This window comes from Delphinus delphis, chromosome 9 (assembly GCF_949987515.2).
Source record: "Delphinus delphis chromosome 9, mDelDel1.2, whole genome shotgun sequence".
NCBI lineage: Eukaryota > Metazoa > Chordata > Mammalia > Artiodactyla > Delphinidae > Delphinus > Delphinus delphis.
In genome coordinates, this window is record NC_082691.1 from 20,714,697 (window position 1) to 21,772,721 (window position 1,058,025).

General features: G+C 38.6%; 11 protein-coding genes across 21 annotated transcripts; 6 read left to right on the forward strand and 5 right to left on the reverse strand.

Annotated features, from left to right (window-relative positions):
* Positions 1 to 340: 340 nt before the first annotated feature.
* RELN (reelin) lies at positions 341 to 525,746 on the forward strand. The gene is made up of 64 exons (XM_060020286.1): positions 341 to 893; positions 79,640 to 79,750; positions 155,249 to 155,384; positions 219,121 to 219,191; positions 245,801 to 245,833; positions 248,501 to 248,579; positions 264,876 to 264,972; positions 270,325 to 270,376; positions 292,948 to 293,044; positions 296,014 to 296,254; positions 314,754 to 314,899; positions 335,663 to 335,814; positions 342,168 to 342,280; positions 343,625 to 343,833; positions 344,584 to 344,712; positions 345,401 to 345,510; positions 349,094 to 349,160; positions 355,928 to 356,161; positions 356,826 to 356,987; positions 361,564 to 361,800; positions 392,564 to 392,756; positions 393,544 to 393,656; positions 399,680 to 399,817; positions 400,683 to 400,869; positions 407,934 to 408,139; positions 410,762 to 410,933; positions 411,413 to 411,613; positions 416,510 to 416,742; positions 424,351 to 424,508; positions 425,723 to 425,930; positions 427,614 to 427,690; positions 433,184 to 433,342; positions 433,529 to 433,717; positions 434,254 to 434,527; positions 437,314 to 437,454; positions 437,560 to 437,737; positions 441,541 to 441,625; positions 442,458 to 442,640; positions 445,124 to 445,295; positions 445,397 to 445,499; positions 448,996 to 449,225; positions 454,412 to 454,632; positions 456,415 to 456,562; positions 458,828 to 459,086; positions 459,949 to 460,198; positions 464,183 to 464,351; positions 479,706 to 479,846; positions 481,107 to 481,284; positions 483,649 to 483,842; positions 487,551 to 487,807; positions 491,477 to 491,631; positions 492,721 to 492,935; positions 495,186 to 495,363; positions 496,294 to 496,469; positions 496,616 to 496,722; positions 497,816 to 498,058; positions 498,669 to 498,844; positions 502,490 to 502,563; positions 503,386 to 503,547; positions 504,281 to 504,438; positions 506,447 to 506,666; positions 514,059 to 514,256; positions 514,922 to 515,020; positions 524,631 to 525,746. The coding sequence occupies exons 1-64, from the start codon at positions 668 to 670 to the stop codon at positions 524,725 to 524,727; spliced, it is 10,377 nt and encodes a 3,458-aa protein (XP_059876269.1). The 5' UTR covers positions 341 to 667; the 3' UTR covers positions 524,728 to 525,746.
* Positions 525,747 to 552,318: 26,572 nt separating this feature from the next.
* SLC26A5 (solute carrier family 26 member 5) lies at positions 552,319 to 582,433 on the forward strand. Of its 3 annotated transcripts, XM_060019852.1 has the most exons (18): positions 552,319 to 552,470; positions 554,433 to 554,572; positions 558,146 to 558,256; positions 559,344 to 559,510; positions 560,061 to 560,225; positions 562,175 to 562,327; positions 565,021 to 565,103; positions 569,716 to 569,863; positions 570,916 to 571,029; positions 571,823 to 571,900; positions 572,581 to 572,676; positions 572,889 to 572,995; positions 576,926 to 576,995; positions 578,363 to 578,455; positions 579,183 to 579,290; positions 580,168 to 580,368; positions 580,975 to 581,029; positions 582,249 to 582,433. In XM_060019852.1, the coding sequence occupies exons 1-18, from the start codon at positions 552,319 to 552,321 to the stop codon at positions 582,431 to 582,433; spliced, it is 2,226 nt and encodes a 741-aa protein (XP_059875835.1). The 3 variants fall into 3 exon arrangements, with proteins under 3 accessions (XP_059875835.1, XP_059875837.1, XP_059875838.1); XM_060019854.1 differs by lacking the exon at positions 572,581 to 572,676; XM_060019855.1 differs by lacking the exons at positions 571,823 to 571,900; positions 572,581 to 572,676; positions 576,926 to 576,995; ... (3 more) ...; positions 580,975 to 581,029; positions 582,249 to 582,433 and having other exon boundaries at positions 572,889 to 572,999.
* A 5,150-nt stretch (positions 582,434 to 587,583) lies between these two features.
* Positions 587,584 to 602,177, reverse strand: PSMC2 (proteasome 26S subunit, ATPase 2). The gene is made up of 12 exons (XM_060020294.1): positions 601,996 to 602,177; positions 600,277 to 600,314; positions 599,611 to 599,692; positions 598,799 to 598,898; positions 593,071 to 593,202; positions 592,591 to 592,663; positions 592,116 to 592,211; positions 591,294 to 591,458; positions 590,333 to 590,420; positions 588,536 to 588,738; positions 588,343 to 588,439; positions 587,584 to 588,256 (listed from the first exon to the last, which is right to left on the reverse strand). The coding sequence occupies exons 1-12, from the start codon at positions 602,063 to 602,065 to the stop codon at positions 588,099 to 588,101; spliced, it is 1,302 nt and encodes a 433-aa protein (XP_059876277.1). The 5' UTR covers positions 602,066 to 602,177; the 3' UTR covers positions 587,584 to 588,098.
* A 2,935-nt stretch (positions 602,178 to 605,112) lies between these two features.
* Positions 605,113 to 630,467, forward strand: DNAJC2 (DnaJ heat shock protein family (Hsp40) member C2). 2 transcript variants are annotated; one of them, XM_060020289.1, is made up of 17 exons: positions 605,113 to 605,329; positions 607,196 to 607,386; positions 610,219 to 610,294; positions 616,262 to 616,360; positions 617,420 to 617,561; positions 619,041 to 619,121; positions 620,008 to 620,073; positions 620,575 to 620,666; positions 620,745 to 620,866; positions 621,277 to 621,426; positions 624,431 to 624,519; positions 624,594 to 624,663; positions 626,094 to 626,278; positions 627,034 to 627,134; positions 627,257 to 627,364; positions 629,910 to 630,064; positions 630,333 to 630,467. In XM_060020289.1, exons 1-17 carry the CDS (start codon positions 605,266 to 605,268, stop codon positions 630,405 to 630,407), a joined length of 1,866 nt encoding a protein of 621 aa, XP_059876272.1. In that variant the 5' UTR covers positions 605,113 to 605,265; the 3' UTR covers positions 630,408 to 630,467. The 2 variants fall into 2 exon arrangements, with proteins under 2 accessions (XP_059876272.1, XP_059876273.1); XM_060020290.1 differs by having other exon boundaries at positions 607,285 to 607,386.
* On the reverse strand, positions 630,389 to 646,073 carry PMPCB (peptidase, mitochondrial processing subunit beta). Of its 2 annotated transcripts, none has more exons than XM_060020292.1 (13): positions 645,968 to 646,073; positions 644,775 to 644,915; positions 643,963 to 644,049; positions 643,477 to 643,606; positions 638,050 to 638,242; positions 637,594 to 637,673; positions 634,925 to 635,037; positions 633,918 to 634,061; positions 632,255 to 632,415; positions 631,238 to 631,323; positions 631,066 to 631,154; positions 630,828 to 630,903; positions 630,389 to 630,738 (listed from the first exon to the last, which is right to left on the reverse strand). In XM_060020292.1, the coding sequence occupies exons 1-13, from the start codon at positions 646,064 to 646,066 to the stop codon at positions 630,674 to 630,676; spliced, it is 1,464 nt and encodes a 487-aa protein (XP_059876275.1). In that variant the 5' UTR covers positions 646,067 to 646,073; the 3' UTR covers positions 630,389 to 630,673. The 2 variants fall into 2 exon arrangements, with proteins under 2 accessions (XP_059876275.1, XP_059876274.1); XM_060020291.1 differs by having other exon boundaries at positions 630,394 to 630,738; positions 638,050 to 638,248.
* A 126-nt stretch (positions 646,074 to 646,199) lies between these two features.
* Positions 646,200 to 732,310, forward strand: NAPEPLD (N-acyl phosphatidylethanolamine phospholipase D). Of its 3 annotated transcripts, none has more exons than XM_060020297.1 (5): positions 646,200 to 646,311; positions 700,567 to 700,873; positions 722,791 to 723,437; positions 726,853 to 726,967; positions 732,182 to 732,310. In XM_060020297.1, the coding sequence occupies exons 2-5, from the start codon at positions 700,583 to 700,585 to the stop codon at positions 732,308 to 732,310; spliced, it is 1,182 nt and encodes a 393-aa protein (XP_059876280.1). In that variant the 5' UTR covers positions 646,200 to 646,311; positions 700,567 to 700,582. The 3 variants fall into 3 exon arrangements, with proteins under 3 accessions (XP_059876280.1, XP_059876278.1, XP_059876279.1); XM_060020295.1 differs by lacking the exon at positions 646,200 to 646,311 and adding an exon at positions 689,245 to 690,256; XM_060020296.1 differs by lacking the exon at positions 646,200 to 646,311 and adding an exon at positions 690,557 to 690,702.
* A 2,424-nt stretch (positions 732,311 to 734,734) lies between these two features.
* ARMC10 (armadillo repeat containing 10) lies at positions 734,735 to 772,399 on the reverse strand. The gene is made up of 6 exons (XM_060020298.1): positions 771,971 to 772,399; positions 755,828 to 755,976; positions 753,382 to 753,516; positions 750,050 to 750,226; positions 737,616 to 737,687; positions 734,735 to 736,719 (listed from the first exon to the last, which is right to left on the reverse strand). Exons 1-6 carry the CDS (start codon positions 772,107 to 772,109, stop codon positions 736,468 to 736,470), a joined length of 924 nt encoding a protein of 307 aa, XP_059876281.1. The 5' UTR covers positions 772,110 to 772,399; the 3' UTR covers positions 734,735 to 736,467.
* Positions 772,400 to 772,575: 176 nt separating this feature from the next.
* Positions 772,576 to 955,550, forward strand: FBXL13 (F-box and leucine rich repeat protein 13). Its single transcript, XM_060020299.1, is given in 23 exon segments — positions 772,576 to 772,650; positions 788,883 to 788,986; positions 789,918 to 790,008; positions 797,281 to 797,348; positions 798,464 to 798,618; positions 799,778 to 799,887; positions 802,133 to 802,300; positions 836,969 to 837,064; positions 839,526 to 839,658; positions 862,262 to 862,314; positions 865,914 to 866,038; positions 877,032 to 877,161; positions 903,963 to 904,061; positions 904,784 to 904,901; positions 904,992 to 905,154; positions 909,211 to 909,330; positions 910,301 to 910,426; positions 932,089 to 932,129; positions 932,132 to 932,169; positions 943,863 to 943,894; positions 943,896 to 943,995; positions 948,920 to 949,083; positions 955,364 to 955,550. Coding segments are annotated over 23 exon segments (2,496 nt in total).
* On the forward strand, positions 782,999 to 783,393 carry LOC132430608 (translation machinery-associated protein 7). The gene has a single exon (XM_060019856.1). It carries the CDS (start codon positions 783,032 to 783,034, stop codon positions 783,224 to 783,226), a length of 195 nt encoding a protein of 64 aa, XP_059875839.1. The 5' UTR covers positions 782,999 to 783,031; the 3' UTR covers positions 783,227 to 783,393.
* LRRC17 (leucine rich repeat containing 17) lies at positions 843,154 to 944,157 on the reverse strand. The gene is made up of 7 exons (XM_060020300.1): positions 944,081 to 944,157; positions 887,200 to 887,280; positions 858,042 to 858,946; positions 849,844 to 849,999; positions 845,451 to 845,824; positions 844,731 to 844,972; positions 843,154 to 843,218 (listed from the first exon to the last, which is right to left on the reverse strand). The coding sequence occupies exons 3-6, from the start codon at positions 858,808 to 858,810 to the stop codon at positions 844,970 to 844,972; spliced, it is 1,302 nt and encodes a 433-aa protein (XP_059876283.1). The 5' UTR covers positions 858,811 to 858,946; positions 887,200 to 887,280; positions 944,081 to 944,157; the 3' UTR covers positions 843,154 to 843,218; positions 844,731 to 844,969.
* Positions 944,063 to 1,032,557, reverse strand: FAM185A (family with sequence similarity 185 member A). Of its 5 annotated transcripts, none has more exons than XM_060020304.1 (8): positions 1,031,858 to 1,032,557; positions 1,029,197 to 1,029,306; positions 1,023,819 to 1,023,911; positions 1,018,837 to 1,018,975; positions 1,006,177 to 1,006,218; positions 990,894 to 990,989; positions 986,889 to 987,023; positions 944,063 to 944,183 (listed from the first exon to the last, which is right to left on the reverse strand). In XM_060020304.1, exons 1-8 carry the CDS (start codon positions 1,032,282 to 1,032,284, stop codon positions 944,155 to 944,157), a joined length of 1,071 nt encoding a protein of 356 aa, XP_059876287.1. In that variant the 5' UTR covers positions 1,032,285 to 1,032,557; the 3' UTR covers positions 944,063 to 944,154. The 5 variants fall into 5 exon arrangements, with proteins under 5 accessions (XP_059876287.1, XP_059876289.1, XP_059876284.1 ...); XM_060020306.1 differs by lacking the exon at positions 944,063 to 944,183 and adding an exon at positions 961,166 to 966,224 and having other exon boundaries at positions 1,032,161 to 1,032,557; XM_060020301.1 differs by lacking the exon at positions 944,063 to 944,183 and adding an exon at positions 961,166 to 966,224.
* Positions 1,032,558 to 1,058,025: the final 25,468 nt, after the last annotated feature.

Consider the following 1,058,025-nt stretch of genomic DNA (forward strand, 5'->3'; position numbering starts at 1 on the left):
TCTTCTCCTTTTGCTCCTCCGGACAGCTGGGCGGGAGGGTCTCCTTCTCTCTCTCTCTGTGAGGCGTTTAAGTCCCTCCGTGCCGATTCCCGTACCTCGTGGCCCCGAGCCCCCTCCCCCAACCCGACCGACTCGCATTCCCTCATCTGCCCTTCAGTGTGAGAACTGGGCTCAGGCGCCGGGCCTCGCGGAGGCGTGCGCCCTGCGCAGCGCGAGGTGCGGCGAGCGAGCCCGAGTGGGCGGGGGCCGGGCGGGCGCGCGCCGCGCGGCGCGGAGGGGCGGGGGAGCGGCCGGGGCACGTGTGGCGGCGGCGGGGGCGATTCCGCGCCCCGGGCTTTAAGAAGGTGTGGAGTGGGCCGGGCGCTTTCCCAGGCCTGGCGGAGGGGCGTCGCGCACAGGCGGCGGCGGCGGCGGCGGCTGGGCGGCGCACCGCGGCACCGGCCGACGCGCTCTCGGCGTCCGCAGCCGGGCCCCGCGCTCCCGCGGCCCAAAGAAACTTTGGGAGCTGCCGTCTCCCGCGGAACTTCTCGGCGGGGCTCCGCGCCCGAGCCCTCTCTGCTCCCTCTGCCGCCTTCTCGCCGTCTCTCCACGCGGCTCCTTCGTCCCGGCGCCTCCAAAACTGAATGAGAGAGCGGCGCTCGGGGTGTTCGGCGGCGGCAGCGGCGTTATGGAGCGCAGTGGCTGGGCGCCGCGGGCTTTCCTCTTGGCGCTGATGCTGGGAGCGACGCTGAGGGTGCGCGCCGCGGTGGGCTATTACCCCCGCTTTTCTCCCTTCTTTTTCCTGTGCACGCACCACGGGGAGCTGGAAGGAGATGGGGAGCAGGGCGAAGTGCTTATTTCCCTGCACATTGCGGGCCACCCCACCTACTACGTACCGGGACAAGAATACCATGGTAGGTACCACAGCATCGCGCTCGTCGCCCAGCGCAGCTTTGTGTCCCTTTCCTTCTTCCAAGGGGCCGTTTAACCAAGAACCGTGACAACCCTTACCTCAACATTACCTCTGAGGAGGGAGAGAAAACAAAGTTACCGGGGGATAGAGTCGCGAGTTGGGATTTATTCCCCCCTCGCCCCCCGCCCCCGCACTCCACACACTCCCCTCACGCGTCTCCCGGTGAGGAGCCGGTTCTGGTGAGGAACGCCAGAGAATTCTTGAGGTCTTTCCTCCTCCCCCGTGGTTCTAGCAACTGACACTTGAATGAAAACGCGCATCTTGGTTCCTTAACCCGAGTGCTTGGATTCCAGACCTTTGTCCTGCTCCGGGTTCCCCCTGAAGGGTATCCGGGGGTTGCTGGGCTTTGCGGACCGGCTGATGACAGATTGACGCGCCCCGGCCCGCGGCCGCCCCGCGCCGTCGCCCGCCGGCCCGCCGCAAAGTTCTCGCTGCTCCCCAGCCAGGGGTCCCTCTCGTTTCCTTCAGTGTCAGACAACCCTCCTGACAGGGAGCGGCTGCTTCCAGCACTCTGTTCTTTTAAAAGTGGCTTTTAAAATGTCAGGAAATGGTGCTTTTTTCTGAGTCCTCTCTTACTTGTAACCTGCTACTTGTTTTTAGAATGATCTCTGTGATGTTCCTTAATAACTATGTCTTTAATCTGCACAGCTTTAATTTCCAGGTAGGGACTGGAAGTTCCTTATAATTTAAAGGTACCTTTTAAAAAAGGGTCATTCTGGAGTCCTTCATCAAAATGAAACATGATCGAAGAAGGACAGTTTAGCTGCAAGCAAGAGAATTTTCTGTAGTGCGTGCGTTTTTGATATTTGAAGCTAGTAAATCGAGTATGTGGGAAAATAAGATATTGTCTATTTTCTATTACTTCCGCTGGAACTCCTGAATATTTCACTTCTATGGAGCTTTTAAGCGGTGACAGGCACTGTTTAATTAGAATTTCAAGGCAAAAATACTGATACCCAACTATTGTCTAGTGATTTCCTATTATAGTTTCCATCTCTTGTAGGCTAACAGTTATTGGTATAGCAGGAGATAATCCACGGAGCAGCTGGCATTTCAGATAAACATGGATATAAAAATGATAAGAATCCTTAAACTTTCTATTTAAAAAGCCCTTCATATCTGCTTTAAAATGTTTAGCCTAAATAAATGCTTTCTAGAGATTGAAAGTAGTGCTTTTACAACTTTCTTGTGGCATGGTGTCAGCCCTGTCTGTAGAGCAGGAGTCTAATTCGGTTGGAATTTTAGACTTTGGAATATTAAATTTCTGCAACTAGTCCCTTCTTTTAAAATGCTTATTGTATTCTCTTTCCAAGAATGGTCTGGTGTTTTTCTGAGTTCATGAGAATCTTTTGAGAAGGACCAGCCAATATGATGGCAACCCAGACCTCACCCAAAGACTGATTGATTGAGCTTGTCACTTAGTGTGACCTTTAGTAGAGGTGCTTGCCCGTTATTAGCTCTAAGTGAGAGTGGTAGGTAAGTGAGTCAAGGCTGGGCTAAAAGGTGTGATTGTCAGGTTGTGATGGAAGACCTGTGATAACACGTAGGCTTTTTTTTTTTTTTTCCTGTTCTCCATATCCTTTGTAAGGTGCCAGCATAGATAACTTAAAAATACCAAAATATGACATAGTCTTTGCTTTTGCTATAAAGCTAGCAAGTATCAGTCAGCCTAAGACTGACCATAATCACATCCTAAGTCAGAAAAGGAAAGAATGATAGAGAGTAAGAATACAGTGTAATACTTCAAGTTGCGTATTGTGTGGGAAAGTCTCAATTTCTACCTCTTCTGTCACCAGAAAAGGTAGAGAAATTTTATTATGTAAGTTTAAGAAGATTGAATTATTATTATAAACTTTGAGAATGGTTATTGTAAGATTTTAAATTCCTGTTAACCTGTTTTGTCAAATATTTAGATTTTGAAACTGGCTGTAGCTATAGGCCTTCAGTAAGAGTTTTTCCTTGTAAAATTTTCTACAGGTAGAAGAAATGTTTAAAAATGAAATGGTGCTTACATGTGTCTCCTTTTCTTTTAGACTTTTGGAAATTAATGTTACAAATTAATTATGTAACATCTATTTAAGAATTGAACTGTTGATAGGAAAACTTAACCTAATATACTTTGGTATTAGCTCATTTTATAGGAGACCAAAGTAGGAGGTTATTCAGCCAAATTTTTTTAAAACCAAGAAATATGTAAAATATTAGCTTGAGACTTTATTTGTAATCTTCCAAATCTCTAAAATGTAACACTTATGTTAGGAAAACTCAGTCTTATCTATGATTTACATCGAAGTCAGCATTTGAGGGAATGGTTTTTGTGTGCAGCTAATGGCTGTTAACTTTTTTACCTAAAGGAATGCATTGAGATGTACAGTGGTACCTAACACAGGACATGATTGTAGACCAGGCTGTGTCAGCTGCCCTCTGAGACTTGTGTTGTGAGACAGAATATGAAATGGAGAAGCAAATATCAGAGTTCAATATCATGGGTCTCTGTACGTGTCATATTTATTTAGAGATTTTTGTTGAAAACTTTTGGAAAAAAAAAGCAACGAAAATATAATACAAAAGAATTTGAAATTTGTGTGTCTACAGAATTGTCAGATATTTCCAGTGTTAAGTAGTCTATCCATCTGTTTGCAGTTTTGGCAACTCTGTAAACAGTGCATGGTTACTTTTGCTAGTTCTCGTCACTCGTTCACTTGGTACCTCTGTTGTCATCTTCCTATAGCTTTTAAAATCTGTTGTCTGTGACTTTCTTGAGATGACATCGTTGGTCACAGTGAACTATGGTGTCTTTGCATGATGAGTACAATGCAGTTTAGAAGCTCAGCAATAAGAGGTTATATATATGTATATGTATATATATATCATGTTGAATTAGAAAAGTCTGAGGGTCAGAACATTTTTTTCCTAGAATTTCCCTCTTTTGCACAAATCCCAAAATATGGTCACTTTCCATAACATGATTTCCAGGCCCTGTTTTTTTTGGGAGGGGGACCAGAAAGTTGCAAATGATGGGAAAATAGGAAATGGAAACCCAGATGGTCCAGTCAGGTAGCCCTTTCTCTTTCCCAGCCACACCTGGCTGTTCACTGCTCCTTCTCCTAAGGACTGGGGCAGTATTGTGAAACATGCAAAGGTCGAGTTGATGTCTGCACCTTTCCTTTCCTCTGATAATCCCTCTTCCTCACCCCCACTCCTCAGGCTTTTGTTTAAAACTCCTCCCCCAACCAGTTTGTAGTGACTGTGACTTGTCAATGTTATATTCTCCCACAATCTTAATTAAAACTATGGAAAGATGTTTTTCCCTTTTTGTTTAAAAGAATTTTGGCATCACTGAGCAGGCAGATAATATATTTTGAGATAGAAAGACTTTTAGGTAACACTGAAATCCTGTAATGAGGACCTACCTACTCACAAGATGGGCTTTATTCAGTCACCATCAAAAAGGAGAGGTCAGACATAAGAGAAAACATTATCCGTGAAAGCCAAGCATAAGTAAATGAGTCTGTGGAAAGTGCTTGAGCTTTGGTGAGACAATTTATCTGAATTTCTAAAAAGATGAGAATCCCCATTATTAAGGTGGCAGAAGGTGGGGGAAATGTTCCATTACAGTGAAAAATATGCTCTAAAATATTGATTGAGAGAAAAAAAATTGTCTTAAGCAGAACTGAATTGTTAATAAAGCATGGTGCTTTAAAAAGGGGATTTGATTGTATTTTATAAATCCAATATCACTATTGGTAGTCCTTTTGTGCTACATTTTCATTCTATTATTTATTTAATCCTATTGTGGGGTGGGTGGGGAAATCAATTTCAACTGCTAAAACAGAATGTTTACCTAAAAAAGATATAATCAGGATAAAGTATTTATGGTATTTTGTTGTAAGAATTGCCACTGTTCCTATTATACATACACGTGTTCTGGAATCAACTGGTTGCTAATTAAAAATCACTGTTCAAAGGCAGTTGCAATATAATGACTTTTCAAGTACAAGACATGATTTTTGGTAATATACTCTAGATTAAATTCCTTTCAAATGAATGATTGTTTTTTAAAATTTGAATTAAAGTTATCTGCTATTGCTAAGGTAACTAACTGGCTTGTTGATCGGGTGAGTGGATATTTGTTTTTTATATGTCTCTGATTCTGGAATCAGCATATTTAAACTCAGAATCATTTGTCGAATGCAGTTTATAAGTGAACTGCACCTGTGTCCTGCTTGCATATGACTTTGAAAATTGAACATTTAAAGCATTTTTCTCTACTTGTCTTATATTTCATCTCACTCTCTACAATTTATTTCAAACATATTTTACTAATGTGGTTCAGATCATTTCTTAAATCATATAAATATTGCTTTAATATATATTCCCTGTGTGAGTTTCAATTCCAGTCATACACTAAAAAAAATCAGGTCTTTAGAATCATAATTGGAAACATCTAATTTAGGCAGGTATTCTTACTTCAGTCACAGCACTACAGTACTAGAAATTATTTAATTAGAATATTTTACTCCAATTTTTATGAATCTTTATTTTAAACTATTATTTTTAATTTCATTAAAAATGTTAAAGAGTAAAATAAGAAAGTTGTATCATTGTAATCATACAAGTATATTTTTTACAGAACCATCTTATTCTAATAAATTTGTCTTTTCATCTTTAAAAGTGAGTGATAGATATTTTCACAAGATTTTAAAGTCAATACTATTGACTTTCAAATTTTTTCATAAATTAGTTTCATTCAAAAGACAATATCTAAAACCTATCTTTGATTTATTTTTTTCCCTCTCTGGAATTGGTCAACTCTATAGATGATCTGGGAACCTTACATTATCAGTTATTTAGGATATGTTGCATATTAAGCCATAATTGTTCCTCCGATGACTTCAAATGACACTTTGACAGTTATTTATTATGTCTTTAACCTTCACAAAGTTGTTGATACATATATATTTGAAATATATTTCAGATAGCGTTTACATTAGAGAAGCATAAATAAATTGAGCTACTGGTGCTTTTTGAACATTGGCATTTAAAAAAAAATCTTGTATATATTCTCACACAAAAATATAAAGTTCTTCCTTTTTTTTTAAAAGTTCTTTCTTTTTTAAAAAGTTCTTTATGCCGTATGGAAATAGAAAAAATGGATAGCCCTGCACTCAGTGCATTTGGTTAGAATGGACATGTTCACGTAGGGCTTTAAACTATGTCTGGGTAATGACATAACATACATATGAAAAGGAAAATTCATTTATCTAAATATTTTGGCTTCAAGAATAATTTGGGTGATTAATCCACCTCACCCCTACCCCACCGATTTTAGAGTTATTTATATTGAATAAAATAACCAAACTGTATAATTTCAATCTTATCAGCCTTAAACAAAGAAGTATTAAAAACACGTTTTCAGAACTTGGAATTGAATTTTCAAATATGAAGATTTCATAATGACTGTTCAAACACAAGAATGGTATGTTAAAAAAAAATATTCTTGGCTCTCAGGAAATTCCACATGAGGTAATCTCACTTAGGTGTCAGTTGTGTAGCTTAGAGAGTAATTTTCCCCACGGTCACCTGCCATGCCAATCTCATTGAAGGCAGAGCTTCTGAAGGGTTGAATGCTGTGCCTACAGGATAACCAATTATTTTAGAGAAACACATGTGCTTCTCTAAAACTACACACATTTTTTCCTTCTTTATTCGATTTCTGTAGGAGCTAAGTGTAGCAACTGGATTTGGGGGTGTGCAGAAGGGTCACTACACATGTACAGATGTTGATTTGTGGCTTAAGGCAGCTCTAATCATTCAAGGAAACAAAGCTAAGGTAATTAGATAGCTTTTGAATGCCACAAAGAGATAGTTATAGGAACTCTGAGGTTCTGAAGTAAACATTGAAAACTCAGGTTATCTTTTAATGCTAATTTAGCTTTCCTTAGAAACATAAAACTTTGTTTGGAAAGCAAAATAAATTAAATCTTATTGATTAAAGGATTCCTTGAAACTATAGAAGAACTCATGAGTGTTTCGAATAGCCCTGGTTATTGATGTACGCCGGTGCCCACATACCAAGTTACATGAAGGAGTTATAATAGTTTACCATTAAGTGCTACCCTCACCTCAGAATCGTCTCTCTCTGCCTTTCCTGCTCTGCCCCTCTCTCCTTACACCTGTATCTCACCTTCTTTCTCCCATGACCCCTCTCTTCCTCCTAAATTTTCTCATTTTCCTTCTTCTTTTGCTCCTTTCCTCCATGTCACAGGGCCTTGTCTTCCCTCTCCTCTTCCTTCCTCTTTTCTGCTTCACAACTTGATTCCTTTGCTCCTTCAATTCTTTCTCTTTTTCTTTCTTCTCTTCAGATTTCCTATCACCAGCTCTACCCCTTTTTTTCCCTTGAAAAATATTGGTGTATATATATGTATATATTATATAATCAGTATGTATTGTACTGATTGGATGTTTACAGTAATAAAAGTGGGTGAGTAGGCATTTGTATTTCTCTCAAAAAATTAATGTTATCTTTCTGTGACATGCACGTGCCCTTTTTAAAAATCATGGGTTAGTTATTCCTGGTGGGAAAGTAGGCTCTTCTTCCTATACTGTAAAATCTCTTAGAAGAACTTTCAAGCCAGTAGCTGTTTAATTCTGAGTTAGCTACTTACTGCCAGCTATGGGGTCAAACTGCAGAATCAGAAGTCTGTGCATGGAAGCACATATATACACCATGAGGGAGAGTTGTAGAATTTAGAAAAATGCACACTGAATTAGCTTGAATCTAAAAGGCAGCTCAATTTTGAGATGTCTTGAATGCTTGAGTGCATAGAGACTCTTCTAGTAAATGCATGAGGTCTGTCTCTGTCATCACCACAGTCACCTCAAGTTATCTCCTTTACTTGCTGGTCTCTTTGCCAAGACTTGTAACAGTTGCATAGCTATGAAATAGTGATGCCACCTTTTTAGGTAGCTGGCACTTAACAGACAGGTCGAAAAGGGGGTGGGGGGACTTGGTATGAACACTAGATTGGGAGTCAAGAAGGGAGGTGTGTTGCTCTGGGGTATGTTCCACAGTCTTTCTTCAATAAGACATATTTTACTCTTTTGTACCTGTGAACTCTAATGTCTATTTCAGCTCAAAAATTCAAAGATTCCTTGGCTGAGAGCTCAGACTTATACTAAAAAGAAAGTCTAGGGAGGCACAGTGATGTAGTGAGAAGAGTTCAAGCTTTGGCTGCAGAGAGACCCATGCTTATATCCTTTCTCTGCCACTTATTAGTTGTGTGCTTTCAGCAAGTTACCTACCCTCTCCTAGCCTCAGTTTCCTCGTTTCTAATGTAGAAATAACAGTATCCATATTTGGGGGTTGCAATTATTAAATAAGGTAATGCATATATTAGATAGTAGTTATTATCATCTGGTACAGTCACCCAGCATTAGATAAGGATATTTGAAGCATTGGATATACAGATAGGAGCTCTTTACCTGTGCCTGTTCATTTTGTGCCTTGTCAACATGTGGCCCATTTCAAGGGAAATTCCAAACTGAGTATATTAAGGAGGGTCACAAAAGTAAAAAAAAAAGTCTCTTTGTCACCAGCTATGTATGATCAGAAAGTGTTTCCCAGACAAAATAGATATGACTTGCCTAGAATTAAACAGTTGATGAGTGTAGTTCTAGTCTAACCAAAACTTTTATTAACTTAGCCAGTTCCAATGTCAGACCTTCCTGTTCCTAAATTGAGTATGTTTCCTTAGTTGATGGCCGTGATAACAACCAAACTTTGTGTATTTAGGTGGTAGTCTAGGAAAGATGCCAAGATAAGTAAATAACAGCAGTTTAATGTATTTTGTTAAATCCTACAATATATGTGTCTACAACCCCGTGTAAAATAATTTTAAAATACAAAACTGTTTCAACAAAACTAGAAATGAGAGAAATTGATTTTGATAGTGAACCCATAGTTCACCTCTCAGGGGCTGACTGAGGAAACTTAAATCCACACATGGTTGGGTGGTGAAGTAGAAGGCTAGTTCATTTACAATAAAACATATCCTTGTCAGGATAAAGGCATTGGCTGACCAGTGTATTCTGTCCACTGTATCAAAGTTTATATGGGTGGGCAAATACTATTCGTAGGCTGTTTGGCAGCATGGAGTTAGATCATCTCAGTGGCAGATTCCAGCACCTAGGAAAGCTTCTCCATCCAATCCAATCAAGTCAGCGGGGCTGGTTGGCATTTTCCCTAGATTGTACTGGAGGAACACTGTCCTCTTTCTAGATTCTATAATGCCTCATTATGTGGCATGCATTGCTTGTCGTCTACCCAGTGATTACTAAAACGCCCTTTCTTACTAACTGATTTTGAGAACAACTGTGTGTCTAGTTAAAAATGCTTACCTCCTGGGCTTCCCTGGTGGCGCAGTGGTTGAGAGTCTGCCTGCCGATGCAGGGGACACGGGTTCGTGCCCCGGTCCGGGAAGATCCCACATGCCGCGCAGCGGCTGGGCCCGTGAGCCATGGCCGCTGAGCCTGCGCGTCCGGAGTCTGTGCTCCGCAACGGGAGAGGCCACAACAGTGAAAGGCCCGCGTACCGCTAAGAAAGAAAAAAAAAAAAAATGCTTACCTCCAAGGCTCCCCTGCCATGTAATTTAGTGAGATGTAGTGGAAGTCTACCGGGTAGGGTCTTTAGAAAGATTTTTTTTAATTAATAAAGATGATTTTTTAAATAAATTTATTTATTTAATTTTGGCTGTGTTGGGTCTTCATTTCTGTGTGAGGGCTTTCTCTAGTTGCGGCAAGCGGGGGCCACTCTTCATTGCGGTGCTCGGGCCTCTCACTATCGTGGCCTCTCTTGTTGCGGAGCACAGGCTCCAGACGCGCAGGCTCAATAGTTGTGGCTCACGGGCCCAGTTGCTCCGTGGCATGTGGGATCTTCCCAGACCAGGTCTCGAACCCATGTCCCCTGTTTTGGCAGGCAGATTCTCAACCACTGCGCCACCAGGGAAGTCCAATAAAGATGATTTTTAAAAGGACTCAGCAAATAGTTTTTGCTCTGCCCTTACCTATTTCTTCCAGGCAGGGTGCGGTACAACCATCTTGTGTCCTTGAGGATAATGGTCCCATGCTAAGGATGGTGGACCAGGAGTTCTGAAGGAGACTGAGTCTTTATTTATACCTTTGAGCGGCTGTATCAGCCCTGGAATACCTCTTCTGGACTTCTCATATCATAAGAAAAATCAGTCAGGTTCTTGTTATTTGCAGCTGAGTGCAATCCTAATCATTTCTTCTGAACACACAAATGACTCAGTTTACATTCTCTTTAAGTCAGTCACAATTCTTGTATCAATCTCTGAACTGCTCTGGTTCTCCCATAGAATTGCTTTTGGTAACCTTGATGGAACTAGGATACTTTCTAAGACACTTTTGATAATATATTTTCAGAATATCCTTCAAGATGTGCTACTTATGCAGGTGGCAAAAATAGTGCATTTTATATTAACTTTATAGTAATGTTTTGAGAAGGTAACCTGTGCCTGACCTCCAATTTCTGGAGTTTCTTATAACTGACAATTTATGCTAGGGAGTTTGTTTATGAACTTTGTTTCCTGTCAGTCCTATCTCTCAAAAATGCAGTATCACCATATGTAAATCCTGTTGACACTTAAAATACTTAGATGTGTGACATGGTTGTGAATGTGAGCTCTGCCCCAACCTTAACCTTGTTTGTTATGTCTGGCTCAGCCTCTAGGACCAAATCCAATAATGTCATTTCTTTTGCTTGCTGCATATCGACAGAGGAAACAGGCACCTCAGCCTTACCTTCAGGAACATGTAATCTTTTTGTTTAGGCCACCTTTGTTATGAATGTTGAAATATCCTATGATCATGGTTCCAGATCTTTTCTTACTTCCTTTTCTCATGTAAACACTTCCTGCATCCTCATCCTGCAAAAAAATGTTATAGGTCCAATGATGGTGATGGAGGAATATAAGAAAATTAGTTGGTTTTAGGCAGTTTTAGAAAAGTGGGTTCACATTCCCATTCCAAGCACTGATACTATCAACAATTTTTTTAAAAGGGTAACTCAAGAACTTATGCATAAATTAATAACAACAACATTAACAATAGCAAACTCTAGAGTAGCACTTATTATGTGTCAGGTACTGATCTATATGCTTTACATATATTGATTCATGTAATTCTCACAACAACCTCATGAGGTAGGTAGTATTATCCTCCTTTTGTTTATGGATGTAGAAACTAAGTCACAGAAAGGTATTTTGCCCAAGATCATAAAGCTGTCATGCAGGAGTGCTCTCAGTTTGTATTGCTCCAGAATCAATACTTTTTTTTTTTTTTTTTTTGCGATACGTGGGCCTCTCACTGTTGTGGCCTCTCCCGTTGCGGAGCACAGGCTCCGGATGCGCAGGCTCAGCGGCCATGGCTCACGAGCCCAGCTGCTCCACGGCATGTGGGATCTTCCCGGACCGGGGCACGAACCCGTGTCCCCTGCATCGGCAGGCGGACTCTCAACCACCGCACCACCAGGGAAGCCCCAGAATCCATACTTTTAACTGGTATGCATTTCTTTTTAGAAATGACAATTATTTCAAGAAAGGAATAGTAATAAGAAATAACAAAATACATTTGAAGAAAGAGAAAATAAGGAAAAGTAAAAGCTAATTTCGTCATTTAAAATAAAGATTGCAAAATCAAACCAGAAGGATGATATCCATGCCAAACGATGCCAGAATTGTACAGTCCTCAATATTTCTTGACTAGACATCACCTTCCAGATGAAGCACAAAGCAAAGATATCATTTAGTATACTGTTGACCTAAAGGAGTTAACATGCTCTCAAAGTATCACCACAAATACAAATATAAGAAAGTGATTTGCAAATTTTGCTCAAATTTGTTTTTAACATTTTGATGAATGTAATTTTAATGAAGATTTTCAAGTAAATAGGAAATTTGTTCTTTGACTCACTAATAGAACTTGAGAAGGACATGAATACAAGGGGAGAACTATAATTTAAGCAGAGAGACATTTAAAAAGATTTTCATTGACGTTCATCTATTTGTAATGTATTTCTTTCTTTAGGAATTTCCTGTGTTATCTGTCGGCAGGTAGAGCCTGTGAAATTGAGTGATGGGGTACACGGTGAAACTCCGGGTGACAAGCCAGATCATCCTGCAGTGTCTGACCTCGCTCATCAGAGGTCTGTTCTCACAGTGATAGTGACACCAGTGGGATAACGTTTGTTTTGTACTCGCCTTTGTAGGGTTATTTTTCATACGTGGATCAGACTTATAAAAATCACTTTCTGTTGAGCTTATTTTGAATGAGAAGAAAAGGGCTAAGCATCCTCTCCTGCCCTTGTTCCCAAATTAATTCACCTCCTGCCAAGGAGGGCAAAGGTCAGCCATAGGTTTTCTGGCAACCAGGTGAGGTGGCAAGGTGAATTACGTTAGTAATACCAATGTTTCCTGATTTGTCACCGTTATAGTTTATCCCAGAGTTTGACATCAGATCTGAACTGAGAGCCACTGAACCCTGGTGGAAGCTAAAACAGACCCCTGGTGGAAATAAAACAGAGGGTGGAGGACAGATTCAGGGTAGGAGCTTCCTGTATGGAACTCATGGAGGTTCTCAGAGGGCCTGAAGGAGGCCCATGCTTTCACTAGGAGAGAAAAATTTGCTTCATTGGACATTAACAAAAGGACAGTAGCCTTTAAAAGCTATTATCAAAAACTGTAGAGAAGGTCCACATAGAGATCATTTCTTTCCTCAGGCGGGACACACCAGGTCATCTCTCCCTTTAGCATTCGCCTGTGAGCTGTGCCTAGCTGTAGCTCTAATGGCAAATCTGTGAGCCTCCAGGGTGGTGTAGGAAACCAAGAGGCTGCTTACGGGGTGATCTGACTTGATGCAGGTATTAAACTATTGAGACTTTTTCTCTCAAATATGAGTGCTTTATTTCAGCCTTTTAACAGAAACTGTGAGGCAGACACTTCAATCCCAAATAAATTGTGAAATATTTTTAACATATAGAAAACTACAATAAATTAAAATACAAAATTGGTATCACTAATGAGTACCCAAGGGATACCTATCTGTATTCATTGAAGTAAAATGAAGATGCTCTGGAGATCAAGTGCTTCACAGTTGTTAAAATAATACTCATTGATTTGACCCGCATTGCTGAATGATTTTTGCACGGCTTAGAAGAGTTTGTCCTGTCCCAGCTATGCCAGTGTTTCCTATGTGTTTCTACAACATAATGAAAAACACGGAGTCTCTGCAAACATAAAAGAGTAGGATATCTTGAGTGAGGTACATGCTTGATAGTCATCCTGTAGAAAAAACTGGTACAAAAAAAAGTCTATTACTTTGATTAGTTAAAGACAAATAAGTATTTCCAGTGAATAAAAAGAATGTTTCTCCTTAGAAAGATTTGTCAGTAAAAGATTTACAACCAGAATTTAGGATGGTTATTGGAATATTACCAAATAAAACAATTTCTTAAGCTTTTATTTTGCTTATGATAGCCTCTAAACTTTTATTTTTACTTACGTTGAGAAATGGACCCACTTGAAGATTTATGCATTTTATTGTGAGCTACCACAGAGCTGTACAGTTTGGAGAGTGGCAGGTGTGCCAGGGTACCCTGGCTGCCAGCCACAGAAACCAGTTCTGGCTAACTTGGGCTAAAGGGATTCATTAATAGGAGGTGGGTTAACTTGCAGAATGGAAAGAAAATCCAAACATTAGATTTAGAAATGATGATAGTGTATCAAGGAGCAGGGAGTGGTCAACTGCTAAAGGAATCGTGGTGGTAAGAACCATGATTTTCTGACTTTTTAAAACTTTCTGGCTTTTTTTCTGATTTTCAGCTTTTCTGGCCCCAAAGTTTGGATGAATCCTCTCCAACTCCTTTCCTTTGTTGTGTCGCTGAATTCTAATTCCTGGGACCACAAGTCTCATTGGCCGACCTGAGGTATGGCCATCCCATGAGATGGATGTTGAGGTCAGAGGGGTATCTCTCTCTGAAGCAGAATTGAGGTGTTGTTACCCCAAAGAAGGGAGAGTAGGTGTAAGGCAGGCAGAAACAACAGATGAGTGCCACAATATTCACGATATACGTTTAAGGAAAAAAAGGTGTGAAATGACCTCTGGGGTAGCAAGGTATTGACAACACAGGCCACGTGGAGAAGCCGTGCTCTCTGGGGTACTATAGCACCCTTCATCAGATGTGAAGATTTTAGTGATGTTTTGGGGAGTGAGGGGCAGAGGGCAGAATTATCTTTTTGTTATGCATGTAGATCCAACCTAACAGTGACTTATCATGCTCTTGTGTTTTTGTGAAAGTGTCTGATTCTCTTCTCAAAGCTGCACAGATTGCCTATCCCTGTACAAGACACCCATATTCACTGCGATGTGTATACTTTTCTCTTTACCTCAAACACCGAGGGATCTTAACATTCAGTGACCTGCAAGGGAATATCAAAGGTAAATTAGTGAGTGCATGTCTCTGCATTCATGCATCACTGTAGACAAACCATCCTGATATTCACTAGGAAGATGTCAAAATGCTTCTCTCAGTCCTCCTTTGCTCTTTCTTCTTCTTCTCCTTGACTCTGTGGTGTCAGGGCACCCAGGGCTGTGTCCTTTCTCCTTTTCTCTTTTTCATCTGCCCTATCTCCCTAGGGATGCCATCCATTCTGATGCCTTAAGTGCCAGTCTACATGTTGGTGACTCTCTCACAACTCCCTGAACTCCTGTGTCTTACTCTCCACTCAGCATCTCCACTTGGATGTCTATTGGCATCTCAAACTTAATATACCCACAAATGAGCTTCTTGTTTCCCTCACCCTGTCACCCCCAAAGCAGCTCCTATTCGAGTCTCCTCAACTCCATTATTGCCAACTGAGTCCTTACCGTTGTTCAGTCCCCAGACCTTCTTTCCCTAGCATCCCACATCCGATCCATCCCTAAGTCCAGCTGGCTTTACATTAAAACACACCCAGAATCTGCCATTGCCACCACCCTCTCTCACGTGGATTACAGCAGGCTCCTGATCACTTCTCCTGCTTCAATGCTTGTCACCTTCATTCTGGTCCTAACACAGCAGCTGGAGTGATTTGGTTAAAACCAACCCTCTGCTCCATACCTAGGACAACCATCCAATCCACCAAGTTGCCTGGAGAAACTCTGGTCTGCCTCTGTTTTCCCAAAAATATTGCCTGAATTTGAACAATAAAATCTTCTGTAATTGTATCCGTTCTTTATGTTGCTCCCCTTCTCCTTAAGAAGAAGAGAAAGTACTTGGTGTGGCCTTTAAGGCCCCATAGCACCTGCGTCCTCTGTTACTTTTCTGACCTCATATCTTACTACTTTCCTCTTACTCTTCCACTGAAATCATGCGGGCCTCTTTTTTCTTCAGACACATGTGGGGCTCAGTCCCATCTCAGAACCTCTGCACTTTCTGTTCCCCTTTTTAGCATGCTGTTCCCCAGATAGCCCCATGCTCCCTCCCTTCCTGATTCAGGTGTGTCTTCAGATGTCCCCTTTTCAATGAGTTCTTCCCTGTTCACACTCTTAAAGCTTTGTCCTCTCTTCTCCTCAGTATTCCGTATCCCCATGGACTGCTTTGTTTTCCTTCATAGGTGTTATCATCATCTATATATTTTACTCTTTACCTTGTTTGCTTTCTGTGACCATCAGCATAATGCCTTTAAGTTCCACAAGGCAGGGATTTTTGTCTGTTTTGTTTGCTGTTCTATTTCCAGTGCCTAGGATAGTGCGTGGCACATAGCAGCCACTTAATTAAACATTTTGACTTAATGAGTCAATGAGCAAAAGTAGCACTTGAGAATCCTGTCTCATCTCAGTTATATTTAAAATTGTTATGTGAAAGTGATATTCCAAAATAATTAAAGCAATCAGGAAGATAATTTATAAAGATATGTTTGTGAGTACAATTTGGCCTTTTGAATCCATGATAACAATTTTTAAAAAAACCTAAAAACTGTGTTTCTACTTTCCCACCCTCCAAACTTACAAAATTCTCATGACTTTTGTGAGACTATGCAACTTTATTTATAGTAGTCTGTTGGATTGGCTTTGCTTTAACTATATGTTAGCATATCCAGAAAAGTTCTCATAGCAATTAGTGACTAGAATTATTAATAGAAACTATAATAGACTTGAAGCTCTTATTCCCAGAAGCTCCTCTGTGCTGTACCATAAATAAATTTGAAGCAATTTTGATGAATGGGTATATACTTTGCATTTAAATTTTCATCTGAATGGGAATAAATAATGGGAAGAACAGAGACCGAAATAGCTTGGCTCCGCACTCAATAGATATGTACCGACATTAGAGAAAACACACAAAAAAGGAAACAAAAGATTTCGCTTAAAAGATTTCATCTTTTAAGAGAAATCTATTTGGGCAGTGATGAATATATGAAGGGAACAGCAGCTGAGAATTCTGGCTTTTCATTACATTTTATTTACTGATACCTTGTAAGTTGACAGCATCAGAGGTTCCGTACTTACGGATTTCAACATGAACGTTTCCAGGAGTTGTGAGAACTGCTCCTCTTATAGATAAGATTGAAAATTCTTTTCCCCACTGTATTTCTAAGATACATGGATACTTTAATTTATAAGCCTTTGAAATCAGAGGAGACTTAGCTCTTAGGGATTTGTGGTGGCAGACAGCACACAAGCTGGGTTGGTTTCTGGACTTTGCATTTTCTAGCTACGTGGCCTTGAGCAAGTGACCTCACCTCTCTGTGTCTCAGTTTTCCCTTCTGAAAAATAGCAGTGATGATAGTACCTGGCTTATGGGTTTGTTATGAAACTTTAATGAGACAGTGCTTATAAAGAGCAACACAGTGCCTGGCACAGAAAATAATGTTAGGTATTATTATTGTCGCACACTTGCTGATATTTTTTTCCTGTGAGTAAATAGATCTATATTTACAAAAAAAGGATTTATAATCTTTTTTCTCTTAACATTATGTGCTCATTTTATTGATATTTTTCAAAGAAATATAATTTTAAGAGCTGCATAATACTCTATTGAATGGCTATAGCATAATTTATAAATTTATAAATGTTTGACATTTTTGTCATTTACATTTTGTTTTCAGTGTTATAAACACTATAGTGAATATCTTTATACATCTTTCCAAATTTGGCAAAATTCTTTCCCTCAGGTTGTCATGAATTTTTATGTGCAGATTATGTTAGTAAATTTATGAAAACAGGTGTATTTTTGTTTCTTTTGTTCTCTCATACTACTTTTGTGCTTGGGGAGTCTTTTCCTACTTAAAGATGAGATAAATATTTACATAAATATTTTCCCTATCTTATTTAAAATTGTGGATTATCATAACTCCATGCATTGTTAGTGCACTGATCTCATTTGTTTATGTTTCTTTTCTTGTGGAGCAAGTGGCTCCCCGAGAACCACAAAAGCACTCTCTGTTGATACAGTAACCTTCTGCCATTACCTGCTTTGTCTTAGCCACTATTCAAAATGCTCTTGAAAAAGCCATCCCATGTACCATATGGATTGAATTATTGCTACTGACTGCAGTGGTTGAGTGCAAATGCCAGATGCCTTTACTTAAGGGGACTTACTTCAGGGGACATTTGCTTTTTTCAGCAGAGTTTAGTTCACTCTCCTGCATAGAATTCTTTTTGGGATTCTAATATTCTCAGTTGTGAGCCACCACTGGATCAGAGAAATTGCTGACATCATGAATTTACTCTTTTGCTGATGGTACCTTTTTTGAGTGCCACTAATAAAGCACTTCTATCTAACCTTGTACCACATATATATTATCTTATGCCTACGTACATTAGCAGCGTGTGAAGCAGCTACCTTTTTTATCCAAGAAAATATTAATAAACCAGAAAGTGAACACATATGAAATTCAAAGTGTGTAGGTTTCTTGTTCTTTCTAATTTAGCTCTCAAGCTACTCCTGTTACTCTCAGACTTCATTTTACCCTTTTTCTGTAAGCCTCTGTCTGACAGTGATGCTGCGTCTCATCATGGCCTTTTCTTTTCCTAAATCTAGTGGTGTCAAACATCAGGAGTCCTCAACGGCTGACTGCCCCCTCTATTCTAAACAGAAGTCAGGTGTCTGATGCCAGCAGTTGTGACATGGGATCTGCCCATACCTCACCTGCATTTCAATCCTGTCAGTGCGTTTCAGTGGGATAGTACTCTGCCTCTTTGCCCTGTAATTCTAGGGATTACTCAGTGGGAAAATTTAGAAAGTTTAGTGTGTGAGGCAATGAAATCCTCTTTGATATGGTCCTGAGGACTGAGCCCTTCCAGTGTGAGAGAGGAAACTAACCTCTCAATCGAATCTCTTACTTGTAAGCAATCATGTGTTTTGTCTGGGTATGTACATCCAGACACAAATGGGATCAAATTATATCTAGCAGTCGGCTTTTTTTCACTCAGCTTGTGTTTTCAGTATTATGCAATAAATGCAGAGCTTCATCTTTGTTTGGTGGCTATATAGTGTTGTATGGATGTACACAAATACAGAGTTGACTCTTCTACAACATGGGTTTGATCTGCATGGGTCCACTTATGTGTGGAGTTTTTTCAGTAAATACGTACTGCAGTACCACATGTTCTGAGGCTGGTTGAATCTGCGGATGCAGAACCATGGGTATAGCAGACCAACTATAAAGTTTTACGTGGATTTTCGACTGAGTGGAGAGTCTGTGCCCCTAACCCCTTGTGGTTCAAGGGTCAGCTGTACTTAATTCCCCCCCTTTTTTTTTTGAATTTCTAAAAAAATCTTGTTTGTACCAGCCTTTAAAAAAGTCAAAATACAGTTAACACTAGAATTGTGATTTTATGCCACTTTGATAAATTAAGGGGGAAAAAAGAACGATAAGTACGGATAAGATTATGGATCTCAATATGGTCATCAAAGTCAAACTCTAGGAAACTTACTAAGTTGTTACTACCTAGAAATTCTATGAACACACATAGTTTCTAAGAAACACATATCATTCCTCAGTTAGAGGTTCCCTCATTTCATTCCCATATTATAGAGCTTCTTTTCTTCACTTGTATAAACATTTAGGTTAGATGAAAGTATGACAGAAATCAGTAACAAGTAACAAACAGTGGGTAGCACTACATATATTGCATATAAAATGTTAGGAGACAACATGAGCAAAATTATGTCCTAAAACATATAGAAATTTAATGTAAAACCCCACTGGAAAATCCCATGGCTCTGTTGATCACACAAGAATCAATGCCCTACTATATATTAAATAGATAACCAATAAGGACCTATTGTATAGCACAGGGAACTCTACTCAATACTCTGTAATGACCTATATGGAAAAAGAATCTTAAAAAATGTGGATATATGTATATGTATAACTGATTCTCTTTGCTGTACACCTGAAACTAACACAACATTGTAAATCAGCTCTACTCCAATAAAAAGTATATAATTAATTAACTAAAAAAAGAATCAGTGCCCTCTGATGAGTGCACTGTATGACTGAGGACAAACGGGAGATAGGACTGACCTCCTTTCACCTAAAATCATACAAACCTGTCCTGTTTAACTTAGCATAGAGACTTATTTTTCATATTTCTATTCATGACTACTGTCCAAACGCAAATAATCTGCATTCTACTTTGTCCATACATCCTCAGTCCAGTGCCCACTCATCGCAAATCTAAGACTTGGCCTGCTCTAGTTCCCCAGGCAACAGCCTGAGAATTTACCAAAAAAAAAAAAGAATTTCTCTCAAAATCTTTTCTTTCCACAACTTTATTATCCAAATTCTCCACTGTAAAATGGCAGACCTAGATTCTTTTTTTTAATTACTTTTTTAATTATGGTAAAATATACATAACATTTAACATTTTTAATAGTTTTAAGTATACAGTTTAGTGGCTTTAAGTACGTTCACATGGTTGTGCAACCATCACTACCATCCAACTCCAGAATATTTTTTCATCCTTCAAAACTGAAACTCTGTACCCATTAAACAGTAATCCCCCATTCCACCCCACACCGTCCCTAGTCTCTGGCAAATGCTATTCTACTTTCTGTCTCTAGGAATGTGACTACTCTAGGTACCTCATATAAATGGAATTACATGGTATTTGTCTTTTTGTGCCTGGCTTATTTCACTTAGCATGTCATTAAGTTTCATCTATTTTCTAGCGTATGTCAGGATTTCCTTCCTTTTTTTTTCATTTCTTTAGCTTTTTAATGACAAATAATACAGAACAGAGAAGTTAGCATAGGTGTACAACTCACTGCAAATTCATAAAATGAACAGTGTATTTCACATGTAGATCAAGAAACAAAACATTGCCAGGAAAACAGAAGTTCCTCTCATGTTTCTTTTCCAGGCGCAACTCCCTCAAAGGTAGCCACTGTTCCTGATTTCTTTTTTTTTTTTAATTCAAACAGAGTCACAAAAATTATAATCATCCTCATCAGTTCACTCACTCCCATGTAATTAAATTTTTTTATCTTGATCTTTTGTTAGCACTTTTATGAATTCATCAGTTGTCCATTAGAGTTCTGAAAATGCTTATTCATTCAGTTCAGCAGTATAGTCAGTTACCAGAAACCTATACCTGTCAGAGTCTTTTCCATGAATTGCTTGAACATGAAACCCTTTTATAGGAACATTTTTTCAAAGCATCAGAGTACACCCAGAACTGTCTGTAAATGACAAAAGACTTAAAAATGACCATGGTTAAAGATTGGATGAAAGTTCACAATAATGCAATTGACAAGGAAATTTAGTTATTTCTGAGATATACATTTTAAAGTAATAACTAGAATTATGACTTATAACATTATACCAGAACATATAAGATTTTTAGAAATTTCATGTAATGGTCTGAAACATTTATATTAACATATTTCCATACAAATAACCCAAAGAAAGTTTAGTATTAGTTGTTTTTTTTTTTAATACTACAGGTTCTTATTAGTCATCAGTTTTATACACGTCAGTATATACATGTCAATTCCAATTGCCCAATTCATCCCATCACCATCCCCACCCCAGCGTGGTTTTCCCCCTTTGGTGTCCATACGTTTGTTCTCTACATCTGTGTCTCAACTTCTGCCCTGCAAACTGGTTCATCTGTACCATTTTTCTAGGTTCCACAGACATGCGTTAATATACGATATTTGTTTTTCTCTTTCTTACTTACTTCATTCTGTATGACAGTCTCTAGATCCATCCATGTCTCAACAAATGACTCAATTTCGTTCCTTTTTATGGCTGAGTAATATTCTATTGTATATATGTACCACATCTTCTTTATCCATTCGTTTGTCGATGGGCATTTATGTTGCTTCCATGTCCTGGCTATTGTAAATTGTGCTGCAGTGAACATTGGGGTGCATGTGTCTTTTTGAATTATGGTTTTCTCTGGATTTATGCCCAGTAGTGGGATTGCTGGGTCATATGGTAATTCTATTTTTAGTTTTTTAAGGAACCTCCATACTGTTCTCCATAGTGACTGTATCAATTTACATTCCCACCAACAGTGCAAGTGGGTTACCTTTTCTCCACACCCTCTCCAGCATTTGTTGTTTGTAGATTTTCTGATGATGCCCATTCTAACTGGTGTGAGGTGATACTTCACTGTAGTTTTGATTTGCATTTCTCTAATAATTAGTGATGTTGAGCAGCTTTTCATGTGCTTCTTGGCCATCTGTATGTCTTCTCTGGAGAAATGTCTATCTAGGTCTTCTGCCCATTTTTGGATTGGGTTGTTTGTTTTTTAATATTGAGCTGCATGAGCTGTTTATATATTTTGGAGATTAATCCTTCATCCGATGATTCGTTTGCAAATATTTTCTCCCATTCTGCGGGTTGTCTTTTCATCTTGTTTATGGCTTCCTTTGCTGTGCAAAAGCTTTTAAGTTTCATTAGGTCCCATTTGTTTATTTTTGTTTTTATTTCCATTACTCTAGGAGGTGGATCAAAAAAGATCTTGCTGTGATTTATGTCAGAGAGTGTTCTTCCTATGTTTTCCTCTAAGAGTTTTATAGTGTCCGGTCTTACGTTTAGGTCTCGAATCCATTTTGAGTTTATTTTTGTGTATGGTGTTAGGGAGTGTTCTAATTTCATTCTTTTACATGTAGCTGTCCAGTTTTCCCAGCACCACTTATTGAAGAGACTGTCTTTTCTCCATTGTATATCTTTGCCTCCTTTGTCATAGATTAATTGACCATAGGTGCGTGGGTTTATCTCTGGGCTTTCTATCTTGTTCCATTGATCTATGTTTCTGCTTTTGTGCCAGTACCATATTGTCTTGATTTCTGTAGCTTTGTAGTATAGTCTGAAGTCAGGGAGTCTGGTTCCTCCAGCTCTGTTTTTTTCCCTCAAGACTGCTTTGGCTATTCGGGGTCTTTTGTGTCTCCACCTCCATACAAATGTTAAGATGATTTGTTCTAGTTCTGTAAAAAATGCCATTGGTAATTTGATAGGGATTGCATTGAATCTGTAGATTGCTTTGGGTAGTATAGTCATTTTCACAATATTGATTCTTGCAATCCAAGAACATGGTATATCTCTCCATCTGTTTGTATCATCTTTAATTTCTATCATCAGTGTCTTAGAGTTTTCTGCATACAGGTCTTTTCTCTCCCTTGGTAGGTTTATTCCTAGGTATTTTATTCTTTTTGTTGCAGTGGTAAATGGGAGTGTTTCCATAATTTCTCTTTCAGATTTTTCATCATTAGTGTATAGGAATGCAAGAGATTTCTGTGCATTAATTTTGTATCCTGCAACTTTACCAAATTCATTGATTAGCTCTAGTAGTTTTCTGGTGGCAATTTTAAGATTCTCTATATATAGTATCATGTCATCAGCAAACAGTGACAGTTTTACTTCTTCTTTTCCAATTTGTATTCCTTTTATTTCTTTTTCTTCTCTGATTGCCGTGGCTAGGACTTCCAAAACTATGTTGAATAATAGTGGTGAGAGTGGACATCCTTGTCTTATTCCTGATCTTGGAGGAAATGCTTTCAGTTTTTCACCATTGAGAATGATGTTTTCTTTGGTTTTGTCATATATGGCCTTTATTATGTTGAGATAGGTTCCCTCTGTGCTCACTTAATGGAGAGTTTTTATCATAAATGGGTGTTGAATTTTGTCAAAAGCTTTTTCTGCATCTATGAGATGATCATATGGTTTTTATTCTTCAGTTAGTTAATATGGTGTATCACATTGATTGATTTGCATATATTGAAGAATCCTTGCATCCCTGGGATGAATCCCACTTGATCATGGTGTATGAACCTTTTAATGTGTTGTTGGATTCTGTTTGCTAGTATTTTGTTGAGGATTTTTGCATCTATATTCATCAGTGATATTGGTCTGTAATTTTCTTTTCTTGTAGTATCTTTGTCTGGTTTTTGTATCAGGGTGATGGTGACCTCATAGAATGAGTTTGGGAGTGTTTCTTCCTCTGCAATTTTTTTGGAAGAGTTTGAGAAGGATGGGTGTTAGCTCTTCTCTAAATGTTTGAATGAATTCACCTGTGAAGCCATTTGGTCCTGTACTTTTGTTTGTTGGACGATTTTAAATCACAGTTTCAATTTTATTACTTGTGATTGGTTTGTTCATATTTTCTGTTTCTTCCTGGTTCAGTCTTGGAAGGTTATACCTTTCTAAGAACTTGTCCATTTCTTCCAGGTTGTCCATTTTATTGGCATAGAGTTGCTTGTAGTAGTCTCTTAGGATGCTTTGTATTTCTGCGATGTCTGTTGTAACTTCTCCTTTTTCATTTCTAATTTTATTGATTTGAGTCCTCTCCCTCTTTTTCTTGATGAGTCTGGCTAATGGTTTATCAAGTTTGTTTACCTTCTCAAAGAACCAGCTTTTAGTTTTATTGATCTTAGCTATTGTTTTCTTTGTTTCCATTTCATTTATTTCTGCTCTGATCTTTATGTTTATGATTTCTTTCCTTCCGCTAACTTTGGGTTTTCTTTGTTCTTCTTTCTCTAGTCCTTTAGGTGTAAGTTTACATTGTTTACTTGAGATTTTTCTTGTTTCTTGAGGTAGGCTTGTATTGCTATAAACTTCCCTCTTAGAACTGCTTTTGCTGCATCCCATAGGTTTTGGATCATTGTGTTTTCATTGTCATTTGTTTCTAGGTATTTTTTTATTTCCTCTTTGATTTCTTCAGTGATCTCCTGGTTATTTAGTAATGTATTGTTTAGCCTCCATGTGTTTGTGTTTTTTACTTTTTTTTCCCTGTAATTCATTTCTAATCTCAGCGTTATGGTCCGAAAAGATGCTTGATATGATTTCAATTTTCTTAAATGTACTGAGGCTTGATTTGTGACCCAAGATGTGATCTATCCGGGAGAATGTTCTGTGCGCACTTCAGAAGAAAGTGTAATCTGCTGGTTTTGGATGCAATATCCTATAAATATCAATTAAATCTATCTGGTCTATTGGATCATTTAAAGCTTCTTTTTCCTTATTTATTTTCATTTTGGATGATCTGTCCATTGGTGTAAGTGAGGTGTTAAAGTCCCCCAGTATTATTGTATTACTGTCGATTTCCTCTTTTATAGCTGTTAGCAGTTGCCTTATGTATTGAGGTGCTCCTATGTTGGGTGCATATATATTTATAATTGTTATATCTTCTTCTTGGATTGATCCCTTGATCATTATGTAGTGTCCTTCCTTGTCTCTTGTAACATTCTTTATTTTAAAGTCTATTTCATCTGATATGAGTATTGCTACTCCAGCTTTCCTTTGATTTCCATTTGCACGGAATATCTTTTTCCATCCCCTCACTTTCAGTCTGTATATGTCCCTAGATCTGAAGCGGGTCTCTTGTAGACAGCATATATATGGGTCTTGTTTTTGTATCCATTCAGCAAGCCTGTGTCTTTTGGTTGGAGCATTTAATCCATTCACGTTTAAGGTAATTATTGATATGTATGTTCCTATGATCATTTTCTTAATTGTTTTGGGTTTGTTTTTGTAGGTCCTTTTCTTCTCTTGTGTTTCCCACTTAGAGAAGTTCCTTTAGCATTTGTTGTAGAGCTGGTTTGGTGGTGCTGAATTCTCTTAGCTTTTGCTTTTCTGTAAAGCTTTTGATTTCTCCATCGAATCTGAATGAGGTCTCTGCTGGGTAGAGTAATCCATGGTTGTAGGTTCTTCCCTTTCATCACTTTAAGTATATCATGCCACTCCCTTCTGGCTTGTAGAGTTTCTGCTGAGAAATCAATTGTTAATCTTATGGGAGTTCCCTTGTTTGTTATTTGTCGTTTTTCCCTTGCTGCTTTCAATAATTTTTTTTTGTCTTTAATTTTTGCCAATTTGATTACTATGTGTCTCAGTGTGTTTCTCCTTGGGTTTATCCTGTGTGGGACTCTGCACTTCCTGTATGTGTGTGGCTATTTCCTTTCCCATGCTAGGGAAGTTTTCAACTATAATCTCTTCAAATATTTTCTCGGGTCCTTTCTCTCTCTCTTCTCCTTCTGGGACCCCTATAATGCGAATGTTGTTGCATTTAATATTGTCCCAGAGGTCTCTTAGATTGTCTTCATTTCTTTTCATTCTTTTGTCTTTATTCTCTTCCACAGCAGTGAATTCCACCATTCTGTGTTGCAGGTCACTTATCCGTTCTTCTGCCTCAGTTTTTCTGCTATTGACTCCTTCTAGTGTAGTTTTCATTTCAGTTGTCATATTGTTCATCTCTGTTTGTTTGTTCTTTAATTCTTCTAGGTCTTTGTTAAACATTTCTTGCATCTTCTCGATCTTTGCCGCCATTGTTTTTCCGAGGTCCTGGGTCATCTTCACTATCATTATTTTTTTTTTTTTTGCGGTACATGGACCTTCCACTGCTGCGGCCCCTCCCGCCGCGGAGCACAGGCTCCGGACACACAGGCCCAGTGGTCATGGCTCACGGGCCCAGCCGCTCCGCGGCCTGTGGGATCCTCCCGGACCAGGGCACGAACCCGTGTCCCCTGCATCGGCAGGCGGACTCCAAACCACTGCACCACCAGGGAAGCCCCCCACTATCATTATTTTGAATTTTTTTTCTGGAAGGTTGCATATTTCCTTTTCATTTAATTGTTTTTCTGGGGTTTTATCTTGTTCCTTCATCTGGTATATAGCCCTCGCCCTTTTCATCTTGTCTATCTTTCTGTGAATGTGGTTTTTGTCCACAGGCTGCAGGATTGTAGTTCTTCTTGCTTCTGGTGGATGAGGCTATCTAAGAGGCTTGATGGGAGGGACTGGTGGTGGGTAGAGCTGACTGTTGCTCTGGTGGGCAAAGCTCAGTAAAACTTTAATCCAGTTGACTGTTGATGGGTGGGACTGGGTTCCATCCCTGTTGGTTGTTTGGCCTGAGGCAACCCCAACACTGGAGCCTACCTGGGCTCTTTGGTGGGGCTGATGACAGACTGTGGGAGGGCTCATGCCAAGGAGTACTTACCAGAACTTCTGCTGCCAGTGTCCTTGTCCCCACAGTGAGCCACAGCCCCCTGCCCCGCCTCTGCAGGTGACCCTCCAACACTAGCAGGTAGGGCTAGTTCAGTCTCCCCTGGGGTCACTGCTCCTTCCCCTGGGTCCTGATACGCACACTACTTTGTGTGTGCCTGCCAAGAGTGGAGTCTCTGTTTCCCCCAGTCCTGTTGAAGTCCTGCAATCAATTCCCACTAGGCTTCAAAGTCTGATTCTCTAGGAATTCCTCCTCCCGTTGCCGGACCCCCAGGTTTGGATACCTGACGTGGGGCCTAGAACCTTCACTGCAGTGCATGGACTTCTTTGGTATAAGTGTTCGTCAGTCTGTGAGTCACCCACCCACCAGTTACGGGATTTGATTTTACTGTGATTGTGCCCCTTCTGCCGTCTCATTGTGGCTTCTCCTTTGTCTTTGGATGTGGGGTATCTTTTTTGGTGAATTCCAATGTCTTCTTGTCGATGATTGTCCAGCAGCTGGTTGTGATTCTGGTGTTTTCGCAAGAGGGAGTGAGAGCGTGTCCTTCTACTCCGCCATCTTGGTTCCTCTTCCAGACCTAGATTCTTTGTCTTACTTCCTCATCTGATACTCTCCAAACTCTGGAACTCCACACTCCGGAGGCCCCCCTTTCCACGTGCTGCCTCTCCCCTTCTGCCCAGGTCCTAAGCAGAGGCCCACTCCATGCTTGAACTTCACCCTGCCTAGGCCCTGCCCCCTTAATTTCCTTTAATATTCAAGTTTGGGATAATAAATACAACATTCAAAGAACTTTTTTTTTATTCATGTTTATCATTCACTGATGTCAGCAAGTACTTTCACAGTATAAGTAACTAGAACTGAAATTTCCAGTTCAAAATTTATTAATAACACGAAAATACTGATACCTACTGTCAAATTGTCCTCCAAAAAGATTATATTAGTTTACACTTTGTACAGCAATCTGTCCGCATGCACAGACTAATGCTGGGTGCTATAATTCTTTTTAGTCTTTGACAAACCTATATGTTTGAAAAGTAGTATTTTAAAATTATTTTATCTTTACTTCTTTGATTATTAGAGAGGTCAAATACTTTTTTTTGTGTCTCATTACTGATTTGTATGTGTGGTCCTTTGTGTGTATCTGTTAGATCCTTTACTCATTTTTCTTTTTTAAAGTTCCCCCTTTTCATATTTATTTGAAGAAATTTTTATGGATGTTAGTAGTCGTTTGTAATAAATGTTACACGTATTTTTTGCCCAGTTTGTCCTTTATCTGTTAATTTTTGTGGAGTCAAGCCAATCCGTTGTTTTCTGTTTTCAGAGAGAGAATGACAGTATGTTAGTAGTGTGGTCTCTGGAATCAGACATGCCTGGATTCTAGTCCTGGCTCTGCTACCTTTTTTTTTTTTTTTACAGTTGATTCTCGTTATATGTGATAGTTATATCTATCACATCTCTGGGAACAGTGAATTAAATACTAAACCGTGGTTCCTAGAGGAAATATAGAGTTAGGTTCCTGTGAGCCTGTGGTCACATTTTCATAACTGATCAATACATAGCCTTTTATGTGTGTTTTATGTGTGTTTCTGTTTAAAGATACCTTACTGAATATACATTGTTGACTCATTAACATTGAACTCATGGCCAGCAGCACTATATAATCCATGCATAAACGTATTTTCTCTGTAAGGCACATCACAGCCTTCTTCCTTTTAAGAGCACTAGACAGCATTCCAGCACTATGTTTGGGGGCCATGTCAAGCGGCAAAATCACCAAAAAGAGCACAGAAATGTGAAAATATGGCTAAATAGATCTTGAAAAGGATACTTGTTTACAGTATGAAAGCTGAAATAAGAAGACAGAGACTTGCCTTGTTTGACCTCAGCGTGGGCTGTCCGTGTTGGGTGACTCAAAGTTTTTGACACTCTGTGCATCTGAATGACTGTGAAAGTGCCTTGACTATTGCTTTTGGAGTTACAAATAAATTTTAGAGAGCAGATGAATTAACAAATATGGAGTCTGTGGATAATGAAGATCGGCTGTATATACTGTTGTGAAAGTTACTTAACGTCTCTAAGACCCCTTTCTTTATGTCTAAAAGGAAGACTTACATAGAGACATAACAATATTGAGATGATGTATGTTTGGTATATAATAAGCTGGTGAACGTTACCTGCTATTGTTGTTGTATGATTTCTGCCTTCAGTGTCATGCATATAAAAAGCTTCCTGAACCCTCAGATTACAAAAACGTTCTTAAATTCTCTCTCCTAGTAGCTTAGTTTTTACATTAAACTCTCAAATCAGTTGGAATTCGTTCATGTCTGGGAAGAATGATACTGATTTAATTTTTTCCTATGTGTTCTGCCATTTTCCCCACTACCATTTGTTGAATAGAACATTTTTCTCCCACTAAGTCTTAAGTATTTTATTCTATAGTACAAGTGATCTTTTACAGTACGTCTTTTTTTTTTTTTTTGCCATACGCGGGCCTCTCACTGTTGTGGCCTCTCCCATTGTGGAGCACAGGCTCCGGACACGCAGGCTCAGCGGCCATGGCTCACGGGCCTAGCCGCTCCACAGCATGTGGGATCTTCCCGGACCAGGGCACGAACCCGTGTCCCCTGCATCGGCAGGTGGACTCTCAACCACTGCACCACCAGGAAAGCCCTACAGTACATCTTTTAATCGACCATTTCTAGTATATAGGAATGTTATTGATTTTTATATATTTTGTATGTAGGCATCTTATTGAACTCTCTGAAAGTTTTTACAGATTTTTGGGGGGTCGATTTTCTTCCATTTTTAAAGATTTGAACATGAATAAGACAGGATGAAGGAAAAAGGCAGATTGCATGCAAACCAGAAAGGTGTCACAACAACTTAATTTTCCATCTTGCTGAAAAAAAATTTATTTCCAACAGGTCGTTGGGGCATAAATAGAACACTGAAATTTTAGAATACTTGAATTGGAGGGGTTTCAAAACCCCAGCTTATTCGTCTTAGAAGCATCTCTTTTGTGAGTGCAAACGCCTCCATTTTATGGATGGGAGAACAGGGATGGTAGGAATACTCACATATATGAGCAAAAACAACATCAGAGTTAATTGAACTCTTATTACCATGTGCTGGGCTTTTCTTTAACCCCTTTATGGAATTACCTCGTGTATTCATAGGAGAATCATATGGGGTAGGTACTGGTATTCTCAATTTAAGATTGGGATAATGGAGGTACAGAGAGGTATTGAAACCTATAAAATGTCAAACTAAATTGGTCATCTTATTTTCCATCGTTCTGAAATTTTAGTTGAATTTGGTATGACTGGCTTTTTATATTTCAATAAAACCATGACAATTCATATCAAATTCTTTTAAATGTTATGAGGTTTTATCCTTAATTCTTCTTTTAAGCAGCATATAAAAGTTTGACATCATTTAGTATTTTTGGTTGATCATCTCCAACTCTTCTAACTGGCTCTTAATAGTCTAGTGCCTCTTTATCTGCAAATGAATTATATAAATAGTTTAGTGAAAAGAATTACTAGATGGTTAGATTATATTTGAACAAGGAAGCAATAATATCCTTTGCCTTGTTGTATCTTTGACGAGATTTAGTTTCTTCTCCTTTACATTTACTTACCTTTCTAAATTTATTTCATACTTTTAATTTCCTTTTTTCTCTCTCCTCTCTTCTTTACATTATATATTTAATTTTTAAAACAATTCCCCACCTTTTCCTTGTTTTTTGGTTTTTTTTTTTTCTCTACGCGGGCCTCTCTCTGTTGTGGCCTCTCCCATTACGGAGCACAGGCTCCAGATGCGCAGGCTCAGCGGCCATGGCTCACGGGCCCAGCCACTCCACAGCATGTGGGATCTTCCTGGACCGGAGCACGAACCCGCGTCCCCTGCATCGGCAGGCGGACTCTCAACCACTGAGCCACCAGGGAAGCCCTTCCTTGTTTTTCATCTTAATAAAGTGCACAGTTTGGAATTGGCTACATTAGGAGTGATGACACTGCAGCTGCAGAGACTTCATTCAAATCATTTTAGAGCAATGATCCCATCTAATCTTAGAGGGACTAAATAATTGTGCAGGGAAAGGGGTTTTGGTGGTTCTGTTGACACTAGTTTTCTGCTGGGACATCTGAGAGTGGGGCCAGCCACTCATTACTGTCGCATAGTGGATTCCTCTGCTTCTCCTCAGTTATTTCTCACAGAGTACCAACTAGTCCTTAGTAGTGAGTGCTGGTACCTGAGACCTAGATGTCAAACCAATGGACATATATACACTACAGAATGTAAAATAGGTAGCTAGTGGGAAGCAGCCGCGTAGCACAGGGAGATCAGCTCTGTGCTTTGTGACCACCTAGAAGGGTGGGATAGGGAGGGCGGGAGGGAGGGAGACACAAGAGGGAGGAGTTATGAGGATATATGTATATGTATAACTGATTCACTTTGTTTTAAAGCAGAAACTAACACACCATTGTAAAGAAATTATATTCCAATAAAGATGTTAAAAAAAAAGGCAATCAGTGCACTGCCACCTAGATATAACACATATTAATATTTGCCACATATGCTTAGATTTTTAAAAGGAATAAAACAACAGAGATGTAAAAAACTTCTTTTTTCCTCAACCAATGCTACTCTCACCCACAACCCACCTGACTGGCCTAGGGATAGCCAGTGTACTGAAGTGGGCTTGTATCCACAAGGTTATATTGATAATAAAAAAAGAGATAATGTCTATGAAAACCCCTAACCTAGAGAACCTGTGTCGTGAATTTCATTAAGCCTTTGGTTATTCATTGGGGATTAAAATATTGTCTTTACTTACCTGAGAGGGTGGCAGATCATTATGTGGAAATGTTTTGTAATTTGTAAAGTGGTACAGAAATGTAGGGCAATGTTGCTGTCGTTATTATTGTCATCATCATCATCATCTAGTTTTAGGGTCTGCCTTATGATTGCCACTGGTTATGGAGAAAGAGCTGGGTGGGAAGAGAGGGTAAAGCAAAGACAGAGGAAAGAGAAGGAGCAGAGAGAGACAGACATAACAGAAAAGAGAATGGGGAGGGAAAAATAAAAGGACTCAAGCAGAAGGCTTTGGAGAGAGGGAGAAAATATCCTACGTAAGACAGACGCAGTGTCACTCAGTCTCTTCATACCGTCTTATTGTTCCCACCGCTGGCTGACTTCTGCCTCCTGTTCCCTGTGTTTCTGTCTCTAACCTACCTGAGAAAGCTGGACTCTTTTTTTTTTTTTTTTTTTTTTTTTGCGGTACGCGGGCCTCTCACTGTTGTGGCCTCTCCCGTTGTGGAGCACAGGCTCCGGACGCACAGGCTCAGCGGCCAGGCTCACAGGCCCAGCCGCTCCGCGGCATGTGGGATCCTCCCGGACCGGGGCACAAACCCGTGTCCCCTGCATCGGCAGGCGGACTCTCAACCACTGCGCCACCAGGGAAGCCCAAAGCTGGACTCTTTTCTTAGCCTCACCCCACTGTCTTTATTGGTTTAGGGTATCATGTCCTTAGGAATTTTATATTATTGCTGGTTTTGCTTCATTTTCATGACCACATTCAGAAGTTTTTCTATCAGCTGAAGTAATCATAATCGTTTTCTTTATTATAAAAATACAGTTATAAATTTTTACTCTAATTTACTTTTTTACCCTTTCTGGTTAGATTATCATTTCAAAGTGTATTCTGTGACATTCAGCCTAATTCTTAGTTGTACTGTTATGTTTTGGTAGTGGCAGACTCATGAATTCATTAGTCCATCTATCTAGTGCGCGCGCACACACACACACACACACACACACACACACGCACATGCGTACACACACACGATGACTTCTGAATGGAGTATCCAAAGACATCTGCCATGAAATGTCTTTTGGGAGGTGTCCTCTCTTGTGTTTCTGTGAACACTTTGTGTTCTCCAGAGCTAAAACCTCGTAGTGGTGAGGTGCCTCAGGGCAGTGACTTTGTGTCATACCACCTGTTTGTGGCACAGCTGTGAGTGGAGGCACACCACACTTGGTGGTGGTTGGAAAGGCATAGGAATGAAGAGAGGGAGGCAGCAGGGAAAGATGGGAACGGTAATGGGACAGGAGAAAGGAGAGAGTCTGGTAAGTTGTAAAGGGGTGTTCGTGTGTGTGTTGAGAGGAATGTATGGGAGGGAGTTTAGGGGATAAGGGCCATTATGAGGAGTGGAGGGAGCCAGTATGTAGTTTGGACGTTTAGCTGAAGGATAGTGGTGGGCGCTGAGGAGGATGAGAGTTCATAAAGGGGAGTAGGGAAGTAGCTTTTGTTACAGGTGTTTTGTTTATTACAGGATATTGCTTTTTGTAACTAACTGTAGATAAGTGAATGTATTAGAGATTAAATAAAACAATCCAGAAATGAAAAATGAAAGAAAGAGAGGGAGAAGGAGAGGGAGGGAGGGAGGAAGGGAGGTTTTTCAGAAAGAAGAGAGAGAACTTTGGGAAGGTCTCCCCCACCCCAACTCCTGATTAAATGTTTTCAAATAAGACTTACTTTTCTTTTTTTAATTGAGGTGTAGTTGACTTATAATATTCTATTAATTTCAGGTGTACAACATAGTGATTCAAAATTTTTATAGATTATACTCCATTTAAAGTTATTATAAAATATTGGCTATATTCTCTGTGTTGCACTATATTTCCTTGTAGCTTATTTATTTTATACACAGTAGTGTGTACTTCTATCTCCTATCCCTGTCTTGCCCCTCCCCCTTCCCTCTCCCAACTGTTAACCACTAATTTGTTCTCTATATCTGTGAGTCTGTTTCTTTTTTGTTATATTCACTAGTTTATTATACTTTTTAGAATCCACACGAATGATATTGTACAGTATTTTTCTTTCTCTGTGTGACTCATTTCACTTAACATAATACCCTCCAGGTCCGTGCATGCTGTTGCAAAATGGAAAAATTTCATTCTTTTTTTATGGCTGAGTAACATTCCATTGTATATATATACCACATCTTCTTTATCCATTCATCTGTTGATGGATACTTAGGTTGCTTCCATATCTTGGCAATTGTAAATAATGCTGCTGTGAACATGGGGGTGCATGTGTCTTTTCAAATCAGTGTTTTTGTTTTCCCAGGAGTGGAATTGCTGGGTCACATGGTAGTTCTGTTTTTACTTTTTTGAAAGATCTCCATTTTGTTTTCCCCAGTGGCTGCACCAATTTACATTCCTACCAACAGTGTACAAGGGTTTCCTTCATGTTCTCACCAACGTTTGTGGTCTTTTTGATGTTAGCCGTTCTGACAGGTGTGAGGTGATAGCTCATTGTGGTTTTGATTTGCATTTCTCTGATGATTAGTGATGTTGAGTATCGTGTCTTGTGCCTGTTGGCCATCTGTATGTCTTCTTTGGAAAAAATGTCTATTCAGATCTTCTGCCAATTTTTAAATTGGGTCGTTTGTTTTTTTGATAAGGAGTTGTATGAGATGTTTACATATTTTGGGTATTAACCCCTTATCTATCATATCATTTGCAAATATTTCCTCCCATTCAGTAGGTTGTCTTTTCATTTTGTCAATGGTTTTCTTTGCTGTGCATAAGCTTTTAAATTTACTTAGGTCCCATTTGTTTATTTTTGCTTTTTTCCCTTTGCTTTAGGAGATGGATCCAAAAGAATGTTGCTACGATTTATGTCAAAGAATTTAAAATAAGAACTTTACTTTTATTTTGTTGTGGTGAAAAGAGAGATGGAAAGACCCCTTCCAGTTAGAAAGACATGTTTGGGGGAACTCAGAATTTAAATGCCACCATTATTAAAAAGTAGCTAATATTTACTTCATGCGTATTACTTATAGACACTTTGTTAAGTACTTTATATACATTATCTCATTTAATTTTCACAGCTCTTTGAAATGATACTCTTATATCCAGTTTACACATGGAGAGACTGAGGCATGAAAAACATAGAGCTATTAAGTGGTAGAGCAGACCTCAAACCCAGGTGAATGATTTCTAGAGCTTGGACTCACAATCCTGAATTATTTTTGATGTGTATGTCTCAAAGCAAAGTTAAAAAAAAACAAACCCCGGAAACTAGTTCAGCAGCATCTGCTGTTTGTGTTTGCTTTGCTCTTGTGCTTACAAGACTACACCATTTTCCACTATGCATGAGTGAATTACCTGGCACCTGGTAAATGTATTACCCAATCAGCTAGATTTTCTTCTCTCTCTGTTTTTTTGGTCTCATCTTGCCCATTTTATTGTTTATTAGCTGCCACAAGCATATGAATGATAGAAAACATGGTGGGTAGGGACCTAAATTCATCAGTTTGTGATTTCTAGGCCTCAGTTTAGTTGCTCCACAGGTAAGGGAAAAATAGATCAAAATATTTTTGAGATAGTTATTGCCAACTGTAAATTTTAAAGATGACTTTTCAGTTCCTTAACATTTAAAGTATATTGAAAAAATACAGTTTGGGAAAAAAATGAGTTGGTTCTTCATCAGGACCTGGAACAGTTGTAGAATATCTTTCTTCTTACTTCTGTATTCTTTCAAATTTATCATGTTTATCTTAGCAGAGAACACAAGAGTCTATAATCAGACATATTTTCTATCTTGTACTTCCTGCACAAGCAGCATTTTAAATTCCCCTGTTCATTTGCACTTTGCTGACCAAATATGTAGTCCACATTCGTGCTTAAAGAAATTCATCTTCCCTAACAATTTACATATCCCTCTTGTGTTCACTTAGCTCCAAAATACCAGCTATCCATAAAAGCTTGCCCAAGCTTGGTAGTGATTTCTGAAGAGTAAAGTGAGCCTGTATTTGAGGAAGGCACCTTAAAGCAGTGTTCTTTATTAGTTACATGGCTCTACCATTTCTAATCTTCGGGAAACAACTTACAGTACTTTTTTCTATATATATACACAAGGATTTTGGGGGTCAGATCAGAGTGTTAACTTTGCTTATTCATAGGAATCTTCACAGTAAACACACACATGTACATATACTGGCATAGACATTCTCATGTACAAATATAAATGAAGATATATAGGCACATTTAATACATACTTTAGTTTTTTCTTAGCAGTTGGTTACTCTGGTCCTGCTTTGGGAACCAGTTTTATTTAGAGAAGATTTTACTGTTTCATTCTTTGATTTATTCATTTATTCATCTAATACACCAGAAACTTTCTAACCTTATGGAGGTTATAGCCAAGATGGGAGAGTCAGAAAATAAGAAGATATGGAAAAATATAGATGAGGAAAATAAAGCTAAGGAGAAGAAAAGGCAGGGAAGGGGGCTAGGGAGCCTTTGAAGGTAGGGGTGGGGAGGAAGGCTTTCCCTGAGAAGCTGACTTTTGAGTGAAGATTTGAAGAAGATGAGGGCGTGAGCTCTGCAGCTGTCTAGAGGAAGAGCTTTCCAGGCAGAAACGACAGTAAGGACATAGGAGCCTGCCTCTGTATTTGAGTCACAGCAAGGGTAGATAGTGTGTCTGGGGAGTGGATAGTAGAGGGAGGTTAGTAAAATGGGGAAAGGACAGAGCTGATACTATAGAGTTTCATGGGCTTTTGTAAGGACTTGAATGTATGGAGACCTTTTGGAGGGTTTTGAGCCAAGGAGCAATACCATCTAATTACTTTCTTTCAAAAGGATCGTTCTGAGCTGCTGGGCTGCTGAATTGAAATTGAACTGCAGAGGGCCATGAATGGAAGCAGGGACCAGTTAGGAGGCTATTGTAATGATATAGTTGTTAAGTGATGATGAGTTGGACCAGAGTAGTACTGTAGTTTAATTTGTTGAGGATAACTTGTGTGTGGGGGAGAGAGATAGAGAGAGAGACTTCAGGATGGCCTGAAGGGTAGTGGCTTGAGCAACTCAGGGAATGGAGTTGTTGTTTATTGAGATGGGGAAGACTTCAGGAAGAGGAGGTTTGGGCATCGTATTTGGAGTTCAGTTTAGGATACGTTAAGTTTGGAACTACTGGCCACACGTGAGGATTTCTAGTAGGCAGTAGGATGCAAAAGTGGAATTCAGGGAAGGGGTCTGGGCTGGGAATATAAATATTGGTGCCATCTGCATGTAAATGGGATCATAAGGTGTGAGTGTGGTTAGAAGAAGTCCATAGGAGTTCTCTGTAAGTAGTGCAGGAAGGAGAGGAGCAGCATGTGATTTAATGGAAAAATAACTGGGCTGATGTTTGGAGGTTTGTGAACTCTGAACACATCTTTGAATCAGACTCAATTTTCTTGTCTTTAGAATGGGGAAGTAAATAGGCTCAGATATCCCTTTCTTGGACTAGATATCCCTAGGGCTCTGGTTATTTCTAAAATACAAAGTCTACTGTTCCTGATGTTTTTCAGTTTTCAGTTTGGCAGTGGAGAAGCTCAGATACTTTAGCTTTGATTCGGTAGGATTATTTTGAGAGCCACTGCATAGTGAGTCCCTTGTGTATGGCTAATCACAGACACTATTTCTGACCCTAGTCTTTCATTTGTCCAAACATAATATCTGACGCAAAGTACACACACACTCACCCACACAGACACACATTCTGATAATCTCTATCAGTTTGATCTTTCATACCTCCCCACTTAGATGAATGCGCACACACACACACACACACACACACTCTCACACACACAGATATTCAATGAAATATCGAACTCACTGAGACCTTCACAACAGTGGAGATTTTCCCGCTATGTGATCTTTGCTGGGAGGGGGGATGGTTGGGTGGCTGAGAGAACAGGGAATGGTAGGAAACTACCCGTGAAGCTGCTCCATTCATGTTGGACAGAAGCATTCTGTGGTATGTGAACTTTCTTTAAACTTGCAGAAAATCGGTCACAAATCAGACTTTACCTTTTATTTCAGGAATCTCAGCCCATGGATCTTACTATCTCTCCTCGAAATAGTGGAAGTTGTGTACCAAATCTACACAAGGTTTTGAAAGTTTCTGGAACAGTGACTGACACCGGGTCCCATTTGTGACAGGACTGATGCCCTCGATAAACTGCCAGTGAAAAGTGACTTATTCTTAGGGGAGGGGAATATTCATTGACTTCTTAATCGTGGACACTGCTCGGTGCTTCATGTGCATTATCTTGATTTAGTTAATCCTTATATGAACATAATGCAGTAGTACTATTCTATCCATTGTGTCGGTGAGGACCTGGGGCACAAATAGCTTAAATTGCTTGCCTTGGGCTACATCAGTAGGGCCAGTAAATTTAGGAGTTAGGCATCATACAGCCCTCTGGGGCCTCCCAGACACACATTGTATTCTTACTGTGTGTAGGTCAGGAGAGCCAAATTTAGGAGTGGTGGGGTCTTCCTAGGAGAGTCTGAAGGGGTCCAAGTCTGTGTTGGTACTTGACCAGTGTGTGTGTCTAGTGTTTCCAGTACTCGGGGGACAGCTGGGCTATATGTTATTATCCTTCAGACTATTACTAATGCTTTGTCAAATCTACATTAAGGTACATATTTTGCCTTCAGGTGGATTTTCTGCAGATTTAATGTATTTCCCCTCTGTCACGCAAACATTCAGGAATGACTGTGAAATCTAAAAAGACCCATCTGGAAATATTCAAAGACGTATAAAACTAATGCAGATGCATTCAGGAGAGGAAGGGACCCTGTAGGGGAGTACAAAGGGCCTGGGATAAAAGTGGGATGAACAGGCATCACACCAAGGCCCTGCTGTGTGTGTGTGTGTGTGTGTGTGTTGTGTGTGCATATTTTCATACTTGTGTGCACTAGCACAGCGGTCCCCAAACTTTTTGGTACCAGGGACCGGTTTTGTGGAAGACAATATTTCCATGGACTGGTGGGGGGTGATTTCGGGATGATTCAAGCACATTACATTTATTGTGCACTTTATTTCTATTATTATTACATTGTAATATATAATGAAATAATTATACAACTCACCATAATGCTGACAGGAGGCGGAGCTCAGGCGGTAATGAGAGCGATGGGAAGTGGCTGTAAATACAGATGAAGCTTCGCTCGCTAGCCTGCCGCTCACCTCCTGCTGTGTGGCCCGGTTCCTAACAGGCCACGGACTGGTACCAGTCAGTGGCCCGGGGGTTGGGGACCCCTGCACTAGCATGCAACCAGGGTGAGTGATTTGACTTCCTTGGGCCTTGCTACACAAAAGGGCAAAAGAGTTCAGGTAATCTCCACTTTCCCTATATTGCAAGATTCCTAGGGAGGTTAAATTAGACGTGTGACAGTATTTTATGATGTGTTACACACATGTAAAGGACTGTTATTATGGTTGAATCAACCTTCTTAGAATTAGAGAACTTTTTATTAAAGTTCTTAAAAACCAAGGACTCATTCTCTTAGTTTTAATCCCTGAGATAATTTTTGTAACTCCATTCACTTTTGTTCAGCAAACTGTATATAAAAAGAAGAATTTGTTTTCCTAAATGTATTAATTGTCTACTGGAGTGATGAGAAAAGTTTGAAAAAATATTATTTCACTTGAGACAGATTCAGTGTAGAACGCTTTTTTTTTTTTTAACTCAAGGGAACTGAATTCCAGAGATATTTCCAATGAGAATGGCTTGACGAAGCCAAGGCAAACAGCCCAGTGCCCCTCCAGTTATACCTCAGCAACATGAGTCATTTATCCTCTCCTGCACACTGCCAGTTTTCTTTCCTGCTTTATGGCAAATTTCTTAGTCTCCTGTTACCTGTGTTTATGCTTCCGCTTCCAGCTCCAGATATGAAGTGTTAATTTTCTGTCTGGCTTAGAGAATCCCAAGACACCAAGAACATCCATTCATCCCCTCCCCTATGTTTTTCTTTCCATGTTCATCTTTGTCATTTCTAAGCACAAGTTGTAAAGTTGCCAGGAGAGTTCTCTTTTAACATTCCAGTGATCCCATTCTTCTTTCTTTTGGTTCAGTCCAACAGTTCTTGCCCTCTACAGCTTCATCCTTACCATCTAGCTCCTTTTCAAGTCTACATTGAAATTTTAGCACCGCTAAGCCTTCTTAAATCCTTACTAATGACCCCTTTTGGGAGAAGATGTACACACGGTGTTTTAGTCTAACACACTTTCCTATCTTCTCCTTGTTAACCAAGCTTCTATCCAAAGATTATAATATATCAGTATGATTCCTAATTAAAAAGTTTTGAAAACTAGCCCAAAGGAGAGATTTTTCTCATAAGATTAATTATTATTATACCGAAAAATCATTCTGTACGGATATACTTTTATGTCTTGCTGATTAAAACTCAGTTTTTGTCAAACTTCTTAAATTGTGTTTGGCCTTATCCTGGCCTTTCCTTTCTTTTGCAGGAGATTGATTCAGCAACACTGTGACCTTGTTTTTCTTACTGAACTCTTCTAACGTTAAAATCAGTTTTACCATGGTCTCCTGTCTTTCAGGAAATCTATTCATTTCAGGTAGTGGCTCTTCTAGATACAAGGTAGACTGATGACTAACAGCAATGTAGTAAGTAGAACTGACAGTGCAACTGGATGTTTTAATGTGCCTGAGGGACCACCAGGGATATAGAACCTTACTGTCTGTGTAGAATGTAGTTATAGCAATAGGTAGAGGGTGAATTAACCTGGCAAAACCCTGATGCTATTCCAAACATATTAAATGCTGGATAAAATATGACAGAAAAAAGTTTAAAGTACATAGTTGAGCTCTAAAGCAAACTAGGGGATATCTTCAGGTGCCAGAAACAAGAAAGGACCCGTAGACACAGTAGTTAGAAAGAACAGAAGCTACTGTAGGCCACAAGGTTATCTGGACCTAACACATGCCTTAGGTGCTGAGATTTTTAGCTCTGAGTCAACGTCTCTAACCACAAAAGAAAGATCGACCTGAGCTTTCAGTATAAGGCCCAAAGCTGGGATGTGGTTTTCCTGTTCCACATGAGTACCAGAAAATCTCTGCCCACCCTTTAGATTTGACATGTGACGTGGAAGTGAGCATCTTATCCTGGTTCTTGGGGGAGAAAAGAGGTTGCCTGAGCGGGAACAGAAGCGAAAGCCTGCCGTACATGTAGGTAGGGGCCTGAATCTCTACCAGTTGCAGGAACCTGAGCCAAGAATGTAGCAACAACACTATCCTACATCTAACAGGAGTTCCAGAAAGAGAGAGTGCAGCAAATGAGGCAGATGCAATATTCAGAGGGATAATGGCAGAGAGTTTTCTAAAATTGGAGAAAGTTTTGAGTCCTCAGGTTGAAAGTACACACTGAATATCACTGAGTAGGATTACTTTGGAAGGTATAGAATCATAAGGAATTACCAAGTCATATCTATTCCTCTGCTGGTGGAGAAAATAACCTTAAGTTCGAGCAGAAAGACATTTGATTATTTTTACTCAGTTTTAATTTCTAGAGAAAGGAATTCAGTAACTGTTCATGGTAATATATTAATATATTTCATAAGAACGCCAGAGAGTCATACGAGATTTTGAGCTGGAAAACATTTTGTATGTCATTGAATCTACTTCTGTTTTATGTTTATTAAATCATTCGAGGTCCAGAAAAATTGGTTGGATTACTCAAGGTATCATAGCTATGCAAAGATAGGACTGGAACCCAGTTAAGATTGAGTCAAATAATATGCTATTCAAAAAATAGAACTGCTGATACATTTAAGGTCTGAACACCAGGCCACAGCTGCTGGCTGGCATCCTTTCCTGTGTTTGATGAGCAGAATGATCTGCCATTAGCTAAAACCTCTTTTATAAAAGATAGCCTTTAGCTTTTTCTTCAGCTAAAAAAAGCTTTTTTTTTTTTTTTTTTCTCCTCAATCTTGCTGATTTTGTTTTCTGAGGCTCTTGAAATTACTGTCCTTAAAAAAAAATCAGCTTAAATATACGTGACAACACTTTTGTCTGTGTGCTTTTGAAATAATGATGATTTAGCCTACATCCAGATTAATAACTCCTTGTCATTTCTGTTACAGTTTACCAGAAAATAAAAATTGGTTCTTGCCTATCCAGATTTTATCACTTTGATAATCTAATTATAAAATCTGTTTATGCAATATTGATTTTAAGTCTAATTGTTCATTTTATATAGTCCATGCCAGAACTTGGTCTCAAGAGTATGTAGGAATTCTAGTATCTCATGTGTGTTTTGTTCTGTATCAGTTCACACTTTAATTCAGAGAGCCTATAGTTGGAAAATGATTGTCGGTAGATTGTCAGAAAGGACATATGAAGAGCTTCCTTTTTTCCCAATAAAGGAAAGTGGGAGTAAATAAATCACGCATGCTCACATGTACACACACCTACACACTTGTGCACAAACACACATACACACTCACATCATTCTCTTCCAAAGTGTTCGGTTAGGTGCCTATCCTTGCCGTAGTATCCTTGGCAACTGTATGTAACAATTAGAAGAGATAAGAGTAGGATGTAAATTAAATAAAGCTAGTGGGTTTTGATCATTTATTTTTACCAAAACAAATTCACTGTAGCTGCTAGTTGAGATTACATTCCCATTAGATATTTAGATCGATATATTTAATATTTTTATATAAAATTCTCTGTGTGTGTATGTATGTTTCCCCCAAGCAATGCCTCAAAAATATCTGCACTGCCAAAACATGATTTGTCAAGAGCACATTCAAACTGCTTTTAGTGAAATGGTGGAGAAAACTATCCGTTGCTAGTTATTGAATCTCATTGTCTAAGTTGCCCTGAGCCCTGTTGATGCTTTCTGGCAAAGTGCAATAAACTATGCATGTGGATTCAAAACCAAACAAAAAATGATAACCCTCCAAATCGTTATTGTGAGCTTTAGGTAGGGCAATATTTTAACTTTTTTCAATAAACTGTTTGCAATAATGTGAGTTTAGGATACTTTCAAGTTTGTCTTTATTTGGGAGCTTTTTCTTGCACTGACTTTTTCCCCTGTGGTGCTGATCTTGGAGCACATCTGCCTTTGAAGTCAGCAGGAATCTTGGAACTTGGCTCATCACACAGAATGAGAAAGAGGAAGGGAGAAACCAGGCTTTGCTGATTGGTCTCCACCAGAAGGCCCACTGGGAAGTGGATGTAGTGATGGCTGTGACATCATAGAGGGGTGTGACTTCATCTAACGAAGGGTTTGCAGGGGAAGACACCTTAAACTAAGGCCAGAGCCCATTTCCATGTTAAAATACCATTTTCCCAGTTACTGAGGGTGAAATTTTTTTAAAGGCAAAAAGGTATTTTATCAGACTGTTTCTTTCATTCTTCTGTGTAAGTGTCAGAGACACTATGATATTGCTCATCATCTTTACTTTTCAATAATATGACTTTTAAAACATTTCCTGAACTTTTGAATGCAAACAGCTACTGTGTATGCTTTTTTAGTACATATCTCCCTAAGCTTTATATAGAAATGATACTAGTTCCTCATGTTTCCATTTATGCATTTGGAGTCATCTCTAGTGACATTATTTCAAGACCCCAGAGACTTTCTTATAGTGTTGAGTTTACATCAGAAGAGAGAGAGAAAGAGAGGGGTACAGAGACACAGAGAATGTGTTTAAAGAAAGATTTATAGAAATATATCAGGAGAAATATTCATTTTAGTTGGAAACTGGAAAAGGGCTGAGAACGAATTGTTAACTCATGATCATTGTTTAAGTACCAAAGCAGTAAAATTTTAAATAAATTTAAGTAATTTTAAAATTTAAGTAACTTTATTCTATTTAAAAATTTATTAAAAAATTTTAACTAAAGTAATTTTATTTTAAAATTTATTTTAAAAAGCATATTATACAGTGTGTTTGCAAAGTCAAGAATCATAGGGAAACTAGTGGTTACCAGTAGGTAGAGGGAATGGGGAAAGGACAATATAGGGGAATGGATTAAGAGGTACAAACTATGTATAAAATAAATATGCTACAAGGATTAATGTACAGCACAGGGAATATAGCCAATATTTTATAATAATAATAACTATAAATGATGTATAACCTTTAAAAATTGTGAATTGGGCTCCCCCAATTGTGTAGTGGTTAAGAATCCGCCTGCCAATGCAGGGGACACGGGTTCGAACCCTGGTCCAGGAAGACCCCACATGCCGCAGAGCAACTAGGCCCGTGTGCCACAGCTACTGAGTCTGTGCTCTAGAGCCCATGAGCCACAACTACTGAGCCTACTGCCACAACTACTGACGCCTGTGCTCCTAGAGGCTGTGCTCTGCAACAAGAGAAGCCACTGCAATGAGAAGCCCACGCAACCACAACGAAGCGTAGCCCCTGCTCACCGCAACTAGAGAAAGCCCGCACGTAGCAACAAAGACCCAACACAGCCAAAGATAAATAAAATAAATAAATTAAAAAAAATTGTGAATCACCATGTTGTACACCTGAAACTTATATAATATTGTTCATCAACTATGCCTCAGTAAAAAACGAAAAGCAAAACAAACTAAAATTCAGACATTAAAAAAAGAATTGTAAGGAGTTGTATATAATTAACATACTTTTAAAAATCTGTTTCTTATATTTCCTGACTTTGCAAATAGACTGTAGGATGAAGTGAAGAATCAGACTTGAGGTTCTCACTACTTGTACTCAACCCTTTAACTGCCTTAAAATTCATAAAATAATTAAAATCAAAACAAAACAGAACAACAACAAAACCACTGTTTTAAGCAAGCCCAGAAAAAAAAATAAATAGTAATAATACCAAATCTAAATTATTTTCTTTCAGATTAACTTGACAATTGTTACAATGAAAGGATGTTTCACTAGCCAGATTGGAACTGGTGTCTGAACGTGTGCATGTAAGTGCATTAGATTTTTAAATTTAGGGGCTCAAAAGTCAAAAAGGGCCTAGAATACAGATGCTTGTGAGAACTAAATCACATGAACACACCCCAGAGGAGATAATGAGCATGTTTTCATGGTAAGGAGTGTTGGAGGATTTGATGAGGAAAGTTCAGGCTAAGTACTTCAAGTGAAGGAAATGTCTCCTTAGAGCAGGCTGCTGTAGAAAAATTGAGATGAACCTAACTCCCACCCTGCCAAGTCTGTCTTATTAGGACTGTGGTTTGGCAATATGTGCAGTATTCAAAGTAGTGATTATATAATGATAAGGCAGTTACAGGATTTAAATTAAAGAACATAGTACTTTATTTCCCCTCAAAAATACCATGTTTACTCTAGGATATTATTCCTCCCCCTCAAAAATACCATGTTTACTCTCTACGATATTATTCCTCCCTCTTTATTTCATTTAGATATAATCCAAAGACAGTGTATTGAAATAGATGTTATTTGCTTACAGTTAAAGGTACTTGACTTTTAATAGTTGGTAAGCTGACAAAGGTGCAGGTGGTGTCAGATTTTTAATAAATTTGATTGCTGGTTGACTTGGGATAGGACTGGGAAACCCACTGGTTAAAAAAAATCAGCTGCAATTATAGTGACAGAGCGTTGGAGATTCTTTGTTTGCAGAACATCAACATTTCAATATTATTTACCCAAGTTGTATTTTCAATAACGTTTAGCAGCCTCTTTAATACAGAAACAGGAATAGATCATCATGGCAGTATACAGTGTTGGAAACGAAATGTTTTCATGATAACTGTCCTTTAAGAGCCAAAAGCATTTATCAAGAGTTTTTAAGTGAAAAAAAAAAAAAAAGATTAACAATTTTTTTTTTGGTAGTAGAAGGCACTAGGAAATATCTTCAAATAACTAGACGAAGCAGAGGTTAAAATCATTTAGTAAGATTTGACTGAAATGTTTGGTATTTACTTTAAAAGCTTATATGTTCGCATAAATATGGGGCAAACGCTCAAGAGCCACTTTAAAAAAACATATCTAGATTCATTGTTCTACATGCCTTTTTTTGGATAACTAAATTCATATTGCTAAATTTTCTCATGTCTTAGTTTATCATGAATAATTTATCATGACTTTATTAGTAGTTTTACTTTTCCATACATTTCTTGAAATTTTATTTTAGAATATGGTATGTATTATAGGATCTTAGTAAACTATACTGTTAATTGTAAATCTGACTATGTCTTGAAAACATTATTTTCTTTAAAACATGTGAGCTGAAAGCTTGATATAACTCGCTTTGCTTAGCATTTTGATACAGAAGTATAAACGTAGCCCACAGAATGCCTGCATCTGTGGCTAAATGTTAGATACAGAGTATGTGAGAGGCGCAAAGAAAATATTCTTTTCAAATTTATATTTTTAATTTGTCCACTAATAATGAAAGGAATGGTTGTAATCTAGAATATCTCTGGCCTTCTTCCGCACATATGAACAGGCTAGTCCCAGATTTGACCTTTGAAATACGATCTTGGGGAAACTACTTTGCACTCAGTGGAGATTTCTTAATTGTAAATAATGCTCCTGTTTTGGATTTTTCATACACAGGCATTTTGAGAATTAAAACTTATTAAACTAACTAAAATGAATGTATTAATACATTCCAACTTATGCAGACTCGACATGAAATGCCCAAATTATTTTTAAAAAATCAGTTGATATAGAATGAAGTTAAATATATATGCACACACATTATATAAAGAAGGAAGTGTGTGTATATGTGTGTGTGTATATATATATATATATATACCATATACATACCCATATATATACACACACATATATATATGGGTATGTATATTCCTCAAGTATTTCTTTACATAGAAGACTCCTTAGAATACTGAGAATGTGATTCCAGTCACAAAAATGTAGTTTTAGTGTAAGGCATCCAAACAAAATAATGCAGATATTAAAGTTTTAAAATGTTTCAAATGTTTTAATGAATATTCTTTTTTCTTAAATTAATTTATTTTTGGCTTTGTTGGGTCTTCGTTGCGGTACGCGGGCTTCTCACTGCGGTGCCTTCTCTTGTTGCAGAGCACGGGCTCTAGGCGTGCGGGCTTCAGTAGTTGTGGTGCATGGGCTTAGTTGCTCTGCGGCATGTGGGATCTTCCCAGACCAGGGCTCGAACCCGTGTCCCCAGCATTGGCAGGAGGATTCTTAACCACTGCACCACCAGGGAAGTCCCTTATTGAATATTCTTATTGCATTAATGATTATAATGGTCATGGGCATCAACAGTGCTAGGCATTAGTGTACTTGTAGATATACTTATTAATGCATTTGAGTATCTGTTCTAAATTTGCTTTACTCAGTGAAAAGTAGTGTTATTCATCTGGTGAAAATGGCCGTATTTTATACTTTGTTCTTTGCTGTAGTTAGCTTTGCTATAGATATATAGACAGAAATTAAATAGTTTATTTTGGAAAAGAATGAAGACAATGTCATGGTAAAAATCTATATCAGTGTGGAAAACGGAATTTCAGAGGAACAAGTGCCATAGCAATTACAACTCTCCCCACTAACATGACACTGTAAGCAGTAATATTTAATAATATATAATATATGCTGAGATCTCATGTTAAGGTATGCACTAGAGTCAAATTGCAGCTTCACTGGGAAATTTACTTTTTATATTTTATGAATGAAATATTTCTGTTGTAATACACAATATTTTACTTATGTCACTGTGTTTGTTTTCTAGATCTGCTGTAACAAAGTAACATAAACTAGGTGACTTAAAACAATAGGTATATATTGTCTCACAGTTCTGGAGGCTCAAAGTCTGAAATCCCCAGGGCGGGATTGGTTCCTTCTGTGGGCTGTGAGGGAAGAATCTGTTCCAGTCCTCTCTCCTTGGCTTGTTCACGGCTGTCTTCTACATGTGCTTCCTCACACTGTGCTCCCTCTCTGCATGTCTGGTTCTGTTTCCAAATTTCCTCTCTTTGTAAGGACACCAGTCATCGTGAATCAGGGCCCACACTCATGACCTCACTTCAGATTGATTACCTCTGTAAAGACCGTGTCTCTGAATAAGGATGCAGTATGAGGTTCTGGGAGTTAGGACTTCAATATATGAACTGGGCAGCGGCGGCAGGGAGGCAGGTACACAGTTTCACCCGTAACAGTCACCATTGTTTTGTTTTTGATGCACAAAGAGGCTTGTCTGATAGGGTTAAAGGAACTGACTGTGTTGTAAGATACAGTGAGTCACAGTTACTGTCCTTGAGATTTCTGAGTGATAGAGTATATATAAGAATAAAACTTTATGGCTATTACCTTGAGTTTTTAAATGCTGACATTACTTTTAAGATGGCTGAGAGGACTTGGAATGAATGAATTCATTTTGGGGATTATTATTCTATTGCCACAGCTAGTGTTTAGAAGATTTGCTAGACTAACATGGCAAGCACGAATACTTTGTAATATCTAAAATGCCTTTAGCATACCACTTACATTTGTCTAGGGGAGTTCATGAAAACCAGATTTTTAGTAAGCTTCTACAAATAATTCATCATGGATGAAAGGCAGTCATATCCCATAAGCACTTACTGTTGCTTACCACGAGTGTTTTTGTTGTCATTATTATCTCTTTGCATCTGAGGTACATGTGTTGAGAATTTCATCAAAAGCTTAATGCACTACAACCATGCTTTTCTTTAATGTACTATGGATTCCATAACCAGAATTCTCAGATATTATATATCAACTCTATTGTTATTCAGTTGTAAGACATAAGAAAGTATAATAATTTCAAGAGACTGTAGAAGCACTAGCATTAAATATTAAATATTTAAATGAGGAAGCACTGATTAATTCATAATATTCTGAGCAGCTTATGAATGTTTAATACCCATATCTTGCCTTGATTGGATATTATTTAACTGGAACCATGGTCACCCTAGGACAGTTTAGTTACCATTTTTATTTGCAGGCCCAGTTTACAAAATAATTCATTTTATTTTAGGTAAATATTATTTTGAACTTCTCACCATTTTTTTTTGTTTGCTGTTTCACAAGCTAGAGCAGAATGAAAAATTAAACGTTAACAGTATCTTTTAAACATTTTAAGCCTAATTATCTTTAAAAGTAATAGTTGAGGGCTTCCCTGGTGGCGCAGTGGTTGAGAGTCCGCCTGCCGATGCAGGGGACATGGGTTCGTGCACCGGTCCGGGAAGATCCCGCATGCCGCGGAGCGGCTGGGCCCGTGGGCCGTGGCCGCTGGGCCTGCGCGTCCGGAGCCTGTGCTCCGCAACGGGAGGGGCCGCGGCGGTGAGAGGCCCGCGTACCGCAAAAAAAAAAGAAAAAAGAAAAAAGTAATAGTTGACGTTAAGTTTGCGTAGTCTTAATAATGTGAAAGTATTGTAGTGATAACTTTACCTTGATTTTAATTTTTAGTTGCTCTTTTATGCATTTATTAGATACTATTCAGCAGCTATTATATGCTCAACGCTGGTATAACAGTCAGCAATAAGATACTGTCATGGCTTCATGAAGCCCATGGTCTGTTGTGGAATAGAGATTAAACAAATAACTACTCAAACAACTTAATTACAATGTGGTAAGTGCTAAGCTGGAGGAGTGTGAGTTTTTGTGGGAATATTTAATGGCGCTTGCAACCTTGTCAGAGACAATTAGGGAAACTTCCTTGAGGAAAAGCAGCTATGATATGAATTGCAGGCAGAGCAGCCATTGGCTCAGGGAAGGGCTGGAAGAGAGAGCATTTTGGAGAGAAGGTATCAGGTTTGAGGTCCGAAGTGTTATTATGTATGAGAACTTGTTTTCTCTATAGATTAGGACTAGCTGTTGGGAAATGTCTGAGAGGTCTGTAGTTGTATAACCTCAATTTGTGATGATGGATTATGAGTATTTATGATCAAGACTGATCCTAGTAAAGTAATACAATTATAGGATTTCTTAGGCAGGGTTGGCAGTGGGGAAGAACTTTCTCACATCAGTCAGCTCTGCCCTGTGTACTTCCCCTGGTCAGCCATTTGAGAGCTCCCCAGCACCCTGGGAGCTCCTCATATTTGAGTGTAGTGCAGAGATCCTTGCTATTTGCAACTCGTCTTCTCTTTCTGTGAGTGTGCTTAACTCCTAATAGAATTCTTGCACTTCTATTTTAGGGGTGAACTGGAGGCACTGCCAGCCACCATAGGCACTACAGGGGGATCCATAGGTTTTTGAAAAAATATCTGGGGGCTGGGAATTTCGACTTCTCAGGAAACAACCGTGGAGGACTCTCCTTCCATTGCCTTTAATAAAAAGGTTATAGGGCCCTATTATTCCAAACTGAAACAAGCATGGGGCCATTTCCAGCACCCAAAGCTTGGCTAGTGTCAAGTGTCTTTAGTGTTTATTTGCTCATACCAGAGTCTGCAAACCCCAGGGGTGAGTGGCTAAAGGTTCTCACTTATGGCCTCCTTGCCACATTGAAAGCCCGCTCAGCCCATTACCTGAGAACCTGCAAATCTGCACCACTCAGGGATTCATTTTCAAGAGAATGAGCCCTAGGTGTATCACGTCTGACTTCCTTAAGTCCTCACTTGAAAGATGGTCACTAAAGTGCCCTCCCTTTCCTTTTCAGCCCTGAGTAGCACCACCACAAGTGAGAATTCAGGGGACTTCTTGATGGTCATGATGTAATCCAAGTAGAGTGTTAATTCCTGACTTAAATCAACCCTTAATTGAATTGGACTTGGTTGTTTCTGGGCTCCAAGTCTTGGTGTGCCACCCCTTGGCAGATGACTTGCTGCAGTATTTATCCTTGAGCGAACCTGGGGTCAGCGCACGCCTCCCAGCCTATGCTCAGCGAAGTTATAGATGTGACCTAAGACTCCTAGTCACTGTCCACCTGCTGTCCACCACACTTTTGTAATTCTTGGCAGAAAAATCAGAGTTTTTACTAAGAACTATAAATTAATTTACTAATAAGAATTACTGCCATTAATTAGTACTGAAACCACAGGGTCACTGGCCTGACTTAGCACAGTTTACCTCCAATCTCTTGCAGTAAGAGTTTCTCTATAGATGAACTGGTTTGCAGGGCAGAAATAGAGACACAGATGTAGAGAACAAATGTATGGACATCAGGGGGGGGTAAGCGGCGGGGTGGGGGATGGTGGTGGTGTGATGAATTGGGAGAGTAAGATTGACATGTAGACACTAATATGTATAAAATGGACAACTAATAAGAACCTGCTGTATAAAAAAATAAATAAAATTCAAAAAAAAATTATTTACGAAGATAAAAAAAAAAAGAGTTTCTCACGTGTCTGGAGGCAGTTGGTCTGTCTCAGGAGTTCCAACGCCTGCTTGTTCACAGAAGCATCCAATCCCCAGGGTCTGGACTTGGCTAGTGTGTGGCACTGAAGCCTTAAACTAGTCTGACTGGGTCCAACAATATCTTGCCATCTAGAAAAGATTCTGAATTTTAAGGAAACCATTGTTTATGGAAATGCGGGGGTAGTAATTTCCAATTTATCACTTCTGAAAGGAACTTTTTAAGACTTCCTTAGTTTTTGGTACTCACACAGCACTTAGTGCTACAGCTGGTATAATTAGTCTTAAGGACTAACTATATTCTCCCAAAATGTGCACCTCTAACTTGAGTACTGACTAGCCTCAGAAGATCTCATTGAATTTCCATTGTTGTGCCACTAAACATCATGGCTTCCCCTTCGTGAAATCTCATGCACAAAGCTTTGTATGGTTATGTGAGCAAGCTGGTGTTGAGGAAGGAAATGGGTTTCTGGCTCAGGGCACCTTTCACAGTTTTAATCCAAGTTGTGTTCAGTGTCCCATCTTATCTCCCATTTGGTACCTACCCTTCTAACATCCATCATGACCAAGGTTAAACCTGCCTTCTTTCTAGCAGAGAGAAGCCTTTCTCTTTCGAAAGGGGAAAATTAGGATTTCAGTGATAGGATTCTTTTGATCTCATCACATATTATTTATTGTATTCTATTTAGGAGAAAGTCATTGTCATAAATAAATCATATTAAGTGTGCAGTTATCACTAGCCAAGTCTGTAAAGTGTGTTGACCTAAAACAAATAGACTGCAAGTTATCTCTCCAGCAAAAATGGGTTTATTTGGGATGAGCAGAGAATTGCAATCTGGGGTCTGCAACCGCGGCAAGCCTTGTGCAAGTCCCCAGCAAAAATGGAGAGGAAAGTTCTTTCATAGAGGGGAAAAGGAGGTTGGGAGGGCTGTCCTAAACAGAGTCCATGGCTTTTCCTTGGCAGAATTATTGCCAGGAAGAACAGGCGTCTTTCCTCTTCTAGGGTTCTGCTGTGATCGCAGAACATAAGAGCTCCCCCTTCTGGTCTCCTGACTCTATTTAATTGGGGTTTCTGTTTATTAATATTTTATAAGTATACCAAAAAATGTAAATCTGTTTGATTCTCAAAACAACTGTAGTTGTCATTTCTATTAATTATGAGACAAAGCAGCGGTTCTTCAACTTTATCACTTTTAAGAATCATTTGGAGTACCTATTAAACATGCAGATTCCCCAGGTCTTCCTCCCTGCCACCCACTTAGTGCTTAGAAATTCTGTTTTCTTGGCTCTTTGATAAGGGTTGAAAATCTGCATTACTTCCATAGCCCCTAGGTGATTTCTAGATAGGTTGTATTCTATAGAGAAAATTTTGAGAATCACTGGGTTAACAAATGTGTCCCTTAATAAGATACTAATTTAGTTTTTGCTTTTTAGAATAGACATATGCTTAGAATGTTTGTGTAAGTTACATGTAGTAAATCAAATTGTATTTTAAGCCTTAACTATGCTATTTAAGCCAGATACTCTCTCTCTATAGTTATATTTTTAAATTATGATGTGCACACATCACTTTACTTAAAGCGATACTCCAGCCTGGCAAGTTCTCTCTCTTTGTCCTATTGGCCTAGTGTTCTATGAATGCTTGAAACAATCGGTAGCATCATCAGTAAATTCACAGCTTGGTTTGTAATTTTTTAGCTTTAAGATGGTTATGAGCTCTTTGGTTATCAGAGAAATAGTGGACAAATGTCCTTTGGTTAAATGTTATAATTGTACATAAAGTCACCCTTCAGTATCTGATTGGTTCCCCTCCCCACCCCCAGTGGATTCCAAAATCTGCAAATGCTGAAGTCCCTTTATAAAATGGCATAGTATAGTGGGCCCTCTGTACATCCCTGGAACAAAATGTTGACAGTGTTGATTTCTGGGTAATGGTATTTCAGGTGACTTAATTAAAATTTTTATTTATTTATTTTGGCTACACCAGGTCTTATTTGTGGCACGCGGGATCTTTTAGTTGCAGCATACAGGCTTCTTAGTTGCGGCATGCATGCAGGATCTAGTTCCCCAACCAGGGATCGAACCCAGGCCCCCTGCATTGGGAGTGCAGTCTTACCCACTGGACCACGAGGGAAGTCCCTCAGGTGACTTAATATTTTAAAAAAATTTTTTTTAATTCCAAAAGTTTGAATGAGTAGGCATTACATTATTAATTAGAAAAAAGTATAATTTAGTTTTAATAAGTGGAAAATAATTTTCATCTGGCTAGGTATGGTTGGAGATAGAGACTAAAAATAATAAATGGAATAAAAAAAAATAAAGTGGAAAGGCACTCCAGATAAGAGAAGAAATCAATTAGCTCTAGATGGGGTTTTTACTTGTGAGTTTGCCTAAAGGAGGAAAAAGCCAATCAATCCCCTTTAAAAGGAAAGAAACAGCTTGAATTCTTCCATGCCCTTTGGACAATCTTGACAACATGTATTTGTCTTAATAAGTTCCAGAGTATCTAAAAGTGTTTTAGTTTACCATTTAGAGGAAACACAGGAGGGTCTGAGATTTATGGTCAGAGAAAATGCAGTAGAAATTTCAGTGTGTCTTTCTCTTTTTCAGCTGTATGAGAACTCTCCCAAGGTGACAGTTACGGAAGGCTGATCTCTTCCGTGGGGATAGTTTTGACCTGATGGTATGGGGGCAGGAGGGGAAGGGGAGGCGACCAAGGGAGTAGTGTTTCCCAGAGAGGAAGATTTGGGCCTTGAATGTTTATTGAGTAGAAGCTAACTTTAATTCATTCTTGACCTTTGGCAAAAGAGGTTACTATTAATTTAGCAATGAAGTTTCCTAGCTAGGATCGAATCCAAAGTGTCCGTCAAAGTGTAGATAATAGATAAGAGCTTTACAAAGGAAGGAAACATTACCCACAGCTGATATCCTGTAAGATTACTTTATTAACAAAATCAGCTGCGGAAATTTTTGGTTTCAGATATCTCTTCTCTAAACGCATTATCTAATCTATCCCCCAGACACCCATCACCAAGTGAATCTGGAGACAAATTAAAGCAATTTGGTTATCCTTAAGGTTTAAGATTTGGTTATCTCATCAGGGATCAGATGAGAGTTTATGCCTCAGGGTACTCCCAGTCTTAGCCCTAGAACTTTATGGGGTGCTGTAAGGAATGAGAGGTTGGGGGATCCACATCAGGAGATGAGTGTGGGAATGATAGCAGCTGCTGGTAAGCAGTGATAACTGTGGAGCAGGGGCTGGTAACGGTAGCATAGTATCCTCTCCAAATCTGAGTTTTTAGTGATTGCTTTCAATAACCTCCTTCTCAGTAAGAATTCAAGTCCTATTCAATGGTAGTTTTAAAGGTTCGATAATGATTCTCACAGTTTTGAATGCACAACATATACCATATAGTTTTCTAAAAAATTCATATAAATTATTTAATTGCTATAGCTCCTTTTTGCTTTCTAGATAGGCCTTCTTCCAACCCCAGTAAATTACCAAGGCAAACACTGAGATTAAAAATTTTTTTTTGAATTTCCTTCCATTTTTTTGGCTGGCATTTGTATAAAACATAATAAATCAACACTTAATATTTTAATGATGTATATCATGCCTCCCCAAAAAAAAGGAATAGCATAAATGTATAGCTTATTGAGTTTTCACAAACTGAACACACCTGTATAACTTTCACCCAGATCAGCAAGTAGAGCCTTTATAAATATACTTTAAAAACAGATTGGGATCCTGCTGTTATATCTAGAGATTGCCATCCTGCTTTTTCCACTTAACATTTTATTGCCAAGTATTTCCCATGTTACTACATATTCCTCAAACTCCACCAGAGTTTATTGAGTGCCCACATTCCAATATTGGGTGTTTTCTTCATCTGTGTGTGTGTGTGTGTGTGTGTGTGTGTGTGTGTGTGTGTGTGTATCTTTGCCTTCTTGGTAGACAGGAATTGATATCTGACCACTGTTTAGGTTTTCTTTGTTTATTAACGAGGTTAATGTTTTCATATGTTTATTGGACATGGTAATTTATTTTTTAATTTATTTTATATAGAAATTAAAATAAAGCTACAAAATTACTCATTTATTTTTTTCAAATTTCTTTGGGACATTAAAGCTTATAAAACTTAAGGATAATGTGTTTTTTAGCTCATAAAAATTTGGGAAAGTGATGATATAAGTTTTCTTTTTATTAGCACTTTTTCAAAGCATCCATATAACTCTTTTAGAGAAAAATCTGTGTCCATTCCTGAAATTTAAGGAGGATTGTAAGTAAATTGAAATCAAAATTATACATACCAAAGGCTTTATAGTTGGCTGTTTCAGCCTTTAAAGATACCTTTGATTTTGTTTGTTACCATATCTGGGAGACAAAGTGTTTATAATTTCAGGAACTCGGGATTTTCTAAAGTAGCTTTTGCATGAATGCAGTGGAATTTTAATAAAATAAGAAAGAATCCACTCACAGAAGTGAGAGTCAGTGGGGGTGAGGTGGGAGGTCTGTTTCTCATTGCCAAATGTATCTTCATTTGCCTCTGGTTCTATTCTGAGCCTTGTTACTGAGCAGAGGCTATGGGCACTGGCAGATTGTGCTGTGTTTTATGTAACATGGACAAATAACCTGCAGCTCCAAGCCTGTTAGGATGAGGTCATTTTAACATATGCGTCTTAATCCCTGTGCTAGAATTCTGATCTCCAGGTGTTATAAGCCTTAAGCCATTCTTTCCTCTTTTGGAAATAATTTGGCATAATACTTTTTGTATCTCTGAGTACCTGGATGTTAAATTTGAGCTTTACCTGTTGTGTATTCTTTGCTCTACATTTTGATGTAAACCAAATTCAATTTTTCTCATTATTTCATAAAGATTTCCTGTATAATAAGGGCCTAAATGATTTTTTACAGTTGGAAGGGACTTTAGAGATCATATAATCTTTTGGGTTCTCAAACCCGGTGTTCCAGGGCCAGCAGTACCTATGTGAAGTTATCAGGGTTAGGATGAAAGGAAGTGATAATTACTGTGCAAACTAGAGGGTATAGGCCCCACCTAAAGGCACCAGGTTCAAAAGTTTATTCAAACACTGCTGTGCCAACAAAACATATCCATGGCCACATTTGGCCTGCAGGTGTCCAGTTTGTAGTCTCTCTAGAATCTTCTTATTTTAAAAATAAGAACTTCCCTGGCGGTCCAGTGGTTAAGACTTCGCCTTCCAGTGCAGGGGGTGCAGGTTCGATCCCTGGTCGGGAGCTAAGATCCCACATGCCTCGCGGCCAAAAAAACCACAACATAAAACAGAAGCAATATTGTAACAAATTCAATAAAGACTTTAAAAATGGTCCACATCAAAAAAATCTTAAAAAAAAAATGAATTGGTTTTCATAGTGAAGTTAGTGTGAGCAGGGATTAGAGACCAGGTTTTCTGACTTCCAATTAATTGATTAATTAAATATCTCTTCAGTGCTCACTTCCATCAGACATTTTCATATGTTTATTTATTATGTACATGTCATTTCCTTACAAAACCAGATTTGAGGTTAAGGACAATAGATACACAATTAACATATCTGCAAGGAGGATAAAATAAAGATGAAAAAGATATTGAAAACCACAGGGGAGAAAGGGAATAATTGGAACAATTATCTTAAAAATATTAGGAAAAGCCTGAGATGGAACATGGTAGCTAATTTTTTTTAAGGGCAGAAATGGAACATAAGATTGTAAGTATCCTCTGCTGACCTTTGATGACTTCCATTGGTTGACAGATAACCATGGAAATAGTTCAGAGCAAGAATATAGTTGTAAACTGAATGAACATAGGGAAAATTCGGGAAGATTTATCTGCTAAGTTTGCAGAAGAAATAGAATTTTACCCTTTAGAGGCTATGTGTATGTGTGTGTAAGAAGGTTCCCAGTAAAGGGAGCTGCAGCAGGCACACTGATACTGTGATGGGAGGAAGGGAAATTAAGTGTGGTTAGAACAGACAGGGAAGGGATATATTGTTCTCAAGATGAGGCTTAGCATTTAAAGCAAGGTTTTGTAGACCATTGCTTATGGTTTTTTCCTGTATCCAATGAAACAAAAGAAGCTAAAGAGAAGTTTTGAACTGGGGGTATGAGTGGGTCCCACAATCACATCTACCTTTTGAAGAGACCCCTCTCGCTGCTGTGTAGGGAGGTGAGCTAGAGTGAATGCTGAAACAGCAGTTAAGAAGTGGTTGAAGCAATAAACGTGAATATGATAGAAGCTTGGAATAGGGAGGTAATAGAGAGATGACCAGAGCTGAGATATGGACAGACTTCAGAGACATCAAAGAGGGAAAATTGGCAGTATTGGAAATGGGTGTGTGGGGAGCCGAGAGAGAGATAGAGATGTTAAAAATGATTCCAGTCCTTGTATTTTGCATCTGGTTGTACGGCTGTACCATTCAGGAATGTGGGGAACACTGAGAAAGAATCAAATTGGAGATGGCAGAATGGAGAGTATTTTTGTGCTTCCTGAGGTCAGGGGCTCAGTCTCATTCAGTGAAGTCCCTCAGCTCCAGAACAGTGCCTGGCACATAGTAGGTACTCACTAAATATTTGTTACATAAATCAATTATGCATTCAGTTTTGGACAGGTTGAGTTTGAATGTCTTTGAGACATTCAGGTGGTGATGCCAAGAAGCTGTCTGGACTTAGGGGGATCTACTGGAGCTTAGAGGAGGAAGGCTTGGGATCCGCTGATGTGTAGATGAAAGAAGATGCTGATGTTGCCGGGACATAGGAGATAGAATAATTGGAGAGGGCCTAGGACAGAACCTTAAAGTATATTCCTTTAGAGGTTGGGAACAGTTGGCCAAAAAAGTATGAGAAGAAATTTCCAGTTAAGCAGGAGAAAAACAACAAATGAGGCTCAGAGAGACAGAAGGAAGAAAAGGTGGGGTGGTACAGAGGAGTCAAGTAAGATGGGAACTGGAAATGCCATTGGATTTAGCAACATGGAGGTCAGTAGTTACTTTAGTGAGAGCTGTTCTAGTGGAGTATATGAGGTGGAAGCTAGATTGCAGTTAATTGAAAAGTGAATAGGAAGTGAAGGAAGAGAGGCAGTAGTTTAGAGGCAAAAGATGAGGACATTTGATCACTTATAAAATATGGTTATAGACCAACTAAAAACCCAGGAACTAGGGAAACTAGAATATACTTTAACATAAATACTTAGGAGAGAGAGAAATTTCATTACTTATAACCAAACATTTACTGAGCACTCTTTTGTGTTAGGCTTGAGAAATAAACGAGTCATGCTGATGGCTTTTCTCTTCTTGTGTAGCCATTGTGATTGGAGATTTGTATAGCTCTGCATTTCAGCCACTGGTGGTTATGTGTTAAAAGCAAATAGGTGAAAATGCTCTTCTGTATGGGATCCCGCCCAGGATGGTTGCTTCTTCAGAGATTGTGCTTCTCCTTAGGTGCAGGTGTGGTGAACATTCTTCTCATTACCATCCTGAAATCCCTTTATGTCTGAGTTTAGTGGGAGTTCCAAGTTAGTGAAGTGCCTTCTGCTGCTGCCAGCTATTCTGACCCCAGAGCCAGTGAATAAGTGCTGCCACCGCCACCAGGTGGAATAGTAGGAGCACGCATGTGCTGCCAGTCAGCATGGTTGCCTAGCAACAGGAGGAGAGGCTGATGTCTGTCAGTGTGTGGGCACAATATTATATATTCCAGCTCCAGGTGCTTGATGGACGCACTGATTATACGTACCCTCCACATCACCTTTGGAAGTTGTGATTCTGAGCTGGGAAGCTGAATTTGGAAGAAAAAGAGGAATATAGGATATGATCATCTGGCTACATAGATAAGTATTGAAAAACAGGATTTGGGTTTCTGCCTATGGTTAAGCTACGAGAATAATGGGCTCCTGGCAAAGGATAAAGTATATCTCATGGAGACAAGAAATAATGTGTCTAGCAGGTGTGTGATTTTCATTGAATATGAGGAAGTGGGAGACAAATGCTTACATAAATCTGAAAAGCAAACAAAAAAACCCAAAGATAGATTTTACAATTTTAACCAGGTGTGAAGTAGAAAGAACCACAGTGGAAAAGATACACAGAGTGAATATGAAATTTTAATACTAGACAACAGTTTATTTCCTAGCTATATTGAGATTTGGAAGTGTCCTGCAAGGTGGATCCCTTTGTGATCACCAACTATCCTGAAGGGTTTGGGACAAATTCTACAATGTGACTGATGGTTTGGATTAATAAATAGGCATTACTGAGAAAGCTTAAAGGACAAAGAGCCACAGGTAGAAAGTTTGTGCTGTGTCTCATCATCCCAAGAAGATGTAGGCAGGGACCAGGGTCTGTATTTCAGTGGAGGAATCCTCCCCTCCCTTGTGGTTTTCCCTTTTTATAGAGCAAGAGAGTAAAAAAGCAATCTTGCCAATGGCGGAATAATCAGTCTGCTTGAGGCCAGGCAGTCAGAAACCAGAGTTGTCTGGAAAGTTACCTGTCCAGCCTCTGAAATCGTTGGGGTTCATGGAGTATTGTAGCTTCCAATGGGGGAGGAAGCCCCTCATCCTATGGGAATCTGGGCTTGAGTGCAGCCTCTCCTGCTGAGGAGAGGAGGACCCATCTCCAGCTAGCTCCCAGGCCACCTGGAGTTTTAAACAATTCTGCTCATTGCCCTACAGGTAGAATAAAATGCATGGTTAGAATACAGTATAGAAAGGGTATATTTTGTTCAAAAAGAACAGACTGCAAGTGAGACTTTAGTGCCCTCCCAAACCATCCCCTCACAAATGCCGTGTGTTACATTTTCAGGAATTCTGTGAGCCAGGTGTTAAGCACAGTGATTATTGAAAATTAAATTTTGTAGAATTATCAATATGTAAATAATATGAAAAACAATAGTAATATATACTCAGATCTCATCACTTCCTAATTGTTTTACTACGTTTTATTATTGTTTATATCTCTTGCATCTCTATGGGGAAAATACCCAATGGTGGAGTAATGGTGTGCTGCTGTTTCCCTTCCCAATTCAGTGCTCAGTGAGGTAGCAGCTGGTACCTTGACATCAGCCATGGTGGGAGTTTGTAATATTTATAATAAAACACCAGGGTCTTTTTGCCCCAGAGAAGCAGTTGTCACACATTTAGCAGCACACCACTGTCCATATCCTTAAACCTTGCCATTTCATTGTGCTCCAGCATGCTTCTAATTGCAAAATCTGCATCTCTGAGCCAGAGGACTTTTTCTGGAAGGTCACTTCGCTCCTGCCCATGTGCACTGCAGGCAGGAACAGACTCCCCCAGGAGCAGCCCTTCCAGTGAATGACAGGAATTGGTGTATAAGTACCCCAGCTCCCTTCACCCTCAAGGGGGATAATGTTGAGGCAAGTATTGGATACTATTTCCCAAAGTTTTCCCACAGGATTAAGTTTCAGTTGCCCACGATGATAGCTTATGTGCTTTCTGTTGGCTGCCCTCCCTTCCCTGTATCACTTCTTTTCACTTCTGTCCCTCTGCCTTGCCTCAGGGACCACTTCTGAGAGAGTTGTGTATAAGGGAGGGGAGTAGTGCTGTGTGGAAGGTGGAAGCATATTGGAGAACTTTGGGGTAGGATCAGGGGAAGAAGCAGAGGTGTGGTATCCTGTGAGAATCAACAGTAAAGCATCCAGATGGCAGACATGGGTGGTGATGTTCTCATAGCTGGCAGAAAAGCAAGATAGAGTAATCATGGCGGACTTCAACTGTATTCACCTAATTCTAGTTCAAATTTTTACTTAAAGCAGAGCATTTTTACTTAAAAAACACTTGCTCTTAATCTGTTAGGGATTGTGCTCAGTGGTATGGGGATGTGATGAATCACTGCCACTAGTTCCAAGAAGCTTATAACCTATCAAGGGATATCAGATGTATACACATAAATATTTCAAGGTAGAAGGTGGCAAGCTTCACATAGCTGAGAGTGATTGCAGCTCTCGGGAGGGAGAATGAAGGCTTGAATGGATGCAGAATGTGGTATTGTGATTTTTTTAAAATTTTGTTTTTTATTAAGGTAACATTGGTTTGCACATTATATGTTTCATGTGTATGACATTATATTTCTATTTCTGTATACACCACAGCATGCTTACCACCAAAAATTTAGTTTCCATCTGTCACCATACAGTTGGTCCCCTTTATCCATTTGTATGCCCACACACCCCTTCCCCTCTGGTGGCTGCTACTCTGTATCTATGTGTTTGTTTTTGTTTGGTTTATTTTTGTTCATTTATTTTGTTTTTTTGTTTGTTTTTATCTTCTACACATGAGTGAAATCATATTTGTCCTTCTCTATCTGATTTATTGCACTTAACATAATACCCTCAAGGTCCATCCATGATCTCATCTTTTTATGGTTTAATAGATATTCCGTATATATATCTTTATCCATTCATTTGTTCATAGGCAGTTAGATTGTTTCCATATCTTGGCTATTGTAAATAATGCCGTGATGAACATAGGGCTGCATATATCTCTTTCGGTTAGTGTTTTTGTTTTCTTTGGGTAAATACACAGAAGTGGGATAACTGGATCATATGGCAGTTCTATTCTTAATTATTTGGGGAGTCTGCATACTGTTTTCCATAGTGACTGCACCAATTTATTTTCCCAGCAATGGTGCGTAGAGGTTGTCTTTTCTCTACATCCTGGCCAACACTTGTTATTTTTTGCCTTTATGATAATAGCCATTCTATTAGGCATGAGATGATATTGTGATTTATAATAAGAAATATATATTTGTTCATCATCCCCATTTCTGACACACAGCTACTAAAATTCTTGGAATTTCCTAAATGATGAGAGCCATAAGTGTGTCTTTTGTTATTACAGTGAGGTGACTTTGGAAGGCACCTAAGGATGGGGACAGGTTGCCAGTGGAGCCAACAACGTAATTAGGGGGTGAAACTTTCAGTCTCCCTTCCACCCCCAACACCTCCAGGGAGGGGAAAGGGGCTGAAAATTGAGTTCAATCACATATGCCCAATGATTTCATTAATCATACCTATATATTGAGCCTCCATAAAAAACCCAAAAGGATGGGGTTTGGAGAGCTTTCAGGTTGGTGAACATGTGGAGATTTGGGGAGAGTGGGACACTTGGAGAGCATGGAAGCTCCATGTCCCTTCCACATACTTCATTCTCAGCATCTCTTCCATCGGGCTGTTGATTCGTATCCTTTAATATCTTTTGTAATATACCAGCAATCTATCAATAGTTAGTAAAATGTTTCCTTGAGTTCTGTGAGCCTCTCTAGCAAATTAATCAAACCCAAGGAGGGGGGTTGTGGGGACCTTGGGTGTATAATGCCTGGATAAGTGCTTTGGTCAGAAGCAGAGGTGACAGCCTGGACCCATGATTGGCATCTGAAGTGGGAGGCAGTCTTGTGGGACTGAGCCCTTAACCTGTGGAATCTGATGCTGTCTTTGGGTATACAGGTCAGAATTGAGTTGAACTGTAGGGCACCCAGTTGGTGTGGTGTCGGAGAATTGCTTGGTGGCATGAGAAAATCCCCCCACACATTGGAACTGGTGATCAGAATTGTAGGAGCATCCTGAAGCAGGGACATTTAGATGAGGCCTTGAGGAACTGGAGGGATTTCAGCAGGGAGAGATGGAGAGGAAAGGAGTTGTGGGTGAAGAGAATGGTGAGAACAAAGGCCTGAAACTGGGAAAGCAATCCTTGTGTTCACATTCTTGGAAATACAGAGGTATCCAGGAGGCTGGAGTTGTAGGAAAGCCTGGAGACGCAGTTTATAGGCAGGTTGTGGTTGCCTGGATGGAATTCTGGTGAATTCTTGGTATACCTCCTAATATAATAAGTGTTCAAGATGCAGAGAAACTGTTTAAGGAGTCTGATCCCTTGGGCACAGACTCCAAAAGGGAATTTTATAAGACCCAAGAGGGACAGGGGTCTCTAAACTGTTGATTCTGATGGTAGATTATAACTTGTTATAATGAGGAATAAAAGGGAGACAGCCTGATCAGCTCAGATTTCAAAAAGCATTGAAAAAAGTCAAAAGAGAGGTACACACAAGGACGCATACCCTGAAGAGTGCTTTTGGGAAGTCCAAGGCTGCAGTGAACTGAAGCTTGGAGAAAAGTGATGTGTGTTAGAGAGGCGTTGATGGTATTATGGGCTGAATAGTGTCCCCCTCCAAATTAATATGTTGAAATCCTAATTCCCAGCACCTCAGAATGAGACTGTATTTGGAGAAAGGTCTTTAAAAAGGTTATTAACTTAAAATGAGGTCTTCTCTGTGGGACCTAGTCCAATATGACTGATGTCATTATCAGAAGAGGAAGTTTGGACACAGACATATGTGTGCAAAGGAGGACACAGTGAGAAGGTGGCCATCTGCAAGCCAAGGAGAGGGACCAGAAGAGACAAAACCTGCTGACACCTTGATCTTGGACTTCCAGGCTCCAGAACTGTGAGGAAATGCATGTCTGTTGTTTAACCCGCCCAGTCTGTGGTACTTTGTATGGCAGGAATAAGCAGTGGGATGGCCCTTGGCTTGGGGCAGATGATATAGTCAGTATTCATTTTTTGTAGGTTCCATATCTGCAACTTTGCCTAGTTGCCGAGATTTCTTTGTAATCCCCCAAATCCATGCTTGGAGCACTTTTGCAGTCATTTGCAGACATTCTCGGAGCTGCCAGGCTTGCATTTTCCCAGCTGAGGTTGAATCCTGTGTCATCTTGTTTCAGCCCTCATACTGTAAACGAGTGTCCTTTTTACAGTCTATTTAGTGCCATCTTTTGCATTTTTGTGCTTTTTCTTGGCAATTTTGCTATTTAAAATGGTTCCCAAGTGGTAGTACCAAACTGCTGCAAGTTGTGATGTAGGGAGAATACGTGTGTTAGGTAAGTTTCACTCAGGTATGAGTCCCAGTGTGTTGGCCCTAAGTTAAATGTTAGCGAGTCAATAACACCTATTAAATAAGGTTGTCTTTAAACAGAAGCATACATAAAACAAGGTTATGTAATTTTGAGTTGATGAAAATGTTGTGACCTGAGGCTCAAAGAAACCTAACCCTGTCTGTCCCCTGGGAGCAGTGGCTCAGTATTTGCTAATTCAGTGTTTGTGGTGTCTTTCTAGAACATAAATTACAAGAATGAACTGTATGATGTTGGAAAATGGTGGGAAAGCCTAGCTATCCAAATTATGTTTTCACCTTTTCCACCTATTCCAAATGAAAAATGTAGAACCCACATACCTTTAGAGAAGAGTTGAAGCTCAAGGTAGATAAAGAGGCAGTGAGATCACCTAACACTGAACATGGGCTCAATTCTCCAGCCGTGGTACCGAAAAACGTACGAAAAAACATGTGGCTCCTGAGCCGCTATTTCTCTGTCTCATGGATAACAGAAGTACTGTGACTCCTTCTGATGGTAGGGATTCCAGCAACCGTAGACCTTTAACCTCATGTTACTCCATTAGTAAATTCTAGAAATTCTAATGACTTACTAGCAATCAGAAAAGAGAGGGTGCACCATAGTACCCAGAAAGGGTTTCCTACAAGATACACTTACTTAACCTTCCCTACCTTCTCCCCCCTTATTTTTGTTGGTATTGAATTCATAATCTATGTAGCATTGGGTAAATAAATGTTCTCTAAAGGTATACCTGCCAAATTCAGGAAATAGTTAGCTTCTTTTCTTTGTTACTAATCCAGTCAGGACATACAGTGGGGTCTCCATTTGCCACATAGGTCGCCACAGGCTCTGACATTGCTCTTTAGTCCTCACCACTAATCTACTGCCTTGGCCGCTAATCCTTATTCTGGATTTGTTTCTATCCTTATCAGTGAGAGAAACGTCACTGGCACCCATGAGATCTAAGAACAGGTGTCCCATTACATCCTCATTTTGTTAAACATCATTTGCACTAGGAGGAAACTGCAGTATAATAAAAGGCAAAGTAACTTTTTAGTGTAGTGGAATTCTTAATGTAGTTTCAGTTCAATTATAATTTTTAGTCCTATGGATAGCCTTCACTGGAGATTCTATTCTAATCTGGAACTTTTCATATCACTGTAATTGGTCTATTTTAGGACCACCTACACAGAATTTACCCGGGTTGGACACTTGTTAAACATGCTAATTCCTGGGCTTTATATCAATCCTACAGAATCAGAATCCCTGGGGGAGTCAAGTGGGGGAAGGAAGGAGACCCAGGAATCTGAATTTTAGGAAACTTCTCAGGTGATTGAAAGTTTTAGTTAATAAAGTAAAATAATCTTTGGGAGAATTTAGTTTGGCTCATGGTTCTACCAAATGCTGAATTATTTGACTAAAAAGTAGTAATTTTATTAGTTAGCACTTGTAGAATATAGGTCCATCTGTGTTGAATAGATATTGTAACTGGTATTTTGAATTCTGTTTGGAATTCTATCTTAGATAAGCCTTTCTGTATACAAATACTTGCCAACAAGATGTACAAGTTTATAAAAATGTATCTATATGCAAGCTTGTCTTTCATCCAACTCTAGTTTTTTATGGCAAGTCTTTAACTTAAGAATTTAGGTCAATTTTCTCAAGAAAAACACCCGAACAGATCAAAAACAAGTATGCGCTAAGGCTAGATTAAGATTTTCTTAGAAATCCTACATCAGAAAATAAGGAATACCACAGGTGCAAAACACATTTAGTCCTTTGCAGACTCCTCTCATTTAAACAATTTTTACATAACTAATCACTTAACTTTTTCCTGTATTCCTAAGCCTTAAGACGTTTCTTAATAATTATTCACACCTGAAGTTTTTCTTTATCTTCATCTTTGGAAAAACTGTCTTATGGTTGTATTGAAAATGCAAATTTATACTAAAGTACAAGAGATTTTATTATTTTAAGAAGGATTTTAAGACTCACGATACTAAATGCCACGTTGTAAAATATAAAGTGTGACATTTTCCATTTTACACATAAGAGAAATATTATATGTAATTACAATTTGATGTTATATAAATTAGTTATGTATTTATTCCTTTTATAATTTATCAAAGAACTATCAGATACCATCTATCAATGTAAATGTCGTTTAAATTATTTTCTTATTTAGTTATTATTCTTATCTAAAATTCTTAGAAAAGCATTTAGTTGTAGCTTATTAGAAGAGCAACTAGCTGTGCCTGTACATGAACATTTCTCTTTCACATCATTTACCTAACATTATTTTGTGAATTTCAATGCTAGCAGTTTTGGATTTTATGATTTGGATTTTGAAATATGGAATAAAGATTATTCTGCAGACGGACAAGAACAATTATTCAAATGTTTTTATAAACATATAAGATGGTTCATATTATATTAAGTAGTAGCACTTTATAAATATTTTAATGAATGAATGAGTTGGGCAAGACACACACACGCACACACACACATACACACACACACACATATACACACACATACACTAGGTATGACTATAAATGAGAGTTTTCTATTTGTCCTAAGTTAATTGTAGAGTTTTAGAGTTTATTTTTTCCATATGTGTCATATGTGTAATAAACTCAGTATGTATTTAAATGGATGCTTTGATGTTAGCACAGTTGCTTGTAATTAGCTAAGTGAATTGAAATGAACGTACAGAAGTGCCAAACGAGAGTACTATGGAAATGCCCTTTAAAAATATGCAGTAATTTTACAGCTACATTGAGTTTAACTATGCCTATTAGGAGTTCTATTAATTATTGGTTATTAATGTTGATTTTGTCAGTTTACAAGCATAAGAGATGTATGATACATCTCTGTCACATAACATATAAAGATACATTACACATGAGTACCATGTTGAAAATTTGTAATATATTATCAATATGTTGAGTTGCAAATAAAAATATATATTTATGTTTTGGACACCTTGGGGGCACTAATAGGAGTCACTCTGTAATTTGTTACATGAGTGCAAATTTTCTTTAGTTACGCTCAATCAAAACCACATTTTGGAGGAATTGGGGGGGACTTCATGATAAAAAGAAAAAAAAAATCCAAGATAGAGTAATAAAAACAAAATAACTACAGGGCTTTTTAATTGTGTAAAGGCTTTAAACACCTGATTATATTGGAAAAATAATTACACATGTGTTTATTCCCTAAGCATCTGTGCATTTTATTATAACATATTTACCTGTATATGTGCTTAGAAGAATTACTAGGCTTACTTTTTCCAGCCTGGAAAAACTAATTAACATCCATATGTCAAAGAAAAAATTTCTTAGAACTTCTTTGAGAAGGTTGGGGATGATAAGTCCCCCAAAATGCTTTCTTTTAAGGTTAATCTTTGCTTAAATTTTAAAAAGTTACAGTGAGTTATAGACAAGGTAGTCTTTCTTTTAAAAAAGAAAGAACAAAAGGATAAAAATTGCTGAAAATCTGAACACCACTTTCCTATTCACATCACTTTAATAATTTATCGAGTGCAGGGCCAACAATATGAAATTTTCATGTATAAGTATCATCCAGCCTCATATAAAAGTAATACATGAAAAATAAGGGCAAAGATAAATCATAAATACCAGTAATTCTTGGCAACAGTTCTCTAAATTATAATAATAAAGTGCTAGTTATAAAGAAAAAAATAAGTATTTTTGGTTCTAGAAACTAAAGATTTTTATCATTATTTGTAGGAATTTTTAAAACTTCAGAATTACATTATGAAAGGCAAAAATGGATGACAAAAAGAAATCATTACTGCTTTAACTTCAATTGGGACTAAAAGTAGGGTAAATCAATGTAAAATTATGTTTTTCTTCTTTATATTCACGATCACTAATTAAGAATTTGTGTTTAGCATAGATTGAACAGTTTTAAGGAGGTTTCAAAAATACTGTTCAGGACCTCATCTCAGGTGTTTATTCTGACCTAGGTCTCCAAGTCTCGGGAAGGGTTTTCACCTAAATAAGATATGTGAGATTCTACCCCGATTGTTAGTGTTTTCAGAAATGCTCAGTGGGGGGGGGGGGGGGGGGGTGGGCGGGGGGGAGAGAGAGAGACAGAGACAGAGAGAGAGAGAGAGACAGACAGAGAGAGGAGAGAGAGAGACAGAGACGGGGAGAGACAGAGGAAGAGAGAGACAGACAGCCCTGGGGCATAAAGGAGAGAGAAAGGCAATGTGGAGGGATGGAGAAACAAAAGATTTACATTCACCAAATGCTGTCATTTAAACTTACTTCCAAAGGGCTTAATTTTAAAATAATAAATTCACAAACACATTTGACTACATCCGTTTTATCTCTTAGGAAGAATTTAAAAGAGGGAAAAACCTCAGTGGCTCTCCTTTTATTACTGGTGGTGCGGGAAGATAAGACTTAGAGACTACATGTGGTTCAGCTGAATCTCTGAGTCTGTAATAAATATATCATAATAGTCTTCCACAGAGATGCTGGATCCCTCTTCCAGCTAGCAAAGAGCATTTTTACAGACCCTCGAAAATGTTTTAGTACATCATTAAATTTTGCATATAATGGGTTCCCTGCACCTGTCACAATTCCCAGATCATACTCACTTTTTCGTCTCCTTTCAGATGGAGACAAAGGTGGGAGGGCATTTGCCAGGGCGTGCTCCCCCTGTTTTCAGAGGTGGGCTGATCCAGGACTCTTTGACCTTTTATTGTGATCTTTAGCTTAGTCCTCCATCACCCTGCATTTATTTAGTCCTCTGGGGAAGCCATTCTTTCTGCCTCCTTTGTCCCCCAAGGAACAGTACAAAGCCATATAAAATGAAAAAAGGGAGTAATAATAATAATTTTTTTTAAAGGGCTGTGATGATTGGTACAGCAGATGTCAGGTTAAATGCATTCCATAGATCAGCCTGCTGGGCATACTCCCAGGACTATACCCATGCACCTGGGGCTTGGGAGTACCACCGTAGCAGTGCCTTCCAAGAGAAGGTCAAGCCCCTGCCACTGTGTCAGCTCTTCCAGGAGATGAATGCAGTGTGTCCAGGATAAAAGGAGCATGGCTTCCATTTCTTAGAGCCACCTTTTTACATGCCACGTAAGGTGCGGTTCTTAACCCACCCCCACTTTGTTTAAGCTTTCTCATGGGTAAAAGGGTATATTAATAGTAATTATTTCTTAGGGATATTGAAATGATCAAATAAGTTAATTCTTATAAGACTTACAACAGTACCTGGCATACAGTGCTCAAATATTGTTTAGCTGTGATGATGAGGAGGATGATGATGAGGATGGAGGTGACTTAAATCTGAGGGTAAAATGCTCTTAGAGATGCGCTAGGTCAGCCATCTAGTAGAGACTTAGGGAAGCAGGAAAGGATGAGTGAGGTTCATTTAGCGTTGCTTCTCTAGAGACTGACACTAGGTGGGCAGCCATATCCTTCCTCATCATGCCTCTTTTGAGTAGCTGTTAGAGCACATAGGTAAGGCATGGGTGATCTCTCTCTACCCCTCACAGAGGGCTAACTGGAGTCTATTTGTTTGTGGTCTCATTATTTAAGATCTGTGTGTTTAGTTCACTGCTACTGATTCATGCACTCCCTCAGTGAATCCTGACCTCCAGTCATTTCTTTTACATATTTACTGGGATTTTTTTTCTCAGCTATTGTTGGTTTGGGGATGTTATTGAAATGGCTGGCTTAACATTTGAAAACCACATAAAACCATGTCATAATGGAATTAATATATGTAATGAGAAGTAGTTCGAGGATTGTGTTCTTATAGAGATTTTGAATGTAAATTATAATGTATTTTTAGATGGTCTCTATTTGGTACCAGGGCTAGTGGCACTTTAACTAAGGAAGAGTCAGTAGTTGAACACAGCTTGTTGATGAAATTTTGTGGCAAATAAACTCAGTTGATTTCATTTTTAGAGTACTATGTTTGTTCCTCAGTCTCTTTAATCTGTTCTGTATTCAAAGGCAAATGAGTTTCTGTTCATAAGGCAAAATGTGGCAACATTTTTTTTTAATATTGACAGTATTAGTTCTGGTGCTTTTCATTTTCAAAATATATAAAAATAAGAAATGGAAACTCTTTGCAATAGGTGCATCATCACTAATACTTAATTTCAACATTTTTGCAAGTTGCTGTCCTCCTATGTTTGTCGTCTTGAAAAAGATGGAAACATCATTTCAATTATTATAAAATATGTTTCTTTTCTGCGCATATTAAAGGTCTTTTGTATAAAGTAGTAATGGAATATGCTTGAAGTGATCAAAATTTAATTGCCCATAGAGTATTTGTAAGCCAGAAGCTTTAGAATGAAATGCAAACAGCATTAAATGTCTAAATTTATCTTCTTCCAGACTTTCATCTTACCGTGATTTTCTGGAAGAATGGTATTAGGGTCTTGTTGGAAACAGTTAATAGAAGCTGTAATAGATAATAACTGACTCTGTAATTAGTCATTTCAAGACAGAGGTACTCTTTGAGCCACTGATAAGAATTGAATTGTAAGGCTACATCATGTTTTCATTGAGCTGTCACAACCCAGCAATCCATATTCATAGACTCCCAGTGCTAAGCTCATTGCCAATTTAACACAGATGTGGGAGAGATATGTACAACCTCCTCAGCCTTTTGATCCCTTCTTATTTTTTATTTGAGGAAATAGCAGAGTAGCTTCACAGTGAGGATAAGGGTGTCTTAGTGACAAAATTATCAGATTAATTTGGTATGTACATAAAATTATATATATATATATATACACACATATATTCACACACAAAGTACATATATGCAAAAGAATCACTCTTACGGTTAAATGTAAAATTCAACAAAAATTTTCCTAGATATTTCTGATTTTTGAGCACTACAGTAAAAATACTGCATTAATTTTTATTTTTGTTTCCATTCAGGAGAAACCTCTATTTTCACTTTCCTCAATGAATAACACTGGTCCCTTTTTTCAGTAGAAGAGATAGAGATTTTACACTTTTAGTTACATTGGCTATACTATATTCTCAGTGATATTTTATTTTTATGTTATTTTATGTTGTAACAAATATTTCTGTATGGTTGAATTTCTAAAAATTATTTATTTAAATTTTTATACAATTTTTAAAGGTTACTTTCCATTTACAGTTATTACAAAATATCGGCTATATTTTCCTGTTGTATAATACATCCTTGAGCCTAACTTACACCCAGTAGTTTGTACCTTCCACCCCCACATCCCTATATTGCCTCCCCCCAACTGGTAACCACCAGTTTGTTCTGTATATCTATGATTCTGCTTCTTTTATGTTATATTTACTAGTTTGTTGTATTTTTTTAGATTCCACATATAAGTGATATCATACAGTATTTATCTTTCTCTGTCTGACTTATTTCACTTAGCATAATGCCCTCTAAGTCCATCTATGTTGCTGCAAATGGCAAAATTTCATTCTTTTTTATGGCTGAGTAGTATTCCATTGTATATATATATATACCACAGCTTCTTTATCCATTCATCTGTCAGTGGTCACTTAGGTTGTCTCCATGTCTTGGCGATTATAAATAATGCTGCTAGGAACATTAGGGTGCATGTATCTTTTCAAATAAGTATTTTTGTTTCTTTTGGATATTGTATGGTTGAATTTAACAAGCTTTTTTTTTTTGCGGTACACGGGCCTCTCACTGCTGTGGCCTCTCCCGTTGCGGAGCACAGGCTCCGGACGCGCAGGCTCAGCGGCCATGGCTCACGGGCCCAGCTGCTCCGCGGCATGTGGGATCTTCCCAGACTGGGGCATGAACCCACGTCCCCTGCATCGACAGGTGGACTCTCAACCACTGCGCCACCAGGGAAGCCCTGAATTTAACAAGCTTTGATTGAGCTCTTCCTGTGGGCCAGGCTCTGTGGAAGGTGGAATGTGTCAAGTATTCCATATTTTTGAGAGCTATGGGGTCACGGAGGGGAGAGAGGGAGCTTTCCCTAAGAGGTCAGAAGAGACTTCATGAGAGAGATGGCATTTGAGCCTGCGCCTGAGGAATGGGTAGGATTTTAACAAAAGGAAACAAGGGAAGTCATTCTAGGTGAAGGTACCCTTTAAAGAAAGGCAAGGAGGGCTTCCCTGGTGGTGCGGTGGTTAAGAATCCACCTGCCAATGCAGGGGACACGGGATCGAGCCCTGGTCCGGGAAGATCCCAAATGCCGCGGAGCAACTAAGCCCGTGCGCCACAACTACTGAGCCTGCGCTTTAGAGCCCGCGAGCCACAACTACTGAGCCTGCATGCCACAACTACTGAAGCCCGCGCGCCTAGAGCCCGTGCTCCGCAACAAGAGAAGCCACCGCAACAAGAAGCCCGTGCACCACAATGAAGAGTAGCCCCTACTTGCCGCAACTAGAGAAAGCCCGGGCGCAGCAACAAAGACCCAACACAGCCAGAAAGGAAGGAAGGAAGGGAGGAAGGGAGGGAGGGAGGAAGGGAGGGAGGGAGGGAGGGAGGGAGGGAGGGAGGGAGGAAGGAACGAAGGAGATAGGGAAGTAAAGAACATGTTCTAGTTTAAATGGATCAAAGGGTGTTTTCAGCTGAAATGGGGAAAATTGACTGGAGAGACTGGTTATGGCCACAACCTGAAGGACTTTGAAATCACACTGAATATAAGATTGTAATCTGTGAATGATAGGAAGCTAGAGATGTTTGTTGAACAAGGGAATTATGTGATCTGATAAGACACATTTGCTTTCTGATCATAGGTAATAATATACTTGCTTTATTTCTTCCCTAAAATGTACTGATAGGTTCAAAACACTACTTGCAATCCATAATATATATATTGCTTTTTTTCTCTATAATTAAAGTAGCTAGTTCTCCATACAGCAGTTTAATGCGAAAATATAAAAGATAGAAAAATTGACTCTAAGGAAAAAAAAAGTCTTCTGGGGAAGAATTTTATAAATTTACCATGAAAATTTGTAAAACCATGGAAAGAAGTAGATCATAAGTCAGACTGAACTCTTTAAGTAAGTGTTTACCTATTTAAAGTCATTACATTATTATTTGATGATTTTTACATAAACCGTTGCTGTCTGAAGTGGGTAACTGGTGGCTCCAATACCACGGTGGCGATAAATTTGCATAAAATAACTAGAGTTGTTAGGATATCAGATAGAGTTTATAAACATTTTGTCAATAGGAAACTAGTTCCAAATATCTCTTTTTGCTTTTCTATTTAATAAAACCCAAATTACAGTGTTAACACAGCTCTTGGCTCATAGAAGGTATACAGGTTTTAAAGTCTGAATGTATTACGTACTTTGCAGTGCTTTTTGTTTTTTTGTTTTGTTTTGTTTTGTTTTTTGTGGTATGTGGGCCTCTCACTGTTGTGGCCTCTCCTGTTGTGGAGCACAGGCTCCGGATGCTCAGGCTCAACGGCCATGGCTTACGGGCCCAGCCGCTCCGCAGCATGTGGGATCTTCCCGGACCGGGGCACGAACCCGTGTCCCCTGCTTCGGCAGGCGGACTCTCAACCACTGCGCCACCAGGGAAGCCCTTGCAGTGCATTTTTACTGTTTGGGTTAGTTTGCTCATCCTAAGTGCATTTATAAGTGTATTTATACTAAGCTCCTTTCTTTCCCTCAACTTTTTAATATGAAATTTTCCTGAAACAAAGGAGACTAGCACAACAAACATCTGTATACCCCCTACCTAGATTCAGCAATTATTCATATAATACATTTCTTTTTAAGTGAATTGCTAAAATATTATTTGTTCCCTACTTAGCATATTAGTTAGAACATTTGACTGATAATCTTGGGAAAAAAATGAAGGGTTTGCTTATCAACTGGGCTAGTTAAATATCAGTTAGATACAGGTATTCCTAACAGTTATTTATCTTAAAGGCAGTTCAAATATAAATATTTTGTGCAGTTGTTCTCCATGCTAATGTACCCAAGTATATGTATTTTAACTATAACTTCTATTTACAAAAAGGTAGTTTCATATACAAATATTTTTAAAGGGAATGTTTTTAAATGACATTAGCTTTGGAACATTTTAAATTATGCTGTTGAGACTATACCATTCTGAATCAGGGTATCAGAAACTTACAAAAATCGCTGTAATCTGAATTAGTACTATGTATTTTACATTCTGCAGTTAGTATATCTATTTTGTCTACCACATATGCAATCCTATGATTCATGTATAGTTTATTTAAAATAGTAGACAACAGGTATCTATATTTAATCAACTTGAGCCAAATATTATAACCATGAAAATTGTAAATTTTCTTTCTAGTTCATATGCATATTAAAATAATTTTACATTCAGAAATGTTAGCTTCACTTTTATTTTCTGTCAGTAGCCATATTAGTGCTGTGTATAGTAAACTTTTCCTTTAATTTGTCATACATCACTCTTCCACTTTCAAGAAGTTTATTCCAGTTGCCTGGATGGCAGCAGTTGGTGGATGCAAGTGATGAGCTAAGAGTAGAGAAGCTAAAATAGTGCTTGAAGGGTGAGTCCCAGTGGAGTTAGAAGAAGGGAAGTCAAGATACAGCATGTAGGTAGAGTAAGAGTCAGTGCAGGTTGGAGATCCTATGACGCTTGGTAGAAAGGAATCAGGAAAATCTCAGAAGGTAAGACGAGGGAAGAGGCCCCAAAGGAAAACCGAATTCTGCAGAAGCTAATGATGCAGAATTACACAGGTAAGGAGAGCTTCAGAGCACCACACTGAGCAGCCTCGATGTCGGAACTAATTATTTGTTTCTGTGGAGTTTTGTGTGTGTGCGTGTTTTTAGGAAACCCTGACAGACTAACCAGGGGCTACAGGTAGAGATAAGAGGAAACATTTGATGAAAGAGAGAGAATAGGGCAGAGAGAAGGAAGTCCCTCACATTGTTTCAAAGTCAAAGTGCCTTGGTGTAAAGTTTTTGTTGTCTTACTCAGATTGCTCATGGATTTGCTCCAATGCTCTCGTCGATTTAAACATGTGGGCTGCAGACATTCTGACGTTTCCTACAAGCTAGCAGGGAATCAAAACTGTGTCAGGTGTTTCTTAAATACAGAAATTAGACCGATTATCTTCTTGAGTAAAAGGGACCTGGTGCCCAGAAGATATCTCTTTAATTCCGTAAGAGTCTGAGCAACATTTCCTCTTTCTTGAAAACAGAGACCAATTACCAACCAGTTCACGTATGGATTATGCATTACATCTGTTTAGAGGAGGAAAGGGAATGCTTGCTCCACAGTGTCAAGAGTAGAGACTTTTTCCAAAGGCAAATCTCATTTTTTCCCTAAAAAGTAAATTCCCAACTCTAGCAGGCAGAAAAATAGATGATAATCAATTCATTTTTAACAGGGAACGCTTTCTTTAGATGATGTCTATAAACATACAGTATCTGAGAACGTATGTGTACTGAAGTTGGTTTGCCATTTTAACAAATGTCTTTGGCTGGTCTCTGAGTCAGTTTCTGTCTGCATTGATCTGTCTTGCACTCTGGAAAATGTTTTAAATGTAGAAATAGCCAACTTTTCTCTGTTCTTTTTTTTTCCCCATGTGGCTTCTCCAAGTGGGATTCATCTGACTGACAAAGTCTGGGATTCACAACATACTTTTCCTCTAGAAACAAGTTGAAGATAAGACAACCTGGCTTCACTTTTCTATGAATGAGCTATTCATGAATAAATATTTCCATGCATATTTATCGAACACCCAAAAGTGTCAGGAATTGTTTCAGGTACTTGAGATATATTACTGAAAGAAACACTCAGGATACCTGCTTTGATGGAGTTTACATTCTACAGAATGAGACTGACAATAAACATAATCAACAAAAAATACTTTAAGTAAATATATCAGTATAATATATCAGTGTTAGAAGGTGATAATTATAGAAAAAAAGTGGGGGTGGGGAAGTTAGAACAAAGTATGGGGCATTGGAAATGTGGATATTACAGAGACCGGGGACTGGGGGGCTGTTTGTGATTTTAAATACTGTAGTTAAGGCAGGCCTCATTGAGAGGGTGACATCTGAGTTGACTTGAAAGAGGTGAGGGAATTGGCCCTTCACATATCTGCAGAAAGAGAGTCCCAGGCAGAGAGGAAAGAGCTAGTGCAAAGGCTTGGCATATCTGAATAACAGCAAGGAGGCTAGTGTGCCTGGAGTGGGGTGAGTCAGGAGGAAAGCAGAAGGTCATGGGAACAGAGATGGCACGGAGGCACATCACATAGGACCTTGTTGGCCACTGTAAAGACTTTGAGAGCATTGGAGAGTTGTAGGCAGGGGAGTGACATGATTGGATGTCTAAAAAGAATTCCTCTGACTCTTACACTGAGATTAGGCTGTAGAGAGAGGATAGAACCAGGAAGACCAGATTGATGTCTAATGCAACAACGGGAGAGATGATGGTAGCTCAGAACAGTGTGGTAAGTGGTCAGATTCTGGATAATGATCAGAAGGCAGAGCCGGCAGGATTTACTGATGGACTGCATTCAGGGTATGGGAGAAGGTGATTCCAAAATTGACTTAGAGGTTTTTGGCCTGAGTAGCAGGAACAACGGTGCTGCCATCAGCAGAGCTGCGGAAGGCTGCAGGAGATGCAGGTTTGCAGGGTGGGGTGGGTGTTCAGTTTTGGTCGTGTTGAAGTTGAGACGTCTCGTGGACATCCAAGTGGGGGTGTTGAGCAGAAGCTTGATATATATCTGGAGTATATTTATAAAGAGGTCTGGACTGGAGATAGAAATTTGAGAGTAGTCAGCTTATAGAAGGTATTTAAAGCCAAGAGTCTCTAAGAGTAGTAAGTGTTTTTCTTACGAATTTCTTTTTTTTTTTCAAGTCATTTAATGTTTAGAAACGATTTCTCGCATATTTAAGCCCACCTGCCCTTGAGGTTACCAAATAATAGGTACTCACATCGCTACTAGGAATAGAACCAAGCAGAGAGAAAACCTTGCTCAGTCTGACATAGCAAATATTGGGAATGAAGTCCAGTTCTCTTATTCATGGGCTGTTTTCACTAGACCTTGCTGCTTCAGCACCCAAGAATCTAAGTAAAGAAGAGAACTGATCTGAAGCAGGCTCCTCTTACGGTGTGTGGAAGAGTTAAGATAGAATTTGCTTCATCCTCTGGGTCTGGAGAGGCACTGGGTGGTAGGTGAGAGGGGAGGTCTGGAAAGGATTAACAGTCTGGCTGGATATCTAAGGGGCACAGTAGACCTTGGCCATGCTCAGTTTCCAGATGAGTCACAGGCCACCCAGATAGCTTACTAGATGTACATCTCTAAGCTATTGAAACTTCCCTAGATATGTGCAAGCCACCAATAAATTGAATTTATCAATTGTCATGGTAGACATGGCAGGGCTTATGTTTTGCTGGGAGGGACATAGCTGTTTGAGGCCAGAGCTGAATAGCTGAGTAGAAGAAAAATTGAGAGCTGCCATGCGTGGTTCTTTTCTTTCTCAGCCACTTCTCCGAGAGTGTTTAGCGTCTGTTTTAAATTAGCATTGAACAGATGCTTGAAGAGTATCTTTTGGAAAGACAGTTAAACTAATCACAAGCTGGGGATGCTCATTTATCTTGGGCCCATTTGAGATCACAGCTCAGACTTGAGTGGACTGTGGTTGGAAATGAAGTAGTGGGTGGGAAGGGTACTTGGAGAATCCTGGCAGGCAGTAGGACTCAGATGTGGGTAGTGCAATGATTGGACATACCCAGGCATCTGGCGAGGGAGATGCCAGGAGGTCTGTACAGGACCCCAGTTCTCAGGAAGGGAGGAGCAAAGCAGGGCTTCCAGATCTGAAAAAGGGCAGGGAAAGGTAACTGACTTTTATTGATTTGTTACTGTGTGCATGATCGTGTGTTAAGGATCTAGATACATTGATAGATAATATGTATTTGTCTTTATTTCTTACAGTAGACCTGATAGTATTATGATTCCCTTTTGTATATGGGGAGTCCATGACTCACGCTAAGGTCACACCCTGGACAAAGGTAGAAAGAGGTGAGACTCAAATTCAGTTTTGCCTCAATCCCAAACACATAAAACCCTTACATTTTTCAGAATCTTGGAAATAGGAACCAGAGTAGAAGCATAAAGGCATGCAGAGGTGTCCACAGGGACTGCATTTGTGCATTAACGTGGGATTGGTGCGATCTTGCTGGAGTAGAGTGGAGTGGATTGAGAGGAAGTAGGTAAAAGCGAGGTCCCGTGGGTCCACAGTAAGACTCTGCAGCTTGGGTCTGATTTGCTGTGAAGGACAATCTGAGACACAGCACTTGAGTTCAGTGGTTAGTATAGGCAACTTAACAGGAAGTAACCTAATTCTAAACCTCCTGGATGGGGCACAGAAGCAGTTTAAGCACTTTTTACCTCACTGAACCAAAGAATGAAGGCAGCAATACAACCATCTGTGGGAATCTGGGGTAAGCAAAACAGGGGGCCAACGACTAGGGTGTTATTCTACAGATGAGGAACTTTAGACTCTGAGAGGTGAAGTGGTTTTGCTGGAGAACAGGGAGCAGTAGATGAGGGCCCAGTACCAGATCTCATCCCTTATCTGGCCTAGGGCTTCACCCATGGTGCCAAAGGTGACACCTCCTGGCTGCCTTTGGCCCTCTTCCTCACTAGTAACGGTGATATTGACTCCTGTAGCTTTCATTTTGCTTTTCAAATACTCATAATGCATGTGAATAATGTGGGAAAGAGGTTATTAAACAAAAATTTAGCCACGGCCACTTTGCCACTTTGGGATTTGGTGGGGGGTGGTAGGTGTAGGGCAGGGAGAAAATGGGAGACAAGCCAGGTAAACAGCATCAAAAAGGTTCCGATGTTATCACATGGTCCTGGACAAAGTTCTTAATTGCTCTGTGTCACAGATTCCTCACTTGTATCCTGAGAATGATAACAGTACCCCCTTTATAGAGATGTTTTGTTAATGAAATGAGATAATACATGTAAACTACTTATCTCAGTGCCCTGCTGAATGGTTTTCATGTGGTTTATATGCCAGCACTCAAAATACTAGCTATTATCTTATTAAAGGATACGGAGATGATTTATTCCAACATCCAATGCCATTTTGGGGGTAGCATGATGTCAGGCTGTTCTGTTGATACATGTGTCTTATTTATGTTTTATAATATGGATGTTTCAAACCATTCCACTCTACTCACTGGATTTCCTGGAGTTTAATTTAAACATTCTCATCACAGTTAATGTCACTCTGGTCATTCTCCTTATTGCTAGCAAGCATTTATGACAGCCTTGTACTGTGCACTACCAAAATAATATTACCTTCTCCTGGCTGCTTCCTACAAATGCCTTCATCTTGATGTAATAAAGGCAATGCAGGAGAAAAAATTATTATGTCAAGGAGGAAATTATGATCAACTTTTAGGGTGGTGAGCAAGATACAATTTTTTAATAAGCCAAACCTGAGTAGTGTACAAGATATACTTAATTTGACTCTTTTTTCCCCAGGAACATCCGGATTTTCTGGTTGTAAAACCATTTGGACTCCTCTTGTAGACTTTGTTCTAAAACTTAAAGCATGTAGTGGTCTTCTTTTCCTGTTCTCAAAGGGAGAAGGGCTGACTGTCTTCATGCAAATTAGTCCGCTTTTGTTGAAAGACTCCGGGGGACTCATCTATGAAACATAGGGTAACAATAAGAAATGCAGTGCAGCTTACTATTCTGCTTTCAGCTGATGTAAGATTGTTTCCCACAGTATTGAATATTAAAAAAAATAAGAGTGTTTCATCACAGTGCCAAAACTCCAGCAATGCCTTTGACTGCCTTCAGGGGTGGTGATGGAGGTGGAGAAACTGACTATTCAGTACTACATTATTTTCCAATGATTTTGCACATAGCTAGGGAAAGTGTAAATGAATGCAGAAAGGTGGGACGGATGTACTAAATTTAGGACCAGCAATTACAGACATTGGAGTTCTGAGCTTTTGTTTTTTTTCTTTTTCCTCCTCTGTAATTTCTAATATAAAGAAAATACTAAGTAGGGATAGTATAAAAATAATTTGTTAATAATGAGTAAAGATTGTTTTGACAACGTCTAACACTTCAGAAATGTATCTCATTATTCTGACTGTATTAATTAAGGTTTCTTTTTTTCCCCTGTATTTCAGTGACAATTTCAACAAGCACCTTCTTTGATGGCTTACTGGTGACAGGACTATACACATCTACAAGTGTTCAGGCTTCACAGAGCATCAGAGGGTCCAGTGCTTTTGGATTTGGTAAGCTATCCTGACATAAGAAACCCATGACTATCTACATTTTATACAGTTACAGGTCTTATTTTTTGAAATATCCGTTTTAGAAGTATTTGACATTTATTATTTCAGAAAAAATAATCTGAAGTGATATTTGTGTGTTTGCTTGAGGTTAAGTGAATTGAAATAAATCATGCAAATATGCAACCAACCATGAGCTTGGTGTTACCGTCTTTCTATCCCTCTCTCTGTGTACTACTGCTATTACACTTGGTCCTATGGGGTTTGAGTAGATTCCTGTGTTCTGTCATTTAGGTTGCTGAAATTGGAATTCATTCTGATGCCCATGCATCTATTCAGTAGCCTGTTTTTATAAACAGTTCTTAAAATCCTGAATAGATGAAAAGTGTCACATTGTTTGGTAAGTAAGCATCGCACACAGTGGAAGATAGCAATAATTGTTGAAATGATTACATTCTGTGAGTATTCATAAAATAATGTGATTTAATATTTGAAATACTTATATGGAGTCTTTGTCCTTAAACCAGAGACCTGGAGGGTTACTTAAGTGGAGAGGCAGAAGGCTACATGATGGTCACTGATCACAGAGGATTCTCGATTTGGAAATCTATAGTTTACCCATAATTCGATAAACATGCCGAGCTGAAATTAAGTAGACCCTTTACAGCATCAAAAATGCAAATTTAACATATCAATTTATATAAGACATGAAATCACTGATCCTACTCTAAGATTAGAAAACTGCACAAGACTTCCTCCATTGATGTGAGAAAGACAAAATTGCATTATCTAAAGCAGTCACGTGTTCAACGTTTTATTTTTTCTGGGATACTTATTAAATAAATAAATTTTACCTACTTTTGATATATGAAAGAACATCTCGTCTATGTTGAGTCCCAGCAGAGCTCTGCCCAGATAACTCACTGCTTGATGTCAGAGCAATAATATTGAGGCTGCATTGTTACCCTGCTGGCCCAAGATGCGGTTCACAGCCTCAGGGCTTAAAGGAACCTAGAAGTCATTTAATAATCCTGTTAAAAATTATTTGACATTGAAGATTTGCCCCATTTTAGATACCAAATAAGCTTTTATAATCTGTTGGTAACTACTTGTAAGGTCTAATCCTTAAGAAAAAAAATTTAAGTCTAAAAATTCCACTCTTTTAGCCTCACCCTTTCTGTGCTCTGTAGAAGTGAAAGGTCAGCTTACAATCATATATATAATATGTGTACATAAATATATAACATACTACGTGTTATGTTACAATAGGATTTCCAAGTAGGGTTACCAGATTTAACAAATAAAAATGTACAAGACATTGGTTACATTTAAATTTTAGATAAAAACGTTTTTAGGATAAGTATGCAGTATTTGAGATAAGATGTCCTGGGTTCTACCTTAACCCAATTAAATCAAAACCTCTGGGAGCCCGGCTTGGCATTGGCTCCCAGGTGGTTCTAATGTTTACCCAGAGTTGAGAACCACTGTACTGGATCAGTCCAGGGTCCAGCATCTTCAGCATCCCTGGGAACTTGTAAATATAGAGTTCCTGGCCTTGCTCCAGACTCAGAGAATCAGATACTCTGGGGGGCTGAGGCGCAGGGATCACTTTTTAATAAGGACTCCAGGTGATTTTGATACACACTAAATTTTAAGAACCACTCATCTACATTAGTTAAATGGGAGAGACATTATTTAAATAACCATGTAAATATGTAATAGTAAATCTTGCTAGGGGCTAGGCAGGAAATGTACTGAGTGCTGGGAAAGGGCGTGACAGAGAAAGGAGATCTAGTCTGGAGTAAAATGACATGTAGTTTGGAAAGGCTTTCCTGGGGCAGTGGTGTTGAGCTGAGATGTGAAGGATGAGTAGGAATTAGTTCCCTAAAGGTCTGTGGAATGTGGGACACAGCATACCTGAAGAAGAGAACAGTAGATGCAAAGGCCTCAGGGTGGGAAGAGGCTGGCTGTGTTCTAGGAATGGAAAGAAAACCTTGGAGTGGCTGACCTGGAACCAAGAGGGCAAGAGATAAGGCTGGAGAGGACACCAGGGCCAGATCGTTCAAGATCTTAAGCAGAGAGTGCCATTGAGGGTTTCGGGCTGAGGAGATCACTCTGGTGTCAGTGTGGAGAACAAACTGTCGGGTCCAGCAGTGGATGCAGAAAGACTGTTCTGTGGTTAAAGGTCTGATGTGACAAGGCACGGAAGGAGTTCAGGTGCAGGCTGGCATCAGCCAAGCCTGGACCGGAAGGAACATATTAGGGGGGGATAAAAGCGTGGGCCGTGCAGTCAGGCAGACCTGCTTGCAGATCCATACCCCGACCTTCGTTAGTCATGTGCCTCAGCCACGTTGCTTAACTTCTCTAAGCTTAAGTTCCTCATCTATGAAATGCTGATGACAATGGCAAAATACTCAGTAAAACTAGGTGTTCCAAAATTATAAATCTTGATACCTGAAGCAGCTGCTGCTGAAGTCTGAGCTGAAACCTGAAGTCTCATTCCAGGACTTGCATATACTTCCTTTGGTGGGGGTGAGGAGGAAGCACACAGACACAAACAGGTCTCAGGTGGAATTTTTCTGAAGTTTTTAGACCCAGATGATTTGAGAGGACTTGGCTGCATGAAATAACCATCGTTTACCAAGTTGGAGCCTTTAAATGAGAAAAATCATTAAATATCATTTGTAGTATATTATAAACACATTTTGAAAGAACATATAAAAGGCATGTATCATATTGCCTCAGATTTTAGCTAGTAACCAAACAAACAACTAACAATTGAAAATTGTTAGAAATGATTTAAAGACATTTTCTTTAAGGGTTTTAGGCTTTAAGACATTTTCTGTTGTGACTTTGAAAGCTGTAAAAAGGCAGTTTCACTTGAATTAGAATGTATATTGATTAGCTTAAATTGCATGTAGTCTTCCCATGACCACCAGCCCTAGGATGCAGAGTCTGAAGAGGCTTCTGAACTTGAAGCTCATTGATGGTAGTTTGACCTCCATAATCAAATTCTCAGGTCTCCCACTGGTCACTTGGCATTTTTTTTTTAAACATCTTTATTGGAGTATAATTGCTTTACAATGTTGTGTTAGTTTCTGCTGTATAACAAAGTGAATCAGCTATACATATACATATGTTCCCATATCTCCTCCCCATATCTCTTCCCTCTTGCGTCTCCCTCCCACCCTCCCTACCCCACCCCTCTAGGTGGTCACAAGGCACCGAGCTGAGCTGATCTCCCTGTGCAATGCAGCTGCTTCCCACTAGCTATCTATTTTACATTTGGTAGTGTCAATGCTACTCTCTCACTTCGTCCCAGCTTACCTTCCCATTCCCTGTGCCCTCAAGTCCATTCTCTACATCTGCGTTTTTATTCCTGTCCTGCCCCTAGGTTCTTCAGAACCCTTTTTTTTTTTTTTTTTAGATTCCATATATAGGTATTAACATACGGTATTTGTTTTTCTCTTTCTGACTTACTTCACTCTGTATGACAGTCTCTAGGTCCATCCACCTCACCGCAAATAACTCAGTTTTGTTTCTTTTTATGGCTGAGTAATATTCCATTGTATATGTATGCCACATCTTCTTTATCCATGCATCTGTCGATGGACACTTAGGTTGCTTCTATGTCCTGGCTATTGCAAATAGAGCTGCAGTGAACATTGTGGTACATGACTCTTTTTTGAATTATGGTTTTCGCAGGTTATATGCCCAGTAGTGGGATTGCTGGGTCATATGGTAGTTCTATTTTTAGTTTTTTAAGGAACCTCCATACTGTTCTCCATAGTGGCTGTACCAATTTACATTCCCACCAGCAGTGCAAGAGGGTTCCCTTTTCTCCACACCCTCTGCAGCATTTATTGTTTGTAGATTTTCTGATGATGGCCATTCTGACTGGTGTGAAGTGATACCTCATTGTAGTTATAATTTATATTTCTCTAATGATTAGTGATGTTGAGCATCCTTTCATGTGTTTGTTGGCAATCTGTATATCTTCTTTGGAGAAATGTCTATTTAGATCTTCTGCCCATTTTTGGATTGGGTTGTTTATTTTTTTGATATTGAGCTGCATGAGCTACTTGTATATTTTGGAGATTAATCCTTTGTCAGTTGCTTCGTTTGCAAATATTTTATCCCATTCTGAGGGCTGTCTTTTCGTCTTGTTTATGGTTTCCTTTGCTGTGCAAAAGTTTTAAAATTTCATTAGGTCCCATTTATTTATTTTTGTTTTCATTTCCATTTCTCTAGGAGGTGGGTCAGAAAGGATCTTGCTGTGATGCATGTCATAGAGTATTCTGCCTATGTTTTTCTCTAAAAGTTTTATAGTGTCTGGCTTTACATTTAGGTGTTTAATCCATTTTGAGTTTATTAAACTCTGAAGAACCTAGGGGCAGGACAGGAATAAAAACGCAGATGAAGAGAATGGACTTGAGGACACAGGGAAGGGGAAGGGTAAAATGGGACGAAGTGAGAGAGTGGCATGGACATATATACACTACCAAATGTAAAACAGATAGCTAGTGGGAAGCAGCCATATAGCACAGGGAGATCAGCTCGGTGTTTTGTGTCCACCTAGAGGGGTGGGATAGGGAGGGTGGGAGGGAGATGCAAGAGGGAGGAAATATGGGGCTATATGTTTATGTATAGCTGATTCACTTTGTTATACAGCAGAAACTAACATACCATTGTAAAGCAATTATACTCCAATAAAGATGTACAAAAATAAAATAATATACCTGAATATTGTTAAACAGTTAATCTTCATAAATAATAGAATAGAAAGAAGAAGATTAAATGTCTTTGTAGGTAAATGGTCATTTTTGGAAACAAAAGCACATTAAGTTTTTGGGTATTTAAGTTTAATATATTCTTTATAATTTAAATAAAATAGAAAAAGTTCAATTTGAGTAGGGTATAGGTGAGAAAGTAGAGGAAAAGTCTTATAGAAGACATAGAAAATGTAACAGAATTGCTGCTTTTTGGTAGTTTAGTAGTTATAGTAGGATCAGGCTGAAGTAGTGTGGCATTCTTTGATCTAGAACAAAAGAATTATTGAATACATAATCTATCATTAGGCCCTGACTTAACTGATGGACTGTTAAGCAAACATGACTTGTTTGGCATTTTCCCAATATGTCGTGGAATTAGTGTGTGATATGTTTAACTAGCTGTGATAAATAAGGCAAAGTAAAACATATAGTTGAGTCTGAAAAGGTACTTCGGAAAGTTTTTTCTGCTTATAGTTAATTTTAATCATACTGATTACACTAAAGTTATAGCCACTCTCTTTTGAATATAAAATGTGTGTATGACCAGCCAAAATAAGGCCATAATTATCCTTAAGATACTGTGGTATAAATGTAATTCCACTAACATAACTACAGCCTTTTATGGGAAACCAGAATTCTTTAAATCATACCTCACTGACCAAAAATAGACACGTGCCTAATAGCCAGAAATACATTAAAACAATAGCTATGCAAAAGATGACTGTATGCCAGCAGTGCATGATTTTAAATACCTCATTTTGCTTGTCAGTATAAGAAAACATGCTGCTCTGGGGAAGTGTGATGTTTAATTACGGGTATCTCTTTGTGTATCCCAGAAAAAAATGCTTCCCTCTTGTCTTTGGCACTGAATTCCAGCGCAGTCATATAAATCTTCAAGGCTTATTGTGGTTGCTCAGTGAAATGCTATTTGAATATCCTTTCATACAAAAATTGTTCCTTTTCCAGACACTGAAATACATTTTACTCAATATTTAGTATTCTGGCTCTAAAAGCATATTACTCAGTTTTTGGTATTCTGGCTCTCTAAAACCTGAGAATCAGGTTTGCACGTCTGATGGGTAGCAGCCACACTTCAAATTGTTAGACCATGCATAAATTAAACTTTTGTTAGACCTTGCATAAATTGCTTTGCAATTCCTAGATAATTTTACTCAGGTAATACATCAGCCATTTTAGCAGTTTTTCACGTAAACCTTTATAATTGCCTATGTGTTTCATTTATTTTTTCTGTAATAATTAGCCATTCGAGAGTCAATCATTTGTTAATTTATAAAACTCTTAAAAGGGCAAGACTTGATGGAATCTAAGTTTGGGGAGAAAATGTAGTAAACAGATCCATGATATGTTCTTGGATTCAGTCAATCCTGTCATGTTTTTAGTAGATTAAGTAACTACCATAAAAATTTAATATTTTCAGCATTATCTTTGAAGCACAGTATTAGAACTTAATGATCTGATTTTTTTCCAGTGTGATATGACACTCTAACTTTAGATGAATAGGGATAGATTTACAAAGCAAAGTAAATATTTTAAGACTTCAAATTTTAGTAAATCTTATATTGGTCACTAGTTAATAAGAATGTGTACTTTACCAGTGGATTTAGATTGTATGTTAATCTTTCATTTCCAGAATGCAAGCTTTTGTTACTACTTTGTTTTATTGTCACTAAGAATAAAAACATAAGGTCTATTTAAGCTAATTTTTGGATATCCTTCACATTAAAACTAACTAGAACTTTTTACAACTTTACTAAGTATCACCAGGACTGCTGCATCCCTGGACATTAACTATAGCTCAGTCTTAGGTATCCTGTCTATGTGACTGAGACATACACGTGTTATGAATACATACACATGTTTAGGCCATAATATCTGTAAAGAAGGGGCAGCCACTAGCAACTTCATTAAATAACATCCTGTATAGTAGTGGTATTTATTTATTAGCTGCAATTAAGTTTAATTACTCAGGTGATCTTGTTAAATTTATTTTGTCTGTCTCTTTACAAAGAAATGCTTTGTAACATACTTGTGGAATTTTAAACACATTGAGGGATTGGAAGCATGATCTTTTATTGGGTATGGTAAATGATCTATAATTAACACAAAGACTATAATTTAATTAAACAAATTACTGTAGTCAATAGTACAAAGAGCATAGTTGACAAGAGATGAAATTGCCATTAATTTTTCCTCTTTATAGGGTATTAGACTAAGTTTGTTCTTTATTCATTCCATCTGGGTATGCCAGCATTACCTTGATTAAGAAATACTGTCATATAGTTTGCATTTGACATATGACAAAGAATTCAGGGATATTTCCCAGTTCCTAAATCTAAAAAGAATCACTAAAAAGAATCACTTACTAGAGTAATGGGCATGATGAATAAAACTGTTGGATTCATTAATTGACAAATTGCTAGAGAAAATGTTGAGGGACATGAGATTTGGGCCAAGTGGAGGAGTTAGTGGAGGAAGGCAGCTCAGTGCAGGGGCCATGACGTGACCTCTGGAGTGAGGCAGCTCCAGCTGTATGCCTGGCCCTGCTTCTTCCTACCTTGGACCACATACTTTCCTTCCCTGAGCTTCAGTGTCTGCATTTGTAAAATGAGGTTGATAAGAAAGGCCAGTTCACAAAGTTGTTAGGTGGGTTAAGTGAGATTATCTATTCAACTGCCTTGTATATATGCTCAAAATAGGTATTTTTTTTTAAAACACTCAGAAAGAAGTGAGAATTCTTTCTTTGAAATAGGAAACAGAATGACAAGATGCTTCAAGTGGCAGAAGTTATGAAAGTGGGAGGTGACATTAATTTGGAGTGGGGGAAATACACCCAAGTTTTTAAAATAATTAATTAATCGGCTGCATTGGGTCTTCGTTGCTGCGCGGGCTTTCTCTAGTTGCGGCGAGTGGGGGCTACTCTTCGTTGCGGTGCGTGGGCTTCTCATTGCAGTGGCTTCTCTTGTTGTGGAGCACGGGCTGTAGGCGCACAGGCTTAGTTGCAGCACGGGGGCTCAGTAGTTGCAGCATGCAGGTTCAGTAGTTGTGGCTCGTGGGCTCTAGAGCACAGGCTCAGTAGTTGTGGCACAAGGGCTTAAGTTGCTGCGCGGCATGTGGGATCTTCCCAGACCAGAGATCAAACCCGTGTCCCCTGCATTGGCAGGCGGATTCTTAACCACTGTACCACCAAGGAAGTCCTGCACCCAATTTCTTACCCATAGACCTTGGAGCTGAAATGTACCTTGGGTAGAGCCTGGCTCAGCCCCTGCCCCAATGTATAGGTAAGGAGACAAGGCTTAGGAAGGGCAAGTGGTGACTCTGCAAGAGAGAGAGTGTAGGTGTGAAGACTAAAACCAGGTGTTCTGACATCATACACAGTCTCAGATACTTTTTAAAAATATATAATTCACATACTATAAAGTTACCATTTGAAGTGTACTTTTCAGTGATTTCTAGTATATTCACAAGGTTGTGCAATGAACACCACTATCCAATTCCAGAACATTTCGTCACCTCCAAAGGAAACCCCATCCCTGTTAGCAGCCACTCCCTATTCCTTCCTCCCCTTAGTCTCTGACAACTACTGATCTACTTTCTGTCTCTATGGACTTGCCTGTTTAAGACATTTCAAGTAGACAGAATCATATAATATGTGGCCCTTTGTGTCTGGCTTCTTTTACTTAGCATGGTGTTTTCAGAGTTCATCCATGTTGTAGCATATATCAGTACTTCATTCCTTTCTATGGCTAGATCATATTCCATTGTATGGATATACTACAGTTTTAAGTGATATACTATATTTGGTAGTGTCCAGATTCTTAAAAGGAGTTAGGACTGTGCAAATTGGAAAAGTTCAAGGAGGATGCAAACTGAAGTACCACCAGAATCCTTAAATAACTCATCAGCAGCTCTAACAGCTCTGAAGATGCAAATAGCTTCACCTTTTCTATGGTTCAGACTAGAAAATAGTTAGAAATCAAGATAAATTACTCCTTTGCCCTCCTTTCTCCCATTTAAGGGAGATAGGCCACTGTGGCATGTTTTTATCCTATCCCTTTGGCCTCAGTTTAAACCACGGGATACACAAGCTAAGCTGAGTCATTCAAATTTACTAGTACAGGAATTTGGAATTAAGACTCATCAGTCACAGTTCAACAATTCATGAGCTGGATCAAGGCACATGTAAATATTTGGGAGCCCTGTGCAGCCCTCCTCCACAGTGGCTCAGAGGAAGGTCTTGCAGAGAGAGGAGAAGAAGAGAGAGATAGAACGCTGCCTGGGGTATCAGAGCTTTGCAGGCTCTTATTTTAGGCTTTCTTCCCACCAGGCTCAGATATTCTTGGGCTCTAAGAAACAATTAAAAATAGTTAACATTTATCAAGCACTTGCTATGTGCCAGGTGTGTTGCAGGTATTAACTCTTTTGATCCTAACAAAAATCCTACTATAATTATGCTCATCTTGTTGGTAAAGAGCCTAAGGTACAGAGAGGGCAGGTAACTTGACCAGGGTCACACACAGGGAGTTGCAAAGCCATAATCCAAACCCGGGTCTATAGCCTGTCATTAAACTCCACTTACAGACCAAGCCAGCTTGAGTTGGTTTCTATTACAACCAAAAAAACCTTGACTAAAAAAAGGCCCTCTCTGCTTTAGCCCTGCGTGTCCCTAACCCCCATCTCTTCCCAGCCTCCTTCTATTCCTTTCCAGTCACCTACTCTCACCATACACACACACACACACACACACACACACACCCACACACCCACACACCCACACACACACACACACACACACACACACACACCTGTGTAGCAATCATAGCAACCCACACACAGTTTCAAAATCCCAGCTGCTTTAGACGTTGTTGATACTGCTTAGAATTCCTTCTGGCTCTGTCTGCTGGGCAAGCATCCTGCCATCTTTTAGGGCCTCTGTCCTCACTCACCTCCTCTCAGTTCCTCCCTGGTCCCCACCTCATGGAACTCTCTGCTCCTTCCTCCATGCTACACTCTGTGACCTTTACTAGACATCTCTAACAATCTACTGAATTTACTTGTTTAAAAAACCTTTATACCTCTTTGAGGACGAGAGATGGTCTTGTTATTACCTTCACTCTCATGGCATATTACAAGTGCTCAATAAATATTTATTGAATGAATAAACCAAGAAAAATCTTTGAGGCTTCATCGGGTATTTTACTGTTTACTAGCATTGACATTAGTAAATGCATGTATGTGCACAAGTGGACAGGTATGGATAAGAGGGAGAGAATATTATTGTCTTTAAGTTTGAGTGTATTTCTGAATGTGTATATGTATATATAAGTCTGTACATCTGGACAGACATTTAAGACTAAAGGAACAAATGTATATTGTATCATCAGAGATCCTGGAGAAATTTATTATCCTGCCTACTACTTTGTTCCTTTCTCTCCTGGAAGTGGCAGGCACCAGTGCCTTCAGATAGAAGAGTGATTGATTAAGTGCCTTCTATAGGATCAAGAGAGTAGAAAGAATGTCAAGAGATCATCCAGTTCATCTTCATATCATAGGGCAAGTCAGTCTGAATGATATGTGACAGCTAAGTTCTAATTTTATCTCTTAGATCTTTACAAAAAATGGTGATTCTATAATTTCTTGGGAATATAGTCTAAGAGTACATCAAGTGAGATGATTAAGGAAGGTTTCCTGGTATATATATGTAATCCTTTGCATAACTTTAACACTTTTTTTTACATAATTGAAAATGGTAGATGTTAGTTTAAAAGTTATTAAGTCCCTTGTTTTCTTTCCTTTAGGCAAACAGCAAACAAATGACAACAAAAAACCAAACAAACAAAAAACCTAAAAGAAACCCAACACTTGACCTATGATTCAATCCATTTCATAGCTCCTGAATAATTTACTTGTCTATTTTCTCTGGACAGTCCACAGATTCTAGGTAGAGGAATTCAGCCCTGATAAGATATGTGCCCAGAAACCACTGCAGTTACTTTAAAAATGTATCCCTAAAGAAGAGGAGTTCTTGTAGCTCCATTCTCTTTCTTATTCTTACTCAAATCCATGTGCTCAGGAACAGAGTAAACTGGCTGCTCATAAATAAGAACATCAGTAAAGTCACATTTTTAGAGCAGATTCTAATAGAAGTTGCCACTATGCTGTGTAAGTTATGAATTTCGAATTGTTCTGTTATAATTTTGCCTGTTAGTGTTAAAAAATTATTGGCAAAGAGACTCCTCTGCCTTGGCAAGTGTAACCTAATTTTTGTTACTAAAGAAGATATTTGCTTTGAAGACTGAGCACCTAACGAAAAGGATAGAGCACTGGTCATTAGTACTCTAGGTCATGGGGTACTTTCTCATATGCCCAAGTTTTTAAGAATAATTCTGGAAAATAAGTTTCTGTAAATGAGGTCTTACCCCTCACTAGATAAAAGCAGAATCGGAAATACTTTTCTCTCTTTTTCTTAAACAATAAGTTTTAAAACCACTTAGGAATCCTGCGTCTTTGCTAATAAGAGATAACTATTTTCTGTAAGAGTGAGGCTTTTCACAGTATGCTGTCCACTTTAACCGGAGACAAGATTGAGTATATGCTTAAGGGAATAAACTTTAAAACAACTGGTCTAGTGGTCGTTTTGCTTGTAATGTAGTTTCCTCTTCAGGTTTTCCAGTCCTTTTTTGAGGTATCCAGGTAATGATAAATGAGTTTGTGTTTCATGTTCACAGTAATTGGTTTATAAATACTCGTGAGTAAGGTTGGCCTCTTCTTTCCTGGCAGTTAAACTTGAGAACAACTTAAAATAATTTTACGGTGTTCTTACTTCCTAGAAATAATTCTGATAATTATCTTTGAAGTATTAAAAAAAGTGAAAGTAAATTCTTGGCATTGCTTAGAAAATAGTTCTGGGTACAACATGTGAATCTGAAAACAGATGTAGGAGTCCAATAAAGGCACTTCACCAAATGCCAGTTCTGTTTTCACTCTTGTCTTCTGTTGTGGTTTGTATTCAACCCTCTGATGCTGAGTTTTGCATGTAGCCTCGTAGACATGTAGGCTGCTCTCTGAAGCAAGCACACAACAAATTACTGTTTTCAGGACTCTAAATGTCTGAATGGAAAGATACTTGATAGTGTGGGAGTTGCCATTTTGGAAAACAGAATAGCAAAAATTGTTAATATTTTGGTAAAAGTCCAGACTGAGCTCTCCTCCTGCTTTTCTTCCTATGTGTTTTCATACATCAGAACCATGTTGTTGTTATTATCTAGTTAATTATGTTATTTCTGGTTCTCTTTCAGAAAGTTCCGCTCCACATGAACTCTAGTAAATAGCAAGTTAAAAGTAAAATAAATGGAACTATCAGACATCAGGCTCTGGAAAGATGTTTTATTTATCCTTAATTGTTTTCTTTTTAAAATAATTATTTGCATTATGAGATGATTCTTTTTTAACCTGACTTTTAACCTCAATGATCCAATAGCATTTCTAACAATAATAATAAAAATGGAGAGAAATCTGTTACTAATAAAAGAATTCAGTTGGGATTTGGCTTTCTGCTTCTGGAGAATGGGACAAATGACCAGCTCTAGAATAATGATGAGGTTGATGAAGTCTATCCCTTAAGCCCCTAGCCTTCCCCTCCGTTTTCTCTTTCTTGCTGTTTTTCTCTTTTTAACACGGAGATGATAGCCACATCTTAGAATGAATTTTAAAATATTGTGTTAATAGGTTTTCCCACACTGTTTCTTGAAAACATTAGTGTCTCATGGTATGTTAATAGGTCTTATGTGGATAAAGAGTAAAAAAGCTTGGAATATGGCTGGTTAAAGAAAGTTACAGTACTTAAAATCTTTAATATGCTTTTGTTTGTTTTTTATTTTTGAGCTATAATTCACATAATAGAAAACTTTCCATTTAAGAGTGTACACTTCAGTGATTCTTAGTATATTCACTGTGTTCTGCAGCCATCACCACTAACTTGAAAACATTTCCATCACCCCAGAAAGAACCCTATACCCATGAGCAGTCAGTCCCAAATCCCCCCTCCTCCTATCCCCTGGCAACCACTAATCTAATTCCTGTCTCTATAGCTTTGCCTGTTCTGGACATTTTATATAAATGAAATAATGATATGTGTGACCTTTTGTTATTGGCTTCTCTTACTTAACATGTTTTCAAGTTCATCCATATTGAACCATATTAAACGATGAAGTACTTCATTCTTATTTATGGCTAGATAATTGTTCATTGTATGGATATTCCATATTTTATTCATTTATCTGCTGGACATTTGGATTGTTTCCATTTTTGGCACTTTTGGCTATTATGAATAACACTCCTATAAACATTCATATACAAGTTTCTTGTATGAACATATATTTTAAATTCTTCTAAAATTCCACTTAGGAGTGGAACTGTTATGTCATATGGTAATTCTATGTTTAATTTTTTAAGGAGCTGCTAAACTGTTTTCCATAGCAGCTGCACCACTTTACAGGCCCAGTAGCAATATATGAGGTCTCAATTTCTCTATATCTTTGACAATGCTTATTTTCTTTTTTCTTTTTAGAGTCGATATGAAGTGGTATCTCATTGTGGTTTGATTTTTTATTTCCCTAATGACTAATGATGTTAGACATCTTTTCACGTGTTTATTGGTCATTTATATATTTTGGAAAAAATGTCTATTCAAGGCCTTGACCCATTTTAAGAATTGGATTATCAGTATTTTTATTGTCACATCATTAAGTCTAATGAACTTTTTCACACTGTGAATTTTCAAGAACAGCATATAATAAGCTTACTTTAAAAAAGTTATGTTAGCATGGAGTTCTTTTTTTCCCAAAGGATATCTGTTTACATCTTTCAGAGCTAGTTTTGCATGGGATAGTTTGGGAAGCACTGTTTTAAAGAAGAGAGCGTTGTGACTAAGTGGGTTTTTTAAATCCCTGGACTGTAAGGATGGTATAATCTTAGAACATCTAATGTGTTTCCTTTCTGCTTTCTAATTGTCTGAAAGCTAAGAACTGCTTGTGTAATAAAAATGCTAATTTTTAAAGATTAAAAAATGAACAAATATTTTGCCCTAGTGGTAAAGGCAACCAAAAGAAAACAAACAACAAACTCATACCATTTGCAAAAGAAGAAAGACAGGCGTCCAATAAATGTGAGCAAAATATTCAACTCATTTCTAATAAAAATGCATTATTAAGGACTTCCCTGGTGGTCCAGTGGTTAAGACTCCATGCTTCCAATGCAGGGGGCATGGGTTCTATCCCTGGTTGGGGCACTAAGATCCCAAATGCCACGGCTGAAAAAATAGAGTATACAGTAAATAAATAAATAAAAATAGAGCATACCTTTAAAAATACATTATTAAAGCAATTCTGAGGTATATTTCTTAATTTGGCAAAGATGTTTAAACTCACATATATTTAATTTTGACACCAATGCTGGAAAATAGCTATTTATTGTTGATGTTGGTGTATACTGGGTTAGTGGCAATATGTAAACAGAACCATTAAAATGTTCATATACTTTGAAATAGTTCTTTTAGTTTGGGGAAATCTATTATAAATTTTAAAAAACCAGAAATGTAGACAAAGTTTGATGTATATGATTATTCACCGAAACACTATCTGATAGAAAAAATTTGAAAGTAGTTTAAATGCCCAATAACATGGGAATGATGAAATATGTTAGAGTGTTAATGGGAATAATATGCTGCCATTAAAATTCTATTTTTGTATAATGTTTAATGGCATGAGAAAATGGTTATAGGATAACTGAAATGACTATATATATATCTGTATGTATACATATATATCTGTATGTATACATATATATTTGTATGTGGATTATATATACCCATACATACACACACACACAGTTTGAGTGTTCACCTTGCTTCCTCCAGTACTTAGCACATCTACACGTGCCTATGAAAGAAACTATAGAAACCCTATTGTTTGACATTATCAGTACAGGTATTAAGTCAGTTAAAAGAAATTGGTTAGATATGTTTATTGTTTATTTTCTATGAATGACTAAACAACATAGTTTGTTAAAAGGCAGTCAGTCCCATGCAGAGGGCATGGACTAGGGAGAGGATGAATCGCAGTACTTGTGTGGGTTTTGATAGTAAATACGATGGTCATGTAATAAATTTGCCAATTTTTTTTTTTTTTGCGGTACGTGGGCCTTTCACTGTTGTGGCCTCTCCCGTTGCAGAGCACAGGCTCCAGACGCACAGGCTCAGTGGCCATGGCTCACAGGCCCAGCCGCTCCATGGCATGTGGGATCTTCTCGGACCGGGGCACGAACCCATGTCCCCTGCATCGGCGGACTCTCAACCACTGCGCCACCAGGGAAGCCCAAATTTGCCAATTTTAAGATGTCAACTAAGGGCTGTTCTTTAAATATGAGTCCACTGATTGGAGTTTCACTGATTTTTGTTTGTTAAGGCATTGTTTTTTTACATAAACCATATTTCCAGTTTTAGTTTCTTTAAAATGGAGCAAGAACATAAACAGAATTGTGAAGTCTGAGTGCGGAATTCTAAGTATTTATGATTTTTGTTTTGCGATCTTTGTTTTGGTACCTTTTCCACCATAATTTTTTTTTTTAATTAATTAATTTATTTATTTTTGGCTGTGTTGGGTCTTCGTTTCTGTGCGAGGGCTTTCTCCAGTTGCGGCGAGCGGGGGGCCACTCCTCATCGCGGCGCGCGGGCCTCTCACTGTCGCGGCCTCTCTTGTTGCGGAGCACAGGCTCCAGACGCGCAGGCTCAGTAGTTGTGGCTCATGGGCCCCGTTGCTCCGTGGCATGTGGGATCCTCCCAGACCAGGGCTCGAACCCCTGTCCGCTGCATTGGCAGGCAGATTCTCAACCACTGCGCCACCAGGGAAGCCCCTCCACCATAATTTGAAAGCAGCATTTCTTTAGTTTCTTTTTATCAAGTCTGTCCGAAGCATTCAAAAATTAGTTTGTATAGAAACAGCAGAGTTCTCTCTTAAGGGTATTCATTTTTCATCAGTTTACGTAGCATTTAATGAAATTAGGATAATAACAGGTTCAAATGTAATAAACAGATTTGGGGGCACACACTAGATAAGTACAAATACAAGAACACACCATCCTACACTGTTGGTGGGAATGTTAGTTGGTGCAGCCACTAGGAAGAAGAGTATGGAGGTTCCTCAAAAAAATAAAGCTATCATATGATCCAGCAGTCCCAGTGCTGGGTATATATCTGGAGAAAACTCTAATTCAAAAAGATACATGTGGGCTTCCCTGGTGGTGCAGTGGTTAAGAGTCCACCTGCCGATGCAGGGGACACGGGTTGGTGCCCCGGTCCGGGAAGATCCCACATGCCGCGAAACGGCTGGGCCCCTGAGCCATGGTCACTGAGCCTGCGCATCCGGAGCCTGTGCTCCGCAATGGGAGAGGCCACAACAGTGAGAGGCCCGTGTACCACAAAAAAAAAAAAAAAAAAAAGATACATGCACCTTTATGTTCATAGCAGCACTATTTACAATAGCCAAGATATGGAAACAACCTAAATGTCCATCAACAGATGAATGGATAAAGAAGATGTGGCATGTATATACAATGGAATATTACTCAGCCATAAAAAAGAATGAAATAATACAATTTGCAGCAACATGGATGGACCTAGAGATCATCACACTAAGTGAAGTTGGACAGAGAAAAACAAATATCTTATGATATAACTTATATGTGGAATCTAAAAAGATGATACAAATGAATTTATTTACAAAACAAATAGACTCAGAGACATAGAAAACAAACTTATGGTTACCAAAGGGGAAAGTGTTGGTGGGGGGGTGGGGAGGGGGGAGAATACACCAGATAAGCACATTGGTGGAAGCACAAAAATCAAACACAGAAGCGGAGGTACCTACTCCCCATGTGCAAGTCTGATATGACCAAATTAATTGGTGAAAGACATGCTATCACAGTTGTATTTACATGGTTTTATAATATGTGTAGGTACTCATCTAATGAAATGATATTGTTTTAAAAATTAATTTAATAGGGATTTGATTGAAGTGATCTCAATCTACTTTTAACATTTTATTATGAAAATTTTCACACATACATCAGAGTTGAAAGAATTTTACAGTGAGTATCCACTACCTGGGTAAAATTTGTATACAATGAAATGCACAAATCTTAAGTATACATGAGAAGAGATTTGATAAACGTACACATCTGTGTAACCCAAACTCTTATCAAAATATAGACCATAATCCCATAAAGTTCCCTCTCCTTCATTAACCTTTATTCCCATTTCCCAGAGGCAACCATCATTTCAATTTTATTCCACCACCATACATGCGTTTTGCCTGGTCTAGAACTGTTATAAATGCTGTCATTCAGTATGTACTCTTTTGTATAAGGCTTCTTTCACTAGACATAATATTTGTGAGAATTATTCATGTTGTGTCTATCAGTAGCTTATTCTTTTTTATTGCTGAGTAGTATTCCTTTGTTTCTTGTTCTTTTATTATAAGACACGTGGTCGTTGTTTTTTGAAAAATTATTTACTTATTTATTTGGTTGCGTTGGATCTTAGTTGTGGCATGCAGGATCTTTCGTTGCGGCGTGCAGGCTCTTCGTTGGTGCCCCAGGGCTCCTAGTTGCCCCCCAGCATGTGGGATCTTAGTTCCCCGACCAGGGATTGAACCCACGTCCCCTGCATTGGAAGGCGGATTCTTAACCACTGGGCTGCCAGGGAAGTCCCGACACTTGGTTGTTACACGTACAGCTTTTGGTTGTTGTGCATACAGCAGCATATGGACATACTTGTACAAGTCTTTTTGTGAATATATGCTTTCATTTTTATTGGGTAAATACTTAGTCATATATGGCTCTTGTTTTATAAGAAGCTGCCAGACCTTCTCCAGAATGGCTATACCTTTTTTACACTCTCACCACATTAGTAGTAGAGTTGCAGTTGCTCTGCATTTTCACCTATATTAAGCGTTGTCAGTGTGTTTTTAGTTTTAGCCATTTTTGTAGGTGTATGGTGGTTGTAGTTTTAATTTGCGTTTTCTAGCTGACTACTGATGTTGAGCACTTTCTCATGGGCTTGTTGGCCACTTTTGTCAAGTTCAAGTCTTATGCTCATTTAAAAAAATTGAGTTGTTTTTTATTATTGAGTTATAGGAGTTTTAATACATCCTGGGGTACCAGTCCTTTATCAGAGGTATGTTTTGTGAATGTATTTTCCCATTTGTGTCTTGCCTGTTATCTTCTCAATGGTATCTTATGACGAGTAGAAATTTAAAATTTTGATGAACTCTGATTTGTTGATTTTTTCTTTTATGATTATTGCTTTCTGTGTCTTGTCTAGGGACCTATTGCCTTCCTTAATGCAAATCTAACCTTTTAAAATGTGTGTTCTAGATGATGGAGCCTAAAAGTAGATGTTTTATCATCATAACCTTTGGGTGAGTAGAGAGCAGATACCAGAATTCATGTAGAATCTGTCTAAAAGTTTCTCTTGTAACTGTTGCCTGCTTGTATTAAAAAAAAAAAAATCAGGACACTTTCCATTATGTGGCAGCATTTTTTTTTTTTTTTTTTTGCGGTGCGCGGGCCTCTCACTGTTGTGGCCTCTCCCGTTGCGGAGCACAGGCTCCGGACGCGCAGGCTCGGCGGCCATGGCTCACGGACCCAGCCGCTCCGTGGCATGTGGGATCTTCCCGGACCGGGGCACGAACCCATGTCCCCTGCATCGACAGGCAGACTCTCAACCACTGCGCCACCAGGAAAGCCCATGTGGCAGCGTTTTTATACTTAAAAGTTTTCCATTCATGTGTGTAGCCTTCTGATTTTAATATGCCACTTTATAAACAATTGAAATTGCTTCAGACTACTGGATTACACTGTGATAAGCCAAATGGGCTTCAGGACACTCCCTTCACACCAGAGACACATGCCAGAAACCAAACAGATGGTAAACTAGGCAGAAATGACCCTTGGCATTCTCATTAGAGCAGTTGGGGGAATTTTAATGGGTCCGTTTGCCTGGTCCTGTATCTAATACCCTTTGAACTGCCACTTTTTTTTCTTGTTACAAGTCAACAACCACCATGTATATTTTAATAGGGATTATCAAACACAATTTGCCCAGAAGCTGTACAGCCCTCTAATGCTAATTAGCCAAGTTTAAATAATTACTGAGTTCTGGGATAATTGGAAAGAAACACTGTTTTGCTTGCCAGTGCATAATTACTAATTAACAGGAAGATAAAATATCTGTGTAGCAGTCATGTCTAGAAGAATCTGTTAACAGTTAATTAACTGATGAGTTGGTGCCAAGTCAAGGTTGGTCAAGAAAGTTTATAGATGAACTTCTCTTGTAAAATAAATAAATAAATATACACAGTATGTAAAGATTACATCGTTGAGACAGAGCAGAACATGAGTGGAGTTAAAACTGAGTTTGGCTTAGCGTTAACGGTGCTTAAAGTGGACTGTCATTACATTAAAGAATTAGTTTCTTTGGTTCTAAATATTAAAAACACCAACTGCTGGTTGCTATTCTGCTGCGAACACATAAGATTTGAAGCTTTATTAATGTGCTTTTCTCTTGACCCTAATAATTGCATGGGCTTTCTCAGCCTTTAAATATCCTCATGAAATTGGGCCACAGCTTCCTCTGTGTTTTTCGGCTTATTAGAGTTAGAACTTGAGTGCATGAAATGGTTAGCTGGAGATTCACCAAGGAGAAAATAAAAACTTGACTCCCAATTTTCTTTGTTTTTGTTACCGCAGAAGTTACCATTGTGTTACTCTTCAAAAGAATTAAAAAATGCATAGATTAAATCGTTTTTTAAAAGTTAATATTTTTATTAAATAGTATCATGCTTTTAAATATATTTTAAGTTTTTTCGTTTGGACTAGTGAATGAGTGGTTAGTGCCAAGTATATAATACACACTGCTTAAGATTTAAGTGTTTTTTTTTTGCGGTACGCGGGCCTCTCACTGTTGTGGCCTCTCCCGTTGTGGCACACAGGCTCCGGACGTGCAGGCTCAGCGGCCATGGCTCACGGGCCCAGCCGCTCCACGGCACGTGGAATCTTCCCAGACCGGGGCACGAACCCGTGTCCCCTGCATCGGCAGGGGGACTCTCAACCACTGTACCACCAGGCAAACCCCCCACTTCTTTTTTTTAACTCCTATTTTTAGTCCCTCTTCAGTGCTTTATTTTCTCTCCCTCTGCTTCTAGGTGGCTACTCATTTGTTTTTTATTTACTTTTTTATTGAGGTATAATTGACATAACAGTATACTAGTTGCAGATGTACAACATGATGATTTGATATTTATATATATTGTAAAATGATCACCACTGTAAGTTTAGTTAATATCTGTCACCATACATAGTTACACAATTATTTTTCTTGTGGTGAGGACTTCTAAGATCACTCTCTTAGCAACTTTCAAATACACAATACAGTATTAACTGTAGTCACCATGCTCTAACTTACATCCCATGACTTATTTATTTTATAGCTCGAACTTTGTACCTTTTGACTCCCTTCACCCATTTTGCCCCATTTTTTTACATGAAATAGCCAATAGTCTTTATTTTGCACTTCCCCACCCCCCATCCCTCTCCAGAAAGCACTAATGGGTAGATTTGTGCATGTGAAAATACAGTATAAAGTCTTTAGGATGATCTCAAATTAATTGAACAAAAAACATGTATCTCAACATAGATGCTTTGTTTCTCTGTAGGGATGGAAAGGTTTTGGCTTCTAGAACAAGGAGGACAATGAAATACTGCACTCTTGATAGGTTGACTACATTTCCCCAGATTTGCAATATAACATTCATGGCAGAAATGCTCATTTCTCTGACTCCTGCCTCCCTGCCTCTGGTAACCACTGATCTATTCTCTGCATCTATGAGCTTGGTTTGTTTGTTTGTTAGATTTCGTATGTAAATGAGATCATGCAGTATTTGTCTTTCTCTGTCTGACTCATTTCACTTAGTGTAATGCCCTCAAGGTCCTTCTATGTTGCTGCAAATGGCAAGATTTCGTTCTTTTTTTATGGATGATAACATATATTTATATGTATATATATGTATTTATGGCTAAATAATAACTATTTATATATGATATGTATCACATCTTCTGTATTCATTCATTCATCGATGGACACTTAGGTTGTTGCCATATCTTGGCTATTGTGAATGATGCTGTAATGAACATAGGGTTGTGCATATCTTTTCAAGTTAGTGTTTTCATTTTCTATACCCAGAATGGAATTTCTGGATCATACAGTTGTTCTGTTCTTAATTTTTTGAGGAATGTCTCCACTGTTTTCCATCGTGGCTCCCCCAATTTACATCCCCACAGCAGTGTACAAGGGTTTCCTTTTCTCCACATCCTCGCCAATACTTATTCTTTCTCATCTTTTTGATGATAGCCATTCTGACAGGTGTGAGGTGACAGCTCATTGTGATTTTGATTTGCATTTCCCTGATGATTAATCATGTTGAGCATCTTTTCATGTACCTGTTGGCCATCTATATGTCTTCTTTGGAAAAATGTCTATTCAGGACCTCTGCCCATTTTTAAATCAGATCGGGTTTTTTTTCTGTTTTTGCTATTGAGTTGTATAAGTTCTTTATATATTTTTTGGTATTAACGCCTTACCACATTTGCAAATATTTTCTCCCATTCAGTGGGTTGCCTTTTCATTTTGTTGTTGGTTTCCTTTTAGTCCCCCTTTTCAGTGCTTTTACTTATTTTCTGTGCTTCTGCTTCTAAGTGGTTGCTCATTTCTTTCAATTCTCTGTTCCTTTTTATCCTTCCTTTAGTCTTGTATTTCTCTTCTTTCCTCCCTGCCCCCACTTTTCTTCCTCTCTTCAGTGTGTCTTTTATGTTGGCATGAGCTCACTTTCTACTCTTGTCCCCTCATCCCTTCCCTCATTATGTAAGCAGCATTTACTCACTTGGATTGTCCAGAGTGATAGTATTTAGGTTCCTGGCTTTTTTTTTATAATCAAGCAGAGCGTGGCCCATATTTACAGCATGTCAGGAGCAGAGCAGTTTATGAAGGCACATCAAGAAGAATGCAGAGAAATGGCAGCCCTAGGTGAAAGGCTGAAATTGTGAGACCTTGTCAGGTGATTGGTCATAATGTGAATAAAAAAAGTATACTTTAAATTACATTTTATTTTATTTTATTTTTTGTGGTACGCGGGCCTCTCACTGTCGTGGCCTCTCCCGCTTCGGAGCACAGGCTCCGGACGCGCAGGCTCAGCGGCCATGGCTCACAGGCCCAGCCGCTCCGTGGCATGTGGGATCTTCCCAGACCGGGGCACGAACCCGTGTCCCCTGCATCGGCAGGTGAACTCTCAACCACTGCGCCACCAGGGAAGCCCAAATTACATTTTAAAATAACAAATATATTATAAAAGTATATTTTAAAGTATATTTAAAACTATTGAATAAGGTTTTATGCTCCTTGTTCATAATTTTTCTTTCAAATATTTGAGATACCTTATGAATTCCAAAGTACAAAATATCACAAATGTGTTAGTCCTCTATAATTTTTAAAGACTTCAAAACAAACCTGAGAAGAGTTGGTTGTGATCTTATAAAGAGTTACCCCAGTTCCCTAATACACATCTAGAAAATGAATCTTCACATGGCTGTGGTGAAAACTGAGTGTAATTATAGAGATAAACTACCTAGCATATAACATGTACTCTCAATGATTGTTTTCCCGTCTCTGCTTTCACCCTTTAAATTTGCTAATGAATCACTAGGTTCTGTCATATATACCTGCAAAATATTAGTGGCTTAAAACTAGAGAATTTATTTCCTAACTTGTGTATCGGTCCATGGTGGGTGTTTCTGGTCAATATGGAGGGTTTGCTCCACAGACTCATTCAGACCTGAATGACTGACAGAGGCTCTGTTATCTTCTTAAGGATTCTAAGGTTACCTTGGGCATCAGTTGCCAGCTGATAGAAGAGAGAAAGCAGAGTAAAGAAGGTACAGTTACTTAACTGCTTTGGCCCAGGGATGATACATCACTTCTACTCACATTCCCTGAGTGAAAACTAGTCATATGGCTTCACCTGGATACGATGAGGTTGGGAGGAGGCATACTGGACGATGTAGTTCTAGATGGGGCAGCTGCTTCTCAGCAACAGTTCTGTCCTGTGTCGGGGGAGCATGACTCTTGGTGGACAGTGAGATGCTTCTTACCCTTTACTCCACCGCACTATATTCTTCCTGCCTCTCGTTCACTCTGTTCCCCTGGGTTGAAGCAAGGGAAGCTAAGGTGCTGGTGAGAGAGTGTCCAGGGTTCAGATGACGTGATGCACAGTGGGTCTGAACTGGTTGAGAAAGCAGCTGAGACCTGGAGGGTCCTAAACATGGGCATTAGCAAGAGAAGTAAAGGAATCAGAGGGCTTGATGAGGTTGTAAAGGCAGTAGGTATTTGTTGAATAAATGACTAATGAATAAACAACAAGGTAGGGGTAAAGTAGTAAGAACGGGAAGAAGAGGAGCATTTGGTCAGAGTTGGGATGTGAGGAGCTAATACTTCACAAGTAGAATAATTCCAGGTGAGGGAAAGGTCCAACGTATCCTTTGAAGTACTGCTGCCACGGAGTGACTGGCGTTGAGTTCGCTGTAGAGCTGGGAGGAAAGGCTGTAAGATGTAGTGCTAGAGGGAAGATTACTGAGCCTGATGCAAAGTCACTGGACACCCATTGCAGATAAGTCTCCTGCCTCACCAGCAACATTACTTACCACATATAGCACAATGAGATGAGAATCACCATCCCAGTCAGCACATTTGTAGGATATGCTACAATTTACAAACCAGTGTCAGGCACGTAATCCCACTAACATAAGCTGGAAAGTGTCTCAACTGAACACAGTGTTGTTTTCAAGATGCAAGGGCACTTCTTATTCTAACTCAGGCAGAGTGGCTAAGGAAGACTTTTTAGAGCCACATGAAGGACGGCTCAGTTAGATCAGTGGTTAATTTCTTCTCAAGCAAATAAAGACTTTGATGGAATTTCACTTTCAGTTGCTACTATCCATTTCTTGATTCGGAGAGAGAATGGGACTCAAGGATCATACCATTTTCTGTAGTGTTTAGGGAGCTTGATTGCTTAAATACCAAAAGGGTCTTGGTCTCCCCATAATAGAGTCTCACAGTGTGGATCCCAAGGACAGTCCTCTACAGGTTGATAGACATATTGTGCTAAAGCTACAATGAGATGAAATGACAGAGTCTCATTTAACTAGAAAGAAAAATGATTAAAAAACTGTTCTGAGTGCCATCCACTGTGCCCAAGCAGATCCAAGACATGGGTACAGCTGCAGTGCATAAAAGACACGGGGAGAGGAAAACCAGAGGCACAGGGGCCAGCAGAGTGCCCAAACTATTGCCAGAAGTGCCATGGAAGGGACTGGTGTAAAATCAAGGAAACAAAAGAGAATTGAAGGGTACATCAACAAAAAGTTATAGAATTGAAAATAGAATTGAATTGTAGTAACTTCTTGTCCAGAGCTTAGAGAAGCCCACCCTAAAAGTGCCAGCTAAGTCAGTGTTAGAAAGGTCACGTTTTTCGCTGGCACAAACTCTGTGCGGTCCTACCTACTTGGAGAAGGCTGGGAAAATGTTTCTTATGCCAGGCCGTTAGACAAGGATTTGGGGGTTAGTGCATCTAATAGTGCCTCATTCCTCTCCAACGAGGAAGCACTTGAGTCTTTGTAGATAGCTGCAGAAAACGTACCCATCTGAGAGAACCTTCACCAATTTTTAGAAAGTCATCCCTATTTGTTGTCTGTGTCTGCCTGCCTGCCTCTCTCTGTCTGTCTTCCTCTCTCTTTCTTTCTCTCTTAATCTGTCTTCATGAGGTGGAGAGAATAAGATAACTCCTGGAAAGATGTACTGACTTTGGGGGGAGCCTCTGACTCCGTTTAAGCCTGATCCTGTCAGTAATGACTGAAGAATGAGAAAAGCAAAAAGGGCCTCCTTCACCAGGCCTTTCTTCACTAAACCCTCTTGATGTTCAGAAATATAAAATTTTATATGGCTTTTCATACTTTCTACGCGTTGTGCACTTTAGCTCATAAGTTACATGTTCGATTCTTGGCAGCATTCTCAAAAGAGAAATAAGGGTGATGGCCCTCAGTCCTCTGTCGTTAGTGCTCTCCTTGGGTGGAATCGGCTGCCTACTTGCTAGCAGCATTCCCATGTAGCTCAAGAGCGGCCAGCAAAGCTAATAACCTCCTAAAGGTGTGAGGTCAGAAAGCAAGAGTGTTTCACTTACTTACATGGCATGAAGTATAGATTGTTTTCACCTTCTAACGCAGACTGAGATCTTCATGCTTAGAATAGTTAAACGATGGTATAAACTGTCTCTCTACTCCAGACATTATCACCCTCGATAAATATAAACTTGTGTAATTGGCTGTTTTGGCCTCTGCCTTTTGTCTCTTGTCATAATCAGGGCTGGGTGACAGGGGATCAGGAGAAGGAACTGCAACTCATGAGTCCTCGGCACGCAGAGGTCACGGCTTGCGGGTCGGTGGCCAGCAGGCCAAATGAGAACATCAGGAGTCCCCGGGGGTCTGAGAACCAGAAAGCCAGAATGATAAGGGTGGGTCAGTAAGAGTCACTAGAGACATAAGACAAGTGGCTGGAAACTGGGGAACAGAGGTTCTGTGAACAGTGGCTGAGCAGTCTGTACTTTACCCAAAGCCTCTTGCTAAGTAGGGCTGAAATCTGGCTTCTGTTGTGCTTGCCAAGTTTTTGTGCTTTGGTGCAGGAGCTAGTCTTCCAGGAAAAAGCACCTGTGGATTACCATGCTGTGGGGCTATGGGGCTTCATACATCTGGAGGGGATATCGGTCTACTTTCTGCAGAGGCCAAGAGTAGGATAGCAATGGCTTTGCTAGAGAATCTTCTTACTATACTTTCAGACCTTTTTTTTTTTCCTACAGTAAATCTCCAGAACTTATTTATTTTGTATAACTGAAACTTTGACCAACACCTCCCATTTACACCTTTCCCAGCCCCTGATAACTATCATTCTACCCCCGCTTCTATGTATTTGAGATTTAGCTTTCATATACAAGAGAGATCATGCAGTATTTGTCTTTCTGTCTCTGGCTTATTTCACCTAGCACAATGTCCTCTCAGTCTATCCATGTTGTCAAAATGACAGGGTTTCCTTCTTTTTTTTTTCCCCTCCAAATCTGGAACTTTTATTTTTTAATATTTTTATTGGAGTATAATTGTTTTACAATGTTGTGTTCCTTTCTGCTGTATAACTCCTTTTTTTAAAGCTGAATAATATTACATTGTATGAAGAAGTGCTGAACATTACTAATCATTGGGGAAATGCAATTCAAAACTGAGTTATCACCTCATGCTTGTTAGTATGGCTATCATTAAAAAGAAAAAAAAGGGGCTTCCCTGGTGGCGCAGTGGTTGAGAGTCCGCCTGCCGATGCAGGGGACATGGGTTCGTGCCCCAGTCCGGGAAGATCCCACATGCCGCGGAGCAGCTAGGCCCGTGAGCCATGGCCGCTGAGGCTGCGCGTCTGGAGCCTGTGCTCCGCAACGGGAGAGGCCACAACAGTGAGAGGCCCGCATACCGCAAAAAAAAAAAAAAAAAGAAAAAGAAAAAGGAGAACAAATTGTTGGTGAGGATGTAGAGAAAAGGGAACCGTTATACACTGTTGGTGGGAATATAAATTGGTGCAGCCACTATGGAAAATAGTATGGAGGATTCTCAAAAAATTGAAAATAGTGTTACCATTTGATACAACAATCTCACTTCTGGGTAGATATCCGAAGAAATTGAGGTCTGGATCTCAAAGAGATATCTGCACTCCCATGTTCACTGTAGCATTATTCACAATAGTCAAGATATGAAAACAACCTAAATTTCCATCAGTGGATGGATGGATAAAGAAAATGAGACCATCTCTTTAGCATGAGGTTAAATAAGTGGTCGCTAGAAAATTTAAGTGATTAAGTGGGATTGGGCAATGCCAAATATTATCAATGTAGTAATATCAAGGAAATGTAAACCCTAAAGCAGTTTCTGCTTCAACTTTTGGGATTCTCTATGGCTTTCGACGGCCAGCCGCAGAGATCCTGTTCTAAGGCCCCATCTGTGATAAGAGGCTATTGAAAATCCCCAATGAGGTGGGAAGAGCCGCAGCAGTTCCTTGTGCTTCCTCTCTAGGTCTCTCTATACCCTCACTCCATAAATACTTGTTTGATTCCAGGTTCTCAGGTTATATATATTTTTTCTTAGATGAGCTGGTATAGGAGAGCTCAGAAATCAGTTTCAGAGACCAGGTGATTTTATTTAAGGGAAAGATTTGTATGCGATTTCTTCGGGACACACCAGAGGGTAAGCTTAGAACTCTCATCATGTCCTGGGATATCTGGAAGCAATAGAGAACCCCTCCAGGGTAGGATAAGGCATTGAAAATGCTGGAGGCCTGAGAGTAGTTACTGTTTTACCACTAGCTTCTGGAACAAAAGGAGCACAGTTGATCCATACCACTGAAAGTTTTCTCCAGAATTCTGTGGGCTAGTTCAACCCTAGTTATTTTGCCATATTATGTCTATGTATAAGGTGAGAAATGACTATATTCTTCCTAGAACTCTTCTGAGACTGTCAAAGGCAAGGGTAAGGAAATGGAAGATCTTTCCCAATTCTGGTGCTTCTTCATTATATCCAACCACTCATCTTCCTTTCCGCCAGTGACACCCATGTACACACCAAAACACTTTAATTAGAGCAAAGACACAGCACCTCTTCTGCATATGACATTCTGTGCATGTCTTCTTGTCTAGACTCTGTTGATCTCGTCTGACCACAGAAAGCTCTTAATCATACAACATCCAGCTCTTAGTTCACCATCCCTTCCTCCCATCCTGACTGCCACAACAAGAGTAGACCACAAAGCGTAATTATGCTACACACTCCACTTATTTTTCTTTTGACTTTTTGTTGCATAGGAGATGTAGCTCTCAGCACTTTGGCTCTCCCTTAGGTAATTTCCCTTCTAGTTGTCAATATTTGGGTTAATATTCTCCCATCCATGCAAGCTTCCAGCTCTCTTGCAACTCACCTTTTGGTTTGTTCTTGTACACTGTATCAGGATCAGACTCCTCCATTCTCCATTTTAGGTGCAATGGCTAGGCAGTTTTCTTCTGTTCACCTAGGTGCACCTAAGACCTGTCATAGGGGATTCAGCTAATCCTCACTTCTGTATAACTATTCACCATTCAATACCAATATTTGTATAAACTGTGAGGTTGTCTGGGGTGCCAAATATTGAAGTTAGAAGAGGAAGTGGATTCTGAGTTCCACCAACTCTTCAGCGGCTACCTTGTATCATGACTGATATGCTTTATCTTTGGCAATTAAATCATTGCCAGGACCCAGGGATGGGAACAATCAGAGGTTGTGGAGTAACTATTCTGTTAATGAATAAAGATACCTTAATAGAAATCTGGACATAAACAACATTTGCATGAAGCAGAAAATCACCTAGTACTGGTCCTCACATTGTCCTTTTTATTGCTTTGTCTTTATTTGTATATTGTTTTGCTACATAGTTTATTCCAATTCTTATTTTCTCCTTGCTCACTTTATATTGCCACTAGATTGCTAGTAATTTGTTCAAGGGTGACAGCTGCCTAGTATAAACTCCATAGCACCTAATATGAAGACAGATATCTTGTGGGTATAGAATTGTCACTGGTGATGAGATACATCCTTACAATGACAGGGAAATGTGACATTTCATTAGGGAGTAGTAAGTTTAGGTGACCTGAATTGTTATCACAATTGTTAGTCCATAAACAGCTATCCTTATTTCATAGCTGTTTCCTAGATAAGGTTATAACATTTTAGGATTTGCTTAATTAGAATTACTTTTTTTGCTGTTCTGAATATCAAAATGACTTTTATGTTCCCACAAAACAAATAACTCACCATAGCTTAAAAATCAAGATGTGAATTAATTTGTACATGAAAGATAATCCCTTGATTGAGAAAGGCTAATTGGGGTTAGCGTCTGTTAGTACAGACTCAGGAAATAGCTTTGATAGATTTTAGCATATGGATAAATCCCTTCTCCAAACTTCCCATGATGAAGAATATCCTTCAGTTGGTATCTTTTAAAGAATTTAATGCATAAATAAAAAATCTTATCAGGCATAAAATGTTTGTCCATTTCCTCTTGATATGGATAATGAATTCCCTATCCTATTAACAGAGGCTGTGTATACCAAAGAGCTGGGCTTCCAACTTTTTGTTTTCTTTCCTTTTGTCTATTGATTTAATTTTGGTTTTTAAGACTAACAAAAACCAAGTTTAAATTGCTTCCTCACTGCAAACATCATCTATCACCTCACCTATTCTTATAGCACTGCTCATGAATAAAAGCCATTAAATAATAGACTTTAATATTGAGTCACTTCACGGAAATTATTTTTAAGATCTATTTACTTTCACCCTTGCAAATAATGTAATTTGTTTTTGCAAGAGCAGATGGCTATTGAAATAATCACCATTTCTTCCGAAAAACAAATGACCTAATTAGCTTTACATTAAATGTTTAGCTTATGAAAGACCTTTACATTGGACACACCTGTGACTTGGATATGCAACTATAAGACTCTCCATGCATTTTACTATTTTATTGTATTTTTTGGTACATATTCAGCAATGTTCAATACTTTACAGGTTATATTAAAGAGGAATAAAATATTGTCCGTATAATCTGGTTTGGGGGGAGCACACATGTTACATTAGACCACACTAATCAAGTGCCACCTTGTGAGGTAACCATTGTTTTCCAGTTTTATTCAGAAATAATTGACATACATCACTGTGTTAAGTTTAAGACATAAAGCATGATGGTTTGACTTAACGTGTATTGTGAAATGATTACCATAATAGGTTCAGCTAACATCCATCTTCTCGTATAGATACAATACAAAGAAATGAAAGAAGAAAAGAATAAAGGGAAAAAAAATTTTCGCCTTGTGATGTGCACTTTTAGGAGTTACTCTCTTAAAAGCTCTCCTGTATATCATAAACAGTATGAGCTATAGTCATCATGTTGTACATTGCATACCTAATACTTATTTATCTTATAACTGGATTAACCATCTTCCTCCAATTTCTCCTCTTCCCAGTCCCCACCTCTGATAACCACAAGTCTGTTCTCTTTTTCTACAAGGGTTTTGGGGTTTTTTCTTTGTTTTTTTTAGTTGTCATTGTTGTTATGTTTAACATTCCGCATATAAGTGAGAGAGGTGGGATGATGAGAGTCAGAACTAGGCTGGGACAGAAGGATTTTAAAGAAAGGGATGAATTTTTATTTATTTATTTTTTGCGGTACGCGGGCCTCTAACTGTTGTGTCCTCTCCCGTTGCGGAGCACAGGCTCCGGACACGCAGGCTCAGCGGCCATGGCTCACGGGCCCAGCCGCTCCACGGCATGTGGGATCTTCCCGGACCGGGGCACAAACCCGTGTCCCCTGCATTGGCAGGCAGACTCTCAACCACTGCACCACCAGGGAAGTCCTTGGGATGAATTTTTTAAAAGTAGCCAAACCAAACTGGTGGGAACTAGAGACTGGAGATACTGGTGAGGAGATGATGGTAGAAGTCAAAGGTAACTTTTATATTTAGAGAATGAACAATTATTTTAATACAGCCAGAATGATCAAATAGGTTTGGAGGGTTTGTAAAAGTTCAGTTTGAGGTAACAGAGGGGGACATACCCGAGTGGCCCTAGGTAGTAAGGACTAGAAAAAGTGAGACTGTAGCTGTAGAAGCAGATCAGAGCTAGCGCTTTAGTTGGGAGGGTCCTCCATGGGTATGAATTTAAGTAGCATTAGTTTTTTTTTTTCATTTATCTTTCCCTCTCCCCATTTTGTTGTGCTTTCGTTCAAAGAAACATTTAATTAAAACAAAGGAAAAATACTAAATTTAAGGACTTTTGATTGATGGACTGGCTGAGTGGTTAGTTAGTTGGTTGATTGGTTCATTCATTCATTCATGGGACCTTCACGAATCAGGGAATGTATTGGTTTGAAGACAATCAACAAGATATGATTCTGCATTTGAGGAGCTTTTAATTTAGTGGGTTGGGAGTGTTTTGTTTATCTGTTTCTGCCTAAGAAACCACCCAAAACTTAGTTGCTTAAATAATAACCATCATTTATTTGTTAATGATTCTGTGATTTGGGTAGGGCTTAATGGGGAAATTTGTCTCTATTCTATGACACATCTCTTTAGGATGGAACATCCAAACTGACTTTTTCACTCACAAATCTGGTGCCTTAGCTGGGATGGCTGGAGCACAAGGTGATGCTTGAACCAACAAGCAACCTTGAAGGGCAAAGGACAAGGGAAGGGAAAAGAAAGAAACATTTTTAAAAAAGAAGAAATAATATATGGAAGACTGAAAAATAGTATATAATATGAGGCATTCAGGGAGCTTCTAGTAGATCAATAGCATGAAGAGGCCAGAAGAAGGGGACCAGAAATAAAAGTATGTGGTTAATTGTAGGAACTGAGGCTACAGAAGTAAGGAGGGATAGATTACAGAGGATCATGTTTGTTGAATGAGAAAGAGTCCAAAGCAGAGAATGTTGATGGTGCCAATTGTTAAGGGTCTATTAAGGAGGAGGAATTTATAGGAAATCAGAAGGAGCAAGTAAAGGAAGGAAACAAAACCAAGAGAGAGGGTTATCACAGAAATCAAAAGAGGGAGTTTTCAAAAGGACAGCATGATCAAAAAGATCAAGTGGTCTCAGGAGGTCGAAGAAGATGAGGAATGAGAAGTGTCTGTTAGATTTAGCAATGAGAACTGGTAGTTGGTGACCTCAGACCACTTTTAGTAGAAGCAGAAGCCAAATTACAATAAATTGAGCACTTAATAGGAAGTAAGGAAATGAGACGAGGAGAAAAGAACAGTAGTAGAGGGAGTTGGGGATGGAGAGAATTGGAAGCTCAGAGAAATTAAGCAGTTTCTTCCAGGTCACACAGCTAGGAAGGGAAGGAGAAGGGATTTGAACCTAGATCTCACTTTCTAGAGCTCATACTCTTAACTATTGTGCTCTTAACCACTATGTAAGATGATGGTGATGACAACGATTATAGTGATAATGATGGTAGGGGGAGGATTCTTCCTCTGAATTTTGACTACTGAAATGGACATTGTATATATGCAGCTTATAATTATTGGTGTCTTAATTTTCTTACATTTGAAATAGTAGCTTTATAGTGGTAATGATTCATGGTCTACATCACAACTGAGCTAAAAATAAAAGAATAGGTAAAAATAGCTTTAAAAAGATGTGAAGTATTTGCATGTATAAAATTCTAAATCTGTGTTTTAAATCGGTTTTCAGGTTCTAAATAAAAGTTACTTATAAATTGCACCTAGGATGTGTAAGCTTTTCTACCTAGATGTGCTATGCCACCTTTCTGCTTGTGATGGTGGATGTTAAAATTGCCTACTTGTTAAATCTGCCATCTGTTTATAGTCTGGAAGTAACAAAGATGAAGAACAGGTGGGCTACTGTTGGGACGAAATATATTATAGTTTTTTATTTCAGAAAAGGGTGAATGTCTTACTTAAATACACTATTGTATTAAACTACAGCTTGTGGAAAATGCTCAGAAGCAGTTTTTATGATATTTTGATAAACATTGCAATGATATGTAGGTGGGAAAAATGGCTCAAGGGAAAGGAAATTAATGAAGTCTGGGAAGGAGCCAGCTGTGTGATAACATGTGTGGAGGATCAGTTTTTAGAAAAGCATTTTTTATTTTTCCTCTCAGTGTCTTCAGTTGTCAAATATTAAAATTAGAAATATGTCCAAGACAAAATTGGCCCATGGGACAAACAGCAGTCAAGGTTATCAAAACATTAGAAAACACTGCATTACCCCACCCACCCCATCACACATGTGAGAAACTGCAAAAAGATGAAAATGCATATGCTGCCAGCTGGGCCATCTGTTCTAGCTAGTGTTGGCCTGGTCAGTGTTGGGAATGGAGACACCTGTCAGAGAAATTCACGTGTTGCATGAAGTATAGTCGTTGGTGTTTTGGCAAGTCATTCTCTTCCCTTTGAATCAAAATGAAACAAATGTTTTATCATCAGAGGTCTGCATACGGTGCACCATCCTTCCAAAGGAATAGGGAGGTATGGTTTGGTTCTCTCACTGTCGTGGCCAATCCCATAGCACTTAATGCAAATATCAGAACATGAAAAACCAAGAGATGTTCTCCCTTCCCCCTCCTTGCTAACTCCAGTTATCTCTGCTTGACCTGACCTGTAAAAGAGAAGAGGAAGGAATGGTAGCAAGCTTACTGAAGGTAGCTAAGTGCTTTGCATGTATGAGCTCAACTACTCATACTCTATTTAAAATGCTTTGGAAAAGATAATCTGTGTGAAAATTAAAGCTAGGAGTGTTTGAGTGACTTGCCCAAAATCAGACAGACAATGAGCTGAGCATAGACTCAGGGTGTCTCTAACTGCAGAGCTCAGTCTCTTAACCATAAAGTTATACTCCTTTGCATGTTTGAAGAGGATATGGTTGATGATATTTTGCAAATGGCTTGAAATTCAAGATAGCTTAGACATGTCTATTTTCTTTTGCCTTGCTGAGCATTGGGGTCTCAGCTTGAGGCTCATTTTGTTAGTAAAAGCCTGAGTTATGGCTTGACTTCAAGTCCAGTGTTTGAAAATTGACCAATAATAGAGTCAAACCCTGACCATCTGCCCACTTGTAGGGAAAGAGGTAAATAATAGAAAATGAATCTGGGTTTAATCTGTAATCAGAAGCATATATCTGGTGGAGACAAACATTTGGAAAGATTTCTTTTTAATTAAAGTATGATTGATGTATAATATTATATAAGTTATAGGTGTACAATATAGTGATTAACAATTTTTAAAGGTTATACTTCATTTATAGTTATTAGAAAGTATTGGCTATATATATTTTTTATTTTTTATTATTTTTGGCTGCGTTGGGTCCTCGTTGCTGTGCATGGGCTTTCTCTAGTTGTGGTGAGCAGGGCCTACTCTTTGTTGCGGTGCGTGGGCTTCTCACTGCGGTGGCTTCTCTTGTTGCAGAGCACAGGCTCTAGGTGCGCGGGCTCAGTAGTTGCAATACGCAGGCCCTAGAGTGCGTGGGTTTTAGTAGTTGTGGTGCGTGGGCTCAGTAGTTGTGGCTCGCAGGCTCTAGAGCACAGGCTCAGTAGTGTGTGGCACATGGGCTTAGTTGCTCCACAGCATGTGGTATTTTCCCAGACCAGGGCTCGAACCTGTGTCCCCTGCATTGGCAGGCGGATTCTTAACCACTGCGCCACCAGGGAAGCCCCTGGCTATATTTTTGAAAGGGCTTTGTGAATCTACCTTACTTGAAGACAGGAAAATAAGTTCAGTATTATTTCTTTATTGAATTCTAGTATTTGAATATCCCACTCTCATCCTGGGCACAAATGATTCTGCAGTTTTGATGATCTGTTAGAGCTAAAATTTTTTTTTTTTTTTTTGCGGTACGCGGGTCTCTCACTGTTGTGGCGTCTCCCGTTGTGGAGCACAGGCTCCGGACGCGCAGGCTCAGCGGCCATGGCTCACGGGCCCAGCCTCTCCGCGGCATGTGAGATCTTCCCGGACCGGGGCACGAACCTATGTCCCTTGCATTGGCAGGTGGACTCACAACCACTGCGCCACCAGGGAAGCCCTATAGCTAAAATTTTTGAAGCAGGAAATTTTGTCATGCGTTCCCATCAGTGTGCCAGACACTGCAGTTGGAGGAGCTCCATTCACCCACCTCTAGGCTGCCCTCAGGTGGGAGTCTCTAGTGACCTCTACCTACTCTTGTCTTCAAAGTAGGCAGAGGCATCTCTGTCACGTTACTGCATGAGTCATTTCTCATGAATGGAGCAGCTTCAAGGTGTATGTACTTGAGAGAAGAGGGGGGCAAACACCAACAATTGATAAACATTCAACAATTTGACAAATGTTTACCAAAGTAGACAGCAGAGAAACAGTGTTGAATAAGTCACAATCCTAATCTGAGGGTAAACTGGCTGTGCAGAGTTGCAAAGGTCAGAGAGCATGTAAATGTTAAGGGAGCATGTAAAAGGGGCAAAGCTGCTTCTTAGCTAGACAGGAAGGCTGCTTAACTGTGTGTGTGAAATTGAGGGATCAGGAAGGAGGGGGATATTCTAGGCTGTGGCATAGGCTGATTCTGGAGGCAGGAGAGAACATTATGGGCCATATCGGGGAGTCTGGATTTGAGGATGTTTTATCAAGGAAGTCACATGACCAATTTGCGTTTTAGAAAGATCACTCTGGACACAGGATATGGAGGTTATTTTGAGAAGGACAGGAATGGAGGAGAGACATTCTTGGCAGTAACCCATGGGAGAAGTAATGGGGGCTAAGCCACAGTGATGACTGAGGGAACAGAGAGAAGAGCATCTATAGGAGATTTTAGAGAAATAGAATCCACAGGTTAGGAAGATGGAGCTGAGGGTAAGTGATGGGTCAAAGCTAACGCTCAGGTTTCTGACCTGGGTAGGAGGTGATGGTCTTTATTCAAACAATCAAGGACGATGAGTTGAGTCAAACAGTGTTGGGATATTCAAATGAAAGTGTCCAATATGCAATAATAGTGAACTCAGGGAAGGTTTTTGGCTCAAGATATAAATTGGGAATGAGCTATTTTCCATAGGTGGCAATTGAAACCATAGGAGTGATTGAGATCACCCTGGGAGGGGGAAGGGAAAAGAGAAGAGTGGATTAAATTCTGAGAAATACTGATACTTACGGGAGGGGCAGAGAGAAATTTGCAAAAGACCCAGGGAAGAGACAGGTGAGAGGTAGGAGAGACAGAGTGGTTGGGTATCCCACAAGCCAAAGGAAGAGAGCATTTCCAGAAGCGGAGAGGAAGTCAGCAGGTCAAACCTGTGGAGAAGTCAAATGAAATAAAGCCTGAGAAAGGGTTTAGCAGTACAGAGATGTCAATGACCTTGAGTTAGACTTTCTGTGTCTAGAAACTTCCCAAGTGCTAAAGCAGTAAGTAAAGGTAGCTAATTTTGTGATTTCTATTTTATTTTATTTTTTTAAATTTTATTTATTTTTTTGGCTACATTGGGTCTTTGTTGCTGCATGCAGGCTTTCTCTAGTTGCGGAGAGCGGGGGCTACTCTTTGTTGCAGTGTGCAGGCTTCTCATTGCAGTGGCTTCTCTTGTTGAGGAACACGGGCTCTAGAGCGCAGGCTCAGTAGTTGTGGCACGTGGGCTTAGTTGCTCCACGGCATGTGGGATCTTCCTGGACCAGGGATCGAACCTGTGTCCCCTGCATTGGCAGGTGGATTCTTAACCACTGCGCCACCAGAGAAACCTTGTAATTTCTATTTTGAAGCCTGAATCTTTTTTTTTTTTTTTTTTTGCGATACACGGGCCTCTCACTGCTGTGGCCTCTCCCGCCGCGGAGCACAGTCTCCGGACGCGCAGGCCCAGCGGCCATGGCCCACAGGCCCAGCCGCTCCGCGGCACGTGGGATCCTCCCGGACCGGGGCACGAACCCGTGTCCCCTGCATCGGCAGGCAGACTCCCAACCACTGCACCACCAGGGAAGCCCTTTTTTTTTAACCAAGGAGTCTTTTTAAATAGCCAAAATTTTAGCATATGATTTGATTTTCTTTTCATATTTTGAATCAGAATTTTTTTTCAGATAACATTAAGTATCACATGGTATGCTTCTGAAGAGTGCAGTTTGTTAAACTTTTTAGATAGAGATTAGTTCACACAGTGAAAGTAAAATCAACCAGGCATCAGGTTTTATCCTTTTAATGCTCAGCATAATTATAATATAAAGTATTACTAATGTCAAGAAAAGGTACAAAAGCAATAAGAACTTAATAATAGTAATAACTTAAATCCCATTTTGTACTTCTGTATACATTTAAGCATGAATAAAAGCTTATAATCAAATATTTTTGGAAGGACAGGAGGTAACTGGGAGTAGGGAAAATAGTCATTTAAAATCTTTGTGTTCAGAGCTTTCAGCGGTATAGTAAATCCCAAAGTTAATACTCCACATCTTTATCCTGTGTGGGCTTGCCCTTACATACAACCTTTCATAGGTATATGTATATAGGAGGTGAAGCAAACATATATTTAGAGGAATAAAAAAAGATATATCCTGACATTTCATGTTAGTTGAATCCCTAATGAAATGCCTTTTTTCCCCAGTCTTCGTATACAAGTTAACCCTAAAAAAGTATCAGTAATGGCCAATTGTTAAACAAAGTGAGAGACAGAAACTAGAATCAGTAGTCCCTTAGGAGTACATAATCAAACAAAGGAATAGCTATACTGCAACAAGAACATCATGGTTACTGTGGGAATTCATGTTGTTGTGTTCTCTTTAGAATGCTTCTTCAAGTATGCTTGCTAGAAAGTGGCTTGTATGTGATGGTGCATAGACTCTTGGGGGTTGCCTCTCACATGTACTTAAAATATGAATTATGCCCTAAGTCTCTTGGATCTCTTCAGAATCATCTTACTACAAGGAAATTTCATTTAGAAGGACCTGAGGTGCTTTCCAACCATCAATTATAAAAGAGAGATTCAGGGTTTTGAGTTTTAACTGGTTGCAATTTTTGACATTTCCAGACTATGCCTGGAAAAAATTTCTAAGTATTGTGTGTATTTTTTTTGGCTGTAGTCGTTTAAGAAGTTAAGTCACAGGTTTATATCCACTTTGTAGTTTTAACAAGGCGTTGTAAGTTTGCTTAGATTGCAATTAATATCTACCACTTTTTTGGCATGGTAGCACATTAAAACTCTTTTAATTATAGAACCAACCTGTGTTTAATATTTGGACAATATTTCAAAATGTGGTCTTCTAAGACAGTTGAAATTTCTGTTAATATGTTCGGGCTTCCCTGGTGGCGCAGTGGTTGAGAGTCCTCCTGCCGATGCAGGGGACGCAGGTTCGTGCCCCGATCCGGGAAGATCCCACATGCCGCGGGGCGGCTGGGCCCGTGAGCCATGGCCACTGAGCCTGCGCATCCGGAGCCTGTACTCCGCAACGGGAGAGGCCACGACGGTGAGAGACCTGCATACTGCAAAAAAAAAAAAAAAAAAAAAAAAAAAATTCATATATTGTTGCAGTGTCAGTAATAAATGGTTGAGTTAGCATTATATCTCATTGTTTTAATTTCTAATACTGGTAAAAATGGATACATTATTTCTAGCATAGACTCTATTACTTAAAGCCTCTTGTAACTGCCCTATCTTGGGATGTAGAAATGTTGAAATATACAAATGAAGAAGCCAGACTATAAAGCTAGGGATCACCCTCCCTTCCAAAGAGGAACAGATATTATTATAGAGACATAGCAGTCACTAAAATGTTGTTTTGCTCTTCTGTCTTCCTCTTCTCAATTCTAGTCTTTTCTTCATACCACAGTTAAGAAAAAAAGCAGTCAATAGAGATCAATCCTGAGATTGCCAAGCTGTTGGATTTAGCAAAGACTTTAAAGCAGCTGTTATAAAAATGTACAAAGAAGTAGTGGAAAATATGTTTAAAGCATTAAATGAAAACATGGTCTTAGTGAATTTAACATAGAATCTTGACAGAGAAGTATAAATTGTAATAAAAGAGCCAAACGGAAATTCTAGAGCTGAAAAATACCACTGAAATGAAAAATTCATTGGTTCAGCTTAACAGCTTATTAGATAAGCAGAAGAAGGTGTCAGTGAATCTGAAGACAAAAATAGAAATTAGTCAATTGGCACATCAAATAGGACAAAGTTTGAAGAAAAACGTCAGGGCCCTGTGGGCCAATGGTCTAAAATATGAATAATAGGATTTCCAGAGGAAGAGAGTGAGAGTTGGGCATAAAAATATTTGAAGATATAATTGCCAGACATTCCCCAAATTTGATGAAAAACATTAATTTACAGATTCAAAAAGCTCAACAAATTGCAAGTGATGTAAATACAAAGAAATTAATATGTAAGCACACTGGTCAAACAACTAAAAACCAAGGATGAAAAGAAAACCTTTAAAGCAGCCAGAGAAAAAAGATACCTGACATAAGTAAGAGTGACTGCTTTCTTTTTATCAGAAATAATGGAAGCCAGGAGACTTGAATCTCATCATTAAAGTGAGGAAAGGAAAAAAGAAACCTGTCAGCCCAGAATTCTATATACAATATAGATATCCTCAAAATAAATTTTAAAAAGATATTCTCAGATAAGTGTCAGCTAAACTAATTCATTGTCATCAGATCTGCACTGCAGGAGATTCTAAAAGACACGGTTCCAGTTAAGAGGAAATAATAGTAGGTGGAAACCTGGATCTGTATGAAATAAAGAAGGTGTAAAGAACAAAACTGAAAATGATGTAAAAGTGGGTGAATATAAAATACAGTAGATTTTTTCTCCTTGTAATATCCTAAAATAAAAGAAAGAAGAAAAACTAATTACATTAAAATGTGAGGTTTCAAATGCTTATTTATTATACCACTTCACACCTGCCCCTTTACACATCCTTTTTCACATTTTTTGGCTTCTTCACATCTTTAAACTTCACATTCCATACCTCACAAAATTTGTAAGGTTATTACTTTCCCCTGAACAAAAGGGACAAGTGAAAAAGTGATAGACTTAAACCTAACTGTATCAATAATTACATTAAATATAGATAGACTAAACACTCTAATTAAAAGGCAGAGATTGTTAGACTGGATATAAAAATTAAGATCCACATATATCCTGTTGCAAGAGGTGCCGTTTAAATAGAAAAATATGAGCAGATTGAAAGTAAAGGATGGAGAAAATATACTATGCAAACAGCACACATAAAACACTAGTGTGGGGCTTCCCTGGTGGCGCAGTGGTTGAGAGTCCACCTGCCGATGCAGGGGACATGGGTTCGTGCCCCGGTCTGGGAAGATCCCACATGCCGTGGAGCGGCTGGGCCCATGAGCCATGGCTGCTGAGCCTGCGCGTCTGGAGCCTGGGCTCCGCAACGGGAGAGGCCACAACAGTGAGAGGCCCGCATACTGCAAAAAAAACCCAAAAAACCCCACTAGTGTGGTTATGTTAATATGAGACAAAATATCAAGACAAAGATTATTACAAAAGATAAATAGGAACATTTAATGAGGATAAAAGGTGCAATTCAGTAAGAAGTTGTAATGATCTTAAATATGTATATATACACCATTTAACAGAGTCTCAAAATTCATAAAACTGCAAAACCTAAGGGAGAAATAGTCAAATCCAAAATCATAGTGGGAGATTTTAAGTCTGAGTTCCATAATATACCGGGCAAAAAGGGAAACATAATTGTTAACTAGTTCTGTCTGGATACTGGAGGGTGATCTGGATGAACATACTTTCTCTGGTACTGACTTCTGGGAGGGATTTTATGATATAGATACTTAACTAAGGACACTTTCTTATGGATTAAGGTTCTGAAATGATATAGAGATAATCTTCAAATGCATTTCCTTGTTTAACATTTTCTATAAAATAAAATTTAATAAAATACCTTTAATCAATTGCTTTGTGGAGGTAGGTTTAGAAAACATTATTTTGCTTTTTAAGTTTATTTTAACCCAGAAATAGGATTTAGGATGCCTAAAGATATTAACATGGCCCTTATAAGCTTTCTTTAAATTCAGATGATTTAGCTTGGTCAGCCAGAGGCTGAATTTTCAAATTGGTTCCTGATATCCTATTTTCTGATTAAAAAGAGATCTGCGTGTTTTAGATTACAGGGATGCAGGTGGCATTTCATTATGAAAATTCAGGCACTCTCTTTGTATCCGTATCCATATGGAACACCATCCCACTTGTGTATGGAGGTGACCTTAGGGGTGCCTTTGGGTAGGGCCAAATTTTTTTCTTAAAATAGTGCTTTGAATTTTGTCAAGCACTTGGACAGAGCGGAAGAGCACTTGGCGCCAGGAGGAAAAAAGGCATTGAAGAGAGAGGTGGGAGGACGCAGTGGATGAATTTGGCTGACTTCACAGCGTTGCCTGGAGTCTGCTCTGGTTTGGATTATGAATTAGGCAGTTTGCAATTGGTACACATTGTTTTATCACACAAAGAAAATTGGTAGATTTTTTTCCCCTTGCTATTCTGTAAAATGAAATCAATAGTGTATCTACTTGCATAGTTACTAAACATTATAGCCTCCCGCAGTCAAGAGGAAATTAAATTTCAAGATGACATAGAGGAAAATATGCCAAATCAGGAACAGCGCCAAAGATTCTTTATTAAATAACATTCAAATGTAAGAATTCTGAGCCAAGAATTAATTTAGATATTTCAGTGGAATAAATATTGATTTTCTCCTAGGAAATATTTTTAGATATTCTCTGTTAAATTGTATTTTTTTTTGTTTAAGTGTGATAGCTGCATAGAAAGCTCAGCCACTTTGATATAGCACATTTTAAATGGTTCGTAATATATGTTCCAAAACAAAAAAGTAACATAGAATCTTCTGTGACTTTATATTTTCATGCCCAAAGGACACATAACAAACTTGTATGTGAGTTTTTGTTGTTGTTTTTTTTTTTTCAGTAAGGCAATATAATGAACTAATCTTTCTCTTAAGAGTTGACCTTGTGGGGTACTGTTATCAAACTGGGAAATATGAATGGTCTGGTTTATCGAGTTTCTCTTTTAGATGAAGGTACTTCCTCATGCACACAGTGCAACAATAAGAGTACATAAATAATGTTTATTTTGTGACAAGATCCACACAGAAATGCTTAGTTAAATTGCTTCAAGTAAATATTAACTGTCACTTACCTACCTGTTGCAGAACTTATGTAATATTTAACATGTATTCAGGTACAGTTGTGTGGTTGAAGCAGTCTAATTTCAGTGTTAACTAGTTCTCATTTTTGGTTGGGGTTATTTAATTTTAAAATACAACTATATGTATCACCTTGTTTTGTTTAATAGGTGAAATTTGTTGACATATTAAGCTAGTAATTAGGGATAGATAATAATCCCTTCTCTAATTAATTAATGAACAAAAACAATCTAGTTCTGTGTCCCTCGTGTGTGTGTATGTCAGGGGATGGGGGAGGCTATGTGTATGTCATAGGGGGCAGAGAAGATGATCCACTGGATGATGTGAAGAAAATATTAGAACTTCTGTTTTTATACTGTTAGTTTTGTCATTGTCCTATCCTTTTACAATTTCTAATTTTGTGTATTTTATAATGTGTAAAATATAATAGTGCAGTAATAAGTGTATATATTTTATAAAATAAAGACCCAGTACTGTGGTACATGTTCCAAAAGTATTTTACTGGTAGGAATGCCTGATTAAATTCAATTACAGCACTTCTCTTTTTGACTTAAAATATGAAAATAAGAGAAAAATAACTACTTTGTAATATCTACTTTGGTTATCTAATTGATTTACTGGGGTCTAAATGATTTCAGGGGTACAATCACAAATATCTAGTTTTAAAAAATATAATAAATTGCACATTTAATAAATTGGGTTACCAAAGCTACATCCATTCCTAAAAGGAAGCAAGCCCACACCTGCTATCAAACATGCCCTGTAGTGGGTCTTTCAAATAAACCTTGATTCGATGGGAGAAAGAGGAAGACAAAGCAAATCTGTTTTGATATGTTTTTGCCAACTTTAATCATGGTTTGTTTTTTTTTTTAAGTTGTTGTGCTCTTTCACGTGGGATGAAATAGTACTCACTGCTTGCTTCTAGTAATAGACTGAGAAGTTTATCACATTTCCAGGATCAATTCCAAGACAGCAACTGATATTTTTAAATAACAATAATTCTTGCATATGTTATGGCTGTTCTGTTTACAAAATATTCTACCTGGCATTTTTTTCCATTTGATCCATATAACATACTATAAGTAAAAGATCGGTAATATTAACCCCTTTTCCAGGTAAAGAAACTAATATGGAGAGGTTGGGCAAATTGACTAATGTTCCATGGCTTTCAGACATCAGATGTGGGTACTAAATCAAGGTGTCTTGACTGCAAGTTCAGGGATTTCCACACTCTACCTTTGAAAATAAACATTTTTCATTAACTTTTTTCAGGATATCATATACCTAAGAGCCTGAAATAACACTAACTAGCCTTGTGACCTTGGGTTAGTCACTTAGAGTGGAGTAGTGTCACATATATGTTTGTTATGAGAATTCTACTATAGTTGAGAGAGACAGAAGGAAGAATAAAAATAAATGGTGCAAGTGGTTCTACCTATCTTCCCATCCAAACAGCGTATACCTCTGAGGGAAGGCAAAATATGAGATGTCAATCTGCTGTTGCTTCAGTTTGCCTGAGTTCTTCATGGCTTCAGTAGTGTGAACATCCCCCGGGCTCAGTGTAACTTTATTGTTTAAGGATGCATGTGTTTTGCAAAGCATATCACATTCATGTAAGCCAACTACCACATTCAGTGCTCAGCCAACAAAACAGTGATATCTTCCAATGCTGAGCAACTCAGGGGACTTTTAAAGGGAAAATATTGCTTATAAGTGATGTTACCTTATGTGAAATGTAAGATGTGACTCCACTGTACTGTCTTGGAGTGGAATGTCCTCATTGAAGAATGGAGCTTTTACCAGTCTCAAAGGAGATTCAGCTGAAGAGATGTACAGAAAAGCACCTTGAAAAAAATCACTCTATAGATATAGGATATATAAATATTGAATGTTTTATTTAGTCTAATCCCACTGAGCAGTCTGCCACCCTCTGTATTCCACCCTCTAGATGCCCCCACTCTAAGCCCCATTCTGTAGCTTTTTCAAAAAATCTTCAAAACTCGAAGAGTCAGTGTCCCATGAAAAGAGAACACTAATGTGAGGCCATTAAAGAGAACACAAATGTCAGGCCATTAAAAGGATTCCCCCTGTTTCAGGGGTGTGTGATTTTCAGAATAGCAGTCTGGGCCTCTGAGTCCTGGGTTCTAACCCCAGACTTCTCACTCATGATCTCTGTGTCCTTAGACATATCACTTTACCTGCCCGAGCCCAAGTTTCCTCATCTGTAAAAGGAGAGGATTAAATCAGATGCTTCCAGGGCCACTTCTGGCTCTAACATTCTGATTCTTTCACATGGTACATGGTGTCACAGTTGTCTTTTCAGTAGAGACTATAATGATCACTATTATTCCTTTTGCTTTTATGCTTTGTGTCTTTTCTTCTTAGAGTCATAAGCATCTTAATACCTTCATTCAAAATGACACACCTTGGGACTTCCCTGGTGGTCCAGTGGTTAAGACTCCCACTTCCACTGCAGGGGGCACGGGTTCAATTGGGGAGCTAAGATTCTGCACGCCCTGCAGCGTGCCCCCCCCCCCACCAAATGACACACCTCTTTTTCATAGTTGCCAAACTGTTCATTATAGGTGGCCCACATTGCTGCTTATTCTTTTCAGTCTCTTTTGCTGGGCTTTATTATTTGAATAGCAGATGGCCGAGTTCTTAAATCTTTTCTTCCTTTTACCCTCTCTGTGTTTGGCCTGTTTCAGCTCTTCAGGTCCCTAGCCTGTTGGACATTCTCACTCCCCAGTAAGTGTTGATGTGAACTTGAATAGATGTTCACTCAAATATGTGGCTCTCCCTAAGTAAATCTTTACATTCCTCAACTGGGGGAAAGGGACGTGCCCATTATCTGATTTGCTGCCTGTTTTGGATCAGATAAACATTTTTACCATCTTTTAGACCATCTGCTCCTTGCTTCCTATCTGCTGGAAGAGAGCATCCTGGATGCCTAAGGCTGCCCAAGGCTTAGATTTCTGTTCCTTCTCCACTTTATGTTTCACTACTGCTGACCTTTCTGCCTTTCAGTCATATCCCCTTCACCCTTGGTCCCTTATCTAGGAATCATCACATGTTTCACTTTAGATGAAGAGTTCATAAAGCAAAACTTTAATTCTTTATTTCACTAGGAATATAGTGAGGACCTGTCATGTTCCATGCTCCAAACATGGGAACCATAAGTTAGGGCACCTGAAAGGTGGAAACATAAAAGAGGAATGGGAAAAAAAAAGAGAAAGAGGCATGGGAGTGAAAGAGACAGAGAGACTGGCCAGCCTGGGGGAGGAAAGAGAGATTGAGAGATGAGGTAGGTAGATAGAAAGATAGATGAAAGATAGATGGATGGATGATAGATAAAGGCATAAATGGAGACCAGTACCACAGTAGGATGACTGATACAATAACTAAAATTAATTTCCAGTTATCATTGCCTTTCATCTTCCTGAAGTCTATGTATCAGCCATAATCGAGTAGAAATACTCAGTGCTGCAATATTTCATATTTACTGACAGCCAAGCATTTTCACATTCATACACCAAAAGATCACCATTCTGGAGGGGACCTTCAAGATGACGGAGGAGTAAGACGTGGAGATCACCTTCCTCCCCAGATACGTCAAAAATACATCTACATGTGGAACAACTCCTACAGAACACCTACTGAACGCTGCAGAAGACCTCAGACCTCCCAAAAGGCCAGAAACTCCCCACGTACCTGGTTAGGGCAAAAGAAAAAAGAATAAACAGAGACAAAAGGATAGGGATGGGACCTGCACCTCTGGGAGGGAGCTGTGAAGGAGGAAAAGTTTCCACACACTAGGAAGCCCCTTCACTGGCGGAGATGGGGGATGGGCGGGGGGGGAGCTTCGGAACCACGGAGGAGAGCACAGCCACAGGGGTGCAGAGGGCAAAGTGGAGAGATTCCCACACAGAGGATTGGTGCTGACCAGCACTCACCAGCCAGAGAGGCTTGTCTGCTCATCTCCTCACCTGCTGGGGCAGATGGGGGCTGGGAGCTGAGGCTCAGGCTTCCGAGGTCAGATCCCAGGGAGATGACTGGGGTTGGCTGCGTGAACACAGCCTGCGTGCACTAGCCTGTGGGGCTAGTGCACCACGGCTAGCCAGGAGGGAGTCCGGGAAAAATTCTGGACCTGCCTGAGAGGCAAGAGACCATTGTTTCAGGGTGTGTGAGAGGGGATTCCTTCCTTGTCTGCCCACAGAAGGCAGAGCACTGCCTAAACAAACTCAAGAGACGGGTGTGAGCCGTGGCCATCGGCTCAGACCCCAGAGACGGGCGTGAAATGCTAATGGTGCTGCTGCAGCCACCAAGAATCCTGTGTGCAAGCACAGGTCACTATCCACACACCCCCGGGAGCCTGTGCAGCCCGCCACTGCCAGGGCCTCGTGATCCAGGGACAAGTTCTCCGGGAGAACACACGTTGCGCCTTAGGCTATTGCAATGTCATACTGGCCTCTGCTGCCACAGGCTTGCCCCAGATTCCAACTATAACTACCATACCCCTTTCTCCCTGCTGTACGAGTGAGCCAGAGTCCCCTGATCAGCTGCTGCGTTAACCCAATCCTGTCTGGGAGGGAACAGATGCCTGAAGGCAACTAACATGCAGAGGCGGGGCCAAATCCAAAGCTGAACCCCAGGAGCTGTGCGAACAAAGAAGAGAAAGGGAAATCTCTCCCAGCAGCCTCAGGAGCAGCAGATTAAATCTCTCCAATCAACTTGATGTACTCTGCATCTGTGGAATACCTGAATAGACAACGAATCATCCCAAAATTGAGGTGGTGGAAGTTGGGAGCAACTGTAGACTTGGGGTTTGCTATCTGCGACTGATTTGTTTATGATTTTTATGTTTATCTTAGTATACATTTTAGCGCTTGTTATCATTGGTGGATTTGTTTATTGGTTTGGTTGCTCTCTTCTTTTTTTTCTTTCCTTTTCTTATTATTAAAAAATATTTTTTTATTTTAATAATTTTTTAAAATTTACTCATTTATTTATTTATTTATTTATTTATTTTCTTTCATATTATCTCCCTTTTCTTCTGAGCCGTGTGGCTGACAGGGTCTTGGTGCTCTGGCCTGGTGTCAGGCCTGAGTCTCTGAGGTGGGAGGGCCGAGTTCAGGACATGGGACCACCAAAGACCTCCCAGCCCCACATAATATCAATTGGCAAGAGCTCTTCCAGAGATCTCCATCTCAATGCTAAGACCCAGCTCCACTCAACAGCCAGCAAGTTACAGTGCTGGAGGTCCCATGCCGAGCAACTGGCAAGTCAGGAACACAACCCCACCCATTAGCAGGCTTATGATTTTAGGCTGCCTAAACTCATAAGAAGTTCACAGACACCCCAAAACATACCACCAGACATGGCCCTGCCTACCAGAAAGACAAGATCCAGCCCCACCCACCAGAACAAAGGCACCAGTCCCCTCCACCAGGAAGCCTACACAAGCCACTGGACCAGCCTCACCCACTGGAGGCAGACACCAAAAACAACGGGAACTATGAACCTGCAGCCTGTGAAAAGGAGACCCCAAATACAGTAAGTTAAGTAAAACGAGAAGACACAGAAATATGCAGGAGATGAAGGAGCAAGGTAAAAACCTGCCAGACCTGCCAAAGGAGCAAGGTAAAAACCTGCCAAACAAATGAAGAGGAAATAGGCAGTCTACCTGAAAGAGAATTCAGCGTAATGATAGTAAAGATGATCCAAAATCTTGGAAATAGAATGGAGAAAATACAAGAAATGTTTAACAAGGACCTAGAAGAACTAAAGAGCAAACAAACAATGATGAACAACACAATAAATGAAATTTAAAATTCTCTAGAAGGAATCAATAGCAGAATAACTGAGGCAGAAGAACGGATAAGTGACCTGGAAGATAAAATAGTGGACATAACTGCTGCAGAACGTAATAAAGAAAAAGAATGCAAAGAATTGAGGACAGTCTCAGAGACCTCTGGGACAACATTAAATGCACCAACATTCAAATTATAGGGGTCCCAGAAGAAGAAGAGGAAAACAAAGGGTCTGCGGAAATGTTTGAAGAGGTTATAATTGAAAACTTCCTAACATCGAGAAGGAAGTAGTCAAGTTCAGGAAGCACAGAGAGTCCCATACAGGATAAATCCAAGGAGAAACACGCCAAAGCACATATAATCAAACTATCAAAAATTAAATACAAAGAAAAAATATTAAAAACAACAAGGGAAAAGCAAGAAATAACATACAAGGGAATCCCATAAGATTAGCAGCCAGTCTTTCAGCAGAAACTCTGCAAGCCAGAAGGGAGTGGCAGGACATATTTAAAGTGATGAAAGGGAAAAACCTACAACCAAGATTACCCAGTAAAGATCTCATTCAGATTTGACGGAGAAATTAAAACCTTTACAGACAAGCAAAAGCTAAGAGAATTCAACACCACCAACCAGGTTTACAGCAAATGCTAAAGGAACTTCTCTAGGCAGGAAACACAAGAGAAGGAAAAGACCTACAATAACAAACCCAAAACAATTAAGAAAATGGTAATACGAACATACATATCGATAACTACCTTAAATGTAAATGGATTAAGTGCTCCAATCAAAAGACATAGACTGGCTGAATGGATACAAAAAAAGAGCCATACGTATATATGCTGTCTAGAAGAGACCCACTTCAGACCTAGGGATACATATAGACTGAAAGTGAGGGGATGGAAAACGATATTCCATGCAAATGGAAATCAACAGAAAACCGGAGTAGCAATTCTCATATCAGCCAAAATAGACTTTAAATGAAGACTATTACAAGAGACAAAGAAGGACACTACATAATGATCAAGGGATCAATCCAAGAATATATAACAGTTGTAAATATTTATGCACCCAACATAGGAGCACCTCAGTACATAAGCAAATGCTAACAGCCATAAAAGGGGAAATTGACAGTAATACAATAAGAGTAGGGACTCTAACACCCCACTTTCACCAATGGACAGATCATTCAAAATGATAATAAATAAGGAAACACAAGCTTTAAATGATACGTTAAATAAGGTGGATTTAATTGATATTTATAGGATGTTCCATCCAAAAACAGCAGAATGCACTTTCTTCCCAAGTGCTCATGGAACATTCTCCAGGATAGATCATATCTTGGGTCACAAGTCAAGCCTTGGTAAATTTCAGAAAATTGAAGTCGTATCAAGTATCTTTTCCGACCACAATGCTATGAGACTAGATATCAATTACAGGGAAAAAAACTGTAAATAATACAAACACAGGGTGGCTAAACAGTACACTACTGAATAACCAAGAGATCACTGAAGAAATCAAAGAGGAAATAAAAAAATACCTAGAAACAAATGACAATGAAAACCCGAAGACCCAAAATCTATGGGAGGCAGCAAAAGCAGTTCTAAGAGGGAAGTTTATAGCAATACAATCCTACCTCAAGAAACAAGAAATATCTCAACTAAACAACCTAATCTTACACCTAAAGCAATTAGAGTAAGAAGAACAAAAAAACCCAAAGTTAGCAGAAGGAAAGAAACCGTAAAGATCAGATCAGAAATAAATGAAAAAGGAGTGAAGGAAACAATAGCAAAGATCAATAAAAGTAAAAGCTGGTTCTTTGAGAAGTTAAACAAAATTGATAAACCATTAGCCACACTCATCAAGAAAAAAAGGGAGAAGACTCAAATCAACAGAATTAGAAATGTAAAAGGAGAAGTAACAACTGCCACTGCAGAAATACAAATGATCATGAGAGATTACTACAAGCAACTCTATGCCAATGAAATGGACAATCTGGAAGACATGGACAAATTCTTAGAAAAGCACAACCTTCTGGGACTGAACCAGGAAGAAATAGAAATTATAAACAGACCAATCACAAGTACTGAAATGAAACTGTGATTAAAATCTTCCAACAAACAAAAGCCCAGGACTAGATGGCTTCACAGGCCAATTCTAACAAACATTTAGAGAAGAACTAACACCCATCCTTCTCAAACTCTTCCAAAATATAGCAGAGGGAGGAACACTCCCAAACTCATTCTATGAGGCCACCATCACCTTGATACCAAAACCAGACAAACATGTCACAAAAAAATAAAACTAGAGGCCAATATAACTGATGAACATAGATGCAAAAATCCTCAGCAAAATACTAGCAAATAGAATCCAACAGCACATACATACACCATGGATCATACACCATGATTAAGTGGGGTTTATCCCAGGAATGCAAGGATTCTTCAATATATGCAAATCAATCAATGTGATAAACCATATTAATAAACTGAAGGATATAAACCATATGGTCATCTCAATAGATGCAGAAAAAGCTTTCAACAAAATTCAGTACCCATTTATGATAAAAACTCTCCAGAAAGTAGGCATAGAGGGGACTTACCTCAACATAATAGGCCATATATGACAAACCCACAACCATCATCATTCTCAGTGGTGAAAAACTGAAACCATTTCCTGTAAGATCAGGAACAAGACAAGGTTGCTCACTCTCACCCATATTATTCAACATAGTTTTGGAAGTTTTAGCCACATCAATCAGAGAAGAAAAATAAATAAAAGGAATCTAAATCGGAAAAGAAGATGTAAAACTGTCACCGTTTGCAGATGACATGATACTATACATAGAGGATCCTAAAGATGCTACCAGAAAACTACTAGAGCTAATCAATGAATTTGGTAAAGTAGCAGGATACAGAATTAATGCACAGATATCACTTGCATTTCTATGCACTAATGATAAAAAGTCTGAAAGTTAAGGAAAACCCCCATTTACCATTGCAACAAAAAGAATAAAATACCTAGGAATAAACCTACCAAAGGAGAAAAAAGACCTGTATGCAGAAAACTATAAGACACTGATGAAAGAAATCAAAGACGATACAAACAGATGGAGAGATGCACCATGTTTTTGGATTGGAAGAGTCAACATTGTGAAAATTACTATACCCAAAGCAATCTACAGATTCAGTGCAATCCCTATCAAACTACCAATGACATTTTTCACAGAAAGAACAAAAAATTTCACAGTTTATGGGAACACAAAAGACCCCAAATAGCCAAAGCAATCTTGAGGAAGAAAAAGGGAACTGGAGGAATCAGGCTCCCTGACTTCAGACTATACTACAGAGCTACAGTAATCAAGACAGTATGGTACTGGCACAAAAATAGAAATATAGATCAGTGGAACAGGATAGAAAGCCCAGAGATAAACCCACACACATATGGTCACCTTATCTTTGATAAAGGAGGCAAGAATATACAATGGAGAAAAGACAGCCTCTTCAATAAGTGGTGCTGGGAAAACTGGACAACTAAATGTAAAAGAATGAAATTAGAACAATCCCTAACACTGTATACAAAAATAGACTCAAAATGGATGAAAGACCTAAAAGTAAGGCCAGACACTATCAAACTCTTAGAGAAAAACATAGAACACTCTATGACATAAATCACAGCAATATCCTTTTTGACCCACCTCCGAGAGAAATGGAAATAAAAACAAAAATAAATAAATGGGACCGAATTAAACTTAAAAGCTTTTGCACAGCAAAGGAAACCATATACAAGATGAAAAGACAACCCTCAGAATGGAAGAAAATATTTGCAAATGAAGCAACTGGCAAAGGATTAATCTCCAAAATTTACAAGTACCTCATGCAGTTCAATATCAGAAAAACAAAAAACCGAATCCAAAAATGGGCAGAAGACCTAAATAGACATTTCTCCAAAGAAGATATACAGATTGCCAATGAACACATGAAAGGATGCTCAACATCACTAATCATTAGAGTAATGCAAATCAAAACTACAATGAGGTATCATGTCACACCAGTCAGAATGGCCATGATCAAAAAATCTACAAACAGTAAATGCTGGAGAGGGTGTGGAAAAAGGGAGCCCTCTTGCACTGTTGGTGGGAATGTAAATTGATACAGTCACTATGGATAACAGTATGGAAGTTCCTTGAAAATCTAAAAATAGAACTACCATATGACTCAGCAATCCCACTACTGATGAAAGTATATACTGGTCATATATCCTGAGAAAACCATAATTCAAAAAGAGTCATGTACCACAATGTTCATTGCAGCACTATTTACAATAGCCAGGATATGGAAGCAACCTAGGTGACCATCGATAGATGAATGGATAAAGAATATGTGGCACATATATACAATGGAATATTACTCAGCCATAAAAAGAAATGAAACTGAGTTCTTTGTAGTGAGGTGGATGGACCTAAAGTCTGTCATACAGAGTGAAGTACGTCAGAAAGAGGAAAACAAATGCACTGATGCATATATGTGGAATCTAAAAAAAAAAATTGTACTGATGAACCTAGTTGCAGGGCAGGAATAAAGAGGTAGCCATAGAAGATGGAATTGAGGACATGGGGTGGGAGGGCGAAGCTTGGGCGAAGTGGAAGAGTAGCATTGACGTATATACACTACCAAACGAAATATAGCTAGTGGGAAGATCCTGCATTGCACAGGGAGATCGTTTGGTGCTTTGTGACCACTTAGAGGTGTGGGATAAGGAGGGTGGGAGAGAGACGCAAGAGGGAGGGTATATGGGAATATATGTATACATGTAGCTGATTCACTTTGTTGTACAGCAAAAACTAACACAACATCGTAAAGCAATTATACTCCAGTAAAGATGTTAAAAAAAAACCCAAAAAGATCACCTTTTTGTACTACCCGAAAAACCTTAGGTTTTCCTTCTTTAGTGAGAAAATTTGTACTTGTTATATTCCATTTTGCTTCTTGGACTTCCTGTGTCTTGGTCTTATCCAAGAGAGTTTAGAGTTATAATCAGAGGGAGCTAAACCTGAGGGGTAGCCACTGAGTTAATTTATGAGTCCCCTACTGGCAAAATCTGACTTTATTTTTGCATATGTGATATTGCGATTTATAATAAGAAATACATATTTGTTCTTGACTTAGTTGCTGGCACAGAGCTCCTAAAACCCTTGGAATTTCCTGCGATAAGAGCCATTTAAATGTCTTTTGTTATGTTAATGAGGTGATTTTTAGAAAGGCCTACGGTAACCTAAGGATGGGGCTTGTTTGTCAGCAGAGGTGACCATGTGATTAGAAGGTTGGCACTTTCAGTAAACCTTCCCACCCCTCTAAACCTCCCAAGAGGGGAGAGGAGCTGGAGGTTGAATCATCACAAATGGCAAATGATTTAATCAGTCGTGACTGTGTAATGAATTCTTCATAAAAAACCCAAAAGGACAGGGCTCAGAGAGCTTCCAGGTGGAAATTTGTCACATCTGGAGAGGGCCTGGGAGCTCTGTGCCCCTTCCTCATACCTTACCCAATGCGTCTCTTTCATCTGGTTGTTGCTGAGTTATATCCTTTCACAATAAACTGGTGATTTAGTAAGTAACATGTTTCTCTGAGTTTTGTGAACCGCCCTAGCAAATAAATCAAACCTTAGGAGGGGGTCTTGGTAACCTCTGATTTGTAGCCAGTTACTGAGAAGTACAGGTAACAACCTGGACTTGAGACCAGTGTCTGAAGTCCAAGGAAGGGTTCTTGGAACCTCCAATCTGTAGCTGATTGTTCCAGAAGCATAGGTGATAAGCATAGGCGATTGGCATGTGAAGTCAGGGCAGAGTGAGGGCATTCTTTATAGGACTGACCCTTAACCTGTGGGATCTGATGCTATCTCCAGGTAGATAGTGTCAAAATTGAGTTGAATTGTGGGACACCCAGCTGGTGTCCAGAGAATTGCTGGGATGTGTGAGAAAATTACAGAGTTTTTCTCTGTAATTGTGCCACCAAATAAATATACAGTTAATTAATATGCTTAATTTTACTTTCGATTATTAGAGATTGTTTTTTATTTAATTTTGTTTCAGAATTACACAAATAATTCACATGATTAAAAGTATCTATAGAATCCACAAAACAAGATTTATTCTAAGAAGTCTAGTTTCTCTCTTGTGTTTCATTCCTCCCCCTCTATGTAATCATTTAAAAAATTATTGGGTTTTTTGTTTGTTTTATAATATAAACAAATGTCTCTCTATTTGTGTATATCTGTATCAACGTCTATATCTGTATATCTTCTTCCCCCTCATAGATAAATAATGATAACAATAATCTAAACATAAATATACATACATAATTTCTATATCTATGTTGTTTTAAAAAAATTAATATCTGTAGGACACCGATCAATAGTAATGTATAGACACATTTGTCGTTCCTTTTTTATAGCTGTATAGTACTTCATTGTGTGTACCATACTTATTCATCATCCCCTATTAATAGTCATTTGGGTTGTTCTAGGTTTTTTTTTTTCCTGTAAATAAATAGTAGTGTAAAGCAGTGTTTATCAACTTTTGACATTAAAAAAGATTACTGAATCCTACCTCTTCAACTTCTGATTCAGTGGGTGATTTATTATGTTAAATTGATTTGTTACTTCAAGTGTCAGTATTGTGTGTGTGTTGTAGAAAATTTTACTCAGTATAAAACTAGACATGATAGCTCAAGGAACCCCCATGCATCTGTCACCCAGTTTCAACGATCATCAAACTCAGAACATCACTCATTTTCCCTTTTCCCACTGGATTGTTTTGAGGCAAATCTCAGGCTTGAATTTTGTGACTTTGATCCAATTACTTAACCATGTTAAGTGTCAGTTGCCTCCTCTGTAACATGGGAATAATCATACCTATTGTCAGTGGTGTGCTGGTAAACGTTTAAGAACCCGCTCTCCGGGGGAAAAGAAATCTTGATTTGTATCATGTGGCAGTTTCTGTGATGTAAAGCCTCACACCATGGCCAGTTTCAAGCTACCAGTGTGATGTCACTGAATTGGGAAGAGTTGGGAAGAGACATTCAGCTTCAATCAGCAGCGTTCTGTAGCCTGTATAAGCCAGCTCCATCACACCACGCTGCCACTTCACAGAGTTGTTGTGAGGATTTTTTGGGGGGGAAAAAGTGCAGGTAATAGAGTAAGCATCAATAAATTGTAGCTCTGGGCTTCCCTGGTGGCTCAGTGGTTGAGAGTCTGCCTGCGGATGCAGGGGACACGGGTTCGAGCCCCGGTCCGGGAGGATCCCACATGCCGCGGAGTGGCTGGGCCCGTGAGCCATGGCCGCTGGGCCTGCGCATCCGGAGCCTGTGCTCCACAACGGGAGAGGCCACAACAGTGAGAGGCCCGTGTACCGGAAAAAAAAAAAAAAAATGTAGCTCTTACTCTTCTTATTATTATTTCTAGCCTAATGAGACTCTTATCACTTCAGAGACTCCTTCAACAGGTTTTTCCTCATTACATGTTTTCCAGCATCTAAACATTCATTTCTCAGTACTATCACAGGACCCATAAAGCAGTGTGATCCCATTCACTGACTTACTCCATATAATAATTGGCTTGCTACACATTATAATTAAAATAAAAACTTAAATACCTTAATCCCTTAGGGAACATAGCAAAGAAGTGTTGAAGTATCTGCCTCACAGATTTCATAATCTGATGAATATTAAGTATTTTGAGGGGAGTGTAAAGTTATTTCAGTGTTTTTTTTGTTCTTATTATTTTTTAGTCTTGTCATAATTAATTACCTTCTGCTGTTGATAGAAACATCTGGGGAAATATAAATATTTCCATTTATAGTTATGATATAATGAACAGCATATGTCCAATTCAGTTTGTCATGGCTTGGCTTGCATCTTCAAAGCCAATAAAATAAGTAATTGTACTAATGCCTTTAGAGGATATAGCTTAATGGTTTACTTATATTGCTTTGACATTTTGTTCATGGGGATTTGAGGAATGTTAATTGTTGTCATTGTGCACATTTAAAAAAAACTGAAGTGGTCTCAGTGTCTTAACATTGGATATCTTATCTTCGCTCTGTAATCTTTTCTCAGTGAGCTGAAAGCAAGTCAGACAAATCCTAAAACCTCTGTCACTATGTTTTGTGCTCCATTTATTCAATTTTGGGAAGCTTGCTATAGATCTGACACAGAAACAAAATCAAGATTAGGACTCTAGGTTTTGTGAAAAAAAGTTCAGTTGCCATAAAGTTATTTTACGAGGGGAAATCAAATAAAATTGTATACGTTGTGCGCCATGTTAAAAATTCAATTAACATTATACTTACATTATATATAATCCAGTATTTGTAAGACTAAATGTGAAACCTTTAAAGGTACCAAAAGTGCAGAGCATCATCATGGTGAAATTGGAGTGGCCATTTTTTGAGTAGCATTAGTGTCAGGGTTTTTTGCACACACTCAAAAGGTACACAAAACATGCATTTTTTTCTCACTAAAACGAATCTGATAATTTCTATAGTCTTCTCTACTTTTTTCTATCCTTTCAACTGGCCAGTTTTTTTCCACCCTTCAGCTTTTTTTAAATTGAAGTATAGTTGCTGTACAATATTATATAACTTACAGGTGTATAATATAGTGATTCACAATTTGTGAAGGTAATTCTCCATTTATAGTTATTATAAAATATTGACTACATTGCCTGTGTTGTAAAATATATCCTTGTAGCTTATTTTATACCTAATAGTTTGTACCTCTTAATTCCCTACCCCTCTATTGCCCCTCCCCTCTATCCACTCCCCTCTTTTTACCCTTCAGTTTTAAAGCTAAAAGGATCAAATTTTTGCTACAATCTCAGCGACTGCACCACAAATTTCTGCTGCAATCTCAATGACTGCCCCACAGTTGTGAAGACTTGAAAATATAGAATTGAGGTCTTTTATCACCAGTCTTCTATTGTCTTTGGCAAGCCTGGGCTCAGGTCTTCATTATGTGTAATAAAACATACAAGGATTTTTTTTCCTAGGGGGCTAGTAATCATTTCTAAGGCCAGTTGGACATAATAGGATCAGTTAATTAGTAAATAAAATTTGAGTCACATCGTCAACATTTGCTATAATGAAGAATAAAAGCTTTGGGAGCACCATCGCTACATTGTTGGAGTGTCTCTGTGTTTGTGTAATAAAGCAATGGGTAATCAAGGTGATGCAATAAAGATATCCAGTAAGGGATACACTAATGACAGTGCTGGTTCAGGTCAGAAAGGAAAGGCTTTTGTGAATAGTCTAAGTTTAATCAAATACTTTATGTTTTCATGACGTTTAGGCTCTGTAACTATATAATTACAACTACAAAAAACCACAATGCTCCCATTACCTCTTATTTCTGCATACTTCTAACTCCTAGACCCCACTATAAGCCATCAAAGTATTTGGCTTGAATACTCAAATTTTCTAGTATTATACTTAAGAATGCAATTATCATGTCAAAGGTGAACAGTGTACTGAATTACAGTAGCTAACGTTTGTTGAGTACTGTGTGCCAGGTACCATTCCAAGAGCTATGCTTATAGTAACTCATTTAATTCTCTCAGTAATTCTAAAAATTAGTTATTATTACATTACCATTTTATAGGTGAGGAAATGGAGGCCTAGAGATTTTAAGTTGACGAAGATCACACAGCTATTAAACGGCAGAGACTGGATTTGAACCTAGTTTGCCTAGTGCTGACCCTGTTGTACTTAACTGTTACACTATACTGCATCCCATAGAGAATATTTTAAAATGAAGTAGACATGTTATACGTATTTTAAATGCCACAGTTGCTGTAGCCGCTGGTAGCTATGGTAGCTGCTGGTACCATAGAAGTGGATTTGAAGATTTCCAAGGAGACTGCTGAAGAGGGTAGTTGCATAAAACATTAGTAGGTCGTAAATGAGGTAGAAATATTAGTGAAGTCATGACTAGAGATAAATGTCGAAATTTAACCAAAAACTTCTGCATATCCTTAAAGATGTGGCTTCCCTCCCAACCACTTCCCTGGTGACCTGTTTTCCTGGAGCAGAACAACTGATTAGCATATTTTATTTCTGTTGTTAATGCCAAGCCCATTTGCCACCACCGGGTTTGTCTGATTGGCGGCATTTAGTGCAGTGCTTGGAGGTTCTCTATGGAGCTCTTAGAAGTCAGCTGTAAATCATCTGCTCAGCCTCCCTGACTGCAAGCTCCAAGCCTCCCACCTGGTGCACTGGTCACAGGCATCCACGCACTCTCCATATGTGGACAGAATTATGCTTAGCCTCGGGCGGAGGTGGGGGTGGGACACTACAAATTAGAAGCCCTCTGAGCAGGCCCTTACGTGGGCAAATCCTGTTCCTTGTAATTGGAATTGTGTTTGTAAATCCCTATACCCCCAGGTGAGACTATTACACCCCTGTAATTTGCATGGAAAGGAAAAAAACAGTCTGCTTAAAAGAGGCCAAATAAACTTCCTCTAAAAACTGGACAGTGTGGGTGGGCTTTTTGCAACCACACTCTTTCATGAAATGCAATCTCAGTCTTTCATAGAGAACTTCTCATTGCTTAAAAAAAAATTCCTAAAGTCTACATTCAATGATAGCTTAGTTAGTCATATTTCCAGTCTTTAGAAAGAGATCTTGATGTCACCTCTTGTGACATCTTTGTAAAGAATCATATTGTCATGTAAGCCGAAACTCTGCCTGGTTCTCATCAATAACATGTTGGGTGGGATGGCAGTATTGCGGGGGGGGGGGGGGGGGGGTAGTGTAATTAATTGTGTTGGCAAGTAAACTTAGGATAGTTTTTACTAATAACTTTTGCTAGGTACAAATGACTTCTTCCTGTCTGAAGGTCTTTAATGAAATGTTTGATTATCATTATACTGTAACTGTTTATATGTTCTTTTAGAGTTTATGTTAGCCAGTGATTTTCAATATTAAAAAAAAAATTGTATGGATGACAATGGGTTACCTCTCTGTAAAGATACATATTAATTTCAAAAAGTCATGTGGACTCCTGCATGCAGTTTCCAATTGCAAATCTAGAACTTTTTTCTAGACTTTTTTGTCAATATATTTGTTTTTTGATGTAAATTATCTCTCCCCCTCCTGCTGCCCACGCTTCTAAGTAATACCCCTCATTATTTTATGTGATGTTACATTCTATTATACTTTGCATTTTAGGCAAGTCTGAATTGTAAAATCAATCAATATTTAGAAAATGAGTTATTCTTATATGGTAGCATCTTAATAAAACATTGCCTCAATACCTAACCCTGAGTCACAGAACACTAATCACAAACATATTTCTCTGAGTGAGAGCACTGCAGTTCCTCATGACCCTCCACATTTATTTGAGTTGTGTTATGAAGTCCTAATTGTAAGAAGATACAGAGACACAGGGAGAATGCCATGTGACAGTGGAGGATTGGAATGATGTACCTATAGATCAAGGAACTCCTGGACCCACCAGAAGCTAAGAAAGAGGCATCAACAAAATTTCCCTGACAGCCCTCACAAAGAAACAACCTGCTGACACCTTGATTTTGGACTTCTTGCCTCCCAAACTGTGAGACAATAAATTCCTGTCGTTTTAAGCCACCCAGCTTGTGATACTTTGTTACAGCAGCCCCAGTACACTAATACCAGGCATAAAGCAATGAATTCAAATAAAAACCTTTCTCTTAACACCAGAATTCCAACCCTTCTCATGCCTTGCTGGATCTCTTGCAGTAATTTTCCAGGCACTGTCCTTTATGCTCTTTGGTTTGTACCCATCCATTTTACACACCACTACCATTTTAATATTTCCTTCTGCATATACAAAATTCCAGTAATCACTCTTCATTGTGCCTGCAGCAGTGCAAATTTTTAAGTGAGGCATTCAAGGGCCTTCCTTTCTGGCCTCGACTGCCTTTCCAGCCCTCCCCCTCCCCCGCCTTGTGCCTGCTATGCACGGCACTGTATTCCAGCCACTCCCACTTCTCCTTGTTCTCCCAGCACTTTTCCACTTCGAGCATGCTGTTCCTTTCGCAACAAGCCCCCCTCCAGAATTATACTTCCCTTTCAAAACCAAGCTGAAAGGCTGCTGTCATTGTTTATTGATTCTGTCCCCAAAGCATTTGCTATCCCTTTGGGCTCACAAAATAATGATCCTTAGAGTAGTTTGCTTTGTATTACCAATATCTGTGCATGAGTCTTCCATTGTGTTAAGCCCTCAAGGAATCTTTAACTTTTGTTGGCAGAAATCTGGCATCTTCAGGGTAGATCATAATTCCATAACAGACTAATCAGAAACACATTCTGCTGATTTCAGGCTTCTGGTATGCTCCCCTGACATGTTCGCCTTACATTCCCTTGAAAAATACAGCAATGGGCTCAAATCACAGCCTTTTCTGTCCTTATTCCCATCACTATTTGTATCTCCTTACCAACCAAAGGAGAATAAGTTAAGAATCTGATGATTCCCTGATGTCAGAAAGTCACAAGAGAGACAGTTATTCACACTAAATCTCTTAATTTCCTCCCTGACCTAGTGAAGGCTCTAAACCAAGCATAGCAAAATTTTTCTTTTAATTGGACTCCTCTATTAGTAAAATTTTTGAACATGAATGTATAATTATTTATTTTCCTATTTACTTTTAATTTCTAAATTCTATACATATACTCCTGTACTTACCTACTTTGTATATTATAGAACATACACATTTGATGTAAAAATATAAAAATTCTAATATTTCCTTCCCAACTATGAATAGAGGTATACAAATGGATTCTTTTAAAAAATGTTTAGGTGATTGCCTTTTCAGTTAGAAACTGTAGATAGATAATTCCTAACCTAAAATTAAATTTCTTTCTCTCAAAGAATACAAACTGGAAATGATGTAAACTTGACCAGCAATATAAGACTTATGGTTACAAGTTCACATTAAAGATTATATATTTTACATAAAGCCTAAAAGAAGCCATACAATGGAAACATAATCATTCAAACTGAAGCTTGGAATGGTATAATTTGTACGTAAAGAAGAAACTTCGAAGGCTTCAAGTAGGCATGATTTATTAAAAATAAATGAAAACTACAGGGGAGAAAAAATTTAAATTTGGCTTTAGCCAATAACTTGCTTTGTTAAGAACCTTGCTGGTGAACATTCAAGTGAGTGTATATTCAAGTAATCCCAGCATCATTTTTTTTAGTGACACCAATATGCTTTGCTTAAATTTGAGTTAAAAGATTATAATAAATTTTAAAATAGCTGTGTTTTATCTCTTTTTTTTTTCTTAATATGTATTATTTTTAAATACATCTTTACTGGAGTATAATTGCTTCACAATGCTGTTGTACAACAAAGGGAATCAGCTATATGCATACATATATCCCCATATCCCCTCCCTCTTAATCCTCCCTCCCACCCTCCCTATCCCACCCCTTTAGGTCATCACAAAGCACAGAGCTGATCTCCCTGTGCTGTGCTGCTGCTTCCCATAGCTATCTATTTTACATTTGGTAGTGTATATATGTTGATGCTTCTCTCACTTCGCCCCAGCTTCCCCTTCCCCCTCCCCGTGTCCTCAAGTCCATTCTCTATGTCTGCGTCTTTATTCCTGCTCTATTTTTCCACTATGTTCATCAGTACCATTTTTTATTAGATTCCATAAATATGTGTTAGCATACGGCATTTGTTTTTCTCTGACTTCACTCTGTATGACACACTCTAGGTCCATCCACCTCACTACAAATAACTCAATTTCGTTTCTTTTTATGGCTGAGTAATATTCCACTGTATATATGTGCCACATCTTCTTTATCCATTTATCTGTCGATGGACACTTAGGTTGCTTCCATGTCCTGGCTATTGTAGATAGAGCTGCAATGAACATTGTGGTACATGACTCTTTTTGAATTATGGTTTTTTCAGGGTATATGCCCAGTAGTGGGATTGCTGAGTCATATGGTAGTTCTATTTTTAGTTTTTTAAGAATTCCATACTGTTCTGCATAGTGGTTGTAACAATTTACATTCCCACCAACAGTGCAGGAGGGTTCCCTTTTCACCACACCCTCTCCAGCATTTATTGTTTGTAGATTTTTTGATGGCCATTCTGACCAGTGTGAGGTGATACCTCATTGTAGTTGTGATTAGCATTTCTGTAATAATTAGTGATGTTGAGCAACTTTTCATGTGCCTCTTGGCGATCTGTATGTCTTCTTTGGTGAAATGTCTCTTTAGGTCTTTTGCCCATTTTTTAACTGGGTTGTTTGTTTTTTTGATGTTGAGCTCCATGAGCTGTTTGTATATTTTGGAGATTAATCCTTTTTCCGTTGTTTCATTTGCAAATATTTTCTCCCATTCTGAGGGTGGTCTTTTCATCTTGTTTATGGTTTCCTTTGCTGTGCAAAAGCTTTTATGTTTCATTAGGTCCCATTTGTTTATTTTTGTTTTTATTTTCATTACTCTAGGAGGCGGGTCAAAAAATATCTTGCTGTGGTTTATGTCAAAGAGTATTTTCCCTATGTTTTCCTCTAAGAGTTTTATAGTGTCTAATCTTACATTTAGGTCTTTAATCCATTTGGAGTTTATTTTTGTGTATGGTGTTAGGGAGTGTTCTAATTTCATTCTTTACATGTAGCTGTCCAGTTTTCCCAGCACCACTTATTGAAGAGGCTGTCTTTTCTCCATTCTATGTTCTTGCCTCCTTTGTCATAAATTAGGTGACCATATTGCGTTCTTTCTAACCTGTACCATTGATCTATATTTCTGTTTTTGTGTCAGTACCATACTGTCTTGATTACTGTAGCTTTGTAGTGTAGTTTGAAGTCAGGGAGTATGTTTCCTCCAGCTTGTAGTAGTCTGTTAAAACCCTTTGTATTTCTGCAGCGTCAGTTGTAATCTCTCCTTTTTCATTTATAATTTTATTGATTTGTGTCCTCCCTTTTTTTCTTGATGAGTCTGGCTAAGGGTTTATCAATTTTGTTTATCTTCTCAAAGAACCAACTTTTAGTTTTCTTGATCTTTGCTATTGTTTTCTTCGTTTCTATTTCATTTATTTGTGCTCTGAACTTTTGATTTCTTTCATTCCACTGACTTTGGGTTTTCCTTGTTCTTCTTTCTCTAGTTGCTTTAGATGTATAGTTGCATTGTTTATTTGAGATATTTCTTGTTTCTTGAGGTGAGATTGAATTGCCATAAGCTTCCCTCTTAGAACTGCTTTTGCTGCATCCCATAGGTTTTGAGTCCTCGTGTTTTTGTTGTCATTTGTTTCTATGTATTTTTTTGATTTCTTCTTTGATTTCTTCAGTGATCTCTTGGTTATTTAGTAGCACACTGTTTAGCCTCCATGTATTTGTGTTTTTTACAGTTTTTTTCCTGTAATTGATTTCCAGTCTCATAGCGTCGTGGTCAGAGAAGGTGCTTGATACGATTTCAGTTTTCTTAAATTTTCCAAGGCTTGATTTGTGACCCAAGATGTGCTCTGTCCTGGAGAATGTTCCATGTGCCCTTGAGAAGAAAGTGTATTTTGCCACTTTTGGCTGGAATGTTCTATAAATGTCAATTAAATCTGTCTGTTCTGTTGTGTCATTTAAAGCCTGTGTTTCCTTATTTATTTTCTGTTTGGATGATCTGTCCACTGGTGTAAGTGGGCCATTAAAGTCCCCTACTATTATGTGTTACTGTTGATTTCCTCTTTCATGGTCGTTAGCATTTGCCTTGTGTATTGAGGTGCTCCTATGTTGAGTGCATAAACATTTATAATTGTTATATCTTCTTCTTGGATTGATCTCTTGATCATTATGTAGTGTCCTTCCTTATCTCTTGTAACATTCTTTATTTTAAAGTCTATTTTATCTGTACAAGTATTGCTACTCCAGCTTTCTTTTGGTTTCCATTTGCATGGAATATCTTTTTCCATCACTCCACTTTCAGGCTGTATGTGTCCCTAGGTCTGAAGTGGGTCTCTTGTAGACAGCATATAGATGAGTCTTGTTTTTGTATCCATTCATCCCAGTCTGTGTCTTTTGTTGGGGCATTTAATCCATTTACATTCAAGGTAATTATCGATATGTATGGTCCTATTACCATTTTCTTAATTGTTTTGGGTTTGTTTTTGTGGGTCTCTTTCTTCTCTTGTGTTTCCCGCCTAGAGAAGTTTCTGTAGCATTTGTTGTAAACCTGGTTTAGTGGTGCTGAATTCTCTTAGCTTTTGCTTGTCTGAACAGCTTTTGACTTCTCCATCAAATCTGAATGAGATCCTTGCTGGGTAGAGTAATCTTGGTTGTAGGTTTTTCTCTTTCATCACTTTAAGTATATCCTGCCACTCACTTCTGGTCTGCAGAGTCTGTGCTGAAAAATCAGCTGATAACCTTATGGGGATTCCTTTGTATGTTATTTTTTTACTTTTGCCTTGCTGCTTTTAATATTTTTTCTTTGAATTTAATTTTTGTTAGTTTGATTAATATGTGTCTTGGTGTGTTTCTCCTAGGGTTTATCATGTATGGGGCTCTCTGTACTTCCTGGACTTGAGTGACTCTTTTCTTTCCCTTGTTAGGGAAGTTTTCCACTATAATCTCTTCAAATATTTTTTCAGACCCTTTCTTTTCCTCTTCTCCTTCTGGGACCCCTATAATTCGGATGTTGGTGCGTTTAGTGTTGTCCCAGAGATCTCTGAGATTGTCTTCAATTCTTTTTATTCTTTTTTCTTTATTCTGCTCCTCAGCAGTTATTTCCACCATTCTGTCTTCCAGCTCACTTATCTGTTCTTCTGCCTCAGTTATTCTGTTACTGATTCCTTCCAGTGTATTTTTCATTGCAGTTATTGTTCATCTCTGTTTGTTTGTTCTTTAGTTCTTCTAGATCTTTGTTAAACATTTCTTGTATTTTCTCAATCTGTGCCTGCATTCTACTTCCGAGATTTTGGATCATCTTTACTATCATTACTCTGAATTTTTTCAGGTAGATTGTCTATTTCCTCTTCATTTATTTTGTCTTCTAGGTTTTTGCCTTGCTCCTTCATTTGTGAGATATTTTTTTGCCATCTCATTGTTTTTTTTTTTTTTTTGATGGATGAGATTGTGTTCCTGTCTTACTGGTTGTTTGGCCTGAGGTTTCCAACACTGGAGTTTGTAGGCTGTTGGGTAGAGCTGGGTCTTGGTCCCGAGATGAGGTCCTCCAGGAGACCTCACTCCAATGAATACTCCCTGGGGTCTGAGGTTCTCAGTTAGTCCAGTGGTTCAGACTCAGAGCTCCCACTGCAGGAGCTTTGGCCTGACCCCCGGCTCGTGAACCAAGATCCTGCACGCGGTTCGCTTTGGGGTTCCTCCCATCTCCTTGGGCTTCGAGGTCCCCCACCAGCGTCCAGCAGATGCCCTAGTTGTGAGGAGACCGTGAACTCTGTGTCTTCCCATGCTGCCATCTTGACTCTGCCCCCTTCTAATATGTTTTAAATATGAAAGGAATTTTTAAATTTCTAAGACTACTTTGCAGTCATTTAGCCTTGAGGAATATGAAAAACTCATTTTTCTGATAGAATATTCAAATTATTGCCTCAGTGGAGTATGAATTTTAGCAAAATTTAAATGAAAGTAGTATACATCATATTTGAAAGCAATTTTCTTGTGGTCTGTCTTTAAAAATTTATTGATATTTATTTTATCTGATTTGGAATCAGTAGAATTGAAAACGTGATGAAATATAGATCATCAATTCATTCATTAAGTGATGGTGCTTTCTTACAGCACATAAACTGCCACTATGATGTATATAGATAAAGTGCTTGCCATAATTATAATGTTTTACAAAGCTGTAATTTTTTTATATTGTATGATTTAATATTTTTTAACTTATTAGTTAATTCTGTAAGAAAACAAAGCCTGAAGTTACTGAATGAAATGTCTTTACCAGAAAAATATATCTTTGTTCTGTAAGTTTCTAGAGACATGGATAGAAATTTAGGGCCCCTAACAAGAAGTTTTAATGAGGTAGAAGAAGCCAACATTTATGTAGTATTTATTATGGGCTAGGTATTGTTCTATACACTTACATGCGTTAACTATGTAACCTGATGAGATGGGTAATATTGTTTGTTTTCCATATTTCACGTGTAAGGAAACTGAGGCACAGGGGGTTTACATAATTTAACAAGGACATAGCTAGTATATGGCAGAACTGGGACGTGAACCCAGGCAGTTTGGCTCTAGAGTCCTTTCTCTTGACTACTGCTATACAGCTTACATTCATCACAGTTTTCCTTTGACTGCTGTAAAGTAAACAGATTATTGTTTTTTTTGACAGTAGGAAATACTATGGAGAAGAGGAAAGCAGACTTAGAAGTCTGCTCATTTAGCAAACAATTATTGACTGATGCTGTGCAAAATCAATGTAAGACCAAACCACTTTTCTCAAGTAACTTAAAATTTAATAAAGGATATAGAATTAAATGAAGTGTGATAAGAGTTATATTAAAAGGATGTATTAATCAGGGAAATTCAGTTTTGCTTTGGTAACAAATTAACCCCCAAGTTGCAGCTTATCTCAATAGTCTGATAGGAGTTGAAGACTCTTCAGGGTAGTTGTCCTCCATGCAGGGACTCAACAATCTAAGGTATTTCCATATTGTGGCTATACTATCACAGTGTGTGGCTTCCACTGCTATCAAGGCAAGGGAATAAAGGAAGCTAGAGGACTCACAGTCTCTGCTCCGTGCTGCAAGTAGGAAATAATACACTTCACTTCTGTTCATATCCCGCTGGTCAAAATTATTCACATGGGCCCTTGAACTGCAAAGAGGCTAGAAATTGTGTGTGAGTATATGGCTATCTGGTGCACACCAAATGCCGTGACCAAAAAGGTATGTACAGTTAACTGGAGCAGAAGAGAGTTGGACAAGAGTTAGTTAGGATTCTATGGAAAGTTGACTAGAAAGTAGCAGACAAAGTCATGAAGTCATGATAGAGGCTGGTGAAGGTAACTGAGAAACACAAAACATAAAGGTTCTGGGCATTGTATGGGAAGAAGCTGTAGGCAGAGTCTCTCCAGTACCACGGAGAGCTCCTATCATTTAAATTACTGTAATACCATATGATGTCAATTGCAATGCCTTTTTGCAGCAAAGTTCATTCCATTAACATTTATTATGTGCGTATGATAAATTTTTATAGATAAAATAATTTATAATATAACTAACTTATCTAATTGGGAAGACAGATAACTCTCTGTAATGCAATGAGTACTTCAATAACAGAACAGTTCTCTGGGTATTATGAGAACATGCAAATGTTCCTAACATTAACCTTGGATACAGGAGGAATTGTACAGGAAAATTTTGTGGAGGAGATGGTTTATGATCTTGTGTGTATTAAGTGAAAAGTAATGGTCTAGCCAAGCCAGAGGAAGAAAGGGCACTTTAGGTCAAGGGTCAGCAAACTTTTTCTGTAAATGGCCAGATAGTTAGCATTTTAGGCCTTTCAGGTTATAACGGTAGGTCTCTTTTGCATATTTTTCATTTTTTTTTACAACTTTTCAAATGTAAAACTATTCTTAGTTCAGTGGTTATACAAAAACAGACCATAGTCCAGATTTGACCAGTGGGTCATAGTTTGCTGACCCCTGGTCTAGGCAGAAAGAACAGGAGCAAAGCCAGAGATAAGTACATACAACTATATTCAGTTTGGTTTTGTAGAGTATGAAGTTTGAGTAAGGGTTATGATAGATGAGCCCAGTTAGATAGAGGACAGAATTTCATGTTGAAGTACTTAGGACTAATTTTGTCAAGTTTGGATTGCACTGAAGGATTTAAATCAGTAGGATGATAAAATCAGATTTGCATTTTAGAAAGATACCTGTACTGAGAATTAACCTGAGGAGGCAAAACTGAATACAGAGACCAGTTTGGGAGCTATTGGCACTGGTCAAAAAAAGAGATAATGAAAGCCTGAAATAAAGCCATGGTGGGAAGGGTAGGCAAGAGGGGACACAGTTGAAAAAATTTTGAGGTAACATCAGAAAGAGTTGATGATTGATTGGAGTGACTAGGTAGGTAGTGTACTTTAGCTGAGATAATAAATATTATGCTGGCTCATTGATGTTCCTCCTTTAGCAGGAACTCTGTCATTTATTCCAGATTTACACCTCTGGAGTCAGAAACCAGAGACACATCTTCTCTCCTTATGTGACTTTTGGGGAAATCTATTAGGCTGTGCAGGAAGGGTATGGGGAGCTTTTGCTCCTGTCCATCAAATAGATTGACTGCTATGAGCAGTACTTTTCCTGTGACAGAAAGCCCGTTCAAGGTCAAGGGTAAAGAACTCAATGTAGAGGTTCATGGAAATAGTCCTAAAAGCTGTGGTCTTTTAAGACTATCAGTTATTTTAGCTATTTTTGGATCAAGAAATCTAGAACTTTATAGACTTTGAAATTGCCCTCTGAAGTAGACATAAGCCATCTATGATTGGCCACCATTTCTATACAGTTTCCCATATTGTTAGTACCACCGTCCCCAAATAGAATTTTCATACTTCCTTTCTAGGGTGAAGGCATGCAACTTAGTTTCCACCTACTAGACCAACGCTCATGAGACTTGAATATAGAAGAATGCAATATGAAGTGAGGACCAAGTGTGGGGAAATCTAGATTCAGTCAAGTGCAGCAGTGAAAAGGAGGGGAGTATAGTTCTGGACACATAGCCAGCATGGTGCAGTTAGTTTGGAAAGGCTGGGGGCAGACAACGTGTAGAGATTATCTACCACCAAGCAACTTTTAAGAGGGGAGGCAGAGTATGCAGTGTTAGGAGGAAAGGCAGCAGAGATATGCTTTGAAACAGTGGATCAGAGAGCTTCAGTTAAATACAGTGCAGACTTTACATAGCTCTTTGGAAAGGCTGAAGTTACTGAATGAAATGTCTTTGTCGAACTCTGTGAAACTCAGTGGCCACATAGACCTGTCAAACTCAGTGGCCACATAGACCTAAGTGTAACTGGATGGCTTTGCCCCTTAGGGGAGCACTTTTGACCTAAAGATGTCTCACTCACGTCTGTACCTAACTCAGGGATGTGTCTAGCAAGAGGACAAAGGTTATCCAAAAACTGTCTGATAAGAAATTGACATCTTTGGAGAGAGAGGGTTGGAATGTGGGGTGGGGGGAGGACAGCACCTGAGTTTGTTCCTAGAGCAGGGGCCCTCTTCATGCTCACTGTGAGATGGTTTGCATTTCATCACTGGATTTGGATTTAGGTTGGATCGACACAGGGGTCTGTCCCGGAATTGAGGTACTGCCTCTTATGGACACAAGGAGGGAGGAATCCAGTGGACAGTATAAGATAGAAGATGGATCTGTGTTCCAGTGCTGTTCACTAGCTCTGTTATCAACACTTGTTTAAGTGTTGGAAAGTCACTTAAATCCACCGGTTCTTGATAATTCTCATTTATCTCTGAAGTGGGAATGATAGTAACAGCTAACACATAGAGTGCTAACTATGTGCATATATTCATCTAATCTTCAGAGCCACCCTATTATTATCATCTCCATTTTCCTGGAGAGGAAAGTGAGGAACAGTGTTTCAGTAAGCTGCCCCAAATTCCACAATTCCTTGGTAGTGGAGCAAAGATCTGAACCCAGGCGGACTGCCTCCAGGGTCTGTGCTCTCAACCTTTCCCCTCTATTGCCTCTATAATAGTAGTAAGGTAATAACATGGGGAAAACACGTGGCGCAGAGAGGGCATTTGATAAACAGTAGTGTCGGAAGAGGGATGAAGAGGGAAGGCAAAAGCAAGAATTCTCACCTTTGTAACTGCGTGAGTGAGGAAAGAATCAGGTTGACTTAGAATAAGTTCTTTGTGTATAACCAACAAGACATATGGGAATAGCATGGATCCTCATACATTTCTAATGTATACCCATAGACATACAATTCCAGAAAGATTTTTAAAAGGTTTTCGTACTTTTTTCCTTCTAGACCTAAATCTGAAACCAAATGCCTTCAACTCAATGCTTTAAATGTTAAATATACCCAGTGCATATGTGTGAGTGTGGTTGCCCATACTTTTCATTAACTTATATCACTACTTGAAAGCTATTATTTTCATATCCATTTTCATCAGGATGGTACTTCACAGATAAGCTGCAATAAGTATGTTTTCAGCAAGTTCGGTGATTACTTTTCAGCATATAAAATCATGTGTAGCTTTGTTGAAATATTTGTGTACATTGACCTAGCAAAGAAGGCAAATAATAGACAAGTCAAATTCTGCAAGTAAACAGTTATTCATATTTGAATCAAATGAAAAGATTAAAGAATGCCATATAGGAACTCCATAATTCACTTTCTCTCGTCACTTAAAATATAACACTAACTTTCCAGACTACATTGTCAGAACAGTCTACTTTTTATTAACTCATGTAAGCCTTTAGATATCCCTTTGAAACAAAGAGAAAATGATGAAAATAAAAGGAAGCAAATCATCTTAAATATTTGTCTGTTCTTACACTTTTTATACAGACATAAGTTAATGAATTTAATAAACTTCCTGACAAAATATTCTGCCATACTTTCTGAAAGTGTTTGAAACAATAAAATATTTAAGATTTTATAATTTTTATATATGAAGGTTACATTTATCACAAACCAAAAATCTGTAATCTTAATGTACTTTCCCTTTATTTCGTGATATCCCATCCACAGATATCTTAGTTCTTGAATCACATGAAAAAACCAGGACATGCTTCTACCCACTTTAACCCTAACTATGGCAAATTACAAACTGAACCGATTTGAGTAATCCACGTCTTTAATCTATAAAATATAGAATAAACCCAACATGAATGTGTAATTTTCCTAGTACATTGGTTATTTTTGGTAATAGCATCTTCAGGGTGTTTCTTGGAAGCGAATAGCCTACACTTTTATGAGGATGTGTACATTTTATTTTCAAAATGGGGGAATCATAGAAATTCTAGTTAAAGTTCTGAAGACTCAAGGTATGCACATTAAAAGCATAGAAGAGTATTCCTGAGGGAAAATGGAGTTCATACAAGGTTTAGTCACAAACTTAAAATAACTGAAGACTTGTCAAGGAAAATGACATCCTGGAAGGCACAGAAATGAGTATCACTGTCTTAAAAGGGATCATGGAAGCAACTTTAGAACAATTAAAGACATCGTGAGCCTAATCTTGCAGAAGTATAATGTGGATAAAGGAAGCTCTGGCATAGATTCCTATCCTTTAACCACAACTTTGATTAAGAAGACAGATGCTAGATAATTTTAAATTAGATATCCAATGGTTTGAAGAATTTAATGAATTTAAAACACTCATACTTTGTCAAAGGAAGAGTTATATTAAAAAGTTACCTTGGTTATTTCTTGATTCAGAAATTATAGTTAGATTGTCAATATTCCTATTTTTCAAATGTGTGTACACAATATTCAAAAGGAAAATGTATCTATAATGTAAATGCTTTAAAATCTATCAGGACAGTTATCGGTCTCATAGAACCTCACAGATTGAAGGATACCCTTTACTTCTTCATCCAAAGTTAGACAAAGAGAGCCATACTTCTTGAAGTGCTTTCTTTCTCTCATAGTCCAGTTCTCTTGGAAAAGAATAGCTTCTTTTTTGGGGGAAGAAATTCCACAGAAAAAATTTTTGTATGAAAGTTTACACATAGCCACAACAATGAAAATAAAATCTATATTATAGCTACACTACACACATATATATTTTATATGTATATATCTCCCTGAGATACACAGTGTAATTAAATTCTTTTATCATAGCTCTGATTTTCCCTTTTTCAAGTAATATTAAAACTCAATATATATATCCTATTATCCAGCATGCAGCAAGGGAAAGCACCATCGTAAATTTAAATTCGTTATCAAATTCAAATTAAAGTTATCCAAGAATAGGTTTCCAAATCACATATATTAGATGGCATATGTCTTTCATGACACAGAAGCCATTAAGGAGATCACTGTGGCAGATGCAGTAAATTGTGTTTCACAGAACACTGGAAGCTGATGCTGACTGCTCTCCCCTCGTTCTCATTTTATATGTGTACCTCTGCTCATTATGTCTGCCTTTGTGAGCTGTCCTCCCATCTTTCTTCTGTTCATTTAAATTGTACTCAGAGAGCTAAGGCACTGAAAGGAGTCTTAGAGATCATGGACCAGCAGTTTATAGATGTTGGAACTGAAGCTTGAGAGGGAGCAACCTGACCAAGGTCATGCAGTGGCGGGTGACAGAGCTGAGGGTACGATCTCGTGCTTATACTCTCCTGCCTCATGTACATAAAAACAAATATGGGAAATCTTAGTTTTTCCCTCAAAACTCAATTCCAGTCTCTCTCTTCAACAAAGTCATTTTTTTCTTTTTCTATTATAGTTTATTATAAGATATTGAATATAGTTCCCTATACAGTAGGACCTTGTTGTCTACAGTGCCATTTCTGACTGTGCAGCAAGGATGCTTGTTTGAATCCAGGCTATACTGCCCTTGCTGTATAACTGTAAACAAGTATTTATCTTCATCATATTAGTTTCCTCATGGGTAAAATAGAGAAAATAACAGCTCCTACTGCATAGGATTGTTAAGAGCCTTAAACAAGTAAATATTCATGAAACGCTTAGAATAGTGTCAGGCCATAGTAAGTGCTCAATAAACATTAGTTGTCATTATTATAATTGTCCACATTAATCACTCTTTCTCTTCTCTTTTGTATTTTTCGCAAATACCACGCAGTTAACACTTACTTATTTTCTAGTTGTTCTGTTTATAATGTTAGTTTATTCCAGTTTTCTCGTCCCAGCTGAAGTCATTTCAAGGTAGGGACAATGTTCTATATTTCTTCTGTGTACCTCCATAGGGCCTAACCCAGTGTTTGATGCAACACAGGGATTCTGTAAATACTGTTTTTTTCTGCTGGTTCACTCAGAATGTCTGGGAACCAGTATTTATTCAATCTCTTTAGGTGTTGCTTCTGTGTAGCCAAGTTGGAGAACTGCTGTGCTAGACGGTTGGATTGCAAGAATGTCGTCCTGTAGGGTATTTACCCAGGGTACGGCATTAGGCAATTGCAACTCCATAGCTACCTTATAAAACTCTGTCAAGTAATATGCAGTCTAGACATGACTCACTTTCTAAGAGGAGCTTTGAGGAGTGAGGAGATATTTGAACATGAATTCTGTTAGCAAGACTCTGAAACCCTGAAACGTTATTTTGTTTGATTCATTTCCATTCCCACATGATTGTGGCTGGAACTTTTGCTTTCATTTTTGGCCAGGCTGACTCCTGCATATGTATCATTTTCCATACACTGGATCCCTGCTTTTTGCCCGACCAGAGGGGAGTGGCAATTCCTGAGTCACGGCTACTGAGTCTCCTTCAGCACTCTGTGATTTCCTTGGGAGTCTGGAGTCTCTCATCCTCTCTAACCTTGTGGTTTCTCTGGCTTGATGACTTTCATCCTTTTGTCTCAAGATACAGCTTTAAAAATACCTATATATATATACTTGAGAAAAGTAACATCTTTAGGATATGTCAAAATATAGACTTGTTCTATTTCTTTGGCCAGTATGACCTATTCTGAACAACTTGCTATTCTAGAAGGTTCTATTTCATTAGTTGATGTAACGTGTATAATTTACATTGTCTTTTATTTTTATAGTTAAATTATTCTTGTATTTATTTAGAAAATATTTCTTGAGTATCTGTGATGTGCCAGACATTGTGATAGTCGCTTGAAATATAAAGATTAAAGACCTAGTCCCTCATAGACTCCCTGGACAGATGGTCCAGGGTATGATGGAGCAATGTGTGAACTGCTGTGATGACGTGTAGGCAGGGCACCTATCCAAATACAGGGTTACTGTACCAGATGCTGTCATATGTATTGAGTCATTTAATTCTCACAATAACTTTAGGATGGAGTGGACATGTGTTTTCATTTTAAAGACAGAGAAACTGGATCTCAGAGAGAGTAAGCCATTTGCCCAAGTTCACAAAGCCAACAAATTAATTTTTTATTTAACTGCCCACTCCTGGTAGTGTTTTGTTAATTAATAAACTTTATTTTTAGAGCAGTTTTAGGTCACAGCAAAATTGAGTAAAACGTTTTTCCATATACCACCCACCCCACCCTCAACCTCCCAGGCATCCTGCACCACAGTGATATCTTTGTTACAGCAAATGAACCTACACTGACACATCATTGTCACTCAAAGTCCATACTTTACATTAGGTTTCATTCTTGGTGTTGTGTATTCACCATTGCAATATTATAAAGAATAGTTTCACTGACCTACAAATCCTCTGTGCTCTGCCTATTCATACCTCCCTCCTTCCCTCCTAACCCCGGCAACCACTGTCTCCATAATTTTACCTTTTCTAGAATGTCACATAGTTGGAATCATATAGCATGTAGTTCTTTCATATTGGCTTCTTTCATTTAGTACTATGCACTTATTTATTCATGTCTTTTCATGGCTTGATAGCTCATTTCCTTTTAACTCTGAAAAATATTCTATTGTTTGGATGTACCAGTTTATCCATTCACTTAATAAAGGATATCTTGGTTGTTTCCAAGTTTTGACAGTTATGAATAAAACTGCTATATACATCCATATGCAGGTTTTTGAGTGGACATAAATTTTCAGTTTATTTGAGTGAATACCAAGGAGTGTGATTTCTGGATTATGTGGTAAGAGTATGTTTATTTTTGTAAGAAAACACCGAACTGTCTTCCAAAATGGCTATACCATTTTGCATTCTCACCAGCAATGAATAAGTTACTGTAGTTCCACATCCTTACCAGTGTTTGGAATTATCAATGTTTTGGACTTTGGTTGAATATTAGGTGTGTAGAGGCATTTCATTGTTTTAATTTGCAATTCTCTAATGACATATGATGTTGAACATCTTTTTGTATGCTTATTTGCCATCTATATATCTTTTTTGGTGAGATCTTTTGCCTATTTACAAAAATCAAGTTATTCATTTTCTTAGTGTTGAGTTATCTATTAATATTTTATATCTGAGGTAAACATAAGAGAATCACCTTATTAAAAAAGAAAATAAGCATCTCCTGATAGCTCAGCTGGGAGCTGACTTGGTACTTAGCTAGGCCATGATGTTCTCGTGTTGAACATGAGCAGTTTCATAGGTCATCCACTCTGAGACAGTTGTGGTTTGAGACAAAAACAAGATCACCTTGTAATCATGCCTGAACACAGACAAAAAAGCAAGAACATGGTGCAAACCACAAAAATGACCAACATCCCCTCTCCATGCTAACATGACTGCCGCTGCTTTTTTATCGATCTCAGCTTTAGCCCTACTCCATTCCTCATGTCTCATAGATAAAAATTAAGATACTCAGTGATAAAATTGCTCCCACTTTCTGATAGTACCAAATCCAGAGGCAAAACCACCTTTACCTGGAACCTCCCCAACAAGACTGAGGGGGTCCCCAGGATGCAGGACTTTCAATACTACAATCGGGAAATTCCTGGGCCAGCTTGATCACCCTACTCTCTAAAATAACCTAACACAAGCCCAAATATTTTAACAAGCTCCTCCTAACATCCTCATACTGAGATACCTGCAAGTTCCCAATAGCATTTGGTCTCCATTGCTGCAAACACTTCCAATAAATCCAACCTTGTTATACCGTGTTCCTGGTGGTCTTTGTTGATGGGCAAAGACCAGTCAACAAAATCAAAATGAAGCAAATACTATACCAATAATTTAGTAGATTGCTCCTTAACAATAATGTTTTAAACGATTCATTTCCTTCTGACAATAGGAAGTAGAAAATTGCATAACTTACAGGGAAGCCAAACAGCATGTTGAATCTTAATATAAAAGAAAAATGTCCAGAAAATATTATTATGCCATCATAAGGACTTTGTTTTATTGTTTTTATAACAACTTCCCTTCCTTTCTGTTTGTCAGGGATCATGTCTGACCACCAGTTTGGTAACCAGTTTATGTGCAGTGTGGTGGCCTCTCATGTGAGTCATCTGCCCACAACCAACCTCAGCTTCGTCTGGATTGCTCCACCTGCTGGCACAGGCTGTGTGAATTTCATGTAAGTACCCAAAATGTCTGTGACTGGTACAGAAGGCAAATGTGTTATCAAACCAAACTTGGGTCCACTCGCCTGCACACAGTAAAGCCAATCTGTGGACACCAGCTTGTGGTGAAGGGAAGTACAGTGTTTATATCAGGGCACCAAACAAGGAGTCCAGGCAGCTAGTGCTTAAAAGACCTGAACTCCCCAGTGGCTTTCAGGGAAAGGTTTTTTAAAGACAGGGTGAGGGAGAGGGTTGTGGGGTACATGATCAGCTCATGGACATTCTTCTGATTGGTTGATGGCGAGGTAAACAGGAGTCGATATTATCAACCTCTGGTTCCAGCTGGTGTGGGGTCAAGGTATTTGTGGGCAGCATACAGTTAACCACCTGGTGGGGGTTTCAGTATCTACACAGCAGCTCAGAGGACATGGCTCAGAATATTATCTGTAGCCCTTGAGGAGGAACTAAAGGTCCTTGACTAAACTATTATAATTTTGTCTTGCTTGGCTGTTTGCCTTTGTTTCCGTATTTTCTTACTTCTCTGATTAAATTTATGCTTTGGCACTCAGGGAAGCCCTAGGAGGCTAAAGTTTTTCTACAAGTAAGAGACAGGTGTAGCACATGGGGTGGTCTGTCCTGGGAAGGCCCCATAGGGTCCGGCTAGGTTACAAATATACCTCTCATGAGGTTACATATACAGTCACTATTTAAATGTATTATTTTAACAGATTTAACATTAAAGCCTCTCATTTTGGTGTCAAAAGAGGCCAAAACTGTAAAAAAAAAAAAAAAAAGTAATTTTAGCAGTTTATTTTTGCATATTTATTTATACCTCAGGAGATCTAAATTGGATTTTAGCTGATTAAAATACACAATAAGATAAAAGTATGTGAAGAAATCAAGGCAATAGGAAAATGATATTCAGAAAATAAGATGAAAACAGGTACAAAAAAATGCTGTGAGGCTCCATCCATGGTTTAGAAGAAGACCACAGATTAGAGATTTAGCTTTTAGCTTTCTAGCCACTAGTGCCAAGAGGAAAATGTGATCAGTTAGCTGATTCATGGTGGTAAGAAATCAGAACTCTATAGAAACCTACTGAATCTCTCCTTTGCTTTCATTAAGAGGAAACAGGGAAATGTAGTGAGCAATGTCCCAACAGCATCCTTAGATAAACTCTGAACTACCCTTCAAAGTCTGTGACTTGTGACATCTCTCAATATAGATTGTTCCCCTACCCTTGCCTTACAATCACTGCTTCTCATCTTTCTTAGTCGTCTCTTTTTTCCCTCATAGCCCTTTGTTCACTTCTAACACATGATATACTTCATTTATTTAATTATGTATGTTATTTATCGTGTGATTGTTTCTGCTGAAATGCAAGTTCCTTGAAGGCAAGAATGCATTTCTATTTTGTTCACTGATTTGCCCCAGTTGTCTAGTACAGTCTCTGCACACACAGTAAGCATTTACTAAATATTTCTTGAATGGACAAGTAGGCCAATGGAACAAGGTCAAAGGCAGTTCAGAAACAGCTATTCTATGGGCAGTCAGGTGAAACAGAGCTGGAATTCATCTTGAATAGTGTTCTATTCCAACCTTCTATTCAGACAACAAAATCCCATAAAACCTGCATACTCCAAAATTTACCACTACCTTTTCTTCTCCCTTAATAATACACAGTTGAATGTCAAGGGTTTATATCACATCACTGATTATCTACTCTCTCTCTGCCTATCCTCTGGGTCAGGGGTCCCCAAACCCCCCGCAGTCCGCAGACTGATAGCGGCCTGTTAGGAACCAGTCCGCACAGCAGGAAGTGAGCAGCAGGTGAGGAGCCAAGCTTTCTCTGCTGCTCCCCATCACTCCCCATCACTTGCATACTGCCTGAACCATCTCCCCCCACCCCCCCGTGTCTTCCATGAAACCGGTCCCTGGTGCCAAGACGGTTGGGGACCACTGCTCTGGGTTACTCAGGCTGCAAACGTGAGATTCATCCCACCCAGGTGGTTGACATTTAATCCCATCATTTTCTCCCTCAGAAAGTTTTTCTGAACCCTTTCCTTCCAATACCTCTTGCTAAGATGATTGCAGTAGCTTCCTAACTGGTCTGTTCACCTCCAGCCTATTTCCCATCCAGTCCATCTTGCACATTGTTGTCCAGTTAATCTTTCTAAGGCACAAGTGCTCAAAACTTGGGTATCCTAAGACTTCCTTCTAAAGGCCAGCCCTTGGACATTGGTTTCAAGGTTCTTCCAAATCTTGCTGTTGATCATCTTCTCTCATCTCCCATAGCCTGCACCTCCTGATGGGCACAAATTGGCAGTACTTCCCACAATTCCCTATACATTCCATGACTTCCTCTCTTTTGCCATGCTCTTCCCTTAGCCTAGAACGCTTTATTCTCTCAAATTCAATTGTTAAATTCCTATTCTTTCTTCAAGCTGGCATTCTTTTTATTTATTTATTTATTTTCATCTTTATTGGAGTATAATTGCTTTACAATGGTGTGTTAGTTTCTGCTTTATAACAAAGTGAATCAGTTATACATATACATATGTTCCCATATCTCTTTCCTCTTGCGTCTCCCTCCCTCCCACCCTCCCTATCCCACCCCTCCAGGCGGTCACAGAGCACCGAGCTGATCTCCCTGTGCTATGCAGCTGCTTCCCACTAGCTATCTACCTTACATTTGGTAGTGTATATATGTCCATGCCTCTCTCTCCAAGCTGGCATTTTTAAAAAATCTTCTGTAAAGCTTCTAAGACATCAGCAACAGAAGTGATGTGTATTATCACATTTTGCTTGTAACTCTATTATAATGCTGACTATATTTTACTCTATATTTATTTGAGTTAATTTCTTGCCTTTTCTATTAGATTAGATTGGATAAGGGCAAATTCTTGTTTCTTCGTGATTCCTCCACAGTTGGTTCAAGGAATTATACATAGAATTCACAGAAAATGCCCTTTGAATTCTGTATCCTGGGTGGGTGGGGGTTACTGGTTCTAGGACCTCCCATGTATGGTCAAGTCCTGTATGTGAAACGGCATGGTACAGCAGACCCTCTGTATCTGTGGTTTCTTCATCCAGAGATACAACCCACCATGGAAGCAAAATCCGGGGATATGGAGGGCCAGCTGTATCTGATGTACAATGTTGTCTTTTTCTTTAGTTTAATAGTAAGCTCTGACTCTCTCTTTTGGCATGCTTTATCTTACTCATGTTGGCACTCGTTAGGGTAATTTAAATTCTTGCCATGCGTAACTTCTTCATTTAAAACAAGAATTACTTTTTTGAAAGAACACAAATTAAATCTATGCCAGCAATACAGAACTGCCTATGTCCAAATAGATATAGTTACTCATTTAACCTGTTTTAAAATGATATTTGATGGCTTATGGCCTCACTGTTGCTGGGATATCAAATTGTATTCTCTTCTGATAAATAATGTAGGTATTTTTTTGGGGGTGCCCTCAAAATACCCGGTATGGGCCAAGTGAATCTAAGACTTAATTTTCCCACCCATTATATAAGGTTAGTAATAATTTCCTGAAAAGGGTTGTTATGAGCATGCAGAGTCCTGGATCTAGTCCTCAACTTTGCAGGAAGTCCAGAGTCTGCAGAGGTGATCAGCCTCAAATCAGGGACTCCCCAAACCAGAAACAAAATTGGAAGATGCTGATAAATAACCAAGGAACTGGACGTTGGTTCAAGATGGCGGAGTAGCAGGACATGCTCTCACTCCCTCTTTCGAAAACACTGGAATCACAGCTAACTGCTGAATAGTCATTGACAGGAAGACACTGGAACTCACTGAAAAAGATACCCCACATGCAAAGACAAAGGAGAAGCCGCAATGAGACAGTAGGAGGGGTGCTATCACAATAAAATCAAATCCCATAACTACTGGGTGGGTGACTCACAAACTGGAGAACACTTATACTGCAGAAGTCCACCCACTGGTGTGAAGGTTCTGAGTCACACATCAGACTTCCCAACCTGGGGGTCCGACAATGGGAGGAGGAATTCCTAGAGAATCAGACTTTGAAGGCTAACGGGATTTGATTGCAGGACTTCAACAAGACAGGGGGAAACAGAGACTCCACTCATGGAGGGCACGTGCAAAGTATTGTGCGCATCAGGATGCAGGGGAAGGAGCAGTGACCCCATAGGAGACTGAACCAGACCTACCTGCTAGTGTTGGAGGGTCTCCTGCAAAGGTGGGGGGCAGCTGTGGCTCACCAAGGGACAAGGACACTGGCAGCAGAAGTTCTGGGAAGTACTTCTTGGTGTGAGCCCCCCCAGAGTCCACCATTAGCTCCACCAAAGAGCCCAGGTAGCCTCCAGTGTTGGGTCACCTCAGGCCAAACAACCAACAGGGAGGGAACCCAGCCCCACCCATCATGAGGCAAGCGGATTAAAGTTTTACTGAGCTCTGCCCAGCAGAGCAACAGCCAGCTTTACCCACCACCAGTCCCTCCCATCAGGAAACTTGCACAAGTCTCTTAGATAGTCTCATCCACCAGAGGGCAGAAAGTAGAAGCAAGAAGAACTACAATCCTGCAGCCTGTGGAACAAAAACCACATCCACAGAAAGATAGACAACATGAAAAGGCAGAGGGCTATGTACCAGATGAAGGAAGAAGATAAAACCCCAGAAAAACAACTAAATGAAGTGGAGATATGCAATCTTCCAGAAAAGGAATTGAGAATAATGATAGTGAAGATGATCCAGGACCTCGCGAAAAAAATGGAGGCAAAGATCGAGCAGATGCAAGAAATGTTTAACAAAGATCTAGAAGAATGAAAGAACAAACAGAGATGAACAAAACAATAACTGAAATGAAAATTACACTGGAAAGCATCAATAGCAGAATAATTGAGGCAGAAGAACGGATAAGTGACCTGCAAGACAGAATGGTGGAATTCACTGCTGGGGAACAGAATAAAGAAAAAAGAATGAAAAGAAATGAAGACAGCCTAAGACACCTCTGGGACAACATTAAATGCAACAACATTCACATTATAGGGGTCCCAGAAGGAGAAGAGAGAGTGAAAGGACCTGAGAAAATATTTGAAGAGATTATAGTCGAAAACTTCCCTAGCATGGGAAAGGAAATAGCCACACACGTACAGGAAGTGCAAAGAGTCCCACACAGGATAAACCCAAGGAGAAACACGCCGAGATACATAGTAATCAAGTTGGCAAAAATTAAAAACAAAGAAAAATTATTGAAAGCAGCAAGGGACAAACGACAAATAACAAACAAGGGAACTCCCATAAGGTTAACAGCTGATTTCTCAGCAGAAACTCTACAAGCCAGAAGGGAGTGGCATGATATACTTAAAGTGATGAAAAGGAAGAACCTACAACCAAGATTACGCTACCCAGCAGAGACCTCATTAAGATTCGAAGGAGAAATCAAAAGCTAAGAGAATTCAGCACCACCAAACCAGCTCTACAACAAATGCTAAAGGAACTTCTCTAAGTGGGAAACACAAGAGAAGAAAAGGACCTACAAAAGCAAACCCAAAACAATTAAGAAAATGGTCATAGGAACATACATATCGATAATTACCTTAAACGTGAATGGATTAAATGCTCCAACCAAAAGACACAGGCTTGCTGAATGGATACAAAAACAAGACCCATATATATACTGCCTACAAGAGACGCGCTTCAGACCTAGGGACACATACAGACTGAAAGTGAGGGGATGGAAAAAGATATTACTTGCAAATAGAAATCAAAAGAAAGCTGGAGTGGCAATACTCATGTCAGATAAAAATAGACTTTAAAATAAAGAATGTTACAAGAGACAAGGAAGGACACTACATAATGATCAAGGGATCAATCCAAGAAGAAGATATAATAATTATAAATATATATGCACCCAACATAGGAGCACTTCAATACATAAGGCAACTGCTAACAGCTATAAAAGAGGAAATAGACAATAACACGATAATAGTAGGGGACTTTAACACCTCGCTTACACCAATGGACTGACCATCCAAAATGAAAATAAATAAGGAAACACAAGCTTTAAATGACACAATAGAACAGATAGATTTAATTGATATTTATAGGACATTCCATTCAAAAACAGCAGATTACACTTTCTTCTCAAGTGTGCACGGAACATTCTCCAGGATAGGTCACATCTTGGATCACAAATCAAGCCTCAGTAAATTTAAGAATATTGAAATCATATCAAGCATCTTTTCTGACCACAACGCTATGAGATTAGAAAATAATTACAGGGGAAAAAAATGTAAAAAAACACAAACACATGGAGGCTAAACAATACGTTACTAAATAACCAAGAGATCACTGAAGAAATCAAAGAGGAAATCAAAAAATACCTAGAGACAAATGACAATGAAAACACGACGATCCAAAACCTATGGGATGCAGCAAAAGCAGTTCTAAGAGGGAAGTTCATAGCTATACAAGCCCACGTGAAGAAAAAAGAAAAATCTAAAATAAACAATCTAACATTACACCTAAAGGAACTAGAGAAAGAAGAACAAAGAACACCCAAAGTTAGCAGAAGGAAAGAAATCATAAAGATCAGAGCAGAAATAAATGAAATAGAAACAGAGAAAACAATAGCAAAGATCAATAAAACTAAAAGCTGGTTCTTTGAGAAGATAAACAAAATTGATAAACCATTAGCCAGAGTCAAGAAGAAAGAGGGCCAGGACTCAAATCAATAAAATTAGAAATGAAAATGGAAAAGTTACAACAGACATCACAGAAATACAAGCATCCTAAGAGACTACTACAAGCAACTCTATTCCAATAAAATGGACAACCTGGAAGAAATGGACAAATTCTTAGAAAGGTATAACCTTCCAAGACTGAACCAGGAAGAAATAGAATATATGAACAGACCAATCACAATTAATGAAATTGAAACTGTGATTAAAAATCTTCCAACAACAAAAGTCCAGGACCAGATGGCTTCACAGGTGAGTTCTATCAAACATTTAGAGAAGAGCTAACACCCATCCTTCTCAAACTCTTCCAAAAAATTGCAGAGGGAGGAACACTCCCAAACTCATTCTATGAGGCCACCATCACCCTGATACCAAAACCAGACAAAGATACTACAAAAAAAGAAAATTACAGACCCCTATCACTGATGAATATAGATGCAGAAATCCTCAACAAAATACTAGCAAACAGAGTCCAGCAACACATTAAAAGGATCATACACCATGATCAAGTGGAATTTATCCCAGGGATGCAAGGATTCTTCAATATACACAAATCAATCATTGTGATACCTCATATTAACAAATTGAAGAATAAAAACTATATGATCATCTCCATAGATGCAGAAAAAGCTTTTGACAAAATTCGACACCCATTTATGATAAACACTCCAGGAAGTGGGCTTAGAAGGAATCTACTTCAACATAATAAAGGCCATATATGACAAACCCACAGCAAACATCATTGTCAATGGTGAAAAACTGAAAGCATTTCCTCTAAGATCAGGAACAAGACGAGGATGTCCACTCTTACCACATTTATTCAACATAGTCTTGGAAATCCTAGCCATGGCAATCAGAGAAGAAAAAGAAATAAAAGGAATCCAAATTGGAAAAGAAGAGATAAAACTGTCACTGTTTGCAGATGATATGATAGTATACATAGAGAATCCTGAAGATGCCACCAGAAAACTACTAGAGCTAATCAATGAATTTGGTAAAGTTGCAGGATACAAAATTAATGCACAGAAATCTCTTGCATTCCTATACACTAATGATGAAAAATCTGAAAGAGAAATTATGGAAACACTCCCATTTACCATTGCAACAAAAAGAATAAAATACTTAGGAATAAACCTACCTAGGGAGACAAAAGACCTGTATGCAGAAAACTATAAGACTCTGATGAAAGGAATTAAAAATGATACCAGCAGAGAGATCTACCATGTTCTTGGATTGGAAGAATCAATATTGTGAAAATGACTATACTACCCAAAGCAATCTACAGATTCAATGTAATACCTATCAAACTACCAATGGCATTTTTCACAGAACTAGAACAAACAATCTTAAAATTTGTATGGAGACACAAAAGACCCTGAATCTCCAAAGCAGTCTTGAAGGAAAAAAAACGGTGCTGGAGGAATCAGACTCCCTGACTTCAGACTATACTACAAAGCTACAGTAATCAAGACAATATGGTACTGGCACAAAAACAGAAATATATATGGAACAGTATAGAAAGCCCAGGGATAAACCCACGCACCTATGGTCAACTAATCTATGACAAAGGAGGCAAGGATATACACTGGAGAAAAGCCAGTCTTTCAATAATTGGTGCTGGGAAAACTGGACAGCTACTTGTAAAAGAATGAAATTAGAACACCCCTAACACCATACACAAAAATAAACTCAAAATGGATTAGAGACCTAAATGTAAGACCAGGCAGTGTAAAACTCTTAGAGGAAAACATAGGAAGAACACTCTGACATAAATCACAGCAAGATATTTTTTGATCCACCTCCTAGAGTAATGGAAATAAAAACAAAAATAAATGGGACCTAATGAAACTCAAAGCTTTTGCACAGCAAAGGAAACCATAAACAAGGCGAAAAGACCACCCTCAGAATGGGAGAAAATATTTGCAAATGAATCATCGGATGAAGGATTAATCTCCAAAATATATAAACAGCTCATGCAGCTCAATATTAAAAAAACAAACAACCCCATCCAAAAATGGACAGAAGACCTAAATAGACATTTCACTGCAGAAGACATACAGGTGGCCAAGAAGCACATGAAAAGCTGCTCAACATCACTAATTATTAGAGAAATACAAATCAAAACTACCATGAAGTATCACCTCACACCAGTTAGAATGGGCATCATCAGAAAATCTACAAACAACAAATGCTGGAGAGGGTGTGGAGAAAAGGGAACCCTCTTGCACTGTTGGTGGGAATGTAAATGGATACAGCCACTATGGAGAACAGTATGGAGGTTCCTTAAAGAACTAAAAATAGAATGACCATATGACCCAGCAATCCCACTACTGGGCATATACCCTGAGAAAACCATAATTCAAAAAGTCACATGCACCCCAATGTTCATTGCAGCACTATTTACAATAGCCAGGTCATAGAAGCAACCTAAATGCCCATCGACAGATGAATGGATAAGGAAGAAGTGGTACGTATATACAATGGAATATTACTCAGCCATGGAAAGGAATGAAGTTGGGTCATTTGTAGTGACGTGGATGGATCTAGAGAGTATCATACAGAGTGAAGTAAGTCAGAAAGAGAAAAACAAATATCATGTATTAATGCATATATGTTGAACCTAGAAAATGGTACAGGTGAACTGGTTTGCAGAGCAGAAATTGAGATACAGATGTAAAGAACAAATGTATGGGCACCAAAGGGGGAAAGCGGCAGGGGTGGGGGTTGTGGTGTGATGAATTGGGAGATTGGGGTTGACATGTATACACTGATGTGTATAAAGTGGATGACTAATAAGAAAATAAATAAATAAACATTAAAAAAAAGAGCAGAGAAGTACATTGCTAAATACTTAGAAAGGTTTGTCATATAGTTTCTTACCTATAAAAGATAAATGGATCTTGAAAATGACAAATATTGGTTTTTTTTCGTGATATGTCTGATTTGCGCTCCTCCAAATCAACTGGTTTTAAGTGCTCAAAGTCCCAGTGCTTTTGTATCTGTTCATGCTTCTTTTTTTTTTATACATTAATGTATTAAAAAAAATAACCAAGGTACTGGGAAGGTATTACGTTAGTGTTTTTATCCACACATTCTCTGACATTAGCTGGGGAATTTGCCAAAATACAAATTCCCTGTCCCAGAGAATCATATTCTCCAGAAGAGGGGGTCTGGGGATCTATATTTTAAACTCACACTCCAGGTGATTCTTACCAGAGAAGTCTGAGAAACATTGTAGTTTAATACATTGTCATTCTGGTATTGATTTATGGTAGGAGGAGAAATATATATTTTTAGTTCCCAGGTTTTTTTTAAAAAAATATCTGTCATCTAGGGTATCCTCTTTTTGGTATCAGTAATATTGGAAACCAAATTATAGTCAGAAGTGACTTGGCAAGCATAATGTAGGTATTTTAAGTCAGCCCCAAACAGTGTTTTATTAGCAGTTGGTAAAAAAAATGCAGTTTGGTTAGAAGTAATTATTACTGATTACAAAGAAGTTTAGACACCCTTATTTGTATTTCATAATAAAATTTTGATGATGCAATTTGCACTTTTTAGCATTCTTAATAAATGTTTGAGTCTCTGCTTATTGTAAGCCATGACTATGTTGAATCTTACATAGAGTAGCTGCTTCCTATGTGGGCAAGATGTTTTTGTTGATCTCTTTTCCTAATTAGTTTGTGAGAGAGTACAGGAAAACTGATGATTGAACGTGGACCACTGAACAATTCATTTGAAATTTTCTGAACTAACGTCTTGCAATTTCTTACCTTTGTTTCTTACTACAGTATTTATTATGTGTTCAGTAGAGGTATATGTAAGAGTTAATATCTATAATTAGTATGTGCCCAGTAGTACTTGAAGAGGATTGCTAATGTTCAACATTAATGTAAACATTTCACAAAGATAAAATAAAACAACCACCTATGGCATTTGAATATAAATATACTCTGATTCTCTCTTTTTGACTAACTTCCAAAACTAAAGCTTTTACTTTTTAAGGTAGGGAGAATTACTTTTTAGAAATTAAACTTCAACCAGAGTTATATGCTTTTGTAATGTATTTTGTATGAGGTTTTCATATCATTAGTTAATTCATATCATTATTTAATTTTTCACATGTGTTTTTTCTTTTTTAACTGGGTTTGAAATCCCCCAAGGTCAGGGACTGTGTTAGGTATTTTTATATATCTAATAGTTCTTAATACTGAACTATAGATAATAGAAAGTCCTCAATAAATATTTTTTCTTGCTTTATTTTTATTTATTGAAGTATAGTTGATTTACAACATCGAGTTAGTTTCAGGTGTACAGCACAGTGATTCAGATATATATATACATACATACATATATACATATTACATATATATTCCTTTTCAGATTCTTTTCCATTATAGGTTATTACAAAATATTGAGTATAGTCAATAAATATTTCTTAATAACTAATGACATATTTCATTGATTCTAAAATACAGAAGTTTCTTTTACATTTTGGTATCTCTAAAGTTGCGTCTTACATTTGATGGCATCTTACAATTATAATTTGCAGTATGTATTTTACTTTATTTATTTATTTATTTTTGTCTGTGTTGGGTCTTCGTTGCTGCACGCGGGCTTTCTCTAGTTGTGGAGAGCGGGGGCTACTCTTCGTTTGGTGCACGGGCTTCTCATTGCAGTGGTTTCTCTTGTTGTGGAGCATGGGCTCTACAGGTGAGCAGACAAGCCTTCGGGCTGGTGAGTGCCGGTCGGCACCGATCCTCTGTGTGGGAATCTCTCCACTTTGCCCTCTGCACCTCTGTTGCTGCACTCTCCTCCATGGCTCCGGAGCTTCCCTCCCGCCCAACCCCTGTCTCCACCAGTGAAGGGACTTCCTAGTGTGTGGAAACCTTTCCTCCTTCACAGCTCCCTCCCAGAGGTGTAGGTCCCGTCCCTATTCTTTTGTCTCTGTTTATTCTTTTTTCTTTTGCCCTACCCAGGTATGTGGGGAGTTTCTTGCCTTTTGAGAAGTCTGAGGTCTTCTGCCAGCATTCAGTAGGTGTTCTGTAGGAGTTGTTCCACATGTAGATGTATTTCTGATGTATTTGTGGGGAGGAAGCTGATCTCCACGTCTTACTCCTCTGCCATCTTGAAGGTCTTCCCTGGACTGTCTTTTTACTGCCTTTCTCATTAAAAATAATCAAGTGAGAGACACAGAGAAGAGGATGGCCTGAGGATAAAGTTGCTGGTTGTACTGGTACAGATATATCAAGTGGATCAAATAACAACTGAAGTTATTTTGTCATTAGTTTTTTGTCACCAGTTGATGACATTTACATTTTAAGTGATAAGTTCATCCAGAGATCTGCTTAGTATGCAGATCTTACGACAGTAAGTTTTATTTACTTTTGTATTTGATTAGTCTTTAATGATTAGTAAGCTTAATTATCTGAAGTTTTTGGATGTAAGTTAAAAAAAAATTCCCAAGGGTCAGGAGATGGTACAGAGAGAAAAGAGGGAAGAGGAAGGAGAAGAAGAGGGTGGGGGGGATGAGGAGGAGGAGGAGAAAAGGTAGGGATGGAGGGAAGAAAGGATGGAAGGAAGTCTCCAGGGCCTCTAACCCGAAAAGTTAGTGAGAAACTAACAAGGAAAGAAGGCTAGGGCTTCCCTGGTGGTGCAGTGGTTGAGAGTCCGCCTGCGGATGCAGGGGACACGGGTTCGTGCCCCGGTCCGGGAAGATCCCACATGCCACGGAGCAGCTAGGCCTGTGAGCCGTGGCCGCTGAGCCTGCGCGTCTGGAGCCTGTGCTCTGCAACGGTAGAGGCCACAACAGTGAGAGGCCTGCGTACCGCAAAAAAAAAAAAGAAAAAAAGAGAAGGCCATAAAATAACAACTGCAAAATTCATTAATATTTTTGAAAATATACAACGTACCAGTCACTGTTCTAAGTAGTTGACATCTTTTAACCCATTTTATTCTCACAGTAATTCTATGAAGTGCTATTATTTTCTCAGTTTACAGATGAGTAAATCAAAGTGCAGAGATGTTATATAACTTGCCTAACATAACTCACCTAGCGATTGACACAGCCTGTTTAGAAGACAGTCCAGTTTCAAGCAGGTGATTTTTGCCACTTTACTACATTTGCCTCTAAAATCATCACCTATTTTATAGGATAAAATACCCATGATATTGATATGATGAAAATTAGAGTTTTTAATGGGGTATCAGAATTTCTCAAACTTTTTAACGTGACAACATGTGTTTCCTATCCTCATTTTGAAATCTATCTCTGTATGAGATATTATAATATTATCTAACTCATTCAAATATCCTAAGGCACTGATTTAAACTCCTGAAATGTGGAGAACACAGTAGACTCATATGTCAAACATAGGCCTGATCTTGATATGTATGATGTAGGTTCATTCTTTGGGTCCTGATTATACCCATCCCTTGTCACAAGGGGATTGCATATAGGGAGAGAATGTGTAAATTAAAGGCAAAATTGAATGCTGTTAGATTTAAGTTAAACTGATTGGACAGATGCTAGGATAATATTAGAATAAAAATGGAACAAAAAAGAAGATCAGATTTGTGCCTAAATTAATGCTGATTTAACCTTAAGTGAACTCCCTCACAACTGAGAACAGAATGAAGCAAGCAATGTTCTATTTAAGATACTGAAGCAACAACAAAGAATTGAACTCAGGGCAGCAAAGAGGTATACAGGTGGACCATATTTGAACATTTGATATTTGAAAGGAAGATTCTCCTAGAGAGGCTTTAAAAGTACACTAGCAAGAAGACAAAAAATCATTTTAGAGGATTGAAGACACTGGTACTTTCTGAACACTGAACAGGCTCAAAGTAATACTGAGGCAGAGATTTGAAATGCTGCCTTGAGTATATCTCTGATGCCTTTAATTTTTGATGAGAGCCATTCTAGTCTTTCTGGATGATTCCCATGAAAGATAGCGTGGTTGCCCATTTATTCCCATCAATCAGAAGAAAACACTGGAGATATTTGCCTTGTTACTTAAACATTTAAAATAAGATCAGGAACTTGCCCATGGGTGCATTTATGGGGAGTGCATTCATGCCTATAGATAAGGATGCTAACAGTTGATACACAGAAATGTTATTTTACTTTGTAGGTTATGCAGAGCTTACTGCAAAGATAAATTACTTCTCATGGAAGGCTGAAATGATCGTATCCACACTGTTTGATAAAACCAGCTATGCTGTTTTACAAAGGAGGAATTTCATCTATCTCCTAAGTCATAAGTGTGTTGATTTTTTCTGATGGTCCAGTTTTGTTTTTTTAAACAGACATTCCCCAATTTGAGACAATGATTTCAGTGATGCTCAAAAACATACCTTTGAATGACAGGATAAAAAAAAAAATTATCTACCCTTAAAAGTGAGTGGCTAGAAGCCTGATAGTTCTCATTTCCCCATAGGCCTGTTTTTCATCAGAGTTAAATAGCCAGTTAGGCTTGGACAAGGAGATAATCTAAGTTCAGGGACTAATGTGTGTTCTTATTTATCAACATTTTGGTAAATGAGGTCAAGATGCTTCCTGGGGATTTAATCCTTAATTTTAGGGAGTATGGTAAAATGTTGAGATAAAATATATCCATTAATCACCAGGAAGGTGTGAAGAAATTATTTTTGTTATATTAATTATACAACATATTTTTTAAAAATTTACAGATATTAAAAAAGTAGAACCATTCCCTTCATTTTTTCCTGTCTCCTCTCTCCCTTCCTGTGTCTCCTTCTTGTAAAAAGCCTCTGTGTAAATGGCACTGGGTATATTAGGGGAATTACTGGAATCTCACTATGACACTTCTTTGCATCAAAACCTTAAGACCAACAGAGAAGTAGAACTGCTTTATAGTGAGAAAATTGTCTACTTCAGTAATGAAGTATTTTTAACTAGGGCCCAAAGATGGACCTGCATCTATGGAATTCTGTCCCACAGTAAATATCAGTAGTTGTTAGTGATTTTTTTTGTTTCTTTTCTTTTTATATAGAAATAGTAGTTTTTCCTAATGTTATGTCTAGAAACAGAACAAAACAAAACTATGTGGCAAATCCGTCCTTCCCTTCATCCCTTCCATTCCTGTAATGGAATCATACCTTGTGGAGGGTACTTAAGTAAATGGACTGAGGTTTGGAATCCATGAGATGCTTCCTATTACAAGGCCTTGTGGTTTAGATGGGATTACAACTCCACTTGGCACTTCTTACTTGAAAACACATGGAACACTTGTGAAAGCAGAAAGATCGAAATCAGTAAATCTAAAAGCTTTACATATTACAATTATTAAGAGTTCTCAATATCTGACAGAAATTTCCTAAATGAGATATGGGCAGAGATTTGAGTTATTTCTCTATTAGTAGAATTTGATGGAACCAGTTTTAGAAGCTCCAAATGTGAAATTATTTCCTTTTCATTAAACTGCCTACACAGTCAAAAGTAGTGATGACAAAAATGTCTGGGAAACAGGTAAATAAGCTTTTCTCATGGCAGCAACAACTCCACAGTTTGCCAATATAGTTAGTCACTTGGATAATACATACCAGCAAAAGCATTTTAATTCTGCTTTTAGTAAAATCTCTGAATATTAAGACATTATTACAAATATGAAATAAAATTTTGATTGCTTCTTCCAGATAAGAATTTTTTAAAGAACTTATCTTGTCCTCTGTGACTTATCTGAATATACATTATATGTATATTTATATACAGATGTATATTTGTGTATATATATACACGTGGCTATATGTGTATATACATACATATGTATATACATACACATATGTGCATATGCACACACACATATTCTAAAATTTGTTTAAAATTGTACTTTCTAACGTGGTAGCTATATGTGGCTACCTAAATTTAAATTAATTAAAGTCAAATAAAATTAAAAATACATTTCTTCACTTGCAGTAGCCACATTTCAAGTTCTTATTAGCCACATATGTCTAGTGACTATTGTATTGGACAGCACAGATCTAGCACATTTCCATCATTACAGAAAGTGCTAGCATCTCACACCAGTCAGAATAGCCATCATCAAAACATCTACAAACAGTAAATGCTGGGGAGGGGATGGAGAAAAGGGAACCCTATTGCACTGTTGGTGGGAATGTAAATTGATACAGCTACTATGGAGGACAGTATGGAGGTTCCTTAAAAAACTAAAAACAGAACTACCATATGACCTAGCAATCCCACTACTGGGCATATACACTGAGAAAACCATAATTCAAAAAGAGTCATGTACCAAAATGTTCATTGCAGCTCTACTTACAATAGCCAGGACATGGAAGCAACCTAAGTGTCCATCAACAGATGAATGGATAAAGAAGATGTGGCACATATATACAATGGAATATTACTCAGCCATAAAAAGGAATGAAACTGAGTTATTTGTAGTGAGGTGCATGGACCTAGAGTCTGTCATACAGAGTGAAGTAAGTCAGAAAGAGAAAAACAAATACTAATGCTAACACATATGCTAACACATATAACCATATGCTAACACATATATATGGAATCTAAAAAAAAAAAGAAAAGAAAAAAAATGGTCAGAAGAACCTAGGGACAAGAAGGGAATAAAGATGCAGACCTACTAGAGAATGGACTTGATACGGGGCATGGGAAGGGTAAGCTGGGATGAAGTGAGACAGTGGCATAGACATATATACACTACCAAACGTAAACTAGATGGCTGGTGGGAAGCAGCTGCATAGCACAGGGAGATCAGCTTGGTGATTTGTGACCACCTGGAAGGGTGGGATAGGGAGGGTGGGAGGGAGGGAGATGCAAGAGGGAAGAGATATGGGGACATATGTATATGTATGACTGATTTACTTTGTTATAAAGCAGAAACTAACACACCATTGTAAAGCAATTATACTCCAATAAAGATGTTAAATAAAAATAAATAAAAATAAAAAAAATAAAGTGCTAGTGTGCAGCACTGATTTAGAGGATCAAATGAATTATTTTTTCCTCTAATGTTATCTTAACATTTACAGAATGTAACCATGTACTTCAAAGGACATACAGAAGGAGTAAAGTAAAGCTAAGATTTTGCAGTTGTCCTATGAACTTGAATTACCATAACTGCTAACCTGGGCAAGTAGGGCAGTTATATGTAAAAAGCTAGTTACCAAACTGTTCATTTTAATTTTGTTTGTCAGTGCAGCAATTTCTATGGTCCTTAACTTTGTGGGCAATGGTAGGCAAAGTGTGACAGGTGAGGATTCCCTCTGGCTACCTTCCCATACAGAGCTCAGGCCTCAGAGCTACTCTTTGGCTGCCCTGGGCTCTCTCTGCCCCCACCCCTGGGCCTCAGCTCCTGCTCTGACCTTGCCAACCCACCACTCCCCCCATCCCCTGCCATAATGTTTTAAGTTCTGAGCCTTTTCCATTATGCCCTTATGCCATGAAAATCTACCACCATGTACCTAATATTTAAAATTAACTGGTCCGGAAGGCTAATCATCATTAATAGGAAAATGAGTGACAATGAAATTTGGAATACCATTTGATGATGATGAAGATGATGATGATAGTGATAGTAGTAGTAAAAATAGCAACTTCCATTTAGTGAGTACCTGTGTACCAGGCAGGCTACTGAATTCCTCTCCTCTCCTAGAATCATTACTGAAGGAAGAACTTGAAGAGCTCAGAGACAGGTTTGTTTTGATCCAAAACATGTCCTTTTAACTACTATTCTGTATTACCACTCTATGTCACTTTTAAAATAGTAATTATGGAAGACAGTATAGCAACCTGGGAGATGCTTAGAATATTAAATGACAAAATCATAAAAAAGTTATTTTTACAACTTCAGGCACATTAAAATTATGTTTGCAGAGGACTTTTGGCATCATGGAACCCTGAGCTGGCATGGCAAAAACTCTTTCCGCTGAAATCACACAGAAATTTCGGATAAAATGAGTAAACATTTAAAATATATTAAAAAACTGGTTTGAAAGAAAAAGAAAGCACACAATTCTGGGAAAAAAGGGAGCTATCAGAGTTGGATCAGGAAGTGGCAGTCCACATTGTGGTGGCCTATGGGTATTTTAATCCTGGATATAGGTCCCAAGTCTAGAGTTTTAACCTGAGTGGGGCCTGTAGCTATTGCCATGAGATGGGAGAGGAGAGGGAGCAGGAACTGGGCCTATTACATGAAGCCTAGAGTATCAAAATATTATCCAACTCTATCTGGGAAAACAGCAAAGAAGCTTGTGATTTGACTGGAGCCTTTGGTAAAAATAAGTCACTCATGGGAAACAAAAACTCAGCTTGGGAGGAGTCTTAATTTTACATTTTTGTCCTGATACAGAACACCAGGTTAATAAATTAGCATCTAATAGAAGTTTTAGAAGGGGAAAATAGAAAGAATGAAGACTAGCATATTTCAAGAGATCATGGAGGAGAATTTTCTAGAATTAAGGAAGACATGAAACTTTTTAATCTAGTCAAGATAAATAAAATAAATTAGCAATGATATGGATCATAGTGAACCTTCAGAATGTCAAAGACAGAGAAAATCTCAAAGACAACTGAAAAGAAAAAGCAGATAACCTGTAAATTTAGTCTGGCAGTGGTTTTCTCATCAGCAGCAAGAGACATCAGATGACAGTGGAACAGTATCTTCGAAGTGAGGATGGAAAATAATTATCTTCCCAGAATTCTGTACCTTCATAAATTATCAGTCAAGTGTGAAAACAAAATAAAGACATTTTCAAAGAAATAAGGTTTAATTGTTTTTACTACATAGACATCATTTTAAAGCAAGTTTTAAAAGAATGTGCTTTAGTAAAAAGAAAAACTCAGAAGGTGTAGGATGCATGAAATTATGGTGTGACCCAATAATAAATAATCATTGGTAAGCATGTTAGAAATTCTAAATGAACACTGAATATACAAATAAATTTATATATATAATATAAAGTAATAACTATTTTAGGATAGAATTTAAAGGCAAAGAATAACCAAAATACTAAGCAACATCAGTGTATAAGGGAAATCAGTATTAACATTTTCTAAGGTCCTCCAGTTATTCTGGAAGAAGACTGAAGGCTTAGTTAAGGATGATTGTTAGAAACATAAATGTATAGAACAGAAATAAGTGTGTAACTTCCAAAATAGGGGATGGGATGGGGAAAGGATTAAATAAAACTTAATCCACCAGAAGAAAGGAGAAAAGGCAAATATAAAAAACATCGGAATGTGAAATGTAATATAAGATAACATAAGCATGTAGGTATTATATATATGTGTGTATGTGTGTATATACACACATACGCATACATATATACTTACAATAAATGTAAACAGATTAAATTCACCAACTAAAATGCTGTGACTTTCAGAAGGCAATTTCAAAAATCCAACAATATACTTCTTCCAAGAGACAAACCTAAACATAATGGCACAAAAGCATTAAAAGGAAAGAGAAGGAAAAGGACATACCAGGAAAATATTAACCAAAAGAAAGTTGGTTTTTGAAGTATAGTTGATTTACAGGTGTTACTATATTAATATCAGACAAAGCAAGCAAAAGTTAATAATGCTAGGGACAAAGTAATTACCTAAAAACAAAATAACATGCATATACACAGAGCTGAAAGAAACATGTAAAATTGAAAATTGGCTTTGAGGTGGCAGAATACTGAGTACATATTTTCTAATATTTCACTTGCAAGTAGTATTATAAAATTATTTGAGCAAAAAAATTATTTGTTGGATGGTTGAGTGAATGCATGAATACATGAATGAAAAAATGCCTTAACGCACAAAGGTACCAGAAGATCATGTTAGAAAATTAGGGTTTATACTATGTTATTTAAACTTCCAGGCATGCACTGGTGGCATCTGACTTTATGTTATGACATTTTATTTATTTATTTATTTTTATAGTTTCTTTTTTTTCTTTTTTCTTTTTTTAACATCTTTATTGGAGTATAATGGCTTCATAATGTTGTGTTAGTTTCTGCTGTGTAACAAAGTGAATCAGCTATACATATATCCCCATATCCCTTCCCTCTTGCGTCTCCCTCCCACCCTCCCTATCCCACCCCTCTAGGTGGTCACAAAGCACCAAGCTGATCTCCCTGTGCTGTGTGGCTGCCTCCCACTAGCTATTTTACATTTGGTAGTGTATATATGTCCATGCCACTCTCTCACTTCGTCCCAGCTTACCCTTTCCCCTCCCCATGTCCTCAAGTCCATTCTCTACATCTGCATCTTTATTCCTGTCCTGCCCCTAGGTTCTTCAGAACCATTTTTCTTTTTTTTTTTAGAATCCATATATATGTGTTAGCATACGGCATTTGTTTTTCTCTTTCTGACTTACTTCACTCTGTATGACAGACTCTAGGTCCATCCACCTCACTACAAATAACTCAATTTCATTTCTTTTATGGCTGAGTAATATTCCATTGTATATATGTGCCACATCTTCTTTACCCATTCATCTGTCGATGGACACTTAGGTTGCTTCCATGTCCTGGCTATTGTAAATAGTGCTGCAATGAACATTGTGGTACATGACTAAAAATAGAACTACCATACGACCTAGCAATCCCACTACTGGGCATATACCCTGGTATGACATTTTAATTTGAAAGGCCCAAGTCTACATAAAACTTTGCTGTTAAATTTTTTTTTAAAAAGAAAAAAGCAGTTTGAGGAAATAAAAATATTTAAACCACATATTTTCTGGAGTTCTAAGATCACCTTTTTTAAAATTGAATCAGTTCGTATTGAGAAGTTGTCATGTTTAACACTGAGAAATAAATATTAAAGAAAATTATTTCCATCTCCATTTAGCACCTCACAATATTGAGATCAGGTTTTGCTTACCCACACTGACAAGTCGTAAGCTGGAAACAAAAATGTGTTAGCCAAATCTCCACCATTTGTCTCCACTACTGGTATTTATAGAAGAGATGATGACTAATATGAACATATTAGTTATCTGGGCTGACATGTATTTCAAAGAGCAATGCCCTAAAATATTATACGAAAGATAAACAGTAGAAATGCTTCTAATTAAAAATGTACATTGTAGTTGCAAAGGAGATAAGATGGTTGGTCCCTTAATCAACCCCTGGTTTTAACTTAAGCAAATATATTGAAAGTATGGCTGTAAAGCTAAGCTACATAAGCCTTTCTTCTAAATCTGCCTGCAGGCATTAATGCTCAGATATGAGATGGCATCCTTATTTGCTAAGTGCAAAGATGGTTACAAAAGAGCTTTCCTCACTTTGAGGATAAAAGCTAAAGTATTCTTTAATTTTGGTTACTGCCTGGCTCATCTCAGAACCATAATAGTTATTTGGCTTAAAACCAAAAAGTAGCAACACAGTGCTTACATGTCTATGGATCAAAATTAGATGAAAAATTGCTGTTTCTCATCTCCAAAGCTATTTGCTGCACATTTTATAGCCCTCAAGATGGCTTTTGTAATATGTGATAACAGAGCCAACTGCAGCATCTGCCTGGAAAGAGATTACTTTAATTATGGACTCAGTGTCCTATTTTCTGCAAGTGATCCCCAGAGACAGGCTTCCTGATGGAGGAGAGGTGCAAGGATGCACATTAAAGCTTACACCTCAACCATGAAGAGGTGGATAAAGTGAGACAAGGGCACCCATAAACCGCCTTCATTTTCCTAGTCTGTGATGTGATGGAAGAGTCTATAGTGATAGGTTTTTAATTATTCCAGCATCTGCTCTTATAGACTTCTGATGGTATGGGCAAGATGAGCTTATAAAAGAGCAAAACCTTTGAAAACTCTGTACAGGAAGCAGACTATATTAAAAAGGTTAGGTAAAACATCATCCTCTTTAAAGTTTTTCTTCCAAATTGAAAAATATAGGTGCTTTATCAGTAACTTGCTATAATATTATTAGAAAGTGAGCTAAGTGGTTTTCTTGTCAATCCCAGTTCTCGGTAACACATCAAGTGCCTCATTACTAAGAATTCATTTGCCATTCAGTGTAATAGAGCTGCTTATAATGAATTTCATTTAGAATCAATGTATATGTCTTGTGTATTTCCATGGAAGTTCTTTATGATTTAACACTGATTTAACATTATGAATGGACACTTAAAGCAAATTGTTACCTCATTTGTATTAATTACAGAATTATATTCCTTGATGAATAGTTTTTTAGAGAATGAGTGTGTGGTTTTTCTTTTTAAAAGCGTAATACATACTCATAGGATATTTGGGATTTCATCTGATTTCTCAAAAAGTATGAGCATATTTTGTATTTTCAGAAAGATGGGAGATTATAGAAGAGTAACCATGGGAATTAATTTTAAACTTCAAAAGAGGAATTTAAGGGATTTGGCATGGAATCATTTTGTGTGGGGGAGAGAAAAATGGAACAGAAAAATGTACCTAGAATCATGTTAGGTGAAAACATAAAGTCTTTTAAATATTATACCAACCATGACATTCATTAGTTTTTGGTGTTAAAGTTAAATGCTATTACTATTTTTATACTTCGATAAAGAATCTAAGTAAATATATCTCAGGGCATTTTAAATGGTAACATTTAACTCTAAAATTTAAAATAAAATATTTGATATTTTTCAGACTTTCTAGTTGGTAATAAATGCCATAGTAGAGAAATTTTTAAAAATATGTTGAAATGGATAGTTTTACAAGGATCTTTATATTGTATATCTTATAGATGAACAACTGAATCTATGTTATCTATATATCATCAGAATTTATAAATAGAATGGGTTTAGTGTCTGCTTCTGTTTAAAGATCTTGGATACAGGGAATTAAAGCAATATTTATGGACTTACAGGAAAATAGAAATCTATTAGAAGAAACTGAGAATATAAATAACTGTAGTAAATCATCAATGCAAGAGAAATAATTCCTGATTTTAAAATGTTATATTTTGCCATTGAAACATAGGTTTTAAAATTTTTGTACAATGGATCTTAGGTATGTTGTGCAATCAGGTATCCCATACAAATAAATAGCAAGGGGAGATTTCTCAACAGCTCACTTGGAGCATGAGATGACCTCTTTGAAGATCAAAGGGAATCAGAGTTTTCTCTCAAGGAGTATTTATTCTGTAATTTCAACTCCATATTGCCCTTTGGTAACTTCAAATCGGACTTTAAAAAATAGATATATTTTTTAATCCAAGCGTTATACTTGGAATATATGCTTTTTTCCTTCCAATTGTTTGTTTCAGACAGTGTTTTTTGTAAAAATGTCAAGTTAATTTTTTTTGGCTTTCTGTATTTTATGTTTGAGTGAGAATGCAAAAATGCCTTGATTTGGACTTACAATTTAAAAGAATGACAGTAAATAAATATATGCTGCAGACAGGCTTTGTTTTTCTTAAACTTGACAATAAAAACAACTTCTTTTTAAATGTTTTAAAATAATTTTATTTTATAATTGTGAAAGCAATGCTCATGTAGTGAAGAAAGCATTTAAAACTACAGCTAGGTGAATACCTATGTTTGTATACACACATACATGCACCTTCACACTTGTGCCCCTGCATGCGTGCGTGCGTGTGCACGCACACGCACACACACACACACACACACACATATGCATGCTCCTACTACCTCACAAATAAGAATACTAAGTATATTGGGGTATATTTTTCTAGATTTATATATGTGTTCAATTTTATTTTTTATAAAATTGAGGTTCTGTCATACATTTTATTTTCTAATCTAGCTTTGTTTTAAACCTAGTGTTACACTGTAAATGTTTTCCTAATAAACATCCATTTACAACATTATCAGGATAGTATTCTATTATATGGCTGTACTATAATGTATTTAATCAATCCCTTGTTTATGGACATTTTGCATGTTTCCAGTGTCCACTACTGTAACAGCTTTATGATGAACAACCTTATAGTTAATGCTCTTTGCACACTACTAATTATGAAAATATATTATTTTCATATTAAACTATAAAGTCAACTAGATTAAAATGAAAAGTTAAGCTATGAAGTCAACCTGATTAAAATAACATCATATGATTTTTGTACTAAGGCTGGCATCACAAAGACTTACTGTAGTTAACTTTTCAACTTTTAACAGTAGTAGTTCTATAGAATAATATTTGATAGTTATTGATAGATTAAGATAAATGTCACTTTACTTATCATTGTTCTATCTAGTCATCACTTTAATTAAGAAAACATTGTCTCAAAAAAAAAAAAAAGAAAACATCGATTCTCACTTTGCAATATTTTTTGTTCCATTGTTCAATGCCTTTTAAATGTCTGTTTTATAAAGCAAACTAATTCAGTTGAAAACAACACATTCAGTCCCTTTCCCAAAGCTCCCTGGAATGCATAGCCTTGCAACTAACTTGTTGGTAGTGACTGAGCCACTTAGTCTAATGTTTATATATTTTTAAATATCTTTGTTATTTCAGATGTATAATTTGAATGTAACATTCCCATTTTTTCTTGTGTAAGGAAAACATACAGAATGTAAATTTCACTAATAAATGAGAGTGGCTTTATTATATTATATAAATATTCACTTTCTAAATTCTTAATTATTTAATGGTAATAGGCCCATAGTAGAGCCTTTAAAATTGTCATGAGTGATGACACATACACTTTTCTACTTCTTAATTGTATTTTTTATAGCATTGTCATTGTCTATCCCTTCTTCCATATTCTAATTAGTCTTTACTGGGAAAGTAAATTCTTAATATAAATATCCTTGAGCTTTTCCCAAAGGAAATCCTACAGACTGATTCTTAGACATCATAGTTTATTATACAAACACAAATGTGAGCATGATTAATATTGACCATTTTAACCATGTAGAATAATCTGTAAAATAATGTCTTTTTCATCTGGGTAATGCCTTTTTCACCTTTATCTCTGCAACTGCTATATCAAAAACAAGGCATTACATCAAATAGAGAGGGCCTGGCCACATATTTAGAACCATGGCCTTCAGCTTTGGATGTCTGTCTACCCTTGGTCTCAATACACGGACGTATAAATCACCTAGAAGTGAGAATTCACAGTGAAATATTCAAGTTTATGGGTATGCTAGATTCTTCCAGGGAATGAAGTGCTGACTTCATGTGTATAAATTGTAGGATGATATTGTAAACATGAGTGAGCAGAAGAGTGACAAAATTGGTATCAATGTGCAGACAAATTAAAGAAATGTAAGAGGAAATAGAATTTCAGCTGTTATTACAAAATGATGTTATGTGAGTTATCAGTTTTATTCCAAGAGGTAGACCCTAGAAGCAATCGTGGACTCTGTCTCCAACTTCATGCAGGGTTCTTGTGGTTTCCATGATCCTCCAAATTCTGGGAAGCCTCTCAAATGCCACTGAGAAGAGAGTGATGGTCTCACAGGCAGCAGTCCCAGGAAGAGTGGTTGCAGTGTCAGATAAAATTATATTTATATGGAGTCTATATGATATCAGTCCTGATGGAAAGACGTTGGCGTGTGTGTGTGTGTGTGTGTGTGTGTGTGTGTGTGTGTGTGTGTGTGTGTGTGTGTCTTTTCAGAGAAAGAAGTCTCTGGAAAGCCACTATAAGACAACTTTTTTTTCTGTTTTGGAGATAACTTTCTGCATCTGATCTTTTTATATTTTTATGCAAAATAAAGGGTGGTTTAAATTTTTTTAGCATAATGATACCTGTCTTGAGAGCTATAGCCCCCTTTTGCTAATTCTACATTGAGAAAATAAAGATAAAATTCTAGAGCATACAGAAGTGCCTTTTATTCTGTTTTGGAGAACTTGATGTATAACAGTTCAACTTATGAGCCATTATACATGATTGAACTTAAAAACAAAGTGTTTTTAATGAAAGATTTTATCAGGGGATTTATATATCAAACACCTTTGAAATACGTTTTTGTTGTTTCAGATCCGTTTACACAGAGCTTTTCAGTACAGCAGTGTTGAGAATGAGCATGGCCTTGGATAATTAGTATCTCTAAAAAAAATTGCTGTTTTCTCATGGAGATTTTCAAAGTAACGTACTTTGGTGTGCCAGTGTTTTAGTCTTTGAGTTTAAAATTTTAACTTACAAAGTAACTACCAAAGCTGTTATTTTTGTGGCACTTTTGTTGCACCTCTGCCAGTTCACAGGAATGACTTCCCACCACCAATAATTCTAATCCACAAGTGGAAGTTTCATTTTTAAGTGTGAAAGTGTCACAATAACAGTATTTGGCCAAGAAGTATGAATTATTGGTAAATCAAATGGTTCAATTAATAAAACTGTAGTAAATACAGTAATGATACTCATACACTTAAATTTTCATAGATAACTTACTTTTCATTTGATGTATCAAGTCAAACTCATGACTTTACTTAAAATCTAAGGAAAATTACATTTTAAAGATATCCACCCAGCTGCCTGTCTTAGAAACTTCAACACGTATGCAAAGATTTATTTTGTTTACCTGGAAAGAGTAAAACTTTTGTATGTTATCATGAAATGTGTAAAAGTTGACAAGGTTGTATATTAACAAAAATATGATGATATGGCTGAGTTGAATTTCTCGAATAAATATTTGAAAATGGAAAATAATTCCATTGCAAAACCAAGTCAGAAATAGCTCTGTAATAATATTTGTCTGCATTACTACAAATTCAGTCACTTTCATGAACAAATCTTTTCAGTATATAAAGTTGCTTGCATGACAGTTGGGCAGCTGAAAGTTGACAATGAAAAATCCTACAACAATTTCTTTCTCATTTTCCTCCATCCCTAATTGCCTTTTCAACTGGCCATTCCTCTGGATAATTAAAGATGTGTAAGTTAACTTGGATAAAGCTACCTTTTTAGAAACATTGCCAAGAAGTTGTATTATTGATAAGAGGAGAGTTTTCTTAGCATGGAAAAACTTCAAGTTCTAAGACTAGCTAGAAAGACCTAAACTCTCATTTTAAAGGTGAGGAAACTGAGGCCCAGAGAGGTTATTAATTCAGTGTCACCAAGCTAGATGATGATAGCCTGCAGTAGAACCCAAGGCTTCTGCTTCCTTCCCTCTTCACCACACCATGCTGATCTTTCAGCTCATTGGTCCTCTGGTCCCTCAGAGGGCATTGCAGGCTGAACTCCACCCTTCTGCTCTCCATCTTTCCTTCACATATTAACAATGCAGCAAAGACAGTGAGGAGTTACACTTAAACCCAATACTGATCCCTGATTACTGATGAAAATGGGGATATTTTATTTGGATTTATTAATCTACATAGACTGTGATTTATATCCTGGATTTTCTGGGACAGGCTCAGTTTCAGGTAACTGTATTATTTCCAATAAGGTCATTTGTTAAATATATAGCACTAACTCATAAATGTATAGAATTTAATCTTCATTTGTTTAAATGTCAGTCAGAACAAACTTCCAAATCAGAAGAAAATCTTTTGTCAGATTATGCAGCTTTATTTTTATTTAAGAATACATGATTCCCTAGGTGTCTCTCTGTGTGTCATCCACTATGCTAGGCCCTTCACCTCATTCTTCTTATTTAATCTTCATAGCACTCTTATGAAATAAGCAGTATTATTATCCCCATTTTATGGATGAGGCATCAGAGACTTGGGGTACTTAAATAGCTTTCTCATTACGCAGCTAGTTTATACAGCTAGTAAGAGGCAGGACTGCAACTCAGGTTTAGCCTGGGCTAATATGGGCCCTTAACTGATGCTTTTCCAATGACCACACGAAGTTGATCATTACTATGTGTAAATGCAGAACAAACAAACAAGAAAAAAAACCCTCTTTAAAATATTACAGTTTGGAGTCCACTTATATGGTAATGGTTAATAAATTATTAAGAAGTATTATTTTGTGTGTTTAGGTAAACCACTATTTGGAGAAAAAAGGGAAAAGAAAAAATTTAAATACAAGAAACGACATGGTCTTCTGATTCATTGAAGGAGTCAAAACTGGTAGAAAAATAGAGAAAAAAAGATGAGAAAAATACAGGGAAAGGAGATCTTCAATCTTCCTCCTTTCCTCAAAGACCTTCTTCCTGATACATTACTACTATTCCAAGTGTCAGATTTTCTTGCTATGCTCATGGCATAAGCTTCATTTTTCTGGGCTTATCTGGAAATTTTGCTTATGTGGAAAATCCAATTTTCCAACTATGTCTAAATAATGGAGCATTTTGTATACATGTATATACTGGCTTTTAAAAATACTATGTATCCTCCCTTTAAAAAAAGTAAAGACAGAAGTAATCAGATTGACTTGTTAAAGTTCTGATGTCATTGGCGTCTCTGCTTCAGTTTCCTTATCTGGAGACAAAGTTACTTCTATTTAGCATTTTCCTAATTCATTTAGGGAAAATCATAAAGATTCAGTGTATGCCTCCTTGATATTCCTGGGTGTCAGTAACCTTAAAGACATGAAGTCTGTAGTCTACAGTCTGTTGTCTGTAGTCTGTTATCTTTTCTCAGTTCCCATGCAGTTTTACTTCAAACTGACAAGGATATGGATGTTACCACATAACAGTAAACAAAACAACTGGTCAGAGGATCATAGAGGATAATTGGCTGTGTGTGTAGCAAGAGAACAGGTTCCCAGTGACCTTCCAGGGAGACTAATGTCACATCTATATTAACATCCTCATTATTGACCTGAAACAAGAGAGAACGTTAAGTTAATTAAATTCTCAGATGATGCTAAATGGATAAGTGTTTGTAACTAAATACCAGTGAGAAGACAAAATTCAAAAGGTCCCTAGAGAATGTTAGAGATAGTCGGGAAATAACAACAATATTGAAGCTGAAAAATGCAAGCAGATGTATCTAGGGAGGAAGTCATTTAAAAACTGATATTAGATAAGTTAGAATTAGAATGCAATGGTGATAAAAGATCGCCTTAAGGTGATTTTACGCAGAAAATTAGATATCAGCTTGAAATGCAATATAGTTAAAATGATACTGTATCTAGGACCCTTGTATTCAGATTCTGCATAAAGGATCAGATTAACAGTCTTTGCTGATGAGACCTCATTTAGAGTTCCTTGATTACAGATTACAAAGCAATAAGAAAAAGGAAAGATTAGTCTTTGTTATATGTATGCAAGCCCAAGAAAATCCAGCGCTAGGCAGCTACAAACTACAAAAAAAGGCTTCTTTTCCTTCAAAATATGTCCCTTACCTGTCTGCAGTAGTGCATGAGATTCTCATCTTTAGATCCACCACTTTCAGTTAGGCTTCTATTCTAACTGTTCCCATTAAATTGTACACTCATTACCTGGAAAGAATAAATCTGGAAATGAATTTGTTTGAAAGACTCTTTAGCAGTCAAGTGGCAGAGGCAGGAGTCTGAGTAGAGGAGGCAGGACAGACAGTTGTATGGCCCTGGGGTCTGCACAAAGGTCGGAAGGGCCGGGTGCGGCCAGATGGTGTCCCCTTGGGCAGCTTGAGAGCCTGTTTCTAGAGGGCTAGGGGGAAAGAGCAGCTGGAGAGCTCTCACGAGGTGGGAGCTGGTGGGTGAGGAAGAGGTTAGTGAAAGTCACTTGAACTCAAACGTTTTCTGACTCACCTAAGAAAGCAAAGTAGTAAAGAGCTACCTATTTTCTGCTGGTCCTCTAGAGGCAACAAGGCAAACCATTTGAATAACTAGCCTCATTCTTACTAGTTTATTATTTACAGAAATGCTATTAGCTCATTCAGGGGCTTTATGGCAGAACCATTATATCACTCACGGGATAGATTCATAATTTGGGGCACTAAAAAAAGTTCCATTGGATTTTAATACCTGAAATGTGTTTCACTCTGGATGAAAGAACTTTTGGGGTTGATTTTTTTTTTTTTTTTAATTCTGTGTTATGTCTGCTAAGGGAAATTCACAGTGAATTAATTCTGCTCAATGAATTTTTGCTCTTATAAAATTGTTTTAATGCCAAACATTGCCTGTTCCAAATATTGTACCAGAGACGTTTGTTTACAGCCTGGTACATATGTAGTTTGAGCTTCTTAGCATAACTTACAGTGAATTAATGACTTGTTATTTATTGCTCAGCCTCTCTTCAGGAGTGATTTATAGGGCCGTGCTATGCACTGGCGGTTACTTTTCAGTCTCTGTGCTGGCTGTCTCATCAATATCATTAAATGAATTCACAGTGACAGAGCTCTGCTACTGTAGTTTTTGATATGAGGGATAACTGAACATAAATCAGGACTTATGTTTAATTCATAAGATGTACCAATCTCTCATGTAGGCATGAGTTAGGTTAGAGGGTGTCACAAATGTATTTTACAGTACTTCTTGTGATTAAATCCAGGCTTTTCCATATGACTCTATGCACCAGGTAAAAATAATAGGTTGCTCTACACTATGCCATTTTTCAGATAAATGCAATTTATTTTGATTTAGGTATGACTGGTTTCTATTGTTGCCCCACCAGTGGGATATGTTTTAGAAAGTAACACTAAGAGAAGTATAATGAAAAAACAGTTGCTCTGAGTTTGTAATTCGTGTATATTCTTTATTTAGGTAGTTCAATGTGAATTAATAACTGCAGTTTATTTTTTAATCTATTTTTGCACAAGTTTTAAAAAAAATTGAACATTCATGCTGTGTCAAAATAGTTTTTATTTTAAGCCTTAAAATTTCTTTTCAGTAATAATTTTAAAAATAACTAACTATGGGAGGATAGGTCTGTTTATCTTTCCTTGTTAGTCCAGCCCAAGAAAAGGAAAATATTACAGTTTACTGCAAGGAAAGTCAGTCCCTTGCGTGTTTGGAAGCAAACTGTACAGAAAATAGAAATCAAGATATGTCAGTTTCCTAAAAAAAAAAAAAAAAAAAGAGGGTGACAAAAGTGAGCTCTCCTAGTGTCAGGAGAATTTTACTGGCATTGTTGTTATCCTTGCTGCAATGCCCGATATTTATTCTTTGAACCAAACACTGTGAGTGCACTGTAATCCATGCAGAAGACATGATTTTTTTCTCCCAAAGAGAAGGGTAATCTGACTCCAGCTGTGCTGCGACAGGGCGCTGGGATAATCGCGAGATTGCCAGGTTGTCGAGGCTCATCACTGGCCCGCTGTGGAGCCCTGTAATCAGCTCTGCTGACTGTCACAAAGAAAGAATGTGATATGTTCCTGCCAAAGAAAATAATTCCAACATATGCAAGAAACTGACACAAATGTCTTCCCCTCCTTCCTTTCGTTCCAGTTGATTAGACCTAGCTTGAGGTCGTGATGATTTTAAGATCCACTTATTTGGGCCTTGCTCTGAAAAGAAGATGGATGAGCTATTGCTTTCAAGGCCCCACTGACAAAAGAATGAGAGGAAATGACTGTTACTTAGTAGTGTAATAAGTAATTGATTTCATAACGCTTGGGGCAAAGGGCAGAGTAAATGCACCCAGGAGAGCAGAGGAGGCTTCGGGCATGTCAGCAGAAGGGAAGGAAAGTAGGAGAATTGGGGAATAGGGTGCCTCAGAGGGGAAAATGACTAAAGAAGGGTGATTGGTAACAGCAGGATAATCGAGGTAGTTCCTTCTTGTATTAACAGTGAGATTAAGGATTTATTAAAAGTAGCGAATTTCTGTAAACAGTATCTACGGGAATTTGTATCATTTAGGAGTAGGTTTTACTACACATAAGAGAAAACCTGACATGTTTTGCAAGTCTGTTTTTGCTTACCGAGGAAGTCATTAATGTCACATATTTCCTGACATGTGTGTTTCTGCTGTCTGAGGTCACAACAGGGATCCTCTTTTAGCTGATTCTTTAGAATTTTCCTCCATATCTCTACATAGCATGCTTATATTGCCAATTCTTGGTTTTCCAGTTTTAAGCATTATCTCTCGACTCTCTACACTGGGAGACTGGATTGTGATTTTGGTTGGACCAATAGTAATGGTCTATAGTATTGATTATGTAAAGACCGTTCACAGCTGAGTCATATACTGTACTGTAATTTCTTTTCCTTTCCAGCTTAAGTTTTTGTTTTCCCCAGAATTAATAATTTCCTTGCTTTTTTATTTGCTTTCTTTTCTGAGTATGTATTTCTTCCCTAGTTGTGAAACCTTCTCTCAACACAATCAAACCCATTAGGTTTTCCATTAGTTTAAACTTCTCAAAGAAATCTCCTGGAGCCTTCTGGCCTGTTCTAATCTGGACTGGCCACTCCCTAGGCTGGCTGCACAGCCAGTACCCTGGGATCTCCTCTTTCTCTCTCTTGCTTTGCTTCTCTGGTTTCCTTTATTTTACATATTCCTCTTTCTTGATATACTCCCTGCAAGCCCTCCTCCACTTTTGTCACTGTGGTTTTGCTGTTTGGAAGAGAGTATCCTCTGGTAATTTCTTGAGTAGAAAAAACAAAGTTTTGAGACTTTGTTGGTCTGAAAATGTCTTAATCCTACCTCTTGATTGATAGGTTGATTGTGTATAGAATTGTGAATTGGAAATATTTCCCTCAGAATTGGAAAGCAATACTTCAGTACCTTCTAGCCCCCAGTATAGCTTGAGAAGACCAAGGCCATTCTGAATCTTGACCCTTTCTTGAAAAATTGTTTTTCTTTATAAAGTTATGTGACTTCTAGGGTTTGTGGAATTTCATGATGATATAGATTGTTATGGTTCTGTTTTTATTCATTTGTACTGGAACCTCACTGGGCTCTTCTGTCTGCAAATTCTTGCTCTTCAGGTCTAGGAAATTCTGCTGAATTATGTCACTGAGGATTTGTCCCATTCCCATCCCCATCCCCATATTCTCTATTCTCTTTCTGGTATGCCTCTACCTGACATTTGACATTTTGGACAAATCATCTAGTTTTCTTTACTTTTTGCTCTTATTTTCAATCTTTTTTGTCTTTTTGCTCTACCTCTGAGTGAGTTCCTCAGCTTTATCTTCCAAATCTTTTATTGGCCTTTCAGCTCTGCTATAGTATTTCAAAAAAAAATTTTTTTTTTTCTTTTGCGGTACGCGGGCCTCTCACCGTTGTGGCCTCTCCCGTTGCGGAGCACAGGCTCCGGACGCACAGGCTCAGCGGCCATGGCTCACGGGCCCAGCCGCTCCGCGGCATGTGGGATCTTCCTGGACCGGGGCACGAACGCGTGTCCCCTGCATCGGCAGGTGGACTCTCAACCACTGCGCCACCAGGGAAGCCCCAATATTTCAAATTTTTAATACATTTTTCCTTTTGAATCTTTACATTTTTTTATAGAAATACTTTAACTGCACCATTTTTCCTTTGTGGGTATATGTAATCTATTTTCTTTATTTTTTTTTCTGCCTGTTTGTTTGCTCTCTCTTTCATAATGGGGAATTTCCTCAAAAGCCCTGTGATCTTTGGCTAAAGGACCCTATAAAATCACCCAGAATTTCTGTGGGGGAAGTGAGGAGGGGTAGGGGCGGTAGTGAGAGAGGTTGGTGGTAGTTGTTTTCACTGTAGGTTTATCTGGCTTGGCTAATTCCCTGAGCGTCTCAGATTTTAGTATCTTTAGATTTTTCTTTCAGGCAAGTCAGAGTTTCCAAAAAGGATGTTCCAGTCTCTCGAGGGAGGGTATACACCTGGTCTGCAGCGTTATGGGAGCCAAGAAGGGAAAAAAAGCTGGGGGTCTCACTTAGTAGTAAACTTTCGTTTATTCCTGTTTGCAGCATGGTGCTCTGGCCTCAAAGGTGCCTAGGGTTTCTGTAGAGTAAACCTCCAGTCTTCTGCTGGTATGATGAGGGCCTGTCACTGAGCTATGTAGAACTGAGGAGAGGCACTCTTAAAAGAAGCTTCTTAACCAGGACTTCAACGAAGAATTTCTAACTTCAGAAGGTGTCCAGTGCTACTAATTTCCAAGTCTCTTTCAGCCTACTCCACTGCTGGCTTTGGATTCAGTGTTTCAGTGTGTGCTAGGTTAGTTGCAACTCATCCATCTGCTTTCCAGTTTCCCAAATTTTGATGTTGTTGTCACCTCTCCTGTCTTTTTGGCTCTTTGGGTTTATGCCTTTGTCTAAAATCTTGTACTGTGTTTTAGTGAGGTTTCAGGAAGGAGTGGAAGTTGATGTTTGCATTCAATCCACCATCTTTAAAACCTGACGACTTCTCAGTTACCAGTTAAAACTATGCTCAGCTATCACCTCTCAGTGTCCCCATTCAGATTAAAAGTCCTTGTTTTGTGCTGCCCTTGCACTTACCTCATTCCGTTATAATTGTCATTTCATGTGTCTCTCTCCATTAGTCTGTGAGGTCTTTCACTTGAAAGCTGCCTACTGTTTGTCTATCTCTAGCACTTGCTGGAGCCTGTAACACAGTAGATGCCAGGAAATACTTATTAACTGAATGGATGAGCATGGATCTTAGGATACTAAGGAAGAGATACTTTTCCTGACTTAAATCTATCCTGAAGAGATTATACTGACTCTTAAGGCTTTGGTTGCAGTGGTACTTGATTTTTAAGGCCAAGAAAAAGACAAACTGATTTTTGTGTTTTTTAAAAAAGAGATTATTTTTAGGAATCTCTTGATGGTTACTCAATTCACGGTTTGTTTTTCTTCTTTTTTTAGAATGTGAAAGAGGCAAATTATATTTTATGGCTGTCATTAAGAAAGTACTTACAGGGAGCTCTATTCTCTCTTGATACCAAGGATAATTACTTTAACCAGTGGGCTTAACTGAAGTCCCCTTTTCCTTCTCTCCAGTAACTATAGATACACTGGTTATCTAGCACTTACCTCAGATGTTAGCAAAATGTTCGGTTCTTTCTCTATTTTTAAAACATATTGTAGTATTATGACTTCATTTGAAAAACTAGCATGACTTTATTTAAATTTCTCGAAAAATACATACTATATTTTCTTTATCAATAAGTAGGGCATTTTTTTCAAGATGGGTAAAATTTCCCTGAAGATATATACTCTTGATTTTTCCTTATTCAGCAACTCAGAATCCATATGTTCTCTTCCACATATTTTTTCTTTTGAGCTGAAAAATAAAAAGTTTTATTAACTATAGTGAGCCAGTGTTCATCCCCATGGAGTATCTGATAAGAAAAACACTTGGGAAAACATTCCATGTCCCTTCCAGCTCCTCCTTGCTTATCCAGCATTTTTCTAGACACCTCTGTGACCATATCCGCATGTCCCTTAAGTAAAAAACCAACCATTTTGGCTTATTCTTCATTTTAAAAGTCGCTGTGTGACCAATTAAAGCACATTTTGATAAGTTAAAAGAGCCTGTGACCTAGGAAAATGCGAACAATCTTCACACCCCCAAGATTAAGCCGTCATCAGACCAATGGCTACTAGAAGAACCCTTAGATTAGACCTAGAGATTATCATATTAAGTGAAGTAAGTCAGACAGGGAAAGACAACTATCATATGATCACTTATATATGGAATCTTAAAAAATGATACAAATGAACTTATTTACAGAGCAGAAATAGACTCACAGACATGGAAAATAAACTTTGGTTACCAAAGGGGATGGGAGGGGAGATAAATTAAGAGTTTGGGATTAACATATACACACTACTATATGTAAAATAGATAAACAACAAGGACCTACTGTATAGCACAGGGAACTATATTCTTTATCTTGTAATAACCTGTAGTGAAAAAGAATAAATAAATAAATAAATATGTACACACACACACACACACACACACACACACACACACACACACACATACACATATATCTGAATCGCTTTGCTGTATACCTGAAACTAACACAACATTGTAAATTAACTATACTTTAATTTTTAAAAAATGGTTAAAAAAATCCAAATTGCTGGAAGTTAGCTGACATATTCAGAAGTATTTGGGGGGTGGACCCACTCTTTCCTCTGATACACACCATGGTACATTGTTTTAAACACTTAGACCAGAGGAGTAGAACATTGAAAATGGAGGTAGCATTCAAATATTGATGACTATTTTACAAATTTGAAAGTTGATAGCACATATGCCTTTTGTATGTTTTTATGCATGTGTGCCCACAGTTATGTATCCATGTGCCATGCACACTCATGTATCTAGAGTTGGAAAAAACATTGATTCTTGGGGATTTAGATTTTACTTTTCTACATGTATTGAGTCTTCTACTGCTTACAAAACACTTTCATATCGTTTGCCTTATTTGATATCCATCTCAACCTGTGAAATAGGCAGGCCAGCTATTGCTCCTATTTTACAGATGAAGGCTGGTGCTTGGACAAGTTATACTACTTGCCCAGATTCACTCGCCCAGACTATTAGCTACAAAACCAAGAGCAAAGTCTAGTTTTTTTTTCCTTAGACCTTGAATTACTCCTTGACCCTGAGGTATTATTTTACTCAACCTTAAATTCTTTCATGAAAGCCAAGTCCCTGCTAGACCACTGGATCAGCAACACTTGCTCTTTCATCCATGACCATTTGTTCACTCCCCCAAATTAAAACTATCTTGGCTGGATGTGACTTTCATAAAAGAATGGAGAGAAAATGCGTTATGCAAAGCCACTCTGCACTGAGTAACTTGGGATGCTGTTTTCTAACTTGTTTTGGCAACTAATATTTAAGATTTAGGAGTTTCATTTGTTAGCAAGAAATAACCTATCACTAGTTTCTGCATTATTTCTTAGTGATGTCATGTATTAGTTCATTAGATCTGTCTAAAAGATTTGCTTCTTACTCCTTGTAAATAATTCGTGGTTGCCCAGACATCGCAGAATCAGGGTTGGTATTACTACGCATTATTTATGACCATATTCTTTAAATATATTCTAACCTGGAAATTTTGTGTAGATTTCACGTTTACATAGCTAATATATGCATTGTCGCTGCCACACAGTAAGAAATGCTTACCTGACAGGCTGTGACCTGCATAGTGTATCAGGCATTACTCCTAATTTGTCAGAGATTCAGACATAAATTATGGGATTCTTTTCAGACGACTATTTAGTGACATTCTATTTGAAATAGGAAAGCTGTCTAGCAACTTCTGATGAAATTTGAGATTTTGCCTCATTAATATTTTGCCTCCATTATCAATCATGATGGTTGAGTTAGACGTAATTTAGAATTATTCTTATATGTCCTTGAAATAACCTTTCTCTTAACCCCCAAATGGAATCAAGTTTTGCAAAACTGTCAGTAAACAGACACAAGTCTCAAAAATAAAGATATGAACATTTTAAAAATATTCCAACAGTAGGAAATTTTTTCCCATACAAGAAGGGGAAATAAATGGGTGTGATAGACTCTGTCTCCCTCGGCAGGAGTGAAGGTAAAGCTAATTACGTGATGGAGGGCTTTTTTCTGATTACACATCATTTGAAGATCTTAGACACAGAATTCAAAGATTCTCAATGGTTTTCATATAGCCTTGAGATATTTTTGGGTGCAGTTTTCCCCCTAGACACAGAACTCAGAGATTCTCAATGGTTTTCATAGCCTTGAGATTGTTTTGGGTGAGATTTCCCCCCTGTATAAAAGTTTCCACCTTTTAAAATAGCTAATGAACCCCAATATCTAAAGCATTTCCCATAACTGCATCTGTTGCTAGGAGAGGAGCAGAAGAAAAAAATGACAGCATCCTAAGATCTATAATCTTGCCTGTTCCTATTGTCCTGGAAATGTAAGAGTCAAAGTTGTCATCAGGTCTCATAATGATCTTCACCCATTATAATTTGCAGAAGTTCCTGTAAAATTGTACATGTCTCTAAGTTCCTTCTAGCCTTAGAAGCTAGATATCGAGCTGCAATCTCGAAGCAATTTAACGAGGTTTGTGTATCTATGCCCCATAGAATGTAGCATAAAGCCTTACATCTAGAAGGTGCCAAAGAATAAATATTTTTGGAATCAACTATTGGAGCACTAGGCAAAGTCATGGAGTTATTCTCATGATTTTTCAATTATCGTCACTCCTGTCAGGTGTCTTTTATTATCCCATAGTGTTAATTACCTCAATGTATAAGAGTTTATTATATGAGGAGAGAACACTAAGTATATTAAAGACACCTAGCATATGAAGAGGCATTAAGTGAAGGCAATGAATGGAATAAGTAAAGAGTTAAGATGTATTTAAAAGTGCTAGATATATTAATAGGTGTTTTAATCATTATCATTGTGAGTCATTGGTATGAACAAAAGACAAATACCTTTAGTGAAATAGCAGGTGAAAAAGCAGAAACTGGGAATGTGTTTATAAAGTGTGAGTTTGAGTAGGAATAAAGATGGAGTATTTTAGTCCTATAATCATAAATCTGGAAAGGGTTTTAGGAAAAAAGTGAGCTTTTTTGACCCACAAGAGAGACTCAAAACTTTGGTGTTCATATATCTGTGTGGATGATTCCATTTTGACCCAAATTTAAACTCACTTGGAAACTGGGCCTGGGAATGTTCTTCCTACGTATTGATTGGAAATATGAAAACAACTCATTATAGGATATATTACCATGTGAACCAAATGCTGTTGGTTTACTTCATTTTAAAAAGTGCCAGCACTCCTAAAATAGCTTTATCGTGACCGTGGTTACTTCGGAGGCTTTATTTTTGTTCAGTAAAACAAGCATTGCAGGAATTCTTGTATCTACACTTTATATGAAAGGTACACTTTTTCAAAATCCCTGCTTGAATATTTCAGATGTAGTTATATACCTATTCCTGAAGCTAATCCAAGTGTTTGAATGGAACTGGCACTCTGATTTCCTAAGAAGACTTGCAATTATGTTGGTACTTAGAAGGCTTAGTTTATTTTCCTAGGGATTTAATGCACAGTGCTAATATTATCCTTTGCTACTAAACAAAATGCTTCTCAAAATTTTACATTTGGGTATCTTAAATTTATGTGACTTTTATAGCACTTGTATATTTAAATTAATTTAAATTCTGGTGAACCTTGGTCTAAGACTAAATCCAATATGTGAAAATCCAAGTTTATAGAAAAAGACCAATTAGAGGATTGTGATTTATTTTACAATAGTATTCCTTTAACTAGCAGTCTTCCTTTGTGCTCTTAATATTTGAACACCCTCATATACGTGCTAAGGAATGTATGCATAACATCATATAAGGCAAATATCAATGTTACTTGTTTATTTGATCATATCTCATTGTATTTTTTTACTGAAAATGATAATTTTTTACACATGATCATTTTTGTTCCTTTTTTCTCTCTAAAAAGTTTTTTCAAGAACCTGTGACTAAATTTTGAGTGGGATAAATTATTTCTTTTATTTTTTTCTCCCTGAATTTGTGAAAGTTATTGATCTCTCATGTTGCTCTTGCCTTTGTTTTCTTACTTAATTTCATGCATTAGCAACTTTTCCCTCTAAACAGTAAACCCTGACCAAGAAGAAACTTGATTTTTATTTATTTTGTTTCTCATCCATTCAATAATTGATCAGATGTTTATTGACCATCTATTATGTGCCATAGATTATGCCAAGCCCTAGAAGTATACGAGTGAACAAACAAAATTGGTCCCTGCCATAGAACTTGTATTATTATTGTTGTCGTTGTTGTTGTTATATTAAATCATAATTAGTGTAGCTAACAATTAACCACAACTCTGTGAGGTAGGTACTGTTATTGGTGAGGCACAGAGAAATTGTCATTTATTCATGTGATTTACCCCAATAAGTACTGAAATCAGATTTAAATCAGGCATTCAGTTCTCTTGACCACTCTACTATACGTCCCACAGATAAAATAATTATAGTTGTGACAGATGCCACAAAGGAGGAGCGAAAGCTATAATGAGCAGCTATAACAAGGAATTTGATTTAGTCGGGGAGGTAATGAAGGCCTCTTCTGAGGAAGGTGTTAAAGGTGAGGCCTCCGGAATGATGAGGATTGAGCCTGTCAACGAGAATTCTCCAAAGGTAGTTGCATAGCACATGCCAACGTCCTGAGGTAGGAAATGGTTAGGTGGTTAGAGGAACTAAAAGCAGACCTTAGGCCGTAAATGTGATAGGTAATAAAGGAATATTGATAGAGCAGCATGTACTCCAGAAGCAGTGGTCTCTCCCCACAGAGGCACAATTTGTTCAACAATATAACTTTGCCATAGTTCTAATTATAGTTGCTTTATATGTAATCAGATATATTCATTTAAAATGCATACTATTGATAGACAATGCATGATTTAAAAGTAGAAATATCATCAGCTGTCATTCCCCAAGTGTTTCCCATTCAAGATTGAAGAAACCTGGAGGTACAAAGTATTTAAATCTATAAACCATTTACTTAAGGTGGATAATTCTGACACTGTTTATTATTAATAGGAAGGTGGTAGCCCCATGGATGTTTTTATTGCTCTAATAAATTGCAACTCTGTACTAGGTGTGGTGGTCACAGCAACCCATGAGATGTGGAAAGCAAGTAGAAAGGAGGGGATAGGTCTGACACCAAAGCTCAGGACACTGACTCTATGGCAGAGACTAGCCAGAGGTTCTACGTCAGGCAGGGGACAGCACAGACCAAGGGACACTAACGTTGGAGTTTCCCTTAATTGGAGCCCAATGACAAATCTGGGCAGCCAACCCTGGGAACCTAGAGAAATGATGGTTTGCATCTGGAACTCTAGCTGTGGAGACTATGATGTAAACTTCTTGAGGGCACAAAACGTCTTTTGTTCATTGCTTTATCCCTGGTGCCTGGAGTAGTGCCTGGCGTTATAACCAGGAGGTCTTAGAGCATGTGCCTAGGTGGAAGTCTGAAGTCCACTGAGTCAGTGTGGAAGGGAGAGAAGGAGGGATGTTCGTGTGAGGAAAGGGTCCCAGATCTGCCTGACAGGAAGGAGATATAGAGAACAACATGGGTTCCCAAGAATCAGGGCTGTTCCCTGAGACCCTACTTCTGAAACAATGTCCTTTGTCCTGCCTAACTCCAGGATTGGTTTTAAGAACAGGGATGAAATAGACCTTATGGGTGTCAGGGATGACTACATACTCATGGGGATCTTCTCATTTCGTCTCCACCAAAAGATAGCTAGGTTCTATTATTGCTCCTATTTTATAAATGAGTAAATCGAGGTATGGGGAGGTTATTTAATTTGCCCAAGATTAAGTCTATTGAGTGGTAGCTAAGATTTGAACCCAAATTTGAGCCCAAAGCTCAGGCACTTAATGACAACACTTTGCTGCTTCTTAAAGGACATCTCTGCTTTCAAGTAGCTGTCAAAACAAAGACTGTAGCTACTAAGGGCATCACAGGGAGGATTTGCTATGCCCAGTAGCAGAGTTCCTTCTGAATTGGTTCTGCAGAGTCGGTGAGTGGTGCTGTCCAGGGCTGGGCAATCAGAGATGTCTTCACACAGGACTCCCAGGAGTGAGGAGCTGGAAAGGCTGAGGGAGCAAAATGGTGGCGGACCCAGGGCACAAATCACAGAGCATGTAGAATCCACACACAAAGATTTTAATCCATGACTTATTACCATAATTAATGATTTGTTGTTTTCTCTCAAATGAAAATTAGTTTGTCAGATGTAGTAATCGAGGACGCTAATTACACATAGCTGCACGGGGGCCTGCCCCAGGCAAAATTGAATGTCTTTGCAAAGCTTTGATTTGGTTCCTCCTTTCTTGGCAGCGTTTCCTTCCTTCCACAATTCCTTTATGTATCCTCACATGCCCAGGATCTTTATGCTGCCCTTATCTTTTCCTTCCAGAAGAAAATTTATATAATAAATGAGTTCATAATAGAGTTGGTTTGTAATTTAATAAATTACACTGCCTGGAAATTTTTATATTTACAAGAGATCTTACCAAATATGATGTGGTATCCTGGATTGGATTCTTATGGGGCGGGAGGAGGACATTATCAGAAAAACTGGTTAAATCTGAATGCTAATTTCTAAGTATTGACAAATGTACCAGGATTATGTGAGGAGTTAGCATTTAGGGGAAGTTGAGTGAAGAGTGTATGGGAACTCTTTTGTACTATGTTGGCCACTTTTCCATAAGTCTAAAATAATCCCCATATAAAACATTTAAAGTAGAGGGACCTTATAGAGAGATCAATTACTATTCAAAGGAATAAATCTCTATTTAAGAATTTCAGGCATGCAGGTCATATCATGTAGGTATGTAAGGATGCCCCTATAGCTGTGTACCCATTTGCTTTCTACAGACCCTTAGCTTATTTAACCATTGAATGTTTCTATTTTGTACATTTTGGATGCTATGACTTGTATCCAGTGTAAGAGGATTGATTCTATTCTTCTCACTGCAATAAATGATGCTAAAAGACAACAACCAAGCTGAGAATTAAAGTTGCAAAACAAGAAGCACACAGCCATTTTTTTCCTCTTCAGGGAAGGGTGATTGATTCCAGAAATCTGAATTAAGCAAACACTAATTGATGTGCTGGGAGATGGATAATTTAGAACAACCAAGGTCACTAAATTGCCACTGTTTTAAAATATCAGAAGGAAAACAAATTCACTTGGGCTTTCAAATACTCATATAGGGTTTGTCCTTTGTATAATGGCAACATGGAAATCAGTAGTCTTTATATGACCTAATTTAAAGGGGTAAGTGCTTGAGTACATAACGCTCAGTTCAGTGTTCCAAAAGAATTTACCGTGTATGACTCCAGGGACATTAAAATTAGATAAAGAGTTTAAAAACATGATTTCCCTCTTGGAAAAGGTAGCCCGACTAGTTGGCGCTGTGTCAGATGAGAGACAATGGAAGCTTGTTCTATTATTTGTACAAATTGACTGGTTTGGCAGTTGCTACAGCAATGAGCCATAATGAACTATAGAAAATGAAAATGTGATTTCTTCAGCATTATACAAAAATGGAATATTCACAGGAAGGCAGAGAATGACATTATAAGAACCCAAGCTGTGTCAAAATGGTCTTCCTTGTTGCTACTTTACCCAGAATGTAATTCAAATAATGGGCAAAATTATGATGGGCCATCATTTTTGTGCTGTTAGTCAGGGGGCAGTGCCTTGTAATTCCAGAGGAATTTTAATATATTCATTTTCCATGACTTACTTTTCACTTTTGACTGTACTGGCTCTGCCTTTGTTTGCAGTGAAGGCTTTCTTTTAGCTTAAGTTCCTGAAATTGGATGATTTGTTCATGTCTTCCTAGCAAAGGGAGGAAAAATATGCTGACTCACGTAATTCCACTGTAAAATACCTGATTTTCTGATTAATTTACTCAATTTTCTTTGCTCTGTTAGGGAATCCCTGGCCTTTGTGGTATGTTCTTGACTTTGAACTTTAATGTTTATGCCTTATATTTTCATGAACTCTCTTTTATCTACACTGGGTTTTCTCTAACAACATTGTGTTCAATTCCAGGAAAGGACTTTTAAACAAAAACACTACCCACTACAACTTCCCCAACCCCAAGGGCTGTGTTAATCAAAGAGTAAAGTCACAGAAAATGTGAGTCAGACAGAACAATTTTCCTAGAACTGAGACTTAGTTTGAGCCAGCAAGGACCATTTATACAGACATCTACTGCAGAATGTGTGTCGGATCTTACTTTTCTCTTTTGCCCAGAGCAATGGAGGAAACCAGTTATGACTGTTCTGCAGAAATTGACTTCAATAGAAAATTCTATTTGGCATTAGAGGATATTATATATAATTAAACTCCTAGACATAAGCCAAATCTGAAATATTTTTCTTTGTATAAATGTCAAAATGGATGATATTCAATGTGGTAAACAGAAGGTTCAGTGTGAATCTTATAATTTTGATATGGGCTGAGTTCTTACAAACCTATACACCAGTGATTCTCAACTGGGGCAATTTTGCCTGTGCTCCCAGGGGACACTTGACAATGTCTGAAGACTTTTTTTGGTCATACCTGGCATCTAGTAGTTAGAGACCAGGGATGCTACTAAATATTCTACCATGCACAGCCCGCTACAGCAAAGAATTGTCTAGCTCAAATGTCAGTAGTGCTGACATTGAGAAATCCTGCCTATACACCAGCTTGTGAATGACTATCCTGGAGACAACTCTAAAAATACAGCATTTCATACAGTTTTAGGTTAATAGGGGAATCCCTCTTCACTGAAAAATTACTCTTTCTGGCTAATGTTGTGAGTGAAATATACATGTGATTCCCATAAACCAAAGACATTGAAAAATGGAGGAGAAATGAGGGGCAGTGTCCTGCCGGGATCAGCAGGATACATTTTAATCCTTACTAAAGGGTCTTTGGTTGGAGAAAGACGGAATAAAATAATTTGCTGATAGTGATGGCTGTTACCACAGTGCAAGATGTTACTAAGAGGGAGAGCGAAACATTTCTGACTCATAAGGAAAAATGTACAGCAGTGTAACTGTTCAGACCAGTAGTTTTAAAGCCTGGCTACAAGTAGAATCACCTGTGCCTGAGCCCTCTGCCCAGAGATTCTGAATAAATTTTTTTGCAAATTTTTATTTTATATTGTGGTATAGTTGATTTACAATGTTGTGTTAGTTTCAGGTGTATATATAGCAGAGTGATTCAGTTATACATGTATTACATGAATCTATTCTTTCTCAAATTCTTTTCTCATTTAGGTTATTACAGAATATTGAGCAGAGTTCCTTGTGCTATACAGTAGGTCCTTGTTGGTTATCTATCTTATTTTTTAATTTTTGGATGGGACCTGGTAATCTGTATATTTTTAAATTTATTTATTTATTTGGCCGTGTTGGGTCTTCATTTCTGTGCGAGGGCTTTCTCTAGTTGCGGCGAGCGGGGCCACTGTTCATCGCGGTGCGCGGGCCTCTCACTGTCGTGGCCTCTCTTGTTGCGGAGCACAGGCTCCAGATGCGCAGGCTCAGTAGTTGTGGCTCACGGGCCCAGTTGCTCCGCGGCATGTGGGATCTTCCCAGACCAGGGCTCGAACCCGTGTCCCCTGCAATGGCAGGCAGATTCTCAACCACTGCGCCACCAGGGAAGCCCTGTATATTTTTAAAGCTTCCGATTTCTGAAAGCACTAATCTAGATGGTTTAGAATCAGCCTTTTAAACACCCTTAAAATAAAAAAAAATTATCTGTCTAGCAAGATTTCATTTGTCCTACCTGTGATGACCACTACCATTCTTACTGTCCATTCCCATCTCCCGTTCCCCTTGCTTGCCCTAAAAATGCACCTGCCTGAGTCTTACACTTGGCAGTGATTTTATATTTCTCACTGGGGCCACTGACTGTTTCTGTTTAGGCTAGTAAATGGTTCTTGTTAGATTTGTGCTGAAATTTGTGCTATTCCAAAATCAGACTCACTAGTAACAGAACTGTTGACATCACCAGGAATCCCACTTGCACACTCCACCCAGCCACCCAGCAGTACTGGAATTTACTTGAAACACTTAGGAGATTCAGTCCAAATATGGTTCTTTATTGACCTAAAGGAGTGTATTTCTAGGTGAGAAGGGCACAGAAAAAAATCAGCCTTCATCCAGACAACATCCTAAGCATTCATTGTGCTTACTTCAATAGTATAATTCTGTTTTTTTTTTTTAATGGTACACATGACTGCTTTTGAATGTACTTGTAAGAGTTGTAGTTGTAGTTGCCTGAATCGGGCCAAAGGGCTTTGCTGTAAGTATGCTAGACAATTAAGGGGACTTTCAGTTAATCATTACATCAATAATTTAATGTGTTTTTCTTTCATCTAAATGTGTACTGAGGCAGGTAAGAGAAACACTACTTATACATTGGAAGAGAAAAATTATTCTCTCCCTGGGCTCAAAGTTGCATATAATATGCAGAAATGAAACTTGGGTTTAATTGACATTTGGTTGCAGTTTGAGGCTTTATAGTTTCCTTGGGCCACCTATTGTATTCTTTTTAATGAAGCATTGAAGGATGGCAGCATTAAAAAATACTAATTTACCTCTGCTCTCTGGTTGTTTCAAGCAACAAAACACTTCGTTTTGTCCATTAAAACATCATTCTCAAGAAAACAGAAGTAACCCCAAAACGCTCATGATTGTCCTTAATGATTATATGCCTATCTATTATTAGCTTGTCTACCTTCTAGAATATATTTCAATTTTATTTTTTAATAAGAGCTTCATTGAGATATAATTTACATACCATAAAATTCATCCCTTTAAAGTATACGATTAAGTGGCTTTAGTATATTCTCAGAGTTGTGCAATCATCATCAAAAATTTCAGAACATTTTCATCACCCCAGAAAGACACCATGCGTCCATAGCAGTCATTCCCCATCTCCCCATCCCCTGGAAACCACTAATCTACTTCCTGTCTCTATGAATATGCCTGCCTATCCTGGATATTTCATATAAATAGAATCATACAACATCTAGCTTTTTGTGGCTGGCTTTTTAAACTTACCACATTTTCAGGGTTCACCCTTGAAAGTTTCATGTTATAGCAACAGTACTTCATCCCTATTTATGGCTCAGTGACATTCTGTCGTATGTATATACCATGTTTTATTTAGCCATCCACCTGTTGGTGGTCATTTAGATTGCTTCCCCTTTGACCTATTGTGAATAATGTTCCTAGGAACATTTGTGTACATATTTTTGTGTGAACACATGTTTTCGATTCTCTTGGGTATACATTTACAAATGGAATTGCTGTGTCATCCAGTAAATCAATATTTAACATTTTGAGGAAATGACAGACTGTTTTCCAAAATGGCTACAGCACTTTATAGTCTCACCAGCATACATGAGGTTTCAATTTCTCCACATCTTCATTAACACGTATTGTTGTCTGTCTTTCTTATTTTAACCATCCTACTGTAGGTCTAGCGTAACCCAATTTGGGTTTTTTTTTTTTTATTTCCCTAATGGAGAATGGTATTGAGCATCTTTTCATGTGCTTATTGGCTATTTGGATGTCTTCTTTGGATAAATGTTTATTCAAATCCTTTGCCCATTTTAAAATTGGTTTATTTCTCTTTTACTATTTTAAGAGTTCTGTATATATACTGGATACAAGTCTCTGATCAGATACAGGATTCGTGAATATTTTCTCCCATTCTGTAGGTTGTCTTTTTACTTTCTTGATGGTATCTTTTGTTGCACAAAATTTTTAATTTTGATGAAGTCCAATTTATTTATTTTCTTTTTTGCTTGCACTTTCCATGTTGTATTTTAAAAAGCATTGCCAAATACAGGGTCATGAAAGATTTACCTCTATGCTTTCTTTTAAGAGTTTTATAGTTTTAGCTATTACATTTAAGTCTGTATTCCATTTTGAGTTAATTTCTTTAATATGGTGTGAGGTAGGGGTCCAACTTCATTCTCTTACAAGTCGATATCCAGTTGACTGAACACCATTTGTTGAGAAGACCTCTTTCCTCCTTGAATTGTCCTGGCTCCTTTGTCAAAAATAAATTAACCATAATGTGAAAGTTTATTTCTGGACTCTCAGTTCTATTCCACTGATCAGCTTGCAAAATTTTTAGAAAACACCAAGTTGGAATTTTGATAGATATTGTGTTGAATCTGTAGATTCATTTGGTTATTTTTGCCATCTTAACAATATTAAGTCTTCTGATCAATGATCATGGGATTTCTTTGCATTTATTTAGATCTTCTTTGGTTTTTTCCAACAATGTTTTGTATCTTGTCATGTGTAAGACTTGCACTTACTTTGCTAAATTTCTTCCTAAGTATTCTGGGTTTTTTGATGCTCCTGTACATGGAATTGTTTTTTTTTTAAATTTTACTTTCAGGTTACTCATTAAGCATGCATGGAAAAACAACTTATTTTTGTATATTGGTCTTTTATTCTGCAACCTTGCTGGACTTATTTATTAATTCTAATAATTTTCTTGTGGGTTCCTTAGGATTTTCTGTACACAAGATTATGTCATTCACAATGACATTACTTCTTCTTTTTCAATCTGGATCCGTTGTATTTCGTTTTCTTGCCTGATTATCCAGGCTAGAACCTCCATTACAGTGTTGAATAAAAGTGGTAAGAACAGAATTCTTGTCTTGTTCATAATCTTAGAGGGTAGACTTTCATTTTTTCCAATAAGTATGACATTACCTCTTAGTTTTCACAGATGACATTTATCAGGTTGAAGATGTTCCCTTGTATTCCTAGTTTGTTGGATGATTTTTTTTTTTTTAAAGAAGATGTTGGGGGTAGGAGTTTATTAATTAATATATTTATTTTTGCTGTGTCGGGTCTTCGTTTCTGTGCGAGGGCTTTCTCTAATTGTGGCAAGTGGGGTCCATTCTTCATCATGGTGCGTGGACCTCTCACTATCATGGCCTCTCTTGTTGCAGAGCACAGGCTCCAGACGTGCAGGCTCAGTAGTTGTGGCTCACGGGCCTAGTTACTCCGCGACATGTAGGATCCTCCCAGACCAGGGTTCGAACCCGTGTCCCCTGCATTAGCAGGCAGATTCTCAACAACTGCACCACCAGGGAAGCCCTGTTGGATGATTTTTATCATCAAAAGATGTTAGAAGTTGTCAGGTTATCTTACTGCATCTATTGAGATGATCATTCATTTTTTGGTCTTTTTTCTATTAATGTGGTGTATTATACTGAATGATTTCTGTATATTGAACCAACCTTGCATTCCTGGGTTAAATCTGGCTTGGTCTTAGTGTATAATCCTTTTAATATGTTGCTGGATTCCAATCTGCTAGTATTTTGTTGACAGTTTTTGTGTCCATATTCATAAGTAATATTTGTGTAGTTTGTATTTATTGTGATATTTGTCTAGTTTTGGTACACTGGCCTTGAAGAATGTTTTGAAAAGTATTCCCTCCTAATCTACTTTTTGGAAGAGTTTGTGAAGGATTGGTGTTAATTATTCTTTAAACGTTTTATAGAATTCACCAGTGAAGCCATCTGGACCTGGGATTTTCTTTGTGGGAAGTTTTGATTACCAATTCAGTTGTTTACTTGTTATAGGTCTATTCAGATTTTCAATTAGTCTTGAGTCAGTTTCAGTACTTTATGTCTTTCTAGGAGTTTGCCATTTCATCTTGGTTATCTAGTTTGTTGATATTAATTATTCATAGTGTTTTCTTATAATTCTTTTATTTCTGTAGTCAATAGTAGTGTCCCCTCTTTCATTATTGATTTTAGTAAATTGTTTTCTGTCTCTCTCTTTTTCTTGATTAGTATAGCTAAAGGTTTGTCAATTTTGTTGTTCTTTTCAATGAACCAACTTTTGGTTTCATTGATTTTTTTCTATTGTTTTTCTATTCTATTTTTCATTCATTTTTTGCTCTAATCTTCATTATTTTCTTCCTTCTGCTTGCTTTGATACTAATTTCTTTCTTTCTTTCTTTGTTTTATTGCATTGGGTCTTGGTTGCTGCGTGTGGGCTTCTCATCGCAGGGGCTTCTCTTGTTGCGGAGCACAGGCTTTAGGCACGTGGGCTTCAGTAGTTATGGTTCGCAGGCTCAGTAGTTGTGGCTCGCGGGCTCTAGAGAGCAGGCTCAGTGGTTGTGGTGCATGGGCTTAGTTGCTCCATGGCATGTGGGATCTTCCCAGACCACGGCTTGAACCCGTGTCCCCTGCATTGGCAGGCGGATTCTTAATCACTGCGCTGCCAGGGAAGCCCCTAATTTCTTTTTAAATGAAATTTTATTTTGACAAAAAAAGTTTTAAGTATTATATAATAGGAAAAGGCTCATAATAAAAAGGAAGACTTTCCTTCTCTACTCCTCCTGGTAGTGCTCCCAGAGTAAGTCACTGTAATCATTTTTTGCTGCTCCTTCTGGTATTCGTATCTATATTTTTAAATATTATACTTAAATCAAGTTACTTCACATTGTGGTAGATGAAGATATACATCTTTTACATCATTACCCCCCAAACACACAACTTTTATCCCCCACATCCTCTCAGTATAAATATATCACATAGTTCATAAAATCAGTCATCAGTGTTTCAATCAATAATTATATAAATATTATTCACTGCAGAACCAAGTGGTATATTATAAATTTTTTTCTTTCTTGAACAACTTTTTATTTTTCCTGGATTAATGATTTTTTCTCTTTCTTAATTTACACTGTCATTTTTTCTGGATCACTTTCTCAATTTCTTCCTGAGAAAGTATACATGGGAGGTACAATGTTTGATTCCTTATTTTTGATGACAGATTGGCTAGAAATAGAATTGCAGATTAAAAGTAATATTCTCTGAAAATATTGAAAGCGTCTAGTGCTGTAATTGAGTGCATGAAAATGATGCAATTCTTCTCTTATTTTGAAAGTTCTTTTATTTCTTTTTTCTGGAAGCTTTCAGGATCCTCTTTTTAGCCTTGTTGGTTTTCAATTTCTTGATAATGTGTATAAAGTAAAAGAAATAGGTGGCAGTCCAATTCTTCATGCCAGATGTTTCTCTCCATCTTCCTCTTTTTAGCCCCCTATATTGTACCTTATGTCTAAATTCCAGACACTCTCTGATACAATATTTCTAGAGAATAAGACTCAGATTTATTAAATTTTCCTCAAATTAATTCCTTTTCACCCACATAAATACTCAACCGACAAGTCTGTATTCTCAGACTGCCATAGGAATTATTCCCTATAATTATCTGAATCAACTGATATTTAACAACTAGAAATAAGCATAATCTGTGGATTTGAAATTTTCACTGTGCATTTCCTCTTCATGATAATTATGGCTAATAGAAGAATTGTCTATTTCTGATCAAGTCAGAAATCATGAGAAAACATTATTCCCAAGTCCCTGATTAGTCTATCCATGTAATTGAGTTTAGTGTGGAAATTATTTAGTGTGGAAAATTGTCAAAGGCTTTCACATCAATGGAACTGTATAGATATTTCAGAAAATAACTCTGATATATGCTGAAAACACAATATAGAAAACGTTCCATAATAAATAGGTTGATCAAAGATTACCCAATAAAATATGCAAAGACATTTTAAAATAAATGAAAAAAAATTAAATCCCCACTGAATGGCTGTATACTAAAATAAATTCCAGATGAGTAGAAAGAATTCCCAAAAGAAAATGGATGCAAGCATCTGTTTAACTGAGTTTAGAATGGGAAAGAGCTTCTAAGCATGAAAACGCTAGAAAAAATTAGATGGCAATAGATTGGAAGATTTGATTACACAAAATTTTTAAACTTTTAAAAATAAAATTCATAAAGACAGTAAAAGACTAACTATAAACTGCGTAAAAAATATTGGCAACAAATATAGCATGGAATTAATAGCCTTAACATTTAAAGAGCTCTTGTAAATCAATTAGAAAAACATTAAAACCCAGAGAAGGGACTTCCCTGGCAGTCCAGTGGGTAAGAATCCACGCTTCCATTGCAGGTGGTGCAGGTTCAATCCCTGGTCAGGGAACTAAGATTCCACGTGCCATGTGGTGTGGCCAAAAAATTAAACAAAACAATACAAAAACAAAACCCATAGCAAAATTAGCAAGGACGTGAATATATAATTCCCAAAGCTGAAAAATGTAACCAACAAACATGCAAAGTATCCTCACTAATAATCAGTGGGATGGAAATTAAAAGTAGCATGACAGCTTTGAAATGAAAACTGATAGACTGATAATGCTCATTGCCATCAGAGGTATTGTGGGATGGGTGCTCTCTAGGACGCTGATGGGGACATGTACCTTTCCTTAAATGCTATTTGGAATTATGGCTTTCATGTTTATGCCCTTAATTTAGTTTCCCAGTCTTGGAAATCCATCTTAAAATGCAAGGTATGCTAAAAATGTCAAACTCAGAGAAACAGTAGAATGGTGGTTACGAGGGTTTGGGGAGTAGGGGAAATGGGGAAATATTTGTCAAGGTATACAAACTTCCAGTTACAAAGTTAACAAGTTCTGGGGGTCTTTGTATAGCATGGCAACTATAGCTAACAATACTGTATCATATACTTGAATGTTGCCAAGAGAGTAGATCTTAAATGTCCTCACCATAAAAAAGAAATGATAATTATGGACAGGATGGATGTGTTAGCTAATGCACTAATGGTAATTGTTTTGCGATATATAAATGTATCAAATTAATACCGTTCACATTCTTAAACTTACACAATGTTACATGTCAATTATATCTCAGTAAAATGAGAGGTAAAAATAAAAGATATGATCAAAGCTTATTTATTTTATTATTTAAAATATTAAAAACCAGAAACAAAATTCCAACAATAGTATAATAAATAAATTATGATATAGCCATACAGTAGAATATTATTTAGACTATCAACATCTTGTTCTAAAAATATTTAATGATGTAGGAACTATTTATAATAAATATTAAGTATAAGGGAATAGAAACCTACTTCTTAGGCAAGTAATTTTCTAAAAATCTTTGTATTCATAAACTAATTTTTAAAACTAGAAGACTATATATAGTTTACTGAAATGTTAATAGTGATTATCTCCCCTAGGCATGAATATGAGTAATTTTATTTTCACATTAATACTTTCCTGTATTTTAAAATTTTCATAATACACAGAAATTATTTTTAGAACAGAAAAAAATACTAAATACTGTTGCCTATGATAGAGGCTTGCCTTATAACTTGTTTCCTCCAAAGTAACCAGTGTATGTAATTTGGCAGGATTTTACAAGAATATTAGTATTATATCAATACACCAATATTGTTCTAATTCATTATGATTAATTAACTAGGTTAGAAATCCTGTGCTTCATTAGAGCTTTCATCAGCTTTCTCACAGCCATAAAACATTTTAGAGTTTACAGCCCTTTTATTTTTTTTGGAGGATAAGGGGGTGACTTTTCCTATGGGCTATATGTTTCATAATTCTTTTTCAGTTTTGTGCCAGTATTTTCCAAAATGACAGAACGTTATCATCATAATTCCTCACATTTTTTACAGTCTTTCCATGGAGTTGATTTCTTCTGATTTTCACCACAGCCCTGAACAAGAAGTAGTGCAAGTTTTTAAATCCTCTCTCAAAAAATAAACATTCGTCTAGGGTCAACATAAACCATTGAGTTGTGGTGCTGACCCACATCTTCTGATTCCAGATCTACTGTTTGAACTTTAGAAATTATCCAGTCCAGTCAGTTTATTTCATAGGTTAAAGAAATGAGACACAGAAGCTAAGTGATACAGCCTAATTCATGTAGATAATGAGCGCCAGACCTAGGACAATCTCCTCTTCTGTATCTGCAACTAGTACTTTTTCTATCTGTCCCCTTGGAGATGATACCTAAATACTTAGCATGAATGTTTCAACAAATATACAGACTCCTTAATTCACTATCCAATGAATAAAAAAATTCCAATTTTTACTAAGGTTTTCTTAGAATTGGTTTACTATTTTACCAGTTTAGTCCTTGCATTGCCTAAGGATGCCTCTGAAGCAAGCTGACACAGGCTTACTTAGTTAAAAGGCGTTTAAAGCAGCAAAGCCACTCAAACTCTTTTCTTTGATGAGTTTTAGTGATTTTAAAAGGTGGTATGAAAAGCATTTTTGTTTTGAAGTTTTAGAAGGCATTTCTGGATTACAGGTGATTTAAGAATACTCTGGGAGATGTTACATCATGAAAACATGTTGCAATAGTAAAACAAATACATTAGCCTATTTGCTTTTATTGCTCTTGCTGTTAACTGATTTCTGGGATAAATCTTGCTTATAATAATGTTTATCTTGACGATCTATTATTATCACCTAACCATCTTTCTCTAAGTGTTTCTTATGCATAATTTATGGTTACTTATTAAAGCATTTTAACACTGTATAGTAATCATAATGCAAACGAATCATTCATGTATTCCATGAACATTTACTGCGTGGCTACCACATGTCAAGCACTGAACACAATATAAAGAAAATAAATAGACAAAAATTCCTGTGCCTAGTGTACACGTAGCCTACTATAGAAGACACAATTCAAATTAACTCAAAAGATATTTGCTGAGCACCTATCATATGTCAACAGGGCCAGACTAAGAAATGTGAGCACCTAAAGCAGGCTGTTACCTTAGTACCTCATCAAGTTCATAATCCTTAAGGGTTTGTGAATAATTATTTAGTGGAGGCAGACAGAACATGATCTTTTTATTAACAAAAGTTGTACGTCTTTTCTTGTTGTACTTGTGGTTTTCTGAGCCAGAACAATTCTTGATTAAACTCAAGCTATTTAGAATTTAGACAATAAAAAGTCCTTCATTTTGGTGTACAGCACTCCTCCATTCAGTTTTTAAAAAGTGGCATGTGAGTTGGGAGCCTTGGAAGCTGTTTGGCACCTGGGTATAATCCTTCTTGCTACATGAATCAGTCCTATCAGCCTTCCCTACTTTAAAATTCTGTGATCAATCCTGAGAAGTTTGGCATCTCTGCTTCTTTTAATAGTTGTTGAGAGCAATCCTTTTGCACACTGACAAGACAAAACATAGTTTTGCCTGCTCAGAGGTTATCTTCCCTCCCTAAATCCACTTTGCTGTTGATTTACAAAGCAAACAAAGGATAAAACTCTGCCAGTGATAAATGTTTGCTTCTCTTTAGTGTTATATATCCTGCAACTATCAGTGCTTTTTCACCAAAATGATTATTCTTTATTTCAATGCAGTATCACATAGCAGTGTTATTGAAAATACTTTAAGTGAAAATCAGGGTTTCAATTACATTTGGTGGAGTGCATACAACACCATAGATGAACATAACTGCCAGATGAACATAGACCATTTATATTTTGCCAAATTCCCACATAGGCAGGCAGTGGTGGTCATGTCACAACCCACATCTCTTCTGGGAAGCTGATGAATTTCTTCTGATATGTATAGTAAGATGCTCCCAGATATCAGAAACATAAAATTGTTGTGGAAAAGTTATCAAAAGAAGGAAAGGAGTTAGGATTTTAGGCCTGGTCTCATGCCAGACTATCTCAATTCAAACTCCTAAGTTTATCAGTTGGGTTTTCATTCCTGAAATCTCTTTTCACACACTAAAAATATCAAAATTGTGTATAGAAATAAAATACAAATGCATACCTTTAAAATTACTATGTATAAAAGCAAAGCATCTAAAATCTATATTGTAAATACCCTTTAGGAGAATTTTTTGTCATGGGCTAAATCTAATGTTAGTTGTAGAGAAAATGGCTTTTTTCTTGTAAGCCCAGACTTTTCTTCCCTTTTTCTTTTTCCCTTTTCTTGTTTTTCCTTTTCCTTTCTCTTTCTTTTCTTTCCCCCCTCCTTCCTTCCTTCCTTTCTTTTTTTTTTTCCCAAGGAACTTCAAACTACATTTAAAGTTGGAATTCACTCTTTGGAGAATTCCCATTATTGATTCAATATGCAGAACGCTTCTGAAAGTCTTTGAATGATAAATGTTGGATAAGGAAGATCCTTCATGGAATCTTTTTTAGTTATGCCTTGCTCACTTTTTTTTGTGGTACGCGGGCCTCTCACTGTTGTGGCCTCTCCCGTTGTGGAGCACAGGCTCCGGACGTGCAGGCTCAGTGGCCATGGCTCACGGGCCCAGCCGCTCTGCGGCATGTGGGATCTTCCCGGACTGGGGCACGAATCCGTGTCCCCTGCATCGGCAGGCGGACTCTCAACCACTGCGCCACCAGGGAAGCCTTGCCTTGCTCACTTTTTAATGGAAGTTAAACTCCTATTATATACAACAATCTTTCTTTTCTATGGTTTCCTGTTAAATTTTCTGGAAAAATATTTCATTTTTATATATCAGTGCTAATACTCCATCCCAGAAATCTGACTGTAGACCAACTACTTCTCTCCTTGAATAGATAAAAGCATCCTTTGTAGCACTGAAAGTTCCTTATTTAATGTTTTAATTAAGCATGTTGTTAAAATTTCAAAGACAGACAATGCCTTTGACCAGATTCTTGCCAGGTTCAGAGATATGTGGATTCATAGCATCTTATCATGTACTCAGGCAATCAATTCCTTTTTAATCTGATTAATTTTCCATAGTATTAACCTTTTAGTGTGGATTGTAGAGGCTTAGTCTTGGTGGATTTGGAAGGCATCAACGTTGATTTTGTGTTAGTTGAGGTTGTTAGGCAGTCATGAATACGAGTTTGCTACTTACCATGTTGTTTCAATTTATGATAAGAATGACTGTGAAAAGAGAGGGCTGGGCTGCAAGTCAGATCACCTTAAATTAGGAAGCTTCTATGTCAGAGCTGAGAAAATAGGCTGTGCTATCCTTGGAGAAGGTGTCTAATGCTACCTGAGAGATCTAAGAAGGTTTTGTAAGGGGAAGAGATTCCTGGATAAATTTTAGAGTATGAATAAAAGATTTTTGGCAAGAGACTTCGACGCACAGGGGACAGGACATAAAAAATTCGGCAGGCATGAAATAAATCGTGCATTCTAGAACCCGTGAAGACTACTCTGTGGCTCAGTTGCAGGGTGCAGTGGGAGGTGAGGCTGGATACACAGGCAGGGACCAGAACCTGAAGAACCTTTTAGGCCATTCTAAGGAATTTGACAGACTCCTTTAAATGTTGGAGAGCTGCAGAAGGATTTCTAGCAATCTTAGAAAGAAAACTGGCGCAATGTGAAAGCTGCATTGGCATGGGGGTGAATCTGGAGGGAGATTCCAATCAAGCGAGTGTTGCAGCTTATCAGATGACAAATTATCAAGTCCTGAATTAAAACATGGCTGTGGAGATGGAGAAAAAGGGTACATTGGAGAGTAAATAAATAAAATTGACAGAATTTGCTGATGAATGAGGAGGTTAAGTCTGTGACTCACTTTTTTGACTTGAATGACTAGGATAAAGTTTATATTTTTACATGAGTTAGGGGATATAGCTGCAGTAGTTATAGTATATACATGCAAAACCCATTTATACACACACACATATATTAAATTTCACATTAAAATAAAAATATAACTGTTTAAAAAACAAGCTCTCATGAGGTGACGCAAGCTTGCTGTAGCACACCGTTACCTGTGACCTGTGCCACGTGATTTTGGGAAGCACTTCTCTCGATAGAGGCTGCAGCTAGCGTGTGTGTGTGTGTGTGTGTGTGTGTGTGTGTGTGTACATGCTCATATGTGCTCACTTAATCTTGAATCATGGAATCATAGAGGTTTAGAATTTATAGGAATTTTGAAGATCATCTGTTACTATTTTTTTAAACAAATCAGGAAATTAATCAGGAGAGGTTAAGTTACCTCCCAAAGTAATAGAACTAGCTGGTTTTATTTTGATTAACATGCTACATTTTGTGGTACAGGGGTGTCTCACTGTTGTGGCCTCTACCATTGCGGAGCACCGGCTCCGGACGCGCAGGCTCAGCGGCTGTGGCTCATGGGCCCAGCTGCTCCACAGCATGTAGGATCTTCCCGGACCGGGGCACGAACCTGCGTCCCCTGCATCGGCAGACGGACTCCCAACCACTGCGCCACCAGGGAAGCCCAACATGCTACATCTTAATTTGAGTAGTTAGCTCTGCTGAGTCTCTTGAAAGGGATTAACCATTATGGTTGCCATTAACCATTAACTTACTAGCCCTATTTGAATTATTTTATTTATATGTTCTTTGTTTTACTGATGAAAATTATACCTTGATCAGAAAATATCATAAATTCATATATTTGGTGATTTTTAAGAACATGGAGACGTTGTGATTATTGGATAAGCACATAAAAACATTAAGGCTGAAATTTGTGTTTGGAGGGAGAGAAAGTATTTATACATTTAACAGAGGAAAATGCTATGACTTAAGAATAAAAGATGTAATTATAAAAACAAAGAGCCCAGTAAAGCTTTGAAAAGCAAAAGCATTATGAAAACATCCACATTTTTTTTATCATTTTGCAATGGCCTTGACGTGGTTTGAGAGTTTAATATAAAAATAATTTCTCCCTGAAGTTATTCATTACTCCTTTTTACATGTTTTAAATAATTTGGTATTTTTTTCTTGTTTTAATAACGGTCAAGCTAAATCCTCAACCTAATTAGAAGGTACAGTAATTTGCTGATGAAAAGGGGTCAAGAATCTTTGTAAGTGAATTGATTCCTTTGAAGATCAAATTGACCAAACTTGGACCGCTCTCTCTTTTCCCATGTTCCACATATTTATTGACATTTCCTGGAGGGTAGTTGGCACAGGCACGCTGATATTACACTAGATTAACGTCACGTTGCTGACAGATGAATGCCTTTACAGTTGTCAATGGGCAAGACACAGGAACATATCAGACCGCATTGGTAAATCAGGGAGAAAAGTGGGAAAGTCACCCACCACTGGAGATGTAAAGCACATCGTCCTAGGTTTAAAAATGATCCTTTAGGTTAATCTGTGAGCAAATTGATTGATGAAGTAACGAAACAGTACACTTGGGTAGGCATTGTAGCAACTACATTTAAACCCCTTTTTAGTCCTGTTTTGGAAACTGGATGGCAATATTGCACAATAGAAGCACATTGTGAGCTGAAAAAATATAGTTTTGATTCCCTTATATGTTCAAATCATTATGACAGGTGCCTTGGTGGGAGATAATTTTACTTATTCCTACTATTCCAGAAGCTTGAAATCCATTTACGTAGAGAGACTTTAAGTATCAGAAGAGTGAATATTATTGTCTTTAAATAACTGTTATTATTAACCCTATCCTCATATAGAGAATCTGAAGCCTCAAGTGAATAAAGAAGTACGAAGAGAGAGAGCTTGTTAGCGGCAGCTCACTGTGGTCACGCACTGGTCTTTCTGTGAGCTTCAGCTTTGTGCCTCATTACAATACATACTTACTGTTAAATGGCTTGGGCAAACAGTTGCTCTAGGAGTTCAGTAAAAACTAGAATATGGCGTGTTCTTTTAAATTCAGGCTATTTCAAGCTCTGAATATGGTGATCATAATGAACTTTCTTCATTTGGCAGAATCTGTGGAGCTTTTCAAATGATAGATCATAACAGCCCCCCTAGCTTTTAAAATTACTTAGTTAATAGGGATTCTTGTTGGCAAACTTGCTCTAGAAACCTATGCATCTCCCAAGAAGATAAGTACTTATTAGAAACTTATTTAAGAAATTAGGTCTACTCCCCAGGACAGTGAACAATGAGGATAGCTTCTGAACTCTTCTAAAAATTTACCGGTAATTATGGAAAATTAAGTACAAGTAGTACCAACATAGTTATTAGCACCACAAATTTGATAGATGTCCTCCTGAAAGAGAGCTATAAATTGCATAATATAATTCTGAAAACAAATAAGGCCTGTCACCATATATCATAGCTGTATCTTATTATAACAAAAGAAAAATATATTATGGGTTAAAAATTGGAGGACATGACCTCTAGGGACTTTTGACTCTGAGTTACTGTGACTTTAGCAATTTTTGAATACATAAATATATTTTTATATTTAAATGTATATACTTATGTTTATATTTAAACTATATATTTACATATTATATTTAAGTATATATTTATATAAATATATATTTCTGTAGAATATTTGAAGTAAGTACTGTGCTTCTGTAAGTAAACCACCATAAACTATTTCATAGCTCTAAATGTGTTCAAAGTAGACTTGCCATTATTGACATGTCACACCCTGGGGCATGTACAGCAGACACATTCATGGGTAAAAGCAATGGTACTTATGTGCCTGGTGGTCACCTGGGCTTCTGCTCTTTCTTCCCCCAAAGATAAGGTGCTAATAAGCAGACCCTTAAAATCACTAACCATGCACCTACTGTAGGGTTGGGCATTTTTATATTAAACTGTGATCTGAGGGATTTAAAGGTTTGTAAAGAAGGTGATGTACATGATGATTATCTGTCAACACCTGTGTGTGTGTGTGTGTGTCCTGTGTATCCTTCCAGGGTTTTCGCAGCAATGTTGATGAGGTTAGCATCCAGCGCTCTTATATTTGGTGGAGAAAAGGAGCGATGCAAGGGACGTGGGGGCTGATAGAGGAAATGTGATAGAGTTAAAAGGGAACTGCAATGAGCTGACTGGAAGCCCAAGGACTCAGAACACTGTAGGAGAAGCAATCAAGAGAAATGTACTGAAAGGTTGGAATCGAGAGCACAGTCTCAAGGAGGCATGAATTTAAAGATCAGGCCTGGAAAGCAGGCTCTCCCTCTGAAAAGACATCACAAGCTACCATCCCACCTTTGAACCAGATCAATGACAATTTAATGTTAACAGTTAAAAGTGAGGACTCTGCACTCAGACTGCCTGGGTTTGAATCCTGGCCTAGCACCAGTTACATGACATTAGTCAAATCAAACAATAGATCTATGTCCCAGGAAAATGAAGGTAATAGTATCTACCTAGTAGGGTTGTTGTCAAGATTAATTGACTTAATTTATGTGGAGCCCTTACAACAGTGCCTAGCAGGGGGTCAATTTCAATTCATAATATGTGTTATAATAGTAATAACCATATATGCATGGTTTATATATATACATGACACGTGTGTGTGTGTGTGTGTGTGTGTATATATATATATATGCCTTATATATACCTCTACCAGTCACATTATTATTATTATTACTACTTTTATTTTTCCCAAGCAAAAGACCAGAGAATGACATTGAGCACATAGTATGCTTCTTTTTTTTTTTAACATCTTTATAGGGGTATAATTGCTTTACAATGGTGTGTGTGTTTCTGCTTTATAACAAAGTGAATCAGTTATACACATACATATGTTCCCATATCTCTTCCCTCTTGTGTCTCCCTCCCTCCCACCCTCCCTATCCCACCCCTCCAGGCGGTCACAAAGCACCGAGCTGATCTCCCTGTGCTATGCGGCTGCTTCCCACTAGCTATCTACCTTACGTTTGGTAGTGTATATATGTCCATGCCTCTCTCTTGCTTTGTCACAGCTCACCCTTCCCCCTCCCCATATCCTCAAGTCCGTTCTCTAGTAGGTCTGTGTCTTTATTCCTGTCTTACCCCTAGGTTCTTCATGACATTTTTTTTCCTTAAATTCCATATATATGTGTTAGCATAAGGTATTTGTCTTTCTCTTTCTGAGAGCACATAGTATGCTTCTCAATCCAATTTTGAACTGCTGAGCCCTTTCTTCAAACAACATTAAATACTTAGAACAAGTATTAGAACGAGGTGCTCTGGTTGAATTAATGGTGCCTGAAGCATTCCCTGCTGCCCATCCCTCTGACTCCCATGGAGACCCCTGGGTACCACTATGGAGCACATTTTGAAAACTGCTGATGTGGTGGGAAGAATCCAAGGCTTGGCATCAAGACCTGAAATCAGGTTCCATCTGCCATTAACAGGTTGTGTGACCTTCAGCAGGTGTTCCCTGGGCCTCTGTTTCTTGATCCATACACTGTAAAGAGTTAGACTAGTTCAACGGTTTTCAAACTCTTCCACTTCAAACTCCCAAGTGTTCCAGAGAAGTGCACCAGGACCTTTTGGGGAGTGGGTGGTAGGGAGCATGCTGGGTGAGGAGAGGGAATCCAGCAACTTCCAACAGGGCTCCCCTGTTCATATATCGGAGTTCTGTAATATTTGTTTGAAGAATGAGTACCACTGCTAAAGAAATTTTGACTAGATGATAAAAGTTTCTTCAGTTTCAGTTGTTCTCTAGTTCTCAGAAATTCACTCACTGAACCACAGTAGAAGAAGTAAAAGCATGAATGAAATTCTAAATCTGAAGAAACTGAGTAATAGGGGAAGCAGTATGGACGATTCACAAGGTGCTGTGCAGTGACCCATATATATCAGTATCTCTGATACCCAGGGAAAAAGCAAAACCTCTGTGACATGAATTTTATTTGGATACTTTGGTTTTTTTGTGTTCATGGGAGCATACACTGGCACAATGATAATAAGTTTGTGGACCAACGAGAAATATTACTGTAGGAATAGTATATACTTAAAATCTGAAGACAACTAAAATGAACAATTATTTAAACATTGTATGTTGCAGGACTTTTCTTGGTGGTTAGTGATCAGAAAATATATCCCTTGCAAAGTAAATGTCAAATTAAAATTATACATCTATGATTGCCGTGTTGCTATCAGAAGTATATGTGAGCTCAAAAGCTCTTGACTTGGGCTTCCCTAGTGGTGCAGTGGTTGAGAGTCCGCCTGCCGATGCAGGGGACTGCAGGTTCGTGCTCCGGTCCAGGAAGATCCCACGTGCCGCGGGGCGGCTGGGCCCGTGCGTGAGCCATGGCCGCTGAGCCTGGGCCCGTGAGCACAGGCCGCTGAGCCTGTGCTCCGCAACGGGAGACGCCACAACAGTGAGAGGCCCACGTACTGTAAAAAAAAAAAAAAAAGAAGAAAAAGCTCTTGACTTGATTGAGATTTGAATAATGAAACGTATTTAGGTAAATCAAGTTTCCACGTTCTCTCTGGAAATAAATTTTGTAACTGATGAGTCCGTGGGTCATGTTTATGGCTTAGATTGGCCCTAAATTTAGTCCCTCTCATGTTCACCTTGCTAAAAGCAATGGAAAACCTATAAACATATGTGACTATATAGGGAGAGTGGTAGCATCTGTTTATCTGTAATTTCGATAATGATTAATATGCAACAACAAGGGCTGATTACACTTATAAACTTCACATATAGTGTGAGTTGACAGCTGCCCAGTGATTTTTCTCTTCAATTATATTTCCTTCCCACCATTCAAAACTCTCACTGCTGTGTCATTGTGTGTGTGTGTGTGTGTGTGTGTGTGTGTGTGAAAGTATAATATTTTCAGTTTCACAGCTGAAATATGTTAGCTTGGAGCAATATCACCCATTAACACTTCATCATGGCTTAGTCTATCAGACTACTTCCAGAGACTCAAGTCCTGGGGGACTGACACTTGTAACAATTCAGTGGGGGATAGAAATCAGAAAGGTATGCGGCATGGAGGAGGAGTGTGCATCCACCTGGAGACCAGAGTGGGGATGTAGGCAACCATGAGGTCCTGTTGGGCTGGACAAAGGGCAAGATGTTGACTGAGGGGTGCACATATGGAGGGGAATTGCAGAGGCCAAAAGTTGCCTTTTGTGACCTAGCCCAGTGCTTTGTACATAATCCATCTTCAGTAAGTGATGGCTGAATCAAATTATTTTTGTCCTAGGCTGGTTTTGTCTAGAACTAAACTTGAGATTTAATGTTAATATATTTTAGTTATTAAAAAGATTTTGTATGGCTTATTTTCTGAAATCAAATTTTTTAAAGAGGCATGATTTCCTGTTTTAAATTCATTTAAATAATACCTTTTGTGCTGGAAAAGAATCTTAAGGAAAAACACTTCAAATATAAAGCATAAATAATTCTTCCTTTAATAAGACAGTTCCTATTATAACCATTGAGTAATACATCTGCTGCAAGGATGTTATTTTTTTCACCAGTACATGTGCACAGCTCTGATTAGAGGAAGTAAAAGATGCACATCTCCTTCAAGTGGTGAATTAGACCCAGTGGGGAAAAGGTGTATTTTATTATGACAGACTTTATAATTATGAAAGTTCCAAATAGGCCTCTTTAAAAAAAAAACTTTAAAAATATAATTCTCCATCTCAAATCTGTTATGGTGTTATGGTGACTATCGATTTCAGAAAAATGTACATTAAGAGCATCTTCCTCCAGTGTTAATATCATTATTGCACCACAAAACATTTTATATAAAGGTCTCTTGAAGAATAAATTTTAATAAACATCCTTTCCATACTTTTTCTTCTACCCAAGATTTGCTCACATCTGCAGTTTTCAGAATAAGCCCACAAATGTTACAGTATCTTTACAAAATAAGACCAATCAGAAGATAATTCTCAACCCAGGTGACTTGGTTTAAGCCTTGACTCTATTGTTCATTTTTATCTCTGTTCAGAGGCACTTTTTAAAAAAAAAATCATATCCACGTAACATTTAAAAATGAGGTTTTAGGGCTTCCCTGGTGGCGCAGTGGTTGAGAGTCTGCCTGCCGATGCAGGGGACACGGGTTCGTGCCCCGGTCCGGGAAAATCCCACATGCCGCGGAGCGGCTGGGCCCGTGAGCCATGGCCGCTGAGCCTGTGCGTCCGGAGCCTGTGCTCCGCAACGGGAGAGGCCACAAACAGTGAGAGGCCCGCGTACCGCAAAAAAAAAAAAAAAAAAAGAGGTTTTAAAAATACATTGTTATCACCAAACATATTACAAGATTTGTATTAACCTTTTTCTGTTCATTTCCAGGGCTACAGCAACACACAAAGGCCAGATTATCTTCAAAGATGCTTTAGCCCAGCAACTGTGTGAACAAGGAGGTAAGAATCATCTTTGACTTCTTCATATTGGTTGTGTCAAAATTATTCATGGTAGGTCCTATGTACTGAGTAAGCGTTTCATGACTATTACTTGATCATGGCACTTTAAAAATGGAATTATTGACCCCTTAATATCTCTAATAATTATTTAGTTACTACTTATTGATAAAGATCTGTACAGTTCTGAAGATACTAAGTGTGAGTGAAATAAACCAGAGAAAATTTATATTCTTTTCATAGTTTTTTTTTCCTAATGAGTTATATTTAGTTGTCCTGGAAATATAAAATCTTACTAATTTTAGAATTTTACAAAAACACATCTGCGTAATTTACCACTTAAATTTCTTGTTAACTTTGTCGAAAATATTTGTTTATAGCTTTTAATATTTGAGTGTGTTATAGATGATCGCGTATGTAGTATCGATATGCTTGTTTCTACTGTGTGCACTATTAATTTCAGATGCAACATCATTTCAGATGCGTTAAGTGTACATTAAGTAGTCACATTAAGCTTTGTCACTGCCTCATACCCATCCAGACTCTCACCCATGCCAAAGTCTCATAGACGCACATATGTGAACGTATGCACATGCACACAATGAACAAAATGTCATCCCATTTTCACCATTATCATAGGCATATTATCAATTTTTGTTTACAGAGTTCTATTTTGGGGGAAACTTGTTAACTTAAGAATTACATTATTGAATGTAAAGGAAATTTCTACTAATTATCTCTCTACTAAGGAGACTCTAATGGGTTTAAGACAGAAATTAGGAAAATTATGTGGGTTTTTAAAAGGCTTAAGAAAGTACCAATTGTTATTTATAGTCATATATATCACCAATATGGCTTTATCTAAGTAATGAGACACTTGATGACCATTACTGGCAAACTTCTGATTGTTTACCTAATAACTCTTGAATCTGAAAACCCCATTCTAATTCTAGTTTCACATATATTATCAGTGTTCTTAGTTTATTTGAACAGATTTGTATTCTGTGACTTTTGAGAATGCAAAAGTGTGATAGCCTTTGTGTAGGCTCAAGAAATCTACCACAATGTAAATCTTTTTCCAGACTATAAAATGTTCGCATTACTGAAAATATAGAACACCATATAGCAGTGAACGTTAATATCCAGAAAACTGCGTAGTGTCAGGAAAAGACATGTCTAATTTTACTGACATTTATCATTGCCTAAAAGCTGATTTCTTTTAAGCCTTGAATTTTTGAGTCTCTTCTGTTGTAAATGAATTGTTGGGATTGGGTTCATTTGAAATGAAAAGGAAAAACCAAGAAAAATCAGTGGGAAAAAATTCTCAACCAGTGAGGGAAAAAAATGCCTTACATAATAGTAATGTTACACATGACCATGATTTACATGATGGTAGACTGGGATGTTATTAAAAATTCTATTCAGCTCAGGACCAGAGGAAAACATTGAGCTTTTTCAACAGCACCTAATCAATTGAAATCATATCAATCCATCCAAGATAGGGTGGAAAGGATGCTAACAAGATTGATTGCTTCCTGCTGTCAGGAATAATAAGGGAAATAATTGGTGCTATAAAACATATATTTATTTTGGCCCTCTCACTTTTAATTAAAACATCAATTATCTCCTCAAATAAAATAACATAAATTTAACATGTAATAATATCCTATGCATTGGATGAGGAATATCTAATATAAGTATCAAAGAGAGTAAAATGACAGTCTCTATATATCTACCACAGGACAATGCCTTTCAGTCACAACATACTTGGTAGGTTTGTTGATTTTAATTAAATTAAGGAATTTAAACAAAAATTTTGCTTGTGGAGCTTGAGGATAGCTATTATTACAAGATGATTGCTGGCTAAGCATATTAACTATTTTTTTTTATTGAAGTATAGTGGATTTACTATGTTGTGTTAATTTCTGCTATACAGCAAAGTGATTCAGTTATACATATATATATACATTCTTTTCTATATTCTTTTCCATTATGGTTTATCCCAGGATATTGAATACAGTTCCCTGTGCTATACAATAGGACTTTGTTGTTTATGCATACTATATATAATAGTTTGCATCTAAGCATATTAAAAAAGTAAAAGAATCAGAAAACATACTAATGATGTCTTAGATGGCATGTAATCTTGATCCCCTTCCTTAAAAGGCATTCAGTGAAGGATTTTATTCTGTATCCAGCCCCTGCAAGCCCCTGTCCTAGTGCACAGTGCTAAATATGGATATAAAAGTAAAAACAGCCATTTCCTGTTCTTGAAGGCTGGGATCACAGAGGTAGCTAGATTCGCCTGGGGTGGTTAGGAAAGACATCCTGAGGATCAAGTCCTGAAGGGTCAGCCGCAGTTTAAGAAAAAATAGGAGGGAAGATTCCATCTCTCTTATCCTTCCCATTGCTACTGACCCACCTTAGATGAGGACCCATCCCCTCCTTGGGGAATTGCTTACTAGCCTCGTCCCTAGTTTCCCTGCTCTCACTTTCTCTGTGCTCTATACAGAGCTGCTAACATGGAAATAGGATTCTATCATTTCCCTGCTTCAAACCCTTCAATATCTCAATTGGAGGCAACAGTTTATCTTCAGAGTAGAATCCCTACTGATATACGAGGAAAATCCTTTACAATCTGGCCTCAGTTTTCCTCCCCTGCCTCATTTCTTGTCATCCTTTCTTTTCTCCTTAAAATTCCTGGCATGCATGTCACTTGATCACCAGTGTTATTGGTACTCTATACCCCCCTGTCTCCTTTGCCTGGTCGACCCTTTTTCATCTTCTTGTCTTCTTCGTCTAGCTCAGGCTTTCAGACCCTGCTTTGGTATTACCTCTTCCTGAAAAAAAAGTCTCTGAACCCCCTTACAGTCCTCCTCGATCTGGTCTTGGCGACTCTCGTGCATGGTGACATAACTCTGAAGGCGCAGGAATAATGCAAATGGAAACACTGTTAGCACTACTATGTGTCAGACTGCACCCTCAGCACTCCACAAACATGGACTCGTTTAAGCTTTACTGCAGCCCCCTGAACTATTATTATCTGCACTTGACAGATGAGGAAACAAAGGCACAGTGAGAATAACTTAAGGTCACACAGCTAGAAATTGACCAAGCTGGGATTGGATCCCAGGCAATTTGGCCAGTAGCCCACAGTATTAGCATTCATATTACATTGCCTTTCAAAGAAATCTCTTCCTTAAGCATGCATTCGTTCATTTGATAACTATTCATTGTGTGTTGTAATAAGAGCATTAACGCACATGCCTTGTCTGCTGTTCACTATAAGCTCCTTGAGGGTAGGGACTGTGCTCTTTATTGCTGAATCTCTAAAGCTTTCCACGATGTGCAGTGCATAGTGTGCACCCAATAAATGTTATTGAACGAATGAATAGTTGGAGTACAGTGGTTGGATTTCAACGTGTTGGCCTGAGGAAGCTGCTTTCCGTCCCACAGGGCTCTCCAGCAGCCTGCTGAGTAGAGAGGCAGTTTGGAGACACATCAGGATATAGATGCTGAGGAGGCAATGTACTCATCCAGGGAGTTCCCCGGAGAAGGGAGGAAGGGGCCCAGTGTGGAATGCTAGCCATTGCAGGGACGGAAGAGGGAACTCTGGGAGAAGGGGCAAGCTTCAGAAATAGGGGTACTAGGGAAGAATTTTCAACATGGGAGAGGCGTTCAAAAGGGACAGAGGCTTCCAAAAGAATGGTGAGGAGAACAAGAAAAATGCTATAGGATTTTTCAATTAACAGGTCATTGGCAATTTATAAGTGAGGATGGTTTCGGGAGAGGCCAGACTACATGAGCATCTAAGCATATTAAAGCCTTACAGGTTGGAAAGCTGTTGCCCAGAGTTTGGAGTCAGACAGTCAAGGGAAGACAAATTGTTGTGAGTTGAGAAGTATTTAAAGTTGAGGCTTTGAAAAAATCTAAGATTAAAAGGAAGGAGAGAAAGGGCAGCCCGAGTGGAAAGCAGGTTCAAGGGAAAGATGGGTTCATTCTCTCTCCCTCTCTCTCTCTCTCTCTCTCTCTCTCTCTCTCTCTCTCTCTCTCTCTCTCTCTCTCTCACACACACACACACACACACACACACACACACACACGCAAAGTGTTTATAGACTTTCACTGCCTTGTAGACAAAGACCATCAGGCGCACACCTAGAGTTCAACAGATGGGGTTTAGTGCTCATTCCAGAATAGGAGAAGGTACATCATTGGGAACTATGGTGTGGGTCAGTAAGTGGAAATTATAAAAGGAATCATTATGATATTTGGGCCTATATTTTGTAATTTGGGCTCAGGTTTAAGGAAGTGGGGCTTTGCTCTGGATTGGATGCTATTAGCAAGTGTGGGTATTCTATGGTTGGGGATCTCAATAAATCTTATCCATAGGGAGGGCAGAGCAGAGCCAGGCTAAGGCTGTAATTGATAAAGAAGCAGCAGTTACTCCTATTAGCCAGGAGAGAGGGATGCATGGTATATTGTGAGTTGGACAATGTTCTGGTTGTGCTTGCATTCAGATGTGATTATAAAGTGGTCCTTTGTCTGTCTTGACCCATCATGATCACAGAGTGGCTTTGTCTGAAGCTGATGTTCTGTGAAATTGTTTCTGTTCACTGGAAGAGCACCAAGGCCCAGCTGTGAGTGCCAGGCGAGCTCCTGGATGTCAGGAGCTGCTTTTCCTTTCTTGAGGCCTGAGGGGAGAATGATGCTAAGAGGCAGTCATTTCCTTTTGGATTTAGCCTTTACGAGGACTTTTGAATCATAGAGAAGTAGGTCTGGATCCAGGCTTTGTGTGACCATACTCTCCAGAATCCCTAGCACAAAGTACAAGCTCGGTAAATGATAAAGGGAAGGCATCTTGCTGGAGCAAAATTTTATTCAAGGTCAGCCAGGAGGAAATAAAAAGACGAAGTAGATCAGTGTGGTGAGATTATGGACATTTAATTTTTTTCTTTGAACTTATCTGTATTTTCTAATATTTTTTTTACAGTGAGCTTATATTATTTGGGTTATAATATATGTTTCCCCAAAACACAACAAATATAAGGTTATACTTATGAAGAAGGAGGGACAACTCTGCTGAAGCAGGTGGAATAAATCACTTCTAAGAACTGAAGGAAAATTCTGAATTACAACTCCCATGTCTCCTCCTGTGTGAGGTCTTGCCTGTCTCCCTTAACGTGATTGGTCTATGTTGTTATAATTATTTGTTTAAATACTCATGCCCACCCCATCACCCCGACTTGAAGCTTCTTGAGCCCAGCAACCATGACTTAATTTTTTGTTTTTCTTAACATCTAACAATGCTTGGCATAAAACAGACACTCTAAATGTTTGCTGAATATCACCTTAAACATTATACATCTGAAAAATCTCTGTCTTTCTTGAAAAAATCTCCTTTAACCCTGAGCTTTTGCTGCGGAACACCATGAGGCAGTGTGGCTGTCACTAAAACAGTGTTCTCTACACTGACCTTAGGTTGAAAAATGATGAATCATTGCGTTAAGAAATCTGAAAACTATTCACAGATTTCCATCTAAACACTAATGAGTCCCCTGAATGCTCTTGGGACATAAATCAGGTTTGGGGATTTTATGTCTTCACCTTGAATCCTGAGGTCCTAAGTAATTATAAACACATATCCAGCTGAATTCTGCTGACAAGGTAGTACAGACGAGGAAGCAGAGTTTTCTCATGTCCAGTCGGGTGTGGGGTAGGCGGGTGCCAGGTTGTATACTCCCAATTGTTTTGAAAGCGGAAGATGCTTAGGTTCATTCACCAGCAGTAGAGAATAAAGAAGTGAATTCATTTAACATTCAGTACTCAACAAAGGATTTTTGAATGCCTGCCATGGGCCAGGCTAAGCTAGATCTTGGGATATGGTAGTGAACAGAGCAAAGATCCCTGCTTTACTAGAGCCTACATTGTAGTGGAGAAGATAGACAATTAATATGAGATATAATAAATGAGTAAATGTGATACCATGTTAGAAGGTGGCAAGTGCTGTAGGGAAAAAAAAGACCTCAGAATAGGGCAGGGTAAAATTACACAGTTGGGTAGAAGGGGGAAAGGCAGTTTGCAATTTTAAATAGGGTGGCAGGTAAGTCAGGCAGGCCTCAGTGGGAAGTAACATAGCAAAGACCAAGAAGGTATCTGTGGGATTACCCAAAATGTCATTAGGTGATTTTAAAGACAGATGTGGTAGTGGTTTCTTTTGTTTTTGTTTTTTTTTAACATCTTTATTGGAGTATAATTGCTTTACAATGGTGTGTTAGTTTCTGCTTTATAACGAAGTGAATCAGTTATACATATACATATGTCCCCATATCTCTTCCCTCTTGCATCTCCCTCCCACACTCCCTATCCCACCCCTCCAGGCAGTCACAAAGCACCGAGCTGATCTCCCTATGCTATGCGGCTGCTTCCCACTAGCTATCTATTTTACGTTTGGTAGTGTATATATGTCCATGCCACTCTCTCACTTTGTCCCAGCTTACCCTTCCCCCTCCCAGTATCCTCAAGTCCATTCTCTAGTAGGTCTGCATCTTTATTCCCATCTTGCCCCTAGATTCTTCTTGACCATTTTTTTTTTTTTTTGCGGTAGTGTTTTGTGAACTACTCTTAGAGGTGATCAAAGCAAAGGATTGAGGCAATTTCAGAATTGACTGAAAACCTGAAAGGAACTAGAAGAAGTCAGTCTTTTGCAAGAAGTATTATTGTCAAACGGTCTAGAAAGAGCTGCAGACCTAATCCATATTCCTCAGAATCATGTAAACAGAGTTTCTGCTGAAAATGTTAAGGTATGTGGTATGTATAGACTGAGGATGAGGAATAATATTTGAATGTATGCTCTTGATCCTAGCTCTGTAGCTTCCTTATGTGTAGATTAGCAACAAAGCCAGGAAGGTTAACTTGACAAAACTGTACACCACTTGCGAGTGGCAGGATTAGAATCCAAATCTCTGGCTGACTCACAGCCCACAGTGTGGGTTCCATTTTACCAAATAGATTCTTAAATTTAAAAAATCCAACATTAAAAAGCCTTAGGAATTACAACTTCAATAAACAAGATCACCACTGCTGCCTTAATTTCCTGAACACCCAGGAGAGAACACACACTTTTGAGCCCTTGTAAGACAAAGGTGGCAAGTGTCAAGCAGATGTGAGTGTATCGAGCGTGGCCACTGCTGGTGCCGCAGTGTGCACAGATCACGGTGGAGGCACGGGCAGGAGTGGGTGTATACTCATTGGCCTGTGAACTGCTTGGCATAACCTCTTCAAACACACACATCTAGTAGGTCTGCATCTTTATTCCCGTCCTGCCCCTAGGTTCTTCAGAACCTTTTTTTTTTTTTTTTTAGATTCCATATATATGTGTTAGCATACAGTATTTGTTTTTCTCTTTCTGACTTCCTTCACTCTGTATGACAGTCTCTAGGTCCATCCACCTCACTACAAATAACTCAATTTCGTTTCTTTTTATGGCTGAGTAATATTCCATTATATATATGTGCCACATCTTCTTTATCTATTCATCTGTCAGTGGACACTTAGGTTGCTTCCATGTCCTGGCTATTGTAAATAGAGCTGCACTGAACGTTGTGGTACATGACTCTTTCTGAATTATGGTTTTCTCAGGGTATATGCCCAGTAGTGGGATTGCTGGGCCGTATGGTAGTTCTATTTTTAGTTTTTTAAGGAACCTCCATACTGTTCTCCATAGTGGCTGTATCCATTTACATTCCCACCAACAGTGCAAGAGGGTTCCCTTTTCACCACACCCTCTCCAGCATTTACTGTTTGTAGATTTTTTTTTTTTTTTTTTTTTTGCTGTACGTGGGCCTCTCACTGCTGTGCCTCTCCCATTGCGGAGCACAGGCTCCGGACGCGCAGGCCCAGCGGCCATGGCTCACGGGCCCAGCCGCTCCGCGGCACGTGGGATCCTCCCGGACCGGGGCATGAACCCGCATCCCCTGCATCGGCAGGCGGACTCTCAACCACTGCACCACCAGGGAAGCCCTGTTTGTAGATTTTTTTGATAATGGCCATTCTGACTGGTGTGAGGTGATACCTCACTGTAGTTTTGATTTGCATTTCTCTTATGATTACTGTTGTTGAGCATCCGTCATGTGTTTGTTGGCAATCTGTATATCTTCTTTGGAGAAATGTCTGTTTAGGTCTTCTGGCCATTTTTGGATTGGGTTGTTTGTTTTGTTGATATTGAGCTGAATGAGCTGCTTGTAAAGTTTGGAGATTAATCCTTTTTCAGTTTCTTCATTTGCAAATATTTTCTCCCATTCTGAGGGTTGTCTTTTCATCTTGTTTATGGTTCCCTGTGCTGTGCAAAAGCTTTTAAGTTTCATTGGGTCCCATTTGTTTATTTTTGTTTTTATTTCCATTTCTCTAGGAGGTGGGTCAAAAAGGATCTTGCTGTGATTTATGTCCTAGAGTGTTCTGCCTTTGTTTTCTGCTAAGAATTTTATAGTATCTGGCCTTACCTTTAGGTCTTTAATCCATTTGGAGTTTATTTTTGTGTATGGTGTTAGGGAGTGTTCTAATTTCATTCTTTTACATTCTTAGCTGTTCAGTAAGAACGCCTTTTAATGTGACGAGATGGATATGTTAATTAGCTTGATAGTGGTAATTATTTCACAATGTATATGTATACACATCAAAGCATCCAGTTGAATACCTTAAATATATACAATTTTTATTTTTCAGTTATATCTCAGTAAATCTGGTGAAAAATAAAGAATACCTTTTATACCCAAATATTGTATAAATTGTAGGTCACATCTACCAGAAACTTCCCTTGGCTATCCTTGAATGCTTAGTAACTTGTATTACTAAATGTCTTTCCAGTATCCTGAAATGTAAATTTTTTATTAATTCAGACTAAAGAAGTCAAAATTGACTAAGCGTCAGAATTGGGTTTTACCATATCCACTTTAACTGATGAAGTGAAAAATAATGAATGATGTGTTTCACTTGAATGTTCCCATTGATAAAACTTTTGCTAGCTAAAGACATCTGTTTTGGGACTTCCCTGGTGACACAGTGGTTAAGAATCCGCCTGCCAGTGCAGGGGACATGGGTTTGATTCCTGGTCCGAGAAGATTCCACATGCCGTGGAGCAGCTAAGCCCTTGTGCCACAACTACTGAACCTGCACCCTGGAGCCCGTGAGCCACAACTGCTGAGCCCATGTGCCACAGCTACTGAAGCCTGCACGCCTAGAGTCTGTGCTCCACAACAAGACAAGCCACCGCAATGAGAAGCCCGTGTACCGCAATGAAGAGTAGCCCCGGCTTACCACAACTGGAGAAAGCCCATGCACAGCAACGAAGACCCCATGCAGCCAAAAATAAATTAAAAAAAAAAAAAAAAAGACATCTGTTTCCCTGTGGCTATTTTGTCAGTGTAGCAGTTGCAACTGCTGTTCGTGATATCCTGTGTTTTGTAATTTACAAACAAAGAGAGCTGAATTAAGATGCTCTGGTAAAATCATCCAGGAATCCCCAGTCTTGCTTCAGGATCTCACAAACTACCCAACAGGGGAAGGAACTGAAGCCCTCCTGGGGCAGTGGCGGGCAAAAAGTGTCCCTAGGTGATCTTGACAACAGACAAGATTAAGGGGAAGAGCTGACTCATAGGGCCACAGTAAAATTCCTTGCTAATGGCTCTAGGTGGGTCTGACTGCTTTTTTAATTTCCTAAAGAATAGTATTTTGGGCTGGTGCCGTTTGCTCTAAGATGATTGAACACAGATTTAAACAGGCTTCTTTTCAGCTCTCAGGGCTCTATACATTCCCCCTTGACAGCTTTATCTAGTCGAGAGTCAAAACACCAAGATTTATGCCTGACAAGAATTTGACATTGACTTCTTTTGGATGCCCATAGAAGTACACTTTCTACTCAAGCTGGTGTGTAATCTGCTGGATTCCCCCCCATTCTGGAGGACAAAGCCTAGGTTTGCATCTGTATAATTACTTGGGGGAGAGCAAAGCTGTTGTAAACACACGTAAATTACAACTTTACTTTGGCTTTACTTTGGTGAAGTATTATTTCATGCAACCAATTAATCCAACCGTAGTTTTACATTGAAGGTTCAGTTTAATGTAATAATTAATACAAATTTTCATAATCATGTTTGTAAGAGTTGGAATTCATTAATATTAACACATATTATGCTGTGTCCCCTATGGGTATATGTGGAACATTATACCAGATGCATGGGAATGTGTGGCAATATAAGGCAGTTTCACATCCTGTTCATAAATAGTTTATATATTGGTCCAAACCTAAAAGAGAAAGTCCAAAATACATTTACAGGAAAAACATAAACTCAGTGGAATGGCATTCCCCCCATCTCCTCTGAGGTCTTGGTCAACAGTTTCGCCCTCTCTTTCCCATATCGTCAGCTTCTTCCTCTTCACCATCTCCTCCTCCTCAGGGTTTAAACATGCCAAAGCCACTGCAACTTTGAGCAGGAACGCTGTCTTTGACTGTGAGTACTCCTCTGGCCATCACTCTCCCTCACACTCCAGCTTCTTGAAAGAGTCATGTGTGTTCTCAGGCTTCACTCCTAACCCCGCCATCTGACCTCTACTGCCAGTAATCTATGGAAACAGTCATCCTCCAGGTCATCAGTAACCCAGTAGGTGCCAACCAATCCAAAGGACTCTGGTCCTCACCCTACCTGACTTCCCTACTCCTTCTCAGTTTCCTTAATGAGTTCCTGAGCTTCCTGTGGATACAATCTGGGATTGGCAGTGATTCTGTCCTGCAGCTTCTTTTAGACTTCTTATATTGTCCCTGGTGATCTCACTCACACCTGTGATTTTCATCTCCTGAACTCTGTCCATTTGCTTCATGCTTACTGAGTCAGTAATGCAAAGTGGTTGAGAGAGTAGAGTTTGGAGCTATATGCCCCTGGGTTCCAATTTCTTTTATTTTTTTAATTAATTAATTTAGTTTTGGCTGCATTGAGCCTTAGTTGCTGCACGCGGGCTTTCTTTAGTTGAGGTGTGCAGGCTTCTCATTGTGGTGTCTTGTCTTTGTTGCAGAGCATGGGCTCCAGGCACACGGGCTTCAGTAGTTGTGGCTCGCAGGCTGTAGAGCACAGGCTCAGTAGTTGTGGCGCACAGGCCCAGTTGCTCCACGGCATGTGGGATCTTCCCGGACCAGAGCTCGAGCCCATGTCCCCTGCCTTGGCAGGTGGATTCTTAACCACTGCGCCACCAGGGAAGTCTCCAATTTCTAATTTGATACTTTCTAGCTATGTAATCTTTCAAAGTCTCAATTACCTAACTGTAAAATAGGGAAAGTAATAGTACCTACTTTTCTGGTCATCCCATACCATTCCCCAGAGCCTGGCACAATATTCTATGCCCAGAAGAAACCTAGTGAACTTGTGAGAGTTAAGTGCAATAATGATGTGCATAGCACTGTGGCTAGCACATAAATATTCTATAAATGTTAGCTATCATTATTATTACTGGGCACTGACATTTGGATTCCTTAGATTCCTTGAACTCAATATATTCTAAAATGAACTTGACATTTCCCCCAGACTGGTCCCCTTCATTGCAGTTATAGTCAGTGACATATTCGACCCAGTCAGTAAACAGAGATCTAGGTAATATTTCTTTCCTCATTCCTTTCTTTCTTCCATGTCTACTCAGTGTCTCTAAAACCAATTTATTTTATCTTCTCAATATCTCCTAAACAAATGCTTTTATTTCTGCATGTACAGCCATATCTTTGGTTCAAGCCTTCCACACATCTATCAAAATGTTCTTCAACACAAACCTCATTTTTTTCCTCCCAGCCTCAAACCCTATAACTGCCTCCATTTGCCCAGTTTAGCCTGCTTTCAAGGCCCTCCATGATCTGACCCTGCCTCTCTCTCCAACCTCATTGCATGTAGGCTGTCTCCATATTCCCCACCCTCACCTAATACCAAACTCTCTACTTCAGCCATAAAAAGCACTGACTTCATCAAACATGCTGTCCTGTCCCCTATCTCTGTGGCTTATATATATGCCAGTTTCTTTCCCTGGAATACACTCCACATTACCTCCTTCTCCATATTCCTGATGAAGTTACACTCATCCTTAAAGATGCAGTTCAAATCTCTCCTCCTCCATCATATGTATTTTTAACCCTAATCCACCTTATACTTACAAATTGAAGTTAGTTTATCTTATTGCATTGTCATGTGTTAACTTCTACATGTATTTCCTCCTGCCCTTTGAAACCCTTGATCAAGCAGATATTGGATCACTTTTACATTCCCAGAATCTGGCAGTGTCTGGCACTTAGTAGGTACTCAACTGTTAGTTGAAGGAATGGATGAGCCATATAGAGCAGGTATACCTATCACAAATTATCTAATTACTATTGGGTTGGCCAAAAGCTTCGTTCTTTTTTTTTCTATAAGATGGCTCTGGTAGCACTTAGTTGTCTTTAACTTCGTTCGAAACAATTCTGTTACATTGTATGTGACAGCTGTCATATCAGCGTGCATTTTAAAAAAGACATCAAAATTGATGAATTTTTGTGTAGCCATTTTAATATTGAAGATGGAAGAAAACAACATTTTCAGCATATGATGCTTTATTATTTCAAGAAAGGTAAAAATGCAACTGAAATGCAAAAAAGGATTTGTGCAGTGTATGGAGAAGGTGCTGTGACTGATTGAACGTGTCAAAAGTGGTTTGCAAAGTTTCGTGCTATAAATTTCTTTCTGGACAATGCTCCATGGTCGGGTAGACCAGTTGAAGTTGAGAGTGATCAAACTGAGACATTAATTGAGAACAATCAACCTTATACCACGTGGGAGATAGCCTACATACTCAAAATATCCAAATCAAGCACTGAAAATCATTTGCACCAGCTTGGTTATATTCATCACTTTGATGTTTGGGTTCCACATAAGTTAAGCGAAAAACACCTTCTTGACCATATTTCTGCCTGCGATTCTCTACTTACACGAACGAAAATGTTCCATTTTTAAAACAAATTGCGATGGGCGATGAAAAGTGGATTCTGTACAATAATGTGGAACGGGAGAGATCGTGGGGCAAGTGAAATGAACTGCCACCAGCCACACCAAAGGCTGTTTGTCATTCAAAGAAGGTGATGTGGTGTGTATGGTGGGATTGGAAGGGAGTCCTCTATTATGAGCTCCTTCTGGAAAACCAGACGATTAATTCCAACAAGTACTGCTCCCAATTAGACCAAATGAAAGCAACACTCGACAAAAAGCATCCAGAATTAGTCAGCAGAAAAGGCATCATCTTCCATCAGGATAACACAAGACTGCATGTTTCTTTGATGACAAGGCAAAAACTGTTACAGCTTGGCTGGGAAGTTCTGACTCATCCCCTGTAGTCACTAGACATTGCACCTTCTGATTTCCATTTATTTCGGTCTTTACAAAATTCTCTTAATGGAAAAAAATTTCAATTCCCTGGAAGACTGTAAAAGGCACCTGGAACAGTTCTTTGCTCAAAAAGATAAGTTTTGGGACGATGGAATTATGAAGTTGCCTGAAAAATGACAGAAGGTAGTGGAACAAAATGGTGAATACGTTGTTCAATAAAGTTCTTGGGGAAAATGAAAAATGTGTCTTTTATTTTTACTTAAAAACTGAAGGTACTTTTTGGCCAACCCAATATTGTTTCTTTAATTGCCAGCCAACCTTCACCTCCTATATCCGCATAACTGTTTTTTACAATCATACTTAAACATTATGCGCTCCTTTTGCTTTGATGGACTTTATTAGGAATAGCCCTATCAAATTCACAGTTGGATGGATGTTATTTTAAATGATGTTCATTGCACTGCTCAGTGTCCCCTTTGTAAGAAACCGCAGGAGAAGCTTCTCTTAAGTCTCTGCATCTGAAATAGCCACGCTTCTCCTGAGCAATATGTGTGCTTTTCATGTTTTCAACTCTTCAGTTTCTGTAACTTTAGAGCTTCAGAGCCAAAGTTAAAATGTCAGAGCATGCATCTTGCATATTTATCTCCACTGGACATATTTTTCCAACCCTGATTTGTTATCCTGTTTTCCCACGTTATTGTCTTGCTCGATTGCCTTTCTTTGTTAGCTGCCTTACATCTGTTTCAGAACAAGGCGAATTGTACAGTTTATCCTTAAGTATATAAAGGAAAGTGAAAAGGTAAAATGAAGACGATAACATATGTACAAGTAACTAAGAGGGGAGGGAACAGAGGAGAGCATTAGAACATTAGAATTTTCTAGCAGCAATGGTTTTAGCAATAATATCTTATTGATGTTATCAGTAACCAATCAACTAACATTTTTGGAGCAGCTGTGTGCCAAACATTGTGCTAGGCATGGGGGTGCAGAGATATACAAATTGAAATCTCTACTCACAGGAACTCACAGTCTTATCAGCTCTAAATTACACTCTGGCCTTTAGGATTATGACTGAGATAGAGAGGATACCCTTCCCCAATAGGGACCCATTCCCCAGCCCACAAGAAATAACTCTTTCAGAATATAGATGAAGCTTCTTTGGCATGTGCCTCAAACTGCAGGTGGCTTAAATGGCTAGAAGTGTGTTTATTTCTCAGTCATAAACCAGTCTGGGGGTAGATGGTCCAGGGCTGGTGGAGTGGCTCTACTGTGTACAGAACATAGCTTCCATATCCAGGGGCCATGTCCTAGTAGCAGGAAGGGTAGAGGACCAAGAATCATGCCCGTTCCTTTAAAGGGCATGACCCAGCTCTGAAAGTGACCCAGGTCACTTCTGCTCACCTCCCTGTGGGCAGAACTTGATTCCTTTGTCTCAGGAGCTGCAGGGGATACTGAGAAATATACCTCTAATGGGGGGCCACAGTCCTGTGAGAAAAAAGAGGAGGAGAATAGATATTGGTAGACCTCTAACAAATTTCTGCTAACATTAGCAACAAGGTTTCTTCTTGTTCCTGTTCTTCTTAGTAGTAGTATTAATATTGCTGTTGTTGTTATTATTATTTGGTGATGATGATGATCCTAATGATTTTTCTTCCCACCTCTGAAAGCTATTTAAAGGCCATATATGCTCAGGCTACAGGTCAATTTATAGCTGCACTTCCTCTCCTCTGCCCCATCTATGAACTTCATCTCTTCAAGTTCATCTTGAATATATCATCTCCATCTCTTCACAAACAATTCAGATGATATATTGTTTTACATTCTGATCTTTCACTTAAGATTTTATTCATAACATAGGCAAAGTTTTGAAAAAATATATGAATATCTCCCCTAGAAAAGGTGAAGGCATGAGCATGGCAAGACAATGAATCACAAGTTTCAGTGTTTAAGATCTCATTATTGACAGCTCCTAGTAGAATAAGTCTTACCTGAAAGAGTGCTCTGTTCCCCCAGTTGTAGGTTATAAAGATATATTTTAGTTTTGCACCTATTCCATATATTTTAGAATATGAGTGATGATAAGTTGTTATGAGACACAATTCAAATTGAGATGGGATATAGGAGAGGAAGGGAAGAGAAAAATGCTTTCTAATACTGCTGGTTCTGTGTATAATTTAGCTGTCTTTAAATATTAAGTAATCTTTTATACTGATCATAAGTATATTCCTGAACACAGGGAGAAGTATTCTCACTCTAAATTTATAACATTTTTGGAAGCTTAATTATCATACTTGAAGGTCAAATGGTACTTTATTGCAATAAAATACAAAGAGTAATAAAGAAATTATTCCTGGGGAGATGAAAGTCTAGGTTCATAGCTCATTAAATGGTAACTTCACAGACTGTGTCTAATTTGTCATATTTAGCTTTGGAAGTTTCATACATTTGAATTTCAAATTAGGTGAAGAGATACCTGAGGCAAAACTACCTAGGGCCTTTGAATTCTAAAATGATTCAGGAGCTATAGCTCCCATAACATAATACCTATATTTGTAAGAAATGCCTATCATCCGCCATATAGTGTTTGCCTGACTCAAAGACTTTTTAAAAAAATAATCAATAATATTAACACAAAGCTCATTAACCACTCCCTCAATTTGTTTCCAGACATTCCTTTCTTTTTCTGCCCAGCATATTGAAATCTCCATCCTTTGTAGTGAATAATTTATTGAACAAATTGGCCAAAATATGTTTTGGAGTCACATGATTACTCAAAAGTTTCCTCCAAAATAAGGCATTTGAAAGAAAAACACTTTTGTCAAAAGAACAGCCTTTGGAGGAGTTAAATGCGACCCCATTCTTTTGCTTATTTTAGGTTGCTGTGACCTCAGGAGATGCTGGTGACCTCAACCTTTGAAAGAGCATAAACACAGAAATACTTTATAAGAAATGAAGCTTTTCTTTACTTTCAGCATGTAATTTGTCTCTTGGACAAATTGAATTGATGATAGGAAGAATTTCTGCTTCAATTTAATATTGAGAAACCATATAATGATCCACGTTTGTGATATTTTCTAAAAACATCCAAAGATTTAACCTGTTAGAATGTAATTAAGAAAAGGATGGCTGTGAGCTCTAAGGTCCAAATGAAATCAATTGCTTCCTGTTGAAGTTTACAGAAATTTTCTGATCTTCCATTGAATTTGACTATCTGCAAAGTTCAGCAAGTGCTCTGTTGCTAGTGTCATAAGGACAAATTATTAATTATAATCTGTGAGATTCTCCAAATAATTGGAGATAATAGAGAAAATACATTTAGTAAATGAAAGGCAGTATTGACGGAGTAACTCTGTCTAGTGCCAAACAGTAGATATTTAACATTAGTTGTGTTTAAAAGTTTGGAAAGGGATTGATTACCGGTTATTTTCATATTGTAGTGAAGGTCAGATTAATTTACAGTGAGTGGAAAATAATGAACTTTTAAAAATATATCTCACCCTCCAAAAAAGTAAACATATTCCTTAGTAACTTCAACTCTTGCCAACTCTAGGACCAGCACCAGCACAAAGGTGTGTTAACATATGTGGGCTGAGTGCTTTTTTACATTTACTCAACAAAGTGTCAGTACATGCTTTTTGTACTTGTACTTTAAACAGATAAATAATAGTCTTGTTTAAAGAGACCAGGAAGCATATTTTTCTTTGAAAACTTTGCTACCGAATTTACTTTTTTTCAGGTTAGACCTCCTCAATCTCTATGATGTGAATTGACTGTCTTGTTTGTAAGTGGGGTCTCTTTACAGTTGTTTCACATAATAATCATTCACAGTCACTATTCCTGGCATAATTATCTTTATCAAATTTGCATTAGTATGAGTTCTTGTATTCATTCAAAGCAATTCCAGTCTTTTTCTTATAACTCATGGAGATTAATAAACCATTTCAAGAATAGCACAGCTAAGTAAAAGGGAAGCTCTCCAAGGAATATATTTTTTCAAAGAAATTTTAAAGTATCTTCTGAAAATAATGATTCAGGTTTCTTTTATTTTCAACTGTATTAACTTATCAATTAAAAAGATCCATTCTTGTCTTCTTTACATAGCCCATGAAACGTTAGTGAAATTATATACCTAATATTCAGGTCATTTAATAATACGCTAGCATCTAGGAAAATGTTTGACTAAGCAAAGACCTAGAAAATTCATTATTGATGTAAACCTTTGTATTTTACCAGAACAAATAACCTGGATAGGTCCTACTACAGAATTTGGAGGACAAATAACTTTTTAAAACTTAATTAATTAATTAAAAATTTTTTTGCCTGCATTGGGTCTTTGTCACAGTGTGTGGGCTTTCTCTAGTTGCAGTGAGTGGGGGCTACTCTTTGTTGCGGAACACGGGCTCTAGGCGCACGGGCTTCAATAGTTGCAGCACGTGGGCTCAGTAGTTGTGGCTCACAGGCTCTAGGGTGCGCGGGCTTCAGTAGTTGTGGTGCGCAGGCTCAGTAGTTGTGGCACATGGGCTTAGTTGCTCCTCAGCATGTGTGATCTTCCCAGACCAGGGATCGAACCCATGTCCCCTGCATTGGCAGGCAGATTCATAACCACTGCGCCACCAGGGAAGTCCCCAAATAACTTTTAAGTGGCTCCATCACAAACACTGAAAGGAATCTGGAAAAATAAATTGTTAGTGCACAGTTATGAGTGATTTTGACTCTTAAGAACATTTGTTACCTATCTAGTATGAAAGGACTGTATTATGCTTAAAACATTAAAAGTGGGCTTCCCTGGTGGTGCAGTGGTTGAGAGTCATGGGTTGAGTGGTTGAGTGGTTGAACCATGCAGTGGTTGAGGGCATGGGTTCATGCCCCAGTCCGGGAAGATCCCACATGCCGCAGAGTGGCTGGGCCCGTGAGCCATGGCCGCTGAACCTGCGCGTCCGGAGCCTGTGCTCCGCAACGGGAGAAGCCACAACAGTGAGAGGCCTGCATACCTCAAAAAAAAAAAAAAAAAAACATTAAAAGTTTCCCCACTTTTTTTCTTGTTTACCTGCTTTCAGGAGATATTTGACTAATGATATTACATAGATCCTCATTTTTTAATACTTTCCTGGGAAAATTGCTACAAATTTGTGTTGATAATTTTAAAGTTTTAAAGGTGTTTGGCTTTTTCAACTAAAACCAAGTCAAGAGTATGCCATGCTTTCATTGCTAATGCTTTGCTGGAAACATGCTTTTAAAAAACATGGAGGTTTTAGTGAGATTGCCATCATGATTCTTACGTTCTGTTGGCTTGCTTTTACTTTATTTTTTTAAGCAAAGTATAATCTTCATTTTAACTTGCCTGTTTAGCATTTCATATTATATCTGTGGTTTTGACTAAGTTGATTCATTTTGATGACACTGGCATACTCCTTAAGTTATCAAGATACAACTTAAGTTCAATTTCCAATTTAGTCTGGTTACTTGAAGTTGTCAAGCTTTACAAAGGACATAGTTTTTACATTTTTGTGGATTTCAGTGACATTAACTTGTGGGTAAAGATTACAAAGATGTGCTAATATTTTGAATGAGATCTAGAGTTCTTTGAAACATGAATCTATTTATTCTTTATGTTATGTCGTCTGTTAACATAGATGTTGTCATCTTGCCTAGGATTAGTAAAAATAAATAGATATTCAGAATTATGAGTTGGATATATTTATCCATTGCCAATACTCATGGAGCTCCTTGGAGTGATCAGTGAAATCCAACTGCAAGATATGGTATCCCATGATCATTGTACTTTAATTCTAAAACACCACTGAAAGTTTCGCCTCTAACTGTTGCATTGTTTATGAGAGTTTACAAGTTATTGGTAGAAACTTCATATTAATCTGAATTGCCCCAACATTTATGGGAAGGTAAATGATTTCATAACTAATCAATGGTTTGTGTAAACCAAAATGAAATCCTGGTATTATTCTCAGAAGTGAATTTTTTCTATAGTGTAGGATGTACAACTGATCGTTTTTGTGAATCTAGAAATATCCAGATTTGTTAACAGCTCGGTGTTAAAATAAAAAGTGAGTGCCTCACAGTGTAAAGTTCTGTCCAGCCTTTATATATAGTCTTATGGGTCTCACCAGTGAAGCTAAATCAGGACCATATTATGAAACTTCCCCTCAGTCACCTCTCTGGGTACAGAACCACTCCAAACTATCTTCCCCTCTCTCCAGTTCCATCCCCTCTGACAACTACCAGGGCCCTCACTGCCAGTGCATCCTCCCTTGTGTCTATCTGTGGTCATCATCTGACCTGGTCTTCTTATCACAATGCAGAGACACCTGGAAGAAACCTTTACTTCTGTTAAATGTGTGTTGTATCCTATTTTCTCTAAATACAAAGCCTACTTCTTTAGGAACATTTTTTGTTGTCTCTCATCCTTAGAAACTATGCAGCAACTTTCCACTAGCCATCAATTTTACATTTGGTAGTGTATATACGTCAGTGCTATGCTCTCACTTCATCCCAGCTTCCCCTTCCCCATCCCTGTGCCCTCAAGTCTGTTCTCTACGTCTACGTCTTTATTCCTGCCCTGCCATTAGGTTCATCCGTACTGCTTTTTTTTTTTTTTTTTTTTCGGTACGCGGACCTCTCACTGTTGTGGCCTCTCCCGTTGCGGAGCACAGGCTCCGGACGCGCAGGCTCAGCAGCCATGGCTCACGGACCCAGCCGCTCCGCGGCATGTGGGATCCTCCCGGACCGGGGCACAAACCCGTGTCCCCTGCATCGGCAGGCGGACTCCCAACCACTGCGCCAGCAGGGAAGCCTTGGTCACCTTATCTTTGATAAAGGAGGCAAAAATATACAATGGAGAAAAGACAACCTCTCCAATAAGTGGTGCTGGAAAAAATGGACAGCTACATGTAAAAGAATGAAATTAGAACACACCCTAATACCATACACAAAAATAAACTAAAAATGGATTAAAGACCTAAATGTAAGGCCAGGCACTATAAAACTCTTAGAGGAAAACATAGGCAGAACACTCTCTGACATAAATCACAACAAGGGATTTGACCCACCTCCTAGAGTAAGGGAAATAAAAACAAAAATAAACAAATGGGACCTAATGAAACTTAAAGGTTTTACATAGCAAGGGAAACCATAAACAAGATGAAAAAACAATCGTCAGAATGGGAGAGAATATTTGCAAATGAAGCAACTGACAAAGGATTAATCTCCAAAATATACAAGCAGCACATGCAGCTCAATATCACAACAACAGACAAACCAGTCCAAATATGGGCAGAAGACCTAAATAGACATTGCACCAAAGAAGACATACAGATGGCCAAGAGGCACATGAAAAGATGCTCCACATCACTAATTATTAGAGAAACACAAAACAAAACTACAATGAGATGTCACCCCACACCAGTCAGAATGGCCATCATCAAAAAATCTACAAACAATATATGCTGGAGAGGGTGTGGAGAAAAGGGAACCCTCCTGTCGTGTTGGTGGGAATGTAAATTGATACAGTCACTATGGAGAACAGTATGGAGGTTCCTTAAAAAACTAAAAATAGAACTACCATATGACCAAGCAATCCCACTACTGGGCATATGCCCTGAAAAAACCATAATTCAAAAGGAGACATGTACCACAATGTTCATTGCAGCACTATTTACAATAGCCAGGACATGGAAGCAACCTAAATGTCCATCAACAGATGACTAGATAAAGAAGATGTGGCACATATATATAATGGAATATTACTCAGCCATAAAAAGGAACAAAATTGAGTTATTTGTAGTGAGGTGGATGGACCTATAGTTTATCATACAGAGTGAAGTAAGTCAGAAAGAGAAAAACAAATACCATATGCTAACGCATATATATGGAATTTTAAAAAGCAGTACGGGGCTTCCCTGGTGGTGCAGTGGTTGAGAGTCCGCCTGCAGATGCGGACTTTCTCCATTTTTCTTTATGATTTCTTCCCTTCTACTAATTTTGGGTTTTTTTTGTTCTTCTTTTTCTGGTTGCTTTAGGTGTAACCTTAGGTTGTTTATTTGAGGTTTTTCTTGTTTTTTGAGGTGAGCTTGAATTGCTATGTTCTAAGTTCCCTCTTAGAACTGCTTTTGCTGCATCCCATAGGTTTCGGATCGTCATTTTATCATTGTCATTTGTTTCTAGGTATTTTTTGATTTCCTCTTTGATTTCTTCAGTGATCTCTTGGTTATTTTGCAGCACACTGTTTAGCCTCCACGTATTTGTGTTTTTTACTGTTTTTTCCCTGTAATTGATTTCTAATCTCATAGTGTTGTGGTCAGAAAAGATGCTTGATACGATTTCAATTTTCTTAAATTTTCCAAGGTTTGATTTTTGACCCAAAATGTGATCTATTCTGGAGAACGTTCCATGTGCACTTGAGAAGAAAGTGTATTCTTCACTTTCAGGTGGAATGGCCTAAAAATATCAATTAAGTCTATCTAGTCTATTGTGTCATTTAAAGCTTGTGTTTCCTTCTTTATTTTTTGTCTGGATGATCTGAATATTGGTGTAAGTGGGGTGTTAAAGTCCCCCACTATTATTGTGTTACTGTCGATTTCTCCTTTTATGGCTGTTAGCATTTGCTTTATGTATTGAGGTGCTTCTATGTTGGCTGCATAAATATTTACAATTGTTATGTTTTCTCTTGGATCAGTTCCTTGATCATTAGGTAGTGTCCTTCCTTATCTCTTGTAACAGTCTTTATTTTAAAGTATTTTGTCTGATATTAGTATTGCTACTCCAGCTTTCTTGTTATTTCCATTTGCATGGAATATCTTTTTCCATCCCCTCACCTTCAGTCTGTATGTGTCCCTAGGTCTGAAATGGGTCTCTTGTAGACAGCATATATAAGGGTCTTATTTTTGTATCCATTCAGCCAGTCTGTGTCTTTTGGTTGGTGCATTTAATCCCTTTGCATTCAAGGTGATTATCAATATGTATGTTCCTATTATCATTTTCTTAATTGATTTGGGTTTGTTTTTGTGGGTCTTTTTCTTCTCTTTTGTTTCCTGCTTAGAGAAGTTCCTTTAGCATTTGTTGTAGAGCTGGTTTGGTGGTGCTGAATTCTCATAGTGTTTGCTTGTCTCATAGTTATAGCTTTTGATTTCTCCATCGAATCTGAATGAGATCCTTGCTGGGTAGAATAATCTTGGTTGTAGGTTTTTCCCTTTCATCACTTTAAATATGTCTTGCCACTCCCTTCTGGCTTGCAGAGTTTCTGCTGAAAAATCAGCTGTTAACTTTATGGGGATTAAGACAATGGTTTTTGAAGCTGGCTTTTTATCAGAATCAGCTGAGGAGGTTTTTAAAAATACAAATTCTGAGTTTCCATTCTCAGAGATTCTGATTCAGAGGGTCATTTCTAAATGGCCCCTCCCTGATGATTAGATTGGAGGTGGTTCAGTGAAAGATGCCATGTGCCAAAATTTCGGAAAGGGAGATATCAATTTGGGTGGACTCCTTAGATTAAAGTACACTAAAACATAACATTCTGTTTATTGCATCCAGGCCTTAGTCACCAGAGTCATTTAAAGTCAAGTAGGTAATTTAATTGATGCCTCTGCAGACATTTTGTTACACTTATCTACCCATTGTACTGACTAGAAAATATTTCTGATAATTGCCATAAATTTTATACTTAATTTAACTAACTTATTTCCCAGTTTTTTTCAAGTTACACATTTAACAAATATCAGTATTATTTCCTGCCCATCTTAACAATTTATCCCATGAATACAGAGACCCCCTTTGGTAAGGTAGTTAATATTGAACATGGTAAAATACTATGATATCCTAAGAAACACAGCAAACAAAAAAACATCCCTTTGGTCCAAGTCCCTTGTTAGGTGCTACAAAATCTCATTTCTTGTCTTTGCAGTGAACCTTCTTGAAAAAGTAGTTTGTACAGTAGTTGAGAGAGTTGTCACTGAGGCCAAATTCCCTGGGTTCATCTACACACCCTGCTTAACACTGTGCCTTGGTAACAGGATGTTCTCAGTAGATACCAGCTTTATTAGGATTATTTTGGCCTCTCCTTTAACCCTCTTCTCTCTTAAAACTCTCTCTTTTCCTTATATCCATAATGAAATGCCGTCCTTCCTGGTCTCCTTTGCTAGCTCCTGTTCTTTCAGTCCCTGAAATGCACATTTACCTCTTCATATCACTTTTTTTTTTTTTTTTTTCCTATGCTCTCTCGGAGTGACATGCTGGTCTGCTTCCGTGACTTCACCACCTCCTGCGTGATAATGTTTCCTTAACTGATGAACAGTACAGATCTCCCTCCTAGCTATTGCTTGGAACTGTCCAATAGAAGTATAATGTTAGCCACAGGTGTAATTTTAAATATTCTAGAAGCCCCATTTAAAAAACGAAACCAAAAAAAAAGGTAAATTTAATAATGCAGTTTAATTCACACAGAATATATAAATATTAAGTATTTCAATATAATATAATCAATAAAAAATTGAGATATTTTACAGTTTTGTACTAATTATCTGAAATCTGGTCTGTATTTTACACTTAAAGCACATTTTTTAATTGAAGTATAGTTGATTTACAATGTTGTATTAGTTTCTGGTGTACAACAGTGATTCAGTTCCATATATATATATACACACACATACACATATATATACATACACATATATATACACACACACATATATATACATACACACTCTTTTTCAGATTATTTTCCATTATAGGTTATTACAGGATACTGACTATAGTTCTCTGTGCTATACAGTAGGACATTGTTGTTTATCTATTTTATATATGGTAGTGTTATAGCACATCTTAAGTATTGGAATACTTGGTCTGTATTAAGATCTTTTTAAAAATAAATAAACAAATAAATTTATTTATTTATGGTTGTGTTGGGTCCTAATTGCTGCGCGAGGGCTTTCTCTAGTTGCGGCGAGCAGGGGCTACTCTTGGTTGTTGTGTGCGGGCTTCTTATTGTGGTGGCTTCTCTTGTTGCAGAGCACGGCCTCTAGGCATGCGGGCTTCAGTAATTGTGGCAAGTGGGCTCCGTAGTTGTGGCTCAACGGGCTCTAGAGCACAGGCTCAGTAGTTGTGGTGCACGGGCTTAGTTGCTCCACGGCATGTGGGATCTTCCTGGACCAGGGCTGGAACCCATGTCCCCTGCATTGGCAGGTGGATTCTTAACCACTGCATTACCAGGGGAGCCCTGTATTAAGATTTTGTAAATTTTACCTTTCAAAACTGGATTGACCTATCAAAGTATTCCATATCTACTTAAAGGTCTTCCAATAACTGAGTCGAATATAAAAAAGTTATTTTCCTTTAATATCCACACCCACCTTGACAAGATTTGTCCATCTTTTTTCAGAAGAGTTAAATAACCTTGGTACAAAAACATGTCAGTTTGAAACCTATGTCTGTTCAAGTAAATTCATTTACTCTTGTGTCAGCCTAGTATTATTAACATGGGATTCACAGGAATATTACATAAGTTGAAAAGCAACTCCCAAATTATCAATATCAACGAGAAATTCTTCAAATACTTTTGGAGTTCTTTTGCAGACAATTTAGAAAATTGTCTATTGCAATTAAAATCTGCATATTGATCATATTAGGAAAATATGTAAAATCATTATTTATTTGTGTGTTGGAGGTTTCAATTTCAACATGAATTCTCTTAAGTTTTCAACTACCTTGCAAGTAAACTCTTGCTTTCCTTGAGGCTTCAAGTTCAGTTCACACATAGGTAGTGTGATATTAGTGAGGGAACGTGCATCCGTGTGCCTTGTTTTGGTCATTGGTTATCGGATAATTGGCAATTATTCCTTTTGTTTCAAAAAAATCTTAGAGTTAACAGTTCAGTGAATCCTTGTAAAACTCCTCATAACCAATAACCTTTGGCGTAAAACACAAAATCATTAAATTTTTCTTCTGGGTTTTTTGTTTTTTCTTGATTTCTGTAAACTAGTGATGATTCAGAGCATTTGCATGTGTATTCTAACAACTGTATCTACGACACTTTCCACAGAATCTAGTTCATACAGCTGAGCACAAGTATTTTCAATATATATAATATGTTGGTATGCAGCAGTAAGACAAACATCAGTCTCTAGTTTTAAAATGCTCTTAAGTCTGGATTTTTCATCTAACATAACTGAAGCACTGACCATCGTGATAGAAACTAATTTTTTTTAATATCCAGCTGAAGTTCTTCTTTAATGAATGTAAAAGATTTTAAAATATCTGTCATGATTTCTAATTTTTAGATAGTGAGCTGGCAATATTTCTTCATAGATTTGGAAGTCCTTTGAGGAAAAAACATAGCCAAAGTATTAGTTGGCCAGTGTCCCTTATTTCCTAACTCTTATCAGAGTGCCCCTTTGTAAAATGCATATTTGAACATGCACTCCTTTGCTGATAAATGTTCAGGAGATCATCATGCTTCCATGGTAAAATCCAAATTCCTTAACATTCAATTCCATGATCTTGGCCTCCCTATTTTACCAACTTCACTTTTCCACCCCCTCCTCTTAAACTTCCTTCTAGTCATGCTGAAATTGTTGTAGTTCTTGTGAAAGGCCATTCTCTTTTACCTCTCAATGCCATTTCACTTTCACTCCAGAAAGAAGCATATCTCCCCTCCTTTACCCCCACCTATCTTCCTCCTGCTAGTCTTTCAAAACTCAGCAGCCCCTCCTGACAACCCTCTTCTCCTGGGCAGCCTGGAATTAGTATCCCTCCCTTGTCCCCCTTTTCACCCCAGGACCTCTGAACACTCTCCCATAGCACTTATTACACTATATTGTAGTTGTCTCCACCAGATGGTAATCTCTTTGAAGGCAAGGATGGTGCTTTTTGTCTCTATACCTCACACCCACAACAGCCCATGTCATGTAATGGGTGCTCACATCACATTTATATTGTGTGTTTCAAGGGATACCTGACTAACTTGCATAATAAATAACTGCCCTGTATGTAAGGGGTTCTACTTTTCACTTTGACTTTTAAATATAATGAGTAGTGAGTTGGCCGTCTTATTTTAGGATGTTAATTGGCATTTTCTTCTTACTCCTCTAAAAAGGTTCTATCTAGCCGTTTAATTTGTTTAGTATGACTAAGTTTTGTAACTGAATTTGTGATTATTTATTAATGGATTTTGCTCTTGTTGCTAATCAATCATCTTTCCCTTCTTCTCTCTCGGTCCAGCTCCAACAGAGGCCAGTATGCACCCGCATCTAGGTAAGTGTTTGAGACCCCGATGTCACTGACCTTAGTACTAGATCTACTTGTTTTAGGCCTCTGCCATGTGAGCAGGTGATACAGAGGTGAGGAAACTCTCTGCCCTCTCTGATTCGCTGATCATTCACTGAAATCAGACTCAGGTCCAGATTATGCTTGAACCCGGGACCTCACCTTATGAGGTGATCCAGCTGCCCAGCTGGGGTTAATGGAGGGACTTTTGAACGTGTTGGTACATTTATCCTTGGGATTCTGTTGAGTGTGATCTTTTGACACAGTGTTCTAATGCTGAAATTTCCCCAGAGCCCCTACCCATCATAAATAGTAGAGCATGGAGGCAATGGGCAAGGAGCTATGAGTATGGAGGAGTTGAGATCATTTCAGGTCTGAGATATGTATTGGGTTGTAAAAAGAGAAATAATTTGGCCATTTCTTCAAAAATTAAAATGAGGTTGTTTAAATAACTAAATGCCTTTTTTAATGGCACCATGTAAAGTTGCCACCTCTCATTTTTCTCATGATCTTTTCATTCTGCCATGTACTTAGTGGGCCATAGTTCTTGAGGCAGGGTGGTATAGTGCTTAATAGCACAGATTTGAAGCCAAACCAACTGGATTTATCTCACTTTCACCACTTGCTAGCAAGGTGATATTGGGCAGGTTATATAACCTCTCTGTGCCTCAGTTTCCTCATCTATAAAATGGAAGTCATAATAGTACCTGCCTCCTATTGTTGTTATGAGGATTAAATGAATCCATATTTGTAAAGTATATAGTCAATGATATAATAATGTTTGTAAAGAAATAAATACATGAACAAATAACCATAGAGGCTTACCCATGCCTTTTAAAAAATATCTCTAGAAAGTAAATAATCTTTAAGAGTTAAATTTCTCATAGGTGACAGTGAAGACTTATTTTAAAAGCAGTTTCCTACACACACTATTTAATAAAAATGAAAAGAAGTCATCCTAGCTGGCTCCAGCTTTTTCAGATGTCTCTCACTGTGGGACTTGCAGATGGGTCAGTATTTGTCTCTTGGGCTTTCTCTTTCAACCTATAAACCCAATTAATTTATTTTTCTCTTTGGAAAATCTGCCTTGAGAAGCTCTACTTTTATGTAATACTACAGCTTGGGGCTCCTCTTCTTTGGCAGATGAACGCAAGCACTTAGAAGCATGCCTTCTAGCAGCCGAGGCAGGCTGGTGACCCGCAGTGGCCCAGCTGAGCCTCGACCAGGTTGGGTATTTGAGAGAGCGGTACCCTGTAGGCATTTCAGGCACTGCATCTAATTGCTCAGAGGAGTCATTAAATCACTCCCACGCACAGAAGACATCACAGTGTTCTCTCCAGTGTAAATCCATATCCTCCCTGTTGTCAGGCCTAAGGCTTCGAGTCTGAACAGCCATTTCTCTCAATACATGCTGATTCACTGGTTTCCCGGACTTTGTTATGTGCTTACCTGCTGGCATACCCGGTATAAAGAGGGCGAGGATGGCTGCAGGTGGCAAAGAGAATTTGGAAGTGTGCTTCCTGATATTTGGAGGTGATTTTAATTACCCAGTGATTTCAGTGAATTATATTCAAGTGAGCCCCCCCAAAAGGGTAAAATGTCACTTTTGAAAAAAATAAAAAATTTTGGTTATGTTTTATTAATCAGATCATATGATTTTAATTTTCCCGAAAAGCATGTGTAAACTAGTCCAAACAAATTTATACAGACCCAGAGAATTTATATTAGCTGAAACAAATTTCCCCAGCAAACCATGGGAATCAGATGAGGAGGTTTTTGAGCACTAAATTCATTTTTTACAACTTGAATAGAAATAATTATCATTCCTCATACAACCTTAATAATGAGCCTACTTACATTGTAGTTGGTCATGAAATTGTTTTTACTTGTCCACCCTCTGTTCAGTGGAAATATCACATACTCTACAGTTTATGAAAACATTCTTTGCTTTTGGCATGACTCGAGTTCTTCTGTAGCTTAAAAATAAGTATTTAATACAATCTCAAGTGTAATGAGAATATATTTAAGACTATGGATGGTTCCCTAGCATTCTTCCTGACTTCTAACATGACTTTATTTGGAAGTTTTACTTATTCATGTAGATAATTTCTCCTGTGCAGCTCTAAGGGGGAAAAATGTTAACAATTTGAAACACATTAAATAAAAAATGAGTGAATATAGGGAATGAGAGAAAGCAAGCCAGGGCAAGAGGGATAGTAGGAAAGAGAAGAGGAAATGGGTTAGTAAATACCAGCAATGTTAGCTGACAATAAATAGTCACAATGTTCTGTTCCCTTCAGTGCTCTAAAATGAGTTAGACACTGACCTTGTTCTGGGTGTGTCGAGCTATGAGGGGCAAGTCTTGGGTGACATCTCCTTGTAGGTTAGTGCTGACCTTGGTCTTCCCACCTCTGCAGCCTGGTGACACCTTGGTAGGGTTCTTTTTGGGGGCTCTGGTTTCCAGACTTCTAAACAACAGAGTTACTTTTTCACTTAGTAGTTTAGGGACAAAGCAAATATAATCATCTGCTCATTTAAAATCCAGTTTTAATTTAAAATACTGTTATTCCTCATAAATGCAGCATGTTGACTCTTTTGCATAGCTAAATCTATTGTTTAGTATAATCCTTTTCTAAATTTTTGTTCTTCTTTTAGCTGAAATTCATAGCGACAGTATTATCCTACGAGATGACTTTGACTCCTACCACCAAAAGGAATTGAATCCAAACATATGGTAAGTTATACGAACATGCCTCACTTTGGTCTGTATAATGCAAAAAAAATTTTTTTAATTTAAAAAATGATTCTGACTGCATAAAATGAAATTGCTCTTTAGCTCTAAGGTATCAGTGAGAATTGTTCAACTAGGGAACTGGGCTTACTGTCGCCTGCAGAATGTCTATTTCTTTTTTTTTTTTTTCCAATTCAGCATGGTGATTTTATTTTATTTCATTTTTTTAACATCTTTATTGGAATATAATTGCTTTACAATGGTGTGTTAGTTTCTGCTTTATAACAAAGTGTATCAGCTATACATATACATATATCCCCATATCTCCTCCCTCTTGCATCTCCCTCCCACCCTCCCTATCCCACCCCTCTAGGTGGTCACAAAGCACCGAGCTGAAGAATATCTATTTCTTGACTTCTTTAAGAACTGAATCTAGGTGCCCCTCAAAGCCATCGGTGTGATCAGTTTTTTTTTTTCAGTTGTACAAGTTCTTTACATAGAAAACATTATGCTTTACTATGTCTATTAATTGCATTTTGCCAAACGAAAGAAGGGAAATGGTTTATCTGAAAATGACAGATGATTTGAGTCATACTTCCAAATAGCTTCTATGTTATTGGGTTACCTCATTTATACTCCAGTCTTTCCTTCCAAGACTGTTTAGGGGCAACTCCATGGGATTTTGGAGGGCAAAGAAATAATGAACCAAAATGCATTCATTAGAGACTTGTTGGACACATAAATGGATGCATGAATTTGTTGGCAGTTTGTTGTATTTTTGCTGATTTTGAAGAAATGCAACTATCCACCCAGACCTATAGTCTGCATAATTTGAGAGAATATATGAATGTGGATTTTCTGTGGTGCTAAATGTTTTTGTGTACGTGATTAAGAGTTCAAGATAAATTAGAAACTCTAATGTAATCAAGTTGCAACCAAAATCCAAGCAATACTCAAGACTAGGAAGAGAATAAAACCATTTCATCCTCAAGTGTCAGAGTATGATATTCATTTGCTTTTCCTTATTTTCATTGTTTAACAAATATCAAGCAGTAATTATTTTATTTATATAGTACATTAAAAAGGGATGTGGTTCCTTCTCTCAAATAGCTTATAGTTCTGTAGAGGAGACACTAAAAACGTATTTTTAAAAAGCTTATAATCCAGAATAGAAATCCTTAAGTGTAATAGAGGATTACAAATAGCATACTGCAGTTCTGAAAAAGGAGGGATGACTCTGGTGAGAGTTTCTTGGAGAAAGTGGTCCTTGACCTGACAGTTGAAGATGACATACAGATTTAGAGAGTGTTGGTGCTTAAATATAGACAGAGAAACTTTTTATGTCTTTTCTAGAAAGAAATATAGATCTAGAGAATGTAAATACACAAAAAAATCAGACTAGACAGAGATATAAAGTCTTAAAATTGATATGCCATTTAAAGAAATAATTTATCAACAAAATTTCACTTCCCTCTGAACATATCCTAAATATAAATTTCCTAGAATAAATTGAAAATCTTTTTTAAGAAAAAGCCAAAAAAAAAAAAAAAGAACTTTCTAAGCACTAGTTTTACCCCAGAAAAATTCTCTAGTCCTCCTCACATTTGGCTTTTTTATATCCCATTAGTATAGATGTTATCAGATGACTTGTTTCTTTCAAGGCAAGTTCATTTCTGTCAAGCTAATTCATTTTCTTCAGTGAGTTTTCTTGACAAATACAAAATGTGACTTTTATGTGGTCCAAATTCTGCTGTTTTTAAAATCAATAAAACATGATTGATTTTGCTTCACCCATTTTCATGACTGATCTGATAGATGCTTTCTTGACCGAAGTTATGGATTTTATGTCCCTTTTACTTATGCTATGGTTTTTCCTAATGTTTTAAAAAAACCTTTTATTTACTTTAAAAAGCTACATACTTCTGTCTTCTATCAAATGGGCTTCAGAGTAATTTTACTTTATGCCTTATTGCCCACAATCTCCTTCATCTAGCCTCTTTAAGATTAAAAAAACAAAACAAACAAACAAACAAAAACCATGAAGCTCTCATCATTTGAGAGATGGCTTTGTTGAACAAAGGTGGCAGGGGTTTTGAGATCAGGCTGGTCTGGTTTGACTTCTGAGCTAACCACTTGCCAGCTGGGTATCTGAGAAAAGCAAAAGGCTTGCTTTACCACTCTGAGCTCCATTTCCTTGTCAGTAAAAGTGAGCCAAATACTGTCGTAACAGCATTGTTTTAAAGTCTGATGAGCCTGAAAAGGTCTGGCACCTCGCCTGGTGTATTGACGCTGCTCAGTACAAATCAGTTCCCTCCCCGCCTCTCTTACTCTCTCTCTCTCCTTCCCTGCCTTTCTGTCTTCTTCCCTCCCTCCCTCCCTCCCTTTTTCCCTTTCTTTCTTCCTCCTGTGGAATATCTGCACATTGGTCTACATGCCTCTCCTAAGCCCAGATATGACCCCAAATCATTATTATTAAAATACTCTTCAGCCAATTTATGTAAATGAGTCCCCAAGTCTTCCCTCGTTGTATTTGGACGAAAAACAGACTTCAAATTAAATATATCTGTATTATATAATATATGGAATATATATTAATGACAATATAGTAGAGTCAGAGAGAAGGGGAAAATGAGGGTATTAGATGCTTAAGCCCCCTTAAAATAGACATAAGCTCCCTAAAGTTAGAAACAAATACAATCAAATATTCCAGTGAAATGTTTCCAATAAAGTAACAAAGTCCTGTGTTGTTTTGGAATCTCATAGGCAGTTTTCACTCTCTTGACATCTCTGTTCTCTTGGTATACATATTGACATGGGAGTTTTGTCCCTTATGATATTGTCTTTGATTTTTTTACCTCATGGGATTAGAAACCACCGGGCAGCTTTGTGGCAACTGAAAAGGAGAATCCTTGCTGACAACTTATAACTCTTTGCCACTACCACTCACCACCAGATAGAAAGAAGCATGAGGCCTGGTTTGCTGCTTTTGGACAAATTCCCGAGACTCAATAATCACTCAATAATTTGCTACAAGAGAAAAACATGCTTTTATGAGCATATTTCTTCCATGGAATTTGAAAAGCATCATATGCATTATTTAACTTGTAATTTTTAAGGATAAGCAAAGGGAGAAATTATGAAACTAAAGTCCCGTCTGTGCAATGATTGGGAGAGAGATCAGTTTAAAAGTTAATCACTCACAGCTTATTTGCTTCCATTGACTTCATCTAATGAAATCAACTTTTTTTCCACTTTATTTCATGTAACTTTTTTTTTTTCTTTTGCGGTACGCGGGCTTCTCACTGCTGTGGCCTCTCCCTGCTGTGGCCTCTCCCGTTGCGGAGCACAGGCTCCGGACGCGCAGGCTCAGTGGCCATGGCTCACGGGCCCAGCCGCTCGGCGGCATGAGGGATCTTCCCGGACCGGGGCACGAACCCGTGTCCCCTGCATCGGCAGGCGGACTCTCAACCACTGCGCCACCAGGGAAGCCCTCATGTAATTTTTGATATCCAAATTTCTTATCTTCTGTACAAATGACTGTACACAAAAAACAAGGAACATAAAAGTATATTACTATTATTATGAATGAACGTAACAACCAAGTTATTATTCCAAGTGTATGACGGCAGTTGGAATAGAGCCAAGAAACTTTTTTACACCAACTCAATATTGAATGTATTGTCTCTCTGCTTAGTTTAAATATTAGATTTGATTTTAAAATTAAATGTACTTGGTGAAAAGTTCAATAATATTAAAAAATAATAAAAATAAACCTTCCTACACTAGATCTATATTCCCTCCCTCCAGAGGCATCAACTGTTACCAGTTTCTGCCAGTCCTTCCAGAAATTGTTTAGGCTTACGCAGGTGTCACAGTTATGAATTCTGTCTACAAACTTGGGTATCAGAGAAATAAAACTTTATTTTTTTTATAATCCAACTTAATTTCTTTTCACTGTCCCCCTTTTACCAGTGGTGAAAACTTTAATTTCAGTCAACTTTGGCTTGTCCTGTCCCATTTTTCTGGTGTTGTAGCTAAGTTTCAGAGAGCTTATTAGTTCAAAAGCAAGGGGTAAGGTGGGGATGTACCTCTGGTCCCCCAGTCCTCTGTTCCTGCAGGTGCTCACTGAGTCTTCCCTATCTCATCCAGTTTTTGGTGACTGGTCCGCACAGGTAGCCTTCGCACCTGTCCTAACCACTCCTTCATAGCAATTGCTCTGTTTTGAGCCCTGCTTGAGGGCATGAAAACTTCTGCTGCTCCTGGGCCTGGACTGTGGGTATCTTTGTGATGCTCCGATGTGCTCTCATGCCGCTATGGTCCTTCTGCCTCTCTGAGATGTAGAGTATAGGCTCCTTCAGCTCTTTGCCCCCCAGATCTCTTTGGGGCTCTGCCAGAGAAGTGACCTTTATCTCCCATTCTCTCAGGCACTTCTGATTGCTTGAATGAAAGATGAGAAGTAAAGTTACAAATGAAGACAACAGCAAAACCCCTTCATGGGAATATAGTGGCACCTTAGGCTTGATGAGGGTGAGGCTTCTCCACTTTAACTTTGCCCTGATGCTGGGCTGCATGCAGGTAGACTTCTGAACCACAATAGTAACTTCTTCTGTTCAAATGTGCCATTGAACCCAAGGGGGTGAGAGAGAGTGTGGATGGAGCAACACCGACTTATCAGCACTACTGACAATTCCCCATTATCGTGTGCTCAGTGTGATTACACTCCTGAAGGTGGAGGGGGATCAGTAGGGTCTTGTTCCTGTAGAGACAGCCCTACAACCAAAAAGAAAAAAAGGTAGGAAGAAAAACCTCATATAACTAAATTTAGAAGGAAAGTAAGAACCTACAAATACGCTGTATCTCAACATTTCACTTAAACATCTACTACTTGTGTCTCAACTACATTTTTATAGTTTTTTTTTTTTTTTTTTTTTTTTTGCGGTACACAGGCCTCTCACTGTTGTGGCCTCTCCCGCTGCGGAGCACAGGCTCCAGACGCGCAGGCTCAGCGGCCATGGCTCACGGGCCCAGCCGCTCGGTGGCATGTGGGATCTTCCCGGACCGGGGCACGAACCTGTGTCCCCTGCATCGGCAGGCAGACTCCCAACCACTGCCCCACCAGGGAAGCCCCCCATTTTTATAGTTTTTTAAAAATCTTTATTGAATTTGTTATAATATTGCCTTTTTTTTTTTTTTTTCATGTTTTGGCTTTTTGGCCCCAAAGCATGTGGGATCTTAGCTCCCCGACCAGGGATTGAACCTGCACCCCTTGCATTGGAAGGCGAAATCCCAACCACTGGACTGTCAGGGAAGTCCCCATCGTTTCTCTTTATATATTAACTATTTTAGTATGATATAAACACTGCCAGTATTCCATATGAATGGAGAGAAATCTTGATTTTTTTAATTAAAAAGAAATACACCTGTTAGCCCAAAACTGGGAACATCCCAGGTACCCATAAACAGGAGAATGGATAAACAATGATACATCCATTCAGTGGCCTACTACTCAGCAATAAAAAGGAATGAATTATTGATAGTTGAAACAACATGGTTGGATTTTAAAAATATTATGTTGAATGAAAGAAGGCAGACCCAAAATAGTTCTTACTGTATGATTTCACTTATACGAAATCTATAATAGACCAAATTATCTAAAGTGCTAGAAATTAGATTAGTGATTGTTTCAGGGATGGGGACTTGACTGGGAAGGGGCATGAGGAACTTTCTGGGGTGATTAATACATTATATATAATCTTGAGGGAGCATGGGTTACATAGATGTATACCTTTGTCAAAACTTGAGATCCATATATTACACTGTGTGCAAATTTACCTCAATAAAAAATTTCAGGGCCTTCCCTGGTGACGCAGTGGTTAAGAATCCGCCTGCCAATGCAGGGGACACGGATTTGAACCCTGGTCCGGGAAGATCCCACATGACTCGGAGCAACTAAGCCCGTGCGCCACAACTACAAAGCCTCGCCCTAGAGCCCGCGAGCCACAACCACTGAGCCCATGCACCACAACTGCTGAAGCCCGCGCCTAGAGCCCATGCTCCACAACAAGAGAAGCCACTGCAATGAGAAGCCCATGCACCGCAACAAAGAGTAGCCCCCTCTTGCCCCGCAAGAAAGCCCACATGCAGCAACGAAGACCCAACACAGCCAAAAAAATAAAATAAATAAATTTTTAAAAATTTCAACAGTAATAAAAAAAACAGTGAGAAAAGTTAAGAAATAGGAGACATTTCTGATTCATAACTTGGGTTAAAAAGAGTTCAACGAGAGGGAGAGAGAGAGTTAAAGGAACTAAAAAAGTGAATGAATTTTTAAAAACATTTTAAGTTTTCTTAAGAGGTGTCTTTACTCTCTAAGGACTTACAAAGTCTAGAAGGAATCTTTGTTTTGCTTAACAGATTATCCCTTTAATGCTTGTTTCCTGAAGATCACAGAAGGCATCCAGAGCTGTAATATCACTAGGCTCTGATGTTCTAGTGGGAAATGTTGGGACTGTTAGAAAACATGATGACAAATAGCAACTAGAAGACAACAGATGTTTCCCCTCCAGCACAATAATAATAGCAGAGATGTCCTATTCAGCAGAGATCAGGGAAGAACAAGAGTCACTCGTCAGAAGAAGCATCTTAGATGAATAAGTTGTGATGCCGACAGGGATATGAGACATCAAGAAGAAAGACACAGATGAAGTTGTCTCAGATCCTATGGCAAATGAAGACGTCTGTCAATTGGCTTATCATACAGAAAGCACCACAATTTACAGCGAAGGAAGCCAAAAAGCTGTGGCTGGCATTGCATAGGGTTGCTTGAATCAAGAAAAGACTAGGACATCTCCATTTTTATATGTAAAAGATCATACTGCAGGACTAGAGAAATTGAGGTCACAGACTCTGCTGCATGTAATATTTTCTTGAAAATACAAATTTATTGGAGAAATTATTCAGAAATGGAGCAAAAAGTTTGGTGACTTGGCTTATTAAAGTTTATTTGCTTTGAGAAAAATAATTATCTGAATAAAGACTCTAAAAAGACTGAAATTTAGTTCGGGGGTGAGTTATTCTGGCTGGAGCTTTATTTATTCAGTGATTAGTAGATTAGCCCATAAGAGAAAAGAAGTCAAGTGAAGAGTAAAACTACTTCAAAGTTCCTTAGTATCTTGGAGCCCCCATTGAGAACTACAGCAGAGGGGACTCCATTTAGTAGCCAAGTATGAGAACCACAATGTAAATGGAGTTTCCACGTAATCAGAACGAAGTATTAATAAGTCTGATGAACAATGTCACTGGGAAAAAACTGGATAAAAGTGCATCCACGGGCTTCCCTGGTGAGAGTCCGCCTGCCGATGCAGAGGAAACGGGTTCATGCCCCGGTCCGGGAAGATCCCACATGCCGCGGAGCGGCTGCGCCTGTGAGCCATGGGCACTGAGCCTGCGCGTCCAGAGCCTGTGCTCCTCAACGGGAGAGACCACAACAGTGAGAGGCCCGCGTACCGCAAAAAAGAAAAAAAAAAAAGTGCATCCACTCAATGTCCACCAGGCCAATGGGCAGTAAGATTTGGAAGACAGTGTTGGGTGAAGGGGAACACAAACCACGGGCATCAAAGGCTCCACATCACTGCTGAAGGATGTCCAAGGGACTTTTTTGTAATACTGATCACTTGGAAGACATATCACCAAATAGGCTTACCCATGTAACATGGAACATACACCTTACAAGTTTTCAAGACCAGGTGACTACGGGAGATGGTGAGTAGGTGAGAAAAGTATGGCAAAATAAATATTTTATCGGATGACACACCTTTGCCAGAACTTCTAATATATCACTGTATTTTGGGGTTGTGGAATTATAATTTGATTTTTAGGGTTTAATGGTCCAATATTCTGATCTTACATGCATCTTTTTCTACTTTTTCTCTCATGTTTTCCCTCTTGACCTCACCTTTTTCTACTCTCTCTCACTCTCTCTTCTCTTTTGTTAATAACTTTTTTCTCTTATTATTACACTCTCCTCTAACCTTCGTCTCTTGCTTCCTCCCCCTCCTTCCTCTTACCATGATGTAATTGCTCTGGGGAAAACTTCATCTACAATAGAAAGGTTAACCAGGAGGTGTCCTACTAATAAAATAAGGTGTGAATCTGGAGGCTTATTATTTCCTTCTTTAAGCTCTGTTTTACATGACAGAAATAAGAACTCACTCAATGGAATTAAATGTCAAGTACATTTGAAACAAGTGATAAAATATTTCCTCAAGCAGTATGTAGTGGAATTCAGCATAGTAGGAGGTCAGAATATTGCATGCAGTAGTAGGGTATAGAACGGTTATTTTTAATCCAAATAATATTTGCCATTATACTTGCTAGCAAAGCAAAGATCAAATTTTTAAACTCCCTGGTGAAATAAGAAGAGTTCTCTTACCTTCCTTAGTGAGAAGTAATGAGAAAGAATGAGCTATAAATGGAGTTTGTCATTTTCACATTTAGAGCATATGTTAGCTCCTTAGAAAAAAGGCATGACATTGTTGAAGGTGATATTATTCTCAGTCTTATAGAGTGAACTTTCCTTGCTGTTTTTCTAAAAGTATTCCACATTTACAAAGAAAAGAGGATTTTACAAGGGGTTTGTTTCGTTTTGTTTGTTTTGCGGTATGAGGGCCTCTCACTGTTGTGGCCTCTCCCGTTGCGAAGCACAGCCTCCGGACACGCAGGCTCAGCGGCCATGGCTCACGGGCCTAGCCGCTCCACGGCATGTGGGATCCTCCCGGACCGGGGCACGAACCCATGTCCTGTGCATCGGCAGGCGGACTCTCAACCACTGCGCCACCAGGGAAGCCCACGAGGGTTTTTTTTAAGCTTGATCTTTCACAATAGTCGTGCCTTTCTGCTATAAAACATTGTCTCTTTGCTATAAAATATGGTCAAAAGTTGAGTGTTCTGTTTGTTGAGGGTTTTTTTTTTTTTAATTTTTATTGGAGTATAGTTGATTCCTTGTTGAGGTTTGAGTGGAAATTACAAGGAGCTCCGACGTCTCCAGAAGTCAGCTGACTGCCCAGCTCCCACAGGGCTGGCAGGGTCCTATTTACTTTGGTGGATTCACCAGTCCATGATCTGGCCTTGTTGTGCAAGCCCACACATGAGATGGTGTCAGCACATGCAGTGTGAGCTGTAACTGGGGGAAGAGACTTGTTATCTTTGGGTCAGGAAATTATAAGAGATTTGTCTTTTCTCTTTCCATTTTTAATGTACTTTTTATAATCAGATCAAATATTAAAATTATTTTAATATCTCTGTTCAGAAATGCTAGTGAATAGACAGTTCCAACTCATAGAATACCAGACACTGAATCCTTCAGAGGCAATAAATCATGGGTAGATAATACGATGTCCTCGGTCTTGGGGACAAACGGCATGTATCTCAAATGAGAATTTGATGATAACTGATTGTCACTGAGTTTCCAGGTGATTAACTTGTTTCAGCAGAGTAACTGACGAAAGGCTGAGTGATTTCACTCTGATCTAAAAAGAAGAATGAGTTGCGTAATGAGACTGCTCTTGAGAAAATAGTATTTTAGTTATTTATTTATTGTTATCAGGATGATGTCACCACCAACCATTCATAAATCTGTGGTTGTGCAAAGGAGCCCAATTTTCTCATTAATCCTCCTCCTCTTTCCAGTGTCCTGAAAGTCCTGTGTGAGTCACTGCAGGACATGGGGACTGCGGGGCACTCCAGGGACATTTCACTCCAGCTTCCTCTGTGCCTCCTGAACAGGGGCTTTGGTGTGTTTTCCAGACTATTAATTTTAAAGTCATGATTAAAAACAGAATTATACCTTCAGAAGTGTGCTCTCTATAACACAAATGCACATTGCATATAATTCCTAAACAGAAACAGCCACCTAAATGATAAAAAACAAAGACAGAGAATTGACACCAAGATAACAAGTTTCAAACTGCCAAGGAGCTTGTTAGAGTGAAAAACAAATCTTGGTTCAAAGCACTTCTTTTTCTTTTATGTTTCCAGTTGGACCCTAGATGTGCTGGTCAACAAGTACCTGCCTTCATCCTTACTGATTCCTTTATGGTTTTGTTTGTTTCCTTTGTTTTTGTTAGGGAAAAAATGGTAGTGTGATAGTGTATATATAAAATAGGGATGAATTATGTAGGGATGTACATAACCAAAGGAATATTGAATTTGATTATGTACTTTAGTCCAGTGAATTCATTCTGAACATTTTCTGTGAAGTCCATGACATTTCTCTTATTTTTGTACATTTTCATTAGCAAAGCAAAATCCCTTATCCTATAAATGAAAAAAGAACTTTTAAGAAAAGACATTGTAGCTCTTCCAGATAAACTCTGACAGTAAAAATGATGACAAACGTTTTTGAAATGAACATGAGTTTTGTAGAATTAGAGTTCTTTTCTCTTCTTGGCTGCATTAGAGTGGAGTAGGAAGAATATTGGACAAGGAGTCAGGGAATCTAGCCTCTAGTCCTGTTCTGTCATTTGTAAAATGACAGGGGCTGATTGAGACTCAGTGATACTTCAGATGCCCTCTAACTCGAATGACCAATGATCTGTGAACTGTAGTAATAGGTGAGATTCATGTGGTACCTAAGCATGTGATAAATAGGTTCAGAGAGAGCTCAATATATTCAGGCTTTGCCTGGTCTTCGGGGATAGCAAGCATTTCCCTTAAATTGTCTTTTAATCATACTGTTCATGGCAGATTATATTTTGAGGTGGGCGATTCGTATGATGGGCTGTGGTATTTGTCAGATTCTTATGTTCTGTTTTTCATATTGAGAAAAAGAAAAAGAGGGGGCAAGTTTTCTTAGATTAGAGAAATAGTCGGTATTACTTTTACTCTTAAGCAGAGAAGCAATTCATTTCTAATCCTTAGCCTGGGAGGTCACATTCCTTTTAAATTGAAAAATAGAAGTCTATTTAACTGGGATTATTTAAAACTTCTTCTTCCCACCAATCTCTGAAGAATATGTTACCTAACTTTACAGAGCCCATCATTTTCTTGAGAAAATTTGGTTGGGGGACCACAGTTTAAATGTTAGAAATAAATAGCACTTTTTTTTTGCTCCGAGCCTAGAGATAATTGGATTGCTCATTATCCAGCAAATTGAACCCTTATTCTTAGGAACAACTCATAAGGGAAGAGTAGAATTTTAGACTACTAGTATTATTCGCAGAGAGCACCCCTGGGGTTAGGTACCTAACCCTACTCAAGCAAGTTAACTTGTTAGACGCAGGGGCATTCTGAGAAAGACATGAGGGAAGAACTCAGGCACTCAGAGCACTTAGGCATTGCTGTAGGTTCTGGGATGAGCCAAGAATTCCTGTTCTTGAAATTTGGATGCTTATTTACATCTGTAGGTTTTTAAAACTTACCTTGTTTTTCTGAAATGGATCACTATTTCCTTCTGGGAAGCCATGACTCCTAGTTGCCCTTTGTATTATTTGGCCTCCATCAGAGTCATTGTGTTCATCACGAATTTGTGATTTTTCTTTTCCTTTATGATGATGGCATTCATGTAAGTGGTTGTACAATGCTTAACTTTAATGGTAGAAAAAATATTAGGAAGGTCACATTATAGACTCACTGTTAGAAAAGTCACCTTGATGGGCAGCACAAAAATATTAGGATTGTTAGGAACATGAACAGAAATGAACCCACTGCCAATAATCATGGAAAAGTATGCAGGGATAGCCTCAGATTGATACACACTGAAGGGTCACGATGATAGTTGGAGCTTTCCAGAAACCAGACTAAGGATATAGTTGTTCCCCAGGGATCCATTCTTGGACCTCTACTTTTCTCACTTAGTATATCCTCCCCTCTCCCCCTGGCCCCCAATAATATGCACTCCTATGATTTCAGCCATATCTTAAATTGTCCTGTCAGTGCTGATCTCCTTTCCCTGAAGTTCAAATACATATAATCATTGTCAGCTGGTCATCTCCAGTTGTCAGCATAACCAGAAGAGCAGTCAGTTTCCAAGCCCTGTAATTCCCTAGAGTTGAGCTGTCCAGTATGGTAGCCACTAGTCACATGCAGCTATTAATCACCTGAACTGTGGTTAGTCTGAATTGAGATGTGCTGTAAGTGTAAATACACCCCATAATTTGAAGACTTTTTATGAAAAAAGAATGTAAACTATATCATTAATAATTTTGTATAATTACATGTTAAAATATAATTTGAGTATACTGGGTTAAATAAACCATATTATTAAACTTAATTTCACCTATCCTTTTTTATTTTTACTGTAGCCATTAGAAAGTTGAAAATTACATATGTGGATCATATTATGTTTCTATTAAAAAGTGATACTCTTTTCTTCATCTCCACCTTATTTCAAGGCACTATTGTGTCCTACTTGTGTTATATCAACAGTCCAGTCTTTTCTACCGCTAATCCATTATTTGTTAGAGTAATTTTCCTAAAAGTTGGATCGTATCATGACTTTGGAAGCAGAATAGTGGGAGTTTGAATCCCAGTTCTATAATTTTCAATCTGTGTAACCTTGGACAATCATTTAATGTCTCTAAATCTCAGTTTTAGCATCCTCTAAATGTGGATAAAAATAAAGGCGGGATATATGAATTAATTGAGGCATTGTTTGTAGAGTTCCTAGTGCAGTATCTATCACTTGGTAAATGGCGCATGACACCTTCCATGAACTGGCTGCCACTTTCCAACCCCATCCTTTGCCACCCTCTTCATGTACCAGTGTGGTTCCAGGCACACTAACACACTGAAGTAGCAGTTTTACTTGTATCATAATCTCTGCATTCCTTGTGCCCTATGACACCATCACCTTTCTTCTTTGACTAACTCCTATTTCTCATTCAGGACCAGTTCTGGGACCACCTCCTTTGGAAGCTCTCCCTTACTTCCTTAGTCTAAGTTAGGTACCATCACAGCCAGCACGTACTCCTGTTATAAGGAGTGAAGAGCTATGGAAAACGTGATGGGTGTTGGAATTAGCAAGTCCTGGGTCCAGATTGCCAGTCTGTCAACTTTACAGCTGTAGGATTCGAGCAAATGCTTAACTTCTTTGGAGCTCAGTTTTCTTATTAGTAAAACGAGGACACTGAAAACTATCTTATAGAGAAGTTGAAAGATTCAGATAGGCTTTAGAATATCTGGCACATAATAGGATGCAGTAAATAGCTATCATTGCGTTGGCACCCTATATTTTAATTGTGTGCTTGTTTCCCTGCCTTTCCTTCTGGAGTATAAACTCCTGGAAGAAAATAATACTGTTTTTGTTTTGGTCTTTGTACCACTAAAGCTCATCATATTGCCTATAGGTTCTCAACATATGGTTGTTAATTGTAAGAATGAATTAATGAATGATAAATGAATAAATAATACCATTGGCATCTAAGAGTGGGTTGGATTTGACCACCCAGAGGGATGTGCTTTCAAAATAAATTATGTTGACAAACCCAGACATACTGTGAGAAATTCAAGCAAAGGACATTTAAAAGACCTTGACAAGAAGCTAACGGATTTGTTTCATCAATCCTTGATGAAGCCATTGTACCTCCAGGTAGCAAAAACTTAGTGAATAATAGCTGGTAATTCTGAATCTTTAAGTTTCAACAGGGTACCAGTGCCTTTGTAATTTTATTTTAAGTTTCTGGAGCTATGCAGCACAACAAAGAAAGGTCCAGAGGGGTTTTTGAGCCAAGTGGGGACAAAGCTGTATCTGATTTCCTTTTTCTTGTGTTTATTGTTTTTTTAACTCCTGTTATTCCACAAAATAGAAGGGGTTCTCCAAACACATCAAACATCTGTGGTCCATTCACTGGTTCCCGAGTGCCAGGCTGTAGGCTACCTATGCTAGAATCACCTTTAAACAATATACAGATGCCTAGGCTGCACATGAATCCTATTTAATCAAAACTGTAGGTGATGGAGACTTGTAATACATGTATTTATACAGATACAGTTTTTCTGATATACAGTTGATTTGGGGAGTGCTGATCAATATTTATAGAGAGAATGATTGCTATGAGGATTCAAATATCAGACCTTGGACTTCACATCAACAATGATGCTTTTAGTTTAGAATCACTGGAGGAAAATGGCAGATAGTCATTGTGAGGGTTGAACAATCTTTTAATTTCTCTCTGTCAAAGCTTATATTTCTTTTGAGCCATTTCACAATGCCTTGGAGGCCAAATAATCCTCATCTATCAATAAGTAAGAAGCATACTATAAGTTCAGTGCTACTTCTCTGTACTTTTATCATAATCACACTCCTTGGGAAAAATTGTGTAGTTTTTTTTTTTTTTTGGTACGCGGGCCTCTCCCGTTGCGGAGCACAGGTTCCGGATGCACAGCCTCAGCGGCCATGGCTCACGGGCCCAGCCGCTCCGCAGCATGTGGGATCTTTCCGTACCGGGGCACGAACCCGTGTCCCCTGCATTGGCAGGCAGACTCTCAACCACTGCGCCACCAGGAAAGCCCCAATGTGTAGTTTTAAGAATAGAAAAATAGTAGTAAGAAGTTCATATAGTAGGTTCCCTGTGGGGGGAAAAAACTAATATACCTGTTCTGGATGACAATGGTAGAAATCCATAATAATAATAATAGCTAACACTTATGCTAACGCTTACATCATGCTTGCTCTATTTGACGTATGCCAGGTTCTATTTGAAGTGCTTTAGATCTCAGGCCCTAATAATAGTTCTGCTTATGAAGTTGCCTTATATTTATTCACTCATTCAACAAATATTTATGGAATACAGCATGCCAGGCATAAAATGGTGAACAAGAGACATATTTGTTGCCTTTATGAAGCTACTACTATGCCTCTTCTAATGTCAAGGACATGTTATTAGAATCTTGCTTCACAGTAATCAAGAGAAGATTTAAATCTCCTACTAAGATTTGAGATACTACCTTTAAAAATTCTATATCAGAAGTTGTTCTCTGTTTATTCTTAAAAAAGCAAAGCTTCTTGACATTGTTGATCGCCTTTGTATAGGAACACAGCTCAAAAGATTAGAATAATTTATTCCATGCAATACACATATAGGAAATACCTCGATTTTTTGGCCACGTTTTTACTTACTTATTGTGCTTCTGCCTCTTGGCTTTATGGGCTACCTGGTATCTTTTCACACTTTTGTCTTCTTCCTATTTGAATAGGGCTTCCTGCTCCCTTTTTTCTCTGAGATTAGCAAACAGCTAAAAGGGCCTGGTACAATGATCTTCAAAAACAAAGGGCATGGTGCCCTTTCAATAATGTTTGGCACCTAGAATGTGAGTCTTTGAAAATGTCCTTTCTGCATGAAATACAGCTCTCATGTGCTTTGAGGTTCAGACTGAGGAAACATAATTCTTTCTTTGTACATGTAATGATTCTAGGTTGAAGTATCATGATGCAAATCATTGTCAATGTTATTGTAAATATGCAAAGTCAAATCCAGAATATTCATATTATCAATTTATACTGAAGACATGAATATATTTATTTTTGAGATTCTGTTCTAAGGTTTTATTAGCCACTTCACTCTATAATAATAAAGCAACTAATTAAATTATTTACAAGGTTAACATTAACTCAGTCTCCAAAATTTGCTTGAATTAGAATTTGTGTTTATTTCATATTACTATGTGGATTAAGTACAATCTGATTCCATTATTTTTTACATAGTATATTTCATAGACATGCAAATCTATTTAAGGACAGTTATTTTAAACATTGACATTAATCATAACTCAAAAGAAAAAGGTTTAAAATTTGTAAAACACCTTTTGATTTCAGAGATATATGGTTTTAGTTCATTATATAAGTGTATATTACTTTGCTTATCTTTCATATTAGCAAAATACTTGTATTGGGCATAGTATATTATGTAATGATTGATAATAATACCAGTGGCCATTAAGTGCCTACTGTGAGATTGATTCTGTACTCTGTGTTTTATGTACACTCTCTCATTTAATCCTCATGATAACTATGTGATATTTAGGTCCATATTATTTTCCTCATTTTACAGATGAGAAAACTGAAACTTTGGGAGGTTAAGTAACTTACCCACAATTACGAGTAACTGAAAGAATTGGGATTGAAGTTCAAATCCTTCTGTTTTTATGTTTCTTTAACATGTCACAATACAAAATACCATTATCTTCCTTGAAATGTTGATTTCAACTGAATAACAACAACTATTACATCTTTCTTTACCTGAGTGATAAACCACATTGTGCTACTTAGTTCACAGCCTGAGGTTGTGTTCTGTGTTCCCACAGGGTTGAATGTAACAACTGTGAGACTGGAGAACAGTGTGGTGCAATTATGCATGGCAATGCTGTCACCTTCTGTGAGCCATATGGTCCAAGAGAATTGGTAAGTATGTGCTATTTATGTACATTATTCCAAATACAGTCTTTACTGAACTTTTTGCCAACAAAAGGTTTTCCTACCCAATTCCAGTTCATATGAAAATTTGCAGTATTATTTATGAGTCCTATTGCAAATATCTCAAAATTAGGAGCAGTGATTTTCTAATTTATTTTCAAATGTAAAAAATAAAGAATACAGTCATAAAACTGGCAGCATCAATGGATCTCATTAAAGATAGTGCATCATTGTGATTATATGCCTTTTTAAAAATATGGGTATGACAGGCATGACATATATATATGACACACATATATATATATCATAGCTAAATAATTTGTGTCTTTATAAGTTCTTGTATAAAACTTTACTTTTACACTTCTTATTTTCTCCTTGCAAGCCAAAAATATTAGATGAGCAATTTTATCACATTATTTTTATACTTTGTTTCCTAACCACCTAGGAACTTTAATGAATTTTTTTGAAATGAAAGAGCACACTGAATAAACCAGTTTTTTAAAAATTTTGGTTTATGCCAAATTGTTCAGTAGTAGGTTACTTCAATTTAGATGATTAGATTTTGCTTGCCAAAGGTAAGTCCTTGGATCATATGTAAAATGAAACATGAGCATTCTAAATTGAAAGCAATAAAACCACTAGCCATCAGCATGTGGCTAGTGAGCCTTTTGTTGTCACTTGCTACTTCTTTCTGGCACCAAGACTACCTTCATTTCACATTCTTGAAAAAGGATATAAAAGCAATTGTTGTGTTGTACTTCTAGCTCAGTTTCTTTGCATCTAATTTTCTTTTCGCAACATCTCTTTTGCTTTGCTTTTCTGCTTTTTGACTTGAGTTTCAATGCCTCTCCTTTTTTGTCCTACATCTTCCTTATGATGGAACTTTTAGTAACAAAGTTGTGTTTTTCACCCCTCCACCACACGTTATGTTTCCAATTCATTAATTTAAAAAGTGGCCAAAAGACTGGCTTCCACAGTAAAAAGGAGGAAAAAACCTTGCTAGGTAATTAAAATAAGATTTAGTTATCAAATTGTGAAAGTCAATTAGTTTTTATAACATGGTTCTTATTTTATGCTGCTTGAATACTCCTTTCATGGCAATAAATAAATTTAATTTATTAAACATACAAGCTTCAGAACATTGATAAATTGAAGAGTTTTTAGTTGAAATTAGAACACAAACAGAGTTAATTGGATGCAAATTAAAATAATAGGTGCTCATAATTCAACTCTTAACAAGATATTATAACATTCCTGCAGATAAATGTGACTCTGTAGTGAAATTCTCCTTGAAAAAATAGATTTGCTAGTACATCTTAAATAATGTACCATGACTGAATTAATTATCTATAAACCTTAAAACAAAATTAAACTTTTGTCATAGTTAATCAAGCTTAGAATAAATGCCTATTTTAGAATGTTCACCCATTCAGTAATATTTCTGGAAATGCTTGGTAAATTCTTTTTTGTTTCTGATTAATAAGAAATAAACATATCTAAGAATATAATACCAGAATTCATATTTCTGTAGCATAGAAACTGAAGTATCTAGTTTATTTGATCCCATGTAATATATTTAATCCTGAAGGTTTCATTGTATCCCAGTTTATTTAGCATTAGAGTTTATACACCCAGTGGGCTAGTTTTGAATTGTGTTATATAATTAATGTGAGATCAGCCTTTCGACTAAAAAGGAAAATATTCAAAATAATTTTCTTTATCCAAGAAAGGAAAAAACATACACAGATTTATATTTCGTCATAAGTATTTTCCTAGGATGAATTGTGTTGTAGAGTCAAAGGGAATAGAATGAAGATACATTAACAAAGATAAGGATGACATCTACATTTTACACACTGGCAACTTCTAATTTCCAATAATTTTTATACCATATTGGCGTCCCAGGAGCAGAAATGTATATTGTACCCAAGTTGTGTTTACAAGAGAAAGATCAATCGAAAGAAAAGTGATGAATTCAGTGGTCAGTAAACATGCTGTTGTCCACTAAAATTCAAATATTTGCACGGCACTTCAAAACTGAATCCAGTTAAAACAGTTGTGTGTGAGAACTGATGAAAGTTATCAGCCCCAAACATCACTTTTTAAAAAAATATCCTTTAAAATTTTTCATAAATCCAATTCTTACTGAAGTTGTGAAACAAAGAACCACCGACCACAGGTAAAGAACCTTAGTAGGTTAATGCTTTATTTTTTAAAATGCCTAAAAGAGCATTTCCATTTTGTGAATTTAGTCAAATGGCTATTTCATTTCAATAAAACTCAGAGCCAGTGAGAGGTGGTACCTGCTTACACATGGGCACACCACGCATTTCAGTTTCCACTGCTGCTCTGCTGTGCAGCCCTCACACGTTTCACTACTTCAGGGAAGTCTCCATATTTCAGGGGGTGGCACCTAACTTGATTCATTTTGCTAGTCTGAAATGAAGGTAATGAGGAATTCATTTACCCACTCCTTTAAGAGAAAATGTGCTCTCTCAGAGCTTAAAACAAAAGTAGTCATGGTACTCTTCATTTTTTAAAAATAAAATATTTGCTCAATTATTCTCTCATATTTGCAAATGCATTTTAGTTACAAGGAGGAGCTTGGGCTAAAACAGGATTAAACTCAGTGAAAATTTGCAGCGAAGAAGTATAGAATGAACAGCCTCAGCCTGCAGTGAATTATTCAGATTCATTTAGTCAGCATATTAATTTTCTATAATTTTCTATAATTTAGAGTTGATTTGATAATTTAAGAGCAGTGAGATTTGGTAGGGAAAAAGTTCTCTCTCAGACATTCATAGTCGCTGTAATATTTATCAAAATCTCTGTAAGAGGTCCTTTAGTTTTCAGAATGTCCCATGTAAAGACTTAATAACTTTGCAGACTGAAATCATATATTTGAACTCAAGAATAATAAATATAATACTCAAATGTGAATATAGGTGAATAGGTTTTATAGGCAATGCTTCATTTTTTTTTTTCTCTTCATCTTTCCTGTTCTTTCTCGTAGCTGACAGTGTTACTCATAAACTAAATGGGTAAAGGTAAAAGAATGGGAGTCAACAGTCCTTCGCTTCCCCGGTGAAGAAAAAAGTGTGGAATCAATGACTAATCGAAGTCTAGGGTCACCCTCAGTTAGCACATGTAATTGAAATTTGGCACTATTTCAAGTGATTTACTGTTTGCTAGCAGAGGTCACGGCTGTGAAACTTGATCACCCAGGTGACAAAAGCATCATTTATTACACCCCCAGCATAAGTATCAAAGACGCTCTGGTCTGTTTAATTCACTAGCAATAACAATAGCCGTGGTGCTTTTAACTTATATAATACCATACCATTGTTTCAAAGAACTTATATTCAGGAGTGTTTCATAACTCATCTGCGAATCTACTCAGTTACATAAAATCAGAGGGGGAAAAGAGCATTCATTCAATTTTGTGAAAAATTTTTAAAATTTCCATGTGCCTCTTTGGACTTTAAGATCAAAATTTCCAAGTGGAACACCCACGAGGATAAGTAGTTGAACTTACTTTAAAAGTTATGAGGGAAAAAAAACAGATTTCTTTTAACTTCGCAGGACATTTGGTTCTGTCTAAAACATCCATGAGACATTTGGTTCATAAGACATTTGGTCCACACGAAAGGGTCCTTGAAGTTTGATCTATCCAAAACATCCATGAGCTTGTTTGGTCCACATCAAATTGCTTTGGACAGGACCAAATATCAAGGACTTTTTGTAGTGGACCAAATGTCTTTTGGGCATTTTGGACAGCACCAAATGTCTGCTAACCTTTTCTAAAGGAATCTTGAAAAGGAGCTAGTATTTTTGTTGTTTAAAGAAAATTCTATTAGTGCATTTTTCCCTAACGACTCTGGTGAGAGGAAGGAAGTAGGAAACAGTTCCGAGCATGGTGGGCCAGCTTTCTCTTAAATATTTTGTGATAATGAGAGATTTCAATAGAGAATTTTACCTGACATCCTGACACTAGTGATTTTTGCTATGGTTAAAATCAATTAGGAGCTGATACCTATACTGATATCTAGACAACTTACAAAATGGGCTGTCTTGCCCTCCCCTCTATTACCTTTTCTGCTTCTTCATGAACTTTAAAGCCACATATTTAAAACACATGCTCAGTCATGTTTCCAAATTGTGCTGTAGAAATGGGAAGTGCAATTCAACTTTTTGATATTCACATCTCAGCTGAATTCTAGCACTTCAAGAGACTGGCTCACTGTTTGTCCACGAATTCCCATGGCGATTCATGAACTGGGTATCTCTTGACTCTTCTGCATTGTGGGCTCCATCACATGGGGGCTAACACAGTGCAGGGACAAGTCTAAGGATGTTATTATGACATTTAAGAAGTCTACTGCTTCTGCCATGTTGAAAACACAGTTATACACTTTTTGTTTTATAAGGTGCAGTCATGGGAGGCATCCCATACCTTACCTTATGGGGTCAGAAACCCAACAAAAGAGTCATTGAAAATGAGAACCTTATTTCCCATCTTACTTAAGCTGGTATGGGTCAAAGTCACCACTCCATAGAAAGAATGAATGAATGAACAAAAGAATTAATTAATAAATAAATATTTTTAAAATTTTAATTTATTTAAAATTAAATAAGGTACCATTCCTTTTTTTAAAAGGGGGAAAACTATTTAGGCATACTTCTTCATGAAACTAAGGGAAAATAATAGAAATGTGTTGGAAGAGTATTTCTAGGCCTATAATTTGATTACTTTTGGGGGAGTAACAGTTTTATTGAGAAATAATCCTCATATTCTACAATTCATTCATTTAAAGTATACAGTTCAAGGTTTTTACTTTATTCACAAAGTTATGCAACCATTACCACAATCAATTTTATAACATTTTCATCTTCCCCCAAAGATATCCTGCACCTTCTACCTGTTGTAATTCTATTTATTTTTCAAAACGTTCTTACTCTTCTCATTTGCTCTTAATTTTGGTCCCAATTTTTGTTTGGTCACTTTTTATGATATTCTCTTGGGCCCCAGGTCTGTTGATGAGGACAGAGAGGAGGTGGTGGGGTGAGTGGAGGGGACTGTGTTACGTGCCTGGTAAATTATACTAAAAAAGAGTTTTCGATAGGACCCTGAGAAATGTACCAGCAGTGCCTAAGTGAGGATCTCACAGAGAAATACATCTGTGTTCTGACATGTCGATAGAAGTAAGCTAACCGCTGGATAAACGTAACCTCTGTTTATGGTTCCTTTCTATCCTTTACACTCTCCCTCCTCCTGAATCTTCTGCTCTTTCTCCTCCTCTCTTTCTATCTTGTCTTATTTTGTTATATTCCTTTTTCTAGATTACCACAGGCCTTAATACAACAACAGCTTCTGTCCTCCAGTTTTCCATTGGTAAGTATTTTAGCAGTTAAGCAATTTAACTTGGAAGTGTTTGTTTAATCATAGTGTATAAGCAGGATTATGGTGCCAAATACTTTTAGATTTAGAGGAGAGTAAGTCTTAACACTGCAGTAAATAATTTAAAACATTTTTGAAGTGAAATAAAAAAATTGTAAATGCTACATCCTGTTCTCACTTCTCTCTGGCAGCAAGGGGTATTTAAAAATAATCCAAATAATCTGAAACATCTTAAAGGTATTTACATGTGGATTTTGAATGTATTGGGTTTTTATATTATACAGAATTACCTTACTAGTAATGTTTTCCTCAGATTAAGATTGAAATCTGTTGAATTTCCTGCATTCTTACTGAATGGCAGTGAAAAAGATAATCATTGGTGGTTCAGAGAAACCAATTAAGGCTTCATGCTTGACATAAATAATCTATGTTTAATTCAGACACAGATAATTTTAAAATGACTGTATCTGGCAGTATTTCTTTTAAGTGCCTTTGTATTAGAGCTAAAAATTTCTACCCAAAGCATTCAGTAAAATCAGGTATCTTTTGATCAAGTGTTTATAGTTTTGCTGTCTATTATATTATTTTCCACTTGAATTTTCAAAGGTGTATATTAATAAATAACACAAGTTTCCAAAGGGAATGTTCTAGGTAAAGAAAGATGTTGCCTTCTAGATGGGGGCTAGTTTATTGGTCTTGGTCTCATAACATGGAAACCTCCTGGCCTCTCCCCATGACATGAGGACTGCTAGCAGCCATGCCCCTGAGACAGCATCCTCCACTTTCCACTGTCTTCACCCTCATATCTTTGGGCATCCCCCGTTAGCGAAAGGACTGTTTCCCTCACTAGCCTTCTAGTCCTAACTGCAAATCAGTGCTCTCACAGCCACTGTGGTTGATTGTGCCTAAGAACAATTTTCTTCAAGTCATGCATTGTAGTTGTCACTTTTTCCTCAGGTTGCCTCCTTTCAGCTTCTGTAAGTAAAAATGCGAACCTCCCTGACTACGGTTTGGACTCTTCTTCTAACATTGATAGCATTACCTATAACAATTTACAAACTATTCAGAAGTCCATATGTGGTCATAAGAAAAGCATTGGCAAAAACAAAATAATGCGTTTTTTTGGTAAAGACGATTTTCTTTGATCTCTTAACAAGTGTATCCTAAATTTTGATCTATTAACAAGTGTATCCTAAATTTTCTATAATGAGCGTGTAACACTTCTATAATCAGAAAAAAAGCTCATTTTTAAAAAGTTGTGGTGCTACAAAAACAGATTTTTAAAACTCTAGCATGACGGGCTAGTGTAACTTAGAGGTTCTTAACCAGAACAAATGTGTTTAAATTCATTATGCTATTAATATAAAATATAAGCTAGATTTTTTATTTATCTGTATTCTGAGTATATATTTGAATATTAATTTCAGATAATATCTTTATGCAATTAAAGAACACAAAAGAATCCTCTTTAAAATATATGCCTCACAATTCTACTATATTTAAATTTTAGTCATGGTAGCAGAGATCCAGCACCAATTAAATTATCCTTCCTTAAAGGAAAAAAAAATTCTATTTTTGTAAATAGTAAAGAGTATACTGTGGAGCTGGCATAGATTCATTTCCCCACCTTTCAACAGCACCCTACCATCAACAATAGAGCTGATGAAAGAGGACCAAGAAGGTGTGTTTATCAGAGAATGTAAGGTTTGGTGCCTGAGACCCAAAACCCAGAGCAAGCACCATGCCCAGGGGCTTGAGACTAGACCCAAAAATGTGACTTAGCAAGAATCCTTGATTTCCCCACAAGCCAGAGGGCTGCAGCTCAGTGAGCCAGAGAGTTGCTTGTATTATACAAAGCATGGATTTGAATACCAGGTTAGAAGACTGGAAGAGTAACTGAATCAGGGAGTTGCAAAAAGGTGGATGGATGGATAGATAGATAGCTATGTCAAGTTTATAACTAACAAGTACACTTAGAAATCTTTTTTGAGTGGGAGGTTTAGAATAAAAAGTGAAATTTTAACATGTCATTGTTTGGGAATGAAACAAAATATTTACTTAAAGAAATTATAATTTACTGCCTAGCGACTTCATTGGGGAATTTGCTTACTGCATTTTGAGAATAAAAATTCTTGGGAACTAAGAAGTATTAAAGTGGCTGAGAAACAATGTAGTGGCACACCATGAGCTGTATGGTGTTGTATGGTAAATAGGCATAGCGGGCAGAACTTTCCAGAAATGGTTCTGTGTATCTCATGATGAATGCTTGGAGTAGTATTCTTCTGTTTGTATGTGTGGTGTGAGGACTAGACTGGGGCACATACACAAATTCCAGAAACGTCATAATTGTGTATATTCATCCTGAGCTTCACAAGCCCCACAATAACCAAAGTAGCAATCGCAGCCAAGTAGCCACTGAATTCATATTCTCTTCAACCATTATATTAAGTGTGTTATAAAAAAACCCACTGTGTATAGACAGTTCAACATTTATATTTATTTGTGTCTTGTGGAACTTTCCAAATCTATTCAAATAGTGTGGTTAAATATGGTCAGATTTAGAGTCACTCCTTAAGGGGTCCTCTGGGATGTTAAATGTTCATTGTATATCATGATGATTCAGATGTAATATAGACCATTTTCTAGGGGATTCTGTCATTATTTATGGCCTCAGTGATAAGTATGTTCATAATTATGGCTATATAACCACAATTGAATAAATTATTGTCTTGATATTTTTATATTGCTCTTATAAACATTTTAATTTCATCACAAGCGTTATCCAAGATAGTCCATATAGAAATGTCTTGAATTACTAAGGAGTGTCTCAAATAAACTCTATCATGCCAATGTTTAGCACCAATGCTATCCCAACTCTTTCTAAATACACACACACACACACACACACACACACACACACACACACACACACACATAAATATACAGACTATCTTAACCCAATGAATTTTAAAGTTAAAGCATCCTGAAAACACAGTTCTGCAAGTTGAAATGTACCAGGTTATCAACAGCTAAATCATCTTGAAAGATGTCCTAAAATATTCTTAGAACAACTTTTCATTTTTCCATTCCAGTGAAGGATTTCATATCCATTTCTGTGCTGAGGCATCGATCTGCTACAATCCTCACTTGATTCATTAGATTCAAGTTGTAGAATTTATGGTTGTAAGCTTAGGGGCATTTACCCATTTCCTTTAGATTTCCTCTGGGACAGGAAGAAAAGTTTGAGAAGATGCCCTTGTAAACCACTATTTTACAGATGCCTCCAAACTCTGTTTTCCCAGGCAGGGTCCTCGGTCCAAGGGAAGTGCTGGTAGTGCTTTGGATCCATTATGCACCTAACAAAATTTCACTGACTATTTGTTGTCTGGTTAGGCTTTTATGAGCCAACGTTAACTATGGAAAGACAAAAAAGTGAGAAAACAACATTTTCACAGTGTTCAGTGTGTGGTAGAAGCCTCTGGATGCATATGGAGCATGAAACGTCTAGAGAATTGCCAGACTGTTATAAACATAGATGGACATGTGTACACGTCCCCGTGGTGTTAGGTCCTGCAGAGTAGAGCAATACAGGAAGGCTTCTTAGAGAGGAGAATCCCTGAAAGTCAACAGCATGAGTCAGTGGAAAGGACAAAGTTTTTCCAGTTAAGGAGGTAGAGTGACATAAGCAAGGCTTAAAATGGGAACGTGAGTGCTCTCCTAGAGCAGGAGGACCGCCTGGGGTGGCTGTGAGAAATGTCACAACATTTGTGTCCATCTGAAGAGCTAATCTGCATCAGCTGGGAGTTTTAAGAAGGAAATAGAGGTCGGAAAAAGGACCTCTTTCTCTCTTGAGCAATAAAGAAATATAATGAAATTAATTCTTAATGTGTGTGTGATCTTCCTTAAGAAAGATCAGTTGTGTTAAGAATGGATTTGTCCCTTCCTTAATGTAAATCTGCATTGATTCACTCAACAAGAAATTGCCAAGTAATATGCTTGTTCAGTTTAGCCCAGCTCTTTTTTTCAGATTAATAGAATCCATTGGCTAAATGGGGATTGAAAGTAAAGCATTTAAAAACATACATTATGAAGAACGGTTTGCTATAGGAGGTAAATCTGTCTTGTCCATCATGCTATTCTCAGCCCCTAGCCTAGGGACTCAAAATTAGTAGATGCTCATAAATATTTCTTGCCTGAATGACAAGTAACTATTACAGAGACATCTGTAATATTATGTAGCCAAGTGCTAAATTGGTATGATGCAGACATTTCACGCCAAGAAATTTGGGGGAGGTGATCTGAGGACCTCAGTCAATGGAAAAGGTGACCCAGAAGGAAACAGAGAATCACCAATAAACTATGCTTTTAGTGAAGCCAGTAGATGAAAATACATATCCATGTGTTTATCAGTTTGCTATTATTGAACTAGCTAGAATCTTTTATTTGTTCATAATTTATAGAGTTAGTATCTTTTTTCTTTGGTTTTACTTATAAATATCCTAAAGATTTTGGGTTTTGTGTGTGTTTTTTATTTATTTATTTTGGCTGCACTGGGTCTTCATTGAGGTACATGGGCTTCTCTAGTTGTGGCGCACAGGCTCTAGAGTGCGCAGGCTCAGTAGTTGTGGTGCACGCCCTTAGTTGCGGTATGTGGGATCTTAGTTCCCTGACCAGGAATCGAACCCGGGCCCTCTGCATTGGAAGCGTGGAGTCTTAACCACTGGACCGCTAGGGAAGTCCTGTGTAGTTTTGTTTATTTGGTTTTTTTTCACTGCTTTTTTGTTTGTTTTTAATCACCTCAAGCAGAGGAAAGGCATTATATCATAAATGTTTTACATTTACAGATTAAGATATGAAAATGTTCTTAGGCCTGAATTATTCTCCTTTGTGCTGTACATGCTACCGAGTCTCTGAGATAAATGAGAGCTACTCATTTTGTATTTTGAAAAATAAAAACCAGAAAATTACAAAGTTAGAGGTATTCATTGCTGAATTGGAAGATTGCTTTGTAAAAGAAAAGAGATCTTTCTCAAATAGATGTAATGAATAAATGCCACTTATAAGAGGTATTATATTGCATTTAGCATGAGGGAAGTTTTTCCCTCAAGCCTGATTCACAAACATCTTAATTACTTAGAACTTGATTCAGTAGAGAAACTGTCCCTCAACTCTTGGAACAGCTAATTCAGAAGGAGGAGAAATTGAGCCCTCTTATATCTTGGTAGGAATTGTTGTGAATATCCTGAGATATATTTCTAAATCAGACTCTCCTTTTTTTTTAAGAGTCACTTTCCTTGGTAAGTAAGTAAGACCTTGGGGAATTTATTATGAAGTCATGAAAAACTCTTTTGAAAACACGGGAATCTCTGAGTATGAGGCTAAAAAAATCTCTGGTGACTTGAGCTCAAAACATACATAAATAAAAACAGAAGTTTAGAAAATTTTAATGGTAAAATTAGCTTAACACATGTGCTTTTTTAAGGTTAAATACATGTTTTATTTGAGTTTAAGATTCTTGGATATAAAAGATATTAAAATAAGATTTGTTTATTACTTGATTTTTAGATCTTCAGGAATCTATATTAACACAAAAATTGAAATATTTATATATGGAACACTTCTGGGTTATCTATTTAATAATTAAAGTTTGGAACTGATTTTAATTCAGGTTATCCTTCTTCTTCATCCTGCAGTTGACCTTTTTAGGGAATGTATATTTAAAAGACCACTTTATATGAACTTTATATATTTTTCAAATCCACCTCACCCCAAGTTCTTAAGTCCTATCTTACGTGATAAAGGGGAATATTCTGAAATATTGTAAGATGCTACTAAGTATAAGGTTCTGGCAAAGACTGTTGAGATTAATTATGTCTTTGCATTATTGAAACTGATAACTAAAGAGTTGTCTTTACGTGAATTAAAATACAGTTTGAAAGATACTGTACCCTTTCTCTTTTGAAATATTTATTTCATTGTCACTCATCTTGATGAGGCTTAAAAATAAATATTAATAATTCATTCATAACTATGTTTCACTAATATTTATTGAAGGCTGTTCTAGTAGAAGGGATAAAACAGTGAACAATAGGATGAGAAGCAATTGATCATTGATATAGATTAAATGGTCTTTCCTCCATGAAAACTCATCTCATTGCCACATCCTCCTATATCTGAACCCCTACTTCCTCTGTATTTACTTTGTGATGCCTACTTCACTCTGCATTGATTTATATACTCTGGTCATTTATGCACATCCACTTTCACCCTTTATAGCTTAAATGTTCCGTGAGGACTAAGGAGGGTACAAGGATCCCTCTTTGTATTTAGGGCAGAATTTTACTCACGACTAGAACTAAATAAATATGAACTGAATTGAATTCTATTCTTAGGTTAGGAAAGAGATTTAGTGAGGTTCCATGTTGGTGCTCAATACTAGACCCTTCTTGACTGCTGAGGCAAGGGGGCGTGCTGAATGAAATCCATGGGCAATATTAAAACCTGGTCTGAGCCAGCAGTTTTCACTTTCTTATCAATCAAGGACTCTTGATCAAGGATTCTTTTATCACAGATCTTTAGGATGTGAATACATCCACTGTAGGGAAAGCAAAATCTAAGAAACTGCCCAGCCTTCCAGAAGTTTATTATCAAATAGGTGGAGGTGGGGGAGGGGAAGTCCATGTGGGAGAAGAAACGGAGGGGTGCAGACCACAGAGGAGGGTGAGAGGGAAGCCTGTTGGAAAGTCCAGGAAAGAGGGAGATCCAAAGGCAGGACTTTATCATTCGGGAGGGAGACTGACAAGAGCAGGTGTGGTACTGCCCCAGAGATTCAGCATCACAAGGAAGGTTAGAGCGATGGCTCCCTTCAGGGAGATAAGGCAGTGGCCATTCTAAGACCTTGAGACCAAGGTCAAAGCCCGAACTGCAACAAGGGTGGTAATGCTGAGTCTCCAGATTGCTGGGGGTGGAGAGGGATGTTATTTAGCACCTGCTGCCAAAGGTGGGGATCAATCCTCCTAGAAAATGAGCCAGGCCTGAGCACCAGGGCTTGGTTTATGGCCTCCACCCCAGGGAAGGAGGGCTGCTCAGCAGGGAACCTGGCAAAGCCTGACACATTTTGCATTTGTCTTCCTTGTGTTTTTCTCAACATAAGATCTGATGAAACCTCTATGTTGTGGACTTGGGAGGGAACTTGCAAAGGGCTGGGCACCTGAAATTGGTTGGAAATGTCATGGCGTTCCATAAACCAGGAGGGAATTGGTCCCTTTCTCTCTTATAGGAGTGGCAGGAAAAAGGAAAAAATACAAATATTTTTGAAGTGAGGGAATGGGGAATAGGAATGAAAGGGAGAAAGGTACAAAGGGGAGGAGGACAGCTGTTCATTTTATATCCTGTGGTCATTGTCCGTCTGCCGTAAACCGAAAGAAGTCACCTAATGAGGTTTGGGAATTTCAGCCAAGGAAGTGACTAAGGAGCAAAATATTAAGTACAATAAATCACATACTGTCACATTTATTCAGAAGGAAAGGCTTGCAGATCTAATAGCCTGTTTACTAATAAAGTCAGTCAAAACAAAAATTATTACTAGTAGCCTCATTTTAAAAATAAATATAAAGCATAAGGGGAAGAAGAGTTGCTTTTAAAACCTGGCTCTTTTTCTATATTTTATGAGAGAGGTTTTTTGAGTTTCATTCAAGGTAGCGTGTTTTTAGCCTGTGTATAGCATAAATATAGAATATTTGTTAGGATTTCTTTTACTGTTACTTTATTTGACCTCTCTTAATCCTTAATATCAGTTTTTAGTAGATGCTTAAAATGGAAATTTTACTTTCATATAATGGTCCTTTTTGCAACACTATCCTTGAAATATGTTTCTTCATTTAAAAATATGCTTAATTCCCCCCAAAGGTATTTTTTTGGTGGGCAAAACAGATTTATAGACATAAATTCTGGATTTTCATATTCAAATAATTGCTTAATTGATCTTTTGGGGCAGCCGAAGATTTTGGACATGTTGATTTCTCTAAACCGACAATTTCTATTAATAAAATAATGATTTATCTCAACTTCGGTCATCATATTTTACCAAAATTGAATTCACTTGCTCTTGACAGATCCAAGAGTAATTTGAGAATTTCCTCTTGTGTGGAATGGAACTATTCTTAATTAAAGTAATATCTGTGGGCTCCTTTCAGTCACAATTCCCATCCCTGTCATTTGGGACTGAGAAGCCCCAGGATGCGTCCCGCCTGGGCTGCCACAAAGCATTATCCGATACAGTAACCATTTTTTCCTTCCCTGCCTCTTACCCACAAATCAGACTGCTTCCCCTTTGGCTACAGTCTCTGAACTTCATCAAGGCATGAGCTGCTGTCTCTGTGCAGGCCCAGGCCAGGCGAATTGAGCCTGTATTTTATGAGAGCCTGAAGCAGTGCTGCATGGCAGGATGTGTGGGCAGGGTTAGATGTGGGGACAGCAGCTACTAGAATGCCTCAGAGGAGCCAGGGAGACTGGTGCTCAGCCAAGAACAGTATCCAAGTACTCTGTGGATACCTGAGGTCCATGAAGGTAATAAGTAACCAAAACAACTGGCTTCAAAGGGCAAACCAGGCAAGAAGCTAACTCACTGCTGAAGGACAAACTTGCTTACAGTTTTTACAAAATGTATAAGCTAATGAAACAGATTTATACAGATGTGCCACATTGCAAAATAGTATGAACAGGTACATAAAAGTTTAGGTTCTTCTACTAGGAGAGGAATAAAACAAACATGAAAACTAAGAAATATATAAAACTGGTTATCCTGGAAATTACAGCATTATCTGCTTAAAACCGGCAGTCACAATTTAGGTCCCGTGCATTAGGTAGTACTTCTTCTAGACTGGCCGTATTACAAAGATTTTGCTCTACTTATGGTAGGTTGTTTTGATGCCATGGGCTGGGAGAGCTAACGCCCTTAGGATTTTTCTGGAAGACTTAGAAATGAAGGAAATAAAAACCTAAGTATAGTATAATCATTGTTCTACATCATTGTTGTTACTGGAAAATAAACATGCACAGCTGCCTCCAGTGAAATGTTTGAGCAGAAGTTTGTGCAACTATCAAAATATTGATCATCTGTGTAACGGTCCATGACTTGCTTGTGGCAGAATTACTTAGAAGAAGAATTGCCCGGTGGCAAATAAGCTTTTACTGTGTTTCTCAGTGCTTGTGGATACAATGAGCCTTTTCTCCGTAGTGAGTAGTACTGTCCTTAAAAATCTCTCTGGGGGAAAAAAATATAGATAATTGCCAGAACTGCTTATTATACCAATATCTTCATGTTGCTCATCACATTTTTCACTATATAGAATGAGGCAAGTCCCTTTTTTGAATGCCTTAGCCTACAGTAACATGTAACATCCCCTGGGAGTGACAGTGTCTGGCTTTTAAAAGCTTCTCTAAAAGTTCCCCATTCATCTCTTTCTCTCTTTCCATTCACTACAACCTCTAGTTAATGGCCCTGTCCTCCATTTATCTACCTTGAAAAGATGAAAGGATGGGTTGAATCTGCTAAGATTTGCTCCAGTCCTAGCAGGGAGTTCTAAGTAGCCTGATTACATCAATTTCATCACTTCATGATCTTTCTATATCAAATGCTGTTGTTTCCATGCAGCTCTGGGCACCCTGCTTGTCTCTGAGGTCTGCGTTTTGAGGAATGGCAGCAGCAGCGCTTGGGTTGCAAGAATCCTCAGCAGGGCTCTGTCCAGACACTCCTCGAGCCTTCAGTATTTATGGGTCCCGCTCCACTATCTAGAGGCATGATTCCTGGCAGTGCTTTTCCCCATCTATAAATTCTGCGAGATCACTTCTCTCCTTCTGTGGCCCTGTGCCACATTTAAAAAGGCAGCTTGTTTTTCAGGCAGAGCTTTGAGGAAAGAGCCTGCTCCCGGCAACCACTACCGAACCCCCAAGAGGCAGTAGCTCCTTCTATTGTTTCTGTTCTGATTTACTTTGAAAAGTCTGGGGCTTTGTGAAGAAGGGCATAACCAAATAAGAATAAAACTACCCTGGGCTTAGGAGACTAAAACCAATTGATTTATCCTTTTACTATAAAAGTAAAAAGAAATAAAGAAATAGAGAGGGCTACTGGAGACACAGGCTCACAATTCCTAATCTGTAATTCCATATTACAATACAAAAACTCTCGGAAAAACCACAAACCTTTTTTTTTAATAGTTATGCAATGGCAAAGCCTCCCATGACCTGAATTCATTTGGCAGCCAAACCTGACTTGAAATGATTTAAGGCTATTTATAATCTTTATTTATACTACTTACGTGAATCTTCATGTATTTCACTGTAGAAATATTAATATGTTTCATTATAGGGTATTGCCTCAGACCTTGCTGGGGATGTTGCATAACATATGGTATATTTACCATGTTACCTTTCTGAAATCTGTAAATTAAGTAAATAAGTAAGTAATTTGGATCCTGAAGTTTATCTTACCTTAAGGGATTATGGACTTGTATGACTGTTATTTTGAGAAAGGGAGTAACTCTTGAATTCTTAATAGAATAAATGACTAATATATCTATTTTTTAAGTAGTCTTGATTTTATACTAAATCAAGCTATTTTTTAAGTTGTTTATTTTTATGGCAACCACCCAAGAGAGATGAGAAGAAAGGAAGAAGTTTATTTGTGAATTTTGGGAATTTGCTGTCTCTAGGAAGTTCCCTAGCATCTCCTCCAGACATGTACATTATGGTTAATGGGCTACTGCACAATGAACAGGTTTTCAGTGTGCTTAATATGGGCTTCATTGATTAGCACATAATTGGTACTTGTTCACGTGCTTGTGTATTCTTGGCATTATAAACCCTAACAGCCCTTTAAGAGCCTCTCAGCCAGCACTGCACAGAAACACTCCACTTAGTAAATCCTGGAAGGTACAGGTTCTCACTGGCTTTTGTTGAGCTCCTGAGGTTCACTCAGGTGGTCTCCAACACAGTCCAAAAATGAATGGCATGTTTCTTATGTAAGCAAACAATTACTTACAAGTCATTTCATCCATCCTAATCTAGTTGTAATGTGATAGTTTCCTTTTAAGAATATTTTAATTGAGCCAGATCTGCCTGAAGTAATAGAGAAGGAAAATAGTTTCAAGAACCATATCTTCTCATTCTCTTTTTATTGTTGTCCTGCATTACAATACATTTGTCACTGGAATGTGCCATGTTAAGCAAAGTGGAAAGTGAACCATGTAATCTAGACCTTGGTGCTCCCGTGTGAGTTAAGACATTGGTGAAATGTGCAGGAACACGCTTCAGGGCATGCTCTGTACAGGGGTGGGTCTAGGTTTTGTGGGTCCATGTTTGAACCTTACACAATTTGGGTGAGGGCTAGGTTGTCTTTAAGGAAAAGAATACAAAATTACACATTCAAAATTAGGTACAAATGTGAATATTTATTTAGAGTGAGAAAAGAAATCACAACAAATTACAAATCTTTAGAAGTTGACAATACCACAAGCATCACAAAATCCAAAAATATAACATAACGTCTTTGTTAACTACCTGAAATACTCTTTTCTTACAACTTTTGGGTGCATATTCTTAAACTGCCTCTGCATATGACAATTCTATAATATTTTTATTTAGCGACTAGAAAAATAATTCTGCCTCTAGCTTGGTGGATCAGAGGTTTTTTTTTTTTCATTTATTTAACATCTTACCTTCACAATTCCTTACTGATATATCATGTACGTCTTTAGGATCATTAGCAAATTGTAAAAATCTCTGTCTTAATTTCTTTCATGTATGAACTACAAGACTGCAGGGCATTTTGACTTCTCGTGCACAGTGACCAATCTTAGCAACTCTGAATTGATGTCACTCACTGAACAGTTTATTACCACTGTTCTTGAGTCATGATGACATAGGTACTTCATCACAGTGGGTGGTAGGCATGTTCCTAGAAGCTCTTTCTACGCTGAGGATGACTGCACTATGGAATAGAAGTGACCTGCGTAACTATGTAACTGTATCACACACACATAACATATCTCCAACTCAACTTCCCCTTAAATGGATCCCCAAAGCTGCCATGGCCACTTCAACACCACCTGGCATGAAGGTAACATGGTAAGGCAGTAGTCAAGAAAGGAGGCAGCAGTCTCAATTGGTTGCAAATGTTGTAAAACATGGTCATGTGAACACATGGCTAGAGTTCCTCCCAGGGCCTTGGAAGGTGCTCATCCAAGTGCAGAGCCCTGAAGCTTAAGCTCCATGAGCTTCATGGTAAATCCACTTCTGTCTGCCCTGTCCACTGTCTACACTAACATGTTAGAATGGAGCATTATATTTATAGATGTTATACTGATAAAGATGTGTTTGCATTCTTATAATAAACTTATTGTCATTTTCACACTTCTTTCATGGGAAAGCCTCAACTTCCCTTCCAAATACCAATCACATCCTATCACCTTCCCTTTATTTAATATTCTATTACTTTTGCCTATCTCAGTAGTCATACGTAGGAATCATGGAGATTTCCATACACTGCTCCACCTAGTCTTCTGATTCCCTGTAAATAATAGTCATTAATGCAAAATAAGAAAAAAAATTTTTCAATGTAGATATTTTAAGCCATGTATTTTTTCATTGAGAATATTTCCATGTCTCTGTGACTCATTTTTGTTGATAAACAACTTTTGTTGTTGATATAAATGGGGAAGGGAAAAGAACACTGGATTGGGAGTCGGGCCATATCGTCCTTTCTCTGCCAACTGGCCTTGTCGTGTAACTTTGGGGAAGTGTTGGAGCCTGTGTGAACCCCTGACAACTTGTTTGTAAAGTGAGAGTGTACATCTTCATGATCTCTTAAATGTGACAAGAGTGAACTATGAGTTAACCAGGAATACATTTTGTCTGAAAATATGGTTATGATGTTGTCTGTTTTAGTTCAGGGGGGCCCCACAAGAAATATCACAGTAGTTGCCTTTGATACATTTATTCATCCAATTGTAGCTAATTTATACTTGTGGCCTGTTTTGCCATCAGAGAAAGATATTAAGTAGAGGAACAGAAAAGCAGCATCAGCCAAACCATGCAGTGTTGTTACCCTAACAATTCTCAGCATTGGAGAACAAATGTGCTGCCCCTCTAGCTTTCCCAGAAGAGTGACAGTCTCTGTGCTGGTGGACAGAGGCTATAAATCATCTCCATCTCCTTATCCTGCTGAAAAGAAATGCTACAAAAGAGCCAGTAACAACAACAATAATAATAATGGTATCATTGCATTTCCAAAAGACTTTCTTCCTAGAGTTTAAAGTGCTTCCTAAATTGCATTCATTCATTCATTCGTTCGTTCATTCAACAACTATTCACTGAGCTCCTATTCTGTGTGAAGTAGCTCTCAAGGCACTGGGGAGACAGGATTCACAAAACGAAATCTTTGCCCTGATAGGGCTGACATGCTGATGAATATCAAACAAATGAATGTCAGGGAATAATGAATGCAATGAAGAAAATTAATCAAGGGTCATCAAATGAGGAGTAGCATTTTGTTGGAGGCAGCCAGGGGGCAGCCACTGAGGATGTAACCATTGATCAAAGGCTTGAATTGTGTCGGAGAGGTAGCCCAGCAGAGGGAACGGCCAACTAAGAGGCATGTGGGCTGCTAACGGATCACCACACAGCTTATGTAAATGTCAGTTCTAAATGATATTTTACTTCTTAAGTGGGAAAGGCTATTCAAAGTGTATACATTTCCTAGTTTTTCCTGAATGACAGCCAAAGTCAAGGGAAGTGGGACTGAATCACGAGAAAATAAATAGGCTTCTGAGTACCTCAGAAATAAGAAATATTTTTAATAATTGGTTGACTCATTGATTGATTGATTGACTGGATTGATCATCTTGGCCTGACTCCCTATAAAAAAAGTGGAAAGTTACTTACCTATTGTTTTCCAAATTATACTAGGGATGATACTATTTAAATAGAACCCGGGGGGGTAAAAGTTGATACCAATTTTAGTTGCAATTTTAAATTGAATAAGTGGTTCAAAGATCAAACCGAGATTACAAAAAAATATTTCTTAGAATCATAGTGATGAGTCTCTCTAACAGTGAAAGAAAGCAACCTTTTAGAAATAAGCTTTACCATTCTTCTTATTTCTTTATTTTTAAATAAGAAGTACTAGGCACTGTTTTACATTTGTAAATATTAATTGTTTCCTTATAGTAAAATGATTATTTCAGAAACAGATTTACAAGATATTATGGAATGCGTTGATACAAATGTGGATTATACTGTTATCTTAAATTTAATCCTGACTGTAATATTATATCAGGTTAATGCTTTCCACATAGTTAAAATTTTCTGAGTTGGGAGGTGTTAGGATTTACTTCTTTGGAATACAACTATTCTTTAAAATCTCTTTTAAATGCCTTTCTATAGATTTTTAAAGCAAATGACAAAAAAATGTTCTTTACAATACCTTTTGTGTTTGTTCTGAGTGCCCAGATAGGAGGTTATCACACTGATCTGGGTGAGAGATGGTCTCAGGAGGTGGTGGTGAAGGTAAAATAAAGGCATAGATTCAATAAATTTGCAGGAGGAGGGTGCGCAGATTTGGGTGACTGGCCACGGGGGTAGGGAAAGGAGGGGAATGGGCAGGGAACCTGCAGAGAAAGTGATGCCCGAGTAAACCTGATATTGAGGCTAGAGGTGGTTCAGTCCTTTAGGTTTTACCCAAAAAGGACCATCTGGCTCAAGTCAGGAGCCTGAGTAGAAGCAGAAGCACAAAAGCCTGTCCCAACATGTTCTGACCATGTGAAAATGAAGCACTGTTTGTCTGTTTTTTTTTAAGTGTGCTTTATGCACCAGAAGGAGTATAGTGAAGTAGTTGAAGGCATGGGTTCTGGTCTACCCAATTCTGAGTCCCATTTGGGTCTAGAGTAAATCGCTTAACCTCTCTTTGCCTCCGTGCCCTTACCTAGAAAGTGGACATGCACAGAGTAGTACCTCTCTGCTCATAGAAACCTTAATTGCTCTCTTGAGTTACTAGAATTTTTTTTTCTCTGTGGATACTACTAAAACTTAGATCAGATTTTCTGTTTTCTTTGGATGCTAGGAACTGCAAAATCAAATTTCCGCTCTAGCAATTGTAAAGACCTTATAAAGTATATTTCATTATACTGATCCCAAAGGGCCTTCTTTTTCTTATCAAGTAGACAACTTTCTTCCCTTCTAACACATTTACAGTGATGCTAACAAACAGGTAGATTACTCACTTGGGTCTCAGTTTTCATCTCCAGGTTGAACTTACAGCGTTTCCATCAAAGAGCTGGAAAACAGCCCCAAACCAAAGAATCGATGGGGGGAAAAATGTGCCATAAGTTCTTTGTTAAGCAGTAATTCAACTTAATATTTAGCCCATAAACAAGTATTTGCTCCTTTTTCTGGGGTAAATGAATTTATGAAATGAAACAAAAATACTGAATCATACCTGAAATCTTTTTTTTTTTTAAAGGAATTTTGCCTTTTAAAAAAAATTTTTTTTTATTTATTTATGGCTGTGTTGGGTCTTCGTTTCTGTGCGAGGGCTTTCTCTAGTTGCAGCAACTGGGGGCCACTTCTCATTGCAGTGCGCGGGCCTCTCACTATCACGGCCTCTCGTTGTGGAGCACAAGCTCCAGACGCGCAGGCTCAGTAGTTGTGGCTCACGGGCCTAGTTGCTCCACTGTATGTGGGATCTTCCCAGACCAGGGCTCAAACCCATGTCCCCTGCATTGGCGGGCAGACTCTCAACCACTGTGCCACCAGGGAAGCCCCTGAAATCTCTTAACGTGGACCAAGATTTGTTTTCTAGGCACTTTTTATGTGTTAACGCCTTAATCTTCACAACAGTTCTGTGAAGTGATTGCTATTATTATTCACATTTAACAAATGTAGAAACTAGACACAGGAAAGATAAGCGACTTGTCCAAGGTCATACAGCTAAAAAGTGTCAGAGCCCAGATTGCAAACCTGGCAGCCTGCCCCCACCATTCACTCTCCTAAGCCCTACACATACTTTCTCTCTGGAAGATAACTTATATCAGAGGGAATTTTACTCTAAAAACTGAAGTTTAAAAAATTATATAGAATTATCAGTAATACTAACAAGCATTGAATTTATTATCATATAGAATTCCTTTAGATGAGAAAGATTAAGATCTATTTAAGGCTATGTGATGATAAGGTTATATGACGATAAGATGTACCTATCATCAAAGATTTTATAACATTACAATTTAGAGTAACATTTTTCTATAAGGTTACAATTTTATTAGGTTTCTTCCTAGACATAAAAGTGGGTTTTCTTCCTTAGAACAGTGTGTTAATCTAGTTAAATATTCAAACAGACACAAAATAAATCAACTTGAAAGGACTAGATAATGTCTTACTATTAAGAAGACATTACATTCGGGCTTCCCTGGTGGCGCAGTGGTTGAGAGTCCGCCTACTGATGCAGGGGACACGGGTTTGTGTCCCGGTCCAGGAAGATCCCACACACCGCGGAGCAGCTAGGCCCGTGAGCCATGGCCACTGAGCCTGCGCATCCGGAGCCTGTGCTCCGCAAGGGGAGAGGCCACAACAGTGAAAGGCCCGTGTACCGCAAAAAAAGAAGACATTACATTCGAGAAACTTTCTTTTTTTTTTAATGCAGTAGAAAATGATTCCTGATGTAGAGGTCAGAACATGTGCCTTGGGGATGGTATTCTATGTGGCTTTTGAGTACTTTGTATGACTTTGCAAATTGCTTATTTTTAATTATGCTGGGCCATTATGACTTTACTAATAAGTAAAATAATTCATCTGGCTATCATTATTCCTCACATTACTTTATCTGGCTGACAAAAATGTACCATAATTACTCATGTAATCTGTCTCTGATATTTTTATTCTAAAAGCAGACTGGATTATGTAACCATCTAAGTCATCTAAGGGCAGTTTCTAATTAACATGGGGGAATTATTGCCCTGTTGACTATATAACAGTACCAAAGTTAATCTGTGGTAAGGATACATACAGCCCAGATATTCTACAGCACGGCTCTCAGATGCCTTTTCACTTTGACCCAACTCAGGCAAATCGAAAGTCCTTAAGTCCCATTGATCTACGGTTATAGTTCCCCTTTCTAGTATAAATATAACACAGCAAAAACAAAGAAATGGAGAAATTACAGCAAACTTATTTATGATCCAGCCAGAGTTTATTGAGCTTCTGTTGTGCACCACTCACTATTCTGGGTACCAAGGACACAAGTAGTAAACAAGACAAACACGTTCCTCCTTCAGTGGAGCTTGCATTCTAACAGGAGATGAACAACGATCAAGTGAACAAGTAAATAAACAGGTAAATTTAGACAGTGATAAGTACTATGAATAACTTAAAATGGAGTGATAAGATGGAGGATGATTGGACCCTGGGAGATGGAGGTGTTTACATTGAATGCGCAGGGAAGGCTTCTTTGAGGAGGTGATGTTTGCACAGAACCCCAAGAGAGAAGATGGACCCAGCCAAGGGGTGGTCTGTGGGGAAAGATATGAATGGAATGAGGAGAGAATAGAGTACGAGGAAATTGACATAATCAGTGTAGTTGTAGGCAGAGAGAAGGGGCATGGAAGCCCTGAGATGGAGTGTTCAGGGAGGAGAAAGAAAGTCCACAGTGTCTGGAACACAGTAAACGAGAAGAATGGTACAAGGGAAGCTCTACGTCACGGAGGGAGCTCAACCTTTTATTCCTAATGGGCTGAGAAGCCTTGAGAGGATGTTAAGCCACGAATGAATGACATGATCGCTAAAACAATTAAAAAGATTCCTCTGTTTCTGAAAGACCTCTTACTGCTGTGTGGAGAATGGATTATAGGAGGATAAAAAAGGGAGTAAGAAAACCACCAAGACATGACCCTGACTTGACTAAGGTGGTAGCAGTAGAGAGGAATAGAAGCTGAACAATATTTTGGAGTCAGAACTCCCAGGCTGATGGGTTGGAAGTGGGCAATGAAGCAAAGGGAGGAACCAAAGATGACACCTGGTGCTTTGTTTGAGCATCTGGGGTGGTGTCATTTGAAATGAAAAGGGTATCCTAGATATTTGGGGGGTGGAAAACCAATAATTCTAATTTTGACTTAAAGAGTCTGAGTTGTCCATTAGAGATGGTGAGTAGCAGTTGGATCTATAAGTGTGGATCTCATGGAAAATATAATTCTGGGTATTATCTGTTATAGATATTATTTAAAGCTTCAAAGTAAAAGGAGGCAATGTAGATAAGAGAAAGCTACCAAAACAATTTGAGATCAAGAAGGAAAAGGGCAACAAAAGAGACTGAGAGGCGGCAGTCAGTGAAGCAGGAGAAAAATCAAGAAGGTGGTAGAAGAAAGTATTCAAGAAAAAAGGAGGGATGCACTGTGACAAATCCTGCTGAGAAGTCAAGTAACCTGAATATGGGGAAATGATCTGTTGATCTGGCAACACGGACTCCCCAGACACCTAACCAAGAGCAGTTTCGGGGTGGAAGGGAAAGGGAATCGGAGGATGTGACAAAGTGGAGGCAATCACTGGACAGCCCTTTTGAGAAGTCTTGCTGTAAAGAGAAACAAAAACAGGATTGGAAGGAACAGAAGTTAGGGATGTGACATCAAAAAAAACTTTTTTAAGATGGGAGATGCTTTGTATGTTTCTATGATGTTTGTATGACAATAGGAATGATCCAGGAAACTCATTGGCAGAAATTGGTGATACAAGAGAAAGAGGGGAAATCTTAAAGAACAAGAGAAGATGGGATCTAGACCACATGAGAAGGTTCACCATTGGTAAGAACAGAAACACTTCATCCAGTATAACAGGAGGAAGGCAGAAAACACTGGTGCAGTGGTTGAAAGGATGAGGGCTGTCTGGGTCTCTGTTTTTCTTAACTATACATGGTGCATTGTTAACCTAATAAAAAGGAACTTAGACATAGGATTGTATGTTAAAATTCCAAAAATTTAAAAAATAACCCAGTATTTTTATACATAATTTGATAATGTAGAGCAAGTTATTAAAATAGCATAAATTCATAGGCACAAATTCAATAGCACAGATTCAGGACATCATCAATGAAAGGTGGTTTTGTTGCAAGGTAGTTTCAAGGCATTATGTAGATATCTCCTTTCGCAGAAGAGTAGAGATGGCTTGTAGTTATATTGCAGTGCATATATGTCTTAAGCCATAGGACAAACTGTAAGACAATAATAGGCCAGAAATGCTGCTGAAAAAAGTATCCATCGTTATGTACTGTGGGGTTGACTAAATAATCAATAATAATGTAAATGACAGTTACAGTAAATTCATGTAGGTTTATCTTTATCATTTATCAATTTATTTGTCAATTTAAAATCAAGAATTGACAACCAAGACCAACTGGAAACAACATTCATGAGGTACCTTTAACACAAAATATCCTGTCCTCCCCCAAACTGGGGATATTGCAGTAATCCTGGTGTTTGTAGCTCTACACTGGAGCCAGATATCCTAGACTGTTAGATGGGGGTCCTCAGTAAGTTCTAGAAGTTCATCAGTTTTATCTATGAGTATCAAACTTTAGGAACCCTTAATCACTTTGTAGGCTACTTGTATCCTTGATGTGGGTCAAAATGAAAATATATGGAATTTCCTCATTTGTCGGTAAGAACCAAAGAAAGAGTTTGAATTTTTAGACCTGTGTAAGTTCATCATGGTTCTCAGGCCATACTTTTATAACCATGGTTCTAAAGTATCTTCCCTCCTTCAGCAATTGTTTAAATCCTTGCAAAATTACTACTTTAGAGTGAAGGATTACAATTACATTGGAAGTGACCTGAAGGAGAGAAAATGGATCTGCAAGTGAGAGGATATTTTGCATTTTTCACTTGGGTTTGTCTTTCCTTTCTGGTGTTAAATATCAGCTTTGGCAATTAAACATCTTCGATTTAAGAGGGGAAAGAAAGAAGTACCTGTTGTAGGTGGCACCTGCTCATTATTGTCTCGTCACTGCATCAGAGGTGCTTTGAGGTATGTGATAGCTCTGCACCACCAGATCTGGGGGCAGGGAGTTGGGGGTGGCCTTAGGCATGTGGGCACGTGGACGTAAATTAACTCTTTCCTCCCTTTATCACAGACAGAGTCAAGCAACCGTTGTCAACCTGGGCAAGGGGAAATCTTATTCTGTTGACAGAAGTCTATGTGACAGTGGGGCTGCAATTCAGAAGGGCTTATGTGAAGAAGAAATTCATCCAGTCTGTGTGGAACAGCTGTATTAGGAGTGGGCATGGAGAATCATTTATTCACTGGCTTGGCACCATTTGGGATGGTAGTTTGAAGGGGAGTGCTCCCAGAGGGAGGCAGCTATCCAAAGCCAACTGGTTCTCTTGGGTGGCGCTTCTTCCACGAGGGGAAGTTCCCTTGGCATGGGCAGTACCTCTCCTCTGGCTGTCCATTCGTACCGCACACCTCAGTCCTGGTCTTCTTGTTGTCCACTCCTTTGTTGGGAGTCCCTGTGGCTTTTGAGCTATCTTTTCACATGGGAACCCTGGGCTAGTTCTGTTTTCCAGGGTACACATTTGATCTCTAGAAACTGTGCACCTTTATCTCACTGGGGTAGAAGTACTGCTTTCTCCTGAAGGGACTGAAAAATTGTTGAAGGATTATAAGCAGGGAGGTAACAATTCAGTTCACTTGTAGGAAGAGCACTGGCAAGAGTGGGGCTGGGTGAGGACATGTAAGGCTGAAGACAGGGAGACCAGCTAATCATTATTAAAAAGTTTTGGCAAGAGCTACTGAGAGTCCATTGACAATAGTGAGGAGGAGATGAGTTCAGAAGATATTAATAGTTGAGGTACAAAAGAGTTTAATGACTAAGGAAAAGTGAGTCACCGGCCAGGTACCTTTTTTGTTTTATGGGTGCATAGTAAACTTATTCTCGCAACACTGAGATGGTAACATAAGAAAATAGACAGGAAAGGGGTCATATTGGTCATCAGGGTCATATTTAGACACATTTTTATTTTCATGTTTATCAGCTTTCCTTCTCTTTTTTCAATTTGTAAATAATTTCCACCGAATTGCTTCTGTAAGGAACATTTTTTGGTTATCATTTGTTCTATCCCTTCCTTTTTTGGGATTCACCTTATACATTTGCTTTTAGGTACTTATGGTGTATAAAACACGAAGGAAGCACATAAATACCATTTACATTCTTTAGGCCAGTTTGAACTGTCTTTTGAAAAGACAGATTGTCTGCCAGACCTCATATTTCTTGGTGTTGAAGTTTGTCTCACATAATCCTGGCTGTTTCCATTTCCGGCGCCACAGTTTGATATTTATTTTAAGCAGCTGCTTAAGAAAGGTGGAACTTAGCAATGATCAAAATGGCATAAAGTAGGTTTCTGTTTGAGCTCAGGGTTGCTGTGGAACTTTCCTTTCAGTAGCCTTCTCTCATGCGCTTCCATCTACATCTTAGCTGTGCGAATAAATCTAGGAAAACGGCTGTTTGGCCTTTTTAGCACACTGCCAACTTTGGCAATTGCACACTAACTGGTGTTGTACTAAACACCACTGAAATAAAATAAATGAGTTTGATTAAAGCTTGGAACTCCTGAGTACTACAAATGTAAAAACCATCAACAGATGCCATTTGCTGAAACCAGGGCTCCTCTAGCAGATGGATGAGAGTTAAAAATAAATTGCCCTATTTCTTTTTATTTTGGTTCATTTGTTTTTAATATAGTATAAAAAACCCTGCTATTGAGTTACAATAAACTCCTGGCTTATGTTTCATGGCTGGTTTCGGGATCTATGAAGATCTTTGATATTACAGTCAAATTGTGCTTTCTTGTATGTATTCAATGAACATGTAAAAACAAATTCTTATCAGAGTTTTAAAACTTTCTTTGGTAGTCATATCTCCAGTATTGAAAATGATAGTGAAAAACAATGACCGGATATCCACAATGGGACATAACGTCTCTCTTTTAAATCTTTAATGTTGGGCTATAGTAGAATAATATCAATCATATCTCTAATAGCTCTCATTCATTTAGTACTTGAATTTACTTTACAGTATTTTAGTTCCTCACATACTGCCTCATCATTTAAATAACACACACACAGAAGAAGAATGCTATTTTTATTCTTCATACAGCTGAATGACTCACATGCCATTAAATGAAATCATTATTGATATTAACTTGTAAGATCCATATTAATCATTCTATAATATTTAGATATTTCTTGGTATAGAACTGAACGCTTATATTGAAATTTAATTTAGAAGTTCATGTATTTCTAAAGAGACCTGAAATTTACCTTTTTTACCTCTTTTCAACTCTTAAAATTATTTATCAAATAATGTTTATCAGAACAGATTACAAGAAATTTTAGCATAGTTAGAAGAATGGGGAAATGATCAGATAACTATCTACGTGGTTAGAAAATTATCTAGCGTATTTATCAGGAAGGATAATATGTAATTACACTGTATTAACTTTGAAATTTATTGTTATTGCTATTTACAGGTTCAGGTTCATGTCGCTTTAGTTATTCAGACCCTTGCATCATTGTGTCATATGCCAAGAACAATACTGTGGACTGGATTCAGCTTGAGAAAATTAGGTTTGTTGTCATTTAAAGTATCTTCATAAATTTTGACGTAGGTGGATTTCTGCTTCCCTGTTTACCTTCATTCTACCACTGGCTTTATTCCTCATGGTTAAAAGTACTCTGGTTGTTAATTATGTTGAATTACATTGATGCACATATTATTACCTGCTCTGTTTGAACAAGGTTGTTAAAAGTGTCATTTTCCATTCAATACTTAACACTGTCAGTAGTAGCTATAACAAACTATTTATTTTTGGTAAAAGTACATTTGAGATACTAACCTTTCTGATGGAATTCTCCCCAAAATAACATCACCACCCATCTCTTTAGGTGGCCTGGCTGTGGCCTGGTTTATAGGCCTAGGAATATATCAGATTACCACCTAAATTCCTTCCAGTCTGTGATGATAATGAGTTAATAGCCTTTTGGATCCAATCTCTAGTTCTGTCATTTTCCTTCTAACTTCCCTAAGGCCAGTTCTAAAATTCTGTTATCATAATTGTGATGCGACTTGTAATCATTTATTACATTTTCTTTATTTAAAAAAAATCCCTTTGAAAAAAGAAAATTAGGTTGATGCTTAAAGAGGGAGAAGTTCATTCAGGTTGAAAATATTTGATTACATTTAGCAAAACTCAAACTATGTTAACTATTTCTGTGTAGTTTAAATCATAAAATAAAATTCAAAATGGGTGCTTGATTTCAGGTATGGTGAGGTATTTAAAGGAAAAAATACCTTGAAATTTTATTAAGTGGTTATTCTTATCAGTTTAGTTCTTAAATTAGCATGACTCACGTAGAACATTTTCCATCAGTTCTGTGAGTTTTCTTTTCTCACGCTATTTTCCTTACCATTTTTCCATATTGAAAGAATTGTGATTTATTTGGGGGAGAAGAATAAATATTAGGTTCTTAGTCTTTAATATTAAACCAATCTGTCCAAAGTTTCTAGTAGTATTTCAAATAAAAATAAAAGTCTCACACGTTCAAGCTCTAGTCTAACCAAAAACTGAGAAAAATGATTCTAACTCATGGATTTTAATAGATTGTCTCCCTCTGTGGCAGGATAAGATATTATTTATAGACACCTGGTACAAGCCAAGCTCTGACATGCTGTGCCACTTGCCAATTTTATAACAGAGCATTTTGTTCTTCCTTCTAATTTCTAGTAGTTATTATGAAAATGCATTCATATTAAATACTGATTTATATAAATGGCTTTAAGCAAAGCAGCATAAGTATTGGAAGTTTTACTCATGCCTCCATTTTTTCTCTAATAGTTATACACCCTAGTTTAGATAAATTGTAGTGCCGTTTCTTGCTGAAAAACAGCCACACGCTTTTGATATGGCAAATAGTGAGTGTACACATTTAATTACAAGATATAAAGATCACACTCAGTTGATTCCATTTATTTTTCACTAAATGAGACTTTCAATTTTAGTCCAGGCACCAAACTATCATACTCATTTAATGCAAATTTACTATTAGTGATCAGAGTGGACATATTTTCAATCACTTCCTAAAACTAAAATGTAGCATCTTCATTAGTTTAAATTCTTTTTGAAGTTAAAAACATAGTCATCATTAAATATTTTAAAGGAAAGGGGAATTGATTACCCCCAAAGGTAAGGTACACCATTCATAACCTGCACAGACAATTCTGCGGATTTCTGTGTGCTTCATTGGTGAGTGAAAAATATGGCTTTTCTCTAGTCCTTTCAAAACTGATTTATAGTAAGCCCTATACTAGTTTGTATTTTAGTACTACTTTTAATCTTGGCTAAAGCCATCATTTTTACTGTAGCAGGTTTCTACTTTAGTAGAATAAAATGTCTAATAAAAATATTATATAGCAGGACTTCCCTGGTGGCGCAGTGGTTGAGAATCCGCCTGCCGATGCAGGGGACACGGGTTCGTGCCCCGGTCTGGGAAGATCCCACATGCCGCGGAGCGGCTGGGCCCGTGAGCCATGGCCGTTGGGCCTGCGCGTCCGGAGCCTGTGCTCCGCAACGGGAGAGGCCACAACAGTGAGAGGCCCACGTACCGAAAAAAAAAAAAAAAAAAAAAAAAAAAAAATATATATATATATATATATATATATATATAGCAAAAGGACCTAGATGTAACAGATGTAATATAAAAATCATGTTAAATTATATCATGTTTTTAAAGACTGGTCTGCATGGAATTCTAAAGAATTCAAAATGAGAGCATTTAATTCTCATGGCAAATCTGACATTTTCAAAACAAAAATGTATCTGGTTACTAGAAATAAAATAACTATTACATAAAGACTGATTATGAAACATACAGCATACAATGATCTCTAATAGATGCAAAATTTCAAAATAAGAATTAAAATTAAGATAATTTTATAGTTTTTCTCCTTTTTTTCTTCTCAGTATCATAAAAAAATATATGGTTTTATTTTTATTTATTTTTTTAAAGCACTTTTATTTATTTTATTTATTTATTTTGGCCTCACGGCATGCGGGATCTTAGTTCACCGACCAGGGATCGAACGTGTGCCCCCTGCAATGGAGGCACAGAGTCTTAACCACTGGACCACCAGGGAAGTCCCAAGTGTATGGTTGTAGATTGAGTGTCTACCATTCACAAAAAACTGTGCTGGATACACTTTGATTTTTTACAGGAGCCATGGCAGTTGTGCACCATTTTCTCTTCAATTATCCCTTTACTGGCTTGCTTGAATATGCTTACTGCCTGCCTTGTGTTAAACGTAAAGCTCATTAAGACATTTAATATTTAAACTTTCATCACTCAATACGAACATCTTAATAATCAGCATGTATTAAAAGATTTAAGGGGTATGGGATTGTTAGTATTTAATCTGTAATGTGTACAATATTTTTAAGATAAGAAAACCACAGTCTTAATTAAGAAACAAAACAGATCTCTAAGAAAAGTAAAGTGGACACTGTTGAACTTTATTGTGACACCAGTTCTCGTCTCTCCAGAGCCCCTTCCAATGTCAGCACAATCGTCCATATCCTCTACCTTCCTGAAGACGCCAAAGGGGAGAACGTCCAGTTTCAGTGGAAGCAGGAAAATCTCCGAGTAGGTGAAGTATATGAAGCCTGCTGGGCTTTAGATAACGTCCTGGTCATCAACTCAGCTCACAGACAAGTTGTTTTAGAAGATAATCTGGATCCAATAGACACGGGCAACTGGCTTTTCTTCCCAGGAGCTACAGTGAAGGTTTGATCTCTCTTTTGTTCCTTCTCCTCTCCTCTAAAACTTAAAGCTCAGTAAACCAAATTGTACAAAGATAACAGTTTTACTAAAGCCACTATTAAAAGAACAGGTAATATTACTTTACCTTCCCTTGTAAGCAAGGAAAATCATTCATTTATTTATCCCTTTAACAAGTATTTTTGAGAATCCATGGTGCCATGTACTGGGCTGAACCTAGAGAATATAAACACAAAAAGGCAGATATGTCTCTTCCTTCACTGGCTGTCAGTTTAGTGGGGGAGTTAGACATGTCAACATGCATGTGCAAAGTAGCATCATTGTTGATTTGCTGGGAAAGTTTAGAGTGCTGTGGAAATACAACATACAGTACCAAATCCAGACTTGAGGGATTAAGAAGACTATCCAGGAGAATAGGGATACAAGCAGAGAATGAAGGGTAATTTCAAATTGGCCAGGAGGGAGGAATAGTGTTTCTAGAATCCTAAATCACATACATAAAGGCTGGAAGGTGATAGCATAAAGCAGAGGCCTTGGACAATGTTCCAAATAGTTGTCTAACAGATTTTGAGTGGAGACTTGTGATAAAGTCTGAAGATATGGCCAGTGATGAAACCTTAAAGCTCTTGAAAGCTGCTGTAGAGTTTGAACTTTATCCTGAAGTTGATGGGGAGTCGCCGAAGTACTCTGAATAAGTCAGATAATTAGATCTGAGTTTTGAAATATCCCTTCGAGGCTGGAGGACAGAATGGAAGGGAAAGAGTGCATACAGGAAAACCAAATAGAAGGCTGCAAACAGTAGTCCAATGGGTGATCACATTGACCAGAAGTAGGGGAGAGATGATGGGAAAATATGGATGGATTCAGAGATTTTTAGGAGGAAATGGAGAAGATTGGGGACTGACTGAGATGATGATGGAGTGGGAGGTGTCAAGGACAAGGTTTGGGCATCGTTGTTTCAACAACGATGCCATTTGTTGAAACAGGAAACAGGAAGAGGAACGGGATTACAGGAGCTGAATTCACCTTGGACATGTTGATTTTGATAATCCTGGGGGGCGGGGCAGGCAAGAAGCAGCATCTGGTGGGAGGTTAGATGTATGAATCAGAAACTCAGAGGAAGATCCAAAATTGGCAATTATCAACCTTTTGAATGAGAATTGAAATCATGAGCTTGTCTGTCCAGAGAGTGTGTAGAGTAAGAAATTGTGCCTAGGCAATATTTAAAAATACCATTAGACCCTCAACTGGACTCTCTGAAGTTTCCAGTATATACAAATAAAGTACAGATGCAGATTGGAGAATTTTTTAAAATGTGACTCACTGGTACAAAAAAAATCCTGTGCTGCATGGGGGTGAGGTCACAGGAGGAGTCCCAAGCAGAATATAAAGATCTAAAATGCTCATCTCCTTTGAATAATTTATTTGAATTCTAGAAACATGGTCCAAAATGGTTCCAAATTATTTAGAAAACCTTCACCTTTTTAGGAAACTCCCCTGACACAATAACTTGTTGCTTAACAAATCAAACTCTAGATGTTTTATTTTAAGTTGATGAAATTACACCAATTGACTAGCATTAGGAACAGGCATCATCTTTGCTCAGCATGAGAAAACACCCAGGAAACCTTATGGAAATTTGTTTTGACAAAGACTCTAAAACTTAGGTTCCTTTAAAGAGAGTCCATGGATGCCTTTCATATGGGTATGGAAAAGAACCTTTGTAAGGATATCCCATGTCATATCCCACTACTACTTGATGAAGAGAAGGATTTCTGTTGTCACTGTTCAACATTGGCAAGAAGAAACCCAGGAAACACATGGAGACCTCAGGGCCTGGGATTCACATCCTTTTCCCGTGATAATCATCGGTGATTATTTGGTCTCAGTTCCCGTTACTATATAAATGTACTTTTTATGCCTTGTTTTGTAAGTCATCATTATACTTATATAATTAGCTTTTTGGTGCCTTAATGCACTGTACTTTGGTACCACCCATGATAAAAATGCATGAAGTGTGGTTTTGCTTCATAGTAATGGTTACTTAAATTACAACTTTGTGTGGAGTATACTTTTGCTTTGTGGTCTCTCATCTTACTCATAAGCTTACTAATCACATGTTTCAGACTTGCCTAGTTACCTAGGCCTACTAAGAAAAAAGTCATTGTAGTAATGATTTATACAAGGGTCTTTGGCTATCAAGTAGAAACTTTTCTCTGATGTTTCTTTTTCCCTTTTAATTAATTTATTTATTTGGCTGCATCGGGTCTTAGTTGCCCCATACAGGATCTTTCGTTGTGGCAGGAGGGCTCTTCGTTGCAACGTGCAGGTTTCTCTCTAGTTGTGGCGTGTGGGCTCAGTAGTTGTGGTACGCGGGCTCTAGAGCGTGCAGGCTCAGTAGTTGTGGCGTGCAGGCTTAGTTGCCCCACGGCATGTGGGATCTTAGTTCCCCGACCAGGGATCAAACCCACGTCCCCTGCATTGGAAGGTGGATTCTTAACCACTGGGCCACCAGGGAAGTCTCTCTGATATTTCTTTTTAAAATTTCAAATAAGTGCAATGATAAAATCTAAGAGTTTGTCATTTTAACTCATTTGCATGACCAACCTTTTGCTTTTTGGCTCAAACATTTAAGCATGAAAAATTGCTTTTGCCAAGTGATTTGGAGTTCTAGAAATAAAAATTGTTTATTTAAATTGTATGCAATTTCTCCACCAAATATTGTTCCTTTACCGGGTGGCCTCTGAGATGAAAACCAAATACAACCAATTAGAAGGCATATTTTGATGTTCCTATTGGTCATAGGACATGTTTTGAACATTGCTTTATTTTGGACTTTTTAGTTTTGAGGGTGTTCGTTTGTTCAACCTATACGTTATCTTTTCTATATTCATTAAAACTCTCCAAGATGTTTACATCTTAACTAAATTGAAGATCGAGTCTAACAGCAATCAAAAAAGTGTGCATCATTACAAAGTAGAGTTTATTCAAGGAAAATTGTCCAAGCACAGATAGGATACCCTTTGGTTAAATAATAATAGCTACTTTTTTTTTTTAATTGCTCTGAACGTGAACAATTTCCTCATTTACTTATTTATTTATTTGGCTGTGTTGGGTCTTCATTGCTGCACGCGGGCTTTCTCTAGTTGAGGCGAGCGGGGGCTACCCTTCGTTGCGGTGCGCGGGCTTCTCATTGCAGTGGCTTCTCTTGTTGCGAAGCATGGGCTCTAGGCATGCGGGCTTCAGTAGTTGAGGCTCGCGGGCTCTAGAGAGCAGGCTCAGTAGTTGTGGCACAGGGGCTCAGTTGCTCTGCAGCATGTGGGATCTTCCCAGACCAGGGATCAAACCCGTGTCCCCTGCATTGGCAGGCAGATTCTTAACCACTGTGCCACCTGGGAAGTCTGAACAGCTACTTTTTATCGTTCACTTATTATTCTAGGGACGTGCTCTTCCAGATGTGTGTGTGAGATTATATATGTATAATCTCATATAGTTGATCTTTATAAACCTATAAAAATTTGCTCGATTAGCCCCATTTTACAGATGTGGAAAGTGAACATGGAGGTGTTGAGTAACTTGTCCAGAATGCCCCTTTTCCAGTGGCAGAGCCAGGGTTCAAATACAGAATCCGACTTCAGAACTCTTACTCTCAGCTCCACATAACTTTGCTCTTACAAGTAGTAAATATAAACTGACATGCTCCCTATTGGTCCTGTGTTTCTTCCCATCATCTATTTGTTAATTTATCTGCCTATTTTCTTCACCATCATTCTCTGGCTATAGGCTGAAAGCTTCTTGTTTTTCTCATATTTCTTGATCTCACTCCAGCTTTATTCCATTTGTACTATATATTCCTTTCTCTGGGTGACAGATGTTGATACATCAGAATTTAGTAAGTTCAGGCCAAGCACTGGTTGCTTCCTTTTCTTCCACACTACAACAGCTGATATTATTTTCACAATCATAGTTACTGGTCCACCACTGCTGACCTAAAGGGAACTTAAGGAGAAAGGAGTATTAAAATATTTTCCATATGGAGGTAGGAGGCATTTGCAGTAATCTATAGGGAAGGTGAAATAGAGTGAGAACAGGGGGACACTAAAGAAAGAGAAATCAACAGTTTCATGGTAGCAGACTTCCTGTGACAAGGATGTTGGAGCCAAGGCTCATACAAAGGGACGCCACTGACAAAAAAATGACATGGTCATTCCTTAAAAGAAATTACATCATGCACCCTCCATACTCAAGACCTTTGATGGCTTCCTGTGTAGGCCTAGAGGAGACAAGCCAAACTCCCTAGCATGTAATTCAAGGCGATTTCCAATCTCGGCCCAGCCTAACTTTTCATCCTCATCTCCTGCTTCCCTGTGTGCCAGCCTCACAAACACAACACAGAATTTCACACTCCCACCCCCTTAGACGTGCTTTTCCACCTTTCTTTTTTCTATGCCTAGTCATTCCCCAGCATCATTCAGGGCCCAGTTCAAATGTCATTGTCTGGGTGAAGTTTTGCGTAGTTAACATCTGGCTCCTCTCTGTGCTGCTATAACCATGAGGTTGAATAAGCAGGACTTGAGGTTGGAGACTGGCTACAAAAAAACATTCTTTCTTCCTCGCTAGTGACCATTCGCATTCACTCAGACAGCTTTTTAAATCTCTATCCTTTTTGCACAAACCTAAGGCAGGTCCCCAGACTACTGTTAGACCAAAAAAGCAATCAGTCACTTTAGTCACCAGTCTCCATTCCATAACGAATACCACATAGTTCACCGTAATAATGCAAACTCCAAGCTTTGCCCATAGCTTCTCCTCTCCTCCAGCTTAGGTCTGCTGAGTAGGGATAGAGATAGAGGTCAGCTCCTTCTCCCTCCTTGCTAACCGCCATGAGTTTTAGCCTCGGAACTATCCAGGGCTGGGTCAGGAGGCAGGAGAAGAATCAAGAGGCAGACACTGTAAGCCGGAATTATTGATCCCTTGGTCTGGCAAGTGATCAAAGCTGGCTCTCTCTTGGTTCTACCAAAAAGCTCTTTGGAAATGCCCCTACTTTTCACCAGAACTGGGGATTTCTCACCTGTAGCTCCCCAATACATCTCTCAGGTCATGTCTACTTCCACTCCTAGCCACTGGGCCTCTGACTCATGACCTCAGCCTCTTTCTGCTAAGGGCTCCTTGCCCCTCCAGGAAGGCCTTGGGGGCAGGATCTTAGACAAACCAGACTGCCTCTTGTGTGCATGGGCCCAATTCTAGTCTATGGTAAACATTCACCTTGAATCCATCATTGGGAGAAGAGAAGTTAATTACTTTGAAGTGCAGCCCTCTTGTTACCCAGCTACCCGCCAGGCAGCCCCGGGCACTAGTCTAAGCCTTTAGAGCATCCCTTCCAAGGGGTGTTCTTGAAGTCCTGATCACCAGGCTTGAGGCAAGGGGAAGGTACCCTCCTCCCCTGACGAGGGCATGGGTGTGACCCACAGTTCACCAACACCCCTCTCTAAAGGAATCATGTCTCTGCTTTCCAGCTGCCTACATACTTCAGCTTCAGGCTTGTGTGCTCTCAATTTGAGTAAGTGGCTAAGCCATTTTACTGCCTCTTTTGCTAAGTCCTTATAGTTGGTCCATCACCTCTCTTTGGAATGTGGAGCAGTTGCTACCTATTTTCTTGGCACCTTAACCAAATCCAACACTAACCTAGTTCCATTTCAACATTCTGTTATGCCGTAAATATACATCTATGAGAGCGTTTACAACATTGCTTTGTGGTTATGTTTCTGTTTCCCTGTTTAGCGTGTTAGCTTCTTAAGCTCAGGAACTGTTTCTACCATTTTTGAATCTCCAGTATTGGTACATGATACATTGTGCTAATTGAACGAATGAAAAGCTGAAAAAATATCAAGCTCTAGTTTGTGGGGAAAGAAAATAAATTTTATATTCAGCGATGACATGCAGGCAGCTAAAAATATTGTGAATGGGACTGGATATAGCACAACTGTTAAGAAAATGGGCTTAACTGGGTTCAAATCTTGGTTTCACAGTTTATTGTCCATGTGGTTTTGGGCAAGTTATTTAACCTCTTGGTTCCTTGGCGTCCTCACCTGTAACAGGGATAGTAATAGTATCCATCTCATGTTGTGATAATTAAATAAGAAGATACATGTAAAACCCTTAGAACAGTGCCTGGCATATATAAAGGACTAATAAGTATGTGTCCTCTTCACTGAAAACTTTGAGAACAAATAAACTCTACAGGGAAGTGAATATGGAGAAAAATATGTAAAAGGCAAAAGGATTGAGCTGATAGCTACAATGGGAGGAGATAACGATAGAAAAAATACAGAACTCAAAAATTATGTCATCCTTATATGTCATTAAAGTAATATCAAAATCAAATGCAGTAAATTGATTAGGTTGGACACAAGTATTGCCCATAGGTGTAACTTTGGCAATCAAAATAAGAAATAGTTTCCACTGGAATTAAGTTGAAATGACATTCATGTAATTATAATATCAATAGTAGTTTCCTTTATTAACAACAAGTGATTTTTTAAGTGCTACCGTTCATAAAATAAGGTAATAGAGAGTAGTGAGTATGTAAAGTGTCCAGTTGATGTTGAAAATAATGTTTGAGGGTGGCAGGTCAAATAGGAAATATAAAAATGAGTCACTGGCATTCATAGTACATATTTCTCCTTATCTTCTTGAGATTTTTTTTTTCAATTTCTTTGGTACTATTTAATTCATTTCATCTGAGCCTGTCCTTGTTTATCTCAAGTAGGGCAGAATGATAGAAGACCAAATGGAGTAATTAACTTAAGGAGTTATGTGATCTGGAGAACTGCAATTATAGGTCACCAGTTTAAATCTGCCCTGGGCTGGTAGAAGGCCATTACCATCTGTTGGCTCTTTAGTAATTAATAGGAAGTAGATGTCTAACAGTATCGGCTTTTAATGTAGAACCCGACCTTATGTTTGTTGCACTTTTTTATTTGTATTGGTAAGCTGAAGAGGACTGTAAGAGGTTACAGAATTAATATGTTCTTCCTAGACAGCTGTCTGTGTTTCTCCTCCATTCTCTTTACAAGGTCATGGCCTTGCCTGACTCAGCTTCCAGTGTTTTTCCAGAGAACCTGCCCACGTGGAAGAAAAGGGGCACCACATTCTTATCGTGCTTCTAATTACCATCATAATTTTTTATTTCCCATGAATCCCTAAGCAGGCCTCTGTTCACAACCAAATAGGTGGGGGTCTGCATGCCAATAAGTCTAGAACTGCAAGTCAGAAAGCTAGGCACAGCACCAGCCTCATTAGCAGTCTCCACAGCAGGTCCATTGTGGACTCAGCAAGGCAAGGAGCCTGAACCCACTTGACAGTGAAACACCTGCCTTCCTTATTAGTTACGATGGTATTTCCTTCTTTTACAGAATATTGCATCCTTTTTTTAAATTACTTTTATATACAATTTCTAAACTAATCAAGAATTATTTGTGTCACTGGTGTCTATTCTAAAGATACGGAATATACTCTGTTAGTCCATCATTTGCAGTTGCTAGAATTGGCTGTTGCTGCCACAGCTGCCATCCCCTGACAGCACTGCTCTCTATCAGCTGGCTGTGGGTGTTTTGCCACATTTAATAGTGGGAGGCACGTTCTTCCTGCCTGAAATGGGGGAATGATTAATCTCAGGGCAACTTCTGGTACTCCAACTCATTGCAGACGGTCTTGGTTTTGTCATCAAGGTTTAAGGGAAATGAATGTTTTGGCCCCTTCCATTTAAGACATATAGAATCAAGAATCAACGTTTCACCTTGGGTAGGATTCTCATGTCCATCTCCATTGAGTAGCATGGATACTGGATAATAAATAATAATAACCATAATTATAAGTAGTAGCAGCAGCAGCAGCAGTAGTAATGGTGACATTTCATGAATCATCTGTAGGTGCCAGCACTATGAGGAAGGCCTTATCCTCCAAGTTTTATATCTGTGGTAGGAGAACATTGCATGTCTGTGAAGGCCCTGAGTACTTAGTGCTTAATTGTCCTTAGTCATTCTTGAAACATCTGGACAAATCTATCAAAGTCATCTCTTCCCAATTCCTCAAAAACACATCCTGCAATCTGAAAATGTTCTTAATTTCAAGTTCAAAGAAAAACACTAAATGTAGGATTTTAAAGGGTCAAGCTGGAGCTGCTCCAGCTACCTGCTTTCTGTAACTCACCCTTAGAGAGAAGAGCTGCAAAGGTCAGGAGAGTACTCAGAGGACTACCCAGGAACAAATGATTTGGACAGAGCTATGAGCAGATTTTTTGGTTTTTGTTTTTTTCTGTTTTCTTCATCTTTTAATAGTACCCAATGAAGCAGAATTTCCAGATGGATCAATATGCCATGGAGGTAAATATTGGTCAAGCAGCTGCTTCATTTTGTTTGTTTGTTCACTCCCATCTTTGGTGGCAGCCAAAATTTGTATTTTGAAAGCAGGAATCATCCACAACTCCTTGATATCTGCATGTGTGTGAGAGAGAGAGAGAAAGAGAGAGAGCACACATTGCTCACTCACTGTTAATAAATGTTTATATCTGCTCAGCTAGCCTGGTTACCCTCAGCTTGCAAAGGCATAAATCACTGGCTTCTGTCAACTCTGGAGTTGACTCACAGATTAAGTGCAGATCACTAGGAGATATGGGCTGTTCCTCGTATTTTTTTATTTTTAAGAAATCTTCCCACTCTGATTTCTGTGCCTGTATCTGCTAATCTTTTTCTATTTATTACCCTAGTTCATTGTATGGATAGCAAAGAATTCCAGATTACTCCTTTTACACTTTTATGTCAACTTGTGTTGAGAAGTAAATCAGTACTAAATGTCACAGATTCTGTTGTGAAGGTTTGTCCTTTAGAATAGGCTGTGCTCGAATGTATTTAAAAGAAATTTTCTTAAAAAGTAAATTATTAAATTTTGCAGATGTGTGCCAAGGATTGGGAGTAACTAAGTATACAGAATTTAGAAGTATTTCTACTTCCGGTTAGACTGCTTCCTCTCTCCTCCATTTACTGTTGATAAATATCCAATGATAGTGACAATTTTCCTAGTTGAACAAACACCAAAAGGCCCTAATGAAGTCAACAGCCATCAGGTGACTCAACAACCCATTAAGGAGAAGAATTAAGTCAGAGCAAGAGAGTCTATTAATTTTCTTATAGCTCTTGTACATTATGCATTTGCCAAATTCCTTGTCCCAGTGGACACTAGGCAGATCTCCAGTCCTGAATAAAAACTGGAGCTTTCATTCTGGAATTCTGCTGTCACCTGTCTAATACTATTGTCACAAACTGTTGAATCATTAATGGAGAATAAAGGTTATAATATCCAAATTATGAAAAAAAATGTAAATTTATTTGCCTGAAAATGTAGTCTTAACACAAGTCAAGGCTAGTGAAAAAAGTCAAAGACAAATGGTGAAAGGGGTCATCACATTCAAAGCAGAATTTATTTTTAAATGTGCTTTTTGGGAATATAATCCCCTGGCAGAACAGTATCTGCCTACTATAATGCCTAACTTGTCTTCCATGAATTGGGCACCCCAGAAAAAGGTTTAAAAAATCCATTCAGTGATTTTCCTTTTTTAGAATGTAAGGACAAACAGGAGGAAATCAGATATGCTTTCCAGAAATGTGCTTTGCAAATCGCTGTACTGGAAACTATCTGGTCTGTAACTTGAGGGATTTGAGTACCGGCTTTCTAATGAGGATAAACCTGAGCTCAGTAAGACTTGTGGCGAGACCATGTTCCCACGTCTTTTTCCATTAAGAATCGGAATGTTACCTATGATTTTCTGGCCAGATTCCAGCTTGGTTAATTGCATGCTGTCTCTGTAAATTCCCTTTGCTTGGGATGTTCTTCACTTTGGATTGCATTGCTCTTATTGTCATGTTTCCCCCAAGAGGTGGCTACATGATATTGTAGAATGAGCCAGAATATATTTTAAGCTAATAAGAGTACTTTGGGGATGAAGGGTTAAACGTAAGTAGTGTGCTTTTCACAATTTCCCCCCAATGCAGCCTATTTGTACAGTAATTAATGTGGAATAGCATTAGTGAAACATGGAATTGAGCCAAATCACCATGACAAGAGTGGCAGTAACACAGAAACAAATAATTTCGATAAATTCTACTAAAAATAACCAAACAAATCCCCAGAGCCTCCTTGACTATGCACCCTTTTCTTGTTTGTTTATGGTCTGAAGCTGACACGTTTAATCACTAATTAAGTTAATACGTTATTCAATGTGAAATTTATTTTATTCTGTCTGAACATCCAAAACATAGTAACATTACCCATCATCTTTGTACTTAGCACAGCACATAGCCCAATTATTTGCATAGCGGCACTCATTAAGGTAAGGTTTTTTAAATAAATGAATGAAGATAGGGGATGAAAGAAGGAAGGGAATTAGCATTTACTGATTTCCTAAGATTCATCAGTCTTTAGAATAAGCATGTTACTTAACACTATCTCATCTAATCCTCACAATTGCCCCATTTCACAGATGAAAATATAGAGGCTCAGAGAGGTCAAGTGGCTTCTCCAAGATCAAACAGCTTTGATTTTCAAAGCCAACTACATTGTATTATAAAGCCCCAGCCCTTCTGTTCCTCAGTATCTTGCAGCCTCCCACGTTGCGCCTGGCATTCTTGGCCTTAATTTGAGGAGGCCAGTCTGAAAACTTCAGATGCTCTGAAAGTTAAGTTGATCCCTACAGACAAGGTTAACAACTGCCCTATGGAATTTTACATTGTTATTCTTTCTCTCATTACTCCAATTCAAATCTGTCACTATTGCCATTTTAGAGTTGTCATAACTATTGCCAAATAATTACACACTTGTTACAAAATATACCGTGAATTGAATCTTTATGAATCATAGTACAAAGTGATTCAAATGCTTAATGAATCCATAAAATAATGAGAAAGAAACACTTTTTAAGCTCCCTAAAATTTGCTCACTGTGGTTGAATCTATTGTGTTGACTAGAGAAAATGCACTTCAGCCCTCCTGCACCTGGACTGTGTTTATAGCCAAGTTTTCAGTTTTTTAACTGGCATTAAATTACCTAGAAATTGAATGTGTGGAAAATGACAGAAATTCATTTTGCCTCATGAGAGAAATCATTCTCTTCCTATTTTTTTTATAAGCATGAAAGTCTGTACCATTAAAGACCATTGAACCAGGATGTAGGAAATATATATATTTCTATATGATAATAGCTATAGCATGGTGAAAGGCTTAGGAAACACAGTGATTTGTAGGGTGTAGATCAGTCCATTTCTAGTCACTCAGTCATACATACCAGTTTAATCCAGAAACTCCTATACCAATATATTTTATTTCCAACCAGTGGCTAATTTATGGCTCTGCCAACAATGCCATTTTAATTCATTTTATTCATCTTATTTCTCTTTCCTCTGCTCCTCATATCTCAACTGTTATGCGTTGCCTAGATTTTAATTTAAAAACCTCTCCTCTCTAAGGAGCAATCTGAAGTGGCAAAAATAATCACTTAAAATATTACAGTCATTAAAAAATTGGCTGTGGTGGAAGCTGTGCATTTTCAATTTTCCTACAAATGATGTTTTAGCTCCTTTTAAAGTGTGCTTTGTATCTGAATTGTCTGCCATCAGCCAGCTTGGCTATCAAAAATGGTCTTCCAGCTGGGTGGGCTGAGTGACAACTCCTTAATGGAGGAAATGGATGGCTCTCTGCTCATGTGGAGGGGAAGGCATACCAGGCAGATTTCATTCCATCTGCCACCAGCTCTCTGCAAGCTGGCATTGCCCAAATGCCCAATATACTCATTCCAACTAAAAGGATATCGTCAAAACTAAATTGTAAGGCTACAGATGTCTGAAAGAATCATCAGGGCCATTAGACCCCAGGGAGATAATATTAAGAGGTGCCTCAGTGTTCATCTTTGATGAAAACCTAATTAAACTATGGTGAAGGCAATTGTAAGTACTTTTACAAGTACAGAGGTGAAATCATTAACATTTCCAGCAGCGTATAGGGAGCAGCCTTAGAAAAATGCTATCCTGAATTGTGGCCAAAGACTTGTTATACTGAGGAATTTTCACTGATGTTTCCTGTTGATGCTTTTCTGAATGGCAAATTCTTGTCAGTTACAGGGTGTTCTGCTTTTCAAGTAAAGGAAACCCATTTAACAGCAAAGTAGAAAAATATTTTTGATTGACAGATGGAAACAAATAAGGATGATATTTAAGTGATTTTAAAAACTCATTGGTCAATGCTAAAATAATGAAGTAAAAATAATGATAATTAACATCATCATTAATGTAATTAGGAAGGCTAGGGATAGAAAGAAATATATAGAGCCATCTGCAGAATTTATACCTTTATTTTACCAAAAATAAATTCTTAATTACCTGATATATACTCACCATAAGTCAGTCAAAAGCTAAGACTCACATGATAATATGTTCTGTTAATTGTGTTTTCCACTTAAGATAGCAGCTCATCCACCTTCCAGATCAATTTTGTTCTTTTTCATGTTTGTGTAGTATTCATCATGTGGCTCTACTGTAATTCATTTAAGTATTCCTTATTTATGGAAATTTGTCCTCTTTTTTTTCTATAACCAGAAATGCTGTGGTAAACAGCCTTGTACATATATTTTCAAGCACTCATGCTATTTTTGTCTATAGCACAGATACCTAGAAGTAGAATTTCTGGGTACAGTTGCATTAAACACTAAAATTTTAAAATAGATACTGTGAAATTATTCAACCAAAATAATCCTGTCAATTTATATCCTAACCAATAGAGTCTTCTTTTCTTGTACCCTCATTTATGCTGGACGTTTCAGTTATTAAAACTGTCTCCAATTCAACAGTTAAAAAAAAAAAAAGCTAAGACTCAGGAAGTCACATGTTATTTGTAATCATTTACTCAAGAAAACCTGCTATATTTTTACCATACTCAAAATAAAGTAGCCCTGAATTCCAGAGTATTCTTCTTGTCATATTAAAGCTCACGTATCTCACAGAGTTAGACATTTAACTGTCTTACGAAGTTGTTTAGATTTTAATTGTCTCGCAAATGACATGAGTTTGAATAGATGCTGAACAAAAACAGCTGGGTATTAAAATCACTGAGAGCAACTTTCTGAAATTCTTTCAGTTCACATTTTGTTTGGCTCTTTAACATAAATACATAGATGTACATTTCATCTGTAAGAAAAGTGGCGGCACACATCTTGCATTATTAAGTTTTCCTAAGGAAAATGTTTGGTAATCTGCCAAAGTTTGGAGAACTTTTAAAGTTCTAATTGATGGTTCAGTATGCCCTGAAAATGAATGAATGTTTGTAGTATTTTACCATATTGTATTGTGCAACATATTCTTTTACATTTTACTAAAGGTTTTAAGTTGATCTGAAGAATTTTAGTGACTAGTCTAATGAGAAACAATTTAAAATAGATTTAAATATTCTATTTCTCTATAACCTACTGCCAAGGGTATATATTGCAAAGGGAATATAATAGTGCATATTTAGAAATTTGTGGAAAAGTGCATATTTAGAAATAAAATAACAATTATTTTATACCACTTAGAGATTTCAAAAAAATACTTCCACATAAAATATAATTTGTGCTTCTAACAGCGTCTCTAGGAAATAGATATTATTGGCCCCATTCCACAGCCTAAGAAACAGGCCTAGATGGGTTAAATGAGTTGTGCAAAACCATGTAGCCATTCAGTAGAGAAAATGCATCGGAACATGCCTTCTGATTCCAATCCCCAAACTCCTTGAGGATGGACAGTAACTGAGTTTTCATTCTTTGTCAGGAATGTTTTTGGTTTCCAGTATTTTGGGGTTTTTTCTAACCTTAATCACCTCAGCTCATGTAAGTGCTAAATTAATTGAATTGGGTTCTAGGGGAAAGTTCAAGCACCCCTACCCACACAGGTGGTGGATTTCCATTCAGAGGCAGAGATGCAATCTCAAACAAGCAGAGGCACAGGGGCTCTATCTCAATCTGAATATAGTCAGGCATAAATTCTTAGTTTGGAGAGCATCTGGGAAACCAGTCCAATACTAAGACACTGAGCCCCCTGTGACCAATTCTAAAGTAGAATTAATGTAAAACTCTAACTAGCCTTGTAATTGATGCAGGAGTCCTCAGAATGAGAACCCTGACTGGCCCCCTATCTTTCCCAGGATTCCTAAATGTAAGGATTATACATAATCAACTTCTTGGTAGGCCCATTCCTGCTCAAATGGCTCAGTAATTCACCAGTTTTGCACAGACTATCCCCTATTTTATAGTCCCAATAGTACCCAGCTGGCTTATATTACCCTTACTCCAAACCTTGAAAACATCTGTTCTACTCATAATGGCTGAGGCAGAAATTATGTCGTGATCTCCTTAGCATGGTGGGGAGCAGAGCAAGCCGTCCATTGTAGTGTGTGCACTCAGTGCATCTCCAGGCCCTGCTGCCCTGAAATTGGCAGCCCCATCCTGCTAAGAGACAGGGGGATTTGATTCACTTCACGCTGAGCTGTGGCTGTTCGCTTTGGGTCTGTCACAGACTTTCTTTAGCAATGTGTTGATGTACTAAGACTATGATGAAGAAAACATTCAAAGAGCAATACTTTTCCCCCTCCACACCCAAAAGGGCATTGGGCCCATTTGGGAAGAGAGAATAGAGTGGAATATGAATCTTCCCCTAAACTCGACAGACAGGGTTAAGATGTTTCAGTGCAAGTCCAGCACTGACTGTTATAAACCACTGCCCTGTTTGTTTGAATTTAGACTTCGAGTATTGTCCTTTTACTGCCAATTGGTGAAGAACAGCTCCTTCCCTATAAAAATAAACTATGTAAAAAACTATACCATGCTGTCCTTCATGGAAACTTGGCAAAGACATCCTACTAGTTTTTAGATTTGCAATTATGAAAATTGGTTAACACTCAAAATGAGTGTTCATTTTTTTCAGGTTGTTTTCTTCATACTTGTTATGGTAAATATTACTTGTATTTCATACACTGGCGCTAGCAGTTATAATGACAGAAAGGTATATTGATAGCTAATTTTTTTCTTCCACTTTTATTGAAATATAATTGATACACAACACCGTAGAAGTTTAAGGTGTACAACATAATGATTTGACTAACATACCTGAAATGATTAACACAGTGTTTAGTGAACATCCATCATTTCATATAGATACAATATTAAATATAAAAAATATATTTTTGATAGCCAGTTTTTAATAGTTGTATAATTACAAATGATCTACTAAACTACCAAATGTATTTGGTAACAGCCAAATAACTAACAAAAAGATCCTTTAAAATATACTTAAGGGACTTCCTTGGGGGTCCAGTGGTGAAGAATCTGCCTTCCAATGCAGGGGACGCAGGTTCGATCCGTGGTTGGGGAACTAAGATCCCACATGCCGTGGGGCATCTAAGCCCATGCACCACACTACTGAGCCCGCACGCCTCAACTAGAGAGCCCAAGTGCCGCAAACTACAGAGCCCACGCGCCCTAGAGCCTGCGCGCCACAACTGGAGAAGGGAAAAACTGCATGCCACAACTAGAGAGAAGCCCACGCACCACAACGACGATCCTGTGTGCCGCAACTAAGACCCAACGCAGCCAAAAATAAATAAATAATAAATAAATCTTTAAAAAAAAAAACTTCAGTTTTTCTAAAACACCAACTCATTTTAATTTTGTAAAGTGAGTTTAACAGTATGGTATTCAGTTTCATAATGATGTGTTTCTTTACATAAATTTTCTATCTCAACTAAATTAAAATATGCATCAAATATGTTAATAATATAAATCTTGGAAGAGTAGCAAAGCATAGTTATGTATAACACAGTCTTAAAATATTAACAAATAATTCTGAGGTAAACAGAATCAAAATGGAAATAATTAAATTGATGTTTAGCCAGAAATGACCAAGCTTTTATGTTAAGCAAGTCACTCTTTTCATTACACAAATATATCCTTTTAAATTGTAATATAGACTATTCTGTTTTCACATGTATAGATATTTCATATATGCCCTTTCCTTGGACAATGACCTAATGTCATTTGCATCAGTGTCAGAGTCCTTATATTAATTCTAAGTAAACATAGGCCATAGTTGTTCAGGATTCCAGAATGGGAAGATAACTGTGAAAACCACTATTTAGAGCTCGGTGGATTTATTATTAGGAAAGTAATCTTTGTTATTCTAGTTAGCATTCATTATCTTTACAGAGTGCATAGTAGTAGAGGATCCTTGGGTTTGTCCTTGCTTGACAGTTTCTATTTACTGTTTTGTTTTTTGGGGTTTTTTGATAGATGTATTTAATGCAGAATAATTACCACAATAATGTTAGTTAACATATCCATCACTTCACGTAGTTACAACTTTTCTTTTTGTAGTGAAACTTCTAAAATCTATTGTCTAAATAAACTGAATCCTAGTTTTTGTTTTGTTTTGTTTTGTTTTGTTTTGCGGTACGCGGGCCTCTCACTGCTGCGGCCCCTCCCATTGCGGAGCACAGGCTCCGGACGCGCAGGCCCAGCGGCCACGGCTCACGCGGCACGCGGGACCTTCCCGGACCGGGGCACGAACCCGCACCCCCTGCACCGGCAGGCGGACCCCCAACCACTGCGCCACCAGGGAAGCCCTGAATCCTAGTTTTGATCAATGTATCTGGGTTAAGGATCATATATAATGAGCTCAATTTAACATCCGTGAATAATCTGTACTCATTGTGGTGTGAAGAAGAGCCTCAGGCAGGTGAAGCCTGCCACACACTACAGTATTATCTAAGCTGATGGCAGGCCCAGTGGGTATGCCTTACGTCTTAGTGCTGTGAAATGACTCCCCCAAGATCATATGCTCCAATTCTCTTGAACTTCTGGAAGCTTCTGAAAGCTTTTTTACTCTTTCAGTATAGAAGTCTGATATCCCTCCCCATTGATTTTACCTGCCATAATTAGTTTAATAGTCATAAAACATTTCTTTGCACACATCACTGCTCTATTTTAGACCATCACTGCTGATGGCATATTGCAGAGATCTCTTAGATTACCATTAAAGATCCTTTACGGTCAGGCTCCAGTCTAATTCTCAAAATTATGCCTACTTATCACCTATGTAATTTATTCATATTTGTCATCCAACTTGGATTTTTCTCAGTCCTTTAAAGCCAATTGAAGACCTGCTCATACATGAAGCCTGCACATCTAGAGCCCTGGACACAGTGATTCCTACTTTCCTCCACTCATTAGCTTTCCATATGCTGCCTTTGATAAATATCAACTAGACTGTAATTTTGTAGAGCAAAGGTTGGATATTATTATACTCTTATAAACCCCTTCCCTCCAGTACCTTCCTTAACGCTTACTACATCATGAGTTCTCCATAACAGATTAGTTAATTACCTGAAAGGCATAACCATATCATTCATTTATTGAATTACTCAACAAATATTTTTGAATTCCTACCATATGCCAAGCACTGTGCTAAAACCTGGAATACAGGGACATGACCCCTGCCCTGCAGAACTTACCGTCACTGGGCCCAACTGATACTCTCTGTCCAGTTATTTTTCTTCATTCCTATTTTAAGAGTATATAAAACTTAAAAGAATGTTTGGTCTTTTCATTTTTTAGCATTTCTCTATGTGTGACATTACCAAAAAATGATTAATGCAAAAACTTATCATATTTTTTAAAACTAAATACTCAGTTTACTCAGCTCCAGAGTTGGATCTTGCCTTTGACTATTCACTTTAAGCTGAAAAAATGTAGATTATAAAAAAAGCATCACAAAAAATTATTTTTCTTTATTCTTTGTAAGCCTGGTGTTCTTTTGGAGAATAACAAAGTTTGTTGTTTATGAGCTCCTCCTTGGGGACATCATGCACTTCCTAGGTCTTGTCAGACACTTTTACTCAAAAGCTGGCTGAGAATATATGATCATATCAGGGATTACTTTGACCTTTTCTGTATTCCATGTTTTGATTAGCAAGCTATTCGGCTCATATCCCATTTATAGACAAATTGTGAAAGGCTTGAATGGCAAGCCAGAAATATATGGAATATTGAAAAGGTCAGTGTGATTTAGCCTGTAACCACAGTATTGAAAATATATGACAAGTCATTATCACACTTAATTCCCACAACAAGGACTGTGGTAAAGATGGGAAATTATTCCAATTAAAATATTCTTGTTTCATACTGAAGGCTGAGGTGGCAAAGCTCAAATGGCCTCTTGACTCCTTTTTTGTGATAACTTAATAAGCTAGAGAGAAACTGTAATTGAATTAAACAAGACCAAAAAAAAAGAGGTAACAATTTCTTTTGATTTCGGAGTCCACCATAGAGGGAATAACATAATGAGTTTTCTAAAAACTCTAATTATACATGAGTAAGACAGATATAGCTACAAAACCAATTCAACAGACACCCCATGCTCTCTTTTTATCTACAGCATAGCTGTCAGTCAGATGGGAACTCCATTTATTTCCATGGAAATGAAGGCAGTGAGTTCAATTTTGCCACCACCCGGGATGTAGATCTTTCTACAGAGGATATTCAAGAGCAGTGGTCAGAAGAATTTGAGAGCCAGCCTACAGGGTAAGTAATTGTTATCTCCCATGCTGTGTATAGCACTTACATTTATTCCACTGGAAATATTTTAAATGCATATTGTTAAATAGCAAAAGTATACTTAATACTGGTGATCCTTATCATAGACAAGCCAAAAGGGGTACACTTATGTTAAACATTCTTTATTAAGTAATCAACTATTTTTATGCATACTAATTTTTGTGATTGCAAATACCTTTTAACTTCAGTTGAATCACTTATATCTCATCTTTGTTTCTTCAGCTTTTACTGGGAAAATGTGTTTTATTTTTCAATGCGTATAGAATATAAAATCTTTCCACTACTTTTATATTGAGACTTTCAGTTGTCTTCCTGGGGTCTGAGATTTACAGATGCTGTTACCTGATTTTCAGTGGAGTGTGGCTGTGATCTGTAAAAATTGATTTAGGGGGTAAAATTTAATCTTTGAGAGATTTTTTAAAAATATTTTTAAATTTTTTAATTTTTGGCTGTGTCGAGTCTTAGTTGAGGTGTGTGGGCTTCTCTTAGTTGTGGTGTGCGGGCTCCAAAGCACATGGGCTCTGTAGTTGTGACACATGGGCTCTCTAGTTGCAGTGTGCAGGCTTTCTAGTTGTGGCGTGTGGGCTTAGTTGCCCTGCAGCATGTGGGAATCTTAGTTCCCTGACCAGGGATCAAACCTGCGTCCCCTGCATTGGAAGGGGGATTCTTAACCACTGGACCACCAGGGAAGTCCCTGAGAGATATTTAAAGAAAGAATATGGGGTTGAGGTTGAAACAATGAGGATGGTTTGGTGGTAGTATTTTCTGGCCATTCTGAACTATGTGACTTCTTCTGGGTCCAGTGACCCTAAGATATTTCCTATTAATTGAGTAGCACTTTCAGAAATTCAAGTTGAAAAAAATTAATAGGTTCAGAGAAACAAAATTCATAAGGTAGTATGAATTGGAAAGAAATTCTAGAAATTCTCTGGTTTGCACCTGGCTTTTTTTTTTTTTTTTTTGCAGTATACACTTGTAATCATAACACCAGGTCCTTACTGCTGTTTAGTGTATGTTTTCTAAGACTATGATGAAGATGAATGAAATTAACATAAAGTGTAATTTCATGATGGATATGAAATAGCAATAATTTAGTGCTTAACTACGAGGAACTTTCCCAGAACACAACATTTGAGATAGTCACGTCCCTCTGATCTCAACAATTCAATCAAAATTGGATGGGATTCTAAGTGTCAGAGGGGAGAGAAGGCCACTATTGATGACCTCTTGGGTTCCCCACTTCCTATGCATTGCCCAGAAGCTGCATTTGGACCCAATAAAAGGGAAGTCTGACCAGCAGCCTAAGCCACTGCTACTGCTTCTTGACCTTCTGCTGCCACATCAAGGTCTCTCACTGTTGAAAGCTAGATTTCTACAGCAGCTGACCCAGCCCTGCTCTTCCCCACCTCAGGGAAGTCCAGCTGTGGGAAGCCTCTGAAGGAGACTGACACTTTGAGGGACCCCACCCCCTCAAGGGTGCACTATTGACCTTTCCAAGCCTAGCAGTGATGCACAATCCCTTCAGTCCACAGAACCTTCTCTTTCAAGGTTCCTGTCACTCTTGAAGTGCCATGTCCAGTGTGGCTGTGGTGTCTCCTTGAGGGACCAGCAACCATTGTTCCTCTCTCTCGTGTCCAGGATCTCCCCAGGAACCTGGCTGCTTTCCTTTGTAGCCCTTGTACTACATAGGGCTCATTCCACTCCCCTCAGAGACCCATGGGCTTTGATGGGGTCTAGAACTTTGACAGTGCATGCCAAGTCTTGTTTACCTACCTTCTAGAGATAAAAGATCCATCACCAGCTTTACATCACCATATCAGTTCTTTCTTTCTGACCCCTGATATAAAAGACCAATTCAAATCCCTTTCCTGATGATGGAGCTTAACTGCCTATGAGAGGGTCCCAAATTTTGAAGCACCAGAGACTCGTGACCTCCACTCCTTCACCTCTCCAAGCTAATACCACCTATGCAGCAGTTGTAGGTCATTTTCTTCAGTGAGACCTACATCCTCTAGGAACACAAATGATGCCACAGTGTTGTCCAGATACCCAGTCTCCATCCCACTAAAGCAGAGAGAGAAACACAAGTCTCCAGTGGTACCATTCTGATACATGCGTGAACCCTTTCCTGTTATTTATGTAGCTAGCTGGCTAGCTAGTTACCAAGTTATCTCTTTCCTCGAAGTCCTAATGTCCTCTTATTCTTTTGGGAAGAGATACAATTTATTTTTACCTATGGCCTTCATATCCACATATTCCCTCTCCTAGAATGCCCTCTTTTTTGTTTTAGCTTGTTGTATTATCAAAAAGCATCTATAAAAGAACAAAAGAATGCTTACTGGATGGATTAATGGTCCATACAGCTCTCTGCTACTAACATTAGTGGAGACTTAGTACAAACACACACAAAAACACCTTTATGAATTAAGCTTAGAAAGGAATAGATTTGATATTAGAGGAAACCAAGCACATTTTAGAAAATTAATGTACTAATCCAGAAAAATAGCTGGCAAAAAATATATTCCAATTAACAGATCAGACATTCTGCTATCTCAGAGCACTACTGATGTGAGAATTTGTGGCTAAACCAAAATATTCATCTCCCAAAACAAACAAAATGAACTAAGAGTATTTATGCTTAAAAAAAGAGCTAAATTCAACACAGATACAGAGGAACATCAGTGCAAATTCCATTCGCTCAGTGACTCAGGTGGTTTCTTTGGCCACTTCTCAGTACTGAGATATATCAGGTTTTGGTCACAGATAAGAGGCCAATACTTTCAGGCTGTGACATTGTCAGCAGATTTCTGTTCCAATAAGGTAGAATAATGTGCTCAACAAAAGCACCTGTGCCACTCTAATTAGAACACAATTAATTCACCTTAATTCTAAAAGCAGCTTAATTATTCTAGCAACCACACCTTGGGTTTATTTGTAGCTTTTCCCCTAGGATATCAGACCACACCGCCCCCCTCAGAACTACCTCATTTGTGCTCTCATCTGGTGAACCATTCATCCACATTGGCATTATATTATTTAAAAAGGTATAAAAGGATAATGAGACTATCTAGTGTTTTCTCTGTTTGGGGATGATGGTAAAATGCTGCTTTAATCCATAGCGTTGTATGTGAATGTGTGTGTGTGTGCCCCCTCTCCACATCCACGCATTCCCAAACGATGCTTTATTGATCTGAGAAAGAAAGCTGTTATAATAATTTATAATCAAAGCTCCAGGGAAAAAATCCTGTCACAATCAAATTAACATGAAGCATTTTTACCTAGGGTACGAGCTGACAAAGAAACACAGATTAGGAACTTGGTAGTGAAATTCTTGTTGTGTTTTATCAGCCAGATTTACTGAATATTTGTCTCATTCCTCCCCTCAGCCATCACCACCCACAGAATTTATCATCAAAAGCTCACATGCTAAAATAGACATAAAATGTAGGTGGTAAATCCCCACTCTATTCAAGAGTGACCAATTAAATTGATTGGATTGTAGCTTTGAGGTCACTTTCTTTTAAGACAGAAAAATTAGATTATTAATATGGATATAATATTTTCATCTCGTTTAACTATATTTTTCTCCCATAAGAATTATGAGAGAGGGCTTCTCTGGTGGCGCAGTGGTTGAGAGTCTGCCTGCCGATGCAGGGGACATGGGTTCGTGCCCCAGTCCGGGAGGATCCCACATGCCGTGGAGCGGCTGGGCCCGTGAGCCACGGCCGCTGAGCCTGCGCGTCCGGAGCCTGTGCTCCGCAACGGGAGAGGCCACAGCAGTGAGAGGCCCGTGTACCGCAAAAAAAAAAAGAATTATGAGAGAGAAAAAAGAATATGCAGTCCTCTCTAATAATAGCTTCAAAACATTTCATATGAATGGCAAGAAAAAAAAGCCAGTGTCATTATGACTTTTTTGGAAACCACTTTCCAAATATTCCTGTTTTCTTTCCATTTGAGTCAAATTATTTGATCTCAGATCACAAGGATGCAAAAGCTGTTTGCCTTTTACATCATAAAGCTGTATGTTGATAGGTTTATTTTAAGTGGGATTTTAAAGTTTCTTTTCTTTTTCCTAAAGACACATCTGTTACTTCAGCAAGAGAGAAAGTTAAATAGATACACTGTTAATTTATGTGAGCCTTTCTGAACTTTGGCTTAACCTCACAAACACATCTAGTTAGCAACTACCATATCTCACCCATCTGAGGCTGTCTTTGGGTGGGAGGGGGCTTTGTAGAAAAACACATTACTAGAATATGGAATTTGTATACTTGTCTTTCATCCCAAATGAAAACATTGTATGTTTTTAACTATTCAGATAACTTTAAAAAATATCTGTTTTTTTGCTGTCACCAAAGTATTCATGTTAGAGAAGCTCCACACATGTAATGAATATTAAACTATTTTTTTGAAGTGTAGTTGATTTACAATGTTGTATTAGGTTCAGGTGTACAGCAAAGTGATTCAGTTATACATATATATATATATATATATATATATATTCTTTTTTCAGATCCTTTTTTTTTCCTTTTCTTTTTCCAGATTCTTTTCCATTATAGGTTATTACAAGATACTGAATATAGTTCCCTCTGCTATACAGTAGGACCTTATTGTTTATCTATTCTATATATAGTATTTTTTTAAAGATTTTTTTGATGTGGACCATTTTTAAAGTCTTTACTGAATTTGTTACAATATTGTTTCTGTTTTATGGTTTGGTTTTTTGGCCACAAGGCACGTGGGATCTTAGCTCCCCGACTAGGGATTGAACCCACACTCCCTGCACTGGCAGGCAAAGTCTCAACCACTGGACCGCCAGGGAAGTCTCTATATATAGTATTTTGTAACTGCTAATCCCAAACTCCTAATTTATCCCTCCCCACCTTTCCCCTTTGGTAACCGTAAGTTTGTTTTCTATGGCTGTGAGTCTATTTCTGTTTTGTAAATAAGTTCATTTGTATCATTTTTTTAACTTCCACATATAAGTTATATCATATGACATTTGTCTATGACTTATTTCACTTAGTGTAATAATCTCTAGGTACATCCATGTTGCTGCAAATGGCATTATCTCATATTTTATGGCTGTATAATTGAATATTAGACTATTGAATCAACACAGCATGCTCTAGTCTTCCCCACCTGCCCCAAATCCTTGGAAACTACAGAAAACAAGCAAATGAATCTATAATGACAACAGAGTGTGCCCTAATTGAGTCAGGAATTATGAAGTGTTGCACAAAAGAAGAAAAAAAAATAGAGAGAGAAAGAGAGAGGAGAAAAGGATCTGATGGAAGGAGGAAACTATAACCCAAAACATATATTGAATGACACACTACAAAAGGGTCCTAGGTACTGAACACAGGAATCAGATGGGTCTCTGGAGTCCTGCTGTCGAGATTGCTAAGTAGGTGAGTCTTTGACTACACACACTTCTGTGCAGGCATGTCTGCCCCTAGGAACAAACAATGAATGTGGACACTTGGAATGGAGAAGCAGGGCAATGCCAGGAAACTGAAAACCTCCAGGACCCCTATGGTACCCCCCACCCAAGGGCACATCTGCTCCCATTGGTGGGCATTTTTACACCAAAACTAAGGAAGAATAGCAGATACAAATCTAAGCAAATGGTCTAGAATCATCAAATCTGAGGAAAATCCACTCCATTAAAAAAAATTCATCAAACTAGAGAACTAAGAGCTGAGAAAATAGAAGTAGCAGAATAAACAAATGGAGATTTTATAAGAAGTATAATTGATACCTTCAGAGAGATAAGAGAGCACACTGCATTTGTGAAATTAAAACAGATTTTGTGAGGAAAAAATAGAGATGTGAGAAATGAAAATATATGATTGTTGAAACAAATTTAATGGTTTTTTTCCCTCTGAATATGAGCATTAGCATAGCTGAAGAACAAATTAATGAGCTGGAAATTTGAGTCTTGAAATCTTTCCAAAACTTAGGGTTATTGGATGTAAGAAAAAGAAATGTAAAGTGTACGGGGGAGATTGGTACTTCTAACATTAGAAATAATAGGAATTCCAAAAGGAGGAAGGGTCAGAGGGAATATGTGGAATGAAATATTCAAAAATATAATTGAAGACAAGTTCCCAATACTTAAAAAAGAAGAAGAAAGAAAATGTTTAGCAAGGTGGATGGAAAAATATCCAGTCCTAGACCATCAGGGAGAAACTTTAGAATGCAGAAAAAAGAGGAAATGCTAAAAGCTTCTAGATGAGATTCACTGTGTAATACTTGCCTTAGTAACACTAAGCATAATTTTATAAAATGAGGCAGTTATCTTAATGTTATGAGAGAAAATTATTTGGAACATAACATTCCCCTCCAGTCAAATATCATTCAAGTATTGGGGAAAAATAAAAATTTTCAGACACACAGGGTTCAGAAAGTTTACTACTCCTGAATGCTCTCTGAAAGAATTACTAGAAGATGTATACCTGGAAATTAATCCAAGAGAAATATGATAGATTCAAGAAAGAGGAGTGAGCAAGGAAAAAAGTAAAGCTTGTAGTTCAGACTGAAAAAAGTATTGATTATTGAAAATTTTTAATAAAAATTGGAATTAAAGCCCAGATGACCTCAATATGAGAGGTACAGAGGGAGACTGACAAGAAGAGAAGAAGAGGGAATTAAAATACTGCCAAAGTTCTTAACTTGCTTGGAGTGAGGATATAGATCTTGGGTAACTCTTAATGTTAATAGAAAACTTTAAGGGTAAATATGTGTGGTAAAGAAAATAGATTAGACCAGAGAGCAGACAGCAGAAGCAAGAAGAACTACATTCCTGCAGCCTGTGGAACAAAAACCACATTCACAGAAAGATAGACAAGATGAAAAGGCAGAGGGCTATGTACCAGATGATGGAACAAGATAAAACCTCAGAAAAACAACTAAATGAAGAGGAGATAGGAAACCTTCCAGAAAAAGAATTCAGAGTAATGATAGTGAAGATAATCCAGGACCTCGGAAAAAGAATGGAGGCAAAGATGGAGAAGATGCAGGAAATGTTTAACAAAGACCTAGAGGAATTAAAGAACAAACACCTAGAAGAATTAAAGAAGAAGCAAACACAGATGAACAATACAATAACTGAAATGAAAAATACACTAGAAGGAATCAATAGCAGAATAACTGAGGCAGAACAATGGACAAGTGACCTGGAAGACAGAATGGTGGAATTCACTGCCATGGAACAGGATAAAGAAAAAAAATGAAAAGAAATGAAGACAGCCTGAGAGACATCTGGGGCATTAAATGCAACAACATTCGCATTACAGGGGTCCCAGAGGAGAAGAGAGAGAGAAAGGACTGGAGAAAATATTTGAAGAGATAATAGTCAAAAACTTCCCTAACATGGGAAAGGAAATAGCCACCCAAGTCCAGGAAGCACAGAGAGTCCCAGGCAGGATAAACCCAAGGGGAAACACACCGAGAACATAGTAATCAAACTGACAAAATTAAAAACAAAGAAAAATTACTGAAAGCAACAAGGGAAAAATGACAAATAACATACAAGGAAACTCCCATAAGGTTAACAGCTGATTTCCCAGCAGAAACTCTACAAGCCAGAAGGGAGTGGCACGATATATTTAAAATGATGAAAGGGAAGAACCTACAAACAAGATTACTCTACCAGGCAAGGATCTCATTCAGATTTGACAGAGAAATCAAAACTTTACAGACAAGCAAAAGCTAACAAAATTCAGCACCACCAAACCAGCTCTACAACAAATGCTAAAGGAACTTCTCTAAGAGGGAGACAAGAGAAGAAAAGGACCTACAATAACAAACCCATAACAATTAAGAAAATGGCCATAGGAACATACATATCGATAATTACCTTAAATGTGAATGGATTAAATGCTCCAACCCAAAAACACAGGCTTACTGAATGGATACAAAAACAAAACCATATATATATATATATGCTGTTTACAAGAGACCCACTTCACACCTAGGGATGCATAGAGACTGAAACCGAGGGGATGGAAAAAGATATTTCATGCAAATGGAAATCAAAAGAAAGCTGGAGTAGCAATACTCATATAAGATAAAATAGACTTTAAAATAAAGAAGGTTACAAGAGACAAGGAAGGACACTACATAATGATCAAGGGATCAATCCAAGAAGAAGACATAACAATTATAAATATACATGCACCCAACATAGGAGCACCTCAATACATAAGGCAAATATGAACAGCTATAAAAGGAAATAGTAACACAATAAAGGTGGGGGACTTTAACACCTCATTTACACCAACGGAAAAATCATCCAGACAGAAAACTAATAAGGAAACACAAGCTTTAAATGACACAATAGACCAGATAGATTTAACTGATGTTTATAGGACATTCCATCCGAAACCAGCAGATTACACTTTCTTCTCAAGTGCACATGGAACATTCTCCAGGATAGATCACATCTTGGGTCACAATCAAGCTTCGGTAAATTTAAGAAAATTGAAATCATAACAAGCATCTTTTCTGACCACAATGCTATGAGATTAGAAATCAGTTACACGGGAAAAACGTAAAAAACACAAACACACGGAGGCTAAACAATACATTACTAAATAACCAAGAGATCACTGAAGAAATCAAAGAGGAAATCAAAAAATACCTAGAGACAAATTACAATGAAAACACGACAATGCAAAACCTATGGGATGCAGCAAAAGCAGTTCTAAGAGGGAAGTTTATAGCAATACAAGCCTACGTTAAGAAACAAGAAACATCTCAAATAAGCAATCTAACATTACACCTAAAGGAACTAGAGAAAGAAGAACAAACAAAACCCAAAGTTAGCAGAAGGAAAGAAATCATAAAGATCAGAGCAGAAATAAGTGAAATAGAAACAAAGAAAATAATAGCAGAGATCAATAAAACTAAAAGCTGGTTCTTTGAGAAGATAAACAAAATTGATAAACCATTAGCCAGACTCATCAAGAAAAAGACGGAGGGGACTCAAATCAATAAAATTAGAAATGAAAATGAGAAGTTACAACAGACACCGCAGAAATACAAAGCATTCTAAGAGACGACTATAAGGAACTCTATGCCAATAAAATGGACAACGTGGAAGAAATGGACAAATCCTTAGTAAGGTATATGCTTCCAAGACTGAAACAGGAAGAAATAGAAAATATAAACAGACCAATCACAGGTAATGAAATTGAAACTGTGATTAAAAATCTTCCAACAAACAAAAGTCCAAGACCAGATGGCTTCACAGGTGAATTCTATCAAACATTTAGAGAAGAGCTAACACTCACCCTTCTCAAACTCTTCCCAAAAAATTACAGAGGAAGGAACACTCCCAAACTCATTCTATGAGGCCACCATCACCCTGATACCAAAACCAGACAAAGATGCTACAAAAACAGAAAATTACAGACCCCTATCACTGATGAATATAGATGCAGAAATCCTCAACAGAATACTAGCAAACAAAATCCAACAACACATTAAAAGGATCATACACTATGATCAAGTGGGATTTATCCCAGGGATGCAAGGATTCTTCAATATATGCAAATAAATCAGTGTGATACACCATATTAACAAATTGAAGAATAAAAACCATATGATCATCTCAATAGATGCAGAAAAAGCTTTTGACAAAATTCAACACCCATTTATGATAAAAACTCTCCAGAAAGTGGGCATAGGGGGAACCTACCTCAACATAATAAAGGCCATATGTGACAAACCCACAGCAAACATCATCCTCAATGGTGAAAAACTGAAAGCATTTCCTCTAAGGTCAGGAACAAGACAAGGATGTCCACTCTTGCCACTATTATTCAACATAGTTTTGGAGGTCCTAGCCACGACAATCAGAGAAGACAAAGAAATAAAAAGAATACATATTGGAAAAGAAGAAGTAAAATTGTCACTGTTTGCAGATGACATGATACTATACATAGAGAATCATAAAGATGCCACCAGAAAACTACTAGAGCTAATCGATGAATTTGGTAAGGTTTCAGGATACAAATTTAATGCACAGAAATCTCTTGCATTCCTATACACTAAAGATGAAAAATCTGAAAGAGGAATGAAGGAAACACTCCCATTTACCACTGCAACAAAAAGAATAAAATACCTAGGAATAAACCTACCAAGGGAGACAAAAGACCTGTATGCAGAAAAGTATAAGACACTGATGAAAGAAATTAAAGATGATACAGATGGAGAGATATACCATGTTCTTGGATTGGAATAATCAACATTGTGAAAATGACTATACTAGCCAGAGCAATGTCCCTATCAAATTACCAGTGGCATTTATCACAGAACTAGAACAAAAAAATCTTAAAATTTATATGGAGACATAAAAGACCCCGAATAGCCAAAGCAGTCTTGAGGGGAAAAAATGAAGGTGGAGGAATCAGACTCCCTGACTTCAGACTATACTGCAAAGCTACAGTAATCAAGACAATATGGTACCGGCACAAAAACAGAAATATAGATCAATGGAACAGGATAGAAAGCCCAGAGATAAACCCACGCACCTATGGTCAACTAATCTGTGACAAAGGAGGCAAGGATATACAATGGAGAAAAGACAGCCTCTTCAATAAGTGGTGCTGGGAAAACTGGACAGCTACATGTAAAAGAATGAAATTAGAACACTCCCTAACACCATACACAAAAATAAACTCAAAATGGATTAGAGACCTAAATGTAAGACCGGACACTATAAAACTCTTAGAGGAAAACATAGAAAGAACACTCTTTGACATAAATCACAGCAAATCTGTTTTGATCCACCTCCTAGAGTAATGGAAATAAAAACAAAAATAAACAAATGGGACCTAATGAAACTTAAAACTTTTGCAAAGCAAAGGAAACTATAAACAAGATGAAAAGATAACCCTCAGAATAGGAGAAAATATTTGCAAACGAATCAACAGAGAAAGGGTTAAACTGCAAATCATAAACAGCTCATGCAGCTCAATATCAAAAAAACAAACAACCCAATCCAAAAATGGGCAGAAGACCTAAATAGACATTTTTCCAAAGAAGACATACAGATGACTACGAAGCACATGAAAAGCTGCTCAACATCACTAATTATTAGAGAAATGCAAATCAAAACTACAATGAGGTATCACCTCACACCAGTTAGAATGGGCATCATCAGAAAATCTACAAACAACAAATGCTGGAGAGGGTGTGGAATAAAGGGAACCCTCTTACACTTGGTAGGAATGTAAATTGGTACAGCCACTATGGAGAACAGTATGGAGGTTCCTTAAAAAAATAAAAATAGAATTACCATGTGACCCAGCAATCCCACTACTGTGCATATACCTAGAGACAACCATAATTCAAAAAGACACATGCACCCCAGTGTCCATTGCAGCACTATTTACAATAGCCAGGTCATGGAAGCAACCTAAATGCCCATTGACAGACGAATGGATAAAGAAGATGTGGTACATATATCAATGGAATATTACTCAGCCATAAAAAGGAATGAAATTGGGTCATTTGTAGAGACATGGATGGATCTAGAGACTGTCATACAGAGTGAAGTAAGTAAGAAAGAGAAAAACAAATATCGTATTTTAACACATATATGTGGAACCTTGAAAAATGGTACAGATGAACCGGTTTGCAGGGCAGAAATAGAGACACAGATATAGAGAACAAATGTATGGACACCAAGGGGAGAAAGTGTTGGTGTCATGAATTGGGAGATTGGGATTAACATATGTACACTAACATGTATAAAATGGGTAACTAATAAGAACCTGCTATATAAAAAAATAAGTTAAATAAAATACAAAAATTCAAAAAAAATTGCAATTTATAGGCTACATAACTTCTAAAGCATTAGGTTAATATAAAACAAAGAATACTTAGTCCAACAAATGCCAGGAAAGTGACAAAAAATAAACAATAAAAAACAGGGTAAATAGAAAACAGAAAACAATTTGGCAGGAACATATCAGTACAATCTGAACATATCAGTACACAATAAATTTGAGTAGATATATTCATTTATTAAGTGAGATTTTCACAGTAGGTTTTTAAAAAATCAGCTATATGTTTGCTATTTATGAGAGACTCAAACTAGAACAACACAAGAAGTTGAAAGTCAAAGAAGAGAAACTAGTATACCAGATAAATGCAGCAAAAGAAGCAAGGAGGCATATTAATTTCAGATATTCAAATCCGATAAAGTAGAATTCAGATTTAAGCATTAAAAGGGCTAAAAAGGAGTATTTTTGTGTGTGTGGCTTTTTTTTTTTTTACATCTTTATTAGATTATTGTTGCTTTACAATGTTGTGTTAGTTTCTGCTGTACAACACAGTGCATCAGCTGTCTGTATACCTATATCCCCTCCCCCTTGGGCCTCCCTTCCACCCTCCCCATCTCACCCCTCTAGGTTGTCACAAAGTACCGAGGTGATCTCACTGTGCTATACAGCAGCTTCCCACTAACTATCTATTATACACATAGTAGTGTATATATGTCAGTGCTACTCTCTCAATTCGTCCCACCCTCCCCTTACCCCACTGTGTCCACAAGTCTGTTCTCTACATCTGTGTCAGTATTCCTGCCTTGCCACTAGGTTCATCAGTACCATTTTTCTAGATTCCATATACATGCATTAATATACGGTGTTTGTTTTTTTCTTCCTGACTTACTTCACTCTGTATGACAGAATCTATGTCCATCCACATCACCACAGATGACTCAATTTCCTATGCAACAGTATATGAAGAACACTTTGCACAACGCATGACATATAATAAGCAATCAGAAGACTTAAAAATTGGTTGTTATTCCAACTATGCTTACTATCGGTAATGGGATATGACCAAAGTGGTACTCAAAGAAAAATTATATTCATAGTAACTAATAAGATATGAAAGAAACACAAAGTTGAATAGTCCAGTGAAACCTACATTGGATTCTCTAAATAAACCAATGAAATGTCATTTTAAAAAAGACAGTATTAGTTAAAATGATAATTGGATATATTTTAAAACCATGGAAGTGCTAAAGTGGATCAGAGTAAACTTGTTGCAAGCTGTTAAAAGACTTCTTGGGCTTCCCTGGTGGCGCAGTGGTTGAGAGTCCGCCTGCCGATGTGGGGGACATGGGTTCGTGCCCCGGTCTGGGAGGATCCCGCGTGCCGCGGAGCGGCTGGGCCCGTGGGCCGTGGCCGCTGGGCCTGCGCGTCCAGAGCCTGTTGCTCCGCAGTGGGGGAGGCCACAACAGTGGGAGGCCCGCGTACCGCAAAAAAAAAAAAGACTTCTTACTTGTTCTGGTTTGCTTTTGATGTGGGTTCTAAGATTACTTTCTGTTTACACAGATTGTTTTTCTGTTTTGAAACATAGTAAATTTTCAAATAATAAAAGAATAAGTTCATATGATTAGGTATGCTAAAATTGTTCTGGAATTCCTTCATAGAAATTTTAAACCCTTCTTTAATTTGCAGCATGTGTACATCTTTGCTTTTGGCACTGCCATTCTTGAGTTGGTTAATAACCACTTCCCCTCTCCAAACCAGCTGTCCCTGTGAGCATCCAGAATACAGCAACTCAGTCCCTCTTCAAGAGAGGACACTCTTTACTGAAGACACAGAAAGAAGAGAATGAAATCTGAATCCTCCCAAAGTGATTTAATTCCTCACAGCTTGGCATAACACTAGCCCATGATAGGATTTTTCTGTAGAAGGCTTTAGAGGAGGCTGCTGGCACTGAAATGTTCAGATGCCCACTTCTTCAGCATGTTTCATTTTCTGTAGTCTTTCCTCAGTAGTTCACCTGCTGCACACTGACCACAAGGTAGTCCTGAATATGTAGGAGTTTATACGAAGGAAAAGCAGAGCTCTGACACCTCACAAAACATAGCTCCAGGTTATCTAGAACATATTCAGGAGCATTAGGAAATTGAGAATTAATTCCTCAGCCCCATAAAGTATGCTAAGTAGTATAATTATTTAGCTTTGTATTTTGAAACATGAGAATGGCATAATGACTAGTTTGGCATATATGTAATAAAATATTATGTGACACATTTATAAAGAGTTAATAGTAACCTGGAAAATGTGTATATTACTAATGTAAATGAAAAAGGGCAAAATACAAAACCATCTGTATAATATTATCATGACCGCTTGGAAATATACATATAAAATAGTAGAAATATAGTAAAATAGAAATTGTTCTTGTCTCTGGGGTAGTATGGTTATGGGTGACTTTTTTCTTCTACTCTTTCTATTTTCCAATTTTCCAATAATGAGAATATTGCTATCATACTAGAAAACAAATAGATGGAATACCCAGAATTCTCCCACGTACCAGCAAGACATAGAAAAGATGCCAGAGGGCAAACAGGACTTATCCAATGGTCAGAGAGATTAGTCTCTGGACTGCTGACCTGACTATTTCCAGTTCTCTCCAACCTCCAGTCCTAACAATCCTGCTCTGCTACTGTCACACCCTATTAACTGCTTTATAAATTTGTTCTGAAGAAGCTCTTTCAAGAAATATATTTTAAAACAGCTCATGTAAGATTATAGAAAAAAATTTGAGCACAGATAATGTTTTCCTCAGGTCAGCCATGACTTAGTCTCTGATAGGTGATTTACTATAAAGAGACCAAAATACAAGTATTAGTTATGTTTTTTTAATGGCATTGCTTAGAAAAGAGGGTCAGTCCTGAAACTGACTCAAAATGTCTTTCTTAAATTTCAATGCTATCCACTGGAATAAAACCAAGAAAAAAGCAATATAAACTCAATAAAACAAATTTATATTGGCTTCCTTGTTCTGAGGAGACAGTTCCAAAGAATGTTACATATACCTTGAAAACCAAAACTGCATATAGACCAACAAGAACAATCTCCATTATAGCCCCTTCAATGTCAGTTGATGCTTTTATTAAAAATTGGCTTTAAAATTACATAGAACTCTTCAGAACAGTTTGAGCATCTTCTTGCTATTTTCTACAGTTCTTCCCTCTATCCTACCCAGAAGAATTATGTTACCTCTGGCATTTTATTTAAGCTTCTAATTCAGGGTAAGTGAATTTAAGATAGACTGACAGACTGAGTTAACACTGTATTAAGTGGGTCTTTCTTTTTTTACAGGCATGTTCATTATTATTAAAGTAAAACCCACTTGACTATTTAGATCACATAAGTAATAAGTTTAAGCACCCCGATAGATTTGTAACCAAAATCTTAAACTGTACAAAAAATCCACGGATAGAAAGTACAGTTTTTCTTTCAGCTTAAATTGTTTAAGCAGTTACCCTTTGCATATTGTACTACAACATTGTCTAAGATTGCTGCTCTGCTAATTCTAGTGTGAAAAAAATAAAAACACTCATTATAACTTAGAAGTTCATTTGAATTGCCACTTTCACTTATTTTAAAACAAAAATAGTACTACATTTTACAGGGGGAGAAAAGGAAACTAACATTTATTGAAACTGTAATACGCCAGGCAGTACATCATTTTCTCTAAACATCCTCAGTCTAGGTCATATTTCTGTCTTATTAGTGAGAAAGCTGAGTGCTTTCTACCATTCTGAAGCCAATATTCTTTATTAATGTTATTCCAGCAAGAGTGTAAATAAATACAATGCATGTAATAAAAACCTAAAGCAAAATTGAATTTGAGTGAAATATAGGGGAACCAATTGAAGAAAAGAATTTTTGAAATGCAGTGCATGCAGGAAAGCCTTCAAATAGAGCTTATCCTTTACCTTCACCTAAGCTGTCATGCTGGAGGAAAAACCTATAAATGCAATGAAGGTGGAGAAGCCTTTAGTCAAAATGACCTCACAGGACTCATGCTAGAGATAAACCTCATGAATATAAAGGAATGTGGAGGGTCTTTTCCTATGGCACATCCCATATTAAATATCAGAGAATTCATCCCAAATAGAGAGAGACCTTATGGATGTAATGAACTTATTCAACCTCAGAGAATATCTAGTAGATAAAAAAAACCTTATGAATTTGGTAAATGTAGGATCTTAATAGCCAGGCTCTATTCTATATCTTAGTTCAAACCTAAAGTCACCAACTTTAGGTGGTTTAATACATTCTGGGAAATATAATAAAAAAATTTTGGCTTCCCTGGTGGCGCAGTGGTTGAGAGTCCGCCTGTCGATGCATGGGACACGGGTTCGTGCCCTGGTCCGGGAAGATCCCACATGCCACGGAGCGGCTGGGCCCGTGAGCCATGGCCGCTGAGCCTGCGCGTCCGGAACCTGCGCTCCGCAGCGGGAGAGGCCACAACAGTGAGAGGCCCGCGTACCGCAAAAAAATATATAAATAAATAAATAAATAAATAAATAAATTTTCATAGATAATGTGAAATGTTCCACTACCCTTTAGAGTCTTTTATGCCAATATTTGTAGGGAAAAAAGTGATTAAAATGTAAGACCTCTATTGCCTATGTTCATATTCTTAGTAATTTTATCAACCTATGATGAGATCATTTAAGTTTTCATTCTGAATTATAAATTGAATACCTTTCTTTTTTCTGAAAATGATTTTCCTTTTGCAAAAAAAAAGAAAATGTGTAAAGTAAAAACTAAAAGTCCTCCAATGCTAATCCCACTCCACACTGTTGAAATGTAGGCATATCTGGCATATATCATTCAGAAATTTTGCTGGCTATACAAAAAAAAACACTAGAGTCACATTTCCCTTACTATACTCAACTTGATATTTTATTTTATTTTTTTATAAATTTATTTATTTTTGACTGCGTTGTATCTTCGTTGCTGCACGCGGGCTTTCTCTAGTTGTGGCGAGCAGGGGCTACTCTTTGTTGCGGTGCACAGGCTTCTCATTGCGGTGGCTTCTCTTGCTGTGGAGCACAGGCTCTAGGTGCGCGGGCTTTGGTAGTTGTGGCTCGCGGGCTGTACTAAGCGCAGGCTCAGTAGTTGTGGTGCACGGGCTTAGTTGCTCCGCGACACGTGGGATCTTCACAGACCAGGACTCGAACTTGTGTCCCCTGCATTGGCAGGCGGATCCTTAATCACTGCGCCACCAGGGAAGTCCCACAACTTGTTTTTTTAAAACTTAACAATATATTATGAATGTCTCTTCTGCCAGTAAATATATATCATTATTTCAGAAAGGCACTATACCAGTTTATCTAACTAAACCTCTATTAATAGACAAAGAATATTATAATCAAATTTTTGTATACTTGTTAAAGTACTTCTGAAAGAGATATTCCTAAAAGAAAATTAGAGAATCAGACATGTATGTGTATATATACATATATATGTATGTATGTAATTTCATTTTGATAGTTACTGCCAGATTGCCCTTCAAAGAATATGCGTCATTATTTTTTTAAGCTTGTGAAGAAAATATGCTTAATTTCAACTTTATTGAGATACAATTGACATATAAAGTTGTAAGATATTTAAAGTGTACATTGTGGTGATTTGATATACATACACATTGTAAAAGGAGTCCCTCCATCTAGTTAACTAACATATCCATCACCTCACATATTTATCTGTTTTTGTTTGTTTGTTTGTTTGGGGTGTTTTTGGTGAGAACATTTAAGTTTTACTCTCTTATATCATTCTTTTTAAAAAATTTTTATTGGAGTATAGTTGATGTACAATGTTGTGTTAGTTTCAGGTGTACAGCAAAGTGAATCGGTTATACGTATACTCTCATATCATTCTTAAAACTATTAAAGTATAAGCTAATGCAAACATAATTAATTTTATTCTCAAAGCATTCCAAAGCAGCTGATAGGGAGGATCATCAGCTTTCCAGCTAAGAAACTTCTTTAAGTTATTTTTGCTTACAAAAAGAACTCTCTTTTTGACACAGAAAGTAGAAGGACATACTTTAAAATATAAATTAAATATTATTGTGACCTTTCTACCTCTAAGGAACGAAGTTGCCTTAAGGCATTTTATTGATTATTAAACTTTTTTTGTGTGTTCCAACTTCGCCCCACTCTATTATAAATAATAGATACCAATGTATTTATAATAAATAATGTAAGGGATCTTTTTTTAGAATTAGCCATCAAAGATAAATATAAATTGCTCTGTTGCAGAGAGTTCTCCCCTCTAGCAGACATTCCTTCAGAGGCAGTTCACAAAGAACCGCATTTCCTTGGAGAAGACATAATTAAACCATAGAAAAGTAACACTCCTTTTCAGGGAAATTGTGGTGCCATCCAAGATATTGCCCAAACTATAGAGCTCTTTAAATACCACTGCTGGCCTCCAAGATTTGGTCGTGCTATAATTTTACTTCATGTAATTATTATATTAAGAGAGAGTCAGAGACCATGACATTTTTGTACTTGGAAAAGACCATAACTTTGCAACCTTACAGAGAGGGATTCTGAAGTCCAGGCAGGTGAAAGGGCATCTCTGAGGTCCCTCAGTAGTTGATGCAGCTCTGGGATCCCCTCAAGGATACTTTGCCTCCAACTAAGCTCGAGCCAGTGTTTATACAAACTCACGAAGAATGAGCTTGTGCTACAAGAAGCTCCTACTGAATTTTTAATAAATGCAAGATAATTTATTTAAAGCAATGAGACTTCTACAAAATGATTTTCAGATTTCTCTCTGCTTTTTTCTCTTCAGAGCCAACTAAATCAAGCCTTTGATTTTAAATATTTGGGTTTCCAAAGAAAATAACCTCACTTTTGTTATCTTCCAACCGTTACAGTGGGATAAATAAAGACTGGAGTAAAATTGAATATGTTGGACTTTAAAATAAAGATTAAAAAGAAATGTATAGCCTGGATCATATCTCATATAGCCCTCTCAGTGGTAGAAGTCAATGAAAATAATTTCTTTAGATTAATCTAAAAGAGTTAATCATTTACAACTAATAAGAGAAAAAGACTACTAATCTCATTTCTCACTTGAATAAAACGTTCTTTCAGTCCATGACAATCTGATCTTTTCCAATTTAATTTTTCATTTTAAAAATACCCTAAAGCAGATGGATGCCTAAAAGGAGTCATCATATGCATCATTTATAACCTTAACTTGCTTTATGGAGCAGTAGGCTGAGTGGCTTTATTGGGATAAATGGAGCAGGTGAAAGACCAATGAACCAGTGTGAAATTTTCTTGTATGAGTCGAGAGAGGTTCCTGGTATTTACAGTGGTCCAGTACTATTAAGAGCTGCTTCTCCTTGAATAGCTGATTCACTTCATTGTACAGCAGAAACTAACACAACATTGTAAAGCAATTTTACTCCAATTAAAGAAAAAAGAAAAGAAATGATAAATCTGAAAGACTGTAACACAAGGAGAGTATCTGCAATAAAAAGTTTTTTGAAAGAAGAAAAGGAAAAAGAGCTGCTTCTCCTTGAATGATTGATAATAATTATTTTTTTTTTTTGCGGTATGCGGGACTCTCACTCTTGTGGCCTCTCCCGTTGCGGAGCACAGGCTCCGGACGCGCAGGCTCAGCGGTCATGGCTCATGGGCCCAGCCGCTCCGCGGCATGTGGGATATTCCTGGACCGGGGCATGAACCCGTGTCCCCTGCATCGGCAGGCGGACTCTCAACCACTGCGCCACCAGGGAAGCCCGATAATAATCTTTTAAAAGACAAAAAATTAAGCATTTCCTAAACATCTTGGTCTCAACCAGTTCAACATAAATGTCCTGGTACAGTGTCCTCTTTAGAACTGTAACTACTAAAATAACAGTGAACTAAGAAACAAAAGATCTCAATTTAAAACTGAACAGGCAGTCGGCCTTAGGCAAGCCACTTACCTCTGTGTGTCCCAGTTTCCTCTGTCTGTAAGCAAGTTAGTTGTGTGAAAAGCGGTTGCCAAATTAGACATGAGCAGAGATAAATACTAAGGAGATATAAGAGTTTTTATATATTAGATATTTTTATTTTCCTACATATTCAAATACCTATTTGACAGTTTAAATCCGGTCCCCTTTTTGAAAACTTGCTAGATTCTTTCCAGCTTGTATGACTTTTCATCCTATGACTATTTTTTAATGTGCCAAACAGCATACAAGTATTTATGATACTATGGCACTATCTTTTATGATTTCCTTTTTCCTTAGTTCAAATTTGATTCCTCACCTCAACTGTAAGTGCTTTGAGAATAAAGGCTATCATGTAGTAGACAAACTATACGTAGTATTGATTAAACTTATCCTGTACAGAAAAACTGTAATTGTGAATGGAATGTGTTTTAAACTTTGTTCATTACCCACGATCTGTAGTACCCCATCTTATTCTTTTTAATTTTTAAATTTTTTGCTGCATTGGGTCTTCATTGATGCTCAGGCTTTCTCTAGTTGTGGGAAGCGGGGGCAATTCTTCATTGCAGTGCGTGGGCCTCTCATTGCAGTGGCTTCTCTTGTTGCGGAGCATGGGCTCTAGGCATACGGGCTTCAGTAGTTGTGGCACACGGGCTCAGTAGTTGTGGCTCGTGGGCTCTAGAGCACAGGCTCAGTAGTCGCGGTGCACAGGCTTAGTTGCTCTGCGTCATGTGGGATCTTCCTGGACCAGGGATCGAACCCATGTCCCCTGCATTGGCAGGCGGATTCTCAACCACAACACCACCAGGGAAGTGCCTGTAGCACCACATCTTTATTTCAGAATTATTCATTACTAAGTATATATTCCTCATTAAAAATAAAATGTTATACTCTATAAAGTTTTGACTTACTATTTTAACTCTTAGTGATTGTCATTTTTTCAAGGTGGGACATCTTGGGAGCTGTCATTGGTACAGAATGTGGAACAATAGAATCAGGTTTATCAATGGTCTTCCTCAAAGATGGAGAGAGGAAAATATGCACTCCTTACCTGGACACAACTGGTTACGGGAACCTGAGGTTTTACTTTGTTATGGGTAGGTACATTTTGAACAAATTTTCTTGACCTAGGGCAAATTCTAGATGAGCACCTATTCCTGAGGAAGTAAGATTGTTTGTTGTCTACAATATAAAATTAAAATTCATGAACTATGAGTTCTACTGGTTGAGCAAATGTCTGTGGTGCTCACATCTGCCTCACACCAGCCTTGCTGGAACCATCCTGTGCAAGAGCTAGTCTTGTTCTTGCATGACTAGGCCTAAAGACAAAATGCCTTTAGACCTTCCTTCCACCTTTCCTGCAATGGTCATAGCTGAAAAGACAACAAGAGAGAAGCTAAGAACAAAGTAACTCCTTTGTCCAAAGCCTCTAGCCTCCCCCAAATACAATTATCAAGGTGAATCATTTGTTTTCATGGATATCTCATCATTGCATAATTCTTTCGTTGTAGGAAGCTAAGAAAGAAACAGATTTATTATACTTTTTAATGCTTTAATACTATTCTCTACTTTCTAATATGTTGGCAAACACATAAAGGAAAAAAGTGCTTATAAGATGTTATTTTTCTTCAGATGACTGCAGAGCAAATAAATAGTTAAAAGTTTAGAAAAATACCCAAGGAGGAATTAGGGGGTTGAAATGGGCGTCCTCTGAAATTTATCATTTTCGTCAGCAAGAGCCACAGTTACATACTCTTTCACTAGATGTCATTCCAGAAATGTGAGTAGGTGTCACATGCCTTTTTGTTAAATGACTGGAAAAGCATAGGCAACACCTGGAAGTGAAACAGGAAATAAACACTGTCCACCTTTGACCTTACTAGCAAAGATGTCAATTCATCAGGACAAACAGAACTTCCAAGTCTAGGCTTCTGCAGTGCCTATTATTTTTCTCACATTCCTCACCTCCTACAGCTCAGAGTGGCAAAGCAAACTTCAGATTGTATCATGCTCTCAAATACATTGCCTGTGTGATGCTACCTCATTTTCAATAATGATCTGTTTGGAAACAGGGAAGTTGTGGATATAAAATATAATAATATAATCTTCCTGCCATAAGGATATCCTCACCTTAACTCTGAAATGAGTTGTATATTTAAAGACCCAGACCTCAATTCCTTTAAATAATTAGAATTCAAACTGGCTCTCATTTTATTCAGAGTGATTCCTGGGAAACTTTAAGAACTGCCCTCACCCCCTGGCAAATTGTAATAAACATTTAATATGCCCGTCTAATTTAAGTATTTTCCTTTTTTTTCATTTTTCACAAAATATATTTGAATTCTTCATTTTTTAGTAGTAAATTATGGTAAATCAAACCATTCGATGCCTTTATATGAGAGATTGTCATCTCTATATAAGAGATTAAGTCATCTTTAATTCTTTCTAGAACAAAGCAGATTATTAATGAATCAATTAAAATTATATTGACTCGGAGGAAAACATTCACTTGAATAGACCCGAAGTACCTTATCCCAAATAAAAGCATCTCCATTCGATTAAAAAAATTAATGAGTCCCTATTGAATGTAGAGCACTGAGCTAGCATATATAGAGACTACAACTGGGGAAAATAATGATACCTAAATCACAGAGTTGCTGATCAATGAGTTAATACATGCAAAGCCTTCAAAATGGTGTCTAATAAATACTTAAGACTCAATATATCTTTGGTTTTTTATGTATAAAAATTACTTAAGAGCCCTTGCCCACAAGTAACACTTAACTATAAAAGAGATTGCAGTTTGGCTGTAATGGAATGAAAATGTTATGGAAGTGCAGAGGAAGCTCTGGGTATTGTAGTGGAGGGATTAGGGTAGAGTTTCACGAAGGAGATGGTATTTGAACTGGCCTTGAAGGTTCAAGCTAAGCCAGCATTTTGAGAAAAATCACAAGTATAAAGGTATATGACATGTTTGGGGCTGGGTGATTTTTCCCAGTATAGTTGAAAGGAAAGACATAAACTGGAACTAGAAAAGTGAACTGAAGCCAGAGTAGTGAGTGACTTTCTTTAACATCATACAGAGGAATTTGGATTCTCCTACTCTAGGCAACATGTAGCCATCAGATGATTTCTGTCAGTTCTATAATATATTCTCATCTTTGTTTTAGAAAGATAATTCTGGCATAGTGTGAAGGAAAGACTGAAATAATCAGACATTAGAGGATAGAAGACCAGGTAGGATAGAGTTGACAGATTTAGTGAGTGGTGGGGGAGACTTATTTAAATTTAAATTTCAGATAAACAGCGAATAATTTTTTGTATAAGTATTGGTCATGCAATGTATTTTAGCTGGCAACCCTAAATTAGGGAAGCTATTGCACTGGTCCAAGCAACAAAGGAAGTATGGCAATGATGGTGGCAATAATGTGCAGGAGGGGACAGAGATAGAATAACTGGAGAAGGAACCAACTGAAGTTCACACCCAACTGACTAGGGACTATGAGAACAGTCTTGAGAGGACACATTTCTCTCCTGGATGTTTGGAAGAATGGTGCCATTTCCCAAAATAGGAAATGTCAAAAATAAGTATGATCACAATAAAGATCAAGTGTGCAGTAGAGGATTTTGATATTAGATTTGTTGAGGTTGAGGGTTCTGAAAGGCCATATGAAGGCAGAAATTCTACTCAGGGGCTGAATCGGATTTGAAAGTTGTCAGCATACAGGTGATAACCGGAGCCACTAAAGTTGCTGTGTTCTCCCAAGCAGGAGACAGAGTAAGCAAAGGACATGAAAACTCCTTAAGGAGAACCCTCACCTAAGTATAGGTAGAAGGAAAAGGAGTAGACAAAGGATGCTGAGAAAGGGCATAAGGAAATGCAGGAGGAGGGTGTGGTTCTATGCTAAAGAGGGAAAGGAAGAGAGTGGTTCAGGGGTGGGATGACAGGGAGGTGATCAGCAGTGTAGGAAGGCCACAGAGACAGAGGTCAGAGGTCAACCAGGACAGGGCTGAGAGCCCACCTGTGACTCCCCATGGTGTGGTGCCTGGGAAGCCAAAGAGCATAGAGTTAAAAGAAATGGAGACGTGGCACTGACTGAGAACTGCTCTTTCAGGAAGTTCACCAGTAAACACAAGGAAGGAAATGGGGTCTGACCTTGAGGAGAAAGCAGAATCAGCAAAGGTGTTTTTAGAATAGGATAGGGTAGGCTAGGCTAGGCTAGGCTAGGACAGGATGACAGTAGGATAAGGTAGGATAAGACTGGATTCTACAGAAAAGACTTCAAAAGTTTGGTAGCTGATAGAAAAGAAAACAATATGGGAAGAGATTTAAGATATGATAGACAGTTTATAAGTAACCCCTCACTAAGTATGGTGCCTTAGGAAAGTCAGTGACTGATTGTTAATCTAGACCAGATCACACTCCTTTCTTCTTAGACACTGCCTACGTGTCCTTCCTGGTTTCATCCTTTGGTTCATATCAGTCTGCTGCGACTACCATTTCTGGAAAATTTGCTCAACTTTCAAAGTTTGGTTCAAGTTCTATTTCCTTCATTCACACATTTTCATTTATACAACACAAATTATTTGAGGACTAGTATCCAGCACTGTTCTTAGAGCCGGAATGCAGTGAACATGACAAAAATAACGTAATATACATCATTCATTTGGGTTTTTTGGTTTGTTTTCTTTATTATTCCTTCAACAGATATTTACTTAGCATCTCCTATATACCCAGCCCTTTTAGCCTACACTTGTATCTCTTTTCTCTGAATTTTGACTGCAGTTATGGCAGCACAACACAGTTTACTGCTAATCATCATTCTTTCATGTATATTAGACATGTGTATTAGTTACTTGCTGAATTACAAACTTTTTGAGGTCAGGGCTTATCTCCCCTTTAGGCCCAATGTCCCGCACATAGTCAATAAAAAAAAAAATCACTTTCTTAATATAAATGAGTGTCTTAAATCTACTTAAAACAGGATTTAAAATACTTTAAAACTAACTGTCCATCTAGTTTCTACTGAAATTTTCTGTACCTTAATTGCTGTACAAAACGCCCTTTGAGTCATACCTTTCCACAATACATCAAAGTGAATGAAGCTGAAGAAGAATCCGTGTCTTTCTGTAGGAGCTGCTGTCACTGAAACTTCACAGAACTGATAAATTGCCCCAAGAGGGATCTTTCAGATAAAGTCTGTCATCATTTTAAAGTCTTGGCTCCTTTTGGACTTTCTTCTTCTGTCATTCTGGGCTGGATGAGCCTCCCATGTGGGTTTCTGTTCTCTCTGAAACTCAGGTGCAGTTCACGAACTGTTCTTGAGAGAGCAGAGAGGAGTTACAGGGAACAAATTTTAATGAAATTAGAGAGAATTGTTGTTTCAGTTCCTATGTCTCTGGATGTGGTGCTTTAAACCCACACTGCCTGTGACCTTTCACCTTTTTTTGTTCTTTTTTGGTAAGTCTTTAATATGGGCTCAATAGTCAATTCTTAAAAGTTACATTTTAAAAAAGAGAATTTAATTTTCATGGAGGTCTTTCCCCCACCTCTCCCCCCCCACCAGACTGTCATTTTGAATGGCTTTACTTGCTATATTTACTATAATCTTAAAGTATGTAATGAAATGCTAAAAATATGATATCAGTTGTCAAAATCATGAGATTTTTCTCGACAGGTTGCTGCCATTGAACAATAAACATCTTTTAGGATGGGGTCTACATTATCCCTATATCTGGCTTCTCTATTCTCAATTCAGATTACTTAACTCAGTAAATATTTATTATATGCCAAGTTACATATGTCTGACAGATGTAACATGCCAGACTTCACAAATACCACCATCCAAGTTACTTCTGTTATCATGGTCTTTCTTGTACTGGTCAGGTTCTAGCTTTCTTACCTAACATCACATTTCAGTAATTTCTCCCCAGGATCAGATAGATCCCAGTTACCCAGATCGAGTTTAAGCCAGACGCTTGCAATAATTGACACTTTATTTTTTTATACAGATGGTGAGTCTCAGGCTTTTTTTTTTTTTTTTTTTTTTTGCGGTACACGGCCCTCTCACTGTTGTGGCCTCTCCTGTTGCGGAGCACAGGCTCTGGACGCGCAGGCTCAGCAGCCATGGCTCACGGGCCCAGCCGCTCCGCGGCATGTGGGATCTTCCCGGACCGGGGCACGAACCCATGTCCGCTGCATTGGCAGGTGGACCCTCAACCACTGCGCCACCAGGGAAGCCCTCAGGCATTATTTATTGATTTTACTAGATTAACTCTTAAAGGGTGACTTTATTCTAGAGTTTTTGAGGTTGCTTTTTTGTCACCGTAGAGTATTAGCAACAAAAATTGCCTGTAGATAAAAATTAACATTGATGGTGGTTGATTTAAGAACTGGAAGAGGGTTTTTTTAAAAGATAATAATAAAAAGTTAATGTTATAAATTTTGGACCTTAGGGGTAGAATATTTGCCAGGAAATCCATGTACATATCACCACTCCTGCTATTATGTTTGGTGCTGTTATGAAGGATAATGGTGAGTGGGGAGAGGTTTCTGGTTAGACATGTAATCCTTTAAAATCCAGGTTAAGCAGACAATTGATAGAAGCCAGCAGTAATAAGGATTATTGGCTGAATGCGGTAGAATAGAGGGTCAAAGGCTGAGACATAACATCAACTCCTGGCTCTTCCACCAACTGGTTAAATTATCTTCAGTTTCAGGTACTTGCTCTGTTATTCAGTTGCATCATCAGGATGATCTTAACTACCTCTCAGTTCTAACTTTATATCATTTCATATGACTATAAAGTAGTGTGATAGAGAGTAAACTACCCTATATAGCTTCCAAGAATCAAATGAAGTACCAAAAGTAAAAATGTAAAATGAACTGCATCTAAAATACAAATACCCCAATAAAGATGTTAAAAAAAAAATCTTTTTCCTAAGTACTAAAAAAAAAAAAAAAATGCAAATACCTAATATGTGCTAAAATATTAAAGATACTACATACAACAGTTTAAGTAACACACTGCTTCAGAAATCCTTGATTCAGTGAGTCACCACAGTTTTTTTAAAACCGTAATCAATAGGTTCTGAACTTGGGCTATAAAGACCTCAAATATAAGGAAGTAATGGTTTATTAAAAAGCAGAGCACACTTCTTTAATGAGAGTTAAGATATGGACAGGTAGTCACAGTTTGTTGCAGACTATTATTTGAGTAATCTCATTAAGTAAATAGTTTGGCCTTCACAAATGTCAAGTCTTTGATCTTTAGCATGGCCTATCTGAACTATCTTCATAAATTTTTCCTTTGGGTCTGGTTACCTTTGTTTAGGGTCATTCTTAAGTGACATCTGGGTTTCATAATTATTTTTTATCCTGAAATTTAACACTACGTTTTACATGTTAATGGATGCAAGTTGGTACTAACACTTAAAATTTTTTGTGCAGGAGGAATTTGTGACCCTGGAGAGTCTCATGAAAATGATATCATCCTGTATGCAAAGACTGAAGGAAGAAAAGAGCACATTACACTGGATACCCTTTCCTATTCCTCATATAAGGTACCCATGCCAATCTGTGTGTCAGATGGCCCCACCCCAGTCCAGGTCAAAACCATGAAGACCATGCTAGATGCCGTGCTAGAGGATAAATCTCTCTTCTGGCAGCCCAGAAAGTTGCCACATTTCTTTAAAACAGTGACATGGACATTATTTTAGCGTTCACTTTTTTTTCCTGATACAAACAAAACGTGAGGTTTTATCAGGAAGAGTGAATTACAGCCCATTAGAGACAATAAGGAGGAGCCCAACACTCTGACAATTATTCTCGTCCCTAAGAAAGCCCTAAAAGTGGCTCTAACTATGCAGCTTCACAGACTTGGCATCAGGCATAGTGACTATTAATTTAGCATTTGAGGTTTCCTAGGCAGAAGACGTTGTAAAAGTACAGATTGCTATTACCTTTGCTTTTTTCTTTGATAATTTGAGCCAGAGATTGAGTCTTTGGAGCCAGAGATTTGCCCTTTGGATTTAGGACAGATGTTGGCTCTAGTTATTTGCAAACATCTTCAAAATTATGTGATGCTTATCACAAGGTAGAAAATTATCCTCTTCTAATAGTAGATGTATTAGTGCTGAGAGTACACTCACACATTCATTACTAGTTAGCCTTCCCTCCACGTTGATGGCACCTTCGGGACTTTAAAAAGTTTGAACACAGCCAGCCTCTAGCATCTCATAGCTTCAGTTAGGAAGACAGGAGATAAGCATCAAGGCTAGAATAGGGAACAACCAAAGAAAGTACCCAGTACACTCCACATGCTACGGTCACCCAACTTATACCATTTGGGATTTCATAATGGACCACTCTTCCAGCTGTGACTAGGTAGGGTTCCACCCGCTCTGGTCAGCTGCATGCCTCAGACCAAATCAATACGTCAGTTATCGTGGATTAACTCTTTGCTCTGGCTGTTTCCGCTTAGAGTCCTATTTTCAGAATACCTAGTTTGGCAAAGAATTCATATTATACAATACACTTTAAAAGAAGACTGATGACGAAATGTAAATAAGTTGCTTTTATCTTGTGCTAAGGTAGATAAAATGGATACATATGCTGTGATAACTTTTAAAGACCTTAAACCAGTTTATCTTCAGGTAGAGAGGGCCTGATCAGTCACACACAGGGAGTTCCAGGTGTCTGCAAAGGAGGAATTCTGAGTGACTAAAATGAGTGCCCCATGAGGACAGCATCTTCTACATGAAATAACAAATGGAACATACAGAATATTGCTTGGTGCTTAATCAACGGCAGTTATGTACATAGTAATTGCAAGATTGAATTTAGGAGAATTCACAAGACTCCCGTAGGGAAGGTTATGAGTGATTTTGGTTTCCTTTGTTTTGAAGGTTCCATCTTTGGTTTCTGTAGTCATCAATCCTGAACTTCAGACTCCTGCTACCAGATTTTGTCTCAGACAAAAGAACCATCAAGGACATAATAGGAATGTCTGGGCCATAGATTTTTTCCACGTCTTACCTGTTCTCCCTTCTACAATGTCTCACATGATACAGTTTTCCATTAATCTGGGATGTGGAACACAGCAACCTGGGAACAGGTAGGAAGCCGCATTCTGTGCGCCTGTGGACAAATTAACAATGAACACGTGGACTTGGCTATTAAATCAGAGCAACTTCTCAGTAGGTTTTCAGCTGAATTTTTAATAAAATATCCATTAACAAAGTACACACTTTCCCTCAAAGGAAGAAAAAAGTTCTTCAGTTAATATGTAGAGTATGATTAGATAGATTTTGATTAGAAATGGCTTTATTCTAAGAGCTTGGTCTTAGGTATCAGAGGTGTTTGGAGGAGCTGTGGCAGCCATCCATTCTGACAGATTGCTGAGAGAGCAGAAAAAACAAACCAAAGAAAAGCTTGACCCCAGTTGGTTAGTGACCCCGTAATAATAGGCACAGAAATCAATTAGCACTTCAAGAGCTATGACTTCTCGGTTTCACTTGCTGAAGTGTTGCCCTTGTCCTTTCTAAGGATTTTGTCAGTCTGACATTCACAGGATGAAGCGGCAGTGTGAGACATGGTAATTGCCTTGCCATCTATCAGATTCAGGAGCACAAACTCAAGTTCGCATTCGCTGTCTTTAAACATATTTTGTTTCTATAGCAGTAAATTAACTGCTTGCCCTTTGAAAGCTGGTCAGACTTCAGTAGAACGGAAGATGCTTTGGAAACAGCATCTTAATTTGTACAGTAGTTCTACAGATGTTTAATGTCCCTCGCCAGAGATGAGTCATTTCATTACATTTGTTATCTTTGCCCCTTTTTTGTTGTGCTTGGTCTGGTGTTATCAGTGTCAGCTTAGAGTTTTCTACCAACCATGGGCGTTCCTGGTCCCTGCTCCACACTGAATGTTTGCCTGAGATCTGTGCTGGACCGCACCTTCCCCACAGCACGATCTACTCCTCGGAAAACTACAGTGGGTGAGTGCATTCTAACATAGCAAGAGATCTGAATCCATGTTGCAGACTCAAAGTCGATGAGTAAGCCTGAGATTAGTGTTTTTGGCATAACAGGTAAGGAAGCTGCCTTCTCTTTTTCATCTGATTTAGTAGTGATCTCATTTTTAAAACAGACAGTAACTTTGGTAAATCTGATGCAAGAACACAATTTGTAGAGTCATTCATTCTTTAGGTATTTGGCTTTTATATTTTGAATTACATAAATTTAAGTTCTATACGATGACCCTATAGTTACTACCAGAAGGCTTATTGCCAAAATACTTAAGAAAAGATAGACAAATGGAAGAAAGTCAAGCTTTGGAATTGAACCTGGGCTCAAATCCTGGTTCTGCCGGCTATTGATACTTGTGTAATGCTATTTACTCTAACTTTCCACGTAAATTAAGGACAGTGATTGACCCCCTTAAGGACTGTTAAGAGAATTAAAGATGACTATGTAAAATACTTGCCACTTTACAGGATAAGCACTAGATAAATAGATCAACAAACTCCACAGGTGAATTTAAAGAGTTCATTACCAAACTTAAGTGCTATCTCAAGCATACAGAGACTAGAACTTCAAAAGCATGTAAAATAGATTCAAAAGATGTGAACATGGATGTGAAGCTGTTTTGTGCTAAGAAGCTCTTTTGTACTAAATTTCTTGCAGGTGGAACCGAATAACGATTCCTCTTCCTAACGCAGCACTAACCCGGGATACCAGAATTTGCTGGAGACAAATGGGACCAATCCTTGGAAACATGTGGGCAATTGATAATGGTTAGTTTATGTCTGTCATAATCACATGCCATTGATGTAGCATCTTCCTGTGCTTTTGTTCATCAGCACAGACTTAATCACCGTTCTAAGTCATGGTCTCGCGATTCATTAAATGCCCTTTCTTCCCTTTCTCCTTTGCATTCCGTTAGAAGCCCAGGGATGCACAATCAGAAAAAAAGACAGTGGAGTCAGCAATATTAGAGGCTAGAATGTTGCAACATACATTATTTTAAAATGCATAAAGTCGTGAAACTCAGACTTGTAGTTGATGACAAGGGATATCCTAACATTTTCCCTGAATGTTTTCTACAAAATTAACATACATACCATCCTGCATGTATTAAAATAAGACCCATTCTTCTCTTAGTAGCTACCACAACATCTGGAATGCTTCTCCTGTAGATGCAGACACCACACATCAGGAAACGTCATCTCTAAAATGAAACTTCTGAAGTGAAACTTTTACCTCTTTTTCAGAAAACAGTATAAAAGGAAAATTCAGAAATACATAAAATATCCTGTTATCTTTCATTTTTAAGTGAATTGTTGATAAACAATGTTGTTGCATTACATTAAAGCCAATATCACTTATGACAAGTGCACTGAGAAAAGATAATATTTAATCTATTGGAGTGCATGACTGTAAATTTCTTATATTTTTTATTAATAGCCAACTCTTTTAATAATTCTCATTACAGGCAGATTCATAGATTCCCTATTTTCAGAGAGTATATAAATCTGACTGAAGAGTTATACTACAATGAAGTAGAGGGAAGGAAGGAAGGACAAAATATCAATACTTAAGCAAATTTAGTAGTATAGCCACTGACTTGTGTCCATTTTATAAAGCAGGAAAAGCCTACACTGTTGTTTCATGCTGATTTTCCATCTCTTAATAATATTTTTGTTATTTTTGAAAATTTAAAAATTGATACATAATTCAAGAAGTTTTACATTCTTGAAACTCAGGAGTAACTTCAGGCAAGATAATTTGGTGATGAGCCGATGTAAATTTTTTAAACAATCTGTATTCAAAGAAGACCAATAAAAGACCCAGACTTCAAAGACCTTATGAGCTGTATGGATATAAACATATGGACACAAACATAGTGTATTTGCAAAAATGTCTAAGGATGAATTTGTTAAGATGGAATTTCTCCATTGGTAGACTATTTTGCATAGTATTTGAATTAATACACCTGTTAATTAGCTCTAGGGAATGAGTATGTGCCTCTGGTTTATGGGATATGGATGACATTTTCCTGCTGTCATACTTTTCAGTGGTCCTATAATGAACTTAGATTACTTTAAATAATCATAAAAGAAATTGGAAAGTCAGTAATGAAATAAAGCATATAAGGAAACTAAGAGCACAAAGGAAGTCACATAAGCCTGTGAAAAGAATATCTAAATTTCCTAAAGAAGGCTAATACAACATGATTCTAAGTCAGAAAGTCAGAAAGTCCTGAGTTCCCAACATCAAGCTTTGAGTAGAATGAGAAAAGATAAAAACACATGGAATAGGTATGGTTAGGAGTGTGGGTCGAATGCAGAACTAGAGGCAGAATCTCTTAAATTCTGACATTATTCTATACATGAGGCTTTCGCGGAAGCAGAACCTGCTCTCTGGTTTCTTCAAAAGGCAAGAGGAGGACACACTGTCACTCCCTCCCAAGGGAAATGTGTGTCAACTTGCCAAAGAACCCTTGAAGTCTCCTCCATTTCACTATGGAATTTCAGAATTATATCAAAGAAAACAAACAGAAAAAAAAGATCAATATTGGAAATTATCCTGAAATTCTTAGTAAAATGGAAGATCCTAGAGCCCAATATGTTTATTACCACTTTTTAATTTTTAAAACTGGATTGCATCAATGATAATAGTGAAGAAAACTATCTTTTCCACACTCTTAGAAAAACAGAGCCTGTAAATTTACTCATACTGCAAATCCTAATGACTTCATCATTAGCAGGGGAAGATGACAACAAAATTCTTTTTTCCAATTTTTTCATTGACTTGGAAAGTCTTATTCTACTGTTGAGTTTTTTTAATGATGGGGACTTTGTGATGTATGACATTGGTACACTATAGGGCAGCCCCGCAGAATGCAATGAACCGCTTACAGGACTTAGAGCAAATCCTACAGCAGCCATAAAATCAAGAGGGCTGGGAAAACAATCCATACACTCTTCCATGCTAAAGAAGGATGAAACCCCTTTCTGATTCCTCAGCACTCGGTGTCCAGTGGAGCCATCAAAGCAGGTGGGGCAAGAAGGTTGCGAAGGATACTTGACTCCAGTATGAGATGATGATCATAACCATATGGTGCCAGGTTCCAGGCATGAAACATTTAGTTTATTCTTTCCTCAAGGAATATTATCCCACTTTAAAGGATAGGGACACATAGGCTTAGCCAGGATAAATCACTTATCCACAGTTTCCCAGGTGAAGCCAAAATTTGAATCCAGGGTTTTTTGACACCTAAAACCAATACCTTTTGAACAACTGAGCCTGCTATCTAATCTCTTCCTAAACCAACAGTTTCCTTGAGAAAGAGTTTTTCCACTGGCCTGCTTTGCATCTCATTAGCTCTCATTTCCCTAACAGCTGCACCTGTTAACTGACTTCCTGGGATTAAACGCTTGTAGAAGCCTAGACCACAGGAAAGTTTTTTAAAAAATAAAATTGCTTAACTCTTTTGATGTGATTACAAGACAGAGGAGAAAATGATAATGAATAGTAAGTTTGTTTATGCCTGAAATTGAATACGGGAGGTCTCAGTAACCATTGCGTCTCTAATTCCTCATTGGTTTATCCCACTTTCACACTATTTGGTGTGTTACTGATTGTACTGATTATCAAAAGGTTTAATATCTTTAAATGCATTTGAGTCTGAGTATCTCAGAACCTACCATTCGACAGGCAGGGGCCCTTTTCTCAGCATTCCCAAGGTTAGAATTTAGGTTTGTAAGATCATTATCAGTCAAGCCCACCATTTAAAAAAAGGTCTGCATTGTAGAGAAGACTTTATGCTCAACCACAGATTTTAACTCCCCACTTCAGGAAGGATGAATTAATGTTTAGAAATACATACAACAATCATCTGCCGTGGTATAGATTTTCCTCAGATGAAAATGAAATTATAGTTTTTTTAAATTAAATTATAATCTATTTATTTTTTGATATATCAAATTGATCCTTTCTAAATTCTTTATTTCCACCTGAAGAATATAAACTGTGTGGAGAGTTCAAAACAGAAGCACTAATATTCTGCCTGAAATCACGTTAGCTGAAGAGACTCCATTAAGGAACCCAAATCACATGGCCCTACTTTCTCTGCTATGAAAGATTAAAATCTTGAAAGGGTTATTTAAGTTAAAAGAGTTCTGGCAGATTTGTAACTAAGCACTTACCTTGTCACGCAGCACTCTATATGTCATCTGGATTCCTGTGCACAACATACATACAAGGAACGAGATTTCATGGGTATTGCTTCACAAAATTGTTTCACATGCTGACGGTGTTCTTGGTCGTCTTTCCAGTGATTTTGCCATCTTTCACATGCTCTCTTTTGCCCTGCAGTTTATGTTGGTCCATCGTGTCTCAAATTCTGTTCTGGCAGAGGACAGTGCACTCGACATGGTTGCAAGTAAGCAGTTCTGAGTCATATCTATACTTCTCTTTTTTGATATGTGCTTTATCTACTGAAACCATGGGTCATATTAGTTTGTTTTAATTTCCTTTTTAGGCTTTTAAGGTCTTTGCAAGACTAAAAGTAGCATACTCCAAATGGAATTTAAGTGTAATAGAATATTAAACGTATTTTGTAAGTGGAAGTTGCTTAATAAATACATTTTCTGTTAGGCTAAATTGTGAACAGATGTAGCATACTTCATGTAAATTCGTGAACAAATTGGAATTCTTCATAGTTTGATGGCTGCCTTTTCCATCTTTAGTGTCTTCAATATGGTATTTCCCCATAAACTTGTTCTAGTGTTCATGAGTCATATTTTAATTCCTGGCATGCTTTGTAAATGAATTATAAAAATCAATAATGACCCATAGACCCAATGTTCAAGGAAACTGGAGTGGGCCAAATTAACAGATTTGATAAGAAAATTCATCATCTCTAAATGTAACTTCAAATCTTGCTTACTTTTGAAAATCTTTTGAGTCTTCAAAATGATATATAAAGAATTTTATATAATAATGATGTTGAATATGAAGTATGAAATTACACATAAACAGTTTAATATCCGGTCACCATCGGAGCATTGCATTATATTTATTTATAGCAAGAATGGATAGTCATTATGTCATTCACCTATCATATTTAATTATAAGATATCCTGAGAATTACTGAAACCACAGTCTTTTTTATACAGATAAGTTTTCAACAATGGATCATCTAGTCTCTCTTCTTGTCCTCCAAACAAAAAAGAGTCATTAATTAGCCAGTTAAATAATTAATTAATGGAAAACTCATTTTAAAAATCATTAAAAAATCATAAAAATCATAAAAGTGCTTTGAACCTGATCATTTAGAAATTATATATATGAGGCAAGACATTGGTCACCACTGAAGTTAGAGTGTCGGGTTAACTTTGTTATTTAATTGAAGTATACTTGCTTTACAATATTGTGTTAGTTTCAGGTGTACATCATAGTGATTTAGTATTTTTGCAGGTTATATTTCTTTATAGGTTATTTAGTTCCCTGTGCTATACAGTAAATCTTTGTTTTATCTATTTTATATATAGTAGTTTGTATCTGTTAATCCCCTACCCCTAATTTGTCTCTCTCCTCTCCCTCTCCCCTTCCATAACCACAAGTTTGTTTTCTGTGTCTGTGAATCTGTTTCTGTTTTGCTATATACATTAATTTGTATTATTTTTTAGATTCCACACATAAGTGATATCATATAGTATTTGTTTTTCTTTCTGACTTATTTCAAAAAGCATAATATTCTCTAGGTCCATCCACATTGCTGCAAATGGCAGCATTTCATTCTTTATGGCTGAGTAATATTACATTTTATATATTATATATACCACATCCTCTAATGTAAATCATCTGTAATGGGCACTTGGGTTGCTTCTATATCTTGGCTATTATAAATAGTACTGCTATGAACATTGGGGTGCACGTATCTTTTCAAATTAGAGTTTTTGTTTTTTCCGGATATATACCCAGGAGTGGAATTGTTGGATCATATGGTAGTTCTGTTTTTAGTTTTTTAAGGAACCTCCATACTCTTTTCCAAGTAGCTGCACCAATTTACATTCCCACCAAAAGTGTACAAGAATTCCCTTTTCTCCACATCCTCTCCAAAATTATTGATAGGTATGTACTTATTGCCATTTTATTTCTTGTTTTCCAGTTGTTTTTATAGTTCTTCTTTGTTCATTTCTTTTTCTTTTTCCTATTGTAGCTTGATGATTTTCTTTTGTAGTATGCTTGAATTTCTTTCTTTTTGATTTTTGTGTATCTCTTTTATATGTTTTATTTGTGGGTTCATATATGTTGACCCATAACTATATCTACTTGCTTTAAACTGATAAAACTGATAATTTAAGTTCAAATACATTCTAAAAAACCTACATTTTTTACTCTCCTCACCCACATTTTGTGTTTTGGCTGTCATTTTTTTACATCTTCATGCTTATCCCTATACTATTTATTGTAGTTATGGTTGCTTTTATAATTTTTCTGTTTTTTAATCTACATACTGGCTTATTTAAGTGATCTTCAGTCCTCACTATATATTTTCCTTTCCTATTGGGATTTTCCCTTTCCTGTAGGTTCTTGCTTCTTTTTCCATTTAGAGGAGACCCTTCAACATTTATTTTAGGGTAAGTTTAGTATTGCTGAATTCTTTTAGTTTTTGCTTCTCTGAGAAGTTCTTTGTCTCTCCTTCTGTTTAAAATGATAATCTGGCTGGGTAGAGTATCTTAGGTTGCAGATTCTCCCTTTCAGGACTTTGAATATACCATGCCACTCCCTTATGGCCTGAAAAGTTTCTGCAGAGAAATCAACCGATAGCCTTATAGGGTTTCCCTTGTGTATGACTGTTTTTCTCTTGCTGTCTTTAGAATTCTCTATCTTCAACTTTTGCCATTTTTATTATATGTCTTAGTGTGAGTCTCTTTGGGTTCATCTTGTTTGGGACCCTCTGTGCTTCCTACACCTGAATATGTTTCCTTCTTTAGGGTGGGGAAGTTTTCAGCCATAATTTCTTCAAGTGCGTTTTTGATCCCCTTCTCTCTCTTCTCCTTCTGGAACCCATTATGCATATGTTGGCATGTTTTATATTATCCCATAGATCTCATATGTTGCTTTCATTTCCTTTTCTGTCTGCTGTTCTGATTAATTTCCATTATTCTGTCTTCCAGATCATTTATGCATTCTTCTGTATTATTTATTTGGCTATTCATAGCTTCTAGAGTGTTTTTTATCTCAGAAATTGAATTATCTGTTTTTGATTGGGTCCTAGTTCCTTGTTAAGATGATCTGCATTTATATTGATAGTCTTTCTTAATTCAGTTAGCATTTATATTACCAACTTTTTTTTTTAAATGCACAACGTGAGAGTTGTGATTTGACTTTTAAGAATTTTCTTATCTTTTATAAATTTTTTTTGGCCATACCACATGGCACGTTGGATCTTAGTTCCCTGACCAGGGATTGAATCCACGCCCTCTGCATTGGAAGGGCAGAGTCTTAACCACTGGACTGCCAGGGAAGTCCCTATTACCAAATTTTTGAATCCGTGTCTGGTAGACTAATTATCTCTGTTCCATTATTTTTTTCAGGGGTTTTCTCTCTCTAGTTGCAGTGAGTGGGGGCCACTCTTCGTTGCAGTGCGCAGGCTTCTCATTGCGGTGGCTTCTCTTCTTGTGGAGCACAGGCTCTAGGTGTGCAGGTTTCAGTAGTTGTGGCATGTGGGCTCAGTGGTCGTGGCGCATGGGCTTAGTTGCTCCACGACATGTGGTATCATCCTGGACCAGGGCTCGAACCTGTGTCCCCTGCATTGGCAGGTGGATTCTTAACCACTGTGCCACCAGGGAAGCCTAAGGGGGTGTTTTTATGTGAGAGCATCCCCATGTAGACTGCATGTGCCCAGTGTCTTTGGTGTGAGGACTGGATTTGACGTGGATGCCACCCACATCTTTCCTCAGGGTCTGGTGGCCACTATCACCTTGATAGGGGATGTTGTTGATGCTGGAGGAGCTAGAGCCTGCGCAAGGTGTGAGGCAGGACTTCCTCTCTGCTCCATGAGTGTTGGAGCCATGTCAGGGGTGGGGTCTGCTCCACAGTTGCTGGAGGGGACGACCTGAGGGTAGGGCTCCAGCTGGCTGTGTTCCCTTTAAGTGTACGTTATGCCTTCTCCTGACACTGGGACCTTTGCCCCAGTGGAGGAGAGTGCTGAAGTAAGTGAGGCTACTGCACTTACAGAAGTCTGATGTGCTGCTTGTGTAGGTATCTGCAGCTCTGCTCAGATGCAACCCAAGTTTGCATCCTTTGCCTGTTGTCATTTCCTAGGTCTAGTGCAAGGTTGTGGCATGGAGTGAGCGGAGCCAGAGAGTTTGCTCAGCTGGGACTGGGGGTCGGTGCTTGTGGTTGCAGGAATTGAAGCAGCTGAGCCGCCGTCAGAGGTCTGGGTTGCTTCTGGGGTGTGTAAGCGCAACAATGGCCGCCGCCGCCCCACATGGACCACACCCCAAGCCCCCAAGCCTCCTCTTTGTCCCTAGATCGAGTTTTCTCCCAGGACCTGTCTTCCCCAGATGGAGCACCAAGCTGCGGCATGGAGTGGGCAGGGCTGGAGCATTTGCTTGGCTGGGAGCCAGTCACAGGGGCTTCAGCAGCTGCGCAGCCATCAGGGGTCTGTGCTGCTTTCACGGTGCTGCCAGAGTAAGCCGCACTGCCCCACCCAAACCCCAGGCCCCCCAGGCTGCTCCTGTGCCCCTATATCAAGTTTTCTCCCAGAACCTGGCAGCTCTAGATCCAATGCCAAGCTGTGATGTGGGCAGGGTTGGAGCATTTGTTCAGCCGGGAATGGGGGTCACTGTGTTGACCATGGGGGCTGGAGGAGCAGTGTTGTCACCGGGGGTCTGGGCTGCCTCAGAAGCACTGTTTAGTAAGGAGCAGCAATGGCCGCTACCCTACCGAGACCACACCCCAGGCCATTTCTGCGTCCCTAGATGGAGTCTTTTCCCAGGTCCTGGTTGCCCTAGATCCCATGCCAAGCCATGTTGCAGAGTGAGCAGGATCGGGCTGTTCACCTAGCGTGGATTGGGGAGCACGGCGAGGTAGCAGCCACTGGTCCAGAGCTCGCTCTGCCCTGTCTGTTGGCAAGCCAGCACCCATGTGTTCCTTGCGAGTGGAGTCTAGGCTTCTCCAACCCTTCTGTCTGTCCCAGCTGTTCTCCCAGCAGCCAAGGGGGCTTGTCTCCTCCATGTAGGACCCCAGGACTGGGAAGCCCAGTCTGTGGCTCACTTCCCAGGGTGAGGGTCCAACCATACAGTCCTTCCTTTCCTCTTAGACCCCTCCCAGAGGTACAGATCCCAAACTGATGCCTTTTTTTCCCACCCTGCCTCGTTACATGGCCATCTTTCTTGGCAGCCTTGGCTGTATAGGAGTTCTTCTGCCAGTTTCCGGTTAGTTTTCCATGAGAATTGTTCCACATATAGGTATATATATATATATTATATATATTTTTTTTTTCTTTGCGGTACGCGGGCCTCTCACTGTTGTGGCCTCTCCCGTTGCGGAGCACAGGCTCAGCGGCCATGGCTCACGGGCCCAGCCGCTCCATGGCATGTGGGATCTTCCCGGACTGGGGCACGAACCCACGTCCCCTGCATCGGCAGGCGGACTCTCAACCACTGCGCCACCAGGGAAGCCCAAGGTGCAACCTTTTTGATAAAATGATGATAACTATAACCGCCCCCCAAGAATATCCAATACACATAAAATTTGGCGTTTGATTTCAGGACATTCACACACTCCATGGACCCTCTGTGAGGCCAGCATAGATCCCAGTTTCTGCACTAGTGCTAAAGAAGTAACCTTATGAGTTGTGCCATAATATCACTTCATTGGTACACTTGCTTTATAAAAGGCTCGTTTCACAGACTCACAGACATAGAAAACAAACCTATGGTTACCAAAGGGGAAAAGAGGTGGTAGAAGGATAAATTAGGAGTTTGGAATTAGCAGATGCACTCTACTATATATATAATAGATAAACAACAAGGACCTATCGTATAACACAGAGAACTATATTCAATATCTTGTAATAAACCATAATGGAAAAGAATATGAAAAAGAATATAGGTATGTATAACTGAATCACTTTGCTGTACACCAGAAACTAACACAACATTATAAATCAACTGTACTTCAATAAAAAATTAAAAATAAATAAATAAAAATAAAAGGCTTGCTTCAAATTTTAGAGTGTTTTGAATGCTTAGATGAGAACCTGCCACCCACCCAAAAAGACACCAATTTAATTTTATAATGGGAAACATAGTAAATATAGTGAGAAAGAAATAGTGCAGTAAAAATAAAGAATTTGAAACTAATTCCTGATGAGCAAACTCCTTAAAATATAGAAAGTTTCTGATATTTAATTATTAAGTCATCTGTGATGAGTTTTCTCACTGACAGAAGACTCAGGGAGCTCCATATATATTCTAGTCAGCTAACATAAATACAGCACATCCTTACATGGCAGCAGGCAGGCTGGTGTGTGTGTGTGTGTGTGTGTGTGTGTGTGTGTGTGTGTGTGTGTGTGTTTCTTGAAGCACCGCTAATGTGGAATTCCACTGAGAGACAACACAGTTCTGCTAAGGACATCTATCTAGGTCAAGGGTGTATACATTCCCTTTATAATGCCAATCTAGTTTCCAATCTTTTCCAAATATTTCCAGTAATTACTGTCAAAAACAGAATGTGTATTTTTACATTTGTTCATAAAGGAAATTTATTCTAGATATCGTATAGAAGTATTTTATTTATGTTGTTTCTTTTACAAATTTAATGAACATCATTGTGAATAAAATTATATACATATAATATACCTTTTACAAAGATTTTAAACTGGAAATGTGCACAAGCATAGATGCATTTGCAGATAAATTACTGGCATTGGTTGAAGGTGAGTGCTGAATTATTGTTTTAATCATAAGCTTTTTTTTACAGCAGGACTGTGCAAAGGCTGTATTCTTTTGGGATATTTACAATTACTTCTCCCATATCAAGTCTTCACATTCAGTATTCTCCAAAGACGAATGAGCTTTGATTACCATTCAATCCAGTCCTGGCCTCTGGACTTCCTCATCCCCAAAGTGGATAAAGGAATCCCTGAAAGGGCCAACAGTTTAAGATTTAATATCATGGTTTCTTTTTCAGGTGTGACCCTGGATTTTCTGGCCCAGCTTGTGAGATGGCATCCCAGACATTCCCAATGTTTATTTCTGAAAGCTTCGGCAGTTCCAGGCTCTCCTCTTACCATAACTTTTACTCTATCCGTGGTGCTGAAGTCAGCTTTGGCTGTGGTGTCTTGGCCAGTGGTAAGGCCCTGGTTTTCAACAAAGATGGGAGGCGTCAGCTAATTACATCTTTCCTTGACAGCTCACAATCCAGGTGAGTTAAAGCAGGGTGGAATACATACAGAAACGAGATAACAGTTGAATTCAGATCTATTAATTTTCAATTTTTTCTTTTTTACTAATATATATCTTCTGATTTTCAACCAGGTTGAGAGGAAGCTTATAGTTTATATAGAGTTAATTTGCCCTGGTTTTTAATAAATTAAAAGGCTCACTGATGACGTTAAGATACTAATGACTGACTAGATTTTTTAAAATATGAACTGTTAGCATCAAAACTGTTCTTAAGCCAAGGGCTAGTTAATTATTTATGTAGTTTTATTTATTTGACAGCTTGCAGAGGCTGATTAGATTTACTCTACATCTCTCCTTCCCCCAGTGCTTAATAAATAATGCAGCAAAGGAATGATTGGCATTTTAACTGTATGTACACAAGTATGTAGTATACAAATATGTATAAACATACCGTTATATTTGTATAGATATATCTGTCTACAAAACACATGCAGTGACCTCATCTTCTACATATATTCATACATCTCACAGTGAAATTACTTACATTTTATAGAAGAGGGATGAGTGGAAACCTACAGCTTTTGAGGAGTTTATTTAAATTTGTTCAAAATTCTTTAAAAGCCAAAATGAATGTTATGATTTCAAATGTTTATGCACACTAATTCTAGACAATTCGTGTCTAGGTTTCTCCAGTTCACGTTGAGGCTGGGGAGCAAGTCTGTTCTGAGCACATGCAAAGCCCCTGACCAGCCTGGTGAAGGTGTTTTATTGCATTATTCTTATGATAATGGGATAACTTGGAAACTCTTGGAGCATTATTCATATCTCAACTATCATGAGCCCAGGTATGTTGGAAAACACTTGGAAAAAATGGTAAGGGTGATATCTCCTTCCTGGGGAAATCATCATTCAAGTGGTGTAAGAGTCCAGATGCTTTTGCATTGAGAGATGGTGAGGACAAAGATTGATGCCTCTTGCAATGAAAAGCTAGAAAGCTGCATTCTTGTAATTCATTTGCCCTACTGACTTCTGGTAATTTGAAGAAATTTATTCTCATATTCTGAAATGTGCATCTAAGGGAAATATTTTGATACCTAGGAAAGAGAAAAATAACTAACACTACTTTCCTTATTCAACTATAGTGCAAACTATTAGGTACGATTTTAATATGGTACTAAATTATAAATGCTGTTGATAAATATTTTTAGCAATGTATGATAATATATTATAATAAATAATATGAGATAATAACACATAAAATCTGATGACCAATTTGCATGTAATATAATTAAGTAATGAGTATAAAGAAGTTTTTCTAGCATGTATAGAGTCCCTGGCAAAGGTGGAGTGGAGGCTGTATTTAAAGCCCTTTCTTCAGGCCACTTCTATTTTTCTTTGGCTTATATATTTCATAATATATAGTCACAATTGTGAGATTTAAGTTTTACTTGAAGTAGGGCCATCCTTCAGTTTGGGAGAGTGGTAATCAGCATTTGTGATACAATTTCAGAAGAGTCCAGAGAGTCCTCTCCTTTTCTAGAACACTTATTGACTTGCTCACTGAAATTCCTTTAAAATAGCAGGAGAAGAGGAGGATGGGAAAGTTAAAATAGCACTAGAGGAGGTATCACTGTGACTTACATTCACTTTCCGATATAAAGAGCTAATACAGTTTACCTTCCTGGAAGTACATACATGTTGATCATGGAAAGATGTGAGAGAGTGAGGAGGGCTTCCCTGGTGGCGCAGTGGTTGAGAGTCCGCCTGCCGATGCAGGGGACACGGCTTCGTGCCCCGGTCCGGGAAGATCCCACGTGCCACGGAGCGGCTAGGCCTGTGAGCCATGGCCGCTGAGCCTGCGCATCCGGAGCCTGTGCTCCGCAATGGGAGAGGCCACAACAGTGAGAGGCCCGCGTACCGCAAAAGAAAAAAAAAAAGAGTGAGGACTTTGGGCACTGAAGTGTGCGTTGGCACCATGGCAGAAGGACAGGGGCAATGATGATAGAGTTTATATACTTTAAAATTCTGCCTAGAGCTATCCCTTCATTTAAGTATTTGCAAATAGATGAGAACTTCTATTTTCATTAGAAGATGAAGTAGCATGTAACAGAGATAATAGTTAACAACTATTATAAGTGGTAAATACTATATGTTGTAAAATTTAAGGGAATGCACCAGATGTGTTGAGTCTTTTCCCTATAAGGGTAAATGTAAGACTAAACTCAACTTTCTCACTCAGTAGAGACATATGAATCCCAAAGAAACATTTCATAGGTTCTCCATAATAAGCATTAAAAGAAAATTAAGCAAAAATCAAGATGATAATAAAAATGATGAAAGCATGAAGAAAATATCATTGTCCTAAGTTAAATTGGCCCAAAACACAATTTTTTCTAACAAGGATGGACAGCTTCAAAATTCAGTAATCAATTTGTAGCATGAAATTTAATTAATCTTGGTTGATATGAAAAGAAATTATACATTTAATGTACTATTGCACAGGTACATTTAATCTTGTCTGCCATTTGACAGCAACATTTTTCTTCTAAGCAGAACCAAGGTGGCTTTTCAGCATTAGGTATGTGCACAGCTTGAAAGATTAAGATCAGAGGGGAGATTTTTTTAAAAGGAGAACGTGGTAGTGGAACCAAGAACACTTTCATTTTATATATATTGCCTCTGTCCAAGAGACTCTTCCCTCCTCCCCCTCTCTCTTATAAATATTAATAAAAGGTGACATGGCAGAAGTAGAATTTGATATATTCTAGGCACTAAATTATGTTTTATATGAGAAATAGTACAAACCATGTAAACTCTCCATGAGACAGATAATTATTGATGCCTTTAGCCATTTGCTGTGTTTTCTTCAGTATAAATTGCTGTCTGTAATTGCTGTGAATTCCATATTGTTCCTTTCTGCCATGGTTGTTCGAAAATGAAGTGTGATCCATAAATTAGATGTGATAGTTGACTAACTACCGTTATTCCTAGCTGATTTCTAATAATTTCCTTACGTATAATTCACTCAGTAAGTGAAAGAACTCTATCTGCTTGATATTAATAAAAGTTAAAGTCTGTAAATATATCTAAGTTAATCTTTTAATTCTAACTGACTAGACTGCCTTGTGAACTAATTGGCATTCTTATTAATATAAAACTATATATTTTTGGTGAGACAAATTATTCTAGATTTTTCTTAATTATAGGGCTTGGTTTCTTATTCTAAAATTATTGTGAAGTCTAATTATATTTTATTTTTGTCTTGATTATTATATTTGATTACAGGAAATCCATGAGCTTAGTACCTATCCAAAAAAAGAAGTTTGAGACAGAAAGTTGACCTAAGTCCCCAGGTTCTCATCTAGGAATATTCTGATCAAATGGCTCCATAGCCATTCTAACCAGCCACTGTAATATGCATAGAGTGGTAAAGCAGAGACTCCCACCCCACTCCAAGATATAACGTAGAGGTAAAGGTTGCAGACTCTAGAGCCATGTTCCCTAGGTCCATAGCCTGGCATTGTCAGTTAAAAGCTGCTTAACCTAAAAGAAAATCTTTAACCTCCTTGTGCCTCTGTGTTTGAATCTCTGTCAGAGTATCCTGATAATGTGTACTTCATCTACGCAGCAAGAAGTTACTCTTTTTATACGCCAGACACTATTCTAGGTGCTAAGATACACTAGTGAAAAATAGAAAAAAGTCTCTGACTTTGCCATAAGGATATTATTATCCCAGTTTCACAGATGAAGATGCTAAGGCACATACAAGTTAAATACCTTCACTGAAGCTGCAGAGTTATCAATCATGAGGTGACAAAGTGCATACTTTAACCCAAGAGTCTGACTACAGACTCACAGTCTTCACATCTCTGCTGGGGAAAATATTGGGCACTTCAGTTACTGTTCTCACACACATATGCACTTTATTTTCCTTTAAAGTTGCCCGAAAAATTCTACTTCTCAGTTGTTAATTTTTAATATTATATTTATTTTCATCAGCGAGAACAGTAACTGCTTTTAAAATTATTAATATTAAAAGAAAATTATAATTTTCTAATAACAATGATAATCAAATTAAATTATTAAATTAATGCATGATGTTTTCATTGTTGAGCCAGTTTGAATATAGTTTATTTTATTCTATATTTGATATGTAAACATAAATATTCTTTAATTATTTAATAAATAAATAAATATTTAGAAAATTAAAGTGAAAATTACTGAAATAATTAAGTATTTAATAAGTACTTTTCTTTTAATAAACTCACATTGGTTAAAAAAATTCAGCAGATTGTGGAAAGTACTTAAAAAAATCATAAACCTGTTATAGCTATGTCTTTTTAGTTTAAGAAATGTTTTTTAATTTATATTTCTGTATTTGAACATTGATTTCTCATCATTTAAAAAGTATGTTTTCTCACATTACAAAAAGTCCTACCAATTTTTTACTGTTTAAATAATCAATGGTGATAATCGTGTTATTCCACCCCATATTTTCATATGCAGATTATTTAAAGTAAAAATAGATATTACTTTTAATAACTTTCAGTATGCAAAAAATTACATTTTCAAGATGTGATTTAATGTTTCTTTGTGTAATAATTAAAGATGAACATAATACAAATATGAAAATCAATCTAATTTCTCAGTAAATCCAGCCTTAGACATTGAAGTTTTTAAATAATTTATTTCTAAGTTATCCAGCTAGTCACCTGTCTTAGGGAGTTTTTCTTTGCTCACTAGGAAGAAGATTCAGTCGCTTCAGTGTACGTTTACTGCAAACACCTCTCCTGGTGTATAATTGTACACTGATGGAGATAAATGTTCCATTTGCCATTTGTTTCACATCGCACCTTGTGTACGGATTTGAGCAGCATGGTACTATGATTTATGGAGCTTTCAAGCAGATGTCATTGCAGTGGCAATTAATACATAGTTCTTGCTGCTGTGTACAATGATTGCTTCTGGAAATTAGATATTATTCTTAATTTTCTTCCCCATTTGTCAGATACAGGTTTACTGTCATAGCCACCATGACACAGCAAGTGACCTCGCACACTATGCTGAACTCCTGGGAATGAGGAAGTGCCATGGTTCCAACCAGCCCAAAAGTATAATGTGTGTAACAAGCTGCCCAAGATCCTTTACCAGACTTAGGCAAATCCTGCCACATTGACAACTATGTTTTATTGAGTTAGCTTTTCTGAGAGCAGCTGAGTGCAAGCAAAGTCACAGTTTTAGATGTGTTGAGAAGACTTTGTTGGAGTCAGACAGGAAATTGGAAATCTCAAGAATGTTTGTCATAGTGGGAGAATTATTTTTTCAAATATTATACTGTAGGAAAAAAAGATCCTGCTATAAATGTTTGTATTTTAAGATAATCAAAGTAATCTGAATTTTTACTTCTATTTTCTTCTTCAGAATAATCTCTGTAGAATTACCAGATGATGCAAGACAGTTTGGAATTCAGTTCAGATGGTGGCAACCATATCATTCTTCCCAGGGAGAGGATGTATGGGCTATTGATGAGATTATCATGACATCTGTACTTTTCAATAGCATTAGTCTTGACTTTACCAATCTTGTGGAGGTCACTCAATCTCTGGGATTCTACCTTGGAAATGTTCAGCCATACTGTGGCCACGACTGGACCCTTTGGTAAGAATTTCATCTTTGTTCTTGTGGTTATTGTTACAATTTGCATTAAGGATTGAAACCCAAAGATGATCTTCCAGTCCATCCAGTACTTAGTCGTTTGTTGACAAATATTAGCTGAACATGAACCATTTGAAAAGTCGCTGTTATGTCTATAAGTTATCTTGGGAAAGTTATCTTGGGAAAGAAGACTAAAAACAAAACACTGATAGATTTAAATAAATATAAAATTTCACTATATTTATTCATCTCAAATTTTCATTTTCCCACCATTACATATAAAAACCCTCTTCAAGAAGTGTTAATAACTAAAGTGACTAACGTATTCTCCCTTCATGGAGGTCCATCATGATCATAGTGAAAAGTGAAATCACTCTAATGACTACTTTAAAAAAATTTCTCATCACATGTTTTATTTTCGTGCTGTCTTACATAAAGTCCAAGAAGTTTCTCCAACCCAAAGATATTCTTTTTAGTCCATTTTATCAAGCAATATTGGACCAGTGACTTGTATAGTTAATGTCAGTGGGGTTTCAAGCGTGTGGGATTTCCTAGTCAAGATACCTTTCATTCTTAGATTTTTTTTCTCCCTATCGTCATATGCAAACTTAATTATACATTAAGCAGTAAATAAATAACTTAAGACTATGATTAGTACTTCAAGAACATCAGTAGGATGACACAATAGTGATTACCTAGTTAGGAGGTGGCAACTTTAGATAGAGACGAGGAGGCTGTGTTTGGGTAGTTCAGAGAGTGGATACAACACATTCCACTAATTGGAAAGTAAAAGAGCAGGAAGTTCCAGGCACATGAAGATCTGAAGGAAGAACGTACGTACAACTACAGGAAACTCTGTGGTGCAAAGACTCCCAAAGCATTAGTGACCATGACATGTTCAAAAACCAGGAAGAAGGCCAATGGTGCTGGAGCCCAGGTAATGAGGGAGTGAATGTCAGAAATAGAAGCCAAGAGATATGCAGAAGCCAGATCAGATAGGACTTTCTAGGCATAGAGATCCTAGGTTAAGTCTCAGGTCTGTATAATTTCAAAACTCACAACCTTCACCACTGTGCAAACTGCCCCTCTTTGGGTTCCTTTAGAACTTTAAACATGATTGAGGAATAATTTTCTAAGAGTCTTTTACTTTCTATTGAGTCATGGTCAGACCAATTTAATTTCTCCAGATGAATCTTGCCAAAAGCTATTCACTGCAATTGTCTCCCGAGAACATATCATAAATGACCCATCAGTGACCTTATCATAATTAGAGGTAAATTTTACACACCATTGCACATAAAATTACCTTTGATGGGAATTGTGCATGGACAGTCACATCTCACACACAGCAGGCTAAAATTCTAGCATCAAAATGACAGCTAATGGCATGGAAGTACAGCTGATCACTTTTGCTGCAAGCACTGTCAAACTAGATAGAATGAAATTTCTCTATGACAAAATATGAAAGGTTATATTGTGTGTTTTCTAGTTGATAGCCTCAGATGCTTATTTTTATGCATGCTGTTTCTTAGTCCTGGAGTCTTCAAAGAAAATAAAGGGGTGAAGCAAGTAAGATACAAAGATGTAAAGCAAAATGAGATTTCTTGGAATTTTATGGTTCTGCAATTTTAAATTGACCTACATTAACAATAATCCAAATTGGTCATATACCATAAACTATCCCCCAAGTTTGTGTAGCAGTTTTTCTTTCCAGCACTTTGAATACAACAAAGAATCATATCATGAATGCAAGTCCTGTATAATGTTTATTTTTTCGTAAATAGTTAACATCTGCTCAGATAAACTCCAAAGTTGCTGAGCATTTTAATTTTAACACTTGGGTTGAATACATGATAACAGCAGTTTAATTTCTGTGCTTTGCAAAACGCTAAGAACAATATCCTTTCACACAAGTCTGATGAATATTCTTAACCCACCACTGCTTTAATTGGTGGAGATACATTTACTCTGTGAAAGTACAATCACAATAATTATAGAAAACCATAAGAAAATATAAATAATTGTACAATCCCCATGGGCACCTTGAGCAGCGCCACAGGAGTTTTATTAACAACCACATGTGAGCAATCAAATTTGACTTCTCTGAAACGAAAAGGAGTTGTCTTGGCTATGAAACAACAGAGACTATACTCTGGTGGTGATAATGAGACTAGAGAAACACATTAACCGCTTTAATAAGGACATGAAAAATGCTCTCTGCTCATTAAAATGAAACAACATGGAAGATTTCAAACTATTCCCATTTTCTTAGCCAATGAATCAGAATAAAGCCCCATTTAATGACACCGTTTTCTCTCTGCTGCTGTTGAAGAATATATAGTCCAAGTTCCAAGTTCAGTGTGAACTCACTTTAGCGATGTTTTTCAGAAACACTTATTACGATACTGAAATTCAAATGATGATATTGACCAACTATTTATCGAAACTACCTAGTCCTAAAAACAAGGTTTTTTTAAATGTAAAACCTTTGGAGCATGTTATTAAGTTAAAATTCTTCGAACATATTCAAATATGTGGCCTCTGCCGTTCAATGACCTGTTTTTCTCAAGGGAAATTTTGAAATGTATACACGTTCTGTATAAATGACTGGTGTTAAATTAATTATTGTTGGCTTTTGCCAGCTGAGAGTTCATTTGGTTCTCATTTTCTAACTCATGGCTTTTCATGAGCATGGATTGTTGTTACTGAGAGTGTTCTCCAGGGAAAACTTGGACAATTGTTTTTTCATTAGAAGAACTACAGTCAATATGCTATAAATCACTTTACAATATGTCATCTTAGAGCACATTTTTCCATGGGGAAATGAATTGCCTTTAATTATTTGTAGTACTTTCCTTTCTTCCATACATAGTGTCTGAAATCAGAACCTCTGTCTGCTTTGTGTTCTAAAAATAGTCTTTAAAGCCTCTTCCATATATTTTAAGATCACTAAGGGAGTTATTTTAATTGAGATTTATTAAAGATTATTTGACTAATACTATTAGTGATAATACCAAGGGACCTTTACATTCCTCTGTCTTATCTAGTAGACTAGCTAAGTATACAGGTGGAAAGGACATTGCTATCATATTATCTAGAGTTTTGGTTTCAAAATGTGTAAAACTATGAGGGTATGGTCATCATAGCATATTAGAATTGGCAGTTCGTTTTAGTAGAAGAGATAAGGAGTTTTCCAGACAGGCAAAGGCTAAAGGAGTTCACCACTAGATGGGCTTTACAAGAAATGTGATAAAGGACAGTCTTCAAGCTGAAACAGAAGGGCTCTAGTTAATAACAGGAACAGGTATAAAAGTGTAAATCTCACAGCTAAGGGTAAATATATAGTTAAATTCAAAATACTCTCATGTTGTAATGGTAGTGAGTAAATCACTTATAAATCTAGTATGAAGGTTAAAAGACAAAAATAGTAAAAACAAAAAATAGCTGTAACTATAATAATTTGTTAACAGATAGACAAGATAAAAAAGATGTAAATTATGACACCTAAAACATGAAACATGGTGGAGGGGGGTAAAAATGTAGAGCTTTAGTGTGCATTTGACTTAAGTTGTTATCAGTTTAAAATAGACTGTTACAAATGTAAGACGTTTTATATAAACCTCATGGTATCCACAAAGTAAAAACTCAGAGTAGATACACAAAAGATAAAGAGAGGGCTTCACTGGTGAATTTTACTAGACATTCTAAGAATTAATACCAGTTCTTCTCAAAGCCCTCCAAAAAGTATAGAAGAGAGAGGAATACTTCGAAACCCATTTTACAAGGCCAGCATTACTCTGACACCAAAACTAAGCAAGGGTGTCATGAGAAAAGAAAATTACAGACCAAGATTCCTGATGAACATAGATACAAAAATCCTCAGCAAAATACTAGCAAATCTAATTCAACAACACATTAAAAGAATATATACCATGATAAAGTGGGATTTATTCCTGAGACACAAGGGTAATTCCACATGTGAAAATCAGTCAAGTGATACACCACATTAATAAAATGAAAGATAGAGATTGGTTCAAGATGGCTGAGTACAAGGACGTGTGCTCACTCCCTCATACGAGAGCACCGGAATCACAACTAACTGAACAGTCATCGACAGGAAGACACTGGAACTCACCAAAAAAGATACCCCACATCCAAAGACAAAGGAGAAGCCACAATGAGATGGTAGGAGGGGGCGCAATCACAATAATATCAAATCCCATAGCTGCTAGGTGGGTGACTCACAAACTGAAGAACACTTATACCACAGAAGACCACCCACTGGAGTGAAGGTTCTGAGCCCCATGTCAGGCTTCCCAACCTGGGGGTCTGGCAACAGGAGGAAGAATTCCTAGAGAATCAGACTTTGAAGGCTAGTGGGATTTCATTGCAGGACTTTGACAAGACTGGGGGAAACAGAGACTCCACTCTTGGAGGGCACGTACAAAGTAGTGTGCGCATCAGGATGCAGGGGGAGGAGCAGTGACCCCAGGGGAGACTGAACCAGACCTACCTGCTAGTGTTGGAGAGTCTCCTGCCAAGGCAGGGGGTGGCTGTGTCTCACTGTGAGATCAAGGACACTGGCAGCAGAAGTTCTGGGAAGTACTCCTTGGCATGAGCCCTTCCAGAGTCCGCCATTAGCCCCACCAAATAGCCCAGGTAGGCTCCAGTGTTGGGTTGCCTCAGGTCAAGCAACCAACAGGGAAGCAACCCAGCCCCACCCATCAGCAGACAAGCGGATTAAAGTTTTACTGAGCTCTGCCCAGCAGAGCAACAGCCAGCTCTACCCACCACCATTCCCTCCCATCAGGAAACTTGCACAAGCCTCTTAGGTAGCCTCATCCACCAGAGAGCACACAGCAGAAGCAAGAAGAACTACAATCCTGCAGCCTGTGGAACAAAGCCCACATTCACAGAAAGATAGACAAGATGAAAAGGCAGAGGGCTATGTACCAGATGAAGGAACAAAATAAAACCCCAGAATAACAACTAAATGAAGTGGAGATAGGCAACCTTCCAGAAAAAGAATTCAGAATAATGGTAGTGAAGATGATCCAGGACCTTGGAAAAAGAATGAAGGCAAAGATCGAGAAGATGCAAGAAATGTTTAACAAAGACCTAGAAGAATTAAAGAACAAACAAACAGAGATGAACAATACAATAACTGAAATGAAAACTACACTAGAAGGAATCAGTAGCAGAATAACTGAGGCAGAAGAACGGATAAGTGGAAGACAGAATGGTGGAATTCATTGCTGGGCAACAGAATAAAGAAAAAAGAATAAAAAGAAATGAAGACAGCCTAAGAGACCTCTTAAACAAAACAACATTCGCATTATAGGGGTCCCAGAAGGAGAAGAGAGAGAGAAAGGACCAGAGAAAATATTTGAAGAGATTATTGTCAAAAACTTGCCTGACATGGGAAAGGAAATAGCTACCCAAGTCCAGGAAACACAGAGACTCCCATACAGGATAAATCCAAGGAGAAACACACCAAGACACATAGTAATCAATTTGGCAAAAACAAAAGAAAGAAAAAATTTTGAAACCAGAAAGGGAAAAATGGTAAATAAAATACAAGGGAACTCCCATAGGGTTAACAGCTGATTTCTCAGCAGAAACTCTACAAGCCAGAAGGGAGGGCATGACATATTTAAAGTGATGAAAGGGAAGAACCTACAACCAAGATTTCTCTACCCGGCAAGAATCTCATTCAGATTCAATGGAGAAATCAAAAGCTTTACAGACAAGCAAAAGCTAAGAGAATTCAACACCACTAAACCAGCTCTACAACAAATGCTATAGGAACTTCTCTAAGTGGGAAACACAAGAGAAGAAAAGGACCTACAAAAACAAACCCATAACAATTAAGAAGATGGTAATAGGAACATACATATCGATAATTACCTTAAACGTGAATGGATTAAATGCTCCAACCAAAAGACACAGGCTTGCTGAATGGATACAAAAACAAGAACCATATATATGCTGTCTACAAGAGACCCACTTCAGACCTAGGGGCACATACAGACTGAAAGTGGATGGAAAAAGATATTCCATGCAAATGGAAATCAAAAGAAAGCTGGAGTAGCAATACTCATATCAGATAAAATAGACTTTAAAATAAAGAATGTTACAAGAGACAAGGAAGGAAACTGCATAATGATCAAAGGATCAATCCAAGAAGCAGATATAACTGTTATAAATGTATATGCACCAACATAGGAGCAGCTCAGTACATAAAGCAACTGCTCACAATTATAAAAGAGGAAATCAACAGTAACACAATAATAGTGGGGAACTTTAACACCTCACTTAACCCAGCAGACAGATCATCCAAACAGAAAATTAGTAAGGAAACACAAGCTTTAAGTGACACAATAGTCCAGATAGATTTAATTGATATTTATAGGACATTCCATCCAAAAACAGCAGATTACACTTTCTTCTCAAATGCACATGGAACATTCTCCCAGATAGATCACCTCTTGGGTCACAAATCAAGCCTCAGTAAATTTAAGAAAATTGAAATCATATCAAGCATCTTTTCCAGCCACAATGCTATGAGATTAGAAATCAATTACAGGGAAAAAAACTTTAAAAAAACACAAACACATGGAGGCTAAACAGTATGTTACTAAATAACCAAGGGATCACTGAAGAAATCAAAGAGGAAATCAGAAAATACCTGGAGAGAAATGACAACGAAAACACGACGATCCAAAACCTACAGGATGCAGCAAAAGCAGTTCTAAGAGGGAAGTTTATGGCAATACAAGCCTCCCTCAAGAAACAAGAAACATCTCAAATAAACAATCTAACCTTACACCTAAAGGAACTAGAGAAAGAAGAACAGACAAAACCAAAGTTAGTAGAAGGAAAGAAATCATGAACGTCAGAGCAGAAATAAATGAAATAGAAATGAAGAAAACAATAGGAAAGATCAATAAAACTAGTAGCTGGTTCTTTGAGAAGATAAATAAAATTGATAAACCTTTAGTCAGACTCATCAAGAAAAAGATGGAGAGGAGTCAATAAAATTAGAATTGAAAAAGAAGTTACAATGGACACCGCAGAAATGTGAAGCATCCTAGGAGACTACTACAAGCAGCTCTATGCCAATAAAATAGGCAACCTGGAAGAAATGGACAAATTCTTAGAAAGGTATACCCTTCCAAGACTGAACCAGGAAGAACTAGAATATATGAACAGACGAATCACAAGTAATGAAATTGAAACTGTGATTAAAAATCTTCCAACAAACAAAAGTCCAGGACCAGATAGCTTCACAGGTGAATTCTGTCAAACATTTAGAGAAGAGCTAACACCCATCCTTCTCAAACTCTTCCAAAATATTGCAGAGGAAGGAACACTCCCAAACTCATTCTATGAGGCCATCATCACCCTGATACCAAAACCAGACAAAGATACTAGAAAAAAGAAAAATACATACCAATATCTCTGATGGATACAGATGCAAAAATCCTCAACAAAATACTAACAAACAGAACCAACAACACATTAAAAGGTTCATACACCATAATCAAGTGGAATTATTTGCAAGGATGAAAGGATTCTTCAATATATGCAAATCAATTAATGTGACACACCATATTAACAAATTGAAGAATAAAAACCATATGATCATCTCAATAGATGCAGAAAAATCTTTTGACAAAATTCAACACCAATTTATGATAAAAACTCTCCAGAAAGTGAGCATAGAGGGAACCTACCTCAACATAATAAAGGCCATATATGACATGGGTTCACAGCAAATACCATTCTCAATGGTGAAAAACTGAAAGCATTTCCTCTAAGATCAGGAACAAGAGAAGGATGTCCACTCTCGCCACTCTTATTCAACATAGTTTTGGAAGTCCTAACCACGGCAATCAAGGAAGAAAAAGAAATTAAAGGAATACAAATTGGAAAAGAAGAAGTAAAACTATCACTGTTTGCAGATGATATGATAGTATACATAGAGAATCATAAAGATGCCACCAGAAAACTACTAGAGCTAATCAATGAATTTGATAAAGTTTCAGGATACAAAATTAATGCACAGAAATCTCTTGCATTCCTATACACTAATGATGAAAAATCTGAAAGAGAAATGAAAGAAACACTCCCATTTACCATTGCAACAAAAAGAATAAAATACGTAGGAATAAACCTACCAAGGGAGACAAAAGACCTCTACTCAGAAAAGTATAAGACACTGATGAAAGAAATCAAAGATGACACAAACAGAGGGAGAGATATACCATGTTCTTGGACTGGAAGAATCAATATTGTGAAAATGACTATACTACCCAAACCAATCTACAGATTCAATGCAATCCCTATCAAATTACCAGTGGCATTTTTTTACAGAACTAGAACATAAAATCTTAAAATTTGTGTGGAGACACAAAAGACCCTGAATAGCCAAAGCAGTCTTGAGGGAAAAACACGGAGCTGGAGGAATAAGACTCCCTGGCTTCAGACTATACTACAAAGCTACAGTAATCAAGACAATATGGTACTGGCACAAAAACAGAAATATAGATCAATGGAACAAGATAGAAAGCCCAGAGATAAACCCACGCACCTATGGTCAACTAATCTATGACAAAGGAGGCAAGGGTATACAATGGAGAAAAGACAGCCTCTTCAATAAGTGGTGCTGGGAAAACTGGACAGCTACATATGAAAGAACAAAATTAGAACACTCCGTAACACCATACACAAAAATAAACTCAAAATGGATTAGAGACCTAAATGTAGGACCAGACACGATAAAACTCTTAGAGGAAAACGTAGGAAGAACACTCTTTGACATAAATCTCAGCAGATCTGTTTTGATCCACCTCCTAGAGTAATGGAAATAAAAACAAAAATAAACAAATAGGACCTAATGAAACTTAAAAGCTTTTGCAAAGCTTTGGTCTATAAACAGGACCAAAAGGCAACCCTCAGAATGGGAGAAAATATTTGCAAATGAATCAACAGACAAAGGATTAATCTCCAAAATATATAAACAGCTCATTCAGCTCAATATTAGAAAAACAAACAACCCAATCCAAAAATGGACAGAAGACCTAAATAGACATCTCTCCAAAGAAGACATACAGATGACTACGAAGCACATGAAAAGCTGCTCAACATCACTAATTATTAAAGAAATGCAAATCAAAACTACAATGAGGTATCACCTCACACCAGTTAGAATGGGCATCATCAGAAAATCTACAAACAACAAATGCTGGAGAGGGTGTGGAGAAAAGGGAACCCTCTTGCACTCTTGGTGGGAATGTAAATTGATACAGCCACTATGGAGAACAGTATGGAGGTTCCTTAAAAAACAAAAATAGAATTACCATATGATCCAGCAATCCCACTACTGGGTATATACCCAGAGAAAACCATAATTCAAAGAGACACATGCACCCCAAAGTTCATTGCAGCACTATTTACAATAACCAGCTTATGGAAGCAACCTAAATGCCCATCGACAGACGAATGGATAAAGAAGATGTGGTGCATATATACAATGGAATATTACTCAGCCATAAAAAGGAACAAAATTGGGTCATTTGTAGAGATGTGGATGGATCTAGAGACTGTCATACAGAGTTAAGTAAGTCAGGAAGAGAAAAACAAATGTTGTATATTAATGCATATATGTGGAACCTAGAAAAATGGTACAGATGAACCGGTTTGCAGGGCAGAAATAGAGACACAGATGTAGAGAATAAATGTATGTACACCAAGTGGGGAAAGTGGCAGGGGTAGTGGTGGTGGTTGGATGAAATGGGAAATGGGGAATGACATATATACACTAATATGTATAAAATATATAACTAAAAAGAACCTGCTGTAGAAAAATAAATAAAATTAAAAAAAAATAAAAGATAAAAATTATATGATCATCTCAATAGATGCAGAAAAAGCATTTGACAAACTTCAAAATCTATTTATGATAAAAACTCTCAACATAGTACATATAAAGGGAACATACCTCAACATAATTAAGGCCATCTATGACAAGCCCACTCAATGATGAAAGGCTGAATGCATTTGCTCTAAGATCAGGAACAAGACAAGGATGCCCACTCTCACCACTTTTATTCAACATAGTCCTGAAAGTCCTAGCCAGAGCAATTAGGTAAGAAAGACAAAAGTCTCCAAAATAGAAAGGAAGAAGTAAAACAGTCTTTATTTGCAGATGATGTGATATTATATCATTATAGATAGAAAAACTAAAGACTCCACAGAAACTGCTAGAACTAGTAAACAGGTTCAGCAAAGTTGCAGGATACAAAATCAATACACAAAAAATCAATAGCATTTCTATATGTTTACAATGAACTACCAGAAAGAAAAAATAAGAAAGCAATTCCATTTACAATTGCATCAGAAAGAATAAAATGCCTAGCAATAAATTTGACCAAGGAAGTGAAAAATCTGTACACTGAAGACAGTAAGACGTTCATGAAAGAAATTGAAGAAGACACAGAAAAATGGAAATATAATCAGTGCTCATGGATTGGAATGAGTAATATTGTTATAATGTCCATACTACCCAAAGTAACCTACAGATTCAGTGCAATCCCTATCAAAATTCCAGTGGCATTTTTCACAAAAATAGAAGAAACAATCCGAATAGTTGTATAAAAACCACAAAAGACCCTCAAATAGGCAACACAATCTTGAGAAAGAAGAATAAAGCAGGAGGCATCATACTCCCTGGTTTCCAACTATATTACAAAGCTATAGTAATCAAAACAGTATGGTATTGGCATAAAAACAGACATGTAGATCAATAGAGAACAGAAAAGAGAGCCCAGAAATAAACAAATCCATGTATGATCAATTAATTTTTGACAAAAGAGCCAAGAATATACAATCGGGAAAGGACTCCCTTCAATAAATGGTGTTTGGAAAACTGAACAGCGAAACACTAAAGAAAACAACTGGACTACACAAAACCACACACAAAAATTTACTCAAAATGGATCAAAGACTTGAACATAAGACCTGAAGCCATAAAACTCGTAGAAGAAAACATAGGCAGTAAGCTCCTTTACATCGGTCTTGGCGATTATTCTTTTGCATTTGACACCAAAGCAAAGGCCGTGAAAGCAAAAAATCACAAGTGGGACTATATTAACTATATTAAACTGAAAAGCTTATGCACAGCAAGGAAAACTGTCAACAAAATGGAAAGGGAACCTACAGTATGGAAGAAAATACTTACAAATCCTATATCTGATAAGGTGTTAATATCTAAAATATATAAAGAACTCAAACAACTCACTAACCAAAAAAAACCCCTAAACAATCTAATTTTAAAAATGGGCAGGGCTTCCCTGGTGGTCCAGTGGTTGAGAATTTGCCTGCCAATGCAGGGCACACGGGTTCGAGCCCTGGTCTGGGAAGATCCCACATGCCTCGGAGGAACTAGGCCCGTGAGCCACAACTACTGAGCCTGTGCATCTGGAGCCTGTGCTCCACAACAAGAGAGGCTGCAATAGTGAGAGACCTGCGCACCGCAATGAAGAGTGGCCCCCGCCTGCCGCAACTAGAGAAAGCCCTCGCACAGGAACGAAGACCCAACACAGCCAAAAATAAATAAATAAATAATTTTTTTTTAAAAAATGGGGGCTTCCCTGGTGGCGCAGTGGTTGAGAGTCCACCTGCCGATGCAGGGGACACGGGTTCATGCCCCGGCCTGGGAAGATCCCACGTGCCGCGGAGCAGCTAGGCCCGTGAGCCATGGCCACTGAGCCTGCGCGTCCGGAGCCTGTGCTCCGCAACGGGAGAGGCCACAACATTGAGAGGCCCGGGTACCACAAAAAAAAAAAAAAATGGGCAAAGGATCTAAATAGACATTTTACCAAAGAAGATGTACAGATGACCAACAGGTACATGGAAAGATGCTCACCATCACTAATCATCAGGGAAATGCAAATCAAAACCACAATGAGATATCACCTCACACAAGTTAGAGTGGCTATTATCAAAAAAACAAGAAATAACAAGTATTGGCAAGGATGTGGTGAAAGGGGATCCTTGTGCACTGTTGGTGGGAATGTAAATTGGTGCAGCCATTATGGAAAACTTTATGGAGGTTCCTCAAAAAATTAAAAATACAATCCAGCAATTCTGCTTCTGAGTATGTATCTGAAAGAAATGAAATCACTATCTTGAAAATATATTTGTTCCTCCCCCTCCATGTTTGTGGCAGCATTATTTACAATAGCCAAGACACGGAGATAACAAGAGCGTCCATCGATGTGTGAATGTATGATAAAGACAGTATGATACATACAATGGAGTATTTTCATCCATAAAAAAGAAGGAAATTCTACCATTTGTGACAATATGGATGGACTTTGAAAAAATACAAACTCATAGATACAGAGAGAGATTGGTGGTTGCCAGAGGTGGGGGGTGGAAGATGGGCAAAATGGGTGAAGTGAGTCAAAAGGCACAAACTTTTCACTTACAAGATTAATAAGTTCTGGAGATGTAATGTACAGCATTATGACTGTAATTAACAGTACTGTATTTTATATTTGAAAGTTGCTAAGAGAGTAGATCTTAAAAGTTCTCATCACAAGAAAAAATTTTGTAACTGTGAGGTGATAGATGTTAGCTAAACTTATTGCAGTGATCGTTTTGCAGCGTATACATATATCAGATCGTTGTGTTGTATGCCTAATACAATGGCATATGGCAATTATATCTCAATAAAACTGGATTCAAAAAATGTATGTTCGTATCTCATGGGGCATCTATAAACATGCACAACAAAAAAGAATTTGTATATTTTATGAGAAGCAAGAGTTGCCTAGGGGAAAATCCCAGACTAAAAGGATCCTAAAAGCCTGTTTATCTCATAATACAAATTAAACACAATTCACTTGCAGTAAAAGGTAGGAAATAGTACTGTGGCTCTATTACCAATTGAAGAAAACCAATAATTTAGCATTATATAATAGTCATATAATAATATAGCAGAACTGAACAATGAGTGGAATGTGTTTTAAGCTGTACAATAGGAGCTATAAAGTGGTTGTTAAGGTACTTCTAGATTATAAGAACCATCAAGAATCAACAGTAATGTGTAGTAATGGATAACACAAAAAGATTTCCTAACTGGCCTAGAAAAATCCCTTCAGAGCTCATGCTTGCACAAACCTGACATGCATTTGTGGGGACTGACAAGCCCACAGGCAGATCTAATACACATTTAGCAAGCAGTGGGCGAAACACTTTTTAACGAGATCTACCTTTTCTTCTGCTACCTTTTGGTTAATTTTTAAAAATAGGAATATGTATTTGCAGGGGTTAAGAGTCAAGAGTCTTTTCTACATGCAGATCTTTATTCCTTTGGACTGGTCTCATGAAAATAGTCAAGGAGGTTGCCTGATACTAATACAAGGAAGGTGTCATTGGTAAACATTGACAAAGGAGAGGTTGGATTAGTGCCCTGCTGAAACTTTGGACAGCCTTGATCCCTTAGGTCACAAGAGAAACAAATTTATAACTATCCCTTTATAAAATGAATTTGCTTATAGAATAAAAATGATAGCCAAGTAAATATCTTTAGGATTTTTCTTTCATTGAACATCAACCCATAATTTACATAGAAATTTTGTCAGCTTAAATTGTTTATTAGTAAGCCTAGAGTCTTCTTGGGATTATTTTTTACAAAAACTATTAGAATAATAAATCAACTCAAATTGTGCTACTGAAGAAAGTCAGCTGGGGTGAACTGGCTCCCAAGAGCCACTTCAACTACCATTTCTCAGCAAGTGATTAGGAAGCTTAGCAAAAAGATAAGGTAAATACATTGAGTGACAAACTGAAAAGTCACTATTATTTTCAACAGCTATGAAGAAAGTATTTTCAGTACCCAGGGGAATCAGTGCCTCTATAAAATTGGTAATATAATTGAATATACCCCCAAGTAAATTTATAAATGAGTTTCTAAAATAAATCCTATTTATTAGGCTTTTTCATCCTGAGGGTTTCATTACATGAAATTTTTCATTTGTTGATAGGCTAATTTATACATTCAACTGTTTATTGATTGCACTACAAGTGCTGTTTGTCCTGAAGGTATAGCACTTGGTACTAAAGGTGAAGATAGAAAAGCCCTTTGTTTGTGGAGCTTATTTTCTAGAGGAGAAAATCAAAACTGAGCAAGTAAACAAATTTGTAATAATATTCCAGATAGTGGTAATTGCTGTGAGGATAAAGGAATGGAATGTTAGATGACATAAGTGGAGAGTCAGACTATTTTAGGTAAAATGTTTAGGGAAACCTTCCTGGGAGTGTAGAGACCAGAATATGAGAAAGAAACACTGATGTGAAAGTGTGCAAGGAAATGATTACAGGCAGAAACAGCAAGAGCAAAGGTCCTGAGGCAAGCAAGGAACTATTGATAGATTATGTTAGGGCCTTATAGTGCAACAGAGAGACTTTGGATTTTATTTTAAGTGTTACGGGAATCCAGTAAATAATTTGAAGCAAGGGAGTGATGTAATCATATTTTTAATATAATTGTAACTGCTGTGTGAGCATAGATGGTAATGATAATAGGAGAAGCAGTAGAAGGAGCTAAGCTCAGAGGCCAGTAGTGTCATCCACATATGCTTACAATGTTGCAAGGAACAGGCTGATGGACCACTTGAAAATATATATCGGAGAACAGAGGCTTAGGACCTGCCAAAGGAATGAATAAAATGGCCATGTTCCCAGATTCATGTCCAAACGGTTGACTTTTGAGTCATTTATTTCTCCAAAGTTAGATTTTCCTAAAAATCTCCCTTTAGACTAAGTGGCTACGTGAGATTTCAGAAGTAGGAGAACGTACCACTAAACAAATTAATAACAGAAATCTGCCTTTCATGATCTAGATTCAAGGTATGTCTGGCTCGTTGAAAAAGAAATTTAATAGGCTGAGGTAGTTACTTTCTATGAACAGTGGTTCACAAAGCTTCGTGGTAGGCCTTGGGTGGCCTGACCTGGTCAGCCTCTCCTGCCTCCCTGCCTTTCACTCAATCCTGCCCAACCACATCATTCTTCCTACTCTACCCCAATGAGCCAAGCTCTTTCCTCTCCCAGCACCTTTGCATTGCCTATGCCTCTTCCTAGGAAGTTCTTTCGTTAGTCTCAGTGCCAGGCCTCCAAGTTTTCCAGATAACTGGAAGAAGTCCAGGGGCTTGGAAAATGAATATTGTTTCAGAAATATGATGAGAAAATTGCAATACTAAAATTAATAAATTTAAATTAAATATCTACAAAACACAACATATGCCAACCCCATTAATTGCTAAATTTAAATATTCATGAAATTTGATGCTATTAGAAATAATTTTTTGGTCAGATTCCTGCGTATGTTGAGAAATCATAGGCAAATGTATATTCCATGCATTACCAGTAGCCAAATAAAATTTAAAGGCAAAATTATAAAATCCACTTGAAGGTTTTTGCAACAAAAAATACATATGTAATGTGAGACATGGGTGCATTTTAATATGTTTGCCATGATGTGTGATGGAGTTTCCAAAATTAAAAGTGTCAAAGTCCTATGAAACTCTTAAAATGGCCCTGCTTCAGTACTAAGTTAGTACACGCTATACGGCTGCACATAGTTGGAAGGATAAAGAAAGAGAGAATTTCAAAGATTCCTCATGTATCTTTCTCTCTCGCCTCACCTCTTCCCTCCAAGCTCAACATTTTCATTCAGGGCTCTCAGGCCTAACTACATGGGCCAGTGTGTTCCTTCCTGAAAGGAAGTGAGGTGCAAGAAGAAACAGGAAAGGGATGACAGAGACAACAGGATTGTGTTGAAAAAGCAAGCCCTAACTATAAGCAGTGTAAATATGGACTGGGTAAGTTCACTTCAACCAAAATTGGTTCTGGAGTTAGTATGGAAGAATAACAGGAGGAAGGAGGTTCTGGATAGCCAAAGATCTGAGATGAGGTGAAGTTATTAACAGAGGCTGGAAACAGCTAAAGCTTCTCTGATTCCTCTCTTCCCGCCAGAAGAGGAGGGAAGTCTTGTTGGGTCCCTGACAACTTCACTACTCACACATCCACAGGTTCCTGGCAAGAGACTGGCAGGCATTATGAGAGTTGAGAGGAGCTATTTTCCCCTGGGTCCTTGATCTCCCCGCTCTCTGATAGTCTGTCCCCTTTCTGGCCCTCGGTCTCCCTATCTCTCTCTGCTTCTCTTTGGGGGCCGAAGCCCAGGCTGTGCTTCATGCTGACTCCCCCTCTGACTTTTAAGGGAAACGACTGTGGCAGACATTTCCCTTTCTCTGCCGCAGTTTACTTCCAGCTGCTGAACATTTCCTAAAACTGCTGTTAGGTGGACAAAAGGAAGATTCAGCTGAGACTCGACAGAAATCTTTGAAAGCATTACCTCACCAACAAATTTCTGTAAACTTTTTAAATTTCTATAAACGTTAAAACTAGATTTTTTTTTTTAAGTTATTGGAATTAGCTGCTGGCATGTAGGGTTTGGGAGAATTGAGCTAGTTTCACAGGAGACAAAGGTGGGTGACTGGGGTGCAGATGGACCTCCGGACTCCCAACAAAGGCGAGTCACCCGCCAATCTCACGTAGCACCCATGTACATGCATGCAACCTGGTTATAAAGAGAGAACTGTGGTAACAGCCACTGTGTACAACAGCCTGAATGTCTAACCTAGGTGACACGTTTCCCGCCTATTCTATCTCCCACACAGAAAGTTATCTGATCCTTGAGACAAAACTGCTACTAAGTGTCCAATCTTTTGCTGAGTTTTGTTTACCAAGAGGCTGCTTTCTGTAAAAGCTGAAGAAACAGCAGCCAAGCAGCTCAATTTAAGCGTCATATAGCTTAAAGTAAAGTGTTAGTCCTGACTTGAAGAACCATGTGTAAATTTCCAAACTGAGAAAATGGAAATGACACTGAAGAAGCTAAAGAATATAAACTATGTACTTAAGTAGGAATGGTAACAATAAGCAAAATAAAGCAGATGCTAGGAACAAAAGTATAAAAGGAGCCTGAAATACATGCTGAAAAGCACATGTATTCCAAAATATCTTCTATTGCCAATTCAGCCTAACAAGATAAATACAGAGTGGTTTAGTCACTTAGAAATCCATAAGGATTTTTAAAACAAAGTATTGAGTAAATACATGACAAAATGCATTACATGTAGAAATTTCAAATTTGTTCAAAGTTAGAGATTGAAGTAAGTGAAAAAGATTATCAGGGACTTCCCTGGTGGCACAGTGGTTAAGAATCTGCCTGCCAATGCAGGGGACACAAGTTTGAGCCCTGGTCTGGGAAGATCCCACATACAGTGGAGCAACTAAACCTATGTGCCACAACTACTAAGCCTGTGTTCTAGAGCCCATGAGCCACAGCTACTGAGTCCACAAGCCACAACTAGTGAAGCCCGCATGCCTAGAGCCCGTGCTCTGCAACAAGAGAAGCCACTGCAGTGAGAAGCCCACACACCGCAACGAAAGTAGACCCTGCTCAACTAGAGAAAGCCTGTGCGTAGCAGTGAAGACCCAACACAGCCAAACTTAAATAAATAAACTTATTTAAAAAAAAAATATTTTCATAAAATAAATTTGTATCTAGAAATTTCTTACATGGAGAATTACTCCAGTTGAGAAACTGGTGGAAAGAATGTAGTCAGGAAAACAAGGGGAAAGTTAATAAATCAGACTGTCATATGAATACAATATGTTAACCCCACATGTTTTACATACTCTTTCTCTAAACTCCTCATTGAAGTGATCGTGGCAATGTAACAGAGAAAATGCTGAACCATTTTTGGAATTTGAAACTTGAATGAGCTTCTGGAAGAAGTGGGGTGTGGGAGGAAAGTTTGTTGATGAGAGTGGAGTGAGTGAAAGTTGCATGGGGGGCCCAGATGTAAATCTGGGTGGAATCCATAACCTGGCCCTCAGACGCCACTCAAGACCCCTGACACTGCGCTCCGGAGCAGAGAAGAGCACCCAGCACCCCGCATGACTCAGACCCAACACCCAGCCCTCAGGTGACTCCGTGACAGGATGGCTGCCCAAGGATTCTAAGTGATGGGGAGAAGGAAGGTAGCAGGAAGGAAAACAGACATCAAGAGCCCTATGGCTGACAGGGTCTTGGTGCTCCAGCTGGGTGTCAGGCCTAAGCCTCTGAGGTGGGAGAGCCAAGTTCAGGACATTGGACGACCAGAGACCTCCAGGCCCCAAGTAATATCAATCGGCAAAAGCTCTCCCAGAGACCCAGCTCCACCCAACGGCCAGCAAGCTCCAGTGCTGGACACCCCATGCCAAACAACTGACAAGACAGGAGCACAACCCCACCCATTAGCAGAGAGGCTGACTAAAATCCTACTAAGCTCACAGACACCCCAAAACACACCACCAGACATGGCCCTGCCCACGAGAAAGGCAAGATCCAGCCCCACCCACCACAGTACAGGCACCAGTCCCCTCCACCAGGAAGCCTACACAAGCCACTGAAGCAGACTTATCCACTGGAGGCAGACACCAAACACAACGGGAACTACGAACCTGCAACCTGGGAAAAGGAGACCCCAAACACAGTAAGCTAAACAAATGAGAAGACAGAGAAACACACAGCAGATGAAGAGGCAAGTTAAAACCCCACCAGACCAAACAAATGAAGAGGGAATTGGCAGTCTACCTGAAAAAGAATTCAGAGAAATGAGAGTAAAGATGATCCAAAATCTTGGAAATAGAATGGAGAAAATACAAGAAACGTTTAACAAGGACCTAGAAGAACTAATGAGCAAACAAACTACGATGAACAACACAATAAATGAAATTAAAAATGAAATCAGTAGCAGAATAACTGAGGCAGAAGAACAGATAAGTGAACTGGAAGATAAATAGTGGAAATAACTACCACAGAGCAGCATAAAGAAAAAAGAATGAAAAGAATTGAGGACAGTCTCAGAGACCTCTGTGACAACACTAAATGCACCAAGATATTCAAATTATAGGGATCCAAGAAGAAGAAGAGAAAAAGAAAGGCTCTGAGAAAATATTTGAAGAGATTATAGTTGAAAACTTCCCTAACATGGGGATAGAAATAGTCAAGCAAGTCCAGGAAACGTAGAGAGTCCTATACAGGAAAATCCAAGGAGAAACACGCCAAGACACATATTAATCAAACTATCAAAAATTGAAAACAAACAAAAAATATTAAAAGCAGCAAGGGAAAAACAACAAATAACATACAAGGGAATCCCCATAAGGTTAACAGCTGATCTTTCAGCAGAAACTCTGCAGGCCAGAAGGGAGTGGCAGGACATATTTATAGTGATGAAAGGGAAAAACCTACAACCAAGATTACCTAGCGAGGATCTCATTCAGATTTGATGGAGAAATTAAAACCTTTACAGACAAGCAAAAGTTAAGAGAATTCAGCACCAGCAAACCAGCTTTACAATAAATGCTAAAGGAACTTCTGTAGGCAGGAAAGACAAGAGAAAGAAAAGACCTACAATGACAAACCCAAAACAGTGAAAATGGTAATAGGAACATACATATCAATAATTACCTTAAATGTAAATGGATTAAATGCTCCCACCAAAAGACATAGATTGGCTGAATGGATACAAAAACAAGACCCGTATATATGCTGTCTACAAGAGACCCACTTCAGACCTAGGGACACATACAGACTGAAAGTGAGGAGATGGAAAAAGATATTCCATGCAAATGGAAATCAAAAGAAAGCTGGAGTAGCAACTTTCATATCAGACAAAATAGACTTTAAAATAAAGACTATTACAAGAGACAAAGAAGGACACTGCATAATGATCATGGGATCAATCCAAGAAGAAGATATAACAATTGTAAATATTTACGCACCCAGTATAGGAGCACCTCAATACATAAGGCAAATGCTAACAGCCATAAAAGGGGAAATCGACAGTAACACAGTAATAGTAGGGGCCTTTAACACCCCACTTTCACAAATGGACAGATCATCCAAAATGAAAATAAATAAGGAAACACAAGCTTTAAATGATACATTAAACAAGGTGGACTTAATTGATATTTATAAAACATTCCATCCCAGAACAACAGAATACACTTTCTTCTTAAGTGCTCATGAAACATTCTCCAGGATAGATCATATATTGGGTCACAAATCAAACCTTGGTAAATTTAAGAAAATTGAAATTGTATCAAGTATCTTTTCTGATGACAACACTATGAGACTAGATATCAATTACAGGAAAAAGTCTGGAAAAAATACAAACACATGGAGGCTAAACAATATGCTACTAAATAACCAAGAAATCACTGAAGATATCAAAGTGGAAATCAGAAAATACCTAGAAACAAATGACAAGAAAACACGACAGCCCAAAACCTATGGGATGCAGCAAAAGCAGTTCTAAGAGGGAAGTTGATAGCAATACAATCCTACCTCAAGAAACAAGAAACATCTCAAATAAACAACCTAACCTTACACCTAAGCAGTTAGTGAAAGAAGAGCAAAAACCCCAAAGTTAGAAGTAGGAAAGAAATCATAAGCATCAAATCAGAAATAAATGAAAAAGAAATGAAAGAAATAGCAAAGATCAATAAAACTAAAAGCTGGTTCTTTGAGAAGATAAACAAAATGGATAAACCATTAGCCAGACTCATCAAGATTTTTCTTGAGTCTTGAGAACCCTCAAATCAATAGAATTAGACACGAAAAAGAAGTAACAACTGACACTGCAGAAATACAAAGGATCATGAGAGATTACTACAAGCAACTATATGCCAATAAATTGGACAACCTGGAAGAAATGGACAAATTCTTAGAAAAGCACAACCTGCCAAGACTGAACCAGGAAGAAATAGAAAATATAAACAGACAAATCACAAGCACTGAAATTGAGACTGTAATTTAAAATCTTCCAACAAACAAAAGCCCAGGACCAGATGGCTTCACAGGTGAATTCTATCAAACATTTAGAGAAGAGCTAACACCTATCCTTCTCAAACTCTTCTAAAATATAGCAGAGGGAGGAACGCTCCCAAACTCACTCTACAAGGCCACCATCACCCTGATACCAAAACCAGACAAAGATGTCACAAAGAAAACTACAGGGCAATATCACTGATGAACACAGATGCAAAAATCCTCAACAAAATACTAGCAAACAGAATCCAACAGCGCATTAAAAGGATCATACACCATGATCAAGTGGGGTTTATTCCAGGAATGCAAGGATTCTTCAATATCCACAAATCAATCAATATAATAAACCATATACAAATTGAAGGAGAAAAAACATTATCATCTCAATAGATGCAAAAAAGGCTTTTGAAAAAATTCAACACCCATTTATGATAAAAACCCTCAAGAAAGTAAGTATAGAGGGAACTTACCTCAACATAATAAAGGCCAAATATGACAAACCCACAGCCAATATCGTTCTCAATGGTGAAAAACTGAAACCATTTCCTCTAAGATCAGGAACAGACAAGGTTGTCCACTCTCACCACGATTATTCAACATAATTTTGGAAGTTTTAGTCACAGCAGTCAGAGAAGAAAAAGAAATAAATGGAATACAAATCGGGCAAGAAGTTAAGCTGTCACTGTTTGCAGATGACTTGATACTATACATAGAGAATCCTAAAGATGCTACCAGAAAACTACTAGAGCTAATCAATGAGTCTTGTGAAGTAGCAGGATACAAAATTAATGCACAGAACTCTCTTGCATTCCTATACACTAATGATGAAAAATCTGAAAAAGAAATGAAGGAAACACTCCCATTTACCATTGCAACAAAAAGAATAAAATACCTAGGAATAAACCTACCTAAGGAGGCAGAAGACCTGTATGCAGAAAACTGTAAGACACTGATGAAAGAAATTAAAGATGATACAAACAGATGGAGAGATATACCATGTTCTTGGATTGGAAGAGTCAACAATGTGAAAATGACTATACTACCCAAAGTAATCTACAGATTCAGTGCAATCCCTATCAAACTACCAATGGCATTTTCCACAGAACTAGAACAAAAAATTTCACAATTTGTATGGAATCCCAAAATACCCCAAATAGCCAAAGCAATCTTGAGAAAGAAAAACGGAGCTGGAGGAATCAGGCTCCCGGACTTCAGACTATACTGCAAAGCTACAGTAATCAAGGCAGTATGGTACTGGCACAAAAACAGAAATACAGATCAATGGAACAGGACAGAAAGCCCAGAGATAAACCCATGCACATATGGTCACCTTATTTTTGATAAAGGAGGCAAGAATATACAATGGAGAAAAGACAGCCTCTTCAATAAGCGGTGCTGGGAAAACTGGACAACTACATGTAAAAGAATGAAATTAGAACACTCCCTAGCACCATACAAAGAAATAAAATGGATTAAAGACCTAAATGTAAGGCCAATCACTGTAAAACTCTTAGAGGAAAACATAGGCAGAACACTCTATGACATAAATCACAGCAAGATCTTTTTTGACCCACCTCCTAGAGAAATGAAATACAACCAAAAATAAACAAATGGGACCTAATGAATCTTAAAAGCTTTTGCACAGCAAAGGAGCCCATAAACAAGATGAAAAGACAACCCTCAGAATGGGAGAAAATATTTGCAAATGAAGCAACTGACAAAGGATTAATGTCCAAAATTTACAAGCAGCTCATGCAGCTCAGTTTTAAAAAAAACAAATAACCCAATCCAAAAATGGGCAAAAGACCCAAATAGACATTTCTCCAAAGAAGATATACAGATTGCCAACAAACACATGAAGGGATGCTCTACGTCACTAATTAGGGAAATGAAAATCAAAACTACCATGAGGTATCACGTCACACCAGTCAGAATGGCCATAACCAAAAAATCTACAAACAGTAAATGCTGGAGAGGGTGTGGAGAAAAGGGAACCCTCTTGCACTGTTGGTGGGAATGTAAATTGATACAGCCACTATGGAAAATAGTATGGAAGTTCCTTAGAAAACTAAAAATAGAACTACCATACGACCCAGCAATCCCACTACTGGGCATATACACTGAGAAAACCATAATTCAAAAAGAGTCATGTACCACAATGTTCATTGCAGCTCTATTTACAATAACCAGGACATGGAAGCAACCTAAGTGTCCATCAACAGATGAATGGATAAAGAAGATGTGGCACATATATACAATGGAATGTTAGCCATAAAAAGAAACGAAATTGAGTTATTTGTAGTGAGGTGGATGGACCTAGAGTCTGTCATAAAGAGTGAAGTAAGTCAGAAAGAGAAAAGCAAATACCTTATGCTAACACATATATATGGAATTAAAAAAAAAATGGTTCTGATGAACCTAGGGGCAGGACAGGAATAAAGACACAGATGTAGAGAATGGACTTGAGGACACGGGGAGGGGGAAGGGTAAGCTGGGATGAAGTGAGCGAGTAGCATTGACATGTATCCACTACCAAACGTAAAATAGATAGCTAGTGGGAAGCAGCCACATAGCACAGGGAGGTCAGCTCAGTGCTTTGTGCCCACCTAGAGGGGTGTGATACGGAGGTTGTGAGGGAGACGCAAGAGGGAGGGGATATGGGGATATATGTATACATACAGCTGATTTTCTTTGTTAAACAGCAGAAACTAACAACATTTTAAATATTTATACTCCAATAAAGATGTTAAAAAAAAAAATGTTGGGTGGACCCTCGCACCTGGCCCCACTAAACTCTTCAAGGCTGAAGCTGGGGCTAGAGACCACTAACACAGGCGATGCCATGAGGGATAGATGTCCACAGGAATATGAAAAGTCAGGGGCCTCCACACCCTGAATACCACACAATGGTGAGCATAACGCAAAACCCGTTAGAATCACAGAGGGAAAATTACAACAACCGTAATCCAGAATGTGATGTCAATATTTTGTTTGAGTCCTTGATGGGTGAAGCAAACAAAAAATAGGTGAGGACCTAGAGAAATGTATGAGACGTAAATAACAAGGGTGGTTTAATCGATAAAGAAAAAAAATTGTACCCTACAAATAAAAAATACAAATCCCTTTCATGTGTCCATTAGACATTTGCAAAAAATGATTATGAACGAGGCTCTGAGGCTGACTTAATAGATACCAATAAAGCATGACACCAAAAGCAGGCCCATTAAGGTCACATATTCCAGCACTTGAAATTTTTAAACTTGTTTTTGTGAACAGGGGCGGTGACCTCCCTGAAAACAAAACATGACAAGAAATTGGGAGCAAGGGGCTGTTTGCAACGTATATGACAGACTGTTTCTCCCAAATATGTGAAGAACTTGTACAAATAAGTAAGGAAAAGATAAATGCCAACTGTAAAAATGGGCAAAGTACATGAAAAGGCAACCCAAAAAAACTACAAATAGGCAACGAATAGTTAACATAAATAGCATGTTAACTTCTCTAGTAATCAAATAAATGTAGATTAAAAGACTGCATAGAGTAGCTGAAGTGAAAAATATTGTGCATGTTCAGTGTTGATATGTGGTGAGAATCAGCAGCTCCGTCCGTCGTTGTTAATATTTTTTGGTAAGTGTAACTTTGTACAACCTTTTTGAAGGGCAACTTAGCAATAAGTGCTAACTTTTAAATTTTGCTTTGAGCAAGTAAGTCTGCTTCTAGGAATTTATCCTAAGAAAATAATTGGACAAGTACACAAAGATATATAAGGATACATATTATAGAAGCATTGTTTATAACAGTGAAAACTGGAAACAACCTCCAAAGATTTCCATAATTGGAGATTGGCTTTATTCATTAAAAATGACAGTGTCTTACCATATTTTTTGATCTGGAAAGACAGCAATGAAACAGTTTTTAGAAAGAAAAAAACAGGACTATTACAATTTTATAATTTTTTTAAAAGAAAGAAAAGTTAGTGTGTGTGTGTAAACATAAGAAAGTCTGGAAGTACTTACACTAAAACGTTAGCAGTGGTCATCTCTAGGTAGAATTGTGAATTTTTATTTTTAAAAAAAATGCTTCTATAATGTCAGATTTTTTTCCAATAAGTGTAAAACGTATATAATCCACTAAAATCATGGTTATTTCTGTTTTGAGACATAATATTATAGAAATAACAAATGAGTTTAAATGCCACCTTTAATTCCACAGTATCAGCAAGTTTTTCTGTCAACTCTAGTAAACATTTTTTGATGATTACAAGAACAAACCCCCCCCCCCAAAAAAGGATGATGGAGAGGCTTAAATTCATTCACATGTCCTTCTGCAAATTAATATAATTTCCGAATAGTATCAGACTAAAAACAGCTTTGTGTTGGTCTTCTGCTTCTCTGAAAATGAGTTCTGCAGAGCTGTTCTATTCCATGGGGTTCTTGAAAATGATAGAATACTGCTTAGATTTCTAAGAAATGTAAATATTGGTGCGTTGTCTTCTCTTGTGGCCCATGGGTAGTGACACTACAGCCACATTGTTTACTTACCAAACTATTCTGAAAGAGATGGATCAATTGTCAAAAATGGCTCAGTCGCTAGGTGATTTGGCTGTTTTACATGAATTTGCTTTTAAAGAACTTGGTGGCCTGAGTATTCTCCTGTTTAGTTAGATGTATCTGCCTTTCATATAAAAGAGCCTTTTTTCTGGAGATGGGAATGAGGCTCTAGGGAAACACAGAAAGCAATTTCTTTAAGTGAGGATAACCTCAAAACCTTGTCTGTGTTCATTACAGCATTTAAGTAACTGTGGTTTTGGAAAACTTGCCTTCTCTCCCATCAAGACACCCCACTCATGTGCTCATTTTATTTAACATCCTTTACATGCCTTTGGTAGGCATGACATAGTGGAAAGGACATCAAAGTAGAAATCAGAAGACCTGGTTTCTAGCTTTTTAGTAACTGTGTGACCCTGGAGGCCAACAGCTCAACCTCCCAGTTTTCCTTCTCTGTAATACAATGTTGAGGATCCCTGGTATCTCCCAAATGGTCTTGACTCAGAGGTCAAATGAAATAATCCAGCTGTTAGAAAACCACGATGTCGTGCACTAACACCAGGTGCTTCTTGAGGTGCACAAGGCTCTGAGTGCTGTGAGGGATGTAGTGGTGAACAAGATGTGACCTCTCCCTGCAGAGAGGCTTCCAGCCTGGTCAGGACAATAGATCCTCAGCAGTACCGGAGATTAAGCAAGGAAGGGGGAGGCGAAGGACCTATACTCTGGACTAAGATACGACTAAGGAGGCTTAGTCACATTATGGTGTCGTCCACTTACCAGTGTCATAACAGAGAGCCTACTAGCCTTCTTAGGGGTGGAAATGAAAAGGCACAGGGAGCTAAGCTTGTCCTAATGGAAAGTGTTATCCCTATTCTCTCATTAAATCTTGTAATTAGATGCAGGACTTTTTTTATTGTTCCTTTATTTTTGAGGCACTCTTGCAAATCAACATGAATAGAACTGAGCCTCCGATTCCCAAGGCATTCTGTCTCCGGAATTTCTCCCCAAAATGCTGATGTGGACAATTTTTTTCTGTTTCTGTGATTGCAACAGAGAAGTTCAGTTTCAGTTTTGCCTTTATAAATGTATCTTGACTTAGACAAGCAGCAAAGAGGAGCAGTTTTGTAAATTAAAGGATTGCAGGCTTTCAAGTTCTCTCCCCTAAAATTCCATCTGTGTATGAACATCAGAGTATTCAGGAGGAAAACGTCAGACCTAATATCACTTGGCTTTCAGCCAGTCTTGAATAAATCATAAACATTCGAGTGAACTTGTTCTATGAATGGTCAAGATTTTAAGGCACAAAAAAAAGAAAAAGATTTTAAGGCACAGATGTCTGTGATCTTCTTGGGTTATTTTGCTTCAGATTAAGACATCAGGAGAGGTATCCTGCAATACCATGAAGTATGGCAGGTGTATCAGAAATGCATTCAGGGCTTCCCTGGTGTCACAGTGGTTGAGAGTCCTCCTGCCGATGCAGGGGACATGGGTTCGTGCCCCGGTCCGGGAAGATCCCACATGCCGCAGAGCGGCTGGGCCCGTGAGCCATGGCCGCTGAGCCTGTGCGTCCGGAGCCTGTGCTCCGCAACGGGAGAGGCCACAACAGCGAGAGGCCCGCGTACCGCAAAAAAAGAAAGAAAGAAAGAAAGAAATGCATTCAGCTCTAGGTTGTAACAAAAACAACCAGAAAAGACTGACCGTGGCATAAGCAAAAGTGAAGAGGCTTATTTGTCATTTGTGACAAGCAGTCCTAGGACTGGCAATCCAGGGCTGGTAAGCAGCTTAACAAGGCCGTCAGGGACCCATGTTCTCTTCATCCTTCTACTCCACCATCTCAGCAAAGAGAGCTCCAACTGAATATTTTTGTTCATAGGCTGACTGCTGCCCCGTTAGGGAGAAAGGAAAACAGTAGGAGCAACAGGCAAAAGGACATGCCAGCCAACTCCATCTGTCTCTTTTTTAAAAGCTTATATTAAAGCTGAGTGAGTATACCCACCTAGCATCTTTCACTTATGTCTCATTGGTGAGACTTATGATGGACTTGGGCAACCCCCAGACCAATCACTACAAGGTGACTGGGGAAGAGAGGGGCTGTGGATGGCAGCTGATCAGCCTACCCAACAGTATCTGCCCACAATTACCAGTGGAACAAACATTCATGCTAAATAAGAATTTTATTGTCACTGTTTAACTGTCCTCATTTAGCCTCTTAACTTGTCCTTTTATACTTTTTGTCTTGTTTCTTTCTTGGTGTCTTGGCACCTTTAAAAGCCGTTATCATCAGCGTAGCTCACAGAGCACACACTTCTCAGGTGTGAATGCTTCCTCTTTCCAACCAAGTTCATGGTTAATTTGTTACTATGCAAAATTTGGGTGCAGGCACTATTTACAAAACGTAGCACTTCTTTCTGAATCTGTGTAGAATTGCCAGGACACTAAACCATCTCAGAAGGGAGGCATTTAAAAGGAGCTGATTGTGAAAATAATCTTAAATTATTTCAGAAATGCTGGGGTGGAGAGACAATGTACATGACACGAGTGAGAAAGTTTTAGTGCCTCTGTGTGGCCTGTAGACCGTTCAGCCCATGTGCTTCCATGCACTCTGTGGTTTTTTTACCAGATGCCCAGGGAATATGTGCCTTTAAAGGAAAAAGTTAAATCAACCCTCGTTGGCTGCCTCTGATTGCCTTTCTCATAAAGCATATAACCCTTGAAGCAAAAAGCGGCATTCATTTCTCACAGGGAGAAGCATTTGGGATTTTTTTGCCTGTTTTAAAGACTCTGGAATTGATATAGATGAGTTTGTGCCTATATAGCTTACTATTATTTTTGCTCTATGTTGATTTATTTTGTAATATTGCTAAAAAATGCATCCTACGGCTTCATATTTTCTAGATCATATCCTGTATGCCCTAACACATAGCAGCAGTCATGGTTTTACATCTCTAACATCGGAGCATCATTGCATAGTAACAGAAAGTTAATGCTTTTTAAATTAAGTATAACTGAAAATTATTCAAAACTACAGTGTTAAAAAACAAAAAACGACAGTGTTTTTTCTTCTCCATCTTAGAGTAATAGAAGGACAAAGAGATAGTGTATTGGTTGAGAGGTTTTGGAGTCAGGCAAAGCTGATTTCTCATTGAGTCTGTACCATTTACTATCCCCATTTCCTTATTTGTTAACTAGAGGTAATTGTTCCTACTTCATAGAGTTATTGTAAGGATGTATTGTAATATGCGTATTGTGCTTAGCACTGTCTTAGGATATAGGCCTAACTCAGCAACTGGTGGGCATCTTTATAAGAGCAACAAACAAGTTGTAGCACTGGATTTGTAAGCCTAGCAGTACTAAATAAGACTTTTCCCTTCATTTATGAATAGTACACTAAAGCAGAGATTAGGGCTCTTACATTTTATTACTCTATTTGTTGTTCAAGTGTTTAAAACTTAGTTAAACAGTAATTAGTCATTGTGTGGAAAAAGCTTCTTAAATTTTATAGCCTTGAGCCCAAACCCATGATGATCTTCCATATAAGCAAAATTCCATCTTTAAATAACATCTTAGGGCTTCCCTGGTGGCAGCGTGGTTGAGAGTCCGCCTGCCGATGCAGGGGACATGGGTTCGTTCCCCGGTCCGGGAAGATCCCACATGCCGCGGAGCGGCTGGGCCCGTGAGCCATGGCCGCTGACCCTGCGTGTCCGGAGCTTGTGCTCCGCAACGGGAAAGACCACAACAGTGAGAGGCCCGCGTACCGCAAAAAAAAAAAAAAAAAAAAAAAAAAAAAAAAAAAATTACAATTAAAATAAAAATAATAATAACATCTTAAACTCTGCAAGAAGCAAATCAGAGTAGTAGCTTCTTATTTTGCTGATTCAGCAAAGGGGAATTAGGAAAAAATATTAAGTGCCTCAAAGATTTCATGGAGTAGTGCATTATCTCCTTTGTCAGCTAAGCCCCCTTACCATTGAACAGTGGTACTTGACGTGCTTCAGAATGGCAGTACCAAGTACTGTGGCAGACAAACCCCAGTGTGGTTGGCCCTGGGAATATTTACATTGACCCATATTAACTACAGTGAAACATGTCCATATTTTAATCTCCTCTGGTAGGTTATAAATTCCTTGAGCACTTTTCTCTGAAAAAGTAATTGTGCGGGCCTTCAAGCAGTTTATAATCCCGTAGTACTCAATTGAGACGAGTAAGACATGGGAATTTTTGAGTTGAGGTATAACCATTAGAACTGCATTATCATGTTTTCAGTATTTAATGGCTGAGCATTAAAGACTATTTGGAAAATAAGAAAAATGAGAAGTTTTAAATTGTCCCATTTCCTACCATCAAACACAGCCCCTGCAAACATTCTGGTGAATTTCCTTCATTCATCATTTTGTGGATTTTTTTAAAACTTACTTTTTCACATACACGTTAATTTGATTATATAACCTTCATTAATATTTGAAATATGGACAATCTATCGTGACTATACCAATTTACTAAAGCATTCCATTTTCCCTATAGTTTGACATTTAAATTGTTGCCAATTACTACTGTGAGTAAACCTGCAATATTCATCGTATTTTATAAAATTATTTTTGAATTTAGGACTATTTCCTTAGGATAGGTTCCAAGAAATGAGTCAAAGGGTTTATACTCATGAGCAGTATATGAGTGAGTACCCATTTTCAAATATATTTGACAACTGTAGGTATTAACTTAAAAGAAAATATTGCTTCCTTGATAGGCAGATTGTTTCAAATTGCCTTTTTTAAGATTTTGTTTTTAAATAAATTTATTTATTTATTTTTGGCTGCATTGGGTCTTCGTTGCTGCACGCAGGCTTCCTCTAGTTGAGGTGAGCCAGGGCTACTCTTCGTCGTGGTGCGTGGGCTTCTCATTGCAGCGGCTTCTCTTGTTGCGGAGCACGGGCTTTAGGTGTGCGTGGGCTCAGTAGTTGTGGCTTGTGGGCTCTAGAGGGCAGGCTAGGTAGTTGTGGCGCACGGGCTTAGTTGCTCCGCAGCACATGGGGTCCTCCCCGACCAGGGCTCGAACCATGTCTCCTACATTGGCAGGCGGATTTTTAACCACTGTGCTACCAGGGAAGCCTTCAAATTGCCTTTTTTAGATGAAATAAAATCCATTCTAGAGCTTGGCAAGGTTTAAATAAGTAAAATGAAACTATTTTGATGTATGATATGAAACGAAGAGCTTAATTTTTCCCTAATATATTGCTGTTTTTAATTTTCTGATTTCCACCTCTGTCTTTCAGTTTTACAGGAGATTCTAAACTTGCCTCAAGTATGCGCTATGTGGAAACACAATCAATGCAGATAGGAGCATCCTACATGATTCAGTTCAGCTTGGTGATGGGCTGTGGCCAGAAATACACTCCACACATGGACAACCAGGTGAAACTAGAGTATTCAACCAACCATGGCCTCACCTGGCACCTCGTACAAGAGGTAAGTCTATTTTTTCTAAAGTTTGTGTTAGGTAGCCTTCACGTTTTAACACAGGAAGCAAAGAATTGCAATTCTAAAAGTTTAGTTTTGGTTGAAAAGGAACAATGTTATTTGTAACAGAATTGACATCAAGTCAGCAGTGGATTATAAGGATGCCACATTCTGCATTATCAGATACTAAAGGGCAATTGAAAATATTTAAAAATGGGAATAACTTCAGGACTAGATATACTGGGATGGTGTTTTCGACATTATTTTCTCTAGCTCTCTTTTTCTATAAATGTCTCTTTCTTCTTTCTCTATAGCATGTCTTCATCTGTTCTTTTCTAAGTCTCTTCACCTGCAGGTAGATCATATTAAGAATATGGTATCTCTTGTTTTAAAAAAGAAATACATAATTCCAGTTTCTTGGAATAAAATGTACTTCTTTATATATACATACTGGTGGTCTGATATTGCAATAAATGCATAAATACATAGTGAATAGGATAATTTTACCAAATGCCAATGTTATGCTAACAGGCCAAAAAATGGATCCTAATCCATTTTCTGTTTTTCCATGTGAGAATTGGAAGACATTTAATTCCACTGTGAGATCTCATTTAAATTATTTCCCAAATATTTTAGCTTCACAGAAGGACAATTTATAGATTGCATTCATGTTGCAAATGGTTGAGATTGTAACATTAGATTTCTCCAAGGTCTTTTTCACTTGAGTTGAGAGAGTAAACATATTGCCCTGGAGGAAACAGAAGCTGAGTTGAATTTTTGCATGATTCTCTTTTAGGAATGCCTTCCAAGTATGCCGAGTTGTCAGGAATTTACATCAGCAAGTATTTACCATGCCAGTGAGTTCACACAGTGGAAAAGAGTCATAGTGCTTCTTCCCCAGAAAACTTGGTGAGAGATGACATCTTCAGATATGGCTGTCACTTTAACTTTTCTATCTCTTTTAGCATGACGAATATGAAGAAGAATTAAGCACAAGGTGGCAAGACGCATTCTTTTTTTTCAGCATCAAAAGATCTTTCTTTTATTCCTAGGCTATTTGAAAAATAGAGTCAATGAAAGTTTGGTTTCCAAACTGTCCTGGCTTTTTCTCATCTCCCTTTTGCCTCAACTTTTCTTTTTTTGGGAAAATTCAATGATCCAGTTCCTTTGGGTTTGACATATAAAAGAGAATGATACAGGGCTTCCCTGGTGGCGCAGTGGTTGAGAGTCTGCCTGCCGATGCAGGGGACACGGGTTCATGCCCCGGTCCAGGAAGATCCCACATGCCGCGTAGCAGCTGGGCCCGTGAGCCATAGCTGCTGAGCCTGCGCGTCCGGAGCCTGTGCTCCAGAACGGGAGAGGCCACAGCAGTGAGAGGCCCACGTAACGCAAAAAAAAAAAAAGAGAATGATACAGGAATCTAAAAACTCTTATGTCAAGACAGTTTGGATTGCAAGGCTGTTTTCTTGGTTCAAAGCCCTTCTTTTGCTTTTAAAAACTTAATATACACTCTTTTTCTCTATTCACATTCTTTCAGTAACAATGGAAATCATCCCCCAGGAAGCAGAAGCCTCAGTAACTAGGGAGAAAGTTAAACATTTGATAATGTGAAAGAGAAAAGCACATTTTCCCCAAATGTTACATTGTTTCATGTTAGACTGAGGCCTGTGTGAGGAATAGATTGTAGGATAAAGAGTGAAGACAGGGAGACCAGTTCCAGCGAGGAGGGGGGAGGTCCAGGCATTAGATGTTTAGGTGGCTTGGAGTATGATAGTAACAACGTGGAAAGAGACATCTTTTATGAAATGTATTTTAATCAAATAGGGTTTGTTGATGGACCAGATTGGGGCTGAGGTAGAAATGGAAGAATCAAAAGCAGTTTCTAAAGTCTGGGCCTGGGAACATTGTTGGATGGTAATACCACTGACTGAGATGGGAGGGATTGGAGGAGTGGATTTAGGGCAGAGAATTAAGAGACATAGTGCTTCTTAGGTTTTGTAATGTGAAGTTTGAGATACTTATCTACTCGAGCAGAAATGTCAAGAAGCCAATTGGACTTATGAATCTGGAGCTCAGAAAAGAGGTTTGGGTTGAAAAGTTAAATAGTATGAGTCCTGTTTAAACCCTGGGATAGGACGAGCTTGCCCAGGAAAGAATCTTTGACTAGAAATTAGAAGGGCTGAGTTCTCAGTATATCTCTACTGATTGACTACATGCTTTAGCCATTTAACCTCTTCAAACGTGACTCCTTATGTGTATGATGAAGAGGTTGAACTAGACAATCTTAAAAGGTCCCTGGCAGTTCTGGAATTCTAAGATACTGTGATTTGTGTAGCAGAAAAAGCATAAAAGAGACAAAAATTATATTTTTCTGTGGTATCTGCCTTCCAAGACCCCTTTTGTAAAAAAAATTACTAAATCGACCCTTCTCAGACTATTTTATGTAAGTTAGGCTGTACAAAAAAACAATTGGTTAGATAACTACCTAGAATTATTATTATACCTCCTTTAGTTGAAGATTGAATTACTACATTATAGAAGAATGTCTCCTTGATTATTTTTAAGGATTCATCATTATGTCGGTTGGAACAAAATGCTTGAAATTTGATTTCCACAGATTTTTTTATATCCAACTGTGAGCCATTTCCTGGATACTCTATTAATGCTTTGTATAACAAGTTGCTACTTTTTCTAACATCCTACTTTTTTATATCTACTGCTGAGAATATAATCAAGATTTTTATTTAATTTCAATGATATTCCAAGCATATCTACCAAGATTATAAAAAGCGACACATCAGACAATTGAAATACTGGTCATACTTGGTGCAAAGCTACTGAGCTTCTTTTATTTAATTTGCCCCCATTATTTTGCCATTAAGTATATTACCCTCATTATTTAAAAAACACTGATTTTTATTCATTGACATGTGGGGTACAATTTCAAAATTATGATGACAAGATAATACTGATAGTGTATTTTAGAGATGTCCTTTTGTTCCCAGAAAAGTTTTAAATTATAATTGTTAATTAATATAGTTTAGGCAATATCCAAAAAGTATCGTCCTTTATCGAAAAAGCCTTTGCAGGTTATTTTACACTGAGATTGTATGTAGCATTATTATTTTCTTAGCTTAAAAGATAGGGCTTCCCTAGTAGCGCAGTGGTTGAGAGTCTGCCTGCCGATGCGGGGACACGGGTTCGTGCCCTGGTCCTGGAGGATCCCGCATGCCGCGGAGCGGCTGGGCCCATGAGCCATGGCCGCTGGGCCTGCGCGTCCGCAGCCTGTGCTCCTCAACGGGAGAGGCCACAGCGGTGAGAGGCCCGCATACAGCAAAAAAAGAAAAAGAAAAAAAAAAAAAAAGATAGTACCACTAGGTTGAAAGTTTTAGTATAGTAAGAAAAGGTCTCGTTCTTGTCAATGTTTATTCAGCACTTGAGAGGAAATATATTGATCCTTAAACTCTTTAGTTTTAACGCAGAGCCTGTCATGTTGTAGAGGTGCTCATTAAATGTTGGGAAATTAAATAAATTTCAATTAAATGTGCCTTGATGAACTAAAGAGATGTTTTATTACAAACCATCTCTTTTTACAAACTGAAAAAAAAATCTACTAGATCATTCCTCTGACAATTTGCCTTTAAGTACATGTAGGTAAATAATTGAATTCTGCTTTTCCAGATTTCCCTCAGAGCCCTGGATAAAGAAAGTAAAAATATTTCTTAAAAACAAACCACCCAATAGGATATTTATTTTAACATTTCTACTGACTAATACGTAAACTAAACATTATTGCTATAGTATTTCAAAAAAATAATGTTCAACTCGTTATTATCATTGTTTTCAGATCTGTAATGCTTTAAAGCTCTGCTGTAAAGATAAAGTGCATTTATTCTCTTTGGCATTCTTGATAACTTTATTATATGCATTTCAAACTTTTGCAGATTGCATGTTTTTCCCAAGCATTGGGGCAAGGAAGTACAGTTTAGTGTGAAGCAATATTCCTTTTGGTGAATCTTTCTTCTGCTGTTTTGATTGTCCAGCATATGCAACTATAAATTGAACGTAGACGAGCAAATTTGGTCTTCACTGTCAAAGATCTGTTAACTTTAGAAGATAATGCTAGATAGGACAACTTAGAGTGGAATACTGAACATGTATACACCTGCTCAAAGAAATTATTTTGTATATGAACTGAACATTTGTTACCCAATGAAAATTAATTTTGTTTTTGTGAGAGACATTTACATAAGAACAGGGCCTAATGAGACCCAAACAGCTGTCAGTTGCTGACTTCATGAACAAATCAACACCTAATGACTGAATGAGTTTCAGGATATTTGGGTAAATGTAATTATAGTCACTCTGAAGGTAGAAAATACAATTTAGCCGGACTTCATTTACCTTGATTCCTCAGTTACCTAACTATCAAGAGATGACGCAATGGTATTTTATTTCAGTCTAGAAGTTTATAAGAGGAAAAAAATCAAATAAAGAAAAGACTGTCAAGTTTTGTTGCCTTTGAGAGTCCATAGTTTGAATTTTAAATGTAGGTCAACTTCATTTCATGATCCACACAGCAGTAGTGCTATTTCCAGACTCAATCCAAAGTACACAAGATTTTCCTCCTAAGAATACTTAGTTTTGAGAGAGAGGCAGAGGCAGGGAGAAAGAGGAAGGGAGCGAGAGAAAGAGAAAATTGGCAAATTAAATATTTGTATTGAGGGCGATATTTAGCAGTGATGCAGCTGCAAATCAGTGAGATCACACCTTGTGTTCTCACATGTGACCAGCTGGAGATTGCTCACACAACTAATTTTTTTTTCTCACTAAAAATGAAGCCAATAGTCAACCTCTTTTGCTTTCTTTTCTGTTAATTAACATCAGTACATGAAAATGTGGATTGTCACTTTAAATGGAATAATTCACTTTTTAAGCTTTTTATCTTAAGGAAATATCTTTTCAAGAGCTCATAGGTACATGTAAGGATTAATTTACTTATAAAAAGAATTTGGAGAGTGTTTACATGTGACTGTTTAGAAGCATAAATTGAGAAATCTAGGTCAGGTTCTGAAACCCTCCAACCCCATTTTAATGTTTGAAACTTCAGAATAATGTATGCCATGGTTTTCATGTAAGCATGTGACTCTAAAGAAAATAAACTATCACCTCGGTCAACAAACCACCAGAGCAATCATTAAATTTTTGAGCTGGAAGGGATCTTAGAAATCAGATTGCCCAATCTATTTATTTGAGAGGTGAGGAACTAGAAGCCCCTGAAGTCTTAAATTTTCCAGTAAAGATCACACAGCTGATAAATTACAGAGCCAGGGTCCTGGGGGACCGGTCGCCTGACTCCTAGCACTTTCTTCACACTGTTACCTGCAGAAGTCAGAAACAGGCTGCCCTTTCCTGGCCTTGTCCCTCCACTCATCGGCTCATTTTTTAGCAGACTGTTTTTGTACACTTACTTTATTCTGTTCCTGTGCAGACTACTGAGACAAAAACATATCCCTGTCCCCAAAGGAGTTCACCGTCTAGATATGTGTGACCCTAGACTTGACTCAGATTGTAATCAATCTTAAAAGAAATATAGTCATCTCTCCTTTAAATGACAGTGGTGCATGCGTCTTAATTTATTTGTTTTCTGTGGGGCTCTAAGATAATGTACTTACTTTTATAGTAGGCTTTTCTAAAAAACATTTCTTAATGGGACTGTGAAAATTGTGATGGCTGTTAGATTACAAATATAAACTATTACCATAGAAGAGGTGCATCTGTCTCATTGTATGTACCATGAAGAACACTGATATCCCGCTAACCTGTGTCTAGTGGATGCACCTCAGTGAATCCTGGAATCATCCTACTAGGAATAAAAATGCAACCTATTAGCCACAGATCGTTAGTAAAATAAACAGTAAAGGCTTAGTCTGGATTTTAACAGCCTGTTATGTACTTAGGGAGTATTCAATATGTGGGTAATTGATGCAGTAGACTTTAATGGATCATTCAGAGCCATTAAGATCAAGTGTATCTGTAGATAGTGTACTTGGGGAGGGTTTAATTAATGGAACTGAGCATGCACGTTAATTCTGCAAATTCTTTTTGGTTTCTTTTTTTCTTTTTTTTTGCGCTTTGACCAGGAAGAACTAATCATGGATTCCTGAAAGTTTCTAGAGGTGAAAAGTATGATGTGATTTTAAAAGAATTTTTTTATGGTAGTCAGTGAATGAAAACCTTCCTGGCATTGCTCTCAAAACATCCTCTTCTTTAGAGTTTATATGTAGTTTAGATGAATCAGGGTCCCAAGTGTTTCTCTATGTGTAATGGACTGTTTTAAAGTTTTTATCTCCACTTAACATCAGCTTGTCCGTGAAACCTAAGCAAGTTAATGTTTCAGAAATAAGAAGCAGGATTTAGCACCCAGATGTTCTTACTTGTAAAATAGTACATTGTAGCCCATCCCCTCAACCCCAAAACCATACCTCCAAACAAAACTTTTGTTTTGCATTGAGAGCTAACTGGAAGTCTTCCAATAACTACTGATAACGTTTATTTTAAGAAACTGCCTTACTCTAAGTTAAACACTGTGCATTTTCATCTGTGAAAGAGACAGTTTCTTACAAATTTTTATTTTTAAAAGATATCGTTTTACTTCCTTTCTTTTCCGCGCGTCAAATCCCTGTGCAACAACAACATAAATCTGATATTGTGTTTTTCTTTAAAATACAAATTTATTAATTAAATGTAGTCTCAAATAAATTAAGATCGAGGTATATACAAAATAGGCTTTCCTTCACGGTGGATGATTAGCAGCTAAATTCAAGTTCCAGAGAGTTCGTTCTCTGAAGGATTTTGAGCTCCACCGTTCCTTGTCTATACGGTCCCATGTCAGTTAAAATACTGTTTTTGTTACTGTGCCTTGTTTCTAGGTCCAGCGCCACCCGCTTCCGCTGGAGTCAGAGCTATTACACTGCCCAAGACGAGTGGGCGTTAGACAGCATTTACATTGGGCAGCAGTGCCCAAACATGTGCAGTGGACACGGCTCCTGCGACCACGGCGTGTGCAGGTACGTGCGTCAGGAGGCCTGGTTGACTCTGCTTTTCTGGATGTGTGTTTATAGCCATACCACAGCAGCTGTCATCAGTTATAGGAATCACCTGATAAATAATGAGATCGCCAAAGGAAAACGATCCTCCTTTCTGTCTTTATTCTAGATGTAAAAGATATTGTTGTATTTCAGTAAGTATAAAGCCATAGATTGTAAACCTTAAAATGTAACCTCCTGGGTTTAAATTTCAGAGTTTATCAATTAGCCCCAAAGTCCTCTTTGTTAGTTAACAGAGCCTTGCTATTGCTTCCCCCTTCCTTCCCTTGATAGTCTTAAAGCTCTAGTCAAACAGCTGCTACACGCTTTCCTACAGCACTTCACCAGAAGCTCAAGGTTGTGTACGGTGGGAGATGGTGATTATTGCTAATGAGGATGAGATAGGAACACACTTGAATACTTAAAGACTCTAAAAGAGACATAATCTAATCAGAAAGAGGAACTATAAAACACGGCCACAATTAAATGTTGGGTGAGCAGACAAACATTTATATGTGACCTTTTAAGCCTACGGGAAGATCTCACGATCCTTCCCCTCCCCCCATCATGCATGTGCACACACGCCTGTATCCTTCATTACTACTTGATGCCTCATCTCTACTGTTACAGCACTATTTGTTTTAAGAATGGATTCTATCCCTTTTTTCCCCCTTGTGCAAAACTGAAGGTTGCTACCACCATATTCAAAGATTACACTGTAGAGAAAAGTCTAGTACAGATGCCAATACCCGAACAAAAGTGAGATATAGGAAGTGTTGCAGGTCAGATGGCTGTGGCATTCACACAGGAGTCCATCACTTGTTCACTCGGCCCTCCTCTCTTGTAGGTGTGACCAGGGATACCAAGGCACTGAGTGCCACCCAGAAGCTGCCCTTCCTTCCACGATCATGTCGGACTTTGAGAACCCAAATGCTTGGGAGTCTGACTGGCAAGAAGTTATTGGGGGAGAAATTGTAAAACCAGAAGAAGGGTGTGGAGTCATCTCTTCTGGATCATCTCTGTATTTCAGCAAGGTAGGACTAAGAGCCAGGAGTAAGTGATCAGCACAGTGGCTATTTCAATATGTGACTGATGTTGTAGCCGTCTGAACTCAGAAGGTACAAATATGACGCAGTTTTATTTTTCCCTACATTCCCTGCTTTTGACTGGACTTTGTCAAATTTCTATGCCTTAGCTCCATTTGGGAAATTCATAGTTTTATGCTTGTCTTTGCTTACTACAAATCCAGATAGGCCGGTTTAAAATTCCTGCCTTTCTTGGACCTGATTTAAAGCTCATTGCTTTCCTTTCCTCCAGTGCCAGCCAGGCTTGTGTCTTGGGGGGCTTTGAGTGGGGCAGGGTCTTGGCCCCTTCTCATACCAGGCTTTGGAGGGTGTGTGAGCACGCGGGCCTGGGGGTGAGGACGTGAGTGGTGGTGGAGGTAGTGGAGCTTAGAAGTTAACAACAGCAACTCTGGAGCCAGACTGCCTGTTTCAGTCTGATTCTGCCACTTCCTAGCTGTGTGACTTGGAACAAATACCTTAACCTCTCTGTGACTTGGCTTCCTCGTTTGTAAAAGAGTATCTACCTCATTAGGGTTATTATGCAGGTTAAATGAGTTAGTACTTGTAAATCATGTAGAACGGTACCTAACATGTAGAAAACATTTCTAGAAATGTTTATTCAATTTGTCAATCCATTAATCCCAAGAATATGATTGGAGGAAGGAGGAATAAAGGTGAAGGTAGGGGTGTGCAAAGCCATTCCTAGGGTACTGGCCAGCTCTACATCAAGAGCAGACATCTCAGGTCCTATTTCAGCTCAGTTTGGTGGCTGCTGGTGGCATCAGCTGATGTGGGACTGTCCTAGTCAACTTGGGCTACTATAACAAAATACCATAGAGTGGGTGGCTTCAACAGCAAACGTTTTTCTCTCACAGTTCTGCAAGCTGGAGAGTCCAAGATCAAGGCACTAGCAGATCCAATGTCTAGTGAGGGCCTGCTTCCACATTTGCAGGACGGCCATCTTTGCATTGTATCCTCACATGGTGGAGAGAGAGAGCAGAGAGGGAGAAAGCAGGCCTTCTCCTGTCTCTTCTTATAAGGGCACTAATCCCATCATGAGGACTCCACCTTCATCATTTAACTACCTGCCAGAGGCCTCACCTCCTAATACGATCCCTATAAGGGTTAACCTTTCAACATATGAATTTGGGGGCACCCCATAACAGGGGCTCTGAGTAGAAGGTTTTCTTGCAGGGTTCAGCTTTCCCAGTGGAAGCAGACAGATCAGTACATACCGACTAGGGATAGAGGTGCCTGATTCTCTTGGAACACTCATAACCCGTGTTGCTTGGTGAGGGATGTGGCTGAGAGAACCACCTTCCTCTCCTCCCTTGCTACAGTCCAGACAGGACATTCTTTTCTTCGTGCCTCCTCCAGTTCATCTCTTCATATAGTTTTCGAAAGGACTGCAGAGGGGAGCAGGTCCAGCTCTCCAACCTGAGCAATGTGTTCAACCCTAATTATTGGCAGCTCTCTTTAGAATGTGGGGTGACCAGCACCACTTCTTTCCAGCAGGGACTATAGCCACCAATTCTAGGACAACTGAAAATGTCCCATTCCACGTCACATAGCAAGTACACAAAGGTGGGTGATATACCATAGGGCTGATGTGTTGCAGAACCTGTTTGGGCAGAAATCCAAAACAAGTTAATGTATGCAAATGCAAAAATAGGTACAGCTTTCGTTTTGAGGCAGGTGCAGAACAAAGAATCAGATAGAAAATGTAAACAAGATAGAAAATGTAAACAAGAAAATGTAAATAACAAAGTAAACAAGCTGGAAAATGACAGAAAATCAGGGACGGATTCCATTTAATGATATTTCTTATCCATTGACATCTAAGATCCCCATGTCATTATTCTTAGAGATAATAGTCAATAAGTGACCAATATTCATTGCATAGATCTGGGTACACTGTATAATCATGCAGAAATGAAAAGATTGTGTCTCCCATAACCATCAATTTTAAAACAAGATTATGAATCCTTAACCAATATTTACCCAAACACCCCAGTAAACATGTGTGCATACACACAGATATTTTAAACATATAAAGGTTACATATCAATATTTCTAACACTTAATTCAAGATTATGTCTGGAGTCAAGCTACCTGGCTTTATACCTGGGCTCCAAAACTAATTAATTGGTTCACCTTGCAGAGTTATAACATCTTTCTGTGTCACAGTTTTTTCGACTGTAAAGTAGGATGTTGAGAGTGAGTTAATGCAGGTAAAGAATAAAGGATAGTGTTGGGCATATAGAAATAATCTATAAGTGTTAGCTATCATAATTACATTTTATGAAAATAAATTTCAAACTGGTATCATTGAATATTTCCATATGTACGCCCTGCCACTAACAAAATCAGCATTTCAAAAATAAAATCATTCTCTTCCTCTCCGAAACCAGCTTTCTCCCTAAATTTTTGTCAAAATATCTAAGGATCATATTTTTACTTTTTTCTCTTGTTATCAGTCAGATCTGTTTTGAATTCTAAGTGAGAGAAACTAGCTTAAGCAAAAAAGAAGGAAAATTGGTTCTTCTAATCAAAACAGGGAGGGCTTAGATGAAACTTGACTCAGAGATACATGGAGCTGGAAACACAAATGCCCACAGAACTCTCTCCTTAAGAGGAGACTCTATTTTCAGGTCAGCTGTCGTCGTGAGAGTGAAACCATGGCCACAGAGCTCTATAAGCAACTCCATAGGAAAATGTGGGAAAGCTTTCTGATTGGCCAGTCACGTGTCCGGGGAATGGCGTAATATGATTGGCATGGCCAGAGTTATGTACTCGCTCCTTTGGCAGACAGGTGGGATACACAATTTGGCACCTACCACCAGCCAGCATAATTGAAGTAAAGAAGGGGTAATAACCCAAAGGAAGTGTTCCTTAGACCTTTGCAAACCACCCTAGATTAATTTCTCTAAAAACATGCTTCTGTCCTGTCACTCTTCCATCACCAGTGTTCAGGATAGTCTCCAATACTGCTGCCCTAACTACAGAACTTATTTTCTTTTTCCAAACATGAGTCCTCTGCTCCAAACAGGAAGCTCTCCTCATCATCCCAGATTTTGCCAATTTCCCTCTTTGCTTAGCCTCCACTGCTTTCCGTTAGGCCTTCCACGGCCTCTCACACCCATATAAACCTTGCAGTGTTTTGCCCAAATCCTGCTGCTTCTGACATCGAAAGCTTGGCCTCTGTATACTGGTGCCAAATCGAATCTCAGAGACAGAATTTTGGGTGAAGTAGAAAAGAATAGCTTTATTGCTTTGCCAGGCAAAGGGGGACACAGTGGGCTCCTGCCCTGAAAAACTGTGTCCCACCCCAGGAGGATTTGGTGAGGAGTTTTATAGCAATAGTTCAAGGGTGGGGTTGCTGATAAGATTAGCGTGTGTGCAGGGCCTGCACTCTTTGTTGTTGTTTTTTTTTAGAAGATGTTGGTGGTAGGAGTTTATTAATTAATTCATTTATTTTTGCTGTGTTGGGGCTTTGTTTCTGTGCAAGGGCTTTCTCTAGTTGCAGCGAGCGGGGGCCACTCTTCGTCGCGGTGCGCGGGCCTCTCACTATCGTGGCCTCTCTTGTTGCGGAGCACAGGCTCCAGACACGCAGGCTCAGTAGTTGTGCCTCACGGGCCTAGTTGCTCCGCGGCATGTGGGATCCTCCCAGACCAGGGCTCGAACCCGTGTCCCCTGCATTAACAGGCAGATTCTCAACCACTGCGCCACCAGGGAAGCCCCTTGCACTCTTTTAATCTCATTTCAGGTGATCTCTTGATAGGCTTCTCTGGCTCCTTTAATCTGGCCTCAGGTGGTCTTCTCTGGTATGAAGAATGCTGACATCTGCCACTTGTTGGGTTTTAGTTCTATAAAGAGCTCAAAAGATATTGTTAATGTGTATCCCTTGAGGCAGAACCACAACCCTGCGCCAAGGCTGCATTATTGTTTCTTGGCCGTTCCTCCCTTGTCTCTGCATACCCTCCCTTCCCTGATTGACAACTGTTTGAATCTGTCCTTTGGGACTCAGGGAAGGTCATAGAGGCTGGAGTCTATTCCCTACAAACAAGGAGTGGGGCACACGGAAAGGCTTTTGTGCCCAGAAGCCCCACAGGGTCCTGCTCAGTTTCACTTCCATGGGGCTTTCTGGGACTAGGGCAGAGTACACTGATCTTTCCTTTCTTTGACTGCCCCTCTCATTGTGTTCCCTACATATATAGATCATATTTTTATTTTTATTCTCACAGTACCCAGCAAAATGCACAGTCTTACTGACTGAGCCAAACTTCTAGATAAGATGTTCAACTCAGAAATGCATGCTTTGCGTTAGGCATTTACATATCAATAAATACCCTTGAGACTGAATAGATTGGAGCATTGATCATTAATCATATGACCAAATGGGATTTAACAAGGGATAGAACTTGGTCTGCAGCCCTAAGTTATTACTCTCCCTGCACGGACGTATCTGTGGACTCCCCTTTCAAGTTTGTTTTTATAACACGTGGTATTGAGCTTGGTATCACTGGCAACCGGTAATTATTTGCTGAAGAAAGAAATCAATGAATGGATGAAAGAAAATTGGAAAACAACAGAAAGTTATAAAGAAATGGTTATTTTCAAATAAATATAGTAGACTTTTATTCTACTGGCATTTTGATTAAAGAAGATTTTAATGGAAGTCAAAAGGTAAAGTTTTTATAAAGCATTTTAGAGGTTTTGTTATAAAGGCTCTAGATTCTGTAGGCGTTACCTTTAAATTCTGTATTATTTTATCTAAACACTGAAGACATTTTAACCTAGAATGCTGGGGGAAATTGGAGGGTATTTTCCACACTCTAGGAATGAGGAGGTCCTTAATCTATTACTCCAACACATGTATATGCATATTACATGTTTATATATATCTACACATATACATAAATACATTGATCATAGTATAGTAGAAAAACTGCAAACCGTGTGTTAACATCTGATTCTAAATTCTGACAAAATAGTTTGCCCTGAGCCATTTCCTTTTTCTCTCTTTTCCCCTTTAAAACAATGTTCAGCATTTCAGGTCACCAGACAAAAGAAAATGACTTGTACTACTCTCTAGGAAGAAACATCTTCAGTGCCAAACCAAGCATTTGTATGATATTTTTCATTTTAAAAAAATCCCACAGGGCTTCCCTGGTGGCGCAGTGGTTGAGAGTCCACCTGCCGATGCAGGGCACGCGGGTTCGTGCCCCGGTCCGGGAAGATCCCACATGCTGCGGAGCGGCTAGGCCCGTGAGCCATGGCCGCTGAGCCTGTGCTCCGCAACGGGAGAGGCCACAACAGTGAGAGGCCGGTGTACCGCAAAAAAAATAATAATAATAATCCCACAAAACACTCTCAAAATCTCTATAGAGCAACACCATAGTCTCCTGGAAGAACAACACTGTTCTGTGAATTTCACAATTGACCAATCATTCCAACCATTTAATTGTGATAGTTGGATTTTTATCATTCTCCTCACCTTAGATCTTTATCGTTCTGGCTCTTTTCCACATGCCAGGGTTTTCATAGAAGTTTGCTGGGTGGGAATTAACCAGCTAGGTTCTTCTCAAATTCATTCTTCCTGTACTGATCCTGAGGCACGAAAATTCTAGGTCAGATTATAATAATCTCTGAGTTGTTTCCACTTAACACTATTTCAAATCAACAGCAAGAAAAATGAAAAGCACATCTAACACGTTGAAAATGTATATTTTACGATTTCTTCTAATACATACATAAAATTGAGAGTTCCAAAAAATGAGTTTCTGTCTCAGGATTGACCTCAGTTCTCTTTTTGCTGGCACCCTTGTCTATTTTGGAATCTCTTAATTGGCTTTAGATTTATCAGTAACAGTGTACTCCTGTAATTATCCCCAAGTATTTCCCCTGTGACTTCTAATAACTGAAACCCTTTCTTAATTAACTTAGTGGATTAGAGTAGGGTTTAAATTATAAGTGTGAGGGGTGCTTTTCTCTATACTGTGTATTCTGTCTCAGGTTTTCTTCCCAAATATTAATTGAACTCCTCGGAAACTCTCTAAGACCACTCAGTGCAGTCCATGGGTTAGCTTTGGCAGAATCAGTTTGGGTGCAAGAATCTTATCAGCAAACTTTTTTTCAATCCTGTTAGCATGAAACCGTTTAGAGACAACAGAAATGATGACAAACCTTGTCAATTTGTATCTCATACCTCACAACAGAACTGTGACAGGCAGGGGATGCACTAAGCAAAAGAAGCAAGTTGCTGGATTTGAGGAAGTTTTTAACATTTTTAAGACACAAAGAGACCATTTAATGGTTGCAAAAACTTATTTAATGATCCCTCCCACCCTCTCTATTTCCAAGAAATAGACTGACTGGGAGCCGGAGAGACTTCAGTACTCTCTTTTTGTCAAGAAGTTTGTGTCTTGCCTGTTTTACCTCAATTCCCAGGGAGGAGGAGAGCCGGGGCATATCTATTAAGAGATTGTCCCCTCAGGAAGAGATGCCGTGTGCTAGGCAAGTTATGTAACATATTATTTCATCTAATTGTCACAACACCCTGTAAGGAAGGTATTATTACCCATGTTATAACTTTGAGGAAAATAAAAGCTCGGAAAGGTCACACAGCTAGTGAACAGCATGAATCATGGGCTGAGATTCAAACCCAGCTCCAGCTGATTTCAAAGTATGTATGTGGTCTTTCTTCTCCATGACTCTGCCTGGAGGAGATTTCCAAAGCGAATGCTGGGAGTGTTTTCATTAAAATGAATTTTGCTTTATTATTAAAGACTTTTCAGTACCCTTTGGTGGAATTAGCAGTTCTCAAGGATCTCATAACCGAATCTGGGAGTCAGTGATGTAGAGACTAGTAGAATGGATCCAGGAGCAGTTAAATGGCATAACCTGCTCCTCTCAACAATAAATGAGAATAAGATCATCTCCACATAGTGCTAGGATGCTCATATGAATTTGAAACGGAAACAACTAATTGCTCCCAGATAATTGAATCTGTGATTTTTCTGTTCTTCCAAAAGGCTGGAAAAAGACGGTTGGTGAGCTGGGATCTGGATACTTCCTGGGTGGACTTTGTCCAGTTCTACATACAGATCGGTGGAGAGAGTGCTGCGTGCAACAAGCCCGACAGCAGAGAGGAGGGCATCCTTCTCCAGTACAGCAACAATGGGGGCATCCAGTGGCACCTGCTGGCGGAGATGTACTTCTCAGACTTCAGCAAACCCAGGTAACCAGCCCCAGTCTCCTTCCAGTGCGATAATAATTATTATCTCCTTGATTATTATTAGGCCTTACCATACTAATATCCCTGTTTTGCATTTTACAACTGAACCTTATTTTATTGGAAAAAAATTATTGAAAAATATGTAGATCCAATTCTTACAAATTAAATATATTTTAGATATAATACTTACAATAGAGCTATTTTGTAGATTGAAGGTTCATAAGTTCGTTGTTTTAAAACATTGAGTTATTTCAAGGTGACATAACTCTCCATAATATAACACAATTAGATATGCAGACAGACCAACCCAAAGCATTTCTTCTAAGGCACACGGGGGAGAGGTGGAAACCAGAGAAGAGGCAACTAGGTCTAACAAGAGTCATAACATCCAAGGAGAGAGTCAGGGATGGTGGGTGGGAGATGGAGCCTGGTGAGATTCCCCCCATACAGTAGAAGGGGAATTGATAATGGGGCCAAACTGGTTTAAACAACAGTTTGAAACTATTCAAATTATTTTTTCCAAGTAATAGCATTGTCCATCTGGAAATTACTGAGAATTCAGTAAAGCAACTAGAGTACTGTATAGACAAACAAAAATTCACTAGCTTTTTCAAATTCCAGAGATATTCCATTTTTATTTAAGGGAGTTTTTCTTTAGGGGCTATTTCATCATGTTCTCAAAGAGTTCTATGACACTAAACTGGTTAAGAAATTCTGAATTGGAAGATATCAGAAGAAGACCCCATGATGGCAAATACATAAATAAATATAAGTTTAAGAAACAATACTGAGAATCTCTGTAAAGGAAATAATAAAACTTCAAAACTTCCTTCAGAGATATAAAAGAAAACAAATAAATGGAAAATAATACGGCATCCCTGGATAGGAAAACTGAACATTGTGATATGAAGAAATCTCTTAATTTACATTTAATGCTATTCCAGTCAAAATCTTAGTGGCATGTTTTGGGGGGAAGCTTTATATCTGGAAATATAAACTGGCAAAAATAGTTTAAACTTTTGACAAAATATAGAGGGATGCCCTGCACAATATTAAAACATATTGTATAAGCTACAGTATTAAAGTGGAATGATACCAGTGCATGGATAGAACAATCAAGCCAAATAGATGACCCAGAAATTGACTCAGATATCTGTACAAACATATGTGAAAAAAAGACACATCAACTATCAATGATAAAGAAATGGTTATTCAATCAAATGGTGTTAGAAAAAAATGGGTAGGCTCTTGGGGAAAAGTACCTATTTAGATTATCACCTTACATCAGCAAAAACTGTTAAAGACTGGTTAAAGAGTTAAACACTTAGGTTGCTATCTGATCTTGGAAAAAGACCTGAACTTTCTAAACATAAGTTCAACGCAAGAATTAACAAAGAAAAGGACTGCTTACACAGAAATATACTACATACAGATGTAAAACTACATACACATGTAACACATATATTTCAAAGAAAACAGAAAAAAAATGAAAAGAAGGAAAGCAAACTGAGAAAATATATGCAACAAATACGAGAAATAGAGGATCAGTGTTCCTGTAAAGAGCTTATACAAATTATCAAGAAAAACACTAAGATCCCAATAGAAAAATGGGGAAAAGGAATGAGTAGATGTTACACAACAGGGAAGACATATGTTTAATAAAATGTGATTAATATCCAACCTCTGTGGCAATAAAAAAGATACCATTTTTCAACAGTCAAATGGTCATTTTTTAATGACAACACCAAGTGCTCTCTCCACATGGAGCAGCAAGACAGGTCCTCTCATGTCATCCTGCAAACCATCATGACCCTCCCAGAAAGGAATTTGGAAAAATCCAGAGCCTTAAACGTGTCCAGTTTATTTGACCTGGTAATTCCATTTCTAAGAATCTTCCCTAAATAAATAAACTGAGGTATACATAGAGCTTTATACATAAAGATTTTTCATCACAGAATTACTTATAATAAGGAAAAGTGAAATAAATACTAGCACATCTGTGTGATGAAAAATTATATAAACGGTAAAATGATCTTAAGAACTTACTTTATTGACATGAGAATGTGCTTATGATATAATGTTAAGTTTTAAACTGTAAGATACTGAATCATACATATATCTCACCTATGTAAAAGATTACATGCTTTAATGATATACATCAAATTGTTAACAGAGGCCAACCCCATGTGGTAGCTTATGGGTGATTTATATTTCATTTTTAATGCTTATTTATGTTTTCCCCCAATAAGTAAGAACTGCCTTGAAAAAATTGTAATGCTATTTTAATGCAATAACATACAAAGGAACAGCTTTTTCTTAAGGGTTTCTTTAAAATATTATGGCCATTGTCATAGTAGTCAAAAGACACTGTTCAATGAATCAAACGCAGTTGAAATATTTGCCTCCGACAGATACAATTCCAAACGGAAAAACCAGGATCAGGACTAAACTTGCTTACAACTTTCAACCTCTTGTCTTATCTGTCTCAACTTAGAAACTTTACAAAAATACCAAGAGATCAAACAAAACATAACTTTCTCTTGTTGCTACTCGTGTTATTTTAACAGTTGCTAAGAAAAACAACGCTTTTCCTTTCCCAACGCTAAATGATTTGCTTTTATGCAGATTTGTCTATCTGGAGCTGCCAGCTGCTGCCAAGACCCCTTGCACCAGTTTCCGCTGGTGGCAGCCTGTGTTCTCAGGGGAGGGCTATGACCAGTGGGCAGTCGATGACATCATCATTCTGTCCGAGAAGCAAAAACAAATCATCCCAGTTGTCAACCCAACTTTACCCCAGGTACTTCTCATTATGTCTGAACTCCAAGAAGACATAGAATGGTAAAAGAGGATGGGATCAAATAACTACTCACTCCCCCAAAGATTTAGTGCTTGACACTTGAACACGTAGTTTAGTTTTCTGTGTTTGCACTTAACTTTTTTACCTCTCTATGCTACTAGTTCATAGATTATTTTGATGTTAAAAAAACAAAACAAAAAACAAGACTAGAAAGTTTGGCCAAGTCATTAAATATGATTATTAGTGTGTTTATGAAATGATTAGATACACAGTGGCAAAATATATTCAGTTGTTAAATAATCAGGAGAAAAAGTTCATGGCAGTTTAAAAAACAAAAAAAATGTTAATTTAGAGAGTCTGCTGTATTTTCCTAGAAATACAAGTAGTACATGGCCCTGCATGTCATGAACTGAAAATTCCTTTCTTGTTTTCAAAGCTACCAAATTGCCTTTCTGTGTTGTTTGTGTTGTTCCTATTAGAACTTTTATGAGAAGCCGGCTTTTGATTACCCTATGAATCAAATGAGTGTGTGGTTGATGTTGGCTAACGAAGGAATGGTTAAAAATGAAACTTTCTGCTCTGCCACGCCATCAGCCATGGTGTTTGGAAAATCAGATGGGGATCGATTTGCAGTAACTCGAGATTTGACGCTGAAGCCTGGATATGTGCTGCAGTTTAAGGTATTTATGCACAAACTTCTTGCAGGTTAAGGAGCAGCCATCTTCCAGATTTATAAATGAAATTCACAAAGAACACAAAATATTCATATTCTAGTAAAGTAGGGACTCATCTGAACAAAGTTGCCAACAATCTTAGAATGGCAAAGCTTTTTAGCTCTACCCATAAGGGAAACAGCTTGTCAGTTTTTAATGAGCCCCAGGAGTTGTGGCTATGTCATTGTATTTCTTTAAGGGCTCATGGAACTCTACCAGAATTAAAAAGAAAGATGACTTTGAGGATTTCAATCTGATTGTGACTTAATAAATCCCACGCTTCTGAATGGTAATGGAAAAGTTCTCCTTTTCAGCTTACCAGTGCTTTTTGGACTCATGAGTAATTTTATGTTTTTACTATGGGGTTTTCAAACAATTTCTCTTCCTTTGATTGAGTAAATTTTTACTTTAATTTTCATTGTTCTCTTAAAAGCTGCTTGTTTTCTGTGCTGTGATAACATGTCAATATGTATAACAAGTATTTACTTTGACAAGCTCTTTTTTCAGAACCCTAATCAAAATTTCATTGTGTTTGTAATAAAATCCCATTGGTGAATTCTGGGGTTGAAAGTAATGCAGTTTCAATGAGCCGGCACAACTACACGGTCCTTGCATAATGGCAGGATGCAGATGCTAAATAAGTTACAAATGGAATTATTAAAGAGATCAGATGTTTACAGGAACCTCTTCAAATATAATTTCCAGAGGTCTGTAAACAAGTCAGTCATAAATAAGATGATTAGTGAAGTGTTGTCCTTCTCTGTTTAGATTTTGATGCTAAATTGCCATGGAAAGAACACTCATAACAGTATATGACTCTATATTAATTTGTTGGTATTGCCTAAAATGGGAACAAAATAACACCAGTAGCAAATACATTGCCAGAATAATATGCTCTTTCTCATCTTGCACGTTTTCTAATTAATTAGTCACAAAATCATGATACTGTGTAAGTGTTGAACTCTGCAAGGTGGTATTCTGAAGTTTAGAAATCTAAATAGAGAAAACATTACTAAATGTTTCAAGTACTTAAACAACCAGCAACAATGCATAATGCCTAAGAAAAGTCTCAATTCTCGAATCACACCAGCAGAAAACTGTTGATTTGTGGCTATCAGTTGATAATAGATATGTAATATGAGTGATTTGGGGATTGATAATTAATGTATATTTGGGATCTGTAATAAGAACTTGGTGTTATTTTTACAAAAGGCACGGTGCTGGTAAAGTTTTTGTGACTGCCTGCCATGTGTCAACACTAAGCTCTAGGAATAGAGAGATGAGAAATATAGCCCAAGCCCTTAAGGAGCTCAGAAACTAGCAAGTGAGCCAGAAAAGTGAACAGTTGCATTACAGTCGCTGGAGTGCTGTGGTAGAGAGAGCCTCTGATACTATAGGAGTACCTGACATAGTTCCTAGCATGTGGCAGGTGCTCCAAAATTATCTGCTGGTTGAATAAATGGATGGATGGATGGATGAGTTGAAATTGGAAGTTTCTGGAAATACAGAGACTTAGCCAGTTGAAAAGTGGAGAGGGTGGGGGGATTCTAGTTAGAGGGAACAGAATGTGCAAATATGTGAAAATACATGAAAGTGCAAGTGAGAATGGAAATGTCAGAAATTTAAGGAGTTTGGAGTATTTGCCACAGAAATAAGAGATAAGGTTTGTCCTAAAGGGCTTTATGTGATACTCTAAGTCACTTGGATATTAACCCAAGAGCGATGAGTCATGGAAGATGTTTAATACATTGAATGTAAAAATCAGACCTGTGTTTTAGAAAGATCATTCTGTTGACTTAACAGGAGGGGAAACTGGAATCAACAAGTACATTCATTCATTTATTCAGCAAATATTTGTAAAGCATCTACTATGTTCCGGGCTCAGTTCTAGGCTATGAGAATAACTAGGAATAGAGAGTTTGACTAGGGTGGTGTAGGATAATTACTATTTTGTAAAAGGTTGTCAAGTTAGCCTCAGTAATAAAATAAGTTTTAATCTGAGACCTGTGAAAAGTGAAGGAGGGAGTCATGCAGCGAGCACTCCAGGCACAGAGAACAAAAACGACAAAAGCCTTGAAGTAGGAGTGTGCTTGGAAAAGTTCAAGAAACCAGAAGGATGCCACTGTGACTAGAGCAAAGTGAGGAAGGGGAGACAGGTAGAAAAAAATAAGATCAGACTTTGACTTCTGCTCTAAATAAAATGGCTAGCAGAAGAGTGACATACTCTGACTTAGGCTTTTAAAGAATCACTCCAGGGCTTCCCTGGTGGCGCAGTGGTTGAGAGTCCGCCTGCCGATGCAGGGGACACGGGTTCGAGCCCCGGTCCGGGAAGATCCCACATGCCGCGGAGTGGCTGGGCCCGTGAGCCATGGCCGCTGAGACTGCGCGTCCGGAACTTGTGCTCCGCAACAGGAGAGGCCACAACAGTGAGAGGCCTGTGTACCGCAAAAAAAATAAAAAAGAATCACTCCAGTGACTGTGTTGCGAGTACACTGGCAGAGCCAAAGGCAGAGATAGAAAGACTGGCTGGGCAACTATTGTGGTGATCCCAATAATAGATGATGGGAACTTGGACCTGTGGGATAGCAGAGGAGGCAGAGAGAAGTACTCAGATTGTCGGGCATATGTTGAGTAAAGTGAGGATGCTAGAGCAGTCATCAAAGTAAGAAATGAGGAGGCCAGATTAAGGTGAAGCCTGGGATTATGAGATAAATGGATGGGTCTGAAAGATGTTAAAGGTGAGTAGTCTACAGGTTTGGGTGACCTATTGGGTGATAAAATGGATTCTAGAATGACTCCCACATTTCTACCTCCAGTCACTGAAATTGCAAATATAGGATTTAGGGATGCCTGTGGATTGCTGAAGGGCAGATGTACAGGAAGTAGTTATGTACATTGTGCAGAGAACCTGAGAGCGACCATATCTGGGAGTCATAGGGATTCAGAAGGAATCTGAAATTATGATTGTGAATGAGATTAGGACGCAAGTATGAAGTAAAAAGATAAGAAAACCAAGAACTGCATTCTAGAAGACATCAACAGTTAAGAGGCAGGTCAATTAAAAAAAAAATCACAAAGATGTCACAGAACTGAAAGTTCCATCGACTTGCTTACTTTAGAAACAGTGGCAGTGATAATAAGTCTAAGACAAAAAGCTAAATAACTATGTGTGCCCAGTGTGGATGCTGTCACCACGTGCCAACCGAAGACTGTGCTTACTAACTGGTAATATAATAAAAGGGTTTGTGTTACAAAAGGTAATCAGGCATCTGAGAGGGTCAAGTCTTTATTTTCTTGACATTTAACTATGTAAACTTGGAGAAATGAATCACAATAAAATTGCTATTGGCCACATTTTTAAATCCTTCTGAGAGACGCTTTCTAGCTCTGAGCATGGAATTAAGGAAAATATGGAGTCTTCTTTTTTGAAAGACTGGCTCAAGCTACCTTATAGTCACAAAGATGAGCTGGTTGGCCCTTGAACTCTGACCCAATGTTATTTGCCTATGGGCCTACCTTTCCTGCGTCCTTTATTTTTTGGTCATGATTATGTTCTTTTGAGTTCTTCAATTTTTTTCTTTAAAATTTGACTATTCTTAGTTATAAAGTCTTTACAATAAAATTCTATGGTGGCACCAACCAACAAATGAAATAAGATATGAACAGATCATTTATATAAGATAGCATGTAATTAAATACCAGGAAAAGAGTCTGACATTTACAATTATCAAAAAATATAAACTAGGGGCTTCCCTGGTGGCGCAGTGGTTGAGAGTCCGCCTGCCGATGCAGGGGACACGGGTTCGTGCCCCGGTCCGGGAAGATCCCACATGCCGCGGAGTGGCTAGGCCCGTGAGCCATGGCCGCTGACCCTGCGCGTCCAGAGCCTGTGCTCTGCAACAGGAGAGGCCACAGCAGTGAGAGGCCCGTGTACCGCAAAAAAAGAAAAAAAAAAAAAAAAATATATATATATATATATATATATATATAAACTAAAACAGTAATACAATCATTTATTAATTTAGAAAGAAACTGTCTAAAATTATAATAATATTGAGTGCTGTGTAAAACTGATTCATTTGAACCCAGGTGATTCAAAATGAACACATATAAATAGGAAATTCAAAGTGTTTCTGCATTTTGATTCAGTAATACTACTTCTGGGTATTGAATGCTTCTTTATAAAGTTTAGAAGAGAAAACAAGAATAAAAATGGTTGTGCTAGGGCATTGGGATTTAGGTTGCATGTTTTTATAATTTTTTTTAGAATATTGTTAATCCTGTGATGACAATCATCTACACAAGTACACAGAAGAGTAATAGTTTTATTTCTGGATTGTGTTGCTTATTTGATGCTGTGACAAGAACTTAGCTCTTTCATCTAAGCTGAGAATGATTTCTTACTGAGCTTTTGTAAGAAACCAGAGTAAAATTGCTTGTTCCACTGAAAGCAGAGGACAGCTTCAGTAACCTTCATGTTCTGAAGAGGACAGCCCTTTATCGTCTGCTTCCCTCTGTTTATACCCTCTGTCTGGGAAAGCAAAAAAAAGCAGTTTCTTGGCTTCTTATCTTTTGTCCAAGACTCCAGTCCCATCTGTGCTTCTCTCTTCCCTTCTATAATCTCAAGAAATCCACAAAATGGGCAACTGGTCCCGCTTTCTATTGAAAATCCCCTATTGCTTGCCTATACAGAGATTTCCAGAACCTTTGAAAGGGTCTTGGTTGGAATTGAGTTGCCCGAGTCTTATCATTGTAAATTTAGTGCAAACTCAGTAGAAAGAGCCCTGATGGCTGTAGCACCTAATTTGTTAAATGATGACTTGAAACCAAAAGCTTGTATAATTTTGTCTTTCCTTTTAACAGCTAAACATTGGGTGTGCCAATCAATTCAGCAGCGCTGCCCCAGTTCTTCTTCAGTACTCTCACGATGCTGGGATGTCCTGGTTTCTGGTGAAAGAAGGCTGTTACCCAGCTTCTGCAGGCAAAGGATGTGAAGGAAACTCCAGAGAACTGAGTGAGCCCACCCTGTATCACACAGGGGACTTTGAAGAATGGACGAGAATCACCATTGTTATTCCAAGGTCTCTTGCATCCAGGTAAAGTGACCATTCTTATTATGTGCCATAGTTGCCATTTCTGAGGAGCATATATTTATCTCAGTATCTTCATCTCATTTATCTCAATAACCTAAGAGAATTCATAAACTCTAGCTGTAAGGACTCTTGAGGAAATGACGCTCATACTTGTGAAAAAGTTCACTCGCTCGCTCATCCATTCATTCATTCAACAAATATTTATTGAGCCACCCTACCTGTGCCAAGTTCTGTTCTGGGCACTGGATTACAGCCCTGAACAAAAGATGTTTAAAAGCTAAGGGAGTTATAAGGCATTATCGTATCAGACTTTCACTATATAGAGATTTGTGATAATGTAATGCCTCCTTAAATAGACAATTTGAGATATCTTACAATATAAAAGATCCCTTTAAATGACCATTAAGATAAATAATTAAATCAATAGGGGAAAAGATTTAAAATCAATTGACAGAAGAATGAGATAAATGGATCAAGAACTTGAAGCAAATTAGTTTCAGTAATAGGGCAACAAATTTAACTCTTAGCTTCCTGGCAGCTAGGACATAGTGTGGGAGGTCTGGGGATAGGGTCATTTGGTTCTCATTGTTGGGTAAAAAGAAAGAAAATACATATATTCTGACAATATATATCAGATATATATATCATATATTTCTACACTCAGTATTCTAGAATACCTTTATAGTACGTATATGTATCTTTGTGTCAGGTAGAGTAGGTAACATGAAAATCAGTGTTTTAACTCTATAGTTTTTCAAAAGATGAAGCATTCTTCAAGTAGACACTTCTTAATTGAATCCTAGAACATAACATTCAATTGTGACTCAGTCAAAGCATTTCTGTGCAGAGCTGAGATGGTATAAGAAGACTACTGGCACTGCTGGTGATGTAAATTAATATATGGTTGAGATACTCATTAGTGCCATTCATCAATATTTCCAGCTTACTTCCTTCCTGGAATATGATAGGATTATACTTTCCCCACACCCTTTAAAGTTTGGCATTGCCAGGACTTCCTTGGTGGCGCAGTAGTTAAGAATCCACCTGCCAATGCAGGGGACACGGGTTTGAGCCCTGGTCTGGGAAGATCCCACATGCCATGGAGCAACTAAGCCCACAAGCCACAACTACTGAGCCTGCGTGCCGCAGCTACTGAAGCCTGTGCGCCTAGAGCCCGTACTCCTCAACAAGGGAAACCACCGCGATGAGAAGCCCGCGCATCGCAACGGAGAGTAGCCGCCGCTCGCCACAACCAGAGAAAAAGCCCGCACACAGCAACAAAGGCCCAGTGCAGCCAAAAATAAATAAATAAATAAATAGATAAATGAATAAATTTATATAAAAAATAAAGTTTGGCATTGCCTAATGAAATGTGAGTGGAAATTAAACATATGACTTTCAGAGTTCATGTGCATTTTGCTATCTTCTCTGCTTCATGAAAGCCTCTTTTGAGATGAAGCTTACATCAGTCTGGGTCCTTGAGTGTCTACAATCAACAGACTTTCTTACAACCTATACTGGACATTATAGCATAAGCAAAAAATAAACTTTTGTTGGGTTAAGCCGCTGAGATTAGGGGCTGCATGTTACCCTGGCAACCTATCTCATCCTGACTGATACAGTGATAAAAGCTAGAAAATCTATAGGAGTGGCTTACTTCTAATGTTTGTAGAGACCATTCTGTCTATAATCTTTCACCTAATTGATCACCAAATTTGCATCTAGCTGGGTATGCTGCTTGTGTTCATCTGCCTACCTCAGTACTTAGATGTGCATACCTCCAAAAATTACACCTTAGACTTTGGTACACAGACTTCCCAAATGGGTAAGAAGTATGGTCAGGATGTATAAGTTTGTGTGGTAATCTACTAAACTTTGGAACATAATGTTTAAATGCCAGCTGTTCCAAGAAATGGTTTATCAGTCAGTGGATCCAAGTCAACTTATAAGTAATTTTTTGTCTTTACATGCCAGTGTACTTCGTTATGTATCAAAGAGGGACTCAAATGATTTGATGTGTATGTGGCAGAGTTGATGAGTTGACCTTCTTTAGTGAAATTTAATAATTTGACTTGCATTCTGCTTTAGTCAGGATACAGGCCCAGTTACTATAACAGAGAAACAAATACAAATGCTTAACAAGACTTAAACTAGTTAGAAATCCATTCTTTCTTGCATAGTGTCCACAGGTGAGGACTTCAGAGTTTACAGAGTGTCTCTGCCATTCTGAACACACAACTTCTATCTCTGGATCCAAGGCAGCTATTCCAGACCATGTCATCTCTTAACCAGTGGAAGGCAAAAAGATCAGGAATGCATAGACGCATTACTTTTTAAAAATCATCTTTATTCCTTTTTCATATTCCTCAGTACAGCCTAGGATAATATTTGTACAGTTACCTATTGCTATGCAACATCCCTCTCCAAAACTTAGTGGCTTAAGACAACAGTGGTTTATTATTTCTCATGGTTTTATGGAATTGGCTGGGTATTTCTTCTGCTGGTCTCTCCTAAGCTTTATAATGTAGCTGCATTCAATTGGTAGCTTGATTAGTGTCTGGGATTAGTAGGACTTTTCTCTCTAAGTGGTCCTCATCCCAGTATCCGTCCCAGTATTCATAACAGTTTCCACAGTTAGGTGGTTCCAAGAGAACAAAAGTAGAAGCTGCAGGACCCTGTCTTCTTTGCCACATCCTAGTGGTCAAAGCAAGTCACAAGGACAGTCCAGATTCAGAGGGTGAGAAAGCAGACTCCCCTTTTTGATAAGAAGTGCAGGGAAGTCTTGTAGAAAAAGATTTAGTATGATCCATTGGGGGTCATTATTGTAACAACCTACCATATTTTGTCCTAGCCCTAATGACTCACATGTCTCCCCCAGGCAGATGTACTCACTTTCCTCCCAAAACCCCCAAACGCTCATCTCATCACAGCATCAGGTACTAAGTCACTGATTTCATGATTTCTATCAAGTCAGAGTTCCCTGGATATGGCTCCTCTTGACCCATTGACCTATGACCTAAAGAAACAAGTTATCCACCCCACCCATTACCCAACATACAACAGTGAGACAATGACAAGATAAACACAATAGACACCCCAACTCAAAAAAAGAGTAAAGAATGGGAATCACATAGCAACCACTGGCTCATAGGGATTCTGAAAGCTAGCAAGATTGTTACTAGGGTTCCCTCCTCCAGGAGCAATGTCCAGGATAAGAAAGTTTTCTTGATTGAGATAATTCTGCTCCCTACGAGTGGCTCCCTAATCTGTTGTTCTTCTCAGCTGTTGGTTCTACCCTCTAGGCTTCATCCTCTGAGACATCTGTCCATAAGAACATATCTGTGTTTGCAGCTAAATAGCCCTTTCATCCTGCTTGCTGCCCATTTCAAGCTAGGTATGTAAAGTGCAGCCCTTGTAATTCTCTCCTCCACCACTGCCTGCCTCTTCCCCATGCTTTTCTGAAACTGTGGCCCAACCACATCTCTTCCAAATAGACAAGTGCAGCATGCCATGAAGCCGGAGTGCATCAAGGGCTGCATCTTTGCTGCAATGACTAGGAGACCAGGATGCTGGAAGACATCACTGTGAAAGTAGCCAATAGAATCAGGAGACAAGGAACACACCTCTGGTGCAATACTCCAGAGCCAGATAATACAAAGTTGAATCTGAAACTGCAGTTTGTTTGACGCTGAGTGGAAACACCCGCTCGGTAAAGCCACATCTCAGAAATAAAAAAAGGTTGTCCTTAACATCACAAAGTGAGCCAAAATTTTGAGTCTCCCAATTTATCAATATTTTCTTGGACCTCAGCTTTTGGAAGAAGAAATCTTGTTCATTAGCATCTGGCTTCGTGGTTCATTTGAATACCGTCCAGCTTGCTGGTGGATGGCATTTGTGATGGAGAGCTCTCTGCTACAGAATAGTAAATATGTTTCTACTTCAACCCAAGTAAATGAGCTGTTGTTGTTTCTTCTGCAATATGTTAAACTCAGATATCTCCAAATGCAGTGTTGGAAAGCTGAGAATTCTAAGTGTGAAAATTGTTAAAGTTTGGACCTATTTTGCCACAAGGCAACATGCTTGTAATAGTTACTAAAACATTGCTCTTTGACGAATATTTCGAAGCTGATTTTCTCAAAGGAGCAGTTTGTGCTCATGTTAAGTCTCTTGGTTCTTGCTTACAGAGGAGAGACACTGGTGGTGGTAAATATGTGCTGGTACATCCCTCCTGACTGTCTCCCCAGCCACACAGCATGCCCCTCAGCCTGCTCTAGGCTCCCTGTGCAGAATGCAAGAAGTCGATGTCTCTGGAAAGGACTAGAAACACCGTTGCTTACTATGCTGCAGAATGTCTCCTCCACCACCACCTATCACAGGACAAGCAGGTGCACACGCACCTTCCTGGTTTGAGAGACAGATGCAACACCCCTCTGAAGTGTGGTGGTGGAAGGGAGAGGGGTAGAAACTGGTTCTCCTGGTCACTCAGGCATCCTTTGAACAAAGGTGGCAGTTGGGGAAGAGAACAAAGAGAGAGAGAGTCTTACCTTTTATTTCTTCCTTATCTAGAACATGCAGGGCAAAGGGGAAGTTTTGTTCAATGATATGAATAGTCGAATTGCACTCTGGTTTATTTCTAGTTAAATTACATAAGATTAAATTCTGTCTTTTCCTCAATCATCACGTCCTATAACACCTTCCCAGAGCTTCCTGACTGTCAGGTCAAAGACCTCTAAGACTCATGCTCTCCTGGCTCTATGTCCTTCTTAATGGTGATAGTTATCAGAGTTGCACGTTTACATTTCTTTGTGCAGGGGTTTGATTAAATGTGTCTTCTCATTCAACTGTGGGCATCGTAAAGGTAGGAACCATGCAGGAATTCTGCTCCCCATCATGTGCCCAGCCCTGGCACCGCCTGGCATGTTATAGGCACTTGTAAATGCTGGTTAAATGAAGAATAAGGACCAGCAACAGGTGATTAGCTAATTGAAGACACCTCCCTTTCTAAAATGTTTTCCAAAATAAATTCAGTGCTGCTCAGCAAGAAATCATTGTTCTGCATTCTGCTGTGTCCCCTTGAAAAGATATGAATAGCACATGTACACATGTGCACACACACATTCATAATATTAATCATTTTAAAGCTACATCTCCTCTATTTAAGAAAAAAAAGATTAACTATGTGGAATCTAGACATGCTATTAGCTAACTTCGGCCTACTTATTTCCTCCCTTCTTCCGATGGTCTATGATTATGTTTTTCTGTAAATTCCTTACTCGTTCTTCCTCTTCTTCAGGCAGCCCTAAGGTTGCTAAATTACTTGTGCTCATTTCCAAGCTTGTGCTCCTAAGAGAACAGAAAAGCAGTAGGCATCAGGAACCAGGCATAACTTGGAGAAATGGAGATAAAGCAAAGCTTGTTTATGTCATGATCAGTGAAATCTTTGTTGCTTTGATTTGTACCTTCCAACTAAAAGCCAACTAACAAAGATTAAAAGAAGGAAAAGGTGCCATCTCTTGCCCTTTCACTCTGAAATATGGGCTTCCAGCTAGGACTCTCAGCAATAATTCACCATGTCCTGGACACCTTATTAATCAAATGATTAGTCATTTTGCTTTTTTAAAACTTTATTTAAATATGGATGCCTTAATACTGAGCTCCTGAAGTCTTTTGCCTTCTCAAGTATCTAACAGCCTACTCTGTTTCTTGGGTCTATAGCAGCCTTAGAATCTACAAACAAGGGTGCCTCATCTCTCTGGCCAGACCAGACCTTGATTATTTTATTTTTATAATGACAACTACAGGACCCCAAGAATCAGAAATGAGTCAAAGGGCTTTACTTACCCTTCACTCCCTATCGAATTACCAAAGCTTCTAGAATTCTACCTACAGTTGGGATTCTTCAACTTTCTGAATGCTTCTGGGGCTCAGTCTGAACTTGCTTCTTCCATGAAACAGAACAGTTGATAGAGAGATGCCCTCATCTTGCCCAGGTGAGAGAGCCTAGGTGAAGAAAAGAAATTATTCTTACCCCTTTTTTCACTTTCCATGTGGCGGAAATCATAGATCCATGTTTCTCTGGGTTCTATTTATATTATAGAAACGTAAAAGAAAAGGCAAGTATGACTTCTAATTAAAGAAGACTTCTATCAGGGAATTGGTATGTTTTCCTCTTTTATCATAGATATGCAGCTTATCTTCTGGAAGGGGCATAGAGGGCTTACCATTTTCTTATGAGCAATTGGCAAAAGATGCTGTTCATCAATTCCATTTATTTCCTTTGAAAGGAAAAATATCTTCACAGGCTAAATAATGTTACAACTTTATTGGGAGGAATTTTCCCAAAGCCCATGAGTTTTTTCTTTTCCTTTCTGTTTTTGCTCTGTTTTTCTAATCTTCAATTCAATTGTCTTTTTGCCTTAAAAAATAAGACCAATATATTTTGAATTATTTCCAAAGTAAATAAAAGATGTGTTCACCTTCCTCTTGACACAATGAAGAATGTGTTAAGACTTGCATTAGTTAAAACCTAGAAAACAACATCATTAGTTACATTTGCAAATTTGCTAAAAGTAGGTAACTTAAAATAATGAAAAAAAGCCAGGGTTATGATTCAGTGTTGCCAAATTACCAAAGCTATTTGAAGAGCCAGAAAGAAATGCATTCTGATACTGCTGTATTATTTTCACAATAATAGAGGGGAAAAGGAACCTTTGTCTACAGTTATCTTTGACAATCTTCATTAATCTTTAAGATTTTTTATTCTTGTTTACTAAGAAACTGAATTCACTCAAAAGTCTATAAATATTGGCAGCAGAATTAACTGGTATCCAGATAACCTAATCCATCTTCCCTCTTTAATGTTAGTAGAACTGAGAAGGAAGAGGTGTTTTCTTGGTATGAAATTATAGATGTGTGTGGATTTCCATATATTTGAAAAGAAAAGAGATGTGTTGAAGGGATTGGAAAGGTTAGAAAGCAACTGGGACAAGTTTTAGTTTGGCAACCTCACAACTGTTGTGGGGAAAATAGGACTGGGCAGTAGCCCAGGCCACTGGTGTTCCAGGGTTTTGAAGCACTGGGACCAGGTCCCTCTTCTGTTTGTTGGCAGTTACCAGTGTTCATTGGCAGCCCAGCTGGTTGCTAAGAGTTTATAGAATGAGCATCTTGGAGATTTGAAGGTAAGAAGAAGAGGCAACAGGTGGGAATAGAGCTGTCAGTACGAACTGGATCTGTCCTCCCGGAATCATGAGAATGGCAAATAGCCAGAGTCCTCTCATTTGTCCTAACAAAGACCATTCTGTTTGATGGTTTCAAAGATTCCCAAATAGCCTCTTAAAATGTACAAGCAAAAACCTATATAATATGTTTCTGGCCATCAGAATCTTCTTTATCTGATTTTCCTGATATTGAAATATTTATGCTGAAGAAAAAAATCAAGAAGTTTTGAGAAAGATCTGAGAAACACCGTATGAAGGTGAAGTGACCAATCAAGTGAATGTGACTTCCAAATAAATATTAAATCTCTCTTGAGTTTTTCTGAAACGTTCTGTATTTCAGTGCTTTGCTATGAGATACTGGTACAAGAAACACCTGTGCTGTTTTTCCCAACAGTAAGACCAGATTCCGTTGGATCCAAGAGAGCAGCTCACAGAAGAATGTGCCTCCCTTTGGTTTGGATGGCGTGTACATATCAGAGCCTTGTCCCAGTTACTGCAGTGGCCATGGGGACTGCGTTTCAGGGGTGTGTTTCTGCGACCTGGGGTATACCGGTAAGGCTGCAGACATGTCTGATGATTTGTTTGTAAAATATTCGTCTCTAGTTACTATATTTCATGTCACTTCTTCCAAGGAAATAGATTCTGAGTTTATTCTTCTTTAAGTCCTAATTGTAGGAATTTGTAACCCAGGCAAATGAGGTGCTGAGATATTTTGTAGTTTTGAACTGCCTAAGAAGGAAACGCATGACAACACAAATTTCATTCCTAAAGTATATTTATTTATTATTAATAGTAAAAATAATTAACATCGCTTGAGTCCGTACTTCATGCCAGGCACTATAGTAGGTGTTTTTATTTCACCTCATTTAATTCTAGCAATAAATAACCCTATAGTGTAGTACTGTTATTGTCCCTGTTTACACTTGAGGAAACTGAGACACAGAGAGGTATAGTAACTCTCCCAAGGTCACAAAGCTAGGAGCTGCTGGAGCTGGGCTTCAAACCCTGGCAGCCGAGCTCTTAACCACTTGGCTGCCTGTGCTTTTTACATTGCTTTTATACAAAATGTAATTGTATACATTTAAAGTAAAAATCAACTTATGAAATGATAAACCCAAGACTGCCAAAAGAGAACTTTACAAGAGAAGTATTTTCTGACCACAGTCACCCTTGGATGTTGCTACAAGCAAAATAAAAAGGAAGCTGAGATTAAAGAGTAAAATTGGAGAAAATATTATAAGCTCCGAAATCTTTTTATAGAATTTTTCCTGGAGGGAACTTCAAAGGATCCTTCCCAGCTTTTCAGTGCTCTGCCCTTCATCTGGTGCGTGACCAAAGACAAACATATGTTGTTGCAGGCCTTCTGTAGAGAGTGCTGTCACTCGTGGTTTCAGGGTGTTTCTTTTAAATCTGGGATTAACTCCCCTTATTGATCCACTAATACAAAGAACAAATGAACCAATTTTGTTGTGGACAAAATCTATTTCTCAGTTTACACAAATCCTCTGAGTAACAAGAATCATGGAAATGTGTGGTTCCTGATGTCTCTCTGTTTAAAAATTTAAAATTATAGGAGCAGAATAGTGTTTTTGATGTTAGAAGTGATGGCTGTATTTCAGACAGATGATTGGGAGATTCAGATTTTGATGTGGTTTCTTTCCCCTAACACCTGTGGCAATGCTTCTTTTGCCCATGCACTGAATGTAACTTCCAATGTCTCATGATTTTAACAAAACCTCTCTCCTGTGTATTTCTTTTCTCGGAAGCCACACAAGGAACCTGTGTGTCTGTTGTCCCTAACCACAGTGAGATGTTCGATAGGTTTGAGGGGAAGCTCAGTCCGTTGTGGTACAAGATAACCGGAGGCCAGATTGGAACGGGCTGTGGAACACTTAACGATGGCAAGTCTCTGTACTTCAGTGGCCCCGGAAAAAGGGAAGCAAGGACCATCCCTCTGGACACCAGGAATATCAGGTGAATAGTTAATTGGTATACTTCTCCATGAACATAGTACTTACCGTGCCATGTGTTCTAACCTACAACACTCTGTTCTGTTATTGAGGGTTTACATAGTAATGTTTCTCTATATAGATTCTGATATATAAAAATAAAGCATAACTTTATAATAAAATAGGCAGTTTCTGCAAAACTTATACTCCAATTCATTAATCAGCGTACAGTCATCACCAAGGCCTGTGTGTCTAATATATGTCAGCTTGGTTTTCTAAAGTTCTGTGTTATTATGAAAACTATTTGGTATTAATTTTAATATATGCCAGGAGAAACAAAGAATTTTTTTCAACTTTAAATTCTGTGTCCAAAAATGTCATGACCCCCATTTATCTAAGTTTATTTGTATTCACTTATTGAAAACTGTTCCAGAAATTTAAAATACCTACACTGACACCTACTGGTAAAATAAATAAATGCTTAGTTTTAAGGGCAAATGAAATAGTAGCACACCTAAAATAAAACTGTGCGTTTTTATTTTTAGTCAAACTATTTTAGAATTGGAAGAAAGGAAACCAAAGAAATGTTTGAAACTTTTAGACCTTCTTCTCACTAAAATCTGGGGTTCTGTGTCATAGTTTTTCTGCCTTCGATCTCTTTCCCTTCCTTCTGAGTCCTTGTCACAGAGGTGTGCCTGCCATGTAGGTTGGTTTACTGTGGGCTGAGGCATGGTTTACATCACACTGAGTGAGTGTCAGTTGTGAAAAATTAAACCATCTGAGTCTAAATCAGTAATACAGGTAACTATCTGGCCCTAAACAAATACAGCATTCAACTTTTTTTTTTTTTTTTTAAACAATTTTTGTTGTTGTTGTTGGCTACATTGGGTCTTCGTTGCTGTGTGCGGGCTTTCTCTAGTTGTGGCGAGCAGGGGCTGCTCTTCGTTGCGGTGCGCGGGCTTCTCACTGTGGTGGCTTCTCTTGTTGCGGAACACGGGCTGTATGCACACGGGCTTCGTAGTAGCAGCACGCAGGCTCAGTAGTTGTGGCACGTGGGCCCTAGAGCACGCGGGCTTCAGTAGTTGCGGCGCGTGGGCTCAGTATTTGCGGCACCTGGGCTCTAGGGCGCGCGGGCTTCAGTAGTTGTGGCACGCGGGCTCAGTACTTGTGCCTCGCGGGCTGTAGAGCGCAGGCTCAGTAGTTGTGGCGCACAGACTTAGTTGCTCCGCAGCATGTGGGATCTTCCTGGACCAGGGATTGAACCCGTGTCCCCTGCATTGGCAGGCAGATTCTTAACCACTGCACCACCAGGGAGGTCCCAGCATTCAACTTTTTAATGTTAGATTTTTCCTCCTGAGTTTCCAAGGATAGTATCATCTCAATTTAAAGGAATTCCCATTTCAGTGATTTCATTAAATCATATCAGACTGTCACAATGAAGTGGAATTAAACTGTTTCCTTTTGTTTCAGTAATTATTCCAGAATAAAATTAATGGTCATATTAATTAACTTTTTCAAATGGTTACAGAATTAACTTACTATATAATCTTTGTAGTTTCTGTTTGTCATATGCCCTTCGAATTTAAAAGTAGTACCTAAGAATTATAGGAGTTTTACTTTTTAATGTGTCAAAATACAAAGGGCTAAATCTCTTCTGAGCTCATCTATTTGTAAGTAAACTGAAGTGTTTTGGGATTTTTTCCCCCAGACTCGTTCAGTTTTATATACAAATTGGAAGCAAAACTTCAGGAATTACCTGCATCAAACCACGAGCTAGAAATGAAGGTAAGCTGCTATATTTCCATAGAAATTACAGTTACTACTAGCAAATTAGTTCTTTCTCCTCCCAAAGTTTGGCCGGGATTTTGTAAACTGATACACTACCTTAGATCATTCCTTCTCTTCTCTCCTCTATCAGTGAGTGGGTAACTACATAGAGCCTTGGTCTCTAAGATTCCTCATCCAGATCCTTAAGCCTGTAAACAGGGAAACCTGTTCCTTTATAACTTTACACGGGAGGAAACGAAATTGCAGAGACTCTTACATTCAGCACGGTTTAGGTCTAGGAACTTGTTTGCATAGGGTATTGCTGAATGCGGATCATACTCTGCTTCCCGCCCGTAAGCATCCTGAGGGTACTAGAATCCTTTGGTGGAAGGAGCAGTTCTTGTAGTAATAAACATGAACTTTTACTGAGTACCTACTATATGCAAGGCACTGTACCAAGTGTTTTATCTGTTAATGCATTTAATCCTCCCCATACCTCTTTGCCATAGGTACTATTATTTGTCCTATTTTACACATGTAGAAGCTGAGGCACAGACAGGTCAAGTAACTTACCCAAGATCATTCAGTCAGTAAGTAGATAAGCGGGGAGTCAAACCACTCATGCTGGCTCTAGAGCCTATGCCTTAACCACCATGCACATTGCCTCTCTCCTTGCCCAGAACTCTCCTCTCTCTAGGCATCCATACCATCTTCTGCCTCCATGATTCAGTGCTGAAAGAAATTCATAAGGCTTGAAACATACATGGATGGCCCTCAGTTGCTCTACAGATATGACGGATTCCTTAAGGGACCCCGCATATGAGTTGGTTCCTGGTACAAAATCCATGAGCTTCTCAGATAGGTTTTCCTCCAAACATTGACCTCGTAAATAGTATATGAAGAATTTTGCAGCTTCTAAGTTTGTTATTCTCTCAGGCATGACTATGTAAAACATATTGGCTTAAACACTATAGTACCTGTTAGTCAATAGAGCTACCAATAGCTCTGTTCATCAATTCTAAATGTCCTTGGCCATATCATCACTGAAAGCTTCCATGACTTTTTCTAAGTATCTCAGTACTTTTAGTCTAGTAATTATCCAGATAATCTGTTTACTGAAGCAGCAGTCTAGAAACTTATATAGACTATTTTGCATTTCCTAATCTCTTGACAAACATTTATTAAGAATCTGCTCTAAGCTAGACACAGTTCTAGGTGTCACTGAAAGACGGATGCATCAGTCATGATGAGCTAGGTTATGCTGCAATAACAAACAACCCTTAAATCTCTGTGGGTTAAAACAAAAAGGATTTGTCCTTTGTGCTGCATTTTCCTCATGGGTCATCTGAGGTCCTCATTCCAGCACCCAGGATAATGAAACAGCTGCTGGGGAGCTTCTGGATGTTGCCAGCCACGTGGCAGAAGGAAAGAGAGTGTGTGGTAAAGGGGACAAGACATGCAGACTACCACATGCCAGGATGGGAAGAACTAGTGGGGCAATGATGAGCATAGCAGACAGAAGCCCTGCCCTTAAGGGAACTTACCTTCTAGTAAGAGGAGTCAGAAAATCAACGGTAACGAAAAGAAATAAGCAAGATGTTAGATTGATGGGCTAGACAGAAATAAATAAGCTGATGAGATGGAAAGTAAACTTATGCAGGGGCAGATGCAGATTTCGATAGAATGGTCTGGGAGGGCCCTCACTGAGGAAGTGACATTTAAATTGAAATCTAAAGGGTGAAAAGGAGCCAGCACAGGAGGAGCTCAGGGGAGGTTTTCCAGTCAGAAGAAACAGCAAAGGCCACGAGGTGGAAAAGAATTGTGGTATTGGAGGAACAGAAAGAAAGCCAAGTGGCCTGGGGCATGTGAAGGTCGAGGAGTGCTTGGGGGCGAGGGGCAGGGGCCCAGTCAGGCAGGACCTTGCTGGTCGTGGTAGGGAGGTGGGGTCGGAATCCACTGTCGTCAGGGAAACCAATTGGAGGCTTTTAGGTCAGGTAGTGACGTAACCTGATTTAAGTTTTTACAGGATCACCCTGCGGAAGCAATATGTAGTTCAAAGCAAAGGAGTATTTCTAGAGCACATTCTCCGCCCACACAGAGACAGGAGCTTTGAGGGATGCAAAGGTAGATGGGGTCCTGTCCCAGGACATTGCTAGCTGATTGGAGAGGTAGAGCACTTTAATGTTGTCCTTGACCCTTGTAATAAAATTATTATTTAAAAATAGTTTGTGGTTGGCACAGTGTAGCAACTGTGTGCATGTGCATATGTGCATGACTCTTTTGAAAATTACAAATCCGTACCCCTATTTGTATATGAGAAAAAAAGACCAACTCTGGCCAGAGTACAGTGGGAAGCATCCACTTGCTGACCTGAAGCTCTGCTCTATACTTAACCTCTGATTACAAATGCTCTTGTCTGCCCTGTTGGGCTTATTCCCTTAGGATTCCTTTAAGAACACAACTTTTTCTGGACCACTCTGAGCCATTTTCTTGAACTCACTGCTGCCTGTGTAATTTACATCCCACAGGCATTTCTCAGTCTTTTATTGAAAAGTGGTTGTTAAAATGTAAATCTGCCTAAATCCTTGAACAAATCTCTTCTAGTGATGAAAGTCACAATTTTTTACATACTCAAGCTGAAGCCTCAATTTACATATTTGGAATTAAAATCAAAATTAGGCTATCTTCAATAAGACTGGGAAGATTGTAGATGAAATTGTAATTTAAAAAGGGAAATGTTTTATGTTCCTTAAACACTCAGTAGATGAGCTAAGATGGCTTGGTGTATTCAGATGGACAGTGTTTAGATGACACAGCTGAAGAGGCTCAGCGATTGATATAAAATATGGATATTGCTGTTTCCCTGTCTTGCATTTCTCCATTCCTTCATACTTATCTGCAAGGCACTTCGTTGTCCTGCAGAATTGGGGCCCTCATCTCTGTAGATCTTGTGGCTGCCTGAAGGTATAAGTGACACTCCTGAAAAAGTTAATGAGGAGAAAGGCAGCAAGAAGAAACCAAATGGAGTATGGACCTCTTGAGCTGTGTTTCTCATATTCCTGTGTACATCTGAATCCTTTAGGAGGCTTTCAAATGCAGATTCTGATTCAGTAGGACTTGGGTGGTATGCTGCGTAACAAATCATTCCAAAACTGAGTGGCCTAAAGCAACATCTGTTATCTTCTAGCTTCTGTGAGTCAGGAATTCAAGAACAGCTTTGCTGGGTGGATCTGGCTCCAGACCTCTCATGAGGCTGCATGCAAGATAAAAGCCAAGACGGTGCAGTCATCTAAAGACTCAACCAGGGCTGGAGGATCTCTTTCCAAGATGCTCACTTACATGGCTATTGGCAAGAGGCCTGTTTCTTTCAGTGGACCTAGCCATAGGCTGCTTGAGTGTCCTTACTACCTGTCAGCTGACTTTCTTCAGAGAAAGACAACCATGAGAGAGCAGGGAAGAAAGTGCAAGCGCCTTTTATGGCGTACTCTCAGAAGTCACACATTGTCGCTTCTACGATATTCTATTAGAAGCAAGTTACTGAGTCCAGCCACACTCAAAAAGAGAATTAAGCTTCACTTTTGATGGGAGGAGTGTCAAAGAATTTGTGGACATGTAAAAACACCACAGGTAGAGCCAGTTCCCAGGTGATGCAAGCACTGGTCCTTGGACCATACTTTGAGTAGAAGGTGCTAAAGGACCACCAGTGAGATTTTAGTCTTGTGACGCTTCATTTCTTCGTACTGTATCTGCTTTCTAAATAGGTCACCCAGATAACTATCTAAATTATTCATTTTCTCTCCCTCTCTCTCTCTCCCCTATGTTATTAAATATAAACCATATCAAACAAATTAATATCTACAAGAAAAACTATATTTTGAGAAAACATCGAGGGTTGGAGACTGGAGTTTTCTCAGATGCTCCTCACCTTGACTAGAATCAAAATGAGAAAGAGCCTAGCTTCAGTGTTCTTCATGAACTTTGGTGTGGTTCTCTCCCTTCTCCAGCACATGGGTCTCACCTCCACCCACTGAAGCTCCAACTGCGCATGTCTACACGCATACACAGCATACTGTCTCCCCAGAGAGTTCCTATTCTTTGAGCTGTTTTTATCCTCTCGTCAAACACGATGATTTCTTGTATTTTAAATATGGTAGGATTAATTCTCCTGAGATTTCCAATTTTTTTGCATCTTAGTCATTATTATTTCTGGCATCACCCCTTGTCAGATGTGGTGACAGTAATTCCATGTAACATCAATTAACCTTAAAAGGCTTTCTTTTAGTTCTATATTTTACCATATTATTTCTTGAAACTTAATTTTAGTAAACTCTTTGCTGTGCAACATGACAGAGGGATTGAGATGTTCTGGTTAGTCAATAATGAGGAAACTAAAAAGTTATTGTAAGAACCATGAATTATTGCAATTACAAAAAGATTAGAGCATAATAAAATTAATATAACAAATGCAACTTTACTGAACATAATTTCTGTGAATACTCAGAAAGCACTTCAATATCCCCAGTCATAATTATGAATATGCAGTGCCAGTCTTAGGAACAGTTATAGAATAGCAATCAGATAGATGCCAAGAAAGCCCTCTGCCCCCCGCCACATCAAGTAAAATATATTTTTTTATTAATTGCTAATGATCATATATATATCCTGTTGATTCCTACCATTTCATCATTAGCAACTTTTTCCTTTGCATTCAACATTACCCTTTCCCTGTGTCCTCTTTTAAAAGAAAAATTTTTCTGGGATAGGTAGCAGGAATAGCACACGAAGTATCTTAAACTTTAACATGCATTTCCCTAAATCACACCTGGTGACAGGCAGAGGGAGGTGGGGTAGAAGGGATAAGTGAAGGGGAAAGGTGACACAGAGAAAGAAAGGTAGAACTAGAAACGTAGAAAGGTAGAGAAAGAAAGGTAGAACCATCGGATGGGAGTGAGTTCTTCTGCTTTGCTATTTAATAATTTGTCTTTATTCAGTCTTCAGTGACCAAGGTCTGACAAAGTGTGAAGTGCCAGTAAAAATTCTGTTCTGCTTAACAGACCTTCACGTTGGGCTGTGCTTCCTATCTGGTACACTGGTGGCACAGAGCACTTCTTGGTTTTGTACTGGGAGATTGAGATGTTTTTTCTGAGTATATAATAATGATATGAGACTTTGTAAAGTTCAGGACAGAATCTAAAATTCAAATAGGTAATCTGGAGTGGATTTTTATGTCCCCCTTACCAACCTACTCATCACCCATACAAAGCTGAGTGGTCTTTAAAAAGAGCTTATGTATTTTTTTCCCCCCACTTCCTAGGAGTCAGTGCATTAGAAACTGTCAAGAAATTGATGAGCCTTCAGGTCTATGAATTCATTCCTTGGAAGTTAGATGAATGTGCCCTCATCCTATGAGATGCAATCCTGCAGTCTTGCCATTTCAAATAATACTGTCCCTTGCCTTTTTTGCCTCTAGGAGAGCTGTCTAAGTAACTGGATTTATGTCTTTTAACTCAGGGCTTGTTGTTCAATATTCAAATGACAATGGGATACTCTGGCATTTGCTTCGAGAGTTGGACTTCATGTCATTTCTGGAACCACAGATCATTTCCATCGACCTTCCACGAGAGGCAAAGACACCTGCAACAGCTTTCCGATGGTGGCAACCCCAACATGGCAAGTTACTGCTCACCCCAAGTTTCCTGGTAGCGTTTAGATCATCCAGTTAAAGCCACGTTGTGCTGTGTGTTTCTTAATTTGCTGTCGATTTCTAGATAATTTGATTTAAAGCCACAGTCATAAAGATATTCCTATTGCTATATAATGAACCTTCTCTGACTGCCTTTATTCATCTGATTTCAGGGAAGCACTCAGCCCAGTGGGCCTTGGATGACGTCCTTATAGGAATGAACGACAGCTCGCAAACTGGGTTTCAAGACAAATTCGATGGCTCTTTAGATCTGCAAGCCAACTGGTATCGAATCCAAGGAGGTCAAGTCAATACTGACTGTCTCTCTATGGATACTGCTCTGATATTCACTGAAAACATAGGTATACGTTTTCACCAGATAAAGGGAGAATATTTCATTAACTGGAGGATTAAATTAACTAAAACCCAAAAGCAGATTCTCTAATGCAAAACTGTGTGCATAACTGCCTGCACTGAGGGGGGCTCTTGGAAGTAAAGACCTGTGTTGTCCTTTAATGTAACTTGGTGAGCCCAATAACAGTTTGTGCAGGAACTGTCTTTCATGGCATGCATAATATGACTAAGGTTTCTTAAAAGTGGGGCAAAAGTACCTATCTGAAAACATTCCCATGTTTCATAATTTGCAGTATTACAATTTGCAGACTCTCTATTAGCCTGTCTCAAGATGGTAAAGCTTTTCAAGTTAGAAGCCTTCCATATTTCTGAGTCTATGCTAACTAGATAAAAATAGTCAACGTGAGATGAAAAGCCAAAGCACATGTGAGACACTATAGATAAGACATGAGTTTTGTTTGCCACTGAAAGCATGATGAGCAGAAACACCAAAAAAGAAAAGAGCACAATTATATGCTGCCATTAAACTTTTCCTTTTTTGTAGGAAAACCCCGTTATGCTGAGACCTGGGACTTTCATGTGTCAGCATCGACTTTCTTGCAGTTTGAAATGAGCATGGGCTGTAGCAAGCCCTTTAGCGACTCCCACGGTGTACAGCTCCAGTATTCTCTGAACAATGGCAGGGACTGGCATCTTGTCACCGAAGAGTGTGTTCCTCCAACCATTGGCTGTCTGCACTACACAGAAAGTTCAGTTTACACCTCCGAGAGATTCCAGAATTGGAAGCGGATCACTGTCTACCTTCCACTCTCCACCATGTGAGAATTGTCATTTGGCTACATGTCAGAACTTCGGGTTTCTATCACCTAACTGGAAAATAATTATGATGCCACTTGGCAATTCTATTACTCTCTCATGATAATCATGCATGGAGTATACCGGGGGGAAAGAAAAGTTCAAGGTGCTTGGGTAACAATTTTTAAATGTGGTTAAGAGTTCCGAGAGTTTTCCAAGGCTGAACTTTTCTGTTCTTCAGCAAGGTGAAGGCTGCCCACCAGATTCAGTTTTTAAACTGTTGTAAAAACAAATATCTACCCAATAACCAGACTGATACTTATCCACATGAAGCAGTTTGTGAAATCATCACATGTGGAAGAGTATCCTTAGTTGTTTGGGTTTTTTTGTTTTTGTTTTTGTTTTTTTTGCGGTACGCGGGCCTCTCACTGTTGCGGCCTCTCCCATTGCGGAGCACAGGCTCCGGACGCACGGGCTCAGCGGCCGTGGCTCACGGGCCCAGCCGCTCCGCGGCATGTGGGATCTTCCCGGACCGGGGCACAAACCCGTGTCCCCTGCATCGGCAGGCGGACTCTCAACCACTGTGCCACCAGGGAAGCCCCTGTTTGGGTTTTTTTTAATCTCAGTACCGGAATAAGAGTAAAAGGTTCGTTCTTTGGGGATGCTCATATCCTTTTACATCTTTCTTCCCCTCCACAGTATTTCAGATCACATTCAGGTGTTATATTAGGGCTTACAGCAGGCTCCCACTTTTGTGGTTTAGGCATTTGCATAATTTGGGGATCTTTCTAGGAACCAATGTGTCCTATGGTGGGTGGTAGAGATTGTACCCTCCTGGGGCTGCTCCCCGCACATCCCTGTATCTCCCTTCCACTGCTCTGCTCTGAATTGTAGGCAAATTGTCCTCTGTAAGCTGCATTTGCCAGCTGCATGTGTTTGCTGGCTTCCTGATAGATTTAGAGAGTAGCAGATACTGGCAAGAAATTGGAGGGTGGAAATAAAGTTAAGCCAGGGTGTTCCTTCCCCTCCCTTTCTATCTCAAGTGCATCTTGACCAACTTCAGCAGCTCTAGCTTCCCCGAGATGTCCTTCCATGTGACACTGGCCCCTGGGCACTAACCTCATCTCCTCTTGTGTCCCTCCATCTTTGGACTTGTAGTGCTTCCTGACTTTGTTAAACTCTGGTTTCCTCACTGCCCCCATGCTCTGCCATGAACTGTGCATCCAATTCCTTGTGTTAAATTCCCTCTGTGTTAAATATTTACAGTGGTTTCCATTTTCCTCGTTCAATTTGGATTCAGAGAGGCACAAACAAGTGGCAGAAAAAAAAAAAACAAACACAGGAAATCAAAGCGTTTTAGTATATAACCCAAAATAGTTTCCTGTGGACCCCAGAGCTTTAAAGAGTGCTAACTTGTAGCTCATTTACTCACTTTATTTTTATTCAACAAACATTTATTGAATATCTATTATGTTTTAGATCTCTGACACAAAATGAATAAGTTGATGCCAGGATCCAAATATATTATTTAGGGTAACAGGTATCTAAACAGTTATCTTATAAAATGATAGCAGAAGCAAAACCCAATGGTATTATTGAAACACAGGGAGATACTACCTAACTCAGTTTGGGGAGATCGGAGGGAGATTTCTGGAGGAACTGATGTCTGAGCTGAGTCTAAATAAGTGAGTAGAGCTTGTCTGAGTGAAAAGCACTCATTGGGGAGGAGGGGCGTATGTGCTGTTGTAAACCGAAATAGAATCCCAGAGGCCAGAAGAAACAAGAGTTTATGGGGAAGTGCAAGGATTCCATGCTATCAGAGTATAATTGTGAGGCAATAGGGGAAGACGAGGCAAGGGCAGAGGGCAGACAATGAAAGGGCCGTGTATTTATTAGAGGTTTGGCCTTGACATTGCATGTGTTGGGGAACCATTTCAAGGGTGTAAAGCTGAGTGTCAATGTGACTAGATTTCTATTTCAGAGCCACCATGCTGGCAGCTGTGTTGCATTGAAGGAGAACTTGTGTAGGGGAAACTATAGCACTTGAGATTTTACTGTTGAAATTCCACTTCAAGTCAGCTGTGTTCTCCTTTCCAAATAACTAACACATTTCTACTGTGCAATCTGTTCCTAAGTGAGAGACTGCTGTTTGGTAAGGCTGCACATATTTCTGGATAAAGTGGTCTTCTGACAGTATATTCCAAATAACAGACTGCAAATATAATAAAAAACATGGGAGTACATCACATCATTCTAGTCTTCACCTTTAAGGGAGCCAGGCCCTCAGGAACCAAAATAGAGGCAGAGGTTTGATAGGGCTTCCACTTACTACCCCAGAAACCATTTAGGGAGCAGTAGAACAGAGACCTCACGGCAAGACCTTTGTAAGATTCCAACTTATACGCATGTTTATCATCCTCAATCTCTTTCCCAGTACTGAAAAGTAGTAAAAGCCTGAAAGCAAAAACTAAGGTTCTGCATGTAGTTCAAACACAGAATAAAGTGATAGTTCAAAGTAACTCTCCCATCTCACATGTGTTCAGAGGCTCTTGTATGAAAGAAATGGTGAAATATTTTTAAAGCATGTTTTCTACTCTCCTGTTTGTGGGTCAAGAGTAAACAACATCCATTACTTGGTATGAAAACGAAGTGTCTCAAATAAAGAGGGAACTGGAAGCCAGAGAGGGCACTTTAAAGGGAAAGAATTAAAATAAATGTTTTTGTGCTTTGAAGGTTGCCATTCAAACCAAGTGTGTTTTTTTTTTTTGGTTGTTTTCTTTTGTTTGTTTGTTTGTTTGTTTTTGCTTAGCTCTCCCAGGACCCGGTTCAGATGGATCCAAGCCAACTACACCATGGGGGCTGACTCCTGGGCTATTGATAACGTTGTGCTGGCCTCGGGGTGCCCTTGGATGTGCTCAGGACGAGGGATTTGTGATGCTGGACGCTGTGTGTAAGTTAATAAAACTGGCAGATTCTTTCTTTGTAATGCAGAGATAAAGATGGCTTCTTGATCTCACGACAGATAATTCCTTTTCTCCGCTCATTTTTTTCTTAGGTGTGACAGGGGCTTTGGTGGAACCTACTGTGTTCCTGTCGTTCCTCTGCCCTCGATTCTTAAAGATGATTTCAACGGGAACTTACATCCCGACCTTTGGCCTGAAGTATATGGTGCAGAGAGGGGGAATCTGAATGGTGAAACCATCAAATCTGGAACATCGCTCATTTTTAAAGGGGTCAGATAAGATTCTTCTTCACTACCACTGAATTCCCTACTTCACTCACTGCTCCACACACATGCATTTCTGTTCAGATGATGTATTATTTTATATATAGTTATTGTCTTCTAGGACATATCATGGTTTTAGAAGTCAGGATAGTGTTGGTTTGGGCAGAAGAAAATGAGGTATAAATTGGAAGAGAGAATTAGGGGCCATCTGGACTGCTGGTAATGTTCTGTTTCCTGAGTTGTATGGAAATTACGTAGCTGTGTTACTTTGTGATAATTCCATCATAATTTGATACTTTCCTTTATGTAATTTATATTTCAGTAAAAAAGGGTCCTTAAGGAACATGAATATGCTCATGTCAACAAAAACAACAAAAAATGTTTCCTCTTATATTCACTGCAGTCACTTTTTATGATCACTTAGGCATAAAATTTTTCCTTTGCTTTGGTGATCAGACCTTCTTTCCTCTCTGCTGGAATTATATATGTAAAAATTATATATATACTACTTCTAGAATCTTGACTTCTAGAATGTAGCATTTTATGTGTAATTAAGTATCTAACTTAGAATATTTTTTAATTGATTTTACGGAAGGTCTTTGCTTTTTCCTTTCACTTTCTTTCTTTTCCTCCTACCAATACACCAGTTGGTGACTTTAAGAAAACCAAACATTTAAGCCAAGTTAAATAACATTCTCAAACATCATTAGTGTATTTTTTGTATTTCAACCTAGATGTTGGTTAGAGGGTTGGTAAACAATTGTGTGAAACAGTGCTGAGCTGACACATCTTCATATGTGAATACATGCTACATCCTGTCTCACTCAGCTGGGGAAATCGGCTAATCTAGGTGTGCAAATGAAATCTTTAACAAAAATCTGCATGGGTTTCTGTACATCCTTAATAATTAACACCTAACAGTTAGAAAATTAGACACCCTGGAACTTTTTCAATTATAGCTAATAGATGCTGACTGTCATCCTTGTTTGAATCCAGAATTCTTCTCAAGTTTTAGATGAGATAGAAAAAGCACTTTAAGGGTCAGAGAGATTTATAAGTCCCTGAGTGCTATAAGGGGCCAAAAGAAATTGAGGCAGGACATTTCGGGGTGGAATCTTCTGTTTTTTTGTGTGTATGTTTTTAAGTCTTGTCTGAGACTTTAGCTCTCATTGCCACTATCTACTTGAAGCAGTTGACAAGACCAAAAAAGATAAAGTCCTGTGATTCAAATATCTTTACCTGATAAAATTTTAAGCAGTAGAATTAAACTGGTCTCTAGATCCTATAAACAAGGAAGACATATAGTCTTTTATATGTTCCCTGTAGCCATCCAAATGCAAGGGCAGCCAAGCATTATATGTGTTGGACATATTATCTATCAGCTCTGCAAGATGCAGAGAGGGCTCAGCGTGTGCCATTCAGTAGGTTGTAGTTTGACCTAGAAAGGCATTCTTTTGTGAAAAAGGAAATGATAGGCTCTTTTTAATGTTTATAGATTCAGGAGTGCTATCCACTATTAAAATAGCTTCACTTTTAGCACAATGGATTACTGAATCTGGAAGAGGATGAGAAAAAAAACATCTGTATGAACTAGAATATATACAGAAGCTGGGCATGACAGTTCCACTGGGCAATTATCAATATCGAGTGCTTAACTATAAACAAAATTTTAAATATGAAAGAAAGATACCTTCATAATTACAGATCATGCCAACTTTCAACAAAATTTCTCCTACAAGGGACTTCCCTTGGCCTTATAATGCAGGATCTGCCTTATAATGCAGGAGACACAGGTTCGATCCCTGGTCAGCGAACTAAGATCCCACATGCTGCAGGGCAACTAAGCCTGCGGGCCACAGCTACTGAGCTTGCGCACCTCAACTAGAACCCACGCACCACAACTACAGAGCCCACACACCCTGGAGCCTGCGCACCACAACTAGAGAAGAGAAAACCCGCACACCACAATGAAAGATCCCACCTGCCTCAACAAAGGTCGTGTGTGCCGCAACTAAGACCCGATGCAGCCAAAAATAAATAAAATAAATAAATTTTTTAAAAATTGCTCCTACAAGATACACTATAAAATGGGTTCTTTTATGGCTGACTTATATTGACCCATGGGAACAATTTTATACTCACATTCCATAATCAAGGGGGAAGAACAATCATATTCCTTTATATTGATGTTGTCAAGGGATATTTATGAACTGGATCTGTTAACTACCCACCTCAAAGCTTTTTCACTGTATTGATAAGATGAAGAAGTGACCTTTCCCCATAAGCTTAACCTCTACATGGCGCCAAGCTGTAAAAACATCCAAGGCCTTCTGTTTGTAAGTGTATGAGGCAGAGGGTAAGGATATAAAGACATGCAGTGATCAAGCATCAGGGACTGAGCAGGGCAGTGAGTTATTATGATAAAAGAAAAATAAGACTGGAAATATAAGGCTTTTACACAGCAGCCTTTAATCCAGGAAGTTTGAATCTATGCTTTGTGAAGTTCAAGGGTGGGTATAAATGCAGTTGCTTTTTCATTACCGTATCAAATAATTCTCAAATTCTAAATTTAACATTAGCTGGATATCTCTCCCCAAACCAAAAAATAATTTAATAAACAAAATAATGGTATCTTAAAGGGTGGAGGATAAGTTTCAGAATCTGACATATCTAAGTTCAAATCCTGCTATCCTCACATTTGCAATCTTGGGTAAGTTACTGTCCCTCTCAGATTTTGTTTCCTTATCTGCAACAGGAAGATAATAATATATTTCCCTTAGGAGTGATAGGTGCTTCTTAAAGGAGTAAAGTGGTTCTTTTAGAACCCAGCATGTTGTAGGCACTCAATATACGGTTACTATTACAAAATCAGTCCTATTTAAAATTTTTCAGCTATTGAAGAATGTACTCTATAATAAATGTTAAGAAGAAGAGGAAGAATTTGCTTTCTCTACCTAAGATTCCATTTGGTATTTGTTAGTTGATAATTAAGAAATCAATAGACAGTGTCCACTCAGTATCACACAGCCCCACACCACCAAAGAGCCACTTCATTCAGAGTCAGACCTGAGAAACCGAAAGGCCTGTTTGTACCTAGGACATCTGCATAGTGAAGTTCTGTTTTACTGGCTGTCACCGCAACCCTGTGTACACACGGAGAAAACAAGCTATGGAGCTGTCAATCCCAGGCAACCAGAAATAGTTAATTAGCAGAAAAAATTACTAAAGCCAATATGATCACTTTCCGCCTTCCTTGGCTTCTCTGCATGAATGGTTCCAGCCTGGGCTTGGGGACTTGCTTAGTTATGCCTTATTTAACTTGACCAACTGGAGGGTGTTGTGTCAGCCTGAATGAGAGCTTCCCAGGGCCGTCACAGCACGCAAATGAGTAAGTTCCTAAGACTCTATGGAACCCTGAAAAAGTTACCTATTAGCTCCCAGCTTCCAGCAGGAGCACTTGGCACATTTTCCGTCTGTTTCCTCGTTATTCCTCTCACAACATGCTGTGATCAAAGGAGGCTGTTTTTTAAAAAGGCCTGTAGATATGTAATGCTATCATTCTTGCACTGCTTTCTATAAGTCACAGCAAAGTGTGACTTGGAGTTGAGACAATGAGATATTGTTAGTTAGGCATAGGGAATGAAAGCCATTGAAAGGGGAAATGATCAATTTTTCCTTCCAAACTGGACCAAGTATTGCTTCTTGATCATTATGTATCATTTAGCTAATGTAAGTTAGATGTATAAAATCAAAGGAAAATAATTTTGCAAATGAAATGAGATTGCCTAACATATGTGTTTTTGTTTACAGGAAGGACTAAGGATGCTCATTTCAAGAGATCTAGACTGTACCAATACAATGTATGTTCAGTTTTCACTTCGATTTATAGCAAAAGGTAAGCCTTTCTATGAGTATGAATTCACTATTTCCCTTCAAGCAAATTTCCCCATGTATAATTCCTCCTCCACAGAGAAGTAACAGATTTGAGGCCTATTAATTTTGTTATATGGGAGAGCTAACATAAATTTGAGTACATAGTGTTCACAAATGTTCTATACTATATATTCCTTTTAATATAAGGGTAAGATAACTACTTGTTTTATAATAATTTCATACAGATGTAGTAATCATACTAGTCCTGTGGTAGTTAAGTTTATCATCATGTCCTTGAGTCTTTTTTCCACCACTTCTTTCTAGCCGTAAGAAATTTAAATTTAAGAAATTTAACTTATGGAAACTTGGGATTTTCTTTCGCAGATGTGAACGGTGAACCCCAAAAGTCAACTCTGTCGTTCTGACCTTTCATATTAACTAACTAATTTTCTTGACAAGTAATGCCATTTGGATATAATAAATTCTCAAGTAGATTTTCTGTGTATTCTGGGATTTAAATGTTTGGCCCTTTGTAGAACTGTGATGCCTACAGAATAAAAACATTTTGATGTACTATTTCCTAGATGAAATACAGAAAGATATGTGTTCATATCTAAGAAAAAGAGGGAGATACTATTGTGTGAAAATGCAAGATTTGGTGTGTGTTTTGAGATATATTTATACAGAAATCCCAACCCATCATCACTTTAAGTTGCCTCAGAAGCATTTGGACTCTAAGGTGTCTATGTGAATATAAGTCAGCTTATGCATCAATACAAAAAAAATAGTCTAAGATCATACCACTTCCCCATTTTTATAATGATGTGTTCATGCCTCTGTTACCTTCTTTCTAGGTACCCCAGAGAGGTCCCACTCTATTCTATTACAATTCTCCACGAATGGGGGAATCACCTGGCACCTGATGGATGAATTTTACTTTCCTCAAATGACCAACGTACTTTTCATTAATGTTCCCTTGCCATACACTGCCCAAACCAACGCTACAAGATTCAGACTCTGGCAACCTTATAACAATGGTAAAAATGCACATGTTCTCCTGTGATCAAAACTGACTGCTGCACGTTAGCATGCTTGCTCCTCAGGTGTGGAGGCAGGGTTTGTCAGCTGAGTGGCTTCGCTATCCACAGTACCTTTTACATGCGTCGCTTTTGAGGAGTCGCAAGGAATATTTAGCTTTATATATCTTTATCTTCATACTTGACTATGTATTGTCTTCGGGCTTGACTCCTAAGTTCTCTTGATGTAAATACAGCTAAATACTGTCACAGAGCGAAGGATTTTAAAATTTAATCCAGCTCTACCATTAGGTATTCATCAGTTGTAACTACATTTTTTACTGAATTCATTTAGGAATACATAGTTCTTTTTTTTTAAATATTTATGTGTTTTTGTTTTTGGGGGGTTTTTTTTTTGGCTGCCTCGGGTCTTAGTTGCGGCACGTGGGATCTTTCATTGTGGCGCGCTCTAGTTGTGGCGTGCAGGTTTTCTCTCTCTAGTTGTGGCACGCGGGTTCCAGAGCACATGGGCTCTGTAGTTTGTGGCACTTGGGATCTCTAGTTGAGGCACGCGAGCTCGGTAGTCGTGGCACATGGGCTTAGCTGCCCTGCAGCATGTGGGAACCTAGTTCCCCGACCAGGGATCGAACCCGTGTCCCCTGCATTGGAAGGTGGATTCTTTACCAGTGGACCACCAGGGAAGTCCCCATAGTTCTTCTGAGTATGGCACTTCATTAGTGAGATAGAACAGCATTACAGCAAAAGCCGTGACAAAGTGAGAGGGACTGACACAAAGCAGATAGTGCCTGAGATAAAATATTCTTATCACATACACTTGCCTTAGTGATAAGCTAACGTGAATGTATAATTTAACAGTATTTTCAAATGGCGGTTACAGAGAAGGATTTTACAAATTTATAATGTTTTATTGCTTCCTGTAATTCTACTAACTACTGATTATAAAGGACCAGACTCTACCAAATTATGCATTTAATGGCCTAAGTAAGCACAGAGACGTCATATTAAGCAGATTCTTTGCAGAGGTAACACAGAAATGGATAAGAAAGATGTATTTCCATCTCTAAAATTTAACCTGAACATTTCCTTTATAACTAGTAAGTCAAAAAATAATTTTAATTTACCGTGAACAGAAAAAATAATCTTGTATAATCACTGAGGAAAAGTCCAAAAAAGAAATGCAACCTGGGCTTCCCTGGTGGCGCAGTGGTTGAGAGTCCGCCTGCTGATGCAGGGGACACGGGTTCGTGCCCCGGTCTGGGAAGATCCCACATGCAGCAGAGCGGCTAGGCCCGTGAGCCATGGCCACTGAGCCTGCGTGTCCTGAGCCTGTGCTCCGCAACGGGAGTGGCCACAACAGTGAGAGGCCCGCGTACCACAAAAAAAAAAAAAAAAAAGAAATGCAACCAGTTTCACAGTCCAGAGGATAGTCATCTTCATGTTATGTTTGGAATGCTCACCAATTGTTCTTCAGTGTTTTCACCAACTGCTTCCAAAATAAGAAAAGGGAAGAAAGCTACTAGGATTAGAGCAGTGATAGGATTAGAGAGGGAGAGGCACATGTGACTTCATTTAAATCATCAGGTTGTTTCTACAGGCTCCTCTTTACAGATCCTTTTTTATATTTTGTAAGAATTCTACTAAAAGTAGGAATCAGTGAAAAAGCATCCTTGAGGAATCTTGTTTCTGCTTGGTATGGTCTTATCACCTTGTTTCCAGTTAAATCCAAGCAATGCTTTACAAAAGCACTGAGCTCACACCCTTCTTATCTGCTCAGTTATATCTTCCTTAAACACCCTGCCTAAGTCGCTGAGTCAAATTCTGACAGCCTAAGGAGTGATTTTCCTAGTTTTCTGTATGTCCCCACATATCTTCAACTAAACATACAAGTTTTGAGACGCTTTAAGGGGAAAATAAAGTATTATATAACACAGAATATTTTCTTCTGTGTAGTTTTTAACACCTAAATAAAATTGTGCATCAAGCCAGTGTTATAATGGCCATGATCCTTCAGCCTGAAGGAAGCATGATTCTAAGTCATGGGTTGACTCTAAAAAGTCCTGAGTTACTCCATGAATAGACTAGTTAGTGTAACTCAGTACTAAATCCACAGGCTGACCACCCATCCTCACAGATGCCGGTATCTTACAGAGTCCCCTAAACCGTGAAAGCATAACTCAAAGCCCACTCTTGCGGTGGAGGGTCCATAGCACCGCTGTGACAGGAAGGGCAGCAGACTCTTACCAGCCTTCTGAAATTACTGAAGCTGCTCCGTGCAGTGTCAATTTAATAGCCCTGAAAGCTTAATTTTTTCACACTTTAATCCGTGTAAACACACTTACATAGTTTGTGCTTCTTTGTCTAGAAGGCATCTGTTTAATCGGTTGTTACTGAGTTCCCTCTGTCCTTTACTTTCTTCCAATGAGCAAAAATGTCCACCTGATTTTCACCATTGAAAAAACTTGCTTTATCCAAAAATGCCTTAGGTAAGAAAGAAGAAATCTGGATTGTTGATGACTTCATCATCGATGGAAATAATTTAAACAACCCTGTGATGCTTCTAGATACTTTTGACTTTGGGCCCAGAGAAGACAATTGGTTTTTCTACCCTGGTGGTAACATTGGTCTTTATTGCCCATATTCTTCCAAAGGAGCACCGTAAGTACTTAATTGAGAAGGTAAAAATAAAACCCCTGCTCTATACAGGTCACAATGATCTTTTGCCTAAATGGATTCCTTGTTGTTTTCTTGTATAACAGCGAGGAAGATTCAGCTATGGTGTTTGTTTCAAATGAAGTTGGTGAGCATTCCATTACTACTCGTGACCTGAATGTGAATGAGAACACCATCATACAATTTGAGGTACTTGATTTTGTTCTATTAGAAATGCTTTAAATTTTATCTTGAACAAAAGCTAGGAAAGAGGAGGAAAATCTCAGATGATTTCATGCGTTATGACTTTCCATTTTTGTGCAAGGACAAAAGAGATTTTACATCATAATTCACTTTTATTAGCGGAACCAATTGTTCTACTAAGGTTTATTTCTGAATTTTGCTCCTTTATTTATGACATAATCTCCTCACCTACTACAATGGGAAATTGTCAAAATAGCTTATTTCAAACATTATAAAAATGAAAAGGACCATACTATTCTAGTAGTATTATAGTCACAATTTTTATATATTACTTAGGATCCAGGTCAATGTAACTATACCATGCCAGCACATTTATATAATATTTATCATGGTGTCATGAATTTTACAGATAAAATAGTACTATACTGTTTCTTATCATTTCTGGGTATTTCATGAATATTCACGGACTCATATTTTTCAAGACAGCAAACTAATAATGTATAAAAGAAAAACGTTTATATATTTCAAAAGCTTAGATAAAATCAGCAGAACCAAAGGTACATTGTGCTAGGGTTCAATAGTATTAACTTTTTTTTTTTTTTGGCCACGCCACATGGCATGAGGGATCTTAGTTCCCCAACCAGGGATAGAACCCATGCCCCCTGCAGTGGTAGCATTGAGTCCTAACCACTGGACTGCCAGGGAATTCCCATTAACTTTTTTTTTCTTTTTCTTGTTTAATTTAATTTTTATTTCTTATCAGAATAAATTTGATTACAATGTTGTGTTTGTTCTATGTGTACAGAATCTGGTTCATTCATACGTATACATATATCTAATCAGGTTTAGACTCTTTCCCATGTTGGTCATTAACAGAGCGTTGAGTAAACCTCCCTTGGCATCCATTAGGTCCTTCTTGATTATATATTTTATATGAATTATTAAATGCATGTTAACACCAACATCCTAATTTTTCCATTCCTTTCACCTTTTTCTAAGTCTGTATGGGCCTTTCTCTGTGGAAATATGTTCATGGGTATCACTTTTTAGATAACACTAGTAAATGATATCATCGGATATTTGTCTTTCTTTTTCTGACTTACTTTGTGTAGTATGATTATCTCTAGGCTCATCTGTGGTGCTGCAAATGGCACTGTTTCATCTTTCCCATGGCTAATATTCCATTGTGTACATGGACCACTTCTTTTTTGTCTGTTCATCTGTAGATGGACATTTTGGTTGCATCCATGTCTGGCTATTGTAAATATCGCTGCAGTGCACGTTTGGGTGCCTGTGTCTTTCTGAATTCTGGTCTTCTCGGGTTATAGGCCCATTAGTGGTTCGGCAGGATCATATGGTAGCTCAATTGTTACCTTTTAAAGGCACCTTCATTCTGTTCTGATTAGTGGCTGTTACCAGTTTACATCCCAGCAACAGCATAGGAGGGTACCCATTCTCGGAAACCCATTCAGCATTTATTGTTTGCAGACATTTTTTTCTGATGGCAATTCAGACTTGTGTGAGGTGATACCTTTTTGTAGTTTAAATTTGCATGTCTCTAATAATTCTTGATGTTGAACATTTTTTCATGTCTCACGCGGTTGTAGGTAGGAGGCCTCAGTTCCTTGCCACATGGATCTCTCCTTAGGGCTGCTTGAGTGTCCTCATGACATGGCAGCTGGCTTAACCCAGGATGACTGATCCAGCCCGCGGTCCCCAGGACTGTCGTGGCTTCGGCTGCAGGGGCCCCTCCAGAGCCGGCAGCCTCAGTGAGGCCGCCCTCCCCTCAGGCTCCGGGGCAGTTCAGTGACAGTGGAGGGAAGAGACCCCGAGCCAGGAGTTCCAGCTCTGTGGAAATGTGGGCTCTATTCTGGGCACAGGGGGTGGGACCGCTGTGCCCCAAGGCCTTCCGGGAGGACCCCATTAACTTTTTTTGTGTGTGTGGTACGCAGGCCTCTCACTGTTGTGGCCTCTCCCATTGTGGAGCACAGGCTCCAGACGCACAGGCTCAGCGGCCATGGCTCACGGGCCCAGCCGCTCTGCAGCATGTGGGATCTTCCCAGACCGGGGCACAAACCCATGTCCCCTGCATCGCAGGCGGACTCTCAACCACTGCGCCACCAGGGAAGCCCCCCATTAACTTTTTTGTTGTTGTTGTTGTTTTTGTTTTTGCGGTACGCGGGCCTGTCACTGCTGTGGCCTCTCCCGTCGCGGAGCACAGGCTCCGGACACGCAGGCTCAGCGGCCATGGCTCACGGGCCCAGCCGCTCCGCAGCATGTGGGATCCTCCCGGACCAGGGCACGATCCCGTGTCCCCTGCATTGGCAGGCAGACTCTCAACCACTGTGCCACCAGGGAAGCCCCCCCCTCCCCCGCATTAACTTTTGAAGATAACTTGTTTCATAGCTGAAATCTATACCAACCATTGGACAGTGCCTAATTTCATCAAAAAGCTTGAATATTTGCTCTAGATTAACTGTCTGCATACTCTAAATTAGAGTTGTTTCTTTCATCTTAAAGTCAGAGACCAAATGATGCCTTAGTGGAAAAATTATTCTCTATTTTAAGCTTTCTGTTATATTTTCTGATTTTATTTTAAGTTACTTATATAACCTTCTGTTATATTTTCTAACATTTATGCTTTAAATGTTAATAAAAAGTAATCCCTGTGGCCCTTTCAAGAGTTCTGTTATCAGAAGAATCTAGGTAGAGACAAATGCCTATAGCTGAAAAGTTTATCAAATGTCAATAGTTTACTCATCATAAGGTAAGAGGAGTAAGTTCAACAACAACAAATATTATATAAATATATCTGGTTGCTCTGACAGCAAGAAAATGTTGACCCCAATTGGAAGTGGGAAAATTTTTTCATAGAAAGAATCACATGCTTTATTTAAGTTTTAGTTTAATTCACTTGAAAGTATGAAAAAGGAGTGGAGTGGTTATTTCCCTCATGGTTAAAAAGGTCTTTCAGAGAATATTCTCCCTATGCCAGGGAAATAGTGACAATAATTGTATTTTGTCTGTTTTAAGACTGAAAACATACTGAAGATTCTCCATGTTCAGTACTTTGGGGATTATTTGAAGGTATCACAGGAAGGAAAGTAGAAGGTCTTCTTTCCATCCAGCAGTCTGAAAAAAAAAGCTAACGGTTAGGATTAGGGAAGCAGTCTTTTCCTTACGATTTGCTTGGCTTGGCAGTGAAAGTGGGCTAAAGGTAAAATTTGGAATTCCATGCCAACCTCTGCCTTATTCACTTCCTAGCTTTTTATGAAATGAGGGAAAGTAAATTTTTTATGAGGCCCTTTGAGGTTCTTTATGAAAAAGTGTTATTTAAAAGTAATATGCAGTATTACTCAGGCAAAACAGAATTTCATGGTGTTAAGTATTTCAGCAAGACAGTTCCCAGGAAAATGGACTCTCGAGAAAATAATGAAGTGGTGAATCATTTCAAGCCTTGTTGCTCTGAGGTAATTTGTATCATTTTTTCTTCTTCACCAAGATCAATGTCGGATGCTCAACTGATAGCTCCTCTGCTGATCCGGTCAGACTGGAATTTTCCAGGGACTTTGGGGCAACCTGGCACCTGCTGCTCCCCCTCTGCTACCACAGCAGCAGCCATGTCAGCTCTTTGTGCTCCACGGAGCACCACCCGAGCAGCACCTACTATGCGGGGACCACCCAGGGCTGGAGGAGGGAGGTTGTGCACTTTGGGAAGCTGCACCTTTGCGGGTAAGGACCTGCTGCTTCGCACCATGTTCTTCTCATTTCACAGTTTTCTCCGTGATGTCATGGTTGCCTTGCCACTTTATCAGGGAAATTTTCACTTTACATTTCTTCCTTAGTTCTCCACTGAAAGTAGATCAGTGGATGTTTAAAACATAGGAAACTGACATACTACTAATTCATAGTTTGAAGATAGATTTAAAGGAGCACACCCTGGGCAGCACCCCGTCCTGGGGTTCATATCCCCATGGGTCTTTATTAGATCAGTTAGGAAGCAACAGAAATATGGTTTCCCTAGTGTTATAATCTGTCTCCCTTCTGCTCCCTACCTCACAATATAAATGCAGTTAGAATTTTTACTTTCGAACATCTGCCTATGTCTTTCGTGCAAGGAGAGGGCACATATGGAGGACGGAAGCCTGCAGAATATTCCAGGTGTCTCATAAAAAAAAAAATTTATTAGTGCTCTTTCCCCAGGCATTTCTACTTTTTCAACCTTTCTCAGCATTCTTGTTACATATATTTGACTCTTCTGTTGAAAAGCTATTTGGAGATAAAGGACTTCAATTCCAACAGAAATGAAAAGTATAGTTCAAAAAAATAAAACTAATAGTATAAGTGAACAAAGAGAGGAAGTCAGCAAAGCAGTCTGCCTCAGAATTTGTCTTTTCTCTCAGAATAAAAACTTAAGGGCATGCCAAAAAAAGAAGGAAGTACTAATATCATACTTTCAAGATGGAGATAGATTTACATTCCTGATGTGAAACTCAGCATAATTAGAAGTCTTGAGTCTTCAAGCAAAACTGCTAACACCTATTACGTTTCCAAAAGGGTGAAAGTGAATCTTCAAAAGTCTTCATTCTAGGGCTTCCCTGGTGGCGCAGTGGTTGAGAGTCCGCCTGCCAATGCAGGGGACACGGGTTCGTGCCCCGGTCCGGGAAGATCCCACATGCCGCGGAGCGGCTGGACCTATGAGCCATGGCCACTGAGCCTGCGCGTCCGGAGCCTGTGCTCCGCGGCGGGAGAGGCCACAGCAGTGAGAGGCCCGCGTACCGCAAAAAAAAAAAAAAAAAAAAAGTCTTCATTAAAAGTCTTCATTCTCTTTGAACATAAATCCATTCACTCCTCATCATATCATTAGCAAAATTTTTATAATTTGATTACTAAATACTAATATTTTGTGTTATCAAGTAAGTAATTTATTAATTCTTACTATTACACCAGGATGTTATTCTATTAGAAAATCTAATTGTTTTTTAAAAACAAGCATTACTAAGCAAAACATCCTCAAGATTCTTTTTTTTTTTGCGGTACGCGGGCCTCTCACTGTTGTGGCCTCTTCCGTTGCGGAGCACAGGCTCTAGAGCGCAGGTTCAGCAGCCATGGCTCATGGGCCCAGCTGCTCCGTGACATGTGAGATCTTCCCGGACTGGGGCACGAACCCGTGTCCCCTGCATCGGCAGGCGGACCCCCAACCACTGCGCCACCAGGGAAGCCCTTCTCCTCAAGATTCTTTCGAAGTGACAGCTGAGGAGGCAAGGAGAATCTCTGAAGACCAGGAATAAATAGAGCTGAAGACTCAGCCAGCACAACCGGAAAGCTGCTATTGGGGTGTTTGGGGGTGGGGTGTGAACTTGTCTATAGCAGAATTGAGCAGGGGGAAATAGCTCAGGAAAAATTTTTTATCCAAAATCAGTCGTGTTATTTAAGATCATATGTTGAGAGAAATATAAAGAGGCTTACCGAAAAAGTGGAAGAACTTATTAGAAAAATACTGGGGAAGAGCATGGACTCCACTCAGGAAGTTTGGGGGCATCAGCAAAAGGAGTTCATGATCCTCCTTTTTATCATGCTATGTTAACGTCAGTCAGCAAACTCCAGCTCTCATCTTCTGGAACTCTTAATTCTGCATTTCTAGAAAAGAAAATCTGAGCAAATCAGCTACAGCCAGAAGGCCAAGCATTGCAACAGAAACATAAATTCCAAAAATCTGTGCTTATGGGCAGTGCAGGCAGGGGAAAATGGCTGGATGAACAATCACTTCGCCTCCTTTGACCAATACCCATGATCATTATGGTACTGTGAAAAGCTCCAGGTTTCCTTTTTAGTGGACCGCTAATTCCTTCCAGTTGCTCAGCTAAGAATTAGATTAAATAGAAAACAACCCTAAAGATAGGGTGAAGGCCATGATTTTAGATTGTCTTAACAGCTGAGACTTGCTTCCGCAAGTTCCCACATGAAAATAATCCGATTTAAAGGCGTGTGATATACAGTCACTGCCAACCAGAGGTACTAAATGAAGCTACCCACCCCAGGACAGTGCTCCAGGATCATGGAGCCTGCATCATTACCAGTTGGCTTTGTCCACTAGGCTGTGCTTACACATAAGGCATGGAGATGTAATTTGAACGAGAGAAAAGCAGACATCTGTATTTTCACTGACTGGTATATTGGGAGTCAGTTTAAAATATACCTCCTCTAATTATAAAGGTACAGAACTTAAACCATCATGTTATTTACATTCCATGTGATTTTCATTTCTATGAAAGGAAAGTAAATCTGTTAAGGAGGCATGCCCGCTCTCACAGTGGTGTAAACCTACCTTTCAAACTGCCTTCAACTGCTTCTGCAAAGAGAAGAATTTGCCTTAGAAGTGTTGCCTAGTCCTTGTTTCAGGAAAACAATTAGCACTCTTCTTAAGACCCACACAGGCATGAATGGCTGGAAGGCAAAAGTTAAATTTTCTCCAACTCAGTGAACCATTCCTTGGTTTGTATTCAGCATGGTACATAATAATGGAACACGTGCTACATGCTAAAAAAAATATATTACCCGTGTTTAAATTGCCTTTTTCTGTGTACTCACAGGACACTAGGTACCAAAAAACTATACTAAATGTTTCAGGTGCAGAAATGGCTGTTTCTTGCCTTTACATATAGTCAGTTCACATTTGCAGCATAAGTATTGAGCTTCCATCGAATTTTATTCACATCACCCTTGTGTCTTTTTCGTTTAGAGTCTTTTTGTCTTTAAAACTTCCTAATTGCTTTTGCTTTATGCAGTTTCATAATGAGTCAACCAAAACCCCTATTTAATGAAAACACTGCTGTGTGCTTGAAATTTTAAGTTTACATTAAAAAAAACAGATTCTTTTGGGTACCACTGGCTTGAGAGAACAGATGCTGACATTCACCAGGGAGGGTGGCAGTGAGAAATTTTCAAAATAAGATTTCAGCAGACTGGGAACCACAGTGAAACCAGACCCTTCAGTCCATTTATCATAGTGCCTGCAGTTTCTGTGTCAAGACAGGTGAACAATAATAAATATCCAACCAAGGTGGTTCATTTTTATTCAGAACATTTGAATAAATAAGAAGTTCAAACAAAATCGAGGTAGGCTTTGTTCAAAGGAAAACTCCAGCCGTTTCCCTCAGCTCAGCAGACTGAAAGTTCAACAGGTAGGAAGTGCTTCTTGCCAAGACTAAACTCTGACAGGTACTAGAAAATAAAAGTTAATTATGAACTGGCATTTTGGGGGCAGCTTAATATAGTTGGAGTCTTGATATAAACAATGAAATTAGGGTTAAAATTATATGTGGGAACTTGACTCCATCTGTTTTCTATCTGCTAAACTTTAGAAGTCTAAATGCTTCTAATACTGACTTCTAATTTCTGTTTCTCAAATAAAAAGAACTATTCTGAATTTGGTTTCTATATAATTGAAAATTGGACAGATTCACAGGGTACAAATATGAGTGCACATGCCATCTCTATATCTAGCTCCTCTGAAATAAAGTCTATTTTCTTTGAACCGAGTTTTGTACATAATAAAATATACTCAACTATTTCTGGACTGCTACCTAAATATGTAGGTTATTTCTAAGGAGCTAACTTATCGTCAGCAACGTGATAGGACAATCATCTTTCAAGTAAAAAGGAAAACTGTGTTTCATATAAAAAGAAATTAAGAAATAAGAGACATTGAACTAAAAATAAATCTGACTCTGTCACTCCTCTCTTTAAAATAATCTTTTGGGACTTTCTGTTGCCAATAGGATAAAATCCAAAACACCCTAGTTTGGCTTTTAAGGCTTTCCATAACAAATGACATTCAAGAAACATTCACTGAGCATCTGCTATGTGTGAAACACTGTACTGGTCACCGTGAAAGGGTGCAAAAAAGAAAGAGTTACGAGCATTGGCCTCTAGGAGCTCATAGCCAATGAGGCAAATAGGTGTGCTTTTAAATACCTCCAGCTGTAACTATAATAATGGAAATTCCAGCAAAATTATGGAAGAGAGAGATATTAAAGGATGAGTTATTTACCACATGACCCAGCAAATCCACTATGATTCTACAAAAAAAAATTGAAAACAGGTATTCAAACAAATACTTGTACACGAATATTCACAGAAGCACTATTCACAATAGCCAAAAGGTGGAAACAAAACAAATGTCCATTAATTGACGAATGGATAAATAAAGTTGATATCGCCGTACAATTAAATATTATTCAGTCATAAAAAAGGATGAAATTCTGATACTTGCTACAACATGGATGAACCCTGAAAACATTATGATAAGTGACTAAAGCCAGACATTAAAGCTCATATACCATATGATTCCATTTATATGGAATATCCAGAATAGGTAAGTCCACAGAGACAGGAAGCAGATTAGTGGTTGCCAGGGGCTGGGTGTAGGGGAGAATACTTAATGGGCACAGGGTTTCCTTTGGGGTGATGAAAGTGTCTTGGAACTTGATAGAGGTGATAGCTGGCTAACACTGTGGAGGTACTAAACACCACCAAAATGTACACTTTAAATGGTTAGTTATTACTTTTATACTTTGCGAATTTTACCTCCATTAAAAAAAGATTAGTTATGTAGAACATAGACAGAATTTAATGGAAAAATCCTTACCAAGAAAAGTCAATATAGAAAAAGGTGGAAGCTCAAGTGGAACTTTGACATAGTGGTAGGATTGGGAAGGGCTTATAGAAAGCAGGAACTTTATTGGCAAAATCCTGGAGTTTGAGGAATGGAGTTTATGGTCCTGAAATGTTGAACCATGTTTTGTACTTCTTGAGTGTGGTGCAGAGGTAGTAACTGCCCACTGCTCATTGATCAGATGTGCTTACTTACATTAATGTGTTGATTAGATTTTGAAGGGCTTGTATCTCTTTTCCAGATCTGTGCGTTTCAGATGGTACCAAGGATTTTATCCTGCTGGCTCTCAGCCAGTGACATGGGCCATTGATAATGTTTATATCGGTCCCCAATGTGAAGAGATGTGTAACGGACACGGGAGTTGTATCAATGGAACCAAGTGTATATGTGATCCTGGCTACTCTGGTCCAACCTGTAAAATAAGCACCAAAAATCCTGATTTTCTCAAGGATGATTTTGAAGGTAATTTCTTCATTTAAAATCTATGTAGTTTTGTGAAAGAACGTATACATTAAGCACAATTTGTAATGTAGAAGTAATCATTAAGTTCTACTCTGATATTTCATTATTTATCATTACGTTTGGGACCACCCAAGGCTTCATTTAGTTCTGAATTTCATAGGGTTCCATTCTTGAAACAATGGTCAGTGAGAGTGAACAAGACCGTAATTGAGAAGAACTAAGGCTATTTTAGCCATTTTTTTCTATCACATGTAATTTCTGATCAATGATAATTTTGGAAATGCCTATAGAGGGTTAATCTTGGGTAGAAGGAACAAGTTTCCGGAAATATAAATTCTTGTCATTGCTTTATCACCAACTCATTATGCAGCCTTTTGTCACTTTATGCACCTCAGTTATACCTAGAATCTAATGTCATTATGTATGAAGATATGTGACAAAGTAGAAAAATGTACGTGCTCTAATGATTGAAATTATTCACAGTTAATTGTATATCCATTGGATATGCTTTCTGATAATACTGGGAAAACATTCTCACAAGAGCAAGTCTTAAATAAATGTAATAGCTATCTCTGTTAGGATAGTGAGATTAAAAGATTTTTTTCTGGGCTTCCCTGGTGGCGCAGTGGTTGAGAGTCCGCCTGCCGATGCAGGGGACGTGGGTTCGTGCCCCGGTCCAGGAAGATCCCACATGCCGCGGAGTGGCTAGGCCCGTGGGCCATGGCTGCTGAGCCTGCACGTCCGGAGCCTGTGCTTCGCGACGGGAGAAGCTGCAACAGTGAGAGTCCCAAGTTGTCTGTAAATTTTTTATAATATATCTATGGTTTTAAGGTATATTTTAGAATTAGGTTTAGGTATATCAATACTATGGAATATTATTCAGCCATAAAAAGGAATGAAATACTAATACATACTATAATATAGATGAACCTTGAAAACATTATACTAAGAGAAAGAAGTCAGACACAAAAGGCCACATGTCATGATCCCATTTTTATGAAACACAAAATAGGCAAATCCATAGAGACAGAAAGATTAGTGGTTACCAGGGGCTGGGTGAGGGGGAAATGGGCAGTAACTGCTTAATGGGTACAAGGTTTTCTTTATGGTGATGAAAAAATTCTTGGAGCCAGTTAGCACAACACAACGTGGTTTTACAACATTGTGAATGTATTGAAAGCCATTGAATCATTAACTTTAAAACAGTAAAAATGGCAAAATTTATGTCATATGCATTTTACCACAATCAAAAAAGTAAATTAGATCGAAGGTGAATATCTAAAGAGATTGGCAAGGTGGTTTTGAAAGACATTATTTAATAGGAAATATTAAATTATACTGAAATTTCTCCCATTAAATTTGTGTTTTTTAAAATATTATATAACACTGGCCTGATACTGTCCTCTCAGTAGCAAGGACACAGTAAAGAGACCAGTGGAAAGGTCTCATTACCCTTTTTAAATTTTGGGCTGAACCACTCTGACTAGCCAGTGTCTTGTTTTGCAGTGCAGAGGAGCAGAAGGAGGGAACAATTTGGCTGGACCGTAGATACTCAGGAAAAGGCCTCCTCCTTCTGTCATGTGGACCCTTAAATCATACAGCCAACGTTAAACAGTTCAGACAAGCTAAAATGTTGAAGAGACTTCTTATCCCCAAAATATATGACTTCAATATTCATGACTTCATATTTTAAAACTGCACAAAGCACTTACTAAATTCCTTTAAAAAATAATATGACTGTATTTGGGGTCATAGGTAAACCACATTTTCCACTTTTTTCAGGTCAGCTAGAATCTGATAGATTCTTATTAATGAGTGGTGGAAAGCCATCTCGGAAGTGTGGAATCCTTTCCAGTGGAAACAACCTCTTTTTCAATGAAGATGGCTTACGCATGTTGATGACACGAGATCTGGATTTATCACATGCTAGGTAATCATTTTTAAATGCTGTTGAAGAGCCACCTTGTAATATAAAGTAGCAGAACATAATCAAATCAGAAAGAAACAGAGGTCTCAAGGACAAGGCCTTCCATTGTAAATGCTGAGCTTCTCTCTTGTCAAAGACTCCATTAAGACACAATTTATATAATTTCCATTCTAAAACTGAGAGAGATTTGAACAATAACTGGATCAGAAATGAAACACAGCTAAACGGACAGAGGTTTATACCTGGTCTTCTACATGGTGGATGACCAGGAAATGACAACGTTTAACTCACTTTAACTTCAAGAAAGTAATGTTACATCTTCTTTATCCACCTTCTACAGAATACATTTCATTAGCACTTGGACTATGTAGAATTTCTTTACCATTCTTAGGAGAAAGCTTAATTGAAATATAATACATGCACAAATTATTCACAGTTAATTTTATATCCATTAGCAATTTAAGAACATCTAAAGTGTAGCCTTATTGTTTATAAGCATTTCTTTCCAATGATTTGCTCATACATTCAAAGCACTCATTTTCTAAATTGAGCACAGTCACTCAGAAACAAACATTTTAAACTGGCTCAGAGGATTATGTCCTGTCAAGATGTGTATCCCTTGATCATTTGATGAGCCAAAAACTTAGCCAGTAAAATAGAAAATACAGTTTAACATGTATAAAATGGAACCCTGACCTATTTTTGCCAGTGAACAAAGAAATCATGTTTCATCTTTTGAAACATTTCAGAGTATCTTAACATACACTGTAACATATTTATCCTCTTCTTCCTCCTAAATCTTTTATTTATTGAATTATAAATTTGATCATGCTTCATAGAAAATACAACTCTTATCTATGAGATAATAATTTTACAGTTATAGAAAGCAAGATTTTATTTATCTCCATCCTATTTTAATGCATGTAGTTTGTTTCTCTTTATTTAAGATTTATCATTGGCAGCTGAGTTCTCTAATTTAGAAATTATTAGATTTTTCCAAATAATTCTAACATGGTTTATCTATAAATTAATGTAAACATTTTCCCAATACAAGTAGACAATGTGCTAAAAGTGTTTCTCTGTAAATGATTATTGTTTTTATAGATATAAACTTCACAAGGCACTAACCATGTATTTTTGTCATTAATCCAATGTTAAAAGCTCCATTATTTATCTCATCTCAGTAGCATGCTGTATAAGATTTGCATATATTGACCTCCATATAAAATCCCAATTTTCTCAGGGTTATGAGGTAAATGAATGCCCAGTTAGTGGAGATGGGGGAGGGGAGGAACCCATGAAGAGTGCATGATTTTATATATGGAACTGCTAACTTTTATCGTAAGCCCCAATATATTTCATATGTTTGACACGCATCCATAATTGGGTACGTGTGTTGGGTTGCATGTGAAATTCATTCTGCGTTACCAGCTAGCACAGCGGCCAGACCAGGCACCAGCAGCTCGCCTGCCAAAGATAACATGTGAGCTGGTTTTCATTGGCACCCCAGCTGGTTGCTGCCACTCTGTCCACCTCCCTGCCAGCTGGGAAGATTGCCACTGGCTGACTGCCACAGTTCTCGATGGCCAGTATCACCCATCCCAGACCCAGCAACAGTCAGAGCCTGGCACAGCCCACCACCACCACCACCCCACAGTCATGCTCTCCTGCCCCTGGCGCAAAAGACAGAAAAGAGGCTCAGGTTTGACACACCTCTTGCAAAAGATGCCTGGCCTCTCACAGGGAGGTGCTACAACTGGTGAATTTAAATGTGTCTCACAAAACCAACAATATGAGGTCTGGAAAACTACTGGTAGAACCAGGGAATGGATGATTTTGCCAATAAACGGCATAAACTACATTGATTACTTTCTTCCAGTTTCAGGTACTAAAGACAAGGATACGAATTTATCTTGAATAGATAGCAATAGACACTCCCAAACTTGGACAGCCTTTGGACCCCTCCCATCTTCTTATAGAATAGCCAGAGGGTGCAGTGAATGCTCACTTCCCTCAGACTCTCCCCTCTGGAGGAGTGCCAAATATAAATATGGATACAGAATACCCTTTTTCAGACTTCACATTGTATTAACTCCCTTTCACATTAAAAAGGGAAGTCAGGCTTTGAAACAATTGCTTCGGACGTTCGTTAAATCATGGTATTCGTTAAAGCTATACATTCCCCCTATTATCCTGTGCACTTGTCTTTTGTTAATGGTGTGAATTTTCACTCAAGTAAAAGTCTACAGTAGATTTTACTCGTATCAGATTTGTGCAGTTCTTCATGAGACTGGGATGTGGTAAAGGTGTTCCAGACCCCAGGAGCCAACCTGTACTTCTACAATATTCTCTCAATGGTGGCCTCTCGTGGAGTCTCCTTCAAGAGTTCCTTTTCAGCAACTCCAGCAACGTGGGCAGGTACATAGCCCTGGAGATACCTTTGAAAGCCCGTTCTGCTTCTACACGTCTCCGCTGGTGGCAACCATCTGAAAATGGGCACTTCTACAGTCCCTGGGTAATCGACCAGGTCAGTCCCTTCAGGATTAACTGTTACAATGTTGTCACTTGAGCTAAATATGGCTTTAGAAAGCAGTTGGTCCAACCCCTCGCTCAGTAGAGGAAGCCCAGTACCCACAGTTGGGTGACTTACCCAAGGGCACACGGCTAGATTAGATGTGGCATTTAGGTTCCTTTCATTTCTCTATTCCTTCAACTGCCTGAGCCTATAAAAACAAACGACGCAACAGAAGGCCCAGGTTCTGCTCATAAGAGGATTCTGCCATATGGATAGAGGGACCTTATCAAGCGTGATACAAGGCTATAATTCTCTGAAAAGGAAAATGTGCAAATTAGCATTGGTGCCACATGCAGTAGTTGCCCAATCCTCTTTTCTAGCCTTTAAAGAAAAAATAAATAAATCTCCCTAACATCCTTATGGACGACAGTTCTAAAGGATCTTCATACATAATAATACGCATATCAAAAAGAACTCAAAGAACCTGTTAACAGACGGTAGAATCCATGCAAAGAATTGGAACTGAAATGCCTTAGGGTACTACTGTCCTTAAATAGAAATTTTACATGGAAAATAATGTAAGGCAAACATTGCGTTCCCAGTTTGGGTACGTGTAGTTTCCAAAGGCACAATTTGGCCCATGAAGGCTGTGAATGGTTTTGTCAGTCTTTTGATTTGTTTCTGTAGCTTTTTGCCAGGGGGGCAAGCAGACCACAGAAACAGGAACATGCTGAAAGGCCCTCTAACATTAAGCTTGCTGTATAACGCCAGTTTTGAGCGATCTGACAGATAAAAACAAACAAACAAAAAGAAACGAACTTTCTCCTATCTCGAAACCAAACTGAAAAGTTGTGTTTTAAAAAATATATTTCAGATTCTTATTGGAGGAAATATTTCTGGTAATACAGTCTTGGAGGATGATTTCACAACTCTGGACAGTAGGAAATGGCTGCTTCACCCCGGAGGCACCAAGATGCCTGTGTGTGGCTCTACTGGTGATGCCCTAGTCTTCATCGAAAAGGCCAGCACCCGTTATGTGGTCACCACAGACATTGCTGTGAATGAGGATTCATTCCTACAGATAGATTTTGCTGCCTCCTGCTCGGTCACAGACTCTTGTTATGGTAAGTATTCCCTTTCCAGGTAGAGGGACAGAGAAGTGTAAATGGGCATCCAAGGCTGCCTCTGTCAAAGGACTATACTACACCTCCAAGAAGTCTGTAAGTAAAACACAAGTGTGCTTTCGGTCAGAACCTAACTGCATTCTTGAAAATGCTGTGTGTAAATTGAGTTTTAGACGTTTATTTTTTAAAACCTCAGAATGTGAGCTTATTTTTAAGCATATGTCCATGAAGACTTCTTTTTTTTATAAACAATAGCCCCCAATTTATCTCCGTTTATAAATCCAGATTTTTTAAGGATCATATTTACAGAATAAAGGGTTCTCGTCATATAGAGAATGTCAGAATAAGCAATAGGATTTACACATACATTTGTATTTACATGGGTTTTAATTCATAGGGCTTTAGATTAGTCCAGTTATTGTCTCCTTTCCATCTCCCAGGAATCATGAAATTTTGTTGTTCCTATTTTGTCTGATACTTTCTGCCACCGTGGGTCATAGCATATTCTAAACCACCGTGATTGTGACCAGTTTGCATCTTCTAGGTTATGCATACCTTACGCGTGCACGCGCACGCACACACACACACACACACACACGAGCCTATCTTAGGAGCTTTAAAAACTGACATCTCTGCATACTTGGACCCTTCACTGGAATTTGCAGATCTGTCAGGATTCTGGGGACCTTCTGGTCTTGCATCACCCTGTATCACTATTCTTCCAAGAGATCCAAACTAGAATGTTCACACTAGAATGTTTTAGATTCTTGCGGTCCAAAATCTGGAGAACTTGGTTACTTCCAAGGTCCTGCAAAATCCAGATTTTTCATATTTCCATTAGTTTGAATTTAATGGACAGATCTAAGAAGGAAGCCCAGAAGAACTCTTTCTACTTCAGACTCAATCAGTCAACACTAAACTAGTCAGTAAAGGTGGAACTTGGAAAAGTATAAGATACACAGGCTGTCTTCACTAGGTACAGTCTAGTTGAGGGGATACTTCAGAAAGTGAGTCCAATAAATGACTAAATCCAGTGCTGTATGGAGTGGTACTAATGCAAAACGTAATGAGAGTTCAGCCGAGGAAGAGATAACCAATGGATGGCCAGTCCAAGAAGTTCGGGAAGATTTCACAAAGAAGCTAAATCTCAAGTGGGCATTGATGGTTGGAGTGAATCTGAAGGGTGAATGGGGAAGAGAGGACACCCCAGGCTGGCTGGCAGCATAAAGCAGGGATTCTCCTGGTCCATGGGTTAACCATGAGCAGACCAGCCTGAACAGATAATATTTGCATCTACCGGAGGAGAGTAGAGTGCTAATTTTGAAAATAGATAGGGACTTCAGGGTCCTAGACACCCACTCCCTCATTAGCATAGGAAGTCAGCTAGAGACCAGGGAGGTGAGTTATGACATGTTCAGCATGCAGCAGAACCAGGACTGAAACTCTGCCTTCATAAGCCCAGTCACATGTGCTTTCTTCTGTAGGCTGGGTAAACCTCTTGAAAAGATGGAACTGAATAAAAAAATGAAAGAGGAAAGTGGCCAAGAAGAGTTGGCAGCAAATTAAGAAGGGCATTAAAAGGCAGGCACAGGAATTTGTGCTTGACAAGGTCATGAATAAGAGGGCACAGGGCTTCCCTGGTGGCGCAGTGGTTGAGAGTCCGCCTGCCGATGCAGGGGACACGGGTTCGTGCCCCGGTCCGGGAAGATCCCACATGCCGCGGAGCGGCTGGGCCCGTGAGCCATGGCTGCTGAGCCTGCATGTCCGGAGCCTGTGCTCCGCAACAGGAGAGGCCACAACAGTGAGAGGCCCGCATACCGCAAAAAAAAAAAAAAAAAAAGAGGGCACAAATGCGGGGGAGTGGCATGGTGGGTTTTAGGGAGATTAGCCCAGGAGCCAATGAAGGTGGGTAGAGAAGAATCCCAACAAAAAAGTGTCAGTGGTTGTCTCTGTAGGAAGTGATGAAAACCTGAATTACATGGCATGAAGAGAAAGGGCATGGATAAAACTAGTATGAGACACTGCAAACCAAAAGGAAAGAAGCAGCAAACCTCAAAACCAGGTGACATGTTGAACATAGAGGGTAAAGAAGAAAGGAGTAAAATTTCTAAAATAATTTCTAAATTCTGAACCCAGAAAACTAGTGCAAAAGCATTGTCACTGATAGCATTTGGTAGTTAAGAAGAGATGTTTATTTATGAGGGACAATGATGAGTCTTTCTCTAGTTTGGTGAAAACAGTTTTAAGTGGTGGTATCCTTTAGTGCGGAGGGCTTGCAGTGTAGAAAGCAGGAACTTTGTCTATACTGTGCATCACGGTATGCCAGCATCCAGGACAATGCCAGGCTGAATAAACATTTGCTGAATGAATAAAATCAATTTTGAGACGTAAAATTGGGAGATTTGGGCACAGAGATAACAGTTGAAGCCCAAGGAAGATAGGTGTAGAATAGAAGGCCAGAAATGGAGTCCGGAAAGATGCCCATAGCTGGGCTAGTTAGCACAGAAGTCAGAGGGAAATAAGACAGGAGATTCAGAATAATGTCCTCCAAACGAAAGGAAAGTTTCAAGAACCAGGGAGTCATCAATAATGTGCAAGGCTGTAGGGAGGGCAAGAACAATGAAGACTGAGACAGGCCATTGTATTTAACTAGAAAAGGCCACCAGGAAACTTAGGCCACCAGGACCAGTGAGTGGTCCCACGCTGGCTGCATGGGAGAATCCCCTGGGAAACTTAAAAGCTCCCAGCACCTTGGCCTGCCCCACAAGAGTGAAATCCCAATCTCTGCAGGTGGGACTTTGGCATCAGTAGTTTCTAAAGGTACCCAGGCGATTTCAGTGTGCAGCCAAGACTGAGAATCATGGTCTTAGGAAATTTCAGTAGGGAGGTATGGGCTGAAGTAGTTTATAAAGTCTTAAGAAGGGACCAGAGAGAGAAATATAAAACAAAGCGTATAGGTTGAATGTTTTGGAAGAAGAGAAAGGAAAGAAAGAAATCTCTTTCCATAAGACCCACAGCCTGACTTCCTGCTTTGGCACGAACTACATGGCCTTCAGCTCCCTCTTTATGCTTCTCTGATTTCCCAGTATATTCCATAACACAGCAAAGCAGGGTATATAAGCAAAAGAGATTTGCCAATTTCTTTTTTTTTTTCTTTTTTTTTTTTTTTTGCGGTACACGGGCCTCTCACTGTTGTGGCCTCTTCCGTTGCGGAGCACAGGCTCCGGATGCACAGGCTCAGTGGCCATGGCTCACGGGCCCAGCCGCTCCACAGCATGTGGGATGTGGGATCTTCCCGGACCGGGGCACGAACCCGTGTCCCCTGCATTGGCAGGCGGACTCTCAACCACTGCGCCACCAGGGAAGCCCGATTTGTCATTTTCTTAGGAGTTTCACCTATACCAGAGAAAGTTTGGCATAAGTTGGTCAGGATTCCTATAGAATGCTTAAATTTTGGGAAGGCTGCTCAATATTTTTAACTATTTAAAAAGTAGTCATTATAACATATGGTTATTACGTTCTGTATTTGTATGTTAACCTTTAAATAAACAGACAAAATATAGTTATTATAATACATAAATTATATCTAATTTATATAATGTATTTATACAATATATATCCTATAACTATTAAATTAAATAATAAATATATATAAATTATAACTATTATTATTATTGCTTTAACTGCATGTGAAGCAATTGATTTGTTAGAATTGTTCTGAAAATTTCGCAATTAAAGAAGTGATTCAGGAAAATTTACTTTATGTTTCACTTGATCATATCCCCTTAACAGAAAAATTATTTTAATATGGAAAGCTAAAAATAATCACTAGTAGTATACAGAGGAAAAAATAACACCAGGAAATACACTTGGGGAAAATCAAATGATATTTGATTGAAATTAAAACATATGAAAACATAAGTAATTATGGTTCCTGGATCTGCAGGTATGTATTTCTAACCAGAATAATGCTTCCTGTTTCAGCTATTGAGTTGGAATACTCAGTAGACCTTGGATTGTCATGGCACCCACTGGTAAGGGACTGTCTGCCTACCAATGTTGAATGCAATCGCTATCACCTGCAGCGGATCCTGGTGTCAGATACTTTCAACAAATGGACCAGAATTACTCTGCCTCTCCCACCGTACACCAGGTATGGATGTTTCTGCATGTAGTGAACCCGAATGTGATATAATTTGGCATGTCCAATTTCAGCACAGTAAGTTTAAATTAGTTACATGAGATTTTGTTACTTGTTGATGATATTGCTATGCATGAATTATTAAAGCGACCTTAATACGTAAAAAAGAAACCAGTTTTTGTGGTGACATTGTCCTGTGTTTTCCCTAAATCCAGGCCTTTTCTGACTTTTAACTCTAATATTTTTTTAAATGGCATATGAAAGGAAATAGTGGCCAGCTCAGTGAGCTTCTCCAACTTAAGTCACTAGGCCAAGAACAAGTCTTAATGGATTTAAATGGAGTCTATTTTCTGTCAGTCAGACTATTGTAAATATAGCAGTGAGTGGTATCATATAAACGGATGTAGCATAAAAATGTGTATTAAAATTACTGTCTGCTTTTGAAATTTTATTTTGAACAGTATCTTGAGAATTATCACCTGGAATGTACTTTTATGTGAAAAACAATTGTAAATGCTCCTTCGTTGTGTCTTTAAGAAATGACAGTGTCTTAATAAAACTGCCTGGTAGGTGCTGGTAGAGAAGTTAAGTCTAAACTATCTCTGTATTTGCGCTCCTGCTTGAGTAAAGCAGAGAACTCACCTTGCCTAGTGGGATAGTGTTACATGCCTCTCTCTCTTTTCACCATCTAAGTAGAAAATGGTAATCAGTTGCTGCCGTTAAGAAAGAAGCAAAGCCACCAATGCAGTCTGTGGAACAGGAGTTATAGTTTGGGCTCATTATTGTTCTCTCACCTCCCCACAAATGAAGAATGAATAAATCTTCCTAGCAAATGATCGTAAAATTCAGCCGTTCATCTAGGACTTAACTTTTCCTGGGATTATCATAAATGGGATGGGTTCACTTACTAACAGCCTAGGGCTCCTGTACAATTGCTGGCTCAGGGGTGCAAGACTATATCAACTGTTAGCAGAGTTGCCAAGTTTAAATGAGATACGTGAGATTTTGTTGCTCGTTAAAGGTATTGCCATGCATGAATTATTAAGGTGATCTTAATAAGTAAAATAGAAAAAAAAACTCTATTAAGGTGGTAGTCTTTTAAGTCATTATGAATTCTGTGAATTATTACCGAGCAACATGGTAACATTTTGCAAACAAACGACATTCTAAGATATACTCCAGCTCGTTATTATGCCCTTGAGTCTTTTACTCAAGAAAAATAATTAATCCTCATCTTTTAATCTATCTTTTGTCTCTTACACATACCCATAAAAATTTTGACCCTTTCAAATGATATTTTAAAAATCTGATGAGCATGCATTTCATCTTGTAATCATATTGAAAATATGCAGTTTGTTTATTATATTACCCTGAAAGTTCATGTTGTACAATGGTCTTAAAGGCAACACTGCTTTACAACAAGGCCCTTTGGGTAATTCAGAAAGAAACGAGCATGGCTGGAACCCAAGCCAGACCCCCTTCTAACTGTGCTTTGCCATGGGCCAAAGATCATTAGAACAATGTGCCAGACTCAGAGCACTTTGCCTCAAACTCAAGATAGCTAATCTATACTATATCTGCTCTTTCATCCAGTTGCTTTTTAAGTGCGGTGCTTCCTTATTCTGAGTTGAACTTACTGCCTCAACATCTGCAAAATACTGGGACATCAGTGTTTATGTCATCTGCCAGGACAGAATTGAGGATTTTAGTTTGTAGTTCTTCACTATAAACAAACATGATGCTGACAACTTAAAGCTATGAGCTAAGTAGGAATTAGGAGTGACTGTGACAATGTGCCAATTGTAGTTTGTCCGCTCACTTATCATGTGACCACAGAGCTAGGCTCTCAGTATTGTTGGCACAGTGGTGGAAACAGTCAACCGAGGTTGGGTGTCCACAAATTGACATCAAACCATTAACCAAACTGAAATGACTAGTAGTCATCAGTAGTGATTATTCATGCATTAAACCGTTCATTAAACAAGTATTTTTTAAGTATTTCATTATTACCTAGGTCCGTGTGAGAGGCTGAACTTAGCCCCGCCTCAAGGAACTTTTAGTCTAGTGCGAGAAAGATGTATTAACCAGAAATCACTAGTAATCAGAGAAGTAAATATGAAATTCAACTCTGATAACTGATGGAGGATACTTGCATGGTGCTAAGAGATTATACATCATAGAGAGATTTGTCTTGGTCAAGAAGATCAAGGAACACTTTCTTGAGAAAATAATTGTAGTGTGATGTGAAGGAAGGATACAAGTTAACTAGGAGAAGGGGAAGGGGAAGGGTGTTCCAGGTAAAGATAACACCCTGTAGTAGGAGGAAACAGGCATATTTGAGATGCTGATAGAATGGATCAGACACCAAGAGAGAAAGTGAAGTGAGGTGTAAGATGGTGTCAGACCATGGAGAGTCGGTCATACTAAAGATTTAGGGGTTTGTTGGACTTCCCTGGTGGTGCAGTGGTTAAGAATCCACCTGCCAATGCAGGGGACATAGTTTCGAGCCCAGGAAGATCCCACATGCCGTGGAGCAGCTAAGCCTGTGTGCCACAACTACTGAGCCTGCTCTCTAGAGCCCATGAGGCACAAACAAAGGAAGCCCGCGCACCTAAAGCCCGTGCTCTGCAGCAAGAGAAGCCACTGCAATGAGAAGCCCGCGCACCACAACGAAGAGTAGACCCCGCTCGCCACAACTAGAGAAAGCCCGTGTGCAGCAACAAAGATACAACACAGGCAAAAATCAATTAATTAATTTAAAAAAAAGATTTAGGGGTTTGTTATATGGATGCTGGAAGCCTGCTAAAATGCTTGGGGATGGGGAGACATGATCAGATTTGCATTCAGAAAAGCTTATTCTAACTGGAGAACAAATTGGGGAGGATAAGAGTAGATGTAAGGAGGCCCTTAAAGAGACAGTGACTGCTGGTAGCTTAGACTAAGATGTGGCAGACATGAAGAGAAGTGAAGAAGTTCAAGAGAAATGGAGGCAATAAAATTGAGCTTAATGATGAAAGGCATGTGGGACAGTGAAGGAAGGGGCAATGTTGAAGATGACTCCCTGGTCTCTGAGTTGCAAAACTGAACGGATGCTGGTGCTTTTCATCAGGAAAGCAACAGTGAGACTAAACACAAGATATATCACACTGTGCTCCAGACATTGCTCTGTTGAAACCTAAATAAATTGGGGTAGATAGAACCATAGTCTCTAATCCTCCCCATTTACACTGGTGAAGTTAGATCTTCGTGAAAGAAAGAAAGAAAAGAAAAAGACCAGAAAGTATTGCAGTTTAGTGGAGGGCTCCCACTTTTCAGCCCTGTGAGCTTCTAAGCAAGTCATTTCACGTCCCTAAGCTTAAGTTTCCTTATCTGAAAAATGAAGATATTTTTTACCATATAAAAAGCTAATCAATGTGCCTGGAAGTGTTTGGGACATTGTAAACATTTACTAAATGGTAAGTCGTTTTTACTTTTATGAGTTAACTACATAATCACATTTGTTAACCATAGCTCAAGTGTAGTACCAGACTTCAGTCAGACTAAGAAGTCGTCCTCAGTTAACTTAACAAGAGTGAGCCCATAGTAATGGTAGGACGCTATCTTAAGTTTCTGCCCTGGAGGAGGTTACAATCTGATTATGGGAAAATAAACAACTTAAAAATAATACATGCTGAGTAAAATTTAGAGCTTCACTGAGGAATGGGCTGGAAATGCTGTAGGTATTGAGAGATGGGAGACAGTGTTGAATGCCAGAGTTAGGGATTTGAGAAAAGATGGACCCTGGCCTCAAAGGATGGCTAGGACTTAGGTGGGTAAGGAAAAGAACATCCTAAATTAGGGGAACAACGTGAACAGGGCACGTGAGTCTGGGAGAAGCACAGAGGTTGCTGATTTAAGAGGGAGCTCATATCTGTAAGTTATGGGAAGTTGTTTGTTAGCAGAGTTGGGGTAATTTATAGTAAGCATTGAAGCAAGGCAAAGGGGTTTAGACTTGTAGGGAAAATGAACTGTGGTGAGTTTTGAGCTGAGACTAATTCTTCCAAGAAAAAAAAATTGGGAGAAAAGAGAGACTCAAGTAGGAGAAAGACAAAGGTATTGTGATAATGACTGTACATAGTAACAAGGATCTGGGGTACAGCTAACATGAGGGGGATGAAGTAGATATTATAGGACATTTCAGAGAAAGAATTGATAAAACTCAGTCACTAACTTCTTCTCCCTTGCACACATCAAAAGATGACTTTAAAGTTTGAAGCCTGAGAAAGTGGTGAGAAGAAGAGAGGAGTGAGCTGAAGCTGATTCCAGGAGGGACAGTGCAGCAGGTTTAATCAAAAGATGCTGAATTAAATGTGATGGAAATATCCTTTTGACAGAGCTATGAAGACTGGAGCCCAGGGGAAGATAATAAACCTTGAAGGCGTGAACATAGAGGTCATAGGCAATGCTATAAAACTGCAGCAGCTCTCCAGAGGAGAGCATTTAAAAAGAAAGGATCCCTAAATTTAATAGCAGAATGAGTGGAAATAGCTATTAGAGGAACCAGGAGGATGCAGTCAAGGAGGAAGGAGAATCAGAATAAAGTGGTATCCAAAAGCCAAGTGAAAATAGAATATCAAGCAGGGATAGATCAAATCAGTGACAAATGCTACATAGAGTCAAGAAGAAGACAGTTTCACAATAAATTTACTAGAGTTTTCAATAAGGAGATAGTCAATGACCTTCAAAAGAACAGTTTCAGTGAGATACTGGAAATAAATACAGCTTGTCTGGTGCCAGAGCCCATGGGCTTAACCACTGTATTAGTACTACATCTTTATTGCTTGCCTAAGGGATATGGTCCAAGAGGAAATAGAAAGGAAGGATGCCAGGCATTCTTGAGAAAGGCTGAAAAAAATAGGAAGATGCCAAAATCAATTTCATAGCCCCTACTCTGAATATGCCTCCTTCTCCTCCTTTACTAACCCCAGACCTAAAAATAAAGGTGACTCAAGTGGCATCGTTCTTGAAATGTCACCTGAGAACCAGAGTGAGTCAGTGGAAGGGCAGGTAACCCAAATCCACCAAGAAAGGTGGGGTGTGGGAGCTGCCACTGGAAGGCTCAGGTGTGACTTGGCTATTTAAAGTCACAGTTTGAAAATGATCCATTCTCTTCTACTGGCCCTAATGACCTGGCCGATACCACTGGCTTTAAAGATTAACTACTACACTTTGGAAGCCAGGTGGTTTTAGCCACAGCACAGAAGCTATTCCATGTGTGCAGGAAGTTTAAAGGAATGGTGATAAGCTCAAGAAGGGGCAAAAAGATTGTGGAAGGACTGGAGTGATGGAATGGGGTTGGAGGAGTCTGTACCTTTTGGCAGGTAAACAAATTTAGAGTAGGAGGAGATATTTCAATGATATTCCCAACTACTGTAACTGCAAAGAAAAGGTCTTATTCTAAGAAAACCAAATAACTAAACATAATATTTATTGGGTTAGTCATGGAGAAATAGTCAAGGGAATTACAAGTTCTGTTTTCTTTTAGCCATTTATTTAATTAACAAAAGGAGAGAAAGAAAAACACATTCCAAAGTTAAAATGCTGATGAATGACAGAAAATTCACACTGAATCACCAGCTTCTATGTTGTATAATGTTGTCTTCTTTTTTTAACATCTTTATTGGAGTATAATTGCTTTACAATGTTGTGTTAGCTTCTGCTGTATAACAAAGTGAATCAGCTATACATATACATATATCTCCATATACCCTCCCTCTTGCGTCTCCCTCCCACCCTCCCTATCCCACACCTCTACGAGATGGTCCCAAAGCACCGAGCTGATCTCCCTGTGCTATGCAGCTACATCCCACTAGCTATCTGTTTTACATTTGGTAGTGTATATATGTCCATGCCACTCTCTCACTTTGTCCCAGCTTACCCTTCTCCCTCCCCGTATCCTCAAGTCCATTCTCTACATCTGTGTCTTTATACCTGTCCTGTCCCTAGGTTTTTTTTTTTTTTATTCCGTATATATGTGTTAGCATACGGTATTTGTTTTCCTCTTTCTGGCTTACTTCACTCTGTTTGACAGATTCTAGGTCCATCCACCTCATTACAAATAACTCAATTTCGTTTCTCTTTATGGCTAACATTCCATTGTATGTATGTGCCACATCTTCTTTATCCATTCATCTGTCGATGGACACTTAGGCTGCTTCCATGTCCTGGCTATTGTAAATAGAGCTGCAATGAACATTGTGGTACATGTCTCTTTTTGAATTATGGTGTTCTCAGGGTATATGCCCAGTAGTGGGATTGCTGGGTCATATGGTAGTTCTATTTTTAATTTTTTAACGAACTTCCATACTGTTCTCCATAGTGGCTGTATCAATTTACATTCCCATCAACAGTACAAGAGGGTTCCCTTTTTTCCACACCCTCTCCAGCATTTATTGTTTGTAGATTTTTTTGGTGATGGCCATTTTGACTGGTGTGAGGTGATACCTCACTGTAGTTTTGATTTGCATTTCTCTAATGATTAATGATGTTGAGCATCCTTTAATGTGTTTGTTGGTAATCTGTATATTTTCTTTGGAGAAATGTCTATTTAGGTCTTCTGCCCATTTTTGATTGGGTTACTTGTTTTTTTGATATTGAGCTGCATGAGCTGCTTGTATATTTTGGAGATTAATCCTTTGTCAGTTGCTTCATTTGCAAATATTCTCTCCCATTATGAGGGTTGTCTTTTCATCTTGTTTATGGTTTCCTTTTCTGTGCAAAAGCTTTTAAGTTTCATTAGGTCCCATTAATTTATTTTTGTCTTTATTTCCATTTCTCAAGGAGGTGGGTCAAAAAGAATCTTGCTGTGATTTATATCATTGAGTGTTCTGCCTATGTTTTCCTCTAAGAGTTTTATAGTGTCTGGCCTTACATTTAGGTCTTTAATTCATTTTGAGTTTATTTTTGTGTATGGTGTTAGGGAGTGTTCTAATTTCATTCTTTCACATGTAGCTGTCCAGTTTTCCCAGCACCACTTATTGAAGAAGCTGTCTTTTCTCCATTGTATATTCTTGCCTCCTTTATCAAAAATAAGGTGACCATATGTGCATGGGTTTATCTCTCGGCTTTTTATCCTGTTTTTGTTTTATCCTATATTTCTGTTTTTGTGCCAGTACCATACTGTCTTGAGTACTGTAGCTTTGTAGTATAGCCTGAACTCAGCCTGATTCCTCCAGCTCCACTTTTCTTTCTCAAGATCGCTTTGGCTATTTGGGGTCTTTTGTGTTTCCATACAAATTGCGAATTTTTTTTGTTGTAGTTCTGTGAAAAATGCCATTGCTGTTTGATAGGGATTGCATTGAATCTGTAGATTGTTTTGGGTAGTATACTCATTTTCACAATGTTGATTCTTCCCATCCAAGAACATGGTATATCTCTCCATCTGTTTGTATCGTCTTTAATTTCTTTCATCACTGTCTTACAGTTTTCTGCCTAGAGGTCTTTTGTCTCCTTTGGTAGGTTTATTCCTAGGTATTTTATTCTATTTGTTGCAGTGGTAAATGGGAGTGTTTCCTTAATTTCTCTTTCAGATTTTTCATCATTAGTGTATAGGAATGCAAGAGATTTCTGTGCATTAATTTTGTATCCTGCTACTTTACCAAATTCATTGATTAGCTCTAGTAGTTTTCTGGTAGCATCTTTAGGATTTCTATGTGTAGTATCATGTCATCTGTAAACAGTGACAGTTTTACTTCTTCTTTTCTGATTTGTATTCCTTTTTTTGGGGGGGTGGTGTGGACCATGTTTTTTTGTTTGTTTTTTTATTTTTTAACATCTTTATTGGAGTGTAATTGCTTTACAATGGTGTATTCCTTTTATTTCTCTTTCTTCTTTCATTGCTGTGACTAAAACTTCCAAAACTATGTTGAATAATAGCAGTGAGAGTGGGCAACCTTGTCTTCTTCCTGGTCTTAGTGGAAATGGTTTCAGTTTTTCACCATTGAGAATGATGTTGGCTGTGGGTTTGTCATATATGGCCTGTATTGTGTTGAGGTAGTTTCCCTCTATGCCTACATTCTGGAGAGTTTTTATCATAAATGGGTGTTGAATTTTGTTGAAAGCTTTTTCTGCATCTATTGAGATGATCATATGGTTTTTATCCTTCAGTTTGTTTATATGGTTTATCACACTGATTGATTTGTATATTAAAGAATCCTTGCATTTCTGGGATAAACCCCACTTGTCATGGTGTATGATCCTTTAAATGTGCTGCTAGATTCTGTTTGCTAGTATTTTGTTGAGGATTTTTACATCTATGTTCATCAGTGATATTGCCCTGTAGTTTTCTTTTTTTGTGACATCTTTGTCTGGTGTTGGTATCAGGGTGATGGTGGCCTTGTACAATGAGCTTGGGAGTGTTCCTCCCTCTGCTATATTTTGGAAGAGTTTGAGAAGGATAGGTGTTAGCTCTTCATTAAATATTTGATCACATTCACCTGTAGAGCCAACTGGTCCTGGGCTTTTGTTTGTTGGAAGATTTTTAATCACAGTTTCAATTTCATTACTTATGATTGGTGTGTTCATATTTTCTATTTCTTCCTGGTTCAGTCTTGGAAGGTTGTGCTTTTCTAAGAATTTGTCCATTTCTTCCAGGTTGTTCATTTTATTGGCATATAGTTGCTTGTAGTAATCTCTCATGATCCTTTGTATTTCTGCAGTATCAGTTGTTACTTCTCCTTTGTCATTTCTATTTCTGTTGATTTGAGTCTTCTCCCTTTTTTTCTTGATGAGTCTGGCTTATAGTTTTATCAATTTTGTTTATCTTCTCAAAGAACCAGCTTTTAGTTTTATTGACCTTTGCTATTGTTTCCTTCATTTCTTTTTATTTCTGATCTGATCCTTATGCTTTCTTTCCTTCTGCTGATTTTGTGGTTTTTTGTTTGTTTCTCTAATTGCTTTAGGTGTAAAGTAAGGTTGTTTACTTGAGATTTTTCTTGTTTCTTGAGGTAGGATTGTATTGCTATAAACTTCCCTCTTAGAACTTTTTTGCTGCATCCCATAGGTTTTGGGTCGTCGTGTTTTCATTGTCATTTGTTTCTAGGTATTTTTTGATTTCCTCTTTGAGTTCTTCAGTGATCTCTTAATTATTTAGTAGCGTATTGTTTACCTCCATGTGTTTGTATTTAAAATTTTTTTTTACTGTATTTGATATCTACTCTCATAGTGTTGTGGTCAGAAAAGATACTTCATACGATTTCAATTTTCTTAAATTTACTAAGGCTTGATTTGTGGCCCAAGATATGATCTATCCTGGAGAATGTTCCATGTGCACTTAAGAAGAAAGTTTATTCTGTTGTTTTTGGATGGAATGTCCTATAAATATCAATTAAGTCCATCTTGTTTAATGTATCATTTAAAGCTTGTGTTTCCTTATGTATTTTCATGATCTGTCCATTGGTGAAAGTAGGGTGTTGAAGTCCCCTACTATGATTATGTTACTGTCGATTTCCCCTTTTATGGATGTTAGCATTTGCCTTATGTATTGAGGTGCTCCTATGTTGGGTGCGTAAATATTTACAATTGTTATATCGTCTTCTTGGATTGATCCCTTGATCATTATGTAGTGTCCTTCTTTGTCTCTTGTAATAGTCTTTATTTTAAGTCTCTTTTGTCAGATATGAGAATTGCTACTCCAGATTTCTTTTGATTTCCCTTTGCATGGAATATCGTTTTCCATCCCCTCACTTTCAGTCTGTATGTGTCCCTAGGTCTTAAGTGAGTCTCCTGTAGACAGCATATATACAGGTCTTGGTTTTTTTTGTTTTTTTTTTTTTTTAAATAAATCTTACATTATTTATTTATTTATTTTTATTTTTTTTATTTTTTTAGACATTTATTGGCCTTATACTTCTTAAAGTTTTTTGTCCCCTGAATATTTTAATTAATTTATTTACTTTTGCTGTGTTGAGTCTTCGTTTCTGTGAGAGGGCTTTCTCTAGTTGTGGCAAGTGGGGGCCACTCTTCATCGCAGTGCGCGGGCCTGTCACTATCGCGGCCTCTCTTGTTGCGGAGCACGGGCTCCAGACGCGCAGGCTCAGTAGTTGTGGCTCACGGGCCTAGTTGCTCCGCAGCATGTGGGATCTTCCCGGACCGGGGCCCGAACCCGTGGCCCTGCATTGGCTGGCAAATTCTCAACCACTGTGCCACCAGGGAAGCCCCAGGTCTTGTTTTTGTATCCATTCAGCCAGTCTGTGTCTTTTGGTTGGAGCATTTAATCCATTTGCATTTAAGGTAATTATCAACATGTATGTTCCTGTTACCATTTTCTTAATTGTTTTGGGTTTGTTTTTGTAGGTCTTTTCCTTCTCTTGTGTTTCCTGCTTACAGAAGTTCCTTTAGCATTTGTTGTAAAGCTGGTTTGGCGGTGCTGAAGTCTCTTAACTTTTGCTTGTCTGTAAAGGTTTTAATTTCTCCATCAAATCTGAATGAGATCCTGGCTGGGTAGGCTAATCTTGTTTGTAGGTTTTTCCCTTTCATCACTTTAAATATGTCATGCCACTCCTTTCTGGCTTGCAGAGTTCCTGCTGAAAGATCAGTTGTTAACCTTATGGGGATTCCCGTATATGTTATTTGTTGCTTTTCCCTTGCTGCTTTTAATATTTTTTCTTTGTATTTAATTTTTGATAGTTTGATTAATATGTGTCTTGGCGTGTTTCTTCTTGGATTTTCCTGTGTGGGACTCTACGCTTCCTGGACTTGCTTGACTATTTCCATTCCCATGTTACGGAAGTTTTCAACTATAATCTCTTCAATATTTTCTCAGACACTTTCTTTTTCTCTTCTTCTTCTGGGACCCCTATAATTTGAATATGTTGTGCATTTAGTGTTGTCCCAGAGGTCTCTGAGGCTGTCCTCAATTCCTTTCATTCTTTTTTCTTTATTCTGCTCTGTGGTAGTTATTTCCACTATTTTATCTTCCAGGTCACTTATCCGTTCTTCTGCCTCAGTTATTCTGCTACTGTGATTTCATTTTTAATTTCATTTATTGTGTTGTTCATCATTGTTTGTTTGCTCTTTAGTTTTTCTAGGTCCTTGTTAAATGTTTCTTGTATTTTCTCCATTCTGTTTCCAAGATTTTTGATCATCTTTACTATCATTACTCTGAATTCTTTTTCAGGTAGACTGCCTATTTCCTCTTCATTTATTTGGTCTGGTGGGTTTTTACCTTGCTCCTTCATCTGCTACATGTTTCTCTGTCTTCTTATTTTGTTTAACTTACTGTGTTTGGGGTCTCCTTTTCACAGGCTGCAGGTTCATAGTTCCCATTGTTCTTGGTGTCTGTCCCCAGTGGGTGAGGCTGCTTCAGTGTCTTGTGTATGCTTCCTGGTGGGGGGGACTGGTGTCTGTGTTCTGGTGGGTGGGGCTGGATCTTGTCTTTCTCGTGGGTAGGGCCGCCTCATGCTAGGCAGCTCTGCCATCTCCCAACTGCTAGGAAGATCTCCCCCACCTTTAACAGTCATCAAATCACTGCCGTCTCCACCACGGACCCCCAGCCCATGCCCGACCACTCTCAAGACGTCTCCTATTTGATTCTTTCTGGCCACCTTTATTGCTGCCAATTAAACATTCTTTCAGTAAAGGTTTATGAAGCCCCATCTATAGGAGTCACCAACAGTAAAATGGTAAGTAAGGAGAATAATCCAACAGAGGCAACTATGCATAAATAGGCACTTTTATTAAAACGTGATAAGAGCTTTAATAAAAGGTGATGGATTTGTCAGAATGGCCATCATCAAAAAGTCTACAAATAATAAATGCTGGAGAGGATGTGGAGAAAAGGGAACCCTCCTACATTGTCGGTCGGAATATAAATTGGTGCAGCCACTATGGAGAACAGTATGGAGTTTCCTTAAAGAACTAGAAACAGAGCTACCATGTGATCCAGCAATCCTACTCCTGGGCATATATCTGGAAAAGACAAAAACTCTAATTCAAAAAGATACGTGCACCCTAATGTTCATAGCAGCACTGTTAAAATAGCCAAGGCATGGAAGCAACCTAAATGCTCATCGACACATGAATAGATGAAGATGTGAGATATATATATATATATATATATATATACACACACACACACAATGGGATATTACTCAGCCATAAAGAAGAATGAAATAATGCCATTTGCAGCAACATGCATGGACCAGAAGATTATCATACTAAGTGAAATATGTCAGAAAGAGAAAGACAAATATCATATGGTATCACTTATATGTGGAATCTTAAAAAATGATACAAATGAACTTATTTACAAAACAGAAATAAACTCACAGACATAGAAAACAAATTTATGGTTATAAAAGGGAAAGGGAGGGGAGAGAGATAAATTAGGAATTTGGGAGTAACAGATACACACTACTATATATAAAATAGATTTTTAAAAGTACCTACTGGGGCTTCCCTGGTGGCGCAGTGGTTGAGAGTCCACCTGCTGATGCAGGGGACACGGGTTCGTGCCCCGGTCCAGGAAGACCCCACATGCCGTGCAGCGGCTGGGCCTGTGAGCCATGGCCGCTGGGCCTGCGCGTCCTGAGCCTGTGCTCCGCAATGGGAGAGGCCACAACAGTGAGAGGCCCGCATACCACACACAAAAAAAAAAAGTACCTACTGTATAGCACAGGAAACTGTAGTCAATATCTTATAATAAACTATAATGGGAAAGAATATGAAAAAGAACATATAAGATGTTACAGAAAAGCCCAAACAAATTTTTTTGCCAACCCAATATATATATATATATATATATATATATATATAACTGAATATATATATATAAACTGAATCACTTTGCTATACACGTGAAACATTGTATATCAACTATACTTCAATTTTTAAAAATTTTAAAGGTAATGGAGCATATATAAAATATTAGGGGAACAAGGAAATCTTATTACTTGCCCACTATCTATGCACACTGAAGATATAAAACAATTTTCCTTGAAGGAATACAGAGATATTTCCTGCCCTTCAGCAACATATAATCTAAAGGGCAGAATAAGTATGTAAGTGTTGACTTGTTATTATAATCCAAGTAATGATGTGCTATGGGAAATACGATATTCCACTATGTTATTCATAAGATGTTGCTGCATGTACCAGGCATAGCTATTAATAAACTTAGTCATTAAAAATTAACTGATGAGCAGAGCACTGAGTTACACAACCACAGCGGGGGCGTCTTCATATTACTTACTCTGAGAATACCAGCTCACTGCACCTTAGAGCACCTACTAAGGGCTAGGTGCTGTACACTGAGTGTATAATGTTAACCAAAAAGAGATTAACCCTCCTCCCTTACAACTTTTCTGAGGAAGAGACAGACATTTAAGAAATACATATGCAGGGCTTCCCTGGTGGCGTAGTGGTTGAGAGTCCGCCTGCCAATGCAGGGGACACGGGTTCGTGCCCTGGTCCTGGAGGATCCCACATGCCGCGGAGCGGCTTGGCCCGTGAGCCATGGCTGCTGAGCCTGCGCGTCCAGAGCCTGTGCTCCGCAACGGGAGAAGCCACAACAGTGAGAGGCCCGCGTACCGCAAAAAAAAAAAAAAAAAAATACATATGCAAATAAATATATGACTAAAGTTGTGATAAATACTATGAAAGGAAAAGAACCATTTGCTATGGAAGAAATGTAGTTTTTAAAGGGATCTGAAAGAATATTTCTCTATGAAGACCTGACATTCCCTCTGAGACCTGAAGGACACACAGAGGTTAACCGGGCAGAAAGGAATAACATGTCAGCAGAAGGCAGGAAAGAGTTGGAGGAGCTTCAGGAGCTGAGAGGAGGAGCCGGGCTCCAGAAGGGAGGCTGAGGGACCAGAGGAGAGGGCTCAGCTCCGGCAGAGCCTTGTGGGCCAAGGAGGAGCTTGGGATTGAAGTTAAATGCAATAGCAAGTGACAGGAGGGTATTAGGTAGACGTTTCTCTGCTGAGACGAACAGATGGAAGCTGGCAAGCAAGACAGGTTATGGAGAAATGAGTGCATAGCTGCTCAGCAAACAGATATCAAACTGAACGATTTATTTTCAGAGTGAAGATTTGAGTTCTGTTGTTTCTTTTCTATTTTCTAAACTTAATATAAATGTGTTCAGTTAGATAATTTTACATCTTGCTGTTATTTGGTCTTTGGTCCTGCCTAAAACAGGTATCTTTCAGTCAAGTGGTTAGCATATCTCTTAATGAGAAAAGTATATGAATCCATAAAACGAGTTGCTTTGGCTAATTATTTCCTCCAAGGTCTTTGAATGTTCAGGCTCACTTGAGCCTCAGGCATTGTTTGGATTTTACTGCCATCTAGTGTCCCTAAACACATAAGTTTATTTGTCCTTATGAACAAGACTCCCCCAAGCTGTGCAAATGAGCAAATATATATCCTCCAGAATGGGAGAATCTCTGTTTGGGTTTTATTTACATTGCATTTAAATCAATATAAAATAAGTCTGGGAGTAACAGAGCTTACTATCCTTACTATCCTTACTAACAGAGTCTTACTATCCTCTCTCTTCTCTGTCCAATTATCTTATCTAGGGTTTCACTGATCCTTCTGATATACACCCCCATTCTTCCTAAGGCTCTCATTGTGAGAATTCCTAATAAATGCTGACCAGTTTGCCTCCTGTACAAAAGTGTCTGGCCTTAGGGAGCGCTTAGGAGTTGAAATCCTCTCCCCGACTCAAATGCAGAGGGGTTATGGCTCCTCAAGGACAAACATCTTTTCCTAAAATGCAAATACAACTTGGCAGCAGCCCTGTTGTCCCTCCACAGTGATTTCCACACAAAATTCAGGGCTCACTGGTCCCATGAGGCTACTGATTTTAGCATTAGTTTTAGTATCTGTTCTAGTCTGTTTTTACAAGGCTCAGAAAGCCCATTGGCCTAAAATATTGAGTTGGCCAAAACTTTCCTTCAGCTTTTAAGTAAAAACAAAAGACACATTTTTTTATTTTCACCAAGAACTTTATTGAACAACATATTCACCGCTTTGTTCCACTACCTTCTGCCACACTGATATGACAGCTGTCCCAGTACAATCTAACAAAATTGTTTCAAATGAAGTTAAAGACAGCTAAGCGGTACTAGAGCCATCTTACAGAAAAAAACAAATGACCTTTTCGGCCAACACAGTATATTCTCAAGCTATTGCAGTTCAGTTTGGTTTGGTTTTCTTAATCAAAGTTTGGCAAAGAATTGGCCGTAATGAATACATTTTTCAGAACACAGGTGAGGATGTACGTGCATTTGGGTAACACTCCTCCATGCACTTGTTCAAACATACCAGAACACTTTCTCTTGTCCACCACATCCTTCATTATAATTCTCTTTTTCTTCAAAGGTCCCAAGCCACTCGTTTCCGTTGGCATCAACCAGCTCCTTTTGACAAGCAGCAGACGTGGGCAATAGATAATGTCTATATCGGGGATGGCTGCACAGATATGTGCAGTGGCCACGGAAGGTGCATCCAAGGAAACTGTGTGTAAGTAGGTTTTTTTCCTTCCTTTTACAGAAAGTTCCTGGCTCACATTCTGGCCAGGAAATTTTTCTGAAACTGATTTTTTAATCACTTCCAAGCTGCTTTAGGTTATATTGATACATTTTTCCTGAAATCTGACCTTGAGCTAACTATGGAGTTTATGGCTATCTTTGTTCTTGCTTGGAGAGTAGGAACTGAACAATATCTTGTAGGGAGAAGGCTGAGTTATAATTGACTTGTTTTATTTTCTTCTATGTTTCTGTGATATACCTGAGCCTTGAAAAAGACATTAGAAGAAGTTCAGGAGTTTAATATGTTCTGACTGAAAATAATACATCTTAAGTATTTTTCTCACTTAGGTCTGAATGTATGTAGTGATATGCCTTACTTGTGGTTTGAATGGTATTCCTGTGGTATTTGCATAAGGAAGTATATAAATGCCTGATCAATTTGCCAGGTGTATTTGATGGACAGACCTACAATTTTACTCAGAGAGCCTTAGTATCTTTGGAAGGATCTAAATAGAGAGAGAGAGAGAGAGAGAGAGAGAGAGAGAGAATGTGTGTGTGTGTGTGTTGTGTACTACAACAGGGCTCTGTGCTTTATTTTCAAAGACTGCTGTTCGATGGGATACTATGAATGAAAATGCTGATAGAGAATTCAGTTCCTTCTCCACTAATCCCTGTACACCTGGGGAGTCTTTCCTTTGATTAATGATTCTAGCCCATATCCAGCATGACCTCTGAGATCCCGGAGCCACCCAGTCCTATATTCATATTTCCTCTAACATTGAACAGGGAATTCACTTCTGTGGTCAAAGATGGCAGATGCTATCCAAAGTACCCTCTGCTATTTGGAACGTGGCCTCTTGAATTCCTGATTGGCTCAAAGCCTCTATGAAAAAGACCAGTTTCATGAATTATTAGGACCAACCAGTTTACTTTGGTAGCTGCAGTTCCTTATCAGCCATCCAGAGCTGTGTCATGCAGGGACAGGGCTTTAGTAAATTCTTTCAAATTGCTTCTCTCTCCACCTGTAAGCCCAAGTCACTACTTTAGGAAAGCCTAGAGGCAGTTAATTCACAGCTTATTTCTAACCTAAAGCACTGTTAAGGAGAGCAGGTGAATTCCAGCAAGCTCTGTGAAGATAACTAACCTTTCATCATCTTGGACTAGGAAAAGGAGTTGGCTTCGCTAATTTGAGAGAACACTTGCAGGGGCTTTGTTTGATGTTGACTTTTCTTTTCTCTTTTTCCACTCCCAGCTGTGACGAGCAGTGGGGTGGCCTGTACTGTGATGAGCCCCAGACCTCCCTTCCAACCCAACTCAAAGACAACTTCAATCGGGCCCCATCCAACCAGAACTGGCTGACTGTGAATGGAGGGAAATTAAGTACTGTGTGTGGAGCTGTGGCTTCGGGAATGGCTCTGCATTTCAGTGGGGTTAGTGTTTGGCTACTGTTTATTCATTTCTGCATCCTCTGAGTTCCCCCCCAAAAAGTCGAGTCTCTTTTGAAGTTTAATTGGCAAATCAAGATGCACAGTTAGACACTCTAAATGCACAACCCTGATGTGAACTCACAACTTTCTACAAATCAGAAAATGCTAATTATTTTCAACACTTTCGTATCACAAATCAGCTGCGACAATTTAATTATTCAGGGTAGTGTCAGCACAGGCACATTTAAGTACACATTTAAAAAGGACTTAAACGAATTTCCAGCCTGGGATAGAGAGCTTGCACAATGTGTGAGGGTCTTCCACCTGAATGATGCTCTAATTGAAAATTCCTGAGCTTGCAACAGATTTGGGATTTAGGGAGCCAAAAATCTGGAAAATGAGCTTCAGTTTCCTGAATTTATTAACAATAATTAATCCCTTATGTAAATTATCCAAGAAAGAGTAATTGTTAGTAATTACTAAACACGTGTATTTATAGCAGATTATTTTGTGAATGATAGCAGCAATGTTAGCAAATTGCTTTGAGAAACTTTATAGCCATTATGCATTGCTGCCAAAGATGACTTGTTTAAAAGTAGAATTTCTCCAATACTATAATTAAATACCCTTTACAGGCCATTTAATTTTTAAAAATTACAAATTCACTATCAGTTCTTTACTGCCCTACCACGTCCTACCTTAGAGTTTACGTTTGTGCCAATGAAATATACTAGTATTTTAGCCCAAGAGTAGCAAGAGGACATATATTATGTTGGATTTTTATAATCATCAACAGTGATTAAGAATGCAGTGTTTCATAAAGAATGCTCAACATCATTAATCATTAGAGAAATGCAAATCAAAACTACAATGAGATATCATCTCACACCGGTCAGAATGGCCATCATCAAAACATCTAGAAACAATAAATGCTGGAGAGGGTGTAGAGAAAAGGGAACCCTCCTGCACTGTTGGTGGGAATGTAAATTGATACAGCCACTATGGAGAACAGTATGGAGGTTCCTTAAAAAACTAAAAATAGAGCTACCATATGACCCAGCAATCCCACTACTGGGCATATACCCTGAGAAAACCATAATTCAAAAAAGAGTCATGTACCACAATGTTCACTGCAGCTCTATTTACAATAGCCAGGACATGGAAGCAACCTAAGTGTCCATCGACAGATGAATGGATTAAGAAGATGTGGCACATATATACAATGGAATATTACTCAGCCATAAAAAGAAATGAAATTGAGTTATTTGTAGTGAGGTGGATGGACCTAGAATCTGTCATACAGAGTGAAGTAAGTCAGAAAGAGAAAAACAAATACCGTATGCTAACACATATATATGGAATCTAAGACAAAAAAAAAAGGTCATGAAGAACGTAGGGGCAAGACAGGAATAAAGACACAGACCTACTAGAGAATGGACTTGAGGATACAGGGAGGGGGAAGGGTAAGCTGGGATGAAGTGAGAGAGTGGCAGGGACATATATACACTACCAAATGTGAAATAGATAGCTAGTGGGAAGCTGCCACATAGCACAGGGAGATCAGCTCGGTGCTTAGTGACCACCTAGAGGGGTGGGATAGGGAGGGAGGGAGGGAGGGAGGGAGATGCAAGAGGGAAGAGATATGGGAACATATGTATATGTATAACTGATTCACTTTGTTATAAAGCAGAAACTAACACACCATTATAAAGCATTTATACTCCAATAAAGATGTTAAAAAAAAAAAAGAATGCAGTGTTCACAGTACTCCTCCTAGCTTAGATGGAACTCTGAGAGGCCTAGTTTTCTTCATAGGTTCAACTAAGAAATGACTATGTTAATGAATTAATATAGAAAACATTAAAATCAACTATAAAAGTTTAAAAAGCTTACAACTAATATTGCTAATTATAATTAAGTTGTATTACATTTTTGGACATCATTTTTAAATTGCATATTAAAATAGTCATCTCAGTATACTATTTTGTTAATAGCTGATACCTTTTTAAAAATCTAAAAGATACCTATAAATAGCTAGAAATAATTAAATAAAAATATAGAATAGTTATTTTAATTTCAGCTCTCGTATTGCTTAGAAGAAAATAGAAGAGAATCTCTTTAGAATACATTGCCCTTTGTAAGTAAATTCTAATACTGAAATTTCAAAGTTCAGCATATATTTGCTGTGTACCTACTGTATGCTAAAGGCCATACTAGGAGTTAGTATAATAGGAGAGATAAGAAAATCATTATTGCAATACTGTGTGACTTGTATTGCAAAAGAAAGGATGGAAGCCAGAGAATACCTAGAACCTGTAATGACGATTCCTTATCACCGTGTTGTTGCATTCTGCTTCTTTTCCTTAGGGTTGCAGTCGGCTGTTGGTCACAGTGGATCTAAACCTCACTAATTCTGAGTTTATCCAATTTTACTTCATGTATGGATGCCTGATCACACCAAACAACCGTAACCAAGGTGTTCTCTTGGAATATTCTGTCAATGGAGGCATTACCTGGAACCTGCTAATGGAAATCTTCTATGACCAGTACAGTAAACCTGGGTTTGTATTCTATTTTATCTCTTATAACTAGTATGTTTTTTTTTTTTTTTTTTGTTTTGTTTTTTTTTTTTTTTTTTTTTGCGGTACGTGGGCTTCTCACTGCTGTGGCCTCTCCCGTCGCGGAGCACATGCTCCGGACGCGCAGGATGAGCAGCCATGGCTCACGGGCCCAGCCGCTACGCGGCATGTGGGATCCTCCCGGACCGGAGCACGAACCCGTGTCCCCTGCATCGGCAGGCGGACTCCCAGCCACTGCGCCACCAGGGAAGCCCATAACTAGTATGTTGAGCGAAGATGCTTAGTAAGGCCTGCCAGCAATCCATCACAGGGACCACAGGGGACCTGGACCACACTCACCAGTAGAGGATGCCTCTGAGACCAACACGAAGACAAGGTTTCTGAGCTAGATAAACAGCTGGTTTGGGGTTTTTATTTCAAAAAAAACTAGTTTGTGAATCCGTAAATAAGATAAAATACACAATCACAATGCCAGTAATGAATAGATCCACTGTAAAAACTCATATAAATTAATGAATATATGATAATTAATTTCAAGAGCATTTTGGGAAAGTGGAAACAGAAAAGTAATTTATTTGTTTGTTTATATAGTGTTCACTCCATTTTAGAGAATTGGGGGCTAGAAAATAAACACAAAATGTAAATATCCTTAAGAAGCCTAGAGTCTATTTTTAAATTCCTTATTGAAAAACCCTGAAGAAACACAATGTATGGGTCATTTTTAAGAATATACTCTTTAAGGGCAAAAAACAGTTGTGGCTGATTAGAAAAGTCCAAAGGTTGTTAAAAAGGAAAAGAGCATATTTATTAAAGTAGGAGGAGAATAGGGAAGAAGAAGGTGATATAGGAGAGAAAGAGAGAAGGAGAGAAGGTTGGAGGAGAGCAGAGCAGAGGGGAGGGGAGGAGAAAGGAGGGGAGGGGAGGAGTGATTGCAGCCCAGTCAAGAAACAGAATAAATAAAAGGAGAAACATAGATAATCTCAGTGCATGGCAAACCAGGTACAAGCTACAAATTATGTAAAATTAAAACAATCAAGGATCTTTTAAATGATAATTTAAATTCAACCTATCAGTCAAGAATATGTTCAACTGTGAATTACAGAAAACCTAAAATAACTTAAAAGGTGTTTTTTCCTCTCGTATGTAAGTTAGATCCAGAAGGAAGTAACCCAGAGCTGCTACAGCGGCTCCACCAGGACCAGAGACCCAGGTTCCTTCTAACTGGTACTTCTGCCACACTCAACCCTTTGGTCTGAGAGGACCCACATTCCAGCCTGCAGGCAGGAGGATGGGGCAAGAGCAGTGTGCTGTCTCTCTTTAAGGACACTTCCTAACAGTTGTCCACACTTCCTTTCTCATTCTAATAGCCAGAACTTAGTCACAGAGACACACCCAGATGCAAGGCAGTCTGGACGTGGTGTCTTTATTCTGAGTGATTATTCGCCTCGCTAAAAAGATAGGCTCCTAATATGAAGGGAGAATGGGGAATGCGGCAGTTGAGGAAATGCCAGCAGTCTCTGCCATAAGCAAAAGTTTTAAATACTGCACTTGCATTAAAGTTGGACACCAATAAAGGATTCCAGATAGAAACTAAGTGGTACACAGTGTAATAGTGCAAAAAAATGTGCTCACCTATTAGTAGGAGATAGTAGGCAAGGCAAGTAAACTGTTTATGGAGAAAGTTATAATGACTCTCACATATGAGTTCCTGAACACTTTAACAGCATAGTATACAGGGAGAAGGAAGTTATGTTTCTGTAGGGTAAAAGCATAACTGTCTAATCCACTTTAGTTCTCTGAAGGAGAAACAAATTCACCAAGGCAGGAACAGTGGTCATAATTTATTTACACTTTTCAGCAGCCTTGGATAAATTTCCACTCCAAAGGATTTTAAAATGTGGTCAAGGATTTATCAGGATAGAGAAATGAAGATAAAAGATTGTTGCTCTGGATAAAGAAGTGTGATTGTGTGTTCCTCCAGGAACGGATAGATTTCTGATGTTATTTAATACTTTTTTAAAATGTTAATTAAACATGCCAATTCAAAGGAGAAAAATTATAGAAAGATCTTACAAGGTGAGCATACAAAAAAAGAGGGAAGGGAGGGGCACAGGTGAGCTTCAAAACTGAGATGCATGAGGAAATTAACTTTGGAAAAGATTATTTACCTAAAGACTCATGGTCTCCAAACTGCCAGTTACTACACAGCTGAGGGTCTGGGATTCACAGTCTACACTTCCCTTCCCTAAGACCAAGATACACTGAGTTATCATGGCCCAAAGGGTGCACAAAATGATGGACATAATCAAAAAAAGTATTTAAGGGACTTCGCTGGTGGTCCAGTGGCTAAGACTCTGCACTCCCAATGCAGGGGGCCCAGGTTTGATCCCTGGTCAGGGAACTAGATCCCACATGCCACAACTAAGAGTCCACATGCCACAACTGAAGATCCTGCATGCCGTGACTATGACCCAGAGCAGCCAAATGAATAAAATAAATAAATAAATATTTTTTAAAAAGTATTTAAAATCCAAGTACTGGAAATCCAACTAATAACATCCTAGCCTTGAATGGATTTTGATTGCCCCTCATCTGGAATACTTCCTACTCTTCTGGTCATTATACTTCAAGGAAGACATCAAAGAGAGAAGAAGAAGGGAACATAAAATCAACAAGGAGATAGTATGTAGGCAAAACTAAAATAACAAAACCTCTTCCATGTGAAAGACGAAAACCCAGGGGTCATATTGAAGCCCTCTGCTTAAGGGGTCTTCCCAGGATGAACTGCAGTGCTAACACTCAGAGGCAGCCCTGGAATGTAAAGGGAGGTAGATTAGCATGGATAAAAAGATGAGACTTTATGAGAGAGTAAACCTCAGGGAATTATTTTCCCCAACAGACTTTATGAGTTGCGAATATCATTTCGAAGGGGTTTGATATCTTCCTGAGGTTTAAATGCATCATGGTGATTAAGGGGTATTTCCGACCTTATTTGTAGCTGATTAAGATTCATGTTGGAGGGTGGAGCCATGTGTTTCCATGTCTGTCTTTGGTGATTGAGTCAGGGGCAGCCTGCTGGGCTTGTTAGCCCATGGTTCTCACTCAGCGTTTCTAAGTATAATGTTTTCAATAAAGCATAAAGTCGATGTCAAACCAGGCAACTGATGAAGTAATTACATATATCCTGGTACTCTCAGGCTGAGAACCCAAATGTCCTGCCACAATCTAGTGTCCAAATTCCAAGCAAATTTCTGGTACACATGGGAGTGGAATAAAATCAAGGTGGCAGGGGAAGGAAACAGATGAAACCAACCCCTGAGTGGCAGAAAAAAAGTCAGTATCGGTTTATGTCTACCAAAGTGAATATACCCTTTGCCTACGGATCTGGAGGGTCTCTAGACAAGCAGAAAACTGTAGGGTCCCTCTCAGTTCTGCCCAGGGACAGTTAGAGCAAGGGGGTAGTTCCAGGATGCTTGAATTTGTTCACATTCTGTTTCCCCAATTTAGTGATTTGTGAGACTTTGTAAAATTAAGACAATTTATCGTGGTTTTTAAAAACAATTTTAGCTAACGTCCTCTCCTCATCCTCCATGTGACATGTAATATCTTATCTCTGGTTGCACATCCCTTCCTTGCATGAGATATTTGACAAGACTTTCCCCCCCCCACCCCAACCATCATTTTCTTCAGATTCGTGAATATCCTTCTCCCCTCTGACGCTAAAGAGATTGCTACTCGTTTCCGCTGGTGGCAGCCGAGACACGACGGCCTGGACCAGAACGACTGGGCCATTGACAACGTCCTCATCTCAGGGTCTGCGGACCAGAGGACCGTCATGCTGGACACCTTCAGCAGCGCCCCAGTGCCCCAGCACGAGCGTTCACCCTCGGACGCTGGCCCTGTGGGAAGAATTGCTTTCGACATGTTTATGGAGGACAAAACTGCAGGTAAATTTTTCACTGATGCTAAATGAGAATCCATTTGGGTCTTTTCCAAAAAGTGGAATGTGGAACCTTTTACAGATTCTCAAGTGGTACAGAAACAGTGAAAAGGGTGTCACCCTTTTGCTTCTCTCAACCTTCCTGGTTTACATTGTAACTAAATCTTTTCTTTCGGTCAAGCCAGCCAGTTTGTTTTAATAGCATTCAATAATTTTATTAATAGGGTAATTTTCTTTTTAAAAATTTTCATTTCTACGTTTCTTGTTTTTTATTTTGGTTAGAAAGCCAACATTTTTTGGACATTTTTTTATTCTCCAAGGACAAGTGTTTTGTTTTGCTGCACGTCAGACACGTTTGTGATGGTATTTCATGTTTTCAGAAGTGTCCAAGGTCATGCTTGTTATTCTTCATTCCTGATAGGAGTATCACAGTGCCCCAGTGAACTGTCAAGGATCTCTCCATGCTGTTCTTATTTTTAACGACTTCTTTTCATTTCGTGACACTATTCTGGTCACCTTTTCTTAAGTGGTGTCGTATATTAAGGATATGGCTTTGTCATGCCACATACTTGGTTATACTACATAAAACATGGTATCCTCAGGTGAAGTAGTGATGTTTAATTACACATATCGTATCAACACTGCAAGTGCTATCGAACAGATATACTGTACCCCTATAGATTCATCAGACAGTGGGACTGTGCCATATCCAACTCTGCAGTAGCCTCTTGCATAGAAAGGACAATCTGGTTGTATTTTACAATAATAAGACTGATAAGAACCTTCTGGAGGAATGAAATCTATGCTGAAGACAGTTGAAATGTGAGGAATTTTAATAACTTAAAATACTTAATTATTAGTTTTTATTTTAAAAGCAACACATGTTCAAAGTATGAAATTAAGAAAATACAGAAAATCATGAAGATGAAAATGAAAATCACCCAGAGGATAACCATCATCAATATTTTGATATTTTTCTTAGAGTCTTTTTTTCTATGCCTCTGTATAATCGTATTTTTTTTGCTGTACGTGGGCCTCTCACTGTTGTGGCCTCTCCCGTTGCGGAGCACAGGCTCCAGACGTGCAGGCTCAGCGGCTCCGCAGCATGTGGGATCCTCCTGGACCGGGGCACGAACCCATGTCCCCTGCATCGGCAGGCAGACTCTCAACCACTGCGCCACCAGGGAAGCCCTATAATCGTATTTTTAACAAAATTATAATCTTAAATTATACATATTTGTAGCCTGCTTTTTTCATTTAGAATTAAATCCTTACCATTTCCTCTTGTCCTTAAGTACCTTTGAAAATATAATTTTAATAGCTGTATAATATTCCATTATAATTTTTATCATTTAAACATTGAATATTTAGATTAATTATTCTTATTAATTTATTTATTAGTATTTCACATGGCACAGTGGTATAACTGCAGATATTTAATAAAAATCACCCTTTTAAATAGAAAAAGCTTAAAATGTTCTTCACCACTTCCAAGTAGTCTTACTCTTTCAAGAAGGTTATTGAGAAGACTTACATAGATCTGATTCAGAACTTTGCTAAAGTACTCATTTATTTTTCCCTATGTAATGGTTTACATAAGTGAGTTTATGATCAGAGAATAATTTTAGTACAACTTCTGTACGAATAAAAGCAAATACGTATTTTTCAAGTACCTAAAATAGTGATATTTACTTTAGACTAATTCTTGATGTACAATTAAGCTCCTGCTTGTCTTGCAAAGATGGTGCTCCTAGAAAGTGTAATATCTACTTATATAAGTAGTTTATTGTATTGTGGAAGAAATTAGTGTTAGCTGATTAATGTAAGCCCTTTTTCATCAGGATTGCAGAGTTCTAGCATAAAATAAAATATGTACCCCAGAATAAACTCAGGGTATTCTTACTGGAATTCAAATTTCTGTGCCTTTTGATTCTTGAATCCTGTATCTGTGCTATAGGACTAAATGTAGCTCCAAATCCCATGGAATGAAAACTTAACAGATAATGGCATTGTGGTAGCCATTTGAGTCCTGGAGATAAACAGCTTGTTCTACAGATATATGTTATGCTCAGACAAAATCAAAAAGACACAACACTAGTGAAGGCTCAATTCCAATTAAATTGTTTGGTCTCTTCTCTGACTCTTCTGAGACCAGCCAACTCTGTGATTTGCACAGTAACCCAAGCCTCCAGTTGCACCCATTCATCTTCACTGTGAATGCTAGAGCTAACCAGGAAACTGCAGAGAAACGTTGGACCTATGAAATCAAAGTGTATCATGAATTAGATGAGATTTACAGATATGTTTCATTTCTAACCTTTCTGGGGTAAAATCATTATGTTCAAACACCTCTTCTGGGCTTCCTTGGTGGTGCAGTGGTTGGGAATCTGCCTGCCAATGCAGGGGACACGGGTTCGTGCCCTGGTCCGGGAGGACCCCACGTGCCGCGGAGCAACTAAGCCCGTGTACCACAGCTGCTGAGCCCGCGTGCCTAGAGCCTGTGCTCTGCGGCAGGGGAAGCCACTGCAATGAGAGGCCCGTGCACCGCAACGGAGAGTAGCCCCCGCTCGCCGCAACTAGAGAAAGCCCGCGCCCAGCAGCGAAGACCCAAAACAGCCAAAAATAAATTAATTAAATAAATAAATTTATTAAAAAAACAAACAAACCACCTCTTCCGAAAGGGAAAGGGAATTGTGACAGACACGAATGTGTGCTCACGCACACACGTGTGTGTGTGTGTGTGTGTGTGTGTGTTTGAGAGAGAGGGACAATAGGATTATTCTACACTGATCAGATCATAACCTTGCTGCTTAAATTTTCCTTAGACTCCTAGAAGCTTTTTTTAAAAAATCACTTTATTGAGGTGTAATTGATGTACAAAAAGCTTTAGATATTTAATTTATACAATTTGATGAGTTTGGAGATAAGTGTTCACCCATGAAACCGTCACCACAATAAAGGCCATAATTTATCAATCACCTCCAAAAGTTTCCTCCTGCCCCCCCTCTTTTTTAATATTGATTTTTCTGTTATAGTAAGAGCACTTAACATTAAGATCTCTCTTAGCAAATTTTTAAGTATGAAATGCAGAATTGTTAACTGTAGGCGCCATGTTGTACAATAGATCTCCTGAACTTATTCAGCCTTGCATTACTGAAACTTTGTGCCCTTTGACTGACAAGTCCCCATTTCCCCCTTCCACTATTCTACTCTCTGGTTCTATGAGTTTTACTATTACAATTTTTTTTAATTGCCCAGAAGGTACTACCAAAATTTGAGTAGAAATAGCTAACTCACTTGGCTATCATGTTACTAAAAATCTTCCTCTATCATGTTACTAAAAATCTTCCTCCTTTAGATTCTGTCTAAAAAGTTAAACACCTGTCAGAAAAAAGAAATGGGTATACATTTTCCTTTGCTTTTCATCTGTAACACATGGAATACACTCTTTCTTTCTAAATGTAGACTTAGCTAGTATTGGTACTTGATATATCTCAATCTCTCAGTATCCATGTTCCTAAAACGATGTGCTTACATTAGTGTTTTGTCTGTGGATGGTATGTAAGAAGAGAGATTTCTACTTAACATAATTCTAGATGTTGCCTAAAGTGAAAATTTGTTTCAAAGTATTTTTGTCATAAATCTGTCATAAAATTTTTGTTCTTCTTTTTTTAAGTAAATGAGCACTGGCTATTCCATGATGATTGTACAGTAGAAAGATTCTGTGACTCCCCAGATGGTGTCATGATTTGTGGTAGTCACGATGGAAGAGAAGTGTATGCAGTGACCCATGACCTGACCCCCACTGAAGGCTGGATCATGCAATTCAAGGTGAAAATGTGATGACCTCAATTACATAAATAGCCATACACCAGCAATATAAAAATGAAAAAAATTGTGGAGACAACGATCATACAATACTTTATTGACTTAATACATACTTTGAAAAATGAAATTTAATATTAAGATAATATATCAATACATCCCAACTGTATATAACTTAATGATTAAAAGTATTTTATTTTTGAACTATTTCAAGATGAAACTTACATAAGAGTAAATGTGTTTCTGTCTGGGATTAAATACTGATAGAGCAAAATATTGATAAATAAAATGTAGGATACTGATTTCAATTCAATTTCAATTTCAATTCAATTTCAATTCAATTCAATTCTAAATCATTATATGATATAGGCAATTTTCTTCCTTTAAGAGAAGATTAAAGCTATTGCAGTTATACCTACTTTTTTTTATATACCTACTTTCTTTACAAAAGCATTTCAGTGTTTCTGGAGAAAAAAAATTATAGAAAACAAAGGCATGATTAGCATTAATGCCAACATCAATTTTGGCCAAGATTTTCTTTCAATCAATTTATTCTGTCTACCTCAATCCCACTGTATTAGCAACGAATGTTGCATTATGACTATCTCCATCAACAAAGGGTTAGGGTCGAAAGTACCTTCTGTAATTACTTCATTGCATCTTACTTGTAGTTAAAAGTGATTTATTGAGAGTCATAAATTGTATAACAAAACAGTAAACTTGGTAAAGCTGTTAGTAATCCTTCTTGGTCGAGCATTCTGCCAAACAGAAGTGCCAGCCCATTAGCACAACAAACAACAATCTGTAAGAGGAGGCCCAGGCCTACCAAGGCAATCAGCCAGCCACGGCAGGAGCGCAGATTTCAGCTTCTCTCCAAACTCCCTGCACGATGTATGTGGCACTTTCTATAATCTGTCACCTTGGACAACCATGTCAACTCCGCCGTCTATCAGCAGAGCAAATAATGAACCTGAAAATACAGGACAGATGTGGTTGTCTGTCAGTGATCGGCAACTTTCTTGCTACCAAGTCTTTAGAGCAGAAACATGTAATATGGTTTTAATACCTCAATAATCTTGCATTTCCGTTTGTTAGATCTCTGTTGGATGTAAAGTATCTGAAAAAGTCACCCAGAATCAAATTCATGTGCAGTACTCTACTGACTTTGGTGTGAGCTGGAGTTATCTGGTCCCTCAGTGCCTACCTGCAGACCCAAAATGCTCTGGAAGTGTTTCTCAGCCATCTGTATTCTTTCCAACTAAAGGATGGAAAAGGATCACCTACCCACTTCCTGAAAGTTTAGTTGGAAAGTAAGTAGAAGATTAAAATAAAGCCTAGTTCCAAGCAGTAGACATAGGTTTAGGGACACTGTGGTCAGCCTGAAAGTATTGTGTAATTGTGGATGAAATGCTCTCTTCCTCCCTAACTCTAAAGGTTCTCTAACTGGTGACCTCCATGATGAGCTAATTTAAGGAGACCTCAAATTGTAATCCTCAGACTTGTCAAGATAGACCTTGACAGGCCCTTCCATTTTCCATACCTCAGTGTCTGAAAATGGGGACAGAGCAATAGTGATGGCCTTGGAGCCAGTTGAAAACACGTATGCTACCTTATGCACCTTGTAAATTGTGGTCCACTGTACATCATATGCTTTCCACATTACTGCCTTGTCAATCCATGATAGAGCCAAGAACAAAACCTAACTCATCATGCTATTTGTGCAAATGCAGTTTGTAGGTAGGTTTCATTTTTTTCTTATCAAAGCATTATGTTCTGCACCTGCGGTGGAAAGTAATTAGCCTGGAGCAGTAGTGAGCCAAGATGATTAAACTGTTTTTTGAAAAGTATGTGGATAAGTTAATTTAGGCAATTACAAAAAATTTCCAAAGATGCCACATGCTGCAACTAAGACCCGGTGCAGCCAAATAAATAAATAAATACATATTTTTTAAAAATTTCCCTTCAACTATAAAATTAGGGGGAAAGATACATTAATGAAGATGACAGGTATACTTCTACCATATGAATCACAGTTTCTGGCTAAATGAAGATCCTTCTTGTAAAACAGAATTAGGATATAGGACCAGAACATATAGATCCTTTGAATACACATGGCAAAAAAAAAAAAAAAAAAGTCCCTTAGAGATCATTTATTACATGACCACTCACAGTTTTCTGCTACAAATCTAAAGGGCTTAGTCAATTAACATGCTAGAAAACAATCAGGATACTTTCAGCTGCAGGTAACAGAAAACTCCATTCAAATTCAAATTAAATTTGGCTCAATTGAAGATGAAATGTATTATATCTATAATGAAAAAAAACCCAAAGATAAGTGGACTCTAGGATTGGTTGATTGACAAGCTCAACAGTGTCTTCAAGGACATTGTTATTTCTTACTCTTACTCTTCGCTCCACTGTCCACACACGGATGTCACACTCAGTCTTCAGGCTGGTTCTCCTCGTGAACATAGATGACTTCCAGAAAGCTGGAGCACAGTGTATCCTTACCTGTGTCCAATGGGAGAGAGAGAGAGAGAGTCGCTTTTCTTTCTAACAGAGCTGGAGCAAGTGCCTCCTTGCATCCCGTTGGTACAAATTAGTTCAAGAATGCCCGTTCCTGACTCCGTCAATAGTGAGGGGCCTTATATTACAGTGATTATCTCATATGACTCATCTGTGCTGAAAGGGATGCTGGGGAGCCACCACAACCTCACTTCCTCGTTTCCCCCTCCTGTCTTTACTCTGTTTTTTATAATGAAGTATAATTTACATTCAGTAAAATGAACACATTTTAATTGTTCCTCACAGAGAGTTCTTCCCATCGTATAACCCATGTAACCACCACATGAAACAAGATACAGAACATTCATATCGTCCCAGAATGTTCCCTCATGCACTGTGAACTCTTTCCACCAAAATAGGGTGGCATATTTTAATATAAGGTTAATTATGAGGCTTGTATTTCCCCCAGAAGACAGAGAAGAGCAATGATGAAATTGAAATCTCAGGGAAATCTTCGTTTAATATATAACCCTTTCAAAATTGTCTTCTAATTAGCACAGTTACTCTGAGAATATTCATTATCTTTGAGGAATTCAGGAGTTGCTGTTTCCCAACCACCTGAGGGCCGTGTGTATGCTGACAAGGCTCTGTCAAAGGATTGATTCACCTTCTGTACAATTTCAGGAATACGATTAATGAATCGAAATTGTGTCACAGCCACTGGACTCCAGTTCATAAGCCACCTGATTTATGATAGTTACGGATTTGCATTTTTAAATGTTCCTTTTGCTTGAAATAGAGATTCCACTGTGGTTTTGGTGGGGTTTTTTTTTTACAAGTTTAGTCACGTATTTTGAAAGGTAAATTGAACTGGCTTTAAACTTGCATTTCTAGAAAGATAGTGGTACTCTGAAGACATCTTTTATTAACCCATTTCATCTTGTCAGAATGATTTAAATGTTTTTTCTCTTGACTACTGAATATACACGCAGGAAAATGGACCTGAGTAAAGTTAACTTTTGTTCTTCACTCCTTTGCTCTTGTGTTGCCAATAGTCCTGTAAGGTTTAGGTTCTATCAGAAGCACTCAGATACTCAGTGGGCAATTGACAATTTCTACCTGGGCCCTGAATGCTTGGACAACTGCAGAGGCCATGGGGACTGCTTAAAGGAACAGTGCATCTGTGATCCGGGATACTCTGGGCCAAATTGCTACTTGACTCACACTCTGAAGGTAACGTTAAAGCCCCTGGAGGAAGCATGTACTCTCATTGCGGACCATGCATCAAGAACCAGCTTAAGAGTGAGACTAGGGGCTTCCCTGGTGGCGCAGTGGTTGAGAGTCCGCCTGCCGATGCAGGGGACACGGGTTCGTGCCCCGGTCCGGGAAGATCCCACCTGCCGCGGAGCGGCTGGGCCCGTGAGCCATGGCCACTGAGCCTGCGCGTCCGGAGCCTATGCGTCCGGAGCCTGTGCTCCGCAACAGGAGAGGCCACAACAGTGAGAGGCCCACGTACCGCAAAAATAAAAAAATAAAAAAAAATTTAAAAAGTGAGACTAATAATTTATAACCACATTCTTTGGGGCCCCTAGTCAATAAATCCTTTGTATGGAAACTTTAAAAATATGTATTAGGTTTAAGGGTTCTGGATTCCTAAATCAATCTCCAAGGTCAGGGGCACGTACTACCAGGGAGAACAAGATAATCAGGGAATATTGGGGGGAAAGTGCTAAAACTGTTTTATTTTATCTTCTTTAAATTTTCAATTTTTGTTCATGTTTCATAGAAACAAAATAAAGTACAAAAGTATTTTTATATAATATATCAATAAATAAGTATATTTTGAGAGTACATGCTTAAGTAACGTTTTACCAGTAGGAGTATTACTATACTCAACTTTACAATTGTTTTATTTTAAGATTCTAGATTTTAAATTCCAATTATTAAACATTATTTAAGCAGTTTAAATGATCTTCAATATATGATGGAAAAGAATACTATGGATGTATCCTGTTGGATTTCTTTTAATATCTTTTGGAAAAGCATTTGAAATCAGCTCTAATTCTTTTCAAGTCCAAGATGTAATTCTGTATTGTCTTAACTATTCCATAATTATTCTTTAAAATTGTTATTTTTAAATACATGCCACTTAATTTTTTCCAGACTTTCCTGAAGGAACGCTTTGACAGTGAAGAAATCAAGCCTGATTTATGGATGTCCTTGGAAGGTGGAAGTACTTGTACTGAGTGTGGGATTCTTGCAGAGGACACTGCACTCTATTTTGGGGGATCCACAGTGAGACAAGCTATTACCCAAGATTTAGATCTCAGAGGGGCAAAGTAAGTCAATTTTTTGTTATTTTTGTCACAACTTAGTAAGCTGGCCCCCGAACCAGAACGCGTGTGGAAGACGCTGTTATCCAGGACTTGAGTAGACGATTTGTTCTAATTAACTGTTCTGACGGATAATATGTGCTTGCGTTCAGATTCCTGCAATACTGGGGGCGCATCGGTAGTGAGAATAACATGACCTCCTGCCATCGGCCCATCTGCCGGAAGGAAGGCGTGCTGTTGGACTACTCTACCAATGGAGGCACGTTTTGGGGGTGAAAGCCACGCCCTGGAGCAGATTGCCACATTCCATCCAGTGCCCCTCAGCAGAGTCCCTGCAAAGCTTTGCTGACCTGGCAGTGCAAATAGTGAAAGCCACAAAGAGAAAGCTACAGACCTTAGTTGCATTACATGTTCTATATATGTGTGACTTCTGTGTTATACAAAATCCACCCAAAAAGGGACAAGAGAGAAATCACATTAAAAAAAATAAACTCCAAACTTTATGAATAAAGAAAATAATCACGATGCTTAGCTGAAGCTTGATTATAAATGATACAATTAAGAAATAAATTTTTGCTTGGTCTTCCAAGTAAAAGATAATTTTAAAAACATTTTAAAGTGTTTTAAAAAGCTTTTGTGTGAACAAGCATGTAATAAATGCTATAGAAGAGCTACAAGAAAACGTCATTAGTTGTGAAAAAAGATAGTCAATTCGTGAGTCTGTCACACTTTTAACAAGATTCTGTTTCATTATTTTGAAGTAGCTGAAACCAGGCCAGTAGTACCATGAGGTCTTTAGAAAATCAGCTTTAGCAGATAGGTATCATTCTTAATAACTGGCAGATAAATAGATGACCCCAAAGTATTTTAGGGTATTCAAAAAGTGTTTTCTTAAGTAACATAAACATTCCACCTACTCTCTTATCAGTTGATGACAGAAGCTTCATATTCGTCCAACAAATCACAAATTGCATAGAATTATAATAGCTATATTTAAAAATGCTAGGAGTTCTTGTCCAGAAACATGCAAAGCATGGGTGTTTCTCATTATTTATGAGAAATAATGCATATAGGAATCGAGAACAAAATTTTAGAAGCAGAAAGTATATAATTTTTACTTAAGTGTTTCTATTTGTGGCCAAGTATTTCTAAATACACTTCTTCCCCTTATATCATCAGCCTCATTTTGAAGCAATATGTATAAGTGGGGAACACTTATATTAAAGTCAGTGAAATCAGTTCTCATTATCTGGCTGAAGATTTCTTTGGGAAATTTACGGTAACTGCAGTATACTGGTGGTTTGTGGTGTTTTTTCCAGATATGTTACTTTTTTGGTGTATTTGCTTTATAGGAATTACTTGGACTTTGCTCCATGAGATGGATTATCAGAAATACATTTCTGTCAGACACGACTACATCCTTCTTCCCGAGGATGCCCTCACCAACACAACTCGACTTCGCTGGTGGCAGCCTTTTGTGATCAGCAATGGACTTGTGGTCTCCGGGGTAGAGCGTGCTCAGTGGGCACTAGACAACATTTTGATTGGTGGAGCAGAAATCAATCCCAGTCAACTGGTCGACACTTTTGATGATGGTAAGAAACAAGACATTGAACAATCTTTCCTGTGAGTCTTTTGTCTGATTATGTCTTTACATGAGTTACTATATGAAAAGCCTTTAGATGAATTCCTAGCACATATTTACTGATCAACGAATGTTAGCTATTATTTTGCCCAATAATTTATACATCTTCAAGGTTGGCTGCTTGTTGAAATGTCAACTAAGAATTTATGTTGAAATGTCAACTAAGACTTTAATAAATCTCATTAAAGACAAAATGTCTCACTCTAAGTATAATTTGAAATTTCAGTAGCCCAAAATAATTTCTGTTTCTTTAGGAATTTCTGTGCAGAGATACACATTGTATTGGTTTGAAAGTATACCAGGAAAAATTTTGCAGTGGTGAAAGTTACCGGTCTAGCAATTACATTTTAAAAGTTGAGTAATCATTGTCCTAGCATTTAATAATCTTTTCTAGATGTGATTTCTCATCTTGGATTTGTATATTATACCAGTTAAATAAAATAAAAGTCAATCTTAAAGAGTAAGCAAAGAGCTAGAGCATAGACATTCAGGTAGTTCAACACTAAACCAATTAATTCAAGAGAATAACATGCCATATTGCTTCCAATTTACCTTAACAGAAGGCACTTCCCATGAAGAAAACTGGAGTTTTTACCCTAATGCAGTGAGGACAGCAGGATTCTGTGGCAATCCATCCTTCCACCTCTACTGGCCAAATAAAAAGAAGGACAAGACTCACAATGCTCTCTCCTCCAGAGAACTCATCATACAGCCAGGATACATGATGCAGTTTAAAGTAAGGGGAAGCAGCTCTTCCAGAGTCTGCATTACATTTGGGGGAGGGGGTATAGAGAGAATACTTATTTGAACAACTCCAAGGAAATGATTGATTTCATTCATTAAAAGAGACTTTATCAATAAAAGAAGTTATCTTTCACAAAGACCTTTATCTTGTAGGATTATTTGAACACAGGTTAAAATCTAAGTATATTGGGACGTGGCAAGAAATGTAACTGTATTGTATCTCAGATATGTAATCTTGAGTTCACTTTTCCAAACTTGGAAATAAAAAGCTCAAATAGGCACATCTGCCTATTAGTTTCTTTGTCTCTGTCCCCCCTTTCTGTCAGTCTCTCTCCTCCATTTCTGTACCACTTTCTCTTTATGCCTATTTCATACATCAAGCCACTTTGCTTTCTTTTTTTTTTTTTTTTTTGCCGTACGCGAGCCTCTCACTGTTGTGGCCTCTCCCGCTGTGGAGAACAGGCTCCAGACGCGCAGGCTCAGTGGCCATGGCTCACGGGCCCAGCCGCTCCAAGGCATGTGGGATCTTCCCGGACCGGGTCACAAACCCGTGTCCCCTGCATCGGCAGGCGGACTCTCAACCACTTTGCCACCAGGGAAGGCCCACTTTGTTTCTTTATCTATCCTTTTTCATTATGTCTTTCCATTTTTCTTTTGTCTCTGACTTCCAAAAACGAACCTGTACATTAGCCCAATTGGAACTTCCCAAATCCTCAAAGATTTGAAAAGGACTCTCACTTCTTAAAATTGCATATTTTATTCATATAGAAGAATGGAAGGGAAGGCATAGGAGGTAATTAATAGACAATTAGAGAGAAAGATAAAGCAATATCAATTAATGTCTTTCTCACTGAAGAACACACTAAAAAGGGGCATTACAGAAATGCAGTTTATTACTAGATCTTTTTAAAGAGACAGATCAGTTCTAATACCCTTATTTAAAAAGATGTGCTATAATCACAATTAATAGTAAGAATCCTTATCAGTATAATAAAAATGTATTCACAGCTGGGAGAAGGGGAAAATCAGGACTTATTATGTATAGGGTTTCAGTTTTGCAAGATGAAAAATTCCTAGAGATACGTTGAAAAAACAAACAAATTTTCTGGTTTCCTCAGCTCTGTGTTAAACTCTCCTTCAGAGACTGTAGGGTGGTGAGGCAAGCCCCCCAAATGCTACCACTCCCTCAGGACTGTCTTTAACTTAGTGACATGAAGGATGCTCAAGGTCATGTCCAGTGTTATACCACCCCTAATTCCAAGCCACGTCCCTTAAGGCTTTCCCTCTACCAGGCTCACATCAGAGCATTTTTTGATTAAGTTGGTTGGGACCTCCTCTTTTGCTTCTTCTATCAACCCAGAACTGAAGAGACTGAAATTTTCTCTAGCCAAGTCAATTTGTTTCATAAAGAAAAAAAAGCTTGTCCCCAGAAATTTCATGATTAAAGTGTCACTAAATCTGCATTTTTACAGTCACCATAGAATGGTTACCTGTGTATGTGTGGCTGAGTTGCTTTGCTGTGTGCCTGAAACTGTCACAACATTGTTAATCGGCTACACTCCAATATAAAATAAAAAGTTAAAAAAATTAAAAAATAAAGTCACCCTAGACTTTCTAAACACCATATCCATAACAGCTTTCAGCTTTCACCCATTCCTCGTTTTTCCTTTTCTTTGTACTATTTGGCACTCTTTTCCTTGTCTTCTCCAGCTCGTGAAATTCTCTTTGCTATTGGCTTCTGGGTTCTCTGCTGCTTCTCCTCTTACCTTCTTGATATCCACGTCTGTCTCCTTTTTGGTTCCTCTTCTTCCCTCAACCTGGTAAATATCAGCATTTCTTAGTACTTCTCCCTGGCTTTCTTCTCTCTTCACAGACATTCTCACCTTTGGAAACTTCATTCATCCTCTGGCTTCAAATATCACACCTTTAAGAGCAACTCCCAAATCTGCATATCCAACCTTGACCCATCAATAGCCAATTCAGTACTTTTAATAGCCTGTGTACATTTCTACACCTCTGCCTTACTGGCATCTCAACTCAACATGTCTAATGGTGAACTTCATATCTTCCTGCCCCATGCCCACTTCTCTTTCTGATTTTCCTATTTCTCTTGATAGCACTGCCTGTCACCTATTCACTGGCTCTAAATTTTAATTTAGTCTTTGACTTTTCACTTTTCACATCTAATCAGTTACTACATCCTTTAAGTTCTAACTCCCAGTGTTCCTGGCACCCATCCCATCTCCTCTGTTTGCACTATTATCACGTTTATTCTGGCCCTAATTCAATGAGTAGGCCATTGAGTAGTCCTTTCCTTTCTAATCTCTCTCCACTCCCACCTGTCTTCAACAGCACAGTCAGATTGATCCTTACAAAGCACAGCTTTGAGCCCATCATTCCCCTGCTCATTAACCCTTAATGACGCCCCACTGCCTACCAAATTAAGATCAAACACCTTTGACTGCAACTCATGGTCTGCCAAACTCAACCAATCTTTCCAACCTCCTCCACCAATATTCCACATACTCTACACTTAGACCAAAACACACCACACGCTGCACTCCAGACATTTCACAGTGCTTTCCCACCCAAATGTCTTTCTCCTGTCTCTACCTCTCAGACTCTCCCCATTCCTCAGGGACAGTTCACATACACTCTACCTGATGAATTCTTTTCTATTTTTTTAATTGAAATATATTTGACATATAGCATTGTGTAAATTTAGGGTATACAACATGTTGATTTGATACATTTATATATTGGAATATGATTGCCACAATAGTGATAATTAGCACCTCTATCACATCACACAATTATCTTTTCTTTTTGTAGTTGGAATAATTTAGATCTCCCACTTCTGATGAACTATTTTCTAACCTACTTAATAAGATTCAATCTCTCCTTCCTGTGAAGCACCACAGCATTTTATTTGTATGGGTTCTGGTTTCCATTTCCACTATTGGAATATACTTTGTATTCTATCTCTGAAACCAGGGTTGTTTTATGAATAAGCGTATAGTCTAAAGTTTTTAGCATTAACCTTCCCTACTATGAGCACTGAAATAGGACTTATTGAGTAGATGATTAGAACTTAAATTTGAATCACCAAATTTTTCTAGCATTTATGCATTATTGATGATTCAAGCATTTAATTGCACATAATATGGAATGCTTTTATTCACATGGAAATGGAAAAAGACTAGGAATAAATTTAAGTAATTAAAAATTGCTATTTTTAATTACAAATAAAAATTTAATGGTAGCATCAATGAAGATAGGATATCAATGAAAATGTTTTGAACCAATGATACTTTGTTTCTTTCCTTTAATTCTCCAACTACTGCTTTCCTTTTGACCAATTTATCTTCCCCAAATTTATGATTAATATGTTATACTAATTAAGTAAATAGAAATAGTATATCTTTAACCTTAATTCTCGTCTCCTTGCAAAATGGCATGACTTTAACAAAGCTCAAAAGAATGTGTTCTTGGTGTCCTGGCAGGCTGCTCTGTAAAAGCTTCTCTGAATACTTCTTGATTACTTTTCAGAGTCATAATGAACAGAGATGGGATTTCTAATTAATGAGAGGTATTATGTAATCTAGCCTGACACATATCAATTGTTTGCTTGTTTTAGATTGTGGTGGGTTGTGAAGCTACTTCTTGTGGTGACCTTCATTCCGTAATGTTGGAGTATACTAAGGATGCAAGGTTTGTGAAACAATGTTTTACATTTCCTCCAAACAAGAATATACAATTCAAATGTTTGTCTGTTTTTAAGGCAGCTGCTTACAGGGGAGCATTCTTATGTGTTAAAAGTGGCAGTTCCTGTGTATACATGTAAAAATGTCATTTGTATAAAATTCACACACGTATCTTATTTTCACATTTTTCCTTCAAACCAAGAAAAATCAATGTTATATTACGCGGCAGCCAACAAACTTTACATTGTAAGTTAAGTAAGACACTAAGTTTGTCCTCAAAGTAGAACCCTCTTTTATTCACGTTGCTTGTTCTCAACCAGCCCTAATAAAAATATAGATCAATGAAAGGTCTGAACATGCTCTAGCTACAGTCACACCTCCTAAAGCATAGTAGCAGTACTGAGCATCAGTCTGACAGAGGAAGTTTGCCTTGTTGGTGCTGGCAGGCCTGCCTCTCACCACCACTTTGAAAAATGAATTATAGTGAGAAAGTTTGGGTAGATAGAGAACTTTGTCAGTCGACTCCAGGTGTAGTTCTTGTAACAATATCAGTGGGAGGAAGTCGCTAGAATGCCACTCTGTTCCTGCCATCATTTTATTCTGTCATCCGTGAATATATTAATGTGCCTGAAAAGAGTTAGGATCTCTCTCATATGAGATAGTTTTCAATTTTTCTTTTTATTATCTGTAATTATAAATATATATAGGAAATAGGAAAGTTACATTAAAATGTCTTAATTTAACCCAGCCCTAAAGCATTCCCTTGACATAAGACAGGTCATGTACTTCTCTGAAGAGCTGTCTAATGCAGCCTTTTTGGTTTCTGCAGGTCCGACTCCTGGCAGCTCGTTCAGACCCAATGCCTTCCTTCCTCTTCAAACAGCATTGGCTGTTCCCCCTTCCAGTTCCATGAAGCCACCATCTACAATGCTGTCAACAGCTCCAGCTGGAAGAGAATCACCATCCAGCTGCCTGACCATGTCTCCTCCAGGTAGGTTGCGTACTAAGGTCAACTTGGTGGAATCATCTGCCTGTCTCGGCAGAGCACATACAGTGAGGCGAGAGCAACTGATAAAATGAGGCTAGACTTTTAGTTGCAGCCCTAGTACCCTTTCCCCTCATCTCCCCCTCCTCTCACCAACTCATGCCCCTAAATGGCAATTGCATGTCCCAAGAAGAAATAGGATCTTGTCGGTAAATGATTCATACACGTCAGATTTTCTTTTGATTAAATACCACAGCACACACCAAACTCAATCACAGGCCCAGAGTCACAAATGCCCAGAGACTTGGACTTGGCACCATATCTGCCCCGGTGTTCTGTGCCCCCAAAGGCTGTGCTGCTCCTCGCAGAATCAGTGCCCTCTGGGTTCTGCCAGGCTGGTTGGGTTACGCAAAGCTGCAGGGTAAATATAATGGAGCACAGTCTTCCTAGAGCAGCATTTATTTTCCTCAAAGATTTGAAAATGATACACCACTACAGGAAAAATAGGTTTATTATGGAACAGAATAGGAAATTCACGTAAAATTTTCAGGGCTTTTGGGGTATATACTCCTAGAATGTGAGGGGTACACCACTCACCTCCACCAATCGGATGCTTCGGGTAGAAGTTTGGGAAGCCCTTTTCTTAGAAATAGCCCCCATTCCCAGAGGCTGGATGCTGGACGTAGCCGTGGAAAATAACAGCCTCCTGGATCCCTTCTGCTCTTTGTGGGACTTTCAGTGCAACCCAGTTTCGCTGGATCCAGAAGGGCGAAGAAACGGAGAAGCAGAGCTGGGCAATTGACCACGTGTACATCGGAGAGGCTTGCCCCAAGCTCTGCAGTGGGCACGGGTACTGCACCACCGGCGCCATCTGCATCTGCGATGAAAGTTTCCAAGGTGAGAATCCCATTTTGTCGTTCTTGACACAGGAGACCATGGAGTTCTCATCTCAACATGTGTGCAAAGGCTGCTAGGAAATGGATAGAAACTCTGGCCTGAGGGATTTGAGATAGATGATACACTCTTTGATCACATAGATATTTACCTCTGGCATGAATTACCAAGGTTAATTTTATGCTATGTTCCTTGAATTTTTAAAAATGCAGATTTTATCCTCCCAGGATATTCTATGGTACCTCACATTCTCCAACTTCCATATAACTCCCTGCTCCAACCCCTACCTTTCACACTTGATTTCCACTCTGGACCTCTCTTCTGCCTGGCCTGGCTGCCTGTCCCTAGATACTGGACCAATATTCCTTCTCCCTGGACCGGGAAAGGAGCAGCCACTGTCCTCCCAAGATGGAGCCGACAATTCAAGATGTTCTGTTTCCCAGGTCGCTCTGTCACATACGAAAAAACCTTCATGACTCAAAAAAATATACTTTTACTGCTTGAATTTCCAGAGGCTAACTGTGTATTGGGGGCAGAGTATTCAGTCAACTCCTAACAGGAGCTTGCTATGTCAGCCTGTTGGAAGGCCTGCAGCCCTGCTTTCTTTTGATGCAATGTTTCTCATAGGTTTCAGCCTCTATGTTACGAAGTTCACTCTATCCAATTACCATTATGCCCTTGGAGCCTAATAGCAATGCACAGTAAATCTTTTCTGAGTGAATCCTTGCACTGCCTCATCCTTTACCATTTACACAGTATCCACCAATACATTCAGCAGAGTCATTTAGTATTTATGATAGTCCCCATAAATTAGCTATGGTTAATATCATTATTCCCACTTTACAGGTAAAGAAACTGAGGCTCAGGGAGGTTAGGTGACTTGCCTGAGGTCACATAGCAAGTACATGTCAGTAAGAAGACCAGAACTCAAGTTGTCCTTTCCAGTCAGCCTTGCTGTCTCTCAGAGCTGAGAGAGTTATCCAAAGAGGACCAAATTATATAGCTTCCCCAAGGGTACAGTGGAAGACCCCATAGATTTGAATTGTGTAGAATCCATTTAGATTTCTTGGTGGATACTACTTCCTTGCCTCCAAGTGAAATGAGTATGGTAAATGTAGACCGCTGCACATCTCTGAGGTTAGAAATGACTTAGCCGCCATCTTTTTCCCCTGGTCTCATTACCGCTGAGACCAACTGGGTCTGTTTGTAGATTAGCTGGAGAATTTGAACTTTAGGCAAATGAACAAATCAGATGTCTCACAAGGAGTCCTAGGTGTCTGGAATTTGCCCTCTTCTCTGATCCAACAGAGCTATGACCTTTTGATTTTGAACTGTTGTACACGTTGAGAAAAGTCGTGCTGTTGCAATGAAGGAGAAATGCGAAGACATACACATTAGCTAAAGTAGCACCTTCCTTAAATGCCCATATTTCAGATCTGTGGTCTCTGAGAGACACTTCCAGTTTTTTATTCATGTATTTATCCCAGCTTCATGATGGAATATTTTATATGTGCTCAATATTGTGCTAGGTGCTGGGATCCAACAATGAATAAAATATAGACTCTGCTGTCAAGAATCATCAAATATAAGAGCTAGAAGGAGAACAAGAACATGACTTATTTTCGACTACAAAATCACGCTAGGGGACCAGAAATTAGGTTGCCTCTAATGCCGGGGTGAGATCACCCTCTGGAGATATGTCATTGGTAAACACAGGCCCAACCAGATGCTGTAGTTTTTTAACAATGGGCTTATACAAGAAATAAGCACATTAGCACCTACATATTTTAGTAAACATTGACTCAAAGATAATGGTATTTTTCAGCAACACAAGTCAACTGAAATAAAAGAGAAACATGTATTTCTGGGAGTCTATATCTGCTTGGTATTTTGTCATTCTTACAATAAATCTGAAATTGATTGGATTACATCTGAAATTGAATGCTTGTTCTTAATCTTTGTTGATTCTGCTTGTTCCAGCTAATTTTTGCAACTATTCCTTTCCCTCTAGGAGATGATTGCTCTGTTTTCAGTCATGATCTTCCCAGTTATATTAAAGATAATTTTGAGTCCGCAAGAGTCACTGAGGCAAACTGGGAGACTATTCAAGGTGGAGTGATAGGAAGTGGCTGTGGGCAGCTGGCACCCTATGCCCATGGAGACTCACTCTATTTTAACGGCTGTCAAGTAAGGCAAGCTGCCACCAAACCTCTGGATCTCACTCGAGCAAGGTAATACAACTCCCAGGTTGTAGTCCAGACGTAGAATCAGTCACAGGCGCCTCATTGTCTGCTGTCAGCCATGATCATGAACTTTATGGCACAGGTGTCACTAAGCAGTGGAAACCTAAATATCATCTGAATTTGGTATGAAAAAGCATTATATGTTTTCACAACTCAGAATTATGCTTTGCTTAAATTGAGTGTAGAATTACCTTGTATCTCTTCACACACACTGGCTGAGTGTTGGTAACATAGGCATAAGCCTGGAGAAATGGCCAAATATAAGAAATGGATAAGTGTATCACATCAACATGTTGAACATCGTGAACTTATACAGTGTTAGAGGCCAGTTGTATCTCAATAAAGTTGGCAAAAATAAATAATGGGTTATGAATAATCTATATAGATAATTTAATATGGAACATATGCAAGCATGTAAATATAAATGTGAATGTGAAGAAGATTCGTAGTAATGCAAACATACATATTCCTGTATTTAGCATATGTAGCTATAAAAGGAAGTGGAGGACCGATGGCTGGATGGCTGGGAACTTTAAAAGTTCACATGCTTTATGAGCTGCACGGTAATGCAGAATAGAGAGGACAGAGAAAAAGAGACCCAAGAGGGTTCCTTCCCCACCTGCCCTTCCCAGCTCTACCACCTTAGCCAGAACAAAAACAGCTTATTGTCTGTGTAATTCAAGAAGAGATTCCAAGGCTTTATAAAGGTTGCAAAATACTAGACTACTCACTGAATGCTGAAAAGTGCGTGAGTATTTTTGAGAATTAAATGTTGGGTTAGTTGGAATGTAGATGTTTACTTGAAGCTTAATATTAGTAATTATTTTCAGAGGCAGAAAGGCAGGTTGGGGGGCCTTCAATATGATAAACAATAAAAATATTAAAAAATTAATTCCTGTAGAGTAACCATATAACTAACCATAGACGCCAGAAGTTGTTGTGTCCACCCATCCCCAATTTTTTTCCTACCAAAAAGATGTACATCATCTAGATCAACCTGATGTCTTCCTTGACCCCATATATAGCTACAACTAGCCACTTAGTTAATGATTGCACACCGTGTCAGGCAAGTAACTTTGCTTTAAATTAATTAATGCATTTAAATAATGCATTTACCAGTTTAAGTCAGGCTCTTTATTTGACCACCTGTTAATCACTAGGAATCTTACGAGGATAGATTTCCTATGTTTTTTTTTTTTTTTTTAACATTTTTATTGGGGTATAATTACTTTACAATGGTGTGTTAGTTTCTGCTTTATAACAAAGTGAATCAGTTATACATATACATATGTTCCCATATCTCTTCCCTCTTGCGTCTCCCTCCCTCCCACCCTCCCTATCCCACCCCTCCAGGCTGTCACAAAGCACCGAGCCAATATCCCTGTGCCATGCGGCTGTTTCCCACTAGCTATCTACCTTACTACGTTTGTTAGTGTGTATATGTCCATGACTCTCTCTCGCCCCGTCACAGCTCACCCTTCCCCCTCCCCATAACCTCAAGTCCGTTCTCTAGGAGGTCTGCATCTTTATTCCTGCCTTACCCCTAGGTTCTTCATGACATTTTTTTTTTCTTAAATTCCATATATATGTGTTAGCATACTGTATTTGTCTTTTTCTTTCTGACTTACTTCACTGTGTATGACAGACTCTAGGTCTATCCACCTCATTACAAATAGCTCAATTTCGTTTCTTTTTATGGCTGAGTAATATTCCATTGTATATATGTGCCACATGTTCTTTATCCATTCATCCGATGATGGGCACTTAGGTTGTTTCCATCTCCGGGCTATTGTAAATAGAGCTGCGATGAACATTTTGGTACATGACTCTTTTTGAATTTCGGTTTTCTCAGGGTATATGCCCAGTAGTGGGATTGCTGGGTCATATGGTAGTTCTATTTGTAGTTTTTTAAGGAACCTCCATACTGTTCTCCATAGTGGTTGAACCAATTCACATTCCCACCAGCAGTGCAAGAGGGTTCCCTTTTCTCCACACCCTCTCCAGCATTTATTGTTTCTAGATTTTTTGATGATGGCCATTCTGACTGGTGTGAGATGATATCTCATTGTAGTTTTGATTTGCATTTCTCTAATGATTAATGATGTTGAGCATTCTTTCATGTGTTTGTTGGCAGTCTGTATATCTTCTTTGGAGAAATGTCTATTTAGGTCTTCTGCCCATTTTTGGATTGGGTTGTTTGTTTTTTTGTTGTTGAGCTGCATGAGCTGCTTGTAAATTTTGGAGATTAATCCTTTGTCAGTTGCTTCATTTGCAAATATTTTCTCCCATTCTGAGGGTTGTCTTTTGGTCTTGTTTATGGTTTCCTTTGCTGTGCACAAGCTTTGAAGTTTCATTAGGTCCCATTTGTCTATTTTTGTTTTTATTTACATTACTCTAGGGGGTGGGTCAGAAAGAATCTTGCTGTGATTTATATCATAGAGTGTTCTGCCTATGTTTTCCTCTAATAGTTTGATAGTTTCTGGCCTTATATTTAGGTCTTTAATCCATTTTGAGCTTATTTTTGTGTATGGTGTTAGGGAGTGTTCTAATTTCATTGTTTTACATGTACCTGTCCAGTTTTCCCAGCACCATTTATTGAAGAGGCTGTCCTTTTTCCACTGTACATTCCTGCCACCTTTATCAAAGATAAGGTGTCCATATGTGTATGGGTTTATCTCTGGGCTTTTTATCCTGTTCCATTGATCTATCTTTCTGTTTTTGTGCCAGTACCATACTGTCTTGATAACTGTAGCTTTGTAGTATAGTCTGAAGTCAGGGAGCCTGATTCCTCCAGTTCCTTTTTTTGTTCTCAAGATTGCTTTGGCTATTCGGGGTCTTTTGTGTTTCCATACAAATTGCGAAGTTTTTTGTTCTAGTTCTGTGAAAAATGCCAGTGGTAGTTTGATAGGGATTGCATTGAATCTATAGATTGCTTTGGGTAGTAGAGTCATTTTCACAATGTTGATTCTTCCAATCCAAGAACATGGTATATGTCTCCATCTATTTGTATCATCTTTAATTTCTTTCATCAGTGTCTTATAGTTTTCTGCATACAGGTCTTTTGTCTCCTTAGGTAGTTTTATTCCTAGATATTTTATTCTTTTTGTTGCAATGGTAAATGGGAGTGTTTTCTTGATTTCACTTTCAGATTTTTCATCATTAGTATATAGGAATGCCAGAGATTTCTGTGCATTAATTTTGTATCCTGCTACTTTACCAAATTCATTGATTAGCTCTAGTAGTTTTCTGGTAGCATCTTTAGGATTCTCTATGTATAGGATCATGTCATCTGCAAACAGTGACAGCTTTACTTCTTCTTTTCCGATTTGGATTCCTTTTATTTCCTTTTCTTCTCTGATTGCTGTGGCTAAAACTTCCAAAACTATGTTGAATAAGAGTGGTGAGAGTGGGCACCCTTGTCTTGTTCCTGATCTTAGTGGAAATGCTTTCAGTTTTTCACCATTGAGGATGATGTTTGCTGTGGGCTTGTCGTATATGGCCTTTATTATGTTGAGGAAAGTTCCCTCTATGCCTACTTTCTGCAGGGTTTTTATCATAAATGGGTGTTGAATTTTGTCAAAAGCTTTCTCTGCATCTATTGAGATGATCATATGGTTTTTCTCCTTCAATTTGTTAATATGGTTTATCACATTGATAGATTTGCGTATATTGAAGAATCCTTGCATTCCTGGAACAAACCCCACCTGATCATGGTGTATGATCCTTTTAATGTGCTGTTGGATTCTGTTTGCTAGTATTTTGTTGAGGATTTTTGCATCTATGTTCATCAGTGATATTGGCCTGTAGTTTTCTTTCTTTGTGACATCCTTGCCTGGTTTTGGTATCAAGGTGATGGTGGCCTCGTAGAATGAGTTTGGGAGTGTTCCTCCCTCTGCTATATTTTGGAAGAGTTTGAGAAGGATAGGTGGTGGCTCTTCTCTAAATGTTTGATAGAATTCGCCTGTGAAGCCATCTGGTCCTGGGCTTTTCTTTGTTGGAAGATTTTTAATCACAGTTTCAATTTCAGTGCTTGTGATTGGTCTGTTCATATTTTCTATTTCTTCCTCATTCAGTCTTGGCAGGTTGTGCATTTCTAAGAATTTGTCCATTTCTTCCAGGTTGTCCATTTTATTGGCATAGAGTTGCTTGTAGTAATCTCTCATGATCTCTTTTATTTCTGCAGTGTCAGTTGTTACCTCTCCTTTTTCATTTCTAATTCTATTGATTTGAGTCTTCTCCCTTTTTTTCTTGATGAGTCTGGCTAGTGGTTTATCTATTTTGTTTATCTTCTCAAAGAACCAGCTTTTAGTTTTATTGATCTTTGCTATTGTTTCCTTCATTTCTTTTTCATTTATTTCTGATCTGATTTTTATGATTTCTTTCCTTCTGCTAGCTTTGGGGTTTTTTTGTTCTTCTTTCTCTAATTGCTTGAGGTGCAAGGTTAGATTGTTTATTCTAGATGTTTCCTGCTTCTTAAGGTGGGCTTGTATTGCTATAAACTTCCCCCTTAGAACTGCTTTTGCTGCATCCCACAGGTTTTGGGTCGTTGTGTCTCCATTGTCATTTGCTTCTAGGTATTTTTTGATTTCCTCTTTGATTTCTTCAGTGATCACTTCATTATTAAGTAGTGTATTGTTTAGCCTCCATGTGTTTGTATTTTTTACAGATCTTTTCCTGTAATTGATATCTAGTCTCATGGCGTTGTGGTCAGAAAAGATACTTGATACAATTTCAATTTTCTTAAATTTGCCAAGGCTTGATTTGTGACCCAAGATATGATCTATCCTGGAGAATGTTCCGTGAGCACTTGAGAAAAATGTGTATTCTGTTGTTTTTGGATGGAGTGTCCTATAAATATCAATTAAGTCCATCTTGTTTAATGTATCATTTAAAGCTTGTGTTTCCTTATTTATTTTCATTTTGGATGATCTGTCCATGGGTGAAAGTGGGGTGTTTAAGTCCCCTACTATGAATGTGTTACTGTCGATTTCCCCTTTTATGGCTGTTAGTATTTGCCTTATGTATTGAGGTGCTCCTATGTTGGGTGCATAAATATTTACAATTGTTATATCTTCTTCTTGGATCGATCCCTTGATCATTATGTAGTGTCCTTCTTTGTCTCTTTTAATAGTCCTTATTTTAAAGTCTATTTTGTCTGATATGAGAATTGCTACTCCAGCTTTCTTTTGGTTTCCATTTGCATGGAATATCTTTTTCCATCCCCTTACTTTTAGTCTGTATGTGTCTCTAGGTCTGAAGTGGGTCTCTTGTAGACAGCATATGTAAGGGTCTTGTTTTTGTATCCATTCAGCTAATCTGTGTCTTTTGGTGGGAGCATTTAGTCCATTTACATTTAAGGTAATTATCGATATGTATGTTCCTATTCCCATTTTCTATATTGTTTTGGGTTCGTTATTATAGGTCTTTTCCTTCTCTTGTGTTTCTTGCCTAGAGAAGATCCTTTAACATTTGTTGTAAAGCTGGTTTGGTGGTGCTGAACTCTCTCAGCTTTTGCTTGTCTGTAAAGGTTTTAATTTCTCCATCAAATCTGAATGAGATCCTTGCTGGGTAGAGTAGTCTTGGTTGCAGGTTTTTCTCCTTCATCACTTTCAGTATGTCCTGCCACTCCCTTCTGGCTTGTAGGGTTTCTGCTGAGAGATCAGCTGTTAACCTTATGGGGATTCCCTTATGTGTTATTTGTTGTTTTTCCCTTGCTGCTTTTAATATGCTTTCTTTGTATTTAATTTTTGACAGTTTGATTAATATGTGTCTTGGTGTATTTCTCCTTGTATTTATCCTGTATGGCACTCTCTGTGCTTCCTGGACTTGATTAACTATTTCCTTTCCCATATTAGGGAAGTTTTCAACTATAATCTCTTCAAATATTTTCTCAGTCCCTTTCTTTTTCTCTTCTTCTTCTGGAACCCCTATAATTCGAATGTTGGTGCGTTTAATGTTGTCCCAGAGGTCTCTGAGACTGTTCTCAGTTCTTTTCATTCTTTTTTCTTTATTCTGCTCTGCAGTAGTTATTTCCACTATTTTATCTTCCAGGTCACTTATCCGTTCTTCTGCCTCAGTTATTCTGCTATTGATCCCATCTAGAGTATTTTTAATTTCATTTATTGTGTTGTTCATCGTTGCTTGTTTCATCTTTAGTTCTTCTAGGTCCTTGTTAACTGATTCTTGCATTTTGTCCATTCTATTGTCCATTCTATCTCCAAGATTTCGGATCAACCTTACTATCATTATTCTGAATTCTTTTTCAGGTAGACTGCCTATTTCCTCTTCATTTGTTAGGTCTGGTGCATTTTTATCTTGCTCCTTTATCTGCTGTGTGTTTTTCTGTTTTCTCATTTTGCTTATCTTACTGTGTTTGGGGTCTCCTTTTTGCAGGCTGCAGGTTTGTAGTTCCCGTTGTTTTTGATGTCTGTCTCCAGTGGCTAAGGTTGGTTCAGTGGGTTGTGTAGGCTTCCTGGTGGAGGGGACTAGTGCCTGTGTTGTGGTGGATGAGGCTGGATCTTGTCTCTCTGGTGGGCAGGTTCACATCTGGCGGTGTGTTTTGGGGTGTCCGTGGACTTGTTATGATTTTAGGCAGCCTCTCTGCTAATGGGTGGGGTTGTGTTCCTGTCTTGCTAGTTGTTTGGCATAGGATGCCCAGCACTGTAGCTTGCTGGTCGTTGAGTGAAGCTGGGTGCTGGTGTTAAGATGGAGGTCTCTGGGAGATTTTCGCCGTTTGATATTATGTGGAGCTGGGAGGTCTCTTGTATTTCCTATGTTTAAAAACTGTATCTTCTAAGGGCAAGGATGCCTGTGAAAAACAAAAGGACACGTCAAACACGATAGCAGATATTGTCCAGAGCCTGTGCGTCTAACTCAGTTTTCCCTCTGCTCTGATCTCCAGACATCCTTTCCTAAAATAAACATGATGATTTATCCTTGTCCAGATTCTGTCCAGCTTGAAGCTATTTGTAAAAAGCATGTAGCATAAATACTGTGGTTTTATTTCTTGTCCTCTCCATGTCCTCAGCTGCCTATTTGGCCCATATCACTTTGCAGAGAACAGAAGGTGTTTCAGGAGAAATACTCTAACAAGATTTCTAATATCATAAGAAGAAAAAAGATCTTTGAAAGTCAAAATTTTCACTGTGTAGAACACCAGCCTTCTGGGCTTATTTTTCATATGTACAATGTAAAAGATAAGTTCAATAAATTTTGTTATTTATGTGACTTAGTCATAAGACTGGATGCTTCTATTTTTACTATATTATGAACGTGAAAATCATGGACTTTAGGAACGAGAAAGATAAAAAAGTAGAACGTATAACTCCTTGAATACTTCCTGACTTTTGTTTACACACGGTTTCCCCTGTGTTTGTTCAGCAAAATCATGTTTGTTTTGCAAATTGGGAGTACATCGCAGACAGACAGCTGCAACAGCGACCTGAGTGGCCCCCACTCCGTGGACAAGGCCGTGCTGCTGCAGTACAGTGTCAACAACGGGATCACCTGGCACGTCATCGCGCAGCACCAGCCGAAGGACTTCACACAGGCTCAGAGGGTGTCCTACAACGTCCCCCTGTAAGCGGTCAGAGAGCAAAAGCATGGTGTCACACATGATCCTAACAATAAACAGTGTTTGGTGAAGTTACTGAACCAGTGCCGCCAAAGTAGGTGGTGGCAGAACCAAGACTAATCCAGATCTCCAGAGTTGTGTTACCGTTTTCTATTAGGACAACAGGCACAACTGGGAGCTAGGATAAGGTCGAGAGGGAAGAGAGAAAAGCAATTAAATACAAGGGTGTGTTGTGCATATTTCCCTCCCAGTAACCAGTGTTTCTAGTCGTTTAGGAAACAACATTTTTAATCTTCTGCTGGGTACACCGGTTTAAAAATCTGCTGAGGATAGGCAGCTTAGTCAGTTTTGCCTGGCATGGTACCCCAGCGTCTAGTACAACGCCCGTCACATAGAAGGCACGTCACATTTGTTGACTAAAGATGTGACTCTTCCAGGTACTCGTGGAGCAAGGGGAAGAAGGGAGAGACATGTAGAAGGATTGCAAATCCTTGAGTAGCCAAACTTGATGCTGCTTAGGAGAATACTATGACCTGAGCAAATCTAAATTCCATACCCAAAGTTATGTTGATTAAGATTAGACTATTGTAGTTGAAGTCTGGAAGTCACCTACCAGAAAGTTCTCTGTGTTCTAGTGTTTAATCTCTCTGTCCTTCTATCTGTGACCCAGGGAGGCACGGATGAAAGGAGTTTTATTGCGCTGGTGGCAGCCACGCCACAATGGAACAGGTCATGATCAATGGGCTTTGGACCATGTGGAGGTCGTCCTGTGAGTATCTGATACATAGCATCTCATGTCCATTTTAGAAAGGTTTGAAATTTCTTTGATATGGCATGCTCCTTAATTCAGTAAGAACTGTCCCTGATGAGAAACCCCCATGGGACCACTTTGGCTTATAGTCTTCCACAATTGCAAACTACAGCTCTAGTCAACAGTGAAATAACAAAGCCCCAAATATAATTTAATATAACTTAGAAAACTTCAATAAGCAAAGGTTTATTTAAGGGTTTGACAATATTAATTAAATTGCATCGAACAGAAGTCTCCAGGTAAATGGGAAACAATGCCTACTACCAGATCTGAGTTGCCTTATAAAATGGAATGACATCCTGAAAAGAAAAAGGATCTGTACTGGTCTATGTACAGAGTATCACTAGGACATGTGCCCAATTACAAACACCTGTCCTAGCAACAGATGCCTGGGGCATTCTTCCATTTAATGACATGGTCAAAACGAGAAGAAAGAATTTGTGGTTTCAGATTCCTCGTGACCGATCCCAGCACCTAAGAAATGAAGGGTGTTCCCCATGGTTTTTCCCATAGAATAAAGTTGTCAGCGCTCTCACCTAACTGGGTTGACTGTTCCACAGTGAGATGACTTGCTTTTTCTCTAACAATCTAGTTCCTGTAGAACTGGAATGCTTATGTCTCGACGGGTTCGGACTGATGGCTCCAAGTGGTTGGCAAGGAGAGGCGAATCTTCTCGGTAGATAGGTTCAAATGTTCATTCTGTTTACCAGATCGAAAACGAAATCAGTCCCTTGGCTGATTTCAGTCATTTTGAAAGCAAATTTAAGTGATTAATTGGTAGGAAACCTACCAGATTTGTTTTCTTTCAATCATAGCCATGAGCTGAATCTTTCAGTCTTGAGTTAGCCCTCGTCTTAGTTTTCACTGAGGCACCTGCTTGCATGGCATCCATGTCAATCCCCAAATCCAAGAGCAACCCGGTTCCTGCACAAGCTCCCACTGTGCGCTCTGCTGCTTTGGAAAACTTGCTGGGCTCTGCCTCCATAAGATAAAGTTGAAGTTTAAAGTAACAGTCCAGACTCACTTGAATCTATATTATGAGGCTGATGTTTTACTTAGAGTTTGATTTCCTCAGACTGCATTATTCCAGGAGAATAGACTAACCTGGGCTCTAAAATGAATGATGTATGGTAAGTTCAGAGAGAGCGAGATCCAGACAGACCAAAACCCAACCCTCTAGCCATTATGCTCTGGCTACTTTCCTTTCAGAGCAGCGCTTCTCAATCTGATTGAACATCAGAATTACTTAGGAGCTTTTGGAAGCATCAATGAGTGTCCCAATGTCCATGCCCATACCTACGGGTTAGTTGCTTTAAATTGACCTTCTGTGAGACCTGAGCATCGGTCTTTTTTAAAAGCACCTCAGTTCATTCTAATAAAATGGTTGAGAATCAAATTTAGAGTCAATAACCAGTTTTTATCTTTCAAGTCTCTTGCCAAGACAGTTTACATTAATGGGGCTTCCTGTGCCTGACAAAGCATTACCAACTTTTATGGAAAGTTCAAAGCTTGACAGTCCTCAATAGAAGGCAGGATGCTAATACTGACCTTGGGTAGATACGACAATTGTTAACATGTCATGTGTTTGAAAGGATATTTCTTATCCCCCCATCCAACCAAGCAATTGCAGTTATCCATTTTGGATTTCAAAGGCATATTATCACCACAGTCCCCTCCTGTGTACTAAGATTAAAGAGTAGGTGGGGTCAGAAGTACAAATATACTCCCTGGTGTAAAATAACCCCTTTACAATTTGGGAGCAGAACAGAGTTGACCTGCTGCCTCAGAGGTTCTCACCACACAGCTCCCCAGGGAACCTTCTGGTATACCTGCTGTTGGTATTAATTTTTATAAGCAGTAACCAGAATCATGATATTATTACAAGAATCAAGGTCAGATTATATAAGATACCAGAAACCTAGCATTTCTGGTATTCTTCTGGAGCAATAATCTGTATTTATAAAGACTTCACTTTTATTCCATCTCCAGAATTTTAAGACTTCGAAGAAGTTAGCACGTAGGCACCTGTCTGCTCTTATTCTGCATGATTGTTTCAAAGTCTCAGGGCACTAAAACATTTCAAATGAGAAAAGAGCATTGCCACACATGCAGAGTATTGCATGACTTGAGTTTTATTCAGTCTTCTGGTGAATAATTTTAAATTATAACTTTACACGTGTAACCGTAAAATTTTATATATTTATATAAATATGTGTGTGTATTTATATAATATGTTAAAATTTGTTAAAACTAAAGGAGTCACTTTGTTTTCCTTCTTTTTTGGAAAGAAGAAATACTTCATAAAGCTGAGTTCAATCAATGAGTTGTTTAAAAAATACGGTACAAAGAAATTATATTTTCAGAACTATGTTTTTGATGTTTTGCTCTTGTCTTAGGCTTTAATATTTCTATGCCACTGTATTCTTTCAAACTGCTTATTTTCAGAAGAGTCGCAAAAAGTTTTAAGGCATTTGCTAGTTAATATGCCCTTAGTAGCTCTACAAAACAGTTACTTTAATTCATTCATTTGATGAGCTTAAAAATGAAGTTCCAGATAATTCAGAAAAATAAAATATAATAATTTTTCCAAGTGTCTTGCAACCAAGTAAAGCACAAAGAAGCCAGCCAAGGTTCATGTCACAATTCACAAATATTACTAATTATAACTTTGCTGCAGTAGATGTATATTTAGAAATGGAGAGGTGGAATACTCCCATAAAACCCTATTAAATTCAAAATATGCTCCTAATTAACTATACTTTTGTATAATAACACTTAATTATAGGAACTAGTAATGTTAACTCCTTAAGTGTGGAGGGAACAGGAGGCTGAGGTGCATATCTCAAGAGATACAAGCCCTGCCTAATTGAATGCCACAGATAGGGCAACTAATATGTTTTTTGCAACCAATGGTTGGGGGTATACATTTTTAGAATATATTTTCTTTTCTGAGTAAAGATTGGCCCTAATCTAGCTTTATTACCATAGTTTAGCTTTTGTGCATGTGCACTAAGGACACATGCTAAAAACTCCTAGAAAGAAAAACTGTGGTCACGCATGGTATCTTGAGTCTAACGTCAGTACTGCCCATATTAGCCAAGAAGATACATGAGTTTGATGAGAAAAAAATGTAGCACTTTTGAAAATATTTCAGAGTTTAGGAGTGCATCCTAAACGAGCAAGATAGAGAATATATTTTTAATTTAATGGTTTAATTCTAAAATCTCCATCCAGAAGGATTTGGGTTTCATAAATATGGATATACAGAATAAGCCCCACACCATAAAGATAAAAACCACAGTTTTAGCATTTAACAAGCGAAGTCACTTATGCCTTATGCTTGTTTGAGAGTGTAATCTCCCCACTCTGATGATGTTTTTCAATAAAACCTGCACATGAAAAGCACTTCATGATGATAAGCCCTTGCTAATCTGCCACAGAACAGATGAACTGAATTGACAGATCACTTTTTTCCAGCCTCACTAGCTTACAAAAAGTCCTCATCCGTAAAGTCTGAGTGATGCAGCTTAACACAGTCATTGACAATCAAGCATCAGAAACCTAATTTCTCTGAATTCATTGGCTAGTGTAGAATATTTGTTTTTCAGTAAATGTTTTTGAATACATTTGGGCAGATCCCTCACAAGATCCATGCTGGTGGGGTTCTTCTTAGGATAAAAGGGAATCCTTTGTCTTATTGCCGGGCACTCATCCTTCTACCCTAAGAATCTCCCTCACCCAACTCTGCATTTCATTCACACATCACATTTCCTGTGTACGTGTCTAAGTCACAACCTGTCATGTGTACAATGAAGCGGGCCAATTTTTGCATGTGTACCTTGAAAGCAAATTGCTCGGTAAAGAGTCAGCCTTTGTGAACTGATTTACTAAAAAGTGAATTATTACCACATTTGCTGAGAATTGGAAATGAATATGCTGCTAACTATGGTCTTAAAGGCATTTATCAGATTTTATAATATGAGTTCCATCATGGCCATTCCCTCATGTATTCATTATCAAGATACTGTCACATTTTTGGCACAAATGATTTATGGAGAACAGCATATTACATTTGTTGCAAAGCATATTTATCCTTTATTAAATTTGATTGTGTTGTTTGATATAGAGGACTTACGTATTTTTAAGAGCCCATTCCTTACTATATTCAGGAATAAGTATGTTCTAAAATGTAAATAATTGAAAAATCAAATAATAAAATTAATGGTAGTTAGTAAACTATTACTTTCATATTTATACTTTATATGCAACATTTATGCCAAATGTAGTACTATAGCTACATGTACCTTGACATACGGTTATGAGCAAATATTGCATGTTGCATTACATAGAAAAGTTAAATATATGTATATATTAGGTATAGAAGAATAAGAAATAACTTCTTTAATTTTTATTTTCAAAAGAGATGAAAAATCCTTTATCGCATCTAAACCTGATCAGACTTTTATGACTAATCACAGTGCTGCATGTGTTGAAAGGCATTTTTTAACTTGTGTTATATTTCATTATTTGCTGTCATTGGTTTTCCACTAGAGTAAGGTAAGTCTTCTTACTAATTCCGGGGAACTGTTTACTAATAGTTTCATCAGTGTTACCTACATTAACTGAGAAGTTTTGTAGAAGACCTTTGCAACTGAAAAAAAACCTGTGAAAACAAAGTTATATGGGATACTGAAATATACTGGAACACTTGAAACCTAGATCATGTAAACTCAGAGTTCAGCCAAATTGTGGTAATTTTCTGATGTATACAATAAGGGGCACAAGAGCATAGATCAGAGTACCAGTCAGCATTCCTTCATTTGAATGTTTGACTCTGTGCCTGGGATTTTGTTAGGTGCTCTTGAAATGTTAACAGTTTGTAAGTTTGTTATGAGGGGAAAGTGAAAATAGAAATGTGTGGAAAAGAGCTCAGGGCTTTGATTACATGCAGTGTCTTTCAAAAGATCTCTTGTGCTGGACATGAGTGAGGATGCCTAGACTTCTTAATTCTATTCTAAGTTAAAAAACGAACAGGCAAAAGGGAATGGGTTTATTCATAATATTTGTGAGTTCTAGATGATATCCTTAGGTAAGATTGGCCTTTTTAAGTATATATTTCCATTTGCTCTCTAATAGAGATACTTTAAAACTTAGGAAAGAAGGTAAAATGTTTATCATTTATTAAACATCTGCATATTCTACTAGAAGCTTTCATTTAATCCTTACAATTCCCCAAGGTACACAATATCAGATATTATTCCTATCCCCAGTCAGCAGGGAAAAGAAAAATGAAACCTTCTACATTTGTGAGATGTATGAGCCCACACTAATCTACATGTAGCCCTCCTGAAAACACATGGCCTTGAAAGTAAAATGTACTTTCTTTTTTATATGCAGGGCAGTTTCATTGATTAGTTTCAGTGGCAGCTTCCCATTCTACTCTCATCAGTATTTCTCTGAAAGATAATGGCAGTGACTGGATTCTTATTTTTGCATTGATATAAAATATTATTTATTGTATCATTTTGTTTTGATGAAAAATAAATTACCGAACAGTAAAAATGCCTAAATTTCTGAGTTCAAATTACTTCTGCCAAGTCTCTATCTTCCCCATTTCCTTTAGAATCAATTAAAAATCAGTCAAATTTTTTCATAATAATAACCTAAGATAGTGGCTCCAGTGAAGAAGAGCAGTTCGAGAGAACAGTCACTAGTTCTTGAAAAAACTTGCAATATCCGTATTTCCTATGCAGAAACAGGGAAACATTTTATTATTCCATATGCTGTCTAAAGTCCCCAAATTCCCTCAGTGATAATGGAAATTTAAGTTAGCATTTCCAAGAAGTTATCGTTCTCCCTTCCTTCAGTGACTTAACTCATTAATGGGAGTTTATAAATGGACCTAGTTCTATTCAGAATCAAAGCAAATTGGTAAGTACTGTAGTTGATATGCCTTGGGATGAATATTACCTGCTTTCACTGGAATTATAATAAAAATACTTTCCCCTATAATCACAGTGAAGAAATAAATCCTTAAAATTTTCCACCACACCTTAATTATTTTGGTTATAAGTTTATCTATAACTATACATCTACATGTATCAAAACCAAAAATAGGCTCTCAGATCTGCTTCACAAAAGAAGATAATAAGCATGAGATCTTTAAACTTGTTTAACATTCCCCTAATGCCCAATCCTATAACTTAGACATTTTAGAAGCCACAAGTTTAATAACCATGACAGTTTATTAAATGGTCTTCGAAGCAGGCAGCACTTCGGTATAGCTTCCCATGGTGCTTGATTTTCAAAAGCTTATGAACTGGAAAAGTCTGCTTTGTTAGGTTCCAACTTAACTGTCTCCAGAGATATTTATGCTTTACATAACAAAATTACTAGTTAGTTTCAAGTGTGATTTGAAAATGTGGCCATTTCTAATGTGACTACAAAACACTAGACATCTATAGCAAATGCTGAGTGCATATCAACATTCGCAGAGATCCAAAGATATGCTACTGATACGAAAATGTATTCAAAATTAAAGGGTATCCAATGAATCAACATGCCTCCTAAGGTAAAAGTCAGCTTCCAAGCTGGACTGATCGATTATCAAGGTATTAAAAGATCTGCAACCTGTTAATATTTATTTTCTCACATACAAAAATGAAGAATTTAAATCAGTCCATAGTAAGTAAATAGTTATATGGAGAAGTTGCTTTAAAGCCATTAAACATGCACATCAACTTTTGTTCAAATTAAATGTTCCTTTGTTCCCGGATATTGAGGTCACTTTCATGTCCATCTCGGTCACATTAAGGTAACTAAATATCTTGAGTGTTCTGAGTTTATCTTTTTTCCATGTAAGATATTTTAACTATTTTAAATTCTCTTTGAGTACCTTTTATCTTTAAATGTGTTTTCAACAGAATATTTTCATTGCTTTAACTTTGCAATTATTCCTTATAGTTAAAGAGTAATGATTTACAACAGGAATCCAATCAGTAAGTCACCATAAGTTCAACAAACATGCCTTGACCCCCCAGGGGTCAGGCAGGAGGCTCAGCGCTATGATGTGGGGCTGGAGGGAGTGGGGCCCATCCACGACACCCACCGCAGTTTAGTCATGGGGAGCCAAGATGTGAACACAAATCATCTCCAAGCAAAGCAGAAAATGAGCAGTATGAGGGTTCACAGGAGGGGGGGAAATCCCTACTGCAGCGGGTGAGCAAGAAAGAAAATGTGATACTTGAAAAATAAGTAGAAATTTGAGGAAGCTGTGTTGGGGATTGTCCAATAAGGCAGATGGAAGGGGCTCAAGGTGAGTTTGAATAGAGATAACTGTGTGAGGTGTAGCGGATGAAAGGACTTGAAAAACAGAGTAAGGTGAAACATGTGGAGGACTTGAAATAGCTGGCGAAGTTGACTTACAAGGATTATGAATGGGGTATTTTTGTTTGTTTTTTTTAACAAGATAAAGCCAGCATTTGAGGGAAAGTTTGCTGAAACTGGTGTGCAAAATTAATTGTACGTATGTGTGGGAAGATACACACACACACATACATACAATTACACATTCGGTGATACTTTCTTAGTATTTCATAGTATCTTTTCAGTGGTGTTTCTTTCATAAGGGGAGAGAATGTGGAGGCTAGCTTAGGGGGCCACTGTAATAGCTCAGGGAAATTCAGGGAAAGGGCCACAAGATGTCCTAGGATGCTAGCAGGAAGACAGCTAGTGCCAGTCCCAATCTTCTGTGACCAAAGAGGTGAGAGGATTCTTTCTCCTGACACTTGATTAGTTCAATACATTAGGTCGTTGTCCGTTTTTTGTAACTAGACTTTACATAGGCAGCAACTAGTACTTATAGCAGCTAATGAATAATGGATACATTCATTTCCTTCTTCAACTGTGACATTGAAATGGGTCAACTTGGTTGATACAGGGGAGCAAGGAGGATAGTCAAGCTACCTGAAGACGAAACCTGATTTTTTTCTTTTTGTCTACAGTGTCTTCAGAGTATATTTTGTTTCCATTCTATAGTTTCTAGTTAGCATTTTTATAGTATAGAAATCCAGGGTGAAAAGTTATTAGCACTTTATTTTGCAAAATATATATCAATGTGATGTCTTCTTTTTATCAAGTTTTCAGCACAGATACTATTGCTTTTTGATTAAACATATCTGATGAAGTTCACTTTATGCATTTTCCTTTGAGAGATTTTATTATAAATCTTCTTTTCGAATGATCAAACATCTAGAAAATCCTATTTTAAAGGTTTCTGTATGTTACAAGTGTTAGGATAATATCCTAGGTAAAACAGTATCATTTTACACCTTGCCTGGTCTGTTGATCATTAATAACTCAGAAGAATACACTGCTCGGTGCAAAATTATCCATTCCCACCTCTTCACGGTGACTCAAGTTCATGGTCACTCAAGTTCATGACTGACCTTCATGGTGATAGCACATCACATGACATTGTCCTGCTCCATACGCATTTTGTGTTCCCATAAAATTAAGGAGGAAAAGACTTTAGGACCAGACAGTATTCAAGAGACTCAGTGGATTTGGAAAACACTAAGAGGCTCACACTTAAAAACCACACTTCAGTGCTACATAGAGACATGTTGTCACTCCAGTCCATGTGTGAAAGGAGTCTGATTCTTGTCAGTGACCTTATGGATAATGATCCTTTTTAAATTACATTTTCCTTACCAGAACTTTAACAGCTGTCTCTACCAGTATCGTGCATATTCCTACAGGCTCCTAAAATCCATTTTCAGTATTTTTATCAGCTTCACGTAGAGTATGTATGCATGAACGTGTATGTACATACATGGGGGGAATATATACACATATATTTACATCTATACATTGAATTACACTTTCTTAGTATTTTATGATCTTTTTTTAGTGGGGTGTCTCCTTCATAAGGCCATGTGTATAGAATATGACCCAAGCTGCTTATTGTTTGAGGAAGGCAGTGGAATCCGACCTTATGAGAAAAAAACTTACTTCCTTATTTTGCCCCTGAGACTGCATAAAATAGGAAGGTCAAGCTGATTCAGAGAACAAGTTTGTTTTCCTTTTGTTTGTTTCTGCTTTTTAAGCTTTAAATGAAAATGTTTGCTGAAAGAATCAAATTATGCTTTCTACTTGTTAAAGGTGTATTTAAATAAGGTAATGGGTACAGCACGCACTTAGTCTCAAATGAACTCCATCCAAGTAAATGTTTTCAGAAAGAGTTCAAGAATAAAATTAAAGATCCAAAGAGTTTCAGTCCACTTTTGCAATGAATCAAGAGAATTTACCATTTTTTCTGGTTCGGACCTCACTCATGAAAAGAAGGGGATTTCTTCAAGGCCAAAGGCAGTGAATTCAGGTGTCAGCCTTTAGTTCTTCTGTCCTGGGGTGGTAATGTCAGCATGACCTGTTAACCCTGAAAATTTTCAAATAAGTATCAGGGTAACTTAGGACCTAGACTAAGGTCCTAGAGTGTGCTTTCAATGATGGGACTTACATGCTCTTTCTCCTTTCCCTCCCCTGCCTCCATCCTTTCTGATTTTAACAGCACTCGCAAACAAAATTACATGATGAATTTTTCACGACAACATGGGCTCAGGCACTTCTACAACAGAAGACGAAGGTCACTTAGACGATACCCATGAGGAATCAAAAAGTTTATTTTTCCTTCCAACTTGTGATGTGTTGTTTTCCGTTCTTTTAAATCTTGTACTGCATCTGATATCAGGAAATTTCTGTGAAGGACTTGGTGATTAACTGAAAGCCCTTCTCAAGACTGAGTATACACCACTTTCCCACACTGTGAACTAATGACAAGTGACTTATTTTCTCATAAGTAAATGTCTTCATGTTGATGTGTCTGTGCAAATTGTGATCTGTGGTAATATCAGTTACAGTGGCAGTATTGAAAATAAGAAATAGTTTAACAGAAAAAAAAAGTTTAAGCACAAAAGTTTAAGAGATTTTATGTTTAAAATGGCATTTAGTACAGTATTTAACATTCTTGGTCACAAAGCTATTTAAGTGGACTGTATTTCAGCTATGTATCATGTTTCATATGATTAAATTATCATTGTTTGTCCTTTATGTATTCTCTTCTACAATATAACAACACATTGACACTGTATTTACTTATGTTGCAATATTTTGCTGCTGAATTTCAGGCTACTTATATTCTGCAGAAAATTCATTGAAATACCTACTCAAGAGGATAGTTGTAAAGATATGGTATCTCCTTTAATACACCCCTTGAAATGTATGTTGGCTTAGCGTTGTTTTGTGGATAAGAAAGATGCCTGACCTTGAAATATTTTCTAATTAAAAATTGTGGATGAAGACCCTGTCTCCCACAAAGGAATTCCCATTTCCTTGTCTAAAGATTCTTTTAAAGTGTTCTGTGGCTGATTTACTAACAGTAACTGCCATTTTGTGTCTGTGGTAACAGAGTGATTTGTGAAACAGTGGATGTTTTCATTGTGTTCTCTTTGTGGATTGTTTTTCCTGCGGGTCATATTCATACCTTTCTGATGAAGTTGTACCAACACCAGCAACATTATAATGGCCCGGTAGCCCTGAACTCTCTATTAACTTAACGAAAAGGTTGTGCTCTAGGGTGAACCATGCTAAAAGCCCATGCTTAAATAAAAATTATGTTCAAAAGCCATTGGAAGTTCATTTGTCTTTATTTACTGTTAATTAAATTTTCTGTAGGATTTGTAAGCCTGGTCAGGTTTGGAAAGAACAGTGTCAAATATATTTACTGTTTTTTTATTTTGTTTCATCATTGATAATAGCAATTATGAAGCCACACTCTCAATGTTGCCATTTTTCTCTTACTCAGTTTTTTTCTATTATTCACTCTGTAATTACACTAAGAAAAGCCAGTAGAGAATTTTGAAAATTATTTAACTCCTGAAAATTTTGTTAGCTGCTGACATAATTCCTAGCTCATAATAAGTACTCATAATAAGTACTCATGCATTCATTCAGCAGATATCTACTGAGTACTTGCTATTTGACAGGCACTGTGCTAAGTGTTGAGGATAAAAATGCTGATTGAGACATTTTCCCTGCTTGTTTTTAACATCTACAAAAAAATAAATATGTTGATATTGTTGAATTTGTTGGCTTTCCAGAGGGCTAAAAAAATATACCCAGGTAATAAAGGGCTGAGTGGCAGTAGTATTTCTCATTGGATGATCTCCAATGAGATTGGAAATTATTGGATTTCCCATTGAAAGGATAAGGGATGATCTCACTGAGAAGTTTAGTTAAATTTTATTTTGAGTCTGGTATGAAATCCATTGTAAATCATTGCCTTGGAGATACAAGGCCTTCTTTTTTCTACCTAATATATGACATATTGTATAATTCGGTGCATATGTGGCCCATAAATATTTCTAAATATTGTATCTTAATTGTTGATTCTTCGTTCACAAATTATCTGCTGCTGGTTCACCATTTGGTGGTATTTTTGTTTCATTTTTTTCATTGGTACGAGGGGTTGAATTTTTCCCAAAGCCTCATCTTTCCAAGTAACTTATATGTGCCATAGAACTACCCCCTGCCTACGGCTGAGATATTTTCAGTGCTCCCATCCATGTGTCTCGCCGTCAGAACAGGATTTGAACTCCCCACCAATTCATCTCCTCGAAATTTTAATAGCGTAAGTTGGGACTCACATCTATTGGTTTATTTAATTTGAAAACACAGTTAAAGTAGGAATTCAAGTATTGTTGGCTCAACTGACGTATCTTGCTAAAGGAAACAAAGTTTAGTAACTGATAAAAAGTATTTGTATGACCAAGTTTCCATGGTTTCTACACTGTTGTCTCTTATTCACTGTACATTTTAATGTAAACTACACTCATATCTAATTTAAATATATTCAATATCACACGTATTTTACCTTTTACCTAAGAAATAACACCTATATTACTTTAAAAATTCCCCAAACTGAGGTTGTCACTAGTACTCTCTTCCTTATGTTCCAAGGTTAAAGAAAGAATTAGAGGGGATCACTTAAAACATGTACCCATTCATTTTAATGTTTTCCAGTTGATATTTTTGACAGCAAATTGTATATGTCAGCAAGACCCCAGATGCTAGGACATCAAGAATACTGAAAATAAGAAAATACGGTTAATACAAATCTTTGTAGCGAGTAGTATAGTATTAGTAACATTGAATATGTTACAATATCAGTAAAAATTGTATTTGTGTATACAGCATGACGAAGCTACTTCTGGGTATTTACCATAGTAAAACTCTCACATGTATACACAAAGAGATTTGTGCAAGAATGTTCACAGCAGCATTACTTGGCAAATAATGGGAAGCAATCCAAGTGTACATCAACAAGAGAATGGATAAATTGTGATTTATTTGCATAATAGAACATTGGTGGTGAAAATGGATAAACTTAGAGTATACCTATTAACGATAACAACAAAAGTTGCAAAATTATAAATGTATGATGCCATTTATCAAATATTAAAACTTGCAAATACTGTATATTGCTTATGAATACATGCATACGTTGCAGAACTATAAAAGCATGTATGGGAGTGATACATACAAATGCATGATGGTAGTTACCTCGGGTGAGGAAATAAGATCAGAGTGGGGGATGTGGAAGACATTGTATCTAAAATATTTTATTTCTTTTTTAAATGTCAAAAGATAATATAATGTTAAGACTTGAATGAGTTGTGTGCGTACAAATGGGCTTGTCATATTTCTGTTCTCATGTGAGGATCTAAATATTATAGCAAAAAAAGAAAAAGAATAGGGAATTCCCTGGCGGTCCAGCGGTTAGGACTCGGCGCTCACATTGCTGGGGGCCTGGTTTCAATATCCCGCAAGCTGTGTGACACGGCCAAAAAAAAGAAAAGAATAAATAGGCTTTGTCAGGCAGATTCAATGGGGAAATATATTCTAGCAATAGAGCAGCGTGTGCAAAAATGCAAAGACGGGAAGCAGCTTGGCTCCTTGGGGGAGTCAAAGCTCATTTGTATTTGAGGAGGGGTGCCAGGGAGCAGCCTGGAGAGACGTCAGGGTCCAGGGTTGCTGGGGGCCTTAGGAGGGAGGGAAGGGGAGTACTTTCTCAAACTAACAAAATTCAGCTTTACCCCAGGAGGCACCGGGATAAGTCCACTCTGACCAGAGTGTGGAGAGGGGTTGGAGTTAAGAAAAGAAGCTGGGAGACTGGAATTAACAGGTAGATTTGCGACAACAGCTGAGGAATAATTTTAAGTTGTCTGGTAAGAATGTTGCCAAGGATTCATACTTCTCTAGAGAAACTACAAACTGCTTCACATACAAAATATAGTAGTAAATACAAAAAGTGACTATGTGTTTATTTATTGTGCAGAAGGAAAAGAAAAAAAATAGCTGTTACTGAAAGAATCCCAGTTCAGAGGTGAGAGGAGCTTGTCATCATAACTGTATCTTCTATTTAGTCCTTTGGGTGCTTATTATAAATGAATTTTTACAGTATTTTTTAAACCCAACATGGATGGAAATGGATGCTGTCTTTATAGACACAGAAGACCATGCAATGACAATGGGAAAGTCTGCCTCTCTCCAGCGGCCTTATTACCTTATTCCAGCCCCTGGTTCCAGTGTCCAGAAACCATGCCAATACAGCAGAGAAAGAAAAGTTAAGTCTGGAAACATGACTTTTATGGAGAGAATACTGGTTGAATAATATATGGACATACATGTGAATAATAAAAAGGCACAGAAACTGTGTGTAAGAAATATTGCCTCAGTAAATCTAGAGACAGTAAACTAACTTACAGCAAAATTATTATAAGAATCCCTTAATGTTACTATCCATGGAAAACAGACATACTATGATAAGTCAGGCGCTTTTCACCACCTCTGCAATCACCGTAACAAAAACTAAACAACTCCCTTAAACACTGAAGAGACCCAGGCATTCCTAATTTTAATGTAATTTCTTTCATGTTCATAGTTTAGGTGATTCGAAGTTGATTATTTGGTCTTCCTCTAAATTTCCTAACTGTAATAAAATATTTATAACTATAAAATGTTGGAAACTACATAAATATCCAAACATACATGAGTGTTTGAACACAGTGTGGTACATATACACAATGGAGTATTATGTAACTGTAAAAAAGAATGAGGATAATCTCTGTGAAGTGATATGGAGTGATTTCCATAGATATTGGGACGTGAAAAAAGCTAAGCACAAAAGAGCATTTACAGTCACTCTTTAAGAAAGAAGAGGAAACAGAACACATAGCTATACCTGCTTAGCTTTATGGAGAGAAACCAGGAAGAATAAGACAAAATCATGAAGTTGGTTACTTCCCGGGGGGGGGATTGGGTGGCATGAGTGGAACAAAGGAGGGAAGACATTTCTCTAACTATTAACATTTGTATAGCTTTCACTTTGGAGGTCAATGTTAATCTACAAGTTCAAAAATTAAATCAAGCCACCAAACTGAAAGTAAACTCATCTCTAAACTAGAAACAATAGCACTAACTCACAAAGTTGTTGTGATATAAGTTAATACAGGTAAGGTGCTTAGAACAATGCCAAGCACATGTGCCAAGCACTGAATAAGTGTTACTCGGTATTACTATTACAATTGTTATTATATTAGGTACCTGAGCACTACTTCCAAAAATAGTTTATAATCCACCTGTCTACAGTGTTGCTACTCAATATTTGGTCCTCCAATCGGCCCACCAGCCCCACCTAGGAGCTTGTTAGAAGTGCATATCTCAGGCCCAACCCAGACCGACTGAATCAGAATCTGGATTTTTAACAAGATCCTCAGGTGATTCCCATGTACATTATAGTTTAAGTACTGGGTTGCAGGACCTGTGTGTGATAAGGTAATCTCCTAAGATGGCAAAGACCAGTGTCAAATGGACAATAGAAATTCATGTCACAGGAATCCCATTCCTTCTCAGTATCTCACTCTGTTAGGATTTATTCAGAGATGATCAAAGCTTGAACAAAAGCAAAACTGGTTTTACACACAGGCCGAGATACCAGTAACTTCCTCATCACAGGACTCTTAGGCTGGTGCGGTGCTCTTGACGAGAGTGCCCTCCTATGGAGTAGAGAGGAAATTTCCAGCTCTCCCGTCCCGCGCTGCGAGGGTGATACCTGGCCTCTGCTCAGACGCCACTGGGTCTCCAAGCGCGCTTTTCAGCTTTAAGACCCGCTGCCAAATAGCTAGCTCATCATATGTGTCACAACAGTATGCACTCTGGAAACGCACAAAAGCAGAAAGAAAGAAAAAATGACCCTAATGAGCCAACCATAATCCTTGCTAAGACAAAGCCAGAGGAAAGTTTTTATATTGAAATCATTTCTACCCCTCACCTTCTTGGATTCGTGCACTCTGGCCACGGTGCTCTCTTTTATCCTAGGTGTTAAAAATAAAACAGGCTCTTCCCTTCCCTCTTTGCTTCTTCTTTTATCCCTTCCTTCTTTCTAGCCTCCATTTCCCCTCCATTTATATTCCTTTCTCCTAAATTGCATATTATGTTGCATTACTTAATAAAAAACAAAAGCTGATTTGTAAATTCTAACTCGAATGCCTGGGAAAGAATCTGTCGTGCATGTTTGCAGGTAGTGTTCATCCGAGGCAATTCGTCAAAGCTTTAAAAAACAAAACAGGGCTTCCCTGGTGGCGCAGTGGTTGAGAGTCCGCCTGCCGATGCAGGGGACACGGGTTTGTGCCCCGGTCCGGGAAGATCCCACGTGCCGCGGAGCGGCTGGGCCCGTGAGCCATGGCCGCTGAGCCTGCGCGTCCGGAGCCTGTGCTCCGCAACGGGAGAGGCCACAACAGTGAGAGGCCCGAGTACCGCAAAAACAAAACAAAACAACTGCACTGTCAATTCAGTATTGTCATTGTTCCTGTGTCAACGTGAGTCTCCATAATGAGTGTATTTTGAAATATCTGTTAGGGTATTTTCATTTAAAAAAAAATGACAGTAAGCAATGAAATGTTTCCCGCTTGAATACTCTCGCTTGTCTATTCTGCTTGCTACACGAATCCCATCTTGAGGAGTCCGTGGGCCGCGGGCGACGAGCGTGGGTGTGGCTCGCGCAGCACTGCTGGGCTGGACGCGCGGGGTGTGGCTTTCCTTCCACCTTAGAAGTTCGAGAGGAGGCTCTGAGGCGCAGGGGTCGCGCGGCGCGGCGGGGGGCGGGGCGGGCTCGGGTTACGGGTCGCGCCGGGCGCCGCGCCTCCACTGCCGGTCTGGGGAGCAGTGGCGCGGCGTCGAGGCGGCAGCGGCTCCGGAGCGCGGCGGGGCGGCGGCTCCGCCCAGGGCAGCGCCGGGCAGCGCCGGCCGGTGAGTGCGCGCGGGCCGGGGCCGGGGCGGGAGCGGCCGCGGCGCGCGCGGAGCGCCCCCCGCCTGGTCCGCGGGGACCCACGGGACTCGCTGCGTCGCCGCCTCTCCCGGCGTCTTTAGCTCCGCTCTGTGTCTCGGGCTCTCTACCTCTCCGAAAACCTTTTTCCTAAAACGAATTCAACATTTGACGTGCCCACGCCTTGGCCGTCTCTCACCCCTGACAGGATAAAGTCAGAAGAAGCGCCTTCCTTTGCCAACCCGCCCCCCCCGAGGCCGCGGCCGCACAGCTTCTTTACCCGACGTTTGCGTCTTCACTGGACGTGTGCGTCCCTGTGGTTCTAACGCAACCCTCTGGTCTTTACAGTTTTGTTTTCGTAGTCTCTCAGGCGCCCAGAACCCTCCGCCTTAACCCGCTATGCGTAGCCTCAGGCCGCGTGTACCCCAGCCCCGGTGCTGCCCTTCGTCTTCTTCCTGGAGCCCGGCACCGCCCCCGGCCAAGCCGGGAGCCGGGGTGCGCTCGCCGCTTGGACGGCTCTGGTTCCCCCAGAGGAGCTGTGGTTCGGAAACTGGGCTGCTCACCGCCTCCTCCCGGCGCCCAGGGGACGTTTGAACCTTGGGTCTCCGGCCTCTCCCTGAGCGGAGGGCTTGCTGAGAGCCTTCCTGCCCTAGAATTTGGTAGTGGTGGCCTCCCGCCTAAGACAAGTCTCCGGCCTAAGCAGTGGGCGCTCTACCGTAATAGCCGCCCTGATATGATGGCCTCCGAAAGCCCTGACTTGTAAAACAGTTGATCAGGAAATCAGTTCGCTTGCATTGACTGCCTAGCTGGGGCGCACTCTGGGCCAGACCCACGATGAAGCAGGATGGAAACCCTAAAGCGGCGGTCACACAGGCTGTGAGGCAGGTGGGGAGATTCTTTTCCTCCCCGTGATGAGGACTACGTATTAATGTGGGGTCTAAAACTTTCAAAACCTGAATGGAAACACAACAAAAATGGCAATTTCGGGGTGGAGGGTGGACTGATTCATCTTTTTCTTATCTGAGAACTGAGAATCTCTAGTGTTATATAAATGTATCATTTAAGGTGAGCTTGGAAATGGAGAGGAATTTGAAGCATGCAATAGGATGCATAAGCCTTTCTGAAGTGAAATTTGAAATAGGTTTTTGCCAGGCAATCCTAATTATTTCTGTAGTGTTTCTTTGTTTCTGAAGAGTTTCAGGCAGGGGACGGGAGGCAGGAGAGAGAAATTCAAGCCAATGTGCATTAGAAAGAAACAGGGGGAAGAATTCGTAGGTAAGGTTGCTATGGCTGATATCTTAAGTGCACTGTTGGAAAGCATTCTAGCCTGTTAAGTAACACCTGAAGCCCCAATTCTGTTACGTAGCATTTCTTTCTTTTTTTTTTTTTTTCTCTTTAACTACTCTGAAACTATACAGAGTTACACGTTCCTCATTAATTTATGAGTGATACCAAAAGAATTGACTCAATCCAACAAGAATTTGAGCACCTTTCCTGTGTGAGGTGCTTTGCTAAGAGCTGCAGAAGAATGGAAGATGGTGGAACTTTGTAATTAAAACAACAACAACAACAGTGGACTGATTTGTAAGGTGTAGATGCGGTGCCTGTTCAATTTAAAATCAAAAACAGTTGGGCTTCTCTTCATGCTAAATGCCATGTGTAGCCCCTGATAACTTAATCATTTGGCAATTTTATCGTGCCATTGCAGGTGGTCTGCATTTTAGTAATTCCAAAGTAAAAGGTTTTCTAAGTAATACAACTAAATAAGAAAGTACGTTTTCCTTAGCCTTTGCATTACCGTTAAGTTAATGAAGTCAAAATCAACAAGAAAAATTAGATGTTGATTTTCCTTTCCTTTGGTTTCAAACTAGTGAAATCTTGCAGGAAAGAAGACAGAGTCAGCATGAATAAATTTAATTTCTGGTGCTTTCCAAACTGTCTTATCTAAGTCCATTCTTTTGGAAGATAGATCCAGTTTCAGGAAATCTTTCAAGCCTTCTTTTGAAAGATAGTTCCAGAGACCAACTTCATAAAACCTTTAACTGTAGATACCAGAAGCCATCAACATCATCATCAGCTTCCCAATTTTACCCTTGAAAACAGTTGTATTCTAGGAGACTTTTGGGGAGGGGACAGGCCTTTTTTAAAATCTGGCCAAAGCTAGGGACTTGATCCCTAGAAAAAATGCACACTCATTTAGAATGTTGTGTATCTTTTGGAGGATTCATGGTATCTTGCTTAAGAACAGGGACAGTGGGACTTCCCTGGTGGCACAGTGGTTAAGAATCTGCCTGCCTATGCAGGGGACACAGGTTCGAGCCCTGGTCCGGGAAGATCCCACATGCTGTGGAGCAACTAAGCCCGTGAGCCACAACTACTGAGCCTGTGCTCTAGAGCCCACGAGCCACAACTACTGAAGCCTGTGCGCCTAGAGCCCATGCTCTGCACCAAGAGAAGCCACCTCAGTGAGAAGCCCGTGCACAGCAACAAAGACCCAGCACAGCCAAAAATAATAAATAAATAAATAAATTTATTAAAAAAACAAAAAAAGAACAGGAGCAGTAAATAAGTCAGAAGGTAGGTAGATGGAGGAAAATGGAAATGAAGCAAGGATGTGGGTAAATCCACAGACTGTAGATATATTTTAATTTACTTCAAATGGAATAAATATCTGGCCTTTTGAGTAAGTGTTCTGTGAATGGGAAGTAATAATTGTTGTAATAATTAGTTGTAAAAGACTGAAGACAAATTAGTCCTATTAATTTTTTAGTTGCTCAAGATCAGCTTTTATCTTGAACATCATGAATCTCGTTTTTCAATTTTTCTTTTTCTTCTCAAGGAAAGTGTTTCTGAGATGATTTTTCTCTTAGCACTGATGCCTCATTCAGAACCGTTTATCACCTGCCAACTTTTCTAATATGGGAATGGTTGAGTTCAAAATTTGAACTTACTCTCACACAACACATACTAGTAGTTCACCTTTGGGAAGGAGATAGATATATCATATAATTACCATATTCAATGTGAACCACTGTGATAGCAGTGGTTGTGTCTTGGAGAGAGTTGGTTAGTATTAGGAATGAGTGGACAGCATTAAGAATATTTTGGACATAAATTCTTTTAAAAAGAAACAGTAACCAGTGGACTAACTTTCCTTCTTCTATCCCCAGGGCCAAGGAGCAAGCTCTCCCATCTCCAGCTCTCAGCCTCACAGATCAGGATTTCACTGAGCTGCACTAGACCTCCCATCTGGGGACCCTGCCCCCTGCTCTGTGTGCTGCACATTGGATCTGGGTAAGTAGAGGCCCCTGGAACTAGTAAAATGGGAGAGTGAGTCATAGGTAGTGATGAATTTTACCTGGACTACAAGATTCCTTAATATTTCCAGAAGCCTATATCATGTAGCACTATTTGGAAGAAAATGGTAAGAAAGAGAATGCCAGAACCATCACGGTTTACTGTCTCCTTTTAACTTGGATCAGGACCAACCTAACTGATCCTTAGATATGAACCAGTTTTAACTTATCTTACCTTTGAGTGACAACTAGGTAACTGGTCACAACCCTAGAATGTCATTGATAGACATTAACTGGATTACTAAATTAATGGAGATCATGGTTTTAATCCAAGTTCTCTCCTTAACTAGGTATGTGATCTTGGTTAAGTAACAAATCAATTAAATTATTTGGACCGTAATTTTTCTATGGATGAAGTGTGTGTCATGGGATCAGTGGTTCTCAACTACTGTGTAGTTCTCTGCATTTGATGGAACTGGAGAGTTTATTTAAAATATGTGTATACACTGGGTCAGAGATTCTGATTTAATTGGTCTGGGGCAGGCCCAGATATCTCTGTTTTTTACAAGTCCCCCCACACCCCCAGGAAACACTAATGTCCAGCCAAGTTTGAGAATCACTGGGTTAAATAAACGCTAAGAACTGATTCTAAGGTTGTGTAACCTAAAAGCAGTAAAATCTGCTTTCATGCGTAGCTTGGCCCAGCATTACGTCCACTCCATGGTAACCAAGCCTAAACACACCTTTCTAAGAAGCAGTCCAAATCAAGCAATTTAAATTTATTCAGGGAAGATGCTGTGCCTTCTCGTGGTTTCAATATTCCCACAATGCTTTGCGAGTTCTCGGCACCTCGTTCGTTTTGATGGACTGAATTAGGTGTAACTCTGCCCATCTAAAATGATTAGCTGTTCCTGAAGGTCCCCAGAGACGATTATCTCTCTTCTCTCGGTATCCATGCCAGTGTTTACTAGCCTATTGAAAGTTTCTCCTAGAGGTGATCTGTGACTTTCTGGGGTTGGGGAGGTGTCAGCAAGGGATAAGGATGATCACATCGATCGTTGCTGAAATGTGAGCTTCTGTGTCCAAACTGAGATAAAAAAATGATCCTCACACCTTCTCAAGTAGTTGTAGACTATCGAGTTACCAGAATTGAGATAAGAGCACATTGTGTACTTTCATCAGTTGTTGGGACCTAATCTTGTTGCCATTACATTGTAAATTCTGTACATGTTCACACTTTGAAAATTATTCTTCAGTTTAGAGATAGGAGTTATTAAAGTGTAATCCGTGAAATTTATTTCTCTTTATCCTACCCTTTTTTCCCTCCCACTGCCCTTCGTATCCCAAAACACTTAGAAGAAGAAAAAAAACTGTGTATGTGTGACTGTCAGATCAGTAAAGGGAAATGGACCTAAGTTGACAAAAGATGGAAAGGCATTAAGAAGGAAACGTAAAACAAGGCTAAGGAGGCTCATGGATTGCAAGGAGCTACACTTAATTTCTTTTCTCTCTGCTAGTGGTCTTAGAGCTCCTACACATTTATTCTCAAGTTTTCTAAACTTTAGGCAAATCGGATCCCACCTGCTCTGTGTTGGTAGATGTGTTGGTAGATGTGGGCTTGTGGCCCATGATCCCTACGTGTTCCCTGCATCTTCCATACACAGTACGTGGAGTGGTATCTTCATGGGTGAATTGGCAGCCTGGACATACTTGGTCTAATTCAGCATTGACCAATCCCAGAGCCCGACTTAATCCTAAATAATGTCTTAGGTTGGGGAATATTTTCTTCTGGAGTGGAAAGCTACTGGCTCTGGGGCTCTTTACTTTTGTGTCTCAGAGCTGCCCTTACCTGGGGTCAAAAATGTGATGGAGAACCACAGATTCAGCTCAGCCCCGCACTCTCCATCCTCCTAGAGCTGGCTGCACTCAGAAAAAATTCTAAGATTGGATTCGTTTTATATGTTTATTGCTGATCATTGTTCCCAAAGATTTAGTGGTATTGGGCACAGGCTGTTTTGTTATTTCACAATTTATTCTTTATCTACGTCTTAAAATGAATTAAGATAGGAACAAATGTGCTAGAAAAAGATGGTTTTATCATCATAACTTTAAATCTAATGAAAAACTTAATTCTTGCTAAACTCAAACACCCAGTTATGTGTTTATATATAAGCATTTGTCCTCCCACAGATCTAATTTTTGAAGCTAGTAAGTATAATCAGGGTTGGTCTGGTTCTTAGGTTTTGGTTTCAATTATCATTACTTTGCTTTTTAATCTTTACTTCCTCAAGGTAATTAGAAATGATAACATCTTCTTAACTGGTCCCTGTTTTCTTGAACACTTTTAACAACAGTCTCCAAAGCTAGCAGGGTATTTTGTTTCTTCCTTCCTTCCTTGATTCACTTAACCATTCAACAAGTGTCTAATGAATTTCTGCTTTGCACCTGTCCTCCTATAGCTTTCATTTTTGCGAAGGCAGGAGGGGAGACAGAAAATAAAGAAGTAAAATACATTGTGAGTTAGATGGTGATACGTGCCGTGGAGAAAAAGAAAGCTGGGAGGAAGGCAGTGTAGGAGTTGGTTGGGCAATATTTAAAATAAGGTGGCCTGAGAAGGTGACCCTGAGACTAGACCCAAAGATGATAAAAAAAAAAGAAGAAAAAGAAAAAAAAAGAAAGAAAAGAAAAGAATAGGTTATGGAGCTTTCTGGGAGTGGAGCTTTCTAGCCAACACAGTGGCCCTGAGGCAGGTGTGGGCCTGGCACATACACAAAACAGCAAGGAGGTCCGAGTGGCTGGAGCAGAGGGATGAGGGGGGAAGTGGAAGGAAATGAAATCAGCAAAGAAAGGGGTGGCTGTGTGATGGAGTCTGGGAGGGTGGGGAAGATCTCGTAGGGCCTTTTCCGTGTGATACTTCTACGGTGAAATGAAGATGCGGCTTCTTACTGGTTAGCCAAAACAACGGAAGCCCTGTGATCTCTGTTTCTAGTTTGTTACACCCTCTGGATGTTAACCAGTTTTTGTTTCCTCATCAAATCAGGTGATACCGATATTTCCCCTTGTGGTTTCTTTATCCCCAAGGTTGGCTCTGGAGTGGGATTCAGTCTTCCCATCTTTGCTTTCTTGATGCCCTGAAGATTAGGCTTGCCCTTCCTTTTTAAAGAACGTGCCACTAGTCAATAAGAAACAAAAATGGTCAGTACCAAAACCAACAATCATGAGAGAAATTAATAAACTTATACAATGTATATCCTTGGTTTATACTGTAGTCCAGACAAAAAGTGGTTGCATTGCTAGCGAATAGAATGTAGCCTGTGTGATTTGTTGGGTCTGCATATTGTTTTATAAAAATTTGTGTTGGTTTCCAACATTTAAAAATTAAGAAAGTTTTCATTAAAATACAGTTTCAAGTTCTCTTTGAAAATTGAATGTTCTATTTATATGAAGTTCTAGGATGAGCAAAACTAATCTATGACGATGGAAATCGGAACTGAGGCTCCCTGACATGGGGGTGTGGCAGGGATTGACTAGGTAGGGCCACTAGGAGAAATTCTGGATGATGAAAAGGTTCTGTGCATAGTAGTCTGAAATGCATGATAAAACACATTAAACCAAACACTGATCTGTGCAGTTTATTATATGTCAGTCGAACCTCAGTATGAAGAAAGTTTAAAATGGAAGCCAACATTCAGTGAGAGCTGACTAGCAGTGACCACTTCGGACTTGGCATGTGCTCTTGAGATTGGCACAGACTCACCTGGTTCACTTCAATCATTGTCATTACCTACCTGGCCCCTGTAGGTGGTATTGGTGTGTGATTCCTGCAGTAGTGGTTTTGGTTTCAATTATCAGTGGAGAACAAATCTGAAAGGGCCTGATAATGCGTCACTGGCCGTGGAGAAATTATTACCTGCCTCCTCGGGTTGCATGTGAAGCATGTAACAAAAACATAAACCTGGTAGCTTGGGTCCATCCATCTCTCAATTAGCGGTATTCTCAAATCTGGGATTCTCAGAGGTCTCTGAACATAAATCTCACCTTTCCTCTCAAATGTAAGGGTCGCCTATGTTTGCAGACTCCTCCTCTGAAAGTATAACAGAAAGTACCTTTCAATCCTATTATCAGCACTTAAAACTTACTTTTATTATGTTTGTTATGAAAATAATAGGGTCTACTGTGGAAATCCTAGAAAGTACAGGCAAGAAGAAAATAAAATTACCCACAATTCCAAACATAACCTCTGTTTACCATTTTGTGATAAATGCTTTCACATTTTTCTCCATACATCTATATATACTTTATATTGAAAATACGTTTACTATGTAAAATTTAGCACACAATCACCCAATTTGCAAAATGAAAAAAAAATAAGTAAAAATGAAAGATGACAGACTAAGGACAAGGATTTGCCTTCCCTCTGTCCTATAACTCTTTTTAAATGGCTGTAACATTATACAAATAGTAGGAAGAACTCTGAAGAGAATGGGATAGCGAAATGTTTGGAGGCAAGTTGCTGATGAAACAGAACCAAGATTTGGATCACCACCAGGATCAGGAAGGACCACCAGGGGAGGGAGAGTGACCCTCTAGAAAGAAGCTCTGAGCATGAAGTCAGCAAGGACAGAGAGCAGGCATAAGCAGGGGGGCCTGAAAGCAGAGAGACTGGGCGTTTGGCATTGAAGAGTAAACCCTTTCTGTTTCTGGCATTTGAAAAGAGAGGTGCCCCTAGCCTGAAGGCCAGCTCTTGCCTCCTCATCCTGAAGTAAAGCTACACAGCGTTGTAAATCAACTATACTTCAATTAAAAAAATAAAATAAAAATCTAAGGACTATCAAAAACAGAAAGAAAATAGCTTTTAAAAAATGTGAGTACCCTCAGTGATTAAAAAGATATTGTTTCCATACAACAAAAACACAATTCTATAAAGAAAAAGTATAATCAAAAAACAGGCAAAAAAGGATCTTGAAATTTTAAAATAAATAAATTTTATTTTAAATAAATAAATTTTATTTTAAATAAATAAATAAATTTTAAAAATAATTGCTAAAATAAAAATTAGTTTATTAGAGCAGCTGAAAGATAAAGTTTAAGAAATCTCCTGGAATGTACAATGAAATGTCAAAGAGATGGGGAATATATATGCTAGAAAAGATAAGAAACATAGAGAAATAGTCCATTAAGTCCACTTTCAGTCTATTGGGGCTCTAGAAAGAGAAAACAAAATGGAAGGGAAGAAGTTGACAAAAAAAATACTAGGAAAAGATTTCCTGTAGTTGAGGAAAAGCGTGAGATAAAAATGATCCATCAAATGAATGGAAAAATATCTATATAGAGATATAATCATTATAAAATTTCAGAGTCAAGGATACAGAGAGGTTCCTAAAACTTTCTGAAAGAGAAAATAAAGTCACTCAAGATTGATGTAAAGCTTCTCATCATTGAACTGGATACTAAACTACAGTGGAGCAATGCCTTCAGGGTTATGAGGGAAAATGATTTTGAACTTAAAATTCTATTGCCAGTAAAATTATTAAGTGTGAGAGTAAAATGAAGACCTTTTCAGATCTTCAAAGACTCAGGCAATTTACTTGCAAGTACCCTTTCTGAAACAGTTGCCTAAGGATGTGCTCTAGCAAAAAGAGAGTAAAAAGTAAGAAGGAGGAACATGTGAAATAAGAGTGTTACTCCCCAAATGCAATCCTAGGCTGGCAGCTTTGTACCAGGCTTAGAAAGAAATTGATACAAATTAAAACAAGTAGTCAGTAAACTCCAAGAAGAATGACTTTAAGAAGAACTAAGTAATTTCTGTTCAACAGATAGAACCAGTAATGAACTATATTCACAGAGTTATAATAACAGGACATCTAGCAACCTGGAGAACTAAACTGAGTCATACAGACGTCCCTTCAGTACAAACATACAAAAATAAAGACTAAAACACAATGACATGTTTAAATAAGTAGTTAACTTTAAAATAAAGACTGTCAGAAGAATGCAGGAAATGGTTTAAAAGAGCACTAAGTGCAAGCTTATACTCAGCACAACCATAGCAGTTTCTCTGGGGGATACAGATCCTGGGGTGTGGGGATGGGATCATGCCATTTAAATCTGGAAGGAAGACGTGACGTCAGGCCCAAGGAGACAGGGAACTTCTTCTCACCTCCCTCCCATTTAATATGAGCTCACAATTTTAAAAACCTACAAACCACCATAAGGGAGTGTCAGCAAACAAAACAAATAGAAGAATCACATCCCAAAGAATTGAACATAATAGAAATATGTGAAAAAAATCATAAGTGTGTTAAAAATTATTAAAGGAGTGGGCTCCCCTGGTGGCACAGTGGTTGGGAGTCCGCCTGCCGGTGCAGGGGACATGGGTTCGTGCCCCGGTCCGGGAGGATCCCACATGCCACGGAGCAGCTGAGCCCATGAGCCATGGCCGCTGAGCCTGCGCATCCGGAGCCTGTGCTCCACAACGGGAGAGGCCACAGCAGTGAGAGGCCCGCGTACTGGGGGAAAAAAAAAATTATTAAAGGGGTAAAAAGAATAGAAAAAAGGAAAAAAATAGTGCACAAAAAAGCATATTTCAAAAAGAAGATAAACGAAAAATATAGGCTTTTTTTAAAAATTAATATACTAACTAAACAACATATTAGAGCCAAAGGTAGATTAGTGAACTAGAAGCCAAATCTGAGAAAATTGCCTAGAATCAACCCATTGAGTTTAAAAGATGGAAAATGTCAGAGGTTAAAAGACACAGTGGTATGAGAAGCTCCAACAAATGTCTAATAGAAATTCCAGAAGGAAAGAATAGAGAGAATGACTTAGCCTATATTGGTTATATAGGTCAACAAATTAAAAGGTAATACAGGGACTTCCCTGGTGGTGCAGTGGTTAAGAATCCCCCTGGCAATGCAGGGGACCCGGCTTTGATCCCTGGTCCAGGAAGATCCCACATGCCATGGAGCAACTAAGCCCGTGTACCACAACTACAGAGCCTGCGTGCCACAAGTACTGAAGCCCACGTGCTTAGAGCTGGTGCTCCGCAACAAGAGAAGCCACTGCAATGAGAAGCCCCCGCTCACCACAACTAGAGAAAGTCTGCATGCAGCCACGAAGACCCAATGCAGCCAAAAATGAATAAATTTTTCTTTTTAAGTAATACAACTTAGCAAAAAATTGCAAGCAATGTGGAGACTTAAATATTCATTTTTCATGGTAAGCATTCATAAATGTCTAATTTCGATAAATCAAAAGATAGACTCAGCCATGAAAAGAAACGAAATTGAATTATTTGTAGTGAGGTGGACGCACCTAGAGTCTCTCAAACAGAGTGAAGTAAGTCCGAAAGAGAAAAATACTGTATGCTAACACATATGTGGAATCTAAAAAAAAAAAAAAAAAGGTTCTGAAGAACCTAGGGGCAGGACAGGAATAAAGACACAGACGTAGAGAATGGACTTGAGGACACGGGGAGGGGGAAGGGTAAGCTGGGACCAAGTAAGAGAATGGCATGGACATATATACACTACCAAATGTAAAATAGCTAGTGGGAAGCAGCTGCATAGCACAGGGAGATCAGCCTGGTGCTTTGTGACCACCTAGAGGGTTGGGATAGGGAGGGTGATGCAAGAGGGAGGGGATATGGAGCTATATGTATACATATAGCTGACTCACTTTGTTATACAGCAGAAACTAACACACCATTGTAAAGCAATTATACTCCAAAAAAGATGTTACAACATATATAGCCATATAATTATATTACTTAGAGCAGTAGTTCTCAATTCTAGAGGAGATTTGGAAATGTATCATAGTGGCTGGAGGGCACTACTAGCATTTATTTAGTATCGGAGATGAAAATGCAAAGTGCACAGCACAGTTCCACACAAGTCCCACCCAAAATACTAATAGCACTTTTTTTGAAAATGCTGATTTAGAGTTAAAAATAAGCCCACAAGAAGAACTAAAAACAAAAACTGGTTTTAAGAAAATGGTCACTTCAGTGAATACAGCTGGAGTTGGGGAAAAGAGGGATGGAAAACTGTTTATTTTTGTGATTAGCCCTTCCATAATACTTGTATTTTTATCATGTCTGTATTATTTTGACTAAAGTTATTATTTTAGAAAAGGAAATGACTGGTAAGCCAGTAGTTCTTTCATTTTCACTTAAACTAGAGAACTCTTTCTTATTAAAATATCTGTCATTCAAACTTAAGCACCAATATGAATTACTGAGCTTTTTGTCCCAAAGAAGATTCTGGAGGCATATCTTCTGACTATTAATGATCTTTCATGTGTTCCTAGTTGGAAAATAAATCTTGCAATTTATCAACTTAAGGAGTCACAGAAAATTAGTGCTGGAAGGGATTCAGTATCTTTAGTGGAATTGAATAATTTTTCCATGGTATGGTGGTTTTTATAAATTTATTTATTCATTTATTTTTGGCTGCGTCGGGTCTTCGTTGCTGCCCACAGGCTTTCTCTAGTTGTGGAGAGCGGGGGCTACTCTTTGTTGCGGTGTGCAGGCTTCTCGTTGCGGTGGCTTCTCTTGTCGTGGAGCACAGGCTCTAGGTGCGCGCGGGCTCAGTAGTTGTGGCCCGCAGGCTCTAGAGGGAAGACTCAGTAGTTGTAGCACATGGGCTTAGTTGCTCCGCAGCATGTGGGATCTTCCCAGACCAGGGCTCAAACCCGTGTCCCCTGCATTGGCAGGTGGATTCTTAACCACTGTGCCACCAGGGAAGTCCCTGGTATGGTGGTTTTGATCAGTAGTTCTGTATAGGACAAAGGAGGATGGGAATATGTTCAAATAGCTAGAGCATATGGCTTCAAATTTGAATGTGTAGCCTGCCTTTTATAGTCCTATGAGACCTCATCCTATTCGACCTCTCCAGTTTCATTTCCTATAACTACCTAAAACAAAGTTGTTACCAGTGCTTTTGGTATTCTGTGAATAGGTCCTATTAATTTTTACCTTTCACTTCTGTGTGCAGAGTCACACACCTTCACTTTTTGCCTCAAGAGCTACTTCCAGTGCAGTATCCTCTCTGAAACCTTGCTTGACCTCTAATCTTGCTTCTAATTTGGTTAACACCACCATGCTTCCTAAGCAACAAACCACAAGTGACAACATATGCCTATAATTAATATAATTTCGATAAAAGTAGATAAACATTTTGATACGATTAATCTGATGCACAGTTAATGAGACAGCATAGCATAAGAGCATGGTTTCTGCAGTGAGCAGACCTAAATTCCAATCCCAGCTGTTATTACTCCTGAAAAATGTGGGTAATTCCTACCTTCCATAGATACTGTGATTCTTCAATGGCAGAGTGTCAATAAATGTTATACTATAATGACTAATTATTGTGTATAGACAAGAAGCTCACATAAATGTCAATCATTCATGATATTTTTTAAGTCAATTTGAAGTTTTTATGTACTCACTTTGTAAGTTATCCACTACTTAAAATGAGCATTAACGTTGTTTAAATATGAACTATATTTTATTACCATTACACACATAAACTCAGATCGAAAAATAAAATCTCACTTGTGATAGCAGAAAATTAGAAGTAGCCTAAGTGTCTAATAATAAGGAAGGTGGTTAACTAAATCATGGTACATATATATTAGAAAATATTATAAAATCATTAAAAAATATCTTCTGAAGTTGTTTATTTTTTTAAATTTTATTCTTTATTTTTTGCTGCATTGGGTCCTTGTTGCTGTGTGCGGGCTTTCTTTAGTTGCGGTGAGTGAGAGCTACTCTTTGTTGTGGTGTACGGGTTTCTCATTGCGGTGGCTTCTCTTGTTGCGGAGCACAGGGTCTAGGCACGTGGGCTTCAGTAGTTGTCGCGTAGGGGTTTAGTTGCTCCACGGCATGGGGGATCTTCCCAGACCAGGGATCGAACCTGTGTCCCCTGCATTGGCAGGCAGATTCTCAGCCACTGCGCCACCAGGGAAGTCCCTGAAGTTGTTTATTGACATGGCAAAATGTTTATGATATAATGTTAAGTAAAAAAAAATTTTAATGCAAAACTATTAAGACCATTTCAGCCAAGTAAATATACATTACATATACATACAAACATATGTATTTGCAATATACATTTACTATGTATCATTTATGCATAAGAAAAATGGAAAATTTCCAAATTTTCACAGTGCTTATATATTACTTTTATAAAAAGAAGGAAAAAAGTAACATGATTTTTATATCAAAGGCCCTTGATCTGATTTCCTAAGTGTTGTATTTCCTCACCAATGATCTCTTGCCCCCATCCCCAGAACCTCCTATGTTCCCCTATATGTTCCATTATTTCATATGCCCCTAGCCACCTGTAAGACATCCTTAAAAGGATATAGATTGCTGCAAAGACATTAGATGACAAGTTCCCTGAGGGCATGTACCATAGTTTATTAATCTGTAAGCATAGTCAACTTGCATGTTTCAATCCAACATATAAGTAGAGACTAAGTAGGTTTGTATTGGAACGAATGAATAAATGGAGGCCCAAGGCCTCGAGAAATGGAGCAGGTGAAAGGAAATAAATGTGAGGTTTGTCTAAAAGGTAATAGTAATTATAAATAATAAATATTGAGTGCCTTATTCTAAGCGCTTCATAATTCTTACATTAAGCCTCAGTGTAGCACTACCAGTACTGGCCAAGCAAATTGAGGAACATCCACGTAACAGCACAGTATGCAGCTGTTTAAAAACACAAGAAAGAGGAAACTTTTTTGTACTGGTATGGAAAGATCACCAAGATATAGTAAGTGAAAAAAGCAAGGTGTAGAATGGGGTTAAGTCATGCTACCATTTATAAGAAGAAGACCATATACCCATATCTACTTATGTAGAAAATATCTCTGGAAAGACACACAGGAAACTGACACCATGATTGCTCCCAGCCACGGAATGGCAGTGTAACTTCACTTTAATTCTTTTTGCACATGAATTTTTGAGCCTTGTGAATATGTCAGTGATTCAAAAAGACAATTAAATGAAAACAAAGGAAAACCATTATCCCCACTTACAAATGAGCAACCCGAGGTTGAAGGAAATTAGGTACCCTCTCCACAGTAGTAACGGTCACACTTATTGAGCACTTACTGTGTGCCAGGCCCCATGTAAGTACTTTAGAAACATTTTCTAATTTATTTTCACAAATATATAACGAGGTTTTATCTGAGTGGTATAGCTGAAGAATCGGAAGGAAACATATAATTTATTTTCCAATCCAGGACATTCTGGAAGTAAGAATTACTCTGGGACAGCAAGCATAACCCAGGACTTATGGTCACCCTATTTAGAGAGGTTAGGTAACTTGCTAGATGTCCTAGCAAGAGGCCAGTACCAGGACCGGAACTTAGATCTGTGTGATTTCACAGCCTATGCTCCGAACTTCCACTTATAGATAAACAAATGAAGGCTTGCAAAAAACACATATCGAGTGCCAGTTCCAGTCTACAAACACAGTCTCTCCGAACCCAAAGCCTACCATACGGTGTTGCCTCTCTGGATACTAATCTAAGAATCCTTTGGCTGAGGAGGTAGGTGGCCTCCTCCTCAGGGGAGGTGGATAATTATAAAAGAAGAGGGAAAGGATGGGAAGAGCCCCAGGCTACATCCTCCAGCAACCTTGGCCCCCAACACTCAAAAACACTGCGGGAGCATTCAGTCAGCAAGCTGCATGCCACTATGTGCTGGGTGTTCAGACAGTGGCCCTCCCCTCATGGAGCTTACAGTCTACATTCAGGACCAGTTTGCATGGATTTTGCATGGCCTTTCTACATATTGGGCCTCTTTAATTAATCAGTGGTTGTTAATAAGGAAAAGCAGGGAATTTATCTTGGTTATGCTAAAAGTCCCAGAAGTGTAGAAAAGAGGAAGCAGCTTTTTCAAATTGCTTTCAGGGAAAGGCTGGTAATGTCATAGGTGAAAGAAAAATTATTTCTGGACTGTAATTCTTTTCTGGACTATAGTCTTACTCTGTGAGCTTTGAAAAATAGAGACTCCAGAATTACTAAATCAGCATTTCTAGAGGGCCTGGAAATCTGTGGTTTTTGACGCTCTCCATGTGATTCCAATGTGCTTCCAAGTATGGGGACTCCTGGTCTAGTTGATCCTGTCATAACAGTATAGAATAGCTCAGATGATTGAGAGGCAGAACTAGGGCCAGACCCTGCCCCCAACCTCCAGTTTGGAGCATCTTCCACAAAAGCATAGTGCATCTTCATAATTGTCAAGCAATTAATTCTTGCCTTTAGTCTGAAGTTTAAAATGTTGCTGTTGTTCTAAATAAAAATGTAGTTTTACATTTTTATTTATAAATATCTGAGCCTTTTATATTTGATGACTACTTTGAATAGGAAACAAGGTTTGCATTCTGAGAATATTTTTGGATAAGTCAAGTGAGTGAAGATGAGCTCCTTTTCTCACAAAGTGAGGGAGTTAAATTGTACGATTTCCAAGATTACTTTCAGATCTAGAAATCTATGTTGAAAGGTGTTCTAAACTGTTTTTAAATCCCTTCTTTCATAGCTGTGGAAAGCAGGGCTTGAATGTCTAGATCAATTTGCTTTTCTGTTATTAGTATTTTCGTTGGAGGGCCTGCCAGAAGACTTGTCCCTTTGGGCCATCTGAGAGGTGACTTTTCTCGTGTGAGGGTTTATGTACTTAGTCTTACAACTTGGTGATTTATAATTGCAATCAGCACACTTGAAGCTCATTATCTGTCAGATAAGCGTCTGGTCATTTGATCTCCTGCATTGGTCCCTTGGTTACTTTGCCTCTCTTCTTCTGATGAGGTGGTTATTGATAGCCTTCAAGGCTTTAATTATTTAATCATTGTGGTGAACATAAAAAGTTCCCCAATAGGACAGCCTTTCATTATAACATCCTCTTCTCCTTTACTGTTCTCAGCAGTCCTTTTCTTTCCCAGTTGAGACATCTTTGAACTGCCAGATATCTCAAGGAGGACATAGATTGTAGCCAGGGTCCTAAAACCTCAAAAATTTGAGAATCCCGTCTTTTCTCTGTCTCTTCCTGACCTACAGAGAGTTATTGTTGCAAGGTTTAGCAAAGAAAAATATAATAGTTAAAGTTGGGATAAACAATAAATTTTTAATATAAGTATGCCCCATGCAAAATTTGGAACATACTTATACTAACCAACTATTTGTTGCTTATCTGACATTCAAATTTAATTGGGCATCCTATATTTTATTTGGCAACACTGCAGAGAGTGCATACCCTAAGGCTTTCCTAAGTCCATCTAATGTTTTGGGGTCTAAATTCCTTTAATATTTGATCCTAATTTAAACCTTGAATGGAATGTTTGTAACAACTAAGGCTTCAGTTTTATTCAGCATTTGCATGAAGTGTAGTGGATGTTGCACTGCCCACCTACGCACAACTCCCTTTTGTTATGAGAATATACAAATAGAAATAAGACTTTGCTGGAGAAACCTAAGCTAGATAATTCTCTCTTTTGTAAGTTTTTATTAAATATTTCAAAGATACACATAAGCAAAGACAGTAATATAATGCATTGCACACAATTTATTTACACCCTATTCAGTTTTCTTCTTTTTGGTTGGTTGGTTGTGTAGGTAAATGTGAGTGTGTATACTGCCAGCCTCTAAGTCAGTGGTTTTGAACCTTGGCTGTGCATTTGAATCACTTGGAGAGCTTTTAAACTCTCAATCCCTGCCTGCCTCCCAGACCAATTAAATCAGAATCCCTGGCAGTAGAGTCAGGTGATTCCAGTGTGCAGCCAGGGCTGAGAACCAGTGCCCTGAATGAAAAATGCAAAGAAACATTTTTTACTGGTAAATCATGTCCTTATATTTCATATTCCTCTTCAAAACTTACTTCATGGATTTTTCAGTAAGCATATTACATTATAGCATATTATATGTATTGTATTATAGCATAGCCTATGTTATTTTATAAAGTTTACTTTAAAAAAAACTCATCTGGCTTTAATCATGTCACTGATTCATTATTAATTTTGGAAAAGCCTATAATTGGTTTTTGTTTTCAGATATTTCTTTGTGATTTTCCTATGTCTTTTTCATATGTATTTCTCTCTCTTAGGTTATAAAACAGTGGTTTTTTTCACTTTATCTGCTCATTAGAATCATCTTAGGATGCTCTAAAAAACGATGCCTGGGCCACACCTCCCAGAGGCCCTGCTCGGAGGCTCTGTGCTAATTGGTCTGGTGTAGAGCCCAGGCATTGCTGTTTCTCAAAAGCACCTGAGGAGATTCCGTGTTTAGGCAGAGTTGAAAGCCAGTGTTTCTAAATATGTTAAATTCCTACCTAGCTGATCATCTGAATCTTGCTGGAGAAATTTAAAACTTACATATAATTGCCCTGCTTAATGAGGTAGAAATTATTTCCAGGTTCTGTGAGGGGGAGAAATGAGGAGATGATACATGGCCTTCCGAGTAATAGGTGTAAATGAGGAATTCCTGTTGGGGGTGGCCAAAGGACTTTTGAGAATAAAGAGAAGGGTCTCTAATATTTTAGAAATATTTTATTTCTTCTGCTACATTTCAGCCTAACCTATTATGTTACTCTGAAAACTTCAAAGAAGGTTGCCACTCAGGTACAGGGATGTGTGCTCACACCTACTCAGAGTAAGTGCCCACTGTCCAGGCCCCACCTATGGGATCCTAATTCAGGAGGTTCAGAGTGGGGCCAGACACCAGTCCTTTAAAACCTTCCCCAGGTGGTGAGAGGGCAGTTTTGGTCACTGCTGCCTTCTATGATAACACATCCCTAGACGTGGTCATCACAATTCATCCCATCGACAACTGGGCAAATTCATGTGGAGTAACAGTAAAATCAGTGGTAAAAGTAGGTTTTTGCAACAGGGATTCTTATTAAACCTCCCTCAGATCTACCTGGTCTTTTTCTCTTTGAGTGGCTATATCAAGAAGGAAGTTATCTTTCTAAAGTAGGACAGAAGACAACCAAGGAGGAGGTGTCCAGAAGCATAAATAATTAAATTAAAATGTCAGAGCAGACTTAATCCTCTGTAATATGAAGTAACAGAGAGGAGGCGTGGCATACACTATCGACAACATGATGCACCAGTCCAAAGACTGTGTACGTTCATCAGTAAGACAAGGACTGTACTGGGTCCTGGGAATTCAGGGTATGGTATGGAATTTGCAATCTAGAAGAGGAGACCAATAATTATACAGTGGGAAGAAACAGAAAATTATATGAAGCAGCGAGTATAGACCGACATCACGGGGGATTACAGGTGAGAGGGGACTCAGGAAAGCAAAGGACAAAACCTGGGTTTTGAAAGATACAGTGATTAGGGTGTGGAGAAAGTGGAAGGAGAGTGAGGGGAAAGAAACAATTTCTTGTCAGAGTGAATGGAACTCTGGGCATGGGTACAGAGGCTTAAAGCAGCATGGGAGGTTGCCTGAATTGCATATGGTTCTATGATGCTGTTGCGTGATGTTCTGGAGGAGTTGGGGGCAGGGGGAAGGCAGAGTGGTGTTGCTGTGTTTCAGACCCCACCCGCATACCTCAGCCCAGTCATTTTTGGATATTATGATGAGTTCCTGGAATAATAAATAAAAAGTTAGATGAAAAGCCAACCAGCCTTGCTAACTGTAAAACAGAAGATGTACAATCTTACTTTGTCAGATTCTACTGCAGAATCCTCTTTCTCCAGGCTTATCTTTTCATATCATCTGTCCTGATACTTAGTTGCATTTGCTGCTAGAATTCCCTTTTATTCTAGACTTTTAAATTTTCAGCCTCCTTAGACTTAGGCATTTATTTTGCGTGATGTTTCCTGGTTGAAAACATGAACGTAATTTCAATTTGAATGTTAAGATTTCACCATAAGGGAATTGGATTGACCAGCATCAATAATCCCCCGCCTTCACTCAGTCACCACACAGGCACCTAACCATTAACCCACGCTAACCCCCAACTCCTCTGCCCTTAACTTCCTTCAGTTAGGACTGATGGCTTTAGTTGTTGTTGTGCACTTAATTTTTATTATAAAATATATCATTCAGGGCTTCCCTGGTGGCGCACTGGTTGAGAGTCTGCCTGCCGATGCAGGGGACATGGGTTCGTGCCCCGGTCCGGGAAGATCCCACATGCCGCGGAGCGGCTAGGCCCGTGAGCCATGGCCACTGGGCCTGCGTGTCCGGAGCCTGTGCTCCGCAATGGGAGAGGCCACAACAGTGAGGCCCGCATACCGCAAAAATAAATTAATTAATTAATAATAATAATAAAAAAATAAAATATATCATTCAAATTTACAGACAGAGTCGTGTATTAAACACCAGTGTACTTACCACATGACTTAGTCAAATCTTAACATTTTGCTCTTTTTGTGCCAGTTCTTTTTTTACAAAGTGAACATTGCAGATTTGGTTAGTTGAAGCTCCCTATCTCTTCCGAGTCTCGTTCCCCTTCTCTCCAGAGGTAACAACATCCTGATCTTAGTGTTTGTCATTGACATGCGTGCTTTTATACATTTACTACATATATGTGTGTACACAAACAACCTACATTATTGCTTGGTAAGGTTTTTAAACTTTGTTTAAATAATTGCATCCTTGAAGTACCCACCTGTGCCTTGCATTTTTATTGAAAATTAAGTTTTTGAGATTTATTGATGATGACATACAGATTTAGATCATTTTTTTAAAATTACTGCATAGCGTTCAATTTATGACTATACAAAAATTTATGTTTTATTGCATATAGGTAGACATTTGGGTTTTTTCCAACTTTTCACTGTCATAAAGCTGCAATTAACATCCTTGTACACATTCCCATGTGCAGAAACACACTGGGTTTTTATTCCTTAATCATTTCTTTTACTCATATGAGTAGTATTCATTATGTAGATAGGTAGGTAGGTAGATAGATAGATATAAATATAGATATATCAGTCATCCTAATAGTCTTACACATGACAACACAATAAACTTTAAAATGATTATAACATTGCACTGATGTTTTCAACTTGTATGTATGTCTCTTGTGGAGACATAAGCCTCAGCTCTGAACCATAGAATAATTTAAGGAGTAACCAAATGTGAATACAGAATTGGAAAGGAGGCTAATGTACCTTCAAGAAACTTAGGGTCAATTTAAGCACTGATCTTGCTCCTTTTTCTTTTTCTTTGATGTGTAAATGGTTAGAGTCAGCCTGATTCCCTGTTCCCTTAATATTGACTTGGAGTCAACTTGCTGCAGCATTTAGCCACTGAAGTTAACACAATCCTTTGTTTAAAGTATGCACACTACCCCCTCGTTGCCCTGGGAGAGACAACATGTTTTTTACTGACTTTGCTTTCCTTTCATTTATTAGTGCCTACTCTGTCCAGATCACTAGGTTAGATGCTCTGGGTGTCCAAAGATGAAGAGGTCCTCAGAATAACTTGCAATAATACCGCCAAGAAGAGATGCATCGGAACGGTCATCAGTAGGATTTTGGCATCTGACAGAGTTTTTATTTTCTCCCTTAGTGAAATTCAGGAAATGCTCGTCTCCTGCTATTGATGAATAATTTCAGAGTACTATGGATCATGTTGAAGAAACTGAAATCCTTGCAGCAACCCAGCGGTACTATGTGGAAAGACCTATCTTTAGTCACCCGGTCCTCCAGGAAAGACTGCACAAGAAGGACAAGATTTCGGAATCCATTGGGGATAAGCTGAAACAGGCATTCACGTATGTTGTTTCCACTTATTTCCTTTAATCTGTCTTTCACTTATGAGAGAAGCAAGGTCAAATGTATAAAGAGAATCTGGCAATGTGGAGGAAAAAACAAATGGTGAGCTCTCGTGATTTGCAGAGCTGTCCACACAGTTCATTCAGTGGTAGATATTTGATGGAACACAAGCTTCATTACATATTTCACCATATTTATTCAATTCCTTCTATGCTTTATGTCTGTATAAAGGTCTATATAAACAACCCACTTTCCATTTCTCCACCCACCTACATAATATCCACCTCTTCCATTTGTCTCTCAGGAATGTTCCAACCCCTCTTTTTCCCACTTGACTTCTACTCCATGTGGCAACACCCTGAATCTATGCATTTAAGTCCCCAACCTAAGCTATCAAGGACACTCAGTGTCTTAGGACACTTACCATTCCCAGGCCAGCAACATGGCTGTGTAATGCATGTGTGCCTGACATGTGTACCTGATTGCACACCTGATTTTGCAAACCATCTGATTGCTGCCTCCTGAACCCTTGAGACCACAGCTTCATATAAGCTTCACAGTGACCCTGTGCTCTAGGTGTGACATCACGAGAGGTTGAAGGTATGTGCACTGGAGTCAGACTGTCTTAGTTTTGATCCCAGTCCCAGCCGCCCACCAGCTGTGCACTTGAGTTTCCTACTTTGTAAAATGGGAATAGTAATTAGGGCTTACATCATCGAGTTCCTGGGGTTAAAACCTATTAATATATGCAAAGCGCAAGGCACATGGCAAGCACTATATAAATGCAGCTGTTATTAATATCTCAATTTTCTAAACCAGGAGACTGCTATGAAATCTGGTTTGTTTCACTCAAATTCATTGCTCTTGCCATAGTTGCCTGACATTTTGCTTCCCGTATCTTCCTGCATCTAATTACCAGATGCTCTTAACCACTAAAGGCACTGTATAAAATACCATGCATGCTGCAGTAATGCATTATCCTTTTAAATGGAATAAGTTGCTTCCTCATCACCAGGAGGACTTGAGGCTGTCACAGTGGTGATGGAACTCATCTGTCCATACTCTTACTCACTGATGTCTTTGATTGTAGGCATAGACTGGCAAAAGGACTGGCTGAGGTCCAGAATATAGTCTGTGTATCAAAGTTAATTAAACCATCCGGGGATTAACTGCAAAGCCTTGGTTTTTTCAGCATGGTGTTCACCTAACCAAGATAACCAGACATAGACTTAGCTACAGTGCTCCCGTGACAAATGGTGTTTTGAGTTTACCTAATCAGAGACATATTCATAAAGCTCATAATACCTGTGAAAATTTCCTTCATTTTATAAGGAAAGGGAAAACTAAGTGGGTAGATGCTGGTCATTGGTTCCACATCCAAGATTTAACTCAATCAGTAAATAATTCCCCTACTTCACTTTACACCAACACAGGAAGCACATTAAGGGTTTCACCTGTTGAAATAATAGCTTCTGGGATATCTCAACTATTTTGAAGCTAATATTTTTTTTCATGGTCAGTTGTAGAGCATTAGAGTGGAGACAATTCAGATGTTCCTTTTTTTTTTTTTTTTTTTTGCGTTACGCGGGCCTCTCACTGTTGTGGCCTCTCCCGTTGTGGAGCACAGGCTCTGGACGCACAGGCTTAGCAGCCATGGCTCACAGGCCCAGCCGCTCCGCGGCATGTGGGATCTTCCCGGACCGGGGCACGAACCCGCATCCCCTGCATCGGCAGGCGGACTCACAACCACTGCGCCACCAGGGAAGCCCAGATGTTCCTATTTTTTTTAAATAATAATAATAAGCAGGTCTTCTTGTCTCTGACCTCTGCAGAGTAGAAGAGTCATCCTCCGCACCAGTTTTGAATTCTTCCTTACTGCTCCAGGATATGAGGAAGGGAAAATGCCTTGGTGTGAACTCTACAGAAATGATCCTCATTTTATCTATTTCTTTGTTCTCCAGATGTACCCCTAAGAAAATACGAAATATCATTTACATGTTCCTCCCCATAACCAAGTGGTTGCCTGCATACAGATTCAAGGAGTATGTGTTGGGTGACATAGTCTCAGGCATAAGCACAGGTGTGCTGCAGCTTCCTCAAGGTCAGTAGAATATATTTCTTTCTTTCTGTGCTTCGCTACCATCTCCTCAAACAGTTGCTTGACCATTTTTCTGTTTAATTTCCTCGTGATTGGAAATTCATAGTTTTTATCATTATAGTTCTAGTAACCTTCGCCTGTTTAAAGGAATTCTCCAGAAATAACCCTTTTAAATAACCTTTTAAAAGCCCCGGAGATATTAGTTGTAGAATGTGGTAATACTGTTTTACAGACCAGTACATGTAGGAGCTGGCTGGGCATTGCCTTTCTCTCGCCAAGTTAATCAGTCACTCCATGAGCATGTTGTTGAGGTTGTCCTTTTTTGTTGTTGTTGTTTTGTTGTTTTTTAAATTTTATTGAAGTATAGTTGATTTCCAATGTTGTGTTTCTTTCAGGGGTTGTCCTTGTTCAGGTTCTTGACTTATAAGTCCATATTCTTACTACAAGGGACCATGATATACTGAATTCTTGTGCCTTTGTGTGATTTTATATGTGATATAAGAATTTAAGAAAACACTCATTGATTATTCACACACATTTATCAAGTATCTGCCTGGCCGTCCCCATCTTCATGGAACTAACTATCCAATCAGGGAAAGAAACATGAAGCACATAACAGCACGCATCAGTTTTTATTGCAAATGATGGTAAACACTGTGAAGGAAGATACAGGGCACTCTGACATGGTGATACTAGGGGGACCTAATTTAAGTAGGTAAGTCACAAAAACCCCTTTAAGAAGGTGAGATTGAAGTGAGACCTGAAGGACGAGTAGCAGGGAGGTAAAGAATGAGAAGAAGTGCACTTCAGGAAGAAGTGATAGCATGTGTGAAGGCATTTAGCAGGAAGAGAATTGGGTGTTTGAAGAATTATGAGAGAGGCAGGGTGCTAGGAGTGTGGGGAGTGAGGGGCTGGAGCCTGGCAAGGCGAGCAGTGGCAGGTGTGCACAGCCTTGACGGGACCCTTTGGATTTCGTTCTGAGCGCAGTGAAAGCTGTCAGCGTGCTTTTTTCAGTTGGGTATTTCTGGTAAGAGATCACTGAGACTGTTGTACGGGGAGTGGACTTGGCTGGCGAGAGGTCACCAGGATGAATGTAGGGAGACCAATTAGAGGTGACAGTGACTCAGTGTGGTCAAAAGGTGATAATGGCTTCAACAGCCTCTAGGTAAGCTGGCAGAAAATCTATTCCCTTCTCTAGTTGCCCAAAAACTAATTACTGAACAATCGCTTTGTAAAAAAAAAAAAAAAAAAAAAAAAAAAAAATTTTCCCAGTGATCAGTTAGCTGAGTTTTTAATTTTCCAAGTGACTGAGTTATCGAATCTATTAAATCTGTTAAACAAAAGCCTTAAATCAGGTTTAGGACCACTCTCCACAACAATTTTGGCACCAACACCCCAAGGATAGAGAAAGGGATGTATTTAAAGGCAGAGGTGAGGGCAGGGGGAGGAGCAGACAGAGGCTCGGCATCCGGAGTGGGAAATAGGAGCTAGACCGACATTCAGTCAAGTTGGACTGACAGCGCCACAGGAAATGGCTGTAGTGAACGCATGTAAATGAATACGTCAAAGAAATCCTCAGAATTTAGCCTAGTTGGGTTTTTTACTGAAGTGCCATTCCACAACTTTTTTTGGACCTGTAGACATTACGTAAACATCTACCCATTGAACTGTGAGCTCACAAAGGCTCTTCCTTGCCCTGTTCAGCTCCAGAGAGCCTGCAAGAACTTACAGCACAAGGCAGATGGTCACCTGTACCCAGAGAAAAGAGCTATAGTGACAAAGAATATTCTCAGAATTGAAATACATGAGTTTTCAGACTGAGAGCAACCATCAGGTACCCATCATAATTCGTGAAAAATTAACTTAAAACAAGACACACCATTGTAAAATATCAGAATACCAGGAATAAATAGAAGATCCCAAAACTTTCTAGAAAGGAAAAAAAAAGTCACATAATCCTGAAATCATAACCTAGAGGAATCTGAAAAAATAGGCACTACAGAAGGTCAACAGTTTATATCTACAACGATAAACCAAGAAGTAACAATGTGAACAGGTTATGTAGAATGGGTTTCTCAGCCTGTACCATGTACACTGGTGGTGGGGGGCCATCCTGTGCATTGCAGGGTGGGTAGCAGCATCCCTGGCTTCTACCCACTAGATGCAGCAGCAGCCCCACTCCCAGGCTTGGTAATAAAAAATGTCTTCAGACATTGCCAGATGTCCCCTGGGGCTGGGCAGAATCCTCTCATGTAGGAACTGCTGATTTAGAAAAATGGAGATAAATGGTAGAAAAACAGCTGAAAGAGTTAGAAGTGAGTGCTTCTGGGGAGTGGAACCTAGAGTAAGGCAGAAGAGTGCTGGCTTTTCCTCCCAGCCTCCCTAGTACTGCTTGGCTTTTTATACTATGGATGTGTGTTTCTTTGCTAGAAATAAAAAATATTTTTAAATGCAACATTAAACTTACCATATTGTTACATATGAAATAGGGACGCTTTCCCAACTCTTCTTTTGCTAAAATGTTCTTATCCACAATATGACAATGCATTGCATGAACTTTCTAGTTATTCCAGACACTTGGTGAGGCCCCAAAGCTGAGAACAAAGGGTGTTTATTGCTTACACGCTCTAAAGAGGGATTCCAGGCCATCCATACAAAACGATGAGTGAATGACACACAGGCTCTCTCCTCGGTGCATCACTCCAACAGGATGTAAGGGGACAAGAAGACTGATACTAGATTTGGAATGAGAATTTTCGAGAGAAAGGTGAAAAAAGCCCTATGCATTTCCCCTCCACCTAAAGTTAAGGAAGGACTGCAAGAGAATCACTTGGAGCACTGGACGTGTGTCCCGTGGAGTTTGTGGGCACTATTGCCTAATTCTTGCAAAAAAAAATAAATACACAGGTGAAAGGGTGTGAACTGCCTATGACAGCAAAATGAAGAGGACCCCTCCTGTGGGCATGGCCTGCACTTGCACAGTTTACTGGGGTAAAGCATCAGATAACTGGGCACCCTGGGAGGTAACCTGGCTTGGCTCATTTGAAAGGTACCTGCCCAAGAAGTCTGCCTACAGGATGAGCAGCTGCCAGCAGAAAGAAGCTGGAGGAGGTGTAAGAACTGGAACCTGTAAGGGGCCTAGGTCGGTGGGGGCGGCATTACATCGGCCAGGGAATAGTACAGTGGGAGTTCCTCACTGAAAACGGGTCTCCAGAGAACCCTAAAAACACCCCATTGGGGAAACAGCTGGCATTTGGGCATCAACACCAGATTACAACTGCACCAGTCAAGTAAGACTTTCTGCCGTTATGTAATTTGGGAAAGAATAAAGCAGAAAAAAACCCACCCCTGGCAAAGAGGAGATGACAAGGAAAACTGTCTCAGCCTGGGCTCTCTGAACACAAATATAGGATTCCATGTAAGAGTGTGATGGAAGGGTGGGCATGTTAAAACACATCTGCTTAAATTAACATGATTTTCACTTGTTCATCATAGAGAAAGAACCAAGAGAAAAACACACATAGCCCTCTGTTTTCTAATGAGCTCCCCGTTTCTGTTTGGTTTTTTATCCCACAGGTTTAGCCTTTGCAATGCTGGCAGCTGTGCCTCCGGTGTTTGGCCTGTACTCTTCATTTTACCCCGTTATCATGTATTGTTTTTTTGGAACCTCCAGACACATATCCATAGGTAAACCTTACAGTTGATATTTTAGTACCTTTCCTTTTGGATTTCTAGGCTTTGCAGTGTGCCAGAGAAACAGCATGTTTGTTATTAGGACATCTGCTTAGTAACAACGTTTGTTACTGTATACCCAGTAGGTGCTTTTAAAGAATACACTCCCCCTCAAGATTTCTAGAACTAGCAGCTTTCTCATAATCTGGGCATAATAGAAAAAGACAGTTTTCTTGTGTAAAAAGAGCAATTGTTGAAATCTGTGAAATAAGTGCTTGAGTGCATAATACAATTTGCCTGCATCTCTTTTTTTTCCTCTGTTTTATTAGTGATGCTGCAAGTTCCTAATTACCATGCATATAATGCATTTTCATCTTATTTTAGGCACTGAATTGTACTTGGTTTCTCTTTAGTGTATTTAGGATCAGATTTATATGGATTTCATAATAGTGTTGATGCTGCCTGAGGCTGCCACCAGCCAACACACACAAGGTCTCAGCTGTTCGTTGCTGAGTAACACACCCCCCCCCCAAGTTTAGCAGCTAAAAACAACCACCATTTGATTATCTCTCACAGTTCCTGTGGGTCAGGATTTGGGAAGGGCTCATCTGGGCAGTTTAGGCTCGGAGTCTCTCAAGCAGTTAAGAGTCAGGTGGGAGCTAGAGCCAGAGCAGCTACAGGAAGGCTGGACTCCCCCTCCCTCTCTTCTTACCTCCCGCCCTCACCCTCTCTCCACGTGGTCCTGACGGGGGCTTTCTTGCCTGTAGGGCTGCAGCACGAGCGAGCAGTACAGCTCTCAGGTGGAAGCCGCATCACCCGTTGTTACCTGGCCTCAGCAGTCACGCAGTATCGCTTCTGCTGCATTCTTTTGATTACTAGCATGTCACAAGTCCACCCAGATTCAAGGAGAGAGGAATTAGACCACCTCTTCATGGGGAAATGTCAGGGTTCTAGAAGAGTGTGTGGGATGGAAGATTTTGTCACAGTGCAGTGTTATTTCAAGGAGGATTTATTGACCTTACCTGTGTCTCCTGGGGTACTGGAAACAACCACATCAGACATACTGAACATAATTTCCCTGATTAATGCTTCCTTATTTCAGGTCCATTTGCAGTTATTAGCCTGATGATAGGCGGCGTGGCTGTTCGATTAGTACCAGATGATATAGTCATTCCAGGAGGAGTAAACGCAACCAACAGTACGGAGGCAAGAGATGCTTTGAGAGTGAAAGTCGCCATGTCTGTGACCTTACTTACAGGAATCATTCAGGTAAGACTCACAGATGTGGAAATGGGCTCTCATTTGCTCATTTAATAAATATCTGTTGAGCACACTTGGCTGGTCTACATGGTGGATAGGGTCAGCCAGCAAAACTCCAGAGCTCAGGGTTCATAGCTCAGGAACGCCGGTCCCACTGCATGCCTTACTTAAATTGATACTGAATAGGAACTAGCTAGCTAGCTTCAGTTGGATACTTTAGAGATTCCAAAAGCAAGACTAGCTTGAAGCGGGATGGGTTAGTAATGGGAAGAGGGCCTGGAAGGAGCAGGAAGTGACATGACTAAGCCTACCCCCACTTCTGAGGGACAGAGAGAGTACGGGGGTGCCCATTGCTCCGTGGGGCTCCAGGCCCTCCCAAACCTTCCGTTGTTTTCTGCATAACCAGTGATTGATTTATTAGCTACTTAACTTGCTGCAGGTGCAAGTTTGTAGTATTAGAAAATGGTCCAGAAAGAACTTTTTAATGTTTTCTGTTGGTTTTAACTTCGTGACCTATCATGTGATTTATTTGTTTCTTTGTCATTTAAAAAAAAAAAAGTTTTGCCTAGGTGTCTGTAGGTTTGGATTTGTGGCCATATATCTCACGGAGCCCCTGGTCCGTGGGTTTACCACTGCGGCAGCTGTGCATGTCTTCACCTCCATGTTAAAATACCTGTTTGGAGTTAAAACAAAGCGGTACAGTGGGATCTTTTCAGTGGTGTATGTAAGTAAGCAACTTCCCGACTTACTGGTACTTGTTTTCCCTTCTTTATTTTTCCCCCTTCTCTTCTGTATCTCTTTTACCTTCAAGGCTCACTTTTCTTATGTCCAAGAATTTCAATAAAATGGAGGAGATTTAGTTATTCTAAGGCTTTTCTGAGAAGAGCACTACAAGGAAAATTAAACCTTAAAGTCTCATTTCTTTAATATATGATACTATCTACCTCACAAGGAATTTTTTGGTTAGGTCTTTTTTTAATATTTATTTATTTATTCGGCTGTGCTGGGTCTTAGTTGCAGCATGCAGGATCTAGTTCCTTGACCAGGGATCCAACCCAGGCACCCTGCATTGGGAGCACGAAGTCTTAACCACTGGACCACCAGGGAAGTCCCTGGTTACGTCTTTATTTGGTTATTTCACCTTGACTCTAGTTAGCTAAAGAAACTGCTTTTTTCTTAAGACAAATTAGATTATCTTTGGGAACTAACAAATAATTTAAAGGCATTATGGGATAATAGATCTCTCTCAAAAACTGCTTACTCAAGCAGGCAAAAAAATAAGTCTGTAAAGGATCTATTGTGTAACTGTCACAATTAACCAGTTTAATAAAATAGACATAGATCCTTCTACCCAACTCAGAGAAGATATAAATTATTTGCAAGCACGTAGGTAACAATGGTAATAACTGATCACGTTGAGAGTGGTCACGTAAAACTGATCACAAATTCTAAAAATGCAGCGTTGTTTCACATGGTGCAGTAAATTAGCAATCAATAACTAAATATAGCTTTAAAACCCCCATACATTTGGAAACCAAAAACGTATTTTTAAATAACCATGGATAAAGAGGAAGTTACGAAAATTATTAAAACCAAATGACAGTGTAAGCACTACATACCAGAACTGAGATGCTGTTGAAGCTATCCTTGGAATGAGAGGTCTATAGCCTTTGGAGGTATTGACGTGTCAGACACTGTGTTAGGCAGAGCAGTGAGTTTACGGTCCAATGGGAAGACACATAGTAAACTGCTAATCACATAAATATGTAATTAAGTACAAATTGTGTTAAGTGCTCTGAAGAAAAAATCAGGCTGCTCTGAAAGTTGAATAGAGAGAGCTTTAGATTAGGGGTCTAGGAAAGTCACTTTGAGGAAGTAACAGTTAAATTGAGTCCTTCACTGATTAGAATGGAGTCCAACTGTGGGAGCATTCCCTAAATAACTCAATTCTTCATTTCCCGTAATAGCTGGTAACATGCTTCTTACTCTGAGATTTCTCAAAATGCCTTGTCACAAAGGAAATAGAACAGACAAGCATACTAGAGAATGCTCCTAGGCATTGATAGGAAAAGTGTGTAGCCTGGGCTCGGTGGTAACCTGCTTTCCCAGGGTCCAGATAAGTACTGACTGCATCTGGGGTGCCGAGACGGCAGCCTTAGGAGAAAATTAAGCGGCTTTCTTCTCTAACTTTCCTGGGCTTCTTTCCAAGCTTCAGCCACTCTCTTCCCTTCAAAGCTCACTTTCATCTGCTAACAGTGATTTCGTCTTTCATCTGCTAACAGTGATTTCTCTCCCTCTTTCAGCTCCTAAAAGCTTTCGTATGTATTTACCTATGGATTTTTTTGCTGATATTACCCCTAATCCTTTCCTAATGCTCAGGACTCAGCTTCAGGGTTACTTTTCTGAATTTTACCATTCTACATTGAGATGTTAGCGTAGCAAAGAACACTGTAATATAAGATTGTCAGGTAAGGATTACAACTACCAAGATGTATGACTGGGTAAAAATGACTCCTAATTGGTGAAAGCTGCAGAGAGAGAGACTTCAGCCTGAGAACCTTTAGCTAGAAATGTCCACTAATGGGATGGCTGGTGTGAATTAGAGCACTAGACTGTCTCTGTCTATTCAGGGGCTCTTGCTTGATGTAACATCCAGTGTTCACTGTGTTACAGAGTACAGTTGCTGTGTTGCAGAATGTTAAAAACCTCAACGTGTGTTCCCTAGGCGTTGGGCTGATGGTCTTTGGTTTGCTGCTGGGTGGCAAGGAGTTTAATGAGAGATTTAAAGAAAAATTGCCAGCGCCCATCCCTTTAGAGTTCTTTGCGGTAAGTCAGCGTCCAGCAGCTTACGCCTACCTGTTTCTGTGTGGGGTTTAGAAGTGGACCCGGGAGGAGGAGACTTGACCTCTTTTCTCTCACTTCTGCCAAGAGAAGGTTGGAATTTGTCAAGGGGAACTTTTACAAATACACTGACAAGAAGAGAAAAGCATTAAAGCAGAGTCATGGATGATTTTTAAAATATAGCTGAAGTCTGTCCATAAAAATGTGAATGTAAACTATCTTTGAGTGAAATTATGGAGATTTTTCTTTTTCAAAGTTTTTATTGTCTAATTGTTTTATAATGAACATATAAACTTTAATAACCTGAAAAAAGTAAGCTGTTTCCATTCTGAAAAGAGCAAATGACGAAGGTTCCCAAACTTTCTTGGTTCCTGGCACTCCTAGGCCAAAAGTAATAGTTCCATTTACTAAGTAGTAAGGTCCAAACAACTTCATACGTATTTATGTCTAACAACTTAAGAACTGTTTGTAAAAATAATGCACATATATTGAAATAAAATATATTTTGTGACATTCTTAAATCACCACAGTAATTTATCAATGAACGCGTATGGCGGCTGGTGGGCACTTCACAATCCCTCAAACCTGGGAATCAGATGGACACCACTACCATCATTTCCTGTTCACTTTGATTTTTGCATGGTACCTGCTTTTTTATCACAGTGACCACTGAATGCCCAGCTTTGCAAACATGTGGTGTGACTGAAAGGAATGTAGTAGGAACTAATATCGAAACTGTGAACTACCTCAAACTAGAAGTTTGCATGGTGTCTGACACGTGTCACTGTTTTCCTTGAAAGTCATGTCCCACAGTGTCCTGGTGAGTTCTCCTTGGGAGCCTGGAGCACTTTGGTGTATAGTTATTTTTTATTTTTTATTTTTGGTTTTTTTAACATCTTTATTGGAGTATAATTGCTTTACAATGGTGTGTTAGTTTCTGCTTTTTAACAAAGTGAATCAGTTATACATACACATATGTTCCCATATCTCTTCCCTCTTGTGTCTGGTGTATAGTTCAGGAGCCACAAGGAGAAGCAATAAAAAGTATAGGTGTCTGATCCAAATCTAGCTAAAAGTTCCAGCCACAAGAACCACTGGCTCGTATAGCTCACAAAGAAGCCAGGCCCTTTGACCCTTGTCCTTGCTTTCATCTTGTCTATACCCGAATTGGACTGTCTCTCACTGTTTTAAGACCTGTTCTCTCATTGGGGTTGGGCCCAGAGTTCCTGTTTCCTCTTGGAGAACAGCAAGAGGTTCTCAGCTCCTTCGCATGGCAGTGGAGAAAGGCAGGCCCTAATCATGAAGTAAATGATGAAGACTGACTTTCCTGGCTTGGGATCCTAGTTTTGTCCACTTTCCAGATTCTCTTTAAAGTTTCCTTCATGTTTTCCAGGGCAATGGTTCTCCAGAATTCTATCATTAAAATTATGGTTGAACCTGTTTTTTGTTTTTTGGGTTTTTTTTTTAACTTCTTATCTGTGTGCTCCTCAGAGCAAGGGAGAGGGAAGCCATACTGGAAAATTTGGGACAGAATCTTCATGACTCTCATTAAACATACAGTTCCTTTTTTATCATAAAATTGTTTGGGGTTCTGCATTCTCTTTCACAATGCATCTGTTTGTGTTGGTAGGAAAGCTTTGGTTTCAATTTATTTATCACTGCATAAAGTTGATGCTTCAGGAACTTGAGCCATGTGTATCCTGTGGATTTGAATTTTCTGGGCACTCCCCCAGGTTGCGATGCACAACGGATGTAATTAAGGGGGACAGACATTGCAACCAACAAAGAAGGGGCATTTCATCATAGCGGCCGGAAGCAGCCACAACCTTGGTCTCTCGGGCTGCTGTGTCTGATAATGAGCTTACCTTCTTCTTGGCTCCCTGCAGCAGCCCCCTTTGGTGGGGGTCTGGCTCCCTTCCCTGGCCAGCCCTAAGCCTTCGCTCCTGGATAACCCACTCAGAAAGTTCTACAAGCAGTGGTTCTTTGGGATGAAGAAAGTTGCTGTCTCTCCTTCTGTTATTTTTCTCTTCTTGTAGCTCACTAAGGCTTGTACTTTACACACAGACTGAATCTGTGCCCCGACAATCCAGGCAACCTTATGTACAAGCACACTCCGTGATGGGCGGTTTCACCCTGACCCTGACTTGGCAACAGACATGGGAGAAGATAGCCATGGGGTGCTGGTGGAGGCCTCTAACCACCTTGGTGCTGCTGTCCTGGAAACAAGAGTCCATAGAAAGATTGTGCAATAGATCCAAACCTACATGTTATAATGATACACTGTCACTGTACCACCCTCACAATACGTATTTCATGTCCTTTATTTGTGCCACCTTGTCCAGAGCCTCATTTTACCTGCCCCAAAGGCAAAGCCAACCCCTGAAAGGTTTTATGGTTTCTTTGTTTGTAGCCAACTAGCCAAATGCCTCGGGATGGAACAGAACAAAGTAAAGAGAAAAGAATTCCAGGCCACAAGGAGGCTGTAGAGTCCATTTTAATTTTGTGGAGAAGGGTCATTAGGAGAAGTTAGAATTGCTGGAAGCTAACTGTAATTCTTTTTTTAAAAAACCGAGAAAGTGAGAATAGATTTGGCTTGGCTAACAAGTTCTTTGAAGCTTATTTTTGTGGTGTTTGAATGTTCATTTCTAAAGGTACGTTTGGTTTTGTGTCTGTTTCAGGTGGTTATGGGAACTGGCATTTCAGCTGGGTTTAGCCTGCATGAATCGTACAATGTGGATGTCGTTGGGACACTTCCTCTGGGGTAGGAAAATAGTTTCAAGTAACCGTGTGACTTGAATAATCAAGGGATCTATTACTGCTTCGAAGTCCTGCTTTAGTATTGCAATGAACAATCTTTTTTTTTCCTACGTATCAAATAGCTGAGGGTTTGGGGGGGTTTGAGTTTGGTTTTTTTGGCTGTGTGTGTGGGGGGGTGGCTTATTGTGGTTAAGAAAAAAATAACATAAAACTTAACCATTTTAACCATTCATAAGTGTACCGTCCAGTAGTGTTAAGCGTATTCACATTGTTGTGAAACAGATCTCCAGAACTTTTTCGTCTTGCAAATCTGAAACTGTACCATTAAACAATAACTCCCCATTCTCCTTTCCCTCCATCCCCTACTTTCTCTCTCTATGAATCCGATTACTCTAGTACTCCGAGTACTCTAGTACTCTAGTACTCTTGCCGTCTCTGTGACTGGCTTATTTCATTTAGCATAATACCAACGTTCATCCACGTTGTAGCATGTGACAGGATTTCCTTCCTCTTTAAAGCAGAAGAAAATTCCACCTTATGTATATACCACATTTTGTCTATGCATTCATCTGTTGGTGGACATTTGGGTTGCTTCCACCTCTTGGCTATTGTGAATAATCCTGCTGTGAGCATGGGTATGCAAGTGTCTCCTCAAGACCCTGCTTTCAGTTCTTTTGGGTATGTACATAGAAGTGGGACTGCTGGATCATATGGTAGTCTGCTTTAACTTTTTGAGGAACCTCCATAATGTTTTTGAAAGTGGTTGCACCATTTTACAGTCCTACCAACAAATGGCATGTGGGTTTTCGTTTTGTTCTGTTTCCTATTTAGCATTTATTGGTTTTTTAGATCTCTTCCTGGGTAGCTTTGGAGCTAAAAGCAAAAAAAGCTTTGGAGCTAAAAAGCTAAATTTAGCCTGCCACTTAGTAGCTTTGTGACCTTGGGCAAGTCACTTATCCTCTCAAAGCCTCAGTTTCCTCCCCTGCTAGGTAAGCATGGTAATTGATGACTATCTCAAGAGCAGTTGTGAGAGTTACAGGAGAAAATGTGTCTAAAGCAGCCAGTGTAGCATTTGGCATGCACGTTCAAGACATGTTAATTGAAAGTTCTGTGGCTCATTATTTCAATCAGGTTTCTAGTTTTAAATCATATATTACTTCTTTGCTTCCTCTGTTTTTCTTGTACCTAATTCTACATTTTAAAATTTTTACTATTATTTTTATATTTGAAGGAGTGAGCGTGACTGCGAGCCTCTCCTGGTCTCACTCTGTCCCTCTCTGATACTCTGGCTATCTCTGTACCGCTCTGCGTGTCTCTGTCTTTCTGTTCCTGGTACTGTCTCTTTCTTGCCACTCTGTTCTCTCTTTCCAAAAGAAGAGTCAGACATTTGCCCAGATGCTGGACATTGACAGGACCTGGTATATTCCATCAGGCCTTGCCCCTGGAACCACCTAAGAATCTCCAGGGAAGCACAGGCAGCAGGAGTTGCTTTTTAAGCCAAAGTTCAGAAGCCTGCATTCAACTTCAGCGAACTGCTGTCATAAACATGTTACTTATGATTCAATGTAAAGGTATAACACAGTGATGACCCTTGTTTTTCTATTTGCACTTACAATTTTTTAAGTACTTTTATACCCACCATGTCAGTTGATGCTCACAATTACACTGTTGATATATGTTATCTTCATTTAGCAGAGAAGAAAGTTCATTTATTCCCATTTATTCAGCATATGTTTATTGAGTGCCTATTATGTGCCAGGGACACAGCAGTTAAAAACAAAAGTGAACATGCAAGCATAAAAGCCTTTGGTCTCATGGAACTTATATTCTACTAGGAGAGATAGACAATACATCAATAGTGAGACATGCTACGAAGACAAGGGAAGCCAGGTAAGAGATAGGAGGGGCTGGGGTTGCTGTTTTAGGTAGGGTATCAAGGAAGGTGACATTTGAGAGACGTGAGTGAAGTTTGGTATGTCCCAGCCTGGACCCAGAACTCAATCTTCTGATACCCAGTTGTGTGATCTTTCCATTACCTCACACCTGGCTCACTAACATAATTCGTCATGTGATAAACATGTGTCTTTGGATCCAGTAGATAACCCTATTCAATAACTAATCACAAGTAATCTACATGTGAATTTTCACGCTTAGATTTCTCCTTTTAAAAATTCACATGCCAAAAAAAAAAAAAAAAAAAATTCACATGCCACCATCATTCCTACCTAATACCTTCCTTTCCCTATTGCATTATACCCAAATATGTTGCTTTCCCTCTACGTATGAGAGCTAAATTTTTTTTAATAAATTTATTTAATTAATTTATTTTTGGCTGTGTTGGGTCTTCGTTGCTCACGCAGGCTTTCTCTAGTTGCAGCGAGCGGGGTCTACTCTGCAGTGCAGTGCACGGGCTACTCGTTGCAGTGGCTTCTCTTATTGCAGAGCACGGGCTTCAGTAGTTGTGGCACGCAGGCTCTAGGAGAGCTAAACATTTTTTTTAAAACTAAGAACATTTTACCTTTTTGAAACTTGGCTTCCCAGAAACCTTATCTTTCTGGAACTTTGCCCAAAACCAGGCAGGCAACCAATAATGCCTCCCTGACTTCCTATCTGTATACAGTCATACTGCTTCAGTGTTCTGTGAGTCTCACTGCCGAAGAACAGTGGCTTATAACAATGTCCGTTTATCTGCTCGCAGTTTGTCAGTGTAGGTGGGGCTCAGCTGAGTGGTTGTCTCCCTTGGGGTCTCTCAGGCAGCTGCAGACTCTGAAGGGGTGACCAGGGCTGGAGGATCCAAGAAGGCCTCGCTCACATGTCTGACAGCTCAGCTGCAGTGGCTGGAACAGCTGAGGGCTGGCTGGCATCTTCTCTCCATACGGGTCTCCAGCAGGGTAGCCAGGTTCTTTAGGTGTCAGCTCAGGGCAACAGGACAGAAAAGCAGAAGCTGCCAGGCTGCTTACAGCACTCATGCAACATCACTCCCACCACATTCTGTTGGTCAAAGCAAATCACAAGGCCAGCCCAGATTCAACCAGAGGGGAAACAGACCACATCTAGATAGGGGAGCAGCACACAGAAGTATGCAAGGAATTGGTGGTGGCTGTATTTGGAAACAAACTACCACACTTATCTGCACACACACACACACACCCCCTAAATATATAATACAGTGTCCAGAAAGTGACAGCTGACTGTTAGAGATCCCCTTCATGGCAATATATCATGTTCCTTGGTTTACTTCTCTTCACTCATTGCAGCATACATTCTTTTCTCATATTCTTATTCCTCAGACCCAAACCTGCTGCCAGGCCTTCTCTCCTGGTTAGTGCTTATGTAGCAAAGTGCAAGGAAAAGACAGTGAGTTCTATAGGCAGACCCCCCGCGTCTGATTCCCTGCTCCATCTTCAGCAGATTACTTAACATCTGCAAGCATCCATTTTTTCACGTATAAATCGGGGTAATAATGGCACCCATCGAAAAGGATTGTTTTGAGGGCAAATGAGATGACATATATCAAGCATGTAGCACATAATCTAGGCTTAACATATGTTAGGTTCCTTTGCTCCCCTCCCTTTCCCTTACCTCAGAAGCTGAGACAGCCCTTTTGTCACTGTGATATGACACAGTATGAGAAATAGTGTGGAGAGACGGGTTCTTTGTGGTTTTTGTTGTACTTAATAGATGAGCTGTTTGACCTTGGACAAGTTACTTGACCTCACTATGCCTCATTTTCCTCATCTGTAAAATGGGGATTATAATGGTACCTAGCTCACAGTGCTGTTGGAGATAGATAAACACAGAACCTGGCACAAGAGGAAGCGCCTAATGAATGACTGTAACAGTAATAATATTGTACATCAATTAATTGATATTGTTATTTAGCCCAGTGCCTTGAATTGGAGCAGGTGCCTTTGAAAACCTCTCTTGCCCCTTCCCCCATACCATTCTGGGGAACGCCTATTCTGTTCTTTTAGGACAAAGGTTCCAAACTATAAGAATGGACCACAAAAATTAGGTTCTCCATTGGGGAGCTCCAGGAGCCACGCTTTTGGCCCCTCCAGATTCCTAAGATTCCCAGATGTGACCCAAGGAGTATAATCTGCTGCTCATTTCCCATGTTAGACACTCACCTAAAGGGATCCAGGGAAGAAGCAGGGTCCTTACATCAAACAGCAAGGGAGAGCAGTGAGTACCTAGTGTTGCCCGGACAGTAGTAATTCTCTGATATCATAACCCCTGTCCACCTCCCTCCTCACCTCAGTTTTTGGTTCGAATGTCTTGTGGCATCTGAGCGCTTCGCTGACCCTCTCCTCTACCTGCTCTGAGTCTTACTTACACCTGCCATACGGGCTGCCGTGAGGTATGAGGTTACTCCTTTTCTAAATAAAACGGCATTTGATCTCTGCTGATAACCCATTCAGGTAGAAAGCCGGCACTCTGGGGTTGGGGCCTGGAAAGAACTTGTGTGTCAAAGAGGGCCCTGCTTTTTGCCAAACAAGTACCCAAGTGTTGATCACCTCATCTGCAGATAATGCCCCCCTACAGTGCTCCCCTCTAGCTGCATGTTTTTTTCCAGTGGTCACAATGCCCAGGTTAAAGTCAGCTTCACCTTTCAGGCTGCTACCTCCGGCCAATCCGGACACCAGCCTCTTCCACCTTGTGTACGTGGACGCCATTGCCATAGCGATCGTTGGATTTTCTGTGACCATCTCAATGGCCAAGACCTTGGCGAATAAGCATGGCTACCAGGTCGATGGCAATCAGGTAAAACTCATTAATTTCCTGCGGATGTTTCCTGGTGGCACAGTCATCTTGCTCTACTATAGGAGACAAATAAACTGGATTTCTCCATCTTGGTAGGAAAAAAAATTACTTTGGTGATGGATGTATTTGAAGCATGTATTTATTCAACGCTACAATTTTTTCGTGATTTGTGTGCCTTACATCATCAGAACACTGAGGTCCAGACTCCTACCTCACCTCATCAGTAGGTGCAGTCTCCACTCTGAGGTGGACAGTTTGCCATGCTCCTCTAGGCGCTATCCCTATTTTTAAAGCTCACAGCCTGAGAATCTAATGTTTTTCCAGAACCATTTTTACTCCACAGGAAAGCCTTCTCTTTGTTCACTGAACTTTGAGTTTATGGTTCATCACTTAAACCCCACAATACATTCTTTGCCGCCTTCTTTTATAAGATAGCTACAGATAAAGTATTGAATCTGAATACTGTGAGCCATTATTTATTTCTAAGATAAATACCCAGTGTGTATTTATCTTAGAAATTCACACTGTGCACTTCTAAGAGGAGACGAGACGCTCCATGTTCATACGAGACACAGTAATCCGTCTAGGAAACCCGGAAGTTGCCCTGAGATCAGGACCCACTCACTGGTCCCAAGAGGACACTGGCAGGGGTTCCTTGATGAGCAAGAGCCCAGGCATTTAAAAGATGCCAGCAGTCCTGTTCACCAATAACTTTCTCTTAAACGACAAAAATATTTTGTCCGTTTTGCTGCAGTTTTCTTTAAAAACAAAAGCATTATTTGTGTAGAGAGTGTGTTTGGGAAAGAGGGGGCTAGGTGGTGAGCGCAAAATTTATCTCCAACACAATAAAAATTCAAGGTGTTTTTCTTGAATTAATTCAAGAAATTAATGCATTAATTCCTGTTTTGAAGTCATGTTAAACAAATTCTTGTATCTGGAAAGGGAATGAAGAGACAGCCTATACTGCTGAAAATGTGCATTAAATGGGCCATCATGCCTGGCTTCCTGAAAAATAACTGATCTCTTTTGTGCTTTGCTTCCACGTGGAAAAGGAGCTCATTGCCCTGGGACTGTGCAATTCCACTGGCTCACTCTTCCAGACTTTTGCAATTTCATGCTCCTTGTCTCGAAGCCTTGTCCAGGAGGGAACTGGAGGGAAGACACAGGTGCGTATGCAACTGGCCTCCAAGGTCTGGTGATTTGGGTGATAAACTTTAATCTGTTGATTGTATTCTGCCTGAAGATCCATGCTCCAGTGAGCTGTGTATGAATCAGAGAAAGGCATGATTGGTTGAAGCAAATCACAAGGAACTGAATCTACAGAAAAGGGGTATATTCGCCAGTCAAATCGAAAAATTAAACAACACTCCCTGCTACCAGTAAACCTCAAAGTTCAGACATAGGATGTTGTCATGAAAGCCTGAGAGTGAGTATGGGCAGGATGCCAGCACCATCCAATAGACCCTTCTGCTGTGATGGAAATGTTTGATATTTGTACTGTCCAGTATGGCAGCCACTAGCCACATGTAGCTCTTGAGCACTTGAAATGTAGCTAGTGCAACCAAGACCTGAATTTTTAATTTTATTTAATTTTACTTTTTAAGATTTAAATAGCCACCTGTGGCTAGTGGCTACCACTTTGGATGGTAAAAGTCTTATCTGAACTCTTCTGGCCCCTGTGAGTCTTGGGTCAGCACCATACATCTCCTCTCCCCCACCCCTGGCACGGGCATTTCATTCAGGGTATTTAAATATTTCAGCTTCTGGTTTAAAGGCTATATGAGGAACCAAAACCTCAGAAAGGGAGTGGGAATGAGTTACAGGTTTATGTAATGGTATGGATGACTTATGTGAAGCCATATCTTCCCACAGTGATTATCAAAAGACTAAGACCAACCTATGCCCCGCCTCTTACTCAGGTCTCCTAAAAGCCCCTTCCACGTGTCTTCTCTCATTCAGCTTGCAGGTTGTTTGGCCTCATTAATGATTCTGCTGGTCATATTAGCCACTGGATTCCTCTTTGAATCATTACCCCAGGTATGTAGCTTAGATTTGGTGTGAGGTTTTCTCATGTATAGAGACTTTGCTATTTTATTTGTTTATATTTTTGTGGCTGTCTCATGGGTTTTTACTGTAACCCTAGTGAGGTGGTATGAGAAAGGGCCAAGGCTAGGATCAATATCCTGTTCCACAGTCTGCCAGCAACTGGGACCTAGGGAAAGCCATCTCAGCATCTTTGATTCTCAGTTTCTTTATCTGCAAAGTGGAGGTTTTGGTTTGGCTAATCTCCAAGGTTCTTCTCTCTTTGATCTTCTATGACCTTATACTCCCATTAAAAATTTGAGATGGCCTACACTCATAAAACGTTTAGTTACTGGAACATTTAATCTAGTAGAGCTCAGGAATGCTATAGCTTAGAGAAAATCGTAGTGCAGGAAGACCATGGGTGAGATAAGTCCTTGAGTGCCATTTAATTCTGAACCTCTTGACCACCATGCAGGTTTGCTACTAGGCTATAAGTCTGGTTTTCAAGTCCCATTTTAGCTAACCAAGTCCTGAAAATCCAGGTGTTCTTGTCTCCACATGTACCATCACTGCCCTGTAGGAAGGGAGTGGGGAAAGGACGGTGGGAGGGCAGCTGCAGGACAGTGAAGGGCCAGCAGAGGGGGGTCTCTGGACACAAGAGGAGAGGCACGCATGAATGTGCTGTGTTTCAGGCTGTGCTGTCGGCCATTGTGATCGTCAACCTGAAAGGAATGTTTATGCAATTCTCAGATCTCCCCTTTTTCTGGAGAACCAGCAAGATAGAGCTGGTAAGTAACAAAGGTGATTGCTAGGTGAATATGTCATAGCAACAAATGTATTGTTGCTGATAAAAATGTGAGAAAGATAAGTTACTGTGGCCAGTTATTATATGCAGTATCCAGTTAGGCAACAAGGCTAGGTACTCTGTGTGTGTGTGTGTGTGTAACTCGTAGGAAATTTTTCACATGATTCTACCTGAAGCTTTCTGTCTTTTGTTTAGACCATCTGGCTTACTACTTTTGTTTCCTCCTTGTTCCTGGGATTGGACTATGGCTTGATTACTGCTGTGATCATCGCACTGATGACTGTAATTTACAGAACACAGAGGTGAGTGCACAGATTGGCATGGGTGTGCGTCCTGCCTGAGACTGCAACAGTGAGTTTAAACGTAGATCAAAGCTCGATCTGGTCAAAGTAAGCTCTTTGGTTACTTCTGGTCAGCATGAAAGAGAACTGAGGACTCATGGGGCTTGTTGACTAAATAAACAAACTGCCAAATGAAAAACTCAATATGATCATGCCAGATGCTCTACTCTATCACAGTTTATAATTCCATCAGTGGTTCTCTTAAAAGAGCCTAGTTTGTCTCATGGTTCCTGCCACTCTGGCCCCTGTGGCACCCTGGCTTATTTACCCTCTTGTGAGGGTAAATGAACTGTGTGTTCTTGCAGTCTGCTTTGGCACCGGGTGCTGACATAGGTTTTGATAACATGGAGCAGACGCTGACACCAAGTTATCATATGTGGGGCTTCAGCGGTTCCTTCCTCCACCCTGAAATATTATCACCTGTCATCTCTTCTCCTAGTACGAAGCTGAGCCCAATGGGGAAGGTATAAAATAACTTTAAAAAAATACTCTGTTCATGATAAATAAATAAATCACTATAAAGAAAAAAAAAGGAAACATTATGTTTTCAAATAGTCTGACTTTGGAGTCAGACAACCTTAGGTTCAAGTCCTGGCTGCACACTCTGTATAAGCTCTGTGATTTTACGTGACCTCTTGGAGCCTCCGTCTCTGCCTCTATAAAATGAGACTCTTACTTGCTGCCTCAAAGAGTCACAGCAAGGTTCAAATGAGAATAATGCACATGAAGAGCCTAGCACGGTGCCTGACACATCCTATGCACGCAACAAATTTAACACGGGTGGAATGAAAATGAGGTTAGTCTGTTTTTGCCTGTAGTTGCAAATCACACGATAGTTCTTAAAGTTTTGATTGTGGTATGTTGAAGGGCTGCTAGATGGAAATGATGGGATGCTTCCCACTCTACAGCGTAGGAAATGAGCATTTTCCTCTTCAGAAACGACATAGAGGGAAATGTGGAATCTAAACTCAAAAATTACACTGTTTTTAATAACAAACTCTACCCTGTCACCCACTTTTATGTAAAAGAAGTTCACCCTCCCCCTCGTTTTTGTTTGTTTGTTTTTGGTTTTTGGGTCTTTTTTTCTGCGGTACGCGCCTCTCACTGTTGTGGCCTCTCCTGTTGCGGAGCACAGGTTCCGCACGCGCAGGCTCAGCGGCCATGGCTCACGGGCCCAGCCGCTCTGCGGCATGTGGGATCTTCCCGGACCGGGGCACGAACCCATGTCCCCTGCATCGGCAGGCAGACTCTCAGCCACCGCGCCACCAGGGAAGCCCTCCCCCCCGTTTTTGTACGAGCATTATTAGTACATGCAAGAGTTCTTTCTCTCAGAGCTTTAGTGAACATCATGGTTTAAAAATATCTGTATCCTTTAACAAGCCATGGTATAGAATTGGAGACTTTTTTTTCACTTTTTGGTGGTTTTTTTTACCCAAATAATAGTTTATGATTTCTTATCATAAATTTTAAAGTTAGGCAGGTTGTTTTTTAAATGCTCTGCTTATTTTTCTCCCCCAAATAATTAACTAAAGTTCGTTTTTAATGTTCTGTCCCTGTTGGTGATTGTGCTGGGTCTTTGTAGGTTAGAGTCTGGGGAGCCAGTACCAAGGCTACGTGTTTATTTTCAGCTGCTTCTTTCTCTGTAATTAGGCCGTGCTGTCCAGAGAGGGCTGGTGCTTCAGTGGCTTTGCTTGTCTTCCAAACACCCAGATTCCCTCAAAGCCCACATGGTCAAGGGACAATCAGTTCATCAACAAATAGTTCCTTATGCCTCCTCCATGCAGGCGCTGTGGGTGATGCTATAAATGTGACGGAAATTCAGTTTTTGCCCCCAAGCGGGGGCAAAACATATTAGAATAATTATAATCTTATAATCTTAATTGGACAGTCTTTTTGGAGGGACTACTAGGTTCCCAGGGAGATACTAGACTCTAGGGATATTGCAGTAAATAAAACATAGTTCTTCCCTTCAAAAAGGCTGCACTCTCCTAAGGATGACAGATACATAATGATGATGCTAATCATGATAATGAAGTAATGGTGGCACTAAATTATCGTAGTTAGTTATGTGCCTGGCTGTGTGCCAAGGTCCACGCTTTATGTCATTCATCCTTCCAGCCCAATGACTGTTAGCATCCCCGTTTCACAGATGGGGAAACTGAGGCCTAGATCGATTGAGTAACTTCGATCACACAGCAAGTGGTAGGCAATGATTCAAATATGAGTTTTTGTGAATCCAGAGGCTAACTCTTAATCAGCATTTTATAATCCATCTTCAAGAAATTGGAACACACAGTTGTAAGTGCTTCAGTTAAGTGTAAGCAAGGTACAAGTGATAATAAGCATAAGAGATGGCCAAATAAAACCCCATCAGAGTTCATAAAGAGAGACTTTCTTGCTCCTGGGGTGATTAGGGAAGAAACAGGGAGTATTTAGACCTGAGGAAGTGGGATTCCAGAGCGCTCCAGCTGGTCAGGAAGGCCTTTTCCTCATCTGCCTGTTGAAATCCACGTAAGTTTAGACCCCGCTCACCCAGCCAGAGAGATCCCAACTCCCCTGTGCGCCCACAGCAGCATTGTGGTCCTCCAGCACCTCACAAGTCTTGCCGTTACTTGTGTACTTGTGTGGTCCCCGTGTCCACCCCTCACTCACCTCCGCCCGCTGGCACTAGATTGCAACATGTGGACAACATTTCGAGTCTCGTATGGAAGGTTTTCTCATAATTGGGAACTCAACTGAGAACCTTGCCTCTCATCTCCAGTATCAGTTGGTGTTATATTTGTCCACAGACATCACTAGACTGTGAGCACCTTGGTTGTGTACACGAGGTTCCTGGAGCCCAGTACCAGCATATAGTGTGTGTTCTCTGAATGCTTGTTGAAGGAATCCACCTAGAAAAACCCCTGACATTTCTGCTGTAGATTCTAACTCACAAAGCACTTGCACATATGCGCTGAGAACACCAGAGCATAGTAACGAGACCATGGAATGTCCGTACAAGACCTTGAGCCATATTCTGACTCTGCCAAGCTCTCTGACCTTGAACAGCTCACCTAACCCCACTGGACTTCAGTTTCTCTTCCACATGACGGCAGAAATAAGCCCAGTAGGATTTTTCATGGGCTATAATAAGGTAATATCAGGTGCTTAAGAAGTAGTACCTGTCATCATTTCAGTATCTAATTTGAGCCAGACTGTCCTATAAAAAGAATTCGGAATTTGTGCTTTTAAAAAATAATGTTTAAAATCTATTCACACCAGCCTTCAGAAAACTTTCTATGCTGATTTGAGATTTTTTTCTCCCCACACCTTCTGTTGACTAACCCCCCGCCCACTGCTCCATGAGTCAGAGACTCTTATTAGAGACAAAATGAAAATCCCCTCTCCTGCTTTAGAATTAAAACAGGAAGGTAATTCTATCTACCCAGTAACATGAGATTGAGTTACACATGTCCCTGGCATGGTTTGAACTCTGCACAATTCATTTTTGCCCCCATCTTTAGATGCCTGAGTCTTTTGTCTTGATCAGGTTGTGTGTGTGCTATCTGGATGGTATGTACAGGATGTGTGTGTAGTGTTATGTAGTGGGTATGTACGTGGTGTGGGTATGTACGTGGTGTGCGTATGTGCTGTGTGGGGGGGCTCTGTGTGTTGTGAGGTGTATGTGTTGTGTGTGTATATAGCGTACGTCTTGGGGATGTGTGTGGGGTGTGTTAGGCTTGGAATGGCACTGGGAATGTGAATATATGTGGAGCCCTTCTGAAAAGGCACCATAAAAGGATCAAGTATCCCTGAAGTCACTAGCAAATCCCACGTGCAGAACCTCGTGTTTCCGTCAAGTCCTGTGCATCAGCACGTTGGTATTTTAACACGCTCCTTCTCTGTCTTCAGTCCGAGCTACATAGTCCTTGGGCAGCTTCCTGACACTGATGTGTACATTGACATAGATGCGTATGAGGAGGTAGGACCTTTTTCTATCATTTTAAATGGTTGTAAGCATGTGATGTGACTGGCCAACTAGATATTATTTTTACTTAGGACAAAGAGTGGGGTGGAGAGCAGGGAGGTGTGGTGGTCAAAGCGAAAAGCCTGAACTTCAGTTTACTGTCTGGATTCAGTTTTACAGTTTATACTACACATCAGTTACACAACCTCCTAATATTTATTTTTCCTCCTTTTTTAATGAGGATAAACATATATTCTTGGACTTAAAGTATATGTTTACAAAATACTGAGACTGTTTGCCAGGGTGGTCTGTATGGGCATGATTTCCTTCTGATGAGTGTAAACTGGTGGTAAAATACTAGTATTAGCAGTGTAAAATGTAGGTGGTGGGGCTGTGGAATTCTCCCGCTTCATTTTTTTTCCTGCTTCACTTTCTTAATATATAAATTTTTCTGTTCTATTTTATTTATTTTTGGCCACATTGGGTCTTTGTTGGCAGTGCACGGGCTTCTCATTGTGGTGGCTTCTTGTCGCAGAGCACGGGCTCTAGGCGCACGGGCTTCAGTAGTTGTGGCTCACGGGTTCTAGAGCGCAGGCTCAATAGTTGCGGCACACGGGCTTAGTTGCTCTGCGGCATGTGGGATCTTCCCGGACCGGGAATCCAACCCATGTCCCCTGCATTGGCAGGCGAATTCTTAACCACTGCACCACCAGGGAAGCCCTCCTGCTTCTTCTTTTTTTTTTTTTGGTAGTACGCGGGCCTCTCACTGTTTGTGGCCTCTCCCGTTGCGGAGCACAGGCTCCGGACGCGCAGGCTCAGCGGCCATGGCTCACGGGCCCAGCCACTCCGCGGCATGTGGGATCTTCCCGGACCGGGGCACGAACCCGTGTCCCCTGCATCGGCAGGCAGACTCTCCACCACTGTGCCACCAGGGAAGCCCCATGAGGCTTCTTGATAAAATTTTCACTCTGTTTCACTTGGGTCCATTTTCACTCCTGCCTACGTTCTGTGAATCAACCAGTATCAGCCGCTGTTCATTTTATTCGGCTGCTTGTCACAGTCTGAGTGGCAGCTTCGCCTTTCCTACCCACTTCTTTTTTTTTTTAATATTTCAGTTTCTTCTTTGTACTTTATGGTAAAAATGAAACAAAGAAAGACTTTTAAAAGAAATGAAAAGGTGTGCATTCTTGAAGGCGTTCTGCTCAGCATGCATTTCTCCAGAGCATGAGTAGGTCAGCTAGAGTGACATTATTTTATTTAAACACTGTCAGAGGGCCCTTAGCAACTTCTGTATTAATTCTCAAGTTAGAAGAGGGAGGCAGTTGCTGTTTCGATTCTGAAATATTTCCATATATTAAATTCACTAACATTTTATTTCTCAGGTGAAAGAAGTTCCTGGAATAAAAATATTCCAAATAAATGCCCCAATTTATTATGCAAATAGTGACTTATATAGCAGTGCATTAAAAAGAAAGGTGAGTCACAAGAAACTAAGGGTGATTATTTCTGAGCAGGGAATCTGAGGATTGATAGGCATGGGGGGGGTCACTTAAATGTCTTGGTATACCTTTTATACTATTTGTTTTTCTCCGCCTCTATTTTTTAAATTGTGGTATAATATACATAACATAAAATTTATCTTTTTTGTTTTATTTTTCTTTACATAACTTAAAATTTATCATTTTAACCATTTGGAACTATACAAGTCAGTGGATGGAATTAAGTACATTCGCATTGTTGTGTAACCAACACCGCTATTCATTCTCTTTTATCATATGCATGTATTACCTATTCAAAAATAATTTTTTTAAAAAAAACGAAGAACTAATTTTAAATTTCTTATTCTTGGGTTCCTTTGATCATGATTAGAACTCCACCCCACACTCTCCAGCAAGGAGGAAAACCTTCCAGTCAACCCACAGAGTCTCTGAGAGATCTAAGTTTGAAAAATACTACTTTAAAATTCTCTTTAATATTTAGCTTCTGGTTGTCTTGAATCAAGACCAAGAATAAGAAAAGTTACTACTGTTCTTTTAACGAGGGATAACCCAGTTCAGGGCATCTGAGGGAAAGATAGAGCAAGGGTTATGGTGATAATTAGGCATAGAAAACAGTCAGATGGAGAGATTTGAAGATTAATTGCTTTGGGTGGGTTTCTGGGAGCCAAGAAGTTATTTTTGCATATATTGCCTTTCTGTAAAGACTGGAGTGAACCCAGCCTTCATATTGGGAGCAAGAAGAAAGGCCATGAAGAAGTATGCTAAGGAAGTTGGAAATGCCAACATGGCCAATGCAACCGTCGTCAAAGTGGTGAGTGATCCCTTCATTGTAACTTTCCCTTGTCTCTTGATCTGCAGTGCCCCCCACCTTTATTCATGATTGAAGGTTTTTTTTGTTTTGTTTTGTTTTTGCGGTACGCGGGCCTCTCGCTGTTGTGGCCTCTCCCGTTGCGGAGCACAGGCTCCGGACGCGCAGGCCCAGCGGCCATGGCTCACGGGCCCAGCCGCTCTGCGGCATGTGGGACCTTCCCGGGCCGGGGCATGAACCTGTGTCCCCTGCATGGGCAGGCGGACTCCCAACCACTGTGCCACCAGGGAAGCCCCATGATTGAAGTTTTAACACAGCATCAAGTCCCTAAAGTAGGAAAGCTTAGAAACAAGCTAAGTATCCTTTGTATATTAAAGATACATGGTAAGGTCAGTTATGAGAATGCTTCTGAAATAAGTAGTGATAGGAGCCCAGGAAAACATGGTTTTAAAAAATAGAAATCACACAGTACCTTAATAAATGTTACCATTATTACTTTGTCAGAGATTCATTCAGCTGTTAGTAAAAAAACCTCAAAGACTGGTTTTTGTCTGTGGTCTGTGGTCTGTCATGTTGAAGTTAATGGGACTATTTTAGAAGTTAGGGGAAAATGTATATGATGACTAAAGAGAGTGGATTTCATTGGACAAAAGAAAAAGAGGAAGAGGAGGAAGAAAAAAAGAAACAGCTAAAACTGAATATTGTGTATATATCCTTTTTTGTCATATTACAGGGCTAGGATATAGCAAATATTTTGGAAATGGTCTGGTATAGTCAGAAACTTGAGCATATGAGGACTAATTTGTCCCTCATAAATCTTTCTCAGAACCAAAATATGAGTTGTTCATAGCGCTCTGGTTTGGTTTGATTTTTAACATAGGATGCAGAAGTAGATGCAGAAGATGGCACCAAGCCTGAGGAAGAGGAGGATGAAATAAAATATCCCCCAATAGTCACCAAGAGCACACTTCCTGAGGAACTGCAAAGATTTATGCCCCCAGGGGATAACGTCCACACCATCATTCTGGATTTTACTCAAGTCAATTTTATGGATTCCGTTGGTGTAAAAACTCTGGCAGGGGTAAGCATCATCTTTAACAAGTCTTTTAGTATCTCTGTGCCCAGTATCACCATCAGTAAAATCAGAGAATTGAACTAGGGTCCTTTTTCAACTCTCAAAATTTTGTTGTTGTTTTTGTTTTTCAACTTTTGATTGTGGAATATATCGAAAACATACAAAATAAAGAGCAGAGTGTAATGAACCCCCGTGTAACTATCACTCAGATTCAACTATTATCAGTTCATGGTCAATTTTGTTTCATTTATCCCCACACCCATTTTCCCCTTCTCTTATTTTGAAGCACATCCCGCTCATCATATAATCTGTAAACATTACAGTATATACCTCTTCGAGAAGATTCTTTTAAAAACCATTACCATAATACCTTTATTACACTTGAATAAAATTTGATAAGAATTCTTTGATGTTCCAGATTATCACTGTTGATATAAAAATCAAACAAAATACAGATTTTTAAATGATTAGTTCAAAATGCATAATTATTGAAGTGGAGTAGCTCAAGTGAATGAACCAGAGCATCTTATATCACTAAATACGTATTGGTAGAAAGAAACTTGCACTTCACAGAGTCAAGAGAAATTAAACTTTATTTCAACATTATTACAGATTGTAAAGGAATATGGAGATGTCGGCATTTATGTGTATTTAGCAGGATGCAGTGGTGAGTACACTTTTAGAATGGGAGAAGTTTTAACATTTTGGTTTTGTTTCTGTTTTTTAAATAACTGCATTTGGAAGTATTTTCCCTTAATTTTAGTTTTAGGTGAAAATGAAAATTATTCCGAAAATCTAAAGCTAGCTTTGAAATTTGCCACTTACAGCACTCACATCCCTGGGTTACTTGGTGGTAGGCCTCCTGCACGGGAGTTGGAGGAAAGGAGCTAATAAACCATTGTTCAGGGCTGGTATATTTTTTAGTAATTATTTGTGTAATGGCTGCCATAAACATAGTTATATAAAATCATTTAGATTTTTCCAGACAATGCCTGCTCTTTTTGTTTTAATATAAATTTTGGCTAAAACAGTGCTTGAAAATGAAATTCACATAAAGGCATCACTTTTCACCTACCAAAATAGCAAAAACTGAAAATGTTTGACAGCAGGCTCTGTAGGCTCACTGTGGGACAACAGGAGCCCTCAGACATTGCTGGTGGGAGTGCAAACTGGAGCAGCCTCTGTGGAGGGCAGACAGGCATTTTCTTTCAAAATTGCAAATGCATTTACCTTTAACCCAGCAAATCCAACAGTATGCTACACACATTCAAAATAACACATGTACATGGTTAATGATCATAGTACTGTCTCTAAGAACAAAACACTAGAAAATATTTAATTGTCAAAAGGGACCAGTTAAATAAACTAGGGTACATTTACACCATAGAATAATACCATGTATGGTAAAAAATAATTTTTATTATATCATTTTAATATTTAAACTATATGAAAGTATTACTTTTTTAATGTTTAAGACTGACACCCAGAGTGTGGGCTAATTTTCTTTTTTCTTATTTATTATTTACTGATTTATTTTATTTTTTCTTGGCTGCATCAGGTCTTAGTTGCAGGATCTTTATTGAGGCATGCAGGATCTTTCATTGCGGCGCACAGGCTTCTCTCTAGTTGTGGCGTGCAGGTTTTCTCTCTAGTTGTGGCGTGCAGGCTCCAGGGCACGTGGGCTCCGTAGTTTGTGGCACCCGGGCTCTCTAGCTGAGGCGCGCCAGCTCAGTAGTTCTGGTGGGCGGGCTTAGTTACCCCACGGCATGTGGGATCTTAGTTCCCCGACCAGGGATTGAACCACGTCCCCTGTATTGGAAGGTGGAGTCTTTACCACTGGACCACCAGGGAAGTCCCTGGGCTAATTTTCCCTTCTTCTTTTATAGCACAAGTCGTGAGTGACCTCACTCAAAATCAATTCTTTGAAAATCCTGCCTTACTGGATCTGCTGTTCCACAGCATTCACGATGCAGTCTTAGGCAGCCAAGTTCGAGAGGCACTTGCCGAACAGGAGGCCACGGCTGCTCCTCCCCAGGAGGACTCTGAGCCCAACGCCACTCCGGAAGCTTAGACGAGGAGCTCAGCCTGCGATGGGGTATGAGCTTCTCGTGAAATTACTAACCTACACACTTTAAATAGTAGACACTAAACGTTTTTTTCCTAAGGGTAAATACTAGTAGTAGGTAAATACTAGTAAATACAAGGCTTGATTTGGAGGGTGAATGACGCATAGCAAGATGTATCTTACTTGTATTTTTTTAATTGACTATTTCAAAGATATTATTAGCCTCTTGCCTGCATTTATTGTGTAGTGACATTTCTGTTACTCTTTAGTATTATCTTTGTGAACTTAAAGAATTTATTTAAGTACTTTATCCACAAATCAGATACCCTGTCACCAGATGGGTAGTAGTTCTTTGCTTTTGTACTTGTTGATCTACAGACTTTCTGTAATCAGTTATCTCACAGAGGAGGCAAACCCACAATTTTCTAGAAGTTCTTCTTTTAAAATAACCATTTATTGTTACAGAAGCAATGTAGGTACATTGCAGAAAATTAGAAAATATAGACAAGCAAAAATAAGAAAAACATTACATTACCAGCAAAGATTATTGCTAACACCTTAATGCATGTCCTTCCAGATCTTTTTCTATCCATATATATTTACATCTTTTAACCAAAATAAGATCATACTCTACATAGTGTTCTGTGACCTGTTCTTTTCAGTCATCCATCTTTGCTTTCTCATTCTAGAACATGTTTACCTCAGACCATATTCAAACTTCCCCAATTGTCTCCACAGCTGTAGTTGGTTTATCCAAACTAGTATTCATTCTGTGACCTTACACTACAAATGGTCATGTCCCCTCTTAATCTAGCACTGTCCCTTTTTTGATGACATTAACTTGTTAAAGGGAGTTGGGGCAGTTGTCCTGTAGAATCCCATCTTGTGAGTGTGTCCACTCGCTTTTTCAAGGTGTTATTTAGTTTGTCCCTTTATTTCCTGAACTACCTGTGATCTAGAAGTTATGTCTAACTAAAGGCTTCATGAATTTGAATAAAACATTTCTTGCTAGATGAGATACGTGCATAGATGAGATACGTGCATAGATGAGGCACGTGCTTCAAATCGCATCACAACAGAAAACAAGTAATATCTAGTTGACCTACCATTAATGATGCTAAAATAAATCACTTGGATTAATATGACAACCAATCCCCCAATTATATTTTCTCCTTTGTGACTAGTGAGTTATCTGTATGGTGTTCCTTTGGCACTGAATGAATGCCCAGTTCTCCATTAGCCGTTCACCCAGAGGTTTTAACGTCTAGTGTTAATCCTTGCCTAAAGCATCAATTTTATTAAGGTGTGTGAATTTTCTTTTCCAATTCTTTCATTTCTTCTGCATTTATCAATTGGTGTTTCCGTGTAAACTACAGCTTTCCCTCAACTTGAATTATTTAGTCATCCTTAAATATAGTTCTTACTGGAAGGGCAGGTTAAATTTTTTTTTTCCATTTAGTTATCAACTTCAAAGTAAGGAGTTGGTTTAATAGATGGTGACGAATTAGGTTCTTTTTGATTTTTCCTTTTTCGTGTAATTATACACTCATGAATTGTTGTAGTTTTAATGTGTTTCAGTGCATTATAGTTATTCTTTTTGGTGTTCAAATTGTCACACCTGTGGCCAGTAGGAAGCCCTAGAAGTTTTGTTGTTGCTAAAACTGATTTACCACATATTTTAGAAAACTGACTCCTGGGTATAATTTAATACCTTCCTTCTGAATCCACAGAGTTAGTTAATTCTTCATCAAACTCAGTTTTAAGCCGATGAGTGAGTAAAATGCTGTTTGAAGCATTTTCTCTACAGTTGTTCAAAAGGAGTAGGGAGACCTTTAAGCCAGTTTGTCATCAGAAGTTCCTGCTCCTGTAATTCTAACCACCTGCTCACTCCAAATCACAGCACAAGTATTAGCCAACCTGCCTAAAGCCTCATCTGCTAAGATTTCCTGCTAATAGTTGTTTTTGTTTTTGTTTTACATGTTTCCTTATTGACTCCTTGTTTTAGTTTTCATGAAGAAAACACTTCCAGGGGAAAAGTGCATCAGGGAAGAAGTAGGTTAGCATGGGTCTAGTCCAAACCAAACCCTATGGCTTGTTTGCTTTAAGTCTTATCAAGTGACTTTACTAATTTAATTCAGAGTAGACCCCCGCCCCTTTCTAATCAATACTTTATCTAGATCTAGAGTGAAATTAGATTTGCAGTCAGTTATTTCCTTTGCAATCATCAGATACATCTGCATTCTGATACAGACTGCCTTCTGAAAGAGCATGTAGTTATAGGACCTCAGCTTGTACTAGAAACTTTTATAAAAGGGCTTGTATCGTTTCAGCCATTAAAGTAGAACTTAAGGATTTTAAACAATATTATAAAATATTTTATTGCATAATCTTTAGCACCAGTCTTCAATAAATGCTTTACACACAGCAGATATTCAAGTCCTGGTTATTGATAGATTGAAAGCAGTATACAAAAAAAGTACTTGTCTGTAGCTTACAAATTTGTATTTAACTTTTCTGTCCTTTAATTTTTAACCTATTTTGAATAGAATTCTACCATGTACATAAAAAGCATTTAAGTCTTACTGAGGGGTAATATGTTTTTGTTTTGGCATGCCTCTGATATCATAAGAATGTATTTCAAAATGTATTCTATCTATATGTAAATATTTTGGAATGTTTTACTTAGAGTTATTTCATACGGTGGGAAATTTCCTGAATTCTTTTACTTACAATCAAGTTTTGTCTCTACCTCCTTCTTTCCGGACCTTAAAATCTGCTAGTATATACCTTTCTATGTTTTTCAGCCCTGGTTCAAATTCAGATTCTTAACTGCCCTATCCAAAAGGGCATAATCCACACTGATGGATATAGGGACTAGACTAGGCTTATTTTATGGAAATATGGGAAAGCCCTATTTCCAGGAAGGCCCCCTATAGTGATGTTGTCTTTCTCAAATCCTGTGCAACATGACCATGGTTGTTCTGTGTCTCATGACTGGATGGAATATGTTTGCAAACAGTTTTGAACCAGGGCCCAGGAAACTCCTCATTCAGGTCATAGACGCTGACTGTACAATCATACGGCAGCTGAGAGGGATCCCAATGCCAATCTCATCTGCAGTGGGACTCAGAGAAACAGTGAAGGGTATGAATCCTCTGCAGGCTCTGGGAGAAGCATTTTGTAGTTTTCAGGTAACATCTAAAATATCCATGTGGTTTGATCCTGTATCCTTACCTGTTTAACAGAGAAAGGAGGTGTCTGCCTCCCAAGGTACATGTTGAGAAAATGAGACTGCCCTCCAGTGTGTGGAGAGGGTAGCAAACCCAGAGAATCTGCCCCAGAGTGGGTGGGTGTGTTGTCCTGTTTGGGGAGTGGGGGGCGAGGGGGCACCTTTGTGTGGGGCTGAGGGAAGGAAGTGTATGTGGTGAAGACGACTTTATTATGTCTGCCCCTTTAATTAATTCAAATTCTAAAATCAAACACAAGTTCCTTGGTATGAGCCTGTGTGCTTTAGTGAGTGCAGAAATGCTTTTGGTCTTTTTTCAGCAATGCTTTTAGGATTCAGTGTGTAGATTCTTGATAACATGGATTGAGTGCTGATAAAAGTTGGTTTGAGGACTGATAAAAGTGTTATCTAATTCTCCAAACATATAGCTAACCAAAATGTGTGCGGTGGTTTTGAAACCCCTCAAATCCCAGCAGCAAAACGTTCAAAAGCCAGGACTGCACCAGGTAACCTGCCTGCTTACTGACTTGGATTTAAACAAGTTTGAGCATCTCAAAAACCCACTTTGCCTTTAAAAAAGGCTTACCAGGGTTTTCATTGTACTGGTGTATAGCATTTCAGCTTTATGTAACAGATGAACCTGAGCTTTGTGAAAATTAAATTTTATAAATCTAATCACATTTTTAAAATGTTTTTTAAAAGTTTTTTTTAAAAGATCGCTACAGTATTTTTCTGAAGTCATAAACCCTTTGTATTGATTTATCAGCACGCTAATATGTGTAAACATGTATGTCTGTACACACACATATACACGTGTTTATGCACACATACATATTTTAGGTGGAGGGAGTTACCAGTGAATGTGTATATTTTCTTTTTAAATGGGGTACAAACATGCTAATCTAGATAGCATTGATGCTATCTGCATACATATGCCTGGGTAGAAACACCCCGATTTTTCAGATAATTCATTGTGCATTGATTTGATGTGTGGCCAGTTAGATTTTCATCATGAAACTGAGATGTCAAGATTATTCACAGCCTATGACACGTTAGGCCTGAGTGAGCACCACATAACCAACTTGAGTTGTCTCACGTTGGTGCATCTGATGTATGTGGCAATATGAACAAGTGGTAAGACTTGAAGGAGTGTGTTCTAAATGCTTACATTGATCAAAACAGCACAAAAACATACATCTTTAGTCATTCACTTATCAGCATAACCTGGAAATGGTTCGCTTTCATACCTCATGAAAGACTAGGGCAGGATTAGAAAAAAAATCTTCTCATCAAGTTCACAAAAATGAAGAGAAAGAAAGGATGTTGGTTGGATTTTGAGTGAACAGCTTTATTCTGCTTTAAAATTTTCATATTTTAAATATTTCAGTGGAACACAGCATTTTCTATGTTGTCAACTTTTTCTTTTGTGAGTTAAAATGTATCCATCTCTCACTATTTTGCATTACTTGTGAATACTGAACTACAATAAAAATATTCTTTATTGTGTTTGGGTCTCAGTGTTTGGCAGGGGCCTGGAAGGGGTAATTGTGGAAGAGGGGAGGGAATTTGGTGGTGGCTGTACAAGAAATCATTTTAAAGAGCTTTGTTTAAGATTCTAATAAAAACTTTTATTTTAGAAGTACCTCACTATAGACCTGAAGTCTAACGGGAGCTTTACTGAAATTTTAAACCATTAAATTATAATGGTTTAATAAACCATTAAACCATTAATTTATAAAATGAAAATAAGTACTTTTCTGTATAAAGCCAATTCCGGATTTTCTAAATGAGATTATTTATGTGTATGTTTTTCTTTTTGCTTTACTACTTCGCTAGTCATTAAAATCAACAGTTCTTCTTGATTAATTTGAAATCAACTCAAATGGCAGAGCAAAACACATTACATCAGATGCTTCCTACACTTTAAACATAGTTTAGCCAAAGCTGCTTTATTCAACGTTGTAGGAAAAAACCTGTCGAAACACATGTGATCATATGCCTGGATGGGCCATTGTGATGAGGGCAGAAGAGCATAATGGATGGGGACATCGGCGATGGAGCTGTCAAACTTGGACTTGAATCCCAGCTCTGCTACAAGGAAACGAGGTAGGAAAATTCTGCATCTGTTAAATCCACGTCACTGGGCAGATGGGAAGATAAAATGAGATAATGTATGTACAGCACTCAACCAGCATATGCCTAGAACATATGTGGTCAAAGCAAGCACTTCACAATTTGGAACCTTTAAAAATGGTAGCAAGTCAAAAAACAGCTTTTCTGCCTAACGGCATTAGATATCACCCTTTATTGTACCACAGAGAAACGACATCTGAAAAAAAGCATACAATTTTGAAAACCACTTATTTTGTGTGTGAAATGGTTATTAAGAAGTCTGTATAAGGTTAGGATTCCAATGAAAAGTGTTTTCACGAACACCTCCAGGGCTCAGTTGTATGTCATATAGCGCGGAGTAGCACTGAATTTGGCATAGGACTTGATGACCTTATTTACAGCTTCCAAGAAGTCCTTCTCAGTAGCAATTTTTCGCCGTGCTCGGATGGCAAACATACCAGCTTCTGTGCAGACGCTTCTGATCTCAGCACCTTTCAAACAAAAAGAAAATAACAGGCTTAATTAAAGCAGCCCAAATAGACACACCAGCAAATAGAAGCAAGACCTTTCTACCTACCAGTGCTATTTGGACACAGTCGTGCTAACAATTCAAATCTGATATCTCTTTCAACACTCATTGAACGGGCATGAATCTTAAAAATGTGAGTCCGGCCCTAAAAATAGGGGAATTGACAAATATTAAACTGGAAAACAGCACAGGAAGAAAAAATTTCAAGAATCCCTTTTCTACCGTGAAATGATGTTCCCACCTCTAGATCAGGTAAGCTAAACTCAATCTTCCTGTCCAGTCTCCCGGGCCTCATCAGCGCGGGGTCCAGAGTGTCAGGTCTGTTTGTGGCCATCAGAACTTTAATGTTGCCTCGAGGATCAAACCCATCCAGCTGATTGATCAGTTCCAACATGGTCCTCTGTACTTCATTGTCACCTCCAGCACCATCATCAAAACGAGCCCCTGAGAAGACAGGAGGAAAGACACTCTTCACATCTACTCAAAGCAGCACTCTGCTCAGTAAATCTCAGCTCAGATCACACCCTCCAGCCCAAGGGAACCTCTCAGTTTTAAGCAAATCCTGTAAGAACAGCCTGATTTACACAAAACTAACTAGAAAACTAACGAGAAAAGGACGCATCATAGGTTGATTTAACATAGGTTCCTTTAAAGTATTTTTTTAAATCCTCTTTAAGGATTTTGGTTTAAGTCACTGAAGAACACCTCCATTCAACACAGTATACACCTGGACTAGGTAAAAGAATACATGCAAAATTAGCACTATAGTGGTATTTGAGTATATGTAAGAAAATGCCATACTCTTCTAAATTTCTCAAAACTGTCCTTAAAACTATGGCTAAATCCATAATACAGTAGAACTGTAACAGCTTACTATCACACTGATTTGGATATATTAGAATACTCTAGGTTAATGTCAATACTCTTCTTCATTTCAACCAAAATAGCACAAGAAGAGGCCTCCATATACACTTTTTCATTTTAAAATTGTATAAATACATACTGTTGTAGTAATGCATTATGTACATTATAAAATACAAAAAATAGAAATTTTAAAAATGAGATTAAAATTAAATATGAAGGAAAGTACCAGTATTTTCTTCCTTCACCCTAATACTGTTTTATACAAAATCCGTTTTGGAAGCCACAGTTTCAGAGCATCCTGACATCATAAGGCTTATTCCAATGATACTACAAATATGACTTCAGGGTCACAACATGGCATCTACAGACTGTGGTCAAATTATGGCCCTTGAACACTACCTACAGAATGTCCAAAGCCCACAACATCCATCCAGTCTAAAAGCAAGACTTTAGGTATCCTAACCACAGTCCCCAAACAGTGTTACAGCATCCACTATATTTTTTAAGACTTTTTTTGTCACTGAGTTCATTAAATAACAACTGTCTGGTATCTGCAGCTAATAGGAACTATTACTCTTATAGACTGTAACAAAAGCCAAGGCCTATAGAACAGTATACAGTTTTCAAAGTCAATCACATTTATGACTGACTTCAAACCTCTCAAAAACCCATGAAATAAACAAGGCTGGAATTATCATTTCTTTTATAAGAGGAGCAAACTGGGGCTCAGAGGTAGTTAAAATAACTTGTCTAGATTGCACAGCTAATACTGTATTTCATCAAATCTATGAAGCCAATAATGTTATTTTATGTACACTTTATGAAAAACTACCACCAATTAAATTATGCCCCAGTGCTTTCTGATCCGATTAAGTGAAGCTGTATCCCAAGTTAGGAGTTGCTAAAGTGAAAATATGTGCCCTAGGAAAGAAACTGGGAAAGTTCAAAGATAAAGACTTTGAGAAATACCAATGCTATATACATAATGCTTCATCTTTCCTTTATGGTGTGGCCCTAAAGTTTATTAGATCCGTGACTCTGATGTGCTAAAGCTCATAAAAGAGTTGGAATTTAAAATTCTGTACAAGATTAATGTATCAGGGGAACTCTACACATACTACTACAGAATTCTCGTGAAACGCAGTTGTAAAGCTCTCTGAGATACCATTCATACCTCCAATAGCATCAATTTCATCAAAGAAGATAAGGCAGGCTTTCTTTGTTCTGGCCATTTCAAAGAGCTCTCGAACCATTCGAGCCCCCTGATGAAAAAAAGTGTTAATTCAGAGTTGGTTTTAAAATCTTTTAAAATATAATAAGTTATACTTCAAACTTTTTAATATTCCTAACAGTATTCTCAACATTACCTAAAGCTTTTTCAGAAAGACTGAAGTTTGTTACCTATTCCGTCAAATTAATCTTATTAGCTTTAAAACAATATTAAGTAATTTCATGATTCTGTACCTATTAAATAGCCAATAACTTTAAGACCTGAAGAGGTCAAATTAACATGATTAAATAAAGGCACCATTTCAATCAATAAAACTTGAGGAAATAAAAGCATTTGATCCATCACTTGGCATTTCTAATCAATGAATTTGATTTGTAAGTTTTGATAACGGAATAAAAGTGTATCTCAACTCATGCAGATCCTTTTTCTAAGTATACTAATCATTAATGTTTCAGATATAATATATTCAGCCCTAGACTTACTCTCTAATGAAAAAAACGTGTGTGTGTGTACATACCTGTGTGTACATACACCCACGCACATACACATAGACAACCTCTGTTCTCTTTCTCAGAACAACATAAAACACTGCCCCTGAAGTGAATACACTTTCGAATGCATTCACTGGGCATTACTGGGTTATTGATCTTACAAACCAAATGTGTAGAAAATGTCACCCTTCTGAGTAGGGAGCATACTGATTAAAAATGTTCAGCAGTTTATTTCCAAATGACCGCACGGGAATGCTGGTGGCTTCTGGGCTTCTGACCTACTAATTACAATCCATCAATCAAAAAGTTTCAGGTCTCAATCTTCAATGTGGAATTCCCATTTTAATTTCATCTATGCTTTATAAATCTTTCATAGAGCTACATATTCTTTGATTATTATCAATTTACTTTACCTCACCGACGTACTTCTGCACAAGTTCAGATCCAATAACTCGAATGAAGCAAGCATCGGTCCTATTAGCAACTGCCCGAGCACAGAGTGTCTTGCCTGTACCCGGTGGACCAAAGAGCAGCACACCCTTAGGAGGCTCAATGCCAAGGTTAACAAACCTCTCTGGCTGTGATGGAGACACGATTTTTACACTTATCAATTCTCTATAATAAAAACAAGACTACTTCTACATCAATATATTTAAACCAAAATTATTCAGTCCACAATTTACATACTTAATCTAAATAAGAATTTTACTTATAAGACATAAGATCTAAACTAGACTCATTAATACACAAGGCTGAATGGCTTTTAAAGGTATTTCTATTACCCAGGGTTAACAAAACATTTTTTTCCCCTAATTTTAAAAAATTACAGTGTTTAAAGAACAAAAGTATTATCTCATATCTAATATTCTAGTTTTTTCCATTATCCCCCCAGGCTTAATTTGATTCAATTAAAGCCCATTTCTTCTTGATAGCATTAAAACACATTGTTTCTTCTACAACAACCTATTCTAAAGGTTACGCCTCAACCTCCCTTGTCACTCTAGATAGCAGATTCTTCTTTTTTTGAATAGGCTTGACGACTCAATCCTTTTACTTTCTCTTCTGGAACTTACCAGTTCTCCACACCTTTACCCTCTACCCCATCAAAAATTTTCATTTAGGAAAACATAAAATTTTAAAACTAATATATAGGCATAATTTTAGTGCACAGTACACAAAAGGCTCTCACATCTTTGTACAAAGAAATTTAAAAGGCAACAGACTCAACCACTTACATGAAGTAGTGGGGTTTCAACTACTTCTCGAAGTTTCTCAATCTGTTCTTTACAGCCACCCACATCACTATATGTAACATCAGGTTTTTCCTCCACCTAAGAGAGGGATGAAAATGTACAACATAGAGCCACACGCTTTTGCATACTAATCCAATTGTTCTATCCAGTAGAGCAGACCCAATACCCTAAAAGAAAAATCAGATTTATACAAGTAAGAATTTTAATAAAAATGGAATACACTGCCCAGTGTCCTAGACCCACTTGCTATATTACTTGTTATGACACTAAGTGAGAGACAAACTACTAAAATAAAGACCGATAAAGACTTTCTCATCTGAAAAATTGTTTTAAAAATTTTGGCAACTCTTCAATACATACCCACATATTAATATTTTATTAGTTAAAAAGTTTCAACGTTTTTTTGAGATGGATGCAATCAGTCATGCCATTCCTTTTCCCTCTCGTGGTTTCTTACCTGCATCATGGTAACTGTTGGGTCAATCTTAGGAGGCAGTGGAATGTGAATCTGATACTTATTTCTGTCCACACTGAGGAGGTAAAAAAGAGCCTCACCAATACATTCAAAAAATTTACCGAGTGAATTATCATGTGTTCTATATACATTATTTACATTAACTCACTTAATCCTCATAACCATCCTAGAGCAAGTGCTTCCTCCACCTACACCATGTTACCTTAAATAGACTGGCAAACTCAACTCTACAATTCTGTACTTAGTTTGATCATGACATTTGAGGCCATAAAAGGCCAAGTGGGGGTGGGGAGGTCAGGAAACAGATGCAGCAGCAGCAAGGCTGTCCAACTGCAGCCCTCTCCTAGGTTACCCCGGTATTCCGTGGCGCCCAGTTCACCCATTCAAAAGCAAGCCAAGGGTGTGAATGTGACATGGCATCTTCAATGAAAGACGAGTATTTACTGCAAATAGAAATCTTACCCAACTCTCATCCCTTCTTCAATGTCAGTAGGTGCAACCTGATCACTGAGGTCCACCACAAACTTGGCAAACTGCTTCACATTGATGATGTACTTCGGGTCCTCCGAATCAGCATTGATTATCTTTGTGCATCTAACATGGCAAAAGACTTGATTAGAGTAAGGAACCTGAACCACTAATAATGAATTCAAGTAACTAGATTCTCCCCTGGGTATGCAGTACACGAATAAGCAGGTGTAAACTAGAACTGCAGAAACTGGGCCACTGTTAAGGATCCTTCTCTACAGAATATGCTCAATCCCAAGGGTCTGCTCAACTTTAGCCAAGCCATAAAAATTTCAAAAGATACATTCCCCTGGAAAATTAAACCCAAATATTTCATCATTAGGAAGTTCTCTTCACCAAGGGGGAAAAGTGGCGGGGAGGCGGGATGGTGGTGTGATGAATTGGGAGATTGGGATTGACATATATACACTAATATGTATAAAACAGATAACTAATAAGAACCTGCTGTATAAAAAAACAAAAACAAATGCTCAACTACAAAAAAAAAGTTCTTTCTTGATTTTTATAACTATATGGCTTTATTAGTAATACTCCTCTATATCTTCAGGTATTCTCCTTTTTATTTTTCCTATAAAAAGACAGTCATCTTGTCTTACGTCAAGTAATAAATATGTTTATTCTTTCCTGAGTTTATACTTCAAATCCATTATTACTGTTGCTGTTTTTAACTTAAATATATTCTTTTCCTGTGGGTTGTGGTGAAGGCGAATCTGAAACCCCACATACATCACAGTAGAAGGTAGTCTACTGCCTACTTTCTATACTATCTTCCTACAGAAGAAACCCAAAAACAAAAAACAACTCATATTGGAAAGAGCTTATATCATAAGCTGTAGCAACAAATACAGGGAAATACAAAATAGTCTCTGGCGTGTGCATATAGGTAGAGCTAAGAGTAAGGTAAAGAATTCTTTGTCCTTGCAGCATAAATTGTGGACAGGATTCCATTTTCTGTTATTGGAAAAGGTCTACCAGGGAAGTAGAATTTTATATATAGAAAGTATCTATCACTACTTTATCTGACAGACCCTGCCAACAGTGTTGCACAGATAGGGATTTTTTTAATTCTCAGCTGAAAAAGTATATATACAGGGACCTCAACTTGCAAAACGTTAAATAAGGACCTTTGAAAACCTGCTCATCCTTAAAAGCAAAGAGAACACTGGCAAAAACATTGAAAATCAACATTTTCAGAACTAAAACTATAGGTCTGTAACAATCCAAAGAATGTTTATTCAAAAAAAAAGAAAAGGGCTGAATCCTGGTAAGAACAGCGAGCATTTTGCGTTTAAATTCGCCTTCATCCCATAGCCCTCTCCCCAGCTCTGCACAAGACTTGAAAGCCAACGGCCTCACAGCCGTGATAGATGTGAAGACAAGCAGCCTTCCTGGGGGAAGGCAGGGACAAAGAACTGGAGCTCCCCAAAAGCCCAACCCCAGAGAACTATTTGACCTGTCGGGCAGCTAGCTGAAAAGCTCCATTCTCAGGACTTGCTTTTATTTGACCGGACTCAGAGCTCGCTGTCTACACACCCCCTGCCCACAGGACATTTACTGGAAATAATCGGTGGCAACTGTTTAACATCAACTCTCTGAGGTGGCATTTACCAGTTGGGGCTAACGAGGCTGACCAAAAAAACTTCAAAGAAAAAACAGCAAGGAACAGCAACAGTAACAAACCCTGGGGATAGGGGAAATCTGAGTTCCAGAACTGACGTTATTTAAAATGTCCAGTTTCTATCAAAAAATTATGAGACACAAAAAGAAATAAAATATGGCCCATACATAGGGAAAAAAGTCCATAGAAACTGTCCTTGAGAAAGCCTAGACATTGGTCTTACTAAACAAAAACTTTCATCAGTGTCATAAATATTTTTTTTAAAAACCAAAGGAAACCATGTCTAAAGAATTAATGGGAGGTATGAGAACAATGTCTCACCAGAGAGTATCAACGAAGAGAGAAATTAGACTGGAATATAATTAGGCTATTAAAAAAAAAAGATGTTCTGATACAAGCTACAACATGAATGAAGCTTAAAACACTACGCTAAGCTAAAGAAGCCAGAAAAAGGTCATGCCTTGTATGATTACATTTATATGAAATGTCCAGGATAGGCAAATCCATAGAGACAGGAAGTAGATGAGTGGTTGCCAGGAGCCAGTGAGAGAGGGGAACAGGGACAGTTAATAGGTACAGGGTTTCTTTTGGAGGTGATGACAATATTCTGGAGAGTAAAAAACAAAGTGTCAAGAAATGCTGGGGCAAGGGGTAGGGTGGTGGTAACTTCACTGAAAATGAGAGTGTGGAGGTGAGAGGGGAAGGGTGATTAAACGTAAGTGAACCTGCCACTGACATTCCCTAGCCCTCTATCTCCACTGTTCTTCCAAAATATTGGAGATTGGAGACAACGTGAGACTGAAGACAACTTCTCTGGGAAGAGTGACCATCCAAATGAAAGATCTAAAGACACTGACCCTGAAGGCTCCCCAACTAAACATTCAACTGTATAAGTTACAGTGAAGCCTGAGATAGACATGCCTCACTATTGAATCTAGAGCTTCTATCAGCTTTTTGGTCTCCCACTAAACAAAAGCACAAAGTAAGATTACCAGACATCTAACATAAAAGACAGACACCAAGCAAGCAAAGAGGAAAAAAGCATCTTAGAGGAAACAGAAACCTTCCAGTTATCCTTAACTTCCTTAGACGTTGACAGCATATTACAACCATGATATGAGAACAGGACAACACAACATATACACTGAAAGAAAGAAAAGCTCTTGGAAATTAAAAACTTAAGTGAGAGGGAAAAAAATCAATACATAGACTCAAAGTTAAGAAAATCTAACAAAAAAGTAGAACAAAAAGACAAAATGAGAAAAGAAGGAGAGAAAGATTAGCATTTCCAGGAGGTCCAATATTCCTGTAACACAAGTCCAGAACAGAGGACCAAGAAAATGGAAAGAAACTATTTACAAATAAATAGCTTCAAGAAAATGTGCACACTGAAGGACATGAGAGCGCAGCACCACTGCTGAAAACACACCAACACCAAGGCACGAAGCCATGGAATTTCAGAACACTGAGAACAAGGGAAGAGCCTACAACTTTCAGAGGAAGAAAAGGTCACATACGTAGGACTGGGAATCGGAATGGCTTCAGACTAACACCACCGGGAGGCAGAGGACAATGTAACGATGCCTTCAAAATTCTGAAGGAGAAGAATTTTCTATCAGCCAAGATATTTCCAGACATATGTGGTCTCATATGGTACCTCCCAAATGACCCTTTCAGGAAGCTACCAGAGAATACAGGCCACCTAGTGAGGGTGTAATTAAATCAGAAAGAGAAACTCGTGATACACGAGCAACAGGAGAGAGTCAAAGGGAACCTCCAGGGTAAGAAGTCACAGGATGCTCGTGATTCAGCAGGCATTCAGGCAACCAGTCCAGACTGAAGCAGGTCAGAAAGTGCTGGGAAAGGCTTGCTCAGGAAGATGAACCTGAGAGAATACCTGATGCAGCTGATGCACCTGAGGTACACGTGAGAAAACCTGACGGACCTAAGGCATCTGAAGAATAACTGATGATCGCGAAAAACCGAGGGCGGGGCGGGGGGCTGAGTTAGTAATATACATAGACAACAAGGCAAATGAAAAAACGAGACAGTTAGGGCAAGGAAAACAAAAAGTGGTAGAAGAAAGGAAAAGTAATCACAGTTTACTAATGGCTCTTTGTGAATAGGGTTTACTCAGCCATAATTATGAAAACACTAAATATGGATCTAACCAAAATTTTAATATAATTACATTATGAGGCCGTAAGGATGAGAAGGGCATGTCTTTGGGATGAAGGCAGAGGAAACAAAGCAAAACAAAATCCTCATCTTTCATGGTGGGAAAACCAATAAACACCACCTGAAACTAAAACATCAAGAAGTGATCTACAATATACAAAACTTGACTCTATCCATTAGAAATAGAAAGGCAGAAACCAAAATAACCACCTAAAAGTTTTGAAAATAGGTGCCTCTAGTAAAGAGGAATTAGGAGAAACTGTTGTCATAGAACTATTTAACTCTTTAAAACCATGATAAAACTAAAAAGCAAATAAATGAAAGCATGGAAAGACAGAAAAAGGAAAGGAGGATAAGATGAAAGAAAAATAACCTGTACCTGTATTAAAGAGGCAAAATTAAAACAAAACTTTCAATAATTAGAATAAAACACAGGAGAACATGTTTATAATCTTGGACTGGGCTAGGCCTTTCTAAGCAACATTAAAACCCAAAAGGTATAATGAAAAAGCTAATATATTTACCTCCTAAAAAGTTAAAACAGTACAACAAAAAGTACTGAGAAGTTAAAAGTCAAGTGAGAGACTGAGAAAAAATATTTGTAACGTATTTAAGAAAAGATTAATATGTACAATATATGAAGCATTCCTAAAAATTAACAAGAAACAATCCAATGGAACAAAACATGAATGGTCAAAAAAATACAAATGTTTAATAAGTATAAGAAGTAGCTATCATACTACTAATCAGCATGACACAAATTAAAGTGAATTGTTCTTTTTTTAATTTTTTTGCCCAAATGGCAAAAGTTTAAAAATCAATAATCAGATATCTTACATTGATCAGGCAAATACGCATTTCCCTCAAAACCTTTGGGTAAGAATGTAGACTGGCCAAACCACTTTTTTTCATACATTTTCAAAATGGTAAATGCCTCTGTCCCCATAATTCCACTTCTAGTAAGCTATACTACAGAAATGTATGCACGTATGTAGAGAAATATTTAACATGCGTGTTCAGTCCAGCACTGTTATCATAACAGAAATTGCAAACAACCCAACACCTATAGAATATTATGTAATTTTTAAAAAACAAGAGAAACAAGAAATAAAAAAGGTACATCTGGCCTTCCCTGGTGGCGCAGTGGTTAAGAATCCGCCTGCCAATGCAGGGGACACGGGTTTAAGCCCTGGTCCGGGAAGGTCCCACATGCTGAGGCGCAACTAAGCCCGTGTGCCACAACTACTGAGCCTGCGCTCTAAAGCCCGCGTGCCACAACTACTGAAGCCCATGTGCTGCAACTACTGAAGCCCGTGCGCCTAGCGCCCGTGCTCTGCAACAAGAGAAGCCACCGCAGTGAGAAGCCCACGCGCCGCATCGAAGAGTAGCTCCCACTCACCACAACTAGAGAAAGCCCGCACACAGCAATGAAGACCCAGAGCAGCCAAAAATAAATTAAAAAAAAAAAGGTACATCTATAACAAAGACAATGAAAGATTTCTAAAATATGTAGTTATATCTAAAATGAAAACAGGATGTTTCTTTGTATGTAAATATATACGTGAAGACGCACTGGAGGATTAAGAGGACCAAATTATTTTCAGTAGTTAGATGGGAAGGAAGGTTTTCATATTTTGCTCTGTATCTTCCTGTATCATTTGAATCTTTTATATGATTACGTCTTCACCTATTTCTTAAATAATTGTTTAAAGTATAAAGTTTTAACCCCAGATACTTTTGGAGAAAGCTGCATTTACTTGGAATATGGCATAAAAATTCTTTACGAACTCTTACATTATACCCAAGGCTTGAAAAAGTACCTGAAAGTACAGATAAAAATAAATTTCCACAGAGCACTATGCATACCTCGCAACCTGCAAAGGCTGTTCACTCTGGAGTGTTTGCTTATCTGCAGCCAAATCCCAGAGTGCTGGTGGGGCCAGGCCAGTGTCAGACTCTTTAATACCTACGTAAAGAAAGATTACAAAATTCACTGGACTGTAACGCAAGCTTTCTCACCCCAGCACCACTGCCATTCTGGACTGAATAATTTGCTGTGGGGGGCATCCTGTGCATTCCAGGATGGTTAGGAGCGTCCCCGGCCTCTAGCCACTAATCACTAGCACCACCTCCCCCTTAGGTTGGGAGAATCAAGAATGAGTTTAGATGCTGCCAAATGTCCTAGGGGGATGACATCAGTTGAAAACCATGGCCCTAAAGTAGTCACAGGCCAAAAATGTGATGCGATGTCATATTTGACATTTTTTTGTGCAAGTCAAATACTATCAATATAAAATTTCACCACTCAAGTTCCCAAAAAGAAGTTTCCGACTACTAGGCCATAGCCCGCTTACTTCAAGCAGTACCATGTGAGATCATATTTTTATTCAAGAAGAAATTCTGACTTGTTTATTATAGTCAACTGAACTTGGCTTTGACCAACAGAAACAATACTTGCTTAAAGGATGATGTTTCTTAATTGCTTAAGCATTAAACTTTCTTGTAAAAGGTAATGAAAACAGATTATTAAATGAGATCCAATTTCTTAACAGATAGGAAGGATAATAATTTTTTTAAATCTGTGATTCATGGAAGAGTGACATTGGTATTTCAGCTCCTTTGATATAATCAAACCATTACCCATAAAGAGGGGAAACAGAAATAAAAAATATACATACCCGTGAGCTCATTAATTTTCTTGAGAAGTTGTTGAATGTCATCTTCAACCTGTTTGATTTGCCTAGAGTAAGTGCTCTGACCCTAGGAGTTAAAGTCAGTTTAATTAGAATATCAGGATACCAACAATGTATTAAACTATAAACAAAAACTTTTAACAGTTACACTTGTAATAGCTATTATTGTCCTAAAGCTTGTGAAATGAGAGTAGAGAGAGGGAATCTATCATTTTCAGAACTATTCCTGAACCAATATATTCCCCTAAACAGGCAGCAAACCATTATGCAAGGTAACAAATGAAAATCATGACTAAAATTATCTAAAATTCAAGTCCATTTCTATGCATTAAAACTTACCATTTCAGATCTAATTCATTTTTATACATTTTAAATATAGTAAATATTTCTAAATATAATAAATTATTTCAAATCTTTCAATATAGTACCGCACTTTAATTACAAATAGTACAGAGATAATGTATAAGCTTAGACACACTGAGTATTTACTCTTTGATCTATTCTAAATAGAGACTGTAGGTAGATAACTTTTTATCAGTGAAGATTAAACAGCTGGACAGTCTCTTCCAGCTATTCTGGAAGGCCAATACCAACAAGAGTCCTTATTTCAACACAAAACATCTATATTTTGTAGACATTGAAAGGACTTACATAAGTTTTCAGCAAGGCAATATCCCCCTCATCCAGAGCTACAAGAAAAGAGATAATATATGAATTCAAACAAAAGAAACTAGAGCTTACAATTCTTTCCTGTTCAATTCAGATTGCATTGAGTGAGAAAAACTGTGAAAAGTTGTAATGATATAAACACAACCATCAAATAGTTCCTGGACTCAAGGAACTTTTATCTAACTGGGTGAAGGCAGATTTTAAAAAGTACATAACATAGCTTCAAAGTGATATGACATAACAAGAACACGGAGCCCAAAGAACAGACTTTGAGATTCAAAACAACCTGAGCACTAGTCCCAGCAACATCATGCATTTGCTAAGTAACCTTGGAAAAACCATTTAAGTTCTGTGAGCATCAGTCTTCTCACCTGGAAAATTGTTAGCCTCAGTGTTGCTCTAAAGATCAAGTAAGACATGGATGAAGAAGCGCAGAAAAATGCTACACACATTAGTCATAACTGTATCCAAGGGATACATTTGTTAATATATTTATAGAATTATAACTTACCCAGAGAAATACCCAGATGAAATGTTACATCTCTGTGACTAAATTTTACACTAGGTGACTGAGTACCTCTTTCAAGGGAAAAGAGTGAGATGAAAGTGGAGAGGAAATGCTCCTTCTCTGAGGGGTGGGTGGATATTAAGAAGAAAGGGTGCTAGGAGAGGTTGAAGTTGCTTAGGAAGGAAAGACAACAAAAATCCACCATAAGAATGTGTTAAAATAGCCTATAAGGAACAAAAGAAAACAGCATAAAGATGAGGCTTTTACAAAAGGGGCTACTGGGAAGAAATCATGAACGAACGTGCTGCGGGGAAAGGGTCAAGTGGTATAGTCTCTAAGGAGAGTAACCCAGCAGTGTCTATAAAAATTACAACTTCATTTCTAAAATTTACCCTACAGCTTGTGTTTGTGCATGTAGTAAAGAGTTATATTAACAAGGTTATTCATTCGTATAATGTCCATCAATAATGATTATTACTGAACACCCAATCATTTGGGATACTATACAGACCACACTGACTCTACATAATGATATGAACTTATATCATTAAAATTTTTAAAAAGCAAGATGTACAGCATGTTACATTTATGTAAAAAAAAAAAAGGAATCTACAAACAAACTTGCTTGAATGTACAAAGAAAATGCCTAGAAAGATGAGGCAAAACGGCAACATCAGTTGCCTCCGTGGGTAAGAGGTGGCCGGGGTCAAGGATGAGACACTTTTCCATTTATCTTTTCCGCTTTCGTGTTTTGAATCACGTGAATGAATTATCTAGTCAAAGGAATGTTTTTTAAAAAAGAAAATTACGTCTCAGGATCCTGGCTATACAGTGATAACAGCAAGCTGTCATTTGAGGGGGAGGAGGGACAGCAAAGAGGGTCCAGGCGACCAAGCACCGCCACGCGGGGAACTTTCCAAGGCCTGCAAGGCCAAGCGGGGCGCGTGACTCCTTCAAGACCTGAGAGCTGAATGTGAATAAAAATTTCGATCAGCGAGAGATGAACACAGGACGCGGGGCTGGTAGAGGGGAGACGAAGAGGACAGGCCGGTCAACCCGTCTGCAGCACCAGACTCAAATCGCTAGCGGCACAAAAGCGACAGAGCGCCGAGCAGGAATCCAACCCCCCCATCCCGGACCCTGGGCCACGATGGTCCTGCCCCAGCCCGGAGCTCCTGCGTACGTCAACTGACCTCGGATGGGCTTGTCTTCTTTCTCCTCTTCTTTGGTTTTCCGCTGATCTGCACCGAGGTAATCCGGCATTTTAGGAGATCCAAGAACCTCAGCTTGTTGGGTGATTACACAGCACCTTCCTCGCTTCCGGTGGCGCTCCTGCCTTTCCCTTCCTCACCGGAAGTAAGGCCGGCTCCGCGGGCCCTTTTGCCCCAGAAACGGGCGGAAGAACGCCACGGAGGACAGGCCCTGCGGCGGGAGAGCAGCGAAGGGGAGTGAGAAGGTTTCGCTGTTAAGAGGGAACGTCGCTCTCCCTTAGCCCCTCACCGTGGCGAGTTCCCAGAGCAACAGATTGCAAGATCAACTCAGGCTGAGGTCGCTGAGTTTAAATCCTGCTTTAGTCATTTAAACTCTGTATTCTTGGGTAACTTCTTTAATCCCTGTGCTTTAATTTTCCCCTTGACCTCACAGCACTGTGGATGCATTAAATAACAATGTTTGTAAAGTACCTGGCTTATTCGATACGCAATGAGTAGTGACTAGATTTATACATAGAGTGAAGGTAAATAGAAGTTGTTCACTAATTTGACACTAACAAGGGATGAGGAGGTAAATGGTTTCCATGTTTGACCCTGCTGCCGAAGAATGGTACCATCTTCAGATACAGGAGAGCCAGAGAAGAGAGAAGGTTTTGAAAGAAATGAATTCGGGAGATGAGGAATGGAAGAGAGCAGTTAGACAATTGTAGAAGTTAGAAATGAAAAAAAAAAAAAAAAAAAAAAAAGCCTGACCTTTCTGTACCCAGTCAGCAGTGAAAAGGCAACCTACAGAATGAGAGAAAATATTTGTAAGTCATATATCTGATAAGGGGCTAATATCCAGAATATATAAAAACTAAAACGGGAATTCCCTGGCGGTCCAGAGGTTAGAACTCAGAGCTTTCACTGCACGGGCCCAGGTTCAATCCCTGGATGGGGAGCTAAGATCCCACAAGCCTGTGGAGCCGCCAAGAAAGAAAGAACTAAAACTCAATAACAAAACACAACCCAATTTTTTAACTGGACAATGTACTTGAATGGACATCTGTCCCAAGAAGTTATACAAATGGTCAAGAAGCACATGGAAAGACGCTCAGCTTCACTAAGCCCTGGGGAAATGCACATCAAAACCATGAAATACCACCTCATACTTGTTAGAATGGCTATTATCAAAAAAAAAAAAAAAGTGTTGGTGAGGACGTGGAGAAAATGGAAACCTTGTGCACTGCTGGTGGAAATGTAAAACGATGCAACCACTGTGGAAAACAGTATGGCAGTACCTCAAAAAATTAAAAATAGAATTATCAAATAACCCAGCAATTCCAGTTCTGGGTATATACACACAGAATTGAAAGCAGGGTCTCAAAGAGAAATTTGTACCTCCATGTTCATAGCAACATTATTCACTATGGCCGAAAGGTGGAAGCAACCCAGTCAACAGATGAATGGATAAATAAAATGTACATACAATGGAATATTATTCAGCCTTAAAAAGAAGAATTCTGGCACACACTGCAATTGTGAAGACATTATGCTAAGGGAATAAGTCAGTGACAAGAAGACAAACAGTGTATGATTCCACTTATATGAGGTACCTATAGTAGTCAAATTCACAGAGATAGAAAGTTGAATGATGGTTGCTAGGGACTGAGGGGCGGTGGAAATGGGGAGTTGTTTAACGCATGTAAGAGTTTCAGTTTTGCAAGATGAAAAGAGTTCTGGATATTGGTTGCACAACAGAGTGAATGTACTTAGCACCACTGAACTGCACAGTTTCAAGTGGTTATGATGAGAATTTTATGTTATGAGTATTTTACTACAATTAAAAAAAATAAGCTTCATGCTCTTAGAGGTTATGGTGAGAATGGGATAGGTGTGAGAAAAAATTAAGAAAGTGGTGTCAGGTAACCTTGACCCTTAAAGCTTGTTTTAACAGTGGCTACAGGCCAGGAAGAGTTTTAGGGTGAGATAATTAGTTTAGTTTTTGAAATGTCAGTTTTGAAGTAACAATTTTGTCATGCGGCAGATACACAGGCCAATTCAATGTATTTAACAGTGAAAATGTAATTCCTAGATAATAATTTACTAATTTTTGGGTCTCTTTGCAGAAGAGTGGCACATCAGTTCTTCTCTTTTGCACAACCTATTCCAGATAACTGTGTGTGGGGTGGAGGATGGGAGGTGGAGTCTGTGAATTTCCACCCACTGATTTCTTTTTGCTAATTCTTGCATTTGACCTCAGTCCTAGAAGGAATCATACAGGAGAAGTATAATTAATTTTATTAAACAATTAAACATTAAACAATAGAGTCCTGTAATTGGGAATATCTTGAAAGAAAACTTCATGCTGCTAGAGCAGGGTAAAATGATTGCTGGCCTTGGATTATAATCTAATACTACAGAGGGGTTACTTCTGCAAATGATATGGGTATTAAATGCGATAGCCCAGGTAAATTAGTAATAGCACAAACATTAGCTCCTATTATTATTTAGGTAAACACAAACGCATTACAGGTTTATGTACAGAATTCTCTATGAATGTATAGACTGTTATTGTCAATACTAATTCATACACATCTCACTTTCTATTTATACAAGTACAGCTACTACTAAAATCAACGGTTCAATTCAAACTAATAAAGTAGTAGTTAACTTAAAAAGGAAAAGAAGGGCTTCCCTAGTGGCGCAGTGGTTGAGAGTCCGCCTGCCGATGCAGGCGACACGGGTTCGTGCCCCGGTCCGGAAGATCCCACATGCCGCGGAGCGGCTGGGCCCGTGAGCCATGGCTGCTGAGCCTGCGCGTCCGGAGCCTGTGCCCCGCAACGGGAGAGGCCACAACAGTGAGAGGCCCGCGTACCGCAAAAAAAAAAAAAAAAAGGAAAAGAATATAGTAAGAGCTGCTATGGAAAATCATGTCCTACGTATTCCATATTCTACCTGGACGAGGCAAATAATCCTTTTTACCAGGGAACTGATAAACCTAGGAACCTTTCATTCGTGAATCTTGGTCCCCACCCGGATCTGAGTCAGTAGGACCTAGACAGCCGCATACGTTGGCGGGGGTGGGATTGGCCTACGCACCACGAAAGATTCATCCCGGAAGTAGTTATTGGTCGTCTCCATGCGCCGGTTCCTGGACATCGTAGAGCCAAGGCGCGAGGCTCGGACGGGGAGGTAGAGCTGGCGGGACTCTAAGAGCCCTCCGCCTGGGACGGGAACTGCTGCGCCCGCGGGGCTGGCTCTGGCGTCATCATGCTGCTCCTGCCAAGCGCTGCAGAAGGCCGGGGCACCGCCATCACCCATGCTCTGACCTCTGGTACGTGCCCACTCAACCCCTGCTCAGTCTAGCCTCAGCAGCCCCTGCCTCGGGCCTCCACCTTGGCGACCCCGAAACCTCTCTACCCTTGCTCCTGGCAAGTAGCTTATAGAGTGTGGGGCCGTGACAAGTGTCTTTTTGCTCCCTGCTATACAGAAGTCCTTCCCCAGACTGGAAGGAAGGAGGAAGGGGGGCGTCTTCCTTCTGCCCCCGCAGTTTCTTCCTTGTCTCGCGGCTGCTGACTCATGGATTGGGCGGAGGAGTTAGGGACCGAACCCTCCAGTACCCTAAAAAGGTTCTCATAAGCATCTTGCCTACGGCAGGAGACTGCCCACAGCGAGCACCCCACGTGCCGGGGGCCCTACAAAGCCTTACAGCTGGAGCTCAAACACCTCTCTCCCCTTTTACGTTTGCTCCGGCTTCGTTTTTTAAATGTCCCGACTCAGACACTGCTCCTCATATTCAATATGAAAACACCACTGTATGCTGGTGGTAAGACCCGTGTAAACAGACTTTTAAAGGCAGTCATTAAGTGAAACTTGTTCTGTGGAAGTCAACTATCTTCAGTTTTAAAAAAAAGGGGGGGGGGGTGAAATTTGTCCTGCTGCTGTAGGTTCTTAGATTTATAGCCCAGGACAGTCATGGTATTGTAAACTTAAAGGATCTCTAATTTCAGTGATTTCATTGATTACCATAGCCACGTATACAGACGCTTGTATGTGATATTGGACGTATCTCATGGCACGTGTTGTGTTCCTGCTTACAGAAGTTTCTGTGTAATCTTACAAGTAGAGGGAAAGGCTTGAAAGGTCATGTTCTTGAAAGCCACACCCACACTACACAGGTAGTATTTCTTGAATATAGTGTTTTTGAATGCTCTCCTGTGAATGATAGAAGAAATCTTAATTTCCCAACACAAAACATGAAAAGTCAGCTATTTTTACAAAATTGTGGCCATTAGGTACAAGGGAAGACTTAAATCTGAGTTTTTGCCAGACAGTAAAGCTTTTTGCTTTCATTTGAAATATGAAATTAAAATTAAGATGTTCACTTTTTTCCTGACCCAAACTACCTTTTTTGAATTGTTAATGTACACATATATAGTGACTTACCCCACTTTCCAGGAATAATGATAAAGACTTACATTTATTTAACAGTTTGTGACTTTCAAAGTGCTTTTATCATTTGTCATTCAATCCTTCCAAGGAACCAGATAAGATACGTATTGTTCCCATTTTACAGTTGAAGGCATCGTTGACTCATTTCATATAGCTACTAATTGTCAAACCTGCACTGAAATCCAGAGCTTCTGATTTCAGATTCAAAGCTGTTCCACTAAAGCACAGTTTCATTAGTAAATTCCTGTTAGCTGCTTGAAAATCGTCTTTCAGAAAAAATCATTGCTAGTGGATTCTTAAAATTTTTGAAAGCTATCTAAATTCAGGTATTAATAATTAAGATATTTTGAGTTATTTTTAGATTTTTGTTGATGAGGCTGGCTCTTGACAGTTTATAATTATTTATTGCTTTATTACAAGTCTAAAAGGAAAGCAGTTTGCAACATCTCTCCCTTTTCCTCATCTTCCTTTCATATCCCCAGAAAAGTATTGATTTATTGTTGACATTGCCCAATGTCTTGTTTTGTCAGATAACTGGAAGAGGTTGATTGAATCTCTCTCTGTAAATACTAGGAAATGATTATTTATTGATAACCCTCATGTTAACTGGATTACTGCAGTTATTTTCTCAGTTGATGGTTTTAAAATTATATTCTGATGCAGTCGCTGTTTTGATCTTATTTATTGCCTTGGAACAGATTTATTCCATGCAATACATTGAAGCCTCTCTTAACGCTTTCAATCACAGCCTCAACACTCTGTCAAGTTGAACCTGTGGGAAGATGGTTTGAAGCTTTTGTTAAGAGGAGAAACAGAAATGCTTCTGCCTCTTTTCAGGAACTGGAGGATAAGAAAGAATTATCAGAGGAATCAGAAGATGAAGAATTGCAGTTAGAAGAGTTTCCCATGCTGAAAACACTTGATCCCAAAGACTGGAAGGTACTTAATATCTGAATCTTGTTCGGTCAGATGGCAGTTTTCCATTATTAAGCCATGTTTTAAGATGCTTCAACAAAATAATCATGATTGAGCACCTGTTTATTGTTAAGCCCTGAGTGGGACAGCAGTAGCCCTAGGATACTATCTCTGATGGAGAAATCCAGAAAAAGCCATGTCTGAGTTGGTCTTAAAAGATTAAGTGACAGTTTATGAAACAAGAAGGGAAAAAAGGTGTTACGGGCAGAAGGAATAGATATGCAAAGACACAAAGGAGTAAAAGAATATGCACTGCCTCTTCAGGGATTGGTGAAGGGTAGAGTAGCATATTGAGGGGTGGCAGTGAGAAATTAGACTGAAAACAGAGTCTAGATGAAACTCTGTTGTGTCCTTTTCATGCCATGCCAAGGAAGGAATTTATATTTTATTTTGGGGGTAGTAAGAAGTCATCAAAAGTTTCTGAGTTAATTTTAGAATAGTAGTTCTCCTGGCAGTACAGAAACTTGCTTGAAAAGGGAGGGCAGGACCAGAGGGGAAGGGAACAGTTTGCCTTTATGGGGCTAGTGCCGTAATCCAAGCCTGCGAATGAGTGCTTGATGCTTGAACTAAATTGGTAGCCAAGTTTTGAGGACAAAGGGACGGATTTGTTTTTCGGGGAGATAGACTTGACAGGTCTTGGAGACCTGGGCTGTGCCGCCCAAGAGAAGGGAACATACTGGGAAGACCCGTGATCATCCCAGCTTGAGTCACCGGCTAGACTGTGGTGTCAGTCACCAGCACAGGGTTGCAGGAAAAGGAAGTTTGTGGGGAGCGTCGTGTCTCTGCATCTGGAGCTCAGGAGTCCACACTAGAATGAACTGGGGAGTTGCGAGCATTTACAGGGCACCTACCGTCTTCTAGCCCTGGCATGGGTCACGGCACCTTGGACCAAAGTATATAGAGAGAAAGAAGCCCGAGGACTGAGCTTGGCAGGGCTTCGAGAAGCCAGTCAAAATGGCTGAAAAACGCTACTGGAAGATGGGAGGAAAACAGTGGATTCACAGAAACTAAAGGAAAATAACGTTTCAAGAAAAGAGTCAGCTGTGCTGCCACTGAGAGTTGAAGGCAAGTGAAGGCAGCTGGGTCATCTTGTGTTTGACAGCTGGAAATTGATACTGAAGAGAGCAGCTTCATAGCCCCTGGGGTGAGAATGGACAGAGCAGAACTAGATTGGAGTGGTTTGAAAATGAATGCTAGAGGGGGTAAAAATGTTCTGTGGATGGCTTTTTCAAGAAGTTTAATTTTGATGGGCAGCAAAGAAATGGAAGTGGGGTCATGGGAGGGTCTTAAAGATGAGAGATAACAGAGCTTCTTCGTACAATGATGAAAATAATCCAGTTGAAATTTAGAACACAATTGAAAGATGCTAGCATTTGAGAGACATAGAGAAGGTGGTTCAGAACCAGGAGGGATGGAGTAATTTGTCTCAGTAGGATAGGCTTTCTCAATGGTGAGGGAAAGGGAAAGATGCATGGGTGCAGGTAAGATGGCAGAAAGATGCTGGAATTTGAGTAGGATAATTTAAATTTTTTCATTAAGCAGGAGGCAAGGCCATTGATGAGAGGGTGGAGCAGGGTCTGTGAGGTTTAAGGAAAGACTAGAGGACTGAAGTATGTAGTAATACGTAATAATAGTCTTAGGGAGTGGAAAAGCAAACCAACTGGAACAAAGTGTGAGTGCCAGACATAATAAAGGAGCACATCCTTAGGGAGTTTGCAGTCCTGAATTTAAAGGAAAACCAGTCAACCCTATTTGACTTTTTTCTCCTGTGTTTTATGCCCTCAAGCCCTCTTTCTCCCCACTCATTCTCCAATACTAGATACACCCTTTGGGTAAGGAGCCTTCACTCAGGTGCTACCTCAATCTCTAGATTTGTAAGGATGTTAACCAAAGCAGAAATGAAAGCAGGTGCTTCCTATCCAGAGAAGCCTCATCCCCAGTTTCTCAAAATTTCCATCCAGCCTTCTTTGCTCCACGGCTCCTGTCCTGTCATTGCCACTGGCCCAACCTACTGGGACTACTGTAATGCTCCCCTCAGTTCTGAAATCTTCCTGGCTGTACCTTGATTTAAGGATGCCCATAGCATATTAATATGTATTAAGAGAAATACAAGACCAAGAGTTCTTTGGTCAAGTTTTGGAAAATGCTGGGCTATATAGGTTTCCGTCTGCTTGTTTTTGTTTTTTTTTAATTGCAGGACTTCTCAGAGCCTTTGTTTGGTTTCTGTGCGTACAGATTATTAAGAAGGCTGTATACAATGGTCCACATTTCCCAAACTTCCATGACCTCAGAACCTGTTATTTTTTTTTTTATTCATTTATTTACTTATTTTTTGGTTGCATTGGGTCTTTGTTGCTGCGCATGGGCTTTCTCTAGTTGCAGCGAGCTGGGGCTACTCTCCATTGCGGTGCATGGGCTTCTCATTGCGGTGGCTTCTCTTCTTGAGGAGCACGGGCTCTAGGTGTGTGGGCTTCAGTAGTTGTGGCACACAGGCTCAGTAGTTGTGGCTCATGGGCTCTAGAGCACAGGCTCAGTAGTTGTGGCGCACGGACTTAGTTGCTCTGTACCATGTGGGATCTCCTCGGGCCAGGGCTGGAATCCATGTGTCCTGGACTGGCAGGCGGATTCTTAACCACTGCACCACCAGGGAAGTCCCAGAACCCATTTTATATGGAACATCTCACTAGACTTCTGTTATGAGAGTCTCACTTTGGGAAACTGTTTTAGGGTACCAACACAAGGAATATGATATATGGCTTCATTTCAAACTTGACTCCCATTTTGTGTCTTTATCAGAACCAAGATCATTATGCAGTACTTGGACTCGGCCATGTAAGATACAAAGCTACACAGAGACAGATTAAAGCAGCTCGTAAGTACTTAGTTATTTTGAAATAATCAAATATCTGGTATAGGAAATGTTATCCTCTTGAAAAGATATGCAAGATCATAGTCTATAGCCATAACTCTAGATTTAACATGTGTTCTATGGTATAATGATGTGTAACCACAGTCTCTTACCTTCAAAACCAGAAAAATGCAGTCTCATGAATGGACTTTCTCATTAGGAACAAGAAATCAGGTGTGTGTGTGTGTGTGTGTGTGTGTGTGTGTGTGTGTGTGTGTGTGTGTGTGTGTGTGTGTCAGGATAAAGAACACTATTCCAATAACAAGCTTTTAAAAAATAATATTTCACCTCCCCTTGGAAGTATGGCCAGCTGTACTTAGTGGAAGTTGCCTTGTTACTTAGATTTTTCAATATTCTTTTGTGATCTTAGGTCACATCTTTGTTGATACCACCCTGTGTCTTCTGTGGAAGAAAGAGTTATCTGATGTTTCATTGTTCTTTTCATTGACAAGGTTAAAAATTGGGGCGGGGGAACGGGGGCAGGAATTGTTGGCAACCCAGTCTTTATAGGCCTTATGAAACACCATCCCCTTAGTGGTGTGAACTGTCGAACTGTCCTGTCCTTTGCAGTCCTGTGGACGTAATTCCTTACACACCATTCGGTTCACCTGATTAGTAAAGTTTCATGAAAGAGGTGAAGGTGATGAGTTTTCTGTTTTGTCTTAGGACAGAGTTCTGCCCTCTACTCTAGAGAATGGATATTGAGGTCAGAGGAGGTAAGATTGTGGCCATATGGAAAAGGAGGAGGGAATCAGGGACAGAGAAAGTCTTGCACTTGGAGGAAGATGACTGAATGAGACCTACTTCACGCTGAAAAATGCTAGTTGAGCCTTAGTAGATAAACTCAAAATTTTCTCATTAATGCTTGTATTTAGGAAAGTCACAGGAAATACTTTTTAACAAGGTGAAGGAATTGATGAGATTATTTTAGACCTATGATTGGATTTCTTTAAAAGCTGGCATGATTTTAGATTAAGCATATGTTAGTGTGTATGAATAGTCATTGCAATATACATAATGCCAGGAAAATTCATTTGCCCTGGAAAAGTATTTGCAATAGCATACAGATACCAAATATTTCTTGACACATATAATTTGTGAAAGAACCAGAAGTGATTGAGAGCTAGGAAAGCAGTTGGTGTTTTAAGGTGAAGGAATTGTTTCTTTCTCTAAAGATAAAAAATGTATAATAATTGTAAAAGAAACATCCATTTGCTTCTGTTAAGTCCATTTGTTTTATTGGGATAATAGAGTTTTTTTTGTTTTGTTTTGTTTTGTTTTTGTGGTACACGGGCCTCTCACTGTTGTGGCCTCTCCCATTGCGGAGCACAGGCTCCGGACGCGCAGGCTCAGCGGCCATGGCTCATGGGCCCAGCCGCTCCGTGGCATGTGGGATCTTCCCGGACCGGGGCATGAACCCGTGTCCCCTGCGTCGGCAGGTGGAGTGTCAACCACCGCGCCACCAGGGAAGCCCCGAGATTAATTTTTGAATATTCTGTTGCCAGAAGTTTTGCACCCTGACTGTACAGATTATTAACGTTATGTGGGTTTGCGATTCACTCTCTGCCACCTTGCTGAATATTCTCAGTATTTATTCAGAAGCAGACTGTTGTTCTCTTTCCTCTGTCACTGTAAAATAGACAGTTGCTACTTACTGCTCTCTGAAATCTTGTCCAAAAGTAAAAATACAAAGTTATTCTTTGCAAATTTATAATCATTAGCACAGACAAACCTAATAATAATGTAAGACTGATGACAGTTGAGATCCTTCTAGTTCTTGAATCCTATCACAAACACACACATAAAGGAGGTTGGTGGGTTTTTTTTTACATTTTATTTATTTAATTAATTTATTTTTTTAATTGAAGTATAGTTGATGTACAGTATCATAAGTTCCAGGTGTACAATGTAGCAATTCACAATTTTTAAAGGTTATACTCCGTTTATAGTTACTATAAAATATTGTTGTGTTGTACAATATATCCTTACAGCTTATTTTATACATAATAGTTTGTAAAAAGTTTTAATTTTGTTTATTGATATTTTGAATTGCTATAATGAAAATTAGGGATTCAATTATGTGTGGATAAAGTAAGTGGTCTTTTCTTCCTTTTCTGCATGATCTGAAAAGAATATACTAGAAAAGTTGAATGATGGGCTAAGAGAAAGTACTTGAGTACTAACAGTGGTATTTCAATGTTTTTCTTGAAGAAAAACTGCCACACTGGCATATGATGCATGTAGGTTTGCTGTTCTTTACATGGAAGTAAAATCTTTGATTTGAACTTTCTAAACTTAATCATTTTAGCTTAAAATACTTCCCATGTTTTAAACTGAAAACTGTTTCATATTATGCTTCTTAAAAATTTGAAATCAGAGACTTTTTGTAATAATCTGTAATGGAAGAGAATCAGAAAAAATACATATATATATATATATATATATATATATAACTGAATCACTTTGCTGTACACCTGAAACTAACACAATATTGTAAATCAACTATAATATTTAAAAAAAATCAGAGACTTTTTATAATAATAGAAATATGAATGTACAATAAAAGCCCATTTGCTAATGTACCCTCAAAACATCCCAGAAACTGTCTTTGGTGGGGAAGGGCGGAGAGGTAGGTCTTTGAAATTTCAGTAAATATACACAACAGCTGTTCTTCGGCCTCCATTGCCTTATTTTTTTTTTTTTATTGCCTTATTTTTAATATTGGGTGACATCTTTTGCCTCTCCCAACCCCACCCCTGGAACAGAATATAGGAGAATCTCAGGATGCCCTACTGTACATGAATGACTAGAGGTGATTAGGTGGAAAAGTCAATGAAGAAAAAAACATTGTAGCATAAGAGGAGACTATCCAACAGAAAACTGAGACATACATCATCTGTCTCAGACTTTATAATCAGGTTCAAAAGAAAACTTAATTGCTGCATGTTGTCAGTGAGATATGAAGACACTGCCTTGGGGGCGGGGGGCGGGGTGGGAGCAGCATAGGCACTGCAGAAAGAGACTAGCGAGAAAAAAGTAGAATTGCCTGGAAACTAAAAACAGGAGAGCAGCATTTAGAATTCGAAAGGCTGACGTACAATTAGAAAACAAAGTAAAGCAGAGGATAGCCTTGAGGAATGCTCCCAAGATTCAGAAGGAAAGAATAAAGAGATGTCAGATTTCCCTAAAGAAGAGGTCAGAATGAATGTAACAGACAGTAATTGCAAATAAAGAAGAAAAGTTGCCTGAATTATTATAAAAAGATACGACTTGAGATAGAGAATGTTTGTAGGCATGTGACTTAGGTTTTACTCCTCAGCATTTCAAAGGAGAACCGATGTGAGTTAGGCCGAGCTGAACAGCATCTGTTTTGACAGCAGGGGTGGAAGAGCAGCGCCTTGAGAAGCTATAGCTTTCCCCAAGCACTGGCCATGGGAGGAGCCTGTGCTGTGTTCCTGCAGTGCCCAACAGTGGTGGGGTCATCACACCACTGAACTGTCTGGTATGGTGTGATTATTGTTCCTGGCTACTTAGCTTCCAAGCCTGATAGTCAGTCCCTGGCCTGGGAAGATCCCACGTGCCGCAGAGCAACTAAGCCCATGCACCACAACTACTGAGCCTGCGCTGTAGAGCCCACAAGCCACAACTACTGAACCCGCGTGCCTAGAGCCCGTGTTCCACAGCAAGAGAAGCCACTGCAATGAGAAGCCCGCGCACTGCTCGTCACAACCAGAGAAAAGCCCGTGTGCAGCAACGAAGACCCAACACAGCCAAAAATATAAATAAATAAAACAAAATTAATTAATTAAAAAAATAGCAAATTGAATTCAACAGTATATTAAAGAATAATGCCCATGAACAAGATTTCTCTTAGGAAATATGTCAGTGTGATGTCCTAAGAAGAATGTGAAAGTACATATAGTACAATTTAATATCCACTCCTTTTTGGTAAATACAACTTTGAAAGGAAATGCAGTTAATTCCCTACTTAGATAAGTATTTCACACTCACTGCCAACAAACTTTTAACTGTGTGACATTAGTGATATTACCATAAAAACCCATGGGGGAAGCTTACCTGCCCCTTACTTTTATGCTATTTGGGAGTTTGGGTCAGAGAATTAACGATATTAAAGGAGAGAGAACTATTAGAAGGAAAGAAAGAAATACATTATTTGTAGGTAATATAGGATCTACCTAAAAACTGAAAGAGCTGAGTCAGGTAGCCAGATGCAAGAAAAATACACAAAAATAATACACAGTTTTTGGAAGTTACCATCAAATTAGAAAGCTATAGTCATTTTAAAGATAATCCAGGGACAGGAATAGGTAACCAGAAACAGACCCTGGTAAAATTTACTGTGATAAAGGAGGCGTCACAAATTAGTAGAGAAGGGAGGATTATCAGATGGTATTAGGACTTTGGAAAAAAAAATAAGCTTTTCAGTTCCGACCGTAGAAAATATTAAAATAGAAACATATATCTCAAACTTTTGCAGAATGAAAGACCTACATTTATAAGTACCAGAATAAAATTATAAAGGAAATGATCAGTAAATATAAATTAAACTGAATGTTTTTTGACAACAAGAATAATCACAGCAGTTGTGGAAAGCATTAGCATCAAACATGATTGACTAGGAGAGGCAGCATACAAGCACAGGCTTAGGAGTCAGGCTGCTTGGACTGGAGCCCAACTTGGCCAGGACTTTGGACAGGTTGCATAGAGGTTAAATGGTTATTTCACCTCTCTGTGCCTCATTTTCCTCATCTGTAAAAGGGAGAAACTAATAGTACTTTCCTCAGCGGGTTACTGAGAAGATCAACTGATAAAAATAGTGCTGGCGGGCTTCCCTGGTGGCGCAGTAGTTGAGAGTCCGCCTGGCGATGCAGGGGACACGGGTTCGTGCCCCGGTCTGGGAAGATCCCACGTGCCGCAGAGCGGCTGGGCCCGTTAGCCATGGCCGCTGAGCCTGCGCGTCCGGAGCCTGTGCTCCGCAACGGGAGAGGCCACAACAGTGAGAGGCACGCGTACCGCAAAAAAAAAAAAAAAAAAAAAAAAAAAAAAAAAAATATGCTGGCACATATTAAATGCTCAGTAGATGTTGACAGCCAGCCATTAGTCATTGTAAAGTGACTCACACAAACTAAGAAGAAAAAACTGAGACAGCCTCTCTTTCCTCCATAAATGAAGGATGAAGTGTAGAAATAAAGAACAGCAAAAAATTTGTTGAGCACCAGTGATAATCATGTTTTAAATAATTGGGTCCAGTGTTGAGGTTGTGGTGAAAAGGATGTTCCCATAGGGGTGTGCAGTGGTATGACTTTTAGAACGGGACTTGTTCCTACATTTTCAGTCACTAATTCACTTCTCTGAGTATATCCTAAGAAGAAAGAGCCCTAAATATGGAAAAATACTTCTCTACAAAATGATTCAAATTGACTAACTTACAGTAGTGAAGAACTGGAAACAATCTAAATATCCAGCAGTAGAGAAACAGTTACATAAGTTATGGTAAATCTACTTGAAATACTGTATTAAGTAGTCATTAAAATTTTTTGAAGAGTTTGCAACAGCGTGGAAAATGGAACTGCTGTAATGTTAAGCTGAAAAAAATCACAACTTAAATTGGTATATATAAAATGATTATAGCTACATTTTTGAAAGCATATGCTTAAGGGGGAAAAAGTCTGTGTGGAAATACACCAAAATATGAACGGCACTTGTCTTTGGGTGCTGGCACTTTGGCCAGTTCTTAAAATAATTATTTCAATTTCTCTAATTTCTGTTTAATAAGCATATATTTTACTGTAGGAGAAAATATTTTTTAAACTAATACTATGCTATTAGAAATGGCTCTATTTAGCTCATCTTTATTTTTAGCTTTGATGCCTAAAAGGACAAATTATCTAAATCTGACTTATTTTGTAGATAAAGCAATGGTTTTAAAACATCACCCAGACAAACGGAAAGCAGCTGGTGAACCAATAAAAGAAGGAGATAATGACTACTTCACTTGCATAACTAAAGGTAAGAAAACGCTTTAGAGTCAGAAATTTCCGTTAGTGAAGATTATGTATTAATTGCTGGGATTAGGTGTCCTATGCGTATTGTACTTCATTTATACCATAACATTTTAAAACATCTTCAGTTAACATCTGGTTATTTCTGGTAATCTCCCCCAGAGCCTCACCGCACAAAGTGAGGCTCTCCTACCCAGCAGCATCAGCAACCCTGGTAGCTTGTCAGAACTGCAGCAGCTCAGGCTCTGCCCCAGACCTCCTGAATTGGAGTCTGCATTTTAACAAGATTCTCCAGGCGGTTCTTTTGAGAAGCGCATCCTAGAGTTAATTCTTATACCTGTTACGTTTAATAATGAGAATACTAAGATCTTTTCCCATTTCAGACACTTTGCGGGGCTAAACTGTTCCTCAGACGTTTTGCTTATTTAAATGAAGAAGTTGATTCTGTCAACTTCCTCCCCAGCCATCAATGGATATTTAAATAGCCATATCCTCATTAAGCAAATTAAGAGAGGGAGCCACCATACCTAAATATTTCCTTAAATGTAATTTTACAGTTTGATGCTAATTTTTAAAAAATTGTATACACACCTTTCAAACTTATTCTTTGTTGACCCACTCATACATAGTGCTCAGGATGTCAAAGATCCTTTGATCTTTCATAACCTTGGGATCTAACAGTTAGTCTTCTAGCTATTTCTTTTTCCTCAGAGTCATGCTTTCCTAAGGGTTGAGTGTTTCTGGACTTATATGGTTTGCCAAGTATGCTATTATAATGAAACTGCCCTTATTTTAAAAGCCGGTCGATGACTCCACTGATGAAATTTGATAAATAAACATCAGGATTGTTAAAAAAAAAAAAAAAAAGTGGTTGAGTGTTTATTGTTTTGTCCTTTGCCTTCCAGAAGAGGTACTTAAAGAAGTTCTTAAGTCCCATTGTGCTAGAGGTATTACCTAAATCCTCCCTTCCCCACAAGCACACAAAATTTTTAAATATGAAAAATAACTTTTTTTAAGAAAAAAATGTAGCATTGTGGTGATGTGACCTTATGATTTTTTTCCTCAGCTTATGAAATGTTATCTGATCCAGTGAAAAGACGAGCATTTAACAGTGTAGATCCTACTTTTGATAACTCAGTTCCTTCTAAAAGTGAAGCAAAGGACAATTTCTTTGAAGTGTTTTCCCCAGTGTTTGAAAGGAATTCCAGGTGCGTTAAGGCATCCCCTTGTGATCATAATGCTCTATTGGCTGGCTTTTTTTTTTTTTTTTTTTTTTTAGAAAAATGAGCTTTAATTGAACTGAATGCAGAGGCTGGTTGTGCTATGATGCTCTGTTGGTTGGCTTCTTGTAGTTCCAAGTTTCTGGTTTTTTCCTCTAGTAATAGCTAGTAATAGTTTTGTGTTTGTCCTCCTCATCCTCTACAATATTGAGCGCCTCTGGTGAACTTACTCTACTAATTTATTTTGCTCTCTAAATGGAAGTTCTTCCTTTCCTTAGTGAAATTACAACTCATGGGATGTTTTTCTTTTAAATTTCCTTTGGGGGAACGATGGTTGACTTTACGTAGTGTGATGCTGATACTTAAGTGACAGTAATTTCCCATTCTTTCCTTCCCCTTTGTTAATGGGTACACTGCTGCATTTGGCCCATTATCATTTAGGAAAGCTTTTGTTCTATTTTTGAGCGTCTGATTATCATAAGGTTCTCTGACAAAGGATGATTTATATTTAAGATTAAAGCATATGTAATTTATTTCATTAAAATCAGTTTTTAAGTAGTGTGAACCAATAATCTACATTTTTTGGTTCCATCTGCATTGGAAGGTTTCCTGAGAGTGCATCTTAGTTGCGTATTGGAATCAGTTGGAGAGCCTGAACAGTTCCCGCTGCCTGGGTTCCACCTGGAGAAATTGTGATTTTAATTTAATTGGTTTGGAATGCCTGTAGGTTTTTTTAATGCTTCCAGGTGATTCTAATGGGCAGCTAAGTTTGAGAAGCACTTTGATTAGCAGTTTGATGCAGACTAATTATTTCCTCTACCCTTTCTCCTCACATTTGTTTTGTAACAGTGCTGAAGGTGGTTTTAATATATATATATATATATATATATATATATATAGTGGATTATGTTTTTTTGTGGGATGGTTTCACAGAGTGGAAAAACACGGGTCAGTAGCAAACTCAGGGTCCTTTTAGAGATGGTGGGTGAAGTGCTGAACCTACAAGTCTGACTCTTAGGGGGAAAGTGGTGGCGATAAGGGGGTGGAAATCTATTCCATCTGTGATTATTCACATTTTTTAAAAGGGAAGGCCTACCGGTCACTTCCGTACTGCCTGTTTAGGGGCAGGACTAAGTGAGCTTGAAAAGTGGCGTTAGAGCCTGTTTTTCCTGGCCAGCTTGGCAGCTGCTACAACCCTGTAATTTACAGAACTGAAGATAACCTGAGGGTTAGAACACTGTTCCATTGGTTTCTCCCCCTCACACCCCCTCTCCCCTTGCCCTACCTTTTATTGCACCTGCATTTTTCAGCACTGCACTGCTGATTTCCCAGTTCCATCTCTTAGTCATGGAGGACATAGGGGAGGGATATTGTAGGGGATTTAGTAAAAACTGTTGTTTTTAATAAATCAGCTTGTTGAACTTTTTGTACAAAATGTTTTGAGTTTTTCTTTTTTCAATATTTCAGATGGTCAAATAAAAAAAATGTCCCTAAACTCGGTGATATGAATTCATCATTTGAAGATGTAGATGCATTTTATTCTTTCTGGTGAGTGAATACACTGTTTCTCCCATGCTTTCATTTTTTAAGAAGGTAAGTATTCAATAAGTGCTCGACTGACTTCTGTAAATTAATTGAGGGATGGGAAAATTGCAGAACCTTCAATGAACAAAAGCACTGTGTTTAGAAATCAAAAAGGTTTTCACAGAATGCTGTATTATCTCCTATGTAATATTTAGGCTCTTATGATTATTTTTTCAATCTGTTTTCTATTTATCAGATTTCTAGATATCAAGCACACTGTAGCAGTAAAAAATGAAAAATAAGGAGTTATTTGAATCATTAAAAAATAATTTTTCATTTAGCTATTTCTTTAAGTACTTGAATATATGATGAAGACGATGTTGTCTCTATAACTAATTAATTAATTTTTAATGCGCAGTATTAATTTTCCATTTTTATATTATGTGTGCTATATTTTCTCATTAAGTATCTGGTAAATATGAAAACACAAAGTCACTGTAAGACAAAAATGACAAAATTTAGCTCTACAAACCAGATAAAGTGACCACTACTAGGTTCCCTTAAAACTTGACAGACTAGTGGCGGTGAAGGCAGGGAAAACTTCATCAAGTCCCAGGCAAGAGAGAAACCTAATAGTCAGAAGAGATAGCAGGGAGCTGGGATTTTGTTTTAGGGGTGATGAGTATTTTAGACTTTCATACCAAATACAATGTCATTTTAAAAAGAAGAAGAAAAAGACTTGGGTATAGTGCTAGTTCAGTATCAAAAGAGAGGGGAGGGATCTATTAAAACAAACTCATCCACTTATCATTAAAGTTTCTTAAAATTATATGCACCTAACTTAATTTTAAAAGGAAGATTTTTTTTCATTTGTTTTGGCTTGATTTTATTTTATTTCTGTTTATATTAGGTATAATTTTGATTCTTGGAGAGAATTCTCTTATTTAGATGAAGAAGAAAAAGAAAAAGCAGAATGGTATGTATGTAAATCATTAATAAAGGAAGATATTTGTTTGGTTCTTTGGTATTTGTGATGATGTAAAAATATACCACATATATTTTCTTTTGCATTTTCTCTGTGTATCCGTTTTAAATGAGTTTTTTTGGTATTTTGAGATCCTATCTCACAAGTTAAGCTTGATAGTGCCAGATCAATAGTTGGTTATGAAGCTTAAGAAATTGCCAAGGAATGTAATTGTCAATAAAGCTCAAGTCAGCAAATTCTTTTTCTTCCGGTTGCTTAACCAGTTTTATTTTCATTTTCCCTATATGTGTAGGGAAATTATTTTGACATGAATGTTCCCAAAAAATTAACCAAAAATAATAGTAAGTACTATTACCCTTTAATGTTAATAATGACATAGCATTTTAACCTTTCAAGACATTACTTGCATTGTAGCTAAATTATAAAGTATTATATTTTCCTGTCATACCATCCATAAGCAATAGTTTATTTCCAATATTTCCTATTTTATAGTCGTGATGAAAGGAGATGGATTGAAAAGCAGAACAGAGCAACAAGGGCCCAAAGGAAAAAAGAAGAAATGAACAGAATAAGAACATTAGTTGGTAAGGATAATTGATGTTTTTTTTAAAGTTCTTTAATTAAATGTTAGAAATTCAAAAGATTAACTTTTTTTCTGGTAGATAATGCATATAGCTGTGATCCAAGGATAAAAAAATTTAAGGAAGAAGAAAAAGCCAAGAAAGAAGCAGAAAAGAAAGCAAAAGCAGAGGCAAAACGGAAGGAGCAAGAAGCTAAAGAGAAAGTAAGATGACATTTGACAAAGTTGGATTTTAAATGTTCATAAAATCTTCAATCTTCAGATCTATTTTTAAATACTGTAATCTAGTAGTAGAGAATTAGGTGCTACTATGAAAGAATCATGACATTTGGCACAGTTGATAGAATGATCTTCCTTACCAGCAAATTCTTATTGAGCAAAAACATAATGTCATGTAAATTTCTTAATACTACACTCACTTCTAATATGTCCTTTTTACATTTCTAATAAATTTTTATAGAACTTTACCGTCTGCTTTTCCTTCGGTGTTTGATAAGTTGATGTTTACCTTTGTGTAATTTAAGTTATTAAAAATTGTATTTTTTGAATAAGATTATGGAGCATTTTGGAATTCTAATTTTCTTATTAAATGATTTTATTTTCCATTATTAAAGCAAAGACAAGCTGAATTAGAAGCTGCTCGGTTAGCAAAGGAAAAAGAAGAAGAGGAAGTTAGACAACAAGCGTTATTGGCAAAGAAGGAAAAAGATATCCAGAAAAAAGCCATTAAGAAGGAAAGACAAAAACTTCGAAACTCATGCAAGGTACGTCAGACTGTGATTGAACAAGCACTACATACAAGTAAATCAAATTGCTGATTAAGCTTAAAAATATTTTTATACTATGGAAATATAAACTACTGTACACATTTTATCTCAGAATATAAACGTTTTTAAATTCACTTTTTAAAAATTTCACACATGCATATTCAGTATGCAACTCTGATAGGGTTGGTTGTTGTTTTTTTTTTTAACATAACCATCTTGCCATTTTCAAACCTAAAAAAAAAGTTGTTTATTATTCTAATACTTGTTCCATATTCACACCTTCTTGATTATCTCAATGTCTTTTTATCTAAATAAGATCAAAGATTTCAGCTGTGTGTCTCCTGGTTGTGTCCGTTGCAGGTCCCCTACCATCACCATCTCTCCCCCTTCCCCTGGTTGGAGAAATTGGATCGTTTGTTCTGAAAATGTGCCACAAAATTGGTTTTGACTGGTTACTTCCTTAATGGTGTAAAATCAATGTTTATCAAAGAAAAAGTTCTTTAAGAAGTTAAACTTGTGTTGTTTTTAAGGATCTAAAAGCTTTCATTTTTATCTAAATAAAGGGATATCATTCAGTTGAGTACTGGTAGTTTGTGTTCAGGTACAGTTTTTACTAAAAAATATTGACTAAAAAACCCCAAAAGTTTTCAAATATAGTTTTGTCCAAGAGATGGTCTTACTTTTTAAACTGGTAAAGTTAGAGGCCAGTATTGTTCCATATCAAGTAGCATCAAATGAATAAATTAATGAAATTCCAAGCTATAGTAGAGATTGCCACACAGTATACTACACCATTGTAGTTAAATTCAGCAAGTATGTAAATGTTTACTGTGTATAGAAGACTCTTTCACGTGACTGTCCAGAGGCTCTAGACACTAGTATATGTATTCTAATATATGCCATCCTAAATCTTCAGTTAATGAAATTAACCTGCCCCATTTAGCAGGCTTTGAAAGACATTTAATAAAAATACAAGCACAGGATATCTCTTCAAGCTTTTGGTAAGTAAGAGGAAAATCTAAATAGAAAAAAATGAAAGATTTTCCTCAGATTTCACCTAGAAAATTATACTGAGAAGAATGCAGGATATCATAGTTGTTGAGAGCATACACTCAGATTTAAAGTAATTTTCCACTTCCCATGTCCTGTCTCTGGTCCTCAGGAGGTTCCCTCAACCCATTTATGTCTCAATTTCCTCACCTATACAGTAACTGAAATAATACCTAGAAATAGAGTTGTGAAGATTAAATGAGATCATTCACATGTAGCACTTGTTAGATTTGGCATAATGAGAACTGGATCAACAACTTGAAAAGGTCAGTTAGAAAATAGAAAACTTGAATAGTTCGTAGAGATGGTGCCTAAATGAGGGTTAAAGTTCTGGCCTTTGGTAACTTATTATAAGCTCCTTTCCTGCATGAGTTCATGTATTCATTCATCAAATATGTGATGAGCACTTAACTATGTGTCAAGCAGTTATAATTGATGTTGATACTATGACGACACCGTCTTTGCCTTCAAGAATCTGCTGGTTAACGATGGAGAATGACAAGAAAACAGGCCAGTGAAACACTTTAAGATGGGTACTAGGACAAGAAGGTACCGAACAGGTGGTCAAGGAAAGCTTTCTGGATCTAGTGGGATTCAGCCAGGTGAAGCAGTGTGTGTATGGGATTAGAGATGAGAGAGATCAGGGAGCATTGAGAGAGTGTAGAGATCCAGAAAAGTGAGGTTTAATGAGCCAGAGGAAGGAAGGGCCAGGTCTTGAAGAGCATTATATATCTTGCTAGCTTAAAAGTGACTCTGATCCTGAGTCACTTATGCTCAGGATGCTGTGAGAACACTAGAGGCAGAGACAAATTGAGTCTTTTGCATAATCCAGGTGAGAGCATGGGCCTTGAACTAAAAGAGATGGTGGGAAAAGAAGGTAGATTAAATGAACCAACATTTAGGAGGTAAGATTGGCTGTTGCCTGTTGGGTATTGATTTTATGTTGGAGGTGGAAGAGGAGTAAGGGTTAATACATGTCCTGGTTTCTTGCATGGAATACTGGATGGGTGATGGCATTATTCAGTGAAACAGAAAACAAAGGAAGAGGAAAAGGCTGGGGAAGAATGATTTCAGTTTAGGGCATGTTGAGTGCATTGAGATACTCAGATGAAGATACTCAGTAGGTGACTTAACTTTGATGGAAAGTCTGGAGTTGAGTGGGATTGTCACAGAGTCGTCTACATCTCAATGGCAAGTAGTGGAGATCCCCCCAGGGGAGACTATAGAGCAAGGAGGGTGGAGATGGGACACTGGCAAACACCAATACTTATGGCACTGACAGAGGAAGTGGAGCCTGAGAAGGAGTGACCCAAGCAGGTAGGAAGAAAATCAGTAAGGCTTTTGGAAGCCGAGGGAGGTGTCACAGTAAAAGAAGCATTGGAACCTTAGCACCAGATTGCATCGATTAAGGAAGCAAGGAAAAGTGAGGAATGAGAGATGGGTCAGCAGCAGCTGAAAGCAGCATGAGAAGTATTGATACTTTCCAATTCTTGTTCACCCAGGCACATCACAATATTCCATTCTAAGCATAATCTCTAGTTATATCAGGTTTTGCTGAACTTCCTGTTTCTTAACACACTGTCTTTTTTACAGTTTGGCACACAGTAAATAGAACAGGCAGCCTAACAAAGGGATTTTAATTTGTCGTTATATAGAATTTCTTGATTCTTCAGTGGTTGTCTGAGGACTCATTGTCTTATATCATCTAGAGGCCTTCTGCACCATCACCTTGCTTCTGTTTTGCACCTCCATCCATTTAGTAATGCCTCCTTATTGCTGGCTGGCCAGGGAAAGCCTTGCATGGTGCCTGGGGAATGTGCTTGTCGGTGGCCAGGAGGCCATACAGTCAACTTAAGAACCTCTCAAGGACTTCATGCTTGGTAGTTGTGTTTATGGATGTACTCTTGAGTGCCAGTAGAGATGATGAAAATGTTTGTGTTCATACTTCTAGACCTGGAATCACTTTTCTGACAATGAGGCAGAACGTGTTAAAATGATGGAGGAAGTGGAAAAACTTTGTGATCGGCTTGAACTAGCGAGGTATAACTGTAGAGCTGCTGTTAAAGTCTTCTTTTGGGCTTAGGATAAAATTTCATCCCCTTTTTTCCTTTAAGTTTACAGTGCTTGAATGAAACACTCACATCGTCTACAAAAGAAGTAGGAAAGGCTGCTCTGGAAAAACAGGTAATAGAAAAACATATCACTTCTACCTGTATTTAGCATTTAATTCTGCTTTAGTATTGCTTTCACCTCAGTGTTTCCCCACCTAACATGTAAGTTACTATAGGGGCAAAGAGTGTCTCATTTCTCTTTGGGTTGACTTAAATTGGATTTAAGTGTGTATAGTTGTTACCATATATAGTTGTTTGATTTGTAGTTATCTAGCACATTAATCATAGATTTTTCAGGATCACTGTTAGAAAAAAATCATTGTGTTGACTATTCCTTGAGCATTTTTGTTGGATAATAACATTTAGAACCAAGAGATTTTTATTCTGTCTAGTCTACACCTTTTATTTTACAGATGAGGAAACAGGCCCAGAAATTCAATTCAGTGCAACAAGTGTTAGTACCTACCATATATAGCCCCGTGCCTAGGTGATTTGCTATTGCTGCCACAAAGGAGTTCAGGAACAGTTATGCTAAAGAGAAAAGGCCTAAGGACCAAAAGATGGAGGGCCCCCAGTAAATGCTGTAGGTTAGAGAGGAAGTGCCAACACCAGGTTGAGTGGTCAGGGAGGCTTAGTGAAGGGTTTGAGCCAGTTTTGAAGGACGACAGTGTTAAATGAAGGTCGGAGAGCAGTGTAAAATACAGGTAGGAGTAGAAAGTTAGGGGAAGAAGAAGCGGGAGTTTAAGTTAGTTAAGAAGAGTAGAGCCAAATTAAGCAGGTTTTGAATACCAAGATGAACAGTTTCCATTACCACAGATCTTTGAGTAGCACAGGGTTAACATTGTGCTATTAATCTGGCATTTGTAGACAAGAGGCATTGGATGAGTGTGACTAGTGTAAGAATCTCACTGGAAGGACTTGGACTGTGCGTGATAATGGGAATCACTGAAATCTTTGGGACTTGGTGACTGGTTCTAAGGGATTGAAGTGGGGAAATGAGTCAGAGATGACTCCAAGATTGCAACTGACAGAGCAACATCATCAAGTAAAGATTTTTTTTTCCCTTGTGCATGTTTGAAGGTACACTGGAAGTGACAGTGTAAAAGGTAGAACTTCAAGATAAACCAAAGGCCACTTTGCTGTGCTTTTACCTTTTTGTAGAGAGTAAATGACATTATCTGCAAAAGAGTGGGTATGCGCTTTGAAATGGCCTTGTGGGTGAATAACCCAATGACTATAGACTTGACAAGTAGTGTCCAAGGCAAATAGAGATATGATAGGAATACAGGGTAGGTCAGGCCAAGGCTGGTTCTTGTTCCTCAAGCAGAGATATGCAGCCTGGAAGCCAGAGTGAAAAGGCTGACTGTGGTTTTGGGGCTGGCCTGGGGGGTGGTGTAGGCTCCCTGCCTGGATGATGCTGAGCGTCGAGAACCACAAGTCAGCAAGGGAGTGTAGAGTAGTAAGATGTTTTAAGTCCCTGACTTACCTATGATATTTGTGTAGATAGAAGAAATAAATGAGCAAATTAGAAAAGAGAAAGAGGAAGCTGAGGCTCGTATGCGACAGGCATCTAAGAATGCAGAGAAATCAACTGGCGGAGGTGGAAATGGCAGTAAACACTGGTCAGAAGATGATCTGCAATTACTAATTAAAGCTGTGAATCTCTTCCCTGCTGGAACAAATTCAAGGTACTCGTTCTAATGAAACTTCTCTTCAACACATACTGGAGCCTAGGGATAATGTAGACACCCAAATAGCAGCACATTACAGCAAACTTCCAGAGATATGCTTGGACCTGGACACTAAGTTCTGTGCAAAGTGTGAAAAGCATTTTGAACCTGCTAGTCTTAGCAGCTTATACCAACACACATATGTATATCCATACATACAGCAGGATGCTTCATCAATTTCTCAGGAAATTAAGGATCATAAGACATAAACCTTGACTCTCATGTTGGCTTAGTCCATTGTGGTTTATAGTAGGCACTAGGTTTTGTGCTCCATAGTTTCTCTTTCAGTCTTAATCCTTCTTTGTTGCTTCCGACCTCAAACTGGAGCTCACTGCAGAGTCTGAGCTGAGAACTCAAACCTTAGAGATCCAGCCTCCCTTATTCTGTATATGAGGAAACTAAGGTTCTCTTTTCAGAATGATCTGTCTCCTTAAGTATGTGTCCAAATGGCAGTATACACAAATGTGTGCTTTTATTTCTGTTGATTTTTACACAGAATCAGTAAGGTTTTGTACAAACTTGAAACCAAGATTATACACAGTTGATTTAAACATATGAAAAGCAAAAAACATAGTTCAGGCAATAGTAATAATTAGACCACCAATTTAGAGCTAATTCTTTAGATGTTATAGCTAACCCTTCTGCATTAAAAATGTGGGATCATTCTGGGTTTTGTTTGGGGTTTTTCGTTATTTTTGTATCGGTTGCTCTAGATGGGAAGTTATTGCTAATTACATGAACATACATTCTTCTTCTGGAGTCAAGAGAACCGCCAAAGATGTTATTGGCAAAGCAAAGAGTCTTCAAAAACTTGGTGAGTTAGTTTTGCCAAATCAATTTTTTTGCTACCTTGAATACATATTTTAAAAATAATCTATGCAATTTAATGAAAGACTAAATGAGATGATCTGTATTAAAGTTTTTTCCCCTTTTCAGACCCTCATCAAAAAGATGACATAAACAGAAAGGCTTTTGATAAGTTTAAAAAAGAACACGGTGTGGTGTGTCAAGCAGACAATGCAACACCTTCAGAACGATTTGAAGGTAATGAAATTTTATTTTTCTATGAGTAGAAAATGCTAACCATGTATCTGTGTGAGAGTATACAAGATCTACGGTCTACATTCAGAGTGAATGGAATGGAAAGCATTTAGCAGACTGAAAGGTATAAAGCGGATGTTTTCAGGACAGTTTTACATCAGCACCATTGAGAATTACAGTTCTTCCATTTCATATGCCATGAGGGGAGGGGTTGTGTTTGTTTTGTTCACCAGATTTTACAAATCAGTATTAAAGGATATTGGGACAATTGAAATTTGAATAAGGTCTGTAGACTAGATAATTTTTTATCAAGGTTGATTTCCTGATTTTGAAAAATACACTATAAGGAAAGGTCCTTGTTTTTAAGGGAAGACAGGAGTAAAGGGGCAGCATGCCTGCAGCTTACGTGGCTCAGAACAAGTTAGTTATACAGACAGTTTGTTGTGCTGACATGTCTTGGGTGTTCTAGTTAATTTGATTACTCTGGACCAGTATGTTTCAAATGCAAATTATGACTCAGAGGTGGGTCATGAAATCAGTTTAATGGATCATGAATAGAAAATATCAGAGAGCATTACACCTATTACATAAGTGGGTATTTGTGAAACTTTTGTTCATGTTTATAAGTGTCTGAGATGTGACATTTTTTTCCTTAATGTGAGTTGCTGACAAAACTTTGAAAAGTTCTCTTTCACTACATGCATTTGTGAGCCACCAGTCCTTTTCTCCCTAAACTAAGCTAATCTTGGATATGCTTTCCAGATCACAGTGCCAAATGTATGTTTTGGGATTAACTGACAGCCTTGACTCCTCATGATGACCTGTCCCTGTCTTAACGGTCCCACTTTTCCTGTATTCTTGGTCTGGTTCATTATCCCAAAATTTCAATTTGAAAATACTAGGAGAGACTTACAATGTTCTATAAAGAGGAAAAAATCATTCTGCGTTTGCAAGTTGCATTTGCAAAATTGGGTGACTTTTGTCTAGGCTGGGCATTATTTTGGCTCTTTTCAGAAAGATAAGTAACAAAGAAATTTCAGAACACTTGGAAGGCACTTCTAAGGGAGGTAATTCTCTTGCCCCTTACGCCATCCACAAAAATCAGACACATTCAAATATTACTGCGTTATTCTCAGCCCTTTCTTGTGGGACTAGTTTCCGTGCTGGAGGCAGACACTGATGGTTGTGCTTTCTGGCAGATGGGTGACCCTGTGAGGGCAGGAGTGATACGGTACTTGGGCCTGACTCCTTTACCTCTTTTTATGGATTTAATGGGCAGGTCCCTCTCTCTTCAACTGCTCCAGTAAACAGCAAGCTGGCCACATTTTTTGGAATAGTGATTTCTCATAGGAATTTTATATGTTTCATTCATTTTGGTATTGGGAAGTCCCTGGATCATAACAGCAGATAATAAGCAGCAGATAATAATTATATGTCAGTTCCATCTTTTTTCCAAGAGAGAGGAAATGAATTAAATCTATGGTGTTAAATGGGGCTTCAAACTAATAAAAGGAAATTCCACTAAGGGGTTCCTGGAATTTTAAAAGCTGATTTCAAAAAAAGCTTCAGTCTTTAATCTGTCTTCAAATACAAGTTCTCTGCCTTGTTGTAAGGTGTGTTGTTTTTCAACTTGTTCACTGTGTCTGTGAGTATGTTTTTAATTGGGAAATAACTTAGATTTCTAGGCTTTACTTTGTACCTGATCTCACAGGTTACAATTTCAAGAGGTAGTCTCACTGCTGGTAGGATAGGTGCCACTGTGTTTTCACTGCATGATCTGAAATAACTAAGCTGTCAGTTATCCATTAACTTAGAATAACCAAATCATTTTAACCATTTTCACATTTTCATTTTCCTACAGAAGTGGGATGTATACTTCTTGCATCTTAGGAAGGAATATATTTGTTTCTGATACATGTATGAGGTGTTCTATCAAACATAAAGGTCTGGTTTAGTAGAGATGCACAGTGTAGGCTCCACAATATTTTAGTGGACGTGGTGACAGTGACACACTGGAAATGGCACCTTGGCTGTACAGCATTGAAACCATGGGAGCTTGGCTTAGCTTTGTTAAACTTGTTTCTTCCAGTGTAAAATGAGAATGGTTTCCAGGCTCTCATCGGGCTAAAAGTTTTTAAGTAGGAGGCAGCTCTTGAACTATGCTATAAGGAACTAGATTTATCAGAAATCTTAAATGACTTGTGATTGTGGTTTCGAACCCAGAAGTCCAACTGTGTATGTTAAATCTGATTTTTTTTAAAAAAGTCTGGTGAATATAAGATTAGATTGTGATGGACCAGAAATACAAAGCATATTGTGCTTTAAAGTCTCATATTTTTCTGGGATGTGAGCTATCTAAAGTTTTTTCCTTAATTAATACCTAGAGGTATATATGTGCGTCTAATTTGGTCTGTTCAAGATTGCACATCACAGATTCAAATGGGCACTTACCAAGATGTGTACCAAAAGACGCATCTGGGAAGGTGTTCCAGGACAGTTTTCTATCAATTAGAATAAAATTTTCCAAACAAAATTTTTTCTTAAACAGGTCCATGCACAGATTTCACCCCTTGGACAACAGAAGAACAGAAGCTTTTGGAACAAGCTTTGAAAACGTACCCAGTAAATACACCTGAAAGATGGGAAAAAATAGCAGAAGCAGTGCCTGGCAGGACAAAGAAGGACTGCATGAAACGATATAAGGTTGTAGATCTTTAGTGTGTAGATTCCATTATCAATCATTTAAATTATGTTTTTGTGCTTATTCAATACCACAGTAGTCGTGGAGCCAATATTAGAAGTAACCAACCTTAGAAATGTTCTAGCTCTGGCAGTTACTAAAAAAAAAAAAATCAACCTTTTCAGTAGATTTACCCCAGTTTGGATGTTTTACATACTTATACCAAACACTAGAAATGTCTGCAGATTCTGACAACTTCTCGGTGTAAGTAACATCTTTTTCCCTTCCTAGGAACTTGTCGAAATGGTAAAAGCAAAGAAAGCTGCTCAAGAACAAGTGCTGAACGCAAGTAGAGGCAAGAAATGACTTATGACAATCTTTGTTGTGTGTGCATTTTTATAATAAAACTGAAAATACTGTACAAAATTTTATTCTTAAAACTATACTTAAAGTGATTTGTTCCAGTATAATTTCTCAGAGATCTACCATTCATTGTGGTGGTCTTATTCTTTCAAAGTCTGAGATAGTATTTCATTCATATTTACCAGTATAGATGTTCATTTTTTTCTTTAGGACTTGCAGGTCTCGGTTTTATAAATATATATGTTCAAAATATGTTTATTAGGAGCATTTTAATCATGAAGCCAGCACATGTTACTGCAAATCTGTTTAAAATCTGGTAGCTGTTCAATGGGACCTAAGGATTAAAAGAAAGGACAGTTACAACTAAAGAGAAGGAAAGTCCTTAGCCAACTTTCTGCATAGGAGAAAAGGAGCCAGGCTTACCAACAGCAGCAACAGCTGGACTCTTATCATAAATATATTTGGTACACACTTCTCGAATTATCTCAGCATTTACAGCCTGAAAAATTGAAGACACAAGCATTCAGAGCTTTTTGTAGTAGTGAAGACATTCTATACCTGGGACATTTTAGAGCTAAAGCAAGATTTATGATGTGTATCTCCAGGTGTTGTAACAAGCATCATTTTACACAAGACCCAATAGTATCTAAGGACTACTTACATCAATTCTTGCTTCAAGCTCAGGGATGGGAATTCTTCGATTATAGCATAACATTTGCCTACCAATATCTTCACAGATGGGAGTGGAACCTGTTTTAAAGAAAAGGGAAAACTAAGTACTGGAACGTAAGTCAACCATGTGAAAATAGGACTTATGTGTTTAATTCTTTTACCATCAAGTTGCAGCAACATGTTTGTTTTCAGAAGATTCTTGGCTCGTGCAACTTCACTTTCAGTGACACTTGTACAGAGTCGCATCCTAAAAACCATTTGGAAAAATCAAATGTCAAAGTAGTTTGAAAATGTTATGCGTTTCATGAGTTAATGACCTAAAAGAAAGAAAGGATGCTATATTCTATGTATTACACCACAATGTACAAGTGATTATGATTTCAATTTAGTAAAAAGTTGAAATTACTAATGATCCCAACAGTTAAGCAAAAGTTAAAATATTACTGATTATTTTCCTGGTAGTGTTAATTTCTCAAAAATGATATGGTTAGGAGAGATTCAATACAATATAAAAATAGGCTGACTGCATTTTGAGAAATGCTACAGTCATTTTGAAAATTCATGAATCCCCATCTGATAGGATCTGACTTGTTAAGGGATAGATAGGTCAGTGGGTCATTGGTTTCTCAAAAGAATCCAGCTGAGTCTAACTTAAACCTAATAATTAATGATTACACTCCAACTAGACTTAGAGAGATGTAAGCCATTTAAGAATGGTGGAGGAAAGGGACCAGAGCTAAATAAAAGTCTTCCAAGAAGCTTTGGGCCCTTCTGCCTGTCTCAAGGTACTAGTTTTGACTAAAACACTACATTTTTCTTTTAGCAATGGCAACTTCAGGTTCATTTTCATAACACAGCCTTTCCAAGCCAGGTAACTTTTAGAAATATTTCCTAGAATTCTAGTTGGCATTTAAACATTTTTAACTTTTAAGATATTCTTTCTGAAGTAATCTGCTTCTTAATGATTAAGAATTTTCTATACTATAAATCAGCTTCACATGAAACTTAGAAGAAATATCTGTGATCTTCAAAAACACAGCAGTAACTGCTACTACTTAAGTCTTGTTCTCTTAATAAAATGCTAATAACATCACCATAAAAAATTAATCAGCATCAACAGTGTAAAAAGAAACTAGTCTAAAGTGGGAATTCTAAGCATGATTTAAATTTTTTCTCACCATTCTTTTTGAACAACATGTAGCATGTCTGCAACAGTGGCTGGTTCACAAACCATATAGATTCCCCATAATCCTGTATCTGTGTAGGAAGTGTTGAAAGACTGGAAGCTATGGCAGAGGTTGCCGTGACAGGTGAGCTGGGCCAGCTTGCTAGATAAATTCTGTAAGGGAAAAAAACTGTCCAAGAGAACTGTAGGTATACATGTCCAAATTACCAGAAAGAAAAATGAGATGTGAAAATCGTGACTGCCTTAAAAGGCTGAGTTTCTCAGTTTTATCCAGCAGTATCTCAATAATAAAGCAAAAATTCACTGAAACTAAGAATTATAATAATCTCACCAGCCCAATGCATCATCCCCAGAGAAATTCATAATGTTAAAGCAGTGAATCCTTGTAATTAATTTAGTAGCTGCACCCACTTCTAAAATAATACATATTGATGGACCTAGAGATTATCATACTAAGTGAAGTCAGTGATATCACTTACATGTAGAATCTAAAAAAAAAAAGATACAAATGAACTTATTTACAAAACAGAAACAGATTCACAGACTTTGAAAACAAACTCATGGTTACCAAAGGGGAAATGTGGTTGGGAGAGGGATAAATTAGGAGTTTGGGATTAACATATACACACTACTGTGTATAAAATAACCGACAAGGAACCTACTGTATAGAACAGGGAACTCTACTCAATATTCTGTAATAACCTAAATGGGAAAAGAGTTTGAAAAAGAATGGATATATATGTGTATATATAACTGAATCACTTAGCTGTACATATAACACAACATTGTAAATCAGCTATACTCCAATATAAAATTAAAATTAAAAGGAAAAATCCAATCAGGCCAAAATTAAAATTAAAAATGGGTTGACCTCACAGGTTGTAGTTCAGGTATGTTTACAGGGTCCCTTGGTCAATCCAGCCCAGCATTCCACTTCTAGCAGTGATTGATGTGAGATATGGTTATGACTTCTAATTCTGTGTTCCAGCTTTGTTTAATAATCATTTATAACCATATCAACCAAAAAACTGAATAACCCATGCCAATATGCTTTGCCAACAACAACAAAAATTTAAAATAAAAATAATTAGCTATTATCAACCCAATTTGTAGAGCTTTGGGCTGTTTGCTTAAAAAATTGAAATTATATTGCATGTGAAGCCTAAGATACTTATATTAAATGTATTTTCTCAAAATCTTTGAGTATAAATATATACACTTTGTATTTTGAAGTAATTTCAGACTACAGACTAGTAGCATAAATAGTACAAAGAATTTCCTTTATCCAAATTCCTTAACACCTGTTACTTTACCATTTTTTTTTTGCTTTATCATTCTCTTTAACATATTTTTCAATTGTTTGAGAGTACAGTGCAGATATCCTTTTACCCCTGAATACTTTTTAATGTGCACTTCTGAAAAACAAGGAAATTTACCTCAGTACAATTATTAAAATTAGGATATTAACACTGATATATTACTATTAACAAATCCTTCTATCCTTATTCAAAATTTGCCAATATGGCAAAAGAAAAAAATTGTTTTTTTCTGGCCCAGGATGCAATCCAGGATCAGTTTATATTTTAAGTCAAAATTCATACTACGAAGTTTCATCTTCTCATTTATTATGGAAATTTACTTTTAAAATCACTTACCATTCCTCCTCCAAAAGAGCGATCCCAGTTGCCAATCAGTGTGTTTGCAACCATGAGACAGATTGTATCTGGATGTGCCCAACCAACAGCTTCAACAGCTATTGCAAGATGTGCCAAAGGCATCTTGTCATCCCTCACTCGAATCTAGTTAGGATAAAGGATACAAAGCTCTAGTTAAGATTACCACTATATAACATGCTTAACAAGAAACAAACTCACCAGCTCCATTAACTGCAAAGTTAAAATGCTCACCATGACACTCCTTTGTTTTTAAACAATTAGGCCTCATTACACTGTATAGTCTAGAAGAAGTTCACCAAAAGATCTCCACTTGAAATAATCCAGACACAGCCACCAGATAATTACCTGGTCAAAAAGCGATGCATTATTTCACTGGTAGAGATAATCTTTTGTCAGTCTGAATTTTTCTGACTCTCTAAATTTAAGCTAATCTTGACATAACAGGCTTATTTTTGTACTGCCAATGCTACAGTCTTATGCAATTGCCAACATCAGGCTTCTTTCCAGATACAACTATATGAGCATCATCCCTAATGTGGCAAACTAAGCTTCTAATGAGGCTTAAAGATACAGCTGACATGTAGCAGGTTCTCTACAAGTTCTGGCTTTAACAGCTACCCCCCAGAAATGTACTGTGGGCAGAACTTAGCCAAGAATAAACCTGATTAAAAGTCAAAATTTGAGGTGTTTTTAAAATAAAAGATTAACTTTTATGCCCTACAATAGGAAAATGGGCATAGTATCAAACAAAAAGCACAAAAAGACCAAATTATATTTTTCTTAAAACCTTACTTCCTTAGGAAAGAAAAATAGGTGGTTAAATATATGGAACAGGAAAGAATATAAACAACTGAGTCCATCCTCGGCTGGACTCCTTTGGCTTCTTCCATTTTACTGTTAGAAACAGGCACATTTGCTACACACATTCATAAATACAACACAAGAAACCCAAAGGGTTAAACACTAGCTTAGGAGGCTTGCCCTACCTCACTTCCTGTGAATTTGCAGGGAGGCAGAGCTGGTATTTCTCCTTTGTGTGTGGACAAAGAGTCACCAAAATGAAACTTTGCTAACTCAAGCAGTTCATCATGGGAAACCCCTAAATTGAAGGAAAATACATTATATATCCAGTAGCAGTGCAGTGTAAAGCACACAACGAACTGCCAATACTTCTGTTTACAATAAGCTCAAGGTGGTATAATGTGATACAGGTTACACACGGACTACTTGCTCTGACTAAAAGCCTTTTTAAGAGTAAGCTCACAGAGCACACTCTTTCCCTTGTTATAAGGCTTGGGGCTGCACAGCTTTCTCATTCTGAAGAACCATCACAGTTTTCATAACATACCAATGGATTCACAGATAAGGATAATTAGATAGCTTGAAAATACCATTTTCCATGCAGAATCATGTTATATTGAATAATTAAAACTCCTAGAATGCAAACTAGCAAGGAAAAGTCACCTTTCAATAAATTTTTTAAAGTAGAAAAGAATAACTATCATTTAAAGAAAGCTGGATACAAGATACGCTTCATTCTCTGTGCTCTGCTATCAAAATACAGGAACAAAATAACCTCATACAAATTTCTGAATAAATTCATAGCTATTCAAACACTCACTACTTGCCATCCAAAACTTAAAGAGTTACTTAGATTCTATATCCCTTATTTTCCAAACTTGGGATCCAAACAGATTCAGTCAGTGAGAGATTCCTAAACTTACAAGACAAATTTAAACATGGGTAAGTGCCTTAAAAAATATCACAAGATTTTTTTTTTTAATGAAACATTCTATTAGAACATAAAAGCACAACTTACACCCATATTTCCAAACAAATCTCTGGTATAAAACAAGACAATGAATGATTACACACGTTTTCACAATCACTATGTAGGAGAGCCGCCTTAGATATCAATCCAGAGGGTGACAAAACAATAGGAAGACCCTGGTGATACAAGGATGACAAGCAGAGAGTGCAGAACCATGAACAAGCACACAGTTCTCAGCACTTAACAACCACTTCCACTGTTTTACTACCTTCACCTATAGCCCTCCTGGTTGGATGTCCCAGATATTCAGCTCCTGCCCCAGCACCACCTCTGCTTACCTCTATCCAAAAGGCAGGGGAGCCGGTAAATTTTATTTTTTTAAATCAAGCTAACTCTGGCCTGTTTCACTGAAGATGCCACTGTTGATAAGAAATATCATCACTTATGTACCAATAAGACAAAATGCTAATTAATGTAGGATAGGCCATTAATTAATTGTAAGATATCCCAACTCTGGTGATGTCAAAATGAACCAATGAACTATGATAAAACCCACTGCATCCATATGCCACCAACAATGGCAGAGACATTCCTGACAGCTTAGCTGCTGAGGCCCCATCCAACCAATAGTGTTCCCCTTTCCAAGGCAGTTTCAATTGTTGAACCCCAGCCATTTTAGAAACAATGTTACTAACTCAAGATAACTTCAGAGCACACTTATCTGCCACACAAAGGCAACATGTTTTAAGATATTTAACCCTCATTTTCATCTTCTCCATTATTCCCAAGTAATGAGCCTAAAGTCTATCCAGGGCAACTAGAATTTTAATTTATTGTCATTTCTAAAGAGAGAAAAATTTACACAAAAGAACATTCCATGTATCTTCACTTTGTCCTAAAAAGAGAAAGAGAACACAAAACTGGAAACCAATAAAATGTACAATTTGCCTAAATTCAGATTACCAGGAAATCTAGCAAAATCTAATGTGAATTTTCTTTCATTCACTGGCTTCAAACATGTTCTCACAAGGAAGCCTTGTCCAGATGCCACTTGCATGTTCAGATTCCCATTAAATATTCTCCTAATCCCCCATATACTTCCCCTTTTCAGTAACTAGCAGATCTTACTGAAAGAACGAACAAATCAAAGAATGAATAAACAACGTAACATACTCATACCACGCCTGACCAAGGATGAAGCTGGTTCTCAAGAAATTTAAAATCTCAAGAGATTCCCAAACCGTAGAACACCATCTTCCAAGTCTCATTATCTCCCAGTTCACTCATTTGCCCTTTTCTTACAAGGAAATTCCATTATGTGTGCACACTTACATATTGGAGGGTCACTACATTTTCCCACTGAAAAACTCTATTGGGCTTCCCTGGTGGCCAGTGGTTAAGAATCCGCCTGCCAACACAGGGGACACGGGTTTGTGCCCTGGTCTGGGAAGATCCCGTATGTTGAAGAGCAACTAAGCCCGTGTGCCACAACTACGGAGCCGGCGCTCTGGAGCCCGCGAGCCACAACTACTGAGCCCGCGTGCCTAGAGCCCATGCTCTGCAACAAGAGAAGCCACCGCAATGAGAAACCCGTACACTGCAACGAAGAGTGGCCCCCGCTCGCCGCAATGAGAGGAAGCCCGCATGCAGCAACAAAGACCCAACACAGCCAAAAATAAATAAAAATTAAAAGAAAAAAGAAAAGAAAAACTCTACTAAAGAGAAGACAGAGGAAAAGTCTGGTTCCAGGGCTCCATACTGCCCTTACCCAGCACATTTAACAATCTGCTCTCTAAATAAAACCTCTAAAGACATCTGCCAATAGGATCAAACTGATAAGTACATCACTCTGTGTTTAAAACAGTCACAGAAACTTAAACTAACCTCCAGCAGCAGCAAGTACTATTCTTGGCCCCTTATAATGTGTGGTTATATAATCCACTAAGTCCTTACGATTTATAGACCTGTAAGTGGAGTAAGAAAAGCAATATTAAAAGGAAATTTAAAAGCACAGATCCTCACATAATATACCTGAAATTAAATTGGACCTTAAAGGTATTCTAAGTTAAATGCAGTCAGAAATAGGATATATGCAACAAGTATCAAAGTATGTATCAAAAAAAAAAAAAAGATTTAATACCATCACTTGTTTATTCCAGAAGTAGCTACAAACCCAGACACCTGGGAGTTAGGTGGGGCTAAAGTGTAGCTTAAGTACAATTTCATTCAGATTATTGGGGGTAAAAAATTACTTTCTGAAACATACTTTTTGAATGTGAATGTTTATTTTCACAATTCAAATTTTTTCTCAAAAAAAAAAAATCTGAGAATTATACCTACTTGATATTTTCAGTTGGTCCCAAAATTGTCCGTCCAAGTGCAGTATTTTGATAAGCTGTGGCATGAAGATAATCAAAAACAACTTCTTGTAAATTGGTTTCAACTTCCTGCATCTCTCTAAGGATTACTCCACGTTCACGTTCAATCTCTGCTTCTCCCAATGTGCTGTTTTGTATTATATCAGCAAGAATTTCTACAGCTTATTGAAAATAAAACACAAGAAGAAACACTAAAATCTTAAATTTTCACTATTTAAAACCTATTAAATTAGCATCAGAAACAATGATAGTGACCATCACTCAATATTGACTAAATGATTAAACTGAGAAGAAATAAATGTTTCTATAATTTGATATACCTAGAAGGACTAAATTAAAATGAGAAATGCAATCCCCTGTGGTACAGATGAACTTGAAGAAGACTAAATTTGCCAGAAGTCCCCACAACACTTGTAAAATGACTGCCTACAACCACTTCAGAACGGTCATGGAAATCTGCATATAACTGTATATTGTTCTCTGTGACAATGGTAAGGAGAAAATTATCTATCTACTCAGAGCACACAGGTACACACAGAGAGCCGACATCACCCAAATAGTTACTACCCAAGATCCCACAGCAACGAGGCTACTATATTAAGAAGCCAAGAACCATCGTAATCTAATATATACCCCCAATGAACCACTTACAGAATTAGTGTCCTCTCAAATATCTTTCCCCACTTAACTCCAGTTAATGGTCAATGTTGGTTAGATTCTGGTCAATGCTGGTTAGATTCTGACCATTAATTAGTAAAGTCACTGATAAATAATGATCCAACAGAGCTGGAGCAGTTAACATTTGAAAAAAAGGATAGGTACCCTAAAAGAGATAACATGACTATCAAAGGATTAAAAGTGACCCTTGGAAAAACTGATAAAACCCTCAAGTATTTATACAAAAATGACCCTAATTTGCAAAAAGCCACAAGTGAACTAAAGGATTTATCATGCTATTAAGCAATTTTATCAGAAAAAGTACATACTTCTCCAAAAAAGGAAAACCTAAACTATCCTTGAAGAATTAGTATATAGTTGCAATCACAATCTAAATTTTAGTCAATATAAAACAAATTTATAAACTTTAGTTCATTTTGTTACTCTGCTGTAAATTTCTGTTCCTTGTTTTAAGTTCACTTTAAGGTGACTTGTCTCAGAAGCAATAATGTTCAAATACCAAGGACTTCCTGTAATTAATTACCTCTACAGACTACCCAACATAACAAAACAGACTGCTAGAATAGGCTGGGACCGAGATCCTGGGCAAAAAGAAAAAATTATCTGTAAAACCATCCCTCTAACACAATGTTGTAAATCAACTATGCTCCAATAAAATTTAAAAACAAAAACAAACAAAAAAAAACCTATCTGTCCCGACAAGAGAAATAAAGGCCCAGGTGGGTAAGGAAGAGCCCAAAGACAGGTGGGAGGACAAGGGATCCTGTGTGAAGACCCCCCTTTATGTGGAAGTAGTAGTCTAGATTGGTACCTTCTGAAGTGGGGATTCATATTTCCCAATATTTATGTTTTACTCAGAATCTTCTCTCTTTCTAATGTATATGTAACACTTTATATATTAGTACAGCAGTACATGTATTTAATTTATACATATACCTATATTGAGGATATATGTTCAAGTCTCTTACTGATAAGAATGGATGATCATAAAAGTTTGAAGACCACTTGTCTAAGCATCTAATTATTACCTCACACACCAGGTTTCACCCAACTGAGAGTATAAAAGCCTCAAGCAAATTCCCAAAGTGGGATCTGCCTCAGAGAGCACTTCCATTTTGGATTCCTCAAAGAGCGCCTCTCTTTTCCATTTCCACTCCCACTAACAGGGACTCTGTCCTTCCCAGCCAGAAGCCAGAAAGAAAAAAAAAAAGGTCTTCTAAATTCTCTCTTCCTTTCTCTAGTCCTCTTTTTTGCTTTCTTTGCTGTTCTCTGTGTAAATAAAGGAGAGAAACAGGCTAGAATCAACAGTCCTTTAAAGTAGCCTGGCCTAGCCCTTTGTTCTTAGTGCCTAACTAGTCCTGGGGCAAAATCTATTTCTACGGAAATCATTAAGAATCTAACCAATGTTTTTTGCAATTCAAACTAACACACCCTCCACTGTTTTCATTTTCATTGGTTTTAATGCACAAGTTAGGCTACCATGTTATGAAAATTTTACTTTATTTATTTGCAGGTGGTAGGTGTTTTGTTTTGTTGTTTTGACAAAGCAACCGGACACAGTGAATCTGAGTGAGAAGACACGCATTTGAGTCCACAGTAAGCCACTAAGTTATGTGATCCGGGGAAAGTCACAGTCTGGGCTGCGCCTCAATTTCCACAACTGCACAGTGGAGACACTTATCTGATTACTATGCTGATCAAATGAGATGATATATACACAAATTACATATATACAAAGGTACTTGTGTAAAGTGGCATTCAAACATTATTAATGAAAGCCTATTAGGAATCCAAAATTTCAAAGTAATGAAATTAACTACAACTATACAAGGACCTTAAAGATTAATAGTCTCACCAATTAGCACTAAAACTGCTACATTTTTTCATTAATTCTCCCACTGGGAAAATGTTTTGTGTAATAACTTTCCCTTAAGATATCCAAAACACTCTACAACATGGTAACTACAAAAAATAGTTATGCTGTCAGAATAATTATTTTACTTCTACAAAATAAAAATAAAATCTATTTTATTTTATTGCTATGAAAACAATCATCAATAATCTTTTAAGTGAACACTTGCTTATTCTGCTTCAGAGTTTTTGTAACAAAAAAGGAATAAAAAAATTGCTCCTAGTCAGAGCAATTAGGCAAGAAAAAGAAATCAAAGGCATCCAAATTGGAAAGGAAGAAGTAAAACTATCACTATTTGCAGATGACATGATATTACATATAAAAAACACTAAAGACTCCATCAAATAAACTGTTAGGACTAATAAACGAATTCAGTGAAGCTGTAGGATACAAAGTCAATAAGCAAAAATCTGTTATGTTCCTATACACTAATAATGAACTATCAGCAAGAGAAAATAAGAAGTAATCCCATTTACAATTGCATCAAAAGGAATAAAATACTTAGGAATAAATTTAATCGAGGAAAACTACAAGACATTAATGAAAGAAAACAACACAAGGAAATGGAAAGATAGTCCACACTCATGGATTAGAAGAATTAATGTTGTTAAAATGTCCAAGCTACCAAAAGCAATATACAGACTCAATGCAATCCCTATCAAAATTCCAATGGCAGGCTTCCCTGGTGGCACAGTGGTTGAGAGTCCGCCTGCTGATGCAGGGGACACGGGTTCATGCCCCGGTCCGGGAAGATCCCACATGCCGCGGAGCGGCTAGGCCCGTGAGCCATGGCCGCTGAGCCTGCGCGTCCGGAGCCTGTACTCCGCAACGGGAGAGGCCACAACAGTGAGAGGCCTGCGTACCGCCAAAAAAAAAAAAAATTCCAATGGCATTTTTCACAGAAATATAATGAACAATCCTAAAATTTCTATGGAACCACAAAAGACCCCAAATAGCCAAAGCAATCTTGAGAAAGAAGAACAAAGCTGAAAGCATCATGCTCCCTGATTTCAAACATTACAAAGAACAGTAATCAAATCAGTATGATACATAAAACCAGGTACTGAATCAGTGGAACACAACAGAGAGCCCAGAATAAACCCAAGCATATATGATCAATTAATTTACAACAAAGATCCGAAAATATACAAGGAAAGGATAGTCTCTTCAATAAATGGTGTGGGAAAATCGGCCACATGGAAAAGAATGAAATTGGACACCTATTATACACAAAAATTAACTCAAAATTAATTAAAGGCTTGAACAGAAGGCCTGAAACCATAAAACTGCTAGAAGAAAACTGAGGAAGTAGTAAGCTCCTTGACATAAGTCTTGGTGATGATTTTTTGAACCTGACATCAAAAGCAAAAATGAACAAGTAGAACTACATCAAACTAAAAAGCTTCTGCACATCAACAAAATGAAAATGCAACCTCCTGAATGGAAGATGATATTTGCAAATCATATATCTGATAAGGGGCGAATATACAAAATATATGAAGAACCCACAGAAACCAACAGGAAGAAAACAAACAATCAGATTAAAAGATGGGCAGAAGATCTAAATAAACATTTTTCCAAAGAAGACACACAGATGGCCAACAGGTACATGAAAAGATTCTCAACATCATTAATCATCAGGAAAGTGCAAATCAAAATGACAATGAGATATCACCCCATAACTGTTAGAATGGCTACTATCAAAAAGACTAGAGACAAGGGTTAGCAAGGATGTGGAGAAAAGGAAACCCTTTTACACTGTTGGTGGGAATGTAAACTGGTGCAGCCACGATAGAAAACAACATGGAATTTCCTTAAAAAATTAAAAATAGAACTACCATACAATCCAGCAATTCCACTTCTGCACATTTATCCAAAGAAAACAAAAACACTAACTTGAAAAGACCTACCTCCGTGTTCACTGCATTATGTACAACAGCCAAGATATGGAAACAACCTAGGTGTTCATCAATGAGTGAATGGATAAAGAAGTTGTGATACACAAATACACACTCACATACAAAGAGGAGTATTATTACTCAGCCATAAAAAAGAATGAAATCTTGCCACTTGCAATGGCATGGATGAATTTCAATGGCATTATGCTAAGCGAAAAAGTCAGATAGAGAAATAACAAATATCATATGATCTCTCTTATATGTGGGGAAAAAAAAGTCGAAAACAAAAAAACACCCAAGCTCATAGATACAGAGAACAGACTGATCATTGCTGGGGCGGGGGGTGGGGGATCGGTGATCTGTATTGGGTTTTTGTGGTTTTTTTTAGTTTAAATAAATTGAATTTTGAAAAAAATTAATGGAAAGGACATTAAGAAAGAAGTGCACCCCAGGATGAGGAACCAGAATGTGCTAATGCAATAAAGAAGCAAGCAAGTTTTGTTCAAAAACAAAGCCCAGCAGTCAGTAGATAGAAAATCTGTTCTGACTTGTCGAAATAAAATATTCAGATAACAGGATAGAGAAAAAAACAAAACAAAAAGTAGGCAGTAAAAGTAAACAAATAATAAAACAATTAAAAATAGTTCACTACACAGGTATGGCTCTGGAGGAAGTAATATTTGAATCAAGTGTTAGGGCCTGGTTTGCACAAGTCCTGCAGCCTACAAATATTTTTATCGTTTCTCATATTTGGAGGAAAAAATAAAAACAGGTGCCCCCTCAATCAAAGTCTGGTTCATTTTTTTCATTTTCTTTCTCAACAAACATAATGTAAACAGCACTAAATCATTTCTGAATTCCTGTGGAAATTACATATCTGCAGTATAAATAATAACAATACCTCTTGGCAAATCTTTAGAGAATGCTTTGGCATAATATACAGTCTGCTCCCTGGAAGTATAGGCGTTGAGATGAGCACCCATGTTTTCAATCTCAAGTTCCAGATCTAACTGGGATCTCTTTTTGGTGCCCTGAAATAAAAGAGGGAAAAAAAAATTATGACCTCTTCCTTTATCCCTCATCTGTTCTAAACACTTCAGACAATGAATACGAGGACATAAGCCTATGTAGGGACCAAATTTGGTTTCTAAAGTACATCAGGCTTCAGAAATAGTGGCGTACGTTCAAATGACCCTTACATCCCAAGAGAAAATCCTTGTTTCGCTCTACAGAGCAATTATCAGTAATTATTTCAGGTAATTATCCTGAAAAAAAGATTTTAAAAGTAAAACATGCTATACTATTATAGTTCTCCTTACCTGAGAATGAGATTTTGTGTTTACTGCCTCTTAAAGAAAATGCATTAAAAAAAAGTCTTACAACTTGCCTTGAAAGCCATATGCTCCAGAAAGTGAGCTGTTCCATTATTCTTCTCATTTTCATATCTACTTCCAGCATCAATCCACAGCCCAACCTTAATGCAATCAAGTACGAATTAAATAAGACAACATCTTCTTTCTTTTGAGGGGACGGGGTAGGGGTAGGGGGCAGTCTTCTTCCTTTTTCTGACAAATGCTTTCCAGCCTTAACATTAAAGTCTTCTTGAGTGTGGACTGACAGTAAGGTCCTATGAACTGAGATTTAAAATTTTTGGTCATCAGGCTACTGCTGGGTGCCACAAATACCTACTTGCCAGCTTTACTGAGGACCCAGATTCTTAGCCCAATGTGTTACTACAGTCAATTAACAAGTATAGTGTAAAGAACATCAGAGACTGTCAGAAAATCTAGGTTCAAATCCTGGTTCTGTCATGTATTAGCTGTGTGACCTTGGACAAAACCATTTAACTTCTCTGATCTTGTTTTTCAACTGTAAAATGGATATGATGATCCCTGCTACAAAGAACTATTTTAAAGATCAAATAAGACAATATATGTAAAAACATTTGGCACAGAGTAGTCCAGCAAATATATCTCTCTCATTATTATCAACACTACATGACACAACAGGCTACAAGAACCAGATGTAGACACTCGTGTGGTATGGAAGTATCACAGGAAGAGATTCACAAGTGACAGTCACTTGTCAAGGCAAAATAATTGCTGCTACTTTCAACCACCTGCCAACCAACTGAGAAGCTTAAATTAAAATCAACAGTTTGCTCTCTCGCCTAATGAGGGGTCAAACTAAATCACTTACTGTGCATGTTGAGAGCCCAGAGTCTTCAGAGGCCACTCTGAGTCCATTCTCCAAACAGGTTACGTGCGTTTCAGGGACATTCAGAACAACTTGTGTAGCAGCCTGTGTACTTCTCAATCTGTTTCCTCCAAAATATAGTGACTGGTTGGGGGTGGAGGGAAGAAGCAAAACATATCACTATTCTAATATGAAATGTTGATTAGAAAACCAAATCTATCCCAAAGAGACTCTATAAAGTACTCTTTCCTCCTTAACTTTTATTCCACTGAGACCCACCCCTTGGCTGGCCTATGTTGAGAACATTCCTCAACCAACCACTTTCCTAAAGCCAGCAACATGTCTACATATGCCCTTTCCTTACAGCAAATAAACAGTCATGATAATTATCCTGAAAGAAACTACTTTTATTTCAATACTTCTCCTAGAAATGTTTAATATTCACCATAGAGGGCAGAAGCGGGGGTTGGTGAATGGGGGAAGCCAAGAAAGGGAGTGAAAAATATAAAAATACCTATACACAACGTAGAAATGCTTAAGGTTTCCACCGTTTAAGAAAAGCAGTTTTTAAAAAGCCAGAAAAAGAGAAGGCAGGAAGAAGGGCAGGTGCTCAAGATATACTCTGGCTGACTGACTTGTTGCCTATGGACTATTCGCCCGTCCCCATCTTTTCTTTTCCTCTAGACAAAGCTAGTCTTGCACGAGAAATATACATATACAGACAAACTTTTCCTTTAGCTACCCCTTGGTTCACGGGAAGCAGAGTTGATGATGAAGACGCTCAGTTTTAAGAAAAAAGAGAACTCGGGGCGAGCGGGGTGGGGTCCTCACTTTTTAATTTCCCCCAATAGCAACCACTGCGATTTTAGTGATCAACACGCACTCTTTATGATGACTCCCGAGTGACTAGGGCAGGGGTTCGGTAAACCAGGGTCATGCCACACGTCACTGGCGGGTCACGCGCTGCGGGGTACCAAAGCCAGACCAGCGCCGGCGGGAGATAAGCGTCCCCGGCCGCCTGATGCCCCACGGGTCCCGGCTGGGAAGGCCCGACCCGCCGTTGGGGGGAGTGTGTGGATCCGACGCCCGCGGCCCGGCCGCGCGCCCGAGACTCAGGCTCGCCGCGCGGAGTTCTGCGGGAGAGGCCCGGCCTAGCCTGGTCCCGGCGGCACCCAAACAAGTGGAGGGAAGCTCACCCGCCCGGCAGCACCTCCGGCCAGGAGCCTCTCGGTGAAACCGCAGAGCCTCCGCCGCACCGCGGGGAACAGCACCGCTCGGGCCGCCGCCGCCATCATCTTCCCTCGGGCCTGTGCGAAGGATGTGCTTCCGGGATTGTGACCTGACGTCCCAGACGAGAGGGCGGGCCCCACCAAGTGGCCATGATGGGAATGACACTCCTCTAAGCAGTCGTGGAAGGAATGGACCTGGACGTGGTGCGAGCAATCTAATAACGCGAATTAAGGAGTCTGTAGAAGCCCTTGTATCAGCAGTTACTTCAATCGCCTACGACGTGCAAGGCACAAAAGTAGAAGAATGAAAGGTAACCTGGTACAACATATTATCCCATTGGTGGCCGAAATTGATTGGAAAAAGGGGAATATGATCCATAACTCATTGTCCTTAGAGGAAGCCTTAGTGGGAGAGAGAGGCGCCGTGAGGAGAGGGAAGAAAGTATCAGTGTTGACCCCTACTCACTTTTCAACACTTTACGGTCTGGCTCATTCCATTCCATAGAAATTGCTCTTGGTGAAACCACTAATTGCTGAAAGATGGACACTTTATAGACCTTCTGGTACCGCCCTCTTGGCTGAGTTTGACTTGGTAAATCTCTGTGAAATTGTCTTTCCTCATTGCACCTTAAGAGCTCCTCCTCCTTCTCCTAGTTCCTTCTTCACCTTCTTGGACAGCTCTTTATCCACAGATCTCAGTGAAACTAAACATCGCAAGCACTGTTCTAAGTGTGCTATTCAATATGCTCATTTTACAGATGCAGAAACTGGGGTAAATAACTTCCCTGAGGTCAGGACACTAATAACAGGCGGTGTGGCTCCAAAGCCTTTGCACTTAAGCACCACACCATTTTGCCCTGAACGTTGCTGTTCCCCAGGGTTCTGGACCTGGGCCTGGGCCTCTTCTACTGCACACTCTCCCTGATGGTTTCCACTTTCACCTCAGGCCTTTCCTGTCTACCCAACCAGGCCTCTCTCTTGAGCTCCAGGCCCCCTTAACCACTCAGTGACTAGACAACTACACTTGAGTATCCCATTGGCACCTCAATATCAACTTGTCCAAAATGCGTTTCACTGTCTTGCCCAGGAGTCTATTCCTGTATATTCAACGCAAAACAGCAAATGTTACCTCCATTCAGCAGACATCCAAACCAGAAACCCAGTTTCACCCTCAGCTCCTCCCTTTTTCCCCACTCTCAACATCCAATTGATACACCCCTTTCCTGCCTCTTGAATCCACTCCAGCCCCACTGTCATAGTTTTTGGCCCAAGGGATCTTTTTTTTTTTTTTTTGCTGTACGCGGGCCTCTCACTGTTGTGGCCTGTCCCGTTGCGGAGCACAGGCTCCGGATGCGCGGGCTCAGCGGCCATGGCTCACAGGCCCAGCTGCTCCACGGCATGTGGGATCTTCCCGGACCAGGGCATGAACCCGTGTTCCCTGCATCGGCAGGCGGACTCTCAACCACTGCGCCGCCAGGGAAGCCCAAGGGATCTTTTCAGAATGCAGCTTTTAGTATGATAGTACCATTATGAAGAACCCCCCAGTAATTTCCCTTGGTCAGGATAAAGTGAAGCCTCCTTAGTATGGAAGATAGGTCCCTCCATGAGCTAACTCCTACTTACCTTTCCAGCCTCATCTCTCTCCACATCTCCCTTCTGCTATGAACCACAGGTTCAGCCCACAGGATCTATTATATAATGAGGACAACCAAGGTTATCCCTTCAGGTTTCTAAAACACATGTGTGTTAACATTAATAAAGAAATACAAACATCATACATATATACAAAAATATTTAGGTATAATCACAGGAAGCACCTGGGAAATTTTAGCACATCTTAATTCAAACTTAGTTTAACACGTCAGGGAAAATGACAGAATAAAACCTCTGAAAATCCTCCCTTCTTTTAATAAAATAAATGAGAAAACTGGTTTTAAAAATGGCCAGAATCTGGGACTTCCCTGGCGGTCCAGTGGTTAAGACTCCATGCTTCCACTGCAAGGGGCATGGGTTCGATCCCAGGTCAGGGAATGAAGATCCCACGTACCATGTGGCGTGGCCAAAATAAAAATGGCCAGAATCAACATTTTCAAAACTCTGGAAATGAAACAAGTCTTGCAGTAATCTGGGGAGTTTCCCCCCCCCCCCTCATAAAAACACCTAAATTGCAATAAGCAAAGTTAAACACTTATAGTGTTTAACTCTATCCTTAACCCCTTCCTCCTAACTCCATGGTAGCCTTGAAAACCAGGATCCCACAGCCAAGATGAAAATCGGCAGCCACCAGAGGGGGCAAAATTGGGCTGGAGTTCCTTCAAGGCCTCAAATCCAGAGAATTGGAATTATTTGACCTGTCTCATGCTTCCCTGGATGATCTCACTTGCAAGGTTGCCTTTATTTAACCTGACTCAAAGCAAAAAGCCTTTTTCTGGGGATGTTTGTCAAAAATATTTAGAGGCGGTTATCTAACTTTGGGTGGTTGCCTGGAGGTAGTAGATAAGAGTAAGGGCAAACAATAGGCAAACCAAGAAGCTTAAAAGGAAAAGCTAGGGCCTGAGCTGTCTATACAGGATACCTCGTTTTATTGCGCTTTGCTTTTTTGTGCTTCACAGATATTCTGTCTTTTACAAATTGAAGTTTTGTGGCAACCCTATTGGAACCATTTTCCCAACAGCATTTGCTCACTCCGTGTCTCTGTGTCACATTTTGGTAATTCTGACAATAGTCCAAACTTTTTTCATTATTATTATATTTGTTATGATGATCTGTGATGTCAGAGATCTTGAATGTTACTAAGGGCCACATGATGGGTAGCAATTTTTAGCAAGAGATAACTTTTAAATTAAGGTCTGTACATTGTTTTATTAGACATAATGCTACTGCACACTTAATAGACTATAGTATAGTATAAATGTAACTTTTATATGCAGTGAGAAACTGAAAAATTCATGCAACTCACTTTATTGTAATATTCACTTTATTGTGGTGGTCTGGAACTGAACCTGTAATATATCTGAGGTATACCTATAGAGACTTTGAAAAGCCCAGATGTATTCCTGGGAATCTGGAAGGCCATGCACATGTATATGACTGTGTGCATACCCAGGGCTGTACACATGCCCAGGAAAGACAGGAGAAGGCCCTAAACCCTCCCACAGCACTGACCTTGAGGCTCTGTGCAAGCAGGAAGTGAAGGCTAAGGCACAGTTGTCAACTGTCTGGCTAAGTGTTGAAGGTATACCATACACAGAGCTCCTCAACAACAACTGAGAAGTTCATTGGTTCTAGGCACTTATGGAAGTATCTGTATAATCATTAGCTGACCATTAAGCTAGTTGAGCAGAGACTTCAGTGGTAACACATGATGTTAAGGAATTTACTTAGAAAAGTCACTAAACAAACAAAAGCAAACAGCAACAACAAAGTCTGGGAGGGGGTGGAATCTGATATTCAGAATTGACACATTATATTATTTTAAATGTCCAGTTCTTAACAAACAAATTACAAGACATTCAAAGAACTAAGAAAATATGGTCATGCACAGGAAAAAAAAAATCAATAGAAAATGTCCTTGAGGAAGCCAAGACATTGGACTTAAAAGACAAAAACTTTTTAAAATAAGCTGTTTTTAAAATGTTCACAAAACTAAAGGAAACAATGTCTAAAAAACTAAAGGAAGGTATGAGAATTATGTCTCATCAAATACAGGATATCAATAAAGGGATAGTAATTATTTTTAAATCAAAATCCTGGAATTAAAAAGTACAATAAATGAAATGAAAAATTCACTGAAAGGGCTCAACAGCAGATATGAACAGGTAGAAGAAAGAACCAGAAAATGTGAAGCTAGATCAACTGAGATTAACAGTCTGTGGGTTTAAAAGAAAAAAGAATGAAGGAAAATGAACAGAGCCTCAGAATCCTTTGCGATACCTTCAAGCATTCCAACATACACATAATGGGAGTTCCAGAAGGAAGGGACAGAGAGATAGATAGGGAGAGAAAGAATCTTTGAAGAAATAATGATCCAAAACACCCAAATTTGATGAAAAACACTAATCTACATGTCTAAACATCTGAACAAATTCCAAGTAGAATAAACTCAAAGAGATCCACACCAAGACATCATAATAATAAAACTACAGAAAGAGAAAATCTTAAAAGCAGCAAGAGAAAAGCAGTTTGTCACATACACTTGATCCAACAAGGTTAATAGCTAATTTTTCATCAGAAACCATGGAGGACAAAAGGCACTGAGACAACATGTTCGAAGTCCTGAAAGGAAAAGACTGTCAGTCAAGAATTCTATATCTAGTAAAATGATCCTTCAAAAATGAAGAAAAGGGCTTCCCTGGTGGCGCTGTGGTTGAGAGTCCGCCTGCCGATGCAGGGGACATGGGTTCGTGCCCTGGTCCGGGAAGATCCCACATGCCGCGGAGCGGGTGGGCCCATGAGCCATGGCCGCTGGGCCTGCGTGTCTGGAGCCTGTGCTCCGCAACGGGAGAGGCCACAGCAGTGAGAGGCCCGCATACCGCAAGAAAACAAAAAAAAACAAAAAAAACCCATAGCACTATTATTTTCTTGAATTGAATGTTGCTTTGGAGAAGTCTGAGGCTAACCATATCTTTTTTAACACTTTTAAATATGGCTTGCTTTGTCTGTTTGAAAACCTAAAAAATTATTTTATTCTTGAAGTCTAATAACTTAACTAAGGATACATATTAATATTGTGTAGCTTTGTGTTCAGTGATTTTTTTGGTGGGTGGTGGGCATGCTACATGGCTTGCAGGATCTTAGTTCCCCTGACCAGGGATTGAACCCGGGACCTCCGCAGTGAAAGCATGTAGTCCTAACCACCGGGCTGCAAGGGAATTCCCGTGTGTTCAGTGATTTTTGTCATAATTTCAGGGAACACGATATACTCTTTCAATCTGCAGATTCACTTCTTCCTTCATTTAGGAAAATTCTCTTTGATTACATCATCTGACATTCCACTCAGTGGATTCTTTATTGGGGATAACAGTTATCTTTATGCTGAATTACAATAATTTATCTGTCTTCCACATTTATTAACATCTCTCTAGGCTCTTGAAGCTTTGTCATTTTCATCTGCGTCTTTTGTGATTATCTCAAACCGGAAATAGGCCCACACACATCTGCCCAACTAATTTTTGGCAAAGATGCAAAAGTAATGCAATGGTCAAAGGATACCTTTTCCCACAAATGGTACTGGAGCAATTGGATATTCCTAGAGTCCCCTGCCCCCTGCTCCTCAATGAACCTCAGCCTAAACCTCACACCTTATACAAAAATTAACTCAAAATGAGTCATAGACTTAAACGTAAAACTATAAAATTTTAGAAAAACACGTAACATAAAATCTTTGGGATGTAGGGCTAGTTGAAGAATTTTTAGACTTGATATCAAAAGCATAACCCATAAAAGGAAAAACTGCTAAACAAGACTTCATCAAAATTAAAAACTTTCGCTCAATGAAAGATACTATTAGAGAGTAAAAAGACAAGCTACAGACTGGGAGAAAATGTTTGCAAGCCACACATCTAATAAATGAGTTGTGTTTAGAATATGTAAATATGCTCAAAACAGTAAAGAATAAACAATCCAATCAGAAAATGGGCAAAAGACAGGAACAGACATTTCACTGAAGAGGAAATACAGATGACAAATAAGCACATGAAAAGATATTCAACATCATTAGCCATTAAAGAAATACAAGTTAAAACCACGAGATATCAGGCTTCCCTTGTGGTGCAGTGGTTAAGAATCTGCCTGCCAAAGCAGGGGACACGGGTTCAAGTCCTGGTCCGAAAAGATCCCACATGCCATAGAGCAACTAAGCCCGTGTGCCACAACTACTGAGCCTGCGCTCTAGAGCCCGTGAGCCACACACAACCACTGAAGCTCACACGCCGAGAGCCCGTGCTCCGAAACAAGAGAAGCCACTGCAATGAGAAGCCCACACACTGCAATGAAGAGTAGCCCTCGCTCACTGCAACTAGAGAAAGCCCGTGCACAGCAATGAAGACTCAACACAGCCAAAAATAAAATTAAAAATTAATTAATTTTAAAAAACACGAGATATCAAAAATACTAATAATACCATATGCTGGTGAGGATGCAGAGAAAACAGGATCTCTCATGCATTGTTGGTGGGAATCTAAAATTTCAGAGTGGTACAGTCACTCTGAAAAATAGTCTGGCAGGTTGTTTTTTGTTTGTTTGTTTAATTAATTAATTTATTTATTTTTGGCTCCGTTGGGTCTTCATTGCTGTGCATGGGATTTCTCCAGTTTCGGCGAGCAGGGGCTACTCTTCATCGCAGTGTGCAGGCTTCTCATTGCGGTGGCTTCTCCTGTTGCGGAGCACGGGCTCTAGGTGCGTGGGCTTCAGTAGTTGTGGCGAGTGGGCTGTAGAGCACAGGCTCAGTAGTTGTGGAGCACAGGCTTAGTTGCTCCGTAGCATGTGGGATCTTCCTGGACCAGGGATCAAACCCATGTCCCCTGCATTGGCAGGCAGATTCTTAACCACCGTGCCACCAGGAAAATCCCTAGTCTGGCAGGTTTTTAAAAAAATAAAATAAAATATGTGCTTACTATACAACCCAGTGATCGTACTCTTGGGCATTTATCCCAGAGAGATGAAAACATCTGCATGAATATTAGTAACAACTTTATTCATGATGGCCCCAAAACTGGGAACAATCCCAATGTCTTTCAATAGGTAAATGGTTAAACCAACTGTGGTACATCCATACTATGGACTATTACGCAGCACTAAAAAGGAATGAACTCTTGATAAGTGCAATACAGATGACCTCAAGAGAATTACGCCAATCTTAAAAGGTTATATCCTATATGATCTCATTTATAAAGCATTCTTGAAACAACACAGTTATAGAGATGGAGGGGAGATTAGTGATTGCCAGGGGTTCAGGCAGAGAGGGAAGAAGGACAGGGAGAAGAAGAGGTGAGTATGGCTATGAAAGGGTAGCATGAGAGATCCCAGAGGTGATGAAACTGTTCTCTATCTTGAAATGGTGATGGTTACATGAATCTACACACGTGATAACATTTTATAGAATTAAGTACACACAAATGAATGCATGTAAAACTGGTGAAATAAGAAGGTCAGTTAATTACATCAATGTCAATTTCCAGGGTGTGATATTGTATTGCAGTTATGAAAGATGTTACCATTGGACAGATAGATGAAGGGTACGTGAGATCTCTATTATTTCTTACAACTGCATGTGAATCTACAACTATCTCAAAATAAAAAGTTGAATTAAAGGGAAAAAATGAGGTTACATTTCCAAAAGAAAATTTGTATTGTGCGCGAGGAGCCGTGTGGGAAGAGTACTGCTTCTATCTACTGATCATCATGTATCACCATCACACACTCAAACGCACACACGCACAGATGTATTAGTCACAGAGGTTCTTACAAATGGACATAGGAAAGGAAATTTAGAATTGTTCATCTGGGCATAACTAATAAGGTAATAAAGGGAACTGCAAATGAATTGGAGCAAAAAATCTTTGCATGTTTCATAAAGCTTTCCTGATCCAGCCTTTTGTACAATGGCCCCCTAATGAGGAAGGAGCGATTAGTGTGCCATGAGATGTGTAATGTGGCAGTTTGAGCGGCTCCCTGAGTCTGGCTGTGGTGCCGGCAGTCTTTGTGCCCAGTCTGGACTCACTGAAGTGCTTTGGCTTTATTTCCTTTTGTTTCTTGCTTCTTAATGGAGGTTACACTGAGTGGGAAGGAAGTCCCGAGTTGAATGTATAATCACCATGGGAACAGAGGCCACAATCAATCCCTGGGAATGTAGCTCATGGCCCCCACATCACTATTGTCAAAGTCCTTCTTATGCACTTTCCTATGTTTTGAATGCTTCTGAGTTTGAGTGAATGCCTGTGTGTATAATACTTATAGGTTACCTGGTTTATCCTTGAGGGCAGAGGCAGAAGAAAATGTAGGGCACTTTATACAAACAACTTCACATTCCTCAAACTTCTGGTTTGTGTTTATTAGCTAGGAATCAATTGTAATCAAGTGTAGTAGAAGAAAAGTAATTTCTGAAAAATCTGAACTGCCACTTACCTCCATTCAGGCCACCATTTCTCTTCTATAGGAGACTAAGTCCAGCATTTATGATGTTAGCAAAATTTGACTTTCTGTCTTCCTCACCTTCATTTCCTTCTGGTCTAGATGACCCCAAATTGCGATGGTCTTTGCTCACCCAGGGGTCTTTCTGGGACTCTTCAATCATTAATTGCCTCCTCATCTTGTTCTTCTCCATTGATCATCCACTCAGTGCTCCTTGACTCACACTGGATTGATACGTACCGAAAGTTTCTGCCCCTGGGCTCTATTCACTCCACAAACCTTCCTACAGACTGTCTTTCCTGTAGTGAAGACCTACAGTGCCTTCTAGACAAATATTCTGCTCTAAATGACTCCAGGGGTTACCTTTAGGGTAGACTTAAACTTGCTAAATCTTCACGAGAAGACTCCAACAGGCTTGGTAGAGAGGGGATGAAGAAGACAACATCTAGGATCTAATTTAATGTGCGGAAAGCTTCTATAAAGATCTCAAAACAGATTTGCAAGAGTATGAAATCACCTGAGTCACAAGATGCTATTCTTCAGACATGGGTGTAAGATTCTTACAGAAGTAAGAATTGAACCTATTTTCAACATTTGCTCAGTTATCTCGTATCTGAGAAAAGAATAGGCAATTCAGAAACTATAGGAATGATGATCTGCCAATTCAGTACTTTAGATTTCCAGGGAGAGAAGCTAGTCACGTCAGTTGGTTATCTCTCTACCTGGATCTCCTGTATGCAGCCCTCTCTTCTTAACCCTGGCTGATTTCACCAAATTTGTATAGAGATTGCTAATCCTGAAGTAGAATTTAATGATAAAGGTATTTTTTTAATTCCTACCAAATCCATAAACTGGCATCAAACTCTTTTCTATTGATCTCTTTTTAGTTTCAGTGGGCAGTGGGCAGAATTCTAAGATGACCCCCCAGTGACCCCTGTCCTCATATAACCCCCTCCCCATGGAAACTCATTCCTGTAATTAGGTTACATTATATGGCAAAGGTGAAGGGATTTTTTCAGATGGAATTAAAGCACCTAATCAGCTGAGTTTAAGTTAATTAGCCCTGGGGGGACTTCACCTAATCAGGTGAGCCCTTTAAAAGGGTGTAGAGGTAAGCCATTCCTCTGCTGGCCTTGAAGAAGTAAGATGTCGGTAGCTCTACAGCCCCAAGGAAATGAATTCTTCCAACAGCCATGTGTACTTGGAAGAGGACCCCGAGCCCCAGATGAGACCCCAGCTCTGACTGACATGCTGATTGTAGTCTTGTGAGACCCTGGAGCAGAGAACACAGGTAAGCCATGCTCGGCCTCGTAACCCATGGACCCTGTGAGATGATAGATGTTGTTCTAAGCCCCTAAATTTGTGTCAACTTGTTGTGCCGCTGTAGAAAGCTCATACACAATTTAATCCCTAGATGTTTGGTTAGCTGTTGCAGAGTGGCTGTTTCGTTACCTTGCTTTATTGTCAGTCTCTTTCAGTATGCCGTATCAGCTAACAGGGGAAGGCAGGAAAAAAAAACGCCCCTTAACACCAGGCTCTGAGCCTGTGTTTTGCATACTATAGACAAAAAAAAAAAAAAGACAAAAAGAGGGGAAATAGTATAAATATAAATTCTTATTTTGATCTTCCATCGAGATATAAAACTTTCCCCATTGCAGACAATTCATTACCAAATTCTGTTGGTTCTACGTTCAAAATATATCCTGAGTCCATTTTTTCCTTTCAATCCCCATTCCACCCTAGTGGAAACCACCATCCCTCATAGCCCAGATGAGTATAAACCAGCCTCCTAACGAGTTTCCCAACATCTTCCCTTTCCCTCTTCTCACTCTTTCCTGACCAGTCCAAGGAGCTATGAAAATACTGGGGGGAGGACTATGTCTCTTCCCCACTTAAAGCCTTTCAATGGTTTTTCATTGTTCTTAGGATAAAATCCAAAATGACTCGGGTTCTCCCCAAAATAATCTTGATCCGCGTTCCTCTACAGCACAATTCTCCAGCCCTGGTGATCTTTTTGTTTTTCATTAGGCGCATGTCATCTCTTGAGCCTGGAATACACTTTTTTGGCTAATTCTCACCCGTCCTTCAAGTCTTAGCTCAAAACTCACTTCTTTAGAGAAGCCTCCCCAGACGCTCTGTAGCAGATGCTATTGAAACCCCGCCTCATCGCCTGTACCCAGGTAGTGAACGTTCCTTAGCCACTACAGGTGTGGCTGCTGCTAACTGCTCACACCTGCACCTTTGTATAGAGAATTGCCTTTGGCTGATGGGAACTGCCTGGATGAAAGATGCCTAGGAGGTTATTCTCCCCGAAGAGGGCGGCCTTAACCAATTATTAAGTGATATGGGGGTAAAACAGCTCAGTCCTCTTGCCTCTGAGACAAATTTGGTTCTGAAAGGAAGCTTCAGAGCTCCTGGTAGGGTCAGGCTGAGGCTAGAGTTCTCCTGAAACCCATCTTTACCCAGATTCTCCCCTCCACCCGTCCTCACTCTGCTGCTGTCAGTCCCTTAGAGGCCTCTCCAGAGAGCACTCTCTGAATGAATCATTTGCACAAGTGTCCCCACTTCAGGTTCTACTTCTAGAGAACTTGCCCCAAGATGCTCGCAATAGAAATGACATTCGTTACTGTCTCACGTACCTCCTCTTTTCCTTCACTGCACTTTTCACAAAGAGCGATTTTATATTTGTTTGTGGGTTGAGTAATTTCACCTGCTTCCCTGTTAGCCATGATCTCTGTGAGGGTGGAGACCATGCCTGTTTCACCCACCTCTCCATCCCCAACAGTAGCACCATGTCCAGTACCGTGGGGGAGCTCATAAGTTGTTGAATAGCTGAATGAATGTGTGACTGTGGTGTCTGTCTTCAAGGTGAGTGTAGCTGGCAGTGGATATAATGCATACATTGTACCTTAGACCATGCCTTGGAAGTTCTGTGGTGCTCCTTTTTGTGTTTCTAAGTGGAAGCACTTAGAAAACTAGGCTTCATTAATTTACATTCTTGCCTCATGAGGAGGAGGGTGGTGGGGGGAGAAAATAGAATGGCAAGTGGTGGTGTTTCTTTATTCACATTGGAGAGGCGAGAAAACTGAGGTTCAAGGGGATTAGGCCACTTGCCAAGGCACAACATGAATCAAAGTCTGAACTGGGAACCTAATCTAGGGCTTTCTGACTCTAAAACCCGTGCTTTCCTCCTCCTAGGTTTTCCTTCTCTCTCAACCTACTAACTTATTAAATTATCTTGGAGCAAATATAAGTAAAAGTTTAAATACATGAACTTCTTTGAGTTAATGTCAAAACTAGATATAAATCTTAAAATACTGTTAGTCTTATAAACTACCATTAGTCAATATGTGATATTGTATTGAACACCTATAATGTGTTAAACTTTGATCTCACCATGACTAAAAAGGGAAATTGATTGGAGATGATTTTTAAAAATTAAAGTACGGTTGATTTACAGTATTGTGTTTCAGGTTTACAGCAAAAGTGATTCAGTTATGTATATATATTTCAGATTCTTTTCCATTATAGGTTATTACAAGATATTGAACATAGGTCCCTGTCCTATATGGTAAATCCTTGTTGTTCATCTGTTTTATTTATAGCAGTGTGTGTCTGTTAATCCTATACTCCTAATTATCCCTCCCCATCCCTTTCCCCTTTGGTAACCATAAGTTTGTTTTTTATGTCTGTAAGTCTGTTTCTGTTTTGTATACAGATTCATTTGTGTTACTTTTTAGATTCCACATATAAGTGATGTCATATGTGATTATCACATGTTTGTCTTTATCTGACTCACTTCCCTTAGTATGATATTCTCTAGGTCCATCCATATTGCTGCAAATGGCCATATTTCATTCTTTTTTGTGGCTGAGTAATATTACATTGTATATATATGCCACATCATCTTTGTAATTCAAGATGAGTTTGTTTTTGGATTTCTTGCTGGCCTAGTTGTTCTAGGGTCACCTGATGGAATAAAGTGTACCTGTGTTTCAGGGACTGGAACAATAGCTTCTGTATCTGCAGTTTCACCTCCCTCAAAGCCATCCTTAATCCCAGAGTTTACAATGACTTTTTTCTTTCTTATTGAAGTAGAGTTGATTTACAGTGCTGTGCCAATCTCTGCTGTACAGCAAAGCGACTCAGGTGTACACATGTATACATTCTTTTTTTTACATTCTTTTCTACTGTGGTTAATCCCAGGAGATTGGATATAGTTCCTTATGCTATACAGTAGGACCTTGTTGTTTATCCATTCTAAATGTAATAGTATGCAACCCCAAACTCTCAGTCCATCCCTCTGCCTCCCTGCCTCCCCCTTGGCAACCACAAGTATGATTTCTATGTCTATGAGTCTGTTTCTGTTTTGTAGATAGGTTCGTTTGTGCCATATTTTAGATTCCACATATAAGTGATAACATATGGTATCTGTCTTTGTCTCTCTGACTTCACTTAGTATGATAATCTCTAGGTCCATCCATGTTGCTGCAAAGGGCATTATTTCGTTCTTTTTTGTGGCTGAGTAATATTCCATTGTAGATATGTACCCCATCTTCTTTATCCATCTGTCGATGGACACTTAGGTTGTTTCCATGTTTTGGCTATTGTGAATAGTACTGCTATGAACATAGGGGTGTGTGTATCTTTTTGAATTACAGTTTTGTCCAGGTGTGTATGCCCAGGAGTGGGATTGCTGGATCATATGGTAATTCTATTTTTAGTTTTCTGAGAAACCTCCATACTGTTTTCCATAGTGGCTGCACCAACTTAAAAAACAAATGGGACCTAATCAAACTTACAAGCTTTTGCACAGCAAAGGAAACAATAAACAAAATGAAAAGACAAGCTATGGAATGGGAGAAAATATTTGCAAGTGATGGGACCAACAAGGGATTAATCTCCAAAATATACAAACAGCTCATGCATCTCAATATCAAAAAAACGAACAACCCAATCCAAAAACGGGCAGAAGACCTTAATAGACAGATATTTCTCCAAAGAAGACATTCAGCTGCCCAGTAGGCACATGAAAAGATGCTCAACGTCACTAATTGTCAGAGAAATGCAAATCAAAACTACAATGAGGTATCGCCTCACACCGGTCAGAATGGCCATCATTAAAAAGTCTACAAATAAATGCTGGAGAGGGTGTGGAGGAAAGGGAACCCTCCTGCACTGTTGGTGGGAGTGTAAGTTGGTGCAATGACTCTTCGTTTTCAGGATGAAATCCAAACTTTATAGCAGGGTCCACAAGGCTCCCACAGTCTGGCCCTGCCCGCTGTCCTGTCCCCTCTGCGGTCACTTGCCACTGCAGCTTTTGGCTCAGTCATGCACAGCTTCTCGCACGTTTCCTCTGTGCTCTTGCTTAAACCATCTCAGCTGTCTCAGCGCCTTCCCCTCCTGCCGGTCTCTGCCTTCTCTCAGTGTTCAGTTCAGGCGTCACGTTCTCTAGGAGGCCTGGCTTGACCCCATCCCCACCCCCAGACCAGCCTATAGATCCCTCCTGTGGGTGCCATACACCCTGTGCAGTTACCATTTTATGTTGACTTAAAAATTTTTACTTTTCATTATTTTTTTAAATTGATAATATATTCACATGGTTCAAAATTCAAAAGGCTCAAGAAAGTAAACAGTATGCCTTTTTACCCTCTATTTTGGCCACCCATTTCCTTTCCATAGAGACAATCGACATTACTACTTCCTCATGACTCGTTTGAAAGACTGACTAGTATATTCAGTTGACCCTTGAACAGCACAGGGGTTGGGGCGTCAACCCTCCATGCAGTTGAAAACCCCAGTATAACCTAGAGTCAGTCTTCTGCACTCCCTACCACCCCTCACAGCATCTTTGATTGTCGTGTAGTAACCTGTGTTGTTCAACTGTACAAGCAAACATATGTATTTATAGTCTATATACTTTTTTCTCTCTTTTAAAAATATAAATGGCAGCATATTACATACAACATTGTGCTCCTGTGTTTTAAAACAATATATCTCAGATCATTCTATAGCACTGCATAAAGGTCTTGAATTTTTAAACGGTCTTTTAATACACAATTTTAAATTGTAATGGTGGGCTTCCCTGGTGGCGCAGTGGTTGAGAGTCCGCCTGCCAATGCAGGGGACACGGGTTCGTGGCCCAGTCTGGGAAGATCCCACATGCCCGCGGAGCGGCTGGGCCCGTGAGCCATGGCCGCTGAGCCTGCGTGTCCGGAGCCTGTGCTCTGCAACGGGAGAGGCCACAACAGTGAGAGGCCCGCATATCGCAAAAAAAAAAAAAAAATTGTAATGGTAAATATACAATTATATAGGATTCTGTTGAATTGAATTTGGAGATGCTTTAGGCATCTCCAAATTTACCTGCTTTTAGCAGGGCTTGGCATGTGGTAGGCGTGCAGTTAAAGTTAGGTAGACTCAAGTTATTGTGTAAGGACTGAGTGGATCTCCACATGCTTTGCTGCCTGCACATGTCTGAGGATCACTAGACCTACGGGCCTCTAAGGGGTTTGTTGGGTTATTCTCTGCTCCGCCCCTTCATCCATTCTGTCGCTCTCTACCCTGATCTCTGTACCCAAGCGGGAGCTGAGCCTTACAGACATCATCATCTAGGCTCCCTGCCTTTGGCTTCCCTTGGGGTTCATCCAGTAGGAGGCACTGCCACGGGATGGAGAGCGGGAAATGGAGGTCCTTCCTCCTGCTGCTTCCCTGCCTCAGCATTTCAGTTCCAGCAGTGGTTCTGTCTTCCTCTGGGTAGGACTGCAGCTGTCTCCCTCCACAGTTCCAACTCTCCCAGCACTCATGACACTGTCTTCTGCCCTTGCCCTTCTCGGTCAAAGTAGTAACAACCTCACTGTTAGTCCTGGGTGGTTCTGATCTTGGGTGGCTTGGCCTGCAGCGGCTTGAAGCAGGATTTCGGTTCCCAGCCAGATTTAAGTCAGGCTGCGGCAGTGAGAGTGCTGAATCTTAGCCACTAGACCACCAGGGACCAGTGACCAGTGACAAGGCCCCTGGCCCTTTGGCTTTATAGAAATGAATTCCCACAAGGACGGAAAGTAGTGAAGCAAGTAAAGTGCTTATTAGGAGGAAAAAGAGTACGTGTGAATGGGCACACACAGGCAGGCTCAGAGAGAAGGTCGTGCCCTCGTGGTAGTTTGAATCACTTTTATGGGGCATTTCTTCCAGGTTTCCTCTGGCCAATCATCTTGCTTTGCCTGGTTCTGAGTCTGTATTTGGTTTATCTCAGGACCCTCCCGTGTGTGTGTGTGTGTGTGTGTGTGTGTCGCGCACATCTCTTAGCCAAGATGGATTCTAGTAAAGAGATCTATGGGTAGGTTGACATCCCTTCCTGTGAGGTGACGCCCCCTCCCTTTTGACCTCTGAGGAGCCTTTCTGCACATGTGTAGTCGGGAATGTCTCCTTGACTTCGAGAATGAGAAACATGTGGTCTCTAGGCGGGGCTCAGCTTCTCCTCCTCTTCATCTTGGTGTATCTGCCCTCAGGGGACAAACTCCAGCTGCTCAGCCTGGGGCCCATCTATCTCCCGCCTCAGTTTCTCATCCCTTTTTGGATCCCTTAACCTTGCCCACATCCCTGTAAATCATCTTGCCATTAAATTATCTTCAATTAAACCCTTTGCATGGAATTCTGTTTTCTGATAGGAGCTTCACTGATTTAGGATCTCTTCTGAATCTGAAATTCTATCATTCTAAGCCTTGATAGAGAGTTTCTCAACTGATTTTTGAGCTATAACAAAAGCTGGCTAAACGGGGGGTCAAACCGTAACTGATTGTCCAAAGCTTTATAACAATAGTAATAAAGTGGTGTTGAGAAGATGAAGCACCTAAAAATCCCCTTTGTTCTACTGTGACTACTTTGCCAGCATCAGCATTTATGATTCAGCCAGCAATATATAATGAAACTACTCACAAGTTTAAAGAGTATTTCAATGGCTTCTACCTAGAGGTTCTTTTCACTCATTGAAGCAGCAGATAGGAACTGAAAAAACAGACCAAGCAAATAAGACCAGAAAGATTTTATGTGAATTAAGCAGTATTCTGCTTTATGCTATTTCTTATAATGTATATAAATAGTGTTTTCAATGTGAGCATTTCTTAAATAGCTGTTCATTAGTGGGCCATAAATTGCATTTTTTATATCTATAGGTTGTTCTCCAACCAATTAAGTTGAAAATAGCTTTTTTTTTCCCCCATGATTACTAGCTGAGCAATAGCCTGAAGAGCCTTCAGGGCACTGAGATTGATTCTTTGTACTTTTGAATTGTAAGGAAATCTGCTTAAAGTGAAACATAATGGCTGCAGATTTCAATGTTCCTTATTAGCAAAGCTAAGGCTTTTGAAATTGGTGATTTAGGATTTTCCTTCAGGAAGGATCAGGCTGCAACGTCTACACAGTTTTTGCTTCTAGACATTAGCTACCAAGAACTTTAAAAGTCACACAAAAAGTAGGCCTGTTTTTAATTGTCTCAGATCAGACTGCTTCTAAGATAGCAGGACCTTTCTCAGCCATAAAAAGACAGTTTGAATAATTCATGAAATCCTTTCTCCACCTTGAAAATAAAATGAGGGGAATGACAAATAAAATGACTTATTTGAAGCAAATAAATGGAAATTTCTTTGGGAAAACATATGCTATATGTATGCACATGTATATAGATAAATACATGTATATAGATAAATACATATATATAGAGGAAACCGAGTCCCCCTTAAATCAAGTTCCCATGCTGGGTTTATGATTAACCTCTCTATTCAAAATGTTATTCTGTTTCTTTTTTTCCTCTCACTGTTGTGGCCTCTCCCGTTGCGGAGCACAGGCTCCGGACGCGCAGGCTCAGCGGCCATGGCTCACGGGCCCAGCCGTTCCGCGGCATGTGGGATCTTCCCGGAACGTGGCACGAATCCGTATCCCCTGCATCGGCAGGCGGGCTCTCAACCACTGTGCCACCACGGAAGCCCGTTATTCTGTTTCTTGTCCTGCCCCTGTTCCCTTCAGGATTGAGGAATATCAAAGAAGGGGGCGCGGGATTAAAACTGAGCAGAACGTTGTAGAGCCCTCCCGGGTACAAAAGGCCCTCCATGTCCCCCGTTTCTTGCTTGTAGAAAAAGGTGGTAGTGTCTTAGGCCTTCCCTTAGTTCCAAAGAGCAGGCTCCAGCAGTTACTAATTAGGGAAGTGAGGGAATGCAGCAACAAAGCAGTTAAACAAGAAAAGTAATGGCAATGGTTCAGTGATAAAAGAGTCCTCATTCCTCCTCAAGGGTATACAGAGCAGTCTGACAGAAATCTTTGAGTTGTTCTGCAGGAACTAAGAGCCCCACTTCATCCAGGTGGAGGATGGTGACTACATACTAACCACAAGCACTTAGACCCCAGGTTGGCTGGAACCAGAGGCTGATGATTAAGATTTCTGAAACTTCACCCTGTTACCTCACCACCAACCAATCAGAAGAAAGTCATGCACCCTTCAGCCCTCACCCCAAATGTTGCCTTTAAAACACCTTCCCTGAAAGCCATCAAGGAGTTCGAATCTTTCGAACATGAGATGCCTGTATTCTGTTTTTGGTCCCCTGCACATAAATGCTGTGCTTTCCTTCACCACAACCTTGTATGAGTAAATTGGCTTTGCTGCACAGGGGGGGGGAGCAGACCCAAGTTTGGTTTGGTAACATATGTACACACAGGGAAGGTGGATGCTTTCTCATGTACAACTCTACCTGGAGACTTTTCTTTAAAGCCAGTATCATGTAGGACTAAATTTAACATGTTTATTTTGTTTTCAGGCAGCTTACTTCTGCTTATCTCACATCAAATCTTACATATTTTTCTTTAAAATTTTCATTTAGAATATCATTGATGTACTAATAATATAATGCCTTTAATCAGGTGGGGACATAGCATTTATGCATCATATTAATGTACTCCTCTCTGGTTGACTAGAGATATGACATTATCTTCAAACATATGCGGACGTTAAGGTTTTAAACCCCATAATGGTCATTTGGTCGTCTTTCTACATTTGTGTTTGTGGTCCCATAACCCTTTAGTATGTTGAGCTTTTGTAACTGAGCAAAAGGGCTCGTGTGCCCATGGCACAGAAGGCTAAACTCTGACAGCAGGAGTTTGCAGCCAAGTAGGATTTATTGCAGGGTGCCAAGCAACAGAGTGGGAAACAAGCCTCATATCCATTCCAACTTGGTCTTTGAGCTAGGGGTTCTTTTATAGGGGAAGAACAAAGCCTGGGATTAATCATTGTCTTGTGACCTATCTGTGACCTTTCTTAATTGTAGTTTTGGGAGTCAGCATGTCTCTGGTTTATGAGCCTCTGGCCAGGTGGTCCACAGCTCCAGGGTCTGTAAGCTCATCTCGCCCTGGAGGAACAATCTGAGTTTGTACGTTAATGATGATATCTGTAATACCATGTATTATAGATATTATTAGTATGTACATTGCTGTTGTCTATAACGTCATTATAGTCATCGGACTCTGCTTGATTAGTGTTCAATTAGCACAGGATTGAGGTCAGAGGGGACATAAACTTTTAGATTTAGAGAGATTAACCATAAACTTGGTAAGGGACCTTGGTTTTAATTTATTAGGTGCATATGACTAACTTACTGCCAATAGATGGGGTACTATGGTTGTGTTTCTATGGAGCACTAGGCCCAGTTATTATTATTGTATATAAAAGTGATATTATTGTATACACAAATAATGATTACTCAGTTTATATGGGAGTTAAGTTTCCCATGAAAACTTTTAGTCCTTAAAATAACCTGGTGATCAGTTAATATGATCACCTTACGGATGAGAAAATTGAGGCTCTGAGACGCTAAGGTCACACAGCTTCCAAGAAATAGAGGTGAGATGCTGAAAAGAACCTGAAGCTCTGACCGAATTCTATGCTTCATGGCCTCCACTCTTCTAAGGCTTTACTTCCACAAGACATCTAAGAAATTTCCCAGAACAACCGCGGCCTTGAATTTTATGGTACTGAAGGCATGAGTTCATTTAATATCGGTGAAATGAAATTCATATTTTAAGGCAAGACAAGAAAAATTTAAACATAACAGTTTTCTCTGCCCATTTGGGCCTCCTCCTGCCCCTCTGGTGTGCATTGTGCATCTGCATTATGCATTAACCAGACCTCCCCCAGGGCAGAAATACCTGCTCAACCGTGACGATCTATTTTTCTTCTGGTGCCAGCCATGTAACTCCTTAGGAGATAACATTACTTAGGACCTTATTAATGTTACTAGCTATATTACTTGTTTTCTGCCTATTTTACAAGATTGTTGTTTCTTGCATTACCAAATGTATGACCAGCTTCTTATTAAAAATAATGATGACTAAGTGATTTGAAATGATTGACCAAATATAGAGTCCTGTAAGATCGATAATTCTAATAGTGTAACTCTAGATTTGGGAAGAGGAAACGATTTCCTGGACCATGACAGACTAGTAAGACAGGTGGTCCAGAGGCTTTTCGCTACAGGTAGTAGGGCCTAGTGCCGTAATAGCACATTGAGTAGCCTATCAACGAAATCCTCGGCTGACCTGAGAATAAGTGTTCCTAGCACCGTGCGACAAACCGGTCATGAAATGGGTCTGAGACCTAGGTTGAAATTAAGACTGAAAGAGAGGGTATTGTAAAATAAAGAACATAGCCCACCATCCAGTTCTCCAAGGATCCGGTCATTAGCCACTGTAGTTGCTGACCTACGACACACCCTGAAAGGAATTCAGGGCAAAGATCAGGATGAAGCATTTTGGGCTCTGGGAGAACTGGCAGATTGGCCCTCAAATAGTTAAATATTTTCAGGAGAGAATTTTAGGAACACAGTTGCTTGCATCGTCCCATACTTAACTGTTTGGAACAGTCCTCAGAGCTTTCTGGAAGGCTGTCTCCTGGGTTATAATCTTCAGGTTGGCTCAAATAAAATTTTCTGTTTCTTTCTTACATTGACTATTAATTTTTTGGTCAACAATATATTGAAGAAAAACATGTTCAGGGAGATTCTCCATAAGATATCTTTCCTGTTCTCCTTTAGAAGACCAATATAGAAATGGGGATAGTCTTCACTAGCACAGCAAAATTTAGTGGGGCTTGGCATGCTGGTCCTTAAACAAAAGCAGTTGTATCATTTGAATCACTAACACCATTTTCAATAACATCTAAGTGGTCTTTATTAGGTAGTAGATTACACACTTACTATCTTCCTTTCTTGAGTTATCTTAATAATCTATATGAGAATCCTTTGAGAAGGATATCATCGGCCTTGTTTTAGAGATGAATGCACACCAATGTACCAACCAGGTAAAAGAAAAGATAGTCTTTCTGGGTGAGTCCCCAAAGTGAGCATCTGCAGAACTGAGTTTTGGAGGGCAAGAGAAATTTCAAGATAGCAAGCAGTCAGGACTCCAGAAGAAAGAACTGGAATAGCTTTTCTAAGAATACTGGTTGCCACCAGCAGCAAAGTGCCCTGATGGTGAAATAGTCAGTTTTTGTCTGTGACTTAATTGTACTGTCTGAACTAAATTTGTACTTCCTGAATTCAACCTATCAGCAAGCCCATTAGATCATGGACCATTATGCATTTGGCTTTAAAACCCTGTATCACCTCTGTTCCTTGAGGCTCCATCCCACAGAGCTGAATCCCTTCCTGTTGGATTAATTTTCTGCTCACTATTGGACAGTAAAATCAGGTTAGTGTTCACTCTGTATCAGACTGTTTTTCTTAATGTTATATAAATTAATGTTATCACTTCAATTACACAGTATTTCACATAGCAACTTATTATAAAAATAGGAAGTAAACTTTTCAGTACATATTTGTTTAGTCATTCATTTACTAACTTTTTGGGTGCCTACTCTGTGCCAGGCACCATGCTAGACCTTGGGGATCTATTGGTGACATGGAGCCTGTTCTCACGGAGTTCACACTCTAGTCAGGGAGACAGATACCCAATAAATGGTCAAATGCACCAATTTAAAACTGGGATTGTGACATGCTAAGAAGGAGAGGTGGCCAGTGCCATAAGTACTCAATGGATGGGAATCTGGCCTATTCAGGGAGGTCAGGAAAGGCTCCTCTGAGGTATCGTCCTCTGAGCTGAGGAAGGAGAAGCAGTATTCTGGACGGTGATGCAGGCAGAGGGCGCAGTAGGGGCTGCTGGGAGGGAGAGGGCCTGGGAGTCTTAGGCACCTAGGGAAGCCTGTGAATGCTTTTGGTAGTGAGGTTTGCAGGGTCTGGTGAACCAGGTAAGGAGCTTGTGTTCATTCTAAGAGGTAGCAGGCCAAATTTGTGTTTTACAAGGAAACTCTAGCTGCTGTGGAAAATGGATTGAAGCATGCCAGAGTGGATGCTGGTAGACCAGGGAGAGAACCATTGCAGTAGTCCATGGAAGAGTAATCTAGTCCAGAAGAGGCTAATTTTAAACTGTAGTCAGGCACTGCTGTTTTCCTCTCTTTTTAAAAAAATTTATTTATTTAATTTTGGCTGCATTGGGTCTTCGTTGCTGTGTGTGGGCTTTCTCTAGTTGCAGCGAGCAGGGGCTACTCTTCGTTGTGGTGCGTGGGCTTCTCATTGCGGTGGCTTCTCTCGTTGCAGAGCAGGGGCTCTAGGTGCGTGGGCTTCAGTAGTTGTGGCTCGTGGGCTCTAGAGCGCAGGCTCAGTAGTTGTGGCACACGGGATTAGCTGCTCTGCGGCATGTGGGATCTTCCTGGATGAGGGCTTGAACCCGTGTCCCCTGCATTGGCAGGTGGTTTCTTAACCACTGGGCCACCAGGGAAGCTCCTGTTTTCCTTACTTTATTTCCCTCTTCATTCAGACTTTTCCCCTTTAGTCACTGATGCTCAATATAATTGATCAAATGCATTATGAAATAAAATAATTGACAAAAGGTTAGTTTTTATGCTGTCATTTTGCTTGTGAGAGAAAATGTTAAAGTTTGGAGCAGCACCATATAAAAGACCTACTGAATGTTATTGATATTGATGCATTGTTTAACATCTCTCTTCTTGAATCACAAGATACAACTTCTGGTGAATTTTGAAAATTGTTTCTTGAAGTGTAACATGTTAAAGGTGTCCTCTGAGTCGCTTTGGATTATGAGTAGCTTCTGTTTTCTTTGTATAGTGTGTTGGGTAAGAACACACACTCCAGACAGGCTGCCTGGTTTGAATACACTTTTATTTCACCAGCTTACCTTTCAGGGCTGTTGAAAGAATTAAATCGGTTAATACATATTAAAGCACTTAGTACAGAAGCTGGCACATAAGGGCTCAGTAAGTGATGGTCATTACTGTTATTATTTTTCCCCCAAACGTTATTTCCTAATAAACACATAACATCATATGCAGACTGAATTTTTAAACTATAAGTATGATAGCATAAAAATGTTAGCAGTATTTATTTCTAGATGCTGGGATGAATAGTGATTTTTATCTCCATCTTTGTACTTCACTGTATTTTTCTCAGTTTCTAAAGTGAACATGCATTATTTTATATAAAATGCTATTTTTATTTGCCTTCTTTATAACTTAGATTATTGCCAACAGGCAGGTAGAAGCAATAGAAAAAAAATTCTTCATAACAACACATAATGCTTGAAATTTGCCCAGATGCCTCGTCAGAAATAAAGGTGACCGAGCCCAGTGACTTGCTGGTCCGAGTTGGCCACACCTAGGAGACAATGTTGACAAAATAGTACCAGCTACGCCTGCTTATTAATACTTTCTAGCTCCCAAATACACTCAACAACCAACTGACAGCTGTGTTTTTTAAGAAGTGGCGATAGAAATTACAACACTAATCTACTATCTAAACTAAAACTCTGTCCCCAGTGAACATTAATGCTAAGAGCAGCCGAACTCTCCAGCTCTTTAATATACGATCATTTCAGATTCATTTAAAACTCCACAGAGGCAGTGACTTGCCTGCCTCCCCAGAGTACTTCAATCCTGGCATTTGCAGTCTTCCTGACCATTTACAAGGTCAAAAGGTCAAAGACTTAACCAGATTTTACACACCTTAGTGTGCCCCTCGGTTTAGGGTACAGGTTAGGGTACGACAACGGTTTAGGGTTAACGTATGTGTTAGGGTACGGGTTAGTGTTAGTGTACGGGTTAGGATTAGGGTTAGGCTTAGAGAACGGGTATGGTTTAGGGTACAGGTTAGGGTACGAAAAAGGATTAGGGTTAGGGTACATGATAGGGTACAGGTTAGTGTTAGTGTACGGGTTAGAATTAGGGTACGGGTTAGGGTAAAGGTTAGGGTTAGGATTAGGGTTAGGCAACGGGTACGGTTTAGGGTACAGGTTAGGGTACGACAACGGGTTAGGGTTAAAGTTAAAGGCTTTAGTATGATGGTTCTACTATCCTGATCCGTCTACCACTATGAATAGGCAAGAGAGACGAACAGCATCCCGGAATCAGCGTTGGGATTCCTGATAGTTGGCTTGGGACAGGTATTCAGAGAACAGGTACTAGGAGAAAGGTGTATTCCAGAAGGTAGGACGTATTACCCAAGCCAGATGAAGGGAGATCTAGCTCCCAGGAACTGGAATCCCCCAACAGGTGAGGGGCAAGGCCTTCAGAAGGACAGAAGAGGTAATGATATTTGGAACTCCAAGCAGTGGAATCGGGGAGGCTTGTTAGCTGGTGGTAGGACCGCATTGCTGGACTGACCTTGGGAGCAAGACTGTTATCCTCGATCCTCCTGGTAGAGGAAGGATTATGAGAGTTGGGAGGTTTGACAAGAGGGTCCCAAGGACAGGGACCTGGCACTGGACAGAGCACCAAGAGTCAGGCCTGTGGGAACAGGGCAGAGGTCCAGATCTCAAACCAACAGCCAAGATGGTTGGACATTGCAGTCAGGATTAGCCTACACACCGGCGGAGCTGAGCCACCCAGTGGGGAGTGGAGGCTGGAGTGGGTGCGAGGTAGCTCGCACCCTGTGGTCGGAGCAGGAATTCAGTAGTTGGGGACTAGATGGGACTGATATTCATAAGAATAGCAACTGCTTGCTGGGCACCTGCTGTGTGTCAGACACTGTGCTAGGGCTTTGCACGTACTTTCACTAACCTCAAAACACCCCTGCGAGGTAGGTGTAATGATCTCTTTGATAAATGAGGAAACTGCGGCTCAGAGGATAAGTGATAGCCCAAGGTCATAGAGTTAAGAAAAGACGATCTGAGTCCAAACCCACCATCTTTCTACTCCATGAACATATTTATTCCGCACTGTATCTGAGCACAGTTGACTCCAGTTTTTTTGTTCTTAGGGGCAACATCATATATGCAACCTATGATTAACGTTAAAACAGTAAAATTTATATTCGTGGAAAAGCAAGGTCAAGCATGGAGCCAGTAGTATCAATAACATATATTTGTAATTCCATATTGTAGTAACAGTGAACTCTGTCATTACCTTAAGAAAACATAAACGTTCCTGGTAGTAGCTTCAGCATTCTTGCTGGCCATTTTGCTAATTCTGGAAACCCTAAAAATTAACATCAGCTGGTAGCTATTAGAACCCTTTTTATACAAAATTAGAGTAGGTTTTTTTTTGGCTGTGCCATGCGGCATGTGGGATCTTAGTTCACCTACCAGGGATTGAACCCATGCCCCCTGCAGTGGAAGCAGGAGTCTTAATCACGGGACCACTGAGGAAGTCCCAAAATTGGAGTAGTTTTTGTTTTTGTGGGTTTTTTTTTTTTTTTTTTTTTTTGGCTGTGTTGGGTCTTCGTTGCTACGCGCGGGGCTACCCTTCGTTGCGGTGTGCAGGTTTCTCATTGCGGTGGCTTCTTTTGTTGCGGAGCACGGGCTTTAGGCGCGCAGGCTTCAGTAGTTGTGGCACGTGGGCTCAGGAGTTGTGGCACACGGGCTTAGTTGCTCCGCGGCATGTGGGATCTTCCTGGGCCAGGGCTTGAACCCATGTCCGTTGCACTGGCAGGCAGGTTCTTAACCACTGCACCACCAGGGAAGCCCCTAGAGTAGTTTTTAAAAGAGTGTATGTTGAAGGAAATTGCCAATAGGAACAGGAATCCTGGTGGGATATGAGGACTTGGGCTTCTGAGAGCACATCAAGACACAGTCCCCTACCCCCTCTTCTGTAGCAAAACTAGCAATATCACTGCCTATTCCACTAATCAAATAGCACACAGATGAGAGGTGAATGCATCTTTATCATTTATAATTTCAAATTCTAGTATCTCAGTTTTAAAATTGAATGACTACCTCCCCAGGACTATATTTTAGAGTCACTAGGGGAAAGGAAGCAGGGAGGGGTCAGAGTGAGCAGGGTATTAAGATGCCCAGGCACAAACCTGTGGTCCCACAAAACCAGATTTACTGACCCCGCGCAGTGAGGGAGAGCATTAAAGAGAGGGAGGAGGGAAGCATTTTGTAAGTCTGAGGGTTCCTTCTGAAGGATTCTGAGGGGGGCGTAAGGGAAGCAAGGAACAGCTCTGTATTGGATACTGTTTCTGCTGTGACTTTAAGAGAAGTAAACCAGGTGGTGGGCGCTGCCATGAATGGAGGGCTATTTAGCAATTAGGAATCCCCAGTGAGATATGGAAATAATAAGATGGGTTGGGACACCCTCGGAAGGAAAGAAGCAGCCATTCAAAGAGGAGGGATGTGGCGTTTTACAGCTGCCATAAGACTGGCGGGGAGCAGTGCTTCCTGTTAACTCTGCAGCTGGCTCTGTGTTCATCCTCCCAGCCTGAATGACAGCAGAGCTGCTTTTTTCCCCCCCTTTTTTCTTTTTCAGTTTGAGCTGATTTTTTTTCATGTTTTAGCTCCCGACAGGTTTTCACTCTTTCAGTGGGGTGGGGGAGAGCATGGGGAGGAAAGTTGAGCGATCCCCTTGGTCATTCAGCCCACCCGCCTGTACTGTGATCTGGACCTTGGTTTCGGATTTTTCCATTATCGCTGATGGCTGGGACCTTCAGATGCTCTCTTAAGCAATGTTCATATCATAACCTGGATGAGAACATTGAAAAGCACGCTTATAAAATCATAAGCGGGGACTTCCCTGGTGGCGCAGTGGTTAGGAATCCGCCTGCCAGTGCAGGGGACACGGGTTCGAGCCCTGGTCCAGGAAGATCCCACATGCCACAGAGCAACTAAGCCCGTGAGCCACAACTACTGAACCCGTGTGCCACAACTACTGAAGCCCACGCACCTAGAGCCTGTGCTCCACAACAAGAGAAGCCACCTCAGTGAGAAGCCTGTGCACCACAATGAAGAGTAGCTCCCACTCGCTGCAACTAGAGAAAGCCCGCACGCAGCGATGAAGACCCAACACAGCCAAAAATAAATAAATAAATTTATTTTTTTAAAAAAAGTCATAAGTGACAGAAAGATGGAGGGACAAGAATTTCTGGATGAGTGGACTGAACAACATATGAAATGCTAAGTGGCTGCCAGGGCCAGACACCTTGAATAAGCATCTCCAGGCAGTACCTTCTGATGGTGCCACATTCTGATCTTCTTTAAACCAGATCATCTTCCCACCCACAACACACATTCCGTATTTAAAACTCCTAAGTGGCTCCTAAATGATCTGGCCTCTGCCTGCCTTTCCAATTTTATCTTCTGCCTCTCTTCCCCTTAGGCCCCGTAGTTCGACCACACTGGCCTTCTTTCTGTTTCTGGACACCAGCCTCATTCCCATACTCAGACCTTTGCTAGACTTCTCTGGAATGTGTGAGAATACGCTTACAGAGATTTTTGACAAGAGTAACTCTTCATCATTTAAGTCTTAGCTTAAATTTTATCTTTTCAAAGAGGTCTTCCCTGTCAACTCTCTCTAATCCCTTCCCCCAGCCCAGTCTCTCTTATTACCTCTTCTATGTATATATATAATAGCACTTACCACTAATTTTTTGTCAAATTACTGGCTTTCTTTTTATGGGTGCTCCCTGAGAGCAGGGACTTGGTGTATACCGCCAGCCACTATGACAACAGTTGGCACACAGTAGGTGACCAATTAATATCTGTTGAATGAACACATTTTTGTCAAGTGACTTCATTGTGTCAGCCACATCTGAGTGGGCTAATGGCTATTCTAGCGAAAATCCTCGGTTAAGCTAGTCACGACAGAGCAGTGGCCTGTGAGTGGTCCGCATGAGAAATCTGCCCCACGGATTGTGTGGTGACTATCAGACCCCATCAGATTCACGTTAAGGGCATTTTGAATCCAAGATATAGAGGGAAGCCAGTAGAAATCAGCAGCAGCACAGGGGGCAGTAGAAGCAAAGTGAATAAAAAAGCAGAGAGAGAGAAACAAAGACAGATTTGGGGCCTCCAAAATAGTGTCACTAGCATTTGGATTGCTCAGGTTACCAAAGATGTTTTGAGCCAGGAGAGTTACTGCTGTGTCGTAAATGACAAACATTTGTCTGGTTGTCCAAGAGGCCTTTTTCTTATACCTTTCAGTAAAAACCGATCACCTTAGTCACGTTTTTGCCACATGCAAGGATATTTGACAGAGACCAAACTGTAACCTAAGATGATAGGCTCAATAGGCTGGGGTGATGGGCCTAATGCAATACATTAAGGTTTCATAGGTATAGACTTAAAAGCTCTCCATTTATGTTCAAAGAATCCACCATACAAATAGGAGATGAGTGGAAGATATAAGTAAGCCACAACCTAAAAACAATCTTTTTGCAAACGGCAAGTTCAGTTTATATTAAAAATAGTGTGATGATTTTTTTAATTTAGTTTTATTTTTTATAGAGCAGGTAATAACAGTGTGATGATTTTTTAAAAAGTAATTCCATCTTAGGCAACTTTTATAAAACTATAGGGTTCCACCCTGGAGAAGGGATCTTCCTTCTCCATGCTGCATATCCACACTGCCTGGAATATGGTATTCAGCTCTGGGTGCCTGCTTCATGAGGAATTCTGTAGGAGCCCCCAAGCTGAGTCTATGTGAGCTCACCACTGGAAGTCAGACTGGCATGGGTTTGTCTGGCTGGTTGATGGACAAATGAACCTCTTGAGAGAACAGAACCAAAAGGAAGAGTCAGGCAGCTAACCTTGGCCCAGTTGCAAAGCCTTACGTGTTGCAAGGAGTGGTCTGGGCTTAAGTTTTGTCACTTGAATTTAGCTCTTGATTCAGGCAATCCCTCCCCTTCAAATTCATACCTGATTCCTATGGAGAAGGATTGGGAGTAAAACAATTAAACAGCAATTTCATAAAATCTTCAAGACTTGGGGGCCTTTGGGGTCTAAGCAACACATCCTTGGTACTTGTGAAAGATAATCAAATCATATGGGAATAGGAGTGGTCTTCCCCCTTTGCCACAGAAATATGATTTTCTTGGGCTCTAGTGCACCACTAATAGTACTGAAAGCAACAGAATGTCTGGCACAGGCCCAAGCTGCAGGCAGAGGGGCTGCAAGCAGAGTGAGCTGGACCAGGAAGGGCAGCTGACCGCACTGAGAGCACAAGTGCTCTTTGGGGACTCAGAGAAATAGCCAAAACACTTCCCAAAGGGAGCTACAGCTGTGATCTCTGTCTCATGTATCCCAATATGAAAAAGGATCTGGAAACACTGAACAGTGAGTAACAATTGAAAGAAATTTGAGCTTGGGAAAGAGAAGACATGGAGGAATTTGACAGATGTCTTTCATTGTTGGGGAGCAATTGAGAAATGGGAAGAAAAAGGAATATTATTGTAAAGCGCCTTTTTTTTTTTTTTTTTTTTTGCGGTATGCGGGCCTCTCACTGTTGTGGCCTCTCCCGTTGCAGAGCACAGGCTCCGGACGCACAGGCCCAGCAGCCATGGCTCACGAGCCCAGCCGCTCCGCGGCACGTGGGATCTTCCCGGACCGGGGCATGAACCCGTGTCCCCTGCATTGGCAGGCGGACCCTCAACCACTGCGCCACCAGGGAAGCCCTAAAGTGCCTATTCTTTATTCATCTTTTCAAAACTGTGCCAATGCTTCCACATTTCTTACCTCATTTGATTTCCGTAGCTGTCATTCCTCCCATATTTACAAATGAGAAAAATGAAGCTTGGAAAGTTTTAAACAATGTGCCTGAAGTGATGTAGCCAATAGGTGGTTGAGCTGGGATTAGGCCATAAATCCAGTGGTGTGCTGGTAAATGTTTAACTATTGGCTCTTTGGGGGAAAAGAAGCCTTGTTTTGTAGTGTGTGCTGACTTCTGTGGTGTAAATTCTCCCATCAGGGTGGACTTCAAGCTACCAACATAACGCCATTAAACACAGTGTTGGGAAGAGATGCACACAAACAGCTCTTCCAAGCCGTATGAGCCAGTACAGTACATCACCTTATTTCCACACTCTCTCCATCCTATATGCTTCTTCCCAGGATATGTCTTAGTCTCCATGAAGCAGAGGTTGCTATAGCTACTGACTGGACATTCAAAAATAGACTTTCCTGAGGTGGTTGGCTTTCAACCCTAGCTGAGAGACTGCTGGGTACAGGGTTGTAAGAGGAGATTCAGATATCATCGAGGTTTGTCAGGATTTCCAAGCCTTGATGCACATCAGAATCACCTGGACAACTTGTTAACATAGATTATGGAGAGTATAGCATACAGGTTAAAAGTGCAGATCTGGAGCCAGACAGCTTATGTTCAAGTCTGGCTGAGCCCCCGAATGGCTAGGTGACCTTGGGCAAGTTCCTTAACCTCTCTGTGCCTCAGTTTCATTGTTGATAGTTGGTGATGACAATAATAGTATTTACCTCACAGCACTGTTAAGCAAGTTAAATGAGTAACTGCTTGTAAAATGCTTAAAACAGTGCATGGAACATAGTAAACACTGTTAGTGTTAGTTGTTGTTGTTATTACCAAAACCTCTCCTGGGTGAGGCCTATCTGTTTGTATTTGAAACATACTTTCCCAGTGATCTTAATGCAATCAGCTGTTCTTATCCATAGACATCTGGGAAACCACTGAAGTCTATGATTCTTGCTCTTTGGGAGTTGGGTAGCTTCCTGTAGACCAACCCAAGAGTGAATCTCAGACTGTCATTGCAAATCGGGGACAGTCCATGAATCCTAAGCTCACTACGGTTGTGTTGGACATCCTCTCAGAAGTCCTTATCCTTCCACAGAAGAACTAGGTTGTAGGATACAATACAGATCTTGTTTTTATTGTATTTTTTAAAGGAATAAATAAAACCTAATCCACAGTCAAAGTTTCACCTTAATGATGGCACAGAACATGACAGGGGCTGTAGGTTAATCTGAATTTCTAAGAAGCATTGTAATTTCCACTAATCTCCCCCTCAGTGTTCATTTACATCATAAACCTATATTTCATTTCTGGCCTGGATCCATGTAGGCAGTCCTTAGGGCTCTAGCTTTGCTCTCTCTGACTTCAAGAACTAAAACAAAGAGGAGATCCATGAAGATGGAGGAGAAGAGGGCGTAGATTTCACCTCCCTCCACGAACAAGTCAAAAATACATCTACGTGTGGAACAGTTCTCACTGAAAACTTACTAGAAACAGAAGGACCCCCGTACAACCAAGGCTGTAAGAAGATCCACACGTAATCCAGTAGGAAGGGAAGAAAAGCAATTGTGTCAGGATCCATGCCCCTGGGAGGGGACTCAGAAAAAAAGGGAGATTGCACAGGCAGACACCTGCCCTGGGGTGTGAGTGGTGAGAGCCGCAGATTGGATGCACAGGTCCTGGGGTCCTACGAAGGGGAGATGAGCCCCTCTGGCTGGTTGGAGGACTGCCAAGACTAACAGAGTCTGTGGGAAGCCTGGACTCCACGCATGAGGAGCGTGCATGCTGGCTTGCCCTCGGGTGGAGAGAAGTCTGCTCTAATGGCCCCCAGGTTTCTGTGACCTCACTCCACGCCACAGCACAGCACTGGATTTGGGGTGGCCACGACCAGGGAGAAGACTTGATCATGGGACACAGATGTGACCCGGACCCAGGGCAGAGCCTAGGTGGGGCAGTGATGGCTCTCCTTAGCGCTAACTCAAGCCGTGTGTCAGAAGCATCCCAAATCGCTGATGGCAATCGCTCGACCATAGCTCACACACTGAGAGTCCATGTGGGCCCCACCTGCCCTAATAATGAGTCATCAGAAAAAGTTTTTTTAAAATCCTGTTTAAAATCACATCAAAAACAGTAAAATACCTAGGAATAAATTTCACCAAGGAGGTGAAAGACCTATACTCTGAAAACTATAAAACACTAATGAAGGAAAGTGAATATGATACAAAGAAGTAAAAAGATGTCCCACGCTTTTGTACTGGAAGAATCAAAATTGTTAAAATGACCATACTACCCAAAGCAGTCTACAGATTTAAGTCAATTCCGATCAGAATACCTGTGACATTTTTCACAGAACTAAAACGAATAATCCTAAAATTCGTATGGAACCACAAAAGACCAAGAATTGCCAAAGCAATTATGAAAAAAAAGAACAGAGCTGGGGCAATCACACTGCCTGGCGTCAGACTACTACAGAGCTACAGTAATCAAAACAGCATGGTACTGGCACGAAACCAGACACATGGATCATGGAACAGAATAGAGCCCAGAAATAAACCCCTATGCCTATGGTCAATTAATCTATGAAAAAGGTGCCCAGAATATACTATGGAGAAAAGACAGTCTTTTCAATAAGTGGTGCTGGGAAAACTGGACAACTACATGTAAAACAGATTAGAACATTTCCTCTCACCATATACAAAAATAAATTCTAAATGGATTAAAGACCTCAATGTAAGATCTGAAACCGTAAAATTCCTAGAAGAGAACATAGGCAGAGGACTCTCTCACATAAATCATAGCAATATTTTTTTGGATCTGTCTCCTAAGACAAAAGAAATAAAAGGAAAAAGAAACAAATGGGACCTAATTAAACTGAAAACCTTTTGCACAGCAAAGGAAACCATTGATAAAATGAAAAGACAACCTTTGGAGTGGGAGAAAATATTTGCAAATGATATAGCCAATAAGGGTTTAATATCCAAAATACATAAACAGTTCATACAACTCAATATCAAGAAAACAAACAACCCAATCAAGAAATGGGCAGAAGACCTGAATAGACATTTTTCCAAAGAAGACATACGAATGGCTAACAGGCACATGAAAAGATGCTCAGTATCACTAATTATTAGAGAAATGCAAATCAAATCCACAATGAGATATCACCTCGCATCTGTCAGAATGGCCATCATCAAAAAGACCACAAATAACAAATGTTGGTGAAGATGTGGAGAAAAGGAAACCTTTGTACACTGTTGGTGGGAATATAAATTGGTGCAGCCACTATGGAAAACAGTTTGGAGTTTCCTCAAAAACTAAAAACTAGGGCTTCCCTGGTGGCTCAGTGGTTGAGAGTCCGCCTGCCGATGCAGGGGATGCGGGTTCATGCCCCGGTCCCAGAAGATCCCACATGCAGCAAAGCGGCTGGGCCTGTGAGCCATGGCTGCTGGGCCTGCGCGTCCAGAGCCTGTGCTCCGCAACGGGAGAGGCTACAACAGTGAGAGGCCCGCGTACTGAAAACAAACAAACAAAAAAGCCAAAAAAAAAAATCTAAAAAATAGAACTACCGTATGACCCAGCAAGTCCATTCCTGGGTATATATCTGGAAAAATGAAAACACTAATTTGAAGAGATACATGCACCTCAGTGTTCATAACAGCACTCTTTACAATAGCCAAGATGTAGAAGCAATCCAAGTGTCCATCAAGAGATGAATGGATAAAGAAGATGTGGCGCATATATATATATATATATATATATACACACACACATTGCGTGTGTGTATATACACATACAATGAAATACTACTCAGCCATAAAAAAGAATAAAATTCTCCCATTTGTAGCAATGTGGGTGGACCTAGAGAATATCCTGTTGGCAAAATAAGTCAGACAGAAAGGCAAATACTACATGGTATCACTTATATGTGGAATCTACAAACAAAACAGATGAATGTATATAGCAAAACAGAAACAGACTCACAGACAGCAAACAAACTAGGAGTTACCAGTGGGGAGAGGTGCAAATAGGGGTATGGGATTGATAAAACTACTGTGTATAAAGTAGGTAAGTAACAAGGATATATCTTACAACACAGGAAATTATAGCCATTATTTTCTAATAACTTTTAATGGAGTACAATCTGTAAAAATACTGAATCACTATGCTGTACACCTGAAATTAATATACAATTATAAATTAACTATTTTTTTTAAGAAGAATTGAAACAGAAGAGGAACTCTCCAACAGACACAGGCCTGGCTCTTACATCCACATCTTACTAGCTTTGTGCCCTCAGGAAAGTTAATTAGCCTCTCAAAATCTTAGCTTTGTCCTCTATAAAAACAATATAATAATGCTTAGTGCCTGAGTTTGTTATGAGGATTAAATAAGATTTGTAAAGCCCTTAGCATAGTGTCTGGTACATGAAAAAGGTACAGTAAGTGGTGCCTTTAATAAGCTGAATCTCAAATGTAAAATTCTAAAATGACACAAGTATATGGAATGAAACAGCAAAGGAACATACAGAGATGACTACATCATAAAGAGAGAGGCAATGGGGCTTCCCTGATGGCGCAGTGGTTGAGAGTCCACCTGCCGATGCAGGGGACGCGGGTTCGTGCCCCGGTCTGGGAAGATCCCACATGCCGCGGAGCAGCTGGGCCCGTGAGCCATGGCCGCTGAGCGTACGGAGCCTGTGCTCCGCAACGGGAGAGGCCACAACAGTGAGAGGCCCGGGTACCACACACACACAAAAAAAGAGATGCATGATCAAGGACACATTGTAAATTATCATCAGTCTATATATTGTGAAAAGACTTCATAGGTTTTCTAAGGTGTGTGGAAATGATAACCTCATTTCCACTTTAAGGAGGTTTTCTGAGTACGTTTGTCCTTTGTCCTTTCCATCAAGAAGATGGAAGACATATCCAGATCACTCAAGGAGTAGGGGGAGGGTATTTCTTATGCCTAAGAAAGAACACTGAATGTAGACGGTTTTATGAGTTGTTACTCAGAATGGTCTATAAGGCCAGAGTTGTTAACTAGCTACCATCAAATTCTAAAGTTGTAGCCTCTGCCTAGGGGCACACGAGGATGCAAAGCTGACAGATCATACATGGCTGCCTGCCATCTGCCCCAGTTAAGAGCTTCTAATCAGCAGATTGCTGTGCAAGGTAGCTCATACTGATAACTCCACTTAAAAACTGACTTTGAAGCAAGGTCAAGAGAGATGCTAGATTGCATGTACAATGAGTATCTGAGGACAGCCTTGAACTAAATCATCACACACATCAGACTCAGCTTTTTCTCCAAGGCTCTGAAAGTCTTGTAGAAACATAAATTTCCTGTCCTCTTGTACTTCTTTTCCATCTCTCCCCACATCCCTCTCCTGCCCAGTCCCAAGTAGGCTCTGCAGAATTCAGGGAATCATCATTCATTTATTCGGTCCACAGACACAATAGGAGTGTCTGCTGTGTGCCGAGCACAGGAGTAGGTGCTAGAGGTATACGTATGGATCAGGCAGAGTGTCTGCATGTGAGTAGCCCACATTCTGGTTTGGGAACCAGAAATGGAAACAAAGAGTCATACTCTAATTTGCTACCTGCTTTAATAGTTCTCTGACAGCACCAAGGCAGAGATGACCATTCTGCTTTGAGAAGGTGGGAGAGCTCCTCAAAGGTGGTGATTCTTGATTTGAGGGATGAGCCTGCGTGCTCAGGGGTGAAGCCAGGGAAGATAAATTCTTTTTTTTTAAATAAATTTATTTATTTTATTTTATTTATTTTTGGCTATGTTGGGTCTTCGTTGCAGTGCACATGCTTCTCATTGTGGTGGCTTCTCTTGTTGCAGAGCATGGGCTCTAGGCAAGCAGGCTTCAGCAGTTGTGGCACGCAGGCTCAGTTATTGTGGCACACGGGCTTAGTTGCTCCGGGGCATGTGAGATCTTCCCGGACCAAGGATCGAACTCGTGTCCCTTGTATTGGCAGGCGAATTCTTAACCACTGCGCCACCAGGGAAGTCCCAGGGAAGATAATTTCAAGCAGAAGAAGCAATGTGTGCAAAAGCTCGGATGTGTGTGTGGTTGACATGCAGGCTTCGTGGTGGACAGGGAGGCTGGAAAGGTTGGCTGGAGAGCGATTGTAACAGCAGTAACATGTGAATGTGAAATTCGGAGGGAAACCATGTTTTGCTACAGCTCCGAATTTTAGAATTGGAAGGGATCTTAGTGATTGTGCAGGTTAACCTCACAGAGGCTCAGGATGCTTAATGACACGTTCATGGCAGGACCAGAAGCAATCTGTCAGGAGGGGAAAAAATTTCCCACTTCCCCTTTCCCCTTTCAGTTCTTTTGGCTGGTTGAATAATTAAAATGACATAAGACAGATTAACAGGAGAAAAAAAAAGAAATTTAATTATGAACATACAGGGAATCCACAGGAAATTCCAAAGAACCAAGTAAAATGAGGTATATATGTCATCCTGGACCAAGGAGAAGGGAGTAGGGGTCTGGGACTTCAAAAGTAAAGTAAATTCATAGGAAGAATGAAGAGAGCAAATGTTTAGTATCAATAAATACATGTTTGCTGGGCCAAACCAACAATGCGACACAAAGGGGAATTTTAATAGGCTTTGCTAGGTTCCTCCCTTGTCTACCACACCTAGTTCATATTATACTATAGATACCTCTGGTGATGGTTCTTTCTGGAATAGGCCCTCTATCTAAATCCTTTTAGGCAGTTAAGTGAGAGTTGCAGAGAAAAACTTCCCGAGTCTTCTGTTCCTTCCTCACGCCAAGAGACACATTTTGGTTTGGTAAATTTTGCTTCCCTACCAATATCTCCCAACACTAGGACTTCTGCTCCTTTCTCTGAATCTTCCAACCATGACTCCTAGCACCAGCCTGGAAATTTGATCCTCTGAAGCCTGGAAATTGGGTCTTTCAGAGCTCAACCTGGAAGTCACAGTATAGAGTTTAGACATGTGTGTCTACTCATGAGTGTTATGTTAATGGACAAATATTATATATATATATATATATATATAGTTATAGTTATCACAGTTCAAAGACTGCTTAAAGGAGAATGTGTTGGTTTTCCATTGCTACTGTAACAAAGTACCTTAAATTTGGTGATTTATACACATTTATATATTTTCTTATGGTTCTGGAGGCCAAAAGCCAAAATCATTTTCACTGGGCTAAACTCAGTGTGTCAGCAAGGCTGGTTTCTTCCAGAGGCTGCACACCTTCCTTGGCTGTGACTGCATCACACCAATCCCTGCTGCTGTTGCCACATTGCCTTCTTTTTTCTTTTTTTAAAAAATTTATTTATTTATTTTTGGCTGCATTGGGTCTTTGTTGCTGTGCGTAGGCTTTCTCTAGTTGCGGCAAACAGGGGCCTACTCTTCGCTGCAGTGTGCAGGCTTCTAATCATTGCGGTGGCTTCTCTTGTTGCGGAGCACGGGCTCTAGGTGCGTGGGCTTCAGTAGTTGTGGCACAAAGGCTCAGTAATTGTGGTGCACGGGCTTAGTTGCTCCATGGCATGTGGGCTCTTCCCAGACTCTAGGCATGTGGGCTTCAGTAGTTGTAGCGTGTGGGCTCAGTAGTTGTGGCCCACGGGCTGTAGAGCACAGGCTCAGTAGTTGTGGTGCACAGGCTTAGCTGCTCCGCGGCATGTGGGATCTTCCCGGACCAGGGATCGAACCCGTGTCCCCTGCATTGGCAGGCAGATTCTTAACCACTGCACCACCAGGGAAGTGCCTTGCCTTCTTCTCTCTTTGACCTTCTACCCTCCCTCTTCTAAGGACCCTTGTGATTACATTTAGGGCCCACCTGGATAATCCAGGCTAATCTCCCCATTTTAAGATCCTTGATGACATGTGTAAGTCTCTTTTGCCACATAGGTAACATTCACAGATTCTGGGGCTTAGGAGGTGAATATTTTCTGGGGAAGAGAGGATTCTTCAGTTTACCACAGAGAGCAGTATTCTTTGTTCTTGAATTGGAAGCAGATTACACACACCTCTTTGTGGCTGGAGATTTGGGAATTTAGGGGTAGCTGGGAAGGACTGGGACAAGTAACCCTCATTAGTTGCTCAGCCTCTAGACAATCAGATACCAGAGGGGTTTGGGGGGAAGAAGGCCAGAAGAAGTCTTTTCTCTCCCTGCCCATAATACATGCCATCCAAGTTGAATTAACATTGTGCTGGAAATGTGGTTGGCAATTTAAAAAGGGTTAAGGGACTCCTGAAAATTTTTTCGCTGAATCACTGATGGTAGAGCCACGTGACTAGCTGAGTCAACTGTTATACAGATGCGGGAGGTTCATAGTTTTTGATTCTGGATTGGCTGTGTGTACAGTTCGGGACATGCTGAAGACTGTTCTGAGTCTTTTACCCTTAGACCCAGGTAAAAAGCCCTGTGCTTGAGAGCCCACTCTGGCCTCCTTTGGCTGTACCTCTCCTCGGGTGTGCCACAGGGACCTGTCTAAATGCTCTCCAGGTACCCAGGAATTTGGAGTCCTGCCAAAATGCTCCCAAGCTTGCTTCCAGGGCATGCACGAACCTCTTCCCCATGTCCATCCTCCTGAGGTCAGGCAGCAAGGCCCATGGGTGGCCAAGGGGTGGCTCTTTGGGGAATGGAAGGAACTTAGATATGGGGAAGGGTTCATATGGGTAAGCTCCAGGCCATCACGGTACAGAGCAAAGCTCTGGAGCTGATATCACGGACCAAAGGCCAGCTCTCCCAGACGGATGGCCAGGGTCTGGTGGAGAACTCTGGGGAGGCTGAGAGCTCCAAAGAACCTGGGCTTCCTTGTCTTTATGAAGGTGTATTTTGTCAGGGTAGGAGGATCAAATGTTTTACTTAACCATGTGTCAGCTTGATTTATGACTTTTAAATAATTAGATATGTAGAATATGTCTCTTGTTAATACTCTTGCCTTGGGCTCTGTATATGCTAGTGGCAGGTCTGGCCAGAGCTACACTCACTGCTATGAATAGCAACGCCTAAATCAGAGGTACCGCACACATTGCACAAAGCAGTGCAATGAAAGCATCATAATGTGAAGGAATCAAGTCAAGTTTCTTTGGGCGGCAAACTGAATGTAAAAAGAAGTTCAATTAATCCAACAAGTCATTAGGAAAGTATCTATCTTAGGGCCCAACCTTCATAAGATAGAATATTTAGTTAGCTAGGGTGAAGAGGATAAATAAGACTTAATGCCTTCAACATTAACAGTCAGTTTCTGGTGTTTAGATTTTGGAAAATATTTGATTCTATATTCTAAATTCCAATCTTTTGTTGTAACTGTGCAGTTCAGTTGCATGGGAACCCAAAATAACATTAGCAAAAAAGTATGAGAACAAAGAATGAGTGATATTTCACAATCAGTGTGACCAGAAGACTTCCCTCAAGTCATATTCTTTGAACCACTTAGGTGTAGGAGGGCTCCTCTCTCATTGGAAAAAACCACGGCGGGTCTTCCCATATTCTTCTGGTTAATTTGTCAGTGGATTCCTCCTGACAGTCTAATAAGGATTAAAAATTGAAGTCTATATTCAACACAAGCAGTGTTTTTAAAGTTAAAACTGGTGTTTTAAAAGTTAAATGAAGAATAAACTCAAATATAAAAGTTCAAAAAACCCCTGGAAATCTAATAATTTTTCTTAATCACAAAATACATATGTATTGGTGACTTTGGTTTCCTCTTTCACTTTTCCTTTTTAAATGCATCTAAAGTTTCATGATTAAAAATAGTCTAACACAGAGGTCAGCAAACTTTTGGTAAAAGGTCAGATAGTAAATATTTTAGGCTTTGTGGGTCATATGTCTCTGTTGCAACAACTCAGCTCTGCCCCCTGCAGTGCAAAAGTAGTCAGGTGATATGTAAATGAGTTAATGTGGCTTTATGTCAATAAAACTTTTATATGAACCCTGAAATTTGAACCTTACGTAATTTTCAGGTATTGCAAAATATTATTTTTTATTTTTTTCCCCCAACATGTAAAACTGTAAAAAAGTCATTCTTAGCTCACAGGCCATACAAAAACAGGTGGCAACCTAAAACTATAAAACTACTGAAGAAAACAGAAGAAAAACATGACATTTGACTTGGCAATGATTTCTTAGATATGAGAGTAGAAGCACAGGAAACAAAAGTAAGAATAGACAAATGGGTCTCTATCAAACAAACTTCAGTGCATCAAGGACACAGCTAATGGAGTGAAAAGGCAACCTATGGAATGGAAGAAAATATTTGCACATCATACCCAGAATATAAAAAGAATCATATAACTCAACAACAAAAAATCAAATAACTCAATTTAAAAATGGGCAAAGGACTTCAATAGACATTTCTCTAAAGATGATATATAAATGGCCAGCAAGTATACAAAAAGATGTTCAAGATTCCTAATCATCAGAGAAATACAAATCAAAATCACAATGAGATATCACCTCATACCCATTAGGATGGCTAATATCTAGAAAACAGAAAATGACAAGTGTTGATGAGGATATGGAGACATTGAAACACTTGTTTGGTGTTGGTGGAATTGTAAAATGATGTAGCCACTATGGAAAGTATTGAAAATTTAATAAACGGAAACCTCAATTAAATAGAGTTGGGAGAGCAGAAGGGAGAGCTCTCTCACCCTGCAATGATAGTAGAGCTCAACAGGAAGAAGGAAGACTCTACTTTCTACTTTCCTGACAAGGATTCAGCCAATGAGAAGTCATGGACTCTCTGTTTACTGAGCCCTCCCAACTTCCTTTTCTCCTCTATAAAAGTGTGCTCCTTCCCTTGCTATACGGAGACTTGCACATGGCTCACCATGGTTGCAGACCCTGAACTGCAGTTCTCTGCTGATACCGAGTCCATCTTTGCTGGAGAAATATCTGGCAGTCTATTTGTTTCAGATCAATAAAGCAGTATTGAGGTTCCTCAAAAAAGAGAATTGCCATATGATCTAGCAATCCCACCTCTGGGTATATGTTTGAAAAAATGGGAGGCAGGGTCTTGAAGAGAGATTTGCACACGCATGTTCATAGCAGCACCATTCACAGTAGTTAAGAGGTGGAAGCAACCCAAATGTCCATTGATGGATGAATGGATAAATAAAATATGGCAAATGGAATATTATTCAGCCTTAAAGAAAGGAAGAAAATCTTGTCACGTGCTGCAATACAACATGGATGAACCTTGAGAAGATTACGCTAAGAGAAGTCAGTCACAAAAAAAACAAATACTGGATAATTCCATTTGGATGAGGTATTTAAATAGTCAAATCCACAAACAGAAAATAGAATGGTGGTTACCAAGGCCAGGGGGTAGTGGAAGAAGGGGTATTGTTTAATGGGTAGAGTTTTAGATTTGCAAGATGAAAAAATTCTGGAGATCTGTTTCCCAACAATGTGAATATACTTAATGCTACTGAACTGTGCATTGAAAATTTACCACCTTAACCATTTTTATGTTATGTGTTTTTTACCCCAATACAAGAAGTGAAAAAGTATCACTATAATATACATGTTGAGGACTTTATATTCTGAAAAAAAAAATAGTTTGAATCAAAAACAAAACAAACCAGGGGGCAGGCGAGATTTGGCCCTCAGGTCAGATTTTCCTGACCATTGGCCTAATGTAATCCAACTCCCCCTGTAATCAGCATGCTGTCTTCACATATTTTCCTCCAAAATCTTGAGTCACCAAATGTTACAACTGCAAGTGGCCACGGAAACTCAGTCATTTTGGAGGGTAGGAGTGGGGGCCTGGTGAGGTGGGAAGGGTATTTTCCAAGGTCGAAGAGGTAGTTAATGGCAGAGCACTGATTTAGAAGTTAGCTGCCTTATTGCTTTTCGGAGTTATCTGTAGATTGTTAATGATCATGCAAATAAATTTTGATTTAACTGGAGGTGAACTCAGTAGTTAACTGAATTCCACAGGTGCTGCTATAAATACACATTGAATTAAAGCCCTCTAGTAAGTAGTCACGCTGTGCTCTAGTCCTCTGTGCCTTTTGGCCTGGAGCTGGGAGAGGAAAGGACAGTACTGATTGCAGAACTCACTTTACAGATGAGCTGTTGTGCTAAAATTGGTTTATATGTGGTTTCCCAGAAGTAATTTAACTAACATTTTGTGAAGTATTTAAAATAAGCTCATTTGGGACTTCCCTGGCAGTCCAGTGGTTGGAATTTCACCTTCCAATGCAGGGGTTGCGGGTTCGATGCCTGATTGGGGAGCTGGGATCCCACATGCCTCGCAGCCCCCCCCAAAAAAGAAAAACCCAAAACATAAAACAGAAGCAATGTTGTAACAAATTCAATTAAGACTTTAAAAAATGGTCCACATCGAAAAAATCTTAAAAAAAATAAATAAAATAAGCTCATTTAATACTAGTCTCCAGAAATGTTACCTTGGCCACCAGCCACTTTAAGGGAACTGTGTAAATTTGCCCCTCTTCTTTACAGCATTAATTAACATTTAAAAATGAAGTAATGTTAAAACAAATTCAACTGAGTAAATTTTAAAGATCTTATAGGCTTTTTTCAATGATACATGAATTGGGCAGCATCTCATTTAGCAGATAGAAAGAAGCTCCAATGAGTTGTACAAAATGAAAGACCTTTACAGGCAGAAGGGAGTGGACCAGGAAGTTAAAATAGCAGAAAGTGGATTGGTTGTGACAGGTCACTTTCCTTTAGGGGATGGCACGGGCCTATCAGGCCGATTAACTAGTGCTGACCAGGTGATTCCTGATTGACTGATTTAAGATTCCTATTCTGGGAGAGGGTGACATTCTGAGTCTCCATTTGGTGATGTGGAGCTTAGCATAAGTGACTCCATTTTAGGCCTGTTGTTTTAACAGTGACAGTTTAAAAGACAAACAGTTATATGCTGAATGCCTGACTTCCTAGGGGTGGCGTAAGAAGGAAGGACAAATAAAACCCAGTTCAGCAGGTCAGGATCTAAAATTAAACCATGAGTGAAAGGCACAGTGTTCATTCTGCTCTGTACTGCGAAGCAGGGCAAGCTAGAGGTTTTACCTGGAGTGATAGAAATTGTTTTACTAAACAGCTTTTCATTGTCTAGAAAAATTAAGCTTTGGAAGTCAAGTAGAAATTACAACACAATCCATAAAGTTTATGTAGTAAACTACATAAAAGTTTATGTTTAGAAAGCATAAACATTAATTAATACAGCTTCAATTATAATCTCTGTGTTGTACTAAAAGGTTACTATTCATTCCTCCTAGACTTTCCTGGTCTACATAAATGTGCTTATCAAAAGCACCTGGTCTCAGTGAAAAACAAGCTGTAAACATTTGTCTCCATTTATCTGTAAGTTTGTAGAGAAGAGTTATCAAGCGAACGTTTCAAATTGCTTCTTAAACAACATAATAAGCGAATGCAATGCATGAGCCTAGGCAGTTAATAAGCCTAGTTCAGAAAAAAAAGGCTATAAAAGTCATTCTTGGGACAATCGCACAAACTTGAAACTGGACTGAACATTAAATGGTATAAGGGAATTGTTTCCTTAGGTGTGCTAACGGTATTGTGATTGAGGCGAACGTCCTTTCTTTAGAAGAGGCAGGCTGAAATATTTAGGGGTGATTGATTTTGTTGTCTGCAATTTATTCAAACGGTGTAACAAAAAGGCATCTCTATTTTCTGTATGTTTGAAAATCATCATAAAGAATTGCGGTGAGGGGAACAGAGGGCATCTTTTTAAAGTTCCTTAGCCAAGAGCATTGTGAAGACCTCCTTAGCTAACAGTAGCTTCAATGTACAGTTTGGGTTTGTAGCGCTGTGTCTTTTTTTTCCTGTTGCACCTGAGGTACCACTGAGTGAGTGCAGTCTCAGCCCAGCCCACGAGCAAGCAAGCAGCTCTTAATCACACTTAATAAGGCTGCAAGCTACCCTGCGGGGGTGAAAGTCCATACCTGGCATAATCTTCTTTACATTCCTACGCTATTACACTGGCACGGTCACTTTCAAATTGCAAAACAGTTCGGTTTGCATTTTCCACCAGTCCTATCTGCATTCGCAGTCCCAGACAGAGGGCATTTCTTTCTGGCCCGTGGACACACCCCGGAGGACTCTTATAGAGGAATCTCTTTGCCCTGCCACCCATTATTGAATTCTATTTCCATCTGTCTATTCTTAAATTACTTATTGAAACAGTAAATTTCATCCTGTAGTTCAAAAAGGAAAACCTGGGAAAAGCTGGGAATCATAATTTGGTGCTCTGTTGTCATCATCCTGAGATTTTTTTAAAACAAATTTAGATGAGAACTGTGTATACCAGGAAGCTGTGACATCTTTTTAATAATGAGCACAGACCGTGACAAGGCAATACTTGCCATGAATATTCAATACCTACTGTACAGACTTCAACTTAGTTTGGTTTCTTCGCTACGAGGCTCGTGGCACCATAGGTTGTAAGTATCCTGCTACCAGGTGCTGGTCTACTACGATCACGCAGGCTACGAGAGGCCCCCAAGATCCCATTTAATTTTAGCAATTAGGGAGGGTGTTCTAGAAGCTGTTCACGCGATCTGAAATTTATCTTCTGGGTCTAGGACAGGACAGCAAATTTGGTGTCAGAAGGGCTCGCGCAGAGTGCGAGAGAGGCATGGGCCCGGCTAGGAAGGGCGAAACGTGCCGCGGCGCCGCCAACAAGGCCTCGGAGCCGGGGCCTGGGAGGGGTGGGCGGCCATCTTGATAAAGGCCTGAGCGGCGGACGGCGCGGGGCTGACGCTGGCGGGGCTGCCAGATTCGAAGGACACAATGAGTGAGTGACCGGGCAACGTGGAGCGGAATCTAGCTCGGCCAGGGCCCCGCGCGGCGTGGGGGCGCCCAGTGGGCCTCGGATGCGGCGCCGGCTCGCCCCCAGGATGGTGAGGCGGCGAGCGCTGAGGCGCTGCCTGCAGCTGTTAACGCCCTCGGCGGAGCCGGCGCTGCGGGGCCGGGGGCGGAGGAACCCGGGCGCCGGCCACCGTCGCCCTTTCCGCTGCGCTGGGGCGCTGTGTCCGGCGGCGCTGTGGCCCGTGGCCGAAGAGCAGCAGCAGAGGCGGCGGCGGCGCGCGCGCCCGACCGACCATCGCGTCAGGTGAGCCCACGCTCCGTGCCCGCTTCCCTGCCTCCCTGCCCCCCCCCGCTAGCGCCCGCCTCCCTGCCCCCCCCTCCCTGCCCCCCGCCCCCCCCACTCCAGCGCCTTTCCTTCGCCCGGCTCCGCTTGCTTCCTCTCGGTCTCTGGGTGGAACGGTCCGCACTCCCCAGCTTGGGGCTGCTTGGACTCTTCCGGGAGTAGAGCGGAATGTGGGTGGGTCCCTGCTCCCAAGCCCTGCCTCATCTCGGAGATGCTGCACTTGTGAGTGGCAGGGATTCGTTTGAATTTCCGCACTTCACGAGGTGCGGAGCCCGCATCTCTGAGGCTGCCTGGATGAAGAGCCACATGATTTTTTTCGCTTGGGAGAGTAGCCGTCCCTGGGATTTGTTATAAGTCCAATCTCCTCTGCAAATCACGAGGTTGCATCTTCACCGATTGGAATACATGTGGGTGTATTTTTTGGTTGTACGTAAATGAGTGGGTGGACAACTTCCTTGGAGCAATTTATTTCTGCTTCACCTGTAGTATTTATTTCTAAAAATCCGTTCTACCAGGTTTCTCCCGTTTTATCTTAAACTAACCATGGAATGGAAATGAGCGAAAGATTGGAGCAAGGTGCGGCGAGGTGGTGGAAGCCGGCGCTTTCTTGAGTTTTCTGTTTCTCAAATTGAATATTATTGCAGGCTTTTCAGACCAGGTATTCAGATAGTTTTTTTATTTTTCAGCTGTAATTCTGGTAGTTGAGATAAATACGCTTATACAGGCTCCCGAGTCTGAGATGCATCACATCTCAGTTGAACCTGGAAAATATTGAGTATGAGAAAAGTTAACCTTCAAAAAGTAGCTAGGTTTTCGGCCTTGTCTTTACTGCAGTTGTTCTATATATGTTGTAATATGACTCACCTGGTTTATTTTGGCTAATTAGCATCAAGTGTTTGCTATTTGATAATTCTAATTAAGTTAATGAGAAAGTCATTCCTGAGATACAGCTGTCTGGAAATTAAGAAATAATTTCCATCTTTGTTAAGAATGGATATCTAGCAGTTCCATTTCTATTTTCAGTTTCACTGGTTTTGATTTAGCTGCAGACGTCGATATCATTTAGAAAGAAGTTATGTAATCTTTGAAAAGATTACCTATTTCCCACAGTAGTCTGATTTTGTTGCAAGAAAATTTAGATCTGCTGGAGAAGAAATTTAGGGCCTGTTTAAAATGTAAGAGAGATATTGATTTCAATTCAAACTGTTAGTTAACTGAAGATATTGTCGCAATTTTCAGGTTTTATTTCATTACATTCTGCAGGCTTTCCTGCTGCAAGAATTTCATGTCTCCAAGGGATGAGAATAGTGTATTTCTCATACTCTTATCTTCCTTCACAATTTCAAATTGTACAGATTTCATATTGCAAAATTTAATTTTTAAATTATTCAATTACAACTGACTGATATTTTAATATAAGCATTCCGTCATCGGGTTTGGGTTTTGGTTATGCTTTAGATGATACAATCATCCTGTATGAAAAGGGTATTATGTTACTTTGAGTATTAGTGAGCTTGCGAAATTGGGGAAATTTTTAAGAACATGTTGTCCGTGTTTGACAAAGTACTATTTGCCTTTAATTGTGTTGTTTTATTCCGCTTTTTCATTGTAGTGGTAGATAGCTGTAGCTATGTTACCGGGCTGGCGTGGGTAGTGTCAAAATAGCTTCAACCGAGGAGGTCACCGGAAGACCCGGACCAGCAATCTCGGTCCTTGTGATAGCATGCAAAGAATTGCAGACTACCACTTAGGGCTTAAGCACAACGCAGAGTTTTATTAAAGCATAATCACACTCTCAGAGGGAGAGCGGGCTGTTTCTAAGAAGTGAAGCCAGGAGCTCTTGTGCAGGCTTAAGGGTGTTTATAAGGAGCGCTCTGCGAGGAGGCGGGGCGCAATCGTGGGTGAGTGACAGGAGGTCATTATTTGATTGACAGCCCCGAGCTAGGTAACAAGTTCCTTATTGCGCATGCCCTTACCCTTGATTCGCTAAGAAAAGCCCAAGGGGGATGGCAAAACCACCTGCAGATTTTATTATAATGATGGTATAACGAGTTTGGTTTACTCTAGGTTACACGCCTGTCTAGTCTGGGCACGCACAGCCCGGGGAAGTCCCCTTGTGTTACTGTGCTCCCTCTTTATCAGGATAAATTGCTCGCCACAACACCATAGTTTCCCCCGTTCTGGGTGGAGTCAGGGGAGGGTCGTCAGATGGTCGGGGTGTAATTCCACTAGTCCCCTCTTTTCGCCACTGTCACCTCCTTGCTGCTAATGTCTAACTACCTAACAGATATAGTGGGTTTTTCCATTCCATTCTGCTCTTTTTTTTGTAAATTAGAATATGGCTGTAGCTGAAGGACTGTGTTGATCTGGGCATTTTAGATTGAAATGCATACAAATAAAAAATGTTTTCGTTGAAGTATTACTAGGGAAATGGATTGAGCACATAATTAATGGTTAACGAGCACCTTTATCCTGAAGGCCTGTGAGGGCATATGTAAAACTGGCATTAAAAAATCACCCATGTGATTTCCAGCATGAGAGTCAAGTAATGTGCTATTCTAACTGCTAGAATACCAAAAAATTCTACCTATCTATATCTATAGTGCTTTCATTGACTTGTCTTTTGAATTTAATAAGCATTTATTGTGTATTTAAATTTTTTAATACTTTATTTTTAACATCCTTATTGGAGTATAATTGCTTTACAATGGTTTGTTAGTTTCTACCTTATAACAAAGTAAATATTTTATTAACAGACTTTTGTGATAGATTATGTATGAACTCATATATCCCCAGGGGCAGTCTTGTTATGTCAGAGATAGTCTTTTGCCAACTCAGCTGGTTAAATAATGTATTATAACTTTATAATTTACAAAGCTCTTTCAAGTATTCTTGTATATATTTATATTTACTTTGGTTTTAGAGACGTACAATATGTGAGATTATTAATGCCCTTCCACCTATGAGGGAAACAGGAAACTGAGAGCCTGGGAGATTTTAGTAATTTACCCAGGGTTCCTTAGCACAACAGCCCTGGCCTTTGGCCCAGTACGTGTATGCACAGCTGCTGCTTATTAGAAAGGAGGTGGTACCAGCTGAAGCCAAGGTCATAGTGGTTGGGATCAGCAAACTTTGGTCAGCATCACAGCCATAAGTTGCAGCCCTAAACCTGTTGGGTGTGAATGGTAAGTACCACTGGCTATGGGGGCACAGGGCTGACATCTAGATGGATCAGCATAAATTCAGAAATGATTGAAAATCAACTCAGTGTACGCCTGCTACCTAGAACAATTCACCTTTCCCCTCGGGGGCAGTAGATTTTCCTGTTTATCTAATTTGAGGGCCTTCCCAGATTTAAGGGACAGTAAAAAATGGCTGTAGACTTCTGTGCTTCTCTGTAATCTCTCTCAGTTATAAGAATGAAATGGTCAGAATATAGGAAAACCAAGCTTCCTCATTGTTCTGGCACCCCTTAAAATGGGCAGACACTTGATTTGCTTACAAAAGATCCTGTTGCTAGGAAAACTGGATGACAGAATAATTTGTTTTGAAAGTTGTTTTCTGTATTTTGAAGGTCTTTCAAACTACAAAGATGTTCGTTTTCTTTTCAAGTTACTGTGTTCATTCCTTTGGCTTCTTTAGAGAGTTAATGCAAAGTACTACTATCTGTATTGTGTTATTCTGTGGTTGAAGTAACTAATGATGGTTTAAAGAATTTCTGAGCTCGAAGTTCTTTTTTAAACTTGAGGCTAGTTTATCTGTTTATGAGCTAAACTAAGTGAAATACCCACCATGAGGTGAAATATATCATTTATCTCCCCATGCTGACCACAAGCTCTGTTGGTTCTAAGTGTTTCTAGGCATAATTCAGGTGAGAAGATGGCTAATCAGCAGTCCAGGCTCCATCACCAGACAGAGCTGGACCCTTGGAGTGCCATGTACCTCTCTGCCCTGACTTGCTTCTCCTGTAAAAGAAAGGGGTCACAGTATGATGACTTGGGTCATGGAGTGTTCAAGTTAGAAAGGACCTTCGTATGCGGCTGGTCCAACCCCTTAACTTAGATTTCCTGTTTCTACTTTTTTTTTTTTTTGGCTGCGTTGGGTCTTTGCTGCTGTGCACAGGCTTTGTCTAGTTGCGGCGAGCGGGAGCTACTCTTCATTGTGGTGCGCGGGCTTCTCATTGCGGTGGCTTCTCGTTGCGGAGCACGGGCTCTAGGGCGCGCTGGCTTCAGTAGTTGTGGCTCGCGGGCTCTAGAGCACAGGCTCAGTAGTTGTGGGACAGGGGCTTAGTTGCTCTGCTGCATGTGGGATCTTCCTGGACGAGGGCTCGAACCTGTGTCCCCTGCACTGGCAGGCAGATTCTTAGCTACTGTGCCACTAGGGAAGTCTCTCGTATTTCTACTCTTGCAAGAGTTTTTAGCCTCTCATGTTGCCACAAAAGTGAAACGTCAAAATTAAATGTTTCCACCATTTCACAGAGATGAGGTACAGATCTTCCTGACTTACGATGGGGTTACATCTTCATAAACATGACTGAAGTTGAAAAGATCATAATTTGAAAATGCATTTAATACACCTAATCTATCGGACATCATAGCTTAGCCTACTTTAAGCATGCTCTGAACACTTACATTAGTCTACAGTCTGACACAAAGCCTGTTTTATAGGAAAGTGTTGTATATCCCATGTACTTTATTGAATACTATAGTAAAAGTGAAAAACAGAATGCTTGTAAGTGTATGGGTCGTTTACCCTGGTGATTGCTAGCCAGCGACCCCAGTCACCCACTGGGACCTGTGACTTGCTGCCTCTGCCCAGCAAGGGAAGAGAGTATCTTTTGGTTCACATATTACTAGCCCGGGAAAAGATCAAAATTCACAGTTCGAAGTAGTGTTTCTACTGAATGCATATCGCTTTTGCACCATTGTAAAGTCAAAAAATCATAAGTTGGACCATTGTAAGTCGGGGACCGTTCGTACTTTAAAATTCTTACTTGAAAGTCCATTCCTTTCTTATTCTTTCCTCATATAGTGTCTCAATTTTATATGTAGACAAACTGTCCATCGTGTGTAAATGTATGCGTGCCTTTCGGAGCCCATGTTTTAACTGGGTGAATGTGAATGCTGGAGCGTGTATCGAATATCATCACAGAAGAATTTGACATAAACGTCTGATGTTCTCGGCAACATTCTCTTGGTTAAGCACGATTATGTAGAGCTTTATAATTTCTTTTTGCTTAGCTGCCCAAATATCTTAAAATCATACTTTATAATAAAGCTCATCTCCAATTTAGTATACACTGCCCACATTTTGTTGAAGGCATTACTATGCATATATATGGTACCCTGAGGCTGCAGAGTGATCAATCTTTCAGGTTTTCCCAGAACTGAGGGCATTCCCAGGATATAGGACTTTCAGTGCTAAAACTGGGAAAGCCCCGAGGTGTTGATCCTCTTACCTGAAAGTCTCTTCATTGGACTTGATTAAAAATTCTTCCAGCTGGAAGGATAAAATGCCAGGTGGTTATATGCTGGATGAACTCAAAGGCATCTTTTCAAAGCAAGGAAAATATCTTCAAGGCCCCATGTGTATTTTCTGTTTATATGACTGAAATATAGGAGTAATTTATTATTCTTTTCTGTGTAATTTTAAATGAAAATAATTTAGCAATTAAATAGGATAGTTACATCATTTGAAATCGCTGTGTAATATTAAAAGGGCAATTATAGGGCTTCCCTGGTGGCGCAGTGGTTAAGAATCTACCTGCCAATGCAGGGGACACAGGTTCGAGCCCTGGTCTGGGAAGATCCCACATGCCCCAGAGCAACTAAGCCTGTGTGCCACAACTACTGCGCCTGACTCTAGAAGCCCACGAGCCACAACTACTGAATCCCGCGTGCCTAGAGCCTGTGCTCTGCAACAAGAGAAGCCACTGCGATGAGAAGCCCACGCACCGCAAAGAAGAGTAGCCCCTGCTCGCCGCAACGAAGACCCAACACAGCCAAAAAAAAAATAAAATAAAATATAAATAAATAAGTACATTTATAAAAAGAAAAATAAGGGAACTGGTATTTATTGAGTGTCTACTAAGTGCTTTTTACTTTGAAAGGGGATAAAAGAGACATTGGAGAAAAAAGACATTGTTGAAAGCAAGAAAGGCTAGCCTTGTCACTGAGACCATACTGTTGGCTGTATGCAACTAACTTTAGAACCTAGGTATCTGTTTAAGATAAATTTATTGGATTTTCCGTGCATATTCAACATGATTAGTGGAAAGAGCATGAATTTTGCAGTCTGATCAACTTGGGTTGGATTTCCAGGTCCAACTGTTAACAGCCTTTTGACTTCAGGTAAATTATTACCCTCTGTGAACTTCTGGTATGTCACGTGTGACGTGAGGGTAATATCTATCTACCTTGAGGGAATGTTGTGAGGATTAAATGAGATAATGAATGTGTATAAAATGTCTGACACATATAGTGCTCAATAAACGATATACCTATAGTAGTCATGTGTGCTGCTCTGTGTACCCATGTTTGGATTAGGAAGGCGCTCTTTTTGGATAGTTACTTTGTGTGTTTTTATAGCTTCCCTAAACTTCCAAGTTATGGTCATTGTATCAGTTAGGATTAGTTTGGGGAGATCCAGAGTTGCAAGGTCCAGGCTTGGTACGTGGCCTCTGTCTGAAGTCCTAGTCGTCTACGCCATTCCTAGAAGTGGCCGTGATACTCATGGCTCAAGATGGCTCCAGGCAGCAGGATGCAGGAAGAATCCAGAATGCCTCCCTTTCCTATATAAGACTTCTACTTCGATCGCATCGGCCATCCCTAGCTGGAAGGTGTGGAAATGTAGTCATTAACTGGTGCATAGCTACCCTAAGTAAAACTGGTGTTCTGTTACTGAGGAGAAAAGGGGGATTAGATTTTATGGTAGGCATCTTCTGGTCTCTACCACTTTGTCACCACTTTACCACCATAGAATTCAACTACTGAAGTATTCCCTAAGATTTTTCGATTTTTATCTCCATAATTAGTAGACTTAGAGGGAATGCCCTTTGTTGAATTTTGTCTCATTGTCCTTTGGTTACTTTTGCTTCTCCTGTAATTTTATTCCCAGCAGATTCTCTCAGAAACAATTAACTCTGTCTCAGTGAAGAGTGATTAGGATTTAAGCTCCTGTTCATTTATTCGGTCAATAAATAGTTATTGAGCACTCATGATGTACAGGCTGCTGTGGGTTATTATAGACAATGGCAGTTATTACTGAGTGTGGTTCCTTTTTGTTTGGTTTGGCTTATAGTTGGCATATAGTTGCTTGCAGTAGTACATCCAGTAGTAGATCCTTTGTATTTCTGTAGTGTCCATTGTAACTTCTCCTTTTTCACTTCTTTTTTTCTTTCTGTTTCTTTTTTGGCTGCACCATGCAGCATGTGGGATCTTAGTTCCCCGACCAGGGATTGAACCCGGGCCCCCTGCATTGGGAGCATGGAGTCTTAACCACTGGACCACCAGGGAAGTCCCTCCTTTTTCATTTCTAATTTTATTGATTTGAGCCCTCTCCCTTTTTTTCTTGGTGAGTCTGGCTAAAGGTTTATCTATTTTGTTTATCTTTTCAAAGAACCAGCTTCAAATTCTTTTATCTTTTCTGTTCTTTTATTTGTCTCTATTTTATTTCTGCTCTGATCTTTATGATTTCTTTCCTTCTACTAACTTTGGGTTTTATTCTTCTTTCTTTAGTTGCTTTAGGTGTAAGTTTAGGTTATTTGAGATTTTTCTTGTTTCCTGAGGTAAGACTGTATTGCTATAACTTCCCTCTTAGAACTGCTTTTGCTATGTCGCATAGGTTTTGAATCATCATGTTTTCACTGTCATTTGTCTCTAGGTAGGTATTTTTTGATTTCCTCAGTGATCCATTAGTTGTTCAGTAACAACGTGTTACTAAACGTGTTATTGTTTAGCCTCCACGTGTTTTTTTAGTTTTCTTTCTTTGTGATTAGTTTCTAATCTCATAGCGTTGTGGTCAGAGAAGATGCTTGATATGATTTCAATTTTCTTAGATTTACTGAGGCTCACTTTGTGGCCCAGCATGTGATCAGTCCTGGAGAATGTTCCATGTGCACTCCAGAATGTGTATTCTGCTGCATTTAGATGGAATGTTCTGTAAGTATCAATTAAGTCCATTGGTCGAATGTGTCATTTAAGCCCTCTGATTCCTTATTGATTTTCTGTTGGATGATCTGGATGGTAGTTCTTCTTGCTTCTGGCGTCTGCCCTCCGGTGGGTGAAGTTGGTCCAGGGACTTGTGCAGGCTTCCTGGTGGGAGAGACTGTTGCCTACCTGCTGGTGGGTGGAGCTGGGTCTTGTCCCTCTGGGGGGCAGGGCCGTGTCAAGGGGTGTGTTTATAGGCGGCTGTGGGGTCAGGACGACCTTAAGCAGCGTGTCTAATGATGGGTGGGGCTATGTTCCCACCCTATTGGTTGTTTGGCCTGAGGCGTCCCAGCGCTGGATCCTGCAGGCTGTTGCTGGGGCCGGGTCTCTGTGCCAAAATGGCGACCTCCACGGGAGCTCACGCTGTTGAATATTTCCTGGGGCCTCTGTCACCAGTGTCCTTGACCTCACAGTGAGCCACAGCCAACCCCGTCTCCCCAGGAGACCCTCCAAGACCCGCAGGTAGGTCTGGCCCAGGCTTCTGTGGACTCACTGCTTTGCCCTGGGTCCCAGTGCACATGAAACCATGTGTGCACCCTCGAAGAGTAGAGTCTCTGTTTCCCCCGGGACTGTGTGGCTCCTGCACTCAAGCCCCACTGGCCTTCAAAGCCAAATGCTCTGGGGGCTCCTCCTGCCCATGCCAGACCCCCAGGCTGGGGAGCCTGACATGGGGCTTAGAGCGCTCTCTTCTGTTGAAGACCCTCTGTGATATAGTAATTTTCCAGTTTGTGGGTTGCCCACCTGGCAGGTATGGGATTTGATTATATTGTGAAAGCACCCCTCCTACTGTCTTGTTGTGGCTTCTTCTTTGTCTTTGGGTGTAGAATATCTTTTTTTGTAGGTTCGAGTCTTTTTGTCAATGGTGGTTCAGCAGTTAGTTGTGATTTTGGTGTTTTCGTGAGAGGAGGTAAGCTCAAGTCCTTCTGCTCCGCCATCTTGTCTCCTGCCCATGAATTCACAATTTTATATTTGCCCTCCTATCTTTAGTAAAGAAAAGGGTCGTTTTAATACACTGCTAGATTACATAGCTAATGAAACTGTTTCAGTTCATTGAAATGTCTGCACAGGGCTTTGCAGGTTAAAATTAAACTGTCCTCCCCTCCCTTCACATGCAGTACAGATTTCCCTTGAGAATGGTGTTAACCCCACAGGCGTTTAGGAGACTAATGGGAGGGCAGGTATGTCCCAAGCATGGGAAGTACACTGGATAATAAATAAAAGAGAGAATGTTCTGTGGGAGTTACGTGCACAACATGCATCGGCAAAGAAAATACTGCTTTGATTTTCCGTGAATTTCATTTTTAACTGAGTTTATTGACTGAACCAGTTTTGCTAAAAAGCTAAAGGAAAGCAAAGCAAACAGAAACTTAATATATAGTACCTAGGAGCACACTATAAAATGGTGTATTTCATCAGTTTTAAGACATTTTATTCCGGTTTTAACACCACCCATGTCAGGGTGAATCATACAGTGCAGGACATAATTATAGTTGATAACATTTTAACTTAGTGGCACATAAAATAACTGCCTTACAAATTCATGGTGTCTTAAATTGGTTGAAAATCAGTATAACGTAAAGATCTTCATCAAGTTTTGAACCTCCTTTTTTGTTTGTTTGTTTTTTGCTTTTTGCGGTATGCGGGCCTCTCACTGTTGTGGCCTCTCCTCTCCCGTTGCGGAGCACAGGCTCCGGACGCTCAGGCTCAGCGGCCATGGCTCACGGGCCCAGCCGCTCCGCGGCATGTGAGATCTTCCCAGACCGGGGCACGAACCCGTGTCCCCTGCCTCGGCAGGCAGACTCTCAACCACTGCGCCACCAGGGAAGCCCCACATAAGGAATTTTTTTAAAGGTTTGGCAGTAATAAGTAAAGCAAACACCTTTTCTATTTAGCAAGCAGTAATACTGGATTCTAAAATTGTATTTTGCAGGAAGAAAGTTTGAGCCTAATAGAGACATTGTTATAAGTTTGAGGAAATTTTTATTGGTTAAGAAATAATACTACGTGTATGTTTTAATGTCTGTATGTTAAACTCAGTATATTCCCCCTCCCCCTTTTTTTTAGCTCTTCACGAAAGGACATGGATGAAAATGAAAGCAACCAGTCCCTGAGGACAATTTGCCAATATCCTAAAGAAGCAGTAAGAAAGCGCCAAAATTCACGCAATTCTGGAGGAAGTGATTCTTCTAGGTTTTCCAGGAAGAGTTTCAAACTGGATTACAGACTAGAAGAAGATGTAACTAAATCAAAGAAAGGAAAGGATGGGAGATTTGTTAACCCTTGGCCAACGTGGAAAAATCCCTCTATTCCAAATGTTCTCAGATGGCTGATGATGGAAAAAGATCACAGCAGCGTTCCGTGCTCCAAAGAGGTAGCATCTGGCTTTCTGAGTGCTGCACATTTGCTCTTAATATATGTATCACTTAACGTTGCTGTGAATTGTATTATGACACTCCAGTTAGCTAATTGAGCTCTTTTGTACGATAAGGTTCTGGGGAGATGACATGAATAAGGTGCCTTCAAGTTCACAGTTGAGCAGCAAAGTACATGTGTGAATAACCAGCTCTGATGTGGTGGCAACCAGAAGTAGGAACGGATGTCTTAAAACTATAGGAAAGGACGCAATTAATTCTGACTGGTGGGATTGGAAATGGCTTTACAGAGGAGATGATACTTGAGCTGGGCCTAGAAAGATAAAAACTATTTGGCAGTGGTTTTCCAGGTGGATGATGGGCGTGGGGAAGGTCACAGAGGAGAGAAAGTGCATGGCGTGTTCTAGAAAATAGTAACCTGTGTTTTGGAATATGAATTATAAGGGTTAAGCCTGGAGCGCTTGGCTCTTCATCCTTGGAAAAAGCTGCTAAAGTTGTAAAAGAAATCGTCAGATAACCTTCCACTCCTTTAAAAGTTGGGAATAGGTTACTGGGCTTTCGATATGCTAGTTATACTTAGGATGAGACTATTAACCTTTGGCCTGTGGTTTATGAGATGAGTGAAATTTCACTTCAGCAGGGAGTCGGTGGCTCCCAGTGACAGGAGTGCTTTTTTCTCCTTTCTTAGTTTCTTGCCCCTCTACACCTCCTACCCCACTTGGCCTCTCTTTTCCAACAACCCCTGTCCTGCCAGGCCTTGTGGGGAACTGAGAGATAAGGAACTAGTAGACACTGGAAGTGGGTGGGATGAAAAGAGTGGAGGTATCCCTGAAGCGTTGATCTGCAGTAAGGCAGGAGGCTGGGGAGTGGGTCGGTGGCGGTGGTGTTAGATCGTTTACCTTAGTAAGTGTGTCTATTTTTCTTTAAAGGATGTGAGATTTAAAAAAAACCCAAAAAACCCATATTGTCACTTTGATGCTAAAGAATGTTCATAGTATTAATCCTAGTTAACAGAATTGAGTAACATGAATATTTTCTCAGCACTGTTTAAGAATGAGTCAGGATATTAATAGATAAAGCCTTAGTGTATGTTTCAACTTTGTGGATGGGAGGAACAAGAAAATTTTATGTCTTCTGGAGAACCTGGTATGAAGAGAAACATGGAGTCAGGCTGTGAGAAGAAGGGTTTAGGGTAGGGGGCCAAGATGGGTCTGTTACCTGTTCGGTAAAAATTCCTTCCTGGTTTTTGGGCCACGGTTTCTAAAAATACAGTAGTAGTAATGCTGTCTTTAGTTTTCTTTCATTTCAAACAGGAAAGTGAGTGACCACATACATCTCTGAACTCTGAACCAAATACATCTCTGAACTCTGATGATTTGGAGATATTGAAGAAACTGGGTTCAATTTCTGAGAACTCACCAGGCCAGTTGTTCTTAAACTCCACTATTCTAGGTACTAGAGAGAGAGCCATGAAAAAGCAGAAAGACAAGGGCTTCCCTGGTGGCGTAGTGGTTGAGAGTCCGCCTGCCGATGCAGGGGACGCGGGTTTGTGCCCTGGTCCAGGAGCGGCTGGGCCCATGAGCCATGGCCGCTGAGCCTGCACGTCCGGAGCCTTGCTCCGCAACGGGAGAGGCCACAACAGTGAGAGGCCCGCGTACCGCAAAAAAAAAAAAAAAAAAAAGCAGAAAGCCGGGCTTCGTTGAGCCTTCGGTTTAATGGAAGAGAGACAATAAACAGATAAGAAAATGATGTGGGATACTGAAAGATGATTGGTGCTTTGAGGAATAATGAGGCAGAAAAAGGAAGTTGGGGGGTGGGAGCTGAATTCTTTAATGAAGTGTAAGCTTTCTTTTTTTTTAAAGGCAGGAGTTCTTTGTGTTTCTTTGCTTTTTATTTTAATTTTTATTTTATATTGGAGTATAGTTGATATACAGTGTGGTGTTAGTTTCAGATGTACAGCTAAGTGATTCAGTTGTACATACACATGTATCTATTCTTTTTCAAATTCTTTTCCCATTTAGGGTATTACCTAAATAACGAGTACAGTTCCCTGTGCTAAACAGAAGGTCCTTGTTGATTATCTGTTTTATATACAAGTGGGTACATGTTAAGTGTGAACTCCTAATTTATCCCTACCAGCCATGTTTCCACCCACCCCCGGCAACCGTAAGTTGGCGTTCAAAGTCTGTGCGTATGTTTCTGTTTTGCAAATAAGTTCATTTGTATCATTTCCACCTTAGACCCTACCTTCGAGCTATATTAGATGACATTTGTCTTTCTGTGTCTGGCTACTTCACTTGATGTGATCATTGCCGGGTCCAGCCAGTTGCTGCAAATGGTGTTGTTTCATTCTTTTTTATGGCTAATATTACCTTGTATATATGTACCACATCTTTATGCATTCGTCTGCTGGTGGACAATTTGGTGGCTTCCACAACTTGGCTATTGAAAATAGCCCTGCAATGAACGTTGGGGTGCATGTGTCTTTCCAAAGTACGGTTTTCTCTGGATATATGCCCAGGAGTGGGATTGTTGGATCATATGGTAGATTTATTTTATTTTTTTAAGGAACCTTCATACCGATCTGCATAGTGGCTGTTACCAGTTTACGTTCCCACCAACAGCATAGGAGCGTTCCTTTTCCGTACGCACTCTCTCAAGGATTTGCTGTTTGTTGACTTTTTAATGATGGCCACTGTAACTGGTACAGGTAATACCTCCTTGTAGTTTTGATGTGCTATGATAATGAGCGATGTTAAGCTTTTCATGTGCTTTAAAAAACAAAACAAAACAAGAAAAAACCTCGTGAATAAAATTTACCTCCTGAAATGGGCTTATTGAAAGTCGGCTCTGTTTTCAATTCTCTTTCAATCACCTACCACACTACATTTCTAGAGGGCATTTTTCATTTAAGCCTCACAGGCCTTGTGAATGTGAAGTACCCATAAGCACTGGTTTCTTTTTGTTTTTTTTTAACGTCTTTATTGGGGTATAATTGCTTTACAATGGTGTGTTAGTTTCTGCTTTATAACAAAGTGCATCAGTTATACATATACATATGTTCCCATATCTCTTCCCTCTTGCGTCTCCCTCCCACCCTCCCTATCCCACCCCTCTAGGTGGTCACAAAGCACTGAGCTGATCTCCCTGTGCTATGCGACTGCTTCCCACTAGCCATCTATTTTACATTTGGTAGTGTATATATGTCCATGCCTCTCTCTCGCTTTGTCACAGCTCACCCTTCCCCCTCCCCATATCCTCAAGTCCGTTCTCCAGCAGGTCTGTGTCTTTATTCCTGTCTTACCCCTAGGTTCTTCATGACATTTTTTTTCTTAAATTCCATATATATGTGTTAGCATACGGTATTTGTCTTTCTCTTTCTGACTTACTTCACTCTGTATGACAGACTCTAGGTCTATCCACCTCACTACAAATAACTCAATTTCGTTTCTTTTTATGGCTGAGTAATATTCCATTGTATATATGTGCCACATCTTCTTTATCCATTCATCCGATGATGGGCGCTTAGGTTGTTTCCATCTCCGGGCTATTGTAAATAGAGCTGCAATGAACATTTTGGTACATGCCTGTTTTTGAATTATGGTTTTCTCAGGGTATATGCCCAGTAGTGGGATTGCTGGGTCATATGGTAGTTCTATTTGTAGTTTTTTAAGGAACCTCCATACTGTTCTCCACAGTGGCTGAACCAATTCACATTCCCACCAACAGTGCAAGAGGGTTCCCCTTTCTCCACACCCTCTCCAGCATTTATTGTTTCTAGATTTTTTGATGATGGCCATTCTGACTGGTGTGAGATGATATCTCATTGTAGTTTTTATTTGCATTTCTCTAATGATTAATGATGTTGAGCATCCTTTCATGTGTTTGTTGGCAATCTGTATATCTTCTTTGGAGAAATGTCTATTCAGGTCTTCTGCCCATTTTTGGATTGGGTTGTTTGTTTTTTTGTTATTGAGCTGCATGAGCTGCTTGTAAATTTTGGAGATTAATCCTTTGTCAGTTGCTTCATTTGCAAATATTTTCTCCCATTCTGAGGGTTGTCTTTTCGTCTTGTTTATGGTTTCCTTTGCTGTGCACAAGCTTTGAAGTTGCATTAGGTCCCATTTGTTTATTTTTGTTTTTATTTCCATTTCTCTAGGAGGTGGGTCAGAAAGGATCTTGCTGTGATTTATGTCATAGAGTGTTCTGCCTATGTTTTCCTCTAAGAGTTTGATAGTTTCTGGCCTTACATTTAGGTCTTTAATCCATTTTGAGCTTATTTTTGTGTATGGTGTTAGGGAGTGATCAAATCTCATACTTTTACATGTAGCTGTCCAGTTTTCCCAGCACCACTTATTGAAGAGGCTGTCCTTTCTCCACTGTACATTCCTGCCTCCTTTATCAAAGATAAGGTGACCGTATGTAAGCACTGGTTTTAAAGTTGTCATTCCAGGAAACAAGGCAGCAGCATTTCTGGTTGCCCAACTTTGGTTACTCGGGCAATGAGAGGCTTAGGGAAAGTCCTGCTGCTGGGTTTTAAATGAGTGGAATGTGCCAGAACAGACAACCAAGGACTTGTGTCTCAATACTTCCACCCCCTTCCCTTTCCCCCGGGACAAATCCCAATCTCTGCCAAAGCGCTGTGCTGAGGGTGCTGGCATCCGTAAGTGGGGTGACTCTGCGGAAGGAGGCTGGAGGTGGGAACCCCAGCACCAGGAGACATGGGGACCAGGTGACTTTTCAGAGCCCTTCCGGCCCAGAGGGTCCACCATCCTTTGGCTGCACTAGGCTTGGCCTTGCTGTCAGAGGTCCATCGTGGATCTGGAGATTGTGGTCCATCCCGAAGGGATCAGGCACTGCAGGTCCAAGGAGAGCTCATTTGCTGGCACATCCTTCCCAGCTCCCTAAGCCCCATGACATCCAGCCTTTGGAAACCAAGGCTGCTGGGGCTCCAGGGATGTGAAGCTCTCTGGGTCCCAAGGCCCGAGGAGAATGTTGTAGGAATTTCGTTTTTGCTTTTGTTTCCTAATTTAACATTTAGTTTATATTGGAGTATAGTGGCTTTACAATGTTGTGTGTGTTTTAGCTTTAAGTAGCTTGATTCAGGTAAACAGAGACACATAGCTACTCTTTTTCGGACCCTTCCTGTATAAGTTCTTTCAGATTGTTGAGTAGCGTTCCCTGTGTTAGACAGTAGATCCTTGTTGATGATCTATTTTATGGATATTAGTATGCAGGTGTTAATCCCAACCTCCTAAGGTATCCCTCCAGCCCCACCTTTCCCCTTTGGTAACCATATGTTCGTTTTCTAAGTCCGCGACTCTGTTTCTGTTTTGTAAATTTGGTTATTTGTATCAATTTTTAGATCTCATCTGTAGGTGATATCATATGCTATTTGTCTTTTTCTGTCTGGCCTATTTCACTTAGTATTGTCACCTTCAGGTCCATCCATGTTGCTGCAAATGGCATTATTTCACTCTTTTTATGGGTAATAACCTTTTTTTTTTTTTGCGGTACGCGGGCCTCTCACTGTTGTGGCCTCTCCCGTTGCGGAGCACAGGCTCTGGCCGTGCAGGCTCAGCGGCCATGGCTCACGGGCCTAGCCGCTCTGTGGCATGTGGGATCTTCCCGGACCAGGGCACGAACCCGTGTCCTCTGCATTGGCAGGCGGACTCTCAACCACTGCGCCACCAGGGAAGCCCCTTCCCCTGTTTTTGACTGGGTTGTTTATTCGTTTGATTTAGCGCTTCATGAGCTCTTTGTATATTTTGGAGATTAATCCTTTGTTCATACTTCATTTGCAAATATTTCTTCCATTCTGTGGATTGTCTTTTTGTTCATGATTTACTTTGCTATGCAAAAGCTTTTAACTTTTATTACATCCCCCTTTTTATTTTGTGTTTATTTTCGTTACTCTAGGCGGTGGATCCGGAAAGATACTGTTCTGATTTTTGTCAAACAATTCTGCCTGTGTTTTTGTCTAAGAGTTTTATAGTGCCTGTTCTCACATTTAGGTCTTCAATCTATTTTGAGTTCTTTATTTTTGGGGTACGCGGGCCTCTCACTGTTGTGGCCTATCCCGCTGCGGAGCGCAGGCTCAGGGCCCATGGCTCACGGGCCCAGCCGCTCCACAGCATGTGGGATCCTCCCGGACCGGGGCATGAACCTGCGTCCCCTGCATCGGCAGGTGGACTCTCAACCACTGCGCCACCAGGGAAGCCCCTTGAGTTCTTTTTTATGTATGGTATTAGAGAATGTTCTTGTTTTACTCTTTTACATGTAGTTTTTCAGTTTTCCCAGCACCACTTATTGAAGTGACTGTCTTTTCTCCATTGTATAGTCTTGCCTCCTTTGGTAGATTAATTGGTGCGTGAGTTCACTTCTGGTTTTCTTCTTCTTTTCTATTTATTTATGTTTCTGTTTTTGTGCTAGTACCATACTTTTTTGATGACTATCACTTTGTAGTATAGTCTGAAGTCAGGGAGTCTGATTCATCCATCTCCGTTTTTCTTTCTAAGGATTGGTTTTTGTATTCTCGGTCTTTTTTGTTTCCATACAAATTAAAAAAAAAATTTTGTTCAAGTTCTGTGAAAAATGCCATTGGCAATTTGATTGCAATTGCATTGAATCTGTAGATTGCCTTTGGTATTATAGTGATTTTGACACTACTGATGGTTCTAATCCAACAACATGGTATATTTTTCCATCTGTTTGTGTCATTTTTGATTTCTTTCATCAACATCTTATAGTTTTTAGAGTACAGGTCTTTAGCCTCCTTAGGTTGGTTTATTCCTAGGTAGTTTATTCTTTTTGATGTGATGGTAAATGTGATCGTTTCTTTAATTTGTCTTTCTGATCTTTCATTTTAGTATTAGTAATGCAAGAAATTTCTGTGTATTAATTTTGTATCCTGCAGTTTACTGAATTCATAGATGAGCTCTAGTAGTTTTCTGGTAGCATCTTTAGGATTTCCTATGTATGATATCATGTCATCTGCAAACAGTGGCAGTTGTACTTCTTCTTTTCCAGTTTGGATTCCTTTTATTTCTTTTTCTTTTCTGATTGCCGTTGTTAGGACTTCCAAAACTATGTTGAATAAAAGTGGCAAGAGTGGACATCCTTGTCTTTTTCCTGATCTTGGGGGAGATGCTTTCAGCTTTTACTGTTGAGAATGCTGTTAGCTGTGCGTTTGTCATATATGGCCTTTATTATGTTTAGGTAGGTTCCCTCTATGACCACTTTCTGGAGAGTTTTTATCACATATGGGTGTTGAATTTTGTCAAACGTTTTCTGCATCTACTCAGATGATCATATGGTTTTTATTCTTCAGTTTGTTTATGTGGTGTATCACAGTGATTGATTTGCAGATACTGAAGATCCTTGCATCCCTGGGATAAATACCACTTGATCATATTGAATGATGTTTTTAATGGATTGTTAGATTCAGTTTGATAGTATTTTGTTGAGGATTTTTGCAACTATGTTTTTCAGTGATATTGGCCTGTAATTTTCTATTTTGTAGTATATTTTTCTGGTTTTGGTATCAGGGTGATTGTGGCTTATGAGTGGTTCTTAAATTCCACTGTTGTAGGTGCAAGAGATACAGCCATGAACAAGGCAGAAAGGAAACCTGGCCTCCTTGGAAGTTAGGTTTATTGGAAGAGAGACAGTAGTCAAGTAAATGATGTGGAATATTGAAAGATGATTAGTGCTTTGAGGAATAATAAGGCAGAAAAGGAAGGAAAAGGAATAATGCAGAAAAGGAAGATGATTAGTGCTTTGAGGAATAATAAGGCAGAAAAGGGTGAGAACTGCATTCTTTAATGAAGTGTAAGCTTTTTTCTTTCTTATGGCACTTCATACTTCATTGTTAGGTTGTCCTCCAAAAATATTGCATCAGTTTACACTCCCCCCAAAAGTATGAGAGAGGATCTATTTTTCTCTACTCCTAACCAACAATTAGCTTTGTCATTAAAATAAAAAAGACCTTTGCTGATGAAAGGTGAAAGATGATGACACTTTAATTTACATTTCTTTTTTACTTCTAATCAGGCTAAACCATTTTTAAGTTACTTAGGCTTATGCGGTCTTATTTTGTGAATTATCTTCTAGTATTCTTGGACCTTTCTTCCATTGAAGTGTTACTTTTTTTCCTTACAGATGTATAGGAATTTATTTATATTTAACCATTTTAATCCTTTCTCATAGATGTTGCAAAGTTTTGTTTCCAGCTCATCACTTTTTTTTTTTGAGGGGGTAAGGGGACTTTTTTTTAACACAGAAAAGTTTTTAATATTTATGCAAATATGCCAATATTTTACTTTATTATTTTTTCCTTTGTGTGCCTAAAAAGGCTATTTCTGCTAGCTATCAGATACATCATCACCTGTATTTTGGGTTTTTTTTTCACTTTTTAAAATTAATTATTTAATCCATATGGAATCTAGTTTGGTACATATAGGGTGCTTTACATATCTATGTATGTCTTAGACAACCAGCTCAGATATAAACACCATTTATTAAATTCCAACACTGTTTATTAAATCATCGTCTATTTCCTCTTTGATTTGAAATTCCAACCTTATATTCAGTATTCATATACTTGTATATATGCCAGTATACCTGTTTTGGAATATCCTGTTCCAATGAGCTATCTTTTCTGGCAACAAGATCACACTGTTTTAATGTTTGTAAATTTAATATTTGATTTAATATCTGTGCTCATTTTCATTTAGGTTTAAAAAAACCTTCTGGCTCTTCCTTCCTATTAGTTCTTCAGATGAAATTTATAAATTTTTTTTTATTTCAAAAAAATTTTTTTTGCTATTTTGATTGAAATTGAGCTAAATTTTTGAATAAATATTCTGGGAGAAACATTTTTGCAAAGGGATTTTTTATCGAGATACATGATAAGTCTTTCTACGTAATCTTTTTTTTTTATGATTAGTCTAGAAATCATAATAATTCAGTATACTGATAAATTCTTAAGTTCTGTTTTTTTTTAACATCTTTATTGGAGTATAATGCTTTACAATGGTGTGTTAGTTTCTGCTTCACAACAAAATGAATCAGTTATATATATACATATGTTCCCATATCTCTTCCCGCTTGCGTTTCCCTCCCTCCCACCCTCCCTATCCCACCCCTCCAGGTGGTCACAAAGCACTGAGCTGATCTCCCTGTGCTATGCGGCTGCTTCCCACTAGCTATCTACCTTATGTTTGGTAGTGTATATATGTCCATGCCTCTCTCTCGCTTTGTCACAGCTTACCCTTCCCGCTCCCCATATCCTCAAGTCCATTCTCTAGTAGGTCTGTGTCTTTAATCCTGTTTTACCCCTAGGTTCTTCATGACATTTTTTTTTTCTTAAATTCCAGGTATATGTGTTAGCATACGGTGTTTGTCTTTCTCTTTCTGACTTACTTCACTCTGTATGACAGACTCTAGGTCTATCCACCTCATTACAAATAGCTCAATTTCGTTTCTTTTTATGGCTGAGTAATATTCCATTGTATATATGTGCCACATCTTCTTTATCCATTCATCCGATGATGGGCGCTTAGGTTGTTTCCATCTCCGGGCTATTGTAAATAGAGCTGCAATGAACATTTTGGTACATGCCTGTTTTTGAATTATGGTTTTCTCAGGGTATATGCCCAGTAGTGGGATTGTTGGGTCATATGGTAGTTCTATTTGTAGTTTTTTAAGGAACCTCCATACTGTTCTCCACAGTGGCTGAACCAATTCACATTCCCACCAACAGTGCAAGAGGGTTCCCTTTTCTCCACACCCTCTCCAGCATTTATTGTTTCTAGATTTTTTGATGATGGCCATTCTGACCGGTGTGAGATGATATCTCATTGTAGTTTTTATTTGCATTTCTCTAATGATTAGTGATGTTGAGCATCCTTTCATGTGTTTGTTGGCAGTCTGTATATCTTCTGTGGAGAAATGTCTATTTAGGTCTTCTGCCCATTTTTGGATTGGGTTGTTTGTTTTTTTGTTATTAAGCTGCATGAGCTGCTTGTAAATTTTGGAGATTAATCCTTTGTCAGTTGCTTCATTTGCAAATATTTTCTCCCATTCTGAGGGTTGTCTTTTCGTCTTGTTTATGGTTTCCTTTGCTGTGCACAAGCTTTGAAGTTGCATTAGGTCCCATTTGTTTATTTTTGTTTTTATTTCCATTTCTCTAGGAGGTGGGTCAGAAAGGATCTTGCTGTGATTTATGTCATAGAGTGTTCTGCCTATGTTTTCCTCTAAGAGTTTGATAGTTTCTGGCCTTACATTTAGGTCTTTAATCCATTTTGAGCTTATTTTTGTGTATGGTGTTAGGGAGTGATCAAATCTCATACTTTTACATGTAGCTGTCCAGTTTTCCCAGCACCACTTATTGAAGAGGCTGTCCTTTCTCCACTGTACATTCCTGCCTCCTTTATCAAAGATAAGGTGACGATATGTGCGTGGGTTTATTTCTGGGCTTTCTATCCTGTTCCATTGATCTATCTTTCTGTTTTTGTGCCAGTACCATACTGTCTTGATGACTGTAGCTTTGTAGTATAGTCTGAAGTCAGGGAGCCTCATTCCTCCAGCTCCATTTTTCGTTCTCAAGATTGCTTTGGCTCTTTGGGATCTTTTGTGTTTCCATACAAATTGTGAAATTTTTTGTTCTAGTTTTGTGAAAAATGCCAGTGGTAGTTTGATAGGGATTGCATTGAATCTGTAGATTGCTTTGGGTAGTAGAGTCATTGTCACAATGTTGATTCTTCCAATCCAAGAACATGGTATATCTCTCCATCTATTTGTATCATCTTTAATTTCTTTCATCAGTGTCTTATAATTTTCTGCATACAGGTCTTTTGTCTCCTTAGGTAGGTTTATTCCTAGGTATTGTATTCTTTTTGTTGCAATGGTAAATGGGAGTGTTTTCTTGATTTCACTTTCAGATTTTCATAATTAGTGTACAGGAATGCCAGATATTTCTGTACATTAATTTTGTATCCTGCTACTTTACCAGATTCATTGATTAGCTCTAGTAGTTTTCTGGTAGCATCTTTAGGGTTCTCTATGTATAGTATCATGTCATCTGCAAACAGTGACAGCTTTACCTCTTCTTTTCTGATTTGGATTCTTTTTATTTCCTTTTCTTCTCCGATTGCTGTGGCTAAAACTTCCAAAACTATGTTGAATAAGAGTGGTGAGAGTGGGCAACCTTGTCTTATTCCTGATCTTAGTGGAAATGCTTTCAGTTTTTCACCATTAAGGATGATGTTGGCTGTGGGTTTGTCATATATGGCCTGTATTGTGTTGAGGTAGTTTCCCTCTATGCCTACATTCTGGAGAGTTTTTATCATAAATGTGTGTTGAATTTTGTTGAAAGCTTTTTCTGCATCTATTGAGATGATCATATGGTTTTTATCCTTCAGTTTGTTTATATGGTTTATCACACTGATTGATTTGTATATTAAAGAATCTTGCATTTCTGGGATAAACCCCACTTGTCATGGTGTATGATCCTTTAAATGTGCTGCTAGATTCTGTTTGCTAGTATTTTGTTGAGGATTTTTACATCTATGTTCATCAGTGATATTGGCCTGTAGTTTTCTTTCTTTGTGACATCTTTGTCTGGTGTTGGTATCAGGGTGATGGTGGCCTTGTACAATGAGTTTGGGAGTGTTCCTCCCTCTGCTATATTTTGGAAGAGTTTGAGAAGGATAGGTGGTGGCTCTTCTCTAAATGTTTGATAGAATTCGCCTGTGAAGCCATCTGGTCCTGGGCTTTTGTTTGTTGGAAGATTTTCAATCACAGTTTCAATTTCAGTGCTTGTGATTAGTCTGTTCATATTTTCTATTTCTTCCTGATTCAGTCTTGGCAGGTTGTGCATTTCTAAGAATTTGTTCATTTCTTCCAGGTTGTCCGTTTTATTGGCATAGAGTTGCTTGTAGTAATCTCATGATCTTTTGTATTTCTGCAGTGTCAGTTGTTACTTCTCCTTTTTCATTTCTAATTCTATTGATTTGAGTCCTCTCCCTCTTTCTCTTGATGAGTCTGGCTAATGGTTTTTCAATTTTGTTTATCTTCTCAAAGAACCAGCTTTTAGTTTTATTGATCTTTGCTATCGTTTCCTTCATTTCTTTTTCATTTATTTCTGATCTGATTTTTATGATTTCTTTCCTTGTGCTAACTTTGGGGGTTTTTTGTTCTTTTTTCTCTAATTGCTTTAGGTGCAAGGTTAGGTTGTTTATTTGAGATGTTTCCTGTTTCTTGAGGTATGATTGTATTGCTATAAACTTCCCTCTTAGAACTGCTTTTGCTGCATCCTGTAGATTTTGGGTCGTCGTGTCTCCATTGTCATTTGTTTCTAGGTATTTTTTGATTTCCTCTTTGATTTCTTCAGTGATCACTTCATTATTAAGTAGTGTATTGTTTAGCCTCCATGTGTTTGTATTTTTTACAGATCTTTTCCTGTAATTGATATCTAGTCTCATAGCATTGTGGTCGGAAAAGATACTTGATACAATTTCAATTTTCTTAAATTTACCAAGGCTTGATTTGTGACCCAAAATATGATCTATCCTGGAGAATGTTCCATGAGCACTAGAGAAAAATGTGTATTCTGTTGTTTTTGGATGGAATGTCCTATAAATATCAATTAAGTCCATCTTGTTTAATGTATCATTTAAAGCTTGGGTTTCCTTATTTATTTTCATTTTGGATGATCTGTCCATTGGTGAAAGTGGGGTGTTAAAGGACCCTACTATGAATGTGTTACTGTCGATTTCCCCTTTTATGGCTGTTAGTATTTGCCTTATGTACTGAGGTGCTCCTTTGTTGGGTGCATAAATATTTACAATTGTTATATCTTCTTCTTGGACTGAACCCTTGGTCATTATGTAGTGTCCTTCTTTGTCTCTTCTAATAGTCTTTATATTAAAGTCTGTTTTGTCTGATATGAGAATTGCTACTCCAGCTTTCTTTTGGTTTCCATTTGCATGGAATATCTTTTTCCATCCCCTTACTTTCAGTCTGTATGTGTCTCTAGGTCTGAAGTGGGTCTCTTGTAGACAGCAAATATATGGGTCTTGTTTTTGTATCCATTCAGCCAATCTGTGTCTTTTGGTGGGAGCATTTAGTCCATTTACATTTAAGGTAATTATCGATATGTATGTTCCTATTCCCATTTTATTAATTGTTTTGGGTTCGTTATTAAGCTTTTTTTTTTTTTAAGGCGGTTTGTTTTTTAGAAAACGTCAAAAAGAAGGCTCAGTATGAATGCATTTAAACAGATGTGGCATCATGTAAGAGAGAAGACTCATTTGTCTTAATCCAATTTTTATTTTCTTATCATTTACCTACATCTTTCTCCTTGTTTCCAATAAAAGCCTAGAACTAACTAGATTAAATGCATGTTGACTTCTTTTATTTTCATAGAATACTATAAGTCCATACTTTATCCCTTTAAGTTGCCCAGATTATTAATTTTTAAGAACTGCTAAGTGTGATAGAGTTATTCATTTAAAAAAATTTAAAGACTATGTAAAGCATACTTACTTCAGATCGTTAGGCCAGTTCAGAATTTAATCAGATTTCTCGAAATTATTTTAATTAGATATTGGGACGCTAGAGTTTAATAATACAGATCTTCAAATTATTGTTTTGGAAGAAGAGGATAATATGATATATGTAGGGTTATGATGACTATATAATGGAATTTACATCATTATAGTATGTTATGTTTAGGTTTATGAATATGAAAGTGTTCTGGAAAAGACATGTGATTAAAGTATAAAATAATAGATCAGCTCTCAACAAAGTGAAAATGGGTTATTAGCAGAGCTACACAATTGCATTGCCTGGTTAGACAACAGTACTTCGTTCCTGATATTTGCCTTTTCTGGGTCATTGGAGCAGTGGGTCCGCTCACAGGCTTCAAGTTGTTCATGTGCTTTGTGCTCTTGCAGTGGCTCAGTGACCTTCTCTGATTGTTAGTGTTGATGATAGTCTCCAACAGTTAGGAGAAAGGAGGTTGGAGAACTTCAAAGAGGGAGGGAGGCAGGCACCTCCGAGTTTCGTTAGTGGAAGGAGGCCGTCCTTATCAGTTACTGCTGTAGAAGTGAGAGGGACAGTCATATTGGAGTAGGAGAGAGACACGGGACTGAGGCTGCACAGCATGGCCTGGTAGAAAAAGTGGGACACCAGGAGTCTGGGAACCAGGCTCAGGCTCAGGAATCCTGTCCGTGTGTGACCTTATTTCTATCACAGTCCCTCAAGGAACTCTTTTTTTTGGGGGGGGGGTGGAGGGGAGGGATCTATGAAGTTAGGATAAGAGAGTTTCGGTGACGAGGATTGTTTTGAGATTCAATGTGACACATGAAAGTACTTTGAAAATCTCACGCATTCTTTAAATGTATGATATTGAAGAATAGGATGCCCTTTGAAAAAATGATACGTAGCAGTTATTTTATATTTGTACTGTAGTAGGCCAGCAGGTTGCTTTTTTATTTTTATCGAGGGGAAGAAAAAAAGCATGTATACAGGTTTTTTTTAAAAAATCATATTACCGACAGGCTTATAAGACAAATACCAGTCCCCTAACCAGCCTCTGCCACCCAGGCCCCTTTATTTCCTTTGGAGTTTGTCTTCATATTTCTTTTCTTTTTATTGTGGTATGAACACTTAACATGAGATCTACCCTCTTAAATTTGTCAGTGTACAATGCATTATTGTTGCCTGCAGGGACCATGTTGTACAGCAGATCCCTGGAGCTTCCCCATCTTGCTTAAGTGAAGCTGTGCGCCCACTGATAGTAACTCCCCACATTCCTCTCCCCCACAGCCCCTGGCAACCACCATTCCACTCTTTGATTCTATGAGTTTGACTATTTTAGATACCTCAGATATGTGGAATCACGCAGTGTTTGTTTTTCTGTGGTCCTTCACATTACTATCAGATGTAACCCACTCTGTATCCCTCCCCATCTCTCCCGTGCTTCTACTTGAGCTTTCCCCTTACTATTTACATTATTGTGACTATGTCAGTATCGTTCATTGATGAACCAATGTAGTATGGCCATGTCTCCTGTCTCACATACTTTTCCCTCTGAGGTTAATGATCCCTCCTTTTTCGTCTGTTGAACTTTCTATGTATTTATGACTGATCATTTCCCTCCTTCCCATGGCTTCTCAGGACCATCTTCCCGAGGGGGAGACCTTCAGGAGGTTTTCAGCACCAGGCTCTAATCTGGGCTGATGCCCTCCAGGCTCTCTGTGGCTTCCTTCCGGGCTCTCCCTCACCGCCCTCCTGGGCCCCTTTCCCTCCTCACTGTGGCCCTGTTTCCTGCGTCCCACCTGTTCCCCCTCTTGGATATTTTCTCCTTTTGGTGGAGCGCACTCTTAACGAGCTTCCTGAGAGGGGGTACACGGGACGATAGTTTTTTGAGACCTTGCTTGTCTAAAATGTCTTTATTCTCACTCTTTATTCTAAATTGAATTTATAGTTGGTTTACAATGCTGTGCCAATCTCTGCTGTACAGCAGTGACTCATTTATACACAAAGAGACATTCTTTTTTTATATTCTTTTCCATTATGATTTATCACATGATACTGAATATAGTTCCCTGTGCTCTACAGTAGGACCTTGTTGTTTATCCATCCTATATATAATAGTTTACATCTGCTAACCCCAAACTCCCAGTCCTTCCCTCCCCTACCCCCTACCCTTTGTTAACCACAGGTCTGTTCTCTATGTATGTGAGTCTGTTTCTGTTTTGTAGATAGGTTCATTTGTGCCATATTTTAGATTCCACATATCAGGGATATCATATGGTATTTGTGTTTCTCTTTCTGACTTGCTTCACTTAGTATGATAATCTCTGGTTGCATACATGATGCTGCACATGGCATTGTTTTGTTCTTTTTTAAGGCTGAGTTTATTCTCATTGTTGATTGATAGTGTGGGAATGGAATTTTAGTTTGGAAACAGTTTTCTCTCAGAATTTGAAAGCATTACCTCCATGACCTTCTTTTTAGTATTGCTTTAGAGAAGTTCAGTGCCATTTCTTGATCCTTTGTGTGGGACCTTGATTTCCTCTGTGGAAACTCTGAGGATCATATCTTTGGCACCAATGTTCTGAAGTTTCACCAGGATGTGTGGTTCTTTATTTATCATGCTCGATGCCTGGTGGGCCCTTTAGGTGTAAAAATCTGTTGCCTTCAGTTCTAGGAAATTTTCTTGTCTATTTCCTTGAAAATTTCCTCCCCTCCATCTTTTCGTCGTAAAACAACTACTGATTATATTTTGGATCTCCTAGATCAACCCTCTGTAACTTTATTTCCCCTGTATTTCATTTCTTTTTATTTTTTTGTTTTGCTTTCTGACAGGTTTCCTCAAGAATTTGTTTCATTTTTAAATCAGTATGTGTTTCACTTTTTTATGTGATGGGTGAAAATGTCATAATATGAAATTTAAAAAAAGAGTAGAAAATATGAATATCCTATGATCTTAACCATGCATAAAAATAGCATAATGTTTAACAGTGGTTGTAATCTCTGCACATGGATATAATGGATGGCTACTCTTCTTATCTTTATGTTATATTTTCCAAATATTTTATAAAGCACATTTTCTTTTATAATCAAGGAGGAGTTTAAAAATATTAAGCCATTTTGATGCATCTTGTACTCCTAATATGGATAGTATGGCAAAAATATACAACATTAGCATTCATATTTAATTGAATCGGTGGTATTTTGGTAAAATCAATCTCTATTCAGTGTTCACCTATATCGTCAAAATAAATATGAAAAAGAAATATTTTTAATTCAAATCTTAAATATGAGTTGCGAAGTACAGATATTAAAGTTTCCTAAAACAGCACAAAGATACTTTCAGTTGGAAGAAAAGGATTAACTCAAGTCCTCTTTAAAAGTGATTTTTTTTTAGAAAATATGGTTTGAACAGATTTTTGTCAAATCTTTCTGTCTCATTCATGTACAGAAACACATATACTTAATATTAACAAGCATGTGGGTTTCATTGTTTTGAAGTTAACATTATCTATGCCATGGAAAGAGTTATGGTTTAATGAAGAGAGAGGGTCTTGAGAGTCAGAAGACCTTGATTCCACTCCTGATTGGACACTTCCTTGTTGTATGACCTTGGCAAGTGTCTTAGTGACCCTCTGCCTTGGTCTGGTTTTCTGTGAAATGGCAGTAATATCTGCTTCACAGAGTTAGATGACAGTGTACTTAAAGCATCTGGTAGAGTAGTGGTTGAATAAATGTTGGGATTTTTCCCTTTCCCCAAGAAAAGTGAAACATTAACTAGTGTACAGGTTAATAACGGGCTTGGGGATTTTCCCATTTGTAGCTTTAAAGAAGGAGGACCAACCAAGAAAAATCTTGATCTAGTAAAGAAAAATGCCAAGTGGGTGCTTGATTTCTGTAAATAAACAAGAATTTCCCCATTCTACGTACTTTATCAAACTCTGATTAGGATAAAAAGTAAAAAACTATTTTTTTCTTTTTGGAATCTCAATTGTAGGCACTATTTCTTTGAGTTTCATGGGCCAGTAGTGTTAGAGATCAAATTCTTTAAAATAAGCTACTCTTTTGCGATGGACGGGCTTAGAAACAATATAGCAAGAGGAAAGGACCTTGAAGAAAAGTGTGACTGCTTAATTCAGATCTCGTCAGACGTTTTACCTTTTTTAAAAAACAGCTTTGTTGAGATATAATTCCCGTATTATACAATTGACCTGGTTAAAGTGTACAATGTGGCAGTTTTTCGGTACATTCAGAGTTGTGCAACCGTCACTACAACCTAATACGTTTTTATTATCCCAAAAAGAAACCCTGTGTCCTGAGTCATCACCCCCCAGTTCTCCAGCCCCTGGAAATCACTAACCTATTTTTTGTCTGTGGATTTGCCTATTCTGGAAACTTCATATACATAGGACCGCACAGTGTATGATCCTTTGTGATGGGCTTCTTTCCACACTTTACCTGTTAGTACTGCGTTTGGAGAACAAGTTGAGGCTGCCAGAGGTGCTCAAGGTTTTGTTTCCTCTCAGTTGTCAGTGGATAATGCCAGATATTAAACTTTAAAATGACTTTTAAACTTAACAGCAAAAAAAAAATGCAACAATTTTCAGGGAGTTTTGTTTCAGATATTTTGATGCACTGTTTAAACATGATGCTACTTAAATTTTTTTAAAGTTTTATTAACATAATAGAAGCACCACATATTCAAAAAGTAAAATCTGGCGAGTTTGCATATCTGTATAAACCTGCAAAATGATCACCATGATCAAGAAAATGAACATATCTGTCATCTCTAAAAGTGTCCTTGTGTCCACAGTAATCTACATCTGATTCTCCCCCACCTGATTCCCAGGCTGTTACGGACTCACCCTGGAGATATTGCGGGTTCAGTTCCAGACCACTGCAAGAAAGCCAGTCATACTAATTTTTTGGTTTCTCAGTGCATATGAAAGTTATGTTTGCCTAATTAAAAATACTTTATTGCTAAAACATGCTAACCATCATCTGACAATGCAAGGTTGCCACAAACCTTCAATTTGTAAAAAAAAAAAAAAAAAAACCAAACAAAAAAACACCGCAGTATCTGTGAAGCGCAATAAAACAAGGTATGCCTGTACCTTTTTTTTTTTTTTTTTTTTTTTTTGTGGTACGCGGTTCTCTCACTGTTGTGGCCTCTTCCACTGCGGAGCCAGGCTCCGGATGCGCAGGCTCAGCGGCCATGGCTCACGGGCCTAGCCGCTCCGCGACATGTGGGATCTTCCCGGACCGGGGCACGAACCCGTGCCCCCTGCATCGGCAGGCGGACTCTCAACCACTGCGCCACCAGGGAAGCCCTGTACTTGTGTTTTTTAAAAATATGTATTAAATGAGAATACTTGGGAGTAAGTATGGTGGCGTGAGGCAGAATGTGTGGAGGCAGGCGGCATGCCCTCGTGTGAATGCTGTAACTTCTGTTTTTTTGTCTGTAAAATGGAGAGAGTTAATAACACCTACCTCCAGCATTGTGGTATTAAATGAAAAAATTTTATGAAGCAGCACAGTTTCTAGCACATGGTAAGCACTCCATGCATGTATTTTGTGTTATTCGAAAGTACTTGATACATTAGATAATGCTGCATCATCATCATGTGCCTCGTATGAAGCCTAACGCATGCTAGGGACTCAACTGATACTCATTCCCTCTCCTTTCTAACATAATTCTTGATAAGCACACCGTATGGCATTTGTTCACCAACCCTAACTACCAGCTTTGAGAACTGAGTTGAAAAATTCATTCACTCATCCATTCAACAAATTTTATCGTGCATGCTGTGTATTAGTCATGGAAGCAGGCACTGTGAATGATTCCAAGTTGAATAAGACACGGGCTGCATCCTGTGTACAGTCAACCAGGGTAAAGAGCAGAACATCCATGGTGTGCAAACAGGTGGCATGGGAGTGGAGAGGGAGAGTGAGCAATGCGGGCTGTGGAGACTCAGGGATGGCTCCGTGAAGGGCGTGCGATTTGATTAAGGTCTTGAAGGGATGAGAGAGAGAAGGAAGAGGGTCAGTGTCGTGCCGGGCTCCCAAGCTCAGGCTGGGAGCGAGGTACAGTCCCAGTGTTGGGGGGAGTACAGAGCCGTGTGCAGGAACTGAGTGAAACAGCTAGAAAGGAGGAGCGGCAGTCCACCAACAGGCTTACCGCTGGGCTAAGGAGGTAAGACGTGCTTTGTCAAGCAGTACAGAACCAGTGACGATTTTTCAGCAGGGGAGAGAGTTACGCCCTAAGAAAAGTGTTTGAGGTGGCTCTAGTGTGTGGAATGAGTTGAAGGAAGGTGGCTGAGCCATCAGGAGGACTTGAACATGCCTGGATGTTACTCAGGATCTTAACTCGGATCTTAACTCTTAACTATGAGTGAGGCAACAAGTAAATATGTAAGGGATCGATAGGGGTGGTGCCTGATTGCTTGTTGGGGTTGGGGTGTGCTTCCTTCTTCTTTTGCATTACTTGCAGAGGGCTTACGGTGCCAGCCTCTCCTAATTCAGCCCCCAGTAATGACATGTAGGTGCAATTATTATACCCATTTTTCAGATGAGGAAACTAAGGCTTAGGCTGGCTAAGAGCTATCTTGTCATTCTCCACCTTCTGGGCCCACTTCCTGTTTGGACCAGCTCAGTGACCTCTCTGTTTCCCTTCACCTGCATCTCCCCCATCTGCCCTTTGCTGTCTCCTTTGTCCAGCTCTTTGTCTCTCCTGGCAGCTATTGTGACACACCCTAAGTCATCATTTAAACTTGAAAAGTGGTTTCTCTAAACATGAATTGGGTCATGTCTTTTTTTTTCTTTTCTTATCGATGCTTCCTCACTGTCTCTGGGTGAAGCGTGGGATTCAAGGCTTTTACTGGGTTCTGATCCTATAAGATTTCAGTTTGTCTTCTGCCCCCCGAACACCACATTCCTACTTGGCTCTGTGCCTTTGCTTGGGCATTTTCTCCACCTGAAATGCCCTTCCCCCTTTTCTCTGCATCAGGAACTTCTCACCATTCTTCAGGAACGCACGCAAGTTACTGTGTCTGTAATGCCTTCCGCAGCTGGGCTCTTCATTCCTTCTTACTGGGCTACAGCATGCCTTGTATTTTATTTATTCAGTACCATGCGTTTTTCAAAACTGATTTGCAGCAGCTTGTAAAAAGACATGTAGCAGTAAAAAACCAGATGGATAAACATACAAGAGCAAATGGACAATTAGGGTAGAAAAATAAAGCCAAGAAGGTTAGCATAGAAATCTGTTCCATGTTCCCTGCGATGTGCCCTGCCCTGTTCCCTTCTGCATATGGGCTGGAGGAGTCTTCAGCTTTTACTCTGAACTTCCTGTCAAAGCAAAAGTCAAAGCAGGATTGTCAGTTTTCCCAATGGTAGTCAAAGGAGTAAAGCCAATTGCTCTGCAGAAGAGCTTTTCCTGTTACAGGGAATCGAGAGCAGTGTTTCTGGGGTGTGTGTGGGAAGGTGGGGTTGGTGTGCGCTGGTACCCAGTCACCAAGACAGCCAGCCCCACGGTACATGCTCGGCAAGTTTCACAAGGATGAGACCTCCATGCAGCTGTATGGCCTAACTCCAAAGCACAGTTTATGAAAGTTTTATAAAAGCCAGGACTGTGATGCTAGAACACAGCTTCTTGTTGGTCCAGCTTAATCCAAGGATAAAATGAAGAATAATAAACAAAGGAATAATACTTAACACATTATGTTGTAGTTCTTGTTTCACACCTGTTTGCCCCCAAAAGCGATCATCTTCTCATGGGCAGGGACCGTGTTCCGCGTTGGTTTGATCAGTGGTAGAAAACCTCAGAGGTAAGCGGTGAGAACCATCTATGCCCGACTTTCCCAGCAACGACCAGAGCACTCTGCTCTGAATTCTGTGTCCTCAGGAAGTCAGGTTCACGTGAGATCCACGATCTACACATATGTGGTCCAAAGTTTTCTTTACTATTTCTAGGGGCTGACCTCCTGAGGCAGTTTTCAGTAGCGAATGCACCAGCTGAGTAAACAGCAGTAGCAAAGGGACTGCATCTCGGTTGGTCTACTTCTGGCACTTACAGAAGAGAGCCTTTAAAAATATTTCGTAAAGTCAGCAGTACTCAAAGTTTTAAGTTTAATTTTCCCTTTGTTGGTTGCATCTGGGAGTAACATCTTACATCACTATGCAGTGATTATTGAGTCAGATTCAGAAAGAAGTATGCACTTTCAAGAAAAAAGCAAAATTAACAGATTTATCGAACGACTTCAGTTCTCCCCAAATAACCCTTCTCTCTGTAATTTAGGTCAAAAATGTATTTATGATGACACATAATACCTTTTTTTTTTAACAGCTGCTTTTCTTTCTTTCTTCATATGTGTAGGAGCTTGATAAAGAACTCCCAGTGCTTAAGCCGTATTTTATCGATGACCCTGAAGAAGCTGGAGTGAAGGAAGCTGGCTTAAGAGTCACGTGGCTGGGACACGCGACAGTGATGGTGGAAATGGATGAGCTCATCTTGCTCACGGATCCTGTCTTTAGCGCCCGGGCCTCCCCGTCGCAGCGCGTGGGTCCCAAGCGGTTCCGGCGTCCCCCTTGCACCGTCGGTGAACTGCCCCAGATAGACGCGGTCCTCATCAGCCACAACCACTACGACCACCTGGACTACAGTTCTGTCACTGCTCTGAACGAGCGATTTGGTAACGAGCTGAGGTGGTTTGTGCCTTTGGGGCTCCTGGACTGGATGCAGAAATGTGGCTGTGAGAATGTGATCGAGCTGGACTGGTGGGAGGAGAACTGCGTCCCCGGACACGATAAGGTGACGTTTGTGTTCACACCTTCCCAGCACTGGTGTAAAAGGACTCTGACGGATGACAACAGGGTTCTCTGGGGCAGCTGGTCTGTCTTGGGGCCCTGGAACCGCTTTTTTTTCGCAGGAGACACTGGTTATTGCTCTGCTTTTGAAGAGATAGGAAAAAGATTTGGACCTTTTGACCTCGCAGCTATTCCCATTGGAGCGTATGAACCAAGGTATGTAGATGTCTAAAGCAAGCATTCCTGCTACATGATAAATTAACTGGACTCCGAGTAATCTGTGGTTTTAATGGTGGGCTTTGTTATACATTGGGTGGGGGGTTGGTGGGCCAGAGTCAGTTAAAATTTTTCTTTGTATTTTAAAATGCTTTAATTACAGTGATATCAGTTAAATAATTGTAGTTACTGAAATTATATTACCAAGAGAAAAGGACGACGGTTTAAAGAATTACTCTGCCTAGCCCGAAGTTCGTGTACTATTCCGACTAAAGTTAAACCTGTCGGCCAGTACTCAAACCTGACTCTTGGTCTTTCTTTCACGTGGAGGATACTCTCCATGAGTGGAATGCACCCATGCCCTGTCCTGTGTTTAGTGGAGAAAAAGGGCTTGGCCTATAGCATCAGTCCCTTGTGACGGTCTTACTGCAGGAGGTTAGTCTGCTAAAGACATTGCTGCACTACTTACCACTTGCCCTGCAACCTCTCTGTACTGATTGCCTGTCTTCAGAGCACAGAGCAGATAAAGGTCACACGAGCATTTGAGACCCAGGAGACCCATCCGCTGCCTGTGTTTTCCTTAATACTGCCTATGATTTTCAAGAATTCAGTTAGATTTCAGTCAACTCTGGTTGATATGTACAAGTTAAGAGAAAATAAACACTAAAAGTAGCAAAGTAGGGGCTAATTTAAAAAAATGTTTTATTTTCTGAAGTCCATGCACAGACTCATACAGAATGGTATGTAGGATGGCATTTTATTTAGGTGATCCTACAAACAGAACACTGATACATAGATGAATTGAGCAAATCTGATCATTGGTTTCCATCAGATTGTTATACTTTTCATTAACTTTTTAAGTTCACCAAAACCATTACATTGCTAAGTATATTAATGCTTACTTCTCCCTTTTTTCTAGTTTCTTCATTTAAGGGACTAGATATTTTTACCTTACTAAAAAATTATTATAAGCCAATAGTAGGGCTTGAATTTCACTTTTCCACATAATTCTAATTCTGAATTCTAATGAAACCTCTTAAAACATCAGTCAACCTGTTTACAAATCAATTTTATATGGTATTGATCCTTATTCAATATATGTTCTTAGTATATTAGAATACTTCTTGTGCTTGTGAAAATAAAATTTTCATATGTAGAAATATACAGACTTGTCATATACAGGTGATAAAATATGTACAGCCGAAGTACACAAATGCACTCACATAATTCCCCCTTGCTTCTTGCACTGCAGCTGTCTTGTCACTAAGATGGGAGAAGGATGGGGAGGACAGTATTTGCTCTAAAGAATTAAATTGGTAGTAGCCTCTACTCTGTATTCCAGTTCTCTAGTCAGTTCTATAGTTTTATTTTTATTTTTTTTGGCCATGCTGCATGGCACGGGGGATCTTAGTTCCCTGACTGGGGATCCAACCCATGCTCTGTGCATTGGAAGCCTGGAGTCTTAACCACTGGACCACCAGGGAAGCCCCAGCACTAAAGTTTTAGAAATGTTGTTATCAACAAAACTTCAGAATAGTCTATAAATGTAAGATGATCACACCCAAAACGATTTTCAATAATCTGCTTAGAATGTTTTCACCCTTACTTTTGGGATCTCCTGTCATCGGGCATTCTATCCAAGTCGGTTAGGATTTTGACTTTTTATTTTAATTTGTATACTAGAGTAAACATTTTAAATGTATTTCAGACATGAAAAGGAATATGTCTATCCCTTTGATTTGAAGAAAGGAATATGTCTATCCCTTTGATTTGAAGTAGGAGTTTTTAAAAAATCAATAGAGAGAAACAGCCAAAACTGTTTTCATCTTGCCCTGAATTCTAAGTGTCAGGAGATAAAGCAGAACAAGTGCTTCTCTAATCTCTTGTTGAGAACACAGTGGCTTTGTTTTGGGGCTCCCATCAGGCCCGGCAACTCCTAACAGTAAATAACAACCCTTGTGCTGTGCAGATGGATGAACTTTTCCATGACGTGTTCTACAAAGTGCAGCAGCCCCTCTGCTGAATCCAGATCCCTTAATCTTCACTGCAGTGTTCATTGCCCGTAGCAGACCCAGGATATAAATAATGTGAAGACACTGTTGTTTTACCTCTTCTAAACTGCTGGCTGAGGGGGCTTCCCTGGTGGCACAGTGGTTAAGGATCCGCCTGCCAATGCAGGGGACACGGGTTTGAGCCCTGGTCCAGGAAGATCCCACATGCCGCGTAGCAACTAAGCCCGTGCGCCACAACTACTGAGCCTGTGCTCTAGAGCCTGCGAGCCACAACTACTGAAGCCTGAGTGCCACAGCTACTGAAGTCCACGTGCCTAGAGCCTGCGCTCTGCAACAAGAAGCCACCACAATGAGAAGCCTGCGCACTGCAACGAAGAGCAGCCCCTGCTCGATGCAGCTAGAGAAAGCCGGTGGGCAGCAACAAAGACCCAACACAGCCAAAAATAAATAAATAAAATAAATTTATAAAAATAAATAAATAAACTGCTGGCTGGGCAAGCAAAGGATTTGCCTGTATGTAGTACATTTTACTTTTGTATCAGAAATAATTCTCCTGAAAGTGTTGGCTTTGTCAACTCCCTACTCTTTTGGAAGAATTCTATGAAGTAGCTGCTGTACTTCATGCTTTGAATAAATTTTGTCTTGTTTAATCCTCACAATAACCCTGTGAAGTGGGTATAGTTTCTATTTCACGGACCAGGAAATGGCAGTTGGAGAAACTGAAGCAGCTCCAAAGGCATTCCCAGGAATTGGTAGAGCTGGGATTCACGCCCAGGCCCCCTGCCTCCAGAGCCGTCTCTTCCCAGGCATGAGGCAGCCTTTCACATTGCTAAACTCTATTTAGTCTCCCTGATGTACCCTTTCTTCTTGCCAAACCAAACACCTCATTCATCAGTTGTATGGTATTTAAATAAAATCCTTGAATAGTAGCTGGATTTTTTTTTGCTCCTGATCTTACAAATTATACACTAATTTTTGTTTCCTTTTCACTTTAGCACGTTAAAAAAAAAAATTGTTTCAGCAAGGTTATTTGCAACTGGAGTTTTGATTTCTAGTTCTTTACCCATTATTCTGTTTCTTTCATTCATACCAGGATTGCAAAATATCTGCTTTTTAAAGTAATAAGATATCTTCAGAATAAATCATCAGTAAAATAAAAATACATGTGAAACAAAATCTACTATTCAAAGGGAAGTTTTGCTTGAGACGTATCTACTGTTATAGCAGTTTGTACAAGAAAGATTTTTATTTTTTTCCAGCAGAAAAGTGGACTGAAGGGAGATGGTTTTGCCTACTGTGATTTATTTCTGTGCAGAATGTTAAAGGTTGATTACATGAAGCAGTAATTAGAATTTATTGTATACTTAAAAGCCCAGATTTAATAAATTACTGTGTTTTATCAGGTGGTTTATGAAGTACCAGCATGTAGACCCAGAAGAGGCTGTAAAGATTCACATTGATGTGCAGACAAAGAGATCTGTGGCGATTCACTGGGGAACTTTTGCCTTAGCGAATGAGGTGAGTGTGATTGTGGTAACAATAACTCGTGACGTGTCTGACCGATGATAGGACTGATCACTGTACCCTGCAGTGTGTTCGGAAACCAAACTAGAATCAGAACCTGCGTGGTCATCAAGTGACTTAGGGTGGTAAATCATATTAATTAGTGAAGCGATATTTATGTACAGTGGGAAAAAAAATCCTCAGTGCATGTTGTTCTTTTGGCTTATTTGTGTAGTTAATGAAGCAAGTGTTTATATAACCAAAAATGTGCGCAGCCTTAGTAAATAGAAAAATGAACCGTCATGTCATCCCTCTCACGGGAGGCTTTTGTTCTGGCAGAAGATACAAGACATGCACATAATTACTCAGAGTGTTGTAAAGTGGGACAGATAAAGTGGTCTCAGAGTCAGGGACTGTTACGACTTGCAGGGATCAGGGAGAGCTTCGTGGAAGAGTTGACATTTGAACTTGGCTGTGAAAAAGCAAGGAGGAAGGCATTTCAAGAGGAGGAAAGTGTGGGATTGGAGGCAGCAAGCATGGGGAATAGTGAGGAATCGGTTCAGCCAGAGTATGGATGATAGGGAGGGCAATGGGGGAAGTGAGGCTGGACAGCTTGGAAGTTTTCAGAAGTATGTTATTCATCCAGTAAACACTGACTTGGTGTCTGCTGTGTGCCAGGCATTGGGATAAAAGGTGGTTTTATTCCTAGACTAGTACAGAAGAGCTTATTTTTCCTTAAGGTAGCTGAACCCTGGAACTCTGCTACTAGCCAGGGTTGTGGGATCAAACAGAAGCTTAGCAAAAAGCATTCTCTGCTTTCCTCAATCCAGGGCCTGCCCTAAGCAAAATTTAGAAACAGATGACTGAACTTGGCTTCTATTTTGCTCTGTGTGGCATCTTCCACATTCCACGGCCTCTCTGCAGGAGCCCTGTGCTTTCATGCTGATTTAAGCACTCCCTCTCTGTCCTATTTCTGGCCTGCCCTCTCCCTAGTTGCATCTTATTCCAGAATTAATACACTGCCTGCCCCCTGCTGACTCCCCCCCAATCTGAATTCCCATTCTGCAATGCTGAGCCACACTGCTGGGGGACAGAATGGAATCAATAAATGAATGTCCACGGGCATGGGAAGGGTGAAGGAGAATATGATGTGTGTTTCTGTGTCTGTGTATTTGGAGAAGGGGGAATTTGATACTGGTTTCCATTGGTTTACCACTATTATTTAGAAGCAGTGTCTTATTCCGTGTGTGTGTATGTGTGTTCCATATGTATATAGGTAAATTTAGATATATGTATGTTTATGTTCTATATATAACATATTTCAGCAACTTAGATGAAGTAATAGTATTTTATTAAACCTTGCAAAGAGAAGAATCTAGGATGACTCCTAAATTTTTAACTTGAGTAATTGGGAAGGTGGCTATGTTCTTTACAGAGATGGGAAGATGAGGAGAGAAAACCTCAGTCTTCAAGAGTTATTGTGTTATGCAGCCTTCAAGAATTACTGTTTTAAATCTAAACTTCATCTTTATTTCTTAATGAAATATAAAATACACTCTCATTTAGTTTTTTTTTTTTTTTTTTTGGTACGCGGGCCTCTCACTGCCGTGGCCTCTCCCGTTGCGGAGCACAGGCTCCGGACGCACAGGCCCAGCAGCCGTGGCTCACGGGCCCAGCCGCTCCGCGGCATGTGGGATCTTCCCAGACTGGGGCACGAACCCGTGTCCCCTGCATTGGCAGGTGGACTCTCAACCACTGCGCCACCAGGGGAGCCCTCATTTAGTCTTTTTGACATTAGTTGCATAAATTGAGAACTGCGAGTTTGCTAAATAAATTATAAAGTACACGGAATTTTGGAGGAGGAGGTTTAGCCTATGCTTTGCAAACAGTTTTAAATGATTTGCATGTAAATAGTTGTAATAACTGCTTACTATAATATAAGCAGCTTAAGGATGTATTGACTTGGCAACACTTTAAAATTGTACGTATGGCAACATCTGATTCATCTAAGGAATGATGAGTGAATTTCCTAAATGATGTATTTAAGCACTTCAACTTAACCGACTAGTTTTGGTAGAAACAAACTGTAGGCACTACATAATATATGTTAACTTCTTAAATGACCAGGGTCTTTATTTTGAGTCTCTTCTGTTGGAGTAGATCATAAAACAGTGACCCCTTTGAAAGGGAATGTATGAGCTGTCTGGGGCTGGTTGCCTGGCCCTTAATGGGTCCACACTGCTGGGAGCTTCTGCTTTCACCACTTACTTTTTCTTTTCCCACATCTTTATTGGATTAAAATTGCTTTACAGTGTTGTGTTAGTTTCTGCTGCACAGGTATATGCATACCTATATCCCCTCGCCATCCCACCCCCCTAGGTGGTCACAAAGCACCGAGCTGATCTCCCTGTGCTATGCGGCTGCTTCCCACTAGCTGTCTATTTTACACATGGTGTAGTGTATGTATGTCAATGCTTCTCTCTCAATTCGTCCCACCCTCCCCTTCCCCCACTGTGTCCACAAGTCCGTTCTCTACGTCTGCGTCTTTAGTCCTGCCCCACCACTAGGTTCATCGGTACCATTTTTCTAGTTTCCATATATATGCGTTAATACATGGTGTTTGTTTTTCTTTGTGACTTACTTTATTCTGTATGACAGACTCCAGGGCCATCCACATCACTACAAATGACTCAGTTTTGTTCCTTTCTATGGCTGAGTAAGATTCCGTGGTATATATGTCTAACCTACTACCTTGCTGTATACATATTGTTTGGTCCCATGGCTATTGGGCATTTTTACCTTCCCTGCAGGATTAATGTGCTTGTACTAAGAGATAGCTATCAGTCACTCAGAGGCTTTCTTGCCTACTTCTAGAGCTCCCTTCTAGATGGTTGAAGCAGCCAAGAATTGACCTACGAAGAAACTCAGAAAGATACTGCAACATCAAAATCCATACTAAATTATAGCTTATAACTAAAGTTACAGTCTAGGAAAGACATTATTAGTGTAGGGCAATTGTGTAAGTGTATTGTTGGCCAAGACTTGTAGAGAGAGCACAGGGGAGAAAAAATTTAACAGAACAATTATTTTTCATTGGGAAAGAATTTCGTCATTTTGAAATCTCTTAAAAACAATTTTGCAAGGGAAGCTTCTTGACTTAGGCTATTATTTACAGTTAAATCTCATGGGGGATATATTAGCAATCTCCTATATGCATAAAAAAGACTAAAAGTGGATTCCTGTTGTCAACTAACCCATTAATAAGTGGCTCTCTCTAGGAATACTGGGTAACTAATGCACAGTTAACCTCAGTTACTCCATAGTCAGTGGGAAGGCATCCCTGACCCTCTAAACGTAGCCATAAACCTAGAAGTGAGCAAGCGGGGAGAAAAGACCCACGTGTGGCCAGTAACTGTTAGCAATGTGTACATCTGAAGCCACAGAAGACTTGCCTGGTTTTCCTAGTACATCACTGGCTGGCCCTCCCTACTCTCTGCTGCTAGTTCCTCGTCAGCAGGGAGTGCCTTAGGACTCAGTCCAGGGGCCCCATTTCTTCTCTAGTTGGTTGCTCCCTTGGGCATCTCATTAGTCTTACGGCTTTAAACACCATCTACCCACTGTACCTCTCTAGCCCAGGTTTCCCCCTACAATCCATGTTTATGTATCCAGCTGCCTACTTGACTTCTCCACTTGGATGCCCATCAGGTACCCAAAACTTCAGTCTAAAACCAAACTTCCTGATCTTCTCTCAAAATCATTTCTCTTAATCTCAGTAAATGGCAACACCCTCCTTCCAGTTCCTCAGGCCAAACCCTTTACTCTTTCTCTCATATCCTCCCTCCAGCTTTTCCCCACATGCAGTCAGCTCATCCTTTAGATTGTATTTAGACTTTGAGTACCTCTTACCCCCGTCACTGATGCCACACTGCCCCTTACAGTCTGTTCTCAACGCTGCAGAGGGCAGCGACCTTTACCCCTTAGATCAGATTGTGACACTCCTGTGCCAGAAGGACCTGCAGCTTTCCATCACACTCCCAGTCGAAGCCACAGCCCTCACAGCTGCCTACAAAGCCTGGTGCAATCTGCTCCCTCAGATCTTTGTTCAAGTTGCCATCTCCAAGAGGACTTCTTAGATGGTTGTATTTAAAATTAAACCTCCACCCCCGACACTTACCAACGATGTTCTACCCAGAACATGTCACCCACTCAGATACTGTTTCCTTTATTCATTTCTTATCTGTCTCTGTATTGGGATGACAGCTCTAGGAAGGCAAGGGTTTTTATTTAGTTCACTGACCTGGCCGCTTTCTGGGTGCTCACCAGCCATTGCTGCATGGAGGGAAGAAGCAGACTTACCACCAGCGATCAGAGTAGAGACTGATTTTTATTTCTGCTTTAATTTTAACATTTTATAGCTTTTCTAATTGAAATTGGGGAAAAAACCCTTTGTGTAATACCTGTTTTTTTCCTTTATTTCCTGTAAAAATAGCTACTATACACTGTAAATATTTAGCTCGAAAGAGAAATAACTGGTGAAGTGATTTCTTTTATACCTTTTGCTTTCTTTAACTATAACACATGTTCAGGTGGTTTCAATTTATTTGGTAAACATTTGAGTATGTTGAAACATTCTTCAACAGTGTGCTGTCTTTATTTTTTTTTGAGTTATGAAAAGGTGAGGAAACAAAAGGTAACTCCACCTGTTAAATCTCTTTTCCTGAGGCCCCTCTTCAATCCATAGACTACAGAATCAGTATTTGGTTGGGGTTTGGGGATGACAACCCTTCTTCAGCCAAAAATATTTTCTCTAGCGTTTGCTTGTACACACATACTCTTCCTTATAATCTAAGTTTCTCTGTTCTCCCAAACTATTGGTAACACTTAATTCTTTAGCACTGATTCCATTTAGACTGGGATTTCATGTAGGGAAATAGTGATCAGAGTTCATGCAGTCTAATCAGAATTCATGCAGTCTAATAAGGCTCAATCTAAGGCCAAATTTGACATGCATGGTGTTAACAGATTGATAAATATGACATTTCTATTGGCTTAATGATTCTATATTAGAAAGTATGATGGACTCATTTGCTAATGCTTCAATGAAAAGGAAGAGCATTACTTTAAGTAGGCTGTTTGGTTATTTTAGTTTGAACTCTTGTTTGACATATCCCCCCAAATATATGTATGCTTAATCTTTTTCCATTTTTGTTTCTCTCTGCCCTTTGCCAGCATTACTTAGAACCTCCAGTGAAACTGAGTGAGGCTCTAGAAAGATATGGACTTAAGACTGAAGATTTTTTTGTCTTGAAGCATGGAGAGTCAAGATACCTTAATACTGATGATGACAACTTTGAGTAAATATGAGCACAGGAGCTTTTAATGAAAAAGGCATCATCGGATATAAATCCAAAAAGACTAAGAAATTCATGAATATTACGATTTTTTACATTTGGAAACAACTTCTGCAGGTTTGTGTTCTATGTTGTAACCTGCTTAATATGATTGCCAGTTCTTATAAACAGAGAAGAGTTCAAGGTGGGTCATTTACATAATGAAGGCTAATGTAGATTTTAAGTCATGTCTCAGTGACATAAAACATTGCAATGGAATTTTTTTTACTAAAGCATTCTACTTTAGTGGTAGAGTTTTGAGATTATGAAAAACTGATTTTAAAAACTCATTTCTGTTTTTCTATTCTTAGGGGCCTTCTGCAAGGTAAGTCAAGGCTGACTACCTACCTAGATTTTCTCACAGGCCTGCACATAGAAACATATTTCTTACAGTCATGTTAGAGCAAATGATGACATTGATTCCCCACATGGTTATATGCCAAATGTTAAGAGATTTATTTTTTTAAACATAAAAACATAGGAGTTTGGGCTAAGTTACCATTTTTTTTAAAGAGAGGAATAATATACTCTGTGGCATACCTACAATCCCCAAATCAAAAGCCCTCTGAGCTGGGCAGAGGAAGGGGAAGTGTGGTTATGAGAACATGATTTGTGAAATGTTTTATTTTTAATCTAAAAGTCAGACCTGCTCAGCACAAATATAGCTGCAAGGAAATAATTTACAAAGATAAATGCAGATATTAAATGTTAATAGACCATATACTTTGAGTTAAATTTTATTCTTTCCATATTCCATCTTCTCTCTCTCTCTCTCTCTCTCTCTATATATATATATATACTCATTATTTTTTCTGGTTTCTTAGCTCAAACCCCAGTATGTTAGTGAGCTTTATAAATATTTTCTGTTTTACATGATTCTCTTATATTTACACGATCCTTAAGCACGGTTCTACTTTTATTAAGCCAGTGTGGAATATTAGTGGTTAAAAAAAAAGACAGTGATTCTGGGAGTCCACTGCCCTGAGTTTTAGTCCTAGACAGGCTCTACACGCACTCCATTACTCTGAACCTTCCTAAATGAGAGAGCTGATTAGAGGCCCATTCTGTCTTCCCAATCCAGCCTCAGTGAAATGAACTTTATTCACACAAAATAATCAAAATAGGTGTCCTACACCAAATGCTACCCAGGTAGTGCCCTGTAATTTATTTTCACGTATATATATGCACGTTAGCCACTTAATCTGACTTTTAATCCTGCTTCTGCCTTGGATTCTCTGTCACCTAAGCTCAGTGTGCCTCAGTGTCCTCACGTGCAACAAGAGGATGATTTTCACCTACCTCCCAACACTGTGAAGAATAAATAAGTCTTTTTTTAAAAAAAAACACTTGGAAAAAATAAGGGAGAAAATGATATCTTCAGATATCACTGCCTAATACAGGTAGGTAGATTTGAAAGTGGAAAATAGGCTAATGCTTTTGATAATATATGTTCAAGCACATAAGGACACTAAACATTGAGGACTAACAACTTTGTCTCCCACATTTTGTAAATTTGGAGAATAGCCAAGATAAATGTAAACAATATTTATCAAAATTTAGCATTTTTATCTACAAAGATGCAAATCTGTCAAGGGGAAATGTATATGTAATATAGCTGAATGTATATGATTCGTGGGCACTAAAGCACAAAAAATTTCCCCATAAACTTTCAGGAAAAAAAAAAAACCACTTTTTCACTCCAAAGGAACATTTAGCAAACAGATGGGAATCAAGATGTTTGGCTTATGGTGGATTAGCTTTGGCATAGGTTGCCCTAATACTAGCCAGAGTTCTGTGGTTACCTTCCTTGCTGTTGCACGCCAGACGGAAAATTCATCTCTTACCTCTGCTCTATGAAGCAAGCCAAGCACATCTTGCTGAATTATTTCTTCTCCTTGAGTGGCCTTAATGTTAATTTTGTATTCACATGTACTGTTTAACTGAGGGGTCTCCAAGCACTTTAAATTATGTTCTAAGTTCCACTTAATTGGGCCTGCCTCATTTTCTAGGCTTCCTCCAAGCTGTAAGCTGTAAGTTTTATGACTATTTGCATTCCTTCCACTTTGACATTTTGTTCATTAGGAAGTACACTGAGCTTCATCTCTCCTATCCACATTTTGAAGGGTTTTATGTACAAAGCAAAAACAAATTTTGAAAAGACTAATCCACTCTGTTCCCTCCATTCAGTCTAATACATGTCATAATACCTTTTCATTTGTCTCATCCTCTAAGTCAATTTCATTTTCCTCTTTGATTAGCCAGCATCCATACCAACATGTAAGATTTTATTGAAATCCCTTTCTCCCGTGATAACTGAAGAACACTTTGAAACTCACTGCCCAAGAGGGTGGGACCATCAATTAGGAGAAAGCCCACCTAAAAAAGGTAAGATGTGCCATGACCTACATAGGTAAAGATCGAACTGTGCACTTTCCCTGTGGAATTCTTTCTAGATGACTCCCCCCTTTTCTCTAGCATTTTGACATTTCAAACTCAATGCTCTCATCGCCAGGAAACGTTATTTGTTCAAACTAATAATAGAGGAAAAGAAGAGAGGGTGTTTTAGAATCCAATGCTGCTACCGCACATTGAAATCAAATCTTCGTTTTAATGTGTGTACATTTTGAATATATATTTTCAGTAAACAAGGAGGAAGATTAAGCAAAATTGTTATAAAGAAATGTGCCTTTCAGGGAGTTAATACTTATGTGCATCACTTGATAAATGATCCTTAGCCTTCATAATGTACATTATTACTGCTGTAGCTAATTTAGAATTTTCACATTTTCATCATATTTATACTGTAAAAATATGTCTCCCAAGTTTCATTTCTGTATCAGGATAACCCTGATAAAGCCCATTTTTCTGTTTGAGGATTTGTGACTTCCTATGGAAATCTATGTATTACAAATGAAATTTAAAGTACTCTTCTCTTAAAGCTTTGCCTTAAATACATGACTAGGAAAGCTTCTGCTTACAAATTGATTTACTTAATAACTAAGCATGGTGGTGGTTATGAACTTGAATATTACAAAACCTGGACGGGGGAACCTGGCTGAATTCGAATTGTTAGATTAGCTTATGGGATAAAAATACTATTAAAAATAACTGCTGAGAATTTTTCATATCTTGTAATTTTAATCATGTAAAATATGGGTGAAAATTAATAAAACTTCTTTCAATTAAGGGGAGAAAATAATCCTGTGACATTTTTCTTATTTAAAAAAATTACGAAATTTATGCCCAGAGTAAAAAATTCAAATGTACACAATGTACACAAAATTCTATGTACACACTAGAAGGTGTACATAGAAAAGTCATTTCCTTACTCCCTAATCCTATTCTCAGGAGTGTGGCTTTCATTCTACATATATATACCAAAATGCCTATATATGAAAGAAGTGTTCTGTCCATATATAAGCATAAATTTTTTGATTTAAGAAAACCACAAATGGGGTCATATTTTTCTACAACATGTATTTTGAAAAACAACCATATTTCATGGATGTCTTTCCATATCAGCACATTCAGACTTGCTTCATTCTCTTTAAAGACTATATAACTGATTTAACCAATTGCCTTTGCCTTTGGATGGATTTTGATTGATCCCAGTATGTTATACACATCAAACTGAATGGGAGTGGGTGAGTACTAGGAAACATTTCTAACAGTTTACATAGACTAGAATAGATTCTAATGATTAGAACAGACCTGAAAGAGTGGCAGGTGGCCTTGGGAGTCTGGGATTGATCTCGGGTCCTTCCTAGGGCGCTTATGAAACATACTGCTGCTGTCCCAGATGCATAACTGCAAATCACTGCCAACAGTGGAAGGGTAGCTTACACATAAAAAGGTCACTGTCACTCCCTGTAGAGGATAACTGAAGTAGCTTAGCAAAAAGCAAAATAAAAACAAAATGGTTTCAGAACAAGCTCTTATTTTGGTATCAATAAAATGGTCCGAGACCAGGGCAAGTTGTAGCTGTGTTAATGATGGAAGGTGATAGTTACTGTTTGTTTAAATTCAGCAGTTCAAAGAATCCCTTTGTAAGGAAGGTGAAAAATGAGAAGTTTATGTGTATTATTTCTAGACTGCATTACTCTTTAGGAAAATATGACCAACCAGTTAGAATTTTGGTATCATTGTTACCTTTTCCTTCACATCTGCATCATGGTGATAAACTAAAGCTCTCATTTTCTGGGCACATTCTTCTCCATATAACAGGTAAAACAGTGAACCTTCAGTGAAAGTTGGCTGAATAGCTAAACGGCCTTCCTTTTCGAGGCAGGTAGTTATATTCTGAAACAGTGTGAGAACTCGAAGAAGAATCTCCTTTGCTACATGGCCATCATAAAGGGAAAGGAATGATGAATCCACCTGAAGTAGGAAACAATGAAGATTAAAAAATATACGAAAACATTTTCCATGTGTATGTTCACATTTTAAAGCTGTAGTAAATGCATTTTAAAGATCTTGTCATAGAAAACTATCCCTAAGACTGCGTAACGTAAATGTGTAAAATCTTAGGCACTCCTATGTCATATACTAATGGAAAAAAGAGGTTAATACTATCTCCTTGGAATCCTAGAATGTAGTCATTTGGAAAAACACCCATTTCCTCTTTAAGATCCATCATATACAGTCATCATGGAAACTCATTAATTCACCAAACACAGTGTGCAGGGCATAGGGCTGAGCAGATGAATATGACAGGGTCCCTTTTCTATAGGACGTGAGGTCCATTCTACCACAGCACTAACCTATGCTTCCTTCAAAATACCACAGCTTTTAACTGCTCCTTTCTTACATATTTTTGTCTCCTCTCCCTAGACTGTAAGCTCACGAGGACAAGCACCAGGTAATGCTGTACTCACTGGTGTATCCTGGCACTCAGCCTGGCATCAGGCACATACTGTGGCCTCCATAAATACTAGTGTGTCAGTGGATACTAAGATACACTGAACATAAGCAGGTCAAATATAAAACGTGATGATATATAAGTACCCCAAATTGGACATAGACAGAAAAAATGTAATTCATTATTGCTAGGGAGAACTTTTCAAAATGATTTTTAAAAGTAAAATACGTTCATTACAGAAATTACAGGAAATTCATATCAGCAGAAAGAACCAAAAAAAAAAACCCCACCTCTAATATTGCTCCTCAGAGATAATCCCTGTTAATATTTGAGGTAAGTCCTTTCCTTCCAGATCTGTCTGTCCAAATCTATATATTTGTATGGACAAAACAAATATGTAAGCTACTGAACTTACTTTGGCACCAAGGAGTCCATCTGTCATGGCTGGATTTTCCGACAAATTCAAAAGCAGTTTTAAAACTTGAACCTGAAATAAGAACATTAGTTTATTTCAGACTAGCAAGCGTGGGTTTTCTCTCCCTGGCATGCTGTCCCCCAACCAAGTCCACATTTTAAAGTCCTGCCTATTCTTCAACGTCTGACTCAAATTTTCTCCATTCCACGAAGCTTTCTCAATTCCTCTTATTTAAAACCTTAGTTTTCCAATGATACTGATAGGGAGACAGGGAGAAAATAATGAACATCTTAGCTACCTACCCCTGGCGCACAGAAATACCTAACACAGAGTAAGTTTAACATGTGTTACATAAATAATCTTTATTACGATTACTGTTAAGTGAAATATCTTTAGAACAAAAAAACGAATCTCTCAAACCTGTTTCTACTTCAAGTATGAAAATTTGGGGATAGTTTGGTTATGAAGACTAACAATATGGTGCTTTATACTAGGTTTCTATGATTCTTGGAGCTTATCGTTTCTATGTGAAAAACTGTACAATCATTTAACTACGCAGTGACATAAATAAGCAAATGTTATCTTATAGCTGACTAGCCAAAATATCAGAACTCATCACTTATAACTGAAAAGTCAGTAATGAAAACATTCAAATGGAATTCTTCCTTTAAAAATGCGAGTCGTGGCGCTTCACTGGTGGTGCAGTGGTTAAGAATCCGCCTGCCACACGGATGCAGGGGACAAACGTGTGGACACCAAAGGGGGAAAGTGGCGGAGGGTTGGTGGTGGTGGGATGAACTGGGAGATTGGGATTGACATGTATACACTAACATGTATAAAATAGATAACTGATAAGAACTTGCTATATAAAAAGAAAAAAAAATGAATCCACCTGCCAATGTGGGGGACACGGGTTCAAGCCCTGGTCCGAGAAGATCCCACATGCCACGGAGCAATTAAGCCCGTGCGCTGCAACTACTGAGCCTGCGCTCTAGAGCCCACGCTCTGTAACAAGAGAAGCCACCGTGATGAGAAGCCCACGCACCGCAACGACGGGTAACCCCGGCTCGCCACAACTAGAGAAACTCTGTGCGCAGCAACGAAGACCCAACGCAGCCAAAAAAAAAATGCGAGTCATGTAAAAGTATACTTTCTACAAGATACTTGAAATTGCAGAAAGTGAGGAGCAGGGAGAGCAGACTGAAATCAGGAAAAAGTGACAAATGTGCCCTCCATTACTCCCTGGAAGAGACCCGGATATTATTATATAAACCTTTTTCGAATTACAAAGGCATTATGTGTTTACTATAGAACATTATTTTTAACTACAGAAAAGCAGAAAGGAAAATGAAATGCACATTTCCATGACTAGAAATGATACTAAGTTTGGTATTTTCTCATATACATATCCTAATACACATTCCTTTGATCACACTATACATATTAATTTGTTAAATAGAAAGATATAAGACTTCCCCTACTTTTACTATTTTTATCATTTAAAACTTTTAAATAAAATTAATACATGTTCATGATAAATTTCAAAGAGTGCAGGAGGGTTCTGCACAGCAAAAGAAACCATAGAAACGATGAGACAACCTACAGGATGGGAGAAAATATTTGCAAATGATGTGACCAACAGGGGTTAATTTCCAAAATATACAAAGAGCTCATGAAGCTCAATATAAAAAAATAACCCAAACAATGAGAAGACCTAAATAAACATTTCTCCAAAGAAGACATACATGTGGCCAAGAGGAACAAAAAAGATGCTCAACATCACTTATTTCTAGAGAAATGCAAATGAAAAGTAAAATGAGGCATCATGTTCCATCAGTCAGAATGTCCATCATCTTTAAATCTACACACAATAAACACTGGAAAGCACACGGAGAAAAAGGAACCCTCTTACGCTATCAGTGGGAATGTAAATTGGTAACAGGCACTATATATTAACGCATATACATGGAATCTAGAAAATGGTACACATTAACGTATTTGCAGGGCAGGAATAGAGATGCAGACATAGAGAAAGGACATGTGGACACGGGGTGGGGGAAGCGGAGGGTGGGATGAATTGTGAGATCAGTACCGACATATACACCACCACGCATGAAATAGAGAGCTAGCAGGTACCTGCTATAAAACAGGAAGTTAACCTCGGTGCTCTGACACGACCTAGATGGGTGGGATGGGGGGTGGAATAGGCAGATGGGAGGGAGGACCAAAAGGGAGGGGATATAGGTATACACATAGCTGATTCACTGTACAGCAGAAACACAATATTGTAAAGCAATTATACTCCAATAGAAAAAAAAAGCACGAGGGGGTATCAAGGGGTACCAGTCAGAATGGTCATCATCCAAAAGTCTACAAACAATACTGGAGAGGGCATGGAGAAAAGGGAACCCTCCTACACTGTCGGTGGGAATGTAAATTGGTGACTGCCACTATGGAGAAGAGTAGGGGGGTTCCTTAAGAAACAGCTGCCCATATGATCTGGCAATCCCACTCCTAGGCGTATATCCGGAGAAAACCATAACTCAAAAAGACACATACACCCCAACCTTCCTTGCGGGGCTATTTACACTAGCCCAGACATGGAAGCAACTAAAATGTCCATCGACAGGTGGATGGATAAAGAAGATGTGGTACATATATAAGGAAATATTACTCAGCCTTAAAAAAATGAAATAATGCCATTTGTAGCAACGTGAATGGACCTGGATATGATCATACTAAGTGAAGTCAATCAGACAGAGAAAGACAAACATCATATGATATCGCTTGTATGTGGAATCTAAAAAAAAATGAACTAATTTACAAAACAGAAACAGACAGTCTTCAAAAACAAACTTAGGGTGCCCACCGGGGAATAGTGTTGGGAGGGATAAATTAGGAGTTTTGGTTTAACATATAAACACTATTTAAAATAGATAACCATGAAGGACTTACTCTATAGCTCGGGTAACTCTATTCAATATTTTGTATTTATCTAAATGGGAAAAGAATTTGAAAAATAATATGTATATGTATACCTGAATCACTTTGCTGTACACCTGAAACTAACACAACATTGTAAATCAACAATACTCCAATATAAAATAAAAAGTATAAAGATAGAAAGATAGAAATCAGCCGCCCGCTTTTAGACTCGTGACCTGGGTTTACGTCTCGTGTGTTAAAGGTGAGAAAAAATATATATAAAGTTAGAGTAGAACTACAGATTAAACATGTATATGGTATTTTGTTTTGAAACCACGGTCTGTCCTATTGAACCGTAACTTTTTCTTGTGTCACATATGCCATCTTGTGGTGGCTCTAGGACATTTCTTTTAAGCCATTACTTACTTTTGTTCTCATGGCAGATGTAGCAAACACAAGGTTTACTTAAATTCACCTTCTACTATTCGTATTTAGTTATGAATCAGTGTTGAACCCAAGAGGTTATTATAGTAGAGTGAGATCACTTATTAAAAATAAAGATTTAAAAAATTCATGTTGGTGGTTTTTTACTAAGAAAATATCTAAAATGGATACATTCTTCCACTTACAAATGGATCATTATCCAAAAGTTCATTTGCAAGTTGCAACTTTAAACTCATTTTTTTTAAAAGACTTTTTTGAGGTGGACCATTTTTTAAGTCTTTATTGAATTTGTTACAATATTGCTTCTGTTTTATGTTTTGGAGTTTTGGCCAAGCGGCCCCGACCAGGGATCGAACCCGCAACCCCCTGCATTGGAAGGCGAAGTCTTAACCACTGAACTGCCAGGAAAGTCCCTAAAGTCATTGTTTAATGGAGAAACAACTGGTGGTTAGCCTCCCAGACAGACGAAAAAAGCAAATTTTCTATCCCAGAAATACCTGCTAGGCAATGTAGTGGCAAAACAAAACAAACCAAAAATGAACATAGTATTGTGGTGTGAGTCACTTTCAACATGTCATAAAATATAAACCGGGGGACCTTGAAGATGGCGGAAGAGTAAGACGCGGAGATCACCTTCCTCCCCACAGATACACCAGAAATACATCTACACGTGGAACAACTCCTACAGAACACCTACTGAACGCTGGCAGAAGACCTCAGACCTCCCAAAAGGCAAGAAACTCCCCACGTACCTGGGTAGGGCAAAAGAAAAAAAAAGAAAAAACAGAGACAAAAGAATAGGGACGGCACCTGCACCAGTGGGAGGGAGCTGTGAAGGAGGAAAAGTTTCCACACACTAGGAAGCCCCTTCGCGGGCGGAGACTGCGGGGGGCGGAGGGGGGAGCTTCGAAGCCGCGGAGGAGTGCACAGCAACGGGTGCGGAGGGCAAAGCAGGGAGATTCCCGCACAGAGGATCGGTGCCGACCGGCACACACCAGCCCGAGAGGCTTGTCTGCTCACCCGCTGGGGCGGGCGGGGCTGCGAGCTGAGGCTCTGAGGCTCGGGTTTCGGTTTCGGACGGAGCGCAGGGAGAGGACTGGGGTTGGCGGCTTGAACATAGCCTGAAGGGGTTAGTGCACCACGGCTAGCCGGGAGGGAGTCCGGGGAAAAGTCTGCACCTGCCGAAGAGGCAAGAGACTTTTTCTTCCCTCTTTGTTTCCTGGGGCGTGAGGAGAGGAGTTTAAGAACGCTGCTTGAGGGAACTCCGGAGACGGGCGCGAGCCGCGGCTAAAAGCGCGAACCCCAGAGACGGGCGCGAGCCGTGGCTAAAAGCGCGGACCCCAGAGACGGGCGCAAGCCGCGGCTAAAAGCGGGGACCCCAGAGACGGGCGGGAGACGCTAAGGCTGCTGCTGCCGCCACCGAGGGGCCTGGGTGCGAGCACAGGTCACTCTCCACACCCCTCTTCCGCGGAGCCTGTGCAGCCCGCCACTGCCAGGTTCCCGGGATCCAGGGACAACTTCCCCGGGAGAACGCACAGCGCGCCTCAGGCTGGTGCAAAGTCACGCCAGCCTTTGCCGCCGCAGGCCCGCCCCGCACTCCGGGCCCCTCCCTCCCCACCGGCCTGCGTGCGCCAGAGCCCCCGAATCAGCGGCTCTTTTAACCCCGTCCTGTCTGAGCAAAAAACAGACGCCCTCCAGCGACCTACACGCAGTGGCAGGGACAAATCCAAAGCTGAGCCCCTGGGAGCTGTGAGAAGAAGAGAAAGGGAAATCTCTCCCAGCAGCCTCAGAAGCAGCGGATTAAAGCTCCACAATCAACTTGATATACCCTGCATCTGTGGAATACCTGAATAGACAACCAATCATCCCAAATTAAGGAAGTGGACTTTAGGAGCAAGATCTATGATTTTTTCCCCCTTTTCCTCTTTTTGTGAATGTATATGTGTATGTTTCTGTGTGAGATCTTGTCTGTATAGTCTTGCTTCCACCATTTGTCCTAGGGTTCTCTCCGTCCATGGTTTTTTTTAAAAATTCTTTTCTTAATAATCAACTTTAATTTTAATAATGTTAGTATACTTTACCTTCGTTCTTTCTTTCTTTCTTTCTTTCTTTCCTTCCTTCCTTCCCTCCTTTAGACAACGAATCATCCCAAATTGAGGAGGTGGTCTCTGACAGCAAGATTTATGATTTTTCCCCATTTACCTCTTTTAGTGAGGGTGTATGTGCATGCTTCTGTGTAAGATTTTGTCTGTATAGCTTTGCTTCCAACATTTGTCCTAAGGTTCTATCCGTCCTTTTTTTTTTCTAAATAAGAATTTTTAAATTCAATAACTTTATTATACTTTCTGTCTTTTTTCTTTCTTTCCCTCCTTCCTTCCTTCCTCCCTCCCTCCCTCCTTTCTTTCCTTCTTGCCTTCTTTCCTTCTTTGCTTCTTTCTTTCTTTCTTCCTTCCTTCCTACCCTCCTTTCCTTCTTTCTTTCCTCATACTTCTACTAATTCCCTCTACTTTTTCTCCCTTTTATTCTGAGCCGTGTGGATGAAAAGCTCTTGGTGCTCCAGCCAGGAGGCAGGGCTCTGCCTCTGAGGTAGGAGAGCCAACTTCAGGACACTGGTCAACAAGAGACCTCCCAGCTCCACATAATATCAAACGGCGAAAATCTCCCAGAGACCTCCATCTTAACACCAGCACCCAGCTTCACTCAACGACCAGCAAGCCACAGTGCTGGACAACCTATGCCAAACAACTAGCAAAACAGGAACACAACCCCACCCATTAGCAGAGAGGCTGCCTAAAATCATAATAAGGCCACAGACACCCCAAAACACACCACCAGACGTGAACCTGCCCACTAGAGAGACAAGATCCAGCCTCATCCACCACAACACAGGCACTAGTCCCCTCCACCAGGAAGCCTACACAACCCACTGAACCAACCTTAGCCACTGGAGACAGACATCAAAAACAGCAGGAACTACGAACCTGCAGCCTGCAAAAAGGAGACCCCAAACACAGTAAGATAAGCAAAATGAGAAGACAGAAAAACACACAGCAGATAAAGGAGCAAGATAAAAATGCACCAGACCTAACAAATGAAGAGGAAATAGGCAGTCTACCTGAAAAAGAATTCAGAATAATGAGAGTAAGGATGATCCGAAATCTTGGAGATAGAATGGACAAAATGCAAGAATCAGTTAACAAGGGCCTAGAAGAACTAAAGATGAAACAAGCAACGATGAACAACACAATAAATGAAATTAAAAGTACTCTAGATGGGATCAATAGCAGAATAACTGAGGCAGAAGAATGGATAAGTGACCTGGAAGATAAAATAGTGGAAATAACTACTGCAGAGCAGAATAAAGAAAAAAGAATGAAAAGAACTGAAGACAGTCTCAGAGACCTCTGGGACAACATTAAACGCACCAACATTCGAATTATAGGGGTTCCAGAAGAGGAAGAGAAAAAGAAAGGGACTGAGAAAATATTTCAAGAGATTATAGTTGAAAACTTCCCTAATATGGGAAAGGAAATAGTTAATCAAGTCCAGGAAGCACAGAGAGTGCCATACAGGATAAATACAAGGAGAAATACACCAAGACACATATTAATCAAACTGTCAAAAATTAAATACAAAGAAAGCATATTAAAAGCAGCAAGGGAAAAACAACAAATAACACATAAGGGAATCCCCATAAGGTTAACAGCTGATCTCTCAGCAGAAACCCTACAAGCCAGAAGGGAGTGGCAGGACATACTGAAAGTGATGAAGGAGAAAAACCTGCAGCCAAGACTACTCTACCCAGCAAGGATCTCATTCAGATTTGATGGAGAAATTAAAACCTTTACAGACAAGCAAAAGCTGAGAGAGTTCAGCACCACCAAACCAGCTTTACAACAAATGCTAAAGGATCTTCTCTAGGCAAGAAACACAAGAGAAGGAAAAGACCTATAATAACGAACCCAAAACAATTTAGAAAATGGGAATAGGAACATACATATCGATAATTACCTTAAATGTAAATGGACTAAATGCTCCCACCAAAAGACACAGATTGGCTGAATGGATACAAAAACAAGACCCATATATTTGCTGTCTACAAGAGACCCACTTCAGACCTAGAGACACATACAGACTGAAAGTAAGGGGATGGAAAAAGATATTCCATGCAAATGGAAACCAAAAGAAAGCTGGAGTAGCAATTCTCATATCAGACAAAATAGACTTTAAAATAAGGACTATTAAAAGAGACAAAGAAGGACACTACATAATGATCAAGGAATCGATCCAAGAAGAAGATATAACAATTGTAAATATTTATGCACCCAACATAGGAGCACCTCAATACATAAGGCAAATACTAACAGCCATAAAAGGGGAAATCGACAGTAACACATTCATGGTAGGGGACTTTAACACCCCACTTTCACCAATGGACAGATCATCCAAAATGAAAATAAATAAGGAAACACAAGCTTTAAATGATACATTAAACAAGATGGACTTAATTGATATTTATGGGACACTCCATCCAAAAACAACAGAATACACATTTTTCTCAAGTGCTCATGGAACATTCTCCAGGATAGATCATATCTTGGGTCACAAATCAAGCCTTGGTAAATTTAAGAAAATTGAAATTGTATCAAGTATCTTTTCTGACCACAACGCCATGAGACTAGATTATTAATTACAGGAAAAGATCTGTAAAAAATACAAACACATGGAGGCTAAACAATACACTACTTAATAATGAAGTGATCACTGAAGAAATCAAAGAGGAAATCAAAAAATACCTAGAAACAAATGACAATGGAGACACAACGACCCAAAACTTGTGGGATGCAGCAAAAGCAGTTCTAAGGGGGAAGTTTATAGCAATACAAGCCCACCTTAAGAAGCAGGAAACATCTAGAATAAACAACCTAACCTTGCACCTCAAGCAATTAGAGAAAGAAGAACAAAAAAACCCCAAAGCTAGCAGAAGGAAAGAAATCATAAAAATCAGATCAGAAATAAATGAAAAGAAATGAAGGAAACAATAGCAAAGATCAATAAAACTAAAAGCTGGTTCTTTGAGAAGATAAACAAAATAGATAAACCACTAGCCAGACTCATCAAGAAAAAAAGGGAGAAGACTCAAATCAATAGAATTAGAAATGAAAAAGGAGAGGTAACAACTGACACTGCAGAAATAAAAGAGATCATGAGAGATTACTACAAGCAACTCTATGCCAATAAAATGGACAATCTGGAAGAAATGGACAAATTCTTAGAAATGCACAACCTGCCAAGACTGAATCAGGAAGAAATAGAAAATATGAACAGACCAATCACAAGCACTGAAATTGAAACTGTGATTAAAAATCTTCCAGCACAGAAAAGCCCAGGACCAGATGTCTTCACAGGCGAATTCTATCAAACATTTAGAGAAGCGCTAACGCCTATCCTTCTCAAACTCTTCCAAAATATAGCAGAGGGAGGAACACTCCCAAACTCCTTCTACGAGGCCAGCATCACCTTGATACCAAAACCAGACAAGGATGTCACAAAGAAAGAAAACTACAGGCCAATATCACTGATGAACATAGATGCAAAAATCCTCAACAAAATACTAGCAAACAGAATCGAACAGCACATTAAAAGGATCATACACCATGATCAAGTGGGGTTTATTCCAGGAATGCAAGGATTATTCAATATACGCAAATCTATCAATGTGATAAACCATATTAACAAATTGAAGGAGAAAAACCATATGATCATCTCAATAGATGCAGAGAAAGCTTTTGACAAAATTCAACACCCATTTATGATAAAAACCCTGCAGAAAGTAGGCATAGAGGGAACTTTCCTCAACATAATAAAGGCCATATATGACAAGCCCACAGCAAACATCATCCTCAATGGTGAAAAACTGAAAGCATTTCCACTAAGATCAGGAACAAGACAAGGTTGCCCACTCTCACCACTCTTTTTCAACATAGTTTTGGAAGTTTCAGCCACAGCAATCAGAGAAGAAAAGGAAATAAAAGGAATCCAAATCGGAAAAGAAGAAGTAAAGCTGTCACTGTTTGCAGATGACATGATCCTATACATAGAGAATCCTAAAGATGCTACCAGAAAACTACTAGAGCTAATCAATGAATTTGGTAAAGTGGCAGGATACAAAATTAATGCACAGAAATCTCTGGCATTCCTATATACTAATGATGAAAAATCTGAAAGTGAAATCAAGAAAACACTCCCATTCACCATTGCAACAAAAAGAATAAAATATCTAGGAATAAACCTACCTAAGGAGACAAAACGCCTGTATGCAGAAAATTATAAGACACTGATGAAAGAAATTAAAGATGATACAAATAGATGGAGAGATATACCATGTTCTTGGATTGGAAGAATCAACATTGTGAAAATGACTCTACTACCCAAAGCAATCTATAGATTCAATGCAATCCCTATCAAACTACCACTGGCATTTTTCACAGAACTAGAACAAAAAATTTTGCAATTTGTATGGAAACACAAAAGACCCCGAATAGCCGAAGCAATCTTGAGAACGAAAAAAGGAACTGGAGGAATCAGGCTCACTGACTTCAGACTATACTACAAAGCTACAGTTATCAAGACGGTATGGTACTGGCACAAAAACAGAAAGATAGATCAATGGAACAGGATAGAAAGCCCAGAGATAAACCCATGCACATATGGACACCTTATCTTTGATAAAGGTGGCAGGAATGTACAGTGGAGAAAGGACAGCCTCTTCAATAAGTGGTGCTGGGAAAACTGCACAGCTACATGTAAAAGTATGAGATTAGATCACTCCCTAACACCATACACAAAAATAAGCTCAAAATGGATTAAAGACCTAAATATAAGGCCAGAAACTGTCAAACTCTTAGAGGAAAACATAGGCAGAACACTCTATGACATAAATCACAGCAAGATCCTTTCTGACCCACCTCCTAGAGTAATGGAAATAAAAACAAAAATAAACAAATGGTACCTAATGAAACTTCAAAGCTTGTGCACAGCAAAGGAAACCATAAACAAGACCAAAAGACAACCCTCAGAATGGGAGAAAATATTTGCAAATGAAGCAATTGACAAAGGATTAATCTCCAAAATTTACAAGCAGCTCATGCAGCTCAATAACAAAAAAACAAACAACCCAATCCAAAAATGGGCAGAAGACCTAAATAGACATTTCTCCAAAGAAGATATACAGACTGCCAACAAACACATGAAAGAATGCTCAACATCATTAATCATCAGAGAAATGCAAATCAAAACTACAATGAGATATCATCTCACACCAGTCAGAATGGCCATCATCAAAAAATCTAGAAACAATAAATGCTGGAGAGGGTGTGGAGAAAAGGGAACACTCTTGCACTGCTGGTGGGAATGTGAATTGGTTCAGCCACTATGGAGAACAGTATGGAGGTTCCTTAAAAAACTACAAATAGAACTACCATATGACCCAGCAATCCCACTACTGGGCATATACCCTGAGAAAACCGAAATTCAAAAAGAGTCATATACCAAAATGTTCATTGCAGCTCTATTTACAATAGCCTGGAGATGGAAACGACCTAAGTGCCCATCATCGGATGAATGGATAAAGAAGATGTGGCACATATATACAATGGAATATTACTCAGCCATAAAAAGAAACGAAATTGAGCTATTTGTAATGAGGTGGATAGACCTAGAGTCTGTCATACACAGTGAAGTAAGTCAGAACGAAAAAGACAAATACAGTATGCTAACACATATATATGGAATTTAAGAAAAAAAAAATGTCATGAAGAACCTAGGGGTAAAGCAGGAATAAAGACGCAGACCTCCTAGAGAACGGACTTGAGGTTATGGGGAGGGGGAAGGGTAAGCTGTGACGGGGCGAGAGAGAGTCATGGACATATACACACTAACAAACGTAGTAAGGTAGATAGCTAGAGGGAAGCAGCCGCATGGCACGGGGATATTGGCTCGGTGCTCTGTGACAGCCTGGAGGGGTGGGATAGGGAGGGTGGGAGGGAGGGAGACGCAAGAGGGAAGAGATATGGGAACATATGTATATGTATAACTGATTCACTTTGTTATAAAGCAGAAACTAACACACCATTGTAAAGTAATTATACCCCAATAAAGATGTTAAAAAAAAAAAAAAAGTATACTATACTTTCTTAAGCCAAAAAAAAAAAAAAAAAAAAAAGGACTATAGTAAGGCTCTGCTGTAATCACAATTTGATAACCTCAGAAGTAACTTCAGTGAACTTGATTATCTGGAGTTTGGCTTCACATTTAGTCCTTCTAAAATGCTCATGCATTTTTTTCAACTCTGCCAGAGAACACAGACCAATACAGTAAAACACTGATGAACAACTGACTCAACTAATTAGAGCCTTTGATTACTCTACCTTCTGTTTTTATGGTATTTCTTGAAAAGTGGTGCTTGGTAAGAATGCACACCAATATGAGGGCTTTACTCAAGCAGTTTTCACAGGGTGTCCCAGTTAATTCAGCTCCAACTCTGTTGCCTCCTACATCTATTGATACATAACAGGTCAAAGTGGAGCACTGAGACATGCATTACTGAAACTTAAAAGTATCAGTGTCGGAAAGATTTTACAACACACAATGGTCGAATCAAAAAAAAAGTTCTGTTAACCCTGAGGTAAGCAAAAAACTCAATTACCCAGCACTGTCACTCAAAGACTTCTTTGAATCACAATGGTCCTGTATCTGGTGCGGGTGAAGCTAGCTATTTCACTTCAGTAAAAGGTAAACTGATTTTCAGAAAACCAAATGAATACCCATCTATTGATAAGTGAAACAACAGATTATTTTCACAAGTTAACTTTGAAATTCAACATTAGGGTATAAAAATAATATACTTTCTTGCGCCCATGTAAGGGTTTTTAGTAAACTTTGAACTTTCTTTTTTGAGGAGTATCAACTTAAGACGGGTGACTTGTAAACTGAATTCCAATCTTAATAAACTGGATGCAATAGCTGTTTGTACTGCAAGTAATGACCAACCACTTCCTTCATACCTTGGTGCCTCCGTTTCCCGTGAGCAACAAGTGGAACAGGTCTGTAATGTAACAGCTAAGCATGTGCTGGTGGTCATTGGTCACTGTCATGTTTGTTAACAACCTCAGTCCGGCCAGCTGCACAGCGGAGTTCAGGGGGCCGGAGAAGACATCCTCACAGACTTGACTGACGTACACCTGAAGGCGGGGAAAAAGTGAGTGTCTTAGGATCTCCAAAATTTTTCTATTGAACCGTAACTTTTCTGCACAGCAGAACAGGGTGATTGTTCAGGATGAGACTTGCTCCTTAGGAAAGATGGTATTTGTATCCAGCCCTCAAACTTGGGTGACTTTTTTTTTTTTTTAAGCTGCCCTTGTTAATGGGAGGCACGGAGTATTTTACAGATATACCTCACTTCAGCCCTGAGACAACTCTAATGAGGCAGTGTTATTATGGCCATTTTACTGACAAGGACTTTAAACTCTTCCAAGGGCTTGGACCCCCTGCCCAATGTAACGAGCTGGTGGAGCAGTGTCCAACCCCAGAGACCATGCTCCCAACACCAATGGGGGCCCTCCCAACCCCGTCTGCCTTTCTGTGTCTGGGCACACTTGGATGAGGAAGAAGACCTGTAGGGCCATTTTGTACCATGGTTAAGTACCTGAACAGTAGGATCTAGGGGTGATATCATGTTAGAAGTAAAGAATGGGGGAGACACAAAGTCAAATAGAACTTTTCTTTAGCGTTCTTTCCTTCAAAAGTAAGCAGAAGGCTTCCCTGGTGGTGCAGTGGTTAAGAATCCGCCTGCCCACGCAAGGGACACGGGCAGGATCTTCCTGGTCCAGGAAGATCCCACATGCTGCGGAGCAACTAAGCCTGTGCGCCACAACTACTGAGTCTGCACTCTAGAGCCCACGCACCACAACTACTGAGCCCACGTGCCACAACTATCGAAGCCCGCGCACCTAGAGCCCGTGCTCCGCAACAAGAGAAGCCTCGACAATGAGAAGCCCACACACCGCAACGAAGTGTAGCCCCCGCTCACAGCAACTAGAGAAAAGCCTGCGCACAGCAACTAAGACCCAACACAGCCAAAAATTAATTAATTAAAAAAAAAAAAGCAGAGGCAAACTCTATTTGGCCCAAGGTTCTTATTTACTGAGGTATATGTATATGAACTACTCCTTCATAATATTGTAAACCGCCACTGGCAAAAAGTAATGCAATGCCAGTAGTACTCCTATTTCACACATGACAGATCTAAACTAAACCCAGGGTGATGGAAATTTTTCTGAAACTCTATTTTCTATGTTTTGGCCATGATCTCTCCAGCTTGGAAAAGTTATATCTCACAAATAATTGGTATTCACCTAAGTCTGAACTCCACCAAACATTCTAATTGGTAAGAAAAATTCCCTAATATAAAATGCTAAGGAATTACCAACTGTCCCATAAGCCAGTATTAACTTTTAAAAATATCCAAATGTATTCATGTTACCTAATGGCAGTAAAGCAAAGAGAGATTACAATTTTAATCTGGTTTCAAGATCTAAATGATATTTACAAATCAATCTGGCTGTCCTGGGTCACCATTTCATTATACATCCATCCTTTTAAAAAATGGCATTTCCTTAGAATCATTATAAATCATGTATTTTCACAGGATGCTCATGTCTTTCAAAGCATTTCATAAAATGTGCTGAGCATTTACATCCTTATTAGCTCTGAATCTTTTCTCCATTTCAGTTCTAGCAACAAGATTACCAAATGGGCCAGCTCAGTTATTCCTGGAGCCGTGCCCACCTCACCTTGTTCCTTTCTCTTGTGATTCCCTCCTTCCCCAACTCTGCCCGTAGAAAGCTTAGATAGTCTTAAGAGCCATCTTGGGCTCTACCTTTTACAGAAACTTCTGAATGAAATCTCTCCTTTCTGTGTATTCAATGATATTTTACTTGTATTTTTCCTTAAAGTATTTCATCATGTTCTGCCTTGAATTACAACTATTTGTGGACTTGCCTCATCCCTCCTTCTAGCTTTCTTAAAACAAGAGCTAATCACGTTCATTTCTAAACTCTGTTAACACAGAGCAGGAGCTCAATAAATGTTGAATTAACATAATTTCCTCATTTATTGTGTCTTCCTGCTGATGTCATCTGACTTTGGCCTGGTTCCTTTACCACACTTGGATTAAACTGAACCCCCAATTCAGAAGTCCACTGCACTTCTTATTGGCTGGTTCAGGTCCCTCCTTCCTCTGACTTAGTCTCCATAAAAATGAGCAGAGGGCCTGAACAGACATGTTTCCAAAGACATACAAATGGTCAATAGGTTCACGAAAAGATGTTCAACGTCACTAATCATTAGGGAAATGCAAATCAAAACCACCGTGAGATATCACCTCACACCTAGTAGAGTGGTTATCAAAAAGACAAGAAGTAACAAGTGCTGGCAAGGATGTGGAGAAAAAGGAACCCTTGTGTACTGTTGGTGGTTGGTGCAGCCACTATGGAAACCAGTATGGATATTCTTCAAAAAATTTAAAATAGAACTACCATATGATCCAGTAATCCCACTTCTGGGTATATATCCAAAGAAAACAAAATCACTATCTCAACGCGACATCTGCACCCCCGTGTTCACTGCAGTGTTAGTCACAATAGCCAAGACATAGAAATAACCTAAGTGTCAATCAATGGACAAATGGATAAAGGAAATGTGTGTATATACAATGGAATACTATTCACCATAAAAAAGGAAATCCTGCTATTTGTGAAAAATGGACGGACCTTGAGGGCATTACGTTAAGTGAAATAAGTCTGACAGAGAAGACAAACAATGAATGATCCTATTTACATGTGGGATGTGAAAAAGCCAAACTCACAGAAACAGAGAGGAGAATGTTCAGGTGAAGGAAATGGGGAGATGTGATCAAAGCAGACAAACAAAGTTATCAGGTGAATAAGTTGTGGAGTCAAATGTACAGCAAGGTGACTATAGTTAACAATACTATATTGTATACTTGCACGTTGCTAAGAGAGTAGATCTCAAATGTTCTCACCACACACACACATGCATGCACAGGTAATTATGAGGTGATGGAGGTGTTTGCCAATGCTATACAGTAGCAGCCATCATTTGCAATATATATGTGTATCAAATCATCATGTCGTATACCTTAAACTTATACAATATTTATGTCAATTATATCTCAATAAAGCTGGAAAAAAATAAAAATAATTCTTGGCTATAAAGTTATAAAGTATGGCCTACTAAAATTTCATTACTTACCTTTTTGTTATTTTTCTCTTTCATTTACAGAAATCCTTACCTTTTGTGATTTCAGATAACTTACCTTTATCTTTATTTGATTTTCAACATTCACACTCAGGTTATTCAGTGCATTTAAAGCTTTCTCTTTAATACTCTGGTTGGGATTGTTGATTTTGCTTCCAATGATTGGAATACCACCCAATTCACGAATCGTGACCTAAGAAGGAAAAAACAGGACCATGACTTCAAAATGCACCCCCCTTCATTATATTCTTTGCATCTACAAATACAAATAAAAACTCATGACTCTTTGGAAATACTGTTCCCATATACAACCTCTGATTCCTATTTTTCAAAAAAGTTTACTACCCATAATTTTATAGGTAAAGAAACCAATTGAAAATAAATTATTAATATATGTAATATTTAAACTATAGCATGGAGATATACAATGAAGATTTATATCTACTACAAGAGCTACTATAATGATCTCAAAGCAATTTACAAACAAAATTATTTTACTTTGAAATAAGTTATATCTCTATTACAGGCCAATTTGGAAATGCATTAAGATTTAGAACACTACAGTAGTGTTTTGCTAAAATGAATACTTTGGAAGACTAATCCCTCAAGATTTTAGTAGATGCTCCATTAAAAAAAAGGGAGCTTTCATGGATAAGTAACTTTGAGAAACTCTGGGTATAACAAGACTAAACACGTCTCTTTATTTTGACGCAATCCTATGTTCGTGTGCATTGGAATCTCCGAGAGGGGAGTATTGAATATAGTACTTCTATAAACTTTATCCATAAAGAAGATCATTTTTCAGTTGGGGGAGAGGAAGAAAACTTATTAACATCTTGAAGTATTAAAGTTCCACACAGTTTGGAAATGGTGCCCAAATTTTCAGAGGAAAAATAATCTGGAGATTTCTCACAATCAACTGCAACACTAAATACTATGTGCCTTTGTCCCAACGTTGAAAGAGACATAAACTTTCATTCCTCACAAGAAAAATAAGCTGAAAATGACTCCTGTCAGGCCAAAACATGCCATTCTATCAGAAAAAGAGATAAAGAAGTTTTCCCTCTGCAATTCCAGGTTCTTTCAAAGAACGTGTGGTTACTAGAAAACAGCACTTTTTAAAAAAAAAAACAAAAAAAACTGTACTGTTAAAGCAGATGAAGGCATTATACTTGATGACGAGGGACACCAACTCCATTACTGAAGAAAGTACTTGTTTACCAGTGGCTTCTGACCCCCTCACTCTGACTACAGTTTGTTTCAGAGGAATATAAAACTATGGCATCGGAAATAACCCCAATACAGGCATCCTAATAAGCTAGTCACCATCTGTTGTTTCCGTCTGCCAGGCACCCCTCTATCTATTGGGGCAGACACAACACCTCCTCTATCCTATATAGTCCCTGGTGGGACTGCTGGTCAATTGTGTTCACACCCATCCCTGTTGTTTTTGGCTGCAGGATGCACATGTGAGCCAGGCCTTGGTAATCATGGTCCAGGGTGCTTTGGCCCAACAATCAATCCAAAGGGTTGGCACTTATCCTAGCAGAGCAACTCCACCTTTCAGATCATAAGCTACAATGATGAAGGCTTGAGAGGTCAGTGGCTTTCTTTCCATCCCTGTGAAGAAAACCTCTTTGTGGCCAGAGAGACAGAGATCAAAACACAAAAAGAAGCAGGGATAAGCAGCCAAAAGACAGAGAAAGAGAAGGTCTGATAATTTTTTCTGTAACCGTGAACTATATTCACACTTGTGCCTGAAACCAATGATACCCTTGGATGTCCAAGTTAACTGAGCTCAATATTTTCCCTTTTTGGTTTGAAATAATTTAAGTTGGGTTCTGTCATTTACAACTGAAATGTGAGTAACAGACAAATATTCCTTGTATCTCCCTATAAATCGCTAGAGCTTTAGAGTAAACCTTGACATGATGGATAAATACGGACTAAAATGAAGTATAAATTCAAAACTGTGCATGCATGACAATGTTAAGAAAGGGCATTAGCTGAAAATAATGACAAAAACTGTTTTACTTTTCTCCATGGGTAGTGGGGGGAGGAAGCAGAGGCCATTTACATTGGTCCGTGGTTGTCAGCGTGTGGTCTAGGGAGCACCTGCATCAGAACCATCCTCATAAGCCCTGTGTACAATGTAAAACATGTACTTAAATGTCAGATGCTTTTGTTGCTCTACTGCAGCACTGCTGAACTTTAAATAATTAAAAAGGCCACGCAATGCTAAGTGTTGATTAGATACACTTATTACAAATGTGATGCCAGTGACCAACTTCATAAGGATCTTGATCTAGAATCCTATTACTACTCGTATTACTATTAGGCTGTGCTTTTCAGAAGTAAACAAACGTTATTCTGTAGGTATCCATAGCCATACTATATAGATGAAAAAATCGAGGCTCTGAGAGGTTAAGTAACTTATCACGGTCACAATTGGTGCTGGTGTGTGAGAATAGGAGGAACGTGTTTGCAGAGGCTAGGGTACTCACTTGGTTGACTGAAAAGGCTGCATTGTTACCCAGAGTGACCAAAGCTCTTTCGATAATGACAGGATCCTCAGTAGACTCAAGCAGGTAAAGGAGTTTCTGAAGTTGTTCAGCATTTAGGATATCATCATATGAGCCATTGGTTAAGTCTTCTGCATAAGAATAAAGTTATTAAAGTTCATTTAAAATCAATATGAGACAAATTTTTTTTACGAACAATACTGAATGCATATTCTGATGCCAGGCACAGTTTTAAGCACTTCAAATGCCTTATCTCATTTAATCTTCAAGTGACCCTTGGCAGAGGATACTATTATAATTCTCAATTTACAGACAGAATACTGAGGCTTATAAACGTTAAGAAATTAGCCAATGGTTACTTTTCTCTTTTAGTAAGGCACTGCATGCCAACAGCATTTCTCTTTTAGTAAGGCACTGCATGCCAACAGCATTTTCTGTTTCTTCTTTGTAAAAATCAAGTACACCCATCCAGTGGAGCACTTCCCTACAGACACAGATTATTAAGAAACAGAATTTGCATTAGGGAGAACTGTTCTGATCACAGTTTTAAGAGTGCCTCAGGCTGGAGCAAAAGCTATGGGAGTGGCCCAATCATGCTGCTCGTGGGGCGCTTTTGTTTGGTTTGTATGAGCAAGGCATGATGACCGAGACGCAAGAACAGCAGTCCACCTGGGGGTGATGACAAAAGCTGTTCTTCTGAGGAATAGGTCAAGTAGTCAAATGCTGGATCTGCTCAGGAACATTTAAAATTTATAGCTCTAACCTTTTAAAAAAAATCCTCTTTGTAGAAATCACCACAGGAAAAACAGAAAGCATTTGTATAATGCTATAATTGTGTTATAAATATAGAACATGATTCTCTCCAAATTAAACTATGAGAATAGGTCAGACAGTGCAAGTGTCCACAGTACATTGCCCAGGGTGGGGCTGAGGGGGCAGTTTATAACAAGAGGTGCTGTATGATGTCACAGCTGTGCTTTTTGTTTTTAAAAATGTCTCTCAAATTATTAAAAGTTATCTTTGGATGCTGGGATTATGAATGACTTATTTTCTACCCCTGTGCTCATGAGTACTTTCTGATTTTTTTACAGTAAACATGTATCACTTTATTAAAATAATTGAGTATATTGCTTAAAGAGGAAACACAGAAAAATATGAGGTAAACAGACAAGTTTAGATTATGGGAGCCAATAAGTGATATGATGTCCTGAAGAAGCCAAACAAGAAATCAATTATTAGGAAAATCTAAAAGCCAAAAAGCCAGCAGATTCTCACTCCCATGTCTTATAATCAGAACCTCTGTACCATGCTTTTATGCCTGAATCCACAACCTGCCTCATTAACACCTTATAAAAGAATTTCACCCAAAGAATACTTGAAAAGGTAAGTGAAACAATGACAAAAACACAGATTTTTAAAATGGAAAGATTTTTGGGGGGTTCATCCAAACCTCTTATTTTACACACAAAGAAACTGAGACCAGGATCATTTAAGGATTTGCCTAATGTCACAAAGGAGTTAGTAGCAGAGACCAGAGAAATGAAAATACAAAGCTGCAGACAACCACTTAACCTCTTTTGGGTCTCAGTCTTCTCACATGTAAAATAAGGTTGGTCAAACACTATAACTGGTTCCAAAGTTCCTGTACAGCCCTGAAGTTGTGTAATTTTATACATATACACATGACAGAAATAGGATAAATTTAACTCATTCATACTTCCAAAACATTTCAAAATCCTATAACTTCCTTATACATTTTCCCACAGTCATTAAAAAGTTTCATAGATACATAAATTATTTATAAATAGCCAAATAAAAATTTACAGGGAAAAGTGTTAAATCATAGATTTTTCACTTGAAGGAAGGAAGTGCAATGTGGTTAAAAGTAAAAGTAAGTTAAAAGTTAAAAGTAAGTTAAAAGTTAAAAGTAAGCCAAGGTTAAGTCTGGTTCAAATTCCAGCTAACCTATTTACCAGCTGAGAGACTTAACCTCTCCAAGACTCAGTTTCTTCATCTATTACATGGGAGTTAATAATGCCTACCTTAAAGCATTTTTATGTCTTTGGATATATACCCAAGAGTGGAATTGCTGGGTCACGTGGTAGTCCCATTTTTAGTTTTATGAGGAATGTCCATACTGTTTTCCACAGTGGCTGCACCAATTTACATTCCCACCAACAGTGTATAATGATTCCCTTTCCTCCACATCCTCACCAACACTTGTTATTTGTGGTCTTTTTGATGACAGCATTCTGACAGGTGTGAGGTGATATCTCACTGTGGCTTTGATTGGCATTTCTCTGATCATTAGCAATGCTGAGCATCTTCTCATGTCCCTGTTGCCCATCTACATGTCTTCTTAGGAAAAATATCTGTTCAGGTCTTCTGCCCATTTTCTAACCAGGTTCTTTTTTTGGTATTGAGTTGTATAAGGTGTTTATATATTTTGGATATTAAGTAACCCCTTGTTGGTTGCATCATTTGCAAATATTTTCACCCATTCAGTAAGTTGTGTTTTTGTTTTGCAAATGGATTCCTTTGTTGTGCAAAAGCTTTTCAGTTTAATTAGGTCCTATTTGCTTATTTTTACTTTTGTTTCCTTTGCCTTAGGAGACAGGTTCAAAAAAATATTGCTACGATTTATGTCAAAGAGTGTTCTGCCTATGTTTTCTTCCAGTAGTTTTATACTTTCCAGTCTTACATGTAGGTCTTTGTTCCACTTTGAGTTTGCATATGGTATGAGAAAATGTTCTAATTTCATGCTTTTAAATGTAGCTGTCCAGTTTTCTAAGCACCACTGATTAAAAAGACTAGCTTTTCCCCATTGTATATTCTTGCCTCCTTTGTTCTAGATTAATTGACCATAAGTTCTTGCTTTATTTCTGAACTATCTATTCTGTTCCATTGATCTATGTGTCTGTTTCTGTGCCAGTACCATACTGTTTTGATAAATGTAGCTTTGCAGTATAGTCTGAAGTCCAGGAGCCTGATTCCTCCAGCTTTATTCTTCTTTCTCAAGATTGTTTTGGCTATTCGGGGTGTTCTGTGTTTCCATAAATATTTTTAAATTATTTGTTCTAGTTTTTGAAAAAATGCCATTGGTATTTTGATAGGGATTGCATTGAATCTGTAGATTGCCTTGGAGAATATGGTCATTTTAACAATATGAATTCTTCCAATCAATGCACAACATATATATCTTTCCATCTATTTGCATCATCTTCAATTTCTTTCATCAGTGTTTTAAAGTTTTCTAGGTATAGGTCTTCTAACTCCTTATGCAGATTTATACTTAGGTATTTTATGCTTTTTGATGTGATGGAAAATGGGATTGTTTCCTTAATTTCTCTTTACAATAGTTCGTTGTTAGTGTATAGATATGCAACCGATTTCTGTATAGTAATTTTGCATCTTGCAACTTTTCCAAATTCATTGATGAGCTTTTTGGTGGTGTCTTTGAGATTTTCTATGTATAGTATCATGTCATTTGCAAATAGTGACAGTCCTACTTTTTCCTTTCAAATTTGGATTCCTTTTATTTCTTTTTCTTGTCTGATTGCTGTGGCTAGGACGTCCAATACTATGTTGAATAAAAGTGGCAAGAGTGGGCATCCTTATCTTGTTCCTGATCTTAGAGGAAAATGCTTTTTACCACTGAATATCATGTTAGCTATGGGCTTCTCATATACGGCCTTTATTATGTTGAGGTATGTTCCATCTATACCAACTTGGTTGAGGGTTTTGTTAAAAAAAAAAAAAAAAAGAAGGATGCTTAATTTGTCAAAACATTTTTGCATCAGTTCAGATGATCATATGATTTTTATTCTACAATTCATTAATGTGCTGTATCACACTGATTCATTTGCCAACATTGAACCATTCTTGCATCCTTGGAATTAATCCCAATTGATCATGGTGTATGATCTTTTTATTGTACTGTTAAATTCAGTTTGCTAATATTTTGTTGAGGACTTTTGTATCTATGTTCAATGATATTGGCCTGCAATTTTCTTTTCTGTGTGATATCTTTGTCTTGTTTTGGCATCAGGGTGATGCTGGCCTCAGAATGAGTTCAGAAGCATTCCTTCCTCTGCAACTTTTTGGAATAGTTTGAGAAGGACACGTGTTAACACTTCTCTAAATGTTTGGTAGAATTTACCCGTGAAGACATCTGGTCCTGGACTTTTGTTTGTTGGGAGTTTTAAAAACTATTCAATTTCATTACTGGTAATTGGTCTGTTCATGTTTCCTATTTCTTACTGGTTCAGTCTTGGGAGATTGTACATTTCTAGGAATTTGTCCATTTCTTCTAGGTTTTCCATTTTATTGGCATACAGTTGTTCATAGTAGTATTTTATAATCCTTTCTATTTCTGTGGTGTTGGTCCTAACCTCTTTTTCATTTCTGATTTTATTGATTTGGGCCCTCTCTTTTTGTTTTTATGAGTCTGGTTAAAGGTTTATCAATTTTATCTTACCAAAGAACTAGCTCTCAGTTTCACTGATATTTTCTATTTTTTTATGAGTCTATTTCATTTATTTCTGCTCTGATCTTTATAATTTCTTTCCTTCTGCTAAGTTTGGGTTTTGTTTGGTCTTCTTTTTCTAGTTCCTTTAAGTGTAAGGTTAGGTTATTTGAGAATTTTCTTGTTTCCTGAGGCTGGCCTGTGTCGCATAAAATGCCCTCTTAAAACTGCTTTTCCTGGGCTTCCCTGGTGGCGCAGTGGTTGAGAGTCCGCCTGCTGATGCAGGGGACATGGGTTCGTGCCCCGGTCTGGGAAGATCCCACATGCCGCAGAGCGGCTAGGCCCGTGAGCCATGGCCACTGAGCCTGCGCGTCCGGAGCCTGTGCTCCACAACGGGAGAGGCCACAACAGTGAGAGGCCCACGTACCACAAAAAAAATAATAATAAATAAAACAACAAAAAAAACTGCTTTTCCTGCATCCCATAGATTCTGGATCTTTGTGTTTCTGTTTTCATTTGTCTCCAGTATTTTTTACTTTCTTCTTTGATTTCTTCAGTGATCTACTGGTTGTTCAACAGCATATGTTTTAGCCTCCAAGTATTTGTTTTTTGCAGTTTTTTCCTTGTAATTTCTAGTCTCATACTATTGTGGTTGGAAAAGATGGTTGATATAACTTCTATTTTCTTAAATTTACTGAGACTTTTTTTGTGGCCTAGCATGTGATCTACCCTGAAAAATGGTCCATGTGCACTTGAAAAGAATGTGTATTCTGCTGCTTTTGGGTTGAATGTTTTATATATATCTAATAGTTCTATCTGGTATAATGTGTCATTTAAAGCCACTGTTTCCTTATTCATTCTCTGTCTGTATGATCTGTCCACTGATGTAAGTGGTGTGTTAAAGTCCCAAACTATTATTGTGTTACTATCGATTTCTCTCTTTATGTCTCTTAATATCTGCTATGTACTTACGTGCTCCTATGATGGGTGCACATATGTTTAAAATTGTTACATTTTCTTCTTGATTCTATTATAGATTTCTGGTTTGTAGTTACCATGACTCATATATAGCAATACATATATATATACATACACACACACACACATATGTATATATGTGATTGTTTTAAGTTGCTGATCTCTTCATTTCAAACACATTTTAACAACCCTGCATTTTTACTCCCCCCTTGCCCGTGACTACTGTTTTTGACATCATATTTTACATCTTTTTATTTTGTGTATCTCTTTACTTATTGTGGATATAGACGATTTCACTACTTTTGTCTTTTACCCTTCCTACTAGCTTGGCATGCAGCTGATTTACTACCTTTACTGTATATTTACCTTTACTAATGACATTTTTCCTTTTGTAATTTTCACGTTTCTAGTTGTGCCTTTTTCCTTTCCACTTAAAGTCATTTTAACAATTCTTGTAGAGGTGATGGGAGACAAGATGGTGGAGTAGAAGGACTTGAGCTCACCTTCTCTTACAAAAACACCAAAAACACAACTAACTGCCGAATAACCATGTTTTTTGTTCAAGTCGACAAAAAAAAGACTTGAACCTACCAAAAAAGATATTCTGCACCGCAAAACAAAGAAGAAGCCACAACAAGACAGTAGGAGGAGCGCTTCTGTTATATAATCAAATCCCATACCTGCCAAGTGGGTGACCCACAAACTGAAAAATAATTATATCACAGAGGTTCTCCCACAGGAACTAAGAGTTCTGAGCCCCACATGAGGCTCCCCAGCCTGAGGGTCTGGAATTGGGAGTAGGAGACTTCAGAGCATTTGGCTTTGAGGGTCAGTGAGGTTTGAGTGCGGGACTCCACAGGACTGGGGGAAACAGAGACTCCACTCTTAGAGGGTGCACACAAGGTTTCATGTGCACTGGGACCCAGGGTAAAGCAGTGAGTCCACAGAAGCCTGGACCAGACCCACCTGCGGATCTCAGAGGGACTCCTGGGGAGGTGGGGGTTGGCTGTGGCCCAATACAGGGGCAACGTCACTGGTGGCGGAGGCCCCTAGGAAAAACTCCTCAGTGTGAGCTCTCCTGGAGGTCACCATTTTGGCACCGAGACCTGGCCCCATCCAACAGCCTGCAGACTCCAGTGCTGGGATGCCTCAGGCCAAACAACCAACAGGGTGGGAACACAGCCCGACCCATCAGCAGACAGGCTGCCTAAAGTTGTCTTGAGCCCAGAGCCACTTCTAGACATGCCACTTGACACGGCACTGTCCACCAGAAGGACGAGACCCAGCTCCACTCACCAGTGGGCAGACACGAGTCCCTCCCACAAGGAAGCCTGCCCAAGCTCCCGGACCAACCTCACCCACCAGAGGGCAGACATCAAAAGCAAGAAGAACTACAACCCTGCAGCCTGCAGAACAGAGCCCACAAACCCAGAAAGTTAGAAAAAAAATGAGACGGCAGAGAAATATGTTCCAGACGATGGAACAAGATAAAACCCCAGAAGAACAAATAATTGAAGTGGATATAGGCAATCTGCCTGAAAAATAATTCAGAACAATGATAGTAAAGATGATCCAAGATCTCGGAAAAACAATGGAGGCACAGACTGGGAAGATACAAGAAATGTTAAACAAAGAGTTAGAAGATTTAAAGAACAGAGATGGGGCTTCCCTGGTGGCGCAGTGGTTGAGAATCCACCTGCCGATGGAGGGGACACGGGTTTGTGCCCTGATCCGGGAAGATCCCACATGCCGCGGAGCGGCTGGGCCCGTAAGCCATGGCTGCTGAAGCTGTGCGTCCGGAGCCTGTGCTCCACAACGGGAGAGGCCACAACAGTGAGAGGCCCACGTACCGCAAAAAAAAAAAAGAAAAAGAACAGAGATGAACAATACAATAACTGAAATGAAAAATACACTAGAAGGAATCAGTAGCAGAATAAATGGCGCAAAAGAATGAATAAGTGAGCTGGAAGACAGATTGGTGGAAATCACTGCTGCAGAACAGGACAAAGAAAAAAACAAAAGAAACGAGGACAGTCTAAGAGACTTCTGGAACAACATTAAAGGCACCAACATTCACGTTATAGGGGTCCCAGAAAGAGAAGAGAGAAAGGACCTGAGAAAATATTTGAAGAGATAGTAACTGAAAATTTCCCTAACATGGGAACGGAAACACTCAAGTCCAGGAAGCGCAAAGAGTCCCATACAGGATAAACCCAAGGAGGAACAGGCTGAGACACATATTAAACAAACTGACAAAAATTAAAGACAAAGAGAAAACATGAAGAGCAGTAAGAGAAAAGCAACAAATAACATACAAGGGAATCCCCATACGGTTATCAGCTGATTTTTCGGCAGAAACTCTGCAGGCCAGAAGGAAGTGGTACAATGTATTTAAAATGATGAAAGGAAAAACCTACATCCAAGAATACTCTACCCAGCAAGGCTTTCGTTTGGATTTGACAGAGATATCAAAAAGCTTTACAGACAAGCAAAAGTTAAGGGAATTCAGCATCACCAAACCAGCGTTACAACAGATGCTAAAGGAACTTCTCTAGGCAAAAAAGAAAACTGAAAAAGGAGAAGTTACAACAGACACCGCAGAAATACAAAGCATCCCAAGAGACTAGTACAAGCAACTCTATGCCAATAAAATGGACAACCTGGAAGAAATGAACAAATTCTTAGAAAGGTATAAGCTTCCAAGACTGAACCAGAAAGAAATAGAGAATATGAACAAACCAATCACAAGTAATGAAATTGAAACTGTGATTTAAAACCTTCCAACAAACAAAAGTCCAGGACCAGATGGCTTCACAGGTGAATTCTATCAAACATTCAGAGAAGACCTAACACTCATCCTTCTCAAACTCTTCCAAAAAAATCGCAGAAGAAGGAACACTCCCAAACTCATTCTATGAGGCCACCATCACCCTGATACCAAAACCAGACAAAGATACTACAAAAAAAGAAAATTACAGACCAATATAACTGGTGAATATAGGTGCAAAAATCCTCAACAAAATACTAGCAAACAGAATCCAACAACACATTAAAACAATCATACACCACGATCAAGTGGGATTTATCCCAGCGATGCAAGGATTCTTCAATATACGCAAATCAATCAATGTGATACACCATATTAACTAATTGAAGAATAAAAACCATATGATCATCTCAATAGATGCAGAAAAAGCTTCTGACAAAATTCAACACCCATTTATGATAAAAACTCTCCAGAAAGTGGGCATAGAGGGAACTTTCCTCAACATAATAAAGGCCATATACAACAAAGCCACAGCAAACATCATTCTCAATGGGGAAAAACCGAAAGCATTTCCTCGAAGATCAGGAACAAGACAAGGATGTCCACTCTCACCACTATTATTCAACATAGTTTTGGAAGTCCTAGCCATGGCAATCAGAGAAAAAAAAGAAATAAAAGGAATACAAATGGGAAAAGAAGAAGTAAAACTGTCACTGTTTGCAGATGACATGATACTATACATAGAGAATCCTAAAAATGCCACCAGAAAACTACTAGAGCTAATCAATGAATCTGGTAAAGTTGCAGGATACAAAATTAATGCACAGAAATCTCTTGCATTCCTATACACTAATGATGAAAAATCTGAAAGAGAAATTATGGAAACACTCCCATTCACCACTGCAACAAAAAGAATAAAACACCTAGGAATAAACCTACCTAGGGAGACAAAAGACCTGTATGCAGAAAACTATAAGACACTGATGAAAGAAATTAAAGATGTTACCAACAGATAGAGAGATATACCATGTCCTTGAATTGGAAGAATCAATATTGTGAAAATGACTATACTACCCAAAGCAATCTACAGATTCAATGCAATCCCTATCAAATTACCAATGGCATTTTTTATGGAACTAGAAAAAATCATCTTAAAATCTGTATGGAGACACAAAAGACCCCAAATAGCCAAAGCAGTCTTGAGGGAAAAAAACGGAGCTGGAGGAATCAGACTCCCTGACTTCATAGTATACTACAAAGCTACAGTAATCAAGACAATATGGTACTGGCACAAAAACAGATACATAGATCAATGGAACAAGATAGAAAGCCCAGAGATAAACCCACGCACCTATGGTCAACTAATCTATGACAAAGGCGGCAAGGATATACAATGGAGAAAAGACAGTCTCTTCAGTAAGTGGTGCTGGGAAAACTGGACAGCTACATGTAAAAGAATGAAATTAGAACACTCCCTAACACCATACACAAAAATAAACTCAAAATGGATTCGAGACCTAAATGTAAGACCAGACGCTATAAAACTCTTAGAGGAAAACACAAGAAGAACACTCTTTGACATAAATCACAGCAAGATCTTTTTTGATCCACCTCCTAGAGTAATGGAAATAAAAACAAAAATAAACAAATGGGACCTAATGAAACTTCAAAGCTTTTGCAAAGCAAAGGAAACCATAAACAAGGCAAAAAGACAACCCTCAGAATGGGAGAAAATATTTGCAAACAAATCAATGGACAAAGGATTCATCTCCAAAATATATAAACAGCTCATGCAGCTCAATATCAAAAAAACAAACAACCCAATCCAAAAATGGGCAGAAGACCTAAATAGACATTTTCCCAAAGAAGACATACAGGTGGCCAAGAAGCACATGAAAAGATGCTCAACATCACTAATTATTAGAGAAATGCAAATCAAGCCTACAATGAGGTATCACCTCACACCAGTTAGAATGGGCATCATCAGAAAATCTACAAACAACGAATGCTGGAGAGGTTGCAGAGAAAATGGAACCCTCTTGCACTGTTGGTGGGAATGTAAATTGATACAGCCACTATGGAGAACAGTATAGGGGTTCCTTAAAAAACTAAAAATAGAATTACCATATGATCCAGCAATCCCACTACTGGGCATATACCCAGAGCAAACCATAATCCAGAAAGACACATGCACTCCAATGTTCACTGCAGCACTATTTACAATAGCCAGGTCATGGAAGCAACCTAAATGTCCATTGACAGACAAATGGATAAAGAAGATGTGGTACATATATACAATGGAATATTACTCAGCTATAAACAGGAATGAAACTGAGTCATTTGTTGAGACGTGGACGGATCTAGCGAGTGTCATACAGAGTTAAGTAAGTCAGAAAGAGAAAAACAAATATTGTATATTAATGCATGTATGTGGAAACCTAGAAAAGTGGTACGGATGAGCCAGTTTTCAGAGCAGAAGTTGAGACACAGATGTAGAGAACAGACACGTGGACACCAAGGGGGGAAAACCGTGGTGGGGTGGGGACGGTGGTGTGCTGAACTGGGCGATTGGGTTTGACATGCGTACACTGATGTGTATAAAATCGATGACTAATAAGAACCTGCAGTATAAAAAAACAAACAAAACAACTAAACTTTCCTTGGGTTATTTTTATGGAAATATGTTAATATAAATGTTTCAGACATTACATGAAATTTCTAAAAATCTTGTATGTTCTGGTATTATAAGTCATAATTCTAGTTATTACTTTAAAATGTATATCTCAGAAATAACTAAATTGCCTTGTCAATTGCATTAGTATGAACTTTCATCAAATCCTTAACCGTGGTCATTTTTAAGTCTTTTGTCATTTACAGACAGTTCTGGGTGTACTCTGATGCTTTTACAAATATGTTCCTATAAAAGGGTTTCATCTTCAAGGAATTCATGGAAAAGACAAGTACAGGTTTCTGGTAACTGACTATACTGCTGAACTGAATGAATAAGCATTTTCAGAACTCTAATGGAAAACTGATGAACTCATAAAGTGCTAACAAAAGATCAAGATGAAAAAATATTGATTACAGGGGACTGAGTGAACTGATGAGGATGATTATAATTTTTGTGACCTTCTGTTTGAATTAAAAAAAAAATCCCACAAGGACTCAAAGGCAAAAAATATACAAATCAATTTTCACTGCAAAGTAAAGGAGCTGTTACAGTGGAGGATTACTGGAGTGAATGTCAATATTATGACATAGTGTGAGTGTGTTTCGTGTTTGGTGATTGCAATCATTGTTGCTTTTGTTGTGGTCATCCATTTACAATGCTTGGTGTCAGCCTATTTATCTCTTGTAAAAATAAAATACTGTGTGTGTGTGTGTGTGTGTGAAAAACAAAACAAAACAAAAAAACCAAAATAATAAAATATTAAAAAAAAAAACAAAAACAGAATACTCTACCCAGCAAGGCTCTCATTCGGATTTGACAGAGAAATCAAAAATGTTTACAGACAAGCAAAAGTTAAGGGAATTCAGCATCACCAAACCAGCTTTACAACAAATGCTAAAGGAACTTGTCTAGGGGAAAAAGAAAAGCCCAAAACTAAAAACAAGAAAATTATGAATGGGTAAAGCTCACTGGTAAAGGCAAACATACAGTAAAGTTAGGAAATCATCCACACACAAATATCAAAACCATCAACTGTGAGGAGAGTAGAAATGCAGGACATTGGAAATGTATTTGAGATTAAGAGACCAGCAACTCAAAACTATCTTGTTTATATATATATATGTACTGCTGTATCAAAACCTCATGGATGGTAACTGCAAACCAAAAATCCACAACAGAAACTCACATGCTTCCTGATTTCAAACTATATTATAGTAATCAAAACAGTTTGGTATCGGCACAAAGACAGACACATAGATGAGTGGAATAGAACAGACAGCCCAGAAATAAACCCACACACATGATCAATTAATTTATGACAAAGGAGCCACGACTATACAAAAGGGAAAGAAGAGTCTCATTAATAAATGGTGTTGGAAAAACTGGACAGCTACATGCCAAAGAATCAAACCAGTTCATCTGTACCATTTTTCTACAGATGAACCAGTCTGCAAGGCAGAAATAAAGACAGAGATGTAGAGAACAAACGTATGGACACCAAGGGGGGAAAGCAGTGCATGGTGGTGGGATGAATTGGGAGATTGGGATTGACATATATACACTAATATGTATAAAATAGGTAACTAATAAGAACCTGCTGTATAAAAAATAAAATAAAATTCACACACAAAAAAGAAGGAAACCGAACCACTATCTCACACAATACACAAAAATCAACTCATAAAGGATTAAAGTCTTAAATATAAGACCTGAAAACTAGGGGCTTCCCTGGTGGCTCAGTGGTCAAGAATCTGCCTGCCAATGCAGGGGACACGGGTTCGAGCCCTGGTCCGGGAAGATCCCACATGCCGCGGAGCAACTAAGCCCGTGCGCCACAACTACTAAGCCTGCGCTCTAGAGCCCGTGGGCCACAACTACTGAAGCCCCTGCGCCTAGAGCCCATGCTCCGCAACGAGAAGCCACCGCAGTGAGAAGCCCGCGCACAACAACAAAGAGTAGCCCCCACTTGGCGCAACTAGAGAAAAGCCCACATGCAGCAAGGAAGACCCCAAAGCAGCCAATAAATAAATAAATAATAAATTCTTAAAAAAAAGACCTGAAACCTAAAACTCCTAAAAAAAAATAGATGGTAAGCTCCTTGACATGGGTCTTGACATGATTTTTTGGATTTGACCAAAAGCAAAAGCAACAAAAGCAAAATAAACAAGTGGAACTACATGAAAAAATCTTCTGTACAGCAAAGTAAGCCATCAACAAAATAAAAAGGCAACCCATGAAATGGGAGAAAGTATTTGTAAATCATTTATCTGATAAATGGTTACTATCTAAAATATATTTAAAAACTCAAGCAACTCAATAGGAAAAAAAAAAAGAAACAATCTAATTATAAAATGGGCAGAGGCTCTGAATGGACCTTTCCCCAAAGACATTCAAATGGCCAACAAGTACATGAAAAGGGGCTCAACATCACTAATCTTCAGGGAAATGCAAACCAAAACCACAATTAGCTATCATCTCACACCTGTTAGAATGGCTATCCTCAAAAAGACAATAGATAACAAGTGTTGGTTAGGATGTAGAGAAAAGGGAACCCTTGTGCACTGTTGGTGGGGATGTAAATTTCCAATCACTATGGAAAATATGGAGGTTCCTCAAAAAATTAAAAATAGAACTACCAGGGACTTCCCGGCAGTCTAGTGATTTAAGACTTCACCTTCCAATGCAGGGGGTGCAGGTTCAATCCCTGGTCAGGGAGCTAAGATCCCACAGGCCTCGTGGCCAAAAAACCAAAACATAAAACAGAAGCAATATTGTAACAATTCAATAAAGACCAAAAATGGTCCACATCAAAAAAAAACTTTAAAAAAAATTCTAAAAAAACAGAACTACCGCATGATCTAGCAATTCCACTTCGTGATTCCACGAAATCACCACCTTGAAAAGATACTTGCACCGCCATGTTCACTGAAGCATTATTTACAATAGCCAAGACATGGAAACAACCTAAGTGTCAATCGATGGATGAATGTATAAATAAAACGTGATAATACACACACACACACACACACACACACACACTCACACTCACACATACATACAATCGAATGTTATTCAGCCATAAAAAAGAAGGAAATCCTGCCATTTGTGACAACATGGATGGATCCTGAGGGCATGATGTCCAGAGAAATAAGTCAGACGATGAAAGACAAATACACAATGATCTCACTTTTATGTGGAATCTAAAAAACTCAACTCATAGAAACAGAGTGTCATGGTGGTTGCCAGGGGCTGGGGGCTGAAGGAAATGGGAAGATCTGGGTCAAAGGGTACAAACTTTCAGTTATAAGGGCAATGAGTACTAGGAGTGTAAAGTACAGCTTGGTGACTATAGTTAACAATACTGTATTGTATACTTGAAAGTTGCTAAGACAGTAGACCTTAAAAGTTCTCATCACAAGAAAACTTGTGGTGATGGATGTCAACTAACCTTACTATGGTGATCATTTTGCAATATATACAAATGTCAAACCATTATGTTGTACACCTAAAACTAATACAGTGTTTATCTCAATTTAAAAAAAATAGATCACCCTCCAAAACGTAAGGGTGATGCTGACAAAATGGGTATTTCTTGAGTCTTCTTCAAAGAAAAAAGTGTAGCTTCAGGTAGTGGCTGTGAGCAACGTATTTTGTAAGCTGCCTGGCCAAGGTACTGGTGATTTTGGGCGGGGGGTAGTAAGACTTTGTCAGTGTTCATCATGTTGAGTAAGTGTAAGTGAGAAGGTATCTGAGTTCGGGTCACCTGACTACTTATACAAAAATATCTCTGACACAAAGACAACAAAGTAGGTTTTGGAAGTAAAGGTAAGTCCAAATCTGTTTTAAAATGAATTTTTTCCCCCTTGTGCCAAAAGGGAAAGAAACCTTTCACCCACTCCCTTTTCTGAGAACATTTCCTTGAGCAAACTAGTAATTGTAAATCCTTTGTCTGTCCCTTTGATATAAATATACATCTTTTTAAAAGCTAAGTAAGCCTCTTGCCGGTTTAAAACCCAAGAAAATCTTTCTTAGCGTCTTTGGTGTCATCTGAAGTGTAAACATCAAGGAAGATGGAGTCCTCATCTCCTTGTCTCTGGGTGAGTCAGAGCTCGGTTCTTGGCTCTGTGTTGTAACTACGCGGTTATCATAGATACTGAGAAGTCTTATTTTTCTTCTACATAACGGCTATTAGCTAACACAAATACCACCCCAACTACCTGTGAATTTAGAATGAACTACGTGTAGCAAATGGTTCTGTCAAGTCCTCTTAAGGACAAATTACTGTTTATCTTGACGGCATGTACTTAATATGAAAGAGGTTATAGGTATCTCTGGTTGGATACATAAAGGGGTGAGAATTCTGTCTTTGCAATCCCATTAGCAGATTGCCCGTGATGGGCGTAGCAACCTGGTTTAATGCTTATTCTCTAATAAAGCTATTTAGTTCTTTCCTACATTTGTAGAGAGGAATTTCTTGGTTGGCAGGAGATTTTATTTTTCATTATTTCTGTAACAGCTTTCATGACCTGAAATACCCCCTAGAACATTCAACAAGTTGTTAGAATCCTGAATGCAGCAATCAATTTTTGGACCGAAACCTCACCATGCACTTGTCCGCCAGGAGGGTGTCCTCCATGCAGACAACTGTTCTAATTTGATATACATAGCTATATCTGTATCTCCAGGATCTCTCGCATACTTTGTGTGTGTGTGTGTGTGTGTATATATATATATATATATATATATATATATATATATATATATATACAGACCACGGCGACTTCAAAGTACCTCCCCTCAGAACTGCCCCTCTGGCGTCCCTTCTTCCAGGCTACCTGCACGCAGAATTTCATCTATCGCCCCAGAATCCCCCTGGTAACACAAAGGCCGGGAGCAAGCTTTAACGTTGAGAGGCAATCAACACGCTTTTGAGAAACTGTTCTCAGCTGTGACGCCAGACTCAGACAAGAAAGTCTGGGCAATTTTTCATCCCGGAATTTTGAACAAAGAAATGGAGGCGGGGAACCACCTCTGAACCCTACACTCACCCAATCACGTGGAAGACCCGTCTTTTGCACCTGGGCTTCCCGACTTTGCCCTTCTCATCAGCCTCCCTCCCTGGCTGGGCTCCTTATTTACTCCCAGCACTGGAAAGCCACGAGCACCTGTGGCGTCTTCAACCCCCACTCTGGGAAAGCCACAGTCCCCGTCCCCGCCCACCTGCCAGGCACCCCGTGGCCTCACCTGCAGACCGCGAGGGGCGCAGCCGTAGCCCGGGGACGCCTCGCCGCCGGCCCCGCGTCAGCCTGTAGAAGCAGTAGCAGGCGCCGGCCGCTAGGACCAGGCCCGCCGCCACCCAGCCCACATCCCGGGCGCCGCCCATGCTGCCGGTGGGGCCACGCGCAGCGCTGGGCCTGGCGCAGGATGGTCCGAAGCCAGAGGGTGCTGCCGCCGTCCGGGTTCTAGCCGACGGAGAAAGGAAATGGGCGACTGAGCTCCGCCTCTCGGAAACCGCCCTGTCGGCCCGGACGCGTCCCGGCGGCTTCCTCGAGTCCGGGCGGGGCGCGGGTGAAGGAGAGCGGGACTCGGTGAAGAGCTGCAATGACTGAACGCCCCAAGAGCACACACCAGGGACCGCCCCCAGGCCGGCCCGAGATTCACCTCCCTCCCGGCAGTCCTCGGCACCAGGGTGGGCGCTCGCGGCAACGCAGCGCCTAGCCCCTCCCCTCCACGCAGCGTGGTTGCCGGGGCAACGCCGAGACGCGCCAGCCCCTAGCCAGGCGCGGCTCCTGCTGCGCGGGGCGTGAAGCGCAGGCTGGAAGCGCAGAGTTTCAGCAGGGCCTCCGGTCATGGCCTCGCTGCGCCTTGCCAGACCCAGGCTGAGGAACTACTTCAAGGAGAAATACATTCCTCAGGTCTGCGAGGTACTGGAGCCAAGTGCGCCGGAGTTAGAAGAGAAAGGAATTGGAAGAGATTTCCCAGAGGAGGGACTGGGGTTTGGTGGAGAGAGGGAGTGGAGGTTCAGAGGAGCGAAAAGGAAAGGATGAAGTCACATTTGGGCAGGTCGGCGGTCTGGGCTGAACATACCGATCAGAGTTGAAGACAGAGGGGTGACAGTGCCTGAAAGGGGGGAATGGGTGACATCTCCCAGAGAGAAGGAACAAAGGCCTCGGGACAGAAACCCCAAACTCCAACTTTTAAGGTTTGGACAAGAGGAGCCTGAAGACTAGAGGAGTGAGAATGAAGTGCTGTGGAGACAGAGAAGGAAAAGCAGGAGAGTGTGGCTTTATGAAGAGAGTGGGCAATAGTGTCAACTAAGATAAGGACCTGAAAAGGTGTAGTGGATTTGACCCAAGGTGAGTTTGGGTTTTCAGTAGAGCGATGAAGGCAGAAAATAGATTTAAGTTGGCTGAGGAGTGGAAGCTGAGACCTTTAGATGGAGTAGTTAGCCCTTTGTGAAGGGAAGGACCGCACAACCAGGACTTAAACACGGGAGGAAGGACTGTCCTCACCCACCCGCCTTGTAACAGGAGGGAAGGAGGACAAGAGGTGGATAGGTTTTGTAGGTTTGGGGATAGGAAGTCAAGAACGTTCTCTTCTGGTGACTTCCATTTTCTCTGCTAATATTAGGTGAAATATTTGCCAAGAATGGTATGTTTGGGTGGGGATGGAGGGTGCAGAAGAGGTTTTGAGTAGTTAAGTTATGCAGAGAAGGAGGGAGAGTTAGAAGTCTAGGGAAGGAAAGAGAAAGAGAGCCAGGCAGTGTTGAGAGCCCAGCTTGGGGTAGTAACTCTCCTACGCAGGTGGGAGGGCAATTCAGTATAGCTCCTCCTTTTTGGATGGTAATTTAGAAATATGTATTAAAATGTTAAATATGAATACCCTTTGACCAAGCATTTCCACTTCTGAGGATCCACTTTAGAGACATATTTGCACATGTAACCAGAAGGATGTACAAATATTTTCATTATAACATTGTTCATAGTGAAAATGGTTATTACCTAAGTGTAAGTAAGGGAATGGGATATTATGTAGAATAAAATATACCTGTACCTTCTGAGAAGAAGGGCTCTCCGTGACATATTAAATTTTAAAAAGAAAAGAAAAAAATGCAAATTGCTTAACAAAGTGTGTACTACAATCTAGCTACCTATCTGATTTCATATATGTATGTATATGTGTATATATGTGTGTTTATATGTATATATATGTACATGCATATATATCTATATTTAAGACAATAATACATGCATAGAACATATGGCAAACTTAACAGCAATGTTTTGGGGAATGGTTTTAGGAGAGAACTCTCATCTTTTACTCCATATACATTGTTTTAATTTTTTTATGATGAGTTTCATTCATGTTTTACCTCTGTACAATTATATTTGAAAATGTGTAGAGAGCATGGTACTCATCTTCCCAGTTATATGATTTTCTCAAGCAGCACTCAGTAAATCAGATGCAGGTACACAAATAAGAGTTGACTTCATCCAGGATAGGAGTTTGCCAGACATATATAATGGAAGGGCAATGGTGAGGGAGCTAAGCTTTTGAGAGTGCCTGAACTGATGGGCAAGGACTCTAAGGACTGGGTGGGAAATGAGAACAAGACATAATACTGATATGTGGGTAGAAAGTAGAAGCTTGTAAGAGGGGAATGAAGAGGGGTAGAGGGAGTAATTGAGTGAGGGAGCTGGAAAATAGGAGATGGGGGTCAGAAAGTGGAATGTTTGTATAGTTCTCTCTCAGTATCTTCATCTTTTTGTTTTATTAGACCTTTTTCTTGGTCAGATATATTAACACATGACTTCAGGGCTTCCCTGGTGGCGCAGTGGTTGAGAATCTGCCTGCTAATGCAGGGAACACGGGTTCGAGCCCTGGTCTGGGAAGATCCCACATGCTGTGGAGCACCTGGGCCCGTGAGCCACAACTACTGAGCCTGCACGTCTGGAGCCTGTGCTCCGCAACAAGAGAGGCTGCGATAGTGAGAGGCCCGCGCACCGCGATGAAGAGTGCCCCCGCTTGCCACAACTAGAGAAAGCCCTCGCACAGAAACGAAGACCCAACACAGCCATAAATAAGTAAAAATAACACATGACTTCATAGTGCAAAATTCCAAACTTATAAAAAGGAAATGGACTTAGTTTCCAAGGGGAGAACCTGAAAAATCTGTGGATCATCAATTTTCCCTCTTTGAAACCATTTTTATACTATCATATCAATACAAGTAGGCCTGGAGGCGTGCAACTATCCTGGGGAGAAAGAGCCTCCTCAAAGGACCTAATACAGTTGTCCCTCAGTATCCTCAGGGTTGGTTCCAGGACCCGCCATGGATACTAAAATCTGTGCATGCTCAAGGACCTTGTATAAAATGGCATAGTATTTGCATACATACATCCCACTGTATAAATCACCTCTAAATAAATCATCTCTAGATCACTTATAGTACCTAATCCAATGTAAATGCTATGTAAATAGTTGCCTGCACACAGTGAACTCTTTTGCTTTTTGAAACAATGGAATTTTCCCCCAAACATTTTGGATCCACATTTGGTTGAATCCATGAATGAAGAACCTGCAGATACAGAGGGCTATTTAAGATTCAGGATAAAGCCATTCTGAGTGATGACTCAGTCCAAGTTGGCCGTGGCGCAGGTAGCACAACTGGACTCAAGTTGAGGGTCAGGGAACATCAGGGAAGTAGTAACCTCTCCTTGCCTTGCTCTCCACTTGCCATAACACTACATGGCTGCAGGAGGCATCCCTGGTTCCCTCTCTGGATGAGAGCATGTCTTCCTCACCAGCCTACCATACTGTTTTGCCCCTAGAGAAAAGAGGCCCTTAGAAGTGCTCCCCATTGCCTAAGACGATATTCTTCCGAGGAGTCCTTCACTCACCTCTGCTACCACGTTACCAGCAGGTGCAAGAGAGCCTCACACACCCACCTTAACCTGGTTACCTGCTTCCCCTAAGAGACTATCAGGCTGAATCCCATTGTGTCTCATATCCCTGTACATCTATTCGCCTGACCCAATTTTCCATGCCTAGCACTCTTCTAAAACCCATCTTCTGCAAGTTTTGGAATCCATCATCTTTCATCACAGATTTCTATGTATATTTAACCTCTTCTGAACTCCACCTACCTGTCCTGAATAAAACCTGGCTGTCTACGTAGGATATCATTTCCCTGCCGACTTTTGAATAGAGGCTGATATTTTTTTTTCAATCCTGCTTGATTCACTGGGCTTACTGAATCTGTTGATTGATATTTTTCATCTGTTTTAGAAAATTCTTGGTCATTTTCAAATTCTGCTTCTACCTAATTCTCTCTTCTCCCTCTGGGACTCCGATCATAAATATGTTAGCTTTTTTTTTTTTTTTTTAACTTAGTCCTACATGCCTATGCCTCTTTGGCTCTCTTCTGTTTTTTCCCCATTCTCTTTTGTGTGCTTAAGTTTGGATATTTTTCATTGATTGTCTTCACGTTTACAGATTCTGTTTTATGCTGAGTCTCATCTACTGTTAAATACATCAAATGAATCAAATGAGTTCTTAATTTCAGATGGTATATTTTTCAGTTCTAGAATGTCCATTTGATTTTTTTATACATTCCAATTAATATTCTGCATCTTTTCATCCATTTTGTCTATCATTTCCTGTTTTCTTTAACATGTTATTATTAATTTAAAACCATTGTCTGTTAATATGAATAACTTTGAATTAAATTATTAGAATTTAGTTATTAGAATAGAATAAATGTTCTTAACTTACTGGTGTGATTTCTGTCTCCTGACTGGACGCTGACTGATACAGAAGGCTTAAGTGGAACGCTACACAGGGGACTTTCTGGGGAGTTGGAAAATGACTGAGGTGTAGGTGTATCCATTGTCAGAATTATACAGCTAGCATTTGTGTTGAATTCATGTAAACTTTACCTAAAAAAATTAGGTAAAACTGCAAAACTTCATGGCCTAAAACAACATGACTCATTTAGTCTGCTCAAAAGTCTGAAATTCTTGCAAGGTTTTTTAGGGAGAGCTTGTCTCTGCTCCCTGTGGTACCATCCAGGGTGGATCAGCAGAGGGTTAAAGATCCACTTTTAAGACGGTTCACTCACATGCCTCGCAAGTTGGTGTCAGATGTTGGCTGGGAGTTCAGTTAGGTCTGTGAACCAGGAGGCTTGGTTCCTCCATATGGGCCTCTCCATGGGCTGCTTGGACTTCCTCACAGTATGGTGGCTGAGTTCTAAGTGCAGGTATCCCCAGAGAGAACTAGGTAGAAGTTATATCACCATTTATGACCTAGGCTTGGAAGTGAACATAACATTATTTTCACCTAGATTCAAGAGGAGGGAACATATACCCCACTTCTTGATGGGAAGTGTATCAAAGTCACATTGCAAAAAGAGCTCATGGGATGGGATATATTGTTATGGCCATTTAAGGAAATACAATCAGCTATATACCTGGCTTGTTCATTCAAGGGGAATCTGGGATCAAGTTGGATCTCAAAGTATTATCTGAACGAACAAGATGTGGATCACAACACTATCACCCAGTAAGTGGGTCTCAATTCTTCTATAAATATCCCTTCTTTCTTTTCTATGTTCCCCAGGAGCAGATGTATACTGGACATTAACAAGTTGCCTACACAACATCTACTTCCCTCTTCCTAATATTTCTAACACTCTTATTCCATAAACTACCTCTTCCCCATATAGCCCATATGCTTCAGGGAAACTGACTATCCCTATCTCTGGGGTTGGACCCTGATTGGCTTATGACAACCAGCGCATTCAAGTTCCCTGGCCACAATGTTTGTGACTATGACGGGTGGTGGTGAGGATCGTGGGAGAGGGCAAGATGTGACCTAAACCAGTTTAGATCAGGTTGCTTGGTTGGAATGCTGGGACAGAGATATAGCATCTCTGGATGTTTGTGGGGAAGCATGTAGCCCTGGGAGCCATTGCCAATTCTCCTGTGTCCACAAGGAAAGATGGTTTTAGGGTGAGCGGATTCTGAAGAAGGTAGAGTCGGGAAATGGAAAGAAATCAGGCCTCTAGTGACATCAGTTAGTCACTGGGTTAAATTCATCCAAAGCATGATCTACCTTTAGAATTTCTAGTGTAGGAGCCAATAAACTCCATGTTTAGTTGAGGTTTATTACTTGAACCCTAAAGTGTGTGAAGCAATACAAGGGGATTATCTATTATTACGAGATTGCCTAGGTTTGATTCTTGGCTTTGCCAATTACTAATTGTGTGACTTTGAGCAAGTTTCTAAATCTCTCTGCCTCAGTTTTCTGTGTAGTGAGATTCCAGATGGATGAGAGACAGGCCTTTAGTTTCTAGAGTGGGAGAAAGCAATTGTGAATGGGAAGAATGGGAAAAGAAAATCACAAGTGTGTCCTGAGGCAAATCAGGTTCTGGAAAGAATACATGGGAAAGGTGAGGATCTGGAAATGGAGTCCTTTATACTATTCACCCTCACATATCCCTTGGAAAGCCTTTGTGGGCTTCTAGAGGTTTGCACACCAGCTTAAAATCTGCTGGATTTTATGTTCAATTCAAGTTAGGTTTTTTTTTTAACAACAGATTAGGCTCTGGACACCAGCCAGCCTTTTTTTCTTGGAGGGGATGGCAAGAGTGGTCAGCTAAGAAGGGTACATTTGACCATTTCATCAGCAAGCATTTGCCGGGCATCTACCATGTGCTAGTAGAAAACAGATTCAACCATTTGCAGCTATGACTCTGAAGCTGTCTCTAGCTCAAACTTTCTCCTGAGTGCTCTGTGCGTTATCCCTTTGGGTGTCCTACAGACACATTAAAGAAGTGAAAAGAAATAGGCAAAGTTAATTTTAACAAGAGATTTTCTACCAACCAATCTATCCAGGCTATAATCATTTCAACATGGACTCAATATAAAATCATATTAAGTCTTCAGAATTGAGTGTGTATTTTACACTTGCAGCACATCTCAGTTTGGACTAGCCACATCTGAAGTGCTCAATAGCCACATGAAACTGGTAGCTGCCATATTAGTGCAGGTCTGGAATGCATTAACATATTTAATAAGCCAGAGAAAATTACCTTTGACCCAGATATGATCATTGTGTCTTTGAGAAGGTTGTTGTTTTCACAGGCACCAAGCTTCTGGAACTTCAGGAAGAGTCTGAGTGGCACAGGGAGGGTGGAGCGGCTGTCTAGTCAGGTTGGTCACCTGCAATCAGTGTCACACATGGGACAGTTGTTCTCACATGCACCGAAATAAATTGATACCTATTTTCAAATCTTCAGGAATCACAGTGATTAGTTTCATATTGTGAAAAATGAACAAAGTGATATGAACATGCTATAGACTGAACGTTTATGTCTCCCCAAAATTCATGTTAAAACCCAATCTCCAATGTGATGGTATTAGGAGGTGGGGCCTTTGGGAGGTGATTAGGTCATGAGGGTGGAGCCCTCATAGACGGGGTTAGAATACTTACGATGAAGACTCCAGAGAGCTCCATTGCTCCTTTCATCATGTAAAGGCACTGTCAGAAGATGGCCATCTATGAACCAGGAAGTGGTGCTCACCAGACACAGAATCTTCCTGCACTTTGATCTTGGACTTCCCAGTCTCTACAACTGTGAGAAATAAGTTTCTGTTGTTTATTAGTCCCCCAGTCTATGGTGTTCTGTAATAGGAGTCCAAATGGACTAAGACAGAGAGTAAGTCATGGACTAACTGCTGCCATGGCTTGTCTCAAACCACAAAACCTTTTAAATCCTTAGCTGAGAAAGACTCCAGGGGAGACTTCGGGAGACATGAGTAGAGATTCAACAGGCGGCCCTGCTATCTTTCTGAATTCTACCATCCCTTTGAGATTCTCTCTTTGGTTACTGTTATATCTTGCATCCTTATCTAAATAAAGCCTGTCCCCAAAAATGACATATCGAATGTATAGAAAATCATAGATGGCTAGTATCTTGGTTGGCTTGGACTGCTATAATAAAATACCATAGACTGGGTGGCTTAAATAACAAAAATTTATTTTCTCAGTTCTGGAGGCTGCAAGTCTAAGATCAGGGTGCCAGCATGGCTGAGCTCTGTTGATGGCTCCCTTCCTAGCTTGCAGATGGCTGCCTTCTCACTGTGTCCTCACTTGGCAGAGAAAGAAAGAGAGCAAGCTGTCTGGTGTCTCTTTATATGAGGGCGCTAATCCCATCGTGAGGATCCTACCCTCATGACCTCATCTAAACCTAATTATCTCCCAAAGGCCCCATCTCCAAATACCATCACATTGGGGAATAGAGTTTCAAAATATGAATTTTTTTAAATAAATTTATTTAGTTATTTCTGGCTGCATTTGGTCTTCGTTACTGCATGCAGGCTTTCTGTAGTTGCAGCGAACGGGGGCTACTCTTTATTGCAGTGGCTTCTCTTGTTGTGGAGCATGGGCTCTAGGCGTGCCGGCTTCAGTAGTTGTGGCTCATGGGCTAAGTAGTTGTGGCTCACGGGCTCTAGAGCACAGGCTCAGTAGTAGTGGCGCACGGGCTCAGTTGCTCCATGGCATGTGGGATCTTCCCAGACCACGGCTTGAACCCATGTCCCCTGCACTGGCAGGTGGATTCTTAACCACTGAGCCACGAGGGAAGCCCCTCAATATATGAATTTTGCAGGGACACGGTTCAGTCTATAGCAGCTAGTAAATGTAAGAAAACTAATTTAACTGCACTGAAAAAATGAAATGTAGATGAAAATGAATTATTTTCATCAAATCAACAAATATAAAAATGTTTTAATTCTCAGTGTTGGCAAGGTGAATGGGACACTCCCATTGGCTATCAATGAAAGTATAAACTGATAATATCTTTTTAGAAAAGCAATTTTGAGAAATGTATGAAGATCTTCAAAATACACATTTTGATTCTATTTCTAAGGAAATAGAGGTGAAGATATGTACATTTCATCATTAGTAGTGATAATATGTATATCATATAATTTTTAATAAAGGGAAAAAGTTAAAAACACCTAAATGTCCAGCCATTTATAAATTGTAAACATTTATGGTATAATTTTATGCAATAGGTTATCAACCAACCTCAATACATGATGTTTTGAAGAATTTTTGGTGGCATGGAAAAATGTTCGCAATGTAATAACTAGCCAGGAATAAAAAAAAAGGTATATGTAGGTACTTCCCTGGTGGCACAGTGGTTAAGAATCCTCCTGCCAAAGCAGGGGACACGGGTTCGAACCCTCGTCCAGGAAGATCCTACATGCCGCGGAGCAACTAAGCCCGTGCGCCACAACTACTGAGCCTGCGCTCTAGAGCCCACGAGCCACAACTACTGAGCCCGCATGCCGCAGCTACTGAAGCTGGCGTGCCTAGAGCCCATGCTCTACAACAAAGAGAAGCCACTGCAATGAGAAGCCCATGCACTGCGATGAAGAGTAGCCCCCGCTCACCACAACTAGAGAAAGCCCGCACGCAGCAGCGAAGACCCAAGGCAGCCAAAAATAAAATAAATAAATTTATTAAAAAAAAAAACTGTAGTATGATCCTAATTTTAATTTTGTAAAAATATATGTATTGAGGAAAGACTGAAATTAAAATTTTTATTAGAGGCTATTTCTGGTTGTCAGGATGATGGTTGCTTTTTATTTTCTTTGTATTTTTTTTCAACTTTCCAAATTACATAGAACATATATATTTTTATAATCAGAAAAAGTTCATATATTTAAACAAAATAATGAAAACAGGCTTATGTGTAGGGAAAAGTGCTTCCTTTTTTGCTTTCCCATACTATCATCAAGTGAAATTTATTGATGGAGAATTAGAAAAAAAACATACAAAGAAAGCATAGGAAGCATAAAAACACTCATTGCTGGCAAGTGCCGGTTTCTCAGTCTAGGAAACCAGCTGGCTGGCCAGTTTGCAGGCCTGTGTCTGGTCTCCCTGGGACGAGAGCCCTTTTCCTCTGGCTGCTGTGCCAGCTGAGGTCTCCTGGACACCCTCTTTCCTAGATGGGTCAGCCTCTTTTCCTGCTTACGATGGCACTTCCATAAAATCTTCTCACTCTGCTTTCACGTAGGCCTGTGTGTGACTAATTGCATACTGATAGATTTCCAAAGTTTTTTTTTCTTTTTTAGCAGAATCCCAGGGTTCTAAGGATGCCTATGGGGGATGCTCTAGAGGTTAAGAAAGGATCTAGATTATATTTGGGGATTCCCATGAGTTTGGGGTTTTTTTTAAGATTTTTTTTTTCTGATTTAAAAAACAAAATTTGAAACCACTGTGATCAGTCACAGGAAATAATCTCTTCCTTCATGGTTCATGTCCTCCATGTTGCAGCAAGTGAGTAGACCTCATAGACCATCAGCACCTAGCACAGTGTCATGCAACCTAGGTGTATTATTTATACAACAGATATAAACATAGAGACAGTTTTTTAGACCTTGGAGTCAAGTATTGTTTTAAACTTTAATTTTAGATTTGAAAAAAAAAGTGAACTAAATGATCAAAGATTTGGGCAATAAATTATTTACTTTCTATATATTCTAAGATTTGGCAAAAGTATATTTCAGAAATTCAAAGTTTTTTAAAAAAACTATCTACATGTAGACACTGAGAGCCTGCGCCTCGATACAGTTGTGGGGAAACTGAATATTGCCTTCTAATTCTTCACTCTCACTATATTCATTGTTTCTCTCTCTGAGAACTCTGAAATACTCATCCCACCACCGTTGGAATCTCCTTCCTTGGAGATATTCCTTCCAAAAGACATCTATATTTTAAAAGCTATCACTAAGCTAGGAGTCCATACAATGAAGCCCTATTGGTAGAATATCAAACAGTAAGTTATCAGAAGTATTTAGAAATCTGTTTCTCTTTCAATTTTCTACATACTAGGCAGGAGTCAGCACACTGTCTACAAACAAGGCCTGCCCCATAGGGACCAAAGATGGGCAAGATCTTAAGGGTATAATGTCTACAAAACTCTTTAGCCCCTACATATAAAGATTGCATCTGCGAGTGTGAGAAAGTGTTAGCTCAGGTTTCGGTTTAACAACTAGGAAAGATTAAAGGAGTTTGCAAAACTAGATCTGCCCAGCAGAGGGCATGTTTAAGTTACAAACCATGATCTTTATGCAAAGTTTTCTATTTTTAGAAATTAATAAATAAATACATGTTTTTAAAAATTCTTATGCAGTTTTTATGCTTTGTGTTTCTTTCATGATTAAGTTTCCAATCTGTATTTTTAAAAAACGTATGGCATCCGGTGGAGGGTCTGGGGAAGGGGCGGCAGGCGCCATGTCGGGTCGCGGAGGTGGCAAGAAGAAGCCCCTGAAGCAGCCCAAGAAGCAAGCCAAGGAGATGGACGAGGAAGATAAGGCATTCAAGCAGAAACAGAAGGAGGAGCAAAAGAAACTCGAGGAGCTAAAAGCGAAGGCCGCGGGGAAAGGCCCCCTGGCAACAGGCGGAATTAAGAAATCTGGCAAAAAGTAAGCTGTTCCTTGTGCCTGAGGCAATGATGATCCTTAGTTCCATTCCTGTTTAAACATCTGGATTCCCTGCCATAACATCTGTTGCCACCTATAGCTAGAATGAAGTGTTGTCTTGGAACCTATTGTACATTTAAGAATAAACTTTTGTAAAAAAAAAAAAAAAAAAAAAAAAAAAAAAAAAACGTATTTATTTCTAAATCACATGGACTCTACTATCAGAAGTATTTTTAGAGACTAATAGCTGCAAATACTTGCCAGAAATGCAAGAATCAGGAATTACTAAATATATGAGCAAGAGACCACAAGCTTATGTAGATGAGAAGGAACTGGTCACACTAACTCATTTTGCTGGACCCTGGGACTAGAAGGTTGTGGCTTCCCCTGAGAGCAGTTATGTTTGCTGTGTTCCCTTAGCCCAGCCAGCCAGTTTATAGATGCAGTTCCAGAGGAAAACCCATGGTACACTTAAACAACCCAAAGGCATATGACAACCCAAAGGCTTATTATTTCTTCAGTAACAATTCACCTACTCATCTAGGGATTACATGGCTGGTGACCACCTCCCTGTTGGGCCAGGCACAATACCACAGGTATTAGGATCCTGCTTTTACTGTCTTGCTCTCACTTCATAGAGACCTCGTCTCCTCTCCTGTCCAGTCTGCCTTAAAACCCCTCAAGTTCTGGCCTTGGGGGCATCTTCCTGTCCCTGGGGTCCCTCCTTAATGGCTAAATCCAGTTGATCCCTTTCGATAATCTTCAATATGTTTTTAGTTATAGAGTTTCTAAAATAAAAATTTGGCACCCTCTATTTAAATGTTGACAAGACACAGAACCCCCTTTATTTACAAATTTTTAACTTACTAACCTCCATAGAAAAACATTAAGACACTCCTAGAACTACAGTATGCCAACACCGTCTCTACTACAGATGGGGATGGTGAGCATTTCTGAGATGGCACTTTGGACTTGTTTTGGGGGTTGGAGGGTAGGGAGGTTGAAGGGACTTTGGACAATGTTTAGAAACTTAAGTCTCTTCCTAAGTAAAGGGGTTTCTGTAACTATATGGTGCTGACATTGCAATTTTAAAAGCAATCTCATCTGGGAAAAAAACAAGGTGTAAACTATATGATTACCGTCTACTTGAAAGAAGAATGTGTTTGGGGGTTGGCATATGAATAAAATATTTTGGAAGAGATAACGTGAAAAAAAACCTCTCAAGTTCTGGAGAAAGATACACGTGCACACAATTTTGTTTGAGTGCATGGTATGGGCCAGGGGGGAGTCCGAGGTTTGTAGTTTAAAAACATGCTGGCTCTGTGAATCACTTGGCCCTTCTCTGCCTCATCTGTGAAATCCAGAAGCAAGAATATACCCTCTAAAAGTCGAGGTCAACCCTAGAGGGATCTTGGAAACACACTGAGCTGCGACTCTCTGCTGTATGGCCATTTGTGACCTTGGCCATGTGATTGATCTTGCAGGGGTTTGATCATGAATGACCTATTGTGTCTAGAGGAGGATCCAGTCCTGGGTCCCGGTATGGAATTCTGACGTCGTCACAGAGTGACTCTGCCTGCTTCTCTTTTACATTTATCCTCCATTCCAGCCAAACTGGTTTGTGCCCCTGAGGTTTTGTTCTTGCCAAGAGGAAGACCCTTGCCCTCTCCTTACCAGTTGAAAGTTTCTCCAACTGCTGAGGACCCCACAAGCATTTGGTAATCACTTTTATCTCTGCCCTCATGAAGCAATTATCTTCTTCTTTTTTTTTTTTTTTAACATCTTTATTGGGGTATAATTACTTTACAATGGTGTGTTAGTTTCTGCTTTATAACAAAGTGAATCAGTTATACATATACATATGTTCCCATATCTCTTCCCTCTTGCGTCTCCCTCCCTCCCACCCTCCCTATCCCACCCCTCCAGGCTGTCACAGAGCACCGAGCCAATATCCCCGTGCCATGCGGCTGCTTCCCACTAGCTATCTACCTTACTACGTTTGTTAGTGTGTATATGTCCATGACTCTCTCTCGCCCCGTCACAGCTCACCCTTCCCCCTCCCCATAACCTCAGTCCGTTCTCTAGGAGGTCTGCGTCTTTATTCCTGCCTTACCCCTAGGTTCTTCAAATTATCTTCTATATTGCTATTTAGGCCCTTAGCATTTTTCCTATGTTTATCTGAGTATCTAAAAAGATAAACAAGACCTGCTCTCTCAAGTGTCTTATATCTACCCATAGCTCTAATATACAGTTCCTACCTTGCTATTTATATTTAAACTACTGTTCTATCAACTTCTCTCTCCTAACCATTTCTCTCTCCTAACCAAGACCAAATGCATTGGTCTTAATCTCTTCCAATAGACTTGGTATAAAGTCTCTCTTTCTCTGTCATTACACTGGCCTTTGAATGGTACAAGGGAATATTTAAAAATTTATTTTCTCTTTGTCCAAGTCTTTTCCTGTAATGGAAGTGATAATTAGCAGTGGAATGGTTTAAAAAATGATGATGCCTTGCTATCATTATTATCTATTGAGTACTTATTTTGTGCTAGAAAACAATTCCAAGTACTTTACATATATTAATTCATTTAATTATCATGATAGCCCTATGATATATATACCTTTATTATCCCATGTATGGTTAAGGAAACAGAAGCACAGGAGAAGTAGCTTGTCAGAGGTTACACACCAGAAAATTACAGATCCAGGAGTTAAACCCAGAGGACTCCATTCACTGCATTATCTTGCTTCTTGTAAGATGGGTAGTACTGAAAAGGAGTAGAAACAACCGTCTTGGATAAACCCTTCTTTGTCCTCAGTACCCAGACATTTTTCAGAATATTTGAGAAATATTCTGGACTGAGATTAGGGAGGCAGAGGCAAAGAAAGTGGAGGATTGCACAATTGTTTTATGAATTTACAAGACTGAGAAAGCCAAGTAAGTCATGGTCTTTTTTTTGTCCTTGACCATGTAAGTTTTTACTAAGAAGGCTAGCAATAATAAAGCCCTACTCATCGTTTTTTGAGAGTCAAACATTCATTTTGCAGGCATCTTTGCATATTTTGTCTCTCCTTATAAAGACCAAGCTAATGGTTTTATAGCAGAAAAAAAAATCTATTGATTCACTAACTATGCTTTCATATTTGCATGGAGCTATGCACTGTTCACACATTAAGATGTGAAACCCCAGGATATTTTATGTTGCCCAGTGGGAAACTATGAACAGTGAGATTTGTTACGAAAAAGTGAACATTTGAACAATGCTAGTTCCATATGACTTTATTAGCACTCCACAGACTTATCCTTTCAACTTGATTTGATTTCTGCGGCATAACTTTTCAGGAAAAGTAGTTTTCTGATCTGTGGAGCTTGGAAATATAAAGAAATAAGCAACTTCTCATATTCATTTATCAGATCCCAATTTTCTCAATAATTTACTTTAAAGCTGAATTCCAGTAAGGCTTCAGTGTGATAGGAATCAACTGGGGAGACAATCAAAATGCGGGTTCCTAGACCTCATCCTCTGAGACCAATTCATTCCCCAGGTTATTCTGCTGCAGATGTCCTCTGGGTACCAGACTAGGATCAAGGGGAGAATGTGGAGTAGGGAGTAGAGAAACTCAGTACTATAGTGATTGAGGCACAGAAGGGCTAGAAAGCAGATGGGCTTTTCATCAGGGCTATTTAGGGAGCTGTCTGAAGTCTAGACTCCAGGGAATAGACAACTTCAGCCCTTAGGTAATAGAAGACTATTCAAATCCAGCTTGACAACTTTGGTGAGAACACTGATCTCCCGTATCACTATATTCTTTAGGTCTGGGGGAGAAGGAAATTAGTCTGCAGATGGCTGAGTGCTCACTGTAAGCAGCTGGGGTGGGGCTACATCGGAGGCAGAGCTGGGAAGGGAGAGACATCGAGGTCTTACCCTTTGGCCATAGCCCTAGGGGCTAGGTTCCCAGCCCGCAGGTTGCACACTAAGGTGGGGGGGCGGGGGGGGGGACATGGAGCTACTGCAAATGGGAAAATGTGTTGTGCAGGTTCAGTCAGGAGAATTATGCTCTTATGTGGAGGAACACTATGAGAACTGCTGAGAGTCTAAAACCCAGGACCCCCAGGCCTGGATCTGTTGACACTTGGCTCATGGAGGTAGGTGGGAAGAACTCTGCATGACTCAGAGGTGGAATTATTTTGTTCATGAGACAGAGGAGTAGGAAAAAAGCCAGCAAGAGGAGGCCCTATGTGGAGGAAGGGCCAAAGAGAGAGCCTCACCCGCTATACACACATACACATCCCCACACCTGTACCAGGAGACCCACCAGTGAACCAAAGAGAAATGTCTAAGCACTCCAGGTGGTTGCTGTGGGATGTGTGCTGTAACTCTTTTTCTCTGTCTCAAATGGAGAGGTATTCAATATATGACTCACCAATACTTTTTTTTTTTTTTTTGGTTTTTTTTTTTGCGGTACGCGGGCCTCTCACTGCTGTGGCCTCTCCCGTTGCGGAGCACAGGCTCCGGACGCGCAGGCTCAGCGGCCATGGCTCACGGACCCAGCCGCTTCGCGGCATGTGGGATCTTCCCGGACCGGGGCACGAACCCGCAACCCCTGCATCGGCAGGCGGACTCTCAACCACTGCGCCACCTGGGAAGCCCCACCAATACATTTTTAAAATTTACTTTATTTTATTTACTTATTTTTGGCTGCATTGGGTCTTCGTTGCTGTGTGCGGAACATATATATATATATATATATATATATATATATATATATATATATATATACACACACACATATATATACATATATATACATATATATGTATATATATATGGAGCGTTCTTTCCCTCCACCCATTAAAATCACTGATTCAATTTCCATTATATATATATAATGGAAAATAACTCAGCCATAAGAAAAGAATGAAATAATGCCATTTGCAGCAACATGATGGACCTAGAGATTATCTTACTAAGTGAAGTAAGCCAGAAAGAGAAAGACAAATACCATATGATATCACTTATATGTGGAATCTAAAATATGATACAAATGAACTTATTTACAAAACAGAAACAGACACAGAAAACAAACTTATGGTTACCAAAGGGAAAAGGAGGAGGGGGAAAAGATAAATTAGGAGATTGGGATTAGCAAATACAAACTACTATATATAAAAAAGATAAACAACAAGGTCCTAATGTATAGCACAGGGAATTATATTCAATATCCTATAATAAACCATAATGAAAAAGATTATATCTATATCTGAATCACTTTTCTGTACACCAGAAACTAACACAACATTGTAAATCAACTATACTTCAATAAAAAAGGAGTTCCTCATATTTAAAAATGGTAGAAACCATTGATCTAAGGTAATCACAACTATTTCTTCAATTGGACTGTCCCTTCCTGGACCAGGGATCTAACCCGTGACCCCTCACATAATGCAACAACTCGCCATTTACAACGGAATTTTTTTTAAGAGTAAAGGTAAACTGCATGTTGCTCTGGTTATTTGGTAACATTGAATAAACACAGAGGGGTATCTATAAAGCACATTTAGTTTAGAAACTGTCACATTATTTAACTTTGTCTGACAGAAAGTCTCTTGCTTAGTAAGAACATGCAAATCCAGAAACACTGATTCCATTTCATTTTCCCAGGCTCTGTTATGTGGTCTACTTGTTACATGTCCTGAGGATCCCCTGAGGTATTTAGAGAAAATGATCACTGCTGTAATGGAAAATGGTCTTGAAAGTCTTCTCTGGTAAGTATTGTTTTGATTTATGGTAGGGAGATATTTTATTTTGAAGGTAAAACACTCATTGTATACTATCAAAAAAGGTCTTGCTAATGAATGTTTCCAATCTTAAGATTGTCCAAGAATCCCTCCATAGGCATATATATATATATATATATATATATATATATATATATATATATATAAAATCATCATGATTGCTTACTGAGCTAGGACATTTAGTTACCCCAAGTAGTTTGCAGTCTGTTATTATTTTTTTTTAAATAAATTTATTTATTTATTTATTTTTGGCTGTGTTGGGTCTTCGTTGCTGCACGTGGGCTTTCTCTAGTTGCAGAGAGCGGTGGGTATTCTTCCTTGCGGTGCACGGGTTTCTCATTGTGGTGGCTTCTCTTGTTGCTGAGCACAGGCTCTAGGTGTGTGGGCTTCAGTAGCTGTGGCTCGCGGGCTCTAGAGTACAGGCTCAGTAGTTGTGGCGCATGGGCTTAGCTGCTCCGCGGCATGTGGGATCTTCCTGGACCAGGGATCTAACCCGTGATCCCTGCATTGGCAGGCGGATTCTTAACCACTGCGCCACCAGGGAAGTTCCCCTCCATTGGCTTTTAAGTCCCCCAAACTTCAATAGGAAAAATTTCTCCACTGGTTCTTAAGTGAGAAACATAGCACACTCTCATCAACAACGTGTGCTCATAGGACAGTTTATTTCAAGTTGAGGATGAGGACAGGATGAGGATGCTTCTTGGGGAGCACAGCAGAATCCTGAGGGGGGAGTGGTTTGAAAAAGCCCTCCAGGTGATTCTGACATGCCTCTCCCAAGGGGAAGTGTTTTTCCTTCCCTTCCCTTCCCCTCCACCCATTAAAATCACTGATTTAATTATGGAACTAATTACTATGAAATGAAATTAATTTTTGACTGCATTTTATGATTTTATTAAAGGGATATGTGCATTGATCCATCAATGAAACCCAAAATTCGGAGACTGTTGGAAACTTACGTGGAACAACTTTTTGGACTGGATGATCAGCTGGTAAGTATTATTAACCAAACACTCTACACTATACATCTTAAGTTTGGACGGAAGCTCTCAAAAAGATTTTAGATTTCACGAGAGGTGTGAGGTCACACTGTTTTTGGAATTGGGGCCACTCAGAAACGTGAAAGAACATCACATACACATATACAAACATCCCACCCCACCCCCCTACACACATATGCACAAAGCCACACTCATAGAAACCTCCCCAAATTTCCAAGAAGCATTTGGACAGGCAGTTATTCTCTCTCTTTCTGACAAAATCTCTCTACTAAATCTCCCCCTTTCTCCTTCTCCTCCTCTCTTGTATCTTTATAATGACAAAAATAGCATTATGGAAAGCTTTAAAGGAGGATATTTTCTTTCCATTCTAATCTACTTCCTCTGTATTCCACACCCCCTCCATTCTCTCTGCCATCTGCCTGGGAATTATGCTCACAAAGATATGGCCGAAACATTGATGAGACCTAACTTAAAAACCAGACCAAGTTAATGAAAGGAACAACCAGCTCCAACAGCTGGTTTTGATCCTGTAAAGAGGGGAAGGAAGTAATTCAGAATATGGAGACTTTCAGAACAAAGACTGTGCACCTGAGAGAAGCTAAAATAGCAAAAGGCATGTGGGGAGAGAAAGGGCAACATGAATTAGATGTGTGTGGGACCATGTGTCATACCTCTAGATCCCAGGCTGGTGTCTCAGTGAGCACAGGCAGGGCTAGTTGCTGGTGACGTCAGGCACTGAAAAGTAGAATCAAAGCCATGGTCACGGTGGGTGCTGAGAGCCAGGAACAAGGTGAAGCATCATTTAGAAGGATGGGTGGAGAGTAACACCAGATCCTAATCAGTGATCTACAACAGAGAGACAGAAATAGAGGGATGGGATACTTCTGCCAAGCCTGGGATGATTCAGAGGCACCAATACACTGGGAAGAACCCATATGTTTGATCATAGTTGATCTGCATCATGGTGTGTGGGTGTCTTAAAGACTTTATCAACCACAGAATTTTGATCCACTATGGAGTGCAGATATCTGCAAACTGTGTTCTTGGAGGTGTTTGGGGGCAACCTCAGGAGCTGGGGAGAGAAGACCCAGGGGATGGGATTCTTGATCCTCTCCTCCCCACCCCTTATCCTCTAGAACAGTACTGCACTGAGTATAATGTCACATGAAAAAACACTTGAAAACCATTGCTATAAGATACTAAAATTATTAAAAACCACTGATCTAGAGGGGTAAATATTATCAATATTTTGAAAATGACCTTATAAAATACAATCAGATTGTGTCCAATGTCTAGCTAGAAGCCCACAGAGAATCTTTACAAGTTTGCACAGAATTCTGAGACACTGTAGCTACTTCAAATCTAAAGTTTTATTTGAAAAGGAATTCATAGAGATATTTCATGACATTAAAAGCACAAAATATTGGAAGCTGATCCAGATTTAGAAAAGAGTATGACAATTCACCAAGGCATAGAAAGGCTGCCCACTTCGTAAGTTAGAAAAAACAGAAAATAGATATGACTTCGCAAACTGTAAATCTCTAGGTGCCTAGGATTGCTTAGAGAGCTCAACCTAGGCTGGATAGACAATTCATTTCTCTTTCACCCTCAGAGAAAAACAAAGGTTTTTTTTTTCCCCCACAAAGACATAAAACACTTTAATCCTCAATGTTTCTAATATTTTAAATTACAGTATACTAAATAAACATAGCTTTGCTCCCCCCCCGCCATTTTTCTTTCCTATAGTTATAACTGTCAGTCAGAGTTTTTAATGGTTTGCTAAAATATTTTACAGATCACAAACAATTGTAATTTCCCCCATGGATTATTAAGATTGCTTTGCATGGTTTCAGCGTGCAGTCATTTTTATGGCCTCACGCTATGAAGTCCTCCACAGCAAGGACATGTCTATTTATGAATATGTATTTGTTTCTATTTGTGCAAACAGAGAAGATTGAATACAAGAAACTGTAAGCCAAACAGTTACAAAAAAAAAAAAAGAGAGAAACTGCTCTCATGACAGTAGACAGAAAGACAGTTTAACTGTGTGTTCCAAGATTAAAGAATCAACCATTGTAAGGAGGAAACTAAATTCACAGACTTGATTCTCATTTCTTAGGAAATGAAATCTCCAGGTGGGCCTACTAATTACAAGAAGAAAAGGCATCTGTAACATTAAAAACATCTTTTTATTACAGAAGAATTTAAATATGACTCAAAAGTAGAGAGAATATATAATGATCCCGCTTCATTCAGCTTAAACAATAATCAACATTTTGCCAATCCTGTTAATTATTCTCCCCTCCCCCGTTTTGCTGGAGTATTAGAAAGTAAATCCCAGGAATTGTATTACTTTACCAATAAATACTTCAGTGTTCATCTTTAACAACAAATGGTGTTTTTAGAGAACGTAGCACAGTGCAATTGTCTGTAAAATGTAATGAAATGAGCAATAATTCCTGAATGTCATCTAGTGATGATCACATTCAGATATATATAGACTCCATATTCAGTCCATATTTGGGTTTTCCAAATTGCCTCGAAAATGCCTTTTCACATATGGCTCTGTTAAGTTGAAATCCATACAGGGTCCGCACATTACACTTGGTTTGTTATGTATCTAATGTCTCTTGTCATCTGCAATATTTCTCTTTCTTCTTCTTTTTTTTTTTTTTTTTTTTTTTTGCTGTATGAGGGTCTGTCACAGTTGTGGCCTCTCCCGTTGCGGAGCACAGGCTCCGGACGCACAGGCTCAGCGGCCATGGCTCACGGGCTCAGCCGCTCCGCGGCATGTGGGATTCTCCCGGACCAGGGCACGAACCCGTGTCCCCTGCATCAGCAGGCGGACTCTCAACCACTGTGCCACCAGGGAAGCCCTCTCCTTTCTTCTTTTTTCCCACGCCACTTATTTATAGAAGAAAACAGATCATCTGTCATGTAAAATGTCCCACATTCTCATTTCCTCTAGAATCCTTTCATTTGTTCTGTTTCTTGTATTTCCTGCAAGTTTGCAGTTAGATCTACAAACTCGATATTCAGGTTCTTTTTTCCTTCTTTTTCTCTGATGACAAGAATAATGCAGAGGAGATGTTGGGTTCCTTCTAATGCATTGCATCAGGAGGCACCCATGGTCTGCCTGACATTAACTAATTGCTTATTAGTTTCATCCTACAACACCCATATGATGGTTTTGAAATAACAATACCACAAGACCAGTAACCAAAGAACTATGGAAAGCTGTTTAAGAAAATTATGCAATTCTTTTTGCTTTTAAGATATATATATCTTACCCGGTATTTTCATTAAAATAATACTTTTTTGTGTGTCGATGGTCATCTTTTTTTTCTTTGATATAATTATGCTTTTTCAATTATTTGTAACATTACATGACAGCAAAAATCAAAACAATAAATGAGGAGTTCGCAGAGAAGTATTGTTCCCTTTCCTGCCTCTTTATCTACTCTATTCCATCCCTTTCTCTAGGTAACCAATTTCAGTAGCTTTTAGTTTATCTCTCCATTGCTTTTTTTTGAAAATATATGAGCAAATACATGTATTCCCCTCCCCCTTGACTTCCTACACAGAAGTAGCAGACTACATACAGCCTTCTGCTTCTTGCTTTTCTCACTCAATATGTCCTAGAGATCACTCCCTTATACGACTTTTAAAATGATGCTATCAGAGAGAGCACTGAGTAACAAAACTCTAAAATCTAAATGAAAGATGTGGACTTAAAAAGTCTTACTGATATAACAACCAAAGCTTAACTATGAAAAGGAAACTTAACTTTATGAACCCAGGAGCTGGGGTTTTAATAATTTGGGAGAAGCAGACAGATCTTGTGCCCTAAACAAGATAACCACATCCTATATCCTTGCTGGTTTGCAAAAGTAGTCTTTTGAGATGGAGATCGTTTCCTGAGGAGGGATCAAAATAAGTGTTACTGTAATCTGGAAGGAATAAAAATAATGAAGTATAGAAATAGTGAAGATACAAACTAGATTCATACTGTTTACTTTAGGATAAGTTTAAATATAAAATAAGTAATAATAGCTAATGATATAGCATTTATGTATGTGTGTCTGCTGTGTATGGCATTTGAGAGTTCTAAGGAACATCTTTGTAAGTTTTTAATTTAGTTTAAGTTGTTTCAGGGACTTTACCTAATGAAATTTGCAATAAACATTTACATGTGTAAGAAAAATTGATTTTTCCAAGTTGTACTGAATTAACTGTGTTTATTAAACAGAGCTCTAAAATACAAATAACAGTGAGTGTTTCCCTCCATGCACAAAAGCTCCTTGAACACTAAATGGTCTGTCAATAATTTGCAGAAGGTCAAAAAATAAGAAAACTACTCAGCATGAAAAATCCAATACTTATGTCAGGCCATGGTACTGTATTTTAGACTGTGCTCACTTCTGCATTAAAGACATGGTTTCTTTTTACTATTGTTGTTATTACTATTAGCTTTTATAGCCTATGAAAAATAAACAATTCAGAGTTGGGAGGGATTTAAATTAATGCATTCAACACATATTAATAAACTCTTAGTCTGTTCAGGATGCTATAATGAAAATATCATAGACTGGTGGTTACAAACAAGAGAAATTTATTTCTCAGAGTTCTGGAGGCTGGGAAGTCCAAGATCAAGGTGCTGGCCGATTTGACGTCTTGAGAGCCTGCTTCCTGGTTCATAAACTGCCATCTTCTTGCTATGCTTTTACATGGCAGAAGGGGAGACGGAACTCTCTGGGGTCTCTTTTTGTTTATTTATTTATTTTATTTTTGGCTGCATTGGGTCTTAGTTGCTGCATGTGGGCTTTCTCTAGTTGCGGTGGGCAGGGGCTACTCTTCATTGCGGTGCATGGGCTTCTCATTTCCGTGGCTTCTCTTGCTGCGGAACATGGGCTCTAGGCACGTGGGCTTCAGTAGTTGTGGCGCGTGGGCTCAGTAGTTGTGGTGCACAGGATCTAGAGCACAACAGGCTCAGCAGTAGTGGCACATGAGCTTAATTGCTCCATGGCACATGGGATCTTCCCAGACCAGGGCTCGAACCCGTGTCCCCTGAATTGGCAGGCAGATTCTTAACCACCGAGCCACCAGGGAAGCCCATCTGGGGCCTCTTTTTTAAAGGCACTAATCTCATTCATGAGAGCTCCACCCTCATGACCTAATCACCTCCAAAAGGTCCCACCTCCAAATACCATCACACTGGGGATTAGGTTTCAGCAGATGAATTACGGGAAACACATTCAATCTATAGCAAACTCCATACTATGTTGCTAGCATTATTCTAGAATGATACTATATGGGATATTAATAAAGCTCATGAATGAAATAAAGGCATGGTGCTTTAAAATATGGTAAGATGTGTTAAGACAATTAATATATAATTTCTTGTTTCAAGGATTAACTGAGCAAAAAGAGGAATTGCCCACCAGAAGAAAAATTATGTTATAATATGCCAGAAACCAAAAATTATAATCTGAAGTTAATGATTAACTTATGCTATACTAGGTACATCAAGTATTATAGAAGTAAAACCTTTTTTCTATAGGTATTATTTAAATACGTCCATTTTCTCATATATAATAAAGTGAGTATCTTACAAAGTTAAAAATTAATGGGGGGATTTCCCTGGTGGCACAGTGGTTAAGAATCCTCCTGCCAATACAGGAGACACGGGTTTGATCCCTGGTCCGGGAAGATCCCACATGCTGTGGAGCAACTAAGCCCATGCACCACAACTACTGAGCCTGCGCTCTAGAGCCCATGAGCCACAGCTACTGAGTTCACACACCTAGAGCCTGTGCTCCGCAATAAGAGAAGCCACCGCAATGAGAAGCCCAAGCACTGCAATGAAGAGTAGACCCCGCTCTCTGCAACTAGAGAAAATGCTCAGCAACGAAGACCCATCACAGCCAAAAAAAAAAAAAAAAAAAGTAATGGGACCAATTACTACTGACATTAAAGAGCCATAAATTTGGTATCTGTTTGTAAGTTAGCATTAATGATTTGTAATGGTATTTCATTATCTTTTCATTTATTACAAAATTTCTCCAGGTCTCACCATCCTGGGATAGTAACAGTGTTGATAGGAGTATCCCAAATTTCACTGCTTCTAGCCCCTATCTTTGTAACACAGGAGGTTGGTTTCTCCTTAAAATTCCAACCAATTGCTTCTGGGAATCTCAAAGCTGTCCTGTGTGAATTCAAAAAATCCAAGTGTCTCTGTCCCAAACCTGTGAAGCCATCTGAAGGTGGAGGCTTAGTGCTGCCGCTGTTGCCTTCCTAAGAGCTTTGACGTCCAATTGAGGTGGAGTAAAGATACCTATATTATGTTAACCTACTGTTAATATAATACTATCTTTACTCTTTAAAGAATGTACAGAAGGTACAGACGATTTCAGCAATCCTCAGTGAGCCATTCGCACATTAATGTGTGTTATTGTGAATAACTGCAAGTGATATCTGCATCTCTTTCAGCATATTCCACAGTTTAGACTTTTAATTTATATAGTTTTCCTATTCCTGCTTGGCAAGTGAGGCATTCTTGTATTTTTTTTAACAGAATCTCATTTTCTACTTTTTTTTTTTGAGTTTGGGCTTAGCCCCTAATTTTATTTATTTATTTTTATTTAAAAATTTTTATTGGAGTATAGTTGATTTACAATGTTGTGTTAGTTTCAGGTGTACAGCAAAGTGGATTAGTTATACATATACATATATCCGCTCTTTTTTAGATTCTTTTCCCATATAGGCCATTACAGAGTATTGAGTAGAGTTCTCTGTGCTGTACAGTAGGTCCTTATTAGTTATCTATTTTATATATAGTAGTGTGTATATGTCAATCCCAATCTCCCAATTTATCCCTCCCTCATTTTCTACCCTTGAGAAGGCAAAATCATTCAGCTTAATAGTGACCAGCCAACCCACAACTATCAATATTTCCTATCAATATACTTGATAATAATAATGCCATAGTACTTACCTGAAAATGCTTTAAAGTAAGTACAATATAATGGGAAAATTTTAAGCTGTGATTTTAACTTTAAAAAAAATGGGTAATAGGCATACACAATAAAATTCCAGAATATATAAATGGTATATAGTTCTTCTAGTCTGTTCCTGTCTCTCTACTGCCTTATTCTACTTCCCGAATGCAACCATCACTCTCATTCTCTTGTACATCTTCCAGAGGTAGCCTGTGCATTCCATTTATTTCTAATGCTTGTTATTTCATCTCTTTCTTTATTTTAGGTGACTCCAGAATTAATGATAAAAGCATGTACTTTTTATACTGGACATTTACTGAAGACCCACTTTTAGTAAGAACATGATTTTTATACACTATTTCTTCCTCTTTGTGTTCTTATTCTTGACAGTCTCCAGGTGAAGAACAGCTCACTTTTGGCCAGTTGTGCTGATTTTACCTGTTTAATCTTTTTTAAAATTAATTAATTAATGTGTTTATTTTTGGCTGCATTGGGTCTTCGTTGCTGCCGGAGGGCTTTCTCTAGTTGCAGTGAGCGGGGGCTACTCTTCATTGCGGTGCATGTGCTTCTCATTGCGGTGACTTCTCTTGTGGTGGAGCACTGGCTCTAGGTGCGGGAGCTCAGTAGCTGTGGCGCATGGGCTTAGTTGCTCCACGGCATGTGGGATCTTCCTGGACCAGGGCTCGAACCCGTGTCCCCCTGCATTGGCAGGTGGATTCTTAATCACTGTGCCACCACGGAAGTCCCTACCTATTTAATCTTGTTTCCACCATTTTGTATTATATATTTCTTTTATATTTAATTGGTTTTTACTTAGTTAAAAGATGTTCTTTACTTCTTTGAGGTGTCAGGTTTTTTTTTTTAATAGAACTTCAAAATTGAAAGTATAGGTCCACAATCCGCTTATCTGAAGCCCTTGAAGACAACATGTTTTGGAATCTAGATTCCCTTTCTAAGAAAACTTTTTAGAAAGGAAATCTCTGCACATACTGTGTACTGTATAACATGTTCAGTGGTGTCTGGGATGGCACATTGGAACCAAACATATCTGAACATATTAGTATTTCAACAGTAAAACATATATGTATATTCTTACTAAGAAAAATGAAGAAAGACTGTGAACAGCTATGTGTCAGATTCAGAGAGGTTTTGATGCAAAATTAGTTTAGGTCAGGTCTAGCTTTGCCCTTAAATAGGTTATGGAAAAAAAAAAACTTTTAGATTTCAGAGCTTTCTGGGCTTTCGAAATGTAGACACGGGAAGTGCAAGCTTAAAGGAAATGCAAGGACTAGCTGTAAATAAAACAGTAAAAATAACAATTTCTTTCATGCTGTGGTTTTTGAGGAGGTAAAGGAAGCCCAGTGTATTTCTTCTTCTCTCTCTCAATTTATTTACTAATGTATTGCCATAACATCAAAATATTATGTTTCTGTATTTTCTGCTTACAGCACGTGGAGAAAGATAGCAATATCTCCTACAAATGAAGATGAGCTTCTGGCTGAAAAAATGGAAAAATCAATAGAATATGACAATTTCAGACTTAAAAAACGTGCATTTCATCACTGGCACTCTTATGTGAAAGGTCGAAAAGAACGACTTAAAGGTAAATTCTTACATAGTAACAATTGGTTTTTTGTTTTCATGTATCCAAAGTTTCAACAAACTTAACAGTTAAACATAATTTGTACTAAAGAATTTTTTATTATTTTTATGTCTAGAGGATTGTCATGAAATGTAAAGCCACTAATTTAAAATATTTAATGAGATATGTCTCAAAGGGTTTTAGTGTAATAGAAAACAGCATATTTAAAATAAAATTCTGTATGTATTTGTGTGAGATATATATATACAAGTTTCAATATAAATAGGGATCTACTATTAACTTTTTTACATAATAGAGAGCTGGTATAGATATAGATAGATTGATAGATATCAAAACTGACTATTTTTTGTAGAGAGCTCTTCATTCTTTACAGATATTTCATTTAATGAATACCTGAGAAAACTTAAAGAAAAATAAGTTTAAGTTTTACTTAAACCCTTGATAGTTGTAGTGAGTGGACAGTGTATGTATGTGCTCTTAGGAGCAAGAACAGAGATTTTATCCAGCTCACTAGATACTGATTTGTTTATGGCTGCTGCAAATCAGAGAATCATTTCCTCTTGATTGGCTCCTGTTCGTACCTCAGAGTGGACCCTCTGATGGTTTTAACATAGGGTAGTGGGTCTCTATTTCTGAGAGGAAACAATTATCTAAGAGTGGTGTCTCCAAGGCCTGCCTTAATCATCCTCCTTCCCAGCCTGGCCCCTATGTTTGAGCTTTGGACCCCTGGTTAAAAAAAAAAAAAAAAAAAATATATATATATATATATATATATATATATATATATATATATATGGAACAATCTATTTAATCATAGGGTATTTAACTAAATCAGAATACTACCTCATGATTGTATTTCTACGAATAAATTTGGAAGTTCTGGTTTTATAAAGAACAGATTTGTTAAAAAAGAAATGATATATATCTTGACATTTTATTGCATCTATTATATAATTTATAAGGGCAAAGGTGATGTTTACAGGTTAATAAAGTCTCAGGAGTACTATCTACTGCTGTCAAAAGTAATTTCATATGTAATTAAAATAAAAAACTATCAGATGCAACATTGGTTCATATTATAAACATGATAGAATAGTAAACACTTTGTTTTTTGAGAGCAGCTTTAACTATATACAGTAATCTAATGCACTTTCTTCAGATACACTACTGCGGGTACAACAGATGTTCTACTGCTACAAGCTGATAATTATCCTAACTAAATGGAGGGATAAAGCAAGACATAAGTATAAAGAGAGAGAAGATGAGCTGGTATGGCATATTGGAAACAATTTTTTTAGAAACTGAATTTTGCTGTTACATTGATGTTGCCTCAGATAATAATGCTGTGTGGAAAACACTAAAGTCCTGAATATTATATATTTTTAATGGGGTCCTTGTTCTTTTAACTTAGTAATTTAAATGTCACCTCAGCTACCCAAAATATTTCCTAAAAAATGTTGTTGTTTCATTTGAACTATGAACATCAAGGAAAAATCTTTTTAACATTTTGTTTAAATTTATTGATAAAGACACCAAGATTTTTTGTTTAAGCAAGTGTTTAGGTGGATATAGATGTCTAAAGTGGAAGAGAAACTGTTTGATATGATTATAACAGAGAAATAAATGATAAAGACTAAATTTATTCTTTTCTAGATAAGATTAAATTGCTTTTTATTCTTTTTCAACATTCAATTTAATAAATTATAATACTAAATTATTTTTTAAACTACTAAATTGCTAAATTTAAAGGATCATTCTTAACTGGGACACCCATTAGGAATTAAATCAATCAAAACAGAGGATCCAAACAAACTCCTCCAAACTTAAAAGTATCTCTAGTTTGCTTTAGCTATCAGTACAGTATATTATCATTTAATATTGTTTTAGAATATTCATAGTAACTAGGAACAGACATAGAAACACGCTGGAATTTTTTGTAGTTACATTATTTAGTAGGTAACGTTTTATTAATATTCTTTGAAATACAAAGTTGGGATAAATAGGAAAGAGAAAAATAGGAAGAAATTAACCCCCCTGTTTTATGGTTGCCCTGTGGAGGGGAAGATCAATGCCTCTCACCCCAGATTGTTTCAGATATTGACACTGACGATACTATGTATGTACCAAGAGAGTAAGAAAAGATTACTCACATAATGCTTGAAACAGTGCTAGAGTCTGTGGAGGAGACTGAGACGCATAAAGCATTGATCATTCTTACTCTCTAGAAGTTTACCGACCCCTGGTATTGAACTGGTGTTCTTACCGGATGTCCTCTAGCACCTGCCTTTTGTGGACTACATTTTCAATGTTGCCAGTTAAATGGTTGTACTTTGGGTACCACTGTTTTAGTCTGGGCATTCTGTGTTTTCCACCACTTCTTGTACTAAGCTAATGTTTTGACCTGGCCCCTAGCCTGGCCATTGATTGTCTAATGGTGAAAAGGTAACTGTGCATGACCAGGCTGCCCCTTTTACATCCCCTTAAACTGAACATCCCTGAGAGCAGGCAGTACTGTTCTCTTAACCATCCCCATACACTGAGCACAATGTTTTGTAGTAGTTGATACATATTAATATATATGATAATAATATCCTCAATATAGATATGTATTAAATAGTTAGAGCAAATATTTTCTTTTAGCTATGTGATATCTTGGCCTAACAATATTACTAGGCCAGTATTCTCTAGGGTGGAGTGAGGAAGGCAGGTGTCTGCTGGGAGGAGAGGCAGGGAACACTTGTATGTGCTAGCTCTCCAATGTGTGCTCTTCCTTAGGCTCTAATATATCCATATATTACATCAAAATTGTGTGTGTGTGTGTGTGTGTGTGTGTGTGTTTGTATGGGTACAACATTTATTTACCCTTTGGGTGTTTTCTTGATTATGCAGTTTTAAGGAATGTATTGAAAGTTAAAATGGGGACTTCCTGTAATGATAGATTAGGCAGTTCTCCAAATTCTTTCCTTCTGACTCTCTCTTTTAAAGAATATTTATTTATTTAGTTTTATTTTTAATTTATTTTTTTCATCTTTGGCTACACCATGTGGCTTGTGGGATCTTAGTTCCCCGACCAGGGATTGAACCCAGGCTCTGGGCAGTGAGAGCACAGAGTCCTAAGCAGTGGACCGCTGGGGAACTCCCCTAACTCTCCTTCTATAGCTCCATGCTAACCCTCACCCTTCCATGCCCCACATACCAGTTCTGGCATAACCAGAACCTTGACTCTCTGGGATTCCGCTTCCTCATCTCTAAAAGAGAAGGCTGGACCACATCTTCAAGGTGACTGCCTATGCCAATGTTGTACGACAACTGGTGGAAATGATCTATAATGGTGATTCAGAGACTACACATTATTACACATGCTCTGGACAATGATAATTTATATAATGACAATGATGATAATAAATAATGTTTAATTGGTGCTATGATTGTATCAAGCATTGTGTTTTACATGTATCATCTCATTTAATCCTTACAAGAGTTCCATGGAATTTGTAAATTATTTTCATGGCAGATGTTAAAGCATGAACTTCAATTTAAAAAATGGAGAAGCAAGTTAAAACTCAGAGTAAATTCTAAAGAAGAATACATTTCACCTGAACAAAATGTGTCTGAAGTCTTTCTTGTAGGTGAGATTCCTGAATTTGATGTTTCACAGTTACCCAAAAGAACAGTATTACAGGTTCGTATGAATTCATATCTTAACTAGTTATTTTCACAATGTTTGTTTAAAGAGTGGTTTTATGAACCTTGCATGAATGATGGAAGCCATATTTTGAAGAAAAATATTTTTTACAACTAGCTTTGGGCTATTTCATTTTTTGGAAGTCATCAATTTGGATGGCTGTAAATTGTTATAACAATCAAAAATGGAGAAATTAAAGCTATAGTAAATAAGAATGAAAGGAATGTCTTTCTTTCCTTCCTCCTTCAAGCATATATTGTCATTTAAGGTACAACAGATTTTAGATAACCCAATGCTTATCTTTTAATCACTAATCCCTAATCTTTTAATCTTAACGTTATACCTACACTCCAGAATATAAATGGGGCTTGTCATATTGCACCTTTCAGTTAGTTAAAATATTTATGCCTATCATCTTTCTTCCATCGATCATGAGTTCATAACAACAAGAATCATGTATCTGTAGCTTACAACTCATTGAATTGATCTCTGAAATACAAGCCATAATTCCAACTACTGGTTATATTCTTTCCTATTTTGATAAATAAGCCATTTCTACTTTGTGGGACTACCTGATAAATGGTGGAGGAGTTGTAAAATATCGTCTTATTCTGGTTGATGGCAGATTTACGTTATAAAATTCCATGTATTAAATCCATCCTTCTAAATGTAGAGACTTGAGCTCAAGTTATTTTGGGAAACAAGATATCTATACCTATATTTATATCTAATCTTGCACTTTATGTATGGCATAGAGTTAGGATGAGGACATTTTTGTCCACTGTTTCCTCTTTATAAATTGTCTGCTCATCTCTTGCTTGCTTTTAAATTGGAATTCTTATAATTTTCTTACCGTTCATAATAGCTCTTTATATACTGGTAATATTCACCCTTTTCCTGGAATGTATTTGAGATTTTTCCCCCTACACTTGATGCTTGCTTTCAATTTTGCCCATGGAGTCTTTTGATGAGAGAAATTTTAAAGCTTTAAGTAACAGAGCCTATTACTGTTGCCCTAATTATTTCTCTTTTTGTGTCATATTAATGTCATTCTTAGCTATTTTTCTAAGCCATATCACACCCCTTCCTACACTTATGCAGCTGCTTTTTGTCTTTGAACTCCAACGTTTTGACTGCTGTTTCTTTATTTACATTGTAAGCAGCTGCATTTTTAATTTATTGCACATTATGCCTTAGAATAATTTTTTATCCCTCTACATATGATGTAAGAACCTAACAAGAGCAGGCTTTCACTTCCCCCCTCCTGTGCTTCACGCTATGATTGCCGTGCATTTTATTTCTATGTATTTATAAACCCTACATTAGAATTTATTTTTGCTTTAAACAGTCAATTATATTTTATTCAGCATGTATTTTTCATTTTTAGCAATCTCAAACAGAAAAGTTGCAAGTACAACACAAAGAACTTTTTTTCCTGAATGAGTTGGGAGTAAGTTGCTGACATGATGCCCTATCACCCCTAAATATTATTGGTGTATTTACTATAACAAGGGCATCCTCTTACAGTCAGCCATCAAAATCCTCGGACCTAATTTGGGTATCCCCAATTATCCCAATAATGTAAAAGGATGCAGTGCAGAATCACACAGAACAGTTGATTATCATGGCCCTTCCTCTCCTTTAGTCAGCCTTTCTTTAATTTTCATTCCCTTGACATGAAGATCAGGCCAGGTTTACTGTAGAAGTTCTCTCAATTTGAGCTTGTTTTATGTTTCCTCAAGAATAGATTCAGGTTCTGCATATTTCCTGGAAATACCACCGACATCATGCTGTGCTCTTCTCACTGCATCCTATCAGTGGCACAGGATTTGGATTTGCCCAGGATTGGTGATTTCACGGCGGCTGCTTGTTGAAAGTGGTGTCTGCTAGGCTTCTCCACTATTCAGTTGCCCCCTTTGTAATGGATGTGCATTTCGTGGGTAGGTACTTTACAATTATATAAATATACGCATTCCTCATCAAACTTTTAGTTTATTTATATCAGTATGGACTCATGGTTTTCTATTTTATTCAATGGGTTATAATCCATTACTATCACTATTTATTTTGGTGCTCAAATTGTTCCAGATTCAGTGGGAGTCCTTTCAGGTTGCCTTCTCTGTCCCTTTGATGTGTAACTATCATCCTCTGAGCACTTCCTTACTTTGTAGCACAGCATGATGTCCCAGGCTCCTCTTGTACTTTCCATGCTCCACCCTGGATAGGTCATTTCTCTAGGACTCTTTGAATCCTTTTTAATGGAGAATTGTACACAGGAATCAAGATTTGAACTCTATCTGTGTTCATCACCATTGAAGTGTTGCTTCTCCCATGCCTTCTCATTAGACAGAGCTAGAGACTGTAAGTAGGAACACACATATACATATTTCCCCCCATATCTATGTACCTCTATATACCTAAAAAACCTAAACTAAACCTAAACTGTATGTGGATACTTCCAGGTCCAATTTAGCACCACAGGGCTCATACTAGTCTTCTCCTTTTACATATCTGCAATGTCCTTCTCCAACAGTGAGAATCCCAGCTCTCATTATTCATGTAGTTACTTATTTGATCACTCCCCCTGTGTGGAAGCAGTCACACACGTGGCTGCCACTGTTCCCTCCCTGTGTGGATACCTTCCTCATCCTGCTCAGGCTTTGACATTGCTTGCCATGCAGAGGCCCTCCTCATACTGCTTGGGCTCTGACATCCTATGCCAGTTGCTTTTCCTCCTATGTAGTTGCCTTTCTAACTTTGTTTGGGCTAACACGCCCTGCACTGAGTACCTTCCTATGTAGATGCCCTCCTTACCCTACTCAGGCTCTGACGCTCCATGCATGGGCTGCCCCTCTTTGGGGATGCCCACCTTATACTGAGTAGGCTCTGTCACCACATGCCACCCTCCTCCCCCAATAGAGCCACTCTCCACATCCCACTTAGCTCCTGGTATGTTATACAGGGTTTCACTTCCTCGGTTCCCCCTCCTTGTCCTGCTCAGGTTCTGACATCCCACAGTGGCTGCCCCCTCCTTAGGGACTTCCTCCTCATTCCTTGCAGACTTCAACATCTTACATTATACTTCTATGTGGACGAATGCCCTTCTCAGTCTGCTTGTTCTCTGACTGTCTGTGCTGGGCAGATGTCCTCTTCTTGGGCTCCATCTACTCTGGGCTCCAGTATCCCACAGTGAGCCATGCTTCCTCGTTTGTCTTCCTTTTTCCACTGGGGCTCTGATATTCTACTCTGGGACATTCCTCCTTGGGGACACCCTCCTCACCTGTTTTGTGCAAGGAAGGCTGCTCCACTGAGTGGATGCTCCCCTTTATGTACCCTAGTTCTGATGCCCTGTTCTGGGCCAACAGAGCCCCTTCTGCGCCCCTTACCCTGGCATGGATGCCTGCTTTGCTTGGACCAATCTAATGGCTTTAAGACTGAATTGTATTGAAAGAAGAAAGCGAAAGGGTAGTGGAAGGGATTCATTATTTTTTTTAAATATAAATTTATTTTATTTTTGTCTGGGTTGTGTCTTCGTTGCTGTGTGCGGGCTTTCTCTAGTTGCGGAGAGTGGCGGCTGTGTCTTCGTTGCTGTGCGCGGGCTTCTCATTGTGGTGGCTTCTCTTGTTGTGGAGCACGGGCTCTAGGCAAGCAGACTTCAGTAGTTGTGGCTCGTGGGCTCTAGAGCGCAGGCTCAGTAGTTGTGGCGCACGGGCTTAGTTGCTCCGCGGCATGTGGGATCTTCCCAGACCAGGGCTCGAACCCGTGTTCCCTGCATTGGCAGGTGGATTCTTAACCACTGAGCCACCAGGGAAGCCCAGGGTTCATTATCTTTTAAAGAAATTTAAAACTCAGAAAAAAGTATTTTCTATTTTTCCACAAATAGGTTGATTCTGGCCTTCTTTCTTTTGGTTTAGATTTGAGTTTTCATCTGGAACTATTTTCCTTCAGCATGAAGAACCTCCTTTAACATTTCTTGAATCACAGGTCCATCTGTTGGTGCTTAATTTTCTCAACTTGTATTTCTCTGAAAAAGTCTTTATTTTTACTCTGTTTCTGAGAGAGATTTTCTCTAGACATTGACTTCTAGACTGACAGGTTTTTTAAAATTTCATTCATTCCATTTAAAAGACGTCATTCCATTGTCTCCTGGATTGCATTATTTTAAATGAGAAATCAGTGGAATATTTTTTTCTTCCTTTGTATGTATGTGTCTTCTTTCTTGTTGCTTTGAAGATTTTTCTTTTTATTACTGAATCTTTAGCAATCTGATTTTGATATGCCTTGTAGTTTTCTTTGTGTTTATCCTTCTTGGAATTCATTGAACTCTTGGATATACATGTTTATATTTTTCAGCAAATTTGGAAAGTTTTCAGCCATTATTTCTTCAACTATTTTTCTGTCTTCTTCCTCTTTCTGGAACAACGATTACACATCTATTAAACAACTTAATATTGTCCAACATTTCATTGAGTTCCTGTTCATTTTTTAAGCCTTTTTTTTTCTTTCTGTGCTTCATTATGAATAGTGTTTATTGCTATGTCTTCAAGTTCAGCACAGTAAATATGCAACTGTCTTTAAAAAGCCATTAACTTCTGTTTAATTACTCACCAAAACTGGCAAAAAAAAAAAAAAAAAAGGCACCAACAATTTGCATAATAGATAGCCTGCAACATACTGCTGAATTTTGTAAGTAGGATGAACTTAGCATATTTTAAAATTCTTACTAGCTTTTGTTAACCTCCTTTTTCTTCAACTACCTTAAAAGGGGCTAAAAATGCATATAGTCAATTCTGAGTTTAGAAACATCTCAGAAAGATGCAGAGAGGAATGGCACAATAAACGATAACTTCCTCATAATGTACAACAAGAAAATCATTGGTCGTTAGTGGCATTTGCCTAGTTTTATAGTAGGGATTTTTTTGTTTTTATTCACTGCCTCCCTCCAAAATAATTAAACAGTGTTTGTTTAGGGGAAAAAAAAAAGTCAGTGTTTAATCTGCTATTAAGTCATTCCAGTGAATTTTTCACTATAGATATATTCATCTCTAGAAGTTTTATGTGGTTCATTTAAAAAATCTCCACTTCTCTTTCATTTTTCTTTGAAATCCTTGAGCATTTTTATAATAGCTGTTTTAAAGAACTTGTTTACTCGTTTTATTATCCCTGTAATTTCTCTGTGTGTTTACATTCTAAATTTTTCTCTTGGTTATGTGTTGTGTCAGATTTTCCTTCTTTACAGATATAGTAATTTTTTTATTATATGCTGGATGTTTAGTAAGTTACATTGTTGACTATATTATGTTGTTATTTTTAAGAAGTGTTGAACTGTTGTTTTTTTTTTTTTGCGGTACGCGGGCTTCTCACTGTTGCGGCCTCTCCCTTTGCGGAGAACAGGCTCTGGACGCACAGGCTCAGCGGCCATGGCTCACAGGCCCAGCTGCTCCGCGGCATGTGGGATCTTCCCGGACCGGGGCACGAACCAGTGTCCCCTGCATCGGCCGGCGGACTCTCAACCACTGCGCCACCAGGGAAGCCCTTGTACTGGTTTTTGTAGTCAGTTAACTTACTTGAAGATAAGCTTCATCTTTTCTCAGCTTATACTTAAGCTTTGTTAAGGAAAGACTAGAATAACTTATACTCTAGGCTAGTTTTTCCTTACTCCTATCATGTGACCTTCTGGGGTCTTTACTGAACGCCCCAAGTGTTCTGTGGCATGTCTGTACTCTGATTTGTCTCAATTTGTAAATTTTCCAATCCCGTACGAACTATAGTAGTTGTTCTGCTTACAGATTCCCCGCAGATGTTTTGTCCCCAGTAGTCACTTTTTTGTTCAGCCTCATGGAGTGTCCCCTGCACACATATTGTTTAAAATGCAAAGATGCAAGGATCCCTATGCAGACTTCTCAAGCTATCTTTTCTGTGTAACTCCCACTTTTCCAGTACTTTGCTGATAAATTCCAGCAACCTCAACATCCTTGAATCCCACTGGGGTTCTATCTCCTTGGCTTAGTGAGACTGCCTGGCACTCTTTCTCTCACAAGCAGCCAAAAAATGTCTCCATGCAGAAAGCCTGGGCTATCATAAGTCTCATCTCATTTATTTTCCTTCTTTCACAGATCCGAATATTGTGATGACTGTTGTCCAACGTCTGAAAGCAGTTGTTTCACATATTTTGTCCATTTCTCTAGTTATATATGGTGGGAAGGATAGTTTCGTACCATTACCTTATCATGGCTGGAAGTGGAAGACTGCTGATGGTTTTCCTGAGTGGTATTTAACTTCAGTCGCTCCAAACAATGCCTGTCTATCCTTCTATGGGTCTCTTCCTTCCATTTCTTAGAGAGACTGTTTAAGCTCTTATTTATGGACTAAATGTTTGTGTCCTCCCCTTCCCATTCCTGTGCTGAAGCCCTAACGTCCAATGTGACTGTATTTGGAGATAGGGCCTGTGAAGAGATGATTAGGGTTAAATCATGAGGTTGGGGTCCTAATCCAATAGGGTGGTTGCCTGTATAAGAAGAGGCAGAGACACCAGTGCTCTCTCTCCACCATATGAGTACACAGCAAGAAGGCAGAGAAGAGAAAACTCCCACCAGGAACCAAACTGGACACAATCTTGATCTTGGACTTCCCACCATCCAAAACTATGAGAAATACACTTCTGTTGTTTAAGCCACCTAATCTGTGGTATTTTGTTATGGTACCCTGAGCAGACTATTACCACTCTTCAATTTTTCATGCTAAATCCCCCACTTCACTGCCCTTCACCTTCACTTTCCATCCTTCTTCACTGAGAAAATACATGCCATCAGGTAGGAACTCCTTCAACTTACTTCCTGACCCCTTTCCTCAATCTTGTTCTCCTGATCTCTGTACCCTCTTTTCAAATGTACCATCCATACCCATCTTGGCTTCCTTTTCTGTTCTAAGGGCATTTTGCCTATATAATGTAGAATATTTATATTAGATGTTTTTCTCTAATTTCTGCCTTGGGTAGTGATGAAAGCTATTTTCAGGCCATTATTAATATCAGTTTTGAGTCAATAAGGAGTAGTCGACAGAAAGTTGCATAATGAACTTCAAATACAAGACAGTTTCTCAACATGGTTTTGTTGCCTGTTAGTCAAGGTACTCAATGGTATACACATACTAGATTATTCCTGGATGTCTAGGAGTATGTCTTATTCATATTATATTCCCTGATTTACAAGCACACAGAATATTTTAAAATATTTATCAAGTGAATGAATATGTCATTTAAGAAATTATACTGTGCTGCTCCAATTCAAGGTTAAGAAAGATGGTGCAGATCTAGAATAAAAACATCAAAGTTTTCCTCAGGCTGTTTCTTGTGCTTGTGACAGTCAAATCTCTAAACAATTATTGATGAATAGACATTAAAAAAAAAAAAATCCTAGGGCTGATTGAAACAGAAGAGAAAAGACGTAAGGTTCTGAAAGATCTTTAGGTCTCAAGAACACAGCACCTTTCTTTTTATGGGCCTCCATACAGATGACTTAAGGAGAGCATAAAAACATTTAAGTGCCTAGTCTCAGAAGCTGACTGGATGCAAACACTTCAGTGTGCTTCAAAGTAGCTATTTTATGCACAACATTCTGGGTCTAGTAATTCTCTAAGGTATCAGCTTATACTGCCTTCACCTACCAATACAGGAAAACCTGACTGATAGTGGGGCTTAAAGAAATAAGGGCTTATTTTTTTCCTGTAACACAAAGTCCAGAGGAAGGCAATCCAGGGCTGGTCCTCCATAATGCCAATAAAAGTGGAAATTTTCTATCTTTTCACTCCACAGTCCTTAGTATCCTCTTGCTTATTGTCTCGTGGTTCCAATACGGCTACTCCTCTTCCAGCCTCATATTCATTCACCAGGCCAGGAGAAGGGGGAAAATCACAGTGGTAGAAGAAAATGGTTCTCTACCTTTGTTTATTAGGAAAGCCAAAGTCTCCCCAAGACCCCACAGTCAAGAATTTCAGTGATGTGCTTTAGGTTAGAACTTTGTCACTAGGCCAGGTCTAACTGCAAGATTGCTATGGGCAGGAGGGGACTTTGAGTGGGGGATTGGGTGAGATAATTGGGCAATCAGCCTCACTGAAGGTGGATTTGAACTGCCAGTCATCAGACAGTATTTAAAAGGGCATTCCTCCTTGTCAGAAAAAAATGTTGGTTTCAGTGAAAAGCAAAATAACAATTACAACAGATAAGAAACAAGAAGATGTTTAAGAAGTCAATACATAGTTGCTGCAGAGGAACTCTGGTTTAATACTCTTCTGTCTTCCAGTTCAGAGAAACTAAAAATGCCAACTAATAAAGAACCACAGAACCCAGAGCCAGTAAACCACTTTATAATGTGATCCGGGCCCTAACAGAAACTTGTACATGGAAACTTCAACAGTTATGATGAGCTATGAACTTGCATCCTTTCTCATAAGAAGTCTTTTGGTTTGATAATATGATTAAAAGTCCAGGCATAGGGCTCAGGAGAACTAGGTTCATATCTTGCCCTAGCTACTCACTAGCAATACGACCTTGGGCAGTTTTAACCCTCTTGGCCCTTGATTTTTAAGACTTCTGCATTCTCATTACCTGGACAAAACTCTAAACTTACAGAGACGAGTTTATGTTGAATTAATTGACGTTTGGATTCACTTTGGAAAAATCTCATATCAGGATATGGGAAACATGTAGAATTACTGGGGATTTTGCTCAGGACAATGAAAATCATTGCCAGTTTTTGCATTTTAAATATTTCTTTATGATATCACGTCATGGGTTATGATCAGTCTTCCTGTCCCTCCTTCCACCCTAATTCTCACCCCCACCACTTTGTGGAATGATATTGAGCCCTTTGGGGATCAGATTTACAGAGTCTGTCAGAGTGCTCAAACCATAGCATGATCTAGAAAAGAACATAGAGATTTTTGTGCTGAGCTATTACCTTTTTCAGGAGGGACAGCTGAGGATCTGAGAAATTAAATGACATCCCCAAAGCCAGACAACTACAAAACTGAGACCAGAATCTGGTTTTCCTGACTACTTGGGTAAAATTATAGCCTCTATATCACTCTGGTTTTTCCTCTTGGAGAATTCTAAAGAAATAGAATAAGAATATATACACACACATATATATGTAATTATATTGATATATGTAAAATAATCATTTATAGTATGTGTACATATGAGTAAAATAATTGTGAAATAAAAAACAATAATTAAGAACCATTATATTCAAAATAGATAGCTAGTGGGAAGCAGCCACATAGCACAGGGAGATCAGCTGGGTTCTTTGCGACCACCTAGAGGGGTAGGATAGGGAGGGTGGGAGGGAGATGCAAGCGGGAAGAGATATGGGGATATATGTATACATATAGCTGATTCACTTTGTATAAAGCAGAAACTAACACACCATTGTAAAGCAATTATACTCCAATAAAGATGTTAAAAAAAAAGAACCATTATATTCAATACATCTGTTTAGTTGTACTACCCTTAAAAAAATACAAGAGTAACTTTTAAAAATTACTCAATCTTGACATGACACTAAAGCACAGAATTATTTTTGGAGATAGTCTCAAATTTTTCCCAATCAAATAAATTGTCAAGAATATCCATTAAAATGTACAGGTAGTAAAAGAGTGAATTTATATAATGTTATAAAATTGGAAATTAATGATTCTAACACTCCTGTCTTAAACAGTTGTGTTTATTAAGCTTATTAACGCAATAGATTTGCAGAATTAATTTTTTAAATCATAGTTCTAAAATGGCATTTAATTTGGTGACTTCTCTGGTCAGTGAATTCTCAGGGACTTAAGAAACAACACATAAAAATGTAATGTGAGCTGGATCTAAACTTTAAAGTTTTTGGAAGTGTTAGTTTTCAAAATGGAGATTTGTATATTTAGACTGCCTAATGTTTTGAAGGAATAATTGAAAACAGCAATCAGTTTCAATTATTGTGATGCAATTTGAACCTAACTTGAAAAACTGTAGGCTTGCTTTTTAGGTTCAGTTGCATCAACTCATGAAAAGAAGTCAGGTTCTGTTTCACTATCATTTTCCTTAGTATCATTTACCCATTACGAAATGCTGCTTTGTTAGATGGTAGAGCTCATACACTATCAGTCAAACTCAGAGCTATTTGGGAGGTTTGGCAAAGATCATTTTCCATGAAAATGCAACTTTTTTTTTTTTTTGTATGTGTGTAGTTTGACAAGCAATACAGAGAAAACCCTTATGTGGATGAATTTGGAAAGTCTAAATAATCTAGTCAAGTAATGCAGTTGTCCTAAAATGAAAAGTGTTTGATTAGTTTAATAATATAAGTAGTATCTTAGGGCTGTCTTTCATTTTAAACAACTGTAACTTTTTGTTAGTTTGTAAAAGATAATAGTGTGTGGACTTGCAAAGACTTGTAAAATCACCTTCAGATTTTATAGTGTGGATGACTCATCTCACTTGGGGAAAAATGTCCCTGGAAAAACGTTAAAACTTGTACCGTGTTGCAGGAGAGAAACCAGATGGTTCAGGCCTGTTAGATTAAATTACTTGGAATTCTAAAACAAAAGAGTAGTCTCAATGACTTTTTGAGTTTATGTTTTGATAACCTCAGAGGTCAGTCTGACCTCAATTCACTAAAGCAGAGTGGTTCCAAGTTTCTTAGGCATGCACTGTGTGAACTTCAGATAAGGGAGCTTCCAAAACCACACGGCTCCATCAAAGAACTGTGTGTGTGTTGGCTCAATCTGTGGGGTGGGTGAAAAAGCAGATTAAGCTCAACATCTAAAAATTGCTTTAGGATCAGTTTATTTTGGGTATAAGATTGCTGTGCCCATAGACCTGGCTTTCATCACTTCAGCCCTAATCAGTAACGCTACCTAAATTAAGAAGTTTACAAATGATTTTGAAATAAAGTTTTCATGACTTTTAAATTGTAGAAGATGCTACATTAATTTTAGCAGGAACCACCCTTGCAAAATGATACATCATTTGTGAGATGAAAAACTACAGCACAGAAAGAGGCAGCTACATGGAAACTGAGAGTGTGCTCTGGAGTCTGGATAGCTGATTCCGTCACTAGCTGCATGACCTTGGGCATCTTGCTTAATTTTTTGTTTCTAAGCTGTCTCATTTGTAATGAAAGGATAATAATAATATCTCCTGCACTTGCTATTGTGAGGATTAAATGAGTTAATACACACAAAGTGCTTAGAACAATGCCTAGCACACGTAATTTCTCAGTAGAAGTTACTATTTTTAATATATTGAATTTAGATGGCTGAATGACAGGAAGCCACTGAAGAGAAAGTCAGGAAGACTGGATTCTACACGTAGCCCTGCTGGCTCTGTCAGCTTGCTGACCTCCCACAGGGCATCTACGTTCTCTTACCCTCAGTTTAAAGACTTTGAAAATTCCCAGCAAAAAGTACATATGTATTCGGAGTTTCTTCTGTAAAATGAGGGTGGGCTAGATAGCTTTTAGGATCACTTCCAGCTTTAAACACCTATGACTCTTGGATGAAAACAAGCATCCCAGTAGAGGAAAATGTAAGAAGTGAATGCAGAAAATCCTACAGAGGGCTTTGCCCGTGCTCATATCTCATAGGGAACTCTTCTCCATCTGCTGTTAGTTTGACTAGGTCTCTGTTTACGTCTCAGAATGTTCCCCATTGGAAAGACCTCTCCTGATTACTCAATCTAAAATCAATCTTTGCTCTAAGGCCTGTTCTTTTCCTTCATAGCACTTCTCATTGTACATAACTATTATTTTTTAATAGTGTTCTTGTTTTTTTGGGTTTTTTTTTTTTTGCGGTACATGGGCCTCTCACTGCCGTGGCCTCTCCCGTTGCGGAGCACAGGCTCAGCGGCCATGGCTCATGGGCCTAGCCGCTCCACGGCATGTGGGATCTTCCCGGACCGGGGCACGAACCCGTGTCCCCTGCATTGGCAGGTGGACTCTCAACAGCTGCGCCACCAGGGAAGCCCAGTGTTCTTGTTTTTTCTGTCTGTCTCTCCCAGTAAATTGTATGCTTTTGGGGTTTTGGAATTACATCTGTTTTGATTACTTCTGTTGACCTAAAACAAATATACTATCAGGCAATTCTCCAGCAAAGATGTGTTTATTCAGGAGCAGAAGCGAATTGCAGTTGGAGGTCTGTAACCATTATGAGTCATGCGCAAGTCCCCCAATGGCAAGGGAAGGAGAGTGCTTTTATAAGAAGGAAAAGGAAGTTGGGAGGGCTAAGTAAACAAAGATCCCATGGCTTCTCACTGCCTGAGTCTTTGCCATGGAAAGAAGAGTTCTTCCTGTTGGGCTCTGCTATCCTTGCAGGTGTAAGAGTTCTCCTTTCTGGTCTCCCAAATCTATTTAATTGAAGTTTCTGTTTATTGATTTTTTACATTTCTTTATCCTCAGCACCTAAGAGGTTGGCACAAGCAGGTGCTCCATAAAGATTTTATTTTATTTATTTAATAACTATGTTGAATGCCTACAATGTACAAGGCTTTGTTTTAGGTATTGGGGAAATAGTGGTGGATTAGACAAATACCTTGCTCTCAAGGGACTTATATTTTAGGGTGAAGAATCAGATAGCAAACAAGGAAACATACACAAGGACATGTCATATAGAATTAAATGCTAACAAGAAAATATGTCAGGGTAAAAATGAAGAATCAGATAGCAAACAAGGAAACATACACAAGGACATGTCATATAGAATTAAATGCTAAGAAGAAAATATGTCAGGGTAAAAATGAACACCTTTACTAAAAGGAACAACAAAAGCAAAGGTGGGGATGTAAATTGTTGCAGCCACTATGAAAAACATCGAAGTTCCTCAAAAAATTAAAAACAGGACTACCATATGATTCAGCAATTCCACTTCTGGGTATTTATCTGAAGGGAACAAAAACACTAACTCAAAAAGATGCCCCCTGTTCACTGCAGCATCATTTACAATTAGCCAAGACATGGAAACAACCTGAGTATCCATCGACAGATGAATGGATAAAAGAAAATGTGATATATCTATATATCTATATCTATCTATATATCTATATATCTAGATATATCTATATATCTATATCTATATATAAAGACCCAACCCTTAGTTGGGTCTTCCAGCATCTATTTTTGACCTTGACCTTCCAACTCATTCTTCATTTGCCCACCAGAGATGTCTTTCTAAAGTCACATTTATTCATGTTACTTTCCCACTTAAAATCTCTCCTTGACTCCCCATCAGCTCTAACATTGCCCACAAAGCCCTTTCTGTCCCCCTCATTACCTTTCAGCTTCATTCTCCACCATTTCTCCACAGGAATCTTTGGCTCTAGCTATACTGAGTTACCTAGTCTACTACTCAAGTATAAGACATTCTCTCCAGCCATTATGCCCTTTCTGTATAGGGTCCCCTTCTCTTTGACTGGCTCACTCCTGTCTAGGCACAGCTCAGATGTCATCTTTTCCAGAAAGGCTACCTTTGATCTTCTGTCCTCTCCCTTAGTCTTGATTAGTTACTCTTCTTATGTGTTCCCAGAGCCCCTGAAGCATTTCTTACTGTCTGTTATAACTGTCTATTTTCTGTTTTCCTCTTGGACTGTAAGTGCCTTGAGGACAGGGACAGTGGCTTACATGCTTTGAATTCATAACCCCTAGATGCTCAATAAATGCTGGTTGAATAAATGAATGGGAAATGATTTTTCCCCTTTCAGCCCCACCGCCACAAACTTGGTCTCATTCCCAGGAATTTCTTAATCATCAAATCCAATAGCTTATGCTCACTTCTTCCCTGTTCTTTGAGTAGCATTTGATTATGCTTCTTTTTTGAAATGCTCTTTTTTTGGAGGGGGGTGGTTCTATGGCATGACACGTCCTAGTCGTTTTCTCTGGGAATTATTTCTTGGTCCTCATGTTAGGTTTCTCGCTCTTCCCTCTCCCCCAGCTTCCTCACAGCACCTGTGGATATTGACCTTGGCCCCTTCTCTTTTCTCCATACTCTCACTAGATCTTGGCGATCACAGATTTTCAAACACCACTTGGCTATGTCAGTATGGATTTGCAATCATGATAGGGATGTTTTCAACTTCCCTACCATTTGGGAACTTTAACCTTTTAAATCTCAATGAATATGAGGCCAGTTGTACTTTTGATGTGCTGCAAAGTTGGGAGAGTGAACTGGTGTGGGGGGAAGAGAAATTTAATTTTAGATTCATTGAATTTGAAATGTCAACTGGACACTAAGTTAGAAGATCCTAGAAGTATCTGAGAAGTCATTAAGTCACAGAATCCTACATTTAGAACAACTTCTGAGTTATATGGTCTAACATTTCCCCCAGGACGGTATTCCTCAGAGATACTGTTAGAGTCTTAGGGGACAATATAATAATACCCTCTTCCTTGTCTGAGTTTGGAAACAGTTGGGAAGTAGACTGCTGGAGAGCTAAATATTATCTGATATAGATATAGATGGTAGGAAACCATGGCTTAAGACATTGATTGACCAAGGTGACTTGCTAGTACTTTACACCTGGATCAGACAGACTTACCCTCAGTCACTGCACAGCCTGGACTACTGCACCCCTCCCTCAGGCTGCTGAGGGCAGCCAGGATGCATGCATTTGCTTTTGAGTCAGGGCAGAGTGGACCGGGAGCTGAATTGTAGGCCTGGTTATTTCTCCAAAATTCGCCAGTCAGGTAACATCCCTCCTCTTCTCCTGGGGAGATGGGAGGGGTGGAGACAGAGCCCTGGAGTGTTACTGAAGTGCTTTCGGATGGGGATATGAGGCCAAGAAAATGAAGCATCTCCAGGAATAGTAATGTGTATCCAGCCTCTGGTCTAACGCTTGCTGTGCTTGAGAGGCTGTTGACTTTGGGGTGCATTCTGTTCCCTTTCGGGGAGGAGTAGGTATGTAATTAGCAAGTTGTTTCTCATATCAAAGCAGAGAAAGCAGCTTCCCAAGCACCCTTTGTCCCTAGTTCTTTCTGCTGCATCCACAAGGAATAAGAACAAATTTGTCAATTATAAAACATAGCTATGATTTTATTTTCTAGTACTTATGTGGTTACAAATTCCCAGTTCAGTCAACTGTTTATTCTTCTCTCACAGTTTCTAGTCTCAACTCTTCCCCCCTCCACTCCTGCTACTATCTTGGTTGCCATTTTCTGAGAATTCTCTATTTGTAGGTCCCTCATAGAGTGGTATGGACCATGTTTTCTCCCCACCCTGAATGGGCCCAACTTTCTAAATACAGGGGAGCTCTCCAGGTAATCGGTGGCCTGGATCGCTCTGTACTTTTATACTCAGCTCCTTCCTTATCCTGGTCCTGAGGTTTCCCTTCAAGTAGCAGTGTGAGAGAAAACGACACTAGACAATGTGAATATTCACTCATGTGACTTACTACTCAACACTGAGTCAGATGAGAATCAGTGGGAGTAGCAGCACCCAGGGTGGGTCTTGTGCACCCAGGTTCAAGTTAATCCTTTTACATGGAAAGCTCTGTCTCCCAGATAGAGATACCCAGGTCATTTAAGGCTCTGACCAGTTATGGTTTTATTCAGAGCTTGAGGGTTTCCTCATAATGCTGTTTGCATCATGAAGGCATCCTTTGCCAGAGTGATAGGGTGTGGAGAGTGCACCATGCTGAGATCCTCAGCCCCATGGGGTCTGATCCACACTGTGTTCCTGGCTGCTGTTCCTTCTGTGGTTAAAAAATATAAATCACTCCATATTCCTGCCTCTGCCCCTTCGTTTTGTCTTTCTAATTTCCATATAACATGGCTTATCAGTTTGGTTTTTCCTGAGCCTTCTAATTTATCTTCTATTTTCACTACCTAATTTTTTTAAAATTTAATTTTATTTATTTTTTATACAGCAGGTTCTTACTGGTTATCTATTTTATACATATTAGTGTATGCATGTCAATCCCAATCTCCCAATTCATCACACCACCACCAACTAACTCCCCGCCACGTTCCCCCTGCTGTCTATACGTTTGTTGTCTACATTTGTGTCTCTATATCTGCCCTGCAAACCAGTTCATCTGTACCATTTTTCTAGGTTCCACATATAAACGTTAATACATGACATTTGTTTTTCTCTTTCACTACCTAATCTTGATGCCTGCCTGCTTCTCTTCTCCTATGCAATGGCTGTCTCCTCCAATCAGTACTTCACACTCAACAGTGCCAAAGTTAGAAGAAATATTCCAAGTGTGATTTGATCAGGGCAGCATCCAGTGCAAGTATCACCTCCCTTAAAATGGACATTCCTGAAGCCCATCTTTGCTCCCACTTTTCCACTGAAGTTGTGCTAGCTAGACTCTCCACTGCCCTTCAACAGCTGATGAAAATGTTATGACTTTATTGACCTTTCTGTGACCAGACATGGATGACAACTTCTTTAGCATTAAACCTCTCTGTAAATGCAAATCAAAACTACAGGGCTTCCCTGGTGGCGCAGTGGTTGAGAGTCTGCCTACCAATGCAGGGGACACGGGTTCGTGCCCCGGACCGGGAGGATCCCGCGTGCCACGGAGTGGCTGGTCCCGTGAGCCATGGCCGCTGGGCCTGTGCGTCCGGAGCCTGTGCTCCGCGGTGGGAGAGGCCGCGGTGGTGAGGGGCCCGCGTACCGCAAAAAAAAAAAAAAAAGTCTACAAATAACAATGCTGGAGAGGGTGTGGAGAAAAGGGAACCCTCCTACACTGTTGGTGGGAATGTAAGATGGTGCAGCCACTATGGAGAACAGTATGGAGGTTCCCCAGAAAACTAAAAACAGAATTAACATATGATCCAGCAGTCCCTCCTAGGCATATATGCAGACAAAACTGTAATTCAAACAGATACATGCACCCCTATGTTCATAGCAGCACTATTCACAATAGCCAGGAAATGGAAACAACCTAAATGTCCATCGACAGATGAACGGATAAAGAAGATGTGGTACATATATATAGTGGAATACTACTCAGCCATAAAAAAGAATGAAATAATGCCATTTACAGAAACATGGATGCAACTAGAGATTGTCAACTAAGTAAAGTGAGTCAGAAAGAGAAAGACAAACACCATATGATATCAGTTATATGTGGAATCTAAATGATACAAATGAACCTATATATGAAACAGAAACAGAATCATGGACAAAGAGAACAGACTTGTGGTTGCCAAGGGGCAGGAGGGTGTGGGAGGGATGGAGTGGGAGGTTGGGGTTAGCAGATGTAAGCTTTTATGTATAGAATGGATAAACAACATGGTCCTATTGTATAGGACAGAGAACTATATTCAATATCCTATGATAAACCATAATGGAAATGAATATTAAAAATGTATATATAAGTGAATCATTTTGCTGTACAGCAGAAATTAACAGAACATTATAAATCAACTATACTTCAATTAAAAAATTATTGAATAAAAATCTCTCTTTAAACTCAGCCTCAGTGACAACACTCCCTCCTGGTTTTCTGTCCACCTCTCTGAACATTCATTTTAAGATTCCTCTAGAGATAATGTGTTCCTATTCACTTCTTATATGATAGTATTTGTAAAGACTACATCACTGCTTCTTTGATCTTCTCATTCCATCCTCAATCTCCGGGTGATTTCAAAGACATGCTTTAAGTTATATGCTGTTTACTCCTGACTTTCAAATCTATAAATCTCCAGCCAGCTTTCTCTTCTGAGACCCAGGCCACTATCAGCAATACCTGCTGAGCACCTCTATCTGAATGTTCCACAGAATCTCCCCCTAGCTTGTCTAACTTAAAAACATCACCTCCCTACTGCCGTTGGGGGACTTCTCCCCACCCCTCCATATTCCTGGCCTTTCTTGGTAAACAGCATCATCACTTGTCACCCAAATCTTAACTGTGAGGGTCATCCTAAACTTCCCCTTTTATTTTTATTCTCCACATCCAATTAGTGATTAGCAAATGATACCCATTCAAGATGTTTTTCCACGTAAGAATAAAAATATAAAATGGGATTCACATTTTTTTCAAATTTTGCCATAGAATGGGTCTCATTTTTATTGCACTATTTTAAATCCACAGAATTCATATTTGTATAAAATGCAACCATACCACACTAAGAACTATGTTAGGGTTTTTACCACAAGTTATCTCATGTAATTCTCCTAAAAGCTTTGTGAATTTGGCATTATTTTTTCTTTTTTGCAAAAAAATGAAATGATGCTTGGAAAGTAGGTTAAATCGCAGTGGTATGGTTGGGATTGGTCTGAGTCTGTCTGACTGAACAAGTACTTTAAACTTTGTAGAGTGTGAATTATACTCCCTAATATTTGGATGAAAATAAATGTCATATTTATTTATTCCCCTATGTCAGGTCCGTCTGCTACACGTCTCCACCCATTTGGCAGCCAGTAAAGTCAATCTCAATCATGACATGTAATCCTAATCCCCCTTGGCCCCTGCTCCTTGGTTGTGCAAGAGTCTTAGAGGTCTCTTAGAGCCCAAGAACCCAAGAAGAGCACTGGACTTGAGCCCACTAAGTCCAGTGCTGGCCACCACACCTGTGCTTCCTAAGTTGATTCAGTCCCTTGAAGGCAGGAGGCTCCACAGTTTCTGAACCAAGCTTGGGCACAGGGATTCTTACCATGGCGTTCAAGGCAGGCTTTTTAGTGGTCAGTTGCTGTGGCCTTCAGAGGGCTCCCATTAGGGGGCCTGTCACCTCTTAGGAGGGTTGGCATGGGAATGCAGCACAGATGTCTGCCATAAGCTCCCATTCTTTCCCTAAGTGGTGAAATCAGGAATTGAGATAGGGTATGTTTGAATCTAAGTCTTGTTTTTTCATCTACTACATCATAATGCCTATCCTTGAACTTGTGTTGAACAAAAATGCTGAGGTCTTTTTTATCCAAACTGCTGGCCAGCAGTTTTACCTTATGTCACGGCTATTCTCAACCTAAACACAGCAGTTCCTGTTATTCCTATTCAAGTTCATCTTGTTGATTTTGGTTCTAATTCCAATATTCAGTGAGTTAGCTATGTCGTACAGCCTGTGGAATTCACTGCTTTTATAAACATGATGCTTACAGTCTTATCAATGGTGAAAAAATGTTGAACAAAAATCCTGTCTACTCTTCCTTTCTGGGGCTCATTCTGCTCCCCTGAGCTGTTAAGATGCCTCTCTGGCTTTGCTTTTTTTTGTGGTTTTTTTTTTTTTTTTTTTTTTGTGGTACGCAGGCCTCTCACCGTTGTGGCCTCTCCCGTTGCAGAGCACAGGCTCCGGACACGCAGGCTCAGCGGCCATGGCTCACGGGTGCAGCCACTCCGCGGTATGTGAGATCTTCCTGGACCGGGGCACGAACTCGTGTCCTCTGCATCGGCAGGCGGACTCTCAACCACTGTGCCACCAGGGAAGCCCATTTTTTGGGTTTTTAAAATCAGTTTTCTATCCATATTTTCCCCCTTCCCACAAGACCCTGTATTGTATGGAAAGTGGGCATGGTTTATATGCTGGTGGGACACTTAACCAGGATCACGACCACCAGGGTGGTGCTAGTTCTGGGTGGAGTGAGGGGAAGACTGTTCCATAGCTGACTGTGGTAGAGAATGGTCTTCAGAGGATTTGGCCAAACAGCCACAGCCAAGCCAGGTAGTGAGCATGAAAGAATTCCCATCTGGTGAGAGTCCTGCAGGTGCGTAGAACACAGGGATCGGGGTATGGCAGCTGTCAACATGTGGTGACCATGGCAACAGGCAGGTGATGAGGGACAGGTGGTCAGGCAGACACTGAGGGTCTGTATACAGAGCTAAGGGACCAGAACAAGCAATGGAGGACCCCAATTCAGGTGAGGGTTGCCAGAGTTAGCAAGTAAAAATACAGGACGCCCAATTAAATTTAAATTTCAGGTAAAGTTTTCCTTTTCTTTGTAGTATAACTTTGTCCTGTACAATATGTGGCATATACTTATACTAAAAATTTATTAGTTGTTTATGTAAATTCAAATTTAATTGGGCATCCTGTATTTTATGTAGCAAGCCTAATCCAGGTAGAACTGGAAAATGGTATAGAGTTAGGTCCCTCTATCTTTAGACTAGGATAACCATGGACACATAACAGGGGTCTTCTAAGAATTAAAATGAAATGCCTAGCACAGAAGAAGTGCACAATAAATGTAAATGTCCTTTCCACCTTCACACAAGCTTCTTTCCCTTCTTATTGAAAGTCTAGCATTAAAATTTTGATTAGGTAGTTGTCATAAATAAAATATCATATAAGCCGTAAGAATGAACAAACTCTTTGAGGGAGAGAATTTTTAAAAATTTGCTGGTGCCAAAGGGTGTGCCTTGGGAAATACCCATGATTTAAGAAAAGGCAGGGAAGCCAACTGGGGACTGTTATGGTTAATTTTATGTGTCAACTTGAATGGGCCATGGGGTGCCCAGATATTTGGCTAATCTTTATTTCTGGGTGTGTCTGTGAGGATGTTTTTGGATGAGATTAACATTTGAATTAGTACACTGAGTAAAGCAGATGGCCCTCCCCAGTGGGAGTGGGTATCATCCAAGCCATTGAAGGCTAAACAGCCAGCTTGCCAACTGCAGATCTTGGACTTCTCAGCTTCCATAATTGTGGGAGCCAATTACTTACAGTGTGTGTGTGTGTGTGTGTGTGCGTGTGTGTGTGCGTGCATACATATGTATATATCCTAGTGTTTCCCTAGACTAATAGGAAAATGGAGAGAGCAGAGAACCAGGGTGGAGAGTCGGAAAAACCAGGATAATGCGGCATCTTGGAAGCTGTGAGAATAGAGAATTTACATTAAAAAAACAAAAATGAGGTTCACAGTAAATGGTTAATGTCACTGTCTTTCTGGAGATAAAAGAAGGTCCTAAAGAAAAAAGTTCTTGACTTCAGTTTCTAAAAGGGTAATATTTGTTAAATCTGATTAATGGATATGTGCTTATTATTAATTTCTTTCTTCCTCTAGATGCTTAAATGTTTCATAATATTTCACTTTGCTTTGATCTGAATTTCCCAAACTTATTTGGTCACATAATTATTTTTTCCTACCAAATATTTTTTAATATTTTAAGTAACACTTGTGGAAATACTGGTCTATATGTCCCTGGGATCTAACTCTTGAATGTCAGGCTATAACCACCAAACCGTAGTTCAGACCCGTATGGAACTTATATCCAAAACAACGTTTTGACTTTTAATGGCATTTGGGAATCATAGTAGAATGTTTTTTAGGATACTGTCTTCTAGAGAGCATATGTCTCCTTTGAGAATAAGTTTAAGTTAGGGAGAAATAGAAGAAAGATACAGAGTGAAAAACTCACAATAATTTATTATTTTCCCTTAAGATTCTATATACATGAGAAGAAGCTCACAGTTAAGTTTTTAGAATATCTACCATTTTATACATCAGAAATATGCATTAAAAACAAAAATAACTTCTCTAGAATGTCCTACTTTGGGTAAGCAGAACAAGATAGTTGCTACGAGTGGTCCAGGAATTGAAATAATATTTAAATTTTTTAAAGATTAAGTTTAAATAGAACATGCAATTTAGCCATGGAAGCAGATTAACTGTTAAGTGTTCTACTCTTGGGAGTTCTATTTCTAATGGGATATGGTTAAATTTTCCTCTGTTTGGAAGGGAAGGTGTTGTTATATTTTTTGACATTAGATGTTGTGCAAAAAGGAATGGTTAGTTTAAACAGGGAACAGAAAACTCTTGACCTCGTACTGGCAAAGTTCCATTTTGATTTTGGATGAGGAGAATGACTTCATTAAACAATTGAGGTTTACTTTCGAACAAAATTTTTCTTCAAGTAAATGGGTGTTTGCAGAATTTTGACACAAATATCTCTTAGGAGAATTTGTCAGCAAAATGATGAAAGTCTTTTCATACTGTCAAGTAGTTTATGATTGGAAAATGTCTAATAATTATGAGGCTTTGGAAAATATTCAAAAATAGAGCTTATATGGTGAGGATTAAAATTTATGCTGAAAGGTGTTTTATGACTCATTCTAGTCTAGGCAGGTGGCAGTCAGGTGAGAACAATATATCATTCTAGAATGGGGTAAAGCTTCAGTGGAAATTGTGTAGGGAAATGAATCCTAAATGTAGAAAATCGAAGTATGAATCTGAGCTCTGGATAACTGTGTGTTATGGACTGAATGGTTGTGCCCCTACCAAATTCATACGTTGAAGTATTAACTCCCAATGAGATGGTTAGGAAGTAGGATCTTGGGGAGATAATTAGGTTTAGAAGAGGTCATGAGGGTAGATCCCCCATAATGCGATTGCTGCCCTTAGAAGAAGACGAAGAGACACCAGAGCTTCCTTTCTTTACCATGTGAGGACACAACAAGAAGGCAGTTGTCTACAAGCCAGGAAAAAAGCCCTTACCAAGAACCAAATCTGCCAGTACTTTGATATTGGACTTCCCAGCCTCCAGAACTGTGAGAAATGTCTGCTGTTCAAGCCACTCAGTCTACGGTATTTTGTTATAGTAGCCTGAGCTGACTGAGACATTGTGTAATCTACAGCATGTAATTTAATCTCTTTGATCTTCAGTTTCCTGATTTGTATAATGGGGATAAAGCTGATGTGAACTATGTTTGTGAATGAGCCTACCAATACTAAACATGACTAAACCAATACTAAACAATCCCACTGGTAGACAGTCAATGGTCAATGACCCAAGAGGTTTACTCTGACATTTAAAAGCACTTATGCCTAAGCTGCCTAATGATGACCTCGATTACTAGTGAATGTTTAAATATATTCACATTCTAACAGAACTCTATTTTTAATCTCTGGGAATTGTGAAAACTGGCCCTTCTGAGGCAAAGCAGTGTTGCCAAAAAAGATCTTTGGGGATTTTTCATTTCTTGCCCCTAAATTTGGCTCTGCTGGTTCTGATGAAATGAGTGTTTCAGGACACAGGTTGCCCTCAGGACAGGGGTGACAAGAAACAAATAGGGTTAAGAATTTGGCTTGCCCCAAGGGATCTTGCCATAGCTCTTTTAGGTTAAGTCCCAGAAGAGCCACCAAGCTGGGCCCCATCTTGGGAGTGCTGAGGATGGGGATGGTCTACAGCAAGGGTGGCAGACTGTGGCCTATGGGACAAACCTGCCCACCACCACCTATTTTTGTATGAATTTCTAACTAAAAATAGTTTTTACATTTTCAGATGTAAAATAAAAAAGACCATTCATCTTTTGGTGATTTGTTGTTCAGTGAGTTGAGGACATTTCCTCTTGGCCCACAAAGTCAAAATATTTACTTTCTGACCCTTTTTAGAAAATGTTTGCTGACCCCTGGTCTAGCAATAACCTAGAAATACTATAATACTAAATACTAAATACTAAATACTACTAGGTTAGTGAGTAAGACCCAGGAAATCAAAGAGGTGGTGAAAGCGTCCTGAAGCCAAGGGTGTTTGCTCCCTACTTTGACGATCTGTTGGGTGGTGGACTGGCAAGATGTTTGCTGCTTAATAGTCAATCCCTCCCCTCTTTCTTGTTAACAGAACCTTGATTTGGTTCAAGAGTCCACTCTTCATGAGCTTCAGGGGATGATTTTCCTGCTCCTAGCCTCCCCTATTTATCTAGTTGTATATAATCGAAAACCACGATTTTCCACCAATACCCACTTCCAGTGTAACACCACAGGGTTCATTCTAGTTTTCTTCCTTTCCACACTCATAACTACCTTCTCCTAGAGGGAGAAACCCAGCTCCCAATTTCCTAGCCTTTTAACTTACTTGATCTATCCACCTCTTCCCCATATGTACCAATCTCCTACCGTCACGGCCACCTTTCCTGTGCAAGTACCACCCTCCTTACACTCCTCTGGTTCTGACATTCCACACAGGCTAGTCCCTCATCTCAAGAATCGACGTGCGGGCTTCCCTGGTGGCGCAGTGGTTGAGAGTCCGCCTGCCGATCCAGGGGACACAGGTTCGTGCCCCGGTCCGGGAAGATCCCACATGCCGCGGAGCGGCTGAGCCCGTGAGCCATGGCCGCTGAGCCTGCGCGTCCGGAGCCTGTGCTCCGCAACGGGAGAGGCCACAGCAGTGAGAGGCCCGTGTACCGCAAAAAAAAAAAAAAAAAAGAATCGATGTGCTTCTCACACCACCAAGCTCCATCTCCCCTCCACGCCCCCCAGGGTGACCACCTGCCTTATCTCTCCTTGCGTCCCCATTGCTTGACTAGATCACTTTCCTGTGCACTTGGGCTCTAAGCCTTGTGCCAGGCCAGCTTCCTCATGCTGTTGGTGCCCCACCTCTGACACCATGCCCTCACCCCTCACCTCTGCCTCACTTGGATGCCCGCCTCCCCCACTGAAGCTCAAACATCTGCACTGGGTAGCCCTCCTAAGTGGATGCCCTCCTCTGGGAGTGGCTATTACTCACATTCCACTCAGATGCCTACTGTGTTAGTCCCACCTAATAGGTTTAGAAAGAGGAAGGGTTCGGGTTTTCACATCCCTCCATCGTTCTTTTATTCCTGGGCAGAGGACCAGGCCTGCCTGAAGGTTGTGATATAGGCTTTGACACATTATGTGTAATGGACCAAAACTGAACCTTTAATTTTTATTATATCTTATTTCCATCAAGAGAAAGGATCTTTTCCATTTCTCCAGCTTTGAGGTATGGTCTCTTGGTTTAGAACTAACAGGCTCACCTACTCAGTCACTGGATAGAGGTACCAGTGAGTGGTACCTGACTTAGCTTAGTGGAAACCAGCCTTTCACAGGCATGTTTTTCTCATTTCTACTTTTTCTCTTTTATAAACCTCGAGAAATACAGATATCTTGACCTGAAGGGAATCCCTCTTCAGCTTTACCAAGCAACGTGAATATATAGGCCTTGCAGAATGATTTGGCCAGCATGCACGTAACAACATTTTGTAAACCGAGTGCTATACAGTTGCTCAGGAGGCTCTGCTACAGTTATTTGATGGTGCACACTGTCGCATAATTCTGTGATGCACAAATTGTGTCTGATTTAGAAGATTTATACTGTAACATTTTCCCCCTCCAGGGCCAATGGTGTCTGGACTTATTTTTGTTTGGTTTTCACTGTGCTCACAGCAAGAACTCCCACATGAAATGCATTACTATCCAGGCAATCTAACAAATAAGTAGGGAGTGCTGGTGTTACTAGAGAATAGATTTAATTCTCATGAAGTTCTTTTTTTTTTAAGAGCTGGCTTGTTTTGGAAAGCAAGGAATTACAAAATCTTAGAATAACAGGATCTTCGTCTAGGAGGAACTTAAAGTTCATCTCTTCCAACAGGCTCCTCTACCCCAAGTCAGTAACTCCTCGGTAACACACTCTATGTTCTATCATAATCAGTGAGCAGACATCCTTCCTAGTCAGCCCACTTCACTTTAGCTCTTCCTTGATCCTTCTCCCTGCTTCTATGTTGAACACATGTGCTGATATGTGTTCCAATACCAATCGAACACCACAGAGGGTTAGAGAATATATTTAATTCTCACCATGACCATTATACATTCCTTTCTTTTGGAACTTGCTTGCTTGGGAGAGCAGAGAATTACAAAATCCTAAAATCATAGAGTCTTTGTGCTAGAAGGGACTAGCCTAGAGGACTTTCCTTACATAAAGCTGAAATCTGTCAGCTATTGATTTCCTCCCAGGGATCCTAGTTCTATCATTTGGGGTCAAAATGAAAATATCTGTTGTACACCTGGTGCTTCAGCTTACTGTCAGCATTTCATAGTCTCCCCATCCCAGGAACCATTCCTGGTCTCTTGCAAGTGTTATTCATTACCACATGAATCAGGAGGAGTGAGGAGTGGGCATTAAGTGTGAAAGGTAGACTTTTCTTCCAGCTGCTGCCATATTCCTTAGCTGGGATCATATACCACCAGCACCTGTTGTGACTGCTTAGGGGCAGAGCAGGCTTCCTTGAACTTGTGAATTCTTTTTCTTTTGTTCTCCCCCTCCTAGGGGTGCAAGGGTCTTCTCTCCTATTTTGTCTTCTTTGTTACATCCCTCCAATTCCCTTGTAATATGGGCTTTCATTTCTCTAGCTCGCCTCACTATGTTTTCACGACCACTAGATGTTCTTTCTTCTCCTAAAGATCCCACTCCACCTGGCACATAGTGGGTACTGACTGATACATATTAAATAGGAAGACTGAATAGCTTCACACTTGATACTTATATATAGTTTATGGTATTAAGTTTTCTTAAAACTTTGCTTTTTATTCTCTGTCACATCTTGTCAGTTTTCTTTGCTGTTGTTGTTAGAATCCCGTGCATAGAATAACCACACAGTAATTTTCTATGGAATTGAATTAGAAATCCACACTTACCTGCCCTGATGTTCTTCCCAGGTTTCCATGTTGGCAACAGCCCCTGTTCCTTGTGGAGTTATTTTCCATTTTTCCAAGTATAAACGCATATGAATGTTTTAGAACTCTCAATATATATTGCACAACAATGGCATGACTCCCTAGGAGAAAGTGTAAGTTTATGGTAATTGCACTTAAATTCTTCACAGAAATTTATTCCACACTGAGATGTGGAAAATCTGCCTCTTAAATATTTCTGGGTAATGTTCTATAGAATTAGTGAGGTATGATTGTCATAGAGCAGGTGCTTAACAATAAGTGTTAAATGAACTAGTGAATAAATTAATACCACATATCGGAAATGGCATTATATGGTCTTTTTCTATTAGCCCCTTGCTTTTCTACTAGGTAGACAAGAATGCAGGAATGCCTTTCATATAAAAGTCTGTCTCCATTTACGCAAGAATTTGCACCTGGATGATGGGTACAATCCAGTTAGAAATGGACTTTCTTCTGGTTATAAATAATATTCTGTTAGATTTCTCATTTAAAAGTAATTTAATTACACGATATGGGAAAAATCAACCTTTTAAACTTAACATTAAAGATTACACAATGGCAATACAATTAGAAGTCTAGTTTTAACTATCTGGCCATGAATCACAACAGTAATCATAAAATTTTCAGTATGGAAGAGGCTTTGGGAGATTTGCTCATCAAAGACCCTCATTTTGCAGATGTGGAAATGGACTCAGGGAAGTTAGGTAATTGAAATGAGTAGTATTGCTCCAAAATTCAAAATTCAAAATCGCTCCAAAATTGTTTGAAAATAGATGTAATTAGCTAAGATAACATCACACTGGATTAGGGTGGGTCTTAAATCTAATGACTGGTTTCTTCATAAAAGAAAGAAGAGGGAGATTCAGATACACAGAAACACACAGGAGGGAAGAAGGCCATGTGAAAAAGATTGGAGTGATGTAGCTATGAGCCAAGGAATGCCAAGGAATGCCAGCAAACAGCAGAAGCTAGTAAGAGGCAAGGCGGGAGCCACCTCTAGAGCCTTCAGAGGGAGCATGGCCCTGCCAACACTGTCATTTCAGACTTGTATCCTTTCCTGTTGTTTTAAGCCACACAGTTTGTGATAATCTGTTACAGCAGCCTTGGGAAACTAAGACAGTAACCTTCCAAGGAGTAGCAGTGACTCTGGAATAAAGGCTCAATCCACCCTGAGCAGTGGCATGTCCATTTCCTTGTGTGTTGAGGAGACTCAGAGGTGCTCTCTTCAGTGACTTTACGTCTTCATTAGTTCTATTACAGTTTGCTACCCTTAGGGCTTTGCTTTCTGGCCCCCTCTTACACCAAGTTGTTCTTACCCAACTCTTACACAAGTCACTTGTTCTCACATTGCTTAGAGTCTCAGAAATTTGGTCCTACACTTTTACTGCTATTCTGTGCTGCTACTTCTCTTTTCTAGGTTGCTTTTACCCCTGAGCATAAACCCTGTCTATTATAATACTTCCTCAAGTATAGTATATGTGCAAAACTGTACAGGTACACTTTTCAGGCCATCTGATTGACCATAATACCTTTCCAGTACTTCTAGGCCATTTCAATGACTGACAATTTGTGGCACATTTTCCCCTTTGCAGCACATACAGACAAAAGGTAGAGTTTTTACTTTCTGATAAAGTCATTTGATGCACAGAAGTTTTAAACTTTGATGAATCCTAACTTATTTTTTCCTTTATTGCTCACGCTTTTGTTGTCATATCTAAGAGTCCATTGCCAAGCCCGAGGTCATGGAGATTTACCCCTATTTTCTCTTCTAAGAGTTTTATAGATTTTAGCCTTATATTTAGGTTATTGATCCATTTTGAGTAAATCTTGTGTATGATGTGAGGTAGGAGGTCCAAAATTTATTCTTCTGCATTTTGATATCCAGTTGTCCCAGCACTGTTTATTGAAGAGACTGTTCCTGCCACACTGAATGTTCTTGGCATCCTTGCAAAAATCAATTGACCATAGATGTATTGGTTTATTTATTTATTTTTTTTTGCGGTACACGGGCCTCTCACTGTTGTGGCCTCTCCCGTTGCGGAGCACAGGCTCCAGACGCGCAGGCTCAGCGGCCATGGCTTATGGGCCCAGCCGCTCCGCGGCATTGGGATCTTCCCAGACTGGGGCACGAACCTGTGTCCTCTGCATCGGCAGGCGGACTCTCAACCACTGCGCCACCAGGGAAGCCCTGGTTTATTTTTATACTCTTAATTCTACTACAACAGTATATTTACCTATCCTTATGCCAGTATCATGCAGTTTTGGTTACTGTAGCTTTGTAATAAGTTTCAAAATTGGGAAGTGTGTCTCCTTTAAATTTGATTTTCTTTTCCAAAATTGTTTTAGCTACTTGGGGCCCCTTGCAGTTCCATATGAATTTGAGGATTGGCTTTTCTGTGTTTCTGGGGAAAAAAAAGGACCACTGGCATTTTGATAGGGATTATACTGAATTTGTAGATCACTTTCGATAGTATTGACATCTTAATACTATTCGTGTTAGTATTACCTATTCCTTGGATATTTGATAGAATAGTCTTGTAAACTCTTTGAGCCTGTGGGTTTGTTTGTTTTTGGTGTTTATTCATGGGCAGATTTCAAAGTCTGATTAAATTTCTTTTATTGTTATTATGTCTTCCAATCTATTAACTTGGGATATTTTTCCATTTATTTAGGTCTTCTTTAATTTCTTTCAGTAAAGAAAGAAATTTCAGTGTACTAGTCTTCCACCTCCTTAAATTTATTCCTGGGTACTTTATTCAAAAGTGAGGTTTTTAAAATAAAATATTTTAGGCATGCAAAGAAATATAATATAATGAACACCTGTGTAATCACTACTCAGTTTAAGAAATAAAACTTAACAAATACAATTAAAGCCGCTCTAACTGCATTTTTCCCCCTCCCTCAGAAGTAACTGCTCTCTTACACACCATACACAAAAATAAACTCAAAATGGATTAAAGACCTAAATGTAAGGCCAGACACTATAAAACTCTTAGAGGAAAACATAGGAAAAACACTCTATGACATAAATCACACCACGATCCTTCTTGACCCACCTCCTAGAGCAATGGAAACAAAAATAAACAAATGGGACCTAATGAAACTTAAAAGCTTTTGCAAAGCAAGGGAAACTATAAACAAGACGAAAAGGCAACCCTCAGAATGGGAGAAAATATTTGCAAATGAAGCAACTGACAAAGGATTAATCTCCAAAATATACAAGCAGCAGCAGCTCATGCAGCTCCATATCAGAAAAACAAACAACCCAATCCCAAAATGGGCAGAAGATGTAAATAGACATTTCTCCAAAGAAGATATACAGACTGCCAACAAACACATGAAAGGATGCTCAACATCACTAACCATTAGAGAAATGCAAATCAAAACTACAATGAGGTATCACCTCACAATGGTCAGAATGGCCATCATCAAAAAACCTACCAACAATAAATGCTGGAGAGGGTGTGGAGAAAAGGGAACTCTCTTGCACTGTTGGTGGGAATGTAAATTGATACAGCCACTATGGAGAACAGTATGGAGGTTCCTTAAAAAGCTAAAAATAGAACTACCATATGACCTAGCAATCCCACTACTGGGCATATACCCTGAGAAGATCATAATTCAAAAAGAGTCATGTACCACAATGTTCATTGCAGCTCTATCTACAATAACCAGGACATGGAAGCAACCTAAGTGTCCATCGACAGAAGAATGCATAAAGAAGATGTGGCACATATATACAATGGAATATTACTCAGCCATAAAAAGAAATGAAATTGAGTTATTTGTAGTGAGGTGGATGGACCTAGAGTCTGTCATACAGAGTAAGTCAGAAAGAGAAAAACAAATACTGCATGCTAACACATATATATGGAATCTAAAAAAAAAAAAAAAGGTTCTGGAGAACATAGGGGCAGGACAGGAATAAAGACACAGATGTAGAGAATGGACTTGAGGACACAGGGAGGGGGAAGGGTAAGCTGGGATGAAGTGAGAGAGTGGCATGGACATATATACACTACCAAATGTAAAATAGCTAGTGGGAAGCAGCCACATAGCACAGGGAGATCAGCTCAGTGCTTTGTGACCACCTAGAGTGGTGGGATGGGGGGGTGGGAGGAAGATGCAAGAGGGAGGAGATATGGGGATATATGTATATGTATAGCTGACTCACTCTGTGATACAGCAGAAACGAACACAACATTGTAAAGCAATTATACTCCAATAAAGATCTTAAAAAAAAATTAACTGCTCTCTTAAATTTAGTGTTTATCATTTCCTTACATAGTTTGATAGGCAGAATAATAGTCCCCTGTGCTACCTGCCCCCCACCCCCACCCCAATCCTCAGAACCTGTGAATACATGGCAAGAGTCTTTGCAGACTCAAGTTAAAGATCTTGAGATGGTGAGATTATCCTTGTTTATCTGGGTGGATCCAATGTAATCACAAGGGTCCTTATAAGTAAAAGAGGGAGGTAGGACTCCTTGTAAATACATCTCTCCAAGGGCCAGATAAGCACCAGTGTCTCTAGTTTTTATGATCTATAGATGTCTCCCAGGTCCTGCGACACATATCTCCTTGAATGTAAATTATTAGGGATCTTCCTGACATCTTGGGAACTTGACCTAGGGAAGGAACTAGGCCAGATTATACACATTTGACCTTCTTGGGGAGACAAGAGAAGTTTTATTATCCTTTTAGATCAGAGAAATTAACTAGACAGAAAGCTACAGATCTAATCTCCATAGTATGTGGAAAGTAAAATGTTTATAGAGGAAGTGAAGACAAAACATTACCTTTTTATCATATAGATTTCTGTCTCCAGAGGCTAGAGCTTTTTCCTCAGGAGCACTGAGGAATCCAGGAAAGATTTTTATTTCCTCACACTGATTTATCAACAATTGAGAGTTCTGATACAACCTTTCATGATGATTGTGGATTTGTCAATTTCTCCTTTGTATCTTTGCAGCTCTACTACTGGATACTTTCATTTAGAACTGTTATATATCTTTAGTAAATTATTTGTATTGTTTTCTTTAATTATAATGTAGTGACCCTCTTTATCAGACAAATTTTTAAAATCCACCTAAAATACAATACTGAACAAGATGAACACAACTGAAAGGAAATTTGATAGCTATATTGATATCAGAGGGGAAAACTTTAAAGCAAAAGCATTATTAGGGATAATCTTTGTCTTCCAAGCAGTGAATTTTGTTAAATTTATTATTGCTAGATATACTTAGATTCATTTTTCTCATCTTATTTTATACTATTTATTCTCTTTTATGTACTTGTTTTGTCCTTTCCTGCCTTTATTTATTGAATTTTAAAAGCTACCGCCTTGTCCCCATTTTCATGTGTTAGAAGATATCCATTCTATTTCCATTATTTCAGTGGCTTCTCTTAAATATTTTTGACATGTGCATTTACCTTAATAAAGCCTAAAGTAAATTAATAGCTATACTTTCTTCCTGACTCATTAATGGAATTTAGAACATTTTAACTCTGATTACTTTCTCCAGTCTTAGAGTATGAATATATTCTAGCAGTTCTGTCCCTTGTTTTTTGTACTCCCACGTGTCATCATCCTTATATGTTTTTATAAGGTTGCTGGGTTTACCCTTATGCTTATTAAATTTCTTTGCCCATCATTACTATTTCATCTCACTCCTTTCCTCTGATTTCAATGTCCTTTAGAAGTTGTTTTGTGATGGGTGTATTGGAGGCAAACTCTCTCAGTCTTTGTCGTAGAGTGTCTTTACTTAATACTCATCCTTGAGTTGTAATTTACTTGCATGTGGTATCTGAGATTGGTAAGTATTTTCTGCTGACTATGCTTTCTGCGACTGCTAAGTGACATTCTTTTGTAGGTAATCTGTCTCCAGTTGCATTTAAGGTTTTCCTTTGCTTATGGCCTTTTGCAATTTCACTACAAACCCATGGTATCTTGATTACCCTGTTTGGGATTTCTTGTGCTTCTTAAATCTGAGAATTGTTGCTTTTCATCAGTTCTAAAGCATTTTTGTCTGTAATATGTTTTTTTTTTTTTTTTTGTGGTACGCAGGCCTCTCACTGTTGTGGCCTCTCCTGTTGCGGAGCACAGGCTCTGGACGCGCAGGCTCAGCGGCCATGGCTCACGGGCCCAGCCGCTCCGCGGCATGTGGGATCTTCCCGGACCAGGGCACGAACCCGTGTCCCCTGCATTGGCAGGTGGACTCTCAACCACTGTGCCACCAGGGAAGCCCTATTTTTGAGTTTTGCTTTGATTCCATTTGCTCTGTTCCTTCCTTCTGGAAACTCTATAAAGATATATAGAATATTGGACCTTTTTATGTTATATAATGTGTCTCTTAACCTCCTTTATATTTTCCATCTCTTTATCTCTCTGTGCTTTATCCTGTGTAATTTCATTATACATAATCCAGTTTGCTATTCCTTGTATTAGCTGGGTTTCTTCTGCTATTTAACTCATCTGTTGAGTTTTTAGTTTCAATCATTATGTTTTTAATTGCCATGAATTTTATTTGGTTTCTTTATAAATCTGCCCAGTCCTTTTTCAACAGCTTTTCTCAAGAATTTTTTTGTCTTCATCACCTTAATGTTTTCATGATTACTGACAATTTTATTCATGAAGTTATTGTTTTACTGTTGTTCACTCTTGTTGGACTTTTTTTCCTTCCTGTGTTTTGTAATTTTTATTGAGAGCTCATTTTGTTGTGGCTTAATCTGTACGAATTCTACAAGGCCAGGTTTGAGGGTGTGTTTCTTTAGAGAGAGGGTATTTATTTCTGCCAAATGCCCCATAGTTACTACCAAGTTGGAAACTCTTTTCATGTTAATGTATCAAATACAATTACAAAGGTAATAAATTCAAGTTAGATCCCACACATAATAAAATTCAAATTCCAATGCACACAATAAGTGGTCTTTGGTTACAAATTCTTTGGGAAATTTTTTTCATCCCAGGCTAGGTACTTCAGTTTTTCTCTTGTCAATAGCAGTTTTTTATTTTGTTTTTACATCTCTTTTTTATAATCCTGGATTTCCCTGTCTCTCTCCCTTTCTCTGTCTCCTTCTCTTTCTCCCTCTGACTCAGTTATGACCTCCAGCTTTGTATAAGCCTGGTAACTTTTTCTGTCCCTGCATGGCCAGTAAAATCTGAACCTATTTGTTATGAAAAGCAGCAACCACCTCCACTGTTCTCCCATCCCAAGCAACTATGGTGTGGATATCTTATTGTGTGCCTGGGTTTACAAAGACTGGGGCCCTGGATATTTTCCTTACTTTCTTGAAAACTCAATTATTTTTAAAAAACAAATGTTTGTTTTAGAGAGTAGAAAACTGATTATTAGGGGTTATGGGGTAGGGGAAATAGGGAGTTTGGAAAAAGGATATCAACTTTCAGCTATAAGATGAATAAGGTCTGAGAATCTAAGTAATACATGGAGATAAATAATCTAATACACTTTAGATTAAAAGTAATCTAAAGTCATCTAAATAATGACTCTGGTTGATAACACTGTGTTGTATAATTGCTAACAGAGTAGAACTTAAATGTTCTCATAAAAATAAATAAAGATAAGTATGTGAGATGTTGGATATGTTTAATTTAACTAGATGGGAGAATCCTTTTACAATGTATACATAAATCAACTCACTATGATGTACACTTTAAATATCTTATAATTTTATGTCAATATACCTCAATAAAGCTGAAATTTTAAAAAATTTAAAAAGGAAATATTTTTTAAAATGTTTGTTTTAGCATTTACTGATGTTTTGTATCAAGAGGATTTCCAGATTTTCTAGTCTACCCTTTTTCTAGAAATAGAAGCCAAAGTGGGTTTATTGATCTTTCCCAGGAATCCTATAACTTTAAAAAGAATCCAGTTCAGAAAATAATTATTGAATGCCTTCTATGTAGTACCAGCTATTATTTGGAAAATTATTCACTTTCTAGCAGAATACCACTTTAATTCAGAAAATAAAATAAATCTACCTATCTTCCTCACCATCCTTCTGCAACTATCAATTTGATCACATTATATCAAAGGCAGCATCAGGTAAGTTCTAGAACTCTAGATAAAATTCCTACCTTCAGATAAAATTCAAGCACATAAACCCCTGCTACCACAATATACGGATTACATTACCATTAAAACACACACACACACACACACACACACACACACACTCACACAAAATGGTAAATTGAAGAGTTAGATCAAAATTCACATATTTTTTCAAAATCATGAATGTTTTTCTTTGTGTTTAGATTTTCTCCTACCTCAGTTTAAGAGATGTGGTAATATGTGGTCAAGTTAATCGCTCCTGGTTGTTGATGACACAAATGAGCTCATTGTGGAATGGTGTAAGTAGACACGACCTGAAGCTATGTCTTTATTCTAGTTCTCAAAGGAGAATAGACCGCTATAAAGCCACCCGTAATGGGGAATACCTTCTTCCCTGCTCCACAACATGGGGCCACAAAAAGTAGGTGCATTTGTTTCTCTTTTGTCCAGGCACAAGCCTGAAGGACAAGATAAAAAAATGTTATTTGAAGAGATTCAATATGAGTATTTTCTAATTTAACTAGTAGAAATAAATTGAATATTATTTTTGGATTGAAACAAAGCTCCATTATATCTGAGTTAGGCTTAACATTGCCTTAGTCAAGGAGCTCCAGAGATATATTGAGAAAATGCAAGCAAGGTGCTTACTGTAGAGCCTGGCATGTAGGCAGCACTCAGTAAATATTAGCTATTATTGTTGGTTCAAAAAATACAACAAAGCAGCACAAAATATGGAGTAAAGGAAAAAAAATTACTGAGCATGAAATAGGGCTAAAATATACATGTACGCAAAGCTTGTTTGATAATTCTTAGTGTATTTGCATGCACATGTACACACACACACTCAGGAATTTTCTAATGCGGACTCCTAGGCTCATGCCTCTGTATTGTTCTTGTCATTGCACTATTTTTATACTATTCTCATAAACTAGAACAAGCTTATATTTTTCATTCCAAAGAGACATTGGGTGGTAGGTCTTAGCCAACAACAGAAAATAAGCATGTGTTATCCCTGAAGACCTTTCTTTTCTTTCTCTTGGATGATTGCTTTAATCTTAACAACTGTGACCATTTATGCCATCAACAAATGTTGGAGTAGTAACATTTTCCTTGTTGCCTAAGTCCAGTAAATAGCTAGCTTCACCACCCCTCCTTAATTGCTATTGATTGGAGGACAAATGATATCATGTGCTCAGACTGATCTATGAATAGGTGGTCAGGGCCATTCTGCAGAAACTTTGACAAAGAAACTAAGAGGAGTTGACAAGGTACAGGGAATCTAGGCTCCATAAGTCAACTCAGAATCTTTACATCTCATCAGAACACCATCCCATTCTTGGCTATACTGCTCTACTCTCATCTTATGCAGCAATGGCAATAAGAAAATGTGCTTCTGTCTTAGTTAACCCCTCTTAGCTACCAAATTTAGTATTCCTGTCTTAGATGTATTTGTAGTTCAAGGCAGTGATTCTTAAGCTTTAGAATGCATTAGAATCATCTGAAGGGATTGTTAAGACAGATTGATGGTTGCCACCCCCAGAGTTTCTGACTTAGTAGGTCTGGGGTGGGGCTTGAGAATTTGCATTTCCAACAAGTTCCTGGATGATGCTGATGCTGCTGGTCCCAGGACCACACTAAGAACCACTGATTTAAAGGAATAAATCTCTTACTTATGTGACAGATTAGGTGTTACTTTTTCCTTTGGAAAACCCATAAAGAAGAAAAATAAATAAATCCAAATGATCTGGAAGAGAAAGAACATGTACAATATTAAAATCAGGACAAATCTTGCAGAAAAATGGCAGAAAAAGCCAGCACTTCTGCCAAGACTTCACTGGGTAAAGATGAAGAAAATATGAGCATATGGCAGTGAAGAACAAAGCCAGGATTGGAAGTTAAGCTGCTTTATGTTCAGCAAATTTCTCTTTCCTCAATAATGTGTTGTCCTTCATTTGCAGTTATTTTTTCCTTTATTTGTGAGTGCTCAAATGTGGCGCAACTATAACAAACATTTTAGCACAAAGAATAGTTTTGTTCAGAAGGCAATGAGAAAGTGAATGTTCATATACTTAACCTTTTAGCTGAAAGATAGTATTAATACTATGTTATTGTTATCAACTATACTTCAATTTAAAAAATACTATGTTATCGTTTATCAACCAGCCCTGGCCATTCGGAGCTCACTAAACCTCTGTGCTCTTCAATTTTACATATAATCAGCAAGGTACACTCAGGTCATCTTTCCTTTTCTCTAGAACTACCCCCTCCAAATTATGAGTTATGAAAAGGCCATTATAGACCACACACTCTAAACTGTCTTTCCTATAGTCAAGGACTCAATGTATAGTTTGTGCTCATGAAAAAAGAAGCAGGCACACATTAATGATGAACCCAGGAGAGTTCACTGACATTGAAGAAGGGGGAAGCCTTGGGGCTCACCTGGAATTACAGGCGGGCATCCAGGCCACTCTAAGACAGTTGACTCTGTTGACGGGTGGATGTGAGACCCCTGCCCTCCCAGCTGTCAACCTGGACTGGACATTTAGAATCTGTTTTTAATTAAACCTAGGAATGACCATGAAAAAAAAATCTATTTGCAATTAAACCTGGGAATGACCACAAAAAACCCAACCCCCCCCCAAAAAAAAATGAGTGGTGAGATGAAGAAATTTTAGTTCTTTGATGCTTTAAAAATATTTTTAAAGTTTTACATGCAAAAGATCTCTCTCATTTCTTAATGTTTTTGTTTATCCTTTTTAGATTGATTTTTCCGCAGTAAAAAATATAATCACAGATAAGCACATAGTGTCTACTTTGCAAAGATGGCGTCTAAATGTGCTGTGCTTGAATTTTCGTGGTTGTGTTCTCTGACTGAAAACTTTGAGATCAGTAAGTATGTTCATTACAACTGTTTGTCTTGCTTTCCTGTATTTTAAAATGGAAACTTCAATTACCGCCTTAGGCCATAAGAATGCCTATTAAAACTATTTAAAAGTCCTATAATATAGCCAGCTCTTGATGGAGTGTATGCCCTGGGAGTTGGTCCTTTGGTCATTCTTATTGACTGACTGCTTTTTTTTTTTTTTGTCTAACATTTTTCTATCTATATGTCATTAGTTTATCCACTAATAAAATACAATATAAGAACTTCTCATCAAAGAAATTCTAACAATAGACAGTAGAAGCAGAAATCTACCTTCATCTCCCTCAAACCCATTCACTTACCCCATGGTACTCAACATTATCAGTCTTTCTGTTTTTCTAAAATACATTTACGTATTTGTGATTAAAAATACACAATTTTAATTTGTAACATTAAAGGGATCATACTGTCTTATATTTTCTATTGTGTCTTGGAAATCTTCTCATGTCAGTACATATAGAACTACAAAGTTATTTTCCCATACTATGGCTATACTGTAACTTATTTAACTTTCTTCCTATTGATGGACATTGAGGTTATTTCCAGTTTTTTCCAAGCTGTTTTGTGAAGTCTGTATTTAATTGTCTTAGTTCAGGCTGCTATAATAAAGTTCCATTTTGGCTGGGTGGCTTATAAACCACAAAAACTTATTTCTCATAGCTCTAGAGGCTGGAAGTCCAAGATCAGGGTGCCAACGTGGTTGGGCTCTAGTGAGGGCCTTGTTCTGGGTCGTGGACTTTTGTCTTCTCCCTGTATCCTCACATGATAGAGAGCAGAAGAGAGCACTCTCTGGAATTCCTTGTGTAAGGGCACTAATCCTATTCATGAGAGTTCCACCTTAATTACATCCCAAAGGCCCCACCTCCTAATACCATCACATTGGGGGTTAGGATTCCAACATGTGAATTTTGGGGGGACATATGGGTTAACACATTGCATTAACCCATATGTCCCTTGAGGTACATTTTTAAGTTTCCATATGTATTTCTGGAAATGAGAGAAAAAATAGATTTCAAAAAGTACACATCCATGTTGACTTCAGATAATGAGAAAGAATGCCATAAACACATGTAAATATCAACATGGATGAGTCTAAAGATATTAATGGGCAAAAGCAAGTTGCAGAATGATATACATAATCTAGTACCATTTGTATACAACTTTTCAATGTGTAAAATCATACCATACTCTTTATATTTGGAAATAATTTCAATACTATATATTCAAGGGCACTTGTACATACACACACACACAGTAAAATATAAAAAGCTTGCATGGGAATCAAAGGCCTCAAATGCAAGATAGTGGTTACCTCTAAGGTGGAGAGGGTTGAAGGAAATGGGGAAGAGGTTCACAAGGGGTTTCAACTGTTATCTGTAATATTTTTTTAATTGAAAAAAGAAAAAACACAAAATGGAATAATTCTAATTGGTTATTGCTGGTGCTGAAGAAAGCAGTAGCTTTATATATGATGTTATTTTACCTGATCACGTATTAAACTATCTTCTTGGTTTTAAGTTTGTTGGTTGAATCTTTTAGGTTTTCTAGGTAGACTGTCATGTCATCTGGAAATACTAACAGTTTTATTTCCATTCATTCCTATCTTGTATCTTTTACTTCTTTTTTCAGTAGCAAGGATATGCAGCCATCTTGTCTTGTTCTTGAGTCCTTTTCTCATATTTTTAATGAGAATGGTGTTAATACTATTATATCTTTTAATTTCTGGGACACACCCTTCATAAAGATATAATGCTGCTCCATCTTTTACAGCAGCCATCTTATGCATGTTCCTCATCCAATCTGGTCATGTCTGCCTTTGGATTTTTAGGAACTATTAATTTCTGATCCACCAAGACCATTCCTTTTTGTTTTCCAAGGATATTATAGATTAAAAATCATTTATTTCTTGTAATTTGGGTAGGAGAGGAAAACTGAAACGTGCTTAGTCTGCCATCTTAAACCAATTTGTTATTTTTTTCTTCTTTTGATCTCTCTCCTTGTGATTTGGTGACTATCTTTAGTGTTTTGTTTGGATTTTTTTTCTCTTTTTGTGTGTATCTATTATAAATTTTTGGTTTGTGCTTACCATTAGGTGTATATACAGCAATCTTTATACATATTTGATTATTTTAAGTTCCTAATCTCTTAAGTTTGAATGCATTTTAGTAACCCTGCATTTTTACTCCCTCCAAGTTTGTTTTTGACATCATAGTTTACATCTTTTGTTTCGTGCATCTCTTAACTACTTATTGTTGATATAGATGACTTTACTACTTTTGTCTTTTAAACTTCCTACTAGCTTTATAAGTGGTTGATGTGCTATCCTTACTGTATATTTGCCTTTACCAATGAGATTTTCTTCCTTTTGTAATTTTCATATTTCTAGTTGTGGCCTTTTCTTTTCCACTTAGTGAAGTCCCTTTAACATTTCTTGTAAACCCAGTTTCTTTCAGCTTTTGCTTGTCTATAAAACTCTTGATCTTTTCTTTGAATCTGAATGATAGCCTTGAGTAGATTATTCTTTTTCCTTTTATCATTTTAAAAATATCACGCCACTCCCTTCTGGTGTGCAGAGTTTCTGCTGAAAAGGCAGCTGATGGTCTTATAGGAGTTCCCTTGTTGCACTGTTGACTGATACATATTACATCTCCCCATCATTCGCCAACACTCCACCTGCTGCAGAAAGAAGCCCCAACATCTCACAGAATTTAGACAAGTAGATTCTCATTACTGAATTGCTTCTATTTGCTAGAGCAGGAGACTTGTTCAGATTTCTCAGAAACAGACGTTAATTGATCCAGGGCGTAAACTCCAGAGGAGGGGATGGTTAGTAAATGAATTATCTGAACTGTTTAATGTTAAATATCTTTCCCAAATAATCAAAAATTAGGTCAGAGTTGACTCAGGCTTAGGACTCAGGAGAACTCAGCTTGTAGTAAATCTTATTTACTTCAGAAAAATCAAAGAATCTTAGAACTAGTTGAAAAAAAAAAACACTTGGGTATTTGGATAAAAACTCAAGTGATATTTAAACATATATGTTCAAATATGTAGATCTCAGGATTGTATTATTTTTGACTACCATAAAATATACTTTTAAAAAAACTCTTGAATTTCATCACCTACTGAACAGAAGGAAGTTGCAAAGGCAAGTTATTAATCAATCAAGTATGAAGTTGGCAGAAAGGGTGGATATATGTATATGTATAATTGATTCACTTTGCTGTACAGCAGAAACTAACATAACATTATAAATCAACTATATTCCAATAAAAATTAATTAAAAAAAGAAATTAGCAGAAGAGGAGGTATCTAATTATTAATTCCATCACTGATCAACTATGCTTCCCTGAAAAAATATAAACTCAGATACAAAAAAAGAGCAAATTTTAAGCTTTTAAAAATGTATTTAAATTTTGGCCCTGGGAGATATTAGCAATTCTAAATGACTTACTTTTGGATGGTCTGGATCAATTTCTATCATGATGTGTTCCAGAGCTTTATTTTCAAATAGATCCCTGGGAATGATCCTGAATATAAAAATAAACCAATAAAATTCCCAGCTAGCCTCCAAAGATTAAACCAGAGAGTAACTTGGGCCCTTCTCTGAATCAGATTTAATGCCCTTATTTCTTTCCAGAACCCTCACATTCCCACTGTGTGCCTGTCTTCCACTGAGGTCCCACCTGGCATTCTCCACCATCAAATCTTGGATGTTTTATTTAATATTCCACTCTGAGTGCTCATCAACAATAAGTGAATTTATTACATCTCTCTGGTAACACTTCAAACTTAACTGCTACCTTCAATACCTCATGTTGAACAATGTGAGAATTTGCATTGAGAACCAGTATTTCTAAGTCTCCACCCTGACCCAAACCATTGATAAAATGCACATATTGGTTAGAACCTTGCAATCCAGTGTCATTTCCTGAACCACCAGCTCCAGCAATTGTTCCAGCTTCCCACTCTCTTGGTTTCCTATACATATTAATAGAATTAACTGACATGACCCAAAGATTATCACCTGCCCTCATAAGTGTTTCAGGAGAAAAAGCACATACTATTCTTTTAGTGTCTGTTTCTGGAAGTTCTGATGTGAGGCAGCCATGACTAAAGGTAACATTTAGAGTGCTCTGTATCCTTGCACAGTAAAAAGGACTTAGGCGGACCTGAATCCAGGCTCTGCCACCTGCCAGCTTTGTGGCTCTATCCAAGTTACCTACATACTAAGCCTCGGTTTCCTCATCCAGAAAAGGCAGATAATATTATGTACCTCAGAGGGATCTTGTGAGAATTAGAAATAGAATACGTGAAGCTCTTAGCACAGTGTCTGGCCTCTAACAGGTGTTTAAGAAATGTTCAAGGGAATTCCCTGGAGGACCAGTGGTTAGGACTTGGTGCTTTCACTGCTGTGGCCTGGGTTCAATCCCTGGTTGGGGAACTAAGATCCTGCAAGCCGCGTGGTGCAGCCAAAAAAAAAAAAAAATGCTTAATACTCTTTGTTATTTACCACGTTCTATACTTTGGAAATTTGTACAAGTATCAGATAAGACCAGTTGTCAAACTTTGTATGAATACCTTGATATAAGAAATGGAAATATATTCAACTCAGTGAAAAGAAAATCTGCATAAAAAGGAAAAAGTGGTATTTCTAATGATATGTACATATTTCTTTGCATTTTATTTTTCTAATAGTACAGTACTATCAAAATACAAACTGATGGGTCAGTCTCCAGAAACTTCCTCTCTTTCTGGTTATTGTTTCTCCAGGTGAACTAATTTTAACCTGCAACGCAAATCATGGGGCTTCTCTTGGGTACCACCTCTGCCCTCAGTTGCTTCTGATATCACTTCCCTTTCTGTTTGCTTCTTTTTCATCCCAAATCCTGACCCTGAATCCTAATTTCATCCTGTTTTATGTTCCTTGACATATTAGCTTAGCAGGAAGGGCTCTCAGATCCTTCCCACTGACAGGTGGCTTCCTAGTCTGAACTCTGCTAAAAAACCAGTGCTGTTTCCACATTTACTAGTGTTTATACCTGTTCAGAGCTCATGTTCACATCATCTACAACTGCTTCTGAGAGTCCCATCTTCTGAGCCGTCTCTAATATAATTCTCAGATTCTTGGCTTATTGCCTGTGGCAATTCTCCTTCAGGTCTAGCTTGACAGTTTTTTGCAAGGATCAGTGAAAAGTAGTTGAGAATTTGGGTTTACCAGGACCTCATTTTGGAGTGCACAGGAATCAGAAATGGAAATTTATTCAATGCACAAGCTGACTTACTGAAAAAAAAAAAGTTGGGGGGCAGAGGGGAGAGAATTACATTTTATTATTACTAAGCATTTGTATCTCTTCATTTTGATCATCTTTAGGTATGTGCAAGCAGCTCTTGAAAAGCATATAAAAATGAACCAGGTTTTTTTAATTTTCAAAAAGCAATAAAAACATTTATACAGAACATTATGACCTCCTAACGCCATCATTAGGACCCAACTCCTGCAGGTTGCCAGTGTGGAGTCACCATCAAAAGCTGTTCTGCAAACAGGCAGGCAAGCAGCATGAGAGTATTCCCTTGATTACTATACTGTGACAACAATAATAATAATTAAGGGAACCTTCCTTTAGCTGGGTAACCTCGCCTAAACAGGTAAAACAGTTAATCAAAATCTAAACATGTGGTTTTCCAACACCAGTTTAGCAAATACAAAATTAGCTGCAACCAGAACAATTTCTAAGTTATCCCACAATAGTGATTCTTACACTTTGTTTCTTTGCTGTGTGATCCTTATGTATTTTTTCCCATTCGTTATCTTCTGTATCCTGGTCAAATGTTTCAGGGTATGCTGGTAATTTGTCTTTGGGGCATTCTTCATAGTAACTCCGAACATATTTTCCCACAAACCACCCTTTGTATTCTTCGGGCATTTTGCACTCCAGGCCATTATAGTGCACGTTGTAGTGATGCATTAACCAGTAGTAGAGGTAGTGGATGTTGTAGTCACATCTCCAAGGGTTATCTCTGAGCCACAAGAGTTTCAAAAAATACAAGTCTTCTAATACTCCATAGTCAAAGTTTTGCAGACTGTTGTTTGATAAATCTAACTCTTCTAAATGTGTGAGTCCTAAAAAAGCAGCTAGAAACAGAAAATATTTATTAAACCAATTGGGTAATTGGGTTAAGTGCACTGTATATTATAAGGACAAATTTAAATAAAAAATAAGAGAGTTAATTCTCTCTATTGAAAATAAAGGAAAAGATTTCCCTCCCCGCCTTTTTCTCAGCGTTCTTACTTTAGAAAACTTGCACGTACTTTCTCTTCTCTTTGAAATGTGTATATATCCTTTAGAAGGCTAAAGAGGCCTTTTTCAGCTTTATGAGGATCATCCTTCTTAAGAACCTGGGAGCCATCTCTTTGAAATGGAAACATCAAGGGAGAGAACACCTGTCTCCCAGTTTCTGTGGGGGGGGGGGTAGGAGCCTTCTTCCAAGTCACAAAATCACCTCTTGTCATAAAGATAGAAGTTTGTTTTCCTCTTGATAAAGCCAATTAGCTAACACAGATGCCAACTCACTTGCGAGTAAGGTTAGAATGAACAATGTTTGACAAACGGTGCTGGCAAGTCTTCTTACTTAAGAACTAGCTATTATTTATCCTGAAAACACGTATGTATTAGGTTGTATCTGCTTGGCTATACAAAGGGTGAGATTTCCTTCTGTCTCTGCAATCTCTTAGCAGATTGCCTGTGATGTACATCACATTCTGGTTTAATGCTTATTCAATAATAAAAGAATCTTCTTTCTCTTTACCATTGTGGAGAGGATTTCTGTGTTGGGTGAAGACTTCGGTTTTAATTATATTTCCCTAACAGTATACGTGTCTAAATGTAAAATTCTGAAATATGTTTTTACTCAGACAAAGCTTTCCCCTTGATTAAATTGACTAGAATACAATATTTTATTTGAAAAATCAGTTTTAAGTTAATTTGTAAAAATGTACTTTGTGCTCATGTGCATTTTTTAATACTCACTGGAAAGTTGCCACAAAAAAGGCATGAATTAGGAAAATATCTCAAATGTAAGACATAAGTGCATAAAAAATGAGAAACGTGTTTGGGGGTGATTTGACAGCTCTCTGGGATATAACTCTGAAAATGCCTAGAAAATAGCCGTTTCCCAGTTTCCTTCCCAGGGGGAAGGAATTATATTCTTGTATTGTCCAAAACCAAAAAAATTTTTATCAACATTTTTAAGACATCTGGTTGTATTTTGGCAAGCTATGGTAGCTATCAGCTTTGAATCCATATGCATTTAATTCTGCTGGAGGGTGGATAATTAAAACAAATAGCAAACACATAACACAAAATAATACAACAGAAAGCTTTTTTTTCCCCTCTGAGAGTAAAGAAATCTAAACCTAAATTATCCCTACTTCAGTTGATGTAAACTGACTAGCTACTCTAGAATTTACAGGTCAATGCTGATTTCAAATATTTTGTTTGTTTCAAACATTTTCTCATTGCTCTTTTAAAATACTCTCCTCAGAGCATACAGTGCCCTTATTTTGAATTTGAAAAATATGCTCTCAAACTAATACCATTAACTATTTTCATATCATTTGTTCTCAGACAAAACCCTTAATTCCCCCTAAAAGTCTATTTTGGTGCAAAGCAATGACTTGGGTCATTGGGAGAGGGGAGCAGGTGGCTGGGGAGGAGCAAAAGGTCAGCCCTTGCAATGATAGTTCTGAAGACACTGCATTTTAAAAAATTTGCAAACATTTTGTGAGTTAATGATCTCACAATTTTCTTTTTCTTTCTTTTTTTTTTTTTTTAACGGGACGCGGCCTCTCACTGTTGTGGCCTCTCCGGTGCGGGGCACAGGCTCCGGAAGCGCAGGCTCAGCGGCCACGGCTCACGGGCCCAGCTGCTCCACGGCATGTGGGATCTTCCAGGACCAGTGCACGAACCCGTGTCCCCTGCATTGGCAGGCGGACTCTCAAACACTGCGCTACCAGGGAAGACCTCTTCTCTTTTTAAAAAAAAAAAAATTATTTATTTATTTTTGCCTCCGTTGGGTCTTTGTTGCTGCATGCGGGCGAGAGGGGGGGGCGGCGGGGGGGAGCGGGGGGGGGGGGATTAGACACTTGCCCAGGGACCCGAGACAGGCATGCTTGTCTTGCAGTTCTTTGGTTCTCATTCAGCAAAAGAGGATCTCCACCTCCAGATTCTTCACCCTGTGGCCTGGCTTTGTGGAGACCGGCTACCAGTGACTGACCTGCACACTAATACAATGATCGCTTACGTTTGGGAGAAGAGTATCTCTATAGTATTCTTATTCAATGTAAAATGAAAATTGCTTTTGATCTCAAAATTTTAAGATACTCCCAAGTTTACACTATCTGTACAGGCTAAGGTATGAGTGTAGCATATTGCTGTTCCTTTCAAAGTTTTTTAAAATTATGATTTCTTAATATTTACAAATGTTATTAATACTAAAATATGCCTTGGTAGCTCTAGAATATTCATTTTCAGTTTTTACTTCTACAATGTTAAAATCCTAATGTTCTGTTAATGGTATTAAATTACCTTTAAGAAAACAAGAAACAATTGTACTCAAAATGTTTATGACATTAACATTGCACTATTAATAGTAGTAATACACATTTTTAAAGACAGCTTTTCAAATTATGAATGCACTGCGAAGGCACAAATATTATGTACGTTACAAATCTGATCAGCACTGCAGTAATTCTCAGTTCTTTCTAAAATTCAGTGAGTTAACTTACCATGCTCATTTTTGTCAGAGGCTTTGCTTAGCAAATGGAGAAGAGATTTGAAGGATGGAAAAGAGAATTGATCTTCATTTAGGATTAGATAAAATCCCTCTGGCTCTAGTTTGAGCACATTTTATCTTAATTTATGAGCACACTAGACCTTTTTTTTTTTTTTTTTATTGCGGTACGCGGGCCTCTCACTGTTGTGGCCTCTCCCGTTGCGGAGCACAGGCTCCGGACGTGCAGGCTCAGTGGCCATGGCTCACGGGCCCAGCCGCTCCGCAGCATGTGGGATCTTCCCGGACCGGGGCACAACCCACATCCCCTGCATCGGCAGGCGGACTCTCAACCACTGCGCCACCAGGGAAGCCCTAGATCTTAATTTTATGAGCTTAATTTATTCTGCTTAGCAGATTGTTTCAAATTTACTTTAAACAAGTTAAAGTCTTACTTTAAATAAGTTTGGACTTAATGAAAAGCAAAGAAAATGCCAGATCTGAATTTCCTTTTAAAAATCACGACATGTTTAGCATATTACTGACCACTAGCCACATACCCTATGTATTTTTTTTTTTGGCTGCTTTGGGTCTTCATTACTGAGTGCGGGTTTTCTTTAGTTGTGGTGAGCCGGGACTACTCTTTGCTGCGGTACGCGGGCTTCTCATTGTGGTGCCTTCTCTTGTGGCGGAGCATGGGCTTTAGGTGCGCAGGCTTCAGTAGTTGTGGCGTGTGGGCTCTAGAGCGCAGGCTCAGTAGCTGTGGTTCAGGGGCTTAGCTGCTCCATGGCACGTGGGATCTTCCTGGACCAGGGCTCGAACCCGTGTCCCCTGCATTGGCAGGTGGATTCTTAACCACTGTGCCCCAGGGAAGCCCGAGCCATATACTCTTATTTTTAAAATATATTCTACAAAACACTTCTTTTATTTGGACCAACTGAATAATTGTTGCTTATTACGTACTTCATAAAGCAACAGTTTGGCAAATATTTCTGAGGGCCAAGCAAGTTCTACTATAAGCACCATGTTTCATTTAAATTCAAACTTCTTACTAGTTTTTTAAAAACTAAATTGTATTTACTATAAATGTTGCCATGGGCTTCCCTGGTGGCGCAGTGGTTGAGAGTCCGCCTGCCGATGCAGGGGACATGGGTTCGTGCCCCAGTCCGGGAAGATCCCACATGCCGCGGAGCGGCTGGGCCCGTGAGCCATGGCCGCTGAGCCTGCGCGTCCGGAGCCTGTGCTCCGCAACAGGAGAGGCCACGACAGTGAGAAGCCCGTGTACCGCAAAAGAAAAAAAAAAAAAAAAAAAAAAATTGTTGCCATAATAAAAAAACAGAGAACACCTGTCACCTGTTTAAAGGGCTATTCTGTGGAACTTACCGGGATCTATGAATTGAACGCCGTTGCTGCTGAGGTTTAATTTCTTTAGCTCATGAGCATCTTCAAACTCCTTGGGTCGAAGCTGGTTGATTTTGTTGTGTGACAAGTCAAGTTTAACAATGTCTGGAGGGATGTTGTTTGGAACTTTCTTCAACTCTGGAAAAAATAAAAATGTTCAGGTTATCAAGCTCTCCTCTTGCCCCCATTTGTTCTATCACTCTTATCCCTGTGTGACTGAAGAGTCAGCTCTTGAAGGGAAAAAGGATATCCCATCTAAAGCCAAAGAACATTACTATATGAACAAGCCTTAGAATATGCTAAATTCCACCAAAGCCCAGCGAACCAAGTGCATCACACTTAGAGGAGCAGATATCACTCCTTGCTGAACTGTTCTGAGAAACTTCCTAGAGGCGGCAAGAAATCAAGAGCAGGACAGCAGGCAGTGCAGCTCAGCTGGCTGGGCATCAGGCGGCGTGGTGGGGCTCAAGCCTGGCCGCCTGTTAGAATCACCTGGGACGCTCTTAAAAACAGAAAGCTGAAACAAAATGAAACCCACAAATCAAACCACTCTTCCTGCCTCCCCTCCCATTCCCTTCCCACTCCTCTAAGAGCTTTCAGTATTAATTATTGCCTCTTTGTTGCATCTTCCTTTTATCCCTCTCCTCAGACTCCTTCTGTTAACAAATAAGCACAGATCTTGCCATCCTAAAAAAGAAACAAAAAGCCCTCCACCCTGATGACCCTCAGGCTGTTACCTCATTTCTCCTTTCCTTGGACGCTAAAATTGGAGAAAGAATAGTCCTCATCTGCTCCCCCTGCTTCTTCATCACCCACTTATTCCCTGAATCCTTGTGACATAATTTATACTCCACCACTCCTCCCTGACTCTTCCCAAGGTACTGAAGTAATTGGACTCCTCAGGAGAAACAGTAATAACAATAGTGCTGCTACTACTGCTACTACTAGTACTGAGTCAACAATGACTACGACTACAAAAAAGCCTCTGGAAGAGGAGCCCAGTTATTTTTCATAGGTTAATAGGAAATCAAGGTTCACCTAATTTATCTCTTACTATTTATATTTGTCTTTAAATCATGCTTTAAAATACTATAAAGTGTGTTTATTTTATAGTTTAGCATAATACTTGCCCTTTCTTTTAATCTTTAGCAAAATATTCTGAAAAGGTTTTATTCAATTTTAAGTAGGGCAAGTGAAGCCTGTGAAGAGAAGCAAACCTGTTCAGACAAAAGAAAATTAGAAGCAACAAATAAAATGTCCAGATTAGTTCACACCTGAGAAACAGCATGACCCAAAGACTTTCTGAATAAGTAGAAATTCCTTGAACTAGGTACAGTAAGTTTATGAAAGGTGGTATCCATTTATCCATAATTCCCTTTTTGCTATAGAATAACTGACTTACTGATAATGTTTTCCAAATATTTTTTAAAAACCCCTTCTGGTATATATGATTTCTTAACTCATAGTATGTTTACTTTCATAAAGACTCAGTCTTACATCCCCCCCTTCTTTTAACAGCTCAGAATCCATGGTTAATGGGATGGTATTGGTAGTTCCTTCTTTGGTATCCTTATTACTATTAAATTTGCTTTTTCTTCTTGATGGGATCTTGGTATCTTAGTACCTATGTACAAGAACTTTTTCTAGGTGCCCTAACAAGTATTATGTGACAAGAACCCTATGAGCTAAGTACATTATCCCCATTTTACAGATGAAGAAACTGAGGCACAACTTGCCCATAGTCACACTCGAGGATTTTTTTTTTTTTTGTATAACACCCAGGCTCAGCGGGTATAAAGGGAAGCAGCTGACAATTTTGCTGCTGTATCTCTGCCTTGAGTGTTTGGGGTTGTTTTTTGTTTTTTAACATCTTTATTGGAGTATAATTGCTTTACAATGGTGTGTTAGTTTCTGCTTTATAACAAAGTGAATCAGTTATACATACACATATGTTCCCATATCTCTTCCCTCTTGCATCTCCCTCCCTCCCAACCTCCCTATCCCACCCCTCTAGGTGGTCACAAAGCACGGAGCTGATCTCCCTGTGCTATGCAGCTGCTTCCCACTAGCTATCTATTTTACGTCTGGTACACACTCTAGGAGTTAAACACAGACATGCTAGCCCCCAAAACTATGCTTCTAACCACTATGCTCTGCTGCCTATTCATGGTACCTTTCTGCTTCACTTACGCTGTTCCATCTGCTTAGAATCCTCAAGCTTGTCATGTAGGGTTAAGTGGGGATTGGGGAGCAACTGGGGTGGGGGTCAATATATTGGAATGGCCATAAGACCTTTCTGGCTCTGTATTTAAAATGACATCTCCCTGCTTTCAAGTAGGCAACAACAGCAATGATAATACCATTTCCTGCTTTTTCTCAATGGCAGTTAATCAGCATCAGGCGCAGGGTACATCTTACTGATTTTTTTCATTTTTGCACCCTCCTTGCCATGGAAGCTTCCTGAGGGAAGTGCCTAATATATCATAAATAAATAAGTGGTATGTGGCAGCCAGCTTCTAAAATGTCATGCAACAATCTCCTCTACTGATATTCATGCCCTTGTATAAACTCTTCCCCTTAAGTATGGGCTGAACCTAGTGACTTGCTTCTAATAATAGAATGCAGCAAATATGATAGGAGCTCACTTCCATAATTAGGTTATAAGAAATTGTGACTTTTGTCTGGCTAGCAGACTCTCTTTTGCTGGCTTTGATGAAGCAAGTTGCCATTTGGAGAGGCTCACATGGCAAGTAATTAAGGCTGGCCTCTGGCCAACAACCAGCAAGGAACTCTGGCCCTCAGTCCAACAGTCCTTGAGGAACTGAATCCTGCCAGCAGTCATATGAGCTTGGAAGAGGATATTTTTCCAGTTGAGCCTTCAGGTGAAACCACATCTTATTGCAGCCTTGTGAGAGATCCTGAAGTAGAGGACTCAGCTAACCCATATCTGGTTTCCTGACCTACAGAAACTGTGAGATAATAAAGTGTGTTGTTTTAAGCCACAGAGTTTTGGGGTAGTTTCTTAGGCAGCAACAAAGTTATCTAACTAACATATGGGAAATAATGAGCTCATTAAATGTGTTGAGTTTAATGATTCAGGAATATTGAGCCCGTTTGTAATAAAAATGCTTTGAAAATCTGGATTGATTTTATTTCCATCCTCCGATAAGACATTGTTTTGTTTGACCTAGAGTTGTGTCTGCCAACATACAGAAAGGTGAAAGATTTTAAGACTTGAACTTATTATAATGTTGCAACGCTGAGGTAATCCTCCCTTTAGGACCAGCAAGACCCTGACTGGAGAGCTATATTCTCTCTTGGGCACTACACGTAAACAAGGAGATGGATATCCCAGGAAAAAGTGAAAACCACAGAGACACTTGAAGAAATAATTTCTTGACATTTAGCATTTGGAATAATTATTGAGAATGGCTGTGGCATTTTCTTAGAAGATTTTTAAAAGAGGAATAGAGTTTTATTTCAAAATACCCAGGATCCCACCTCTCCTCTCTTCCTTCACTGCTACCCCATTGGGCCAAGCCACCATCACCTCTTGTCTGGATTATCCCAATATTGTCCTAAGCCCAGGTGATCATGTTAAAACATGTGAGATCCTGTCATTTTACCAGATGGCTTGCCATCCTCCAGATGGCAGAACCCTTTCATTGCTTCCCATCTCACTATGAATAAAAGCCCAAGTCCTCACCAAGGCCCTACAAAGCCATTAAGGGCTGTAGGTCTTCCTTGCCACCAGAGTTAGTATCTCCTAGGTCCTGGAAAACAGCCTATTTATCAGTACTTGCTTGCTGAACCCACATCTGCTGGGCTGGACATGAGGGTGAATGGCAAGCAACCACTGTAGGACATGAGGGTGAGTCCCAAGCAACCATTGTAGGACAAGCTAAAGCGGGTTAACCACAAATAAATGGGTAGAAAAAAAATGTTTATGAGAACACCCTGAAACCCAGCTTAAGCAACGTGGCAGACCTGTGGAAAAGGAATATGAACTACAGAACCAACTTTGGCATTGTTACCAGCAGACCTGAGTAAAAATAGGATCCACAAGTAATACCAGGAAATGCAAACCAAAGCCTTTACTTGTAGCCTTAGAAAAACATGGAAAAATCTTATTTGTTGTAGTGATGAGTAAAAACAGTTCTTTAGTTTTTAACCTTAAACTTGAATGAGAAATGCAAATGTTGATGTGAAGTATGTTTGTCTTTGATAAAGATTACACAAATACAAATTTCCCCAGACCAGAAATCAAATTTGGTCAATGTCCCCATTCCTAGACCAGGCACCACATGGTTATTTGCTGCTATCTGAGGTTTTTGGTAAGCCTTCAACGAATATCATATTTACTTATCACCCCTGGCAAGCATTGCCTCTCCCCCAACCAAACCTTGCTGATTTTGAGGAGGAAATTGGGAAATTTTTTCCACGTAATTTCTCATTTAGTAGGCTACCCTGATTGTCAGCAATGTCAGAACTACTCTTAAGGCTTGGTAGTGGTAGGTAAAGAGATATAAATGGCCCTGTGTATTGCAAATAAAAGATTCTTAATTATTGTTCAAACTAATGGTGAAATTATCTTCAGAGGCAGCTGGGAGCAATTTATGGTCATAATTCTCCACAGCCCTAATCTTAGAAGTAAAATAAATCCTTAAAATGGTAAATTATTCTGGTAAATGTGAAGCTAAAAAGCAGTTTTAAAACTCTCTCATGTATTTTTGGCAAATCCATCCATCTCAATATGGCATAAACATGGCTTTCAACTAATGTCACATTTATTCCCTTAGAAAGACTAAGTTTTGTTGGCAAAGTGCCTGTCACCCAGTGAATAAAGCTATTGTTTCTTTTTCTTGCTGTCAGATGTTTAAGGCAAAAATAGTGATCTTTGAGGTCTATGTGGTCAAAATGGCATGTATTAGGTACCCTACACACACCATCTGACTCATCATCTGTCAGCTAGGAAAGGCACAACTAATTCCCGAGTTAAGGGAATCTGTATTCGGGTTCCTTGAGTGTGATCATGTACATGATGAATTGTACAGAGCCTAAGAGGAGGGTTCAATACTGGAAGGAAGCACCCAGAAGGCTTTTATATATTCTTCTTGGTTAATAGGCATACCCAGAATCTTGAAGGAAGAGAGGACAGTGCATGGTGGCCAATGGCTTGGGAACTGCTTAGGGATTGCCTATGTGATCTTCAAAGGGCAACCTAACCTCTCTACTCCTCTACTTCTTCCTTCCTAAAATGAGGATAATAATAGTATTTCTTTTAAGGTTGTGAGGAGTAAATGACAATGCATGAAACTGCTATGTCTTAGGCACACAGAGCATTTAGATGGCAGCTCTCATTAATATCACTGCTAGTTCCACTCTTGATGGCATGTTTTAGGCTTCTTTAGATCCTACATAGTGTCCAACATGTGAGCACAATCAAAAGTATTACTACCCTCTGGCAGGCAGTTAGAGATGAACACTGCTGAACATTTAGTCTCAGTATTTGACATTTATTATCTAGTTATAGAATGGGGTAAGGAAAACTACAATGGATAAAATTCAGTGTCATACTTGAATTCCAGCCATGATTTTTAACTTCTATATATTTTTATGTTTAAAAGTTGCTTAAATTACTGCTCTGTAAGAGCAAAGAAAGCAGCTCAACTATTGTCATCAATCTAAAGAACATGGCCCTGTGCCAGGCAGTACCAAAGGGAATTTAATAGAGAAGACCTTTGACTTTGAACTTATGGGAATCAACAATATACCAAAAAATGAAAAGTAAATTATCAGCTGAATCAATAGACTGATATCAACCATAGTGAGAGTGATTTATATTGATATTAAAAGACACAACTACCCTTCATTTTAATCTAAAAAGTATAGGCTCTGATTTACATCATCACTAACAAGTGAAGGACCTTGAGTTGTCCTTTAGTGTTAGTATATATGTACTAACCGTGCATGTCATATAAACTTTATTTATACTGTTTTCCAGTAAATCATGTGTTTTTAAAGCATGAAGAATGAATTTATGGAGCATGTCTGGAAGGTTGTGTTTAGACAACAACAGTAACTTGAGGAAGGAGAGCAATAAAAAATATATTTGTATTTTTATAAGTTGATTTTTGCCAAGAAAAAAGAGAAAAACATCATGGAAAAAAAGACAAAGGCAGAAATAGGCTCACTGGAGAGGGAATGGCCAGAGTAGAAAAGCAGTAAAAAAGAAAGCTATTTCCTACTATGTTATCTTTTCTTAAATTACAGTGTGGTATAGCTGTAGAAATCTTCAATTTTGTGTTAATAGCATTTTTCTCAGATAATTAATGAGCTTAATTCTACTATTTTCTCTTTGTCACCTGATACAGCAAGTGCAAATTAACTTTAGCTTGAGGATAGAACCTTAGCGATATCAAGTAGGTTTTCTAACTCAAGTCTAGGAATAGTAGCTTTGTATTAGTTTTTAAAATATATAATTCAAGTTTTTAAGCATCACAAAGGAAATCCTAGTAAACCATGCTCTTTGTCATGAAGCACCAAGTACTCACCGTTAACCGTGTTAGGGAAATTCCACCCAATCTGGCTACAGAGAAACTTCGCGTACTGACTTCTCTGCAATTCTTTAACGCTTTCTTTGTTCCAGCTGCTTGTTTGAACATGGTTAGATTAATTATGGATGCCAGCAGGCTCAGGTGGACCAAGTTTCAAATCTTAGTTTTGCTGCTTGCCTATGAGACCTTGAGCAACTGACTGAACCTCCTTAGCCTCATTTTCCTCAACTGTAGATGGGGATACTATCATTACTACCTTGTTAGCAGCTGTAAACAGCATGTGTGTGGAATACCTGGAGCATAGTACGTTCTCAATTAATGAGCACTTTCTCTCAAACTCAGAGGATCCCATGACGGCATCTCCCAGGTTATGATACTGTAATTGCTCTACTCTAGCATCAACGATATATACTTCACAGAGTGTCACAGTAAGCAAAGCTTTTGGTGTCATGTAGTCGTGGTGTGATCTAACCAGGTGTCACCTTCCACAGTCAGAGAGAGGGAGCAAGTCTTGAGCAAGACTTCGCTGAAAAATGAACAAATTTATTCCTGCTTCTTCAAAATCCACAGATTCCTGCCTGTGGTTTCCTTGAGAGGAGCCAGTCTCCATGTTCCTCTTAACCTTTCCTTTCTGTTCTTAAAACAAACCCTCCTAAAATAACTGGAAGGAATGATACCATGCTCTTTATGACCCTAATTCAATGACATCTGGCTTTAATTTAATATTACATATAAGTTATTAACCCATGACAGAAATGAAACAGACACTCAAAATGCCTTGTTGTCCTAGGATAGATTAGCGGTGCCCAGACCACACTTTGAGAATGTCTTCACTAACATGTCAGGAGCCTTGCTGAAATCTCCCATCTGTTTTCTTATTTCATGTATTTGTCCTGTATGCACAAATCCCGCACACTACTAGCCCAAGATTGTGTGCGATGTAAAAGCAAGTAATGATTTGCAGAAAGTAAGTAATAGTCTAGAAAGCTATTCTTAGTCGCATAGTTCTTGGATTAATACTTTCAACTTAGTTTTTTTCAATATTCTTATGTTTTATTTTGGATAATTTGGGAACAATTAAGATACAGGATGTTAGCAAGCATTTTTGAAAACTCTGAGACTAAATTATAAGAACTACAGACACGCCATCACTACAGCCCACTTGGCTTCCTTCTCCTGGTGTTCTCACCTGTCCTGCTCTGCACATGGTTTTCCTTGAGGTTATTATCGCCCCACAGATGCATACCATGTTTTGAATTTAATTGGTGTAAATCAGGTTATACAGACAGCACCGGCACTTGATTTCATACCCACTGGTTTACCTACATAAGTTAAATTACATTGGATTTAAAATTAAAGAAATTTCTTACAGCCACAGCTTGCAATGAGCAAATAAGAGTAGGACCCAAATGGCTGCCCCTCCTGAGCATACCTCCTACCCTCCTCTAATGTTCCCCAAATCACTAACCACCTTGAGCTCGGGTAAATTCCACTGTCATTGGGGAAAGATTTCTGGTGGAAATGCTCCCAAAATTCTAAGTCATGGTGGGATGCAGAAATTCCTAAGACTCAGAAAGCATTTTTAATCATCCATGAAAACGAAAAAGTAAGAAACTTACAAACCTTTTCTTTTGCAGTCCAGTGTTCGTATGGGAAACACGTAGTTGTGGCAAAGAGAAGAGTCTACCTCAGGCTTGATGACTGGGGGTTTCCCTGACACTTGGGGTTTTGGATCCAAATGTGCCTTTTCTTCTTCATTACACAACTGTTCAGATTTTATCTGCCTCAGTTTTTTATTTTTTAGTCCTTGTGGGCTTTCACACTTGGCGTAGTTCCCCAAATTCCGGTTCCTTGGAATCTGCAACATTGAAATAAGCGTTTCCATCTCACAAGTACAATGCCAGGGATTGTCATAGAGACGCAGGTAGCTCAGGAGAGGTGTGTAAATGAACACTTCCTCTGTCAAGACTTTCATCTGGTTGTGCTGCAGTAAGAGAGTGGTAAGTTTATTTAAACCAAAGAAAGCCTCACTCTCAATTTTGGAGATCTCATTCTGCTGTAAATCCAAGCTTTTCAGCTTTTTAAACTTGGAAAACATGCTGTTCTTCAGTACGCGGATTTTGTTTCTTGCTAATAGCATGTGCAGTAAATCCTGAGGCCAGCCGGGCAGCACATAAACTAGTTTTCTCTCTTGACAATCTAAGTATTTCTCGTGAAGATATGTGTACACTTCACAGGGGAGGCCTGGAGCGTAGCGTTTGACCAGGCTGGAGCCCTTCCGGCTCCCACCAGCCCGGCTGTGATTCACTCGGTTTCTCGCACCCCCAGGGCTTCCTTTGCGCTCAGCGGCTTTACAAAGGAAGAGCAGGATTAAGATGGTTACCACGCGCATCCTGACATCCAGCTGGCCCCAATTACTTGGTGTGACAGATGGAACAATGAAAGTATTCCTTTGAAATCCACGTTTGCGTAATCTTAACTAATGCAGTTCAGGAACAATGAGGCCCAGCTGAGGTACGGTGGAGTCCCTAGATTGCAGGAGGAAAAAATATTTAGAAACCATTGTGAGCAACGCAACTGACAAATAATAGCAAGTTTTCAAGTTACTTTTATTTTTAAGCAAAGGCATTCCGTTAATAAAGGCACATGCAGAAGAGTGGTGTAGAAGTCTCCACACCCTCCTACTTGCCTGGTTTGGTAGCTAAATGTTTGGGCCCTGAGTGTGAATCAAGGCTCTTCTACTTGCTGAACTGTGTGACCTCAGGCTAATTATTTAACCTCATCTTCAGCATCTGTAAAGTGGGACTGAGGATACCGCTAGTATTGTTGGGAAGATGAAACAGGCTCATGTGCATCAAACACTTCGCAGTGCCTGATCCAGGGGAAGTACTCCACATTGTTAGGACTTAGCATTATGAAAACTGAAACTGGATTCAAGAAATTAAAGGGATTCTCCTTACAGCTTTGAGATGTGCAAATCAGAGTTGGACTCCAATGAATGTTCTCCTGAGCTTATTTTTTTCTTTCCTTTACTGTCTCCCAATCACCAATCATGTTGAAGGTGGGCTCCAGAAATGCTCAGGCTAAACTGCAACTGTCCTTGTCATTTCCTGCACATCTTGGCTTAAATGTCACCTTCTCAGCAAAACCTTCTCTGATTGCTCTATTTAAAAGTAGTACCCCTTCCCACTCGCTGGTTGCCCTCTATTCCATTTCTGGTTTTATTTCTCTCCAGGGCACGTATCACCATCTGTCAAAATAGATATTTTGTTTCTTTTGTTTATTGTCCTTCTCCCCCAACTAGGATGTAAACTTCCTAAGGGCAGGAATTTTTCTCTATTTTGTTCACTGCTGTATTTCCAGTACCTGTAGAGTTTCTAGCACATAGCAGGTTCTTGATAAATATTTGAATTGCATGAATTCAGGTAACCACTCTATAAAAATATTAATAATCTCATAAATTTAGTTATTATATTTTTTGGTATCTATTCTTCCCTTAAGTATTACTGATGACTTCCAAGAGCTGCACATTTTTTTTAACATCTTTATTGGAGTATAATTGCTTTACAATGGTGTGTTAGTTTCTGCTTTATAACAAAGTCAATCAGCTATACATATACATCTATCCCCATATCTTCTCCCTCTTGCGTCTCCTTCCCTCCCACCCTCCCCATCCTACCCCTCTAGATGGTCAGAGCACCGAGCTGATCTCCCTGTGCTATGCGGTTGCTTCCCACTAGCTATCTATTTTACATTTGGTAGTGTGTATATGTCCATGACACTCTCTCACTTCGTCCCAGCTCACCCTTCCCCCTCCCCGTGTTGTCCTCAAGTCCATTCTCTACGTCTGCATCTTTATTCCTGTCCTGCCCTTAGGTGCTTCAGAACCTTTTTTTTTTTTTTTTTTTTTAAGATTCCATATATATGTGTTAGCATACGGTATTTGTTTTTCTCTTTCAGACTTCACTCTGTATGACAGACTCTAGGTCCATCCACCTCACAACAAATAACTCAATTTCATTTCTTTTTATGGCTGAGTAATATTCCATTGTATATATGTGCCACATCTTCTTTATCCATTCGTCTGTCAATGGACACTTAGGTTACTTCCATGTCCTGGCTATTGTAAATAATGCTGCAACGAACATTCTGGTACATGACTCTTTTTGAATTATGGTTTTTTCAGGGCATATGCCCAGTAGTGGGATTGCTGGGTCATATGGTAGTTCTATTTGTAGTTTTTTAAGGAACCTCCATTCTGTTCTCCATAGTGGCTGTATCAATTTACATTCCCACCAACAGTGCAAGAGGGTTCCCTTTTCTCCACACCCTCTCCAGCATTTATTGTTTGTAGATTTTTTGATGATGGCCATTCTGACCATTATGAGGTGATACCTCATTGTAGTTTTGATTTGCATTTCCCTAATGATTAATGATGTTGAGCATTCTTTCATGTGTTTGTTGGCAGTCTGTATATCTTCTTTGGAGAAATGTCTATTTAGGTCTTCTGCCCATTTTTGGATTGGGTTGTTTATTTTTTTGATATGGAGCTGCATAAGCTGCTGCTGCTTGTATATTTTGGAGATTAATCCTTTGTCAGTTGCTTCGTTTGCAAATATTTTCTCCCATTCTGAGGGTTGTCTTTTTGTCTTGTTTATGGTTTCCTTTGCTGTCAAGAGCTGTACATTTTTAAGAATTGTTTTCATCTTTAAAATTCTGAAATTGGTTTTGGTTTGTACTTATTACTTAGGACATAGCCCATTCTTGGCAGAGACAGAAATATTCAAAATGGATTTATAATTAATAACATTTCTGTTGTTATTGTCGTGGGGCTCTTTGGTTATAACTGGCAGATGTGTTTCCTATTCATTGTAGCAGTGTGAATGCCAGGATCACCCCCTTACCTGGAGTTTTCCTGCTTGTACAGGTCTCCTCCATCTAGAATGCCTTTCCCCTTCTTTGCCCCAAGCATTCCTCCCATTCACTGTTTTGTGTCCCCTCCCCTCACTGCTTCTCTTCTGTCTCAGATTTGGAGTTTTACTTACTGTTAGTCTAGACCCAGAGAGCTGATTGTATAACACAAGCCTTGTTTCCCCTGCCAGAGCACAAGCTGTGCAGGTGTCTCTGGTTCCAGAACTAATCAGGCACTTAACCTTTCTGACTCTCCACATCTCAATCTGCAACTCATTGTAAACTGTATGTAACTCTAACCTAAAATAGAAATATTTTGTGAATTTCTATGCATGATGAATTATTCATGATATTCATGCTTAATTATTTGTGGGGAGGAAGTGTGCTGATGTTTGCAACTTACTTTAAAATGCATAAAAAATTAAGATGGATTGAGGGACAGAGAGATGGATGTACAGGTGGATATGTGATAAAGCAAATATAGTAAAATATAAATTGTAAAATATGGGTGGGTGATGGGTACATTCACTGTACAATTCTTCAATTCTCTCAACTTTTTTGTATGTTTGAATGTTAAAAGGTAACAAAACCCCCCAAATTAACAAAAATGTCATGCCACAAAAAAGCAGACTGGTTTTCTTCAAGTGCTTCAAAGCTGAAAGCTCTAAGTATATACAGTTTCTTCCCAAAATAGTTTTCTCTTTCCCCCTTCCTTCTTTAATCCTCAAACAATAATAAACATGTGTATACTTTTTAATTTTAAAGCCAAAATAAATCATTTTTTCTGGGGAAAGGAAACCATATACTTGGGACAAGTTATTTGCCAGGGTTTTTGTTTGTTTTCTGATGAATACACAGCAGTGAATGTAGGATGGAAAAACTTTAAAGATTTGTAATATGGTGTTTAATAATGTGTAACTTGTTTGATTTAGGCCTCTGTAGAAACTTGCAAGAGCTGAATGTCTCTGACTGTCCAACACTCACGGTGAGTACAAGAAGCTTATTTTACTGTTGTTTATATAGATTCAGACTTGCTCCACTGGAGCACTAATACACAGAGATTCTGCCAAAATACATGCCTGTGTGCTCATTTAGGATTAAATATGGAGAAAAGCAAACTATGTTAAACACTGGCAAGAAATTTTATCCAACTTATGTAATGCTCTTATTATTCCTGTAGATATGTCCAAGGTTGGAGTCTCTGGAAAGTGGAAACTATTCAACGATTAGACAAAAATGAACTATATTTCTGTTTAAGGCCATGTGTGCATGAGACAGAAAAAATTGGGCCCCAGCAGAGACAATAGGCTCAATTTATAAGTCTTCATGGTTATCAGCTGTGGTGCCAAAGAAGATGGAAATGAACATGTAACTCTAGCCAACTCCTTCCTAGTCCCTGTCTCCAGGCTTTCCTCTACTTCCAATCTGTCTTACACCCTGTGGACACAGAATATTCCTTCTTAAAGGCAGATCTGACCACTTCACTACCATCTGCCATCATTTATACACACACTTATCATCTACACTATTGGATAGAGTCAAAGCTCTTTAACATTACTGTACCTTGGAGACCCTCGGTCGTCTTGTCTCTGCCTCCCTTTCCAGCCTCATCTTCTTATAAATCCTACATGCACATTAAGTTTCAGCAGCCACAAGCTGCTATGCTTTCTTTCCTGCATGCACCAAGCTCCTCTTGCTGTTTTGCCTTTGCTCCGGCTGTGCTCTTTGCTTGGAGATAGGAGGGAAAAGAATGAACGGCCTGATTGCTTCCCCCTCCTCATTAAGCACCAGCTCCAGGATGAAGTCCATGCCCCTTGGCACAGGTGAAAAGATTCGTGAATTGGCTCTTCCTTGCTACCTACCCAGACTCATCATTAACAGTTCTTTATTTCAGATTTCTACTGGATTTCATTCTTTCTGTGGATATTTTTAGCACCTACTATGTTAAAGATATATTTATCTTTATATATAAAGATATATAGGGAACTTATATGTTATAAAATAGAGGTTCTATAGGGAATTTAAGATGAATTTTCAGTTTTGGCCCTCAGGGAGCTTTAGTTCTCACTTGGATAAAAGATCATATTCTTTAATTTGGCTTTCTAATAGGAAAGTCAAAACAAGCCCATCTGGGCTTCCCTGGTGGCGCAGTGGTTGAGAGTCCGCCTGCCGATGCAGGGGACACGGGTTCGTGCCCCGGTCCGGGAAGATCCCACATGCTGCGGAGCGGCTGGGCCCGTGAGCCATGGCCGCCAAGCCTGCATGTCCAGAGCCTGTGCTCCGCAACAGTGAGAGGCCCGCGTACCGCAAAAAAACCCCCCCAAAACCAAAAAAAACAATTCCATCTGTGTTGAATTTGTGAACATCAAAGTCTTTTCCAGTTTTAGAGTTTAATAATGTACAGGGCTGATAACTTTATCCAGCTACATTTTACTATTGTCTTTCCCTTTGAGACAAAGACTGAGAGACAGGCTTACATTTAAGGAGTTGAGTAACATTCATTCAAAAAGCTTTGATTTCTAAGAAGCTTGCCTTACGAATATATTACATCCGGAGAGATTTTGAGTGCATCATAGACAAATTCATGGACCATCCTGCAATGTAGACACTGAAACAATTTTTGCATTTATGTGCTCAAACATTTGGGGATTGAAATTTGAGCTCTTTTAAATATTGAGAACAAAATTCCTTTGAACTTCCTCCTCATCTCAAAGGGAAAATCAGATTATTCTATGTTACATAATGCCTACTTCATCTTCCTCTTGCTGGCTCCCATATATTTTCATCTGTGTGGCCACCTCTCTAGGGTGTAAACCAGCTTTCTATCCTCCTCCTTGTCCCATTTCATTTGCATTTTTGCTGGCGTCTTCCACCAGGTGCACAATCACTTTGACGGCTGATTGGCACCATGAACATTTTTGAAGATAGATTCTTTCTATTGAACTATAATGCCACACATTATGTTTGTTCTCTCCATTCCTGCTGGGAAAAGGTGTACTGTATACTCTTTAATCTGTACATGTATATCCAAATCCTACATTTTGGTGGTGGAGTGTCTAGAAAAATTGCTGGTATCTCGAATGCAGTGGCAAGAGTACAGTGTTTATTGAAAGCCCTGCACTTGTTCTCATGCGTCATTGGCACATAGAACCTTTCGACAACAGAACTACAGTTTTACAACTTAAAAAAAAAAACCTTGTGTTCTCTTTAAGGTGTGGTTTGCTTCCCCTGTAAATCAATCAGTTCTTATCCCATGTGCAAGATGCTCTGACCTACAGGATTTTGTTATTTTAATATTCATCATTCCAGGAAGCAGCTAGGAACAGAATGTTAGGCATTGATGGTCCTGCTGAAAGTAAACCTTTGCCATCCTTAGTGGTGTTCGGGGAAGCCATATTGACCATGCAGAATTCTTCCCCGAACCTCATCTCCTAGCCTAGTGCCAGTTTACCTCTTCCTGCAAAGGCCTGTTCTTCCAGGACAATGTACCACAAATATTTAAAACTAGCAGACTTCTTCAGTGTTCCTGGGGAGACTCATAAATCATTAAATAAATACAAACCCGCTGCTACTCATTCTAGAACATCTTATAAATAGTTACCAATACAAGAAGCAGCACCATTGCAATCAAAGCTTGAAACACATCTGTCTTGCAAATGTCAATTTAGGGCTCATGCTTGAAATCACTCTGTGTTTTTCTCATGTTGCAGGCACACTGTTCTCTTGTACTGGATTTCAGCTCTCTGGGAGAGGGTTCCCTGAATCTTTGATATTCTCCCCTGCAGTACCCCCTGCATTGAATTTCATGTCCAACACGTATGCAGCCTATATTTTACTTCAGGACATCTCAAACTTAACGTAAATTTGGTGCAAGGCTGTTTAGCTGTTTTAATACCTTCAGTAACAGAACCACAGAAACTTAATCACACACACACACCTCTGTATCAATATACATGTGTAAATATGGACTCACTTTTTTTTTTTTTTTTTTTTTTGCGGTACGCGGGCCTCTCACTGTTGTGGCCTCTCCCGTTACGGAGCACAGGCTCCGGACGCGCAGGCTCAGCGGCCATGGCTCACGGGCCCAGCTGCTCCGCGGCATTGGGATCTTCCCGGACCGGGGCACGAACCCGTGTCCCCTGAATCGGCAGGTGGACTCTCAACCACTGCGCCACCAGTGAAGCCCTGGACTCACTTTTTAATGAAGTCCAGTTGAAAGAGTTTCATCCTGTCTTTCAGAATGATTTTGGTAAATTTAAAAATGGATCCACTTTTAAATCATTTTCATGTATCTAACGAGTCAGGAGTGTTTGACACTTTGACACGAGCTCAAAGGGTTGAACTGGCAAGGGTTCAGATTTTAGTGAAGTGTCATTGTGATGCAATGGGATTTTATTTCCAAAGAAAGGGAACGGGAGGGAGTAATGAACCTTCAAGCAAAGCCATCACCTTCTACTTAATTTGATTTATAAATGATAACAGAGACTATGAAGAGACCAAGACTCGCATATACTTTTTTGGAGTAGGGAGTGAGATAATAGAGAGATAATAGGGAAATAGCAAAGCCTGTTAGACTTTGATAAGATTCTTCCCTGTGTTTTTATGCACGATGAATCAATGAGATACATCTCTGAGAGCTGTCCAGGAGTCCTGTATCTCAATCTATCTAACACAACTATCACCAACAGGACAATGCGACTCCTGCCGAGGTAATGCTTGTGTTATCTGTATTACACTGAAAATAGTTATGCTCCTCTAGGCTCTGACTTGCTCTAGTATTCCCCAAAGGCAGTGATCCTTTTACTAACACCCCACCACCTTGGTACCCCTATTCTGATAACAGGACTGCTTTCAAGTCCCCAAGCTAGTGCCTAACCTCTCCCTCCTTAGCCTTGCCTTGGCCGGTATTTGGGGGTCACTCTTGTAGCAGTTTGCCCAGTAGGTTGAGTTAGGCTCTGCCTATCTCTTTCTGGTCCTCGTTCCTGGGCTTTGGAGCCTGGCCCATCAATCCCATTCCAGTGTTTGGACTTCTCTACAACAGAACCCCAATATCCTGCCTCCTTAGACCCTGAGCACTGCAGAGCCAGGTTCCCTGTTGCCATGCTCTGGTTACCTGTTGGGACCCCCATCACCTCCAGGAAACCTGATGCTTGCGTTTTTTTGATCTATGGACTGTTGACAAGCCAGCACTTCTTTGGAGAAGAAGGGAAAGGAGAATATAAGACATCACTAAGAGTTGACAGAATATTCAATTTTATCAAAAATTTACGTCATTCAATTATTCTTTATTTTCACCAAGAAAAAGACTAATCAGGAAGAGTATATGCTCATATTGGGAGAGATTCAAAACAGTTTTCAAACTACTGTGAAAGAATGAACCATTTTTGAGAATGTAACTTTTTTGAGATCCTTCGAAAAATAACAGTGAGGCATTTAGAGAAGCTTAAACAGAGAAAATTATAGGTAGTAATTTTCCTTATCTTTTCTCTCTAACCATTTTCTGGAAACATGCAAGACTAAAAAAGGTGGTAACATATTTGCTTTATCTCATTAATTGACTTTCCATATTCTAGTCAGTCAAATCTATCAAACATTTCCTTTGAAATTTTTCATGAGTCTTTTAAAAAATAGAGGGTTTTCCTCCTTCCAGGCATTTGATATACATTTATTTTTTTTCTTGTATGATGTTTTTTTGGTACGCGGGCCTCTCACTGTTATGGCCTCTCCCGTTGCGGAGCACAGGCTCCGGACGCACAGGCTCAGCGGCCATGGCTCACGGGCCCAGCCGCTACACAGCATGTGGGATCTTCCCAGATCGGGGCACGAACCCGTGTCCCCTGCATTGGCAGGCGGACTCTCAATCACTGCGCCACCAGGGAAGCCCTATGATTTGTTTTTATTTAAATTTATAATCAACCTAGAATTAATTTTGGTAGATAAATGAAGCAGTGATCTAACAGGTTCATCAAACTATGACTTGTGCAGCCCAAAGCCTGTTTTAGTGCAGTCCATGAGCTAAGAATATCTTTTTTTTCACATCAAGAGTTGTTAAACCCTTGGGGATAGTGGGGCAGGGGAGGGGGAGAGATAAATTACGAGTTTGGGATTAACATATACACACTACTGTATATAAAACACATGAACAACAAGGACCTACTGTATAGCACAGGGAACCCTATTCAATATCTTTTGATAACCTATAATGGAAAATAATCTGAAAAAGAATATATATATGTATACTTGTATGTATAACTGAATCACTTTGCTGTACACCGAAACTAACACACTGTAAATTAACTATACTTCAGTAATTAAAAAAAAGAGTTGTTAAATAACTAAACAATTATTCCAGCATCATTTATTGAATAAAAATTTCTCAAGTGATGTGTGATACCTCTTTATATATCTAAAATTTTTATATAGGTAGTACATACTAAAAACTCATCACCTTCTAATGTTTTTGTACATGTTACTATCATCTATGTTCTAGAGGTTATGACCATTGTATCTGTATGGTTAAAATATTACAGCACTCTGCATCTCTTCCCAACTCCATGTTCAGTGACCTCTCTCATTGGTAGCTTAGAACCAGCCAAAATGGGAGTGTTCTGTACCATGAAAAATGCCATACAATACAAATTAGGGTTTGATTTATTTTTTTGTTGATTGTTTAGACTGGAGAAGACAAGATAGCAGATTAAAAGTGTGTCATGTCTGCAACCTACAGAATGGGAGAAAATATTTGCAAACGATGTGACCGACAAGGGCTTAGTTTCCAAAATATACAAACAGCTCATACAAGTCAACAACAAAAAAACAAACAACCCAATCCCAAAACGGGCAGAAGATCTAAATACACATTTCTCCAAAGAAGAAATACAGATGGCCAATAGGCACATGAAAAGATGCTCAACATCGCTAATTATTACAGAAATGCAAATCAAAACTACAATGAGGGCTTCCCTGGTGGCGCAGTGGTTGAGAATCTGCCTGCCAATGCAGGGGACATGGGTTCGAGCCCTGGTCTGGGAAGATCCCACATGCCGCGGAGCAACTAGGTCCGTGAGCCACAACTACTGAGCCTGCACGTCTGGAGCTTGTGCTCCACAACAAGAGAGGCCGCGACAGTGAGAGGCCCGTGCACCGCGATGAAGAGTGGGCCCCACTCACCGCAACTAGAGAAAGCCCACGCACAGAAATGAAGACCCAACATAGCCAAAAATAAATAAATAAATTTAAAAAAGGTAACTATCAGAAATCAACAATTAAAAAAACTACAATGAGGTATCACCTCACACCAGTCAGAATGGTCATCATTAAAAAGTCTACAAATAACAAATGTTGGAGAGGGTGTGGAGAGAAGGGAACCCTCCCACACTGCTGGTGAGAATGTAAGTTGGTGCAGCCACTATGGAAAACATTATGGAGGTTCCTCAGAAAACTAAAAACAGAATTACTATATGATCCAAGAATCCCATTCCTGGGCGTATATTCAGAGAAAACTATAATTCAAAAAATACATGCATCGCTATTTTATAGCAGCACTATTCACAATAGCTAAGACATGGAAACAACCTAAACGTCCATTGACAGATGAATGGTTAAAGAAGATACATAATACAATGGAATACTACTCAGCCATAAAAGAGAATGAAATAAAGCCATTTGCAGCAACATGGATGCAACTAGAAATTATCATACTAAGTGAAGTAAGTCAGAAAGAGAAAGACAAATACCATATGATATCACTTATATGTGGAATCTAAAATATGACACAAATGAACCTACCTATGAAACAGAAACAGAATCACGGACATAGAGAACAGACTTGTGGTTGCCAAGGGGGCAGGGGTTTGGGGGAGGGATGGAGTGGGAGGTTGGGGTTAGCAGATGTAAGCTTTTATGTATAGAATGGATAAGCAACAAGGTCGTACTGTATAGCACAGAGAATTATATTCAATATCCTATGATAAACCATAACAGAAAATAATATTAACAAAGAATGTATATATATGTATAACTGAATCACTTTGCTGTACAGCAGAAATTAACACAACATCGTAAATCAACTATACTTCAATAAAAAATATTGAAAAAAAGTATGTCATGTCTGTAGCTGCAACATTATGATTAGCACAAAAAAGGTGAGGAAATATCTTTTCAGTACTTGAAAACTGTCACATCATTGATGGATGAGTGAAATCTGGACATAAATCTTTGTGGTTTTATTTTTGTCTTACCCATTAATATAAATAAAAATATTCATATTGGAATTATACCCATTCCTCAAGCTTTTGAACTTTATTTTTTGGTTAAAAAAAAGAAATACATCAGAGTGAACAATTTTATTCTTCCTTTATGTGCACATAGGAGAAGACAAAAGTACTAGCTATATTTATGAGTTTGGCAAAAGTCAATGAATGAAAACATTGTGTGAGAATCAACTGATTATATGAAATTAGCAATAAACAGTATTGTGTATGTTATTATTTGTAAGTTGTGTGCTGTACATCTTTTATATATGTAAAATAGTTAATATAAAATAGTAAGAGGTGGGCTTCCCTGGTCACGCAGTGGTTAAGAATCCGCCTGCCAATGCAAGGGACACGGGTTCGAGCCCTGGTCCGGGAGTATCCCACATGCCGTGGAGCAACTAAGCCCGTGAGCCACAACTACTGAGCCTGTGCTCTAGAGCCCACAAGCCACAACTACTGAGCCCACGTGCTACAACTACTGAAGCCTGCGCACCTAGAGTCTGTGCTCTGCAACAAGAGAGGCCACTGCAATAAGCCTGCGAACCGCAACAAAGACCCAACGCAGCCAAAAATAAATAAAATTAAATTAAAAAATTTATTTAAGAAAATAGTAAGATGTACAAATTTACAGTAAACATATATACATTTATATGCATACATGTTTTTGAAGAACCAGCTGTAAGATATTTACCAGTATGTCAATAATTAAAGGTAAAATAAGTTGGGAATAATCCATATTTTTATAATATTTAGTCTCCCTATCAGGAACATAGTATACTTCTAAAATTTTTCTTTCAAATGTTCTTAAATGTCTCAAAATTTTGTTTTATTCACATGGATAGTCTGTGGTGTCTTTTTCATTGCCATTGTGAATAGTATCCTTTCTGATTATGATTTCTCATTATATTTTCTAAATGGTTACTTTTGGACTTGGGCCTGATGTACCTGTATCTTTTTAAACTTTTCATTTGTATGATTTGATTTCTTTCCTTTTAAAATAAAAAATAGAGCTATGAAATTACTTCTAAAAAAGAACTTAGGCAAAGCTTATAAGATTTGATAAATATTGTTCTCATTTTCTAACCAAACTGTTGTATATTTGATTATATGTTGATTACCACTTTGACCTAATAATTATTTAGAAGAGGATTTTGGGTTTCAAATTGTTGAAGTTTCTTAATTAAGCTTATGTTTTTAATTCTAGTTTTTTACACTGTGGTCAAGAAATGTGGACTGAATTATTTCTACTTTTTGAAATTTATTGAGATTTCTTGGTGGACTAGTTTATATACTCAATTTCAGTAAATCATCCATGAATGTTTAAAACAAAAGAGTTTCTTTCAGAGAACATTTCTAGGTGTATATGCACATATATGTATAAATTCTCGATATGTCATAGATAAGTGATATATTAGTTGCCTATTATGACAAAGCTTCTATTAATTTATTTTTTTTATTTTACATGTAAAGATTAATAAGTAGTATGTTTCATTATAGATTGTAGCAGTTGTTCACATAAAATTATATTTTTTATCCTGGTTGATATTTCTTTGCCTTAAATTCTTTTTAATCTGTTATTTATACAGTCACGTTTGGTTTCTTTTGTGGAATAACTTTATGTATACCCATATTTTTAACCTTTGTGTTGCTGTATTTTAGGTTTATCTTTTACATGCAGCACATAGCTAACTTCTATTTTTAAAAATTTCAATCTCTTTGCCTTTTTAAGAGGGAAGTTTAAAAGACTAATATTTCTTGTCAAAACTGAGTGTATGGTCTTATTTTTATCATCTTGCTTTATGTTTTAGATTTTTTTATTTTTTACGTTACTGCACTGTACTCATCTTTTCTGCCTTTTGCTATAAAAGTGTTATTTCTATAATCTGAATGCATTTCAAAGATATATGCATATTCTCTTGTGTATTCTAACTAGTGGATATTTGTATGTTTTTTAAAAACATGCTTTAACATGCATTTCTCTAATTATCAAAGTCACAATGAAACAGTAACTTTGGCTCCCCCTGTGTTAGGCAAGAGATCTGATACACTTTAATTCTCCCTTGAACTTGATGTTCTTCTACTTCCACGCACCTATATGTAAATACCTATTAATTGTGATTTTTGTTAATCATTTAACTTTCCTTTTAATGTTGATTTTTGGTGTTTGAACTCAACATTGTAATCATATTTATAATGATTATGTAGTCCTAACTCTAGTTTTAACATTCATTGATGGTCCATTTGTTCCACAATTTCCTTATTCTTTAATTTTGATTTTGATTCACCCTATGATGACTGGAAATATAGTTTTAAAAACTCTTTATCTGGAAAGATGTGCAAGTATTAGATTTTCAGTCATTACTTTCTGAAGATGACTTTCTGTTGTCTTGAAGGATGAACAACAAATTCTCTTGGTGTATGGTTCTTGAATCATGTCCCTTACTCTATCCTTAAAACCCTACAAATGTTGCTCCATAATCTTTACTATTTCAAGTTAAAGAGAAGTCTAAAGCCAGCCTGATTTTTCTCTTCCTTTGTTGGTAACCTATATTTTTCTGCCAAGATGCTGGCATGAACTTCCTTTTCTCTGAGAAATTAAAAACATCTTCCAAACTTAACTGTGTTCTTTCAATTAACTTTTCCTGGAACATGGTAAACCTTTTGAACATTAAAACTTAGATTTTTCTCAGCCAAGGAAGGTGTTTTTCTCTTCCTTCCTTCTTTTTTTTTTTAATAAATTTATTTATTTATTTACTTTTGGCTGTGTTGGGTCTTCATTGCTACGCCCAGGCTTCCTCTAGTTGTGGCGAGCGGGGACTACTCGTCGTCATGGTGCACGGGCTTCTCATTGTGGTGGCTTCTCTTGTTGCAGAGCACAGGCTCTAGGTGCGTGGGCTTCAGTAGTTGTGGCACATGGGCTCAGTAGTTGTGGCTCACGGCCTTAGTTGCTCCACAGCATGTGGGATCTTCCTGGACAAGAGCTCGAACCTGTGTCCCCTGAATTGGCAGGCGGATTCTTAACCACTGCGGCACCAGGGAAGCCCTCTTTTTTTTTTTCTATTAATTAAACTAAAGTCTTTATACAAATTTCATCAAGTTTTCCACTCATGTCCTTTTATTTTTGCTCTAGGATCCAATGTAGGGTTCCATATTGCATTCAGTTGTTATTTCTCCTTAGTCTCCTCAAATCTGTGCCAGTCGTCAGTAGTTCCTTGTATTTCATGACCTCGACACTTGAAGAATACGGTTTAGTTATTTATCTTATATAATGTCCCTCAATTTGGGTTTATCTGATGGATATTTTTCTTTTTAAATGCTTCTATTCCATTTGTTCAGGTTTTATCTTAAGAATCCCCTTTTATTTTTAGATCGATTTTTATTCTTGTCCTTCAAAGCTGTCATCTTCTCTCTCATCATTTTTATTTCTGTATACATTTTCTCAGCATACTGCATTCTCTATATCAGTAGTTCTGAAAGTGTGTTCCAAGGACAGCAGTGTCCCGATAAATGTTTAATAACTGGCTGGGGTAGGGAGTAAAGGTGTTTTTTTTTTTGCGGTACGCTGGCCTCTCACTCTTGTGGCCTCTCCCGTTGCGGAGCACAGGCTCCGGATGCGCAGGCTCAGCGGCCATGGCTCACGGGCTCAGCTGCTCCGCAGCACGTGGGATCTTCCCGGACCGGGGCACGAACCCGCATCCCCTGCATTGGCAGGCGGACTCTCAACCACTGCGCCACCAGGGAAACCCTAAAGGTGTGTTTTGATTTGTAGGATTTATTGATTTCTGTGATATAAATAATTCCATCATGGCCAATTTTAAGCTACCAACATGATGCCACTGAATGTGGAATTGGGAAGAGATGCTAACAATTGGTTCTCATGGGCTGGTACAAGCCAGCTCCAGAAGCACCACTGTGGAGGGCCCCTGACCGTTTCAGGAATTCTGTAGGATTCTTTGTCCTGCAATACAGAACATCACTCAGTACTTTACTTTAGCATTTCATATTAAGATATATATGTGATGAATATATGTGCATGTATGAATGTGTGTTTATATATAGAGAGAGAATATATGTGCATGTGTGTATGTATGTATGTGTGTATGTATCTATAGATAGAAAGAGAGTGGGGGGGTGAAGAGGGAGGAGAGAGAGAAATATATATTAAAAAATCCATAAATCCATATGTGAAAATCTGAACTCTCAAAGTAGATGATTTGGGAGTAGCATATATCACAGTACAAATTATTTTTTTAACTTAAAACATCTCTTCCAACCATAGTTTGAGATAAACTTTTCTCCTAGGAAATTTAAAATAACACTACATCTCTGCATAATTTTTTAAGGACAGTTATTTTACAAATGAAGCTATACCTTTAGTGGGTAACAGATAGAAAAATAGGGCCCAAAATGAGAATTCTGTTTTGATTTTAACTTCTAGTTCTTGCTATTGAGACAACACTTAGGATAAAACTAATTAATATTGATGTTTTTCGCCATATGAAAAAAATGTACGTTGACTTTCTTATCTATAATAAAAATACATTTCATAATGATTCTCTATTTTTGCTCTGCATTCTATTGTTTCAAACATGCTTGGGTATGCAAAAGCATTTGTTAAGCGGTAAATAACCAGAGATGTGTTATTTGTTGCTGTTCTCATTGTCTCTCGTGTCTTTAGTATTTCTTTCCAAAGAAAAATGTAATTTGTTTGCCTTTCTTAGCAACAGTGATTTGCCAGTTTTTTATTTCAATATTTTTCCTCACTTCTTTGGGGACTTGCTCAGTTTTCTAAAGTTGAAAGTGAGGGCTGCCCACAGCTCATGCCCATTCCAAAACATTTTTTGCTTTGAAATATTTCCTGAATTAAACCCTCTCCATTTCTTCCCATTGCCACAATCTAGGTGGCACTCTCAGCACCTCATTTGGTGTGGCATCCTGATGGTTCACTCTTGGTCTCTCTTCCCTTCAATACACTCTGCCTTATGCTGCGAGACATATCATCCTGAGCTTAGTCTTATCACGCCTTTGACATCCTTAAGGTCTAGACTCTTCCCTTACTGTCCAAAAACATTATGTTGATAATACAACATTACATAAAGCAACTATACTCCAAAAAAAAAAAAAACATTATATTATGCTGACAAAGGGGCCATAGGTCCATAGGTATCTATTAAGAACTCCTCGCTCAATTCTCATTTTTGGTATTTGTTAACTGACACATGCACTTAAAGAAATTGAACAATAGGCTTGGACCCGATTTGAATATGCATGATTTCATAAGTAACAGTTTCATTATTGTATCTAAAGAAAGACTGACTGATATACAGAGCTTAGAAATAGGTTAGGAAGAACAGTCTTCAAATGAGTGGGCAACACATGGGAGGAACAGAAACTACGCCAGAGGCTATCAATCTCGCTAGAGTTGACAGATTACATATGGTATTACCACCATGACCAAAATGAGGGTATAGGTGGCTTATGAGGCCCCCCAAACTCTTAGTATCAGTTGTATGCACCACTCTTGTCAGGTGAGTACTTATTCCATTCAATGGAAGGAAGACAGTACAAACTTCATAAGAATAATTCATATGTAATTATTATTTGAGGTAGTAGTAGCAACAATAACAATATATATATATTTAAAGGTTCTACCATATCCCTGCTAATATTTATCATCAAAGATCACTCTCATTATAATACTATTACATCTATGTGCTTATGTAATTGTCACATCTCTAAGAGGAAAGAGCAGATAGGATTACATCCATGTTACAGACGAGTAAACTGAGGTTCAGGAAAGCTGGAGGCCCCACAGTTGGTGAGGGTTAAAAAAAAAACAGATAATGTTAAAATATCCACTTAACAGATGCGGAAACAATCTCTGAGAGGTTAGGAGAAGTTGCAGTAAGTGTCAGGACTGGGATTCAAATCCAATTTCATCAGATTCCAAACCCTTGTGTATTTTCCATTGTGTCATGCTGCCTGCCTCACTATTCCTTTCTCCAAATTAGAGAGCTAAAGGGTTGTTAGGAATGACAACCCCCAAGAAAATTGTACTTACTCAGCTGAATCACAAGGGTATGCTTCAGGGAGAGGAAGATCGAGCATTTCCAAAGCTTTGGCAATGCTCTTAGTTAACTCAAGGGCCCCAGGAGAAGGGACGTTCTTTGGGATGTTAGTGCTCCTTTCTCCTTCAGAACCCTGCCCACCCAGCCACTGGGGAATCCAGAAAGCTTCCCTCTCCGTTCTCCTGAATCTCATGGACACAGCCATTACCAGAGGGAAATGTGTGTTCTGAGTCAAATAATTTGCTATGGAATGTGAATCATATCATATAGTTGTGTTTTTTTCAGATTTGGGAAATAAATCTGATTAATGGTCAAAGCTTGCATATCTAATTTCCCATTTATGTGAAGATAAACTTTATTAGTCATTTGTGGGCTTTTGAGGGACAGAGAGTTTTCTTCCTACTTTTCATTCTTTTTGCTTTCTAATTTGCTGTTAAACCGTTACAGATCACAAACCAAAAGCACGTTTTTAATTCCATTGCAAGAGCAGGCAGTAGTGGGAATTCTTGCACTTTTATAAAATGCCAGGCTTAGGAGGGCTTTGAAAATCATCCAGAGTGTCCTCAAACCGTGAGCCCTTGCACAGTAGTACAGACTCGTCCTGAAGACCCTCTTTTTTTTCTGGAAGCTCTCATTTTGGTCATGGTGGTAATGCCATAGTTAATCTGTTTCAGCTCCAGTGAGATTGATAGCCTCTGACTGTAGTTTTTATTCCTCTCATATGTTGCCCACTCATTTGCAGACGGTTCTTAGCCCATTTTTAAGCTCTGTATATCAATGTCTTTCTTTATCCATAATAATGAAACTGTTACATACAAAATCATGCACTGTTACAAAAAAATTTTTTTCAAGCCATTTGCTTACCATGTCCATTTTAAGAGCCTGTTATGTTCAACTTTGCCTCCTTTCTGCCCCAAATCCTAACTCTCATGTAACAGTTAATCGCCACTTAAATGTTTACAAAGGGTTTGTCCTCCTAGACATTTTGCATGTTATTTTGGTGCTCCAAAGATAAAACCTAAATGCAACAATAACACAAACTCTGAAACTGCTTTCAAACACTAACTTCCAAACAATAGGAATGCACAAACCTCCCCCACCCCCAAAGCTTTATCCCAATCAGCTTTCTTAAAAATCTAGACAAATCTTTAATTATTTTCTTTTGAAATGTGATTATGCATTATCTGATATGCTACTGCAATCTCCTTTACTTAACAGGAAGAGTATTAACAGTAAAGTTCAACTCTTGAATATCTGTAAGGAGAAAAGATTAATTTACAGTTTTACTTCTCTTTGTCATAGTGGCTTAACAAAGATGTGAGAAAACAACGAAAGTATAATCACTTTCCTTCCTCTCTTCTCTCGCCCTGTCTTTTCAGGTACTTCCACAGTTTACAGAATCTTAGTTTGGCTTATTGCAGAAAGTTTACAGACAAAGGTTTACAGTACCTGAATTTGGGGAATGGATGCCACAAGCTCATCTATCTGGACCTTTCCGGCTGCACCCAGGTTTGTCTTTCAGCCTTCTCTTTCCTGCAGCAGGCGAAGAAGTCCTCCAGAGAATGAGAACTGGCTATATCCAGCCCTCATGTTATACTAACGCTGTGCAGAGACCGCAGCACACTTTTTGGAGGTTTTAAATTACATGGCCACAGCTGCTTAAATTTTCCCCAGGATCGCTACTATAGGCTCTTGGCTTCCTTCCACTGGAGCGCCACATCCACTAACAGGCAGAGTTCATTGGATGATGAAGCAGAACACGTCTGTGTGGATACTCTGAGCACAGTTATAATACCAGAGTCCAAATCTTGAAAACTTTTTAGAATTGATACCAAGATACAAACAAAGAAAAACATTTTGTGGGAAGAATTTGCAAAGAACTTCCTGAAGAGTCAGTTTGCTCTCACGTGGGCCCTCAGAGAGTAAATAGTATTGGGTAAGATGCTACAAGTGATAAATGCATGAAAGGAAATACACAAAGATTATGATTTTATTTATTTATTTTTTATTTGTTTTTATTTTTGGCTGTGCTGGGTCTTCGTTGTTGTGCGCAGGCTTTCTCTAGTTGCGGTGAGCGGGGGCTACTCTTCGTTGTGGTGCGCGGGCTTCTCACTGCAGTGGCTTCTCTTGTTGCAGAGCACGGGCTCTAGGCGCACGGGCTTCAGTAGTTGTGGCGCACAGGCTTCAGTAGTTGTGGCACGCGGGCTCTAGAGTGCAGGCTCAGTAGTTGTGGCACACGGGCTTAGTTGCTCTGTGGCATGTGGGATCTTCCCGGGCCAGGGATCAAACCCGTGTCCCCTGCACTGGCAGGCAGATTCTTAACCACGCCACCAGGGAAGCCCAAAGATTATGATTTTTAAAACTGCATTATATCCTTGGGCTAAATAACATGACGATTTGAGGTCTACATGGGGAAATATTTAAGTTTGAAGGAACAAGACTAAGGAAAACTGGGCAGAAAAGAGTGTGGAATTGTGGAGGGTAGGGCATGGCACTTTGGAAGCAGTTACTACCTCCTTGATAGTTTCTTCTGCTCTGTTTTGTTTGATTTCAGTCATGATTCTTTTAACTTTTCTTTCACCTCTCTGTGTATTTTATTGATATTTGTGTCATAGAATGTTCATCATTCTATGAGACTAATAACACAAATGAGAACTGTTACTATATGCCAGGCACCATGTTGACTGTCATACAGATCAAATTTACTGCTCATATAAATGCTGTGCAGTATGTATTTATCATGCCCATTTAGACATGAAAAGACCAAGGCTCCCAGGGCTGCACGGCTGGTGAAAGCACATGGTACTGGTACAGTTATAAGCAGGTAGATTCCCTGGAAGGAATACAGGGACAGAACAGATTTCTCCTCCAAGTTCTTGAATGGACAGAAATCTTACATAGCACTACTACTGGCATATCATGGTTTCCTGGTACACCACACAGTGGAGAGGATGTAAGGGAAAGGAGGGGGGGACGTTAAGCTAGGGCTGAAATGGCTAGAAGTTGCATTTGTTTAACATCCAATTTACTGTGATATAGCTTGCTAAGCATCAACATCTACCATCACTCTGTGGCCAAGATGGCCTTAATGTTCCCTCCAGATGGACAAAACTTCAGACAGGCTTCTTCTGGACTCTGGACCCCTGACCTCCCTTTCCTTAGAGCGTTTACTTTAGAAAACTTGTGGTTGTACATTCTTTCTCTGCTCCCGTTGAGATGTAAAAAGCTTCTTGCTTAAAAAAGCTTAAAAAGCTTTTTGCTTAAAAAAAGCTTAAAAAGCTTCTTGCCAGTTTTGCAACCCAGGAATGTCTTCCTCAAAGACCTGGGAGCCAGCCTTTAATATGTAATCATCAAGAGAGAGAGCATCAGTATCTCCCAGTCTCTGTGGGAGGATGGGAGCCTAACTTCCATATGGATGTCAGTTAGCAAACACAGAGGCCTAATCACAAAGGAAGAATACCTGCAAATTCAGAAATAACTCAATGTGCTTGACACATCTAACTGATCAATCTCTCCCCTAAAGATACATGCTCCAGTACTTTTTTTAAAATTAATTTTTATTGGAGTTTAGTTGATTTACAATGTTGTGTTCATTTCTGCTGTCCAGCAAAGTGAATCAGTTATACATATAGATATATCTGCTCTTTTTTAGATCCTTTTCTCATATAGGCCATTACAGAGTACTGAGTAGAGTTCCCTGTACTATACAGTAGGTCCTTATTAGTTATCTATTTTACATACAGTCGTGCCTAGCTTACCTCAGTGCTTCCGAACCCTCTGCACAGTGTGACTTACCTCCTTGTTCTTCTCAGTTTCCATCAGGTAATTATTGTAGCAAAAACACACAACACATGCACAGACACACAAACACTCATGCACATGTCCTAAGGTTAAATATTTTCAGACACACTAAAGTCAAAATGAGAGGTTTCAAATTGATGACCCTCTGGCTAGATATATATTCAAAACATATAGACACAGTCTGTCTTTAAATTTTGAGCCAACATTTGGAATTTTGGAGTTTTCAAATAAAAATCTAGACTTCAAGTTTCTCTTAAAAAACCAGAAGAACTAGCAAAATTGGGCCTGCTTTCCCACATGGCAACAAAAGGCTGGAGCTGAGTCAGCCTCACCCCCTTGAGATGGCACCCTCTCCTCAGTATGCCGCCCTCTCCTCCACTCAGTAATGTCCACACATGCACTTACTCTGGAACTGCTACCACTTCACTGCATTGCCTGCCTGCCTCAGTAGGTATTTGAGTTTGGTCTGAATGTATTTCTAAAGAATAGATTTCTTTTCCTAACTGACCCTTAATTTGTAAGTCTCAAACCACAGTGACATTAGTATTTCACATCATTATGCAAAATAATGTTGTTTTTTTTGTTCATCTGTCTTCCATTTGTTCATTTAATAATTTAATTACTCGAGAGATTTAACCCTAGGTGTCAGGCACTGGAAATTGTACCATTTGAAACTTTATAAGAAATGGGCTCATTATGAACCACAGATATCTTAATAATGGCTGCTGCTGTAACTTCAGAGAATCAGTGAATCTTGGATGTCACTGCTTCTGAGGGACTTATTAAGTCTTTTGAGGAGGCTCCATCTACCTCCCTAGCTCTGGGTGTGAGGATAGTTTCACCCTTCCAGACCTACTTGCATTGATATGACAGTATAAAACGGTTTCAAAGAAGGAAAGTTGACTATTCACAGGTTTTTCAGGTTCTTCCCTTGGAAAGTAAAATGTATTTTCTTCTTATGTTTGGAATTTTGCACTATGAAGTCATGTGTTAGTATATCTGATCAAGGAAAAAGGCCCTAATAAAACAAAAAGTTGAGAATAGAAACTTACAACAAAATGCTTTACACTGGTGTTTATTGAGTGCCTGCTGCATACTGGGCACCATGATGAGTCAAATAGCATCTCTGTCTTTTGGAAGCTCTGGATTAACGTAAGTGAATTACGTCAAGGGCTAAATGTTAATGCAGTCACAGCTGCCCAAAAAAGGAAAGATGTATACAGTATTGTGAAAGAATTTGAATCCATATTTGTTAGAAAAAATAAATAAGTGGATGATGGAGAACTACAAAGAAAAGTGAAAATCAATTACATATGTTTTAGAAATATTCTGCATTCTTATGGGATTGGATAAACACTGTAGGGTGCACTAAGTAATATGACCGATTTCCTAATGAGTACCAGCACTTGCACGTTCCCCTGCATGTCATCATCTTTGATGGGGTTGAGGTGATGCCTCTGCCCAGTTTCTCCTCCTTGAAAAAGCCTCTGCTCACACGTGGCCTGAACTGGGATAGGGCTGCTTCAGTGAGCTCTCTCACTATCCTCTGCAAATTTCTACCCATATACTTGCCACTTTGAGTTTTCTTTTTTCACTTTTAAAAAACCTGCTTTTTTTCTTATTACATGCTAAAGGCAGAAAAATACAAGAAAAAAAGGAGAAAAAGGGACTTCCCTGGTGGTGCAGTGGTTAAGAATCCACCTGCCATTGCAGGGGACACGGGTTTGAGCCCTTGTCCGGGAAGATCCCACATGCCGCGGAGCAACTAAGCCCGTGCACCACAACTACTGAGCCTGTGCTCTAGAGCCCGCGAGCCACAACTACTGAGCCCACATGCTACAACTACTGAAGCCTGCGTGCCTAGAGCCCATGCTCTGCAACAAGAGAAGCCACTGCAATGAGAAGCCTGTGCACCACAACGAAGAGTGGCCCCTGCTCGCCCCAACTAGAGAAAGCCTGTGCGCAACAAAGACCCAACACAGCCAAAAATAAATTAATTAATTAAAAAAAAAACAGGAGAAAAAAATTTAAATTACCTGAAAATTCATCACCAGAAATAATAAACACTACTAGAATTTCAGGGTCTTTATTCTATGCCTGTCTAGAATTTTTTAAACTGAAATGGATTATATAGTACACATATCTTTCATTTAATGTTTTATAAAGTGAATATGTCTTTATTCCATTAAATATTTTTCCTGTAACTTACTTTTAATAGCTATATAGTATTTCATTGTATCAAAATACCAATATGTATTTAACCATTCATTATTGGCCTACAGTTCTTTTTTTTGGCCTACCATTTTTTTTGCTGTCATAAATAACCTGTGAGGAAAATTATTGTAGCCATATCTTTACATATGTCTATGCAATTTTTTGGTACAAATTTTTAGAAGTGAAATGGTCAGAGGATATAGTTATTTTTAAGGCCATCCATACCCTACAAAGATTGTCAGTTTACACTTAGCATAAATGTAAAATAGTTTGTTCTCTTCATAAATATATTATATATAAAAAATTTTGCCAATTTGACATTGAATATGATATTTTATATTTTCAATTTGTATTTCTTTGATTACCAGGCAAAGTTAAACCATACACAGGCACTTAATAAATATCTGTTGAATGACAGCATTCTTATCCCAACAGGCCGCCGCTGTTAAAATATTTTTCAAATTAATTAAAAAATCTCTTTCAAACTGGAGAATATTGGAGATAATGTAAGTTAAGTGCCTGACACAGTTGATGATAAAAAAAAAAAAAAACCTATTAGTATATTTCTCTAAAAAAATTTCTTCAGAGCCTGAGTGCGACATTTTCATTATAGTAGTTTCAGAAGAAAAAAAAATCTACATTCATTTAACAAAATGATTCTGGCTGAATCAGTTGAACAAATTTAATTTGTTTGCTTTTATATTTGCTACTTACGCAAAGTTATAAAATCTAACCTTATGCCATAAAATAATTTTTTAAAAACCATGTTTAAATACAATTTGGAAAGACTCTGGAAACAAAATGGCTTTATCACGTAAAGAAGGTACTCTTTCCTGTGCTCCTTTGTCATCTATAATCTGGGAGACATTTGGCGACAGTGAATGAATCCGTCTTTTTCTATGCTCTAAGGAATGATGTGTGACCTAACTCATGGTAGACATTTGTCAGATATTTGTTGAATTTTTGGATTAATGTTTAGTTAAATAAGTGAAACTAATGAACCACTGTATGAGATGTTGGTAGTTTTCCTTTGCATCTCATACTCTGCTTCAAGGAACCACTCCTCTCCCTTCCCTTGTGGTTCTGGGGAGCGGTCAGTTGTGGCACCTTGAAAGCAACACACCACAGCAATTGGAAGCATTGGTTCTGGGGCACCTGCATTTTAATCTTGAGTTTACTATTTACTAGGTATGGGACTGGGGCAGGTTACCTAAGCTTTCTGTATACCTCACTTTCCTTATCTATGAGATGGGGAAAATACTAGTAACTTCCTAAGTGTGTTGTGTGAATGAAATTATTTGATACATATAAGAGTCTTAGAATGATGGCTTCATACAGTAAATGCTTAGCCACGATTAACTATTATTATTAGATTACTATTAGTATTTTCCAATGGCCGCTATCATTTGGCCCAGGCCTAGACATTCCTAAATTCCATGTGCAGTGGCTATGGTTTTTCCAGGAAGAGCATGACCTTAGCAGAACTATTCAAAACTCTTTCAGGTGCTCAACATTGGGAAAAATAAATTCAGTTTTTTCTGAGGTTGCAGGGCCTGGAATGTGTAAGTCTAGGCTGGTTTGTGGTTCTCTTGCTCAGGAACATGGAGGAAATTTGTCTGCAATGGGAAAGAATAAAATCCTCACAAAGAGGCTGACCTTCAAGACGAAGAGATGCTGTGTTTGAGAAGGAGAGATCGTATATTTTTGCTTAGCTGGACTTTCAGTTAGAGATACCACTAATTCCCTTTTTACCTACGCTAGTTTATGTTGGGTCATTGTGACTCAAGGAAGCTGACTGGTACAACTGTTGAGGATGTGATTCCTATTTAGCTTTTAGTTGGGGTATTGACTACTTTGACGTAAAGCCTTTCTCAAGGAAAAAACTAAGGCCCAAGAGAGGAAGTTGTGAAGGTTTCTCATAGCTCTTCACATGCTTGTATTCTACCATGTACCTGAATTTGTTGCTTTGAGCATGCCTGTGACTGACCACAAAGCAATCCTTACCACCCAAGAAACCGGATTAAATCTGCTTCCTGTTTTGCTGGCACCGACAGCTGAGACATACTGAGCAAAGGCATTCCCTAATGACTTTTTTGAGGGTAAGTATAATATACAGAAAAGTGCACAAAGTGCTATATACATGTCCTTTGGTGAACACAGAATGTGTTTCTGTTGAGTATACACATCGGAATCAAATGGGCTGGGTGTGAAGTATGTGTATGTTTGGCTTTTGTTGATATCATCGTTAGTTTCCTAAATTGGCTGTGTCAATCCTAATGATTATGATTTAGAAAACTCATGAGGGTGTGATTTCTGCAGGAAAGCTAATGCTGTGGCTCTACATACTTACTCCCTATATGTACCCACATAATTTATTTTCATAGCAACACTATTGTTAAAGTGCAGTACAGGAGAGGTAGGAGAACAACGTTCAAACCTAGAGTGGGCTTCTATGCTGATGAGTACTCTTCCCTTCTCAGAAATTAGCAATAAGTATTTAAGTCATCTTATATTCACTTCCATAGCAAGCAGGCTTCATTAAACTTCCCTCTTTTCAACTATTTTAATCAAACATTTAGAATCCATCACTGGTGACTACGTTCACTAAAAGAAAATAAGAAGAGAGGTTTAAAAATATTGTGTGTTCTCTGTGGTATTTTTCAGGAGAGGAAAAGTACTCAAGGGAAGAAACATAACCAGGGATTTCTATTTTATTTCATACTAGATTTATTTTATTTTACTTATTTTGGAACTCAGGTACCAGGAACAGATTTAATCACACTCCTCAATTCATGGCACACTTTCATCATCATTCCAGGCAAGGCTGATCTCTTGTTTTATTTATTCCCTTTTATCTACATTTCCCACTCATGTTCCCCTTTCTCTACACAAGCAAACCCTCTAATTTGTTTTATGTGGTTCCATATACAAAAAACTTTCATTTGAAAAGATACTTGTACCCCAATGATCATAGCAGCACTATTTAATAGTCAAGACACAGAAGCAACCCAAGTGCCCATCAACAGATGAGATATATATATATATATATTTATATATATACATATCACATTTTCTTAAGCCAATCATCTGTTGTGTGTATATATATATTTACACACATATATATCACACACACACATATATATATATACACACATACACAAAGGAATATTACTCAGCCATAAAAAAGGAAATATTGTCATTTGCAGCAATGTGGATGGACCTAGAGAATATTATGCTTAGTGAAACAAGTCAGACAGCGAAAGACAAATCTATATGATATGACATATGATATGAATCTAAAAAATAATACGAACGAATATATATACAAAAGAGAAACAGGGTCACAGACATAGAAAACAAATTTATGGTTACATAAGGGGAAGGGGAGGGGGAGGGACAAATTAGGAGTATGGGATTAACAGATACAAACTACTATACATAAAATAGATGAGCAACAAGGATTTACTGTATAGCACAGGGAATTATACCCAATATCTTATAATAACCTATAATGGAATAGAATCTGCAAAAAAACTGAGTCACTATGCTGTATACCTGAAACTAACACAATATTGTAATTCAACTATACTTCAATTTAAAAAATGAGCAAAACATAAAAGTCTTTCTCTAGCAACAAAAAGGAATATATTAATATATACATATATATATCAATGTATTCTTGCATTCTTATATTGTGGTTCTGTGTGTGGATTTTAATCCTCATAAATGATATTGTGCTATAGCTCTGGCTCTTTCTCTTACTTCTGACAATGTTTCTAAAGGTGCCTCAGTCACCTCTTCTCTTGAACCCCTTAATCTCTTAATCATAGAGAGCCCCAAGGTTCAGTTTTTGGTCTACTTTTCTTCTCATCACGCACTTGGTGACGTCACCTAGATCATGGCTTTAAATATCACCTACAACAACAAACACTCATATAAAAAAAAGAATCACGCAACAAACAAAAGGTTCTAGGTATCAGACACAACAATAGAAACTGGAAAAATGGTAAGACATGTTCCCTAATCTAAAGAAGATCAAAATACAGTGGAGGAGACAGACAGGCATAAAAATTATTTTACAATGTGGTAAGAGAGGAAGTATAAATGTGGTTAAAAGCACAGACTAAAACACCAAACAGACCCAGTTTGAAATCTTAGCTTTACCTATCACTTCTAGCTGTGTATTCTTAGGTCAAATAACCTCTCTAAGGCTCAGATTCCACATATGCTAAAGGGGATAATCATAGTACCTACCTGATGGGGTTCTAGCCATAAGTAAATAAGATAATGCATGTGAACCACTTAGTAGAGTGTCTGGAACAACTATTTTAAGTGCGATACCAGATGTACATATGTACATGAGGGTAAGGAGCCTTAAAGAGGGAATAATGAACATCCTGAGTGATCTGGAGGTTATCTGTTGAGTGGAACCTTGAGACATGAATAGGAATTCATGATTAAGAACAGGAGGGAAAGGAAAACAACATAGGAGCAAGGTGTACTCTGTAAAGAGAAAAGGCAGGAGTTAGTGTTCATGTGGGAAAATAACAGGACTGGTTGAAAGATTCTTAAGCATAGAAGTAAGGTCGGGTATCATGTCAAGATAGAGCTGAGCAAAACCTATAATATTTAGTAAGGCATGGGCAGTTTCATAGTTACAATAATCAAACACAAAGACCTGGGCTTCCCTGGTGGCGCAGTGGTTGAGAATCTGCCTGCCGGTGCAGGGGACGTGGGTTCGAGCCCTGGTCTGGGAAGATCCCACATGCCGCGGAGCAACTAGCCCCATGAGCCACAATTACTGAGCCTGCGCGTCTGGAGCCTGTGCTCTGCAACAAGAGAGGCCGCGATAGTGAGAGGCCTGCGCACCGCGATGAGGAGTGGCCCCTACTTGCTGCAACTAGAGAAAGCCCTCGCACAGAAACGAAGACCCAACACAGCCATAAATAAATAAATAAATAAAATAAAAAAAAAAACAAAAAAAACACAAAGAACTTAGAGACCAGCAGTCCAATGCCAATTTTATATGACGAAGTGGGGTTTAAAAAATAAATTTGATTAGAAATGGAAAAAGCTAAAGGCAATTTTAAAGTCAACAAAAAATGAGAATTATTTGAATTATAATTGAGACCACTGCTCATTCTCAGGTCATGTGATTTGAGACTCAGGTAGTACAGGAAATTATGATCCAGTTTCCATCCTTTGTCTCTTCTGATCCAACAAAATATACCTTGTCATTAAAAATCTCAAATGATGGACTACCTTCCCTAAATCTGCCTTCTACACAGGGCGTCTATGAAGCCTGGAAACATAAGTAACCTTTTACTTTTTTACAGATTGAAGATGTCTTTGACAATATTAACGCATATTTGCCTATGTCTGGGTAAAGAGACACTTTCTAAACCTCTTTAGTTTTATTTTAACAATAAACTTTCATTAAGTAATTTTTTTTAATTACAAAAATAAGGAGAAAAAAATGTGGTAATCTAAAGTGGCAGGGCCACACACTCCACGTACTGGGCACTCACTCACCTTCACAAGGAGTTCGTTCAGTGAGCTCCTTCTCACTACTGTACACCGCTCCGGAGGCCTTCCCTTCTTGCCACAAGACATCTACAGAGAAAGGGAAGACCACTGGATCAGTCAGCAGGAGCCTTTGGGAAGACAGGTTCTAATAAAGAAGAAATAGGAAGAAACTCCTCTGCGTACAAAAGAAAAAAAATGTTGGAGTGGAAACTCAAAGACGTTCTTACATTAAATCAAGAAAAAGAACTCCAATAAAGAGCTATCACAGGGCTTCCCTGGTGGCGCAGTGGTTGAGAGTCTGCCTGCCGATGCAGGGGACACGGGTTCGTGCCCCGGTCCGGGAAGATCCCACATGCCGCGTAGCGGCTGGGCCCGTGAGCCATGGCCACTGGGCCTGCGCGTCCGGAGCCTGTGCTCCGCAACGGAAGAGGCCACAGCAGTGAGAGGCCCGCGTACTGCAAAAAAAAAAAAAAAAAAGATCTATCACAGCAAAATAGAGATGAAAGACCAACAATTACCATCAACAACAGTGTGAAAAAGGTATTAACAGCATCTAGGTACAATAAAGATAGTCCAATAACAATGTCATCATCCTCAACTGCCTTCCAGCAGCAGAACAATTTTCCTTTATCTATACTCATTTTCTGTTCTCTGTATGGCTCAGGTTGACCTTTTTCGGCAGTGGCTTCCTTCTTCTCTGCCTTCCTAGGCAGTCAAAGGAAGTGTGTGAACTGCTATGAGCAGAGTTAGCAGAAAAGAGTAAGGCGAAGGTGTGGAATTTCAGTATACTATCACCAGAGCTGGAGCCAGGGAACTGAATCCCTGACTAGACAAACCGTGGTGAGAGATGAGCCATCAGCCTCCTGTCCTCAGGGACCCCTCCTTCAGACAAGCCCGGAAAGCCATACAGAATTAGCCACCTGCTTCCAGCAACCTCTGCTGCAGCACTCAGCATCAGGAACACAGCCATCACTGGGAGAAGGCTCAGAGGACAGGTTCCTGACCAGAATGTAAGGTCTGACTTTCCACTTCCTGTCTGAGGTGCTCCCCCAGAGACACTCTACAATACCAACGAATCTGTTCATGTGGGTGTCTCGGGTCCTTTTATGACAACATGGCTGTGCCCTATTGAAAGTGGGTAGTGAGAATTACAGAAGCACCCTAGCTGAAAACTGTTGCCACGGGCTCTACAAAGCCAAGATCTGCAGTTCCAATGAGAGCAGAAGACTGAGTAGTGAATATCCAGACAAACCCCTCATTCTCACGTGATCTGTCAGCTCTGGCTTGTGGTCAATTTGACTTTCCCTCTTTCTTTAGAGGACACTGGTCTGTGCCATGCATGTCTTCAGACCAGAGGTCACTAGCGTCTCAAAAGTAGGATACATGGTTTTATTTCCTGTTCTTTTACTGGGGCTACAGAGTATGGCAATGGACAGTGACTTAAAAGTGGAAGGGAAGGAAATATGCTGCAGCCAACCAGCCCTCATAATCACAGAAATCTTTAATATACAGGCCTCAGAGAATGCTAATCCTTGCTTTATGTCATATATAAATCCTGGACTGTATCTAGTTTTGTACCATCTGATGTCAAAAATTCAACACATGTCAATTAGAAATTTTTAAATGTAATATGGTATCCTGGACTAGATCCTAGAACAGGAAAAAAGACATTATAGAAAAACTGGTGAAACAGGAATAGAATTTGTAGTTTAGTTAATAGCACTGTAACAATGTTAATTTTTTAGTTTTGACAAATGTACTATGGTTATTTTAGATGTTAGCATCAGGAGAAGCTGGGTAAGGGGTATGTGGGAAATCTCTGTATTATCTTTGCAAATTTTCTATAAATCTAAAATTATGCCCAAAAAACCCAACAACAAACACTCATATATGTATATATGTAAAATATATATAATGTATATATAAAATCATTACATATGTATATGCATAATATACACACATACACACAAATATATGCTCACATACGTATATACACACATATATATGTAATGTATGCACATAGGAGTATGTTTATATATGTATATATACATGTGCATGTATATGTGTTTATAGGAGTATATATGTATACAGGAGTACTTATATATGTTATATATAGAGAGAAGTAATATATGTATATATGCATGTACATATATATACATATACACGTATTGTGTATACATACACACATATATATGATAGATAATATAGATCTTCAACCCAGAGTTCTCTCTCGAATTTTAGACTCATATCTTTTAAAAAATTTATTCATTTATTTTATTTATTTTTGGCTGCATCGGGTCTTAGTTGCAGCACGAGGGCTCTAGTTGAGGCACGCAAGCTCAGCAGTTGTGGCACGCGGGCTTAGTTGCCCCGCGGCACGTGGGATCTAACTTCCCTGATCAGGGATCAAACCTGCGTCCCCTGAATTGCAAGGCGGATTCTTTACCACTGGACCATGAGCGAAGTCCCTAGACTCTTAAATCTTAAAAAAAAAAAAAATCGCTGCTCGAAAATATAACTCCTTGCTCCACCTTCAGCCTTTCCTATCTCAGTTAATGACAGCTCCATGTTTACAGCTGCTTAGGCCAAAAGTCTTGGAGTCATCTGTTACAGACTGAATTGTATCTGCTCCAAATTAATATGTTGAATTCCTAACCCCTGGTATCTTAGAATGTGACCTTGTTTGGAAATAAAGTCATTACAGATGTAATTAGTTAAGATGAGATCATTAGGGTGGGCCCTAATGCAATGTGACTGATGTCCTTACAAAAAGGGGAAATTTGGACACCGACACATGCATTTACATGGAAAGCGCCATGTAAACATGAAGATAGCCATCTACAAACGAATGAGAGAGGCCTGAACCATACCCTTCCACCAACCCCGCTAACACTGTGATCTTGGACCTTTTGGCCTCCAGAACTGTTGGACAACAAATTTCTGCTGTTTAAGCCACCAGTTTGTGGTACTTAGTTACAGCAGACCTAGTCAACTAATACAATATTCTTGACTTTTTCTCTCACACTCCACATGCACTCTGTCAGGAAGTCCAGTTGACTATTACTTCAGAATCTCTCCAGGATCTGACCACTCCTCACCATTTTCACAGTTACTACCCACGTTCAGGTCACCATCATCTCTTGCCTGGATTATTGTGATAGCTTCCTAACTGGTCTCTGTGCTTTCACTTCAACCTCTAAGTTTCCTCTCAACACAGCAGCATCTAGAATGGTCTTTTGAAAACCCAAGTCAATGTTCTGCCTCAGTTCAAATACCTGGCAACTCTTCTTATTTACTCAATAAAACAAAAGCCTTGGAAGGACCTTCAGGATTCCATATAATCTGCCTCCTTCCCTAATTGTCTCTCTGACATCACTTCCTACTACTTTTCCTCTTACCAACTCTGCTCCAGCCACACTGGCTTCTTTGATGTTCTTTCAACACACAAGCTCTTGCCTTCGGGTTTTTTGCACTGGCTGTTTTCCTTGCCGGGAACACTCTTTCTGCAGCTACCTGTATGGCTTTCTCACCTCCTTTAAGTCTTTCTCACATACCCCCAAATGAATGAATAAGTGGATAAAAATGCATCAGCTAAAATGCTCCAAAGAGATCCATATTAGTTCCATGTTCATATCAGAGCTCTCTAACATATGATCTTGTTTCTTTCAAAATCTCAAAGAAGAAAATACGGGTAGGATTAAGAGTTTTAATGGAAAGGATAAGTCTATCTTACATGTACATGAGAAAGTGCCAATTAGGAGGGCAGTGATTCCCGGTTATGCTTTTCCTTTACCCTCTGCTCTGTTTGTGTGTAACTCCAAGGGTTCTCATGTTGATATTGCCTTTGGGTAGCCACTTTTCCTACAGATTCATGTATCTCCAATTGTGTTTAGCAGTGGGTTATAGCTAGGCATGGAATAATCACAGCTATGCTGGGAAGGAAGGCTAGGCTGAAGCCAATCTCTGGTTGAAACCCAAGTGGCCAGAAACCAGTAACTCTGAACATGGAGTGGGAAAAGGAGCCAGATGAAGAGTGGGGAGTTTGGGCCAAGGTACAGATTTACATGTTCAGATTTAAGATTTAAGTTAAACCAGAGAGCAAGAGAGCTTACAACAGTTTCTGCCTCTCCGTTCCCGTGCTCTTCATTTCCAGCCTAAGTACTTCCATTAGGCTCACTTTTTGCCCTCTGACTAAACACCCTCATACTTTCCCTTTCTCCCATTCACCAGGTTAACTTTCACATACCCTTTGAGGCTCTGCTCAATCACAGCGTTCTCTAGGAACCCCTTGCTGACCCCTAACCCAGGTTGGGTTAAGATCCCTTTATTCCACTTCCACTAAGCATTCTCTGTGTATTTGATGGTCTGCTTATTTGTCTGCTCTCCGCCCCACTGTGAGCTCCTTGATGGTCAGGATGGTGCCTTATTTATCTGTATCTGTATCCTCAGTGCATAATAAATACCTGGCACATAGTAGGACTTTGATCAATGTTTCATGAATGAATGAATGAAACTGCAGCCAGTTTCAGGGTATGGCTAGCCAGGTTCTTCAGGTGGAAGCTCAGGAGGCTTGTTAGGTATCTGAGAAGTTGGCAACTTGCTACAGCAAGGTCTGATGATCTTTTCTTGGTAAGAGTTGGGTCTGACATTTCTTTCGATTTACAGGGAGAAAAGAGCCTAGGAAACTACAAAATACTAAAGTGAAAGTATGTTTTCATCAATTATTTTTCAGTTACTACACAAGTCAACAGAAATGAAAAGGGACAGCATCCCAGAGATGTTCAAATGATTGGAATACTCAATATAGTAATAATGGTTTATCAGTAATTCCTGTACTATTAAATCTCTCTGGGAACCATGAATCTTAAAGGTACACTGTGTAAACTGCAAACTGGAAGATTCTAAGGTCATTTTAGTTCTCTCTAGGCTACATAAATTCCAACCTCCCCTTTCAGAGAGGCAAAGATCATGGAAGGTCTTACTTATTCACCTCTGGGGTTTGTGGTGGAGGTGGGAGAAAGCCACGGAGGCACATCCGGGGATGAATGCATTAGCCAAATGGAACAGAGACTGCATAAGCAGAGCAACCTCTCTCACTCTCTCTCTCATACAGCAGAAGGCAGTGGGATGGTGAAAGGAGCCCCAAACTGAAGTTAAGAGACTCAGGATCTAGTCCTTGCTATGCCACTAAGCACTTGTGCAACCCTGGACATTTACTTGCTTTTTCTGCTTCAGTTCTCTCTTCTGTAGAATGGCTAGGTTAGCTAGATGATCTCTGAGATCTTTTTCAGCTTTAGGATTTTGTGTTTCTGTATGATGACTAACCAAGATAACTAAAGAAGGAGTAAGACTGGGGGAAAAGAATAATGAATGGTATTTTGGAAAAGCTGAATTTGAGGTTCCTGTGATATACCTGGTTGTCAATGACAAGAACTAATTGAAAGTGGAAGTCTGGTCCTTGGAGCAGAGCTGGGAGTGGAGGTACAGATTTGGTAGTTTATCAGCAGGAGGTAAATGGAACAATAAAAGTTATGTGACCAGCTAAACCAGTTGTGAATAAACAGGTTATGTACCAAAATAACTTGGTAACAGCCAAATTATAATTCATTTAATATTTATTTGATTACATTTCCCCTTATTCTATATTTTAATGGATGGTAATAATAACTGCTACCATTTGTTGGGTATTGGCTATGAGCTAGGTGTTGAAGAAAGTGTTTTACATTTATTATCTCATTTAATATTTATAAATAACTACATGAGGTCAGTATCACTATTCCCATTTTTGAGATGTGGAAACTGAACACTGGTCTGTTGGTAAATATCTAACAACTGGATAGGAACACGCAAATCCCTGAGCTACAGTGGTTGTTGACCTCCATGGTGTAAAAACTCTCACCATGGCCTATTTCAAGCTAACAACAAGAGGTCACTGAACAGAGAGATAGGAAGAAATGTGCCTTATGTAATACTGTCACCATACAGATATAATAAACATACATATATATCTTCAAGAGCATAGATAATGGTAACGTGGTAAAATAATTAGAAGGTCATGAGTTTGGGTATTCACTACACTTGTTAATATTGTTTATTTAATTTTAAGTTTATATGATTTAATCTTTTAACTAGCTGTGTTTAACAACTGGCTTCCATAGTTCCTAAAATTTTAACAATCTGCTCTTGCAAGCTAGTATAAGCTGGCTCCACACACCACTGAAAATGATGCTAAGACAGAGTAAGTAACTTGCCTAAGGTCACATAGAAAATGTCTGGGTCAAGATTAGAACCTTGATCCACCTAATTCTGAAGACCAGGCTCTTAACCACTAGACTATCATCTGTAAAACTATAAAGTGCTATATACTGTGTATGGTAAAAAATTATTGCTGCATTTCGTATTTGAAAAAAATGTTATGTGGTCTTAAGTGTCATCAGTAAGGAGGGGTTCTAGTGGAAAAGCAGCCATGAATCAGAAAAGTCACAGTGCAATTTCTGCTTTTCTGGGTCAGTTCTTGTGCTTGAGTTTCCCTGTTAAAGGAATGTTTTGTGTCCTTTTTGAATCGCACTTCAACCCGCATTGGGAAAAAAAAATAGAAGAATTTATTAACATCTTTTAACGTTTCTTGTAGACGGGACTCATGGAAATTTAAATGGTTGTTATTATTACTTTGAATATAACTTTATACTAGCCATACTGAAAATAAAATATAAAGAAATATAACAAACACCTATCGTTTAGCATCCATAGATTAATGCAATCTCTTTGTAGCCAAAATGTATAAGGATGTTTATTACATTAAGTAGCAAAAAAATAAAACATCTGGAAACAATTTTTAGATCTTGAAGAATCAGATGACAAAATGATGAGTCTCAGGGGACTAATCATATTCACCCCTCTGGAGAAAAGGTTTGAAAAAAATTTTAATGCTTTCTGAAAAACCATACTTATTTTAGCTTCTCCTCTGCTCCCTATCATAGGAAATGACTTACACACAGAATCTCATGAACTGCTCATAAAACTCTACTTAGGTCTTTGGACCTGAGTGAAGCCCGTAGTTAGGATTGCAGCTGTAAAGCCACCATCTAGCTCAATAAATCTAGACAAACCAAGTAGCTCTATGGATCACTGTGTTGTAAAAGTAACGTATCATAGTTGTGATTATCTTGGTTAAAAAAGGGACTTCCCTGGTGGTCTGGTGGTTAATACTTCACCTTCCAGTGTAGGGGGTGAGGATTTGATCCCTGGTCGGGGAGCTAAGATCCCACGTGCCTCGCAGCCAAAAAAACGAAAACATAAAAAACAGAAGCAATATTGTAACAAATTCAATAAAGACTTTAAAAATGGTCCACATAAAAAAAAATCTTAAAAAAAAGAAGGAGATAAAGCTCCGTTATAATACAGGGGAAGCTATAAGTAATTTGGCCAGTGGGTGAGGAAGAGAACAACATAGTATACTCTAGACAAGAATGGTAAAGTTTAGGAAGGGTCAGCCTGCTTCTGCAGATCGCAGCTCTGAGTCATTGTGCGGTGAGTACATGCTGAGTTGGCACACATGCTTGCCTTCCTGGCATCCGCAGGCTTTACTAATCTTGTGTTCTAATTCCTTACTCACATTGGAAAATGAAATTTTTTTCTTGTTTGGCTGTTCAGTGTTTTTAGATATATACGGCAATCTTTAACAAATGACTGTATTGACTATGCTCCACCCCCACACACACTTTGGAACTACAAATTTACATTCTACAAACAACTTATTTGACAACTACTTGGTCTATGAACAAGCGGTTGTTGCATCATACTTTGCGCTAAGCATGGTGCTGTACTGTAAAGGATATGATGGATAAGATGCTGTTCATGTTCCTTGGCAGGGATATTAGACATGTGCATAGATATTAGACATGTGCATAGATATTAGACATGTGCATAGATATTAGACATGTGCATATAAGGCAGAAGATGCAAAATGCAAAGTGAGGGCTCTGGTCGTTGGTGCTCTGAGATGTAAGACAAAGAGACAGCTCTATCTGAAGCTTCTTCCAGGGCTACCTGGGAGAAGTGCATTAGTGAACATAGAGGAGGGGGTGGCCATGAAGAATATATAGACTGGAAAGTACAGCATCATCCAAAGAGAGAGATTGGCAGAGATAATAATTAGACCTCTCTTCCTGTCACCACAGAGGACACAATATTTGAAAGCCTGTCAAGCCCTGTTAACACAGATCCTGGGAAGTGTTCCTACTGAAGCTTGTGGCACATTTGAATGCAATAAAACACAATATTCCATAATGCTTTGGGAGAAATCTTTGTCTTTCCAACAATTCATTCTACTTGCTAAGCCACGCTTCTCTGAGGTCACCAAGAAGTCATGAAGGATATATGGATATGACTAAAGTCATCACATTACACGTTAGTCACTGGCTGCAGTGCTGGTTAGAATGAGAGAAACAGCTGGAAATGGTACAGGAACACAGTGTGGGCCATGTCTACCTAAGATGGATATTTCTAGCTGTCATAGAGGGTCTGGCCCTATATATACCTCTTTTCTGTGCTGTTGAGCTAACTGATTCAAAGACACTGTTGTTAAGAAGTGGAAACTGGGAGCTTGGTAAGATGCTATCCTCACTGAGGTAAGTCTCTTCCTTCTTTTTACCACTTTGGAGTGGCTAGGAGGGATCTGAGCTAGACCTTGATGCACAGCACTCTCGTCTTCATTTTGTATGGTTCACTGATAGCGCATTTCCCACACAGACAGCTGTGTCCTGTTGTGCTGATGGGTTGAGACACACGAGGCAGATGGAGAGAATTTCCCTGTGATCACCAAGGTTTCTCTGCCCCCAATAGCAGCAGTAGCAGTCTGCTGGGACTTGAGACTGGAACACCACTGGTGTGGCCAACTTCCCCAAGTTCCTAAATCATTGGGAACTTAAACCAGAAAATAGCAGAGTGGCAGGGCTCCAGTTGGTGCCCAAATTGAAGCCCAAATCACCTCAAAACTAAACAACAAGATATTAGATCCCAAGTTTTGTAAGAATACTATACAGAAAATGCACAGATACCAGATGTGGTGAAACCCGGTATTTGAACGTGGTAAAATATTTTGCTTTTTCCTCCTAGAGATGAATCTTTAATTTCAGGCTTATATCACCATTCTTTCAGTGAAGAGAAAGAACAACTAATAGTTGGTTACCCTAAAGGATTCTGACAGGAATACTTGAGTCATGAAATATTAGCCAAGCAACTCTCTGGATATTCTAAAATAAACTGTGTAGAGAACTAAGTGTTTCATGCCAGGACAAAACTAAAAAGCTTTTCTCAGAGGTCTCCCTGACCCCCCTTTTCTGTATACAATCTTATTGGTTGATAGCACCCAGTTTTTGGCTGCATTGCAAGGAACCACTCAGCTGTGGCTGATTACCGCTCTCATTTTTTCCCCTTGTTCAGGAATCTTCTCATGAGCATGTTTCTGAGAAAGCAAGACAGAAAAAGTTTTTCGCTTGTTTTGGGGAAGCCATTATTGGAGAGGCTAGTGTTAGGGTAATAGACTAGGGCTGAGATAAAGGGGAGGAATTTAGAAGTGTTGTGAAAAACAACTGTTTCCATCCCTGGAGTTGTGAGTCACAACGGGAGAAATAGCCTCTATCCTTGGCTCTGCGGTGGAGAGCCGCAGAGTCACGGTGTGACTCAGGAACATTCTTTCATTCATTCGGCACTTATGGAGCTGCCACTCTGTGTCTGACACTACGTCCAGCACTGGGGACGCACAGTGAGGAATAGATAAGGAACCTGTTCTCAAATCACACAATTTCTCTAAATACCTTTTCTTTATGTTTACAATGTGAGGGATGGACTAGAATGATCTTTCAAGGCCCTCTACCTCTAGTACTTGAACCTTTATTTTTCTTTGGGCTCACAATGTGCCCAGAAGAACAGTAACAGGAAAACTGGTTCTCAAAGCACATGCCAGATATTGTGCTAACTAATCACTTTTATATACATTACTCTATTTGTTTTCTCAAGAAACTCCTAAAATAAGTATTATTATATCCATTTTATAGATGAGAAAACATCTATAAAGCATCAGAGAGGTTGAGTTACCTTTTGTTGTAAGTGAGAAAGAGGCAGTGCCAGACTCAAACCCAGCTCTGCTGACTCCAAGCCCAGCATTCTTTCCCCCTCCTCTGTTCTCCAGGTTTATAATGTTAATTCATCTCCCCTGGACTTTTCTCTGGGAATATTTATGGAAAACTTATTCAAGAACCCATGGCAGTACAATATGAAATATGTAACTTTTGCCTTATGGGTCTTCCATTAGTTTTCCTTCCCTCTTTACCTACTAAGTTTTCGTATTCATCCCAAGGGTGATCTTGCCACTTCATTTAAGCCCAGGGCTTCCACTGCTTTGCCTTTGCTTGTGCTTTACTTTCAGCTTGGAATCATTTTCAATCTTGTCTTCAGCCAAATTCTGTACTCTTTCCCAGACTTTGTCTTACTCCTAAATTTAATTCATTCATCCACTAATAGTTATCCAACACAGTAAGAAGTTAAAAAAAAGAGTATAAGATCATCTCCTTGGGGGAAATAAGATATGCACAGATTATAGGAAAGTTATAGGCTAAAATACTTATAGACCTGTGAGGGAAAGAGAAGGAAGGTAGCAGAATAGGGCTGGAGTCACTGGAACTTGAGGAATAGTTAAGGCTTGATTAGATGAAAAGAGAAAGAGGCAGGGAGAGGTAACAAGGTCAGACAAAGAGCAGAGAGGTCCGCTGAGTATTGAAGTTGGATGTCTTTCTGGCTGGAGTGACTAGGTTTGAAGAACTATGGAAGCTGGAATGGAACATTTGAACTGTATGTTATTGTTGAAGAATGTTAATCAGAAGGAGTACTGGATTAAGAGTTTGCACACCTGTGTTCTTGCCTGATCAATTTGTAATCTGGAGAAAATTGATCAAGAGACCTGAGTCTCCATTTCCTTATCTCCTGGGGCTACCTCGGTCTATAGACGTCCAAGCTCCTTAGAATAGCCTGTCTCTTCTCCTACTGTTCCCACCTCCAGCCATTTTATAGTATGTCTTTACGTGTGAGGAGTCAGTTATGAGCTAAGACCTTTCACAACATGGTATAATCACATGTACTCTGTGAGAACGCTCACAGTGCTGAAAAACATGATTTCTCACAAAGGTACACAAGTTAAATAATAAAAATTAAGCTATACAATTTAAATAATGAAATCAGGCTACACAAGTTAAATAATACTCATACACATGCATTAAAAATTGAATTTTTGATCGTGAGTTTGGGATTAGCAGATGCAAACTAGTATATATAGGATGGATAAACAAGGTCCTACTATATAGCACAGGGAACTATTATATTCAATATCCTGTGATAAACCATAATGGAAAAGAATATGAAAAAGAATATATATATGTATGTATAACTGAATCACTTTGCTGTACAGCAGAAATTAACACAACATTGTAAATTAACTATACTTCAATAAAATATTAAAAAATGGAATTCTTACCCTACCAATTTCATAATTTAACTTTAAGACACTAAAGTTCCTTAATTAAATATTTAGAATTAAAACTTTAAGGCTAGAGAGTTTCTGTTTTAACTTGAAAATGTGAGGCAACAATAAGGTCTTAGGGCTTTCTTTTCAGTTGTGTATGATTCAGACAGTTAGTGGTGCCAGATATGATGAATGGTCTCAAAGATGCTAATCTGGAAAAAAAATGTGGCCAGGCAAGCGCAGATGATCAGCCAGAACAAAGCAGGCAAGAGCAAAAAGAGCATCAACCATGAGTCTTAGGAAAAGTCAATGTCCAAAGTCTTCAAGGAAGCTGTGATGTTAATTTTGGTGTGTCAACTTGGATGGGCCATGGGGTGCCCAGTTTTTTGGATAAACATTTTTCTAGGTTTGTCTGTGAGGGTGTTTCTGGATGAGATCAATATTTAAGTCAGGAGACTAAGTAAAGCAGATTGCCCTCCCCAGTGTGGGGGTCTCATCCAATCTGTTGAAGGCCTGAATAGAACAAAAAGGCTGAGAAAGGGAAAATACACTCTCTTTGCCTGTCTTCAAGCTAGAACACTGGTCTTTTCCTACCTTCAGACTTGGACTCAGACTGGAACAATACCTTCAGCTCATCTGGGTCTCCAGCTTACCAACTGCAGATCCTGGGACTTCTTAGTCTCTATTGTTGTATGAGCCAATTCCTTATAATAACTCTATGTATCTACGTATGTATGTATGTATGTTTCTATCTATCTATCTATCCATTCATCCATCCATCCATCCATCCATCCATCCATCCATCCATCTATCCATCTATCTCCTATTGGATCTCTTTCTCTGGGGAACCCTGACTAACACAGTAGCATTAGCATCTGGATCCAAAAGTGAAGGAACAAGGCAGCAGGTTTCTCTCAGAGTCCAGTGGCAAAAGGTCTTTTGTGTCCTTTTAAAGACATATGTACCCCAATGTTCACTGCAGCACTATTTACAATAGCCAGGTCATGGAAGTAACCTAAATGCCCATGGACAGACAAATGGATAAAGAAGATGTGGTACATATATACAACAGAATATTACTCAGCCATAAAAAGGAACAAAATTGGGTCATTTGTAGAGACGTGGATGGATCTAGAGACTGTAATACAGAGTGAAGTAAGTCAGAAAGAAAAAAAACAAATATCCTATATTAACATATATATGTGGAACCTAGAAAAATGGTACAGATGAACCAGTTTGCAGGGCAGAATTTGAGACACAGATATAGAAAACAAACGTATGGACACCAAGGGGGGAAAGTGGCGGGGGCGATGGTGGTGGTGGTGTGATGAATTGGGAGATTGGGATTGACGTATGTATAAAATGGATAACTGATAAGAACCTGCTGTATAAAAAAATAAATTAAGTAAAATTCAAAAAAAAGAAAGGGGCTTCCCTGGTGGCGCAGTGGTTGAGAGTCCGCCTGCCGATGCAGGGGACACGGGTTCGTGCCCCGGTCCGGGAGGATCCCACATGCCGCGGAGCAACTAGGCCTGTGAGCCATGGCTGCTGAGCCTGTACGTCCAGAGCCTGTGCTCCGCGACGGGAGAGGCCACAACAGTGAGAGGCCCACATACCGCAAAAAAGAAAAACAAAAAAAAAAAGAAAGGTCTTTTGTGTCCTTTTAAGCGCAGTAATGCAAGCTGATCTTTTTAAGAGGTAGTATAGTTTAATGACTACATTGGAACTAGACTGCCTGGATTCTTATCCTGGCTCCACTATTTATGAGCTAGATGACCTTGGACACATTACTTAACTGCTCTGGGCCTCATTTTTCTCATTTGTAAAAAAAAAAAAAAATACCTCCCAATAGGTGGTTGTGAGGATTATATAGACCAGTATATGAAAATTGCCTAAAAGAGTACCTGGTACACAATAAGTGTTACTTAAATGGTAGTTATTATAAATCCTCCTGGACTCATTGAGCTCACCACAGTCTCTCATAGAACATTTTGGATCTTCTGATCAGCAACTTTTTCTTCCAGTCACTGACTAAAGAGTGGGAGAAAGAGGAATTCCACAGATGTATTCCTGAGCTTTACCAGGAAGTCTTTGAAATCATCTAACAAGATACTTTTAGGCCAAGTATCACCCAGTGTCTTGGCTTTTCAATAAGTTAAAAGGACCATGTCCTGGAGCAGAAGTTCTCCATAGATGCTCACTTTCAGCTTACTTCAGCAGCACTTTCTTTAGGTATGTGACTGTAAGTCTACTGTGTGAAGAAGAGGACTGAATTTCCTTCTTTCCTTTGATATAAATTGCTTTCTGATTACAGAAGAATTATACACTCATTATATAAAATTTTTAAAATATAAAAGAATATAAAAATAATCCATAATCCTAGCATCCAAAGATAACAAACAATATTTTGAAATGTGTCTTTCTAGTTTTTTGTCCATTTGTCTGTGACACATACCTTTTTAATTTTTTTATTTATTTTTACTTATTTTGGCTGCACCATGTGGCATGTCATTCCCTCACCAGGGATTGAACCCATGCCCCCTGCATTGGAAGTGTGGAGTCTTAACTACTGAACTGCCAGGGAAGTCCCAACACATACTTTTTTAAAACAAGATTAAGATCATAATATATACAACTGCTGTTCCTCATTCTCACTGTCATGCTATTGTGAAGATGACTCTGTGGGAGAGTTCCCCCTGATGTTCGTTTCTGGATAGAGTCTCAGTTTCCCATTACTGAATCAGTATATCATTTCCCATCCATGACCATTTGTTAGGAAATGGAGCCTAAATAACATGTTATTTTAAGGTAATTCATTCATAGGTGAAGATATTTGATCTTTTGACCAGTAATTACTTTGAATACTCTCTACCACTGCTGCTTCCATTAATGTGGGTAATGATAGTTGAAAGAAAGAAATCAGTATACAAAGCTGTAGTAATCAAAACAGTGTGGTACTGGCATACGGACAGACGTATAGAATTGAGAGTCCAGAAATAAACCTATACTGTCACGGCCAATTGATTTTCAACACAGGTGCCAAGACCATTCAGTGGGGGAAAAAATATTCTCTTCAATAGCTCGTGCTGGACAACTAGATATATGCATGCAAAAAAATGAAATTGGATCCCTACCTCACACCATATATAAAAATCAACTGAAAAGGGAACAATGACCTAAATATAAGAGCTAAAATGATAAAACTTACAAGAAAATACTGAGGGTAAATCTACATGACCTTGGATGTGGCAATGGATTATTAGATATGACATCAAAAGCATATGCAACAAACTATAGAAATGACCCCTGAAAGCATAGTCTTGTACCACAATGTTCATTGTAGCTCTATTTACAATAGCCAGGACATAGAAGCAACCTAAGTGTCCACTGACAGATGAATGGATAAAGAAGATGTGGCACATATATAAATGGAATATTACTCAGCCATAAAAAGAAACGAAATTGAGTTATTTGTAGTGAGGTGGATGGACCTAGAGTCTGTCATAGAGAGTGAAGTAAGTCAGAAAGAGAAAAACAAATACCATATGCTAACACATATATATGGAATCTAAAAAAAAAAAGAGGTCATGAAGAACCTAGGGGCAAGACGGGAATAAAGACGCAGACCTACTAGAGAATAGACTTGAGGACATGGGGAGGGGGAAGGGTAAGTTGGGACAAAGTGAGAGAGTGGTAGTGTATATATGGACATATATACACTACCAAATGTAAAACAGACAGCTAGTGGGAAGCAGTTGCCTAGCACAGGGAGATCAGCTCAGTGCTTTGTGACCAGCTAGAAGGGTGGGATAGGGAGGGTGGGAGGGAGGGAGACGTAACAGGGAAGAGATATGGGGACATATGTATATGTATAACTGATTCACTTCGTTACAAAGCAGAAACTAACACAGCATTGTAAAGCAATTATACTCCAATAAAAACGTTAAAAAAATAATAAAATAAATAAATAAATATTCATTGCTTAAAAAAAAGCATATGCAACAAAAGAAAAAACAGAGAAATGGACTTAATCAAAATTAACAACTGTGCATGAAAAGACATTATTAAAAAGTGAAAAGATAACCTAAAGAATGGGGAAAATATTCTTAAGTCATATACCTAAGGGTCTAGAATCCAGAATATATAAGGAACTCTTACAACTCAACAAAATGACAAATGACCCAACTGAAAATTAGTCAAAGGACTTGAGTAGACATTTCCCTAAAGAAGACATTCAAATGACTAATAAGCACATGAAAAGATGCTCAATCTCATTAGTCATTAGGGAGATGCAAATCAAAATCACAATGAGGTACCACCTCAAACTCATTAGGAAATTTTTTGCAAAAGGAAAATATGGAAAAATAAAAAATAAGTTTTGGCAACGATGTGGAGAAATTGGAACCCTTGTAGATTGCTGATGAGAATGTGAAATAGTATGGCCAGTGTAGAAAATATTTTGGTCGTTCCTTAAAAAGTTAAACATAGAATTGCCATATGATCTGGCAATCTCACTCCTAAGTATATACCGAAAAGAATTTAAAACCGGTACTCAAACAAATAGATGTACACATATGTTCATAGCAGCACTATTCAAAATATACAAAATATCTATCAACAGATGAGTGGATAAACAAAATGTGGTATATCCATAAAACAGAACATTATTCAGCCATAAAAAATGAAGTACTGATATATACCACATTGTGGATGAACTTCAAAAACATTAAGTGAAAGAAACTAGACACAAAAGACCACATACTGTATAATTCCACTTATATGAAATATTTAGAATGGGTAAATCCATAGAGACAGAAAACAGATTAGTGATTGCCAGGGGCTGGGAAAAGGTGAGTATGGGGAGCAACTGCTTAATAGGTAAAAGGTTTCTTTTTAGGGTGATAAAAATGTTTTGGAACTACGTAGAAGTTGTGGTTATACAAAATTACGAATGTTTAAATGACCTTTTAAGTGACTGATTTTATGTTATATGAATTTTACCTCAATAAAAAATAGAATAATAAGTTAACTAGACTAACTGTGATGATAATTTCACAAAACCTACATATAAAAATTAAAGAAATCAAGATTAGATTCTTTGTTTCCTTTTATGTCTGCAATATTTTATGGTTTCAATTTTAAAACACAGTAGCAAAATCATGACATAACTTTGGCTATTACTATCTTAGGGTTTTATTAGAGGTCATACTAATGGGTTCTCCCACATTTTCACCAACTCTGTACAATTCAGATTTCAGTCCAAGGCTTCAGGAACATTGCAAACAGCTGCAGTGGGATTAGGCATCTGACCATCAATGACACGCCAACTCTGACGGACAACTGTGTAAAAGTACGTAGTTGGAAACTATATTTTCTTTTCAGTCACATTTGGTTGGCACATTTTCTAGAGGCTTGAATTATTGAAAAATATGAATGGGTTTTTCATTTTAGTTTTCTTATATAAGAAAATCATTAGGAAATTTATACACACACATTTGAATCCTTAAATACCCTGAGAAACTTCGTTGCACAGTTAGGATATTTTTATTTCAATGATATTGTGGCTTAAGCATAAACCTTAAGTCTAATTCTACATGTCAAGCTTCTAAATGTAGTGATTCTTTTCAGCATTCCATTTTCTCATGTTTTCCCTTACTTTTTTTTTTTTTTTTTTTGCGGTATGCGGGCCTCTCACTGTTGTGGCCTCTCCCGTTGCAGAGCACAGGCTCAGCGGCCTAGGCTCACGGGCCTAGCCGCTCTGCGGCATGTGGGATCTTCCCGGACCGGGTCACGAACCCGTGTCCCCTGCATCAGCAGGCAGACTCTCAACCACTGCACCACCAGGGAAGCCCTCCCTTACTTTTGTAACATCATTTAGTTGATTCCTATGCATTACTCAAATGTAAGTGTACTAAAATACATTGAAAAAACGTCCCATTTTCTTTGAAATTAGGACAATTTAATAGCTAATGTGTCTGTTTCTGAAAATATTGAGAGGAAGAAAATAACCTCATCACTTTCATAAGCTTGTTCTCTATACTCTGGTTAATCTTTTTTTTTTTTCTTCTAAAGGCTTTAGTTGAAAAATGCCATCGAATTACATCAGTAGTTTTCATTGGTGCACCACATATTTCCGATTGTACTTTCAAAGCTCTTTCTACTTGTGACCTCAGAAAGATCCGATTTGAAGGTCTGTGATGTTAAAAAGTGGTTTAGCATTAATTTTACTTTTAATCTTGTGGCAATTCAAATACAATACTTCTTTTTTAAAAAAAAACAGGAAATAAAAGGATTACTGATGTGTGCTTCAAATTTATAGACAAGAATTCTCCAAATATCAGTCACATTTACATGGTGGACTGCAATGGAATAACAGATGGTAGCCTCAAGTCACTCTCACCTTTGAAGCAGCTTACTGTGTTGAATCTGGCAAATTGTGTAAGGTAATGAGTCATTCAGTCAAGAAACACTGATTATCTAGAATGTTCCAGACTTCCTCAAGATGCTCATCGGTTAGGAGAGTAAACATGAAAGTCAGGAGTCCAAGTGGAGGTAAATGCATAGTTCTGCGGTAAAACAAAGGAGGGGCACCCAACCCAGACTAGTTATGTAGGGGCATGGGGAGATTGTCAGGGGATGCTCAGGATATGTGGAATCACAGGCCCTTGTAAGATTAAATGAATTTGCTGGAACACTTATGGGCCACCTTTCCTAGTGATGGTTCTCACAGCTAGTTCAGTTAATAGGTCTTTTTCCCAAATGGACTTTCCAACTTGCTTATGAAGAACCAATCTTACTGAAGTGTTTCCTCTTGGGTACTAGTTAGAGTTCTCCTCTGTGTGGGTTTGCTCACAGATGGACAGAGGGCAAGTTCTTACTGAAACCCTTTCTTCAGCTGGGTTACAAATGGGCTTCTATCCCGGTATTCTCAGGTGGGCAAGGATCAAATTCTTGCTAAAATTTCTTCCCCGGTGGGGAAGCAGGATGAGACTTCTGCAGTGTCTGGACCTCTTCAAGGGGGACACAGTGGTCTCAGGTAGATAGTACCTAGACCCCTGGAAGAAGTTAGCTCAAAGCTTTTCTGAAGGAAAGCACCTTCTCTTTAGGCGTCCAAAGTTCCCATAGGTTAAAGTCAAATAAATAGGTGCTCGCAATTAAAGACCATCAAATGTACAAAGATATGAGTCACCATGAAGCAAAATAAATTTGAACTTCCATAATTCATATATTAGAATTATCACAGAATATTAAGTAACTATATATGAAATATTTGAAGAAATAAATAATGGAACCAGAAATATAAGCAGACAACAAAATGTGATAAAAATAACTAGATTTACTTGAAAAACTAACTTTTAGAAATAAAAAATATAGTTATTGAAATAAAGAAAATGAATTGCTAATCAGCAGATTAGAACTCACTGAAGAAGAGAAGTACAAAGCTGGAAGATAACTGAAGAAATGACAGCAGAGTGAAAAAATAAAAAGAAAAATGTGATAGAGTATAACAAAAGACAGAGAAGGTTTAATATCAGCGTTTTAGATTAGATTTTTAAAATTCATCTATAAGAGATACACCTAAAACAGGAAGTTTGAGAGTCAAAGTATACATTTTTCTCAACCACATATCAATCCTTCAAAAAATGGACTATGTATGAAGTTTTAAAGCAAGTTCCCACAACTTTCATAGTATTGGTAACAAACTATATTCTCTAACTACAATGCAGTTAAATTAGGAATCAGTAATAATAAAAAGATAAATTTCAAAAATATATATGATTTAAAAGTGAAAATTCCAGGGCAGCAGAATCACCTGAAGAGCTGAATAAAACTACATATGCCCAAGCCCTACCCCAGAGCTACTGAATCTGAATATCTAGGGATGGAACACTCGCTTATATATTTTTTAAAAAACAACATGGGTGCTTCTGATGCACAGCCAGGTTTAGGATTAACTGCATTAACCCATTAACTTGGACCATTACCTGAAAAGTCCTTTTCTATTGACTTTTATACCTCCAGGATTATCATATAAATGTATATATATATCTATATATACACATCCATATATATACACATACACATGTCAGTATATGTGTGTGTGTGTGTGTGTGTGTGTGTGTTAGTATATAAATGTCTGTTGTCAGGCTATCTTTTCTGTTCCATTCATTTATCTGTTTTCTGTCTAATCTTGCACAGTACATTATCTGTAAAATGGGGAAAATAAAGAGTATATACTCAGGATTGTTGTGAGGATCAAATAAGTTAATTCATGTAATGTACTTAGAATAGTGTCTGGCACATAATAAGCATTCAAGGAATGTTACCCTTTATTATTATTACTGCTTTATAATATGTTTTAATATCTAATAGAATGAGACTCTTTATTAGTAGTCTTCTTTTAAGTTATTAGATATTTTTGCCAGTTTATTCTTCCAAGTGAACTTTAGAATAATTTTGTCATATTTCAGAAAAAATCCTATTATTAATTGAAATTATGTTAAATATATAAATTTTGGAAAGATATATAGTTTTATAATACTTATCTGATTTTCTCTTTACCCAAGAATTATTTATTAAAAATGTATTCAGATATCCATGTAGTTTATATCTAATTATCATTGTTACTAATTTTTCATTTTATGACATCATGGTACAAAAATACAGCCTGTACAACTTCTGTCTTTTGGGATCTTTATTTAGGGGTAATGCTGGTGAAAAAGATGATGGTTATGTTGTTTATCATGTTGAATATATATGAATAGTCCATGGAACTTAAATTACATTAATTATATTACTTAAACTTTATGCCCCTTTTCTGTTTGTCAAAAGCTAAGTCTAATACAAAATTGTATCTTAATTATGTTCTTTTTGAATTTTTATTTTTCTTTCATTTTGTATTTATGCTATATTATATATTGCATAAAAGTTCATGACTAAAATTACCAAATAAAAAAAAAAAGGATCCAGACTGGCCTTGGATTTCTCTTCTGTAACAGAAAATTATTTATAATTGATCTTTTTATTAATATTGTTTATATTGTTATATAATATATATACATTTATATGTTTGGTATTTCTGTTACAGAGGAGAAATCCAAGGCCAGTCTGATTTTTTAGGGTTTTTTTTTTGGGGGGGGGTTGTTGGTTTTTTTTGGCTGCACTGCACAGCATGTGGGATCTTAGTTCCCCAACCAGGGATCGAACCAGTGCCCCCTGCATTGGAAGCATGAAGTCTTAACCACACTGATTTTTTTAAAAAATTATTTTACTGGGCTTCCTTGGTGGCGCAGTGGTTGAGAGTCCGCCTGCCGATGCAGGGGACACGGGTTCGTGCCCCAGTCAGGGAAGATCCCACATGCCGTGGAGCGGCTAGTCCCGTGAGCCATGGCCGCTGAGCCTGCGCGTCCGGAGCCTGTGCTCTGCGATGGGAGAGGCCATAACAGTGAGAGGCCCGCGTACCGCAAAAAAAAAAAAAAAAAAAAAAATTATGTTATTGAAGTATAGTTGATTTACAATGTTGTGTTAATTTCTATGGATAGTCTGATTTTTTTTATCACACACACACACACACATATATATATTTTAATTGTTACATCATTACACCATTTCACTGTATGCAATTTCATGGCAGTAAAGAATATGCTCCCTAAATTCTATACCCAACCATATTATCTTCATTGGGGTGATACCTAATCAATGTAAAATTACCCTGTTAGTCTTGCTTAATATTTTTACTAGTATAGTATTCTAACTCTATGTAAAATTATCACCCCTGTGTTAATTTTATTTATCTTTACCTAATACCACTGCACAATTTTCTTTGTTTTTGTTGTCATCTTATTATAAATCTGTTTCTGGTTGACTATTTATAATTTAGAGAATCATTTATAAATGTGGACTTACATGGGAGGGGTGGGAGGGATGGCACTGACACATAGGTGTCTATGATTAAGGACAGTATGGGAAGACTGAGGTCAAGATCTTACAGCATCAGATTTTCTCTGCTTCAGAAAGAAAGGATCTTTAGGTAACTTATTAGGTTCCCAGTCCAGCTAAATTGACCTGTACTTAGTGGAAATTCCTCCAAGATTTTGACAGTAGTTTGACTGTTAGGCTTGGTTCTCGCTATCCTAAGTTTTTGTCTTTTTCTTTTGCAGGAGATTGCGTCAGGCACTGTTTAACATGATCACATTTTAACCCCAGGGAAGAAACCTTATAGGCTATCTGTTTTATTAATAATTAGGCCACCTAATTAAATGAACAGATGAATAGGAATACCATTTTTAGTAATATTTCTCCCATTACTATCATTTATATATTTTCTATTAAAATAAAAGCTATATAATCAAATTTGGTTTACAAATGTTGGCAAAATACCAGATATAGATATCACCTTGCTATTTTGGAATGTATTGGGTATAGTAACTTATTTTAATAGTATTCTACATATTTATACATAAAATCACATGTAGAGCTTTTCTTACTCTTTCCTACAGAATTGGTGGCATGGGACTAAAGCAGTTTCTTGATGGTCCTGCAAGCACAAAGATAAGAGAGCTAAATTTATGTAACTGTATCCACCTGGGTGATGCCTCTATTGCAAAACTATCAGAGTGGTATGATAAAACAATAATATTTTACATCATGTTATTAGTAATCGTATATTTGTTAATAGGACAGATCAGAGGTAGACTTTTGAAGCCATTTGGAAAACATGAGGGATGTCCAGAAGCTGGTCCAATATTCAGCAAAATGAAATAAGACATTGGAGTCATGGAATGAATTAATCTTTTGACTATATCTAAGACGTTTCTTATAAAATTTCAACTTGCAGAAAGTCTGAGATCGAATCACTCATGAAGTTATGAATAGCTATACCTGGGTGACTTCTCTGTACTTTTCAAGGATATCATCTCTATGTAAACCTTTACAGTGTTTCCCAAGGGATATTCTAGCTGGTGGGTTTATTCTTGATCCTGTTTACTTGTAAAAGGTCTTGTGTACACTAAAGGGTTAAGTACAATTCTTGTAACACACTTGTAAAGATAAGTGAGAAATTTAACTTTGCACTTTTAGTGGTCATTCATCGTGGTATTTAGGAGTTGCTCCACGTGTAGATGTATTTCTGGTGTATCCCAAAGCCGCGAAAGAAGGCGGTCCCAATCGTGGTATTTACATGATAGTTTTTGTATGCATGTAATATATTTTTTCTTAATAGAAATTGCAATATGAAATGAAATCACAGAATGTTTTATACAATAATCCACCTCTCTTTCATTCAACTTTGTAATGTCAATTATTTCTACTTTTTTTTTTTTCCTTGGCTGTGCTGCCCACAGCATGTGGGATCTTAATTCCCGACCAGGGATCGAACCCGCGCCCCCTGCAGTGGAAGCGCGGAGTCCTAACCACTGGACGGCCAGGGAAGTCGCAATTATTTACACTTTTAAGCTTACTTTTATGACAAGAAAAGGAAAATCCTTGTTTCAATAGCATTTGCTTTCCCCAAGTAGTTTTTAATATGAAGAAATTTCTACTGAGTGTGATTAAAAGCTAAAATGAACTCTTCATGCTACTTTCTTTCAGCTGCTCTAATTTAGACTACTTGAGTTTACGAAATTGTGAACATCTGACTGACCTAGGAATTGAATTTATTGTAAACATCTTTTCTTTGGTATCAGTAGATCTCTCTGGAACAGACATCTCTAATGAGGTAAAAACAATTCAATGACTTCTATTGCTTTCTGTAATATAATCATTTTCCATTGTGTAAACAATGGAGAGAACAATTATTTTTATTTCTTAGAATATTGGATTATAAAGGGCAAGTTTGGGAATATTGTTTCTGGAATAGCGATGGATGAAGTTATTTGTAAATCAATGGTCTTGTTTTTCTTCTTTAAAAATTGGCAAAACACAGTATTTTGAGGAAAGTCCTGACAGATCAGAGTTTTATGTGATAGATCTGACATGTGTTTCAATTATAGACATTTGGTTATTGTGGAGATATATTTTGGATGGCTTAGGTATATTTTTCCTGTGGATTGTATATTCTATAAGACTACCTGAGTGCCTTGAGATTCAAGTCCTTAGTTCAAAACTGAAGTCTAGAAATGGCCTCTACAAATCTATAGGAGGATACATTTTAAGAAACTCATTTCTTGCAAGCTGCTGTTGCTACTCGTCAGAGTTGAAACACAGGTCACACCTATCCTATCATTCCAGCACTGCCCCATTTACTAATCAAAATGAAGATAAACCCAGAGATCTGTCATGTTTCTGAAAGACTTTAATGGACTGTAGTTAGATAAGGAATGTACTGGCTTCTCTTAAAAATCAAAGCATTGGGAGGGATAGAAGAGGACAACAGAGGTGAGGATCTCTCCCCCATCTGCTTGCTAAATCCCTATTCATCCCTCAAGTTCATCAAATATCACCTGTCTCTGAGGCCTTCTCTGAGAAGTCCTACCTTACAGGCAAGTACAGGAACTTCTCTATGTACATCTCCAGCCACAGTGCATTCTTTAACATGACCTGTTTCTGTTTCTCACTGCATTACTGATACCTGTGTTATATGTCCATCCTTCCCTACGTATTCATTGGGCTCTTTTAAATAACTATGTCTGTTCATTGGTTCAGGTTCTTTCCTTTCTTTATCTAAGAGTGAATTTAGATTCAGCCTCCATTCTGCTAGGTGGTCTCCTCTTCCCTTCCCTGGAGTGTTGTCTAAATGTAGTATGAGAGTGGGAGCTCAGGGCAGTTACATGTAGTCAACTCATGGTGGAATCAAGCCTGGTCTTCTCAATGCTGTCTTTTGTCCAAGGTGGAATCCAGTGAGATGTCTGAGGGCCCATTTGGTTTCCTTCCAGGTAAATTCCTGATGTGTCTTCCCTTTCCTGGCTCCAAGCCCCCCTTCAAGTCTTCAGGCTCCTTTGTCATAGGGGCCCTTGCTCTGGGCCCCTCCGGGTCATCCTGGGGCATGGGGACTCTGTGAGGCCTTCTTAGGTCCACAATCCCAGACATCCCCTGCAGACATTTTCCTGCTGTTACATCTGGGTGTATTTGCCCTCAGACCCGTGCCTCACCCTTCTCACTCTCCTGCAGAATGGCTGATTCATGTCAGTTAGATTCCAGTTGGGTTTGGTGCTTGTGAGGCATTTGTGCACAATGGGAGGGTCAGAAGGAGGGAGAGGCCAGGTTTTCCTCCACCTTTCCTTTCATTATTATCATCAGCTGCATGTCTTTTGTGATCTACTCCCTTTAGTCAGAACTGCTGTGGTTCTAGCTTCCCTCCTGACCTTGGACTCTGGGCTCTAATAGACTTACTAGAGAATGGACTTGAGGCTATGGGGAGGGGGAAGGGTAAACGGTGACAAAGCGATAAAGAGGCATGGACATATATACACTACTAAACGTAAGGTAGATAGCTAGTGGGAAGCAGCCGCATAGCACAGGGAGATCAGCTCGGTGCTTTGTGACCGCCTGGAGGGGTGGGATAGGGAGGGTGGGAGGGAGGGAGACGCAAGCGGGAAGAGATATGGGAACATATGTGTATATATAACTGATTCATTTTGTTGTGAAGCTGAAACTAACATACCATTGTAAAGCAATTATACTCCAATAAAGATGTTTAAAAAAAAAAAACAAAAAAAACAAAAAAACCCACCATTGCTTCCCGTTGTCTTTCCAGCATAGGGGTGGTAGTGGTTTCCTGCTGCTAAATCTCTAGATTTTGTCATTATTCCATTAGGCTTCTCAGTTCTCTAACACCTATGTCGTCAATTCTCTTTCACAATTAAATTTCCTCAGTTTGAAATTAGAGTTGTTTTTATTTTCCTCATTAGATCTTAGCTGGTAAAATGATGAGCGTAGGAAAACTCTCCTGCCTTGTCGCTTTGTACAGCCATACCAGGGAAAGGTAGAATGAGTTCTCATGTACTCTTAGACCCCCAAACCTATCAGGAGATAGAGTCCAGGGAGGTCTGGAACAGGGCCCTGTATCCCAGCACCTCATTCTTTTGCTTCCCTCCTGCTCTCCCTTCCCCTCTTCTTCCTCCACTCTCCCCTCCTTCCCCCGCTTCTCTCTCCCTTCTTCTCCTCTCTCCTTTCTCTTCTCCTTCCCCCTCTGCTCCTCTCCCCTCTTCTCTTCTTTGCTCCCAGTCTCTTCTCTTGGCATAGATTCTTTGTCTAATCTGAGGGTGGAAGAAATGTTCCAACTGATTACATGGTTTTTAAAAATGTCATGTTCCAAGTCTTTCAGGGTTTAGAATTTAAAGCTTACAAGTCTAGGATGTCTTTCTCCTGTGTTGTTCTGTAAAAACCCTTCCCTGACACATATAAGTAGAAGGCCAGGCTGTTGTCTGAAGGGTCACAGGGTAACAAGAAGGATCAAAGCACATTTTAAAGTACATCAAAATATAATTCCATCACAGCACTCATCACAAGCCTGAAGGATCTGGTGAACATTTGTTGAATTAACGAAGGTAGGCTCAGATGCTCTATCCTAGTTTTTAGCATTTGCGAAAAGCTCAGTTTTTATTTTCGAAGACCATATATTAAAATTTTTAACTGAGGAAAAGTTAAAAACTTAGGAATATAGCCTCAAGTCCCATTCACTTTTAATTTTCTTGTAAAGAATACACACAATCTGAAAGAGCACCTATGGAGAAGAAAGCTAGTTGTTTTCTGCCAAAAGTCTGAAAAATATGTCTTCTGAAGGCTGTTGTTTTCTTCCTCCAAGTAAGTTAAATTGTGATCTAAAAGTCAAATCATTGACAACATAGTGCTACAACAGCTGTGGAAGCTAACCTCAAACAGTCAAATTAAAATGAGTCAGCCCAGATGTCAACTCAGGCAGCTAAACACCAGCCTGGATTGTAGGTCTGATGAAGTGCAAATATGACTATAGACTTAACATTCGAGATTTAAACTCTGGAATGTTACAGATATTCACCAGAGATCAAATGTGACCACTTACGCCTTTGGGAAAAAAACAATTTATGTTTTCTAATAATTATGTTCACTCACAATTCTTTTCACTAGTGAGTTTTTAGTTACAATCACACTACTTACTTAGTTAACAAAAATATACTCCAATTACATTGTGCTTGGTGCTGGGGATACTGGGCTGAACAAAACAGACAGGGCCCCTCCTCCTAGCCCTTACATTCTAGTGGAAGACAGGTGTGAGACAAGTGGTTACAAAACATGATGGGTGTGGGAAACAAACAGATGGGAAACTTAACCTGGCTCAGAGAGTCAGAGAAGATCTTCTTTTACGAGAGAAGGAGAAAGAGTATGTGGTGAGCCAAAGAAAAAGCTCGCACAAAGGTAGAGAGGTTGAAAGTATGGTCGCATCAAGGAAATCTGCACATTTAGGTATAGCTTGATTAGGAGGAGAGTGGTGAGAGATGATGTTTGAGAGGTAGGCGGGGGCCAGGTCATAAGGGGCCCAGAAGCCACAGTGAGGAGTTTGTTCTCTGCCTTGTTGGCAATGGAAGGACATTCAGTATTGTCAATTAGACAGTAACACAGTCAGACGGACATTTTGAAAAGGTCCCTCTATCTGCTGGATAGACATGGGGATGACAGATGCACTAGTGACCAATTATAAAGTAATCCAGGTGAAAAATTATGAGGGTCTATATTAGGGCTATAACCAGGGAGATGGTAGTAGGGCTGGCACAGCAGATTGAGGGACATTTAGAAGAAAGAATCAACGGGAGCTAGGGATAGAAGGAGTATGGGGGTAAGGAAGAGGGGGAGGGAATCAAGGATGATGCCAGATTTTTGGCTTGAGCATCTGTATAAATGGTGGTGTCCTTTACTGAGCTGTGTCCCTTCCATAGGGGGAGGAACAGGTTGGCTACAGGTTGGGAAAATAGGCATGTTTAGTTTGAGTCACCTGCAAGACAGCTTTATAGAGATGTATAAGCGCTCCGGAAATAAGCAGGGAAATCAGTGAAATTTACTCTTTGGAGGTAGAAAAGCTCTCTAGGGTTGCAGTGGGTGATGGGGCACTGTGTTCAGAAAGTCATGGATACTTATGAGCAAGTTAATCAGCAAAGGCAAAACTACAGATATTTAGAAATCCAAAAAGATGTTTAATTGAGAGAGCTAACTTAAATGGGGGAAGCCAAGAAGAGAACACAGTTATTTCAAACTTTATACATTTTTTATAATTATTTTACTGTCTTCGGCCATTCTTTTTGTGGACAATAGTGACTAATGTATTACATCATCCATGAATAAAAGTTGTTTAGGAAGTTATCTAATAAGCATATTTTATAGAAAAGGAAAAACATCAACTTTTCCAATATAAACAGGATAGGGTTTGTAAGTGAAGGAAATAGCTTATTAATGTGATGGTATTTTAAGCTATCTTTAAAACTCTTTAACTTTCTATAACTTTTTCTTAATGTCTATTTCAGTGGGATGTTATTTGTTCTCTACTTACCCCAGAGGATTGTTTGAATATAAGGTTATATCTCCATGTATACAGGAAAATGTTTTCCACTCTAGTTAGGAGAATTATCATTTGCTGAAGACCACAGGATCCACAGTTAGGGCAGTTCAATCTGTTGCTTAAACTGTTTTAGTCACCACCATACTTGTTTAAAGGAAAAATGAGTCAGAGCAATGTTCCAGACAGTATGCTTAGACAGAGGCTTTAAGAAGACTCTTTCATTTGCCTGATTTTCAAAAGTTTTCACCATGAGTGCCTACTGTGTAGGCCATCTCCTGGAGTCCCCTCACTGGAATGTGAGATCCATGAGGCTGAGACTTTGTTTTGTTCACTGCTGTTTTCCCTGGGGGTAGCAGACACTCGATAAGTACACATTGAATGAAGGAACAAATGCTGAGCTCTAGGGCACCAAATTTGAATAAGATCTGTTCGCTGCAGCCCAGTTTGGAAGGGTGTGACTAATTTAAATATGGTGTGGCAGGTGTAGTGGTAGAGGAAGCAGAGAAAAGGGTCTATTAACTCAGTCTGTCTAACACAGAAGCATGCAAATGCATGCTTTTTGAAGGAACTTTACGTAGCTTAGTACTGCTAGAATATACTGTGAAAAGGAGATGTCACTGAGGGAATATCACGTTATCCCCAAGGAGCCTGGACTTGAATCAGTGGATGATGAAGTAGCATCTAGAAGGGGAGCCACAGTCAGAGTCAGCCTCCCATTTTAGATTATTTGGGTTATTCTCTGGGTGACAGACTGGAGGGGAGACCAGTGGGAGTTACTTCAATAGTTAAAGAAAGAGATGAGGAGTTCTTGAACTAGGTCACAGGACAGAAGTAGTATGGAAAGAACATATTCAAGACTACTTAGGAGGTAAAATTCAAAGAACTTGATGACTGATTAGATGTGGAAGATAAAAGCCTGGGGGTGAGGGGGAGGATAAGAATGATTCCAAAATCTGGCTTTGGGCGGATGGAAGTCCTACCTGAAAGAAACTTAGGTAATGTAGGAAAAGTAACAGGTTTTGAGGGAAAGGTGATGTCAGTTTTATCAGACTGAGTCAGAGTGTGTGGGATATTCAGGCCAAAGGCTTGGGAGAGAGATCCTGAAGGAAGACTCAGATTTAGGAGTCATCAGCATGGAGGTGTGAATGTGGCCAAGATCCGGAGAGACAGTGTAGGGAGTAAGGAGAGATGTGTACCCAGGAAGAACACAACAGAACACCAATATTTAAAGAATGGGAAGAAGATAAATCCATGAAGGATACTAAAGAGAGAAGATGAAAAATATTGTAAGAGAATCAGGTGAGTGTAGTCATGTGTGGAATGTTGAGGGAATAACCAACAACGTCTAATAAAACAAAAATAAAATCGGAGAAAGACCAAAATTTGAAAGAACATTTACCATTAATTAAACAGATGCCTGCCAACCCCTCTGATATCATTTCATGTGCCTGCTCCTCTCATTCTCTTTCCTCCAGCCCCACTGCCACTTTCAAGCTCCTCAAACAAGCCAAATTCTTTCCTATCTCAGGATCTTTATACATATTATACTTTCTGCTTGGGATGCTCCTCCTCCCACTCTTGTGCTTGGGTAGGTAGATGCTAAGCAAGTAATCCCTGATGTTCCTGACAATAGCTGTAGAATCTTGACATGGGCTGATAATGCCTTTTAAGATATTCTGGATGTAATTTTATAGATACTAAACATTAGGCATGCTATCTGTAATTATCAGAAAATCACACTCTCACAAGCCTCTTAGATAGCCTCATCCACGAGAGGGCAGACGGCAGAAGCAAGAAGAATTACAATCCTGCAGCCTATGGAACAAAAACCACATTCACAGAAAGACAGACAAGATGAAAAGGCAGAGGGCTATGTACCAGATGAAGGAACAAGATAAAACCCCAGAAAAACAACTAAATGAAGTAGAGATAGGCAACCTTCCAGAAAAAGAATTCAGAATAATGATAGTGAAGATGATCCAGGACCTCGGAAAAAGAATGGAGGCAAAGATCGAGAAGATACAAGAAATGTTTAACAAAGACCTAGAATTAAAGAAAAAACACCTCGAGGATTTAAAGAAAAAACAAACAGAGATGAACAATACAATAACGGAAATGAAAAATACACTAGAAAGAATTAGTAGCAGAATAACTGAGGCAGAAGAATGGATAAGTGACCTGGAAGACAGAATGGTGGAATTCACTGCTGCAGAACAGAATAAAGAAAAAAGAATGAAAAGAAATGAAGATAGCCTAAGAGACCACTGGGACAACATTAAATGCAACAACATTCGCATTATATGCGTCCCAGAAGGAGAAGAGAGAGAGAAAGACCCGAGAAAATATTTCCCATGTTAGGGAAGTCAAAAACTTCACTAACAGGGAAAGGAAAAGCCATCCAAGTCCAGGAGGCGCAGAGAGTCCGAGGCAGGATAAACCCAAGGAGAAACACGTCTAGACACACAGTAATCAATTTGGCAAAAATTAAAGACAAAGAAAAATTACTGAAAGCAGCAAGGGAAAAATGACAAATAACATACAAGAGAACTCCCATAACATTAACAGCTGATTTCTCACCAGAAACTCTACAAGCCAGAAAGGAGTGGCATGACATATTTAAAGTGATGAAAGGGAAGAAGCTACAACCAAGATTACTCTACCCAGCAAGGATCTCATTCAGATTCGATGGAGAAGTCAAAAGCTTTACAGGCAAGCAAAAGCTAAGAGAATTCAGCACCACCAAACCAGCTCTACAACAAATGCTAAACGAACTTCTGTAGGCAGGAAACACAAGAGAAGGAAAAGACCTACAATAAAAAACCCAAAGCAATTAAGAAAATGGGAATAGAAATATACATATCGATAACTACCTTAAATGTAAATGGATTAAATGCTCCAACCAAAAGACACAGGCTCGCTGAATGGATACAAAAACAAGACCCATACATATGCTGTCTACAAGAGACCCACTTCAGACCTAGGGACATATACAGATTGAAAATGAGGGGATGGAAAAAGATATTTCATGCAAATGGAAATCAAAGGAAAGCTGGAGTAGCAATACTCATATCAGAAAAAATAGACTTTAAAATAAAGCATGTTACAAGAGACAAGGAAGGACACTACATAATGATCAAGGGATCATTCCAAGAAGAGATATAACAATTATAAATATATATGCACCCAACATAGGAGCACCTCAATACATAAGGCAACTGCTAACAGCTATAAAAGAGGAAATTGACAGTAACACAATAATAGTGGGGGACTTTAACACCTCACTTACACCAATGGACAGATTGTCCAAACAGAAAATTAATAAGGAAACACAAGCTTTAAATGACACAATAGACCAGATAGATTTAATTGATATTTATAGGACATTCCATCCCAAAAGAGCAGATTACACTTTCTTCCCAAGTGCACATGGAACATTCTCCAAGAAAGATCACATCTTGGGTCCCAAATCAAGCCTCAGTAAATTTAAGAAAACTGAAATCATATCAAGCATCTTTTCTGACCACAACACTATGAGATTAGAAATCAATTACAGGGAAAAAAACGTAAAAAACATAAACACATGGAGGCTAAACAGCACATTACTAAGTAACCAAGAGATCACTGAAGAAATCAAGGAGAAAATCAAAAAATACCTAGAGACAAGTGACAATGAAAACATGATGATCCAAAACCTATGGGATGCAGCAAAAGCAGTTGTAAGAGGGAGTTTATAGCAATACAAGCCTACCTCAAGAAACAACAAACATCTCAAATAAACAATCTAACCTTACACTAAAAGAACTAGAGAAAGAGGAACAAACAAAACCCAAAGTTAGCAGAAGGAAAGAAATCATAAAGATCAGAGCATAAATAAATGAAATAGAAAAAAGAAAACAAGAGCAAAGATCAATAAAACTAAAAGCTGGTTCTTTGAGAAGGTAAACAAAATTGATAAACCATTAGCCAGACTCATCAAGAAAACGAGGGAGAGGACTCAAATCAATAAAATTAGAAATGAAAAAGAAGTTACAACAGACACCACAGAAATACAAAGCATCCTAAGAGACTACTACAAGCAACTCTATGCCAGTAAAATGGACAACCTGAAAGAAATGGACAAATTCTTAGAAAGTTATAACCTTCCAAGACTGAACCAGGAAGAAATAGAAAATATGAACAGGCCAATCACAAGTAATGAAATTGAAACTGTGATTTAAAATCTTCCAACAAACAAAAGTCCAGGACCAGATGGCTTCAAAGGTGAATTCTATCAAACATTTAGAGAAGAGCTAACACCCACCCTTCTCAAACTCTTCCAAAAAATCGCAGAAGAAGGAACACTCCCAAACTCGTTCTATGAGGCCACCATCACCCTGATACCAAAGCCAGACAAAGATACTACAAAAAAAGAAAATTACAGACCAATATCACTGGTGAATATAGATGCAAAAATCCTCAACAAAATACTAGCAAACAGGATCCAGCAACACATTAAAAGGATTATACACCATGATCAAGTGGGATTTATCCCAGGGATGCAAGGATTCTTCAATATACGCAAATCAATCAATGTGATACACCACATTAACAAATTGAAGAATAAAAACCAGATGATCATCTCAATAGAAGCAGAAAAAGCTTCTGACAAAATTCAACACCCATTTATGATAAAAACTCTTCAGAAAGTGGGCACTGAGGGAACTTACCTCAACATAATAAAGGCCATATACAACAAACCCACAGCAAACATCATTCTCAATGGGGAAAAACTGAAAGCATTTCCTCGAAGATCAGGAACAAGACAAGGATGTCCACTCTCACCACTGTTATTCAACATAGTTTTGTAAGTCCTAGTCATGGCAATCAGAGAAGAAAAAGAAATAAAAGGAATACAAATGGGAAAAGAAGAAGTAAAACTGTCACTGTTTGCAGATGACATGATACTATACATAGAGAATCCTAAAGATGCCACCAGAAAACTACTAGAGCTAATCAGTGAATATGGTAAAGTTGCAGGATATAAAATTAATGCACAGAAATCTCTTGAATTCCTATGCACTAATGGTACAAAATATGAAAGAGAAATTAAGGAAACACTCCCATTTACCACTGCAACAAAAAGAACAAAATACCGAGGAATAAACCTACCTAAGGAGACAAAAGACCTGTATGCAGAAAACTATAAGACACTGATGAAAGAAATTAAAGATGCTACAAACAGATGGAGAGATATACCATGTTCTTGGATTGGAAGAGTCAATATTGTGAAAATGACTATACTACCCAAAGCAATCTACAGATTCAATGCAATCCCTGTCAAGTTACCAATGGCATGTTTTACAGAACTAGAACAAAAAATCTTAAAATTTGTATGGAGACACAAAAGACCCCAAATAGCCAAAGCAGTCTTGAGGGAATGAAACGGAGCTGGAGGAATCAGACTCCCTGACTTCATAGAATACTACAAAGCTACAGTAATCAAGACAATATGGTACTGGCACAAAAACAGAAACATAGATCAATGGAACAAGATAGAAAGCCCAGAGGTAAACCCACACACCTATGGTCAACTAATTTCTGACAAAGGAGGCAAGGTCATACAATGGAGAAAAGACAGTCTCTTCAATAAGTGGTGCTGGGAAAACTGGACAGCTACATGTAAAAGAATGGAATTAGAATACTCCCTAACACCACACACAAAAATAAACTCAAAATGGATTAGAGATCTATATATAAGACCGACACTGTAAAATTCTTAGAGGACAACATAGGAAGAACACTCTTTGACATAAATCACACCAAGATCTTTTTTGATCCACCTCCTAGAGTAATGGAAATAAAACCAAAAATGAACAAATGGGACCTAATGAAACTTAAAAGCTTTTGCACAGCAAAGGAAACTACAAACAAGATGAAAAAACAACCCTCAGAATGGGAGAAAATATTTGCAAATGAATCAATGGACAAAGGATTAATCTCCAAAATATATAAACAGCTCATGCAGCTCAATATTAAAAAAACCAACAACCCAATCCAAAAATGGGAAGAAGGCCTAAATAGACATTTCTCCAAAGAAGATATACGGATGGCCAAGAGGCACATAAAAAGCTGCTCAACATGACTAATTATTAGAGAAATGCAAATCAAAACTACAATGAGGTATCACCTCACACCAGTTAGAATGGGCATCATCAGAAAATCTACAAACAACAAATGCTGGAGGGGGTGTGGAGAAAAGGGAACTCTCTTGCACTGTTGGTGGGAATGTAAATTGATACAGCCACTATGGAGAACAGTATGGAGGTTCATTAAAAAACTAAAAATAAAATGACCATATGACCCAGCAATCCCACTACTGGGCATATACCCAGAGAAAACCACAATTCAAAAATACACATGCACCCCAATGTTCATTGCAGCACTATTTACAATAGCCAGGTCATGGAAGCAACCTAAATGCCCATTGACAGACAAATGGATAAAGAAGATGTGGTACATATATACAATGGAATATTACTCAGCCATAAGAAGGAACGAAATTGAGTCATTTGTAGAGACGTGGATGGATCTAGAGACTCTAATATAGAGTGAAGTAAGTCAGAAAGAGCAAAGCAAATATCGTATATTAACACATATATGTGGAACCTAGAAAAATGGTACAGATGAACCGGTTTGCAGGGCAGAAATTGAGACACAGATATAGAGAACAAACGTATGGACACCAAGGGGGGAAAGTGGCGGGGGGTGATGGTGGTGGTGGTGTGATGAATTGGGAGATTGGGATTGACATATATACGATAATATATATTAAATGGATAACTAATAAGAAACTGCTGTATAAAAAAATAAAATAAAATTCAAAAAAAATTCACACTCTCAACCTAGGTCATTTCAAGGCAATATCAATAGGTTTTATTTTATTGATGCATTCTCTCTTTAAGAAAACATAAATCACATGGTGAGATTAATTACTCTAGATGGTTTTCTAAATAAGTGTTCTTTAGTTCCTAATATATTGTATCTTATCTCTGCCACATTACAGTATAGTCCCCTAGAGGGGTGTTATGCTTTTAGATGGCCTCATTTGGGTAGCACCCTAATTATTTTCAAATTGAACTGCAAAACAAACAAAAAAACCAGTAATCCTAATTGAATATTGGCGTGTGGTTTCCATCTTAATTTTAATTGTATATGTTATAAGGTCATTTAGTTTCAGATATTTCTAGCCAAAAAAAAATAAGCCAACATGAGAACTTCAACAATAGCTCCTATATCTGTCCCCTGCCTCCCCTCCAACCCTGCTGCCACTGCCATAGTTCAAGCACCATTTCTCCTTACTAACCTCTCTTGCCTTAAGTATCACTGTCCTCAGATCTGTTCTCCACTCTGCTGTGGTGTGATCTTGCACCATGCAAACCTGAGCCTTTCACTTCCTTGCTCAGACTTCTTCAGGAGCTCTACGTTGCTTTCAGCATAAAGTCTAAATAGTCTACTGTGGAGGACCAAGCTCTTCCTGAGGTGGTTCCTGCCTACTTGTGCAGCCTCACTTCCAGATGACTCCCACCTTTCATCTTTGCTCCAGAGACATAGAACTGACTCTCCTACAGCTCCGCAAACATGTCATGCTCTCCTTGCCTTCCCATTTCTGTGAGTTAATCTCTCTGTCGGAAACAGCCTTTCTTCTTGTCCACCTAGTAAATTCTTGCTCATCCCTCAAGTTTCAGCTGTGTGAAGCTCATCTGGAATTCCTGGGCAGGCTTAGGATCTACCTGCCTTGTGCTTCCGCTGTACTTTATAATGCCTCCAATAAAGCAATCAGCTCGATATATTTTAATATTTTTTTCCACGCCTATCTCCTTACAAATTGTAAGTTTCTTGAGGGCAGGGGCTGGATCCTCCTATCTTTGGGATGCCCAGCATTATGCTTAGTACATAGAGGTGTGTAAAATATTTGATCAGTGAGTCAGTGAGTGAGGGAATGAATGGATCTGGTACCGTTTCCTTCCTGTAAACCAAACACTTAGACTTTTAAAAATTCCACATTTTCTTAGCTATGATCTGAGCTGGAGTGGGAGAGCTTACAGTTGCATGTCTTAATCTGATGATGTGCTTTCAAGAGACCACCCATCTGCATGGAACACACATACAAATAAAGCCTGAGGTTTAGTGCAGCACAACCCCTAAAGGAGGAAGCACATGAAATCACTTGAGATTTAAGAAATAGAAAGAATGGGAGTTAAAAGAAAGCAGAATAATTCAGAGACAAATGGATTTGCCTTGGATTAAAAACAAAAAACACATTAGAAGTCTGCCCTACTGAACTTTTTCATATGAAGCTGGACCTCTCCTTAGTCCATTCCAGGCCCTTCTTCCCAGCCAGTGGCCTTATATGAGTCTGCTGGTCCCATGACTAGCAATAGTGGTTTTCCTCATAGAAGTTCCAGTCAATTTTCTCCTGTTTCCAGCAAAATGCCTACTAAAATCATTGCAAAAAGAAGTGACCATCCTGAGCTTGTCTTTTCCCTCAAGGAGAATATCTGGTTGATATAACTTTCCTCTCAACCTCCATCAGGTAGGAGGCAAGTAGACTCAAGGTGACTTTTCTATTTCCAGGTAACAGAGATGCTAATTTTCCTTCCCTCCATAAACATATAGAGGACCAATTTCTGTGTATTGACCAAAGCCTGCTTTCCTTTAGACTTGTAGGTTGGTAAATTAGGGTGGAAAGGTTGACACATTTCAAAAAGAAGTATGATACAAAATTCATACTAATAATCAAGTAAGTAGAAATAAATAAAAATAATTAAGAAGAAAAGGTAAATTATTTTTATAAAATTGTAATTGCTAACCAGAGTATAAAGGGGAAGATCACTTGTGAGGTTAAGATACATTTTCATGGACATTGTACAAGATAGCATTATCAATGATTTTAGAAAGAGGATGTGTTAATTGAGATAAAACATATTTCCAATAAAAGTTTTGTTCTTTACTCCTAAGAGAATGTGGTAGGCAACACCAAACAGAGCGAATCTTTCAGAAAGAAACACTATATAAATGTTAACACTGATTCACACAATTACAAAGGGAACTAGATTTCATCCAAGAATTCTGAGAGTATGCCAGCAAGATAAGGGAAAACTGGGTCCATAAAAATAATTTTATAAATAGACTACTCATTCATTCACAAATACTTATTCATTGTCAACTGTGTGTCAAACGCTATGCAAGGTTATAGGAGTACTAAACTTACACAGCCTGGTCTCAAGGTACAACTTAGTGGCAAAACAACAACAAGAGTAACATTACATGGCTAAAAGTTACTAAAAGCATGAGTTCAGAGTGTGGCTTCACATCCTTACTGGTGTCACAACACTATGAGAGTTCAGGCAAGTTACCCTGTGCCTCCATTACCCTCTCTTTAAAACAGTAATTATAATATTACTTTCCTCATAGTGTTGTGAGGATTTGTAAAGTGCTTAACGTAAGTGTGTGGCACACGGTAAACATTCAATACATCTTTGCAATAATTTATTGGAATTATGACATAATGAGGTATATTTGCTGTTATGGAGATATGTGCACTGCACTGCATCTTGGCAGCATGGATGAGTTGGAAAGTGAGTGCTTTTGTCCCTGTTGTCTCTGTGGAGGAGTCAGGAGATGCTCTTCAGCTTTTGAGGTGCAGCTAAGAGCTTCAGTAGGTGTTTGTGAGGTAAAGAAGAGAAGGGCATTCTCAATGAAGGAAGAAGCAGGGGGGGAGGCATAGAGACATGACAGAGGGTTATATGTTGGGAGATCCACAGGTGACTTTGTATTGGCATAGCATGGCCTGAGAAGACGGAGGATGTGGCAGGAGATGAGGATGGAGAAAGAGGAGGAGGGCAGAATGTGTATGGCCTCGCAAAGCGATTCAGACTGTGCTATATGCAATGGGAGCCACTGAAGAACTCTGAGTAGGACTCATACAGATTTGTGTACACAGACATAACGGTAAGGGGGATCTATTTAAGAATGGGAAAGGTATTGCAATGACACTAGAAATAATGAGGTTTTGATCATGGTGGCAGATGAGGCATGCATAAGAGATTTTTAGGAGGTAGTATAGGTAGGGCGGGCTTGGTGATTGATTGGATATGGGGAGCAGTGGGGAGAGGAGTAGACACAGATAATATCCAGGTTTTTATCTGGTCAGCTGTGGACATGGTGGTACCATTAACCAGGAAAAGAATCCTAAGAAAAGGATTAGGACTTGGACACAAGATGCTGAATTCCATTTCAACATGTTTCAATCCAGTACCAGGACACATCTCTCCTGACTAAGAGCTCATTTGGTCCTGGCTGACAAAAAAGACAGACACCCATTTGGCTTCAGAATCTTCCCTTTTGTTTTGTTTTGTTTCTCAGTATGCTTGACAAGGAATCATAGGCATTCCATATATTACAATTTAAGCATTACTGAAAGCAGAAAATTTACGCAAAGGATTTTCAACAACACCTTCTAACTGTATCCCCTCTATCACAACAACTTATATCCAATTTTACCCTCAAAAAAAAAAAAAAAAAAGCAGCAAGAAAGGAGGCTTCTTATGTTTGCTGTTAGGGATCTTTTGTTCTTTTTAGATTTCTCATGATCTACACTCCCAATAATTACATCAAAGTCCTCAGTCATCCTAGACTCCTGGGTACCTCATTCCATCTTATTTCATAGAATGTATTTTCCAACATCCTATATTCAAATATCCTAAATTGTATAGATTATATTTATAGATTTCTCAGAGAAATTTCCCCCTATATTTGTTTATCTTTATGATTGTATTTTATGTGAATTTTCTGTTTATATTCTTTAGTCATTTATATATTGAGGGGTCTCAATATTCCTGCCAATTTGTATGAACTCCTTATAATGTAGTTATTAATCATTTGTCATATTTTCATATTTTCTCCATACTTTACAATGGCTTATGTCATGACTATGGAAGAGAGGTTTGTTTCAGTGTTTTAATATTGAAAGCCTACAAGCTACTGCTTATAAAGAGTATTCAAGAAAAAATGAATTAAAAGTTGGACAAACTATGCAATCTTATGTAATTTTATACAGATTTTTTCAAGAGACTTTCTTTAATCATATGCAGAACAGATTATAAAATTTATTTATGCTTATTTACTGTTCTGGTGTGCCTGTATTAAAGTGCTGACAGTTTCCAAACTGAAATATACCATAAACAAGGATGGTTCCTGGCTATCAGATAAACTACATTGTATTTTATTCTAAAGTTAGTATTCCATAATGCCTAGACCATCTTCCAGACTTTTTCTAAAAGCACAGACTCTCAGAAGAAAAGCCATGTGCAAGTTGTAAAGACTAAATCTTTCAGATTGTGAAGCTGATTAACAAGGTTTCCTCAACAATATATAAAACTTGTTTTTTAATTATGACCAAATATTTAGTCTTATAATAGGGCAACATACTGATGTTTTTATTTTCCTCAGTGTGTCATCTTTTGCCAACAAACAACATAATTACACCAAGCAAAACAGTAATTCCATTTTGTAAATGCGCTTAACAGGAGTTTGGGAAAATTAAAAGACTGTTGCCTGTTAGAATGGCTATTACCAAAAAGATAAGAAATAACAAGTGTTTGTGAGAATGTGGAGAAATGGGACTGCTTGTGCACTGTTGGTAGGAATGTAAATTGGTGTAGCCACTATGGAAAACAGTACGACGGTTCCTCAAGAAATTAAAAATAGAACTATCATATGATCTAGATTTTCCAAAGGAAATGAAAACATTAATTTAGAAAGATATATATAACCCCCCTGTTCACTGCAGCATTATTTACAATAGCCAAGACATGGGAACAACCAAAGTGTCCATTGATGGATGATTGGATAAAGAAAATGTGGTGAAAAAAAAAAAAAAAAAAAAAAAAAAAAAGAAAATGTGGTGTATATATATATATATTTAGCCATAAAAAAGAAGGAAATCTTGCCATTTGTGACAACATGGATGAACCTTGAGGGCACAATGCCAAGTGAAAAAAGTCAGACACAGAGGGATAAATACTGTATGATCTCATTTATATGTGGAATCTAAAAAAAAACAAATAAAAACCTCATAGACACAGAGAAGAGATTGGTAATTGGTGGAGGTGGGGTTGGGGGGTGTGGGCAAAATGGGTGAAGGGGGCTAAAAGGTACAAACTTCTAGTTATAAAATAAATAAGTCATGGGGTGTAAAGTACAGCATGGTGACTACAGTTAATAATAATGTATTGTATATCTGAAAATTGCTAAGAGATATCTTAGAAGTTCTCATCACAAGAAAAAAAATTTTAACTATATATGGTGACAGATGTTAAACAGACTTATTGTGATGGTCATTTCACAATATATACAAATACTGAATCACTATATGTACACCTAAAACTAATATAATGTTATATGTTAATTATATCTTAATAAAAAAGATTGTTAATAGGTAACACAACAAATTAACTGGGACAGCTAGTTGTTATGTCTAAAATAATCTTTTGTTCAAAGTACCTCTCAAACTATTCAGCAGGAAATAAGGGAAAGAGTGATGGAAAAAAAGGTTTAAATAAATAACAGATTCTATATTTAGAAGGAAGGATAGAATCAGAACACTCAGCATTTTGCAACTTTCAGCAAAATAACTGATTTAGGCAAGGATCATCAATTAATGCTCAAATCATTGACTGAAACGTTGTTGGGAAACAGGGAATTCATGTGGTCTCAAAGGATCACATCATGGATTATTTATTAAATAAACAGAAAAAATACAGTTCTAATGAAACTGCACCTAGGTAGTAGTTTTACAGAAAATGTTTACCTAGAATCTAATCATAAGGAACAGTCAGACAAATCCAGAATGTGGGACATTTTACGTAATGGCTGGCCTGGGATCTTGAAAGACAACATTTAAAGGAAAAAAAAAGGCTAAAGAGACATGCAACCAAATGCAACGTGTGAACTCTGAGGACTGGATAAAAAGCAAATTTGAATACTGACTCTATATTATATAGTATGGTAGTACTGTTAATCTTCAGTATCATATTATATATACATAATCCTATATAGTTACATAGGAAAATGTCCTTATTCCTAGGAAGATGCATATAGAATATTCAGAGGTAAAGCATCAAGATAGCTGAAACTTATTTTCAAATGGTTCACACTACACATATGAATTTAAAATATATATATGATATATACATATAAAACTATATTCACACATAAATATCAGTAAAACTATAACAGCAATTAAGCAAAATGTGGCAAAGTATTTATAACTGGTGAATTTAGGTAAAGGATATATAAGTGTTCATTATACCATTCTTTGAACCTCGCTGTAGATTTGAATATTTTCAAAATAAAGAGTTGGGGGAAGTATGTTTTATGTTTATGTTGGTGATATTCTAAGCCTGGAGTAGTATGACTCAGTCATATAGTAAGTACACACAGACACACATACCATTCCAACATTTGGTAACTCGTTCATTGCTGATGTCTATCTATATCACCTAAGCAATTCCAGATGTAAAATTGGGGGAAAAAAAGAATAGTTTTCAAAGGATTTGTTTGCTCCCAACTATCTGGTGTACATCTATCTGTTCCTGGCAGCATGTAGTGTTCCCACCCACTACTCCCAGTGACCCCAATCTGAACTATTTTCCAAACAACTCACACTTTCCAAATGAAGCCTTTGTTCATGCTGCTTCCTCAGTCTGAAACACTGTTCCTATTCCTTTGTCAAAATCTTACCCAGACTTTAAGGCTTAATTCAGATTCTTCTTCCTCTGTGAAAGTCTCTTCTAGACTGTCACCTATTCCTTCCAACTAAAAGCAATCACCCCCTGCCCTGTGATCTCTATACCTCTTTTGAAACACATCCTCATTCTTTTTGCATTATTGTCACTTATTCCCTAAAGAGGGAAAGTTTTGTTTAACAATGTTGCATAGGATAAAATCCACATTCCAGAATAATGTACGAGGCTCTCATGGCTTGGTGCCTGCTTCCTTTTGAGTCTTAAGTCTTGACACTCCCTTCAATGGACCAGAGCTACAATATAAGCCAATTTTTCACTAGGGACGCCTGGACCCCTAAGATCCAGGTCTCTCAATTCCATGGCCTATGAAGGAGCAAGGCGCTCCCCAGGATTCCTATGAATTCCTAAGGCTTCGCATTCTCATACAACCTGTAATGCTAGTGACTTCTCCAGGCTACCACACCATCTGCTTTCCTTTGCATTTTACCTGATTACAAAATTTAGCCCCTTCTAAATTTTGGGAAAATAAACCAGAACCTTTCCTGCAAAGCATTCGTGAGTTTGGCTGACTTTTGAGGGAGATGAAGGAGGATTTACATTTTCATGATGCTACAACTTCCCTGAAAATTTAAGTACCCACCTGCTCTTTGCCTCACTGAGGCCCAGTCACTCCATCTGGTTGGCTCCTCTTTGCTTCTTTCTTAGTCTTGTCCTCCCACCTTCCTCTTTTTATCCCTCCCAGAAGTAAAAGCTTGGCACAGCCAACCCCCAGGACTTTCCCCCCCAAGCACTTAACAAGGTATTAAACAAAACAAAACAAAAACAAAACCCTGCAGTATATTCCTTAACAGAAATTCTTAGATCAGCTTTTCAGATATTTTAAAAATCCATGTAAATCTAATCATGCCATGCTACATAGTTCCATATACATGCCATACTATTTCATACCTCAATGCTTTTGCACATTCTGTTCCTTCAGCCTGGAATGTCCTTCCCTTTGTAGCTTTCTTGGCAATTTACACTTCCCCACTCATGACTCTCCTCCATGCAGTCTTCTCTAATCCAAAGTAGTGCCCTCATCTTTCCTCTTTGGTTCGACCACCGTGCACAGTATTTACCTTTCACAGGGTTGTAATGATCTAGTGTACATGTCTGTCTTTAATGCCAGACTATGGGATCCTTGACAGTAAACACTGCACCTCATTGACCTTTATACTCCCAGCTTCTATCCCAGAGCCTGAACAATATAATACATGCTAAATAAATATTTATCGAATGATGAATTAAGAATGAATGAATTTTACCTAGACCTGAGATTTAAGACTTTCTAAGGTATAAAGAAAGACTGTAAAATGCTGGAACCATCACTTGCTTCACCTTCTAATTTGGAGCATTTATAAGCTTCACAATGCCAAGGCATCTTATTATCTGTCCTTTTAATTATAGCCATCCTAGTAGGTATGTAGTATTTAGTATCTCACTGTGGTTTTGATTTGTATTTACTTAATGGCTAATGATATTTAATTAATTAAATTTTGAGGCCATACATTTTAATGAACAACCATAGTGATGAAATGTGGCACTCCATTTTAATACTAATTAATATTTTAAAATAATTTTGAACAAAATGGTAAAGATATTATAGTCTGTTAAATGTCATACTTAACAAGTATACTTCATTACAGCTCATCTTTAAAAAATTCTAACATGGCTACATAGACATAAAAAAAAAGTGAAAACTTCAGAGAAACTATTCAGAGATAGTTGCATAAGACAAAGTCCACATCGAATAATAAAACATCTTTAGCTATTATCAAGTACAGGGCAAAGGGAAAAACTTTGCATCTCTTACTTGATATTTTTGTTCAAACCATTTAGTTTCTGTTGGGGTAGTATCTAAACTCCAATTCTTCTAACATGAATAAAACAGCATCCACATCTGGAACCCAGACCACGTGTGATGGGTTCACAGGGTTTGCCCATTCTTTGTTTTGAAATAAGGAGACAGAAAACATAATGTGCTCCTAGCAAAAGAATCCACATTTGCAATAAAATTAAAAGTATAAATGGAGTGATTTTATTTTTGTGTGGTATACAGGACTGTTAAATGAGATTAGAAATTGCAATTTAAACAGTGACTTCAATGAAGCAGAACTTCAAGCACTTTCCTCCTTGATCTGGCTTTTGTTTTTGAAAAATGAAAGGGCCTAATATGTACATCAGTGAAAAAAGCGGGATATAATATTTGCAGGACCCATTTTCAATTACGATCCAAATGTGGTTTTTACGATCAATAAAATGTAAACCAGTCCTGCAAATAAAATGTAAAAAGGACAAATCATATACCATTTCTGGCATTTTCCCTGCCAGCCAGCTCTGGGACCATAGAATGAGGAAAATGGTCTAGGAAGCATATCTAACAGAAATAGAAAAGTAATATGATCCTGAATGCAAAACAGGAGGATGGCATCTATAATGCACATTAGTCAGTTCCTTATCTGAATGTTGTGCCAGTTTAGGGCAGGAGGGTACGGAGAAATGGGCCAGCAAAACCACACATAAAAAAATGAAGGGCTAAAAGTACAATCTGTATTTTTTTAAATAAAAAGAAGCAAAGCTTTTAGCCTAAAAAAGAAGTGAGCTACTGATGAATGATTATCTGTCTATACGCCTTTATATAAAGATATTTCTTCTCCCTCCAAGCAGTTAAACATAATAAAATGAGCTAAAGATTTTCAGATGTTTAGGCTAGGCATAAAAAAGAATTTATTGATAAATAGATTCATTAGCCACATGAAGTGTCTTCAAAACAAAGCTGTAAGCTTAGGGGTCTTTAAGGTTTCTTTATATTGATTCGTATAACATTTACCTGGAAACAGAAGGCAAGATAAGAAGTTTCCTGCCTCTGGGATTTCTAACACTTTTTGTAAAACATTAGGGACAACCTGAAAATTTTATTTAACAATGCTGTCTAACCAAAGTGATTTTATGATTTGTTAAGTGTAAAGAAATAGAAGACAGAAGCTAAATTTTTTTTAGTTTGCATAATTGTTATCTCATTGGAAATATACCTTCCATACTAAATTATAATCATCAAATAATCTTTATATTAAACATTTTTGGGGTTTGATGACACTTTCCAGGCATAAAAAATTAAAGGAACTTTATCTGAGTGTGATAAAATCACTGATATTGGAATTCAGGTAAGATAATTACAGTTCTTCGTTAAAGAATTAAGATTGAAAATTAAGCACAAATCAAATAATCTTTGTAGGTCACAACAGAAAAAAGAAGTGGATTGGAACTGTAACAATACATATGTGATCCTGGTTGAGCCAAGATTAACATCTGCCAATAGTCAGGTCTCCACAGCCCAAGGTGACTGAGAGGTTTGCTTTCCCATTTTTCTTGTCTACTCTCTCCCTTCCAGATGTCAGACTTACAGGATAACTAGGGATAGGTTGACATTTTACTTGTAGAATGATGAACTGCAATGTGGTAAAAGTCTCATATAATGGAAGTGTTCTGTAGATAATCTGTGTTATATCATCTAACCATAAAAACTGGGGGACTCTGAAAACCTATACCAGGTACTTAACAATTAGGGACTTAAGTTACTCAAACATAGCTGGTAGCATAGTTTACCAGGATAGAAAGCATGAGATAAGTAACTGGATAGAATAAATGATTATGTGCTCAAATGGTACTTTAAGAACTCATGAGAAGTACATTTCCTAGACCTGGTGTTGAGTGATATATAGGAAGTCATAAAGTAGCTATTGTGAGTAAGCCACATGTAATGTTTATCACAACATTAAGCAACTCAATTTGCTGTTAAAAGAAGAAAAGTTGCAATTATATGTCACACATGTATTGAACTAGGGCAAAATCTGGTTACTTATTAGTAAAATAATGGAAGATAACATTCTTAAAGGGAACTAATAATCTAGGAATGCGGAAACTGTTAAATGCATCAGAAACTCCATTTAAAGTATCCTGAGAGTTCAAAACCCCAAGCATTTATGAAAATCTGGGGCTAAACTCAGAAAAATTTTTTTTAAACAGAAACCCTTATTGAGATAAAAGGATTTATCTCACATATGGAAAGATACTGCAAATGATGGCTGAAAAGTCCACCAGAGCATGGCAGACTTGAAGTTAAGCTCTCTTCCATGAATTTGAAATGGACTTTGCAAGTCCTAACATTACTAATAGGAGAGTGTTAAAATATTATATGAACTGGTGGGCTATAGAGAGGGACAGGCCAAACGGTGCTCTAGACTTTAGCATAGAATTCTAGTGTTCTGAAGCTCAAGGAATCTTAGAACCATTTAAACCACTCTGTTATTTTACAAGTGAGGAAACTAAGGCCCAGAGGGCTTAAATGATTAGTCCAAAGTCCTATGCCATCTCAGCAAACTAATCTAACTCATCTAGTTTTACAGAAACGAAGAGTAGAAGTGGAGAACTGCTGTTCTAAATGGTTGATTGGCAACATGACAGTGGGAAAAACTGTTTTCAAATGATTTTTGCTGTATTTCACTGCATCTGGACAATGTAATGGTACTTAAGAGGAAAATGTAACACCATTAGGGACTCTCCTTTTAGAGGTATTAGTGTCAAGCAATGTCAATTTCCCCCAGTTTCAGACCCTGGTTCCAAAGGTTCTAGCAGGTTCCTAAGAAATCTACCTAGTAGTACATTCAATTGTATAAAGAGTTAAAAAGAACAAACACTATCTTTCAAAACAAAGATCCCAGAGAGGACTAACAACTTGCATATAGGACAAGATTGTAACTCTACAATAACAAAAGGGGTTATAATGCATGTAACCCACTAGAAGAAAAAGCCAAGAGGTTCCTGTAAGGCTAAACCATGGTTTACCTACTGCAGTTCATTTAAGGATTAAACATGCATTTACATAAAACTTTATCCATGAATATGATCTAGTCGGGCTTTCAAAAGGTCTTTGACAAAGTGATAGAATAAAGTTTATTAAAATAAAACGGTTAAGTGTTAACATTTCTAATACTGGGTTATATTTCTTATATGGTGATCAGTCACATTTGATCAACAACTACAAATCATTCAGAAGTATTGAAACCTACCATGGTGATGACATACATGGCCTCTTAATATCTATCACTTATTAATTTTAAAATGCTTCTTTGGATGAGACAGAGGGCTGACCAAAGTCTGAGGCTACATATCAGGAAGCCACTGCTTTCTGCCATTTATCTTTGAGTCTACAGGTTCCAGGCCTTTTTATTTCCATTCTTTGGAGCCTGAAAAATCATACTATTTTTAGGTGCTCTGAGATCTTAGATGAAAGCGTTCACCCATATGCTAACTATATGATCATACAGCTGAGTTTGGCCTAGCTCTAAAAAATGTAACCTTTTAAAAATTGGTATGTATTGATTTTCAGTGCCCTAAAAGAAAATAAAACAGGGGGAATACAAGCACATGGAAATACAGAATTATTTAATTATTAGTTGCATAAGATCAGCTGTTCTATTCAAGTTCATGAAAAAAATTTTTTCTCTTTCTCATCATCCCTCTTTTTCTCCTCCCTGCTTTTGGAGTGTGTGTGTGTGTGTGTGTGTGTGCGTGTGTGTGTGTGTGTGTGCGCACTCGAGTGTTGTGGCATTTAACCTCCTTTTACCTCTTCCAAGGATCCAAGGTTCACACTTCTGGGCATGTGGTAATCCTTCTCCTCCTTCCCTCCTCCAGCCCAATTATTAAGTTCCAAAAGAGATGAAACAAAGAAGGGGGAGGAGAAAGTGACACATGAGCCAATTTCACAATTCCTTATCTGGATTTACAAGAGAGGGGGAAGAGAATAAACTAAGGTGGTTAAACTGAGATGTTTAGGTTATCCTAAATTTATCAGGAAATTTTTTCTTATTACTTTAGAAGCTAACTATAGGAGATTTTCTTTTTAGCTTAAAACATTGAAAACTACATAATGAATTAATGAGAAAAAGGAGGAGATGAGCATTTTTACCCTGATTTGGTTCTGCACAAATCATGAACATTACAGGAATAAAAAATTACCTCATTTTAGTTTTACTGGAAACCACAGCACATGCAGTTTGAGTGTCTGGAGCCTCAGATGTATTGACTTTTTAGAATCTGGTTTTAATTACTTTCCCCAACTTTAGTTTTGTTCTGAGAACTTTAGACATTCAGCGATCATGTTAAACTAAAATTATTTGGTGCTCTTGAAAGACACATTTATTTTGGAAGCAATGTTTGATACAGTCATAATTGACCATTTCTTAAGAAAACTTTTCCTTGAGCATTTTGCAAATTTAAATAACAGACTGTCAAGTTTGGCAAAAAATTGGTCTAACTGGGATGTTACAATACAAATAAATTGGAAGCTCTGTCTTATTAAGTTGTTTGGATAGAACCAAAGGAATAAATAAAATTATTTACTCCAGTTGCTTTTTACGTTCCCTTAATCTAGTTTTTCTTTCTCATTCCCTTTTTTGGAGAATGAAGTATGCTATAAATACATGAATGCAATATCCATACATATGAATGTGCATATTTTTCTTTATGCAGGTTATTTGAGAGTGAAAACCTTGGAGATTGACCAAAATTATTTATTATTTCAGTTTTCATATGTTGAGGTAGTTAAGAAACAGCACTAAAGACGAGAAAATCAGGTTTAGTGATGTCTCACCACAAGGACTTACACATGTATGTACGCACTGAAAACATGCCTTTGTGTGTTTACATGTAAGTATGTATGTAAATGTATACCTATGTGTAGTGTATGTGTGCAAATTAAATATTTACAAGTTTTAGCATGTTAGATTACATATATTTACATGTAAATACATGTAAGTATATACCTAACTGTCTAGCACATGTGTGTGCTAAATTAAATATATGTACACATCTTAGTGGTTGTTAGACTACATGAATATGTCAATGTGTGTGGATGTTTATTATGCCCAAATTGTGTATAGAGATGTTATAAGATTATTTATTTCTGGGCTAACACCAAATAAATGATGGTCAATATTCAAGACAAATAAAATTAGTTTGTTAAAGAATTACCTTTTTGTTTATACTTTAACTTTAAAAATTAAATATCTATGTACATTTACATAGATATTTACATTTACAAGGCTCTTTTTCCTATGGTAAGGAAATTCAGAATATGCTCTTAGAAGAAATAACTTTTTTTTTACAAACAAAAAAATTTTATTGAAGTACAGTTGAATTATAATGTTGTATGAATTTCTGTTTCACAGCAAAATGACAGTGATAAATTTATATATACATTCTTTTTCTTTTGTTTTTTTCTTTTAACATCCTTATTGGGGTATAACTGCTTTACAATGTTGTGTTAGTTTCTGCTGTATAACAAAGTGAATAAGCTATACATATACATATATTCCCATAATCCCTCCCTCTTGCATCTCCTTCCCACCCTCCCTATGCCACCCCTCTAGGTGGTCACAAAGCACCAAGCTGATCTCCCTGTGCTATGTAGCTGCTTCCCAATAGCTACCTATTTTACATTTGGTAGTGTATATATGTAATGTTTATATGTCAGTGCTACTCTCTCACTTCGTCCCATCTTACACTTCTTCCTCCGCTTGTCCTCAAGTCCATCCTCTACGTCTGCGTCTTTATTCCTGTCCTGCCCCTAGGTTCTTCAGAACCATTTTTTTTTCTTTTTAGATTCCATATATATGTGTTAGCATATGATATTTGTATCTCTCTTTCAGACTTACTTCACTCTGTATGACAGAATCTAGGTCCATCCACCTCACTAAAAATAACTCAATTTCATTTCTTTTTATGGCTGAGTAATATCCCATTGTATACATGTGCCACATCTTCTTTACCCATTCTTCTGTCAATGGACACTTAGGTTACTTCCATGTCCTGGCTATTATAAACAGAGCTGCAATAAACATTGTGGTACATGTCTCTTTTGAATTATGGTTTTCTCAGGGTATATGCCCAGTAGTGGGATTGCTGGGTCATAAGTAGTTCTATTTTTAGTTTTTCAAGGAACCTCCATACTGTTCTCCATAGTGGCTGTATCAATTTACATTCCCACCTACAGTGCAAGAGGGTTCCCTTTCCCCACATCCTCTCCAGCATTTACTGTTTGTAGATTTTTTGATGATGGTCATTCTGACCAGTGTGAGGTGATACCTCATTGTAGTTTTGATTTGCATTTCTCTAATGATTAGTGATGTTGAGCATCCTTTCATGTGTTTGTTGGCAACCTGTATATCTTCTTTGGAGAAAAGTCTATTTACATCTTCTGCCCATTTTTGGATTGGGTTGTTTTTTCTGATATTGATCTGCATGAGCTGCTTGTATATTTTGGAGATGAATCCTTTGTCAGTTGCTTCATTTGCAAATATTTTCCCCCATTCTGAGGGTTGTCTTTTCGTCTTGTTTATGGTTTCCTTTGCTGTGCAAAAGCTTTTAAGTTTCATTAGGTCCCATCTGTTTATTTTTGTTTTTATTTCCATCTCTCTAGGAGGTGGGTCAAAAAGGATCTTGCTGTGATTTATGTCATAGAGTGTTCTGCCTATGTTTTCCTCTAAGAGTTTTATAGTGTCTGGCCTTACATTTAGGTCTTTAATCCATTTTGAGCTTATTGTTCTGTATGGTGTTAGGAAGTGTTCTAATTTCATCCTTTTACATGTAGCTGTCCAGTTTTCCCAGCACCACTTATTGAAGAGACTGTCTTTTCTCCATTGTATATTCTTGCCTCCTTTATCAAAGATAAGGTGAACATAGATGCGTGGGTTTATCTCTGGGGTTTCTATCCTGTTCCGTTGATCTATATTTCTGTTTTTGTGCCAGTAACATACTGTCTTGATTACTGTAGCTTTGTAGTATAGTCTGAAGTCAGGGAGCCTGATTCCTCCAGCTCCGTTTTTCTTTCTCAAGATCGATTTGGCTATTCAGGGTCTTTTGTATCTCCATACAAATTATGAAATTTTTCTGTGAAAAATGCCATTGGTACTTTGATAGGGATTGCATTGAATCTGTAGATTACTTAGGGTAGTACAGTCATTTTCACAATGTTGATTCTTCCAATCCAAGAACATAGTATATCTCTCCATCTGTCTGTATCACCTTTAATTTCTTTCATCAGAGTCTTATAGTTTTCTGCATACAGGTCTTTTGTCTCCTTAGGTAAGTTTATTCCTAGGTATTTTATTCTTTTTGTTGAAGTGGTAAATGGGAGTGTTTCCTTTATTTCTCTTTCAGATTTTTCATCATTAGTGTATAGGAATGCAAGAGATTTCTGTGAATTAATTTTGTATCCTGCTACTTTACTAAATTCATTATTTAGCTCTAGTAGTTTTCTGGTAGCATCTTTAGGATTCTCCACGTATAGTATCATGTCATCTGCAAACAGTGACAGTTTTACTTCTTCTTTTCCCATTTGTATTCCCTTTATTTTTTTGTCTTCGCTCATTGCTGTGGCCAAAACTTCCAAAACTATGTTGAATAAGAGTGGTGAGAGTGTCTTGTTCCTGATCTTAGAGGAAATGGTTTCAGTTTTTCACCATTAAGAACGATGTTGGCTGTGGGTTTGTCATATATGGCCTTTATTATGTTGAGGTAAGTTCCCTCTATGCCTACTTTCTGGACGTTTTTTTTTTTATCATAAACGGTGTTGAATTTTATCGAAAGCTTTTTCTGCATCTATTGAGATGATCATATGGGTTTTATCCTTCAATTTGTTAACATGGTGTATCACATTGATTGATTTGCATGTATTGAAGAATCCTTGCATCCCTGGGATAAACCCCACTTGATCATGGTATACGATCCTTTTAATGTGCTGTTGGATTCTGTTTGCTAGTATTTTGTTGAGGATTTTTGCATCTACGTTCATCAGTGATATTGGTCTGTAGTTTTCTCTCTTTGTGACATCTTTGTCTGGTTTTGGTATCAGGGTGATGGTGGCCTCATAGAATGAGTTTGGGAGTGTTCCTCCCTCTCCTATATTTTGGAAGAGTTTGAGAAGGACAGGTATTAGCTCTTCTCTAAATGTTTGATAGAATTCACCTGTGAAGCCATCTGCCCTGGGCTTTTGTTTGTTGGAAGATTTTTAATCACAGTTTCAATTTCAGTGCTTGTGATTGGTCTGTTTATATTTTCTATTTCTTCCTGGCTTAGTCTCAGAAGGTTGTGCTTTTCTAAGAATTTGTCCATTTCTTCCAGGTTGTCCATTTTATTGGCCTATAGTTGTTTGTAGTAATCTCTCATGATTCTTTGTATTTCTGCAGTGTCAGTTGTTACTTCTTCTTTTTCATTTCTAATTCTATTGATTTGAGTCTTCTCCAAGACCCAAGAAAAATCTTGATGAGTCTGGCTAATGGTTTATAAATTTTGTTTATCTTCTCAAAGAACCAGCTTTTGGTTTATTGATCTTTGCTATTGTTTCCTTCATTTCTTTTTCATTTATTGTTGATCTAATCTTTATGATTTCTTTCCATCTGCTAACTCTGGGGTTTTTTGGTTCTTCCTTCTCTAATTGTTTTAGGTGTAAGGTTTGGTTATTTACATGAGATGTTTCTTGTTTTTTTTTTTTTCCCCGGTACACGGGCCTCTCACTACTGTGGCCTCTCCCGTTGCAGAGCACAGGCTCCGGACGCATAGGCTCAGCGGCCATGGCTCACGCGCCCAGCCACTCCGCGGCATGTGGGATCTTCCCGGACTGGGGTACGAACCCGTGTCCCCTGCATCGGCAGGCGGACTCTCAACCACTACGTCACCAGGGAAGCCCTGTTTCTTGTTTCTTGAGGTAGGATTGTATTGCTATAAACTTCCTTCTTAGAACTTCTTTTGCTGCATCCCATAGGTTTTGGGTCGTCGTGTTTTCATTGTCATTGGTTTCTAGGTATTTTTTGATTTCCTCTTTGATTTCTTCAGTGATCTCGTGGTTATTTAGTAGTGTATTGTTTAGCCTCCATATGTTTTTTTTTTTTTTTTTTTTTTTTTTTTTTTTTTTTTTGCGGTACGCTGGCCTCTCACTGCTGCGGCCCCGCAATCCCGTTGCGGAGCACAGGCTCCGGACGCGCAGGCCCAGCGGCCATGGCTCACGGGCCCAGCCGCTCCGCGGCATGTGTGATCCTCCCAGACCGGGGCACGAACCTGTGTCCCCTGCCTCGGCAGGCGGACTCTCAACCACTGCGCCACCAGGGAAGCCCTGTTTATATTTTTTACAGTTTTTTTTCCCGTAATTGATATCTAGTCTCATAATGTTGTGGTCAGAAAGGATATTTGAGATACTGTAGTTATGAATTCAGTTTATAACTTAGAATTGTGGAAGTTGTATTTCAGCCTTTGAAGCAGCACAAAATAGTCTTCATTATAGAAAATAGTTCTTGGTAGCACAAGATTTTTCTGTAATTATCAATAGGAAACCCCACCCCACCCCCAAACAGAAGTTGGTAGCAGGATTAATCAGAATGTAATGAGGCAAATAGTCAAGAGATGGTGTTATGAGTATGCACCATGAGGTGAGCTTTTTTGAGACTGGGAGCTGCCACCTGTCGAGGTGGTTTAAATCAGGATTTTGGCAGAAGCACATTACTGTGACAGTCAGTAAATGTTAGTGAAAATCAGTCTCTTCTACATACCCAACTTAGGAATGCAGTCATTAAGCCCCCATACTGTGACTCAGCTCATAAGATACAGAGAAGAAATTATTTAACTCACTAAGCGATTTGGAAGTTGTCTTCAAGATTGTTAACCCACAGCAAAATTGGTTGATACATGGGATGGAAGTCAAAATCGGTAATTTTTAATTTTCTCTCCATTTTCACTATAAAAGCTTAAGAATCTCAGTCTAACATTTTCTGAGAAAAGAAAATCAACAGCATTGATATATGTGTGATTTTGTAACACTGTAGCCAGAAGAGCATATAATAATCTTATCAGTAGGAGGGAAATGGAATTTCATGAATGATTATGTTGAAAAATGCCTGCAGACTTAAGTACTTAATACGACTTACATGTCTCTAAAGGAAAATATGAATTATAAAAGAGGAAAAGTTCTGACATTTCTCAGATCTGCACTGATTTATGCCAAGCATAATGCCTTGGACTCATCTTTGTGCCTCAGATTTTCCATGAGTGAGAATGCTACCATGAATGTATCATAGACCTTGTAATAATTTTTATAAGTTATTCTTAATTTAAAACCTCTGAGAAAGTTTAACTTCAAAGAATATCAGAGCTTTAAAAAAAGGCTTAAAGCAGAAGTGATTCAAGCAGTCCAAGATATTGACAGATGCTACTGAAAAGGGTTTGCAGACACCAAGAGCCTTGAATCTCCCTTTGAAGCTTGTTTCATCTTTCAATAAACTATTCTTATTGTTTAAAATATTCCTTCTTGCTTTACATTTTCTCTGGTTCCTTGAACTCTAACCATTCTCTAAGCAGAAAACAATGTTATCCTACCCCTTGCAACATAAGAATTCCTGTATTCTTAAAACAATTCTTTATATCCTTGAAGATACCCATAAAGGGTTGAGCAAGCAACTAGTATTTATTGAGAACTTACTGTATTCTAAATATGATGCTTGTGAAAGGGGTATAAAAAGCTAGCAGGGTTCCAGACAGTACCTCTGAGAGATTTATTGCATTCTAATTGAAAAACTTGTTGAATCTGAGCTGAGCTTCAAGACTACCAGTTCCAGTCCTTTAAAGCTAGATTTCCCTCTGCACCACACTAGTTGTGCCCTCTATGCTTGATTATCTCCAATGACAGGGACCTCAATGTTTCCTGAAAAACTGCTCCTTCCAATTTTTGACATCACTTAGTTGCTAGAGGAAACAAATCTCCATATAAATTTAGCCACAAAACAGGAATGAGTGAAGTACTGTAAGTGCTGAATCAGCTGAAAAAGACAAGTTCTGTATGAGGTCAAAGGAAAGAGGAATCACTGTTGGTTGCTGTGGTCAGAAAAAGATGATTTAGGGTAAAATAACCAATATCTTTTAGTTTTCTCCAAAGTACAATACAAATGTGCATCTTTATTATTACTGTTATCATATGCAAATCCCCATAACAGTTAACATTTACTGAGTGCTTACTACATGCCAAGCATGTTATACTGTCTCTCAAGTAACACTGTATATACAATTTTATAGCTAGCTAGAGAATCTACTTTGTTCTAGGAACTATATCAGGTACATATATTATTTCATATAATCTGCACAACTAAACTTTGATATGGGTGTTATCATTTGCATTTTACCCGAAGAGACGTTGTGGCTCAGCGAGTTTCAGTAACCCATAGTGGCAGAGCAAGGCTTCTAAACCCACTATATCTGATGCCACTGTCCTAGTCTTATCTACTGTGCTAAACTGCCCCTCCAGGAAACTTTCCCTCTTCTATTAACTTATTAAAGAAAACAGGTGGCTGACTAGTTCTTTCCAGTCTTCCTTAGGGCTAAAATAAGGGGAAATTGGCATACTCAATGAGAGGGAAGCCCACTGGTAGTTTTACCTCTGGAGTCATCCTAATGGCCATTACTGATCCAACAGCCCAGGTCCTTCCCTCAGGTCTGAGAGGAAAATGTCTGATAGACATCCATTTTTACATATAAATAAGGAATGCCTTAATCCTCTAGGATTACTAAAATTTAACACTTGTAACTAAAAATGGTAAACTATCATATACCGAAGTCTCTAATTTAGTACTCTAAGAATTTGAGCTGCTTCACAATGAGGCTAAACCTTTAGAGTGACTGAGCACACGTTGATAGTTGTAATTCTTGTAATTTGAGGGATGGACTTTTCTTACTAGTATTAAGGTTATCTTGAATTGGTCATGGTTTCCAATTTCTACTCATCTTAAGATATTTTTGTTTCTTTCTTTTTTTTGTTTTTGCGGTACGTGGGCCTCTCACTGCTGTGGCCTCTCCCATTGTGGAGCACAGGCTCCGGACGCGCAGGCTCAGTGGCCATGGCTCACAGGCCCAGCCGCTCCGTGGCATCTGGGATCTTCCCAGACTGGGGCACGAACCCATGTCCCCTGCATCGGCAGGCGGACTCTCAACAACTGCGCCACCAGGGAAGCCCGACTTAAGATATTTTTACAGTTACTGTTAGTTTACTTCTGCAGGTCACTTTGTTCTTGTATAACTGCTGAACTATAAAATTTGACCATTATTTCCTCATGGATTCTTCTTATCACTCAGGTTTTTTGTTTGTTTTTTGTTTTTACTGAAAAGTAGGAATGAAAATTAAGAACTCCTGAGATAAAGGGAAGAATTTCCATGATTTCCAGACCTTTTCTAGCCCTAAAAATTTCAGATGAACATTTTGGCATTTCAGAACAATGCTGGAGGGTAGATATTTTCCCTAATTTGAAGAAGAGGACACTGAGGTTCAGAAAGATTGAGTGACTTGCTAAGGTTTCAAAGCTAATAAGGTGGTAGAATGAAATTAAAACTCAGGTCAGCCTGGTTCCAAAGACTGTGCTTTTTCCATTATATTATACTGTCAACCCCAGAGTGTTTGCCTTCCAATTCTCATCTCCAGATTTCTTTTCCTCCACTCATTGGACTGAATATAACTCTAATAATTACTAACCACATGGGTAAAATTCCATTTGCGCTAACCTCAGGAAAACCAAATTCTGTTAGCAGGAATTTGATTATTACTGAACTGTTAACTGGTGTGTGAGTATCTTTTGTTATAAAGAAATTCTGGACATAATGGCTTTTGTTTGCAACAAAATGTAACACATCTATATTTCAGAAACTGAAATGCATATTAGGTAAATTGCTATGGGTAAGATGGCTATAGATGTACACAACATTTGAATAAAGACTAAGAAAAAGAAAAAGAAAAAAAAACCTTTAACTTTGGAATTTCTTGCAGGCATTCTGCAAAGGCTCACTGATCTTGGAACATGGATGTCTCTTACTGCCCCCAGCTGTCAGATGAGATTATTAAAGCACTGGCCATTTATTGTATTAATCTCACATCTCTCAGCATTGCTGGCTGTCCAAAGGTATGTGCAGGAGTCAGCTCAGACATATCAGATTGAAGTATTGCCAAAGAACCCAGGCAGGGTAGCAATTAGCAGTTGGACTCACCAGAGAACTTGTTTTCTTTGCCATGTCTGTGGTATTCATTAGAGTTCTCTTCTTTCCCCAAATTGGAAATAGCTTTATGATTTCATTTGTGTCAAAGTAGAATCTGCAAGAAGTTAAAGACAACTCTTATACAAATATAAAAATGTGTCAAATATTTAATTCAATGAGAGAACCAGCAAAATGGTAAAGTCAATTCATAGAGCATTTGATCAAACTGGGTATTTATATAGGAACTAAAGAAAGAATGTTGGAATATAATTGTTAGGTTAAATCCAAAATTGGTTAATGTCCTACAAGGTAATAAATCCATAACCTTGGAGTTATAGTTTCTACCAGACAGAAATAATTTGCATCTCTCCTGGGCAAAAATATAACAGAGTTTGGGCCCTAATCAGTACTAAACAGTATGTCAAACAAAAGCATAATTCCTTATAGAATTTCTCAGTTGGACCTGTTAAAACAATGTTCCGGTAAGACAGTGAAAGGATATGCAATCATCTTTTGTCTTATTTTCAGGTGTTGGATAATTTTTCTTGACATCTTCTTTGAAAGGAATATATACTCATTGCAAAATCTTTGGACTACATATAAAAGTGTGAAGGACAAAGTAAAAATTCAAAGTCATACCACCAACCAGGACATAACCACTGTTGCATTTTATACTTATTCTTCTAGAATTCTTTTCTATGTACAGAGATTATAAATAGTTACAGGTTTGTGCTTTGTCTTGTTTTTTAAAGAACAGAATCATACTTTCTATAATACATTGTAACCTACTTTCTTTTCTCTTAATATACTATGCATATATCCCCATGTCAAGAAATAGAGATCTCTGGCTCTGGATTAATATGGCAGATTGAATATACACACATAATTTTGTTCCCTCTTGAAACCCTACCAAAACTGCAGAAGAAGGGTGAGGGGCCACTTTGATAGGGAAAACAGTAGAGGAGACAAGAGCAACAAAATTTTGGAAACTTGAAAGTAGATGGACGAATTTAGCATACCAGAGATAGCTTTGAATCCTAAGACAACATAGAGAAAGCTGGGAAAAAAGTGGATTTACACCATAATCTTCAAACTTGGCAATACTGTGTACCTCTGGAACTAGCTTAAGACGGTGGCTAGAATAAGGAAGACTGGGTTTAACGTTCTTGAGAAGTAGACAGATCTCTAGATCTGCTCCTCTACTCCATACCTCTGGGCAACTGCCCCTCCCCACTCTCACCAGATTTGAGATGTATTTCCTACAGCCAGATTTCTCAGCCTTGGCGTTACTGATATTTTGGACAAGATCATTCTTTGTAGTGCGGGACTGTTCTGTGTACTGTAGGATGTTTAACAGCATCCTTGCCCTCTATCCACTATATGTCAGTAGCACCTAGCCCCCCACACCTCCAGTCATAACAATAAAAAATGTCTCCAGATATTGCTAAATGTCCTCTGGGAGGGGGGGACTGAAATCTCTCTACTATCTGCTCTCCAGATAATAAAACAGAAGGTTGCTGAGCTGGGAGACTCATGTATAATTGAGATCTTGGGTACAAAAATGAAAATGGGAATTAAGTGACTCAATGCTGAACGCAGAGACATTCAGCACTTTTCCAACAGAGCATTTAGAATATGGGTGCCAGATCTCTGCCTCCAGGCAGCAGATTGGAAGCCTCTTTTCTGGGGACTCTGACTAGCCCAACATGAAAGATTGAAAAATACTGACATATGTGGATTTTCCAACAAATAAGCCATCTAAACCATTGAAGTTTAATGTAGAGAAGGCCCATTTCATGCACTCAGACCTTCCAATCAGCTTTTAGCTCTCCACTATTAATCATGAGCAGACATCAAGGACATAACAGACTAGACTTAAAAGAAAAGCCTCTAAAGTGGAAGATAAAGACCAAACCAAATTAACAGGAAAAACTCAGAGGAAGTAAAATACTCAGAGGGAAGAAAACTAAAAAAACTTTAAAAAAATCCTCAGAAATTGCAAGGTTATTAACAACCTTGTCCTCTTCTATTGTGCACACTGATGGGCTTCTGTTTACCAAAGCATCACCTGACATTTTAAGATGCCTTCATTCTAGCTAGTCTAAAAATTCAGCTTCTCAGTTGTTTAGTCTGGGTGGTGAGTAGATTAAGAAAGTGATGCTAGGAACTCCTGATTCCTCCATCATTAACTGTGCCACAATAAGGAAAAGGAGGCAGTGGTGGGAAAGACATGGTGAATCATGACATTAATCTGAAAAATTCACAGTAAAACTCTCTTTGTTCAATAGTGTACTTGTTTAGAACTAGGGAAACCAGATGCCTTTCCGGTCAACATCATCTGGTTCTAGAAGTGAGCTGGGTCAAGGAACTCAGGACACTAGCAGCACTGACCATGAACCCTCTGCAGCTTGAGCAGTCATGGCTCGCAGGGTCCTTGCTTCCACTGCACACGGACACATGGGTAACACATGGCTCACTGGGAACTGCCTTGGCTGTAAAGCAGGCACAGATGTCGACTGGGCTTTTAAGAGGCTCCACTAATAAGCGAGGAAGGTAGGAGAATGAGAAAAGGAAAGACTCCAATGAGAACAGGAATTGAGGCAGAGAATTTTTTGTTGTTTCGTTTCACTTTGGTTTGTTTTTTGGTAAGGAAAAACAGAGTTCCTTCTATAAATCGTGCGGTGGATATTGTCTTGCAGCCTAGAAACTAAGGAGGATATCACACAAGTAAGATATTATAAAATGAATCACTCTACACTGAAGATCTACGCTGAGAAAAAGGAAGGGGAGTAGTTATTTCAGAACCTCAATGTAAGGGAGGATTTAGCTTTACCATCTATGCAGGTGAAATGAGTATCCTGATTCAGAAGATGTAGTGACCTTAAGTTGGGCCAATGTGAACACTCCTCACAGCCTCAGAAATCATAAGGCTGTGGTCCTGTCTAATACATTTCAGTTCCATTGCTTCTGATGAGCCATGAAACACATTAGTGTCTGGCTCATCATTCCAGGCTAGGTTTCCCAAAAGCCCATGGGTCAATCTTGAATGGCCATCTTGTCCACCTCCTGGAAGGTCCCTTCAATCAGCTCGCCGCCAAGGTCAGTGAGTAGTACTGTGACCTCATCCCACCCAGCACTAAAATGAGAATAACATAATCTCTGCTCAGTAGGACTGAGATCAAGACCATGTATCTGGGAGTTACGAGCATGGCCAGTCATCTCCACCTCCAGTTTCCAGCTCCCATAAGTCCCCAAAACATCACCTCAGTCACTGAACATTTGGGATTCTGATCTACAGGAAATGTTGGGCTCCTTTTCAGTTCCCCCGGTATCAATAAAACCTAGCACTCTGAGCTCTACCTATCCAGGATTTTTCCATCATCTCATTGTCTTTCCTTTTCTCTACAATTCTGAGGGTTAATCCCCACCCCCAGTGACATTAGATCTTCAGAGACCCACAAAGAATGGCAAAAATGTCTGAAGCATTTTTGTGAGAATCAGATGCAATGTTAAACCTTGGTTCTGAGCAAGTTCTGGAAACAGAGCATGCTTAGACAATGACATCTATTTTTCCAAACATAAAAAGTATACATTTCAAACTGAAGGGTTTTTCAGCATAATTCTCTCAATTTTATGTTAAAAACAAGAGCTTAGCCTCATGGCATGTTTTTTAGAATGTTCAAACATTTAAAATAAGAAATTAAATCCAGTTGGAAAAAAATTCCTTTGGGGAGAGTAATCTAGTTGATTTTGCAGCAAGTCCCAGTTCAGCTATAAATTCAAAAGCTAAACCTTGAGTAAGTGAAGTAATCCAAGAAGTGGAGTTGAATTACCTCTGTAGAACATCTGGGCAAACTCAAGATACTGGAACCCTGAGCAGAAATTCTCAGAGTGAGATTCATGCAGTCTCTGTGGCTTCTACTCTTCTCTCCCCTGCTGCCTACAAACATCTGTCTTACTTACTTGTCCCTTTCCAGAACCAATTACTCCATACACAAATCATCAGAGATGTCCAGATCCCTTCTCACAGCAATCTGGTCCTGTCTGCAACAGGTTAACTTCAGTGGATATATATATTTTATAGTTTTGTAACATGTGATGTCATTAAACTTATGTTTCTCAAATTGATGATGCCTTACAGTGGATTTCAAGTTTAAAGTTAAATCCCATTACTGCAGCATTTCATAAACTGCTCATATTGGTGTGACAGGTATTACTAGGGAAATTTTGATGAAGTTTCCAATCCCAAACAGAAAACTCTAAAATGAAAATAATAGCAAGATCACAAATTCTATTAGTGCCACTTGAAACAGACATCTTACTGTTCTGGAAACAGACTTAAATCACTAACTTGAGTTATATAGGCTCATCACGTGACAAGCTAGTTAAAGAGAATCTACAATGGTTCTGATTCTACTTGTTATGGACTGAGTATTTATGTCCTTCCAAAATTTGTATGTTGAAACCCTCATCCCTGATGTGATAGTATTAGGAGGTGAGGCTTTGGGGGGCTAATTAGGTTTAGACCGAGGTCACAAGGGTAGAGCCCCCATGATGGAATTAGTGTCCTTAAAGAATAGGAAGAAACTAGAGCTCACTCTCTGCCATGTGAGGCTACAGCAAGAAGGTAGCCATCTGCAAACCAGGAAGAGGGCCCTCACCAGACACTGAACCTGTGGGTAACTTGATCTTGGACTCCTCAGCCTCTAGAACTGTGAGAAATAAATGTATGCTATTTAAACCATCTAGTCTGTGGTATTTTGTTATAGCAGCCCAAACTGACCAATACACTATTCTTCCCTGGGATGGAGTTTGTTAGAATAATCAGAGTTACTTTGGCTGTGTGTTTAGATTACTGACTCAGCATTGGAGATGTTATCGGCAAAATGCCATTACCTGTACATTTTGGATGTTTCCGGTTGTATCCTGCTTACTGACCAAATGCTTATGAACCTTCAGATGGGCTGCAAACAACTCCGGATCCTAAAGATGCTATACTGCAGACTTATTTCCAAGTAAGTATGTACCTGAATATGAAAAACTTTGAGAACTACTTTCTGAGAAAATAGAATATGTCACCACAGCATTCATAATACATAGTGGTTTTCAGAGTTAGGAAGGTTTCATTTATTTTTTACCTAATTGAAGCCAATATTTTGGGCTGAACCAAGGGAAGCTCCCTCTAAAATAGTCTTTGTGGCTCCACATTCCTTTCCCAGTAGCCCTTCTACTCTTAGTACTTCCCCTTCTTTGACCATGCAGATGCTCAAAGCCTTAACTCTGCTCCTCATAGAATAATCACTAGCTCTTCCTCTACTCCTCTCTCAAAATATTTCCATTCAGTTAATCTCCTCTAGGGGTTAAGAAACTAATCAGACTAAACTAGCTCACAACTATGGACAAATTATTAACAGTTATCCTAAGAGCCCCATCTCTCCCAAAGTTATTTGTTTGACAGTTGTTATTTAACTAAGACCTAGAGCTCAGAGTAAGGTATTCTGATGACTGCTACAGGCCAAATGCCTATTTACTCAATTTACAAAATGTTTCCAATGAAATAACAGTTGGGTAAATAAGCAATCTATATCACTGAGTTTTCTTTTTTTTTTGCTCCGGACGCACAGCCTCCGCGGCCATGGCTCACAGGCCCAGCCGCTCCGCGGCACGTGGGATCCTCCCAGACCGGGGCACGAACCCGCGTCCCCTGCATCGGCAGGCGGACTCTCAACCACTGCGCAACCAGGGAAGCCTAGCAATCTATAAAGGTAGAAGGTATTAGGTGTCCACCCTGTGAGTTTTTAGACAGAAAGCAGTTATTTGCTCCATTGTTCATTTTTTTTTCCTATTGACTGAAAGTAAAAATGTGCAAGTATTTTAACTGACCTCTTGAATTCTCAAATGAGAATTCTTGACCAATCCCTGAAGGTCAGGTTCTTTTCTGAAGGTTGGAAAAATGAATACTAAGAATTAATATTATCAAGGTACAAAGTACATAATGTGTTCTAAGCATGTAGATTTCACAGAAGAACTTGCTTAATTAAGCAGCCCTGGCATGAGCTGAACCATGAGATCTGGTCACTTGATGCCTGAGGAAGAAAATGATTTCTGATCTAAGGATGTGTGTGCTAAAATGAAATGAAAAACAAAACAAAAACAAAACTATTACTTGTAAAATAGGCACTCGCACTGGGCCCAGGCTTGCCAGGGAGGAGGGCAGCCAACTGAAGCTGGATCAGAAAAAAGGGAGCAGGTTCTTAAAAATTTTTGGAGAGGAGTAGAGACTCAGCCCTTCTTGATAGGTCTGGAGACGACTGACATGGACATTATTAACTTCATTTAAAGTGTATACCATGAAATGAGGTCCTACGAGTCCCTGCTGACCCTGTCATATCGTTAAACAGCCAACTTTGGGCAAGATGACAGTAAATGAATTAATATATTACACAAAGGAGTTTAGCTTCTAATCTTTTGACTTTATTTTGCCGATCATTATTTTCAGGAGGTAATATTATTGAACTTCTAAAACGTAGGATTTTAAGTAGAATGAATGAAGACTTTCTAGCCAGGGCCTCTCTGATCCTAAACATGGTGAACGTAATCATGGTATGGGATGTTAAAGTGTAATAAATATGGTGCTTGGTCAAGAAGACCCAAGATATCTAGTAATTTCCAATTCCCACTCCTCTTCCAAAGTCCTTAGATAAAAATACGCAAAGAAAATAAAACAAGTAAGATTTTACTACTAGGGTTTGGCCCCCAAAACCCAATGCAAAACTCTAGTTAACTAACTGAATCTATGGAAAATTCCTTTACCTAATCCAGGACAGCCAAAAGGACTATTTTGTTTTCTACCACCAAGCCTGCCTGTCCCTATGAGCAAGAAGCAGAGACTTGGCCCTAATACCTAGAAGGGAGCTGGCTTGTCTGCCCATCTCATTGTCTAAAGAGGCCAAACCACTGTACTCTCCCTTATAGCTCCACTCCTACTAAGATCCAGCAAGAAAGAGGCCTAGAATTCTCTGATTCTATCCTTGTCTAGCAATGAAGAAGGGCTATCCCTGCAGCAGGGTGGCTAGACTAGTTAGGCTCCAGGAGCATCTGTTCTTGACATCCTGCTTCTAGGAGAGGCTTGTTTGTCAGTCAAGCCCAAGATACTTGGGCTTCAAAACTGATTAGAGAAGTGGTAAGGCCTGGCCACATTCTGCTGTTTGGGGTCAGCTCTAGAGACTGTAGAGCATCTTCTTCTCCACTTAGATCCATGGGATTCTTGGGTGGAACTGGAAGTGCTGCAGAGAATGTGGACCCTTCAAGACACAAGCTCATGATGACATCTAATCCCCTACCTATGTTCACTCTAAAAAAGCACAGTTGTTTGCTCTTGCTCCCTAAACAGCAAGAGCTTTGTTTTGTCTGGGTGAAATGGAACATTTGGTAGTTAGGATATAAGAGATTTTTCTTGGGAAGAGGTTCAATGACTTTGAATCACAAAGCAATATATTCCCACACATCTGATTCCATTTGGACATAAAAGTATACAATGCAGCCCTTAAAATCCGATTATAGCCCTCAGAAGAAACTGTTCTATATACAAATTCCCCCATACTCAATGGAATCTGAAAACACTGCACCAGCTTTACAAATCAAAGAGGTCTGTTGAGCCCACCCTATCTGAACTAGGGGAGTAGCAAACTTTTGGTCAATGAGCAAATTGGCTGAAGTGCTTCCAGCATGAGATATGCTGTTATTCTACAACCCCAGAGCCTGAAGGGATCCCAGGAAGTGATTCCAGAAGTCCCATGTGGAGACATAATAAAGGCTCCTTTAATTCAAGGAGAAATAAGTAATAACTGAGATTATAAATTTGAGAGGAAAATCTAGCTGTCTACATTTGAAGCAGTTGTATTCAACTAACCTTTCAATTTATGGACCTCTGTGGGGAAAGCAAGACAGGCAATGGAGATGAAGAAAAGCATAGTGGAAAAGAGGGAGAAAGACCCAAACAATAGTCTCCACAACCCAGGAGGGTCTGAATCACAAAGAGGCAGAAGAGCCATTAAGTCTATAATTAGCAAAGAGCAAAGGGACCTTTCTGATATTTTTGTGTCTGGAGTCGAAAACTTTAAACTTTAGAGAGATGAGTAGAGAAAGTCTAGGTGGTCTTCAGAGCCCCAAACAGCAGTATAGAGATTCCTTGAGGACCTTATTTAGCAGTTCCTGGCAGCATAAATTACTACCTAGGTACTCTAAGATCTGTGTTGTTAGGAAATAAATCTCAGAGTTCTCTCTAGCTCACGGAAAGGTCTTTGTGGTAAGGCCCTTGTAATTTGGACCTACTGAATTTTATTATTAATATGAACAAATAATATTACTTAACAATTATCACTTGCCATGTATGTGCTAAATCTTATTTTATGTTTATTATCTAATCCTCACAAATACCCTATTACCATAAAAATGAATAAGGAAACTGGTATAAGCAGCTTAAATAACATACCCAAAGTCATACAAATAAAAGAGCCATACTTTGTACCTAGATCTTATCACTGTTATGCTGCTCTTTTATCTTTAGATTAGTGATTTTCAAGTTTTTTAAAGCTCTAACATTCAAGAGATTTGATCAATAAGGGGAGACAAGTACTGTTTGCCCAATTTACTTGCTGATGCATAAATAAGAGGCTGATTACAAGTAGTCTTTGATGTAGGCTCCAAATTCCCCTTTCTTTTAGCTTACTCAAGAAACTAGAAGGAAGTGTGAGGGCAAGTGATGTTATTACAGGGATAACCTTGAATCCCCTTTAATTTATAAAAAACAAAAATCACTTACAAACTTCAAAATATCATTATTATTAACCATCTGATACTTTACAACTGTGTGGCATATCGTGTTTGAAAATCATTGTTCTATACTGATCCAAAGAATCCTCTCTCGCCAGGTTAAATGTGTAATGACTAACCATTGCAGTAGACGGCTTCAATTCCCAAATCATTTCCTACAAGTTCTTGGAGTCACTCAGGCCTAAGTACCTGAGCAGAAGGTACTCAAAGGATCCCACATGCACTTGAAGAAACTTAGAACACACAGTGAGTCCTAAGTAGACATTTTCCTTTCAATATTTCCCATCTCCCATCTATACTAGAGCATTAAGCTATTAAAAGAGAGAGAGGGAGTTTGAGACAAACAGACAGACATGTTTCTGGCAGGAGCATTCAGTTTCTACATTTTCAAGTTTCCTGATACTTTTCAAAAATGCTTGTGTTTACATTATGCAAAAATAATATCCTACTTAGAGGACATAGAAAGATTATACAAGAAGTTTAAAACATAGGATCACACTTTTTTTTCTTTTGCGGTACGCGGGCCTCTCACTGTTGTGGCCTCTCCCGTCGCGGAGCACAGGCTCCGGACGCGCAGGCTCAGCGGCCATGGCTCATGGGCCTAGCCACTCCATGGCATGTGGGATCTTCCCGGACCGGGGCATGAACCCGTGTCCCCTGCATCAGCAGGCGGACTCTCAACCACTGCACCACCAGAGAAGCCCAGGATCAAACTTTTAAAAAAAGATTAAAAAATTAACAGAATGTAAAATTTTATAGATTTGACTATAAACTTATCATTTTCAAATTTCAGAATAAGTATTTCTCGAAACAGAAGACACCTGTTTGCCAAGTTTTAATCCGCAAGGATTGGTGGCTCAGAACTAGAAATTAGTATAACAATTGTTTTTATTCAAATTGTTTTTTAAACTTCTTTAAAGTTTTGCAAGTGCAAATGTATTAGCCAAAAAGCAATGTGGTAAGAGACAGAATTGGCAATGCTTTGGTTGTCTCCCTGCTGAGTTTGCTTACAGTTATTTTAAAACACCTAAGATTTGATTCAAGTGAAACAGTATTTCAAACAACTGATGTACCTTAGCCTTTTTGATTTCATTACCCTACTAGAACTCATATAGCCATTGAGCACAGACTTAAGCCAAAGTATATGATAACATCAGCCTCCATATCAATGACTGTTTCCAAACTGCTGCAATTAATAACTCATCGTAATATACAGCAAAAACAGGCAAAGTAGCCCGTATGTGGGCAAACATTACTCATTTCTGATCCTAGGGAAGCTGCCAATTACTCATTTCCTGTTTGGTACTGGTCTGAAGATTCAAAACAACTTTCTAGGAAAATCCTTCTGTCTTGGAAATGACATTATTTTCAAGTTAGATATACTTTTTTTTTCCTGATGCTGCAATACTGTGCTTTATAAGACATATACATTTGGTCATTCAGATGATCAAAATATATTTCTCATATATATTTGGAGAGTGGTATGCCTGGAGAGAGCACAGAAGCTCAGCAACCTTTCCCTGTACCTTGCCCTATGCATCTCTGATACCTGGTTGTTCTTGAGTAATATCCTTTAATAAACCAGTGATCCAGCAAGTAAAATGTTTGTGTCCTGTGAGCAGCTCTAGCTGGTAGATCAGAAGCCCAGGTAACAACCTGGTGTCTGAAGTGAAGGGTGATCTGTGGAACTGAGCCCTTAATTTGTGGACTCTAACGTGATTTCCAGGTAGATAGCATCATAATTGAGTTGAATTATAGGACATCCAGCTGGTGTCTGAGAATTGCTTGGTGGTGTCGGGAATGCCCTCCTCCCACCATGTTGGAATTGGGGTCCTGAACAACTTTTACATGACTTCTTTGCTTCCTTCCTCCTAAGAGAGACAGTAACAATATTTTTAGTCATTTTGACCATGGAACACCTTTTGAGACTTCGATGAAAGTCACAAACCCTCCCCTCAAAAAAATACATAGTAGATAAAAAACTGCATGAATTTTCAGGGAGTTCATGGGCTTCCCTGAAGTTCATCCATGTATCCAACAGGGATCTGTGGACTCTAGGTTAAGAGCTCCTGCTCTGTTGCATGGCCAGCCTTCACAGGTTGGTTGGTTAGGATACTCCCTCATCAAAGAAACTGGAAATATCAGGCAGAGTGCTCATTTAAGAGTGCTATAGAGTGCTCTCAGTGTTCCTACGCCATGGCCATGCAGTTTCCTTACCCATTTACTGTATCTGTTAATCTCTGAACTGGATGAACCAGAGAACTATTGAGCTACTTAAGCTTTGGGATCCTGATTATTAGCACAATTTACCCACACCCTCCCCATCAGGAAGGCAAGAGAGATGTGAAATGAATTCAAGTTGTGACAGTGAGTTCTTTAATTCCAAATGTGATCTAGTTTGAAAATTCTGCACTAGTGATTACTTCTGCAACTAGCTAATGCTCATCACTGTTATTACAGAGTAGCAGCTAAGAGAATGTCATCTATAGTTCAGCAGCAGGAATATAATGCTACTGACCCTCCACTTTGGTTTGGCTATGATTGCGAAGGCAAGCCTCTTCCAGAGCAACAAGATATAACACAACTTAAAGATTCAGAATTGATGGCGGAAGAGTCAACATACAGTAGTGAACAGGAAGCAGCATGACCTTCAACCTCAAGCAGGAAGAACAAAAAATGTAGAACTTGGCAACTTCATTTCGTCCAAGTATTTTTACTAGCTGGATCTTAACTGTGTAAACAAACAGCAAATCATCTCCAGATTCTTATTCCAGCTACAGATGTTTCTAAATACATCTATAAGTTCTTCTGTCTAATAATCATGATTTTAAAAAGCCAAATCAAGCACTGCTACTATGTAAATTTTCCACTTAAATTTACCTTAATCAAACCAATAGTTTTGATGAGATTATCAAATTTAAGGTTACAGTTGTACGAAACAATCCTGAGAAATGTGATGTTATTGACAAGGAATTTAGAAGCTTCTCTTTAGAAAAGAAAGCAGAAGGCTATATAAATCAGAGTAAGAGTTTGAGTAAGGGCAATGACTTCAAGGATCTATATATATTTTACATATAGTAGTCAGTACATGTTTATCCCAGCCTCCTAATTTATCTCTCCCCCTACCACCTTTCCCCTTTGGTAACCTAAGTTTGCTTTCTATGTCTGTGGGTCTATTTTTGTTTTGTAAATAAGTTCATTTGTATCTTTTCTTTTTTTAGATTCCATGTATAAGAGATGTCATATGATATTTGTCTTGGTCTAGCTTACTTCACTTAATGTGATAATCTCTAGGTTCATCCTTGTTGCTGCAAATGGTATTACTTCATTATTTTTAAGACTAATATTCCATTTTACACACACACACACACACACACACACACACACACACACACACCCCACATCTTCTTTCTCCATTCATCTGTTGATGGACACTTAGGTTGCTTCCATGTCTTGGCTATTGCAAATAGTGCTTCAATGAACATTGGGGTGCAAGTATCTTTTCGAATTATAGTTTTCTCTGGATATATGCCCAGGAGTGGGATTGCTGGATCATATGAAAGAAATTGAAGATGACACAAACAGATGGAAAGATATAACGTGTTCTTGAATTGAAAGAATCAATATTTTTTAAAATGACTATACTACCCAAAGCAATCTACAGATTCAGTGCAATCCCTATCAATTTACCAATGGCACTTTCCACAGAACTAGAACAAAAATAAATTTTTAATTTGTATGGAAACACAATAGATCCTGAATAGCCAAAGCAATCTTGAGAAAGAAAAACAGAGCAGGAGGAATGAGACTCTCTGACTTCAGACTATACTACAAAGCTACAGTAATCAAGAAAGTATGGTACTGGCACAAAAATAGAAATATAGGTCAATGGAAGAGAATAGAAAGCCCAGAAATAAACACACACACCTATGGTCAATTAATCTATGACAAAGGAGACAAGAAGATACAATGGAGAAAAGAGTCTCCTCAATAAGTGGTGCTGGGAAAACTGGACAGCTATATATAAAAGAAAGAGATTATAACATTCTCTAACACCATATACAAAAATAAACTCAAAGTAGATTAAAGATCTAAATGTAAGACCAAATACTATAAATCTCCTAGAGGAAAACACAGGCAGAACACTCTGACATAAATTGCAGAAATATCTTTTTGGATCCATCTCCTAGAGTAATGGAAATAAAATCAAAAATAAACAAATGGGACCTAATTAAACTTAAAAGCTTTTGCACAGCAAAGGAAACCTTAAACAAAATGAAAAGACAACCTACAGAATGGGAGAAAATATTTGCAAATGATGCAACAGACAAGGGATTAATTTACAACATATACAAACAGCTCATATAGCTCAATATCCAAAAAAAACCCAAACAACCCAATCCAAATATGGGCAGAAGATCTAAATAGACATTTCTCCAAAAAAAGACATACAGATGGCCAACAGGCACATGAAAAAATGCTCAACGTAACTAAATATTAGAGAAATGCAAATCAAAATTATAATGAGGTATTACCTCACTCTGATCAGAATGGCTACAGTCATAAATGCTGGGGAGGAAGTGGAGAAAGGGAACCCTCCTATACGGTTGGTAGAAATGTAAATTGGTACAGCCACTATGGAACAGTATGGAGGCTCCTTAAAAAACAGAAAGATCAAATTTGCACTATGGAAGAATTTTTCAAACTATGGTATATCAAAAAAGCTCCCAATTTTATGCTAGGAGATACGCGTTACTGATTGTGTATCTACAGATTAATTTTTAAAAGCTTTAATCTATGAATTTTTACCATTCTGGTAAAAGATAACTCCCTTTGGATTTTAACAGAATTCAAATGATCACATGCCAGTGTATCATTATTTGATACTACGTAACACTGATGTTTATAGAGTCCAGAAAAGGAAGAAATCTGTTCTGACTGCCACAAACAATGTTGGTAATATTAGATCAGTCTTTTAACCTTTCTATTTCCTCCATTACTCATCTCTTAAATGGGGTTACTGTCTTTTGTACCCCACAAATGTGAAGTAAGGATAAAACTTAAGGTAAAAGATATGAAAGTTATTTTGAAAAGTTTTTAAAGGTCTTATTTTTTTAAAAGGTATTTTACAAGGTATTATTATAGGATATTCTGATATCAGCTAAATGCTTTTAGTAATTCTCCCCTTTCTTAAGTTGGTTTTGAAAGTTTTTGAAGTACGTAGTATCATTTAGCTGTAGAATGGTTCCTGGAAGTAGACAGGGGAATCAGCCGAGTAGGAAATTTTAAGACCTAACCCAACAGACATAAGATGACTGTTCCAGAGGGTGATTTTTAACTAAATTTGGAGATTCTGGGAGCTGCATATAAATTGGCTTCTGACCCCTAACTGTCACAAGCACACAACTGGAGAGACCTATACAGGAGGCAACTGCTTTCTAAAGGAAAAACACGTGCATGGGGAAGACCAGGGTTAAGGAGAAACATACCCCGTTATGTTCTCTAGAAACCAGGCAGGGTATTTAACTGTCAAAGTCTGCTCCAAAAACTCTTTGAGTAAGGTCTTCTTTTAAACAAGAAAAGGAGACACATTTGTTAATTATGAGGAGACACATTTTATAGTTACAGAAATGAAAGAAAAAGGGTAGGTGTTAGAAAAAGTGGGCTATGAAAGGGGACCAAGGAGTAGAGAGAACAGATGGTGAAATCTTTAAGTTCTCAGTGCAAAGTACTCAAGGTATCCAAAATATTACTTAGGTCTTCAGATCTTAAGCATTTGAAATATATAGGTCTGTGTTCAAGAGAGTAAAATATGTCACATTTCCTTTCTGTTTGGACTTGACTATGTTATCCAAAGATGTACCTTTCCTTTAATAATTTTAAATACAGTTGACTGCTGTTTATGCTCATGACCTTTCTGGCTGTTGTTGACAAACTTCATAAACTTTTTTTTAGTCATGAAAATATTTATATAATTGCATAAGGTGAAAAAGATTATAAAAATTGCCTCACTGCTTCCCAGTTTCCTCTACTTAATAATTTAACACACACACACCACAACCACATCAAACATACTAACATGTAAGTGTTGTCCAAACTCATACAAATTTTGATTTCATGAAGGGTGAACTAAAAAGTGACTTTGAGACACCCCGCAAAGCTGACTTTTTGTTTTATAAATAAGAAGTTAAAGACAGAACTCCAAATAAAATATTAACAAAAAGAGACTATTACAAGTCATATTTGGAAAGGCTTATTAGAAAATCGGAGCTTAAGAACTGATTTATCCTAAGCATAAGAAATACAGTTCAGTAGATAGGCCTATTCAGTGTTGTATAATTTAAATGTTCCAGGAATAAACATGTAAGGTTTGAAAGAAAGAGAATTCATAAAATAACTTTATATAGTACGCCATTGTAAAAGTGAAAATCTGTCTTCATACACCAGGCTATAAAGTAGCTGAATGCCCCCTCCCCACAATGCATTATGTCTTAAATTACATACAAAAAATAAGAATCAGTAGCAACTGCATCATATTTGTGATGTGTTTTATTCACAGCTTAAAGTTATACTGTTGTCATAGTAAGCACAATACTAAGTAGAAAACATGTTACACAAGAGCTCTGGTACAAAGAATTTCAAAATAGCTGCCCCCTATTACCTATATTTTTGTAAAATGTCTTCTTCTTGAGTATAAGTGGAAACTATGAATATGATGAGATATCACTCCATGACTGTTACATTATATGGCAAAACAAAGATTATCCTGAGTAAGCGTGACCTAATCCTCTGAGCTCTTTAAAAGCAGAGTTATCCCAAGGTGGCTGCAGAAAAAGAGCTCAGATATTCACAGCATGACAAGGACTGATTGCATTAGTGCTGGCCTGAAGAGAAGGCCATATAAAAGAGATGCAGGTGGCCTCTAGAAATTTAGAGTGATTGCCAACTGACAGCCAGCATGGAAACAGAGATCTCAGTCACACAGTCACAAGGAACTGCATTTTGCCAACAATACGAATGAACCTGGAAGTAGACTATTCCTCAGATCATCTAGATGAGAGCTCAGCCTGGACAATACCTTAAGTCCAGCCTTGTGGATAACCCGAGCAGAGAATCTAACCATGCTGAGCTCGACCTACAGAACTATGAGCTGATAAATAGGTGTTAGTATTAGTTTTTTCAGCTTTACAACTGATTTTATTTTTCAAAAAATTTTAATGAGGTATAGTTGATATACAATATTATATAAGTTTCAGGTGTACAACATAGTGATTGACAATTTTTAAAGGTTATGTTCCATTTATAGTTATTATAAAATATTGGCTATATCTCCTGTGTTGTACTATATGTCCTTGTAGCTTATTTTATATATAGTAGTTTGTACCTCGTAAACCCCTACCCCTATCCTGCCCCTCCCCACTTCTCTCTCCCCATTGGTAACCACTGATGTGTGTTCTCTATGAGTCTGCTTCTTTTTTGTTATATTCACGTTTGTTTTATTTTTTACATTCCACATACAAGTGATATCATACAGTATCTGTCTTTCTCTGACTTATTTCACTTAGCATAATACCCTCCAGGTCCATCCATGTTGCTGCAAATGGCAAAATTTCATTCTTTTTCATGGCTAAGTAGTATTCCTGTGTGTGTGTGTGTGTGTGTGTGTGTGTGTGTGTGTGTACGTACCACATCTTCTTTATCCATTAATCTGTTAATGAACACTTAGGTTACTTCCATATTTTACCAATTATAAATAATGCTATGACTACTGGGGTGCATGTATCTTTTTAAATTAGTATTTTTGTTTTTTTCAGATAAATACCCAGGAGTGGAATTGCTGGGTCATGTTAGTCCTATTTTTTGTTTTTTTGATAAACCTCCATACTGTTTTCCATGGTGGCTGCACCAATTTACATTCTCACCAAGTGTAAGAAGTTTGCCTTTTCTCCACATCCTTGCCAACATTTTTTGTGATCTTTTACAATGATAGCCATTTTGACAAATGTGAGGTGATATCTCACTGGGGTTTTATTTTGAATTTCTCTGATTATTAATGATGTTGAGCATCTTTTCAAGTGCCTGTGCCCACCTGTAAGACTTGTTTAGAAAAATATCTATTTGGGTCTTCTGCCCATTTTTAAATCAGGTTTCTTTTTTCTTTTTTTTTGATGTTGGGTTGTAAAAGCTGTTGTATATTTTGGATATAAACCTCTATGGGTCATATCATTTGCAAATATTTTCTCCCATTCAGTAGGTTGCCTTTTTATTTTGTCGATGATTTCCTTTGCTGTGCTAAAGCTTTTAAATTTAATTAGGTTCCATTTGTTTATCTTTGCTTTTATTTCCTTTGCTTTAGGAGACAGATCTCCCAAAATATTGCTACAATTTATGCCAAAGAGTGTTCCGCCTATGCTTTCTTCTACAAGTTTTGCTTTCTGGTATTACATTTAGATCTTTAATCTATTTTGAGTTTGTTTTTGCATATGGTTTTAGAGAATATTCTAATTCTAGTCTTTTACATGTAGCTGTCCAGTTTTCCCAGCACCACTTATTGAAAAGACTTTTTTCACTGTAATATATTCTTGCCTCCTTTGTCATAGATTAATTGACTGTAAGTGTGTGGGTTTATTTCCTGGGTCTCTATTCTGTTCCACTGATCTACATATCTGTTTTTGTGCCAATTCCACACTGTTTTGATAACTGTAGCTTTACAGTATAGTCTGAAGACAGGGAGCATGATTCCTCCAGCTCTGTTCTTTCTGAAGATTTTTTTAGTTATTCAGGGTCTTCTGTGTTTCCACACAAATTTTAGGAATAATTATTTTAGTTGTGTGAAAAAGATGCCCTTGGTATTTTGATATAGATTGCATTGAATCTGTAGATTGCCTTGGCTAGTATGGTCATTTTACAATATTAATTCTTCCAATCCATGAACACAGCATACCTTTCCATCTGTTTGGATTGCCTTCAATTTCTTTCGTAAGTGCCTTATAGTTTTCCAAGTACAGGTCTTTTACCTACTTAGGTAGGTTTATTCCTAGGTATTTTATTCTTTTTGATGTGATGGTAAATGGGATTGTTTTCTTAATTTCTCTTTTTGATAGTTCATTGTTAGTGTATAGAGACACAACAGATTTCTGTGTATTAATTTTGTATCCTGCAACTTCACAAATTTAGTGACGAGCTCTAGTAGTTTTTGGTGGTATCTTCAGGATTTTCTATGTATAGTATGTCATCTGCAAACAGTACAGTTTTTCTTCTTCCTTTCCAATTTGGATTCCATTTATTTCTTTTTCTTGTCTGACTGCTGTGGCTAGGACTTCCAAAACTATGCAGAATAAAAGTGGCAAGAATGGGCATCGTTGTCTTGTTACTGACCTTAGAGGAAATGCTTTCAGCTTTTCACCACTAAGTATGATGTTAGCATTGGTTTGTCATATATGGCCTTTATTATGTTGAGGTGTGTTCCCTCTAGGCCCACTTTCTGGAGAGTTTTTAATCACAAATGGATGCTAAATTTTGTCAAAAGCTTTTTCTGCATCTATTGGGATGATCATATGGTTTTTATTCTTCATTAATGTGGCGTATCACACTGATTGATTTGTGGATATTGAAAAATTCTTGCATCCCTAGGATAAATCCCACTTGATCATGGTATATGATCCTTTTGATGTATTGTTGGATTCGGTTTACTAATGTTTTATTGAGGATTTTTACATCAATGTTCATCAGTGATAACTGCCTGTAATTTGTGTATGTGTGAGATATCTTTGTCTACTTTTGGTATCAGGGTGATGCTGGCCATGAAGAATCAGTTTGGAAGTGTTCCTTCCTCTGCAATTTTTTGGAACAGTATAATAAGCGTAAGTGTTAACTCTTCTCTAAATGTTTGGCACAATTCATCTGTGAAGCCATCAGGTCATGGACTTTTGTTTGTTGGAAGGGTTTTTTTTTTTTATTACTAATTCATTATTTCTAATTGGTCTGTTCATATTTTCTGCTTCTTGCTGGTTCACTCTTGGAAGATTGTACATTTCTAGGATTTGCCCATTTCTTCAACACTGTCCATTTTATTGACACATAGTTGTTTCTAGTAGTCTCTTATGATCCTCTGTATTTCCATGGCATCACCCTTTTTCACCCTTTTTCATTTCTGATTTTATTGATTTGGATCCTCTTTTTTCCTTCATGAATCTGGCTAAAGGTTTATCAATTTTCTTTATTTTTTCAAAGAACCAGCTCTTAGTTTCTCTGATATTTTCTTTTTTTTTTAAAGAGTCTATTTCATTTATTTCTGCTCTGACCTTTATGATTTCTTTCCTTTGACTAATTTTGGGTTTTGTTTGTTTTTCTTTTTCTCGTTCCTTTAGGTGTAATGTTAGGTTGTGTATTGGAGATTTTTCTTGTTTCCTGAGGCAGGCTTGTATTGCTATAAACTGTGCTCTGAGAACTGCTTTTGCTGCATCCCAGAGATTCTATTGTTGTGCTTTTGTTTTCATTTGTCTCCAGGTATTCTTTTATCTCTTCTTTGATTTCACCAGTGATCTATTGGTTGTTTAGTAGCATATTGTTTAGCCTCCACATGTTTATATTTTTTGCAGGTTTTTCTTTTTTCTTGTAGTTGATTTCTAGTCTCACAGCATTGTGGTCAGAAAAGATGCTTGACATGATTTCAATTTTCTTAAATTTACCAAGGCTTGTTTTCTGGCCTAGCGTGTTATCTATCCTGGAGAATGTTCCATGTGCACTTGAAAAGAATGTGTATTCTGCTGCTTTCTGATAGAATGTTTATATAAGTTCCATCTTGTTTAGTGTGTCATTTAAGGCCTGTGTTTCCTTATTGATTTTCTGTCTGGATGATCTGTCCATTGATGTAAATGGGGTATTAAATTCTCTACTACTATTGTGTTACTGTCCATTGCTCCCCATATGTCTGTTAATATTTGCTTTGTGTGTTTAGCTTTGCTTATGCTGGGTGCATATATATTTATAATTGTTGTATCTTCTCTTTGGATTGATCCCTTGATCATTATGTAATGTCCTTCTTTGTCTTTTCTTACAGTCTTTGTTTTAAAATCTATTTCATCTGATATAAATATTGCTACCCTGGCTTTCTTTTGATTTCCCTTTGCATGGAATACCTTTTTCTATCCTCTCACTTTCAGTCTGTGTGTGTCTTTAGATCTGAAGTGAGCCACCTGTAGGCAGCATATATATGAGTCTTGTTTTTGTATCCATTCAGTCACTCTATGTCTTTTGATTGGAGCATTTAATCCATTTATACTTAAAGTAATTATCGATATGTATATTCTTATTGCCATATTGTTCACTGTTTTGGGGCTGTTTTTGTATGTCTTTTTTGTTCCTTCTTTTGTTCTCTTCTTTTGTGATTTGATGACTACCTTTAGTGTTATGTTTGGATTCCTTTTTCTTTTTTGCATCTTTTATAGATTTTTCGTTTGTGGTTACCATGAGATTTACATATAGCAATCTATATATACATGATTGTTTGAAGTTGCTGATCTCTTAATTTCCAATGCATTTTAACAGAATTTGTACTCTCCTACCCTCATGATTACTGTTTTTGATATCATTTTTTACATATAATTGTCTTGTGTATCCCTTAACTACTTATTGTGGATATAGACAATTTTACTACTTTTGTCTTTCAACCTTCCTACTAGCTTTGTGCATGAATGATTTCCTACCTTTACTATATGTTTGCCTTTACCAATGAGCTTTCTCCTTTCATGATTTTCATGTTTCTTGTGTCCTTTTTTGCTTACAGAAGTTCCTTTAACATTTCTTTAAAGCCAATTTGGTGATGCTGAACTCTTGGCTTTTGCTTCTCTGTAAAGCTTTTTATCTCTTCATCAAATCTGAATGAGAGCCTTGCAGAGTATTATTGGGTTTTGGTTTTTCCCTTTCATCACTTCAAATATATCATGCCATGCTGCTCTGGCCTGAAGAGTTTCTGTTGAAAAGTCAGGTGATAGCCTTATGGGAGTTCCCTTTTATGTAACATGTTGCTTTTCCCTTGCTGCTTTTAATATTCTCTTTTATCTTTAATTTTTGCCATTTTAATTACAATGTGTCTTGGTGTCTGCCCCTTTAGGTTAATCCTGTATGGTGCTCACTGCACTTCCTGGACTTAGATGTCTGTTTCCCCTTCCCAGGTTAGGGAAGTTTTCAGCTATTGTCTTCAATTATGTTCTCAGCCCCTTTCTCTTTCTCTTCTCCTTCTGGGAATCCTATAATGCAAATATTAGTGAGCTTGATGTCCCAGAAATCTCCTAAACTGTCCTCATTTCTTTTCTTTTTTCCTTCACCATCACTGATTTCCACTACTCTGTCTTCCAGCTCACTAATCCATTTCCCTGTATCATTTAGTCTACTATTGATTCCCTCTAGTGTATTTTTCATTTCAGTTATTGTATTCTTCATCTCTGTTCGGTTGTTCTTTCTATTTTCTAACTCTTTGTTAAAAACTTCTAATGTCTCACTCTGTGCATCCATTTGTTTCCCAAGTTCTTTGATCATCTGTACAATCACACCCCTGAACTCTTTCTTGGTTAGATTGCATATCTCCACTTCACTTAGTTCTTTTTCTGGTGTTTTATCTTAATCCTTTGTTTGGAATATGTTCCTCTGTTGCCTCATTTTGCCTAACTAGTTGTTTTTATTTTTATGTACCTGGTAGGTTGGTTATGTTTCCCAACCTTGAAGAAGTGACCTTTTGTGTTCCAGCAGTGCACTCTCCTCTCAACAGTTATATGCTCTAGGGGTTCCTCCTATGAGGGTTGTGTGGGTCTTCCTGTTTTGGCAGGCTGACTATGTAGGTGGTCTAATAGGCTAGGTTGGCCCCTGGTCTGCTTGGTTGCTAGGTCCTGCCTTGTGCAGATGCTGCTGGCCACTGGTTGATGGTTGATGGCAGAACCCTGGGAGGCCCTGGGGCTAGTGCTGGGTTACTGCTGGGTGGAGTCAGGGTCCAGGAGATCCCAGGGCAAACAGGTATTATTTTAAGTCAATAAGTTTGTGGTAATTTGTTACAGAAGAAAACTAATAGCTAAGTACAAATTTTGAAAAGGCTACCCCAAGACATCCCAATTTATTGTTTTCAACATTTATATGAACAGTGGTATTTGAGTTTTTGTAGTCACAGATCTACTAATCGTTGTTAAAATTTAGAAACATAACTCAAACCATTCTCAGTCCTGCAGTTTCAGGGACTGAAACCAGCTTTGGCTTCTAAAGCTTACAGTGCCTTTTGGAGCATCAGCCTTAATCCATTTTTCATGTTTGCTTGCTTGATTCAGGAGGCCTGAAACACAAAATTGCATAAAGTTATATCTTGATTGACAAGAGCAATATTTGACTACATAGATCCTAAAACTACATCTCTAAAACTGAAAAACACTTTTGAACTGCAAAAATCTTAGTAAAGACAACCTGAGTTGGAAGAGAGTTGCAAATAGGTTACTTGGGCTTGTTCTCGCCTTTCTTTTCCTCAGAACAACTCTGAAAGGGAAACTACTCTGTTTTTTGTTTGTATTTTTTTTGGATGCAGGTTTTAAAAAGAGCTTTATTTAAGTGAAATTGACAAAATAATACATGTATTTAAAGTATGTAATGTAATGTTTTTACATATGTAAAAGTCTGCAAAACCATCTCCTCAATCAAGATAATGAACATATCCATCACTCCTAAGTTTCCTTGTGCCCCTTTGTAATCTTTCCCTCATGCCCCACCCGGCCTGTCACCTCTACAACCCCCCCGACCCCCACCAATCCTTCGATAATTACTAATCTACTTTGTGTCACTTTGGATTAGTTGCATTTTCTAAGATTTTAATAAATGGAGTCATACAAAATATACAATACGTAGTCTTTTAAAAAATATCTAGGTTATTTCAGCATAATTATTATGAGGTTCATTCATATTGTAGCATGTATCAGGTGGTTTCCTCACACAGATGCTGATCCGTACTTTGCTGAACAGTCATGGGCACCCTGTGTACCTCTGTTTGCTCTGGAACTTTCTCTTGTTAACTCTAGCAGCCCTGGTCTCCTCCACTTGGTGAGTCTGTTGGGCTCTGACTATGTTACCCATCCCTGCCCTGCAGCCTGGAAACACTCTCAAGGTAATAGGCTATGGCAATCATTGAGCTCACCTGGTTTGTTTCCCATCTCTAGTCTTCTAGTTCTGTTTTTTCTTTCAATCAAGGTAGTTAAGATGCTACACCTCCTCTGGAGATCCACTGCAATTCTGAACTTAAGAGACCAGTCAAATCTGAACTGATGAATGTTGTGAATACACTGGCTCAATTCATCATATACATTTTCTTTGTTGAATCCAAGCACACAAATCAGGAAACAACTCTCTTCTCTAGGACAGTTTTCTCCTTTGTTAGTATCATATGATGTTCCCAGCTGCTGAAAAGGTGCTTTGTACCATTCAATCTTTGTGTCAAGTGCTTTTGTGTGATACAAATTCTCCTGTGAATTCTTGTCTCTCCCCTTTAATCTGAGCCATAATCTTATCTATCTACATCTTCACTGGATCTTTCCCAAAAGACAGCAGCATATTCAATGACTTCCTCTAGAGTCTCTTTTTCCTTCCACTTCTCTTGCTGTATTTTCAGTATCATCACAACCCACGTCTCAGTAAACTGCTTAAAATCTCTCTCATTCCAACTAGTAATCCCTGTATTAGAAGCTTCTCTTTTTCCCCAATCTTCATCATTAAGGGGATCAACTTTATCAATTTTAATCTGTTCATCTTTTTGTGCCTTACCACATTTAGCAGGTCAGGATTTCAAGGTATCTACAACCAATAGCTTTTGTATAGTACAGAACTTCTTTTTCTAGTAATTCAAATAAACGTAGAGGAAAGAACTGGTAATCCTGAATATTGGTTGTTCTATTATTTTTTACACATTTTAATAGCAATAGTAAAGCATCAACAATAGTAAGGGTTTCCCAAATATCTAAGATCTTTTACCTCCTCAATCATGAGTTTCTTGCTTACGGAAGGAGAAGCCAAATCTACCCATTTCCTTCTGCAGCAGAGGAGACCATGCACAGTACTACTGTTACTAACAAAATGAACACACAAGTGATTTTAGCTTAGGGACAATACTCACAAGCAAGACAGTTTGTAAAGTTCCATTTAAGTTGCTGGAAAATAGCTTTATCTTGCGAATAAGAAATTTACTGAAAACTCTGTACTTTGGGTTGAATCTGTGGAGATTCTAATTCTTATTTGTAAAGTTTATAAATTCCTTCCTACAAAAATCTTGTAACAGAGATTGGAACTTGGGGCTGCAGAAACCTTGCTCCTTATTTAATCCCCTTTACCAATGAAAATCAGACAATATTTTTTTGACCAAGAAATGGGAAATGACTAACCTATCCCCCTGTGACTTGGCTTCCTTTAAGTGAGAGAAAAGTTTCTTCTCAGGACATGTTTTTAAACTCTAGTATTTGCTCTCAAAATCTGCCATGTCCAAATCTACTCAAGTATATAAATATCCAAGTTTGACTGACTGAGTGATTTCCAAATACCTGGTTGATAAGCATTACTCATTATTTAACCCAAAATGCACCTGATCTAATCAGCTCTAGCCATGGACAAAGATAGGGCTCTAAGGAGTAATTGGCAGAATTTCTGTTCCTTGTTTAAAAATAGCCTTGTTTAAAAATAAGCCTCTTGGCTAAGGTGAGCTTCTTCCTGCCCCCCACCCCACCACTCCCCACTCCAAACCTTGTAACAGACTTTGTTTACTTACATTCTGAGGGATAATTCTGGTGCTGTCTTATTAGGAACAGGTTAAATTTCAGTGCATCACAGCTGGAGGATTCCCTCTTTTACATTATAAACACTACTGACCACCCACTACGGGAAGCATCATGCTAAGTATTTTAGGGAGGTTCAAAACATGTCAAAAGACATGGTAATGCCCTCAAAAAGCTTACCAACTGGCTAGGAAAATAAATTATACACTTTTGAAAAAGGATTTAAATAACTACTCTGAAATCTTATTTATTTATTTATTTTTTTAATCTTTTTTGTGGTATGCCGGCCTCTCACTGCTGTGGCCTCTCCCATTGCGGAGCACAGGCTCTGGATGTGCAGGTCCAGTGGCCATGGCTCACGGGCACAGCCGCTCCGCGGCACATGGGATCCTCCCGGACTGGGACACGAACCTGCGTCTCCTGCATCGGCAGGCAGACTCCCAACCACTGCGCCACCAGGGAAGCCCCCGAAGTCTTAGTTTTAATGCACGTTTTTCACAAACAAAAGCTCTAACACCACACACAATCCCGTAAAACCAAATATTTTAATGTCAACATTTTTTATCTGTTCTTCCCTTGACAAAAGTGCAACCCACGACATCTTAGCAACAAATTTTTACAAGCAAATATTTTTGAGCTAGTTATAATGCTGCCCATCATTATATTTTCTCTCAATTATTTGGAATAATGAAAAAGTCAACAGTACACTAGGTTTTGAGCAAGTATGCAATTAATCAGTTTTGCCCAAGAAATATCCTTTTATGTCTAATCACATCCTCTGTATTTTTCGTCTCAGATATTGTAGTTTTCATTTCTAGAAATTCAATTTTGGTCTTTTTTATATCTTCCATGTCTTACTTAACTTTATCCCAACATGTGGAATTCAGTCATAATAACTATTTTATTTTTCTTCTCTGCTAATTCTAACATCTGTGTCTTTTCTGTATAGGTTTTGATTGATATTCACTTCATCTTGGGTCATGATTTCTTGCCTATTTGCATGTCTGATAATGTTTGATTGGATGCCAGACATGGTGAATTTTATTTTGTTGGGTTCCAGGCATTTTTGTATTTCTATAAATCTCAAGCTTTGTGCAGTTAAAGTACTTGGAAACAATTTCAACTTTTCATCTCTTGTTTTATGATTTGTTAGGCAGCTCTGGAGGAATGCGCAGTCTAGGGCTCTTTCCAACTACTAAGTGCTCTACCCAGTGCTCCATGAGTTATGGTATTTTCCAGTCTGGCAGGTGGGATAGGCGTTTTTCCTGGACTTGTGTGAGCATTAGGTTCTGTTCCTTCTGGTACTTTATAAACTCTAGCTATCAATCTCTGTGGACTCTCTTTATGGTTTCCTCAATTCAAGGCGTCTGCTGGGCTCTACATTAGTCCCTTCTCCATGTACTACAGCCTGAAGACTCTCTCGAGGGAGTAAGCAGGGACTCATTTTGCTTGCTTCCCAGCTCTTAGTGATCACTTTCTTTCATTGCCTGATGTACAGTATCTTAGAAACTGTTTTTTCATGTATTTTGTCTATTTAAAAATTTTTTTTGTTGTTGGTTTAAGTAGAAGGGTAATTCGGTCCTTTTTATTCTACTTCTAGCCTAAAAGCCCTCACTGTTTCTATCTTTCTCTCTTTCTCCCTCTTCCCATCTTTTTTTCCCCTCCCTACATCATGCTCTCTGTAATTTCTTGTTGGGAAATAATTAAAGACTCAAAAGAAGTTGTAAAAATAGTACAAAGAGGTCCTGTGCACCCATTACCCAGTTTCTCCAATGTTGACATCTTATAATAACCATCGTGCATTATCAAAAATAGGTAATTGTTTGGCATACAATTAATTAGACTACAGAGCTTACTCAGGCTTCACCATTTTTTACATGCACTCACTCTTTTACACGTTTTTGTGTATACTTTTATGAGATTTTATCACATGTATAGATTCACATAACCATCATTATAATCAAGATACAGAATTGTTTTATCATCACAAAGAAAGTTCTATGTGATATCTCTTTATAGTTTTATCTTCCCTCTCCTTTCTTAACTTTTTGCAACAACTTCTCTGTTCTCCATATCCATAATAATGTCACTTCAAGAACATGACATAAATGTAATCATACAGTATGCAATATTTTGAGACTGGCTATTTTCACTCAGCATAATGCCCCTAACTTCTATCCAAGTTGTGTGTATTAATAGACTGTTCTTTTTCACTGTTGAATACTACTCCACCGTATGGACATACCACAGTTTGTGTAACCATTTACTGGTAGAAGTATATTTTAGTCATTTCCATTTTTTGGCTATTATAAATAAAGCTATGAATACTTATGTACAGGTTTTTATGTGAACACTAAGTTTCATTTCTCCAAGATAAATGCCCAGGAATGTAATTGTTGGGTCATATGGTACTTTCTTTTTAACAAAATGCCAGGCTGAATTCAGGAGTGGCTATATTATTTTCCATGCCCAATACCAATGCAGAAGAGATCCAATCTCTCCACATCCTTGCCAGCATTTGATATTATCAGTATTTCTTATTTTAGCCATTCTAATAGGTATGTAGTAGCATCTCATTCTGGTTCTAATTTGTACCATACCAATGGCTAGTGATGTTGAACAGGTTTTTGTGTTTTTACTTGGCATCTTATACCTTCTATGGCTGTACTGTTTCTTAAATTTTACATGATTACACTTTTAGGTGCACAAATCTTTTTTCTTCATTACTGGGAAGAGTTTCCTCAGGGTAAGATTTGGCTGTGGTTCAGTGTTTTGTATATGACCAAAATAAACATGAAAACAAAAACTAAAAAAACCCCCAAAAACCCAGGCATTACAAACAGAATTCACATGCTCTAAGACTGGGGTCTGTACTTTGATCTCTAGTATAGGAATCAGCAAACTATGGCCCACAGGCCAAATCTGGCCTGACGCCTGTTTTTATGGCCTAAGAGCTAAGAATGGCTTCTACGCTTTTTTTTTTTTTTTTTTTTTTTTTTTGCGGTACGCAGGCCTCTCACTGTTGTGGCCTCTCCCATTGCGGAGCACAGGCTCCGGACGTGCAGGCTCAGCGGCTATGGCTCACGGACCTAGCCACTCCACGGCATGTGGGATCTTCCCAGACTGGGACACGAACCCGTGTCCCCTGCATTGGCAGGCGGACCCTCAACCACTGCGCCACCAGGGAAGCCCGACTTCTACACTTTTAAAGGGTTATAAAAAAACAAAACAAAAGAGAATAAACAACAGAAACCGTATGTAGCCTGCAAAGTCTAACATTTACAATCTGTCCTTAACAGATAAAGTTTTCAGGTGAATGGGAACAAAACCTGATCTTCCTTTTTTTTGGGAAACATTAACAAACAAAGCTGATGTCTACTTATTACACTCTCCCAGGATCTTACACTTTAACAAAATGGAGAAACAAAAACACCATAAAAGCACAAACGATCTGAAGGCAGTTCCTACATTAACTACCTGTCAAAGTATTTTTAAGTAGACAGCCATAAACCTACAGCATTCTTCATTCTGTTACCAAATTTCTTCCATGTCATCCGGAAGCACATCTACATGACTGACAAATCCATATGCTGTAAACTTGGAGAAAACCAAAACTTAAATGTGTTCTAAAAATAAGTTATTTCTATGAGTCATATCAAAAGACTAGATTTTTTCGCCCATTTGGAGAGAAAATACTGTCTCTAGCTCTTAAAATGGCATCCTGTGGGCTTGGTCCCATTTCAACATCTTTTCCAACAAATGAACCTGTTTTCCATTATAAATCACAATACCATTAAATGTGTGTCTCCAGCCTACAAACAAGCCGAGAACTCTCTTCTGACTTGGTAGTTTATTTTGATACCAAATGAACTTATTTTTATTATGCTTTACATTTCCAGTTTGACTAAAATAAAGTGAACCCAGTAATACCACCTTCCCTACCATGCAGACAATGACAAAGAACAATCATTTGGCTGACAACATACTTTATCTCTAATCATCTAAATTGTACCACATGCATTTCTGGTCTTAAAAATGGCTTGATATACAATGGTGAGGTTTCATATCTAAGTTGATGAACCCAGTCTAAAACTTAACAGAGAAGTCAACTTATTCCCAGAAATATCTTATCTAAGGTATTCACCACCTATCCAATTTGCCATATATGGGTAGAGCACGAAACTCAGAATCAAGGATCTCATAAGGATTAGAGAATGCATCCCAAAGCATACACACTGTGCACAACTCTTTAGTAGGTAAATGTTTTACCTTAAGAGAGTTCCAGGCTTTCTTTTGACCTCAGAATAGCACATATTTGTAAATCACTTTAAGAATTATACAACACACACTGACAACTAACTGATGAACAATCATTGACAGGAAGGCACTGGAACTCATCAAAAAAGATACCCCACATCCAAAGACAAAGGAGAAGCCAAAATGAGACAGTAGGAGGGGTGCAATCACAATAAAATCAAATCCCATAACTTCTGGGTGGGTGACTCAGAAACTGGAGAACACTTATACCACATAAGTCCACCCACTGGAGTGAAGGTTCTGAGCTCCACGTCAGGCTTCCCAACCTGGGGGTCTGGCAACAGGAGGAGGAATTCCTAGAGAATCAGACTTTGAAGGCTAGCAGGATTTGACTGCAGGAGTTCGACAGGACTGGGGTAAACAAAGACTCCACTCTTGGAGGGCACACACAAAGTAGTGTGCGCATCGGGACCCAGGGGAAGGAGCAGTGACCCCAGGGGAGACTGAACCAGACCTACCTGTTAGTGTTGGAGGCTCTCCTGCAGAGGTGGGTGTGGCTGTGTCTCACCGTGAAGACAAGGACACTGGCGGCAGAAGTTCTGGGAAGTACTCCTTGGCATGAGCGCTCCCAGAGTTCGCCATTAGCCCCACCAAAGAGCCCGGGTAGGCTCCAGTGTTGGGTGGCCTCAGGCCAAACAACCAACAGGGAGGGAACCCCGCCCCACCCATCAGCAGACAAGTGGACTAAAATTTTACTGAGCTCTGCCCACCAGAGCAACACCCAGCTCTACCCACCAACGGTCCCTCCCATCAAAAAACTTGCACAAGCCTCTTAGATAGCCTCATCCACAGGAGGGCAGACAGCAGAAGCAAGAAACACTACAATCCTGCAGCCTGTGGAACAAAAACCACATTCACAGAAATATAGACAAGATGAAAAAGCAGAGGGCTATGTACCAGATGAAGGAACAAGATAAAACCCCAGAAAAACAACTAAATGAAGGAACAAGATAAAACCCCAGAAAAACAACTAAATGAAGTGGAGACAGGCAACCTTCCAGAAAAAGAATTCAGAATAATGACAGTGAAGATGATCCAGGATCTCAGAAAAGGAATGGAGGCAAAGATCGAGAAGATGCAAGAAATGTTTAACAAAGACCTAGAAGCATTAAAGAACAAACAAACAGAGATGAACAATACAATAACTGAAATGAAAACTACACTAGAAGGAATCAATAGCAGAATAACTGAGGCAGAAGAATGGATAACTGACCTGGAAAACAGAATTGTGGAATTCACTGCTGCAGAACAGAATAAAGAAAAAGAATGCAAAGAAATGAAGACAGCCTAAGAGACCTCTTAAACACAACAACATTCGCATTTTAGGGGTCCCAGAAGAAGAGAGAAAGGACCTGAGAAATATTTGAAGAGATTATAGTCAAAAACTTGCCTGACATGGAAAAGGAAAGAGCCACCCAAGTCCAGGAAACACAGAGAGTCCCATACAGGAAAACGCAAGGAGAAACACTCCGAGACACATAGTAATCAAATTGGCAAAAATTAAAGGCAAAGAAAAATTACTGAAAGCAGCAAGGGAAAAACGACAAATAACATAGAAGGGAACTCCCATAACGTTAACAGCTGATTTCTTAGCAGAAACTCTACAAGTCAGAAGGGAGTGGCATGATATACTTAAAGTGATGAAAGGGAAGAACCTACAACCGAGATTGCTCTACCAGGCAAGGATCTCATTCAGATTCGATGGAGAAATCAAAGCTTTACAGGCAAGCAAAAGCTAAGAGAATTCAGCACCACCAAACCAGCTCCACAACAAATGCTAAAGGAACTTCTCTAAGTGGGAAACACAAGAGAAGAAAAGGACCTACAAAAACTAACCCCAAACAATTAAGAAAATGGTAATAGGAACATACATATCGATAAGTACCTTAAATGTGAATGGATTAAATGCTCCAACCAAAAGACACAGGCTTGCTGAATGGATACAAAAACAAGACCCATATATATGCTGCCTACAAGAGACCCATTTCAGACCTAGGGACGCATACAGACTGAAAATGAAGGGATGGAAAAAGATATTTCATGTAAATGGAAATCAAAAGAAAGCTGGAGTAGAAATTCTCATAGCAGATAAAATAGACTTTAAAATAAAGCATGTTACAAGAGACAAGGAAGGACACTACATAATGATCAAGAGATCAATCCAAAAAAAGATATAACAATTATAAATATATATGCACCCAACACAGGAGCACCTCAATACATAAGGCAACTGCTAACAGCTATAAAAGAGGAAATCGACAGTAATACAATAATGGTGGGGGACTTTAACACCTCACTTACACCAATGGACAGATCATTCAAACAGAACATTAACAAGGAAACACAGGCTTTAAATGACACAATAGACCAGATAGATTTAATTGATATTTATAGGACATTCCATCCAAAAACAACAGATTACACTTTCTTCTCAAGTGCGCACGGAACATTCTCCAGGATAGATCACAACTTGGGTCACAAATCAAGCCTCAGTAAATTTAACAGAACTGAAATCCTATCAAGCATCTTTTCTGACAACAACGCTGTGAGATTAGAGATCAATTACAGGGAAAAAAATGTAAAAAACACAAACACATGAAGGCTAAACAATGCATTACTAAATAACCAAGAGATAACAGAAGAAATCAAAGAGGAAATCAAAAAATACCTAGAGACAAATGACAGTGAAAACATGACGATCCAAAACCTATGGGATGCAGCAAAAGCAGTTCTAAGAGGGAAGTTTATAGCAATACAAGCCTACCTCAAGAAACAACAAATATCTCAAATAAACAATTTAACCTTACACCTAAGGGAACTAGAGAAAGAAGAACAAACAAAACCCAAAGTTAGCAGAAGGAAAGAAATCATAAAGATCAGAGCAGAAATAAATGAAATAGAAACAGAGAAAACAATAGCACACATCAATAAAACTAATAAAACCTGGTTCTTTGAGAAGATAAACAAAATTGATAAACCATTAGCCATACTCATCAAGAACACGAGAGATAGGACTCAAATCAATAAAATTAGAAATGAAAAAGGAGAAGTTACAACAGGCACCACAGAAATGCAAAGCATCCTAAGAGATTACTACAAGCAACTCTATGCTTTGTAGTAAAATGGACAACCTGGAAGAAATGGACAACCTGGAAGAAATGGACAAATTCTTAGAAAGGTATAACCTTCCAAGACTGAACCAGGAAGAAATAGAAAATATGAACAGACCAATCACAAGTAATGAAATTGAAACTGTCATTAATAATCTTCCAACAAACAAAAGTCCAGGACCAGATGGCTTCACAGGTGAATTCTATCAAACATTTAAGAAGAGCTAACACCTGTCCTTCTCAAACTCTTCCAATAAGTTACAGAGGAAGGAACACTCCCAAACTCGTTCTATGAGGCCACCATTACCCTGACACCAAAACCAAAGATATTACAAAAAAAGAAAATTACAGGCCAATATCACTCATGAATACAGATGCAAAAATCCTCAACCATATACTAGTAAACAGAATCCAACAGCACATTAAAAGGATCGTACACCATGATCAAGTGGGATTTATCCCAGGGATGCAAGAATTCTTCAATATATGCAAATTAATCAATGTGATATACCATAATAACAAAGTGAAGAATAAAAACCATATGATCATCTCAATAGATGCAGAAAAAGTTTTTGACAAAATTCAACACCCATTTATGATAAAAACTCTCCAGAAAGTGGGCATAGAGGGAACTTACCTCAACATAATAAAGGACATATATGACAAACCCACAGGAAACATCATTCTCAATGGTGAGAAACTGAAAGCCTTTACTCTAAGATCAGGAACAAGACAAGGACGTCCACTCTCACCACTATTATTCAACATAGTTTTGGAAGTCCTAGCCATGGCAATCAGAGAAAAAAAAGAAATAAAAGGAATCCAAATGGGAAAAGAAGAAGTAAAACTGTCACTGTTTGCAGATGACATGATACTATACATAGAGAATCCTAAAGATGCTACCAGAAAACTACTAGAGCTAATCAATGAATTTGGTAAAGTAGCAGGATATAAAATTAATGCACAGAAATCTCTTCCATTCCTATTCACTAATGATGAAAAATATGAAAGAGAAATTAAGGAAATACTCCCATTTACTACTGCAACAAAAAGAATAAAATACCTAGGAATAAACCTACCTAGGGAGACAAAAAACCTGTATGCAGAAAACTATAAGACACTGATGAAAGAAATTAAAGATGATACTAACAGATGGAGAGATATACCATGTTCTTGGATTGGAAGAATCAACATTGTGAAAATAACTATCCTACCCAAAGCAATCTACAGATTCAATGCAATCCCTATCAAATTACCAATGGCATTTTTTATGGAACTAAAACAAAAAATCTTAAAATTTGTACGGAGACACAAAAGACCCCAAATAGCCAAAGTAGTCGTGAGGGAAAAAAACTGGAGCTGGAGGAATCAGGCTCCCTGACTTCAGACTCTACTACAAAGCTACAGTAATCAAGACTGGCACAAAAACAGAAACATAGATCTATGGAACATAGATCTATGGAACAAGATAGAAAGCCCAGAGATAAACCCACGCACCTATGGTCAACTAATCTATGACAAAGGAGGCAAGGATACACAATGGAGAAAAGACAGTCTCTTCAATAAGTGGTGCTGGGAAAACTGGACAGCTACATGTGAAAGAATGAAACTAGAACACTCCCTAACACCATACACAAAAATAAACTCAAAATGGATTAGAGACCTAAATGTAAGACCAGACACTATAAATACTCTTAGAGGAAAACACAGGAAGAACACTCTCTGACATAAATCACAGCAAGATCTTTTTTGATCCACCTCCTAGAGTAATGGAAATAAAAACAAAAATGAACAAATGGGACCTAATGAAACTTCAAAGCTTTTGCAAAGCAAAGGAAACTACAAACAAGACGAAATGACAACCCTCTGAATGGGAGAAAATATTTGCCAACGAATCAATGGAGAAAGGATTAAACTCCAAAATATATAAACAGCTCATGCAGCCCAATATTAAAATAACAAACAACCCAGTCCAGAAATGGGCAGAAGACCTAAGTAGACATTTCTCCAAAGAAGACATACAGATGGCCAAGAAGCACATGAAAAGATGCTCAACATCACTAATTATTAGAGAAACACAAATCTAAACTACAATGAGGTATCACCTCACACCAGTTAGAATGGGCATCATCAGAAAATCTATAAACAACAAATGCTGGAGAGGGTGTGGAGAAAAGGGAACCCTCTTGCACTGTTGATGGGAATGTAAATTGATACAGCCACTATGGAGAACAGTATGGAGGTTCCTTAAAAAACTACAAATAGAACTACCATATGACCCAGCAATCCCACTACTGGGCATATACCCAGAGAAAACTGCAATTCAAAAACACACATGCACCCCAATGTTCATTGCAGCACTGTTTACAATAGCCAGGTCATGGAAGTAACCTAAATGCCCATCGACAGACAAATGGATCAAGAAGATGTGGTACATATATACAGTGGAATATTACTCAGCCATAAAAAGGAACGAAATTGGGTCATTTGTAGGGACCTGGATGAACCCAGAGACTGTCACACAGAGTGAAGTAAGTCAGAAAGAGAAAAACAAATATTGTATATTAACGCATATATGTGGAACCTAGAAAAATGGTACAGATGAACCGGTGTGCAGGGCAGAAACTGAGACACAGATGTAGAGAACAAACGTATGGACACCAAGGGGGGAAAGCGGTGCAGGGGTGGGGGTGGTAGTGTGATGAATTGGGCGATTGGGATTGACATGTGTATATTGATGTGTATAAAATTGGAGAATCTGCTGTATAAAAAAATAAAATTCAAAAAAAAAAAGAATTATACAATACACAGTTATTTACCAGTGACGGCAACAACAAGGGAAACCATGGAGCAGGAATTTAAATAAAATTTCAGGGCTGACACATCAAACCCTGTGGGAAGCCTGAGCCCCAAGAACTAAAGTTTATTGGCCTGGTTTCTTGCAGAAATCATGCTACAGATACAATCCAGACCTCTTAGCAGTGAGAGTATTTCTGTTTCTATGCCTCATAGGCTCTGTATGGTGGCCCAAAAGAGCTGAGCTCAGCTGGCTATAATAACAACTGACACATAAAGTTGCTCATTACTTCCAAACTTGGGTTTCAGATTGGAAATCACCATAGAAAAAGCAAACTGCTTTAATTTTCTAGGCCTCAAATTATTCCACTTGATATCCACTTGATAAATAAGGTCTGTGGCCTTTTGGGCACCAGTTTTGGAATCAAAATGAAACAAAAGTTTCTCTAAACTCAATAACTTGTTCATACAGCTCTCTCCACAGGAGACTGTTGTGTTTATCTGAAGTTCCTCTGTACAATTACTTTAACGGATTTAATCTACTATCAGAGACAATCTGGGGCCCAACCTCATCGTACATCATGTGCTACTCTCCAAAAGAAATCTGCTGATCAGTACTCAGATTCTTGGACTGTGGGCAGGAAATAAACTTTGCTCTAAAATCTGGTCCTTTCTGGTTTAGGAAATAGGGGCTAGAGTATAAGATATAGTAACAAATAACAGAAAAATAATTAAATGGCCTAAGAAGCTTCATAATAACCAATGAGGTAAGCATGCATCTTCCTCATAGCATCCATTTACAAGCATAATTTAAAATTTTATAAATTTTTTATATAATAAAAATTTATAAAGAGTAAAACAAAAAATGCTAACCATTATCTGACTAGCAATTAATAATCTTTTTGCTGGTGGAGGGTCTTGCTTCAGTGTTCATGGCTGCTGACTGATTAGGCTGGTGGCTGCTGGAGGCTGGAGTGGATACGGCCATTTCCTAAAATAAGACAACAACAAAGTTTGGTGTATTGACTGACTCTTCCTTTCATTGTTTCTCTGTGGCATGCAATACTGTTTGATAGCATTTTACCCACAGTAGAACTTCTTTCAAAATTGGAGCCAATCCTCTCAAATCTTGCTGCTGCTTTATCAACTAAATTTGTGTAATATTCTAAATCCTTTGTTATAATTTCAACAATCTGCTAGCATCTTCACCGGGACTACATTCCATCTCAAGAAACCACTTTCTTTGCTCATCCATAAGAAGCAATTCTTTATCCATTAAAGTTTCATCATGAAATTGCAGCAATTCAGTCACATCTTCCAGCTCCACTTATAATTCTAGTTCTCTTGCTATTTCCACCACATCTGCAGTTACTTCCTCCAAAGTCATGACTTCCTTCAAAGTCATCCATGAGGGTTGGACTCAACTTCTTCTAAATTCCTGTTAATGTTGCTATTTTGACCTCTTCCCATAAATCACAAATGTTCTAGTGGCATCTAGAATGGTGAATCCTTTCCAGAAGGTTTTCAGCTCACTTTGCTCAGATCCATCAGAGGAATCACTATCTATGGCAGCTAGAGCCTTACAAAATGTGTTTCTTAAATAATAAGACTTGAAAGTCAAATTTACTCCAGATCTGTGGGCTGCAGGATGGATATTGTGTTAGCAGGCATGAAAACATTAATATCATTGTACATCTCTATCAGAGCTCTTGGGTGGCTAGCTGTATTGTCAGTGCACAGTAATATTTTGAAAGGAATCTTTTTTTTCGTTTTTTTTTTTTTCCTGAGCAGTAGGTAGCAACAGTGGGCTTAAAATATTCACTAAACCACGTTGTAAACGGATGTGCTGTCACCCAGGCTTTGTTGTTCCGTTTATAGAGCACAGGCAGAGTAGATTGAGTGTAATTCTGAAGGTGTGTAGGATTTTCAGTATGGTAAATGAACACTGGCTTCAACTTTAAGTCACCAGCTGCATTAGCCCTTAAGCAGAGTCATTCAGTCCTTTGAAGCTGTGAAGCCAGGCACTGACTTCTCTTCTCTAGCTATGAAAGGCCTAGGTGGAATTTTCTTCCAATATAAGGCTGTTTCTTCTACATTGAAAATCTGTTGTTTAGTGAAGTCACATTCATTAATTACCTTAGCTAGATCTTCTGGATAACCTGCTGTAGCTTATACATCAGCACTTGCTGCTTTTACTTTGCAGTTTTATGATATGGAGATGGCTTATTTCCTTAAACCTCCTTAAACCAAACTCTGCTAGCTTCAAACTTTTCTTCTGCAGCTTCCTCATCCCTCTCAGCCTTTACTGAATTGGAAAGAGTTAGGACCTTGCTCTGGATTAGGTTTTGGCTTAAAGGAAAGTTGTGGCTGGCTTGATCTTCTATCCAAACCACTAAAATTTTCTCCATATCAGCAATAAGGCTGTTTCACTTTCTTATCATTCACGTGTTCACTGGAGTAGCACTTTTAATTTCCTTTAAGAACTTTTCCTTTGCATTCACAACTTGGCTACCTAGATGAGGCCTAACTCTCATCCTATCTTGGCTTCAATATGCCTTCCTCATTAAGCTTAATCATTTCTAGCTTTTGATTTAAAGTGAGATGTGCAACTCTTCCCTTCACTTGATGACTTAGAGGCCATGGTACGGTTATTCACTGGCCTATTTCAATATTGTTGTGTCTCAGGGAATAGGGAGGTCTGAGGAGAGGGAGAGAACCAGGGGACCAGCCAATCAGTAGAGCAGTCAGAAGACACAGAACATTTATCAATTAAGTTTGATGTCTTATATGGGCGACGTCATTCATGATGCCCCAAAACAACTGCAACAGTAACATCAAAGACCACTGACCACATATCAACAAAACAAATAATAATTTTAAAAGTTTGAAATACTGTGAGAATTACCAAAATGAAATACAGAGATGCAAAGTGAGCAAATGCTCTTGGAAAAATGGCGCCAACAAACAAGCTCCATGCACAGTTGTCACAAAAAAACACAAATTGTATCTGTGAACTGCAATAAAGCAAAGTACAATAAAATGAGGTACACCTATATCAATTTTTTTCCACCGAAATTTATCCAAGGCTTATTTATTCATTTGTTTAGTTTAAAATAGATCACTGTGGAGTCGAGGGCACTGAACTCTTTCTCCTGAATTTCTACAGTAACCTGCTAATTAAAATTAACTTTTCCTTCATCCACCATTGTCCTTTCCAATTTTTCCCCACTCAACATTTAGTGATCTTTCTAATATACAGATCTGATTATATGAACCCCAGATTAAAACCTTTCAGTGCCTTTGCAAAGCACTGAGTATAAAAGCCAAATCTGCCCTATATGATCTGATCCCTATCGAACTCTCCAGCCTCCTTTTATACCACTGTGCCCCTTACTCGCTACACTCTAGCTATATTGGACTTGTCTCACTTCCTCAAACTCACAATGCTAGTGTAATTTAGATGCGCCACCTCCATGCTCTCACAGTACCACGTACATACCTTTATTATAACATTTATTGTGTTGTATTCACTGGTTTGTCTGTCTTGCTTCACTAGGATGTAACCTCCTCAGATGGCAGAGAGACCAAACTTTATTATCTTATCTTTGCACTCCTAGTTTCTAGCAGTACCCGACTCAATAAATGTTTGCTGAGGGACTGACTGAACAAATAAAGGAAAACAGAGATGACAGGTGGAAGAGGAACTAGGCTAGGAAAAGATAATATTTGTTTTCAAATATATTAAGTTTGAGGTGGTACCTGTTTAGTGGAATGGAAATGGGCATGACTTAATAAAGAGATTGGGTCTGCAGATAATGATTTTATCCAATGACAGGACTAGTAACTGTTCTTAGAGGATTTAATAAGGTCTTTTTTTTTTAATGGTTGGAATGATGAGAACAGGGTTTTGAAATGCAACTTAAACTAAATCTAAATTTTAAAAAGGCATATGATTCTACGAGTTACGGAATGAAAAATGAAAAAATAATTTATAATTCAAACATTCTTAACTTATGTAAAATAATTTGATTATGCTATCATTCAGAGCATTATTAAACAAATTTGTATTATTACTTTACATTACCAGGGCCAAAAAAGGTAACTCTATTGGCTCTCTATCAAATTCAAGATATCAGATCACAAGAAACTGATTCTTACCCCATTTAATACACTTAAATTTTCATCAAATTTTCTCTGTGTAACTAAGAGTCTGCCCATTAGGCACTGAGTTAATCTGAAAGTGTACAGGTGTTATTTTTATAACTGCTGTGCTTTTTGTTAATATTCTATGATTTTTAAGACTGACTTCTTAACCTTTACAATATATAAAATGAATATTTAAAACTGAAACTTGATCTTTTTTCTTGGTCATTAAATAAATTACTTTATTTTTGACCAAAAAAATACTGCCTCCCCCAAATAATCTTTACTCTCTGCCAAGATTTAATATAGTGGCTGTTAATAATTGTGAAACTTGGTCTTATGAAGATACCCCAATGCCACCATAACCACACACCACCACCACACTTTCTTTTTCTTGAGACTATCTCATGGGTAAGCCTGTGGCATACGTGCACGTACACACTTTAATTTCAATGTCCTCTGGGCTGGAGACAAGAAGGCGCAGTAGAAGGATTTAAGCTCACCTCCTCTCACGAAAACACCAAAATCACAACTAACTGCTGAATGATCATCAACAAAAAGGACTCAGACCTACCAAAAGTGATATTCTACACCCCAAAACAAAGAAGAAGCCACAACGAGATAGTAGGAGGGGCACTTTCACAATATGATCAAATTCCATACCCACTGGGTGGGCGACCCACAAACTGGAAAATAATTATATTGCAGAGGTCCTCCCACAGGGTGAGAGTTCCAAGTCCCATGTCAGGCTCCCCAGCCTGGGAGTCTGATATCGCAAGGAGGAGCCCCCAGAGCATTTGGCTTTGAAGGCCAGTGGGGCTTGAGTGCAGGAGCTCCACAGGTCTGAGGAAACAGAGACTCCACTCTTGGAGGATGTACACAAGTTTTCACATGCACTGGGACCCAGGGCAAAACAGTGACTCCATAGAAACCTGGGCCAGACCTACCTGCGGGTTATGGAGGGTCTCCTGGGGAGGCAGGGGTCAGCTGCGGCTCACTGTGGAGTCAAGGACACTGGTGGTGGACGCTCCAGGGAACACTCATCAGCGTGAGCTCTCCTGGAGGTCGCCATTTTGGCACCGAGACCCGGCCCCACCAACAGTCTGCAGGCTCCAGTGCTGGGACGCCTCAGTCCAAACAACCAACAGGGTGGGAACAGCTCCACCCATCAGCAGACAGGCTGCTTAAAGTTGTCCTGAGCAAACAGCCACCTAGAAACACACCCCTTGACACGACCCTGCACACCAGAGGGACAAGATGCAGCTCCACCCACCAGTGGGCAGGCACCAGCCCCTCCCACCAGGAAGCCTGCACAAACCCCTGGACCAACTTCACCCACCAAGGGGCAGACACAAGAACCAAGAAGAACTACAATCCTAAAGCCTGAGGGATGGAGACCACAAACAGAGGAAGTTAAACAAAATGAGATGGCAGAGAAAGAGGTCACAGATGAAGGAAGAAGATAAAACCACGGAAGAAAAACTAAGTGAAGCAGAGATAGGCAATCTACCTGAAAAAGAATTCAGAAGTAATGATAGTAAACATGATCCAAGATCTCAGGAAATGAATGGTGCACAGACTGAGGATACAAGAAATGTTTAATAAAGAGCTAAAAGCTTTAAAGAGCAAACAGAAATGAACAATACAATAACTGAAGTGAAAAATACGCTAGAAGGAATCAATAGCAGAATAAATGAGGCAGAAGACCGAATAAGTAAGCTGGAAGACAGACTGGTAGAAATCACTGCTGCTGAACGGAACAAAAGAAAAAGAATGAAAAGAAATAAAGACAATCTCAGACACCTCTGGGACAACATTAAATGCATCAACATTTGCATCATAGGGGTCCCAAAAGGAGAAGAGAGAGAGAAAGGGACTGAGAAAATATCTGAAGAGATAATAGCTGAGAACTTCTCTAACATGGGAAAGGAAACACTCAAGTCCAGGAATCACAGTCCCATACAGGATTAACTCAAGGAAGAACACACTGAGACACCTATTAATCAAATTGACAATAATTAAGGACAAAGAGAAAAATGTTTAAATCTTTTAAAATATTAAAAGATAAGGGAAAAAGCAACAAATAACATACAAGGGAATCCCCATACGGTTATCAGCTGATTTTTCAGCAGAAATTCTTCAGGCCAGAAGGGGAGTGGCATGATATACTTAAGATACATATGTTCAGATTTGACAGAGAAATCAAAAGCTTTACAGACAAGCAAAAGTTAAGGGAATTCAGCGCCACTAGATCAGCTTTGCAACGAATGCTAAAGGAACTTCTGTATACAGAAAAGAAAAGGCCACAACTAGAAACAAGAAAACTAACAAATGGGAAAGGCAAACATAGAATAAAGGTAGGAAATCATCCACACACAAATATGACATCAAAACCAGCAATCGTGAGAAGAGGACAGTACAAATTCAGGATATTGGAAATACATTTGAAACTAAGAGACCAGAAACTTAAAACAATCTTGTATATATACATAGATTGCTATATCAAAACCTCATGGTAATTTCAATGTCCTTCTCAATGCCATTCTGGTTAAGCTTTTAAAAAGTTTGCCAGTATTAATTTTTTTTACTATATAAATATATTATCTATACCATAAATATTTTTTTAAGTAGTATCAGCCATTAATATATCCACAGGTAATTAGAAAAAATGTGGAAAAGCTCTTCACATTTCTGGAATTGAGCATTTGTACTAAAAGGTCAGGCTGTACTAAAAGATCAAGTTTACAATGTGCATAATACCAAACCAAACTCTTATTTATTATAATCATACAAAATTAACTTTATATCTTACACTGTAATATATGTATTTACAGTTGTCCCTTGAACAACACAGGTTTGACCTATGCAAATCCACTTATACACAGATTTTTTCAATAAATACATACGATAGTACTACACGATCTGCAGTTTGTTGAATCTACAGATGTGGAACCACAAATATGGAGGGCTGACTGCAAAGTTACAGGTGGATTTTCGACTGCCCTGGGGCAGGGGACCAGTGTCCCTAACCCCCCTGTAGTTCAAGGGTCAACTGTAGCTGATTTTCAAGTTCAAGAATTAGAAAGCAGCTGTGCCAAAAAAGGAAAAAAAAATTTTAATGGTTTTCAGATTTTTGATTATGGTAAAAAACACATAAAGTAAAATTTACCATTTTAACTACTTTTAAGTTTACAGTTTAGTAGTGTTAAGTATATTCATATTGTTGTGCAATAGATCTCCAGAACTTTTTCATCTTGCAAAACTGAAACTTCATACCTGCTGAACAACTCATTTTCCTCTCCCCCTACTTTGTTTCCTTAGATATCTTGTATAAATGCAATCATACATTATTTGTCTTTTTTGTGATTGGCTTATTTCACTTAGCATAGTGTCCTCAAGGTGCATCCATGTTGTAGCATGTGACAGGATTTCCTTCCTTTTTAAGGCTGAACAGTATTCCATTGTATGTTTATATATCACATTTCATTTTTGCTTTCATCCATCAATAGACATTTGGGGTGCTTCTACCTCTTGGCTACTGTGAATAATACTGCTATGAATATGAGTGTGCAAATATCTCTCTGATAGGGAAGTTTTTCAAATAAATTTTATCCAATGACTATTCACTATCCAGGAATAGTGAGTGCTTCAAACTAAATGTCTGCAATTGTGTTACTGATAAGCAGTTGGAAGAAAAAAGTGTCAAACGCCAACATGTGACAATGGAAAGGAATAAAGACTAAAACTTCAGTTAAATGTAGCATATTTCTACTCATAGATGGACAATGACTATTCACCTTACATAGCAAAATGCAGCCTCCTTACCAGTAATTATTACACCGTCATCTTTATGAGCTTCATCCATTTCTTCAACATGGACTTCTGAGTTCACATCAATCTCTTTCCCTGATAACTGTAAATAAGCTTGAAGAGAAGATGCAACCTTGACAAGAACAGATCCTGTGACAAATTTAAAGGAGAGCTTATTAATGCAAAGAAATAAGAAGTACTAGAGCCTATTATAAAAAATGATTGAACAGGTAGCATTGCTCCTGATACACTGTCTTTACTCATCAGCTTATTTTATTTAAATAGCTGTACCTTTTCCTTACTCCCAGGTATTCCCAAGGCATTCACAGTATCTTCTGTCAAGAATATGAGTCATTAGGACATCATGAACTACTATTTCTCTTTTTGCCAATAGCCCTTGTCAACTCATCCAATACCAGAAAAGTGAAGAGTTTAATACACATGCAGCTTATAGACAGAATTTACCATTAATTGAGCATTTACTAAGAGCCAAACACCTTCATTATATTATCTTTTAATTTCTCTCTCAACTTTATGAGGTATTATTATAATTCCGATTTTACAGATAAGAACTTGCTCAAGTTTCCACTACAGCTACTGCTGGAATCAAGATCCATTTCAATGACAACAAACCTATGCTCTTAACCATTGTCGTGTTTCATACACTGCTACCTCATTGTATTACAGGACTTGTAACCTCACTGATCATTATAATACAACCAGAACCCTGAGCTCTTGTGCTTTCAGTGGTACCTTGTTTGGTTGGGGGTGTGGAGAGGGCGATAACAAAAATTTAAAACGGAAATATTTAAATTTCAACTGACTAACATTTCTTTTTAATGGATTACAGACTTTTTGGGTACCTGAAGCAAGACACTCAACTTTATTTCATCTACAATCTTACAATAATTCAACTTCTAAAGGACGAAATAAGAAAAAGTACTCTGTTAGGAAGGAATCATTTTTCAAAACAATTATGTGGTTTGCAGTGCAAACTCACCAGTACACTCCTGTTTCAAGAGTTTTTCTTTCTCTATTTCTCATATATCAAATAAATAAGAGAGGCCTTTCCCATAAAACAGTAACCCCAACTCTGTGGACAAAGATGGTCAGGATGACATCCATTGTGAATGTTGTAAAGATTCCTTTTAGAAGGCATTTATTTATGGGTCTTTGTGTGCTTTCTAGTTTGGTTAACATCAGCTTAAGTTTCAGTAAATAATTCCACGTCTTCTCAGCCCTTCTAATGGGAGCTGGAAATCTGGGGTTAAGAATGATGAAGTTTCATATTTAGTACTCAAAAAGGGGGGAACAAGCACATAAATACAATTGGTTTACCTTATTTAAAAAATAAATTGCTTTTCAGGGTTTAAATGTAAACTACTAACAGGAGTTGCCCATAAAAAGATATGAGAGCTTTAGGAAAATACAAAACAGAAACAAACCTGGAAAATGTCAGGAGGAATAGAAGATACATGTTTTTTCTACCAAACATACTTTAAAAAGTAGAAAATAACAGATTTTAAAAACTTTTTCTAGGACATTACCTCTACATACATCAAATGTAATAATTTTATGAACATCTTTCTTTTCTGTTCTTAAATAAGGGATCTTAAATCTGTCAGAGTTTTTTTTTTTTTTTTTTTTTGTGGTACGCAGGCCCCTCACTGCTGTGGCCCCTCCCGCCGCAGAGCACAGGCTCCGGACGCGCAGGCCCAGCGGCAATGGCCCATGGGCCCAGCCGCTCCGCGGCACGCGGGATCCTCCCGGACCGGGGCACGAACCCGTGTCCCCTGCACCGGCAGGCGGACTCTCAACCACTGCGCCACCAGGGAAGCCCTGTCAGAGTTTTAAAAATGTTAAGCAATGCAGATAGTTCTATCCCCATCTCTCTCCACATCCTTAAAAAGCAAAAACTATCACTATTAAAACTCCATTCCTATTTATGAATGAAGAATTCTCATGACTTGAAAGCTTTCCCAAATGTCCCATCTCTAAGACTATCTTCTTTAGAAAGGAGAGCTCCTGTATGTCTTCAACCTCTTTTTACTTCAAAAACTGCTTCACGGTTATTGACATCAATACCATTTTTAAAAAATTGAAAAGTGAACTAATACTAACAACAGCATCATTAATTGAAGGGATACTATATATTAAGATTAGTGGCTTTATCAAGGACAGTTTTTAAGTGGAAAAGTCAGTACTCAGATGCAGTTCTGACTCTCAAGCCATAACACAGCCTTTCTGAATGAATGAATAAGGTCACTATGTTAAGTTTCATAGGAAGAGAGGAAACAAGCATTGTGACATTCTTTTTCACTTGGCAAAATGGCCATAGGAGCTGAAAGGACAGCCTAAGAGACTCAAGTAGCTGGCTCTTAAACCCTACAGCAAGACAGTGGCAGAGTTGGAAAGGACTCCAGATGTCTTTACTATTAAGCAGTAGAATCCTGAATAACTTTCCATCACTCCAGAAAGTTACTGTTCCCAAGTGTAGTGAGAATTAGAGATCTGAATTAAGACAGAAATATTTGTTTCCAGTTATCTTTAAGCTCCTGCCAGTATCATGGTCCCAATAGGAGAAAACACAAAATTGTAATCCCAATCAAGTCTTGCAACATCATATGCTATTTCAATAAGTTACTGGAACAACAATCCAAATAATAGTTAAAAATAATTAAAGTGGATGAAGATTAGCAATGCTTTTTGTTTTACTTTTTTGCCCATCCATACAAAACAGGAAACAATTTTCATGTAAGAGCTGCTATTCAAAACTTTGTTTTTACTCTGTTACTAGTTACATTAAATGTAGTAATGTTTTTTCTCCTTGGGTCTTCATAATACAAGAAAGCAGTTATATGACCTTTTTTGACATTTACAAAATACCCTGAATAGTATTATTGAAGCTCTTAGAAATTTAGTGAGAACATAATATTATCCTATTTAAAAGGAAAAAAATATATGATCTTGAGAAATCAAAAAATACCTGTGTCTCAGCAATAACTTCAGTTTCAGACGTCTGTGTTTGTAGTTTTATTTTGACATTGACAAGAGAGCCTCACTGGGCAAAAAGCTATTAAAAAGTGTTAAAACTTTAAATTTTAAAGTATTTAAAATTTAAACTTTAAGGTTTAAAGTATTTAAACTTTGCCAACATGGCAAAGAAATTACTAACAGCAGGAACAACTGGTCTCTGTGGAGGTTTTTTCCCTGTTATACACATAGCCTTATTCTGGCCCATATGCAAGAGCTTCCAGACTTTCTCTAAAACATTTTTTATACAGAGCTATGGTTCTTAACTTTCTGAACCCAGGTCACTTAAGCCACTATAGCCAAGCTACTCCAAGTACCCAAGTCACTTGCCAGCATGCACGTGTACATCTATGTGCATGCACGCAAAGACTTGTACATTCAGCCTTCAGATGATTAAAAAGTGTATAATTATTAATGAAAGACTTGGACTCTTAGAATAAGCTATTTGTATTAGAAATAAGATTACAGAAAGAGACACATCATAAGCCTGATACTACAAGAGACCAAGTCAATAATCACTTTAGAGGACCTTTTGGTGATACCTTTATTGCAAGATCACACTTTTAAAAGTATTACTCTAGAGTAATGGCCTGAGAAGGTCCTCTTACAAGTTAGCAGGAAAGCTTCCAAAAGAATGTATGAGAGCACTTTCCCTCCAAAGAATATTCTATTTCCGACATAAAACTAAACTGAAAAAACACAAACACTAACACTAGAAAATTCCACAATAACAGTCAATAAATTACAACATTTTTGTTTGTATTACAAAAGGAAAGATAGTCTTCATGGCCATCTGTTCCAAAAGTTTCAAAGATCACTGGTCTAGAGGGCTAGTATTCCAGTCTTTAAATCGGGTTCGAACAGAGAAAAATTTTATTGAAATCTCTATGTCAGTGTAGATAAGATAATTTGACCATCTGTTTCCTGAATGTTACATAAAACCTTCCTTACACCATATGTCAAAATAAAACATTCTACTTGGCTAACCTTTATGGGATTTCAATTCCACTTTTCCCAGTTGGCTGACATAAACATCTATGGCACCCTGATAAGTCGAGGCACTTAGACATCCAGAAGACGAATCTAGGAGGAAGGAAGAACCATAAGCATAATCGTCTTATTTGAGTAACTGAAATTATAAACTTGAATTAAAAGGCTCTACTTCAGCATTAGGATAAGGAGCTAAGAGTCCTGCAAGGTTTTGTATTTTCCTTATAACTATACCATCTTTTGCTTTAAAATGAAAACAGAATCAGCAATCTAGAAATCTACAGCTGGATAACTAATAAGAAAATCCCTATGCTTGTAGTAATCTCCAAAACTTAACTCTAAACATGTTTACTCTAAAACCTAATGTGTAGGAAGGACAGTACACAAGCAATGACAGCCAAGACCATTAAGCACCATTGATACATTTAGTTTATTATCAACTTTCAATATTTACTAAAGAACTCTATTTCACATACAGTCACATATAAGTAGTAGCGAAGTTAACAAAAATCAAAACTCTTATATTTTCTCCTTTTAGCAAATTTGCTAGTACTAAAAAGTGCAGCTAATAGTGAAAGATTACTCTAGATAAGGTTTTGTTGCATTTCTTAGAGGGACAGAGATGGGGGGGAGGGAAGGAATGACCTGAAAAGTGGGTGAAGCTTGTTAATAACTAAATATTTCAAGTTTCTGGAATTGAACAGATTATCTTTAAGTCAGGGGAAGAAAATTACAATTAAGGTGGTCCTGATTTGACACTCAAATTTCCCTAGGTCAACAATGAACCCAGTTTTCAATCAGCCAACATTTCAAGTTCCAGGGAAAGCTGACAGTCAGATAAACAAGAGAATTATGTTGAAGAGTCAGTGCTAGGTAGCTTCTCCTTTTTCCTCCTCTCCCACAGCAACAGAACTTTCAGTTCAATATTCTATCTGATTGCCCTGAAAAGAGCAAAGCATATTTTTTTAGAGAGATCTCTTAAAAAGCATATTTTATCAGGAGGTTTTATTACTTCAAAGTAGAAACCAAGTAGGGAGTATGGTGAAAATGCCAAAAATTACATTGTACTTTTTGCAAAATGTGAAGCGAAAAACATTTGTACACTCACAAAGGAGCCAACATTCTTCTTTACAATAAATGTTAAATGACTGTAAACAAAGACAAAAACTTGCGAAGAAACTGTTTAAATTTGACTTCAAGATAATTTATCTCTAACCTATAATCAAAATGCCATTTATCAGATCCAGTGTATTTAATTTTTAAGTGTCAAAACCGAACACTGAAGCTGGCAAGTTAAGTCACTGGATATAAATGACAGAACAGCTGGACAAGGATGAATATTTCTCTTCTCAGGCACCAAGAGAAACTCCTTTAAAAATCTCTTACTACATCCTAAATAAGTCAAGTAAATATATATTACAGTAAAATAACGTGAACTGCAAAGTGTCTATTATCCCAAATTGAACAAAGTAAAATATTTGAAACAACAGTTTAATTTCTTGCTTTCTCTAGGGGGAAAAAACCCACAAGATTTTTATATGGTTCATAAACAATACTTTTTATTTCTTTTCCCCTTCACATGGGACATAAACAACACCTAAATAATTATATCCTAAGCCACTAATTAATTACATCCTCATGTTATCGGTCTTGAGTTCTAATCATGGCCCATAAACAACACCTAAATAATTATATCCTAAGCCACTAATTAATTACATCCTCATGTTATCGGTCTTGAGCTCTAATCATGGACCATCCACTGGAGGCTGTCAAAAAAATTAAAACTCAAGATGTGTTTTCAAAAGAGAAAGCAAACGTGGTATTTTATAAGCTACGTAGCAAGACAAATACTAATTTTCTTTTGTATTCTATAATACAAATGACTGGAAAGAAAAATTAATTATCAAGAGTCAAATTAAGGCTTCATTCACAGAATTTCATTTTTCGGAGACTCACAAAACAGAAAAATTCTATTATAGCTCTTGGAGGAAGACTTAAGGGAAATATGCATTAGAGATTAAGAAGTAAACAGAAAATTATTAGTCCAGACAGTGACTGGAATAAACTCCCACAGAGAGTTTTCTATCACCACAATTTTGGACAAAGATTTTGTTCATCTGACAAAGACCACTGAGTTTTCCTGGAAAATTAGAGACAAAAGAGAAAAACTGATGTCAACTACTAGCTAAAACTATATATAACCAAATAAATAGATATTTGTGATATATACTCTGCTATTAAGCAAAGAATAACAGCTAAGCTCAAAAGGCTAAAATTCCAAACTTTTCTATTTTCCTTCAGATAAAGGGAGAATTCTCTTGAAATTGTTCAAGCATGTTCAGAAAATTCTTCTGCATTTTTATAATTTCACCTCAAGTGTCAACATGTAGATAACTAAGGAACAGCAACACAAAAGATATCTCTTGATTTCTGCAACTTGATTCCTACACTTCCAAATCTACACTAATTGCAAGAACAAGGAATGAATTTTATATATAGGATGTAAAGGATTTGCAAAGGCAGAATTTTAAGGTCACTTCAAGGAAAGTTTTCTAAATTAATGCCCTGCTTAGGTATTCTATGTTAGGGAGGTAGCATATAAGAGGCTGGGCTTATGAGAGACACACAAGGCAACCCCTACTGCTCCCCACACCCCCCAAAAAAACCTATGAAGATATTCTTTTTTAAAAGATATAATTACCAGTATACAGCTTTTGGCAGTGCCTTCCGAAAGAGGCAACATAGGGCAGGGAAAGTAAAGCCGGGTGAGCAACTTCTATTCCACCATTATCTACTATCAAGCTCTGCTTTCTCCTGTTGACTTTTTTTAAATGGAAGATGACCAGGTATTCCAGAAGAAGATATTATTTTTAAAAATATGAGTCTAGGTAAAATCAGGGTTTTGATATACATAATCAAAATTTTTATAGCACTTCAGCTTCTAAGAGACCTCTATATGTATTATGGAAATTAGGAAGAACAGGGATGTAGGTTAGAATGTATTTACAAAATCCAAGTGACTGATGATACTACCTAAGAAGCTAATCAATTATATTATCTAAACTAGAATTAAAGAACCATAATTACACATATTCTTCTTAAAGGAATCATGGAGATGACACAATCCATTTTCTTGAAATCAGATAGTATAATACCTAAATCACCTCTAGTCTCATAGTATTCCAATTTGATACTATTATATGGCCTTTTCTCTATATCCATTCCAGTATTTTGAAGCCTCTGCTAATCTAACAAATTTCCCTCTCAGGTACCTAAATCACTTTTTGTTTCTTTGTAATTGTTTTGCTTCTACTGATCTCAATTTCTCAAAATCCAAGTTACTCAATTGACTTTAATTAGGGTGTCATGATTTGCAGAGTTGCCTTCAACTTTCTCCAGCAGATCTTTTACTCTAAGGAAAACACAAACCAATCAATCGAGAAATTTCAAATAAACATTACCCACCTGTCATCTTTGGGATTAAGGCATCAAACCCCAAATTTCTCCAGATTCATAACAACAATGGTTTTTAGACTCTACAGCAGGGTCACCAAATTAGAGCCCCCTCTTGTTTTTCTTAATAAAGTATTATTGTAACAAAGACACAACTATTTGTTCCTATATTGTCAATGGCTGCTTTCATGTTAAAGTGAGAGAGGTCCGTAGTACAGATAGACCGTGTGGCTCACAAAGTTTAAAACTTTTACTATCTGGCCTTTTATAGATAAAATCTGCTGCTCCTAGAGCAAAACATTTTGTTTTGAGTTTTTCCCCCAAAAAAAACAAAATGTAAAATTTGATTCTATTTAAGACAAAGAGATTTACGAATGAAACCAGCCCTTTTTTCTAAGCTTCAGTAATGTACACAGATAGGTATACAATTCTTGCTTATAGAAATGAAAAAAGTTGTTGTCTTAAGGTAGTTCAAGCTTTTCATTGACCCTGACTGCTTACTGTTTTCTAGGGGTAATAGAGTTGCTTCCATCCAATTTACTAAAGTGAGAAATAGCACATCACCAAGTAGATAACTAGGGCTTTGCTGACTTGCTTAAATATTATGTCAACTTTCTGTTTATTTGTTTAACCTCTTAAGCAGTATGCTATTATTAAACAAAAAATTTAGCAATGTTTTTTGACTTATGAAAGAGCTCGAATGGGTTCTTGAAAAATTGTATGGCATCTCCTGACCCAGTTGTCAGCAGAAATGGGACGTATTCCCACAAATCAGTGACTTAGGTCCAGATATATTCAAAGGAAGAAACCTATCACAGGATCTAAACAGCTTTGATTTCTATATAAATGTTGGATGATTTCTGCTGTGCTCCTCTCTCACTTCCTCTCCCATTCTCTTTTCCTCCCTTCTTTTTCTGAATTAATGCTTATATGAAAACATATATAATATTTTGAAATGATAGTACAATGTTTTACTCTTTTTAATTCATTTAATAAAATGTCAGGAATATCTTTCTATATTGTATACTATAGAGCTAGGTTATTGTTATTGTTAAAGGCTGAGTAATATTCACTTTATGAATGTACCATACTATAATTATTCTCTTACTGGGAACAACTTAAAATGTATACTCTCTTTTGCTATCATAAACAAAGAGATAAATGCCCTCATGCATATATCTTTATATCCTTACCAGATTTTTCCTTGAGATAAAGTTCTAAAAGAGGAAGTGCTAGAGCAAAGCAAATGTAGATACTTCCAATTCTGATATACGTTTCCAAACTGACCTACAAAATGGTTGATCAATTCATACTTGAACTAACAACTGATAGGAATCTCTGTTTCACCATAACTTTCTCAACAATGGATATTATCAATGTTTTAAATCATGACTGTTTATATTTAGATGTTTTGGATTAGCAGTAAGGTGGAACAACATTGTACATGTATATGGGCTATTTCTCCTGTGAACTGCTTGTTCATGTTTATCCATGTTCCCATCCCACTGATTGTTCCTTTTCTTCTCATTTGTTGTACGTACATATGGATGGAGATTTTATATATGTATCAGATATCTTTCTAGTTTGTTACCTGTCTTTTATTCTGGTTTATATATATACATATATATATATATATATATATATATATATATATATATATTTTTTTTTTTTTTTTTTTTTGCGGTACGCGGGCCTCTCACTGTTGTGGCCTCTCCCGTTGCGGAGCACAGTCTCCGGACGCACAGGCTCAGTGGCCATGGCTCATGGGCCCAGCCGCTCCGCAGCATGGGGGATCCTCCCGGACCGGGGCACAAACCCGTGTCCCCTGCGTCGGCAGGCAGACTCCCAACCACTGCGCCACCAGAGAAGTCCTCTGGTTTATATTTTATTCATACAGAAAAAAAAAATCAATCAACTCAGAATTATATACCTAATGATAATATTCTTCCAAAAAGAAGGCAAAATGAAGACTTTTTTTTTTTTTTTGCTGTATGTGGGCCTCTCACTGCTGTGGCCTCTCCCGTTGTGGAGCACAGGCTCCGGATGCGCAGGCTCAGAAGCCATGGCTCACAGGCCCAGCCGCTCCGCAGCATGTGGGATCTTCCCGGACCGGGGCACGAACCCGCATCCCCTGCATCGGCAGGCAGACTCTCAATCACTGCGCCACGAGGGAAGCCCCAAAATGAAGACATTTTTGATGAGAGAAAACTAAGAGAATTTATTGCCAGCAGACTTGGACTGACTATAAGAAATGCTAAGGAAATGATACCACTTGTAAAATCATATTTTCAGGAAGAATAAAGAGCACTGGAAATGGTAAATATCTAGATAAATATAAAATATTACTTTCCTCTCTTTTAAGTTCTTTAAAATACATATAACAATATAAAGCAAAAGTCTTATCAATGAATCAGTATTAAGGGATCTATAATATATGTAGATATAAGATAGCCTATACTATAAAGAACAAGAACAGGTAAATGGATCTATCTGGTTGCAAGTCTTGTGCATTTTATATGAAGTGGCATAATATTAATTCTAAATAGACTGAGAAAAGTTAAATTTCTATATTGAAATCACTGGAAACTCCAATAAAAAATGCAAAAAGGTATAGCTAAAAAGTCAAAAGGAAAATTAAAATGGAACTCTGAAAAATATCCAATTAATGCAAAAGAAGTCAAAAAAAGGGAGGAAGAAACAAAAATAGAAGGGACAAAATAAATAACAAAATGGTAGACCAATACCCAACCATAACAATAATCATATTAAATGCTAATAGACTACACACTCCAATTAAAAGATAGAGAAGTCTAGGGACTTCCCTGGTGGTACAGTGGTTAAGAATCCACCTGCCAATGCATGGAACACGAGTTCGATCCCTGGTCTGGGAAGATCCCACATGCTGTGGAACAACTAAGCCTGTGCGCCACAACTACTGAGCCTGCGCTCTAGAGCCCATGAGCCACAACTACTGAGCCCGCGAATCACAACTACTAAAGCCCGCATGCCTAGAGCCCATGCTCCGCAACAAGAGAAGCCACCACAGTGAGAAGCCTGTACACCGCATCAAAGAGTAGCCCCAGTTCACCGCAACTGGAGAAAGCCCGCGCACAGCAACGAAGACCCAACGCAGCCAAAAATAAACTAATTTTAAAAAATTTTAAAAAAAGAATTCTAAAAAATGAATTTAAAAAAAGCAAGTTCCAACCATATGCTACGTATAAAAGATCCTTTTTTAAGCATAAGACCGATTGAGAGTTAATGGACAGAAAAAGATACACCACGCTAACATTTAGCATAAGGTGGCAAGAGTGCCTTTATTATTATTAACATTAAGCATAAGAAGGAAGGAGTGCCTTTATTATGATTAGACAAAGTAGACTCAAGACAACGAATATTACCTAAGATAAAGAAAGACATTTTATAATGACAAAAGGTTTAATTCACCAGGAAGACATAACAATCATGAATACGTATGTACCTAAATAACAGAGATTCAAAAGCCAAACGTAAAGCTGACAGAATTAGTTGAAAACTTTAACCCCTTCTCTCAGCAACTGACACAACAACTATAACAACAACAAAAAAATCATTGCATTACACATCATTTTAAGGGCATGTAGCACTAGGCTAGAACCACAGGCCGGATGATAAAATAAATCATAATAAATGTAAGACAACTGAAATCACACGGAGTATGTTCTCTAACCAGAATGAAATTTAATTAGAAATCAATAAAAACAAGAGATCTAGAAAAATCTTAAATATATGAAAATTAAACAAGAGACTTGTACAGACCAAAGATGAAATCACAAGCAAAATTTAAAATCTTTTAAAATGAATAATAATGAAAAATGCAACATTCCAAAATTTGGGGGATGCACTGCTTAAAAGAACTTATCATTTAAAAACTAATATTAACAAAGTCTAAAATCAATGACCTAACATTTTACCTGAAGAAGCTAGAGAAGAGCAAAGGGAATTCAAGGTAAATAAAAGGAAGAACAAAATAAAAAGCAAAAATCAATAAATTAGAAAACAAACAACAGAGAAATTAAGAAAGTAAAAAGTTGGTTCTTTGAAAAGATCAACAAAATTGATAAAGTCTAGCCTCATTAATCAGGAAAAAGAGAATATAAATATCAATATCAGGAATGAAACAGGGGTTATCAGTATAGATCCTATAGGCATAAAAATGAGTATAAGGGAATACTATGAACATTATGTGAACAAATTTGACAATTTAATGAAATAGACAAACCCCTTCACAATACCACTTACCAAAATGTAATACCAGATAAAACAGAAATAGAATAACAGAATATCTATTAACAAAATTTAATTCATTATCAACAACATTCCTATTTGCAAGGAAGGTTTCACTGGTGAATTCTATCTAATATTTAAGGAAGAAATTACACCAATCTTACATAAATTTAGAAAAGAGAAAGGAGGGAATCTATTCAACTTCATTTTATAAGGACAGCATAATCCTAATAGCAAAACCTACAGAGATTTTACAAAATAAAAAATTACAGATCAACATTCATCATAAACATGAATGCAAAAATCCTTGACAAAATATTAGCAACCCAAACCCAACAATGTATAAAAAGGATAATAAATCATGATTAGGTACGGTTTATCCCAGGAACACAAGGTTGGTTAACATGCAAAAATCAATGTAGTTGATCATATTAATAGAGTAAAAAAAGAATAAAACATGCAATCATTTCAATAAATACAGAAAATGCATTTGACAAAATTCAACCACCATTCATGATCAAAGAAAAGAAAAAAACTTTCAGAAAACTAATAATAAAAAAGAATTTCCTCATTCTGGTAAAGAACATCTAGAAAAAGCCTGTATAGCTAACATCATACCTAAAAGGTAAAACAATGAATGCATTCCCTCTAATATTGTATACTAGGATTGGGAACAAGAGTAAGGAATCCTACTTTCACCACTACTATTCAATATCGTACTGAAGAACCTAGCCAGCCTAATAAGGCAAAAGAAAAAAAAAGGAATACAGATTGGAAAGAAAGAGGTAAAACTGTATTAATTTGCAAATGGAGTGACTGCCTACATAGAAAAGAATTCTGGATTCTGAAAAATATGCTATTAGGACAAATAAATAAATTTAGCAAGGTCACAAGATATATGGTACATGTATAAAAATCAATTGTATTTTGTATATACCAGCAGCAGACCATTAGAAAAAGAAATTTTCTAAAATTCCATTTATAATAGGGTCAAAAACACAAATAAATTTAACAAAAGATGTGTCAGACCTCTACACTGGAAACTACAAAACAAGATGACAGAAATTAAAGATATATATAAATGAAGAATTACACTATGTTCATGAATTGAAAGACTCAATTTTTGTGAGTGTCTCCTCTCTCCAAACTGATTCCAAATATAACTGCAACTGGATTTTTGGTAAAAAAATTGGTAAAAAATTTTTGGTAAAAAATTGACTAGCTAATCTTAAATTTTATATAGAAAATCAAATTCAAAACACTTTTAAAGAAGAACAGGGACTTCCCTGGTGACACAGTGGTTAAGAATCTGTCTGCCAATGCAGGGCACACGGATTCGATCCCTGGTCCGGGAAGATCCCACATGCCATGGAGCAACTAAGCCTGTGCACCACAACTAATGAGCCAGTGCTCTAGAGCCCACAAGCCACAACTACTGAAGCCTGTGCACCTAGAGCCTGTGCTCCACAGCAAGAGAAGCCACTGCAATAAGAAGCCCACGCACTGCAAGAAAGAGTAGCCCCCGCTCATCGCAACTAGAGAAAGCCCGTACACAGCAGTGAAGACCCAACGCAGCCAAAAGTAAATAAATAAAATAAATTTAAAAAAAGAAGAAGAACAAATTTGGAAAACTACCTATTTTAGAGACTTACTATTTTTTTTTATTTTATTGAAGTATAGTTGATTTACAATGTTGTGTTAATTTCTGCTGTCAAGTGACTCAGTTATACATATATATATTCTTTTTCATATTCTTTTCCATTATGGCTTATCACAGGTTACTGAATATAATTCTCTGTACTATACAGTAGGACCTTGTTGTTTATCCATCCTATATATACTAGTTTGCATCTGCTAATCCCAAAGAGACTTACTGTTATAAAGCTACAATAATCAAGACAGTGTGGTACTAGCCTAAGAACTGACAAATAGATCAATGTAACAGGAGAGACAGAACAGAAACAGATCCATACTTATATAGTCATTTGATTTCAGACAAAGATGTGGAAGTAATCCATTGGAGAAAGGAAGTTTGTTCAACAAATGGTGATGTAAAACTAGGTATTCATATGGGAAAAAATGAATCTTGATTCCTAACTCACAACAAATACGAAAATCAGAGATGGATCAAAGGTAAAAGCAACAATTTTAAAGCTGTTAAAAGAAACAAAGGATAACAGCTTCATGATTGAAGGCAGACAAAGATTTCTAAGGACACAAAAAGCAATAACCATAAAAATAACTGGTAAATTAGACTTCATCAAAATGGAAATCTTCTCATTGAAATACACTGTTAAGAAAATAATCAGGCAAGCCAAAGGCTGAGAGAAAATACAGAAAAACAATATCTGGCAACGGACTTGTTCCTAGGATATATAAAGAACTCCTACAATTCAATAATAAAAAGAAAACGGAAAAAATAAATGGGCAAAAGATCTGAACAAAACTTCACAAAAGATACATTAATGACCATATGCACACGAAAAAGTGCTGAAGGATGGACCTAGAGATTATCATACTAAGGGAAGTAAGTCAGTGTTGGGAAAACTAGTAAAATGGTCTTCTTCAGGCTTCAGAGGCAGAAGCAGGCCTCTGATCGACCTGTGACCCTGCCTGGACTGCATGCCTGCTTGCACACCTAACAACTGCTGCTAGCAAGTCAAGCAGCACTTACGATAAGAAAGGGAATGGGTCTTGGAATTTCTTGAGCCCTGGGGACCTGGCCAGTCCCCTGGGGTCTGGAAAATCTTGTGACTCACATGATGAAATTAACAGCATTGTTACAACTGAACCAGAGCTGAATTTTTGAGCAAAAACTGCTAATAGTTTGCTGCCTTTAATTATAAACAGAAGCCCCCAGAACTCCAATCTGAAGTCTCACCTGTGTGATGCACGTACCACCCAGGACCCTTCCCAACTGGGGCTTCAGATTGCTGTTACTTGGGACTTCCCAGCTGCTGTCTGGATCTGGAAGTAGGTGTTGGCCCAATTTGGTGATGTAAATACCCTGTAACATTTTTCTAATATTCTTATTCTTCTCCTTCTAATGATTTTATATTAAAATTAAGTTAAATCACCTCTCATTAAAGAATTGATTAAAACTTTGTGTGAGACGAGTGGTTATTTTGGCAGCGAATCCAATGAACCTTAAAACCTAAAGCAGGCTTTCGGCAAAACAGTCAGAGAAAGACAAATAACATATGATATCACTTTATGTATAAACTAAAATATGATACAAATGAACTTATTTACAAAGCAGACTCACAGACTTAAGATTACCAAGGGGGAAACGGGGAGGAGGGATAAATTAGGAGTTTGGAATGAGCAGATACAAACTACTATACATAAAATAGATAAAACTATATAGCACAGGGAACTATATTCACTATCTTGTAATAACCTCTAATGAAAAAAGAATATGAAAAAATATATATGTATAATTGAATCACTTTGCTGTACACCAGAAACACAACATTGTAAATCAACTATATTTCAAAAAAAAAAAAGTGCTGAACACCATTAGCCTTTAGGGAAATGTAAATTAATACCAGAGATATACTACTATCCACATGCCAGAATGGGTAAAAACAAAAAGACTGACAATAATATATGTTGGTAAGGATATGGAGCAACTAGAATTCTCATACACTGTAGAAGAAAATGTAAAATGGAACTTTGGGAAAAGTCTGGTAGTTCATCATAAAACTAAACATAAACATACCTACTCAAACCAGCAATTCTCTTTTTTAAAAATTATTTTACTTGGTATTTTAGAATTTAATCCATATTTTATTGTCACCCCCTCACCTGCCCCCTTCATTTATTTATTTGGCCATGCCGTGTGGCTTGCAGGATCTTAGTTCCCCGACCAGGGATTGAACGCAGGCCCTCAATAGTGAAAGCGTGGAGTCCTAACCACTGGACCACCAGGGAATTCCCTCAAACCAGCAATTCTATTCCTAGGTATTAAGAAGGAAAAAAAAATACATATATATATATGTGTGTATGTGTGATATATACACACATATATATTATATATACACATATAAATAAAATAAATATATATACGTACATATATACATACATGTAAAATAAATACATACACACAACATGGGATTGAACTGCACAGGCCCACTTATACATGATTTCTTTCACTAAATACATACTACAGTACTACACAATCTAAGGTGGGCTGAATCCGTAGATGAAGAATCACAGATGCAGAGGGCCAACTGCAAAGTTATATGTGGATTTTTGACTGCAGGGAGGGTTGAAACACCTCCTGCACTGTTCAAGGGTCAATTATATATATAATATATATATATATATATATATATAAAATCTCCATATCCATAAAATAACTTGTCTAAGAATGTTCATAGCAACTTTATTTACAATTGCCCAAAACTAGAAACAGCTCAGGTAGCCACCAACAGGAGAATGGATAAACAAACTAAGCTTTCTAGTCACCTGCTTCCACGTTGGCACCCCTCTGATACAACAACTAGGTTGTTCTCTTTAAATACAAGTTGTATTTAAATACACCCTGCTACCACCCTGTTGTAGTTGGAATAAAGTCCCAACTCCTACCACATCTACAAGGCCCTGTGATCTAGAGCTCTCACTTACCTCACCTCACACCATTTTTTCCAGAAGTCTCCCTTCTATATCTCAAAAATTATAAACTAATTCCATTTTAAGGGCTTGCACTGGCTGTCCTCTATCTGGGCAGCTGTGCATCCAGAATTTTACATGCCTCTTTCCCATTACTCTGGGCTTAATGCAAATATCTCTGCTCCAGACCCTCCCCGATTGCTAAACTAAGTAGCTTTCTTTTCCCCTCTCTCTATCCCATTACCCTCTCTTATTTATTCATTGTACTATGTGAAATTATCTTTTGTTATTTACATACCGACTGTTTTTTTTTCTCAGCCCGAAGGTGAGCATAAAGACATCTTGTTGACCAACATATTCCTCAGTACCTAAACGAGTTCCTATTAAAAAGCAGGCACTCAGTAAATATATGTCGACTAGTTATTGCCATATTCAGGGTTGTCTTCAAATGCTAACACAATCTTAAGATCAATATAAACAGTGACATAGTTTATACTTTCTTCCAAAGTCTTAATAGAGATATTCAAAGAATGAAAGGAATTTAAGAAATGAACACTTCCCTTATTATTCAGGTTAAACATTGAATGACTACCATGCATTGGGCTGTGCTTTACATTATTTAATTTCTCAAAAACCTTGGGCTATATGGGTGGTAACCATGTATAAAAATGCAAATTCAGAGAGATTTAGTAATTTTTTCAAAGCCACACAGCTAACATGTGGTAGGACCAAAATTCAGTCTTCTAAAGTCCATGCTTTTCCACACTATCACAGATCATGATAACTTAATAAATGCATACTTTTTCTCTTATTTTGAAAGATTCTTCCAAAATAGGACTCAAAATTTATCAATGATGTTTACAAAATTAGAAATTCAACCTTTATTTACCTTCACTTATTTGGAATTTTTAAGAACAACCTAAAGCCACAGATGCCATTTATGTTTCACTGAAGAAAATTATAAAGGCTCATTAAATACTTCTATAATTGTGGTCAGTTATACTTCTTAACACTGAGCTCAGGTAATTTTCTCTGAATGAACAGAGATTTATTTAAGAAAAATAAAACACTTTGCCTTAAAATCTCTCTAATACTTAATAGTGGGAAAAGGGGAAAGTTTATAGGGGAAATTAACAAGAATTCATAATGTTAATCAATTATACAGAGTGCGAAACCATCTTCAAAGATGTAAATTACTGATCATTTCATCCTTGCTATTACTATTCTTTTTCAGTATGGATAAATAACCCATTTATTTCCAGTTTTAGAGAGAATGGTTTTCCCTTTACGTTCCCACAATTCCATCCAACAATAATACTAGCATTGTCGTATTATATTAGATTTTAAGTATTCCTCAAATTCACATCTGCCTAAAGGGCCTGCTAGTGGGTAATGAAACTTCTTATGCCTCCCAATTTGGAATATTCCCCTTCTTTTTCCTCCTTCCCTACTGCTACAAACTCCACCCATGTCTAGGACTTTCTCTCCTCAGCTAGCTCAGCTTCTCACTAGTGTACCTTTTTTTCACCCTAGAAACTTCCCTTACTATCCCCAGATGTACCCTCTGATGAAATGGCCTGAAGAGTCAGCAGTGAATTTTGCTTTCTCACTGGAAAAGAGGTAAATCCTGTCATGTTTTAGTTAAAATGATTTATAATCATCACTTAGGAAGCCTTTATCTTCTATTTATCCCTCACTGAACATAAAAGTTATAATGTCTAGAAAACTTAAAAAAGGATGTGCATTCTAAGCCAGAGAATCCAGAAGGAATGATAGTGAAAAGGACTGTTGGGTATATTCACTATTTCAGTCAGCACAAAGAAAAAGCAAATGTCAAATGTCAAAAAGGACAAAACCAGGAGGCCTGGCATTCACACTGGCAATAAACCACAGCTACTCAATAAAGAGGGAGTTTCCCATCCCCAAATCCCCACCCTCTAAGGCCTAGAAAACAACCACCACTCTTAGAGCTCACAGTGTTCCTTCACCCAACAGGCAAGCAGGTGCTATTTGGGTTAGAGAAAAGCTGTCTAAACTATCTGGAAGAGAGTTCCCCGGAGGCGCAGTGGTTAACAATCCGCCTGCCAGTGTGGGGGACATGGGTTCAATCCCTGGTCCGGGAAGATCCCACATGCCACGGAGCAACTATGCCCATGCAACACAAACTGAGCCTGCGCTCTAGAGCCCGCGAACCACAACTACTGAAGCCAGCGCACCTAAAGCCCGTGCTAGAGACCGTGCTGCGCAAACAAGAGAAGCCACCGCAATGAGAAGCCTGCACACCGCAACGAAGAGTAGCCCCCGCTCACTGCAGCTAGAGAAAGCCCACGCACAGCAAAGAAGAACCAACGCAGCTAAAAACAAACAAACAAACAAACAATCTGGAAATGTGAACTTTTGCTCCCACAGGCACAGCATCACATGTGGTGATTAGGTCTAAAGTACCACTAGCCACTATTAGTTCTGGCCTAGGATTAGAATAATTACTATAATTTAAATGGCTATTATTTATTGAGTATTTAAGCATATGTCAGACACTGTGCTAAAGTACTTTATATACCTCACTTAATCCTTACAAGAACCCCATACGATAGGTACTTACTGTTATTTCTATTTTTTTCAGATGTGTAAGCTGAGGTACAGAGAAGTTAGGTAATTTGCCCATGTGTAGAAAGTGGTGAAATCAGAATTCTAACAGTATTCTGATTGATACCAAACCTATAATTATACAGTATTTATAGGATGATGAACCAATGAACTTGCAGAAATAATTTCACATATTCCTATACTGGGTCTGCCTATATTTGACTAGGCAGAATCCTAATAGGTATATTTGGATCCTATTAGGTTCATCAGCTAAACTGTAGACTTTATTTACTCTAATTAAATATCACAAATATAGCTATTTTAAAAAGCACACAAAATTTACCAACTGCTTAGCACATACCTACTGTGATGTTACCCATCTTGCTTTGTAATGTTATATTACCTGTAAAAGAGAAAAAGACAACTTTATACATTAGGGATAATCTAAAAAGGAACTGTGTTAATGGTATCCTAAAACATGGTTAGATACCCACAACGTTATTTAATAACATTGTTATTATTGTTGGCAATTTTTCTCAGATCACAAACCTAGTGAGAGATTCAGTTGCAAGTCGAAAATAAACACATTTAGGCAACTATATAAATTCTCTTCCTCCACCCCACCTTAATCTTTTATAGCATAACTAAAAAACAAACCCCCATACTTTCCAGGAAACATGGAAGAAAAATAATGATTCTTCTAAAACCCTAAAATGAAAAAATTACTTAAATGTGCTCAATACTCATTTTCAATCTAAACATCACAATATTTATCAGACCACACAAAGACAAGTTTTGAACCAAATAACACTAAAATAATCCATGGAAAAAAGTAATTACTATTATTTTTCAGGCCAGTTTGGCATGTCTATCTGTTAGATTAAAGTGGTTTCTGTGCCAAGAGTTTAAAAGTTTTGAGGCAGGAATAATGAAAACACTGAAATACAACCAACAAAGAAAAAAATCTTAAAATATTTCCACCTTTCAATGAAAATATATTTTCCAGGATACATATAGGATATTACAACCATTCTTCCCAGCCCCTTCCTCCAATACCAAAAACAGTAGGATTTTTCTTCATATGTGTTTGCGTGTATAATTACTCCTAGAGTCATACTACCTATATTTACTGCACTGAAAGTGTAGGCAATATTGTCTCTTCTACCATAATTCCAAAACTACAGTAAGAAGTAAAGGAATAACTTATCTCAGAATTAATCTAGAGTAAGTGAAATCACTTACTTCATTTCATGCATCTTGTAAATACTGACATGTATCAGTACCCGGGAAAAAGAAAAAAAAGGCACTTGATTCATTTGTCCAAAGTCAAATGTGCTCTAAAAGTTTTATATTCCATCATACTTCATGTGAATATATGAATAAAATTGGGCTTGTGTGGGCTTCCCTGGTGGCGCAGTGGTTGAGAGTCTGCCTGCCGATGCAGGGGACACGGGTTCGTGCTCCGGTCCGGGAGGATCCCACGTGCCACGGAGCCGCTGGGCCCGTGAGCCATGGCCGCTGGGCCTGCGCGTCCGGAGCCTGTGCTCCGCAGAGGGAGAGGCCGCAGCAGTGAGGCCTGTATATCGCAAAAAAAAAAAAATTGGGCTTGTGTGAAGTTAAGCTTATAAAACTATTTTCAAGTTTCAGTAAGTTACAAGGTTGTGAAGAACCTCCTGTTAAATGGTTAAGTAAATAAATATTATTTCATTGGTGTGCTCTAGATACTCTTCCAATTTTCAACCCCAGTAAATGCAGATTCACATGCAAGTAGTAGCCAAAGATCTTCTAGCTTCTAAGATGGCTTCCAATGATCCCTGCCTCCCGGTATTCATGCCCTTGTATAATCTCCTCCACTCATGTGTAGGAGATTTGCTTTGTTTTTACCAAAGAGAATACTAAGGGCAAAAATGATGGGATGTTACTTCCAAGACTAGGTAACAAAAAGATTCTGGCTTCTGTCTTGCCAGCTGTCTTTTGCTCTGATGGAAGCCAGCTTGCCATGTTGTCAACTGCCCTATGAAAAAGGACCAAGAGCAAGGACCTGAAAGAGGCCCCAAGCCAAGAGAATCTAAATTGAATCCTGCCAACAACCATGAGTGAACCAGGAAGCAGATTCTCTCTTGGCTGAACCTTCAAATAAGCCCATGGCCCCAGCTGATACCTTGATTACAACTTTGAGAGAGATCTGGAGGCAGAGGACCCAGTTAAGCGACACCCAGATTCCTGACCCATTCAAAGTGTAAGAAAATAAATGTTCGTTGTTTTCAGCTGCTAAATTTGTTACACAGAATAAGGTAACTAGAAAAGATTTTGAAAGCTGGAAGTGGGGTGATGCCACAATAACTAAAAATATTGGAATAACTTTGGAACTTGACAGTAGGCATAGGCTGGAAGGATTTTTAGGAGCATGGTAGAGAAAACCTAAATTGCTTGAACAGTGTGTTAGTAGAAAGCTGGACTTTGCGTCTACTTCCCATGAAGGCTCAAAAGGAAGAGAAGTAAGTGTTTTTGGAAACTGGAGGAAGGCAGATCCCTGTTAAGTAGTATTGGAAACTTTGCAACACTGTTACTATCAGTAACGTGGAAAGTAGGAAATGTGCCTAATGAACTGAATGATCTAGCCATGGAGACTGCCAAGCAGAGTCAAAGTGTGGTAGGTGCTGCCTATTTTTCCTTGGTGCTTCAGTAAAATGCAAGAGAAGAAAGATAAGCTAAACTAAAGAAAGGACTGTTAAACAACAAAAAGACCAGAACATGAATGATTTTGAAAAGTCTGAGCTTCTCAAGACGGCCAAAGATGCTAAAGGTAAGAATGGCTTCTATACAAAGTCTGAATCCAGGGCATGGCCAGAACACGGCCTAAAAATGAAACTGGTGGATTGACTGTAAAATCTTTTGTTAAGAATCCAGAAAGCTCAAGGGTGATACCGCACAGTATTAATCAGTTATACAAAACGTCCATTAAACAGATTATGGGTATCTCACAGATCCTCTCAGTCAAACAATAGGTCCTCTAGAAAGCTTCAGAGTACTGTATCTTAATAACTCTGCGGAAGTCCATATTTTGAAGAGATTCTTGGCTGTGGCTTTTATCTAATGGAATAAACCCCAATATGATTCACAGGAGGCTGACAAAATATTTGAGAGAAGTGCATCAGCAAACACATTGCTAACTTCGACTGAGAGGGACAGTGACAGTACAAAGTGAAATGAGACCATTCAACCCCCAAAATTCTGCTGGCAGGAAGCAGACTGAGGAACCTCCTCAGCTGCAAACACATGCTACATTTCATGAAAAAGGAAGGATGACTCAGAGTGCAAAGTCTGGAACCCTGAAGAATTATTGCAAGGCCTTGAGATCTAATCAAGTAACCTCCAACGTTTGCCCACCTGAATTTCAAAATCATTATGGACCAATGAAGCCTTTGTGCCCCTTATTTTCTCCTCTTTGGACAGGAAAGTCTATGGAAATTATCCTATGCATATCCCATCCTTGTATTCTGAGTGTGTAGGTGGTGTATGTGGGTTGAGGGGGCTAAAGAACTTGTCTCTTCAGTTCACAGGTCTTCAGATTCAGAAGAACAATATTTGAGTTATATTTAAGCAACTATACCCAAGGAGGCTCATCTACATCTGGATCTGATTTTGATGTAGAGATTGTGGACTCTGAGGAGATAATGTAATGGGATGAGACTTTGGGAACCTTGAAAGGAAGGGAGTGCGTTTTGCGTGTGGGAAGGACCCAAATCACTTGCAGGGGTTGCAGAGAACAGACTGGCCATCCAAAACCTTATAGGCTATCTGGGGAGATGCACATATGAGAAGATAAAAATTAGAATTTATTAATAATTATAAGTGAATGTTGTAACTGAACAGTATGAATTAGTTGCCACAGCCGTTCAGAGGAAACAGACTAAAATGACCTGGCATGAACAGGGAGAATAGTGATACTGGAGATATCACCAGAGTGGAGGTTTGAAATGTGGGTAAAATTTGATGCTGAAGGGAAAGGATTTTGTGGAAAAAATAATGAAGTAAGCAAAGGTAAAAAGGCATAACGATGCACGCTATTATTTAAATCATGCTCATCAGTTAGGCTGGAGCAATTAGGCAAGTCTATGAGGACAGGGATTAAGTCTTTCTTATTTAGTGTTATATTTTGAGAGCTTAGTATATTGCCCAGTACATAGTAAATACTATTATTTTTTGAACAAATGTTCAAAATTAGTTTGGAAAAATAGGTAAAAATAAATCTGTAGAAGAACCATAGAGTGCTTAGTCTACAGACTTTATCCTATACTGAAGGGGTCAGTGAAGAATTTCAAGATAGGCAGCAATACAAGAAAAACATCTTGCATCCCTTCCTAATCTTTAGGAAAATTAAGCTAGTGTGAGACGCTCAGAATTCTCTTTACTGTTTTCACCTTATGAATACTTCAAAAATAAGGTAAAGCAGACCCCTGATATTTGTGATTTTAACTGTTAGTAAAGAACTATGACATGGTTCTACAATCAGTCATTTAGCTAGTAATAAGTTCAGTCACCCACTCGCAAGACAAAACTTTGGAGCTTTATTACCTTATACTAGTCTTCAGTGAATGCAGTAAAAATGTACTTTTTTAAATGAAAATAGAAAACGTGGTCTTTCTCAAAAAGTTAATCATTAGTGCTTGTAATGAAAGTGAAGTGATCAAGAAAACAACGGTTTTAGAGCCATAAAATAGAAGCTTTAGATCCATTAAAAAATGAGGACTAGTTCACATTATAGCAGAATCTGTACAATCTCAAACTACCTCTCTCTTGAATGTTAGAGTTCTGTACAGTAAAAGCATAACAGAACAAGAAAAGTATGGAACTAATTTTAAATATAAAGAATATATCAAAATATTTTTATCAACACTAAAGGATTTTTAAAGCAATAAAAAAATATTCTCCACGTATATCAAAATATTTAGAAAACCTCTACCCTAAACAGAAATATCCCAAAGTCTTTAAAATATACAACATGGAACTCTTGTCTCCAATACTTTGTGGAATAAGGTAGAATATTGTAAAGTACACAAATCAACCAAATGGGCATTACTAACACAATTTTCTATATTTTGGTTTCACCCATTTCATCTCCAACCACTGAAAATAAACAAATCAACTATTTGAGAGGAGTATATCTTTGCAAAAGCCTTCCTTCCAATAAAGCAGATGCCATATGGTCTGTAATAATTATGTGTGCTGACTCTTCTTTCAAGTTATGAAACTTTTCCACAAACCCCAATTTTTGAGAAAATATATAGTTCTCCTTAACTAGCAACTCTTCATTCTAGTGTGGTCAGAGGAAAAATAAGCTATCGATTTAAAGATAAACATCAGTTTATTTTTCTTCACTAAAATAAATGTAATTATGGTTAAAAACAGCACATATACTTTCATAATCCAAACAGAGAAAGCAAATATCCTTAAAAGTTAAATCCTTTTTGTGCTTCTTTTTTAGGGGGAGGGCTGCAGGAGCAGGAAGAGAGAGATTTTTTATTTGCAAGCCACAGGGCTAAATGGTAAGAACACAGAGAAATAAAACATGACCTTTGCTCTTTAATAATGCAAGAATTTATGGGTCAATGGAAGGCCAGAGATGGGGGAAGGCTGCTTTAGCTGAGTACTAAAATATTACTAAAAGTCAATGAGATAAAGAAAGCCGGGAAAATCATTTTAGGAAGACTATAATTGATAAATATGATCAAGGGCTCTGATCGAAAACTCAGAAGTAAAGAACAAGTAAGAATATACACAGGAAGAAGTAAGACACTGTGTAATTCTAGAAGACAAAGCATAAGGTCAGAAAAAGGAATTAGTAAGTTAGCTAAGTCACTGAGGCAGTAGAAAAGGGTTTGGGTAAGAGAACGCCATGTTCAATGTGCCTTTCTAATAACCAACCACAGCTATAGTGAAGAGGATGAATTTGAAGAAGGCAAGACTGGAAGCAAACTTACTGTTAGAGTTGAGGCAAGAGATGACAAGAATATGAATTAGAATAGTACAAGTTTGGGTACTTCCCTGGTGGTGCAGTGGTTGAGAATCCACCTGCCAATGCAGGGGACACGGGTTCGATCTCTGGTCTGGGAAGATCCCACATGCCGCGGAGCAACTAAGCCCGTGCGCCACAACTACTGAGCCTGCGCTCTAGAGCCCGTGAGCCACAACTACTGAGCCCACGTGCTGCAACTACTGAAGCCCACATGCCTAGAGACCGTGCTCCGCAACAAGAGAAGCCACAGCAATAAGAAGCCCACGCACCACAACGAAGTGTAGCCCCCGCTCGTCGCAACTAGAGAAAGCCCACGCACAGCAATGAAGACCCAACGCAGCCAAAAATAAATTAATTAATAAAATAAAATAAATAAATTTTTAAAAAACCAAACGAACAGTAGAAGTTTGAAAGAAAAAACTGGGATAGATTGAAGAAATATTTAGATGATAAAACCTACGTATACTTTGGGATTGATAGATGTGGAAGGTGATAGAGGAATTTAGGGTTACTTCTAGATTCTAGCTTGGGAAATTAGGTACATGGTAATATTAGAATCTGCAAATGGAAATAAAGGAGGAGGATTATATTATGGATGAGGTTGGGGAGGTGAGGGCTGGGAAAGTAGGAGAAAAGAAGTTAGAAATGTGAAGTCGTTTGAGAAGCCTGTAAAGATCCAAATGGCTATATCTACTAAGCAGATGGATGTATAAACTGGAAGTCAGCACTAGAGATACATATTTGAATTATCAGAATACAAGGGTAGCTGAGACTCAAAAGTGTATAAGATGCCCAAGGAAAAGAAAGAATGGAAAAAACAATGAAACAAGGATGAAATCCTGGAGAATAGCAAGGGGGTGTGGAAAGAGGAGGAACTCATAGACATTTGAGAAAGAGCAATTATAAATATAAGATGTGACACAGAAGTGCCAGTACCCCCCTAACACTTGTGTGCCTTTCTCCTTCCTTAGAACACACTAAACTCTTTATCTCAGACTCCTGCAGTTAAAGTCATTTGAAAACATTCTGGCTAACAAATTTCTCACATGATCCTCTATGATCTCTCTTCCTTTAGTGGAAACTTGGAAGCCACACACTGAAAATGGCGGCATCAGCTTTATGGAAGGAGCCCAGTCCCTCTAAGGACCTGAGCAGAGTCAAAACACTGCATGAAAGAGCAACATATTTTATCATACGTCTAAATCATGAAAAAAAAAAAACCTATGCTGTCTGTACCACAAAGGGAGCTGTAATTCCTCTCTGGTATTTCATATAAAAAAGTTTTAAGTGTCCAGATTCAACATTAACATAAATTATCATGTGTTAAAATGACAAACAAACTTCACAATGAACTTAAGAATAAACACTAGAATTAGAACAAAGCATTTTCATGAACTTCATGAAGAGTTCCATTCAATCCAATAAAAGTTCCTTTCTTTTAAAATTTTATATTACTTCTGACTTTCTAAATTCACAAGGCAGATTTATAAATTCACCAGAGCCTATATGTCCTCCTTAAAGCAAATTGAGGCATTTCTTTGTGCTATCAAAATGATCAACTGTATTTGTATAGTTTGTGTAACTTTTACTTCTGTGAAAGTTTCCAAAATCCAAAGTAATTATTTAAGGAACAGTTTAAGGATGTACAAATTGCTAAATCTTTGGGGGAACAAAGGACTTCTGAAGTACAGAAAAATGAGAGAACTAATAGTCATCAATTTATGTATTAATGTATGTTCCCAAAGAGTCTAAAATAAGACCCTAAGTTATATAGGGAATCTAAATATCTTAAATGCAGTTTAATTCATTAATCATTTATTCCAAATAATAACATAAGTTAAATATAAAACACTAAAATGACTGTCATGAGTACTCCTACATATTAACCCTAATTAATTTGTTTAAATTATGTCATAAATAAAATCAATCCCAGCAAACCATTTCAAGGAAGCTTTTCTTTCTAACTCAGGAGACTATATACCTATATTTAAAAAATATATTTACTAGAATATATATAAATACATGTATATCTTATATATACATGTACAGAATTCTTTTAAAATCACAAATATTCAAAGAGCAGAATATAATAAAATGTACTTTACACAGAATCTAATTTCTTATAATTTAGAAGGAAATCAAGATAGTAAACTGTCACAAAATTTTATATCTAAACACAAACTATCCAAGTACTCATTCTCCCACTAGGTTCTCAGTGCCAGAACACTGGGGAATATTTGTTGAGTCAATGAATAAACTAGTTTCTTTTGTATTAGAAGGCACACATACTTAATAGATGTGATTCAACCAACATTATAAATAGTAAATATTACTAGTCAATTAGATTACTCATTTTCTTACCAAGAAAATATTGTTAGCTCTACTTAAAAATTTCATTTTGAAAACCATTCAAGATAGATTTTTCCCTTCTCTACACACAGGAGTCAATTTGCAAAGCCAGGAAAGACATATTACTCCTTTCATTTTCCCTTTCCTCATTACCTCTTAAGTATTCAGCAGTATGTTGGGTATTAGTTTGCATCAGGGTATATGAACAAAAAGACTATACAGACAAGAAATAAATTTCATGCTCTGTCTTCCTTTCATGGAAGACTTAGAAGCCACACACTGAAGATAGCAGCATCACTTTTAAAGAATGAACCGAGTCCCTGAATGGCTCCACGGAGCTAAGCTGAACCCAAACACTACATGGAACACCACGTTTTCATAAGGCACAAAAACCCTGAAATTGGAGTTTACAATTTAGAACCCAGCTGAAGCAGTGCACCTGTGTTGTAGCTCTGTCTGTCTAGAGGAAACATCTCTAGAGTGACCCAGGTAGCCCTAAAAGCAATGATGGAATTTGGGTTGCAATCAAGAAATTCACCATGGCTATGTGCACACATTTGTTTGAACACTGTTTAAAAATATCTCCTAAAAAGTCAAGAAACCTGGATCAAATTCTTGCTCTTCCACTAATTAACTTATAATTGAGAGCAAACAATTAGACATTTCTAAGTTTTGTTTTCTTCATTTGTAAACAGCCAATTATCCATTAAATAAAATGGGCTGGCTCACTTAGGCACTCAATACATGTTTGCTTTCAAACAACCACCCCCAACCTATTAACACAAGGGCTCCAAACTCATACACCTGGTAAATCTATGAAAAAGACAGTTATTGTCATCATATTTGTGGTACAAATGGCTTTTTACAACATCTGTATGTTGGGTTTAAAAAAAACATCTACCTTAAGAAAAAGAAGCCAAACTTGGACTTCCCCGGTGGTGCAATGGTTAAGAATCCACCTGCCAATGCAGGGGACATGGGTTCAAGCCCCGGTCTGGAAAGATCCCACATGCCGCAGAGCAACTAAGCCCGTGTGCCACAACCACTGAGCCTGTGCTCTAGAGCCCACGAGGCACAACTACTGAAGCCCTTGCGCCTAGAGCCCGTGCTCTGCAACAAGAGAAGCCACTGCAATGAGAAGCCCGCGCACAGCAACGAAAACTCAATGCAGCCAAAAATAAATAAAATAATAATAAATTTACATTAAAAAAAAAAGAAAAAGAAGCCAAACTAAATAAATCCTAAACAGGCAGGTCTTAGAATGTGTATATTCTTATGAATTTGTTTTCTGTAAGTCAGATGTTTAGAAGTAGCAATATATTTTCCTGTAAAAATAAGTTTTAAGATTCCCAAGCTAGTTTATTTAAATACAGCCAAAATATGAATCTAATTGGTGTTATATGACCATCACCACTTTGAACAAAGACTTCAGTGGAATATATATTCAGAGTTCCAGCTTGGGATGATCCTTGGGAGGTATCTCTCCCTACTAAAATCCCACTAGCTAGAGCATAGGGACTTCCTTCCACCAGTCACGACTCTAATCTTCTAACCTATTAAGAGGTAGGGCTAGAACACTGCCTGTTCTTCCATACCCATCCCACCTCCACACTCCAAACTCAAGGAACATGTGCATATAATCCCTTAGGACAAGGATGGAAATAGGGATGGCATAGGAGGGGGAAGCAAGAAACTTGGGCCTCTCTTAAGGGTGATTTAAAAAGTAGGCAGGCACAGAGTATGACTAAGAAATGCAGATTTTTTTTTCAAATCTCTCTCTTTCATATACTTACTACCACTGAAAAACCAAGCAGAATGAGGGCCAAGGACTAGATGGAGAAAGCAGGGCTGAACAACATGGAACCTCTTGTACAGTGGCAACTGGATCAAATTTTCCCTTCTCCTACTTCTCTCTGCTCCACTAGTATTACAAACAAGAGAGATGATGCTCAGTCCTTCCACTAGACCGTGAGTTCTTTAAGGATAGGTATCATCTCCTGTACAACTTCATACCCTTGGTGCCTGAAAATCTGGCACACAGTAGATGGTCAATACATGTACTGCACGAATGAATAAATATAACGGTAGTCGGTGCTATGAGCCATCATTCAGAACCCCTTTGTAACTGCAGGGCTTATTTTCCTATCTATTGGGAATACTGCTGGCAGACAGTCTTCAGCTCTCTGCTCTCTTAGGGAATTGCCTTATCTGAAAAGAGCCATTTTGATCCAAGATCATTGTGCTTCTGGGGCAGTTTGCATCTAAGGATTGGGGATATAAAGGTCCATCTCCCCTCACCCCAACTTGAGACAATTCTGAGGACCATCCCAGCTTCAGAGCACCCCTTTGGGGTTGTTGAGACTTATCAAGTCTAACCTCTCCTGTGGAAACTGGGCTTTGTTCCTTTGTATGGCACTGGTCCCCAGAGGCTTCCCTGGTAAATCTGCTACACTCTAATTTCCATCTCAGAGTCTTTCAAAATCCCAACCAGAGACAACAGTTCAAAAGAGGATCTAGGTCTGGCTCAGACTGAAACCACCAAAGGAAAGGTATTTGACTTCACATTAAAGGTCAGTAAATATAAAAGGTTTTATAAAGGCTAAAGAATGAACTCTTTTATTCCTAGCAATTTGTTTCCATTTCAGCCACTGTAAGTAATCAAGAGATCTACAGTATTTTACAGAGTGAAGTAAGTCAGAAAGAGAAAAACAAATGCCATATGCTAACACATATACATGGAATCTAAAAAAAAAAAAAATTTGTTCTGAAGAACCTAGGGGCAGGATAGGAATAAAGACGCAAACGTAGAGAATGGACTTGAGGACACGGGGAGGGGGAAGGGTAAGCTGGGATGAAGTGAGAGAGTGGCATGGATTTATAATGTACTACCAAATGTCAAATAGATAGCTAGTGGGAAGCAGCCGCATAGCACAGGGAGATCAGCTAGGTGCTTTGTGACCACCTAGAGGGGTGGGATAGGGAGGGTGGGAGGGAGATGCAAGAGGGAGGGGATATGGGGATATATGTATACGTATAGCTGATTCACTATGTCATAAAGCAGAAACTAACACACCATTGTAAAGCAATTATACTCCAATAAAGATGTTGAAAAAAATAAAGAGACCTAGAGTATTTTGAGGACTGCTTCAAAAAAGTACATCTGTTTTACTATCACGTAAACTACTAATGTACCAAGTTCAATTCTCAACTTACTTAAAAGAAAGCAAAAAAATTTAAACATTAATGAATTCAGTGTAAACAAGGTATAAAGCACTGCAGAAAACAGAGCTGTTCTTATCATGGGTGTTAATCAACATGTGACATGATAAGGAATTGCTTTTCCACTAAAAATTACTCAATATGTTAAGTACAGTACTTTTAATCACAATTAATGGTTAAAAATACAATGCTTACATAAAAGTCATTGTTGAAATATGGAGTTACAAATTACCAGAACTATTCAAGGCACACCTCAGTAAACAAAACAAAAAACAACAAAACTGATGAATAACTAACAAAACTATTTGCTTTATTTTGGACTCAAATAATACCTTAACCCTACAAGAATGGTTGATGAGGTTTAACTATGAAATTGAGGTTCAAGAATTATTTCAAGCATATAAGTACTCATTTTTTCAGATTTTTTTTTAACTGTAAGACTACCTGCCAATTTGCTAAATAGCATGGTTTGCACTAGCCAGGTTTTCTAATACCACCTAATAATTCATGCTGACTAGTAAAATCTGGAGGTTTTACCAAAATGTATAGATAAATAGATTCAGCTTTCCTATAGAAGTTAAATGAGTGGACTACGTACAGCAAAAGTTTGTCTATAACTCCTGGAAAATGGTCCAAAAGGCATTTAGCAGATGTGTATATACTACTTTCCAGGATAAGAGATTCTTAATTCTATGTGTACATATTTCAGAAAACATACCTGGACTTAAATCATCTGCTATGTGGGAACTGAAGAAGCATGCTGAGTGACACTGAATACCAGCATGCCCTTTGCCATATTACTTCACCATTACATTCTCTTCTTTTCTTTCAATAACACAAAAGTTAACTAAGTAATATTACATATCTGCAGAGACATGTTTTAAAAGTCACAAGATGCTATCTAATTAAAGAAAACTGAAAATGGCAGGGCACTGGGAGGACCTGGTGCTAGTACTAATACACATAAAGCATTTCAGCCAAAATTAGTATCACTGAATTGCTATAATCGGATCCCACACAAATGTTTCATTAATTTATTTAATCCTTAGCTTTCCTATCATAACATAAAAGCAATCACTCAGAACCCATCTTTATTTTTTAACACTGCTTTTATTTAATTGTGCTTTCCTCTGAATATTCCTGCACATATTTCCTTGTTTGTTGCCTTCTATAAAGAAATGCATTAAAAATCAGAATTATTATTAGCTTCATGTATAACAGCATAATATTCAATTTCTTGCCAAAATAAAATTCAGTACCATATGAGTCACTTTATTTTGTGGGTTTTTTAAAAGATGGTTAGCCTGCAATTAATTATTTAGAGGGGCAGCTTCCTAACGGCAGATCCTCCTTCACCTACAAAGAAACACAGTCATCTCTTAAAATTTATGTCATGTGGCATATCTAAGATGTATTAGGCCTCTGTCACCTTACCATGAACACTTCCTAATGTAATATCCCCAGCAGCAGAAGATAGAAATGATGATTCTGTGTAAAGACACTTGGCTTTCAGCAAACCATCTTCAGTAGATACATTAACAGAACTTCCTTGCAGTTTATCTACGGTCACAGTCTAGTAAGAGAAAGACTCAAATCAGTTCATTATAAAATGAAGACTGGTAAAAAGCCAGAATTAGTGGGCAACTAATATGTACAGTACACGGCCAATTTATTGACTTCAATTCCCCAGCTCTAAATACAAGATTATGAGCAACAGTGTTTTCTCTGTGGAATAGACCCATTATATTCCTTCATTTATTTAGATCTTCTTTAATTTCTCTTAATAATGTTTTATATTTTCTATGTAGAGTTCTTCATCTTTTGTTAAATTTATTCCTATTTGATGTATTCTAAATGTTATTACAAAAGATAGCTTTTTAAACTTCATTTTATCTTAACTGGCTTTTGTATTTGACCTTAAATCCAAAACCTCACTAAACTCACTTAACTGATTCTAATAATCTACCTGAATTAAAACAATTTTTCTACATGCATAATTATGTTCTTTACAAGTGATCGTTTCATTTCTTCCCTTCTAATCCTCATATTAATACTGTTTTTCCTGTTCTTTCCCGCCTTACGATCTGGCTCAGGCCTCCAATTTAACAGTGAATAGAAGTGATGAGATAACAAGCATCCTTATCTTATTCCTATTCTCAGAGGGAAAGCTTACAACATTGCATCATTAAGTATGGTGTTTGCTATAGATATCTTCTAGATCCCTTTTTTTTAGATTAAAGAAGTTCCCTTCTATTTCAAATCTGTTTTGTTGTTGTTGCTGTTTAACTCATGAATGGGTTTTAAATTTTAGCATATACTTTATCTGATTTTATTGGACTCTCATATGATTTTTCTCATTTCATCTGTTAATGTAGTGAATACACTATTACTTCTAGAATTTTTCCACTTTACATCTAATTAGCCAGTAGCTTTCCACTGAACAAAATGGAAGGATTTTTGTATTTATCCCTAAACTTCTCTAACAAAATTCAGTATACATTTATGTCTCAAATATTGAGCCCAATGTAAAATGAAGGTATCTAATTAAGGATTCCAAATTATCTTTATAGTATTTTAAACAAATGTTTTATAAGCATAAAGTGAGCGTTAATATAAAATTGTTGACATAAAAACTGAATCACTAGGAAGGCTTGTCACAGTTTTGCCCAGGGTCAAATTCAAGCATTACACTGAGGTATTTAAAGAAAGAACATTATTGTTTTTCAACACATTGGCATCAGTATTATATTCAATCGTTATACTTCCTTCAAAAATTGTTGAGTTCAAAATATTATTTAATAAGAATTGAGTTTCAAGAATACTAAAATATTAGAAGACAGATAAACTATGAAAAGAGAAATTAAAGTACCCAGAGGTTGTTATGGAAAGCAAACTAAAATTACTTTGCTGTCTAGATTTGAAGTATATAATTTTGGTTTTTAATGGACTTTTATTAGGTATATAAAATACCAATTGCTTCTTATCTGCTACAGCTAATTATGGATTCATAGGAATTTTTTTTAAATCTAGTTTCAATAAATCTGTCAAAGAAAGATAGATATTTTACATACATTCAGATTTGTGAGAATACACGTTTTGCGTTCCTCAGTGTAATAGTAAGGTTTAAAATTTCTGAAAAAATTTATCCTTTACCTACAAAATTTCTTCATGAAAAGTTGCTTTATGCATAGCTTAAAATTCTCCAAGTATTTCCATAAAGCAGACAACAAATATGAATACTCTAGCTTTTTATAAATAGTGAGGCTGCTTTAGGGAATATCAAAAGATAAATGTTGCAAGAATATTTGAAACTTAATTGAATTGGCAAGGGGGAACTTTTGATTAGATTCCCCCCACAACCAAATAAAGCTTTTAAGACACTCCTTATGAGTATCAGAAAAATGCCAAGGATTTACTTTGTTCATTAAACACTAAATATCTTACCCTGTAGGAAGCTAAAAAATATCCTCTCCTGCCCCACCAAACTAAATGAAAGCAAGCAAAAGTACAACACTCATCACAATAATATAGCTATTTTAACCAATCAATCCGTAAAATTAATTTCAAAGAAATAGAAAATTCACTAAGGGCCATATATAATGCACTATATCAAATACTAACTAGCACAATTAAACTTAGGACACCACAGTTTACAGCAAAATATTGAGGATCTTATTTATAGTTACTAATGCTAATGGAACAAACATTCAAAAAAATAGATTAAACTGTACAGCTTGCTTATTAAGTGAAGTAGATATTTAAAGAAAGAACGAAAAGTAGATCCAAAAATACCTTTCTTAGAGAGATATTGCTATAAATTAATTTGCTTTTCTATACAAGAAGAAATTTTTTTCACAAAGTTATTATAAACCAACATTATAAAATAAAAATGAAGTTTTAAGGAAAAACTGTGGCCTTGTAGCCCAAACTAAGAAAGGTCAACTGATAACTATATTATCAATTCATTCAACAATCATTCATTCAACAATCCATTCATACAATGGATTTCTATCTTGTCTGTATCAAACTTAGGATACTGAAATTAACAATACAATTTAAAAACAGCCATTCCATATAAAATGATACATAAACAATATACTGTTAAGTGTTTATAATGCTCACTTGATTCTCACAATCTTGTTGAGCAGAAAAAACAAACAATACCATTCCTATTTTATGAATAATGAAACACAGTCTCAGTAAAGTTAACTGATAGGTCTAGGACTGGCCAAATCACCTTTCCTGTGTTTTATTTACCTTTATCATCATCATTATAGTCGACACTATAATGGAGTTAGCTATGCAAGACATTATTTTAAGTACCTTATCTGTATTATGCATTAACTCATTTAATCCTCATAACAACCAGTGTGAGTTAATGTCATTACTATTATTCTATTTTCCAGAAAACCAAGACACATAGAGGTTAAATAACTCATCTGAAGTTAAAGAGCTTAGTAAGTGGCTGAGCCAGGGTTCAAACCCAGGTACTCTGGTTCTCAATTACGTGCTCTAAACCAATTCACTATGCTGCCTCTCAAATATCCAAAACACATTTCTATGGAAGTTGTATATTAAAAGTTAACATATTTCATAAGAACTTATTTTATATAAAACCTCAGAAACTTAGAAATATGCCTTAAAAATTAATACTATGCATAATATAAATAGAAAGAAATATCAAAACTGATTCTTTAGTACAACACAAAACTCCATCAGGCAGGAAACAAAATAGTATAACAGAAAGTAGGAATAAATTAATATTCAATAAACCATGAAAGTTGAGAGGATAAATAATGAGTGGAAATAGTGGTCAAAATATTAAAAATAGAAAATAATTAAGATGATTTAAATTCTTCTTTGATAGTTACATGTGAACATCAATATGCAATATTCTGCAACTGCAGTTGTCCAATTTCCCTTTTGCACCTCCAAGACCACAACAATCAGAGAGGTGAAACTAAATGCTGTCTCAAAACAGCTGCCACATAAAGCCAGGCAGTGTCTTTCAACACTTTTTAAAAAGATAAATTTGAATATTTGGGTTTAAACAGTCTCCCACAGGTTCTAAGAGAAAGGTGATGGAAAATAAAAGTGACAATTGTAGAACAATTAGTGTTATAACCTACCTTGTTTAATTATGCCAACAATAATCTACATATAAGATACAATTCCTCCCCACCAATTATCGGAGAATACAGCTGAGTATGGAATTGAACAAATTTATGACAAAAGAATCCTTGCAAATTGTCAAACTGTAAAATAAAAGGTGGCTCAGACCTTTCTAAAAGATTTAAACCATTACTGATCATGCTAAAAAATTGTGACAATTTATACTTCAAAATTATACCTTTATTCTTAATACTATGCTAAACCACAGAAAGCAACAAAAGTTGACTGAAAAAATGCAAACTGTCTTATAACAATCAAAGTTCCTATGGATAATAAAAGCTTTTGGAGAACAGTAATGCTGTCTAATGGTGCCATCTTGTGGAAAACACTGAAGAAAGTCGAGTTTCGAAACTCCTAAAATTGCCTAAAGGCAAAATAAACAGGTCTTGGAAAAAATACTCAAATAAACCTAACAATAAGAAAAATTTAATCCCACTTATTTTGGTATTATGTAATGACTGATTTTAACCCATGATCATTAAGATTAAAATCTCTTCAGAATCAGAATTCAATATTAAGTATTTGCAAGGGATGAACTGGGAGTTTGGGGTTAGTACACAAACTATTACATATAGAATGGATAAACAACAAGGTCCTACTGTATAGCACAGGTAACTATATTCAATATTCTGGGATAAACCATAATGGAAAAGAGTATAAAAAAGAATGTAATATGTGTGTATAACTGAGTCACTTTGCTGTACAGCAGAAATTAACACAACACTGTAAATCAACTACACTTCAATACAAAAAAATTTTTTAAAGAAATATTGAGAATTTAAAGATGTTATTGAGGGAGTTCCCTGGTGGTCCAGTGGTTAAGACTTCGCCTTCCAATGGAGGGGGTGTGGGTTCAATCCCTGGTGGGGAAGCTAAGATCCCACATGCCTCGTGGCCAAAAAAACAAATCATAAAACAGGAGCAATATTGTAACAAATTTAAATTCTTTAAAAATGGTTCACATCAAAAAAAAAAATTTTAAAAAAATAAAATAAAACTTAAACGTTATAAAAAGATGCTACTGATTCCAAATAAGTAACTAAATATCTATCAAAAGTATTAAATCACAAATTTAAAATTAAATTGTATAATATTTAATCATCTCAGTTCAAGTTTGAATTTACTAATGAACTCAAATGCATTAAAAAGGGAATGTTTTGCCACAAATTTTGTAGAATCTACCCACTGTGTAAGCCAACCAGATGCAAAATTGCAAGTACTAGAAAAGAAAATTACAATCTTACACTTTTATCTGATGCATGAATATCTATATTTCCATAAACTGTTCCCAGGCAGATCACTTTACCTCCTTTTGTTTGAATATGTAATTTTTGACTCTGAAAGACAAATACAAAAATTCACATAGAAAAAGAGACAATAAATTTGACTTATACTAATAAAAAATGTTCCAACATTTTATACATTTCTTTTAAAATAATAATAAAGCAGTAAAAGAGGAAGTAGAAATGAATAGAAATGCACTGTTTGGAATAATAACATCAGTGAGAAAAGAATGTCAACTGCTGTTAAAGTGATTAAATAAAGCTCCTTGGACTCAAAGGAAAAAAAAAAGATACTTGGGTGTTCTGGTAGCTTCACTGAAGAAAGGGTTGAGAATCAAAGATCACAATGGCTAACTAAACATACATCATGATGAGAATGACAACAATAATCACTGTTCATCGTTATTAATATTCATCATTAATAACAGTAATATTTATTACTTACTTGGCATTTTCTTTGCACCAAATAACAACGTTCACTACTTTATGTGAACTAACATTTAATTCTCACAATTCAGAGATGGGTATTATAGTTTTCCCATTTTACAGAGGAAGGAATCCAAGAATCAGAAAGGTTAAACAACCTTATCAGGTGACACATTAGAAAACAACAAAATCTAAACTAACAGAATCAAGCTCTGTATGATTTCAAATCCTACATTCTTATTGCTGGAGTCACCTAAAGAAGTATATATTCACACTTAGGATAACAACCCACTGACTGTTAAACTTTCTAGTACAACACAGCCCAGAAACTGGAACTAAATGAAAATGTCTCTAAGAAAATAGCAGTTACGGTTAGCCTCCTCTGCTAGATTAAAAAAAACGTGTGTGTATGTAACACTTGATTTCACACTTGGCAAGTGTGGCAGAAACTATGATAGGTCCACAAAAATCCACTTTTTCCCGAAGTACAGAGTATAGCTGGGCCCATGAAGAGAAAATGTTTTCCAGCTTCCCTTACCTCCTAGGTGCTGCTCAGTTCTTGCCAACAGAATATAAATAGAAATGTTATGTGCAATTTCCAGGCTGGTGCTTTTAGAAGAACTAATGTGCGTTCCCTGTGCTCTGCCCCTGCCACCAGGTGCATGTATATTACAATAAGGCTCTAACAGATAGCAGAGCCAGAAGATGAAGGGAACCTACAATACCTGAATAGAAATGAGTCACCCACACACTTGGACACAAATGAAAAATAAACTATAGTTGTGTGTGAGCCATTAGATGTTTGGTCTATTTTTTAGGGTAGCTTACTTCAGCTTAATATTTGCATAAGTCTTCAGTTCTACCACATCTATAAAGAGAAAAAGAATAGGTAAATACCAGAAGAAGAAAAATAGCAAAAGCAAACCCACCAATATCATAACCAGCAACAGTAGAGACGTTATCTAAAAACTGGGGAAAAAAATACAAAACAACCTTCTGGTTGCTTTACTCAGGGGGAAAAACAGTAAAACCTTGGGTAAAATGGCCCAGGAATGAAGTTTAAAAAATTCAGTGAAAAGGGCAAAATGAATCATTCTTAAAAAGTTTATCTATATTACAGCATGGTAGACTTCATGCCCATAGAAACATGAGTCAGAAGTCAAACTGTATTTAATACAGTCTTTATCAAGCAGACAAGTAACTGATGAACCTTAGAAAAAAGTATCTCCCAAACAACTGTTATTTTATTTAAATCAGGAGTTCTTAACCAAGTTTACACGACATTCTAGACAGTCTGTGAAACTTACGAAATTGTAAGCAAAATTTCATATGTGTGCATTTTTTCTAAGGAAATAATCATCATATTTTCAAAGAGGTCTAAAGCACAAAAATGTTAATAGCTATCATTAAGTTCAAAGCTCATCTAATTTCAAAAAATAAAGTAGATTATAAAATTTAAAAACATATGGATCTTGGGTGGCCTCGGCCTGCAGCAAGATTTCAGTTCCCTGCCAGAGACTGAAGTCAGGCAGCAGCAGTGAGAGCTCTGAATCCTAGCCACTAGACCACTGGGGACCAGTGGCCAGTGACAAGGCCCTAGACTATCAGCTGTGTAGAAATGAATTTTCACAGAGACGGAAAGTAGTGAAGCAAGTAAAGTGTTTAGGAGGAAAAAGTACAGTTCTTGTGGATAGAAACATGGGTGGGCTCAGAGAGAGAGTTGCCACCTTGTGGTAGTTTGAATCACTTTTATGGGACATTTCTTCCAGGTTTCCTTTGACAATCATCTTGCTTTGCCTGGTTCTGAGTCCGTATTTGGTATATCTCAGGATCTTCCCCGTGTGTGCGCGCATGCATCTCTCAGCCAAGATGGATTCTAGCAAAGAGGCCGAGGCATAGTTGACGTCACTTACTCTGGGGTGGCGCCCCCTCCCTTGTGGACCTCCAAGAAGCCTTTCTGGGCATGTGTAGTCGGGAAGGTATCCTTGACTTTGAGAATAAGGAATATGTGGTCTTTTATCTCTTATCTGGGAAGGGCCCAGTCTCCTCTCTCCATTGTCCTGCTATTATATTTTGAAGTTTCTGGCCACAGGGAATGAACTCCAGCTGCTTACCCTGGGGCCCATCTATCTCCTGCCTCAATATGCAAAACAAAGTAGCTAAAATGTTTAAATAAATCAGAAGCTATTTAGTATAATATAAACTATTACTATTGCAATTTTTAAAAATGCAAATATGTGGCATTCAGTGAGTTAGTACTGCCAGACATTTTGCTTGGACAATAAGGAAAGGTGGAAAGAGCATGAGCTTGGAATGCAGAAAGACCCAAGTTCAAATTTTAGCTCAATTTATTAGCTGTGGGAACCTAAATGAGTTCCTTAATCTCTTAGTAGCTCACAGTTTCTTCCTTGATAAAAAGAAGATAATTCAAGGATTAAATGAAGACTTAGCTACATTTCTGGGTACATAATAAGGACTCAGTAAACAGTAGCTGTTATTATTGCTATAAACATCTTATAACATACATCAAATATATTTCAAATCCTTAAAATGAGTGGAAGAGAAACTTACATTAATAGGCGATCACTAATTAGAGATAACGATATTGTACTATATTTAAAACTTAAACCAGATATTTCACGAAGCGTTCCCATTCTGAATTTAAGTCAGTTAAATCCTAAGATCTCAAGAATAATTCTCTTACCTCTTAATTCTCCTAACTACCATTAAGATTCAGCGGACCCAATTCCAATTCTTGAATTTCTTTTTTGAGCTATTCTATTTGTAGGACTGATATTTCATGACTTTTATTCTTTCTTAGAGGTCCCCCAAAGAATAAATAGAAAATTTACTCATTTTTTAAATAGAATAAAACTCATTCTATCTTAAAATTACCATAATGGTTCACTGGACTCCTTTGTAAATCTAAAATACATTATGGGATTTTAGTATTCTTATTTTTCATATGTCTCATAACATTTTGCTATTTCATTATCCTAGCAGTTATTTCATTATTATTTGTCAATTATTCCCAACTATGCTAGAAAATGTCTAAAAGAATAAGACAACAGAAGAATGATGAACTTGCTTCAAATGATGGTTCTCAACTAAAGGTGATTTTTGTCCCCCAGAGGACATTTGGCAATGTGTGGAGATATTTTTCATTGTCCTAAGTGAGTGTGTTTCTTGGCACTTAGTTGGTAGAAGCCAGGAATACTGCTAACCATCCCACAGTGCATAGGTCAGCCCCTGACAACAAAGAATTTTCCAGCCCAAAATGTCAACAGTGCCAAAGTTGAGAAATCATTTTTCATTTTATGCACATAATGGCAGAAAAAAGAAAACTGACAAAATAGATCTTTCAGAATTATCAGACGGATCAAAAGATGATTGCAAAGAGACAGACAGCAGTACAGTAGCTTCTAAATTTGGCTGTGAAATTGAAAATCTAAGACTCTGAGTCTCCAGAGAACAATATTCTAGATGAATTTCTGAAATTCAAGCATTGATGAGTGACCAATATATTTATAAGGACAAAAAGGAACCATGGTATTCTCATCCATTTAGTCACTCAACATGAAAACTTCATTGTGCAATCTTTTATAAGAACTGGAACCATCTCATTTTTCCAAAAGGATATGTAATAGTATTCTTTAATCGCTTTTGACATTTGTGCAACTAAACTTTTCTTATTTTTTTGGCTGCGCCAGGTCTTAGTTGTGGCACATGGGATCTTCGTTGCGGCATGCAGGCTCTTTCAGTTGCGGCATGCAGGATCTAGTTCCCTGACCAGAGATCAAACCCGGGCCCCTTGCATTGGGAGCATGGAGTCCTAACCACTGGACCACCAGGGAAGTCCCTGTGCAACTAAATTTACTGAAATGGTTCACATGTGAAGACATGCCAAAGGTAGGTGTGCAAATAAAAGTGGCTGGGACAAAACAAATAATGTAAAAATTTTTAAATGCATCCAATTAATCATACTAATTACTGTTTATGCAACTAAAAATGAAAATGCTTTGCAATTATGAAGCAAAGATGCCTGACTTCAACAAAGTTACCAAAGTTCACAAAAGTATTGAGTTTTGGGTCTTCCCTGGTGGCGCAGTGGTTGAGAGTCTGCCTGCGGATGCAGGGGATGCGGGTTCGTGCCCCAGTCCGGGAAGATCCCACATTCCGCGGAGCGGCTGGGCCCGTGAGCCATGGCCGCTGAGCCTGAGCATCCGGAGCCTGTGCTCCGCAACGGGAGAGGCCACAACAGTGAGAGGCCCGCGTACCGCAAAAAAAAAAAAAAAAAAAAAAAAAAAAGTATTGAGTTTTGAATATGCAAGTGTAAGTAGTATCAGTAGTAACAATAAGCTAGAACTTATCAGAGATGTATTTGAAATCATTCAGAGCTGAGACCAATCTAATTTTAAGAAAATTAAATATAAAAGCGTTGTTACAAAGTGAGACGAATCATTTGCTGTCTAGCACAAATAACTACTTAATCCTTAAGTAATGAACTACCTGGTACATTAAAAATGTGATTAATTTAATATTTTAAGCAAATTTATAATGCTTAATGACTTTCCCTTACTCCTTAATAAATGGAAGAAAATCATTCGTTAAAACTAAAATTTCTTAAACTTAGTAAGATCTGAGAATGCTAAGAATGTATTATTAGTATCACTGTACACTTTGAAATGAAATCTAAAAGGAACATGATGAAAACCTTCAAAGTTGCTACAACCTCTATACTTTCATAACAGAACTGACGAACTTTTTGCAAGGAATTTCTGAGTGATGAATAAATGATACTCAATATTTCCACTAAATGATGCTCGAATAATAACCTTAATTTGATACCGTAGTTCATAGTTTAAGGTGTTTTAAAAAATAACGTTGAAACAAAATTAGAAAAATATTTATACCTTAACTGACTGTAAGATGCTGGTCCCCTGTTCAGTTTCAATTTTGCAATTATCACACTCAATATTTTGGACTTTTACACAGCCAGACCCTGATGACTTGATATTCAAATCTAGAAATGAAAAAAAGAAAAACCAAGTTAGTACTACGGTTAATGAGCTCCAAAGCATTTCAGTGTCCTGCAGAAATCCAGCTACTCAGTTTACTGAATCCTGGAAAGAACACAGCTGTCAGCAGCCTCTCTCTAAAGGTAAGGGATCTCCACCACAGCAACAGGACCAAATGTAAAGCCCTTTTCTACCAGTTTTTAAAAAGCAATTATTTCTGTTGGCAGATATCATCTAAAGAGAGAAAGTAACATAGGAGATAAGTAAACCAGGTCAAAGATTCCAGTTCTTATAGAAGATCATAGAAGCCTCTTCGCCACTGAGAAAATACACAAACACAGATTTGAGTAAGAGTGCAGCAAGTTAACAAGTCATTATGGTGAACTGGATAAGTCAGTTAGCTTATTCTCTTCTATATTCATGAAAGTTTAAAGATTTGTTCCCAAACTTTCCCCAAGTTAAAAAGCCTACTGCAGGAGTGGCATGGATCAGTATATATGACCATGAGTTCAGTTTTCAAATCCTACCGCTAACCTTTCATATGTAAAAAAAGGAAGATATTATCATGCAGCTATATCACAAGGTATCTGAAGTAATAAAAAGTGGGAACAACTTTGAAAAATCTAGTACTGAATAATATTAAAACCTCAAAATTGTGGATAAATAACAGTGATATATACGAAGAAAATTTGGCAAATAAGCCATACTTAGCTTTAAAGTTTAACTTTAAATTCAATTTAAGGTGTAACCTTAGGTGTCTCTGTATAAAAAAATCTTTAAAACACTGATATTTAATACCTAGTTCAAATAAATATTGATAATTTCCCTTAAAACAGATCAGAGAATTAATGCTACCCCAAACACAAACTACTGGGGTCTTAGCACTACAATTCCAATAGTCATGACATAAAAATCAATTTCTACAGTTGAGTATATGGCAGTCTCTATAAAGGCAATATTTTGGTTGGGATTAATATAAAATACATAAAAAGACAATTTCACCCCATACTTACATGGATGCAAATGTAACTGCAAAACTTTCAGCCAGTTAAGTAGTGTTACAACATAAGGTTTGATCTCGAGCAGTAATGATAGGCATGGGAAGAAGAAAACAATTTCTAAATATACTCTACCCTCAGTAGGTGGGTAGAGAAGTTAAGGCTACATACTGAGTGGTAGTAATGCTACGCTCACTCATTCACTGAAACAGTTATAGACGAACTGGAGGAACACCAGTAAGTATGAGTAAAATTGAATTATGTTGATTTGAGGGCCTGTGGAATATCCACATATTAACACTAAATTGGAAATGAGATTCTGGCTCTAAAAAGAGGAATCAGCAAATAATAAGGTTTGGGTAGTTCCATTTTTATCTGTGCTGCCATAAAATTTTGCTTATCTCTATTTCAATACTCAGTCTATTTTGTACTGCATAATACATTGGCAAATCTTCCTCCCCACCCCAGACTGTTAACATTTTGAGATCAGGGTCTCTTATTCACCTAGGCTAGTTAAAAAAAAGTTGAGAAGCAATAAGGCATAGTGGTTCAGCAGACTCCAGTCAGTTCAAATCTCAGCTCCACCACTTTATATCTGAGACAAAATAGGCATATTTCTTGATCTAACCCCACGACAAATTAAATTTCATGAAGGCACGGATTTCTTCTACTTGTTCACCCACAATAAGTACTTAGTATATGAAACTTGCTGTATCTCAATTCCCTCATCTTAAATGGTGACAATAAGTGTCTACAATACAGTGCGACTGTAAGGATTGGAAAAGATTATCTTAGAAGTGTTAGTTGCTATTACGATCTTCATTAGTATCTTCCTTCAGTCCCGGGAAGTCGGAGAGCAATGGAAGACTTTCCTAGAAAAGTGCTGCGTACACAGTCGTTTCCATGTGAGAAATAACATGGAACCCAAATACCTAGGAAACATATCTGGCAGCCATTATCAGTTGAAGTTTCCCAGGCAATCTTACTATGTGTTTTTCTTCATGGCCTGCTACTCAGAGAAAATCTACTTAGGCCAAAATGAGTGGTGACGTTTTCAGTAAGAAGCCGGGTGTCTATCAGAAACCAAACACCTGGTCCAGGTTCGATGGAACATGCTATAGACAAGGCTGTTTGGGGACAGACGCCAGGCAGTGAGCAAGGGGAAACGCGGATGGTCTGCCATGCCACTGAGTGGATTATCAAGATACTTTAACCCTGAAAAATACACCACATTGTTACCGACAAAGTGCAGTGACACAAATAGGAACAAAGTGCCAAAGGAGAACAGAAGGGGCTCCACAAATGTTATTCGGCTTAGATTATTCCAAATCATGTTTCCATTCAATTTATAAAATTGCTGTAATTGAGAACCTAATTCCTAACTACTGCCCAGAAACCCAAAGCACAACAGAAAAAAAGAGACAACCTCCGAAGGCGTAAATTGTAAATTAGGTTGCAAAGTCAGATCCAAAGGGACCAATTAAAAACGCACGTCGGCCTAATTCTATAAATTCACTGGATGTGCCCTGGGACCCAAGCCCGTTTAAACTTCACTTGCCAAACTTCAGGGGCGCGTTCACTTCCACGGACGCCTGGGGGTCGATGACGTCAGACACGATGGCCACCTCCTTCTGCGCCTCGTCGTACCTCACCTGCAAGCTGGCCACGGCCCCACCCTCCACTCCGCTCACCGCCACCAGCACGCGGTCGCCATCCGGGTAGGTGAGAGGGTCCAAGGGCCTCACGGCTAGGGAGCACGGGAGCCGCGTCCGCAGCCGGCCGAAAGGGCTCACCAGAAGTACCCACTCCTTCAGAGTCCGGCGCGCGGGACCAGACCGAGAGACGTCGGGCTGGGACCCACCTGAGCCGTACAGCCGGGCCTGACAGGCCCCGCACGCACAGCGCCCCGCGACCTCGCTGGCCCACACTCGGAGCAGACAGAGCCGGAGGCAGCCCAGCCCCCATCCCGAGCAGGGGACGAACATGGCGTGCTCTCACGCTCCCTCAGATCACCTCAGCCACAGGCTAGTCTCGCCACGGCCAGTCGACTTGGCCGCTGTGCCGGCGCAAGTCAGAAGGGAGACACTTAAGAGGGTGTGCTGAAGCAACAGCAAGACTGCTCACTTCGTTCAGCAATTTAAACCTCAGCTACACACGCCTCGGGGGCAAATTGGAATTTCAAAGCTCTAAGTATCCACGCTGACCGTGACTCCTCGCCTACTCCCGCCCTTTCGCAAAGGCCGGTGGGATAGGTAGTTCTAATGAAGTCAGACGTCGAGGGGCTCGGCGGCTTAGAAACTACATTTCCCAAGAGGCAATGCCCAAGGTTGTTAAGTCTAGTAAGAGCAGGTGTTACGCGGGACTCGGAAGGCAAGCGCTCCTTCCCTCTAGCCAATTATCCATTGGAGGGACGGGGGGAAAAAAAAAAAAAAAAAATCACACCAGATTCCAACTGGCCAATGGAAAGCGTGGAAGGCGAAAGATGGGCAAGGCTGTGTGGTTTCCTTGGATACCGAGGACGCTACTTCTTTGGAGAGGGTGGAGCTTTGGAGTGAGACGAGGAAGCCCAAACTCACAGAGAAAAATAGGAGCCTAAATAAGGATCAGGACCGAGGGAAGTGGTAGGAAATTGCGCTTTTAAAGGTGAGAACTAGATGCAAAATAGGAGTACCCTCAGTGAGTGGTTAGTTCCAAACTTCATTAAACTAGTGCGGGGTACCCTGGGATAGAGAATCCCTAGGCAAGAGGATCAAGACCAGTTAGTGTTTTCTGAGGAAACTCCCTCTTTGATATCAAATGTAGGAATAGGGTTAGAGTCCTGTCTCCTTCCTGACTAAGTAATCTTACGTCAGTCATTGAACGTCTCTGGGTTTTAACCGCTCGCTCTTAAAATGAGGTCAATAATACTTTCCTTGTCTTACCTCAAAGGGTTTTTGTAGGGATCAAATGAGATAATGGATGTGAACACGCTGCACAGGCTGCCAAGTTGCAATTTAAATTATTATATTTTTATTTTATAGCATAGACTCTAAGTTACCAAGAAAAATCTGGGCGATCACGATTTGTGTTGACAGCAGCACTGTTCCCTTTGACTACAAATGATCCTCAGTTTTAGGACTAAAATAAGATAGAGAGATAGAGAGAGAGAGAGAGAGAGAGACATAGTGCCATGGGAAGAGTATGGAATTGGTTATTTTCCTGGCTCGGCCATTGGTTTATCTGTGTCACCTACACCTGTTTCTTCCACTTTAAGATGAAGAAGGATTGTACTAAATGACTCCGTAAGGTCTGTTTTACCTTTTATTATTTTGTGGGCAATTTAAAAATGAGAAAAGATTTATTTTCTCCTTTCCTGCTATCTCTCCCTTTCTGTGCCAGTTCCTCCTCCTACAAATTATTCCCTAAGTTCTTTAGCAAAGACACCCTGCAAACAATGACGTCCAATAAAATGCAAGTGCTGAAACTGAATGCCATAAAAAATTGAAGCCCTTGGCCAAGTGCAATAACCAGAATTACTGGGAGTAATAGTGATAGAGGGATGGGCTAAAGTCCTAATGAACTGAGCTAAAGTCCTCAGGGGCCCAAGTCATAGGGTGCTTTGCAAGCCATTACCTTGTTAGAAATTCAGTGTTTTTCTTAAGTTATCCTTTCCTCCTTTCTGTCCCAGTCCTTCCTCCCTCCTTATTCTTTCTCCTTATGAAGGCTCACAATAGGTGCAAGCTTTTAGGTTCACCAAGTTCCCACTGCATACTAGTTCTATCCTTGGCTTTGTGTTTCATTTGGTCATAATTATTCAAACTGATCTTCAAACGGTCTTTTTAATGAAAACCCACAGGAATACCTTTGAAAAAGGCATTGGTTTAAGCAAGTTGAGAATGCACTTAAATTTTTTTGTACCCATGCCAAATATTTTTGGATTAAATAGAAAACCCTAATAGATAATTTTGTTTCTATGGTAATTTTTCCTTTTCTGACGCAAACCTAGTTAGTGGAATTGGCAACTGAACAATAACTGCATATGTGGCAAAATCATTGTTTTACTATTTTCAAATAAACAAAAGAAAATTGACAAAAAATTACTTTTTGGATCATCTGAGTTTTAAAATGGAGAAAATTATGTATATTAAGGTTAACGTAAGATATTAAAAATTTATTGATACTTTTAAAAGTCTGATGACATGTATCAAGTCTGTCCACATATCAGTAATGAGCAATAAAAGTACTACCTTCCACCTGTATGACATTATAGTATTCAAAGCATGTTTACATGTATCATCTCATAGTATCCTCACAAAACACTCTGTTTGGCAGGGCAAGTATTATTTTGCTCACATTACTGATGAAGAAACAAGTTTTGAAAGATTAAAAAACAATTAGAAGGTCTGGCCGTCTTACCACTTTGTCAAAATGTCCTTCTATCTTCCTGACACCTTTGGAGAAAAAAAAGTTATTTATGAAATGAATAGAGAGTCATATATAACTCTCCCGCATATTTAGAGTTTACTTGTAGCATACTTTTACACGTTCAGTTTTTTAAAAGCCATTCCTGTGGTCATGAACATGTCCAGCTGGTAGGAGTGTAAGTTATTAAAACTTTCAGAGTTCAGTTTAGCAATATGCATAAAACACCTTAAAAATATGTGTATCCATGACCTGGAAACTGTACCTCTTGGAATTTAATGTAAACATAAAATTAAGGATGTTCACAAAAACTTACATTTGTGGAATTTTTTTTCAGGATTACTTACGATAGTAAAGAATTGAAGCAACTTAAATGTCCAAAAATAGGAGGGTGTTACATAAATTGGTATACGTATGGAATATTATGCAACTTAAAATTGTATTTTGAAAACTATTCAATGAAATGGGAAATCTTCCATAACATAATTGTAAAGGAAAAACCTACAATTCTCCTTCTGTGTATGTCTCCTTGACTCTCACACAACTACCACACTCACATAGCTTCACTTCTGACACTTCTAGTAATCAAATGTGTAGAGGTTTTCCCCCTGCAACAAGCGACAATTTAACTCACTTCTGACACTAATGTTAGATCCCACAGGTTAGGGGCTCATTTCCCCAAAACCACTCCCATCCACTTCAGATGCCAGTCACAAGTAGTAGGTCCTCAGGTTACCCACAACTTCTATCTCCTCTGGCTACAAACTGGAGATTCCGACAACCCCCTCCTCAGGTTCTATTAATTTGCTAGCGTGGCTCACAGAACTCAGGGAAACACTTAGATTTACCACTTTACTAAAGGATTTGATAAAGGATGCAGATGAACAGCCAGGTGAAGAGATGCAGAGGGTGAGGCCTGGGAGGGTCTGGACCACCAGAGCTTCTGTCCCCGTGGAGCTGGGATGTGTCCCCCCTCCTGATGTGGGTGTGTTCACCAGCCTGGAAGCTCTCCAGACCCCATACTAGTGGGAATTTTATGGAAGCTTCATCACATAGGCATGATCGATTATTAACTATATTTTCAGTCCTTCTTCCTTCTCAAGAGACTGGGGGGTAGGGCTGGAGATTCCAAGCTTCTAATCATGTCTTGTTTTTTCTGGTGACCAGCCCTCATCCAGGAGTCTACCCAAAGGTGCTTCATTAGAACAAAAGACATTCCTATCACCCAGGAAATTATAAGGGTTTCAGGAAGCCTTTATTAGGAGCCAAGGGCAGAGACCTATATATATATATATATATATATATATATATATATATATATATATATATATCTATTATCTCATAGTAATGTTAAGTGACATTAGTAGAATACCAAATTGTATGTATAGTATGATCTCAATTCTATAATAATAATAATAATAGGAATTTTAACATATATTCCATAGAAACAATTGCAGAGAGAAACACACAACTTGATAACAATGCTTATCTCCAAGTAGTAAGATGAATTATTTCATTTTTTTATGTGTCTTCAATAATGAACATATATTACATTTATAATTTAAAAAATTTAAATGTACTTCTTAGCATATATTGTTTCCTAAGACTGAATCAAATAGTGAGTCAGTCTTTCTTACCATCTAAATATTCTAAATGAATATTTTACTTAATTTAATAATTAATATTCAATAAATGTACAATTTAATATACCAATGAAAATTCCATATTGAAATTTTGTCTGAGATATTTTATGATTGACTATTCTGATAGTTAAAGCCACAATGTAAGCAGCTGTTGCCTAAACTAGCCAAGTGATTAAATCTTGACACCTTGTCCTGTGATGATGAATTAACAATTTCACACAGCCTAATGGAACAAATTTATTAAACACTGGATTATACATTCTGTAAAGTGAGTTACATTCTCTCATTGAGGGATGGAGTCTTTTCAAGTGTTGGGGCAGGGCGGGCGGGGCCCCTGCAGCTGGGAGTCCCCTCCCCCCCAGGGCTCTTCTTCAGACTTTCCTGAACTTTGGCTGAAGTCCCCTGGCTCCTGGCTGAGCTCAGGAGATCCCCTCTGTTTGTCTTCCATCCCCTTCAGAGGGGCCAACTGCTGTGGCTTAGAGAGTCCTCTTGGAGAAACCCATCATCAGCCCCTGAGGCTCTCAGGCTGCAAAGTCATAAATATCCAAGACCTCTTGTCCATGATAGGAAATGGTCGCCATGTTAAGTTCTGTGGACTGAATCTATTCAGAAAGGGATATCTCTCAAGTCCAAAAAAGGGAAATTTACTTGCCTTGTGCTACAAAAATAAGAAACTTAAAGATTTGTCCTTAAAGATCCACTGACTTGCAACTTCAAAGTCCTAGGCGAGGATAACTTGTTATAAGTACTTTCATTACAGCATTAAAAAATGCCAGGTAGGGGCTTCCCTGGTGGCGCAGTGGTTGAGAGTCCGCCTGCCGATGCAGAGGACACGGGTTCGTGTCCCAGTCCGGGAAGATCCCACATGCCGCGGAGCGGCTGGGCCCATGAGCCATGGCCACTGAGCCTGCGCGTCCGGAGCCTGTGCTCCGCAACGGGAGAGGCCACAACAGTGAGAGGCCCGCATACCGCAAAAAAAAAAAAAAAAAAAAAAATGCCAGGTAGGTTTTATAAGTCGATGAACTCTACAATTCCTACACCTTACGAATGACAGATGATACTTGCATGAAATTGGCAACTGTCTTCCAGGAAGCCCTAGGATTTACAAGATGCTCTGAGTGACATCAGTCACAAAAACCATGTGTGGACAGCCACAACAGACTGTCACAAAAACGAAAAGACAACCTACAGAATGGGAGAAAATATTTGCAAACGATGTGACCAACAAGGGCTTACTTTCCAAAATATACAAACAGCTCATACAACTCAACAACAGAAAAACAAACAATGCAATCCAAAAATGGGCAGAAGACCTAAATAGACATTTCTCCAAAGAAGACATACAGATGGCCAATAGGCACATGAAAAGATGCTCAACATCAATAATTATTAGAGAAATGCAAATCAAAACTACAATGAGGGGCTTCCCTGGTGGCACAGTGGTTGAGAGTCCACCTGCTGATGCAGGGGACACGGGTTTGTGCCCCGGTACGGGAAGATCCTATATGCCGTGGAGCGGCTGGGCCCGTGAGCCGGGGCAGCTGAGCCTTCGCGTCTGGAGCCTGTGCTCCGCAACGGGAGAGGCCACAACAGTGACAGGCCCGCGTACCGCAAAAAAAAAAAAAAAAAAAAAAAAAACTACAATGAGGTATCACCTCACACCAATCAGAATGGCCATCATTGAAAAGTCTAGAAATAACAAATGCTGGAGAGGGTGTGGAGAAAAGGGAACCCTCCTACACTGTTGGTGGGAATGTAAGTTGATGCAATCACTGTGGAAAACAGTATGGAGGTTCCTCAGAAAACTAAAAATAGAATTACCATATGATCCAGCAATGCCACTCCTGGACATATATCCAGACAAAACTATAATTCAAAAAGATACATGCACCCCTATATTCACAGCAGCAGTATTCACAATAGCCAGGACCTGAAAACAACCCTAAATGTCCATTGACAGATGAATGAATAAAGAAGATGTAGTACATAGACACAATGGAATACTACTCAGCAATAAAAAAGAGTGAAATAATGGCACTTTCAGCAACATGGATGGACCTAGAGATTATCATACTAAGTGAAGTCAGAAGGAGAAAGACAAATATCACTTATATGTGAATCTAAAATATGACACAAATGAAATTATCTATGAAACAGAATCACACACAGAGAACAATTTGGTGGCTGCCAAGGGGGAGAGGGTTGGGAGATGGATGGAGTGGGAAGTTGGGGTTAGCAGGTGTAAGCTTTTATGTATAGAATTTATAAATAACAAGGTCCTATTGTATCGCCCGGAGAACTATATTCAGTATCCTATGATAAACCATAATGGAAAAGAATACATTAAAAAAAAGAGTGTATATAGAACTAAATCACTTTGCTGTACAGCAGTAATTAACACAACATTGGAAATCAACTATACGTCAACAAAAAATTTCAATAAATGGACAGCAGAGGGCATGAGAGAGTTTTCAGAAAAAATGTAACCTAAAGAAAGGATTCTGGAATTCAGTTTAAGTGGGGGAAGCCCTAGGATTTTGCTAACTTTCTTAATCATAAACTTTTGAAATAAATATATATTATGACCTCTGTTCTTCTTATGAATCTTAGTAAACTCAATAATCTAAACAACTAACTAACAATACTGAGAAGTAGTTAATGAATATGTAGGCAGTCCTATTTGAAATCTACATGTTATTTATTTTGATGTAGATGATGTACAGGAAAAAGCTTGTTATTTAATGTAGTCAAATTTCTCTCACTTTAAACACCTTGAGAAATTGCCTAGTTTACAAATATCTGAAGAAGATTCTCATGGTTGGGGTGGATATGGGTACTTTGTACATTAAAGCAATATGTATTTGTGTGTGTGTGTGTGTGTGTGTGTGTGTGCATGTGTAAGATAATATTTATTGCAAACAGAAGGCTAACTTATAATAGAAAAACTTTAAAAGCTCACTTTAGGCTAGAGTTCTTGTATGTGCTAACACTTCATTCCATTTCTACAAAGTAGCAATAGTGTTGCAACCATTTACACTGTAGTAGCATTAATATACCCTTTGAGTAGAAATTCCATTTACATTTTATATAATTTGAGGCTATGCTGTTAGTTATGTATAGGTTCAGGATTAATATTGCTTCCTGATAAAATTTTATTGTCATTAAATAATGATTCTCATTATCTCTAGTACTGCTTTCTATCTTGATGTATATTTTTATCTAATAATAATATTTTCATCCTTTTATTTCAAACTTGTGACATTATATTTGGGAGTTGTCTCATAAACAGAATACAGATAGATATTTTAAATCCAATTCAACAATCTGTCTCAACAAGTAAATTTAATCCACTTACTTTTTTTGATAATTACTATTACATTTGTAATTATTCTTACCATCTTCTTTTGTGTTTTCTATTAACCTTGCCTTTTTTTGGCCTTTTTGTTGCTGTTGTTCCTCTTTTTCTCCATTCATATCTTAGCTTAAATGTTTTTCTTTGTTCACCTTTTCCCTCTGTAGTAATTTGAAAGGCTATTTTACTTCTAATCATTATCCTAAAATTTTTCACATACTCACTTGACTTAGCAAATGGCTAATCAATATCTCCATCTTCCTCTCAAAGAATAGCATTCTTTAACATATGTCTTTTCCCTTCCATCTTCCATGTCATTTATTGTCTTGTGTATGTTTGTTCCACCTTGTTTTTGAAGCCACATGATAGTTGTTGCTATTTATATTTAATGCTTATTTAAATTTAGCAACATTTACCAATTTATTTGCTCATCTCTTTCCTTCTAGATTCAGTTTTGTTTTGTTTTGTTTTAAATTTATTTATTTATTTATTTTTGGCTGCGTTGGGTCTTCGTTGCTGCATGCAGGCTTTCTCTAGTTGCATTGAGCGGGGGCTACTCTTCGTTGTGGTGTGCGGGCTTCTTATTGCGGTGGCTGCTCTTGTAGCAGAGCACGGGCTCCAGGCACGTGGGCTTCAGTAGTTGTGGCATGCGGGCTCAGTAGTTGTAGCGCATGGGCTCATTTGCTCCACGGCATGTGAGATTTCCCAGACCAGGGCTCGAACCTGTGTCCCCTGCATTGGCAGGCAGATTCTTAACCACTGCACCACCAGGGAAGCCCCTCAGTTTTTTACTGAAGTATATTCATTGTATATATTCAATGAGAGTCTCTGAGTAGTTTCTTCAGACTTTGAAATGTTTTTTATTTTTACCTGCTCTCTTAAGTAATAATTTAGCTGACATATACTGTCTCTCAGTACTTTGAAGAGGCACAGTTTTTACTAATGAGAAGTCTTCTATCTGTCTAATTTAGTTGCTTTGTGGAGAGTCTGCTTTTTCTCTTTGGTGATTTTTGGAATTTTTTTCATTGTTTTAATAGTTTACATTTCAGCACTCTGTGTAGGTTTAGTTCTTTTTGTTTGCTTTGCTTTGTTTTAAAGTCAAGTTTATTGAGGTATAATTTACACACAGTAAAACTCACCCTTTTTAGGTATACAGCTCTATGAATTCTGGCAAATACATAGAGTCATGTAACCACTATGACAATAAGGATATAGAACTTTTCCATTACTGCCAAAAGTTCCCTCATCTCTCTTTGTAGTCAATCCTTGTCCCCCAACATTCACCCCTGGCAACCACCGATCCATTATCTGTCCCTATCCTTTTTGCCTTTTTCAGAAACTTATATGGTAAATGGAATCATATAGTATATAGCCATTTGACTTAGTATAATATATTTGAGATTCATCCATGTTGTTTTATGTATCAGTAATTGGTTTCAGAGTTTTATTCCATTACATGCATGTACCACAATTTGTTTATATATCCAAAAGTTGATATTTTGGTTGTTTCTAGTTTTTGGTGACTACATAAAGCCAATATAAACATTTGTATATAGTTTTTGAATGGATATATTTCTTCATTTCCCTTGAATGTGTATTTACATATGAGTGGGGGATGGCTGGGTCATGTGGTAAATGTATTTAACTTCATAAGTAATATTTAAACTGTTTTCCGAAGGAGCTACACAATTTTGCATTCCCACTAGAAATATGTGAGAGTTCCAGTTACTCCACAGCCTCACCAACACTTGGTATTGTCACTTTTTTTAAAAACCACTCTAATAGGTATGTAGTTCTCTCTCATTATGAGTTTGATTTGTATTTCCCCAATTACTAATGAAGCGAGCACATTTTCACATTCTTATTTGCCATTTGTATATCTTCTTAGGTGAAATATCCATTCAAATCTTTTGCCCAGTTTTTGTTCGTCTGTTTGATTTCTTATTATTGAGTTTTGAGATTTCTTTATATATTGTTGATACCAGTCTTTTGTCAGATACATTATTTGGTCACATTTTTTCCCCACCTGTGGCTCTTGTTTAGTTTCCCAACACTGTCACCTGAAGAGCACATCTTTTAAATTTGAAAAAGTCCAATTTATCTATTTTTTTCTTTTATGATTGTGGTTTTGTGTCCCATCTGAAAACAAAACAAAACAAAAAAACCCAAAACTTTCTCCAAACCTAGGTTGCAAAGATTTTCTTCTACATTTTCTTTTGGAAGTTTTTTACTTTTAGGTTTTACATTTAGGCCTATGCCTCATTTCAAGTTAGGTTTTGTAAATCATGCAGGCTATGAGTTGAGGTGCATTCTTTTACATAAGGATGTTAAAGATCAGTTGTTCCAGCATCATTTTTTGGAAAATATGATCATCTTAATGGATTAAAAAGAAAACATGTAGCAAAATTCAATACCCATTCCTGATTAAAAATCCTTCATAAACTTGGAAGAGAAGGAACTTCCTCCACCTAATGTAGGCATCTATGAAAAACTTACACTTAATACCATATTTAACCATAAAATACTGAATGCTTTTTTCCTTTTAAGATCTGAAACAAGGCAAAGTTTTTCACTCTCACCACTTTATTGTCCTAGAGGTCCTATACAGAACAATAAGGCAATAAAAAACTGAAAGGAATCTGCATTGGACAGAAAGAAGTAAAATTTTCTATGTGCAGACAACATGATCATCTAAGTAGAAAATTCTAAAGAATATTATACAAAGCTAACTGAATTAATTAAAAAGTTTACAAGATACAAGGTCAATAACAAAAATCAATTCTATTTCTAAGGACTAAAAATGGCATTTAGAAATTGATATTTAAAAACAATACCATTTACAATAGCATAAAAAATGTGAAATACTTAGGGATAAATTTAATGAAATACATGCAAGACCTATTTTCTGAAAACTGTAAAACATTGCTGAGAGAAACTGAAGAAGATCTAGATAAGTGGAGAGAAATACCATATTCAAGTAAAATAAGACTCAAGATGGCATATCACTCCACACTGATGTATTGATTCATTGGTCAGTCAAAATTCTAGCAGCCTTTTCAAAAAATAGAAATTGACAAGTAACTTCTAAAATGTTTATGGAAATGTAAAGTACCAAGTACAGCCAAAACGATTTTGAAAATAGAACTAAGTTTGAAGACTTATACTACTTCATTTTAAGACTTACTGTAAAACTACAATAATCAACATAATATTGTATGGCTATAAGAGTAGACATTTAAATCAATGGGACAGAATAGAGACTATAGAAATAGACCTACACATATATGGTTAGTTAATTTTTGAGAAAGGTGTTATTATAACTATAATATGACAATGGGAAGAGGAGGCTTTTCCCAACAAATGGTGCTGGAACATTAAATATACATATGCCTGTCCATCCACTCTTCAAAAGAACATCAACCTTTACTTCACACCATACACAAAAATTTGAAATAGTTAAAAGATGCAAATAGAAGAGCTAAAACTATAAAAGTTCTGGAAGAAAATACAGGAGGAAATCTTGTGACCTTGAGTTTGGCGAAGATTTCTTAAATAAGATACAAAAAGCATGAACCATAAAAGAAAAAACCCAATAAGTTGGATTTCCTCAAAATTCAGAAGTTTTCTCTTCAGAATGAAGAGACAGGAGAGATTGAGAGAAAATATTTATGAAACGTATTGATAAAGGACTTGTATCCAGAATACACAACGAACTCTTACAACAATGATAAGAAGAAAACCTGATTTTTTTTTTTTTTTTTTTTTTTTTTTTGCTGTACGCGGGCCTCTCACTGTTGTGGCCTCTCCCATTGCAGAGCATAGGCTCCAGATGCACAGGCTCAGCGGCCATGGCTCACGGGCCCAGCCGCTCCACGGCATGTGGGATATTCCCGGACCGGGGCACGAACCCATGTCCCCTGCATCGGCAGGCAGACTCTCAACCACCGTGCCACCAGGGAAGCCCAAAACCTGATTTTTTTAATGAGAAAAATATTGAATATACACTTAAACTAAGAAGATATATAAATGGCAACTAAGCCCATAAAAATATGCTCATCATAATAAGTCATTATGGAAGTGCAAATTAAAACCACAAAATTAAAATTAGATACCACTACATACCCACCAAAATGGCTAAAACTAAAAATACTGTCAATACCAAGTGTTGACAAGGGTGTGGAGCAGTGGGAACCCTCATACACTGCTGGTGGGTATATAAAATGGTACAGCCACTTTGGAAAACAATTTGACAGTTTCTTATAGAATTAAACATAACTTACCATATGACCCAGTAATTCTACTCCTAGGTATTTACCCAAGAGAAATGAAAACATATGTTCACATGAAGACTTGTACTTGAATGTTCATAGCAACTTTATTCATAATAGCCAAAAATGAGAAACAAATGTCTATCACCTGGAGAATGGCAAATAAATCGTGGTGTATTTGTACAATGGAGTAGCATTCAGCAATACAAGAAATGAAATACTGATATCCATAGCAGTGTAGATGAAACTCAGAAACCTTATGCTTAAATGGTAGAAGACAGAAATATATATGATTCTATATATATGAAATTCTAGAAAAGGCAAAAATACTGGTTGTTACCAGGTGCCTGGGATGGAGGGGATGGGGATAGAACGGGCACTGGCTGTAAAGGGGCATAAAGGAACTTTTTAAAAGTGACGGGAATGTTTGTGGCAGTGATTTCACAACTGTCAATATTTGTAAAAACTCATCAAATTGTATACTTAAAATTATGAGTTTTGTTGAACATAAATTATATACCTCAATAAAGCTGAATTTTTAAAAAAGTTACTCAATTCATATTTCTCCTTTCCTCTCCTCCTCCTGAGCATGAGACCCAAGTTCAGGGTTATTAGGTAGCATAATATTTCAGGGTGGTTGGTGTCTGACCATGCTGACTCCTCCTGAGATATGCATCCACCTGGGTCTCAGACATGGGACTTCATGCTGGCATCTTCTGAGAATTCTGCAACCCCATCTGATGCTCAATTGTATGGTCCACAAAACTTTCTGAAGAGTGTCTTTTCATCATAACACTAAGGGCTCTTGGGGTATAGCACTCCCAGCCACACTCAACACCTACCCCACTCCACTCTGTGAACTCTTTTGGGCCCCTCTCTGCCTAGACAGTTTTCTTTGCTTTATCACATGAAAGGGCAGAGTTGATGATGGCTCTGGAAACTTGCCACTTTCCCCAAGTCCCACTTGGAGAAGGAAGTACATTATCCCTCTGGTGTCCTTGAAGTCCAAGCTGCACTATTTCATTTCCTGAGCTTGATCCTGGGTGGACAGGGTGCCTCAGGGGCCCATGTCAACTTGTTTCCTCACCACCTCTCCTTGTTCCCCAGCTCAGAAAGAGGGTGTTTTTGGTTTATTTTTAATTTCCTCTTCCAATGTAAAGTAGGAAGATTGTCTTGCTAAATATTCTTCTAATCCTATAAGTAATGTAAGAAAATTTGCCTTTAGAGAAAGGAAAGAAATTGAGTAGGGGATGCTGCCCAGGGAAAGGAAAACAAAAGTAGAGATCTGCCTAGGGCCAGATGAAGCCTGAGAACAGGAAATACTCACGCAATGAAAAGAGGAGCCTGTGAAATTTCTAGATATGGGAGAGGGAACTTTGCCTGCTTTACTTACTGTCTAAAGCTGACTCTTCCCTGACTCAGAGTTGACACCTATTCTTTTAAGGACTTTTAAAATTTTTAGTTGCCCCCTTTCTCCCTCTCCAGTACCCAATATTCTATATAGTCTTTCTTATCCTAGATTTAAACATGTCACAGTGGGATTTGAAGATTAGGTTTACCAGGACTCTCACACCAAATCCTAAGCAGAGCTCTGGGACAAAATCATGCTCAAGAGGACCCAAATTGCCTTTTTCAGATCATAGATTCCTGAAATAATTTGGTCCAGGCCCAGGCTGACCTCTGTTTATTTTTTCCCTATAAAAATAATCTAAGGCATATTATACATGAAAGCTGAGGAACCAGGCAGTGACGGGAGGAAGCTACCATTTATTGAGGACTATATGCTGGGCCTGGGCTGAGACTTCACGTGCGTTGTCCCATTTAATCTTCACAACAACTCTTAAATCATCTTGCAGCCAAGGAAAGAGACACTTAGAGGCTAAATATCTTGCCAAAGTTTACAAAGGAAGGGGAGGAATGAGATTCAAGCCCAAAGTGAGGAACTTCCAAGTAGTCAATTCCATTAGGCCATGCTCTCATCCTGGTAGACTGAGTTAAAGCCACTAATCCCAGTCTTAGATGAAATAACAGGAGGAGGAGGAGGAAGGGAGAGACCCGGGGCTGTTGCAGATGGGAGGCACTGATGAAACCGACCAGAGTTCTTGGCCTTCCCCAGTCTAGAGAAATTGACTAGAGGCCAGACAAGAAATTCAGGCAAGCCTTTACTGGGGCCCCTGCTGCAGCAGCGGGGAGCGGGAACAAACAACAGATTCCCTTGATTGCTCTCTCGCGGGGTGTGGGTGGGGGAGGGCGAGCTTGTCCCTTATATGGGGTGAGGGTAGGGGTGTGTCCAGGGGTCAGGCCAGAGGGGTGGCTTAGTTGTTTTACCCACCCATTAGGTGGTGTTACGTGCAGGGGGCATGCTCAGTACCCTGCTTTTGCTCCCAACACCCTGGTTGTGCTCCAGGCTCCTCAAAAGTGGCAGTTGGGTTTTTTGGTCTTTTTGTATCTTTGGGGTCCATAATTTGCCCCAACTGCACATGCACGTGGTTATTTTTAGTCACATACAGTTTCTTTGTATTCTGTTGCTACAGGAGAGGTGTGTCCCGGTGCAAGCACTGCAGCACTGCAGCAAAGGGGCCTAGGTCCCAGCCTGTCTCAGTGATACCCCATTTTTCATGAAGATCATTGCTAAGGAAACAGACCCATGTAGACTCACAGTTTCTCCTGACTATACTATGGGGAAGAGAAAAGGTATAAATGACAGAGGAGGTTTGCAAGGCAATGGCCTAATTAGATAAGATAGACAACTGTTGTAATGATATGAGTGTGCTTTCTGGTATCATTTTTTTTCTAACATCTTTATTGGAGTATAATTGCTTCACAATGGTGTGCTAGTTTCTGCTCTATAACAAAGTAGATCAGCTATACATACACATATATCCCCATATCCACTCCCTCTTACGTCTCCCTCCCACTGTCCCTATCCTACCCCTCTAGGTGGTCACAAAGCACTGACCTGATCTCCCTGTGCTATGCGGCTGCTTCCCACTAGCTATCTATTTTACATTTGGTAGTGTATATATGTCCATGCCACTCTCTCACTTCGTCCCAGTTTACCCTTCCCCGTTCCTGTGTACTCAAGTCCATTCTCTACATCTGTGTCTTTATTCCTGTCCTGCCCCTAGGTTCTTCAGAACCTTTTTTTTCTTTTTAAGCTTCCATATATACGTGTTAGCAAACGGGATTTGTTTTTCTCTTTCTGACTGACTTACTCTATTTAGGTCTTCTGCCCATTTTTGGATTGGGTTGTTTGTTTTTCTGATATTGAGCTGCATGAGCTGCTTGTAAATTTTGGAGATTAATCCTTTGTCAGTTGCTTCATTTGCAAATATTTTCTCTCATTCTGAGGGCTGTCTTTTCGTCTTGTTTATGGTTTCCTTTGCTGTGCAAAAGCTTTTAAGTTTCATTAGGTCCTATTTGTTTATTTTTGGTTTTATTTCCATTTCTCTAGGAGGTGGGTCAAAAAGGATCTTGCTGTGATTTATGTCATAGAGTGTTCCACCTGTGTTTTCCTCTAAGAGTTTTATAGTGTCTGGCCTTACATTTAGGTCTTTAATCCAGTTTGAGTTTATTTTTGTGTATGGTGTTAGGGAGTGTTCTAATTTCATTCTTTTCATGTAGCTGTCCAGTTTTCCCAGTACCACTTATTGAAGAGGCTGTCTTTTCTTCATTGTATATTCTTGCCTCCTTTATCAAAATTCAGGTGACCATATGTGCGTGGGTTTATCTCTGGGCTTTCTCTACTTTTCCATTTATGTATATTTCTGTTTTTGTGCCAGTACCATACTGTCTTGATTACTGTAGCTTTGTACTATACTCTGAAGTCCAGGAGCCTGATTCCTCCAGCTCCGTTTTTCTTTCTCAAGGTTGATTTGGCTATTCGGGGTCTTTTGTGTTTCCATACAAATTGTGAAATTTTTTGTTCTAGTTCTGTGAAAAATGCCATTGGTATTTTGATAGGGATTGCATTGAATCTGTAGATTGCTTTGGGTAGTATGATCATTTTCACAATGTTGATTCTTCCAATCCAAGAACACGGTATATCTCTCCATCTGTTTGTATCATCTTTAATTTCTTTCATCAGTGTCTTATAGTTTTCTGCATAGAGGTCTTTTGTCTCCTTAGGTAGGTTTATTCCTAGGTATTTTATTCTTTTTGTTGCAATGGTAAATGGGAGTGTTTCCTTAATTTCTCTTTCAGATTTTTCATTATTAGTGTATAGGAATGCCAGAGATTTCTGTGCATTAACTTTGTATCCTGCTACTTTACCAAATTCATTGATTAGCTCTAGTAGTTTTCTGGTAGCATCTTTAGGATTCTCTATGTATAGTATCATGTCATCTGCAAGCAGTGACAGCTTTACTTCTTCTTTTCTAATTTGGATTCCTTTTATTTCTTTTTCTTCTCTGATTGCTGTGGCTAAAACTTCCAAAACTATGTTGAATAATAGTGGTGAGAGTGGACAACCTTGTCTTGTTCTTGATATTAGAGGAAATAGTTTCAGTTTTTCTCCACTGAGAACGATGTTGGCTGTGGGTTTGTCATATATGGCCTTTATTATGTTGAGGTAAGTTCCCTCTATGTCTACTTTCTGGAGGGTTTCTATCATAAATGGGTGTTGAACTTTGTCAAAACCTTTTTCTGCATCTATTGAGATGATCATATGGTTTTTCTCCTTCAGTTTGTTAATATGGTTTATCACATTGATTGATTCGCGTATATTGAAGAATCCTTGCATTCCTGGGATAAACTCCACTTGATCATGGTGTATGATCATTTTAATGTGCTGTTGGATTCTGTTTGCTAGTATTTTGTGGAGGATTTTTGCATCTATGTTCATCAGTGATATTGGCCTGTAGTTTTCTTTCTTTTTGACACCTTTGTCTGGTTTTGGTATCAGGGTGATGGTGGCCTCATAGAATGAGTTTGGGAGTGTTCCTCCCTCTGCTATATTTTGGAGGAGTTTGAGAATGATACGTGTTACCTCTTCTCTAAATGTTTGACAGAATTTGCCTGTGAAGCCATCTGGTCCTGGGTTTTGTTTGTTGGAAGATTTTTAATCACAGTCTCAATTTCAATGCTTGTGATTGGTCTGTTTATATTTTCTATATCTTCCTGGTTCAGTCTCGGAAGGTTGTGCTTTTCTAAGAATTTGTCCATTTCCTCCATGTTGTCCATTTTATTGGCATATAGTTGCTTGTAGTAATCTCTCATGATCCTTTGTATTTCTGCAGTGTCAGTTGTTACTTCTCCTTTTTTTTTTTCTAATTCTATTGATTTTAGTCTTCTTCCTTTTTTTCTTGATGAGTCTGGCTAATGGTTTATCAATTTTGTTTATCTTCTCAAAGAACCAGCTTTTAGTTTTATTCATCTTTGCTCTTGTTTCCTTCATTTCTTTTTCATTTATCTTTGATCTGATCTTTATTTCTTTCCTTCTGCTAACTTTGGGGGTTTTTTGTTCTTCCTTCTCTAATTGCTTTAGGTGTAAGGTTAGGTTATTTATTTGAGATGTTTCTTGTTTCTTGAGGTAGGATTGTATTGCTATAACCTTCCCTCTTAGAACTGCTTTTGCTGTATCCCATAAGTTTTGGGTCATTGTGTTTTCATTGTCATTTGTTTCTAGGTATTTTTTGATTTCCTCTTTGATTTCTTCAGTGATCTCTTGGTTATTTAGTAGCATATTGTTTAGTCTCTGCGTGTTTGTATTTTTTACAGATTTTTTCCTGTAATTGATATCTAGTCTCATAGTGTTGTGGTCAGAAAAGACACTTGATACCATTTCAATTTTCTTAAATTTACCAGGGCTTAATTTGTGACCCAAGATATGACCTAACCTGGAGAATGTTCCACAAACACTTGAGAAGAAAGTATGTTCTGTTGTTTTTGGGTGAAATGTCCTATAAATATCAATTAAGTCCATCCTGTTTAATGTATCATTTAAAGCTTGTGTTTCCTTATTTATTTTCATTTTGGATGACCTGTCCATTGGTGAAAGTAGGGTGTTAAAGTTCCCTACTATGATTGTGTTACTGTTGATTTCCCGTTTTATGGCTGTTAGCATTTGCCTTATGTATTGAGGTGCTCCTATGTTGGGTGCATAAATATTTACAATTGTTATATCTTCTTCTTGGATTTATCCCTTGATCATTATGTAGTGTCCTTCTTTGTCTCTTGTAATAGTCTTTATTTTAAAGTCTATTTTGTCTGATATGAGAATTGCTACTCCAGCTTTCTTTTGAGTTCCATTTGCATGAAATATCTTTTTCCATCCCCTCACTTTCAGTCTGTATGTATCCCTAGGTCTGAAGTGGGTCTCTTGTAGACAGCATATATATGGGTCTTGTTTTTGTATCCATTCAGCCAGTCTATGTCTTTTGGTTGGAGCGTTTAATCCATTTACATTTAAAGTAGTTATCGATACATATGTTCCTATTACCATTTTCTTAATTGTTTTGGGTTTGTTATTGTAGGTCTTTTCCTTCTCTTGTGTTTCCTGCCTAGAGAAGTTCCTTTAGCATTGTTGTAATGCTGGCTTGGTTGTGCTGAATTCTCTTACCTTTTGCTTGTCTGTAAAGCTTTTAATTTCCCCATTGAATATAAATGAGATCCTTCCTGGGTAGAGTAATCTTGGCTGTAGGTTCTTCCCTTTCATCACTTTCAATATGTCCTGCCACTCTCTTCTGGCTTGCAGAGTTTCTGCTGAAAGATCAGCTGTTAACCTTATGGGGATTCCCTTGTATGTTATTTGCTGTTTTTCCCTTGTTGCTTTTAATATTTTTTCTTTGTATTTAATTTTTGATAGTTTGAATAACATGTGTCTTGGTATGTTTCTCCTTGGATTTATCATGTATGGGACTCTCTGCACTTCCTGGACTTGATTAACTATTTAACTTTCCCATATTAGGGAAGTTTTCAACTATAATCTCTTCAAATATTTTCTCATTCCCTTTCTTTTTCTTCACTGGGACCCCTATAATTTGAATATTGGTGCGTTTAATGTTGTCCCAGAGGTCTCTGAGACTGTCCTCAATTCTTTTCATTCTTTTTTCTGTATTCTGCTCCATGGTAGTTATTTCCACTATTTCATCTTCCAGGTCACTTATTCGTTCTTCTGCCTCAGTTATTCTGCTATTGATTCCTTCTAGAGAATTTTAAATTTCATTTATTTTGTTGTTCATCATTTGTTTGCTCTTTAGTTCTTCTAGGTCCTGGTTAAATGTTTCTTGTATTTTCTCTATTCTATTTCCAAGATTTTGGATCATCTTTACTATCATTATTCTGAATTCTTTTTCAGGTAGACTGCCTATTTCCTCTTCTTTTGTTTGGTCTGGTGGGTTTTTACATTGCTCCTTCAACTGCTGTGTGTTTCTCTGTCTTCCCATTTTGCTTAACTTACTGTGTTTGGGGTCTCCTTTTCACAGGCTGTAGGTTCGTAGTTCCCGATGTTTTTGGTGTCTTCCCCCAGTGGGTAAGGTTGGTTCAGTGGGTTGTGTAGGCTTCCTAGTGGAGGGGACTAGTGCCTGTGTTCTGGTGGATGAGGCTGGATCTTGTCTTTCTGGTGGGCAGGACCACGTCTGGTGGTGTGTTTGGGGGTGTCTGTGACCTTATTATGATTTTAGGCAGCCTCTCTGCTAATGGGTGGGGTTGTGCTCCTGTCTTGCTAGTTGTTTGGCATGGGGTGTCCAGCACTGTAGCTTGCTGCTTGTTGAGTGGATTTGGGTCTTAGCATTGAGATGGAGATCTCTGGGAGAGCTTTTTCTGTTTGATATGTGGAGCTGGGAGGTCACTGGTGGACCAATGGCCTGAACTCGGCTCTCCCACCTAAGAGGCACAGGCCTGACACCCGCCTGGAGCACCAAGACCCTGTCAGCCACACGGCTCAGAAGAAAAGGGAGAAAGAAGGAAGGAAGGAAAGAAGGAAGGAAGGAAGGAAAGAAAGAAAGAAAAGAGAGAAAGAAAGAAAGAAAATAGAGAAAGAAAGAGAGAAATAAATAAATAATTAAAAATGAAAAATATTAAAAAGTAATAAAAGAAAGAAAGAAAGAAGAGAGCAACCAAACCTGAAAATAAATCCACCAATGATAACAAGTGCTAAAAACTATACTAAAAAAAAAAACAAACAGAAAAAACGGACCAACAGACCCCTAGGACAAATGGTAAAAGCAAAGCTATACAGACAAAGTCACACAAAGAAGCATACACATACACACTCACAAAAGGAGAAAAAGGAAAAAAAAATCTATATATAGAAAAGAAAAAAAGGAAGAGACCAAATCAATAAACAAATCTACCAATGATAATAAACTCTAAATACTAAACTACGATAAACATAAAACCAGAAACAAATTAGATGCAGAAAGCAAACCCCAAGTCTACTGTTGCTCCCAAAGTCCACCTCCTCAATTTTGGGATGATTTGTTGTCTATTCAGGTATTCCAGAGATGCAGCGTACATCAAGTTGATTGTGGAGATTTAATCCACTGCTCCTGAGGCTGCTGGGAGAGATTTCCCTTTCTCTTCTTTGTTTGCACAGCTCCTGGGGTTCACCTTTGGATTTGGCCCCGGCTCTGCATGTAGGTCACCTGAGGGCATCTGTTCTTCGCTCAGACAGGAGGGGGTTAAAGGAGCAGCTGATTAGGGGGCTCTGGCTCACTCAGGCTGGGGGGAGGGAGGGGTACAGAATGTGGGGGGAGCCTGTGGTGGCAGAGGCTGGCGTGACATTGTAACAGCCTGAGGCGCGCCATGTGTCCTCCCAGGGAAGTTGTCTCTGGATCATGGGACCCTGGCAGTGGTGGCCTGCACAGACTCCTGGCAGGGGAGGTGCGGATAGTGACCTGTGCTTGCACACAGGCTTCTTGGTCACTGCAGCAGCAGCCTTAGTGTTTCATGCCCATCTCTGGGGTCCGTGCTCATAGCCACGGCTCGCACTCTCCTTGCGCACTCCGAAACAATGGTCTCTTGCCTCTTAGGCAGGTCCAGACTTTTTCCCAGACTCCCTCCTGGCTAGCTGTGGCACACTAGCCCCCTTCAGGCTGTGTTCACGCAGCCAACCCCTGTCCTCTCCCTGGGATCTGACCTCCAAAGCCCGAGCCTCAGCTCCCAGCCCCCGCCCGTCCCGGCCGGTGAGCAGAGAAGCCTCTCCGGCTGGTGAGTGCTGGTCAGCACCGATCCTCTGTGCGGGAATCTCTCCGCTTTGCCCTCTGCACCCCTGTTGCTGCGCTCTCCTCCGTGGTTCCGAAGCTTCCCCCCTCCGCCACCCCCGTCTCCGCCAGTGAAGGGGCTTCCTAGTGTGTGGAAACTTTTCCTCCTTCACAGCTCCCTCCCTGTGGTGCAGGTCCTGTCCCTATCCTTTTGTCTCTGTTTTTTCTTTTTTCTTCTGCCCTACCCAGGTACGTGGGGAGTTCCTTGCCCTTTGGGAAGTCTGAGGTCTTCTGCCAGCGTTCAGTAGGCGTTCTGCAGGGGTTGTTCCACATATAGATGTATTTCTGATGTATTTGTGGGGAGGAAGGTGATCTCCACGTCTTACTCCTCTGCCATCTTGAAGGTGTCTTCATATTTTTTGAGCAAGCAAAGATAATGGAATTTGAAGAACGTGGGCATTTTCATAGCAAGAGTGAGGAATGGCTTGCAACGTGACGATTCTAGATTGCATGCAAACATGTAGAATCTCTGTTTAACAGACCTTCTGGAAGACTGTCAGCTTCTGAGCTACTTGGGCATTCCACACCTCCCACAGGCTTTGGAACTCAGTCTCTGCTTACTAATAAATTATTTGCAAACTATTAGGGAGACCAATAGGGCTTCTGAGGCACACTTTGAATTTCTGAAGCCTGACTGGGCTTGCAGAATGACTGTAAGTTATTGCAGATATAAGATCCAGCATTTCTTGTCATACTTTGTGTATGTGAAGGCGTTCCTTTGGTTTGTAACTAGAACAACAAATTCTATAGCCCATTGTTTTGCACAGCTCAGTCTTAAGACCTCATGGACTGCCTAATAATTACTGCTCTACAAGAATTAATTTGGTTTTAACTGATTTACACTGTGCTGCTGGGCTGCTCTTTCCTGAAGGGGTCCTAGCCTTACACCTTCAGGGCGACAGAAGTCGCATTCAATCAGCCTGCCTGTATTCTTGATCCTGCTTTCCACTATTGGAGGCCTAGAGGAAAGGGCTTTGCTAAGGCCATGGCAAGTGTCCTGTAGAGTTCAATGGAAAAGGGTCAGGAATTTGGGGCCAGTGAACATGGGTTTGAAAAACCACTGCCATTTATTGCTGTGTGATCTTGGGCACGTCATTTATATTCTCTGACCTTCAATACCCTCATCTATAAAGTGGAGATAATAATTCTTATGGAACATGGTTGTTGTAAGGATTAAGTGAAACAATATGAGGGAAAGTTTTGTTTAAATTTTGAAGGACTATATAAATGTTATTATTAGGTGAACAGGCAAGTGGCCACTGGGCAGGGGTATCTGCACACAGATGAGGGCAACCAGGAGGATGTGTTAGAGACAAAAATCATGTCTGTTTCCATGACAGTTCCTCCACATGGATGGTGCTACCATCACGACGCTATATGTTATACCCACTCAGAAATGAGTAATATAGATCTCCTTTTGGCGCAGTATGTTTCTGAGAAGAAAGGGGGGAAAACATATGAATCTTTGAAGAAAGAGTAACTTTTCTTGGGTCTGCGTTTGGGGTAGGGTGGGAGTATGCACACAGAGGCAAAAGGACAGTGAAATGAGTTGGAAGTAGGGCTCCAGCTCTCTCAGCATCCTTCCATCCCAAGGAAAGGAGCTCATGCTGTAACAGTCTTGGGTTTTCCATGATCATGGGCAATTAACAGGTTCCTCATTGATTACACATGCAAATAATTTAAGACTTAACTGTTTAGTATTGTGAACATTTACTTTAAAGTTTAGATATGCACTTGGAGCTTCCCCTCAAGAGTTTTGTTTTCTTTTATGTGTATGTATGTTTTTAATTAAAGGTTTGGTCCAAGCCACATTGCTACTTTAACACTTTGATTATGAGACAAATTTTATCTGTACACATTGACTGCAGTGGTTTTTTTCTGTGCCAGAATGTTTCTTCCCCACCCCACCCCCGCAGGATTCTTTTTTGAGAGGGTTTTTTTCTTTCTCCTTTTTTTGAGGAACAGAAAGAAGTTGTGGTTTGATTTACTGGGTCTCAATGACAAAGCTTTTCTACTCCCTCTTTTTAAAAACACGAACTGAAATCTGTATCTGTATGTTTAAAAAAATGTTTCAAGTCTAATCTTTGTATGGTAGTAATGGATATTGTATAATTCTATAATAATAGAATTGCACATAAAGAATCTAGATATGAATAAGTGCAATAATTGTATCTGTTGCATTTAGGACTGTCAAGGTCATAGTATCTGATGATGATGATGTTGTTATTGCTGAATTAATTGGATCTGAGGTGACGATAGGCTGCATGTCGGGTTGGCTGCCCAATATTCTGAGCCCGTCATGCTGTGGACCAGAGGCTTCTCAGAAAGAAAAGCCTTCAATGTAGGCTTTTAACTTATCTTCAAAAGAGAATATGCATGTAATCACAGAGACACACTGACAGGACTGAGAGGCACTTGCCATACAACTTTAAATATACCACAATTTTTGTAACCCCATTTTGCTATTTCTATGTTTTTTAATAAATATAGGAAACTGAAACAACAAAAAAATTAGATGTCCCAGAATTTCCCCTTCCTCCAAGGGCTCCAGCTCTGAACTACTGTAGAAACGGTCGTGTAACTAACCTTTCATAGCAATGGGTGCTGGGGAAAGGAGCACAGGATTATGTTTCCAGGGCAGTTAGAACAGCTAAATTATGAAAAAGAATGCTCATGTTCTGTGTGGGACTAAGGAAGAAATACTATGTTTGACTTTACATTATACTCCCACTATTCTAAAATAAGCAAAACTTGTGCTTGTTCAGTGACAAGTAATATCGAAAGACAATTTGGTAGGGCTTCCCTGGTGGCGCAGTGGTTGAGAGTCCACCTGCCGATGCAGGGGATGCAGGTTCGGGCCCCGGTCTGGGAGGATCCCACATGCCGCGGAGCGGCTGGGCCCGTGAGCCATGGCCGCTGGGCCTGCGCGTCTGGAGCCTGTGTTCCGCAACGGGAGAGGCCACAACGGTGAGAGGCCCGCATGTCGCAGGAAAAAAAAAAAAAAAGACAATGTGGTAGTTACCCGCTACATCTTTCTTGAAGCAAGCATTGCCGTTTTACAAGAGTCACCTCATTTGTGTATCCTGGCTCATTCTCTGGTGCTTGGGGTATTTGGTTTTTTGCATGTGCTTCTTGTAATTTGTAATTCAAGACAAATTTCCTTCAAAATTAAAACAAAATGATGATCACCTCTTTAGCTTTAGGAAGAGGAAGCGGTGGTGTGTCTTACAAAACAGGGCATCCCCTGCAATGTTTATTGCTTAATTATCCTTTGTGAAGCTTCCATTTTGGCTCTATCTTATAGCCCCGAGATGAAGTGTAAATAATAGAGGAGTTCAGTGTTCTTCTGTAATGGGACTAAAGCTTTTATTTATCTTCCTTTCTCCTTCACTGGCCTTTTGCTTTCCTGTGTCAAAGCTCAGTACATGTCCTTTTGTTCTAGAAAGCCTCATACAACCATGCCCTCTCTTCTTTGGACTCCTACTGTGTAGCGTGGTACCGCCTTGGTTCAGGCTCTCAGAATCTAACCTTCCAATCAGGGCTGCTTCACTGCAGAACTTTCCCTGTGAATGGCGCCCGCTGGGAATGTGCAGTGCCCGTATAAACCTGCTTCTGCATCCATGCTTTCACAGCACCTGTTTCAGTTATTCATATTTTTATCCTTATGTCTGTGATTCTTTGATTAATTGCTAGCTCACCAGTCTGTGAGCCCCCCTGAGGTGAGGGACCTTGTCTGGTTTTGCTTACCGTGGCATCTCTCTCTTACCCATAGCACGGGGGCTGGCTCATAGCCTCTAAATCGTCTCCTTGCCTCCAAATTCACACCTTTTGCAAACCATTCTTCTCACTGCTACCAACATCTTTACAAACTCAGATAAGTCCTCTCTGCAGAAAATGTGATGGTTCCCCATACATATAGATTAAAATCTAAATTCCAGGATACAAGCTGCTTTTTGAGCCTTATCTACTTTCCTAAAAACACTCCTTTTTATTTAGGTTTATTTTACCTTACCTCGTATGACATAGAGCTAGTTATTTCCCTGCCTTGCTTCCTCTTTAGTTTGTAAATTGCTTGCATCTTTGTAGACTCTTGGTCTTCATAAAACGACTCAATAAATATTTGCTTAATTGATTTAAGTATTATGGAGATATATGTCTCCAGAATCACTATACTGGATAGCTATATAGTTCTTCTTTCACCAGGAATTTAGATGTTTTATAATTATTCTCATTTATATCACTGTGCCCTGCAAATATATTTTATTCCATTGTTTTATTTACAGGTTTCAATTATATTGCCTGCCACATGATAATATTAGTATAATGGGCTCTGCAATCCTATATTAACTGATCCTTGAATATTTTTTTAAGAGTTTTTTTTTTTTTAATTTATTTTTGGCTGTGTTGGGTCTTCATTGCTCCGCACGGGCTTTCTCTAGTTGTGGTGAGCGGGGGCTACTCTTCGTTGCGGCGCGCGGGCTTCTCATTGCCGTGCCTTCTCTTGTTGCGGGGCATGGGCTCTAGGCATGCGGGCTTCATTAGTTGTGGCACGCAGGCTCACTAGTTGTGGCTCGCGGGCTCTAGAGTGCAGGCTCAGTAGTTGTGGAGCACGGGCTTGGTTGCTCTGCGGCATGTGGGATCCTCCCGGAGCAGGGCTCAAACCCGTGTTCCCTGCAATGGCAGGCGGATTCTTAACCACTGCACCACCAGGGAAGTCCCTTGAATATTTTTTTTGTCTGTTAAACTTTGGTATCTACTTAAAGTCCTTTTGTCCCTGTATTTAATTAGATTAATTAGTGTTTTAGATTTTAATTCGCATGAGACTTTTGCATTTGCCTCTATTGTGTTTTCTTACTTTC

Excerpts from the sequence above, each read along its gene's own strand:
- LOC132430608 (XM_060019856.1), top strand. The coding sequence starts at position 783,032 with ATGTCGGGTCGCGGAGGTGGCAAGAAGAAGCCCCTGAAGCAGCCCAAG.
- SLC26A5 (XM_060019852.1), top strand. The coding sequence starts at position 552,319 with ATGGATCATGTTGAAGAAACTGAAATCCTTGCAGCAACCCAGCGGTAC. Across the intron at positions 576,996-578,362 it reads ACATAGATGCGTATGAGGAG|GTGAAAGAAGTTCCTGGAAT; the intron begins GTAGGACCTTTT and ends TTTATTTCTCAG. Across the intron at positions 581,030-582,248 it reads GTATTTAGCAGGATGCAGTG|CACAAGTCGTGAGTGACCTC; the intron begins GTGAGTACACTT and ends CTTCTTTTATAG.
- NAPEPLD (XM_060020295.1), top strand. The coding sequence starts at position 690,018 with ATGCGGCGCCGGCTCGCCCCCAGGATGGTGAGGCGGCGAGCGCTGAGG. Across the intron at positions 723,438-726,852 it reads ATTGGAGCGTATGAACCAAG|GTGGTTTATGAAGTACCAGC; the intron begins GTATGTAGATGT and ends GTGTTTTATCAG. Across the intron at positions 726,968-732,181 it reads CTTTTGCCTTAGCGAATGAG|CATTACTTAGAACCTCCAGT; the intron begins GTGAGTGTGATT and ends GCCCTTTGCCAG.
- FAM185A (XM_060020301.1), bottom strand. The coding sequence starts at position 1,032,284 with ATGTTCGTCCCCTGCTCGGGATGGGGGCTGGGCTGCCTCCGGCTCTGT. Across the intron at positions 1,029,307-1,031,857 it reads GAACGCGCCCCTGAAGTTTG|ATTTGAATATCAAGTCATCA; the intron begins GCAAGTGAAGTT and ends TTTCATTTCTAG. Across the intron at positions 1,018,976-1,023,818 it reads TTCATGCATCAGATAAAAGT|ACTGTGACCGTAGATAAACT; the intron begins GTAAGATTGTAA and ends TTCTCTTACTAG.
- DNAJC2 (XM_060020289.1), top strand. The coding sequence starts at position 605,266 with ATGCTGCTCCTGCCAAGCGCTGCAGAAGGCCGGGGCACCGCCATCACC. Across the intron at positions 620,074-620,574 it reads GAAAAAGAAAAAGCAGAATG|TCGTGATGAAAGGAGATGGA; the intron begins GTATGTATGTAA and ends CCTATTTTATAG. Across the intron at positions 630,065-630,332 it reads ACTGCATGAAACGATATAAG|GAACTTGTCGAAATGGTAAA; the intron begins GTTGTAGATCTT and ends TTCCCTTCCTAG.
- ARMC10 (XM_060020298.1), bottom strand. The coding sequence starts at position 772,109 with ATGGGCGGCGCCCGGGATGTGGGCTGGGTGGCGGCGGGCCTGGTCCTA. Across the intron at positions 750,227-753,381 it reads AAAATCAAATAAAGATAAAG|GTGTACGTCAGTCAAGTCTG; the intron begins GTAAGTTATCTG and ends CCCCGCCTTCAG. Across the intron at positions 737,688-750,049 it reads CGGGAAACGGAGGCACCAAG|GTTCAAGTTTTAAAACTGCT; the intron begins GTATGAAGGAAG and ends TTCTTATTTCAG.
- PMPCB (XM_060020291.1), bottom strand. The coding sequence starts at position 646,066 with ATGATGGCGGCGGCGGCCCGAGCGGTGCTGTTCCCCGCGGTGCGGCGG. Across the intron at positions 634,062-634,924 it reads GCAAATTCACAGGAAGTGAG|ATTCGAGTGAGGGATGACAA; the intron begins GTAGGGCAAGCC and ends TATCCTAACTAG. Across the intron at positions 631,324-632,254 it reads CATGTTGTTCAAAAAGAATG|GATGCGACTCTGTACAAGTG; the intron begins GTGAGAAAAAAT and ends AATGGTTTTTAG.
- PSMC2 (XM_060020294.1), bottom strand. The coding sequence starts at position 602,065 with ATGCCGGATTACCTCGGTGCAGATCAGCGGAAAACCAAAGAAGAGGAG. Across the intron at positions 600,315-601,995 it reads AGAAGACAAGCCCATCCGAG|CTCTGGATGAGGGGGATATT; the intron begins GTCAGTTGACGT and ends CTTTTCTTGTAG. Across the intron at positions 588,739-590,332 it reads TGAAATTGATGCTATTGGAG|GGGCTCGTTTTGATGATGGT; the intron begins GTATGAATGGTA and ends CTGTCTTCTCAG.
- RELN (XM_060020286.1), top strand. The coding sequence starts at position 668 with ATGGAGCGCAGTGGCTGGGCGCCGCGGGCTTTCCTCTTGGCGCTGATG. Across the intron at positions 894-79,639 it reads ACCGGGACAAGAATACCATG|TGACAATTTCAACAAGCACC; the intron begins GTAGGTACCACA and ends CCTGTATTTCAG. Across the intron at positions 248,580-264,875 it reads GAATTGAATCCAAACATATG|GGTTGAATGTAACAACTGTG; the intron begins GTAAGTTATACG and ends GTGTTCCCACAG.
- LRRC17 (XM_060020300.1), bottom strand. The coding sequence starts at position 858,810 with ATGCGCGTGGTAACCATCTTAATCCTGCTCTTCCTTTGTAAAGCCGCT. Across the intron at positions 850,000-858,041 it reads ACTGGACTGCAAAAGAAAAG|AGTTGAAGAAAGTTCCAAAC; the intron begins GTTTGTAAGTTT and ends TATTTTTTCCAG. Across the intron at positions 845,825-849,843 it reads CGTTCAATTCATAGATCCCG|CTGCTTTTTTAGGACTCACA; the intron begins GTAAGTTCCACA and ends TTCTGTTTCTAG.